General features: G+C 42.5%; 10 protein-coding genes, 10 long non-coding RNA genes and 3 other non-coding genes across 36 annotated transcripts; 15 read left to right on the top strand and 8 right to left on the bottom strand.

The window, feature by feature from the left end:
- Positions 1 to 8,355: 8,355 nt before the first annotated feature.
- Positions 8,356 to 52,212, top strand: LOC139035665 (uncharacterized). Its single transcript, XR_011488350.1, has 2 exons — positions 8,356 to 8,476; positions 51,963 to 52,212. It is a non-coding gene; the product is annotated as an uncharacterized lncRNA (long non-coding RNA).
- A 5,217-nt stretch (positions 52,213 to 57,429) lies between these two features.
- Positions 57,430 to 61,647, top strand: LOC110134987 (uncharacterized). Its single transcript, XR_002313211.2, has 3 exons — positions 57,430 to 57,499; positions 58,489 to 58,573; positions 61,037 to 61,647. It is a non-coding gene; the product is annotated as an uncharacterized lncRNA (long non-coding RNA).
- A 12,281-nt stretch (positions 61,648 to 73,928) lies between these two features.
- On the top strand, positions 73,929 to 75,221 carry LOC110134988 (uncharacterized). The gene is made up of 3 exons (XR_002313213.2): positions 73,929 to 74,071; positions 74,227 to 74,373; positions 74,885 to 75,221. It is a non-coding gene; the product is annotated as an uncharacterized lncRNA (long non-coding RNA).
- A 49,902-nt stretch (positions 75,222 to 125,123) lies between these two features.
- On the top strand, positions 125,124 to 133,442 carry LOC139035521 (uncharacterized). Its single transcript, XR_011488093.1, has 2 exons — positions 125,124 to 125,190; positions 133,104 to 133,442. It is a non-coding gene; the product is annotated as an uncharacterized lncRNA (long non-coding RNA).
- A 60,952-nt stretch (positions 133,443 to 194,394) lies between these two features.
- Positions 194,395 to 822,989, bottom strand: RAD51B (RAD51 paralog B). Of its 5 annotated transcripts, XR_011488348.1 has the most exons (13): positions 821,382 to 822,979; positions 818,111 to 818,278; positions 816,766 to 816,879; positions 814,120 to 814,236; positions 792,618 to 792,754; positions 777,975 to 778,094; positions 776,077 to 776,260; positions 380,373 to 380,469; positions 269,586 to 269,689; positions 225,003 to 225,081; positions 204,564 to 214,971; positions 201,467 to 201,590; positions 194,395 to 194,583 (listed from the first exon to the last, which is right to left on the bottom strand). XR_011488348.1 is itself a non-coding variant. In XM_070469537.1 (11 exons), the coding sequence occupies exons 1-11, from the start codon at positions 821,394 to 821,396 to the stop codon at positions 221,232 to 221,234; spliced, it is 1,341 nt and encodes a 446-aa protein (XP_070325638.1). In that variant the 5' UTR covers positions 821,397 to 822,989; the 3' UTR covers positions 220,498 to 221,231. The 5 variants fall into 5 exon arrangements, 3 of the variants coding, with proteins under 3 accessions (XP_070325638.1, XP_070325637.1, XP_020745420.1); XM_070469537.1 differs by lacking the exons at positions 194,395 to 194,583; positions 201,467 to 201,590; positions 204,564 to 214,971 and adding an exon at positions 220,498 to 221,482 and having other exon boundaries at positions 818,111 to 818,233; positions 821,382 to 822,989; XM_070469536.1 differs by lacking the exons at positions 194,395 to 194,583; positions 201,467 to 201,590; positions 204,564 to 214,971 and adding an exon at positions 220,499 to 221,482 and having other exon boundaries at positions 821,382 to 822,989.
- LOC139035520 (uncharacterized) lies at positions 282,082 to 292,426 on the top strand. Its single transcript, XR_011488092.1, has 3 exons — positions 282,082 to 282,192; positions 282,315 to 282,391; positions 291,946 to 292,426. It is a non-coding gene; the product is annotated as an uncharacterized lncRNA (long non-coding RNA).
- Positions 405,980 to 412,286, top strand: LOC139035519 (uncharacterized). The gene is made up of 2 exons (XR_011488090.1): positions 405,980 to 406,057; positions 411,985 to 412,286. It is a non-coding gene; the product is annotated as an uncharacterized lncRNA (long non-coding RNA).
- TRNAG-CCC (transfer RNA glycine (anticodon CCC)) lies at positions 495,819 to 495,891 on the top strand. The gene has a single exon. It is a non-coding gene; the product is annotated as a tRNA-Gly (tRNA).
- Positions 822,990 to 823,160: 171 nt separating the features above from the next.
- On the top strand, positions 823,161 to 888,221 carry ZFYVE26 (zinc finger FYVE-type containing 26). The gene is made up of 42 exons (XM_070469535.1): positions 823,161 to 823,239; positions 823,708 to 823,985; positions 826,098 to 826,176; positions 829,767 to 829,856; positions 831,295 to 831,796; positions 832,322 to 832,452; positions 833,015 to 833,179; positions 833,319 to 833,407; positions 834,327 to 834,490; positions 837,348 to 837,551; positions 838,786 to 839,397; positions 839,922 to 840,008; positions 843,052 to 843,120; positions 843,710 to 843,861; positions 845,817 to 846,018; positions 846,843 to 847,106; positions 849,281 to 849,400; positions 849,495 to 849,659; positions 851,032 to 851,250; positions 851,863 to 851,965; positions 852,836 to 853,581; positions 855,908 to 856,104; positions 857,658 to 857,762; positions 859,479 to 859,601; positions 859,993 to 860,169; positions 861,488 to 861,734; positions 862,466 to 862,564; positions 864,974 to 865,137; positions 866,179 to 866,315; positions 868,166 to 868,197; positions 868,991 to 869,127; positions 870,158 to 870,378; positions 873,834 to 873,981; positions 874,206 to 874,415; positions 875,217 to 875,435; positions 879,207 to 879,404; positions 880,286 to 880,485; positions 881,221 to 881,362; positions 881,649 to 881,708; positions 882,876 to 883,058; positions 883,812 to 883,856; positions 886,152 to 888,221. The coding sequence occupies exons 2-42, from the start codon at positions 823,792 to 823,794 to the stop codon at positions 886,353 to 886,355; spliced, it is 7,605 nt and encodes a 2,534-aa protein (XP_070325636.1). The 5' UTR covers positions 823,161 to 823,239; positions 823,708 to 823,791; the 3' UTR covers positions 886,356 to 888,221.
- Positions 853,939 to 854,579, top strand: LOC110134990 (single-stranded DNA-binding protein, mitochondrial). The gene has a single exon (XM_020889762.2). It carries the CDS (start codon positions 853,984 to 853,986, stop codon positions 854,428 to 854,430), a length of 447 nt encoding a protein of 148 aa, XP_020745421.1. The 5' UTR covers positions 853,939 to 853,983; the 3' UTR covers positions 854,431 to 854,579.
- TRNAE-UUC (transfer RNA glutamic acid (anticodon UUC)) lies at positions 883,581 to 883,653 on the bottom strand. Its single transcript has one exon. It is a non-coding gene; the product is annotated as a tRNA-Glu (tRNA).
- Positions 888,222 to 914,479: 26,258 nt separating the features above from the next.
- On the bottom strand, positions 914,480 to 923,185 carry RDH12 (retinol dehydrogenase 12). Its single transcript, XM_020889780.2, has 7 exons — positions 922,954 to 923,185; positions 921,426 to 921,544; positions 920,793 to 920,948; positions 920,037 to 920,141; positions 919,107 to 919,316; positions 916,420 to 916,609; positions 914,480 to 915,330 (listed from the first exon to the last, which is right to left on the bottom strand). Exons 1-7 carry the CDS (start codon positions 923,019 to 923,021, stop codon positions 915,228 to 915,230), a joined length of 951 nt encoding a protein of 316 aa, XP_020745439.2. The 5' UTR covers positions 923,022 to 923,185; the 3' UTR covers positions 914,480 to 915,227.
- A 20,493-nt stretch (positions 923,186 to 943,678) lies between these two features.
- Positions 943,679 to 956,856, top strand: RDH11 (retinol dehydrogenase 11). Of its 6 annotated transcripts, none has more exons than XM_020889765.2 (7): positions 943,679 to 943,759; positions 946,225 to 946,343; positions 947,851 to 948,006; positions 949,404 to 949,508; positions 951,026 to 951,235; positions 952,824 to 953,019; positions 955,005 to 956,856. In XM_020889765.2, exons 1-7 carry the CDS (start codon positions 943,755 to 943,757, stop codon positions 955,105 to 955,107), a joined length of 894 nt encoding a protein of 297 aa, XP_020745424.2. In that variant the 5' UTR covers positions 943,679 to 943,754; the 3' UTR covers positions 955,108 to 956,856. The 6 variants fall into 6 exon arrangements, with proteins under 6 accessions (XP_020745424.2, XP_020745422.2, XP_070325634.1 ...); XM_020889763.2 differs by lacking the exon at positions 943,679 to 943,759 and adding an exon at positions 943,781 to 944,190; XM_070469532.1 differs by lacking the exons at positions 943,679 to 943,759; positions 955,005 to 956,856 and adding exons at positions 944,800 to 945,406; positions 953,128 to 954,998.
- Positions 956,857 to 959,476: 2,620 nt separating this feature from the next.
- On the top strand, positions 959,477 to 975,893 carry VTI1B (vesicle transport through interaction with t-SNAREs 1B). Its single transcript, XM_020889772.2, has 6 exons — positions 959,477 to 959,917; positions 968,274 to 968,332; positions 969,941 to 970,132; positions 972,245 to 972,418; positions 974,273 to 974,334; positions 975,564 to 975,893. The coding sequence occupies exons 1-6, from the start codon at positions 959,803 to 959,805 to the stop codon at positions 975,658 to 975,660; spliced, it is 699 nt and encodes a 232-aa protein (XP_020745431.1). The 5' UTR covers positions 959,477 to 959,802; the 3' UTR covers positions 975,661 to 975,893.
- ARG2 (arginase 2) lies at positions 975,853 to 1,009,273 on the bottom strand. Its single transcript, XM_020889771.2, has 8 exons — positions 1,009,058 to 1,009,273; positions 1,008,063 to 1,008,135; positions 986,637 to 986,814; positions 984,060 to 984,219; positions 980,121 to 980,215; positions 979,841 to 979,945; positions 978,761 to 978,897; positions 975,853 to 976,328 (listed from the first exon to the last, which is right to left on the bottom strand). Exons 1-8 carry the CDS (start codon positions 1,009,166 to 1,009,168, stop codon positions 976,123 to 976,125), a joined length of 1,065 nt encoding a protein of 354 aa, XP_020745430.1. The 5' UTR covers positions 1,009,169 to 1,009,273; the 3' UTR covers positions 975,853 to 976,122.
- Positions 992,506 to 992,614, bottom strand: LOC139035764 (U6 spliceosomal RNA). The gene has a single exon (XR_011488480.1). It is a non-coding gene; the product is annotated as a U6 spliceosomal RNA (small nuclear RNA).
- An 86-nt stretch (positions 1,009,274 to 1,009,359) lies between the features above and the next one.
- Positions 1,009,360 to 1,015,452, top strand: LOC110134994 (uncharacterized). Its single transcript, XR_002313215.2, has 3 exons — positions 1,009,360 to 1,009,702; positions 1,010,954 to 1,011,104; positions 1,011,440 to 1,015,452. It is a non-coding gene; the product is annotated as an uncharacterized lncRNA (long non-coding RNA).
- An 8,482-nt stretch (positions 1,015,453 to 1,023,934) lies between these two features.
- LOC139035664 (uncharacterized) lies at positions 1,023,935 to 1,024,603 on the bottom strand. The gene is made up of 2 exons (XR_011488346.1): positions 1,024,466 to 1,024,603; positions 1,023,935 to 1,024,045 (listed from the first exon to the last, which is right to left on the bottom strand). It is a non-coding gene; the product is annotated as an uncharacterized lncRNA (long non-coding RNA).
- An 86-nt stretch (positions 1,024,604 to 1,024,689) lies between these two features.
- On the top strand, positions 1,024,690 to 1,032,768 carry PIGH (phosphatidylinositol glycan anchor biosynthesis class H). Of its 2 annotated transcripts, none has more exons than XM_020889779.2 (4): positions 1,024,690 to 1,024,986; positions 1,029,614 to 1,029,823; positions 1,030,279 to 1,030,359; positions 1,032,137 to 1,032,768. In XM_020889779.2, exons 1-4 carry the CDS (start codon positions 1,024,777 to 1,024,779, stop codon positions 1,032,266 to 1,032,268), a joined length of 633 nt encoding a protein of 210 aa, XP_020745438.1. In that variant the 5' UTR covers positions 1,024,690 to 1,024,776; the 3' UTR covers positions 1,032,269 to 1,032,768. The 2 variants fall into 2 exon arrangements, with proteins under 2 accessions (XP_020745438.1, XP_020745437.1); XM_020889778.2 differs by having other exon boundaries at positions 1,024,703 to 1,024,986; positions 1,030,276 to 1,030,359.
- A 9-nt stretch (positions 1,032,769 to 1,032,777) lies between these two features.
- Positions 1,032,778 to 1,086,248, bottom strand: PLEKHH1 (pleckstrin homology, MyTH4 and FERM domain containing H1). Its single transcript, XM_020889775.2, is given in 30 exon segments — positions 1,032,778 to 1,035,168; positions 1,036,076 to 1,036,222; positions 1,036,497 to 1,036,583; positions 1,038,160 to 1,038,289; positions 1,038,382 to 1,038,524; positions 1,039,610 to 1,039,751; positions 1,040,722 to 1,040,822; positions 1,041,880 to 1,042,035; positions 1,042,737 to 1,042,914; positions 1,043,399 to 1,043,496; positions 1,043,836 to 1,044,012; positions 1,044,605 to 1,044,717; positions 1,045,534 to 1,045,642; positions 1,046,045 to 1,046,227; positions 1,046,545 to 1,046,625; positions 1,047,716 to 1,047,877; positions 1,048,179 to 1,048,265; positions 1,049,216 to 1,049,326; positions 1,050,300 to 1,050,442; positions 1,050,598 to 1,050,748; positions 1,052,915 to 1,053,006; positions 1,053,630 to 1,053,708; positions 1,056,110 to 1,056,277; positions 1,056,279 to 1,056,853; positions 1,056,986 to 1,057,067; positions 1,058,591 to 1,058,674; positions 1,062,873 to 1,063,022; positions 1,063,927 to 1,063,989; positions 1,077,450 to 1,077,608; positions 1,086,013 to 1,086,248. Coding segments are annotated over 29 exon segments (4,080 nt in total). The 5' UTR covers positions 1,077,576 to 1,077,608; positions 1,086,013 to 1,086,248; the 3' UTR covers positions 1,032,778 to 1,035,006.
- A 71-nt stretch (positions 1,086,249 to 1,086,319) lies between these two features.
- On the top strand, positions 1,086,320 to 1,096,842 carry LOC139035663 (uncharacterized). The gene is made up of 3 exons (XR_011488345.1): positions 1,086,320 to 1,086,730; positions 1,092,034 to 1,092,323; positions 1,093,880 to 1,096,842. It is a non-coding gene; the product is annotated as an uncharacterized lncRNA (long non-coding RNA).
- Positions 1,096,843 to 1,100,475: 3,633 nt separating this feature from the next.
- LOC139035662 (uncharacterized) lies at positions 1,100,476 to 1,107,633 on the bottom strand. Of its 2 annotated transcripts, XR_011488344.1 has the most exons (3): positions 1,107,462 to 1,107,633; positions 1,105,268 to 1,105,334; positions 1,100,476 to 1,101,221 (listed from the first exon to the last, which is right to left on the bottom strand). It is a non-coding gene; the product is annotated as an uncharacterized lncRNA (long non-coding RNA). The 2 variants fall into 2 exon arrangements; XR_011488343.1 differs by lacking the exon at positions 1,100,476 to 1,101,221 and having other exon boundaries at positions 1,103,952 to 1,105,334.
- A 24,587-nt stretch (positions 1,107,634 to 1,132,220) lies between these two features.
- TMEM229B (transmembrane protein 229B) lies at positions 1,132,221 to 1,145,760 on the top strand. 3 transcript variants are annotated; one of them, XM_020895421.2, is made up of 2 exons: positions 1,132,221 to 1,132,311; positions 1,141,933 to 1,145,760. In XM_020895421.2, the coding sequence occupies exon 2, from the start codon at positions 1,141,958 to 1,141,960 to the stop codon at positions 1,142,459 to 1,142,461; it is 504 nt and encodes a 167-aa protein (XP_020751080.1). In that variant the 5' UTR covers positions 1,132,221 to 1,132,311; positions 1,141,933 to 1,141,957; the 3' UTR covers positions 1,142,462 to 1,145,760. The 3 variants fall into 3 exon arrangements, with proteins under 3 accessions (XP_020751080.1, XP_020751076.1, XP_020751081.1); XM_020895417.2 differs by lacking the exon at positions 1,132,221 to 1,132,311 and adding an exon at positions 1,136,823 to 1,136,978; XM_020895422.2 differs by lacking the exon at positions 1,132,221 to 1,132,311 and adding an exon at positions 1,137,025 to 1,139,241.
- Positions 1,145,761 to 1,153,433: the final 7,673 nt, after the last annotated feature.

Raw genomic sequence — 1,153,433 nt, 5'->3', positions numbered from 1 at the left:
AGGCACAGAAGAAAGGCAGGCCACCTTGGCCCTGGAGTGTCAGAGCCAATCCTGGGGCAAAGTGAGTGAAGGCCAAACTCAAGGTGTCCGAGATGTTATCGGGAAAAGATCTGTGATGGTGGTGGGAGAGAGAGAGGGGTGTGTGTGTGTGTGTGCAGCAGAATAGGAGGAGCCTGTGTATACACACACACACACACACACACACACACACACACACACAGAGCTATAGGGTAGGCCTGTGCCAGAAACTGCTGCATTCCTCTTAACCCCAAAGCCAGCCCTCTTTCCAAAATGCTTTCTCATTATTTGCAGGCATATTTCCCCCCACTGCGCTCGGCTCTTGTTTCTATATTGCTATGTGCTTGCTGCGGTGGAGACCCTTTCTTCCCTGCTCTGTAATGCGACTGTAAAACACCTGCATTTTATTAATGCTGCCTGGAATGGGGTGGGCTGGGCCCCTCTGCGTGCCCCCTCAGTGAAGCAAAGCACGTGGGTTAACCCTGTGTGGTTGGGTCTCTGTCCTGGAGACGTGAGTATCCACGAGCGGTGCAGAAATTGCAGAAGACATGGAGTTCCTTGGGACTTCTAGACAGATGGGCAGGCATTCTGGGATCTCCTCTGACTCCGCACTTCCCTTGCCTGGCACTTTTGGCCCCTTCCTCTTACCACTGTCCCTCAGTTTCCCTTTCCAGAATGCGAGGACACCATTCTGTCTTGAAAGGAATCCTTGCAAAGTTCTAAGAGAAATTCTTCTAAAGGCTGGCCCTTTAAGCAACTGTTCCATCCTTTAGGAGCCAGTGGGACTAAACCGTTCCAGAAAAATAGCTCCTTTCCCCTTTAAAATATTTTACATAAGGAAAGTGTACAGAATGTAAAAATGCCTCATAATCCTATCACCTGAGAGTCCTGTTAGCATTTTTTTTAATGCAGTGCATGTACATGGCTTAAAAGAAAAAGAGCATAGGAAGGTATATTATGAAACTTAAGTTTCTCTTCTCTTAAACCATAGCCATTCCTCCCCAAGGTAATGATTGCTAACAGTTCCTTGTGTATTCTTCAGGGAAAGAATTTATATGTATGCTGACATCTTTTTTTAATTAAAAATAAGTCTAGAATTCTTGCCATATCAGCACATGGAGACCCCTTTCATTCTTTTTAATAGTTGCATATTAATTTGTCATGTGACTATACCATAGTTTATTTAACAGTGTCCTAGTGATGGGCAAAGAGGCTATTTCCATCTTATAGCCTTACAAACATCGTTGCCATGAGGATCTTTGGTCATATGCCTTGGGTGTATGTATGTGAGTATATCTTCAGGGAAGTTCTTACCAGCACAATACAGGGTCAAAGGACATGCTCTTTTAACAGTTTGTCTACTCTTTTTTTTTTTTTTCTAAAGAAAGGGTACTTCTTTTCCTGCCCCTTTTCATTTTTTTTTCAACCAGGCAAACTCCTAGTTATCTGTCAGAACCTACCCAACTCAAATTTCCTGTCCTCCCTGAAGCCTTCCCAGATTGAACCAGGAACCCACTGGCTCCCTCCTCCATGCTTCCTTAGCCCTCTTGCCTAAGCCTGATTGCAGCTTCCATCCTTTAAAGTGTCTGTTCTCTATGCGGGATCATGATGTATGACATTTTTCCTGGGGCACAACGCTTTAAAAAATTTTTCTTCATGCAATTCCACTTCTGGGTATGTAACCAAAAGAATTGAAAGCAGGGCAATTGAACAGATATTTGTACACCCCTGTCCATAGTAGCATTAGTCACAATAGTCAAAAGGTGAAATCAACCCACACATCCATCATGAGCGAACAGATAAAATGTGACATATACACACAATGGAATATCATTCATCCTTTAAAAGGAATGTAGTTCTGACACATGCTACAGGATGGTTGAAATGAAGATATTATGCCAAGTGAAATAAGCCAGTCATATAAAAATGACAAATATTGTGTGTGATTCCACTAATATGAGGTACCTGGAGCAATCAGATTCATAGAGACAGAATGTAGAATGGTGGCTGCCAGGAGCTGGCGAGACAGAGAATGGGGAGATAGTGCTTCAGAGCTTCAGCTTGGAAAGATGAAAAATTTCTGTAGGTGAATGGCACAACAATGTGAATGCAGCTGAACTGTACATTTTAAAATGGTTTAAGATGGTAAATTTAATGTTATGTCTATGTTACCACAACAAAAACTTTTTTTTTTGGTATGAAAATGTACCATCTTAAAGACTCAAAGTTCCTGGCAAGCTCTCTCCTTGGGTCGATGTAACCATCTCCTCACCTCAAGGCAAGGCTGACCTATTCAGGATTGGAGAGTACTTATCCTATTTTCAGATATTTCCAGGGAAGGGAGCCCATTGCAGTGTTAGGCAATCTTTTCCAGTGTCTCGAAACCCCAGACATTCTTGGTACCAGACCTTTCCTGCTGCACCTGAAGTTAATTTTTCCTCGGTCAGTAAGTGCTTTGTCAGGCCCTGACTCTTCACACATTCGAAGGCTCTGGTTACATTATCCCCCAGCATCAGGGCTGAGGGCGCCACGGCATAACCTGCTGAGTGGACCCTGAGGGCCTTGTGAGACTGCTCGCTTCTCACCAGCATGACGGACCGACGTTGCTGGGCTTGATTCCTAAGCATAATACTGGAGCATAGGACTCCTCGGCCCTGGCAGGTAAAAGAGATACCCACTTCCCATCTCTCACCTCATTTGGGGTGTGTATGTGTGTGTGTGTGTGTGCGTGTGTGCGTGTTACTTAGAGTTTTTCCCTTTTGGGTCTCTAGCTGCATCTTCTGTTGAAGTCCTTTGGCTGACAGGATAGAGTTCCCCAAAGGACGGGGTTTGAGTTAGTTGAGTCATTTCAACAGCCCCTTGAGACTCTCCTCTGACCAGAGATTGCTTTGCGTCTTAATCAGCTGCTTGGAAGGTGTGCCTGGCAAACTTGTTCCCCACAGCCTGGAAGATGCTGACTTTTGTCAGCTTAGAAACATCAAAAGGTTAGTGAGAGAAGAATAGGCTGAGAAAGACCTCATCACCTGGGTGCCTGTCAACCGCAGGCTTGCAAAGCTGCAAGGCCTGGTGCAGCTGAGAAGCGTTGTTGTTGGGAGCTGGAAGGAAGCGGAGGCTCCTCTGCTACGAGGACCTGCCCCCAGCCCCCTTCCGGGGCAGAGAGACGGGAAGGGGTGAAGCTACCTGGCGGCCCCACGCTCAATGACTCAGAAGTCACTGTCACCACAAAGGGAAATCCGTGGGGGGGCAGTGGGCACCTCTGGAGACCTCATTCACTTGCGATTCAGGGGACGAATCACATCCCCCTGTGTTCGCATGCCAGGCCTGACAACTAACGGAGCATTAGTCAATAGTCCTGTGCTGACGTTTCTGATTTCAAGTCTTGGCTTATATGAAGGACTGGCCTCAAGAAGGAGCTGAGCCTTGAGGAAGACAGAGGCCCTCAGGTACTTCCTGCGGCTAAAGCTGAGACAAGGAAGGGTCCCCACAACTCAGTCCAGGAACCAGGGCTTGATGTGGGCTAGCTTGTCCACATTACCTTCAACATGGTTTGTGCATCATTATGCCATCGTGGTCCTTTCCATGTGCCGATGAGCTGGAATGTCTAATGGAGGGGATTCCAACTGTCCTGCTAGAATTGTCACTGTGGTCAAGGGGCTTCCCAAGTGGTCCTAGTGGTAAAGAACCTGCCTCCCAATGCAGAAGACATAATAGACGTGGGTTTGATCCCTCGGTCCTATTCCCTGGAATAGGAAATGGCAACCTTCCCCAGTATTCTTGCCTGGATAATCCCATGGTCAGAGGAGCCTGGTGGGTTACTGTCCATAAGGTCACAAAGAGCTGGACTTGAGTGAAGTGATTTATCATGCAAGCATGCAGGTGGCTAAGGGGCTGTCCTCTGTCCAGAAGCATTTTGGAAATGCTAGTATTAGTGTCTGCTTTTTAAAAAATTTCAGTTCATTTATTTTTTGTTGTATTTGCTCCTATCCCATCCCTCGGGAGCAGAGACATCACTTTGCCAACAAAGGTCCGTATACTCAAAGCTGTGTTTTTTCCAGTAGTCATGACCAGATTTAACAGTTGGACCATTAAGAAGGCTGAACGGTGAAGAATTGATGCTTTTGAATTGTGGTGCTGGAAAAGATTCCGGAGAGTCCCTTGGAGAGCAAGGAGATCACACCTAAAGGAAATCAATTGAATATTTATTGAAAAGACTGATGCTGAAGATGAAGCTCTAATACTTTGGCCACCTGATGCTAAGAGCTGACTCATTGGAAAAGACCTTGATACTGGGAAAGATTGAGTGCAGGAGGAGAGGGGGGCAACAGAGGATGAGATGGTCTGATGGCATCACTGACTCAATGGACATGAGTTTGAGCGAACTCTGGGAGATAGTGAAGGACAGGGAAGCCTGGCATGCTGCAGTCCATGGGGTCGCAAAGAGTCGAACGTGACTTAGCCACTGAACAACAACAAAATCCCATCCCTCAACCCACAGAGTCACCCAGCCAAGGAGCGGGTTTCTGGAAACTCAAGAAATCACCTGCTGCAGCAGATACAGAAAAGGTTGCCCAGGTTTCACATGAAGAAAAAGGCTAAATCGGTGTTCTCCACCTTGGAATTCCCAGCATCTTGCACATTACAGGCATATAGAGGCTCTGACTAATAGTTGATAGATCTCTAGGGGAGGGACAATAGCCACAGAGTTCACTTGAATTGCCTGAAATTCCACAGCAAACCAGCAGTGATATCAGGGAGGAAAATCTGCCCCTACCCCTCATACGCTGGTTCTCTGAAGGATACTGCTGTATCCTTTGAACGGCTTTAGGTGTCAGTTAGCTCACCCAGGGGAAGCAGTGGTCAGGGCTGGGTCTCAAACCTCAGGACTGGCTTTGAGACTGTGTCTTGGACAGGAAGGGCAGGGCTCAAAGACCTGGAAGTGCTGATTTTGGTAACATCAGGGCCTTCCTGCAGCAGTTGACCTGGAGATTGACTTGGTCCTTGGAGTTGGAGTTCCCTTGGCCCTAAATTGCCAAGCTGCCAAATTAGGACCCAGATCGCTAGAGGTGCTCCTGGAAAGGGTCTCCTCCCAGCTTGGCCCTGAGGAGCTGAGGCAGGGCTGGGCTCTCGCCTCTAGGCCAGGCTCCAGAGAGCCCAGAGCAAAAGCAGTACACCAGTCTGTTCCCTCCCCTGGAGGCCTCTGTTCTCTTTCCCGAGGAGAAGACTTTTGGCTGTTCTTTTTTCTTTTGGTCCATTTGGTTCAGAAAGCCCATTCCCCGTGGACAACGTTGATGGGTCAGAATGTGAACAGGAGGGAAACTGTGACTTTCCAAGAGTGCCCTGTGCTTGGACTGACCACCCTATGTGTCCTGGTCCTGAGAACCCAGGGACCAAGGGCGTTGATACAGAGGCCCAGCAACTGAGCCAGGCTTTAGAACACGCTGGTTTGTCGTGCTTCCATTTGCCCAACAGGAGCCTTGCGCCTCCAGGGGTTTTGAAAAGCCAGTCCAGGAAAATTCCTGAGATTGTAGGCAGCTCTGGTCCTTTCCCAGCCCCTGATCTGCAGACGTCCCCAGAGTCAGAGTCCTGCCACACACATTCTTGTTCATTCTGTAGCCCACATAGCCTAGGGCACCGTGGAGGCTGGAGACAAGGGTGGTTTCGCTGAGGCCATCAGAAAAGCTTCTGTAGCTTGCTTGGCCACTGACTGGGCGCATGGCATGCTCACGAAACTGGTGTGGGTCATCACAGGTTCCCTGTGGGACACTTAGCTCACCCCCTTAGTCTACCAGAGGCCTGCTTCAATGTCCCTGTCCTTTTCATTTTCCCTTTCCCCCCATGGCTGTCCTCTTCCCCCCCTCTTCTTTCTAAGCTCTCAGCACTGCATAACCGCCCGGACTTGCAGACCCGGAACAGCTCGCAGACCCAGCTCTTTTCAAGCGGGCTCCGTCGTTGTGGGGAATCTGAAGGCTTTTTCTTTTAAAGATGAGTTGGGGAGAGGGTTAGAAGAGTGCTGAGAAGTTACGCCTGTTTCTTCTTTCTTTTCCTTTCCCCTTCTGGGGCTGAGAGACCAGATTTTCTTTCTTTTTTTTTTACAGTACATTTTGGCAGGCCCCATTTTTTTTCTGACAGAAAAAAAAAATAACAGGCATATTTTGGGCGATTACTCAACTGGGGTCCTTTGTGACAGGATATGCAGCTGCGTGACTAATGGAGCTGGCTTTCTCCTGGTTTCCTTCCCCTTTCAGAGCTCTTGTTTACTGCCCTATACAGAAAAAAAAAAGCCATAAGTTACAGATTTTTATAAAAAAAAAATGCCTTGTGAGATACTCAAAGGCAATAAATCCTCTGGATAGTCCATTTCCAGGGCTGCAAACTCCCCACCCTCTCCCACTTTTTCTTTTCAAATGTTCAAGCTCTTGACTCACAACATGTGAATCTTGTCCCACCCCCACGTCCCTGCTTTCTTCTGAACATATGTCCAGCAGATCGGCTGTGTGAGTGTGTGTGTGTGTGTGTGTATGGGGGGGAGGGTGTAAGATGGAAACCATATTTTTACTGCTTAACTCAGCAATTGCTAAAGGAAAAAATAATGACTTCCAGGGGCCTCGGGACATTTTTTCCCCAAGGCCTTTGTGTTTCCATAATCTATGACAATTTTGTGGTGTAAGCAAAAGTTATTAGGAAACATGGAATGAGCTTAATGGGGAAGGGTACGTTCTTCATGGGGAGGGACAGTCTCTTTGTAGAGGAAATCCAGATTTGGCTGGCTTTGGATTTCAGAATCCTTGGACTTCCCGTAGAAGTTTTGGAAGAAACTCTCTGACTTATAGTGTTTGACAACTGAACTAGCCTTTCAGTTCAATCGACTTTTTATTTTAAAATGTGTCTGGCCTATGGAGGGAAAAGCTGACTAGCAGGTTGGGTTTGGTAGAGACAGCTTGGTGTAGATGAGGTGCTAGATTTGCGGTTGAGTGATGGATCAAGCCTAAGTGTGATCTGGGGCAAGTCACTTAATGTAAGTCTCAGTGGCTTCTATGTTAAAATTAGGAAGAGAGTCCCCTCTCCTCTGGGTTGCTGGTGAAAAGAGTGAGGTGGCAGAATTCCAAGGCATGGGGAGAACTGGACAGACGTACACAGTGATCACTCCTAATTCTTCTCCTTCCAAAGGGCCGAGTCAGGCTCTCAATAAAAGGGGAGATTCTCGTTCTCTGAGAATTACAGTGCCAGGTGATGAACAGTAGAGAGGTTATTTACATGGGGGCCCAGGTCACAGGTGGGGCTTCCCAGGTGGCTCAGTGGGTAAAGAATCTGTCTGCCAATGCAGTAGATGTAGGAGAAGGGGGTTTGATCCCTCAGTTGGGAAGATCCCCTGGAGTAGGAAATGGCAACATGCTCCAATATTCTCGCCTGGGAAGTTCTGAGGACAGAGGAGCCTGACAGGCTACAGTCCATGGGGTTACAAAGAGTGAGACCCCATGAGTGACTGAGCTTACACACATCAGGTCACAGATATTCCAGGCATATTTTCCAGGATGTTATTGCCTTCAAGTTTACCCACTCCGTGGTTATCTTCCACACAATTAGAATTATTAATATAACTTGGATCACATTCCATTTCTGCTCAGGAAACTATCTCAAATCCAAACAAAAGGCACTACTAACCCCACCTTGGTTGCTTTTTCTTTGGTAGTTAACTCACCCTTTGCACAGACCCTGTCCTGGTGAAGTGATTGTGGACCCAGGTTCCTCTAACCCCTGGTCCAATATTTTCCCCAGACGTTGTTTGAAGGCTCACCTCCTCCCCTACTTTCTATTGCTTTTCGTATTCCTCTCTGTTAGACCTTGCTCACTTGTCATTTCTTAAAAGATTTCATCTAAAACTTAGCTCCTTCTAGATTCTCCATAGATTAAGAACCCCTCAAGTGGATGCTCCACACCCTTTGGAAACAATGTTTTTCACTTCCCAGGGCTCAAGTCTAATAACCTCAGCAGTTGACTTGATTTCACCAGAGGATAAACTGAGTCACCAGCCAGGGCATTAACTGGCCAGGGGTTTCACAGCAAATTCATGAGACAAGAATAGAAACCCCACATCCTGATTTCAGTTTGCCTGGAGTTTAAAGAGGCACCTTAGCTTGGATATCCCAGAATAGTTTCTCCTAGGCTGACCAGCTGTGAAGTGATGTGTTGCAAGGGTTATTTTTTGCCTTGGCTTAACTCTTAAAAAAACACCCCAGACTCCTAAAATCAGCCTAAGAAAATCCATTTCTCATAATGTCATCTGCTTGCCAAGTTTAAACCTGGTATATTACATCATGAACGCCTTTGGGCCTCATTCTCAGCTTACAGTGATGCTCAGGTATCTGAATTAAGTTCAGAAATCACAGTTTACTGAAGGAAACAGATCATTAAGTCACTCCATTGGACTGAAGCCGTGGACATTGCTTGTTTGGAGAAGGTGAGCACTGAGTGATGTTCTCTTGATTCCTGTGGACCTGGGCTAGCTGGAGGTATTTAATGAAGGGTGTGGCCATCAGATGGCATGAAGCCCATAGAGGCTAACAGGAGGGAGGGAAGGGACAGTGATGTACTGGAGCTGGCTTACATTGGTTGATTGTTAAATTTTCAGGAATTTTGTGAGTTGCTTGTTCAACATAGCCATTACAGCAAATTAAATTTTATAAACTTTTAATTAAATAAATATTAAAAACAAAGGTAATCAATACTAAAGACAGATCACATCCTAATTATTTTGCTGTCCTTTGCTATTATCCATGCTCTAGAGTTATTAGCCATTACATGGATGTAGTGGAAATACTACATAGTGCTATGTCCCTGTGTTTTTCTTCCCAAATTCATGTGTAGTGGCAACACATCGGGTAGTTGGGAATCAAGCATGGGGAGACTATTTGTACCATAAAAACTGGCACACTCTGCAAATGGGGGCTTGATAAATTGTTTTGTTGATTGTCCAGACTTAAGAAAGTGATAGAGCAAATGTTTAGAAGGCAGAATAAGCATAAAAGTATGCTGTCTCTCTAGCAATGACATGGTGAAGGACCCAACGGATCAAGGTAACTTTTTTCCAGTATTCAAAAATAACTATGCAGTTCAGCAATGAAATCACTCCTGACATTGACATATGAGTGAAGTTCTTGGATGCATTCTTGTTGTTTCACTTTTGACTTACTGATGATTGTAAGTGCGATTATCACCCAACATTCAATGTCAGTTCTCCATGTGGGAAACCGATGGTGAAACAATGACCATCACACTACTAGAAAGGAGGGCATATGAATCGTTTCCGTGGGGTTTCAGAAGTTAAGATCATTGTAGAATACCTGCAACTCAGCAGTAAGGGGCATGTCTGAAGCAAAGAGTGGAAGAGATCATCACAAATGATCCAATTCAGAGCCAGCAGCTGAGACTAGCCCTTCAGAAGAGAATGCAGGAAATAAAATAGATAGGCTAAGTTGAAGTGTACTATTAGATACCAATAAGGTTAGAGAATAGAAAAGCCATGATAACTTCTAAATTCACAGTGAGGATTAATACCATTTATTCATACCACCTTAAAGTTTGAAAGGCCTTTCTTATTCATGAGTTCATGTGACCATTGGAACAGACTGTGAGGTAATAGATAACTTAGCTTTCAGCATCCTACCCATTTGACAGATGGGAAACTGAGGCTACAGGTGGTTATGTTATTGGCCCAAGACTTTTCTTTCTACATAGATGGCTAAGCTGGCACTTGATGAAGAAAGAGAAATAGTGCACACTTTGGGGTCGAGGCTTCCTTGGTGGCTCAGAGAGTAAGGACTCTGCCTGCAATGCAGGACACCCAGGTTCAATCCCTGGGTCAGGAAGATACCCTGGAGAGAGGAATGGAAACCTACTCCAGTATTCTGGCCTAGAGAATTCCATGGATAGAGAAGCCTGGTGGGCTATAGTCCATGGGGTTGCAAAGAGTCAGACACAACTGAGTGACTAACACTTTCACTGTCTTGGGGTCAGACACACCTGGGTTGAAAACCCAAATGTCGTTTATGTGACCTTGGTAACATTTACCTTTTGAAGTTTTTTTGTATATTTTTTTTTTAAGCAGAAAGAATGATCTACAATCTTTTTAAAAAACTTATTTATTTATTTTTGGCTGTGCTGGGTCTTTGCTGCTACCCACAGGTTTTCTCTATTTGCTGCGAGCAGGGGCTACTTTTGTGGTGTATAGGTTTCTTCTTTATGGTGACCTCTCCTGTTGTGGAACACGGGCTCCAGGGCATGCAGGCTTCAGTAGTTGCGGCTCTTGGGCTCTAGAGCTCAGGCTCAATTGTTGTGGTGCATGGGCTTTGTTGCTCCTTAGCATGTGGGATCTTCCTGGATCGAACCTGTGTCTTCTGCATTGGCAGGTGGATTCTTGACCACTGGATCACCTTTTAAAGTTTTGTTGTTCGTTTTTAACTTACCAGATGGGGACAATAATGCCTAATTCACAAGTTTGTAGCAGGGGTTGGTTTAGATGAGATAATAAGTGTAAAGGACCTGTCACTTAGGAGGCCTAAATTTGCACCCTGAAATGGTTCCCAGTGGCAGGCCAGTTTCCGCCCAAAGCTGCTTCTTGTGTTTGGTGTTTTAAATGCTGTGGGTGCTTGGGACTGTATGGTGTATGTGAAGATATACATGAAGACGGTATGGTGCAGGGGCCAGGAGATTTCATTTGAGGCTCCTGAAATGTCATTTTTTAGCTTTGACCTTGAGCCTTTGCTTCCTCATCTGTGACACTGGGAGGAGCATGCTTGGCTCCTCCCCTGGAAACACTGCCAAGGCTGAGTGAGATAAAGCACTGAAAAAGACGCAGCTGGTCTCCCAGGCCCGTTTGTTATGAACCCCTGGGGCCTCTGGCTCTGGGTGCTCAGGGGGCCACTTACTGCAGCAAGCCCACTGGGCTCCTTCGAGATGTGCTCCTTCGAGAAGAACTGGGCTCCGCTGGTAGATGCTGACCTCCCACTGACCTGTCTGCAAGTGGAGACATGGTTCCTGGATGCTGGGCCAAGAGGCAAGTCAGCTAATCGGTGAGGCTCAGGTGCCAAGCACATGGAAGAGAACCTGCAAAGCACTCTGGGCTTTTTGCTCAAAAGCCATGGGAGCGAGACAAAGGGTGCCTTCCCTTGCCACATTCTTCAGCAGGGGGCTTGCCAGCCTGCCTTGCCCCAGAAACGCCTGTGCAGATGTAAGCACGTGTGTCTCCCTGGCTGCTGACTGCATCCCTGAGAGTGTGCATTGCAGTGCAGACTCCACTCTCCCACAGCAACCTCTGCAGCAGCGGGCCCTGCAGCCCTAATCTCCCCGGGTCTCAGTTTCCAGACCTGCCAGGTAGGAGCCTCAAGCGCCCTAAACCCACTTCTTCCTGAGAGTTCTTCTGAACGTTTATGGATAGTTTTAGAGTCTCTGGGACCTTTTTGGGACAGCCTGTCTTCACAGACTACATGCAGCCCTGTCCCTTGTTCTAACTCAGGGATGTTGGTGTCCCCAGACGTTACCCACTGTGAGGATCTAGAGTCAGCCTGCCAGGAGGGGCTCTGGTTTTTACTTACTCACTGTGTGACCCTGGGTAAGTCACTGTAACCTGTCTGTGCCATGTTTCTTTTATCCCTAAAAGGAAGACTCGCAGTCACATTTCCCTCATAGGTTTTTACATAGATGGTCTGAGCCTGTATATCTGACATATAAGTTAATGTATGAGTTAGCACAAATGTATGAGTTTGAAATGTGTAAGAAAAGCACTTCAACCAGTCCCGGGCACATAGCAAGACTAATTATAAGTGAGGAATCATAATAGTTATTACTATTCATTTTCTAGCCTGGTTATTATTCTGGTACCATTTTTCTGACTTCTCGTTGCAGTCTGTTCCCCATCTACCTCAGGTTGGCTATTGCCATGAGTGCTCCAAGATTCATGGAAGCAGGGGTGGGAGAGAAGTGGCCTAAAGCGGGTTGGGAGGGAGGGTTGAGAAGGGGATGAGGCTGGGCTCAGGGAGGATGGGGGAGAAGAAACAGGTCGTAGAAACAGGATGAGGGAACAATGAGGATGAGGCCGAAGGCCCAGTGCAGTAGCAGAGCAACTGTGGAACTGGTCCACTGGTGCTCCCAGCACCTGCCTAAACCTAACTTTTAGTAACATGTGTACTATGAGGGTATAGAACCAGTTCAGTTCTCCGGATACTAAGCTCTTTGAGGGAAAGCCTTATCTTTGCCTTCCCTGTGTAAGGTGGTAACTCAATACATGGCCCTTAAATTTAACTGCATTTGAAATTTAGTGTATTCACCACACACCTCCTCCCTTGACCTATGGTGTAAGGCTGAGAACACTGGTGGCCTCTTGGTCTTAACCCCAGGCCTGTTCTTCATGCTTCTGCTACTGTTCTGGGCCCTGGGGGCATCTGGAATCCCCAAGACACCCAAGCAAGCAGTGAGACTCATGCCGATGCCCCACAACCTGTGCCACTTTCTGCTGTCACTTCTAACCCACCCCATGGCCCCGTGCAGGATCTGTGCCAGGTGAACCCAAGAAACTTGACATCTCCTCAAACAATATCTCAGAAATGCAAGACCCAACCCAGGTGTTTTTAGACCCCCCTGAATTCCCCCCAGGGCTTCCTTTGTAGCTCAGATGGTAATGAATCCGTGTGCAATGCAGGATGCCCAGGTTTGATCCCTGGATCGGGAAGATCCCCTGGAGAAGGGAATGGCTACCCACTCCAGTATTCATGCCTGGAGAATTCCATGGACAGAGGAGCCTGACAGGCTTGGACATGATGGAGTGACTATTTAGAAATTCCCTCTAGGTGTTGAAAAACCCCAATCCTCAAGATACAACCTCAAGGAAGGGGAGTAGGAGAGACCTGGCTAGTCTGCTGCCCGTCTTCCTCTTCTTCTTCAATTTCTCCTCCTGACCTGGAAGAGCTTTCTGCTGTCCCCACGGCTGCAGGAAATTTCCTCAGGCTGTCTCCTGTCTTCTCTCCACTATAGCTTACTCTAAGTTCTGTTATCAGACTTCCTGGCTCTGCTCCTGTTATGGAAAAGGAAGACTTTAACGTTTAGGATTCCTCAAGAGTCATTGTGGACCCTGAAGGCCGGTCAGTGGCCCATTGTCACAGACGTTGACCCCTCCACAAGAAGAAGTCATAGAAGATGACTCACGAGGAAAGGACAATATGATGGTTTAGGAGGTTCACCAATACCGCCTGGTATATCAAACATCACCATGCTGCTTCTGTATGCTTTGACATATCATTTCTTATTGTACTTATGGATGTATATTTAAAATAAGTGAGAAGGGCATATACAGCAAATGAAAGTGGACTTTCCCATGTGAGGGAAATAATCTTCATCTCTTTTGGCTAAAGCTTGTTTCTGATTTTCTATAATTAACATATGCTACCTTAACTGAGAATTTCTTAACATTTTATTTGAAATTCATATATGAATGAATGAATAGTTTATATGTAAAGAATTCTATAGCCTTCATTTATATAACTATATATTATGTAATATATAAGATAACATAACATGTATATTATGTACTCCCTGCAGTCGAAGTACAGAGTACTAACCACTGGACCACCAAGGAAGTCCTGTAATTTATACTATGCATTAGTCTAATGTTGTTGTTTGGTCGCTAAGTCATGTCCGACTCTTTGCGACCCCATGGACTACAGCACTCCAGGCTTCCCTGTCCTTCACAATCTCCTGGAGTTTGCTCAAACTCATGTTCATTGAGTTGGTGGTGCCATCCAACCATCTCATCCTCTGTCACTCCCTTCTCCTCCTGTCCTCAATCTTCCCCAGCATCTGAGTCTTTTCCAATGAGTTGACTCTTTGCATCAGGTGGCCAAAATATTGGAGCTTCATCTTCAGCATCAGTCCTTCTAATGAAAATTCAGGGCTAATTTCCTTTAGTATTGATTAGTTTGATCTCCTTACTGTCCAAGGGACTCTCAAGAATCTTCTCCAGCACTACACAGTTAGAAGACATCAATTTTTCATCATTCGGCCTTCTTTATGATACCACTCTCATGTCCATACACAACTACTAGAGAGGCCATGGCTTTGACATAGCATTAGTATATATTATACCGTTAATATATAGGTGACTATTCATAAAGAAATATTGGAAGATAGCAAAATACTATAATAGTTTTCCAGTTGTGTTTTTTTCTGTATTTTCCAAGTTTGTTACATTGGGCATGTATTATTGTAATTAGGAGGGAAAAAATGTGTGTGTATGTGTGTATGTGTTTCTCTTTGGTGGAAACAAAAGTTTTCAGGTTATTTTTAGGTCATTAGTTTTGTTTGTTTTCCTGGTAGAGGGTATGTGCTTTTCTTTCTTCCCCCCACATGGATAATGTTTTTGCTTGTTTCTTTGTGCCATTTTTATATGTTCTTGGCAACTGTACGTTTCTTTTCATTTAAAAGAAGAAATCAGAGCTCATATGCTTATCTCTCCATCATCATTGGCAGTAAATCCATTTTTACCCTTTGACTAACCTAATTTAGAGGATAAGTATTAAAATTAGCTTTTTTCCCCTTCTAGTTTTTTGAGATATGATTGACACACAGCACTTGTATAAGTTGAAGGCATACAGCATAATGACGTGACTTACATACATCATGAAATGATTATCACCATAAATTTAGAAGACATCCATCATCTCATATACATATAAAGAAAAGAAATAGAAAAAAATTTTTTCTCTTATGATGAGAATTCTTAGATTTACTATCTTAACAACGTTCACATATAACGTGTATCAGTGTTATATATATATATATATATATATATTGCAGGGTATCAGCTTTCCTTAGCATGAAAACAGGTACAACGTTTTTTTTTCCTGTTGGATCACTTCTGAAAGTTGGGCTTAGACTCAGAGACTAAGCAGGACTTGACGTTTCAATTTGGCCAGATCCCGCTGGTCCATAGAACTCGTCAACATGTGGGGGAGAAGGGGAGTAAGCATCCACTCTTGTTTACAAACAACATAAAAACCACACCATAGAGAACGTTCTGGACTTAATTTTTATGCATGAGGAACTCTGTTGTAGGCGTTGCCTGTCTGGGAGTGGAGGTGGGGGTGTACGGATGATGAATCTGGGACTCTGTTCACAGTCTCAAGCAAGAGAAAGGTGAAACACTCTCAGAAAGGGGATGGTGAGGCTGCATCCTGGCTGTCCAGGTCATGGGGAGATGAGCCTGATGATCTCATGGTTATTTTCCATCCCCTGTGATCTGTGGGACTTCCCTAGTGCTTGTGTAGCTGTTTGTAATTTGTTCTTTGGCTAGTACTTTCTAGATTGCTCTGAGGGAAAACACTGATTTCTCCATTTGTATTCTGAGCCATGTAAAGAGTAATTTTAGGTTCCCACCCTCTGTTTATAGATTCCTCAGGAAATTTTATCCAATATAAAAATGTGCTCAAGAGAAATAAAATTCTTAAATAGGTGACTCCAGACTCTCTGGACTCTCTGGGCTCCAATGGGTCCATCTAGAAACAAGGACTTACTGTTCCTCCTCCCAGCCCCACTGCCCTTGGAGTTCTCTAAGGGCAGATAGGCCTCTCTCTCTATTATTTTGAAATTCTCTGCTAGAAGTTTCAGTGTAATGGCAAATGTCATTTTTGAGGCCTCAGAATGTTTTTCACTCATCACTAATCATCCTTCCACAAAGCAGTTTTTAAATCCTTCCCCAGCACTGGCAAAGATTGAGAAACAATAGAGGTTTCATGCTCTTGTCCAAACCATGGAAAGTTCCAGGGGCTACAGGAGGGAAGGATGGGGAGGAGAATAAAAACAGAATGTCAGGGTCTCAGGATGTCCAGCTTAAAATATTACCCTCTGGGACTCACTGCTTCAAACATGTCACTGAGTCTATAAATACCGTTCTCATCACCTGGAGCTGTGAAGCTAACATCGCTCAGCTCTCTGCTTTGCATTTATGGTCTCCTTTGGTTGCAGATCACTATTCACTCAACTGCCACCTTCCATGGGCCTCTGTGGGATTCTAGGCCTATCAGAGGTCAGCCTAGAAAGGAAAACCCATTCCACCACTTCCCCTAAGCAGGACCACCTGGGCCCACTCTCAGAGTTTCTCTGAACATTCTATTTTTCTTCCAGGTTATGCATCTTTCTGATCACTTAAATTCCTTTTTGCATAATCAATCAAATCTGTAGGTATTGTCTAAGGCCCTATAGTGTTCAGAGAACTGGGGATGTGTCCTTGAGGCAAGAATTCTGGGACAAGATTGGAGACACACAGACTCAAGGAGGCAAAGGCCAGCACATCTGAAAGAGATCATATGGGATGGTCATCCATAAAGAAGTAAATTGTGTAGGGTGGACAATACGTGTTGGGAGTGGAGAAGGTGAAGGTGTATGCTCTAGGCTTCTCTGAGGTTTGGCCAAGGGTAGGTGTTTGGTGGGAGGACAGGGTTGGAGCAAGGCCTGAGAAGATGGGCAAAATCTAGATAGATATTGTGAGCAAAGGTGATGGAAGGAGCAAGGACAGAGAACAGGAATGAGCAGGCTGTTGGTTGGGTTTGTAGGTCTGACCAAGATGCAATTTACATGAGGGAAGGTGTGTTGGAGCAGATTGGAGCCATGGTGGCATGGGGTTACATCATAGAAGGCTTCATTTAAAAAAAAATACTTTATTTTTGTGCAGTAAATCATTTTTTAAAAATTACTGTTGTTTAGTAGATGAATGAATTGTAGAGAAGATCTTCAAAAATGAACTTGCTACAGGACAGAGTCACTGAGCACTGTAATTACAAAGACTCATCCTGAAGTCAGATTCAGGTTGAACCAGACCCACAAATGCAAGGAGAGCCCTGAGAGACAGTAACCTAGAGAACTAAGCCCTCTTTCTGTCATCTCCTCTCATTGGGCTGGGACCTGAGAACAATTGGCACCCAGCATAATAAGCTGCGGGAGCTGGAAGGATCTTTGTGACCATTTCTACCTAGTAATTGAAACCCAGAGAGATCAGGTGACCTCAGTGGCCCAAGATTCAGGTCAGTTGAGTGGTGAATCATTTTTTAGTATCTATGTTGCACTGGATTTTGGCTGCTGTGCTTTGGCTCCCTCCAGCCACAGCACGTGGACCCCCGCACCACAGCGGCCTCCCCTGTTTGGGAGCATGGGCTGCAGAACACATGGGCCCAGCCGAGGTGGCTCATAGGCCTAGCTGCCCCACAGCACATGGAATCCCCCTGGACCAGGGATTAAACCCCCACCTCTTGCATTGGCAGGCAGACCCTCAACCGCTGGAGCATTGGAGAAGTCCATGGAGGCCTTTAAACTCTTCTTTTTCACTGTAAGTTCCTGTGTGCTTTTCCGGACAAAGGCATGTTGCCAGCAGCGAATGGCTTGTCCCCAAATGTGACACTTGCCCTAGACTTCTTTCTCCTACCTTCTTCCTTATACTGGTCCACTAGTAAGCCCCCAAGCACGGACCCATCCAAGACAAGTGGTTTGCCTGGTTATCAGAGGTGTCTCATAGGCAGTCCAGGCTGAGTTTTCTTCATCAGAGAGTTTCATTTTGCCAACAGAACTGGACTGGAAGGAGGTTGAATCAAGGGTTTGGGCTGTGTCTCCCCCACGCTACCACCTTGGGAGGGCCGGTGGTAGACGCCAGGAGCTGGCTGGCATCAGGATACAATCTGGTAGCCCCAGAAGAGATTCTCATCTTGGGAAGGTCTGTGAGCCCACAGACAGCTGCCTGGCTTGGCTCGGCTTGGCTGGGAGCTTTTCCGGCAGAGATGAGTGGGAAATGGGTAGCTGGCTGAGAGCAGACAGTGAGATGTAAAGAAGGGTCTTCAGAGCTGAAATGAGATATTTATGAGCCCCTATCTACAAAAGGCTTTGGGCAGTCTTGTTGGCAAACTTGAATCAAGTTTCATTGTTGCCTGAAGCAACAGGGGTACATGAGGGTGGAAGGCACCTGCCAGGGTTGCTCTCCCCGTGAAAGGGAAAATGAGAAAGAGCACGTGGCCAGGAGGGCCAGGTGGGTGCTGTAAAGAGACAGGGGATGTGAAGGGTCGGGATGTGATAGGGAAAGTCATGGCTGGGGATGGCCGCAGACTGGGGGCTCCCAGGGGTGGGAGCTACGGCAGCAGTTCTTGGGTCTTTTCCACGTCTGTGCTCCTGGCCTGCTGCCCACTCTTAGGATTCATGAGCTCAAGAAGCAAAGGGAAGGGAAGAAGGGCTTTTCAGCAGAGATGCCCCATAAACCAAGACTTGCTTCCACCAGCAGAGGTGCAGCGCGGGGGACACTTGCCACTCCCCCTGCCTGGTAACCATGACTTTCTCACTCAAAGAACTGTCCATCTGTCCAGCCATTTCGCCAAGCTTTGGAGCCCCATGCTGATTTCCTTTGGAAGAGCCCCAGCTCCTGGGGCGACCTCGGCAGCAGCAGGACCCAGGGACAGCTCCGATCCCAAACTTCCCATCCCGGGCAAGGACCGGCCTGCTCCATGGAACTTAAAGTAACACACTGGTTGTTTATGAGCAAGAACACTCAGTAAAGTCATTGGGATGGTTTTCTCCGCAGCGTGTCTAATCTCCTCTGGCTGCCTTTCTGGGTCCTCAGCTCCCGATCTATTTTGGTCTCTCTTTGTTTGACTCATTCTGGGGCTTCCGTGCCATAAATCTGAGCCCCCTCCAGTGCTCGATCCCACCAGCAGGCAGACAATTCCGAATTAGCAGCAGTCATGGTTGTCCAAACTGACAGGCAGGGAAACTGAGGCACAGCAGGCTACGGGGCCTTGTCCCACCTCCCGCAGTGACCCAGCAGCACAGCTGCCAGCAAAGCCCAGGGTTCTGGCTGGTACTTTCACATTGGCTTTGTGGGGAAGGCTGGGGGCCATGTGAATGGTTAGAAAGCTCTTACTGGGCCACACTTTGCCACAAATCCCAGGGCTGTGTGGCAAATGGAATTGCAGTGTGTGTGTGTGGCTGTGTTGCAGCCTTGATGGTGCTGTTTGAAATCCTCCCCATGCCTGGAATTTGACAAGCAACAGAGTAGAGAAGGGTTAGAAAACCCAAAATAAAAGGGATGGGAAAACAAAGAGCCTTCCCAAAGCCATGGTTCAAGTTGTGGGTAGAATATCTTCCTGTTTCTCATGCAAAGCCCCTGCCTTCAGGCCCCAGGGGCTGGCTGGGCTGGTTTGGCCAGTCCAAGGCCAGAGCTGAACTGATTCCAACCCCTCCTGTCCCCACCAGGCCTCCCTGGGTGCAGGGCCTACGTGCTCTGGGGAGAGAAGCATGCAGTGGGGGAGATGAGGAGGCTGTTAGGGTTTCAGACACTTTCTAGGTGCCTCGGGGGACCTACATATTTCCTATGTAAAGTTCAGTCTGTTTGCAATTAGGTCTGTCTTCTTTGCTTATTTCCGGAGAGATTAAAAATAGCGAAATCAGCTTAATCTGGGACTCTCTGAGATCAACAAGGCCACTGTTTCCAACAGTATGAAAATACCAAGTAGCCCCACCCTCATTCACGGATCACATGGCGTGGCAGGCAGGGTAGGCTTTTTGTAGTGTAGGAACTTGAAATTGCACAAATTCTCAACAGATAAGACTCTGTGTTTTGATCCCAGCAAGGATGTCTTCAACTGAAGTAGAAAGGGTTCCATACAGCTTAGGGTCTGAAGTTCTCTCTTTCCTCCTAACCGAGCTCCAAGCTGTGAAAGTCTTTTCAGAAAAACCTACTGTGGTTGAATTACTTCACTAATTTGTGCCTTTCCTTAGGGATTTGGGACAGAGTAGATCCTGGGCAACTCTAGACCCAAAGATGCTGCTCCTGACCTGCCACCATCAGCACAGCAGATGTCCAAGTTTGTTTCATCAGAGGTCGGGAGAGATGCTGGGGAATACCCCCCATCTGTGAGATGGCTCACTGGCCACGGGTCTTATGCTCTGCATTAGTCAGTGTGGGAAAGACTGGGCTGCAGTAACAAATACACCCCCACACCTCACTTGTCACACCATCTGAAACTTGGGATATCAAGATCGCCGTAGTCAGGGAAGGCAGAACAGGAGGATTGCTGAGATGATTTTAAGGGCCTGCACAATTGGCTAATACCATTGCTGCCCATGTCTCTTTGGCCAGAACCCAGTCACCTGGCTTTGCCCTAACAAGGGACCTAACAATTTTCCAGCAAGGAAGCTGGGAAATATCAGATTTGGGATGAGTGGGCATCACTGGCGGCTTTGACCTGGTGCCATCAGCCATAGCATGGAAGCCTAAAGAACATCCTCAGAAAAACTTCTTATGAGGCTGTAGCAGGGCAGTACCGTGGATTGACACGCCTGCTATCACCCACAACTATTCCCTCCTGGGATAGATGCCTGAAGGAATGTAGCTGCTTCAGGGAGACATCCTGGGGCATAATGCAGGGCTAGAAGCCAAGATGGGACCTAGAACAGGTAGCTAAAGGGAATAAAAAAAAAGTACCTGGCTTATAGTGTAAGTAGATGTATCCCAGATCTTCAGAAGGAAGGACCAAGGTCCTTCAGTTGAAAGCACATGGAACTGTAGTAACTTGTGCTTATGGCCGTGAAGGGCAGGGTGGGGCGCTTCCCAGGTGGCTCAGTGGGTAAAGAACTTGCCTGCAATGCAGGAGATGTAGGTTCGATCCCTGGGTTGGGAAGATCCCCTGGAGGAGGGCTTGGCAACCCATTTCAGTATTCTTGCTTGGAGAATTCCATGGACAGAGGAGCCTGGCGGCTATATTGTCCATAGGTCGCAGCAGTTGGACATAAACAACTGAGCACATGCACGTGCTTATGGGGACCAAAGGTCAGTTTCCCTACTAGACCCGGGCCAGGTGAAATGTCTTCTCTGTGTCTGCTTCACTTGAGGCTCTCCTACAGGCAGAACTCATGGGACAAATGCTTTCTCCTGCTTGAGGTGCTTCACCCCAACACCCTAAGCCTCCTCTGTTGCCTTCAACTAGGATACAGTGGTCACATCCTCAGCCACCAGGGGACTGTGGGGCAGGGCTCTAGTGCTTTTCTGGGATGGTGGTTAGGAAGGGAAATTCTGCAAACAATGAAAACTAGACCAAGAGAGATTTAATAAATGAGAGCTGATTTACACACTTCAACAGCAAGGGAAATAGTAAAGCAAATCGTACAAACTGAATTGAGTGATCATTATGAATTTTCCTTTCTGCTGGGAACTAACAGAACTTTGACAAGAGGATGTTGTTTGTATAGAGTCCTCCTTAGTATTGGCTTGAGAATCCAGAGCTGAACCCTTACTAATATGTGGATGAGCTGATGGGAATATTGGTTCAAACTGGGTGTGATAGTTAATTTTTTTTTTTTTGTGATAGTTAATTTTATTTGTCAATTTATATAGGCTGTGGTGCCAGGTTATCTGGTCAAACACTAGTCTAGATGTTTCTGTGAAGGTATTTTCTAGATGTGATTAACATTTGCAATCAGTTGATTTTAAGTAGATGACCTTCCATAAAATGTGGGTGGGTCTTATCCAATCAATTGAAGGCCTTAAAACAAAGGATGAGGTTTGCCAAAGAAGAAGTAATTCTGCCTCCAAATTGCAACATGGAAATTTTGCCTGAGTGTCTAATGTTTTGATTCAAGACTCTAACATCAACTCTTATCTGAATCTAGGCTGCCTGCTGCCAATTAGGAAAAAAAATCTCTCAATCTCTCTCCTGTCTTATATCTCTATCTCTACTCCCATTGGCTCTGTTTCTCTGAAGAACTTCGATTAATTCAGTGAGGGGAAAGCAGAGATTAAATGAGAAGTCATTTCATGGATGAACAGGCATTTTTTTTTAATGGATTCATAAGAAAAAGGAGTAAATTATAGGGAATTAAAAGTTGAAATGGTATAAATGAGGGAGTTCTACTAAAGTAGTAGTATTTACCATTGCATTAAATATATAGAGTGGGGTGTAACACAGACTGAACTCAATAGAAATGGTCTGGTGTCTTAGCAATTTCATCTCTAAAAGGTGGCGTTTGCTGGGGGAACTTCCTGTCTGGGGCTCTTCCTCTTCCTGTCTGGGGCTCTTCCTCTTCCTGTCTGGGGCTCTGGTGAGCTCTGCTCACAGTAAAGTGTATGATGAACATCAGTCTGTGCACCTGAGCCACAGATTGTGCTTGCACATTACAGGCCTAGTGCTGGCCCTGCTGCCTTTCTTTTAGCTCCATTTAAGCTATATATATTCTTTTAAACAACTGTCAACAAAAGCCAGGGACAGAAAATCTGTCTCAAACTGCTTTCGCAAAAGGGAAATCTAATGGTCCTTGCAACCGAAAGATGTGGAATGAGAACAAGCATCAGACAAACTGGATTCAGGGCTTAAAAGAATATGTTGTCAGGACGTGATTACTCTCCATCTCTCAGCTCTGCTGGCTTCAGACTCAGTTTTCACATGATAGAAAAATAGCTGCAGTTACAGCCCTACATCTCCCAGAATTGAGGTTTAAGGGATAGAGTGAGTCTCTTTCCGAGAAATCCTAGAGAAAACCTCAAGGTATCTAATTGAATCTGATTGATCAGATGCCAGTTCTTAAACTAACCTCTATGCCCAGGAGAATGGACTGTACTGATTGGCTTAAGCCTGGATCATATGCTTCATCTTGAGTTGCTCTGGAATCTCATGGACTGAGAACAGAGGACATGGTGGGATTCCCCAAGAGGAAAATGGGGCCAGGGTACCAGAAGAGTAGATGACTGCTGAATAGACAAAATGATAAATGAGAAAGCTTTAACATTCATAATCTATTCATTTGCGGAAAAGTACCTCTGGGGGCAATGCCAATGTGAAGTTGGTTTATCCTTTTTTTGCCTGCCCCAGGATCTCTTTCCATCAGTGTTTGGTGCAAATGCTGCTGCCAGGGTGATGCAAGGTCTATTAGTAAAGTGTTCTTCCCTTAAGTCCCTTTCCCAACACCCAGCTCTATTTCCAGAACCTGATTAAAGACAGTTGGGGAGGAGGTGGGGGAGTATATTTCTGACAAAGCGATGTTTCCATTTCACACATATGACTAATAAGGAACTTGGCCAGGAATAGCTCTTTATACAGTTTTGAAAGCCCTGGCCTAGACCATAAATCACTGAATGGAGTTCTATCCACTCCTTTAACTTGAAACTCAGTTTCCATCTGCCTAGTATCCTGCCTGAAGACTGAAGGAACAGAGGAGTGGACTTGAGTCTCCAATGGTGTCATCCCAATGGGAGAGCCCCTGGGCCTGTGGGGAGGTCACCTTCCCATGGCATTGCCCTCAGTGGTGATCTGGGGTCAGGCAGAAACTCAGCATGGTCCCTCACTCCCTTCTCTGTATGCCTTGCCAATATAAGCCTTAAAAGTCATGGAAACATCTCTGGTTTTCGAACTCAAGGGATTTCAGCAACAGAGGTCAGAGAGTGGAAGGTCATATAGGAGTATGTGGAAGCACAGATATCTCTGGGCAGGAAGATACTTGTCTTTGATACATCCATGTGAGTATTAGGAGGAAAGGGCTGAAAGGAGAAGGGTATGGCAGAGCTTGGGGCTCTTAGGAGAGAGAAACCAGGAAAAAGAAGTGTGTCCAGGTTGAGAATCCAGGACACTTTGTCATGCATTTTCATTAGGATAGAGATTCAGAAACCCACCAAGCTTCCAACACAAGGGCTGGAGAATAATGTGGCATGAGATGGTCCACAGAATGAGTTGACAAATTGACTGCTCAGTAGCAAAGGTTGGGGCTGAAACAGTGAACAAGCAGACCAACCCAATGGGATCAAATGTAAGCAAGATAGAGCAGGTGGAAGACTCCTTGGCAGCAAATGGATACGCTGGGGTGATAAAGGAGGGAATTGTTCTCTCTCTTCCAATGGGGGGAACTGTATTCCTCCACCTTGGCAGACCTTCCAACTTTCACAGGACCCAGATCTTTGGGGAAACTTGTTTCACCCTATGCCAGCTAAAAATAGTTGGGTGAAATGTGACTGACCAAAGAACCTTTGTCCTCTCTTGGGTTTAGCTTTTGGACAGAGTTAAGAGACTCTCTTCTGAGCCTTATTTTGGTTAAGAACATCATTTGGGGAAGGATGGGATGGTGGGGGGAGCTCTGCAAGGGCAGGCAAAAGGGCATCACATTTCTGGAGTTTAAACGTGTAGAAATCATGGTTTGGGTTGGGGAACTTTAAGATCATGCCAAAAAGGGGTAGGAAAGGAGTTCAGATAGAATATAAAAAACAGCCTTCTAGAGTATTCTCTGTTAAAACTTCTCTTGAAAGTAAGTATTAATAATAGAATTGACAGTTTCTTTACCTATTAAAATAACAACAATAATGTTTGTTTTCTTTCTCCTGTAGCATGTGGACAGATAACCTGAGGTCCAAATTCCCTGGTCGCTATAACTAGTAAAATCTAGATGCATACTGATAGCTGATCCTACTGCCAAAGCAACACCCTCAATGGTTGGATTTTCTTTTAATAATAATCTGTGATAACTCTCATTTATAGAGTGATGCATTATAACTTAATGCTAAACTCAGTGTTTTACTACTATAATCTCACTGAGTCCTTGCAATGAGCTTGTGAGAAGGGATTGAAAGTGAAAGTGAAGGTCGCTCACTCTGCGACCCCATAGACTATACAGTCCATGGAATTCTCCAGGCCAGAATACTGGAGTGGGTACCCTTTCCTTTCTCCAGGGGAATCTTCCCAACCCAGGGATCAAACCCAGGTCTCCCGCATTGCAGGCGGATTCTTTACAAGCTGAGCCACAAGGGAAGCCCAAGAATACTGGAGTGGGTAGCCTATCGCTTCTCCAGTGGATCATCCTGACCCAGGAATCAAACCAGGGTCTCCTGCATTGCAGGTGGATTCTTTACCAACTGAGCTATCAGGGAAGCCCCTGTTCCCATTTTTGCAGAAGAGAAAGCAGAGGTTCAGCAAGTGAAATAGCCACAAAATGAGAAAATGGTGGAGATAGAATTCAACCTTGGTAGGTTAGACCATAGAACACTGTAATGTTCTCACCAGCACCTACACAACCTCCCACACACCTGAACACTGTTGTCTAAGGCTTTGGGCAACATGATTCAGAACAGGAGTGCATCCATCAGCATCCTGGCAGGAGACAGATGGTACACTCTAAAGGGGTAATTGAGAATTTAGAAACGGGAAGACTTACAGGTTGAGTAAGGTTAAAGGACACTAATAAGGTATGGGGAAGCCTTCCAGGGCTAGTAGGAGTAAGAACCTATGGGGAGAGGGACAGAGGCATGAGAGAAAGTCCTTTAGGAGAGAACCGCCCAACAGATGCTATGGCCTTGGGTAGAGGGACAGTAGAAGGACACAGCCAAGTAGGGGCTGGTGGAGAGGAACCAGGGGAATATACACCCTTGATGTTGCCCTGCCTTCTTCTCCCTGGGTGCCTCTCATCAGCTGAACCCAACTGAAGCCAGAGGGCAAGGGTGCCCAGTGATGATGTCCTCAAAGTTAGCCTCCTGGGGCACAGAGCCAGGGGAGAAGGATGAAGAGCAGAACTGGAGGAGCAGATGGACAGATGGGCATGCCCAGTTACAATGAGATAACAAGTTTGACTGTCTGAAGGTAGCTTCTGCTCTGGGGTTCAAGGATACTCTCTTTCATTTACAGGTACAGGAATGTCTTCTAAGGACCTGAGAAAGAAAATTCTGGCCATTACGAATCATCATGAAGTCACAAAGAAAAGAGATGGCCTTCCAGTTGCCCTTTTAGGGAGGGCATGGAAATCCTGAGTTGGGAGCTCATGGCATTGCAGTAGGCAGGAAGTACCTTAGGGCATTCTTGAGGACAATGAAGCAAAGACAGCCTAAATAGAGTGGCTGGGTATGTGCTCAGTGAAGTGAAGTGAAGTGAAAGTCACTCAGCTGTGTCCAACTCTTTGTGACCCCATGGACTATACAGTCCATGGAATTCTCCAGGCCAGAATACTGGAGTGGATAACCTTTCCCTTCTCCAGGGGATCTTCCCAACCCAGGGATTGAACCCAGGTCTCACGCATTGCAGGCGGATTCTTTACCAGCTGAGTCACAAGGGAAGCCCTAAAATGCTGATAAACAGATGAATGTCAGCCTGGACAGATAGTCCCATCAGTGTCTCAAAGCTCCCCCAAAGCCTTTATATCAACAGTTCCATCAGAGACTAGGAAGAACCATCAGAGGTCAGGCTTACCTACTAGTGGCTAGGAGTAGCTCATACTTTGGATTAAAGAATTATGCCCACCCCCACCCCAATGACAGATAGTTTGGATGAATTTTGGCTAACTGTAACAGGATAAAAAATAGGGTTAAAGGTATATCTGAAACCTTGGGTCCTAAACAAATGGACCTATCCATCTTGGATGGGAGGATGTGAAAAACTTGGGGGTTTATGTTGCTGGTAAACTTGACATGAGTAGGCCTGCATGATTAGCAAGAAAATTGGTATGATTTTAGGTGACATTAATTGGCGAAGAGCATTGAGGACAGGAAGGTATTTCTTTTGCTGGACCCTTTGCTGGTCCATCCCATCTGGAAGGCCACAATGTTAGTCGCTCAGTCATGTCCAACTCTTTGGGACCCCATGGACTGCAGCCTGCCAGGCTCCACTGTCCATGGAATTCTCTAGGCAATAATACTGGAGTGGGTAGCCATTCCTTTCTCTAGGGGATTTTCCTGACCCAGAGATCGAACCCGGGTCTCCTTCATTGTGGGTGGATTATTTACCATCTGAGCCGCCAGGGAAGCCCTGGAGGCCACAGTGAGCATCACTTTTAAAGGAGAAGCACAGATGGCCCTGCATATGGGGAGAGTCATGGGATGGAGGAGAGTGTCAGAGAGCGTGGCACGTGAGGAACACATGTGAAAGAAGAGGAGCGGCAGATAAGAGAGAGGGAGAAAGAAAGGGGCCTTCAAGGTGCCTTGTCCAAGTTGTGTAGCATGCAAGCACCATGCCCATTAGCTGAAGTCTAAAGAGAGGCCAGCCAGTTGGAGCTCAGCCTGCCGGCAGTCAGAGGAGGGAGTGAGGTCGTGGGTGTCTCTCTCCCTGGAGGTGTTCCGGCCACAGGTTGGTGCAGAGGACACTGAGGCACAGAGTGAAAAGGACGCCCGTATCGCTTCAGAGGACCTCTGGTGAGTCCGATTGCCCAGTTGCATGAGCAATGTTTGCACACTCTTCTTCCTCCCCACTGACCATCCACTGGCTGTGGTCATGGGGATGGAACACATCCAGTAACTGTCTGAGAATCTTGGGGATGTAAGCTTCCCCAGTGGAGTGGAAAGAGCCTGGGCTGCGGGGTCAGGCAGACCTGGGCTTGCCTCCTCTTGGCCATGTCTGGCTGGGAGACTTCAGAAGATTCACTCAGCTCTTGGGTGCGGGCCCCATGCTGGGGAGCGGAGTTCAGGGAGCTGCCGCGCTCTCTGTCTTCTGCGCTGCCGCACGCGTTGTAAGACATACATGGGCTAACATGGGTGGAGCCTGGGCTCAGCCCAAGCTTAGTTTCCTTTGCCTTTTATTTCTTGCAAGGAGCTAGAGCTAGGGACATTGGCAGGAAATCATGAAGGTTCAGGAATTTCATGGGTCTTTATGAGAAATTTGTCCCCCTCCGTCCTTCCTCAAAGGTGCTGAGCACCAGGCCTGCCTCTTGCTCCTTCGTAAATGGCCACTCTTTCTCCACAGCTTGTTCATGGCTCATCCTTCCCTCTCAATAACTTTTCCTTGAAGATTCTACTGGTAATTTGGTGGCAGTGGTGGCGGGTGGGTGGGGTTGTGAGGTTGGTGGCAATAATAGGGTGGCCACTCTTTCTTAGCAGGCAGAACCTCCTCTTCCTGGGCTCCTGGGTCCTGATTCTGTACAGTTCTCCATGTCCTGGGTGGGGTGAGAAGCCGTACAGTTTCAGAGTTCACAAGCAGCCCGAACAAGTGGGTGTTCCACCCATTTGTTGAGGTTCAGCCCAGACACCGCCTCCGCTGGGAAGCTGTGCCTGGTTTCTCCCCATCCCCTGAACATTCTGTGCCATACAGGCAAGCACTGTCAAGGGCCAGTCTGTCTGCCTGCATCACTGCGTATCCCCAACCCTAGAGTAAACCCTCAAGGGCTGGGACCAGGTCATCTGATTTTCTGAATCCATCACAATGTTTATCTCTGTCTTGGGGAGACAGTGAAAAAGTGAAAGTATGAGTTGCTCAGTCATGTCTGACTCTTTTCGATCCCATGGACTATAGCCTGCCAGGATCCTCTGTCCATGGAATTCACTAGGCAAGAATACTGGAGTGGGTAGCCATTCCCTTCTGCAGGGGATCTTCCCAACCCAGGAATCGAACCCAGCTCTCCTGCGTTGCAGGCTAAGATTCTTTACCATCTGAGCCACCCAGGAAGGCCAAAGTGAAAGCATTAGTCACTCAGTCAGTAGGTACCCAATAAAAGCTGCTTCATTTTTTTTTTTTTTTTCAACCTTCCTCTCATGAAACTCTAAGTCTAGAGCGGGAGAAGTAAACAGAGAGTTAGCATTCATTCATTCAACCAACATTTCACAAATGTCTCAAACTCGTGATTCATAACCTAAAACTGCCCATAGCCATGTCTCATGAGGTCAACAGTCAGGGTTGCTGTTGTTTTTGTTTTAAATTATTGCAAATGTTTTTTAAAAAAAAAAGCTGCCCACAGATTTTACTCTGAATTTCTGGGCTCTCTTAAATGTTCGGCTGACACTGAGCTGGAGCTCCCCTCTGTAGACAGGCCTTCTCTAGGTCATGGCGGTCTACCCAGCTTTACCCCCTTGGGTTCCTGCTAGCCTCCTCCAGCGTTTGCATTTAGTTTGAGAGTGACTGACATCAGTAGGAATCCCATGGTGTTTTGAGTTTAGAGATATCTGACTTCTTGGGTTTATTTCCTGATCTGCTCTAGGATGTGCATCTCCAACCCAGTTCAGCCCAAGATTCTTTCTCTTCCTGGTGGGCGAAGTCCTGATTCCCACAGTGGGCCCCCTGCCTCCAGTTGGTCTTTCGGACAGAGCTTCCGGCAGTGAACCGAGCATCCCTGCCCTGGGGGCCTCGCCCAGCGCATGGGCAGCACTATGTGGGCAGGTGTGTGCCCCAGCAGGGCCCGCCTTCAGGTGAGCCCAGAGACTCCAGCAGCTGCTTTGCGTATGTCAGGTCCCAGGTCAGGGTGGGGGCCGGGAGGGAGGCTGTGTGGGGAGACCACCCACTCCAAGTGCCACTTCCCTAGAATCTCCTTTCAAAGACGCCCTGGGAAGTGACCCTCTATTTGGCCCGGGGCAGTGACCCGAGGTTGCCCACGCTCTGAGGGCAGTAGGGACCCTGCTGAGGGCCCACTTCCTGCCCTCCTCAGGCCCAGATTTCAAAGCTGTCGATTCACTCTTCCTTCTCTTCCCGCCCGCCTCTCGCCCTCCTCTCCTCCCCAACATTCTTTGCTTCTTGTTTATATTGCAGAAAACATCTGCGAGAGTAAATGACTGAGATGAAAGATCTTGGCAAAGAGCTATTTTTCTTTGCTTGGCTTAAAGGGGGACAGATGAAGACTTCAGCCTCACCCTCGCCCTCCCCAGCGGGACTCCCTCCCCCACCTCTCGGGGAGAGGAGAAATGGGATCTGAATGAAGACAGACCAGAAGGTGGCCCAGCCGGCCCCAAGTCCCCAGGCAGGGGAGGTTGTTTTTCCAGTGGAACAGGCTGGCCTGGAGGAAAAGTCCGTGGAAAGGCTCGGCTTTCTTCTGCAGCTGGGTCTGCAGTGTTTCCTGCCGGCTCTCTGCTCTCTGCCTGGTTGCGCTGCATGTTATGGAGGAGGGAGCATCGCAGCAGCTTTCCTCCCCTCTGCTTCTCTCTCTTGACAGCTTGCTCAGTTTTGCAGCTAATGACAGCCTGGGCTTCATGTCTTCTCTCCCGCCTCAAAGGAGCTGTGTGGTTCTGGATAAGTTAGTAACTTTTCTTATCCTCAGTTCCCCATCTGTGAAACGGGGAACTTACTTCATACAAGATGGAACAATATAACAAAGCATGCTCCACACAAAACTGAGCACTTCATAAATACTTAGAAAATGGTGACAAGGGGGTGGCAGTGGTGGCGGAGATGATGACCCGATGGGATGTGGGGCGGGAGCGAAGGAGAAAGTTGATGCTGAGTCTCTGGGTGACGTGCAGGACCTCCATCTTCTCTGCAGATGGAGTTGAATTTTTCCCCTCCTCTCTGTAGAGGGATTGGGATCATGAAGTAGAGCAGATACTCTTGACATACCTGAGATGAAGGGGCGATAGGGAAACTTCACCATTCTTGGCCCTGTAGGGACTGTTTCTCTGTGTCTGTAGGCTCCATGGCACGCGCCAGCTCTCCTGTCTGGTCGTCACTAGCAGAGGGAGGTCAGAAGCCCTTGTCATGTAGATGAACCCCCTGTGCCATGCATCATGAAGTCAGACCTGTCAGGGCTGGCTGCAGTCGGGTGGCTTGGGGTCTCTGGGATGCTGGCTTAGAGGTTCCCATAGGAAGAGGCAGAGGATGAGGCTGCCCTCAGAGGGTGGCTTGGGGAGCCCTTCCCCCCATGTCACCTGCCCACCCGGCCCAGAACCTCCCTCCTTTACACACTGCCTGACAGTCCTGCTCCCGGAGTCCTGCAATAGCCATGTTCAGATCTCAGGAAGACACCAGCATCTGGACCAGGGCAAGGAAGCTCTCATTCAGGAAAATGATAAGCGAATTCTTACCAGGATGGCACATGGGGGGTAAGTGACTCAGGTACAACAGGAAGAAGAAAAGTTGGCACAAGTGCATGGCTTAGGCGGAAAGCAGCTGACAGAAGAGGTCCAGGGAGAGGATTTCCTCCTAGCCTGATCACTGTCCAAACTGAATCTGGCAGGCTGGCCAACAGAGTCCAGGATGTTTGTTCATAGACCATCAAGCAAGTGGGCACAGAGCGGCAGGCCCAGGCTGACGGCCTGTCCCAAGGCTACTGGACTTGCTCTGTCAGACCTGTCACACTCCATGGAGAGGTGACCTTCTTCTGTGCATAGATCTCTCTCTGTGAAGTACAGACCTAGGAAGCAGAAGCCTGGATCTGTCTCCTCCTTGCGAACTTGGATGCCTGAAGCCCCCAGACTGACCCCTACCAGGGGAGGCTGCGCCTTGACTGAGGCGTCTCCCAGCTCACCTCTGCGCCTGTGAGTTGGACCCCTCCGGTCAGTGTCAGGCTACTCAGGCTCCCCCACCAGACTCACTTCGTATCATTATACAACCGTCTATTTAATGATGGGGAAACGGAGTCAAAGAGGTCAAGCACCATGCTTTGGTCACACAGCAATAAGTTCCAGTTAGGATGTGAACCTGGCCTGTGTGGCTTCGGAGCCTCCGTATCCCCTCTCCACTAGACCAGCCCTGACCAGTTGGGGATGTCCCTAGACCAGGGGCAGCCACAGGTGACTCAACTAATTCAACTGAACAAAAAACTCAGTTCCTCAGTCACACTAGCTACATTCTAGTGCTCTGTAGCCACGTCAAGCTGGTGGCTGTCAGACAGACATGGAAGCTGCCACCTGCCCAGAAAGTTCTGCTAGGCAGGACTGTGACTGGGCTGTGCTAACTTGCTATCATTTTAGTCATGCCATCTAAACCATTAATAAAATTAACAACTAGTTAGAAAATAAATAAAAATAAACTAATAAAATGGCTACAAACTAGCTATTTTTCAAACTTCTGTCTTCTACCCTCTGCCTACCCAGCTTGTCTACCCCCGAGGGGAGGGTGGTAATTAATCCCCATACTCTGGGAAGGAACAGGAGCCCAGCAGAGCAGAGGGGCTGGATCCAGGCACTCAGCCCTGTCCTCGGGCCCCTCTGTACCTTCTTTGAGGCATCTATGCAGATTTAGGGCCTGGCAAACCCCTCAGGGGGCTTCCATGGTAGCTTAGCTGGTAAAGAATCCACCTGCAGTGCAGAAGACCCCAGTTCGATTCCTGGGTTGGGAAGCTCCCCTGGAGAAGGGATAGGCTACCCCCTCCAGTATTCTTGGGCTTCTCTGATGGCTCAGACGGTAAAGAATCTGCCTGCAATGCGCGAGACCTGGGTTCGATCCCTGGGTTGGGAAGATCCCCTGGAGGAAGGCATGGCAACCCACTCCAGTATTCTTGCCTTGAGAATCTCCATGGACAGAGAAGCCTGGTGGGCTACAGTCCATCGGGTCGCAGAGAGTTGGACACAACTGAGTGACTAAGCTACAAACCCTTCAGGGCCATGGGGCCTGACCCCCTCACCGACCCAGGCAGGTCCAGAGGTCGTCCTTTCAGTCCCTCAGCCCTCTGAATAGGCCCTGTGAGCGAGCTTTGTGCAGAAGTGCGCAGAAAGGCGCTCTGTCTGGGAGCCCGGGAGCTGCTCCGAGCCCTGCACAGAGGCCAGCCCTGTGCAGCTCTGCCCAGAGAGGTCGGCCGGGGAGGGGCAACGAGCTCCGGCGGCACACATCGCCTCCCTGTTCTCACGCTGGCTTGTCTGGGACGGACCGTCATCCTCGGTTACCCTACTGGGAAAGAGGGAGCCGAAGGATACGAGAATCAGAGCTGGATACATGGCCAAGGGGCTGTGTGCAGTCCTATTGGAGTCTGGCAGCCACGCTGGGAGGCAGGTGGGACTCCCTATGATCATCTCCTCTGGCGGACTCTGATGACTGACGGGCGCAGGGAAACTGGCTCTGGGCGCCCAGCCTTACTTGAAAGAGCAAGTAAGTGCTTTGTCCTTTGATTGCATCCCCACTCCACAGCTAGCACTGATGGTGGCAGAGACAGAGGCTGTCTGAAGCCCAGTGAGCAGGTAGGACGCTTGGTCTCTTCAAGGAACAGAGGGTCTCAGATCTGGACTCACTCTCCCTGAGCCCCTTCACTCTGCACTGGATGCGTGGACTTATTCCTCTGGACCCTCCCTTCAGTGGAACTCCCAGAAGGCAGGGATTTTGTTCTGTTCCTTGCAAGAGCCAGTACCTGGACCATGCCTGGCACTAAGAAGGCCCTGAGCAGACATTAGACGGATGGATGAATGGCTGGGGTTGAATGGGGCTCAATGTGGGCACAGCAGTGTCACCCAGATCCTGTCTGCTGTGAGACAGTTAACTGCCTGGGAGAAAAAGAGGTGATGCCAGAGCTGGGACGGTACCACCCCTGTTCAGGACAGTCTCTATTTCCTCCGTACCAGCACCAGGATGCAGAGAAGAGAGGCTGCTCATTTGTACAATCAGGCCCACTGGCACTGGTGCCCTGCCAGGACCCCAGATCTGAGAGCCAGTCTCCCACTCCTCTCCTGCCCCTTGGCCTTGGTGGCTGGAAGCCAGAGACTCGCTCCTGGGGCTGACTTCCGGTGCAGGCGAGAGCCCCACGGGCTCTGGGCAGGCAGGCTGGGGCTGGGTGGAGACTGTAACTGTAGCAGGAGCCGTGTGTCAGAGGGGCCGGGGCTGCACAAGAAGACCTCAGCCAGGGTGAAATAAATCTGCCCATCTCCCCCCACTCGCCTGCCCTCTCCCCCGACCTGCACAGGTTTGCAATTCATCCGGTGTCCTCAGATGCTGTTCCTGCTATCAGATGATGAAAATGGAGCTTCGTCTTGAAGCAAGAAAGAAGTAGCTCGCTTCTCCCCTTCCGACTCCATTCGAGCCCCTTCCCTCCCCCCTCACCATGTGTTCTTGAAACCTGGGGCTCTTCCAAGTCCTAAATGTGCTGGAAAGTATATCCCGGAGCAGCTGCGAACCTGCTCAGGCTGCAGTGGCCCGGGGTGAATCAGAAACCAAGAGACGGGCAAGCTAACAATGCAGACCCTTGTTCGTGCACTGAGAGAGATCACCATCAGTGCTGGGGCTCCTGGGAATGAGGGGCAGTGAGCTCACCCTCCCCCCACCAACACACGCACAATCATATGCACACGCATATTCACACCCACCTATTGCCTCCTGGTACCATCCACACACCTTGCCCAGCAGAGTAGACGCTGGGAGAGGTGGTCCTTAGTGGGCCCTAGTCCATGATGACGGGCCAGCTGGGCTAGCCTCTCTCTAAGCTGCTTCTATCCCAGCTGCCTGCTCTTTCCCTCTAACTTAACTGGGAAGCAGTGGGGGGGAGTTGGAAGGGAGAGTTTGCATGAAGCCAAATGGATTGGGATTGTCTCAGCTTCCCTCTGAGCTGGGGGACCATGAAGGACAGTGGGGTGCACAGCCAAAGGGGCTTCTTGGAGCCCGAGAAGATTTGGGGAAGACTGTTTGCAGGAACCAGACACCCTGAAAAAAAAAAAAGAATATGCCGGCAAGTCTCAAAGCAGGCCAGTCACGGAGTTGGCAGCCGCTCAAGGCCGCGGTGGAGTCAGGGGCCTTTCCATCAGGCATGATTACAACCACTCACGATCCTGGCCAACTGCAGGCATTAAGTGCCAAGTACCTACGGGGGTCTGAGCCACCCACAGAAACTGCCCTCTTCACACTCACCACATCCTGGTGAGGTGGGGGCGGGGGGGCGGGTTCTCCTTCTACCGCAGATGGACCAACTGAGGCTCAGGGCCACCTGACCACCAGACGCTGCTGGTGAAAAGACGCAAAGCGCAGTCCCCTAACCCAGGTCCTAATGCTGCGTTCCTTCCGCCAGCTGCCTCCCACGAGCCTGGTGTAAAGGCAGGCGAGGAAGAAGGCTTAATGTAAACATGCCCTAAGGTAAACATATTTCCAGGGCCTCATCTTCCCTTGTGAGGCAGACGTGGTGCGAACTCCAGCGTGTTTCCAGGATGAAAACAGGCCTCAGCTCCAAGACTGACGCAGATGGATCCTATCCACTCCGAAGCACCGGGGTCATGTCCAACTCTGCTCTCTTCGTTTGTCCCCCATCCGCCGCTGTGTCTGAGCTTTGCATGTTCTTTCTCAGAGAGGGCTCCCAAATCCTGCCTCTTCCTTCCGTCCCCAAGCACCACTGCTTTCATTCAAGCTCCCATCATCTCTTTCTGGATTACCAACATACCTGCTCACCCCACCCTCCCTGCCACCATCCTATCATACCAAAAATGCATCTGCTCACCACACTTCCCAGCCTGAAAATCTCCTTGTTTTCCCTCATCCCCAGGCTCACCTGCAAGCATCTTAGCCACACAAGACCCTTTATAATCTGGGGCAAGCCCCAGTTCATCCTCATCACCTGTTGCCTCCCCAGGTACCTGCCCTGACACATGGAACTGTTTCCTGATGCCCCTGGCCTTTGCAATGCCACTCTCTCTGCTTAGAATATCCTCTCTCTCCCCCTAACATTGTCTCTACCCAGAAATGCGTATCTGTCCTTTAGAACACAGTTCAAATGCCCTCCAACTCCACGCACAGTCCCATGTTTGCCCCTCTTTTGTAAGACTTCTTAAAAAAAAAACAAACCTGTAGCCATCAATTACATATTTGTCTATCCCCTGAGGGTGATTCTGCCTTCTGGGGACTTTTGGCCATGTCTGGAGACAACTTTGGGGAGCACTGTTACTGTCATCTAGAGGGTAGAGGCCAGGGATGCTGCTGAACACCGTACAATGCACAGGACAGCCCCAGGGCTAAGATTTAGCCCCACATATTAATAGTGCCAAGGCTGAGCCACTCTGTATTAGAATGTATATCCCTAAGGTGACTTCTTATTTGTGTCTTTTTGTCTGCAGTGCTTGGCCTAAAGAGGTATCTGACAAATATATGGGCAGACTAACTAATAGTTTTATGTCTTCTCCACCTATAACATGTGGGTCACTTTGAGACTAGGTAATTAGAACTTAAGAAAGCTGACCAATAGTGAGGAAGTATATTGAAAAGGATGGAATAAAACGTGTACTTGAATTGACGTTTGCATTCACTGCAGGAAAGGACCTATATAATACCATTGGAGTAGATGTCAAGTTTGGCATGAACACATATCTCCACTGTAGTGTCTGTCTTTTAATTAGACAAAAGCCTGTAATTGAGAAGTATCAGGTGAATTCTTTCAATGCAGGCTCACGGCAGGAGTTGACCCTTATTAGGGCAGAGGACTCAAGGATCGGCTTCATGACCTGTTGGTGGGATAGGATCAACTTGGAGTCATTACAGATAGAATCTATAAAAATGATTAAAGTTCTGGATGCCTAGGCCTGATGAAGAAATGCAAAGGAATGATATTGTTTAATCTCAAGGAAGTGATGGTTGAAGGGAGTCCTAGTGACTGTACTTCAGTAACACAGGAGGTTTCTAGGTGGAGGACATGGCCAGCCATTGTTTGGTGCCCAGGACTGAAGAAGAAGAAGCCTGTAGGGGTAGGGAGAGGGATGGAGGTAAATGGCCCCTGGACAGAGCAAGTAAGTGCCTTTTTCCTTTGATTACATCCCCACTCCACTACTGGCACTGTTGGAGCTCTGGGGAGAGGGCTGGCCAGGTTTCAGGCCTTGCTTCTAGAACTTTCCTTTGAACTGGGGGAGCAGGAAAGACAAGGGGGAGCCTGGGAGGCAGAGGACAGGAGTATCAGGGAGGAAAAAAAGGCGAGAAAGAAGGAGAAAGGAAAGCAAGAGCAGAGAGGCAGCTGGAGAGACATCAGGAAAATGTCGAGGCCTCCGCATCTGGAAAACAGACTGGGGGCTATATTTAGACTGCCATGACTTGCAATAATTTGTGCAAGGGGGGAAAAAGGAAAATGTGAAGTTGGCGTCATTTCAGGGAGGGAATGAGTTATAAGAAAAGAACGGCTAGATAGGGGAGAGCCGTGCACGAAGCCTCAGCCCCGGGCCCTTAGGAAAGTGCGTCTGAACAGTGCAGGCCGTCAAGAGTGAGTGATGGTGTTTACGGAGCCTGATCCAGCTCATGCCCATGTCCCCAGACAAGCCCTGCGCTCTCCACCAAGGACACTGGTACATTCCTGGGCGTGCCAGGTGGCCCGTCAGCCATGGCACCAAGATGTGGGTGAGGATGCCACACAGGGGTCTTTCTGGAGACTGAGGGCCGAGGCAGGGGTTCGGTGTGGAGGCTTAGAGCTCCATGAGCAGCACTCTGTAAATCCTAGGAATTTGTATATATTGCCGAGGCCTTTCTCCAGCTGGATTATAAATAGAGGATTAGTTCAAAGGCAGGCAGCCTTTTAAAGAGATGGTGCCAAAAGAAGCCTGCAAACCAAATACAGTAAAACCTCCTTAAGCCCCTGTTGCTTTATTCCAAATAGCATATAAGTCAAAGCAACAGGATTTCCCCGGCTAAGTGCTCCATCGTCCTTTAGGAAAAAGTCTAGGGGGTTCAAATGGAGCTATAATAAAACTTCAGTTATCCAGAATGGAATGTATTATTCCGGACAGCGGAACTTTCCGGCTAGCTCAAGGTTTGCCCTTTGAAACATTACATTTAAAATGTAATTATTTTGAATGGAAGTTTTTCTAAAAAAAAGCATTCACTTCCCAGGTTTTGAGATGGAGTATGCTGATTTTAATTTAATACTGTTATTATGCTTAAAGTTATCTTAATAAACTTTAGTCAACATGCTGTTCTTCCAGTGGACTCAAGATCTTGGAGATATGTGTGGCCATTGTCTCTATCCCAAGTCGCTTCATGTTGTGCTTTTGGGGTTCCTGGGTCTACTTTTTATCAGGGAGCATGCCATTTTACTCCACGACCTAACTTTTTTTAGCCTGTTCTGGGTTGAGAAACCAGATATGCCAAGTCGTTAAAATTCTGTGTAAACAGAAAGTAAACAGAATATGAGTGAGGAATTTAGCCTCTTCTATTCCTATAGGATTTATTCAGTCTTTCTTAGAGGGTAATAGTTCATCTAGTTCTCTGGGGACAGTTGCTTTGAATTATATGCTACTTTAAATAAACCAATATGAGCCTATGCAGATAATTTTGGCTACTTAGACGTCACTTGGCTCATCTCCAGGTTCTGGTCTGATTTTAGATAGCGAGGTGTCTGGGTAGTTATGTTTTGGGTAGAGGAAGTCTGATTCTCCTTTGAACCCTATGTTCTCAAGGCCCTTGCATTTGAGGTCAATGGATTTTTTTGCCTGCCTGTATGTGAGGCTGGTAGTGAGATTAAACCCAGCACAGGAAAAAGACCATAAAGATTGACCCTACCCACTTGCTCACAAATGTTCCATTTTCTATGTGCTGGAAGATGATGATGATTTCCAGGCAGGATGCTGAGCAGAAGAACCATATGTAGCATCAAAAAATGGGAGGATAGGAAGAAATTGGCTTGTGTATTGGTTCTAGGTAGAAACTGGATATTCAAATCAGGCCAGCCTGGGAGGGCCTAAAGGTCCTTGGGTTGTTTCTGTTATCTTCTCGTTAAGCACTGATAGTCTTTCTGTGGTTAATCAGATTCAGTGCTGTGTCAAGTCCTCAAATAGCTGATCTACCACCAGCAAATTTCAGAAAAATTAGGCTCCACCAGGGGAAGTGACTTTCTATTTTCCCAGACCAACAGGCCAAAAGGGGACTCTCAGATGCCCTGCAGCCCAGGCCACCGCACCAAGGCAGAGCTCTGTTAGGTTGACTCAAGACAGGAGGAGTCTCACATCATTTCAAAGAGGGTCCTGAGAAGTGCTATTACAAATTTCTCTTATATAAGAGCTCAGGGTCAGACACATTTTACTCTCATATCAGTGTCAGACCAAAAGACAGTTGGTCTGTTTGCTGAGCTGTGCCTCATGGCCGATCTGCCTACTTGCTGATCTGAGGAAATGTGCCCTAGACAAACCATGCTCTGGAACACATAATCCATCTCATCTTCTCATATAATTGGACCATGGGGTGGGGGCACCCACTTATGGGTGACCCAACCAATGATGATCAAAGATTGAGATGGCCTGGCTCAAAAAGATGAGCCAGGATAAATCAATCATTTCAGGGAAATCTAGGATTGGAAGTGGAAAGACTGGGCCTGTTGGACACTGACGTTGAAAATGTAGCTATGACGGGGCCATGATGTTGGCTGAAAGTTCGACTTTCCTACGGTTAAGTGTAAAGCGGGAGTAAGAAGTGGAGAGCAGAGGTTTGGAGAACGTGTAGAACGTGAAGTCACTAAAGGAGGGCTGGCTGAGCCCCTCACAGCTGTCTGTTCCTGAGTCCTTGTGGAATTCTATGATCTATCTAGAGGAGGTCTCTTCTTTGCAACAGAGAGTGCTTTGTCTATGACTGCCACAATCTCTTTAAAACACTTGCTCAAACACCAGGAGTTCCAGGCTAGATCCATCTTAATATGTCCTTCTTCAACCCAAGGAATTCCAAGTCTTTAACATTTCCTCAGAGGACCCATTTCCCAAGGCTTTAATCTTTATGTTGTCTTTTTCTGATCCCTCCTAAAGATTTCCAAATTCTTCATGTCCCATCACTCCATCTGGTGCCAGGATTGCCCTTGGGGATAGCCAGGACTGATTGCAATGCACACTGCACTCCTGGTCGTCCACCCTAGGACCGCACTCTGCTTGATTTCCTAATAACAGAGCTGTCCAGCTGACTGACATGCAGACCTGCTTCTGCCCTAACCTGATACCCCTCCAGGGTCATCACTGTTACAAAATATCAGTGCAGCAAGGGACTCGGCAGTTATCTCCCCTAACCCTGTCATTTTAGTAATGAGGAAACTGAGTCCCAAAGAGCTACATAACTTGCACAAGTTCAGGCAGAGTTGAATAACTTGCTTTTCCCGTGTGTGTGGGGCAGCGGGCGGTGGTTGGATGGGGGTGGTTTGCTTAATCCCACTAGTTTATAAAATTCTACAAGCTTCAGGGGGCATTTTGAGTTGTTAATATCCCGATTCAAATACATTATTTGTTATCTTTGATGATTGATAGACATGAGTGTGCAGATGGTCCCCACAACTCGATATTCACCCATGGTAAAATGAACCTCTAAATATCCCACTAACACTCATCTTTTATATGACTGGTCATGGAAGTAGGGTATGTGAAAACTGATTTACTGGGGTAAGGGAAAAAGATTAGAATATTTATTTTTTAAATTTTAAAATTTTATAGTCTTTTATAATGTACATATTATAGTAAATATACACACATGCATACAAAGTATATGTTTATTTACTATTATATATAACTGTAAAACTCCACAAATATATTAATATTTATATATATATATATATATACACATATATATTTGGAGGATCTTCAAGTTTTTTATTAGTAGGCTTGTGCAATCAAGATTTTAACATATAGTTCAAGTTCAGAGTTGCTGCTCACAAAGGCACCATATAATATAATGTAGTGAGGATTGTGTATATTTACCCAAATTCTACCTCATGCAGTTCAGTGAACCAGCAGTACTTGTACTTCAAATGACTAACTATAAAAAAAAAATGGCCCAATTTTATTATTATTAATTATTGAAAGTCGCTCAGTCATGTCCAACTCTTTGCAAGCCCATGGACTATACAGTCCATGGAATTCTCCAGGCCAGAATACTGGAGTGGGTAGCCTTTCCCTTCTTCAGGGGATCTTCCCAACCCAGGGATCAAACCCAGGTCTCCTGCATTGCAGGCGGATTCTTTACCAGCTGAGCCACCAGGGGAGCCCCAACTACAAAATAGATTAAGCAAAATTAATCATTTCTGATTTTCCATTTCTTTAAAAAAAAGAAACCTATTAGAAAAATAAGAAGAGATTATTACTTTCTTAACATGAAAACGCTTCTTCAATCAAAAACCAAGGCTATTCTTTTTTTAAATTTTATATTATTTACTTATTACATTTATGATATTAAATTTATTTATTTAGCTATCATTATTTTGGGGGAGCATGCCATGTATCTTGTGGACCTTAGTTCCCTGATTGGGGTTGAACCCGGGCCTTCAGGAGTGAATGCACTGAGTCATAATCACTGGATCACTGAGACTATTCTTAATGGCACAACATTAGAGCCATTGTCATTAAAAGTGGAGATAAAATAAAGATTACATGAAACTATACAATGTTATTATATAAAAATCATTTGAAGTTTCTTCTAATCCAATAATACATGATACAACAATAAGAGGTAAAATTCCTAGAAAGGAGAGGAATAAAATTAAGCTTTGGATGTAGGAGATATGGGTTTGATCCCTGGGTCAGGAAGATTCCCTGGAGAAGGGCACGGCAACCCACTCCAGTATTCTTGCCTGGAGAATCCCATGGATAGAGGAGCATGGTGGGCTACAGTCCATGGGGGTCACAGAGAGTTGGACACGACTGAAGTAGCTGAGCACACATTCACACAAAGTAGATTAATGTAAGACACATAAATAAAAGCCAGCAAGTGGGGTAAGTTATGTCCATTTCTTCCAAAGATGTGAAGTTCCCATATATTTAGAATTTTAATGTTGGAAGAAATCTTAAATATGTACCTGACCTTACAGTAAGTAGGTGCTCAGTATTTTTTGAATATATGAATGATTAAATGATATTGATAAGTTCACTTTTAAGAAACATGGATTTTTCCTTATGTATAAGATTAAGAGGTTCCACAAATCATTGAGAAGGGAAGGACTTTATTCATCAAATAGAGCTGAAACAAATTAGAGATTTGACAGAAAAATTTATTCAGAGACTCATTGGACATCATTTCCAAATAAACTCCAAATGCTTTAAAGAGTTAAATATAAAAACAAACAAACAAACAAAAAACAGGTAAAAGTACCTATACAAACTTCTAGAGGAAAATATAAATGAATAAACATGCCTAATCTCTAAATGAGAGAGGACTTTAGACTCAAAGCCAGTGGAAGGGTCATGAAAAACTAGAGATTTGACTATATAAAAATGTTTTACTTTGAAAATTATAGAAGCATAACTAAAAGGCAAACAACAAGCCAGGAGAACTATTTGCAATGAAATAGTGAATGACCCTGGAGAAGGAAATGGCAACCCACTCCAGTACTCTTGCCTGGAAAATCCCATGGACAGAGGAGCCTGGTAGGGCTACAGTCCATGGGGTCGCAAAGAGCTGGACATGACTGAGCAACTTCACTTTCCTTTCCTTTCAGTGAATGACAAAAATGGGCTGCCGTCTATGGGGTCGCAGAGTCGGACACGACTGAAGCGACTTAGCAGCAGCAGTAGCAATAGTGAATGACAAAAGGTTATTATCCTTTAAGAGTTCATATACTTTGACAAGAAAAACGAAAAGATAAATGAGCAAGGGCAGGAGCACATAGTTTATGTAAAAGGAAGTGCAAAAGACTAACCTTTGGAAAGGAAGGACCAGATTCATTGATAATAAAAACTTTGTGATCAATCATTTTCTTCTTATTAAAGAAGAAAAGTTTTGCTTATTTTTAAATGAAATAACTCAGAGATATCACTTTTGTAGGGAAACAGGCATTCTTACTCACTGTTGGGGGAAAAACTAGCATCACTTTACTGAAAAGACCTTTTGCCATATGCTTCTTGAAAATGTTCATCAGCTTTGATCCATTACTTCCACTCCAGAGAATGCTACCTGTGATGAGTTGGCTAGACTTAGCAAATAAAAATATAGAACACTCAGTTAAATATGAATTTCAGGTGTACAACAAATATGTTTTAAGAATAAGTTTGTCCCTGATAATATTTTGGGGACTAAAATACTAAAAAATTATTTATTGTTTCTCTGAAATGCAAATTTAACTGAGCATCCTATATTTTATCTGTCAATCCTTGCTTATGGAAATAACCCAAAATGCTGCAAAGATTCAAGCACAGATCTTTGTTACAATTTTATTTATGATGATAGCAAAAATATCAAAAGAAAATAATCATAAATTTCCAACAGTAGGAGAATGGGAGAGGGTCTGTGTCTGAAGTTTCTAATGACAATACTTATGTTGTTCAGTCCACCAAGTCGTGTCCGACTCTTTGCGACCCCGTGACTGCAGCACACCAAGTTTCCCTGTCCCTCACCACCACCTCCTGGAGTTTGCGCAAGTTCATGTTCATTAAAACAGTGATGCCATCAACCGTCTCATCCTCTGTTGCCGTCTTCTCCTTCTGTCTTGAATCTTTCCCAGCATCAAGGTCATAAGGACAATACTTATAATAGGAGGCAAAGTTAAAAAAACAAGCAGGCACTGCGTATCCCTTAAGATGGCTACTATCAAAACAGAACAAAACAAAATGGAAAATAACAAGTGTTAGGGAGAATGTGAAGAAGAATTGGGAACCCTTGTACACTGTTGGTAGGAATGTAAAACAGTACAGCCAATGTGGAAAACAGTATGGCAGTTCCTCAAAAGATTAAACATACAACTAACATATGATCCAACAATTCCACTTCTGGGTATATACTCCAAAGAATTAAAAGAAGGATCTCAAAAAGATTATTTGTACACCTATGTTCATAATGGCATTATTCATAATAGCTAAAAAGTGAAAGAAACCCAAGTGTCTATTGATGGATATAGGAATTAAGCAAAATGTGGTATTGCAATGAAATATTATTAGGCCTTAAAAAAGAAAAGAAATTTTGACACATGCTACCACATGAATGAAATTTGAGGACATTTTGGTAAGTGAAATAAGCCAGTCACTAAAAGACAAATACTATATGATATCACTTATTTATATAAATGGGCTTCCCTGATAGCTCAGTTGGTAAAGAATCCGTCTGCAATGCAGGGGACCCTGGTTTGATTCCTGGGTTGGGAAGATCCATTGGAGAAGGGAAAGGTTACCCACTCCAGGATTCTTGGGCTTCCCTTGTGGCTCAGTTGGTAAAGAATCTGCCTGCAACGTGGGAAACTTGGGTTCTGGCCTGGAGAATTCCATGGACTGTATAATCCATGAGGTTGCAAAGAGTCAGACATGACTAAGCGACTTTCACTTTTACTTTTCACTTTCATCACTTAAGAAAATTAGAGTAGTCAAAATAATAGAGACAGAAGCTAGAGTGGTGGTTGCCAGAGGCTTGGGGAAGGGCAGTGAGGAACTGGTGTTTAATGGGTATAGAGTTTCCGTTGTGCAAGAGAAAGAGTCCTGGAGATGGAAAGTGGTGATGGTTGTACAACAATGAAAATGTCCCTAACTTACACTTAACTGTACACTTAAAAATGGCTTAGGTGGTAAATTTTTGGTATATTTTACCGCAATAAAAAATTTAAAACAAGTGAGGCCAAAGCTATGATCTCAAGTACAGAGAAAAATAAGCACAGGTTCAGTTCAGTTCAGTTCAGTTCAGTTCAGTTGCTCAGTCGTGTCCGACTCTTTGCAATCCCATGGACTGCAGCACGCCAGGCCTCCCTGTCCATCACCAACTCCCGGAGTTTACTCAAACTCATGACAGGAGAGAAACACAAAATGCCAACATTGGCTCCCCCTGAGTGCTGACACTATTTTTGTTCTCTTCTCTCTATATTAATAGTTTGGTTTCTTCCTAATGTCTCTAGCCATGAGCATAGATAACCTGGTAATGATAGGTGTGGAGTAAATCCATGGCTGATTCATGTCAATGTACGGCAAAAACCACTACAATATTGTAAAGTAATTAGCCTCCAACTAATAAAAATAAATGGAAAAAAAAAAAAAAACCAACCAAAATCGAGGCATGGTCCTAACCTGAACCATTGTTTGATGACATATGTAGGAGAGTCTGAGCAAATGACACTCCAAGGTGAGATAGGAAATGGATGGAGGGGTGATGCCTCTTCTAACACAGCCCTGCTCTTGAGGCAGAGATTCACAAAGGAGGGCAAACCTCAGGGTGGTGTGAGGGCCTCAAAAAGTGGCAGCAGAAACCTGGGCCCTGTTTCTATCTTTCTAGTCCTAGGATGGAGTCCCAGCCTCAAAGAAGATGTGCTGCAGACGATCCTCTGATGGTCTCACAGGGAAGGGTCCCAGGGGTTCCTAAGGGGGCAGAAAAGAGGCAGAAAGACGTAGTTCCTGTAGTTGGGTGGCCAGGAACAAGCCCCATGGCAAGGGTCCTGGTCCTCAGCCTGGTACCAGAAGAGGGGCAGACCCCACAGCCTTGCAGAATGCTCACCTCTCCCCCAAGGCCTTAGGGGCAACCTTCTGAGCATTCAGTAGGTGCTCATTGCATGAATTGCTATGAACACACAAATATTTGTTGCGTGAATCAGCATGCTAGCAATGCCCAGGGTGTGCTAACCCTCCAAGAACTCTTTTTTTTTCTTTACCCAAATCTTATTTTTAATTGGAAGATAAATATTTTACAATATTGTAATGGTTTCTGCCATATATCAACACGAATCAGCCACAGGCTTACACATGTCCTCTCCCTCATAAAACTCCCTCTCAAAGCTCCCTCCTTCTTCCCTCCCAATCCAACCCCTCTAGGTTGTCACAGAGCACTGGCTTTGGGTTCCTGGGATCACACAGCAAAGTTCCACTGGCTATCTACTTTACATGTGGTAATGTACATGTTTCAATACCACTCTCTCAAGGCATCCCACCCTCTCCCTCCCCTACTGTGACCAAAAGTCTGTTCTTAATGTCTGTGTTTTCTTTGCTGCCCTGCAAATAAGATCATCAGTACCATCTTCTTAGATTCCACATATATGTGTTAATATATGATATTTGTCTTTCTCTTTCTGACTTACTTCATTCTGTATAATAGACTCTAGGTTCATCCACCTCATTAGATTGCACATTATCTCACACGCTAGTAAAGTAATGCTCAAAATTCTCCAAGCCAGGCTTCAGCAATACGTGAACCGTGAACTTTCAGATGTTCAAGCTGGTTTTAGAAAAGGCAGAGGAACCAAAGATCAAATTGCCAACATCTGCTGGATCATTGAAAAAGCAAGAGAGTTCCAGAAAAACATCTATTTCTGCTTTATTGACTATGCCAAAGCCTTTGACTGTGAGGATCACAATAAACTGTGGAAAATTCTGAAAGAGATGGGAATACCAGACCACCTGACCTGCCTCTTGAGAAACCTATATGCAGGTTAAGAAGCAACAGTTAGAACTGGAAATGGAACAACAGACTGGTTCCAAATAGGAAATGGAGTACATCAAGGCTGTATATTGTCACCCAGCTTATTTAACTTATATGCAGAGTACATCATGAGAAACGCTGGGCTGGAAGAAGCACAAGCTGGAATCAAGATTGCTGGAAGAAATATCAATAACTTCAGATATGCAGATGATACCACCCTTATGGCAGAAAGTGAAGAGGAACTAAAAAGCCTCTTGATGAAAGTGAAAGAGGAGAATGAAAAAGTTGACTTAAAGCTCAACATTCAGAAAACTAAGATCATGGCATCTGGTCCCATCACTTCATGGGAAATAGATGGAAAAACAGTGGAAACAGTGGCAGACTTTATTTTGGAGGGCTCCCAAATCACTGCAGATGGTGACAGCAACCATGAAATTAAAAGACACTTACTCCTTGGAAGGAAAGTTATAACCAACCTGGATAGCATATTAAAAGGCAGAGACATTACTTTGCCAACAAAGGTCCATCTAGTCAAGGCTATGGTTTTTCCAGTGGTCTTGTATGGATGTGAGAGTTGGACTGTGAAGAAAGTTGAGCACTGAAGAATTGATGCTTTTGAACTGTGGTGTTGGAGAAGACTCTTGAGAGTCCCTTCGACTGCAAGGAGATCCAACCAGTCCATCCTAAAGGAGATCAGTCCTGGGTGTTCATTGGAAGGACTGATGCTGAAGCTGAAACTGCAATACTTTGGCCACCTCATGCGAAGAGTTGACTCACTGGTAAAGCCCCTGATGCTGGGAGGGATTGAGGGCAGGAGGAGAAGGGGACGACAGAGGATGAGATGGCTAGATGGCATCATCAACTCAATGGACATGAGTTTGAGTAAACTCTGGGAGTTGGTGATGGACAGGGTGGCCTGGCGTGCTGCGATTCATGGGGTCGCAAAGAGTCGGACATGACTGAGCGACTGAACTGAACTGAACTGATCTCATTAGAACTGACTCTAATGCATTCCTTTTCATAGGTGAGTAATATTCCATTGTGTATATATACCACAACTTCTTTATCCATTCATCTGTCAGTGGACATCTAGGTTGCTTCCAAGTCCTAGCTATTGTCAATAATACTGCAATGAATTTTGGGGTACATGTACCTTTTTCAGTTATGGTTTCCTAAGGGTATATGCCCAGTGGTTGGATTGCTGGGTCATATGGTAATTTTATTCCTAGCTTTTAAAGGAATCTCCCTACTGCCTCAAAGAATCTGCCTGCCAATGCAGGAGACACAGGAAACAGTGTTGATCCCTAGGTTGGAAAGGTCCCTTGGAGAAAGAAATGAGAACACACTCCAATATTCTTACCTGGAAAATTCCATCGACAGAGGAGCCTTGAGGGCTACAGTTCATGGGGTCACAAAGAGTTGGACTTGATTGAGAACACATGCATATGCATACTGTTCTCCATAGTGGCTGTATCAATTTTCATTCCTATCAATAGAAAAGGGGGTTCCCTTTTCTGCACACCCTCTCTAGCATTTATTGTTTGTAGACTTTTTGCTGATGGCCATTAAGACTGGTATGAGATGATATTGCATTGTAGTTTTGATCTGCATTTCTCTCATAATGAGAGATGTTGAGCATCCTTTCAGGTATTTATTAGCCATCTTTGGAGAAATGTCTGCTTAGGTCTTCTGCCCACGTTTTGATTGGGTTGTTCATTTTTCTGGTATTGAGCTGCAAGAGCTGCTTGTATAATTTGAAGATTAATCCTTTTTCAGTTGTTTTATTTGCTGTTATTTTCTCCCATTCTGAAGGCTGTCTTTTCACCTTGCTTATAGCTTCCTTCACTGTGCAAAAGCTTTTAAGTTTAATTAGGTCCTATTTGTTTATTTTTGTTTTTATTTCCATTACTCTGGGAAGTGGGTCATAGAGGATCTTGCTGTGATTTACATCAAAGAGTATTCTGCCTATGTTTTCCTCCAGCAGTTTTATAGCTTCTGGTCTTACATTTAGGTCTTTAATCCATTTTGAGTTTATTTTTGTGTTTGGTGTCAGGAAGTGTTCTGATTTCATTCTTTTACACATTGCTGCCCCATTTTCCTGGCACCATTTACTGAAGAGAATGTCTTTTCTCCATTGCATATTTCTGCCTTCTTTGTCAAAGATAAGACCCCCATAGGATCTTGGGTTTATCTTTGGGATTTCTATTCCGAGGACTCTTTTCTACTAAGAGTCAGCCAATCGTCTCCTCCAGCCAGTTAGGACTGGACCTCCCCATTTAGAAATACTTCCAATACTGCATTTATCCTGTTGTATTTAAAGATCTGCTTCTGTGGCTATCAGCCCTATCAGAGTACAAGCCTCCTGAGGGCAGGAATTTTGTCTGGGTCCTTTAAATACCCAATGTCTAATAAGGTTACCTGGCCCCCGGTACATGCACAATAAATGTTTGCTGCACGAAGTACCCAAAACTGACACTGAGCAAAGCACTTTACACAAGGGCTAGATTACTTCTAACCCTTCCCACGGGCTTGAGAGGTAGGTAACAGGTGAGAAAACAGAGACTCAGAGAGATAAGTGTTTGCTCAAGTGAAGATGGCAATGCCTGGATGCCTGGATGCAAAACCAGGTCTTCTCACCCCAAAGTCCGTGTTCCTGCTGCTGCTCCACAGCGAGTCATTAGTGCAGTTCATGCTTTCCCAGGGGTCACGCATACCTAGTTCAGGGGTGTGCATATGAAAAGTCCTAGGGAGGGATTTCGGGCTGCTTCCTCACTCAACTCCCAGGTCTTGCAAGAGTCGCATCCAAAGGCTCTTCCTGAGTCCCCCTTCCCTGAAGACTGCAACACTGACCCATTCTCTCTCTTTCCCCTCAAGCTGCCTCCCTTGACTTCTTCCCTGGCTTCTCCTCCTCCTAACTCCTAAATGTGGCCGCTCTGCCCACTTGCCCACCTCATATAAATGAAAGATTTTCTTTTCTGCTGCCAACATACCCCTTCAGATCTGATTCCCTCTCCTTGTCCTTGCAGCCGAGATGACCTCCTGACTGCTATGTTCTGAGATGCGTGGCCAGCCAGGGACTATCCACAGGGCCCCTGCAGGTGACTGGGGCCTGGCCAGCAGAATGCCTGTTTCATATGAAAAGAAAAACCCTGTGCCAGGTGGATGTCAATTGCAGGGTGACCTCCAGCGCTGCATGCTGAAGAGGACGGAGCCTCCCTCAGTCAGGATCCTTGAGTCCTTGAGTTACTGGAGGGGCAGAACCCTACACCCAGCCCTGGGCCGAGTGAGCTGTACGTGAACAAGGAATAAACTCCTATGGTGTGTCTGAGGTTCAGAAGTCCTCTGTAGCAGTTAGCAAGCCTCAGCGAGCTCAGAGCCCTCAATGATCTTTGTGTACCTGGCTCTCCCCATCACAGAGACTCCCCGTTCTCCTTCACCCTACACCCCATTGCCAAAGCAACCTTCCTTCGGTCTATCTGGGTCGTGTTGCTGCTGCCCCCCCCCCCGCCCCCCCCCCAGTCTTCAATGGCTCCCCTTTGTCTACAGACTACAGGGTGAGCCTCTAGAAGAGGCACAGAGCCTGGAGCTCCAAGCCCCTCCCCACCACTTACGCTCTCTCTGTCTCTCTCCTGTTCTTGCACTCTTGTCAGATACAAACTCAGAGCTGCCCAAATGTTATCCTGTCCACTGTTGTCTCTGCTTCTTTGTTTTTTCTCCATCTTTGTCAAAATCCTCCCACTTAAAATCCTTCGTTCTCCAAGACGGGGCTCTTCAGTTCCTCCAGCCACGTGGAAGGATGCTCACAGCCCACCATCCATTTGTCTCCCATCCTCATCGCTGTGCTGCAACGCCGTGAGCCTGTTCACCCCTGCTTCCCTCCCTCCCACTGGACTGTCGGCTCCCCTGAGCACAAGCCTGGATTGCCACCGTGCCCACCAGGCTAGGCAGGGCCCAGATACAAGGCGGGTGTCTGTTCCCCCTCCCCGCAACAACCTTCCATCTTTCGTGCTGGAGGGTGAGGCTGGAGTTGCAGAGTATACACAGCCAGCTCATCCATCTTCCTCCTCCCAACACACTCAGAGGGCTAACTGCATGACCTTTTGCATCTGTGGATTCCTCTCTCTTCCCCCTCTCCTTTTTTTTTTCTTTTTAAACACAGGCCCTTGGAGCTTGCTAGGAGGCCTGGCCGAGCTGGGAAGAAGTTGGCTGCTCGGTTATATTTAGGCTAGCAGAGACATCAATCTAAGCCTCTTTAAAAATAAAATCCTGTTTCAGCTGGATCCCCGAGCATGTCCCCACCCACTCCAAACAAGCTTGTTCGCCTCCTCCGGGTCCCCAGTCTCAATGACAGCCCCTTCACGTGGCCCACACATGTGTGACCATGTGTTAGGATGGCAGCGATCAATTCAAGAAAGATTTCTCTCTTCTTCCAGGCTTTCCTTCCCTGAGGCTTTTCTCTCCTTACTGTAGTCCAGGGGACTACGCGACCTTCTCCCATGCCTCTTCCCTCCTAAACTAGGTAGAAGCAAACCTGGCAAATGGACAAGATACTGCCTCCTCCTCCAGAGTTTCTGGGTCCTTGTTCTCCGTCCCCACCAGGCTGCCTTCATGGAGATGGGAAGAAGCCAAAAGAAGACAAAGTCCAGAGATCGAAGTGGAAAGTGGAGCCTGCAGTTGTGCTAGAACGTGTGATGGGGACTTTAGAATGCATCCTTCTTGCCGGCAGCCTAGTGGGTCCTGGCATGCATGTGGGTGTGTGTACGGGTCTGCACGCGTGTCTGCCCGCGTGCACGTGTGTAGCACACTGCGGGCGGATGAGACGCAGCCCACGGAATGCTGGGGCTGACCCTTCCTACTCCTTGACTTGGCTACCGCAGCCCTGGTTCTTTTCCATCCCCACTGATGAAACACTTCTTTATGTCTTATTCACATCCTGTCTTGACTACCACAATTGTCTCCTAGCCGGGCCCACATGTCTCTCATCACCAATGGGCTCCAAATGTTGCTGACAAAATAATCTCTCTGCTTTTGTGCTGAAATCACATTCCTCCACTTTCTCAGATTCTTCTCCGTCTCCCATTACCAGGGGAATCGCACACACAGACCACCACCTCTTTCTGTGTCTTCACACCCCTCCCCACCCTGCCCCGCCCTCACTGCCTTTCTGAAGGACTCGCTCTCCTCCTTTTGCTAGTCCAGGGACCACAGCTCTTTGGGGCCTGCACAACCTCTCAACACTATTTATTCAGTCAGCGAATGTTTACTAACAGTGACAGACACCCTCCTAGGCACTGGAGTGCAGAAAGAACCAAACTGAGGACAGACAGTCAACAAAGAAAAATGTAAGAGCATGTCCAGACTTATAGGGCTATGAAGAAAAATGAAGCATAGGGGACTTCCTTGGGGGTCCAGTGGTTAAGAATCCACCTTGCAATGCAGGGAACCTGGGTTCGATCCCTGGTTGGGGAACTAAGATCCCACATGCTGTGGACCAACTAAGCCCAAGTGCCACAACTAGAGAGTTTGTATGCAACAGTGAAAGATGCAACGAAAGACTGAGTGTGATGCAAATAAGACCCAGAGCAGCCAAATAAATATTTCAAAAAATGAAACAGAGAGAGGGGGCTGGAGACCAACTCTTATGCAGAATGATCAGGAAGGCCTCCCCAGGAGGCCTGGAACTTTTCCCCCACCTTTTTTTTCTCCATGTGAGATGTATGGCTGGCATCTTTAACATACGCCTGCTTTGCCAGAGGTCTTCCCTCCCATCCTTCTCTTTGTATGGTGTTTATCTTGATCTTAAGAGCAGGGGAGGCACTGGATACAGCTCAGCCGCAGCAGGAGAACTACTGCATTATTAACTCATTAGAGACTCACCTTAGGCAGAAGGAACCATGCACGTGCGTGGAAATCACTAAACACAGACACGGTCCTCTTCTGGGTCCCTGTTCAGAACACAACATGGCGTCCGAATAAGTAGTAGCAGCTTTGTCCAAGTGTCCTGTCTGTGTCTGAATCATGGCTCCTTCTTCCTAGAATTTGGGTGCAACTATTGGCATTGGTGACCACTATCTGGCCGACCACTCTGGGGGAGCCAGGGATCCCTCCTCTTCTGCCAGTGGAACCCACTGAATGGATGCTTGACGTCAACCAACACCATCTTCACCTTGAAACAGACCAAAGGAAAAGTATCTTAGTGACAGAGGTTTCAGTGAACAAGTTTATTAGCACCTGAAATGACTAACATTAAATAAACAGCAATAAAAATGGCTACCATTTAAAAAAACATTGTGGTGTGTGTGCGTGTTTTCCTTCCCAGGAGGGGAAACGCTAGGGGGCAGGAAGAAGGAGTCTGGATCTTGGTTTTGACTGGGAGCAAACTCGTGGACTGTCCATGTTCCCCCAGAGCCTTTCAACGGCAGCCAGCTTAAGGGCGATGGCCATGCTGCCCATGACAGTCTTTCCTGGCTCCAGCTGTCTTCGTGCAGTCTCTCTAGACCTCCCCAGTCCCAGACAAGAGCCACTAGCCACTGGGCCAACAGAACACTTGGAATGTGCTTAGTCCGAATCGACATATGATATAAACATCAAACACACACTAGATTTTGAAGACTAAATATCAAAAAGTGAAAGTGAAATACCTCACAAGTTAAATTCTAAAAAATGCTTGTTTTAAAGCATCATTTAAGGCAGTTACACTTTGTCCAATGGGAACTCCACTATACAGAGCAGGTAAAAGTGGAGCTGCTCAGGTGGAAGAGAGGGAAGAGGATTTGGGGGAGCTACGGAGGGGGCCTGGGTGTGTGTGGGGGTGTCCTATCCATGATCAGAGCCTGGTCTGTCTCATTTATTGTTGGGTTGGATGGTCCATTCATTTGAAATTGTGGGGGAAATACCCAGAGGAGGCTCCCATTCAATCATCCTAAGTGGAATCTGATCTTTATCTTGGGATAAACATTCCGAATGGAAGGTGAGTGCTGGGCGATAAGGAAGATAAGGAAACCATATGGCCCTGTCAGGAGGCTACCAGGGCCTTATTCTCAAAAGGATTAATGAATCCAAAGGGGGATCTTCTCTTTTCTGCTTTGAGGAGGAAAAAGCCCCAAAGCCGCCAGTAGGGATGGGAACTGACTGATCCCAGGCAGGGAGGACTAGCACTCAGAACTTTCTCTTGCCTTCCTGGGCTCCCCTCTCCCCCATACTTGTCCATCCCCCCCTTCACAACAAAGCCTTTTGGTTCAGTCGCTTAGTCGAGTCTGACTCTTTGCGACCCCATGGACTGCAGCATGCCAGGCTTCCCTGTCCATCACCAACTCCCGGAGCTTGCTCAACCTCATGTCCATTGAGTCCCTTGGGCTGTTGTAAATGAGCCCCCAAACTCTGGACCACACTAAGCATCCCAGGCTTATGCAGGGTTGGCGTTGGGGATCTGAATCCTCACACCCTCTCGATTAGGCAAAATTTCCACAGACTCCACCTCTGTGCACCTCCCCGTCCCCACACTGGCTATTGGTAGCTGCCCAGGTGGCACAAGAGGGGCTTTCCTGGCAGGGATGAGCTTTTGGTGGGCCTGCTGGAACGGGCCACGTGGCCCGGCGGGGCTGAGAACCAACGGTGATGGGGGAGGGCAGGTAATATGAGAAAGGGATCTGGGGCTGAGGGGCGGGCGAGGCGGAGGCTACGGGCTTTTGAGCACGTTCTCTCCTCCCCTACGTCACAAGGCACCTCATCCTTCATTCCTCTGGCACTGCCGGCCTGCACAGCTGTTCTCTGACCCCCAACTGAAGACTGTCAAAGGCATTCAGTTTAGGTACAAAAGCAGGCCCTCAAAGCAGAGAGGGGGTGGTTTCAGGATGGTGTGAGAGCAGTCACAGACAAGAAGAAGAAGAATTACGCAAAGAATAATGAGTATTGACAGAGGGCTGTGTCAGGTGTCTCCCTTGATTGTCACATTAAAGCCAAAAAAAAGCTCTAAGAGGGACGCGTCATTTTGCCAAGGAGGAAACTGAGGTTCAGAGAGGCTAAGCCACTTGCTCAAGATTGCACAGCTAGCATGAGCTGGAGCTGGGAGTCAAACACAAAGAGGCTGATGCTTGGAGCCCAAATCGTTGAGGCAGGCAGGACCCAGCACACGAGTGTTCTCGTCACACTGCTGTGGTCAGCAACAAGCAACCTAAAGGCACTTTTTCTCGTCCACGTTGCGGCCCACCCCGGGTAACATGGGCAGTAGCGCCTAGCTGCCAACCAGGTGAGCCTGCGCCGTGGCCTCACACCTTGCTCAGTGGAACAGCCCAAGCCCTCTGTGGTCCAAAGAGCCTCTGCTGAGAAGAGGCCACCCTCTCACCCCCCAGGCCCAGCAGGGTCACATCTAAGGGGGAGGTGGGAACAACGTTGGGGAGGGGAAGAGGAGGCCCCCAGAGTTCCAGCCTCAAGCTGGCCCTGGCTGATGGCCTTGGTCTGGGGCTTTTCTGTGCTCTGAGCACATCTCAACATTTGGAGAAAAACAAGAAAGTGAACAATAGACGTTTGTGGGCTAGAGGACAGGGCCGACTTCCCCCTGGGACTCGCGCTGTTCATAAACTGCCCCAGCTGCACTCTCACGGCTGGGATGTCACAGGAGCCTGGCTGAATCACAGCCTTGTCCTGGCTGGGCCCCGGCGACTGGTTGCTTTTATATAGCACTGGGGGGGATGCAAATGCTGGTGGGGGGAGCCAGGAGCTGGGGGTAGGGTGGCATGCTTTCCTGCCTGGATTTGGGAAACACAGAGAAAGGATGCATCGGGCCTTGGCACTGTAGCTCTGCCAAGTTGCCCCCTGGCTGACGTGTCCTGATCAGAGCTGTTTGCCCCACAGGAAAAGAATCAGCTTTCTATCAAGTGGACTCTGGGCTCCATCCCAGAGAGCTGGCTCTCCAGAGGACTGGGAGAGTAAGGGGGACTGACCAGTGCTGAATGCATCTTACCCAGCTGGTCAAGGTGGCTCCTGGGCACCATGCTGGGTGGGGTGGGAGGTGGGGTAGTGGTGGGCTTCTCTGAGCTGCCCCTACTTAGGCTTTTCAGGCAGTTGCTTCCCACTGTGACAGCCAAGGGCAGCAGGGCAGAGCGTGTTAGGCCAAGAAAGAGTCAGTGGATGGAGGGCTGCAAACCAGAGTTCTGACTCCCTTTTCATGTACGACTGACCCAGTGACCCTAACTGAGGCCCAGTCAGCTAAGTTCCTTGACTGGGTGCTCTCCTACCTACCCCCAGGACCCCCGACAACTGTGAGGGGCTGACACGGAGCGACCCCGTCTGCATGGCATCGCTGGAAAAGGCTGGAGTGTGTCTAAAGAGGCTGTTCAGACATCACATCACAGTCCCAGACGGCCGAAAGGTTCTTGCACTCACTTGGCTGCCCTCCCTGGGAAATGCTTTGGATCAGACAGCATTTCTGGGTTGTTTTTGCCTGAGGAAAGTGGTAAGAATTCAGCAAGAGGTCTATGGTTGGAGGAAAAATCAGTGGATTTATTAATAAAAGTATTTGTAAAGAACCATGGTGTGGTGGGGGAGGGGAGGGGCAGCAGTTCAGGGCTGAGACTGAAGACGCTAGTGTGAACAAGAAGGTCCACCGATGAGGGAAACTTGTGGCAAAAGGAGAGGAATTTACAGACAAATGGTTTGCATCTGGAGGAGAAGAAAGGTTTTTTTTTTTTTTTTTTTTAAGAGTTTAAGGCATTCAAGGGGCTTTCCTAGTGGTTCAGACAGTAAAGAATCTGCCTGCAATGCAAGAGACCAGGGTTCAATCCCTGAGTCAGGAAGATCCCCTGGAGAAAGGAATGGCAACCCACTCTAGTACTCTTGCCTGGAGAATTCCAGGGACAGAGGAGCCTGGTGGGTTACAGTCCATGGGGTCGCAAAGAGTCAGACACAACTGAGTGACTAACACTTTCACTTTCAAGGAGTTCAAACGACAGCACTAGGTCGCCCTTGCAAGCATCCAGCAGTCTGGTGCCAAAGAGGTCTTCCCAAGGGTCTACTGGTCCTTCAGTCCCTTGGTCACTTAGCAGACACTTCCTGAGGGCCGCTGAGCCTGCATGTTGAGGTTGAGTGCTCTCCTTGCCCTCAGAGCGCCCCCAGGCAAGCCAGTGATGGTGACACACTGCGGCAAGAGGGTGGACAGAGAGTGGGCAGCGAGCACGCAGTGAGCGGGCAGGAGCGTGAGCTGAGTCTGCGAGGAAGAGCCAGGAGTCAGCCAGGCAGCCCAAGAGGAAGGACAGCTAATCCAGGCAGAGGGCACGTCTGTGCAACTGCGGAGAGGGGAACGTGCCCCCCCACCCACCCCAGAGACAGCTGGAACAGGACTGTGATGGCAGCCTGTGCCCAAAGAAGAGGCCAGCCCCGCAGTCTTTGCCTTCGACTCTCCTGATTTTCTGACAGTCAGGCACAAGCGGGCTGAGAAAGCTTCCTGGCACAAGGGCCTCTGTTGAGTTCCCTTCTGGCACATCCACTCAAAGCCTGTTCCTGACTTTGGTGCTGGGGTGACCCCCATGGTGACCGTGTCCATAGGGCACCATCTCCTTTCATACCTAACGCTTTTCTGAGAGTCCACTGGTCTCACATGCAAGAGGCAAGCAGCCGACCTGCACATACTAAAGGAAGGTTCTGTTCCCAGGAAGTTAGAAAATATTATCACTCTATTTTCTGGATTTCCAGTCTCACGGCATCTCCCTCACCCCAGCTCAGGAAATCTGTTATGAAATCAGCGCAGGTTTAGAATTGAAGAAATATGGTAAATCCTGAAACACACCACCTTTAGATAGAATCTTTGACCTTGTATGTTCAGAATTTCATATATAATCTTTTATTCTTTTCCTTCACGATTGAACACACAGTTGACTGGCTCACATCCAGTGTGCAGTTGATTGAAGCTAAATATTCCTCATGTTCGGCATGCCTAATGATTTCCATCTTTGTCTCAATTATATTAGGTTTATGAGACCTGCACTTCTTATCACTAGCATCAGCACTTCATTTTTCCATTTTCCACTCATTCTTATAAAATAGTAAGGTCGAAATGCAATAAAATATTTAAATACGTGCACAAACATTGCTGAATGGTCAAAAGGTGACACTGCTGAAACTCAACTCTTGGCTGCCAGGCTATGTTTCCACGGGATGGCTTGAAATGTTAGTTCAACAGCCAACCTGGGAAAGCTTGAAACCAACATTTAGCTCAAGGGGGAGGGTGTGGGGTGAGGGCTGGGGTGGTATGGGCCAATGTTGAATGTACAGAAAAAGAGGGCTGTACCAAAGTCAGAGATACAAACTAAGAGTCATCTGGAATGACCCCACCCTCTGAAGCTCAGTGGGGATATAAATCCTGCCACCTCATGCCCCAAAAGGCAAGCACTGCCATGCAGTGAGGCTGGTGATGGTTTTTCTCCAAGCAGTTTGTATGATGTCACAGATATGCTCCAGTAAACATTCTAACATCTCCGAGGCTTCAGGTGTGTGAGCGGAAGGGGACTGTAGGGACCCCTATCCTATTTTACAGCTGGAGAGATTCTATACACTCATCACCAGGAGTCAAGTTCTAGGTAACACTTTTCCATACAACTCATGGCAGGCTGGACTGCTGGCGGTGGGGGGCTGCTATCACCTCCAGAGATATGGGGCTTACTGGCAAGTAGAGTGGTGAAAGGATACTCCGTGTTGCTTGAAGACATTCCTCAGCAGACCGAAGAGTGCCTGGAAACAGACACCCAAGCTTTCTCTGCCACTTAGCAACCCTGGCAGCAGAGCATGACTTACATCTCTAGGCTTGAAGCTAGTGTGGTCTTGCAAACTCAGCAGCAGTTCTATGGGATACACTGAAGAGTGAGTCCTAGACACTTATCAGAGCTGCCTGACACTCAAGAATCTTTTCTCAAAGCTTCTTACCTTTGAATTAGAATACTTGATTTGGAAAGGACTCTCTGAGGAAGTGGTAGGTGAAACCTTGGTCTTTTAGCCCACGACTATCTAGCACCTCAGAGGGGAAGGAATCCAGTGATGCCGCTAAGAGACTTGGCCTCCAGGCCTCTGCCTTGTCTTTCTGAGTGGCTCTGGACAACTTCTCTCATTTGCAAAGTAAGAGGGTGGTTTGTATGAGCTCTAACACTCAGAGTATTGGTGAACTGAGATAACATGTGAAATGTGAAAATTATAAAGCATGATTCTAAAAAAATAAATCTCAGGAAACATTTCTGGTCTTCACAGCTGAAAAATGTGACCAAGGCAATGTAAGACCCACCCTGAAATTCGTAACAAACCATGAGGGGGCTTGGGGGGCTCTCAGTCAGGCCTAGAACACCCATATCAAAATCACAGCGCCCTTTGCTTCTGAATCAAATCCTCTGAGCCAGTTCCTCCTCCTTCACCTGCCCTGGGTGGAAGGGTCACAATTTCCCTCCCAGACTCTGAGGGGTCTTGGGGACTTTGGTCACAAACTTAAGACCAAGCTCACTTTTCAGAATTGCCCACATTTTGTGTCTTGCTTTAAGTTTCCAAAACCTGGTCTGAAAGGCAATGTTTTCCCTGTCATTAGAAGAAGAAAATGGAAAAGAGAAGCGGGTTTTTGACTGGCGTTTTGCAAACCTCCCCAGAGTACAAGAACTCCTCCTTCTCAGCAGGTAAACAAACACCTGAGCTGGGAAGAAAAACTACCTGGGAGTCTGCAGGGAACGCCAGCAAGACAAGGGAGGGGCGGGGGTGGGCTAGGGCCAGCTAGCCAGCGAGCTGAAAGCCTGCTTTTGTTTGAACCCCATCCCAGCCTTCACTACCTGTCCGTGGGAGGGAGAAGCCTCGCCGGGGCGGGTATGATTTCCCCGAGGGGCCTATTCCTAACACTGAGCGGGGCCCCTCGAGGGCCTGAAAGCTGTGGGTGCAGAAAGACCAGGGTGGTGCCTTTTCTGGACGCCTCTTGGGCTCCCAGCTTAGAGGATAAAGGGATCACTCCCCCCACTTCCTCCCCCTCCCCTCGTTCGGGTTGGTTTGCGCTGGAATGCCACGCTTTTCAAAGTGTCTGAGTGATCGGCACTTTCTAAATATACAGCGATGGAGAGATAAGAAACCCAGCGTCTGGCTTCGCGGGTTCGTGGCCCTCCTGGCAGCCCCGGGGCTGGGGCAGGGCCGGCCAGTCACCCCGGTGGTTCGGCTTAAACCTCAGCACCACCTCCCCGGGCCTGCGTTGGAAACTTTGGATTCTGCTCATTCCCAGGGTCCCCAGGTTCCGATCTTTATACGTCTGGGGCAGGAAAAAAAAAAAGACGATGAGACACCCCCCACTCCCGTCCCTTCCTCTTCACCCATCCCCACGACGTAACCCAGGTGACCCAAAAGGCTGCGTCAACTTGGCGAAACACGAGCGTCCCCAACGGGGCAGCCGCCCCCAGCCCCCTTCGCCCCTCGCTCGGCCCCACAATGCGCCCTTGTGCCGCGCCTGCAGCCAGGCCAGGGATTTGGCGCAGGGATGGGGGGAATAACCGTCAGATATTTAAAACAGAGCCGAGGGAACAAAGCAGGTCTTTGTGTACCAAGCAGCCTGGCGCGGGGAGCTGCGGGCGGGCGCGCAGAGTGCTGCCCCAGCGCATGCGCCCAGCGAACCGGCCGCGCTGGGGTTACCGAGAGTTTTCCACCCCGGTCCGCGGAGCCTTCGTTAACCCCTTCCCGGGCCGCTCCCCGGGGTCGGCGGAGAAAGAAGCTGGCTTTCATCTGCAAGCCGTTACACGTTTAATTGAAAAAAGAAATAGTCGTTTTCCGTGTTTCTATAGGAAGCACAGATCATTAAAATAAAATGATATACCAATTGGGAACCCAGATTTTAAATGACCGGATTTAATGGGACGCTTGGGCCATGTAAAAATCGAGGCATTTCGAAAAGACGCCTTCTTCAGGCGCTAGCAAAACCTTTTTAAAGGCCTAGTTCTTCTGTCTTGTGTATGCTGGGTGACTGGCTGTCTTATTTTCCTGTTTACTGTCACTTGGGATTTGAAAGATATGGTGGTTATTGTCAAGACCCTGGCTTTTGTTTGGGGTTGTGGGCTGGCCCATGTTTATATATATAAATATAGTTTTAAAATAACTAAGTAGAAGTGGAGTGTGCATGGTACAAAGATAAGACTGGGTCACAAACCAAGAAATATAATTCATGCAATCAATGCACTGGAGTTTCTGAGATAGAGAGGAGAGGAAGAAAGATGGTAATTATTAAATATTTTGTTGCTTGAGAGGAAGGTTATTGAAGAACTCTCCCAGCTAAGATAGACTAGGAATGACCTAGTAGGGGGTGGGTGCTCAAAATACCCCACCCTGCTGTGTACTGGCAATGGTTTCCTCCCTTCCCCCCACCCCAGTAATCGGGGAGTGTCAGGCAGAGGCTGCGGGACACTAACTGCAGACTTAGAACTGTGAGTTATTATGCTTGAATTATCCAGATGAATGGGAAAGGCACCAGGTGATCCCAGAGCCTTCAAAATAACTGAGGTTAGATGGAGGCCCCATCAGAGTAAGTCAGGGGGAATGGAAGGCATCAATGTGGTGTCTCATAACTTCTGTGCTGGAATTCTGCTTTAGCTCTCTTTGCTCTGCCTGTGAACACGCATCTGAGGAATTTATGGCTTTTTCTGTTTCCTTTGTAGCTCAGTTACCAGGTGGTCACAAGAAAGCAAAGAGATTTCTATGTGAGGTCATCTTGGCAACACACTCCCTCATCATCCTTGACCTCTGGGTCTCCAGGGCAACCACCGCTGGGATGTCACTGGCACCAGATCGTGTGCCTTAAAGGCCATGCTGCAGCAAGGGCAGATAAAACAGTTTTGTGGCAAGAGTCACGTAGCAGACTCATTCTCAGATGAAGGCTGGTTAGTTAGGATGATGTAAGTGGTTTTTTTCCACTCTCCTTCATGTTCTGAGTCTAGGACAGTCTAAGAATGTACCTTGGGATGTGAGGTAAGAGAACAGTGTGGGGAGGGACTTGGCCAAGTACCTTCTTCTGGACACAGGGATAAAGCCTCTTTCCTCTCGACTTCCTTAGCCCAGAGCTCATTTCCTCTCCCTCTCCCAGCTCAATAAAAGAATTTTATCTTTATCTACAGGATGCCGTGGTAGACAGTTTCCAAAATGGCAGCCCTCAACCATTTTCCTGCTGGTGTTGGTATGCTGCTTCTCACCTCTTGAATCTGGGTGGCCCATAGAGACTTGCTTGACTGAAAGAATATGGTGGGAGTGACATCCTGGACTGTTAAGACTTGGTCATGAGAACCTTGTGATCTCTGTCTACGTGTCTTAGAACCTTCACTCCTGACACACTTCCTCTAGAAACCAGTCACCATCCTGTAAGAAGTCCAGGCTACACAGAAAGGCCAGAGGTAGGTGCTCTTGTCAAGAACCCTAGCTGAGCTCTCCACCAGCATTCACATCACTGCCAGCTTGTGAGTGAGGATCACGTGGCTGTCTAGCTCAGTAGAGCCTTCAGATGACTCTAACAGGAGCCACCATTTGACTAACTGCAAGAGATTCTGAGTGAGAGCCAGCCAGCTGAGCTCAATCAGCAGGGGTGTAAGGGATAGTAATAAATTATTTTAAGTTGCTGAGTTTGAGGGTAGTCTGTTCCTTAGCGATTGGTAATTGAATGGGGATAAAATGCTGAAGAGTGAAAAAGCTGGTTTAAAACTCAACGTTTAGAAAACTAAGATCATGACATCCAGTCCCATCACTTCATGGCAGATAGAAAGGGAAAAAGTAGAAGCAGTGACAGATTTTCTTTTCTTGGGCACTGAATCACTGCAGATGGTGACTGCAGCCAGGAAATTGGAGGATGCTTGCTTCATGGAAGAAAAGCTATGGCAAACCTAGACAGTGTATTAAAGAGTCAAGACATCACTTTGCCAACAAAGGTCTATATAGTCAAAGGTATGATTTTTCCGGTAGTCATGTATGGATGTGAGAGTTAGACCATAAAAGAGGCTGAGCGCGAAAAATTGATGCTTTCGAATTGTGATACTGAAGAAGACTCTTGAGAGTCCTTTGGACAGCAAGGAGATCAAACCTAAAGGAAATCTTAAAGGAAATTAACCCTGAATATTCACTGGAAGGACTGATGCTGAAGCTGAAGCTCCAATACTTTGGCCACGTGACGCAAAGAGCCGACTCATAGAAGAAGACCTTGATGCTGGGAGAGACGGAAGGCAAAAGGAGAAGAGGGCAACAGAGGATTAGATGGTTAGATAGCATCACCGACTCATCGGACATGAACTTGAGCCAACTCCAGGAGACGGTGGAGGACAGGGAAGCCTGGTGTGCTGCAGTCCATGGGGTCAAAAAGAGTCAGACACGACATAGAAACTGAACAACAACAATATGCTGGATGGAGAGGGAAGCTAGAGAAGAGGCACTGTGTAACTCATTCACTCCAAGGGGCTCTAATATCAGTCTTTACTGTTCCCAGTGCCACCTCTCCTTTTGCAATATGCTTGGCACACAGCACAAAAACCTTGTATTCCTGCTCACTGCTCCATGTGCATTTGTCTCTTCCATGCCGTGGTGGACATCCTGAGGTAGGCTCTTATTTCATTCCTGCCCTCCCTGACACTGGCAGATGTGTCAAGCTGTTCCCCTGGATAAACTTGGAGAATAACAGTTGAAACAGCATCACAACGTGCTTAGTGGCTTGGCTTTTGCTCTGTCACATGTGATCACTGATGTCTTATATCATGGCTGCCAGGGAGGTTACAGCTGCATTGATGGAAGCAAGCCGCACAAGGGTGTGAGCCTGCAGGACTCCCCAGGCTCACCTGTGGACTTGTATGGACGCCAGGGTCCATGGTGGAGATGCAGGGCTGCTTCTGTAGAACTTGGTGCTTGCTCAGAGTGCCTCCTCATTATACCTCAATCTTCCAACGAGACCTGGAAGTTCTGGTGCTTCAGGGTGGTGACGTGTGTGAGCACTGAGGCCACACAATCTGAGTTCGAGTCCCAACTTTATCTCTTATTGGCTGTGTGATCTTGTGTGAGTTGCTTAACTTCTCTGAACCTCGAGTTCCTCATCAGTAAAAGAATAGTGATATTCTTTCTGTCTGGGGATTCTATGAGATCCTGCTGGCAAAGTGAGCCTTCTGCTCCATGCCTGGTGCCTGTGGGTACTCAGGAATTGTTGGCTCCTATTGTATGCACTTCCTTCAAGGCATGGGTAGGCTGTGGATGTGCAGTTATCTGCAAGGTCCTGACTGAGGTAGCAGGAGTGGTTTTTACTTAGAAAAATCAACAGGGATGATGGCTAGAGGAGGGAGACTCACCTGTGGATGAAATGGCCCAGGGTCCTGGATGTCCCAGTCGTCTGCTTCCTGGGAGATCACGCAGGACCCATACGACATTGACTTGGTCTTCCTGGCTGAGATGCTCACATGTGTCCCACCACCCAGAACTGCCCCGGAATGCTATGAGTTTCACATGGCCTTGGGAGCTTTGGCTCCTCTTCCTGAAGCCAGGGATAGACCTTGTCCCAACTAATCCCCCCATGGTCATTTGCAGGGAATTGCCTGGCCCAGGTGCCATAGGGTATTGGGAGCTGGCGGGGGAGGGAATTGAGGTTGGGGGGTCCCCAGAGCCTCAGGAAGCATTTTGGTTCCATCCCTTGATTGCACTTCAGGCTCCAGCCTGTGGGCACGTCAGGAGCACTAGGCGAGCTGTGTCTTGAAGGCTCTGCTCCTTTCTTATCTTTCCTGTCAGTGTCCCCAGCCCATAGTTTGTTTTTCGACCTCCAGGAAGATGGGGCAGGTAGACAGCTACTAAAGGAGACCATGTTGGAAGGCATTTCTGAGAGGGGGCAGTAGCACCTGCCCAGGAGTATGAATTACCCTCGGCCAAATGTGCCTGCAGTGTAGAGCGGCGAGCGAAGGACATCACCGCCCTGTCCTCAGGGTCCATCCAGTGTTTGCTGGGGTCACAGTGCCTTTCCCAAGCGGTACATCGTGTTAGCCTACCTTTCAGACGGTCCTGTCAGGGAATCTTTCTCAGTATGGAGTGCATTCTCTGGTGAGAAGCCTGGCCCTCCACAGGGAGGGTCATTTTCCTGAGAAAATGCCGGCTTTACCTCATCTTTCAGGGGCCTACTTCCTGACCAACAGGCTCAAGGTATGTGAAGCTAGAGCCCCGTGTCTGGGAAAGATTCCAAAACTCTGGTGTTTTCAACACAGAACGGTTATACTTACTGTAAATCTTTACTCTCCTTAAAGTAGTTTAACAGAAAGAAGACATTTGATCCTCCTTTAGTACATCTCAATAGTTCATTTTCTCTGTCATCTGAACTTAGGACATAGAGAACTAAAACCTTACTGGACCTACTGGTTTATCCATCATATTCTATTACCTTCTAAGAAGGCTGCCCTATTTGCATATCTAATCAGTTGAGGAACACCTGGTTAGACTATTTAGGTGATGACAAGGTTAGGATTGGCTTATTTCCTTCCTCAGATGTAATTCTTTGGACTCTCCATCCAGGGTCACTGCTCATCCACATGGCACCTATTTGCAAATTAGAACAAGCCACCCCTTCCCCTGTGTGGATGTAGCCATGCTAGGGGGCACAGCTTGGCAAGCAGAGTGAGGGCTGGATTTCAGCCCCTGCTTTGTGCAGTGAACAGCCTGTGCAACTGTGCATGGTGGCCCTGCCTGCGCACATTGTCACTAGTTCAGTTTCTTTTCTTGGAGAGGTGTTTGCTAGAGAGGGAGAGGGAAGGGAATGCCTACTGTTGTATGTTAGAGACAGGTTCCTGGAGGCCCAAGAGCAACACTTGAATGCAGGCATGTTTTGAGAGTTTCAGGGCATTTTCCAGTAGGGTGCACTTTTCCTGGGACAGAGAACCCAGTCTTTGAAGTTAAGACAGACCTGGGGGATGGCACAGCTGGCCAGTCTGCCCATAATCCTGCTGGGAAATCTGACAGCAACCAGCCCCGGATTTGCTCATCTGGATGCTTTATGGGAATTTCCAAGAACCCTTCACTCTCTTCTGAGAAAGAGAGGGTAGGGCTGTGGAGCTAGTCTCCCCTCGCCTCCTCTTGAGCTTTGGTCTGTGGTTAGGACATCTGGGTGCAGGGAGTTGTAGCCCATCTCTGCTTTCAGATCTAAATCCAATCACCTGTCAAGGGGCTGGCCTTCCTGCTTTGATGAGCCCATTTATGGAGTTCTCCAGGGTGTGATCTGCGGGGGAGGGGGTGAGTCCGGAAGATTTCTGTGGAATCTCAGGGGTATCATCTTCCCCAGCTATGCCCCAGCATACTCACCTCTAAAGCGGAATGGACAGCATGCAGCACGTCCATAACATGAGTAGACCTCATGAAGACTCACAACTCCAAGTTCACTTAGATTGTTCTACAAACGGATACATTAATAGACTCAGCCCCCAGTCCTGCTAGGAACCAAAGACTCTCAGGAAACATGTAGACATTTGTTCATTTCCTCCGTCATTCATTCAGCAAACATTTACTGAGTATCTACCATGTGCCAGTTCAATACTAGGCCTGGGGTGAAGAGGTGAATGAGGAAAATACTCCTGCTGTCTGTTTAAATGCCATTTCCTTGGAAAGACCTTTTCTGACCACCCCATGCACACCCTTTTTGATAAACAGCATTTCACTTTAGTTGCTTGATGCATTTCTGTTTTCCCCACTAGTCAGTTTCAGGAGGGGAGGGACAACGTCTGCACTTGTCAGATGCCTCTGTACCCAGTCCTGGTTAAGCATGGCCCCAAGTACTATGTGTTGACTGAATCCATTTGTTCTCCACAAAGTAGACTGGATCAGAATGGCTTCCTGTCCTGTGATAGTCCAGTGTTTAGGAAATACATCTCCTGGGGTGGGGGTTGAATCCCAAGCAGGGATTGTTCTGCTCCTGAGAGGGTCAGGACCAGATGATGGCTAAGTTTCCTTCAGCCTAAAGCCAGAAATTCTAGGATGGATGAGACTCTGGAAACCTGGATAGTAAAGGGGTAATCAGTGTGTGGGGTGCAGACCCATGCTTGCAGAGCTGTTCCATGTGCCCTGGCTCTGGTCCTGCTCCCTCTTTAGGAAAGAAATAAAGCTATGACTTGAGAGTTCAGCTGAGAAGAGACGCCCTCATCAGTGGGCTGGATGCTGATATCGGTACTCCAAGCCCATGTGACCCCCACCGCCTTCTAACCAACCAGAGGCAGAGGAGACAGGGAAGAAGGGGGAGGCTGTGGCTGTGGACCGGCCTCCTGCACCTCCGAGCTCTGGGTTTGGTAACACTCATCGTCACTGTGCAGAACCCAGGTCACCGTGGAAGGAGATTATCCGGGCCTTGGTTGTGAATAGCAGTGTTTAGTTCTTGTTGGCCCACTAGATCCTGGCCTTCTGTTGTTATATTGTCAATAGCAACAGGAGGGAGGGCTGTCCTCTCCATGTTGGGAGCTCATTTTTCCTCCTGTAGATGGACTATAACCAGGCTGGGGCCCCACACAGAGGCTGCATGCTCTGGGCACCCCAGAGAAGCCTTAAAGTCCAGACCCTGGTGGCCAGTGAGGAGTAGGTAAGTTTAGTTCTGCCCCAGGCAAACTGTGGTTTCCCTAGTGGCTCAGAAGGTAAAGAATCTGCCTGCAATGCAGGAGACCCGGGTTCAGTCCCTGGGTCGGGAAGATTCCTGGAGAAGGGAATGGCTACCCATTCCAGTATTCTTGCCTGAAGAATCTCATGGACAGAAGAGCCTGATGGGCTACAGTCCATGGGGTCACAAAGAGTCAGACACAGCTGAACGCCTTGCACTTCAGGCAAACAGAGGGTGGCTGGGGGGGAGGGGACCTGTGAACTCCAGCTATTAGCTCTTCTAAGATGGGACTCTGTGGTCCTTCCTTAGTTTTAATGGCAACACAGTAGCCTTGAGGCTTCCTTGGGTAGGCCTAGAGCACAGGGAGCAGAGGGGGAGAAAAAGGAAAGGAAAAAGGGAGAGAAAACAGAAAAGAAACTTGTAAGTAGAGAGAAGGGCTAGGGATGGGATGAGGAGAAAGGTAACTTGGAGAAGGGCAGTAACACCCTGTGGCAGCCTTGGGCACCACTTGGGCTGTGAAGCCAAAGTAGGTCCCACAGGCCCCACAGGCCTGGATGAAAAAATTAAGGCTTCTTTCTAGCAAGGGACTTCATTTCCCATTGGGAAGGAGCTGCCATCATGGGTGGATGGGTGGGTGAGTAGGACAAAGATCAGTGGGATAGAGTTTGCCAGGAACTGAGTAGGTAAAAAGGGGGAGGAACAAGAGTCAGAGCCCACCAGGCTCCTCTGTCCATGGGATTCTCCAGGCAAGGATACTGGAGTGGGTTGCCCTTTCCTTCTCCAAGGGATCTTCCTGACCCAGGGATCGAACCCAGTGCTCCTGCATTGCAGGCAGACGCTTTAACCTCAGAGCCACAAGCAGCCTGAAGAAAGGCCCCTGGACTCTGTATCACCCATATTTGACATCTAGGTCCTCTTTTACAGAAATTCTAGAGCTTCCACTAGTCAACTGCAAGGCATTGTGTCTACTCTCCCCAAATCCCTTCCCGGACCAAGTGAATGAGGTTGAGAAAGACAGGTGAGGGCCTGAAACATGATTAGAGGAGGCGGGGCGGGGGGGGTGTGTGGAAAATAAACTCCAGATTAGTTTGAGAATAGGAAGAGTTAAAGAGCCTTAAGCTTTTCAGTCACTCCTACTCAGGGATTTGGAGTATTAATTACTCTAACAATAGCAAATCATTGAGTGGATTGTCTCTTCTCTCCCTTCAGTAAAAAATGTTAAGTATAGGCTAGTCCCAGGGAAGGCCCACTGGGAACAGTTCATTAGGATCAGGGTCAATGGTTAGTAGGCCAAAGGGTTACACCCTCCAAGCCTTGGACCAAGAGTGTGGGCAGCTGGTATAGGGATGAGTGAGGCTTCTTTCATGAAAGGCCCTTATCCTTCCAGAGGGAAACTGTGAGTCAGTATACATCAGCTAGGTGGTGGGGGCGGTTAGAAGGGACGTCAGACAGAGGCTGTATGGAATGGGTTCCATTCTCAGGACCCTGCTACTTCAGGGCCCTCCAGACTCACTCAGGAATCCCAGGGCTCCTGGGTAGGTCCAATCCAGCAATCTGCTTGGGTGCATTTTCAGGTAAGTCTAGGTTGCTGATAATGTCCGCAAATAACAGGAAAACAATGGCAGTATCTCTTAAAAGATGCAATGTCAGGTTTAAGACTATGTAAGAATAGGGATGAGGAGGCCTCATTCCCAAAGAAGGGTAAACCCTACCTGAAAAATCTTGGAAGGAGCTGTAGGAGGAAGAGTGAGCTAGAGAGAGAAGGAGTGACCCAGGAGCAGTGGCCCTGGAGGCTTTGGCACTGAGTTCCAATGTGGGCTGAGAAAAGGCACATTGTATTTGGGCAAGGGTCAAGTGAAACTCTAGGAAAATGTCAACCCTGGAGAGTGAATAGACTTGTCATGTTAGATGCCTCAAAGGGGCCTTAAGTGTTCCTTTGATCAGGGGAAGACACAAAAGGTGCACTATGCAGAAATAACCTCCCCAGGAAGGCAAGTGGGTTTAGTGGGTTGTCAGAGAAGGGCAGAAGGCCACTGCACCATCCTTCTCACAGGACAGGAAGCTGGTGGATGCCTGCCCGAGTAGTCACGTGTTCACACGTAGGGTCTTCACAGGTCCTGAAGGTCTTTGAGGATAGGTTGCCACCAACTCTGACTCTTGCTTGTGGATTCCTTCCACCATACCTTTGGCATCTATTTCTAAATCTGCTTCAGCCTGCAGGGTGGAGGGGGGCTGCAGTACCAGCTCTGTCTGATTTGCTTTATTGATCTTTTCTTTTTTGCTTTATGGACTGACTACCTTTATATAACACAAACCCTTAAAACTCATGACTTTCCCTTCTTTATTATGTAAAATCTTGAACTTTCAACATTTTTCTTTATTTATGCTATTCATCTGTCTTTCTAGTTAAAAACTGAAAATAAGTGTTTTTCCAGGAAGCATGTGTCAGGAGGGAAAAGAGGCTCCTGTTTGTTGAACCCTACTAGTTTGGGCTAAAAACTGAGTGGCTTGTATGAACCTGACCTTGACTATGATCCCCACTTGATGGTCATCTCTATGTAAGTGTTTTTCACTTGGCCAGCTAGCTTAGCCTTCAGCAGGTTGTGTCCGTTGCTAAGATCTGGAGGCAGGGACTTGAATGACCCTGTGAAGCAGAGCAGCTAAGCCAGGAATTGCAGTGTGGGAGCAGGGGACCGATAAAAGAGCTAAGGGACATAGAGGGGCCACTCTCTGTCCCAGGGCTGCTGCTGTGGTGTAGTCTCCTAAATGAGGGCAAAGTGAGGATGGGTGAAGTCAGTCAAGTGATCTGCCTGAGGTCACACAATTAGTGGACAGTAGATTGTCCACATTTAGGGGCATCAACCACTTTAGTATCAGTTAGGGACCTGGTGGGGAAAATAGAGGGAGTTTAATGAAGGGATTATTTAGCAAGGTATGGGCAGGGCTTAAGGAACTGACAAAGGGTGGTGTGGTACTTCAGATTTAATAACTTTGAGGAAGTATTACCATCTCTAAATCTGAAGTGTCAAGAAGAAGGAATAATTACTAGAACCCAGAGAGAGGACCTGTGAAGAGAGGGCTGCCTGACCCGACTTGTGACCTTTGGTGGAGACACTAATCCACGGTGATTGGCAGGGAAGGAACTAGGGGGATAAATAATCCTCCCGTCTTCCAACTTCCTGCTGTTACCTCCCTTTGCCTGGGTATGACTAGAGACCAGAGGTCACAGGAGCACCATGGATGCCATATGGATAGGTTCATCATCTGGGGTGCCGGTTAGGGTGAAGGGTGGAGGCTGAATCTGGAGGAGCACATGGAATCTATCTAGCCACCTAAGAAAACAGGGAAGATTGGTTCATAGTAGCCTCCACATTTTTTTCTTCCTTCTTTATTGTCATACCTGGTCCTACATGACTTAGAGATGCTAGAGTTTTACTACTCCCTTTCTATACCCTGAGACCCCCAGCCTAGTCATCAAAATCTAGACACTGATGATTAGGCTGGGGGTCCCAGGGTATAGAAAGGGAGTAGTAAAATTCTAACATCTCTAAGCCATCCTCTCTTTTCTAGACCCTGTTGCTCTATAATGGCTGGAAGTGGAAATCACTATTATTTCTTTGATCAAAATCAATTCTTTTGATTTTCACTTCTAGCCATGATAGAGTAACAGGGTCTAGATTACTTTCCAACCATCAACAATTAAAAAAACTAGACAACATAAATGTATGGATAGCTTCAGATTCTGAACAACAGGCAGTACAGGACCGTGATCCCTGAGATGAAGGAAATAAAGGAGGTGAGCCCTGTGATTGGGGCTATATTTCTGGATGATGCACTAGGGGAAGGAATCCTGAGCAGAGTATGATGGTTTTGCTGAGTTGAACGACAAGAAAAGGAAGATCAAAGAGAAACTTTGGCTGGAAGTTTTGGGGCAGAGGTCTAGAAAAGAGAGGATTCTGTAGAAAAAGCTGCAGGAATCTGCATAAGGGTTCTCTTGAGTACTTGTTTAATACGAAGATATACACACAGAATGAAGCTATATAAGGCTGGGCAAAGAATGACCAGGAGCTGAATAATTCACAAACTGCACATGGGACTGAGAAATGTTCAAATATTGACCAACTTGATCCCCTAGGGCATTGAGAAGACACCACATAAGGGCCCTGCCCAGCCAGTAGAACCAAACTGTGCTGCGTGTGTGCTAAGTCACTTCACATGTCTGATTCTTTGCAACCCTATGGACTGTGGCCTCCAGCCTCCTCTGTTTATGGGATTCTCCAGGCAAGAATACTGGAGTCTGGTTGCCATGTCCTCCTCCAGGTTATCTTCCTGATCGAGGGATTGAATCTGCAACTCCTGCATTGCAAATGGATTCTTTATGGCTGAGCCACTAGCGAAGCCCAGGACTAATCTATCCCTAGAGAAATGAAAAGTTTAGACTCACTCTAACAAAGCTTAAAACAATCTCCTAAGAACCAGTCTTATCCATAAGTAACCTAACTGCCTGCTAAATAAAAATCCAATACTATTTAAAGGAAGGTTAAAAAAAAAAGTAGGCAATCCACAATGTAACTTTAAAAAAAATCCAACATCCAGTTTAAAAAAAAATCACTAGACTCACCAAATAGAAGGAAAATGGGACTCATAACCAAGAGAAAAATCAGGCAATAGAAACAGACTTGGAAATGACAGAGTTGGTAGGATAAGCAGACAGGCAGTATGTAAAGTGTGCTCAAAGATTTAAAGAAAAACATGAATAGAATGAGGAAAGAAGTGAAGTGTGTGTGTGTGTGCTTGTGTGTGTGTATAACCAAATGGAACTTCTAGCAAGGAAATAGTATGATATCTGAAATTAAAAGTCATTAGATGAAATTTAAAGCAAACTGGACGCTGTGAGGAAAAATAAGTGAAATTGAAAACACAGCACTATGCAATGGTTTCTTAGCTATGACACCAAAAACACAGGCAACAAAAGAAAAAAATAAATTGGACTTCAAGATTAAAAACATTTGTGTGTCAAAGGATACTATCAAGTGGAAAGACAACTAATGCAATGGGACAAATATTTGCAAAGCACATAGATGATAAATGATTTGTATCCAAAATACACAAAGAACTCTTACAATGCAACAATATAAAGACAAATGTCCCACATTTAAAAAAGCGGCAAAGGATTTAATAGACATTGCTTCAAAGAAAACATACAAATAGCCAATAAAGACATGAAAAATACACAACATGTATAGTCTTTAGGAAAATGCAAATCAAAATCACAGTGGGATATCATTTCATACCTATTAGTATGGTTATAAGAAAAAGACAGACAGTAACAAGTGTTATAAGAATGTAAAGAGATTGGAACCCTCATATAGTACTGGTGAGAATGTAAAATGGTACCACTGCTTTGAAAAACAAATGGACAGTTCCTTTAACAGTTAAACATAGAGTTACCATATGACCCAGCAATTCTACTGCTAGATATGGTCCCAAGAGAACTGAAAATACATCTCCACCCATACTTGTACATGAGTGTCCATAGTAGCACTATTAATATTGGCCAAAAAACAGAAACAGCTCAAATATGCATCAACTGATGAATGAATAAAATGTGATGTATCTATACAATGGAACACTATTCAGCCATAAAAAGGAATGAAATTCTCATACACGCTACAACCTGGATGAACCTGGAAAACATGCTAAATGAAAGAAGCCAGACACAAAAGGTCATATATGGTATAATTCCATTTATAGGAACTTAAAAAATAGAAAAATTCATAGAGTCAGATGGTAGATTACTGGTTGCCAGGGGCTGGAGGAGGGAGGAATGGAGAATGACTGCTAATGAATATGAGATTTCTTTCTGGGGTGATGAAAATATTCTGAACTTAATAGTAGTGATTGTTATAAAACCTTGTCAATATACTAAAAACTACTGAATTATACACTTTAAAATGGTAGACTTTATGGCATGTGGATTAAAAAAATGATCTGATAGAAATATATCAGTACTGATATGTGCCAGTCTTCTCAGGAATGCCTGATTTAACTTGACCTCTCCCCTCAGAAGCTGTAGAATCTGTTTTCTCAAGAAGTCTCGCTCCTAGGACTTTAGATTTCATTCTCAGCTGTGGTTGCTACTGGGCTGCCTCCAAAGCCAAAAGAATCCTGTAACAGGTAGTACAGGAGAACTTGTATTTTAGGGTCTATGCAAACTTCGCTGCAGTGTGAGTTCTTTAAAATGCATTGCCAACTTGCTCCCATAGCTAGGCTTGATTGAAAGAATAAAAGATGATGAAGAGACCTTGTACTGTTTACAAAGAGTATTTTCATATTTATACTCTTTTGAACTTAGGCATTTAAATTTCAATTAAACATCATGACTTGTCACACAGGGGCAGACTCTGAACTCCAGCCCCAATTTCTCTCACCTCCCCAAACCTAGTCTTTCTTAGAACATCTGAAATTCATTTTTAAACAAGTCATGGAGAAAAGGCCTCCCACCCAGCCCTCCAAGGATATTATGCAGGCTTTCTGGCATTCAAGGAACTTCTACTGAGAATCTTCCATTGGTCTGCATTTTGCAGAATGATCTCCAAACTAGTCATGGGAAGCCCTAGAGGTTAAATAGCTTGGTCTAGTAGGCTCACCTCCTTAACTATGATGTTTGTACCTCCTTTTTTCACTCCTGCAGGGTCACATCACCCATGACATGCATGTAGCTGTGCACACATGTGCACATATGCGCACCTCCAACCCCCCCCATGCCCCACCCAGCCACCCATACTCCCTCACACCCACCCATCTACCCTCACACCCACCCATCTACCCTCACACACACTGTCCAACCCACACAACACACCCTCCCACCTACCCACATACCCTCCCACCCACCCACCCACACACCCTCTTTAAAGATGGAAATTGAGTCACTTGACTGCCTTCTCTCAGCAGTGCTGTGACCACGGCTAAGTCCCTACTTACATTTCTTTTGTTCTTATTTTATTATGGTAAAAACTATAGAACGTAAAATCTACTGTTTAAACCAGTTTTAAGTAAACGATTCTGTGACATTACCATCCATCTCCAGGACTTTTTCATCTACCCAAACAGAAACTTCCTACCCATTAAACTCAAACTCCCCATTTCTCCCCGACCAGCCTCTGGTGACCACCATTCTACTTTGTGCCTCTGTGAATTTGACTCCTCCAGGTATCTTATCTAAGTAGTTTCATACAATATCTGCCTTTTACAACTTCTGTTTCTTGATGGCAAAGTGTCACCTGGCTCCATTGCTGGCCCAGAGGATGGGGGTTTGAAGGGGGTAACCAGCCCAGCAAAAGGAATAGGGAGAGACCAGAGCATAGAAACAGCCCGAGTCAGAATCAGGAGGGCTCTCTCACCATGACAACAGCTGGAAATTCTTCTGTAAGTTGGCTGTTACAAACAGGAGCCTTTACAAACCCAATCCCAAACACAGGAATTCTCCCCTTGTTGGTCTGTCTCCTGGGCCCCATCGAGACAGCTGGACTTCCCACGCAAGTGAAAATATTCAAGTGCCCGTTCCCAGGTCAGCCTGCTCCCACTTACCTTGAAAGAGAACATAAGCTCCTTCAGAGAAATGAATATTTTTCTGTTTCAAGTTACGTAGAATGCAATGTGAAGGACTTTCAAAATGTCCTTTGCTGTGACTAATTGTGGTTGATGCAATCTATGCCCTGGCAGGTTGGCACGACATGGTATTTACTCAGTCAGGTCTTTGAAATTCACTGCAAAGATATGAGTCTCCTGCATGATCCTGCCACCAGCTTTTGTGAAGATGAATGAACCAATTCCTTATACTGAAGGAGAGAAATTTTCACTGGATTTGAGGTAAAGCCACAGATAGACTGGAAGCAAGGAGATATGAAAATGAAGGTGAATCTCACGGGCACTGTGATGTCCAGACCAGATCTGGTGGTGGAGGACTGAGTGCATTCTGGGTGGGGGTGCCCAGGCACAAAGCTATGTGAACCTCCACCAAATGAAAAAGCTTAGCTTTCCCCAAATTCTGCTATGAGAACTCCTGCCCAGTGTGGACAGCCAGCTATACAGATAGTGAAAATGAAGTGCAAGTGTTAGTTGCTCAGACATATCTGATTCTTTGCAACCCCATGGACTGCAGCCCACCAGATTCCTCTGCCCATGAAATTCTCCAGGCAAGAATACTAGAGCCAGTAGCCATTCCCTTCTCCAAGGGATTTTCCCAACCCAGGGGTTGAACCCAGTTCTCCTGCATTGCAGGCAGATTCTTTACCGTCTGAGCCACCAGGGAAGCCCCTACTTGACTTTTACAAAACACACTAATTTGTTTCTTTTTGGATGGTGCATCATTTCCTCCTAGGAGCCATAAGCCTTAACCAGCTTCAGAAGTCCTCTGGCACAGACGATGCCATCATGAAGGCAGGAGGAGTTCCTCCTATCTCTGCAGAAGACCTGGCCACAGCAAATGAGATTGATCGTGGGTGTCAAGGATTGGAGGGGTAGGAGGAAGATTTAGAGAAGAGGAAAGAGTAATTTTCCCCTGGAGATGTAGGACAATGGTGTTCTTTGCTGAGAAAGATGAGAAAGCAATTTCCCCAAGGGTTCAGAAAACAGGGTTGTTTCCCTCATTGTTGGGTATTCAGTATAGACCTGTGAGTGCTGGAAAAATAAGCTAGGTGACCCCTGGCTGCACCGTGGCTACACATCTGAGGTCTCTCTGTTCTGTTCTTAGTCTGCCCAGGTTAGAGGAGGAAGAGCAGAGTTGAGGACAGTGGGTACCTACCTCTGAAGTGATAAAAAGTGAAAGTGTTAGTTGCTCAGTCATGTCCAACTCTTTGTGACCCCATGGACTGTGGCCCGCCAGGCTCCTCTCCTGTGGAATTCTCCAGACAGAAATACTGGAGTGGGTAGCCATTCCCTTCTCCAAGTGATCTTCCCGACTCAGGGATCGAGCATGGGTCTCCTGCATTGTGGGCAGGTTCTTTACCAAGCCGCCAGGAAAACCCCACCTGCCTCCGTAGAGGTCATGTGTACTCGGACACTGGGCAAGTGAGCGTGGGATTCCTTTATTTCCTGGGTAACCAGGAACCAGGAGACTAGGGCTGGGATGTGATTCTACTGCTGACTAGCATCTAAGACCGGGCCACAATTTTATCATGAGGGAATAGGACCCAATTCAAATCCAACGAAAGTTTCTTAAGTATGTCTGGGCTACAAAGTTGGGCAAGCACTGTCCTTTGTCCTGCAGGACCACTCAGCCAGGGAGAGGAGACCCATACCTGTGTTCAGACACAGTTGTAATAGGAAACCCACAGTACCAAGAGGGAGAATGGTCAAGGGGACAGACTGAGTCTGTCTCTGGAATCGTATAGGCTTCTTGGAGGAGGTGGGCTATGAGCTCAGGCATGAATAAGGTTGGATAAAGTGTTGATAGGTGGATATGGAAGCAAAGAGGAGGTGTCTCTGGAAGAAAAACAAGTGAACCAAAAGAAGGACCAGCAAACTGGTGGGGAGAGGGCGGCAAGTTCTGGGAACAGAAAGTAGGCATCCATGAGTAGGGCTCATCACACAGTAGGTCTTCAGTGACTATCAGCTAAGTAAGTGATGATGGAGCAGTGAGGACTGGGCCAGAACAGGGGCAGAGTCTCCCTGTCTGGGGAGCCATAAGCAGTGTGGAGTCCACATGCATTGTTGAAAGGGAGATGGACCGCTATCATTGGCTCTGTGTTCAAGGGCAGGTGGGCCACGAGCAAGGAGCCCAAAGGTCCAAGGAAGACTTGATAATGGCTTGAATTTAGATAACCACGTTGGGGTGGGAAGGATATAAAAAAAATAGAGCAAAAGAAAATTCTGCAGACCTTAGGTTGATCAGAAGTATAAGGAGAGGGAGAGAAGGAGAGAAGGACAGTTTTGAGGATTTTGAGCCTGGGCATTGGGGAGAGTGGAGATTCACAGAGATGGGCAACCTCCAGAAGAGAGGTGGGTACAGAGAGGAAATGACCAGTTTAGTTTTGTGCAGAAAGACTTTGAGATGCCTATGTAGAGATGACTAGCAGGCAGGTGGAAATGTGGACATTTTGGTAGCTAGAGATCTGGAGCTCCTGGACATAATGGTTGAAGATGTGGGTGTAGATGAGATAGACAGGGGTTGGGAAGGATGTGGTGAAGGGAGAGGATGGCTGGGCAGAGAATCAGGTAAAGAGCACCTGGATGGAGAGGAAGGCAGGAGCCTAGCAGGAAGTAACCAGGAGCTTGAAGAATAAATCTCAGTGGTGGGAGAGGCGCCAGGCCATGTGAAGGGGAGGATGTGAAGTGGCTCCTGGGCCACTGTTTCGAGGAAGTCCTATGAAATGGCCCCGGACCAGCAGCCGATTGCCAAGGCCTAAGAAGAGGAAGTAGAAGGAGAAGGTGTATAGGACCCTACAGAGAAGTTTGTAATAAAGGAAAGGAGAACAAGCTGAGAGGCAGCAGGGCCAAGGGAAACCATTTTAGGTTAAGGCCATGCTTCTCACCCATGAATGTGCATTCAGATCACAGGAAACCTGTTAATATGCAGCTTATGAACCAGGAATGAGGGCAGGGTCAACATGGCCTGGAAGAGATGGGAGTTGATGTGCCGTCTTGGACCAGGGAAGTAAGTTAGTTGTGCTGAGGAGGTGGGAGGTCAGCTGCACTCAGACTGAGGGAAGGGTGATGTAACGAGCTACGAGGCGGGGTAAGGAGACTGAGGGAGTCCCTGTGGAGAGGCCTGGACTTTCTCTGTCAGGTGGGTGGTGAGAGATTCTGCAGACAGAAGGTAGAATGGGGCCTGGGGGACTCTGAGGAGAGTGAAAGCCTTGGGACTGTGGTCTGGCTGACTTGCTGGCTAGAGCAGGGCAGGACTCAGGTAAGTGTGTAGCCAGGGTGGAGACTCTGCCCTCTGTGGGCCCTGGGAGCTCAGAGAAAACGGGATGGTGGGCCTGAGGGTGCAGATGAGAGCTTGGTGGAGGGCAAGCTCCTAAAGAGACATGGGGGCTTGTGCAAGCGCAAGAGACAGGGTTAGAGGGGAGAGCAGCAGAAAGGAAGATGTGAGAGGGGGAAGTTGTGATCCGAGAGTCACGAGTACAGAAGGTCTCAGAGGTGAGCAGTTGCGGGCAAAGAAGGGGGCCAGTCAGGTCCGTGACTGAGATGGAGCAGAGTGGAGGCTGGAGAGATGAGGAGGGGCCAGAGCATGGAGGGCAGGATGAGGGGAAAGGTTCGTCTTGTAGCAGAGTGATGAGCACTGAGGGAGAGTCAAAGCCCAGCAGCACTGGATGGGGTGGAGCCCAGGCCATAGCCTGTCAAACTCCTGGGTAAGTCCTTCTTCTCCTTTGCAACAGCAGCTGTTTGGAGGCCAGGATGAGGCAGAGGGGCCTGCCCTATTCTCATTCACTCAGTCCCTATTTCCTGAGGCTCCTTGAATGCGGTCTTGGACTGGGACACTGGGGCCTGAGTTTCATGGGTTTGGACGGTGACATGGAGTGGAGGGTGAGAGAGAGGATGCCTCAGTGACTGACCCACTGTCCCACAGCCTGCACTCCATGGTCACCTAGCCACCTACAGTCGCTCTCCTGGGCCAGGGAAGATTAAAACCCCATTCTGACATCAGTTCCTTAGGCACTGAGCATCCAGCAGGTCCCACTTTCCCAGTCCCTGGGATCTGCATCCCATCCCTCTCAAATTGTGAAGGCCTGTAGTAGAGCCAGTGAGTGTCCCCTGTATATCCTCCACCAAGGAGCTCTGCTGGGACAGGGCGCCGGCACTTCCTGCCTCAGGAGGACCTGCTGGCAGCGTGGCTGGATGCCTGGCTTGTGGGTTGTTCCCCTCAGTTTGATTCTCTTTCTCTCCCTGGTGAGCTTCAGCCTGTGGTTGTTTGCTCTTCCTCAGCGGTTAGGGGAACCAGCGGTGTCTGGGGAGGAAAGAGGAGGGAAGGGAACTCTCAGATGCTATGCTGGGCCCTCCCAGTGGGTTTCCCGGCGCCTAAGTGGCCTCCATGGGCGCATGTCCACGGCCAACCCGCAGACCCTCAGCCCTTGTCGGACAGCCCTGCGTGACGTCCCTTCCAGACCCTTGGGGCTACCAAGCTCATACCACCACTGCCAGAAACCACCATGGGCTCTTTCCCTCCAAATCAGAACTAATATTTCTTTACTCCCTCCACTGAGGCCTGGGGTTTCTTTGCCTGTCCACCTGGCTCATCCTTCCGGTGGAGGTCTTTGTAGGAAAGGGAGGTCCTTTGTAGGAGGTCGGGCACTGGCCTTCGTTTGGCCTGACCTTCCCTGGGTGACCTGCAGCCAATCCTGTGTGGCCAGCCTTGCTCTTCTGCCCCAGGCTCACAGGGAACAGCCTCTGGCCCTTCCCCAAGGTGTTCTCCCTCGTGTCCTTCTGTCCGTCGTTGTCCATGTGTTCCTTCTCCCTTCTCTGTGCCCCCTGGTTATATGTCCTCAGGAGGGGAGGAGAGCTCAAAAGAATTTGTGCAGAGACCCTGGGTAGAAGAAGATAAATGGAATTCGCAATAAATCCAGGAGCAAAGTTGTAACTTGACTTAAAAACAAACAAAAGGGCCAGAACTGCACTTAAGCTCAGGAGAAGCTCATCTCGCAGTATAAACAGAAAAGGGCGGACGTGGGCTGCGGAGCCTCGCTCAGGCTGGGACGGTGAGGGAGGGGCCTGGAGCAGCCCCCACTTCCCCTGGAAGGGCTGGGTTGTGGGGGACGGTCTCCACGGCCTCGTAAAGGAGAGAGAAGACGCTAGCCCTGCCTCGCTTGCCACTCATTTTTCCATGACTTATCCTTTTGAAAAGACATTCTCAGGATTGGGCCAGAAGGTTGTTTAGGGGAAATGCTTTCTTAGGCTGCGGTCAGGCAGAGACAAAGCTTGGACCAGTGGAGAGCAAGGTGAAGTGTGGGTGTGAACTCGCAGGCCTCAGCCTGTCCTGGGACTGGAACATCGGGGAGTTTGCCTGGACCTCTCAGCCGGCTCAGAGGACCAGGTGGCACCACACTCGTCTTCCTGCCCTCAGACAGTGGCCAGCTCATCATGACCCTGGAGGGCGTCCCTCTTGCTGGAATCTCTGTGCCTCGCCTAGAAGCGTGAGGCTGTAATTGCCACAATTACAGCATCTTGCCTTTATGTATAATTTCAAAGTGCTTCCACACACTCCTTCTCATCTGAAGTGGAGCAGATAGCATCAGTATTTTATGGGCAGGAAAACTGACAGATAGGGAAAGAGATCTATCAAAGGTCACACAGAAAGTCAGCAGTTCACCTAGGTCAGTGCAGTGGAAAAGGTGGGTCCTGAGGTATCATACCCACTCAGTTAGTAACAAACTGTGTGATCTTGGGTGAGTGACTTAATCTTTCTGGGTGCAGGCTTTCCTCTGTAAGATGCAAATCCCTCCGAATTTTAAACAGATCAGCTGCTGTTCCATCTAACTCTGTGGCTGGGCTTTTCAAAGTCAGGAAACTCAGGGGAAATGAATAATGTGTCAAGGAGTATAAACATGTCACATCTTTCTGGAGCCTCATTTCTACACTTGGCTATTTCTGGAGGGGAAGAAAAGGAACACACCAATGTAAAAAAAATTGTGAAACAGGATGGCCAGACTATAGGAGAGGATGCAAAATTTAAACTTTACAACAGGAAACATCAAGGACATTCTGTCCTTGCTGTCTGTTTTGGGTTCCCCCAGAGTATGTACATATTTGCACTCTCTTGCTGCCTGAGAATGAGGTGGGAGAGTTTTCTAATGGATGTTCTGGGTCCCCCAGGCAGCTGAGCTGCAGAGACCCATAGTGCTGGTGAATGTGGTCTGGGTAGCGGCCATGGGGTGGTGCTAACAGAAGAGCTGTTCTCATCCCAGGCTTCACATTAGAATCACCTGATGGGCTTTTGAAAAACACCAAGGCCAGGTCCCACCCCGACCCAGCGAGCCAGAATCCTGGGTGTGTGGTTAGTGCTCTGTGAGGTGAAGAGCTTCTGGGTAATTCTGATATGCAGTGTGAGCTGGGTACACTGCCTTCCAGTTCAGACTCGGGAGTTCAGGAGCCCCAGAGGGTCCATGTCCAAGGATGGGAAACAGTGACAGACAGACAGCTCCCTCCCCTCTGCCTCCCAGCTGCTGCTTAGACTACAGGAGACTGAATTTCAGAAGGCCACACCCCCAACTAAAGGAAAAAGGAAGTGAGGTTGCAGGTGGTGGTGGGGTGAGTAGGTGAAGAAGAAGGAAGAACTTGGCGAGGGGCATAGGAAGGTTGTTCTGGGTTGGATCGTGTCTCCCTAAAATTCATGTCCTCTCTGCTTCCCTGGTGGCTCGGTGGTAAATAATCCACCTGCAATGCAGGAGATGTGAGTTCAATCCCTGGGTCAGGAAGATCTGCTAGAGAAGGAAATGGCAACCCACTCCAGTATTCTTGTCTGGAAAATTCCTTGGATAGAGGAGCCTTGTAGGCTGTGTAGTCCATGGGGTCACAAAGAGTCGAATATAACTTAGCGACTGAACAACAACAGTGTAGGAATCTCAGAACATGAACTTATTCAGGAAGAGAGTCATTTCAGATGTAACTAGTTAAGATGAGGCCATACTGGAGAAGGGGGAGCCCCTAACACAACATGACTACTGTCCTTATGATAAGAGGAAAGAGACACACAGAGCTGATGCCACATGAAGGTGGAGACAGAGACTGGAGTGAGGACGCAGCCACAGACCAAGGGATGTCGAAGACTATGGGCAGCTGTCACAAGCTGGGAGGGGGGGCCTGGAACAGATCCTCCTTCACAGACTCCAGAAGGAGCCGACCATGTTGACACCTTGATTTCAGACTTCCAGCCTCCAGAACTGTGGGAGAATGAGTGTCTGCTGTTTTAACCCAAGCTTTACTGAGTTTGTGATGCTGTTGCAGCAGCCCTAGGAAACAAGTACAGAGGCTGATGGTAGTAAATCCCTGCTGCATACACTCCTCCTGTGATGCTTGTGAGGGAGACTAAGGCTCCGGCCCCAGCCATGCTGGGGGCACCTGGGGAGCGGCAGGGTGTGCCTGGCTCGGTGCCAAGGATTCTGCAAGAAGGGGACACAATGGGCTCCTCCTACTGAAAAACTGAGGGGATGGAGTGAGATGTGACCTGTCCAAAACATTACTCTATGAATGTAAGCTGAGAACAAATGAGTCAATCCAATCATTAATGCATTCACTCACCACCTATTTATAGAGCCCTACTGTGTGCTGAGCTCTGGGAACATGAAGGTACAGAGCCCAGGGCCAGCCCTGCCCTGCACTCAGGGAGCTTGAACCCAAATGAGGAGTTTGGGTCCATGGGCGTGGCTCTGATATTTGGTGACTAAAAGGGAGCAAAGCGGGCATCCTGGCTGGGGGCCATTGTGCTGCCACCAGGGCATTTTGCAGGGCTATTGCAGTCTCTCTGGGCATCCCCAGTGGCTCAGAGGTTAAGAATTCACCTGCAACATAGGAGCCACAGGAGATGCATATTCGATCCCTGGGTTAGGAAGATCCCCTGGAGGAGGGCATGGCAACCATGGACAGAGGAACCTGATGGGCTGCAGTCCACGGGGGTCACAAAGAGTGGGACACAACTGAAGCAACTTAGCACGCATGTACACACGCACACACGTGGTCCCTCTGCCTGGACAGGGCCCAGGAAGGGCTGCAGGGGGGCATGTGCCTGTGAGGCTGTAGATCCGGGCCTTGCTTTCTTCTCCAGTCTTTACTGCATGGGCGAAGTGGCCCAGGACAAACTGCAACCCCTGGTGGGATGCTGTAGGTGGGGAGGCAGGCCTCGACAGCCACCACTAATTGTACAAATCCCCAAATCCTGGGAATATTTTCAGCCCATTTGCACTTATCAAGTATCACACTGGAAACCCCAGGAACTCACGCAGGGTCAGAACAGGGAGGATTTCACACACTTGGCCTGGTGCAGGGGGAGCGTCTTGGAATGGCAGCCTTGAAGCGGGCCCAGCCTCCCTGTGCTGGGTCACCCACATTCACATGAGGCCCAGCTGCTCCCCGCACACATGGCTCCACATCCAAGGCCGCGCTCAGACTCTGTAGCCACAAGTGTCTATGCTCCTCCAGCTCTCTGGTTTCCCCTTCCCATTTTAGGGGAGCCCCTCGAAGCCAGGGATTCTGGCAGTCTAAGAAATACAAAGTTCATGCCTGAGGCTGTGGGTTTTTTGAAGCTCTAGTTCATTTGGGCTAGAGGTGAACACTTTCCTCCTGAGAGCTTGGCAGGCAGGATCTGAAGCAAATTTCAAAGAACAGTTGCTTTCCCCACAGCTTCTCCCACGGGGCTGGGTAGTGCTTCTTTGGCAAGACTGACAACACATTGATGGGCACCTAGCTGGCCTGGAGGCTGGAGAAGTGGCCCGAGGTGAGATCTAGGTACCTGGGTTCCCTGCTGTCTCTTGTTTCACAACAGCCATAATCATTAACTCCTCGAAACCTTTTATAAAAAGTTCCCTGTTACTTGACACTTGAACATAATTAAAACAGAACAACCATTTGTGGTTCACTTTACCTTTTATGACCTCATGGATTTTTATAAGGACGTTCATCCCAGAGCACTTTCTTTTCAAAGGCTGTGTAGATATGCTGAGAGCCCCCAGAAAATGCTGAGAACAGGACCTTAATCTCCTCATGCTCATAAAGGAAAAGATGAAAGAAAAACAGGTTATAAAAGTAACACATGGTCACAGAGGGCACGTTGGAAGACACACAAAAGAATAAAAAATCCAATAGAAGCCACCCACAATCCCACCTCTAGAGACCATGGTCAGTGTTCTGGAGTATATATTCGCTTCCCTGGTATGAAAATGTCTCTTCACATCTGCACTTTAAAAATAAAAATGGAAACAGACTAGCACAGCAATTTATAGTTTTGTAAATGAGGCCCTAAAATTGCAGGTAAATTTGATATGCATGTGTGCTCAGTCACTAAGCCATGTCTGACTCTTTGTGACCCCCATGGACTATAGCCTGCCAGGCTCCTCTGTCCATGGAATTTTCCAGGCAAGAATACTGGAGTGGGTAGCCATTTCCTTCTGCAGGGGATCGTCCTGACCTAGGGATCGAACTTGCATCTCCTGCATTGGTAGGTGGATTCTTTACCACTGAGCCACCTGGGAAGCTCCTAAATTTGATATAAGGATTAGTAAAAAAGGAATAAAATTAATTAATCCACAAATAACTGGAGGTCTGCTTTGTCTAAAGTACTGTGGGGATTAGTGATATCTGCAGCACAGGCCTGGCCCCAAGAAGGTGGAGGGAGAAGACAAGCGACACATCAATCAGTTCAGTCACTCAGTCGTGTCCGACTCTTTGTGACCCCATGGACTGCAGCATTCCAGGCTTCCCTGTCCATCACCAACTCCTGGAACTTGTTCAGATTCATGTCCATTGATTCAGTGATGCCATCCAACCATCTCATCCTCTGTCATCCCCTTCTCTTCCTGCCTTCAATCTTTCCCAGCATCAGGGTCTTTTCTGATGAGTCAGTTCTTGGCATCAGGTGGCCAAAGTATTGCAGCTTCAGACATATAGAGAGGCTTTTGATATCTGGATATTGAGCTCTTGGCAAAGCACACTGTTGGGCTCTCAAAATGTTTTGCTGCGTTGAGCAGAGCGGTGCCCATCAGCAAGGCTATTCATTATTCACTTACTCAATAATTATTTACCTTGTGTCTGCTGTGAGTCAGGGGTGAAAGGTGTTTAGGTTTTAGAGCAGGGGACCATTGTGATGAGAGTGACATTTAGGAGATTTATATGAGCAATGGCTTACCAGATGGATGGTGTGATGGTTAATTGTGTGTGTCAACTTGGCTAAGCCATAGTATCCAGATATTTAGTGAAACACCAGTCTACATGTTGCTGTGAAGGTAATTTATAGGTAAGATTAACATTTCAGTCAGAAGACTTCGAGTAGAGCAGATGACCTGCCACTATGTGGGTGGGCCTTGTCAAATCTGTTGAAGGCTTTAAGAGAAAAGACTGGGGTTCTACTGAAGAAGAGGAAATTCTGCCTCTGGACTGCTTTCTGACTTGAGATGCAACATCAGCTCTTCCCTGGGGACTGGCAAGATTTCAGAATTGCCAGCTGCATGAACCAATTCCATATATATATATATATATATATATATATATATATATATATTTAGAGAGAGAGAGAAAGAGACAGAGAGACAGAGAGGTATAGGTGTAGATATTATTGTTGTTTAGCCACTAATCATGTCCAACTCTGCAACTCCATGGATTGCAGCATGTCAGACTCCCCTGTTCTCCACTAAATCCTGGAGTTTGCTAAAATTCGTGTCCATTGAGTCAATGATGCTATCTAACCATGTCATCTTCAGCCGTCTTCTTCTCTTTTTGCCTTCAATCTTTCCCAGCATCAGGGTCTTTCCAATGAGTCAAATCTTTGCCAAAGTATTGGAGCTTCAGCTTCAGGATCAGTCCTTCCATGGGATACTAAAGGTTGATTTCCTTTAGGATTGACCGGTTTGATCTCCTTGCAGTCCAAGGGACTCTCAAGAGTCTTCTCCAACACCACAGTTTAAAAGCATCAATTCTTCGGTACCCAGCCTACTTCATGATCCAATTCTCACATCTGTACATGACTGTGGGAAAAACCATAGCTTTGACTATATGGATCTTTGTCAGCAAAGTGATGTCTCTGCTTTTTAATATAGTTGTAGGTATATGTAACCATATAAAAGAATATTACATATCCTATTTGTTCTATTTCTCTGGAGAACCCTAACTAATGCAGATGGGAATGGAGATAGTAGTAGAAGGACCAGTTCAGTCTGTCAGGATGCTGGGAACACAGCAAAAATGGATGTATGTGTGTATATACATCCATGTGTGTGTCACTATGTGCATGCCTACTTGGTTTGTGTGTATCTGGATGTGTGTGCCTTTGTGCATGTCTGTTTGTGTGTATCTGTTTGAGTATTTATGTCTGTGACTATATCTGGGAATCTGTGTTTGTGTATATCTGCATGAGTGTGTGTGTCTTTGTATTGTATGTCTGTGTGGGCCTGCGTGTGTAACCTGCATCTCTCTGTATGTTTGTGTGCCTCTGTGTGGCTACCCACATAAGTGTACAAGTGACTGCGTCTGTTGGCGGGGGGAGGGGGGGAGGAGGTCTGTCATGGTATCCTAGAAAAGGACCTCTATTTTTGGACTTTTGGTTGGTTTCTGGTAGCAGGGGTGCAAGCTGGGTCTGGGAACCAGGCAGGAAGGTGGACTAGCAGGAAAGCAAGTCTCGTGGTGCATGGAGTGGAAAATAGCAAGATGGCAGGAGACTCAGGTGGGTTTGGGAACAGGATAGCTGGAGGCCAAGGTGATGCTGAAAGGTCTGGGTGAAGGGAGCAGTTCAGGGACATACACATCAATCTGCCTTGAGTCTGGAGTTTCCACTGGCCAGGGACAGGTTTTTGTGAGGACTAGGTAGGTTGGGGCAATAAGGGGCTGCACTGAGGGGATGGCAATGACTAGGGAGGTCTGGAGGTTGGGCTGCACAGGAATGGTCAATTGGCGTGGGGACAATGGTGACTTTAGTTTAGATTTGCTAAACATCACAGACATCGCAGAATAAGATTTTCAAAGGTGAAGATGGGGTAGTGACCAGTATCATACTCTAGAAGGGATAAGGAAAATAAAGACTGAGAAAAAGCCACTGGACTTGACAATTTGGTGACCTTGCAACCTCAGCGGAAGGGTCAGAGGATGGTGTGCGGGAAAGAGAACGTGGGTAAGCAGGGTAAGTGGGTAACATTTGTTGGACTCCACTATACTTGTGGAAATGAAAAGCACCAGGATAATAACAAGAGTGGATAGCAGAGTTGAGTTATGGGAGCCTGGTGCATATTTGAATAAAGAATGAAACTCAGTCATCAAGATATTCACCCCTGATCCCATTAAGTACTTCCTCTGAGAGCTGGCAAACTGATATCCTTTAATCATGCCTTATATTTATAAAGGCCTTTCTCCAAAGAACTCCAAGTGCTCAATAAACATTAATTAATTCACTCTCACAGCCCCCTTTAGGGAAAAATCGGTGGCAGTTATCATCATTATGTTTACAGGCACAGACATTGTGGCCAAGATGAGAACAGTACTGCCAACCAGGGTCACAAAGCTGGTCGGGGTGGGAGTTGTGTCTAGTCCCACCCCTTCCGCTGCTAGGCCATTCCTAAATCACCCACATCTTGCCAGGCCCCCCAAGTAGCTGGTGAAACTTGGCAATGAGACCAAGTACAGGGTCCAATGCTTTAGCGGGTGATTGGGGGATAATCCCAGAGGGATCCTAAGGGCCAGCCGGCTGTGGGGCTCAGGAAAAGGGTCTTTTGTTTGCTCAGTCCTGGACCACATGGGCGTTTAAGCAACCTCCTCTGCTGAGTCCTTGAGGGTTCTGAGCAAATGCTGGGTCTAGGCAACAACAAAATTGACAAACTCAAGAAAGCATGCAGTTGTTCCACTCTTTTTTGGTGGGTTCCCTCACACAAGAAATTCTCTAGTGCCCTCAAGTAGGGAAATACTCCCAATCCTTATGCTTGCAGCTGTGCAAGATCCAACCATTTGCTCAAAAGCAAAATGATCTCTAAATGCAAAGCATAGTCAGGGTCAGCCCACTGAGAAGGTGATTTGGTTTCTTCCACTGAGTGATGAGCTTGGGTCTTATCAGGACAAGAAAGGAAGAGGATCTTAAAGATCCCGTCTGCAAAGCCCCCCAGCTGCAGCCCCAGGGAGTATAGATGTGGGAACCATTACCTTAAAATCATGCTGCCTTTCTGGGATTGGGCCTGCCCACGTCTGCAGAGCCCTGGGAGCTGGTGATACTCAGGCTCTTGCCTAATGAGGACTGCTCTTGTGGGAGCAGCTAAGCAGTTCGCATTCCCAGTCTAGTGTTTATCCACTTGGATGGATCTGGGAAATTCAAGGGGCCACCGGTTTGCTGGCCTGAAGCCAGGGTTTAATTAAGCCCCAAATCTCCTGTGATTCCACCAAGGGGCTGAACCCCATGAGGCTAGGCAAAGGGAGAAGCAACCCAAAGAGCGTTGGATCAGCTTCTTTTGAGTCTTCCTGTCAACCCATTGTTTGTGGAGGCCTTGCTCATTAGTGGGAATAATCCCTTCAAAGTCACAGAGCAGCAAACAGAAACCTGGAGGGCCAGCCCTGCACAGGATCAGCTTAACTGTTGCGCCTACTATAACATGTAGGTGGTTTCTGCTGCAGGCCATGGAACATGGATATGCATGAGGAAAGAGAGGATAAATTAGCATCCTAACACTTTCATTTTGAAGTTTCTGTTGCAGAATTCTTGGTGTCTGATCAGAAATTACCAAAAACATGTCTTGTTCATCATCATCGTTTAGTCGCTAAATCATGTCTGACTTTCGCGACCCCGTGGACTGTGGCCTCCCAGGATCCTCTGTCCATGGGATTCTCCAGGCAAGAATACTGGAGTGTGTTGCCATTCCCTTCTCCAGGGGATCTTCCTGACCCGGGGACTGAACCCAGGTCTCCTACATTGCAGGCAGATTCTTTACTGACTGAGCCACAAGGGAAGCCCGTGTCTTGTTCAGGAAATGGCTGTTTGAATTGAGAGACCCAGAAGTCCCAGCCAGCCTGAAGGGCAGAGGCCTGGAAACCATAGTCGAAGCTCATCTCTGGGGGACCAGCAGACCCCTGTAGAAGGGTGGTATGAAGGGCTTCTGAATGGAGGGAAGACCTGGGATTTTTAGGGAATTTCTGTCTTCTTTTTCTTGTCCCCATCCCTCTTCCATAGCCTTGGAACAGAGAAAGTCCAGCCTTTTAACATAAGGGTGAAGTGGGCCAACAGCAGGATGGGCAATCATGGTGCAGACCCACCCCATGGACTGGGTGGACAAGGATAAGAATAGCATTTCTTGACATAACTTGACACTGCACAGATAAAGGTCATGGGTGCAGGCTGAACACTGCCGGGGCTGATCAGATGGAAGGCTGTGGTAAGAGAACTAAAGTCTCTTTCTCTGACTGTATTTTTATTTTTATTTTTTTCATTTGAAGAGGGTGAAGGGTGAGTTCTCAGGTTGTGGCATCAGATGGCCTGAGTACCCTGGAAAGCTGGTTCCACTCCATTAGGGAGCCTATAAGCCCCATGCTGCTGCTTCTGGGAGCACTGAGGTCAGTGGGCTTTCCAAAGTGGGCAAGACCACGTCTCTGCCTTATGGCATCTCCTTTCTGCTGCAGCTGGGGAAATTATGAAATTAGTTATGTTATATAATATTAGAACAGCCTGGCACCTAGTAAGGTCTACATGTTAGTCCCATAGTCATCTTTCTCAGCCTGGTGTTTCGGTTGGATGTAGGGATTTGCCCACATGGCCACAGCTCCTGGCAGCCTCCCCCTGTTCTCAGAGTGTGGGAATCGGGCACTGGCCGGCATCCGAGGGTCAGCGCTACAGTGGGTCACAACGCAGAAGCCGAGGGAGCGGCCGGCGCAGAAAGGGCGCTAGAGATGAAAGCCGCCGTGTTTGCCTTTCCAAAGTGCCGCTGTGTTCCTCAAGGCCTGCAGCTTCCTCTGCCCTGCTGGGGTTTTTTTCTTCCCAGTTCCTCTCAGTGATATCTTAAGAGGCAAACTTCCAGCACTAACAGGAGGTCTTTTGTTCTCCTTTTCTCTTAGTGGACTTTAACCCAGTTACGACAGATGAGTCACTGTAAAAACAAACAAATAATAATACTCCATTTTCTTCAAGGCTCTTCCAGGCCTGCTGACAGCAAAGGGGGAACTTGACACTGCACTGGGGCCTGTGGGGCTTCTGCTCTCCCTGACCTTCTGGAGGCATAGCCCAGGAGAACCTTCCAGAACACTCTGGAGCCCAACACTGTGGAGCTGTTCAGTGAAGCTCTGGCTTGTTTAGAATTTCATCGGATTTGGGGTGGCCCAGGGGCTCTGAGGAATTCTGGTCTCAGCACGATCCTGGCTGGGATTTACGCTCTGGCATCCGTCACAAACTCAATTCTGGACTTGCTTCCCCTTACACGTTAGTTTCATTATATGTGATATTTTAATATGTATTAGACACTCAGGGATTTTTATCAGGAGGGGCTTTGCAGTAGAATATCTTCTGCTCTATTGAGAGATTCCAGGGCATGCTCAGTACACAAGTGCAGCTTGCATCCATTCAATAAAAGTGTACCAGGCATTCAGGTAGACACCAGAGATGGTACCCTCAGGGAGTGTTAGTGGCTTAGTTGTGTCCAACTCTTTGTGACCCCATGGACTATAGTCCGCCAGGCTCCTCTGTCCATGGGATTCTCCAGGTAAGAATACTGGAGTGGGCAGCCGATCCCTTCTCCAGGGGATCTCCCTGACCCAGAGATTGAACCTGGGTCTCTTGCATTGCAGGCAGATTCTTTACCGTCTGAGCCACCATGGAAGACAGACATGTAAATAAATGAATGCAGTGACTTCTGATAAAGGTAAGAGGGCACATGTGCCAAGGGTGGGGTGGGGTAAGGGGATGATCATTTGATCTGGGAATATTGAGAAAGTTGTCTGAGAGGAGATGGCATTTGAACCAAGTCTTGAGTCCTGAGTGCATGTTCATCAGATGCTCAGGGGAGAAGGGGGCAGATGTGACAGGCAGAGGGAGGGAGGGGTATAAGCATGGGACTGAGACCCATGGCGAATTTGTACCTATTCTTGTACAAGCCCTTTCTAATCGTTGTCCAGGCATATTTGCTGTTGCTTCAGTAGAGTTGGACCCTCCCTTTCCTGAGAAGGAGCTGTCCCTGGATGGATATGTCATTGGCTTCAGGACTCTGGTCTGAAGTGTCTTCTGGCTGCATTAAACATGACAGCTAGCTTTGGGTCACCAGCCCCCTGGGCACGCTCACTGCCAAAGAGCAGCCAGGGTTCCTGTTGGTGGAGGTGTATATGTTCTTCAGAAAGCTATCGCCCACTGTCACAGTCACTGTGTCCTGACTTCCTGGAGCTCAGATGCATAGTGAAACACAAGCGTGTCTACAATGAAAACATCAGTTCAACTGCCCGGAAACTTTCTGCTCATTTTCAACCCCAATTTACAAGTCTGCTTGATTGTGAAGAGCCCCAGGAGTCATAGGTGGAGTGAGTAGCTCTCGTCTTTGTGCCCTGGGGCTTGTCCTTCTTACTTTGCTTTAGACATTAGTCATGCTGCTGTTCACTCACTGAGTCATGTCTGATGCTTTGTGACCCCATGGACTGCAGCACACTAGACTTCCCCATTCTTCCCTATCTCCCAAAGTTTGCTCAGGTTCACGTCCATTGAGTCAGTGATGCAATCTAACCACCTCATCCTCTGCCAGGACCCTCTCCTCCTTTGTAATTTCCCCATCTCCCTGAATGCCCTCCTCCTGCGCTGTGAGCTCAGGGATGGTAGGTAATGCATGATGTTTGGTTCATGTACATACAAGATGGTCAATAGATGTTTGTTAAACAGACACAGGAATGAATGAATGAGGTTTGAGTTGGTCTGTTTTGCATCGTCTGACAGTGCTATCAACTGAAATCTTCACATTCATCAGCTTTGATAATGAGACTGTAGGGCCTCAGGATTTCCTACGGATAGCACTATTTTGTGCACAAGTAGATCTCTCTTCCCCAGGAGCCACTTAACACTGGGAAATTTAGATTTAAAATCACATGGAGCCCTCTGTGGCACTCTCAGGGGCAAAGGGGATCCTCATCTATTTTTCCAAACTGACTTCCTCACTTCAGCAAATCCCAGGAACTGAAACAGTCAGGATCTTCTGTTGAATCTGTTCTGTTTGGGCCCCCTGAAATCCAGTACTTTATATTTCTGTGTCTCCCTGTCTTGTGATCTGGCAAGGAAAAGATAGATTTCCCACCATCAGGGTTGATCTAGGTCCATCTCCTTTTATTTATTTATATATCTTCTAAGACATTTTATTGAGGGCCAGGGCAGAGGAAGCCTTATTCAGTAAAGAGAATGCTCCTCAGCTGGTCCTTCCTTCCGTGGTCTCTATTCGGCCATCTTCAGATGTCCCCAGGCAGTCAAGAGCAGATGACATGAAATGATTTCAGTGGTGAGGTTGCGTGGGTGTAGACACACAGCCCATCCTAGCCTCAGCTTATTTCTTCACTTTGGGAGAACTCAGGCCCCTGCCTCAGACTTCGTCTCTTGGGGTTGGATTATAGTTTTCAAAGAATAAATAAAAAATTCCAGGAACAAGCTCGGTCTCCATGACAGTAGCTGGCTAATTACTTCTGAGAAAATGGAAACCTTGGTCTCCTGATGTGCGCAGTGACAGGCACAAGAGGAATTTTCCAATACAATAGGGGATGAACTTTCCAAGGACAGGCTGACTGAGGAAAGCCACCCTGTGACTGCACCCGTAGGGGGACATGGCCCCGCCGGGGTGGCAGACGGAGTTGGAGGCGGGAATGGCAGCCTGGAGGGCAACAGTTCTCCCCTTCCGGTAACATCTGCCACTGACAGGAACGGAGCCTCCAGGACAGCTGGGACACTGGTAGTGCTGGCTCCTGTGGTGAGGAGGGAGACAGTCTAGCCCATTTTGCTTAGATGAGGAGCCGCTAAAAGCTACATGGTGTTAGTTGCTCAGTCGTGCCTGACTTTGTGACCCCCCTGGACTGTAGCCCGCCAGGCTCCTCTGTCCACGGGATTCTCCAGGCAAGAATACTAGAACTGGTTGCCCTTTCCTTCTCCAGGGGATCTTCCCAACTCAGGGGTCGAACCCAGGTCTCCTGCCTTGCAAGCAGATTCTTCACCATCTGAGCCACCAGGGAAAAGCAAATCTGTGGCAGCAATGGCGTGCGCTACGGTCTGTCTCTCTTCAGCAGTAGACTTCTCCACGCTCCAGCTGTTCCCTCCTGAGAACTCATTTCTTACCCCCTTCATCCACTCTCTGGGCCCTCCCTCCTCTGTGTGAGACCCTGTCCTAGGAACTAGACATACCGAGCCAAATTGTCTCAGCCGCTCAGTTTTGTTCTCTCCATTTCCCTTTCTCATCCTTCCGTGAAAGAAGCAGGGGTCACGGCTCTTCCAGCTCCTTCCCATGTCACTGTGACAGCAGGTTTTTAAAACTCTGAGGGATAGGATGCCGTAAAAAGGGCCGGGAGAAGAGATGATTCACTCTCACGTTTGAAAACCCATGGAGCAGCTGTTGAGGTTTGTAATTGTCCTCTGTAAGCCCCTGTATACATATTAAAAGATCCCTTGGAGAAGCCTATTCCTGATTAGAGGAAAAAAAAAAAAGATTTGGGTACAATTAATTCCCAGAGTCAGATGGTAATGAAATCTTTCCAAAGCTGTTGCTGTCGTTACTGTCAGTGACTAATTCACCTTGGCGCTGTTGTTCAGGACATCAGCTACTCCAGGCCCCCTGCTCCATCAGGGTTTGTGGTGGGAAAGGCTGAGGCATCTGAATCTCCAAAATCAAATGGAGAATAGACATGGGATAAGAAACAGGAAACACATCTGTGGATCCCTGAGATAATAATTTTTTAAATACAATTCTTTCCCCCCTGATTTGGAATAATATATATTCATGGGAGAAAATTCGAAGAACAGAGACAAATCCAAGAAAGAAAATAAAAGTCAAGCCAAATCTTAATACCCAGAGACAGCACTGTTAACATTTTTGTACGTATTCTTCCAGTTAAAAAATGTACACAATATTTTTTTTCTTGCACAACTGCTACATTCTATGCATACTGCCTTATAATCCACTTTTCCCTTAATGATATGTTGTGAACATTTTCCCACGAGATTAAGCCTGTTTCTAGCCCATAATTCTATCGACTGTCTTCTATCATACAGATGCTCATTCAAATAGTACCCCATGGGTGAATATTTGGGTTGTGCCTAATATTTTTTGCCATCATAGATAACAGTTTGTACCCACTCGCAAGACTAACTCAGGCTGCCTCATTGTCCTAGATGTATATCACTCAGTTCTTCCTCAGCAGCCATCAGTCATGTGTGGGCCAGACGGACTCTGCCTCCTGACTTCTCGACTCTTGCTCAGAAAACAAGGGCAAGCAATCCACTCAAGACTGCGTAGACCTGAGACTTCCCTCAATGCCACAGAAACATCCACCAATATGGAGAGATAGCTGTGCTCAACTTATTTCTTCACAGATGCATTGTTTCAGACAAAACGGGGGCCCTTAACTGGTTCCCCTTTGACTTGATCGTCTTTTTGACAGGAGAGGGAGGGTGACTTTAACAGCTGTGGAAGCCTGTAATTAGAGGGTAGAGCAGTGAAGGCCACTGGGAGCATGCGTTCCAGACTGAACCATCCATCATTTGGAACCATCGTCTATGTTTCGTATTTTCAGTGTCACTGTTCTGCTCCATTAGAGTAGGTCACCGTGAGGGGAACAGCACAAAGACCCAGGGCTCCCTGCGTGCCAAGGAGCTTATACTGTTCTTGGCCTGGCTGGAGGAGAGCACTGAGCAGGCTCCCAGCTGAGAATCTGGGGCAAAATCTAGGTCACTGGTTCCCAGTTCAGCTCAGCTTCAAGAAGCTCAAGCTGCCACGTGGGGGTGTGCCTTAGACACCTCCAGTCTCCATGAGGCTGGCACATCATGCTAGAGGAAGCCAGGGGGGAAACGGGCTCCGAGGTGGAGAGGCAAGTGCGGCAGGCCTGACACCTGGGTCTGGGTGGGAGGGATCAGTGGTCACTTCCCACACCACCACCCACTTCTCATCCCAGCGGTCCCACGTACATCTTCAGCAGCCTTTGAATGACGAGAAGGAAGAAATTCTCATTTCAAGGCAAACTGTAAGACCCTCTTGCTACCTCTGAGGTCCCAAGGCTTCCAGAAGAGGCTTGTAGGGCAAGACTCCAGGGCGAGACAATGAGTTCAAGGAGAATGTCATGGGAATCCACAAGATGGTTGAAATGTGCAAAGAAGTATGAGAAATTAAAAGTAGGTGGGGCAGAAGGCTCACATGTGCATGCGTATGCATGCACACACTGGCTCACTCACAGTTTAATGGGGCTTTGAGAGGAAATCATAGTCTCCAGTGCATAGGAAAAGTCCTGGAGCCAGTTTGCTAAAGAGTGGGAGTGGGGAGCTGGGCCAGTCACAAGATTCCCCTTAGGCAGCATGTCTGTCCCATCTCCAAAAGGCCGTCTTTCCTCCTCAGCTGCTCTGCTCTGTCACCAGACGCCCCTGTCCAGTCTGACGGTCCCACGTCCACAAACAAAGCACCCCAGCAAGCCATTCCTTTCCCAAGCTGCTGAGGGGTCTTCTGGGGATTGGAAAGGATTGTTTCTGGGCCGTTCCAGCCCTGGCTGATGAGCTCAGCTGTCTCCTCTTCTAGGAAAGCAGGCAGGGCTTCTAGGAAGGATTTACTGCAACAGAATATGGCTGTCGTCCACCACCTCCTCCGGTCACCCCCGTCTTTCTTCCAAGCCAGAGGCTGAGGTTGGGGGAAGTTTATAGAGAGGATGATGGGAATAGATCAATAAGCCTCTTCTGAGTGATTGAGAAACTGTGCAAAGGCATCAGGAACCTCTCTTCACACCCATAATTGGACATCAGTGGTGACACTGTAAATGCCAGCCCAGAGAAGCACGCTGCTTCCACCCAGCCCAGGTGCCAGGTACTTGCGTCTTGGCCTCTGGTGATTAAGAAGGGACAGCCCAATGCCCGTTTGCCAGCCTGTTCCACCAAGGATGTGAAGTCCCTTGGTATCCTGTCAGGGTTCATCTCTCCCTCTCTTTGAAGCATCCAGGGACAGGCTCTAACTGGTTCCTTTTGCAGTTTTTTTCTCTCTATTGCTGAGACAACTTGGCCCCTACCTGGAGCCTCTTCCTTCCTCAGCCTCAAGAATGTGATCACAGGCTGATGGGAGCCCGAGAGCCTGCCATGGGTCAGGCCCTGTTCTAAGGATGTCTCCTGTATTAACTCATTGAATTCTCACAACAACTCTATGAGATGGGCACTGCTATTATCCTCATTGTGCAAATGAGAATACTGAGGCCCAGAGAGGTTCATGAATTTGCCCCAGGTCACACCGTTGAAGAGTAGAAGAGTGAGGATTTGAACCTGGAAGCTGGGTTCTGGAGTTCTGTTCTTAAGGCCCCACTGCAGGCAGAATCAAATGGCCCTGGTTCTATCAGTTCAGTTGCTAGTCCAGATCTGACCTGAGGCCTCAATATGACCACAAGATTCTGTCTTTCTCCTGCGCTTTGGTCTCTGTTTTGGAGACCTCCTGGTATGCCCATCTCTCTAGGATATCTTAGGATACCCTATTGTAACCATGCTCCATTTCAAGTTCCAAAATCCCACCCCAAGCTCACTCTGCTGGTCATGGCCATGGACCGTGCTGATACTCAGAGGGTAAGACTGGTGTCTTACTCAACTCTGGGTCCCACACAGAGCCCCCTGGTGCAGCGTTTAACACACAAGAGGTGTTCAGTTTATATTTGTAGAAGGAAATTAGTATAGAAATGCTCCGTGCCTCAGTTTCCCCATCTGTACAATGAGATAACAGCAAATAGAGTTTTGTGACAATGATTTAAGTGAATCTATATAAAGCACATAAAACAGAATTTGGCATGTGGCAAGTACACTGTAAATGTGAAAGTGTTAGCTGCTCAGTCGTGTCCAACTCTTTGCAACCCCATGAACTGTAGCCCATGAGGCTCCTCTGTCTGTGGAATTCTCCAGGCAAGAATACTGGGGTGGGTTGTCATTCTCTTCTCCAGGGCATCTTTCCTACTGAGGGATCGAACCGGAGTCTCCTACATTGCAGGCGCATTCTTTACTACTGAGCCACCAGGGAAGCCCATTCTGTAAATGTAAGCAGTTGCTATTATCCGTGTAGATATTGTCACTCCTCTATTCAGGTGGATGAGCAGCCTGGTGAAGACTGTGGGCTCTGGGTCAGGAGCTGGGAGTCTAATCCTGGCTCTGCCACTTCTCAAATCTATGATCATTGGCAACTGACCTAACTTTTCAGTACTTGTTTTCTCATTTGAAAAATTACATAACAATACTTCTACCCCATAGGTACCTTACAGAATTAAATGACATAAATATATGCTAAATGCCTGACATAGAGAAAGATCTCGCTGAATGACAGCCAAAAAATTATTAGTATTACTACTGTGGTTCTTTGAAAACTAGGTGCATATATTTGAAGCACTGGGGCCACTTAGTCCCCTCCTTGCAACAGAGACCTACTTTGGATATTCCAGAAAGACCTGCTTGCTCCTCTCTCCCTTCCCTTGAACACCCCATCCTTATTGCATCACTACCCTCACATGTATGGTGGAATAAAGGCCTGGGGGTTCTGCTGTTCCCTTATCAACCCATGAAAGCAGGGCCTCCTGAGGCAGGAAGGGGGGTTGGTTCTTTTTTTTTAAGATTTATTTTTTTGTTTATGGCTATGCTGGGTCCTCGTTGCCTTCTCTAGTTGTGATCGGTGATCACAACTACTCTCTAGTTGCCATGCACAACCTTCTCGTTGTGGTGGTCTCTCTTGTTGTGGAGCACAGTCTCTAGAACGCACAGGCTTCAGCTGTTGTGGCACGTGGGCTCTCGAGTGCTGGCTTAATTGTGGCACATGGGCTTAGCTGCTCCAGGGCGTGTGGGATCGTCTCAGACCAGGGATCAAGGCCCTGTCCCCTGCACTGGCAAGTGGATTCTTAACTACTAAACTGCCAGAAAAGTCTGGAGCTTTGGTTCTTGAAGAATGAGGAAAACATCCATTTCCGCACTCCTGAGATGGAAGAGACACGACATCACAGTATCTGGAAAGAAGGGCTCAGCCAGGTCCCTCTGGGAAGGAGACCTCCAGAGAACATGGAGGGTGGGCTTTCTCTGACCATCTGGAGGTCACTAGCTACCTGTATCTTGCCTGGCTCCACACAGTTCTAGTTTTCTAGGCTTCATTCCTCTGGTGGGATCCCCTAGTGACAGGAGAAAAAGGGAAGTGACCAGAAGGCTGTGTTGGGTACCTGGCTGGCCAGACAGTCCCACTTCCCCAGGGCTCAGCATTCCCAATCCAGTGGCCCTTGGAGATCCCCAAAGATCTCCCTGGGCAGAGCCAGAGCCTCACATGGACGCAGGTACCCAGTGCTCCTTAGCAACAAGGAGAGAGATGCTGTTGCAGACACTTGATTTTGGGGACCCTGGAGAGCAGCAGAAATGAAACTAGCAGCCCCCTCTCCCCCACTCACCTCCCCCACCATTCACGTACACACAGCAGGGCAAACACTCAGGGAAGGACAGAATCAGGCTAACAGGACTGTTGATGTTAAATTGATTTTGAACCGTCAGCAGGATCTCTGGTTATGACATTACCATAGAGTTGTTTCTGGAGATATGTCTACATTGGAGGGGAATTCTGGAGGGTCATATGAATGGAAAACCCAAGAAGCCAGCTGCCATCTCACTCTTCATCGGTGAATATGTATGACAGGGAAGCAAATGGTGGGGGGCATCCACAGGAGCCTGCTGGAAGCACGTGGCTGCCGATCTGCATGCCCAGCTCAGCAGAGCCGGCGTGGGGGACCGTCACCCCACATCCCTGCTTCCGGGGCTTCCTCCTGCCTCTGCTCCCCGCAGTCCTCATGTGTGTGTCACCCTGTTATTAAAGCCCAAGCTCACCCCTCTGTGGCTGACTTCCCTGAGCAGCCTCCCTTAATCCACGGTGGGGAGGGTGTCACGACTCAGCCTCCAAAACATGAAGAAATATGAACCAGGGTTTTAACTTGTGTCAATAGGAAGGTGAGAAGAGAATGGCGGTGCATGTAACGTATACGGTGACAGGACCACAATGGAGAGAGGAGGGGGTGCTGGCTGGCTGGCCCTCCTCAGGTGGGGCAGTCACTGAGTAAGGACTTAATGAGACTGAGCCCAGGCCCCTGTCACTGTCCCTCTGAAAAGGCCCTTCATGTAAGGGCATTGAGGATGGGACAGCCTGATGACTCCACTTCCCCCACGGTCAGCAGAAGGTGGCTCATGAGAGCCGGTGGTCCTTGATGGTTAGCTCAGCTCTAACATGTCCTGAGAGGTGAGTCAGTATCATCAGACACTCAGGTAGAAAGACTGAAGGGACATGGAGGAATTAAGGTTGGATGCACTTCTTTGGGCCTTCCCAGGTAGTTCAGTGGTAAAGAATCTGCCTGCAATGCGGGAGACCTGGGTTTGATCCCTGGGTCAGGAAGATCCCCTGGAGGATGGCATGGTAACCCACTCCAGTATTCTTGCCTGGAGAATCTCCTGGACAGAGGAGCCTGGTGGGCTACAGTCCATAGGGTCCAGAGTCAGATATGACTGAGCAACTGAGGATGCACACACACAATTCTTAGGCAATGGGCAACCAGGTAAGGCAGCAGGTGGTGTCACATTTAGCACTCCAGGTAGATCTGTCCACACCCATGGTGGGAGCCCAGAGGAGGAATCCAGCTCTGCACCTCAGTCTTGAGAGGTGATCAAGGGTTCTGAGCCCCAGGGGCCTTCAACATGGACCAGCCTTTGGTGGAGCACCTGAAGTTTCCAGGCTTTCTTAGCTCTGGGAACCAGACTCAAGACAAGTGACCCCAAGCCCTATAGGGCCAGTGGGTGGGAACACCCTGCCACAGTTGCAAGCCGGGTGGATTATAGGTGTTGATGTGAAGAGTGGCCAGACTGGTTTCAAGCTTGTCACGTACCCATGGAAAACTGGCTCCATTTTTTAACAGCTGTCACCTTGGCCCCACCTGAGCCTGGGCAAACCGGCTGGCTGGGCAGTTTGACGAGATACGGGGTCACTGTATTCTCAGCCCTCCCTCCATCAGGCGGCAAAACCTTCCCAGACCCAAAGAGCTGGACAGACACGCGGCTCTTCACATCTCACTGGAGGGACAGGCCAGAGCCCGGAGCCAGCACGAGCTTTCAGAATCGGCAGTTGGGAAGACACGCTAATCAGCTGCCCTGGGGTGACCTGTGTGGGGACACAGAGGGGATAAATGTGAGGTGTCGGTGGAGGCAGGGAGGGAGGTATTGACCTGGGGCTCAGTCTGAAGCGAAAATAAATGTCAGCGCAACATTGACAAATGCACACCGGGAGCCCAGATTTGCCTGCCTATGGAGTGTGTGTGTGCGCGCGTGTGTGTGAGTGTGTGTGTACGCGCGCATGCGTGTGTGTGAGTGTGTGTGTACATGTGTGTACATGTGTGTGCGTGTGTGTGTGTGTCACTTGAAGAGCTAAGTAAAAGGGAACAAATGAAAAAAAAAAAAAATAGTCCTTTCTATCCCTGTAACCATTAGAAAGAAAATGAAGTCCAAATTGCGTTCAGGGCTGCTGGGACAGAGGAAGAGAAGCAAGAATGGAAAAAACAGGCCATAAAGATGCCAGGGCTGCTTAAGCAGAAACATCTGTTGAAGTCATAAGACTCGGGGCCTGGTCAGGCTTCTAACAAACCCAGGAAGAGGAGAGTCTGTGCTGGATCAGGACGAGCCCCGTCCGCCCCGTGCAGGGCCCCCGGGACCAGCATACGTGCAGCGGAGATACCTTCTCGAGGGCTCAGCCGTGGCCTGGCTTCCAGCAGGAGAGGAAACAGTGGGGGAGGGAGGGAGAGGGAGGGAGAACCATCCCCAGGTTAGGAGGGGCCTGCGGCAGTCATGGGGGCTGGGACGTGACAGCAGTTTTGAGAGTGTATTTATTTCCAGCTTTAAACTCATTGGGGTTGCCTGGTGAGCCACAAGTCTCAACTTCTGTGTGAAAGAAAGAAATATGATGGTAGGGGAGGGAAGGGTCAGTTGCTGACCTGTACAGGAGCCAGGAGGCTGGCCTTGCTATTTGCAAATGGAGGCCACTCTCTTATTTGTGATTTTTGCCCGGGGCCAGCTGTCTGAGGCCTACCTCTTCTAACAACCCACAAGAAGGGCGGCCAGCATGTATTGACCATGCTAGTCCCTGGACTATGTTCTTTATCAGTATCACCTCATTTAATCCCCCAGCAATCCCATCATCCCTGGAATGGGTAGAGACTTGTCTGGCATCTTTGGGGCATTTTTTTGACTTAATATTTTCATCTTAGGAGGAAACTGAGGCTTAGAAAGGTTAAATGACTCATCCAGGTCATCAGCCAGCACATTCCAGGGAACACCTGGGGACTGTCCTTCTCTCTTCTCCCTGAAACTAAAGTGAAAAGTAACTTCAGTCAAGCACTACTGGGAAAGCAGTTCTGTGAAATGACCCCAGCATTCAGGAAGACCTTGAGCTCCCTGCAGACCCCATTACATTATCCTGGGAAAGTGGGGGGAAATACTGCTACAGAAACACCAACATTGGACATAGGGGAGTGGGTCAGTACCCCCTACCCCCTCAACCATGTGGAATCCTATAGTGTCTCAAGGAAATGCAGAGATGATAAAAGAAATGAAACCCAGACTCCGTACTACTTCCTCGTGGGAAATGGTCGAAGTGCTGTTCATAAGGTTCCATTGCCAAAGCCAGAGGCAGTGTCACCTCTTCCTAGAAGCCCTGCCTCTCAGCCTGGCCCTGCCTGGCCACATCCTCCAGCTCCTTCACCCACAGCATCCAACCCACCACGAGAGCACTCACGTCCTAATTTCACTTATGGGGAAACTAGAGATGAAAGGCTATGACTGTTGGCTTCAGGGTTCATGATCGGAGGTCTATAGGTCCTCTCCAGAAAATGCAAAAGTGAAATAATAGCAAGAGGTCTGGCTGAAGCCCCACCTCCTGGGTAGCTGGCTTGGGGAAGCCAAGGATATTACTGTTCTCTGAGCAAGCAATTCTGTGCTGATACCATTTACTAGGGACTTCCCTGGTGGCTCAGTGGTAAAGAACCCGCCTGCCAATGCGGGAGACGTGGGTTCAATCCCTGGGTCAGGAAGATACCCTGGAGAAGGAAAGGGCAACCCACTCCAGTACTCCTGCCTGGGAAATTCCATGGTCAGAGGAGCCTGGTGGGTTACAGTCCACAAGGTCACAAAGAGCTGGACACGACTGGGCGACTAAACAGCGTAAACAACAACCATTTACTCAGGTTGGAGCCTACTGGTGTCAAGTCCCATGCCACGTCAGTCAAACCTTTATGATAGATGACTGCATTTCTGCTTTCAAGTGAGGAAACTGAAGCTCAGAGAGAGGGCTTCACTTACCTGATGTCACACGGTTGCTGACGGGCAGATCTGGACTAGAATCCGTGGGGTCAGAGATAGAAGCACCCTATGTTCCTTCCTGTGTGCCAATGTGTCTCAGACTCAAGTGTGCCTCGGATTCGCGGGCCGTCTTGTTAAAACATATTTCCTGATTCAGCAGGGGCCTGAGATTCTGTCTTTGTAGCCAGCTCCGGCTGATGGCTATGCTGCAGGATTCTGGACCACACGTGAGGAGCGAGGATCTTCATCCCCCTGCCTTCTTTAATCCACGCATATCTGTGCCCTCGGGGCTGGCACATCCCGGCCTCTTTGATACAACCTTGCCACCAGAATGCACCCGAAAACCACCCGTGCGGCCCAGTTAGCTCTGCTTAATTACTGTTAATCATCTCACTCCTTCTTGTCCCTTGGGTGACTGCTGAAAACCTAACATCATCTCTGGGTGAGGAAGACTGGCAGGGTCTGCTTGAGAGAGGCACAGAGGGAATGGTGGCAGGGAGCAGTCGCTCCCCAGGGCCAGGATAAGACTTTGATACCATCCTGTATCTCAGGGGAAATCGATGTGATGATATCTCCCCCGGTTGGTCTCTCCCACAAGCTGACAGGAATTTCCTGCTCAGACCAGCAGAGGAACTCGGGGTTTGCTCCTCTAGGGCCAATCTTGGTGGGAAAAAGAACACAAGCAAGAAGGCAGGAGCGGCTCTTGTCTGAGCCGCATGCCTCGGGTTCCTGGTTCTGCTCCATTTGTAGCCAGGAGGACCTTCTCTGGCTTTTTCGCCCCAGCCTCCAGGGCTGGCTCTGAGTACAGACCTTTCAGGAGGGCTGGGGTGACCTGCATTCCACAGAAAGGAGGGGCTGGGAGAGGCTGGGGCTCAGGTCTGCTCAGGAGCACAAAGACAGGCTAGAAAGACAACCCAGAAATCCCAGGCCCAGCAGTCCATCTGCAGACAACTCTCCTTTCAACAGGCATTACCGAGGGCCTCCTACACATGGGTGCTCTGGCTTGGCACAGGTGTGTGGCAGAGACCAGGGGTCCCTGCCTGTATCCCCGTGGAGCCCACAGCTAGAGGGAGCTGATCTTTAAGTAGAGAAATGGAGTTGCCTGGAGAAAATGCTGAGAAGTGTCTGCGATGCTGGGGTTACAGGCTCTGGGTGTACATTCCCTCCCTGGCCGTGCTGATCACCCAACCCAGCTCTCTTCTCTCCAAGGTGAGACGGCCACCTCTTTGCGTAGACTTGCCCACTCTCACACTGATTTGCAAACATGGGTCTCCCTGTCTTCCCTGGCCAGCCTCCCCGACACCACCCTTTTAGAACCCACTGGACACCTTGGTGAAAACCAGAGACACACATCGGCTTGTGCTTCCATGGGCATCTGGAACTTATCAGCACAATGACTGGCCAGGTCGGTTCTTGGGAACTCCGCAAATGTTTGCCCTGGTCAAGAATAGATGTGTGTGTGGAGGGGAAAGGTCAGATCAGACAGGGAGGAGACAAGAGTTAAGGCTGGATGTGCAAAGTGGAGGAGGGACTGAAAGTGAGGTGCTGGGGCAGCCTGGTTATCCCAAACTCATTACCACTCAGCCTCCAACTGCCCCCTCTGGGGTCAGTCATCACCCTTGGAGTAGGATGACTGAGGCTCTGTCTCTCCACACCAGCCTGAGAGTTGGACTGCAATCTCCCCCATAATTCTCTTCTCTTTTCCAGCCTAGGAGGTCCAGGCTGAGGGGAGGGGGTTTGAAGGAAGGCTGATGGCAGCAGATTCACTATTCAAGGAAAGGCGTCATGCGCTGAGGACGCTTTGCAGGGAGTGAGGGGATCTGCCGCAGATGGGCCGTTGTCTTGGAGACGCTAATGAAAAGCAGGCCTCGGAGAGGTCTCAGAACCCCCGTGGGCTGAGTTATCTCCCCCTTCTGCTGCTCCCCTCGCCTCCCCACCACCAGCCTCAGATCAAACTCCCCGAATATTTATAAAACCTCTACCAGAAACAGAAAAAGCTAGCCACCCAGCCAGGCGTCTGCCCACGGCCTTCCGGAGCTGCTTGGGTGTCACTCTCTGACGACGTGGCTCATTATTCTATTTCTCTTCCTTGCAGTGAGCAGGGCAACCAGAGCAGAAGGGAGAAAAGAAGAATGCTTGCTTTGCCCTGTTCCAGCTGATTTTGAATGGGGTGATTGACTCGGAGTTTAGGAGCCTTATTTTGGGCAGGTCATCCTGGCCCTGCCACTCCCATATCTTCTGCGCCCTGTCTGTTTTTTCCTTGCTTCCCACCCTCCGAGAAAGCTGGACCCCTCCACTCAGGTCCTCCTTGGCTGTGAACTCAGTACCCTTCCTTGCTGTGGCCCACCAGCCTCCCGCCTCCTCGTCTGTCCCTGGGAAAGTCAGAGGAGAGGCTTGCTAAGATGCTCTCAGGTCTTCCAAAGTGAAAATGTAAGGGATTATGGGGATTGGCAACAGGAGAAGCTGGCCTTCTGCCACGGTGGAGTAGGAATTGGACTTATTCTTTTTGAATTAAAGGGGATACAGCAGGAGCTGTCTGATCAGAGCTGGTCTGAGAAAATTCAAGGGACCTCTGATAGTCACATTTTTTTTTTTTTTTTTTTTTGGCTGGGTGGTTATTAAAATGGATAGCAAGGAACTTGAAATACATGGGGTCTACTGGTGGGCTGCAGGTCTGGGCTCTGTCCTGCTGGTAAAGGGGAGGCACTATGTGCCCAGCTGATCAGTACATCATGTGATTGCCCTGCATGACAGCCCCAGCCTGTGGATGACACAAAATTCCATGCAGAGGGGCAGCAAGGGGATGTGGGGAAGTCCTGCATTGGGTTAAGAGAGTTGACTGTAGTTTCAGTGTCATTTCAACAGTTTCAGCCTGGGTAAGTTACAAAACCCGTTTTTCTTGGTTTCCTCATCTTCAAAAAGCGAGGGTTAGATGAGATGGTCTTTAGGTTCTCTTCTAGTCCTGTGATTCCTGTGTAACAAGGAACAAATACTAACACTGTATGGTATAGAGTGCTATATGAATATAATTCGTGGGCCAAATGTGGGGTCCAGGTGGTAAACCATGCAGGTGAGAAATCAGGAGGATTAATGGAAGTATTGGGAAGCTTTCATGGAGGTGAAATTTAAAGTGTACCTTGAAGAATGAAAGAGATTTGGACAGGAGAAAGTTGATGAGCTGGGGACAGGTGAGCAGATATTGGGAGCAGGGGAGGAGCCCAGGGGAGGAAGGTGAGCTGGCTGGAGTTGAAGTAGATGTTGAGAAACACTAGAAGGTAAGGCTTGATGAAGATGGGCGGTCCAGGCAGTGGGGAGCAGCGAGAGTGTAGGAGAGGAGAGAGGAGGCTTGCTCTCAGCAGTGTGACAGTTCCTGCTTCTCTTGTCAGTGAACCTACTCAGAGTGACGCCACCCATACCCCAGCAGTCCATGACTGGAGGTCAGGGCCCTCAACCATCAGCTCATGTGGCCCCAAGGAGGCTTGGGTTCTGGCTGAGGGATCTGACTCTTCAGAGACACTTCCTTTTGTCACCTTTCTGCCAAGGAGGCCAGCCAAGTGGCACAGGCTGGTGGGGATTAGAGTCAGGGAGTGAGAGAAGCAAAAAAACAAGTTCCCCACTGTGACAGGAGCGCGAGACGGTGACACCTGAATGACCCTGAGGCATGGGGTGTCAGGCAGACGCCCAGTCTGGAACAGGGAGATACCTGGGCGCACTGAGGACTCTTCTAGGAAACCTGGAGGCTCTTCCTCATTAACTTCTATCACCCCCCAGTGGGCAACCCCATCCAGGGACAAGGGTGGCCCTGGCTGTGGCCCACAAGTTAGGGGTCTTCTTGCTCTCCTCCAGCCACAGTCCAGCAGCCATGAGCCAGGAGTCCATGGGGTAAGGGGACACCTCCCCCCAAACCCACACATGCCCTGCTGACAGACCTAGCTTTAGGTCCTCAGATCCTGGAGTTTCCTGACTGATTCCCTGAGTTTAATCCCAAGGTTAGTACAGATCTTTAACCTCTGACTTGCCAACAAGAATAGACTATGCCATGGTATGCATACCTATGAGACAGTGGTGAACAAGTTGTGGGTTTTGGGTGTGTGTGTGTGTGGACCTGGAGCTTGAACATGTGAGCTGAGTGTACAAATATGTGCACTCAAGACCCTACCAGACGGAGCCAGGCTATGAAGCCAGCCCTCTGCTTAGGCCACCATAATACAGTGGGGAACTCCGAGGAGTCCACAAATTCTAAATTGAAACTGGGCCTTCAGGATGTCATGAAGGTGTATTTGTCAAGGGTAAGAGGAGAGAACATATGGTATTTAATAGTTTGTTAGCTTGATTTGTAACTTTCCAATATTTAGACATGTGGGAGCAGGCCTCCGTTGTATTCATGGCTGGATCCCAAATGTTAGAGGATGAGTTTAAGTTTCCCACCCATTTTACAGTCCTTCTTTCAACTTACAAGGCTACTAAGGATCACCTAGTCTCGGATGAGCTCATCCCCTCCTGGCAGACCTGCAGGTACCCTAGGCAAGCTTATGGGCAAACCCAGTGGAGGCCAGGCCTCGGTGAATCGGCCCCCTCCCTGCAGTCAGTCTCAGAAGGCGTAGTGACACGGAGCCCAGGCCTGCTGAGAGTCTCCCAGGTATGTTACTCTGGCTTTGATCACGTATTGATTCTAGGGATCCTGTGTGAGTATGCAGGGTCTGCCTGACTGGGAGGCAGACTTGGCCTCTGAGTGATTTTGAGGGAACCTGGAGGATCTCCTTGGCTTGCCAAAACATCTGCTTCCCCCATGTTCTCTGTCTCCACCAGTGAGGCCTGAAATTTCTATTTAAGCACGAAGGCCTCTCAGTCCCACCTGTCTCCTACGCTGTGCCTTTGCTCAGGTTGTCTGTTATACTCTGAATGTCCTTCCTCCACCCCATCCTAAAGACAGACTGTTCGATACGGAATTGCCTGGGAACCTAGTCAGAAGCCATCCATCCCTTCTCCAAAAAACCACACTGTCATTGCAATGACCATTTGAAAAGTAATTATCCCTCATGGAAAGGGTTACATATCCTCCAGAAGGGTAGAAAGTAAAATGCAGAAGCTCCCTCACCTGGCTGAGGCTCAGATGCCCGTCTGCAGAGATGACCATGGAAACATGGTGGTTGTGTCCCATGTAGAACTATTCTGTGCGTGTCCAAGGCTAGACCCTCTTAGCATTCCCACCTGTTACTGGAGAGCTCCAAGGGAAGCGGGTCAGAGATGCGAACACAACCATGCCTAGAAACAACCTCGGAGAAATGGGTATGCTTAGAAGAGTCCAAAAGAGGTAAAGGACCTTGAGAAGAAAGCAGAGATGTCAGCGGCGGAGAAGCACAGTCCCAGGGCGAGCGTCATGGATTCCACGAGAGAAGATAGTGGGAGGTGCATGTCAGGGGCAGCGAGGGGCTCGAGAGGGCGAGAACCAAGAATATAATCAGCAAGGGTGATTGAGGTGGCCCTTGGGAGAAGCAGGGATAGAAAACAAGCCCAGTGTTTGACAGTGCCTTCTCCGCGCAGGTCACTGTGCTTCCTGCGTATTGAGTCACTTCATCCTGACACGGGTCCCCATTTGCTGATGGAAACAGATGGGCAGAGTGCTAAGTATTCCAAGGTGACACAGTTAGGACAAGGCAGGGATGGGGATTTGAAGCTGGGAGACCAGCGTGTGCTGGTCACTACTCTCCAGTCAGGCCACAGTGGGTCTGTGAGCAGGACATGAGGATGGGGGACAAGGCAGTGGGGCCTCTGCCATGTCTGGAACTTTCCACAAGGTGTCCATGTCCACCACCTTCCAGAACACTGAGGGGCCCAAGAATGGAGAAAGGATGAATTAAAAGGGGAAAATGAGAGGGTCCCAGAGCTCAGGCCCTGTTTTGTCCTGGGATAGTGGGAGCCAGCTAAAGAGGGAGGGCAGGGCTCATAGCTGCTCTACAGGAAATCAGTGCCTCCCAGATGGCGCTTTCCGGAAGCCCCCTTCAAAGCTCCACACTGGCCCTCCTAGGTCCTTTCCCTGTCTCCTGCTTCCACTCTCTATTGCCACCCCTCCCTGGCCACCTCCTCCTCCCGGGTATATTATCTGAACAAGGCCCTTCACAGATCCTGGTGCCCTTGACTTTGGGAAACACAATGCCATGAGCAGTTTCTTCTTCGCATTTTCTGTTTTCCTTTCTTTCATTCATCCATTTATAAATTGAGATCATGTTGATTGATAGCATTATATAAGTTGTGTGTGTACCACAAGCATTTTCTTTCCTCGCTCCCCTGATGGAGGGCCAGCCAGCTCTGTTGGTAGGGATGCGTGTGGGGAACAGGGACTAGGGTCAGGAGTTGTGTGTGTCCCATGCTGCAGGCCCAGATCTATCCAGGCTGACTGGGGTGTGGCTGGTATGTTTAGGAACCATGCAGATAGGGTTGTCAGGTAAAATAGAGAACACCAAATGCAACCGGGGTTTCAGAAAACAAGGATATGCCCAATATTTTAGGGAACATACTTTTAAACTAAAAAATCATTCACTGTTCATCTGAAATTCAAATGTAAATGAGCCTTCTCTATTTTCATTGGCCAAATCTGGCAATGCTACCCTGAAACAGAAACCTCCAGCCTGGCTCCCGGGACTCAGTTAAAGAGAAGCTCAGGCAGATGTCGTGCCTTTGATCTAGTGGATCTGCTTATGGCCTTGTGCTCCTTGAATAAAAGAAATCTCTGAGTTGTCTTGTTTCGTTGTCTGAGAAGCTCAAGTGCCAAGTTAAGAGGTCCCTCCTCTGGCCCACTCTGGTGGGGGGCCTATGTCTCCATGGGCAGTAGCCAGAGTGAAGCAGAGGGGGAGCTTGGCAGTTTGGAAGCAGCTGGACAAAGATCTTAAAGCAGAAGATTAGGGACTGCTTCCTTGCAGGAGAGGCTCTGAAATATCTGCCTTCGTATCCTTGTGTTTTTGAGGCAAACAAGGAATTGAGGCCAGGTGTACGAAGGGCAAGTGGGGGCAGTCCTGCTGGAGGGAAGCTAAGCCTGCAACCCAGATCACTGACTATCCCAGTACTTCCAAGAGTTAGGTCTGGGGCAGGGTGACACATAAATCTATTAGTTATTCCTCCAGCACACTCTCCTCTCCTCCTGTCTCTTGTCACCCTTTGATCTGCCATGTGTTGGAAGGTACATACATGTGTTGGGTACAGTGTCTAAATCCAGGCTACTTTCCCTGCACGCCTTTCTGGATTTTGGTCCTGTGACCTACTCTTTCCATCCTGACCCTGGCAGTTAATCATCAAGTAGTTTTCCCTATAATTTGATATAATCTTCAAGGAGAGAGGTTATCAAAAGACATGCAAAACCTGGGGCTCCGATGTAATGTTTTGTTTGTTTTTAGCTAGTTGTGTATCAGGTCATGTGTGAGGGGGGCTGGCACATTCTGAAACCCCCATGAAGGCTGCCATGTCACACTCCCTATGAGGGCACATCACTTTGTTCATTTTTGCTTTCTTAGCTTTCGCTTCCATTAGCAACGAGTTTCAACAGCTGTGGCCACATTCTGCTGCATGGGCAGCAGTGTATCTGACTACGTGCTGATGACACACACACCACCCTCACCCCACAGCATCAGGAAGGTCAGTGAGCTTGTTAGGAGTTTGCCTAATGGAAATGACCTGCTGGACCAGCTTGAAATCCACAAAGCAAAACAAATTCCACACCCAACATTCCCTCAGCTTTGCTCCTACCCCCGAGGACAAATCATTCATTCATTCACTTATTAAATACTTAATGGAGCACTCACTACATGGAAGGCATTATTCAAAGTGTTGGGGATATAGGTTTGGAAAAAATAGACAAAGTCCTTATTTGTATGTATCCATGTGTTGAGGGGGAAATGACTAATAAACACCATCTATCTGGTGGCAGTAGTGCTAGAGAGAAAAATAAAGCAGTGAGGGGTGTCCCTTCCAGTTTGAAGGGAGGCATGGGAGGCTGGAAGCAGAGACCAGCTGGAGGCTTTTGCAATAATCTAGGCAAGAGGTGGTGATCGCTTTGACCAGCAAAGGAGCAACTGAGGTGGCAAGAGATGGTTGGATTCTGGGTTTATTTAGAAGGAATTGCCAACAGGGTTTGCCAGTGGCTGAGATGCAGGGTGTAATATTTCCAGAGGAGGCAAGGAGGACTCTAAAACTTCTGGCCTGAAAAATTGGAAGGATGGAGTTACCTTTTATAGCTATGAGGAGACTGAGGGCAGAGCATGTTGTGGGGATGATGAGAATTGGGAGTTTGATTGTGGATACATTCATCTGAACATGCCCCAGAGCTGTATCCCAGTGGAGATATCAAGTAGGCAGTTAGATACGCAATTTGGGAATCTAGGGGAGAGGTCCAGGCCAGAGACTCAGTTTAGGAGCTGTTGGCAGACAGCACAAGATCATGCAGGGAGTAAACAAAGACAGAGAAGAGAAGGGGTCTGAGGGTGGAGCCCTGAGGTCCTTCTCTGCGCTACCGAAGAGCCATGCTCAGAATTTGGTGGCAGGTCAGGTTACCTGCAGCAAAGGCTGGTTCTTTTTGGGTACAGATTTCCTAAATCAAGAACATCCTTGGGAGTGCATGATGGTTGCAAATGGATCGCATGCCTATTCTATTGCACCTGGAGATGGGCAGATCTTGGTGTCCCAGTGAGACTTAAGGTGTATACAATGGGAGACCTTTTGAAGGCATGAAAGCCAGGCTACACAGGTAGGTTGTGGGTGATGATGATCGTGTGCTGATGACAGGCTCTGGGGCCTCATGAACCAGAGGTGTCAGCCAAGCAATGTATAGTGAAGTAGATCCCAAGAAACTGGCTATGCTTGGGTGGGTGGGTGCTGTAGGGCGGGGTCCAGGCAGATGAGAAGAGAGAAGGCAGAGAGGAACCTTTCTGTGTGGTGGTTCAGGGAGTGGCCTGTGCAGTCAGGCTGACCCAGGGTCACCCTCAACAAGTTACTGAGTTACTGAGCTATCACCAAGGAGCTTAGTTAGCACTGAGTCTACAAGTGACAATGAGTCTGCAAAGTAAATGGCAACTGTTAGGATTGTAATGATCATTCATGATCTTAGGCTACTCTGTCTACATCCAGATCTATTCAGATAAAGATTGGGGGATAGATGTCAGAAAAAGCAAGGACAACACATGGCCCCTTTAAGAAGCGAGTCCAGTTTCTCCAATAGCTGTACTGAAGGTAAAAGAAGGAAGAGATGTATTTTTGTGAAGTCGGGAGCAGCTCCCTTACTGAGAGAAGTGCACCTTGGGAGAATGTGGCTCTCGGCAGGGACAAATTTTTGCCTCCAAATGAGACAAGAAAAAGAGAAAGGCGAGGAGACGGACCAAAGGACAGAGCCAGGGAGGTGGGCGTGTGGGCTGCGCTGGTCCCTGTGTCAGCGAAGAGGCTGACCTCCACCACAGGGCACCAGGGAAGGGCTGAACTCCAGGACCAGCCTTATCCCTTCATTTTGAGACAAAACCCAGGCCTTGAGCAGGGAAACAACAGGAAGGTAGAATGGCCTGAAGGCAAAAGGGCTCAGACCAGGTCCAGGTAGGTGGAAGCTGCAATGTGGAATCTGGGCGGAGGTGGGAGGAAGGTGTGAAGAGAGAGGTAGGAACGCTGGCTTGTGGCCTGGGATTTAAAACCTCATGGCAAGGACCAGCTTGAGTCTCAAATTTGTTATTAGTTTTAAGTAAAAATCAGTGGAACAATGAGTAAAATCACCAGAATAAAACTTTATATTTCACTGTGGAATCATCTAGAGTAGAGGTGACAGGAGTCATCCTTAGTTAATCCTTTTTGTGACTTCATTTTCAAAATGATTAAAGTCACAGACAAAGGCATGATAAGGTCTTGGGATGAGGAGGAACCAGGAGCTTTGCTTTAGTTAACCTGCAAAGAGAAGGGCAGTTCCTTGGGTTCCTGTGACCCTGGACATGCAAACCTAGCATTTCCCCCATTTCCTGGCCCATGGATCTACTCTGGAGTCATGGTCATCATGGAGATCAGTTTGGTTCTCTGGCTTTTAGGTTACAGGTCAAGGCCTGAAAAGACTTGGACCCAAACTGGAAATTCTGCTTCCCTCTCCATGACTTCCAGCCGGTTCAGAAGCCCTTTCTGTTTGCACGTATCTTGCAGAGGGCATTGGTCTCTTCTGCTCTGATGTAGGCTCCGGCCTCCTAAGCTTGCTTTCTAGAGAACCTCAGCAAACCACAAACAGGATGGCCCTGTTTATTCCTCCTTCATCCAGCCTTGATTCTGAATAAGAGAAAATGAAACGTTTTCTCTTGCTCTTGAAATATCTGCATGCTGGGATCTGCTGTATTGAGTTCAGAAAAGAGCTCAGTAAAGAGCATGGATTTTGAATGAAGAGGCAGAGATCAAGCTCAAGCCCATCTCTGACCCCTTGCTGACCTCACATCATGCTCCTGCCCCGAATCAAAGTCCAAACCAGATCTTGCCTCCAACACAGCTCAATCCAACAATAGAGTTCAGGGGAGCAATAGTGATCTACTTGTTAAGAGGCAAAGTTATCTCCCACACTAGAAGCTCTCAATTACCAAGGCCTGGATCATTCCCTGAGAATGTTTCCCTGCATCCCTCAGGGCTAGTCATGCCCACAGCTTTAGTGTCTGTGTCCCTAAGGTAAGACTCATTCCTCATCACCAGGCAGCATGGGAAGGATGCCAGAGAGACTTGCCTTTGAACAGGATTTTATGTTTATGCATCCTCAGCCTTCCTGCAAAGTTCTCAACATCTCATTCTCCAAAACCTGGCAATCCATGAAGGATGAAACTGGCTGCATGTTGGGCGAATAGACCAGGCACAGGGGTGGGTGCTGGCTTCTACAGGTTTCTAGAATGAGCAGTTTAGAGGGCCCTGGCAATTACTGAGCCTTCCTCTTTGGGATAGCCCCAGCTCAGCAAAGGTGTACAAGGGGAAGTGAGGAGGGAGGTTATAGGGAAAGAGACAGAATCTGTGTTTATATGTTCTGAAGTCTGTGAGGCTGGGGTTGATCCAATGATCAATTTCAACTTACCAAGTGGGGTCCAAGACACAAAGAAACACCCCCTGAGTTCATTTCACTCCAGATCAGCTGGACCCCAAACTTTCGTGGATTCTCAGCCTGGAGTCTGGCTGAGTCCCCAGTCCCCCCACACCTAGAGGCCTGAGACGAAAAATTCCTGGCTAAATTGGCAGGCTTTCACCTCTCTCTGTGGAGTTCTGGAACAGACTAACGAGGTTACCACAGGTGCAGCCTTGCCATTAGCCATAAAAAAATAAAAGACTACTCTCTGTTGGAGAACAGTGATGGGGGACGCAGGCCCACTACCTGTTCCTATGGGGCTCTCAAACCATGGGGCTATTTCAGTAACACATTCCTATTTCCTAGCCCAGGATCCTTTGACCAGGCAGGCTCTCATTAGGGCAGTTCTGGTGGATTCAACATAGAGGCCCCAGCGCCCCAGATGCACTCAGGCAGCCCTCAGGATGCCACCTACATGGGCTGCAGAAGTCCTAGGTGGAGACATCCTTAGAAAGAGATTAACAATGATTTCTCAGTTTTACTATTTCAAATAATGTTCAGTAGGTGGGATAGGGTTTTGAGGGCTGAGGGCTAGACCCAAGTGGCCAGCAGTGTTGTTTATGAAGACATAGCTGCTTGTCCATCTGGCGTGTTGGAGTCAGGGTAAGGATAGAGGGAAGAGCTTTAGAGTCTCTTCAACAGGTAAGTGAGTAACCCTTCCCCCAAAACCCTCAGCAGTCAATAAGAATGAAAAATTCATCCCAGCCCCCAAATACATGCCAAGTTTCGTGGTGGGAACTGGGCCCCAGAAGGAAGTGAAATCTTCATCTGTGAGCTGAACAGCAGATCTTACAGCTGGTGGCCCAGGAATGGGCAGAGGTTAGGACCAGGGATCTGGATGGTGGCTGGAGCCCCCCTGAACATCGAGGTCTTCAGGGGAGTCCTGGGGCTTCACTCCTTCATCCAGGAGCACATGCTGGAGCTTTGCTTCCAGTGGGAGAAGCAGATACTAAACAACAGACACATATCTCATATGTTATTTGGTGACAATCTTATGGAGAAAATAAGCCAGGGAATGGGGTTAGGGAGTCTTTGGGTAAGGGTGCCACAAATATAGGTTTTGTTTTGTTTTCTTTATGTAGACTGTTCCCTTGAGAAGAGAATGAGCCAAGATATGGGGATTGGGGAGAGTGACCAGGAAGAAAGACTAGCATGTTCAAGGCAGGAGAAAGAGCAAGGAGCCCAGTGTGGCTGGAGGGGAAGAGAGAGGGATGGGGAGAAAGCAGGAGGTGCCAGCAGAGAAGGAGCAGGGCTCGATCATGTGGGCCCGTAGGCCACTGTGAGCCCCTGGCTTTTCTTGAGTTAGATGGGAGCCACTGGAAGGTTCTGAAAACAGGGGACACACAATCTCATATACATGGATCACTCTGGCTGTTGGGAGTGGGTGGTAAGCAGAGTAAAGTGAAAAGAGGGTGACTACAGCAGTAATCCTGGTGAGGGATGATGGGCCTCCATAGCCTGGGTTTGAATCCTGACTCCATTCCACATGACTCCAATACTTGGTGGTTTCGTTGCTACGTCTTGTCTGACTCTTGCAATCCCATGGACTATATCCCGTCAGACTCCTTTGTCCATGGGACTTCCCAGGTAAGAATACTGGAGTGGGTTGCCATTTCCTTCCCGATCCAGGGATTGAATCCGGATCTCCTGCATTTGGATTTTTTTTTTACTGACTGAGCCACCAGGGAAACCCTCCTTTACTTTGGGTAAGCTATTTATTTATTTATTTTTTAAACACCAGCTTTCGCCACCGCCGCCTCTGCCGGTTTCTCTACAGACGGGCGGGTCCTAGGGGGCCTGGCCCCCCAGTGACGAGCGCGGACGGTGGGCAACCCCGCCACCCCCGAGGGTGAGCCCGACCCCTCCTGTGTCAGGCGCCGCGCGGGCCCAGAGGCCGCCCCCGGCTCGTACATCAGCGATCTTGGTGGTCAGGAACGTCCTTGGGTAAGCTATTTAATCTCTCTCTGTTTCTGTCTCCTCATCAGTGAAATGGACTAGTGCCCATTCTTTATAGGGCTCTTTCTAGGGTGGTTGCAAGAGTTAAATGAGGTAATATATGCACAGTGCCTGGCACAGAGGAAGTGTTCCAACATCAGCCATTATTACACTGCTGCTGCTGCTGTTAGTGGGACACAGGCAGTTTAGAGATGGGAGATCAATATCTTCAGGGGCAAAGCATGTCTACATTTGACTCAAGGGTTTTGATGGACTTCCCAAAGAGCAAGCTTCAGCTTCTAACAAGGTGGGAAGCAGAGCAGCTGCTGACACAGTCCAGCCTGCAAGCTGTGAAATCCTCAAGGCTGCTGGGCAGGGCTCATGAAGCAGGGCTGGGGCTGATGCGTAGGAGACAGACCAAAACCCACTGCGAGGCTCCAGGGGAATGCTGGACACTTAGCAAAATCCACTAGTGTATTTGGGTTAGAGATACTATCTCAAACAGTTGACCAGACATTTTAGAATGGGATACAAGCATCTCTGCTTCCAATCCAGAGGACACAGGACAGAAACCAAGAACTTGAGGCTAAATTTTTGCATGGAAAATGACCCAGCTATGCACTAGGGTCTGAGGGGGTATATGGACTAACAGACATCTCCAGAATCATATGCTGTCTTATTCCTGAGATTGTGGTTTATCAAGTCATTCTAATAGGCAGTGGGACGACATTGATATTCTCTACGCGTGTCTGCCTCCCTTCTTCCCCTTAAAGGTCTCTCACTCTTGTTTTTCCCTTCTCCTAATAAATGGGATTATCCAGTTCTTGAGTGAGTGTGGAGGGCAGTGGTTTTTCTCAGAAGACAGCCAACCAGCAACCAACCAACCAGTAACTGACTAATAACTAACCAATGGCAGAATAATGGGCCCTCAAGGATGCCCATGTCCTAATTTTTGGAACTTATGAACATGTTACTTTCCAAGGAAAAGGGGGCTTAGGATTATTAATTGACTGGCCTTAAAACAGGCATATTGTCCTAGATCATCCAGATGGGCCCAATGTAATCATGTACCTACATGCTAAGTTACTTCAGTCATGTCCAACTCTATGTGTTGTGACCCTATGGACTGTAGCCTGTCAGGCTCCTCTGTCCATGAGATTCTCCAGGAAAGAATACTGGAGTGGGTCACCATGCCTTCTCCAGGGGATGTTCCAGATCCAAGGATCAAACCTGTGATTCTTGTGTCTTTTGTATTGCAAGTGGATTCTTTACCGCTGGGCCACCAGAGAAGCCCAGTGTAACCACAGGGTCCTTAAAAATGGAAGGGAGGCAGAAGGGGAGGTCAGAGTGATGAGATGTGAGAAAGCTTCAACCTTTCATTGCTGGTTTTGCAGGTGGAGGAAGGGGTCACAGGCCAAGGAATGTGGGTGGCCTCTAGAAGCAGGAAAAGGCAAGGAATTGGAGTTGCCCCTGGAGCCTACAGAGATGAACATGGCCCTCCCAGTATCCTGATCTTAGCCCAGTGAGACCCGTGTCAGGCATCTGAGCTACAGCACTGTAAGATAATGAATTTGTATTGTTGAAGCCACTTAGTTTGTGGCTGAAATAGAAAACAAACACAGCAACAATTTAAACTCTCTGTTCCACATGGTCAATCCCGGGGCTGCAGCATATGTGGCCCTCAGCCTGCTGCTCCAGCCTTAGTTCACAAGGTCCCCTGTCTTGTGCTCCAGCCAGTCATGGAATCTTGCCACTCTTGAACTGTGCCTGCCTCTCACCTCTGCCAATGTTTGCGATTCCTCCTAGAAGGGTCATTATGTCTTACATTTGCACAGAGCTTTCAGCCTTGCCAAGCACCTTCCACAACAGTTCCATATACGCAAAAGTTACCCTCTCACAACATAGAGGCCTCTTTGAGGGCAAGGTCCTAGACTGAAGTATGTATCTTGTCAGCCTTCGTATGGAGAAGCTTACATGCCTGCTTAGTCACTTTAGTCATGTCCGACTATTTGCAACCCCATGGACTGTAGCCTGCCAGGCTCCTCTGTCCGTGGGATTCTCCAGGCAAGAATACTAGAGTGGGCTAGGGAGGAGCTAAGCTGTGATAAAAGTGGGCACAGGAGTGAAAACATGAGGGTCAGGAGGAGGTCACAACATGTTGCCAAGGGCACTGGCCCTACCTCCTGGCCTAGCCACAGCTCTCAGATTCAGACTCCTCAGAGACAGGGCCACACTTTGGCCTTTTAATTGTAGATAGAGTAAGGTGTTCAGTAAACAGTTGCCGGCAACATTTCCCTTAGGACTCTCCCCTGGTTTCTTTTAGGTCCTACCATGAGCGCTACCAGATGCTTTCACTCCAAGGACCTCCAGTTGAAGGACCCCTTGGAGAGAGTCTTAAGGAGAGAGTCTTAGTTCTGGGCACTCCTCTGATGCTGGACTCCTCTGTGGGTCCTGCTGTGGTCTCTACTCCAGGCAGGACAGTCCCCGGGCTCGTCCCTGTCCCCATAGGTGGGTGCAGGGCGGAAGGACCTGGGTGTGGGGAGCCAGGGGCTACCAGGGCAGGCCCGCTCTTCCCTATTGTGGGCACAGCCTGTCCTGTTACTCTGGGTCACTCTAGGTAAACAGGGGAAAGAAAACAATGTCTGTCAGCTACAAAATGAACCCATCAGGAAAGCAGTGTTACTGCCAAGTGTTCTCAGAGGGCACGGCAAACAAAGAAGGTGAAAACCTGCCTTTCACATCAGGTCCCAGTTCGGGTCCATGGGCTCTGGTGGTTCATCTGGGAGCAGAGACCCGGTGGCCCTTAAAGAGACCCTCTTTCTCCTTGCCTGTCTCCACTCCTCCAGGGTTCCCAGGCCTGTTCCCTCAGCTCCTGAGTGAGGGGCTCCTGAGTGCAGAGCCAGTGTGGGGCAGAGGCTGCTGGGATCCAAGCTGTGTTAAGCCAGGCTCCGTGGCAAACCCGGGAGCCGGAGGCAGTGCAGGCTTGCTGGCTGTGCCCTTTCGGCAGTGGCATTCCCATCTCCAAGGAAGCAGCCACGTCAACACAGGACTTCAGCATCTCGCCCTTTGGGCGGGCAGAGGTGTCCCATAGCAACTGGGGCTGTGATCTGCATACGACAGCGCTTTGCATCTATTCAGGACTTTTCCTCCCCCTGCTCTCTTTGAAACCAGCTTGCCCTATACCCAAGTTCCCTGTGAGTCCCATACAATGAAAACAGCAGTTGACAGGTTCCCTGTAACTCATGAAATCTGAGTGCATCCAAGGGGAGAGAGAGAGCGCTCATTACTGAAACACAAAACGAGCGCCTTTCAAGGCGCGGCTAGTTGGCCCTTCAGTTTGCTACCGCTGACCCCTCTGCCCTTCTGAGCACAATGAGCAGAGGGAGGAGAGGGAGAGAGAGGTCTTTGCTCCTTAAGTTCCCAATTGATCACCCTCCTAACCCCTCTGGGGGCTTCTTCATCTAAACAATTCAGGTGACAGAGGTCAGGCCTCCAGCCATTCCTCTGGGGAGATCTTCTCTCTCCCTGAAGGGACTTTCCCAGGTGAAACAAAGACAAGCTCTAGAAGCCTCAAACAGACTCCTGCTGGTGATGAAATGGCAGAAACAGAGAAGGGGGAAATTAGAGGTGCCCAGAATCACAACATGGGGCTTCAGCCCTTTCATCCAGCAAGGCCTTGACACCCTTTTCGTACCCTGGGACTGGGCCACGCACTGCGGCAGCCCAGTCATGTCCAAACTCCAACATGGCGGCCAACGACTGTCCACCTAGCACGGGACTGGGAAAAGGAAGCCGTGTGAAGGGCATAAACTTCTCTATGTTGGCCCACACTGGTGTTTAGCTGATTAACCAGACATTTAATATCCCCCCAAAATCAGAGGACGAGAAAGAGGAGGAAGTGAAGGCAGAAGAAGAAGAGGAGGAAGAGAAAGAAGAAATTCATGAAGTAGGCCCAAACAGTGCAAGCTTCCAAAGCAAGCCTACAGAAAACCATGACCCATTCCTGAGGCTGTCCAAGGAGGACTCGGGAGGACCCAACCCTGGCTGCCCGGATGGTCCACCCCATCGTGCACAAAGCAACATGGGACAGGGCGAATGACAGAAATACACTGGCTCTGGGGCTTATCCTACCCAGGCCTCAGAAGAGCGAGAGATGACTAAGCAGGATAGGGCTCCACTCTTCCATTTCTGATTCCAGGAGCAGCTACTGAGTGAGTACGAAGTCCTGTTATGCCAATGATCTGCTATCAGTTTACCTAGGGAGCATAGGCAATCATTCAACTATTTTGCTTCCAGTTTTATCACTGGGAAATAAACTACCACTTGCAAGTCTCTAAATATGCCATCTGGTTTCATTTTTCCATCTTCCTGCTGGAGTGTCCTCTACCCACTCACCTGCCTGATAGATTCTTGCTGCTTCTTCAAGCCACATATTTAGTGTTATATTCTTTATACATAGTTATATATTAGCACTGTTCACATTGTATTATGGTGATCTATTTACTTAGTTTTCTGTTACAAGACTATAATTCCTTCGAGGGTAGGATCACCCTCAGTCAATCGTTATTGATTTTGGTATTGTTGGTGTTTAGCTACTTAGCCATCACTTGAAGAATTGAATTGAATCATGATTAGGATAATTATTTCTTTTTAGGTCCTAGATTGGGATTTATTCAATAACCAATGACTTGTGAACAGGGCTATGGCACTACATAATTCTTGTTACTCAGTCACTCAGTTGTGTCTGATTCTTTGTGACCCCATGGACTGCAGCATGCCAGACTTCCCTGTCCTTCACCATCTCCTGGAGCTTGCTCAAACTCATGTCCATTGAGTCAGTGATGCCATCCAACCATCTCATCTTCTGTCATCCCCTTTTCCTTGAAGCCTACTATATTTCCCAGCATAAGGGTCTTTTCTAATGAGTTGGCTCTTCACATCATGTGGCTAAAGTATTAGAGCTTCAGCTTCAGTCCTTCCAATGAATATTCAGGACCAATTTCCTTTAGGATTGATTGATTTGGTCTCCTTGCAGTTCAAAGGACTCACGAGCGTCTTCTCCAGCATCACAGTTCAAAAGCATCAACTCTTCAGCTCTCAGCCTTCTTTATGGTTCAACTCTCACATCCATACATGACTGTTGGAAAAATAATGTTTCTGCTTTTTAATATGCTATCTAGATTGGTTATAACTTTTCTTCCAAGGAGCAAGCATCTTTTAATTTCATGACTGCAGTCACCATCTGCAGTGATTTTGGAGCCCAAGAAAATAAAGTCTCTCACTGTTTCCACTGTTTCCCCATCTATTTCCCATGAAGTGATGGGACCAGATGCCATGATCTTAGTTTTCTGAATGTTGAGTTTTAAGCCAACTCTTTCACTCTCCTCTTTCACCTTCATCAAGAGACTCTTTAGTCCCTCTTTGCTTTCTTCCATAAGGGTGGTGTCATCTGCATATCGGAGGTTATTGATATTTCTCCTGGCAAATCTTGATTCCGGCTTGTGCTTCATCCCGCCAGGCATTTCACATGATGTATTCTGCATATAAGTTAAACAACAGGGTGACAATATACAGCCTTGACGTACTCCTTTCCCAACTTGGAACCAGTCCGTTGTTCCATGTCTGGATCTAACTGTTGCTTCTTGACCTGCATACAGGTATCTCAGGAGGCAGGTAAGGTGGTCCGGTATTCCCATCTCTTTAAGAATTTCCCACAGTTTGTTATGATCCACACAGTCAAAGACTTTAGTGTACTCAATGAAGTCGATGTTTTTTCTGGAATTCTCTTGCTTTTTCTATGATCCCACAGATGTTGGCAATTTGATCTCTGGTTCCTCTGCCTTTTCTAAATCCAGCTACCTAATTCTAGGGACCCTATGCACTTGGATATTATGAGAATGAGACCCCCAGAGCTATTCAGTATGGTGGCCCTGTTTATGAAACTCCTACACAGGCACAATGGGGGAATCCAAGTACTAGGAACTTCCACCCTAGTTAGAGAGGGAGCTAACATGGAAGGATGCAATAAGGGCATTGTCAAGGGTGTCCCTCTCTGTGGGTACAGCAAGAGTCCTGGGAAAGGAGCGATCTGAGGACCACAGTTATTGGAAGTGTTTTGGGGAAGAAAGTAGAGCTTCTGTTATTTATGATGATGAAAATAGGATTATAAGAAGAAGGTGCAGAGAGAGTTTTTAGGGTAGAGAAACTGTTCTATATGAAACTGTAATGGTGGATACAGGTCATTATACATTAGTCAAAATCCACAAAATGTATACCATCATGAGTGAACCCTAATGTAAACTATGGACTTTGGGTGATTTTGATGTGTCAGTGTGGGTTCATCACTTATAACAAATGCACTCACTCTGGCAGAGGATGCTGATAGTGGGGGAGATTGTCATGTGTGGGGACAGGGTATATAAGAAATCTCTGTACTTTCTGCTCAGTTTTGCTATGAATCTAAAACTGCTCTTAAAAAAATTAAGTCCATTTTTTTTTACAAATGTATGAGTCCATTTTCAAGCATATTGAAACAAAGAGCCAGAAAAATACATGGGGAAGGCAACAAACAACATGGTTCGACCATAGATTGTGGAAAAGAGTATGCATTAGAGAGTAATAAGAACTTACGTTGGGTAGGCAAGATGGGGCCAGATGGCGAAGAGTCTTGTAAGTCAACCAGAGAAGCTGGGACTCAATTTTGAAGAACACAAAAGACCTTGTAGGTTTTAGAGCTGAGAAGTGATGTAATGAAAATTATAGCTATAGAAGCAGAGTTTGATGAGTATTAAGAGAAACTAGAACACTCTCCCAGTCATCAAGGCAGCAAGAGTTTCTCCCAGACCAGCAGCCGTATGCTGTGACCTCATGATTATCTGTGAACAGAGCTATGGAAGATTGCGGTGGATCTGGTAGCAGTGGATAAGACCCTACAGTGTTCCCTGAGTATGGACTTTCTAGAAATGGATCAAGATGGTGTTATGAGTGAATCAAGCATGCCATGTGATGCAAGGAGTGCACAAGTGTGAGGAGTTGGCCTGGCTATGCTGCTTTCTTACTGTTTGAGATACAGCCTTGATGTTGCTTTCTTAACATCTAACAAGAACAGTAAATAAGACAGTGCTGTGGACAACGGGCCACATTCACCTTCTTGTTTATTCTCTGGGTTTTTAGTACAGAGGGTGAAAGATGAAGATGTGGGTTTCTTTATAAGTTGCACCTTGGGAGTGAGGCAGTCTTTCAACAAACAGTTACAGACTCTGAGGACAGAGCAGCGAAACAAACTCCCTACTCTCCCAGAGCTACCATTCTAGTAAGAAGCTGTGTAAAGTTAGCTTCTCATCAGCTGCAGAGAAATGTGGGTCCAAGAACTGCTTAACCTGGAGAGGCCAGGAGAGAAGGGGCACAAACACCTGAGAAATATGGGGCTCTGGCACCATGAGGAGGGAGCAAGCTTACCTTGTACTAGAAAAGCAGTCCTCATGTTTTCTACCCCAGCATGCCCAGGGGATGCAAACAGATATACCGGCAAGAGTGCTTGTGGTCATAGTGATACCAGGGAAGGATGGGAGAGGTGAAACTCCCCTTGAGAGGAGAGATCCAGATGCTCTCCCAGCTGCATCAGGATAAAGAAATGGAGTGAGACGCACACGGGAGCAGTTGCTTCCTCTGAGCAGTCTCCAAAAATAGCATCTTTCCAGCAAGATCTTAAAAAAGCACTGTTGACATGAAGATGTTAAGTCCATGGTGAAAATACATTAGGAGGAAAGCAAGATTCAGTCTGTCTAACATGTAATCAAAGTATTAACAATCTGGCGTGAGTCACAGAGAGAAGCAGGGACGCAGGGGGATGGGGTTAGGCTTCTCAGGTGCCTGCTCTGCCTGGTATGGAGACCTGGCTGTACTGTTACCCAGGTCTCAAGAATTAATATAATACTGGGTCAATGGATCCAAGTCACGGGGTGGCAGATTCCACCTTACTGAGGAAAAAAACCTGCCTAAGGATGAAAACTTTCAAACAATGGCCCAGACGTCAAAGTAGTGGACAGCCCATTCTGGGAGAATTCAAACCCCAGGATGGTCATCTGTTGGAACAGCGATGTTAGACTCCATGGCCAGTCAAAGGCCTCCCACTCTCCCAACCTCAGATTCTAGTTAAGGAAAGCAGAGATCTGAAAGGTAGAAGGAGGAGTCTGAGAATCAGCCTCACCTAGAATCCAGAGAAAAACCTGTTAGCAGCAAGTATAGGACTCCCAAAGCTGGTTCTTTTGTTTTTTTTTAAGAATAGTTAACATTTATTAACCACTTTACATGAAGGGAAGTTCTAAACACCTTAATCCTTACAACCACCAATGAAATAGGCGCTTCACTGTTGCCATTTTATAGGTGAGAAAACAGGCACGGAGAGGTTGGGTCACTTGCCCAGGGGCACACAGCTAGAGGGTGCTAGGCGAGTATTTTAACACAGGTGGTCTCCCTCCACTACACAGTACAAGACCATTGTTGAACACCTACTAGATGCAAGGCATGGTTGTAGGTGCAAAAGCTGGTTCTTAAAATTGAATGTCGACAGAATTCATTCCCTGCTAGCCCTTCATCCCCAAGGGCTTAGCAGTCATTCCTTCTGCTGGGAGTCATTTTTTTTTGTTTGTTTAAATGCCCAAAATGGAGAGGCGAGAAAGTCGAAGGAAAGACTTGCTCAGAATTAGAACACAGTCGTCAGGGGTCTGTGCAGAAACTCGAGAACAGAAGGGCCTGGCTCTGGCTAAGTCAGATCCCAGCTGCTCCCAGCCCTCCTTGGCCATCTCGGATGATTGAACAAACAACTCTAAATCACCTTGTGGGAGAGGAAGCCTGGTCCTCACAGGAGGGCCTGAGACTGGCCCCTGATAAGGCCGCTCTTCGTGTCTGGCTCCCCGTCCCCACCCTTGCAGCCGGGCCTGCAATGGATGCCTCGGAGTTCAAAGGCGCTACTTCCTTTGTAGCCACATCAAGGACTGGAGTGATGAAAGAGTCCTCTGACCTCCTCACAGGGAGGATGGAACCACCTTTGTATCGTGTGCGTGTGTGTGTGTGTGTGTGTGTGTGTGTGTGTGCTAATTTTTCCTGTCACTATTGTGTTTTCACGCACTAGATGTAGAATATCTGAAAACAATCATCGGAAATAGTCTCTCACCTACGGCCAGAGGCTGGAACCTGGCCCAGTGTGGGGGAGAGGATGTGTTCCCCCAGTGAGAACCTGGTGACCCGTGTTAAAGAGGCTCATTAGAGGCACGGCTGGGCCTTCTCAGTCTGGGCCCTGAACGCTGGCTCTCTGAGATTCCCTCCACCCACAAGGCCGCAGGCTCTGATGGGAAGGGCCCCAGCCCAGCAGCTCTCTCAGTGGGACAGGTCCACCTGAAGGCCACAGCTTATCATCTAACCTGTAATGAATGCGCCTCCATCTCCAGATATACCACTTCTGCCTGAACACACCTGATAGGAAGGCCACTCCAGGCCTGAAGTCCAGCCTACTCCTGAGCTCTTGGGAAGGGGCCTTGTGGTGGTGACAAGCCCTCTAGGGAAACAGTAGGATTTCCACCCATCCTGAGGTCAAGGCTGCTGGATGCTGGTGGTGGGGAGCTGACGAGCTCTGTGGCAGTAAGGAAGGCGTGAGGAGGCTCCTCTAAGCCCAGCTTCCCCTCAGACCTGCACGGGCCTCCTGTCTAGGAAACGGGAACACATCATACTCTCACAGGCCTGCCCCACGCTGGGGTGGACCGCCCGGCTCCAGAGGCCTCCGGTTAACAGAAAGTGCCACAGCAATGCTAACAGGGGCCGTCCAGGCCTCTGCGGTGTGACCTCTCCTGTGAGGAGCCGGGCCAAGCGATGGGCCAACGCCCACAGGCCGAGAAGTCGAGCGGGAACATTGAGGAGGGAAAAAATGAGAAACATGAAGGTTCGTACTGAGGGATACTGGCCGGGCGAGCTGGTTTGCAGGCCGTCTCGGCCATTCTCTGTTGGCCCTGAGGTTTAAAGTATCCAACGAGGAAAAATCAGGCTCCAAACCATGATGGCCAAATACCCCGAAAGGAGCAGATCACCCTTCTTCTGCCCCAAACACCAGGCCGAGCAAATGCTGTTAATAACCCTGGCTGCTCCCGGGTCCACTCGGGGTGCTCAGGGCTGCAGCCTGCTCCTCGGATGCGGCCAGCTGTTTCAAACAGGTTTGGGAAAGTGATCTTTGGCACGGAATGAAGAAGGCATGTGTGTGTGTGTGTGTGTGTGTGTGTGTGTGTGCACGGGTGCGCATACGGCGGGCGGGCGGAGCGGGGAGGGGGGGCACCCATGAGTCTTCTATCAGGGCCAATGTTATTTTTAATTGCCGAGAATCAGCCCATGGCTGTTCCTCAAGGCTGCAGAGCGCAGGCTTGCCAGGGGTCGGAAACCGACTTCAGAGGAGGTAAGAAAGCCGGTCCCAAGGACGGTTCATTACCGAGCTGTCGTGTCTTATGGAAAATCAGGTGACGCCTCAGAGTTTATACAATCCTCTCCCCACCACCTCTCCCTCTTTCATTCCCCTCTAAAAAGGGAGCAGTGAATTTGAGCAATCTGGGAATTTTGGTTTCTGCCCTGCCCCTGAAGCATGACCGATGGCCCATTTTTCAAGCCAAATCTCACCCCTTGCAGGCAGCTGTTAGGAAACCACAGAAGGTGCTTGAAGGAGCACAAGAAATGGCTGGTTCTAATCTGGGTGGAAAAAAATGAATTAACAAGGCAGCTACTTATGGAAGAATGTTTTCTTTTCTTCGGCCTCAGCCTGCATATTTTCACAACATGTGTACTCTGTTACCTTGTCACTTCCCTGTTTTCTTTGGGTAAATAACTGGGCTCTGGTCTTAGGGGAAAAAAAGAAAAAGAAAAAACCAGATTGGGAGGATCTCTGGGAAGGCCTGCCTGGCTGGGCTGGAGGGGGGCGCATGAGTGTGCTCTGGGGACCGAACAGGCACGTCCCAGACCCAGCCCGGCCCGTTCTGGATGGGGCTTCTCACGGAACTCTGCAAGTCACGGTGTGGGAGTCAGGGAAGGGGGGCAGCCCCCTCCCTCAGCCGTGGGGCTGGCAGGCCCCAAAGCTAGGGGGAAATAAAGGACTTTTCTCCTTCGCCAAGTCAAATGGGAAGCCCTCTCTGAACTCCACAGAGTCAACGAAGCACACCCTGGCTCTTCTCCCAGCCTCGTCTTCCCACTCACCAGGGAGCCACCCCAGTGAAGGGAGGGGGTTGGCCCCAGGGGGCCCCACTGTGAACCCTGCAGGACCTTGGTTCCTTTCATGGAACACAGAGGAGGGTCTTCCTCGTTAGCAACGTAACTGGTGTCTGGATGTGGAGGCACCGTTCTCGATCTAGAAAATGCTCCATGGGTTTGAGTCTCCCTTGCAGAGATGTCACTTTGTTCTTTTTTCACTTGTCTGGCCCAGGGATACTTACCTTGGGCTATCTTACCTTGGGCTTTTGTACCAGATGAGTACAAAACAGCATCGCTGACCTTTAAGACATGTCTACTGACGAGGGGGCAGGAGGACAGCTGCTTCGTGGCTACCTGGTTATCCTGACAAATTGAGATCTTTTATTTACAAAGCTACAGCATCTCTTAGGTGCTCACAGATGATCATTAGATCAAAGAACCATTACTGATAGTGTTCCCAATGCTGCACTGCTTGCAAAAGGAGCTAGTTTACCATGCAGTGAAACACGTGTGCTGGCTCCACCCTGTAGGGGGAAACTGGGGCAAAGTGTCCTTCAAGGCTGAGACCAGTACCGCTACCACCCCTCACCCCTCCTCCCCCCCCCCCCCCCCCGGGGTGGCAGAGGCATAGAGGCGTTAGTTGGGGGCCGTCTGGACCTGCGTTTGTGCCTTTCCTTTCTCCATCTGCTCGGGAGTCTTTGATTCCAACCTGGAACTCCCTATATCACTTTGTAGATCACACAGCCTTCAGCAGGCGGAGGTTTGGAATTCAAACCTGCAGTTTTCGGTTGCAGAGTTCTGGCCCCCATCTGTTGAGCAGATCTTCCTTCAATATCACTGGGAGGGTATCCATGTTCCGTGAGGTGGGGTCACTTGGAGAGGAAGGCGGGTGTCATTGTAGGCGTTGCTTATTTCAAACTGGCATTTGCAGGGTGTCAAGGGCCTTCAGAGGGAGGAAAAGGGGAAACCAAAGGCTTTCCAGTAATAGGGGAACAAAGACACTCATGGACCATCCAAACCATTCATGTGGCCCAATTCTGCAAAAGGCAGCTTTGGAGATGTGCTTCAAGGCAGACGGGCAGTGGTGAGGACAAAGGCCATAGCCCAGGGTCACGGAGCCCTCGCTGTTCCCAGGACAGCTCGGGACTTTGTACATATCATCTCAGGTTTAAGCCTCTCAGAGGCTTACCCTCAGAAGCAGGTACTATTGTTCTCCTTTTCCAGAGGTGGACACTGAGGTGCAGCGACAGTAGGTAGCCTGTTCAAGTTTGCCCTGAGAGACTGGACAATGACAATCACCTAGGCAGGCTGAGTCCAAAGCCAGGGCTTTTGTTCTTCATGCGGGGCTGACTCTGGGGAGAAGCTGCAGGAGCCCCCCCTTCTCACAAACGGCATTTAGGAGAGCAATTCCTTCATCGGGCTTGACAGCCTGTCCCACACCTGCAGAAAGCGTCCGGGCTTCTCCGGTCACCGCCCCAGCTGTGTTTCCATGCAGGGCCCTGCAGTGTCGGTCCTGGAGCCATCACGCTCGGAGCTGCCCTCTGTCCACCCAGCTCCCCAGCCCCAAGCCCATGCCCACCTGGTGTATATTTGTGCCTCAGTCCGTACTCTCACACTTCCGGTCTTTCCTTCTTCCTTGTCGCCTCTTCCTCTAAGTGCCCTGGGTGGCGCTTTGCAGAGTAGAGGCCCCAAGTCAGCCAGGCTGGCCAAGCATCCAAGCATGCAGTTAGACAATCAGCACCAGGATTCTCTAGGGTGCTTCGAGAATGCAGATTCCCAGGCACTGCTGTAAACCTCATTAAGGTTCTCAGCAGTGAGACTGTAAATCTGCATTTTAAACAAGCTCCCTAAGGGGTTCTGATGCTCCCTAAAGTTTGAGGCCCATAGCTTAGGCTTTTTTATGAATTACGATGTACTGAACACGAGCCAGATGTAGCCACACCGAAACGAGACAGCAGCACACTGAACTCTGCCTCTTGTGGTTCAGAGGCTGCAGAGCAGGCGCCGTGCAAAGAGCTGGGAGTTTATCTGGGTCCCGGGGTGGGCACTCTCAAACAGGGAGACTGGGCTGAGCGGACGTGAGCACTGCCACAGGAAGGTGTAGGAGGCGACGTGGTCCCTCTGCCAGTCCATCTGAAAGTCCTGGAGAGGCGAAGGCCCTGGCAAAAAAATTCCCCAGCAAGAGTTCCAAGTAGAGTGACTCCAGAACCCCATTTTAAAAGGCATTCCTGAATCTGGCCACTTCCTGCTGGATGATCCCAGCAAACAGGATGGAGAGTAAATCAGGCCCTAGGGCTTTCAGAAGGGAAAGCTGAGAGCCTGCAAAGCAGAAAGAACGTGGTGGACACCCAGGTAGGCCACTTGGGGCAAAGGAAAGGACATCCTAGCACTGCTGAAGGTCATTTTCAGAAGCTTAGGAGAGAGGCCGCCCCTGAGAGACCCTGAGTCCCCAACTCATTGATGGAAGACAATCCTGGGCAGGCCACTGTGTCCAGATAATGAGATTAAGCTTTTGATCAGTTTGGAGTTTGAGGAAATGAAAAAAAGAAAAATCCTTTATAAAATTGGAAGAGTTTTTCCTCAACTCACCAACAACTTGAAAACAACTGAACACAGAGTACTTTAAACTTGGCACGTGGTAGAACCTCTGTGAAAATAATTTCTCAGCTCATTTGAAGGAAAATAGTGCTATTTTGGTAACCACCTATAACATCTGGGCATGCTCACTGGAAGTAATGCAAGTGAAAATTTGACTGTTAGTCCTGAAAGTGGTTAGAGGATGAGATGGAGATGCTATCTACAGTATCACCAACTCAATGGATATGAATGTGAGCAAACCCCGGGAGAGTGAAGGACAGGGAGGCCTGGGGTGCTGCAGGCCATGGGGTCGCAGAGCGGGACACGACTTAGCAACTGAATGACAACAACAGAAAAGTGGGACTAGGAAGAGAGAGAGAAGTGGGGTTGCATGAACATGGGGAAACTTTGGGTACGCGGAGGCCAGCTTCTCCTTCTCCTGCGGTGTCCACATGGACTCGGATGAGCCACTTGAAGTCTCTGGGTCCAGGGAGCACACAGGTAAGCTGGGGAGAGCCCAGTGTGGCCAGCAGAGTGGCTGCCCTGTGGCACAGGGGCCACCCGAGCAGATACACGCAGCCTCTGTCCACTCTGCATGCTTGAGTCCTCCTCAGAGTCCAAGCTGGGCAAACCCAGACCTTTCCCACTGTCTATTCAGAGGGAAAACCACAGGAAACAGACTAAGAGCAGCTCTGTGGTCTTCTGCAGATTAATAAAATTAGAGCATTACTCAAAGTTGCCCCTATGATGTGTATTTATATAGTGTCATATATTTATTTACATTGTGTTGCATAGCACTTATACAAATCATAAATACCCGTCATTTGTATTTATATAATGTTTCACATATAGTGTCAAATGTATTTATACAGTGTCATATATATGACACTATACAAATACAAATTGAGGGTGTTCATATGTATATTACAAATACCTATTACGTTATAGGTATATATAGGTAAATATCTATATATAGGTATTTGTATGTGTATATATATACAAACACACACACACACACACGGGCTTCCCTGGTAGCTCAGCAGTAAAGCATCCAACTGCCAATGCAGGAGATGCAGGTTCAATTCCTGCATTGGGAAGATCCCTTGGAGAAGGAAATCGCAACCCACTCCAGTATTCTTGCCTGGGAAATCCCATGGACAGAGGAGCCTGGGGGGCTACAGTCCATGGGGTCGCAAAAGAGTTGGGCATGACTTAGCGACTAAACAATAACAACTATATATATATATACACACACACACAGGCACATATATGTTGGTATTTGTATGTATATATAAAACACTATACAGAAAGACAAATCACATATACAGACATGCATGAGCCACTGGTTAAGTTACCTAAGACTTCCCAATGAAACCATAGACAATAAACATTTGACTCTTACTGAGGGTTGAATTGTGTCCCCCAAAAGGTATACTGAAGTCTTAACCTGTGAATATGACCTTATGTGTAAATAGGGTCTTTGCAGATGTAAGCAAGATGTGAATTAAAATGAACTCATACTGGAGGAGAGTGGGCCCTTATTTCAATATGACTGGTGTCCTTGTAAGAACAACAGAGACCGACAGACACAGGGAGGAGACACAGACAGCAGGGGAGAAGGCCCCGTGGAGATGGAATAAGGTTGGAGTGATGCATCTTATCAGCCAGGGAACTCCAAGGATTTCCAGCAACCATCTGACGCTAAGAAGAAGCAGAGACAGGTCCTTCCTGAGAGCTTGCATGGCTCTACAGGCACCCTGACTTTAGACTTCTGGTCTCCAGAACTGGGAGAGAATGCATTTCTGTTGTTTAAAGCCACCCACTTAAGCATCAGTGTGTGAGTCTTTGCTAGGGCAGCCCTAGGAAATGAATAGGCCTCCCGCTGTGAAATGGAAGAGAAGCAAAGCCTTCATGTTCACCAAGCTTTTGCATCTGCTGAGCCCCCACTTCTTGGCCCCTTTCCCTGGCAGTCTTTCTCTCTCTCTCTCTCTCTCAGGGGAAGGGGTTGGGTGGAGATACTTAACTGTTTCCAACTGAAACCAACATCTGACAGATTAAGAAGCTCCCATACCCCCCAGTCCTCAATGGTGATGGCTGATGGCTCAGGGCAACTAGCCACCTACCCTAAGTCCAAGCCTGGTCATCTGGAAATGGGGAGGTGAGAGAGGATGACTCTTCCTAGCCTTTCTCTCCCTGCCCAACTCTCTCCCAGCACCAGGACAGCTTTTTTGAGAGCTTTGAGCCCTCAAAGTGTGGTGGAAATTTATGGCTAGTGTTCTCGATGGGAGTTTCAGGCTGTTACAGAGTTTTGTCTTTTCACTTTAATGGTACACAGGAATCCTCCCCACCCTCCAAACAGCCACACATCTTTTTAAAATTTGCACCTTTTTTTTTTTTTTTTTTCCGGACTGGTTTCCTATGGTGAAGGAGAGGGTAGGAAATGCCCAATAAATCATCCATCTGTCCTCACTCAATTGAGAGGCAGGAAATGCCAAGAACAGTCCCCTTACCTTTTCCACTTTGAATATAACAAGAGCTATCAGGACCCTTTGAAGGGCAGCCCCTCTGACAGCAGTATTAATTCTTCAAGGCCACTGGAGCTGTTTCCAGGCACCAGATCCAAATGCGGCAGGCACGTTTGGGATGCTGACTGCCTCTGCTGCCTGCCCCTGCAGTGGGCAGCCTCTCCTTGGGCTGGCCCTGGGAAGTGGATGCAATCAGCTGCAATCTAAGGGGCTCCGTGTCCATGGCATGGTAGTAACTCTCTGCAGGACAAAAGGAATTTTAATCCCTAGTCCTTGTCTTTAAGGAGTTTACAATCTAGATGGCACAACAGCTAAGTCCTGACCATCAAGAAAATTATCCCATACAAGAGGGTTTATAGGAAATTTCCCAGGAGAGGCTGGGTGCGTATGGAAGAAATGGAAGATGCTTGCAGGCATGAAGACCAGGAAGGGTTTGGGAACATGGTAAGAGGAAGAAGATGCCGGAGCTCCTGAGAACAGGCTGGAATGAGTGATGAAGCCACTCATGTGCCTTCTCGGGGGATGGTGAGAAGCTGGGGTGTGTGGAGAAGGCCAGGCAGGGACAGGAAACAAGGCTGGAGTGGTGAGCAGAGGCCTTGAAATGGGGCAGGGGGGGGGGGGGGGGGCGGTCTTGAGAGCTTGGCTAAGAATGGTGGGCAGTGGAGAGGGACAGATTGAAACTATGCCCAGAATCTGTGTAAATCAGTTATTCCTCCCAAACGATGGCTTTTCCTTGGACTTGAATTCAGAAAAAGGCCTGTGAGTCCTGATGGAATGGCTCCACCATTCCTGGTGGCCATGTTGTGAGTTCTGACACGCGCTTCAGAGCAAAACTTCCCTCAAACCTTGTGGGATGTTTTCTCTTCCAGTCTCCCACACTAGAATCACCCTTCTTTGTTCCCTGTCCCTTTTGCTCTTTCTGGCCACCTCGCCTCTCAGACAGCCCCCACCTGGGGTGTCCCCTGCCTGCCCTCCACCCCCATCTCCTCTGACCTTCCCTCCTCACCTGACCCCTGCCTTTGGGGCAGGTAGGCCTGTCCTTCAGGATTACGAGGCATTTTCAGCTGGGCCTGCTTTTCTCCACAAGTCTAGCCCTTTGGCTCTGCTGGGGCCACCATGCTCCATCCAATCTGGGCTTTTAGAACAAACTGGAAGGGAACAGGCTGCTCTGTGGAGAGGGGGGCATGCAGGAAGGGTGCAAATAAGAGGATGGCGGGGAGGTCGCTGGCTCCTGGGACAGCCCAAGCAAGGCCCTGGGAAGGAGGAGACCTCAAAAAGGAGGATAGGAAAGTCAGGCCTGAAGGTGGGTCTTTCCTGAGTGAGGTCTGTTCCCTTCACCTGACCAGGAGCCATGAGCCTTTGTCTGTGCCTTCAGAACCACTTCTCTAGGTTCCAGAAGGCTCTGGACATGTGTGGACACACAGCACATATCTACTGAATAAGCGAAATGGGGGTGAGGGGTGAGTGGGTAAGTGAGTAACTCAGTGGCATCCTCACCAAAGAGAAGGGACCCTCTCTACAAGCCCACAGCAGATGATGGGGTTCTGGACACTTTACCCTCAAATATGGCAACTTAAGACATGGAATATTTTAAGCTGAAGGAGTCTGAGAAAACAATAGAAGCAAGAAAGTCACTCTGACTGTCCCCCTGACCCTTCTCCCCTGACCCAGCCCATAAAACCCTCATGTGAGGGGTGCCGTCCTGTGACCGGAAGTATATCTGTTCCTGAAGACAAACGAACGCCAAGAAGAATCCAAGCAAAGAGGCTTTGCCAAGTTTTCTCAGTTTGTTCCACTGGCCTCATGTCCCTATCCTATCCCTCTACGACTGCCCACTCTTCATCAGACCTAGCATAAAAATAATCTGTTTCTGAGTCTCCCTTTCCTGATGAAGGCCCTCGTGTCACATAAAACTTACATTAAATAAATGTGTATGCTTCTCACCTGCTAATCTGTCTCTGGCACTTTAACTTTCAAGCCCAACCAGGGACCTTGAGAGAGTGCAGGAATATTTTTTCCTCCCTTACAGGTCGATGACCAGACATCCCAGGAACTCTGGCAGGCGGAGGAGGGGACTCACTCCCACACCTGTCGCCTGTTTCGGCCACACTGAGTCACGCCTGGCTACAATCGCAGACAGCACTGAAAACATCCCCTGAGACCACACATTCACCCCCCGCTAGACGGACCTAGGCCCTCACTGGTTTAGGAATGTGAACTGACCGCTGCTCTTGTGGGCCAATGTGGGCTTCTCCCTGCAATATCTGCTTTATGGACTGGATGTCAAGGCTTAACGTGTTCTCTCTTTCAGAAATATTTTAATTGTAAAAGATGACTGTACTAAACCCCACATACGTGCGTTAATGTACAGTGTTTGTTTTTTTCTCTCTGACTAACTTCACTGTGTGTGTCAGCCTTTAGGTCTATCCATGTCTCTACAAATGGACCCTATTTTGTTCTTTTTAGTGGCTGAATAATATTCCATTGTATATAGGGACCATACCTTCTTTATCCATTCATCAGTTGTTAGACATCTAGGTTGTTCCCAGATCGTACAGATGAGCTTGTTTCCAGGGCAGGAATAGAGACAAAGATATAGAGAACAGACATGTGGAGACCAGGGGGGAGGGGAGAGTGGGATTGACATGTATACACTACTTTGCATAAAATAGATAGCTAGTGGGAACCTGTTAATAAAGACAGGGAGCTCAGCTCAGTGCTCTGATGGGTGGGATGGGGCTGGGGATGGGTGGGAGGGAGGTCCAAGAGGGAGGGGATATACATAGACATAGAGCTGATTCACTTCCCTGTACAGCAGGAAATATAATTGTAAAGTAATTATATTCTAATAAAAAAGATAGCTGTGCTGAGCATATAGCATTTAACAGTGGAGAAGGAAAGGAGAGAAAGGGACCCAACACACATTGATACCCTATTATGAACTAGTCACCACGCTAGTACTCTTAAGAAGTCTTTATTTATTCTAATACCTCTTCTGCTACTCATTCAACAGTTCATTTTTGAGCACCTACCATGTCCCAGGCATGGTCTAGACTTGGGGAAACAGCAGGGAAAAAACAGACAAAAATCCTGTCCTCATCACATTTGCATTCTAGTAGAGTAAACAAACAAACAAGAAGATGGAGAAGAGTATGTATAGGATAGAGAGGGTGATTCATGCTATGGAGAAAAATAAAGCTGGGGAGGAGACAGGAAGTGCCAGTGGTGGGAGTTGGCAGTCTGAGGGACACAATTTAAAATAAAGTGGTCAGAGAAGGCACCACTGAAAGGTGTTATTTTTTTGGATTGAAGAGGTGAGGAAATGAGCTGTGGTGACATTTGGGAGAGATTTTAGGTGCAGCAACTGCCTGCAGAGAGTATGGTCCTGTGCATACATGATTTGTTCAAGGCTCAGCGAGGAGGGCAGTCTGATAGGAAGAACACTAAGCCCATTCTGACCATGGAGAGAACTAGCTTTTCCTGGTAGCTCACCTGGCTAATTCATCTTGCTAAGGAGGTCAAAGTCATAGGCTTAGGATACATTTGTTTCCCAACAAATGTCATCTCACAAGGGCAGAATGGACAATACAAGAGAATGGATGGTCTGTCACAACTCCGTCTTTCATGCTGGTCTGGAGCCCACCGCCACTGCTGCTACCTGCCTGCTTAGACAAATCACATTCTCTGAGCTCAGATAAATCACATTCTCAATTTTATCTTTTGCAAAATGGGTACATGCTTAATAACTTCCACCCGAAAACATTGGACTAAATAGGACTATATTGTATAAAGCATTTGTAAACTGATGTGCTGTAGAAAATGTTCATTGTTGTTATTAACATGCCATAAAGCAATTCAGGGGCTCTATTCAGCTCATGCTGGATCTGTAAGCCATTCTAACAGGCAAATATAATTTCTTAGTTCTGTGTGCCAAGTTGCAAAGACTATTTTTACTTATTATTTGGAGTGGGAAAAGACTGCATGAGGCTCTCTGGATGATCTATCAAGCCATTTCCCAAACTTGAGATAATCCTACGATCCCCACCCTTACCCCACCTCCCATCTTAGTTTCTGTCTCCCAGCCTCACTGGAGAGAGTTGTGTGTCTGTGCCAATCGACTCTGTTACTAAATCCCATGGTGTGACCTCAACTGGGCTCTCAGTGTTGCCAACAGCTTTCATCCTTTGGTTAAGCCCTTGTTTGCTTCCTGCGGTGAGAACTCCAAACCCAAGTCCCCAACCCCACATCCACTCCCCTTGTTCCCGGCAGATGGTTTGGCTTTGGCCATGCTAAGGTGCAAGTTTAAAAACATGGGCTTTTCCCTGCCTGGACATTTCTTGTGTGTGCGCATGCCAAGTCACTTCAGTCATATCTGACTCTTTGAAACCCTGTGAACTGTAGCCGTCCAGGCTCCTCTGTCCATGGGTTTCTCCAGGCAAGAATACCGAAGTGGGTTGCCATGCCCTTCTCCAGGAGATCTTCCCGACGTAGGGATCAAACCTCTGTCTCTTATGTCTCCAGCATTGGCAAGCAAGTTCTTTACCACTAGTGCCACCTGGGAATGCTGGACATTCCTTACCAAACTTTAATCTACTCTTTACCCATCTTCTCTAGATCCAGAGCCAACATTATCTCCCAGTGGAGGTGATAAGGTCTTTCTGTATGGGTGGGCACATCACAATTTCTATAAAAGCAATCAGAGTGAACCAAAAGGATTTATCAGTAAGGAAGCTCATTACTGTGCTGCTTTTAAAAGCTGAAGCTGGGAACCAACTCTATGTCTAACAAAAGGGGATAGGTTGAATTCATTAGGGGTTCAGCCATGAGATAGCAAGAAAAACTTTATAAGTAATAAGATCCCAATTTTTCTAAGGGCCAAAAGAAACAAATTTTTTTTTTTTAAAACAACAACACAAATATGTGCATGGGGGGTAAAAAAGATTGGAAGGAAATACAAAAAATATATAAATAATGATTATCTTCAGGTGATGAATGTGTGATTTTTATTTACTCTTAGTACTTTACCATGTTCTGAAATTTCTCCTGTAAACATATAGTATTTTTATAATTAGAACAAAAGGCAAGATTAGTATTGACAATGTTTCTCTGAAGAAAGGCCACTTGTGATTTTAGTTCTGCTTGTTTCCCTTTAAATGCAGCCTTTCTGGGTGGTGTCTGGTTGACAGCTGCACAGTAACTCTTGTTACATGTAAGGACTAGAAGCAGAGAAAACCATAACCAATTAACATTACAGCGGGAACCGAGGCATGCAGAATGGGAATGCCTCAACGGGAACGTGTTAGTACTAATTTTTTTTCCCACTGTTGGACAGGTGTTTAGGGGAATGCGCTAAATTTGCTCCAGATAATTTATATTTTTTAAAATGCTTTAATTACTTCATTTTTCTGCCTCCTTTTTCATGGGAACTTTTCACATGTGTAACCATTTGGTTATGGCTATTTCATTCTAAGTGTACTTAATCTATTTATCTGAGGCCCTACTGTGTGCCAGCGCTGGTGGTGTAAGGGGTTGTCTACCAAGGGTTCTCAACAGGGGATGGTGTGGCACCCCCTACCAGGGGCTTTGGAAGTGTTTGGGGGGTGTTTGTTTGATTGTCAAAAGTCACAGAAGGCAGGGCACTATTGACTTACAGGGGTGAGGACCAAGGTTGCTAAACAGCCTACGCTATGTAGACAGTCCCGTGTAACCAAGAATTGACCTACCCCCAGTGCCAACACCTTGGAGGAGAAGAACAGAACTGGATAGTTGGTGCTGACCACGTCTGGGAGGGACAGAGAAAGGAGGGCACAGCCGCTTCTCAGCAGCAGCCTAGTATCACTGCGCTGAGACAGGGTTACTGGATCGCCCAGGTTTTCCAGCAAAGCCAGAAATGTAGATGATGATGTAAAATTTCCTGATTTTCAAAAAACACTGCATGGGCCAAACAAAACACATCTGTGGGCCAGATTTGGCCCTCAGGTTGCCAATTTGCAACCACGTCTTAGGGAAAGACACAGTCCCTGTCTTCATGAGAGTATAACAGAGCCCTTATGAGTTCAAGTTCAGGTTCAAGAGTGGACAAACCTGGGTTCAAATTGCAGCTCTGTCATTCACTACCTACGATTTCAGGCAAATAAACATCCTCTGAACCTCACTTTCCTACCCCATAAAACAGAACACCCATTGGGAGTGTTGTGAAGATTAATCTTAGCAGAAGTCCCCAACAACTTGCACATGGGGAATGCATAATAAAGTAGAATGACCATTATTATTAAGAATGTCATGGCCTAAAACAAGCGCCTACTGTGTACCGCACACTGTGCTAAGGACTTAACAAATAAGTGCAAGAGAGAGTCCTTGACCCAAAGGGGTTCTCATTCTGGAAAGCGAGAGAAACTGGATATTGTGAGTCAGTCAGCTATAAGAATGTTACCTGCATCAGTTACAGGTGACCAGAGGAGGGCCCTTTGTGTGGAGGGGGGTCAGGGTGTGTGTGTGGGGGGGTCCTTCCAGACAGAGAGGGATTAGGAGGGACAGCCCAAGCAAAGGCGAGATAATAAAATCATCATAAGAACTGGTTATTACAGTGATAACTGTGACATGCTAGGCCCTCTCTAAGTACTCCATGGGTTGATAAGTACGCTCCTTTGGCTTCACACACATGAGGGACAAGGCATGAGATGGGAAGGGTGCCATGGGGGTGCTGACTGCCAGGCCAGAGCATGGCAGACTATCTGACTTGTTGGCAAGGAAGGGGAAGCACGGAAGTGACCTGTGGGTGTGGTCATCAGGGGTCGGTGAGCACAGGATAAAGCAGAAGTGGAGAGGAGACAGCAGACTTGTGGGGAGACCCCGCGTGGGGTCTGGGAATGGGTGGGGAGCCCTGTGAAGGATACTTTCTTTACCAGGTCTCTGGATGGATGAAATTTGGGAGGTGGTGGGGGACGCTGCCAAAACTGACTGCCTCGGGGGGAAAATGGGAATCTTATAGAAGGAAAACAATTTTAAACTCGTCTCTTCCCACCTGGATGCTCCTCTGGCTCTCCTCCATTAGCACGTCCTTGTTCTCTGCTGACCAGGTCTTGTGGTTGTAAATACCTTTTCCTTAACTAATTTTGAAAATTTGGAAGCATCTCCTTCTTTTGCTAATGTACTATTATCTTCAAATCTCTCCAGAAAATACTCAGCTCCTCTTTGTCCCCACCTCTCTATAACAGAGATCATTGCCAGGGTTGATGACTTTAGCACAGCAAAGCTTCCAGAGTTCTGACCCTTCCAGGCTGGCTGATATAAAATCCCTTACTGCATACAAAGGAAGAGTGTGCAAATTCTGTGAAACAGCTTTTTTTTTTTTTCATGGGGAAACTGGTAATCCACTAAAAGAACAAACTGTTTCCGAGCACTCCCACACCATTTATAGTCCAACAGGCAAAATGCTGTTTATACACGAGGCCCATCTACTTCTCAAAGTAGAGCAAGCCACACCTCTCCCAGAGAAGATTTTTGTTAGCTGTGATTATGATTTATTCCACAGGATGGAGAGTAATAAGACTATTAGGCTGGGCATGCGTGATGCCTGAGGCTCTCTAGCCATAACCTGTATTAGTCCGAACCAGTGCTGTTTCACTGCAATGCATCTGTAAGAAAAAAAAACGCCACGAAAAATCACTGAACACCTCGATCCCACAGGTGGATTCCCTGGTGGCTCAGATGGTAAAGCATCTGCCTATAATGCGGGAGACCCAGGTTCGATCCCAGGGTCAGAAAGATCCCCTGGAGAAGGAAATGGCAACCCACTCCAGTACTCTTGCCTGGAAAATTCCATGGCCTGAAGAGCCTGGTGTGCTTACAGTCCATGGGGTTGCAAAGAGTTGGACACAACTCAGCAACTTTCTTTTCCTTTCTTTCTTTCGGTCCCACAATGATGGTACAACTCTCATTGGGGATCATGCACCTTAAGGCTTCCAGGAAAGGATCTCTTGCTCTGAAGTGAGTCAAATGCTATTGGGTCTGCATTTCCAGAAGGCAAAGTGAACAAGCACAAGTATGTGGTGGACAGACACCGTGCAGAAGGGAGCGTCTGTCTGTGGTGTAGACACAGGAAGGGAGTGGGGCCTACTGAGGAGAGCTGAGAGGGTCTTTCTAGGTTGCTACATTGGACCCTCAGATGTCCAAGACATCTGAGTTCTTTTCCCAAAGCAGGACAGCCTATGTCCACCTTCAGAGACTCCCTGCCCCCCACCCCCAATTCTTCTCCTAGGTCCCACCCCAACCTGTGAAACACAGGCAGGACAGCTTGCAGAGGCAGAGTTATTAGACAGCAGTCTGAGCTGACCAACATTTTCACAGGCTGCCTCCTCGTAGACGACAAGTTTCCTGTCCCCACAGATGACCAAACATCAGCTCAACATCTATCAGCAGGGATTGCAGCTTCCTCAGAAACAAAGAAATACCTATCAGAGCCTTCTTTCCTTCTAGAACCTCCTATAAAAATGTGTCTGGGACATGGATGAAGTACCAGATATAGGCTAACAATCCCATGGTTACTGGGCCCTGTGATTTGGTGCAGGTCACTTCTCTTTGGTCAAATGGGGATTTGGACTCAAAGAAATCTGAGCTGGCTCCTGGGGTGAACATTCTGTGACTTGTAGTTGTTGTTGTTTAGTCACTCAGTCTTGTCCGACTCTTTGAGACCCCATGGATGCAGCATGCCAGTCTTCGCTGTCCTTCACTATCTCCCGGAGTTTACTCAAAATCATGTACAGCATGTCAATGATGCCATCCAACCATCTTATCCTCTGTCACCCTCTTCTCCTCCTGCCCTCATTCTTTCCCAGTATCAAGGTCTTTTCCAGTGAGTCAGCTCTTTGCATCAGATGGCCAAAGTATAGGACTTTAGCATTAATCAATGGAAACAGTGACAGACTTTATTTCTTTGGGCTCCAAAATCACTGCAGATGGTGAATGCAGCCATGAAATTAAAACACACTTGCTCCTTGGAAAAAAAGCTATGACAAACCTAGACAGCATGTTAAAAAGCAGAGACATTACTTTGCCAAAAAAGGTCCATCTGTTCAAAGCTATGGGTTTTCCAGTAGTCATGTATGGATGTGAGAGTAGGACTCTAAAGAAAGCTGAGCGCCGAAGAATTGATGCTTTTGAACCGTGGTGTTGTAGAAGACTCTTGAGAGTTCCTTGGACTGCAAAGAGATCCAACCAACCCATCCTAAAGGAAATCAGTCCTGAATATTCATTGGGATGTGAAGAACTGACTCATTTGAAGACCCTGATGCTGGGAAAGATTGAAGGCAGGAGGAGAAGGGGATGACAGAGGATGAGATGGTTGGATGGCATCACCGATGCAATGCACATGAGTTTGAGTAAGCTCTGGGAGTTGGTGATGGACAGGGAGGCCTGGCATGCTGCAGTCCATGGGGTCTCAAAGAGTCGGACACGACTGAGTGACTGAACTAAATTGAACTTATTCCAATGAATATTCAGGACTGATTTCCTTTAGGATTGACTGGACAGTGGCTCAGAAAATGGGGCCGTTCCAAGTCCAGCTCAGAGCCTTAGGATTAGCTTTGTCCTTCAGACAGGAGGGACAGCTGGAAGCATTATCTGGTGGCTTTAGAAGGACCCGACATGGCCCTGGGCTCTAAGTTCTCTCTGCTCCCACCCTGACTCCCAGTGCCTGAAATGTCAGCCTCCTAGTTATTCCCTGGGGATTTGAATCCTCCCAGAGACTGATGGGGGTTCTGCACTCAAATGCAAATTATGCCATTAAATGTGGTAGGGGTGGGAGGGGGGATTAGCTGACAACCCTGGGAGCCTTGCCTGAGGCCCTTGGGAGTGACAGCCCCCCACAGGGGTAGGTCAGGAGGGAAAGAGTAGAAAAAGGGAGAGAGCTCAGGAGGGGTCAGAGGCCTCTGGCCGCCCCCACTTCATCTCCAGTGTGCTCTGGAACACGGCCCTGGCTGGGGGACTAATCCCCAGGCCACTCACCCTTGGCATTGTCATGGCAGGGTCAGGACCCCCACCCCATGTGTCACGGGCTACACTTTTGGCCCAAAGTGCCCCCTGCTAACTCGCAATTCTCCTAGGCTAGGCTCAGAAACCAGGCACATCCCTTGCTCCTTTCCTTTCTCAGAGGCTCAGAGAAGTTAGGATTGAAAGCAAGGGCGGGGGACCTGCTGAGGCTGCAGCTTGGGGAAGGGCACACAGTGAGTGGCAGGGCCAGCTAGGAACCAGCTCCAACAGAGCAAACCAAGCTCTCCTTCCTGCCCTCTCCCCATTCCACCCCACAACCCTTTCCAATCAGCCAGTCTAAAATTACCATATTTACAGCATCTGCAGCCAAGCCGAGCGCTAAACAAGATGAATAGCCATGACGCACGAGCTGAGTAAAGTATGCAGCAGGGCTAGGCTGGGCTGGGCTGGGCACCAGGGTGAGTGAGCCACAGAGGGAGACTGGTGTGGTCCCAGGTAGGGTGATTGACAGGATTCACCTGGCACTAAATGGAAGTGAGAGAGGGGCAAGGAGGCCCAAGCAATGTCAGTCTGCTAGAGAGAGAGAGACGGAGCACTCAACAAAGGCGGGGAGAGATAGAGATAGAGCACTATAGATAAATGGATGGATAAAGTTAGATGGATGTGCTGTGCTGTGCTAAGTTGCTTCAGTCTTGCCCGACTTGTTACAGCTCTATTGAGCATAGCCTACCAGGCTCCTCTGTCCATGGGATTCTCCAGGAAAGAATACTGGAGTGGGTTGCCATGCCCTTCTCCAGGAGTTCTTCCTGACCCAGGGATTAAACCTGTATCTCTTGCCTTTCTTGTATTGGTAGGTGGGTTCTTTACCACTAGCACCGCCTGGGAAGCTGAGATAGATGGATAGATAGATAGAATATGAGAATATGATGCTAACTTTACAAAGCTTCTCCTTTTCCTCCTTTTGTTTTCCTCCCTAAGAGGAAACTGTTGAGGCCTGTAAGACAGGATCCTTTAAATTATGTGTGTGTGTGTGTGTGTGTGTGTGTGTGTGTGTGTGTGTGGGAGTCCTCCACTGGAGACTTGCTTTGACCTCTTACAGTGAGACACTCACGTCTCTGAGTCCATTTCCCCTAAGCAGCCTTTTCCAGGTAAGCTCTGCTCAGCCACACAGACTAAATGACTCCATTCATAGAAAGGGTCTGAAAGTCTGGGCGATGGAGCTCCGGGAGAAACCAGGGGGACGATGGGAATGTGTTCTGAGTCAGGTTGTCCAGCATTCTGTCCTAGCCTGGTCTGTTTTTTCCCTGGGAGCGAAAATGCCCCTGCAAAGAGAATGGAGACTCAAGACCTGCAGATGCTTTCTCAGAGAATTTCAGAGCCAGGAGGAGCCTAAATCCACCAGTGATAAGGGGAAGAGATGGGCTAAGGAATCTAGGTCCGCAGACTCAGAGATGTGACCTGATTCTCCCATCCTGAGGCTCACAGAGGATTCCCTGGCATCCTAGGGCTCTGAGTGAGCTGGACTGCTGGACCCCTGTGCTCCTCCCTGGAGTCAGAGCACCTCCACTTTGGTCTGCTTTCCAAGCTTCTCTTTAGGTTTTCAGTTCTTTTCCACAACATTTTCAGTGATGAAAATCAGTGTGGAAACCACTGGTCTGTCCTGGCAAGCAGGAAGTGGAAAGCAGTAAAAGGTGGCTGGAAGGCAGGCAGACAGAAGGAGTGTTTGTAGAAGCAGGGATGTGGCAGAGGACGCTGAGAAAAGGAGTGAGCACTGAGAGGAGGTTGGGATCAGCTCTTCCGTGTGAACTAGCTCTCAGAGGAAACCATCTCCCTAAGAGAACCGGAACCAGCCGCCAGCCACCATCACCCTACTGGACCCTGGACCAGGCTGTTTGTTAAGCAACTATCAAGTTCCCTTGAGCCATTTTCAGCAAAAGGTGATAAGAGGCAGGACGTGCTGGTGTTGGAGTCATAACTGCCCACCCAAAAGTGTTTCCAAACTGAGGACATCCTTAAACAGGCATACCATGCAGCACATGTCTAAATCTGGCCCTGCCCTCAGGATCTTTCAGAATGTGAAAATACTGATAAACTACACGGAAGTGTTTCTGTTCTTCTCTGTGGCCCAGGATTGCTAAGGACCCCCCTACATCATTAATATGGGAAGAAGTAGGCAGTTAGTCACCAAGATGGTGGCTACCATTCTCTTGGCTCTGTCCTGTGTGTCTGTGTGTGTGCTCAGTTGTGTCCAACTCTTGGCAATCCCACAGACTATAGCCCCCCCAGGGTCCTCTGTCCATGGGATTTCCCAGGCAAGAATACTGGAGAGAGTTGCCGTTTCCTTCTCCAAGGGATCTTCCCAACCCAGGGATCAAAACTGTGTCTCTTGCATCTCCTGCATTGGCAGGCAGATTCTTTACCAACTGTGCCATCTGGGAAGCCCTGGGTAGACCCATATTTCTCAATTAGCCAGGAATCCTGCCTCCCTTCTCCTCCTATCTCTGAGGCTTCATCTTCTGTCTCCTCCACTGGCTCCTCTTTTCCAACAGCCCTTAAATTATATTTCTTCCAGGTTTGGGCTTCTGCCTTCTCTGAACTCTACTGAGTGCCCTTATTCTCTGATGGCTCCATTCATCACTGAAACCCTGTGACCTCAGCCCCCACCACCTCCTGAATTGCCTGCATATATTTTCAACTGTCTGTAGAACATCTCCAGTTGGACGTTCTACAGTTGTCTCAAATCACACATGTCCAAAACTGATCTCATTATCTACGCTCTCCTGCTTCCCATGACAAGCCCCTCCATGGCCCCTCCCCTGTCCTTTCTCTCTCAGCCAGTAATATCACCGGCCACTCAAACATCCCAATGGAAACCTTAGACTCACCCCTGACCCCTCTTTCTCCCAGATCAAGGTCTGTTGGTATTAGCTCTGATGAGCCCTTTAACTCTCTCTCCCTTCCATCTGTGCCACCTTTAGGCTCTTAGCATCTCTCTGCTATTACAATCCTTTCTACAGGATCTCCCAGGCTTGCATCTCCCTCCGCTTTACAAACAGGAGACAATTGTCTAAACACAGATTAGATTCATTACACATTTGCTAAGGGCCCACTCTGTGCCAGAACCAGGCATACAACAATAATATGACCCGGAGGATCTCTGTCCTCATGGGGCTCACATCTCAGTTGGAGAGTCAAAAGGGAAAAACACAAGACACATGAGTGAATAAAATACTTTTAAATTGTAGTAATAAGGGGTAGGGTGAGTATCTGTGCCCCCAGCCATGTAAAGATCTTCAAAGTTTCTTCATATCTATAGAATGGAGTTCAACTCCTCAGCTTGGCATGTGAGGCCCTTGCCAATCTGGCCCAATCTTTTTTCAGTTCCTCTTCCACAACTTTCTCTATCCTCAAGCCCCTCAGTTCTGTGCTCTAAATCCCTTTCATCTTTGAATCCCAAGTCCATTGTTACTGGCAAATAACAGATGGGTAATAAATGTTTAGGAAATCAATGTGTGGATGAATGAATGATGGATAGGGTTCCAACCAGAGTAATGCCCTCTCCCCTTTCTCATGTCTGCTCTTTGATGAAGCTTCTTTGCAATGACTCCTTCCCCTGAGTCTCCATGGTGTTTCCACTGTTTCTGCTCCAGGTACTTGTAACATTTGACTGTCTCTCCTGCTAGCCTGCTAAGGCATTGAGGGCGGTCTTGTTCCATTCTGAAAAAATGCCTGGCACAGAGTGGGTGCATGAAACAAGCCAGTTGAATTGACTGTGAAGAGCATGAAGCAAAGGCAAGTGATTGCTGTCCTTTGTAGACTATTTCCTGCTAAAACAATTTCAGTGGCCAAAATATTTGGATGGAAAGAAGTAGTGTGGAGACATCCATTGCCAAGTGGATGGCCAGAGGCACACACCTCCTCCTGTTCAAGGAATAGCTTCAAAGAGCCTAACTTTGTCACTGTGTCTTTGCCTTTGAAAATATTTTTGCACAACCAAGGAGAGAACAATGAAGCAGATATGTGTCAGTGGAGACTGGTGCTCAAAGATTTGCCTGTATTCATGCGAACAGACATTCCCCTGGGTTGTGAGTTGGTTCTAGGGTTCAGTTCATCCCTTCAAAGGATGTGCAAAGAAACAGCACCATTTCCATCCTAGTAACTAGGGTGCATGTTTCTTTCCATTGACCTTAGATGGAACCTATCTTCTGTGCTGTTCCCACCTTTCATTCTTGGAACTCCCTAATCATTATTCCCTAGGACCAGAATAATTGAACACAGGGGTCTGTTGGTCTTTGGTAAATACATTCAGAGTCCCTGGCTCCTTTGGCAGGATGAGGGAAAAGTGGACAGGGAACCAAGAAAAAAATTGCAATAAAAATCCGATTAAAGGTAAGAATGAAAATAGGAGTTAGATTTTCTGAAATTTTTTTAGGCTTGGTGCCTGCTCTCAGAAAGGTACTGGGCATGTGCCAATCTGCCTGGCTTTCTCAAATCACTGTCGATTCATTTGAATTTCACACATGGTCACCTCATCCTCTTTTCTTTTCTCAGTCTCCCCAGAAAGCACCCCACCCCTGACCTGAGCATTTCATTACTCCTATGTCCTTAGGGACCATTTCAGATTTTTTTCTTGACAGCCGTATTTTATTCACTCTGGTTCAATGTTGCCAACTCAACTGTCCTCAGCCAAGCCTCCAAAGGAAATATGATCCACTTGCTGCGTCAGATCATTTGGAAATAGATACGATTGGCTTGGAGTCACTCCACGCAGGGCTATAAAATTGCTTTCCCTGCTTCTAAGTGGGTTGGGTCAAACCCAAACTAAGACAAGAGGTTTCCAAGGAACACAGAGGAAAGGACTGGAGTAAGTGGTGGTGATTCAGTCCATGGACCTCTTGCTTCTGAGTCAGTATTAACCTTCCACTGGCAGCAAGTATATGTAGGCGGCCTTCACAGTCAAACTAAAACAGTGAGGTCTTCAACACTGGGGTTCATGAAACATTTTACAAGAGTAGCAAGGATGCAGGCTTGGTGTGAATCTCCTCATTCAAGCCAATTTCTTGCTTAAAATTTTGTGTTTCCAAAATAAATGAAGGTTAGCTAAATCAATTTTGAGATTTATGTATCTTGTGTAAAGTTGGCAGGGTGTCTATACTTCCATTGGGCCAGCTCCACAAAATACTATTGAAATTCTCACATGTATTGTCCCAAGTCTCTCTGGAATCTTAAACAGGGTTAATTTATTCTTTGAATTAATTTTGCACTGTGTCATTTTGTTCTAATTAATTAAGAGGTGTCTGGTATAATGAAAGAGCCTAAGTGGGGAATCAGAAAACCAGGTCAAAGCTCAAGCTATGTCATTCATTGGGCAACTCCCTTACAATACCTCAGCTGCCTCATCAACAAAATGGGAATTGTGCTACATGCTTTGCAAACCATAAAGTATCATATAAATATAGGAAGGTTTCGGTCTTAGAAATGCCTTTGTGATTGAAAATGAAGGACTTCTCCAGGTTACACTGAAGTAGTGGGTTAAAACAGCATGATAGGGATATGAACGTGGGTGCTCAGATCAGCAGGACACTGGTCTGTTAGCAAGTCTAGTTCCTACTGAAGCAAAATCTTTTAATCTCATTAATTGGGATTTTTTTTCATTTATTTTTATTAGTTGGAGGCTAATTACTTTACAACATTGCAGTGGTTTTTGTCATACATTGAAATGAATTAGCCATGGATTTACATGTATTCCCCATCCCGGTCCCCCCTCCCACCTCCCTCTCCACCCCATCCCTCTGGGTCTTCCCAGTGCACCAGGCCCGAGCACTTGTCTCATGCATCCAACCTGGGCTGGTGATCTGTTTCACCCTAGATAATATACATGTTTCGATGCTGTTCTCTTGAAACATCCCACCCTCGCCTTCTCCCACAGAGTCCACAAGTCTGTTCTATACATCTGAGTCTCTTTTTCTGTTTTGCATATAGGGTTATCATTACCATCTTTCTAAATTCCATATATATGTGTTAGTATACTGTAATGGTCTTTATCTTTCTGGCTTACTTCACTCTGTATAATGGGCTCCAGTTTCATCCATCTCATTAGAACTGATTCAAATGAATTCTTTTTAATGGCTGAGTAATATTCCTTAGTGTATATGTACCACAGCTTCCTCATCCATTCATCTGCTGATGGGCATCTAGGTTGCTTCCATGTCCTGGCTATTATAAACAGTGCTGCGATGAACACTGGGGCGCACGTGTCTCTTTCAGATCTGGTTTCCTTGGTGTGTATGCCCAGAAGTGGGATTGCTGGGTCATATGGCAGTTCTATTTCCAGCTTTTTAAGAAATCTCCACACTGTTTTCCATAGTGGCTGTACTAATTTGCATTCCCACCAACAGTGTAAGAGGGTTCCTTTTTCTCCACACCCTCTCCAGCATTTATTGCTTGTAGACTTTTGGATAGCAGCCATCCTGACTGGTGTGTAATGGTACCTCATTGTGGTTTTGATTTGCATTTCTCTGATAATGAGTGATGTTGAGCATCTTTTCATGTGTTTTTTTTGCCATCTGTATGTCTTCCTTGGAGAAATGTCTGTTTAGTTCTTTGGCCCATTTTTTGATTGGGTCATTTATCTTTCTGGAGTTGAGCTGGAGGAGTTGCTTGTATATTTTTGAGATTAATCCTTTGTCTGTTGCTTTGTTTGCTATTATTTTCTCCCAATCTGAGGGCTGTCTTTTCACCTTGCTTATAGTTTCCTTTGTTGTGCAAAAGCTTTTAAGTTTCATTAGGTCCCATTTGTTTATTTTTGCTTTTGTTTCTAATATTCTAGGATGTGGGTCATAGAGGATCCTGCTGTGATTTATGTCACAGAGTGTTTTGCCTATGTTCTCCTCTAGGAGTTTTATAGTTTCTGGTCTTACATTTAGATCTTTAATCCATTTTGAGTTTATTCTTGTGTATGGCGTTAGAAAGTGTTCTAGTTTCATTCTTTTACAGGTGGTTGACCAGTTTTCCCAGCACCACTTGTTAAAGAGGTTATCTTTTTCCCATTGTATATCCTTGCCTCCTTTGTCAAAGATAAGGTGACCATAGGTTTGTGGATTTATCTCTGGGCTTTCTATTCTGTTCCATTGATCTATATTTCTGTCTTTGTGCCAGTACCATACTGTCTTGATGATTGTGGCTTTGTAGTATAGTCTGAAGTCAGGCAGGTTGATTCCTCCAGTTCCATTCTTCTTTCTCAAGGTTACTTTGGCTATTCGAGGTTTTTTGTATTTCCATACAAATTGTGAAATTATCTGTTCTAGTTCTGTGAAAAATACCGTTGGTAGTTTGATAGGGATTGCATTGAATCTATAGATTGCTTTGGGTAGTATAGCCATTTTGACAATATTGATCCTTCCAATCCATGAACATGGTATATTTCTCCATCTGTTTGTGTCCTCTTTGATTTCCTCTTTGATTTCTTTCATCAGTGTTTTATAGTTTTCTATGTATAGGTCTTTTGTTTCTTTAGGTAGATATACTCCTAAGTATTTTATTCTTTTTGTTGCAATGGTGAATGGTATTGTTTCCTTAATTTCTCTTTCAGTTTTCTCATTGTTAGTGTATAGGAATGCAAGAGATTTCTGTGTGTTAATTTTATATCCTGCAACTTTACTGTATTCATTGATTAGCTCTAGTAATTTTCTGGTAGTCTTTAGGGTTTTCTATGTGGAGGGTCATGTCATCTGCAAACAGAGAGAGTTTCACTTCTTTTCCTATCTGGATTCCTTTTACTTCTTTTTCTGCCCTGATTGTTGTGGCCAACACTTCCAAAACTATGTTGAATAGTAGTGGTGAGAGTGGGCACCCTTGTCTTGCTCCTGATTTCAGGGGAAATGCTTTCAATTTTTCACCATTGAGGGTGATGCTTGCTGTGGGTTTGTCATATATAGCTTTTATTATGTTGTGGTATGTTCCTTCTATTCCTGCTTTCTGGAGAGTTTTAATCATAAATGGATGTTGAATTTTGTCAAAGGCTTTCTCTGCATCTATTGAGATAATCATATGGTTTTTATCTTTCAATTTGTTAATGTGGTGTATTACATTGATTGATTTGCAGATATTAAAGAATGAATCCTTGCATTCCTGGGATAAAGCCCACTTGGTCATGGTGTATCATTTCTTTTAATATGTTGTTGGATTCTGTTTGCTAGAATTTTGTTAAGGATTTTTGCATCTATGTTCATCAGTGATATTGGCCTGTAGTTTTCTTTTTTTGTGGCATCTTTGTCTGGTTTTGGAATTAGGGTGATGGTGGCCTCATAGAATGAGTTTGGAAGTTTACCTTCTTCTGCAATTTTCTGGAAGAGTTTGAGTAAGATAGGTGTTAGCTCTTCTCTAAATTTTTGGTAGAATTCAGCTGTGAAGCCATCTGGTCCTGGGCTTTTGTTTGCTGGAAGATTTCTGATTGCAGTTTCGATTTCCTTGCTTGTGATGGGTTTGTTAAGATCTTCTATTTCTTCCTGGTCAGTTTTGGAAAGTTATACTTCTCTAAGAACATGGCCATTTCTTCCAAGTTGTCCATTTTATTGGCATAGAGTTGCTGGTAGTAGTCTCTTATGATCCTTTGTATTTCAGTGTTGTCTGTTGTGATCTCTCCATTTTCGTTTCTAATTTTGTTAATTTGGTTCTTCTCCCTTTGTTTCTTAATGAGTCTTGCTAATGGTTTGTCAATTTTGTTTATTTTTTCAAAAAACCAGCTTTTAGCTTTGTTGATTTTTGCTATGGTCTCTTTAGTTTCTTTTGCATTTATTTCTGCCCTAATTTTTAAGATTTCTTTCCTTCTACTAACCCTGGGGTTCTTCATTTCTTCCTTCTTTAGTTGCTTTAGGTGTAGAGTTAGGTTATTTATTTGACTTTTTTCTTGTTTCTTGAGGTAGGCCTGTAATGCTATGAATCTTCCCGTTAGCACTGCTTTTACAGTGTCCCATAGGTTTTGGGTTGTTGTGTTTTCATTTTCATTCATTTCTATGCATATTTTGATTTCTTTTTTGATTTCTTCTATGATTTGTTGGTTATTCAGAAGCAGATATATTTTTATATATCTTCTATTTGGAGTAAGTCTTAGAAGCAAGCTATTCAATCTTATACTCAATGGAAGAATTTTTCTAGATTTTCCTATCAAGAACATCATGATAATGTTTAAAAATCAATAATATGCCTTTGCTATTGGTATAGCTACTCTGAACAATGTCTGGATGATTTTTTAAAATTAAAAATAGAGCTACCATATGATCCTATGGGCATATATCCAGAGAAAAGCATAAATTGAAAAGATACATGCACCCTAATGTTCATAGCAGCACTTTTTACAATAGCCAAGACTTAAAGTGGCCCTAATGTCCGTTGAAAGATGGATGGAAAAAGATGTGGTACATATACATACATACAATGAAATATTACTCAGCCATAAAAATGAAAAATGAAATAATGCCATTTGCAGCAACATTGATAGACTGAGAGATTATCATACTAAGTAAGTCAGAGAAAGACAAATTATTATAGGAGATTGCTTACATGTGGAATCTAAAAAATGATACAAATGAGCTTATTTGCAAAACAGAAATAGATTCACAGACATAGAAAACAAATTTATGGTTGTCCAAGGGGAAAGAGGGGTGATACATAAGGAGTTTGGGATTAAAATATACATACTACTGTGTATAAGATAACCAACAAGGACCTACTGTATAGCAAGAGAACTATACTCAATACCTGGTAATAAACTATAATGGAAAAGAAAGTCAATAAAAAGGATATATATATCCTATATATCTGAAACTAACACAATATTGTAAATCAACTATATTTTAATAAAAATTAAAGTGGAATAGTATGCCTTTGCCATGCTATGTCTTGCTAAATTGCTTCAGTCTCTGTCCAACTCTTTGCCACCCCATGGACTGTAGCCCACCAGGTTCCTCTGTCCATGAGATTCTCTAGGCAAGTGTACTGGAGTGGGTCCCATGCCTTCCTCCAGGGGATCTTTGTGACCCAGGGATCGAACCTGCATCTCTTGTGTCTCCTGCATTTGCAGGCAGGTTCTTTACCATTAGCACCACCTAGGATGCCCCAGTATGTCTTTACTGAATGACTTCTAGGCCCAGGACTTCTAGCTTCTAGAGAAGAGGTATAAAAGTCTTTGACTTCAAGGAATTCTGTGTGTTGGGGAAGAGGAGATTTTACACAGACAATCATGGAGACAAAGTTGGAGGTGGGATGGTAGAAGCTCTCTATAGAAGAGGTTAACAAACAACAACCCTAGGGCCAAATTCAGTCCACCTCCTATTTTTGCAAAGAAAGTTTTGTTGGAACACATGCTCATTGGTTTTTGCCTGTATTGTCTGTGGCTGTTTTTGAACTACAATGGCAGAACTAAGTAGTGACAAAAACAGTAAAGAAAGAAAGAAAGTGAAGTCGCTCAGTTGTGTCCAATTCTTTGCGACCTGTGGACCCTCTGTCCATGGGATTTTTCAGGCAAGAATACTGGAGTGGGTTGCCATTTCCTTCTCTAGGGGATCTTCCCAACCCAGGGATCCAACCCGAGCATCCTGCATTGTAGGCAGACGCTTTTACTATCTGAGCCTCCAGGGAAGCCACAAAAACAGTATGGCCTATGAAACTTTTCTGGTCTTTTACAGAAAAAGTTTGCTGATCTCTGGCCACAAAGATTACACTGACAATATAGCTTTGCAATGAACAGAGTTATTTGGATGACATAAAAGTACAGAGCACGTTTTGGGGATGAGAAAACATACCCAAAGAATACTGTATGCCATCCAGACTCAACTTTCCTCTCTGACCTGTAAGGGTTTCCAAAGCAAGGATTCTTCAATCACAAGGGACATAAGCACTGTTTCAGTCATGCCTGTGGACAGGCATGATTAACTGGTTGTGTTGGGCAGGCTCATCCTATCAAGACTCTGCATATAGTAGGATGTGGCTTCTGGGAAGGACTAAACCCACTCTCTCCTCCTCCCCCTGGCTAGCCTCCTCAAATGCTTCTCTAATTGTTTTAGGTCTTCCCAGGTGACTTTCACGGGGCGGATGTATCATGCATTTCAGTAGCATCTAGAACCATGCTAAACCCAAGTTTACAAATACTTTGTGTCTGACCATCCAGTATGTGTCATTTAGAGAAAGGGGTGATTAAGCTGGAGAATAAATAACCCTCTCATTTCTCTATGAAGAACAAGCTCTTAGGAAGGTAGCAGGTGAATTAAACTGAATAAGAGTGAGATGAATTTGTGACGTTCACAGTTCGTGGAGTCAGAGCTTATCTCATTTGTCAAGGATTTCTGGCTTTTAAGAAGTTCTGATGACCCCCACAATGGTCTGCAGTGGACCCCTCTGACTTTGAGCCTCAAAATGAACAGAAGAAACTCAGAATTTTTCTCCTATGTTTGACCTCAGCAAATAGTTGGAATTCTCTAGATCTTGCATTAAAAACAAAACAAAAAGAGGAAAAAGACAGGATTCACTGATGACTTGAAAGCACTTGGAAAGCGCTGAGAACAGACAAATCTGTCCAGTGGATTCTGTCCATGTTACCTCAGCCCAGCTGCTGGGGTCAGATGCCAGCACAGACATGCTCTTACAAGGACACATCCTGCCAGGCTTACAGGGACTACAGGAAGTACCGACACAGAAGACAAGCCTAACACCCTTCCTTATTGCATCCATAAAAAACAGCAAATGCAGTAAGCTTAGCTCACAGCAGCCTAGAAGATGTGGGGCCCAGTTGGAGGCCATACTTAGCATCCTTTCACCCAGATAAGGGAAAAAAGTCCCTCCTTTCTCACCCCTTCCCCAAAATTAAAACAATGAAAATCAGTTCTCATTATCCCGATAATTAAGTCCCATTCAGCCAGCTGACAGCGGCCAAAGAATGATTTTTCTGTGCTGCACTGTGTGGCTGCCCTCCATGGCCCCATTCATGGGCCACTGTGTGCATTTAATCACCCTTAGTGGGCTGAGCTAATGAAATGCTAGGGCCTTGCCCTGCCCTGACCCTGCTGCTATTTCTATCTGAGCTCAGCACGTCCTTTGCTTGACAGTTGCAACCGAACAAGCAGATTTTTCTCTCCCATCTATGGAGTGTAAAGAGCCTATTTTGGCAGCCCGTGGGGCTGGGGACCCCGCTGGAAGCCCAGTGAATGCCCCTGGAGGTTAACTTGCAAAGCTGTTTTCCAGACTGAGAGGCGGAGTGGAGGAGGGGTAGAGCGCTGGAGACCTGGAGGCACTGAAGGGCTGTGGCCCCTATGCATGGGAGGAGGAAGGGCAGGGGGCTCTTCTGGGGTAGAAAGGGAAGAGCAGCCTGGTAGAAGTAAGGGGCCATGCAGCGGGGTAAGCAGATTTATCCTGATGCAAACCTGAACAAAAGCTCTTTGTCAGTTATCGAAAATCTCCCTCCCTCACTGGGGTCAAAGTGAGAAAGTCCATCTTGTTTGGTTTCCAGTTTGCAGAGACTGCTGAAAGTGGGGGATCTCTGCCTAGAGACTGCTCCCTTGAAATTCTTAGCTGTTGCTTTAATGATTCCCCAAGACTCAGAAGTTAGGGAACAGGATATTAAAATGATGGGACTCAGCCATGTTAAAATTTAGAGAATTACAGTTAGCTTCCCTGGTAGTTCAGACGGTAAAGTGTCTGCCTACAATGCAGGAGATCCGGGTTCAATCCCTGGGTCAGGAAGATCCCCTGGAGAAGGAAATGGCAACCCACTCCAGTCCTCTTGCCTCGAAAATCCCATGGACTGAGGAACCTGGTAGGCTACAGCTCATGGGGTCGCAAAGAGTCGGACACAACTGAGCGACTTCACTTCACTTCACTTCAATGAAAACAAAACCTGAAAAACAGTTTTCTTTGAGGGAAGATGGAGAGAAAAGGCTCCAAATGTACAAAAATGTGTGAGCCTGGTGGCTTTATCTGGAAAGGAGACATCTAACAAAGGACCTGAATCAGGGATGACAAACTCAAATGCCCCCGGGGCCAGAGAGGTCACCAAAATGAGTGAAAGGAGACAGGTGGGAACTGTGGCCAATGAGAAAACAGCTGCCCATCCAGGGAAGGCAGTTGAGATGAGGCCTCTGCCCCTTCTTGCCATACAGATAGGCAGGCTCTGAAAGACATGATTTTCTGTGTTTTGTTAAAAAAAAGGAACCAGATCTCTAATTCTTATATGAAATCTCCCAATTGTTAATGTTGGAAACTAATTCAAGATGTTTTAAAAAAAAAAAAACAACCAGGCATGGTAGCCAAACAAAATATGTTAGCATACTGCAAGCCCACTCCTCACGTTCTCAGGGTCTGCGCCAAAAGCATAAATGGAGGCCTATGTATCACATGTCTAAATACTGAAAAGGTAAAAATCAAGCTCACTAACTGTTAAAATATGTTCTGTCTGCCTATAATGAAAAGTGAAAGTATTAGTCATTCAGTCGTGTTCAACTCTTTGTAACCCCATGAACTGTAGCCTGCCAGGCTCCTCTGTCCCTGGGATTCTCCAGGCAAGACAACTGGAGTGGGATGCAAAGCCAGGTATAAATTCAGAGTTCGAGGTCACCTTGGAGCTCCTTACAGAAATGGGGCAGCCACAGGGAGTGCTGGTTCCTGGTCCCCAGCTTTCTCTTCCCACTCCTGGCTCTGTCCTGTGTTGCCCAGGGCCTCATACATTCACACATACCCTCCAGCCCACAAGTCCAAGCTTTGGCTCCACCCCTACATTTCAAACGGTCACCCTTTGCTGTCCCTCTGGCTTAGTGGTACCCACATCAAGGTGCAGTCTGCCCTTGGGGAGGACAGATGCAAATGGGCTCAGAGACCCAGCACATGGTCTAGAAGGAGGAGCATAGGCTCAGGTTGGTCACATCTCTTTGGTTCATGGTATTAGACAAGGGCCAGAGTCAGGCCCTTTAAAGCATGGGTTTCAAGGTAGGGGTCCTCCTTACCAAGATCTTGAAGAAAGTGAAAGAGGAGAGTGAAAAAGTTAAAGCTCAACATTCAGAAAACTAAGATCATGGCATCCAGTCCCATCACTTCATGGCAAATAGATGGGAAAACAGTGGCTGACTTTATTTTGGGGGATCCAAAATCACTGCAGATGGTGATTGCAGCCATGAAATTAAAAGATGCTTACTCCTTGGAAGGAAAGTTATGACCAACCTAGACAGCACATTAAAAAGCAGAGACATTACTTTGTCCACAAAGGTCCGTCTAATCAAGGCTATGGTTTTTCCAGTGGTCATGTATGGATGTGAGAGTTGGACTGTAAAGAAGGCTGAGTGCATAAGAATTGATGCTTTTGAATTGTGGTGTTGGAGAAGACTCTTGAGAGTCCCTTGGACTGCAAGGAGATCCAACCAGTCCATCCTAAAGGAGATCAGTTCTGGGTGTTCATTGGAAGGACTGATGTTGAAGCTGAAACTCCAATACTTTAGACACCTGATGTGAAGAGCTGACTCATTGGAAAAGACCCTGATGTTGGGAAAGACTGAGGGCAGGAAGAGAAGGGGATGACAGAGGATGAGATGGTTGGATGGCATCACCAACTCAGTGGACATGAGTTTGGGTAAACTCCGGGAATTGGTGATGGAGAGGGAGGCCTGGCATGCTGCAGTTCATTGGGTCGCAAAGAGTCGGACACGACTGAGTGATTGAACTGAACTGAACTGAAATATCCATGGAGAAGTTGGGGATTGTGGGAATTGGTTGTGCTAGAATACCTAACACTCATTTTCCATGCCTGACAACACCCTGTTTTCTTTTGGGGAGATAATCTCTTCCCCATAGGATACAGTCTATGGATAGAGCCAGTTACTAGGAGATTTGTGATCTAAGTTAGACCAATCAGATGCTTTTTTACTGGAATATGAGTTTTGAACAGAGGGACAAAGAGAATGAAAATATTAGGAATGTCACTCCATCTGAGCAGCATATCCTAAACAGACTTTTATGATCCTTTTTGTGATTCTTATTTTCTAGAATTCTTACCTCCTAGATTCCAGAACTTGATTGCTTCTCATCCTTTTCTGTGACTGGGTCTCCAGTCTCCCCTCATGCCTGTAGGTATCCTACCTCCTTTTTTTAAACTCCCTTGGGCTTATGTTAGCCAAAGGTGTTTTGGTTACATGCAACCAAAGAACCTTAAGAGACACAAGTTATTGTGTCCATTTATCATTATACCTAATGCAACATGAGTAGAGAAGGAAATGGCAACCCACTCCAGTATTCTTGCCTGGAGAATCTCATGGACAGAGGAGCCTGGGAGGCTACAGACCATGGGGTCACAAAAGCTGGACATGACTTTGTGAGTAAACCACCACCAATGCACCATGGGGACTGACCTTCAGTCCAGTTTACCCAGTGTTTATTGAAACCTTCCTTATATCTTGACCTCAGGGCATCTCACTGAAGGATATGATGTCGAGACAACACAAAAACAGTGGCACTATCCCAGGTTTCTTTTACCCAGTTACACGGATTCAGTTTCCTTCTTGTTTTCCCGAATCGTGGAATGTGCATTTCATTTTTCTCTTCACAGCATGAGCTATTTAGAAAATGGCCAGCAGACTCTCAGCACTTCAAAGGACACTCCCAGAATGAGTCTATAGTTGGAATCAGTATGACAGTGAGTCAGCCTGGTGAGCCTAAGGCCTGCTGTAAGATCGATGTGTCAATATCACATGCTTAGAAACTAGCTTCCAATGCGCCTGACTGCCCTTGAACAAAGCTAGTGGAAAAGGCTGAGGGTTTGCCAGGTGGAACGAAAAATAGCGAAGAAGGGGGATAAGTGAGGGGTGGGTGAAGATATGGAGGACAGAAATGAAAAGAACTAGGAACCGATAGCAGAAAGTGCTTGGGTCACAGTGAGAGATGGACATGAGTATATGACATTAGGGGCAGCAGATCCCTACATCAGCTTTTGAAATCAGTAGCAATATTTATTGCTTAACTTTTAATCTCATTGCTCTTTCATCATTTACAATCACTTGTGCTCTTATCTTGACACTGCTCTAGATGTCCACCACAGGCGTAATTTAGAGGTTAAGAATACAGGGACTCTAGGGCCAAGCTATAACTACAGTGTGTTTGAACTTCAGCTCTACCACTTACTAGCCCAATGACCTGAATTAGGCAGGTTATTTAACCTCTCTGTCCCTCAATGTCCTGACCTATAACATAGGGTGATAATGATCATGCATATAAGCATTTAGCATACTCTGGTACATTCAGTTCAGTTCAGTTCAGTCACTCAGTCATGTCCGACTCTGCGACCCCATGAGTCCCAGCACACCGGGCCTCCCTGTCCATCACCAGCTCCTGGAGTTTACCCAAACTCATGCCCACTGAGTTGGTGATGCCATCCAGCCATCCCATCCTCTGTCGTCCCCTTCTCCTTCTGCCCCCAATCCCTCCCAGCATCAGGGTCTTTGCCAATGAGTCAACTCTTCGCATCAGGTGGCCAAAGTATTGGAGTTTCAGCTTCAACATCAGTCCTTCCAATGAACACTCAGGACTGATCTCCTTTAGGATGGACTGGTTGGATCTCCTTGCAGTCCAAGGGACTCTCAAGAGTCTTCTCCAACTGTGGTACATTAGTGCTCAACAAATATCAGCTACAATTATTCATTCAACAAACGTTTATTGAGCATCTACGATATTTCATTCCAGGTGCTGTTCTGGTCCTTGGGATATATCAATGAACAAAATAGACAGTGATCCCTGCCTTCATGAAAATTAAATGCTAGGGCAGGTGGGAGTGAAAGCAGAGACAATTAACAATGTTGGTGCTGTTTTTAATATCTGACCCAATTATTATTATTTGACCCAATACCCACCTATTCCACCAAACTTCCTGAAACTCCTTTAAATCTTTATCCTCTTCTTTAAGCAATCCACTCTTCTTGGTGTCAAATGAAACCAGTATGGCCCTGAGGATGTGGTTTTTCCCCTTGCCCTCAAGAGTGGGTTATGCTTTTTCTCTCACTGTCCACATATCCCAAAGTCTGAAGATAGAGAAGCTGGTTTCCTTTCTCCTCCTCATCTTATATAGACTGCAGCTTTCCCTTGGGCTGTATCCCTCTTCTCCCATTTTGTCGCTGTCATCAACAACCTCCTCATCACCCATTTATTGCACACTGCAGCACCCAACTCACCCTCCTCCCTCTCATCCCTATTTCTGTCATCATTCTTCATGACTTTAACATCCTGAGTTCCTTGGCCTCCTCACTTCCAGTGATCTGTTCTTCCACCTTCCTCAGCTACATTAAGATGGCTATAGCCTACGTATTATCATCACAACTTTTCAAGTCTAGATTTCATTTGTCATATGATCCAACCACCAGTTTCATCTTTCCAATTAACTTTCTCTAGTATTTCTCCTCCAATCAATTAAGCACACCTACTTACTATTTTTGTTTTGTTTTGCTCTGTTTTGTTCTACTTATCACCTTCTCTCATGTCCTTGTTTTTCTCTTTACCCATCATCAGTGTTATGGCCCATTATTATAAACACTGCCTACAAATACTACAAATATCCTCTACTTCTTTGCCCCTCTTTCAAGTCAAACTTGTCTAGCACAACCCCAAGCTGATTAAATCCGACTACTGGGGAAAATAATATACTGAACTGATGGATCAAACTTTAAATAGATCACTACTGCAGTTCTCAAATGAGTACTCAATATTGCCCAGAAATCCTACATTGTTTTCTTAGTAAGTTCATTCTATTTTTTTCCCCAGGATTACAGTTTATATTTGTTCTCCCTCTCAAACCTCCAGTGATCACCTACTTTTAGCTGATGATCTCAACTCCTGTCTCAAGGAGAAATAGAAAGAATCAGAAACTCTCTTATCTCCCCATAATGACATCTGCAAATATATGGTGTAGCATGTCTTCCCTCTCATTACAACAGAAGTGCCCTTCTTCCTATTAAAGCCAAACCTCTCTACTTGTGTTTAAAAGCCCATCTTCTCTAGATATCTCAAGGACTTTGTTCCTGAGGTCATTCTCCCTTTTCTTCTGCATAATCAGCTTCTTCCACTCTACTTAGTCATTCTTATCCACATCAGTAACAAAGTGCCCAGGTATCTCTCATCTTTAAAAATCTTCCCTTCTGAGACAACATTCTCCTCCATCTACTATCCTATTTCTCTGTCTCCCTTTTAATTAGTATTACCTAGTATGTATGATGGAGAAGGAAATGGCAGCCCACTCCAGTAGTCCTGCCTGGAGAATCCCAGGGACGGCGGAGCCTGGTGGCTGCCGTCTATGGGGTCGCAGAGTCGGACACGACTGAAGCAACTTAGCAGCAGCAGCAGCATGTATGAAATGATACTGACTTTTCAGACTCTACTTTTGGAGAAGTTTTAAGTTCATGGCAAAATTGATCAGAAGGTTCTGAGATATTCCTTTGCCTTCCACATATTCATAGCTTCCTGCATCATCAACACCCCCCCATCAGAGTAGTAGCTTTGTTAAACTGATGAACCCACACTGACACATCATTTTCACTCAGAGTCCATTTTTTGCTTTGGTGTTGTATAAATATATAATGGTTTGGGTTTAGACAAATGTGTAATGACATGTATCCATCATAGTATCATATAGAATAGTTTCACTGCCCTTAAGATCCTCTGTGTACTGACTATTCATCTCTCTCTCTTTGCTGGCCTCCGGCATTTTCCATATTGATGTTATATTCAGCAAACTTGCTGAACTTTTATTATATAAAATAATTTTCCTATACTATGGATTTTCCATGTAAACAATCTTATTATCTTTGAAGGAAGATAGATTTGACTCTTCCCTTTCCAATTTTTATGTCTTATTTTCTCTCTCTTTTTCTATTGTACTGGTAGATCTTCCAGAATGATATTGATTAATGAGGGTGGTAGTAGGTATCATTATTTTTTTTCTGATTTTAATGAGAACGTAGTTTAGGTTTTACCACTAAGTGTGATTCTAAAAGGTATTTGTTATATATTCTTTATCAAGTAAAGGATGCTTCCTCTTACTCTTAGTTTACTGAGTTTTTATAACAAAGGAATTTTGGATTCTATCCAATGACTTTCCTGCATCTGTAAAAGATCATAAACCTTTTCTATTAATATTTTAATTTATTACAGTGGTGTATTATATTAGCAGCCTCTGATGTTGGGTAGTCCTTCTATTTTTAAGATAAATTTCAATAGAAGATTTTAAAAATACACACATATACACCATCATCATCTCTGATATTTTATTTAGGAATTTTTCACCTAATTTGTAATAGACTAATCTATAATTGTAAACTCTTAGACTTCTCAAGTTTATACTAGTCTCATAAATTGGGTAATTTCCCCTCTTTTTCTTCACTCTAAGATTGTTCGTATTACATAGAGGTTTAGCTGTTTCTTGATAGATTGGTAAAACATTCCAGCAAAACTACCTAGGCCCGTCATTTGAGTGGAAAATTTTGAATAGTGATCAGTTCTTTCATGGAATACTAATTTGAATTTTCCAATTAAATATCATTGATTCAATTTTGAAAATTTATTTTTCTAAAAAGTATTGATTTCATCCATTGGCATTAAGCTGCTTATAGAGCTGTTCATAAAATTTCTCATCCTCCTTTATGACAATATATTTAATCCCAACTACATATGTAGTTATGAGCCACAATCTCTTTTTAATTCTTAATATTATTTATTATGTTTTTTTTCTTAGTTTCTTGAGCTGTTGTATCAAGTTTTATCTGTGTTACTAGTAATTTCAGATAATCAACTTGTTGATTCCATTTTTTTGGTTTGTTTGTTTGCATCTCTGTTTCTTTTCCACTAATTTCTGAACTGTATTATTTTGTCCTCTGTTTTTTTTGGATTTGATCTGTTGGTTTCCTTGCTTCTAGATTTAAACATTTAGCTCCTTCATATTCACTCCATTTTTCTATTAACTTTAAGATTTTAAATTTCTCTCTTAACTATTCCTCTAGCTATGTCCTTAAGCTTTGATATATAACTACATTGTTTCTAAAATTTTAACAAATGAATTACTCAGGAGATTTGTTTCCAAACGTATTCTAAACTATTTTTTATTGATTTTTTTTTCTTATTTGTTATCAATTCTTAAAAATTCGTGGAGACTTTTTGTGGTCTGTGATGTCAATTTATATAAACGTTCAATGTTTTCTTAAAAAAGAATATGTATCCTTTATTGTTGAATTTTGAGTAAAGTGTCAGTTTGTAGTTATATCTTTTTTTAATAAGCATCTTTATTAAAATGAGTTTAAATTTCATACAATGATTGTACATTTGTAATTCTCTAAGGTTTATTTTACATATTTTGAGGTTTTGAGATTATGCTTTTAGAGGAATACGGTTTCATGAATGTTATGTCTTCTTTACATAGCGTTCCTTTTGTTATTATGAGTTTCTCTTTATCTCTTTTAATATATGTATTGACCTATATTCTATTTGTCTGCTATTGATACTCTGATCCTCCCCCTTTCTTCTGGTTAGTAATTTCTAGGATATCATTTGCCATCTCTTTATTTCTAAGTTTCTGTGTGGTTTGACCTACGTGTGCCTTTTGAAAATAGGTCGTAGCTGGATACTTTAGAAATTCTTACCTGATAATCTCTAATTTTTAGTAGGTACATTTATTCCACTTATATTTATTGTGGTTAGTATTATATTTGACTTATTTCTTCCATTTTATTTATTCTAATTATCTTCCTGTTTCTTCATTTTTGTCTTCTTTCTTGCCTTTTCTTAAATTTATAAATGCTCTGTATCCCATATTTTCCTCTTTGTTTTGGAAGCTATAGACCGAAGTTCTATCACCCTAAAGTTCCATCTGAGCCACTAGGGAAGCACCTTTACCATCTACATTTAACTGCAAATGTTTCAAAGTATAAAGATTTTCAGTATTTTATCCTCCTTTTGAATAGGCAAGAGTCTTAGCACATTTTAACTAATGAACACTCCCTCTCCCATCATATATCTTGATTAATATTTTGTTTAACCATTTAAAAAATTATTTCTATGCTTACTAAGGATTCTTGATTTATATATGCTCCTAAAGATTCAGTTTTGTGTTGTAATACATCCTTTAATGGCACTTTTAATGATTTGAGGCTGATAAACTCAATTGTTTTTAATTTTTAAAAATTCCTTTATTTTTAAACTCACTTTAAAATGATAGTTTAACTAGGTCTAGAACTCTAGATTAACAATTTTCCCCCTCAGATCTTTAAAGATATCACCCCCTTGTCTTCTAGAATCTATTGCTATTGAGGAGTCTACCATCAATGCAATTTTCATTCCTCTATAAGTAACCTCTTTTTCATCAAGTACCTTTCAATATTGCCTTTTTATCCTTGAGATTCTACAGTTTTACTGCAAAATATAGAGATATGGATTTATCTTTATTTATCCTGCTCAGTATTCAAAATGCATTTTTCCAATTAATATGTTTTCAAATATTGTTTCTTTACCATCCTCTCAAGTTTCTTCCAGAACTTTCATTAATATTAGACATAAATTGGAACTTTTCAATCTATCTTTTATGGCCTTAACTCTGACTCTGGGCTACTTTTTTTGGGTGATTTCTTCAAGACAACCTTCCCATTCACGAATTCCCTCTTCTTCTGACTTGCCTAGAATATATTCTATCTAAAGAGTTTACCTTTCTAACTGGTTTTCTTTTATATTTACCAGTTCTTCTTTCATTTATGCCTGCTCTGTTTCATAATTATCTTTTAAAAAATGGATGTTATTGTGTATTTAAACCACACAAAGTTTTTGTCAGATTGTTATATTAATTTCTTTTGGACAAAACTGATCTAACAAGTGTTAATTTTGTTGACTGTTTTTCCTAGTGTTGGGTATCTTTTTGAATGCCCATTTGAGTGGGTGTCCTTTTACTTTCTTTCTCTTCATCTTTCTATCCTCGAGGTTTTATAAAGGTCTCTGGTTCAGAACTAAATGATAGCTTGAGATCCTGCCCAACTATGGTATTAGTGATCTCTCCCTGAGTAGTTAGAAGCATTTGGTTTTTGGTTGCTGAGCTGTGATTAATTCCTCGTTCATCTAAAGGCTTACAGTTTCATAGAAGCAGTCCTAGGTAGTGTCATCAACTTTTTTTTTTTTTTTCCAACCTTCTTTCTCTAATGAGAAAGTTCTACTTCTGTGCTTAATTTTAAGCCATGAACCTAACTCCAGTCATCAACTCTTCTTGGAGCAATTTAGTCCTCCTTACTCCACAGGAGCTAATTTTTCTCCTTCTGGATTTGAAATTCAACCAACTGCAGCTTCAGCATTGTCTACCATTTCAACATTAATTCACTGAGAAAAAGAAAATTAGCTTCATTTGAGGAAGCTGAATTATTCAGAGTTGGATAGACCAGAGTGTCAACCACAGACCCACCATCTACTAGCTGGAAGTCTGGGGGAAAGTTATCTAACTTATTTGATTATGTGTTTTCATTCACCAATTAGAAATGATAATACCTACCTCACAACTTTGATGGGATGAAGTTTGAAACAGTGTCTGGCACCCAGTAGATGCTCACAACATGCATTAGAATGATTATCAACCAATCATTTTAAAACATAAATATTTAGTTGCAAACAAACCCATATTTGCAACCGGAAGTCCCCCTCCCCTAAATATGGGATCTGGACTTAGAGACTTTCTCCTCAGTACTCTCTTCATGCCTCCCTCTGGTACTTGCTGATCAAGATGCTTAACAATATGAACTTTAACAGGCTGATCATAGGTTCTTACAACAGATCAGGTAAAATTTCATTAATTTCATTTGGACTTTATGATTTATATCCAACTTTCAAAGTATTCTTGAAGTAGTTTATAATAACAGACACATGTACAATAAGTTAGATGAATAAGAAAAAGAGAAGTTTGAACCGTAGAGGATAAAGGGAGAATACTTATGCCCAAAACCTGAGCTAATTGTTTCTGTAATTGAGAATTAAATTTGTTTAAGGCTTCCTGGCAGCTGAAGGCAAAAGAGTGGAAAGGTGATGGGTGACATAGTTCTCAATGGCTAAAGTTTTTCTCTTAAGTAGTCTGGCAAGGGTACAACGGGCTAAAAACCATTTAGGGGTTGAGCCCCATTCTGGGTACATGGTGTGGAAGAAGGAATTCTCTACATAGAGATGAAATCTATCCCTATGGCTTTAGAAATAGGTTGAACAACTCTGGATTTGGGTGGCTTAGTGCAAATATGACTGGAGACAGGAAGCTGGGATTGAGGACTTCTTAAACAGTAATGTTTTGAAAACCTCAGGTAATAAAAGATACATATTTATTGCCCAAATTTGGAAAACACAAGAGTATAAAGAAGAAAACAAAAAATGTCTCTTCATAATCCCATTGCCTACAAACAATCATTATCAAAACTTTAATGAATTTCCTTCTAGACATTTCTCTATGTGTACATATATTAGCTGACTTCTTGTAGTTGTCTTCCAGTTAGATGACTATAACTTACGTGGTCTTTGGTCCAAGTGGTTACTATATTTAATAGTAAGAATATCTATTGCTTGCCTACTGGATGCCCAATGTGTTCCAGATACTTACTGGTATTTACAGTCCTAATACCAACAGGTACAAGGCAGTTTTTCATGTTTGCAGAGAGGTTATATAACTGGTTTTAAATAACACCCAGCAAGGAGAGGAGCAAGAACACATGCTTGGGTGTGCCTGACTCTGCAGTGTCGTGTTTCTCTCTACTCGGTGCTGCTTCTCTGAGACACAGGCATCTCCCCAGTGCCTGGTACTCACCTGTGACTCCTGGGAGCAGGGGTGCCTGGGTCTGACATCAACTCAGCCGGCTCATGGGCTCCAGACAGCCAGAACAGAAAGCAGAAGGAGCTCGTTCTTTCCCTCATCTCTCTCTTTTCTTTTCTCCCCTTCCCCTACATGTTGGAGGTCACTAACTCCAGCATGTGAGGTTTTCAGGTTAGCTCAGGCAGCTGTTCTGATGGGGTTTGCTCTGATGAAATATTGTAATTCAAACATCTTTTATGGGGATCAAGGTAAGAGAAAGTCAGAAATCATGGTTCTGTTTTCAGTCTCCATGATACCAGAGAGCAGGGAACATTCTTGCTTGTCAATGTTATTACTGTGCTTTACAATTGAAGCTTTGTGCAGTTGTGTAAGTTCCTTCTCTCTTGAGCCCCCTTATCTGCCCAGAAACTTCTCTCTTGGGTGAGTCACAGACTGAAGCATCCTACAGCAGCCTTAAGGAGCTATTAATAACCTGCTCCCTCTACATGATCCAGGCTACATGGTCGCCAAGACAGGCTGGCTGCCACACCCAGAAGGGGCAGTTAACCGTGAGTGGCTTCTGGCCAATGTGAGTAGTATCCTGTGTGCTGGGGGCGCGTCTGCCTGAAAACTGGCCAATCTTCTCCCCTCTTCCTCACCACTTTTGGGGACTGATGAGCTAAGTGTTGAAGAACCAAGAGGCCTAAATGTCAGGGCTCCTGGTTGTCCACATGGTGAGCTGAGATCCTCCGAGTGGAGAGCTCTGAGCCACCTGGATGAATCTGGCTGGGTTGACAGTGGAAGTGAGTCAGCAACTGAGATGCCCTCTCTTCACTACATTTGCATAACTCTAAGCATAGGGCTTTGTCTTTCCCAACAATTACTCATTTGACCCTGGCACAACAGAATCTGCTTCCTGAAGGAGATGTTTGTGGGAAGAAAAGTTTTAAAAGGATGTTACACACCTGACCTTCCACACTCTGTGCGGTGGTAATTCACCTCAATTGCTGGAAGTATAAAACATGGCAAACCATGAAGAGGCTGATTTTCCCAATGTGCCAAACGACTTGCCCCTGAGGCTTGGGACCCATTTAATAATAATAGCAACCAGAACACAAACAGTAGTAATAACAACAAATAACTCTTGCATAGCACTGAACATGTTACAGGAAGTAATCTAAGCACTTTACCTATATTAACTCATATTTTCCCTATTTTACAGATAAGAGATGAAACACAATGAATTTAAATAACTTACCTAACATCACAGAGTTAGTAAGAGACTGAGCCAGAATTCCAGGAATTCTAGCTTCTTAACCCAGACCACAAGTTTGACTTGAATGTTCATGTGAGAGGCATAGTGGAAGACTGAAGAAAACCATAAATTTTGCAACATATGGCTTCTCAAATCCAAGAATGGCTCAGGTGGTCCTCCCACACTTAGCATATCAAGGTTCTGTCATGTTAATTCCATATTCTAGATCTCAGAGAAGTTGTGGCTGGCTGTTTGGAAAGACAGAAAAAATCCCCCAAGCTTTGAGCTGGCCAGAAGTGTTTGGCATTTTGGATGGATGTGAAGAGCCTCTCACTGTCACACCATAGGGCTTATGGACCATACTGGGGAGAGGCCTTGGCAACACTGCCCAGAAATGGACCACGCCAGATGAGAAGAGGCCCCATCCAGGGAAAACTCTGATGACTGGAATGTGCACATGTAGATGGTAACTGGTCAAGCGGTGGGGGCAGTGAGAGTTTCCAGAGAGTTATTGGGAAAATGCAGAGGTGGCCATCATGGTTTCTCCCCCCAGGTCATGGACCCTGAGGAGGTTGTTGTCTTTCATGGTGTAGCTGTCTACCAGGCCCTGGACTAGTTTTCTATGACTGCTTTCACAAATTACCATGAATACAATAGCTTAAAGCAATACAAATTTTTAGTTCTAGAGATCAAAAGTCTGACACAGGTCTCACTGGACTAAAATCAAGGTGTTGAAAGGGCTGTGTTCCTTTCTAGAGTTTATAGGGGAAAATTCATTTCCTTCCTTTTCCCGCTTCAGGAGGCTGTCCACATTTCTTGACCCATGACCCCCTTCCACCTTCAAAGCCAGCAACGGCCCATCAAAGTCTTTCTCATATCACATCATTCTGACTCTTCTGCTTCCCTCTGCCACATTTACGGACCCTGTGATTACACTGGGTCCACCTGTATAGTTCAGGATGCTATTTCTAAAGTCAACTGATTAGCAACCTTAATTTCATCTGCATCCTCGATTCTCCCTTGCCATGTAACATAATCACAGGTTCCAGGGATTAGGACATAGACATCTTTGTGAGGCCATTATTCTGCCTACCATAGGCCCCAAATGGAAAAGCTGAGAACCCTGATCATGGGCATTCAAGCCCAACTCAGAGCCTGCTAAGCAGCTGGCAGTCTCTGCTGCATCCTGGAGAAGAATCATCTGGGGTCTGCTGCAGAGAAAAGGTTCAGTTCAGTTCAGTTCAGTTGCTCAGTTGTGTCCGACTCTTCGCGACCCCATGAATCGCAGCACGCCAGGCCTCCCTGTCCATCACCAACTCCCAGAGTTTACTCAAACTCATGTCCATCGAGTTGGTGATGCCATCCAGCCATCTCTTGGGAAACCACATAAATGACGCTTAAAGAGCTTCAGACACACCCATCTTCCTGAGAAGACTCAAAGTCTAGAGCATCAATGCCTCTGCTCCCCACCAGAGCCTAGAAAAAGAACCACCCCACAGGGTCAAATTAATGACGGCAGCCAGGAATCCTCCTGAACAATGACCACAAGACACAGTGTCTTGGAGAATGTGCGCATTCTCCACAGTTAACTCAGCTCCAGAATCTTGAAAGTGTATCCAGAACATTTCTTAATCATGTGTTTTGGATACATTGCTGCTGCTGCTAAGTCGCTTCAGTCATGTCCGACTCTGTGCGACCCCATAGACGGCAGCCCACCAGGCTCCCCCGTCCCTGGGATTCTCCAGGCAAGAGCACTGGAATGGGTTGCCATTTCCTTCTCCAATGCATGAAAGTGAAAAGTGAAAGTGAAGTCGCTCAGCCATATACGACTCTTAGCGACCCCATGGACTGCAGCCTACCAGACTCCTCCATCCATGGGATTCTCCAGGCATCAGGGACACTTTATTCAAATGCAGCTTTAGCCTGTGGGTGTTTCACATGTCTCCCTTCTAGGGTTGTGAATGTAGTACTTGTATTTCTTGGTCTTGACACAGCTCCTTCAGGAGTATGCAGGAGAGAGGCCTCTGATTCCAACACTGCTTGGCTACCCATTCAGGGTTAACTCCAGCCATACACTTTTAGTCTGACCAGATAGAATAGTTTGGATATTTAAATTTTAAGAATCTTATTATTATTTCAGTTTTCAGTGCTTCTAAGCCACTCCAAAATCATGGCAGTAGCTTTCTCTGTCGGTCTCTTATGAGCAGAGCTGATTCCCTCTGTGAAACCTCTCCATGTCTCAGTTTCCTCATCTGTACTTTGAGGATAATAAAAGTACCTGCTTCAAAGGACTGGAGTCAGGAGTAGATGAGAAACCACACAAAGCCCTTAGAATACAGCACAGTACTTGGTAAAAGCTCTGATACATCTTGGGTGTTACAATTATCAAAAGACTTAACAAGATAGGAAGCTTTTCTCTTATAGTCAGAGAACCAGTCATTTTGATATCTCAAGAACACTGATATTCACCCAATCTTGACTGCAGCAGATATATTCCTAAGCAAAGCTTCCTTTTATATTGCTCTACAGGAATACTATTCCTACATGGCTGCTTCTTATAGTCAAAGGGAGACATCAAGCCCCATTTCAGACGAGATCGGGCGCGTTCAGGGTGGTATGGCCGTAGACCAAGCCCCATTTCAAGTGGGTGAATGACAGGCAGATGGAGACCAGAGCAGCTATGCCAAGTTCTCTTCTCAGCTTGGGATAGGGGCACAAATACAGCAGAGGGCATTCTCTTGGGGCTCTCTGGTGTCCAGTTTATCTTAATTCAAACTCCAAAGGGAAGCCTCCCAGAACAATGTCATGTGGCCCTCAGGGTCAGCCCAATCCTACTAATTCAAAAAGGCCACCTGGGCAATCTTTCTCATGAACAGATATTGGCCAAACCAATTTTAATCCAGCTTCAAACCTCCATGCCCCAGCTCCACCTCCATCTCTGTACTTCGTGGCACAGTGTTGAACAACACAGAATGGTCATTGGTTCTGTAAAAGCAGGAGTCCTTGGGCTTCCCGCCCCACCCCAGGACTGCTTGCTGACCTCTGACTTCATGCCTGGTCATCTACTCTTCCCACTCTCATCATGGTAGTTACCCAGCCTGCCTCCAAATGGCAAGATTCTACAACCAAGCCCAGAAGAGCTTCAGGGCTGGAGACCTTCAACCCCAAATGGCACACAGGCCACATAAATTCCTCAGATATGCACCCCAAAGCAAAAGAGCCTCTGGGGATTCAGTTTCTCTCACCAAGTTTGATCTGAGGGAAAAAAAATTTTAAAGGCATGTAAGGAAAGCTGTCAGAAAACTGTTTTGCTCAACATCAAATACATTCCAGGCCTTATCTAATCAGGGAGTCTTCTTCACAGCTGATGCAGAGGCCGTTCCCGCAAATTGTTCCCGAGCCAGGGAAAGGGGCCTTGATTTTAAATACAAAATAATAGTCCTTTTGGCACAGGCAAAGTCGGTTGGCAGCTGGAGGTTTGGGATGACCCCTGACCCTCTCCCACAGTTCCTCCTGAGTCCCGCTGCACAAAACTAAGCCATCCTCCAATCCCAGGCTCTAACTGGCTCTGGTTTGTTTTGCTTTTCTATTCCATCCAGAGCTTCAAAAGGCGCTTCCATAATTGTTTGAGGCATGAAAAAGGCAGGTTTCAGCTTTCCTAACTGGAATTGGAGGTAATTACTGTCTTGCCCACACGAGCCGGTACATGCTTCAAATCAGATGGCCCTGGGTTGTTTTATAAAGTGTAGCTGGCCTCTGAGCCAAGAGAGGGAGGATTATGGAGCCTTCCAAAGGCTTTGTTCCAGAGAGAGAAGAATTCAAACACCTCAGAGACGGTAAGGGGAGTTTCCATATTCTTCTGTGGTCACTGCAAGCTCTACCTAAGAGGCTTGGCTTGAAAAGATTGTGTCCTCAATCTCATTCTAACAAATTCAGGAGAATTTTTGGTCCTCTCTCTAAGGAGACAGAAGCCTGACACCTCATAGGACTCCCATTTTGTTTGTGATCAGAAATGACAGGCTTGGCCTGAGACACCTCAGGATGGGGCCAAACTAAGCCGGGCATAGTGAGAACCCACCTCAGCGCACCAGATTGGGGCTCACTTTTATACTCTCAGCAAACCCAAACATGGAGTCTCAGATTCACCTACCCAAGTGTGGACTGGAAAACAAGACCCTGTTTCAAATCTCAGCCTATGAGCTGCGTGTCCATAGGCAGCTGAGTCAAACGGCAAATCCTTCATGGCTTCCCCCATAAAGTGAGAAGAGTGGCCCAACCTCATAGGGTTGCTGTGACAGCTAAACGGGGTAAACTGTGGAAAGTGCTTGAGTGTAGCACTCACTACACATAATGTCCGCTGTTATTAGCTAACATAATTGTCAGGGGCATGGTTATGATGCCAGAGGATCCACTCTGCAAATGGTGGAGATTGTTAAGACTCTCAGGAGTCTTGAAATGGAGGAAGAAAAGAAGCTGAAGGGGGAACAGAGTGACCACCCCTGCCCACAAATGTCTTCCTTCCTAAGGGCATCTCCATAAATATACTAGGTTTCCCAAAATTGCACAGATTTGAAATTTAGTTTTGTCTTTTTTCAGTGATATATCTCAATGAGGACTAGGTGGTTAAACAGCTTTCACACATCAGTGTAAACTGGTTTACTTGCTTTCTTCCTAACACCTACACACTCAGCATCTCCAAGGGGCCAAGGAACTTGGAACTGAGGAAAAAAGAGAAAATAACAGAGCTATGAAGCACTTCCCAGGATGAGGCTGGTTGTTCCAATTCTGGAAGCTCTAGTTTAATCTACTCACTGGCCCACAGACAGCCTGCTTGGCTCATGGGAAAAAGAGGATGTGGGAGTCAATGTTCTGGGGGCCATGAATTGCTTTTCTAATCTTTGTATTTGCATGTCCACTACTCCTAAGTGCAACTGACCAGCCTTTTCAAGTGGATTTCAGGGCTCCTCCTCTGTCCAAGAGAGCTCCATATGGGCAGCCCAGGGTGCAGGCCTCAGACTTTGACTGTCCTTTTACACATCATCCATAAATGATCTCATCTGTGCCCTCTGATGAGGGCTCCAGTCTTCTTCTGTATTGCTGACTCCCAAACCAGCTTCTCTTCTGAGTTGGGAATTCAGTTGCCTACATGACATCTCCCTTTCAAGTGTTCCCAACCAAACTTTCAGCAGCCCCTTCCCCCCACCCCGTGCCACCCAAAACAATGAAAACAAAAAATCCCATCAATAAGGTCTCCTTGTAAATGTTCTCGCTGTGGATGACCATCAAAACCATTGACCTCTCTGTACCATGTGCTCTTCTTTCACAGCATTTCAGACAAGGTAGAATATATTTATTTTTATATATTTTTGTATAATATCTGTCTCTCAATAGACTGAACTTCATGAGGATGAGATGTAGTCTATCTGCTTCCTGTTCTTCCCTGACACATAGTGGTGGGGGGTTTAGTCGCTAAGCTCTGTCCGATTTTTGAGACCTCATGGACTGTAGCCTGCCAGGCTCCTCTGTCCATGGAATCCTCCAGGCAACAATACTGGAGTGGACTTTCATTTTCTTCTCCAGGGGAATCTTCCCAACCCAGGGATCGAAAATGGGTCTCCTGCATTGCAGACAGATTCTTTACCAACTGAGGCACCAGGGAAGCCCTGAGGCATAGTAGGTTCTTGCTAATTATTTGCTAAATGAATGAGTGATTTCAAAGTGGAGATGAGGCTTTGGGTCAGGAGGAGAGTTCTTAGGTACAAGAAGGCCATGAAACCTCAGAAAAAATACTTGAGATCACATCTTGTTTTCCTGAAGTAGGCCATTTGGCCACTTCCCCCTTTCACTTGATGAAGTTTCATATTTGATAAAAGCCCTGAACAGGTAGAACAAACAAGTAGGCCCTGATCATGAACTTGATGAAGTGCTGTGAGCCTAAATGCCTGATATGGGGAGTGCCTAAATTATACTCAGTAACATGGTGGACTCTCAACTATCCATTCCAGTGGATAATTTAATAGCCAATAATCTAATAGTTTGTAATTTAATAGTTCATAATCTTGAAAGATTTATATTATGGCTTTATGTTTCTGAATTTGCATCAGGATACAAGGAGCTCTAACAGTTTAAGAATTCACAATAATTTGAGCTCAAATGTCCAAAGTCACTGTCCCAGTTGCCTGTTAACGACTCCTCTGGGCTCCAACCACATGCAAAAAAAAAAAAAAAAAAAAATACTGCATTAGGCTTGGGAAGAAACTGCATTTTTATATTTGGGGGAGCGGGGCTTTGTCAGAATGGGAGTCCAAACTCCAGCCCTTCCTTCCACTTACCAGCTCTATTTTCATGTGATCTGGCCTGGTCTTTGCTTTCTCATCAACATCTACCTCCCAGAACTGTTTGGAAATGTAGTCAAGTTTTCATAGAAAATTAATCTGTACTCTTCCCTCAGGTAGATGCAAAACAAGTCAAAAGCAATGTTGAGCCCTCTACAAAGTTTCTGTTTCATCTCTGAGGAAAGAAAGATCTCTTTTTTCTTCTCTTTTTCTTTCTTCTTTAAAGGACCTTCTCTTCCTGATCCAGTGGGCTAAAGTAAACAAGGACCTTTTTTCATAAATCATATCTGGTTGTGAAAGCTCCCACTAATGCCTCTACAAATCTGAAAGAAAAGTGCTGTCCTAGGCAATCTAATATGGAAACACTAGGTCCCGCCTGGGCTCCTCTGCCTGGAGCCTGGGGTAGGGCTTCCACTGGCCCTATCGATGGCGTGAATGGTGGTGAATTTCTTCACGCTAATGCATATGTCTGGGCATTTGCTCATGTTGTCTTGGGTCCAAGTCTCAAGGTTAGAATGTGGAGACATCCTGCAATCCAAGGCAGAACCAATCATGTTGTCAGTGGGTGGATGGGACCCCAGAGTTCCCACCTCCTTTTCCTGTCATGAAGTTTATATCTCGAGGGAAAACAGCTGTCCGGGTTCAGGCCAACTGGGACTGAAGCCAGCTGTTCCTTCTGGATGCCAAAAGCCAGATGTACACCCACTCTTCTCTCCCACTCCCTAAGCCCGAACTCTTAAACTTTATCAAATTTATTAATAACTTTGCTAAAAACACATCTCCCCAGGCTCCCCTCCAGAGAATTTGATTCAGTGAGTTCAGGTTGACCAGGAAAGCTGCATTTAAATAGCAACACCTCCACCCTTACCTTCTTTCTTTCCCTGGGAAATTCAGATAAAATTGCTCTGAGAATCATACTTTGAGCAACAGTCTCCACGGTGAAAGCTGGTAAATGTTTAACAACTGATTTTGGAGGGGAGAGAGTCTGCATTGGAGCCTATTGACTTCCATCAACTGTCCCCATCACAGCTGATTCAAGCTATCAACAATAACACCTTGATTTAGCTTTGTTTTTCCCTACATCCCCAGCTCTTGGAGTGGTTTGTTTTAGTGACTGATTCCCAGAGACCTCTAGGGGTTCCAAAGCAGAAAGAGAGGAAAAGGGAGCAGGAAAGAAAACACAATTAGTGAGGGACCCTGGCCTTGGCCACATCGACAACCTTGTTCAACCCAGCTCTTAGCAGGAGGAGGTTTTCAAACACCTGCTTCTGCCTTCGTTTGATAAGCTTTCTGGTTGACTCACATAAACCTGATCCTGCTGACCTAGGGGATGATGAAAAGGCTGAGTGTTGGGCACCTGAGGGGATGAAAGGGGCTGGGGGAGGACCATGGGGTGGTCATATGACCCGGGGTCGCCAGCAGCTTAAGCCCTTTTGTGCACCCCCCACCACCTCCGGCTCCGGCCCAGCTCTGGAAGGTTTTGGTGATTTCCTCCCACCCCCGACTAGGCGAACAGATGTGGAAAGGTCTCCAGTTCCCAGGGCTCCGGACACAACTGCTGGTTGTTTCTCCCCCGCTGATGGGGCCCGTGATCACAGACAGAACAGTTACACATCACTCACCAAAGAGCTGAGCCCAATCAGGTGCAGGTTCAAACCCACTCTGTGTGTCTGCAGCGAAAAACGGAACTGAAACGGACTGAAAAACAACCCCGTCCCTCTCTGCCTTGCTCTAAGTCCACTTTGTGGAAATGCTGAGGACTTTAGGAGAGGCCGGGTTGTCAGCTTTTCCATGGTGACCAAATCCTCACAGGTACCCTGACCTTTAGAACGAATGCAGCCTCTTGGGCCTGCTGCTTCTCTTGTCCTGATTGGTGGTCCTGCCAGAGGGAGTGAGCCCTCTTGCCCGCTTTAAGTCTGGAGCTTGAAGGACCCTACTGCTCTGAAAAGGATGCCTCTGCAGTGCACTGAGCTTTTACAGCTCATTGGATGAAAGGGAGAGAAGAAAAGCATTATAAGGAAAGGGGTGCAGGTGTTAGCTTCCTCATTTACCTTAATTCTACCACCCTGATCATCCAAGGAATTTCTCAGAGCCTAGCTTTCTCTTACCATCCACACACCTTTCATAAGTGGGGCAAACAGAAACATAAAAATACCCTAACCTCCCTTATATAAAGAACCTTTCTCATATCTACTCTATCCACAAAAGTAAGCTGGTATCTAACAAGCTATGTATCTAACAAACATCTAACCATGTTCCTAGTTTGTGTAACAGCTGGTGGCCGTTACAGTCTGACACAAGCACCTGGTACACGCATGTATTAGCGTGTAGCACACTCACCTACAAATGCTGTAAGTGATGAAACAGCACCCATTTCTCTAAAGCAGTGGGTCTCAAAGTGAGGTCTATGGACCCCTGGGGTCCCTGAGACCCTAAGAAGGTGTTTGCAAGGTCAAAACTTTGCTCATAATTCCAAGATGTTATTTGTCTGCTTCACAGTGTTGACATTTGGGTAAAATTATCATATTCTTCACTGCCACAAAGTCAGACAAAAAAAAAAAGAAAGAAAGAAACCAATTTCATTTAAGCATGTCTGAGATGGAGCAGTAAAAATTATTAATTTTATGAAATCTTGCCCAAAGTCCAAGTCTTTTGAGTATTGTCTGTGGCAAACTAGAAAGTAAGCATAAGGCATTTCTGGTGCTTTCTGAGGTACAATTGTTTGTTCAGAGAAAAAGCATTTGTGGGAGTGTCTGAGTTGTGAGTTGAACTAGCCACTTTCATGATATACCATGTTTACTTGAAAGGACTGAATTACCACGGTTATTCAGACTTGATGATTTGACAGTCATTTTCCCCAAAAGGAACAATCTGAACTTGTCATTTTAAGAAAGATAATTGACAGTGTTTGTTGTCAAAATAAAAACTTTCAAGCAAAAATAAACATTTCTGAAAACTTGTCTCTGTCTCAGTGAGCTTAATACTGTCTCAGTACTTAGAGAGGTTTCTGATAAGATCAGTGGTGATATCAACAAATGTGAATTTTTAGTTTTCATCATGAAGTAGATCAGATTCAGATCTGCATAACTTAGTGAGGCAATATTTTCCAAATGACCATGCATAGATTACAAAATCATGCATGGGCAAAAGATCCATTCAGTGCAACACAGACCAAACAGATTTTAATGAAACTGAGTACAAAGAGTTCATTGAGATAGTTTCAGATTCCACATTGCAAGTAACCTTTAATAAACGACCATTTATCGAGTTCTGGTATAGTGTCAAAGAAGAATATCTACAATTATCTGAAAAGGCTATTAAAAATATTCCTCCCTTTTCCAGCTTCGTATCTATGTGAGGCTGGGTTTCCTTCATAAACTTCAACCAAAACAATATTATCACTGCTGATTGAATGCAGAAGTAGATATGAGAATCCAGCTGTCTTCTATTAAGCCAGACATTAAAGAGATTTGCAAAAATGTAAAACACTGTCATTCTTCTCATTAAATTTTGTTCTGTTTTGTTTTGGAAAACACAGCTATTTTTACAGTAAGATTGTGCTATTTTAAAGTTTTAAACAAATGAATAAAGTTTTGGATTTTTGTTAATTAACAGATAGGAATTTATTCATATAAATATATGTTAAATGGTTAACAAATAAGTATTAACACAATATTGACTGGGAGATTTTTGCACAAACTAATGCCCGCGGCTGACAATTTATTATGTAAGTATATATCAAAACACCTACATTTGAGTAAGTATCAACAACTTTTTTTTTTAATTTAAATAGTTTTCTGTTCTAATTTTTAATATGGTAAATGACTTAAATATCTATTGCTACATAGCAAAATACTCCAAAACCTAGTGGCTTAAAACAACAACAGTCACTAAACAGATAAAGAAGATGTGGTACATACAGAGTGGAACACTACTCAGCCATAAAAGAGAATGAAATAATGCCATTTGCAGCAACATGGATGGACCTAGAGAATATCATACTAAGTGAAGTGACTCACAAAGAGAAAAACAAATACCATATGATATTACTTATATGTGGAATCTAAAGTATAACACAAATAAACCTGTCTACAAAACAGAAACAGACTCACAGGCATAGAAAACAGACTTGTGGTTGCCAAGAGGTAGGAGGGTGGGGGAGGGATTGGTTGGGAGTTTGGAATTAGCAGATACAGACTAGTATATAGAGAATGGATAAACAACAAGGTCCTATGGTGCAGCACCGGGAACTAGATTCAAAATCCTGGGATGGACCATAATGGGAAAGAATATGAAAAAGTATGTGTATATATGTGAATAACTGAATCATTTTGCTGTACGGGAGAAATAAACACAATATTGCAAATCAACTATACATCAATAAAATAAATATAACTCCCCCCACCCTCAAACACACAACCGTCACTTGTTACCCCTTAGAGTTGCTGAGGATAAGGAATTCAGGAGTGGCTTGGCTGGGCTCTTCTGGTTCTGGGTCTCTTGAGAGGTTGTACCCTTAAGGCCTGACCAGGGCTAGGGTATTTGCTGTCGAGGTGGTACAGTGCACTCACAAGCCCAGCCAGTTGTGTCTGGCTATAGTGAAGGGCCTCATGTCCTCTTCACAGAGGTCTCTCCCAGTGTCCTCAAAATGCGGCAACTGGCTTTCTCTGGAGTGGACAGTAGGAGAGACCAAGTAGAAACCTGTAGCCCCTTTTAAGGCCTAGCCTCTGAAGCCAGCTGAAGTCACACATCCTCAATTCTGCCATTTTCTGCTGCCACACAGACCGGTCCTCACTCAACACACAAGGGCATGAATGCTGGGAGATAAGGATCACTGGGAGCTATCCAGGAGGCTGGTTACCCCAGGATTTATCAACAGATGCAAACACGTAAACAAAGGCTTTGGTTGGGGTGGGGGGAGAGCACTTCAACAAGTTTTAAGTATAAAGGGGTCCTTAAGAGCAAAACCTAGAGGAGGGCATGGCAACCCACTCCAGTATCCTTGCTTGGAGAATCCTCGTGGACAGAGGAGCCTGGCGGGCTATGGGCCATGGGGTTGCAGAGTCAGACACGACTGAGTGACTAAGTACAGCACAGCACAAGAGCAAAACATGTGAGAGCTGGTAGCTTTGTTGATTCTTCTCTTATCTCCTTCCCCTCTTTCTCCTTCATCTCTCTTTCCCTCTTCCTTCTTCTTTGTCTCCCTGCTCATATGATCATTTAGGCAACTTCCTGCTCACTTACCCTCCATGACCTCAGGGACAGCTCCTTCTAGCTGTTTCTTCTGAACTTGAACTTATCGGGGGTTCCTTTATGAGTGTAACCCTCTTTGTAGCCTTGATCTATTGGATTTTTTTGCCTGGCAATGCTTGGGGCTCAAGTCAGCTCTAGTCTTCTCAGGTCAGGCTCCCTGAACAGCACACATCTTCAAGAGGGGGTTATTGGTGGGAGAAAAAAGAGCGGCTCTGAGCCCAGTGCCTGGAAGCATTGGACAGAGAGCAAACTCAGGAGGGCAGGGTTCCTACCTTCGTGGAGACGACAATTCTAGAAGTGAGAAGAGAGAAAAACAATACAACCAACACCCAAATGATGCACAGTCATCTCTCCGTGGAAGCAAACCCTGCAAATCTGTGGACTTGGGTATCCATGGGGAATCCTGGAAGGGAGACTGTAGTAGGTTAGAGTGTGATAAGTGTTAAGGAGGGGAGGCTGAGTCAGCTCAAAGCAGGTGGGAGTGCAAAGGGGTATGAGGAGAACTTGAGATGAGCCAGGTGATCAGAGGGAGATTTGGTGAGAAGGTGACATTTTACTGAAGACTTGAAGAGGTAAGGGAACAGCTGCAGCAAAGGCCCCAACATGGACACGTATCTTGTGTGTTTGAGGAAAGCAAGAAGGCCAGGGTTAATGGAAATGAATGAGCAAGGGGCAGAGGGGACGGCGGAAAGGTCAGTATTAGCATGGGTGAGATTCTTCAGGGCTCCTGTGGCCACTGGGAGGACTTTGGCTTTTTACTCTCTATGGGATGGGACTCGTTGTGGGCCACTAGGGGATTTGGAGCAGAGTATGTTGAGAATACACTTCAAGGCAAGTAGGAGTATGTGGGCCAGTTAGTGGGAAGTGGAAAGAGGGAGGTGAGTAGGAGGTTATCACAGGTGATTGGAGAAGAGATGGTGGTGGCTTGGACCAGGATGCTGGCATAGGGGATGATGAGAATTGGGAGGAGTCTGGACAGATTTTGAAAGTAGAGCCAATAACAAGCTCCAGCACCTTGGAAGTGGGGTGTGAAAGAAAGTCAGGGTTTAAGTATGACTCCATTTAGGTTTGGGTCATAAACAGCCCAAGGGTCGGAGCTGCTATCACTTAAGAAGAGAAAGTTGCAAGTGGAACAGCTTGCAGGGGGAAGATTTAGAAAGTCCCACTGGACACAGTAAGTCCACACTGTTCCCTGAGTTTTCTGTAGAAGCCCAGCTGCACTTTCTCCCCTGGGTCCCCAAAAGCAGAGTTTCTGAGTACTTGCACAGGCCCTTCTCCTGCCAGCCTGACAGCAGACAGTGAAAAAAATCACTCACTGTGTGCAATTTAATTTAAAAAAGCAGGAGACTATTGTTCTTGAGCCTCTCACTCTTTAATTTTTTCTTTGTCTTTCTTATCGGAAATGAAAGAAAACAGCCAGGGGAGATAGGATCTCAGGTCTAGAAATCCTAGCAGGTAATTTGGGAGTTGAAAACAAATCTCCACTGAAATGCATTAAGCAGGTGAAGGGGATTCCAGCTTCAACTCTGAAACCACACCTTCTCCTGGCCTGGCAAATAACTTCCTTCCAGCCCCAGGCAAATCCACTTCCACCCACCAAATGCCTGCAGTTAATAAACGTTCAACAACAACAAAGCCTCAAAGTAGAAAAAAGAAGACTGATTGGAGGCTAAGATACCAGAAGGGCTGCTTGAGAGCCTCTCCCTGCAGGCTGCACCCGGAGAAGGAGCATTCAGGCAAGGAAACAGGGGCCCAGGGCTAGGGGAACCCAGACAGACTGCTTTCAGAGTACTGGAGCAGGGGAATATCTGACTTGAGTAAAAATGATTATATTTCTTGAGCAGACTTGCCCACTTGTTTCATTAGAACTTCACACCCCTGACTGTACTCAGACCCTTCAAAATTGCTAAAAGCTCCAGTACTCATCACGGAGCCATGATCTCAGTCATGCCTCCTGCTAAGAATGGCAGGATTGGAGATGCCAAACCTGGGTCTCGATAAGTCAGCAGAGAGTTAACAGGGATGTTTTCAGGTCCAGGGAGAATTGAGAAAAATAAATATTATGTTATGCTATGAGAAATTCACTCAGTATTACTTATTATTCCCATTTTAGAGATCAGAAAACTGAGGCTCAGAGAAGTTGAATGGCCCCACAGCTGGTCAGTGGCAGAGCCAGGATGGGGATCCATATAGTAAATCATGGAGATTGCTGCTTGCTGGGTACCTATAATGAGACCGAAGTACCCTGTGCTTTGTGTGTGTTAACATGTTCATTTCTCACGGGTTACTTCTTTTTCAAAGAAGTGAAACTGTCCAACAGAACTTCCTGCCATGACAGAAATATTCTATGACTACACTGTCCAATACCATGATAGTCACCAGCTCCATGTGGCTATTGAGCCCTTGAGGTGTGCCCAGTGGGGTTAAGGAACTAAATTTTAAATTCATATCATTCTGATTGATTTAAACTTAAGATTTAAATGTAAGTAGCCACACGTGGCTACTGTTTTAGATAGTGTAGTTGTAGCAGATTTAGTAGCATTTCCGAAAATTTGTTAAGCATGGAGGCAAAAATTGCAACCCAGGGCTGACTGAAACCACAGTTCATGCCTTTTCCCTCTCCCCTCTGCTTCCATTAAGTCACCTGCATTTTGCAAAGTGAAGGGCTTGGGAATGAAATTGACCAGACAGTATACAGTCAGCCAGAAATAAAGCCCGATCCCCTAAAGGCCAGGTCTGTATTTGAGCCTGCAGCCAAACTCCCCACTGGGGGCTTGAGTGTCAGCAATTTTCCAGAGCCTAACCAGGGGTGACCTGATGAATTGAGAGTTCTCTGACTCACAGATCCCAGCCCTGCTATTTAAACAGCACCATTTCCTTTTTTGGGGCTTACGACTAATTTGTAGAGAGGTAGTGAGCTCCCGGGCCCAGCCTCACCCTGTTGAAACATGTAGCTCTCTTCGAAGGTTTCCACTTGAGGCACCGCCCTTGAGGTGCAACCACCACCTGCCGTGGGTCTGAATGCAAACGTTTAACCGGAGCTGGGCCATCATCACTTCGTTAGCTTCGCTATGGCCCTCTAGTGTACATCTCTGCAGCATCATGCTCCTGCTCCAGAGACATCCCATAATACTCAGAACAGAAGTGAAGTCTTCCTTCCCTGACCTGGGCTATGCTCACTTCTCTGACCTGCTGTACCCTTGACATCCCTATTGCCCGCTCTGCTCCAGCCTGACTTCCTGGCTGTTCCCCAACTGGTCCTTGTCCCAGGTCTTCGCATTTATTATTCCTTCTGCCTGGAATGCTCTTCATTCAACCCTTGCCCAAAGGTCATCTCTTCAGAGAGGTCTTCCTGACTCCTCTGTGTGTGAAAGTGTCCCCTTCACCCCTGTCTCTTCATCATGCTATACTTTTTTCAAGGCACTTATCACTAGTTCATGTGTGTGTGTGTGTGTGTGTGTGTGTGTGTATTTGGCTTATTGTATGTTGTCCCCCCTAAGATGTAAACAGAGTAAGGAGGGACATTGTCTTTTTCCACTCTGTATCTCCATTGTCTAGAATGGAGTCTGGCACCTAATCGTTCACTGAATATTGAATGAACCCATGAATCAATGAATGAATGTGTGCATGACTGCTCAGGGTGAGTATGGTGGGGGTGGGGAGGCTCAGACTTGGCTTGCTCTACACAGATCAACGCATCCATGATTTGGAAACTACATCGTGAGAGAAGAGATTTGTTAAATTTCTTTTGCCCTGGGAAAGTTAAAGATCACAGATGATCCAAACCTCAGTGCCAAGTTCTCTGATTTATAATCGAGGATTTATTCACACAGAAGTAAACAAAGGACTGACAAGCAAGTTATATGAGAGTGATAGGAAACAGACCAAGGGACCCCTACAATCCTTATCCCTTCAACTGGCTTGGGTTCCCCACAGCATCGGCTCAAACTTGGATCCAGAGAATCCCTGATGATTGTCACTCCCAGAATCCTCTGGGCTAGGCTGCACGGGTGGTGACTGCAAGCGGAGGCAGCCTAGTTAAGTCCATCCTTACTTGACAGCGATATTACTAGGCCATCTAAAAGGCACATCCAGCCCAGGAGGTGTTTCCCAAGGGTGCCCAGGCTCACAAACTTTTCCTAAAACCTGACTTGGGAGGGGGGAAGATTTTCCTTTCCTTCTTTACTGTATTCTACAGAAATGTACCTCTTTTATTCCATCTCAAAAAATTTAAAGAAACAAAATTAATGCACCTTAAAGTGTCCAGCTCATAGGAGATAATCAATATTAAACAAATGAACAAAAATATCAAGGCAAAGAGGAACTGTGTCTTGGTGAGAATGGTATTGTTGAGCAAACTGATAGTCAGAAACCATGGGCTGGACACGCCCCTGGCTTCAGCCCTCAGTTTCCCTATTTGTAAAATGGGCTGGCTTGACTTCCATTTCCTTCCCAGCTCTGATACTCTATGATTCTCTGAACATGCCATCATAGCTTCCATGTGGATGAAGGTCTTACTCATGTCCTCCTGAAAGCCAGGGCTGCTGCTCTGGAGCAACAGAGGTTATTTAATAGAAGTTCTCCCAGACTACTTATCGTGTCCCCCATGAAAGAACGCTCTGAAAGGTAGCCACCATCAAAATAGGAAGGAAAGCCAGGCTGGGGTTCCATTTATCAGATAACGCAGGCTTAACCGAAGTTCCTGTTGCCCCATATGGTGATTCTGGGAGCTTGACCAGGTTTCAGAGGTTTTGTACTCAGAGCAGCAAGAAATCATCTCTGTGGCTTGTGGGATTTGGTACCTATTTCCCTTCTTCCCGCAGCCCAAGGCTGTGGGTGCCAAGTGAGGGCCCCGGTGACTCCCCTCTCCTCCCAGGGCCTCCGTGCAGCTGCTGCAGCCCGAGGACTGCACCCCCCGCCCCTGCCCCACCGCCCCCCCTGCCCAGAGGCACCATCAGAACACACAGCACTGGCCCCATCAGTTCCCTATACACCGCGGCCCTTTATTTTAAGCTGCATGTGAATCCGACCATTTCCTTCTACTCTCAGAAGTGCCCTGAAGCACCAGCCTAAAAGAATCTAGACTCCTTCTCTACTTCTGCATCTACCTCTGCAACTCTGTTCACAGCCTTGATGCCACCAGGAGGAAGAAGAACACTGGACTGAGAGTGGGAGAGCCAGAGTCCAGCAGGAGGCATCTCTCTTGGCCTCAGTTTCCTCAGATGTGAGGTCAGGATGGGGTGCTGGCCGGGCACCCTCCCTGCCTCTTCCCAGCCTCATGATTCCCGCCCACCCTCCACCCACCCAGAGGCAGAGCCAGCTCTTTCTCCTGTGGGAGTATTAGCTTTGTATGTGATGCAACTTCTATAAAGGCAGGGGCTCTTCCTTTTTTTTCTTTTTTATGTTCATAGGTACTCTAGGAAGAGAGAAGCATTTTTATGATCCCAGTAACCAAACAACATAATGAAAATCATGGTAACCATCAGCCTAATAAAACCCATGGCAAAAGCCTCCACATTCTCAAACAAGACCCTGGGAATCCAAAGCTCTCTGAAGCCATAAGTGGCCAGGGCCTTGCTAAAGGCCTTGGGACGCTGGCTGATGGCTGATGAAAGGATTTTAACGCGCCACTGAAATTCTCTTTTCCAAAATAACCACTTTGAAACCTGTTAATTACAGACACGCAACCAGCCCCAGTCCCCCAATAGGACCCGGGGCTGTACCAGGGAGAGCCCAGCTCCATGGCTGCCCGCTTCCACGGTGCTACACATGCTTTGTGTTGGGTGAATTAGCTTCAGGAAGAGAATCCAAATTAATTAAAACCACATGGCCACTCCCCTCACCCCCCCCCCCCCCCCAGCCTCCTACCCTACCTCCCTCCCCTGGAGACAGAGGCCAGTTCAGTCTAATTTGGTCCAGTGTTTTTGTTTCCTAAAATCTGTCTTGGGCTCTGGGCCATTAATAGGTTGCAGCTGATTTTAATCTACATGAATCAGAGACCTGGCTTCTTGGGCTTTAAGGAGATTTGTGTCCCACAAATGGGATGGAAGGGAAAGGCCCTAGGTGGGGAGGGGTAAGGGAGCAGATCCTGAAAGGCACACAAATGCTGCTCTCCATTATGGGGGTGGGTTTGAATGAGCCTGCGGTCTCTCAAAGTTGGGGGAGGGGAGAGAAGAGGACTTGAGGGTCTTGCCGCTCTGACCCTGCGACAGGAACACATAACCTGGGCCTGCGAAAACAGTGTTCAAATCAAAGATCTGGATGGACAGAGAGATCCCTACTCACTTATCTTCAACAGCTTAATTTCCCAAGTGTTTGCTGGATATCTACCATGAGCTAAAGCAGGGGTCAGCAAACTACAGCCCATGGATCAGACCGGGTCCACAGTCTGACTGTGTAAATAAACTTTAATCAGAAGACAGCCATGCCCACTTGTTTACATATTTTCTACGGCTCCTTTAGTGACTAAAGGAACAGAGATGGTATGGCTTGCATGGCTGAAAATATTTGCTATGTGCCCCTCATAGTAAAAGCTTGCTGACCCCTCAGCTGGAGAACTACAGGGCAGCCATTCCACTCGCAGGACAAGAGGAGACAGATTTAGGATCCACTCAGTTCCCACACCATACTAGGCTCCTTGCAAATATCGCTTTCTAGGGAAGTGTCTATATGTTCACTTAACCAATGGCAACAGGGAACACTAAGGCTAACAATTTGGCCACTCAGTTATGGGTTCAAAGCACTTGCCCAGACAACACCATACTCCCATTTCACAGGTGAAGACACTTCTACCCAAGGAACGATGTTACCCTGGGCTGCAGTGGCTGTGATCTGGAATACCCCCTCCCCCTCCTCCCTTCCCCCTCATCTTTTTGGTTATACTGGGCCTTGAACAGAATCACAGCTCAACAGACTGCCACATTAGCTTGCACAGGAGGTCAACTCTCTGTAAAGACCTCCAGAGAACAGGATCTGAAAATTCCTGTAAAGAAAGAATAATGATCTGTACTCCACATCTCCATCTCCACTGCTGTCCCCAGGTCCTTCTTCCTTGGCAAGCTTCTCCTTGAACTTTCGGTAGTATCTCAGAGGAATGCAGAATTCACTAAGAGGTCATGGGTCACAATCTTTAGAGTTCTGCTGCTGTTCAGAAGTCTCCCAGTTCACTGCATGCTAAGTGAGTACTAAGCCCCTTCAGCCGTGTCCAACTCTTTGCGACCCTATAGACTGTAGTCCACCAGGCTCCTCTCTCTATGGGATCCTCCAAGCAAAATACTGGAATGGGCTGCCATGCCCTCCTCCAGGGGATCTTCCTAACCAAGGAATCAAACTGGAATCTCTTGAGTCTTTTGCATTGGCAGGCAGGTTCTTTACTACTAGAGCCAACTTGGAAGTACCCTCCCAGCTTACTAGAGATTGTGAATTGCCTGAGGATGATGGATGGGCTCCAACTGAGCCAGGATGAATTATAAAGCAAATTCCTATCATCATGAACAACTGAAATCCCAAGTTGAACCAGAGTAAAGCCTGGGAAATGCCCCCATCAGCATCTTTGGGTCCCACCATCACAGGGACTCTGTGCTCAGGAAGAGCCTTAAAGCAGGGCTTAGATATTGGCTCGATAAAGGATAAGGTATGGTCCTCTGTGAGCCTCCGAGCACATTCCCTGGTTGGTACTCTTCACTTCCATCAGCACCAAGAATTGTGGGTGTAATCCTCAAAGTTGTGCATTGCCTAGACTTGGTCTCCTGATAGGGTTGGGCTCTTTGCTCCCTGGAGCCCAACAGCTGGGAGACTTTTGTTACTGCTTCCCTCTTTTCTAAACTAGAGAAAGAACAGAGAGAGGCTCATGACTGTCACATGGATATATCAGGAAACCATACAGGATACCTGATCTAGCAAGGTCCTAAGCTGGGCTGATGAGCGAGTGATATTGGCTCTGTTGTCTCTGGTCATGGCTTCATGACCCTTGAACGGAATGGAATGCACCATGGTTAATTAGCGGCCACTGAAAGGTTGTTACAAGCTGGGTACCACATGGATGAACGCTCTGGCAAGACAGACTCTGAGAAAGTTGCACGCCAAGGAATTTGTAGAGCGCAATGTCTCCCCACGTTGAGGCGTTCCAGAATGCCTGCCCACATGCACACCACGAGGTGATGGTGCAAACTCCTCAACTTGGCTGTGGATGCCAGCCCGAGGACCCTCTGTGATCTGGGGTCCCCATGCAAAGAACAGAGCACTGAAGTTAGGCACTACCCTCTGTGCCACCAAAGCTGAGTCAGAATAAAGCCGAGTGAAAAAGCTCATAAACAGGTTCTGGAGCTGGGCTCCCAAACTGAAGCTCAGAGTGAAGCCAAACAGCTGAGCTTAAAAACGCATAAACACAAAAGAATGCCCTGCTGCTATTGGCTGAGCAGATTGGGTGCTAAAATGGCTTCAGAGCAATGATGCAGGATGGCATTAATTTTAAGAGTTGAGTTCAATCATCTCTTCCTTTCAAGCCTATAAAGGTGGGAACCATGGATTTTAAAACTGAAAATTGATTTCACTGCTCATTCAAAAGGCATGGGCAGTGACTGCCCTCCCTTCCCCATCCTCTCGAAATACACTGTCCCTTGACTCACCTCTGACACCTGGAGTTTTTGCTCTCAATCATATTTTGTGTCCTGTATAAACAAGGGCTGGTAACTAGTACAGGAAATGAGCTTCACAAGCATTGAATGTGTACCAACCTGTGGTATGGGCAGTTGCCAGATTTTTTCTGAGAATTTTCAAAACTCGCAAAACTTTCTCTCAGCTTCCCCTCGGCACACTTGAATGCACACACACCCGCCATGAGCGCTCGCACACCCGAATGCAGAATTTCCCCTCAGTTTCCCCCGACACACACAAACGGAGATGCGTGTTCACACACAGCTGCCCTCCCATTCTCAGAACTTCCCCTTGCTTCTCCCCATCTAGAAATCTGAGCAGCTAGGCATGTGGGGGCTCCCTGTCACCCTCTCAGACACACGTGAAGCTTTTTGCTCACTCAGCATACCCCCGGCACGTAGGAACTCAGAGCCCCGTGTGTTTAGGTTCCCATGTGCGCGCGCGCACACACACACACACACACACACACACAGAGCCACATTCCAACAGGCTCAGTCATACACTTGACAGGCCTGGGTCTGCTTGCCATTGTTTCCCCTCTGCCTCTAACGGGACATTCATGTAACAGAGAGCTTTGCCATCTGTTCTGGCGCATTTGCCCTGAGCCTGAGTCCTGGGAAGGTGGCTTTTTAAAAGTACGTGTGCCAGTACAGCCAAAAGCAGGGACAGAGGAGGTCCTCCCGATTTCCTGCCCGAGTTTCATGTGCTAGTAAGCAGGGTTAGAGAATTTCTTTACTTGCTGCCCTGTCTGAAACCAGGCTGGGAGGATGGAGGCTCAGCTGAGGAATTTCCACAAATATTATTGTCAGAGGGTGCAAAAACTGCAAAGCTAGTTTATTACAAACGCAGCATGATGGACCCTGGGTTAATTTTAATCACCTTTTAGGTCTTCTGCACCAACCTGTGCTGGCAGTTTTACCTTGCTCAGTCCTGATATGGCTGGAAACCTAGCGATGGTCCTTGACCACAGAGAGAGGATCTCTGGGCGTCCAGGTGGGGGAGTGAAGGATGACCTTGTCCAGGATGGGGCAGGACTGACTCATAAATGACCACCTAACTACCAGCTCAGGGTCCTGCTTTGCCACCTCTCGTTATTCTAGGCCCAGGCTGCCTGAGGGCAAACCGTGTCCTCTGAGGGCCTGGGCAGAAAGCACCAGCCACACGGGCAAAGACTAATTTGGGTAGAAACTAAAGGAGATGAAAACGGGCCCCAAGTGACCACACCTGTTCTGGGAACTTTGGTGCATTGGGAGGGCTGGATTTCCCTGCCCACCCACCACTCCCCACAGCCGTAAATGTTGCACGACCTATGTATACACATTGACACTGTCTCTGCATTGACCATAGGACCTGCTAATGTACAAGTTCATTTTTTATTTCCAAGAGCCTGAGGGACTTCAGGCATCTGGGAAACTAACTCAACTTGCTCATGTTGTGGGTCTGGATAGAGCAGATGCGTGCCACTGTGTCAGTCACGCATCACAGTTTATTCATGGTTTACACAAGTGGGGCTGTGATAGATGTCCCACTGTGCTCCACTGAACAATGGCAAGGAGATGGCTGGAGTACCTGTACTTTGTCCTCAGTCATTGCTTGTAAACGCCACCCCACCCTCCTCAGCAGCAGAGTCCTTTCTTCAAATAAAATCTTACTAGAAAGCCCAGTGTGCAAGAGTGATAAAAGCAGAGTTGCTCTGGTTGCAAAGGAAGGGGATGAATTAGTTGTGTGTGCGTGTGTGTGTGTGTGCATGTGCGTGCGTGTGCAGGGGGTAGATGGGGGTCCCCATCTTTTCTAGTTTCATCCTGAACCTTCCCCCTTCAGGGGTTCTCTGAGGGGTTCCTTGGATCCCAGTTTGAAAACCACTATCACAACCCTGAATATTCATTGGAAGGACAGATGCTGAAGCTCCAATACTTTGGCCACCTGATGCGAAGAGCCAACTCATCGGAAAAGATCTTGATGCTGGGAAAGATTGAAGGCAGGAGGAAAAAGGGGCAACAGAGGACAAGATGGTTGGATAATATAATCAACTCAGTGGACGTGAGTTTGAGCAAACTCTGGGAAACAGTGAAAGATAGGGAAGCCTGGAGTGCTGCAGTTCATGATGTCGTACAGTCGGATACAACTGAACAACATCACAATGCAGGCAGGCCTCTTCTCATAAGAGTTGTTGAACTTTAGTAACCAAGAAAACACACAATGTAAAGAACTGCTAGAAATTTGACAACCCTTTCAAATTAACTTGAATTTTGCATACTGTTGATTCAGGCTGTAGCCCCATTTGGTGTAGGATACACAGTGAGGAATCCCTTGTTGAAACTCCATGGCCCCCACAGGTCTGCAGGTCACAAATTTTGGGGGAATCCCTGCACAGAAATTAGGCGAGGAGCAAGACATAAGAATTGGGGTCCTAGAAGGAGTCACACAATGACAGGGGCCCCAAGGAGGGAAGCAACTTACACTGGGAGAAAGGGGATGTCCCTGGGGGTAGACTGATGCCCTTGCCAGTGGCAGAACTTAGTATCTGGTGCACCATCTTCAGAGAGCCCATCACTGGTGGCTTCAGACAGGGGCGCTTGGAACATTGCCTACAGGCTCTCTGCTTCTTACAGTTACTGGGGGATGCACCTGGCATTTCATGGATAAGGCAGGAAGGACAGAGTCCCCTAGTACACAGGAGAGTCCCACACAACTGAAGAACTACTCGAGCCTTTTACTAATAGCAGGCATGGCTTTCAGCAATAGTGAAGAAAGAAAAATCCAGCTAAGAGTGGGTTATGGAAAGCACAGTGAACATGTGAGTCACAAATGATTTCTGTTTATGCAAAAATATGACATGATTGGAGTTTTTCCCTAGTGTGGCCAGAGCGGAAATGGAATGTTAGATCAGTTCAGTCGCTCAGTCATGTGCACCTCTTTGCATCTCCATAGGCTGCAGCATGCCAGGCTTCCCTGTCCATCACCTATTCCTGGAGCTTGCTCAAACTCATGTCCATCGAGTCGGTGATGCCATCCAACCATCTAATCCCCTGTCATCCCCTTCTCCTCCTGCCGTCAGTCTTTCCCAGCATCAGGGTCTTTTCCAATGAGTCAGTTCTTCGCATTAGGTGGCCAAAATATTGGAGTTTCAACTTCAGCATCAGTCCTTCCAATGAATATTCAGGACTGATTTCCTTTAGGATGCACTATGTTATTAAAGCCAAGAAATGACATGACTGGATATGAACCAGCAAAGGGGGGGTGACTCTTTTGCAATTAGGTCCCCTTTCCCTTTTCCAGCTGTCTGAGTCTCAACAGCCCCTGTGTCCAGCAGGCCTTCCTGGATGAGTGTCAGCCCACATGCCATTCTCCCATCTTCATCTTCAGAGGTGCTTATTGTCTGGTGAGTGGCCCATCCCAGGCCTCTGTACCCCATGACTATGAGCACCAATGATGGACACGAGCCTAAGTTAAAGAGCACAGGCTTAAGTTAAAGAATGGGCCTGTGGGTGAACAAGGGGATCTGCACTATGTTCGGGTCAAAGTGAGGCCTCCTTCCTCAACTGTGCCCCCCTCATTCCTAGACCCTCCAAACCTCTCAAAGAAGAACCTAGCTTTAATTGCCAAGTCAGGAGACACAGCTAAAGGTAGCACCTCATACAGGTTTGAGGAATGAGGCTGTGCTCCCAGTTCAGCTCTGTACTCCGTTTGCTTTAGGGAGAACTAATGCTTTCAATACTCAAGACTGTCCACACCTCACATGAGGACCACTGTCCACACATGTCCACCACTTCCAGACAGGGCCATGGGGATGAGGACACAAGGAGAGCCTGTGAAGGCTTTAGCTTCTTGGAAGAAAGCCGACCCAGTGAGGTTTTATTATCTATCTACTCTGCTTTTGACTGACCAGTTCCCTTCTGGTTTTGCTTTGGCGGTGTGCGGGGGCGGGGTCAGTGTCAACTTTATTGGGGAGTATTTCCAAAAAGGCCTTCTTGCACCCCAGAGCAGGATTTTATTGGTGTCTTGGAGAATTTCTTTCCATAACCCAGACCCTGTAAGGATGCCTCTTGGTCAGGGTGAAAGAGGCCTGCGTGTGTTCAGTTGGTAGCATCAACAAACACATGCCTAGCCCTGAGAGGCAAGGCAGGGCTGGAAACAGTGGGGAAGGTTAGGAACTTTGGAGCCAGGCCATCTGAGACTGAGTTCTGGCTCTCCAGTTTCATGTGTATCCTAGGAGAGCCTCGGTTACCTTTTGGGATCTCGGTTTTGCTGCTTGTAAAATGGAGGTAATCCCAATCATCTCAAGGCCAAAGTAATAAAAAGGTATAGATCTCCTAGTGGGTAGTGGGTGGACGATCAGTAACTCCCAACTGTCTCCCCTCTTTAGGATCCGGCCTCTGGAGAAGTCGGGAGAGGAGATGCTGCTGTCCTCCATTCTGTTTCTTCTTCCTGAGGCCCTCTGTCTAGTCCTCATTCATCCATCGTGGAAAGAATGCTAGCTGGTTAAACCAGAGTTTCTGGAACTTTCTCACCTCAGTTTCCCCCAGCACTGCTGGGCAACTACTTCCTCCACACACTCCCTCTTTCCCCCCAAAACCTACAAGGCCTCCATATGACTGTCCTCCTCCACCCCCCACCCCCAACTTCAAACCCATCCCCAAAAAGGAGAAGAAAAAATCCTTCTCAGTCTTTCGAGAAGGAGAAGACAGTAGAGATGGTTTTGCTCTGTTGCACCCGGCTTCAGAAAAGATCAAACTATGGGTTCTGTGAAGTGCTGGTTCTCTGAAGGGAAGAACCAGGAGGCCAGGGAGAGTGGGCTGAGGCTGTCCCAGAGGGACCAATCCAGGCAGGACCGATAGGGCTACCCTCATCCCGGATCCACCTAGAAGATGCCCCCAGAACACCCCCTGGCAGAATGTCCCTATCCAGTCTGACAAAAGTACATGAAAGGCATCCACACAGGGCCCTGTGGCACCCTGATGAGACTTCTTGCTGTTTCTCAGTTGCCAGGGAGGAGAGCGGATGCAAGGAAACCCTCGAACAGGCACCACGGAGGCCAGTGCACTTTAAATTAAGCTTCCAATGTTTACAAGAGGCCGGGCTTCCCACAATCCCTCGGTGCGGAGCTTTGAGGTGGTGTGTTTTGCCTGTTTGTTCTCTTAGAAATGCGCCTGGGAAGCTGGCAGCTATTTGTTTCCGAAAGGTGGGCGCTCATCAGGTGGGTGGTCTTTGCATATTCTGTGTGCTTTGCTTCCCTTCCTCTTCTTTTCAGGACCGCTGAGGGGTTTACTTTCCCCGGCCCACAGCGCTCGCTCGGAGGTTTGGCTGCTGAGCGCATCTGTGCTGGGTTTTCCCACAGGCCCCTGCGAAGGCGGCCCGCTTGTCTTCAGAAAGCCCTGGGCGGCCCCGTGCGGAGGGTGGGGGGAGTGGGGCTGCAGCTGTGGGCTTCCTCCCTTCTGCAGGAGGCTTTGATCAGGTTTTGCGGGGGCTGCAGGCAGCCTGACCTCCCATCTCCAGCGTCTCTCAGGTGGAAAGTTCTGTTCAGCCTGTCTGTGGCTTCAAAGGCTGTCCCTCCTTCGGGCCGGGCCGGGACTGATAATGGTTCTCGTTTTGTTGTCGTGTGATCTCCCAGCAGCCCCCCAGCTTTCCATTGACAGGCTTCTGCCTGTTTGCTTGGGCTGCTCTGGCTGAACTCAAACCACCTTTCTGGTTGAGGAAACACATTGACATCCTCTCCCGTTGAGGCTCCTTTGATGGCGCAGATATGGCCGCCAGCCCAGACAAAGGTGACCGAGCCCGCTGCAGCCGGGCACCCGGAGAATCAGACCCTGGCACTGGGCAGAGCAGAACGTCTGAGGGGCCAAGGACTCCCTGAGCCCCGCAGTCCGCGAGGAGGAACCCTCGGCTCCGCCCTTCCCGTCTCCTCTGCCCGGGGCTGAAGGAGGGTGATGCTTTCTGCTCCAGTTCCCCGCAGGAATCCAGTCGTGGGGCCTGCAGGTGCACACCACCCCATGAACACAGGCAGAGCAGAGGAAAGGCCACAAATCCTGGAGCCGACTATGTTTCCTGAGAACCTGAGCAATTCACTGTCTGAGCCGTAGGCCCTAGGCCAGCCAAGCTCGGGAAGTGCCTTTTCTGGCCTATTATTTCCAAGGGTTGTGGCCCTACAGCTTCAGTTCTCAGCCCCAGGGGTAAACAACAGCTAATGCATCCACTCCAGGGTCCACTTCCGGCTCCCCCACCTCCCCAGCGCCGCCGACCCTGGGCTCGGCCTCCCAGGGCTGGGCTGGCCGGGGTGAGAGGACCAGGGCTGGATGACCACGGCGGCCGTCAGCGGGTTCCGATGGGGGTGCTGCCTCACTGAGGGCCGTGCGCCTCACCTTGAGGACGAGGTTAGCCTGCACACTGCCCTTCGGTTTCCTCATATTTAACACGAGGGTGGCCAAGGGCAACAGGAGCGGTCAGGAGAGCATCCTTCTTCCCCAGCCTGATCGCACAGAGCTCTTCCTTCCTTTTGATCGTACTCAAAACAACTCCCGCAATAGAACAATGAGCCTGGGAGGAGGCCGGGGGAATTTATTATGCTGCTGTCCTGCGGCTCAGCCTTGCCTGACTTTATCTCGCACAGAGGTCTGCCTGGGAGGAAATCTGGCAGGTCCTTGGGTCATCTCTGGGCTCCAGCTCTCTCTCCAACCCAAAGCGCTGGAAGTACGGGGAAGCAGCTGCCATGTTAGCCATGGCCCTGCCTAAGCCACAGCCAGTGGGGGATCGCTGTGGATCACCTAAACATCTGACGGGGACTCTGGGAAAGGCACACGGGCTCCAGCCAGACAAGAGGGGGTCCCAGATGTGCTGGGCTGCTCAGGACAGGGCTTATCTAGAGCCTGTCTCTTAGCTGGTTCCCTCTCTTCTTTGTCTTGGCTGGGAAGGGAGTGATGTGTATATGTTCTTTGTGTGTGTGTGACTGTCCATCCAGTCTCTCACTTGGCAGAAGCCACTTGGCTAGGGGTTTCATCTCTTTCTCCAGCAAAGTGAGAGAGGAGAAAGGCTCAGGGCTTTGGGGCCAAGAGGACCAAGATGGGTCTCAGCTGTGACTATATTTCTCCCCATTGTGGATATTTTGCTAAACCTCTACTGGTAGCAGGGCTTCCCAGGTGATGCTAGTGGTAAAGAACCCACCTGCCAATGCAGGAGACATAAGAGATGCAAGTTCGATCTCTGGATTGGGACGAACCCTTGGAGGAGGACATGGCAACCCACTCCAGTACTCTTGCCTGGAGTATCCCATGGACAGAGGAGCTACAATCCATGGGGTCGCGAAGAGTTGGGCATGACTGAGTACACATGCACGCACCATGCTCCTGTAAGCAGAGTCCAAACAGGTTCTCTCATCAAACTTAATCTGTCATCCATCACCCAGCTGTAGTGCCAGTGCTGCTAATATTCAGAAAATAAACAAACCCCCTTCCATCATCCAGCTGAACGCTGTGGGATGTTATGGGAATCTGGACCCACTGTCTTTGTGGAGCTTGAGCCTTTTGTAATGCTGTGGATCAAGCATAGGTAGACATGGGCTCACTCGCTGAATGACCTTGAACAAGCTACAGGACCTCTCAGAACCTCAGTCTCCTCACCTAGAAGATGGGGATGGATGTGAATGCTAATCTTGTGGGATTATTTTGAGGATTAAACAAGATAATGTATGTAAACATATCTAGTATGTATTCAACATTCTAGGAGTGTGGTTATTCCTGTTACCACCGTTCCAAACAGGTAGGGAGTATCTCATCTGACCTGCTTAGATTTTGAATAACTTCTTCAAGTGAGAAGTGAGCCCTGCACCCAGCTGTGAGGACCAGGCATGTGAGGAACAGAAGAGGAAACGAACCTGGAGCTTCAAGTTAGCAAAGTTCACCTCAGTTACCAGCAGCAGACCCAGGACTGAACTTGGTTTTCCAGACTTCCAGACTCTCCCGCTCTGCAGTCCCCAATTCCCTCTGTGCATCTCCCCTGGATTAGCTGCACCAAGTGATCACAAGGATTGTGGCTTAAACAACAGAACTTTATTCTTTCACAGTTCTGGAGGCCAGAAGTCCAAAGTCAAGGTGTTGGCAGGGTCGCGTTCTTCCCCAAGGGAGGATGTATCCTTGGCTCTGCCAGCTTCAGGTGGCTCCAGATGCTCCTTGGCCTGTGGCGGCATCACTCCAGTCTGCCATGGTCATGTGGCCTTCTGTTATAGGGGCAATTGTCATTGGATTTAGCCCACCACGGTAATCCAGGATGATCTCATCTCAAGATCCCTAACTTAATTACATCTGCAAAGACCCATTTTCCAGAGAAGGTCACATTCACAGGTTCCAGGGATTAGGGTGTGGACATACCTTTGTGGGGGGCACCATAAGCCCACCATACCCACTAACTCTGCAAACTGTCTCATTGGATTATGACTAAAAAGTTAAGAGCTCTCACCTGTGGCTGGGGAGGAGGCTCTCTTCTTTCTAGGCTGACATCACCACATTTCCATTTGACCCTCAAAAGGGAGTATGGCTCATCTTTGAAAGATAATCTGGCTGTTCCTTCTTAATTTACTGGCAGATAGTGAGGACGAGTCCCTCCTGCTCTGGGAAAAACTGGGGACCACCCCACCTCAACCATACCCAGAGGCAGGGTTCAGTTCAATTGAGACCTGCATCCTGGGGCCTCCTGTCCTTAGCCAGATACACTGGGGTTTCCAACCTCATTTTGCCTCTGAGGCTTATGAGTGAGTTTTGAAGACCTACTTCCCAGTGGTGTGGTGAGTCTCCTTCCTTCCAAATCCCTGGAAGCACTAATTCTCCCAGTACTCGGGCCCTTCCCCTTCTCTTCGCCATCCTCCCGTGGCCCCACACTCACGGAGAACACCCAGGGGACCCATTCCTCTCTTTTCTCAGAGGCCTCCTCTGGCCCTCCTGGCTGGCCCTCTTCTCCATTTCCTCTTTCAGACCCTTGTTCAGCCATGAAGACCTCAAATAGAAAGAGTATTGTCCCAGGGGTTCCCCAGCCCTCTCAGGAAGGCCTTCCCTCCAGATGGCTGAGACCTCAGCTGCCAGACTGTGAGAAAAGGAAGATTAGAATACTACAGTATTTTTAACTCTTCCAATCAAATAATACTGATACGTAGATTTAATGCAGGCCTTGGTTCCTTCTAGGTGGTTTTGAGAAAGAAACCAGTTTGTGCCCTTTCCCTCTGAAAAATCAGATTCAGCAGGGGACTCTGTCAATGGCCTTACCTTTCTTCTCAACAGGTTACTATTAATAATTCTGCTCTTGCATCTCTCTCTTTAAAGGTGTTCTTCCTATTTCTGGCTCACAGATGTTGCTGAGTGGCATGTGGAGCCTTCAGCATTCAGAAATGTGGGAGCTCTAAACACTGGATCGCAGGCTAACAGTCCCACATGTTTACTGGAAAATGGCCAAGGGTGGAAAAGTCACTGCAATCCTACAATCTTGAGGATAAAGTAGGAGTGAAGACTAACTGGAAAGAAGTGAAAGAAGACAGAGTAGACAGTGAAATTCTTCAGTGTGGTCCTTGTTTAGTTAAAAATAACATGGCAAGACAGATGGGTAAGAAGTTCATTACTCTCTGAACCATCCTTCAGCTTGTCTACCAAGGGTTCTACTTTCTCCCCTTTCCCTGTCCACATGTGTGTGCAGAATCTGTATCTTCACATATAGAGTGTGAGTTCTGTGTACATGGAAAATGGCCCTTTAGACCTGGGAGGGCCTCGTGTCACTTTAGAATGTGACTCCCAGAAGGACAAAATCTGACCTGTGCTCATACATTGCTGGTGGGAATGTAAAACAGTTCAGTCACTGTGGAAAGCAGTGTGGCAGTTCCTCCAAAAGTTAAACATAGAATTACTATATGATCCAGTAATTCTACTAACCTCATAGAATTGAAAACAGGTATTTGCATAAATACATATACACACAAATTCATAGTAGCACTATTCACAATAGCCAAAAGGTAGAAACAGTCCAAATGTCCATCAGTGGATGAATGGATAAACAAAAAGTGGTATATCCATACAATGGAATATTACATGGCCATAAAAAGGAATGAAGTACTGATTCATGCTATAATGTTGATAAACCTCAAAAACATGCTAGTTAAAGGAGCCAGATACAAAAGGTCACTCTCTGTATGATTCCATTTATATGAAATATCTAGAAGAGGTATATCCAGATATACAGAACATAGATTGGTGTCTTTGAGGAGCTGGAGGAAGGCTGATTGGGGAGAACTGCCTAATGGGTATGGGGTTTCGTCTCAGGGTGATGAAAATGTTTGGGAACCAGACAGAGGTGGTGGTTGTACACAAAATTGTGAATGTACTAATCACCACTTAATTGTTCACTTTAAAATGGTTATACTATGTGAATTTCACCTTGATAAAAATTTAAAATGTAGGGGAAAAAAAAAGAGAAAAAACCCCCCAAAACTGCCCTTTGTGTTCCGGGCACACACCCCAGGCACTGCTCTCATTTCACTTCAGAGTGCCTTCCTGGGCAGACCTGTGTGCCCATTTTCAGTGCCAAGGCAGCCAGTTGGCTTAGGGTGCAGATTACCGTCAGCCTTGCTCTTGATCCCACTTCGGAGGCACATCCTCTAAAATGCCATGACTAAAGTTGAGTCTGCATAGAGGCAAGCAGACGTTCTGGCAGAGAACAATGGGTGCAGGTGAGAACACCTTCATAGCCAGACTGTTGTTTCACAATATTTGGGTTTTGTGGCAGTAAAATGGCCTTTCTAAGCAAGATGAATGGGCTTGTACATTTCTTTGTCTTTAAGAATTTCTACAGGCTGCAAAGAAGGAAAAGAACGCAAGTGGCAATACACCTAGAAAAACACATTTAAGGCCTGCCTAAAGCACACAAAGCCCGTCTAGGACTCTTTGAAACTGTTGTTTGCTGAAGTTAGGAAGTAGAAAGTTCATGTTCCTATTACATTTGCTCCAACTTTGAGAAATACGAAGAGACCTTTTAGTTTTGTGCTTCTAGGACAGAGGAGATTTGGGACATAAGAGGAGAAAAATGCCCAGGAGAACTGGGGGCACAGGGATTTCTTCCTGTTAACTGGGGCAGAAAGTTTTAAGTCTGATGACTGAACAGTCATTTATTCACGCCCTCACTCACTCATCCTCACTCGTGTATTCAGCATGGGCCTGACCTACGCCAGCTGACAATGGGTCAGGATACTAGCTGGAGCAGCCAGAGGAGCCCCAGGCTCTGGCCTTCCTGCCTTTGCAGCTCAGTGAGAGAGTGGAGGTGGGCACCCTGGGAATGTCATGGGCATAGTGCTCAGACAGAAGCAAAGGGCCATGAGAGCTCCAGAGTTGCTGCCTGGGGTGATGGGAAAGGCCTCCCAGCATGGTGATATATGAACCCACAGTCGAACAGGACTGAAATAGGGGACGAACATTTCAGGCAGGTAAGCACAGCATCCATGTTGGTCCAAAAGCCAGGAAAACAGGCGGCCCCTCTGGGATTCTGGGAACCTGGCATTTGGAAGGCTGGGGAGGGCTGCAGAGAGGAAGGGAGGCTGTCCAGGCAGGTCAGGGCCAGGCTAGGAAGAGCCTTGCATTTGACCCAGTTCTTTCTGCTGACTTTTTCCTTTTCCTAAGAACAGCAGCCAAATATTTATCATAAGGCATTCCCTTTAATCCTCTCAATAGCCCCTTTATACAGATGAAGACACTGAGGCTCAAAAAGGTTAAGCAATATCCCTAAGAGGGCTGCACACATCACTGGGATGTATAAGGTGTAAAGAAATGCCCAGCATAGATGAGCAGTTAGCACGGCGCAGGCAGGGAGGAGAATGGTTCAGGCAGGGCTCTAACTGCATGTGAAATATTTCATTTCTTAAGCTGGGTGTGGGTCAGTGTTGCTCCTTAAGCCTTTCTGTATGTGTGAAATTTTCCTAATGACTTTTCAAGTATTGGGGTAGCTTCAGTGTTGGAAAGCTTGCAGTGCAAGGAGGCTGAGGAGCTCTTGGAAGCACAAGAGCTGCCCTTTCATGTTCCAATGCCTGCTGAGCTTCCCACTGTGTGGCATGTAAGTCGCTATGTTTTTATTCCTCTTGCCAAGGTCTCAGTGGCAACATTTGTACAGAAAAAAGGACAAGGAGGAGGCTTGACCCTCCTGGCCCTTGGGCAGATGGTTACCGGGACTGAACGTTTCCCAGGGAAGGATGCAGGAGGCCAGAGAAATGAGTCTAAGCTCCACTTTTTGTCCTTGGGGACGGTTTATACCCTGCTTGATGGTTATGTTCTGAGTTCTTTTTCAAGTGAATTTCCCTTCAGTTACACTGTTTGCTTTTCCTGCGAGAGCATCCTGCCTCCTCCAGCGCAGACTCCAGGAGGAGACCCAGCCCCTGCCTTCCTGATGTGCACAGCTTAGAACAAGAGCCGTCTGCCCATCGGACATCCTTACCATTTCCAGCTATTGAGTATAATCAGGTGTGCCAGGATCTGATTTCAAAGCCCAAAGCAAAGGGACTCCGAAGAATCCTCTCTCCCTATTGCTCCGGTGGGAGACAAAGGGGACTGAACAAACAGGATGTGCTGAGAGCAGCACAGAGCACTGCCTCAGCAAGATGGGAGGATGGGATGCAGGGCTGGAAGAGATGGTCTGTGAGCTGGGGCGCTGGCATGTATGGCAAATCATGCCCAAGAGAAACAAGAAGTAGGACAAGATGAATAGACACCCTGATTCATCTGACAGCTTCTCTGGATGGTTCTTGATAGACAGTCGCACTCTTCCAGGGTCCAGGGAGTTACTGAATCCCTGCCCTACTAGAAGATTCTGACTCTGGCCATTTGCAGAGACTGTTGATATTTTGGAAATTAGAACTCACCACGCCTTGTCGGGTAGGTGAGGAGTGGAGCTCAGGGATTCACAGCAAGTCAGGACTGATGTGGGGTATAAGTAGGGAAGTTGCAATGGGTGCTGTTCAATGTTTTGGTTCTGGTGAATCCATTTGTTTCTCTCTTTTATCCCAGGCTCTGATTTTATCCCAGATTGCTGATTGGACTTGGTAACTTACAGCTAGTAAACTCACTCAATCATGAACTTGAAAGAGTACAAAATCATTCCAGAGAACAAAATCCTTCTTAAAACGATATGGGCCCAGGGGAAATTTCAGTACTTTCTCCTCTTCCCACTGTCTACATTTTTACAGAGGAGAAATCAGAGATTAAAATAAGTGTTCATCAAGACCAAGGGGGGAAGCAACTTAACTGGGAGAAAGGGAGTGCCCTTGGGGGTAGACTGATGCCCTTACCAGTGGCAGAACTTAATATCTGTAGCTGGTGCACCATCTTCAGAGATCCCATCACTGGTGGCTTCAGCCAGGGGCGCTTGGAATATTGCCTACAGGCTCTCTGCTTCTTACAGTTACTGGGGGATGCACCTGGCATTTTATGGATAAGGCAGGAAGGACAAAGTCTCCTAGTACACACGACAGTCCCACACAAATGAAGAACTACTCAAGCCTTTTACTAATAGCAGGCATGGCTTTCAGCAAGAGTGAAGAAAAATCCAGCTAAGAGTGGGTTATGGAAAGCACAGTGAACATGTGAGTTACAAATGATTTCTGTTTATGCAAAAAGATGACACGATTGGAGCTTTTCCTTAGTGTGGCCAGAGTGGAAACGGAATGTGAGGTCCTTGGGGGAATTCTAGCTACATCAAATGGACTAACTAGGGCTGTGTTTTTGAAGGGGGCAGGGGGAAGCCAGCAGATACCATCCAGACTTTTCTTAAAGGGAGAGATGTGAAATCCATCATTCTACTCATAAGCAAATGACCCTCAGAAAGAATTTGAATTCTAGGAAGATTTTAAGCACAAATACAATGTCTTTCAGGACTTGATTTGATTCAAGATGAACCACTGCTAACACTGGGGTTACCAAGCCACAGAGGAATTGGAAAGGCAGGCCAATTAATCAAAAGGTGGCAGGAGCCTCCTCCAGGTGAGTTAACATACAGAGGGAAGACCTGAGCCAGGTGGATAAGAGCCAAGAAGAAAAGAAATACCCATTCCCTTACCTCCTGGTGTGGCCAGGAGACAGATCTGCCTGGGGGGAGCCTGGAGGGCTGATCTAACTTGAATTCTCTCTCAGAACCACTGTGACTGGGGCTTGTCTAAGGAGAACTGAAACCCTTGTTTTAGATTCCACACATACGTGTTAATATGTGATGTTTACTTTGCTCTCTCTGACTTTACTCTGTATGGCAGTCTCTAGGTCCATCCACATCTCTACAAATGACGTATTTCGTTCCTTTGTGTGGCTGAGTAATATTCCATTGAAAATACATACCACATCTTCTTTACCCATTCCTCTGCCAAAGGATATTTAGGTTGTTTCCATGTACTGGCTATTGTAAATAGTGCTGCAGTGAAACTGGGGTAGCACGTGTAAAATAGAGGCTAGTGGGCACCTGCTCTAAAGCACAGGAAGCCCAGCTCAGTGCTCTGTGATGACCTAGATGGGTGGGAGGGAGGTTCAAGAGGGAGCAGATAGATGCATGTATGTAGCTGATCGACTTTGTTGTACTGCAGAAACTAACAACATTGTAAAGCAATTATATTCCAACAATAAAATAAAATAAAAAAAGAAATCCTTGCTTTGTCACTCACTAGTTGTATGATCTGAAGCAAGCTACCTAAACCTGAACTTTGGTCCCTCACTTGAAAAATGGGTTAATAGTACCACCCCAGAGAGTTGTTAGGGAAATAAGTGAGCATTTATTGAGCACCTTATAGGTGCCAGGACTGGTATAAGGTACCATAGTGACAGCAGTGAGACGGCTGATAGTTTTTTGAGATCACTTATGTAGTGAGTTGAACGCAGACACTGCCCAGCACACAGTAGCTACTCAACAAAGAGTCCTTAAAAATGTGTTTTCCAGTCTAATCATAGTTATGTTGTGTGAAAAAAGGAAGAATAGACAAGTAAGGCTTGGCTGAGTGGTGAAGGCAGCAAAGACCCAGTCCTGGGATCCTTGTCCCTGCCCTGCTACCCCTCCAATTCCTTTATAACTCTACCAACCTGGCGTACGTTTGTACCAACCTGTTTGTGCCAGGCCTTTGGACTTGACATGGCACTTTGTATCTTAGACACGGGTTTTACATAGGAGGGAATGTCAGCAGTTTTCAAACCTCCTCATTAGAACAAGAAGTATTCCATGGAGAGCCTGCAGAGATGGTGGAGGAGATTTTGAGCTCATATTCTCTTCAACTGGAGTAGCCCTTCTTGGTCTGCTTTATAACCTGGACCTCTGAGAAAGATCCAACCTATTTATTGAGGGTCCTTAATGCGTCTGACACTGCTCAAGGTGCTTAGGACACAACCTGAAAAATAAAAGATGCCTGCCCACTAGGGCTTAAATTGTAGCAGGGAAGACACACAATGAGTGGTAAACATAATGGGTTATTTGTCATGTTGCATGGTGATGAGTGCTTAGGGAAAGCACACGATGGGGGCAGGGAGAGTGGGCTGCAGCTTAAACTGGGTAGGTCTCATGGCAAAAACTAAGCAGACAGTCATGCCAGTATCTGGGGAAAGAGGTGTGGGCATCAGCTACAGACTGCCTGGGGAAAGAGCATTCAGACAGAGGGTTCGGAGTTGCAGAGACCCCAAGGGGAAGGGTTCCTGGTGACTGGAGGAAGGGCTTCGAGACCCGGGTGGCTGCAGCAGGTGAGCCGGGGGTGGGGGAGAGCTTTGAGATGGGACACCAGGTGCTTCTGGGCACGTGGGGCTTTAAGGACGGGGACAGATTATCGCTGTAACCATTTTACACATTGGGAAATTGTGACTCAGGGAGGTCACGTGCATTCACTGAGGTCACAGAGCTGGAAGGTGGCAGTCTGGAAACTAAAGTCCTGTAGCCTCCTCTGAGTTACTCTTGGCAGATCGCTGGGCACCAGGATCGGTCTGCTCCACGGTGTCCACATAAGTCTGTTGCGTCCTTGACAACTCTTTTGGTGCAGGAAAAAGACCACCTGGGACTAGTAGCCCCTGCTAATCTGCAAAGGATGTAAATTTAAAACCCCCAGTGCCTGAATTGGGGAAAATACTGAACCCAATATATCATATACCTTTTCAAGTCAAGAAATTTCACCTTTCCACTTGAAGGAAGCACTTCACTGCTTCTCTCTGGCACAACCGAAGTGCCAGTATCACTGCTCTTGGGGCCATTATTACGTAAAATAAGGGTCACTTGAACACAAGCACTGTGATACAGTCAATCTGATAACCCAGAAGGTTACTAAGAGACTAATGGGTGGGTAGAGCATACAGCATAGATACGCTGGACAAAGAGATGATTCACGTCTAGGGCTGGATGGAGCTGAACAGTGCAAGATTGCATCACGCAGAAGGGCATGCAATTTAAAACTTAAGAACTTTTATTTCTGGAATTTCCCAGTTAGTATTTCTGGGCCACGGTTGATGGTGGGTAACTGAAAGCATAGAACGTGAAGCCATGGAAAAAGGGGGACTACTGTAATTTGCTTTTCAAAATCAGTATTTTACTTAATTGAAAAACCCAGTTTTCCCTTAGGCTTTCAAGTCTTCCTTATAAATCTTGCTTTATTCTCGTTAGACATTGTAGATGCTCAATAAAAGTCTGTGGGTGATGTCCTTACATTTCAAAGATCCTCTTTCTTGCCTGATGCCTCAACAATGCACCCAATATATTCTACCTAGTACATCCCACTTTGTACATCCTGCAGTAAATCACACCAGAAAGGAAGAGAGAGCCTGCTGGCAGCCTGGGGTGGAGGTGCCACCGGGCCAGATGGAACTGATGAAAGGAGGTTAGGGGGAGGGCTGGGGTCCAGGCTCAAGGGCGACTTCCTGCCAGGCCTTGTGCTGCGGCTCAGGGCATCAGGGACAGGAGACTCCAGAGGCCCCTGCATGAAGGAAGAGGGGCAATGCTTTCCCTATTCCCTCTCTTCCTTCTTATCCTAGCTCTGGAGAAGTATTTGTGAGGACAGAGTGGCAGGCTGGTTTTGCTTTCTGCCATGCTGATTAACAAGGGGCAGCTTTGCAGCAAAGGGCTGCCTCCAGTAGTCCATCTCGGTTCCTTTACTTCCTTGCTCTCCCCTCTGCCTCTCAGGACTCCAGCCCTCCCCTCCCCTGTCTCCCCTCCCCAGTTCTTTGGGTCTCAGAGCTCTCAGCCTCTCCCCCCTCCACATTTCCCTCCAAACCCCACGCTCTTTGTTGCTGAATTCAAGGTTCTCAATACAATAAAGCTTTGATGATTTGCCTCAATTGAGGAGGAATGTCAGCTTAAATGAATGAGGGTCTGAATAATAGAATTTTAAAGCAAGGTTTAGTTGTTGGAAGGCATCCTTTCCAGGGTAGAAGCTTTTGCATTTACATGCAGTTAAGAGCTCATGTTGAGAAATGGGGCAATGTGTCTTAGAGACCCTTTTACATGCTTCAACAGAAGAGCCCTTTATAATTGGCATATACTTTCTTTGAGTGTTTCTGCTCCTCAAGCCTTTCATTTTTAGTGACCAACATTTCTTATATCACCATGATTTTACTGGGCTTCTCACATACCCGCCACAGTTTCATTACCTAAATCCTTTATGACAGACATTTCTACTCTAAAAGTCTCTTTAGACATTTTAACTTTTCAATTACACAAGCAATACCTGAATATGTTCATGTATAAAACCTTAAAAAAATAACAACAAAAAAAAAAACCCCAAACCCTTAAAAACAACAATAAAAAAAAACCTTATAAATAATGAAAAAGTTTCTGTGTCCCAGGTTATAATGCCACTATCATTAAGATAGTACTAATGTATCGTCTCTAATAAACAATCCCTCACAAAAACCACTACTTTGGACCCTATCTAAAAAAGGGAATCATTTACATCTGATTGGGTTTTACTTTCTTGCAAAATATGAGGAGTCTCTGAGGGAGTTAAAGCTCCCAGTCTCTCCCATTTAGCACCATGAAGCTCAACTCCCCCCCTAACCCCATTTCCTTACTGTATCTCTGACACATTCCATTCCTACATCTCTGCCAGGAATGCTCACTAAGATGAGTGTTAACAATGATTAAATCTAGATAAGTATACTTGGGTGTTCATAGACTGTTTCCTCTATGGTGCTGAATGTTTAAAATTTTCATAAAATAAGAAAAACTCACCAAATACTAAGAACAGCAATATGGCCAAGTGACCCTTGAAAGAAAAAGAAGACCAGATCTAGTCGCCACTGTCCTCCTCCTCCTCCTCCTCCTCCTAGGGATTCCCATGCCTGTGTGGGCAAGGCTGAGTTTCATTTATAGGTACTGCAACAAAAATTATGCGTGGTGTATTTCTTAGTAACATGCACACTTTTGTAAATCCTTTCATTTACATTTATTTCCTTTGGGCGACAGGTAAGGCAAACATGGTCTGCATTTTACAGATGAGGAAACCAAGAGGTTTATTGACACTAGTAAAGTAATGCTCAAAATTCTCCAAGCCGGGCTTCAGCAATATGTGAACCGTGAACTTCAGATGTTCAAGCTGGTTTTAGAAAAGGCAGAGGAATCCGAGATCAAATTGCCAACATCCAATGGATCATCAAAAAAGCAAGAGAGTTCCAGAAAAACATCTATTTCTGCTTTATTGACTATGCCAAAGCCATTGACTGTGTGGATCACAATAAACTGTGGAAAATTCTGAAAGAGATGGGAATACCAGACCACCTGACTTGCCTCTTGAGAAACCTAAATGCAGGTCAGGAAGCAACAGTTATAACTGGACATGGAACAACAGATTGGTTCCAAAGTGGGAAAGGAGTATGTCAAGGCTGTATATTGTCACCCTGCTTGTTTAACTTATATGCAGAGTACATCATGAGAAACGCTGGGCTGGAAGAAGCACAAGCTGGAATCAAGATTGCCGGAAGAAATATCAATAATCTCAGATATGCAGATGACACCACCCTTATGGCAGAGAGTGAAGAGGAACTAAAAAGCCTCTTGATGAAAGTGAAAGAGGAGAGTGAAAAAGTTGGCTTAAAGCTCAACATTCAGAAAACTAAGATCATGGCATCTGGACCCATCACTTCATGGGAAATAGATGGGAAACAGTGGAAGCAGTGTCAGACTTCACTTTTTTGGGGCTCCAAAATCACTGCAGATGGTTATTGCAGCCATGAAATTAAAAGACGCTTACTCCTTGGAAGGAAAGTTATGACCAACCTAGATAGCATATTAAAAAGCAGAGACATTACTTTGCCAATAAAGGTCCATCTGGTCAAGGCTATGGTTTTTCCAGTGGTCATGTATGGATGTGAGAGTTGGACTGTGAAGAAAGCTGAGCACTGAAGAATTGATGCTTTTGAATTGTGGTGTTGGAGAAGACTCTTGAGAGTCCCTTCGACTGCAAGGAGATCCAACCAGTCCATCCTAAAGGAGATCAGTCCTGGGTGTTCATTGGAAGGACTGATGCTGAAGCTGAAACTCCAATACTTTGGCCACCTCATGGGAAGAGTTGACTCATTGGAAAAGACTCTGATGCTGGGAGGGGTTGGGGGCAGGAGGAGAAGGGGACAACAGAGGATGAGATGGCTGGATGGTATCACTGACTGGATGGACATGAGTTTCGGTAAACTCCGGGAGTTGGTGATGGACAGGGAGGCCTGGCGTGCTGCGATTCATGGGGTCGCATAGAGCCAGACACAACTGAGCAACTGAACTGAACTGAACTGAATAATACTGGCTCAGTTATTAGTTTCTTACTAGGAAACAGGCATTCTTCTAGGCATCTACATGTATTAACTGATTTCATTCTCATAAAACCTCTGAGTTACATGCATAACTTGCCCAAGATTACAAAGCTAGTAAGTGGTGGGCTGGAATATGAACCGAACAGTGTACTCTCGACACTGAGCTCTTAAACACCTACATCCTCATGTGATGACATTATAGATGTCTTTCTAGTATTCTGAGAATGGAAATCTGCCAGCCTCCAGGGTTCATTTAGACTGTAACTGTGTTTATTTGACCTACAGTATTTTATACTTTTTGAATTACTTTCCATAATGTAAAGATTTATTTACAGAAAAATGTCATCTGAAGATCCAGATTTCTGGCTTCCCTTGAAAAATCAGAAGTTGTGGCAACATTATCTCCTTTAAAAGGAGGTAATTAAGGTTAAATGAGGTCATAAGAGGAGACCCTAATCCAAGGTGTCCTAATAAGAAGAGGAAGAGACACCAAGAGTGCACATAAATAAAGGCCACATGAGAACACAGCAAGAAGGCATCCATCTGCAAGCCAAGGAGAAAGGTCCCAGGAGAAACCAAAGCATCTGGTACCTCGATCTTGGACTTCTAGCTTCCGGAGCTGGGAGAAAATAACTTTCCGTTGTTTAAGTTCTTTTGTGGTATTCTATTATGGCAGCCTTAGCAGACGAAGACAGCAAGGAATTGTTTTCCATGCACCCCCTGCCCATCTGTTCTACCTCCCCAGCCCCTGGCCCCTTTCCTCAGCACAGGTAATCACCTAACACCTAAGGGCATTTGGATCAGTTATTAAGAGGAGTGGTCAGCAACCCCAGACAAGAAGTTCTGTTACTTCTGCAGGGTGCAAACACCACCATCAGATGGTCTGGGAGGGTGGGGAAAGGGCTGGGAAGAGGCCACTATTGAGGCCACTACCAGCGAGATGCACTCAGGGCATTTTTTAAAACTTGAAATGGGGAGATGCTGCCTGAAGTACACAGCATAAGGAGACTCAGGAGCTGAGATGTGGGGTATTAGCAAAACTCAAGGTGGGTTAAGGAACATTAAGAGTTATAGGTCCATCCAGCTACTACAGGTCCACCCAGGCCATTGCTTGGGTTTAGCAAACTGTTCTTGTCTGCAGAGTCTGAATTAAGCTTAAACAGAGTGATGGTGAGAATAATTACTGCAGAACTGGTTTCATCTTAAGCTTTTCTATGGGTCTCTTCCAGGTGTTCTAGTTAGAGAGGCTTATATTTTTAACACAAAGATAGGTGGTTGTTTGCTGATTAACCCCTGAGGGGCCTGGAGAACTGGGAGAAAGCCAAACCGGCTTCTGCTCCATCTTTGCATCAACTTTCAAGCTGTTAGAGTGGCAATGACTGTGGAGCAGGGATGACGGCAGGGAGAGACATCAGACAAACCCCAGATGGGCCCTCAGATCCCAGGGGACAGCCAATAGCAAGAGACTTCAAACCCAGATTCCAAATGGAATGAGCAGAGATCTGGAAGTGATCCAGTGAAACTGGCTCTAGAATCTCACAGCAACAGGTTTAGAAACACCATTAGTACCACCTTCTCTGCCATCTTAGATTCCTAGGGAAACTGCAATTTTGTTGTTGCTGTTCAGTTGCTCAGGGGTGTCCGATGCCATGGACTGCAGCACCCCAGGCTTCCTTGTCCATTACCAACTCCCAGAGCTTGCTCAAACTCATGTCCATTGAGTCGGTGATGCCATCCAACCATCTCATCCTCTGTTGTCCCCTTCTCCTGCCTTCAATCTTTCAGCATCAGGATCTTTTCTAATGAGTCAGCTCTTCACATCAGTGGCCAAAGTATTGGAGCTTCAGCTTCAACATCAGTCCCCCCAATGAATATTCAGGACTGATTTCCTTTAGAATTGACTGGTTGATCTCCACAGTTCAAATTTTAGTCAGTACATAAAAGTGTCGGTCATAGGACAAGGTTTGACCTGTGATTTAATCAACACTAATGTACTGAGAGCTCAGGAGAGAGCAGGAAAATACAGGGTTGTCTAGATTTCCCTTGAATTCATTTCTCGCTTCATGTCCAATGAAAGGAATATGGAAATATTGAAATTTTAATGTAGATGGTTTGGGTTGTGTTTTTATCATCTGATGAGGGATAAAGGCAATGGTTTATAATGAATAAAAGGCAAAGCTCAGTTTCACAAGTCAATTTTTCCCTAATCCTCTATGGATGTGTGGAATTCAGACAAGCACAATTTCTCTGACTCAGTTGAAATAGGGCAACACCACACATGACCAGTCCTCCAAAAACATCATGAAGATTTGAGAAAACTGCCAATGAAGAGCTTTGTGCATCTTGGGAGGACACAATTGGCAAAGACCTTATTTAAACAGAGTCCTTTATTTGTGATCTAAACCTTACTTTGAAAGTAAACTGTTTGGCACTTACTATTCAAGGATCTGAGACCAGGACTCCCTGAAGCCTAGGTGGGGCCAGGGAAAGGCAAGGATCTGGGATGGAGACTTGGAATGCTACAGTTCATCCAAGCATTCTATAGTTCATCATTGGGGGTCAGAAGGTCTTGAGGATTAGTTGAGCTAGAATATCTTCCCCCTCTGCTTGGTCAGCATTCCTCAGTGGAAATTCTTCTTGCTTCTGCTGATGTCTGGTTTCGGGGAGAGGGAAATTGCTATAAAGATTGGGAGAAAGAGGAAAGGGTCTTGCTTCTGGTAGGAATGAGATTTTCTTTAGCTAAAAAAGGATTTTATTTCCACTCCTCCTTTCATATCACACCTCCCCCAATTTCCTTCTGTTCTCACATACATGTTAAGATCTCTTCCTTCCTTCCCTTTCATACACCTCTATGGTTGGGTATTTTCACAGGACGAGAAGCAGGATACAGAAGTCAGGGGTATGTGCATGCATGCTACCTTGCTTCAGTTGTGTCCAACTCTTTGTGATCCTATGGACTGTAGCCCACCAGGTTCCTCTGTCCATGTGATTCTTCAGGCAAGAATACAGGAGTGGGTAGCCATTTCCTCCTCCAGAGGATCTTCCCAACCCAGAGACTGAATTCTCATCTCTTACATCTCCTGCATTGGCAGGTGTGTTCTTTACCAATAGAACGACCTGGGAAGCTAGAAGTCAGGGGTAGGGGATGAGCAATAGTGAGGGACCAGGCTGTGATGGGGGTGGGGGGGGCGGTCTACAGTGATGAGAAGCGGAGACAGAAGAAAGAGAGAGAATGAGAATCTGTGCAGCAGTCTGGTTAAGGGTACAAACAGTGCACTCTGGTTCATCATTCCTGTCTCACTCTCCATGGCCTCTCTAATGGAGTTGCCTTGCCCACATCTGCTACTGCTTAGGCAGCCGTGCTTTCAGCTCCTCCTTCAGCCCACAGTAGACTGGCTGGCTAGTGACCAATGATGTTATCTGAGAAAAAACAATAAGATGAGTCTACGCCAATCTTATTTTCTCCTAGGAATTCCAACTACTAAATACCAAGGAAAAATGCCAACAGACTTGCAGTTGAAAGGCTGAGGTGGACAGAGAGGCGCTCAGGAGACCAGGACATGCCAGCTGAAGTTCTGAATGAGCAGAACTGTAGTATGTAGGGCATGTCTGCTGGGAGAGGCAGTTGTCTTGGGCATGTATGCAGAGAGAAGCAGAGACTCTAAGGCAGCGAAGCCCCAGGGTTGCCTTTGCTCCTCAAGGTTTTCCAGTTCCAAACCCCTTACACCCTTAATAACATCTGTTCCTTTTTACCTGAGCAACTGAGTTTCTTCTCAATGGAAAGAGCCTAACTATAATCGTTTGCTCAAGTTCTTGTAAGTAAGCTGAAATTGAATTATTATCTGAAGACATTTGCTTTGGGGAAAATGAGGAGGTTGGTTCCCTCAGCAAACATGACCTACCACCACGGCTTGCTTGGAAGCATCCTGCGTTCTTGAGAGTAGGTTTTAGGCAGGAAACGGTGTGACCCAGTTTCTCCTTTTGTTCCTCTGATGCCAAAGCAAGTCAAAACTACATTTCAGTCCTGAAGAAAGGAGATCTTGGCATCTACAAAGAACTGGTTTAGTCTAAGAAAGGTAGGACCTTTTAAAGTTACTAAGAGCCATGTCAACAAATCTCTCTAAGGGAAGCTTCAAAAGCATGCATTTTTACTTAGTTCAAAAGAGCAGAGAGGTGTGGCAGCCATATTGGTTCACCAGCGAGATCTCGTGAATCATTTCTCATCTCGGATTTCAGGGCTCAGGAGGGCTAAACTGGAAGGAAAACTGAGAGCAGCTCTTGTCAATATGAGACCGCAGCCATTATGTCCACAGCCTCTTGGAAATGTCCCCCAGCAAGGCTGCCATCAGCACTTGACTGAAAACACATGGAAGCAGCCCACTCAGAGCAGGAATTCATTATTGGAAGAATAATAAGGGAAAGTTTCTTTTTTCTTCTCTCTCTCTCTCTGCTGCTGGGAAAGCTGCTTTCTGGAAAAATCACAGGGCTTAGAGGGAATTTGAATCATGTCTGGTAACAAGGGACAGAATGGAGGCGGAAGGGCACATTTCCAGAAGTCTTTTCACACAAAGCATGATGGTCCTGGGCAACTTAAGGTGAGTCGTTCTGTCTTAGATGTTATCATTTAAATTGGGCCATGGCTGCCTTTAACCCATTATCCTTTCTCAGAGCTATTAGTATCGATCGCTTAAGGGGAAAGAACCCAAAGTTAATTGATTTTCTTTTGCTACTCCTCTTTTTCAAAAAGGTCACCATTTTGTGGACTAAAGTGGCCTACAGAACTATTTGGTCTTCAGTTCTCAACTCTACCCCATAAATCTTCGCTAAATGCCCAGTAATCCAAGGGAAAGGAACAAGGGGTGGATATGAAAGAAGGAGATGTTTACCACTTGCTGGGTCTAGAGTATGTGGCAGACATTGCAAGTGTTTACCAATCTCCAGTTCTCCTTTCCTTCCCAATACAGTCGAGGTTCCCAGCTCCTTGGAGTTGAGGATGGGTGGATGCATGATTTTATTTGGCCATGAAAGAAGTGATTATGTGTTGTTTCTTGGAAGAGGCACTTAATTGCTAGTATACAACACCTCCCCTCATTGGCAAATGTGAAATGCATGTTGATACTGAATTGAAGTACTGAATCATCACACAGAGGACAGCCTCCCGGGAGGGTCTCTCAGATATGCATAGATGTGGTTTTAAGTCACTGAGATTTCAGGGAGTAGCTTTCAGCAACAAAAGCAAGTCTGTCCTGACTTAGGCCCACTATTGATTGGTCTTCTCTCCTCCAAGTTCTGTTCAGAGTTCTGGAGCACTTGTGCTACATCTGAATCCCACCTTCCCTGAATTCAGAGAAGTAGCCCATGTGCTTTTTCTCCCACTTAGGTTATTCATCTGAGAGGAGTGATGAACTGTTTCCCTCCATCTGAGCAAAAGTGGCCTCTGCTGAATTCTGTAACAGAATATAATATATATCCTTTCATAGCCATCAGATAAAAGTGATGGCGATAGTATTAAAACCAAAGCTTAGGGAAAAAAATGACACTCCCAAGTGGTTCTAAGACCATGCTCTTTTAGGTTAGAATCTGATATTTTTGACTTCCTCTTACTTTCATTCCCCTCTCCTCCATCACCTAACCCTCATTGCCAATTTCCAGGATTCCTATTTGGCAATCCTGGTTTTGCAGGACAAACTTCTACAATCCCATCTCCGGCATTTGTTCACAACATCAAAAACTAAAAGACACGAGGCACGGAGTTTGGCACTTTTGGGTTAATTCGAAAGTGTTTTACTCCATGGGCTGATAGGGACCACACACTTCTGAATCTTCACCAGGACTACAGCACATCAACAGAGCAGGGAGGATGCTAGCACACTTAGGAAGACAAAAGTTGGACTTTGCCTTACATATGTATAGGTATGTATATGGATAGGGACATACATCCCAAGAAATTACTGCATTATATCCAAGTTCAATAAAAGTAATTAATAATACAAGATGTTTCACTAGCATTCCATGAGTGGTACCAGTTTGGCAGATTTCCAGCTCAGGAGTGCCACCTGTGTCTTCTTCCTTGTGAATATTCCCTGGGGCAGCTTTCCTATGCATGGCCCCCCATTTTTAATAAAAAGAGAAGAAGGCAGTGATAGATCCTCTACCGTATTCTCTGCAGTCACTTCTACTGGAAGATCCAACTACCAGTACTGCTCTGATGATTCCTTTATTTGGAAAATATTCACTGAATTCCTACTATGTGTATGGGATTGTGCTGAGTATGTTAGTGAGGGTGACTAAGAAAGGTTGTAACAGATATGAACAGAAAGAGTACAGGGGTGAGGGGGAAGAGGGGAAGAAGCAAGACTGCCAGGGTTCAAATCTACATTCCATCACGTTCTAGCAAGAGACAACTTTTCTTGCCTCATTCCTCATCTCTGAAGAAGGAATGACGTAAAGTCCTACCATGTGAGACTGCGAGGCGGTAAGATAAGCGGATGCAACTACAGTGTGTGTGTGTGAGACACACATAGCAACACTGAGTGTTGGCACAATTCAAAGACAGTGCTTAGGTCCTTTCCTGGCAGCTTAGTTTGTGATGAAAGTCCTGGTGGGCGTTGGAGCAGGAAAGCACAGGGATTGGTTTGTCTGTCAATCACTGAGCAGAGAGCACTGTCCTACTGTTTTCTCGGGTCAAAAAAAAAGGCCTCAGACTTCCCTGGTGGTCCAGTGGTTAAGAATTCACCTGCCGATGGAGGGGACATGGGTTCAATTCCTGATCTGGAAACTAAGATCCCATATACCACGGGGCAACTAAGCCCATGCACACATCTACTAAAGTCCCTGCACCTAGATCCCATGCTCCACAACAACAGAAGCATTCAAGTGAGAAGCCTGCACACCACAACTAGAGAGAAGCCCCTACTCACTGCAACCAGGGAAAGCCTGCATGCAGCAACGAAGACCCAGCGCAGTCAAAAATTGAAAAGAAAAAAAAAGTGACCTCAAGTAGGAAGCTATTTAATCTTTAACATTTGGGATTGAGATATGTTTTCCTCATTCCTTTCTCAGACATTCCTAAGTGCCCTGTTTAATGTGTGAACTGCTTAGCTTTTCTTTCTTGGTGGACAGTGGAAGTGCAGAGAGAGCGAATTAATAGTTACAGAGAACAAAATATCTTTCTCAACTTCCCGAATAGTCCCTGGCTGTTTCAAATTAGTCAGCTCATCTTCAGGAATTCATAGGAAATGTACAATGAATCAGCTGCAAAAGCTCAGCTTGGTTTTCACAAATGTTCTATTGAAGACCACAAGTGCTCCACAGGCCCCTTGCTCAAGAGACAGATGACCACAGTCTGGAAACTCAGTATCCTTCACCTCTTCCAGGTCCAGCAAAATCTTTCTCACCCTCCAATGCCCAGTGCATTGTTTGCTCTCCAGGAATATCTTCCTTGATTCACTCCAGCTGCATAAAATGTCCTTCCTTTGGCCCTTTCAGCCTGTGACTTGGGTGTACATCTATAATGTCAACTTTATTTTATTCTACTTTATATTATAGCTGGGAGTACATGAGTCATTTCCATTCCTCATAATACACATAACCTATGTTTCTGAGCTTTGCCTTAGCATTTGGTATGTGTTCAACAAATTCTGAGTTTTGTTAAAAGACTTTGTCATTTAACCATTCTTCGCTGATTAGGTACCTACTTTGTGTACCACACTCTGTTGGGCATTGATGGCAGACATGAGATAGGACAAAACTTGATTCTAGCATCCAAGGCATTTTATAAACCTCTGAAGGGGAAGCAGATACAGAGTGATTTTATAGAGGACAGCCTGAGTGTCAGCAACAAGTTGGGGGGGAAGAGGTCTCAATGTCAAAGGCTGGGAAGATTTGATGCCTGGCTTTGAAGGGGCTGAATCCCCCAGCTTTGAAGCTTCATTTGGAAACCTCATGTGGTACAAGGGGTAGGCTGGATCTTCTGCTGAAAATGACTAAATTATCCTATGGGTCACCAATTGATTGATTTGCTCATTGACTGGCCCAGCCTTGGGCTTTAAATCTAAAGAAATCATTTCATCCTTTATTAAACACTGCATGAATCTCACTCTTTGTTCTGCAGGGCTCTACACAATATACCAGTGAAACTTGAATTTACACCACAATACATGTACCACTAATGACCTTCCAAATGCCACTAATACCATACGTGTCCTGCTTCTCAGTTGGATCCGAACTTGTCAGTGAATTCTGAGCCCACTGACCTCCCTCTGACACAAGAGCAGACCCTCACGCCCATGCCCTCCCTCAGCCTCCCCATCCTCCAAAATTTCATTTCTGAATCAGCTACTCTTTGGAGACCCCAATTCCTTTACACCTACTCTTTTTATTTGGTGGACAATACTTTATTCGGAAATGTTCCCCCTGTAATTACAAATCCTGTTAGTCATCCTCCTCTTCTCCCCAGGGGGATTGTGGGCTTTAATTAATTAATGTGCTTAAACAGCTTTGAGGTGCCTGGTTGAAAGGTGCTATATAAGTGCAAATTATTATTACAGCTGTTGCCATCCCATGGCGGCAAAGCCTTCAGCCCCAAGCATCTAGAGACCTGAACAAAGGCCTCTTCATCTTCACCTTCCCTGCTAGGTCTGAGATGGCTGGCTCAATGGTAAAGGGTGGGGGGGGGCGGCAAATCTGTTACCATCTCAACAGCAATCAACTAATTAATCCCCATTATGTTGGCTTCCGTTTCCTTCTTCCAAGCAGCCGGGTCCTGTTTCATTTCACAAATCACGCCCCCATCAGCTCGAGACAAAGGTCATAGTGTCCCTATGGCCTCTGTTGGTCTAAAGGAAAAAAAAAAGAGAGAGAGAGGGAGAGAAAGAATGTTTGAAAAACCATCGCTGTCATGAAATGCACTAGCTTCTCTCCAGCAGTCTAAATAAACTTCTCCTTCCGGTGGCAGTCCTCTGACATGCATACCTATCTATTACTATCAATGGCTTCGTAAACCAGAGACACCCAGAAACTCAGCACAGGTGTGGGCTGAGGCCCCACAGCCCTGGCTAGACTGACGATAGCTGTAAACAAAAGGGGAGCCATTCTGGGCCGGGTGGGAAGAGGTCATCCAGAGAAGCGGGAGCTCCCCTTCAGCTTCCTCTACTGCCCCCAGGTTCCCCTGAGAAAGCCAGCTGCCATCTGTAGCCAGGAAGCCCTCACAAAGACCGGGGGCCATGATTTAGATGTTTTGTGCTGCACCTAGCACACCCCGGCCCTGAACAAACGCCTAGGGCTTCCACTGCGATGGGAGCCATTGAAAACAGCCCTGTGGGGGAGACCTGGCCTCTCGAGGGGACGCTGCTGACCAAAGTGCTCCTTACAAGGTTGTGCCTCAGACCCTTTGTTAGCGTGGACGTGGGTGAGCCTCAGGGGGTCATGTCTTCATCTGCCTCCATTTATCCTCCCTATTGAAGGGCTCCTTCGGGACATCGGTCAGTCTCTGTGGGAAGTGATTTGGAGAGCAACAAAGGGACTTGGGCCCTTTGCGGGGGCCTTCAGAATTCAGTAAACATCTGGACACGGAAGGCCAGGTTCTCAAGCAGTCTAGCTGCGGAGATGTCAAAAGAGAGAAAGAGCTGTGTGTGCAATGCAAGCTCTCAGTTCTGCGGCGACATTTGTTGTCGAGAAACAGAGACACCCCAGTAGGTATATAGGAAGGTTTTTCAAAAGCTCCTCTGTTTGTCAGTTTTTGTGAGTGCAATGCACTATTTGTCAGTTCTCATGGCATGTGTGAGGAAATAGAAGTTTCACATGGCTAGGGAGCAGCATGTGATGGATGCTCTGATTCTGTGTGGACTATGAATAACCCAAGGTTGCATAAGCCTGTCCTGGGAATTGTTGTTAAGCGTTTCTGTTATCCTTGAGCTCTCTAAAGCACTTTCTAGTCAAGGTGATTTGTTGGCTTCTCATCGGGAGCACATTTTAATTGACAAAAAAATGAAGTACTGAGGCTAAGTGATTTACACTTCATCACATGATAAAATTCAGGATCTGAACTCTTGACTCTCAGTGTTCCCTTTATTGTTGAATCAATCCATTTAGAACACATTAGTCAGCATGATTCAACATGAGTCACACGGCACTAATCAGCATTCCCCAGCGTGCCCAAATCTATCCTCAAACAGCAAAAGAAACTGGCCTCTGTCAAGAGACAATGGAATGCCGTTTTCTTCTGTATTCAGGAGCTGACATCCAGTTCAAGTCCCATGTCCTCTCAGGAACCTTCCTCAGTCATCCTAGATGGAATGAGTCTTATTTCCTCTATCTTTTCAGATCCCATTGTTTGAGCCTTGATAATAGGTATGGCAGTTTGCTGTTTTGTTTTTAAGCTAACTATTTAGATTGTCAACTACTAAAATAAGGGATTTTTTTTTTTTAATCAGCCTCTCTCTCCTGAGCACCATGGTTTATATACAATAGATGTTCAAGAAATACCTGCTTGACTGAACTCACTGAAATGGAGCCCAAGTCATATTCCAGAAAGAACTCCAAGTCCTTCTGGAAGAGGTTTTCAAAAAAAATCAACAACCTGAATTGATTTAACATCTTTGGGTATTATTACCTGGGCATTTTCACAGATGCAAATTGTTAACTCTGCAAAGATAGCCAAATGGCTTCCCAGTTCCAAAAGAGGAATATAGATCTATTCTAACCATAGTCCAGGCCTTGGAATAAGTTTTTCCTCTATAACGTTATTCAAACTGACATTTTGTTTCATGGTTTTTTTTTTTTAAGGTGGAGACAGAAAAAACATTTTGGAAAAAAAATGTGTTTAGTTTATGACTTTGGAACCAAATTTATACCCTGCTTTGTGCTATAAGCACTAGCTCTTGTTCAAGTATTTTTCTTGAATACACAATAGCAAAACACATCCTAAGTTTCTGCTTGACAGAGATTCTGTTTTGGAAGGGGAACCAAGATTTTTGGGTGTTGATCTTTGGTGGCATTACTGACTGTGATACTCTGTTTTAGACTCTATTAAAGAATGTCCTGATACCATTTTAAACATACATTTGTTTTTTTTAAGAATGGAAAAGAGATTTATCTGAGCCAAACTATTTTCCAGGTAACTCTGAGAAACTGCAATATTTATACTGCATTTGGACATTATGCAACAAATCCAGCTTTAGGGTCTGTACTATTGTACCCTGGGGCCTAATCTCCGCAACTGTGCTCCTCTGAAAGAAATGTATCATTGAATATGCATGTCCTCTCTCTCTCATGATAATAGAACTCCTAAAATTTGGCTGGGCACATGGCCACTGAGATTAACAACTATATTTTCCAGCCTTACTTTCCATACATCTATAGATTGGCAGAAATAATACGTGTAACTTCTTGTTAATATCCTTAAGGAAGGGGGCTGCCCTTTCCTCCTATTGAATCTCTGCCCCACATAACTCCCACTACCTTGATATAGGACATGAGAGTGAGCCATTTTGGATCATGACAATGAAGGCAGCCTCCCAGGCATGCCGGAACAACAAGAGAATTGCCAGGGTCTCTGGACCATATGTGGGTCTGAGTTGCTGTATCAGTTTTGGACTGCATTCCTCCATAATGTTACATGAGAAAGCAGTCAACTTCTACCTTGTACACCACTGTTAATCTAGGTTATGGTTCCACCTAGCCAAATTTATGATCCAACTAAGGAAATTTCTTGAAGGATCACTATATCAATGTGACTGATCCATCATAGCTTAGGATTTCAGGATTTCAGATTCAGGATGGGCCTACACTATCCCAATGGAGGCTTAAGAAGCCCAAGAGGTAAGTTGTCACAGGGGTGCTATGATGGGAGACAAGGGGGCCCAAACTCATTTCTGATTTTATGAAAAATCATAGGAGCCCAGGCTGAGTACTCGGAAATGGCTACAAACACAATTCTGAGGCAGTGAGCATCACTTCACCTTTCTGGCACTCAGTCCTCTCACCTGAAAATAAAGATGAATGGAATGAAAAGATCCCTTTCTGGGAGATAGAGGAGTAGAATAATTTAAGAGGAGTAGAATAATTTTTATCAGTTAATCATGTAAATATATGCATAAAGCACATATGAAAGTGAAAGTGCCTCAGTCATGTCCTACTCTTTGCAACACTATGGACTATACAGTCCATGGAATTCTCCAGGCCAGAATACTGGAGTGGGTAGCCATGCCCTCCTCTAGCAGATCTTCCAAACCCAGGGATCAAACCCAGGTCTCCCACATTGTAGGCAGATTCTTTACTATCTGAGCCACAAAGAAAGCCCATGACTGTGCAGAAAATCCCTCTAGAAGCTATGGAAAGCTTACACACCAGTGATGCAGATAAAACAGGCAGCCATAAAAAATACCTAAGAAGATTGCTCATGGAAACATGACAAAGCACTTATCATTATACACAGCTACACAGGAATTGGTCCACTACTTCCAAAGGAAGCATAAATTGGTACACCTCTTTGAAGAACAATTTGGGAAAATAAAGACAAAAATGTGCACCCCCTGGCTAGCCATTCCATTTTTAAAAATTATATATACCTAGAGAAACTCTCATACTTGCATATACCAAGAAACATGTGCAACAGGATTCATTAAGTTAACAAGTAATCAAAATTTTTGTCAATAGGGGAATGTATAACATGGTATATTCATACAGTGGATATGGACACCTCAGTTAAATTGAAAGAACATGATCCATGTGTATTAACACAGATATGTCACAAAGCATGATGCTAAGTGAAAAAAGCAAGTTGTGGAATGATGTACACAACAGACCATTTATGCAAATTTAGGATGCACTCAAAACAAATATGATATTTGGATTCATGTATGTGTAGAAAAGTTTTTCAGAGTGGGGGAAAGATATATCAAACCCTAGAGAGATTTTACTTCTGTGGAGCAATGTAGAGAAGAGAGAGAATTGGCTAGGGATAGGTACAAAAGAGCTTTGAACTTTGTAAGGTTATATTCCTATACTTTTTAAAAAAAATCTGAAATTATGAGTTTGGGATTAACATATGTGTGTGCTAAATTGCATCAGTCGTGTCCAACTCTTTTCAACCCTATGGACCGTAGCCTGCCAGGCTCCTCGGTCCATGGGATTCCCTAGGCAAGAATACTGAACTGGGTTGCTATGCCCTCCTCCAGAGGATCTTCCCATCCCAGGGACTGAACCTGCATCTCTTTTGTCTCCTGCATTGGCAGGCAGGTTCTTTACCACTAGCGCCACCTAGGAAGCTCTGGGATTGATATATGCAGACTGCTATATATAAAATAGAGAAACAACAAGTTATCTACTGTATTGTACAGGGAACTATTCAGTATTGTGTAATAACCTATAAGGGATAAGAATCTGAAAAAGAATATATATACTGATATCAGTTTGCTGCACACAGGAAACTAATACAACACTATAAATCAACTATATTTCAGCTTAAAAAAAACTGACAAAACGTTAATATTTGTTAATTCTGGATGTTAGAGTCATGGGTTTGGCTTTACTATTTTCTATACTGTTATGTATTAAAAATATTTTTTCCACATAAAAAAGAAAATCTGTCTTTGAGGCTAGCAGCAAGAGTGAAAGAAGGGCCCAAAAGCCGAGGGCCAGTGTGGGATGCTGTCACGGAGGGAGGGGAAGTGAAGCAAAAAGGGGCAACGCTGCGAATGGTAGTCCTGTGTTCTCGGGCCTGGGAAGCGCCTCTTGGAGCGGCAGGCAGAAGCAGCTCAGGACAATGAGACAAGCATCGTGGCCCTCTCCTTCATGCCCTGTGAGAGCGAGTTCACTCTGCTCCACTGAATCCCAGGGCTCTCTGCCAGGCTCCCAAGAGCACGCCAGGCTGTGCCAGGTGTGTGGGTGATATTTACCAGGCAGACACCTCCATACCTGGATGGATAGATTCAGACTGAGAATCTTCTGGGTCACTCTGAGTCCACTGGGCAGAAACATTTAGATGGGTTACTGATTGTAACTGAAATCTGATGAACTCAGATGGTGGTATTTGGGGGCAAAGAAGTTTTCAATGAATCATCCAGTTGGCTCAGTGACTAATAAAATGGGGTGGAAGACTTTAACCCAACTTTGTGACAAGGGAACAAACAGAGGAGATTAATGTCTTTCCCAGTATGCTTCAAAAAAGTGATCAAACAACCATTTTTGACTTTACAAGGAAGATGAGGCATATAGCTTCCCAGCTCTCAAATCACTTTTTATTGTCTGAGTCCCTATGTACTGGGTAGGTGGAAAAACAGGAAACTAGCTTTGTTTCCAGAACCTTTTCTGGACCTATCTCAGGGTGCTCTGGGCTCCTCTGAGGTTCCCCATCCCAAAGTATATGCTGCTTATTCAAACTAAACTAATAAAAGCAGCACCAGAATCAAGATTCAACCTGCCTGACCTGATCTTTATTTTTTTAAAACAATGTAAAAGCACATAATTCTGCCCTATTGAGAAACTAAACCATTGTCCTCTATCCTGTTCAAAACAACTTGGTTTTTGTTTTTCAAACACTTCCTAGATCCCTAAGTAAAAGGAGACTAGAGGGCAGGGAAGAGTGATTAAGGAGGACACTCCCCCCAACCCAGACTCCAAGCCCACTCCTGCCTTTTCCCTGGCCAACCCCTCCTAGGGTATCCGCTCCTTTGCCAAGTTGGCAGGCCTTTATTACCCATGAAAGCCACGATGGCTCCAGGAAACTCGGGCTCTGGGTTGTCCCTTAGCCTCTGGTGGCATTAGCAACAGTCTGGCTGCTTTCAGGGACAGAATCGTTGTTCCCGGCCTTGACAGAGAGGCCCAGGAGCCCCATCTGTGCTCTGGGTGGCACATCACGTGGGGCTTACTGGGGAAGCAGAGGACATGACCAGAACAGATGTGGATCAGGTTGGATTTCAGTCAACACTCCCTTCCCACCCAAAGCCATGCAGTTCTGTGGACCCACTCCATGCAAGCCAATTCCCAAAGTCAAGTCTCACTTTTCCCTCTCCTCCCCACTAGGTCCTGGCACCCCTGGGCCTCACTCTAGGCTAGTCAAACCTTTAAGCTTTCCCATTCAGTGGGCACTGGGACTTCATGGTGAACTCTGGGAGCAAAAGGAAAAATGGATGAATGGGATCTTCCCTGACCCCCTTTCACCTTTCCCAGTTGAGTAGCACAAAACAGCTGAACTCTTCCTCTGCTGGGAGCTGGTCCCTCTCAGAGTCTGAACCATCAGGAAGTTGGGGGCTGTGAGATCCCTCTCCTTGGGGGCCCAAATGTTTCCAGGGTCCGGGGGCCCAAGTATTTCCAGAGTCTTGAGCTCAACCAGGAGAGGCCAGGATCCTGGACCAGTGGAAGACAAAGATGTGAACAACACAGTATTACCATGGTAACAGCCTGAGCCCAGCAGCCTCCTGAAGATGCTGGGGTGGGGGGTGGGGGGGGGGGTTTCTTTCTTTCTTTCTTTTTTCCTTGCAAAAGGAGAATAGTTCCGCTTTCTATTTTACTACAACAATAGCATGGACCGGCTCCTTCAAGTGTTTCAAAAAGCAGCCTGAGAAATCTCTAACCAAGCCCCTCAGTCTCCCCAGCCTGGCCCTGTATTGTCCCTCCCATTCCTGTGAACAAAGGGGCGGGAAGGCTGAAAGGCCCCCGGGGGCTGGCTTGTTCTCAGCATCCTAATCCTTGAGAACCGGGGTGGGGCGTGGCCTGCGGAGCCGGTAAATCCAATGTGGGCCTCACCTTTTATTCTCTCCCTTCCTCTGCTTCTGCACTCAGGAGTTCTTCAGGTATTGTAAAACCTCCTGGTTAGCAGGCTAGTAGGAATCTCAGGGCTTGCTAAGGGGATAAAAGGCACCCAGTGATCATTCCCAGGTTCACTGATAGCCCTGTCCTTCACCCCCATCCCCACCCCCGCCAAAAGCCAGGCTAGCCTATTAGGATTGTTTTTTCCTGCCACCCCAGGCTGGCTCCATTACAAAGATGGAAAGTGGAGCCACAGCGGCTGGCTCTCCTTTAGTTGGTACCCAGGAACTGCCCTCACTATTCCAGCCTTTCTCATCTCTGTCTCTACGCCCCTCAGACAAGGACTCCCCGCAGTTGTGGGTGCCAACCTGCATGCCACTTCAGGACTATCATGCCAGAGCAACCTCTCACACGAGAAAAGCTTCTTGGCCTTGACTTCTGAGACCTTTCCAAGGTTATCACCCAGGGATCAAAGGTTTCTTTGCTTTAAACCTGGGAAATGGCACAGGTGTTTTTCAGCTCAGTCATCTGTTAAAACTGGGGGAAAAATAAGCTTTTACCTTCCAGGTTGTGGAGATCTCAAGGGTACAACTCTACTGAGCTAAGTGAATGATAAGTACATCATCTCCTCAGAGAATCAGATAAAGGTGAAGTGGGAAAGCCTTTAGAGATCACCCAGGCTGATGACTGCAATCCAATGAAGAAAAACATTTTGCACTACAACTGCTGTACATAAACTCATAATGCGTGTACATGCACACACAATCACACAAGAAATATTTCACAAAGCAGTACAACATATGTGATATAATCTGTTATTTTTTATTCTCTTTCTTTTTTTTTTTCCCCAATGCTGGTTGTGATTCCCTTAATTTTATTTCATGACCCACTGATGAGTCACAAAACAGCTTGCAAAGCACTGAGTCAAGGTCAACATTGTCTTTTTCAAGCTGACAAAACTAGGATTCCATAGATTTTCTCAAGAACATACCAGAGCTGGAACGGAAATCCAAGGTGGGTCTAATATAGGAGGGGCCCCCATTTTTCTGAGAATCAGAGCTCGTTTTTGATTACTTAAAGCCTTGGGAGCACATAGCTAGAGGGGAGGGAATGCCCAGAGGTTTACATGAAATGGCACTGCTGATAGGGGCAGAAGATTCCTGCCGCCTCCAGAAAACCTCAGAGAGGAAGGTGTGGCTTCAAAAGCAAACAGGTGAGGCTCTGAGGTCTCCCAGACATTTTTATTTACTGGTTGGGATTCTTGCATCATCAGACACTTTCCTGAATGTTTCTATTTCCTGGACACCCGGTTCCAGGCCAGCCTCCTTTAGTAATCCACTTTCTCTCGTTTTCCAACTATTTCTAATGGTCTTTCTTTGCAGCTTTCTAACCCCTACCAATTTACTGTGGTTTCAGTTTCTACTTTCCCTAAGCAACTTCCTCTTTCCCGTCAAAATCATGATCTTAGCAATGAGAGTCAGAGAGGCAACTCTGCGAATCTCGCTCCCACAAATATTATCTCAAAGTTATCCAATTAAGACCAGGCTTTCAACTGTTGTTTACCAAAATGCCCAGTGATCAAGATATAGGCACCATATCAAGGCTCTCCTACAAACTATCTGGGCAGAATGGGCTCTTTTCCTCCTGAAATTATCTTGTAATCTTGCATAGAACTTCTTGAAATCTTCATCTAAATTTGCTATTTGCTGGAGTTCTAATCTTTTAAGCAAGGCTCTAAAAATGAAAAGCCAAAGGGCACACAGCACAGGGTAAACACAAGTCCAGCTCCCTGATTGCTTATTACTTATACACCCTTAGACAGTCCGTAACAAAGAGGCCTGCTGTTTGCTTTGCTTAATCTGGTCTTAAAATCTCTGCTTCTTTGTCAGAAAACAATATTTGCAATTGTAAAAAAAAATATTTACCAAGGAACTTGGATAGCACAAGTCAAAGGCTAAGAGGCAAAGGTCAGGAGCTCTTACTCCAAATTTCCCTGGACCCGAGTCCCTGCTGTGGAGCTCAGCTGCCCCAAACAAACACGCTGCTTTCTGGATCCATTAAGAAGTGGACGCTTTAGAAGGCAACGAAAGGGAGGGCTGAAGCCTGTTCCTCAGTCAGAAGCACAGTCCAGCCGGCTGCCCAGAAGTCCTGCTAGAGCTTTGTGCAAGGCGTCTCCATGGGGATACTGTAAGGGCTCACCCTATTCCACAAACTTGGGGTAAACACTCAGCTTATAAAATCCTAAAGGGCAGATATTCCTCCTCCACAGACCGCAAAGACAATATGCTCCTCGGAGTTTCTGAGCAGACGTGCGCCAAGCATCTCTGTGGGTGAGGCCTCCGGCCCAACAGTGGGGGATGGATGTGTACTCTGACCACTTCTGTGGGGACCCTTCTTAACCTCCAAAGCAGTCTGGGACATCTGACCCTCCGGGCTAAGTTCAATGGGGTTTGAAGTGACCTGCTCCTCTTCATTGTTTTCTGCAGACCTGCCGTCAGACGACGCCTTTCCTAACCACCCTGATCCTACATCAGGGAATGATGCCCCTCAATCCGCTCTCTCCCCTGTTTGTTGAATTAGTTCCAGCTTGTGGCCTTGAGGGGCTCTTCTGTGAGTCAGAACTCAGACCCTTGTCACAAAGTGCAGGTCTGCAGGGCCTGATCCCTGATCAGGACTTGAGTATAGAGGGAGGAAATGGAGAAACCAGAAGGAGGCCAAGGAAGTGGTGCTCATGGAGCCATGACAAAGGCTGCCAGCCCAGATGGTTCTTCCCGGCCAAGCGAGAAGGCTTTGAGGCAGGGCTGGGTCCCTTCCCCCATGGGATCTGCAAAGAGGACTGGAGGAGTTGCAGTTCCTAGCCTGCTCGACTTGTCCCTCATTCTTGAGTTGTCCCACTCTGTTAGGGAACTCTGTAATTCTCCCTGACCTCTGTCAAATTCTTGTCACAGCTGCCAATCTCTTTTATCTTATCAGGATCAACACCACCGGCCAGTTCTTCTTGGCCTTTGATTCTGTCCCCGAAGGAACTTCCATCAGGAGCAAAGCAGTAATTATCACCCACAATGGGCAGTGCTGAGCATAATTAGACGAAAGAAATGGCTTCGTCCGAAGATCTTACCTTGAAGAACCAGGCCTTCCTTCTCGATGGTGTAGACAAAGGCGGTGAAGGGTGCCAGAGGGGACTTGGCAATGAGAATCTGCACAGAGAGCATATTTGCTCAGGATTAGTCAAAGGAAATAGAGATGAGCCTCTGTTCACTCCTCTTCCTACTCGGAAGCAAAGTGGTAACATGTGACCACAAACTGTGAGGTTTATTTACTTTGAAATTATTTTAGAACCAAATGAGTGTTATTCCTTCAAACAACTGACCACCTTGGTAGGCTGTACATCAATTCCAACTATTCTATCAATGAAGGCCCTATTCTTGAGCCAGTTTTAGATATAGGTTTCATCATTATCTCACATGCTTAAATAGCTACCTTTCTGCCCAAAGATAATTTAGCCTGAACCTCTAACTATATCCATATATTTATCTATTTTACTAAAAAATTCAAATCTACTCCTAAAAGATAAAGATTTAACATCACTGCAAATATTCAAAATAACTTGCTAAAGGCAGAGCCATGGTTGGCCCCAACTCTTCACCAAGTCTATAGTCACATCCTTAGCCACGTGACTATCTTCCCTCCTACTGGAGGTACAGAGTATTTCCCATGGACCTTGACCATAGGTTTGGCCACATGACTTGCATTGAATAGTAGATTGTGCCAGTTCTTAGCCTAGGTCTCAAGAAGCCTCACAGAACTCCACTTGTTCTTTTTATGCTTCTGCTACTGCCAGAGAAAAACATGTTCAAGCTAATCTGCTATCTCAGAAGGAGGACGAGAGACACCTGATATAGAGCTGGCCAGTTAGGTCCAATCTAAATAGCTGACCCCCAGGAGATCTACATACACACTGGTTAAATGATTATGACTATATGCACACCTCTGTGATTTTGAAGTTGTCACAAAGCATTACTGCAGTGAGAGTTGGCTGACATACCAACCAACATGAAGTATCAAAAATATTTTGCATAACGGCACTATACTATGAAGATACCTACTTTAAAAGGGACAGTCATTTGATAGTCAAAAAATTACTATTATTTAACCCTTTAACATACTGCATGTGATTCCACAGAACCTCTAAGAACTGGTGGATTATGTATTATTATTGTATCTCTCCTGAAGAAAGATGACGAACTATTTCCTGTTTTACAAATTAACATCATCAAAAAATAGTGATAGTTTGGCACAGAGCCACTTAAGTAATCAGGGAGAGAGGGGAGAAGGAAGAAATAATTTCAAATAACCAAAGGCTTACATGTACTATCTCAATCTACAACAATTCAACAAACATTCACTGTCAACTATGAGAAAGGGTGGAATGGAATGGTAGAAAGACCACAGGTTGTAGTCATGGAGTTTGAATCAAGGTTCCTCCACTAATCAACTTGATGCCTATGGCAAGTCAACTGATGCCTATGTAGTCTCCCCCAGTAGCCACCTCCTTTCTTCCTTAGAGTTAACAACTCCCCAGGTTTCAACATTTTTATGCCTTGTCTGTAGCTAGGTGTGGTGATGTGGCTAAGCTTTGACTAACAAGATGACAAAAGTGACAGGTAGAACTTCTGGATTATAAGAAAATTATGGGCTCTTCACTTTCCCTTTCCCTCTTCCCAAGGGCCAGATCCAGCTTCAACCACATCCGGGGGGATGATGAAGCAACATGTGGGAAGGAAGCTGGGTGACCTCATAAATCAGCAAAGCCTCCCACCTGGTCACCTGTCCAGCTCAGGACAGAGCCACTTGTGCGAACCACTGTATTTCAGATGCCTTCGTTACTATGGTATAGCCTGAAATGTACCCAATACTTTGGCTCTGGACAACCTCACCTTTTTGAGCCTCAGTTTCCTTATAGGTAAAAAGGAGATAACAACACCCACGTAAATGAGATACTGTTGAAGATTAAGTATAAAAAATGCCTGTGTTGGGCTTTCATGGTGGAATCTGCCTGCCAATGCAGGGGACATGGGTTTGATCCCTGGTCCAGGAATATCCCACATGCTGCAGAATAACTAAGTCCATGTGCCACAACTACTGAGCCTGTACTTGAGAGTCCAGGAGCCACAACTACTGAAGCCCTTGCACTCGAGAGCCTGTGCTCCACAACAAGAGAAGCCACCACAGGGAGAAGCCTGTGGACTGCAATGAAGTATAGCCCCTGCTTGCCCCAACTAGAAAAAGCCTGTGCAGCAGTGAAGACTCAGCATAGCCAAAAATAAATAAATAACACTAAATTAACCTTAGTTTGAACATTTCCAACCGACTAACTACATATGATTCCCAAATTCCCCTTAACTTTCACTTACCTGAAGGATCCAATTCAGGTTAAATCTCAGTTTTGATAACTGCTCTAAAGTTATCTAGATAAACTAGCTCATCATTTTCAGAACAAACGAGTAGATGGTATACGTGGACATTTACATCTTTATGTCAAAAACTTCTCTCCTGATAATTAAGGTGGATCATTTCTGACAGAGATAATGTAGGGATGGTTCAATGTGAATTTATGGGTGCTCCTTGGTAGAAGAATGGCATGGCAGAAGAGAGGACAGTGCTTCTCAAGCTTTAATGTTGGTTTGAATCACCTGCAGGTCCTGTTGACGTGTAGATTTTGATTCATTAGGTTTTGAGTGGGGCTTGAGAATCTGCCTTTCTAGCAAGCTCCTAGGAGATGCTGATACTGTGGTCCATATACCACATTTTGAATAGCTGGGTTCAGGAAATTAGCCTGACTGAAGAGTCTAAGATTGAGAAGCAAGAGACAGGAGTCCTGGAGTCAGTTAGGGAGCTACTGTAATAATTCAGGGATGAGGAGACAAGAGCCTAAACCACAGGTGTGTCAGGAAGAATGGGAAAAGAGGAAATGGAGAAGAGAAATAAAAAGCCTTTAGATCAAAAATCAATATAAATAAACATATACCAAAAAAAACCCCAAAAACATATACCAAACCTCAGATCTTCATTGCCTGCATGAAAAATTGGACATGAAAAGCCAGAAGGGGGTAAATAAACAGTATTCAATAAACTATCATACTGTATTTTTGAAAATTTATTTTATAGAACACAGAATCTTTGAATCAGAAAAAGGATATGATATTTCAATGCAACACAATAAATGCCATCTGAACCTAAGCCTTTCAGTTCAGTGGTGCTACCCACCATAATCTGATGACTTCCTCTTCCAGGAAGCATGTGCCCATTCTGTGAATAAGCCCAAGAGCCCGAGCCAGAAGGACCTCACATGGAAGGTTCTCACACTTGGAAGTACCTCCTTTCCAGGCAATCAAGGGGGTTGGACAGTGTTTAAAATGAGCTATCAAAAGGATGATTGTATGCAGTTAGAAAGAGGAAGTGATCAGTTACGTCAGATGAATCCCACTTCCTTTTTTGGGAAAGAACTTCCAGATTGATAGCTCAGAGGGCTACCACCAGCATGAACTATCAGATTTTCAGCAAAAAAATGTAACAAATTCTCAGTATCCTTCTGGGTAAAGTGAAGACAAGGTGGACTGGATGCTAATACCATGAAATGGATCTGAAAGTGACCAGACGTTTAGTAACAATCTGGTATGAGGTAACAACCTCTAGTAGAAGTTACTAGATTCTATCCTCAGTCCTATCATATTCAACATATTTACTGACCTGGATGCACACACTGATGTATTCAACCACATCCATACAACAGGGAATAGAACTAATAAAAATTGCTACCCTAGGAGAGCTTACATTCTAAAGGAGGCAAAAGATAATAAATAAAATGAATATGTAGTGAAATATATCGCATAGTAGATGATTATATATGCTATGGAGAAAAAAAGCAGAGAAAGAGTATAGGAAGCGTATTCGATTAAAAGAGGGAGTTAAGAGAAGATCTCACCTGAAAAGTGACATTTGGACTCATGGATCATGTAACTAAACCCATTGATGAGATGCTGAATATGGCAACAGGAGACACCAAATTTGGAGGAACAGTTAATATTTTAGACAACCATTATATGAAAGCAAACCTCAATTTGGTTAGAATGCTGGGACAAATCCTATGAATCTTTAGGACACAATTTTACTGAAATACATGTAAAGCCTTGTCCTTAAGAATAGGGGACTAATTTGTTCTGGTTACAGAACAGGGAAGATGAGATTTAACATTCAGAAAACGAATTACGTGTTAGTTCGCTACAGTTCAGTACCAGTCAGCTGGGAGATGTGGTTTGCAAAAATCTAGTGTGATCTCAGGTTGTGTTAATGGAGACAGAGTATCTAGAACAAGGTCCTACTCTGCTCATTCAGCAAACCATGGTGGATGAAATGTGTTTGGATTGGAGCCCAAATTCCTACAGGGAAACCGACAAAAGAACAACTGAAGGAGAACTCCATCAAGGTGGTTAGATACCCAAACCAACCTATGACCATAAACACTTCAAAGCAAACATGCTGGTAAGAGGCCTGGGGAAAGGTAAATGCATATTGCTTTTAACATGAGTTTTCTGACCTGAAGATTCTCCAGTGTTATGTGGCAGAGTGAAGAAGTGTAAATTAGCTTTTTAGCTCAAAAGATATCAGGAAAAAAAGTGATGTTTGCCACGTTGTCTTTGTGAATACATATTGACTTTTCCCTCTTTTAGACTTCAATGAGCACCCCATGCCCTTGTGCCTTTCAAACAATAAATAATCCTCTTATAAAGCAAACAACCCTCCCTAGCCGATAACTCAGGCTGCTCTGTTTCAGAAGTTCAGTCAACCTCTACAGCTGGGGTGTTCTAATCATTGTCTGACTTGTGCTGTTTTTAAGTGCCCTCCTGTATTCTTCAGTACATAAGTTGTAGCTATAAATGGAAAGTAACCTGGCCAATATTTTTTGTAACTGTAAATGGAAAGTAGTCTTTAACAATTGAACAAAAATTACAAAAAAAATATTTTTAAAGAGAAAGAAAGCAGACACAATCATAGAGTAGACAATTAATTAAACTTTCACCATTCAGTTCAGTTCAGTTCAGTTCAGTCGCTCAGTCATGTCCGATTCTTTGTGACCCCATGGACCACACCACGCCAGGCCTCCCTGTCCATCACCAACTCCCAGAGTTTACCCAAACTCACGTCCATCGAGTAGGTGATGCCATCCAACCATCTCGTCCTCTGTTGTCCCCTTCTCCTCCTGCCCCCAACCCCTCCCAGCATCAGGGTCTTTTCCAATGAGTCAACTCTTCGAATGAGGTGGCCAAAGTATTGGAGTTTCAGCTTCAACATCAGTCCTTCCAGTGAACACCCAGGACTGATCTCCTTTAGGGTGGAGTGGTTGGACCTCCTTGCAGTCCAAGGGACTCTCAAGAGTCTTCTCCAACACCACAGTTCAAAAGCATCAATTCTTCTGCGCTCAGCTTTCTTTATAGTACAACTCTCACATCCATACATGACCACTGAAAAAACCATAGCCTTGACTAGATGGACCTTTGTTGACAAAGTAATGTCTCTGCTTTTTAATATACTGTCTAGGTTGGTCATAACTTTCCTTCCAAGGAGTAAGCGTCTTTTAATTTCATGGCTGCAGTCACCATCTGTAGTGATTTTGGAGCCCCCAAAAATAAAATCAGCCACTGTTTCACCATCTATTTGTCATGAAATGATGGGACTAGATACCATGATCTTAGTTTTCTGAATGTTGAGCTTTAAGCCAACTTTTCCACTCTCCTCTTTCACTTTCATCAAGAGGCTCTTTAGTTCTTCTTTACTTTCTGCCATAAGAGTGGTGTCATTTGCATATCTGAGGTTATTGATATCTCTCCCAGCAATCTTGCTTCCAGCTTGTGCTTCATCCAGCCTAGCATTTCTCATGATGTACACTGCATATAAGTTAAATAAGCAGGGTGACAATATACAGCCTTGATGTACTCCTTTCCCAATTTGGAACCAGTCTGTTGTTCCATGTCCAGTTCTAACTGTTGCTTCCTGACCTGCATACAGATTTCTCACGAGGCAGGTCAGGTGGTCTTATATTCCCATCTCTTTCAGAATTTTCCACAGTTTATTGTGATCCACACAGTCAAAGGCTTTGGCATAATCAATAAAGCAGAAGTAGATGTTTTTCTGAAACTCTCTTGCTTTTTTGATGATCCAGTGGATGTTGGCAATTTGATCTCGGATTCCTCTGCCTTTTCTAAAACCAGCTTGAACATCTGGAAGTTCACAGTTCATGTATTGCTGAAGCCTGGCTTGGAGAATTTTGAGCATTACTTTACCAGCATGTGAGATGAGTACAACTGTGTGATAATTTGAGCATTCTTTGGGATTGCCTTTCTTTGGGACTGGAATGAAAATGGACCTTTTCCAGTCCTGTGGCCACTGTTGAGTTTTCCAAATTTGCTGGTGTATTGAGTGCAGCACTTTCACAGCATTGAAATAGGATTTCAATGCTGTGATTTGAAATAGGATTTGAAATAGCTCAACTGGAATTACATCACTTTCACCATTATGATGACCAAAAAAAAAAAAAACCTTCATACATTTCTACCTCAATTTATTTCCTAGAAATATGTTCTGAATTCTCAATGGGATTGCAAAGATCAACGGCATTGCCTTTGATCCCATACCCTTCCATTTCATAGAGCCCAGTTCAGTGTCTTGCATGTGTGGTCTCTGAAAATGACAGATGGACATTTTCCTCACTGTTCCTCACATTATCCCCATGCTATATGTGTGCAGGTTTCTCTCAGTGTACAAGTGAAACCCTGGAAACCTGGGTACTCTAAATAAAACATGGTGGAGGCGGGGGGGAAGTTGGCTCCCGGAGCTCACTGGCCTCCCTGTACAAACTCTCTTCTCCTTTTATATCCCTCCACTCAGGTACTGAACTGAGAGCTGGTTTAAACCTTCTAGTGTTAAGGAAACTTTACATTTTGCATTTTAATCTAAGACTGTCAGAAGAGAGTAATAGAACTAAAAATGGAGGAAAGTCTTATGGTTTGGGGTGGGTTGGAGGACCTTCCAAGGGTCCCACAGTAATGATAATGGAAGCAACAACAAATAGACGTTATTCCTCACAATAGCCCCCTGAGGTAGATAGCTTGTAAGCGCTGAAGACAAGATTCTGGCCCAAGCCAACTAGTTCTATAGTTTGTACTTTCAACCAGCATGATGGTAACCTCTAATCCATCATGCATAGATAAATCCACATCCAAGGGATAAGACATCAAGGAGGCAGAATACATAACAACAAATAAAGGTATTTGCTTTCCAGCATAGATACTGCACAGTTCAAGACAAAGAAGGACATTCATGCAGGTTGACTCAGAGGTTCACAAGCTTCCACACTGATCATCTTCCTTCTGTCCTTCCTGTCTCAATGTCCAAATCCTACCTACTCTTGGAATGCTGTAAAAATGCTGCCTCTTCCAGAAAGCTCATGCCAATTTCTCTAGCCTGAATGTCTCTTGAATCTATCACACTGTATCTGTAACCTCTCTAATAGTACTCACTGTTTTCTCCAACATTTTATAGTTAATGCCCCTTGAATTTATTACCATGTGTTTGAAGGACATCATCATCATTGCTGCTTCTCCTAGTCCTAGCAACCTCCAGTATGGTGTTGTATGCATAACAGAAACTCAATTATAAATACAAAAAAAAAAAAAAAATGGTGACTCTCAGAAGCTCTGACTCATGCCTATTTTGAGGGCTTATCTGGCAACCCATCCCCAAAACTGGGGGACTTAGAAGATGCCATATAGCAAAGTGCAGGCTGCCCCGTCAATCACTGCCAAGACTCTCGGCTTGGGCAGGACCACAGTCAAGTCTTTGGTTTCAGCTTGCTATAGCATCACATGTTTTTCCTGGCCTGATCCCACTTCCAAGAGGCTCAGAAAGTGGAAAAGGAGCCACAGAACAGAAAGTGCTGGGCATAGGAACCTCAGGCATCCTCCAGGATGGTGACACCTTCTAGAGAGAGTCCTTGTGTCCCTTAAAGTACAGGTGTGACGCTCCTCGGGAGCAACCCAGCCTACTCTTCTCCTCCATGGGTGGCCAGGAAGGTCAGTGTGAACAAGACAGCACAAAGACATCAGGAACCTTAGGTACAGGCTCTCCCGGAGGCTGCTTTTATAGAATTCTGGTTCTGGCAGGGTATATGAGTTTCTGCAAAAGAGCCCTGACTTTAGGAAAAAGTGAGTTTTGCCTTTGTGGCCCAGGGAAGCAGACATGAATAGGCAGCCATGTGCTGAGGGTTAGCTGGCACCAATCCTTCCACTTTCTCTTCTCTGACTCCTGTGCCAGGCAGGCTTCCTTTACGCTGCTAATGAATCCTTCCTCTCTTTTATTTCCTTCCCTTTCCCACCCATTACCCCAAATCTCATATTGGTCGGGGGCAAAGGGCAGAGTAAAATGAGCTGGCAGAAGCAAAGTGTAAGCACAGTTTCTTCCTGCAGGGGCAGGTGGTAGGCCTGGCTTTCTTTCTATCCCTTTCTTTCCATCCACAAAATGCAGGGACCAAAGACATTGTAATGTGTTCAGCTAAGAAAGCTGGGGTGAGAAACGGTTGAGTTGGATAGCTCAGAAATAGGACTTTGCATCCATCCACAGATTTCTAGCTTGCTAATTTTTTAACCCTATCTCATTCTCCCCCATGATCAGCAGGATTGTGTGGTAGTTGATGAACTCACTGGCGGTGTCCTCATTAAACACTTCTAATATTTACTTCTGTACACAAGGGATCTGCTGAGAAGGAAGGAAGCAAACCCACTGACTCTAAAATGTCCTTCAACAGGGACCCCATTATCTCATTTCGCCTGGATGTCTGGGCTAATAAAACCTTTTGCAAGCTAACCAAACCTTTCCTCTAGCTGTGCCAAATGTCTGCGACAGAAATCCTTCATGCCAGAGATTTTCCTCCTTGTCCAAGACTTAGAAAAAGGTTGTTTTCTCAGCTGCTTTGAAGCCCAGGAAGAGAGCCAGAGAGGCAAACAAGCCAGCCAGTCTTGCATCAGATAATTCAACAGGCTTTTGATAACCTCCAGTCTTCTGTCCTTTCTCCAGGTTGAGCTGAACTCTCCAAGCCAAGGGACAGAAAGGCCGGAAATGCTCCAGACAGGAAGATCTCTGTGGCTGGAAGCAGGCCACAGGAACAGGGTGGCTTGAAGCATACTCAGTGATCCTCAAAGGAATTCCCTAGTCATTGTGTTAAGAGAGCTGGAGGGAAAGGTGGCAGAGATCCAGGTCCCAGTACATATCTGGATTGTATATTGATTAGAATCTGCTTCATCACTTGGAAAACCACTCTCCGTGGAACATTGAAGCCTCAGCTTTGCAAGGTTATGAGGGGAGAGTAGAGAAAGGAGAATGGTGCCTACACTGCCTTCTCAAAATAGGGAAGCCAGATCTGTTGTAGTAATACAGTGCTGGAAAATGACAAGGTGGAAAAATGCACTGTACTTGAGCAGGCATGAACTTAATTTATCTACATGTGGCCTATTTCACAACTTTTCCTACAGGAACTGGGGGCAGAAATCTAAAGTTGATCTGAATCCCTTATGACATATAATTCTAGACCCTGGGAAGATTCTCCTAGAAAGTTTGGCCCTGAGGCTACAAGATCTTATTCCACACCCCCCCCCAACAGAGTATCATTATGCTCTTTCATAACATCTCTCTGGGTGAGGTGATTGTTTAAAAATGTTTATATAATACATTAAGTTCCCAAAGTTTATAAACTAAAATAACTTGCTCCTTAAAGAAAACATTAATTTCTTCAGATCAATAGGCTATTAACCTAGTAAATTATGCAATGGTAATAGTTCAGGTCAGAGTGGTATTTTGAGTTTATCATTTTTCCTATCATTTTATTATGAGAAATTTCAAACATGCAGCAAAATTAAAAGAATTTTATAGTGAATACCCATAAACCTATCAAGTAGATTCAACCACTAACATTTTTATAATACTTGTTTTTATTACTTATCTATCCACCAACCCATCTTAGCTTTATGTTGTTGCATTTTAAAGTAAATTGCAAACATCAGTGCACTTTCCCCTAAGTACTTCAGCATGCATATAATTAATTATAAGCTTAGTATTTGTCCATATATTTTAAAAATCATGTTAGGTTTCTTTTTTTCTTTTTCCAGTGAACTTTATATGTGGTTTGAAAGTGTTAGTGATTTTTTCCAAGTTATACTAAAATTCGAGAGAATTTAGTGTCTACACGTATATGGTAGCATGCAAATTTATATAGTCAAAGAATATGGGTCATTATTTCTATATTAAATATCAACTTTATTGAGGTGAACATGCATATAATGAAATTCTTGTTAATAATTTTATTTACCTATTCATTTTTGGCTCTGCTGGGTCTTCATTGCTGTGCTGGCTCTTCTTTAGTTGTGGTGAGTGGGGACTACTCTCTAATTGCAGTATGAAGGTTTCTCATTGCAGTGATACCTCCTGTTGCCTGTGTAGCACAGGCTCTAAGGTGTGCGGGCTTCCGCAGTTGCAGCTCCCGGGCTCTAGAGCACAGGCTCAATAGTTCTGGCACATGGGCTTAGTTGTTCCTTAGTATGTGGGATCTTCCTTGCCCAGGAACCAAACCCATGTCTTCTGCATTGGCAGGCAGTTTCTATATCACTGAGCCACCAGGGAAGCCCATACAATAAAATTCTTAATATAGGTATTTGTTATATATTTCCCTCCAACCACTGCTTTAGCTGCATCTCATACGTTTTGGTATGTTGTGTTTTTGTTTTCATTTTCTCAAAGTATTTTTTAATTTCCCTTGTTATTTATTGACTTGTTGCTTATTTAGAAGTATGTGAGTGTGTGTTTAATTTGTACACATTTGAGAATCCCCTAAATTTCCTTTTATTGTTATTAATTTAGATCAACAACCAGAAGAAGGGATACATAGGGTGAGGTCCCAAACAAAGGAGCTTCTGTCCTAGTGGAGCTTGGAGCCCAGCATGGTGGCCTAGGGGAGTGTTCCCCAATGTGGAAGCTCTCCGAACACCTCTCTTTTCGAGTTTTTATGGAGGCTGAATTACACAGGCATAATTGATTAACTCATTGTCCATTGCTGGTTGATTCTATCTCTAGTCCCTCTGCCCTCCCCAGAAATCAGGGGGTGGGACTGAAAGTTCCCACTCTCTTTTTATGGTTGGTTCTCCTGGCAACTAGCACCCATCCTTAGGTGCTATACAAAAGTCAAGTTCATTACATGAACCCCATTGTGGTGGAAACAGCTTATTATAAGTAACAAGTAACCCATTTTGCTGTGATGCATTTTCAAAAACTAAGAGATGAAATATTGCAACAAATGATGCTCCTGTTGTTCTCATCACTCAGAAAATTCCAAGGGTTTTGGGACCTGTGAGTTAGGAACTATGAATAAAAACTAAATATAAATGAGAAATATATTTTGGTTATCTGAATGACCAAATATATGTATTTCTTATAAATCACAATATTATGGAATATAATTTCCCTTCTTTTACTTTCAACTGATTTGTGCCTGACTTTAAAGTGTATCTATTGGAGGCAACATATAGTTGGATCATGGGGGTGGGGGTTGTTTGTTTTGACCCATTCAGCCAATCTCTGCCTTTTGATTGATGTGTTGAGTCCATTTACTTTTAATGTGATTAAAGATAAGACAGGATATATGTCTGCCATTTTGCTATGTGTTTTTCTGTATATCTTGTGGTTTATGTTCCTCTGTTTTTCTATTACTGATGTCTCTGTGTTAGATATTTTTCTAGTTTACCATTTTAATTCTCTTGTTTCTTTTACTATCTACTTCTGAGTTATTTTCTTATAGGTTGCCCTGGAAATTGCTATTAATATTTTAACCTAAAACAATCCAGTTTAGACTGATGCTACCTTAAATTGTTTACAAAACAATTGCTCCACTATAGCTCCATTCGCTTTTCCTCCTTTGCACAACTATTGTTATGCAAATTACACATTTTATACATTAGAAGTCCACCACCACAACTTTTGATTTATGGTTTTATGCAGTTGTCTTTCAAATCATATTTGAGGAAAAAAAAATAATAAAAACCTCCCACATTCATACTTCTATACTTACTTATGTATTTATCTTTACTGGTGCTCTTTACTTTTGCATGTGGATTCCAGTTACCCTCTAGAGTCTTTTCATTTCAACTTGAAGAACAGCTTTTAGTATTTCTTGTAGGCTAGGTGTACTAGTGACAAATTCTAAGATTTTGTATTTCTGAGAGTGTTTTAATTTCTTCAATTTTGAAGGATAGTTTTGCTGGTTATACAATTGTTGATTGACAGTCTTCCTTTCAGCAACTTGAATACATCATTCTGTTGCCTTCTGACCTCGAGAGTTCCTGATTGGAAGTAAGCCTATAATTTTATTGAGGATGCCTTGTAAATGATGTCACTTAGTGATTAATGATTGAACTGGATTTGATTGAACAGATTTCCCTAAATAACCTGGATCAGTAAGTCTCCTAAGCCGTGTGTGTGTGTGTGTGTGTGTGTGTGTGTGTGTGTTGGGGCATGCATTCGGGGAATTTAAAGCTTTGTCTTAATGTTCACTTCCTGTGCACACAGAGCCTCAAGGTCAGCCAGAAGTGACTGCTTAAGGTCTCGGGTCCTTCTTGGCCATGAGCAAAGCTCTGGGCAGGTATGTAGCATTTTAGCCTGGTATATGTGGGACCTTCACAAAACTCCTTGTGGACATCTCATCACCTAATTTTTTTTCTTTAAAATATTTTGGTCAGCCTCTTGTTAGCTCTACCAGGTAACAAGACCTTAGGCAACCATGATGTAAACAATTGCCATCAGCCTGTAGGGTAGGGCTATTGACACAGACCACGCTCTGAGTCAGGTCAAATGGTGACAATTCTCTTGCATGGGGCTTTAAAGGCCCTCCAAACCTTTCCAAGCTACAGTACAAAGCTATTATAGTTGTGAGACGGTTGGCTTTCAAGATTACTGCACAACTGGGGAAAGAATGGTGGAATTTGTAAAAGTTTAATGCCACAAACCTTGCTGTTCTTACTGAGATTCACCTGGTTTTCTTGAGTAAAAATTTGCCAGATTTTCCAAGCCTCTAGTAATTTCCAGAGTTCTGAAAAAGTTGATTTTGACAGTTTTAATCAATGTTCTTGTTGCTTTTGAGGTGATGCAAGTTGCATGAGTGCATTACTCTGCCATTCTATATGTTAAGTCTCCCAAGACAAATTTTTAAACATTGATTCAATATCTATCTTTGTTATCTCCCCCCGTTCAACTATGCAATTCACTTTCTGTTTAAAATATTTTCACAATTCTAGAAAATTGATTATTTTATTTTGTTTTTAATCAACTTAATGCTTACACATAATTCAAATAATATCACTTGGTATTATTTTCTACCTCTTTAACTGAGCTTATGTCAGTCATCATATTTTTAATTTCCAAGAGCTCTTTCTTGTCTTCTATTTCTAATTCAACACATCCTACCCTTATTTTATATAATTTTTAATTCTCTGAGGATATTAATTATAGTTTAAGGGCTTTCCTCCCTTAAATCTTATATTATCTATAATTCCTCAGTGTTCTTTGTATTTGTTTTCAGTTTCATGTATGAGGTACATTCTATGAGTCAAGTGATCCTTGGTTGTCCAGTCATTTTTAAATTATACAATAGAAAATATATTTTATTCTAAAGCTATAATTAGAAATAATGTGCATATGGTAAACTAGTGGGATTCACTGGGAACTGATAAATGTCAATACATGGAGATATCTTCTCAGAGGTATGTTGGTATTTACAGAAAAGACTTGTCCAATCTCTTGTCTAGTTCCTACATTCTAGAAGCAGGGCAGAGAAAGGGGCTTCAGGTTTACCATTTGACAGGTGTAATCCCTTGTTTTAGGCGAAGCCTCCCACTTTGTCCTCCACTTTTATTTGAAGTCCCAAGTCTGAAACTTCTTTAATTTATTTTCTCCAAAGATAAATTGGATTGGAGACTGGTCACCTGGCTGTCAGGGTGAGAAAGGTGATCCAACTATTTCCTCTATTTCATGTAAAATTTTCAATCAATCTCCTGATTTCATCTTCTCTGCTTTCTGTGATGTCTGGTGCTTCCAAATCTCAGGAAATCTTTTAAGTGTTCTGCTGTTACACTACACTGTGTATACTTTGGCTTACAGTTTCCTCTGTTATACCTTGTCAATCTTCTATCACTTCCTGTTTTCCAATATCTTGCTGAAACCTGTTGATGTCTCAAAGAGACCTAATCTCCTTGCCCTTTGGGGTTAACCATTTTTATTATTATTAAATGGAAATAATTTCAGATAGATCATGAGAAAGAGTAGAGATATAAGTGGTCAAACCTTCACATTAGAGAGGAAGCTCTCTTTGTGAGCTTTAGTTCTTTTATCTCCAGTTGGGTAGTGAATTGGTGGTATTATCACAATATCAGCTTTGAGGGTCAGTTACAAACACACACAGAGACACACACACACTTATGCACATACTATATATAAAATTACTATACACCTAAAAGCTCCTCTCAGTGGTGGTTAATATAATTTTTAACTATCTTTAAATCATCCTTTCCGGGGACTGAAAAAAGGTGGCTTGAGGCCATGTATTATCATCATTATTACAAAATGTAAGATGCTTTGAATTTAGTCACTGTGATTTCAAATCTTGGCTGTATGATTTGCGACATTCTAACCTATCTACCTCTCACTTTCTTTATGTCTAAAATGAGCACAGTAATACCAGCTTTATAGGCTTATTGTGAAAATTGGTGAGATGAATGAAAAGAATAAAAAATATGGTACTTCATAAGAACCTAAGAAATATAAGTTTCTTTCCACTGTAGTGGGGGAGCAGGTGAAAAATGTAGGAAGGTCAGTGATTTTTCTCTATCTTGAAGGCTAGAGAATTAGTTCCATGATCTATTTGCCTTTGCTTACTTTACTGCCCATGTGATAGGGTCTATGTGTATAACGCTAATGTACAGTTTTATACACAGGCCACAGCACTGTACATTTAGGTTTAAAATGAGATTTCTAACCCTTTTTGAAATTGTTAGTGTTATCATTTGTTAGTATTGCTGTGGGCTGCTGCTAAAGAAAGAAGAGATGTTTATATTACTAGTAAGTTCATGGCCATCAAATATCACATTTAGACTTTATTTTTAATGTTTCTTTTAAAAATCAAAAGTTGGTGTAAGTATTACTGGTTTTAACTTCCAAGTATGAATAAGTATGTGCTGGTTGCATTGTCTGAATTTAGAAATTTGGAAATTTCAATCTGGCTCCAATTAGAGCAACTAAATCCTGTTACAGGCAATTTCAAGTGACAAAAACCAATTCCCTTTCTCTACCATAAACCAGGAGTATAAAAATGACCAGAAAAATAAGATGCACAGGAACTCTGTCCTGATATAAATACTAAGTTCTCTGAATAGCTGATGAGATGGGCCTGACTTCCTAGCACTGTCCACAGACCCAGAGGAAGCAGATCTGGTCCTTCTTGTCCCAGGTCTGCTAGGAGACAAAGCCAAGGGAACTCTGGCCTGCAAGGGACCCTGAAGGAAGGCTGTGACTGTGCGATTATTATGGTAAAAAAGATGCCAGGAACTCAGAGGGTGTGTCTTGAATTCTGAAGCACACATCCCTGTTACATCATGCTTGGGCCACACGGGATTTTCTTTAGTCTCAAAGGAATTGATTCGAGGAAGGCAACATGTTTCTATGTAGAGAGGCTGAACTCTGGACTTGACATCTTCAAAAGTGGCTGGTCAAGTGGGACTGGCTTGTGTAATGGACCACATCCCTTGCCCTGTTCTGAAGGGTGGAGAAACTATTGCTAGTGGGAATCAACACACTCTTTCTTCAGAGCATGGTCAAATTAATTCCCTCTGTTACTGCAGCATTCTCACTATTTCCCTAAAGCCTTCCTCCAGTGGAAAAAAAGGGCAAAGGACAAGAAAGAAACATAAGACAGGATTTCAGATGACTTCATGAGTGTAACAGAGAGATAATAGAGTGCCTTTCCTATCCTTTCCTTTAGGGCTTCAACTCAATCTAGTTGGAACCAGTCTTTGCAACAAGCTCAATCAGATGGAAGGAAGCTGCAACTTCATAGAATAACTCTCTCTGGTGGTGTTAGGGTATAATCAGGAGTTGTCAGTTTAGTCTTTTGTATTTTTAATGTTACTGTATCTAAATCTTACACTAGATATGAATATAGACTGGTGCATTTATTATATATTGGAAACTTAAGGTATCTTTAACCTACAGAAATAGGTTCATGGACTGAAATAATTCAAGAAATAGGAATCTGCAGGAGAAGGACTTTAGAAAGAACTTGGGAAGAAGAGCTTGATAACAACCAGATTGGATTTGGAAGCAGTCTAAAACTATCTGATCTCTTTGAGAACCCACCAGATTTTCATTTGGGGCTTACTTTAAACATCAGGACTCCTGGCAGACTTGGTAATGATAGTGATAAGAGCTAATAGTTATTAAGTTCTTGTTATGTGCCAGGCACTGTCCTAAGACAGGTTATCCTTATATCAACCTTACGAGGTGAATGCTATTATTATCCCCACGTAACCACTGAAGAAATTGAGATACAGATCATGAAAGTCTACTGATCAACAGAGGGGCATGTCTGGTTGCCCATGCCCAAAACTTTTATTTATACAATATTGAGTACAAGTGCACTCACGAGGCAGCCACTCATGGGATCTGATTGGAGGGGCTGCTGAAGGTCCCTAGTCAAAATTTTCCCTCTCTCGCTGACTTGTTAGGGTTTGAAATTCTCATTGGAATCAGACATTCAGACAAAACCTGTCTCTCCAGGTGGTCTCCCTGTTCACCACAAACAGTGTGTTCTACCAGGCAGAGAAACTTCCCCAGAATAAGTCAGTAGATAATCTTGCCTAAAATGCAGGACCCTGAAGAATACAGATGAATACTGACCATCAAGAGGGGTAGAAAACTGTCTAATGTAGATGTTCTCTGGGCTGGGAAATCTGGACAGGGCCCTTTGTAGGGTCCAGCAAGGCCTGGCACGGAGTCCCTAAAGGAAGGAGGTGAGGGTGTTTAGTCTTCCTTTTTGGTCCTCATGCTAATGATCAGCTCTGTTCAGAATTTAGGTGCCCTTTAAAGTATCCTAATCCCAAACACACTTTTTATCTTTAATGTTGACTGGACTGCACTAAGGAATTATATGCCAGTTCTACCAAACTACTGGCTTTCTCTCTCTTTTCTCCTGCCACACTATGAATATAGCTTTATGTTTCCCTGATTATATAAATAATACATGTTTACTATAAACAATTCAATAAATATAGAATTGTGAGGAATAAAGCAAACCAGACCTTTCCCAGAAATTCTGGGTAAGGGAACTCTTGATGTCAGGGGCCACAGAACAGAGTGGGAGCTGGGGTTGGGGGAGGTGGTGGGTGGTTGAAGCTCCCTTCTCTCCCTGGGGGCCCTTTGGAGGTGGGATGGGAGGCCAGTCCAGAAGATTTGGCCTTAAAAAGTCCTAAGTTCTTTCTGGTTCCATGCCTTTCCAATGTCAGCTTCAATCTGTCACCTCTCTGCTCCTGTCTCCCCTACCAAGCAGGGAACTGCCTTCTGGAATGGCACACAGCAACCTTGGCTTGGCCCAATTAGGAGGTACAATAATGTGAAAAGCCTCTCCTTTGTTCCCCCAGGGCACCATCTTAAATAACAACTCTATTTTTTCCCCCTCCTTCCCAAGGAGTTAATCATGTTTTAGAAGTAAACGAGAGCTCTGCCTCATTACTATGGGACAAAAGCTTTCATCGCAAAGACAAGAGCCCACACATTGACGTTTTCTTAGTGCTCAGACAGAGTTCCTCTAATAGCAATGAGGAAGAATGATTAGAGGTAACTCCCCTAATGACACCATGGATTCCTCTATACACAGGCAGGCAGATTCATCTCTAGTGGAGCCAGCCAGGACTCTACAAAAACTGGGACACCAAAGAGGAAGAAAGGCAAGAAAAAAAAAAAAAGAAAAGAATGGAAGCAAAAAAACAAAAGCCAGGTTCAGTAACACAAGAGCAGAGATTTCAGTCCTCTTTCACACAGCTGCAGAATCTCCAGCTCACAGAAGTCATGTGATGGAGAGTATGATTTGGGGGGACAGCTTGGGGGATGGGCCTAAAGGAATCCTATTGTTCTGAGCTTGGATTTACTTGGTGACCTGGAGCAGTTTTCTGAGCCATCATCCCCTTTTAAAATCAGGATCAAGAGAGAGGACCAATTAAGGCGAGCCCTAGTAAAAGACATTAAAAATCCAACTATATTTTAAGATCCATTTCGGTCCAGATCAGTAAAGAACAACTTTTATGGAGTATTTGTATAACATTTACTGTGCTCTTTGGGGTTTCTAGATAGAAGGGGTTAGACAAGGTTAACAACGAAGCAAAGAATGGCGACAAATATTAGTAGACTGCCAGCTATTTCTGAAGTGAAGCTATTGAATGCTACTTCTCTAGCTTAGATAAAAGTTGTTTGTTTTATTTAAATAATAAAAACAAAAATGCTTAATGTTTTTGAGTTTAAGGAATGTACCATTTCAATCATGTTAATGTCATCGTCCTCTTGCCTGTTGTTGTTCAGTCACTAAGTTGTGTCCGACTCCTTGTGACCCCATAATCCACAGCACACCAGGCCTCCCTGTCCTTCACTATCTCTCCCAGAGTTTGCTCAAATTCACGTCCATTGAGTTGGTGATGACATCCAACCATCTCATCCTCTGTCATCCCTTTCTCCTCCTGCCTTCAATCTTTCCCAGCATCAGGGTCTCTTCTAATGAGTCAGCTCTTCACATCAGGAGGCCAAAGTACTGGAACTTCAGCTTCAGCCTCAGTCCTTCCAATGAACATTTTGGGTTGATTTCCTTTAGGACTGACTGGTTTGATCTCCTTGCAGCCCAAGGGACTCTCAAGAGTCTTCTCCAGCACCGCAGATCAAAAGCCAATTCTTCAGGCACTCAGCCTTCCTTATGGTCTAACTCTCATGTCTGTACACGACTATTGAAAAAACCATAGCTTTGACTATACAAACTTTTGTCAGCAAAGTAATGTCTTTACTTTTTAATATGCTGTCTAGGTTTGTCATAACTTTTCTTCCAAGGGGCAAGCTTCTTTTAATTTCGTAGCTGCACTCACTGGATGCAGTGAGTTTGGAGCCCAAGAAAATAAAATCTGTCACAGTTTCCACTTTTTCTCCATCTACTTGCCATGAAGTGATGGACCGGATGCCATCAGCTTAGTGTTTTGAATGTTGAGTTTTAAGCCAGCTTTTCACCTTCCTCTTTCACCCTGATCAGGAGGCTCTTTAGTTCCTTTTCACTTTCTGCCATTAGAGTGGTATCATGTACATATCTGAGGTTGTTGATATTTCTCCCAGCAATCTTGATCCTAGCTTGTGATTCATTCAGCCCAGCATTTCACATGATGTACTCTGCATAGATGTTAAATAAACAGGGTGACAATATACAGCCTTATAATACTCCTTTGTCAGCTTTGAATCAATCTATTGTCCATGTAAGGTTCTAACTGTTGCTTCTTGGTTTGAATACAGCTTTCTCAGTAGACAGGTAAGGTGGTCTTGTATTTCCATCTCTTTAAGGATTTTCCTCTTGCCATCCTTTTGCCTACATTTCTATATAGCCCTATCATGGAATACTATGCTACTGTGAAAAAAAGGGATAAGTAACTATATTTACATGGAAAGATTATCCATGATGTATGGATGATATTGTGAGCACACACATATTTTAATATATGCACAGAAAAGCCTAGGAGATTATATACCCCTGGAAGATGTTCCCTGCTACTATGTATATTGCTTGCTTTTTTTCCCCACAAGCAAGCATTACTTTTATGTTTCCGGTTTCAGAATAAATAAGCAAAAACATTCTTTCCTTCATACAGGTAGGGAAAGTCAAGTTAAAGAGAAAGTGAGTGTTCTGCCATACTTAGTCAGCAATCTAGCCAGGATATGCAATTTGTTGTTGCCAGAAATTTCCTGTTGAGTGGCATAGACTTAGCTGAATGTCACTGAAAGTAGATCATGCCAGAACAAAAACACAGGACCTAAAAAGGACAGACATTTTGCAATTATATAAAACCATATTTAAAATAAGTGTAAGCAACAGTTGCTGAGAACTGAATGACTTAGTTAGTGTTATATTAATTCAACAAATGTTTACTGAGTACCTCCTATGTCCTAGGTACTAAGCTAGACATTAGGGAAAATGAAAGTGAATATGATGAGGCCCCTGCCCGTCAGAAGCTAAATGGTCAGCTCTGAAGTAATTGAGAAGGCCTTGGGGATCCAGAAGGTAACACATGCAGAAAACACTTGCTTCCCAGCCCCTTGCCTCAGGGTGAACGGCAGTCCAAGGTTTCATGGCATAAAGCCCTGTACTTCTAGCTTTTCCAGATTAATCAGATCAATCTGTAAAAGAGGGGTCCTTACCTTGAGCTGTTCTCTCTCCCCTGAATCAATTTCATGAGAGACCAGCTCAAAGTCACCTCCTCTGTAAAGCTACCCTTTACCTCCTTTCTCCGCATTCTTCCTCATTCTTCCCTCCCCTCTATTTTAAGAGGCCTTGATCACGGAATGACTCCCAGGCGTTTCCTCAGGCCATTCCAGTTGTTAAAATACTGTAATACTGCCATGGCTCCACTATCGCACCAGCCCAAGGCCCCGCCCACGTGGTCCAGGACTAAGGGGTTACTGCCTGGCACAGGGGAGGGGGTGCTCCAGAAGCCCCTTCCCCCATGGTCTGGTCACACTACATTATGGTCAGTGGTTCCTAGCCTTGACGATCCAGCTAGATTTTGAACATTATGTTTTATTCGTCTTTGCTTTTTCCAGAGCTTAGTCCAGTACACAGTAGATGTTCAGTAAATGCCAGCTTGCTAAATGACCACATTTCCAAAATTATTACTAATCTCAGCTACTTATTTGATGCCACTTTTGAACTGGAAAGAATATTTTACAGCCCATCATTAATGATTAAGTGAAACTAAACCAGAAAATGCTGCATTTTTATCATGGAAGAAATGACATCAAGTACTTCCATAAAGCTTTGTAGGCAGCAAAGAAGCTATGGTTAGCTAAAAGCTCAAAATGATTTTTTAATTGCTTTTAAGTCATTATTTTTAACTTACTCTTTATCTGCACTGTTTCAAAGAGCCTCATAAACCAAAAAAGCTGTTGAATGTGCGTTTCATGCCTTTTTTTTCTCCCTAGATTAGTGGAGGTGAATAAGAAAAAGTCTGAAAGGAAACCAGTTGAGAGGTTCAGCAAATGCAAAAGGAGGAAGAAGAGATGCATGGGAATAGAATCATCTAGAAACATGGAAGGTGGGCCTGAATAATCAGGACTGGTCTCTACCTAATGGGAGGATATATAAACCAATTTGATAATAAAGGTTCTCCTTATTAGAATTTTCTGGCTTCACATTGGTACACAACTATGAACATCTAATGCATGTATTATTCAGATGCAAGTCACAGAAATGCAACTGAGACTAAATAAAAAGGAAACCTATTGGCTCACATAACTGGAATCTTCAGGGTATGTGACCTCAGGCACGGCTGGATCCAGGGCCTCAAAATGATGACCTCTGAACTCCCCCCTCTCCCCCTCATGGAATCTCTTGGTTTTGTCTCCCTCTGGGTTGACTTCACTGTCATTCTCAAGTAGGTTCCCTCTGGATAGTGGCAGAGATGGCCACCAAGAGTGCCAGGCTTACATTCTACCAATGTAGCAACTCTGATTATTTTAGCAAAGTCCCAGGTTGATTCTAAACTGACTGCTGCAAACCATCTCTACAGAAAGAGGGTGTGATCCCACCACTGGTCAGACCTCTAGCCAGTGGATACAGTGCAGGCTGAAAATAGAAGAGAGGTGGCTCCTTATAGAAAATCAGGGCTCAGTCACTTCAGAGTTAAATCTGAGTTTGACTCCATTTTCTACCATTTACTAGTCGTTTTTGCTTCAGAGAGCCTGAGCCTATTTCCCCAACTGTAAAATCAGAGTAATAATACCCATCTCATAGTGTTACAGTGAAAACCCACCTCATAGTATATTATAAAGTTTGTATAGCTCTCATCATGTGCCTGTTACAAAAAGGGCCAACAGTTAAAGTTATCATCAGCATTCCCTGGGGCACGTATAGAAAGCGTAAAGGCTACCCCACAAAGGCTCTTTCTTACAGAAATTAGTAGGAAAGAAGGTGCACAGCCATAACCTAGATGCAAACCATGGCATATAGCCTCATTTTTCAGCCCCCTTGGAGTCCATTGGCTTGCTCTTGGCACTTGAATAGAATCCCTACCTTCAATCTTTTAAGTTCTTCTCAGCCCAACACCACATTTGTTTTCTCTTTACTGTACAAGTTCAGTAGAATAGATAATCCTCCTTGTTCACCAAATCGATCACTTTCCAAAGTCTTAATTTCTAAGGTTTCTCAATATAAGAATGATGTAACTTGAATGTGGCCAATGCCTACTTACATTTTAAGGGGAGTCAGCAATTAAGAATGCTAATTCTATTAACTCTAATAATTTTATTATTTCTGGCCCAGTGATAAAATCTGAGGAGAAATGGATTCAGGAAAGCCAGTCAATTTTAAGATATACCTTCAGAGTTGTACCTTAAATTAGTGAATAATAATTAAGCACAGCAACAACTAGTAATGGCTTAACCTCTTCGTGCCTTGATTCCTTCATCTGTAAGATGAGGATAATAGTACCTATCTTACAAAGATGTGATGACTGAATGGATAATTACATGGGACCATGTAAGTGGTTAAGTATTTGATGTTAGCTGTTGTCGTTAAGCACAGCTACATTGAAAACCAGTAAATTGGTGATCTTACTGGTCCTTTGACAAGGAAGAGATCTTTTTCACTTTGAAAGAAAGAAAATTTAAGAGATCTGGCCAAGCTTACAGGTTTAGAGCTGTGTGAAGTTGGGAAGAGAATTCAGCAATCTCTTCCCCTAACTTGTCCCTTTGTTGTAAGCCTTGTGGGCCAGCTCTTTAGCCTTGAAAGCAAAGTGTGAAAGTGGGAAGATATCCCGTAGTTCTAGTCTGCTATTAGCTTTGGGCTCTGTAATGAGAGTCTCTATCTACCTCTGAACCTCACAAACAGAGACTTGAGAGGAAAAATTTGCCAAAGTTCAATTGCATATCAAAGAAAGCCACAGAGCCAGAAAGCTCCCTACGGACCCACACAGCCGCTTTGTCTACTGCCAAGCCATGGCCCTAATGCATGGATACGCCTGTAAGCCAAGAGCCAAAGCCACAAAGTTCCACCAGTTCATTTAGCCTTGGCATTTCAATGTACCGAGGGATCTGTTATTTGGGTTGTTGTTTCATTGTTAAGGGGTAAAAACAGAAACATCCTTGTCATCAGAAAATTGGTTTACTAAAATCACCACCACTACCCCAACCCCACCCCAAACCCTACCGTGAGAATAGTTCCACTGCCTTCTGTGAGGAAATGGAGCAAAGGCCAGCTTTTCCCCATTGGTGAACCCTGATCTCTTTGTGGTCATGCTTTCCCACGGACTCACTTGGACGGGCCAGTTCCTGCATCCCAGGGTAGGGGCAGCTCTATAGCCAATGCCACCAATGCTTGAATCTGGGCATGGGGCCTACTTCTAGCTCAGTCCCTGCCCTTCTCAAGGGAACCACTCATGCTGGCTTAGTTTCTATTCCAATAGCCCTTCAATTCTTCCCTAATATCTGACCCCTTCAAAAACTGTAAACACAAAAGGATTCATAACTCCTTCCACCACTGAGATTTGCTTGTTTCTTCAAATGGTACCCCCAAATCCTGATTACAACTTTTCTCCCTGGAAAGGCATGATGCATTGAGTTTTCAAAATGCCCCCAGTTGGACAGCTACATAGAGGACTCACACCAGAGAATTCTGAAGTTACAAACAGTAGCTTGTCATGCTTGGAGAAGTCGATTCCATTTGAATCAACAAACACACATTGGGCATCTGCTCTGCACTGTGCTGGGACCTTTAGGAGTGAGTCAGCCCTGCCTTCTAATTTAGCTGAACGCCTAATGTGGCAGGAAAGTACTACCTAAAACCACACTCAGTGGGAAGACAGAGAGCCTTGTGGTTGAGACAAATGCAAAGAAATGGTATCATCCAAGCCACACCATAAAGGACAACATGTAGGATTTCTTCAAATGAAGGGCCTTCCAGGCAGGTAGTACAGCCTGAGCAAAGAAAGTAAGGGTAGAAAGTTCTAGGCACTACCACACACTGCAACGTTTTACTGAAAGAACATAAATTATGAATAAAGAAAATGTACCTAGTACTAGTAATACTTCTTATCTGCGAATTCTGTTGGAATGCTAGAGATTCATCTCCCATGGACGAGCTTTTATTATTTGAAGCATACAGCTGGGTTTTTGTTTTTTTTTTTTAATTTATGTTTTCAGACAGGAAAAAGCAGTCCTTGAGAAGTAGTGACTTATGCAAGGCTGGGCAAAGGTCAGTGTCCTGAACTTTGCAAGCGGCCAGGCTGGAGGCGGATCTCAGAATTCACATTTTCTGCCATCACCATCAGACCACCCTGCCATCTAATAAAACCAGTCCCAGGTCTTGGCTTTGAACATTTGAAAGTGGAAAGAAATGTGACAGGTCAAAATCTCAGATTCCCTTGGCTTTCTAATTACTTGCAAATCCACATAAGGCTCACATATCACTCTCTTCTCATTTTGTCAGCATCTGAATTTGTTTGGTTGTCGTGTGAGTGATGAAACCTTAAAAGCTATGTTGATGTGTGCAGCATGTGGAAAACCATTCCTAGGTTCTCTCTGCCCTGGAAAGGCCAGAGGTACATGTACACATTCTTATACACCCAGATAAATGGATCCATCCACTTGTGCACACACACAACACCACTAGACACTCATTTAAAAAAACACAGCGTACTGTGTGCTAACTTGATGGGAAGCCATGGGCTAAGTTCTCAGACACTAGCCAAGAAGAGATGGGATCCAACCCATCCTGAGACCACAGGAAAAATACTTTCGACCACAGAGCTGGCTGCAAAATATTCTTTTTGTAGGAAACAAAATGTTTCCAGCCCTGGGATTTTTTTTTTTTTTTTTAAGGTCCTTTCACTGTTACTGAGTAGGAAAGGCAAATGCTTAAGCAAGAAGCCAAGTAAACATCTAAGGAAACCAAAACCAGGCTTCTTTGCTGGGAGAGTAGAACTTAGAGTGAGTGAAAGGCACACTGGACAAGCCCCAGGCCTTTCGAAGTCCTGGGGGCACAGCAACTCCGGCAATTATTCATGTGTTTATGACCCCAGTTTAATCCCAGTTCACTGCGGTTCCCCTTGTTAGCTAAGCAGACTTGGACAAGCTGCTTCACTTTTCCCAGCCTCGGTTCCTTAAGTGTCAAGAGTGATTAATAATAGTGCTAATATCATAGGTTACTGTAAAGAAAAAACTAAAGAATATGTAAAAGTTGCACAATGCCCAGGGCATAATAGGGACTCAAGAAATAGCATTTGCTAAGGTTGGTTCCGGAACTCTAACAAGTCCCCAGAGAACTACCATCACAGACTGTTAGAACCCAAGGATTCCTTAGAGATTTAATATTCCAGCCCCCACATTTTATAAATAAGAAAACAGTCCTAGAGGGATGAGAAGTTTAAGTTGCTCAGTTGTGTCTGACTCTTTGCTACCCCATGGACTATAGCCCGCCAGGCTCCTCTGTCCATGGAAATCTCCAGGTGAGAATACCAGAGTGCCAGTCCCTTTTCCAGGGGATCTTCCCAATCTGAGGATTGAACCCGGGTGTCCTACATTGCAGGCAGGTTCTTTGCCATCTGGGTCATCAGAGATGAAAACATGTGACCAAGTCATCCAGTTAGTGGCAGACCCTGAGCTAAGACCTTGCAGACTGGATACAAAGAATAAAGAGAGTTAAAGTAATTCATATTACAGAGGACACCATGTGCTATCAGCTGGCAGTGGATCTTAGACCCAGTGTATCTAAGAATCACCTAGGCAATGTATAAAACATGCAGATATCTAGGACTATCCCCCAGTGCTGCTGATTTAGTCTAGGAGGGCCCAGGAATCTGAAAGTTAACAAGTTCTACTAGTAGATTCCAAGAGGTATTCCTCTGACCACTGGTCAAGAAACATTACAAGAGGAAGTCATTAGCCAAATAAATATTAATAACTGTGCAGAGTGCTAGGGTTGTATCCCATGGTTCAGCACAAGCAGTGTAGTAAGCCCTACCATAAATAACGAAGAATGTTCCCATTGTACAAAATAGTAATTGAGGTAGAACATGGCACTGCTTCATCTTCTAGATCTATTTTATAGAACCTGTGACTCAGAGTCCTCTGCCCAAGATCACGCATCTAATTAGAAACAAAGCTAGAAAGTAATTCTAAAATATCATTACCTGTTTTCACAATGGAGAATCTTTCTTCTAGGTACTTAGAGGTGAAGACAAAAGGCTATGTATGTATATTAGTTATAGGCTAGGAACTATGAGGAGAAGGCAGTGGCACTCCACTCCAGTACTCTTGCCTGGAAAATCCCATGGACAGAGAAGCCTGGTAGGCTGCAGTCCATGGGGTCGCAAAGAGTTGGACATGACTGAGCGACTTCACTTTCACTTTTCACTTTCCTGCATTGGAGAAGGAAATGGCAACCCACTCCAGTGTTCTTGCCTGGAGAATCCCAGGGATGGGGGAGCCTGGTGGGCTGCCGTCTATGGGGTCGCTCAGAGTCAGACACGACTGAAGCGACTTAGCAGCAGCAGCAGCAGCAGCAGGAACTATGAATTAATTCTAATCACTGAGAGAATAAAAAAATCATCCTAGCTTTTTGATGCACTAAAATGTGAAAGTTCTCCCACGGTGTGTCTGGGGCTATTATTCATTCTATCAGCTCCTTTGCAGGCTAACGGAAGAAACTTGGTTAGAAGAAAGAAGTAACAATACCGTACAATGCTGGACATTTCAGAGACACCAGAAACTCTGTTCACATTAGTGCATACCACCTGCTTCCTTTTCATTAAAATTCTGCTCTTATAATATAAAACATATATCTGACCCCAAGACCTATAAAGTTCTGCATGTCATCAAATAACTACACAAGTATCCTCTTTAGTGGTTACTGTGTTAAAAAATTTGGGAACTTCCTGGACATAGCCCAGATGAATCAATATGGGGTTGGATTCAGAGTCATCTGAAAGGATGGAGTTTCAGATATTCCTGGTATTGATGCAGTATGTAAGAGCCTCCTAGCAATTTCTGGGGGATCCACCCCCACAGACTAGAAATGATTACTCTCTAGTTCCTGGCCCAATATTGAAGGATCTGAGAAGGTACATAAATATAGCACCCGCACTTCTACTTTTCTTTGATGAGTGCTTTAAGATAACAATGATCCCCCAACAGAGTCCCTTCTAAAAGTTATTAAGAAATGTAGGCAACAAAGCACAGTGAAAGCCTCAGCCTTTTGTTTGGAGAAAATCAGTAATATATTCTGCAGTTGGATGATGCCCATCCTCATGAGAATCTCAGAAGGCTCCTATTCATTAAGTCGGTAAGGGTGGCCTTAGAAAAGATTTATTATGACTTAGATCATTCTTATGGGGCTTCCCTCATGTCAGTAAAGAATCTCCCTGCAATGCAGGAGACTGCCTGTAATGCAAGAGACCTGGGTTCAATCCCTGGGTCAGGAAGGTCCCCTAGAGAAGGAAACAGCAACCCACTCCAGTATTCTTGCTTGGGAAATCCGCTGGACAGGGGAGCCTGGAGGGCTGCAGTTCATGGGGTTGCAAAAGTCAGACATGACCTAGCGGCTACACCACCACTACCAATCTTATAGTCATTATTATTGGCCTTAGAAGGGGATAATAGAATTCTCCTCATAGAATCAGAGGTGGAATCTGAATTAGTATCCAGCTACATAGTTAACCACTTAATCATCCTGTCCTTCCTGGAGAGAATTCCAACCTTCAGAGCTGCTCCTCTGCTCTGTGCATTCAGAGAATGCCAACTCCTCTTCCATGACAAGGAAGGGAGCCTGCCAGGCTTCCAACAAGGGAGAGGCAGGGTCTGGATATGTACACACAGGCCATGAAATATTTCAACACACCTCTTTTAGGTGTTCTGTGGGTTTCAAGCCCCCAAGCCCCCATGAGGCATTATTTCCAGCCATTAAAATGTTTCCTGAGCTTAGATACATCTGGAAAGTTTTGGAAAATCCCACAGGAAGGAGACTGAGCCAAGAGAGCTCCTTTTCTCATGCCATTCAAGAAGCACTGCACAAAATGTTTGCCTTCCAAGACAGCCCAGTCCAGGAACCCAACTCTCAGGACTGGAGAATCATGGCAGGCAGAGGAGCCCTTTGGGGAACAGAACCAATGAAACTATTTAGGATCTCATATCCATGTGCTAACCAAAGAGCTAATGTAGACCATGTTAGTCAAGGTCCATCAGAAAAATGGGACTCACCCCAGGTAGTTTAAGAGAGAGAGTTTAATGTTGAGAACTAGTTACAAATGTGTTGGAAGAGCCTGTAAGGAGAATAAGGAACAGTGAAGCAACAAAGAGACTAACAACAGTAAGAAGCCACCATCACCCCTAGGGCTGGAGTAACAAGGGAAGGGGTGCTGCTGTTAGGGCTCAGAGGATGGAGCTGCCCATCTCCAGCTCTTCACAGAGCTGGGTCCACAAAGGGATTGTGCTCAGTTGCTCAGTCATGTCCAGCACTTTGCAACCCTACAGACTGCAGCCCTCCAGGCTCCTCTGCCATGGGATTCTCCAGGCAAGAATACTGGAGTGGGTTGCTCCAGGGGATCTTCCTGACCCAGGGATTGAACCCCTGTCTCTCACATCTCCTGCATGGATGGGCTCTCTACCTCTAGCGCCATCTAGAAGCCCATACAAAGGGATCATGGAGAAGGAATTGGGGTCATTGGAGACATCGCTGTTAAAAAGAGAGAGGGAGGCAGAAATATGTGGCTTCTCCCATACCTCTGCTCTTCATTCTCCCTCCAGGGCCCCAAACTAAGCAGAATCAATGGAAAGGGAGCTGGGAAAGGCAGATCACATGGTCAGTTCCCTGTGGTACTAACCTGAGCAGAGGAAAGGCAGGGAGTGTATCTGAGAACAAAGAAGCAATTGACTGGCGGGACCCAACAAGGCAGGGCCTCTTGCTTCCCAATTTGCAGATGAAGATCTTTAAAAAACAAAACTTTGAAGCCTAAACTGGTAGTTCTCCAAACTAGTTACTGATTCTACACCCCTAGACCTGAAGTTTGCCAGAATTCCCTGGAGCAGGAGATACACTTGTCCTCACTTTCCCCAGCATGTGTTTCCAAACTTCATTTCCTGCATATTCTGATGACCACTGTCTCTTTATGGAAACCAGGGTTCTAAGAGAAGGAAATAGCACTGAAGGTTGGGAAGAAGGGAATGATGGGCTGGAAGAGATGGTGCGAGGTCAGCAGGGGGAAGAGAACATTTAGACCTAAGATTCTGCACAGTTATTAAGAATCCCTTCTGATCTCCAGCCTAATCTCTGACAGCAGTCACTGAGGTCTGGTGGAGGAGGGGAAATCGCTACTCTGTCCCATAAGTAGGGAATGGCGTGTGTTCTGGGCAAGGCCAGCTCTTGTCCCCCTCCCAGGCCTGCTCATCTCCTGGACTGGCCCAGTCTGTGAGTAGATGAACAATAACTTCATCTACTCACTTACATCAGAAATGACCCTCCTTCCAGCCTCCTTCCAGAGCCAATCACTGTGCTAGAATGCTTTGATCCTGCCTCCTAGTCACTGCATCTCTTTTCCTTCTTCTCCATCTCAGTGGCCACTGTTCCCATTCAGGCCCTCATTTCTTTGCATTTAATTTCAAATGCTTCCAAACCCATATGGCAAACTCCTGCTCAAGAGCACCTTGCAGAGTATAAATCTGATGTCACAGCCCTGCTGGAAGCCTCTCAAGGGGGCTTCTAAGCCTCAGAGTCAACTCTAATCTGTCCTATCTTCCCTTGCTTTATCTCCCTACACAGGCCTCAGTTCCCCCAACCCCTACCCATTGCACAGACACCCATATCCTCTTCCCAGTAGCACTAAAGAAGGACCATTTGCAGTTCCCACCCTGGAGCCTTTGTTCATACAGCTTCTTCAGCCTTCTTTCCCACCTACCTGGCCAGTACTGATATGCCTTTCAAGTCTTAACTTAAACATTATACCCTCTTCTGAATCATCCCCTGACCATGTCTTCCCTGCTGAGGGTTCTGAGCATTCCAATACTGATGACCACTCTGTCCTCCACTGAAGTTCGCTTAGTTCCTTCCTGTATATATTGATATTTATGTCTGTCACTCTCTACTAGGCATCTTCCTTCTGCTGTATGGTTTTCTGGGGCAGGAAATCAGACTCATTTGACTTCATATCCTCAGCCTTTGGCACACATATCTACCCGGCAAAGATCTGAAGGTAGAAAAGGAAGAAGGAGGGAGAAAAGGATCACAGGAAAAGGGAGTATCAAACACTTAATGGTCTAGTCTAGATAAAAATAGAAGAGTTATAAGAGGATCCATGTCTATGGTTAGAGCATACACAAAGGACTATTATTACAATTGCAGACCCTAGAAGATTTATTGCAAAAGACTTTAAAGCTGTAATGTATACCATTTCTTAACTGAGGGAAAATATTCAATTTTTAGGAGAGGGGAAAAAAAAAGTGACCAAGACTTCACAGATGCTATGGCCGTCACTCAGTCAACTTGTCTCTGTGGGTTTTCTTCGCAAATACTTGGCTTTTGGACAACCACAGCGTGTAATGAGACTCCCTATGCACAGGGGTCCTAGAGACAAATGAAGCCTCTGGTAGAAACGTCTGCTGTTTAATAGGTTAAAGGCTGGCTCCTGGGAAGAACTATTCTTCTCCAGGCAATGGGATGAAATGCTGACATGCTCTTAGCAGAGGCTGTCCCAGGGATCTCAAAGTGAGGGCTATAAACACGTAAGGTTAGTCCCAGAGTGTAAGGTTAGTCACAGGTAGAAAGTGGAGACCAGTCACAAAGAAGAGCCTAACTTTCCATGTGTGGCTGGTATAGGACAGTGTGTCTGGAAAGAATACTGTCTAGCTATAAACAAGAGAGAACAGCATGGTATAAGTGTGCCTGTGGAAGGGGAAGGGGCCACACTGGGTCTACTGCACTTGTATTTTAAGGAGGCCCCCATAAGAGAACACAGAACTGTCCAAGTCTTCCCATTTCACTAGACAGTGACAAAATCTTCCTCAGCAGAGGCAGAATAATGTTTTCAGAGAGAAACAGACTTCTCAGGAAGGCTGTAAATGTAAAACATGGCACTAACTACTCCGTGGGGAAAGTGACTTTGCAAGGAAAGTGTAAAGAGGCAGAGATGGCTTATATGTCATGCTGTATCATCCATGAGGGAAGGGATGTCTCTGCCACTGTACCTCCTGGCCTGCAGGTCCCCGCTGGAAGAGACCATGAACAGGTGGGCACAGATCTGTCTCCAGCATGAGCAAGACTCCACAGAGCCTATATTTTTCAGCTTTGTCAGGACATGGCAGAACACTGAAGCCAAATCACAATGTGAAAAAGAAACTGGTTGGAAAGGCCAGAACTTAGCAGTTGACAGAGGAAGGGCCAGGCTGTCCCCTGACTGGATGGTGAGGTTCAGAGGAGCTGAACATGTCCCATGGAGCTCATTCTTCCTCAAGGGTATTCTGTAGCTACCCAGAGCCACATCATCATAGGAAATAACTAGGGATTATTTAACAGAGATATACAAAGCTCTCTCAAGGCAAAGACTCAGTCCATTCTTGGAAGGCAGCATTCTCCCTGGTTCAAACATTGAAGGTGGCCACACCATAGTGACTGATTGGAGAAATGTTCTGCAATTACTTCCAAGCAGTGTGCATGAATAATCTTATATTAACATGGGCTTCAGTACAGGATGGGCTTCCCTGGTGGCTCAGATGGTAAAGAATCTGCCTGCAATGCAGGAGACCTGGGTTCGATCACTGGACTGGCAGGATACCTTGGAGAAGAGAATGGCAACCCACTCCAGGATTCTTGCCTGAAGAATTCCTTGGACAGAGAAGGCTGGTGGGCTACAGTCCATGGAGTCACAAAGAGTCAGACACAACTGAGCGGCTAACATTTTCAGTATAGGATAACGGTTAAGAAGAGAGGGCTGTAGGGAAGAGAGTGTGTATGTATGGGGGGGGGGGCACCCCTTGGAAGCCATGTGATTCAGAGCAGTTTTCAAAAACTCTGTAAACCTCAATACACTTATCTTAAAGTATACCAAGTAATACTTCTCTCATTGAGTAGCTGTGAGGCTTGAACAAGAAAATGCCCACAAAGTACTTACGAGAGTGACTGGCACAAAGGAAACGCAATAAACGGTTGGGAAGGCTGAGCAAAGCAACCAGAAAGTCAGGGCTGTGCAGGGTGATTTGTGCTCAACCCCTTCCCGACACACCAGATGCCTCACTTCTAATGTTTACAGGTTTATATTGATGTGTCTCTTTCTGGAAGTGTGACACACAGGGAATTCTGTTACTTAAGAGTCATGGATCATGATCTTGGCTCAGTCGCTCACTGCCAGTTCTGAGTCGAGGATTCAGAAAGTAGGCATGGGTAGGACCACTGTAGCTTGGCTCTCCAAAGGTGTTCACCAAATCATGATCCCTTTGGTAACAATAAAACAAGGGTCCAAGACTCCAGCACACATGTTCTTTGTCCTAGATGCCAGAACTCTTAAGCTTTGCCAAGCCAAGAAGGGAAACTTTCAGAAAGAGACCCTCTGTGCAAAAATCTCTGCTTCAAGCATTTGAACTCTAAGGCAGTTGCCAGCAGTCATTGACTGGTTTAAAAATCTGAAGGTGACTGGAGGGGTGGGTGTGGAGAGAGGATCAACAGGGTAGGAAAAGGTTGAGGGAAGGAAGGAGTATGTCAACTCTGGGAACTGAAAATCCCAAATTACTTAGATCAGCAGAGATCAGCAAAGCTCAATGAGTTATACTGTAGTTGACAACCAATCATGCATTAGATAATGTTTAGCATATCATAAAATATTATGGTCATACAGACATATATATTCAAATAGAATTCTAGAGACATACTTGAGTCATTTCCCCTCACATCTCCATCATGCAAATGCTTTGTCTGCTTCCCACACCCCTACACCTAATTTCATAAGCCATTAAGATTTTGGAAGGGTCTGAAGCCCCACCCCATGCACTGCTCCAGTTAGACGAAACGCAAACCGGCATCGTACCATGCAGATCCCTAGGAGAGATGCAGAGGCCACAGGCTCAGGCAGGCACACTCTACCATCCACAGCAACCAACCAGACAATGAGTTCTCTAAGTTGGACCTCCTTGGTTCATATGTGTGGCAAACTATGTTTTTCAAATCATGTACACGGACAGGGCAAGGATCTTTCTGAATCAATCACATGCCAGAAGTCACAAGCCAAATAATGGCAAGAGTAAGAGAAAAAAGAAGCAGCCCATCATCTATTTCCTAATGTCCCTGCCCCAAAGCAGAAGTGCTATTCTAATATGCAATTCAGTAAATTTTGGAGGTAAGTTCAATGACACTCAGTATCCAGACATTCCCAGGGAAAAATCAGACAGAAAGATAATAAGAGCTATTCATTACAAGCCAAAAGAATCATCACTAAGACAAGGCTTCGTTTTCTAGCATCTCATGTCATTTCTAAATTAAAAATAAATTCCTTCATCTTAGAGAATATGGTATAGCCAAAAACACTTAAGCGCCAGAGTTAACACAAACTTGGCTTCAAATCTCAATACTTCTACTGGATATACAGCTCAGTTCAGTTCAGTTCAGTCGCTCAGTCGTGTCCGACTCTTTGCAACCCCATGAATCGCAGAACGCCAGGCCTCCCTGTCCATCACCAACTGCCGGAGTTTACTCAAACTCATGTCCATCGAGTGGGTGATGCTATCCAGCAAGCTCATCCTCTGTCTCCCCCTTCTCCTCCTGCCCTCAATCCCTCCCAGCATCAGGGACTTTTCCAATGAGTCAACTCTTTGCATGAGGTGGCCAAAGTACTGGAGTTTCAGCTTCAGCATCAGTCCTTCCAATGAACACCCAGGACTAATCTCCTTTAGGACGGACTGTTTGGATCTTCTTGCAGTCCAAGGAACTCTCAAGAGTCTTCTCCAACACCACAGTTCTAAAGCATCAATTCTTTAGCGCTCAGCTTTCTTCACAGTCCAACTCTCACATCCATACATGACTACTGGAAAAACCATAGCCTTGACGAGATGGACCTGTGTTGGCAAAGTAATGTCTCTGCTTTTTAATGTGCTGTCTAGGTTGGTCGTAACTTTCCTTCCAAGGAGTAACTGTCTTTTAATTTCATGGCTGCAGTCACCATCTGCAGTGATTTTGGAACCCCAAAAAATAAAGTCTGACACTGTTTCCATTGTTTCCCCATCTATTTGCCATGAAGTGATAGGACCAGATGCCATGATCTTAGTTTTCTGAATGTTGAGCTTTAAGCCAACTTTTTCACTCTCCTCTTTCACTTTCATCAAGAGGCTTTTTAGTTCCTCTTCACTCTCTGCCATAAGGGTGGTGTCATCTGCATATCTGAGGTTATTGATATTTCTCCCGGCAATCTTGATTCCAGCTTGTGCTTCTTCCAGCCCAGCATTTCTCATGATGTATTCTGCATATAAGTTAAATAAGCAGGGTGACAATATACAGCCTTGACGTACTCTTTTTTCCTAGTTGGAATCAGTCTGTTGTTCCATGTCCAGTTCTAACTGTTGCTTCCTGACCTGCATACAGATTTCTCAAGAGGCAGGTCAGGTGGTCTTGTATTCCCATCTCTTTCAGAATTTTCCACAGTTTATTGTGATCCACACAGTCAAAGGCTTTGGCATAGTCAATAAAGCAGAAATAGATGTTTTTCTGGAACTCTCTTGCTTTTTCGATGATCCAGCAGATGTTGGCAATTTGATCTCTGGTTCTTCTGCCTTTTCTAAAACCAGCTTGAACATCTGGAAGTTCATGGTTCACATATTGCTGAAGCCTGACTTGGAGAATTTTGAGCATTACTTTACTAGTGTGTGAGATGAGTACAATTGTGTGATAATTTGAGCATTCTTTGGGATTGCCTTTCTTTGGGATTGGAATGAAAACGGACCTTTTTCAGTCCTGTGGCCACTGTTGAGTTTTCCAAATTTGCTGGCATATTCAGTGCAGCACTTTCACAGCATCATCTTTCAGGATTTGAAATAGCTTAACTGGAATTCCATCACTTCCACTAGCTTTGTTTGTAGTGATGCTTTCTAAGGCCCACTTGACCTCACATTCCAGGATGTCTGGCTCTAGGTGAGTCATCACCCCATCGTAATTATCTGGGCCATGAAGATCTTTTTTGTACAGTTCTTTTGTGTATTCTTGCCACCTCTTCTTAATATCTTCTGCTTCTGTTAGGTCTATACCATTTCTGTCCTTTATCGAACCCATCTTTGCATGAAATGTTCCCTTGGTATCTCTAATTTTCTTGAAGAGATCTCTAGTCTTTCCCATTCTGTTGTTTTCCTCTATTTCTTTGCATTGATCACTGAGGAAGGCTTTCTTATCTCTCCTTGCTGTTCTTTGGAACTCTGCATTCAAATGGGAATATCTTTCCTTTTCTCCTTTGCTTTTCGCTTTTCTTCTTTTCACAGGTATTTGTAAGGCCTCCTCAGACAACCATTTTGCCTTTTTGCATTTCTTTTCCATGGGGATGATCTTGATCCCTGTCTCCTGTACAATGTCACGAACCTCCATCCATAGTTCATCAGGCACTCTGCCTATCAGATCTAGTCCCTTAAATCTATTTCTCACTTTCACTGTATAATCATAGGGGATTTGATTTAGGTCATACCTGAATGGTCTGGTGGTTTTCCCTACTTTCTTTAGTTTAAGTCTGAATTTGGCAATAAGGAGTTCATGATCTGAGCCACAGTCAGCTCCAGGTCTTGTTTTTGCTGACTGTATAGAGTTTCTCCATCTTTGGCTGCAAAGAATATAATCAATCTGATTTCGGTGTTGACCATCTGGTAAGGTCCATGTGTAGAGTCTTCTCTTGTGTTGTTGGAAGAGGGTGTTTGCTATGACCAGTGCATTCTCTTGGCAAAACTCTACTAGTCTTTGCCCTGCTTCATTCCATACTCCAAGGCCAAATTTGCCTATTACTCCAGGTGTTTCTTGACTTCCTACTTTTGCATTCCAGTCCCCTATAATGAAAAGGACATCTTTTTTGGGTGTTAGTTCTAAAAGGTCTTTAGGTCTTCATAGAACCGTTCAGCTTCTTCAGCATTACTGGTGGGGCATAGGCTTGGATTATCCTCCTAGCCCAGTTTATCTATTTGTAAAAAGGAAGATGATGAGATGTATACTAAAAAGTTCTTGTTGAAGTTAATGGAAAAATGCATGTGGAATCATCAAATCTGATGCCCACAAAGAACTTCCTTCCATTCCTGGAAATAAAAGAGGCTTTAAATTAGTGTTGCCTAGAGCACTGAAATGGAGAAAGGATATTTTTCACTACCAAACAGTGGGACCCCAAGATGGTAGAAAACAGGTCCCCACATGGGCTACTTCTTGCCTTGTTTGCTCTGTCCCACTCTGACTTCTCAAACTAAAGATGCAAACACTTAAAAAATATAGCTATGAAGTTTCTCCCATGTTGAGAAAACCAGACACACAACTCCAGTTCTCAAAAACCATTGAGCACATCTAGCCTATGAAGACAGGCCACAGGAAGCTCAAGATTTTAAGGGTGACCCTCCATGAGCACAAAAGACCATTTGCAGGAGAGGGGCAGAGAAGCCAGCCCTGTTTGCAGGATGTTGTCTGTAAGTCATTCAACTGGGAAGTCCATGCTCATAGTGAGGCTCAACTTGGAAAAAGTCACTTATGCACATGTGTGGGCCCAAGCATTTAAAAGGCTGATAATTCATTGCAATGCGGGGTGGGATGGTACCTTTCAAAAATATTTTTCTGCAGAGTTCTGTAGAAACTTTTTATGAACCACTGAAAGTCAGAGGGAATATAAATATCACATCGCCTGCAAACATAGTAATTTGACTGGGTTGGGGACTTTTTTGCCCAGTTTTCTTACTAAAAGTTGGCAAAGTGAAAACAGTAACAGATTAGAAGTTGAGAGAGTTTAACTCCAGTTCCATTTCTACTGTGTACTAGTTGTGTGATCCTGAAGAAGTCACCCCTAATTGTTCACCCTGTGATGAAGGGACTAGAATAGACTATGGGTCTGAAGACCACTCCTGTGAGAATCACCGAAAGTGCTTGCCCTCTCTGAGTGGTCACTGAGGGCAGGGCCTAGGTATTTTCACTGTTAATGAACACTTGGGATTTTGCTTGTTTTCTTGTTTTAAATTTTGTTATTTTTTATTTTGCTCATTGGAGGATAATTGCTTTACAATGTTGTGTTAGTTTCTGTTGCACAACAATATGAATCAGCTATAAGTTTACATATATCCCCTCCGTCTTAAGCCTCTCTCCCACTGTAGTTGATAATCACTGGATGAGATGATTCCTAGAGGGTATCTCAGGTGGGACACTGTCATATTCTAAATGGTTTTGTTCTAGTGAAAGTGCTGGTTCATTTGTAAATCAGTTTACACTTTATAGAGATATGGAATCCTTTGTTCCCCTTTGTTTCTCCTAACCAAAGAACCCTGTTTTTTTCCTCACTCATAGCTAACCATGGGATTGCAAAGAGTCAGACATGACTGAGTGATTTCACTTTCTATAGCTAACCAACCAAGGCTAAAATACAACGTTCTGTCCAACCTTCATTTTCAAATAAGCCAACTAATTGTCAGCATCCTTGACTCCCAGGTCACTGCCTTGTCCACGAGATCTTATAGTTGTTTCCTCTGTTGTTTCCCAAGCCTGACAATGAAGCCTTCAGTTTGATTCCAAAGCGCTGAGTCTCTTCTACTTCCTGCCACAGCTGAGATTTCTCTAGAAATCTCTCATTCACCTATTTACTCTGGTTTACTTGGCAAGTTAGAACTGGGAGGGTCACTGAATAAGGAGATTTGGTGCCAGACAGTGTGTAAAAATAAAACTAGTCAGAGCTGGAAGAGAATGACGGTGAAATGAGTGGTTCATCACAGGGGAAGTCACCTAAACACTCTGACTGGACCACTCATTCAGCCCCTGACTGTCAGAGACTGTGATCCTCAAAGAGAGAAATGAAGACATGTACTAAGTCTTTCATAAAAACAAATATATTCAATTTATAGCAGTATTCTTTAATCACAGACGTATTCTTTCTGCTTTCTGGTGTTAAAGGTACTTTAACCTTTTTGAAAGGGTGGCAACAATTAATATTGCAACTCTATTTGATTTTTTTAAAAAAGGCATTTAAAACTTTATGCTGGTTCCTCAACTCTTGCTTTGGTTTGATTTTTTCTTTAAACTTCTATTGACTTCAAGTGGCTCAAAATCTCCTAGGGACATGAGCACTCTTCCTCAGCAGAGGTCTGTGGTCTTTCATGTGCAAAGTATCTGAAAGGGGCACCCCCATCAGAAGTATGGGGGCAGTTGTGCCAAGTACATTTTAAACTGTCAATTTCCAATGGAACCTCTTCATTGGAAAAGGGAAAAGTTTTCTCTACTTTACTGCATTCACAAGGAGTGATTTTGGGAGCACATTGACTTTTTTCAAAGGGAGCCCCATGGAGTTTAGGTTTTTTTGGTAAGTGGTGGGAAAGATAATTATATTTTTATTTCAAACGTGGAGATAGAAACAGGAAGTGTGCATCTGTGTATGTGAGCTACCCTTTCTAGGTCAGAACCTGTCTTTCTGCTCTGTGAGTCTCAGTTCACTGCATTCATTTGCTGTGACTGTCTACTTCCAGGTGAGATTTCCTCAGATTTTAATACACTTACCTGGTGACCTGAAAAAAGAATCCTCTTAAAAGTCCCCATTTTGGGGTCCCCTTTCATACATTCTCCCAGACTCTCAATGGCTGTGGGAGCACTTCTGATGGAAGAGTGTGAGCAGTGGGTTAGACTTCACACATGAGAGGCTCTGGAAGGGAGGGAACATTTATACCCAAGGCAATGTACTTGGCTGGGATTCTCTGTTCCCTCTGCTATTTCTGCAGATATTTATGCTTAAAAAGACATTTCTCCCACCCCTGCAGCACAGCCAAACATCTCTGGCTGGATCGAGTCACCATTGAAAAAAACAAACAAACACAACAGTCTCTTTGCTTAAGAAAAGCAGATGAGTTGGGCAGAAAATAAAGGAACAAACAAGATGAGTGCCCTAGAGCCATTTTACAAAGGTAGAGGTTCATAAAGGTTTATAAAACTGACTTAACATCAGGCAAAACATGATCTCCAATCTCTGTCTTTGTTTGGGTGAATAGGGATATATGTTTGACATTCTTGCCCCAAATCTGCCCTTCAGTTTATCTGGGAGAAAAGATTTATCATCTTTTCTTTCAGTTTTTCAGTCCTTCATTAAGCCTTTCCAACCACAGAGTAGAGAACTTAAGACCTGTGGAAGATAGCAGCAAAGATTTCTTATCCTTCCCCGGGGCCAAAGTCCCCTGGCTGCCCGTTCCCTGAGAGCAGCTGCAGGACTCCTCCTGTGCTCCGCCTGGGTCTGTGCTTAGGCCTCTGGCTTGCTTACACAAAGGAATTCCAACTAGGATTTCAAGGGAAGCCTGGCTCCCACTCTCCTACAGCCCCCAGCAGGCAGGTTCTGCAAAAAGATATTCCTATACTCAGTATTCTTACAGTGTATCTATAGAAGTATCTGCTCGAATTATAAGATTTGATGCTCACCTTTAACAATGACTATTACTAATAATTTAAAGGAAGTTTTACAGTGGAAAATTCAAATTCTGTGGGGAAGAGTGATTCTAAATAAGCAGTATATCCTTCTTCCTCAAGATTGTGTTCATGTGTGGATGCAAGGAGTTTCTTTTTCTTTTTCTTTCAAAATATATGCATTGAATGTGTGAGTGTCAAGCATTTGTCTTGCCTCTGAGGGTACACAGTTAAGATTCAGTCACCGCCTTCACAGGGTCACAAAGAGTTGGACACAATTGAGTATGCACGCATTATAAAATCACAGTGATGGGGTTTGAGTCTTTCAAAACACAAAATGGATACTAAGTGAAGAATTCCATCATCAGAAAGGAAACACTAAATACTTTCAAGATGCAAAATTACCAGGGACTTCGAAAAAGCCTAAGGATTCAAGTAAGAATCAGAGTTTGGGTTGTAGGATTGGTCTTTAGGCGCTTCCCTCCAGTGTTTTGTAACTTCAGAGTGCCTTCTAAGCAGAAGATGAAAATATTATTGTAAAGTCCATTTAAATAAACCTCCTATATGAAAAAGTTACCTCTCTCCAATTTGTTGAAATAAGAGAGTCATAATATTTATTTCATCAAGGGGGTGTAAAGCTTAGTTGGGATTAATTTACTTCATTACTCCTTCCAGGGCACTTAAAAATTTATATAATCCCATATGTGGTTTGTATGAACAGACTACATGAGGATCTGATGAGAAATAGTATGAATATTTCATCAAGTTTTTTCATCATTCTTTCAAGTATAACCACCCTCATTCTAACTTTCCCAGTCCCTTGTTACAAGGCACCTGGTTACCATAAGAGCTGCCCCAAAGGAGTCCTTAGCCAATCCATTCTATGTGCCCCTGCCTCATTCATGGTTTTCCTTTGTTGTAGCAGCCGCCACCTCCTCTATGCTCACTGGAGGCATGATGCTGGCACAGCACGTACTCTTTAGATGCTTATCTCTGAACAATTACAGGACATCCACTTACACTTTGAACCTCTAGCATCTTACACACAAACTGGCAGACAAGAGGTGATTAAATAAAGGTGTATCAAATGAATGTGTGACCCAAACCCTCTGCTTTGTTAAAAAGCAACCCCCAGCCTGGATCTTCTGAACACGTGACCGGTCCTTCTGTTTCTCTTCTTTTGCCGTTTGACCTCCCTCCCACATCTTCCCCTTCCTTTCTCACTCACCTAAATTAGATCTATTTAAGGCAGAGATTTTCAACCTTGGCTGCACAGTAGAAGCACTGGAGGGAGTGTTATAAATAAAATGAACACCAACTCTCAGCCCCATCAGCAGAGATTTTGATTTACTTGGTTAGGGTGCAGCCCTGGCGTTGGTCTTTTGTAAATGCTCCTGTGGTGAGTGGGAGATGCGGCCAGGGCTTGAGAAATGATGATTTAAAGTGATACTCAAGTCCCACCTTCTCCTGAAAAGACGAATGCGCCTCTGAGGAGTTCACCTTCCTCTGGCTTCAAAGCAGTTATCGCTTTTAACCACTTATTAGATCACAAATCAAACACTGCCTGTGACAGGACCTCAGCGGGACTCTGCTCTTTAACTCACTCACTGCATTTTGGTCCATCTCCTGTACTAGACTGGAAGAACCCTGACGGCAGGAACTGTGTCTTCTATTTATTTGCATCCCCACACCACACATATAGTGGACCAAAACATATTTTTGAGCATATTAAAAAAACAACAAACCAAAATTCCTAGTAGAGGTCATTTTAACTCTACTTTAAGGATATGTCTTTGGTAAGAATAAAAATGCTGCAAAAAGGGTGGGGCAAGATTGAAGGAGAGGAGGGAAAGAGTAAATAAAAGTCAAATGGAAAAAAAGCTAAATTAGTCCAAAAGAAAATGTTTCCCAGCTTCTTAAAAGGGTGGTTTTTTTTTTTTTTTTTGCAACCCTGAAGCAGAATAAACAAGAGAATTAACTTGGCTTGTACCCTGATAAGGAGATTTCTTTCTTGGTTATATAATTTTACAAAGTTTCCAGGGTGTAAAGAAAATAATTACCCATGGCAGACTCCTTGCCTTGGACTATACAATTCAACTCTTGGGTTAATCGGCTCGTGGATCTGCTCAGCTTGACCTGACCCCCTTCCAGCTCTGTGGTCTCAGACTAAGCCTCACATTCATGAGCCCTGTTGTAGAGCCCTGTGTCATAGAAAGGGGATAAAACATAATCCTTATTCTATAACCTTGATCCTTTGGTCTAGTGGCCACTACCTGTGCATTTAAAAAAAAAAAAAAAAAAGCTATCCTGGTATCCTCTCCAAGTAGCTGGTGCTCCATGGGTCTGCCCACCCTAGAATGATCCAGACAAATTCTCCTACTAAACTGAGTTAAAAGGAAATATTTTGTGCAATTACCTTAAAAGGTAGCTTTCAAATCTTATTTTGTGCCCATATACCAGAAAATTTTTGGCTTTCATATGGCTTTTCTACTTGATCATGAAGTAAGACCACAGGAAAGGTTCAGTGAATCACTAGGTATACCCTCTGCTAAGGCAAGATAAGGTCATCAAATAGAGACATGTATTCAATACCAACATTTATCCTGGTTGTTAGGCCACACATTTAACAACTGGTCCCAAAAGCCATGTACATTTCTATAAATTAATTAAATGTACATTCTTTTGCTTGGGTTGGCCATTTTAACACTGGTCATATTTTACTTTAATTTCCGATTATTGTGTGCAAACATGATTCAAAGACATTTAACTCCACTCAATTGATTAATAATGATGGTAACAAGTTGTCCTTTGTAGATTAAGATAGCACTGCTGACCTAATAGGATAGGAGTTGATAGACTGTCACTGATCTATCCCTGCTTTGCTTTCTGTTCTTCTTGTGACTAGTGGCCTGCATTTGACCTTATGAGCCAAGAACTAAGAGCCACCCAAATCCTCCACTCACCAAAGGTACACAAATAACAGTAGCCCGCCAACTACTTTCTGTTGACACTGACAAAATAGAAATAACTAGTTAATTTACTAAAACAAAAGGAAAAGGAAAATGTGGCTCTGGCTTCTTTATTTACTAATAAATGCTAAGTAGAATTACTAAAACTGGGATCTGGGAACCTGGAATCCATGGTACCATATACAATAAACTGAATCAGAAAATCCATGTGTACCATCTAAAATCAAGAACAGAGATGAACTACAAGTTTTGAAGGCATAAAGTTAAGGATCCATGAAAAGGAAAGCATTCACAAGTAATTTTGCTTTCTCAAATTAGAGTTTAGGTAGTAGTGCTTGACAATCCTTAATGGTATCCCTGATGGCTGTAAACAGGGTTTATTTAACATGATTTGTAACTTAAGGTACAAGCCAAAGGTTATTAGGTTCTACCAGAACATTTTTTAACGTGTTCCACTGAAAGAGCAGTAATGGATTTAGAACCCAGAATACTTAAATCATCTGGGAAAAGGTATCACTGAGGTAATGAGCAGGCCAGGGCCTGAACACTCAAGAATGTTCCCTTCAGTGAAAACAAGCAGCTCTATCTTCTCAGAACATGGCCGACTCAATCATCGAGCTGGAATGTTATTTACACAGTCCTGAGCAAACTAAGAAGTCTCTGGTCTGTAACCAAGAGCACTCAGAAAGTTATGTCTGCAACAGGCAAAGGCTCATGTCTGTTTTAGATGATTCTTGATTCCTTGAAAAACAGCCAGTTTACCTAATGCAGGTAAAGGGCAACAATTCCCTTCCCACCACCTTCTCCAGAAAGGACCACCAGCATGATACTTCATGCCTCTTTCATTAGCAACTTGGATTTGTTATAAATTTAGCAAGATGGGCAAGTCTGGGTTCTGAATTCTGCCCCATCCAACAAAACAGAATAATCACCCTGTCTTCTTTCTCCCGCTTGCAGGAGGGGTCAAGATGGAGCCTGGTCCACACAGCAGGATAAAATCGAGGTTAGATATCAGGAAAAATAAACTTCCTAATTATGAAACTCCTCAAGGAAGGAGTCAGACTGTGGTGTTCCTTTCTTTGGAGTGGGAGGGAAGATTAAGAAAGATGTAAAAAGTAACCTTTCTGGATATAAGCAGGGAACTGAGTTGCAGGATAGACAGCATTAATAGAGTTCTGAGAGAGTCATTACCCTTTTGGATAACTTCTGGCATCATTCAGTACTTTAACCTGCTGGTTTATGAGTTAATGCAAAAGTACCCAGGATCTGGAGAAGAGTGTATTCACTTAGCAGAGTCTGTGTGGCCTAAGGATTTCAAAACATCCTAACCTCAAGAAAAAGCATCATCATTATTTAATTTATACACAAATTTTCTAGCCCTTAACAAACAGTAGCTAAGAGAAATGATCACTTATTCACCCTTTAGAGGTAGAGTGTTGGGAGATCCCTCCGGGGTAGAAACCTTGGTCACTTACCAAGCTATTAGCAAAAATCAGGGGTCAATGCTCTATTTTTGGTATTTTTTTTCCTTGTGTGTGACTTATCTTCCCAATTTATTAGAATTGCTATTGAGGTAGGTAGGGAGACTGGTTTCTTTACCCACCTTCTGACAGTGTTGGCCCAGGACAGACAGCATGGCCAATGCTTTCAAAAGATGAACACCCAGATTGCTGGTACATCTTGTTCCCTGACCTTGACAACCAGAGAATATTGTCAAAGCACTTACCTGTCTTCTCTCTGAACCAAGGTACTGGAGAATCAGCCGGGTGTTCACACTGTGACTCCAGGTGTTTCCTAGCGCAGCTGTCAAACAGCTAGATCCAGAAGTGCCTGGAATGAAACAGAACAAAAGCATGCTTACGGACACCCAGTCTCATCATGGTCTTTCACTTAAGCAAAAGTCCAGTCACTGTTCATTGCTCAGACAGTACTCAGGGGCCCAGGTCACTACTACAAAAGTTGCTGAAGGAAAGAAGGAAGCAAAGGTTTAAGGAATATGAGACAAAAGAAAAATCAGCATGTGTTTCCTTCAGCCTCAGTGAAAGTAACCACCACTGGGCTTAGAGATAACAGAGTTATATATCAATAAGAGGTTGCAGTGCAAGGCAGGTTGGAGCCATTGCTAATAATAAATCAAGCTACTCAACGTCCACGGCAGAAAGGCATAACTCGACTACACAGAATAAGAGCCAGTTATGAAACAGTCTCAGTTTAATAAAGTTGTAAGACTTTTCCAGCTTGATAAGGCTCTTAATTCAATTTCCCTTATCAACATAGAAATGGTGGCATATGTATCTAAAATTTCTATGCCTTTCCAACCACTGAACATACATGCACCCAGAAGAGGCATCTGGAAGATCTCATCATTTCATATCTAATCTGCATTAGACATTCTTATCCCAAGAGAAACATTCTTTAACCTTATAAGACTTTCCTATAAGGGGGAGGATCTGAAGTAAACTTTATCTGACTTTCTAGTCTATACCAAGTTGTATTTCAGCTACCCTCTGACATCTCCGGAGCATCACTGATCTCTCTTGACATAACCAGAAGGAACCCATTCCTGCATTTCTCTCTTCTTCTGTGTTAGCGGCAGGCTCACAAGTCCCATCACTTAGAAGTCAGCACTGACTCCCATCTGGAGCACATCCTGAGGTCTCCTCCAAGCTCCCGTGTTCACTTTGGCCCTGGGCCATGAGACGAGTCTTGGCCCGAGGGGCACAGCAGACTTGTAGTCTGCCTTGTGTCTTCAAAATGCTATCTCTTTTCAACGAGGAGACCAAGTACCAAAAGGCTGAAGTCCACTGGATCAGCTAAAACAAAATGAGGCCTTGAGTGTCTCATTTGTTGCCTGCTCATGGCATCATCTCATGTTCACCCTCTGTGTGAAATAGGAATTGGTCCTCTTTTCTGGGTCACCATCTTTCAGGGTGCTCTCCCAACTCTGCATGGTCTGAAGCTTGTTGTTGTTCAATCACTCAGGCATGTTCAACTCTTTGCAACCCCATGGACTGCAGCACGCCAGATTTCCCTGTCTTTCACTATACCTGGAGTTTGCTCAAACTCATGTCTATTGAGTCAGTGATGCCATCCAACCATCTCATCCTCTGTCGTCCCCTTCTCCTCCTACCCTCAATCTTTCCCAGCATCAAGGTCTTTTCCAATGAGTCAGCTCTTCGCATCAGGTGGCCAAAATATTGGAGCTTCAGCATCAGTCCTGCCAGTGAATATTCAGTGTTGATTTCCTTAAGGATAGATTGATTTGATCACCTTGCTGTCCAAGGGATTCTCAAGAGCCTTCTCCAGCACCACAGTTCGAAAGCATCAATTCCCCAGGCACTCAACCTTCCTTATGGTCCAACTTTCACATCCAAACATGACTACTAGAAAAACCAGAGCTTTGACTACATGGACCTTTGTCGGCAAAGTGATGTCTCCACTTTTTAAATCACTCTCTAGGTTTGTCATAGCTTTTCTTCCAAAGAGCAAGCGTTTTTTAATTTCACGGCTGCAGTCACCATCCACAGTGATTCTGGAGCACAAGAAAAGAAAATCTGTCACAGTTTCCACTTTTTCTCTATCTATTTGCCATGAAGCAATGGGACCAGACACCATGAGCTTAGAGTTTTGAACGTTGAGTTTTAAGCCAGCTTTCCCACTCTCCTCTTTCACCCTCATCAAGAGGCTGTTTAGTTCCTTTTCATTTTCTGCCATTAGAGTGGTATCATGTGCATATCTGCGGAGAAGGCAATGGCACCCCACTCCAGTACTCTTGTCTGGAAAATCCCATGGACGGAGGAGCCTGGTAGGCTGCAGTCCATGGGGTTGCGAAGAGTTGGACATGATTGAGCGACTTCACTTTCACTTTTCACTTTCATGCACTGGAGAAGGAAATCGCAGCCCACTCCAGTGTTCTTGCCTGGAGAATCCCAGGGACGGGGGAGCCTGGTGGGCTGCCGTCTATGTGGTCACACAGAGTCGGACACGACTGAAGTGACTTAGCAGCAGCAGCATGTGCATATCTGAGGTTGTTGATATTTTTCCTGGAAATCTTGCTTCCAGCTTGGGACTCATCCAGTCCAGCATTTCACATGATGTACTCTGCATAGAAGTTAAACAAGCAGGGTGAAAATATACAGTCTTGACATATTCCTTTCCCAATTTTTTTTTTTTTTTTTTGTATTTTAAAAAAATGTTCATGTGCACATTTACTGACCACGTTGATCCTAACCCTGTGCTTAGGGAAAATCCTTGTGATGGAAGCTCCGGTTTCCGCAGGGAATCAGGCCCACACATGGACAGAAGAATGGTAATAAACAGGACCACAAACCCCATCAAGGATGCGAGCACTTGGTGAGAGTGCTTGGGATCAGGAGGCAGCACCAGTGGGTTCCCGGCCATGGCTGGAAATCATTGTTCCGTGTCCATTTCTAGCTGTTGCTTCTTGACCTGCATATAGGTTTCTCAGGAGACAGGTAAGGTGGTCTGATACTCCCATCTCTAAGAATTTTCCACAGTTTGTTGTGATCCACACAGACAAAAGCTTTAGCATAGTCAATGAAGCAGAAATAGATGTTTTTCTGGAATTCTCTTGCTTTTTCTATGATCCAATGGATGTTGGCAATTTGATCTCTGGTTCCTCTGCCTTTTATAAATCCAGGTTGTACATCTGGAAGTTCTCGGTTCATGTACTGCTGAAGCCTAGCTTGAAGGATTTTGAGCATTACTTTGCTAATGTGTGAAGTGAGTTCAATTTTGTGGTAGTTTGAACATTCTTTGGCATTACCTTTCTTTGGGATTGGAATGAAAACTGACCTTTTCCAGTCCTGTGGCCACTGCTGAGTGTTCCAAATTTGCTGGCATATTGAATGCGGCACTTTCACAGCATCATCGTTTAGGATTTGAAATAGCTCAGCTGGATTGCCATCACCTCACTCTCTTTGTTCGTAGTGATGCTTCCTAAGGCCCACTTGATTTTGTACTCCAAGATGTCTGGCTCTAGGTGAGTGATTACACCATCGTGGTTATCTGGGTCATGAAGATCTTTTTTTTGTACTGTTCTTCTGTGTATTCTTGCCACCTCTTCTTAATCTCTTTTGCTTCTGTTAGGCCTTTGCTGTTTTTGTCCTTTATTGTGCCCATCCTTGCATGAATGTTCCCTTGGTATCTCCAATTTTCTTGAAGCAATCTCTAGTTTTTCCCATTCTACTGTTTTCCTCTATTTCTTTGCACTATTCACTTAAGAAGGCTTATCTCTCCTTCCTATTCTCTGGAACTCTGCATTCAGTTGGGTATATCTTTCCCTTTCTCCCTTGCCTTTTTCTTCTCTTTTCTCAGTTAGTTGTAAGGTCCCCTCAGACAACCACTTTGCCTTCTTGCATTTCTTTGGGATGGTTTTGGTCACCGCCTCCTACACAATGTAACAAACCTCATCCATAGTTCTTCAGACACTCGGTCTACCAGATCTAATCCCTTGAATCTCCTCCTCACCTCCATTGTATATTCATAGGGGATTTGATAACTCCTGGACTCAAATACAGCAACAGATAAATGTGGTTCAGTGGTTCTAGGATGGAAGTGATTCTGTGGGCAATATCGAGGTGTGAGTGCTACAGTGTCCAGACGGTAGAGGTCAGGGATGCTGCTAAACACCTTGTGATGCACAGGTCAGTCCATACAACAAAGAATTATCCCGCCCCAGCCACAACAAAGCTGATAGTGAGAAGCCATGGGTTAAAAAAAAAAAAAAACAACCATATCTTTTTCTCTGGTTCAAGCAGATATGGGAATTGGATATCATCCACATTAGGGCCTCAACAAGCCTGGGGTTTCAACTGAGGGAGAATTTAATGAAGGAAAGAATAAAATCTAGGGTGATCTTGGTTTACCATATATACAATTCAAAACACAAATGAATTAATTTGAAAACAAATAATTGAGACTGTGCAGATCTGACCACACTGCTAACTTCAGGACTAGGCGTTCTGAATGCTTTGTCATCTGCATCTGCGTCTCTCTCTGGCCCCATTTCTCTGGATGGATGGTCCTGTAACCTCCTGTCTTCTCTGTCTCCATCCTCCTTGAACTCTTGTCAGCATTTGGTAAAGCTTCTTCCAGCATCTAATACACTAGCCTCTTTGCATCTCCTTGTACCAATCATGTTGAGTATTCCTTTTCCTTCTCTGCTTTTCCTCTCTCTCTCTCCTTACTTGTGGGTGGACCTCAGAGAGCTGGTCATGACCAGTTATTTCTCTAACACCCACATGCCTTCAGTGGCTAGGAGGGAAATGTATATTAATAAAGAAATCAAGTGTCTGCCTTTTAGCAGGTAGAAAGTCTTCACTACCACAAAGAGATGTACTCTCTCCCATTTTTCTTGCAATACATGGACCTCTCAGTCTGTCTTTCATTCCCCCATTTTTGATAGAGACACATTAACAGAGAAGTATTTTCTGCTATAAGAAAGTCAACACTGCAAGGACAATAGACACTGATGTTCCTTTTTCTTGCATTTTTACAAAACAGCTTTGTTGAGACAACTCACATGTTGTACCATCCACCCATTTAAAGTGTACAGTTCAATGGTTTTTACTATATTCAGAGTTGATCAACCATCACTACAATCAACTTTGGAACATTTCATCACCCCCAGAAGAAACTCCAGATCTCTTAGTCATAAGCCTCCAGCCCTTCCTTCCTGCCTTGAAGCCCTAGGCAATCATTAATCCACTTTCCGTCTAATATTAAGTGCTAGGAGATGATGGGGAATAGTGGAGATGGTGGTGAATTAGACAATTCACCCATGATTTCAAGGGGACAGCCCCCAACCAGCTCCAGCTGCTATTGTCACATGGCAATAAGAGTTCGTGGTGAGCCATGTCTTTTTATCTTATTTTAAAAATCAATACTTTAAGTACAATCTTCTGATTGGAAAATGCTGGCTTATTTAAAACAATTTTTAAACATATTAAATGACTCATATTCCCACCAAGCAATGTCTGCTCCATGCCGGATGCCCTCACTGTTGACAAGGATGACATCCCCAGGGGGATGACTTCTAAGCCTCGGTCTCAGTGTCCCATTTACCTCAGCACCTGTCCCTCATTTTCAGCTACAAGATCTGCAGGCCTAACATGATTAATTTGGGTACCATAAATTCAGTATCTTCAAATCAAGCTTATATGCTTCCCGTATAAACTTATTCCTCCTTCTTTAGCCTTCTAGTTAATCTGATTTGAAACCTTAGTTCCCTTTAAAAAATGTCTCCTTCTCCTGTGCTTCTCAGTTTCAATAAACTGTGAAGTCAGATAAATTTCACTGTAAATGTCTCACTTACATCCATTCGTTCTACCCCAACCTAGATCAGAGGCACATTAGCTTTCACCTGGGGATGGCTGCGGTCACCATGCTGCTCTGAATTTCTCCCTACGAAAGCATCCTTTATTCAGCTGCTCAGGCACACAGCTAAGCATGTTGCCCTTCCACTTACGAGCAGCAAGCTCAGAAACTTTTGGCGGCCCCCGAGTTCTTTTGAAGAGTTCCAAATTCCTAAGACTGGCGCTCTCCCAGCTGTGTCTGACCTGCCTCCATTCCACTTCATTAAGACTCTGCTTCAATGTAATCACTCCTTCCTCACGTCGCCCACCTCCCATGCCCATGCATCATCTTCAATACTCTTTCTTACATGCCACCTCCCTGATCATCACAGAAATAATGCCTTCCTCCTTCAAATGCCCATAATTATATTATTCTCTCATGTTGCTGCCATTTTCTATCCTATGGCATGCTACTCCTGTGCTTTTCTTAGCATCCCTGATGTATATTTTAAGAGGATCAAGTCCAAGTCTGATTTATATTAGTATGCCTGATTCACGAGGTTGAAGACCCAGAGGATGCTTCATAAACTGTGGTTAAATAGTCAATAAGTTATTACTATTAAACTTTGAACTATGTTATATATTTGTTTTAGCAGCAGATTTACATTCTTAATCCAATCTTGCTTAAGCCAAAGTTAATAGGTTTACATTTTTCAAGCAAACTCTAGAAGCCTGTGGCTTCGATGCCCATTAAGTGATGGATGAACTGAACCTGAATTTGAAAGTTCACCAAGGAAGAACTACATGTGAATACTGAGGAGCTGCTAATGAGTTAAGCATTCAAAAAAAAAAAAAGTGGTGATACATCTGTAGGTGTTGCCCAGGTTCAAAAGATGTTTACAGCGGTTAGAGCCATAAACGGCCAATAGTGGCTATTTAAAGAATCCCATGTCCCTAAACATGAATGAAAACAGAATTTTAGAAAAGGATCCACATGCTTGGCTGCTTGTCAGACAGGTAAGCTTGGGTCCTTAATCCAGGGCCATGAGCAAAAATAACCAGAGAAAAGTTTCCGATGGAAACCTTGAGTGGGCAAGTTTAGGGAGCTGTATCTTCAGGAGTGTTTACAAGCACTAAGCCACCACAAAAGCAATAACAGCAGGACCTTAGATGATAAGGAAATGGGAAACGTTAAATGTTAAACATTAGATGATAAGGAAAAACAATATTTTAAAAGTATAATGCTATAAACTAGGCACCAGGTAAGCCCTTTAAATAAGGAGGGCTTACACCCTGTTTGAGCTTTGTATCTTAGGTACATCTTTTTTGATCCTGAAAACCACCTTATGAGGTAGGTAATATCATCATCCCTATCAACAGACCAAGGCTGTAAGAAATTAAGTAATTCTCCCAAGGTCACATGTTGGTTAATGATAGAGCCAGGGTTCAAAACTAGGCTGAGTCTTTTTTCTTTTTTTTTGGTGTATAGTTGATTCTTAATGTTGTATTGGTTTCAAGTGTACAGCAAAGTGATTCAGATTATATATATCTTTTCCAGATTCTTTTCCTTTACAAAAGTGTTAGTCACTTAGACATGTTCGACTTTTTGAGACCCCATGGACTATATAGTCCGCCAGGCTCCTCTGTCCATGGGATTTCCCAGGCTAGAATGCTGCAGTGGGTTGCTATTTTCTTCTCTAGGGTTTTTTCCCTTATAGGTTATCACAAAATATTGAGTAGAGTTCCCTGTGTTATACAGGTCCTTGTTGGTTATCTCTTTTACATATAGTAGCAGGTATATGACTGGGTCTTAACCACTATTCCAATTAGCCTTCTCTAGGCTTATTATGTCAAATAGCTGGCCACTCTGCCAGCCTGGGGCGGGTGGGGTGGTGGTGGCTGGGAAGGGTCTGAAGAGCCCAGAGGCTTATCTCTGGGAAGACACTGATGGAAGTATGTTGTGAGCATCTTATCAACTCATCTGAACTCTCTGTGTCACTCAGGCTGTGCACTCGGCTTCCTTTGTTCTGATGTAGAGTGATAACCCACGGCAAAGGGTTTCCAGAAAGACGCTGCATGCCCCGGCTTGGCGAGTTATTAAACCTCACTCAACTGGCCCAGCAACTGGATTCAGGCAAATCAGGTGGCCTGAAACTGACCCTCTCTGGTTGGAGGATTAAAAACTCTGGTCAAGATTGAAAAGTTATTTCACTTAATAGGATTTTGAATATGGAAAAACAATTGAAGGGTGGTTATAGGTGGTAGCATGGCTTGAGAAAGGGAAATGGGGAAGCTATCAGTTACTATAAACTTGTAATTTTATTTTCAACTAGAAAACTCAGTGCTCTCTAATGTCTTTTGACTTTTAAGCATTCCTACGTGAGGGCTGGCATAGATGATCATTAATGCTGTTTATAGAAAATTTAAGGTAGAAGGAATCTGCTTATTGGCTTTTCAGAAAAGGTGATTTCCTGCCCAATGACCTAATTGGTCAGGAAATAGCTATGTGAATCTTTTCTAAGCTCATTTTAGCAGAAGGTACAAAAATTGGGGCATTCTCTGCCTCTCTCCTTTTCGATGACTGTGGTATTTAGGTCTGCCAAGGCAGCATGACTTCATTGTACTAGAATTTGGTTGATTCCAATACAAATAAAAAATCAAATAAGTGAACTGGGTTTTAAAAATATTTTCATTATTGGAGATTTTTCATGGTCACAAGATTGAGCTTATAGAAGTACCTGAGTAAGTTCCAGACAGAAAATCTAATTTATTTACACTGAAGTCAGGTCTCTCTGGGAATCTCTGTCATTGGTAAAGAATCCGCCTGCTATGCAGGAGATAGGGGTTTGATCCCTGGGTTGGGAAGATTCTCGGGAGAAGGAAATGGCAACCTACTCCAGTACTCTTGCCTGGGAAATCCCATGGACAGAGGAGCCTGGCATGCCACAGTCATTGGGATCATAAGAGTTGTACACGACTTAAAACTAAACCACCACCACCAGATCTCTTTAAAAAAGACTGAGGGAATAGTTATCCTCCACTGTCTCAGAGACACTTTCAGGTAAGTCAAAGCATACTCTCTCTGTGATTGCTTATCCATCTGTCAAATGTGAATAATAATTTTTGCCTCCAGGCAACCAAAGGTTCTCGATGACCCTTAGATGAAGATGCTTGATATGTATAAATGACAGGAACAATGATGATCAAACACTGAAGATAAAATTCTAGGGAGAAAAGAAGTTTAATCATCATCTAGTACTTTTTTTCTTATTCTTACAAGGAGGCAGGCTAGTAAAGCTCAGTAACGAAGTGGTTAAAACAGCAGGATTTGGATTCTGGAATATCTTTCATGACTACTATCTCTGGATCCCTTCCCCTACTCCTTTGGAGTGGGAGTGGTTATGAAGACAAATTTCTTACAAGGCAAGAAGCTCTCTCTCTCTCTCTCTCTCTCTCTCTCTCTCTCTCTCTCTCTCTCTCTCTCTCTCTCTCGGCTCTGCACAGAGGGTATAGTCCTTGTGCAATCAGCCTGGAGGAGGATAAGCAGTTGCTATGTAGCCTTGATTTCCAAAAAGGTAATGGGCCTCTGGTACCAACCAGTGTCAGTATTGAGGGAGCTTTTAAGGAGGAAACTCCTTCTCTGAAAACATTGCAATTTATGACTCCTATGCTAAGCATTTCTGGGAGGTCAAATGGAATCTCCAGTATATAACATGAAAGTGTGCCCTGTGGCAAAAAGTCAACTTTAAAAGACTAGACTTTTCCATTCTTGAAAAAAAAAAATGTAAACAAAGCAGCGACTCCCAGAATAGGAACCGAGGGGAAGGAGAAGTTCATGGCCTGAGAGAGCTGGCTCCTCTGGACACTAGGTCTCTCCTGCCCCTTTAAATGAAAGACAATTTATTGAGACTTAAAAGAGGAAATTTAAAAAAAAAAAGGGTGAAAATACAAATGTTTTCAGTACTCAAGTAAGTTCGGGGAAGGGGATGGTGTTGTTAATCATTGGAGGTGACATTTTCTTTCTGATCTCTCATCCTCACATTTGAAACATGTTCTATATGATGCATGATGGCATATGGCTGGCTGGAAGACAGGACCCTGGAATTCTATTTCTGACTTAGCCGTGGGCTCTTTTTTTTTTTTTTTTTTTTTAACATTTATTTGTTTATTTGGCTGTGTGGGGTCTTAGTTGAGGCACACAGGATCTTCGCTGCACCATGTGGGGACTTCCGTTGCAGTGAACTCTAGTTGTGGTATATGGGCTCCAGAGCATGTGGACTCACTAGTCGTGGTGCACCAGCCTACTTGCTCTGTGGCATGTGGGATCTTACTTCCCTAGGCAGGAATGGAACCCGCATCCCTTGCATTGCAAGGCAAATTCTTAACCACTAGACCACCAGGGAAGTCCCTAGCTGTGGGCTTTTAATGAGATCAGGGGAAAGAAGAGAATGATGTAACTGAGAACATCAGAGCAGACCTTGGTAATGACCAGTTAGTTCACTTCTCCGAGCCTCCGTTTCCTCATCCATGACAAGAAGGGGTTGTTCAAATGATCTCAAAAGTTCCCACCTGTTCAAAGAACTTTGAATCTACGGTATTTTAATGGCAAGAAATTAGTTCCTCATTCTGGACCTTACTTTTTCCAGGAAGTCTGAGACTGCTCTATTATATGCGCTGTTTCTGAATGTCTGTGCCCCACCCAGCACTCATCTAAGACTGAAGAGTGCAGATGTGGGCTCCTTTTCCTAAGAGCAGATTTCTCCCCAGACTAGGGATTTTCTTAGTCTATCCTACCTACTAAAACCTTTTGATGGGTAAACATGTGTTGGCCAGTGGCCAAATCCCAGCAAACACAACTTCATAAGAACAAAGTTTAAAGATGGGAGTCTGAGTGAGAGAGTAGGGATTAGAAAGGGATTATCATTCATTAAATTCAGTTTCCCCTGTATAAAACCAGGCCCATGGAAGTTGCTGAGCTTCAGCATATGTATTTTTGGTTGTTGTTGTTAGGTCACTCATTTGAAGTGAGGAAGTGACTGAGAATCTTGTTTAGCCCCAATAGAAAGATGAAGTAGGGAAATATTTAGATCTTTTCCCCCAAGCTTTCCAGAGTAGCCTGAGTTACTTCTGCTAATGGATCGTGAGCTCTTTTGCTATTTGATGAAGAAAGCCAGAATTTCAGTAACTTACACTGAAGAGACCGACTATAACGAAGGAGGAAGATTGCAGAGGATGGGGTATTTGAGAACAAGGATTCAAGATGACTGACAAGTTCCATGAGGCCACATGGCAAATGAGAAGGAAATTCAAAAAGGAGGGGATATGTGTACACATATAGCAGATTAACTCTGCTGTACAGTAGAACCCAATACAACATTGTAAAGCAACTATACTCCAATAAAAGTTAATTTAAATAAAAAGTGATTGAGACAGGCTCACACATCTGTCCTCCAGCAAAATTAATTTCCCCAGAGGCTTGTGCTTCACTAACTGAACCTGTGAACCATCTGTATTTAGCATATACTCTACTTCCTTGGGTCTTTAAAATTGCCGATGGTCTGTGGGTCAAGTTCCAACGGAAGTGATATTTCTGATCTAGCTCTATAAATAGCAGACTGGAAAAAACCCATCAGCTGCATATGGCCCAGGGACCACACGCTATCTATTAAGTAAGTAACCACAGTATCTGTGCTGCCATTTTAGATGAGGAAAAAAGAAATCTCTTGTTATTTATAATCTTCTGAGCCTTGAGATTCTCAAAATACTTTAAAGTTATTAGTCTTCTTTCAAATTTACAAATAAAGGATCTGAGGCATAAAACCACACAATAACTGCCTCAACAGCATCTGCCCACTGAGGAAGACCTTCGGCCTGAGTAAAGAATAAGGTTGCTGCATTTTGAGAAAACAGAGGATTTCATTCCCAATGTCTCTTGGCAAGAGGTGAAAAAGGTGAATGTAGTCCAGAGTCTTTCCTTGCACAACACACCCAGGCTGGTCCAAGTTTCCGTAAAACTCATTCCTGAGGAAGGTAAGAAATGTGAAGAAGACAAGATAAGGTGGGATGATCAGAACCTTTGGAATGCAAGGGTTAGAGATGGAGCAATCCTCCACAGCAGAAGGGAGAAGTAGAGTTAAGCTAATCACTAGGATAAAGACTGGTTATGCAGCAGCACAAACCACTCAAACAAGTCCACTGGTTTTTGTGTGCGGAAGAAATACTTTAAGTTTCCCGTAGTCTCAGAGTGGTCATGTAAGCAATCATCCCACCAGAATGCTTTAGAAAATGAAATGGGGACATTTCCATAAATATATTGGGATGAAAGAGAGAAATCAGGACTGTTTAGGGGCCAACCAAGATGCATGGTTCACCCTACAGAGATATCTTGTAGGAAACATCCAGAATTGGGATGAGGATTCTCACCCTACAAAATACTGGTCATTCCAAAACCCATCTCATTTACCGACCAGAGGTTCTATAGGGAATACTGCATAGGGCTTTTATGTTTGCAGTGACAGTCATAAAGGTTCTCAAAGACAGCTAGGAAAACACAGGCCTGAGAAGAACAGAACTAGGGTGTCTGAATAGAAAGGAGCAATCTGCCCCACCCAGCTCAGCTTCCATCTTGCCCAGGAGGCCATGACCCTGAACGGTCTCTCCAATGACACAGTTTTCCTCCTGCTATCCTCCATTTAAGAAGAAAAAAAAAGATTCTGAATGGTGGCCTCTAGCTAGATCTCCTGACCCTTTGAAAAACTCTTTAATAAAAATAAATTCACTCACTAGAGAAAACACATGCTATCCTTAAGTAAATGCCAGCAAAATAAGATAAAGGGGAAAAATCCCCAAACTCAAACATTTAAGGAAATTAAAGGCTTTTTTTTTTTTCTCTCTTAATTTAGGTATCATTCAATATAAGCCAGGAAGATGGCTTATGTGAAACGGGGCTTTCTTCTGCAACAATGTGTCCCATCTGTTTGCTGTGAATTCCTCAAACTCTGCCCATCAGCCATTTTGGTATGAGTTCTGCTTTTCTACTCTCATTGTGGAATCTGAGGATATCAGAGCCAGATTGCAGTAAATCTTAGGCATTATATCTGCTCATCATCTTATTTTTTGACCATTCAATTTTTTTTCAGGTGCTCCCTTTTCTTGCTGAAGCAGAAGGAACACAGCCAACTTATCCTGATTACTGATTGTTTATAGTGGCTCAGAGGTAAAGAATCTGCTTGCCAGTGCAGGAGATGCGGTTCAGTCCCTGGGTCAGGAAGATTCCCTGGAGAAGGAAATGACAACCCACTCTAGTACTCTTGCCTGGGAAATCCCATGGACAGAAGAGACTGGCAGGCTACAGTCCATGCTGCAGCAAAAGAGTCGGACACCATTTAGTAACTAAACAACAACAACAGTCCTGGTTTCTGGAAAAAGATCACCCTCAGATATGTGCATTGCCCTTGGAGAAAGTTGGGAAGGGTAAAAAGTCACATATCTTTTTTTTTTTTTTTCCCTTTTCAACATTGGTTGGAATTTATATATTCTTTAAAAAATTATTTTATTTTTTATTTACTTTTTTACTTACTTTGTTTGTTTTTAAAGTGGCATTTTAAAGTGACTCTCTTATTGGTCACTTTTCCTGGGCAGATTTAAAAACTATACATGTGTGCTAAGTTGCTTCGGTGGTATCCGACTATTTACAACCCTATGGACTATATAGCCCATCAAATTCCTCTGGCCATGGGATTCTCCAGGTAAGAATATTGAGAACTCTCAGGTGGATCAGTCAGTAAAGAATTTGCCTGCAATGCAGGAGAACTAGGTTCGATCCCTGGGTCAGGAAGATTCCCTAGTAGGAATTCCCTGGTAGGGTAGGGAATGGCTACCCACTCTAGTGTTGTTGCCCAGAGAATTCCATAAGATAGAGGAGCCTGATGGGTTATAGTCAAGGTTTATTAAAAACCATGGCAAAATGATATTTAGTAGCTTTTCATAGCCAAGGAATTAGTCTGGACAATGAGTAAGCCAGGTGACAGCCCATTTGATTAAAGATCAAAGGGATACACTAACAGTCACAGGGTTTGTCTTTGGGAAATCAGCTTACAGGGCAAACCCAGGACCAGGAGACAGAGTCTTTTCCCAAGGTCTCAGCTGATGCAGAATTGGGCCCAGGTAAGTCTGCTTTGGCTTCAGGCTGACACTGGATCACTGGTTCTTTGCAAGTAATGAGACAAGGAGGGAAAACACTGTTGTTTATCAGGAAATATGTTTTTGAAAAATATTCCTATGAAAACAGCAGTGGCTTAAAAAAGATCATCAATGTAGAAAGACATTTCAGCTGAATACAATGTGTTATCCTTAACTGGCTCTTGGATCAGAAAAAAAAATTGCTGTGAATGACATTATTAGGACACCTGGCAAAGTTTGAATATGGTTGGTATATTAGATAATGGTATTATATCAGCGCTAATTTCCTGGGTGAGATCACTGTATTGTGGTTATGTCAGAGAAGTTCTTGTTCTTAAGAGAAAAGTGCTGAAGTATTTGGAGATGAACGGTTATGATGTCTAAAATTTACTCTAAAATGGTTCAGCAAAGATAATAATAATTAATATTATAAAAAAATAGACAACAGTAATATGAAAGAAATCAAATGAATAGGGTAAAATGTTAATGAACTAGGGGAAGGATATGTAGGAGTTCATTATACTTTCCTTGGAACTCTTTTGTAGGTTTGAATTCTTTTTCTAACAACAACAAAAAAAAAATAGCAAGAAAATATAGGCTGGCCTACCCTAAGAGAAGTTGGGTAACTGATATGAAATCAGGATACAGCACTAGATCTCTGGAGAAATAACTAAAGGCATTGTTTCATATGTGTGTTTATGCATCAGAATCACCTAAACCAGGTCAACCACCCTAAAAAATGCGGAATCCTTGACCCCATACCAAACCTAGTGAGTCAGTATCTCTGAGCGGTAATTGCCCAGAGGTCTGCATTTTCAAAATGCTCTCCCAGATCATTCATTTGAAAACAAAATTACATACTAGGCATTTGTTGCTTTGGTTGTTAACTGTAGGTTTCTCAGACCCATGGACACTCCATGGAACAAATGTTATGAAAATCTCTATCTAATACCCCATGATGCAGCTTTTCATCATGGAAGGCAACATTCTGGTGAATGCCCTTTGGTCTGTTTCCCAAGGAGGGTAGAGAAGAGATGTAAATGCTCTTTAGAAATTCCATAATTCATCTGGTTAGACTGCTTGTCAGAAGAATCACCCAAGACCCTAATTCAGAAAGTGAAGGAGGGGCAGCTGACTGCCTGGGGGCATGGAACAGGACAGGGCAAGTAAAAGGGGCCCAGGTCCCCATGCAGGCAGAGACCCTCAGTAAGGTCCTCAGTCAGGCTCCCTGGCCACCATTTCTTCAGAGGCCAAACACAGCTCAGCTTTCAGAGTTCAAGCTTCCCCTTTTGTTTCTTCAGTGAGAACAGAAACAGAAAATAAAGAAAATGAAATGGGATTGGAGATAGATGCCCTGAGGTGCTTTGAAAACTCCAGGGTACAGAGGAGTATCCAGTGAATCCAAGTTAAAGTGCATTAATACATACTGCTTCCTTCAAAGTGGCTATCATTATTCCCATTTCACAGAACAAAGAAGTGACCTGACTCCTGAAACCCACCTAGTCAAGAGGCAGAGCTGGGGCCCAAGCCCGGGTATTCTGCGACTTCCTGCTGTCCCGGTTGCTTCCCTCTGGGCATCAGAGAGCACATCATCGTGGGGAATGCTTCTAATTATCACCTTGCCCAGAGTGCAAAGATTTATTGTTATGCTTTCCTCCGGTCCTATCTTAAGCACCCCTTTGGGAAGCAGAGTGATCATGACAGAAATCAGGATATTTTCATGCGTGGGAGGGAATGGAATGCTGGCGTCACATATGTTTGTTGCCCCTGAAGGCTCTGAGAAGGGGGCTGGGGGGTGGGGTGGGGAAGCAGACTGTTGAATCCTTGGTGAGGCAATCTCAGAACCCACAGCACCCTGAGTTTTACACAAGAACCCCAAAGGTTCTTCAGGTTTCTTTCTCACCCTGCTGAACTCAGCTTGGCTGCTGCGTTCCTTCAGCTCGGCCTCTGTCTCCCTGACATTTGGAGCTGGGCTTCCTGAGTCAAGGCTAGGATAGAAGCAACAGCATGTCTCCCATTTCCCAATGTGCACACACACAGAGAAGCACACATATGCACGTACACAAGGGCTATCCCCATGGCTGTCACACCACCACAAGGCTCAAAATAAACTGCAGCCGCCGAGGAAGGGAAAATCCCATTTGTGACAGGAACTCACAGTGGCCCCCAGATCACAAGGTGTAAGGTTCAAACCATGTGCAGACTGCTAGGGTGTCGGGGATCTTAGGCAACGGAGACGACCTTGCTTTAACTTCCTCAAGTGTTCCTGCAAGAGAGTGTCCCAGTCCTTGGTGCGGCACAGCTTTTCAGGCAGCAGGCTCGTGAAGGGAAAGGGAACTGATGAACCGAATGTGCTGATGCTAACAGGGTTATTTTAAACGGGGGAACTGGTTTTGGTGGCAGCAGGCTGTCAGTCCACATCTTGAAACCATGAGTTCTTAAGCAAGGCAATTTCCTTCTTCCTTGAAGGCCACTGTTTATCTATGGGCTGAAACTATGGGTTTACTGAAAATGACCAGTTTCAGCAAAATGACCAAGGCGACTGGGTTGGTGTAATTTGTCTCCCATCTCAGAGGTCAGCTGATATAAGGCATTACGGTAAAGGACTACCAGGTAACATTTTGGGGGATGATTAGTACTTTCTGAGCAGTAGGCTTAATACCTTACCTACATTATCTCTATGAGGCAGATGTCATTATGGTGCCAATTTTCTAGGGAAGGAAGCTGATCAACAGGGAGAGTCGGTGATTACCTGAGGTTACTCAGCAAGTGGCAGAGTAAGGACTTGATCCCAGGTGTCTAACTTCAGCCATTTAGAAGGTATCATAAGAATGACCACTCATTTCCCTCTCTGGAAAAGAAAACTCATAGGGCCACCTTACCCCATGTTCTAAATATTATACTCATTTTCTTTTCTGCGTTAAACTATAATATTTAATGTCTTATTCAGAGTCATCTGTGCCTGACTAGAAAAGCATATTTGATTAGCGTTCTCTCCCTGTTGTTGGGAAACTCTTAGTCATATGATAGGTTTCTCGAAACTGATACCAAAGAAAAATAAATCTCCAGATTCTGTAGCTTTTCAACTGAAAATATGTCAAATAACCTGAGTTGCCAAAATCATGACTGGCTTTCCTTCTGTGACTATAATCTCCACATCTGGTTCACCTTCTTTGCCAGAAGAACATTATCATATGTCTTTTTTGTATATCTTAGGATGTTGCTGTGTTTTATGACATTTCCAAGTGGAATTGCTATGTTAATCATCATTACAATTCCATTGATAATTGCATTAGTGCTTTTCTCAATGTTAACTGCACAATAAAAAATAAAGCAGCAGAAGGCAAGTGTGGGAGAGTCAGGAGGACCCACAGCAGCCAACTAGCCCATTTTCTCATCTGTACTGCATTGCAGATATAACCATAGTTGTGAGATGCGTGGCGAGATGGCAACCACAGTTATCATTTACATGTACCTACTTTGTGCTAGAGGTGATTCCAGGAGCTTTACATGATAAAAATCTCTTAATTATCTCAACAATATGAAGCTGGATACTATTATTGCCCTCATTTTACAGATGACATCCGTACAGCTAGTAAGTGGTGGAGAGGATTCAAACCCTCACGGTCCAGCCCCAGGGCCTGTTCCAGCCTTGCCTGTGATTCTGACAGGCAGTCCGGGCTGGGAGTCCTTGTCCTAGCTGACTTCCCATGGCAGCAGCTGCATCTGATCCCAGTAGTGGATTATTCTAACATCCATAGTCAAGGATGGCCCATAAAGTTTTCATGACACTGCCATAGACACATCTTGTTTATGAAACAGCGCCACAGTACAAATACAAGAGTCACGTACTAAGCATTTTTTTGGAGTAGAAGATTTTTATCAGCATTGTAAGATTTTATCACCATTGCTCTTAAGGAAAGTGACATACCTAAGGTGACATACTTAGTCATAGGTCAGTACTGGGACAGACACTCCTTCCTATGTCCTGGAACCTCAGGACCTAGTGCTTCTCTTAGACAACATCGGCCTCCTGCCTGACCAAGCATCTTTGTAAGTGGACACAGCTCTGCAGGGCCATAGGGAACACAGCACCCGCTTCGCAGCAGCCCTGCCCCTAAATTAAAAACAGCACAAGACACGTGGACTTAAAAAAGAAAGTAAATACAAAACAGCACAACAGAAACAACAAAAATAATAATAAAATAAATGGCGGAAACACCTCGAGGGTATAAAAATTTCTTTAAACTGATCATCAAGTTCCTTCTTGAAAGAGGCAAGCGCCTACCAGCAGGAACCTAACACTTATTATTATTCTGTGTTCTCTTTCTGCATGACTGAAAGGTTTTTCGATCCTCCCCACTCCCATCCCTATCAAAAGAATAGCTCCCCCCATCCGAGACAATCACAAAGTTTCAAAGCAGCTAACTCTCACTTCAAAAAAAAAATTTTTTTTTAATAAAAACTCCAAAACCCATAGGGGTTGTAAAACAGCTTTGTGTGGAAGAAGGGCAAGTGTTCTCTTCAGAGAAACTCATTTCATAGGGTTGGGCAAAGAGAGAGATGATGATGGGGTGGGGGGCGGGGAAGGGTGGGAACGCAGAAGAACGGGAGGCGGGAGAGGAGGAGATAAAGGAGGAAGAATCGCTGGCTTTAAAAAGCAACATTGTCCAGAGAGGTGAAAGGGAACAGATGGCCGTGGAGAATGTGGCCCTCAAAGCCTCGAAGAAAGGGGCGATGCTGACAGATCTTGCTGTTTCCCATTGATGCCTGTATGTTCTAGTGTGGGGAGCCGAGGCCAGTGCAGGGCGGGGGACAGACCTCTGTTCCCAGCGGCTCGCTGGGGCACCAGCGGCAGGGAGGACCACTGGGAAAAAGAGCAGGCGGGGGGCGGGGAGGGCAAGCAGCTGGGGCCGCAGGGGGCAGGACCGCCGTGGGGGCGCGCGGGTTTCCACAGCCTTCTCTTTTGGTCCGGCCAGGAAAGGTCAGCCCAGCACTGGTCTTTGCCCTGGCAGAGGTGAAGGAAAGGACAGTGCCTGGGGCCCAGTGTCTCAGCATCCCTCCCCCCACCCCACAGGCACCGGGGGAGGCCTGCCTGGGACCAAATAGATACCTTGGGAGAGGGAAATGAAGAAAATATTCCAAATGCTTTTAGAGGATTGAAACTACAGTAAACAAGAAATCTGGGTCTTTGAAAGCGGTCAGAGAATCCCGCCAAGTAAATCCCGTATGATTTCATGCAGTCTTAGGGCAAAGAAGTGGCTTGCTGAGGAAACCCAGCAGGAGTTGGGGACAGACTCAGGAAGGAGCCCAGAGATCTGAATCTACCCCAAAGAGGTACCAAATTCCGAGTGGGGCTTTGCTGGACACAGTGGGATGACAGGAGGAGAGCAGGGACTTTTGGCACCCAGGGTGTGTTCGTGTGTGTGTGTGTGTGTGTGTGTGTGTGTGTGTGAGACACGCACCAGGATGGGGTTGCTGATGGGTTCACTGTTGGTGGATGTTACTGGAGACTCACAAGTCACCATGGAGCGATGCTGGTATAGGCACCTCTGGTCTTCTGGGAGTGTTAACCCCTGCATATGAAGGCCTGGAGGATCGGTTTAAGGAGCTAAGGGTTTGTGGAAGCAGCGATTACAAAAAGGCCCATAAAATTCAGGGCACAAAGATGCATCCATCAGTATACTTTCCTTAATATAACTCTGATCAAGAAAAGTTCTGTTCCAAATGACCCCTTGAACTCTCCCTACAGCCTCTAGAGGATGATGAAAGAATTCAGCCCTACTCCTACCCAATGAGGAGGGAGCCACATTCTTCTTGGCTCACTGTCCTGTTGGCCCACGGAGACCTGCACAAGCTCAAAACATTTCGCTGGTTTTGATTTGCCTCTCTCTTGTGCCCTGACTCAGAAAATGAGAGAACTGAACTCAGGCCTGAGGATCTTGAGACAGCGGGGCATGAGTTTGGGGAAACAGACCAGAATCATTATTTGGAAACATTCCTACACGTCTTAGACCCCCACAAATATCTCTCATCTAACCCCCAGTGGGAGTTGTTTTTTATTTGCTGTGTCTTACTCTTTGCAACTCCATGGACTGTAGCCCGCCAGGCTCTTCTGTCCATAAGATTTCCCAAGCAAGAATCCTGGAGTGGGTTGCCATTTTTTCCTCCAGGGGATCTTCCCGACCCAGGGATCGAACCTGTGTCTCCTGCATTGGCAGGTGGATTCTTTACTCTGAACCACCAGAAAGCCCTCAGTGGGAGAAAGAGAAGTTAAAAGGTGGCTCTAAATATATTTAGTGACCTGGCACATTCATCTTAACCTGGGCTAGGTCTCCATTTCCCCAGGAAAGAGGATGTGGCAATGGCTGTCAAGCCATTTGCACTGTGCATACACCCGAGTTACTGAGAAAATTCCCATGGAGCAGTGTAATAAAAAAAGATCAACCACGATGAAGACCTTGCCTTTTTATTTCCCAGCTTCATCCAAATTGCTCCCCAGGCGCTTTAGATTTAGAAAGCTCCACTAATCAACCTTATAAACAGCAGCCCAGCCACTACACAGAAATGACTTTGTATAGCTCCTAAGTGAATTTACCCCTGGGGATAGAAGATGCCCAAGGCTTTAACAATTACAACAGAACACAGCCTCAGGAAGAGAATAGAAGACAAGTACGCTTTGACATCCCAATTGAAACTCCAGGCTGAATCCGACATAGAAGAATGTAATTACCTTTCCTAGTTTGACGGTACACTAAAGAAACTGGAGAAGTGGAATACCTATTAGGTCCCCACTAATCCTCCTCCTAAATTCAAAGCAGGGTCAGTCCCTGGAATTCATTTCTGGGTATTCTTACTCTCTGCTATTGTTAAACAGCTCAATTGATAAGTGCTTGCAGCTAATAATGCTTTCTACTGAGCCCACCCCCTCCTCTTTCCCAGCCGCTCAAAGCACTTTACAAATATCACCTCATTATTCTTTACAACACTCAAGTGAGCCTGATAGGTGGAAAGGTTCATTATCTTCTCCTTACCAATAGGGGAAATAGACAAAGGAAGAAGTGACTCATTTGAGCCAACAAAGCAGGGGCAGAACTGGAACTAAAACTCCGCCGTCTTCTAACGGGACATGTCCCATGTCAGCCTGGAAAGCTGTTTTGCTGATGGGGCAGGATTTTCTGGCCAAGGGCAGTGTTGTAATCAACAGGTCCACAGAACTGCAGCACTGGCTGGAGGAAGGACAGGAGTCGGCTGGAGAAGCCCCATGGGGGTGGTTCTAGCTGGTTCGGATAAGTCACTTCACCTCTGATTTTCAGCATCCTCCACGGGAAAATGAGGGGTTTCCGTGAGAGGATCTTTAAGGTTGTTTCCAGCTCATTGGGCTTCCCTGGCGGCTCAGACAGTAAAGAATCCTGCAACGCAGGAGACCTGGGTTTGATTCCCATGTCGGGAAGATCCCCTAGAGAAGGAAATGGCAATCCACTCCAGTCTTCTTGCCTGGAGAATCCCCATGGACAGAGGAGCCTGGCGGGCTACAGTCCAGGGGGTCGCAAAGAGTCAGACGCGACTGAGCAATTAACACTTTTCTTTCCAGCTTTTTGGATCATGAGTGGAGTGAGAATTTCAAAAGAGGGCCTCTATGTTTCACCAGCCCCTTGTGACGATCTGAGCTTCATTTTGCTTGTAAGCCTGAAATAGCACCCCTGTCTCTTTATAGAGCCTCTGTGTTACCCAATATCCTTCCAAATGGCAGTGGCATCAAATCAGTCTTCCAGGTGGGAGACGCAAGAGGTAGGTAGTCCTGGAACATCAAGGCTAAGGACTAAAGAGATGGAGGGAGGCAGGGAACAGGAAGAAGCCTGGAAGCATTATCAAAAAAAGAATTGGCAAACAACATTCGAGTTTGCCCAGGCCTCACCGAGGGATACTCCTTACATTCCAAGGAACCTATGACAAGTCGTTCAAAATTTAAGAAGGCTCCAAGGAAATAGCATTTGCTTTACTTTTTCTAAATACAGGGTTCACTTGCCAATCCTAAAAGCCACGTGAACAACGCCCTCAATGTACCCTGCAGTGGTGGTTTTCCATTTAAACAGAATTTCATTTTAATGAAATAACATTGGTGTGTCTTTAAGTTAATTAAAACAGGATTTTACAGGTGGCTTCATAGTTTATAATTTGTGTTGCTTGAGCCAGATATGCCTAAGCGTTTAGAAAACCCGAAGTATTTTATCTCTGATCTTTTATACTTTCTTTTCAAGAATGATGCTTTGGTACTCTTTGTCACAAAGAGGGCTGGAGAGACAGGACTTTCAGTAAAATCAACATTTGTTTGCAGGAGAAGCAGCCCCCGCAACCAGAATAATGACCTTGGAAAGAGTCTTGGGTGATGGGCTGATTACAATGACTGGATATAAAGGACTGACTGTGTAGCCGCCAGAAAGAAACACATTTTTGTAATATCTCAGTTGTTTCTATTGGCCTGGCCTTCCTTGCATTCACCATGGGAACTGAGTCAACAAGTTTGCTTGCTTTTATTTCACTGATTGCAGCACATTCTTTTTTTTGTTTTTTTCCCTCCACATACAGGGTAAAAAGAGTAAAGAACAAATGAAAATCAAAGACTTGATGATCCAAAAAAAAAAATGGGTATAATTTTATTTATCTTCAAATCCAGCTGCAAAAGTGACTAGCTGCAAGCTTTATTCCATCTGCTCTCTCTGAGGACCTCAGCCTGACCTTGTGGAACCTTCTTTCTGGGAAGTTAAAGAATTTCCAGGATTAGCTCAAGCCTGGAGGCTGCCAACTGTGACAATCTACAAAGCCCTCTTAGGTAATGATTCAGACGCCACTTCTGCTCAAGGCCAAGATGGTCCCTGATGAATTGGAAATATTCTAATTTCCTGGACCTAGACCATAAAGCAAACTGACCCCGGAAGAATTACAGAAGGGAAGTTCAATATGTCTGCATACTAAAGCCTCAACAACAGATATATCTGTGACAACAGAGAAGTAATTGAACTTGAAAAGCAGGAATTAAGAGGTCATCAGAATTCAATTTAAAAAAGAATACTGGAAGGAGGGGAGGAGGGAGGGAGGGAGGGAAAGAAGGAGGAGAGAGGAAGAGAAAGAAAGTTTTATAAGTTTAATAGCAATTGATCTTCATCACCTGATTCTGGAAGAAGGGATTTTCTGAATATCTCCTGAGCTAGATGTTTGAATTCACCAGAAGAAGGTCAAGTTTCCAGTGCCAATCAGATAAAATGCCAAATATCTCTCACCATTATAATCCCAAGGTGAGAAAAGGGGAAGAATGAATTAATGTTCTCAGTTTATCATTGGATGGCCCAGAGAAGTGTATGGCTTTGGATCCTACCAAGGATAGTACTAGTTTAATGTAGCCTAGAGCTCACCCTAACCACTCCTCTGACACGTCTTTCCCTGTATCTCCTGAACAGTACAGACATCTGGGTAGGTAATAGAACAATAAAGTGAGCTTCTAACTTGATTCTGTGATGAACTCATTCTGTGACTTCCTTGGACTCAATTTCTCACTTTGAAAAATGAAGGGGTAGGATTAGAGGGCCTCTAATACCGCCTTTACCTCTAATATGCCCTAAAACTACTGTATCTCTGCATAGACTGGCTCCAGCATTTTCCCCAGCCACACTATATTTTCTATCTTTGCAGTTTTATCCAGTGCTGGTCCCTAGGGGTGCCTTACAGTGTCTGAGGAGTCTCAGGTCAGGAATTCAAGCTTTACTGGCCACTTCTCTTCACTCCTACAATAGAAAGTTAAAGTCAGAATACCAGTGTTCTAGGTGAGCTCACTCAGGAGAACCCACTGGCATATGCCAGTGGGTACATTCCAAACGGGAAAGGATGAAGACCCAAATGGGGAGATTAATAATGTAAATAAAAACTACAACAAAGTAAGTTCTCCATGCTAACATCTAGGAAATCAATGGGTAGCTTTTGAAATAAATGACTAGAACTTCAGGGCTCAGATGTTTCCACTGCCTAGGATTTGCAGTCTAGTTTATGACCCAGCTCATCAACTATCTCCATGACAATGGGTTTCCACAATGTTAGTTGAGGAAATTTCAAGAATGGTCAGCAACTCCAAGGAACTTTTCATTCAAAGATATTAAAAATGTTATGTAAGTGTTATTTTTTATGATCTCAAACAGATGTGGCAATGAGATTATCCATTTGAGAAATATAGGACATTTTATCAATTTATCTAGGATAAGAGTGTAAGGACTAGACCAGAGACTCCAATAAGTCACTCACAGGATTACCTGGATTCCGAATGGGTTATCAGAAAACCTGGATTTAAAAGAGTAGAGAGAAATTTAGAAGATTCACTGAGAAACAAGAGGTCCAATTCAATCCTGAGTATCTGATTTCCCTGGTGACTCACTGGTCCATTTGCTTACTATCTTTATTTAGAACTCTTTTGGAAGCCTGACCAGGATGGATCAAATCCAGATCTATCAAAATGACTAACACAGATAATAATGTGTGTTCCTGATTTTTTTTAAAGTAAGTTTTCATTTTTCTATATTACCTTTCAGATCAATTCAGAATGCAACCTTCTTAAAACAGACCAAGGTATAGAATACTGTAGTAGATATGATACAGTAAACAAAAAAGCAAATCATGAAATAGTATGTGCACTATGGTCTAAGTTTTGAAAATGTACATAAGTATTATATGCATAGAAAGTGGATAAAATTATAAATACTGATATTTTACATTATCTTACTGGAATGGCATTATGATTTTTATTTTCTTTTTTGGTTATCTATGTTTTTTATTGGTTCCTACAGCAACATGGATAAATTTTATAAACATAATGTTGAGCAAAAGGAAACATTACCAAAGAAAATGTATTACATGATTCTGTTTATATGATGTTTAAATACAGGCAAAACTAATCTATGTTTGTAGAAATCTGGATAGTGGTTACCTTTGGTGGAGGCGTTCGGGGTAGTTATAGAAATGGGGAGCTTCTAGGATATATTAATGTCCCTTTTTCTTACTTTGATGTGGTTACACATGTGTGTTTGCTGGAAAAGTTCACAGAGTTGTCCACTTATGATGCGTACACTTTTTTGTTTGTGTTATGCTGTACTTTTAAAGTTACTGAAATGAAAACCAAACCAAGCTAAACCAAACCTGCATCCAGAGGCTTCTTTACACACACACACACACACACACAGTCAAGAAGTCGAGAGAAATGACTGTTCTTTTTGGGCGGGAAGAGATACTTCAAACTTTCAGGTATACAAGTGTCTCCTTTGGATGGTGGTAATCCCAAGGAGAAGATGACAGTATCCCTGCAGCTCCGTCTCTGAGGAAGGGGGCCTGGAACCAGGCTCCACAAAAGCAGGAAGAGAAATTCAAATCCACGTCACAGAAGGGTCCTGATCTGTTTATGGTGACTCTGGAAATCCAGGTTTTCATTCGACTCAGCCTCACTATAAGGCTTAATGAATCGGCCTGGACCAGATGTGGCCACACGGGGAGGTACACTCCCTGCACTGAGCATGCATTCATAAAAACAAGCGAGAGTGACTGTATTTGCTAGAGAGAGGCTCTGTGAAGGCCAGGACCTCATATCCCCAGCGCCTAATGCAAGTCCTGGCACAGAATAGAGGCTCAATAAATATTTTTGAAGTGAGGGAGTGCATAAATCCACTTTCAAAAAGAGGAAACTGTTACAGCTCAAGTAGAAGTTACCATGAATGGTAAACAGAAAGGAAAAAGATGTAGTAAGATGACATATATTTAGTGATTTGTGTCTCTGTTTGTCCCTTCAGTGAGCCTCAAGGAAGCCAAGTCAGGAATGGGGAGGTTTGTGTTGCTGTAGATTTTTGGTAAAACCATTTAGAAAAGCACTGTCCAATAAAAATACAATATAGCCCACAAATATAATTTAAAATTTTGTAATAGCCACATGAAAAAAAGAAAAAGGTAAGATAAATGTGAATAATATATCTTATTTAGTATGTCTACAACGTTATCTGATCAACATGAAATCAATATGAAAATTAAGATATTTTACATTATTTTCCCTGATACTAAGTCTTTGTGATCCAGTGTATATTTCACACTTATAGTACATTTCAAATGCTTAATAGTCAGATGTATCTAGTGAATATAGTATCAACAATGCAGGTCTAGGGGCATATCCATTTGGTGGAAGTTCTTCTACAAAGATGAACAGGATGTGTGTGTGTGTGTGTGTGTGTGTGTGTAAAACTGCCAGAGAGAAAGAGAAAAAAACTGACACTGACTTGATGGTATTTAATACTAGCTCCATCTGTTCCTAAAATCAGCTATGTTCCAGTTTTTAGTTCCTATAGATACGCCAGTATCCTTTGAGAATTTCCACTTTCTGCTTAAGCTACTTCAAGTATGGTTTCTGTCACTTGGAATAAAAAGAGTCCTAACTTATAAAGATAAATATAGGGAAAACACGCCCATAGGTGCATCCTGCTTTAGAGGCACAACATCTGTCAAAGAGTTGACACTAAATCAGCATTGTTGAATTTACAAATCAAGAAATAAAAGCATTAACAAAAATTTAATTCTGAAAGTTTTTTCTATTACTTGCTGTAGGTTGCACCATCAATTTGTACATCACTTTTGAGAACAAATGAACCAAAGTCTTGTTCTAGCTTGAAGTATTCCAGGTGCATTTTAACTGTAAATTCTGAATCAAACAGGAGTTTAATAAGGTGCAGGCGCTACAAGTTACCTGGATACCATCCATCTGAGACTGCTGCAATGTAAAAGAAATGAAAGAACAGCCTTTCTATCAGCCAACATCCCTCCTACTTCATCTCAGGGTTTGTCTTTCTGCCAACACACATTTATTTCTGTGTGTCTTTGGTTAAACATGGAACTGGAATTAGAGGGGAATGGGTCGAGAGCTTAGCTTCACTAAGGTTAACTTCATTCTTCTATAGGTCCAGACCTGAACGGGAGAGGTGATATCAATGTAGAGTTTTATCTGGATTCTAATTTTCCCATGTTACAAACCAGTCTTCGGGCACCCTAAATGCATACATATGTGGTCCCAGTTCCCAGGACATTACAGCAGGCAACCACTGCCAGCAAGGTGAAAAGGCACAACTAAATGAGAGGCTAAACCAATCACCCTCCTGATGGGAAACCCTCCTGGGGTGAGAAGAGAGAGAATTCTATAATGAGGGTTTCTGGATTGGCTTTCAAACCCTCTAGTACTAAAGGCACATGCGATCCAGGGAGACTGGAGGAGATGGTAAAGGCCAAAGGGTACTAGGCAGTATCAGGTCAGAGAGTCAGAAAGGACCAAAAAGAGCAAGCTCTCCATCACCTCCTGCTGTTAAAATTCCCTGATGAGCCCTGCAGGGACTGAACGTGGGAGGAAGTCTGCAGAATTCTCTGTAACTTCTGCCATCCCAAGAGGTGTGAGCTATTGAGTGCCAAGGAGAGAAACAGGGAACGGTATGTTATTGCTACATTTGTCTATGTCATAGGCTTGTAAAGGCTTTATATCCTGCATAGATCATTCATCATTTGAGTTGGGAACTTAACCCAATTGTCTGTGGAGTTGTTCCTGATTTGCCCTGGTTGAAAGGGTTAAGCAGGTCAAAGAATACTTAACCTCTAATATTTGAATTTTCTGCTCGTAATGAGTAGGAGAGACACTTAGCAGATGGAGGCCCTAGCCAGTAAGCAAGGGCTTCTGGCTTCCAAGGAGAACAAGAGCTTACATGTGGCCTTATGCAAGTCCCTGCTTTTATCTCAGAGTTTAAATTTGTAAAAAAAAACAAGGGGCAACAAAAACTTTCAAAATATACTGCCCTAAATGTTAATAAGAGTACACCTGAAGAACCTACAAATTCTGGAAACAATGCTGAGGAAATAGGCAGATTAAGGGGCCACATTAAGTGACCACATTAAGTGGCTAAAAGCACAGACTCTGGAGCTAAGCTCCGGGTTTCAGCTCTGGCTCTGCTACTTACTAGCTGTGTGCCTTTGGACAAACTACTTCATCTCTCAGTGTCTCAGTTTCCTCATCCGTAAATCACAGAGGACATCGGTGATCAAAAAGTAAGTGAAAATGTTAGCTGTTCAATTCAGTCTGACTCTTTGCGACCCTATGACTGTAGCTTTCCAGGCTCCTCTGTCCATGTTATTCTCCAGGCAAGAATTCTGGAGTGGGTAACCATTCTGTTCTCCAGGGGATCTTCCCAACCCAAGGCTTGAACCCAGGTTTCCAGCATTGCAGGCAGATTCTTTACCAACTGAGCTATGAGGGAAGCCATCTGTAATCATAGGTACCATTAAATGAGTTCATACACGTTAAATGCCCAGAGCAGGATCTGGCAAGATTAGTAAATTTTACTACTAACAAGCACAACATACTTTCATTTTCAGAGTTGGAAAAGACTTCACAAAATATTGAGCCCTCAGAAAACACCTTTTCACAGATGAGAAAACCAAGGGCCAGAGAGGTCAAAATAAGTGAACAGAAATGACTTGCATATCCCAACCAGTCTGTCAGCAGAGACAATGACATTCTTGAAAAATTATTCTCAAAAAGTTCCATAAGTATCATCATTGGATGTTCTTAATGCTGGACTAGGACCAGAAATGAGATATTACTGTCTTCCTGGTCACTCCTTCTTGGTACTGTCCTGGGGGACAAATTAGGGCTCACTTGTTCTTAGTTGCCCAATGCGCTCTTGTGCCCCTCAGCATTTTCAGAAAGGATGAAAGACCATTTGGTTGATAGTATGTAGTGCCATCAAATTTCCAAGATGGTCAGCCTGAAATTGCAGTTGCCTTGGGCTGTGGCATGGTGGGGGTGAGGGCAGGTGCAGGGAACAGGGTGCTAATGAATAAAAGGCCAAAGAGTCTTCTGGAAAGGTGCAGGCCTGGCAAGCTGCCCACCGTGGAAGGCAGCAGCCCAGCTGACAGGAGAGTCAGGCTAAGCAGTCCCACTATCTCCTGGAGATCTGGATCAAGCTCATAGCCAGGGGAAGTGGGGATTAACACAATGTGGTGTCCGAGCTAATGAGTTAGCAAAACAGAGACAGATGGCAATTGCAGTAACTTAACTCTCCCATCTCTGTTTGCAATGTGCTCCCACTAGCTTCTCCTCTGTCCTTATGCTATCTAACTCTACCCGGCCCTCTTGGCCCATCTCAGAAGATCAAGGTCACAGAGAAACCATCCTATGTGAAAAAAAAAAAAAGCTGTAACAGGACTTTCTAAACATAACTATCACCCACAAGTGGGGTATAATGGTGAGAATGTCTTTCTTTGGACATTGGAGAGATACTGACCTTTGGTTCTAAAGGAAAAGCAAAGTTAATTTTATTGAATTCTTGTTATTTTATACTTGACACATGATTCCTCATAACAACGGCTTAAAAGGCACACAGTTGCAAACGAGAATGCTCAGAAGGGTATAATTTACAACTTGGGGATGAAAACAAGAAAAGGGAACTTTTATTCTGAACCCAAAATAAGTTTCCTTTAGTCAGAACTATAGACTGTGGAACAGTTTCCTTCATAGGCATTTATCACATGTGATAAATGATACTTGTGCATGCTTAGACCAGACCTTGCCACTTTGGGAGGCAAACAGCCACTTTACAAGTTATTTTCCACACTGTACTTCTTGTAGGGTTTTTTTTTTTTTTTTTTTTTTCCTGCTTCTTTTTCACTGGTCATTGTTTCCAGGTGGTAATATTGTGTCAGCTGCTCAGAGACTCACCTGGCATTGAAGCCAGCTGAGATTGAGCCCTACTGGAAAACCTGCCTCATACTTTTGAAAATTGGTTCATTTTTATAATAATCTCTTTAGTGACAAAATTCCAATATGTAAACAACAGAAGATCTTCAGAAAGAAAAAGAAGTTTTAAAAAAATCCCTGACTTATGTATTTTGGTAAATGTCCTCCACTCCTGCTCTTCCACCTCTTTATTTCATTCAGTAAGATAAATAAGAGGGTTTAAAAAGTTAATTTAAACATCACTGATGCAAATGGGTTTTGCTTTTGCAAAGTGAAAAGCTGACTCATGAGAAGAAACTTAAGTGGTCACTGAATTATTCAATAGACCATGCAACTAAATAGAGATATTGAGAAAGAAGCCTATATCCCCAAATTTGCCTACCCAGTGACCCTCTGGGAGCTCCTTGCTCACCTCTGTAGTCTTAGAACAGGACCTTGGGACTGACACAGTGAAAGTGATCATCTGTAAGGATCTGCAGCTTGTCAGCCAGCAGGGTCAATTCTAGACCAAAGGATATCTGGGGAAATACTTATAGTCTACCCTTCATCATATGCCTAATAATTAGGAGCAGCCAAATATACCTGTAGAGACCTAGAACCTTGGGTACAGAAAGTAATGCTCTGAGGGAACCAAATACAACATTTTTGGAAGTGGAACTTCATGGTGGAACACACTTCCCAACCCTAAGGGTCAGCTGTCTTTCATGGGAAGTAACTAGGCACAACTTCCTTGTAAAAAGAGGAGGATATCCTGAAGAAGTGAAACTGCTATGTGATCAGCATCTAGTTCAGTTACATTTCCTGCACTGTACACTATAGGGCGTCTCAGCCTCAGCACTGTTGGCATTTTGGCTGGGTAAGTCTTGGTTGTGGGGCTGTCTCATACATTAAAGGATGTTTAGCAGCATCCTCCAAAAGTATCCCCCTCCAGTTGTTAGAAACAAAATGACTTCAGACATTGCCAAACATCCCTGGATTGGCAACATTACCCAGCTTGAGAATAACTATTAGCACATAAGGTAGAGCTAAAATTCTGAAAAAAGCTTGAATGGGAGACTTAATATAAACTTACAGCTGATGCTTTGAAAAGTTAAGTAACTAGCTTGTGATAAATATCTTTATCTTGCTTAATAAAAATCCAGGTCATAAGCATCCAAAGAGAATAAAATACTAAAGTAGAACCAGCACAAAATGACAAGAGGCATTATTACTTTCCAAAGGGGAGATATTTAAGATCTATACATGGATACATGTATATGTACGGCTGAATCTCTTTGCTGTTCACTTAAAGCTATCACAACATTGTTAATCAGCCATAGTCCAATACAAAGTAAAAAGTTTAATTAAAAAAGGGTGAGACATTTAAGAGCAAATTAAGTATTAACTGATTTTCCCCCCAGCTGATTTCTTATCTAGAAAGAAGAATCAGAGGAAACTAAAGGAATATAAGAAATACAAACAAGGCCATCTGGTATCAGAAAGTACAGTGATCTGAGTCTAAAGACCAACAGGGCTGGGCTCAGTTGAGCCAGAAAAAGCCATGTGACACTGTGCTGCTGATTTAACAAGAGGATTTTTTTCCCCCCACTTGTTTCTAAGAGTCCTTTTAGGCTTTTACCATGTCACCTTCATATTCTAGGAAGCTCTCAACATACCATCAGTAGGATATGTCTTTAAAGTGTTTTTTGGAGTAACCAGGATACTTTTATGCTGGTCCAATCTGTGAGATGGCTGGTCCAAGTTAAAGCTAGATAAGGGAATACAACCTCAAAATCTTCGTTTTGTTCACATGGGTGAGCAAATCAACTACATGAGTAGCATCCAAAGAGTATTAAGTTCTGCATCCTTGTGGGACTGACAAAATGTCATCTGAAATAGCTATTCTTTCAGTGAATGAATACCTAATTACAGGGAAACTCTACTCTGGCATTTAAACAGAAATTCACCACAATCGATTTAATGGAATTAGAAAATAAAACTGTATTGCTTTAAGTGAAACTCGCATTACCAAAATTCTTCTAAGGAACAGGTAAAAATATATATTCTAGGGATGACTACCTGGTAAAGTGAAAAGATAAGAATTCTGATGGCCCAGATTCTAACTAGCTAACAAGCTGTGTGATCCTAAAAGTCCCTTACTGTCAATGGGGCTTGGTTTCCTCATCCAAAATAAGAAGTCACTTTCATCAGCTAAATCTGGTGATTGACAGGATGAAGAAAAGAGAATATATAGAAAAGCTGGAAAAAATGAAGGATTTAAAATGAACATAAAAATGATTTCATGGCTTAGGTTCTACTCTTTTTATTTAGAATCCTATCAATAGATGCTGGTTAAATGGACTCTGTTGGTCAGATCTAACTTAAAATAACTGAAGTGTCCACCTCATTTATTGTCACAAGACTAGAGTCACTACCCTTTCAAACTGAAGGTTGCCTCACATGGGTTTCCACAAACACAGCCTCAGTGGAGGGAGAATTAAAACATAGTTTTCCTCCTGCAATTCAAGTATTCTAACCTAACACTGAGAACCCTGAGATTGCAACAAAACATGTGGGTTATGTTTTCACTGCAGTGTCACTGGAGGGGCTGTGCCAGCCCAGCTTCTGAGGAGCATGGCACAGACCTAGCTCAGAGACTTGGCTTTTCTCAGTTTCTTTTTCAACCGATGACTCTCTGTGACTGTAAAAGCCAGTGATCCTACTCCATCCCCCACCCCCCCACCTCCATCTCTCTGCGGGGAATTATAATGTGATTAAATACTCTTAATTATACACACACACTGACATCCTGAGGAAACCGATGAAAACTACCTGGCAGAAAGTATAGGTGTATATTAACGCTAACCATCTGGGGCCTGCTGGGGCACTAACCACAATCCTTGGCTTTTACTCCCCAAGTGAGATGTCATTCCAAGACCATGTGTGTGGTCAGTTAATCATGTGTGTTTCAGTTTGGCTGGGTGACCATGTTCTGCAATTTCACTCTGGTCCCCTCACATCCTTAGCTTTTCAATATGACCAACAACTGCTGTCAGAGAAGAATAATCGAGAGGCAAAGGAGCCTCCTCACTGACCAGCTGGAGCCAGACCCATTCCACACAGTTCCCAGAAGCTACTTAGAAGCCCACATTAGCACAAGAACATCTCCAGAACCCTGGGGCTCCGAGAAAGAAGCAATTTAAGAAAATGACAGCAAAAGAAAAAAAGAAGCCTGGAATTTCAGGAAGTGGTTCAAGGAACAATGAGTATATAAAAAAGAAGTGGAATCACTTTTTCCAGGCAATCCACTTTCATAGACAATGCAATCATATGACAATAACCAGCATTTATGAGTATGTGAGTGAACACTATATGTTTATAGACACCACAACAGCCGCCAACAGCGGAAGAGGGTGACTAGATCCCTTTGTGACCAGGACTCCCTGGTCAGCCTGCTATAACTTCACCACACCCTTGGGAGCCTAGCTTACCAGCCCAGAGAGAGCTGCCTTGATTGAAACGTGTTGTCCCTGGGTCACTAATAGTTCTCTTGGGAAGCCAAGGGAAAACAGCCAAACCACACCAAGGAAGGAGCACACCAAACATCTCTCCCCTCTCCACTCAGGCATAGCCTGACCACAAAAACTGTCTTCCCACCAACTGCTCTGCTTTCCGTCCTCACCTTCTAACTCGGTTCCACTGATCTGCCTTTCTCTGTACTCTTCATACACATCCATCATTTCTCTCCTCTCCCTGTGGTGGGAGTTGATTATTTCAGTCAGCTCCAGGCAAAGTGACACCATTTCCCACATCTACTCTGAGCCGAGGAAACCGATCACAGGCAGGAAGGTAGATAAAGCCAGAAAGGGGATTTCCTCCGCTGGCCTGTCAGTGCACCTCTCTCAACAGTTCCCTGTTCTTTTCCCTTTAGAGCACTTGGCAGTCTTTGAGCAAATCCAATTGACTGAGAACTTGAAAAAATGTTGGCAAAAATCTGTGCAGCAAAAATTATCTCCAGTATATGAGTTTTTATCAGAAGGACGATTTTTTTAGAGTTGTTCATCTATGCACTCATCCTCCAATAAATATTTATTGAGTAATCTCTAAGTACAAGGAACTGGGCTGAGTAAGGCCAGCTAGGTCTTTTAGTAAATAATGTCATATGACTTATGTCAGGTTGAACAAGCCTGGTAATATTAGTCTATCCTAAGTGAGAAGCTTCACTTAAAATTTCCTGGAACAAAACCACAGTGGAACAGCACAATATGGCAAATAATAACTACCCAATATATATTGCTATTATTGGATGAAGAAGCATTATTGTTGGAAAGGACGAGTAAACTGAGTCAGAAGACAGGAGGCCTAATGGACTTATGGACACGGCTGGGGGTGGGGGGAGCAGAGGGTGGGATTGTGGAGAGAGTAACATGGAAACATATATTACCATATGTAAAATAGATAGCCAACGGGAGCTTGCTGTCTGACTCAGGGAATTCAAACTGGTGCTTGGTAACAACCTGGAGGGGAGGGATGAGGGGGAGGTGGGAGGGATGTTCAAGCAGGAGGGGGCATGGGTAGACCTGTGGCTGATTCATGTTGATGTCGGGTAGAAACTAACACAATACTGTAAAGCAATTATTCTTCAATTAAAAATAAATAAATTAAAAAAAATAGATTAAAAAAAAGAAAAAGAAAAGACAGGAGGCATCTCTGAACCTCAGTGTCTTCATCTGTAAAATGGGGCTCCTGCTACTTGTTTACTTACAAAATGAGATTGCATCGAGAATCAAAAGAAATAACCTACATGAAAGAAGGCATTTTGTATAGTCTGAAAATAGAAGGCATATATAAATTACAGCTGCGATCACTCAGTCTTAAGGTCACGGATGAGAGGAGCTCATCTTTTCACTTCAACCAACACAGAAGCCTTTATAGAAGAAGGTGGTCTCAACCAGGTCAATTACCAATAAATTAACTCATCTGAGTCTTAAAGGGAAAGAGAAACTGCTCTTGGTAGAAACATGCTCTATGAATTAATACATAGTGATTGAAAACAGGGGATATTTCAGTTATGAAAACTAAAGAAGCCCATGTGCTAGAAGACTCAAATATATTAGGGTGGTCTAAAAATAATTAGGTTGAGTAGGATGAGGATAAGAAAGTTAGAGCTAATATTTTGTCCCACTTATATATCTAGTTTATGTGTACATGGAAATAGTCCAGTGTTTCTCAAAGGGGAATGATATATGGCTTCTTTTTAAAGGAGAAAAATTATTTGAGACACCAAAAATACATTTAAAAACCTCTAAGAGACCTTAGTCTGAGTTTCAGAATTGTCAACTTAAGAAACTTAGGATTTGCTTATTGAAAATGTCTTTTCATTGCAAAGCATTGTCTTCATAATAAAAAATATTTAAAATAAAAACATAAAAAATATAAAACCCTACAGAATGTGCAGATTCCAAGTTGCCACAGCCCCCATTTTGAGAAATCTTGATTCTTGTCTCACCCCTTCCTTTTATGGATGAAGGAACTCAGGTCTGAAGACACTGACTCTCCTAAGCCACACAAATGGCTATTAGCGAAAACAAGCCAGAAGTCTAGGTCACCTGATTTCTAGAGCAAAGCCTTTTCCTTCTTTAGACAAGGCCTCCTCTGTTTGTGGCAGAGCTCACTATCTGCTCCAGACAGATACTGGTATTGTGTTAGACCAGAGACAGGGAAACAGATGGAGGCGAGAAAGTTTGAAGGGGAGGTGACGTGGGTGTGGCTGATGCGGAAAGTTGCAGCTGGGCCAGCAATTTGTAAGAGAGTTTCCAAGGAGAGATTCTTTTGCTCACCATTGAAACAAAGGAACTTTGGGTAGAAAACCAAACAGTTTTAATAGTGGTAGCATTTCTGCCTAACAAGTTTGGACAGAAAAGTAGGAAGAATATGGTCTCAAGCTAAAAACCTGAGAAGAACTGCAGAAGGTATGAGGTTATAATTCAGGGTGGCCAATTTAATCAGCTCATATTCATTAAACACCCACATACATATGGCGCTTTACAACAAACCCCTTTCCTCACACTGAAGCATCCACGGGCCTGTTTTAAACGGGCCACCCTGTACATGTTGGGAATCTGGCCAAGGTGTTAAGGCAACTGCTTCCCTTCCTAAGAAAAATAGGGCAGATTTTTAGACGACCACAAGTAAAGGTTAAGGCTTCTAGTTTTACATCCCATCTGAAAGCTGGGCAAGACTTAGGAAATCTGTTTTCCAAGTATCTGTTTGCAAAACTCAATAATACGTTAAGCCTTTCCATTTAGACCAATAATATCCTATAGTCTCTCCATTCCCAGACTTTACCCTACAGTTTCCCTGGATGCATTCCTTCTCCTATTGGAACTGAACTCAAGTGCTTTATGAGTATTCCCACATAATGACTGAAGCATTATGGCCCTTGAGTTATGTATAATTAGCCAATCAATGATTTTGGTCACTTCCGGCCTTTGCATAATAAACTCATTGTAATTCAGAAAGCATGTTCTTACCTCTGCCTGTTAAAACTGCCAAGAATATTTTCAGCCTTACTGATTTATCAAGTAACTTTTGATTGTGATCTGATGAGAAGATTGACTGGGCCCGCTGCCTTTACCCTTCCCTGGAACAGGTCCTAACAAGTTTTTGGTGTTAGGTGGTCTCTGAATATCAGGGAGCAATGCCACAGAAGTCATCCCACTTGGGCCCTTGCTCAACTGTGCTGGGGCATGCTGTGACCTTTCCAAGATATCTCTGATCATTCCAAAGATTGTGACCCATACAAGAGAACATTAGATGTTCAGGCAAGACTAAAAAAATTGCCCTGACATCAGATCGTTCTCCGATAACTTTCTTATTCTTGAATGACGATATCCACAACAAGATCCTAGGACGTTCAGGACAAGACTCAAGGTATCTTAATTACTGCTAAAAATGCAAAGCACATAGTAGGTACTCAACCGACCACTGCTGGCTGATTGCTTGTTTTTAGGTTTTAATTTGGTTTTGTTTCAGCAGGTGGCTTAGGAAAGTGAGATGGGCTCAAGAGGTAATTGAAAGAAAAGGCTTGTTTGCAGGAAATCTGTCTCCAGAGATATAAGCAGGGAGAAACAGGTAGTTTTCAAGGCTTTTGGTGAACAATCATAAGAGTTATAAAGTAATAAGCCTTCTCTTTTTACAAAATCCTTAGGTGGTCCTGACGGCTCTGCCTTGGGTATGCATAGCATAAATTGCAGGTGGCTTATTTGGCATGTCCCCCTCAGGGGGCTTTCCTAGTGGCTTAGACAGTCAAGAATCTGCCCGCAATGCAGGAGACTGGAGTTCAATCCCTGGTTCGGGAAGATCCCCAGGAGAAGGAAATGGCAACCCACTCCAGTATTCTTGCCTGAAGAATTCCATGGACAGAGGAGCCTGGTGGGTTATAGTCCATGGAGTCACAAAGAGTCAGACACAACTAAGTGACTAGCACTTTCACTACTTTCCTAGTTCAGGAAAGAGTCGGGGGCCTTGAATCCCTAGGAGTCCTCCAGTTTAAGAAATAGAACCTCATCAATATTCTGAAAGCTCCTTGTGTGATCCTCCCCAATAGCACCATTTTGTCTCCAACCCGAGTTAACCTTTATTCTAAACTTGACGATTTTCAGTCAAGCTACCGTCAACACTTCAAAAGAAGTAAGTTGCTTCGGTCGTGTCCGACTTTGTGTGACCCTATGGACTGTAGCCTGCCAGGCTCCTCTGTCCATGGGATTCTCCAGGCAAGACTATTTGAGTGAGTTGCCATGCCCTTTTCCAGGGGATCTTCCTGACCCAGGGATCAAACCTGGGTCTCCCACATTGCAGGTGGATTCTTTACCATCTGAGCCATCAGGAAAGCCTGTCAATACTTCAAAAATCCTATCAAATTTACACAGGATGAGGCTCCCTGAGCCAGTATACGGGACAGATTTACTTTTCACTGGGATGAAAGCAGCTAATTCATTAATTCCCTCAGCAAATGTTTCTTGAATGTCCACTATGTGTCAAATGAAGGCTTAGGCACTGGGAAAATTGCTGTGAAGGAGACAGGTGTGGTCCTTGTGCTCCTGGAGCCTACAGCCTAGATGAGCAAATAGTTACACAAGTAATTAGCTATAATTGTGAAAAGTGCTCTGTTGAGGTTAAGGACACTCTGTGAGGTATAAATTCAGGTCACAGCCCATGAATGCTCACAGGGTCTGGGAAGGTGGCCCTAAGAAAGGACCATGAAGACCTGAGCCAGAGATGATGCAGCATAATGACACTAGGTATCAACAAGAAAACTGAATCATTATCTAACCCTTATGGTTTGTTTACTAGACCCAAACCCTCAAAGTGTGGGGTCTGATGTATATACACTACCATGTGTAAGATAGTTAGCTAGTGGGAACTGCTGCGTAACAGAGGGATTTCAGCTTGGTGCTCTGGGATGACCTAGAGGTGCTCTGGGGGGATGTGAGAGGGAGGGCCAAGAGGGAGGTGATATATGGCTGCTTTACACTGCTACACGGCAGAAACCGACATAACATCAGAGCAATACTGTATTCCTTTTTTTTTTTAAACGTGAGGTCTGTAAAAAGAAATACAACAAATAGTGAATTGTTTAGGAACCACTGCTCCACAGTGACCCACTAGCCACAGAAGCTGGGATGGGGGAAAGTATTAGGAAAATCCAGCTTTACCACCGCACAAAAGAAGATTAAAGAAGATCCTTGCACCCCAGCTCCTGGAGTGCCATTTCCCCAGATTAAGTAGCAGGCAGGTCTCAGGTCTAAATAGGGTAGTGCTAAGTTTCGGTTGTTGAAGCAGTTACAGCTCTACTAACCTTTACAGCCACGACTGTGTCAGTTTTTCCAAGCAGGAGAAATGGATGGAAAGCCAGGCCACATCTTAATAGGGCCCTGGTGAGCTAATGGGTGTGATTATTTCATTGTCTCGGATTCACGCCAGCCCAGGCTCATCAGATACAGGCACAATCCAGGAGAAACATGACCTCACTTTCGACATGGGACTGTGCGCTCAGATGCCAATAGGAATTTAGCGATCCCTCAGTGCAGGTAAAACTGAGCTCTTTACGGCTCCAGCTAATGAGAAGCATACCGAAGTTACCTAAAACAGTAAAGCTAATATTGACGTTAACTTACTAGATACCATGAGGGTAGGGGAAGCCAGGAAAAACTTTTGAGACCATCTGTGCTAAGTGGGTCACATCCATATGAAGGGGTGTATTTAAGATAAATTGTCATCTCTTTAAATGATTAAATGATTAAGTTCCAGATTTATGGAAAGCTATAATCCCACCAGCACCACAGGATCATTAAGCGGTTGGGGCTATAAAGGTGAGAATTTCAAGATTTTAGGTGTGCCACAAAGTGTCCACTGACTTGCAAAACCTTTGCCAGGGTGACTTTTATGCCTCAGTTATCCTGACGATAGAAAAGCAATTTTATCACTGAGCTCACACAACTGTGAGAAGGGCAAGGGCTCTGTAATTAGAAACATTCCTGCATTTGCTGCTTCATTTTTCAGAATCCCCTCATTATATCACGTCAACATTCACCGGAAGACCCCAGGAAGCACAAGACAAGACTTCTTGCATTCTAACTGCAGTTTATACTAGGTTCAATCATTATTTACTCAATAAACTTTTCCTGAGCATCTACTATGTGCCAGAGACCCTGTACTATATACTAGGGGTATAATAGGGGCTGAAAACAGACTCGCTCCCTGCTCCAGCAGACTTTAGCATTTGCTGAAAACAAGTGCCAGAACTGACTCTTAACTCCTTTGCAAGCTGCGGCACTGAGTAAGTTAGTAATTTGTTAAGCTTCATTTCCTCATCTGAAAATGAAGATAATATAACCCATCTGGTATGTGGATGTGTCTAAGATTATATCTGACACATATAAGGCGTGTGCATGCTCAGTTTTTTCGAGTCTTTGCAACCCCAAGGACTGTAGCCTGCCAGGATCCTCTGTCCATGGAATTTTCCAGGCAAGAATGCTGGTGTGGATTGCCTTTCCCTTTCCCAGGGGACCTTCCCAACAAGGACTGAACCCATGGCTCTTGTGTCTCCTGCATGGGCAGGTAGATTTTATTAATCACAGCACCACCTGGGAAGCTGACACATAAAAGGTGTCCAATAAATATTGGTTCTTTCCTTTCTTTCTCCAAATTACAAAGAAGACACTAATGTTTAGAGTTTCAATAAAAGCTATTTCACAAATTCAAATAAGCAAGCTATTATTACCATTGATCATTTAGTAAGCAATGCGGTTAGGGGAAAGATTTCTGGCTTTGGAAACACAGACAGCGGAATTAAATTACTGACTCTCCCTCTTACTGGATATGTGGTCTTGAGCACACTATTACTATTCAAATCTCTCTGGGTCTCCATGTCCTTATCTATAAAATGGCAATGATGGAGTAGTTTTGAGAGTTAAATAAGATGATCAATGTAACATGTCTAGGTTAACCAATGTATATTATTTGCTCAGTCATGTCTGATTCCTTGCGACCCCACAGACTTTAGCCTGCCAGGTTCCTCTTTCCATGGAATTCTCCAGGCAAGAATACTAGAATGGGTAGCCATTCCCTCCTCCAGGGGATCTTCCTGACCCAGGGATCAAACTCAGGTCTCCTGTATTGCAGGCATATTCTTTATCATCTGAGCCATCTGGTTAACCAATAAGCTGTAAAAAATAACTGGGTGATTAGCAAGTAATAAAGACACACACACACAGCCTATCTCAAAGGAAATGGTTTGATTCAATTATTACAGTACTATTTGTATGTACTTTTCTTCATTTACTTCATTTATTCATAGAGCAACAAAAATACAGATTAAAGGAATACATCGTTAATCATAAGGATGTAGTACATCACAACAGGATTTCTGGGAGAAGTAATGAAAAGTGCCACAAAAAGGCAATATCATTGAGACTTCCCTGGTGGTTCAGTGGTTAAGAATCCACCTTGCAATGCAAGAAACGTAAGTTCAATCCCTGGGTGTGGAGCTAAGACCTTCATATGCCTTGGAGCAACTAAGCCTGCATGGTGCAACTAGAAAGCCTATGTGCCACAGCTACTGAAGCCCATATGCTCTGGAGCCCTTGTGCCACAACTAGAGAGTCTTGTGCGCTGCAATGAAAGATCCTGTATGTGGCAAGTAAGATCCAACACAGCCAAAAAAATAATAAATAAATAAAGGTAATATCACCACCTTAAAGTGGGAAGAAAGTTCTGTTTGACTCTCCTGTTGCCATCCTTTCAGGGGCTCAAGAATTTTATCATCCATAAGCCTAGCTTTTTTACTTTCTAGTTATCAGAACACAAAACAAGGATCTTAGAATATAAGAATTTTAATTAACCCCAGCATACTGATAGCATTTGAGCAGAATTCAATTATCTGCAAGGGAATATACTAGACATATACCATATGTGAAGTCCTCTGGTCATTATTCTCTTTCCCTAAGTGGGTCTGCAGTACATGCAGATATGAGTCAAGACTTCTATCATAAATATGAAAGAGTCATAATGTGAATGGGGAATGATGATATGCTGAATTGATTTGGTGAGTGTCTCTAAGCAACCCAGTAAGGGACAGAATGAATTGGGTCAGCAATGCCGCTGGGAGAGCTGGGAAACATGACTTCAGCCAAGTGTGGCAACTAGGAAGGAGGCAAAGGCTTGCATAGCTTCCCAGCTCCACACACTCTATCGGGGGGAATATAAACAGGGGGCAGGGGAGTCTTTAGAGATGGTTCACTTGACCACCAACATTTTATCCCTTCTTTATAAGGGATAGTCCACAGAGCTGGCAGCTGCTTAATTCATATCTTCTTCCAGAGCTCCTTCTCTATCAAGTAAATTACCAAGTCTAGACCTGTTATCTGTTTTTCCCATGAAATCATTAGGAATCAAGGCAGTGGTGGCTAAGTATAAAGATTATCTGATTATTTCATGTCTTCTGCCATCTTCAACATTCTCTTCCCTCTCTCCACTTTCTGTTGACCATCTCATGTCTAATTTCACAGAGAAAAGTGAGGCCACAAGAAGAGAACTGCTTCATTCTTATCCTCGCTAAATCTACTTATGCACTTACACTTGTCCTCATGCAGTCGTCCTTCTCTGGTCCAGTGGATCAACAGCCCTGCTTCAATCTAAGGCCAGCCCATCCACACAGACCTGTATCCCATCCCTGCTTACATCCTCCAGGTCTTTGCACTTACTAGTGGTGATCCTTCTTTCTCTTCAGCATTACCACATTTTCCCTTTCTACTAATCATGCACATTAATACAAAAACATAAAATAAAAACACCTTTGACTTCCCCAGCTTCCACTCCATTTCCTTCTTTCTATTCATAGCAAAACACCTTTAAAAAGTTGTCCATGTTATTTCCTTATCTCTGATTCTCCCTTTAACCTTCTCCAGTCAGGCCTAAGTCCCCAACACTCTACTGACACCATTATTATCAAGTTCAACATTGACTGTATCCTGTTAAATCCAAGGGTCAATTCTCAGTCGTCATCTTACTTGACCTCTCAGCACTGGGTCTAGCCCCTTCCTTCTCAAAGTACTTGCTTCCTTTGACTTCCAGAAAAATCATACTCTCAGGGACTCTCCCACCTTATCATCCCTTCCTGCCCAGTCTCATTTGTAGACTTCTCCTCTTCTCTGTCTCCAAATGCTGCTTTACCTCTGAGATCATTTCTTAGGCCTCTCCCCATCTCCAGTTCAGCCCATTCTCAAGAGTTCCAGACTCATATATTCAGCTGCCTACTTGATATCTCCACTTGCATGTTTAACAGTCATTTCAAACTCAACCTTTTCAGGAAAGAAATCCCTACCCTCCTCTTCTCCACACAAATCTGCTCTTTCCTTCAGCATTCCTAGATCTGGGGGCCTAAATAACATCACATAACTTCATAGGGAAAAAAAAAAACCAAAACAACCCAGCATTCTAAGTTATCTAGGCCTCCGAATTTAGATATTCTTAATTTTTAAAAATTCACACTTTATCTCCAGTCTATTTGTAGGTCTTGTAAGTAGTTTCTTCAAATTTTATCTAACCACCCCTTCACCACCACTACCCAGTCCAAACCATATCATTTTTCACCTGAATTAGAGTCATGTTTCCTGACTAGTCCTTCACCTTCTGCTCTGGCACCCCATAGTCTATATTCCATAGAGCAAGTTGAACGATCTTTCTAAAATGTAAGACATGTCATGCAATGGCCTTGCTTAAAAATTTACATCATTCTTAAAATGAAATCCAAACTCCTTACCTTGCTTACACACCCTGAAAGAAATGAAAGTGAAAGTCACTCAGTCATGTCCAACTCTTTGTGACCCCATGGACTAACAGTCCACGGAATTCTCCAGGCCAGGATACTGGAGTGGGTAGCCATTCCCTTTGCCAGGGCATCTTCCCAACCCAGGGGTTGAACCCAGGTTTCCCGCATTGCAGGAGGATTCTTAATATCTAAGCCACCAACCTCTCTATTCAACTTACCACCTTCACCAGGTTGTTGTGAATATAGAACTAAGTACCCAAAGGAACTTTAAAATTATTGGGTACCATAAGCAGACAATGTTGTTGATGCTACAGCTATTACTGGATCAGTTGCCCTCTGGTAAAGAGTTTTAAATATGTCTTCTAAACATAAACTGTTAAGTTTGGCCAATGGCTGTATATTATTATAAACAGACTGTGTAACAGGCTGATCCTTTCATTCTTGTTAATAGGTTCAGTCATTAACTTCCTGCTATATATTTAACTTTGTCTTTTTCCCTTTCTGGCTGTGGGATGTCCCTAGCAGGAAACGGCAGCTGTGTCACTAACCCTGGATGTGCTCCAAGGCCATTTCCATATCCTGTGGGAGAACCATCCCCTCAAAGTTTGTTTTTGCAGCACAAAGTAGAAGAAAGATCGTTTTTAAAAATATATGTTGTATACAGCATTTTTTGTCCTAAGCGACTTCTGTGTGACCCAGAAGGATGACTAGGCTGCAGTCTCCAATTCTGCAACTTGTACTGAACTAGTCATTATGATTATTCCATCTATTACTTAAATTTAGTAGGCTCTGGAATGGAATCTAGCAGCCAGAAATAATGTATAATGACTTGGGAGGGAAAATGAAGGATGTGGCACCCGTTTGAAGAACAGGAGGAGTTTATGGAAGAGGCAGATCATTGACTGAGTTGCACTAACTTATAAAGCCAAGCAACTAGCATGTTTTCCCCTGGGAAGGGGAAATCTTCACATTTTACTTAAGAAGGAACAAAGGTATGATCAGGAGAGAACCTTAGTGGACATAGCAACGCCTTGTGGATTACCAATACTACTTCCTGAGTGTTTTGATTTTCTCAGGGAGGTTTCCCATAACTCAACTCAACAGACTCCATTTGTGCAAGAGCTGGTGTGCTGAAGTGCAACATGCCACATCTGAGACAATGCCAAGAAAATCCTGATGGTGGTTTCCTAAACGAGTTTATAAACTTCACAAATAGCCAAACCCATTGGCACTAGGCTATCTGCCTTACGTGACTTTTATTTTTAGATAAAAACTCAACAAACACATGAACAATCTGGGGATTCAAGCAATGAGCCCAATGAGTGATATCAACACGGAACTACATCTAGTCTCCCAAGAGGGATGAATCACCAGCCTGTTTAGGACAAGCTAGTGCAGGCTTGCAGGGAGGGGAGCTGGGTACTGGCTAAACTGTACAGCTAAGAGACCCAAGAGGCTGTTGCTTTTTGTGGTTGCCATCTCACTGTGCACAGAGGGAAAAAAAAAATACAATGATGCTAAAAAAAGAAAAGAAAACAGCAAAAAGATTCTACATCTACTCTGAAGATAAAAATCCCAACTTGATTTTGCTTCAGATGTTTGTCATCTATTTCATCTAGCCCTCTACAGACTTCCCCTTCTGATTCTCAGACTGAAAATCTTTCTTATAAATCCACTGCTGTCTTCCATTTCTTAATGCAGAAGAGGTGTGTTCCCCACTTTGGGAAGAAGACATAACTTTCTTACGTTAGGACTTCAGAGGATTTATCTCATTCACCACTTTAGGGATGCTATAAAGATGCTAACATAGCAGCCTTGGTAACATATATGCAGCCCACGTACCACTCCCCACTATAGAGACCATGGGAGCTGCTATTAAGTAGTTACAATACAGTCATCCAATAAACTACTACTGATCCTTTGGAAGTGAATAGAAGATGGAACCTATTTGCATCTGATAGAAGCACCTCTGATCAGAAGCACCTAGATAATATAGGGGAAAAAGAAGAATAAAACAAATCTACTTTATAGGAAGAAAAACATGGTCTGTGAGAAAACCAAAACAAATATGAGAGGATTCAAGTATTTTGCTTTAATTCCTGTAGGTGGGGGCTTCCCTGGTGGCTCAATGGTAAAGAATCTGCCTGTGATGCAGGAGATGTGGGTTTGATCCCTGGGTTGGGAAGATCCCCTGGAGAGGGCATGGCAACCAACTCCAGTACTCCTGGGAAAATCTCATAAACAGAGAAACCTGGCAGGCTATAGTCCATGGGGTCATAAAGAGTTGGACATAACTGAAGTGACTGAGTACACATGCATGCCTATAGTAAGTAAGTAAAGTCGCTCCATTGTGTCTGACTCTTTGTGACCCCATGGACTGTAGCCCACCAGGCTCCTCTGTCCATGATATCTTCCAGGCAGGAGTACTGGAATGGGTTGCCATTTCCTTCTCCAGGGGATGTTCCCGACCCAGGGATCGAACCCAGGTGTCCAGCATTGGAGACAGACGCTTTACCGTCTGAGCCACCAATGCATGCCTATAGGTGGACCTAAACCTAAAGATTCAGCTATGAGGGGCGGGAGTATCGATTCAAGGAGGACATGGGCTTTGCCAAATGCTGATGTAGGATTCTGAGGATTTAATTAAGTTCTTTGAAACTGCTTATTGTGACTACCTAGATAAAATACTTGCCTCATAGGTTTCTATTCAAATTATATGAGAAAAATGAAAATAAATACTTGGGTAATGATTAAAGTTAGTTCCTTTTCTGATTAGCTTTCTGATATTTTAGTTCTTAGAAACAACTCTGCCCAGCTTTGGTAGTATTTCTTCAGTTAAAAAGAAAAGCCACCATTAATTAGTCATGAATAGATAGCAGGATTCTTCAAACTCTTTTGGAATCTAGACAGATCTACAGCCATTAAGATAAGAATCAATTCTAGAATGTTCCCCCATGAGTTCTTCTTTGTGGGTGCCAAAGGTCTCACAATGTCTATACCTTTAAAGATATATTTCGAAATGAGGTATTTTCAAAAGTTTTCACCCCTTTCCCCATTTCTACCCAAGTTGGGGCTCTAACAGTTTGCCTCCATCACTAATAATTCAACTTCTTCAGGACCCAACAGGACCCTTCTTGATCCTTTTCATCCAAGAGAAGAATGACCGTTTTGGCCAATATCTCTAATCTGGGCCAAATCACTCACCAACTTGGCCTTGGTGCAGAATCTTTTCCAGTGTTGAACCCTCTACCTGGAATGCTTTCCTTCATCTTTCTGCCTCCTGGACTCACCCCTTGTCTGAGTGAAAACTTAAAAACAAGTTTCAGCCCTCTCCTGACCTCCCCGTTCCTAAGAAGTAATGGCTCCCTGCTTGCATGTCCCTTCAATCTTGATGAACCTATATTTCAAATATCTATTCATGGGTCTTACTCTACTTGTTCTGTCTTATGCTTTTTTATGTTCTCAAGCCTGGTATATAGTAGGTACTAAATAAACACTGAGTATGCAAATTAATGAATAAATTAACAAATTATTATTATTATTTAAGTTTTCAGTTTCTCAAGTGGCTCTTACAACTCATACAAAAGTATATAGGTCTGTAGTAAGTCTTAAAATTCACCGACTCAACTGAAAGAAATAGGAAAATGATGAGTTTTCCAGTGTACGGATACATCTAATTTAATCTAAACAACAGAATGATGACCGAGGAAGTGAATATCAAGCACAATATGAAATAATATCATTGTCATCATCTCTTAGTTCCAATAATACAACTCATGAACAGTTTTATTAAGTGGCTATTTTATAGAGGCTTTCAAGTTGCCCACCCATGAGATGGACCATACACAATTACAAGGATTCCACAGAAGTCTGCAGTCCCTTCCTGCATTTTATAAAGGGCACTTCAAAATGCTCTAGGGGGGAAAAAAAAATCTGTTTTTATGTCTTAAATCTCCTGAGAGTGAAATGTTACAGTTGGAAGCTGCCTAAAGCTCATTTATACACTGAAGTTATTAATTCTCTTCTTATATGTTTGATATAAGCCCTAGGGCACTTGGGAGGGTGATCCAATTACCCAATTCAGAGAATTGCCCTTTTCTTTCAACCCAGTTCAGAGCTCTGAAAATTTTGTTCCACCAATGACTTTTTGTTTCAGTCAAACAAGGTCACAGAAGAGGCCAATATCTGCCAAGGCCAACAGGGGTTTCATTTACATGCCCACTAATGCGAGCAACATAAGAACCTCTTGAGAGCATTAAACTAGGGTGTGGGACAACAAGCCTGTTATTTATTTACCAGCTCCTGACGCCACCATGGCCACTTTCTAGCTACTCAACATTTTGGGTTACCATTTTTTATTTAATCATACTCATCTTCTGTGCATCTGGAAGATGCAGTGGGACCTGCCAGGAGGCAAGAAACCTCTGGGAAGATACTGAGATGAGCCCAGAGGGAAGGCGCTTGAGTCCAGGCAGACCAGGAACAATCTGCCTGTCCTTTGAGTCAAACATTTCCAAAGGTGGCTTATTAAGGACGCAGGATCAGGGTGTTCTTTTGCTATTCATCATCTGCTACAGCTCTTATATTAGTCTTTATTTATTTTTGTTATTTCCTTTAAAATCAATGCTAAAGCATGAGTTGGTATATCTTTAGCTAAGACTGGAACACGTCTATCATGGTCAGACAAAAGATGGTCTGGCCAATGTCCTATAAGAGGGAGACACTGGCTCTCTTTGGGGAATTGACTATGGTGTGTTTGTTATGCGAAGCTAATGAACAGTTGAGAATAAACCTTTAACAGATGGTCCAGAGAAATATGTCAACATGTCAATCTGTTTATCAGAACTTCCAGGACTCCCACTTTAGAATTTGTGAACAGTGAAAATGACACTGGGATTGTTAAGAGTTAACCTTAAGAATGTTTATTAATCTCAAGGATAGCCAGTGATCAAAAAAATATGTTTCTTTCACTTTACCAAAAAGTGATACCAGTCTTTGAATTGTCCTGTTTGCAACAGAGGAGTCAACAGAAACATCTGGAAAACTCTCCTTCCAGTTTGAATATTTCACAAATGCATTAAAATTATCACTGCAAAGAAGTTAGGGAATGAAAAGGTAAGGGTAAAAATGTTATATTTTTCTAGTGGCTCAGCCATAAGGCCAACAGTTTTTGAGCCTTATGTGGTCAAGAGGTGATAAAATTTTGTAAACAGTTGAAAACATGACTTATACAAGGTAAAGAAAGAAGACATAGCTTTAAAATATAATTTAGACAGCCATTCAGTTTCTGATAATACATTAGGCTCAGATGAGAGAATGTCTTGATTGCTCTTTTTCTTTGGAACAAGGAGAAACAATTTGCAGATCACAATGATTAGTTAATGATCTGGAAAGGTAAGGATCTAGGTTTTAATCATAAGCTTTAAAATTAATTCATCATGTGGTTTTGGGACGGAGTTTAATCTGCCTAAACTCAGTTTTTCCAGATGAAATATCTAGATTATATGATACAATGTAATTCATGAAATAAAAAGCCTTTAAAATTGATAATGTGTGCATATGTAAGCTCTAAGGTTACTCGATCCTCAGCAGTCTGAAGACCTAACACACTGGAGAGCCTAAGACAAATAGGATAGAGATCTTGGTCTCCAATGGTGCTGTCAGAGTGGGGGAGAAACAAACTACATCTTCCCCCTGGAAACAGCTTCATCAGATAAAGAACCTGACTTCTCTTTATTCCAGAGTTCACATACAGACCCTTCTCTTTCCACATATTCCCCTGAAGCTCTGGCATTAAAGCTAGTGATCTATTCTGAGGCAGTCCACAAAGCTGGGTTTCCTCCAAGCTCACTTTCACTCTACTGTGAATTCCAGCCTTAGTTATCCAGTCCCAAGTACTCTCTGAGTGCCTGGGATAGGATGAGAAATGTGCGGAGTACCAAACCTCTGGGGCGCTCAGCCCAGAGCCGCATCACCACAGCCAAGGGCAGTCAGATGCCAGCACAGAGCCCTGGGCATCTCTGCCCCAACACCTGCCAATTCCTGCCTAAAACTATCAAAGAACATTAGGGTTGAGGGAGCATGAGTGGGAAAAGGGTATCTGGCAGAAGGGAAAACATGATCCTGGTCTCGAAACAGCAATAAAAATAAAATCACACACACACACAGGCACACACACAGGATTCTTTATGGCTTCCATTGAAGTTGCCTGAGTCCTTCACACTGGAACTACGTGCAAGAGGATTTTCTGAAAAAACAAACCGCACACACAACAGACCTTACTGCTCCCTTGAAGGGGCTTATTTAAGGCAAAAAAAAAAAAAAAAAGGCCTCCCATCATTCCTGTGAGAGATCATTGTCCCCCTGGTTGCCACAGCGCCCTGTGAGGCTGTGGGAAACAAATGACCTCAGAGGCACTGCAGTGCGTGTCACTGAGAAAGAAAAGAGACACGAGGGGGCTGGGGGTGGGAGGGAGGCTGCCAGGCAGCGCAGCCCCCCAGGCCCGGCCATCCTCCAATGACAGCCCTCCAGGCCCAGCAGGAATGAGGCTCCTGGGCCCCAGGAGCCCCCATCCAGCCAGTAACGGGATTAGGCTCCCACTCCCCAGGAGCAAAGCGTCTTTCTGGACGTCCCGCTGCTCGCCCTGGTCAGGCCGGCCTCTAATTGGCCCTCCTCACAAAGTGCCCGATGATTGTTAGTGTCTCGGTCTTGTTTAATGGGTGTCTTGAGTCAAGAGAGGGCTCTTCTGGGGCCTGTGGGGAGCGAGTGGTCGCAGAGGGAGGGGAGGGGAGAAGGCAGCAAGGGGTGAGCCCGGTGGCTGGGAGCTGGGAAGTGCAGGAACAAACAAGTGAGTCCTGAGAGAGAGGACCATAGGAGAGGAGAAAGCGTTAGGTGGAGCTCAATGGTGAGGCAGGGCCAAAGTAGATACTGAACACGTTACCTCTGCCACACGCGGCCAGTGCCCGAGGAGGAAGCCCGCGGCATGTTGCCCTCACTCAGAGCCTGTGCGTAAAAATGGGCAAGCAGCCCGGCCAGCACAGTGCTGGCCTCCTTCCACAACACAGCATTCTCCTGCAGATGCTAACACATCATCGATTTTACCTTTTCTTTGGGGGGTTCTGTAATTTCCATCTTATACGTGGGCACGGGGAAGCACAGACTGAAGGACAGGCTCAGTCTTACTAAGTGGGTGCCTCTACCTTCAATACACACACACACGCACACGCACACACACACCACCAGCCTGCTTCCAGCTCTGCCTGGTGCATTACGAGGCTGATGCAAACATGTGGTAGAACATCTTCTTTAACACATTCAGAGGTGACACCAGCCCTGGGTCTCTGCTCCTGGCCCACCACTTGAACCCCAGAGTGACGGTAACCACAGGGTGACGAGCCGAATGAGGCAGGAAGGCAGGAGCGGGCACAGGTCCAAAGAGCCCAGCACACCACTGTCAGGGGGCCTCCTGAGTCCCAGCCTGCACCCTTGAACGTGTTCTGTCTCTACACCAAGGAAAATTCAGAAAAGACAGATTAGCACAAAGAAAGAAAAAAATATATGTTAATACATACATATATACACACACAAAAATGTACAGTTTATGTATGAAATTTCTTTTGTATATGTGTGATTTCCTATGCAAATATGCAGCATCTAGGTATATATGTTGCTTTTTACAGTTTAGCTGCCTAGGTTAATTCTCCTCTCTGCATAGGACCATTCTGAAAAAGAACTACAAAAACTGTCCTCAGCCATAGAATTTGTTTTGGCCTCTGGCAGCAGGAAGACATGGTGTTTTGCAGTCTCAAGAGTAACAAGAGCGAATATGAAAAACATTTTTGTACCAAAAAGTCTTTCCTCACAAAACAGGCTCAACTGTGGTAATGTGGGGTTTTGCGCCAAGCTGGCAACTGGGAAATACTGGTTTGCAGAGGCTGGGTTTGGCGCACAAGGTTCTACCCATTTTGAGTTGTTTACCAGGAACATGGATGACTCTGGGTTACCCGCCCTCCTCCTGGTGGTGCCTGGGATGATGCAAAAACACCAGAGGCACTGCCTCTCACAAATACACTCACTCTCCAGAAAATACACATTCAAGAAAAGAATGAGAAGGGATTAAATAAATCACATTTCTGATATGTTTCTTTTAGGCCTGGTGCTTACTTTTTTTCAGAGCAGTGATGACTATGAGAGTGTAGACTCTAGAACCAGAGACTTGAACCCAAGCTCCTCAACTTAACCTCTCTGTTCCTCCATCTTCTCAACTGTAAAAAGAGCCAGTGATAGTACCTATGTTATCAGATTGTAAGAATTAAATGAGTTAAGATTTGAAAAACCTTTTAAAACGTGCTTGACACATAGTAATAAATATTTATTAGTTGCTATAATAATTATTAATATTAAAGTATCTCCTTTGTCTCAACCACTTTTAGGAGTTTGAGTACCCCAGTAAAGGATTTATAAAAACAATGACAAGAGCTAACTTTTGCATTTTTTGATAACTCACCATGTGTCAGGCACTAGAGGTCTTATATTTATGTAATTCTTACAACAATTCCATGAAGAAAGTTTGTAGGCATCTTCTTAAGACTTCTGATAGAGGCACTGTATTCATTTGAATTGTACAATATGGCCAATCTTCAACTGTTTTTGATCTTTATTTAAGTTAGCCTAAATTCCTTTAGGGGACAATAAAGACTTCAGGGGAACAAAGACCAATTCAAGGAAAGACACATGGGACAAGGACCAGGAGGCTACTGCTTTGCTCTATCCCCACCCTGCAGAGCTAAAACATGAAGAGAGGGTATGATTCTTAGGGGCAAAATGGGAGACAAGATGATACTAGGTATGGAAGAAGAGAGACTAAAGGTCAAGAGAACCAAGTGTAAGGGATCAAGTGTAAAAGCTGTGGCTCTTGAAATTCCTAGAAAGATTTCCCCAGGCTCAGAAAAACAATTTCAGGGCCATGTGTTCAATTAATAGATATTTATTGAGCATTTATTAAGAGACCTGGAAATAGACTAGGAATGAGTTAAGACCTGGATTCCAACTTGGGTTCAGTTATTTGTTAGCTAAGTGAACTTTCTGAAGTTCTAAGCCTCAATTTCCTCATCTATAAAACAAATACTACATCACCTATGAGGTAGGGTTATTGAGAGGATAAGAGACAATGAATGTGAGAAGTACCTAGCACAAGGCACATATCCTCAAAAGAGCAAGTATTATGTTACCATTACTGATGCTAATCTTAACACCCTGCTTGCCCTGGTACCACAGGCGCTGTGCTAGACACTTAAAATTAGGCCCTGCTTTCACAGCCGTCAGCCAATGGAAGGGAAGGGAAGGGAAGTGAAATGAAAGTCATTCAGTTCTGTCTGACTCTGTGATCCCATGGACTGTACAGTCCATGGAATTCTCCAGGCCAGAATACTGGAGTGGGTAGCCTTTCCCTTCTCCAGGGGATCTTCCCAACCCAGGGATTGAACCCAGGTCTCCCACATTGCAGGTGGATTCTTTACCAGCTGAGCTCAGTGCAGTTAGGGCAGCTGGGTAAGACCAGGAGGACTTCACCAGCCAAGATGGGGGAGAGAGCTTCCAGGAGAGGGAATGGCACCTGCGAAGGTGGAGAAGGCCAAAGGGCAGCTCTGTCGATGAGTGTGTTCTGGGGGAGACTGAGTGAGGAGGAATAGAGAAGGCCTTAGGAGGGAGGTGGGCCACAGGATGAAGAACAAGTGCATTTTCTCTTCCGCGTTCATCAAGAGTTCGAAAACAAGCAAGCCTAGACAAATTTTAGGAGCTTTTTTGAGTGCCAAAGAATTTTTCTTTTCGATTGTTTGAGAGTTTGTTGTTCGAGACCCAGAGCCCAGCCCAGGCTGACCAGGGTTCCTGTGTAGGCTACAAATAGGGAGAAAGGTCAAAAGTAAACAAGCGAAAAGTCTCCAGGCCAAAGGCAAACCAGAGGATTCCTTTTTTTTTTTTTTTTTTTCTTTCTCTTTCTTCTAGTCTCTGAAAGGACTGGTCTCCAAAGTCTCTACTTCAAACAAAAAGAACAGACAGTTCCAGCTTCTAAATACTGGCAGAGGAGAACAACTACTCTTTTTAGAGAGAGAAAAAACACACCACCCACCACACACAACTTTCGGCAACATTTTTGCCAGCAGCATTCAAAATGATTTCTTTGAGTTAGCCAAGAAGAGCCCTCAAAAGGTGGGAAAAAAAAGAAGGAAAAAAAAAAAAATTCGCAGATAGGCATGGCTTCTGAGGGAGGTAATTGCCTCTAGGAACTGCTGGTCCTGCCTGCAGCAGCTGACTGTCCCGGCTGCTCGGCCCCCACATGTTTGCAGGCAGCAGCTGTTTGTATTTACCACTCACCACCTTGAAGCAAGTGGGGGACTTGGTTTTCATTCTCCCCCAGTGATGGCCATTCTCCTTTTCCCCAACCAGCCCCCTCCCCCTCCCTGCCCTCTCTCCAAACAACAAAAACACCCTGCCTGCCCCTGAGCTAAAGGAATCCAATCACCCAGAAAGGAAGGCTTTATGAGCTTTCTGGGGGCTGTGGGCGGATGGAAGGGATTAAAGTGAGGTGTGCTTTAGCCTTTTGTCGTTTACTCTCCCGCTGCCCCATGGAGTAGCCAAGTCCCCACCCTTGGACAGGTCTGCCAGTTCCTCTTGGTGGGTTCTGTTTTTCTTTTCCTCCCCTACTGTGGTTTTTCGTGAGTTGGGTGGGGAGGATGCAGTTAAACTTCATTTCAGATGCATCATAAAATTTGGAGAGGCAGGCCTATGGCCTCTGTGAGCAAGTGGGGTATGGCTGGCTGCTGCAGCGGTTCCTCTGTGGGGTAGTGTGAATTTGGAGAGGTTTCCAAGAATTCCATCACTACTAGCAGACAGGCAGCAGAGGGACACAGTCCTGTCCCACCTTCCCTAGGCCTGGACTCTCCAATTAGCATTGTGAATTTCTCCTTTTATCAAGGATACTTAAACTCCATGGCATAGTTTATCACAAACATGCAATACTCTGAAAATATCCTTCTAATGGTTTTTAAAATTTTCTTTACTGTAGGCTTTCATATCATGCCATCTAACTGAAGAATAATTTATAGCCCACATCCTGCATTCCATGGACCAACCAGACCATAGCCCTCCCAGAGTTTCCAGACTGGACTAAACAAGCCACTCACAATAGGAAAAATACAAACAGGCGATACACACACACAAGATGCTCAACCTCTCTAGGAATCGAAGTAAAGCAAGTACAATCAGCAACGAGATATCATTTTCATATGAGAATCACAAAGACTGAAAGAAAACACAATCTTCCAATGTAGGCATGCGAACTGATACCCTCCTCACAGGTAGTCTGGCAGTTCACATAAAAATAGAAACACACATATGACCCATAATACCACTCAGTCCGTTCAGTTCAGTCGCTCAGTCGTGTCTGACTCTGCGACCCCATGGACTGCAGCACGCCAGGCCTCTCTGTCCATCACCAACTCCCGGAGTTTACTCAAACTCATGTCCATTGAATCGGTGATGTCATCCAACCATCTCATCCTCTGTCGTCCCCTTCTCTTCCCCCCCTCAATCTTTCCCAGCATCGGGGTCTTTTCTAATGAGTCAGTTCTTCCCATCAGGTGGCCAAAGTATTGGAGTTTCAGCTTCTGCGTCAGTCCTTCCAACGAATATTCAGGACTGATTTTACTCAGGGAGGTATTTTAAGAAGAGGATTAGACAAGCTTGGAAATCTGTAATATGTTCATTACAATGCTTTTTTGTGATAGTAAAAAAAAACACAAAGCCAAACCAGAAAAGCCCAAATGATCAACAATTGGGAAATGCATAAATGAGCTATGGCACATCTACTTGATGAAATATTATATATAGCCAGTTTAATTAATAGTGTTATTCTTTATTTATGAATGTTGAACTGACTCAGAATTATTGGAACTAAACTACCACTCAGTAAGATTTATATTAACATTTTCTTTATGCAATGGAAAGAATTTTTTAAAAAAGGTGTTTCTCTGAAAACAGACAAAATAAAAATGTGATGCAAAAACATATTTGCACTAGTCCCACTAAAGCAGGAGTGTCATCTCTACTACTCCTGAGCAAGGTCACCCCTCCAGTGACGAGTCCACGTCACTGTACACCGTGGTCTACTACACGATCATAGAGCTCACTTCCTTCACTGGAACTTTTCCTAAATGCTGAAAAGTACTGAGGTACTAGTTCTAATACTAGGATTACCTTCTGCTTTTACAGAAAAAGAAACTGAGTTATACTGAGACCACGTGGCTTACACAAAGGCATTTCAGAACTTAAAGCTTGATATGGGCCTCTGAATTCAAATTTCAGTCCTGAATCCACCATTGGGTTCTCCTTTTCTTCCTCAACTCATGAGTGATTCCAGAAGCTGCCCTACAGATTCCCAAGGACTTAACTGATTTGTCTTCCCTATCAGACAGCATAAGGTTTTCAGACTTTCTGAGTGCCCAGAAGCAACAAACTTCATTTTTCTATTTTAAAACATCAGAGAGAGATGCAAAGGTTACTATAAGCAGATCACCAATGTAGCACCAAAAATAGTAGTGACTGTGGCTCTTTTTCCAATGTTGTCACAAGTAATCTCTTTGTTGAGAAAACACTACCCCTATAGTCAACAATTCTAAATATTTTTTTGTTGCACGGAAGTGGCAATGAGAAAGGATCAGATGTTTGTTTGCTGGTTGGTTTAACATCACGGATGGCTCTTATATTGAGTACATGTGATTTAAATACATCTCTTAGAGACCCACAGACTTGGGTGGGTTACTCCATTTGGGTGGCCTGAGATGCCCAGAAACCTCATAATAGAAGCACAGCTATGTGGACACAGGGATGGTCTTCCTGAACCATTTCCCCAAAGTGGCAACTATTCTAGGGAAAAATTATAAGTAAATGTTGACAATTCTGTGTTCCCCACCCCCTGCTGCAACAACCAGACAACAATGGGCCAGGCTGGCCCACTGCCACACCTACGCTTTGTTCTGTTGTAACTTCGTTCCATTTCTGCCTCCAAATTTTTATCCTCTCCGCTGTTGACCCCCATAGCTGCTTGGAAACCCACTTTTCTCAACCCTAGTCTTTGCGCTTATCTTCCTCAAGGGCCAGTCTGAATCTCCAGTGGGCAGAACTGGTCATGGAGGAAGGAAGGCACAGGAGAAAAGGGCAAGCTAATGCCTGCAGCAGCACCCAACACCAGATCCAGCACTTTTCCATGCACCCTCCCTTCCAGTACCCCAACCCCTACACTGACACACGCAGAGGCCAAGTCCAGCTGTTGGGACAAAATACCAAAAAAGCTATGCTGCTGGCTCACTAAAATACAGATAAAGGTGATTTCAGTCCTTTGTGAAGCCACCATTACCATCAAGACATCAATTTCTCTTTCTCTTTGAGGTTAAATAGGGCAGCTATTTATCTTCTAGACATTTTAAAGGGTAAGGAGGTGTGACCAGCAATTATGCCAAGATACCAGGTGTACACCAGGCCTGACCTCAGAAACCGGGATAGGTATCTAAGGAAAACAACACAAAATAAGGAGAAGCTTGGGGAGGCGGCCCAGAGGGGGCTGTTTTGGCTCTTAACCTGCTCTCTGACTTTGCGAGTCATAAAAACCCTCAGAAACTTCCAAGGAGCTATGTGCTCGCTTCAGGAACTGGAAGGATAAGAAGTTTTATGACTACACCTTGCAGGCTAAACATGAGGAAAAGCCCTGCCGGCCCACCTTCCCCGTCATATCCCTCCCTCTCACCCCACGGGGTTCCCATCTGCTGGTGGTGAAAGCAAGAGACAGAGGCAGGCCAACCCTGAGGGCCTCCAAAAAGATGACAAAGGGGTGACTGGATTCAGGGGCAGACCTAGAAGAGCCTCAGGGAGCTTGTGCCTGTAGGTGTCCCCGAATCCCGGGAGGCTCCCTCTCCGAAGCCCAAACCCCTTCCGATGACAACTAGGTGGACAGTCCTGGCTCTCAGTGCCTGGCAAGTGGGATGGGAGGAGAGTAGGGAAGACTCCCCAGATGAGTGCCCAAGGCAGCAAGACCAGGACAAAGTTCTCCTGGTACCCCAAGGTCCTCGTGAACATAGTGTCTCATAGAAAGGACCCTGATCAATTCAGACCACTGATGGAATCAGCCTAGGAACTGAGGCTGTTCTTTAGAGAACAGTTTTACAACCCAAACAACCATCTTCTCTGGGAACTCTTAGAGTCTGCCCACTTGTAAGTTGGAAGGGTTAGGAGAGGCGTCTCCTCATGGGAAAGAGGGTGCCTGGTCACTTCCCTGGTTCTTGTCAGCTCTCCAAATATGTCCATGTGAGGCATGAGAGCTAACCATGGAACCAGAAGCTTACCTTGGCATCCTCACAAGTGACAATGGCAGTTACAGAAACACAGCATCACACAGTTGCTGGCCCCTCTTCTTACGCTGTGTGCTCTCTCATCTCCCAATCTCATTTTTTAATTTATTCATTCTATCATCCATTCAATTAAGCATTTAACCACACCCATGGTTCAATCTTCATCTGTAAGGAGATGACTCTCAAATGTGTCTCTCAGTCCAGATGTTTTCACTGCGCTCCAGACTCATAGCTTTCTGGTCTGTCTTCTCAGTGTCTTACAGGCATCTCAAAATCAGTGTTTCCAAGGCCAAACTCATCTTCAGCCCTCAAAATCATTTCCTTCTTCTCATCTCTCCAGCATTACCCCAGTGTAAACAACCAGCAATATTCCCCCTGGAAAACTGCATCTACCTCCAGGAAAACCCTCCCACCCCCTCCCAACACCTCTAATTCAGTCTCTACACTGCAGCCAGAGTGATCTTTCCAAAAAATACATCTCACCATGCCATCGCGTTCATTGCTCAAAGCAAATCAATCACTTTCCTTTGCTCTTAGAACAAAGACAAGAAGCCCACTCCATTTCCTGACTCTGGCAGTAGCATGTAACAACACACATAGTCTCACTCTCAAGGTTTCCTGCACATGCTTTGTATACTCCGACTTTATGCAATGACTCCTTCCAATCAGTGCCTTCAATCAAAGCTATGGTTTTTCCAGTAGTCACATACGGATGTGAGAGTTGGACCATAAAGAAGGCTGAGAACCTGAAGAATTGATGCTTTTGAATTGTGGTGCTGGAGAAGACTCCTGAGAGTCCCTTGGATTACAAGGAGATCAAACCAGTCAATCCTAAAGGAAATCAAACCTGAATATTCACTGGAAGGACTGATACCGGGCAATAGAGGATGGGATGGTAGGATGGCATCATCAACACAATGGACATGAGTCTGAGCAAACTCTGGGAGATAGTGAAGGACAGGGAAGCCTGGTGTGCTGCAGTCCATGGGGTTGCAAAGAGTCGATTTAGTGACTGAACAACAATAACAAATCAGTGCTTATTATCCCTTTAAACTACTCCAAAAAGCATGTTGAATTCTCCTGTGATGCTCTCTTAGCCAAGGCAGCCCTCTTCTTGGAGGTAGGGATCACAGCTACAATCTGTCATTCACACTGGGTTTCTCTGAGTCATTGCTGTCTCCTCTCTAGACTGTAAGCTTTGTGCAGACAGGGGCCAAGTCTATTTGGTTTTCCCCAGGTATTCATTAAATAACTACTGAATAAAGGAAAGAGGGAGGGAAGGAAGTCTGGAGAGGTGGCTTATTCCCACACTCCTCGAACACATTCTGAACTTTTCTACTTTTGGAATTTTGTTTGTGTTGTTCCCTTAGTCTAGAAGATTCTTCTTCCTTCTGGTTAAAACCTGATTTCCTACTGAAAATCCCATTTAAATATTAGACTCCAGTATCTGCCCTTCATTTCTGGCATTCTTTGAATCTGGTCCTGATAGAGGTGATTCATATCCACAGTCACCTTTTGAGAGGGTCCATGTCTTAACTGTCTCTATATCCCATCTCCACCCCTGTCACCAACATTTGCGCTTAGGATGGTGCCTTCTACAAGTTTATTGAAAAGAACTGAACTCAGCAGAGACAGTGTTAATGAGACTGAGTTAGAGACACCATGTTGCACAGTCACACTGCTGCCCAGGGCCATCCTACTGAAGATGCTACTGAAGCTGTCCTGCAGTTCTGCTAAACTTTTTTTTAAAAAGAAGTCAAACAGATGCAATTTTCACCTTCTAATATCCAAGTATCTAAGAAAGAGAATGATAACAAGCCAAATACTTAAAGAGGAACATGACAGAAAGTGCGTTCTGTGGGCTTGTTGAACAGAGGCGGAGGGAGTGAGATCCCTGGGGCAGCCATCACCTCCCCTTCGCTAAATCAGGGAAACCGTCTATCTTCACTTAATTCTATTTACTTAACACAAGCCTAAAGAAAACTTGTTTTACTTTATCTGTCTGTCTCATGGTTGCCACGATATAATTTTCAAATGAAATTTCTAAATGCAGACCACACACGATATTCCAGGGGACCTAACATTGATTTATGCTGAGACTGGGGGGGAGGGAGATACTCTGAAGAAAGATGCTTAGCCAGCAGTTTTCTGACTGCCAGCTTTCCTTGCTTGGCTGTAGCAGATGGGAGTTTTGTGTCTCAATTACTTCTGGATTTGGCCCATTCCAGACTTATATCATCTATACTCTACCAAGTAGGCATGAAAGGCAAAACCGTGATTCCTCAGACAACCATGGTGATAGAATATAAATTAAAAGGCCCCTGCTTGCTTAGCCTTCATCTGAAAACATCAGAATGCAATTTGTTGGACAGATTCTATAATCTGCAGATGAAGGCAGTTATAGGGCTCAAGTTTATCCAGCGTTAACAAGCCCTAATAGTCTAGTTCAGCTCAGACATAACAAACGGAAATGGCTTTAAATTATCCTTCCCAAGAGACATGATTTCATAAGAGAACAAACTCTATATGCGCACAGAGAGATTTCCAATGTAAACATGTGGTGGAAGCTAAAAGCTGCAGCCGGGTTTCAAGCCTGAATATGCCAATGGCAGGGTATTTGATTTCAAAGACACCGGTTTCCTCCCAGTGCAATAGCGTGCATGCGTTTTTTGCTGACTATACTTTGAACTGCAGATACACACAAGCTTGCATATATGTGTAATTTTATAGTTTTCTTTCTAGCTAGGATATTAATAAATTTTACTTAGCCTTTTCCATGAATAAGTATGACTGGGATACAGATGCTGAAGGTATAGAGTTCCTCGTGGAAAACACAAGGCTCACTCATCACCGGGGCTGTCTGAAATGCAGACTAGCCTCTGAGGTGAGCAACTTGGCTCTTCTGCCTTCAAGTGGGATATCAACCCAGCTTCTTTTGAAGATGAAGAAGTGAGGAATGGAGAATTCCCTGGCACTCTATAGAGGACAGCATATCCTAACTTGTTCCTCTTGGTCTAGTTAGGACTGAAAAGCCTAAGAGCAAAAAATTTTTAATGACAATCATCGAACGACCATTTGGCCTATGGGCCAAGTGAGGTCTGCCTCCTATTTTCACATGGTCCACGAGCTAAGAATAATTTTTACAGTTTTCAATCACTGGGGGGAAAAAGACAAAGGAAAAACACTATTTTGTTACATTGAAATTATACACAATTTAAATGTCTGTATTTACAAATAAATGTTTTATTGGAATACATGTGTGAATGCTCAGTTGCTTCAGTTGTGTCTGACTCTTTGCAACACCAAGGACTGTAGCCTTCCAGGCTCCTCTGTCCATGGAATGCTTTCAGCAAGAATACTGAAGTGGTTTGCCATTTTCTCCTGCAGGGGATCTTCCCGACCCAGGGATCGAACCCAATCTCCTGCATCTCCTGCGTTGGAGGCAGATGCTTTACTGCTGAGCCACCAGGTTAGCCCAGCCATGCACATTTGTTCAGATATTACCTATGGCTTCTTCCTCACTGCAATAGCAGAGTCAAGCAGATGCAACAAAGACCATATGCTGCTGCTGCTGCTAAGTCACTTCAGTCGTGTCCAACTCTGTGCGACCCCATAGACAGCAGCCCACCAGGCTCCACTGTCCCTGGGATTCTCCAGGCAAGAACACTGGAGTGGGTTGCCATTTCCTTCTCCAATGCAGGAAAGTGAAAGTGAAAGTGAAGTCGCTCAGTCATGTCCGACTCTTCACGACCCCATGGACTGCAGCCTACCAGGCTCCTCCGTCCATGGGATTTTCCAGGCAAGAGTACTGGAGTGGGTTGCCACTGCCTTCTCCAAAGACCACATGATTTACAATGAAAAGCCTGAAACTTTGATTATCTAGCCCTTTACTGAAAGTGTTTGTTGATCTCAGATCTAAACCATGAAACAAAGGCAATATTAATTTTCAGCTGCTTTTGGGGATGGGACTGTTTTTAACAAACCTATGCCTTATGCCTAGGAACTCACAATAGAGCTAAATATACTCTATGTTTCTACAAGAAGCCACTTATCCAAAACTGTTTGTACAGTTTTCCCCCAAGAAACCACAAGTAGGAAATCTTAATTTTTATTTAAAAAATTCTTGAACTTGAAAATTTTGTATGACTCTCGTCCAGTGGGCCAACATACAGCCTCTGATTCAGAACATGAGCATCCCTTGAACTCTTCACTTTTCAACCGTTATGAACTGTAAGAAAACAGTCTGGGCTTTGCAAAGTACTTTATGCAGTGCACGGTCCCTACATCTTCAGTTGTGTCCGACTCTTTGCGACCCCATGGGCTGTAGCCCACCAGGCTCCTCTGTCCATGGGATTCTCCAGGCAGGAACACTAGAGTGGGTTGCCATTTCCTCCTCCAGGGGACCTTCCCTACCCAGGGATCAAACCCACATCTCCTGCATTGGCAGGCGGATTCTTTACCACTAAGCCACCTGGGAAGCCCCAAAGTACTTTATGTTGTTACATAATTTTTTTAAAAAAAGCCGTCTACATTTCTCATTAGAACCTATCACGGAAGGTATATTTATTGTAGTAACATTAATGACTTTGTACTGTTACCTCTTTGACAAATGTTCTTTTGACTTAACTTTGGTCTATGCCCTCCCTCCCATAGCAAGAGCCAAGCAATGGTCACTGAGCAAATCCTTGCTGACTTTACCAACCATCTTTGCTTCTCAACTTCACTCTTGTCCTGTTGGTTTTCAGAACCTGGATGGAATTTTGAGCCAATTCATTTATTCCACCCCTATGCCTGAGAGATGCATGTTTAAAATACTCCAGAAAGATGAGGCTCTCAAAAGCTTTAAAGTCCTCTCTCAATATACACAGATATTGTCTGCTTGGCTTCCCATGCAATCTTTCTGAGTGTGGGTGTTTGTAAGATAAAGACCAAAAGTGGCCAGCAGCTCTTTGAACCCTACAAGGAACAAAGGCTGCTAACATCAGTAGCTGAAATTACTGTAGGCAGAGCCTGCTGCCTTTCACAAGGCTGCTTCTTAAAGCCAAATCTTTACAATACAGGCCCCCCTCCCCAACCATTTTGGGGAGCAGCTAATTCTATATTCTCAAAGTTACAGGAAGTAAAGGAACACTGCTAATAAAAATTCCTGAACTGTTCTTTCATGCATAGAAACATGCATTTAGTCAACAAACATTTATGGGACATTGCTAAAGTGTCAGATAACGAAAGGATCACGACATGGATTCAGTCCCCAGGATCTTTTCCGTCTACAGGAGGCAGAGTATTGCAGACAGCTGATGAAAAAAAAAAAATGTATTAGAGATTACAAGACACAGAAGGAGACACATGCAAGGGAGTGCTTGATTTTTCCTGAGGGTTAGCTGTCAAAACGACTTCAGAGAGGAAGTCGCACTTGGGTTGAGTCTTGAAAGCTGAGCTAGTTGCGGGGCAGGAGGAGACTGGAAGGGGTAAATTATAGGCAGAGGAGCAGCAGAAGCAACCCCCAAATGTGAATGAGCCTAGCCCATAAGAGGTACTTTTGAGTACTTCACAATGGTTCCAGTGTATGTGTTTTGGAGGAGGAGGGGTGATGGCAAAATGGGACTGAAAGAGAAATCATTCAGAGACATGGCTGGAGAACTCAGCAGCTGCCAGATCCTTGAAGTCCCTGTATGTATGCTAAGGAGTTTGGACTAAATCCTAGAGGCAGTAAAGAGATTTCAAATGCAAGAGTAATACAATCACACTGTTACATTAGAAGGAACACTTTGGCCACAGTCAGAAAAGGAAAAGAAGGTCTATAAAGGGGAATGCTGGATGGGGTCCAGGAGAAAGAAAATTCAATGTGTGAACTTAGACACATTGGATATGAAAGATGTCAAGGAGGAAATCCTGATGATAGAGCAGATATTTGTGGGGAAGGGCAGCAGGGAGGAAAAGAAATCAGCTGATTCCAGGTTTCTGGTTTGGTGATGGGGTAGCTGGTGGAGCTTTTCACCATAAGGAGGAAGAGGGGGGGAGCAATAGGATCTTTTTTGCTTAAAAACAACAATAAAAGGGATCAGTGCCTTCCTGATTATAATCTAGGCTAAGAAATCATATAGATGAAGTAGTGCTTCAGGGCATCTTAGAAAATTCTTTATCTGCCCTTGTGGCTTTTGAATGTCATGGATTAGATTAGCATGCCAAAGTTGAAGCCATCTTACATTGTTTTGGAAAATGATGGGATGTAAATAATATGTAAAATACCAAGATACTTATTTTTTAATCCATTCTCTGCACATATCTAAACACAAACACAGGATCTTTCTAAACTCTTTGAGAGGACCATTGAATTATATATTCTTTCTGCACCTGAATTCTGAATCCATCAAAAGAAACAGGGGAGGTGAAAGACATGGCTTGGGTGCACAGCAACTGTGGGCTTCCTCCAAACTGGATCAGGCAGTGGCTCCCATGCCTCTGTGGCTGGTGGAAGAACCTGCTTGAATGTGATCAGTTCCTTCCTTATCCCAGACTCACCAATCAGATGAGCCATTCCACTTTCCCTGGGGAGGAGTGACCTAAAGCCCTAGTCTAGTGAAATTTTTATTATTGCTGTTCTCCTAATTTAAGCAGTACATATAATACATAGATGTTAGATAGGATCCAATTCCATTTTAAAAGCATCAGGTGGCTTTTGTGTCCCGGGTACTGAACTAGGCACTGGACATGAACAGATAAAAGACAAAGTTCTTGTCTTCAAGTGTTCACACCCTATTTCAGGAAGATAGATCTGTAGAAGAAAGATTACTGAATAACAGAGCAGAGGGCTAAGCAAATATTTACAAGCAAAGAGAAAGTAATAATTAGTTGTAGCCCTGGGGCACTGGAGAGAATATTAAAAAGGACTCAAACATTTTTTTCTTTTACTACTTATAATATTTCAAGCTGTCATTTTTTTTTTTTTTTCATTAGTGAAGGCTTTTTTTTTTTTTTTTGCCAAGGATGTGAAAGTGCCTAACAGGCAATTGTGTAATGTATGGGTGGACATCTGTTCTCTCTGCCTACTCAACACCCCCTTCTCCTGTTTCTGGTAACAGAAGCCTTCCTTTTCTTTAGAGAACTACTAGCCCCAACTTTAGGCCTCTTGCCTCCCTGCCTGGGGGATAGGCAGGTGATCTAGTGGTCCAATTGGATTCTGTTGGAGAGTAATGACTTAAAAGCAGAAAGAAAAAGGACCTCATGCTTTCTGATATCCTAAGTGATAAGGACCAGGGAAGCTGCTTTGTCATCATGTGGCAAAACCTGCTGGAATAAAACCATCAGGAGAAAGGCAGAGCAGAGAGGTGGAAATATCAGAAGAAACAATGATGACATCACTGGAAACGGAGTTAGATTTACCCCTTAGATCTCAATTACCCAATTAATTTTACCCAATAGATTCCACTGAATCTGCTACTTAAAACAAAAAATCCCAGATAACACAGTATTTATCATAAGCTTACAAATTACTTGAAAACATTACTTATAGATTGTTTTTATTTTACCTTTAACCGAAGATATTAAAGCTGAGACTTGGCAAAGCTTTATGAAGATGTTTACTGCTTTAATGCTGTAAGATATGCTCCAGGAATTGCCAGTTATGCTCTAAGTGACACAGTGTCATCTAATGATGAAGCTACTCTGATACAGTAACATTTATCAAATATTACTTTCAGCTTTTTAGCTTTCATATCATGCGCTCAGTTGTGCGGAGTTTTAGCCATGGGACCACCAAAAAAGTCCCTTTCCTATCATATCATACTTACAACCCAACCTTCACTAACACAAATACACTTCTGGGACTTATTTGAGCCACTGTGAATTTTCTTTGCATTATAATTTACTGAAATACAGTCACCTTGGTTCTTGTTGCCCTTTAGAGAGACCAAATTCAATTCTAATTTAGTCATTAACATTGTGCTCTCTCTTAACATTCTATCTGCTTAGTTCATCTTAGTGATACCCGCAAGGTTAAGTCACTGTGATATGTGGAAATTGTTGTTGTGCACCTTCCCTGAAGAAGAAATTAGGGAAATTAGAATCTTTAATTGTAGGAATGGCTGAGCTCTGTTTACTCAGAAGTGAAACAGAGACAGTGAACCCTATACCTTTTTCTCGCCCTGTAAAAATAAAATGGGACAAGTGAGAGCATGTGGAGATCTCTGAATACCAAAGGTGAGAGTGTTATCCACTGTTTTTGTATTTTACTTCCTCCGACAAACTCTGTTTTCATAGAGAGCCAAATATTGTGGGTATATCTGTCTATTCCATATGTGTAAGATGCTCATAAGACAATTAAAATAGGAGTGAATAAAATCTTACCTACTTTCTTTGGTAACTTATTCCAATGTTTCAATACTACCTGGAAGTTATTTCTAATAAATATTTCTAAGTAAATACTATTGGTAAAATACTATTAAATACTAATCCTTTGCCAGGCTCTATGTTTTATTCCTCCTAAAAGCATTTCCTCTTTTTTTTTTTTTTAATCCTTGTGTTGACAAAGAAAAGGCAGGAAACTTTTCTGTAAAAGATCATTATAAGGTCACATCTCAGCACTGTCTGTGGTGAACTACCTCTATGCCTTTAAACACTCTTCATTTTGATGATCAAAATTATACGTATTATAGAAAATAACTGTGCCATTCAATTGCTCTTACTCTACTACTTTTTGACTTTTATTACTTAGGAGAAGCAGATTTCCCAATGCTCCAATTTTCTCAACATTTAAAGTGATGCATATTTATAAAAGGGAGAACAAGGGATGAAGAATAGCACATTCACTGTTTGGCATCTGCAAAATTAAAACACCCCGATATGTGGAAATTGTTGCAACTTAACTTTCTTAAATGGGAAAATACTGGCAATAAAGCTGAAATCAAAAATAAAGTGATTTAGTATGGAGAATATGGCAAGTAGATAAATAGTTTGAGATATCTGAACAGCCTTCATACTGAACTCACACAGGGTGGATCTTTGGCAGCCATGTTTGAACCATGTTATCTGATTGGTAAGGGCAGACACATCACCTGTTCTCGGCCAATCTGATCCTCTCATAGGAATTTAGACTGAAAGATGCCAGTCAACCTAGACTGGTCAGCTGAACTGAGGACATATAGTCTTGGGTAATGAGGAGGCTACCATGTTGGGACATGTGTTTACTTAGTGGTGAAAGAGGCCAACTAAGAAAGAGAAAAAGAAAGAAGCAGACATACAGAGCGAAGCAGAGCTCTGAGATCACAAGATCTGAAAGGAGCTGGGCAAACAGAGGGATGCATGGGAAGAGAGGACTAGCTTACCTGGGTCCTTGTCAGTGCTCCAGTTTCAGGATTGGGTCTTTTAAGAAGCCCATGTAGATCCCACGCACCTGGGTTCTGCAAGACTCTCCTGCTTTCTTATGGTAAATTTCTCTTTTCTGTTGCTGTTGTTGCTATGGACAGTTTGAGTGGGTTTCAACTATTTGTAAGCAAAAGATTTTTAACCTAGGCAGTAAGACAATGGTTCTCCAAATGTACAGATATCAAGGGGAAAATCGTGTGTGTGTGTGTGTGTGTGTGTGTGTGTGTGTGTGGGATGAATTAGGAGAATGGGATTGACGTGCATTCACAATTGATTCTGTGTATGAAACAGATAATGAATGAGAACCTATTGCATAGCCCAAGGAACTCTACCCAATGCTAAATGGGAAGAAAATCTGAAAAAGAGGGGATATATGTAAACATATAGCTGATTCACTTTGCTGTACAGAAGCAACATCATAGAGCAATAATTTTTTTTTTTTTAAGAGATAGTAGTTCTCAGTTCTGGTTGAGCATCAGAATGCCCTAGAGAGGTTTCTGAAAATCCAAATACCCCTGCTCAGACCCCTAGCATGTCTGATTCAGCAGGTCTGGGACAGAACCCAGACACGTGATATTTTTAAAAACACAAGAGAAGAACTATGGTTGATGGAATGGCAACCAGTACACAGCAGAAGGCTGGGCATCAAAAGAAAATGGACAGTCCAGGCCAAGATAACAATGGCAAAGGGGGAAGGAATACCCATAGGATGCAAGACTGCACACCATTTCCACAAAGCCACACAATGTCAATGACTCAGCACGCACTTCCACACTGAACAAACTGTGGTCAGAGTCAGCCTTCTGTCATCAAAGGGATTTAAGGCTCCAAGGATTCAAAGTATTTCAGGTGTGCTTTACATAACAATAAACTATCCCCTGTAGCTTTAAATCTAAATCATTTTGGTATCTGGAAGCATCAGATCTTAAAAAAACATTATTTAGCTAGACAATTATAGGTTATGATGGGCTAGGCAAGGCACAAATGAAAATAAGATGTGGGTGTGTGCAAAAGAGGCAATTAAGTGGGAATTTGGTATAGAAATTCTCCCCTGCACAGGAAGAAATTGAGTCCAAAAGTTGATTGTATTCATCTGACAGCAAAATTAACACCCAAATTATGGAATAAATTAGTAAGTATAACTACAAATGAAATCACCCTCTTTTAACTTTGACAAAGGAATTTATCTCAGGTTTAGAGAGTAATCTTTTTCTGAGCTAGATGAGAAAGATTACTGTAATATTTGTCAAGATTTTTTCAACAATTATAAGAAAGTTTGTAATCTTCTACTCTATAAAAATGTATCTTTTAAGAATTACATTCTTTGGTTAAGAGGCACTGGTAACAAAAAAGATATGGTTAGCTCTCCTGAAAACCCTGGAATGAATTCTCCACCAGTGAACAGACTGGGGTCTGAAAGGCATGTAAGGATTCATGTACAACAGGAGTTTCAATAAAAAGTAAAATAAGAGGAAGAGAATCTGATTTAGAACTTAGAAACCTCTTCCAAGTAATAAATACAAATTTGGCAGCGAGTAGAATTCTGTCATCATCTTAGGTTAAAGTTCAAGGTACTTCTGTCAAAATGACTGTAGGAATTTAGGGGGTGGTTATTTACCTCTTGAAAAACCTCAAGAATCTGCTGGTAATTGACTGGAGAACACCACAATAACCTGGGCACTGGACAGTAAGACCCCTCAAGGAATGAGTTCTCTACCATGGTCACTTCACGGCTTCATATCCCCCACCAGTAGCACCATGTGTACCAAAAGAAAGGAGTAAGTGTTAAGTGAAATGTAGTGAAAATAAAATATAATCACTACCACTCCTTTATGACACTGTTCTGGACAAACAAATGATCTTACCTTTTTGAATTCTGCTTTTTCAACTCCAAACAAAGACTCATCCAAGTCAAATACAAAGGAAGATACTAATGACAGCTTTGAGAGTAGGTATGTGGTTTAAGGCAAAAGATGGCAGAACCATAATTAAATATCCAGTTTCCTCAATCACTTGCTCTACAAATGATGCAATAATAAGAGCTAACACTTGTTGAACACATATATCAGACAGCATCCTCACAGATGACAGTATTAACTCTTTCAACTCTCATTATGGCCCCTGAAATAGGTTCAATTAATATGCACATGTTTACAACGGCACAGAAGGGTTAAATAACAGCCAAGGTAAAATACCTGAAGTGACAGAGCCAAGCTATATCCAGGCAACTGCAAATTCTGACACACCCCTTCACCTCTATGCTTTCCTGCTTCATGTGTTATAGTGACCACACAGAGTCTTCACTTTTCTCCTTCCAGTCTCGCTGGTCTAATGCCTATTTCCATAACACTAAATCTGTGTGGGGTACCTGCAAGTCTACCGTGAAGGCTCTGAAGAAAAGATCAGATTCCATTCATTTCCACATGTCAAACTTTTGTTACTGGAAAATCAGTAGTCATGGATTCTGGTCCCGACTCTACCCTTAGTTAGCTAGTGATTTTGAACAAGCCTCTCAAGGCCTCAATTTCCTCATTTAAATAAAAGAATTATATTAGATATTTTTAGGATATTTGATATTAGGTATCAGAGAAAATACCTTGAGGCTATTTTCCAGCTCTGCAAAATGTTATTAAAAACAACAACAACAACAGAAAAAGATTCTAGGCCTCTTCTACAACACCCATGTTGGTGGGCCTTGTCAGCACCACCTTCACAGAGCTTATAAGCAGCTCTAGGCAGGAAAATTAGTCACAGTGAAACCTGTTGGTATCATAAAGGAAAGCCGATGTGCTCCAGGACAGGAAAGACGCAAATCAGAAAAGTACTGAAGGACTAAAATATGCTGATGGTACTAGTCAAATGCATGGATGCTTCTCTTCTTTTTTTAACTCTGAAATAATTTTAAATATAGAAAATTACAGAGAAAATGATAACAAACACAGTTTCTATATTTTCTTCAGTTTTTTTCTTTGTTGTTTTGTATGTCTAAAAATATATCATGCTGAAGTACCATAATCGCCTTGCCTTCTCCAGGTGACAACCATTCTCAAGAATTTGGTACGCATCCTTCTAGTCTTTCTAAAATAAATACAGTCTCCTGGGGCTACATAATCTTATCAGTGAAGCACAGAGTATCTCGAAGGCACAAATTCAGAACTGTATTCATTGGGTCGCAGTGTTTGTGCCTTTCTACGTTTAACTTGAAGCTGCCAGATTGTTCTTCAAAGTGCCTGTACCAATTCACTCTCCCATTAGCAATGGAATCCCAGTCTCCACACATGCTCACCAACATTAGGAGTTTTCGGTTTTGGTTTTGGTAGAGCTACTTGTTTTGTTTGTTGCTAAACTGACGGGTTAAGAGTGGTATCTCATTTTTGAACTGATTTTTATTTCCTTAATGACTTATAAAGTTAAATACTCAGGTTTCTTCTAAAAATCGCCAGTTTATAGCCTTTGCCTATTTTTCTATTGGGTTGCCATTTTCTTTTTACTTAGAGAATATGAATATACTGAACATCTTACAGCTAGAGGGTCTAGGTTACAGACTAGTTTGGGAGCTGTTGGATGGCCCCAAGTGGGCAAAGGGGCCACCCAACCTGGGGACAGGTTTCGTGGCAGAGTCTGCATCAACACAAGAGTGAGGTCACGTTATTCAGGAAACACCTAACTAGTTACTCTTCTGGATGGGCAGGCTGTGGACAGAGCTCTTGGGTTCTTTTTCACTTGCTTGGCCATTCGTCTGTTCAATCTGCTACTCAACACCTCTATTTCCTAGGCAGTAAGAGGCAGAAATCTTTACAAGCCTTTTCATGATCTCTCATGGACTGAAGAAGAAAAAGCCTTGTACTCTCTTAAGCCCTCTAAAGACAGGTTTCACTTAGATGAAATGACCTGAAAATGTTTCCTTTCAGCTTACAAAACATTTAAGAGCAGATGAAACTGAACGGAAATGTAATTTTTATAAAGATATTTAGCTTTATTTCTCTGCACCTTCTGAGAAACAGGAGGAAATATTTTTGTTTTCTTTGCCCTAGAGTTAACTAGAGACAGCCTAGTGTTAGAAATACAGCAGATGCAAAGTCTTCTCTTCCGTAAGGTGAGTGAGTATGTGGGATAAGTTCCTTCCCCAAGAGAACCTAGATCTTTGAACATGGGGGCACCAGGCTGCTCCATGGCTCAGTCCCCAACTTCCTCAGTGGAGAAGAGTCATGCACCCTACAGAGGTTTAGAAAGAAAACAATGCTATGAAAGGGAGCTTAGTCTCTTTGGGTTTCCCTGAAATAATGATCTCGTGTCAAACCTTGACTGTTAAAATGAATTGTATTTTGATTAATGACTTTTATTCTGTTAAAAAAATAAATGACCAAAGTGTGTGTTTATATATGCAGAACTGTATATTCTACATGTGTATGTGTGTGTGTCCTTTGTATTTGTCTGTGCATACCCAGAGTGAAAGAGCCAGCTGTTTTAGCAATTTATACTTGGGGGTGGGTGGGTAATACAGTAAGTTCTGTTGAAAGGAGATGATGGGAGAGAATCTGATACCCTGAATCTTTCAACAAGACAGAGGTCATAGGGCAAGTGTGGAAATAAACTTAGAAACTAGCTTCTTGTTTCTAAATCAGTTTTTTAAAAAGTCCACCTATAAATGTGCAATCCATTTGGAAGCCAGGTTTTGTTGCTGTTGTTAGGAGGTGTTTGGATTGTTTGCTTGTTTGTTTTTATTTCTCAGTTGATTCTTCCTACAAAATTCAGTCAGAAAATGTGTACAGGTAAGGGATTGTGAGGTCCTGTTTTATCAGAATCACCAGCTTCAGAAAACTCTTCCTCTAGTCCTTTCAACAAAAGGTTTGCAGGCTTGCTCTTCTTCTCTCTCCCCGGTTATTCCCTATAACCTGAAAACTACAGATCTAGAAATTATCATTTGAATTTATTTAGAGTAACTGACTGTGAAGTCAGTCAACCTCTGCTTGTTAAGAGATTTGCTTAAAGACTGGAAAGCCTCCTGGATAAATGACTGGCAAGCGACCATGTGGGCTCCATGAAGGAAAAATGACGGTTGGTGTGTAATATGCAGAGACTGTAGCCTCTAGGCAATGTGGCCAAGGAAACTACAGAATCCAGTGGTGAAGCCAATTAGTAGAGTATGTGGATGTATGAAAAGTATGGTCAGAGGATTGCCACACAGTAGAACTTGATGTAATGGCCCAAATATCAGGTTGGCCAAAAAGTTCACTTTCAGAACATCTTATGGAAAAACCCGAATGAACTTTTCAGTCAACCCAACAGTATAGAAGCATGTGGAGCAACCTATGGGCTTTACCACTTTTTTAACCTTAAGTTTTAAAATAAGTCTACAACTAGAATCAAGGCAGTAATAATGCCAAAGCTATTGTGTTTTAGAATAGCTTTTCTATATATAAACTTGAATTGTTTCCCTAAGTAAAATCCATTTTCTTGAGTCTTGATTTGAAGTCTGAATCTAAATTAGATGTGTAGGAAATAAGCCAGATACCTACCAGAGCCAGCATTAAAATGCTCCTGACTCAATGTGGAACCTATATACTTAATTCTACCTCTCCAAAAATACTGGCACAATACTAAGCTATCCCATAATTTGTCTCATTTAAAGGAATTCTCATTTGCTTTCTAATGCCAAAAATGAAGGAGTAGAAAATAGAAGTTCTTGGTTTTATCATTACTTGACCACCAGGTTTCTTTTTTCTTTGATATGCTATTTGTCTATACACAATATTTGTTTCTTCACAGGCATATTATGAGAATTAGAAGTAACTCCTAGGCCAAACTACATTTAAACTAAACCAGTCAGTGTTTGTTCATGTTATCTTTTAAGATATGCACCAAGCAGTTCCACAACTCTTTTGATAAACAAATTCTCAATCCAATTATCACAGAATCTTAGTGAAGAGAAACATTAAAGTTCACCTAGTACAACTTCTTTATCCATTATAGGAATCTCATCTGCTTGAAAAAAAATCCTTCTTTACTACAAATAAAATACCTAAGGCAAGTTTCTTTTCATATACTCAGTGGAGGCGGAAAACATCGGTCACCTTTTTCTTTATAAGAATTCTTTCTAGACTTAAACACCATTTATTTTCTCCCTTCAATCTTCCTTTCTGTAGGTTAAATAGTCCACTTTCATCATTCTTCAGAGATCTGATTTTCCATGCTTTTAATCAATTCAATTGCTTTCCACATCCTCTCAAAATGCAGAAGCCCAAGCTGGGCATGGTCACTGAACGACAGCTTTGCCACTAAGTGTCTCATTAATGCTAAGTATGGTGACTCAGTCTTTCGTGCCAATATAGTCCAGCACTGTGTTAGATTTTAAAGTGTACTTAAATATATATATATATGTGTGTGTGTGTGTGTGTGTGTGTGTGTGTGTATCTACACACATACACGCATATATAAATATGTGTATATATGTAATTGATTTTTACTTTGACCTCTTTAACTGTTATTAAAAAATATTTTTAACATTAACTTGTTTAAAAGTGAAAAGTCCCCAAATCATTTAGAATGTGCTTCTCTTAAGGTAAAAACCTAGTCCTCACAGGGTTTTAACAAATTTAATCACAGATGGCACACATAGCTAGTAATATACCTTATTACTGTTCCGAGTCTGCTCCTGGAATTTTCAAAATTTCATATGTGCATCATCTTGTTTTCTGGAACCAAAGAAAAATAACAATACTCTATGTAGTTCTCTGGGACCTGCAGCTCAAGCTGACTGTAGACCCTTTTTAGTAGCTTGTGGTTTCCCTAGGGCTGGGGTCCCAGAAAGTGATGAATTATCAGGTGTGCGGATGTTTTACTCAGGAGTTCAGTTTGGAAATGATGAGAGTGCAACTCAATGGTCATCATGGCCAAAACAATACGTGGGGTCTATTAATGGGTCACATTACCAAAATAGCTGGACCCAAGTGCTTAAATGATGATGGGAAGCTGTCTTTCTCCATCTTCCAATTCTGTGTTCCAGTGTTTTGGCATTTTTAGGCAGACTTCCATTAAGTGGTGACTATAGGCTTACATAAGGGCTTCCTGTTGGCTCAATAGTAAAGAATCCGCCTATAATGCAGAAGATGCGAGTTTGATCCCTGGGTTGGGAAGATCTCCTGGAGAGGGAAATGGTGACCCACTCTAGTATACTTTCCTGAAGAATCCCATGGACAGAGGAGCCTGGTGGGCCATGGAGTCGCAAAGAATCGGACATGACTTAGCAACTAAACAACAACAGCTTACAGAATACCAGTTGAGGGACCCCGGTAGAGAGACAAGGCTCCTCTTTTCTAGTAGCTCCACCCAAACTCGTGGTGGATTCTCATATCCTCAGCTTGGGTCACATATTTATTCTTAAACCAATCACCAAAACTCTGCTTGGTCTGATCCAAGTTCAGAGTCAACTTCTAGAGCTAGAAGGTGGTATCAGCTTCATGCACACCACTAGATGGAGATTAGTATGGGGGAAAACTCTGGGGAACTGGGACAGACTAGGTGCTATTTCCATAAGAAGGGTGAAGAGAAGTGTGGTAGGGAAGAACACGCTCCTCTATTCACAGCCCTTCAGGAAGGCCACAAATGGCGCGGTCTGTCACACACAGAATGGAATTGATAAGGGCTTGAAGAATGAGTCGACTGGCCAGCAGCCCCACCCCTTTGTGACCACGGGCCCAGCACAGCACAAGACCTCAGGCACTTAAGAATAACAGTAGCACTGCTTAGCAATGCACCAGGAAAAATGTTTGCTGGGTTGGAATGGTTGGGGGTGGTGGAGAAGGGAAAAGGGTTGAGAAGACATAGTCCTTTCTGTGTAATTTCAGGGAGGGCAACCCCAGAATTAGGAGAAATCACTCCCATGCATCTAAGAAGTAACATATATTTACTTAAAGCCTATAATGAGAATTCCTTTAGCATGTCTTTGATCCCTGGTTCAGTGAAGTTCTGATCAAAATTTTGCAGTGAATTTTGGCCAGCTCAGTAAAATAGCTGGGGTGGCCAGAGGAACAAGGCTGGATAAAGATGTATGAGGTATGTGGGAAGGCAGGAAGAAACCGGGGCTCTATAGAGGAGTGGGTGCCTATAAGGCTCTTGGCAGAGGCAGGGTAGCTGTTCTAGAAAGTTACCTACCTTTGGAAAGTGATATAAGAGGTTTCTTACTGAATATCATAGTAATATGAATGCCTATCAGTGAAAAATCAGAAGATAAGGTCCTATTCTAATCCTGTGCTGAAATGTGTCACAATCATATTTACTATGGCACAGCAACTACCTTTTAAATTCCAGTTTATTTTGCCTTTTATAGTCACAGATATGCCTTCGCAATTATGACTTTGATATTTGTGACAATTTTATACTGTGCTTTAATAATACCTTCTTCAGAGATTAATATCCACTCATAGTGGTTAGAACTTGAAATAATTACGGTCTGTTTACCTTTGGTTTGGTTCCTTGTTGAGTCTTAAGTTAATTATAAAAATATTTGTAAGTAATAAAAATAACCTCATTGGGTAATATGGGCATTGGTATTAAAAGCAAAAGAGAACCAGGAAATTTAGTTGGATTCCCAAAGGAGTCTTTGGCTGAGAAAGCTTTGGGAAGCACTGGGCAAGATGTCTCCAAATATAATATACTCTTGGCCAAAGCATAGAAGGAGAATGTGGTAGAGAGAAAAAAAGAGAGGAAATGGAACAACTCTCTCTGTACAAGGAAATATCTCTGAAAAATAGCATTTCTATTCTCTGTATGCTCTGGAAGAGAACAGGCTTATATACAACTTTCCCTACAAAAAGAAAGGCAACTAGTAAGGCACTGAGAAAAATGACTAAGATCATCAAACTGATGGTGTAATGAGTATGGCAGAAATACTTTATAACCTATTAAAAATCTAGCTTGCCAAAACAGATAAGTTGAAATACACACCCTTATCTCTAAAATCAAACACACATACATTTGCCAGCTACCTTCCTGTGTGTCCCTCCAGAATGCTCGGCATCCTTCTTCACCCTGGTCTCTCGCTTTGGCCTCTGACCTGTGTGGACCATATCGACTCTTCCCAGCTTTGACCACTGGGACCTGCAGGAGATGGGAGGTGGCAGAGTGGCCCTGGGCTGTGGGTTGCCTGCACCTCCTGAAGGCCTCAGATTCCCCCAGACAGCCTTTTCTGTCTCCTGCTTCTAGAATCCAGTCTGTCCCCTCATCCCTTCAGGAACAGGGGTACTGGTGGAGCCCTGCCGTTATCAGCCCTGGCAGAGCTGCACAAGCCCCTGTCCATTCCACTAAGAGTACTCCTTTTATCACTAAAGTCTCCTGAAAGATTCTAATGAAAGCCATCTCTTGATGGGATCTTGGCTGATACATCATGTAAGATATTCGGTTGAAGAAAAAGTGATTCAGCTGTAGAAAAAGTTCTAGTGGCAACCTGTGCCTCCTTTTATTTCTAGTCCTAACATTTACTACTATTTTTATGAGAGTTGAATGCAGGCCAAGTCAAGGCATAAGCAGGTTTATGACCAAAAAAGCCTTCAGTCCTCTACCCCCTATCTAGACATAGATATCAAGTGTGGAGCAAGGACTGCTCAGCTTTCAGCATGTTGACATGACCCTGCCTTCTCCTCCCCGCTGTCCTCAAAATTCCCACCTCATCTTTCAGCCTGTCACTCTTCCCTTCCATTGGGCAGCGGTGGGGCCGACAGCACTGCTTGTCATAGTGTCCAGGACAGTACTAAGGACACAGTAAGTTCACTCAGGGAGATAAGTCTCACTTACTCACGAGTTATAAAATTATTCAGTTAGTGTTTAATACAAGATTAAAGGAAACTGTTAGAATCCCAAGTACCTCAATAGCAGAAACCATGTGCCAGTCATGGGTCTGGTCCCCAGACCTAGCTCAGTGCCTGACACTCAGTAGGGGCCCATTAAAACATTTATCGAGATGAACTGGAGTGTCTGTTCATGGGGACAGGAGGGGGGCAAGTGCCGTGGGAAGCCACACTTGTGTGTCCTGAGTGTACATTTCCATCATGTGCACAACGGTGCACTTTCTGACTTTCCTCACTCTTCTTATCAGAACATCATCAACGTCTCCCACAGTGATATTAAACCTATTTTGGGTCATGGACTTCCCCCTTTGAGAATCTGATGAAAACAATATACCTGCTCTGACACCAGTAGATAAATATAGGTCAAAGACTGCAGGTAGAGAAAAAAATACTCTTACTCAAGATGGTCCATATGACCCTGAAATAGACATGTTCCCTGTGTAGAAAAAAGGCAGGATACAAGGTACTCCACAAGGGATCTAAGAAGGTGCATTCTAGTCCAGACTTCACACGAATATAACCTAGATCTGTGATCCTCAACCTCATGGCACCAGGGACTGGTTTCGTGGAAGACAATTTTTCCATGGACTAGGGATGGGGTGGTTTGGGGGTGACTCAAGTGTATAATGCTTATTGTGTACTTTATTTCTATTACATCAGCTTCACCTGAGATCATCAGGCATTAGATCCCAGAGGTTGGGGACCCCTGACCTAGAGGAACTAGCTTTCTTTATTCAAACTGTAGCAGCTGATAATGAATACCTATGGTGCTGGGAGTTGATGATGATGGTAGCTCTCACTTTGGGTGGGGCCCTGGGCTAAGTGTGGTACTCTTAAGTTAGCCCTTACTACATCTTCATCACATAGGTACTTCTGTTGTCTTCATTTTAAAGATGAAGAAGTTGAGACCCAGGGAGGTTTGGCAGACTCTTCAAAGTCCTAAATGTAGCTAGTGATGAGGCCAAGATTAGAACACAGGCAGTCCCACTCAAATGCTTATACTCTTAACAAGTCTGCTCCTGCTCCCTCACTGATAAGCTAATATCTGCTCCTAACTACCTTGTCTCACTAATGGACCTTTATTTTCACCCATTTGTTGAGCATCTACTGGATTGAGAGGCATTGTGTTAGTTGCTATGGGAGGCACAGAGATGCACATAAGAGAGTTTTCTCTGGACCCATAAATGCCAAGAAATAGAATGGTAATACACCATTGACATTAATAAGGCCATACAGCACAGGCAAGGAAGAACTGGGGCAGAGTGTGAGGGCCAGGCAGATAAAGCACTGAGCGGATGGGTCAAAAGCATCCTGAGAGGTGAGATAAACTTCACAAGAGTCATCCCTGCCCAGACATGCAGATTGGGGGAAGATGGTCTCTGTTCAGACTACCTGGACTCAGATGATCTATGCTTGTAGTATCGAAGTGGACTTTAGAACCTAAAACAAGAGGTTAATTTGAAAAGCAACAAAAGAGGACTGTAAGTAAATTGCACAGTTTGCTATGCTGAGCACTTATCAAACGAATGACAGTATGTTCAAGTGAAGGGAGGTGGTATTTATGGCCCTGAAAGAGGTTTGGCAATTGCAGGCATCTGTGCTGCCTCCTTTTCTCAGCTTCTTCTCCTGCTCCTCCTGGCTGCCTGTGCAGCTTCAGAAGACTCACAATGGCATACCCTGGCTGGCAGGGTCCCTGAACTCCTTTTGCAAGTTCTCCAAGTATCCGAATACCACGGTACAAAGTCAGGTCTGAACTCTCAGAAGGAAGTCGCGGCTCCAGCTGCTGCTCTCGGTGCAGAGTACCTGTGCATCACTTCCTCTGATGGGTTCTCCAGCGCGTTCTTGTTTGTGCTATGCCTCTTCCCTGGCAGACCTCCCAGTTCTCTAAGGAGCATAGCATCACTCTTAGCTGCCAAGGCCTCGGAGTCAATGCCGAGTGAGTTCACACACTGGGGCTCAGCCCAGTATCCGGCACATTATAAGAGCCCAGGAAAGGTTTGCTGAAGAATGAAGGCGCGAACAAAGGCAGGCTCCCACCTCTGGGCCTCTCAGGGACCCTGCCCTCCACTGCACGGGCAGCAACGCTCAGCTGCCACAGAATGACCAACTGCCCAGCCCACAGCTAGTCCCAGCCTCACTCTGGACACACTACCTCTCCCATCTGCTCCCACTCCCAGATCCTCTGGTCTCCCTGGGTGTTCCTGTCTTTGGGTCGGAAAGCCTATTTATCTTGTCCTTGGGCTCTCCTTGTCTTCTGGGCTGAGGGCTGCTGGGAAGACTGCCTCCTAGAAACAGGAGATGTTTTCCTCTCTGGAGTCTTGCTTTCCTTGTTGAAATTCTCACAGTTGCCATACCTACTAGTCAAGGTTAATAAAACCACACATTTACAAACATCAAAAGCTACCCACAAATGGGGAAAAAACACAGCACTTTATAATTCTTCCAACTGTCTTTGCCAAGTGTCTTTCTAACATGTGAGAGCTACATGGCCACGTGAGTCTGTGTAAATATATTTATCAGAGGGTGGACATACATACCATTATGCTGGAGTGGCAGAATTTACTTTTAGAAAACAGATTTTCTCATATAATTTTATTTATCCATCCACCAAAAATCACACAGGATATGAGCAATAGCACCCCACTGGCTTATTTTTTTTTAGAGACGGCCTCTAATGGGTATGCCAACTTCTCCATTTTGCTCCAACCTACACACCTTTGAGCAGTGGTGCTGTGACTTTTTTCCAACTGTGTTTAGTCATTTTCCCACTAGGCCTGCAAAGTTGAAACATTTTTGGAGGTAGGCCATTGCATTATAAAAAGTACTTTTTAACTGTTCCTTTTCACCCAAACTTTTTCAAGGTGCTAATTAAAAGCATTCCTGGTAATTGTGCAAAGCCACTGTCTTTAGCCTTCTATTTGTAGGTACTTCTTCTTTCATCTGTCCCACATTTGAATCCAAGCTCACTGCCCCCAACACCCCAATCTCACAGTGGCTTTGTCTGCCCTGACCCATACTGGACAAATGGGAGGCTTCACTGTCTTAACACAAAGCAGGAAGGCACTGGCCTTTCAACAGAACAGATCCATGAGTCCTCGACGCAAGATTCATCTAGGGGCCACGTGACTCTCAGCCAACTGTTTCCTAGTCTGCAAAAGCTCAAATCAGCCAATCAAAACATTTATAGAGTACCATTTATGTACAAGGCATGAAGAGTGATACACAACCATCAGAAAGGTGGTCCATACCCCTCAAAAGAAGCTTGTGATCTAGAAAAGAAGAAAGGCTTTGCACTTAAATAGATACTCAGTACTACTGGGCCACACATGCTGAGAGCCAATATGAGGTAAAGGCAGCAAGGGCATCTAGACACATCTGGAAGGCATGGAAGAAGGAATTTGAGTGGAAAATAATCAGTCAATCAGTCTGGCCAAACTGTAGGTGAGAAGAGGTACATTAAGACCAGATTGCCAAAGCCCTTGAGTGAAATTATGAAGTGTGTTAGGCTGCAGTCCTTGGATTTGTTTTATATCTCTAAGGTGTCATAAAGGAGCTGAATACACCTATTCATGTATGAATCAGAAGAAGGATATTCTTATCGCTCTTTGCCTTGTTATATTTCCTTATTTAACACAGTGCTTACTACGTGCTAAGCCCTATTCCAACAGATTTAGAAATATTAATTCATTGGCTATGCACCACAGTGCCATGAAGTTGGAGTAATTATTTTGTCCTTTTTACAGCTGGGGAAACAAAAACACAGAACTTAGGAGATTTGCTAAGGCCTATAGTTCATTGGAGGGACTGATATTGAAGCTGAAATTCCAATACTTTGGCCACCTCATGGGAAGAGTTGACTCATTGGAAAAGACCCTGATGCTGGGAGAAATTGGGGGCAGAAGAAGGGGACAACAGAGGCTGAGATGGCTGGATGGCATTACCGACTCGATGGACATGAGTTTGAGTAAACTCTGGGAGTTGGTGATGGACAGGGAGGCCTGGCGTGCTGCAATTCATGGGGTTGCAAAGAGTTGGACATGACTGAGCAACTGAACTGAACTGAACTGATACCTGTGCTGCCTCTCCTGTTCCCAAGGAAGAGCAGATGATGGACCAAATGCTTCTGTCTGCTGAGCCCCTCAAAGAGGCAAATGAAATACCATGTGCAGAGATTAATCAATAACATCTTCACAGAACTTCTTTTGAAATATTTTAAGACTATCACTTGAGCTTCCTGTGCTAGCGGTGAAGAATCCACCTGCCAATGCATGAGACGCAAGAGACCCAGGTTAGATTCCCAGCTCGTGTTGGGACGATCCCCTGGAGAAGGCGACCTGCTCCAGTATCCTTGCCTGGAGAATTCCATGGACAGAGGAGCCTGGGGGCTACAGTTCATGGGGTGACAAAGAGTCGGACACGACTGAGCGCACAAACATACACACACAACTATCACTTACTGAACTGTTCCTGAAAGCCCCCGTGCACCAGGATTCTACCACCCAAAAGGAGGGAAACAAAATGTTTGCAAGTTTACCAAGTGTAGAAATTGACTACATTACACCTGAAGAGGGGAGAGGAGTTAGAGATACAAAAGAATAGAGGGATGGATGTCAGGAGGGAAAATAAAGGGGGATGGAGTGCCTGGGGCTGCCCTGAGTTTCCATGGAGAACAGAAGAAGCTTGTTTTTCTCAGATGTGGAGGGCTAAAGAAGAAAATTGGAATATTATGCTTCCCACCTCCATTGTTTTTCCTAGTGTCCCATTGCTTGTTTTAAATTTCCTTTGAGAGATAGATGGACCTGGTTTTTAAGACTATGAGGAGTTAGGGGTTAAAAGAATCAGGAACACCATGAAAAATAGCGAATGGGGAAAGGAGACAGATGACAAGAGCACAGAGGAAAAGAAGAGAGACAGCTCATTACACTACTCTGGGGAAAAAGAAAGATGGGAGACAGGATGAGAGTCAGAGGAAGAAGGCTGGGCCAGTTTTTCACCAGAAAGAGTCAAGTGTTCGAGTGTGACCCTGTGAAACAAATTCTTCCAGACCCTTGAGTCCATAACCCACAATTTGAGAAATGCCATTGTGTAGACCGCACCCAACAGAGATATTTTGCACTTAACAACTGGGCCACAGCAGATGATGGGAAGAGAATGGCCAACTCCGTGGATTTTCCCAGCTGGAACAAGTAAAACATTTTACTTGATGAGCTCAAAATGCTGACAAATCATTTCATATAAGGAGTGAATCAGGAGGAGCACATGTTGGTTCAAAAAGAAAATGGCGGTATATTTTTGCTACTTCTTTACGAAGAGGAGAGCTGGGTGGAGGGAGTGGGTGGGGCACAGAGGCCTCCGCCTTTGCAGGAGGGTTGGCTGAGCACCACAGCAGCTCTGCAGAGTTTGGACAAATGGCCATTTTGGAACTATCATGTGATTCCTATGTCAGCTCATCTTGGAGCTGTTAGCTATTTACAGTCTCATGCTGGAAAGTCTCTTAAGGCTCTTTATAAAGATATTAAAATAATGACACATTTAAAAATGTTGTAATAAAGTTCCTGGGCTTTTTTCCCCCATTGGTTTAATCATTCTCATGTAAAATAGGAAGCATCCAAAGGTAACAAACTTCCAGTGTCCAGCTTTCTGTGTGTATTCCACTGCTGCATGATACATATCGACAATGATGATGTAGGGTCAGTTCCAACTAGCAAGGACCAAAGACAGAAAGGGATGCTATTCCAGTATCAATCCAACTGGGTTCTGGGGAGGGAAGAATGGGGATCTAAGGGACCATGTGTGGTAGAGCAGTGGGTAAACAATGGAGTTTTAGAGTCAGACTGATACGAATGCAAATCTCAACTCTGCTTTTCAATGGCTCTGTGACCTGCAGCAAGTTACTTTATCTTTCTGAGCTTTCATTCTGTCGTTTGTAATACAGAAATAACAGTACCCATCTAACAGGGCTGTTAGGAGGCAATTGACCCGTGTAGGTAGACATGGGAAATGCAGGTAAAGCAGTGATATCTATAAGGCACTCAGTTAAATGACAGCTATAATTAATCTCAGACACAAGTTTGGTAAGAACCCACTTCACTAGGCCTGGTAGAAATTTTGTAGAAGCAAAAATTCAAGAGGGCCCAGAGCTATCCTAAAGACGTCAAGCACTTTGGATTTAAAAGGGAACTCCAAACTTCAATAGTGGTTCAGGGGTTAAGAATCCACTTGCCAATGCTGGGGACATGAATTCAAAGTCTCTGGTCTGGGAAGATTTCAAATGTCATACAGCAACTAAGCCCGTGGGCCACAACTACTGAAACACATACACTCTAGAGCCCACACACTGCAGTGACTGAGCCTAGAGCCTGTGCTAAGTAACAAAAGAAACCACCGCGATGAGAAGCTCAGGCATCACAACAAAGAGCAGCCCTGGCTCGCTGCAACTGCAGAAAGCCTGCATGCAGCAGTGAAGACCTAGCACAACCATAAACAAATAAATAAACTTGCAAAATAAGTAACAAAGAAAGGGAACCTCCAGTTCTGATATGCTCATCTACTTAAAGCTGGCACAAAGACGCCATCCAGGTGGCCTACCAAGTATGCTTTCGATCTACAGTGGATGTCAGAGAGCCATTCCCAGTAGAAATGAATCCTCAGAGCTACACAAAGATAAAGAAATGAGGAAGGACTCCCTTCACCTTCATATGACTAACCTGATTTTATATTCAGTTCTTTCTCATATACTGTTCTGTTTGGGTTCAAAATTGAGAGTGACTTTCAGTCATTGTGAAAGCTCCCACTCTCCTTAGGTGGCATTTTTATTGCATGAGTAAATGTAGGATTGCCAGATATAGCAAATAAAAAATACGGGATGCCCAGTTAAACTTAAATTTCTGATCAACAACGAATTTTTTGGTATTAAAAAAAGTATACTTACTTTGGTATATCTCAGTACAATATTTGGGATGTACTTAACACTAAAAAATTATTTGCTATTTAGCTAAAATGTGGATTTAACTGGACATCCTGTAGGTTTACCTGGCAACTCTAGACAGTGGCCAAGAAACTGCCCTTTTTAACCTGCAGACTGGCAAGGCAAAGTTACCTCCATCCATAATCAGCACTGCATTGGAAAACACACACAAAAAAACCCCACCAAAACCCTGAACCCCACAGTTCCTTGGGCTGTTACTTTTCGGCAAAAAAAAAAAAAAACCCCGCCAAAACCCTAAAACCCCACAGTTATTAGGGCTGTTACTTCTCAGCAAATATAGTACTAAATTTACAGACTTTTAAAAAAAATATAATTTCCCCACCCAGGGATTTTTTTTTTTTGAGCATCTAAGTCTAGAGAAAAAGAATAACAATGGGAGGGGATTTGCCCTGTGATGGCATATGAATAATTATTGGTCAACTGACGTTTCAGACATGACGCTTTAAGAGTATGACATCTTGCTTTTTTAAGCTTTTCTAGAAAGGCCAGTAGGATGAGTTATGTCCTTCCAAAAATCTCTATTCTTTATTCTTCATAAAAAAAAAACCACGTACAGAAACATTTCACCAAACGACATAGCATTTTCTTTGGCAGGTCCAATGCCACCAAAAACTATGAAATTAATCTTTGGGGCCTAAAGGGCACTGCCCAACAGCGCTGGCCATTGTCTCTAGTCACAGCTGCAGCCTGGCTATTCACACTGACCCCAGAGAGAGGTCAGCCATATCGCGAACAAGGCCACGCCGTAGGTGGACCATCCCTGCAAACAGATACAAAACTCCCTCTTCCTTGGTTATATCAAAGGCAACTGAGTTCTTTCCTTCCTGAGTGAAAGCCAACAGGATTCCTTATTTTGCAAAATATCCCCCCAAACAAGTCCAGGCTCAAGATCCTTAGCAACTTAAATTTAGAAAGAGGTTTACCCTGTGGAGCCCTGGGAATTTTAAGCGAATGGTACCATGCTTATCCATTTTTTTCTTCTCCGACCTCCAATCTACTTCCTAAGTCTACTCAGGTACAACAATGACTCCTTCAAAGGTTAGGAGCCAATATTTCCAAGTGTTTTGTTTCTTTTTAAATCTTCTTGAAAGTACTGCAGCAAACTTCTGCGCCAGGGTACAGCAGGCCTGTGGCCAGGTAGGACTGGACAAACACATGGAATCTGGCCCAGCTCATCAACCTGGCACCAGAATGTACTGATCAAAGGAGAGCTTTTTTAAATCATGGGAACCACTAGTGAAGTCACTGGTGCTTTGATGGTGGCCCAGTAGGTGGTGGCGATATGATGAACCATGAAAGAAGAAACTGAAGAAGAAAACTAATCATCATATCCCTTTGGCATAGGGCCTACCTAAGAGACAGAGAGAAATAAACCACGTCTCTAGGAAGCCTTCCTTGACATAGTCAAGGGAATTCTGAACTTCTGATCCACTTGACTTCCCTGTTTCTGATACAGATATATAGAAATACTTCATACCATCAGGCATATTGGTGGCTTCCCTAGTGGCTCAGATGGTAAAGAATCCGCCTGCAATGCAGGAGACCTGGGTTCCATCTCTGGGTCAGGAAGATCCCCTGGAGAAGGGAATGGCTACTCACTCCAGTATTCTCGCCTGGAGAATGCCATGGACAGAGGAGCCTGGCGGGCTACAGCTCACGGGTCACAAAGAGTTGCACGTGACTGAGAGACTAAAACTTCACTTCACTTCATAGTTTTATTTATCAGTCCATCTTGGCTTGCTCACTGTTCTCAGCATACATCCCAAGCTCTCCTGCCCTTGAGCCTTTGCTCACATCTTTCTTCTGGACTGCTTCCTAATACTCACCATGCCTGCTGAAGTCCTACCTATGGGTCAAAATTCAAATTTTCCAGCTTTTGAAGTAGTGTTTTGGAAGGCTTCCCTGAAATGATCTCTCTTTTGCCTCTGAATTCTTGATGTGTTCTGTTCTTTCCACTTAAATGCAGTTATTACCATTTGGTAGTGATGGTCTTGTTTTCCCTACCAATTATAATGCCCCCTGAAGACAGGAACCAGATCTTACAGGGCCTTGTCCAAATAGAGCAGGGGACAGGGTACTCAACCTATGTCAGCAGGATTGATGTAGTTATTAACTATGTCTTTGATTTCTTAGTAATATCTTCTCTAGGAAATTTTTACTGATGACATTTTTGATACTGCATGGCACTTAACTCTACCACAGAACTTATGACATCACACTGAAATTATCCATTTATACATAAGCTACATAAGCCACTGGACAACAAGCTCTTAGGTAGAAACCTTGGTCCACTCATCTATGTATCTGCAGTGCCTAACATAATACCTGAAGATGGGTGGTCAAGCAAATAAAGACTTAATGACATGTTCAAAGTGGACTATAAGCTCTTTGAGGGAGGGTACACACATTCTCACCCTCTGTATCTTCTCTTTATAATTAAGAAGCATTAATTGATGCCAACATATGAGGTTAGGTTCTGTAGCAAATGGTTGCTTGGTTCTTTCAGGTAGGTCATACCATTTGATGAGCAAAAATATATAAAGTCTTCCTAAATATAATCTCAAGGCTTCATGTACTTGGAGAAACTTAAGACTTAGTTGTCTCAAAAGACATCCTGTGTGGCCTTTTTCCTTTGTCCAAGATAGCCTCAGAATTTATTTTTGCACTTTAGCATGACCTGCATTCCAGTTATGATCATTATTTGACATTTTCAAATAAGTCCCATGAAAGTTCTAAAACCAGATTGTGTTGATGGTAACATAACTCTCTAAATTTACTAAAAATCATTGAATTGTATACTTACAATGGATGAGTTTATGGTATGTGAATTACACCTCAATAAATACATTAAAAAAATTAACTTAGTCTACTCCACAAGGAAAATATCTTCTTTTTCATTTTGACTCCAGGGTCTACCATAGTACCAGATATCGTGGCTGTTCCTTGTTAGCCAGGAGGTGCATCCACGCTAGCAGGGGAGCTCAGGCAGGTCACCAGATGTCAACAGCTCTGCAGAGGTCACCATAAAGGCACTGTTGTTCTATCTCACAGCCGAGAAGGAAAGGAGAGTCGCCATGGAATATCTACTCTCTCTTGCATCCCTAATTAGAAACATGTGGGAGAGGGCCCACCCACAGGTCAACTCAGCAAGAAAGGCCCCATTTCTTCTGCCTAATGTTGCATGTTGGCTGAAGTCAGACCTCTCCCTGGGCCTGCCATGGGAATGGTTTCAAATTATAGAAGTATCTCCAAAGGCCACCATCAAAGCACCAATGGATTTTCACTGGTGGCTCCCTGTGATTTGAAAAACACTTCCTTGACCAGCACATAATTAGTGCCAGGTTGGTAAACTGAAACAAGTTCCACAGATTTGTCCAGTTCCACCTGGCCATAAGCCTGTTGCACCCTGGCCCAGATTATACACTGCTTAGACGACCCCTAGTTAGGTGAAATGCAGCTCTTAACAAAATTTAAAAGTTCTGGGCAGCATCTTGGCAACATAGATCACACAAATGTCTACATTCTTTCTCGTCATCCATCTCAGTTGAACTTAATACTTTGGTTCTTTCCGTTTTACAGATGAAGGCTATAGGACCAGTCTCCAAATCATTTCAATGAGATATCAAGAAAATGAATGAGAGATGCCATAAACTCTATTTGTGAATGCCCTAAACAAAATGCCAGATTAGTCTGAGATGTTATTTACTGTAATGCTACCCAAAGAGAAACACTGCTGTTTTCATTCAGAAAATAACCTTCACTTTTCTTCAAATTCTGAGAGACAGTGGACTTGTTTTAGTAGAAGAAAATCCATATTTACTCAGCTTACAAAAAGCTACAAATGCTGGAAGATTTAATTCTTTAAACACACTAAAATGGTCTCTCTCTCTCTCTTTTAACATAGGGAGCAATACATGAAAAGCTGGTTGTGTTGGCCCAACATGGGGTCTTCTGCAAAGACCAGATCGCTCAAGAGGCCTGCTTTGATCTGACCAAAGACTGGTATTTAATCTCCTGAGTGGAAGAAAGCTATGGTTCTTAGATTAATTACCCAGCTACAGATCTGTTGCCAAGCTGTTCCAGTCTCTCCTCCTAATGTGAAATAAAATGGCATTTACTTCAAACCATGTGGGAGAGCCAGCTTGTGCCAGAGAATATGCATTCCTTCTCTACTCATTTACAGACACACGAAAGGTCACTGTTTCATTAATGTGTGTTGAGAGTGATGATCAGTCTGAATTGCATCGTTTCTTCTAAATTTGCCAGACAGAGGTCTAGGGACTGACAGTGGGTGATTCTTGGAAAGAAACTGTGAAAATTAGAGGGAGTTAATTTCATATATGAAGAGTTATCTTCTTGGTTGAGATGTAACACCTCAAATGAGATAAAGACTGAAAAGCCTTCTGGCGGAACCCACACCAAGTGCCATTAGCTGGCATTCTACAGAAAACCAGCTGGGTTCTGGCAACTGGATGACAGTGTCAGTAGGTGGGGAGGGGGAGTCATATCTAGAACCCACGATTCCAGTTATACTTGTCACATGCTCTACAGGAAAAAGACCACTGTTGGCTGTCATAGGGACCAGAGGATCAGAACTTGGGCTCACTGGATGATCTTGAACAAATTTCTGACCCTCCCTGTGTTTCTGCTGCCTCAACTATTAAAACATAAATAAACATACCCACCCGCTTTGGTGTGAAATGAGGTTGCATCACCTTTTTGGCTCCATAATCAAGACGTGTCTTGTTAGTATTACAAGGCTCTGTAGAATCAAGTGTGTGGAAGCTCTGGGCTTCCAATATACGAGTTAACGCCAGTACCAGATGATCAGCAGCCAAATGTGAAATCAGAATCTCTAAAAAGAGGCAAGCATTTTACATCTGCCTTTCAAGAAGCTGCAGCCAGCCACACCCAACTACCAGGGTCTACAAAGAAGTGACTTAACACTGGCTGCATTTCTTTGGCTAGCCAGTGCCTCACAGACCACCTCCGAGAGGTGTGCACAGAGTGAGGGGTCTAGATGAGTACATGGGGATCAGAGGCTGGGGGTCGGGACAGAAAGGACTCCGTGGAGTAGGAAGAAACTGGGTGGTGGAACTGTCTTTGAATCAAATGCTTATTTTTCTCTAGGCAGAATGATTATAGGGAACTTGCTGTCAGCGCTCTTAGACTAATCTCTCCAGACACTTCTCTGAAGAGTGCAGGACTCTGATCAAACCCTTCCCAAATCAACAGTTGAGGAGGTGGAAGGAGGAATTTTAAAAGCTGGTGATGCACACAGAATTCTTAGTTGCACGCTAGATTCACTCTGCCAGCACACAGTGCTTGCTAGACCCTAATCTCTGGCTGCCAGTCCTGGAGAGGCTACAGCCATCAGAGGCCACAGGGATCTTCATGCTCCTGACTCCTTGCTCCTTGATTTCAAAATAGCCAAGGGAAAATGAAGACTAGTTACTAGGAATCTGGCCCTGAACAATCCTAGCTATTGTCACACAGTTCCGTAGGCTTTCTATCAGCAAAACCATTTACATCACTCCAGACCCATCCCTGGCCCCACAGTCTTGTTGACTGTCACTGAACCTAGGATGGTTCTAGGGAAACTGCAGGCCAAAAATGAAGGATGCCTTTGTTTTCATCTCTAGGATAGGATGGCATGTGGTCCTGAGTGCCAAGGTACTGAGATAAGAGGGGTGCTCAAAATGCCCAGATGGCTGGAGAATGAAAACCCGCAGAACAGAGCCAAGTTTGCACAGCAGACAAGGACCACTGTGGCTGGGGCTGGAAGTGGAGTCTGTGGAGGCCACAGGCAGCAGCGGAACTAAAGGGAAGTCATCCCCCAACTCAGCTGGTGGGAGTTGGGCAGCTTCCCAGCTGGAAGGGGCTCTCAAACACATCCCTGTAAGCTACCCATGAAAGACAGAGATGCCTTAAAAACAACAAACAAAAGGAGCTGCTAATCAAGAGGAACTTTAGACTTAAGAGGGGGATTCAATCATCCTTCCAGAAAGATGCATGCCTGGGCCAAGGCCCAAGAGCATGACATTCAGCTGCTGTCCTCCTCTCCGGAGCCCCAAGTTTGGAGGCACTGAAAGGGGAAGAGGTTCACAAAGGAGGCAGATGGGAAACCCGCCCCCCACCCCATGCAGTACAGTTTCCATACAGAGTATTAGAATTCACCAGGTATAAGCAATCCAAGTAATCAGCTGCTTGGAATTGAAAGAGTGTTTGGAATAAGAAATCAGCAAAGACCGCAAAACTCAGCATTCCCTTTCCTCTAAACTTTGAAAGTTACAGCCATGTGGTGGTTGAAGCACAGTGCTAGCAATCTTGGAACCATCCCAGGTTCTGACTCCTCAAGACACCCCAAGCAAGGGCTTTTTCCATGGTTGGATAAACAAAGGTGTTTTGTGCAGATAGCCCAAATGGTCTCAGTTCTCTTCCAAGCTTACTACTTATAACCAGGCCATTTTGTTGACAATGGCTACTCCCTCTATTTCTTTCCTAATATTTTTCAGTACTATCTCAATTGCTTTTAGCAATATTTTATCTTTCGCAGATTCTCCAGAAAGGCAATAATATCATCAGGTGACTCAAACAAAGCAAGACAGTGGAAAAGGAGAAACAGTAAAAGCTTGTTAATGATGCTTAAGGATAATTGTGCAAAAATTTGCATAATATAATTATGTAAAATCCATAAACTGTGGAAAGGAACTGCTAACAAGACATTCTAGTTTAATTGGGTTTTGAGAACTGTTTTTCTAGAGTTGGGCTTTTTCTCCCCTGAAAGTCCAGGTGCCTTGGTTCAGGGAAAAGAGGGATGTACCTGTTGCCTCAGCCAGCAGACAACGGGTTGAAGACTGAAGGACCTGCATAATCTGTGTGGAGACCCACGGGGCAGAGACGGAGCAAGAGAGCCTTCTCCCGCTGGACCTTTGTCCTCAACACGTTTTAAACTGAAGACAGCAGGGAAGCAGAACGATGGATTGGTTCTATCTTCTGCTTTAAATTCACAGGGATACAAAGCAACTGAGAGGCTCCTGGGAACGATTCTTTGCTCCTCCCACTTCTTTAGGTAGCATCCGTGCAGACAGAGTGAATCAATCTTCATAATCAGAAACAGTTGCTCTGTTTACAATTTACCCTTGGGAACAGGGCCTTTCACCAGCACATTTTGTTTTAAACATCACATTCCTCCTCCACGATGCTGCTACTCTATAGGAATACTGGTCTTTATGGATGTAAGGCACTTGGTAACTCCCACCAGTGGACAAAATAATATTTATTTGATTTGAAATAAAGACCTAAACTAACAGACCTGAGTTTTGGTGGGTTGATTTGCTGCACTATAATATATTCAGGGCCAATATCCAGTTCCCTTCTTTTCATCCCTCCCTGCCTCCAGATGACATCAACATCTATGAGTTCTGTTGAATCTTCTATATAGCACCATTGCTATTTTAAGTATGGTAATGGGCAGAGGGGAGATGATCTTGAGCTTCGATACTTCCAGGATTGCATTAGAACAAGATATCTTTCAAAAAGAGAATGCAAGTCCTTCAAAAAGAGAATGCAAGCTCTTCATAAGAGCAAGAATTCAGGATGTCCTAGGTCACTGCTGGTGGCATTGTCATTTATCACTGGCTACAGGACACAGTGACCAGATTTCCTGGAAGTAAAAAAAAAAAAAAAAAAAAGACATTTTTCCTGAATTTTCTCTTGACGTCAACCATTATCTATTTGTAATAGATGAGGGGGGAAAAGGCATACACATATGTTAGACACTGCCCCCCGCCAACTTTAAAATAGTCATTGCCCTCTTTGCTGCTTCCAAATAAACCCATTTTGCTGGCAAAAAAATAAAAGAAAATAATCACTGCTTGCTTCCCAAATGGCCTACTCATTAAGCCTCATTTTTCTATTTTGCCATTACTTTCTCTTCAGAAAAAACTGCCTATGGGTAGTCTGTTAAAATTGATTTTGTTGTATTTCTTTCTTGAACAGGGCTCCTTGCTATTCCTCCAACATGCAAAGCACAACACTGCCTCAGGGCCTTTGCATACGCTATGCCCTCTGCCTGGCTCATTCTTTCTCTAGATGGCCCCATGGCTTACATCCAGGTCTTTCCTCCAATGTCACCTTCTTCATGAGCCCTCCTCTAACTACCCTAGTAAATCACCACCTTGCCACACAGGGTTCATTTAACTTTTAACACACTCCCAGAGTTGAATATTAAAACAAAACAATAGCAAGTAGTGTGCATACTATGATTGCAATCTTTTACTCAATCACTACCGCAAGTAAAATGCCAGCAGTGAGGGTTACTCACTGGTCCCATTTAAGAGCTCTGACACTGAACACCGCCCCAAGGATGATGTTCATCACCCTCATATGCTCCTCCATTGTAATGGCACCATCTTTCCTGATTTAGATCCAAGTCCAGTTCTACTGGATTACTTGCTGGGCTGCGATGAACAAAGTTGACATGGCAACAACAGTCTACTCTGGTCACTCACAGAAACTTTCTGGGGAGACTGAGTTTCACCCATACAGAGATGAGGTATACAGGATTGGAAAAATGGGAAATAAAGAGTTAAAAGGCAAGGGAAGAAAGGCTACTCTCTGAAGAGGTTCATCTCCAAAGTATTGCCTGATGAGCGACCCGGCTCCCTGCTGGGAGGACAGCGTGACTGAAAACATCTCCACAGGGGAGGCTGCGCCATGACTGCAGTGCCCTGGGAAAGCCTCTGAGACAGGAAGTGACGCGGCTGACAGTGGGGTTAAACAGAAAAAGGCAGAGGACAGGGTGGAACCTGGTTCAAATAAGCAAGGCTGCTCTCCACTCTGTGGAGTTTATTTTTGCGACTTAAATAGGAAGGAAGTCCAAAAGGGAGGATATATATGTCTATGTAAGGCTGATTCACTTTGCTGTACAATAGAAACTAACACAGCATTATAAAGCAACTATACTCCAATAAAAATTATTTTAAAAACAAACAAAACGAAAAAACTAGCTTTCCTTTAGAGAAAAAGGTGATTTGCTCTTTCAACAGACTGTTCTCTTCCCTCTCATGTTCAGCCTGACTGATCCCACCTCAGCTCTCAGACCTACAACAGTCTAAACAACAGCATGGCATTTTCCCAAGTAATGTTGTGATCGTATCTGCATGCAGTTTTTCAGGCTTTGTGGCTTCATAAAAAGCACAAACACAGAGGATGAAAAAAGTAGAACATTTAAAAATTCATAGAGTGATAAAAGGAAATCAGGTCTGGGTGTCTGAGGGGGAAATAGCCAACAAAGTTTTGATGTGATCCTTTCCATCCTAGAGTGAATAGGGTATCTGATCTTACTGCTACTCGATGGAAGATTCCAGAGGAGGATGAATTTTATGCAGGAGTGATGTGGGTATCCTCATAAGATTTTACTGACTCAAAATTAATTTACATATATGGTACTAAATTATAGAAAACAGGAATATAAATGAAAGACTGTCCATGCCTGACAATGACTCCAAACTAACATAAAATATAGCAGAATCAAATAACACCTTAAAAAACATCTTACATATTCATCAAATTAGGTTTCCCTATGATAGCCAGTCCAGTTGATTGACATACATCTTCCTGATAAGTCTAAAAATATCCCTTACATAATACTATCACATTCTATTGAAATTCTCTAAGCACCACAGCTAGAATAACCATTTACCATAATCATCCATTACTCTTGGTCAGAGGAACTAACTTGGCTAGCGTCCAATACCAGTGGTTCTGTGTCCAGTCCCTCACCAGAGCTCCAGCAGAGATCCTGACCCTGCCATTAGCTGGAAAGTTTTATAGCAAACAACACTGCACTGAAAGATGTTTCTTTAGCAGGATTTAATAAAAGCGATTACTATCTTTGTTAATATTGTTGTTGTTGTTAGGAAAATACTGTGGAATGTTCCAAGGGCAGACCAAGAACTTCACGCCCCTCACACAAGTGGCCTAGAGCAGCAAATCTCCAAGCACCTTTATCCACCCTCTGATTTTCATCTCTAAACATAATAAAAGTTAAATCTAGCAGGAACCATTTGGCTTTATGATCTTGGAAGATGCACTGTTGCTTAATGTCCAGCTGTATTCATCTTCTGCCCTTTGCCTCTCTACTTCTCTGTGATTCTCCTTTCTCCTTTATGGAAAAATAAACGTTCTTTATCCTTGGGCCTGCCATTTTCTGCTCCAGAGGCTCAAATCATGATGCTGGTGATGAGTGGTGACCTCTCTGTGGCTCATTTCACTGCCAAGACCAGTGCCAATGACTTGGCTTCTACTTTAATAACTGGAAAGTGGGCAGCAGACACCACATTTGATGAGGCTGCCCTGCCTCCAAAGCCTCCCCATTTAGGCAGATGAAATAGAGCTGCCTTTCTTGGTGGAGAATGTGAGCTATCTTATGCCCTCTTGGTTAATGAAGGGTCTTGCTGTAAGAATAGCTTTCCCAGTCCATTAGCCAGACAATTCACTAAATAACCTGTTAACGTTCCTATGAACTCAATGTGGAACACCGATCTTCAAGTGGCACGGGAACATCATAAAACAGAGTGATGGGGCATCAAAGATATGTGCATAGGTCTTGCCATGAAATAAGTGGTGTCGGGATATAACAGTGAGGGCTTTTCCCCTCTGTTTTATAAGCACCTTCCCTTTCAATATTGTCTATGAGCTGAGATCAATAGCAGCTTTTCCAATAGAAAGTGCATTTGGTTTCAATTCACTTTCATAACAACAGAGACTAACCCTTAGCAAGATGGAGAACATTAAGCTCCATTGTTCAGGCTGAGGATGACTTACTTGGGTGGCAGGAAGCAGATCAGCCTTTTCTCTGGAGAAGAAAATGCCTGTGGGTAGCAAACTTCATTCTCAAACAGCTCCCCCACTTTTTTTCCTTTATGACAGTGAAAGGAAATCAAAGAATCATCTCCAATCACAGAACAGGAAGGGACCTCAAAAAAAATCATCATCTGACTCAGCTTCTCCTAGAAGGTTTTTTTCTTAAATAATTATACAACGCCTTGGAAGGCATTGTGATTTAATAAATCTAAGGGCACAGCAAAGTATTTTATAAATTATTTTAGTAAGCTCCCTTGTGGAGCCTTTTATTATCTTAAATAACGAGAAAATGATTGAGAGTCTTTAGGCTATGGCAGCTTTTAAGATTTTAGATGTTGGTGAGTGGAGAAGGTAGAAATAGGATCCAAGCTGTGTTCTTCTGGCAAAAGAAAATACCTGTGCCCCTGCTTCACATCTCAAATAACCAGAAACTCACTCTCCAAGATTATAATTATTCAGAAACACCCTGCCAGGTACATTCTCTTTTCTCTAACAGACAGAAAGAAGGGCACATTGGAAAGGCTAATACAAGGGAAGAATTCTGATGTACGACATGTCTTCATGAAGGTTACTTCAAGGGAAAAAAAAAAAAAAGAAAAAACCCACCCAAATGGTGGAATTATGTAATTCTACCCTTGTGTTATTTAGAAAATGGCAGGGGGAAAAATACCATCCACTGTCTGTTCCTCGAGCACCTCCAATCAAGGGCTCTAGCCATTTAAAAACATGTTTCCTGGCTTCAGACTGGCTATAAATAAATTTAATAAGCATGAAAAAAAAAATCACTGCATCATTTACATTTCTCTCTCAACTCCAGCTGACAAAAATCCAGTCCAGATGTTTGTTTTGCAAGAACAACAGCAAGAGGGTGGACTTCAGTCTTGAGCATGAGAGTCCCAGAAGAAGAGGATGTGTGTGTTTGAAGAGAAAGGGGCGGCCAGGTAGGCAGGGAGGGTGTGGACAAACCTGGTTTGATACTAATTTCACAGAAACATGGTAATGAATTTATTTCGTGTGTAAGAAATCCAGTTTATTAGCCTTTCCCCTGTCTCATCACCTCTTTCAAAGCCACAGGGGCTTGGCTGGCGAAGCCTGAAATGGATGTTTCATAACCTTTGCTTTTAAATTAAACAAATGACCTCAGATTTTGGAGCGGTTGTTGACTCAGGGGAAAGTATGCCATTAAACGTGTGCCAGAAACAGATTTAATTGGTACAAGTCCCAAAAAGTGTTCGAAAGAGCACAGGCTTCCCGCATATAGATTTCAGGGGAATTACTCAAAGGCCGCACAGCTTTGTCAGAATTGGAGATGTGAAACAAGGCAGCTGAAAGACTCCGTATCAAAAGGGTAAATTCAATTCAAGAGATATTAATCTGATTACCTAAGCCAGGCCGTGAATCGGATATGCTCCATTGTGCACCCATGTTCAACCTGGACGGCTGGAGGAGCCAATGGCTTCCTTTTCCCTGACATATAATTAAGTTTTAAGAGACGATCGAGTTACAGATACAACGTTTAAAGAAATATTTCATTCAGGAGTGGCATTTACAGTGCTTGCCTGTTGCAAGAGACATTGTTCACTGTACTTCCTTGAGCCACGCCAGAGAGTGTGGGGATCAGGGCCTAGGGGCTTGGTGTTTGCATTTCAGGCTACAATAAACGCTCTCTGTGCACCTGCCTGGAGGAAAAACCAGTCCAGCCGCCTCCCGAGACAAAAGGGCCCTGTATTAAGTGCTGAAAACCCAGACGTGAACTGACCCTGGCAAATTCCAGCTAGAAAAAAAAAAATCAATATTTTTGTCCAGTCCAAGAGAAGCTGTCACGTAGGTTTCTGGATTTCCTTTCTCATCTCACAGAGTCTGAACAACAGTGACCTGTCAACAGAAGTCACCTCCTTTCTCATGAGTCTCCTTGCCTTTCTAGATTCCTTTCCTGATGGGGAAATCCATCACCTGGCACACCATAATATGTCCTCCAGTGATCAACACACACTCTCTTGCTCTCTCTCCACCAGACTCTTCCCACTGAAATCTTACTTGGGTTATTAAGGACATGTAAGTACATCCTCCCAAAGAGATAGCATTACTGACTTGCTTGTTTTTAAAGATTTCCCCAATACACACTTCCCACAAACTCCAGATACACTTAATGGCAAGATTATTTATCAGTAGGGCAGGCAACAGATCAAGGTCAGAGTTGCTCCATGCCTGTCCCGGTTCCCGAAGCCAGTTGGTCAAAGGCCATACTAGGCCACACAAACCAATTTTCGATGACTTCTCCTGGGAGAGCTATTCAGCTCAGGAGAGCTATTCAGCTCAGGCTTGTACTAATTTGTGTCTGGAATCAATCATGCTAGTCTCAGCTGATCTGTGTATTCTCATGAAGCAAAGAAATTTCTCACAAAATTTGAAACGCAACCAGATGAGGCATGGGCAGCTTTACCCCAGGTCACAGATGAATAAACTAAGAAGGGCAAGGTGATTACCTCAACTTGAGTCTCTAGGTTGGTTACAAAACCGGAAAAGGATCCATGAACTGTAACCTCCTACTTCTCTCAGCCAACTCTGAATAGAGGGTACGATGAACTAAGTTGTGATTTTGATAACTTTAAAACTACCTGGTAAGGCATTGGCTACAGACCATTTCTGAACATTTTTGGTGATGAAGAGCTTAACTTTAAGGGGTTAACAACTTTCTCAAAGTCACCCCAACAGCTTCTCCAAAATCTCCCTCAAGAGGGAGGGAAAACCAGATGATTGACACAGGGAAGCCAGGCTCGCTAACAGGACCATTCCAGCTGGATGAGCGTCATTGTTTGTGTCTGGAGAGCACACGGGAATCAAGTGCAGTTTGCCTGATTCGGGGCTCATTAAACAGCTGGCCCAGAAAAACAGCCACCCACCACAGGTGTTAAGCTCCCCTGGCCAGCCTGGCAAGCTCTCAGAAAGTGTGGGGCTGATTTACAGCCTGCCACTTTGTGAGTGGGTCTAAGCCCATGATGGAGATTGGCTATTGGCTGATATCCAGGGACCTACCTATACTGTGATTCAGGAAAGATTGACCAAGGAGTCCATCTTTATGCCCTGATATCTCAAGATGGTGGCCCAAGCCACCACAGATTATGCCACAAGATCATGATGGTTTCGCCTTTCCTTGAGTGTTTCTGACATAAAAGATGTGTCTCCCTCAACCTGGTAATTCACTAGCTGCTGGGCTGTAGTGTGACTTTAGCTGTTTCATGTGTGGGGGCCTCATTTCCGGCCTTTCCTTATATTCTTATCTTTTCCTGTCCTATCCATGGTAGTAAAACATATACAGCCAGTTTAGATGTAAGGTTAGCTCATTACAGTAGGTAGGAATTCTAGGGTTCCGACCAGATAAAGCTGCCAAAAAATTAGAACTAGCCTTTATGTTCTAGAGGGCAGAGACCAAGCCTGACGCTGTTCTTGTTAACCCTTGAACCTCCAGGAAGCATTTCTTATTATACATGTTCTGTTTTGAATGAATGAAAAGTTGACTAGACCAAAGCTCAATTTTGAGAAGTTAAGTGACTTGCTCAACATAACACAGAGGCTTTGTGGTAAGGCTGGCCCTCGAACACAAGTCTCCTAATTCCAAATGTGGTGCTTTATCTACTGTTAAAACACACTGTTTCTCTAATGTCCATTTGCAGGGAGATTTCAGGGGGCAGACAATCTGTCACCACTCCCTTCCATGCCAGCCATAAAGGATGGCCCACAGGTTTCCCATGGAACCCTGCCTCTTGTCCCATTACACGGGCTTTTCTCTTGGCCAAAGTCACCTTCCCCTTCTCTTCCTCCTCTTGGTAACAGCTACTGATCCTTCACAATCCAGCTCAAGTGTCTTCCCATGAAGAACCTTCAGATAGCATTCCCACCCCCAAATTGGGACTCTCATGTGCTTCCCCAGGAAAACACTGATCCAAGAACCACAAGAGCACATGTGCACATATGCATCATGATTCCCCAACAACCTGACTATGAGCTTTCCAAAGAGCTGGGCCTTAGCTTCTGTCTCTGTATCCCTAAGCTGTCTGTCTAGCTCAGGACCCAGTAGAGAGTCCTGGTAAACACCCTTATTGTAAATCAGACTAAACCACTTCACTCACAACTCTTGTGTGAATATGGGAGATTCCTTTTTCCAAAGCAGAACTGTTGGGCCCCTTTCCTCTCTGACATTTTCCCTATGCTGCCTACTGTTATTCATTAATACAGTCAGTGCAGGCATATAGTTCAAGCTGATTGTACTTGGTAGGAATTTTAGAGCATTCATGATATCTCAGCAATCACAGTGGCAGTCTCATGCTTCTTGTAGGTGACTGCTGGTCTAAAACTTTAAATCATTCTTTGATTGTCCCTCTTGTAGTTGTAGGTGTCTCATTCATTCATCAAGTATTTATTGAGTAACTATAAAGACCACGCACCCTTCCTGGCTCTGGAGATTCAGTAGTGAACAAAAGAGATAAGAAGACTTCTCCTTAGGGAGCTTACATTCTAATGACCCTATGACAGGGTTCTCTTGCTGATTTACCTTAATTTGGGGCTATCATGTCAAAGGGCAAGCTATTTTCCTTAGTTCTAGCTGGGTCTCTGAAGGAGTAAGGAGGTTCTTCCTGGCTGGGAAAGCCTGACTTTAGGCTCTGCCAGCTACTTATTCACTGATGTTGGTTTCATGAGTTCCACCTTTAGAGATTTCAATCATCTATTCTATCTCTGGTCTACATCTCTCTTAGAGGCATGTCCCCCTTGCCACGCAACTCAGAAGCAATTTATTTTAGTGCTTTTCCAGCCTCATTTATCTACACATTCTACAACGTTATGTTATTTTCAGGCGTACAGCAAAGTGATTCAGCTACATATACATATGTATCTGTTTTTTCAGATTCTTTTCCTTTATAGGTTATTACAAAATATTGAGTATAGATCCCTGTGCTATACCGTAAGGACTTGATGGCTATATATTTTATACATAGTTGTATGGTCATGTTAATCCCAAATCCCTAATTTATTCCTCCTCCCTTACATTACATTTAAAAGCAAAAAAGTTTGTCTCCTTACTGCTTCACCCACTAGGGTGTCATCCATCCTCTATAGCTGAAAGAAATACTCCTGAGAAACTTAGATTCTCTGAGCTGCTTTTATGGGCCTATTAGATAGAAAGATAGTGGAGGAAAATAAACATCAGGACCTAAAAAGGCTTCCATGTCTTCTATTAAAACATAAGAAACCCTCTCCAACACACACACACACACAAATTTAATTTCATCCTTCAGACCCTCTCTTAAAGGAAGGAGTAATTTTGCTCCAGCAAATTGTAAATGATGGAGAGGATGTAACTGACAAATACAGAGTACCCCTGCACACATTTCAGTCCGCCAGCTGCCGTCTTGACTTCTCTGCCTTGTCTTGTCTTAAGTAGGGGTAAATGATGGCTGGCCACAGGATAAACAGTCTGTGCTAATGTACCTGGCATATGTCCCTGAAGAGGAAACGACTTATACACAGGTAAGCCTAGGCCTCATATCTCCTCAGATAATAACTGTTTAGAGGAGGTAGTGGATTCTGAATAAACAGAAGAGACATCTATTTACCCTGTAAAGGTACTCTAGGCCTAACATGGGCATAAAGAAAATCAGATAAAAAAGGAACCAGATCTGGAATTAGAAATAAAATGTTTTCGAATGTTTAAAAAGAAAAAGTATGTTGGCTTTTACACATCAACTAGCAATAGGGAAATAATACTAAAACTCTGATCTAAAAGAAGATGATTTTGAGAATGAATATGACTGAAGGCCATTGACAAAGGTACACAGACTTCCATGTTTACAAGCAAACTTAATAAAAATATTGGCTCAGTTGGACAAAGTTGTTTAACTACATTCTGTGGTTGGGGACTCCATAGGTACTTCCTTCTAAAGCAATCTGCCCTTCACACATAACCCCTTATAAGAGGAAAATGCCCCTTATTCATGGACCCAACAGAAAGGATGGGTGTATTGGTTGAGCTCTTTACCATATGATTTTTTGGCCATGGCTGATTGGACCAAAAGATAGCCCAGCCACAGAATTAGCAGGCGTGAAAAGGTAAATTGGGCTGATCAGCTCATACGGTCCAAGGTCAGTGCCATGGAAAGATGAGACAGATAGGAGAAAAATGAAGACAGTGTCCCAAATTTCAACCTTTCCAGTTTCCAAGAAATCTGACTGTACTTTGCTTTCTATTTGCACATAGTCATGAGAATGCCAACACATCCTTACAGAAGAACTTAGTGGATGAAAATTTAAGTCCTAAAGCCAGACTCTCTGAGTCGGAATCCTGGCTCTGCCAGTAATGGTGTCACTTTTCGAGGAGTCAGTTCCTCCATCTAGAAAATGGATAGTGATTACCATCTGCCTCAGAGGATTGTTGTCAGTATTAAATGTGATCATGGATGTACAATGCCAGGCACACAAAAACATGGTCCATAAATGGTAGTGACAGTTATTAGTAGACCTGAAGTTTTTTTTTAAGCAAACTTGAGTAGCTTTCTGTTTCTTGCTACCAAAAGAGCCCTGAAACAGTCTAGTAAATACTGTTTCCCAGATGTGAGGCAAAGCCTTAAGAAAACTCTGCTGGTGACCCAGTGAAGGCATGTGGTTGCCACTAGTCTGATGATACACCCTCTACATGCCTGTCTCCTCTCTTAGGTATTGTCTCCTTGACAGCTCAGATAGAGATGCCTTTACCTTGGTATTTCTGTGCCTAACATGGATAAAAGACTCAATGCATAAAGAGTGTTTCTCAAAGTTCCCATCACTTCATGGAAAATAGATTTTTTTTCCCCTGGGCTCCAAAATCACTGCAGACAGTGACTGTAGGCATGAAACTAAAAGACAGTTGCTCCTTGGAAAGAAACCTACAAAGCGGAGAAATCACTTTGCTGATAAAGGTCCATATAGTCAAAGCTATGGTTTATCCAGTACTCATGTATGGATGTGAGAGCTGGACCATAAAGAAGGCTGAGTGCTGAAGAATTGATGCTTTTGAACTGTGGTGCTAGAGGAGACTCTTGAAAGTCCCTTGGACTGCAAGGAGATCAAACCAGTCAATCCTAAAGGAAAGCAACCTGAATATTCATTGGAAGGACTGATACTGAAGCTGAATCTCCAATCCTTTGGCCACCTGATGCAAAGAGCAGACTCACTGGAAAAGACCCTGATGTTGGGAAAGATAGAAGGCGGGAAGAGAAGGGGACGACAGAGGATGAAATGGTTGAATAGCATCACAGAGTCAATGGATATGAGTTTGAGCAAACTCTAGGAGACAGTGAAGGACCAGGAAGCTTGGGGAGCTGCAGTCCATGGGGTCATGAAGAGCCAGACATGACTGAGCGGCTCAACAACAACAACAACAACAACAAAGTGAGGTTCCTGCTGCTGCTGCTAAGTCACTTCAGTCGTGTCCGACTCTGTGTGACCCCATAGACAGCAGCCCACCAGGCTCCCCCGTCCCTGGGATTCTCAAGTCAAGAACACGGAGTGGGTTGCCATTTCCTTCTCCAATGCATGAAAGTGAAAAGTGAAAGTGAAGTCACTCAGTTGTGTCCGACTCCTAGCAACTCCATGGACTGCAGCCCACCAGGCTCCCCTGTCCCTGGGATTCTCCAGGCAAGAGTACTGGAGTGGGGTGCCATTGCCTTCTCCATGAGTGAGGTTCTTAGAACAGCACTATTAACAACTCCTGAAAATTTGCTAGAATTACAAATTCTCTGGCCCATCCCAAGACTGACTGAAACTCAGGGTGGGAGCTCAGTGGTGTGTGTATTAATAACCCTTTCAGCATGATTTTAATGCACACTAAAGTTTGAGACCCACCGGAATGAGGGTTCTGTTGGGGAAACACCGCTTCTTATCCTTGACTGAAGAACAGTCCTATTTTATCTGGGGATCATCCACCTTTGATCTCATGGCTTGGGAAGAGATACACAAGAAACTACCAAAGAGGGTGGAGAAACATTCCCAGCCAGTCAAATAAGTCTCATCAATCATGTTCAAGGAAATGACATGCTGCCAATGGATCATCCTCTCATTCTTCTCACAGAGGCCTCAGGAAACTCCCCATCATGGCATGCCAGATGTCCATGATCTGCACTGTCTCATCCCTTGCCTTCTTCTATGTGCCCCCTGCACTCCCAGTCATAAGGAATGATTCTTATCCTCTCCAGATGACCATGCTCTTGCCATCGTAGCTTTGGTAATGATCTATCCTCTATCTAGAAACATCATTCTTTCATCTCTGTAACCTTACACTAAGTACAGCTCTTGAAGTATAATGGGTGTCCCATTTCCCTAAATATTTGATGAGTTCATTGTTTCCTTACTTCCAATCTCCCCATCCCTAAGCCATCTAACACATCTCATCTAGAGAATCCACAGAGTACATATTATGATCATTTTACAATAAAACCTTAATTCAGTCTGGCAATTGAAGTCTGGCCCCAATCTACTTCCAAATTCATTGCACATGACCTCCTATGTTTACCTTAAAACCCCAGGCAAATGCCCCCTTCCCAACATATGCTACATTTCCCTACAACAGAGATCCTGTATTTACTGAGTACCCTCCAGGAGCTAGGGGATACAGGAGTGATCAAGACAAAGTCCCTGCCCTTGAGAATATTATACAAAAGCAAGAAGGCAGTCCATAAACCCATAAACAAATAAACTTATAAGGTCAGGTAGTGATAAGGGCAATGAAGAAAATAAAGCAGGCTTAGGGGATTAGAGAAGGTTGGGATGGGGGTAGTTGTTTCATCTAAGACAGAGATGCAGGAAGACCTCTCTGGGAAGTTGACACTTGAGTGAGCCTGAAGGTAGTGGAGGCAACAGGCAAAGTGAAGGTCTGGACAAGTGCCCCAGTCAAAGAGAACAGCAAGTGCAAAAGGCCAGAGACAGAAAGCCCAGAGTCTAAGGAACAAGGAAGTGGGCCACACAACCAGAACAGGTTTGGAGAAGGGGAGACTGGTAGGAAAAAGGGCAGAGAAGGCCTATTTTGAACTTAATGCCTTAGTTCTCAGCTTTTCTTGATCATTTCTGTGCCTCTTGAAATCCTATCCATCCTTCAAGGCCTGTCTCTTCCACCTTCTTCCCTGGACCCTTCAGCTCTCCCTCTACTGAAAGAGATGTTCCTTTCTTCCTAAATCCTGGAGACTTTCTTTCATACCCTATTTGTCTAAAGCACTGCCCACATTCTACCCAAATACTGTTCTTTAGAATGACTCTCAAACTGCACCATAAATATCTTGAGGACAGGGACCATATCTTGCTCATTTCTGGACTGTAACATGAATATAGTAAATACAGTGCATAAAGTAGGGGCTCCACACTCATGAAATCATAAGGTTGGAAGGCACTGAAAGGTCTCCTCACCTAGCCAAAAAGGTGTTTTTAAAAAAATTTTTGGAGGGACCAAGGCTCTAAAACTATGCTAATATATGCAGGAATGCAGCTAATGCCCAGGAAAAGTCAGTCTGACTGAATGAAATACTGTTTAATCCAACTGGTATTTATCGACTAGCTTATCAGAAAAAGGAAGAAAAGCAAAGCCGTCAGAGAGATACAAACCTAGGGCACAGCTGAGCTGGACTGTCTATTCTAGGGCCAGACCACCTTACCAGACCTTGTTACAATCCTTCCCAAATGCTATAAACACCACCAATGCATTTTAAATGTTTTTCATGCCACGTAACAACACAAACTAAGTTATCCCCCTGGCATCACTCCTAGAAACCAACCATACTTTTCTTAAGATTGCTGACCTAGATGCATTTCATCTTTGGTATAGAACTCTTTTCAGTGATGGTAAACGAGGATCTCTTCTCAGAGAATCCTTCTAATCTGTAGCCCTGCGGGTTCATACCTCCTCTTGACATTCCGTTCTCTGGGTCTTTGGACCCTCTATCTCTGTAGTTGAAGCAATTGGCAAAACTGGCTTTGGTGTTCTCGTCCCTTCTGCCTTCATGACACTGAAGGAACATGTGTAGATCTGGGAAATGAGTCCATAAATCCTAAATAGTGAAGAGGTCTGAGGGTGAGGGGAAAAGACTTTCACAACATTTAACCCTGCTCTCCCATGAACCACCTCAAAGACTTCTTCCCTAAGAAAACTTTCAGCTCTCACCTCACTTACCCTCCTGCCTCAAACACGTCTCTCTGGCAAACTTTCTAGCAAAACAGAGCTCCTGATCAAGAAGTGCTTCCTGGGGGTTGACTTCACTGTTCCTTTCTCCATTTGATCCCTCGGCTATGGTTGTATTGACCCCAGCCTCACTGCTGAAAATCCTCAACAAGTTCCTCTCCCTTGTGAGACTGACAGCTTCTCAGATGTTTGTAGGCTGTGCCCAGTCCCCTCTCAACTCTGGCAGCCCCCACCTCACATAACATTTAGGTTTCCTTTTAGTTAAATACTACAGGGTTTGGGCAGTGTTTCAACCTTCTAAGTTTTCTCTATAAACTAGACCTTTCATAGCACCTGAATCATTGCTAGAAGTGGTATATGCCCAGCTAAGGACCCTAGATGCTTGACTACTAGGGGAAGCATGGCACAGGTAGGTGTGTGTCCCCTTGTAACCAAAAGCATGTGAAGTTGTGTGTGTTGATCCATGTCTGTGGCTTTGGAATAAAAAATTGAAAGGTCACTAGGACACATACATTTTTGCCCCAAACTCTCTCCTAACAAGCATAAGGGTGCAAACCTAGGATCTCAGGAGAGGAGCTCTGACTTTGGTTCTGGCACCATCACCTCTCACTTGCTGTGGGGCCTTTGGGCAACACCCTTCTCGCCTTCATGCTTCACTTGCTTGGGAGAGATCAAATGATTCATCACATTAAGACATTTTAAAATACTATGGAAATGCTAATGTTCACATGTTGATCATCCTTGTTAATATTAACCTTGCAGTCACATGGTGACACTTCATGTTTTCAAAGTGCTAATTATAACCAACCTGCACCATGACCCCAAGAGGTGGATTTTTAAAGCTGCTTCAACCCACACTCATTTTGCCCAGGGTCCTATCTAAACGAACAATGAGTTTGGGGTTGGACTGTGCAGAGCCTTGGAGCCAAAGCGTGGATAGAGTCCTGCTAACTTGACCAATCCACCCCAAAGTTTGTGGTTAATGGATTACAAATTTGGGTAATGCTGGACAATAAATTACTACTATAATAATAAAGCTGAAAGTACACACAATTTAAGCAGAAACACCAGTGTTTTTTATCGGAAATGAAAGAAACCATTGATCATAGCAACTGTCTGAGATTAGCAGGGAGCCACATTTTCAAACATCCTGCAGTAAATCCAGAGCAGATCCAGCTGGAAAGCAAGACTGGAAATAAAACTTGAAAATTCATACCATGCTTTGAAGTCTGCCTCTTTCACAACCACGAGTCCCTGATTTGTCCCAACCACTCTAAGCTGTTCTCGCGTGTTGAATTTATTTTAAAAGAGACACAAGACACACACTTGCATATAATCTATCAAATGGACTCCAGCTTTTTGCAGGATGGTTTGTTAGGGAATATGAATCCCAAAATACTTTCTCTTGCACATGAAATCAGCCATCAATTCAATTGGAATAGAAAGGCTTCCAATACTAAAACTAGAAATCATTCTTAGTCCTAGTAAATAATACTTTTTCTCTTATGTTTTTTCCTTGACCCAGTCAGATACTTTAAATTTTTAGTTTTTAAGGCTATTATCTACCAAAACTATTACTACAGATAAGAGGATATTAACATGCCACCCTAGGTTCCTGAAATGGACATGTCACCATACTGGAGTGAATGCTATCCCAAAACATTATCAAAGGAAGGGAAGCCAATGATCTAAGTTGAAGAGAGCTTCAGTCTTACACAGGGGCCACAGTCACCATACATGAATCTCACCTACCAACTCTGCCTTGATAGACAGGGACTCAGGAAGCCCTTCTGCTCAAATTCCAGGTAACTTCAGAATAGGACATGGATGGCATCTTAGGCCAGCTGGACTGTTAGAGCCTTTCTTCACTGATCACTAGAGGCAAAAGGGATATTCTCTGTGACTGAAATCCCATCATCCTTAGCACCGTCAATGACCTCCAGGAAGAAACATTAAGGGCACCTAAGAAATATATCCTTGGCCACAGAACAGTCACAATAACCTAGTGAGTAACCAGACACTGAACTTCGTAATAACCTACACGTTTGAGTTTCCATCAGCAGAAAAAAATACCGAAGAAGAAAATACTTTGACTCACAGTGCCTGGTCAAGAACAATGTAGATCATAAAGTCAAAAATCCTGATCTCTGCCCTTGGGATCACAATATAACTTTGGTCAGGTTGCATAAGCGTCAACCAATCCATTTACCCACTTGAAGGAAAGAACATTTGTGAAAGGCAGGCTGAAAACTGACAAGCACATGTACACACGTGAGGAGTTATTTTAACTAAATAGGGAAAATTCACTTTGCCCCCTACTGCCTTCTCAGCGCACACAGCTTATGAGCAGAAGCAATGTCGGGAGAGTTCTCTGGGGGTCACTTCTCCCTTCATTGGCTCCCCCTGCCTGGGAGCTGGATGATTTACCTGGGGAATGAGTCCTCAAAGGGAATCAGACCATGGACCCTAGCAGTGAACGTGGGTCTACATAATCCAAGCATAAATTTAATAAGGAGAAAAAAAAAAAAAAACCAGCAACACAAAAACAAAGAACTCTCAACTTCACAAACACTGGGGGGGCAACAGCTGGTCAGCCGAGATGAAAGGCGCGCGAGAGAACACCTCCCGTCTCCTGCCTTCTCCTCCCCCATCGGGGTCCCTGCAGCCAGCCAGGGCTCCCTTTTACAGCCCAGTGCAGATGACCTTGTTCCAGCTAAGATAGGAGCTCCTTTGATCTCAGCAGGGGGAAGCTCTGGGCCTGCAGCTGGCAGATATTAATAGTACAGGATCCGCTGGTGTAGAAGAGATCTCTCAGTTGGGCCAGGTCACTCAAACTCCCGGCTCTGCGTCAGAGCAGAAGGGACTTCATCTCCGCACATCAGCCCCTGCTGGGTACTTCTCTCGGGTCAACTCGGATCATTTTCTCACTGGCTGCTCTCGGCTGCTTGTTCTCACCCTACAACTGTTTTCAAGGGAGTGCTGTTTCAAGCTGACCCTCTGCTCTGCAGCTGAAATCCATTACAGGACAGGGTAAACCCTGGACTCAGCCCATCAAAGCGTGCTCCTCACTCTCACCGGCTTGCACACTTCTGTAAACGTTTGCCTGGTAGAGGGGCAGTGAGAGCAAGGGACAGACAAACCCAGAAATGTTTACAGGGAAAGTTACAGCAGGACGGGAGGGCAGGAGGCTGTCAGAGGTATGCTGATATATCAGTGCCGAGATTTCCAAAGATCCGCCCCATTATGCTTAATCTAGGACGACAAGGTCACTCTTCCCACCCTGTAAATCAGAATTTTAAAACCCCATCAACGAGTGAAAGCTCCTGACCTTCAGACCCACATCGCAATCTAATAATGTTAAAACTAGAAAAGACTTCAGCCATCTCATATTCATCCAATCTGTCATTGAACAGAAAAAAAAAACTGAGGCCCAAAGTGATTAAAAGAGCTGCTCAAGCTCACGGAGCTAATAGCACAAGGGCAAAGCCGATACAAATGAATGCTTACAACACCAACAAAGCGATTTATACATTTTAATCACAGCAACATTAGTAACCACTGTGATATAGTTGAACAGGTATAAATATTCTAAGAAATTTATTATCTTTTTCATTCACTGGTAAAGAACTTCAGAAAAAAAAAAATTCCATAGACTCTTTATCTGCTTCGCGATGCCAGGAAAAGACCAAAAACATCAGTTTCTTCCATTCTCCCTTGGGTTTCACATTAAGAAAAAGTTGCCTAAGAAAGAGCTGGTAACTGCCCCTTTGCCTTGAACATGACTTTACCATTTTCTTAACGTGGTGACACTGGAGCCCCAAAGCAATCTCCTTTGTATCTGTTTTGCTCCTCCTCTTTGCTTAAGATAAACCAGGAAGCCAGGACAGAAAGAAGTACTCTTGCTTACTGGTTTTCAAATGAGGAAACAAGATATTCTCCTGTAGTCTCCTCCTAGGAACTGAATAAATGTGTGTCTGTGTGTAATTATTATAACAACAATTTTTAATCACATTCATAGGTGATTCCCATGGTTAACCATTGTTACAAAGCATTTACTATGGTATTGGTTCAGCATTTATTTACTGCTTACTCTGTGCCTAGACGGTTTTCCCAGGTAGCACAATGGTAAAGAAAACACCTGCCAAGGCAGGAGACACAAGAGATGTGGGTTCAATCCCCGGGTCGGGAAGATCCCGTGGAGAAGGAAATGGCAACCCACTCTAGTATTCTTGCCTGGAAAATTCCATGGACAGAGGGGCCTAGTGGGCTTCAGTCCATGGGTTCACAAAGAGTTGGACACGACTGAGCGCACACACATGCATGCGTGCACACACACACACACACACACACACACACACACTGCGGCTAAAACCTTGCTGGTCACTCAGTAAAGATTTTTATCCACAGCATGCATAAAAAAAAGAATCCAAGAAAGCCTGTGTCCTTAAAATTTCTGCCAATTCGGTAGGGAAACCATGAAAAGTTAAATTATTTTTAAAGATCTTTTAAAAATCTCTCTTACTGACCAGGTAGAAGGACCACAGAGGAGGAAGACAGAGGGAGACCAAGGCAGCCTGGAACAGGAAAGGAGGTTTTGTGGAAGAGGCGGTCTTAAAATAAACCTCGAAGGAGTGGGAGGATTTGGGAGGAAAAGAAGATGTGGAAGTGAAAAGGGGGATGCTGTCTGTGCAGAGCACAGAGGCAGGGGTCGGGAGTGTAGACAGAAGGGCGCGCACTCGCTGGAGGAGCTTTCCGGAGGCTGAATAGGAAGGAAAGGACAGACCACCAAGAATTAAGAAGCATCAACTTAACCTAGGATATTTTTTTTTGGAAACTGATCCACATGAAAGAAAAGAGAAAAAACCTGATTTTCAGTATGTGCTGATTTCCATGGTGTAAATACTTCCACCCGGGTTGATTGCAAGCCAACAAGCCACAAATTCCTGAATATTTTAAAATCAGCTTGTTGATTTTTGCCCATTCTCAGGAAATGGGCTAAAATAATTTCAAGATTCATGAGTAGGAGAGTGATACAATAAAAGGAAGCCAGAAATGGGGAAGTGGGTGTATGTGGTAGAGGCTGGAATTGGGAAGGCCATTATGGAATTTATTCAAATAATCCAATTGTGAGTTTTTAGTAAGTCAGTGTATTGCTCACAATATAACTCATAAGAGGGGACAGATATGTTTGGAAAGAAGAATCAAGTAGACCTTGATGATGAAAGGAGTATATGGAGGGAAGGATGATAGGTGATTTAGCTCTTTATCCCAGGTGATGGGAGAATGAAAGGCATCACCGAGTGTGGAAATAGGGTACACAGAACATTTTATGCTTTTTAGAAGTAATTCATTTTCATCCTGAAAAAACACCACTAAGAAGTAGGGATGTAGTCCATTTGGGGGACCATAAACCAAGGCCAATCCATGGAAAACCACCTGGGCAGTTAGGAGCCCTAGAGGTCCCATATATTCCATCATGAATATTCTCAGAAAATGGAGAGTGCAGAGGGGCCTGGAACAGCTATGTTCATCCACCCAGGCCCACAGCCTTCTATTCTAAAAGAAATCAGACTGCAACTAGCAGAACTCAGAAATGTCAAGTAAGAACTTTCAATAAAACTAGAAACCACCCACTGGCTCAGTGGTGTAATTCCCCTAGCTACGTAAACCAGAGCCAGTCTGACCTTTGCTAGCATGGGAGGGTGGAGAAAATTTGCAGATTTACCTACATGGAGAGTTTTTCTTAATCTTTCTGTAAAGCTGTTTGGGAATGCCACATCTCTAGTACATGATACTAGTGTATACATTTAGATAGCCCCAAAGTACCCAGTTTAAAAACAGGCTAAATTGCTGTGGGACCATGGGTAAAGCCAACATTGGAGCATCAGTCTCAAAAACAAAGTCATTTAGCAGTTTACCAGCTCTTGTACTAAGGAGCCAAAAGAAACTACAGAGGAGTGACAGGCCTTAGGCAGTGGTGAAGATGCCTGTGAAGATGCTTCACTCAAGTGAAAAAGGAAGTTCACTTGTAGAGACAGAACAAACTAGAGACAGAATAAGAGATTCTACAAATACAAGGAAACAGATGTCAGGAAAGGTGGCCAAGACTCCATCGCCAGGCTCTGGCTTGGTTTACTGGCCAGCACCTATTAGCCGTGTGTCTCAGTTCTCAACGGGAGGCAGAGAGGTGGTGGCAGGGCTATATGTCAGTGTCAAGTTTCAGCCCCTCTAGGACAGATCCCTTACCTTCAGACAGGGACAAATCATCAGCTGGAGACACCAGGTCTGCCTGAGAAGCTAGGGCTCCGCTCAGATGGGTTGTAATCTGATTCGTCAAGATAACCTGTGAACAGACAAGGAGAAGGTGGAGGGAAGGGAGAAGAGAGAAGACCAAATAAATTATTAGAGCTATCAAAAGGCAGACTGTGGTTTAGGGGAAGACTGCTAAGTACACAGGTAGGAAAACCCCAGCTCTGACTTTCATCAATTTTATCTTGAGGCCAGAATATCTGGCAAAGTCTCCAGGTCATTCAAATCACAGAAAACCCAGGAAACAGACTGACTTTTTTTCAGCTTAAACCATTTATCAATTCTTTCTAAATGCTGAGCAAATTGGGACAGAGAGGTATTGTCATATCAGCTGAATAATATTAACACAAGGCCAACTAGAGAATGAAAATGCACATGGACACATTTTATCATTTTTAAGATTATATCTGCAACATACAATATCACAGTGCTGAAGAGAAGCAATGATTTAACCTCTGAACGCCTGGGGCTTCTTCCCTTGTTAACACGAAAATCAGAATTTTCTTTCCAAATTTGTGAAATTGGAATAAAACTCATCTCTAAAGGACTAGCACTCTTCTTCTTTTAAACAAGTTGAATTTTAATAAAAGAATTTCGAAGTCTCACTGCATACTTAAAACGCAAATGAATAGAACCTGACCTATACAAAATAAAGTTCATAACATTTAAAATTCCCAGAAAGCTCTCTAAAATTACTTAATTCACATGGTTTATTTCCACACAGTGTTTTAATATGTGATTCTATCAAGAAATTATTCTTTTCCTTAAAAATCCTCACTTATAAAATGTACCCTATTGTTTATAAAGCTAAAGAACAAAACACAGATTCTTTCTTGGAAAACTGCAGCACAACTAATGCCACGATCAGTTCCCCAGATTTGGGTGTTCCCATCATGGGCACATTGGTGAGCCATTTCGTTCCCTCAGAGGAAAAGTAACTTCTGAAAAACTAGGCATTTGGTGCCTGGAATATGCATCTGGCCAGACTGTCGTGGTCTGTCCCAAGGGTCAGCTATGGTTTTGTGGCCATCCTGATTGGAGTAGAAATGGAAATCGTCTCCATTCTTAATTGTCCAGCTTTTCAGCTGCACCTCTGTTGCTGTCTCTTGAATGGACCAATGACACGTTATAAATCCTGTGCCAATGGCAGCTTAATTGGGGGCGGAGAGGGCAGCAGGATGGCAGGGTCGGGTAAAGAAATGAAGTACTCTATTAGCAAAGACAGCCTGCCCAAGGTCTTTGTGGGTCAACAAGGCTCGTGTGAGTCCCCAGTTTCTCTGCAGTGATGATCTGCAGATACCTGCCAGATATTGTATCTGCCATAATATGTATAAAACATAATAATTATAATACATAATAGTGTATCTGCCAGATATTGCAGAATTCCACTGAGTGCTTGCTAATCTTTTCCCTCCTCTTCTTTTGTGTTGCTCATTTTCATCTGGATGGGTAAGAATCACATGTGATAAGTCTTTCAATTAAAATATCTGGAAATGGTCAAATAATAGCCTGCTCTCTTATGAAACAATATTCATATTTAGGAGCAAGAGTAAGAAATTATGTTCATTTTCCTCTTTATTTTATAGGGTATGAGCTTTGGAGTTCAATAGAACTGGGCTCAAATTCTGACACTGTGAACCTTGGGAAAGTTACTTAAATCTTCAAACTTCATCTATTCACAGGTAAAATAACACCTATCTTATAGAATTGTTATGAGAATTGAATGAGATAATCAATAACCAATGCAAGGTGTTAAATACAGTGTCTGGCATGTGATAAATATCCAGTAATGTAAGCCATTGTTGTTGCTACTATTTCCCTCAGAAGGGTGTTATATAGGTTAATAAATTATTAATAAAGCATACGCCACATGCTTCAGATATTAGATCTAATAACAACACGAAATCACAATTTTCTACATCAAGATCAGCACCTGATCATTTCTGCCAATCTTAATCCTTCCTAAGCTTTCTTTAGTTGCAAAGAATTAAGTAAAAATCTCAGTAAGAAAAAGATAGTAATTATTTAAAGCAAGGCCAGTAACAAACTGATATTGTTCTGAGAGTACTACAAAATTTGTCTACTAATGACGAAAACAATGTATCTGCCTCTCATAGTCTTTTTAAAAAAGTGAAGCTTGGAGAGAACTAAATATGTAAGCTCTATTTTTTAGGGAATTCTAAAAGATGGCTTGGTGAAAATGACTAAAACACTAGTGATACAGTAACAAGAAAAAAAGTTACTGAATACTGACCGTGCAGAGCATGTTACTATGTACCCAGGTGAAAATAAAGAGATGAAGGCTTGGTGTGTCTTCTTGAGAAACTAAGTAAATTAAAAGTAAAACATTTACTAAGGTATTCAGACCACTTATTCTCAATTGCATTATTTCCCTGGTCCTACAATGGAAACGTGCACTGAGATGATGTTTTTATTATACATAGCTAATAAAAATGAGACCTTGCCAAGCCTAAAAGCAAAACTACAGATGTGCCTCCAAAGATACCCACCCCCACCGCCACTTCCAATGAAAGAGTAGACAGAGAAGAAAACATTTTCTCTCTCCAATGGCAAAAGAACAAGCGCTTCCATGGTTTTGATAATAATCCACTCCCTTTTTACCATGAGTCTGAAAGCCAAATTGCTGAAGGGGTACACAGCGACCAAGCTCAGGAGCGTGTTCGCACTGAATTGCTGTGATTTGCTAAGCCTGTGATCAGCAAAATGATCGAATGGAAACCTTTCCAAACAGCATCGATTACAAATAATCATGACTTGGGCGGAAGCCTATAGATGTGTTGTCCTCTGAGGCAATCTGAAGTCATGAAAACGACACTCCTAAAATAACTTATCAGATACTATTACATGTTATGAACAGAGTCTTAACACTATCTACTTTCAGAAAATGAGTTCTGATACTGACACTTCAGAGGGGCTTTCCTGCTGCTTTGCTCCGCTGAAAAGATGAAGCCTTCTCACACTTGGTATTGAATTTGCAAGAGTGCTGTGTACATGATGAGGTTGAGGATTTGGAGTCAGACAGATCTGAGTTCAGATCCTGGATTCCACCACTTACTGTGTGATGATGGGCAAGTGTCACAATTTCTCTGGGTATAATTCTTAATTCACAGAGTTCTTAAGATTAAACTGAATAATGCATGTAAAGTCCTGAGGATAGTAACTGACCACTGGGAAATGCTTAAACGTTAACTCCCATCATTGTCTTTAGTTATCTTTTGCTGACTTTATACCTGGCTTGTTTAGATAGAAAACCTATGTCTGATTCCCTTTTGTACAACATATAGTACACTGATGACAAAGAACAAATATTGGCTGGTGATATGCTAAAAAAGCAATAAAAATTTAAACGAAAGTACATGCTATTTTTGCCATTTCTCTAAAAATATGACTTGTTGAAAACATCTAACATTCCCTCTTCCTGCTACTACCATCAATTTCAAATCCAAAGGCTAGAGTGAGATTCTTGAGCTAAGGAGAAATTTTGTTTTTAGGTTTTTTTTTTTTTTTATGGTTGTGATTACATCTTTACATCTGAAGCCAGGAGGAAATGGAATTCAGCTTAAAGTCTACTCTTCAGGCCAGAGAAGATGATCTACTTACTGGGAGAAATAGGCAGCTCTATATAATGTATAAGGTAACTACTAACTAAACTCCATTCAGTGTTAAATAAGGAGAGATCAATTTCTCCCAAGACTTCCTTGCAACAACAGCTGGTTATAGAATGTTTCAGGTACACATGAAAGGAAATGACTTCTCAAATCATGTCATGTACACCTGGAGTCTCATTTTTAGTGCTCCCCTCCCCAGGCAAAATAAACAGTTTCATAAGTTTGCCCTTGGGTTCTAAGTTTCTCTTGCATCACCCAACGTCTCTAAATACATCCTATTCAGCCCTTGTGTGTACTGAAGTTGAACAGCTAAGCTCAATTCAAGGGAACAATGAAGCTCTCTAAGGAAGAAGTTTGAGAGTACAGATTTATAAATAACCTAATAGCCCCTGCCTTCATAGAGAGTAGGACTTCTCTCATAAGCTAGAGAGGAGATATAAAAACATGAACCATTTAAAGACAAGAACTGATACGGCAGACAGGTGGGAATGAATGTCATTTTTGTCAGAAGGCAGAAGGTCCTGGGGAAGAAAATCCAGCCAACAGACAAACAAATGAAAACATAACTCCCTTCCAGTAAGTAGCAAAAAGGTAGCTTATGAAAGGAAATACCTAGAGATAACCACGTAGGACTTCCCAATTGCCTCAGTGGTAAAGAATCCAAGGCAGGAGATATAGGTTTGATTTCTGGGTTGAGAAGATCCTTTGGAGAAGGAAATGGCAACCCACTTCAGTATTCTTGTCTGAAAAATCCAGTGGACAGAGGAGCCTGGTGGGCTACAGTCTATGGGGTTGCAAAGAGTTGGACATGACTGAGAGATTAAACAACAACAAAGCAGGTAGGCGTAGGATGAGCTGGTCAGAAGAAGCATCAGCCCCCAGGGTCAGGGAACCAGTGAGCTGGAGTCCACTGACCAACAGCCTGACCCTCCAGCAGGCTCTGTGTCCAGTGTGGACCGTCTGCCTTCAGTGGGCACACCTTTCTTCGGCTACACTCGGACAAGACTAATCTAGGCTACACCCACACCCCACTCATGCCTCCCGCTCCCGGTCCAGAATAAATCCTGCCTTATGGGGCCTCTGTATGTGACTAGTTTGTATGTGCCTAACCTGATCCCACCGTACACTGAAGTATGAAAGAATTATCTTTGTGGGGACCTTCACGAGCAGCCACTTAGTATAGTCCAGCCCACTGCGTACTGGAAAATGATGGAGAGAAGAAAGAGTGGGCCAGTGCCAGAGAAATCAGAGTGGGAAACTGTCATGCCTAAAAGTCCAGCCTTTGATAAAGAGGCTCCTTTTATTTGACTCTTGGGAGGCAACAAAGAGGGATTGTGTGGTCAACCAGGAGTAGAATAAGTTGGAATGGGATATCTGGCCCTGTTTGGTCAGCAGAAGAGAGATTCATGATCAACAAGACAATAGCTCAACATCTATAAGTTGGATATTTTTAAGGACCTATGAATATGGCACATGCCCTCATTTAGCTTTCTGTGCGGGCAGGTGAGAGACAAACTTTTTAATCCCTTCTTTTCAGAGAGTGAACTAGAGTCATCGGCATGAGATTAATAGTTCAGATAAGAAGGGATCTGCAGGCCTCCCTGCCCACTCTATCTTCCAAGACAGCACTGGGCAGAGGCGAAGAGAGAGAATAACTCTCAGTCCACAGACACGGACAGGTCCAGGCCTTGATGCCCAGGTCACCGTAATTTGATCTAATAAAAGTAATGAACAAAGGGTCTAACATCTAGAAATACATTAAAAAGATTATGAAACGCTACACTGTAACAAGTCCAATCTTGTGGCAAGAGTGCTTTCAGACTCTGATGCTAATAAATAACCATAAACCTAGTAAAGCTTCAGCCTCTATGAAAGGGCTAAGCATTTGAGGCAATCCTAGCCAAATTCTGCCAGTCTTTTTAGTGGCTTTCAGTGACTTCAGATGCATGTATGTGGCTTGTTGCCTCCAAAACCCAAAGGAGGCTTGAACACTAAAGCTCTTCATGTTCATGGTGCAACAGAGTTTGAGGAGCTGTCTGGGCCAGAGGGAGCTTCCTTGGTGGCTCAGCTGGTAAAGAACCCAACCGGCAATGCAGGAGACACAAGAGATACAGGTTCAGTCCCTGAATGGGGACAATCCCCTGGAGTAGGAGATGGCAACCCACTCCAATATTCTTACCCGGAAAACTCCACGGAGAGGGGAACCTGGCAGGCTACAGTCCACAGGGTCACAAAAAGTCAGACACAACTGAACACACACACACATACACACTGGTCTAGAGGAATCATCAGGCAACCTCAGGCATCTTGGGGGTGTTTCTACACCCACAAGGATACCAGCTTCCCTCTTCCGCTCACTCTCTGCCAGAAACCTATAACATAACAGAGAATCAGAGAAGTTTCAAGATCACTTTAACTGAGCCTGAAGAGCTAGGTTCAGTGAAGGTCCTGATACTCACAGATCCCAAAAGAACAGGCAGCCCCCTGGATAAACTGGGCAGCTGGAGAAAGGACATCAGCTGATGAGAGAGACTTCACGACTAACTCTGCTCCCAAACTGCTTGCCTGATGCCAAATCTAGCACTCTCAAAATGACCAAGCTCTAAACTAAAATGGCATAGAACTTTTTAAAAAGAATATAGACATATACATATATGGGTATAACCAAGGGATTCCCAGGTGGCGCTAGTGGTAAAGAACCTGCCTGCCAATGCAGGAGACAGAAGAGACACCGGTGCGATCACTGGGTCGGGAAGATCCCCTGGAGAAGGGTATGGCAACCTACTCCAGTACTCTTGCATGGACAGAGGAGTCTGACATGCTATAGTCCATAGCGTCGCAAGAGTTGGACATGACTGAAGCGACTTAGCAGGCATGCGTGTGGGCGTGTGCGTGCATGCGTGTGCATGCGCGCACACACACACACACACACACACACACATAACCAAATCATACTTTGCTATACACCTGAAACACAACACGGCTGCCGCTACTGCTAAGTCGCTTCAGTCATGTCTGACTCTGCAACTGCATGGTCAATACACTAACACAACATTATAAATCAACTATACTTTTATTAAGAAAAATAAAGGGACTATAGCCAAAACTTTCCCCAAAGATGAAAAAAATATGACAGGGCTCTGGTTTGAAGCCCTGTCAAACCAGGGTTCCGGTTTGAAGCCTGTTTTTATTATTTTTATATTAAACACAACCTATCTGCTTAAGGTACCCTTTTTAAAAATGTTACTTTTGGTATCTAGAATGATCTGAATTGCCAGGTATGACTGTGATGGAGCCTTACTGTCGAAACACAGGCCTCGATTCAGTCAGAAATCCTGAATTTTCATCCTGACTTGGTTAAGGGTTACTGAATGCCTTGCTCTTAAGGAGACAGATGATGGAATTTTCCTGTGAGAAATTGTTAAGGTTCGTTGAGTCCTTTCATCACCAAGGCTTGAGAGAAAGGCCCTGGAGTGGTTTTCACTATCCTTTCCTCTTGCCTCCCAACCATGACAGTGTCTGCCCCAACCGGCCTGCTGAATAGGAGCTAAGAGTAGGAGGGAAACTGTGGGGGGTGGGGGGAGGCGGGGAGAAGGCCAAGTGAGAGAGGGGGTGCCCTGAGTACAGCGTGGGAACAGGGTAAGTCCCCCTAAAAGCAGATCCGGAAAGCCATGCTCACAGACTCAAGCCCCTACTCTGACTATTCCCCACCCCCTCCCTTCCCATCACTTCCCGCTTTGAAAGGAGATATCCAATATTTGAGGAAAAGTCAGACCAAATATTTTGGAGTTTGAGCGTCACAAATCTGGTTTTACTATTCACTGGCTTAGTTTTGCCAAGCTCTGGAAAATTATAAATCATTCCATTATGGAAAAAAAATCATGTTTCTTTAGCTTCAGCCTAGAGAATATCCACTGTCAGCTCTAGAATAAAGAACTGATAGGGTTTTAGTATTCCAGCCTGCTATTTCCATCTTGAAGTTCTGCGTGACAACTGTTCTCTGGGAAAATCTGGAAGGCTATGGGGGATTTTCCTTTAGAAATATTTGTGGTAAAAGGACCAAACTGTACTTTGGCTTGATGAAAAGATTACTGTGTGAGTTAGGAAGCCTGCCTTTTAGTTTTGGCTCTGTTACTAACCTGCTGTGCAATTTTGGAAAGGCTCTGAACCTCTCTGCACCTAAAAGTGAGTCCATAAAAGACATGAAGAAAGAATGTATTATGACTGTAATGGCAGCCCACTATGAAAAAGGTTTCACACCGCATCAGTATTAGTGTTGCACTTAATATTCCACCACTATCCTTGGTTCTCATCATGTCTAACCTTAGGAAATCCAACCCACATAGAACCAATTGGCAGAGTCTGAGGAAGAGAGGAGGGGAAAAAAGAATAAGGGAGACAACTTTAAATAACTCTGTGTTTATGGCGAGAATACTGTCAATCTTGATAAAATCCACCTCTTTAATAGGAGACCTGGGGCGGGGGGTGGACATCTCTGTTGTAGATTTCACTGTGATTTTCACAGGTAAAGCTAGTAGGGGAGTAACTAAAGAAGATACTGGCTCAGTAGAGGCAACATAGAAGAACAGAAAAGAATCTTCTCATCCTTGGACAAATACACACTTAGTCAATCACAAAGGAAGTGATGATATACTGCTTACACTCCGTTGCAGCCATTGCCTTGACCACTGAGTTTAGAGAAAATGCATTGAGGTAAGTACCACGTCTGCCATTTGGCCAAAATAAACACACAGGCAAACAACTGCCCCACAGGGCGGCTTTCCCCTTGGCCTACTTCTCCTGGGGTACACACACGAGAGGATGTAGTGGAAACCCTGGGCCGGCAGCTATTGTGCCGTGGACGTAGGCGTGAAGCGCTCGGGTTCCACGGTCGGAGCACTGTTCCACTGGCCCCGATGGGGCTGAGGTTAACACGTGTTGGTTCCGGGGCTCAGATGGGGCGACAGTCGTAACGAGGCCACAAAGAGCAGGCTGCTGTGCTGTTTCCACCTCCAGCCCGACCTCGGCGGCATCCTGTCAGCGATGTGGGGCCCACTGCAGGAAACAACACGCACCATCGGTGAGCTGCGACCGTGTGTGCGTTCACAGCGGCTTCAGATGGTGCACACACCAGCGGTGTGCAGTGCTGCAGTCAGCACGGGAGCAAAAGAGTCTCCGGAAGCCAGGGCTTGGAAAGAACAAGGCCAACTGTCAGATGACTCTGAGGTTCCCAGACATGGAAGAAACCTTCCTCCACTGTACATTTCCTGTGGCCGAGTGGCTTTTGCAGGGTGTTTGTTTGGTTGTCTTCGCCCACACCCCTACGGCCCACCGAGCCCTACAGAAAGGCAGGGGAGGTGAATTTCCAACACCCCCCTGAGTTTCTGCTGACCTTTTTAGGTGTTTTGTTACTTGGTGGTGCTTTCTATTCACTTGTACGCCTGGGCTCTGGGGATTCCCCTCCCTTTGATTTGCAAAGAGGATTAGAAAGACACAGTTTTGTGATCGGTCCATCACAGATGACTGCTATTAACTGATTTCCCCTCCTTAGACTCATCTGAAATCAAGAAAACACTCCTGTTGAGTCACTTGCTCCCTGGGGGTTCAGAAAATACAGTTCTTGGGGGAGTCCAGCCTGATAAACACTGACCTGGCTACTTTCCAGGCCCCACCACGCTTAGGCTTAGAGGAGGCAGAGGCTAAAGCCCAGAGGGGCCTCTGAGGAACCTCCAAAGCGGATGAGCCAACACTGGTCTGACTCCTTGTTTCTCTATTGCACAGAGGCAAATGGCAGGCCAACCAAGGGCTCTCCAAACTCAGTAAATGGATGTGTGCATTCAACTCCATCTCCAGAGGGAATCTGTGGCATAAAATGGGAGCAGAGGTCACTCACTGTCTGTTCAAAAGGAGGTCAAAAGGTCTGCCTAGGAACAAATTTCCAAGGCAGCAGCCTCATCAGATATGCTCTTGAACAAAAACTATTTATATGACGTCCTCAAGGAAGGGATATTGTGTAAGGTGTTATTTAAAAACAAAAGGTGCAGGGTGGGGTAGTGGCTGGGAGCTGAAGCAATGCTGTCTGTGTCTATAACTTAAATATATGATATCAATAAAGGCAAACAGTAATCAACTTTGATTAAACAGAGTCAACTTGAGAGAGACACAAGAAGAACACGCCCAGAATAAATACATTAAAATGGTCAAATATTTACATGGTGAGGAGGAACAGACTTCCTTCCAAGGCAATGCCACGTAGTGGAGATCTTCCATCATGGCCACTAAGACGCCAACCACTGATCACATGCTACAGGCCCATAAAACGGATATCCTGGCAGGTCACACTCAATGCCAGATGACAAATAGGCCCGAGTCTCCCATACCCACTCTGGTGGCTTGGGAATGGCCACCTGGAGCACTGACCCGGGAGGAAAGGTGAGGTGGTGTCAGGCATCTGTGTTGCGAGAGGGGACGGGGGGACACACGGCCGCTGAACTTGCCCACTGTCACCCGATGTGCCATCCTGAAATTTTCTTTTCTACCATCTCGTTCACCTCTCACTTGACATCATTAACTAGTACAATCGCGCCATCTTCCACAAGCATGAAACTTCAGATTTTTCAGAGTTTGTTCACAGAATGGTCTCAGTTGACCCTTACTACCTTGTGAGGGAAGCCGAAAAATAACCCAGGCAGCTGCCGTGTGTCAGAAGAGTGGGCTCTGCGGTCAGACCTCCTGGGTTTTCATGTCAGTTCCACCACCTACTGGCTGGGTAGTTTCATGTAAGATACTTATGCTCTCTCTGCCTTTCTTCAACTCTGTAATTGAGATAACAATCATACCTATTGTGGGGATAAATGACTTGGATACAAAGCACTTAAGACAGTGCCTAAAATCTAGCAGGTGCCTAAAAAATATTAGCTCTTTATTCTATCCACTTCAATTTTCCCAGTGAAAAAAATTGAGGCTTGTGACCTCTATATTCTATCTCTATATTTTTCACAGTTCACTCACTTGGACTATAGACCCCACCCCAAGTGCCCCAGTCTGAAATAAGCCCTTTACTCTTCTTTAAGTTTCCACCTTTCTGGGGCCAATTTAAATCTTACCTCTTCCATGAACTCCTTCCTAACTATGCTAGCTGACACTGATCTCTCAGTTCTGAACACTCCCACCCTAGAATCAGTACCAAGTAATTCAGTATGAGAATTTTTCCCTAATTATGTCATCCGTGTTATTCTTATCTTTCAACCTTCAGTGTAAATGCTATGAGGTTTTATGTGTTTCTAAAGAAGGGGAGGGAGAGGCAGGGAAACTAGCATCTACTGAGCACTTCCTATGTATCAGACCTTGTACCAAGTACTTTACATACATTAGCTCATTTCATCCTCATACCCCCAATGAAGTAAACATTATTATCGCAGTTTTGAAGATGAGGAAACTGAGGTTTAGAGAAATTGAGCAATTTTCTGAGACCAAATAGCTAGCACGTGGAAGAGCCGGATTCAAACCAAATCTGTCTGGCCCTCTAGCCTACGCTAGTTCTACCACATAAAAGACTCTCAACATGAAAACTCACAGCCTCATGGATCTTTGTCGATTAATTTCTTCAGAGCCAGGCATTTGCTGATATAACACTGACCAAGTTCTGTACTGTTTAAAGCAAAATCACATGTAAAAGAAAACTGTACAAAACGTTTGAGAATAAGACAAGCTTTCAGTGACAGGAAAAAAGCAGTCGACTGTTTGACTGCTGTCTGGTAGAGCTGGAAATATTGAGTCTTCAGGCCAGGGAGGAACCATGCTCTAGCAGGTATGGCGAGAGAAAGGACACAGACTCCTGGAGTCTATTTCTGTCTTGGCCTCTAGCCACTTTGCTAGTATTTTCACTTCTGCTAAAATGTGATGACAAGAGTTTCAGAAGAAAGGCTGCCACATAAGAGCAGAATAAGAATAGGCATTTAGTTGGTTAAAAGTGGGAGAGCCGCAAACAACACGGATCTGGAGCAGGAGTTCACAGCTGGGACAAATTCCATTTGGGCATTTGTCTTTCCAGCCTCACGTCAATTCTTAGAGAGCAGCACTGGGTATGGAGCAATCCTTAAATCTAAATGATAATAATGTCTATGTGGTCTTTTGTTTTTTTACTCTTCATTTTTTTAAAAATTAAAGTATAGTTGATTGACAATGTTGTGTTAGTTTCTGATGTACAGCAAAGTGATTCAGTTATATATTAATACAAATACTTTTTTGGATTCTTTTCCATTACAGTTTACGTTTTTAAATACCCTACAAGGGTTCTCTTTAGTTTACTGAGGATTATTCACATGAGTCATTCAAGAAGCTTGTTATTTTCCTACTTGAAATGATGTTTGCATTTATTTTCAGACTGGTGACTCCATACAATGGTGGTGCTAAGTGAGAAATGACTGATTCTTAATATGTTTTGTTATCAATTCACGAAGTGTATTAGTGCCTCTGAATCCTGGAGGCCCCAGTTTTATGGTGAAGACACAGCTGGGATGGAGGCAGTAGGGAGAGAGGTTTGTTCTGGGTCTTTGAAGTCATCCAGTCAAGAGGCTAGGTCTGAAAGACTGGTGACCTTGGCAGGTTTGTGGATATTCCTGCAGCTCTTTAAGGGGCACCATGATTTCTCTGAAAAGAAGGGACACAGGACCTGTGGGTAGTGCTATCATTTCCACATTATGTAGTCCCAGTAAATTCAGAATCCTGAAACTGTGGGCAAGTCTCGTGGAAGACCTCCTGCTCCCACGAAGGTCTGGAAGGGATCACTGCTGGGAACGGGTGTCCAGGAATGGGAGGACAGGCAAGTTTTCTTCTATCTGGTTATTTACATGGTGTTCCTTCTCATGGGCTCCTCCTGCCCTCCCCAGGACCACACTGAAATGACTAAGTCTCCCTGTTGCTCCAGTGAATCCAGTCAAATAAATAAGTCAATCCTCTTTAAGTTTGTGGTCTCAACTCCTTGTTGGTTTATTGCAAAATTAAAGGGCACAGGGAGTAGAACCATCAATCAGTAACCAGCAGAGGAATAAGCTCTCTGTAGAATGTACTGAGAAGCAGGAAAGAAGATGGAAAAAATATGAAAAGAAACCTCATGAAATGGTCATTTGTTAGGAGAACAGAGGGGGGAAAAAATTCCCATTTCATATGCAGCAGCGTTTTGGAAAAGTCTTATTAAAGGTTTCCTATCTCGCCAGGAGAGCAAGCATAGGAACGCAAACACAAATCCCTCAAAGTGACCTGCCACTTATTCGTGCTGGTTTCTTGTGGGTCTCGCTGTATTCCATAGACACAGCCAGAGATCATGGGGCCAAGAGGCTGGAACGGTGACTCAGCAGGCTTGGGACCAGGCGAAGGAGAGGCAATATTACCACTGTTTATTACAGAACAAACAAACAAATATAAACTGACTCCCTTCGCCCTTCACCCCAACCCGACCTTCCCTTAGCCCTTTATTATTTAAAGTAAAAGCACTCAGTACCATGTCTTATTGGGAATTTTTAATAAATGCTATTTGATGAAGGTAGAACCTGAAAAGCAATATATAGTCTAGGGTTGTGTCCCCACTGGGTGCCACATACCTCACTCACCCTATTTACATAACCTCCTCAGTCCTCACTGCAATTTTATGAGGTAGATGATATTATTCTTCTACTTTGAGGATAAACGTATTTAGTAACGTGCCTGTGTGCTTAGTCGCTCAGTCATGTCTGATTCTTGAGACCCCATGGACTGCGGCCCGCCAGGCTCCTCTGTCCATGGGATTCTCCAGGCAAGAATACTGGAGTGGGTTGCCATGCCCTCTTCCAGGGGATCTTCCCAATCCAGGGATCAAAGCCAGGTCTCCTGCATTGCAGGTAGATTCTTTACCGTCTGAGACACCAGGGAAGCCCAATAATGTGCCTAGTTTATAGCAAGCAGCTGCCCAAAATCACTCTTTCAACCAGATATACCAGGTTCACACATGGCACCAGGAAGACTGCTGTGGCATTCTAAATCCTGCTGGAAGAAACGAAATTGGTGGTATTAAAACTAGCATAATGGTAACTCACCAGTCCTAAGTCTACCTTGCACATTTTCCACTCCAGATAAGTTTCTTCTCTGGACAACTAATATTCTTGCCCATTTCACGGGAGAGGAAAGCAAGGTGCCAAGAGGTGTAGATAATTGTAGGCACTAATAAAAATAAGTGCCATTAGACCATAACATGACTTTGATTCTTACCCTTGGAAAGATGTAACTTTTGAAATATGATAATTTCTTAATGGGGAAGAATTCTTTATAACATCTCATCTAAATCTCCTTACCATCCAGTGATAAGGTAGGTATTACCTCTCTTTCAATATCAGGAAAAGTGAGTAGCCTATAGTTTACAGCATATAAATGGACCCAAACCCAGGTCTTCTGACTTCAGATCCCATATTCTTTACATTCTTTGATCCTAATGGGGAGGGTAACTTGCAGAGAGGCAGACTGATGGTAAAGAAACAGCAACCATGAAAAAGCTGGGTCTCAGATCTTTCTGGGTCTCAGGTCTTTCTGAAACAAATAGGAGATTCTTGTGGAGTTGTGAAGCTCAGTACAATGGGATCTTGGCTTTACTTCACTTCTCTAGAGAGATGACTGTATATATAGTGTTAGAGCTTCTATGGTCTCTCTGAGGGAAGTCCTCCATTACTAATATGAGACCCATTATAAGTGCTATCATAGTTTATCAAAGTGGTCCCATTCATAATTCAGCCAAGGAATTCCCAAGAGAGGACAGAGGAAATAAGAAGTCAGAGAAAGCCATATCTGGGACTAGGAAGGTCCAGGGCAAGACTGAAAGGATGTTAAATAATAAAACATATATATATATAGCTTTCCACTCCAGGCCTCATGATCTCCTCTCTCTCTGAGGTACCCCACAGCCTTTGTACACTCGTCCTTCCCAGTACAGCAAGAGTGGAACCCCTCCCAGACTTCCTTTCCCTGCCTGCACTAGACCCCATCCGTGTACTATCTACCACTGCTCAGAAATCTGTACAGCTCTTTCTAAAGAATTGAATTTTAAATAAATGTTAAGTGACTTTGGCTGCAGATCTTCATGTTACCTGATAGGGCCCCTGCTGCTGCTGCTAAATCACTTCAGTTGTGTCCGACTCTGTGCGACCCCATAGATGGCAGCTCACCAGGCTCCCCCATCCCTGGGATTCTCCAGGCAAGAACACTGGAGTGGGTTGCCATTGCCTTCTCCAGTGCATGAAAGTGAAAAGTGAAAGTGAAGTCGCTCAGTCGTGTCTGACTCCTAGCGACCCCATGGACTGCAGCCCACCAGGCTCCTCCATCCATGGGACTCTCCAGGTAAGAGTACTGGAGTGGGGTGCCATTGCCTTCTCCGGATAGGGCCCCTATTGATGTATCTCACCTGTTGCTCTAAAGCAATGACTCTGAAGTGGTACAGGTGGGTCTTGAATCTTCAAGTTCCATGTTAATTCCTCTACACATTCTTTCCATCCCTCTTCTGAAATAGACAATCTGGCTCTACATCTGACTGACAGAGCTCCCCCATAGATATCTGAAGCATAGTTGAAATATAAGCTGAATATCTGACAAAATAATATTACTCAAGTAATTTATTAATTATTAAAATTTAAAATGGTAATAAATTGGTTATTAAATACTAACTATGATCAGAACAAAAAGATAGGATGGCTATTTTCCTGTTAAAAAGGGGAAGTAATATGAGTAGATGAGCAAACTAGAATGAAAGGGAGCAAATAAATATCTAGGAGTCTAGAAGGTGGGGAGACATGACTTCTCACTGGGGGACTCAGGGAAAGTGTCATTTGATCTGGGCCTTGAAACACAGGCATCATTTGGTCATTGAAACTTATGTGAAAGATCATTCCAAATGGCAAAAGAGGCTCCAATATTGTAAGAATTTGGATCTGCAGCGTATTTCAGAGGAGGGCCTTAAACTGGAATACTAGGAGTCACTCAAAACGTAGTCAGTCTGCATCTCTTTACAGTAACAGACCAGACATTTATATCAGGAATGTATCTGTCTTGAAAAGGAGATACTTGAAAAAATGGAAACCGATCTCCCAGCTAAGAGACATTGGAGAAAACTTTCCCTCTTCATACAACTTCTCATGCCTGCACATCCTGACCTTTCAGGAAGGAGATGGCAAGGGGTCTCCACAGTACCATCCTGCCATGGAAGTTAGTTCCTACAGGAAAGGGTCTTGCAGTGAAAAACCAAACACTGCAGGAGATGGGGGGGGGGGGGAGGGGGCAAGGGCATATGTGTATGTGTGTTTCAAACTGTATTTAGAAGTTAAGTTCTGCTAAAACACATCAAAGGGTATCAGGCCCCATTACAGAGGAAAGGAAAAGCCCTAATTCATATGCAACAGGGTTTAGGAAAAATCTTTATGAAAGACTTCTTAGCAAACTAGCAGAGTGAAAACTAAAACAAAACAACAACCAAAAAGTCCTCAAATGACTGCATCAGAGACCATTCTGGTAGTTTCCCTTCAATTCCCTCATGGGCAGAAGAGACCCCATTAGATTTCAGAGTTTTCCTACCCTGGAGAAAGAAGGCATTATGAGCCAAAGCAGAGTCCTCTGATTTATTCCACTCCTTAAAAAAATCTATTTTTTTTTCCTGTCAGTTGCATTTCAACATGACTGACAAACTTTTCCACTTTTCTGTTTATGTTCTCTAAGCCAACAGTAAAGGTCAACTATGGTTCAAATAAAAACGTTAATCAATATAACATATAAGCACATTGATTTCATGTAAATTTAGTCAGTTATTTAGTAGTACATGTGAGTCACACAGAAGTCCCCTTGACCCCAACCTAGACTTGGGAATAAGGAAAATAAAACGACCCTCTGGGAGTAAACTACGTAATCAGCACTTACTGGCTCAAAGCAGAATTACACAGCAGAAGGACAGGCTATGTGCTCCATAAAATAATGGATCTAGGCAATAATCTTCAGTAGATGATCATTAGGTAACCATAAGGTCAAAAGCTGATAGGGAAGTTAGCAATAGACTGATGAGGCTATCATCCTCTGAATCTACTGATCAATTTAATCATCATTAAAGGTGGTACAACCAGACATTATTTCCATATGACAATAAAACTGCAAGTACATAGCACCACCTATACAATATTTTGCCTAAAAAATCCAAACCCTAATCTAATAACCACTAGTTTATAGGATGTGGAAGAACAAGTTAAATGACACCATGACAAAGCCATCAGCCAATCACTAGAAAATATGGCACTCCATATTCAATTTTGCCAATGAATCAATGTCACAAATAAAGCTGGAGGGAGTGTCACAGATTAAAAGAAAGGGAATGTAACAACCAAATACAATTTGTGGACCTTATTTAGATCTTTATTCAAACTAAACAACTATAAATGGACACCGTCAAGGCAATCAGGGGCATTTGAATATGGGCTGGGTATTACAGGATTTAATGAACTGTTCATTTTACTAGGTGTGGTAAAGGCATAGCAGTTATGGTTTCAAATGCCCTTATCAATTTAAAGAGGGAGGGTGGATGGAGAAATATGTTCCAGAGACAAAATTAAAAATACATACAAGAGAGGAAGGAAGGAAACATAATAATGGTACATTTTAGAAGCTCACCATTGGCATAATAATGTAAGTGTTAAATATGATTTTAACTAAATATATAAGATATAACCATACAAGAAGGAAGAGAAAATGAGTTTTCAGTGGTCATTTCCACAGATGTCATCTTCAATAGGAAAATCAAAAATAGTAATTTGAATATACAATTTAGAAATGTGGGAGTAACTAGCAGAATCAGCAAGGAAAGAATGGAACACAATTATGCTATAATGATTTGAAAGTGCCTGCTACCAGAAAGAAAGAATCAAAGGGGAGAAGTGGACACGGGGTGGGACATGCGGTTTTTCAATGTAAGTGTTATATGATTATTAGATTTATAAAACAGTATATGTTTCACTCTGATGAAAGACAAAATGTAAATTAAAACATACATCAGAATGACGTGGGGAAGACATTTGTTAGCCAAAAATTAATAAAAAGGATAGTGAGAGGCAGAGGACCTAAACAGTCATCTTTCTAAAGATATACAGATGGCTAACAGGCACATGGAAAGATGCTCAACATTGCTAATTATTAAAGAAATGCAAGTCGAAATTACAGTGAGGTATCACCTCACACCAGTCACAATGACCATCATCAAAAAGTTCACAAAAAATACATGCTGGAGAGGGTGTGGAGAGAAGGGAACCCCTCCTACTGTTGGTGGAAAGGTAAATTGGTACAGCCACTATGGAGAACAGTATGAAGTTTCCTTTAAAAATTAAAAATAAAACATACAATTCAGCAATCCCACTCCTGGGCATATATCTGGAAAAGACTCTAATTCAAAAAGATGTATGCACCCCAATGTTTATGGCAGCACAGTTTACAATAGCCAAGACAAGGAAGCAACATAAGTGTTGCTTCACAAGCAGTAAAACAGAAATATATTCAATGAAATACTACTCAGCCATGAAAAGAATAAAGTAATGCAATTTGTAGCAACATAAATGGATTTAGAGATTATCATACTAAGTGAAGTAAGTCAGAGGAAGACAAATTTCCTATGATATCACTTATATGTGGAATCTTAAAAAAATGATGCAAATGAACTTATTTACAAAACAGAAAGTGACTCACAGACATAAATTTATAGTTACCAAAGGGGATCATGGGAGGTGGTGGGAAAGAGAGAAATTAGGAGTTTGTGATCAGCAGATACGAACTATTATATATAAAATAGATAAACAAAGACCTACTGTACTGAACTAAATTCAATATCTTAGACTAACCTATAATGGAAAAGAATCTGAAAAAGAATATATATACATATACAAGTATTCTGTGTGTGTATGTATTACTAAATCACTTTGCTATACACTTGAAACTAATAAAACACTGTAAAGAAACAATACTTCTTTTTTTTTTTTTTTAAAAAGGATAGTCAGAGAAACAAATGGTGGCAGTACTGATTCCAAACCCAACTAAAGCTGCCAGACCCCTGGTATTTGGGACCCCTCCCCTCTCCGTGAGCATAGATCACTTGACAAGGAGGGCTGGACTGTGGCGATGGATGCCGCAGGCTAACAGCTCCTGATACCATAACCCTCTGAATCACTTAACCCCTTGGTCAATTCCATATTTACCAAGGAATCTGCCAATAACTTGATTTCTCATTTATAATTTAAAGGGGAAACATGCTAGATAGACAGGCGTGGCTCTTCAATGAATAGAACAGCTTTCTTTTTCATTACAAAATGAATAATTTGGCACTCTACTTTCCTAATTTGGTCCCTCTGAGCTCTGGGACCAAGAACAGGCCAGGTCCTCCTGAGTGTGACAAGCCCTGGGTCAAAATGTGGGCCAAGGCCAGATCACCAGATAAAGCCCACCTTGTCAAACTGCCAGACTTTGGCCCGCAGCCTCCTCCTCAGAAGCTGCCCCAGCTGCAGTGTCCATTCACCACAGGACCCTGAGCTCTTTCACAACAACCCAGTGAATCCTTATTATTTCCCTACATTACACTAGACAGTGGAGAGGCAACTGTGTCTGACCACTTCCAGGAAGATGCAGTGGACACTTGTGGCTCTTTTCAAGCAAAGATATTCCTCACCACGCACTTTCAGGACCCCTCAGGGCACTGTGAGGAGAAGCTGAAGTACCAAGAGATTTCTCAATACAGGAAATGTTCATAAATATAGTAGTAGGATATTCCGATTTTTATAAAGAAACATAATAATAAACATTACCAAGTAAGTTCAAAGTGCCCTAATAGGGCTTTTCTGGTAGTTCAGCTGGTAAAGAATCTGCCTGCAATGCAGGAGGCCCCGGTTCGATTCCTGGGTCAGGAAGATCCCCTGGAGAAGGGATAGGCCACCCACTCCAGTATTCTTGGGCTTCCCTCGTGGCTCAGATAGTAAAGAATCTGTCCTGCAATGTGGGAGACCTGGGTTCAATCCCTGAATTGGGAAGATCCCCTGGAGAAGGGAAGGGCTACCCACTCCAGTAATCTTGCCTGGAGAATTCCATGGACAGAGGAGCCTGGCAGGCTACAGTCCATGGGGTTGTGAAGAGTCAGACATGACTGAGCGACTAATACTACACAGAATAACTCATTCAGTTCTCACAAAACCCTGTGGTGTGAAAACATTCTGTTTTTATTTCCATTATTAATTTACAACAGTGGAGAATAAAACACAGTGAGGTTGAATAATCTGGCCAGGCTCACATGGCAAAACAAAGCATGGATTCCCACTGGAACCACACAGTTAAAGGATTTGGATGATGGGAAGTGTCTTGCTGAGACTCATACTGCGAGTGAAGATTAGAGGTGGGAGGAAGCATCTCTCATAAAAGCAGGTGGAAGCTGATGGAACCCCAGAAACAGCACAGTCTCCCAAACCCACGGCTGCTGGAGCCAATTCCATTGGCTGCAAATGTGCTGACTCAACACCCAAGTTATATGAAGTCCCCCTAAAGATCACTGGGTGGAGCAGTGCCCCTGTGGCAACTCAAACGAAAAATTCAAAAATAACCCTTGAAATCCAAACAGAATTGATTACAGATCAAAGAAGGGGCTATGGCAGATAAAAAATGTTCGCTGTTCCATTTTAAGTTGAAACAAGTACATTACAAAGATAACGAGCATTTGCTTTACTCTCCCTGAAGAAGGGGAATGCAAAGAAAATGGCCACATCAACTTAGGAGAGTCCCAAGGTTCTACAAGCATGCTCTTTTCCCAAACCTACCATTTATTGAGCAGTTACTTTGTGTAAGCAATAAGGCTAACTTTACAAACATTATTATCACCATCCTCCAAACCATTCAAGTTAATGGATCCCTTCCTATGAGTTTCATATGGATTAGCTTCTTACCATTATCCTATGAGGTACGCCAGGGTATGATATCCATTTGACATGTGAAGAAGGTGAGCTTAGAGAGTTTATATAAAAATTGCACAAGATACTGGGACAGCCAGTACCTGAAGGAAAAGCCCAGACTCCAGGTCTACAGGAATGCAAAGCCTTGTCTCATAACCATCAAGTCATGTTGCCTCTTTCTCTCTTCTGATCTTTACAACATACCTCCAAGGTTAGTGCTACAATTCTTACTTTACAGATGAGAAAACTGAGACTCAGAGAGCTTAAATCACTTTCTGAAGACATAGTGCTGGTAAGTCACAAAGCTGGGGTTCAAATCCAGGATCATTTGACTCCAAAGCTCAAGCTTTTCATCATGACACTACATCATCTCTCCTTTTGCTGGGCTGTTAGCTCATTCATAAAAGGACTCTGTATCAAGACTTAACTACACACCAGGCACCATTCTAGGCTCTTCAGATACACAGTGAATAAAACAGCTAGAAATCCTTGCCCTTGAGGAATCTATTTTATGGCAGACAAGAGGCACACAATGAACACAGTAAGTGGTAAAGAATACAGCATGTCCAAGACTGACCATTTCTAGGAGAAACAAATCAGAGTAAAGGGGATTTAGTAAAAGGTGTCAGAACAGGCTGTGATTTTAAACAAAATGGGCAAGAGAGGCTTCATGGGAAAGGAGAAATATGGACTTGAAAGTGCTGAGGCAGCAGGCATGTGAGCATCAGTCAGTTCCCTATCTCCACACCAGAAATCTTTAAAGAGAAATCTTCTATTCCTTTAACATCTTATCTCATGTGGAAACACCAAGAAAGCAGAAAAGTTCAAAAGCCAAGGGCCTTTGCTTGGCCTCCTAAATTGCCAAAACTGTGTAGTGCAAGGTGACAAGCAAATATGCACAGAGCTCATCCACCATTACAGATGGAAATGGGAAGGTTGGGTGACTGTGTAGAGGCAAGGGGGAAAGAGGAGGGGCATATATTTAACCTATAAAGAATGAGCTCCCAAAGTAAGCAGCTTTCCCAGGCAATCTGGGTGATGTCTTCGTCAAGCTCTCAGCCTACAGATGTTAGCATTATACAACTATTCCCATAAAACTGCTCGGCATAGCAGCCAAAGACCAGCTGAACCTCTGTGACCTAAATGTGATATCTCCAGCAAAACCTACGAGACAAGCTCCATTACACTTTCCAAGAGTTCACAAGGCCTAGGCAATCCTGCTGTAAGAACTTATTACAGGGCCAGGGTCACCCAGGAGTTCAGCCTATGTCTGTGGGAAGTTACAGAGATAGTTTCTTAATACAAACAAAAAGAGAATCCCTCTATTAGCAAAGTCCTATGAAGCTATCCCTCTATTCTCAAATTTCGAACAAGAAACACCTAAAGCTAGGCACTCAGTTCTGGTACTTGGCCTCCTCTATGAATGGTCCCTGGTTGAACTGTCTTCCCCTTCCAGTTCACAAGCACTTTTCTTTGACTGTATCAGTCAAAGATACAGCAGTGTGTGCGTGTGCGTGTATGTGTGTGTGTGCGGGTATGTGGTATGTGTGCATGCGTGTGCGCTCAGTCACTTCAGCCATATTCTACTCTTTGTGACCCTATGGACTATAGTCCGCCAGGTTCCTCTGTCCATGGGATTCTCCAGGCAAGAATACTGAAGTGAGTTGCCATTTCCTCCTTCAGGGGATCTTCCTAACCCAGGGATTGAACCCACGTTTTTTATGTCTGCCTACATTGGCAGGTGGGTTATCACCAGCAGTAAGCCCCAAGGATACAGCAGTATATATCCTACATTATCTCCTCTACTGGGTTAGATCACAGAGTAACTCACAAAGTAGGGGAAGTGAAGCAGCAGTTTGGTTATGGAAGTTAAGACGGAAAGTTATTACCAGACTCAATGCTAGTAAAGTCTTACAGACTATTTGAAACCTATTCCTACTTTTGATTCCTTGTTGACCAATGGAAAAAAGTCGTTCGAGAACAGCTGTTTCAATTGGCAGCTGTGTACGATCAACCGAGCAGCACAACGCAGGGCCCTGATCCAGGGCCTGCGCTCCGGCATCAGATCACACTGCCGTTCATGATGCAGCTGCTGCACAAGAAACGGGAGAACGAGCGAAGGGAGAGCCAAGAGAGACGGAAGTAAATTCAGATGCCACCCCTCACTGGGCAACATGCTGCATGTTCATGGAGCCCCGCTGGGTGATAACAGAGCGGGACTAATAAAGCCTCCATCTGCTCTGTGGAGGGAGCGCCCATGCTAGCCAGGGTCCACCATACAAGAAAACCAGACATGGGTCAGACATTTCAGATATGATGAGTGACACGAGGGAAGCAATACTGTGTGGGGGCTACTGATGGGATGGTCAGGGCAGGCCTGTCTGAGAGATGGCACTTGGGCAGAGATCTGAGTGGCTCTGGGGCAGCACAGACTTCAGGGCAGAGAGTCCCAGGCAAACGATGTGTGCTAAGGTCCTGAGACAGAAACCAACTTGGAGTGCTCTGAGAAGCCAAAGAAGACCCATGTAGCTGAAGGTTAGTGAGAAAGGTGGGCAAGGTAGACTTAGACAGTGCCTTGTAGGCCAGTACAAAGATTTTGGGTTTGAATTTAAAGGTGGTGGGAGGCCATGAGTGGGTTTAAAGTAGGGGACTGACATGATCTGGTTTATGTTTTAAAGTGTGATGATTCTGAGGAAATAAAACTCCACCTCTGTATCCCCCTTGTGAAATTTTATGTTCTATGAAATCCACTTCAGATATTCATGAGTTCACTCCCTCTTGTTTGAAAGAAAGAGAGGGAGATAGAAAGGAAGGAAAGAAGGAGAAAGGAAGAAAAGTATCCACTAAGACTCTTCAGGCTGCTAAGAACTGAGAGAGGTGTAGGGACTTCAATACAGGGTCTCAAAAACACAGCACAATAGGAGAAAGACCCATTAAGGGTGTAGACTGGAGCCAGGGGAGTGGTCTCATAGCCCCATCTTCTCAGGGGGACCAGAGGGTGAGACCTGGTAGGAGAAGGTATCTGATCACACTGTTTCAGCAGATTCTTAACAGTAGTGATGGCCCTGAAGCAGAATATTTCTAGCTGGCAACCTTGCAAAGAATTCCAGTTCATCCAAGGCAGGATATGGTCTAATCGTCAAGTCATTATTACATCCCTACCAAATGCAGAGCAGGAATAGAAAAAGATGAAAAAGTGAATACTGTGTAAATTGCAGATGCAGTGTGCCTTTGAGGATAAGAAAAGCTTACAGAGAAGACAGAAGGAAGAGGGAAAAGATGCACTGTGGTACAGGGCTACCTTCACATGTATGGAGATATTTAAAGACAGTGCTCAGTCGCAGGTCTTTGGATACCTGGTCCATCACTGTCTCAGATGACTGCACTCACAAGGCCCATGGTTTATAATTCTAATTGTGATAAGACATGATCAGACATTCTGGAGGAATGTATATCTCCTCCTGCCGCTGCCCTCTAAAAGACAAAGGTCATCCATAAACAGCCACTTGGCTGAATCCACTTCAGTAAAGGCAATCTCTTCCAAACCACCATTAGTTTCGCTTCCCTATGGGGAAGCTACAAAATGTACATGAGAGGAAGTGAGAGTGACCAGCTGGTGATCATTTGTCTTTTTTGGAAATGCACCATCTACATGTGATATACATATGCATACACAGAGGTGAATGGCAGCATGGTGTGTCTGGTTGTGAGCGAGGGTGTGTGCACACATATACCTATGCACTCTAACAGCTCATCCAAGAGAAATAAGCAAGATCTAAATATGTCTACAAAGTGTCTAAAGTGATCTCTCCCAGAAAGGGAAGATAAAATTGGTCTGTTTTCTCTGGCCAACAAGGAAAGCAATTCTCTTGTTGCTTGCCCACAGAGAAACATTAGAACTCAGTCAGAGGCTTTAGTTTATATGTTAGTCTCTACCTTCCACTCAAACAATTTCCAATAAAAATGGCCCTTAGGTCACTTGTTTAAAACGACAGCAATTTACAACGGGAGTTGATAGTCTACACTGAAGCCCCCTGGCACATGGCTTGACATCTGAAGAGTTCAGTTTTAGCCGTGTGAAATGGGAACTGTAAAACTGACACTCCTCAGAGCCAGGCCAGCGGGAGTGTGTGCATGAAGCAAACTATTTAATTTATTATGAGAAAGCATCGTGAACAAAGCAAAAAAAAATGAATATTTTATATCATATTCATACTCAGTGTGATTTATATGATCAATCTGATGTTAACTCAGATATATCAGCTGAGTTATAGTCCTCTATGGTCAACTAGAAAGACATGAGACTGAATTCTTGGCCCATGAGCCAACTATTTCAAAGACAATTTTCTCTACTGTGAGGAAGATTTGCCTTCATGGGTCTGCACAGGCACCACATGAGCTCTGGCATGGAAATTACTCCATAAAATGGCTTATATCTAGAAGTGCCGTCTTTTTGATTAGCTTTAATATTTGCTAAATAATCCTTCAAGTTCTTACTTAATTCTCATCTATTATCTCTTTGGATTTTTATAGCAATCTTTCGAGGTACACAGAAAAGTTATTACTATACTTATTAATATAGTAAAACTGAGATTCAGAGAAATTCTTGGACTTGTGCTTTCTAAAGGAGGTCGGATTCTAATCCTAAATTTTGCCAATGTCCAATTATCATCATCTCTGCAAAAAATCATTATCCAGCAAAATATGAATTAAAATGAAACTTTAGCAAAACTATAGCATCAGAAGGCAAATCAGTGTTTGCCTGAGGCTGTGGGAGGGGACTGACTGCAAGGGAACATGAGGGAACTTTTGGGGGTGATGAAAATGTGGTTTTTAGGTGTACATGTTTGTCAAAATGCATCAAACCATACACTTTATTGTATATAAATTAAAAAAATTTTAAAAATCTGATGTTAATATAATCTCCCAATTTTACTTTTCCAGAAACAAGATTGCTCTTCATTATTCTCTTTCTACTGCCTATATCCAGAAGACTATCTCCTTGAATCTCCCTGTGGTAAACAAGTCCTGTTATTACTTCCTTAATGTTAAATGCAATGACATTCTAGGTTTGCATAGGGGAATTTTCTTTTCATATAATACTATTTGTATTTGCCTTACCTTGGTTGCCTAAACTGGGGTATGTTTTTAATATTTGTGGTTGTCACCGTGTTTCTGTGATTAGGGCTACTCTAGGGATCTGAATCAGCTGGATTGTTCATATTTGGAGCTCAAAATTAAAAAAAGGAACATTTCCAAAGAGCAAAAAAAAGAAGTAATTTCTTTCCTGAGAGCATAATCTACTTCCCCTTTCCAAATTGCTTTTTACCCAGCTGGAGAGCAAACAGGGTCCCTGGAGGAACACAGAGGCAGGATCCTATGTCTGCTCTTCCGGGTGAGGGTGCCTAGTGAGAACTTAAGGCTTTAGTCTCCCTGCTTTGGAGCCAATTTAGAATTCTGAATATGGGTCCTCTATCTCTGCAGCTCTGCACAATATATACAACTACATAAATAAATGGTTAGATGATGTGCTCAAGAAAACAGTAACATTTACATCTTTTCACAGCATTTTACAAAATGTTTTCATATTTATTAGTGCACTTGAGGCAACAACCTTGTGAAGTCAGTGCTATTCTTAATCCTATTTCATAGAGATATCAAAATCACTGGGAATATGTGAGGTTTGTCAAAAGACACTCAGCTCTTAAGTGGTGGAATTAGAATTTTGTTTCATAGCCTGTCCTCTGCTCGTTTATACCACATTGCCTCTGATAACTTCACTTAGATCAAAAAGCCATCTGCCTTCCAGAGAAGGAAGTATCTAATGCCTGTTTCCAAGACTGCAAACACTGATCACTTTGCTAGACAAGGACTTTCTCATGAGTAGGGAAAGAGATAAAGAATAAATACAATAGGATCATCCATCTGCCATCCACAAACCCAAAAGGTATACTTTATCCTATTTGGTGGCACTTCAGTTATAGTGCATTTCCAATATCACTATATTTATAATCCACATTTTGCTGAACATGATCATATTCATCCCTCAAAACACCAGCCACCCACTCCCTCCTCTATGAGTACTTCCCTGATCTTCCAAAGGGAATTATTTACTCTTTCTACTTGATTCATACCAATAGAATAGCACTTAACTATCTTATTCTACATTCAATTATTTTCATCCCAGTCTGTCCTACTGGTCTGAAAGTGAAGTCATGTCTGACTCTTTGTGACCCCACGAACTGTAGCCTACAAGGCTTCTCAGCCCATGGGATTTTCCAGGCAACAGTACTGGAGTGGGATGCCATTTCCTTCTCCAGGGGATCTTCCCGACCCAGGGATGGAACCCAGGTCTCCCACATTGTAGACAGATGCTTTACCCTGTGAGCCACTGTCTGAGGACACCTTAAAAACAAGGACCATTAGCTCAATCACCTCTGTGCCATTGGCACAGCACCTGATACATGGCAGATCCTATGGAAATTATTGCTGAAAACTCACTATGGGACCTAGTAATTATTTGTGATGTTCTTAGCCAAAAATGGGCTTCCTGGGCAGCTCAAATGGTAAAGAATCTGCCTGCAATGAGGGAGACCTGGGTTTGATCCCTGGATTGGGAAGATCCCCTGGAGAAGGGAATGGCAATCCTCTCTAGTATTCTTGCCTGGAGAATTCCACGGACTGAAGAGGCTGGAAGGCTACAGTCCATGGGGTCGCAAAGAGTTGGACACAACTGAGCGACTAACACTTTAGCCATAAATGAGTGATGAATCTTAACAGACAAAACTTTACTAAGGCCAAATCACTGTCCCAAAGACACAGTAGCTCTGCCATTATAATGCTACTTAAACATATAAATACAGCTTAAGACTTCTGTTTTAACCACTGATAAGAGTTACCACAGGTGTCTAGTTCATAAAGATTTATTCACTCCAGACATCAGGGTAATAGAAAGTTCTATCAGTAAAGTGAACTGGATACAGAATAGGAAGCTGAAATCCAAGACTATCCCACCCATTCCAAGACATCTGGTCACTTGGCCACTGTTCTATCCAATCCACTTGACCTAGATTATCCCACTTATTTCACACCAAACCCTGTGGTAAACATATGCCATCGTAAAGGTTGAGTTCAGAGAGGTCTGAACTCAAAGGTCTTCAGACTCTATATTTCATGTTTTTCCCAGTATTCAATATCCAGAGATATACCTTCAATTTGAGATAAGTAACATACAGACAAGGCAAATGAGAAGTGGTAAAGGAGATTAAAGCACAAAGTGAACAACTCTCTGTTACTTCCTGACATCCATTCTCTTTGAATCCTGAAAACTTCTAACATCTTATTCAGTACTCTGAAATGTCTTCAAACTGACCTCAGCCTCCTGCCCCTGACAACCATCTTAAGGCTCCATTAAAGTTCCAATAACCAACTTGTATCCACTTTCCCTTTCCTCTCTTTCCTAGTCTATGGAAAGGCAAATACCCTATGAGATACCTCCTGCACCTCTGGAATTCCCTACAAATTACTAAGGCCCCTGATATTCCATAGTATCAATTACTGGCTCATCCCAAACCTTCTCACAAACCCCTATCCTTCCAAAATACTACCTACTCAGAAACTTTCTCTTCCATTCTACTCTGGTAAACTCTAAGACTATAAACTTCTGATACATATCAGAAGTCTGGTTCCATCCCTGGACTGTGTTCCATCCCAGGAGAATGTGCATGCGTGTGTGCTAAGTCGCTTCAGTTGTGTTTGACTCTTTGTGACCCTATGGACTGTAGTCCACCAGGCTCATCTGTCCATGGGATTCTCCAGACAAGAATACTGCCATGGGTTGCTATGATTTCCTCCAGGGGATCTTCCCAACCCAGAGATTGAACCCACATCTCTTGGGTCTCCTGCATTGGCAGGTGGGTTCTTGACCCACCTGGGGTGGTGCCACCTGGGAAGCCCACCAGGAGAACAGGGCTAGTCAAAATTGTCCTACTCACTTAGGAGCTATCATCCTAGATAAACAAAATATTCACCGATACTCTAAGCAGCATGTACTGGTCTGTAGAACTCTATCCACTGTTTTCAGTGAATTTGGATGAAGTGGTGGGGAAGTCATGAATTAGAGAATAGGTCTGCAGATCCATCTCAAAGGTTCGGCAAAGTGGGACAAAGGCTCACCCCTGTGTTTGAGGGGGGCTTGGCTGTTCTCCAGAATATAAGTTAGTGAGAAGATAAGCACCCAAAAGGTGAAATTTCCTTAGAAAATAAATTTGCTGCTAACAGTCTCTTTGCACAATGCTTCTTGGCATCCCTTGTATGTACTATACACTGTTTATGATTTTTGCTTTCTGGTTTCTGATGATCAAGGCTGCCATGAGAGCTCATTTGAACCAGATGTTTTCCACAAGAAAATGTCAGATGAGGGGGAAGGGCTAGCTAGACCCATTATGAAAGAACGTAGGCCCTACAACCTTCCTCCTCCAGGAGACTGCAGATTTGACTCAGGTTTCCGAATCGAAAGCCTGACAGATTCTTTTTCGCTTACAGTAAAATGTAGTTTGTATCTTCAGATAACAACTAATTGTTAAGAAAAAAAACCACTGTGAAATATATTAATCTTTGCCATATATGTGATCAATATGAGCAAAATAAATCTAAAATGTAAAATTAGAATTAAGTATTCATAATGAATATTATTGTAAGATTGAAATTCAAAAATGTCATTTAAATTTTGGTTGAAAATACATTGTTAATGTCACTGGGACTATCTGCCCTGAGAACCCTCATTCCAGGTCTTCCCTGGCTTCTATGAAATAAGAAATTTCACATTTTTGCAAATAAACAGCTTCTGTTGGGTTTTTCTCACTTGCAACAAAGTCTTGATCAAAATGTTGTACTATGCATTAGAATCTTTTGTGTTCAAACTCTCTTGGTAGACCCATTTGTTTTACAGGCAACCTGCAAAAACCTGTGGGAAAGTGATTGAAGACAATGCTATCTTCAACCCTCACAACTGAGGCTCAGAGACTTGCTCAAAAATAAATGGCTCTCTACTCAGTGATCTGTGGTGACATAGAAGGGAAGGAAGTCTAAAAAAGAAGGAATATATGTATATGTGTGGCTGGTTCACTTTGCTACACAGCAAAAACTAACACAATATAGCTGTGTGTGTACAATCATAGCGTATAGCTGTGTATGTACAACCATAGAATAGAGTTATATGTTTACAACCATAGAATACAGTTGTGTGTTTATAACTATAGAATATAGTTGTAAAGCAACTATGTTTCAATAAAAATTTTTTATAAAAGGAAAAATAAAAAAAGAACAGCTGAGAGTCCTGGAGAGGATTCCAATCCAGGCTGGTAAGACTCAGAACGCCATCTATGTCCTCAAGGAGTAGGTAAGGGAGCCAGTGAAAATCCCACAGTAGGGATTCTGAATATAAGCATCAACTGCACTTTAGTAAAAAGCTTAGGTGGTGCACTGGGATAGAGGTTGTTTATCTTTCCCGGTGGTTCAGTCAGCAAAGAATCCACCTATAATGTGGAGACCTGGGTTGGGTTGGGAAGATGCCCTGGAGGAAGGCATGGCAACCCACTCCAGTATCCTTGCCTGGAGAACCCATGGATAGAGGAGTGTGGCGGGCTGAAGTCCACGGGGTCACAAAGAGTCCTATAAGACTGAGTGACTAAGCACACCTACCAAACCTGAAAGTTCTGTGCATCTGAATAGACAGATGTGGCCTTGGGGTTTGGGAAGGTCTGGGAAGGGAGTGGGGAGAGGTGCTGGGGGGAGGGCAGCAGCCTGGGAAAGGGGCTGCAAGGGTCACACAAGTTTGACTTTCACTCTGCTCCACCCCTAGTATCTCAGGTCCCTCCCATTTGACACTGCCCCAGTCACAGAACCATGAAAGGTTGAACTTGCTCCTAAAAACTCAGATCCTAAATCCTCCTGCTTCCCTGTCTCTTCTTTCCAACACTGCTTCTTTTTCCTTCCACTCTGTCTGTAGGGGCACAAGTACATATTTGCGCATGCACATGCGTGCACACACACACACGCACACCCACACACAGGCAGCAATGCTCACAAGAAACAATGCACTGCAGCGTTGTCCTAAGGTGAAGGGCTTCTAGGGGAAAGGTGTCATGCCACCCAGCAGGGTCTACTCCTGCATCACTTGGATGGCCCGGAGCCCTGCACTTACTGGAAGGAACAGTCTCACCCAGGAACCACCCATCAGGCCCCCTTCCCTGCCTGACCTTGGAATCCCTGGCCCACCACCTCTGACCTAAGATTCCCTTGTTCAGTTCTCTTCTATTTTAATCTCCTAAATTCCTTCTGCCTCATCCCTCTTCTACTCACAAAGCCCAGTATGAATCCTATACCTGTCACTGGTTTGGGGGTGAGGAATGAATATGAGTCCCAGTTATGTCTACCCCTTTGGGATGAGTTGGATTTTCAAGTATCTAATACAGAGGGTCATATTTGCCCAGGGATTGTCCTCTATAGTTAGCATCTGAGGCAAAATTTACATAGTCAAAATTACCCTGGAAAATCCCTTAAACCTCCCAGTAAAAAATATAGGGTTTTGCAGTTACGACACTGCACAGTAATTTGTGTATACAGTAATATGCATAGCATATAATTAAAATTACAAGTGCAAAATACAATTCTGCAGTATTTTTAATTATATACACGAAAGACAGCGCAAAGTTGAACTTGAATAAATTAACTGGGCCACTGATGCTACCTCGGCCTCTTTCACCGCCAACTCCCACAGGCTTTCGCACACTTCTAAATAGGCTTAAGGGCTCCATTTACATGAAAAGACAGACAGCTCCGGGAACCTTTGAGGCCTTCTCTTAAGATACACAATCACCACAAAAGAATAAGGGAGAGCATTCTTTCACACAGATCTCTTTTCCTGTTTTTGCCTTGTGGCAGGAACAAAAGAAGATTTCTAAAAGAGAAAGCCGGTAAGAACTGCAGGCAATAACTTCTACACCAGGCTGTGAAAGATGCCCAGTTTCAGATGCTTCCTGGGGCTGCTACATCCACCGCACTCAACCTGGAGGGAATGTAAGGGTCTTTCAAACCAACTGGCCCAAGGTATCTGAAGGATGCACCAGCCTAAAGAGAAAATCAATTTTAAGAAGCCAGGCAGAATGAACTGGAAAGGGCATTTGAACTAAAACATGGGATAAAACAAAATAAATGTTACCAGAGACACTGAAGGATGAATGGAAGCTGAATAATTTTTGCAAAAGTGCTTATGGTGTCTAAAGAACTCATTTCTTCAAGTATATCTTTCAATATAGCATCAGTAATTGTTTATCTTAGCTGTTGAATATTCCTGTAAATGTGAGAAAATAAGTTTACCTCTGTATCATTATCCCTACTTTCCTCCTCTCCTCCCTACTTCTTCCCCCTCACCACATATATGCACACAAGGTCTCAGTCACTCAAGCTTGCACCAACCCCAGGGCCTTTGCACCAGCTATTTCCATCTATCTTGAGTATGTTTGACTCAGTTCTCCCCGTGACTGGACCCGTCATCATTTAGGTCTCAGCCCAGACTGAGTCCTCAAAGAAGCCTTCTCTAACTACCTATTTAAAAAAATATATATTTATTTTACTTATTTATTTGGCTGCCAGGTCTAAGTTATGAATGTGGATCTAGTTCCTCAGCCAGGGATAGAACCCTGGCCCCCTGCATTGGGATCACAGGGTCTTAGTCACTGGACCGCCAGGGCAGTCCCTCTCATCACCCATTTTACAGCAGTCAGTCTCTCCAGTCTTTCTACATGTACCTGTCTTCTCCCTGTTTGTGGTGGTTTAATCACTAAATTTTGTCTGACTCTTGAGACCCCATGGACTATAGCCTGCCAGGCTCCTCTGTCCATAGGATTTTCCAGGCAAGAATACTGTAGTGGGTTGCCATTTCCTTCTCCGGGGGATCTTCCCCACAAAGGGATCAAACCCAGGACTCCTGCGCTGCCGCAGATTCTTTACCGATTGAGCTATGAGGGAAGCCATGACAAGCGATGACAAGGTTCTATTTACCTTGTCATATTTATCACTATCGGAAAATATCTCATTTAGTTATTATTTTGCTGAATGTATGAATCCCTTCATTGGAATATAAGCTCCTTGAAGACAGAAACTCTGTCTTATTCACCACACTCTCCTAAATACCTAGTTCATGCCTGGCTCAGTTTAGGTGTCCAATAAATATTTGATGAGAGAATAAATAATTCTCAAAACAGTCACAAAGCTAAGGCCATGTAGCCTTAGCCCCCTGCTTGGACCACAGCATCATGGCCAGGGAACGCTGTCTAACTGGTACCTGCTACCTTAAGTGCTAGGAAGAGGCCAAGAGGGAAAATGGAGCTTTAAGAGATGACTTGCAAGCTTAAATTTCTAGATAGCCAAGAATATTAAAGGACTGATTCGTTTGTGGCTCCTCTATATACTGTCTTCCTTCTCTGCCCACTAAAAAGAGGGGAGAGGTACTAGAGATACAGAACCATCACCTACCAGGTAAATCCCTGTCTGAGGTCTCCAACAGAACCAATTCTTCGTACCATTAACTAAAACCCAAGCTCCTTATACCTGGTTCAGCTAGACTCAGTGAGAACATAGGGTTCCAACTTACAGCTTTGTGGGAAAAGAAAGCATGGTTATGGCATAGCCATAAGACTCATGATGCCTTCTTTCTTGACCAAAAGAACATACCCACTTCTTTTCACAGTACCTGCTGAGATTCAAGTCCACAGAACTTTACCAATCACACTGTAGACCCGACACTGCACTAGACATTGCCACAGAGGATACTGATGGGAGAAGGAGTCAGCAAGCTCAGCACCACCAACTTTACAGCAGGAGACAAAGACAAACATGAGCACACGAGGCTGACTGGAAACATGAGAAGAGGCTCAGAGGGTGCTCACCCTAAGAATCACTTATTATAGGAAAAAATAATCCACTTAGAAGACAAGATGCAGAAGGCAGACGGAATCAGTGATAATAAATGTATGTGTTCCCTATAATCTGAGCCATAAAAGACACCGAATAGTTAACTAGAGAATTGGGGATAAAACAGCATATAGTAACAAACCATGATGAATGGGGGAACAAACATATTTCCCCCAGTATCTTCTAATGTGTCAGGCATCATCCTAGTTACCCCAGTAAGGTCTACATGGGTATTTAATTCTTATAATAACCATGTAGGGTAAAAATTCAATTTTATCCTTGTTTATACACATGAAAACACAGGAGACCAGAGAGATGTGACTAAAAAATACATGAAGGGGACATGTCAAGATTGGAACCCAAATCCTGAGACTCAGTAGACAGTTCTCTTTTTATTTCCCCACAACCATTTCCTTGATCAAGATCTCACAGAACCCATCTTTGTGAGACAGAAAACCACACATCAAATGAGTTTTCCAAATCTAATGTTTTTGGTGAAAATGACATAAACTTTCAAATTAAAAACAAACAAAACAAAGGATGTAATTCAGGAAAGATATAGATCTCAGAAGGCAATTTCTTCTCCAGATGGTGTAGAAACAATGATACTGGTTTTGACTTATATCATTTATTTTTCAGAAATGTTTGGTACAAATATCCACTGAAAAATATCGAACTGGAAACAAAACAAGACTAAAATAAATATTATCACTGGTTGCTTACCAAAATTTTCTATGATGACTAAGAGAATTTACTTAATAAAATGTGTTGCTAGCTTCTTCAAATAGACCTGAACAAATGTAAAAAATATACTGTAGTGGTGCTCTGTGTATGTATCCACCACAGATATGTGCTTATCCACGGTCTGCTATCCACCTTGCTTTGAAATCATATGAAACTGTGGCCATTTATAACCATATTGTCAGATTACAATTGGCACTGTATACTTAACCTTGCCAATTCTTCTTCAATCCCTAGAAAAAGGCAAACCCTTCTATATGAAATCACATGTGGTGACCCCAGCAAAGGCCTTTAGAACACTTTATTTGTGCTCTGAGAGTTTTTATATCATCCTCCTTTTCTTTACATATTGTTCAGTACTTTCAAAATAGTAAGAGAGCAGGTAGGTCCAATGGGATAAAGTTTGAGTGGAAGGACCAGCATGCTGATGCACTCATCTCCACAACTTCCTGAAATTCTGATGCTTCCTGTACAGATGATTTCCAACATTTAAAAATTTATTCATATGGGACTTTCCGGGTTGCTCAGTGGTAAAGAATCTGCCTGCCAATGCAGGAGACACAGGTTAAATCCCTGATCCAGGAAGATCCCACATACAGTGGAGCAACGCAGTGCATGTGCCACAGCTATTGAGCCTGTGCTCTAGAGCCCCGAAGCTGAAACTATGGAGCCTCTATGTGCTAGAGCCCGTGTTCCTCAACAAGAGGAACCACTGCAATGGAGAGCAGCCCCACTCACCAAAACTAGAGAAAAGCCCGTACAGCAGTGAAGACCCAGCACAGTCAAAAATAAATACATAAATAAAATTATTTAAAAAGTTCATTCACATGCATCTAAAAGCAACATTTTGATTTCCTTGAGACAATCAAGAATTTCAGTATGACTTATTTGCAATCATATAATTCTTAGGAGTGACAGATATGAGAGAGAAATGCAGGAAAAATTCCATACTTGGAATGATTTTGCTGATGACAGCACTTTCTACTCCCTCTTTTTTTTTTGAAAAGAGACTCTTACGTTATTCATTTCATTCAACAAATATTTATAGAGCACCTTCTACATAACAGGCTCTGTTTTAGGGATTGAGATTATAGCAATGGCCAAAACAAAGTCCCTGCTTTGAGGAGTTTACATTATAGTAGGATACATTGTGTTGGTGTATAGGTTGGAGAAATGACAAGCAGACAAGTGCAGCTGTAGTCAAGAGGGAAATCTGATCAAAATGATGGGAGACCATGTAAAACCTTAAGGGCCAGAGTGAGGATTTTGGATTATATTCTGAGACAGATGAAAAGCCACTGGCAAGTTTTAAGCAGTGGAGTGACAGGACATGATTTATGTTTAGAAAGACCACCCTGGCTACTGTAGGGGGGAATAGACTTAAGAGGGCAGAAGTAGAAACTGGGAATCCAGGCTATAACAGGTTACTTAGATCACTAAAGATGGTGACTTGGTTAGTGTGATAGAGGTGGAAGAAGGAAGAAGAGAATAGGTTCAGGGCCTATTTTGACAGTACAGTTGACAAACTTGCTGATGGATTTAATGTGAGTGAGGAAAATATAATCAAGAATGACTCCAAGATTCTTGGCCTGGGCAACTGGGTAAATGGTGTGCCATTAACTAAGATCATGAAGATTATGAAAGAACAGCTTTGGGGAGAAATCAAGAGTTTTGTTTTAAATATATTAAGTTTGAATGCCTATCAAATATACAAATGGCAATGTCAAGAGGTATTTGAATATATAAATCTAGAACCAAGGAATTCAGAGCAGGAATCATCATCTGTGTATATACGCTGATATTTAAACCTGTGGGGGGACTTCCCTGGCAGATCATTGGTAAGACTCCAAGCTTCCATTTGCAGGGGGCATGGGTTCAATCCCTGCATGCTGCATGGTATGGCCAAAATAATAATAAAAACCACGAGACAGGTACAAACAAAGAGAATAGTAAAGAAGTCTCTCATTGACTGAAAGAATTAACATTGTTAAAATGTCTATACTACTTACAGTAATCTACAGATTCAATGAAATGCCCATCATAATTCTAAAGGCATTTTTCAAAAAAACAGAATAAATAATCCTAAAATTTGTATGGAACCACAAAAGATCTTGAATAGCCAAAGCAATCTTGAGAAAAAAGAAAGCTGGAAGTATCATATGCCCTGATTTCAAACTACATTGCAAAGCTATAGTAATCAAAACAGTATTTTGTTGCTGTTGCTGTTCAGTTGCTAAGTGTTGTCCAACTCTAAGGAAGCTCCATGAACTGCAGCCTATCAGGCTCCTCTGTCCTCCACTATCTCCTGGACTTTGCTCAAACTCATGATCATTGAGTCAGTGGTGCTATCTAACCTCATTCTCTGTTGGCCTCTTCTCCTCCTTCCCTCAACCTTTCCTAGCATCAGGATCTTTTCCAATGAGTTGGCTCTTTGCATCAGGTAGCCAAATTACTGGAGCTTCAGCTTCAACATCAGTTCTTCCAATGAACATTCAAGGTTGATTTCCTTTAGGACTGACGGGTTTGATCTCCTTGCAGTCCAAGGGACTCTCAAGAGTTTTCTCCAGCACCACGATTTGAAAGCATCAATTCTTTGGCATTCAGCCTTCTTTATGGTCCAATTCTCACATGTGTACATGACTACTAGGAAAACCATAGCTTGGGTTCTATAGACCTTTGTTGGCAAAGTGATGTCTCTGCTTTTAAATACACTGTCCAGGTTTGTCATAGCTCTCCTTCCAAGGAATTAAGCATCTTTTAATTTCATGGCTGCAGTCACCATCCACAACAATTTTGGAGCCCAAGAAAATAACAGTATATTACTGGCACAAAAAGACACATGGAACAGAATAGAGAGCCAAGAAATAAACCTCTGCATATATGGTTAATTAATTTATGACAAAGGAGCCAAGAATATACAATGGGGTAAAGGGAGTCTCTTCAGTAAATGGGGTTGGGAAAACTGGGCAGCCACATGTAAAAGAATGAAACTAGATCCCCTATCTTACACCATACACAAAAATATTAACTGGAAATGGATTAAAGAGAGGAGGAGAAGCAGCAGCAGCAGCATGATGTCCCAGAAGTCAAGCCAAGTAAAGAAAAATGAATCAAGGATCAACTGTGTCAAATGCTAGTGAGAATGCCCAAAAGATGAAAACAGAACTGGCCACTGGAATCAAAAAAGCAAAGGTCATTAGTAATCTTGAAAAGATTGGTTTCAGGGGGAGGCTGGGAACAAGAGCCTCATCAGAGTGGGCTGAGAACAAGAGCCTCATCAGAGTGGGCTGAGAAGAGAATGGATGGTGCGTTGAACACAGTGAGTGAGGATTTAGATATGCCCTTTGAGTTGGAGGAAACACAGGGTAGCCAGAGAGGAAATGTGAAATCTAAAGTAGATTTTCAAGCTGAGTATTATTCCAGTTTTAATGCTTGATGGGAAGTGGAGAGAGAGAAATTAAGGAGGAAAGAAAGGCGTGAGGAATTCGAGGAGGTGAGAGGAAGTGGGATCCAGGGCACAAATTAGGCACTGGCCTTAGATAGGACAAGGGAGAAAATGTGTAGAGGTAGAGTGGACAGGGTTGTTAGTGGGAAGATGAGAAACAATCTCTTCTGATAGCCTCCATTTTCTCAGTGAAATCTGATAAAAGTTCATCAGGAAAGAGTAGAAAAGAAGTATCAAAAGTTAGAGAAAGAAGAAGATATGAAATGGTTATTTCAGAGAGGCAATGCTGGGTAGGACTGAAGGCATTCAGGTAAAGATTATAAATATAAATTTAGACAGTATGTGTTGTACTTTAGTGAAAACCACAGTGGACAAAGAGTTAGGCTAATTAGTATAGAGGTCTTCCAAAGGGTATGAGTATGATGAAAAGCAAGAAGTTGAGTGTATATACAAAGTTGCTATTATCATAATGGACCGTGGACTCAGTTTGGGGATCTTCTTGTGATCAAAGTGTTTTTGGAGTGGGGATAATAGAATAAATGAGCTATAAATACAGAAGGTGGAAGATACTTGAAGTCATGACTTTGGAAGAGCGATGGCGTAACTGTAGTATCAGGTGTGACGTAGGCCAATCAGAATGGGTTGCTGAAGTAGGATGGAAGAAAAGATCCTTTGGGGGAGGGAGCCACCCTGGGAAGTTAGAATGTTGGACAGATTATGTACATGCGGTAATGAGATCATCAAGAAGGATTGTAAACATAAGGTGGAGAGAAATGAAGTCAGGAGCCTAGCAGAGACCAGGAAGTTGAATGATGACCGTATTTTAGAAGTTGCTATTTCATAGGCTTGCTTTCCTCCAGATTAGGATCTATATTTTCCCTCTCTAATTAGAGCTTAACTCTTGTTTCCAAGTGAAACTCAGCATCTAAATATGAGTCTGGTGCTGCTGCTGCTGCTAAGTCGCTTCAGTCATGTCTGACTCTGTGTGACCCCATAGACAGTAGCCCAGGCAAGAACACTGGAGTGGGTTGCCATTTCCTTCTCCAATGCATGAAAATGAAAAATGAAAGTGAAGTCACTCAGTCGTGTCTGACTCTTCGCAACCCCGTGGACTGCAGCCTACCAGGCTCCTCCATCCATGGGATTTTCTAGGCAAGAGTATTGGAGTGGGCTGCCATTGCCTTCTCTGAAAATATGAGTCTAGGTAGTAGTAATTAAAAACAAATCCATATGCCAGAATAAACAACAATAATCTGTTTCATGTCCTTACACTAGACACTTGGGCTTCCCTGGTAGCTCAGCAGTAAAGAATCCACCTGCAATACAGGAGATGCAGGTTTGATTCCTGGGTCAGGAAGATCCCCTGGAGAAGGGAATGACAACTCATTCTAGTATTCTTGCCTAGAAAATGCTGTGGATAGAGGAGCCTGGCAGGCTTACAGTCCATAGGGTCACAAAAGAGTGGTTTACAACATAGCAACCACACAACAACAACAAGAACACTAGACACTTGGATCTTGGCCTACTGCAAGTAAGTCTCCTAAGAAAGACCACCTAGCAACAGTCCTTTCTGCTAGTGTTGGTACAAGTTATGCCCCTTTCCCCTTTCTCATATCCTCTGATATGAATGAAACTCTCTGTAGATTTTTCTTCAAATGTAGCCTCTTCATGGCATCCTTCTTCTTCCCCCAACCATGTTGCTGCTCCCATCATGTAAAAAATTCTGAGCCTTCACTGCCTAGGTAGTCATATTTTAGACCAGGCTTATGCATTCCCAGTCAAAGTTGATTAGAGCAGAGAGTTAAGCAACTGAGCCAAGGACAAGAAGTTAGGGGAGAATTTGACAGTGGGGGGTAGATCCGGAAGAAAACTACTTGGACTGCAGCTGAGACCTGGCAATGAGTGAGACTCAAGGAGTGCCTCTGTTGAAGTCTATCTTCCAGATTTTGCCTCCATGAAGCTTCACACTGTCATAACTCCTGTTCTTGAATTTCCAGGGGATTCTTCTTTCTTTGCAGTAAATCTTCTTTTCATTTGAGCTAGTTTGAGTGGGTCTTTATTCCTCACAACCACAAAAGTCTAATTCCAACAGTACCAGCATGAACTATGACAAACCTGCTGCTACTGCTGCTAAGTCACTTCAGTCGTGTCCGACTCTGTGCGACCCCACTGACGGCAGCCCACCAGTCTCCCCCATCCCTGGGATTTTCCAGGCAAGAACACTGGAGTGGGTTGCCATTTCCTTCTCCAAGGCATGAAAGTGAAAAGTTAAAGTGAAGTCGCTCAGTCGTGTCCGACTCTTAGCGACCCTATGGACTGTAGCCTACCAGGCTCCTCCGTCCATGGGGTTTTCCAGGCAAGAGTACTGGAGTGGAGTGCCATTGCCTTCTTCAATGACAAACCTAGACAGTGTATAAAAAGCAGAGACATCCCTTTGCCAACAAAGATCCATATAGGCAAAGCTATGGTTTTTCCAGTAGTCATGTACAGATGTGAGAGTTGGGCCACAAAGAACGCTGAGTGCCAAAGATTGATACTTTCAAATTCTGCTAGAGGAGGTTCTCAAGAGTCCCTTAAACTGCAAGAAGATCAAACCAGTCAGTCCTAAAGGAAATCAACCCTGAATATTCATTCAGAGGACTGATGCAGAAGCTGAAACTCCAATACTTTGGCCACATGATGCAAAGAGCTGACTCAGTGGCAAAGACTCTGATGCTGGGGAAGATTGAGGGCAGGAGGAGAGGGGGACGACAGAGGATCAGATGGGTTAAACATCATCACCGACTCAATGGACATGAGTTTCAGGAAACTCCGGGATACACTGAAGGACAGGGAAGCTTAGTGTACTGCAGTCCATATGGTCACAAAGCATCGAACATAACTTAGCAAATAACTTAGCAACAACAAACTAGTATGAGAAGGAGGGAGAAAAATGTTCTCTAGTAAATCATCCCATGGGGATGGCATGAACTGCCCTAACAAAGCAAGCAACTTGTGGGACAGCCTTCAATGAGAATATGATGAAAAAGGTAACTTCATTATTTGACACCACACACACATACACAATCTGACAATATGGTCCACACCAAATTGTATCCTTGAGATGACATAGTTTTTGAGAAAAGTTGTATTTTGAAGAAACCATAGAAATCATTATAGTGATACATATACATACACTTACACACATATTCAGTGAATCTAGGGCTTTTGAGTCTTATTAAGACAAGACACAAAGCCCACAGGAATTTTCCAGGGTCACAGTAATTTTATTACAGACTAAAGAGATATGTTTCTCGGATAAGGAAAAACCAATCAAAACCAACAACTAGTTTCAAATCTGACTACCCACGTCACCTCACACAATTCATGTTTCTGAATCTCAGATACCTTGCCATTAAAAGAGATGCATGAGCTCAATCACTCAGTCGTGTCCTACTCTCTACCACCCCATGGACTGTAGCCCATCAGGCTTCCGTGTCCATGGGATTTCCTAGGCAAGAACACTAGAGCAGGTTGCCATTTCCTACTCCAGGATATTCTCCTGAACCAGGGATTGAATCTGAATCTACTGTGTCTCCTGCATTGGCAGGCAGGTTCTTTACCACTGAGCCACCTGGGTATATACATGTTTATATACATAGCTACATGGCCTCAGGTGGTGTCAGTTCAGTTCTGTTCGGTCACTCAGTCAAGTCCGATTCTTTGCGACCCTATGGACTGGAGCATGCCAGGCCTCCCTGTCTATCACCTACTCCCGAGTTTACCCAAACTCATGTCCATTGAGTCGGTGGTGCCATCCAACCATCTCATCCTCTGTTGTCCCCTTCTCCTCCTGCCCTCAATCTTTCCCAGCATCAGGGTCTTTTCCAATGAGTCAGTTCTTCGCATCAGGTGGCCAAAGTATTGGAGTTTCAGCTTCAACATCAGTCCTTCCAATGAACACTCAGGACTGATCTCCTTTAGGATGGACTGGTTGGATCTCCAGGGGACTCTCAAAAGTCTTCTCCAACACCACAGTTCAAAAGCATCAATTCTTCTGCGCTCAGCTTTCTTTATAGTCCAACTCTCACTCAAGTGGTGTATATACATGCATTCAGTTCAGTTCAGTCGCTCAATCATGTCGGATTCTTTGCGACCCCATGATTCGCAGCATGCCAGGCCTCCCTGTCTATCACCAGCTCCCGGAGTTTACTCAAACTCATGTCCATCGAGTCGGTGATACCATCCAGCCATCTCATCCTCTGTCGTCCCCTTCTCCTCCTGACCCCAATCCCTCCCAGCATCAGAGTCTTTTACAATGAGTCAACTCTTCGCATGAAGTGGCCAAAGTATTGGAGTTTCAGCTTCAGCACCAGTCCTTCCAATGAACACCCAGGACTGATCTCCTTTAGGATGGACTGGTTGGATCTCCTTGCAATCCAAGGGACTCTCAAGAGTCTTCTCCAATACCATAGTTCAAAAGCATCAATTTTTCGGCACTCAGCTTTCTTCACAGTCCAACTCTCACATCCATACATGACCACTGGAAAAACCATAGCCTTGACCAGACGGACCTTTGTTGGCAAAGTAATACCTCTGCTTTTTAATATGCTATCTAGGTTGGTCATAACTTTCCTTCCAAGGAGTAATCATCTTTTAATTTCATGGCTGCAATCACTATCTGCAGTGATTTTGGAGCCCCCAAAAATAAAGTCTGACCCTGTTTCCACTGTTTCCCCATCTATTTGCTATGAAGTGATGGGACCAGATGCCATGATCTTAGTTTTCTGAATGTTGAGCTTTAAGCCAACTTTTTGACTCTCCTCTTTCATTTTCATCAAGAGGCTTTTTAGTTCCTCTTCACTTTCTGCCCTAAGGGTGGTGTCATCTGCATATCTGAGGTTATTGATATTTTTCCCAGCAATCATGATTCTGGCTTGTGCTTCATCCAGCCCAGCATTTCTCATGATGTACTCTGCATATAAGCTAAACAAGCAGGGTGACAATATACAGCCTTGACATACTCCTTTTATGTATATCAGTATTAGGAAAAGGCAAGGTCCTTTGTCACCAGATTTTCTCTGTGCATTTGCATCACTAAATTAAATCCTGGCTAGTTTGTTAAGCTGTACTTTGACTTAGTGATTTTTTAAAAACAATTTTTATGTCTACAACAATTTTACCTCAAAGTTATGACTCTTACTTTTTGCTGTAGGAAACTGTACTTGTTTAATGTTTGTTACAGAAGTCTGAATTAATCAGCATCTTAGTACCAATTAAGTCACTATGAAGACATAACATAGCAGATCTGAGATTGCTATTCTTTGAGCTCACAGGTTCACCCTGGGTTGGGTGAACCATTTGATTTCCCACCATTTCCACAAATGAGGTGTTTACAGATATATACAGAATACAGATATGTACAGGGTTTTACTGAGTGACTGAACTGAACAGATATTTAAATGAAATAAACCATATTAAACATTTAGCTCCTTGTTGGGCATGTAAAAAGTATTTTAAAACATCAATTTCCACCCTTTAGTGTAAATGTTCTTACTTTCCTCATAATTAATAAATAAATATGCTCATTAACCAAAAGCACTATCTATTCTGTATTCATTTTAAAGCACTATTTAATTTTTAAAAAATTTATTTTAGAAATCATATACCTTAGTAAGGACTCTTGTTTCATAGTAAGTGCTTATATCAAGAGATAATTTATTTTATGACTTTTTGATTTTCTGCTTTTCCAAGTGATAGAGAGGATTTTGAAAACAAAAATACCTACACAAAAAATAATGCATATATTCCTAAAGAAAAAAATTAAGTCTTCGTTGCTCAGAAAGCTAAACTATATATTTCATTTGTTGTTAATTCTTGATTACTAAATAATTCTTTGGAGAGACAATATCTGTTCTACTTTACTATTTTATTTACTTTTTGTTGAAATGAAGCTTTTATTTTTATGTTTTTCTTTTAATTCTTTTTATCTTCTGACCCTATGGCCCATTTCTCCCACCCACTGACTCCCACATCTGGCAATCACCAGTCTGTTCTCTGTATCTATAAGCTGTTGTTTTTTTTTTAATCTGCATATAAGAGAGATCATATTGTATTTGTCTTTCTGACTTATTTCACTTAGCATAAGGCCCTCGAGGTCTATCCATGTTGTCACAAATGGTAAGATGTCATTCCTTTTTATGGCTAAATAATATTATATATAATAATAATATTTCATATATATATAACACACATATGTGTGTGTGTATATATATATATATATATATACATATATCACAATTTCTTTATCCATTCATCCAGCAATAGATATTGAGGTTTTTCCCTATCTTGGCTGTTGTAAATAGTGCTACAATGAATATGGTAGTGTGTATATCTTTTCATGGTAGTGTTTCTGTTTTCTTTGGATAAATACCCAGACGTGGAATTGCTGGATCATATGATAATTTTATTTTTAATCTTTTGAGGAATCTCCATACTGTCTTCCATAGTGGCTGCACCAATTTACTCTTTTAAAAGCACAGGGTATGATAGAAATAAAAGACATATATTCTCCTTTTATGGAGCTTACAATTGAGTTAGGATGCCAAAAATTTTCACAGAAAACAACATTTGAAACTCTAATATATTTATATAACAAACTTTAGGATTTTACAATATTGCTAAAATGAAAATCTTTCAATCAAAAAGATTACCAATCCCCACCATCTTAACCAATCAACTGTTTTCATTTATCTATGCTCTATCCTGATCCATATATACACATGTTTATAATTTCATGTTCTGATTTTATTGCTTTGTTGTTGTTCAGTCACTCACATCATGTTCAACCCTTTGTGACCTCACTGACTGCGGCACAACAGGCTTTCCTGTCCTTCACCATCTCGCGGAGCTTGTTCAAACTCATGTCCACTGAGTCAGTGATGCCATCCAACCATCTCATCCACTGTCATCCTGTTTTCCTTTTGCCTTCAATCCTTCCCAGCATCAGGGTCTTTTCCAATGAGTAGGTTCTTTGCATCAGGTGGCCAAAATATTGGAACTTCAGCATCAGTCCTCCAAATGAATATTCAGGGTTGATTTCCTTTAGGATTGACTGGTTTGATCTCCTTGCAATTCAACGGACTCTCAAGAGTCTTCTCCAGCACCACAGTTCGAAAGCATCAATTCTTCAGTGCTCATTCGTTTTGATTGTCCAGTTCTCACATCTGTACATGACTATTGGTAAATAGTATGATAATTGATAATTACCATATGACTATTGGTACAGCTCTGACCAGACAGACCTTTGTAGGCAAAGTAACATCTCTGCTTTTTAATACGCTGTTTAGATTTGTCATTGCTTTTCTTCCACGGAGCAAGTATCTTTCAATTTCATGGCTGTAGTCACTGTCCACAGTGATTTTGGACCCAAGAAAAGAAAGTCTGTCACTGTTTCCATGGTTTCCCCAACTATTTGCCATGAAGTGATGGGACCAGATGCCATGATCTTCGTTTTTTGAATGTTGAGTTTTAAGCCAGCTTTTTCTCTCTCCTCTCTCACCTTCAAGAGGCTCTTTAATTCCTCTTCACTTATTGCCATAAGAGTAGTGTATCTGCATATCAGAGATTATTGAGATTTCCCCTAGCAATCCTGATTCCAGCTTGTGCTTACTACTATACAAAAATTCTTATCAGTGGAACATCTTCAAAATTATCATTTAATTTTAAATTGTTATCAATTAATAAAAGCACAGTGTATTAAGCAAACTAGTCATTCTTCTACTGTTAGACATTGAGGATGTTTTTCCCTTTATAAATAATGCTGCAATTAATTTAATCAGTGTACTGGTCATTTTGTAATGCTTGTTCAATTTTAGATTTTATTACTTTTCCTTACATATGGTATCTCCAGAAATAAAGTGTTAAAATAAGAATGTTGTTCTTAGAAGGACTGATTACTTATGATCTCTTTAGTATACTGTGTATGAATAAAACTAGATTTTTTATTTTGATGACTTTAGTATGTCTCTGACTCAATTTGTTTGCTTCCTATGCCCAAAGTTTGTCTTTTTGTACCAACTGTCAGATCAGTAGAAGTTTAGCGCAGCAAGAGAGAACTGGTGATGGATGAAGACAGTAGGAAAGGCAAGTGAAGAAGGTGGAACTTGACTCAGGCATTGTAAACATACCTCAGAGAAGAGGGACTCTACAGATAAGGAAGGCAGTTTCAGAAAAAATACTGAAGTATATGATGAAGCAGTGTGACTCAAAGAACTGTTTCCCTGAGAGAGGCAGAAGTATCACTGGGGAACAGCTAAAACAACCTGAAAGAGAAGAGAAGGATCTGAAAGCCAGATGTAAAAACTGAGACTTCTCAAATTGAAATTAATTCAAGGTTCCAGTCATCAAATCAGATGGAACATTCAAATGGACTTTTTGTAAGTCATCCCTGGGGGTAACTTCAGATACAAAGTCTACCTGACAGGTGAAGAGATACTTCTTACTCCTTTCCAGAGAGAACACTTAGCAGACATCAGATGGTGAAGGACATGACAGGAATGGCGAGTGAAAGGGCCACCAACACTGGCCAGGACAGGCAACAATGATATTATAACTCCAGTTACATGAACTATAACTCCAGTGGCCAACCCTCAAATTCAATGCCCAAATAGGGTAAATCTGTATCCGTTTGTTCAATTCAGCATGTCACCTGACCAAATGTAGTCAGAGGTAAGGTGCAGCACATATTTCTTTGGTTGACCACAGTATAATGTCTTGGATCCAGATGAACTTTCTTTGCACAGTATTTATTATTCTAATAAACCAAATGGAATGTTTAGAGATGACTGGAGCAATCTGATTGGCAAACTTACAGGACATTAATTTTTCCAACGTGACTGGTGCATAAAAAGTGAAACTATAGCACTCATGTAAACAATCCATCTGCCTCATTTCCCTCCCCCAGGCACCTCTAATTTTCAGCTTATGTTAGCTGTAAGACGAGCTAATGTTTTTAGTGTAGAAAAACAGCATTATCCCAGACAGAACTTACTTTAAGAAAAAGAGGAAAAATTTTATAGCCATACAGATTGTTTATCAGTAGATACCCATGACCAATGACTAAGATGAATCATTACTGCATTTCAGCAGATAGGTGAGCCCATGGCATGAGCATCTCAGAAATGAAATACTAACTTATTCCAAGCATCAAAAGTTCCATTTTAAGTGAGAAAACTGTGTGATAACTTTTGCCCATTAAATATGTATACTTTTTAACTGATCCCAAAGAAATGACTGCAAATCAATAATACAGAGTGGTTGTCTCATTCTTTCAAAACAGGTTCCTCCCTGTGGGTACTCTGTAAATTTATAGAGTGACTGATTGTCTTATGAGGCAAACAATCTACCAAAGAAGTTGGATAAGTCAGATGTGAAAGCAGGACTTGGACTTATGAGCCAGAACCAAGAGACACAGGCTCTTTCCTGTGGCCAAACAAAAGGTCAATTTTTAATTATCTGCAGGTCATTACCTCACACTTATTTTTGGCAAATCTTGCTTTCAACTTCTTGCTGATGTTATTAACTCGTTCTATCAATTCCTTTCCCCCACCGTCTTTGAATTCATTCTTAAATCCAAAAGAGGAAACATTTTTTTAAATAGTTGAACAAATTCCTTAAGATATTATTTTTTTAAGAAGACAAATAAGAAAAGGAAGAAAAAGGAGATGAGCCTAATGGAGGCAGAGAAACAGAAAGAAATGAAAAATAGAATAGTCAAGAATGAGAAGTACTAAGTGCAAAGGGCGGAGGGTGAAGAAGGAAGGATAAGAAAGAGAAGAAATAGTTCTATTTAGGATGATAAAGAGAATATTTCCAGGAGTGAAAGAATCAAGACAACAGAGAGGAATATGCCAGACTGTTTTCCACCTCCACCCAAATCATCTCTTGATTACTCAGTAGTTAAGGAGTGCTTATAAAGCTCAATGGTATGCCCTGCATTCAAAGAGATGAGGGCTCTTCACAATGTTTATGCCAGGATCCCTTTGGTGGTTTGATAAAACCTATGGAAACTTTGTCAGAAAAATGTTTCCTAGTGCATTAAAAAAAAAAAAAAACATAGGATCACAAAGGAAACCAATTCTATAGAAATCCAGTTTTCAAAATAACTTCTGATATGTAAGATATTAGTAAATGTGCTTCTTAATCTTTTAAATAGCAAAATCTAGTGGTCAGTCTAATATAATTACTATAATGTCAAAGTAGTGATAAGTGTAAAGAATTATTCAAGAACAACTGAAATGTAATACTAAGTATCTATAGTTTAAAATCCCAGGTTCTGCTAATACTACTGAGGTGTGTGGTCTGCATTCAAATTTGAAGGAAAAGATCGATTTCATTAAAAGGTTAGTGAAAATGGAGATGTACTTTTTTTTTCTTATCCAAGTTCACAGATATCCTGAATTCAGGGAGAAGAGGGTTCCACTGACCCTAGGATGAGAATCTGTTATCCTATTCTTATACAGAGTGAAAACAAGTAGAAGGGTCTCTTTCATTTTATGAAACTTTTAATCTAGCAGCAACACGAGATTCCACAAAATTATGCAGACCAAAGTTGCTGAGAAAACCGACAACTCTGAAGAAATATAGCTGAAGAAACAGCATGAAGTGGCACTAACTACAAAGGCTTCTTGGAAAAGGCAAGTCCTTTCCAAATTCTTAAACAAATGCGAACACACTGGGGACACTGACTGATTGAAATATACAAGCCCCAGCTCACACCACACAGCAAGGTAAGATCTGGACAAACCAGAATTAAATATAATTAAAACTATTCAAAAGTAGGAGAAAATATGGATGCTTTTTTTTTTTTTTAAGTGATTGTTGAGACAGAGCAGGATTTAGCAGAGAACTTGAGGCTAAATAAATACACTCTGTCAAACATATGTCAATACAGTCAAGTCAGGAAGAGGACAAGCTCCCAGGCCAGGCTGCCTAGGTTTATGCCTCTTCATCTATATGACATTCTGTGCTTTAATTTTCTCAACAAGGAAACAGAGATAATATTACCTACCTCATTGATTTGTTGTAAAGAGAAAATACATACATATAAAACTATTGACATGGTAGTTAAATGCTAAAAATGTGTCTATTATTTATTATAGCTTCTTTAAAAGTCTTTTCAAGCCTAAAAGTAACTATAAAGGAAAGTACTGATATATTTGATTACAGAGAAATTTAAGACTTTTAAATAGCATTGGTTCCATAAACAAAATTAAAAGGTAAATGAAAAATTAAGGAAAATAATTGAAATGAATACGAGAGACAAAAGATTAATGGTCTTACCTCAAAAAGAGTTCTCACAAATCAATATAAAAACACACATTAACATTCCAATAGACAAATGAACAAAAGACATAAACAGACGACTCACAAGAGACAAAATACACGTAGAAAATTTGCTCAAAAGAAGTTTTAATGATGTGAAAAAATACCTGAAGTAAACTGTTAAGTAGAAAAAAATTGGACCAAAACTACATACAGCAGCCTATCAACTTTATAAAAACACGAATATATTGAAAAGAGAATGGAAGCAAGAATGTTAAAGGCGTCTCTGGATAGAGGGTTGTGAGTAAGTGACTTTTATATTCTTCTTTATATTTTGCTGCCTTTGTGAATGGAGAATTTGACCAAGTTTACAATGGGAAACATTACTTTTTAATAGACAAATAAAATAACACTGCAGTATTGCTTGGAATAGTGAAAAACTAAGAGTCCTCTAAATGTCCATTTATAGCAAATGGGTTAGAAACATACATAATATGCATGCATATATACAAATAACTTCATAAGCAGTTGTTATAAAAGAATGAAGTATATTTTTTCTGCCATGTTTTAACATAAAAAGAAACAAGTTACAAAACAGTTAAGTATAACCTCATTAAAAATATTATGTATATTTCTCCACTATTTGCCAAAAGATGCATGTGTGTGTGTGTGTGTGTGTGTGTGTGTGTGTGTGGTGTGATGGAAGGAGAGATGGTGGATGAGAAGCAGGAGAATAAATTAAGGTCTGAGGGAGTGTACTGCATTTCCAAAGTCTAAGATAGGATCATATTTAAATGTATATTCAAAAATACATATCCAAGCTAGATTCACATCATTTTATATGGCTTCTATTTCACCATCATATAATTTTTCAAGATCTAAATTTGAGGCCTTACACAGACAATTTCCCAGGAAAACCAGGATCTCATCAGGGTTTGAAGCTCAAAATGTCCACAGCTAAAACACAATAAACAATTTTTTTAGATTGTAATTTGCTTCTCAGGTGGCACTAGTGGTAAAGAATCTGCCTGCTAATGCAGGAGACACAGAGACGTGGATTCGATCCCTGGGTTGGGAAGATCCCCTGGAGTAGGAAATGGTACCCCACTCCAGTATTCTGGCCTAGGAAATTTCATGGATGGAGGAGCCTGGCAGGCTATAGTCCATGGGGTTGCAAAAGAGTCAGACACAATTGAACACACACCTTTCTTTTGCTGTTTTCAAGTTTTAGCTGCTTGACTGTGAAAGTAAAAGTTGCTCAGTCATGTCCAACTCTGCAACCCATGGACTATACAATCCATGGCATCCTCTAGGCCAGAACACTGGAATGGGTTGCCTTTCGCTTCTCTAGCACATCTTCCTGACCCAGGAATCGAACCAGGGTCTCCTGCATTTCTGGCAAATCCCTTACCAACTGAGCTATCAGGGAACCCAGGTTTCCCACATTGCAGGTGGATTCTTTACCAGGTGAGTCACAAGTGAAGCCCTGCTTAACTATAGGTATATTCAATTTCTTCAGGCTGGAGAACTCAGAGATGAATTTGAGCCCTCTCTTTTGTAGAAGCTGCAAAAGACCTCTTGGAAATAAGAGACTCAGAAAGGAAAGCTATTGGCTATGAAAGATGCTCCTTCTAAATTCTCGATAAAAACCAGTTCTTTCCTGAGCCTTTCAGGTTACGAAGGCTTCCCAGGTTCATCTTTATGGGCATGAGCCTAAGGCAACATGGCTGAGTGAGAATAGCATTCAGTCACAACAGACACTGGTGGTTTTCCTCTAACATTAGAAAATGAAGAATTTGTAAATAAATATATTAGCATCTCATTTTTAAACAACACTATTTTAAACAACAAAAGTACTTCACACTTTTATAAGGATGGAGCTGAAAAAAGTCCAGACCTAAAGTGTGAAGAAAGAATTCAGTATGAAAATGAGCAAAGTTGTTGGGTCCAGCAGTCATGGAGGCAACTGAAGTTAGCTCGTGTTCATGGAGGAACCAATGTGGTGCTTACAGGACACTTCAGAGAATAGAGTTCATCATGGAAAAGTGTCTTCTTAAAACTTTTTTGTTTTTCTAAACATTAGAGTCAAATGAAAACTCCTTCACATTCCTCCAAAAGCTTCCACAGGTTTTAAGCTATTTACTAGCATTTTAAAGAGAAAAGGCCAGGGTCCTCTCCCCTTTAGCAGCTACACTCCCTTTAAAAAAAAAAACAACAAAAAAACACATGCTTGGCTCTTTCACCTTATGCTTTTAAGAAGGAATTTTAATGGGATGGAGCTTTTCGTGGTGCACAAACTTAGGAGGGAGGAGCAGAATAGTAAATTATACCTTGCAAAGATTCTGAGCCCACTGGCCACTGCCGGTGATGTTCTGTCCATAAACATAATCTGTCTTTAAGAAAGAAAAAAAGATGTCTTCCTTGAAAGGTACAGCAGAGAGAAGATGAATCACTTTTCTTCAGGATCTGTCATATAAGAACCAAGGACTTGTCAGTGACTCCAAACAGCAGGGCTGTGACAACTAGTCAAAGACACGCTTTTTTTTTTCCCCAGCATCTCTCTTTTCTCTGGAAGCATTTTCCTCCCAATTAATATAAGTTATGAGGCTGCACTCGAGATATCCATAAACTGACACTCAAGAACATTACTTGGCTTTATTATGTTTGAAAATCAAGGCAAACTGACATCTCTGGCTTGTGTCCATGAGGGAGGCGCCAGAACCTCTGGTCACCCTTTGCTACAGTCCGGCCACTGCACCGGGGCTGGGCCCCCAGCTCGCCTCTCCCATTTTGTTTTGCCGATATTCTACCCTTGCCCCACAAATGCCCCCAACCCTCAGTTGTGTCTCATTATTTTCTTACTATTAGATCCCAGTCCCTCAGGTCTCTGGTTTTAAGACATCATTTAAATACAGGTAAGGCCCTCAGTGAAGGCTGGTCATCCTAAGGTTATGAGCAACCTTGGGCACACCCCAAAGGCCTGTCGCTGGAGAATTCAGGCGAAGATCTTGCCTATTTTGGGTAAGGCTTTTCTCCCTATGGACAAAAATAATAAAACCATGACCACTGTGCTTTTTTCATTTTGGAAATACAAATCTAGAGAATTCTGTATGATTCAAAAACATCTGATGAAAGGAACTGACTACATTTTGGTTATGTCTCTAAAAAGTCAACTCGAGCTCTGCACCTCGAGCATTATAAAGGGAAAACTAAGTTTCTTGACTCAGAAGCAAACATGGAAACAAGCCGTGACTCATTTCTGTCATTGTTCTATTCCAGAAACTTAAAAGCACGGCCTGCTTACTGAGGATCCCACATAAACACGCAGAGACACATTTGCTGTTGTCCTAAGAGCAGAAGATATCACTTAATTGAAGGGTGTGAGAATAAAAGATGGGACAAATGGTGGCAGGGGGTGGGGAGAGAGGGTAGCGAGAAGTGATGAAAATAGCAGAACGATCATAAATAAATAATTCAGAATGGATGCTCAGTACAAAAGTGGAGCCAAGCCAGGCTATAGTCCTGAGCCTGCATCTCGGGTTATTTTGAGCAACACATTTATTCACTAAAGCACCAAAGCAGCTATTAGAGGAAACAATAAAGAGGTCCCTTCCCCCTGGAAATTTGAGTCTTGCTTTGGAATTTTTATGACATTTCATTCTTAACAAACAAGAAGGTCTCACAACCCTCTTTGAGCTTCAAAGCCTCCCCATGGTGGTGGCCTGAGATGGATATCCTTGGCCTGATTTGTGTATGCTGTTTCAGGTGTTCTCAAAAGTCACATAGTTTATTCTTTATGAAAGAGTGGCATCTCTGGAGGGCGAACAAACAAACAAGACCCCCAAATCCCTGAGCTGCAGACTTGCCCTGATTACTGTGACTCACCTGGGTCCCTTCAACAAGGAGCCGTCACGTCACCAATGCCTTCCCTGAAAACTCAAGTCAGGGCCAGCACCCTCAGCTGTAAGCTAAAAATACCCTGAGATTCCCAGTTGGAAAGCAGAGTAGGGTGTGGTGAAAGTACGGTAAACTGTAGTTCAGTTCATGCAACAAGTGGGTTCCTGAAAAGTCAAGGTTTAAATACTTCTTTTTTCTTCATTTTTGTAAATGGAATCATTTACAATTCACATCAGGGAACGTACTATTTAATGAAAATCCGATTGTGGCTCCAGTTGTAAGGAATGCTTTTATAATTAAAATAAGACCTTTCTGTTTGATCCATTTTACACATTCAGACTTGGTTTCACTGGAATGCCTTGAGGTAGAGTATACTTAGAGTGCTCTCACTAGGCTTAGATATGGATTGTTTTGTTATAACGATATTCCTTTTCCGCAAGAAAATCCGAAGAAGTATTTCTGCACCCCGAAGCTCATCCTCTTGACGACTTGAAAGGACAAAGCCAGTGCAGCTCCATTAGCGCAGCGCATCCTGTGGCACGTGAGGGGTCCAGGGTAACAGACACTTCGGAGCACCGAGACTCAGGCAAAGCATTAGGGGGAAGAAACGGAGGCAGGCTCCCACAGACCACGTGGCAGCATTTCTAAACCCACTAAACAGCTGAACCAAGATCAGGCTGCTCTTTAAAAACAAAAACCCTTCTGTATACCTGAGTTAGTGAGGGCAGCATTTGCAAGCTTGGTCCAGCTTGGCCACTGCTGCCCCTCGGCCACACCCGCTGACACCACTTGGGGACAAGGGCTCAGGCCTCTTTTCTCCAGACCCTCCCTGACCCACTGGCGCACAATGGCAAGGGTGCCAGTGCCACTGGGTGCGTCCGTCCAGATTTGCCATTTCAAAGCAGCTGCCTGCAGGCCTTGTCTACATGGATGCAATGGGGCATACAAATTAAAATGCTGGGGAGCTGGGAAAAAAAGAAAGAGGGAAACCTTAAAGACAGTATCTTGGATGCATATGTTTTAGAATCACTGCAGCCAGCTCCCTGTCAAGAAAATATTGGCCAGGTTGGTTGGTCCAATATCATGCAACCACAGATGGTTTATGCCTCACAGTTCGGGTCCCTGCTCCGAGAGCAGCAAGAAACAAAGGCTATCGTGCTATGTGGTGTAGTTATTCTGCCACCTAGTGTTACACATGGAAACAAACAAATAACATCTTTAAAAGCAGATGCTGTGTTAAAACAGTAAAAAGAATCAAGAACACTGCTAAACTGCATTTTTTTTTCTTTCTTTCTTAAAAAGAGCATCCTTCATTTATGCTGGCCTCCTGGGGAGGCATCACCAACAATCACAATAATCCTTTTCTCGTCTGAATGGAAAGACGGGGAGCATTAGGTCTAAAGTTCAGGATGTGAAGGAGAAATGAGGATAACCTCAAAAACCCATTTTAATGATTTTTAAAAGGCCAAGTCCCTCCATGGAAAGTAAATAGCACTAATAGAAAAAAACAAACCAGGAAGTAAAAACCATCTGGGCAGGCGCAGGGTAGCCACTGCACTTTCTGCCTTAGAAAGAAAAAAAAAAACAGGGCTTGTTCCATAAGGCATGGTCACCTGCATAACACATGCATCGGGGGTAATGAAATGAGTTGTAGGCTTAGAGTGAAACCTGGGTTTGAGACCCAACTCAGCACCACCTGTGCTGGGTGAGTCACTCTGTATCGCTAAGCTTTGGTTTTCTTCTCTGGAAAACAGTTGTACTTATGCCTACTTTTCCTACTTCTACAAAACAGCCCAGAGGGTCAGTTTGAAAGTGTATGTGAAGGCGGCCTGTCAGCTATAAAGCACTATGGAGACCATCTCCCCCACTCTGTTGTACCCTTCCTTGGTTGACAGCATCAGTTACATCCATGGAGCCTTCTGTGTGAAGGGCCTGCATAACCGACCTGTGTTTATTCTCAGATAAGTACACTTCCCAGGGGGCTCAGTGGGTCAAGAATCTGCCTGCGATGCAGGAGACTCAGGAGATGCAGGTTCGATCCCTGGGTTGGGAAGATCCCCTGGAGGAGGGCATGGCAACTGTCTGCACTATTCTTGCCTGGAGAATCCCCATGGACAGAGGAGCTTGGTCGGTTGCAGACCACCGTGTCACAAAGCGTCGGAGACCACTGAAGAGACTGAGCACACACAAGTGCTTTTATGGTTATAAGAAGCATCAAATTAGAAAATGTTCAGATAGTTCATACAACATAGGAAAATCTCCCCTACTAAAGTAGTGAAAGAATTTGCATTATTGTGTAAAATCAGGTTATTCCAACTGTGTCTCCTCAAAGTTACATTCCCTTGAGAATGATGAGGTTCTCTCGATCAGCTGTTTCTACTAAAATCCATATATTCAACCATGTTCTTAAAGTTAGAATCTGAACCGAAATTTCCTTCTGGGGGCAGAGCTTTTGTTGTGATGATAACCCAGGCATCAGGAAACTTAGTTTTTCATTTCTGTTTCCATACTAACTAAACGGTGTAACTTCAGGCAAGTTGCTTGAAGTTCTCAATTTCAGTTTCTGAAAGTGCAAAACATAAGGGGCAAACAAAACTGCTCCTCCCAGTTCAATGATGAAAAGCTGTTCTGCTTTTGACAGTGAAATTTCAAGAAAATTTAAAGCTCATGGTAGACCAGCTACAATGTGATCTTCAGAAAAGTCCTAAAAGCTGTGTAAGTTTTCAATCACAAGATACAAAGGACAGGGTCAGGAGAGAGGGCCACTGTGGGATGGGGGTGTGTGTGCCCTCTATCAGGATCTCTTAAAGCTAATCAGAAACCACCACGGGCTAAAACAAACAGGCTGCAAGAAAATGCTTACCCAGCCACCTACCTAGGCTTTCAAAGTTCCAAAGAAAGACTTTGCTTCCATGTAGCTCCGAAAACACCCTTTGCTCTTTTTAGTAATATTTTTAACAACGCCAAGAAAAGAGTTCTATTTATCCAGATTTCCTCTCTCCCTACCAATGTCAACATTAGCAGGGAGGACGGCAAAAACAGCCTGGAGTTTTCCTGACATGAACGTCAGACCAAAGTCACATGGCAGAGGGGTCAGGCTTGGAACCTGACTGCCAACAAAGGATACAAGTCCTGCCTAGAAAAACCTAGCCATGGATTTCTGTTTCTGAAATCTCAACCACACTGGGGTTACAGGCTCTTCTTCCCATATGGAAGCGCCTTATTTTAAACTCTCCAAGTTCCCTCTCCCTTAGGAGAATGTCAGTGCCTAGTCTTGTAAAAATGCTCGGCCTTTGCTCACTCTGCCCCCCCTCACTGGCTGCTTGTTTGTGTGCACCCCGGCACATTTGGGCCAGCAAGATTCAGCCCTTTCCCTCCCCCCATCCACTGGAACCTCTACCCCCTGTATCAAAAGGATTTTTTCAGATCCTTCCAATAATCTGCTGGAGGCCATGGAGACAGATCTAATCAGGGTTTTCATCAATCTTTCTCTGCTGGCCAAACAGAGCCAGGAGGCAAAATGGGAAGGTGCTGGATTCTTTTTTCTCCCTCAAGACACACTTCTGTCCAGAGAGTTAGGACCCACTGTGTGTTCCAGGGAGCTAATATTTTCCTGGGGAAAGTTCAGGGATTTCACATTTGCCCCAAACCAAATACACATGAAGTTTTAAGTCTAAATTCCACAGAGCCTTTTAAAAGGAGGGGCCTAGCCTCGCCTTGGCTTACAACATCCATGAGGGCTTGTTGTAGCTCATTCATTTTGGCAGTTTTCCAGAACAGCTGACAAACGGAAAATAAGCACACTCTGTCCGTCCTCCCCGCTCCTTAAAGCCCCATACCACCTCTCTCTCCCCTACCCGCTGCCTAACGCCCACCACTCCACTCCCGGGAGGGTAGATTCACTCAGCATAACACATAACACCACTTTTGCCCCAACTGCTCAGAGTTTAGGATCAGTCTTGAACATTCCCTGTTTGAGATTTCAAATGTAAATCATCATTGGTCTAAATCAGACTGTAACATTAAAGCCCTATTTAATACATGAGAGTAGGAATTCACCTTTCGGGGTGGTGTGTCTAAGGTCAAAAATCTCCTTGGAGAGATGCCTCCATCCACTTCCAAACTGCCTCTGTGTCTCTGTCCTCGATAAGCAACAGGAAGGGATATATGGGGTAACTTCTGTTGTACAATTTGAATCAACTATTTGAGGCACACCTCCTCTGTGCTTGGGCACCCTTGTCAGAAAGCTGATTTGGGAGAAGGATGTAGGAAGCAACACATGCTACAAAATTACACGGATGCTATAAAATCTGAACAGACTCCAAGTAGGAACCTAGGCCCCCATGTAAGGTACTCTGCCATGTATTATTAATACATCAGGTATCTGATCAACCACAGCTAGACATTACCTTGACTCTGAACACAGCAGCAGCTCCAGTTCCCCAAATGGGCAAGCTGAGATAGGCAACCAGTTTATAAAGTCTTTTAGTAAGAACCATTTTCCTAGAAGCATTAAATTGATAACCACGCCAGTTAGGTGGATCCTAGCCTGGCGAGGGCTCCTCTAGATCACAATCCAAGTGAGATCAAGACCCCGATGACCAGGACAGGGCCTGACTGTCCTAGAGAGAATGGAGGAGGAAGAGAGGACAGAGGTCATGGTTCTGTACAGGTGTTTTCACCTTGGTGTCAATCGACACATCTTAGCTCTCTTGTGTTAGGACATTCATCTACCCAAATGTCAGAAGATTATTTTCTTTATGAAGTATGCCGATTAGTTGCCAAGGCAACACCTGTGCATCCACTTTTTTGCTATGGGAAGCATTCTAGGAAATCCATGTATGAGATCTGCCTAGAGATCACCCACCCAGTGGCTTGGAATGCAGTGTGACCAAAGGCATTTCCAGAGAGCTCACAAAGCACAATGGCCACGCATGGGTGGATTTGCTGGATGGATTAGACAAACCAACGGCAACCTTTCCTTCTTTTGTTTCCATCCCTTCCAGTAGATTGGCCTTGTTACCAATACTGATGCCAAGACTAGCAATTGCTTGCAACAAAGAATTGTTGTTAACCCCTACCCCCTGCTTCATTCACCCTAATTATTCTCTAACAATACAATGGCTTCAAAAAGCCTCCAACTGTCCAGCAGACACTATGGGCCAGAGGACTCACTGAACACAAGCAGCCTATCAATAAAAGACAATACTGAAGCAGCTTCTGTCTGGGTACTTGCCCTATCTTCTCTTAGACAACGGGGGAGAGAGCTCAGGGAAAAAAAGGAAGTTCTGCCCTTCAGATCTTTTGTTTGTCTGCCAGGGTTGTATCTGTTCCAAGTTCTTGGGCGTATCCTTTACCGCTCCCGAATACAGGAAAAAGCCTGCATTTCCTAGGAAATGTAGCTTCTATGTTTTTGATGAATTCTTATTGTAGCTAAGTCAGACTTCAGTGAGGATTCTGGTTCAGATTTTTTTTTTTTTCTTCTAAGGTCAAGTGCATTTTACTTACAGAGAGATGTGGGCCACTGAGTTAATTCATAACAATATTATAACATAAATAGTTCTCTCCATAATATTTTAGATGACAGCATGGAGCCCACCAACAGATCAGCATTTTGTTTGGTTTGGCTTTTTTATTTTTTAAACAGACAACATGGGTTGACAGAGTAACTGAATAGCAAAGTAAGAGATTGGAAGCAGGCCATCGTGAAAGAAAACCTGTTTAAGAAATTGAAACTGAAAAAAAAAAAAAAAAGAAATTGAAACTGATATAATAATCTTGGAGGTTTCCAAACAGGGAGAAAATAAAGTCAGCAGATAATTAAATGAGAGGAAGCCTCTGTTGATTACAAATCAACATATAATTAGATGGGGATGCACCCATAGTGATGAAATGCCAGCGGAAATAAAAGGTCAGTTGTTTCCAATACTCAATGCTGTCAGTTCCATGTTTAAGAACAGACCCACACAGTAACCCAGAATCTCAAAGATATCCCAGAATAAAGGGGATTCATTATAGTCTATTTGAGTCATCAAGTAGTCTGTGTCCATATGTAAATGGAACACGGGACTCGGAATGCATAGAGTATCAATTACTGTAGAACCAATAAAAACTAAGGTTCCAAACCATGCCCACTGCAAAGCTATAAATAAGTGAACAAAGGGAAACTAAATTCCCCAAGGAAGAAAAAAGCCAGATCAAAAAAAGTCAGTTAAGATTGAGACCTCAGAAAATACAAAATAACACCAAACATGACAATTTATTGGTGATGCTGCTCAATAGTTCTTACATGCTAAATGACCTAGTTAAAAAGATAAATTATTAAAAACATGAAATAACATACAGAAAGTTGCTGTTAGTCTAAAGGTTTATATAAGTATATTTATAATCAGAAAAAAAAATTGAACAGTGCTTTACAGAAAAAATAAAAAGAAACTTCAGTTTACCAGAACTTGCAAAGGTTAAAAAATGTGATCACCTTGAAAATCTGTCACTAACTATAAAACAATCATCATATTAATAATTCTAGGCAAGTTTTTGGTGCATTTTGAAAAATTATAATGCCAAACATATATTAGAAAGAGAAAGAGAGAGAGAGGTCATTGAATATAATATGTGAATCAAAGCAATGGGTGATCGAAAGCAACAAGCACTGATTTGCTTTAAAATTTCTGGTATAAATACTCCCAGCTTTTAGATGTAAATTAATTCTGAAGAACACCATTTACATCAATAATAGAGACAACCATGCATAAGGTATGCACTATTTACAATACTGTCATTAGTTAGTAGATACTAAAACTCACTGACCAAAGGCCTCTGTAAGGAAGGGTTCGATTTCTGGCTATGGGGAGGATGGTCAGCAAACAGCATCCAACATTAACACCTTCAGGGTCAGCCCCAGTTTTAGAGGCCTCCTTGCCTGAGGTCATGACCTTCCAGGAGTAGATCACATCCACATCCCTTAACTAAGAGACATCAGTGGGGGAGGGAGGGAGTATAAAGGCCGTAGCAAGTTCTAGAGTAAACCTGATTTTTAATTATTAATATAATGCTAGCTTATTATTAGTCTAGTGGAGGGATTTTTCTCTCTTTTAAATTTATTTTTAATTGAAGAATAATTGTTTATAATAAGTGTTGGTTTCTGCTATATATCAACATGAATCAACCATAGGTATACATATGTCCCCCAGCATCAAGATATGATGCTTTGAACTGTGGTGTTGGAGAAGACTCTTGAGAGTCCTTTGGACTGCAAGATCAAACCAATCAATCCTAAAGGATTCATATTCATGAATATGAATATTCATTGGAAGGACTGATGCTGAAGCTCCAATATTTTGGTCACCTGATGCAAAGAGCCAACTCACTGGAAAAGACTGATACTGGGAAAGATTGAGGGCAGGAGGAGAAGGGGGTGACAGAGGATGAGATGGCTAGTTGGCAATCACTGCCTCAATGCACATGAGTTTGAGCAAACTCCGGGAGATACTGAAAGACAAGGAAGCCTGGGGTGCTGTAATCCATGGGGTCACAAAGAGTCAGACACGACTTAGTGACTGAACAACAATAACTCCCTTATAAACTTCTGTCCCACCTTCCACCCCATCCCGCCCCTTTAGGGTGCCATGGAGCACCGGTTTGAACTTCCTGTGTCAGACAGCAAATTCTAGTGGGAAGATTTTTTTTTTTTAACTCTAAAACTTGCTACAGGGTTGACGAAGCTCTGTTGGATCCATACCACAACTCAATTCCTCCTTCTGTTCAATCCTGCCCCTTCCCCTGCCTTTTGCAAGTATTCATTCCCAAGAACATCTTGCACTGCAAAGTCCACTTCAGTGTATACTTTTCCAGAACCCAACCTGAAACAGTTAGCTGTCAAAAATTCATCCATTTGTTCAACACACAAGGCCTGTTCTAGATACTGGGGATTCAGTGGTGAATAAATCTTTACTCTTGCTGGACTTCAATTCTAGTAGGGGAAAAGAATAAATTCACAAGTACATGTGATCAATGGAGACTGATAAAAATACCAGAAGAAAATAAACCAGGGTAACTGGGGTAGAGGAAGCATAGAGCAGGTGGGAGAGTGTAATGTTACTTTAGCTGAGGAGTTCAGGGAAGTCTTTCGAGATGGCTTTCTAATGAAGACTTGGACATGCCAGTGATGTGAAGGTCAACACTGAGAGCATTCTAAGCGACTATCTGCACTGTTGTAGGTGCAAGGGTCCTGGGGCAGGAAAAGGTCTGGTACACTGAAGGGACTGCAGGAAGGCCAGTGTGGTTGAAGTGTGGTATTACAAGGTAAAAGTCAGAGAAGAAGATGTGGACCAGCTCACATATCTTCATTACTGGACACTTAGTAACTCACAAGGTAGAACTCTTATTTACCTGATTAAGAGCACAGGTTTGGGAGTAGACAACCTAGTTTCAAATGCTGGCTCTACCTCTGCCTAGCTGCTGACCTTGAGCAGGGGTACTAACCTCTCTGAACCACATAGCTTTCATGACAATACACTGAAAGTATCTTCCTCATAAGGTTATCTTGAGTGTTTAGTGAAATAATATTAAAAAAAAAACACTTAGTTTAGCATGGTGCCTAGCACCTAGGAAGGGCTCAGTAAATTGTAGCTGCAATTATTATTTTTGACCCCAGCAATAGCACAGTTTCTAACATTCAGCAGGTACTCAGAAAGTGCATGTTGGTGGCATAAGGTCAAACCCTGACTGTACATACATATACTCTTGTTATCCTCTGTTTAAACAGTAGAGGAAACTATCAAATTCAACTGAGGAGACAAAAAAGTGACAAAGGGGGCCTTATTTGTTCAACAAACATTTATTAAGGACTGACATGTAAGAAGAACTAGACTTCCTACCTTCGTGGGACTTACAACCTAGAAGAGGAAAAGAAGTTGTGCTAATCATCCTCCAGCTGTCTATGACAAGAGCTATCCAAGCATAGACTAACCAGGATTCAGAGTCTGGAGGTGACCAGCAATCGTGCCCTCGAGGGTACCGTGAAGGGTGATGGGATTTCTGATGAGCTAAGATGGCAAAAGGGAATCATCCTGGGAAAACAACGTGTACCAAGAGAAGTGTAAGGTGAAGAGAGCAAGTTCATCATTAGGGAATGTCTAGTCTAGGCTGGCTGGAAGACAGTTTATGCTGTGGAGTAGAGAGAAATAGGTCTGGAAAGAGCAGTGTTGGGCAGCCTGTGCCGTGCTGTGCTTAGTCATGTCCGACTCTTTGTGAGCACATGGACTGCAGCACACCACCATCCTCTGTCCATGGGGATTCTCCAGGCCAGAATACTGCAGTGGGTTGCCATGCTCACCTCCAAGGGATCTTCCCAACCCAGGACTCAAACCCATGTCTCCTGCATTGCAGGCAGACTCTTTATCTAGAAGGCCCTCAAATGTGAAGGTATAGTGGGAAGGAGCCAGAGAAGCTTCAGAGCCAAGATATGGCAAGGCTCAGGCAAAATGATTTCTCAGCTGAGTACACAGTCAACCCAAGCAGGGGGAACCTGGGGACAGGGCGGACACCACCAGGCCATTTAATCCTGATAATAACTGAGTCAGCATTTTCAGATGGGGAAATGAGGAAATGTGTGCCCAAGGTCACACAGCTCAGAAGTTTTGGGGGTGAGTTTTGCGGGTGACAAAGTCAGTCAGTGTGATTCCAGAATTTGTGAAGACAGAGACAGAATTGGGCAGAAGAATCATGTAATGGTCTTTTGAATGGTAAGGAGAAAAAACATGGGCTGGACTGCCAGGGGTGGGGTAGGGACTACAGGTTTCTAAAAAAAGAAAATCTGAGAACCAAGAGAATTTAAATCAAATAGAACTTATTTATTCGATTGAGCCAAAATGATAAAACCAAGTATTTTATTATAACACTGTGATTGACAATTCTAAAAGAGTATAAATATGTTTTTCTCACAACAAAGGAAGAGAGAGAAGAGATTTTTAAAAGAGAGAGAAAGAAGGTTGTCTAATGCTAAGTTCGACCCTGAATAGCACCTTGCAAGAGGTAAGAATGTGCAATTTGCGTTTGTTAATGCAGCCATGAAATTAAAAGATGCTTACTCCTTGGAAGGGAAGTTATGACCAACCTAGATAGCATATTAAAAAGCAGAGATATTACTTTGCCAACAAAGGTCCATCTAGTTAAGGCTATGGTTTTTCCAGTGGTCATGTATGGATGTGAGAGCTGGACTGTGAAGAGAGCTGAGCACCAAAAAATTGATGCTTTTGAACGGTGGTGTTGGAGAAGACTCTTGAGAGTCCCTTGGACTGCAAGGAGATCCAACCAGTCCATCCTAAAGGAGATCAGTCCTAGGTGTTCATTGGAAGGACTGATGCTAAAGCTGAAACTCCAATACTTTGGCCACCTCATGTGAAGAGCTGAATCATTGGAAAAGACCCTGATGCTGGGAGGGATTGGGGGCAGGAGGAGAAGGGGACGACAGAGGATGAGATGGCTGGATGGCATCACCGACTCGATGGGCATGAGTTTGAGTAAACTCTGGGAGTTGGTGATGGACAGGGAGGCCTGGTGTGCTGCGGTTCATGGGGTCGCAAAGAGTCGGACACGACTGAGCGACTGAACTGAACTGAACTGAATGTACCAGAGCCACAATTTAAAAGGGAAGACAAGATATCATAGACTATGTCCTGGTGGGTATCAGGACTAAGGCCATGATAGCATACAGACAGGTACTAGCCAACAAAACAAATGATAAACATTCTGGGTTTTCTTTTAGTTTCATGAGATAATATATACAAAGTGACCAGCACAGTGCCTGAAGCCAAGCAAATGCCAGTTCCTCTCCTTTTCCTTCTCCGCTTCCCACTCTAGCCAACAAAAGGGCAAGATAAGCTCTCTCACTCTGAAGGTTTGAGTTGGAAAAATACAAAGTAGTTCTCTAAATCTTCAGAAAGAAAAACATCAAGGCAAGTTTCTATGGGTTAAAGTCCTAGAGTTCCGGCCTTACCTATAAGTGAGTTGGGATGGGTATGGCAATAGAGCCTGTTTCCTTGAGAAGTAAATGAAGCAGGAAGGTGAACAAATATTAGGCCATACAAAAACAAGAGGCCGTTTGTACTCTAGACACTTTATCTTATTCTTCTACTGACTCACCAGAAAGAGCAAGTTCCTATGTGTTAAGAGAAATAATTGTCCTTTATCACCATATTCCCTTCTAGCAATCGATGAGTAAAGCACTTCTAATGAAAGATTAGATAAGTGAAAGTATTGGTTATACCTATGCTGTAGAAAAATTGCCCTAGACACTCACATGAGCTTTAAGCCACAGTGACTAAAGAGAAAGGCTTACGTTGCCAGGGCATACCATCTTCTTTTTCTCTCCATTCTCCCTGACAGGACAATCACCAGAAGTTCCTGTTTATTGTCTGTCCTTCCCTAAAGTGTTTGTGTGTGGAAGTGTGCAGCTGAGGCTGTTAAAGGCTTCCAGATTCTGAGGTGAAAGGTGCTGTTTTAAGTCATCCCATTCATTACAGACGTAACAGGCCTGGGCTGTAGCTCTAAATACACACAACAAGGTCTGTTCTGAGATAAAGGAAGCAAAAGATCTAAGGCAGTCTTTATTATTGCAGGTATAACACCCCAGGTAATAAGGGTGCCCTATAAAACCCACTGTTGCTGATAAAAAGGGTTGGGGGCTCCTGGAGAATTTCAGTGTCATACTTAGTGAAAAGGTCTCTTTGCTCTAGATGCCTACATGGATGTTCTTGTGGTCAGACAGCGGGCTTTTACGTAGACTCAGTAAAAATATGGAATAGTTGTGGACTGGAACAATGTGACCAATGAAGCTTTTTCATATCCAGACTAAGATCTTTCACTTTTTCACTCAGATACTGATTGCATTACAATTAGGGTAGCCAAATTTTTGCAACTTGCAAACCTTGCCAGTGAAGTGTAGTTAAGGCAACGATGGAACAGAATATTCAAAATGCAATTGTTGGAACATCTGATAATTAAATCAGATTCTGCTGGACAGAAAGGACTCATGTGGTTCTTCTGGCTGGTGGTATCACTAAAGGAGGCTCCAGAGTTTCAGAACTGGGTCAGAACCACTGGGCTGGGCTGGGCTGGGCTGATGGGATGGGTGGGGAGAATTGAGAAAGTATGAAAGAAGAGAGAGGGAGGGCAGTGAACAAAAGCAGAGAGTGGTGAGTTCATGAAAACAGACCCAAGTCAGGCACCAAAGTCAAGCCCTTGGACTCAGTGCGGGGGGGTGGGGGGGTGGCGGGAAGTATAGCTTCTTGGAAAAAAAGAAGAACCCGAATCTAGAGCAGGATCACTGCTTCTTCCCTTGGAAGGCCAGTGTCTAAGTCTGGTGTGTGTGTGTGTGTGTGTGTGTGTGTGTGTGTGTGTGTGTGTATATGTGTGTGTGTGTGTATTAGTCACTCAGTCATGTACAACTATGCGACCTCATGGACTGTAGCCCGCCAGGCTCCTCTGTCCATGGAATTCTCTAGTCAAGAGTAACGGAGTGGGTTGCCATTCCCTTCTTCACTGGATCTTCCTGACCCAGGGATCGAACCAGGGTCTCCTGCATTGCAGGGAAATTCTTTACAATATGAGCCACCAGAGAAGCCCCCACCTAAGTCATTAGGCCTGCTGTAATCAAGTCCATTAACTGGATGGCTTATGACAGAAATTTATTTTTCACAGTTCTGGAGGCTGGGAAGACCAAGTTCAGGGTGCTAAAATGGCCAGGTTCTGGTGAGGACCCTCTTCTGAAATGCAGACTGCTATCTTCTCATTGCAACCTCATGTAATAGAAGAAGCAAGAGAGCTCTCTGGGCTCTTCTTAATACGGGCACTAATCCCATTCATGAGGGTACCACAGGTGATAGCCAGGGGAAACACTGCAATATATGATGTGGTCTGACCATGAGAACTGAGATGAAGCTGAGAGTTCCAGTGATGAAGAAGGGTTAACACGACCTATTAGCAACATTTCCTTGTAAAAATTAATAAATTCTATTTTATAAAGAAGTGTTTTTTTTTTTTAATCAAAACCACAATGAAATACCACTTCACAACAACCAGGATGGCTATAAGAAGAACAGTAAAAAGTGCTGGTGAGGGTGTAGAGAAACTTGATCCCTTATACATTGATGGTGGGGAATGTAAAATAGTGCAGTCACTTTGGAAAAAAATGTGGCAGTTCCTCAAAAAATTAAAACATAGAGTTAAGACCAATCATTTTGCTTCCTAGGTATATTCCCAAAAGAAATGAAAACATATGTCCTTTCAGACATTTGTATGCAAATATTCATTAGCACCATTATCTATAATAGCTAAAAAGTAGAATCAACCCAAAGCCACAGAGACAGAAAGCAGATTAACGGAGGTCAGATATGCAGATGACACCACCTTTATGGCAGAAAGTGAAGAGGAACTAAAAAGCCTCTTGATGAAAGTGAAAGAGGAGAGTGAAAAAGTTGGCTTAAAGCTCAACATTCAGAAAACTAAAATCATGGCATCTGGTCCCATCACTTCATGGGAAATAGATGGGGAAACAGTGGAAACAGTGTCAGACTTTATTTTTTTGGGCTTCAAAATCACTGGAGATGGTGATTGCAGCCATGAAATTAAAACACGCTTATTCCTTGGAAGGAAAGTTATGACCAACCTAGATAGCATATTAAAAAGCAGAGACATTACTTTGCCAACAAATGTCTGTCTAGTCAAGACAGACATGTTTTTCCAGTAGTCATGTATGGATGTGAGAGTTGGACTGTGAAGAAAGCTGAGCACCAAAGAATTGATGCTTTTGAACTGTGGTGTTGGAGAAGAGTCTTGAGAGTCCCTTGTACTGCAAGGAGATCCAACCAGTCCATCCTAAAGGAGATCAGTCCTAGGTGTTTATTGGAAGGACTGACACTGAAGCTGAAACTCCAATACTTTGGCTACCTCATGCGAAGAGTTGAGTCATTGGAAAAGACCCTGATGCTGGGAGGGATTGGGGGCAGGAGGAGAAGGGGATGACAGAGGATAAGATGGCTGGATGGCATCACCGACTCGATGGACTGGAGTTTGAGTAAACTCTGGGAGTTGGTGATGGACAGGGAGGCCTGGCGTGCTGAGATTCATGGGGTCGTAAAGAGTCAGACACGACTGAGCGACTGAACTGAACTGAACTGAGGGGTGTGGGAAAGCATAGGGAGTGACTGCTAATGGGTACAGAATCTCTTTTGAGTATGAAGAAGTTCTAAAACGCAGTAGTGGCAATAGTTACACAACTATAAGCCAGAAAATACTGAATTGCACACTTTAAATGGGTGAACTTTATAGTAAATGATTTTTTTTCCCCCCATTTTTGGCTGAGTGGCATGTGGGATCTTAGTTCCCCAACCAGGGATCAAAACCACACCCCTGGAAGGAGAAGTGCAGAGTCTTAACCACTGGAGCACAAGGGAAGTCCCTATGGTAAGTGAATTATATCTAAATAAAATGCTTTTGAAATATCATGCTAATTTGTAAGTTTACTAAGTAATTTTGCTGGTGATGCCCACAAAGAAAAACCTACAGAGGTGAGGCATAAAACATGCAAGTGAGGAATGTTGAGTGTAACAAAAAAAAGGGAACGGTGGAGATCTTGGCAAATGGGAGAGCTATGCCCACCCTCAAATGAGCAGCAGTTATGCAGTTCTCATCAGTCATCAACCTGCAAGAATGCAGTGTTGTCAGATCTTCCGGTTTCCAAAGAAGTCAGAAAACCTGGGTTGTTTTACGATGATTTCGCTCAATCTGTTAATACTGATACTGAATCCATATTTTCCTAAAGACGTCACTGAGAGAGTTAAGTATGGCCCATAGATCTGTAGGCCAGAGGATCCCATGACTGCCAGTTTTTGACCTTTGATGAATATATGCACCTTCCTTTGCTGTTAGCAAAGTTGATGGCATTCAAGGAGCTCAGAAGCCTTTAAATATATTAAGTGACCTCCAAAACTTGAGACAAACCAACAGGTTGAAAATATTTATCACAGATCTCTTGGGTATAAGGCACTGAAAGTTAGGAACAAAAACATACGTCCTGGTCAGTCAATTATGATGATGAATGGAAAGCGGCATTTCTGAAAGAGGCAGGTGGCTTCAGAAGCCTGCAGGAGACAGTTATGCACCAGGCACTAAAACTGACACCACTGGGCCCCACCACATGATCCTTAGTACTGGCTCTGGACTAACTGAATTTGTTTATTTTTTCATTGTTTCAGTAAACAGCAGGAGGAAACAGACTCCAAGTCCCTCAATGTGCTTATGAGCCTCCATTCAAGATGCAACTCAATCTTCCAGAGTCAAAAGAGAAGAGACACTTGAATCCAAGTGCTCTGTAGGCTGGAGGAGACTTAAATCCCTGAGTTGCCTCAAAAGCAAAAATATTTTTTCCAATAATTTTCTTCTGAAGGAGTTTCCCAGGACAGGGTGTTTTGAGGCAGATACATCCTAGCTCACATAATTGAAAGAGCAGGTGAACAAAAGGGGGAGGGGTCAGGTGATGTGATGAAGGGTCACACAGATGTCCTTGAAAGTGGACAAGTCCTGGAGAGTCAATTTGTGTGCTTTCTCAAAGACTTAAGGAACAGATTGTTACAATTAGTTCAGGGGCTGCATACAAACGATGCTCCTTTTGTGTGGATGTCTGCAAATCTCTATAGGGCCAGCAGTCCTTCAGAATCCAGGTCAGCCAGGGAAATCTGAGTGGGAACTTGTGTTTCTGTGTCTCCAAGAATGACTCTTCAACCCCTCCCCAAAGCAGCACATGCAGAATAATGGTCTATACAGGGTCAGTGTCCTGCTAGCCTTTGACTGAGGCTTCCAACCTCATTAAAAAATGTATTAGTCACGTGTAGGAAAATAACAGAATCCAAAGTGTGTTCTACCACAGAAACAACCAACATGGTTAAAACAGCCAGCCAGTAATTTCCTAAAACTCTCTCTCCACAGCGTGGACAGATTCCTGACCCACAATCTAAACAGAACACATGCTTTACTGTCCTTGGCCCCTTTTCCTCTTGGCTTCACTGATCTAATCAGCTTCAAGTACTTCACCTCTCACTAGCACCTTAATTTCAACTCAGCATGTCACAAAGGAATCTCATCACTCCCCAAGGCTAGTTTTCCTCCTCATTTCTCATGGTAAAGCATCATGGCCCACCCAAAAACCTGAGTCCCTCATCTGGGACATCATCCACACATCAATCTCTGTATCCAACCCAACATTATAGTCTGCCCACATCACCCCCCAGATGCATCTCAAATCTATTCCTCACCTTTGCCCCTACTGCTATCACTTCTGGACTGTGCAACAGTTTTCTAACCAGTCTCATTTTGTTACCCCTCTCTCCTACCCCCACATTATCATCAAGACTCTCTTACTGAAACATAATCAAATAAAGTTACTTTTTCTTAAAAACCTCCATAAGCCCCTCCAGTGCTTACAAGAGGATGCCTTAGGATGTTATACAAGATCCATCGGAATCTTATCCCAGCTTAACCTATTTAGGCTCATTTTTTGGCCACAATCCCATGTTTAAAATGTCTTCTTCCACCCTGAACATGCTATATTTTTCACATGCTGTTTCTTCTACTGATGATGCTCCTTTGCCTTTATTAGAGTGAGCAGTTTCTATATATTCTTAAAGTTTCAGCTCTAATGTTTCCTTTGAAGAAATATTTGCTGCTGCTCCCCAGGTATTTTGCTCGTGCCAATCACAAAGCACTAACACAATGCTGAACTCTAGGACTGATGCCATGTCTTATTCACAACTGTATCTTCCATGACCAGTACACTCAGGTGCTTAATAAATGCCCATGAACTGAATGACTGAACCAGGAAATTAAAGCATTCTGAAAGCAAGAGAAACAGACTTTCCAGTATAAATAAGTACAATCAGGAATCTAAAAATGAACACTTCTTCAAAAATAAACTTCATGATGAGGAACACTAGCCAGACAAAATAATGTAACTGATAGACATGGTCTTGGCTTAGACAACCAGAACTGACCTTTCAATCCTGTGAATATGCCCTCTTAGGGAAAGCAATTAGTATAGTGCCCAGCATACCATAAGCACTGTATATATGTTTGCTATTGTTATTAAGGGGTTATGTTCTGACTCATAATCCATCTAAATAAATATAAAAATAAGCTGTCATAATGGAATTCTACTGTCTAAGTAAGTGGCCTACAATACTTAATCTTACAAAGAGACTAAAATCCCCACACATACCCAAGTTTCCTACTGCAAATGAAAACACCCTGCTTCAAACACATGAATGAGCCAACGCCGTCTGGCCATAGCCCACATACTAGCATCTGAGGACAGATACTTAAGTGCTTTTGACACTATATTATAGGTTTTTCTATAGCCCAATATCAAGTCAACTGATCTACTCAGACCCTCCAGTACCTACAGCTATTTGCTAGAGGCTTGAATGAGTCAGGAAAAGAAAATGATTAATCCACTTGAAGACATTTGAAAGCTGGATGAAAGCCATCCTGTGAGTAAAACCTCAGAGCTGTGGGGCTGCAGCCATTGGAAAGTTAGGGGATTTCCATGGTTGAAAACGTTTGGCTGCCTTGCTATGGTCCTCTGACCTTGCAATAAAGACAGAACAGGCTTAGTTGGGTGATTTACCTCTGATAGTATCCTATGTCTGCTGCCTTTGGCTGTCCGCTCTGACTTGACAAAACCAAAGCTACTTCTCCTGAGCCTTATAATTTTGGAACTGGCTCAGAAAATTTCCTCTTTTTCCTCCCAGTGGGTATCATTCTCGGTCTTTGGCTTCACTTTTATGCATCATGAGGCTTAAGTGAGAAGTCAATGTAAAGCATCTAGCTCAGTACATGGCAAACGTGAGGTGGGTCTTTTCTTCTTTAGGCCGTGTTGGTCTCCCAACTCTCAGGGCAGAGAGAACCAGAGAGCTTTCCTTTTTGAAAACCTGGCAATACCATTAAAATCACTTTTCCTGCTTAAGATTTGTATCACTTGCCACTGTTCCTTATGTCATCTATTCAAATTCTTCCAATCCTTTTATAGCAGATGTGAATTCTGAAGTTTACATGTTTTTTTTTTTAAAGATGTTACTCTAATTTTATCTGGCTTTTATTCCCCTAAAGTTACTAGAGATACTGCATCTGAGAAGTATAGTTGCATGTTCTTTGTTTGTTGTTTAACATGTAATGTTTTATTGACGTAAGAAGAGTTTCTCAAACTTCTAATCTCTTGGTCTCCACCAGTATGTCTCTACTTCCATTTTCTTACCCTTTCACATTTTGGGCACTGCCGGCTTTCTTCTTTCTTTCATTTAAACATATGAATCACTTGGATTTTATTACCATTTATTGCCATCTCTTTCCTGGTTCTGCTTTCTATTCTATCACTGCATTCATAACACATTCTTTGTGTTTGCTATCAAAAATGTGTCAGCAGGATCTACTAATGCCTGACTGTTTACCAGTCTCATCTCTGTTTCTCTCTTTAACATCATCTGTTTTCCTTACATAACTTCTTAGAAATGTGTCCATTAAGTTAATGAAGAAATGTAGGCAAAGCTTGCTGATTAATTCTCTTTACTGCCAGAAAAAAAAAAAAAATCCAAGAACCCCTCCATTCAACAAACTAGCTGCTTGAGCATCATCATACATCTCATATACACATACAAACAGACATATGCAACCTTTCACTGACAGGGTTTTTTTCATCCATTGATTCATGGTTCACAAGGCACGTGTTGAGCAATGCTAACTGCTGCTTTTCGCTGTGTTGGCATGGAGAGAGGGCCCTGGGGATTTTGCCGTTTGGCCCACAGATCAGTAAACACATTAGGGATTAACACTGAAGAGATAAGAAGCTTGGGAATAGGGCACCAGAACATTGATTTTGGGGGAGGAGAACAGAAGAGAACTTTAGGAAAAGAAAGAGAAGTTATGAACTGTAAGACGAAATAAGGAAAAGAAAGAGAGGGATGAAATAGAATTGGAGAAAGGAAAATTTAAAGAAAAAAAACACAGGATTCAAGGAAGGAAGGTGGAGTGGCTGAGGAAAAGAAAGAAATCAGGAACAGAGGCAACAAGAAAAGAAAAAGGTGGCAGGCAGCTGGCCATCCACTTGAAAAAGAAAGCATAAAGGAAAATATTTAGGAATAAGTAAATACAGATGAGAAAACATTCCAAGTCAATGTGTCATCCTCATTTTTAAAATCCCCTTTGTTATTATAATCTACTATCCATAACATGGCTTCTGGTTAGAAATCCCTCAGCCTATAGAAACTGAAATATCTGTCTTGCTGATTCTTTTGAAGTCAGCTACTCTCATCAAAGCCCACAAAGACTCAAATCCTGTCAATTGACATAACTCAAAAATGAGAAAAGAACTAACTGGGATGTTCTTCTGACAGTTTACTTCTAATAACTGGCCTTCCATATGCGATAATGACAATGATGGTGTTTTTTAATCACAAAGAATTTTAAAAATTCATTTTGCTCCAGGCAACTACAATGACCAAAAGACGCCTCTTGTTAATTACTGATTTAAAGCCTGAAAGTATACTGGGGACAAAAAGGCATGAAAATTAGAGCCAAGGACTCCTAAGCTGGGTTAAACATCTGTATGGCAACTCCTGTATGGCAACTCCTAAGAAACAGAAATATCTGCACAGCTGCCTGTTTCTTTGGCTGTGAGGCTGAATCTATTCCCACTTTGTACAGACTCGTAGTTAGCATCTGTTGTCTTTGAACCTCCCTTTCTTTCAGTAGAAACACCGTAGCTTGGAGCAGCATCCCGACCTTCATTGCAAGCAGTGCTGATGGGATTGTCATCCCAGGTACAGGTGATTCTGCTAGCCAAGCGGTGGGCTTATAACCCAAGCCAGCCAATTGAACTCTCTCCTGGGAATCTGATTGATTAGCTAATCAACAAAGATCAGAAAATATCTGGAATGGATTCATCCCCAAGGTGGAACTATGATGTGTCCATTAGTTCTCTACTTTTCCTTCAGTTATATGTTTTACTCCGTATCTATTCAAAAAAAATTTTTTTTCCTTTAAATCAGCCAGAGTTAGCTTCTGTTACTTTTAATTAAAAACTCTCAACTAATATGATCCATATTACATTGAATCAACAAGTCATCTGTGTTAAGACTGTCCTACAGCTTGATGCCTTTTGTAACCTCTCAACTAGCTACAGGCCTCTCTGTGCTGTCAAAGTCCTGGAAACCCAGCTGAAACAGTTTAACTTGTTCTGATGCAGTGACATGTTAGAAATGAGATGAGTCAACCTAGTCAAAAGTTAAATTAAATATGAGATGAAGCTGTAGCCTGGTTTATGATGGCACCAGAAACTGGTCAGGACCATTCTGTCAAACCCTAAGACATTCATTTAGATATGAGGCAATCTAGAGAACTGAGGGTGGGAGGTGTGGTTACAAAGATACAAATCTATAACACAGCTCTGAGCCTGGCCCCAGATTGAAGCCTTGTCTAACTAAAGGGCATAGCAAGCCCCACACTGGAGCTGGGATACTTGCCCTGTTGGTTACAGCTTTCAGGGCCAGCCTCTTGGTCTGGAGACAGGGTGACTGACCACCCAAAAAGGGAGCACTATACAGCATATGCCAAACACCTTGCAAGAATGTGAGGGACTTCCTTGATGGTCCAGTGGCTAAGGCTGTGCTTCCAATGCAGGGAGCACAGATTCAATCCCTGGTCATGGAACTAAGATCCCAAATGCCTGTGTGTCCAAATAAATAAGTAAAATTAAAAAAAAAAAAAAAGTAAGGGAGTCTACTAGTAGAGACTGTGGCTGGGTTATTCCCAACACCCTGGATACTGCTCTGCTCTGAAACTAACTGTGAGCAGATTAACTCAGATTTTATTGCAGCTGTCTACTCCATGGGCTCATTTCTCTCTCAGCCTGCAATATAAAAGACCTTGGAAATGGCAATGTAAACCAGAGGCATCTTACATAATATCAAATTCTTACCTACATTGAAAATGGTCCAGAAGTCTCAAACATTATTTCACCATCTTGGTTCTTATCACATACTATTCTAAAATGCAATGTGTTGCTCATATTATCCACTAAGGCCCCTCCAGGAAAGAGTTTTAGAAGAAACCCTATAAATGCCAAGAGTGCCATAGGTGTGCTGAGAATAAAATGAGGCCAATAGTGACTAGGTTCTCCAGCTCCTAGACATTAAAACATGTTAACTTGACCAGGATGACAACCATTCAGTTCAGTTTAGACCCTCAGTCATGTCCAACTCTTTGTGACCCCATGAACTGTAGCATGCCGGCTTTCCTGTCCATTACCAACTCAAACTCATGTCCATCGAGTTGGTGATGCTACAACAAGTTAATACAAAAGATTTAAATATATTTAAATTAATGTAAGAGAAATACATTTCAGAAATACATTTCTGAAATACTTCTCAGAAATCTAGAAGTATTTACTTACAAGAGAACTTTCCATTTATAAACTTTCAAAAGTATAAAGTATGTCTCAGTCAACATAGCTCATCAGCAAAAGATGTTATTAGCTGTTGCATGAATAGTATCTTTTGGGACTTAGGAACAAGTAGACTTTTGGAACTTATCTGTTGGTAACTTAAGAATTTCTGTAATATTTTTAGAGAACATAAGGTTTTCTTTCCAAATTGGCTAGGTTCTGGGATTCCAGATGAACCCCTGAAAAAAAAAAAGTCATACTTTATTTCCACAATCTACAGAAAGCTAAAAAAGCTGAGACTCAGATGGGACCTTAGCAATCATTTAGATTACATTTGACCATTTTACAAAGGTCAAACTGCATGTGCGGGCCAGTTAGGAAGTAGTTACTTGATGTAAGTCACACAGCTGGTCAGTGGCCTGGCTAAACTGAGAGCACAGATTATCTGACTTAAGCCCAGTGCTTGTCTCACTATAGCAAGCACTTTAAAAACAAAGCTACTAAATTCTCATTCATTCGTTCATCCCATTCAACTTGCATTTATAAAGCACACCTGATATGCCAGGAGCTGGTCTATGTAGGCATAAAATGATAAATACAAATATAATTAAATTCCTTCAAAAAAGGGAGGGGGGAGTTGCTTTCTAAAAGTGCTTCTTGATGTTTTAGTATTAATACATTTCCACACTGTGGTAAAGGCAAGAGAATTGAGGCAAAAGATAAATAAATTTGTACAATCATATCAACAATAATTATTCAACATTATGTGAATGGTTTTGCCAGCAATAGGGGCTATTTTCAGCAAGCTAACAAGTAAGGTCTAGAAGCCATTATGGCGTCTACTTCTGGTCCAGAAGTGAGACCTCCAGTCTTGCCTAGGATAGAAAAAAGGGAACCTGAACACATGACTACTCTGTACACTGTCTCCAAATAGAAATACACTCTCTAGACTAATCCATGAGAAGAAAGCACCATTTCACTGAAAAGATCTGGGAGGGGTTTGGTCTCCTTGGCACCATGTTGCAGGGACCATGGCTGTGAAGGTGAGGGTAGTATTGCTGCCTTGGAAATCAAAATGGCTAAAATGTACTGAGTGCTAACACTTAATTGCTTTCTCAGTAATAATCATAGCTTCACAGGCATTGTTTCATTTAATCCTTACAACAACCCTCTGAGGTAGAAGCATCAGGATTACCTCCTTTTCATGGAAGACTTAAGCAACTTATTGAAGGTCACCAGCTGGTGAGGGGCAGAGTAGGGATTTAAACCCAGGGAATCTTCAGATTGAAGAACTGGCTACAGCCCTGAGCTCTCACAGGAGGGGAGGTACACTCCTGGTATTCCAGAACCTGGTCCTGGCAGCGAGGAAAGCTCCACCTATGTTTTAGGCATGCTGAGGTCCAAATCAGAGGGTTTGAGAGGAGAGAAAAAAAGAGGGAAGGGACTGTCTGAAAAAAAGACAGGAGAGTCCTACTGCCCTCTAAGTCAAAGCCACAGGCTGTGGAGGATGTGTATCTCTCCCTCCTGATACTCTGCCTCTGACCGACTTGGGTCAAGGAGGCATTATTGTACTGTGATAGGTATCTACATGCCTGGAAAAACCCCAAAGACGCCTCCAACACTTCCGAATTAAAGGCCTTGACGACTCCATCAAAGATCCATTATGTATGGCCAGCACCTTCTATAGTGCCTACCATATTAATAGGGCACAATAAACATTTCTAGAAGGAAAAAGGGAAGTGAAGGTTAAGAAGAACTAGACAGGATTCTCAAACAATTTATCAGAGCCCTAACTCAGTGACAGAACATTGGCCTGGGAGTCAGGAGACTTGGGTCCTTCCTAGCCAGTTCTAAAACTAGATGTATAAAATGGATGAAACAGAAACACTACATTAAATCCAATCCAGCAACAGACTGAAAAATCAAAGACTGCTAATTTCGAGGAAAAGTGGAGGAAAGAAAAAAAAGAGTAAGTCTCTTAAACATACATGCTACTACATTTAAAATAGACAACCAATAAGGACCTACTGTATAGCAAAGGGAATGTGACTCAATATTATGTAACAACCTAAGTGTCAGTTGCTCAGGTGTGTCTGACTCTTTGAGACCCCATAGACTCTGGCCTACCACACTCCTCTGCCCATGGAATTCTCCAGGCAAGAATACTTGGAATACTGCCATTTCGTTCTCCAGGGTATCTTCCAGACCCAGGGATCGAACCTGGGTCTCCCACATTGCAGACAGATTCTTTACCATCTGAGTCACCAGGGAAGCCCTCCAATATAAAATAAAAATTTTTTAAATAAAATAAAACTTAAGCTCTCTGGCCCCCAGCTTCCTCATCTATAAAGTGGGTTGATAAGATGATCTATGAAGGAGAAAATATGTAAAGTAGTCGTGAGCAATGGTTGGCCTAGAAGGGGCTTTTAACTTATGTTTACTAATATGATACTTTTCATCTTTAAACTCCATTCTACCATTTAACTTGCCCTCCTTACCTTACACATGAGGAACCTAAAATATGGAGAAGTTAAGTGGCAAGAACAATATGATCATCATTAATTAATTAACTTTAGTACACCTGGGACAACAATGAAGTTCCCTCAAAAGTGTGGTACCCTGTTTTCTACTCACACTGCTCCAGGACTTGATTGGTACTCTTGTTTCTCTCTTGCTGTCCATGAGACTTTTGAAAATAATGCCACATGATTGATGAGATTCAAAGAAGCCATCGGATCCATGCCACTTTTTTTTAAATTAATTTCTTTTTTAATTGAAGGATAATTGCTTTACAGAATTTTGTTGTTTTCTGTCATGCTCTGAAGCCCCTTTCTTTGAGCAGGACTTATTTCAGGAAAAACCAGCAAGGACCTCCTGTATAGCAGGGAGAACTCTGCTCAATGTTATGTGGTGTCCTGGATGGGAGCAGAGTTTGGGGGAGAATGGATACATGTATATATATATATGGTGAGTCCTTTTCCTGTCTACCTGAAAGTATCACTATTGTTAATCAGCTACACTCGAATATAAAGTAAAAACTTTTAAAAAGGACCTATTTTAAAACACTTAAAATGTTCTCTTTAAAAGAGAACAGAGTTATATATATAACCTTCAGAGATGGAAATTCTAGACATTTCTCAGTAGTCTACTCCAGTTTTGCTTCTTAGTAGATACTTCCTTATATCTATCCCCAATCCTTCATACTGCAGTTTAAGCCTCTTGTGTTACTCTCAGGTGAGTTGGAAAACACATGCCATTATTTTCTGCTAAGCATGTTCATGGACGCAAAGATTGCTATTAAATTGTCTTTTATCCCCTTTTCTTTCCAAGCTGACTAATCCCAGTTTCTTTAAATTCCCTCATACTTCTTCTTTCCCAATCCTTTAATCACCTTTGTGGCTGAACTCTCAGCTACCTCGAGACTCAACTCCTCCCCGTTAATTACAAATCACAGAACTGAGCACAATTTCCTACTATGGTTCTGAATGCTGACTAGCAAGCTGATTGTGTCATAGTTCCTACAGGAAGGTTCCCTAAATTAGCATTCCAAGATCATGCTTTGGTTTGTAAAACTATAGCACCCTAATTTTGGGTAAAAGTAAATTATCCTTCAGAGCAAACTTAAACTGGCTATCTCCCAACTCGCAACATGCTTCTATCTATTCTCCTCCAAGCAGTTAGGGAGAACAACCATGGAAGAATACAGGAAAAACATAAGAAAGTATCAATAAGTTAGCTGAACAGGAATCCTAAAATGTGTATCAAATGTAAATATAAGGAGATTTGGGTTTTGTGCATCACTGTTTTTACATTAATAGATAATTCAGTGGCATCTAAGAAGTAATGAGTTGCTGAAACACAATTTAGTTATCATGCACTGTTCCTACAGTGTTTTCTCCTTCTTTGCACAATTTTTCTAAATTCACAATATTTTAGGGAAAAATTTTTTTTATAAATTGCACAGTGGCATGTCTAAGTACTTTTTTCTCTAACAAACATACTTATCTCCTGTGTTTTCTGTAAGTACCACTGAGGCTCAATATGAAAATATTTTTTTAAGATGTCTCTTGTTGTTTACATGAAGAATTAAGATCACAATAGTATAAGCCATATATTAACATCAACGTAATGAACATTTGTCAGATACCTGCTATGCACACACTAGGTGCTTAGAGATTGGGAAAGAATATGAAAAAAAAAAAAACACATATAAACTTGGAAGGTTCTCCAAAGGAGATGACATTTAAGGTGAACATTGAGGAGTGAGCAGGATTTTGACCCCACACTCAAGCTGAAGGAACATCCTAAGCACAGGACCGCCAATGACATACTGGCCAAGGGAGTCATTGGGAAAGAACAGAACTGGATTCTGGAGAGATGCTGTTTTCACAGTAATTTTTCCAACGAAAAGCCATCCAAGTACTGTTCACACAGTCACGCCATTTTCAGTTCAACCTCAGTTAGTGAGTAAACAAGTAATTAATACAACAGGCTTCGTGCAGGATGGACACTACGTAAAAAGGAGATGGTTTAAAAGGCCAGGCAATCCAGGGAAACAAAGTCATTTGCCTTTTATGGTTTCAGTAATTTCACTCACTCTGGTTTCACAATCTTTCTGCATTCCACAGTGGGATCATTTGGTCCCACTTGGCAAACACGGGATTTCTCTGTCTGTGCCTGTGTGTTCCTTAGCAAGAAGAAGACAACAACAACAACAAAAAATGTGGCTGAGGTTGATTTGCAATTTTTTACTGTGGCTTTGAATCATGGATGATATCAGCACAGCTCCAGAAATTGGGTTTGTCAGTTAAGCCTCCGTCCCTGCCGGCTAAGCAGCAGAGCATGAAACATAAACCATAAAGAAACAATGACAGGGCTCCGGGGTTATTTATTGTTGTTCTCCAAATACATCTCCATGACAGAATGGAAAATGGTCAACTGGAATCCAAACGATATTTTCATCAAGCTCAAGATAATTTCTTAGGGTGCGCTTTTCTTTTCTCTTTCTTTCTTTTTAATTTTGAAAATTTGTTAGCAAAGGAGAAGGAAAATGGTTGAGAAATGTCTGAGAATGGTTTGGCAGAATGGAGTGTGTGGCTTAACTAGCCAGTAGGAAAGAATTTTGAGTTTATCATAGCAGAATTCTCAATTCACATCCTCTTTACAACTGCACATGCCTGTAGCCTTGTGCTAATATCAGTAAGTTGAGGGAGTTAAGAGCACTGAATGGAAGATGGTGAACTAGGACGATGTATATGGATGTATGTGGTTACAGGCCTACACATGTGTGTGTGTGTGCCCTTTCAATAAAAATGAAAAACTATAGAATAAAATGCCAGTTCATTAGACATTTATTAAAAATGCGTACATTCTGGATCAAACTTTGGTGAGGAAGGCTAACAGTAATGAGAAAAGGACCCTGTCTTGGTGGGAATCCTGAACCACAGGAGAAAGAGGAAGTTAAATGTATTCACTTGGATGGGGGAGGCGGAGTTCCTATGCCCCTAAATTGGGACTTGGGCAGCTATGTGGACAATGATTTTCCACTAACAAAAATGGGAAAATGGTGAGAGATGGTCATTTTATAAAGAAAGACTAACAGTCCAGACCTGGGCATTCTGACCGCAGGTGGCTACACAACATCTAGTAGATGTCCAGCAAACACTTGGACACATGAAACTCAAGCTTAGGGGAGAAGTCTGGGCTAGAGGTAGAGTTCTGAGACTGGTCAGGGTGTGGGTGGATTTCATAAGCATAAATAAGAGATTGCCCAGGGAGAACACACAGTGAGAAGAAAACCAAGGGAGGCATCTAGAATGCTGTAATAGATAGCGATTTAATATATACCTTCCTTGGGGTGGCCACTCCATGTAGTCATTACATGTGGTACTTCCAGGCATAGAGGTGAAGAAAGTGGGAGTGCCAGCCCTCTAGATTATTTTACAGAAATTTGAGTAAGACACATTTCTTTCTTGATATCAGTGGTACCTCCTCTATGTGTGTACTTGCTGTTACTTCAGAAGGGCCTGACTCTGCAACCCACCAGGTTCCACACTATCCCTCAAAATTTACTTATGTGACATAGAAAACATTATTTTGTACTTTCTATGCCTTTCCAATATATTTCCCTAAACTTTTCATTTTGTTCTTAAATGCACATCCAGGCATTATTAAGGGCTTCCCTGCTGGCTCAGACAGTAAAAATCTGCCTGCAATACAGGAGACCTGGGTTCAGTCCCTGGGTCAGGAAGATTCCCCTGGAGAAGGAAATGGCAACTCACTCCAGTAATCTTGCCTGGAGAATTCCATGGACAGAGGAGCCTGGTGGGCTACAGTCCATAGGATTGCAAAGAGTCCGACATGACTGAGCAACTAACACTTTAACTTTCCCTTTTCAAGCATTATTTGGAAGGATTTTACAAATTATTTCATTTAGACATCACAACTATACAAGGTTGATATTACTACTCCATTTCACAGATGTAACAATTAGGATACAGCTGCTGCCAAACAGCACTGGAGAAGGCAGTGGCACCCCAGTCTAGTACTCTTGCCTGGAAAATCCCAGGGACAGAGGAGCCTGGTGGGCTGCCGTCCACGGGGTCGCACAGAGTGGGACACAACTGAAGTGACTTAGCAGCAGCAGCAGCAGCTGCCAAATAGCACAGCCAAGACACAAAGCCAAATGTGTCTATGTTCATAAGAGTAAATCCACATTCTTTAAAAAGTTTTTCAAAAATATTTATTTGGCCATGTTGGGTCTTAGTTGTGGCACGTGGGATTTTTGTTGGGTCTTTTGGGATCTTTCCTTGCAGCACATGGATTCCCTAGTTGCAGCATGCCGGCTCTCTAGTTATAGCGCTCAGGCTTAGTTGCTCCACGGCATGTGGGATCTTAGTTTCCTGACCAGGGATGGGCAGATTCTTAACCTCACTGGACCACAAAGAAGTCCCAATCCATGCTCTATTAAAAGTCCTCATGTTCTGTATGTCCACTCTTCATGAAAGGGAACAAATGATCACCATAAGCAACAGGAGGGAGGTTTTGTAAAAACTGAGCATCTGCTATCAAACACGCTCATCTACCCTTATCTACTCCCAGGACCAGTGAGTTAGCATGCTTTGAGAAGTGCTCTTCTCTAGACTGTTTAGTAAATGCCCAAACTTGTGAGGGATGAGAATCTGACAAATGAGAAGGGACTTGTTGTATCCATCATATAATGAACATGTCTGTTTAAAAAAATGAAACAAGTCATGTTTGATGTAGGTTTTTGTAGCTTGTGAATAATACTATGCTGGGCAGTGAAATTAGGAATTCAAAAGAATCTTATAAAACTGAAGAATAAAGAATTGAAAAGCCAAATAAGATTCAAAACCTCAAATCTGACAGAGTATGCTGAGGGAGGAAGAGAATAGACTATATGACATTAATATAACTCTGAGTTTAGTAACCATGCAAGAACAAACAAAATATGGTATATCCATGCAATGGGATATTATTCATCCATAAAAGGAATGAGGTTCTGATTCATGCTACAGTGTGGAAGAAACTTGAAAATATTATGCTAAAAGTAAGAAGTCAAACACAAAAGGCAACATACACTTTTATATGCAATGTCTAGAATCTGCAAATTCATAGACCCAGAGAGTAGGTTAGTGATTGACAACAGCAGTGGGGGAGGGGGACTAGAGAGTATTTTAAGGTAACCAAGTGGAATAAATAGAAAGACATGTTATGGACTAGATGAAGTCCAACCAGGTTTATGTTAAAGTCAACTTCTTTTGGATAATTCCAGCCTCCTATTGTTTTCCTCTATAAGTCATCCTTATGGGAGAAAAAAATTATCAAATTCTCCTGCTCCAGATGAACTCAGAAGCTCTGATACACAAGATTCAGGTGTTCTATCAAAAACACTGATGCTGGGAGTTTTAGCTACTTAGAAGTTCCCATTCTCTTTACTAATATTTCCAGAATTTTCTAATTCTCCCCTAATTCTGAAAATTTCTCTGCTGTCAGCCTTACTTCTGCCCAACCAGTCTGTCAGACTGAAGAATTTTTCTCATTCACCCATTGTCAGACTTTGGGCTTCACAGAATCCCTTCTTCTCCCATCCATGATAACTGCATAATCAAATATCAATATTCCAAGTTGTGCCTTGATAAAATATATATAGCCCACTCACTAATACATCATATTTTCATACCGAAAATTCCACAAAATCAGGCTTTTGGATTAAGTTAGCTACATACATCTTCAACATAGGACTATGAATTTTCTGATATAATTAGGGCAACTTTGCACATCTCTTAACTATATGCTTTTTATCTCTAAAGAGAGATCAATACAATCATGTCATAATTATACATCTGCAATTTGTCTCTTGATTAAATAGATCATGCCATATTAATAGCACTCACACTCAGGTAATAGCAAAACTAAGTCATCCCTTACAAACTGGCATACTTTCCAATAAGCACATATTTCCTCAATGTCCATCTTCAGGGTATCATAAATAATACTGGCAGCCACATAAACTAACACAAAATGCACTGCTAACTGCCAGTGATACTCAATAGAAAGCATACATCTCACCTTACTGAAGCCAGAATCAAGGTTAGACCAGAAATGAATCAGGAAATATTATAATCTTTTTCCTAACTCTGATACTAACTTGGAAGTGAGGTAGGGGTATGTGTGGAGGGGTAACATCAAATAATCTTTACAAGTCAGAACAGAACAGGTCTTAAAATTGTTTTTGGCTCCATTGCCTTTGGGTTGGCTCCTGAGACAGAAGTCAAGCTGTGACTTACAGGGTTATATTAATTTTCCTTACACTGCTTAATTTTAGTAGCATAGTTTCCACATAGTCTAATTTCTTGTTTTCAGTGTTGTCTGACATGTCTTGTAAATAGTGTGAAGCTGGTTTAACTGTACAACATAAAAGTTATATCCCCACTAGGTCTATAATCTAAAGACCCGCCACTTATAGATAAGGAGTAGTTCTGACCTCTGGGAACTACTGAGAATTATGGAGAAATCCAACAAGGCCTTCTTACTTTTGAAAACTAACCTTCAACAAGAAGGCTTTGCTCATGTCTACAAAGTTGTCCTTTTAAAATTAGGTAGACAAACACTTAACACTCCAGACCCTGAGTCTTCCACGACTTCCTCTGTTTTAGAAAAACATTCGACATAGGTGCCCAACTCTCTGCACCACATTTTGTAGGTCCCATTCCTCCACAGAGACTATGAAAATGGAGTTTATTTCAAATTTAATTTAGCCCAGAGCCACAGAGTCCCACCAGGTAAAAAATCTTCTGATTATCACTATAGGGCAGGGCATGTATATTTCTGATGTTCAGAACAGATGCCAGTAGTGCTTCACACACTGTGTCTGAGTGTCTGCTCATTAATACAGCAGCTCTTGTGCTCTTCGTGGGCCATGATGCCAACTCCCAGTGAGTCTGATGGAAGCTAAACCCACTTCCCCTGTCCCATATAGCCCTATCACAAAACACTGACTCACTAAAACAGCAGTTATGTTCTTGATCAAGGGACCTTTTACAAAGGATCACTTTCTGTAAAAGAGCATTTAATCAACCACAAATGATATGCCTTTATACTGTGTAGGAAAAAGTCTCTGAAGTTTCCATATTACTGATAACTTGAGATTCAAAGTTGGAGGCTTTTAGAAAGGGGGAATGAAGAATGATCTGAAAGCAGCAATGAGGAAAAGGATGATGCCCACCCCACATTCGGGGCTCATGGTAGGAGACTATGGAAAATAACTGCCACTAATTAAGAGGGCTGCAGGCTTAGACACAAGAGAAGCAAAGTTCTCCCAGAGTTAAGAGGGGAAAGGAGTGTTCCAAGAAGAGACTGAAGATATAGGATGCCAGATTTTGCTGATGTCAGTTTCTGAACTGTAGGGACACAGGCCTTGGCAGGGAGATGAAGAAGGGGTGGAAGAGAGGAACGAGAGTTTGGGAGATAAAGGGTTTCCTACAAGTTGGGCTCCTTGTGACATCTACACAGTAATCGAAGCACAATGAACTCAGATCTGTGTTACTGCAGGCAGAGACTGATGACCAGGCTGAGAGTGGGGTCAGAGAGGGATGATTACCTGGGTTCCCCTTGACTCCTGATAATGGAGTATCCAATGAAGTTAAGTAAAATGGGATCTTATCCAAGTACATATACCCCATCCTGATTCCTGATGATGTAGCAGGGGATACATAAATCCATACCACAGAGCAATATACATTTAATATTTTTTTCTGTGTAATTTTAAATTTAATTTTATGGCACCAAAAAGGTGGAGAAACAGCTAAGATAATGGAAGCTAGATGTCATTCTTTAAGAAGATTTTGGGAAACATTTGGGGAACATTTGGGAAACCCATTTTGAGAAGTCTTAAAGATAGTTCATGGCTTAGGAAAACTGATTTAGGTATGTTTGATAGAATGCCCTCTTAAACTTTTCTAAGACACTGTGGTAAAAATCACCTCGGGAAAGTTATAAAATCTCCTTGAGATTCAGTTCCCTTATCTGTCAAGTGGTTAGAAGTGGGGAAAAGGCTAATAACACTTATTTCCTAAGGCTGTTATCAGGATTAAATGATGTAAAAATGTTAAAAAAAAAAATTAAATGATGCAAGCACAGCACCAACCAGAGAGTACATGCCCAATAAACATTTAATTACCTTTTTCATTTATTCTTTACAACAGACCCATGAGTCAAATGCTATCTCCATTTTAAAATGCAAGAACAAATTTGTAGTGAGGTTCAGAAACCCATTCCTTTAGGAAGAGGCTGAGCTGGGATTTTTAACTCTGCTGAAAACTGATGTCAAAGTTCCTTCTGCTCAATCTGTTGTCTCTCCTGTTTGTTTGTCTACTACAGCATATCAGAACTTACTTCCCCCAAGTTGGTTGAAAAACACGCTATCTCTACAGATGTCAAACCGAGTAAAACAGGTATACCTGGTGCAGGGTCACATACGAATCACCCTCAGACAAGAACCACCTGCATTAAATGATGGTGATGGTGAAGATGAAGGCCAGGAAGAGAACATCAGAAACTTAAAAACACATAAGAGCCTGAGATTCTCTTTGGCTCTGAGTGAGTTCCTTTATGTGATAAGGGCAAAATTTGGCTCAGTTTTCATTTGCTTCCTCTTTTGTTCAGAAGCTAAGTTGTATTCAACTTGTTATGACCCCAGGAACTGCAGAACGCCAGGCTTCTCTGTCCTCCACAATCTCCTGGAGCTTGCTCAAATTCATGTCCACTGAGTTGGTGATGCCATCCAACCATCTCTCGTCTGCCATCCCCTTCTGCTTCTGCTCTCAATTTTTCCCAGCATCACGGTCTTTTCCAATAAGTCGGCTCTTCAAATCAGGTAGCCAAAGTATTGGAGCTTCAGCTTCAGCATCAGTCCTTCCAATGAATATTCATGGTTGATTTCCTTTAGGATTGACTGGTTTGATCTCCTTGGAGTCCAAAGCACTCTCAATAGTCTTCTCCAACACCACAATTGGAAACGTCATTTCTTTGGTGCTCAGCCTTCTTTATGGTCCAACTTTCAAATCCATACATGACTACTGGAAAAACCATACCTTTGACTATACAGGCCTTTGTTGGCAAAGTGATGTCTCTGCTTTTTAATATGCTCTCTAGATTTGTGATAGCTTTCCTTCCAAGGAGCAAGCATTTTTTTAATTTCATGGTTGCAGTCACCATCTACAGTGATTTTGGAGCCTAAGAAATGAAAATATGTCACTGCTTCCACTTCCCTTCTATTTACCATAAAGTGATGGAACCAGATGCCATGATCTTAGCTTTTTGAATGTTGAGTTTTAAGCCAGCTTTTTCACTTTCCTCTTTTACTCTCATCAAGAGGCTCTCACTTCCTCTTTGCTTTCTGCCACTAGGGTAAAGTCATCTGTATATCTGAGATTGTTGATATTTCTCTCAGCAGTCTTGATTCCAGCTTGCAATTTATCCAGCCCAATACGTTGCATGATGTATTCTGCATATAAGTTAAATAAGCAGGATGGCAATATACAGCCTTGTCATATTCCTTTCCCAATTTAGAACCAGTTCACTGTTCCATGTTTGGTTCTAATGGTTGCTTCTTACCCCACATACAGATTTCTGAGGAGACAGGTAAGGTGATCTGGTACTCCAATCTCTTTAAAAATTTTCTGCAGTTTGTTGTGATCCACACAGTCAAAGGCTTTAACATAGTTAATGAAGCAGAAGTAGATGTTTTTCTGGAATTTCCTTGCTTTCTCTATAATCCAGCGAATATTGGCAACCTGATCTCTGGCTTCTCTCCTATCTCTCCACCCAGCTTGTGCATCTCGAAGTTCTAAGTTCACATACTGCTGAAGTCAACTTGAAGAATTTTGAGCATCACCTTACTAGCATTGGAAATGAGCGCAATTTTATGGCAGTATGAACATTTTTTGGTACTGCTCTTCCTTGAGATTGGAATGAAAACTTACCTTTGCCATTCTTGTGGCCACTGCTGGGTTTTCCAAGTTTGCTGACATACTGAATGCAGCACTTTAACAGCATCATCTTTTAGGATTTGAATAGCTCAAGGGAATTCCATCACCTTCACTAGCTTTCTTCATACTAACGCTTCCCAAGGCCCACTTGACTTCACACTCCAGGATGTGTGGTTCTAGGGGAGTGACCACACCATTGTGGTTATCTGAGTCATTAAGACCTTTGTGGATACAGCTCTTCAGTGCATTCTTGTGCATTCTTGCCACCTCTTCTTAATCTCTTCTGCTTCTGTTAGGTCCTTGCTGTTTCTCTCCTTTATTTTACCCATCCTTGCCTGAAATGTTCCCTTGGTATCTCCAATTTTCTTGAAGAGATCTCTAGTCTTTCCCATTCTATTGTTTTCCTCTATTTCTCTGCCTTGTTCACTTAAGAAGGCCTTCTTATCTCTCCCTGCTATTCTCTGAAGTATGCATTCAGTTGGGCATATCTTTCCCATTCTCCCATGTCTTCTGCTTCTCTTCTCTCCTCAGCTATTTGTAAAGCCTCCTTAGATAACCACTGTCCTTGCATTTCTTTTTCTTAGGGATGGTTTTGGTCACTGCCTCCTGTACAACACTACAAACCTCTACCCATAGCTCTTCAGGCACTCCATCTACCAGATCTAATTTCACCTCCACAATATAATCCTAAGGGATTTGATTTAGGTCATACCTAAATGAAACCTAAAGGAAGTTTTTTTCCCTAATTTCTTTTCCCTTAATTTTTTCAAATTAAGCCTGAATTTTGCAATAAGGAGCTCATGATTGGAGCCACAGTCAGCTCCAGGGCTTGTTTTACTGACTGTATAGAGCCTCTCCATCTTCAGCTTCAAAGAACATAATCAATCTGATTTCAGGACTGACCATCTGGTGATGTCCACATGTAGAGTCATCTCTTGGGTTGTTGGGAAAGGGTGTTTGCTATAACTAGCATATTCTCTCGACATGACTCTGCTAGCTTTTGCCCTGCTTCATTTTGTAATCCAAGGCCAAACTTGCCTGTAACTCCAGGTATCTCCTGACTTCCTACTTTTGCATTCCAATCCCGTATGATGAAAAGGACATTTTTTTTTGGCGTTAGTTCTAGAAGATGTTGTAAGTCTTCACAGAACTGGTCAGCCTCAGCTTATCTGGCAATGGTGGTTGGAGCATATACTTGAACTGCCGTCATGTTGAATGGTTTGCCTTGGAAACAAAGAAGAGTTCATTCTGTCATTTTTGAGATTGCACCCAAGTACTGTATTTCAAACCCTTCTGTTGACTATGAGGTCTACTCCACATCTCCTAAGGGATTCTTGCCCACAGTAGTAAATACAATGGTCATCTAAATTAAATCCACCCATTCCCATCCATTTTAGTTCACTGATTCCTAAGATGCCAATGTTCAATCTTGCCATCTCCTGTTTGACCATGTTCAATTTACCTTGATTCATGGACCTAACATTCCAGGTTCCTATGCAATATTGTTCTTTACAGCATTGGACTTTACTTTCTCTACCAGACACATCTACAGCTGAGTGTCATTTCTGCTTTGGCTCAGCTGCTTCATTCTTTCTGGGGCTATTAGTAATTACCCTCCACTCTTCCCCAGCAACATATTGGACACCTTCTGACCTAGAGGGCTCATATTCCACTGTCAAATCTTTTTGCCTTTTCATACTGTTTATGGGGTTCTCGTAGCAAGAATACTGGAGTGGATTGTCATTTCCTCCTCCCGTGGACCACATTTTTTTCAGGACTCTTCACTATGACCTGTCCATCTTGGGTGGCCCTGCACAGCATGGCTCATAATTTCATTGAGTTATACAAGCCCCTTCAGCACAACAAGGCTATGATCCATGAAGGGGTTTCCTCTTTATATGTTGTAAAGAACCAATGTTAATGAAAACCAGTGAAGCAGCTGCAGTATATACATAGTGAAAAAATGTGCTGAGCAGTCTAAAGATATAGATTCTGGCCTGATTGAGGTTACTGAGTAGCCAGATGGCCTTGGGCGGGTTCATAACCTCTCTGGTGGTAATAATCTATTGATTATGAGCCTGGATTTCAGAACCAAAAGCCCTAGATTTGATTCTAGTTCTGCTTACTACTGTGTGACCTTGAACAAATCACTCTCTGAGCCACAGCTTCCCCATCTCAAAATGGGAGATAATAATACCTAATTTGTTGAACTATTATTATAGGAATTAAATAAACTACTGCAGGTAGTTGGCACAGAGTTGGCTTTCAGAAATATCTAATTATTACCACCACCAAACTCATAGTTTCACATTCTGTTTCTGAAATGAGTCAATAATATCTATCTTGCCTCCTGTATTCTATCTTCCAGATAGTACTATTTGTGATGATTATCATATGTGAAATAGCATTTGGGAAAATGTAAAAGACCATATAAGAATATGGGGGTATTATGAGGATAACTCAAGAGAGAATTGAATATACTATCTCTGACATCTGAGCTGACAGAGAGGATTAATCTTGACATTTTTTGAAAATGATAACTACGTCCTAAAGGTCCCTAAATATCTAGCTGAGAAAAACAAAATGTTCTTCAGGTTCTCAGAACTCCAAGGTCTTTTTTTTTGTAATATATTTGGAACCCCTAAGGGATCATTTAACTCATTGTATAAACGCAAAACAACAACAATAAAATGGAAATCAAGGGAAAGATGGTTTCACAGATCGCCCACAAAACTGGGAAATAGTTACTACAGCACAATGCAATAAAGAGGCTTACAAATTGAGTCCTAGGGGAAGGATACAAGTTCTATTTGTTGCATGTGGATATCAGTGGCCAGAAGCTGGCTTCTTCTATTCTGTGAAGTGCCATGTGCATAAATTTCTAGACTGTCATTCCCTTTAACTCAAAACACTGGTGAACAAACAGCTGGAGCAAAGCCACGTCCAAAACATGACCACACAACACTCAGGACATCGGCCGTCTCTTGTTGCCTAAACTCGGCCCTTAAACCACCGACTTCCTTAACTCAGCGTTGTTGTTGTTCAGTGTGTGTCTTAAATGATCTCAGAGGATCTTAGGGATGGGGTCTTAGAAATCTTCTATCCCCCACAACTCCCATTGCTGGCAGGGTTGTTTTCACACCATTCCATACAGAGGCTGGACAGTCCAGGGACAAGGCTGCCCTGCTGATCTGGTTGCCCTTGGAGCCACAGATGACCAGTACTGGGGCTAACACAATTCCCTTGCCCTGAGGCTTTCCTGAGGGGCCTCCTCCTGCTAGAACAACATTTTGGTCTTTTTTTGCAGCCCCATCCAAGGATTCCAAGAAGGATTTGGGGGCAGATATGAAATAAGCTCCCTTCTCTCTCATTCAGAGTATGGCAGACATTGTTCTTCTTCTTTTTTTTCTTTTTAAAGCAAGTACATGACAGTGTTGACTCTCACTGAGTTACCCATCAAAAAACACCCCTAAAACTTCTCCCCATTACTTGCTATCAAACCAAGCTCCTGCCTTCTTTTTAGGAATTACCACAATATTTTGCTAACCTAAGTGTGGAACTTTACATCAACCTGTGTAACATTTAGACTCACTGGCTCAGAGAGCTTATTATGGTGGTTAAGAGTGTGGGCTTTGGTGTCAGACAACTGGTCCCTGCTCCAGCTGTGCCTCTGTGGCTGGAGGACTTGAGGAAATAACTTAGCGTCTCTGTGCTTCTATATCTGCCTATCAAATGGAGTATTAATAACGTACAACTCAGAGGGTGATTGTGAGGATTAAACAAGGGAATCCATGGAACACATTTAGCTTTCTGCCTGGTCCATGGTAAGTGCTCAATAAATGTATTTGTGGTTGTTATCAGCAAACCCATCCCATCAACCTACACAGATCTTTTTAAATCTGGTCTCTCTTATTGGATGTGTGAGCCATCTCCTTCAACTCTGAGGCAACCATATGTTACACAAACACGTCTTCTCTGCTTTCAACAAAATTTTAAGTGAGAAAAGTGGATAGAACAGTATCAGCAAACAGATTCCTTACTGTGATGATCTCCCTCTAGACTGTCATCAATCCAAGCTCAAAACCACTTGGTTACATTTGTTCAACCAGCTCTGAGTTTACTTAATTAACCCAACGAGACATGACGGATATAATAAAAATCTCTGCCAAACACCTCAGCTCTACTCTATGACATTCCCATAAGCAATCAAATGACATATAAAAGAAGGAAATAGGAATGCTTTGCTTTAATGAGCTCATACTGGCTTTTAATAATCATCACAAGGTGTCATTTGCTTTGGTGGTAAGATGAGAGCAGCTCTGTGTAGGGCTCTGAGTCAGGCATTTTACATAGATTATCTAATTTCATCTTCAAAACAACCCTTTGAGGTTGGGATTATGATGTTCTCTCTCCCCCTTTACAGAGAAGGAAAAAGGCTTAGTTCATACATTTTATAAATGACTGATCAAGCATTCAAATCCAAATCAGACTCGAGACTAAATTATCCAAGTGTATATTATCTCCCTTCTGTACTAAATGACAGCATAAGACTATACAAACTCACAGCTAGGGTCCAGTTCCAGCCTTGCAGGCCCAGAAACTTGACATTGTCTGTATCCCAGAGTTGACAAGGGTTAGTTCTCACACCTCACCTTAACCAAGTTCATAATAAACCAGTGCTGCAAATCAGAATGCCAGTTTATTGCTTTACAATAGTGATGTATCTATCACACAGACTAAGATACTCATAACATTCTGACCAGAGCATTTCCCCTTTCAGACAGTTCTACCCACAGAGGCAAATGATAATCATGAGGTATCAGAAAGAGGAGCTTGCTATAGAACTGGAATGTCGAATTGAATTTCCTACAGAGGAAGGCTCTTGCCAGGGGAACTGAAACCTTGAAGACTCCCATTCCTATAGACAATTACTGGGGACACAGAGCACAACCAGTGTTCACTTTGGATGCTTCTGATGTTGACTAGCTTCCTCTCTGACACATTTGTGTTTTACTTAGGTTTAATCTTGCCTGCAGAATCCCATGGACAGAGGAGCTTGGCAGGCTCCACAAGGTCACAAGAGTTGGACACAACTTAGCGACTAAACCACCACCATGCCAGTCTTTGGCTTAGAGATCATCATTCTCTTTAGATGACTTTCCACATCTTTGCTCTAATCCATTCTCTGATGGCCATATATATGGACATAAATTTACTTCCCAACTAAGTCCTTGAATAACTCCCATATCTAGTCTAGACTCTATAACATAACCAGCTTTGGCCTAAAATCTTTGACTCAGTTAAGAAAAACAGGTACTCTCCTACTATCTTTTTTATTTTCTTTCTTAGGGTGCCATACCCTTCTCCAGGGGATCTTCCTGAACCAGGGATCAAACCCACATCTCTAATGTCTCCTGCGTTGGCAAGCAGGTTCTTTATTGCTAGCACCACCTGGGAGCCCCCCTTTTTAGTACAGAAATAGGATTTGAGATGTTCTTTTTCTGCTCTTCTCCTCACAGTGGTGTCACTGGGGAAAGGGGAAAGAGAGCAATGTGATCAGAGAAAAGAAAAAGGACTATTAACTGATTTGTTATATAGACCTGTGTTATTTGTTATAAAAGGCATGCATTACTTTAATGGTTAAAAATTCCAGTGCTTTTAAAAAATAAAAGTTATCTCATCTGATAATATAAATATTCCCTATAATATACCTTCACTGGAAATCTAGTTGACTCTTAAACACCTCCAGTAATGGAAACTCACAGACTCTTGAGGCAATTTATCCCATGTTTGGACAGCTCTGTTAGAACAATCTTCATATTCAGTTCAAAATCTGTCTCTGTGTAGCTTCTGCCCACGGCCTTGGTTCTATCTGTCTCTTGGGCCCCAAAGGACACATCCCATCCTGCTTTCCCTTAGACACTTGGAGGCTTCATGCCAATTTAGATACTAAGCACAGTATAAACCCTACTTGCTTGTCTTTTCTTCTTGTTTAAGTATTTTCTAGGGTTTATGAGAAGGATGCTGAAAGATGACAGAACAGGATACATGCTATGAATGTTTTCTAGACTGTGATTCCTGAGACTGAGCCAGAACACCTTGAATTCCCGAGAATCTGTCATGGAAGAGTTTACTGCCTTGTTATAACACTCTCACTTACAGAAAAAAAAACAAAAAACAGGTAGCCAGATGCTAATAAAGGCTCTAAGCCACAGTTCACAGAAAGAGTCCAGTGTACAAGCAGTCAGGCCCTTGAACTAAAAATGGAAGTAGTCCTATATGCAAACAAATCAGAGTCACTTGGCATTGGGAGAGGAGGGCAGAAGGAAGGGTCTTAGAGAGTGTTCTTGTTGATTTTAGACATTCCTACCTAGGAAATGCACCCCGAGCAATGCTCTCATCCTGACCACAATCCATTAGTCAGAGAGAAGACCAAGGAAAACAATGCAAATTTTGAAGTGTGGGAACATCACGAACACTGAACTGAAGCTTGAGAAGTTGAAAGTGAAAGTGACTGGAAATGAAGTGAAAGAGTTCAGCGGTAAAGAATGAAATGTGAAAATGGAATAACATTTGAAATGAAGCACACTTCTCATTGCCTTTCATTTAACTGTGACTCAAACTGGGAATTCCTGTAACACATTCAGAATCCTAGTAAAGTGACCTACCTACTCTTTTCTGATGACCTTATCATAAATATCTGGGGAATAACTCATTCCATGTCATTGTGATAACGATCAGAAGAACATCTTTGCTTCTGCAGAGTGCTATGTGGATGACAAAGCACTTTCCCTCTTCTCATTTAACCCTCAAACCAACTCTGTGAGGTGGAGATTATTGTCTGTCTGTTATGGGTAAGGAAACTGCTTTAAGCTCAAGGTTTTTTTTCTATGATATTACAGCAGCTGAGGTTGCTATCACAGTCCACCCAGACTTCACCAAAGGCAACCGTAACAGACAGGATGATCACTCCACTACCCTTAATTAGCCCGTGTCCTAGTCAACCAAATAAGCGAGCCCTGTTTCTGCAATGATTCATGTCTATCTATGTACCCTACACTGGGTTATCATCCTTCACGTATTTAAAAGAAAACACAGACATGGACGAGAATGTTTTCAAGATAGTACTATTTATTTGGTCCTGGTGTATCTGATACTGCAACATAAATACTGGTCATTTTTATTTGTTTCAGGCATTCATCTAAAAACTGTGGTTCCACTGTTACCCGGTCTCAACTTTTCTTACTAGAGACCTATTCTCAAGATATTCCTAGAGTGTGCTTCACTCAGATTAATACAGCCTGATGAAATTTCAGTGCCAAATAAGGAGAAAGATTATGTGCTACATTCCCTGGAGGTATATTACAGCCTGGCAAGTAGCTTCCTGCAATACCCATTTAAAAAGATTAGCAGGAGGAAGAAAACCAAGGTTACAATAAAAGATTCATTACTAAGAGTTCCCAGTATAATTCCTTTCTTTGAAACCTAAACATAGCATCTTCTAACATGATGGTAGTCAAGGCACGAGTATCCCAAGGGCAGTAGATCCCTGAGTGTACTGAATATTTTTCTATCATTTTCTCAAAAGCAGATTTAAAGGAACATTCACATTTTTTTAGACCTAAACATTCTTCTTTCTCCTGACTTCAGTCCTTTCAAATGTTGAAGAAAAATGAAATGAGTAAGACAACAAAGACACTTTTTAAATTCTCTTGGAAAATCTCATCTTTTTGAAGGAAATCATACTGAGAGGGACAAGTTCCCTGGAGAGAGTATCAGTGAAGCTGAGAACAAGGCCCTGGGAACCAGAGAGATTACCCATCAAAGGTCTCTCAGAGACCGTCAGCAGAGGTTGCTGCACAATCGGTCACTACCCTGAACTCAGGAGGGATGATGAACAGTTCTCAAAGGCCCTTGGTCACCTCACAGTGCCCAGCATGGTGCCTGACTCACACAGCCTTCTGTAAACATCTGTTGACTAAAATCAGATAAAATGCAAACAAGCTCCCGTATGTCCCAAAATGTTAGACATTAGCATGTAGAACATGCTATTGGAAGTAAAGTGGAATGCTGGCCACTGGAAGAAAAGAGAAAGAAATACTATTTTTAAGCTACTGTCTTTGAGTCTTGTAATATGAAGGATAAGAAAATCTTCCTGGTCCATCCGAGTTCGCCAAGTGGGATTACCCATCAAGAGGAAAGCACTTCCACAAAGTGCAACAGCTTAGAGAATAGCTGCAACCACTCAACAAAACAGAACTTCACAGATTTACAGAATGCATCTCCAGATTCCTTTCAGCTCAGAAAAGACTGTACCTTCAGATTGCTCACAGGGTTTGCTTGTGGGTGTGGCTACCAAACTGTTGCTGAGCGCTGTATGACTCTGTTACAGGACAGGTTGTCACCACACAGATGAGATACATAGCATCTAAAGTATAATACATAACCCCAAAGAGGTTTTACTGTTGACTAGAGATGCTGTGGTGTACGGTACACAGAACTGGGAGGGAGGTCAACTGGCCTGAGGTCAAGCTCCACTCTCTTCCAGCTGTGGGGCCACGGACATGTTATTTCACCTCTCTGAGCCTTGGTGTTCTCATCTGGAAGGTGAGAGGCTTAAAGCAGTTGACCTCAGAGATCCTTTCTGGCTTCTAGCATTTCTAGCACTTCTGACTCTGGGAAGAAAAACAACTAAAATTAAACCCTGTATTGCTTACATGCCACGTAAGAAAACAGGTTGATGCATCAACAGGTCACAGAGATATGGATCCCATTAGCAAAAGCTCAGCCTTTCTGTGGCTGAAAGGAATGAGAAGAATATTTTGGCTTTCAAAGTGGGCAAAGATTTGGTTTGGACGTCTCTCTAAAAAGACAGCATGTCTCAGCAGTAGAAATGGTGCCAGTAGCCACAGGCTGGGTCACTGCCTTTAGTGAGGGAGGCCCAGCATGCAGAACACAAATTTCTTAATTACCATTACAATAACCTTTACCACACCTTGTTTTTCTTGGGGGCTCTTCTGGTCAGGTAATCTGAGTTAGTAGATTCAACCCAATTTATAAAATTTGAGACTTTTTCCCACTGTAGGTAAGATTACATGCTATTTTAAGAAACCTCTTGGGGGATGAGGAAATATGTTGTTTTTCTTTTAAATATTATACTGTATATCGATTCCAAATGCTAACTGAGCTTTTAAAGAAAAACATGAGTTCCCTAAAAATAGTCTGTCTACAATGCCTCTTAGATTTGGTCATTTTATACACAGAACATACTTGCTTATTAGCATGTAATTAGAAACAAAATGATATTTGGTGAACATATCTAAAAGAAAAAGTAAATGTGAATATCCCCCAAATATTTAATCAAATTTTATGATAATTAGCCTGAGCTACGTGGCCACATTAAAGTTGTACTCTCAAAAAATCCTCCAATGAGCCCTAGTTTGTAAAATCTTTGGTAATCAAATAACAAATCCAAAGGTTTAGTCTCAATCTTCAATTTTTTTCTGGCCATTTTGAAGTATCTGACTACTGAAAATCTTTCCAGTCTTGACCATCATGACTCTACTGGCTTCTCCTCCTTTTTTTTTTACTCCATTTTCTGTATCTCTTTCCCTGAGCTATTCTTATCTTTACTACAATTTCTTCATGTATCTCAAAATTCAGTGGCTTTCACTTTCTTTCCACTTTCACTATCTTTCACTATATTTCTCTTGCCTTTGGATTTGGCAAACTCGACTTACGCCTTACTCTGTTTGGGTGACACCCTAACCTAATCACTAAACTTGATGCTTTCACATGAGTTTCAATTTTCTGTCTCTTTGTTGCATGCTGAACTTCTTTACCATTTTGCCTTATCATTATTTCAAACTGAAAGTCATAGAAAACTGAATCAAGCAAGGAAGAAACCTGTGGGAATGGACTAAAATTGGAAGTATAAGAATGAATTCAGTTTCTAAAATATGTATATGTACGTATGTATATATGCACATGTGTATGTATGTATGTAATTCTCAACTCTGTCCACAAAAGGCCAAGAAGCAAAGACACTCCAATAGTAATGAGCCCACCTATTCCCAGAGTTTGGTCTCTAATACCATTCCACTATAAAACAACTGAGGATTCTTGGAGAAATGGGCAATTTGAGGACTAGGAAGGAATAGGTACAGATGAGCCTAAGATAACTTACTATGCCAAAAAGTAAGAAAGTAAATATTTTTAAAACAAAGGGAAATAAATGGTGAGGATATGGCACAAAAACACATTCCCAAATCTGGGACAATTTGAGCACCAAAGTGATTCAGTACAGTATTGACCATTAACACAAAACAAAACAGGAATCCATAAATCCAAACTGGTAAGGGATGGATGGAGGAAGAGATGGATGGATAAATAGATGAGAAAAAGAAAGAGCTCTTTTGCTTACTGGAAAATATCTAGTGATGATTGATAAGTGTGGCGGGAATGTTGGAGGTGGAAAATTGTGATTTTGCAACTATCTTAAAAAGTTTGGATTATGAAAGAATCATTAATGGACAGTAAATCTGGGTGAACCATGACGAATAAGATATTTGCTTCCCACTGACTGCTTAGTGTTTGCAAGGGAAAAACAGTACCTTCATAGAGGAAAATCTAATAATACCTTGACCTGATGATTAAAATTTACATCCCAGTGAGAGGCAGATGAACATTATGTGCCTCCAGATATGATAACCTGAGAAGAACAAAACATTTACCTGGCTGACAAGGCATAACTCAAGCCTAATCCTGAGGAAACTGAATAAAACAAATTAAAAATAAAAGGGGGGGAGGGTAGATAGACGAACCATAGTCTTCAAAAATATCAGCCATAAAAGAAAATGAAAGGCTATGAATATGTTCCAGTTCCAGATGAAAGTAAAAAGGAAAGACAATTAATTGTAATACTTAAACCTAGACTTTTTTCTTGTGCTAGAGAGAAAAAAGTGCTGTGAAAGACACTGTTGCATTACTGACTTAATTGAAAAAACTGGAATATTAGTGATAGTGTAGATAAACGTATCTAATCAAATTTACTACAGTTGATAATTCTTTACAACGGTTATGTAAGAGAATATCCACTTTCTCTGAAATACAAACTTAGTATTTGAGGGTAAAGGATCAAGATAACCATATCTGAAAAAAATTATGTATATGTACATAGACAACTGATAAATTATAAAGCAACTATAGTCAAATATTACTGGGTAAAGGTACTTGAATATGCTATTTTTATTTTGCAACATTTTTTGCACTTCCCAAGAAAAAGTAAGAAACTAATACATACACACAAAAAAACAACCAAACCAACCAACCAACCTGGACTGAAAACCACTTTTCCCTATTTCCAAGACAGTGGTCTCTGTTTTCTGTTGACTTCATGCCCCCAACAAGCTTAAAATATTGCATTTTTCCTCAGGACTATTCTCTCCCCCATCTCTCAGAGCCATTTCACCATATACTGCCTATTCACCCTTCATAATGTTCCACATCCATCCCTTCTTTTGAATTCCTACAATTACCTTCTTATTTCAAACATCTGTGCTGTGCTGTGCTCAGTCACTCAGTTGCATCTGACTCTTTGTGACCCCAGGGACTGTAGCCTGCCAGGCTCCTCTGTCCATGGAATTTTCCAGGCAAGAATACTGGAGTGGGTTGCCATTTCCTACTCCAGGAACAAACATCAAACATCTACCATTTTACAATAAAGTATTGCTGCAATTTGTAGATTCATCACTCCAACTGTAGGCTCTCTACACTGAAACATCTTATGCTTATTTATCTTAATCGTCTCCCAACAATATTATTTTCATTCTGTCACTCATCGACTCAGATTTTCACAATGGACTCGTATTGCCTCATATAAGTGAATAAACCAATGGAAAAAAGGGCCTAACTTCCTAGTCTAACTTTAACAAAGAATTAATTGCATTTTGTTGGCAGAAGAAAGCTGAAAACATCAGAGCCCAAAGAAGAAAGTCAAACTCATCTCAGAACATACTGCTAACTGTTTTGGATCCTCTCTAATTTTTTCCCACAAAATAAATAGAAACACTTTACAAAGTTGGGACCACAGTGTATATTCCCTTTCATAACCTACATTTCCATTCTTCCCTACACCACAAGTATTTCCCCACTGGAATAAATATTTTATACAGCATGATTTTAGTATCTGTAGAGTACTCCATTCTCTACTTATAGTTTTATTCAATCAGTTTTCTGAGACTTTCCCCTCCAACATTTCACTTTTATAAATATCACAAATAAAAATATTCATGCAAACATACTTTATACTCATTTCTTAATGATCTCCTTAGGATGAATCACATCTTCCACTGCTTCGTGAATACAAAACACACTAATGAGCTTTTTGGCTGCTATGCTTTTTACTCCCTTTCTCTTGTTGCCTTTGTGACTCCTCTGTGCCAATCTAAAACAGAAGCAGGCAACATATTTTAAATGTCCCTGTATCAGAAGTCCTCAAAAAATGGTCTTGGAATGACTAACATCCTATTTACTCTCCTAGGCCTTGCTCATGTCTCCCATCTTCCACAGGGCCTTCCCTATAAAAACTGCAGGCCACAGTTATCACTCCTTCCTGATAACCACTGACACAAAAAAGATAGGGTATATTTTTCTCTCACTGACAAGCAGATAACAAGTTTGTGCATCTCCACTTGGCAGGTAAGAGAAACATGACATGAAAAGGTAATTTACTTGCCAACGGTCTGGTTCTGAGTCTCAGAGTCTGACTTTGTGCCCTAAGATGAGAAGAGTGTTCCCTGGGAAATTTTCTCTAATACTAAATAAATCCATCCCTGTTAGGCCCTAAATGTCTGACGAAAGCACGTGCTGACTGGGTGAGCTTAAAGTTAAAACCAAATGGCTTTTAAATAAATTACACGCATGAGTACTTCAGGTTAATGAATTCTCTTTGTAAAACTATCACTAAGATTCAAGCACTGTCCTTTTCATTGCTTTCAGGTAGATCTATTTTACTAGAACTGCGCTAAAAGGTCTGAAAGGGGGGCTTTACAGAATCTGCTTTAATAAATAGATACAAAGATTCATACTTAAAAGATCAATACATTATGTATTAACAGAAACTTCTGAAGGGTATGAAAGCACTTGAGAAAGATTTTTCTCTTAAATTATTTCAATATGAAACTTCCTAATATGATTCATTTTAAAAACAGATTCATGAGTAAATAGAGTAGCAATGAAGATCCAGTATTTAAGCAAAGCAGTCAAAACTACTTTGGAGTAAACTTTTTATCCTATCATAGCTTCTGGAAATCCAGTTGCTGCCTTTATATATTTAGAGAGAAAATCAATGTTTTATTTTACTAAGTTGCTTCAAGAAAAATTTTAAGCATAAATGAACTAAGTCAAGGGCAGAGACACCAACAGAGTTGCTTTCAAGGCTAATGAAGAAAAAAAGGGTTGGGGGGGAGTTCTGCAGTTTAAGTGAGAAAACACACTTTGCAAAACTTGGTGCCTCAGAAGTTGTTTTTGTCAATTTAAGAATTTTCTGTAGTAAAGTTTTATGCACATTATTTACAGTCTTAAAAGTTAATAGGTAACACTTGAAATAAAAAACAATGACATAGCACTGTCCGTTGCCCTGTCCAAGATGGACAGGTTCCATCAAAGGGAGGTTAGAAGGAAGTAGTTAATACCACTGTAGTAATTTCCCAATCAAAGCCTCCATTCCGACAGCCTCTCTTCTCAGGCTCCCTCATGCTGGACACTGAGATTGGTTTCATGGACAAGGAAGGTGCCACAAAAGAAATGATTAAAAACAACTAGAAGACGATTACTCCTTTGTGACTCCTGCCTGAGAGCCTGAAATCTGAGCAGAATTCATCTCAGTTTTTCTAATGAATTCCTCTGCTGCTGTCATGCGATTAATTCTCCACGTTTTCTACTACTCTGATTATTAAAAAAAAAAAAGAAGAAGAAGAAGTAAAAAGGAAAAGGAGCCAGCCAATATAAACATCAAAGGGTACTCCCACTTCTGTGGCCTTCAGATATTTTCCAGAGCTGGATTGTGGGGACAAAAGAGATGGCGGGGGGCGAGGGAGGGGGCGAGAGAGAAGGAGTCTGCTTGCTCTGTGTTTCCTCTGGGAGACAATGAGCCAAATCAGCCCCACAATGGCACAGAACAAGTAAGTGGCATGTTTCATATCATGAGGCAGCAAGGGTTTCCTCAGCGAGGCTAAGAGATGTTCCCTCAGCTTAGCCAAGACAGACCCTGGCTATTGCCGCACCTCAGCGTGTGGAGGATGAGAGCTGGGCCCTCGCGAAAGAGAGCCTAAGTTGCAGACATCCTGCTCTGGGCCTCAGACCAAAACACTGAAGGGGGTGGGGGTGGAATGGAAGAGGAACAAGGAAGGCAAATGAAGAAACTTAAAACCAGCATAACTTTTCATTTCCTGAACCTAAAGCAAATAACTGTTTGTGGTATTCACTGGAGTTGGAGGGTTTTTGGTTTTGTTTTGTTTTTCTTCTTTTGCCAAGCCTGTAGACTCCACAAGCAACTGAAGGGAATCTTGGTCTGAAGTTAATACGATGAGACTGAATGGGAATAAATGTAAAAACCTATTACACCAATACAAGAAAGAAAACTATTACATGCCTAAGGTCAGGGTGGGAGAGTGACCAGGCTGAACAAGAGTTCATGTGAAAAAGATCTAGGGGGTTTTAGTTGACTGTGAACATTATGTGAGCCAGCACTGTGGCTTGGCTGCTGAAAAATCCAATGCAATTTAAGGCCAGATTAGCAGAGGTATAGTGTTCAGAGTAGGAAAAAATAGTCCTGTGCTTCTCTGGCTTGGATGCAAGTGGAGTGCTGCCTCCATCGTGGGTGCTAAGTTTTCAAGGATACATGGAAAAACCTGGAACATGTTAAGAGTGTCATAGCAATAGAAAGGGTAGGGAAATCACATCATAGGAATAATTGGAAAAACCAAAATTGTTTCAGCTGGGAAAAAGAACACTGTGGGCAGGTGAGCTATCTGCAAATACATACCTGGAGAGTTGTTTTGTGGAAGAAAGAGCAAGCATATCTCCACGACTCCAAAGGGCAGACAAATGAGCAGAAAAATAAGTCAATGTAATAAAACATTTTCTAACAATTCAAACTGTTCCAAAATGGAAAAGGCTGTTTTGTCTAAAAGTTACTTCTCCATCACTGAAAGAGTTCAAGGTTTAATGAGCACCTGGCAGGGATCTTATAACTGAGTGTTCCGGGATTCAGAGGGAGACTAGTCTCAATGCCTTGTCTTTCAGAGTTTCTGAGTCTGAGAACCACGTAATGAGACATAAATAACATTCAAAAGAAAAGGCATCTATCATTTGCTTAAATCCTTCTATATATCAGTGAGAAATGTCATAGTCATTCCACAAAACACTATAGTGTCTTGAATTTGTATTACAATAAGGAAAACCCTGTTTCAGTTACAGTTTTAAACTAAAGAATCCCTAATATGTAGGAATTTTAGCATTCTCACAACCTTTCAAACATTTTTATTAACCTATTTTGCTTTCTAGACAGCTTGTCTTCAGACACAACACATGCCAAAAGAGGCATATCCTTGACCGCAGGGTCTATGACTTACTCATCTTTGCACTCTCGGGGCAAGCACAGAGCCTGACACAAAGTAGATGCCCCAAAATATTTGCCAACCATGCTAGGACTGTGCGAGGTGCTGTGGAGGCAGCAATAAACAAAACAGGCCTGGTCCTAGCTGTTGTGCAATTTACAGTCTAGGGTGAGCCATCAATATTAAACAAAGAGTCATACAATGGAACACATGATCATAAAACTATAACAAACTTTTTTTCATTACTATAACAAGTACAATTAATAAAAAATAAATAGGAAGATGAGGGATTATAAACGGAAATCTAATTTTCTTAAAGCAGTGATCTTTATACAGAGTCCTGCAGGAAAACAGGAGGAGTAGGCTGGGTAAAACTAGGAAGAGGAAAGAAAAGAACACATGAATAGGTGTTGCTCAGATCATGAACTCCTTATTGCCAAATTCAGACTTAAATTGAAGAAAGTGAGGAAAACCACTAGACCATTCAGGTATGACCTAAATCAAACCCCTTATGATTATACAGTGGAAGTGAGAAATAGATTTAAGGGACTAGATCTGATAGACAGAGTGTCTGGTTCTATAAAGAGAGGTTCATGACATTGTACAGGAGACAAGGATTAAGACCATACCCAAGAAAAAGAAATGTAAAAAAAGCAAAACGGCTGTCTGAGGAGGCCTTACAAATAGCTGTGAAAAAAGAGAAGCAAAAAACAAAGGAGAAAAGGAAAGATATTCCCATTTGAATGCAGAGTTCCAAAGAATAGCCAGGAGAGATAAGAAAGCCTTTTTCAGTGATCACTGCAAAGAAATAGAGGAAAACAATAGAATGGGAAAGACTAGAGATCTCTTCAAGAAAATCAGAGATACAAAGGGAACATTTCATGAAAAGATGGGCTCAATAAAGGACAGAAGTGGTATGGACCTAACAGAAGCAGAAGATATTAGGAAGGGGTGACAAGAATACACAAAAGAACTGTATAAAACAGATGTTTTGACCCAGATAATCACGATGGTGTGATCACTCACCTAGAGCCAGACATCCTGGAATGTGAAGTCAAGTGGGATTTAGGAAGCTTCACTATGAACAAAGCTAGTGGATGTGATGGAATTCCAGTTGAGCTATTTCAAATCCTAGAAGATGATGCTCTGAAAGTCCTGCACTCAATATGTCAGCAAATTTGGAAAATCAGCAGTGGCCACGGGACTGGAAAAAGTCAGTATTCATTCCAATCCCAAAGAAAAGCAATGCCAAAGAATGCTCAAACTACCGCACAATTGCACTCACCTCACATGCTAGTAAAGTAATGCTCAAAATTCTCCAAGCCAGGCTTCAGCACGTGAACCGTGAACTTCCAGATGTTCAAGCTGGTTTTAGAAAAGGCAGAGGAACCAGAGATCAAATTGCCAACATCTGCTGGATCATCGAAAAAGCAAGAGAGTCTCAGAAAAACATCTATTTCTGCTTTATTGGCTATACCAAAGCCTTTGACTGTGTGGATCACAATAAACTGTGGAAAATTCTGAAAGAGAAGGGAATACCAAAACACTTGACCTGCCTCTTGAGAAATCTGTATGCAGGTCAGGAAGCAACAGTTAGAACTGGACATGGAAAAACAGACTGGTTCCAAATAGGAAAAGGAGTACGTCAAGGTTGTATATTGTCACTCTGCTTATTTAACTTATATGCAGAGTACATCATGAGAAACGCTGGGCTGGAAGAAGCACAAGCTGGAATCAAGATTGCTGGGAGAAATATCAATAACCTCAGATATGCAGATGACACCACCCTTATGGCAGAAAGTGAAAAAGAACTAAAGAGCCTCTTGATGAAAGTGAATGAGAGTGAAAAAGTTGGCTTAAACCTCAACATTCAGAAAACTAAGATTATGGCATCCGGTCCCATTACTTCATGGCAAATAGATGGGGAAACAGTGGAAACAGTGGCTGACTTTATTTTTGGGGGCTCCAAAATCACTGTAGACGGTGATTGCAGCCATGAAATTAAAAGATGCTTACTCCTTGGTAGGAAAGCTATGACCAACCTAGATAGCATATTAAAAAGCAGAGACATTGCTTTGTCAACAAAGGTCCATCTAGTCAAGGCTATGGTTTTTCCAGTAGTCATGTATGGATGTGAGATTTGGACTGTAAGGAAAGCTGAGTGCAGAAGAATTGATGCTTTTGCACTGTGGTGTTGGAGAAGACTCTTGAGAGTCCATTGGACTGCAAGGAGATCCAACCAGTCAATCCTAAAGGAGATCAGTCCTGGGTGTTCACTGGAGGGACTGATGTTGAAGCTGAAACTCCAATACTTTGGCCACCTGATGCGAAGAGTTGACTCATTGGAAAAGGCCCTGATGCTGGGAAAGATTGAGGGCAGGAGGAGAAGGGAACAACAGAGGATGACGTCGTTGGATGGCATCACCGACTCAATGGACATGAGTTTCGGTAAACTCCGGGAGTTGGTGATGGACAGGGAGGCTAGGCATGCGTCAGTTTGGGGGGTTGCAAAGAGTCGGACATGACTGAGCAACCGAAGTGAACTGAAAAGGTGTTGAAAGATGGGAAAGAATGAGGAGAAGCAGAAATGGGATCATGCAGGACCTCACGGATCACACTGTTATTTCCAGGTTTCATCATCAGTGCAATGGGAAGCCAATGAAAAATTTTAAACAAGGAAGTGGGATAAAACCATCATGCTGACCTCTGTGTTGAAAAGATCAGAACAGTATATTTCAACGCATTAATGGATCATGAAGTGAATTTAGTTTACCATGGCAGTATAAAAAAAGAGAAAAAAAAAAACAGAATTAAAAAAATATCAGACTCTGTCATACAGAGTAAAAGTATTATTTTATGACTCTCTCAGAGTTACTTACAGAAACAAAGCACAGACATATGTGTACTGTGGGCATTGTGAATGTATTTTTTATTGTGAGTCACAGTCAAAAAATGTTGAAAGCCTCTAATGAGAGGGATTAAGAGCAACACCTCGGAAACCAATTAGAAGGTGAATGGAGTAGTCACAAGGGTAAATAAGCTGAGAAGTGGACAGATTCAACACATATCCTGGAGACAGACATCGAAAGGACTTGGGGATCATTTGTATTTCAAGGGCAAATTAAAGGTAGATGTCAAGAATGATCAGGTTTCTAGTACCCATTAACTTGGAAAAAAATGAATAAATGAAGACAGCACAGTAAACCAAGCTAAAATCTGGAGTTTTCTTCAAACTATTGAAAAAAGCAAAAATGATCCTAACTACTCAAAACAGGAAAAACTCCCCTTGGTTTCTTCAGTATCCTCTACATGAGATCTTTAGCAACATGGCCTATCTATGCCTTCTTCAGATTTATATTCCTGCCAAGTAGGGCACGCATGCTCAGTAATTACAAACTGAATGAGTTAATAAGTGGAGTAAAATAAAAATGAAAAAAAAAAAACAGTCTTATGGGAAAATAAAAAGTTCTGTGTTTCTTAAAGGAAGAACAAATCAACTTGATAGATCTTTCTAATAAGTTGCCACTTATTAATAGAAAGTTACATTTTACAAAACTAAAAGAAGAATCTCTTTAATTAAAATCATACTATAAAAGCACTCTTATTCCTTTTATCACAGAGCACTCATCAATCTTCAAGTCTCTTCTACCACACTGTCATACCTCCTCATTTTGTGTACAAAAGTGCAAGAGACTCAGGGTCTAAATTCACAGCTTCAGTATTACTTTGATTACTTCCATTACTTGGTAGATAGCAGGTATAATCCTCAGTTTAAATGGAAGTAATGAGTCATGGAGAAGATCCAAGAATCTAAAGCCACCTAGTAGCAAAATCCACAGCAATCCACTCCTTGACTTCTGGTTCGTAGTTAGTCATGTGACACTTTGGTAATACCCTTCTGAACTAACATCATATTTTGTTGACTTTGGTACATATGAGCTGCCTATTAAATTTCCTCTCCTTCCTGGGGAAGACATAGTGTCTTCTACTTTGACTATATTGTCCATAATACTTAGCAGTTCCGAACAGAGGAGACACTTAAGATTTCTCGACTGAAGGACTAGTAAGATGAAAATGTTGATCTCCTGACTTAGAGATTGTTACACTAGACTTTGCCCCCTTCATCAAACTGTATTGGCTTTGCATGCAAAATAGCATGTCTTCCATTACAAAATAGCAATTGCCTTTTTCCAAAATGAAAAACATTTTCCATTGTAAGCTACACTTGCAGCTGTGATGTTGAAATGTCCCTCAAGTAAAGATTTTTATCTGTGTTGCAAAGGGGGAAAGTGTAGCTCATAAGCTTAATTCTTTAAACAAATCCAGTAACTCTGTTCCTTTGGTCCCAGACAGCCCTCTTGGCTTGTTTGTTTGTTTTAATGTCCCACGCTATTTACCCCAAGTTCCTGTAATAATCTGTCTAGTGCGTGTGATCACATTAAGATAGACTATTGTTGGTACAATAAATATGATCCCTATTATCTTCCACAGCTGACATGCCATTCCACAAAAAAAGAGCATTGAAAATGTGGGTACAAGGAGAGAGGAAGCCCAGGGGTGAGAAGCTTGAAGGAGGCCTAAACAAACACGTTCAGTCAGAGAAGCTCATTCTCCAGCATTCTTGTCTCAACCTGACTTGGTCAAACAGATTGAAGGCAGATATCACCTCTTGTTCTGGCCAACTATCCATCTTAATCTTTGGGTATCTTAGAAAAATGCAAAGCTGTTATGTCACACTCTTGTCACTGAAAACCTGAGGTATTCCTTTTCAGATTAACACTATTGTAAAGAGACTTCTGAATTTGATCAAGAGTTTTCCTCTCCATCTCTTATCCCTTCCTCAAAGCAGCTCTGAGAAATGTTCTGAGAAATGTTTCCCTATGTTAATGGAAAAATAAGAGATGCACACAGCTTGTATCAAGTCAATCATTTGGATGCAGCATGAAGATAGAGCCCTGGTCCTCAATAAGTCTGCCTCTCATAGAGGAGTAAAATGGGCACAAAATCAATTAAAACACAAGGTAGAGTAAAACAGTGCTTCACTAACAGGCCAAATAAAATGGTTCAGTGAGCAGCATTTAAGCCCAGGTGGTAAGCAGAGGGCAGAATTTCATGAGGAAAGGAGTACTTCAGCCTTATCTCTAAGGATGTCAAATACTGTAGAACGCCAGTCTGCAGTAACGAGACAGGTTGGGACCGAGACCTGGGACCCTTTGCTATCGTGCTTGTCCCTGGACAAATGTCTCCTCAAGCAACAAAATAAAAGAAACAAGGGAAGAAAAATAACCACATACATGTGCAAATAATGGACAAGATACAAAAAGACCAGAAACCCAACTGCCACTTCTTAAGAGCAAGGAGCAAAAGCAGGGTACTATGCATGTTCCCTGCACACAATACCACCAAAAGGATGGGCAAAACACCTAAGCCACCCTCAGGCCCAACACCTGAACCCACCCCTACCCTCACTCCATATAAGGAACCAGCTTGCCCCACCTTAGGGAGTGAGCAAGCAAGGGAAACTGTTACTTGTGCTCACTCCCTCCTGCTGCAACAGGAACCCCGATAATGCTTTATCTGAACTTCCTGTCTAGCCTCTTATCTATTTCTATTGATTAAGGAGGCCAAGAACTCCGGTTGGTAACAGTAACAGCAAAATCCAAGCCACACAGGAGTGTATGCTATACTTAGGGAACCACATAAAACCAGTTTGGCCAGTGGAGAGGGCTCACAAGGGATCATCAACAGAAGAGTTAAAAGCTCATGTAAATGAAACCCACAAAAAAGCTATCAGTAAAAAATAAATTTGATTTTAAACTGGAAACATTTTGAGTGCCCCAAAGAAAAAGCAGCTACCGCAGCTTTAGTTTTATCCAAATCCAATTTAGGATGAAGCTGACAAATCAACAAGTCTGAGAGCATAACCTATTACTCAATTCTTAAATTTAAAAAATTCATTCTCATACATGATCAATTCCAAAATTTATTCACAAAATGAGCCTATCCTAACTTCTGGATATGACCCCCTCATTTGACAAGGATAACTCACAAGACGAATTCTCATAAAATAAGATATAAAAGTTTAAAAAAGAGAAAGACTGACATTTAATGTCTCAGCCATTAGTTTGGGGGGCGGGGGTAGGGGAGGAGGGGCAGTTAAAAGAGCTGCCTGGAGAGATCTGGTCTGACTGTTTACATTATCATCAGCAGAAACATATGGTTAAAGACAGACAACTTGAATTCTAGATAGCAAAATGTGCTTTCAGAGAACCAATATGTAACTTTTAGTGATAGTGACTGACATATAAGAATTAATCAAGTTTGGGACCAACTAAAAGGAATAGTCTGAAGAACACTGGCTTAGTGTTCTACTGGTCATCAGCTGAAACATAAAGTTTATAACACAATCATCTAAATTCAGAAGAGTAAAATCTGTTCTCCAAGAGGTCAATATACAATATTCAACAACTTTTGAAAGTCACATGAAGTCCTCTTCTTTTCACGATGAAAGATGAAGGAGCATCCAAAAGGAAGACCTCATGAAAGGCTCCTTTCAAACAGTGGCCCTTGCTGCATCCTCTTGATTAAGGGCTCATAAGTAAAAGGAAACAACAGCAGCAACTTATGATTAACCATGGTATAGTATTTCAAACAGTGAATAACATTATAGTTATTGCAACCAACAAAAAACTCCTTACATTGGTTCAACATGACCTTGATTTTTGTCTGGCCTGTAGGTGACCTGAATTGAAGAGAGATGCCTGGGTTGAAATTTAACTCAGGGCCTGAGACGCTATATCACATGGCTGGAAAGTCAGAAATGTTGCAATTTCAGGAACCCCTGCTCCACTCAATGTGATTGGATGGTGTAAGGGTGAATCTAAGAAGAGCAGTGAAAAATAAAGGTAATTGGTCAGTCTAGGACAGCCCTTGAATAATGTCCAAACATTTGTGAACAGTCTGAATAAACCACTCATGTTATTTTTAAACAACCAAGGTAACTTTACTGCCTGCCATGGGCAAGTGCCCTCTAGATTAACGTGGTAAACAATTCCTGAGTGATTTATGACATAAACTCTTTCTCTGCCCTTTACTGAGGGCAGAACTCTTCAGGAAAGCAGGAAAAGGCTTTACCTCTTGATTTATAGGTTAAGACCAAAACTGAGTTTTTCTGAATATGAGAATCTATGCTTAAATAAGACCTGGGCTTTAAAAGAGAGATCATATAAGACAAGGAAGAAAGGGTCTTCCATTATCTGCTTCCCCAGAAAGTATACACTGAGAAGCTGCCAATGTCTTCTCAGTCTTAGATAAAGACCTGATTCTAAGAACTATTTTTCCCCTGCCCATAACAGAAGAAACTAAAGGAGAGGCTGACTTTTCTCATTTCACCTGGTAAGTAGTCATATCACTTGGTTCTCAGTTTCTTAACATAGACCTCAAACTACCTTTTATTGGGTTGTCCTATTAAGTGGCCTGATTATGCAATAATTTCAAACTGTTACACAGAAACTCAAGTTTCCATAAAGCAGATCTATGACCTCTATAAAACCATAATCACAGCACATATGATTAATTTTTGTCTGTTTATCACCAGTTCACATCTTAACACAATTTAAGATTTAAGCAATCACATTTCTGTTTCCAACTCTGCTAACAAAACCACTCAGCCCCTCTAAAAATGAACAATAACATTTATCTAACACAGATACATTCTTTCAGCATATTTTTAAAAGCCTACAGTAATACAGCATTAACTAAAAGCATTTGGATAATTAATTTTGAGAACTACAGAGATATATATATTTCACAGGAAATAAGAATGGTTTGCATAAACCTTCCATTTCATTACTACTAATGAAATATATAATACAAATATATACAATATATTTATAAAACAGAAACTCACAGACATAAAAAACAAACTTCTGGTTACCGAAGGGAAATATGGAGGGGGGGATAAATTGGGAATTTGAGAGTAACATATACACACTACTATATATAAAATAGATGAACAACAAGGACCTAGTGTGTAGCACAGGGAACTATACTCAATATTTTGTAATAACCTATATGGGAAAAGAATCTGAAAAAGAATATATACACATATAACTGAATCACTTTGCTGTATAACTGACACTAACACTACATTGTAAATCAACTATACTTCAATAAAAAATAAATTAAAAAAAGAAATATATGACATAAACCACACAAAGAACTTCAAATTTATTATTCATCATTTAAATTAATGGGATAAATTGCTAGCTTCTAGAAAGATTATAGATTAGGGTTCTGAACAGTTCTGAACACAGAATAGATCCTAAATCGACGCTTATTAAATTGAGCAGTCAGTCACAGGGAGTAAAAACTAATTTTTTAAGAATAGAGAGTTGAGATAAAATTCTAACCTGAACTTGTTACCTTTGTGTCCCCAAATCTAGAGTGTCTTGCACATAAAATAGGCATCAACAATGACAATGTGAATGAATGAGCTGATTGATTGCTTAGCTAATTAGTGGAAGAAGGGCAGCTGTATAATAAAACTAAGGCTGAAAAGGGAAAAAGGCATCTGAGTTCATAAGGACAGATAAAAACATGCCCATTTGGTACTATTGTTTAGCTATTTCTAGACATACTTTTCAGAGTGAAAGAGTTTGTCACTCATTCATGTCCAACTCTTTGCAACCCCATGCACTGTAGCCCGCCAGGCTTCTCTGTCCATGGAATTCTGCAGGTAAGAATACTTGAGTGGGTTGCCATTCCCTTCTGCAGGGGATCTTCCCGACCTAGGAAGAATCGAACCTGGGTCTCCTGCATTGCAGGCAGAATATTTACTATCTGAGCCACCAGGGAAGTCCCAAAGAAGAGTTTATAACAGGAATCAGTGTAAAGTACTATTTCAGCCTGGATTTTTCTAGCTCAGAAAAGGTATCTGGGCCAGCCTCATTTTATATAGGAAAGAGTGTTTATTTCCTTGGAGAGCCTAATGTAAATTAAAGGAATTGATTTCAGGATCATTTTTCAAGGAAGATTACTGAACCCTTTTGTTAAGTCAAATTACTCTGAGCACGTTTTCTGATATTTAGCTTAAAAAAACATACATAAATACTATCTCCTTTACTATGTCGGCAACTCTTAGTGAGATAAGCAATTTTGAAATTAAACATCCATTTCCATTTCTTAAGCAGTTTAAACCTAGATTTAAGAATTTAAAAGGGAAGGCACAGTTGCTTTTTACTACAAGGAATAAATAATAAGGGGAAGGCAGTTTGAGCCTAACCATATCTCTGTTAATGCCTCAAGTCTTAAGATTTATATTTTCCAGTAAAACTTTATCAAATGGGTAAGTGAGTGAGTGAGTGAGTTGCTCAGTCCTGTCCAACTCTTTGCGATCCCATGGACTGTCCATGGAATTCTCCAGGCCAGAATACTGGAGTGGGTAGCCTTTTCCTTCTCCAGGGGATTTTCCCAGCCCAGGAATCGAACCCAGGTCTCCTGCTTTGCAGGCAGGTTCTTTATCAGCAGAACCCCAAGGGAAGCCCAAGAACACTGGAGTGAGTAGCCTATCCCTTCTCCAGGGGATCTTCCTGACCCAGGAATTGAACCAGGGTCTCCCGCATTGCAGGCGGATTCTTTACCAACTGAACTATCAGGGAAGCCCCATCAAATGGGTAGATAAATGGATAAAATTTGTTTTTGTTCATGGATCCATAATTGCTACTGACAATCCATAATTGCTACTGAGGAAATTGCTACTGAGTTATATCTCTTCACTTTTGAGGCTAGTGGCAAGGAAGTAAACAAATATACTTGGTCACAGTCCTAAAAAAAAAAACCTTTATTGTCCCCTTCCCCCTAGATGGACTGAGGAAATTATAATTGTTACTAATTCACTGAAGCACTTATTGGGTATCTCTGGAGAGAAAGGATGAGTAAAATATGGTTCTTAAATTCTGAAGGCTTACAGTCCAGGTATGAATTCAGACTGGTAAGGTACGTTTCACTCTAGCATCAGAACCACCATAATAGAACCAGGATAGAGAAGAGAGAGGAGTTCTTTATTCTGCCTCGGGAGTCCAGCAAAATCTCACCAAAGAGCTGATGAGCATACAAGCTTCACCAAGCAAAGAAGCTAACAAAATGCATCTTCACAAAGGGTAAGTCAACGCAAAAACACAAAGGTAAGAGTCAGCAAGAAAGGCAGTTTGTGAAGCATGTGTACATGGAAAAGGATGCTGGGAGTTGAAACTGGAGAGATGAGCCAAGAAAATTTGACCTATGAAGCTAGTGAGTTTGGATTCTATTCTGTAGAAGAGAAATTGAGAGATGTTTTTGGAGAATGGCTGGATCAGATGTATTTCTCAGTGGATAACTCATTCCATCTTTCCAGGGCAGATCAACATCACCCTTAAATCCAATTAGTTTTCACAAGCCCTGTGCTGGAAAGAATGCCAGGATGGGGGAAAAAATTACTTTTATGAAGTCATTAATTCATGACTCATACTATCAATACAACAATCACAAATAATAGGTTGGCCAATAAGAATGTAGGGCCATGGCCAAACTGAAAAAGCTCTGACTTTAAAAGAGGTTTTGCCTTATTTTTTTAAATCACTCTCCGGCTCTCTTGTTTTTCACTTTGTAAGTTATTTACCATCCAGATCAGGGTCTAAGGGGCTCTGAAAGAAAATGAGAAAAGTAAGGAAACTGGTATCAAAAATCCTATGAAATACGTTCAAGATGTAATGATGTAACATGAGGAAAAATGTGCAAAATGGTATGTAACATAGAAACACATTTTTGTTCAGAAAATTCATAGTAAATGCATTCATATATGCATTGAAGAAATGTAAAGGACAAACTTGCTATCAGTAGTTAAGTCTAAGATAATGGGGGACTATTTCTTTTTCTCCATAATATATTTCTTAAAAGTCTGAATTTTATGAGTATGTACTACTTTTACAAGCAGAAAAACCACTGAAGGATCAATTTGATTTAAATAAAATCTTTCAACAGTGGCCTATAATCACAAAGGTTGTGGGAAGCCAGATAAGTGAACTAAAGCACTTCCATGTGACAGTCACCACTAACAAGCAGGTTTGCCCCATTTCTATGTGGTCAACATAACATATCAAAGGCAGGGTTTCTAGATTAGCAGACAATCCTCATTTATCTCCTCACTTTCTTTAGGAAAATGGCTTAATTCCTTTCTAAGGTCATTTCCCCCCCCCAAATGTGAACTTTAAAGTGATGATTTTAATACTGAATATTTTATTGTTAGTCTGTATGAGCAGCAAATAATCTTTAGCTTTTGTTTTTGTGAGAAACAAATATTCATGTCGGGCCTGCCAAATTTCCTCCTCTTGGGGGAGCAATAAACTGAAATGGAGAATTGAAGATATACAAGATGTCTCATTAGCTTCCCAGGTGGCTCACATGGTAAAGAGTTCACCTGAAATGCAGGAGACCCGGGTTTGATCCCTGGGACGGGAAGATCTCCAGGAGAAGGGAATGGCAACTCACTCCAGCATTCTTGCCTGGAGAATCCCATGGACAGAGGAGTCTCGTGGAGCACAGTCATGGGGCCACAAAGAGTCAGACACAACCAAGTGACTAACACAACAAGATGTCTTACAGTCACAGCAGGTCACAACTAAAGATCCCTGTGCCCCAACTAAGACTTGGCAGCAGCCAAATAAATCAATAATTTTTAAAAAATATGTCTTCATGTGTTCTACTTCCCCTGCATAGAAATCTTTAAGGCAAGTCTAACCTGTCAGCAATAACCTTATTATATAGTTAGCCTTCATTTTTCAAACTGTACTCTTACATCTTATTTCATGTGATTTTCCTAACTCTATGAATAGATAGTTGGAGCTAGAACTTATATCCATCTTTTTGCTGTTCATGATTTTTACATTTGAAGAGATACTCAGCTGGGAAAGGGCATTAAATAGAAAAGGAGTGCTTTCCAAGTGCATAAAATCTGGAGGAAAAAAAAAAAAAACAGAACCAAGTCAAAGAATCATTCATAGTCTTACCACCAGACATAACACTGTCACTCCTTGTGTCTAATAATTCTTCTCTACACTCTGTTAAGTGTTGTGTTACTTGCTGAGTCATGTCCGACTCTTTATGACCCCATGGACTGTAGCCTACCGCACTCCTCTATCCATGGGACTTTCCAGGCAAGAGCACTGGAGTGGGTTGCCATTTCCTATTAAGCCCATTTTAAAATGAGAAAATTTTCACATGACTAATCAACATCAAAACTAGGGCTGAAATTCATGAACACATTCCATCACACCAGGAAGCTCCTTTCTTCTATTGACCTTTCCCTTTCACAATGCCCAAGCACTATAAAGAAGAAAGCTTCAGGGACTTCCCTGGTGGTCCAGTGGCTAAGACTCTATGCTTCCAGTGCAGGGGGCCCGAGTTTGATTCCTGGTCAAGAAACTAGATCCCACATGCTATAACTAAGACCGGACACAGCCAAATAAATAAATAAAATAAATATTTAAGAAAAGAGGAAAGTTGCAGAAAAAGATTCTGATACATTCATATTTTGTTTCCATGTACTATGTAAACTTACCAAAGGTCTTTGGAAATAGACACCTCTAGTACAAAAAACAATTGTTGAACTCAATGATCTCTAAAATTCTCTTTAACTCTGAAACAATTCCAAACTCCTCTGAATGAAAAAAGTCCAGAGGGCAGGGGCAAGAATCAGAGTCAATAGGATACAAGATGAGGACAAATTAAGTAAGTCAAAAATTTCTTAAATAGGGACTTCCCTGATGGCCCAGTGGTTAAGACTCTGAGCTCCCAATGCAGGGGGCCCAGGTTCAATCCCTGGTCAGGGAACTAGATCCCATATGCTGCAACTAAGACCTGGTGCAGCCAAATAAATGAATAAATATTTAAAAAAAAAAAAAAAACTCTTAAATAAGGTGTTAACAAAGCAAGAGTCAAAATCACAAACTGATGTCATAAGTTGGAACAGGGGTCAACTGAGGAAAGACAAATAAGTCCAGAAGGATGAGGCTGAACCAACAAATACATCTGTCAGAGACAGCTGATTGTGCACAGAGCCTATTTCCTCTTCTACCTGGACACATAGCTGTCACATTTTCTAGTTGTCCTTATGTTCACTGTGGCCGTATAAGTCCAAGCCAATGGAATATGGATGGGACTGATCTGAGACACTTCCAGGGTTGACCTCTAAAAACCTCCCATTTGCAAATCTTCATGTGCTTTCTTCTTCCAAAGTGACTTTGGAAGTCACTTGTTGAAAATGACTGAGCTACAAAGTGGAAGGAATTTCTACTTGGAGAAGAGCTTTCCACCAACTAAGAACATCTAATTAAATTTGATGGAAGCAAGAAATAAATTTGAATTTACTGAGTCATTGAGATTTAGGAGTTTATATATGAAAATTGTGTTAGGTGACAAATCAAATAGGCCCTGTGGGCAAGGCCAGACCCTGCCATAGTCGTGGATGAGCCTGTCTTCCTCAATCTAGGGCCATTAACTGCTGACCAGACTTTGAGAGGAAAGTGCTAACAGCACATTGAATGCTTTCTTGTCAGTGAATTCATACTCTGAATTTGACATAGGTTAAGAAAGTCAAATGATAGATAGAATCATACATATGTTATAAGCAAATCATGAAAAGCTGCAATGAAATCCAAACATCCAATCAAGTTTTGAGAAGACTTTGATCACATTTTATGGTGAAAAAAGCATAATTAAAATCAATTATAGCATATAGAAAAAGAAATGCAAAAAGGCAAAATGGTTGTCTGAGGAGGCCTTACAAATAGCTGTGAAAAGAAGAGAAGGGAAAGGCAAAGGAGAAAAGGAAAAATATACCCATCTGAAGGCAGAGTTACAAGAAAAGCAAGGAGAGATAAGAAAGTTTTCCTCAGTAATCAATGCAAAGAAACAGAGGAAAACAATAGAATGGGAAAGACTAGAGATCTCTTCAAGAGAATTAGAGATACCAAGGGAACATTTCATGCAAGATGGGCATAGTAAAGGACAGAAACAGCATGGACCTAACAGAAACAGAAGATATTAAGAAGAGGTGGCAAGAACACACAGAAGAACTATACAAAAAAGATCTTCATGACTCAGATAACCACGATGGTGTGATCACTCACCTAGAGCCAGACATCTTGGAATGCAAAGTCAAGTTGGGCTTTAGGAAGCATCTCTACACACAAATCTAGTAGAGATGGTGGAATTCCAGTTGAGCTATTTCAAATCCTAAAAGATGATGCTGTGAAAGTGCTGCACTCAATATGTTAGCAAATTTGGAAAACCCAGCAGTGGCCATAGGACTGGAAAAGGTCAGTTTTCATTCCAATCCCAAATAAAGGCAATGACAAAAAATGTTCAAACTACTACACAATAGCAGTCATCTCACACGCTAGCAAAGTAATGCTCAAAATTCTCCAAGCTAGGCTTCAACAGTACGTGAACCAAGGACTTCCAGATGTTCAAGCTGGATTTAGAAAAGGCAGAGGAACCAGAGATCAAATTGCCAACAACCGCTGGATCATAGAAAAGGCAAGAGAGTTCCAGAAAAACATCTACTTCTGTTTATTTACTACACCAAAGCCTTTGACTGTGTGGATCACAACACACTATGGAAAATTCTTCAAGACATGGGAATATCAGACCACCTTATCTGCCTCCTGAGAAATCTGTATGCAGGTCAAGAAGCAACAGTTAGAACTGGACATGGAACAATGGACTGGTTCAAAATTGGGAAAGGAGTATGTCAAGGCTGTATATTGTCACCCTCCTTATCTAACATATGTGCAGAGTCCAATGTGAAATGCTGGGCTGAATGAAGCTCAAGCTGGAATCAAGATTGCTGGGAAAAATATCAATAACCTCAGATATGCAGATGACACCACCCTTATGGCAGAAAGTGAAGAGGAACTGAGGAGCCTCTTGATGAAAGCGAAAGAGGAGAGTGAAAAAGCTGGCTTAAAATTCAACATTCAAAAAACTAAGATCATGGCATCCAGTCTCATCACTTGGCAAATAGATGGGGAAAACAATGGAAACAGTGAGAGACTTTTATTTTCTTGGGCTCCAATATCACTGCAGCTGGTGATTGTAGCCTTGCTCCTTGGAAGACAAGCTATGACCAGCCTAGACAGCATATTAAAAAGCAGAGACATTACTTTGCCAACAAAGGTTCGTCTAGTCTGCTGCTGCTGCTGCTGCTGCTGCAGCTTCTAAGTTGCTTCAGTCATGTCCAACTCTGTGCGACCCACTAGCAGCCCACTAGGCTCCACCGTCCCTGGGATTCTCCAGGCAGGAACACTGGAGTGGGTTGCCATTTCCTTCTGCAGTCTAGTCAAAGCTATCGTTTTTCTAGTAGTCATGTATGGATGTGACAATTGGACTATAAAGAAAGCTGAGCACTGAAGAATTGATGCTTTTTAACTGTCGTGTTGGAGAAGACTCTTGAGAGTCCCTTGGACTACAAGGAGACCCAATCAGTCAATATTAAAGGAGATCAATCCTGGCTATTCATTGGAAGGACTGATGTTGAAGCTGAAACTCTAATACTTGGCAAAGAACTGACTCATTTGAAAAGAGCCTGATGCTGTCAAAGACTGAAGGCAGGAGAAGAGGATTACAGAGGATGAGATGATTGGATGGCATCAACAACTTGATGGGCATGAATTTGAGCAAGCTCTAGGAGTTGGTGATGAACAGGGAAGCCTGGTGTGCTGCAGTCCAAGAGGTTGCAAAGAGTTGGACACAGCTGAGCAACTTAACTGAATTGAACTGATAGTATATAGATTTTCCAAATCAGATATGCAAAAGGGAGAAAGGGAAAGTGGTATGAATTGGAGGGGGCATATTTATGTCCCCCCAAAATTCACATATTGAAACTCTAATTCCCAACGTGATAGTGATGGGGCCTTTGGGAGGTAATTAGGTCATGAGAATAGAACCCTCATGAAGGGATTAGTGACCTTACAAGAAGAAACACAAGAGTTTTCTTTTCTTCTTGCTGGTCATGTGAGGATAGAGTGAGAAGGGGGCTATGACAGAGGTAAAATAAAACTAATATTTAGAGAAACTCTACCATATCCTAGAAACTTTCACATATTTATTCTTGGTTAAATCTCACAACAAATCTGGGTGGTACTTATTGTTATTCTCATTTTCATGAAAGAAGAAATCAAGGTCATAGCAATTAAGTAATTAACTGAAAGTTACACAACCAGGAAGTGGTGCAGCCTGCATTAAGCCCTAATCTGTCTCACTGCAAAGTTCATGCTCTTTTCACTATGTCCTTGCTACCTTTATATCTGTACGCGTCTCAAGGGATTTGCAAAAGTCTCTTTGACTCTAATACACTTCCTGGATGACCCCAAAGGTGACAGCCCCGTGTCTCACCAATCTAGGTACAGTCAGACAGCCAATGCTCTTTAAATCTCCAAGAAACAAAGAGGCAAAGCCCGCAACATTTTCCCCAGGAGGTGGTCTCTTAGAACATGCTTGGGAAAGATACTTAGAACTCATCTCTGCAGTGGATGTTTGCTTCCAGCTTCTGGCAGTTAGCGAGAAGATTAACATCTCTGGCTCAGTTTTACCACATGGACATTTCACATGGGCACACACACATATTAGCCACCTGCACTTCAAGTCACCAGACCTTCAAGCCAGATCACCCATCATCAGAAACTGACATACATCGAGAGGACATGTGAGGACTTCCCTGGTGGTCCAGCGATTAAGACTCTGGGCGTCCAGTGCAAGGGGCTAGGGTTCGATCCCTGGTCAGGGAACTAAGATCCCACATGCCATTGAGGCCAAAAATATTTTTAAAAAAGAGGACCTATGAAAAAAGAATCCAAATTAAATGGGATATTAAAATATTCACAGAACTTATACAGTCCCTGTTCAAGCAAACTCTGATGCCCTCAAATCTACAAACACATTTGTCATATTATGAGAAAGCACTGCATTTGGAGATAAAGTTGAAACCGACATGCTGATCTGAACTAGTGGGCAACAGACTGAAATGCTTACAGCAGTCAAAACTGGAAAAAGGAAATCACAGACTTATCCAATACAGTTCATAGCTGTTAATTTAGCTTTGGAAAAATCTCTCCTAAAGGAGAACTTCTAAATGGAAGCCACAAGATGGCCTGAATAATGGCAGTGGTTTGTAAGGGGGGCCAACAACCCAGGAGAGCACAGGGACCACACAATAGACACAAGGCTTCTCAAGTCCCTTTTCCCTTCAACCACTGTATCATCACAGCAAAATCCCTCAGACTGCCCCAGGGCTTGAAATTCTTCAGCTATAATGCACATATAATTATATTCTTTAGGAAGGTATTGGATCTAAATGAAAAAAATAAACGTACTGTTTAAAGTCAATTGTACTTATTAGCCATATAAGATTGGAGAACAGGATGCCTGACTTTTACTCAGAGTTTTTCCAGTGACTCACTGTGTAATTCTGAGGACAGAGTCCTTTGATCTTTAGTTCCTTAGCCCATAACCAGGGAGTTTTAAATTGTGCCCCCAACCCCCGCCAGTTCTCTTGGAGGGACCCTTTCCAGCTTCTTTTGCCCTCAGATGAAAGGATCTATAGACGTGGAAAATTGTTTGGTGATTTCCTATATCCCCCTTTCTAGAATTTCAGCCGTTCTCCTTTTACATCTGAGGGACACTGCAAAGAAATCACTGCTGTGCACAATTGAAGCCACAGGCTTAAAATTTCACTGTTGGAGGGGCAGGCTGAGAAGGAACAAGTCCGGCTTTAACACCACAAATATCTCCAATTACCAAATGTGGGCAGACAGAATACAAAAAAACAAGGAGAGATAGAAAGGCCCTTGGTATTCTTCAAAGCTTCCCTTGTGGGATGAAAGTTCTTCTTTGAGGCTTCCAAGGCAGAAAGCCTGGGCAGCCTGCACACCTGGAGTGCATTAGTGGGCCCTGGACTTGAGGTGAAACAGGCTGAATTTCATCTAGATGCTTCCCACAATCCATTCTCATAAAAGCTCACAGTAATTTACCAGCTTAGGAACACGGCATGGTATTCACAGAGCGCTGAACCCTGGGATTACCTTCCAGAGTCACAGGATAAATCCCACTGCTCATCTATGTAAACACACTTTCATCTTGATTACCTTGAGCTCAAGGAGAGTTTCATTTTGTTTGCTGTGGCACAGGGTCAAGACCAAAACCCACCCTCAAATCACTCTCATACCCCTCCCAGAAGCCTTTCAAAGAGCATCCAAACGTTGATGTAATAATAAGTGAGTTTTCACATTAGGTTGTCTGCTAACCTAAATACAAGCCACTTCTACTGTTTGCCTCCCTTTCCTCTCCAGCCTCATGGAGGTGATGCTGGCTTGTCTTGCCACTTCCCCATCTTAGTGCTCCCAATGTATATGGACAGGAATGCTCATAGTAGACATCAGACAGGATCCAACTTCACCATGATGGCCACATGGCTACTCTCATCTAGAAAAAAAACACTTTTGTCTTTCCACATTTCCCCATCTTTTCCTTACCTCTTGAAGTATGTAACTCAGCATAAGGGCTCACCCCACCACTGTGATTATCTAGTATTCTCTGCATCTACTCCCTAAGGTATCTCTCTCCACTCCCATCTACTTAAAGAAGAAATAGTGCATAAGGCCAGGGCCTCTGGAGTTAAATGTTCTAGGCTCTGCAAATTCATGACCTGTATGCCCTTGGAAAAGTTACTCAGCCTCTCTTTGCTTCAGTTTCCTAATTTGTAAAATGAGGATAATGATGCCAGCAACCTTGTAGAGTTGTAAAGATCAAATATATGATAAAAACAGCTCATATAATTCAATAACAAAAATACAAGCTAAGTGAAAAATCGGCAGAAGAACTAAACAGATACTTCTCTAAAGAGACATACAGACAGCCAATAGGCATATGAAAAGACGGTCATCATCGCAAATTATTAGAGAAATGCAAATCAAAACTACAATGAGGTATCACCTCACATTGGTCAGAATGACTATGATTAAAAAGTCTACAAATATTAAATGTTAGAGAGGCTGTGGAGAAAAGACATTGTTGAAAAACACACTATAGAAAACATAATGCTTCATAAAACTGAAAATAGTTACCATAGGACATAGCAATCCCGCTCCTCAGCATATACCCAGAGAAAACTATAATTCCAAAAGATACATGCACCCCTATGTTCACAGCAGCACTATTTACAATACAAGACCTGGAAACAACCTGAATGTCTGTCAGGTCGCCAGTCCAGGTTCTAGGCCTGAGACAGGGTGCTCAGGGCTGGTGCACTGGGATGACCCCGAGGGATGGGATGGGGAGGCAGGTGGGAGGGGGGTTCAGGATGGGGAACACATGTACACCCATGGCTGACTCATGTCAATGTATGGCAAAAACCACTACAAAAATATTGTAAAGTAATTAGCCTCCAATTAAAATAAATTAATTAATTTAAAAAATTAAAAAGAAATAAATGTCTGTCAACAGATGAATGAATAGAGAAGATACACACATACAGTGGAGTATTACTCAGCTGTCTAAAAGAATGAAACAATGGATGGCCCTAGAGTTTATCACACTAAGAGAAGTAAATCAGAAAGAGAAAGACAAACACAATATGACATCACTTCTATCAGAATCTAAAATATGACACAAGTGAGCGTATCTGTGAAACAAAGACTCACAGACATGGAGAGACTTGTGGCTGCCAAGAGAGAGGCGAGATGGGGGAGCAGAGGATTGGAAGTGTGGGATTAGCAGATGCAAAGTAGCACATACAGGATGGATTAATTCAAAAAGTCCTACTGTACGGCACAGGGAACTATATTCAACTTCCTGTGATAAATCATAATGGAAAAGAATATGAGAAAGAATACAGGTATGTATAACTGAATCACTTTGCAGTACAGCAGAAATAAGCACAACAATGTAAATCAACTATCAGTTCATTTCAGTTCAGTTCAGCCGCTCAGACGTGTCCAACTCTTTGCAACCCCATGGACTACAATACACCAGGCTTCCCTGTCCATCACCAACTCCCGGAGCTTGCTCAAACTCATGTCCACCTAAAATGTTTTTTTAAAGGATCAATACATGAGGTTATAACAGTGTCTAAAATGTCATAATGCATGATGATGAACATGATGATACTTCCATTACCAATGCGGAGTACTTTTCTTAAAAAGATTACTCCTCTAACTGGTCCCCTCTAATCGTACAGTGTAGTAATGTACTGTTACCAGTACAGCCTCATGGATCAGTGGACAGATGAGCTGCTACTTGCAAAGGACAGTGAGCAAAGGCAAATGGAGGTACTTGTAAGTATGCTATAGGATAAACAAGTTTGGGCAAAGTATTAGTCAAGGGCAAAATAAAGATGAATGGGGTGGAGCGCTCTAGATACTTTGTACTCCATCAAACTAAATACTCTAAAAATGCAGGTGATGGTTCAGAATCTACCCAAATTTGGCATATTTTAAGGTAACAGGTGCTGAAACTCCTTTCCTTGACTGTTGTTGTTGCTCAGTCGCTAAATCATGTCCAACTCTTTGTGACTCTGTGGACTGTAGCCCACCAAGCTCCTCTGTCTATGGGACTTCCCAGGCAAGAGTACTAAGGATGACCATTTGAGTTAGGCAATGCTCTGGCCTATACATGTTCTTCAGAACTGAGAAACTGTTGGTGTCAAAGGCCCAGCTCTAGTCACAGAATGCCTTGGAGGAATACACACACAGACATTGTCTACCATTTGTAAAGGAATCAATTGTCTTGAAGTAAGACCTGAACTGGCTGAAATCCTAGTCTTTGTGGCTCCTTGTAAGCCATTTGTATCTTTAGCCTGTTTGGCATAACATTCCTATGGTGTGAAGGATGCGTTTTCTGTTTACCCGTGTCACAGATGAGCACTCTAATGCGTGAGCCCTTTGGCAGTATTACTCCCAACACATACAATAATAATATAGCATAATATTTTTCAAGTTGTTCTCCTATCTAAATTATGTTATCACTAGAGATGTCCTTTGAAAAAAATATTCCAGGTACCATAGAGTAATTAGTACCCATTTTTGTGTATCATGGCATAGAAAGGTTGTAAAGTATTGCTCTAGACTAATACCAGAGAGAAACCTACCATTCAGTAAGCTCCAAACATTCATTGAGAACTTAGTAAGTACAACCTAGTAAGTGAAACTAGGCCTTTACTATTCTGTACTTTAATTTCCTATCTCTAGGTCAGAGATAAAATATATATATTTATCTCTTTGGATTGATCTGACGGTAATATTAGCTACAAGTGCTTTGAAATTTTTAGGTGAAGAAAAAAATAATTTAAATATTTATTTTTAATTTGCTGAATGAAATCTGTCTTATCCCCAAGCAGATTCTTGCCAAGAAAGGAAAAATAAATAAATAAATAACAGAGCCTTATCCTAAAAACAAAGCCTGTAATCCAGGGATTATATATGAGGAGAATCTACCACATTCTAGAGTAACAAGGAAATCACATACCAATAAACAGTAATTTAATGATAAAAGGAATGCTAACACATACTGGAAGTAGCTCCTTTATCTTCAAAGGAAGAAATATTAATGAAGGAAGAAGGGGTTTTACTGTACTTTGCAAGAAGGTGGCACGAATCTCACCTGCTTCTATGTCCAAAATGCCTAATATACTCCCACAATACTTTGACAAACACACACTTGGCATTCTCTGTGATTCAGACCAGAGCAACATTTTCATCTATGCATCTCATTCAAAGTGCCCTTTATTTCAACTTCTTCAACAGAACCAAATACTTTGCCCGAGTTCTGACCTCAAAGAATCCTGTCTTGTGTCTGCCTGAAAAAATTGGGCAAACTGATTTTTTTAAAACCCAAACAACATCACTTGCCAGCCACACAAAATAGGAGCACTGAAATAGATGTGTTAGTGTGGGGAAAGCTTTCATGGTGCTTTATTGAGAACTCCTTTCTCTCTTGACCCTACATTCTGCCAATTTCCCATATGTTAGCTATGGGCCAGGACTGGGAAGAAGTCCAGATGCAGCCTAGAAATTCCTTGGTTGACTTATAGGAATAAGAGAAAATAAAATAGCCCAACCTTCCAACTTTTAACAAAGAAGGATTTGGAAAGGAATGTGATTAAATAAGCTGTGTGTAGCAGTTTAATTACTTGGATGACCGAAATCTTAATCCAATCTCCAATGCCAGCTCCTCACATGATTATGGTCAAGTACTAACCCCATTTTGTCATTCATGAAACCGACAGTATAGGCAGGGAAATGATGACAGAAGAAAGTGTGTATAGCACACTACAACATGGAAAGTGGTAACAATAAAGCATATAAAACAGTGATATTCTCTCCAACAGCTTTAGAAAGCATATTCCAATTAATTGGATCACCAGGAAAGAGTCTTAGTTAGACTTTGATAAATGAGTCCAAAGTTAAATACTAAAAAGCTACCTATCAATTAATTGATTCCAGGTCTTTGCAAAGAGATATGGGTTTCCAGTTTATGCTTACTGTTGTCAAAACAGCTTCAGGGCAGGGAGGGAGGGTGAGAAAAGGAGGAGAAGACCCTGATTCTTGTCACCAGCCCAATGCTAGAAAAGTGCCTTAATGAATGAAAGCAGTGCTGAATGATCTGGTGCTCTACCCACTTGGATGAGCGGCCCCTTTCAGGTAATGTCAAGGTCATGTGCATTGAGCACATGATAAAGATACCTGAGGAGGAAAACGTTCTCCAGCAAGGCAACTTTCTTTAAAGTATTCTCAGCCCCTAGACATCTTGGTCATCTCAACAGTGACTCAAGGAACAATAGAGAAGACCAGGTGAAAGGTTGGTCAAAGGTCAGAAGCTTTGAATCTTTAGGCTGGACAGTTCAATTCTTTTAACCCTTGGAAGGCTTTCTTAAACTAACCTTATTTATATGTGTTGCTAGGAGTTTCAGCTAAATTGTGGGGTTTTTTTTTGTAAGCTTCATTACCTTTCATTTCCATTTCTTCCCTCTCATTCTCTCTCCCTTTTGCTTCCCCTCTCCCTTTCCCTCCTCCTTTCTCTTTCCTTTTCTCACACTCTCTCAAATCAATTTAGAATTGTTTGGAGAAACTTCAATGATAATGCCAAAATTAAAACAATTTTATATTTTCTCCTTATGAAAGGACTTCAGCTCTAAGTGAAATGATAACTACTTGTGATGGATCATATGTTTTTAAAGAACCATTGAAGAAACCTAGTTACACTTGAAAAATGGATATTGCTAGATGGGAATCAGTAAAGCATACATAATTAGATTACTCTGGTAATGGGCAGCAACAGGATCTTTCTAAAACACAAGATCATTCTGAAAAAAAAAAAAAAAAAAAGACCCTTCTCTAAAAACAAGAACGTAAGTGCCTTTATGTGCACACACGTGCATAAACAGAGGCAGCTGCTGGTGGGCTGAGGGTCTTTCCGGCATCCAGGAAAAGGTGGTACTTTTAAAGGTTTCCAGGAGAAACATCACTGAGTTTGTCTGTCTGTAGCATTACATGCTGTTTGCCCTTGAAGGGAGATGTGGCAATGTACACTCGGTGGCATTCTAGAGTCCAGAAGAATAAGCTTTCACAGAAACAAGTCTAAATCCTCAAAATTATCTTTCTTAGCTCATTCTTGTAGTTATAGCTTGGGAGAAAAAAGCTCCTTTGCTCATTTCGTGACATGCCTCAACTGTGGATGGCAAACTTGATGACAATATTATGAACAAAGTGATTTAGAACAGGTCTCTAGTGAAAAAACAGAACTCAAGTCTTGGCACAGGGCAGTTGATTAATATGTTCTGGGCCCAAGAAATGCATACTCCTGCTGCTAACTGAAACAATCCAGCAGCCTTCTCTGGGAGTTACCTGGGTGACATTGCTCTGTTAGCCTACCCTGTTTGGGCACTGTTATAACTATTTCAAGGTTGGTTACCATGTGATTCCCAGAATCTGGATATTCATGGTTCAAAGTTTACCTTTTTGTATTTAAAATGGATGTGTTCAGAAGTCTTCAATATGAAACATTAACAACTATAAATTCATGCAGTGTTCATCCTCTCTGGAGACTGAAAGTCTTTATTGATGCTATTTTGTTTTAGCTTTTAATGCTACAGACATTACATTTCTCACTATCCTTATGGACAAATTATCAAAGGATAATTGAGTTGCCGAGGTAAAGCCAATGGTGAAACTGAGAAGTGAAATCTTAATTTCCTGATTCACTATTTCACCACTAGATTGTATTACATTATTTTTAGAAATGACCAAGTATTTGAGAGCTAAGAGTGCATGTTTTGAAACTAGTTGGACCTGTGTTTGAATTTCCCTGTTTACTCTTGTGGATCTTGAATAAGTGACTTAACCTCTAGTTTTCATTTTCTACCCTTCATGCAAAGTCCCAGCAAAGTAGGGAAGTATGAGCTGATGTTTCTCAAAACGCATACACCTAAGAAACAAAATCTGTCTCTTCATCTCCCAGAGTTAAGGACTAGATAGACTGGCAAGTCAACACACACTCAGAATGCAGTTAATAGAACACACAGCCATGAAATTAAAAGACCCTTGCTCCTTGGAAGAAAAGCTATGACAAACATAGACAACATATTAAAAAGCAGAGACATCACTTTGCCAACAAAGGTCCATATAGTCAAAGCTATGGTTTTTCCAGTAGTCATGTATGGATGTGAGGGCTGGACCATAAAGAAGGCTGAATGCGAAAGATGGACGCTCTTGAATTGTGGTGCTGGAGGAGACTCCTGAGAGTCCCTTGGACTACAAGGAGATCAAACTAGCCAATATTAAAGGAAATCAACCCTGAATATTCATTGGAAGGACTGATGCTGAAGCTGAAGCTCCAATACTTTGGCCACCTGAAGCGAAGAGTAAACTCATTGCCAGAGACTCTAATGCTGAGCAAGAATGAAGGCAAAAGAAGAAGTGGGCGGCAGAGGATGAGATGGTTAGATAGCATCAGTGACTCAACAGACATGAATCTGAGCAAACTCTGGGAGACAGTGAAGGACAGGGGTACCTGCATGCTGCAGTCCCTGGGGCCGTAAAGAGTTGGACATGACTGAGCGACTGAACAACAAAAAGAACACAACACCCAAATGGAGCCCCAGCTCACCAAGAGGAGCCAGTCAATGAGAGCACAGGACTAGCAATTTCCTGATGACTGCAGTAAGCAGGCTGCTATATCAGTTACTGCAATCGAAGAACAAAGGAAGGGAAAACGGGTAAAACCTCAATGACAGATACTGCAAATTCTTTGTAACTATTCTAAAAAGTGAATGTGTAGTCAAGAATCATGAAGCCATCATCTTTGAACTGTCAGATTTTCAGATGAGGAAGTGGAGGCACAAAGAGGTTTACCCAACAGAATAGGTAGCAGAAGAAAGATTTGAACCTAGGTCAGACGAATCCATACATTTTCTATCGATACCATGAATTTACTAGAAGATGATGATCCAATGTGTAAATGTTAACTGAGAACTTATCTCAGCCACCTGGAATTTAAACAGACACCATAAATTTCAGAACTTGAATTTGATTTAGGAACCATAAAAGAACTCTGGTCTTACTGGTGAGCACTGGCACACTTCGTATCAAGCCCCAGCAATGATTTAGACTGAAAAGCGTCACAGGGTGAGTCAGCAATAGCTCACCTGATACAACCCAAAATAGGTGTTTTTTAGTTGTATTCCATTTAAAGACTACTTCATGTCAGCTATGTTTATAAACCATGATGAGCTCATCCCAAACACAGGTGGGAAGGCCATGAACAAGAACATCTACCAAGTCTTTTTAAGCTACGCCTATCATGAAGAAAGTGGAAATAAGCTGTCTGATGCATTTAATACTTAAATTACCCTACATGACTTATGAAACTCAAATACTGTGCCTCTTTGGTATGCTCTGTGATAGTCGCTCAGTCGTGTCTGACTCTTTGTGACCCCGTGGACTGTAGCCTGCCAGCCTCCTTTGTCCATGGAATTCTCCAGGCAAGAATAGCGGAGTGGGTTGCCATTTCCTTCTCCACTGGTATGCTTTACTTTGATTATAAACATTTCAACTACATTTAAGTTCAGCAAAAGCATCTTGAGCTCTCCCTTACCACTGACAGCAAAGGGATGAAAAAGGAGTTTGAGATTGTGAGTTTCCATTGGATAGGAAAAAAAATTAAAAAACATGGAGAAGAAAAAAATGAAATGACAAAATATAGTATATTAGTATACAAAAAGATCATGTAACTAAATCAATGGATTGCTTTATTTCATTTTTAATCTTTCAGGAAAATCTTGATCACCAGGATTCAAAGTATGGCTGGAGAAAGGGAGCAAACATCCTGTTCCTTTCTCATGGGCAAATAATTTTTAATATTTACACTAATTGAATACCAGTATTTTCAAGGAGCATTAAACTAAAAAGCGAGACGAGGATTATAATACCATGGAGCTCAACCATCTATAGCATTAAATTTTCTTGTGTAATGCAGGATTAATCAACATGAGGTTTAATTAACTCACCCTATTCACTGCAAGTTCAAATAGATGGGTCAGAATAGATGTGTACGTCTCATTGACAAGATGATATTTAAGTAAAGAATGCAGAGGTTAAGGGAGTTAGTCATGTGATTATCATGGAGAAGAGCATTTTAGTCACTAACCTTGATCCAAGCCAACACTCCTAGTCTCGGCCCCACTGGATGCAGTCTCACCACAAGCTCTTGGACTTTGCTCCAGCATTGTTCCCTCTTTCCAACATAGCTTGTCTTAGGTTCATATGCTTTATTTTTAAACAGCTTCCATTAAAGAGCTTTTAACACTAAATCCAAGTTGCTCTGATCTTAGCTTGGGGTCACTGAGGGCCATCAACACTATATCCTTGTCTTAGTCAAATTGATGTGTCTTTTTTTTTTCCTCTCTCTTTCTTATTGTTATTCTTTCTTTCTTGACTATCTGGACTCTCAAATCTACCAGAAAGTAGAACTCACCAGCGCCTCCACCAAAGGCTAAATGTGCAGAGTAAGAAGATAGCAAAATATTTAAGGATCATTAGGAAAATAACAGGAGGAGTAGTTTGAGTAAGCTCTGGGAGTTGATGATGAACAGGTAAGCCTGGCATGCTACAGTCCATGGGGTCGCAAAGAGTTGGACACAACTGAGTGACTGAACTGAACTGAAATGAGGAATTAATAGGGGTTGCTAATTAACATGGGCTAGTCAGTGCCATAATTACAAAGATGCCCTGCAGAGTAAGTTTCTAGTGGTTGAGGTTTCAGTGGCTAGAACTTTCCCCTTCATGGACCAGTATGTGGCCACAGATGTCAATATAATAACCTACGTTGGAGTATTTTGTATATTTTACCCATTTTAAGACTTTGCTCCTTCAGTGCTATGCATTCTTCCTTGAGTAAATATTTATCTATGCAGTCTAGTGGTTACAGCCCAAGGAAAGAAGCCAGGAAATATGGCTTCTCTCTGCTACTGCTTTTCATTATGACAATGGAAAGTCATTTCTCTTTAGTTCCCTTTACTAAGGAACTAAGAGTCTATGCCCCTGGACTAAGTTCTAGAGACCTTCACACAAAATTACTCATATTCCATGGGATTCTTATCCCATTAAAAGTGCCCAAGCCCTGGAATCTAAATCACTGAGTAAACAGTCTGTTCTTGTCACCTCTAGGAGCCTGATTAGGCCTTCCAGTTCACAGAAGGAAAACCTATAGCCCAAAGGTTATTCCCTAGGTCTCACTGAACCTACTGACAGCTGTCTTGGAGAATAAATTTTTGGTTCTCAGGTTGAGTTTCTCTCTCAGACAGTATGACAAAGTAGCAAACAGCTTTTTGCCAAGAATGCAGAGAATATAACTCCATCTTTAAGCCTGACCTGGGTTTCAATAGCAACAGGTCAAACACAAAAACTTATTAACTACAAATAACTCAAGCCAGCTTTACTTGGCTTTATAAATAAGAATAAAAAAATACACCTCAACAAATTAGACACTAAACTAAGTATATGAGTGTACACCCATTTGAATTCTGCCACTGACTTGTTGGGGAACTTTTTTAGCAAAGTCAAAACTTCCTGGCTTCAACTTCCTCATCTGTAAACTTTTTTAAATTATATTTTACTGTAACTGGGTTTTTGCAAGCAATAAACTTAAAAATTCCTTTGAAAAATGCAAATGCCTGGAGCTGTATAATCAGTCACATCATCTTCAGAATAAAACAAAGGCAAGGCCCTACTCCTGATCCAGATGGCCCTACACTCAATAAGAAGAGACCTTGGAGATTTGGCTCAGAAGTGAGTAAACAGACTACAATACAGGAAGGGCAAGCTACTGGGGAGGGAGGCCAATGCAGGTTAATCATTCACAGGATTAAGTGTCTTATTTCTCTTTCATAACATAGGCTTGACTAGCTGAAAACATACCCAGCCAAGCACAAAAAGCCATCAGTGGTTAAAAGGAAATAATTGAATGAGAAAGGAACCATGGTTCAGGTTCACATCATTTTAATTCTCTTAAATTCTTCCTTTAAGGGTCTTTCTTCACTTGAAATTTGAGAGAGATCAGTTCAACCTGGATACATAGTTATTTTTCTTCCCTACACCAAGTTATATATTGTATGAGTGAGCTTCCATAAGTTTATAGATTTTAGTGGAAGAGTTTGGCAACAGCTCTCAGTCCTGATCTCAGCTTTTTGCTATGTGACTTAGGCAAGTCTCTTAATCTAGCTAAGCTTCTTATTCCCCCAAGTTAGAAAACAGAAATTCTGAATTGAGCCCTGGCTAACAAAGGCACAAGCTCATTAGCGCCTGGCTCTCCCTTCCTCAGAAGATGTTTGTACTTCGCAATGTGATCAGAGGTCAAGGCAGTGAGGACAGGACAAATGTATTAATACATGTAATAGGTTAAGAATGAAATGACAGAAAAACACACAGGATCAACACCCTCCTCTCAACAACTGACCAAGCATTTCCTTACCCTTCCAAATTAGAATTGGACAATTTAAGGGAGAAGGGAAGGTACACATTGAAATTAGAGACTAAACAGAATATAATGGAAAGGAGCATGCTAAAATTGGCTGGTGGATATACAAATTTAAACAGAGTTATGATATGAAGATGTTCAAGTTTTAAATATTTTAATCAGCCTAAAATAAGAATATGAGATATGATGAATATGATGAAAGGTGATAACTGCCTAAAACACTGCACTTAATTTTTTCTTTAGAAAATAATAAAATGAAAATTTACAGTGAATAAAACTTTAATCCTTTTCTCTAGAGAAGACTCTTCTCTGGAAATTTTTACTTCTTTTTCATACTGTCAGCCACCAGAGAAACAGAAAATGATGAAGGATCAAATTAGGTAGAACCTCTTAGGAAAAAGAACCTACTGTATAAAGATATGAACTCAGTCAGGCTGACAACTTGCCCACCTCTTAACGCAGGAAAGCAAGAGACTTCTGCTACTTGCCAGGGTCTGGAGGAGGAGCTAATCTGTATGTTGACCTAAAACTCTCCCTGGGCTGGTGGGGCTTGCTCTTCTAAAGACTCCTGATGAAAATTTATTTTGTTCTACCCAAAGGCTAAAACCAAGACATAAAGTTTTTATTTTGTGAAACCTTGGTCTAAAACTCAATGAAGGCATTATTCACTACATTTTTTTTTCTTTTACTTCAACTCTTTATGCTCAGAAATGAGAATAAAAGTTTTCATAGTCTTTCCAAAATGTAACCTTCTAATTGTGAAAAAGAGATATAACCTAAATGTACAACACCTAGAAGAATAGTGATGGAAATTATGCTACAATGAGGGAATTTATTTTGTGGCCATTAAAAGTCTGTTTACAAAAAATTTTTTAATGGGATAAGAAAATGATCATGATAAAATGATAAATGAAAACACTATACAAGATTATGTAAACTATGAGCTAAAGTGTGTAAAAATTTTAATATTTAAAGATGAAGGAAATATAATGCTATTAACAGTAGATATTTAAGGATGGGGTTTTAGATCACTAATTTTTTTATAATAGCTTTATTGAGAGATAATTCACATACTATACAATTCACTCATTGAAAAATTCTCAATCGTTTTTAAAATATTCACTGAGTTGTGCAACCATTACCACAATAAATTTTATAACATTTTTATCACTTCAAAAAGAAATCCTGTACCCTTTAGCTATCATCCACAAGCCCACCCACTCCCATCCCTAAACAACCACTAACCTAATTTCTGTCTCTATAGATTTCCCTGTTCTGGACATTTCACAAAAATGTTATCATAGAATGTGTAGTCTTTGGTGAAAGGCTTCTTTCACTTAGCATAATGTTTTCTATATTGTAACATGTAACAGTACTTCATTTCTGTTTACCATCAAATAATATTTCATTGTATGGACATGCCACATATTATTTATTCATTCATCCACTGATGTATATTTAAGGTATTTCCACTTTGGGGGTATTACAAATAATGATGCTATGAACATTTGTGTACAACTTTTTTTCAGTTATCTTAAGTGTATATTTAGGAGCAGACGGAACCATTTTTAAAACAATTTTGTGCTCCCAAATTTTATATGTACAAGGTATTTATAATTCTTTTATTAGTAAAGAAAAATAGTAACGAAAAAAGATATCCCTTTGAGTTCAATTCTCCCGTTGCCAGAACTTCCCGTGCCCAATCTCTCATGCTCTCCGAAACCCAAGCCAGACGTTTTTTAGTTAATTACCTAAAATGTTTTTAACAAATGCTTGTTCTCAATTGGACCCTGTACTGGGCAAATTAGAGGATATGAAAGAAATAGGAAATGAGGTCTTTGCTTTCAAGAAAGGAATGCTGCTAAACTCCAGAGAGAATGCTGGGGAGGGAAAACCACTAACATTAACCTAGGAAACAGAGGAATATGGCATATTCAAGATGGGTGGTTCCATCCTGCACTGCAGGTGAACCATTTTATTGCTCAACAGAAAACTAAGTCTGAAAACGGAACTTCACAGTCATTGCAACCATCTGTAAGGAAGGCATTTTTCTAATGAAGAACCTAAGGCAGGGAGATGGTTAAAAGGTTCTTTCTACCCCAGCTAAGTATTACCTGCTCTTTTCCATGTACATTCACATATACGTACCAACAAGATTCGTTTCTGTTTAGAAAAGGCTGTGTTGGCAGGGCAGTGTAAGGAAGTGGAAAAACAGTACAGCCGTAAGATAAACTAGGAATCCACCCGGCATCTCAAGTTCAAAATATGCCCATTGGTTCAAAATGCATCCTGCCCTCATATATACAGATATCACTAACCAGGTGGTTCAGACAGTAAAGAATCCTCCTACCAAAGCAGGAGACGTGGCTTCAATCCCTGGATCAGGAAGACCCCCTGAAGAAGGAAATGGCAACCCACTCCAGTATTCTTGCCTAGGAAATCCCATGGAAAGAGGAGCCTGGCAGGCTACAGTCCATGGGGTCACAAAGAGTTAGACATGATTTAGCAACTAAACACCACCAAACAGCTACCTCTTATACTGCCTAGGCCACAAGAGAATTCAAGCCCTGAGGACTCAGCAATATCCACAGAGAGAGTTGTTTATTATATAAGATATCACATCGAAGGAAGGAATTAACACCTTAAAATGTAATGTGCTATGTTCAATATATGTAGGTGTTCTGGAAAATAATATAATAAATACCCATACACTTGATTTAAGATACAAAACAATAAGGTATATTTTAAGGACTAAATACATGGAAAAAATCAAATTATGCAAAGTTAGTGACCAATAATAAAATAAGAAGGTTAAGCCATCAACAAGAGATCTTAGAGTAGGGTAAATCACTTTGAGTGCAGAAAACTAGAACCAGGCACTAAACAATAAAATGAAACCAGGCCATTTTAGGATAATATAACTTGTCCCAAACATGACTCTGGCCTGGGCCCTCCCTTGTCCTCCTTCACTCCAGCCTCCTCTGAAACCATGCTTCTCCCAGGGTACCAGATGAATCATTTGTTAGAAGAGTGAAGAAAACAGCCTCAGATGAAAAAGAACAGAGACCAAAATTCGTAGAGCGCCCTACGCACGTTGGAGCCTTCAGGGAACAGGGGCTATATAAACGACTGTGAGAATGATTAGGAAAACAAAACAGCAAGAATAATCCCTCCTGAAAACTGAAAGAGGACAGTGCCAGGAATGAAATGCTTTGGTGGAGGTTATGCCCATGTCCTAGGACGGGAATAAAGGCGGGTTTTAAAGGGCCTAAATATACTTGCTGAACATGACCTGCCTTGCTAAGCCTGGTTCTTGTCATGGCTATTATGTCCTCAATTTCATGAACATCATGTTCACTTGGAAAAAAAGAAAAGAAAAAACTTGTTTTAGTAGTAATTGCACATCAATACGAGAGTCCTATTATTTCTATTAAGTTAATTAACCTATTTTTGAAAAGTATACAAAATAGATCACTTAAGTGGGTGTGACCTTACCCAGTGAACTATGCTTTTAAACTGTCTGCAACTATTAAGATTTATAGTTGCCTTTATCAACATCTTAGCTGGAAAAGGCTGGCTGAGTGAAAGGCATGTAGCGCCAGGAAAAGATACCGTTGGTCCCTATCAATCAGCCTATTATAACTTCATGATATTTAGATAATATGATTAGATTTTCAAATTGAATGCTGTTTAATCTAAATTCCAGAGTGCTTGTGTAATCATGTCATATTTTTAAGCTCAGGCCAATAGTCTGATGGAGAGAATTTGTAACTGAGGTCTATAAATATAACAATGTTCTTCCTAGACTGCTAAGGAAGGAAACTGCTTTACCATGGCATACATATGTGGGCAAAAACTACTTCCAAATTTTCACCACTATCATCATCAACAGCATAAAAGGACTTTGCAGAACTGAGCACAGTGCTAGGCAATACACAACAGTTTTGTCCTGTATTTTGGTCCTGGGTTGATGGCAAAAAATTCTAGAAGGCCATTTCTATTAAACATCAAACTTAATTCCATTTATGAAGTGATAATGTTCTTTCGAGCCTCTTGGTCATATGGCCCACCTGGTTCCTTGGTCATATGGCCCACCTGAAGAAGTGATATTTGTGCTCTAAGTAATAACATTCACTGACAAGAAGATAAAAGATATTTCCAAGCTCTCATACTCTGACAAAATGGTCTCACTGTTGGAGAAAGAAATGCAGCTCTCAAAAAACATCAAGTCTCCCAAGCCTGATAACCTCCTTAGAATCTGTGAGCTCCAACATTATATATATGAAATATGAAGTCTTTCCATGTTGAGACCTCCAATGAAAAATAGTGAACTGTGTCAAAGTCACAGAGCAGTAGTCCAATCTAACTCATTTTTAAAATTCCAGTAATGATCTACCAGGCTCTCAGAAACTGACTGAACAAGTTAACGAATGAGTGTGCAGAAGCTGGCTCTTCGATGCCTCCAGAAGAAAGTCTAGGTTTCTGAGTTTTTGAAGCTTCAGTCTCTGTTCCCACATTCATTTCTTCTCAAATACAGATCTTCATATGTGCTTCGCACTAAGTGAAGTGAATTATTGGCTATTTCCCATTCACTCTGTTTTGTTCCTCCAAATTCATGTCTTAGCTGGCATTTTCCTTTTTTTCAACTTTTTATTTTATATTGAAGTATAGTCGATTAACAACGCTATGACAGTTTCAGGTGCACTACAAAGGGACTCAAGCTTACATTCTCCTGCTTTATTCTTTTTGCAGGAAGGTTTTCTGATCTCCTTGTGTTTAAATCCTACCCACATTTTACATATACTTCAGAGGTTTATTCCCTATGAAATGGATGTAAAGGGGTTCTGGACCCAAAGGTAGAGGGTGAGCTGGAGGAGGTAGTTGAATTGAACTGAAACGGAAGATTTAAGGAAGAGTCTACATCCTGGGAGAGACAACATCTGCACCTTAGCCTCTTTCTCTCCCTCAGCTCCCTAAACTCTGGCAACCAGATGTTTAACTCTCAAAAAGAAAACTGAAACAGTCTTCTCTGGACAAAAAGATGACCTGTAGAGAAAAGACATACAGATGTAGACATTTGGAGGTCCACCCACAAGACACTGTTTCCATGCCAAAAACCGTCTAATAAAGACACTAGTCAACAAAACTGCCCATGTACCTAAAGCACCTGTGTGTGTCTGTGTGTGTGGCACACACATGCAATGCCCACACAAGTGCATGCACCTCTTACTCGTCAACACAGAGAGCCAAAGAACATCAGACTTTTGAAAGAAAGCCTCCAACATGAGAGATAAAGAGTAAATCATAATCACATCCATGTTACCTGTGTCATAAAAAGTTTGTGTTTCCTAATGTGAGACTTGGACCATAAAGAAGGCTGAGCACCAAAGAATTGATGCTTTTGAATTGTGATGCTAGAGAAGACTCTTGAGAGTCTCTTGGACAGCAAGGAGATCAAACCAGTTGATCCTAAAGGAAATCAACTCTGAATACATATTGGAAAGACTGATGCTGAAGCTGAAGCTCCAATACTTTGGCCACCTGATGCAAAGAGCTGACTCATTGGAAAAGACCCTGATGCTGGGAAAGATTGAAGGCAGGGAGAAAATGGGTTGACAGAGGATGAGATAGTTGGATGGCATCACTAGCTCAATGAAGATGAGTTTAATCAAACTCCAGGAGATGGTGAAGGACAGGGAAGCCTGGCAAACTGTGGTGCATGGGGTCATAGAGTCAGACACAAGTTAGTGACTGAACAACAACAATGAAACAACTATATTAAAGAGACTTAAAGGGCACTTCTGGGGATATTAAAGATATGATTTTCAATATTTAGCACCTTGTACTTTGATAAGATCTGTATGAATATCAATATAATGATGACAGAAATGTCTATGTCCTTTTTATTAGTGAAAATTTGGTATATTTATGTTAAGACAGTATCCATCCTGGGCCACTGTCACATCTAACCAAACTCTTTGTGCTTGACCCAGTCTTTAAAATTATCCTCCATTTTCTCTCTTCATGCTACTTCTCCTTCCCAATTTAGAAATCAAAACTCTTGTTTTCCTCAGAATCTGGTGAGCTGGCATGGAGAGAGTGATCTGTTTGATTAATATATCCTGAAGTATTTAATGACTAATAGATCTGTGTCTCCTTCTAAGGCAAGGAGCTAAAGAAAAGAGGATGCCAGGGTCAAAGGCCTTCAGCTCAGCACTAGCTCATCCATGGCAATGGAATGACCTTAGGCAGATCAGTGAATTGCTTTGAAGTTATATTCCTTTACTTCTAAAATATATATAATAGAAACTTATCTAATAAGGTTCTTTTCAAAACTAAATAAGACCATGCTTATGGAAGGACTTCACAACTAGGTATCAGGTTCTAAAGAGGGCAGGAAATGTAGATAGAATATCATAAAACTGATAAATGAGGCTCTAAGGTGAAATTTCAGACTATGAAATCTCTGGGTAAGTTTAAGGGGTATGGGAGCATTCTTCTTGATTCTTCACTCATACAAGTAAAGGCCAAGTATACCTATCAAATCTTAATCTGGGTACTTTTAAGGGCCATTTCCACGCAACACTGACAAGGGAGTGGAATTTGAGCAAGGAGATATGGTTATAGGACTTTACTTCATCCATCCATGCATACACTTAACTATCTATCCACCCATCCATCCATCATCCATCCAACCAACCAATCAACCAGGTCCTAGCTCTGTGCCAACCACTCAGCTGGACATGAAAATACAAAACTGGATAAGATACAATCCCTCTGGTAATTAAGTATGAAGAAAAGGAAATACACAAAATAAGTGCCATAGGTTTCATAGGAACTATGTAAGAAATATGCACAGGGTATGATGAAGCACGATTAATCAATTCCATTTGAGTCACTAGAGACTTTATACTGAAACCGGGTGTTAAAATCAACAGGTATTCATCGATCAAAGAAATGGACAGAGAGAGGGCAGAGCGTTCAACAACATGTATGTTTAATAACCCACAAATATTCCATATGGTTGAAGCATTAGCCAATAAGAGGATGCAAAGCTACAAACAAAAAAATCAGTAAGACCATGATAATATCTTGTAGGGACACAAGAATCCACTACCAAATGTTTTTAAGTGAGAAAGTAACACTTTATGACTTGCATTTTGGAAGGCTAGTCTAGAAATGGTCTGAGAAGAGACTGCAGTTGGGTAGTCTGGTAGCAAGAAGACAACCGCAGTCATTCAGTTGTCCTCTAACAGGTCAATAAGTGAAGCTGAAAAGAGAATACAGATCCAAATTCCTGGCTCTCACTGTCTCTTCTACTCTATCATCACCAGTCACCTCTGGGATGTTACCACTGGGTGGGTACCTTGTACTATATTCACCTGGCACAATGTATTCACAGCACTGTGTCAGAGCACCCTTTTATAGAATAAGGTATTCACGCAGAGGAATAGGGGCGGAGGTGTGAGCAGGGAATTGTCTCTAAGGCCTTTCAGCTATTTCTCTTATGCATGATGTTTACCAAATTAAGTGGATTATTCTATAGAATGCAAAACTTAAAAAGAATTTTATAAAGTACATACAACCTTAAGTATAAAGCCAATGCAAAATATATGTATGTGTGTGTGTGTGTGTGTGTGTGTATAGGTAGAGAGTTGGTTTTGATCACTATTAAAAAATGAAAGTTTAACAAGGGAGACAAGATGATACAGAGAGCTGGCGTGAGACTGGAGCTCTACACCACATGATCACCACTACAAATCCAGTCCAGGCCTGGTGTGACTGGAAGATACTTTGATATAATGGTGCTTTGTTGGCTAGTGTGAAATAACTGATCTGTTTAATGCCAGTTCTCACAAGACAAGCATCTACATCACAAAATAAATAGCACTCCTGACCTTAACAGGACTCTGTCCAAGAGAAAAATTCTGGATGAATAAAGTCTGAATTTCTGCCTCCCTACCCCTTTCTCCACCATAAAGGCTGTCCCCCTTCCCACTGTTCCATCCAAATCAATAACCTCTAGATGTTCCTTATCTCTGTGTGGCAAAGCCCACATGCCACTGTGCAATCTTACTTTCTAAGATGATCCATGGAGGGTTCCAGGTTTACACACAACATTAACTGGTGCAAGATTCCCAATGCATTATTCTTTTGCGGGACAAAAGAATAAATTTCATTTTAAAGTGATTTTCAAGTCTTCCTACAGAAGGACATCTGAAAGTACTTAAGAAACACGCCATATCCCTAGTGATTGAAAGAAAGAAAAAAAAAAAACCCTCTTCTGTCTTGCTCCATAAAGGTTATTGAAAATACCATGCGATTAATGCTATTTATATGGCATTGAGCTAAACTCAAAAGGTAACACTTAACCACTCTCTGTTTACCAAGTTAATCCACCAGATTTGTTTACTTTGCCTGATTTACTAAGACAAATACGTTGAGTGTCTGAAATGTTTTATCTGGCCCTGGGAAAGGAAAACTAAAGGAGTGTTGTGCTTTTATTAATAGATAAGTGCAAACAGGCCCCATCCTATCAAATGAACAGCTAGGACCTTTGGCCACTGTTTACTGAAAATAAAATTAGCCTTGGCTGGCAGGTACTTATCAGATCTGAGAATAATTAACTACCCACATCTGGTACATGTTACTGAAAATGCTAGTGGGAGCCATTAACTTTGGTAAGGGTTATTTTTCCTCAACAGCTAACATCCCCCTAACATACCATCGGAATGCACCCTTTTCTTCCCAAATACACTCATGGCAGCACCAAAAGGAGTTCCATAAGCTGTTTCCCCACTTCAACTCCACAGAAAGACAGTCCTAAAAATCCAAAAGAAACTACGGAGACCTGGCTGGTTCCCACCACACTCCACAATGTTCACCCATGGGATCACCTGCCTTAGCAACACAAACAAGGGTCATTTTAAGTTAATCAATAATAACACTTTGTACTTTAAGTTTTCTGTTTTGTTTTGTTTTTCTTAAAAAAACTTCAAGGGACATCACCAGTGTAGAATAAAATGAGTACAGCTTTCACAATTTGAAAGGAGAGTCTAGGAACCAACATCCCTTAGAGCTAGTCAGCTGAAGAGGCAGTAATCAAATTGAGGTAACCTTGGCCCTAGTTCATTTCTTTTCTATACTAACAATTTCTTTACCAGGTAAGAGTTTTTACAATTTTATTGAAGGAAAGGAAATGCTCTAAGGCATTTATATAAATAAGCGATGCAAAATAAATCATCTTATATTTATATCACAGGAACTAGAGCCAGGAAACTCAAGGACTCTGCAATTAGCTTGTTGTAAAATTCTAAACAAGTCAGATGACTGGTTTAGTCAAGTGACCTCTCTTCTCTCTGCTCTGTAAACAGAGAATACCAACATACCCCACAAAACTGTGGGGAGGAGTAAACTTCTGACAGCACCAGGAAAATGCATATAAATGGAGAGATAAGAAATTCCAAATCTCCAAGAATATTTCTTCTCAAGGAAATTAGCAGGACTATACTAAAAAAGTGTAACATTTTACCCAGCACCATTTACAAAGGTTATTTTCCCAAAATGTTTTGTAGACATACAATTATTACCCCTTCTACTGTGTCATGAGGACTTGCATTCTAGAGACTAAGACCTTGGGTAGTTTGAAGATAAGTAGTTGCCTTATTTCCTAGGAAACTGCAAATTAGATTTTATGAACAATTAATAGATGGCCTGTCTATACACCCATTCATCACTAAAATATGCTAGATGGGTAGATATTAGACATCTTAGTAGGTGAGGACATAAGCTAAGAAATGGGGATCTCTAGGGATATGGAACAAGTACATAAGGCTTGAGGACGTCCCAGGTGGCTCAGCGGTAAAGAATCCACCTGCCAAGCAGGAGATGAAGGCTTGATCCCTGGGGAGGGAAAGTCCCCTGGAGAAAGAAGTGAAAAGCCACTCCAATAATCTTGCCTGGGAAACCTCATTGTCAGAGGAGCCTGGTGTGCGGGAGTCCATAGATTTGCAGAGTTCTGATATGACTAAGCCACTAAACAACAACAACACATAAGGCTTGGGACACAAAAGGAGGTAAGAGTAATATTCATGGAGGAAATACAACAAAGGGGAGGGAACTGAGGCCAAAAGAAAACAGAAGGAACAAAAGAAGCAATCATGGGGTTGGGTGGTACGGTGAGTTAAAAAATGAAGCCAAGCCAGGGGGATGACAGGCATGGGCTGAAGGGACCTCAAGTGATTAAAGCAAGACAGAAGGAGGGTCTTCCATGTGAGATACCAAGGCAAGCAGGAATTATTTGGTTGAAATCAGAGAAAATACTGTTGATCTGGTTTGGGTTCAGTGAAGCTGAAAAGAATTAGAGAGAAACGGATCTGTAATTCCGTGCATGCACAGAATTGTGAGGCACCTGGAATATGATACTGAAAAATTATTTGGTAAGAAGGGCAAAATGAGAAAAGTCCAAAATCTTCCAATTCCAATAATAAATTTGATTTGCTGGATTGTTAGACTTCTCTGTCAATGCCTTCTGTACTATCCCTTTACTCATTCCATTACTCTACCGGAATACTATGTGAGGTGTGACTAGAGAAGTGCAGCTTTCCTATGTTATTCAGATTTGCACAATCCAGAAAGCACTTGCAGTCTTAAGGAGGTGGACTGTTGGAAGTATGTTCATGTCATTAAACAAGCAGGTTGATTTCTCTGAAGTGCTAAGCCCCATAACTAGCAGCTCAGTTGCTCAGTTATGTCCGACCCCTTTGTGAGCCTGCCAGGCTCCTCTGTCCATGGAATTCTCCAGGCCAGAATACTGGAGTGGGTAGCTGTTCTCTTCTCCAGGGGATCTTCCCAACCCAGGGACTGAACCCAGGTTTCCAGCATTGCAGGAAGATTCTTTACCGTCTGAGCCACCAGGAAAGCCCCTACAACAAATTAAATATACTCTTCTGCCTTCATTCCTTTTCCCCAAAACATGTGCTTATTAAAGGGAAAAAAATTCTGTACATTTTCTAGAACATTAAATATCCTATTAGCATCATAATTTTTAAAAATGCTTTGGCTGAGAGGTTAAAAAATAATTATTTCCCCTCATACAGAATCTTCTATTTGAAATGTTAAAAAGGCTTCTAAGATAAACTTATATATTTGTTTTAAAATTATTCAGTATTCATGGAAGCAACCTAAATGCCTATCAGCAGATGAATGGAAAGATGACATGGTATATAGATATATATATACACAAAGGGATGCTGTTGTTGTGGTTTAGTTGCTAAGTTGTGCCCTACTCTTTTGTGATCCCATGGACTGTAGCCCACCAGGCTCCTCTGTCCATGGGATTTCCCAAGCAAGAATACTGGAGTATTTGGTTCAGTTCAGTTCAGTCGCTCAGTTGGGTCTGACTCTTTGCGACCCCATGAATCGCAGCACGCCAGGCCATAGCCAACTCCCGGAGTTTACCCAAACTCATGTCCATCAAGTCAGTGATGCCATCCAGCCATCTCATCCTCTGTCGTCCCCTTCTCCTCCTGACCCCAATCCCTCCGAGCATCAGGGACTTTTCCAATGAGTCAACTCTTCGCATGAGGTAGCCAAAGTATTGGAGTTTCAGCTTCAGCATCAGTCCTTCCAATGAACGCTTAGGACTGATCTTCCTTAGGATGGACTGGTTGGATCTCCTTGCAGTCCAAGGGACTCTCAAGAATCTTCTCCAACACCATAGTTCAAAAGCATCGATTCTTTGGCGCTCAGCTTTCTTTACAGTCCAGCTCTCACATCCATACATGACCACTGGAAAAACCATAGCCTTGACCAGATGGACCTTTGTTGGCAAAGTAATGTCTCTGCTACTTAATATGCTATCTAGGTTGGTCATAACTTTCCTTCCAAGGAGTAAGTGTCTTTTAATTTCATGGCTGCCATCACCATCTGCAGTGATTTTGGAGCCCCAAAAAATAAAGTCCGACACTGTTTCCACTGTTTCCCCATCTATTTTCCATGAAGTGATGGGACCAGATGCCATGATCTTAGTTTTCTGAATGTTGAGCTTTAAGCCAACTTTTTCACTCTCCTCTTTCACTTTCATCAAGAGGCTATTTGGTTACGGTTGCCATTTCCTTCTCCAGAGGATCTTCTTGACCCAGGGATTGAACCCTAGTCTCCTGCATTGGCAGGTGGATTCTCTACCACTGAGCCACTAGGGAAGCCCATACTCAGACATAAAAAGAATGAAATCTTGCTATTGGTGAAAATGTGGATGGACCTAGAGGGTATTTGCTAAATGAAATAAGTCAGATTTCTTACATGTGGAATTATGACTTCACTTATATATGGAATCTAAAAAACAAAATGAATTTTTAAAAATGAAAACAAATAAACCAAAAAAAAAATGGAAACAGACTCATAGATACAGAGAAGAAACAGGTGGTTTCCAGAGGAGAAGGGGCAGGGGAATAAGAGAAATAAGTGAAAGAAATTAAGAGAAACAAACTTCAGTTATAAAATAAATAAGTCATGGGTTGTAATATACAGCCTAGGGGGTATCATCAGTAACACTATAGAAACGTTGGATGGGGCAGATGGTCACTAGACTTATTTCATAATGTATTAAAATGTTAAATCACTATGCTGTACACCTGAAACTACCATGATGCTGTACATCAATTATATTTCAATGAAAGAAAAATAAAATTCTAAGAAATATACCAAAAAACCCACCAAACCCTCTTAGAACTAATAAGTGAGTTCAGCAAGGTCACAGGATATAAGATAAGTAAACAAAAATCATTTCTACATGCTAGCATGTACATAGGGATGTTGTTGCTGTTGTTGTTTAGTTGCTAAGTCGTGTCTGACTCTTTGCAACCACATGGACTGTAGCCTGCCAGGCTCCTCTGTCCATGGGATTTTCCAGGCAAGAACACTGAAGTGGGTTGTCATTTTCCTTCTCCAGGGGATCTTCCTGACCCAGGGATCAAACCTGAGTCTCCTGCACTGTCAGGCAAATTTTTTACCACTGACTGAGGCATCAGAGAAGCCTGTACACAGGACACTGAAATAAAATTAAAAATAGACCTGTTATGTGATCAAGCAATTCTACTTCTGGGTATATATTTGAAGGAAATGAAAGTAGTATCTGGGCAAGATATCTGTACCCCCATGATCATGGCAGCATTGCTCACAATAGCCAAGATCGATATACAACCTTAATGTCAAGAATAAATAAAGTGTGATACACAAACACACACCCATGTACACACATTCACAGAATTATTTAACCATAATTTTTCTTCCTTTTAGAAGAAAATCCTTCCACTTGTGACAACATAGATGAACAGGGAGGACATTAAGCTAAGTAAAACAAGCCAGACAGAGAAAGATAAACACTGTATGATCTCACCAATATGTGGAATTTAAAAATAGAAAAGTCCAACTCAGAGAAGCAAAGAGTAGAATCATGGTTGCTATGGTGGGTGGAGGCAGTGGGGAGATGTTGGTCAAAGGGCACAAAGTTTCAGTTATAAGATGAAGTAAGTTCTGGGGATCTAACATACATCATAGTGACTATAGTCAATAACACTGTACTATATTCTTAAGACTTGCTGAAGATATATTTTAAGCTTTCTCACACACTCACACAAAATGTATCTATGTGAGGTGATAGATGTTAATTAACTATGGTAATCATTTTACCTTGTATACATATATCAATCATGTTGTATGCTTTAAATATATACAATTTTATTTGTCAATTATACCTCAATAAAATTAGGAAAAATACTATTTGTCATCACTAAAATAAATGAAATACTTAGATGTAAATCAAACAAAACATGTACAGTACTTGTATGCTGAAAACTACCCAAAACTTATGAAAGTAATAAAATAAGATTAAACAAATGGAGATAAATACTGTGAAAATTTTTTAATGAAAGCATTCAATATTTGATTTAAAATAAAACTAGATTAATAGTTTAAAGAAATTTTATATGAAATAAAAATTATATCTGAAAAATTAGCTAAAGCTTTTATAGAACAATTTTTTTTTTACTTTTTCTTAACCTTTTATCTTATATTGGATTATAATCAATTAAGTGTTGTGATAATTTCAGGTACACAGCAGAGTGACTCAGCAAGAGGTTTTCTTGTATCCCTTCTCCCCTAAATTCCCTTCCCATCCAGAGATTCCCTTCCCTTCCCATACATAACATTGAGCAGGGTTCCCTGTGCGATACAGTAGGTTCTTGTTGGTTATCTATTTTAAATATAGCAGTGTGTACACGTCCATCCCAAACTCCCTAACTATCACTTCCCCTTCCCCTCCCCCCAGTAACCATAAGTTCATTCTCTAAGTCTGTGAGTCTATTTCTATTTTGTAAGTAAGCTTATTTGTATAATTTTTTTAGATTCCACACATAAGTGATATCACAGATATTTTGCTTTCTGGTTGATTTACTTCACTAAGTATGACGATTTTTTTAAAAAAAGGAATGTATGTGTTATTTCAATTTACCCATTAAATAAGAAATCAGTGTTCTAATATTGGCTGTTATGAAAATAAATAAGTTTCTCTGAATCGATTGGTTACTGAACTGTATCTAGACGTCTGAATCCTTCAAATCTTGCTCTGTATCATACCTTCCTTTCAAAATTTTTATTAATAGTAATAGCTTGGAACTGGAACCTTATTATAAAGGAGGGATTCTTAACCTTAGCACTATATTGGCATTTGGGGCTGGGTAATTCTTCATGTGAGGGGCTGTCCTGTGCACAGATATTCAGCAGCATCCTTGGGTTCTACCCAGTAGTACCTCTTCAACTTCCCTGTGCAGTTCTGACAACCAAAAAAATGTCCCCAGACATCGCCAAATTTCCCCTAAAGGCAAAATCACCCCAGCTGAAAGCAACTGCTATAAAGGAATGACAACCGTCACAGTTTCATTCTGGAGAATGTGAAGTGAAAGTGTTAGTTGCTCAGCCCCGTGCCAGGTTCCTCTGTCCAAGGAATTCCCTAGGCAAGAACACTGGAGTGGACAGCCATTCCCTTCTCCAGGGGATCTTCCCCACCCAGGGGTCGAACCTAGATCTCCCACATAGTGGGCGGGCTCTTTACCACCTGAGCCCACCAGGGAAGAAGCACAGTATTCTAGGGATACAAGTTATGAAGGAAAGAAGACGGGCTTTAGAGTTACGCAGACTGGAATTAGGACTATCACTCGATAGCCGTGTAGCCTTCTGAAAATCAACTTAATTAAGCCTCACTTCCTCATTAATGAAATGGATATAACAACATCCTAGCAGACATTTGTCTTTGCCATCCAGCATCCCTTTTGGGTTGAAGGGGTTAAGAAGTCCTCTCTTCCTTAGGAGGAAACAGTTTTTCCACTCTCATTATATTCCTGTGCTCCAGGGTTGAGCATGTGAGGCCACCCTAACCAGTGAAATAAATGCACGCCCTAGACATTAATTAATAGCACAAGGATGGGCATGTGACACAAGCTGGTCCAATTACACTCAATTCTGAGGTGTTTTGCTGGAGAAAGAGGAAAGATTCATTCTCTTTCTCCTGAAGTTGTTAAGCTAGTAGGACCATAAGCCTGGAGCTTCTGTATGGGAAAAATCAACCCAGTGGAAAATAAAGTCAAGAGATGTAGAGAAACAAAGCCTTGATGAGACAATGTAAAATACCTGAAGTTTGATCTACCCCTTATGTTCTTCAGTTATGTTAGTTAATGAATTCCCTTTTATTTTTACTTAAGTCAGGGCTGAGTTGGATTTTATCACTTGGAACCAAAAGGGTCCTAACCTATGAGTTACCTATCTCAAACAGTTGTTGAAAAGACCAAGTAAAAATATGAACACAGTAAGCCTATGAAGAGCTTCCTTCCTCTGGTTCTTACTTTATAGAAATCAAAACACAGTTATATAAGATGGAAAAACACAATGCAGTCAAGGATCAAACAACAGAACCCATGATTGGCTTTGAGTTCTTTTCAATAAACTGGTATAGACTCTAAAAGAGCTTAAATTCATGGAGCCAAAAACCACTATGCTTTGAGTTACCTACTATGATGTCAATGAATAGCACATGCAAATTTGGTTTGTTTCCTTTGTTGCCACATTTTTAGGTGGCCAATGGTAAGGGTTTGCTTTCAGTATAAAGGTTTACTATTAATAGCTTGTTTTGTTTTGTTTTTTTTAAATAACTTCCAGAAGACTGAAAGAGAGGTTAAACAGTAGATTAAATCATCAAAATATCAAGATTAGGACTAGGTTGTGTCAAATGAGACACCTACCTTAGATGCAAAACTCAGTAATCAAGGTAGAAGGTAAATGATATTTTAAAGCACAATTTTAAAAATCAAAATTGATGCTAAAAATCCATGATGAAGAAAATATCAGAATTTTAAATAAAGACAGGGTCAACATCATTGACTTTTTCCTTTGCCCCAGGCTTCAAAATGGCTCATCATGGCATTCCAGAACAGTAAAATTTCTAAGCTATTAAGAGAAAAAGCAGAGGCATATCTAGTATTCACAAACAACATCAAGGACCTAAATGCTCCTGAGAGGCAACCCAGTTGAGAACTCTGAATTGAAATCTAACCAGCTCCGCCAGTACTAAGGTACATAACCCAGAAAATTACTTGGCCTTTCTAGACTTTAGTTTTTTCACACATAAACTGAAAGGGCTACACTAACTGATCGTCAAGAGCTTTCTTAACTCTAAAGTTCTACGATTCTATTCTAAATTTAACTTCTTTTGATGTCTAAAAACAAATAAATACCAATATGTTGCATTTTCAGTCCAGCATTCGTGTTATCTAGGAGCTTATGAAATAACAAGCTTTAACCATTCAAGTCTACCAGTGAAAATAACTCAGGTTGAGGGTTGTTTTTGTTTGTTTAATATGAGCGCTCTCACATGTTTCACATGCCATTTGATTATAAGATCCTGCAGTGGGGAGGTCAGCAGCTTTCCATTGTGGGTATGCAGTAGCAAGGTTGATCTGTGTCTCTAAAAGCTGAAATAATTCATACAGCCCACCCACTGACAAGTCTGCTGAAGCATAAAATTACTGGGTTAATAAGTGACTGCTTATAATTCCCCAAAGTTTTCAGAAATAGGAAAAGGAAAATCTAAAATCAACAACAACAAAGAGAAGGTAACAAGTATCTGGAACAGAAGAAAAAAAGTAATCTATTAATTCTTTAAAAAATAATCTATTAAATTAAAAGTGATAAAAGTAGCAGGTGACTGAAAAAGCAATGGAAAAAGGATGAGTGAGTGAAAGTCAATCAGTCATGTCTGACTCTTTGCAACCCCATGGACTATACAATCCATGGAATTCTCTAGGCCAGAATACTGGAGTGGGTAGCCTTTCCCTTCTCCAAGGGATCTTCCCAACACAGGGATTGAACCCAGGTCTCCCACATTGTAGGCAGACTCTTTACCAGCTGAGCCACGAGGAAATAGAGCATAAACACTAAATATGAAAAACTAAAACGCCTGTGCTCTGATCTAAGCATGTTAAATTTTTTTTGCTGAACCCAATGAAATAAAGAATTATCCAGGCCTAGGAGATAAAGGGACTCAGTAGCTTTTGAAAAGGACTTTGTAAATAAAAACAGAGGCCATTCTTTTTTTAAAATCAATATATTTTTAACTCTGTATTATGCAAACTTTCAAACACAGACAAGGTGTACAGGAAAGTATAATGATCCCCCACATACCCATTAACAGTTTCAATAATTATCAACTCATGGCCAGGGTTATTACCTATACCTTCACTGATTTCTCCCAGTTCTTATAAAGGGATATTCATTTTAAGTGCCACAATAAACAAATCTTTTGGGGCCTTAGTTTCCTTGTTTATAAGACGCAGGCCATTATACTCACCTCCTTACCTACTACAAATGAAGTTGTGAAAAACAACCAAAGCTTTTGAGCCCCTTCTAACACTTACTGTGGTATCTGAATGTAAGAAATAACAATATAATAATAAAGTAAGCAAATAATCTTTGTTTTAAATAGCTCAAAGTGCTTTGGAAAAATTTATCTTTCATTCTCCCAGCATCTCTGTGGGGCAAATGAAAGTATTATTATTCACCTTCAGCAGATAAAGAAACTAAAGAGAAAGGAAATGATTCAAGCCAGATCCAATGAAGAATCGACAGTAAGGGAAAAGATGAATCTAAAATTTCTGATTTCTCATGCTCTATTATTACAATATGTCATGTCTATCATTACCATGACATGTGTAGATGAAAATTATTGTTTTTTCTAAAGAAATGGACTTATACTCTATTAAAGAGTTTGTACATTTAAGACAGCAGGGCTGTATAATATGTAGGCATTCAAATACATTGAGTGACTTTACAGCTCACCTTGCAGATTCATATAAGAACACAATCTTAATTAGATGGCTCAGCATACCTAAAGAAGACAGTAAGAAGTAAAGTAAACAAAATATACCTGTGGTTCACTGGAATTGAACAATTACAGCTGGCCATTTCATGGGTTTGAAATCTAACCTATTTACTTGGCAGATGCAAACATTACTTCAGTGTTACAGTAGAGAATTATACCACTTGGGCCCAGTCCATAGTGCCACAGGCATGGATGATGCAACTTCCAATTCAGTTACAGAGTATTTTTATAGAACTTTCCAAGTCATTATAACTTCATATATTTAAGGCATTTTCCTTCCGATTCATACAATGGTTCCTGTTCACCGTGTTTGGTCCAGGCAGGTTGGAATGGGATGCGGAGGAGGGAAAAAAAAGTTTGTGGGAAGGGTGTGATGAGAATAGTCTGCCATGAGCTACACGTTCCTTCAGTTCAGTTGCTCAGTCATGTCTGACTATTTGTGACCCCATTGACTGTGGCACTCCAGGCTTCCCTGTCCCTCACCAACTCCCAGAGCTTGCTCAAACTCATGTCCATTGAGTCAGTGATGCCATCCAACCATCTCATCCTCTCTTGTCCCTTTCTCCTCCTGCCTTCAATATTGCCCAGCATCAGGGTCTTTTCCAGTGAGTCAGTTCTTCACATCAGGTGGCCAAAGTATTGGAGCTTCAGCTTCAGCATCAGTCCTTCCAATGAACATTAAGGACTGATTTCCTTTAGGATGGACTGGTTGGATCTCCTTGCAGTCCAAGGGACTCTCAAGAGTCTTCTCCTAACCCACAGTTCAAAAGCATCAATTCCTCAGCACTCAGCTTTCTTTATAGTCCAACTCTCATGTCCATACAGGCTCCCCCATTCCTGGGATTCTCCAGGCAAGAACACTGGAGTGGGTTGCCATTTCCTTCTCCAATGCATGAAAGTGAAAAGTGAAAGTGAAGTCACTCAGTCGTGTCTGACTCTTCGAGACCCCATGGACTGCAGCCTACCAGGCTCCCCTGTCCATGGGATTTTCCAGGCAAGAGTACTGGAGTGGGTTGCCATTGCCTTTTCTGCATCCATACATGACTACTGGAAAAACCATAGTTTTGACTAGACAGACCTTTGTCGGCAAAGTAATGTCTCTGCTTTTTTATATGCTGTCTAGGTTGGTCTTTACTTTTCTTCCAAGGAGCAAGCAACTTTTAATTTCATGGCTGCAGTTACCACCTGCAGTGATTTTGGAGCCCAAGAAAATAAAGTCGGTTACTATTTCCATTATTTCCCCATCTATTTGCCATGAAGTGATGTGACTGGATCCCATGATCTTCGTTTTTTGAATGTTGAATTTTAAGCCAGGTTTTTCAGTCTCCACTTTCAACAAGAGGCTCTTTAGTTTCATTTTCTGCCATAAGGGTGGTATCATCTGCATATCTGAGGTTACTGATATTTCTCCCAGCAATCCTGATTCCAGCTTGAGCTTCACCCAGCCCACCATATCGCAGGATGTACTCTGCATGTAAGTTAAATACACAGGGTGACAATATACAGCTGTGACGTACTCCTTTTCCAAATTGGAACCAGTCTGTTGTTCCATGTCTGATTCCAACTGTTGCTTCTTGATCTGCATACAGATTACTCTCCACTATTACCTGTCCGTTTTGGAGGGCCCTACATGGCATGGATCCTAGTTTCATTGGGTTAGACAAGGCTGTGGTCACATGTTCCTTAAATATTGCTAATTATTCACGTCATGGAAGACATGAGGGCAAAGACTCTTTCTACGGCGTCATGAAGAGCCAGCTGCGACCCGAGCAATGTCTTCTAGGACAGTCATAACAGAGATTACAGCTACTTAAACATTCAAGTGTATAGTATTAAAGTTTTTATAAGATGGGAATTTGTCTCCAATTATGTCTCTCCAACTTTGAAAATAATATTAGAGGTCATTGCCTATGCAACACCTGACTCCCTAAGGCTTTTTGACAAGTCAACTATAAACCAACAGACCAACAAGTAGGTGTAAATTAAAATTTTAAGATTGTAGCTTGCTATTGTTATTATTATTGTTTTTATGTAAAATGTAGGGCTCAAGTAAAAGGCTGCTTCTAAAATAAGGCAGAAAACAGAATGAAGATATAATAGAAAGGGCAGTGAACTGGCAGTTAAGGAGCCTAGGTTTCCATCTTCTATCTGGACTACAGAACTCTTTCGGGCAAGATGGATATGCTCAGTTCAGTTCAGTTGCTCAGTTGTGTCCCACTCTTTGCAACCCAATGAACTGCAGCTTGCCAGGCTTCCCTGTCTATCATCAACTCCCAGAGCCTACTCAAACTCCTTACCATCACATTGGTGATGCCATCCAACCATCTCATCCTCTGTCATCCCCTACTCCTCCTGCCTTCAATATTTCCCAGCTTCAGGGTCTTTTCCAATGAGTTGGTTCTTCGTATCAGGTGGCCAAAGTATTGGAATCTCAGCTTCAGCATTAGTCCTTGGAGGACAGCAATTTTCTAATTTACCAGGTGAAATACATGATCCAAGTGATTTCTAAGATTATTTTTAATTCTATAGTTCTCAGACTAGCTAATTTCATACCTACTATTCATTACATTTATTTAGTGTCTCCACTTTTCATAATGCCATGCCTTTCCTATAACATGTTTTAAAATATTAATTATCCCTCTATTGATTAGCTTTTAGAATAACAGTTTAAATCTGAAGCAGAGAAAAAGAAGCACTCCTATTAAAAGAATTTTTAATGCTCTTTTATAGCTCTAGGTTAAAAAAGAAATAATAATAAGATTTTCTAGTTGTATAAATCCCACCTAATCAGGTCATTTTCCGAGATTCAGAAATGACAGTTTATAAAAGGATAACATACAGATGTCTGGCCCAGCACTTGGCATATAATAGATGTTAGAAAAACATTTGTATACCTAACACTTCCCCCTCTACCTCCATTTCTCCAAAATCACCACCTCAGCTACCAAAGGTAAGTCTTTTACAAACTGTGACACTCTCTTTGAATCAGAGATGCTATGGAACCAGACTGAGAACTCAATTATGAATAAGACTTTACACCTTCATGCAAGAGTCCCAAATCTTACCAGAAAAACATGTGTGTGTGTGTGTGTACACACACATATATAAAAAGTTTTGTTTTTAAATTGTCAAAAATAGCCTTGGGTACATTATTCATAAAAGTAAATTTGTAAACAAATGGAAACCATTATAATTCATTATAGTTCAAACATATTTTATATTTTCCCAAACACTTCAAGAGAAAATATCACTAACTATACAATGATTCTATTATAGGAAAATTAAATATGAATAAACATAGAATTTATAGTTAAAATGAAACTCTAAGCCTCTGGGATTACAACATGTACAACCAGCCAAACTAAGACTCAAACAGAGCAAGATACATGGTTGTGAGTTTCATAAATACCAAGAGAAATAGTTTTTCTAAAAAGCCTTCTTGACTTAAAAGAGTAATCCACCTAAAAAGCTGATGACTAGATAAAAGGGAGACCAGTCTTCTCCCACAAAGAGACATAAAAAGCTAGCAATAACAATGCTATTGAAAAATATTCTGGGATTTCAGAACTTGAAATACAAAAGCTCTTCTCTGTGGAAATGAACTCCTTCGATTCTCCAAGGGCTCTGTCAACATCATCAACCTCAAACACTTGGCTCTCACAAAAAATGTGATGACGCAGGAAATTGTCTGGAAACAAACAAATAAACAAAAAAAGCATTCTCTTTCCCTGGAACCAGAGTTGCCCCAATAGAGCAGGCAAGCAGCCAGTATGTCAGGGCTTCATTTAAAAATCTGTTTAATTGTTCCATTCCAATTCAACAAGCCCCTCTTCTAAGAATTCAGATAGAAAAGAAAAAAAAAGATCTTACAAGATATTATTTAGGTCTTACTTCACTAGCCCCTATTGAAGAAAACTCAAAGTACTAATTAGTCATATAAACTGGGCAGATGAACTCCAAGTCTTTGTGTACCCGTCTTAGAAGGGTCTTTCTGTTCTGAGGGCCTAGTCAATTTGAAACTCACACTTGCAAACTGCAACCTAGATTCACAATTGCATGCTAATTACTACTGTTTATCCAGGAACTTTCCTACTTTTACCAAAGTAGGAAAAGAGAAAGCAGCTACAGCAACTACCTTATCACATTCTAGTTGAATTTTTGCAAACATTTATTGACTAGGCTGACATTATAGGGGCTATAAGAACAGGTAAGAGATAACCTACATTTCTCTAGCATTTTCTTATTTTTTTCTGCTTCTTTTCTTGGCAAAAATCACTTCCCTGTGAAGCACAAATAAAGAGAACAAACAAAACCAAAAATCTCAGCTATTTACTGATATAAAGAAATTAAAATAATACTATGTACTATGTACTATTTAATATGTACTATGATACCAACTCAATTCACTTGACATCATTTCCTTTTTACATAATATGTTCTATGAAACTTATAATTCTAGTGGCTTGTGATGGCTTTTCCCCTCAGATTCAATGTTCCCCCCGAATGATGTGATTGACTATTTGTTCAATGAATCTTGTTGTGTAAATGTTTGTGATGGATATGAGTGGAAGAAAGAATAGATAATGATAATTCTGAGATGAATTCTCTTTCCAATTTCTCAAGTTATGAAAAAATACCATGGATATTTCAGTTTGAGATTCCCTGTTTTGCTACTGGTCATTTTTATAACCACCATTGAAAACTTAAAAGCTTTATGCTTCTGACCAAGATGAAGTAATAGGGATCAGATTTACCCCACCACCTAGAATAGTAAAAAAAAAAAAAAAGTTTTAAGACAAAACATATGAAACAACTTTCTCCCTCCCACCCAAGACATTGGACATCAAGCAATGAAAAAGAGTGATCCCTTAGAGGCAGAAAAAAAAGAACACCCTATGACTGCCCCAGCCTACTGCCCTGAAATAATTTCTAGCCTATGATATGGGGAGATAGAACCCAGGTGGAGGCAAGCAGACCCCTCAAGTTGAGAAGATGAAGCCTAGGGCCTGGGAAGAACAAGGCAGCTAGAGTTCTCAAGAGAGATCTGTGGAGAATTCCCCTCAATACATGCATGTGAGGAAACTGCTTGAGGCTGTAGGAAAAAAGATTTAATAGGAGTAAAGAGACAAGTGCCTGGTACTTACACAAAGACAGGAGTAATGCCTATCATCTCACCAACCAGACTGTAAGTTTCATAAATGATGGAGCACTGAATAGAGTATACAGAAGGATCTTGCCTTGATAGGGAAGAATAATTAGGTTTAAACCAAATGGTTCTGGTTCTGTCCCCACCCCACCCCCAATCTTAAAAGCAAGATACAAAAAGATCAAACTGTTTCCAAATAATTCAACTATATCCCAAAACAAAGCTTAATATTTATAGGAGAATAAAAAAATACAGCACCCAAGAAGGTGAAACTCACAATGTCTAGCATCTAATCAAATATAACTAAATATGTATAGAAACTGCAAAGTTAGACCTATAATAAGAAGAAAAATCAGTCACTGAAATGGACTCAGTACTGGCACAAATGCTAGAATGAGTAGACAAGAACATCAAAATACTTATGTGAACCATATTCTGTATGTTTGAAAAGTTAAACAGAGATAGCATAAAGTTTCCAAAATTAAACTTTTATAGATAAACACTACAATATATGAAATGACAAATACGCTGGATAGAATTAACAGTAGATTACTCATTGGAGACATTGAAAGAAACTACCAAATACAGAAACAGAGACAATTAATGATCTTGAAGCAATAGCAACATAAACTATCTAAAATGAAACACAGAAAAAAATCAACAAAATGAAAAGAGCATCACTGAGCTATGAGACAACCTCAGGTGGCTTACTATATGTGTAATAGGAGTCTCCAAGGAGAACAGAAGTAAAAGAGAAGAACAGCTTTTGAAAAGATAATGGTCAGGATTTTGCCAAATTTGATGAAAACTGTAACTCCAAATATCAAAAAGCTCAATATACCCCAAACATTAAAAACATAAGAAAAGGACATAAAAGTACATCACAATTAAGTTGCTCGAAACCAGTGAAAAGAAAGAAAAAGGAACAAGAGAAAAAGATGCGTTATATATAGAGAAACAAAAATAAATGCAGTTTCTATTGGAATTGTTTCTACTGGAAACAAAGTGAAAATACAGTAGTACAACTTCAAAACACTGGAAGAGAAAACTGTCAACTGAGAATTCTATTCCCAGGAAAACTATCTTCCAAAAAAAAGTAAAATAAAGAGCTCTTTAAACATGCAAAAGCTAAAAAAATTCATCAAGAAATAATAAAGTAAGTCCTTCAGGCAGAAGAAAAATAACATCAAATGGAAATCTGGATCTACACAAAGGAATAAAGAACAATGAAAATGATACCTACTAGGTAAGTATATAAGATATTTTATTACTTAAACATATTTTAAATAAAATTGGTTGCCTAAACAAAACTTTAGGTGTGATTCATAATTTAAGTATAACACGTATAAATAAAATGTATAATAACTACTAATAAAGCTACTATAACATTTGTATACTATATGTGAAGTGGCATAATAGCAGCTAGAGTGTGATAACTTGAGATGTATAATATAAATTCTAAAGTAACCACAAGAAGCAAAGTATTATAGGTAACAAGACAATAAAGGATATAAAATGGAATCATAAAAAATACTTAATCCAAAGGAAGATGGGATACATTAATGTACAAAACTTAATTGCTTCCTTATATACTGGTGGGCTTTCCTGGTGGCTCAGCTGGTAAAGAATCCTCCTGCAGTGCAGGAGACCTGGGTTTGATCCCTGGGTTGGGAAGATCCCCTGCAGAAGAGAATGGGAATCCATTCCAGTATTCTTGCCTGGAAAATCCCATGGACACAGGAGCCTGGCAGGCTGTAGCCCATGGGGTTGCCAAGAGTGAGACATGACTGAGCAACTATTACTTACTCACTCACACTGACAATGAACAATTAGAATTTGAAATTAGAAACACAACACCATTTATACTGCCACTGAAAGAGAAAGAGAGAGAAATACTTAGGTATAAATACTCAGGATCTATATGAGGAAACTATAAAACTCTGATGACATAACTCAAAGAATATCTAAATAAACGGAGAGACATTCCATGGATAGGAAGACCCAATATTCTCAAAAAGTTGATTCTTCCCCAAATCCCCATAAGTTGCCTTATGGATAAGGACAAATTGATAATAAAGCTTATAAAAAAGGCAAAAATCCATAGTAGTCCACACAATACAGAAGAAAAACAAAATTGGAGGACTGAAACTACCTGACTTCAAAACTTACTGTAAAGCTACAGTAATCTAGGCAGTATGCCATCAGTGAAAGAACAGATAACTAAATCAATGGAAAATAATAGAGAGCTTATAAATAGACTCATGTATAGTCAACTGAATTTTGACAAAGGAGCAAAAGGCAATTCAATGTAGAAGGATCATCTTTCAACAAATGGTGCTAGAACAGTCAAACACCCACATTTTAAAAAATGAATTTAGACACTTAGCTTACACCCTTTACAAAAATTAGCTCAAAGTGGATGATAGAATTAAATATAAAATACAAAGTCATAGAACTCTGGAAGGTAAAATAATACAGGAGAAAAGCTAGGTGACTTTGAGCTTGGCAATGAGTTTCTGGATATAACAGCAAAAGCTCTCTCCATGAAAGAAAAAACTGTTAAGCTGGACTTTAGTAAAACTGAAAATTTCTACTTAGCAAAAGACACTGTTGAGAGAATGAAATGGCTTGTCTCACTGAGGCAAAAACTTTACAAAATGCTTAGTGATAAAGGATTCATATCCAAAATATACAAGGGACTCAAAAAATTTTAAACAATCTGATTTAAAAATGGGTTAAAGATTTGAATAGACATCTTACCAAATAAGACATACAAGTGACAAATAAGTATTTATTTAAAAGATGCTCAACCTCATGTCATTAGGGAATTGAAAATTAAAACAATAATGAGATACCACGGTACATCTATTAGAATGGATAAGATGCAAAGCTCTGACCTTATCAAATGCTGGCAAGCATGTGAAGCAACAGGAACTCTATTTCATTGCTGGTAGAAATGCAAAAGGGTATAGCCACTCTGGAATAGTTTGTCAGTTTTTTACAAAGCTTAACACATATCATCCTGTGATCTAACCATTATACTCCCAGAATTTATCCATGAAAAAAAAAAAAAAGGCATACCTCTGATTTGTAGTCAAATGTTCATAGTAGCTTTAATTATAATATCCATAAACTGGAAAAGAACCCCAAATATCCATCACTAGGTGACTGAATAAGTAAATTGTGTTATATGAATACAATGGAATACTACTTAAAATGAGTAAAATAGTGATACACGCAACATCATGGATAAATCTCAAAATAATTAAGCTGAGTGAAAAAGCTAGACCAAAAGAGTTTACCCTAAATGATTCTGTTTATATAAGACTCTAGAAAATGCAAACTATAGTGACAAAAACAGATGAGTGGTTCGCTTGAAGAGGGTAGGTGGGAAAGGATGGGAGAGATGGATTAAAACAGCCACAGAGAAACTTTTGGGGATGATGGACATGTTCATTATCCTGACTGTGGTGGTGACTTCATGTGTATTTACATATGTTAAATCTTATCGAATTGCATTAAAGATATGCTGCCTCCTGTCAATTATGATTCAACAGAGCTGTTAAAAATGCTTAACACTGCCATTTTTAGTCCCATGTTTGACTCTGCTCACAGGAATTCCTCCTTGTTTTGCTTTCTCCACAATAGCCAGTTGTTTCAGATTTAAAGAAATACTTCCTCACTCACCATTAAACAAAAAAATATTTAATGAAACCCTAATGTATGTTAAGTCAGTGGACTGGGCACTTGAAGGGGATACAGATGGACAATACAGGGACAGATGTCAGGTGACAAGGGATAAGCAACACCGAGGGTGATGAAGTGTAGATCATGTTGCCAGAGTATAAAAAGCCTCAGAGAATGATTAAACAGGAAGGTAAACTTTAGATCACAAAGAGCTCTTCAAGAAAGTCTTTTTAAAAAAAATGATAAGGTTAATATGTCAGAATTTCACAAATACAGAAGTCAAACACAAGTTCTTAAATTTTCTTAGGCTCTTCTCATTTATTAAATTGCAATATAATAAATTCCAAGGAAAGGACATGATATTAGGGAGGAGCTAATTCTAAAGAGTGGATTATAGAAACATTTTCTCATAGTGTGGAAATCAAGGAAACAGTGTAGGCCCAGTATCATCTAATTGAACTATTTCTCCTGAGTTTGTAGACTTCAGTTGATTGTACGAAAATTTATCAACTTTGGCACGCTTCCCTTACGGGTCAGGAATCTCTGGCTGTTATGCCTCAAGTGGAATAAGTCTTCTGGAGAAATTCTTTTGCTACCACAACTATTTCAGTGCGGTTCTAAGTGGTGAGTCCCAATGCTTGCCAAATTCCTCTGGTTTGATCCCATCTGGATGAACCCAAACTAGAGCAAAATAGCACCTTCTACTTCCTGCTCATATTTGATTATAATATTCCTCCAAACTCATGTCTACTTTTAAGAAACTGCCAGGCTCAGGCTTTTAACCTAACATATGACAGTAGATAGGAACATGCACAAGGAATATCCATTCTGCTCTCTACCACTGCTGCACTTTCACTTTCACCTTACTGAAAAAGCAGTTTAAAAAAAGTATCTACACTTCTATGTATCTAACCACAGTTATGGACCAAATTACATGGGTTTGAAAGTACCTAAGCAATGAAGGGTTCCATATGGAGGAAAGCAAATAGTGTCTCTTTCTAGTTGCACTAAATTTCTCTAAAATCTAAGCCAAAACTCTTTCTCCCAAGCACTCTCTTTATTAGAGAAGCAAAATTCTTCCTAAGTTTCTCAAGGTCCTTCCATCCACTTCAAACTTAAGTGCATTCCAGTCAGCCAATGACATCAATGCAACCCAAGAGGCCCTCAACTGAAATTCCCCTGAATCACTCCTTCTGAAGCTTCCAAACCTTCTTTTGTTGCTTCCGGCCTTTGCTAATTCAATCTTAGCTTTTGTTTCTTAACTCATTCCTCCTCTCCATGCCATAGGGTTCAACAAGAACAACAATGAAAACACAGATCTACTTCTTTTCAACAGAATGATCTTGGACCCCTTTATGTTGAACATAACTTCAGCCTATTCTCCAAACAGGTACGTATAATTTCACATCAAAGCTGTTCATCACACAGCTCACTGAGTTTCAGGATAACAGTAAATATTTCAAGCTTCTCAAAAATATGAATATAACATTCCATATAGCTTATATTCTAGATTTATACCCTAGTGTTTATCTAAATGAAAACCAGGGGCCAAACCCAAGGATGCTCCAGATGTCTTCCTAAGTTAAGTTCAACTTGCACAAAAATTTTTGGACAAGATACACTGCAGCTAAGTACAGATGAAAGCCATAAAGAAAAGGGAAATGCATGAATCACTGTCATGGTATAAATAACTTTCAGGAATTCATTTCCAGACAACTCACCCCATTCATATTTTAATACTAAATTTAGGAGAATATTGAAGAAGTAAAGCTCAGACTAGCCAATTATAAAATACCTATTTTAATAAATTATTATTTACATATGTGATATAACATTTCCCTATGATGGGTAGGGTTTCATAATAATAATTTGTTGAACACATGTATAACAGGCACATTATATAGATCAGATAATGCAATATTCATAATAACCCTAAATTATTACTATTATTCCCATATTACAGAAGAAGAAACAGAGTCCCTAAAAACTTATTACTTGCCCAATTTACCCTACCTGTAGGTGCAGAACAAGATATTCAAACCCAATTCTCTGGCTTCAAAACCTCTGCCCTTTCCAGGAGGATGCACTCCCTGGCTGCTGAAGCAGCTATTACTGGTCTAGTGATTTGGAAAATTCCTGACACATGGAGTCTGGAGTGGTATAATGGAAAAATACTTGTGAGCCTAAGCTCTGGCAGGTATGTGACCTTGGCCTAATCCTGTTCCTTTTGTAGGCTTTTTCTCATCTATGAAATGAAGTTTGGGTAGTTAACATCTAAGGGCCCTTCCAGCACTAATGCTTTAGCAAACTATGACTCTATGAATTATAGACAACACAAAAAATGTGGACTCGGCGAAAGGATGAATGACAAAAGGGTTAACTTGGTGTAAGAAACAATATAACCAAGTTCAGGACTGAGAAAAAGACAGGTAGAACTGAAAGAAAAATGACTTTGTAATATTGATATTATATTCCCAACATGAATGAAAAGACTTTACATAGTTCCTATATAGCTAAACAGAATCCTATCACCAAAGGATTTTATCAAATAGATTCACTTATTTAAATTTAACATATCTAACATTTACATTCCTTGAAATAAAATACAAAAATCATACAGAAAGAAGAAACCATCAGACAGATCCAAATACAGACACATTTTGAGTTTTGCTTTTTACACTAGCTTCTGAAACCCATGTAAAGTTCTTCTTACATAAACAAGAGTGTGAAGTGGTTCTGCCAAGTAGGAGGCAAGATAGTTGATGGCATTTCCAGAGTGGCAAGAGAACAATCCATTGGACCTAAAGAAGCTCTCCTTATCAGCAAAAGATGACTGTGAGGCGGTTTTGTTGTGTTTTTCTTTCAATATTCAGGCGAGCAAGGTCAGTCTGTGCATGCTGAAATGATTTAAAACCTTCATGACTTCTTCTTATATTCAGCCAAGATTCTTCAAGCAGATTTCCTGATTCGTGCTCAATTTTCTAAAATGATGAGAACCAAGTGTCTCTTTGCTCATTCGCCATCACTAAGAGCCAGCATGAGGTGTATGCAGACAAGCTCAGAGGGGAAACACCGAAAGCCAGAGGTGAAAGGACACCAAAGCTAGCCACCCCCCCACAACTGTGGCTGGATGGACAGCAACCAGCCAAGAGCTCTCTGGGCCTTGGGAGACCTAATGGCTTGGGATACACTGTCAGAGATGAGAAGGGGTCCAATTTCTAGGCTTGTAAGCTCTGGCTATCCAACTCAAGCTCTCCCGAGAGATAAATACGTTTTATGTGGAAAAAAGGCAAAACAAAAAAAAGAAGAAGATGGGCAGAGAACCTGAGACAAACCAAACCTTCCATAGGACGTTCGCAGACAAAAAGGCTGAGGAAAGCAGAGGGAGGAAAAATCTCCCCCAAAGAGAGGAGAGGAAAAAATTAAAGCCATCAGTTCTGACGTTTGCCAAAGAAGGAGAGAGAACACTGCTCAAACTGCCTATAAACCAGGTAAAAGTGACTGTGGGTTCTGACAGAGTCCACACACCCTAACAACACCCCACTGCCAAGGCCACCACCTCTGGGCCTTCACTGACAACTGCAGCTGCTTTCCAAAGCCCCAGAAAGCAGCAGGCAGAATACAGTGACAGCTGGAAGAAGGGGATTAGGCAAGGAGCTGGCATAAATAGAAGCATAGCCAAAATGCACAAATATGAAGGGAGAGAGACAATTTTCCTGTGTGGTTTGTGTGTGTGGTATGGGGGTAGCTCAAAATAAGAGTGAGCCAAAGTTCTGGCCTTGATTGCCTGGAGGCTTTGGCAGTCTCAGCTTTTCTCATGCAGGCCAGGAAATGGAGCTTTCAGCTGTCTGCTTCAATGTTCTCAATGTCACCATTTTCGTGTTCTGCCCCTGGCTCGTTTGCATTTTCTTCTTCTTTTGGGGATTAGCACATGCGTGTAGAAAATCCATTTTGGTTATTCAAGACTCTGTCATTTCCGCCCAAACCTTATTTGTCAACTAAGGACTTCAAGAAGTCCTGACAGTATAACACAAACTATAGAGTAAGATGATCTGCAAGGGGCCTTTGAGACCATCTAATGCACTCTGATTTTACAGCTAGGGAAACGAAGAATACCTAAGGAAAGTAGTGTGATCTGCTGACATCATACTAATATTTAGAGAGCAGCAAAAGTCAGGACAAATGTCCAGTCCCATTCCATCCAGTCAGTGCCCTCCCTGTCCACAAATATTGGTGTTCATTTAGGGCTCCATCTCAGACAAAATGCTAATCTTCCCCCACCAAGCCTTTTTATTTAAAAAAAATTTTTTAAACCCTTTTAAAAAGAGAACTTGATAAGAACTGTGATATATTCTCTCTGTTTACTTCTTTAAAAATTGCATATAATTTTGGTAAGTAACTATCCAAAATGTTAGGTCTTAAGGAAAAGAGACTTGGAGACATATAACTAACAGTACTCAGAAAAAAGACTAACCTAACCAAGCAGAGTGTCTTTATTTCTTTGTTTAGGAGATGGATCCAAAAATATAAACAAATGGGACCTAATTAAAATTAGAAGCTTTCATACTGCAATGGAAGCCATATATAAACAAAAAGAGAACCTACTTAATAGGAGAAAATATTAGCAAATAATATGACTGATAAGAGGTTTCATAAATATATACATACTTATATTTGTATATATAATATTCAATATATATATCCATATGTGGAGATATATATATCCAGCATATATAAACAGTTCATAGAACTCAACATTATAAAACACCCCATACAATCCAATTATAAAATGGCAGAAGAACGGAATTGACATTTTTTCCAAAGAGGACATGCAGATAGATGGCCAACAGACACATGAAAAGATGGTCAGTTTCCTAATCAACAGGGAAATGCAAATCAAAACCAAAATGAGCTGTTACCTCATACCTGTAAGAATGGCCATCATCAAAAAGAACACAAACAACAAAAGTTGGCAAGGATATGGAGAAATGGGAAACTTCTATTGGTGGGAATCTAAACTGTTGTAGCCACAGTGGAAAACGGTATGGAGGTTTTAAAAAAAACTAAAAACAGAACTATCATATGACCCAGTAATTCCATTCCTAGGTATATATCTGGGAGAAAAAACACTAATTCAAAAAGATACATGCACCTCAATGTTCACAGTAGCATTATTTACAACTGCCAAAACATGGTAGCAACCTAACTGTCCATCAACAAGTGAGTGAATAAAGAAGATGTGGTATGCATACACACACACACACACACACACACACACACACGCACATATATATAATATATAATGGAATTTTCCCCTTTTTGCCAAAACAATAATTTCTGATATTGAGAAAAATCACATTCTCAGAAAAAAGTAACCAACCTTTATTTTTTATTTATTTATTTTTTTTCATTTATTTTTATTAGTTGGAGGCTAATTACTTTACAACATTGCAGTGGTTTTTGTCATACATTGAAATGAATCAGCCATGGATTTACATGTATTCCCCATCCCGGTCCCCCCTCCCACCTCCCTCTCCACCCGATCTCTCTGGGTCTTCCCAGTGCACCAGGCCCGAGCACTTGTCTCATGCATCCAACCTGGGCTGGTGATCTGTTTCACCCTAGATAATATACATGTGTCGAAGCTGTTCTCTTGAAACATCCCACCCTCGCCTTCTCCCACAGAGTCCACAAGTCTGTTCTATACATCTGAGTCTCTTTTTCTGTTTTGCATATAGGGTTATCGTTACCATCTTTCTAAATTCCATATATATGTGTTAGTATACTGTAATGGTCTTTATCTTTCTGGCTTACTTCGCTCTGTATAATGGGCTCCAGTTTCATCCATCTCATTAGAACTGATTCAAATGAATTCTTTTTAATGGCTGAGTAATATTCCATGGTGTATATGTACCACAGCTTCCTCATCCATTCGTCTGCTGATGGGCATCTGGGTTGCTTCCATGTCCTGGCTATTATAAACAGTGCTGCGATGAACACTGGGGTGCACCTGTCTCTTTCAGATCTGAGTAACCAACCTTTAAAGGCTTTAAAGGTTCTGATTCTGAAAAGGAGTTTGTGAGTGTGGAGGGATAGGTGGAAATAAGGTCCCTTGGTATCCACAGGGAATTAGTTCCAGGACATCCTGTGCAGACACCAAAATCCTTGAATGTTCAAGTCCCTTACATAAAATGGCTCAGTACAGTTGGCCCACCATATCCACAAGTTCCACATCTGTGGATATGCAGGGCCCACTGAATATCAGTTCACAAGTACATAACAAAGCAGTCTATCTTCTTTTCTCAAATTTGTTTTTGAGAAAAACATGTTTGTCCAGTACTATGGAAACCATACTAAAATATGACATTAAAACATAAAAACAAAAATACCTCCCTTTGCTGCATCTACTGTTAGAATGAAGTCAATTCTCAACAGACTATCAACATTCCAGAAAATGTCCATATCACCCTGAACATAGTAACTATCACATAGTTACTGTGAAGAGCCCCAGAGGCACCCTACAGAGGGATTCAGTCACATCAGTGTAGACCTCAGTTGCCCTTGGAGGGAAAAAGAGGCTTTGGGTTGACAAATAGTGGGAAACACAAAAAACTGGCTGTAGTTGGCACCAACTGTAGTTTTATACAGGACACCAACAAGGGCATTACAGGGGTTGTTATGGTCGTTAAGGTGAAGCCTGTATGTGCCCACCTCCCAATCGACATCCTTATTCAGAAGAGGTCACTTACAGTGGGGGGAAGTTGGCGGGGATGAACTGAGAGAGTAGCACTGAAATACATACATTATCATATTAAAATAGCCAGTGGGAAGTTGCTGTATGCCACGAAGAGCTCAATCAGGTGTTCTGTAACAACCTAGGGGATGGGATGAAATAGGGGGTAGGAGGGAGGTTTAAGAGGGAGGGGACATATATATACCTATGGCTGATTCACATTGTTGTATAGCAGAAACCAACATAACACTGGAAAGCAATTATCCTCCAATTAAAAATTTAAAAAAAATTTTTTTTAAAGAGGTCTCTTGTTGAACTCTATGATGTCCTGGGTGGAAAAAAACATGGAAAAAACATCCACAGGGTATCTCAAGTCTAGAAAAATGAGTTAATTCTTGAAGGAAACTACACTGAACTTATGTCAAATTTAGCTGCTTTGATTTAGCAAGTCACAAAGGTTAAAACCAGCCTTCCTGGGCAGTTCAGCTGGTAAAGAATTCACCTGCAATGCAGGAGGCTCCAGTTCGATTCCTGGGTTAGGAAGATCCCCTGGAGAGGGGACAGGCTACCCACTCCAGCATTCTTGGATTTCTCTGGTGGGTCAGGTGGTAAAGAGTCTGCCCACAGTGTGGGAGACCTGACTTCGATCCCTAGGTTGAGAAGATCCCCTGGAAAAGGAAATGGCAACCCATTCCAGTATTCTTGCCTGGAGAGAATTCCATGGACAGAGGAGCCTGGTGGGCTACAGTCCATGGGGTCACAAAGAGTTGGACATGACTGAGCAACTTCACTTTCACTTTTTTCATGATTCCTAAGACCTATCTATGATATTTTAAAGATGCAATAAATGCCCTCTATTTTCGGGGGTGGGGGCTGGAGACTTCAATAACTAACTAAATTAGCTAACTTTCCTTCCTTTCGTATTTTTAACAGATATCCTACTGCTTACTCTACTTGAGGTTTTAACTTAGGGAAATCTTTCAGTAAGAGAGTTACTTATCTAGGCCATTAATTCTAGGAGTGGATTTGTCTTCTTGGAACTGAGACAACCCAGGTTGCATGAATGGGTCCACTCTGGCACTGTGAAGACTGACTCTCAAAGGGATTGGGCTTGGGTTTTGGTACAGTGATGGAGGTGACCATATGCCTGCTTTGCTTGGGACAGTCCAGGTTTATTCCCATTGTCCCGGAGTAATTATTAGTAGAGCCCTTTCACTCTCCAAAGTATCCAGTTTGGACAGTAAGTTATATGGTCATCTTGATAACGTCTTGCATGAGTAGGGCTAGCATTCTGCTTCTTCCCACTGTGTGGACAGGTCTAAAAGAAGCCATGCTGGTTTTTGTTTACAAAGTAATATTTCTCCAAACCCTTCTCCTTAAAGAAAGCCAATCATGGAAGAAAATTTCTCCTGATCTCCTGGTGTCTATATCTACTTTTCCTTTCTTGACAGCTCTATACGACAGCATGGGCCACTGGTTCTCTTGTTACTCACCTAGTTCAGAATTTGAACTACAAGGTGTCACTTAAACCAACTATTTCAAATTGGTTGGAATATAACCTATTGATCAAGGGCTACAAATTAACCAGACTGGGTTAACCGCTAGGCTAATAAAACACTAGGCAAAAGCTAGCACATAGATTTACTCCATCATCAGAAATGGGGGCAACTCAGTAAGACAAGAGCCTTTTTTGAAAACGTATTAAATCTCCCTGTGAGCATGGCAGGGGGTATGAAAAGGAATGGAAAAGAAGCACCGTAAATTCTGAATAGTGAACCTTGAAACTGACGTGCGTTTGGCTTTACATACCCCAATGGCAGAGAAACCTCAGTAGTTATCCAGTGCTTTTAGAGAGTAGGGTAAAATTATAAGAACATTTTTATGAGTTGTGGCTGGCAAGCCCTAGCCTGTTAAAACTCTTTAAAAACCAATGCCTTGGTGGAGGTAACATTTACTGTTTACTGTAGCTCTGGTTGTTAGGGGTTACTGCTAAGGTCCCAGTTTTCCATGACATCAGCAGCATTCCAAGGGAAGTGTGTGTCAGTGACTTTCAGTAATGACTCCCTTTTCCAAATGTTCAAAGCTTCTGCCAAGCTGCCCTACACCTGCACACCAGCTGAGTTGGAGGAAAAGGAAAAGCAAGATGGATTAAGTGGGATTTTTGTCTGGGTTCCTTAATGAGACTAAAGACATTCTTCCTTCAGTATTTGGTTTGGTGTGATAAATGGATGCCAATCCCTTTAGGAGTAACATGACTCATCCTTAGCTTTTCCTAAACCAATTTGACTATCTCTCAAGACTTCTCGCTATCATATTTTGAATTAGTCTTTTGAGACTTTTCTTCTTGCGGGAGAAGTGTAGGGCTTAGTTGAGAAGATCGCCACGGCATGCCAGCGCTCTGGGAGGGATTCCGAAGGAGGCATCTGCTACTCCCCACATCAGCAGAATACAGAAGCAGTGAAACGACACTGCTGTGTAGCTGCTGTAAGGAGCACCTAGCTTTCAACATTTTAAGCCAGATGTGTCCTCTCAAGGCAGCAGCAGACCTCACTCAGCAAAATGAGGATCTGGTTAACTTCATCCAAAGGTACCTACTGCCCACTCAAGAGGCTTGTGACTAGGTACGGTGGCCAATACTAATTGTGTTCTGACTTATATAAGACAGACCTTCTTTCCAAAAGCATTTTTTGACATGAAACTCATCGGTGTTCATGACAACCCTGAGAGGTGGCAAAATATTAGTTCAGGTGTGAGAAACTGGGGGATGGGATTGAGGAGAATTAAGTCCTTTTGCCAAGAGCGAGGCAGCAGGAGATCCCCCAGAGGCCCGGCCCCACACCTTCACCCCAATAGGAACTGGCCCCTTTCCAGGCTGGCTCCGGTCTGCCCAGGCTAACTTGCTCTTTTGTCCCAGTCAGAGAGCTTGTGAAAAACACAATTTGCTGTTAATGAGGCAAAGCTTGAAGCTAGCAAAGAAAAATAAGAACAACCGTATATAAAGACACAGAGGAATGACTTCTTACGTGTTTTGATAAGAATGATTTATGCATTCAGTATCTACTTCTATGAATGACACAAGATAGAAGATTCGATCCTTCCATATGTCTGTTTCCTCACCTATAAAAGCTATATTATGGAAAAATACCACAGATGTTTGGAAATTTTAATAATTAATATCTTAAGCTCCATAGAGTTCTTCAAGGGAGAATCTCTGAAATGTGAAAAACCACAACTGAGCAACTAAGGACACACACAGCCCTCTTCCATGGTACGTAGCAAGTTCCAGAAGAAACTCCTTTACCTGCTGTATATTTGTCCTCAGGAAACAAGAAAAAATTCAAATGCTTTCAAGCGATTCTTAAAAGCCCCTACAATTTAATAAAGTAATAAGCATCTTCATCTTTGCAGAAACAATGAGGATTATTTTTTTAAGCAGTAGGCGTGACTTAGGGCAGCCACAGATAACATATTAACAAAAATGGCTCTACCTCATAATTTCTCTTAGACGCCCTCAAAACGTGTTCAAACATGAAAAAACAGTAAAGGAATCATTCTCATTCAACCGTAGATTGCCTGTGAAGATTGCAAAACACAAATTTGGGTTCAATTCCTGAATTAAACTATAAAAGTCTGTCCAGTGTAACCTCACCCTGAGTCCTGAGCCTGTTTCCTTGAATGATTTTTAAAGAGGGAACTTCACGATTATGACTAGTTAGCAAGAGATTGAGCTAGTACCCATAAGAAAACAAGTCTTTTTCAATAAACTTTCTGGTACACAGTTATCCCTGAGCAGTTATCCCTGAGACTAAATTTCACAAATCATTCTCATAAATAAATACACAAATTAGGAAAAGGGGGTGCTGGCACGGGGTATACCTAAAATGCTTAAGTTCTAAGAAAAAAGAATTGGAAAAGAAAAGTGTCTTTTCTTCCTGAAGATAAAAGATTTAATGAGTGACTAATTTCCCTCAGTAAAATTCCTTTGGTACTTGTCCTACTCGGAGCCACACTAATTTTGCCAGGAGCCTTTTCTGTTAAAAGACGTTGTTTTACAATGTTAAACTACACACAAAAGCCATGTAACAAAACAGCAAAATATGCTTCTGATTTGCTATGTTACCAACCTATACTTACCCAGAAACTAACTGCCAAGTGTCTTTTATCTAACACAGTCTGCATCTTTCACCAGCTTCCCTTCCCCACATGAAGTATCAACGTCATTAAGAGTGGAAAACTGTGGGAATAAAAACCTGAGCCCTGGAAAAAAGTACGAAATGGGAATCTGCCTCCAACTCTGCAGATTTTCAAACTTGTCCTGGCCTCTGGGGTCTAGAAGCTCAACTTTTGTGCCCAGAATATGGCTGGATGAGGAAGGCAGTCTCAAATCATACCCTGAGGGCTACAAACAGAACACACACTCCATACAGACCTCTAAAGAGGTTCAAGGGGCTTGCAGGACGGGGGAAGCCTTTCTCATTGGCCCTTGGTGATGTCACGCCCATGTCTCCAGGGCCCAGGAAATGCACCATGACTAATGGAGCGCCTCACTTGTGAATACACATTCCATCTCAGAGGAGCAACAGCAGGCAATGTTTCAAGGCAACTAAGACCCAGTGAGAGAATGCCAGTCAGCCGCGCACAGAGAGCCTTCAGTCGCCCTGAAATAGATTCTTATTCACTGCCTTGGAAAACCCCGCAACAGCCTGTATCCCTGTGGCAGGAGAGTGATCCTAAAACTGAGCTGTTTTGCCTCTTTTTAAAAAAAAATTTTTTTTTTGTTTTTAATAGATTTATTTTTGGCTGTGCTGGGTCTTTGTTGCTGCACAGGCTTTTCTCTAGTTGCATGGGTTTCTCGTTGTCTTATTGCCGAGCAGGGGCTCTCGAGCTCACGGGCTTCCGTAGTTGCGGGTCCCAGGCACAGGATCAGTAGTTGTGGCACATGGACTTAGTTGCTCCACGCATGTGGGAACTTCCTGGACCAGGAATCAAACCCACGTCTTCTGCATTGGCAGGCAGATTCTTTACCACTGAGCCACCAGAGAAGCCACTGTTTTGTCTTATAAGTTACTCTCTTTAAGGAAAGAAATGGTAACCGTAATACAGCACACATCCTTCCAGATTTCTACCAACAAACTTTTTCTGTAAAGGACCAGATAATACAAACGGCCATATGGTCTCTGTTGAAACTCATTTCTGCCTTAGCAGTGTAAAAACAGTCATGAAACTGAAACTGTTAGTCGCTCAGTTGTGTCCAACTCTTTGCAACCCCATGAACTATAGCCTGCCAGACTCCTCTGTCCGTGGGATTTCGCAGGCAAGAACACTGGAGTGGGCTGCCATTTCCTTCTCCAGATGATCTTCCCAACCCAGGGATCGAACCCAGGTCTCTGGCATTGTAGGTAGATTCTTTATCATCTGAGCCACCAGGGAAGCCACAGACAAGACCTAAATGAATAAGCATGACTGGGTTGCAATAACTCTTGATTCACAAAAACAAGCAGCAGGCTGTATCAGCACTCTGGCCGTAGTTTGCCGGCCTCTGTATTAAAGAGCTGACCACTCATTCCTCTGCAATAGCCCCAGGCCAAAGTATTCTTGAATAAGTGTATAGTTACAGGAAAAGATGTGAAGGAGTTTCCACAATCTACCAGTGGAAGAAGAATCTAAAGATAGTTTAGAGAGAGGCAGTCTGGCCCATAGTTTCAGAAAGCAGGCTCTGAAGTCAAATGACTAGGTTACGAAGGCTGACTTTACTACTTCTGCATTTAAGACCTTGAACAAGGTACTTTGTTCCTCTGAGCTTTGGTTTCTTCATCTGTAAAGTTAGGTTCCAAACTGTTCTTACTCAATAGGCTTAATATGAAAACTTCAGTGAGACGATATATGAGGAAAGTTCAGCCTGGTGCCTGGGATACTGGAGTGTTCAATTATTATCTGCCACTATTGCTAGACTGTTTTCTAGGCAACCATAATTACTACCCTTGACTGCAATAGGTCCAAGTGAAGAGGCAGACTACCACATATGTTGGTACAAAGAACTTCTATCTAATTACATTAATATTTATTAATACTATCATCTTTAGTAGCTGCATAGAATTTCACAGGGAATGTATCATAACTGAACCAAATTCCAATTGTTCAACATCCATTTATGGTCTGTTTGCCATTATAAACAATAGTATGATAAACATCCTTAAACATGTACCTGTGAATACTTGTATGAATTCTGTTCCTAGGGGGAAAAGGTTTGTACATTTTAAAGAACTTGAAATTATTCTGAAAATTGGCTCTGGAGAAAGATCATACCAATCCCTACTTCTATCAGCAAGGCTTTCCTGGTGGTGCAGTGGTAAAGAATCCACCTGCCAGTACAGGAGACTTGGGTTCACTCCTTGGGTTGGGAGGGTTCCCTGGAAAAGGAAATGGCAACCCACTCCAGCATTCTTGCCTGGAAATTCCCATGGACAGAGGAGCCTGGTGGGATACAGCCCATGGGGTCCCAAAAGAGTCAGACACAACGGAGTGACTGAACAACAATTTCCATCAGCACTGCAAGAGAGGATCTGTTTTCCTAACATTCTTGACAACACTGTAACTACTTTGTTTCAACACTGGAAAAGCTAAGACCCAGAGAGGTTAAAGGACTTGCTCAATTTTAATGAAAAAAGCTTAATGTTTCCTTTGGCCTGCAATTTTATAAAATTTTCATAATTATTCTGATAATAGCCAATCTTCTCAGAACCCATATAATTAATTGTTATTATTAAATAATGCCATTTTATGGTTGAGAGAGCTGGAGCCTAGAAGTTGACAAAGTAGCCAAAGTTCTCCAGATAAGGCAAAGGATACAGAAAAAAGGATCAAAATAGAAATAAACATCCTCCTACACTCAGGTCACACCTATAATACCACAACAACTCAGGCAAAATTTAGTTTAAAAATCAGAAAACCATTCCCAGAAACTAATTTAATTTCCCTGTATTTTGGCAAATAGCTAACCAAAGACCTTTTGTTTCTCTTTGCTGTTAAACTAAATAAGCCTATAAAACCAAACGTCCTTTTTTCCCAGAGAAAAAACTTACAACCCCCGAGCTTTTGACAAGACAGTCACAGATCTAGACATTTGTTAAGGCTGTTTTATTCACTCTACCTATTATCTTGCTTTTTTTCTTAACACTTATCACAATTTGAAATATATTATTTGTTTGTAAAAACTAAGTTCCATAAGGGCAGGAACTTGTTCACTAGTCTGAGTCCAGTTTATTATCTTTTCAGTACCTAGAATAGTATATGGAGCACAGCAAATAACTGATATTTACTGGATGTACCAATTCCATCTATGCATTTCCCTGGCTGTACAACCTCCAAGGCAAAAAGGCTTTGACATTATTATATTAATAAGAGTTGTCCTTATTCCCTGTTTACAACACTGCAAATAAAACAGCATCCTAATGGAGAAGAGAAGTTCCTTACCAGTTGAGTTCATAGCCAACGATGTCCCAATCCAACCCCCACTATTAATTACACCATGCCACAGTACTGGCATACCATCATCTCCCTACCTTACCTTTTCACCTATGAGATGCTGCTACTGCTAGTATACACACCTGTGTGCACTGGTTTTACTTATTTGGTTTATCTGTCTCCCAAAGAGCCTTCTTAGTGGGTCAGTAGTTAGACTGAAGTTCTAAAAACAAGTGTTATCACTGGTTCATTGTTTTATATAAAGATGTGATGAACATGGTAGTTGACTACCCAAAATCCACTGTCTGAAATGACTGATCCAGCCCTTTGGGGTTCAATATGGCATCCACTAGCCATATGTGGTTAAATTTAAAATAATTTTTAACATTCAGTTCCTCAGTTGCACTAGTTTTAATTGCTCAATAACTGCCATGTGTGGTTAGTGGCTACTGTACTGAACAGCACAAATAAAAAACATTTCCATCACTACAGAAATGGACACTACAGATCACTAAAGATGTTGGACAGCATTGAGTCTAGTCAAACATGGTAATGCCATTCTCCTGGCCTGAAACTGATTTTAAAATGGGCATGTAACAGAATTCTGTTCAATAAGACATATGGGGAAGTGTGTCAAGAGGCTTTTGGGGAAGGTTTCCTTATTCCTAAAAAAGTTGCACAAGAGTCTCTCTGCTGTCTTGGGATAATGTTGGTTTAAAACGTGATAGAAATGCTACAGCCATCTTGAGAACATGAGAGTCAATCTAGAAGCAAAGCCCCCCACTAAAGAGCAGAGCAGAGGCATGGATGGAACAGGAGTTCTTAACGAAGTCAACGAGCTGCTGAATCATTGCCAACTCTGTATTCTCAACATGTGAGATAACACGATAAATTCCCTTTTATTAAGTCATTCGGAGTAGAAGTTTTGTAACTTACAGCCAAATGCAGCCTACTGAAAGAGTTTTACTTGTATTTTTTTTATTACTTTCTCATAAAAAGGATTCTAATCGATCAGTATAGTACTAAAAATCTACAAGGACTTTCCACTTTGATGTAGGTCCCAAAGTTCAGCTGTAACAATGCTAGAGAATATCATCTCTCACAGATGTGAACATCTTAGCTTCCTTCTCCCTCGGTTCTTAACTCTGTTGATTCTAACACTTTGTAATCCTATCAAAGAACATAGAATTTAACGCAACTCAGAATGTTTCTTAACCAATTTTGATTTTTAACTAATACATTTTAGATGCTATTTTAGAATTTTCTCTATGTTTGGGCAAGTTACATTTAAGCCAGACTACAAATAGGTCACCCAGTTTACAGACAGGAAAAGTGTCTTATTTATAACATAAAATCAACATGGAATCATAATTTTTATAAATGATACAAGATCAAGATTTTTTAAAACATGGCTTATGCAAAAAGTATATTAACTGGTTCATTCAAATGGCATATTAACTGTCTCATTTAAATGGCTGGGCTTCATTTTATAGAATAAGGTGTTTGGGAGCCTTTGAGATCTCATATTTAGAATCTTCAAACACGCTTAAGATAACTTAAGGCTCTGCCAAGAATATCCTCCATTGGCAAAAAAAAGTAACTAAATATGAGGATTATCCTCTTCATAACAAATTTTCATGTGTATGCTTGTAAGTATTACTTGTTTGGCTTAGTTTTCATTTTAATGGAATGCAGCCACTCCCAAAGCATCAAAACCATTCACTGAAATTTGGACACACTGGATAAGTGGGAAAGGTTTTCTAACAAGAAATGGGAAATAAGAGCATTTAATTTAATCAATAAAACACTGACAAGCAACACAAGTCTATAATATTAAGAAATAAGAACAAATACTATAATATTAAGAAATAAGAACAAAAATGTAAACTCCATGAGGGCAGCACCTATGTGAATCTTCTTCCCCATTATAATCCTGAATCCAGCACAGTCCTGAGGTTCTGGTATGTGCTGCAGTGTCTAAGACTGAGCAAATGGACTGTCCAGAGGAAAAGCCAAAAGAAATGTGTACAACCAAAGCAATATTGAACGTGGCTGCACCTGCTGGTGTGTTTGGGACTGTGTGGAGAGAAAACTACTAGTAATGTGAAGTGTCTTTATTTGCAAAATCAGTGGTACAAGTAGAATCACATGTCCTCTCTCCAATCTGTAGTATCTTGCTTAAATTCAAATGAAACTACCTCCTTAAAAGACTTGAATTTTCTTTTTCTTCATTAATTAAAATATCACTAAAGAAAAAAATAGATGTTAAAGTAAAAAATTGTTAGTCACTCAATCGTGTCCAACTCCTTGCAACCTCATGGACTGTAGCCCACCAGTCTCTTCTGTCCATGAAATGCTACAGGCAAGAATACTGGAGTGCGTTGCCATTTTCTTCTCCAGGGGATCTTCCTGACCCAGGGATCAAAACCCAGGCCTCCTGCATTGTAGGCAGATTCTTTACCATCTGAACCACCAGGGAAGTCCACAATAGAGTCAAACATACAGGCATTCCAGTACATTTGAACACTGTATACTAAATGATCGGAGAAGGCAATGGCACCCCACTCCAGTACTCTTGCCTGGAAAATCCCATGGACGGGGTAGCCTGGTAGGCTGCAGTCCATGGGGTCGCTGAGAGTCGGATACGACTGAGTGACTTCACTTTCACTTTTCACTTTCATGCACTGGAGAAGGAAATGGCGACCCAGTGTTCCACTGGAGTGGAACCCACTCCAGTGTTCTTGCCTGGAGAATCCCAGGGATGGGGGAGCCTGGTGGGCTGCCGTCTATGGGGTTGCACAGAGTCAGACACGACTGAAGTGACTTAGCAGCAGCAGCATACTAAATGATTTTATTCATTTTAAATTTAACCATGTCTCAGCTTCTCAGCAGAAAAAAGAGAAGGTGGAACAGGTAATTTACTAACTTAAAATTCTTTAGATCACTCACAAATATGGAAAAACAGAATCTTCTTCATCAAAATTTAAAACTTGTGCTCTGCAAAAGACCAGGATAAGAGGATGAAAAAACAATTAACAGTCTAGTAGAAAACATCTGTAAACCACATATCCAAAAAAGGACTTGTATGCAGACTATGAAAAGGAGTCTCAAAATTCAACATTAAAAAAAATCAAACAGTTCAATTAGAAAATAAGCAAAAAGATACACAGAGACACTCCAGCAAAGAAGATGCACAAGTGGCAAGTAAGCACATGAGAAGATGTTCAATATCATAAGCTATTAGAAAAACATAAATTAAAAACACAATGAAGGACATCCCTGGCAGCTAAGTAGTTAAAATTCTGCGTTTCCAATGCAGGCGGCATGGATTCAACTCCTAGTCAGGAAGCTGGGATCCCTCATGCCACACAGTTTGGCCAAAAAAAATATCAAACAATGAAATATAACTATATACCTATCAAAATGGCTAAAATTAAAATTTGTGATAACACCAATTGCTTAAGAGGACATGAAAAACTAGAAGACTCACATACTACTGGCAGGAATGAAAATGGAATAGCCACTCTGGAAATAGTTTGACAATAACTTTTAAAACTAAAAATGGATTTATCAAACAACCCAGATAAATACTCTTAGCCATATATCTCAAGAGAACATAAAAATTACATTTGGAAAATTGTACACGAATGTTCATAGCAGCTTTATTCCTAATAGCTCCCAAATAGAAACTAGCCAAATACCCTTAAAAGGGTAAACAGTTAAACTACAGTATATCCATGCCACAGAATAATACTCAGCAATAAAAAAGAATGAATTACATATCCACACAGTAATGTGGATGAACCTTAATGAAACCTTACTGAGTGAAAAAAGTCAATCTCAAAATGGTACATGTGGAAATTCCAGCTATATAACATTTGTGAAATAATCTAATTATAGATGTGGACAGCAGGTCAGTGGTTGCCAGAGGAGGGACTTGGGAACGGTATGGGTGTGGCTGGAGAGACCCTTATGGTAATGGTACAGTATTCTGATGGTGATTAAACGAAGCTACACGTGTGATTCAATGCAAAATTATATGCATGCACACACACAAATAAGTGCATACATAACATCTGTGAAAACTTTACTTCAAAGGATTTCACCGATTCAAGTTTCCTGATTTTGATATTGTACTAGAGTCATGCAAAATGCTGATGCTAGGGGAGGCTGGGTGAAGGGCACATGAAATTTCCCTGGACATTTCTTTGCACTTTCCTGTGAATCTATAATGATTTCAAAATAAAAAGTTTTTACAAAATCATCATAAGTAATTCAGATTTAAGAGTGTTCTCACCCTTTGAAGATAATTATGTGATTTTAAGTCCCTAAGTTCCACTTTTTTTTAAACCTTTACATGACTCCTCCACTGGATAAAAGTAAAGTGAAAGTTGCTCAGTCATGTCCAATTCTTTGCGACCCCATGGACTATAGAGTCCATAGAATTCTCCAGGCCAGAACACTGGAGTGGGTAGCCAGCCTTTCCCTTCTCCAGTGGATTCCCAACCCAGGGACTGAACCCAGGTCTCCTGCATTGCGGGCAGATTCTTCACCAGCTGAGCCACAAGGGAAGCCCAAGAATGGGTAGTCTATCCCTTCTCCAGCGGATCTTCCTGAACCAGGAATCTATTCATTTTTAAATCATTCAATATTTTCTCAGTTCTCAAACTAAGAAAAAAAAATTGCTGGGTAAATATTTCCTGGTTTTCAACCAGAATAACTGTGGAACTGAAATACACAGAAAAAGAAAATCTCAGATACAACCCAAAACTAACACAGGACTGCCTTATTTAGAAAGCAGTTGGAATGTTTGTATCTCCAAGTTGGAAAGAATTTAGGGTTCTAAGTTCTTAGAAGTTAGGGTTCTAATAACTCCAGTTCAAATTTCCACCAACAGAAGTATCCTTTCTGTAATATCTCTGACTGGTCCAACCTTTGTTTAAATAGATACAGTGACAGAGCAATGGATTCTTGTTGTTTTACCTGCCCACCACATTCTTTTCAAACAAAAGCACCTCTTTTTCTTCTGTGGAAAACTGCTTTGTCCCAATTGTGGTTCTACTAAGAGCCAAATTTCTCCCATACTCTGGTTCAGTCCAGAGAAGATAGCTGACCACAGAGAGCATCCTGAACCTTGTGCATGCCAAGTCGCTTCAGTCATGTCCAACTCTTTGCAGCGCTATGGACTATAGCCTGCCAGGCTCCTCTGTCTGTGGGATTCTCCAGGCAAGAATACTGGAGTGGGTTGCCACGTCCTCCTCCAGGGGATCTTCCCCACCCAGGAATCAAACCTGCGTCTCTTCTGTCTCCAGCGTTGGCAGGCGGGTTCTTTACCACCAGCACCACCTGGGAAGCCCTCCTGTCCCTTAGCATTGGTTGGTTTGCCCAGAGTTGGACATCTGGCCAAAGCTGGACCAGAGCCTTTCCCCAAGATTCTTCTCAAATGTGATAGAGAAAGAGAGTTTCTCTGCAGTGTTGTGAAATGTGAAACTCAGGCACTCAGCAACCATGTTTTACATGATGTATATGAGAGGCTGCAGAGGAAAAAAAAAAAAAATGAAGCCAATACTCAGAGAGAGGAAGTGATGGGAGAAACAGAAATAAGACCAGCTGCATCTGAGTCCCTGGTTCTAGTTTTTCTGAGACCCAGTGGGATGTCTGCCCTTCCCACAGTTTGGCTGGCCAGTCCTTCCCTTGTTCACATGAGATAGTCATAGTATTTTTCTAATAATTTTCTCTTTCTACCAAGCTAAACAAGACAAATTTCTGCTGCATGCAACCAAAAGAATCCTAATAAAAAATAAGAGGTCCATAACCTCACAATGCAGCCTGTTAACAGCTCTGCTGGAATGTTCTTCCTCAAGTTAAAATCCAATAAGACCTCCTTGACATGCTAACCCTTGTCTTACATCTATACCAAGTCTCATCTCTTTTCCAAATATTCAAAGATCATGATCACATAACCTGTTGTGGAAATTTGTTACTTTTTGACTGCAGAGCATGCTTCCTTATATCAATAACAGAATCCCAATTCTTTGTGGGAAATCACCTCTCCCTTACTGAATGTAGCCTGGTAGGACTGTTGAGTCAAGGTACCCTGCCTTCCTTTAGCCAAAGAGTGAACACATAGCCCAAGTTAGAATCCCTAGTTTTGAATCTTCACAAAAATGCTGAAGGTTGCTGGGGAGTGATGGCTCTGGCAATGAAGCCCCGAGGAACATGATCACCAGGTTAACTGAGACCTCTGCTGAGACCCCATTTTTTTTGTAACCTGATTCTTCTGTCTTCTCTGAGTCTACAAATTCCTTGACCCTCTTCCAATGAGGTATATTACTGTTAAAAGTTACCTAGTTTATGCAATCAAAGACTCTTAACCGAAACATACCTACCCCCCAAGTTCTCTTTTTACATTATGTAGCTCTTTTTACATTATGTAAAGAATTGATGCTTTTGAATTGCAGTGTTGGAGAAGACTCTTGAGAGTCCCTTGGACAGCAAGGAGATCAAGTCAGTCAGTCCCAAAGGAAATCAATCCTGAATAGGTACTGGAAGGACTGATGCTGAAGCTCCAATATTTTGGCCACCTAATGTGAAGAGCTAGCTCATTGGAAAAAACCCTGATGCTGGGAATGATTGAGAGCAAGAGGAGAAAGGGGAGACAGAGGATGGTTGGGTGGCATCACTGACTCTATGGATATGAATTTGAGCAAACTCCAGAAGATAGTGAAGAGCAAACTCCAGAAGATAGTGAAGAACAGGGAAGCCTGGTGTGCTGCTGCAGTTCATGGGGTCATGAAGAGTCGGACATAGCAGAGACTGAACAACAAGCCCAGTTTGTTAAACTGTACTATTTCATGTGACTTGACCTTCAGTCTCTAACCTGAATGATTCCCTCCTAAGTAAACTCATTTATCAAAAAATTTCTGAACAGTCAAAAAACAGGTGGCCTGGTATTAGCAGAGATAGAATAACATTTCCATCTTTGGGCCAGACACATGCTTATGCAAATATCATTCATGTAAAATTCCCTGTCACAAGTGTATGAGAATGATGGTAGAGTTTGAGTTTATAGGGAATTTAAATTTTAGGTCTTTTTCATACTAATTTCTATAAAATTAAATATTTCCTGCCCTAAATTATATAGTTGACTTTTAAAAACCTGAGTACCATTTCAGCTTGTTGGGATTATATAGTTCATTCTAGTCTAGTCTACAAAGGTTTACTATCACCAGTGTTCTAACATGGTTGTCACTGACTTTAGGAAAGAAAGCAAAGAGAACTGAGCTTTATTCTCTTGCAATGTGAACCTATCCTGATCTAACAAAGGAATGAACTAAGAATAGTCCTATTATCAACTTTACTAAAGGAATTTTAAAATTCTATATTTGACTATTGCAGTTATATTAAAAAATAAGCTAAGTGAGTGCCAAAGAATTGGTGCTTTCATATTGTGATGCTGGAGAAGACTCTTGAGAGTCTTTGGGACTAAAGGAGATCAAATCAATCAATCCTAAAGGAAATCAATCTTGAATATTCATTGGAAGGACTGATGCTGAAGCTATAGTACTTTGGCCACCAGATGTGAAGAGCTGACACATTGGAAAAGACCCTGATGCTGGGAAAGATTGAAGGCAAAAGGAGAAGAGGGCAATAGAGGATGAAATGGTTGAATAGCATCACTGACACAATGGACATGAGTTTGAGCAAGCTCCAGGAGATGGTGAAGGACAGGCAAGCTTGGCCTGCTACAGTCCATGGGGTCACAAAGAGATGAACATAACTCAGTGACTCAACAACAACAACAACAAATGCATATTAAAGGACCTTTAGGCCACTGATACCCCTTTACCTAAGGGATGAAGAAAAAAAATTAGGAAAACAGAAATAAAAGACACACATGCACAATTAGGAACATAGATGGTATTAAAAACCAGTAGATCACAAAGCTTTATTTATTAACTCTCAATCATATGCAGCTGCCATGTACTTCTCTGCCTTGGGGTTTTCAGGAATCTCCCAGGGAAGTGAAGTGAAGCTGCCACTGCTTCACCTTTTCTCATTTTATCTTCAGCGTCCTACTTCAGTTCAGAAACTTTATACTGCTCAGCAAGGCTTCAGCTAAAGAATCAGTTCCAACAAAGAGATGCTGGGGAGACTGGCTAAAGAAAAATCAATGGACATTTTGTCTGAATTTCTGAGAACTTTTCCATTTTAATTTGAAGCATGGCTTTAGTCTAGGATATGCTACATAATAAAACGTTTGAAGAACAAGTACAAATGTAAAGCAATAGAGAAGGGTGATCCCTAGGAAAGTAGGCTGGCTGCCCTGTCTGCTCCCCAACATCAATTTCCATTTTGTTGAGTTTATTTTTATCCAGGATCTGAATTGCTGCTACTCACTCTCAAAATCCAGTCTATTAAACACAGTAAGAACGGGACCTTATACTAAGATGAGATTCACATTAAATAAGTTCACAGGAGCTGACAGATGTAATCAGGATACTGATTTACTAACCTGAGTGAAATGAGTTACTACATAGACCAGAAACATTTGACTCCATCAGTCCAGCATACTTTCTCCCTTGTAGGAATCCTCTATAGACCACCAGGAGCTGAGAGTAGGCCCCAACTTCGATTAGAGCTGACGGCAAAAAACAAGACTTTGGTCCTATCACTTCAAGGGAATGATTCCTGCCAATAACAGGAATGAGCTTGGAAAAGGACCCTGAGCTCCAGATGAGAATGTTGCCATCCAACACCTTGATTTCGGGCTGAACGTAGAGAACTCAGCCATGCCGTCCCCTATTTCTGACCTGTAGGACCATGAGCTAACAGGGTGTTTTAAGCTGCTAACTGTGTCACAGTTTAGTAATTTGTTACACAAATATAGAAAACTAATACACCTACAGACCCATGATTCTCAAATGTAGTTCCCTCAGCCAGCATCACTATCATCTAGGTACTTACTAGAAATGCAAATTCTTGGGCCAGAGGAATTTGGAGGGTAGGATCCCCCAGTCTGTATTTTAACAAGCCCTCCAGCTAACTCTGAAGTGCACCGCAGTCTGGGAACCACAGAAGTACGTGATGGTTAAGGCACAGGCAACTTGACCTTGTGACTACCCATGCTTCAACAGCTGGCCAACATATTTTCTGACTGATACACTCTTTCTCTGGGATGTTAATACATGCTATTTACTTTTGCAGTCATCTATTTTTGCCTTGGCATCATACTCTTTAAAACTGTTGTATAAATATCCACTGGGCTCCAGTACTTCTTGATTTGTAGTTTAACCTCTAAGGATAAACCTTACATTACCTCATTAACTAAGACGCACCTCACTATTGTTGTTCCCCTAGGGCAGGGGTCCCCAACCCCCAGGATCAAATGCCTGAAGATCTGAGATGGAGCTGATGTAATAATAATATTGTACACAATAAATGTAATACGCTTGAATCATCCTGAAACCACTCCCTTCACCTCTAGTCTGTGGAAAAATTATCTTCCATAGAAATGATCCCTGGTGCCAAAATGGTTGGAGATCACTGCCATGTGGTATCTATATTGTACCATCTAGCTCTCCAGTGAAAGAGTAATACAGTAAATTTAAATCTTTACATCTTGGCTGTGTGTGTTACATTTTAGCCACCCAAAACTCTCAATTTATACAAGTCTGATGGTCAGTTTTAGCAATAAGGACCTGGAAGTGAGCTCTGGAAGGGAGATCACTCCTCCTGAGGCCAGACCAGTGCCCTTGATGATAAAAGAAAGATATAAAGTATTAAATAATATTGCAAGTTGCTTAATTTGCATAATATTTCACAAGAAGTAGAAAATGCTAGATATCTTTCCATCTGTAGGAAGCTATCTTTGGGAGTAAAGAGAAATTAATTTTCAATGACACACTAACTTTTAAACTTAGAGGCTTATCAAAGGTAGGTTGAGAATTTAAATTTAAATGATTTCATGTCACTTTAAGAGGAAAGGGATAACTTATTAAGAGCTGAGTAATACCAATTCCTTTCATGTGAGAATAGGCAGAAAAGGATCCTGTCACATTTGATCTGAAAGTTACAGAAAATGTGACTGCTAAGAAACTTTACTCTTGTGATCTAATTTGATTGTTCCCCACATTACCTTTTCTGAAAATCTGTTTCTCTGGATGATCATCTAAGACAGAAATAGGAAAACAAATAGGATTAAGCTTCTAAAGGAATGAAGCATAATTTTCTAAAAAAAGAACCTAGGGAACAACCAACACCAGACAACCCACATTCTAGCTTGTAAGACACCATTTTTGCAACTTTTATCTCAAAAGTCATTTGGTCCAGTGATCATTTCCAAGCAGGCAAAAGAACTTTCACTTGAAAATTAAGATAAAGAGAGATTTCTCTGGTGGGCCAGTGGTTAAGAATCCACCTTGCAATGCAGGGAATGAGAGTTTCATCCCTGGTCAGGGAACTAAGACACCACATGCCACAAAGCAACTAAGCCAGGGTGCCACAACTACTGAAGCCTGTGCACTCTGGAGCCCAGCACCACGATTAGAGAGTCCATACACTGCACAGAAAGAGCATATGTGCCACAACTAAGACCCGATGCAGCTAAATTAATTAATTTGTTTTAAGTTAAAAGAAAAAGAAAATTAAGATAAATAATTCATATAGGTGTTTCTAACGCAGTTCCATTTAGTTCAGTCACTTCAGTTGTGTACAACTCTTTGCAACCACATGGACTGCAGCACACCAGGCTTCCCTGTCCATCACCAACTCCCAGAGCTTACTCAAACTCAGTCCATGAGCTGGTGATGCCATCCAACAATCTCATCCTCTGTCATCCCCTTCTCCTCCTGCCTTCAATATTGCCCAGCATCAGGGTCTTTTCCAATCAGTTCTTCACATCAGGTGGCCAAACTATTGAAGCTTCAGCTTCAGCATCAGTTCTTCCAATGAATATTCATAACTGACTTCCTTTAGGATTGACTGGTTTGATCTCCTTGCAGTCCAAGGGACTCTCAAGAGTCTTCTCCAACACCACAGTTCAAAAGCATCAATTCTTTGGCACTCAGCTTTCTCTCTGGTCCAACTCTCACATCCATACATGAATACTGGAAGAATCATAGCTTTGATTAGATGGACCTTTGTCATCAAAGTAATGTCTCTGCTTTTCAATATGCTTTCTAGGTTGGCCATAGCTTTTCTTCCAAGGAGCAAGCATCTCTTAATTTTGTTTGGGTCATATTTATTTTCACAATCAATTCAATATTTATTGATCATCTGCCATACTTTTCAGGCTCTATGCTAGCAGCCTGGGAGTAAAAGGCACAGTTTCCACACCCAGGGAGTGCACATTCCTGGAAGAGACAGACCATTTCTTTAACAGGCAATTTTATCAACGTGCTGTGCTTAGTCACTCAGTCATGTCAGACTTTTTGCGACCCCATGGAGTGTAGCCCACCAGGCTCCTTTGTCCATGGGATTCTCCAGTCAAGAATACTGGAGTGGGTTACCATGCCCTCCTCCAGGGGATCTTCTCAACCCAGGGATCAAACCCAGGTCTCCACCATTGCAGGCAGATTCTTTACCATCTGAGCCACCAGAAAAGCCAATTCTAACAATTGATAAAATAAAAACTCAAAAATTTAAGTCTAAATCTGATTAGTAGACCAGACAAAAAGACAGGAATCAACTCTATTTAAACTTCTAAGAGATGACAGATTATCATCTCTGGGTTTTAAGGTGAGAATTAAAAGCAAAATATGCTTCATGTCTTGATGATATGAACATAAAGTAGACTACTTCTTGAGTACTCACAGTTCTCCAAAAAGTACCAAAGCATGTATATGTATATGTAGTGCAATGTGCAATTGTTATTTATGCTTTATTATTATTACACAGTATAGCTAACTTTGGAAAATGGGCCCCTATCTTTCCCATTCATATAACTTTAGGCCACTGTTCATTAAGTCCAACAGTTATTTAGCAGAAATTTAATGTGTACTCTGCATGCCCCATCACTATGATAGACTCTGAGGAAATACAGATGGAGGGCATAGTCGTGTCCCCAGGCAGTACAAAATCTAACAGGAGAAACCCCTATGCAAGCAAGTCACTGGAATAGTGTGTGAGTAGTGCTTTAAGAGAACATAATCCTAGCAGCGACAAAGGAGTAAACAGACCTTTTTAGAGGAAGAAATCAGGCAGGTTGGGGCAGGTGCCTGATCTATTACTGCAATCAATGGTCTGGATATAACAGCTGGAGAAATAAAAAATGAGGAAGACAAAATCCCTACCCTGCTTTAATGGTGGATGGGGAGAGAAATGTATAAAAACCTAATTAGAGGCAAACTGAGATAAGCACTGTTTTGTAAATGGAAAGTGCTTAATAAAAGCAGAGAAGGGATGACTGCTTTCTTTTCAACAAAGGCAATGAATGAAGAAGGCTACATAAAGGAGGTGGTATTTGCAGCAGCTAATTGGCTTATATTCTAGGTTCTATTTATACTGGGAAACATAAATGGCTTCAGTTCTGAAGAGGTGCTTACAGATTTTCCCTGACACAAAGTTTTTATAGAGAAACTGCAATAAGCAAATACATTTTCTGCAGAAAGAATCCACCCAAACACCTTGACAATCTCATTCCACATATTTCACACATGGTATCTTTTATGTCTGGGAAAATGGGCTAGGAAATGGTTCAAATCCCCAAGGACCTCAAAACATATAAGTTGGAAAGCGTACCTAATTTCCAAAAAAGGTCGAATTGCAGAAAAAAGCCATTTTGATTGGAAAACAAGCTGGTCACTTCTGCGTATAGACAAATGCTTCAGTTTAGGCATAAGGGAAGTAAAAAACTTCGTCTGCTGTCCAGAGGATCCATGCACAGCCTCTGCTCCAGTCCAGCAGCAATCTCACACTGATCAGACATACAATACAGCAAAACCCATCTGGGGGTGGACAGGTAGATACAGTTTTATATAGTTGTTCAAAGGAGTAGAATACTTCAGACTGCTGCTTCTCATCTTTGCTGACAGTGATTTAGGATTAGAAAACTTGAAAACAGAATACTCCTTTAAGAAGAAAAGTAACTGTGCATCTTGAATGTGAGACGTTTTTCGGCATATAAAAAAACTAAATGGCTCACCAGGAAAAATAATATGCATAACAGAACCAAGAAAGTAAAAGTGATCAGAAAATTAGGCCATACAAACTAAGAGTGAAGTATGAATATTCAAAAAAGGAAACTGATTCTTTTTTGCTACTATGGGAAGTCTGTGCTAAGTCACTCAGTCATGAAAAAAACATCATTAGCCCAAAGAAACTGCATGGCTATAAGAAATAGATGTTTATAATTCAATCTCCATTTCATTACAATTATTGTAGCCAAGTAATTCATGTCAGATCTAGCAACAGAGAAGCCATGAGAAAACACCAACTTCAAAGGTATCATTTCAGTAACTTCTTTATAAACTCTGGTTTTATGTGATTCCTTTGGGGCCTTGGTACCTTATCATATTTAATATACTTCTAAAAAACACCATGAGAATGGGCTTTGATTAAACTCCTACTCGGAACAGAGCCTACCATCAAATTTCATAGCAGATTACATGATAGTTAAGGTCAACTCTCTGATCACCCCAAAAGCGATTTACCTTTACAAAATACATCTCTTAAGTATCTAAATGATTACAGTATCTCCAGAAATGAGGCATTTTGTCTTTCCCACTCATAGACTCCTGTCAATCAAACTGACCCAAGTTAAATGGCACCGATTATGCCTACAAACCTGGATGTGTACACATTAACCACAGTGCTCTGCCACTGCTCATGTATCAGCTTTCAGGCACTTGACTTTGTATTAAAGATGCCCCAGATGTAAGAGTTCCCAGATTAAGTTCACATTCTGAGGTGCACAGGGCACTGAGAATTACGTAGCCAGCTACTTATAAATGACTGCGTGTGCTTTTTCCATTGCATCTTTCCTTCCAGCTCTCATGGAAGCAAGCACTACCACAGCCCCGCGATGAGCCAGCAGGGCCCAGTCACCTGGCAACCATGACTAGTCTCTCTGGCATCTGAGAAGAACATCAGCTAAAGAAAACGAGAGGATAAAAAAAGAAGTGAACACAAATCATTTCACACCCCTTAAATTCTACAGTTCCACTTGCCTGACTCGAAATTAATTTTGTTTTGAATGCTATGTAAATGGATGCTAGAGCTGTATCCAATTTTCAGACCACTTTCTTGCTTGCCCAGTATAGGGCTCAATAATGTTACTGCTGGCATGAGAACTCCACAAAGCCTGTGACTCACTGATATAATATTTTAAATAAGGATATATTTCTCATCCAAAATGACATTATGTGAGAAAACTTAAGCTCTTGTCATCTGGTTTCTCATGAGAACTTGAGAAAGTTATATAATCTTTCAACTGCATCTTTATATCATTATGAGAATAAGAATATCTGTCTTCTTTTTACAATTTATGAGAACTACTCATTATTCAAAATGAACCAAAATGATTTGCAAATTCAGTGACATTAAGGAGGTAGGTCAGTGTTTTAAATTAGGAAAAACTCTTACAGGGTTTCAAAGTAGAGATGTAATAAAAATAACTAAGTGAAAAATCACACCACCTTGTATACAAAAGTCCTTTTTGTTTGGCTAGAATCTTGAAACTACCCAAAGTCTCATTAATCTGCCACCCTCTGAATAAGAAACGTACCAACATAATTGCTCCTCCATTAGGAATATAGAGGCTTGAGGTCAAAGTGCATGAAACTGCTTAAGGTCAAAGTGCATGAAACTGCTTACTCAGGGTCACCCAGCAGCTCCATGGTAGGAATGGAAAAATAAAGCTGGACCTGCCCTCTTGGAAGGAATTATGAGTTTACATATCCTCCTTTCATTTAAGGACATTTCCAAAATGATGGTTCCAATCTTTCTATGTGCTTACCACACAAACAAACTTAAGTTTCTTTTTAAAAAATGGGGAGAGTTCTTTTCCCCCAAACATCTATTTGCCAGATGATTTAAATAGCACATCATAGGTCGTGACCTATAGATCACTAATCAAAAGAGTCCAGGGACCTAATACATCATGTTGGAATATTAGCTCCTACAGAAACAGTCAAATCAGAGCAAATCTAACCAAGCTTTTATCCTTCTAAGAGAAACAAATGAAATTCCACGCAGTTTCTTGTGCATGTAGATCTTTTCAATAACAGTCTGAAATGCAACTATGAATTGACATCATCTCACTTTTAAAATAAGTTCACAATATTTACATGGTTAATTTCATTTTTTTTTTTTTTTTTTGGAACAGGAAAAGCCTGCACATAATATAAAATACAAAGGGATTTGCAGTGAAAAGAGAATCTCTTTCTTTTCCCTGTTTCCCAAGCATCAATTCTCACCCTAAAAACAATCCTATAAAGATAAGCGAAGCTTTGCATGTGTGTAATTTATACAAATGGTAGCATATTAAATTTACTGTTCTAACTTTGCATTATTACTTAACAATATGATTGTTCCATTACCACTGCAGAACTTTCCCATTCTTTTAAAAAGTTGCATAGTATATTCCATGGTATATCATAATATATTTATCAGCCCCCTACTGATAGACGTTTAAGTTGTTTCCAAACCTCTCGTATTACAAATGATAATGCAGTAACTATGCTTATGTTGCCATTTTGCTCAAATGAAAGTACAAATGTAGGAAAATTCCTAAGAGTGGCATTACTTAATCAAGTATACATGAATTTAAGGGTTTTTTTCTTTCAATAGACTGACCACTACAGAAGTTGTTTCAATTTATCATTCCACCAGAAGTATGAGACCAATTATTTCCTCAAACCCTTGGTGATCCACTTTTGATTAAGCTTCTTTATCTTCAACAATCTGATAATGTTATTTCACTGAATCTATATTATAAGTGAAATTGGACATCTTTTTTCAAGGTTAAAAATCATTATTATTTACTACTCTGTCCTTTCTACCAGATTGCTGGTCATTGTATTCTTACTTATTTGTAGATACTCTTTATCCAACCAGGAAAACAGTCTTGGTCTGTGATATATATACATAAGATATTTCTCTAGATTTTCATTTGTTATTTGATTTTGCATATAATGAATTATTTTTAAATTAATTTATTTCTTAATTGAAGGATAACTGCTTTACAGAATTTTGCTGTTTTCTGTCTTGGCCTTTTGGCTATGATGGATTATTTTCAATGAAAAATTTTGTTAAGTATATAAATGTATCATCTCTTTCATGGCTACTAGATTTTGTATTTTATCTTGAAAAGATTTGTCTCATTTTATTGTTTACATTTAAATTATGTTCCATTATGAATTATTTTGTAATAAGGTTTAAGGTAAAAGTTTAATTTCTTTACAGAAAGTTAACACTTATTGAAAGCTGCATCATGTCCTTTACGAAGCATAATGCCAATTTTATCATCTGTGACATTTTCAGGTATGTATATTTATCCCATATTTACTTTTGAATTTCCCAGGCTTTTCCACTCACTTATATCAGCATAAATTATAGTTCAATATTTTTATTAAAAAGATGGACTAATTCACCTTTATACTCTTCTTTCTCAGCATGTCATTATGCGTTCTTATTTTTATCAGATTTTCAGTTGAGTCACGTCAGTTTTCCAGATATACAATTCTATAAGCTTGAAAGTATGATTAACACTCCTCTTCCCAATTTTTTGTTTACCTTTGATTGTTTTCTTGTAAGAAAACATTGGCCAGCATCTCTATAACATTATTAAGTGATAGTGGGAATAGAGGTATTGTCTTAATAACTTTATGGAAATGCTTTTGCTGTTTCCTTATTAAGCAAGATGTTGGCCTCTCAAATTAGGTATATACACACACATATTTTAAAAAGTATCTTCATATGAAAGATAACATAGTAGTCAAAAGCACAAACTTTGCAACTGAATTCTTCTACATATAAACTATGTAGTCCTGAGTAAATAAATTACCTAACCTCTTCAAATTGTAGTGCTGGAGAAAACCCTTGAGAGTCCCTTGGACTGCAAGGAGATCGAACTAGCTAATCCTAAAGGAAATAAACCCTGAATATTCATTGGAAGGATTGATGCTGAAGCTGAAGCTCCAATACTTTGGCCATCTGGGGCAAAGAACTGACTCATTAGAAAAGACCCTAATGCTGGGAAAGATTGAAGGCAAAAGGAGAAGAGAGTAGCAGAGGATGAGATGGTTGGATAACATCACTGACTCAACAGACATGGATTAGAATAAACTCCAGGTAATAGTGAAGGACAGGGAAGCCTGATGTGCTGCAGTCAGTTCAGTTCAGTTCAGTTCAGTTCAGTCACTCAGTCGTGTCCGACTCTTTGTGACCCCATGAATCGCAGCATGCAAGGCCTCCCTGTCCATCACAAACTCCGGGAGTTTACTCAAACTCATGCCCATCGATTCAGTGATGCCATCCAGCCATCTCATCCTCTGTTGTCCCCTTCTCCTCCTGACCCCAATCCCTCCAAGCATCAGGGAATTTTCCAATGATTCAACTCTTCACATGAGGTGGCCAAAGTATTGGAGTTTCAGCTTCAACATCAGTCCTTCCAATGAACACCCAGGACTGATCTCCTTTAGGATGGACTGGTTGGATCTCCTTGCAGTCCAAGGGACTCTCAAGAGTCTTCTCCAACACCACAGTGCAAAAGCATCAATTTTTTGGTGCTCAGCTTTCTTCACAGTCCAACTCTCACATCCATACATGACCATTGGAAAAACCACAGCCTTGACCAGACGGACCTTTGTTAGCAAAGTAATGTCTCTGCTTTTTAACATGCTATCTAGGTTGGTCATAACTTTCCTTCTAAGGAGTAAGCGTCTTTTAATTTCATGGCTGCAGTCACCATCTGCAGTGATTTTGGAGCCCCAAAAAAATAAAGTCTGCCAGTGTTTCCACTGTCTCCCCATCTATTTCCCAAGAGGTGATGGGACCAGATGCCATGATCTTAGTTTTCTGAATGTTAAGCTTTAAGCCAACTTCTTCACTCTCCTCCTTCACTTTCATCAAGAGGTTTTGTAGTTCCACTTCACTTTCTGCCATAAGGGTGGTGTCATCTGCATATCTGAGGTTATATTTCTCCTGGCTATCTTGATTCCAGCTTGTGCTTCTTCCAGCCCAGCATTTCTCATGATGTACTCTGCATAGAAGTTAAATAAGCAGGGTGACAATATACAGTCTTGATGTACTCCTTTTCCTATTTGGAACCAGTCTGTTGTTCCATATCCAGTTCTAACTGTTGCTTCCTGACCTGCATACAGGTTTCTCAAGAGGCAGGTCAGGTGGTCTGGTATTCCCATCTCTTTCATAATTTTCCACAGTTTATTGTCCACACAGTCAAAGGATTTGGCGTAGTCAATAAAGCAGAAGTAGATGTTTTTCTGGAACTCTCTTGCTTTTTCGATGATCCAGCAGATGTTGGCAATTTGATCTCTGGTTCCTCTGCCTTTTCTAAAACCAGCTTGAACATCTGGAAGTTCTCGGTTCACGTATTGCTAAAGCCTGGCTTGAAGAATTTTGAGCATTACTTTACTAGCGTGTGAGATGAGTGCAATTGTGTGGTAGTCTGAGCATTCTTTGGGATCGCCTTTCTTTGGGATTGGAATGAAAACAGATCTTTTCCAGTCCTGTGGCCACTGCTGAGTTTTTCAAATTTGTTGGCATATTCAGTGTAGCACTTTCACAGCATCATCTTTCAGGATTTGAAGTAGCTCAACTGTAATTGCATCACATCCACTAGCTTTGTTCATAGTGATGCTTTCTAAGGCCCACTTGACTTCACATTCCAGGATGTCTGGCTCTAGGTGAGTGATCACACCATCATGATTATCTGGGTCATGAAGATCTTTTTTGTACAGTTCTTCTGTGTATTCTTGTGACTTCTTCTTAATGTCTTCTGCTTCTGTTAGGTCCATACCATTTCTGTCCTTTATTGAGCCCATTTTTGCATGAAATGTTGCCTTGGTATCTCTAATTTTCTTGAGGAAATCTCTAGTTTTTCCCATTCTGTTGTTTTCCTCTATTTCTTTGCACTGATCGCTGAGGAAGGCTTTCTTATCTCTCCTGGCTATTCTTTGGAACTCTGCATTCAAATGGGAATATCTTTCCTTTTCTCCTTTGCTTTTTGCTTCTCTTCTTCTCACAGCTATTTGTAAGGCCTCCTCAGACAACCATTTTGCTTTTTTGCATTTCTTTTCCATGGGGATGGTCTTGATCCCTGTCTCCTGTACAATGTCACAAACCTCCATCCATAGTTCATCAGGCTGCAGTCAATGGGGTTGCAAAGAGTCAAATACGAGCAACTGAACAAAAATCCATGAAAGTTATACTTTCTTCTGTGTGTTCCAAATTAGAACACTTTTTAATGTTATCTCATATGAATAACACTAGCTATAACAACTGAGTACTACTGTGTACCAGGCATTTTACATATATTATCTCTAATCATTACATTAACTTTGTAACCATGCCTTATTAGCCTTATTTTAAAAGTAAAGAAACTGAAAGACCGTTTATGAAACTTTTCCAATGATTCAAGGTCATAGGAAGTTGTAGTAGACACATAGTATGGCAACTGCCTATCAATATGCTTCTAAAAGATGTTATTTCACCCTGTTGAGTGGCAGCAGCCAAGGTTTATACCATATGATTCTATCCTCATGTCCAGTCAGATGGAGGAAAGATACTAACTTGACCTAGGATCCACAATCCATAGGTGGTTGGTGAATGCCCACTTACCAATCTGAAAACAGATTAAGTCCAATCAGATTCTCCTCTTCAGTATGAACTTTGCCAGTGGTGGGTCATCCCTAACACTTAAACTTTCTCTTTAAAAGTAAGTGTTAGGAAAAACAGAAAGTTAAGAAGTTCTAAATGGTCAGAATCTTGAGAACAAGTGACAAACCCTCTGCCCCATTTATCTTTGTAAATGCAGTGTTTCTTATTTAAATAACTATTTCAGCCTAATTGGAAGTGTTGTAGATAAGGAACTATTCAATAATTTCTCCTATAAGATTATTCTACCTCTTCATTAAATCACAAATATTTGTGAGAGCAGAGAAAACAGGGAAAATAGACACTATTCATTTAAAATTTCCTTTCTTGGAATTGCTTAACTTTAAAGCACTTGCGGGCATCCCTGGTGTCTCAGTTGGTAAAGAATCCGCCTACAATGTGGGAGAACAGGGCTCAGTTTCTGGGTTGGGAATATCCCCTGGAGAAGGAGAAGGGAATGGCTACCCACTCCAGTATTCTGGCCGGGAGAATTCTAAGGACTGTAATAGTTCATGGGGTCACAAAGACTCAGACACAACTGAATGACTTTCACACAAAACACTTGTACAGTATTTACATAGTCCCTTATTGTAGTAGAAGTATTGGAAGAAGCTAGTCACTTGCATCACTGCAAAAAATGTATCTATTCCCTTGTATAGTTACTAATTAATTCATTTATTCAATAAATATGTATTTGTTGAGCATCTACTGTGCTGGCAGAATTGTATTGAGTGTAAGGAATGTGTGTGCATGCTCAGTCGTATCTGACTCTTTGCAACCCCATGGACTGTAGCCTGCCAGGCTCCTCTGTCCATGGAATTTTCCAGGCAAGAATACTAAAGTGGGTTACCATTTCTTACTCAAGAAGATCTTTCTGACTCAGGGATCAAACCCATATCTCCTGCACTGACAGGTGGATTCTTTACCACTGAACCACCTGGGAAGACCTGGGTGTAAGGGATACACTGGTGAATAAAACAAAGGTGGTTCTTGCATTCAAAGTATTTATAGTCTAGCAGGAAAAAGACATCAAACAAATAATTGGACAAAAATTAATTATAGTAGCAGAAGGCACTATATAAGGGAAATAAGATATCTCATAGGCTAGAGAATGAGAAACTAACGTAAAAAATTAAAAGTACAAATAAGTCTTAGTCATTATGCCTGCAAGAATAATCACTATGACCAAATAGAGTTCATACTAGGAATATAAGGATAGTCCAATGTTAAGAAATCTATTAATATAATTTACCATATTAGAACATCAATACAAAAATTATATTAGCATGTCTTTACATGATGAAAGATATTTCATAAAATTCACCATTCTTAATGAAATGATTTTGTACTTTTATTGACTGCTTACTACATTTCAAGTGCTTTATGAGTTCTAACTCATCTAATACTTCCTAAAACCCTATGAGGCAATAATATTATGGTCAGATCATACAAGGGCTAATAGGTCTTGCTAAAGATTTGGATGGTATTCTAAGAACAATGGGACATCACTCAAAGGGTTAAACACTTTTGAAGTATGATGTGGTCAGAGTTGCATTTTGAAAAGATCATTCTGTATAATACGAAGGTACAAGAGCAAATACAGGGCAACCAATTAGGGAGCTATTAGGGTAGGTTCAATGATTAACATTAGAACTGCCCAGTTAAGAAACAAGGAAGTTATTAAGAAATTAAATTTAGGGAGAGCTATAAAGTTACTGAATAGAGATGATACATATAAGAGGTATTTTAGGTGAACTGGAAGGGAGAAGGGAATTATAGTTAGACGAGGTAGAAAACTATTGTGACAAACAAGGCATGAGGTAGAGAGAGTCTGAACTGAGGTTACAGCAAAGGAAATGGAAAGGAAGGCAGAGAAATAAGAGGCTCTGAGCATCATTAAAAAACTCCAGAGCTTGATATACACCTGGCACCACAGTAACAGACAGGTCTTTTGCTTTCATGCACTGTGAGCTCCTTTGTGTCCAAGCATATCTTACTTTTCTTTTTATTTCAGCAGTCAGCACAAATTTTAGGCCACAATAAATCAAATATTCACAAAACAGTGACAGAGACAGATATTTTTGGAATTACATTCGGAGTCTATGGCCTTCTTTTCCAAGGGAGTACTTTCTTTTAAATGTTCTTTTTGGGAACTGTCACAGATTACACTTAAAGTCTTAAAGAGACATGACAACTAAATGCAGTGTGGGATCCTGGATTGTATCCTGAAACACAAAAGTATATTACTGGGGAACTGGAGAGATTTCAATAATGTCTGCAGATTAGCAAATAGTGTTATCTAGTATTTACCAAATAGCATTTATCAACAACAATTTCCTGATTTTGAGAACTGTACTATACTTCAAGTAGATGTTAACATTAGAGAAAGCTGGGTGAAGAATAATGGAAATTCTACTATTTTTGTAACTTCTTAAGTTTAAGCTTTTAAGTTTTAAAAAATTAATAAATACCCTTATTGATGGCAAATCATTATTTTTTTTAAGTATAGAACTGATTTTGAAATCAAAAAAGAAAAGAAAAATTAGTGCAGAACAAAGGCTGGTGAAAAGGTCAGTAATCTATCTGGGTAATAAATTTCTTGGTTGGAGAGGAGTTGATTAAAAAAACATGGTGTGACTTTAGGTAAATACGACTCTGTTTTCTTTTACAGTTTTATAGCTTCCAAAGGCAATTCAAAAGGACAAGGTCCAAAAATATGTTTTGCAATAACAGCATTGTTGAATTAGTGTAAAAGAGTGGCTACATTGAAGAATAGCATTCATTTAAACAGGGTACCTTATGGGATATTTATTCTAAAAAGTGACTCTTCGTTACTTTTAACACCTCAGAGTGTTAAAGCAATTTCTGTGCGCTTTGTAAGTGAAAGAAAAGTTAATTGAATGCAATAATTTATCATGTCTCCTGTTTGCAAACACAAGAGTCTGAGTGAGTTTTCTAATCTCGTCTGTTAGGAAGTTCTTCTAGTTTTACCTTTTTGAGGTTATGAGAAAATTTATTACTCTTTAGTAGAAATTTGCTATTCTTTGGGGGGTGTAAGGAAAGTGCAAAGAGAAACAGTGAGAGAGAATAGTGGTGTGCAGGCAGTGTGCAGTTAGCAAGGTCAGCTCTCCTAGGTCATCCATCCCTCAGCTGCTCTCAGTGGGTATTCTATCAAGGTCAACCCTGAGCATCCCCCAGGCATATTCACCAATCTGTTGGCCATGAACATTTTATGTAAAGTTTATAACTAGGGACCTTATTCATGAATTAATAAGCTCAGATTTTCATTCATTAGAAGCTGTATTGGAAGGCCTTTGAACCATATAATTGAAAAAATAATATATAAAATTATATAAATATATAAATAATCACCCAAATAGGCATGATACCCAAGTCTACAACAAAACAGAAGCATTTTATTTATTTCCCTCATGGAGTAACATTTCAGAGGTTATAGGCCCAAGCCTTGGAATCAATGTCCTAATTTCTCTATCTTTTGCCACTTAATTTCCCTATATTTTGCTTGTCTTGCTTATAAAACAGATGTAATAACATTGTTACCTTCCAGGGAACTTATGTAAATGAATGAATATGGCTGTAAAACAGTTTGCAAACATGAAGTGTTACATACTTACTAATTTCTTGAATGTGCTCATTATATTGCCTGCTTTGAACCTTGATATTTGCTTATAACTCTACACTCCAGATTTCCCCAAGGAAGAAATACCAACTTTACTTGCCTGTGCCTTTATAGACATCTCTTTATATAAGCAAAGTCCAGTTCCTTATACTGCAGAACCAGGAACAAACACAACTAACTAACCAAAAACCCCAAGCAGGATTCACAGATGGTCTAAGCCTGTGAGTATAAAAAATGCCCCTCAGTAAAGCTAAGCACATTCATTCAATATTTCCAGCTGGGGATTTTAAGAGAAATACAATGATTTAGAGAGTTAGTAAAAATTTAAAGTTCACAATACTATTTCACAACTCTCAGATTCTCTGCTTAAACAGAAGACCATATCCTATCACTATTCAAGAGCAGAATCCTATGGAGACTAAAAGAAAATTTTATATCTGAAGAATATTTGAATCCTTTAGACTCTGTTACTATAGTTTTACACATTTTCTCAATGAATCCCTTCAAATTACTGCTACTTGTGCTCTACTTAGCCAGTATGAAACTATTACTCACTTGAAAACACAGTCATACTAAAAGTTATTAAGATGATTAAATGAGATAATACATGAAACATTCTACACAATATCTGTTCAGAAGTATGAACTCAATAAACAGTAATTACAAAAATGCTTTGCAATTAATAATAATAAATTCTGACAAATCAAGTGACATTCAATAAAAATGATTTTATGAATGTCTTAGGGAAATACCAATACTTTTACTTGTATACCAAACCCATGACAATGGAACACAAGTTAAATATTTAGCCCATATTTTGATAAGAAACTCAATCCAATAAGAGTAACAAGATTAAGAAAATAAGTACTCTTGACATAAAAATTTTAACATGTTGGTATATTAGGAAATAGAACAGAGAAACCATCATATATAACTGCACAAATTTAAAGACAAAAGGCTATGCATAACCCTCACAAGCTTTACTTGAAATAGTGACTATCATACTAAGCTGGTAGATAAGAAAAATACTGTCATTCAACTGTGTGACACTCAGATTACATAGCTGAAGGATTATTACGGCAAGTCAGCATGCAATTTATATAAATAGGTCAACATAAAACAAGTGGTCTTTCAATGTAACTGGGAACAATATCTAGCATATAACAAAGAAATAGTTAAACTCCACTTTCATAAATTCAGATACATAACAAAATGCATGATTAGGCAAAGAGCATGTCATTCAATAAGAGTGAAGTGTTTGCCATGACTCAGGATTGGACAGCTGTCACTAACAAGGATCACAAGTATTTAGGAAAAAACAGTAAAACAAGCATGAGTCTTGCAATTCCTAGGATATCAGTGAGTCCACAGACGTGAAAAATTATATATAAACTGAATGTAGAAAAACTCTCATCAAAAGATTAAGACTTCATCCACACCAGAAAATTCTTCCTGGAGAGAAACTCTTATACACTGAATATTGGCAGGTCCACAGCTAGAAGTCAGAGTTAATTTACACTTCAGAAGATTCATACTGCAGAGAAACCTCATGGATGTACTATCTGTGGGAAATTTTTTGCTGAGAAATCATATCTTTGACTGCATCATTTAATTCATACAAGTGAAAAACCGGTACATATAATGATTGTGGGAAGGTCTTCACTAACAGGTCAAATGTGAAGAAACATCAAAATGCTTATCCTTAAAAATAAAGCTTGTCAAGAGGGAGGGGATATAAATATACCTACAGCTGATTCATGTTGATATATGCCAGAAATCAACACAATAGGAAAACAACCCTGAATATTCATTGGGAGGACTAATGCTGAAGCTGAAGCTAAAACACTCTGGCCATCTGATGCAAAGAGGTGACTCACTGGAAAAGACCCTGATGATGGGAAAACTAAGGGAGACAGTGAAGGACAGAGAAGCCTGACATGCTGCAGTCTATGGGCTAACAAAGAGTCGGACACGACTTAGCAACTGAACAACAACACAATATTATAAAGCAGTTATCCTCCAATTAAAAATAAATAAATTTAAATTAAAAAAAAAAAAGAAGCTTGTCAATGTGGCCACTGTACTAAGAGTTCCATTGAGTTACCCCAGTGGCCCCCAACCTTTTTGGCACCAGGGACTAGTTTCATGGAAGACAGTATTCCCATGGACTGGAGGGGTGGGGGAAGGTTCAGCTGGTAAAGCAAAACTACGCAGAGCAATGAGAAGCAGCATTTGAAGGTTCACTTGCTCACCCACCTCTCACCTCCAGCTGTGTGGTACCAGTACACAGCCTGGGGGTTGGGGGACAACAGTTACCCTGATGGCCAGGGATCAGTTATGATGTGCAAGAGAGAAAAACCATTTGCTTTTGGAAAGTGATCAAGCTTTCTCAAAGCAATCAGATCTAGTAATGAAGTTCAGACTCTAGCCTGCAGAAGTGCTTATGAATATGTTATATGTGAAAAAGCCTTCAACCAAATGTTGCTCACACTGTTCAAGTGAGAACGCACTCCTAAGAGAACTTCTAACAATACCTGGCTGAAGGAACCTTTCCTAACTGAGACTAGTATTGCTGAGTATCACACCTTTCTGTTACAGCTTAATATATTAGAAGAGCCTTACTGTAGAATATACTAAAATCTGTGTTTCTTTAACTATTACTATAGTTATTAGCAATTTGAGATCTTCATCTATGAAGTCTTTGTTCAAAACTATTTTTCTCGAGTTTTCTTTGATTTGTACAATTCTGAATATATTATGAATACTAGTCACTCATAATGCACAGCAAAAATTTTATTCCAGCTTTCATTATAGCATTAATATCACTTAAAATAAGGACAACATTGATTAGATTAATAAATTACAAACATGGTTTGCTCCAAGAAAACTAAAAGTAGCTAATGCAAATTCTAGTGAGAATTAATAAAATCTGTAAAACAACTGATCATATTTTAAACATAAATATGCTATTCTGCCTGATAGAATCTATAAATATTTTCAGGCAAAAATTAGACACCATAGGTTAGAACCTTATGAGAGTTTGGAGAACATTAAGACAGTGAACCTTAAAAGCATGTTTTTGTAATGCAGGGAAAATACTGCCTGATTGTGTGAGGTAAGTAGTCTTTATGCTGTGGGTTTATTAAATATGTAAGGAAGAAAATGATGATGACATGTGCCCTAAACATGCACTATATTCTTCATATCTTTTTACTGAAGTCTCACTTCCTGAGTGTTACTTGCACTGACTTCAAAAGCATCTGGCAGGGCTTGCCTTGGACGACTGAAGAAGACCATCTCCTGGAGCTGAGGAGCCTGGAGAGCTGCCACTCCTTCTCCCACTGAATACAGCTCAACAGAACCAGCTGGGTCACACCTGCATCCCAGTTGTCAGCTTTGGATCCTTATGGCTACACTAAAAACAATCACCCCAGCTTGATCACATGATAATTCAGTCTATATTATTACAGTGAAGACTCACAACATTAACGATTTAAATGTGTCAAGAATTAGGGAAGACGATCTGCAAAGAGAATTACGTTTGTGGCCGTGTCATGTATCCCAATACACATTCTGTCATCTCATCTGAGGTCAGGTAGACAAAAGGGCTGATCATATTTTCTGGAGGGGAATAAATATCACAATGATCAGATGAAGAAGGAGAGAAATATATTATTAAAACTATTATTGACATAAATGTTTAGTTTATTCTATGTTTATTATATGTTAGTTTATTATATGTTAGTTTATTATATGTCAGTTTTATTTATAAAACAGTTTAGTTCAGTTCAGTCACTCAGTCGTGTCCGACTCTTTGCGACCCCATGAATCACAGCACGCAAGGCCTCCCTGTCCATCACCAACACCCAGAGTTTACTCAAACTCACGTCCATCGAGTCGGTGATGCCATCCAGCCATCTCAGCCTCTGTTGTCCCCTTCTCTTCCTGACCCCAATCCCTCCCAGCATCAGGGACTTCTCCAACGAGTCAACTCTTCACATGAGGTGGCCAAACTATTGGAGTTTCAGCTTCAGCATCAGTCCTTCCAATGAACACCCAGGACTGATCTCCTTTAAGATGTACTGACTGGATCTCCTTGCAGTCCAAGGGACTCTCAAGAGTCTTCTCCAACACCACAGTTCAAAAGCACCAATTTTTCGGCGCTCAGCTTTCTTCACAGTCCAACTCTCACATCCATACATGACCACTGGAAAAACCATAGCCTTGACCAAACGGACCTTTGTTGGCAAAGTAATGTCTCTGCTTTTTAACATGCTATCTAGGTTGGTCATAACTTTCCTTCCAAGGAGTGAGCATTTTTTAATTTCATGGCTGCAATCACCATCTGCAGTGATTTTGGAGCCCCCCAAAAATAAAGTCTGGCACTGTTTCCACTGTCTCCCCATCTATTTCCCATGAGGTGATGGGACCAGATGCCATGATCTTAGTTTTCTGAATGTTAAGCTTTAAGCCAACTTTTTCACTCTCCTCCTTCACTTTCATCAAGAGGCTCTGTAGTTCCACTTCACTTTCTGCCATAAGGGTGGTGTCATCTGCATATCTGAGGTTATTGATATTTCTCCTGGCTATCTTGATTCCAGCTTGTGCTTCTTCCAGCCCAGCATTTCTCATGATGTACTCTGCATAGAAGTTAAATAAGCAGGGTGACAATATATAGCCTTGATGTACTCCTTTTCCTATTTGGAACCAGTCTGTTGTTCCATATCCAGTTCTAACTGTTGCTTCCTGACCTGCATACAGGTTTCTCAGGAGGCAGGTCAGGTGGTCTGGTATTCCCATCTCCTTCAGAATTTTCCACAGTTTATTGTGATCCACACAGTCGAAGGATTTGGTGTAGTCAATAAAGCAGAAGTAGATGTTTTTCTGGAACTCTCTTGCTTTTTTGATGATCCATCGGATGTTGGCAATTTGATCTCTGGTTCCTCTGCCTTTCCTAAAACCAGCTTGAACATCTGGAAGTTCTCAGTTCACGTATTGCTGAAGCCTGGCTTGGAGAATTTTGAGCATTACTTTACTAGCGTGTGAGATGAGTGCAATTGTGTAGTAGTCTGAGCATTCTTTGGGATCACCTTTCTTTGGGATTGGAATGAAAACAGACCTTTTCCAGTCCTGTGGCCACTGCTGAGTTTTCCAAACTTGCTGGCATATTCAGTGCAGCACTTTCACAGCATCATCTTTCAGGATTTGAAGTAGCTCAACTGGAATTGCATCACATCCACTAGCTTTGTTCATAGTGATGCTTTCTAAGGCCCACTTGACTTCACATTCCAGGATGTCTGGCTCTAGGTGAGTGATCACACCATCGTGATTATCTGGGTCACGAAGATCTGTTTTGTACAGTTGTTCTGTGTATTCTTGTCACCTCTTCTTAATATCTTCTGCTTCTGTTAGGTCCATATCATTTCTGTCCTTCATCGAACCCATCTTTGCATGGAATGTTCCCTTGGTATCTCTAATTTTCTTGAAGAGATCGCTAGTCTTTCCCATTCTGTTGTTTTCCTCTATTTCTTTGCATTGATTGCTGAGGAAGGCGTTCTTATCTCTCCTTGCTATTCTTTGGAGCTCTGCATTCAAATGGGAATATCTTTCCTTTTCTCTTCTGCTTTTGGCTTCTTTTCTTTTCACAGCTATTTGTAAGGCCTCCTCAGACAACCATTTTGCCTTTTGCATTTCTTTTCCATGGGGATGGTCTTGATCCCTGTCTCCTGTAAAATGTCACGAACCTTTGTCCATAGTTCATCAGGCACTCTGTCTATCAGATCTAGTCCCTTAAATCTATTTCTCACTTCCACCATAACAACAAGTAATTTTTATATCAACACTCAGAAAAACACATTTCCTCACAGCTCACCAGACCATAAGCTCTCAAGAACAAGAGATATAGTTCACCAAATTTTCTGACATCAATCTTAGCATAGTATCTAGCACAGAGCTGTTGCTGAAGAAATGTTTTCTGAATGAATGAGATGGGAAACTGTTGAAGATTATAAAAGGTAACTGATACAAACAATTAAATCTCCCCTAACTAGGTAACAATGAGACAAGACTTATGATTTAATTATTTATGTGATACAGAGAAAGTAAGAAGTAGAGTAGTATTGGAACTTCAGCATCAGTCGTAATGAATATTCAGGACTGATTTCCTTTAGGATTTAGGATTGACTGGTTGGGTCTCCTTGCTGTCAAGGGACTCTCAGGAGTCTTCTCCAACAAAACCGTTCAAAAGCATCAATTCTTCAGCACTCAGCTTTCTTTATAGTCCAACTCTCACATCCATACATGACTACTGGAAAAATCATAGCTTTGACTAGATGGACCTTTGTTGGCAAAGTAATGTCTCTGCTTTTTCATATGCTGTCTAGGTTGGTCACAACTTTTCTTCCAGGGAGCAAGTGCCTTTTAATTTCATGGCTGCAGTCACCATTTGCAGTGATTTTGGAGCCCCAAAAATTCTGTCACTTTTTCCGTTGTTTCCCCATTTACTGGATGGGACCAGATGCTATGATCTTAGTTTCCTGAATGTGAGTTTTAAGCCAATTTTTTCACTCGCCTCTTTCACTTTCATTAAGAGGCTCTTTAATTCTTCTTTGCTTTCTGCCATAAGTGTGGTGTCATCTGCATATCTGAGGTTATTGATATTTCTCCCAGCAATCTTGATTCCAGCTTGTGCTTCCTCCAGCCCAGCATTTCTCATGATATACTCTGCATATAAGTTAAATAAGCAGGGTGACAATATACAGCCTTGACGTACTCCTTTCCTGATTTGGAACCAGTCTGTTGTTCCATGTCCAGTTCTAACTGTTGTATCTTGACCTGCATACAGATTTCTCAGGAGGTAGGTGAGGTGGTCTGGTATTCCCATCACTTGAAGAATTTTCCACAGTTTATTGTGATCCACACAGTAAAAGACTTTGGTGTATTCAATAAAGCAGAAGTAGATGTTTTTCTGGAACTCTCTTGCTTTTTCAATGATCCAACAGATATTTCAATGATCCAATAGATATCACACACACAACCATTACAGACCAATATCACTGATGAACACAGAAGCAAAAATGATCAACCCAATGGTAATAATTCATATCCAACAATATAGTAAAAAGATCGTACACCATGATCAACTGGGATTCAACCCAAGAACACAAGGATTTTTCAATATTTGCAAATCAATCAATATAATACACCACATCAACAAGTTGAAGAATAAAAACGATATGGTCATCTCAATAGATGCAGAAAAAAATTTTGACAAAATTCAGCAACCACATGTGATTTTTAAAAAAAAACTTTACAGAAAGTGGGCATAGAAGGTACATACCTCAATATAAGAAAGACCATATATGATAAACCAACAGCTAGCATCATACTCAATGATGAAAAGCTGAAAGCATTCCCTCTAAGATCAGGAACAAGACAAGGATGTCCACTCTCACCACTTTTATTCAACATAATTTTGGAAGTCCTAGCTATAGCAATCAAAGAAAAAAATAAGCAAAGGAAATCCAAGTTGGAAAAGAAGTTAAACTGTCACTTTGCAGATGACATGATACTATACATAGAAGATCCTAAAGATGCTACCAGAAACTACTAGAGTTCATCAGTGAATTTGGTAGAGTTGCAGGTTACAAAATTAATACACAGAAATCTGTTGCATTACTATACACTAACACTGAAAAATCAGAAAGAGAAATCCAAGAAGCAATTTCATTTACCTTCATATCAAAAAGAATAAAATATCTAGAAATAAACCTACCTAAGGGACAAAAGATCTGTAGTCTGAAAACTATAAGATGCTGATGAAAGAAATCAAAGAAGATATAAACAGATGGAAAGATATACCATGTTTGTGGAAAGGAAGAATCAATATTGTCATAATGACTATACTTACCAAAGCAATCTATAAATTCAATGCAATCCCTATAAAATTACCAATGGCATTTTTCACAGAAAAAGAACAACAACAAAAATCTCAGAATCTATATGGAAACACAAAAGACCTTGAAAAGCCAAAGCAATCTTGGGATAGAAAAATGGAGTTGGAGGAATCAGGCTCTCTGACTTCAGACTATACTACAAAGATACAGTCATTAAAAGAGTATGGGACTAGCACAAAAATAGAACTAGAGATAAATGGAACAGAATGAAAACCCAGAAATAAGCCCATATACCTATGGTCAATTAATAAATGACAAAGGAGGCAAACTATCCAATGCTGGAAAGACAGTCTCTTCAACAAATGATGCTGGGAAAACTGGACAGCTACATGTGAAGAATAAAATTAGATCATTCTTTAACTCCATACACAAAAGTTAGCTCAAAATGGGTTAAAGACCTAAATGTCAGACTGGATATTATAAAAATCCTAGAAAAATAGATAGGCAGGACACTCTAACATAAATAGCAGCAATATATTTTTTGATCCATCTTCCAGAATAATGGAAATAAAAACAAAAATAAATAAATGGGACCTACTGAAACTCAAAAGTTTTTGCACAGCAAAGAAAACAATAAAAGCAAAAAGACAACACATAGATTGGGAGAAAATATTTGTAAATGATGTGACAGATAAGGGATTAGTCTCCAAAATTTATAAATAGCTCATGGTGTTTAACAGCATCAAAACAAATAACCCAGTTAAAAAATGGGCAGAAGACCTAAATGAAAATTTCTCAAAAGAAGACATATAGATGGCCAATAGACACATGAAATGATGCTCAATATCGCTAATTATTAGAGGAATGCAAATCAAAATGATAATGAGATATCACCTCACACAAGCCAGATGGCTATCATAAAAAAAAAAAAAATCCACAAACAAAAAATGCTACGGAAGGTTTAGAGGATAGGGAACCCTCTTATTCTGTTGGTGCAAATGTAAGTTAGTACAGCCACTATGGAGAACAATATGGAAGTTCCTTAAAAAACTAAAAATAGAGCCACCACATGGCACTGCATCCCACCCTGGGCATATATCCAGAGAAAAACATGATCTGAAAGGATGCATGCACCCCAAATTTCATTGCAGTGCTATTTACACTAGCCAAGACATGGAAGCAACCTAAATGTCCATCAACAGAGGAATGGATAAAGATGTGGTACATATATACAATGGAATATTACTCAGCTATTAAAAAGAACAAAATAATACCATTTGCAGCAATATGGATGGACCTGGAGAGTGTCAAACTGAGTGAAGTAAATCAGAGGAGGATAAATATCACATGACATCCCCTATACGTGGAATGTAAAAAGAAACAATACAAATGAACTTACTTACAAAACAGAAACAGATTCACAGACCTAGAGCACAAGCTTATGGTTTCTGGAGGGAGAGATGGGGGGGAAAGATGAGGGGGAAGGGATACTTATGGAGTTTGGGATGTACATATACACACTGCTCTATACAAGGACCTACTGTATAGCACATGGAACTCTGCTCAATGTTACATGGCAGCATGGATGGGAGGGGAGTTTGGGGGAGAATGGATACACATATATGTATGGCTGAGTCCCCCCTTTGCTGTTCTCCTGAAGCTATCACAACATGGTTTGTTAATTGGTTATATGCCAATAGAAAATAAAAAGTTTAAGAAAAAAAGAGCAATGTTTTTGGTATCTGCTCTAGAGCTTAACCAGGAGAAGAAGGAAGAAAGCATTCAGAGGAATTAACATAAGCAGTTTCAGAACTAAGAAGCAAATATTCTCACCAACAAAATCACCGGTAAGCTCATGGCTTACTTTCAATAATGACATCTGCTTCAGGAAATGTCTTTGGAAAGATGGCTAACTTTGCTGGTGCCTCTAAACTGGTGCCTACCCCCACTTATTTTGTAGGAGTAATAAAGAATATATGAGTTGTAATGTGAGGATATTTTTATTCCTTTAAAGGAATACTTTAATTCCTTTAAAGGTAGTTTCACATGTAGCACTGTATCCGCTGCTGTGAGGGCCCAGCAGAGACCCCTCTAAGAGCTATCATCCAGCAGGCGGGTGGGAGGACAGTAGAGTGAAGCTTGTCAGCAGTAGCAGGGTTTAGGGTAAGATACAAGGACAAACACCCAAACAATGAGCAATGAGGTCTTGCGGGGCAGAGAGCAGCATCACACAGGTAACACAACTTGAATGCTTTGAAAGTACAAAGTAAAATCACAAATCAAAGGCTTAATAACATCATAGCTCTTATCACCATAGGAGACCATCTGCTTTGAGTCTGTGATGGGATGTAATTGCTCCTTTCTTGCTGTCAGCCATTTTAGGAGATCCTGGTGGCACCTCTGGCAACCAACCCTAGGTGGTCCTTCCCCTTTCGCATTTTGGTAGGAACACAGAGGTACTGGGCAAAGGAAGTGGTTTGGTGACCATTACTAGATTTGCAGTTTAACCAAAACCAAAGTACTCAGAATGGCATTGTAGTGGGGTTGTACTGTATTTACTTCTCAGAAAGAACTGCCGTACACTTGATATGTGAAAAGCAGCCTTGAAAGCAGACACCTCCTCACCAAGAGCAAATAATAATTTAAGATGAATGAACTGAAAAGACATGCAACAGCACAACCACATGAGAGCTTTTGTGTATGTAAATTTGCTTGCTTTTTAAACCACTGATATCCTGTTTCTGAAAACTTATTCCTAGCCTCTATTCTTCCCTAATAGAACCAATCAGTTTCTGACAGCTCTTTCCCAAACAGCTGTCTTTCATTTAATTTCATTTAGTGTGCAAACCGTTTCAAGTTGCATGCACAAGCATACTGTGAAGAATTCATTTTCTCTAGTTTCCTGGTGACGATAAAAGAATTTAATAATAAAAAAAAGTTGAACTTTGGCCTGAAATGTTGCTGTCCTGCCGAAATGGTGAATTATACAAGTGGAAGTGATCCAAAGGTTATTTGGTCCACCCCCTACCATGCAAAAGAGCCTAAACAGATCCTTTCATGTAATTATCTTACTTGTTCTTTTAAAATCTCATAAGAAGAATTCTACATTCTCACTAAACAAATCTGGCCCAGACCTTGATAATTTGAAGAATGAACTTCCCCAGGGATAAGTGCAGTGGGGAGAAAAAAGGGATTTAGGACTCACAAACTGGAACAGGTAGGAATGTAGAATTTAAAAATAAGTATTATCCTAGAATGGATATCACAGAGAAGATCAGGAAACACTTTTGTAAAGGAAGTTTAGTTCTTGAAGGAAAGGGACACCATATTGCATAATAGTTTAAAGCATGAACTTCAGAGTTTAACAGCCATGGATTCAAATTCTACCAATGCTATTCTAAGATAATTCTCTTATCTTCAAAATGGGTACTGACAATAACATTTTATTGAGTTCCTGCTATATTTCAGGCACTATTCTAAGTGCTTTACATTCATTAACTTATAGAGAAATGCTTATATTACAGAGCTGTATAGATTAAATAAATAAAACAATAATATAGTTAAAGTGCTTAGCACAATTCCTATATTCAATAAATGGTAATAATTATTAGTCCTACTTTTACTTATGAAAACCTGAACTGACCATCATTAAGATTCAGCATCCAAAGTCCCAAAAAAAGAAATTAAAGTAAGTAATGCAGCTCTGCTCTTTCCCTGATTCCCTTCCATTCAATGCAGGTTAGCAACCTTGAGGCAGAGGTGAGAAAGGAGATTCAGTTTTGTCCACTTACCAAAGTAATAATGGTAAGAAGAGGGGATTACAGGATACTGTGAACAGTTCCCCATTTTTTTCAGCATAGTTAAGAATCTCCTCATCCTCCACTTCTATCTAGCCCCCTTGTGTCTATGGCACGAATTCTCTTGAGTTCCTAACCCACCAGGATCTTGAATACAACAGGAAACAAAGAGTAGGCCTGCTGCCCCCTTGAGCACAGTTCTCCCACCTTTCACAGAAGACATGCTAAACTTGCCCTGATTTCTCAGTAGCTCCTGAATGCGATGGTCTCGGGAATGGCATACGTCTAGTTATGAACTTCAATAGAATTTGGACTTCAGAGACTTCAAACTATTAATAACACTTAAATGTCAGCATATCTCTGGGTAGTAAAACCAAACATCTATGTTCAATTCAAGCATAATGTGAACTCAAGGGATATACAACTCAAGGGTGACTAGGAAGCTACTTGTCCAAGAGACATTCCCCCCCTGCTTTGGAGAGAAATGTTTAGTGTTAAAGTAGAGAAAAATGACATGCTTCAGATTGAGAGTGAATATATTTAAAAAATCTAACTGTATGATAATAAGGAAAAATAAGTGAGAAAACTGAATTGACTTTGCTTAAGAAAATCAATTAAAAAAAAATTAAAACACAATTTCCCTGACTGTAAAAACCATAAACCTTAGAATGAGTTATCTCTTTTAAAATTAAGGTTTTCTTTAAATTAAGACTGTTTATTTCTTAGGATGGTTTTAGTTAAAGCATTCCACTAGGTAGAAGAGAGTGGATGTTATCTCAAGATTCCACTTAACTCCAAGATGATGTAATAATTAAAATGCATTTCTGGCATGAAAGGGTGAAAGTGTTAGTTGTTCAGTTGTGTCTGACTCTTTGTGACCCCACGGTCTGTCCATGGGATTCTCCAGACAAGAATACTGGAATGAGTTGCCATTCCCTTCTCCAGGGGATCTTCCCGACCCAGGGATCAAACCTGGGTATCCTGCATTGCAGCCAGATTCTTTATCATCTAAGCCACCAGGGAAGTCCATTTCTGGCATGAAACCATGTTATTTCTCCAGAAATTAGCGTGAACAAACAAGCCAACTGCCCATGGTACCACTGAAAGTAACAACTATAAGGTTAGGGATTAAGAGTGCTGAATTTCGAGGTTGCTGTCATTTGAATTGGGCAGAAAGACTAAAAAGCATAAAGGGCAAGTTGCTGGTGGGCAGGACCAATGTATAAAGAGTTGATTAAAATTAACAATTCAAATGTGGCTGGCAACTGAATTTACAGAATTCTCTTCACCTTTGTCAATGACATTGGAAGGCAGGCAACGGTTACAGGGATACTCAGAATGCAATTTGACAAGAGGCTAAAACATAATCTACTTTAAAAGGGAAGACCAGAAGTAAAATTGGTGATGCCAGGGCTTGTGTTATCAAATACTGCTGCCCACTCTTTCCCCGCCCAGCTTATATTACCATCACCAGTAAGTATGCCTGGGCCAGACACCACATTCAGAACCATGGCTCCTTGCTGTCTATACTCCAGGCCCCAAATAACTGGTTTCTTTATCCAGTCACCCTGCATAAGAGGAAATATTATCTACCAACTACAGCACAGGATCCTGCAGTGCACACCCTGGGGAAATGCATTGGGAATATCAACGGAAAAGAACTGTCCCCCAGCAAAGATTTTTATCTTCTCTTTCTACCAAGCTCCCTATTTCTCTCAGCAAACTTTGCTTCCTGTTATAGAATGCTCTGGGTGGGACACTCACACTTCTTACCAGCACTATGCTAGAACATCCAAGAAATAAAACCTACTTCAACTCCATGTTTACGAAAGAGACACGTACAAATCCATACCATAAGCTGGGCTCACAGCCACATTATAAGAGTCATATTCCACCTGCCTGTATTTTATCAAATCATGAATCACTTCTACACTGACCCACCAAGACTCACGTGCTCTGGCCAGGGAGCATTTAAAGTAGGTGGCCATCAAGTGCAATGAATAAGGAAGAATGAAGGAAAAACAATTTCTAAATCATATCTGTACTCCTGAAAATAAACACATAATCTGAGTGATATAATTACAACAATATGCCACTTTTGGTTTGAAAATTAATATAACATTCAGGTTTTTAAAAACGGAATCAAGAAGAAAGTATAAACAAAATGGCATCATATTGTACCAGTTTTTGCCTATACCTAATAAGGCTAGCCAGTATAAAGTAAGGCGACAGACAGACAGACAAAGAAGATTAAAGATCCTCATGGTAATAAAAGTCTACATTACACTGTACTCAGACTGAAATAACCCAAATACAAACAGATAATCCAAATTTAATCCAAACTTCCAAAACTAGATACATGTAACAGTTTCATTGAGAAATAACTCACACACTATAAAATTTACTCTTTTACAATTCAATGTTTTTTAGTATAGTCAGAGAGCATTTCACCATCAGCAAAATATAAGCCCAAAACATTTTCATTACCCCCAAAATACTCATTAGTAGTTGGTACCCAATTTTTCTTTCTTTTTTCTTCCCTAGCAACCACTAATCTATTTTCTGAACTCTTAATTCTAATCCATTGATCTGTATTTCTACCCTATGCCAGCTTCACATTATCTGGATTACTATAGCTTTGCAGTTAAATCTGAAGCTGGAAATGTTGAGTCCGTCAACTCTGTTTTTCTTTTTCAAATTATTTTGGCTATTCTGAGGCAAAATGAATTTAGGATCAGTTGAAGTTGTGATAGAGATTGTATTGAATTTGTAGATCAACTTGAGGAATATTTTCATCTTAATACTGAGTCTTCTAATCCATAAACATGAGATATCTTTCCACTGTTTAGGCTGCTTTAATTTCCTTCAGCAATGTTTTGTAGTTCTCAATGTAAAAATCTTCTATTTTTTTGGGCAAAATTTATTTCTAAGTGTTGTACCCTTTTTGATGCTTAAAATATTAGGTTTGAGTGTCTCTTCTAGTCTTGAAGCACCAAGGTTAAAAAGAAATAACTATGTCCATAATCAAGCATGTTCAAACCAGTGCTATATGTTTATAAACATCTTTAATGAAGGAAATAGTACTGATTATCGTGAGTCAGAATGCAGCAGAATGCAGACTGGAATCAGATAAGACAGGTTCTCCACATAAGTAGATGTGGTATCAGAAGCTTCACATCCTTAGATTTAACTCATTGGCCATCAAAAATATTCGAAAACAGTCCAAAAAGTTCCAAAAAGCAAAATTTGAATTTGTCAAGAACTGGCAACAATTCACATAGTGTTTATATTGTATTTTTGACTATATAATAGCATTTACATTGTATTAGGTATTATAAGCAATCTGGTGATAATTCAAAGTATATGGGCTGATATGCAAAGGTTATATGCAAGTATTATGCCACGTTATATGAGGGACTTGATTATCCTTGGATTTCAGTATCCAGTCCTCCTGTCAATGCAAGAACCACGAGAAACTCAAGTTCGATCACAGGATCAGGAAGATCCCCTGGAGTAGGAAATAAAAACTCCTTCCAGTATTCTTGACTGGAGAATGCCACAGACAGAGGAGCCTGTGTGCTACCGTCTGTGGGGTCCCAGAGTCAGGTACAACTGAGTTACTGAGCAGGCACGGGGGTCCTGCAACCAATCTCCCTCAGATATTAAGGGACCACTGTACTTGCTCCTATTCAATCTGGGTAAGGCTAGAAAACATTGATCCAGATAGGGGGAAATGTTCAAGGTTTGACAGAACAATTGAAAATAAGAACCCCACCATGTCTATATTATATTGATTATAATAATATAAATGAATTAACAGTACTAAGAAAGTACTCCAATTTTTCAAAAATAGAATGAAATGTTCCTTAGGCTCTTATTTTCTGCAAAGTTCATTTTTTCAAAAAAAACAAAAGGTAGAAAAGATAAAAAGAAAAGGAACCCCATATACATGCCAGACTAGAAACCCTTAGTTTCTCGGTTCTTATGGTTTCTCAAAACTCCATAGAAGTATCTGTAAAAATAGGAAAAGAGAACAAAAACCAATGTTCAAACCAAAATTCAAGTCCAGTTGCCATATGCAGCCTCTAAAAATGGCTTCTAATGTTTGAACAGACTTTTTCATTTCCTGTAGTTTTTCTTTTTTTTTTCCATTTATTTTTATTAGTTGGAGGCTAATTACTTTACAATATCGTAGTAGTGTAGTTTTATCTTCTAAGATTAAGAAAGAGCTACTGTTTTGCATTTAAAACATGCAATATGTCTCACAATATGACTGTGAGACACTCGAAACATGGCATTCATCTTTACTAATTGATTTGAAAAACAGTTTTTTCCCACCTCTATTTCATTTGCATAGCTACAAATCAAAGGAAGATAATTCCAGAAACTGTTACAGAAAGGATAAAGAATAAAGATCTTCAGAGGATCAACAAGTAGAAGCTATAGAATACTATCATTAATATTGTTAAACTCTGCTTCTATGCTTTTAAAGGGCTGCTTGTTTCATCAAACAAAAGTAGTTGCTCTCATTGATAGGATTTAAAAGACCTTTAATAAAAGCAAAAAATTTACTTATAATTTCAAATAATACTTTCAGGTTAAATAAATTATTTGGAGTCAGAAATTAAGTTCCAGATACTATCATTCTAGTATACAGTCACTAAAGATTCTAAAGTCTCCCATTTGCTCTTTGAAAAATAATAAGGCCAAATTAAAACAACTTAAACCATGCATGGACTTGGTAAAAAAAAATAAAAGCAAACAGAAGTATAAAATGAATAAAAAATTCTTCCTCTCTTACCCACAAACCCATAGCCATGTTCCTGAGAAGAAACCGTTAACTGTTTCTTATTAACAACCTGAAATTTTGCATTCACTGGCCAAGTATAACCAACCATACACACACAAAAGAAATTTCAAGTCTACCATTAACAAATATAAACCATCTTCTTTACTGCAAAATATAATTATGCACATAGCTAATTTTTTTTTCATTATCAGTGTATGACTATAACACAGTAATTAGAGAACTTCAGAGCTTGAAGCAACTTAGAAGAGCATTTACCTGAAGAGCATTTATCTCTGTTTTAGAGTTCAGGAAACAAACTCAGTTAATTAGGTAACTTGTCCAAAGTTAGTTAACTGTCAGAGCTATGCGTAACTCTTAGGACTAGGAAGCTCTGCTATTTTGTTACTTGCATAATTTTAAATATATTACTATTTCCTACTAGACCCTATTACAAATGTAGCTAACTTCTGCACAAGTGCAGTAAAATGACGGATTTGATTTTCACAGTTGAATGCCTAAGAATTCAGAGAGCTAACAGCCCTTACCTGCACCCTGAGTAATACACAAATAACGGTATCTCACTAAGACACTGGAGAGGCAAAGTTCCTGGTTTCATCAGAAGTGAAGGAAATCTATCATGGATTCCTTGTAATCCACTTAAAAGAATCATGTGGGCCAATATTCACCCAATTGGTATGTGAGCAGAGACATGATGTCAACAGTCTAGAGATAACCTTGTTCCAAAGCCACTGTGTTTATAGCAAGGCTCTACAGTGTTGAAAGGTACTTTACTGAATGACTGCTAGTAGAGTATGCAATGGAGAGGGGAGATTAGATAACTAAGTTTTAAGACACAGACTTTGTGTTGGTCACACCATGTGACCCAATGCCTATCTTCTGAGTTCTTTGGTTCTCAGTTTACCTGTCTTTTTAATCTGTCACAAAAGTATATATAGGTCTGGGGAAGGGGGTGGGTTTCCAAGACTTCTGCAAACAAAGGCCTTGCTCAAAGAAGCAAAAAATACACGGAGCTTCTAGAGCTCCTTTAATTAAAACAACAACAACAAAATAGAAGCAGCTGTTTGCCTTCCCCCCTTATCTTTGTAAGTTTCTATAGAAGCCAGAATCTTCATTCTCTATTATCTATTATACAATCCTTTTGCTGATTTTTTGTACCTTTCAAAATCACACAGAAATAGAAACTGCCCCTTAAGCCTGACCTGGCACTAAATACTAAAACTTCTGTAGATTGTTAGCAGTAAAAATGCCAAATAAAAATCTCCCGGATATACTCTGTGTATGTCGTTACCATGAGTTTCTGGGATTTGTCTCCAACATAAACAGCACTATTGTCATACTGAAGGAGGTTACCTCTCAGCCCTTCTGAAAACTGTGACTGCATGAGTTCTATTCTCTAAAACAAAGACAGAAGGAGGATAGACCAGGCAAGTCACAGCTAATACTGCAAACTAGTAGCACTGATAACTAATACTAACAAATGCCAACTATCACTTCTAAGAGGGAACAAAATACACTGAACCTGCAAAATTCCCTACATTTTTACAGGAGTAATTAACTGTATTTTTCATCTGTTAAGCACTTTTCTTTTGAGGGATTATTTCATACTAGTGCCTTTTTAAACTAATTTTTTAAAAACTTGCTCTCTGAAGTGGTCTGTCAGAAGTAGTCAATAGTATATTTTTTTCTCCTTTATTCTAGTCCAGGCAAGGACCCCTATCTTCATAGAAAATCTTAAAAAGATATCCTTCCTCAATCTGTACTAGTATTTTAAGTCAACTTTGCACACTGGGAAAAAAGAATGAGAATGAGAAAGTATTATAAGTTGTGGAGACATAAAATGTTTTAACAATAGTCACAGCAATTCAAACTATATTCACAGGAGTCATAGTCGAGAATCTCAGTTATTGGCACTTAATAAAGTAATTAACACCTTTGGTTTTGTTCTTCACCTGCTATTTGCCTAACTTTGTGCTACTTCATTTAATTTTTTTAATTACCATATTCACCACAGCAGAAAGGAAAACAACAAATTAAAACTCAATGTGGTCATCTATTTCTCGCAGTTGCTCTCAGAAAAGGTTTGAAGGAAAAAAGAGACTGAATACGAGGTTCTGAATGATATGAAAATTCCTGTAATTATTTCATTAATTATTTTTTATAAATCAATAAAGTAAACTGCTAAAGTTCTCTCCACTGTCTGTAATACTGAACCCTAAGCAGCTCAAAAGACATAGTGGGGTAAAAAAGTACTGGGTGTGTCAGAATCTGGGTAAAGTCCTTGAATCTATCCTTGCCGTCTGACTTTCCCTAGGCAAGCCACCTGACTTCTCTGGACTTCTGTTTCTTTTTACAAAATGGGAGGGGTGGGCCAAATGATCTCTAAAACTCTATAAGTCTATGAAAATAATGAATTATTTTTAGCCAATTAAATATTCATAGCCCTCTGAGGTAGGTCAAACTCAAGTGAAAAATTATTCATTAAGATTTAAAAAAAAAAAGGAGGGCACAATGGAAGGATGAGGGACCAAGGCCCAAGCCCAGGAAACAGAGAATCAGAGTGCCACCTGGCCTTGAGGTGATTTACTGAACTTGGAACATGGGCCATATTGAAAGTCCATAAACTTTCCCTGAAAAAAATTACAGACTTTCAAAAGTAAATCTCTGCGTAACAGGCCAGAATTTTTACACATTCCACAGGCAAACAAGCACTCAATATGCCATTTTTAAAAGAAATTTGTATTTGAACATTTTGCCTCTACAGTTGAGGTCGTTGGAAATACACTTTTATCTCCTTTCTTCCCCATCAAACTCACACATGTTTACAAGACTGGCTCTAATCCGAGCATGAACGAGGTCATAAGACAAGAGTGTGATCAGGAAGAAAGTCAGTGAGAACGTCCCCCACCCTTTGAAATTTTAGCTCCTGTCCAGGCACCCCCTCTCACCCCACACTCCTCTCATAAAACGTGGTATTTATTTATCTTTGATTCTCCTCAAGGGTGCCCGGAGAAGCCTGTCGAGTGAGCTGCCACCTTCCAGATTTAATCGGTTTTCCTCAGTTGTTGGGCAGCTCTAAACGCAGAAACCAAAGACTCTTCCGCTCGACTGGGTGTTCTTAATACAAGAGCTGGCATGGCCTCACACAAACTTCATCCAAGCGGAACAATAACAATATTAAGTTCCCTCCTATCACAATGGCCCTAGTGTTATTTGGTTGGGTTGTCACTCCACCTGTCAGCTGCAACCAGGGGACAACGAATCTGCAAATTTACACAGTTTTCTTAGGAATGTTCTTTCTTTTTTCCTATTTGGATGCTCCACTTCTACAGCTCCTATTTTTCAAGGGCATGGGGGCTTATTTAAAAAGAGAGATTGTTTACAACGTAACTGGAAGGGTGCCCTGCTTACCAATGGGAAACTGCCACAGAGCAGATTTAACTTACGAAGTAGGCAAGTGACAAGGTAAGGAATAGCATTCAAAACTATAATTTCTGACATAGAGAGAACAAGCTGGTGTTTCCCAGTGAGGACAGAGAAGTACGGATGGGTGAGATAGGGGTATTAAAGAACTACTAAGTGTAAAACAAATAAGCAACCAGGAGATAGAGCACAGCTCAAGGAAATATACTCGTGTGTGTGTGTGCAGAGTCGCTCCGTTGTGTCTGACTCTTTGCGACCCTTTGGACTGTAGCCCACCAGGCTCCTCTGCCCATGGGATTTTTTTCAGGCAAGAATACCGGAGTGGGTTGTTATTCCCGCCTCCAGGGGATCTTCCCGGCCCAGGGATCGAACCTGTGCCTCTGGTGTCTCCTGCCCTGCAGGCAGAGTCTTTATCTGCTGAACCATCATTATTTTGTAATAACTGTAAAAGAGTACAGTCTATAAAAATAACTAACCACTATGTTGTACATCTGAAACTAACGTCATGTTGTAAATTACCTATACTCCACTTCTTTTTAAAAATTGTGATTTCTTGTTTTAGTGACTCAAAAGGATCTAAAAATGTTTTACCCAGGATTGTACGCTAGATTGGGAGTCTAGAAAAAGGAAATGGGGGTATTTATACCTAGTCACGGAAAGGGAATTTTATGTACATCCACAATTTGTGCCAAAGACATAAAAGCTTAAGACACTTTCACACATTCCTGAACACCATAATTAAATATCGCTAGATTGAGGGTCTGTCCCCTGAAATCAGTATCCTACTGTTAGGACTCCCTAGATAGTAAAAATCTAGAGGTTCTTCTCCTGAAGAAAAATGAAAAGCAGTTAGGGAGAAAAAAGGGACTTACCCATATTAGAATTTTTTAATTTCAGAAAATCAAGCAATTAAAGAATGGTATGATATGTAATATTGAAAAAGAATAGACTTCACCATTAAATAATAAACAGTGCTGATGTTTAAGAGTATTGTTCATCGCTTTCCCCAGGGCCCCTAGAGTAAGGGCCTGGTACATGATAAGTACTCAGGAAAGTTATTATCTTTGCCTAGAACCACCCCTCTCCCACACCACCACCTGGGCCACAGGGCTCCTCTCTTCATTCAGGTCTCTGCTCAAAGGTTTCCTCTCCACACATGTCTTGCTTGACTGTACACTCTAGAATTTCTGTGTCCTTCCTTCTTCATTTTCCTTATAGCACTTAACACTATCCAACACTATACACCTATTTGCTAATTTTATAATTGTCTGTGTAGTAACTGTTCACTGCAGTAATCCCAGCCTCTCAACCAACATCTGAAACTTAGTAAGTACTCAATAAATAGTTACTGAATAAACAGATTGGATTATAGCCTACAGATTTTTTCTATTTCATACTCAGTCAGTCACTCACTCAATTACTGGTTATCCGCTACATGTTGGATACTGTCTAGGAGTGAAGAACCCAGGCTAAGCAAAGGCCCCTAGGGACTTCCCTGGTGGTCCAGTGGCTAAGACACCCTGCTCCCAACGCAGAAGGCCTGAGTTCCACCCTGGCCAGGGAGCTAGATCCCACATGCTGCAACGAAGATCAAATATCCTAAGCGCCACAACTAAGACCCAATGCAGCCAAATTAAAAAAGAAAAAAAAAAAAAAAAACTCAAAGGCCCCTAGATAAGGAAGTCATGATAACCGTTTAATGTGAGACGAGCCATGTGCTGTGAATAAAGGAATATGAGGGCAATGAAAAAAAGCATTTAACTCAGACTTGGCAGAGTCAGTCAAGTTCTCCAGTGAAGCTACACTTAGATTCTTCAGAATGAAGGAGCATGTGGGAGGAGGTGGAACATGCAGCCACATGATGAAGCTACCAGTAGAGAGAAATGTAGGAGGTAAATAAGAAAGACACGGGGGACTTGGCATATACGGCTCTGATCCTAAACTAAACCTAATCCTGGAAGCTAAAGAAGCGGTTGGAGGTTTTAAACAGAAGAGTGACAGGATCTGATTTGCATTTTAGGGTTATCACTCTGAGGACATGAGGAGGGGCCAGGATAGAGGCACAAAGATAGGATCTTGCAGTAGTCCAGAGAGGAGAAATGAAATGAAGACAATTCCTTCCTGCATCCATTCAGCCATTTCTTCATTTCTTCAACCAACAATTTGGAGTGCCTGCCTAGGAAAGGCTCTGGGCAAGGCACTGGAATCAGTATAAAACAATGAGACTGGAAAAGGGGCAGCTTAAAAGCTGTGAAATAAGTAAATATAAAGAACTGAGTGACTGACTGTTGTTATTTAGTCACTAAGTTGCATCAGACTTTTTGTAACCCCATGGACTGTAGCCCACCAGTCTCCTCTGTCCATGGGATTTCCCAGGCAAAAGTACTGGAGTGGATTGCCATTTCCTTCTCCAGAGGATCTTCCCAACCCAGGGATCGAACCCATGTCTCCTATGTCTTCTGCATTGGCAGGCAGATTCTTTACCACTGAGCCACCAGGGAAGCTGAGAGACTGCTTAGAGGAGTCTAATATGACTGCCACATACATGATTTGGGTGACGAGGTACAAAATAATACCGGTCACCAAACTAGGAAATGGAATGAGGAATGGTAAGGCAGAAATGGTGGAGGTAACTTCATTGGGGAGGGGAATTAGATGTGAAGTTCCAGACAATCTCAAGTAGCAGCTGAACATCCAATTAGAGATGTCCAGTAGGCAATAGACAGAAAATTCACTGCCTTCATTATAATAAGTTGAAAAATAATTTCATCCTATATAAACTCTCCAAACCTTATATAATGGCACTGCTCTGAGATTCCAAACTTCCCTATTCCTATCCTCAGATGAAAACAAAATCAAATTAGTTAAATTTATTTTTTCCATAAAAAAATTATACTTTTACTAAAAACATGGACTTAGAGAAATACAAATTACAAGATTAATTTTTCTAAAAAAAATAACTCCTTGTGTAGACACTCAACAATGAGAAACACCATTGAAATTCTACTAATCTGTTAATCAAGGGAGAAATCCCTAATAAACAATGGAAAATTAGGAGACGAAAGATGGAGGAAACAAACATGAAAGATGAGCACATGACATTTCCTAGTAGGAATGTGACTGAACTGTCAAATCAGGAGAATTTACACATGATATTGTATATTTATATTCCACACAGTGAAATGATTTGTGACAATTTATGAAAATAAACTGTCCCTTGGACAGCAAGGAGATCAGCAAGGAAATTAACACTGAATATTCGTTGAAAGGACTGATGCTGAAGCAGAAGCTCCAATACTTTGGCCACCTGATGCAAAGAGCCAACTTATTGGAAAAGACCCAGATGCTGGGAAAGATTGAAGGCAGGAGGAGAAGAGAATGATAGAGGATGAGATGCCTGGATGGCATCATCAACTCAATGGATATGAGTTTGGGCAAACTCCAGGAGATAGTGAAAGACAGGGAAGCCTGGCATGCTGCAGCTCACGAGGACACAGAGTCAGACACAACTTTATAACTAAACAACAACAACAAATGAAAATACACTTAATACAAATAAATAAGGACTTCCCTAGTGTCTCAGATGGTAAAAATTCTGCCTGCAATGAAGGAGACCCGGGTTCGATCCCTGGGTCAGAAGATCCCCCTGGAGAAGGAAATGGCTACCCACTCCAGTATTCTTGCCTGTAGAATTCCACAGACAGAGGAGCCTGGTGGGCTACAGTCCATGGAGCCACAAAGAAAAGGAAACATAAGATCAAAGAGGAACACAGAGAAATAATGCTAGGTGTAATAATGCTAAGAGTAAGATTAGTACACAAATGCACATTGTTTATTTCTCCACAGCTATTAGAAATTATGTGCAAATTTGGCTCTAAGGTACTCAAAGAAGAAAATATAATCAAATATAAGATTTGTAATAGCCACAAGATTTTTTTTTTTTTTTTTTAAGAAAATCAAGCAGTGTTTCCTGACCCAGAGGCTTGAGGAATTTCATCTCCAGGTCATCTTAAAAATGATTGGGTGTGATGTAGTCAGGGCCTCTTCAAAAACTCCATTACTTATGGAAGAGTGAATTTCATGACAACATCAATCACTGAAGGCCAATCTTCTACAAGCAGATTTTTGACCAACTAGAATAGTAGAGAGTTCGAAATTCTAATTTGTAAAGGGAACCTGAATATAGATTCTCTATGATGCAACTTAAAGGTGTCCACCTCTTTTAGCAACAGTGGGAGCAGAGGAAAGGATTATTAACATTCTCTTTCAAAATTAAGGAGCCTAATGAAGATACTACACTCTGCACAAATATGAATTTTGAAGGTAGCCCATGAAAAATATAACACAGTCAAGCTGAAAAAGAGGCAAGTTTTGGAGTTATGCTTGGCTTCAAATCTTTGTTCTGCTATTGATGACTGTATGACCCTAGAAAAATCACATCTACTTTCTGAGTCTGTTTCCTCTATATAGTATGTGACTTGTAATGAGGAATAAATGAGATAAAAAAAATATAAAGTGCTAGTATAGTGCTGAGTATGTGGACACAAAATAAATGAGGGGGCATTGGGCAGAGTACCAACAGAACCAATATAGCAAAAAAAAGAGAATATATGATACTGAGGCGAGGGAAGCATGGAATCTATATCTGACAATGGAAGACTTCCTCACACTGTAAAAGAATTGAGTATGGTGCCGAGAGCACCATCTCTATTAATGGGGTATAGCGCACTCCTCAAGTCTCGGTGGGCTGGAAAGAAGAACACAGTTCCAGACTACGATATTTTTTACTTTATCAGTTGCAAATAATTAATCAGTGTTAAGTGTTTGTTATAAATAGGAAGATCAACACATCAAATGATAAAGGCCAGTAAAATAATTCATTCATCTAATTTCCAAGTAACCACCCACATATCACTTCTGCATGTCATCAAACTTAAGTTGCAGTCAAAAGAACACTTATGATAAATGACTTAATTATAAACCTATACTTGCCAGGAAAAAAAATTTTAATTTAACAAGCAACATAAAATATAACCAGGGCCTGTTCTCAGTGGTAACTACTCATTTTGTCTTATGGCAGGTGTACACATGCACTTGAAAAGAAACATCTGCTTTCTTTCTTAGAGATATCTTCACCTAAGGAATAAAAAGAAAAATTTGTTTCTCCCACACAAACTTTAAAAGCAAAAAAAAAAAAAAAAGAAGAAAAAGAAGAAATGCCCACAACCAGATGTAGTTATTTAAGAGCATTTTTTTTCCTTACAGGCATCTTACTTATGAATTATAACAATTAAAATACTTTATTTTTATTTTCCTTCAATTAACCTCTTTTAGCTGGTCACCTAGCCTACTTTCTGATTACCTCTCTAAATTATATTCACCCTGTCCCCAAATCACTGAGTTAATCGTACTTCTCAGTCCAGAATATACTATCTATGTAAGGCCCCTCTCTTGGTCTATTTTAATTTATTAATTTATTTGTTTTTTTCCCCTTTATCTATAATTCCCATTCTCTCCTACTCCTACATAAACAAACACTTAACTGTCTGGTGACTATCTTTGGATATAGACTGTTTATTTGAAAAATATAAAGTACTGTCTTATGTATGTGCTCACTTGCTCAGTCGTGTCTAACTCTTTGCGACCCCATGAACCATAGCCCACCAGGCCCCTCTATCAGTGGAATTTTCCAGGCAAGAATACTGGAATGGGTTGCTATTTCCTACTCCAGCTTGTGTGTATACATGTTTAAAATTTTTCATAAGTGATAATATACTATGCATCCATAGCCATCTTTTTTTCACTGAATCCTCTCTTCAGACTGCATCCATGATGCAGTATGGCCCTTGAGTTCATACCAAACTGCTGTATCCTGTTCCAAAGTATGAATCTGCTACCTAAAACAATGCTGCTATAACCAAAAGTGACATCTAGATGAATTAAAGCTTAAAAGTAGTGTGGCTAACAGAAAAAAAAAAATCAGAGGGTAACCCATGGTCTTGAATCCTAACAGCATAAACTGTAAGATTAAAATATACATAATTTTGAATATATTTGCCAAACTCAAAATTAAGGTCTACATCAACATGAAACCTTAAATCAAGTCATGATAGTAAAAACCCAAATAACTTAACTAGTCAACTTCACTAGCAATCAGAGAAAGGCAAATTAAAATGAAATATCACTCTACACCCATCAGTTTGGAAAAATGATTAAGTCTAAACATAGCAAATCTTCGCAAGGATGTGGGAAGCAGGAGCAGTCATCTCCTGTTGGTGGGACACAGACTAGGGCAGCCTTTCCAGGAAGCAACCTGGCAGTACTTAGGGATGTTCAGAATGTGTGTTCTTGATTACCCTGCAATCCTACTCCCGAGTACAAACCCTGCAGAGTTCAAAGATGCTCTACATTGCTGTCTGTGGTAGCAGGAAGGAAGAGGTAATCCACTTTTTTATGCAATATAAAATCATGCAGACCCAAACTATGAAAATATTTCTATTTCTATAGATTTTTCAAACAAAGAGTCTATCATAAACTTCCTGTAGAAAATTAGAGCATGTCTGTAAACCTGAAATACAAAACAAAAATAGCACATCATATTTGCATATGTATATTATTTTCCTACGGACTCAAAGAAATTTTTCTTAAATTACTGAATACTCTATAAACAAAGGCCCTAAATATCTCATACAATCTGAATATTATCATTGAAATGAAATAATGAACTCTGAGATTTAGAACAATTTATTAAAATTTCCCTGTAGCTCACACAATAAAGAACCTGTTTGCAACGCAGGAGACCTGGGTTTGATCCCTGGGTTGGGAAGATCCTCTGAATCTTCTTCCACTGGAGTGGCAACCCACTCCAGTATTCTTGCCTAGAGGAGACCATGGACAGAGAAGCCTGGTGGGCTGCAGTCCATGAGCTCAGAAAGAGTCAGACACGACTGAGCAACTAAGCACATTAGAACTGCAAATCTTACCTTGTTGTTGCAGTGATGACGTGATAACAATCAATGGATAAGAAAGTTGAGTTCTACTTAAGACTCTAATGGTCATTTAATAACAAAAAGTCCCTTAGTTTTAGTTTCCCACAATGCCTTAAAGTAAGTACAGTAATGTGTTTCCAAGAATTATAGCGTGGAAACACTGGGAGTTGAACAAACACAATACTCTGAGTACTCCAAGGGCTTTAAAGATAAATTTGATGGACACTGTACATGTTAGTGTCTCACATTATTACACACGTGCAAACATGTGGCTCTGGCATCAGGGAGAGATCTCCAGGAGACTAGGTTTTAAAAAAGACAGTAATTGGGTCACTCTGGAAAATTAGGGGAAACAACTTGAATTATAAATATGTAACTCAGTTTTCCAGAGCATCTCTTAAGTTTTCACATACTTTCCCAAACTTCCTATCTGAATCTGAAATGATATCACTTGGGGTGTGTATGTGTCTGTTCACTCACTCAGTTGTGTCCAACTCTTTGTGACCCCATTGACTGCAGTCTGCCAGTCTCCTCTGTCCATTGAATTTTCCAGGCAAGAATACTAGAATGGGTTGCCATTTCCTCCTCCAGGGGATCTTCCCCATCCAGAGATCAGAAACCATGTCTTTTGCAACCTCAGCATTGGCAGGCAGAGTCTTTACCACTAGCACCACCTGGGAAGCCTGCACTTGGGGTGTAAAAGCCCACAAATATCTGCTGGTTACTGCTCTTCCAAGAAACTACAACCCTGAACTGTGTTTTAAATACACAAGGTCTTCACATAAAGCCTGCATGTTCACACATACATAAACATCTACCTGATACAGAGGCAACCTAAAGAACCACAGTCAGAGGAAGGGTGGGGGAAGGGGGAAGTTGGGGGTGAAGGGCACGTGCAAAATGCAAGAAGGGCTCTTGGCAGGGATGGCAATTTGAGAGGCCCAGGCAGATTGGGACTATGGCTTTGTTCCATGCAAAGGTCGTCTGAAGCAGAGTATTTTCTTTTCACAGTAAGGTATTGAGTTCTGAGATCTCCGATACACCCGGGGAACCAGCAAAAGCTGGTCTCAGCACTGTGCCAACCCACCGCGCCCCCCCACCCCAGCCCCCGCACCAGGTCACTAATGAAGGTAGGGGGCTGTGAGAGCACCCAAATAAAACACAGGAAAAGGTGAAAGAGGACTCTGAGCCCGGCCCATTCCTTTTATTCCAGGGGAACAACCTTTTCTGTTCCGAGGAACTAATGAGTTCTGAACAGGAGGGGGAACAAATTGCACAGTGGTTACCGGGAGGGAAGACATAGGTCAGCCTTTGTGTTTCATGGCCGGTTCAGTTTTCAGAACATTTCCCAGCAAGGACCAAAAGCAACCTGCACAAAGGAAGTGGGGCAGCGAGCTACTTGAGCTGTCTCCTGCATACTCCAGAGAATTGGGTGCTTCAGGCTGCAGTGATGGTGGGGGTGGGGAGGAGGATCGAGGTGAGGGGGCCCCAGGAAATCAGATAAAGATGGCTTTATTTGAGAAGTTCATGAAAACTTTTTCTTTCCAGAGTTGTTATTTTGAACTTTATCTCTTCTAAGGGACATGAACTTCAATCCCTCAGCAGACTTTTAAAGCGAAAACGGAAATAAAGCCTATGAAGGAATTTTATTTTTCCATCCTCACCACTTAATTAGAAGGGCTTTTACAGTATTCAAGGTTTTAATTGCCTTCTCCCCCTTTCCGACCCCCTTCTTCAGTTATGCCCAAAGAGCAGCTGAGCCAGAGCCAAACAGAATCTGAAGCTTCACTGAAAGAGGAAAAAACCACCCGCACAATGACCCTAGACACAGTTTCTCTACCGCTCCTTCCCATCCCCATCCCCCATCCACACCCCTTCCTCCTCTCTCTCTCCTCCCGGCTCTCTTTTTTCTGTCTTGCTTAAAAACATCTCACAGCATTTCTGGTGCAGAAGAAGATTTCCTGGCATGACTGACAGCAGCAAATGCTGCAACACAAAGTCCCCAATTATCTGAAGAAAAGCAAGAAATGGAAAAAAGAGAGGGGAGAGGGAGCTACCAAACAGAGGGAAAGAGGGGTTCAAGAGGCCAAGTCTATTTAATATATATATATATATATAGATATATATATATATATATGTCACTGAGATACATTAATAGAAAATAATCAGGATTCAAAAAAAATTTATTTACTTCCGTAGACTTTTAAAATTCTATCTGTTTTCTCTTTATTTATACAGCCAAATAACCATCAAATCAATACCAATATATAATAATCCTAATGACTTTATTTCTATTGTCCTTCCCAGATACATTTTTTTAAAGAAGTGATGTTTTCTGCACAAAATAAGAGTAAGCTAAGAGAACTACAGTTACGATTCATTGAGTGAAAAAGTGAAAAATTTAGGGGAAAACTGGTTCAATCTAGTGATTAAATATTAAAACCTCCATTGCTTGCTGTGACAATATTCTTTTTGTACTTTATATGATATTGTAACGATTTAGAGTAACTTGCCATAGGTCAACAAACCTGCTCAATGATTTGCTATCTAATTACTACATCTGATTACTATCTCAGGGGCTCTCCAGGTGGCGCAGCAATAAAGAATCCACCTGCCAATGCAAGAGACACAAGATCCTGACCCCTGGGTCAAGAAGATCCCTCGGAGAAGGAAATGGCAACCCACTCCAGCACTCCTGCCTGGAAAACACCATGTATAGTTCATAGGTTCGCAAAGAGTCTGGCACGACTGAGCAACTAAACACACATTACTACCTTAAGAGTTCTGACCATCAAATGTCCCAGCTGTGGCCCTAGCAGAATTATCTGATGGAGGCTGAAACAATGTATGGAAACCCTGAAATCAAAGAGTAAAACTGCTCTGATCTTCTAAACTCATCTCACCCTAACAGCCTAGATAGTTCCCATTTTCTTAACCCTATCTTATCAATGATACAGTTTTACTTAAGGCTATTTGACTCTCACCAAATAAGGGCTGTTGTCTGTCACTGCAACATGGAATATGGCATAGTAATCGAAATCACAGATTAGTAACTGGAAATTTCTAGTTTGCCAATAGGTGCTGTGACTCAGCACTTGTATAGCATATGAATCCAAATAAATAGGTTTTATTGTAGGTGAGTACTCTGGGGAAGGAGACTAGAACTATATAGCTTAGCAGTGTGTACATTTACCTGAATGTCTATATACAAATACCAAATGTGTCAGAATAAATACTTCTCAGTTCTTGGTACTAATATATAAACCCTGACAAAAGCAGGAAATGAATTAAAAATGAAAAATAAGGAGAAAGCAATATTAATCATTGTTAATAAAAAATAAAAGATTGGCAGCAACCTAAATGTTCATTAGTAGGGGCCTATATTAAATAAGACTACCATCCACCCATATAATAGATACCATGAGGCCACAAGAATAAGAAAGCTTTTTATAGACCAACATGAAATTATTTTCAAGATACACTGTTAAGTGAAACTAAGCAATATGAGAAATAGTACTAAGCATTTATGTGAAAAGGAAAATTCTTTTGTTACAAATAGTATACATATATACATACACATATATGTATATCTTCTATATGTATAAAATATTTACGGAAAGAAACAAAGGAAACTAGCTAACAGAAACTGTACTTCAGAGAGACTAATACAGTGATTTGGGGGAAAGAATGAGCAGAACACTTCTTCCTACAGACTGCTGTGTAGCTGTGTAGCTCTGGAATCATGAACCAGGTGAATGTATTTCCTATTTGAAAATAATACAACTGAAATTTAAAATCTAATTTGCCAAAACAATGCATGATTGTCCATCAGGGGAAAGATTATTTATTCCTCTCTAAATCAGTAAATTCTGTTAATATATTGTCAATGTGTGCCTCGACACTCAATGAACACAGCACTGGTAAGAACTCCCAGCAAAACAGTACATGCTCAGTCTCTTTAGTCGTGTTCGGCTCTTTGCTACCCCACGGACGGTAGCCTGCCAGACTTCTCTGTCCGTGGGATTCTTCAAGAAAGAACACTGGACTGGGTTGCCATGCCCTCCTCCTGGGGACGTTACTGACTCAGGGATTGAGCTCTCATCTCTTACGTGTTCTGCATTGGGAAGCAGGCTCTTTACTGCTAGCACCATCGAGGAAGCCCAAACAAAACAGTAATTAACAACAACAACAACAAAATCGATGGCAGCTTTTTCCTCAATAACTTTCTCTTCAAGTCAATGTACTTGCAAGGGAAAAAGAGGCAGCACTAAGATTCAATTAGTGAATACTGATAAAGCTCATTTTTCTAAATTATGGAAAAGAAAAAAAATGAGATGTTTTTGCCTAATTTATTTGTCTATCATTAAGAAATACACATAAATACAGAAAAAAGTTTGACACAGGTGGTTCCAAATTTAAGTGTCAAAAACTAAAATTTTGTCCTAGCTCCTCTCTTTCTAAAAAAAAAAACAAAAAACAAAAAACTGTATTTCCAACTCTGGTGCTGAAGAAGACTCTTGAGGGTCCCTTGGACTGCCAGATCAACACAGTCAATCCTCAAGTAAATGAACCCTGAATATTCATTAGAAAAACTCTTGCTGAAGCTCCAATACTTTGGCCACCTGATGCAGAGTCGACTAACTGGAAAAGACCCTGATGCTGCGAAAGACTGAAGGCAAAGGAGAAGTAGGGGCAGAGGTTGAGATGGTTAGATAGCATCACCGACTCAATGGAAATGAATTTGAGCAAATTCTGGGAGACAGTGGAGCACAGAAGAGCCTGGTGTGCTGCAGTCCATGGGATCGCAAAGAGTCAGGCACGAACTTAGTGACTAAACGACAACAATCATTTCATGATGTGACTGTATGATCTGGACACACATCCTGGAGCCACAGCTAAAAGAAAGTTTAGGATGTTCCATGAAACTGGGACCACAGCCCTGCTCACATATTCTAGGAGCAGATTCAAGAAGCATTTGAATCTTTGGTCACCTTCTAACAGAAGACAAAAAATTCATTATCAGTTATACCAACCCAAAACCTGTGATCTCTGGAGGACACTATTTTGTACTGAAAGAGTACTAAATAATAATATCTTTTAGGGATCTCATTATAGGGCAACTTTAAGAAAAAAAATTTTTTTATTTTTTAAAGAGCCATAATAAAGTGATAGAGACTTGTAATTGTTAACTCCTGACTTCAAAATCTAAGATCATTGTTTCCAGGTCATGTTAGTGCTAAAAACTTGGGGTTTTCAACTAAGAGTTTGTTCCCACTGGAATTCACAAATCATATCAAGGCCAGGATTTCTGCACAGCCTTATAAATGGAAGCCATTATTCTGACACTAACCTTTAGTGAAATTCTATCAATTAATAATTTAGGTCTAAGTTTCAATGCCCTATTATTCAAAAATAATAATTATGTTGTAACTTAACTGTTAATAGTTTATCTGTAATTGATAGTGATACCAGATACTGACTATGAAACTTTTTCTTTTTCTCTATCAATACAAAGCTGACCAGGCACGTAAGCGTTGAGGACTGTGATAAAACATCTGTTCTTCAGATGAGAAATCAGACTTCTCAGCTAATGCTCTTGAAGAGAGCAAACTCAACCCTCAATCATGCCATTGTTTCATAAATGATCATCTAGGTGAAAAGAAAAGAAGGTAACTGAGAAGACCAGAGCGGTTTTCAGAAAAGGCTAAAACACTCACCTTGGAACTGATCAACACTTCAGGTTGGGGACACTCCGCCTTATTGTACTCTTCAATGGTCCGGGGCCTGGGTTTTGACAGACACTCCAAAACAAATGCAGCTATTCAAACATCTCCCATGTCTGAAAAGTATCTTGAGTACTCAAGTACATTGTGAAATGTGATTAACATGCTTTGATTTTGAAAAACCCCAGAGAAAGAAAAGAATGTAAATAAAAGAATGGAAAATATATATACAACTGGACATTATGGAAGAAAAGAACAGACAGAAAATATACAAATAAGATTAAGTTGCTACATCTGGGGAAAGAACATAGCCCATTCCTTTAATTCTCTGTGAAGTAAATGGGAAGGAACTGTTTTTATTCTTATTTTGCAAATAAGAAAATCAGGCATGAAGCAGAAAAGTCCACAATGTGGCGGGGAAAAGTTACAGGTTTACAGAAGTAAGGACTGAGTGAGAACAGTAAGGTTAAGTCGCAGGAAGCCGTGTTTTAATCTTTCCTTTGAAAGAAGGACCCGTTTGTACTTCGTATCTGTCCTTCAAGAAAGTTGTGAACTACCTAATAATCACAACATAATATGCAATGATCATGTTCATGCATACAGAATATTATTTTAGCCAGCGGGATCAAATAAATCACTCCTAAAGAAAATCAACTCTGAATTCATTGGAAGGACTGATGCTGAACTTGAAGCTCCAATACTTTGGCTACCTGATGCGAAGAGCCCAACTCATTGGAAAAGACCCTGATGCTGGGGAAGATAGAGAAGGAGAAGGGGGCAGCAGAAAATGAGAAGGTTAGATAGAATCACAGACTCAATGGACATAAATTTGAGCAAACTCAGGGAGATAGTGAAGGACAAGGAAGCCTGGTATGCTGCAGTCCCTGGGGTGGCAAAGGGTCAGACATTGCTTAGTGACTGAACAGCAGCAAAAGAGGTGGGGAGAAAGGGAGAAAAGATAGGGTCCTTGATGTCTAGGAGGGTGTTTATGTGTGTAAGGAAGAGGGGCAGGGGTGATGGAGAGACAGAGTGAGAAACACACCTGAAATCTTTTTGGAAACAGGGGTAAACAAAATTCACTTTAAATAGATGGCACAGATGTAGTCTAATATCATTGGAAATGAGAAAAAAATATGCACACATTAAAAAAACTTCTGTCTTTTTGCCTTTTATATTGTTAATGAATTTTGATTAAATAGTCAAATAGCACTGGGTGCAGCAGTGACAAAGCAAAAATCAACTGAAAGATTTAGATTCCATTGAGATAGGCAGGCTCATTCTAATTCTCAAATATTTACTTATACTGATAGTAATATTCTATGCTACAACTATAAAGGAAATACTACTATGACACCCTCCACTTTCTTGAACATATCAGAGTTTAGGCAGAAGTAAGAGCTAAACATTACTATCAAGAAGGCAATGGCACCCCACTCCAGTGCTCTTGCCTGGAAAATCCCATGGACGGAGGAGCCTGGTGGGCTGCAGTCCACGGGGTCGCTAAGAGTCGGACACGACTGAGCGACTTCACTTTCACTTTTCACTTTCATGCATTGGAGAAGGAAATGGCAACCCACTCCAGTGTTCCTGCCTGGAGAATCCCAGGGATGGGGGAGCCTGGTGGGCTGCTGTCTATGGGGTTGCACAGAGTCGGACACGACTGAAGCGACTTAGCAGCAGCAGCAGCAGCAGCAGGATTGATGTACATTTTTCTTTTAACAGTCACAAATATAAAAATCAGTGGAACCATAAGATTCTAAGCTACATTTAGACTACAATTTTGACTACATTTTGCCAAGACCACATGAAACTTGAAAAGTAGGGCAAGTAACAATTTATCTGCAGAAGCTTTAATTGAACATAGTGTCTTAAGAGTTCCTTTCCTGAAATTGTACTGGCAGAGTGGAGAGTTAATAATATATGAACAACTGGAAAACAACTTTTAAAATGCACACTAAGATCCAAAAAATGAAACGATTCTTGAGGAAAAATGGTCTCTGAGAAATATCCATAGAGAAGTTAGTTAGGTTCTAAGGCCACACAGATTCCCAGAAGAAGGTATAGCATGTACTATGAAAATCTGGATAGCCATTTAAAATAAATCCAGGATTTTAAATAGACCAAGATATAGTTAAATATAGAGTCTTAATGAAACCAATGGCCTACTCAAGTGGAAATCCAGTACCCCTTACATCACAGCTAAAGTTCATCTTTCAGGAAACATTCAATTTGCTAAGTCTGCTACTAATTATCTTTATAAGGTTTTAATGTGACATTCCACCTAGAAAATCTTCATCATCTTTATTTAGAAAATAAATAAGGCTAAGACTTAGAATTTAACATATGTGCTACATTATTTTTACTTCATGGGCTTCACAGGTGGCACAATGGTAAAGAATCCACCTGGGTCTGGAAGATCCCCTGGAGTAGGAAATGGCAACCTGCTCCAGTATTTTTGCCTGGGAAATTCTGTAGACAGAGGAGCCTGGCAGGATATAGTCGATAGGACTGCAAAGAGTTGAAGAGTGGGACAGAACTGAGTGACTGAGCACACATACATTTTTACTTTATCATCTGCTACTGAAAAACTATTCCACTGATAGAGTAAGAGCTGAATGCAACCAGAAATGACACCTTTCACATATTGCAAACCTAAAGGCAGCTGAAACACAGATAGGAAATAACACAATATTCTTAGCCATTCAACTGAAATAAATACATACCCTTAAAATAATGAAAATAAAAACTAGAAATAATTAATACACATACTCCTTCAGGTAATATCTGCACCATATGCGTATATCATGGAGAAGGAAATGGCAACCCACTCTAGTACTCTTGCCTGGAGAATCCCATGGATGGAGGAGCCTGGTAGGCTACAGTTCATGCAGTCACGAACAGTCAGACGTGACTGAGCTACCTCACTTTTCACTTTCATGCATTGGAGAAGGAAATTGCAACCCACTCCAGTGTTCCTGCCTGGAGAATCCCAGGAAAAGGGGAGCCTGGTGGGCTGCCGTCTATGTGGTCGCACAGAGTCGGACACGACTGAAGTGACTTAGCAGCAGCAGCAGCATGTGTATGTCATATTATATATGCTACATTATCAAAGATACTGGGTAACTCAAAGAGCCTTAAAATATCTGTAGTCTTCCTCTTCATGTACACAGGAGAATCGGCACACATTTTAATATGATAGATTCCTAGCAATGTAAGATATACAACTCATTTGTTTCTTTGATGTGAAGAAACTGGGTGTTTTGTTTGTGTTTTTGGAGTCTGCACTTATGATCATCTTTTAGGATTGGCCTACACAAATAATACATGTATGGATATCTAGAAAAAGCAAATGTTTTAATATTCAACTTGAAACGTTTTTCAGTTTACATGGAGCCTTTTAACATAATCAGTAGGTTAATCCTTCCAAAATGAAACCTAAGCAAGATGACCTCTTAAATAATAAACAATCTACTAGACAGAATGATTATAAATACTGATGGCAGGGACTATTTCTTACATTTCTATATTCTGTCCATCACCTAGCATGGTGCCTTGCATATAATATTTATATAATAAATACTTGTCCAAAATAGACTTAAATAGTCCAAATCCTAGCCCTATTTTTACCACTGACATTTTGGTAAATGTAATAAATATCTTTTGGAGTGTTTAGTCCACAGATTACTCCAGCTTTCCTCTTAGAGCTATTGACTACCATCCAGAGGATAAGGCCCAAGACTACCACCATTTTAACCTTCTATTACATGACTTTTACTCTTGGTCTATAGCTGAATGAATCAAAGGTAGACATAACATAAATCAAGGCAATCAGACTGTCTCACTTGAGAATATGAAATTAGAGGCACATAAACTGGTAATTGGGCTTCTCAGGTGGAGCAAGCAATAAAGAATCTACCTGCCAATTCAGGCCACGCAAGAGATGCAGGTTCCATCCCTGGGTCGGGAAGATCCCCTGAAGAAGGAAATGGTAACCCACTCCAGTATTCTTGCCTAGAAAATCCCACGGACAGAGAAGTCTGGTGGGCTACAGTCCATGGGGTCGCAAAGAGTTGGACACAATTCAACACATGCATGTGTGTACACACACACACACACACACACACTGATATTGGGAAGTTAAACATGTCAATGGCAGACTATTAAAACAAAGGTTTTGCTGAGTTTCTTAGAGCTATCTTAGTTCTTTTTTCTTTTTTTAAGTATAGCTGTACAACTATTTCTTGAATTCTGAGAGGTCCCTTATATTCCAAAGGAAATTCTCACTTTCATGTAATAAATAATAGAAATGAATTAAAGTTTGTTTAAGCAAGAATCTGGGGCAAGTAATTTATTTCACAGTAATTTTAACACATAAAAAAAAATACTAGATGTATTATTCAAGTAAGAAAGTTCCCTAGATATGTTAGTTCAAACTTTCTCCCAATTAGGAATTATTTTGACAACCTCCTAAGAAGAAGCTCACGCTAACTACTTCTGAACATAAGAAGTCAGCTCTAATTGTCAGGTCCCTTTCTAGAAGTAACTAAAAATCTATATTCCTATAACTTTGATCCACTGGTCCTAGTCTCTCTTCTATAGAAATTGGATTTATTCTGCTTTCCATGTGCCAATTTTTCAGCTTTTTGAAGAGCAACGCCCTATTACTCACTTAAATTAACTCTCCCTCAGGTTAAACTTCTCTAGCTCATTCATCTCATTTTTTAAAACTGAAATATAGTTGACATGTAATATAAGTCATTCATTCTTACCTGTGTTTGGTAAAGGCACTTGATAAAATACTCATGAGGATAAGATAGTTGATTGCTATCTATAGCTATTAAGATATGAGTACTACTAATAAAAAGACTACTTTCAGTTCCTTCTATTTGTGAAGAAAAGGCATGAAAAAGTACCTCTACACCCAATGAATATTTCTTATATAGAGAAGTAACATCATCTCAGTTAGACATAAGGAAACTGACACACAGAAGCCCAGTTTCAAACAACCAATACTGCCCTCAATATTTCCTTCCAATATTGACAATTACACCCAGTGGTAGCAAAACTGTCAAAATCAATTCCTCCAGAACTCTGGGAATCAATCAAAAGGCTTGCAACAATTGAGGAATTACCAAACAACTCAGCTATTCCTTCCACCCCTAAGTAAAAACACAAGGGAACTGACACATGTCCGTACAATAACCTGTATACATGTACTCATAATAGCACTGTTCATGACAGCAAAAAAGTAGAAACAGCCTGCATGTCTATTAAGTGATGAATGGATAAATAAAATTTGGTGTATCCACACAGCTGAGACTGAAGTTAAGAAGCCTCAAGACCATGAATGCTGAGGACTACCTGAAGTCACCAAACACTGGGAGAAAACCATGGAACCAATTTTCTCTCAATTTCCAGAAGGAATCAATCCTGCCAAGACACTGATTTTGAAATTCTGGACTCCAGAACTGTGAGAAAATAAATTTCTGTTGTCTTAGGCCAAAACAAAACAAATAAAAATGAAAACATTATATATGTCTTTCTAGAAAAATGGAAAAGTGAAAAAACAATTTAAAGTATTTATTACATTATCAATCCAGCAGAAAAACAAACATTTCTCTGTATTCTCCCTCATACTTTATTTCAGGTATTATCAACATAGTCTGAGATCTCAACTATACATACAATTTTATAAAATGCCCCCTTAATTATATTAATTATGTTTCCTCATACCATTACAGATTATGTGCAAACATTATATCTTCTCCTATTGAACCATCATCCTCCTTAATGCTCATAACATTAGGCTGCTTTCAAAATTTCACTATTATGAATATGACAATGAATACTTTTTTATATTTCTGATTATTCTTTTGGAATATATTGCAAGTCAATAGATTGATCTCCCCAAGTCAAAGGAAGAAAACACTCTTTAGAAAATAACACCCATGTAGTGGTTTAGTCACCAAGTCATGTCCTACTCTTGCGACCCCCTGGACTCTAGACCACCAGGCTCCTCTGTCCATGGAATTTCCCAGGCAAGAATACTGGAGTGGGTTGCCATTTCCTTCTCCAGGGGATCTTCCCGACCCAGGGATCAAACCTGCGTCTCCTGCATTGTAGGTGGATTCTTTACAGCTGAGCCACTAGGGAAGCCCAATACTGTATAATATTGTACAAATTATCAATAACATATTTAGTCACCGAAATACATGGGTTATTTTCTATTTTTCATTTTAAAATAATAAGGCAGTAAATTCTTTATAAATGTTTATATTTATATATGATTATTTTTTAAGATAGTTCTTCTGTTAATCATGATATTAAAAAAAATTTATAGACAATTTAAAAATTCCTGATACGACGACACTAAATTACATTCTATGGGAGCTGTATCATTTTATACCCCCAAAGGTCTATGAGTGCATTCATATCATACATAACTTTAGGCATTATTTTTAAATAAAATAAAATGAAATCAATAAGTTTTAAGTATGCCTGCTGGCTCAGATGGTAAAAGCGTCTGCCCACAATGCGGGAGATCAGGGTTCGATCCCTGTGTCAGGAAGATCCCCAGAGAAGGAAATGGCAACCCAATCTAATACTCTTGTCTGGAAAATCCCATGGATGGAAAAGCCTGGTAGGCTACAGTCCATGGGGTTGCAAAGAGTCTGACACGACTGAGCAACTTCACTTTCACGTTCAAAATATATGATTTTTTATATTTAAGGTTTTTGTATTAATAAAATCTTAATATTTTAACACAGGCCTATTAATCTTTTATTTCTTCCATTGCTCTTAGGCTTAAGAAATTATTCTCTATTGAGGTTCACATGAACACTTACTGATGCTTTCTTCTAGGTTTTTTTTAGTGCTATATCTGGTACTTAGGACATATCAGTTGAGATTCAATACCTATTTCAAAAATATATATATACTGAAAACTGACAAAATCAGAGCCAACCTTGGAATGAAGCTTGAATGACTCTCACATGTCTCTGCTAAAACAATATCAAGACAAAACAAAGGGTTGCTTTGCTTGTTAATAACACCATGTTAGTCGCTCAGTCATGCCCAACTCTTGGTGACCCCATGGACTGTAGCCCACCAGGCTACTCTGCCCATGGAACTCTCCAGGCAAGAATACTAGAATGGGCAGCCATTCCCTTCTCCAGAAGATCTTCCCAACCCAAGGATTGAACTGGGTCTCCTGCACTGCAAGCAGATTTTTTACCATCTGAGCCAACAAGGAAGCCCACAACCCTATAAATGAAAGGAAGTTTCATTCAAGAAGGAAAATGAAAACTTTGAAGAGAAAAATAAAAGGAGAACAGAAAAAGGAAAGCTTTTGTAATGTTAAAATTTTCAAGGCAATTGAAATGATCTTCATTTTCAATAAACTTGCAATTTAGACTTTCAACTTTATAAAATAGATACTGGAGGCAACTACTCTTAGTATTTGAGGCCTGGAAAGTTAGGAACACAATATCCCGGTTGTTAAGAAGATATAATATCAGATAGTGGCATCTACTGGCAAATGATAATATTGTAACCCAATTCTAGTAAGACATTATAAATATCCAGAAAGTATGTCTGTATGATATTTATCTTATATTTTTGCAAAGATATAAATACTTTTATATTTTAAAATATTCAACAAGATTTCTATATCTAGCACTGCTTATTTTTAGTATATGTACTGCTCACATGAGTACACTAGCATTACTTATTGATCTCTAGCTGCTATTATCACATAATTGCTCTCCACCTCACACCATAACATTCCATGAGGCAGTGAAGCCATCTGGTCCTGGACTTTTGTTTGTGGGAGGTTTCTGATTTCAGATTTAGTCTCCTTATTAGTAACTGGTCTATTCAAATTGTCTATTTCTTCATGATTCATGGTAGGTTGTATTTCTAGGAATTTATCCATTTCTTCTAGGTTAATTATTTTAACCTCTTTTCTGAATCATTTGTGGGAATTTCTGCCTTTGATGATAAACAGTTTATCATAATGCAGTAGTAAAGGATATAAGTTAATACTGTTTATCTGCATATCATCAAGTACATCAGAATTCTTGAACATCCTAATCATACATAAATACATAAGTAAGTCAATAATCATTCATCCTCCAAGGGATTTATTAAGGAAAGAACACTTTTAATATCATTTCACAAAGCCAGCACTACCCCAATACCAAAACTAGACAAGAACACTACAAGAAAATTATAATTCAATATCCCTAATGAACTATATGCAAAATTTTTCAACAAAATATTAAGAAACTGAAGTCAACAATACATTAAAAGCATCACACATCATGGTCAAGTGGAATTTATTTCACAGACACAAGGATAGTTGGTTCAACATCCACAAATCAATCTATGTGATGGACCATATTAACAAAATAAAGGATAAAAATCATAGGATCATCTCAATAGATTTAGGAAAACTTCACAAAATTTATCATCCATTCATGGGAAAAACTCTCCAGAGAGTTGGTATAGAGGCAAGGTACCTTAACATAATAAAGGCCATATATATATATAGTATATATATATATATATATAGATATATAGATATATATATATATATCAAGCCCACAGTTAACATCATATCCAAAGGCAAAAAGCTAAAAAATTTTCCTCTAAGATCAGGAACAAGACAAGGATGCCCACTTTTGCCACTTTTATTCAACATGGTACTGGAAGTCCTAGTCAGAGCAATTAGGCCAGAAAAAGAAACAAATGACATCCAAACTGAAAAGAAAGAAATAAAACTATCTCTATTTTCAGATGACATATTATATATAGAAAACCCAAAAGACACTACCAAAAAAAAAAAAAAAACACTATTAGAACTAAATCAACAAACAGTAAAGTCTCAGGATACAAAATCAATATATTCACAATAGAAGGGACATCAGTGATCATCTAGATCAATGCCTTCATATTTATAGGTGCAGAAAATAAGGCTCCAAGTTACTGCATATTTAGATGAGTCTTTCTCACTTGTTAGGAATATTAGTTTATTTCTACACTGTTGAGTTTGTGGAAATTAGTACAATATACTACTACCACCATAGCCTAACTATTAATAGCTCTCCAAACTGTTGAAACTTAGAGAGGAAAAAGTTCCCTCGATACAATTAAAGATGGTTCAAGTCCATGTACAGCTGAGTCCCTACACTGTTCACCTGAAACTGTCACAACTCTGTTAATCAGCTATACCTCAATACGAAATAAAAAGTTTTTTTTTAAAAAAAAAGATTAATGTAATCTAAAGATACATTGATACAATGAAGTATTATGCAGTTGAAAAAAAAGAATGAGAAAAATCTCTATGAACTGATATGGAATGAATTAAGAATATTATTAAGAAAAAATACAGAATAGTATCTATGGTATGTGACATTTTTGTGTAAGAAAGAAGAGAAAAAGAAGAAGTACAGAAGTATCTGTTCAAATAAGAAATATATACATATCTTCCAAAAAAAGAAAACATATACAAAATATATACATATCTACAAAAAAGAAACACCAAAAGAATGCACAAGAAATGAGAGATTAGACACTTACAGATTGGTGGGTGGGAAAGATGGGCTATGGAAATGACACGGAAAAAAATGGGAGGAAAAGCCTCTCTGAATAGTTTTTCATACAGTTTTGAGTTTTGGAGACATGTCGATGTTTTACACATGCATGCACCCACCCACAAACATACTAAGAATGACAGAAGGTTTGAAAATGAAATATAAATAGAATAAGTGAATCAAACTTTATTTTAAATGTATAACACAACCACACTTGATGGAGGAGCAAAGGAGAACTGAGAATGGCAAACTAATCCAAGTAAATTTTGGACGCAGTTATTTGCACTATAATAAATACAATCATATTTATTAGACTAAAAACAAAGCACCCTAAAACACTGTACATAGTTAACAAGGTTCCTTTGGTAGATATGTGGGCTAGCAATTCTGAAATTGCTTTCTTTGTACTTTAGGATTGAGTAGATAAGTAAATATATTGAACATAATGGATCCAGTTTCTCACTGTCAAAAACAGAGGGCTAAAAATATGGAAAAGAGGAAAAATAGAATGAACTTTGTGCTACTGAATTGGAATTGGAGTAATCAGTATGAACTCATAGTTTTTCACAGGAAGAGATAAGGACAAAATATCATTTCTGTGATATTAGTGCTCAAAATATACAATCTGAATCTGATCATAAGGAATTGGACAAACTCAAAATGATGTGCTTTGAATAAAATAACAAACCAGTACTAATCAAATATGTTCATAATAGAAGACAAGGATGACTAATAAAATGTCTCAGAGTAAAGATTAAGAAACATGGTAAGTGAATGCAACAAATGATCAGGGATTTTAATTTGTTAAAAAGGCTATTATTGAAACAAATGAAAAAACCTGAATAAGGTCTATAAACTAGTTAACAGTATTATACCAATGTTTATTTCCTTTTTTATACATATGTTTTTTAGTTTTTAGCTTTTTTAATTCTATAAATAAATAACTACATTTTTAAAACACAACAATGTAAGTAAACATTCCTTCCAACTGAATGGGCAGTAGATCCATCCTTTTTATTACAGAAGAAGATCAAGCTTCCGTAAGTTAAATTAAACATAGCTACCAATAAAACAAATGAATGATAAGACAGAAAAAAAGAAAGAGAAGGTGGCACAGTTGGTGTCCATATAACCGGGAGGCAGGGAATTGGGAAAAAGGAAGACACCGAGAGAAAAAGAGTAAAGAAATAAGTAGAGGTGAAGAAGCATAAGTTAGGACTAAGGACAGAAAAGACTGAATGAGGGAAATGATTATGGTTAGTAACAACGAGGCCAACTACAGGGTTCTGTCCTCTCACTCGATCGCTAGTTAATTCTTCATTATGGTAAATTTTCTCACCAGTAAGAAGAAACAAAATATTTAAATTCTATCTCAGGTAATATATGTTAGTTATTACTACTATTGTTAATTAATTACTAGTAGAAGCTGAAGAAATACACCTTGATGGTGTTACCCAAGTTGGACCTAAGAAGAAAATTTAAGAGATTTCTGGTATAGAATTCCCCAGATGTCACATTTTGCTTATCACTTATTTCCTCAAGATATTAATGTCCTAATTGCCATAGAGACTGAAACAGAGTGAAATGTAGAAAAACCAGATCTTCCTGTCATGCTCAAAAAAGTTGGAATCTGTAGTTTGATTGCAATTTGTCAGTTTGCATACCATTTACATCTCAAAATGCCTTAAACCTCAAGTAAGTTTTTTTCTTAGTTTTGAAAGCTAGTAGGGTGATTCCTTTGTAGTTCCCCTAACAACAGTTGTCAAAAAAGAAAAAATACTTGTCAAATAAAAATACCAAATGTGAAAAATGTCCAGTCTCTTTAGTAAACAAAGATTCCATTGGGAATTAGATTAGCAAAGGAAACAGCAACCCACTCCGGTATTCTAGCCCGGGGAAGTCCCATGGACAGAGAAGCCTGGCGGGCTACAAACCACTGGGTCGCAAAAGTTGGACACCACTTAGCTACTAAAACAACACCACCAATTGTTAATAGCACAATAATGAGCACCCTTGCGGCAAAGGCCTTAAAAATGTGAAAATTCATCCAGCAATTTTACTTCTAGGTTTTTTATTTCATAGAAACAACCAGGATTGTGCAGAAAAATTTACCCACAGGATGCTTCCTACAACATTTATATATATATGGATTTATATTTTTATAAAAAATACATATTTATATAATATTTATATATAACATATATACATATATACACACATATACATATATAACATATATGTGTGTGTGTATATATATATATATATACATATATGGATATATGGATATAGTGTTACATATGGGAGGGGAGTATGCTTGCCAAAATGGGATCAGATTATATACAGTTATTGGGATTTAGCTTTTTCCACTTAATTATACATTAAGAAAATTCTTCTAAAGAATTGCTTTGTGTCTAACTATACAAGAAATTTAACAAGGAATTTGAATTAATAAGAAAAAAGTCTGATTAGATGACTAGATACTAAATATATATGTATCATAATAGCTTTTCTTTATACCATTAAATAACTAGCTAAAAACATAATTGTTCTAAGCAGTGTCAAAAATTTCAGTTTAAGGATAAACTGAAAGGAAAAAAGTTCCTGTATTTGTATATGATCAAATGAACTTGGTGAATAGACATAGAGCTTGTTAACACGGATACCTAAAGAGATAGTAAGAAGACGAGAAAAGATAAACCTTCTTCTCAAAAAAAATGTACATTTTTGAAGATATTCCTGAAAAGCAGCATGGCACTTATGTCAATGTGTGTACAAACAGAAATGCCTAAACAGACAAGTCACCAAAATGTTCATGGGAGACTTCTTACTGTGATAGGATTTCAGGTTCTTTTTAATGAGGGTTTCAAAAATGTTTTGCATGAAAATAATTACACAGTAATATGTATAAAAAACCAAGCTCTTTTCACTTTAGACTAAAATACGATACATACTACAGTATGCTGGTATATTGATGAGGCTTCCAAAGGAAAAGAGAGAAATATAATAGAAAGGAGAGGGGATAACAGTCCAATGATTTGAATTATCAAGGAGGGGTGACAGGAGAAAAGTTGGAGAAAAAAAAAAGGAATAAGCTTTTAAAGGGTACATGCTATATTTATCATGATGATGAAGAAAAGGAAACGCATTTATTCCATTTTTATCATAGCTTCATTGATGAAGAATTTTATAATCTATTTGGGAAAATAACTTTCATAATATGATTTCATTTATATGATACTTTCTATAAGGGGAAGTACAGAGTAAGACACTACTTCAGAAAACTGAATTAGGAAACACTTAATAGAAGAGATGGAACTTGAGGATAAAGTTTCAATAAATTTTAAGAAGTAAGGATTTTCTAGACCTATGGGAAAAAAATACAATCAAAGGGATACAGGCTAAAACGCACACCTGTGGGCCAAAAAGAAAGTTTCACGGGGGAAGGGGAAATAAAAGTGCCCAGTAGGACCAGTCAGATTAAAGACAGCCTTGGAGGACAAGCTGAGAAATCTGGGCCTGATGCTCAAGGCATTCCTAAGAGGAATGACAGGAGAGAAACGTTTTAGAAAGATAAATCTGGAATGATATGTAAGAGGATGAGCAGTGAGGGAAGAAGCAGAAGGGCTGAATAGGAGGCTGCTGGAGTAACGAAGGCCTGGATTATTCTCTTGGCTAGGGTGATAGATTCACAGGGGCAAATCCAAGTCAGAAACTCTCGCTATAAAATCTCAAAAGTCTTAATAGCGATTCCAAAGAGATCTTGGGCTCTAGGAGCTACAGATCACTTGGACACAGAGAATCTGGAGTTGTTTGTAATCTAGAAGGCGGAGAAAGGGGCAAGGAGTGCCTCTGAGGAGGACAGATGGAGAGGCCTTGGGTGTTGGCAGAGGAACAGAGGCACTTAATTGGAGAAGTATTCTGGAACATTATTGCAGCCTCTAGGAACTCTGATGTGTTCTGGCACTGTAAAGAGAAGTGGGACCTGGCCCACGGTCTGAGGAGCAGCTCTAGAGCTAACAAAAATGTCCAAGGTACTGATTCCCTGATTCAATCCTATCATATAAACTCTATGAAAGCTGATGTTAACCTTCTATTAAAGGCATAAAGAATGCTTACTCACTATGTAACCATCTAAACAATGTAAAAATTTAGTTCCTCCCTCATATGCTTCATCTAGGCTTAAAGAAGTGAACACCCAACAAATATGTCCATATCACTTTCAAAGCAGTCTTTCTTCTAATAAGACTTTTTCACAATTTAAAACTTGTTCACACACTAAAAACGGCAGACAAGTGTTCAGTTAAAAACATTTATCCTTTAAAAAAGAAAATTTCCTTTCCTTCTTTCTAAAATAAAACCTCAAAAAGAAGGAGGAAAGAGAGAAAGAGAAAGAAAAAGTTAGAGAAATGAAAAGACTATAGATGAACTTCCTTTCTTACTGTAGACATTCTTTCCATACAGTGAAGCCCACTTAAAGATGTAGACTCATTTATAGACATTCACTGAAACAAAACGTCAAGGCATAATAATATCTATCCTCATAGTGTTGATGATAGGATATAGTATTTGTAAAGTGCTTAACACAGTGCCTGAGATATTGTAATTAGTCAGAATAAGAACAAAACACAGTGGTCAACAAAACCAAAAGCAGGACAAAGGACAATAGCAAGACAGTACTTATTCATCATGGGCAAAGATGTGAATAGATATTTTCCATTGAACATATTCAAATGGCCAACAGGTATATGAATAGATTCTCAACATCACTAATCATCAGGGAATTGCAAATCAAAACCCCAGTGAGGTCTCACCTCACATCTGTTAGAATGGTTATTAAAAATAAGACAAGTGCTGAAGAGGATGGAAGAAAAGGAACGTTTTTTTCTTTTTAAACTTTATGGAAGTATAGCTTATACAGCAAAGTGACTCAGTTACACACACACACACACACACACACACACACACACACACACACATATATTCTTTTCCATAAAGATTTATCACAGGATATTGAATATAGTTCCCTGTGCTATACAGTAGGACCTTGTTATTTATCATCCTATATAAAATAATTTGCATTTGTTAATCCTAAATTCCCAATCCTTCCCTACACAACCCCCTGCTTGGCAATCACAAATCTGTTCTCTATATCTATGAGTCTGTTTTTGTTTCATAGACATATTAATTTGTATTGTATTTTAGATTCCACATGTAAGTGACATCAGACAATATTCATCTTTCTTTGTCTAACCTACTTCGCTTATCATGATAATCCCTAGATCCATCCATGTTGCTGCAAATAGCATTATTTCATTTTTTCTAATGGCTGAGTAATATTCCATTGTATACATATACTGGATCTCCTTCATTCATCTGTCAATGGACATTTAGGTTGCTTCTATGTCTTGGCTATTGTGAATAGTGCTGCTATGAAAATAGTGATGTATGTATCTTTTTGTTTTGTTTTGTTTCTTTTCATTATTCTTTTTTTTTTCATTTATTTTTATTAGTTGGAGGCTATTACTTTACAATATTGTAGTGGTTTTTGCCATACATTGACATGAATCAGCCATGGATTTACATGTGTTCCCCATCCTGAATCACCCTCCCACCTCCCTCCCCATCCCACCCCTCTGGGTCATCCCAGTGCACTAGCCCTGAGCACTTGTCTCATGCATCCAACCTGGACTGGCGATCTGTTTCACGCTTGATAATATACATGTTTCGATGCTGTTCTCTCAGATCATCCCACCCTCGCCTTCTCACATAGAGTCCAAGAGTCTGTTCTATACATCTGTGTCTCTTTTTCTGTCTTGCATATAGCATTATCATTACCATTACCATCTTTCTAAATTCCATATATATGTGTTAGTATACTGTACTGGTGTTTATCTTTCTGGCTTACTTCACTCTGTATAATGGGCTCCAGTTTCATCCATCTTATTAGAACTGATTCAAATGTATTGTTTTTAACAGCTGAGTAATATTCCATTGTGTATATGGACCACAGCTTTCTTATCCATTCGTCTGCTGATGGACATCTAGGTTGCTTCCATGTCCTGGCTATTATAAACAATGCTGTGATGAACATTGGGGTATACGTGTCTCTTTCAGTTCTAGTTTCCTTGGTGTGTACGCCCAGGAGTGGGATTGCTGGGTCATATGGCAGTTCTATTCCAGTTTTTTAAGGAATCTCCACACTGTTCTCCATAGTGGCTGTACTAGTTTGCATTCCCACCAACAGTGTAAGAGGATTCTCTTTTCTCCACACCCTCTCCAGCATTTATTGCTTGTAGACTTTTGGATAGCAGCCATTCTGACTGGCGTGTAATGGTACCTCATTGAGGTTTTGATTTGCATTTCTCTGATAATGAGTGATGTTGAGCATCTTTTCATGTGTTTGTTAGCCATCTGTATGTCTTCCTTGGAGAAATGTCTGTTTAGATCTTTGGCCCATTTTTTGATTGGGTCATTTATTTTTCTGGAATTAAGCTACAGGAGTTGCTCGTATATTTTTGAGATTAATCCTTTGTCTGTTGCTTCGTTTGCTATTATTTTCTCCCATTCTGAAGGCTGTCTTTTCACCTTGTTTATAGTTTCCTTTGTTGTGCAAAAGCTTTTAAGTTTCATTAGGTCTCATTTGTTTATTTTTGCTTTTATTTCCAATATTCTGGGAGGTGGGTCATAGAGGATCCTGCTGTGATTTATGTCACAGAGTGTTTTGCCTATGTTCTCCTCTAGGAGCTTTATGGTTTCTGGTCTTACATTTAGATCTTTAATCCATTTTGAGTTTCTTTATGTGTATGGTGTTAGAAAGTGTTCTAGTTTCATTCTTTTACAAGTGGTTGACCAGTTTTCCCAGCACCACTTGTTAAAGAGGTTGTCTTTTTTCCATTGTATATTCTTGCTTCCTTTGTGGAAGATAAGGTGTCCATAGGTATGTGGATTTATCTCTGGGCTTTCTATTTTGTTCCATTGATCTATATTTCTGTCTTTGTGCCATACCATACTGTCTTGGTGACTGTGGCTTTGTAGTAGAGCCTGAAGTCAGGCAGGTTGATTCCTCCGGTTCCATTCTTCTTTTTCAAGATTGCTTTGGCTATTCGAGGTCTTTTGTATTTCGATACAAATTGTGAAATTATTTGTTCTAGTTCTGTGAAGAATACCATTGGTAGCTGATAGGGATTACATTGAATCTATAGATTGCTTTGGGTAGTATACTCATTTTTACAATATTGATTCTTCTGATCCATGAACAGGGTATATTTCTCCATCTATTTGTGTCCTCTTTGATTTCTTTCATCAGTGTTTTATAGTTTTCTATGTATAGGTCTTTTGTTTCTTTAGGTAGATATACTCCTAAGTATTTTATTCTTTTTGTTGCAGTGGTGAATGGTATTGTTTCCTTAATTTCTCTTTCTGTTTTCTCATTGTTAATGTATAGGAATGCAAGGGATTTCTGTGTGTTAATTTTATATCCTTCAAGTTTACTATATTCATTGATTAGCTTTTGTCTGGGTATATGCCCAGGAGTGGGATCATATGGCAAATATATTTTTAGTTTTTTGAGAAACCTCCATACTCCACTCCACAGTGGCTATACCAATTTACATTCCCACTAACAGTACAGGAGGGTTCAAGAAAAGAGAACTTTACTACATTGCAGGTGAGAATGTAAATTGGCACAGCTACTATAGAAAACAGTATGGAGGTTCCTGAAAAATTAAAACAGAATTGACACACAATTCAGAAACTATACTTCTGGATATATATCTGAAAATGAAATAGCTGTACCACCATGTTCACTGCAGCATTACTTACAATAGCCAAGATATGGAAATAACCTAAGTGTCCATCAACAAAAGAATGGATAAAGAAAATGTGATACACACATACACATGCATGCACACACAATGAAATATTATTCAGCCATTAAAAACAAAACAAAAAAAAAAGGAAATCTTGCTATTTACAGCAATACAGAAAAATGGATGGACCTAGAAGGCATTATACTAGGTGAATTAAGTCAGATAGAGAAAGACAAATTCTGTATGATATCACTTAAATGTGGAATCTGAAAAACAGGAACTCACAGAAACAGAGCAGATTGGTGGCTACCAGAGGCTTGGCAGGTAGAGGGGGTGCATATCATTAAAGGGGACCAACTTCTAGGTTTAAGATTAATCAGTTCTGAGGATGTAATGAACAGCCTGATTACTACAGCTAATAATTCCATACTGTACACTTAAAAGTTTCTAAGAGACTAGATCTTAAAAGTTCTCACCAAAAACAAACAAACAAAAAAAACCTACATGAGGAGATGGTTAACTAACCTTATCATAGTAATCACTTCACAATACTATATACGTTTGTCAAACTATTGCACTGTACACTCTAAACTTATATAATGATATTAAATCAATCACATTTCAATAAATATGGAAAAATGCATGAACAAAGTCATGCAACCATGAGAAAAAAGTTGAGTCATTAATCTCCAGATAGTTGGTGTTACATGATTACTCTTCATTTTTTCTCATTCTTTTTAAATTTCTGCAAACAGGTACATTTTTCTTTTATAATTGTAAATGTGAAAATATCTAGGATTTTGCATAAAAGAAATGGGAGAGGGTCTTACTTACTCTGCCAAGTAGATACTAACAGAATTTTTGTCTTCTTCCTCTGTTGAACACCTTGGCTTCCTTAACAACAAGATCAAACCTCATCTCATAAACCTTATTTCCTTTAATTTGTTCCCTCTGATTCTTTGAAAGTTGTCTACCTGCTATTCTTTCACTTGCTTTCTGATCTTAAAGAAGAAAAATTTTACACATACTATATATAAAATAGATAATAAGGATTTACTGTATAACATAGGAAACTATATTCAGTATATTTAAATTACCTATAATGGAAAAGAATCTGAAAAAGAATATATATACATAAGTACGTATAACAATCACTGCTATACATTTGAAACAACATTGTAAAGCAACTATACTTCAGTAAAATTTTTTAAATTATGTGTATAAAAATAAACAAAAATGAGCTCTTAAGAAGCTTACTTATAAATAGAAATCTTCCTTATGTAGATACATGACACTTTATAGTAAAAGCCTCCTGTAGTGAATACATGATGTGAATTGGCCTTTTAATATGATGAAAACACAGGAAATGTTAGAATTTTAAAATTGCTAAAATCCTATTATCCTATATCTTATATATTACAAATACTATACTAAATTGCAAAATCTTTCATCCAATGAGCTTAAATTGGACCATAACATAATTCTATCTGACCATAGTGAAGTATCAATAATTAACCCCATTTTATACTGAAAACCACAGTTTGTAGATGGCTTTAAACATTTTTCAGAAGCAATATTCCTAATGGCTACAAGATGAACAAAGTACTCCACAGATTCTCTTTTTCTCCAATTTCCTGAGGAGGAAGCCATGGTGGTTTCCAGTAGTGCTGCTACTAAATCTAAGAAGAAAAAACTGAGAAGAATTGAGAAAAGAATTAAAATAATTAAATTTTAAAAATCCAATATTTGTAAACCGTGAACAAATCTATAAGGCTTGTCTTTTTAAACAGTTAAACCATCATTCATGAGAGCTTGCATATCACACTCTCTATTATGGATTGAAAGAATCCCCCCCCAAATTCATGTGTTGAAGCCCTAACCCCCTCATCCCCAGTGTGATGGTTTTGGAGATGGGGTCTTTGGGAGGTAATTAGGTTAGATTAAATCATGAGGGTAGGACCCTTATGATGGGGTTAGTGCCCTTGTAAGAAGAGGGCCACAGAGGTCTCACGTTCTCCCGACACACAAGCAGTGAGGAGAGGCCAGATGACTACACAGCAGGAAGGCTACAGCTAGGAAGAGAGCCCACACCAAGAACTGAATTTGCAGGTACCTTGATCTTGGAGTTCACAGCCTCCAGAAATACAAGAAATAAACACTTCTTGTTTAAGTCACCCAGTCTCTGGTATTTTGCTACAACAGCCTTGAGCTAAGTAAGACGCTTTCTTTCCTCCTATCCCATATTACATACTGGCTTGTCCTCTGGTCACTAATTAATACCTACTGTAGAACAGCACTAAATGCAGAAGTAAGGTACTTTCTCATTGTTTCACATACTTACTTGTGAGAATGCTTTGCTTCTTGATCTTAATTTCAAATGCAGATTGCAAAACATTTTATGCTTCTCTTTAAAAAATACGTAACTTGTAAAGACTAAATTACTTCTTACTTATAAGACTTTCGTTGATTTTTTATTTACTATGGTTAGTGGGTTTTTGGCAGAATATGTTGTTTACCACCCCTGGATAACATATTAAGATAACAAAATGAGTTTATCTTCCCTTATAGTCAAAAATGAACAGAATTAAAATCAGTAACAATTTAGTGTTCAGCCTCTACTACATAAAAGGCACTGTGGGAGACAGCAAGCACAGAGCAAGAGTCACCCGTAAAATGTTTACTTACATCTTCTACTGTCTAAATGTAACACATGTTCTCAATTATGAAACAAATCATTTCAATTTTCTAAAAGGTAACAGCATCAGATGGGTGGGATCCATCCTTTCCTGTCAACTCACACAGATCCTGCCTGCTGGAAAAGACTGCAGCTGGGCAAAAAGTCATATGTTTCACTGGTCATTAATAAGCACCCACTAATTAGATGATAACCAGTAAGAAAGGGAAGGAAGGAGGAGCAAGAAAAGAGAGGAGAAGAGAAAGAAAGAAAAAATAAAAAGTTGTCTTTGGCAAATTGTCTGTTTTAAGGTCATCAGGACCAAAGTTTAAAAAGAAAAACATGAAATTTTACTTACACTGAAAGACGTTTACAATTACTTAAAGTTGGTCCAGCTAAAAAATTTTAGGCATACATTAGTGTGGTTCTCTACAGACCACCTAATAATCTCATCTGTTAAATCAGTACCAGGAAAAAGTCAAGGATTCAAAACAGATCATCTTGCTGGTTTGGCATTTTAAGTCATTTAAAGAACATACGGATTAAGGGAGAGAAGAAACCCATCAATACTAGCTCAATGATACATCCACAGTTTCTTGCACCCCACTATTTGAAGCAAATGAAGAAGTCTGTGTCATTCTGTCATCTCCTACCACTAGTTTGCAGAATTCATAACTAGAATTTCCCAAAATTTCCTACCAGTTGGTTTAAAAATAATTAGGACATGAAGACATCCATGTCAATTTGTTTAAAATGCTTTTCTTTCTCCTGCTAGATGATTATTTGCATTGCTATTTTCTCATGGACAGTGCACAGTCATTCATTCAAGCTGCTGGCACTGCTGTTTCTGAGCCAATTACAAAAGATAAGAAGCTGGCAACAGACAATAAGAAACTTGTTTTTATCATCACACTTTGCTGTAACTCAATGGGCAGTGAGAAGTTCAGTGCCATATTTAGCCATGTCCCTTTCTTGTTCTTTAAAAAGTTATGACTTAGTCCTCATTTGTAAAGTCTCAGCATGCTTCCTTCTTTTACAAGCTTTTCTACAAACTGTAATGGAAAAGCTACCTCATGGCACCTTATATAACTTTAGTCCTCTCAGGGGTTTTGTCATTCCTGGTAATTTGGCTTTAGAACCCAAAATCTACCCTATGCTTAGTAGTCTTGGGTTGTTGTTTTAATTCCAGCTTATTTCTCCAGAAGAGGGCTGCTCTACTTGTTGAAAACCTTTTTTTAAATATTAATTTTCAAATTAAGAGTTGGCCCAATGTTGCAGATCAGCTCGGCAACTTTTCTAAAGGTTTGCAGATCAAGCCAGGGAAGTAGAGTCTGGTTTGCTTTTGTGGAAAAAGTGATAGACAAATTTGGAAACTACTACTTAAAGATTCCAAAACTTACTGAAAATATTTGCAGCCTGAATGCCATTTCTATCCTCATCTAAGAAAATGTTGGTACTAAAAAAACTGTCAAGTTCCTAATATTTGTCAATCATCAAATATCTTTTCCAAAATAGCATTCTGATCAGTATAATGCAAATGAATCACCAATAAAGCAATTAAATTCCACCCAAGATATTCCTGTACTAAAATTCAAAAGAAAATGCTTGGCAAAATGCATCTTTGGATCTGCCAAACCCCAAACATTTGAAAATAAATAATAACTCTAGGATGCCTTGCCAAACCCCAAAACCCAAAGGCCACCCCTCTTTAAGAATGTCTGCATGTTTCTGACATCTACTTAGTCTTCATATTCTAAGCCCTAAGTGTCAAAGGTCAAGAACCACCAACCAGAGATTTAATAAAACTGAAGCTCTAGGTAAATAAACTTCAAGCTCCAAAGCTCTGTCAGATAGATTCACACACAGTTCATCTGTTGAGAGATTTTTTTTTCCCATTCAGCAAGCATTTTAGCCTGAGGATTACCTTTCATTCAGCAAGGATCACCTACATTCTAACTCCTGTGGTTATTAGAGAAAATCATGGGGTATTGAGAACTTGGCTTCCTCCATCTTAATAAAACAGTTCAAGTCCTAGAGGCAGTTAATCCTTGGAAGGCTTTGTGATCCCATCCCCTGACATGTTTGATAAATATGGAAATTGTAAAATGTTCTGACTTGTTAAAATTTTTTCAGCCTGCTTAACATGCTCTTTGGCCTTCACATGCGCAAAGTGCTGACTTGGCATGCCTGGGAGCCTCCATCACCTTCTCTATTGTGTATACACTGACAACCCCTGAAGCATAAGTAAGTCACACTTCACAAAGAACTGTTTACACTCTAAGAGGGACTCTCCTTTTCTCAAGGAAAGAAGAAAACGACAAAGGGGAGGGAAGAAGGGTGTGTACCCAAAAAATGTGGCAGAAAGGAGAAAAGAGGGGAAAAAAAGACTCAAGTCTAAATGACTACAAAGCTGAAGGCCATTAAAAAATCTGGGTTGGGATAGGTGTGTCTCCAGTTGGCTGATAAACAAATCTTTCAGAGTCTGAAATTACTATGGTAAGAAACAACCATTCCTCTTTGTTTCTCACTTTACAATATATAATGAATAGTATAGTTTTCTTTCAGTACTTCTTATAATTCAAATGAGTCAACTCCCTTTTAACATTATTCAAAGTTAAGAAAATGAAATAATATTATGACCTGTACCTGGCCACTAGTGAACAAGAAGGCAAGATCTGATCTCATGAATAAATCCAACTTCCACTCATCTCAAATAACTAGTCATCTTGGAGACTGAATAAACAACTACATAAATACCAAGACAGAAGGCCTGTAACTGTACAAACTGGGTGCGGTGTCTAGAAACGCTGCGGATTCCTCCAGGCATAGGATTCACAACGAAATTCTATGAAAAAAACACAAAGACAATAAGCTGATGAAATGCTGATGACGCATGGGAATACTTCAAAATTTATAGCCAGTTATGTTCATCAGTCACAGCCATTCTTGATATTCCCAGAACCAACCATCAAATTCCCAACACTCTGACCACTGCCACGAGATTGTCTTAATACGGTCTCCTGAAGCTGCTGCTTATAGTAAAACTTCCAATTGTAAGAGCAACAGCAAGAGTGAGATGCAGAGCAGAATGGAAACAGAGGCCTCATGAGTGCAGAGGTAAGCGTGGCTTAGAGAAAATAAAAGCAAGCAGTTAAATAGCTGAGTTGCAGACAGCAGCAAGCAGAAGCAAAGAAGTCAAGAGTCAAGACAGTATACATACTATTATAACCATCCAAGAATAACTGAAAATTAGTTGTAGCTGTGCAGACAGTTCTCAGGGCCTAGGTAGGTTTGGGGTGGGCAGGAAAAAAAGGACCAGGCCATTTCAGAGGGCAAGAAGTTGATCTGTGGATGCTGGGGAAGGAAACTAGGAGAGAAAAAGAGAGAAAATGTTGACCTCTCAACCTAGCCTTATACCTCAATTAAGGAAAAAGGGGAAGCAAACAAAAGATGACTTCAAGAGAGAAAAATAACCGAAGTGACTGAGAACATTATTTCCTACCTTCCCATCCATAACCAATGGATGTTTCTCAGAAATAGCTATATCTCAGAGCAGCAGGGCACTCTCTCTGCAGAGAGTAACAGAGACCAGTCGAGGCATCCATCTTCTCTTAAGGAGGCAGACACCACAGGAGTCTGGATCAAGGCTTCTCACACCTTGTCCATCAGAATCACCTGGGAATGTTGTTAAACTTCAGATTCTAATTAATTAGGTCTGGAGTGAGGCCAAAGCTTTTGCATTTCCAAGAAGCTCCGAGGGGATGCTGGATACTGCTGGTCTAGAAATCGTGCTCTGAGTAGCAGGGGTTAGTATGGATCTTTGTTAGGTAAATTTTGACTCAACTAATGACTCTGAACAGGTTAGTTAACAAATCAGATTTCTCAGTTTCCACACCTTTTAAATAGAGATAGCAATGCCTACCTCATAAAGTTGACAAGAGGAATAAACAAGACTATTTGGCCTAATGCCTAGTTATTACCATCGACTGGCACACCATTTCCCAAAAGGTGGTACACATACCATTGGTGGTACAAGGACAAACTTTTAAAAATTTTAATTTTTAGGCAATATTTTAATGGGTATTAGAAAAAAATAACTTAAACTCAAGATGATTACATTAAACTCAAGATTTCATGGGTATTGTCACCTAGAATAAAGCTATGCTACAAGGGAAAAGTCAATTAAAAAATTAATAAGTAAGTAAAGGTATAAGAGGTACAAGGATATGACAAAAATGATGAGGGTGATATTCAAATGACTAAAGTTGAAACATCAATTAAAACAGGAAGGCAGGGACCAGATTATCCCATCATAAGGAGCAGGTGTGTGCTAAGAGTTCCAAATGTATTTCAAAACCTTCTGGTCACTCAAGGCTGAGAAACTGAACTTTAATCATAAGATATTCTTACCCACATTTATTTGTATGAATTGCATATACTACCATGGATCATCAGACTATCCATAAAGCTTAGGAAAACAAATTCTGTTGAATAAAGCTATTTCTCCTAACTCTCAACAGTGGGCTAAATAACAGAATTATGCCTCCAAGAAAGGAAAGCTACAGTTTCATAAATCCAGTATTAAACTGTTTCTCTTTTCCAACAAACGTTTTCTAACACTACTCTAAGGTAATTTCTCGTCAAAGGGATGGGTGCAGATGGCTGAATAAATGAATTTGTCATACCCTTTAACAACAGCAAAGAGAGGGAATCTAAAGTCATGTATGAGTTGGAAGAGAGGCAGCATGTTTGTGAGTAGCATGGTTTTCAGAAGAGAACTATCAAAGGCTTCTTGATGTATTTAGCATCTAATGTCTGGTACACTTGGGGCAATATATTATTCTTAAAATTCTGCTTAGTTGGTTGATGGTTTTGTTCAAGTTAATGAGAAAAAGGAACGTGAACACAGATGTATGTCAGAATTTCACTCATTCAGTTTCCCATGATGTGAACCACTTCTTTGCTGAATCAGAGAATGGTTTCAAATACTGGAAAAATATTTTCTCAAGTTTTTTTGTGTTATTCCTATTAGGTTGGTGCAAAAGTAATTGCAGCTTTGCATTGTTGAACTTTGCCATTTGATTCTGAAATACATTCTTAAATATGGTTATATTATACATCATTTTAGTGCACATTTCTCATTTTATGGTTTTTTGCTAATGACTTATTACTTGCTGTTTATTTTATATTTATCTTAAACTAGGGAAATGATGTTAGACTAAAAGCAAATTCAAGTGATTTTCTTATTCGAGTTCAAGATGGGTTGTAAAACAGCGGAGGAGACAACTCACAACAGCAACAATGCATTTGACCCAGGAACTGCCAACAAACGTACAGAGCAGTGGTGGTTCAAGAAGTTTTGCAAAGGAGACGAGAGCCTTGAAGATGGGGAGCGGAGGGGCCAGTCATCAGAAGCTGACAGTGACCAGTTGAGAGCATCATCATAACTGATCCTCTTACAACTACATGAGAAGTAGATGCAAGAGATGTTAGAAATGCAGGTTTGATCCCTGGTTGGGGAAGATCCCCTGGAGAAGGACATAGTAACTCACTCCAGTATTCTTGCCTGGAGAATTCCATGGACAGAGGAGCCTGGAGGGCTATAGTCCATAGAGTCACAAAGAGTCAGACAACTTAAGTGACTTCACACACACCATAATTCACCTGACCTCTTGCTAACCAATTACCACTTCTTCAAGGATCTTGACAACTTTTTCCAGGGAAGACACTTCCACAACCATCAGGAGGCAGAAAATGCTTTCAAAGAGTTCATCAATTCCTCAAACCCAGATTTTTAGGCTACAGTAATAAACACACACTTCTTGTTGGCAAAAATGTGTTGACTCTAACGGTTCCTACTTTGATTAATAAAGATGTATTTGAGCCTAGTTATAATGATTTAAAATTAACAGTCTGAAACCTCAGTTACATTTGCACCAACCTGAGAGTCCCTTGGACTGCAAGGAGATCCATCCAGTCCATCCTAAAGGAGATCAGTCCTGGGTGTTCATTGGAAGGACTGATGCTGAAGCTGAAACTCCAATACTTTGGCCACCTCATGCAAAGAGTTGACTCATTAGAAAAGATGCTGATGCTGGGAAAGATTGAAGGTGGGAGGTGCAGGGGACGACAGAGGATGAGATGGCTGGATGGCATCACTGACTCGTTGGACATGAGTTGGAGTAAACTCCGAGAGCTGGTGATGGACAGGGAGGCCTGGCGTGCTGTGATTCATGGGGTTGCAAAGAGTCAGACACGACTGAGCAACTGAACTGAACTTAGCTGAATAATAGCTGTAGACATGACACACTTCCAAGTTTAGTCTTCGTTATTGATACTGTATCACTTTCATAAGTGTAGACAATTAACAAAACAATAAATCAAGTCCTAATTTGCTGTGTTTGCCAATTTCCATGGTGTTACTACTTCTATGATTTCAAGTTACCAACAAGACATCAGTGAACATAAAGTTGGAAGGGGTGTCCAGAAGTATTCACTAGTATATAGTATTTCCAATACAGATAAAATAGGCATAAATAATTTCAAGAGCATTGATAACAGTAAAATGTAGTAAAAAATAATTATGATGTGATGAGTTTTGAGTACTAATCTTTTTGTTTTTAATATAATTTATTTTAATTAAAAGTTTATATAATTTATTTTTTAATGCTAACAAGGTCAGAAATTTCCCGAAAATTTAATAATTGGTTTTTAGGAGCCGGTGGGGGCTCACTCCAGCATGTCACTAGCCTCAAACCACATCCCACACATTGTTGCTTATACCACCAGATTTACAAATCACTTTTCAGTTTTATAAGTTAAAAATCACTTGGGGAAAGATGATAAATTTTGTATGTTAAAGAGACAACCAAAAAAACCCCAAAAATAAATAAAAATTGCAATACAGATACCATTTGTATCTTTTATGTAGTCAATCTTGCAGTTAGCAATAGAAAATGTAGGAAACATTTATATACCCAAAGGCTTCAGCAAATCAACTAATAAAAGCACCTTTGCATCTGTGGGGGAAAGAAATGTAGGCAGAAGATATCTGTTGGGGTAAAAAAGAACATCAGGGCTTCCCAGATGACACTAGTGGTAAAGAACCTGCCTGCCAATGGAGGAGACATGGGTTTGATCCCTGGGATAGGAAGATCTCCTGGGGAAGAAAATGGCAGTCTACTCCAGTATTCTTGCCTGGAGAATCCCATGGAGAGAGGAACCCCGAGGGCTACAGTCCACAGGGTTGCAAAGAGTCAGACATGAAAGAGCACACACACACGCATCAAGCTAAGAATAAAGATACTTGCATCAATTTTCACATATTAAACTGGTCAGAAAGACTTGATTTCCTAGGAGAATACAAAGAAAAAGAAATAGCCACTTATAAATGAATCATAATGATTCTTTCTATAGACAAAAAAAAAAAAAGCAGCCACAATATAAATGCTTCAGATGCCATCATTACATGCCAATACCAACTTTTCAATCTGTAAAGATAAAAGGGAAAATTATAAGGAAATCCAAAGCTATTTCACTAATCCCTACAGCCAAAATAAACCGGTGAGAGACTGAGAGAACTCCATGAAATGGTCATTTATGATTTAACTGGCACTTTTAAAGACTTTCAAAAATAAGTCTGCATTGCCTGGTAAATCTTTGAAAAACTGAAAGCAGTTAGGTAGCTCTCAGTCCTTCAGAAAAATTCAATTAACCAGCTTCACATTAAAAGGGTGAAAATTCACTACCTTCCCTTTCAGGGAAAGTATGCTTATGTAAATGACTTTCCAAAACCAAGCACAGTGTCCTCTGGGTTTATTTATTTCAAAAGTAAGTCTTCAAAGCTGAGGGAAACATACAGCACACATATTGTTTATCTCTACAGGATGGAACATATGGAAAAATTTATAACTGTCAAGAGTTATTACACTGCAAAACAAACATGTGGACATATACAATAGGGATAAATATAGTAAGACTCGCTCACAAATTGGAGATGCTGGAGGCACATGGAAAAGTTTACAAAAATTGCAATGTTTAAGACATCAGGAGGATAGTGGTGCTAACCCGGCTTAACAAAAAGACTGCATGCAATACACTCCACTGTTCCTTCTGAATTGTAACACAGGTTCAGGCATGCAGGCTAATTTGAGAAGCAGACCTTAAAGAAAAGGAAAGAAGAAAAACTATTCCTTCCTGTCTTGTGCTTAAAATTCCAAATAAGCATTATGGATACTAAAAGAGAAGAGTGGAGTGAGTAAAGTCAAGTCATAAATTTAATAACCATTGAGTGATAAATATTTAAATAAAAATATAGTTGAAAAATTATTTTAACAAAATATTTATCAAGCATACTATTTCATTTTTAAAAACTTTAATGTATAGTAATATAAATTGCTGAATTAGGGTAATTTTAAAATATAATCCATTTGGCAATGACTTTCAGGGGAAAAAAGAAAATAAAAAGGGAGGGCACTAAACCTACATATGAAAATGTAAAAATTTGCAGTTATCTTCCCAAATCCCCTCTTTCAATGTGGTCTAGCATCGGTATACATATATTTCAAAAGTCTAATTTTCACATACAAAGCTTTCATTTAAAAAAAATAATATTAATTTCCCTTAAAAGTTCTCAATATCAGCAGTGCCCTGAAGAAAAATCATTTTTAAGTTGAATATAAAGACAGAAAAGTAAGCCTAAGGAAATAAAAGCACTCTCTGTTCAAAGCGCACATGAACTAAAGGCAGAGGCTGAAATAAGGCTTGGACGTCCTTTCTGTTTTCTTTAGTCTCCTAGTCATTACTTTAACAGGCAAAGAATAGCTAAATAGCAAAACTCGTTGACGGAAGCACATACTTTCCACACACTCTAAGTGTCAAAGGCCTGTTTAGAGAAAGGCCAAACAATGTACTGCATCTTGGACACAAGGGCCAGAATTAAGAGATGTCTCTGACTAAGGAGTCTATTTCTGCCTCCACCACAGCCTCATTTTGTAACCTTGGTGAAGAGATTTATCTGTTCGTCACTTGACTTTAAAAATAAAAATGGAGCCACATAAACTCTACTTAGCTCTCTAGGATATCGTGAGACTACAATAAATAATGCCCATAAAAGCTTTGATCTCTTCAGGAAAAAAAATGAATTCTGACATAGGCAAGAAAGGTTTTAGAAGTTCCTGAGAGACCAGTGCTAAGTCAAGGTGGAACACAAGGAACAGATAAACCACCAATCACTAGAAAATGCTTATTAATTCTTATTTATTTTCCAGGTAAAAATGGTCTTTGAAACTAAGCCCATAATCTGCCATCTAGATCCTATCCAATTTCCACTTCCATTACATCCACTTACGCCATCACTACAAATTATAACATCTGAACAGATAAGAGACAGCTAGAGTAACTAAACTTATGATTGGAAAAGCAGAGGGAAAGTCGGAGTACTTGATTTCTACAACCTGGCTCCTCCTGACAGTAAAAAGAAAAAAAAAAAAGAAGAATTGGAAAGTCAGTGGGAAAAGATCTCAGGTGTCTTTATAGTCCCATCTGCCCCTCTGTTGAGAAGTCATCAATACAGCTGCCAAAAGTTCTTGATGGAAAGATGATGTTTTTTAAGATGAAACAACTGTACTTAATTGAATCTTACTTTCTGGATATATGCCAGTATTTGCATTTAAGTTATTAAGGTTCTGGGGCACAATGGTTTCAGTTGAATCTTCTCTCTAAACTCTCTCATGTGTCTAATACATATAAATTCTATTTTTTAACTTTTGGGCATATAGTGATGGCAACAGTTTGCTTCTTTTTTTCCTTAAAAGTTCCATTCATAATGGCCACACATTTCAAATGCCAGATACTTACTAATATATGACAAGAAAGCAGCATTTGAAAATTTATAATATGAAGTAAAATCATACAGAATAAAAAAGGAGTGAATGAGCGTACAAACAATCTTCGCAAAAATTCTACATCTTAACATAAACTGTTTTTGTTAAGACTGACCAAAATCTTAAACCTTACTGAGCACTGAAGAATTGATGCTTTTGAACTGTGGTACTGGAGAAGACTCTTGAGAGTCCCCTGGATTGCAAGGAGATCAAACCTGTCAATCCTAAAGGAAATCAGTCCTGAATATTCACTGAAACGACTGATGCTGAAGCTGAAACTCCAATACTTTGGCCACCTGATGCAAAGAACGGATTCATTTGAAAAGACCCTGATGCTGGGAAAGATTGAAGGCAGGAGGAAAAGTGGACGACAGAGGATGAGATGGTTGGATGGCATCACCAACTCAATGGACATGAGTTTGAGTAAGCTCCAGGAGTTGGTGATGGACAGGGAGGCCTGACGTGCTACAGTTCTTGGGGTGGCAAAGAGATGGACATGACTGAGCGACTGAGGTGAAATGAACTGAATCTTAAACCTTAGGGTTTGAAATCTACTATATAACCAATCTTTAATCATTACAACCTTCTAGGTAGGATATAGTGATAGAGCACGTTTAACTTCTATTAGCATTAACTAATTCTGATATTTTCTTTGTATCCCAAGGATACCAAAATGTGGTGTTAGGTTTTGTTACAAATTTAGTCTATGTCATTAATAAGTACCATGGTCAGTAACAACATGGCAATAATAGTTAATAGGCCTTTGAAGATTGCATCTACCTTTTTATGTCTGAAACAGGAGGCTTGGCTCCCTCAGGTGAACCAGGTCATAAACATAAGATGTCATATTTTTCTCTCATTCTCATTTTCAAACTCATTTAATCTCTCTGAGCATCAGAAAGCGCAATTTGCTCAAGACTAAACAGCAAGTAAATCACAGCAGAGGGATTTGAGCCCAAGTCCATCTTGCTTCCAATGTCTGTGTTCTTTTCATTATGCTTTGGGGCCTACTACCAGGGGGGAGAAACTGTTTTTTATACTACCAGAGGAAGGCATGGCCCTCTTAGCATCCAGAATATCAGTGACAGCTCTTGCCGCCCCAGCCTTTCCTACCATGATCAAGCAGAAGGAAACAGTGAGAGGGGGAAACTTCAGATTGCTATTCCCTATCTAACCCTGGATATATTTCTCCCATGGTATAAACAGCAGCTAGAGTCCACCTCCTGGAGTGTTGAAGTAGTAATGAGATAAGCTTTCCTTTCATATTAGTACTCAACAAGAGGAGATTAGCGTTGTATTTTCTTATTTTCATATCTCACCCAAGAATGTAACTCAGAATGTGTTAATCTGTGAGAAAGTAATTATTCACTTATTTAAACATTTGAATTAATTTTCCTTAAATTAGTGAATGTTTACACAGAGTAAGCATGTACATAAAACAAAAACAGCTCATTTTATGAACACATTAAAGCTGACATCCTGCCAGCCTTCCTAAGACAAACACCTTAAGTTATTTTTTTAAAGATAAGGATAAAAGGAAAAAAAGACTCCAGAAATAAGAGATAAAATGATGAAATCCATGAATACGAGCTCTTGACAGTTTTACTTAAAGTAGAAGAACTGAGTAAATTAAATTATCAGAGTCTAAAAGAACCAGAGATCATATTGCAACCAGGAAACAGACCTATCCCCAAAATGGATTTAGAATATATTTAACATTGGAGACACAAAGTTAATTCCTTCATCAGATCCTCTTCCTGCTTCTGCTTGAAATCCAAGGCACATAGGATGAATTTACTTAATTTGCAACATTAGGAATCCCAAACTCTTCAGAGGAGCCCTCTAGGCTCCCTGGGTATAGACAATTGCCAGAGTAAAATTTGAAAAGAAAAAAAAAAATGGAACAGCTAACTAATAAGGACCTAGTGTATCGTACAGGGAATTCTACTTGGTACTCTGTGATGACCTATATGGGAAAAGAATCTAAAAACAAAACAAAATGGATATATGCATGTGAATAACTAATTGACTCTGCTGTACGCCTGAAATTAACACAATACTGTACATCAACTATACCGCTATAAACATTTAAAAAACAAACAAAAGAACCTCTTCAACCATAGATCCCTCTAGCTACTGCTTTCTCAGTTTTTCCTCACATCAAAAATAAATAAATAATTGAAACAGCTTACTCTTTCTCCGTAAAGGACTTTTTCATAACTAACTAGACTGACCTTCCTCTGAGGATTTTCAACAACCGATTTACCTTTTGTGCTAAAAGTGCTATCCAAGTCTGCCTGAAACTGTGCACAAGGGATATCCATTAAATTAACTCTAACTAATGATAATTTTGTATCAAGTGGGGTTATATAAATATAATAATCTGACATTCTTGTTATAGACTTAAGAAAGCAAATAATCATGACTGATCTAAAAATAAAAGTCTAATCCATTCGAGGAAAAGAGTTCTGACAAATCCTATGAAAAGCCCAGTAAATACAAGATTACAAATATTTCCCTGTAAAATTTTCCTATTCACACTTTTAATCCAAGATGCACTAAAAAATGAATAAAAGCTGCCACAAACTACATTATGAAACAACTGGTGGTCATTTTAGTAAGGCAAGGGAAACTAACATACAGTGATCTCCTTCTATCTCAGATTAAAAAAAAAAAAAAGGACTTCTTTCTTAAGAACAGTAAAAACACAATCATTATCAGCTACCTTCCATAACGAAGCTTTCATCAATACCCTTGAAGAAAATGCATCTAAGCCAGTTCCCATGTGTTTCCAGAGCATTTATTTTTGCCTGTCAGGGATGATTCAGCTCCATAACCTACTGAGACCCAAGGCTGACTGAGAAGGAAAGGATCATTAATCTGTCAAGAGCCTGTGGAGTGGCTATGAAGAGCCAAAAAGTCTAAGTCACAGATCTCTGTCCTTCTAGTGCTTTCTATTTAGTGTGCTGGAGAACAACACAGTTCAGTAGGCTTCACCATGTTTCAAATGCACCATTAGAAGACTGCATGATTTAGACTCAATATCTAATAGAAAAACCTCACAAGATTGTCTATGGAAATGTCATCCATATAGAGCTGGAAGACTGAATGAAAGTTGGCAGACGTGCTGATGTTAAGTGGCATTTCACACTCAAAAGCATCCACATGGGGGAAAAAATTTGCATTTGTAGTACAGAATAAAAACAAACATTAAAAGATTTTAAAATAAGGGAATGTGTGAAGATAGAAAAATAAGAGCATGTGTTGAAAAGCAGTCTTATTATTTTCCACATTTACTTATGTCTAAAGATATATTCAAAGCTAAATACAGGAATACCATATGTAGCTCTAAACCCTACCAAATGTAAAACAGGGTGGTTTTTCTCCTCACTGAATTATCATTTAATAACAACATTTAATAAAACTTTGCTGAGTGTCTACTATAGACCAGGCACTCCCCAAGGGAATACACTGAGGAGCAAACATTACATGCCTCCTGCCATCAGGGATCCAGAGAAGAGACAAGGACCTATCACATGTAACAAACACCATGTTGATACAATGATATGGGACAGACCACAGGGCACCTAACTGCAGGAAGGCCTATCTGAGGAAGTAAAATTTAGGTTGAGAACAGAAGGCTAAGCAGGAAAGAGGGATGATGAAAGAGGCAATAGAACAGTATGTGAAAGAGCTGAACAAACGAGAAAGAAATTAAATTCAATAGAGGGCTAAGGCATGGACATGGGGAACCATGGTACAAGGTAAAGCTGGAGAGATAAGAAAGACCTAATCAAGAAGGGCTCTGCCTTAAGAACTGTAAGAAGTCACTGGAATGTTTAGAAAAGGGAACAATGTTATTGGCTTTGAATTTTTTAGAAGACTGCTCTGTCTACAGTATGGAGTATGGAACAGTGTGGTACAGGAGTGGAAAACAGAAAGCTATGATCACAATCCTGTGAGAGATGATAGATCTTTGAACTGGAATGGCAGCATCCAAGGAAAAAAAGATGAGGGAAAATTGAAGAAATATTTAGGAGGTAGAATTATAAGAATTCTGCTTGGTGATGCAATGTAGGGAAGGAAGGAGAGGACAGCCCACCTTCCAGGCTTCTAATTTAGACCACTGGAAGATGAAATCACTAGAGGTGGACAGGCTTGGAGAGAGATGGATGGGAAAGTAACAAGATTAGGATTAGTAATAAAATGTGAAATGTTTGGGAAGCCAGACCGGAGTGGGTTCTAAAATGAGGAGGAGGTAAAAACTGGAGAAGAGGTGTGATAGGTAAAAGAAAAATAGGGTGTTAAATATATAGTTTAAATAGGACAATTTTTAAAGATGAGCTTAATGAAATTAGCAGCCCATAGAAAGGGAAGCAATAATAATATAACAAAAACCTTTCTTTTGAGTGCTTCCTTTGTCCCAACCACAAAACTTACTAGCACTTTAAAAATATGAAATCTTTCCAGCTTCACAACTCTGTGATATAGATATTATTATCTCCAACTAAGCACACAGAAACTGAGGCTGAGAGATGTTAAATACTTTGCCCAAAATTTCAAAGCAACAGACCTCAAATTTGAATCCATATGTCTGATTACAAAGTCCACATTCATAATCACCATACCATACACAGGATTAGAGAAAAATCAAGAACCTGTAAGGTGAAAAAGGATGGGCCCCAGGCTTCAGGAAATGAGGAAAGCCTTTTTTTCATAACAGACAGGACAGAGGAAGAAAAAAAACTTGTAGAAAGGTTTACTTTTAATGGCAAATGAGGAACAGGTTTTCCATTTGAAGATTTCTATCTTTCCTATTGGGGCTTCCCAGATGGTGCAGTGAGTGGTAAAGAATCTGCCTGCCAAATGCAGAAGACACAAGAGACACAGGTCCAATTCCTAGGTCAAGAAGATCCCCTGGAATAGAAATGACAACCTGCTCCTGTATTCTTGCCTAGAAAATTCCATGGACAGAGGAGTCTGGCAGGCTATAGTCCATGAGATCGCAAAAGAGTTGGACACAACTGAGCAACTGAGCACACACACACATCTTTCCTATTGACTTGGAGGTAGTCATTTGCCGAGAATCAAGACAGGATTAAAGAGTAGAAAATAACTGAAACTGCCAACTATTCACTCAACAAAAGGCACTGGGTACCATTCTAGGCACAGGGAATATAGTAGTAAGACAAAACCAAGTGACCAGTTCATACGATCCTTAAGTTTATGCAGGGGAACACATATAATAAACAAGCAAACAAGATAATTTCACATTGTGATATGCTATTGGAGGAAATTGATCAGGATACCGGGGCCAAGAGAGCTTAGGGAGAACTGCTTTATATGAGGTGCTCAGGGGGATGCAAGCTGAGACTAGCAGGAAAAGCCCCAGGTGAAACACACTGCCGTGGAGGATGCAGGAAAGGGTTATCTAGGGAATGACACAAGACTTCTCAGTAATGCTGAGAGCAAAGATGAGGTGAGGGCCATGTATTGATGGAGACATTAATCTGCCTCACCACATCTTACACTGAATTTAGCAGCTTGGGAGCAATTGCAGAAAAAGCTCAGAGTCACCCACAGTTGTGAAAACACCAAGGGGACATGACTGATAATGGGGCACTGGAGTTCAGTAAGCTGACAAGAGATAACTTAAGAGTTATGGTCCATGGAATCTAAAGTGAAGAGAAAAGGGAGTGAAGAACACATGCCATATAATAGCAAGTCCCTGAAAGGCTGAAGATCTGGCGTATAAGCTGGAAAGATAAGGAAATTATGGCACAGAAAAGAAATACCAGTTAGCTTAGCTGAGTAGCAAAGGCATCTTCAAAGAAGCAGAGTACTGGACTTCCCTAGTGATCCAGTGGATAAGAATCCACCTGCCCATGCAGGGGACGCAGGTTCTATCCCTGGTCCGGGAAGATTCCACGTTCCATGGGACAACGAGGTCTGTGCACCACAACTACTGAAGACCTGCGTGTCCTAGAGCCCTGCTCTGCAACAAGAGAAGCCACTGCAACGAGAGGCCCACGTTCTGCAACTAGAGAAAGGCTGCATGCAGCAACAAAGACCCAGCTCAGTCAAAAATAAATAAAGAGAAGCAGAGTATTTTACAGCAGGTGAAGAAATCATGGTCTAAAAGAGGTAGGGGTAGCCTAGGAAGACAAGGACCCTGTGACAGAGAAAGTGTGGGAAAATGAGGAGCATCCTTTCAGAAGAGCTATTAAAAAAAAAAAAAGGCATCTTAGGGGAGAGCCAGACCATAAGTCAAGAGGAAGCTTCCTAAGAGTAGCTTACCAATGCTGAAATTTCAGACATGCCTGCCATCATGGCATCTGATCCTTGTGTGAAGGAACCAATTCTCAGGGTGCAATATTCTCCATCTATTGCTTCTCTTTTGCCCTGATTCCTCTAATATGACATTAACGTAGTAAAGGCAGAAATCCAAGAAAACCACTAGTCTGGAATAAACATCCTTTTAGACAAATAAAAAAAAATTATACTTGGAAAAAAAAGAAAGCAAAGCTGCCATGTTGACATCAGAACAGTAAAGCAGTTTATTTAGAGAGTCATTTGAACAAGGCAGACACAGTTTAAGGACCCAGGGGGGTTTTCAGTTTCCACCATCTGGTTATTTCCCCAAGTCCTCTGCCATGCATCACAAAGTTCTCTGTGAATCCACTTAAAAAGGAAAGGGCTAACACTCCTTTTTATTTGCTTTAACACTGCCCTCAATAAAAGGTGGTACATCCAAAGGATAAAATAAATATTCAGCCACAAAAATCACAGTACAAAAATATATTTACTCATGTGGAAAGGTGTTCTTTTTTTCATTGTTGAGCATAAAAAGTAGACTTTAAAAAAAGATACTGAGTACAAGCTTATTCTTGCAAACAGGAAATTTTTTTTATTGCAGTTACATACGCATAACATAAAACTTACCATTTTAACTATTTTCAAATGTACAGTTTGGTGACATTAGATACAGTCACATTATTGTGCAACCATCATTACCATCCATCTCCTGAACTTTTTCATCTTCCCAAACTTAAACTCTGTATCTATCACACAAAAATAATAAATTTCTACATGTGAACACAAAAAAGTCTGACCTGATATACTCTAAAAATGCTAATAATGGACAATGCAATTATAAATGATTTTCTTTTCTAAGTTTTCAGTTCAGTTCAGTTTAGTCACTCAGTCGTGTCTGACTCTTTGCGACCCCATGGACTGCATGCCAGGCCTCCCTGTCCATCACCAACTCCCGGAGTTTACCCAAACTCATGTCCATTGAGTAGGTGATGCCATCCAAGCATCTCATCCTCTGTCATCCCCTTCACCTCCCGCCTTCAATCTTTCCCAGCATCAGGGTCTTTTCAAATGAGTCAGTTCTTCGCATCAGGTGGCCAAAGTACCGGAGTACTGATCTCCTTTAGGATGGACTGGTTGGATCTCCTCGCAGTCCAAGGGATTCTCAAAAGTCGTTTCCAACACCACAGTTCAAAAGCATCAATTCTTCTACCTTCAGCTTTCTTTATTATAGTCAAACTCTCACATCCATACATGACTACTGGAAGAACCATAGCTTTGACTATATGGACCTTTGTTGGCAAAGGAGCATCTCTGCTTTTTAATATGCTGTCCAGGTTGCTCATAGCATTTCTTCCAAGGAGCAAGCATCTTTTAATTTCATGTTTTGACTGTGCTTAAAATTTTGTGTTTAATGGCTATTTCAGTAATCCAAATTTCCCTGAAGAAGCCTGTTATGAATCATGTCTCTCCAAAATGTGTATGCTGCTGCTAAGTCGTGTCAGTTGTGTTCGACTCTGTGTGACCCCATAGACAGCAGCCCACCAGGCTTCCCCATCCCTGGGATTCTCCAGGCAAGGACATTGGGTTACCATTTCCTTCTCCAATGCATGAAAAGTGAAAGTGAAGTCACTCAGTCGTGTCTGACTCTTAGAGACCCCATGCACTGCAGCCTACCAGGCTCTGCCGTCCATGGGATTTTCCAGGCAAGAGTACTGGAGTGGGTAGCCATTGCCTTCTCCAAGACAAAATGTGTATGTTAAAGCCCTAACATCCCCAGACCTCATGTGACGGTATTTGGAAATGGGGCCTTTGAGAAGTAATTATGTTAAATGAGGTCATGAAGTTTCCTTGTGATGGAATTAGTGCTCATATAAGAGACACCAAAGATCTTGCTTCTTCCCTTTCTCTCTTTATCCCCAGCCCTAACCATGTGAAGCCACATGCAAGCCAGGAAAAGGAAGTGAACTGGCAGGCAACTTGATCCTCAACTTGTGAGCCTCCAGAACTGTGAAAAAATAAATTTTGATGCTTAAGCACCCAGTCTATTAGCAGCCCCAGCAGACTAATACACATTCACTCAATTGTTACTGATCACCTAATAACTAATCATTTATTGAACAGCTATTATATGCCAGGAACATTATACCTTATCTCTAATCCTCTCAGTAACCCCACAAGCTAGAGGTGGTTCTATTCACTTTAGAGATAAGAGGGCTAAGGCCCAAACAATAATTACCCAAGGTCCCATAGCCAGTAAGTGATAAGTCAGATTTACCCACTCTAAAGTTCATTACCTATCATTCCCCATAGCCCACACATATCGGCATCACCAAGTTTGTGGTATTTTAAAAACACAACCCAGACAAATAAAAAGTTGAATAATTCAAAAGGTTAATAAGAACACATGATAAAAACAAAGAAATAATAAGTACTAGGAGATCCTAGGAGGGAGAGTTCAAGAGATCATGAAATGCCTCAATCTCTCCTTCATAAAAATATAGAGAATTACATTAGACCAAATCCTGTTGAAACCCATCCAAACCAAGTAAATAAAGTGGTAAGAGACATTACAACCTTGGAACAAAGGCAAAATCTTAACAGAACTTGCTTTGACGTTTAAATTAGTACCTTTTAAAAAATCACCAAAAAAGCATTTTTTTTTTCTACAAAGAATGCCACAGGTGATTTGTTTCATCACATCTTAATCTTTAGGGGGAAAAAATTACACAGAAGCGTTTCTAAATTGTCTCCTACAGTTAACCAGTTATTAACAAAAAAGGGACAAGAAAAGTAGTTAAAACTACTTTCTAGAAGTGTGTGAAATTAGATTATCTGTTTATATCAAAAGATAATTTGAAAAGCTCTAGAGAAATTCCTTCACAAAAGAAGAGCTATAATGGTCAAATAAATTTTTAACAATGCCTAGATTAGACAGGAATGTGAGACACACAGGACCCACATCATTTTGAAACAATATATCTTCAGTTTTCTTAAAGTGAAGAGTTAGTGACTTAACTACAAAGCAGCCTTTTAAAATGGTATTTCTGAAGCTAGCATTTTTAATATGGGATACTTTTATAAAAATTCAAAATATTCCATGGAAATCTATGATGGCCCGTACATGAGATTTAGGGAGAAAAACAAATCTAGTACAGATCTATAAAAATCAAATTCGATGTTCTGTTAGCTCCTGCTATAAAACAACATGAGTCAGCCAACACAGCATTATAAAGCAATTATACTTCAATTAAAAAATAAATTAAAAAAAATGTCACTGGATGCAAACAGCTTTTACTTTTTCTTAAAGCAAGCATTTTTTTAAATAGAAATTCCAATAGAACAGTAAGCAACAAACTAAAAGAATAAATAAGTTTTGTGTTTCTAAATTTAAAAAAATTCAATTTGTATGTTTTATTCATTGTTACAAGAAAATATTTAATTTCTAAAACAGAAAAGATCTATCTTGATAATGCTTTTAATTCAACAAAAAATTAGAGTTATTACTTAGAATTTGGTTTTGTGACAAAAATGATACTATGTTTTCATTATAGATATAAAATATGCTCATTGCTAGAAATTTGTAAAGTGAAGATAAAGATTTAAAAAAAAATACAGCCATGTTCTCACCACTAACACTTCCTTCTAATTAACACATTCCTATATTCATAAAAATTTTTGATAATTCTATATAAATTAGGTATTCAGCATTCTTTCTTATTCACTTAAACTTATGCCATTTTCCTATGCTATTATAAAGTCTTCAATAAAGTCACTTTTAATTCTAGGAAATATTCTAATAAATTACTTAACCACAATTCATACTTTACCACATCACTTTGCTGACAAAAGATCCGTATAATCAAAGCTATGGTTTTTCTTGGACCATAAAGAAGGCTGAGTGCCAAAGAATTCATGCTTTTGGACTGAGGTGCTGGAGAAGACTCTCGAGAGTCTCTTGGGCAGCAAGGAGATCAAACCAGTCAGTCCTAAAGGAAATATACCCTGAATATTCACTGGAAAGACTGATGCTGAAGCTGAAGCTTTAGTACTGTGGCCACCTGATATGAAGAACCGACGCACTGGAAAAGACTCTGATGTCAGGGAAGATTGAAGGCAGGAGAAGTGGGCTATAGAGGATAAGATGGTTGGATGGCGTCACTGATGCCATGGACATGAGCTTGAGCAAACTCTGGGAGATTTTGAAGGACAGGGAAGTTTGGCGTGCTGCAGGCCATGGGGTCCCAAAGAGTCAGACACAACTCAGTGACTGAACAAACCAATAAAAACCCCACAATTCACTTTAAACTATTAGCTTGCTTCTTGTTATGCTAATAATGCCAAGATAAACATCTTAGTGTTTTTTGGATTCACAGATAATTTTCCTAGCATAAATTCTAGCAATTAAATCACTAGTCAAAGACATATTATCAGTAAAGAACAGGGCCGAGGTCAAGAGATGTGATAGACTCAGCTTGCGTAGGTTCACAAGTACTTATTGTTGAATTTTCAGAAATTTTCTAAGCAAGTTGTTAAAACACCAACATCATTAAAAATCAAATTCTGTAAATTTATAATTAAATTTTAAATTAAAAAATACTCAAAATTAATCATTTTTTAATTGTATTACTACACTTTACTAATATCTTTGCTTAGAGTTAATTATAGCTACTATATCTATACAGTGGAGATATTACTATATACTGGTATTCTACTGCACATCTCTTCCCATCAAAATTCAGTAATGTCACGTTGTAGCATACGTTTAGCCATAGTGGGAGTATTCATATTGTGGAAATGGGAAAATGGTACAAATGGGGCTTTTTACCCTCCTAGAGAATTAAAAGAACTAGCCTGATTATTCAGATAGTGAGCCATACATATATCTTGTTTATTTCACCCTCAGACTCTGCACTTTTCCACCTATCTACACCTTTAAGAAGTCCTCAAAAGGTAGAAGCAGAGACTGGCATCTAAGCATTTTAATCAGTTTTAACTTCTGAGCCACTTGAAAAAGAAAGAAAGTGAAAACTGCTCAATCGTGTCCGACTCTTTGCAACCCCATGGACTTACACAGTCCATGGAATTCTCCAAGCCAGAACACTGGAGTGGGTAGCCTGTTCCCTTCTCCAGGGCATCTTCCCTTGTTCAGGGGATCTTCCCAACCCAGGGATCAAACCCAGGCCTCCTGCACTGCAGCGGATTCTTAACTGTCAGAGCACCGGGGAAGCTGGAGTAGATAGCCTTCTCTTCTCCAGGGGATCTTCCCCGCCCAGGAATCAAACCAGGGTCTCCTAAACTGCAGGTGGATTCTTTACCAGCTAAGTTGTCAAATGTTTAGAAAGTATTTTTAAAGAGTACTGTGTTGAGTGGTTGTTGGTTATCCAGAAATGTTGACATCTTCAAGTAAAAAAAATATGAATAATGATTTAACAAGACAAAAAGTGATAAATACCATAAGGTAAAATGATACAGAGATGCAAAGAAAGGGAACTATGTCCTTAAGAATTTTAAAAGGTTCACAAAGGAACATTTTCAGATGAAAAACAGTGTCATAGAAAAGTAAAATGATTAAGGCTATCAAAGACTCCACCCTCTTCCTTTTCTTTTGTTTTTTCTTGGCCGCGCTACACTGTGATGGAACTTATGCGCCCTGCAGCGGAAGTGCAGAGCCGTAACCCCTGGACCACAGGGAAGTCCCCAACCTCTTCCTTTTCATAGCACTTTTATTTATCTACTTTATAATGTATCACTCCCCTCATCCTATGTTATAATGACTATTATATTCCTCTGCCCCACTAAACTACTCATACCTTCAGAACAGTACTTTCTTTATCTTTGTGTCCACATTATAGTAGATGTTCAATAAATGTTTCTTTAATGAGTAAGTGAAAGGATGGATTAATGAATAAGAGCTGTTTATGAGCTTACAATTTGCTAAACACTGTCCGAAGCACTTGATATACATTAAATCATTTCATTTTCACTACATTAAGAGGTAGGTGCTGCCATGACCAATGAGAGAACTAAGCTATTACACAGACAATGAAACTGAATCACAAAGAGATAATAATAACTAGAACAAAATCACACAGATGGCAGAAGAGCTAGACTATAAAACCAGTCACCATGCTACATCTCAGATAAATGAGTGAGCAGCAGGACAGCTCCTTTGTGCATTCATTCTCACATTATTTCTGAGTCTAAATAAGTAAATAAATAATCCCACTCAATGTAATCAGTTCATTCACATACATTATACATATGTGTAATCATATCACATAGTACTGATCTGTCTTATATTTTAAATTTAAAAATATAAAATTAGTGAGTCTTAGATTCGGCAAGTTTTGATATGCAAATTTCTACATGTACTCCTAATCAAATATGTTTTAAAAGAACAATCCAAATTTTACAATTAGAACAAAATTATTTAAATATTCCCCTAAAATATTAGATACTTCATTTGAGTTTTGATACTCTAACAAGTGAAAGTCGCTCAGTTGTGTTCGACTCTTTGTGACCCAGGCCAGAATACTGGAATGGGTAGCCTTTCCCTTCTCCAGGGGATCTTCCCAATCCAGGGATGGAACCCAGGTCTCCTGCATTGCACACAGATTCTTTACCAGCTGAGCCACAAGGGAAGGAAAAGAAAGGGAAGGAAATATTCATTGGAAGGACTGATGCTGAAGCTGAACTCCAATACTTTGGCCACCTGATGTGAAGAACTGACTCATTTGAAAAGACCCTGATGTTGGGAAAGATTGAAGGCAGGAGGAGAAGGGGATGACAGAGGATGAGATGGTTGGATGGCATCACCGACTCAATGGACTTGAGTTTGGGTAAAGTCTGGGAGTTGGTAATGGACAGGGAGGCCTGGTGTGCTGCAGTCCATGGAGTCGCAAGGAGTCGGACATGACTGAGCAACTGAACTGAACTCTGACAAGGCTACCCTTTTCTTATCTGCATACTTCATACTTGTTATACATTCATATATGCAGAGACTAGGAGATACAGTGTTTCTGTTAATTTTTTATTTTGTATTGAGGGATAGCCTATTAACAATGTTGTTACAGTTTTAGGTGAACAGCAAAGGAACTCAACCACACATATATATGTATCCATTCTCCGCCAAACTCTCCTCCCATCCAAGCTGCCACATAACATTGAAAAGAGTTCTATGTACTATACAATAGGTCCATTTTAAATATAGCACAATGTATAAGCAAGCATAAATTCATTTGACTCAGAGATATACTGTTAACTGTGTCACAAATGAATCAGGGTGAAAGTCACTTTGGGCTACCCTTAAAATCAGACTACTGAATTCTGGGAGACCAAACTGGTTGAAAAGCTATAAACAGCTCGGTCAGAGACTGCTAAATCTCCAAGGTAAAAATCAATCAACAGATGTAAAAGAGCAAAAAAAAAAAAAAAAATCACAAAACCAAAAAGACCTAAGGCTTGAAATATACCCAACAAACATTCATACTGTTATTAAAAAAAAAAAAAAGAAGAGAAGGAATATTTGCCCCTGATAAAATATCTTCATGACAATGGAGACCAAAAGATCACTGACCTTACCAACCAAAAGTGGTGATTTCAATAGCAATGAAGGAAAAGATAACAATTAATATGTAAGATCATCACACCGAGACCAAGATATTGTATTGATTTTCATAAAAGGACACAGAATCAATCTATTAGTGAAGTTTGGTAAGTTAGTCCAAGACTGCTGTCAAAACAGAGTAATATTCCTACTTATTGATTTATTTGAAACCTGCTTCATTAAGAAATCCCAACTTATTTACCACACAGCCCAGCACTAAGAATGTGGAAGGATGGAACTGTGGAGGCTTGACCACTGCACACATTTCAGAAATTACTTATGTAAAACTATGCCTCTCTCAAAGCAATTCTAAGGCAAGAAACAGAAGTATGCATTTGAAATATTTTTAAATCTTTTAATTAATACTGTGTAAGTTAAAAAAACCATAGTAACTTTTTTATTATCCATCAAAGTCAGAGAAAATTATATTCCAGTTAATTCAATATTTTGATTCAATTTCTCCATCTATAAAATAAGCCTATTCTAGAGTATATGAATTAATATTTGCAAAATACTTAGAATAGTGCCTGGTATGTGGATTAAATCACATGTAAGTGATTGTTAAATAAATAAAATTATATAATTACAGGAAATTTTAATTCCAAAAATATCCTCAGCCTCCATCAAAAGTCTTTTTTTCTCCCCTTGAACTTGGTGGACTTGTGCTTGTTCTGACCATCAAAGCAGGAAAAAGAAATGATGTTCCATGGTTCCCAAGGCTATGTCATAGAGAGGAGAGCTCCTGCCTGGCTCTCTCTTTTTGGAATGCATGCTCTGGGGAACCCTGTTGGCTCACTCAAGGAAGCACAAACTAGTCCATTTGGATATATCACAAGGAGAGACCCATATGGAGAGGAACTGGAGCCTTCCTAGCCAACGGACGGTAACAACTGCCAGAGTGAATGAGTCTTCAGATGATTCCAGTTCCCAGTTTTGAGTTTTCCAGCTTCAGATGTTGCAGAACAAGGAGAGAAGTCATCCTGCTGTGTCCTGTCTGAACTCCTGATCCAAAGAATCTGTGACCATAATAATCTATTTTTTCATGGAACTAAATGTTGGGGTAATTTGTTACGCAGCCATAGTAACAGGAGCAATAAAACTGCTACACTTAAGATTTGCATTTCAACTAAAATAAAAAAGACATTAAAGTGGATTATAAAATTAAATAAAATGCAAATATGGCATGAATAGAAGAGACTCATAAAGCAGGAACAACTGTCAGGCATTCAACACATTATTATAACAGTAATTGATACCAGTTATCTTCCATGTGTAAGGTACTGCAAGGAGCCGTGATTCAATGATTCTAAGAACCCTATAAGGATAATAGTATCATCTTTATTTCACATATCATGTGCTAACCAGAAATAAAAGGCTCTAAAACTAAAACTATGAGAAACATATTTTCCATATTTTCATCTTGCTTTGTTGATTCAGATGGCTTTTCTTGGATCCTTGTAATGGATCGTCAGGCTTCCCAGGCCGTTCAGTGGTAAAGAGCCCACCTTCTAATGCAGGAGACATAAGAGATGTGAATTCAATCCCTCGGGGTCAGGAAGATTCCCCTGGAGAAGAAAATGGCAACCCACTCCAGTATTCTTGAGTAGGAAATCACAGGGACAGAGAAGCCTGGCAGGCTACAGCTCATAGAGTCACAAAAGAGTTGGCCACGACTGAGCGACTAAACAACAACAGATCTCACCATGACTATTGCTAATCTACATCAGTAGGAGTTGACAAACTTTTCTTAAAGGGTCAGATAATGAACATTTTAATTATTGAAAGCTATATATAGTCTCTGCTGCATATTCTTCTTTGTTATAGCTCTTTAAAAATATAAAACAATTCTCAGATTGTGCCCACCACAAAAATATTCTGTGGGATGGCTCTGGGGCCATAGTTTGCCCAGTAGACCACTATAGGGAAATGTTGAATACCAGAAGTTTGACCTAATGAGCTCATTTTTATTACAATACTTACAATAGTACCTACAGTTATACTAAATTAAGAAAACATTGTTTCTGGCTCCAGCCTATTATTATCCACTAAAACCACAAGCTTCCCTGAACTGTTGGTAAGTGAAAATATGGGGCCAAACATCCATAATTTCTATTACAACAAATGCCTATTAATAATTGACATTCACCTACATTGAAAAGGTCTGGAAGACTATCTGAAAGAAATGATCTCTCTCGGGTCTGGCTGCTTTTCCAGGCATCTACATGGACATTACTATGTTTGTTTATTGAGATTCATGACAGCCCAGTATGACTGATAAAACACTGACCACTTCTAACCTCTAGCATCAATCCTTTGCAAGAAAATGTTTATTTTTCTTGGCAGGAAGTGATGGAAACTGGTGAGAAATAGCCAGACTACCTTCATATGTAAGTGAACTGGAATTTCTAAGGAGCAGTCCCCGCTAGTAAATTTGTCTACACAGAGCTTAATCAACCAAATTTACAGCTGTTAACAGGTTGTGCCTCTGTATTCCCGAACATATAAATAAACTTCTTAATCAGAACAAAAACAGGTTCAGAGTCCAGTTGTTTAAACTGGAGTTGGTACAGCCAGGACCTAACTGCAATTAAAGTGACTGTCAAGGAGAACCATAATCTTAGTAGAAAAGTTGTTTTCTAGTTTCCTCAAAGCTACAAAGATGCTGCTCAACAAACACTTCTGTGATCACCTAAAACCAAAGTTATATGATCTCATCTAAAATAAGATGCCTAATCTAATGCCAAATCAAACACACTAGTTTTCAAGTTGAAGTTCCAAATTAGGAAGAAGCTAATTACCTACATTTGAATTGGAAGGAGAAAGATTTTTAAGAGTCAGTAATCAGAAGGCCCTTAGAAACTGGGATAAGTATTGGAGGAAATGAAATCATATGTATAAAATTTTTTTATTCATTTTGCTTAGGAATGTAAAATAAATAAAGTTTAAGTAAATAAAAAGCAGTAAGTATAGGCTCACAGACAGCCCTTCTTACAGACATAGGGTAGATACAAGTTGAACACTAGTAGCTTAAGTGCTAGCCAGGTCATGGTAATAGAAACAACTTGTCTTAAAGAATTAGTTAAAATAGTCATCAGGAAAAGTAGCCAATCCAGTCACTGAAAAGATACAACTAGCCAATTTACATCCTCCATTTTTGAAAATTCCTGGAAAATTAGAAGTGTTATTTAGAGGCATCTGATATTTTTACTATTGTGTATGACACTCTACCTTTCTTTTATCTAAAAGACAAAGAAATACAAATTTCTTTGTATTGAGTACAAAACAGAGAAGTTAACCACATAGGAAAAGCCATCATCCAAAAAATTGCACTTTTGAGTATATATTATATTACATAATTGACAAATTATACTTATTATAAGTTGAGCTTAAACAATGCCATATCCTGTTTGAAACCCAAATTTTATGATAGATACTCATATGCTATATCTGCCAAATTCAACTTTTTCTCAAATTATTCTATTGTGAGTTCAAACTAAGTGCCCACAGTAGAAGCTGATCAGAAGAAACAGCTCAGGTATATATATTTTCAAAGTTCTGAGAAGGGATCCAATAACACTTAAAATAATGACATTTAAGCACAAGTTTCCATGTATAAGTATCTGAATTCTTCTGACAAAAGAAATATTTTATACTGACAAAATCGGAGCCCATTACTCTAAAACCTCATATATTTACTAGGAAAACAGGGGGAAATTAGGCTGAATAAATAAAATGAATAAATGATTCAGGGTCCCAAATAACTGTCAGCTTCTCCAAGAAAGCTGTATGTCTGATGACCCAAAGTTTCAATGATCTTTTTCTCTGAAGTACTACAGCATGTGTGGACTAATCACATGGTCAAGTAATTGATGATATATTGATTTCTACTGTTTTCAAGTCATTTTTTATGTTGCTTTGTGTCTTTAGAAGCTTTTGAATCTCAAAGCAATCTAAACACATCAATAAGCAATTCTTAAGAATTTACTTCCTTTAAGACTTTCCCTAGTGCTGTGGAAAGGTATGTTCCAATTAGCTATCATATAAAAAGGTTTGAATATCAAGTTAAGGATTTTCACTTAATTCAGAGATCATGGCAAGCCACTGAAAAAGAGTGAAATGGTAATAGCAATAATTTGAAGAAGTGTAATCTAGATCCTTGTGCAGGTTGGATTAGAGGGTTAAAGGACTGGAGGAAAAACGAAACAAAATTAAGAAACTTCAACTGTACACAAAGTAAGTGGCTGGTGCCTGAATGATGGTGGTGGGAGGGAAAATCAAAGTGGGCACAGAAACAGATAAAGGGAACCTAAAAATTGCCACAAACTGGCAATTTATTAAATTTGAGAATAAGACAGAAAGCATGGACCAGTTTGGCAAACATTTATGGAGACCTGATATTTGAGTGCCTATAAGGCACTCAAAAATTATGAAAATGAAGTTTGAACATAATCAATATTACAATATAGGTATAAACAACATATTATAATAGTCTGGAGGATGGCACAATCAATTCTGAGTAGAATTGTGAAGACCAATGTTTTAAGCTTGACTGTTAGAATAATGTTATGCCAAATAATATGTATTCTTTCTTCAAGATGTATCTTAATCCACCTCCCTTAAATTTCTTTCTACAAAGTCCAAGCCCAGATCATCTTTTATTTATAATACTTTGTTAGATTCCCAGCATCAAACATGCTCTTTCACCTAGTTGCTCCCTCCCAGAGTAAATCAAGTTCATTACCAAGTTTTACCACACTGCAAGGACAGAACTTTGGTGACTATGAGTGATTTTGAGGATCAACCTGTTACTGCCAAAACAGTCACTTCTTTAAGGCCTCTCATCCTACCTTTCTTCTGAGCTCTTCTCACTTTGGTCATAAGAGTTTTACATTCCTTTTTATCCAGGTTAAAACAGTGTATCCTCATTGTTAATGTGGTTTGAGGAGCACTTGACCTAAAAGTCAGAAAATATGAGACTGCATACTCGCTCTAGCACCTCCTGGTTACATGGTATCGGACAAGTCCATGTGCATTCTTATTTCTCTATCTGAAGAAACAGAGCCAGACTCACAGGGATATTTAGAGGATTTATGTGAAGTTTTTATAAAGTGAGAAGAGACAATATATAAACTTCTGTAAATATGAAGATGATTATAAATCCATATTAAGTAAACTCAACTCTTTACCTAATCATTAACCAGTCTAAGTGGTTCAGAGCCTAGATCAGGGATTGGCTATTCCAAGTTCTGACTCCGTTTGTTTTGGCATGCCAGGCTAATGGGCAGAGTAGAGAGGCACATTAGATGACTTTTAATCTATATCCATGAAGCGATGTTCCAAGACTCCTGAAGCTTTTGGCTTTATATCTCTATCCAAGCCAAATAAACTGAAGTTTTCATCTATAAGGAAAAACAAAAGCCTAGCTGACCTTTTTAAGTTTGATTAGAGTAGAATTTTTCCAATAACTACTCCACACTCTGTTTGTAAAACATTTTTAGCTTGGGAAATCTTTTTATTCACTATCCTCTCCTTCTATATAAATGTTCAGCTTGAGTCCTCTATCCAGTCATGTGTTAGCTGTCTGTAACAATGCTGCACAATGGAACTTTCTGCAATGGGTATGTTCCATAACCATGCTCTCTAATATAGTAGCCATTGGCCACCTGTAGCTATTGAGCACCTGTAATGCAGCTAGGGCATCTGAAGAACTAATTTTTTACTCTTAATTTATATTTAAATGGCCACAGATGTCCACTGGCTACCATTTTGGGCAGTTCCGGTCTATTGCTTGTGTGCCAGAAATATGCCCATTAAGACTTGTAAAATCACTGACAAAATTGGCAGCCAGAGTATCCATAACACCCCAGTTATAAAAATTCTGCTTAAAAAAAATTCTTTCGATGCTCTTCAGAGTAAGGAGCTAGCTTACCACAAGTGCACCTGCATAGCCGTGGTTTCTGTCATTGCTCACTGCTCATGGTTTCCACCAGGGAGTTCCCACTACTTAGAATGCCTTTCCTCCAACTGTATGCTAAGAAAATCCCCATTCATCGTTCAAAGCTAGTTCAAATGTTGCCATCTCCATGAGCACTCTTTAATATTTTTTTTTTGACAGCAACACAGCAGAGTGAAAAGAGATGCAGTTGAGGAAAAAGGCAGATCAAAGTCTGAACCCCAGAATTAGCCTTTACTACACCTTGAACAAATCTTGAGCCTCAATTTTCTCATCTATAAAATAGTTAAAAAAAAAAAAACTTTTAGCAAATTTGTTATAAGAATTAAAAATTCCGAGCAACATTATATTATAGCTAGCATTTATTTAAGCATCTACGTGTATCAGTCATTATGGAAGTGGAACACATGATTTTTTCTTTTCATTTTCAGAGTAACCCTATAGTATAAGTAATATTCCTTAACCTAGTCATCCATATATTCAACACTGTTATTCGTTTATTCATTCAACAAACATTTAAGAGCCTAATGTGCCTGGTGAGAAACTGAGGATCAAGGAGTAAACCAAAAAAGTCCTAGAATCAGAAATTTTATATTCTAGTGGAAAATATAGACAATAAGCAAGAAAATACAATATCAGTAGTGTCAAGCGTTACAGAGAAAAATAAGGCAAGATAAAACAGAAAAATAGAGGATGTTATTTTATAGAAGAGATTGTCTAGTAAGGTCCCTCCACCAAGATGATATTTGGACATGATAATAGAGCATGAGGATAAGCTATGTGCAAATATGTAGGAAGACTATTCCCAGGAGAAGGAATAGCAATTTACTGAGAGGTATTATGTAGTAGATCCTAAGATAGATGCTGAAAATACATAAGTGAACCAAATAAAGTGACCGTCCTCCAGGATTTTACATTAATGTCAATAAATGAATAAAACCATCACAAGTGAAAAGTTCAATGAAGAAAAAAGAAAAATAAAGGGAAATAGAAGGTGATGGAAAGAAGTACTGTTATTTCTGCTTTAGAAATAAAGCTATAGAGAGTTTAAATCACAAGCTAGTAAATTATAAAGCAGGCATTTAATCCCATTAAGTAGCTCATTCTTTCAATTACTGAAACTCCAATACTTTGGCCACCGGATGTGAAGAACTGACTCGTTGGAAAAGACCCTGATGCTGGGAAAGATTGAAGGCAGAAGGAGAAGGGGACAACAGAGGATGAGATGGTTGGATGGCATCACCAACTCAATGGACATGAGTTTGAGCAAGCTCCGGGAGTTAGTGATGGACAGGGAAGCCTGGCATGCTGCAGTCAATGGGGTCACAAAGAGTCAGACATGACTGAGCAACTGAACTGAACTGCACTGATTCTCTCCCCACTATACTATTAATATATAGTCTCCACTGGGAACTACAGAATGACAAAATTCACAGTCTATTCCTTGTTATATCCCTAATACAAGTACAATGACATACAGGAGATGCAAAATAAGGTTGAATTAATGCAGGCTTCCCTGGTGGCTCAGAGGTTAAAGCGTCTGCCTCCAATGAGGGAGACCTGGGTTCGATCCCTGAGTCGGGAAGATCCCCTGGAGAAGGAAATGGCAACCCACTCCAGTATTCTTGCCTGGAGAATTCCATGGACAGATAAGCCTGGTAGGCTACGGTCCACGGGGTCACAAAGAGTCGGACACAACTGAGCGACTTCACTTTCACTTCACTAATGCAGATTTCCACTCTAGATATAATTATAAAAACTCCAATATAATTAAAGAGACCATGACCCCAAAACCAGGCAGATGGCTCTCCTTATTTAGGGAAATCCCACTAACATATTCACAACAATGAATAAAGCATAACATTTAAAGGTAAATATGATAGGTTTTGGAAGGAAGTTGGAGTGAGAGAGAACTACTGAAATGGGCCTCATATCTATTATTGCAACATAGAACTACTCATACGGGCTTGGCAAAGGGTAGGCTGGGACACTGTAATAAATGGGGGAGGAATAACAAAGTTATCATCACATGGATGTTAACCAAACTGGTGACAAGCTAGCAATACTTGTCAAGCTTATTGACACTATTTGCCCAAGTATTTTCTTCATTGTCAACCCGTACGATTTAGAATGCTTCAAATTTCAAAGCTGCTTCCTATCACTTAGAAAACTAGTTCACAACTGTCAGCACTTCAACTTATAAACAGAAAATCCCATGGCCATATGGAACAAATTCTCACCATGCTATAATAATCTGTTTAATCTGTGTGAAAACATCTTATTCGTAATTGTACTTTTTTCCTAATTTAAAAGCAATATATATCTATTCTTGAAAATGTGGAAAATTCAGAACTATCTAAAGGAGAAAATATCACCCAAAGGTAACTACTATCAATGAAATGTAGTATTTCTTTCCAATATAAAGAGATTTATTTTTATATATGTATATGCATGTATATGTTTAATGGTTGTTATGGGAGTAGTTGTTGTTTTTCATGGAAGTGTTATACTTTTTACATAGATTTGTATATTGCTATTTTTCATTTAACATTAATATTACTTGAAAAGCAATTAGCCCACATTTTAAAGTATTAACTTTAACAATGGTAAAATATTCTACTGTATGTAACTAACTGTATCTCTATTGTTCATTTCAAATTTATGCCATTAAACTTGATGTTGGAGTGAACATCACTGTATTCAATCTATGTTAAAAATAATGATTATTTTCTTAGAATAAATTCCAAGCAGTAAAACTCTGGTTTAAATTATACAGATATATTATATCAAGCTTTATAAGTGATGTCAAATGTCTTCCACAAGGTAATGCCAACTTACATTTCTGCTACTGAGTTATCTGAGAGTTTCCATTCCATACTTGCCCACAAAAGGTATCATATTTTTTGAAAATATGCAAGGCAAAAAATAACATGTCATTATTGAATTTGCATTTATTTAATCAATGAAGCTAATCATTTTTCTATTAGCCAGTTGTATTTCTTCTGTGAAATCTTCTTTTTAAATATTATTTGGCCATTTTATATTACAGATTAGCATTGTTTCTCTCTTTGATTTTCATGAACACTTTGTGTATTTGCCCTTCATCAACATACATGCTGCAAATATTTCTACCTCTTTGTCATTGGCCTTTAAAGTTTTTCTAGTTAACAGATGTTTAAATTTTTCATGTAGTATTTATCAGCACTTTGCTACTAATTAGCTCCATTTAATTTATGCTGGAAAAATTCCTAATACTTTTCTCTTAAAATTGGGTTGGAGCTGTTGATAAATGAAGACGTAGGCCCAAACATCCATAATTACTATTATAATAAATGTCTATTCATAATTGATCATTAAGAGAAGCTACTTGAAATAAATCCAACAAAGGGATGGTATCTATAATATATAAAGAACTTTCATATATCAATAAGAAAAAGGCAGATGATACAAATGAACAAAAACTTACATAGGTACTTCACCAGAGAGACTATACAAATGACCAATAAGTTTATGAAGAAGGTCCTTAAAGTACTTTCTCACCAAGGAAAAATTAACAGAATACTATAATATTCAACATAGCCACTAAATGGCTAAAATAAAATAATTAAATATGAAGTCCCAACAAGAATGTGGAACATTCAGAATTCAAACACTGCTGATAAGAACATAAGCTAGTCCAACAACTTAGCTGTTGTACACCACCACTAAAACTAAATAAACACAAATGCTATGATCCAACAATTCAACTTCTCAGCTGCAGAGAACATGTAAATGGAAACAACCTGAGTGTCTGTCAATAGGAATATTACTCAGCCATAAAAAAGAATGAAGTAATACCATTTGTAGCAATGGATGGACCTAAAGATCATCATACTAAGTAAAGTAAGCCAGGCAGAGAAAGACAGATACCATATGATATCACTTATATGTGGGATTAAAATAAATGATACTAATGAACTTGTTTAAAAAAACAGAAATAGACACACAGATATAGAAAACAAACTGATGGTTATCAAGCGGAGGGGGATAAACTAGGAGTCTGAGATTAAAACATCTGTACTACTATATATAAAATAGTTAACTAACAAAGACCTACTGTATAGCACAGGGAACTATATTTAATATCTTATAATAACCTATAATGGAAGAGAATGTAAACATACACACACACACACACATATATATATACACGCACATATGTTTGTATGTAAAACTGAATTACTTTCCTATATACCTGAAACTAATACAACATTGTAAATCTAAAATATTTTAATAAAAAAATTTAAAGGAGAATATGTAAATTTACTCATCAAAAGACATAGTCATATTGGCAAAAATTGGAAAGTATTCAAAAATCCATTTGTACTAGAATGGATAAATGATGTAGTGGATTCTATTGAGTGAATAATCACACGGTGAAATACTGCACAGTAAACAGAAAGAATAAACTATAATTACCAAAACAATATGATGAGTCTCACAAATATACTGCTGAGTAAAAGAAGCCACATACAAAAAAATCATTTCTCTATGGTTCTATTTACATAGAGTATAAGACCAGTCAAACAAAAAGCTCTAGCCTGTGGCTTAGAAATTGGACTGTGGTTACCCCTGGGGAGGAGCACAGTGTGTCCTTTCAGCACACAGTAAGGACTTCTAGGGTGCTGGCAATTTTCAGTTTCTTAATCTGGATTCTGGTTATATACATCTATTCAGTTTGTGAAAATTCAGTGAGTTACATGTTTATGATTTATGTACTTTTCCCATATATATGTTATATTCCAATATTTTAAAATCTAAGAAAAAAACAAAAAAACCCCCCACCTAAAAACTCCACACTAGGTACAGAGGGCAAAAAATAAGTTTACCATATCATCTTCAGGGAAGAAATAAATCCTATGTTATTTAACTTTTTACAGATAACAGAAAATTAGGAAAAGCTACCAAGTTTACTCTATGATTAAAAGGTAGGCATAATACTAGAAAGATTGATCCCAGCGTATTCCTTAGCAAAATATTAACAAAGAAACCTGGCAATACATTATTTTTATATAACTAAATAGAGTTTGGGAGTACAAGAATGGTTCAACACTAGAAAATCCATTAACATATGTTACTACATTAATAGAATAAAAGAAAATCCATACAATTTACCTCAGTAGACACAGGAGACACATTTGTGAAATTCTATAGTGATTCACTACTTTTGAAAATGTCCACTGATTCAGCAACAAAAAGAAACTTTCTAACATGAAAATTGATACATTAGAGGAATCTCTTTAAATCTGGAACAAAATAAGTTCCCACTAACATCATATCCATTCAAGAAGAAAGAATTATGAGATTTGAAAAGGAAAGGATTGCCATTGCATAGGATAGGATTCTCTCCCTGTAAAATCAAAGAAAATCTACAATTCATTTTCATAAGCAAGTAAAGCAAGTTTGCTGAACTCAAAATCTATACATAAAATCAATTTTTTGAGGCAATTACCAATGTGACTGTATAACTCCCATTTTTAAAAAACTCTTAAAAACTTTTATTAGAATAAACCTAATAAAAATGTGTAAGCTCTCTGGGGATAAAACTCTATAATATTACTGAAGAAGGTCTAAATAAATAGAGGAAAAAACATTTTCATGAGTGAGAAAATTCACTGTCATAAATATGTAAATTCTCCCCACTTAAGTTTTGAACTCAATATAATCCTAGTAGAAACACAAGAGAATTTTTGGTGAAAATATATCACAGAAAGAGAGAGATAATCTTCCAAACGATTGGTATCAGAGACAGAAGCAAAGGACATTTTAAAAACGGAAATAAAGATTTCAGGGGTGATTTCTGATTTTTCTTTTTTCTATTTTGGATCTTTTCATTTTCAGGATAATATCTCTTCTCCATGAGACTTTTTTTTTTGAGGGGGGTGTTGCACCCCATGGCATGCGGAACTTCCTAGGTGGCACTAGTGGTAGAGTCTGCCTGTGGACACAAGCGACTCCGGTTCGATCCCTGTGTTGGGAAGATCCCCTGGAGGAGGAAATGGCAACCCACTCCAGTATTCTTGCCTGGAGAATACTGTGGACAGAGGAGCCTGTCAGTTTACAGTCCGTGGGGTAGCAAAGAGTCAGACATGGTTGAGTGACTGAGCATGCACAGGCATGCAGGTTCGTAGTTCACTGACCAAGGATGGAACCCAGGCTCCCTGCAGTGGAAGTGCAGAAAGTTAACCACTGGACCACCAGGGAAGCCCCAAGCCTTATTTTTCCTAAAACATCCCAAAGCTTCAGAAACCAAACAAAACAATATTAGAATAAATACCTAAAGGTCACATAAAAGTTACTCACTTCTGAAGAAATGGAGTAAACTCAATCCAGGAAGACATCTGATTCTTAATAGACAGTATAAAAGATAATAATTGAAAGCAAACAAACAAAAATCTCATTAGGACAAATCCTAACCTGAAAGTTAGTTTAAAATTCCCTTTAAACTTGTTTATGTTTATAATCCCCCACCAATAGAAACATAGAAAGAATACCATTCATATAATTTTTACTAAGCCCTTCAGTATTCCTACCAAATGTGAACACAGAAAGACAAACCAGAGTTTAAGAAAGATCTTTTTAGTGCTTTCATATTACCAATCATTTAGAAAACCTAGAGAATCAATGTCTGCAAAAAGAGAAAGAAAAAAATGGAAGTAACCCAAGGAAAAAGATACTAGAGAAAAACAATGAAGCAAACTTGGAAACTTGGGGACATGGTCTGGAGTTTAATATTAATGAAATGATCGGCTTAGAATATCAACTTTAAGTCATTTTGAATAGTGGTTAGGAAAATATCAGCCCACAGGAATTTTCCACAGGCCTGCCCAAATTTATTAGTCATGGCAGTAAATAGGAATGGTCTAAGGAAGTATACTTTTTACTATGGGTTAGATTTTCGGTTTGCCCTTTTTTCTGCATTTTTACTTTCCTACTCCTAGGAATTTTCTTTTTAATATCCAAACTGCTTTTCTTAAGGGTCTAGACTATGCTAACTTTCATAAAGATATTTGCAAGCTTTCCCACATTTTACCCTTTGAGCCTTTGCTCATTTAGCTCCATAAAAGTAGAATGTTCTTGGCACACATCTAACATATATCAAAATCCTACTTGACCTTCAAAGGAACAATTTAAATATCATTTCCTCACTCAAGAACTCTACGTATTTAATAATTCCTGTTCCTGTATCCTCCATTTATTCTAAGGAGAAACTACCACTTCACGAGCCTCTGCTACATGCCAGGTGCTCTACAAGAGTTTCATTTAATCTTCTCAATGGTTCTACAAAGTACTATTCTCTCCATTCTGCAGAATGGGAAACTAAACCAATGAGAGGTTATACCGCACAATAAGTCATGGATACGAGATTCAAATGAAGCCTATCTGACTTCAAAGTCCATGGTCTTTACATAATTTTAAGCTGCTTCTATTATAGCCGTTACCATAGACTGAGTTATGATGAGTTGTTTATATGTCCGTCCACCCTCGAGGTTATGAGATCTTTGAAGGCAAAGACTCTGTCCTGTCTAAGTTTGAACACGCCTGTCCTAGTATATTGTCAATTATGTAGTACATAAAGCACTCTAGTAGTGCTAGATATGATATGAGGAAATTAATACAACATTGTATTAATTTATAATTAGCTCTCATATAATTAGCTCATGTAAGGCCTCATGATCATAAAAAATTAAGTACCTGGGACCAGAGTTATCCTCCTATTATATGCAGTGAGAACCTTGATAAAATATACAAAAGAATTATTGTTACACCTTGGAAAAACGTCAGTATAAGACTGTGTCCCCTAAGTGAAGGGAAATGAATAAGGTAAGCCCCCAAATTACCCAGGATGTTTGTCTGAAAGCATTTTCTGGAATGCAACACAGGGAGTGGTACCGCAATCAGAGTACAGATGTCTTGTTGACTTGGGGTGAACAGAGTCCAGAATTTGAAGAAAAAAAGAGATGGACTCTGCAGGACAGAGTAGAGAGAAGGCAGCCATGCAGAGAAGAGCTCAAGAAACCTGTGCAGGGGTCTTCTTGAGATTATGGGTGAAAACTAAGTTATACATGTATAGAGTAAAGGCCACAGAAACAAACTTCAATGACTGGTAATCTGAATAACATCCAGAATTCATACAAGGCTGTGACATATTTTGACCAGCTAAAGTAGAGCCCTCAATAAATATCTAGAACATTGCACAGAGACTCCAAAAGGGTCCCGAGTAGCTCTGGAGTGGTACTTAAAAAGTAAGGATGCAGGGATTCCCTGGTGGTCCAATGGTTAAGAATCTGCCTTGCAATGCAGGTGACCTGGGTTTGATCCCTGGCCAGAGAACTAAGATCCCACATGCCACAGAGCAACTAAGCCCAGGCACGGCAACTACTGAGCCCACATTCCACAACTAGAGAGTCTCTGCATAGCAACAGGAGATCCCACTTGATGCAACCAGGATCCAAGGCAGCCAGACAAAATAAATCTTTTTTAAAAGTTAGAATGCATCAGAAAAACTAGGAGGGTTTGTTAAAACCCAGACTGCTAAGTATCACCCCCACAGTTTTTTATTTAGTGATTTGGGAGCAAAACTCTAAAATTCACATTTCTAACCAGTTTCCACATAATACTGATGCAGATAGTTCAGGTAACATATTTTGAGAACCACTGCCCTAGAGAAAAGATAACTCTTGACTCCAACCCAGTTCAAAAGAGTTGATCCACAATTAACTTAAACAACTTGCTACACCTAAACCTAACACGCTTGATAGAAAGACAATAAAATTTTCCACTTAACAACGTAACATTCACAACATCCAATAAAAACTATCAGACATTCAAGGAAGCAAGAGAATGAAACCCATAAACAAAAGAAAAATTAGTAAATAAAACAGCTATATAAATGACAAAGATACAGAAATAGCAGACAAAGACGGTAAAAGAACTAGATTTACTTATTTTGTGAATATAAAGGGAAACAAAAACACGAAGAGAAATGAAAGATACACACACACACAAACCAGAGCTCCTAAAAGTGAAAAACACATTATCTGAAGTGAAAAATTCAGTGAATAGAATTAATCACAGATTAGACATAAGAAAAGATCATTGACCTTGAAGCACCATGGAAATTATCCAAATTGAGGCATAGAAAAAAGAAAGATAAAATTAGCAAAGGCTCACTATCTGTGGAACAAAACCAACTTTTTAACATACATATAATTAGAGTGCCATGAATGGAGAGGGGCCGGGGTGGGGGATGTGCAGGACAGTATTTGAAAAACTAATGGCCAAATGCTGCCATATTTGATGGGGGGGGGGCGCGGAACAGATAAAAGCTTGACAAGTGGAAGGCAAGATAAACATAAAGAAAACCACTGAAATTCACATCATTATCAAAGTGCTAAAAGAAAAGTTATAAACAGAGAAAAAATTTTAAGCAGTAGCTGAAAAAACATTACATACAACAAAGGTAAGAATTCCTTTGAATTCTCATGCAAAACAACACAAGCTAGAATATAATAGAATGGCAACTTTAGTGTGAAAAGGAAAACACACACACCCACACAAAATACTCTCACTGCAGAATCTGTATCTAGTAAAAATACCCTTTAAAAATAAAGGTAAAATAAAGATTTTTTGCAGAAAAACAAAGGCTGAGAGAATTTATTGCAAACACATCTGCAATAAAAGAAATGTTAGAGAATATTCTTCAGGATGTAGTTAAATGATGCCAGATGAAAACTTGGATCTACACAAAGAATATCAGAAAAGGTAAATATGTAGCATTTATTATTAACTTTTAGTTTTAATACTTAATATTTGCTAATAAATATCAAATTATCATTTATAAATTATATTATCATAGTGAACATGTACAAATTAAACTGATAAATTTATAAAATAAATTTAATTAAAATATTAATATTTAATGTTAAATGTAAAAGACTTTTTTCCTCATTTATTTAATTTCTTCGAACACTGTTTAAAGCACAAAACATTACCTTTTAATTAGCATTTTTTGGTACCACTATGTATCACATATTATGCTACAATCTGGGGATAAAGTGATAAATCAGAAATAATTTTACCCTCAAGACACTTAGGAGGAAGAAAGATAAACAAATATGGTTATATATGTACAATATGTAAGGACTTTTGAGAAGAGCAGGTACTTGCCATAGTCAGGGCAAGGAAGGAAGTGATCATTTCTGCTAGGAGGTAAGTTCTACAGAAAAGTCTTCATCCAAAGGTGATGACAGAGTTAAGATTTGAAAGATATACAGATGTTCAATAAGTGAATTTGGGGATGAAGGTAGGAAAATACAGTATATTCCAGAAATAGAAGAGGCATGAGATACTGTGAGTCAGTAAAATAATTCAGTAAGGCTGAAGCAGAAGACAGAAAGGGAACAGAGGTGAGACCAGATAAAGGGATGATAGACCACAAAAATCTGTATCATGAAAAAAGAAGTATGGATTTCAGAGACAACTCGGAGTACCTGATAAATTTTTAATTACAGAATAATGTTTTCTTTGTGTTTTTGTGTGTTTGCTTTAAAGAGCACTTTCACAATAAAGATATAGGGAAAGGAGAGGGTATATGGAAAGGGCCGAGGACAGGACTGGAGATGTGGATACTGTATAACTTAGGAAATGACTAAGGAAACCTAAACTAAGGCAAAGATGAACCACTTGCTCCTTCTTGATACTTTTCCTTCACTGATCTTCCAGGACACCACACTAGATCTCCTGATCATTTCACTGGTTGCTTCTTCTCAGTCTCCTTTGTCAATTTCCTTTTTGTCCCCATCTCACCCAAACCTAGACTTCTTAGTGTTGAAGAGCACTGTGCTCAGTTCTTGTCCCTTTCTCTATCTACTTGTACTTTTAGAACATTCATTTAGTCTTTGGTTTTAAATACTATATATTTGCATTTGACTCTCAAATTTATTTCCACTGAATTCTGAACTCATGCATCTGACTATCTACTCAATACCTTCACTTGGATACCAAGTAGACATCTCAAAGTTAACGAACTCCAACAACTCAAGGCTTATTGCTCCCTTCTAAAGCTCTTCCACCCACAACATTTTCATCTCAGTTGATGGGAAATAGTTACTTGGTGAGCGGAGGAAAAGAAGCCTTAGATTTATCTTGACCCTACTGTTGCCAACTACTGTTGGACTAAGTGATAGTCCACTTAGCACTAAACACTCCATCCAAGCTACGTTCATTTCTTGATTAAAATATTCCAACAACCTCCTAACCTGTCTGTTTCAATCCTTGCTCACACAATCCATTCTCAGCCCAGCAACCAAAGTGGCTCTCTGAAAATATACATCTGGTATCTCTTCTCTGCCCAACGCATACCTCCATTCAATGCTCCACAAAGGCCCTACAGAAACTGACCGCTGTTAAATCTAAAATCTCATTTCCCATGACCCTTCCCCTTGCTCACTTGTACTCCAGAGGTACTCCATATGTACTGGCCTCCTTGGTGTTCCCTGAACTCACCAGGGATACTCTCATCTTTTTTGCACTGACTTGCTCTATCTGGAAAGCTTTTTCCCAGATATTCTCATACTCCTTTAGGTTTTTGCTCAGATTCCATCTTCTCAGTAAAGTCAACACAGATCACTATTTTTAAAATCACAGCTCTTTCCACACTCCCACCGTTTAAAACCCCCATCTTATCATACTATTTCTTTCTTTGTGGCATTAACACCTTTTAAAATACTATACAATTCATTTAACTCTTAGATCTAGTCTTTATTATCTGTCCTCACCACAAGCTTCATGAAGGCAGGGATCTTTTTTTGCTATTATTCATTGACACATCTGATACATGCTGGGAAAGATTGAAGGCAGGAGGAGAAGGGGACGACAGAGGATAAGATGGTTGGATGGCATCACCAACTCTATGAACATGAGTTTGAGCAGACTCCAGGAGTTGGTGATGGAAGGGAAGCTTGGCGTGCTGCAGTCCATGGGCTTGCAAAGAGTTGGACATGACTGAGGGGCTAAACTGGACTGATTGATACATCTCAGTCGCCTAGAACAGAGTCCTGCATATACTGCTAACAAAGTATTCCTGAAATGAATAAATTGTATCAGTGATGTACAGAACACAGCTAAGAGAAAGGTGAAGAATATATAATTAGCAGGATTTGCCCATCAGTAGTATCTGGAGGGTAAATGACAAAAAGAGGTGTGCATTGACATTCATATGTCCAACAAGGGACTGAGGAAACAAAAACAAACTTGTGAAAAGAGCTCAGTTTTGGACATGTGGAGTAAATAACTTACTTATATTCTCTAGTAAATCTGTCTCACAGTCCAAATCCTGAAAGTCAAACCCAGGTCTTAATCCGGTGACCTATTCTTGTGGAGGCTATGTTTTTGTTCTCATTTTTTCATTTCTTTGCAATTTTTTATTTAATATGATGGGAACACTTCTATTTAGTTAACTTTTTGAAGTATCTTTGAAAATTCTCTTTTTAATTGTGGTAAAATACATATTACAAAAAATTTACCAACTTAACCACTTATGAGTATACAATTCATCAGTGTTCAGTATATTCACATTGTTGTATTAACACAACCAATTTATAGAACTTTCTCATCTTAGAAAACTATACCCATTAAACTTCCCATTACCACCTCCCCCAGTTCTTGGCAACCACATTCCACTTTCTGTCTCTATGAGCTAGACTACCCTAGATGCCTCATATTAATGAAATCATATACTATCTGTCTCTACTACTGTCTCATTACACTCAGTGTTATGTTCTCAAGGTTCATCCATATTGCAACATTTTCTTTCTTTTTAAGGCTGAATAATTTACCATGCATCTGCTGATGAATATCTGGATTGATTCTATCTTCTGGCTATGGTAAACAATGCTGCTATGAACATGAATATATAAGTATCTTTTCCATTTCTCTGCAATCTTGGGATGATTATGGGAAACGTTAGAGAAGACCATAAGCTGGGGATGGTAAGACTGATTGTTGGAAGCTAACATTTCACCAAAGAAACCTGGAAAACTTCAGAGAAAGACAACATGGCAGTAGCAATAGTCTCAGACATGTACAGATGACTTGAAGGCCAACCAGTGGGGACCCCTCCCTGACTTAAACACTGCTGGACTATACAAGTCACACAGAGGAGGACTCACTTCTCATTTTATATTTTTAATTATAAAAACGCTACTAATAAACCCTACCCGGGTGTGATAATGATTTATAAGCTCATATTAATAGGTGCACTTTAAAGATAAAAGACAAAGTAACCACCTTACATTAAAATAAATTAAGGATAAAACTTGGCAGCATAACCAGTAAATATGTTCAGCTATTAACTTATCCTGCAGGCAATGCCTTTGCTGGCTTAATATTTCAAAAGCTTTCTTTTTTCAAGATCATTCCTGTCTACCTAGCAATAATATACACTGAATTAAAACTAGCTAAAAACATTCAGTCAAGAGAGCAAAACTTTTTCTTAAAAAGTTGTACTTAGTATGTTTGTTTAAGCCCTTTATATGGCATTTTATTTTTCTGTTCAAAGAGCAATATGGATACTAACAGTCCAAAGAAGAAAAACAAGAAAATATATAAAACACTAATTCTGAAAGAAAAGAAAGCTGAAAAAACCAAGTTCTGCCTGAGAATCCAATCTCAAAGCAATGTTAATAATGATGACTATTATATAAAATTATGATTAATGAAATCATAATTTTATATGAATATATATAATCCAGAGTTAGTGTCAGGATTCTCCAGGGTTTCTCTTTTTTTGCTATGCCACATGGCTGTGGGAATGAGATGTAGGATCTAGTTCCCTGACCAGGGATCAAACCCAGGTCCACAGCAGTAGAAACACAAGAGTCCTAATAACTGAATTGCCATGGAATTCCTTACACTTTTTTTGAAGTTTATATCATCAAAAAATGGAAAATATGGAGTGATACTTTTTACTATTTTAAATGAAAGTATTTCTTGGCAAGTTATAAGAAACAGAGCCTATTACAGATTTTTGATGAGAGAAACTAGTATACATTAGCTTCCTATCACCTAGCAAAGTGCCTAGCACTTACCAGGAGTCAAAAAATATTTATAAATGAATAATGAGTAAAAGAACAAATGAGAGACCAAACCAGTAAACTTTGTTTTCTGATGTACCTGTATGTGTTCATTGCAGAGTACTGTCTTCTAACAGCTACCATATGATCATCTTGGTTCTGGTGCTAATAAAAAATGTATCAAGTACATACATAATGTTTCCTACAAACATTTTCCCTTCTAAATACTTTTGTTAAGTCCTTCTAATTTCAGAAAGATATTTTAGGAATGAACAGATAAGAAAAAAGCTCCTTGCAAAAGCAACAGGCATGTTTCGATAATAACCTATACAGATGATTCCTGCTTCATAATTTTCGGTCAAAGACATTCTTAGCCAAATGACAGAAAGCAAGACTGGTTGTAAACAAATAGGGAACATACAACCAAGAAAAGTCAGGCTACATCTTTGAATCAACCAGTTTTATTCCCTATAGGATGAATAAATTTCCTCTGTTACCACAGGCCCAGAAAATAATTTGGCAAGAGCCTGGAAAACTCACTATTTAATTCCCAGTGTAGCCCATTTCATTCTTTTGGACACTTCTAAGGACCAGAAAACTCTTCTTTGTATGGAGCCAAAATCAATCGCCGTGTAACATACAACCTTGGCTATCACTTTATGTTGTGAGCCCTCACAGTCTCACTCTGAACCCTCTTCTATAGGGATGTCCATCAAAGATTAGGAGATGGCTATTATGACCTCTTGGCTTCTCCAGTGGCTCTGCGGTAAAGAACCCACCCGCAATGCCAGAGACACAGGAGACACAGGTTCAATCCCTGGGTCAGGAAGATCCCGTGGAGGAGGAAATAGCAACCCACTCCAATTTTCTTGAGGGGAAAATCCCATGGACAGAGGAGACTGGCGGGCTGCAGTCATAGGGTCACAAAGAGTTGGACACAACTGAGCAACTAAGCATGCATGCACAATATATATTACATTCTAAATCTGTTCTCAGTAAATTTCATCTCCTTGATCAAGGCCATCATCCCTGCATGTTTAAAAACTCTCGATTCCTATCTCTATCATCTAGTAACTTTAGCCATTCTTCTCCAATTATGCATTATCTACAAATCTGATTAGTCTGCCAACTATTATTTCCTTTTACCTCTTTGTTTATGTATTATGTAATATGAAGCTGAAGACAGGATTCCTGTAGTATCCCAGAATCTTCCTTTTCTGTTAACACTCTTTCAGATAATTATTCAACCAGCTGCACATTAACGTAACTGTATTATCATATCACTCTCACTCATCTTGCCTACAATGATATCATGATGGTATGGTCCATCATGATAAAATTCAACCACTTGTACTGCGTTAATAGTCTAATAATTTGCTAAAGGAGAATGAATTTAGGTTAATCTACCATAACATTTTTTTTTAATCAAATCAGGTTAGCTCCTTAGAGATCAATATTTTTCCTTCTGAGTGCTCATCTGCTAAACCATCTAACCTGGAATTTTACTGACGACTCATATCACATTCACTGACTGTAGGGAACAAGAAAGAAAGAGAACCCATAGATGCTATTGCCTTGTGTGTGTACTAAGTCGCTACAGTCGTGTCCGACTCTTTGCAACCCTATGGACTGTAACCCGCCAGGCTCCTCTGTCCATGGGATTCTCCAAGCAAGAATACTGGCGTGGGTTGCCACGCCCTTCTCCAGGGGATCTTCCCGACAGGGACTGAACTCACATCTCTAAAGTCTCTTGCACTTGGCAGGTGGGTTCTTTACCACTAGGGCCACCGTTGCCTTAGGCTCAGTGATCTGTCCTCTCTCTCTTTTCCTCCTTCATTCTTCTGCCTGAAGTTCAACCTCAAGGGGTCCTGAACAAGCAGAGGAAGAGGGATCCAAACAGAGGCAGAGGGGAAAAAAGACACCAACAACAGGGTTTCCAGATTTTACGCGGCCATCCAGCTCCAGTTCCCAAATGCCTTTCCTGCACTCTTTTTACCAACAAAGGGAAGCAATAGTTAACAACTGTTTAGACCTATCTGTACGTCTTTTCTTCTCCGTTAGTATGTGGTATAGAGCTAACTGCCTGGAAATTGTTCATTCAGGGATCCTCAAATGCCTGATGATCTGAGGTGAAACTCATGAAATAATAATTGAAATAAAAGTGCACAATAAATGTAATGCACTTGAATCTTCAAAATCATCCCCCCTACCTCAGTCCAAGGAAAACCTGTCTTCTTTGAAACTGGTCCTTGGTGCCAAAAAGATTGAGGACTGCTGGTTTATACTAAAACTTCACCTTTCCACTCTCCCTAAAAAGAAACCAATTCTAAAATCTTAACATAGCAATAGTCTGTGAGCAAAGAAGAGACTAGCATGAGATGCAGCTGTATGATTACACCTTTCTGGTTTTGCTTTTCACTCTGTTGCTTACTTACTACAAATTATCTGTATTTATAGGCTTCCGCTTAAAAAAAATCTGCAAGTATTTACAAATAAAACACACTATGATCTTTCAGTAAAAAAAAATTTTTTTAACTTATCAAAGTAGTAATGCTATTTCCTAGGCAGTAAATAATCATACACAATTGTCATGTGTGACAGATCAGAATTTAAAGTAATGAATCTTACAGTCAATTAAAAAAAAAGAAGAAAAACATACAAGTGATTTCTTCAACAAAGATAACTCTAGCATTTGTTAAGAAGCTTAATAACTTCAACCATTAATCCAGTCTCTTAAATCTTTCATGTTTATGTTTGAAAAATGTTTCTGAAACTGCAATTCACTTAAATATTTATTGAGTGAATTTATGTTTATAAAAATATAACAAATAAATATTAAAAGTTTATATTCACATTTACAAATTTCTATTATGGACCTATCATCATGTATGTTTCCAAAGCATCCTAACCATAATTAGGGAAAAGTTTCTTAAAACATGAGATGTCTTTTAAGCAAGTAAAGGATTACCACATGACAAAGATAAGCAAAATCCAGGGTAAAAACACATGGAATATTATGCTCCCTAATTGTACTATCCAAATAGCCCCTGGACTTCAAGGATTTTGTTTATTCATTTTTACTTTTGTTTTTTGCCTGATTGCCCATTAGGAACAATTGCAAAATTGATGAAATGGTGTTAAGAATCAAATCACTATGACTGGCTACCATTTGAAAAGAATCATTTTGTAATTTCCTCTGGAGAATTAAATCCAGTTCAAACTCTTAAGGACATTTTATAAGCAGAGCATATAACTGCCTAAGTTGGGAAAAATCCAAGGCTGGGCATGTAAATGCAAGCAAGCAAAGCAGGCAATTTCAAAGAAAGACCTCATACCCTTAAGGCTAAAGTGATGGTGTAATACAGGAAATTTCAAATAAAATTGACAATTGTGGCTTTATAGCGGGGTTGCCCACCAATCCACTGCCCTGACCTAGCAAAATGAAAAAGTCATTGTAGGGTTTTTTAAATCTCATTTCCATATCAAAATGCAAGGTCAAACTATTAACTCATGCAATGCTATACAAACATCTTTCTTTTAGAAAATGTATTGGGAATTTCTATTTTATTCTGTATTATGTCTATCACAGACATCACAGAATAGTAGAACTACAGAATTTCAGAGTTGAAACCTGGGATATTGTTATTAGGGGATTTTTAGAGCAAATGCCAACCAATTTCCCTTGCTTCGCCTGCAGTAATCCTTTCTCTGCACCAAACTCTGATGTTTCAATTTGCTTGGCTTCACTGTAAGACAGACACATGAACTTGTATTCAGTAACAATTTCACCCAGTCTAAGGCTTTCATTTTTCAAAGGCCCTGACAACTTAAGTGATTTGCCTTAAGTCAAGCAGACAGTTAGTGGATAGATCAGGAATTAATAACCATACATAATTCTGTTACCTTCATAAAATAAGACACTGGGTCCAACTGAGCACAATAATCCTTATTTTACAGGAAAGATACTTTGCCTGGCAGACAAGTATTTTACATTTTAAGTTTCTGCTAATTCAGAAATCTAGTAGTTTTCATTTAAACAAAACTAGAACATATCTCTGCAAGCCCATAACTACTGAAACATGGGTGCTAAAGTTATTATATAGTGCAAACTACACTTTACAAACCACATTATAATAGTCTAAGTGTATAGTAATCAACTATCATCACATATAATTAAAGATAAACTCATCATATGAAAACAGAAGATCAAAGCACTTTTAATCCTGCAGGGGCCAACATTTTCAATGGCCTGTTCCATGATCATGCCTTTAATTCATACAATTCAGTGGATAACAGGACTTCTCTTCCTGCTGCAGTAGAAATATGCCTCAAAAAATTCTTTTTTTTTGACATATGAAATATTCTCAAGTCATATCTTAGAAAAGATTAATGCATCACCAATTTCTTATTAAAACTGATCCTGGAAAAAACATGTAAGATGTTTTTCATTCTCTAAATCAGATTCTTATCTAAGCATACATTTTGCAGTTACAGGAAGAGTTTTTGTCTTCACACCATGGCAAGAAATAGAGCATCCGAATTACCTGGTTTTTTCTGTTTGTCACTTGTTGTTGGGTTTTCTTTGTTTGCTTGCTTGCTTTGTATTGTTGTGCTTTTAATACCTTCCAAGGCAATGAAAATACTACCTGCTACCTGAGCAATTCAATAAGAATGAACTAAGGATGGTATCACTTGGCATTACACAAAAAACTCCCACTTCAGTCATTTCACTCCTCTAAACTTTGGCTGAACCACACTGACTGTTATTTTACTGAGGAAGTGATTGCCAAGTTATCCACAGGCACATACACACAGACAAACCACAATATGGAGAATGTCAGCCACTGCTCCTAAGAATATCTTCACTCAAGTATGTGCTGAGTAACGAAGAGTTATTCAGTAAGTTCAGATAAATGTAGAGTTAGAATACGCTTTCAGAGATAATCAACCAAGACAATAATTGTTCCAGACGATAGTTACAAACGTCAATACTGAGAAATACTAAGAATACTAAGAAAACCCATGTATTAAATGTTAGCCACTGAAACAAGAGAAAACTGGATTCTAAGGCTTCCTGAAAGCTACAGACCTTTACAAATAACTGATGAATTTTAGGGGAAATCAGAGCCTCTAAAAGGCTACAATGCATCTTCTCAGATGTTGATTTTAAAATGGAAAACTTTTAACTTGTGCCTGCCTTGAAACTTTGGCTGAATCACTTTCTTATAACTTTGTTTAGTTATTAACTGAAAGGATAATTAAGGATAGTAAACACCTTTTCTTGACAACCTTAGATATTTCCAATCTTGAAAGACATATTTTTATGCCTAGGATCTTTCATGCTAATTTCACTATTGAAATATCAGAACAGATACAAGTGTTATATTAGAATTTTGTGTATAGAAGGGGTCAAACATTATTGCAAAGAGTTTCCTCAGAGGAATGATGAAAAGAAATATGTCAATCAGTACAAGATTCACAGTGTTCTTAGCATGCCCCATATCATACTACACTTTGAAGCAGCCAATATCCTTCAAGACTCAATAAAATAAAGTCTCTGTTGTTACCATGGCATTCTTTGACATTAATTACTGAGAGTTAATTAATCTGTTATATCCTTCTCTATGTTTTAAAGAACCCATTTAACCTACAAAAAGTATGAAAGAGCTTTTGGTTTGTGAATATTTATAACACACTTATAGGCAAAGTATTACACGTGCATGGAAGTGTAAAGAGCAAATATGAACGTGATAAATCATCACTGTCTCTGAGGAACTTAGAACCTAGTTCAGAAAAGAAGACCCACACATGAGCACATAGCATGAGCACATAACATAGAGAGAGAATTAAACTACAAAAAAGAAAATGTCAAGGTACAGTGGAAACAGCTGCACAAAACTCAAAAGAGACATTCCACAAAATTGAAAGTCTCTATTCTTCAAATAATGTCAGTGTCATGACAGACAAAGAAAAGTTAAAAGACTGTTCTAGTAAAGAAAGCTAAAGAGACATGAAAATGAAAAAATTATCCTCCAATCCTTGGACTGGGGAAAACAACTTAAAAAGGTCATACTCTGGACAATTTGAAAAATTTGAATGCGGACGAAATAACAGTCCAGTATTGGATTTGATCAATGTATTGTGGTTATGTAAGACTGTCCTTGCTCTTAATAGACACATGCTAAAGTATTTACATTGAATGGTCACAACCTTTGCAATTTATTATGAAATAGTTCTGATTAAAAGTATTATGACATATATGTATTTAAGAGAGAAAGAGGAAATGGGAAATGTAGCACAAAATTAACAGTGGATAAAACTATGTGAGTGGCGTAAGGGAGTTCACTATACCATACTTAAAACTTTTCTGCATGCTTAAAAAAAATTTTAATAACATTTTTAACTCAGTGAACATTTAAGCTACAAAAGACCTTAGAAATTATCTAACCCAATCCTGGACCTAAATTTACAAATGAAGAAACAGATTTGACAATTCAAGACATATGATAACCAGTGTTGATCAGTGGTCCTCTAACTTTTTGGCGTGTACTCCATCAGTAACATATTTTGGGCGTGTACCCCCACCCCCACTATATATATTTCAATTATTTTATGTCTTCTGTTTGAATAATAATTTATCTTGTATAAGACATACACACACACACACACACACACACACATAAATTAACCAGGATGAGATTAAAAATATTTGTAAAATTCTAATATTTTCTTCCTGCACTGCAGTGGAACATCCTGGGCAATCTCTCCCTCTGCCCCTACCTTGGTGACAAATGGCACAGACAACTCAAAGCACCAAAGAGGCATATATAACATGTGTGAACAGGATGTCAAGCACAACAGCCAAAGTGCATGCTCACTCATGTCCGTCTCTTTGTATCCCTTTAGACTATAACCCGCCAGGCTCCTCTGTCCATGAGATTTTTCAGGCAAGAAAATGGAGTGGGTTGCCATTTCCTCCTCCAGGGCATCTTCCTGACCCAGGGATCGAACCCAAGTTTTCTGTGTCTCCTGAATTGCAAGTGGATTCTTCACCTGCTGAGCCATCAGGGAAGCCCAGAATATCAAGAAAAGTTTGACTTATGTGGCACCTGAAGCACTGTAGGGCTTAGAGGGATGAAAACTAAAGAGGAGAGAAAAGCAGAGGGTCCAGCTGAACAGAGACAGACAAAAGGCAAAGAAGAAGAAAATCACAGAATTTTTGGCAATTCATACAGAGGCGCAGTGACACAAAGAGACAAAGGATAGCTTGATGATGGATTTTGAAAGGTCTTGAATATAAATTCAAGGAAAAACAAAGCACATAGATAATGAAAAACTTGTATTTAGAGTAAGAAGTGTCTTGAAACCAAAAATTCCTACAATAATTAATACCTGGCAATGTCTTAAAGAATTAATTCAGGAAAATACATAAGTCATTGGTAAGTCATGCATCAGGACTCAGCTCTAACATTTAAGAATCAAACTGAATCTTAATGAAAACTTAGCTTCACCTAATATTTTTACTTGTCTGAATTATGTAACTATAGATATAAAGTTGTTTCCCATCCATCAAGGTGATTTACCATCATGATATACCTAACAACTGTCAGCACAGGCCACTTATTTTGCCAATGTTATTTCAGCCAAAATGTCAACTGGTCACATCCTTTCCTCCAAAGTATTAAAACATCAAATAACTGACATGCTTATTACTATCAACAAGAACTTAAAAAAAAAGACTAAAGTTTAGTAGTTTTGTAGGCTCATCTTAGACAAATCATTGCAAAGCTTTAAAGTCAAGTTTAAGTCTCTCTTAAACATCATTATATATAGCAAAGTCAAAGTCATACACCCCTAGTGTCTGCTCCTTGGTAGTTTGGTGATAGTTTGCAATGAGAAAACACTAACGAATTTGTGTATATCTTGTGCATTATTACATGTTAGTACTGAGCTGTCCAAGTGGTGTCACTGAACCTTAGCAGAAACTCATTATTTTCTTTCACTCAGACTGATGTTGATATAAGTTGGCCTACATAAAATCCCCCTTTTATAAAAAATAAAAAGAGACCAATGAGATTTGATTTCACTTTCATAATGGAAAACTTAAGCACAATACATAAAATAACAAGAGAATCCTAACACTTTGCTTGATTTAGACTCTTTATTTTAACCACTGGTTTTTTTTTGTTGTTGTTCTCATTCCTCACTTGTGATAAAATACAGTAATTTCCCTCCCCACATTATTTTGTCATTCAGTTGCTTAAGCAATACCATGTAACAGTTCTACATGGTTCCTCTGGATCCACTCCCTATGTTAATAATAAGCTGGTTTAAGAGAACACACTGAGAAGATAAAGCAAAATATAAGGCTTTATCAAGAAAGTGAAAGAACAAAAAACAAAAATATTGACATTTAGATAAAGATTGAGATAGTCTACCAGAATTAAAAATAAAGCTTGCAGTTCTTTTTTTTATTGTTATCACTGCAGTTGTACAGATCTTCTATGCAGAATGAAAGATGAGTGCTGGATGGTCAGGGTATAATAATTCCTTTTTAAATGGTCTTCTTTGATAACATTCTAGCAACTCTATAAGACTAAATATGGTAAGTGGCATGTGGGTCTCTTCAATAATGTATATGTTGCTATATTTATGTTTATAAATATATATGTGTTTATGTATTATTTATAACATGTAAATATATATGCTAAATGATGTTGCTTTTGCTGCTAAATTGGACCTTTAACACTTTTTTTTACAATATTTTTTCTTTTTTTAATTGAGATATAGTTTTATTGACCTATAAAATAGCTGCACATATTCAAAGAGTACAATTTTATAAACTCTGAATCACATACACATCCTGCAAAACCATTACCACAATTAAGATAGTGAAAATGTCAATAACCCTCAAAGGTTTCCATGTGCCTCTCTGGACTCCTTCCTCTTCCCTTGCCCCTCATTCCAAGGTAACCAGTGATCTGCTGTCAATACAGAAAACTTTCCATTTTCTAGAACTTTACAGAAGTGAAATACTACAGTATATACTTTGGGGAGGTGGCAGTAAAGAGAAAGTGTGCCTTGCTTCACTCAGCATAATTATTTTGAGAGTCATGCATGTTGCTGCATTGCCAATAATTAATTTCTTTTTTTCCTAATAGTATTCTCTTGCATGAATATATTACAGTTTATTTATCCATTCACATGTTAATAGATATGATTTCCATTTGGGGGCTATTAAAAATAAGGCTGCTATGATATTCGTGTACAAGTCACCTTTGTATGGCAATATGCTTTTAATTCTTTTGGGTAAAAAGCTAAGTAGAATGGCTGGATTGAATAGTAGGTCTATGCTTAACATTTAAGAAACCGCCAGAGAGTAGAGTGGCAGTTTCCAGGGGCTGAAGGGTATGGGAAATGGGGAGATAACTGGTCAAAGGCACAAACTTCCATCCGAAAGGTAAATAAGGTCTAGTGTACTGCATGGTGACTATAGCTAATTATACTATATTATGTACTTGAAAGCTGCGAAGAGAGTAGATACTAAATATTCTCACCACACACAAAAAAAAGAAAATTAGTAATTATGTGACAGGATGGAAATGTTAGCTGATGCTAGAGTGGTAATCACTTTGTGGTATGTAAATCTATCAAATCAATATGCATACCTTACATTTACACAATGTTCAACATCAATTATATCTCAAAATAAGCTAGAAAAAAGAAACTGCCAAACTATTTTTCAAAGTGACTGTATAATTCTATGTTCCCACCAGCAGGGCATCAGAGTTCTAGTTCCTCCACATCCTCACCAACACTTGGAGTGGTCAATCTTTAAAATTTTAGCCATACAAATACGTATGGTATCTCACTTTTGCTTTCATTTGCATTTCCCTAATAATTGATGGTGTTTAGCTTCTTTTCATGTTCTTATTCATCATCCATATAACTTCTTTGGTAAAATAAAATCTGTTCAAATCTTTTGTCTCATTTCTCGCTGGGTGGTTTGTTTTCTTGTTACTGAGTTCTTTATACATTCTGAGTATATATAACCCTTTATCACACACAGGTTCCAAAAATATTACCTCCTACTCTGTGGCTTATCTTTCCATTTTCCTTTGAAAAGCAATTTTTTTACTTTGATGAACTCCAATTTATCAATTTGTTCTTTTATGGATTATACATTTGTAATTATGTATAAGAACCTTTGCCTAACCAAGATAAAGGTTTGTCTATCTTTTCCTTTAGGAGTTTAACAGTTTTAGGTTTTACATGTAAGTCTATGATCCATTTTGAGTTAATATTTTATATGGTATGATATGAATCATTCTTTAATATGGATATCCAACTGGTTTAGCACCATCTTTTTTTTTTTTTACTTTTTTATTTTTTTTTCCATTTATTTTTATTAGTTGGAGGCTAATTACTTTACAACATTGCAGTGGTTTTTGTCATACATTGACATGAATCAGCCATGGATTTACATGTATTCCCCATCCCTACCCCACCTCCCACCTCCCTCTCCACCCGATCCCTCTGCGTCTTCCCAGTGCACCAGGCCCGAGCACTTGTCTCATGCATCCAACCTGGGCTGGTGATCTGTTTCACCCTAGATAATATACATGTTTCGATGCTGTTCTCTTGAAACATCCCACCCTCGCCTTCTCCCACAGAGTCCACAAGTCTGTTCTATACATCTGAGTCTCTTTTTCTGTTTTGCATATAGGGTTATCATTACCATCTTTCTAAATTCCACATATGTGTGTTAGTATACTGAAATGGTCTTTATCTTTCTGGCTTACTTCACTCTGTATAATGGGTTCCAGTTTCATCCAGCTCATTAGAACTGATTCAAATGAATTCTTTTTAATGGCTGAGTAATATTCCATGGTGTATATGTACCACAGCTTCCTCATCCATTCCTCTGCTGATGGGCATCTAGGTTGCTTCCATGTCCTGGCTATTATAAACAGTGCTGCGATGAACATTGGGGTGCACGTGTCTCTTTCAGATCTGGTTTCGTCTAGAACCATCTTTTTAAAGAATGGTCTCTCTCCAATTAATTGCCTTTACACTTTTGTCAAAATTCAGTTGTTCAATTATGTGTGGATCAAGTCCATTTATTTATTTCTCTGTCTTAATGACAATACCACATTGTCTTATTTGTTCTAGGTTTATAAGTCTTGATGTTAGGTAATGTTAGTCCTTGAACTTTATCTCCTTTTCCAAAGTTGTTCTTTAAAATATTTTTTTTTTTGGTGTAAGATGCTGCAGTGATAAATATGAAATACTAGAATTTCTGTCTATAACCATATGAACAGCAGACCTATTTCTTTAAAAGATAAAACCATCAGTGCTAAAACCCAGGCAATAAATCTTCAAAGAAGACAAAGTACAGTCTCCTACTGACTTCAGTAGGATTTATTTTAAAGTCTCTAGTATATATTGAGCATTGCTCAGATACCATAATTCAGCTCTTTATTTGATAATTTATGCAATTTAGGCAAACAGCCACAATTTTTAACTGATAACCTGTAGTAACAGAATATATACATTTTATATCTATTATTTGCTCATAAGTCCATGAGAATCCAGTAAAAAGAAATAGCAGACAGTATTTCTATCACATTGATATCCACTTGAAAATGAAAGAACACACATACAACAACAAGGAAATCTTTAATAAATCAACTACATACAACTGAGCAGGAGCTTAGTTGAAAAGTACTGTGGACAATGAGGTACCATTACCAGGATGGCTGCTATCCAAAAGTCTACAAGCAATACATGCTGGAGAGGGTGTGGAGAAAAGGGAACCCTCTTACACTGTTGGTGGGAATGCAAACTAGTACAGCCGCTATGGAGAACAGTGTGGAGATTTCTTTAAAAAAATGGAAATAGAACTGCCATATGACCCAGCAATCCCACTTCTGGGCATACACACCAAGGAAACCAGATCTGAAAGAGACACGTGCACCCCAATGTTCATTGCAGCACTGTTTATAATAGCCAGGACATGGAAGCAACCTAGATGCTCATCAGCAGAGGAATGGATGAGGAAGCTGTGGTACATATACACCATGGAATATTACTCAGCCATTAAAAAGAATTCATTTGAATCAGTTCTAATGACATGGATGAAACTGGAGCCCATTATACAGAGTGAAGTAAGCCAGAAAGACAAAACCATTACAGGATACTAACACATATATATGGAATTTAGAAAGATGGTAATGATAACCCTATATGCAAGACAGAAAAAGAGACACAGATGTACAGAACAGACTTTTGGACTCTGTGGGAGAAGGCGAGGGTGGGATGTTTCGAGAGAACAGCATCGAAACATGTATATTATCTAGGGTGAAACAGATCACCAGCCCAGTTGGATGCATGAGACAAGTGCTCGGGCCTGGTGCACTGGGAAGACGCAGAGGGATCGGGTGGAGAGGGAGGTGGGAGGTGGGGTAGGGATGGGGAATACATGTAAATCCATAGCTGATTCATGTCAATGTATGACAAAAACCACTGCAATGTTGTAAAGTAATTAGCCTCCAACTAATAAAAATAAACAGGAAAAAAAAAAAAAAGAAAAGTACTGTGAAAAAAACAGGGCCAGATGGGATTGTTAGGAAGCCTCCATAAAGGAAATTATAAGTCAGGGCTTGAAATAAATATTGGTGAGATTAGTATAAATGAGATCAGTAGATAGGAAAAGGCATAAAGTTATTTAAGAAAGATTATCCTACAACACCAGGTAGGAGAGACTAAAAGGGAGAATGACTAATGTTAGGGAGCTCAGTGAGAAGACTATTGCTGTAATCCAGGCATGTGGTGTTGGGGACCCAGACCAGAGTGGTGGCTACTGAAATAAATGCCTTGAGATAAAGAATCTGAAACTTAGAATAGCTAACTACTTTAGCTATTCTAAATGTCCAAATCTAATCAATATTAGATTGAGTCTAACAGTCTAATACTATATTTTAACTGTAGTTAAATAGTTTAGAACCACATACAAGTCACAAATGTATTTTTTTTTAAACAATTTACTTTTGTGGAGCAAAAACAACTCTCCACACTCATCTTGAACGGCAGTGAAGCCTCAGGGCTGCAAAGTTGTTTCCAGTGAACTCTGAGGGGCTGCCATTGCCAAGTCTGACCACACTGTAGCTTCATGTTTATAAAACAGCAAGTTAGTAAAGTATGTTTTTCTTCTTTCTTCTTCAGCAAAATGAGTAGACTGGCTTTTAGCATATGGAAGCATTTTAATATTGCAAGTTCCGGGACAGAGGAGGGTAGATAATTTGCAAATGCCATCAAATGAAATGTGTACTTTCAAATGAGGCTGATTAGACAAGGTTTCGTGTGGCAAAAGTTGTATTCATAAGTCTTCTTTTTTAGCAAGAAGCGAGTGTTCAATTTGTATAAGATGCAGCAGAGTGATCAAGGAAGATAGAAACTAAGCAAAAACCATGCGATTTAAGGACATCATTGGTGATTTTCTGAAAAGCACTTCTGAGTGTTGAGAAAAATTCAAGTAAAAATTTAATTTTTAGTTAAATTCCTTTTGGGGCTTCCCCGGTGGCTCAGATGGTAAAGAATCCACCTGCACTGAAGGAGATCCAGGTTCGATCTCTGGGTTGGGAAAATCCCCTGGAGAAGGAAATAGCTACCCACTCCAGTATTCTTGTCTGGAGAATTTTGTGGACAGAGAAGCCTGGCAGGCTACAGTCCATGGGGTTGCAGACAGCTGAACATGACTGAGTGACTAGCACTTCCTTTTAGAAATATTCAAGCGGTGACAATAGGAACACGGCAGAGGAGGGCAATGGTTGGAAAGAGCAGGGAATCCATTGAAGATAACAATCATATCTCTTCCTGACAATCTCTGTGTGTCTCTGCCTCTCCCTCACTCTCTCTTCTCCTACTTCTTTATCTTTTACCTTTAAGCATGTGTATACTCAGTGGCTCACCCACCAGGCTCCCCTGACCATGGGATCATATCAGCAAGAAGTGGGTTGCCATTTCCTCCTCCAGGGGATCTTCCCAACCCAGGGGTCCAACCCAGGTTTCCTGCATTGGCAGGTGGAGTCTTTATCAATGAGCCACCTGCGAAGCCCACCTTTAAGCATAGCTGGAGGTAGTGTAGCAATAGCGAAGGAGTATATGTGAAGAAGCATGGGATAAGAAAAGAATAAAACTAAAAGATGCAATAGTTAGAGATAGTATCACTGGACTGGCATGTATGAGCAGGCCCTGAGATGTGCAGGGAAACTAAAGGCAGGAATGCAGAGGTAGGATGTATGAATCAAGGTGATCTGGGTAGTAACCAGGTAAATTCACAACTGATACTCTTTATCTTCTCCCGGAAACACAGCCAAAAGTCATTAGCTGTACAGATAAAAGGCCAGAATCAAGAGCTTTAACCTTTTCAACTTCCTTTATTTCTCTAATTCAAATATTCCAGTGTTAAAGACAGGAATCTTGGCTGAAACACCTATGTGAACAAATAACAAGGGGAAAAAAAAGGTTTTATATAAACATCAGTAATTTAGCCACAGAGAAACCAAAAATGTGCAAATAATAAGATAAATCATAGTTTTGATATTATAAATAATCCTAAAATACAAACCTAAAAAGAATTTGAGATGGCTGCAATGAAAATTTTAATGTCCTTCTTATATTCTAACCATGACCAAATACCATTCCTATGGCTTTGGGGGAAAGTAACAAAGAGGAACAGAAAGGGAGAGAAAGAGGGAAATAAAAAAATAAAGGCATACAAGGGAATATTAAGAGAACCCTATCTTAGCAGAAACACAAAACTAAACTTAAAGCTACCAAAAGAACTGGAGTTCTACTTCCCACTGGCTCTCAGGCCTCATTCTCCAGGGCTAGTGCAAAATTATACTGAGGATTAAGGAACACAATTAGCCCCAATGATGTTTTCAAGCTATATGTGTTCTTATATTTTGATTAATATTATTATCTAACTTTAACTTTTCTAAGAGAATGAGAAGATGCTGACATAAAATTTCAATTATTACCCTTTCTTTGTGAATCAAACTCAGGAAACTTTCAAGAGAAACAAGATAAAAGTAAATTCCTTGACTTATCTATGCCAAGGGGCTTGGCCAGGCTGAAGCAGGGATCAGAGGCCTTGAACTGCTTGCTACTTAATACCTGTTTTGCTCCAGGCAACTGTGAAACTTTTGCTTTGATAGTGCAAGGCTAAAAGCCAGTTTTGATTGTTGGCCAGAGGGAACATTTTTCAAATTAATCACTTCATACATCAATGCTTCATGAAAATGATGAAATATAGTTCCAAACCGTCCTAAAGTCCCAGCTCATTCTCACTTAGGGCTCTGGGAGTTAAGATTCATTCAGCAGCATTTTTACAGGTGACCCAAGTTTTCTAATTCTCAGTCGAGCAACACGTGAGTCAGACACGACCGAAGTGACTATGCATGCATGCACATTGATACTTAGACTCAGTACACTGGAGATACAAGCACTGAAAGAATTTTGCTCTCAGATAATTGGGATTCTAGTTGGGAAGAGAAATTAACTCAAACTAAAGATAAAGAACTATACTGTTTGGTGGGTGCGTGTGTGAGTCTAGTGCGTGACTGAAAGTCACTCAGTCATATCAAACTCTTTGCGACCCCATGGACTGTAGCCTGCCAGGCTCCTCTGTCCATGGAATTCTCCAGGCCACAGCATTAATGAACAGAAAATTCAAATATTAAAAACTAGAATGAGCCAGAAAAGTCCAAAGTGACTACTGAAAAAGTGGAAGGAACATAATTAGAGAATAAAATTTGGGAGAAAATCAGAAATAAAGGCAATAAAAAAGCAAAATCAAACATAGTATTAGGGATGGAGCTGGGAGTTGATATAAGGTGTAAACAACCAGTTTAACTAAAGAAGGTGTTTGTCAAAGCAACTGACAAGGGATTAATCTCCAAAATATATAAATAGCTCATGCAGCTTAATATCAAAAAAAACAAACAACCCAATCAAAAAATGGGCAGAAAACCTAAAGAGACATTTCTCCAAAGAAGACATGCAGATGGCCGACAAACATATGAACAGATGCTCAACATCACTAATTATTAGAGAAATGCAAATCAAAACTACAATAAGCTATCACCTGACACCCATCAGAACAGCCATCATCAAAAAAATCTACAAACGGTAAATGCTGGAGAGGATGTGGAGAAAAGGAAACCCTCCTACACTATTGGTAGGAATGTAAACTGATACAGCCACTATGGAGAACAATATGGAGGTTCCTTAAAAAAACCAAAACTAGAACTACCATAGACCAGCAATCCCACTCCTGGTCATGTACCAGCAGAAAACTATAAATCAAAAAGATACATGCAACCCAATGTTCATGGCAGCACTATTTCAATAGCCAGGACATGGAAGCAACCTAAATGTCCATCAACAGAGGAACAGATAAAGATGTGGTGCATATAAATAATGGAATATTACTCAGCCATTCAAAGGAACAAAATTTGCAGAGACATGGATAGATCTAGAGACTGTCATACAGAGTAAAGTAAGTCAGAAAAAGAAAACCAAGTATCAGATAATATGGTTCACTTGTGGAATCTAGAAAAATGACATGGATGCACTGATTTGCAAAGCAGAAACAGAGACACAGATGTAGAGAGCAGATGTATGGATACGGGGTCAGGGGGAGGAACTGGGAGGTTGGGACTGACATATACAATACTCTGTATAAAATAGATAACTAGTGAGAACCTATTGTCTAACGGAACTAATGAGAACTCTACTCAATGCTCTATGGTAACCTAAATGGGAAGGAAATCCCCAGTAAAGGGGATATGTGCATATGCATGGCTGGTTCACTTCGCTGTACAGAAGAAACTAACAATGGATTGTAAAGCAATTATATTCCAATAAAAATAAGTAAGTAGATAAAAATGGTTAAATACATAGGGTGAGGCTCCTATATAGAATACTCTGAATGCCAAGAAGACCAATACAAACTTAAAGTTCGTCCAATGAGAGTCACAGTTGGTTATGGATCAGAGAAGCAGCATCACGAAATTCTTGACAAATGTTGGTTTAACAGCAACATGGGGATACAGACTGAAAGCCAGTAAAGAAGTAGGTGGAGTTATCTAGGTGTGAAATGATGAGAACATCAACTAGAATAAGAGCATCCATTTATGAAACATTCAACAATATTTGTTGAATGTCTGAATATTTATTATGTGCCTGTGTTATTACTGGTTCACAGAAACACATAATGAACGTTCATTGCTTTAAGCCACTAAATCTCAGGATAATTTGTTACAACAATAGATAACTAATCTAGAAATGAAGCCAGCAAAAGGGACACCAAGTAAGGTTAGAAAGGCAGGAGGAAAATAAAAAAATATAGTGCCATTGAAAACCAAGGGGTGGTGAGAGTTTCAAGTAGTAAATATGTGGATAGGGTCAGAAATTAAAGAATATAGGATGATGAAAAAAATTTGTTAATGTTGCTGAACTTGGTATAGTTCACAACTAATTAAAAGCAGGTAATAGGCAAGAAAATGCTCAAAATAAAAGGTGATCAAATTGTTAGTTTCTTCCTTATGAAGAGAATGACAGGAAAGTAGTACAGGCAGCTGATAGACACCACAAACTTAATTTATATTCCTAAATCTATGAGTCAACTAGTAACTGATGCCTCTCATATAAAGTAGTATTTTTTGGAATACACTCCCATCTTAAATCCTAACTTTAGTCCTATACTTTGACCTAACAAAATATAAGCTTCGAATTTATTCAAACCTCTATCACATTACCTACCATTTGGTGCCATAAAGTATTATATATTTTTTTGGCCATGCCAAGGGGCTTAGTTTCCCAACTAGGGATTGAACCCATGCCCTTGCAATAAAAGCATGGAGTCCTAACCACTGGACAGCCAGGGAATTCCCTATAAATTATTATTTACATGTTTGCCATCCTTTCTACACATAAATTCCTTCAAAGTAGGGACCTACAGCTTACTAATCTGTGAAGTCTCAGTACCTAAAACAACATCTAACCCATAACAGATGTTCAGTTGCTAACTGAAAATTACTAGATATAGTAGAAAGACGTCTTTCCAAACATATTCATATATCATTTCTGAGGAATTAAGATTTTTCTTCCATTTTTGTCTCTGTTGGACAGTATCTCTTCACTGTAATCCCACCCTAGCACTGCCCCATTTGCCCACTTTAGAAAACTAGTTGAGATTTTTCTATCATGTATGTTCTCTTCTGCATCTATATGTTCTGCAGACTTCACCTCTAATAATAAAGACATTAAAGTGTCCTCTTACTGTCGAAGTTAATAATACTCTATGATCTAAACTGAGTATTTTGCTCAGAAGATGAATCCCCTGAAACTAAGAATAATCATAAAAGACAGAAAGATGAGTGAAGGACAAGTTAGTATCGTTAGACACCATTCATGTAAGTGGTTCCTGTGTCTGTTTTTGCATAAGCCACTTGGGTTTCAATTTCTATAAATTCTGAAGAATTTACAAATTCTTCATTTCTGTAAAGTCAACTGCATTTCAGACTTAATCTTAACAACTCTAACTGAAATTTCCCTCTCAATTATACTGAACAATCCTAAATCCATATTCTTTCCTGTCCTTTCTTCAGAGACCATTCCAAATGTTGGTTTAGAATGTCAAAATATTTATTTAGGTATTTCAAAAACCTAAAATTCCATATTCCCTTGCCTTCAGATTGGCAATTGCCTAAAAGAAGGCTATTTTTAGGAGAAACTTCAGAAGCGTAAGAAATAAAAAAAAAATGAGGTGAACTTATTAAAACGTTAACACTTAAACATTATATGCTTACTAGTAATACTTAAGTCAACTTAAGAAACAAACTAACTATATTTTTAATTTTTAAAATGGTCCTGATAACACAAAATTAACCTGTAAGTTTGCCCTTACAATAGAAATAGTCTACTACTAATCTTAAGGAGTCTTAATCAGGACAAATTCTTACACTGAAATTGTTTGTGGGCAATCACGCAGAACAGCTGCCTCCCAGGATGACTAAAATAACACAAATTAGATGTAATTGAGTTAAAGGACCACACCAGGCTTGTAATTCAATTTGTCCTATGTGGTTTGGGTTTGGTTTTTTTTTCCCCTCTAGCAAACCACAGTTTGAAAATTTCATCAAATGGGAAGTACAAAGAAATAGGAATATATAATGCAAATATTTAGCATGAACAATTTACATAAAATCTTCTTTAACAGTTTAGACAAAGTTTTTGTTGTTGTTTTGTTTTTTTAAGTCAACGCAACAGACTTTAGCTTTCTTTGAAGGTCCTATTCACTAAAACTTTACTACCAATTTCTCGCTCTATCATAATTTATCTGAGTTATAAAGTGAGTTCTGTTTTGATCTAGTTTCCTAACTTTGCACACTATTCACCTGGAACCACAAAGTAAATCCCAGGTTAGATTTAAGTCCACCTACGGCTGAAGCGACTTAGCAGCAGCAGCACAGAGTTCAAAATCCTTAGGGTCATTACTGAGAGTCAAAGGTATGGTAAGAATTTTTACTTCAGTGGACATTTCAGCAGCCTTAGATATGGTTGATTATACACTGCTGATAGATGTGGCTTATTACATTGTCATCACTATGTTGATAAGTTTTGATTTCTATGGGTCTAGCTAGCATAAACCTGTCCCTAGAAGAGTATTTCACAAAACGTCTTGAAACTAACTAACCTCAAACCCTGGTTTTAGATCTACTCAATCAAAGCAATTTGATCACTAAGGGATTTTTAAGAAAAAGAGAATGAGAAATCTAGTGTTGCCTTTTACCATACTGTTTCCATTAGAAGTCATGGATTTGAAGCAAAATTTCGAGGTAAAGAATTTTCCAAATAAGTGGGTTGCACAATCAGCTCTCAATTCATGCCATGATAATAGTTTCACATAAAACCAAAGGGTCTGATGTAATTAATAGGCTTAATTTCATAAAATCCTATTTAACAAGATTTTCTTAATTATAGTTTAAGCAGAACACAGCAACAGAAGTGTGTATCTACTTGATAACCAATCAGAAAATAAATTTCCCTTTTTGAGACTGATTACCTCTGAAGTATCTGGACTCTTGCTTGTATTACAAAGCCATTTTGCCTAGAGAAGAGAACATATGAAAATTTTATTGCGACAAACTCTTGCCTCTACAGCTTTTTACTGTGGCAGATACAGACATGAAAGGCACCTGGCCCAATAATTCTTCCTTGCGTAACACTCCAGAACACACAAGTCTAACCCCCCTAAATCTCAGGTTCCTCAGGCTTTCCTAAGACTCTAAAACCACACCCAAGAAGCTTAAGCTTCTTAGGTTGTTCAGACAGTAAAGTTATCAATCATATCAAATGAAGAGTTTTGGAAAATGATTTTTTAAATCGTATTTTAACAATACTGGTATCAGGAATACACATTTCTTCTAAACTAACAGAGTTAGCTATTCAGTCTTCTGCCTGCTATCTCACATCACCTGAGGTACACTATAAATCTTCCCAAACAGAGAAGTACTAACTGGCTAATTAGAAGGGTCTCATGCATAAACCAGATGCTGGATATAAAATGATTAAGACTATTGCCAGCTAGAACATGCAGAAGGTGCTCAAAACTATCTTGGGAGCCTAATCTTCACCGTTATGCCAAAAAAAAAAAAAGTGTTTCCATCTTAAATGTAGAACAGTGTGTGAATATGCAATGCTATCTTCTATCTGAAATTCACTCACAGTGAAAGTCATTTCCACAAATTTAAAAGGTTTACCTCCACTGAACTAAACAGACCTTAAATTATATAGCTATTATCATTTTACAGATGGAGATATGTTAAGGTTATATTGTACGGGGTGGAGGAGGGATAAAAATTAGGAGTTTGGGATCAGCAGATACAAACTACTATGTACAAAATAGATAAACAAGCACAGATATTCAATATCTGTGATAACCCACAATGGGAAAGAACTTAAAAAGGAATATATATGTATAACAATCACTTTAGGATATACCAGAAACCAACATAGCATTATAATCAATTATACATCAATAAAAATTTTTTTTTAAGTTAGAAAAAACTTTTAAAGATTATATTGTAGTTACCAACTCTTTCCATCAAGGCAGGATGACCACAGTTGCATAACATATAACACAGTTGCTAACATATAACACACAACAGTCGCACAGATCGTCCAAGAGATAGTCTGGAATACATCAAATACTGGCCTTCCCTGGTGGTTCAGTGGTAAAGAATCTGACTGCCAACACAGGAGTCACAGGTTCGATCCCTGGGTCGGGAAGATCCCCTGGAGAAGGAAATGACAAACCACTCCAGTATTCTTACCTGGGAAATTCCGTGGACAGAAGAGCCTGTCAGCCTACAGCAAAAGGGTTGCAAGAGAGTCGTACACGACTTAGTGACTAAACACTGACATTAAGCACTATGTATTCTTCAAGACTCACCTCAGACCCTATCTACTATAGTTCATTTTCCTCTCTCCATTTTCCAGGTTTTCTCTAATGCTATTAAACTTTTATTTTATTTTATTTATTAATTAAATTAATAATTTTAATTTATTTTTAAGTACAAAACCACAATTCAGTATAAGTTTGCAGGCAAAGAAAGAAAAAGCAACAGAAATACAAAGCATGTCAACCGTATCCTAACTGCACTTCTTGGTTACTTGACTGATTTGAATTCTAAAGCTCAAGAAGAATCAAATAATTTTTTTTTTTACCTGCAAATCCATATTTCAAGACCAACACTACTATGTCTACAAACAGAAAAAAAAAAGAAAAAAACATGTTCTAGAGGCATAAGTATAGCAAACTTAAATTTGGAACTAACTAGACATCCGTTATCTTTTTAAATGAATATGAAACTGCTGAATAAGGAAACAAACTCTTTCTTATGTTATTAGCTCAAACTGTCAGCTGAGAAAGGTCTGAAACATTCCAGAGTAGTTTACCTACTGAGTTATAAACATGATCATTCCATTTCAGCATAAGTTACATGTAGAACAAGTTTCATATGTGTTTATAAATGCTCTGATTGTGAAATATATACTTTAAAAATTGTAATCTTAATTTTTCACATAACAGAATCATCTCCAGATGCAGAAACTACACAGCAAAACACCACTGGACTTCACGCCATCAAGTGTCAGTTCTGTTCACCAGTCAGACGGGAAGCTTTGAAAGAATTCTCACACCCCCTGGGGTGACAACAATTTGGAAAGAAGTACAATGAGAAAAGCATGCATTTCTTTACACTCTCCTCAAATATATATCTCCTTTCGACTATAATTGCTTTTTTTCTTTGAAGAGGAAGTTTACTGGTGTTTACATCATCTGAAAGAACAACAGATATTTTTCAAGGAGGTTAAGACTTTTCTTTAACAGGTTTTTATCATAAAAAAATGACCAAACACAACAAAGTGAGAAGTGGAATTTAGAAACAGAACCTGACATAATAACTCCACAGAAAGGATTAGAATTCAAATAAAGTGGCAAATTTTATATACGATTTTCTATTCCAAGGTTATCTAAAGGACAGAACTCATGGAGAATATTTCAACAAATATGTAACCAAAAAAAAAAACTAAAAGGTGTGTCACTAATTATTTGTCAAAGGTAGTAAATGTCTTCAAACATTAGAGCTGGAGAGAACTGTACAGATCAGATCAGATCCTACAATGCTACAAACCCTTACTTTTATATTAGTTTTCAGTATTTTTATTTCTAACATAGAAAACTTTTCTTTAGCCTAGTGTTAGAGGAAACTTTGATTGAAACCACTCACCCTGGCCAGGCACCATAGCAACCATTTGCGTGAGTTATTTTACAACAGGAGGTCCTGGCAAGGAACACAAAACAAGCCACCAGCAACCTGAAGAATTCAGGAAAGGTCGAGAGAGAAATGAAAAAAAAAAAAAAAAAAAAAAAAGAATTCAGGAAAGGTCAAAAGGAGACCCCATGTGTCCTACCACTTCCCAGAATCCTTCTCATTGGCATCCAACTTGGCTGAGCAATGTGTGAGCCACCAGGAAGGATCCCGAGTGACCAAAGACAACCTGGAAACTAACCCCATCACCAGAAAACCAGACACTGCAAGTCACATGGCAGGGTAGTCCTAGGTTCCCTTACCCTCCTGCGCTCTGCCTGGGCGCCCCTCCCCAATAAAGCCTCTTGCACATGTGTCTCCTCCGACAATTCATTTCAGAATGTTAGACAAGAGCCCACTCTTGGGCCCTTAACTACAACTTAAACAAACAACTTAAACATTTTATTAGAGTAAATTCTCTAAAATAAAGCTGCGTACTATTAAAAGAACCCTAGAACTCTAAAGAGCTTCCCTAGTGGCTCAGCTGGTAAAGGATCTGCCCGCACTGCGGGAGACCTTGGTTCGATCCCTGGATTGAGAAGACCCCCTGGAAAAGGAAACAGCTACCCACTCCAGAATTCTGGCCTGCAGAATTCCATGGACTGTATAGTCCATGGGGTCGCAAAGAGGCGGACTGAGCGACTTTCACTTTCACTTTCACTTTTCATAGCTCTAAAAGGGCTAAAAAAATCATCAAACTCCCTCAATTTACAGGTTTCAAATTTACTTCTTGGATTAATTTGGAAATTTAAATTAAGTGCCAAACAGAAGCAATTGAGAAGGGAGGACTTGAGCACATGGAAAAGGGAAAACCAGATGTACACATAACACAAAGAGCCTGGTTACATTTAGTTTCCAGCAACAGTTGGGGAAATGCGGCAGGGGAAGGGGAGGGGAGAGGGTGTTAATGTTGGTGATATCCTTTGAACTGTGTCCAACAGTGTTTCTAAGACAGTCTAATTTTTAAGGAAAACATTCCTTCCCCCAGCCAGCAATTGCAAGCTTCTTCCTTATTTAACTGGCATCAGAATCTATACTTGCTTGCTATAACTGTTTTCTCTTTTACCTTCTAATTGTACATATGAGAATACAGGAAAAGAGGAAAAGTAAAGCTAGGCCTAAAGGTGATACCATGTGGGAGGAGCTGAAAAAAATGTTATAAATCATCATCTGTATGTGATAATATGAAAAGATCCAATATAAATTGTAGGATCTAGAAAGGAAGTTTAACCAATGAGAGGCAAGACATACAATACTGTTTTTGTGGGAAAAGCACACACAAACAGCCACATACAAAACATGATGTGTCTTTCATAAGCCTGTTTATCTACCCCTGCATCTATCTCTAAGTCAACGCATATAAAAAGGCTTGCTTTGAAGGACAGACACTAAACTGAAAATAGTCATCATTTTCTGGTTTTGGTGGGGAGGTAACCAGGCTTGGGCTTAGGGATCATGGCAATCAAGAAAAGGCATTCTGTGAGTAGAGAGCAAGGAACAGGATGATCAAAAGTACAAGGAGAGGGTGAGCTCAGGAAACCATGAGGAAGCTGGTGGAACAAGAGGTGGAGGGAGATGGAAATGTGGCAGAAAATGAGGTGAGAATAAGCAGATTGGGGCCAGACTATGAAACCCTTGCATGACTAGCTAAGGAGTTTAGACTTTATCCTCTTGAAGGCAAGGGGAGCCCATCAAAGGTTTTTAAGTCAGAAGATGGTATGATTAGATCTGTCTTTAAAGAAAGCTTTGACAGCAGTATGGAGGATGGACCAGAAAACGGAAAGCCTGAAAGCAGACAAGCATCTCTCCTAAGAACTGAAAGATGAAAAGCGCCTAAACAACGGAGAAGAGGAAACATATACAAAAGCCAACTCTGGAGACAGAAGAGACAGGACTTGTGGATAGATTGGCTGGGAAACCTAAGAGAACATGAGGACTCAAGATGGATGTGAGGTTTCCAGCTGAGAGGATGGAGAGCTATTAAAGGAGAGAGAAAACACAGGAAGGGAGGAGGCTTTAGAGATAGTGTGTGGGAAAATGAGGGGGATTTGTTGAACTACATACGAAGCTATCAACTTCTAGCAAGCTCCCAAAGGATAAGGATCTTGTTTGCTAACGGTCTCTGTGCTGTGGCACATAGTGCAACACCATGTGCGTTTAATTCAAGCTTGTGAGGATGTGAGGATGGTGCTAATGCTAACCCATCCCACGATAATTGAGGCTTGACAATATTTAAGATAGCTCTTCAAAGTGCCTGTGTGGAAAGGAAATACGAGACAAGGTGGTTTGTTTTACTTTCCTGTCAAATTTCATCTATGGTTGTTTCCAAAATAAATTTCCAATAATAATAGGGCTTTTAACAAGAAGGCCTATTACTAAGAGCAGCCTGCGGCAGACCATAATACCTCTCAGACTTTACATTCTACACATTCCAATAATCAAGTCACCTCACCTTTAATTCTCTTTCTTGTTCAGGAACCTGTAGTACCACTTAAGATTCTAAAACCTGCCACACCCAACATTCAAACATAATCAGAGCCATCTAAACAGTCTGAAAAAACAAAAACAAAAAACACTGCTGTTTTATTTGGAAAACCTTAAGAATGGGGATATAGGGGGGAAAAAAAAAACATCTGTTCCGGTTAATGTTGTGCAACATTTTCTGGGGTTTGCCTCGTAGGCATGCTAAAATCATAACTAAATAAATCAACTCCGGCAACACAAAGAAACAATATTCCCTTCCCCCTTGGACGCCTGAAGGAAGAATGGCATCTTCTCCATGATGTGAACACACTTTGGAGCTGCTTTGTTTTTAATCCTCTGCCAAGTCAAGTTTTAGTTTTATTTTAATCTCAGCAACCACAGTAAATTCCAAATCCTTGACAAGTAAATGCTTTCTTCCTCACCAAAATCCCACTCACTTTCCTAACTTCTAGAACTTAGGAGTTCAATAAATTCCTGCCCTGCAAATCTTTCTTCATGAGGAAAAAAATAAATACACTATAAATTAAGTGCATTTCCTCACATTTACAAGTTAGTCTACATGTGAAATAGGTTAAGATAAAATTGTATCTCTCCTGCCCATCATTTAAAATATATATATATATATATATATTTTTTTTTTTTTTTCCACATGTACTGTGGAGGAAAGAATAGCATAGAAAGTCAGAAGATCTGGGCTGAAGTCCCATACATTTCACGTTAGTTAAAGCAAATTTAAATTTGTTTTCTTTATATCTAAAAGTTAGGGAAATAGATGAGACGGTTTTAAAGGCTCCTCCCTTTCACCTTAAAATTCTGATTCTTAAGATCATGGCTATTACTTGATTTTTCTTTTTTTAGCACACAGTAAGCAGTCACCCAAAAAAAAAAAAATCCTATGAAAGACACTTTTCTGGTAAAATGGAAAAAACCTCAGAAATTACCTAATCTGTACAGCTTTGAAACTATATTCCAAGAGTTATAAATTGTTTTGTTTATTGGAAAGTTTCTATTGTTTAAAGAATAAGACTGCAAACTACTAACCTAATCCAACTCTGAAATTACAGATGAAGAAACTGAGATCAAGATTGGAAGAAGTGTAACATATCCATAAAACACTGTGAGCTGTTAAATATAATGGCGAGAGGAAAAGGGTCATAATAAATTTTTTTAAACAAGGATCAGTTCAGTTCAGTTGCTCAGTCGTGTCTGACTCTTTGCGACCCCCATGGACTGCAGCACACCAGGCTTCCCTGTCCATCACCAACTCCAGGAGCTTCCTCAAATTCATGTCCATCGAGTCGGTGATGCCATCCAACCATCTCATCCTCTGTCGTCCCCTTCTCCTCCTGCCTTCAATCTTTCCCAGCATCAGGGTCTTTTCCAACGAGTTAGTTCCAATCAGGCAGTTCTTGGCCTAAGTATTATAGTTTCAGCTTCAGCATCAGTCCTTCCAATGAATATTCAGGATTTATTTCCTTTAGGACTGACCAGTTTGACCTCCTTGCAGTCCAAGGAACTCTCAAGAGTCTTCTCCAACACCACAGTTCAAAAACATCAATTCTTCAGCGCTCAGCTTTCTTTATGGTCCACCTCTCACATCCATACATGACTACTGGAAAAACCATAGCTTTCACTAGACAGACATTTGTTGGCAAAGTAAATGAGGATAGTAAATTCTATATTTGAGAAACATAAGTATAAATCCATTTTTCAGGATAATAAGTTCATTGTATCATTTTCACTAGTCTATCAATATTCAAATAATACAAAATAAACAATGAATAATTCAACAAATGATCCAAAATCTCACCATTGAGAAATATTCAGTATTAAGATTTAGTGAATATCACTCCAGACAGCTACCCACATATACAGATAGAAGGATAAACAAAAATAAATTTATTATTTCTAGGATGAGTATACTCAGTTTTAAAAATAAGTGTATACTTACTTCTAAAAAATAAGAGTATACCCACTTTTAAAAATAATAAAAATATATCAATGCTAATTTTACTTGAAAGTAACAGAAGTTAAAACTGAAGCAATTTTAAACCTTAGACAATTGCTTCTTTACTCAAAAAATATTAATTATAAAACATCCATGTTTAAGAAAAATTATAAAAAATCATAGAGATTAATATTACTTTAAAACTACTTTAAATTTTAGACTATATTGACTGAACTGTCACTATGAAAGATAAAGAGATTAATAATTTCCATTTCCCTTCCACCCACCTCCCAATATTTGTTTTACTTTGCTACGGTGTATAATTTTCACATCCTGTTACCACAGTTTCTAAATCTGAGACTTATATATAAATGTTTTTAATATTCAAAACCACTTTTGTTTTGATTCATCTCTTGGTTGGCTAAATTTTAACAAGTTTTCCAGGGATCTCACAGATACTGTATTCTCAGGGTTCTTTCACATTTGAGGATTACATGTCTGCTGCCTTTATTCTTTAATAACTTGGCGAGATACAATATTTTTAGTCATACTTTCCTGTATCTGAACTTTGTTGACACCGCTTCTCTAGTTTCACACTTTGTTGTGGAGAAGTCTCAGGCCACTCTAATCTTCTCCCCTGCAGATGACTTTGGCTTTTGTGTGATGACTGAAGAAGTCTCTCTTCAGACGCAACCAGGATATGAGTTGATTCTGAGTCTTCTTTCCCAATTTCAATGTTGGGTGTGTATGTTTAACCTGAAGATTTAGCTGCTCATTTAAGCTTTGCTGTTTTAATTTTCTGAATATTTTTTCAGTCCCCTTTGTTGACTCCTCTTCCTCACAGACACCAGTAATCTTTTCCTTGACTCACCCTGTGTCATATCTTTCATTGTTAACCAATACACTTTAATCTTTTCCCCTGTTTTTATGGTGAATGTATCAAGCTTTTGCTCCAAACCATTAAATTTTCAGCCATCTCTACTCTATTCCTTACTGGCTCTCCACCACTTACTAGTTTTATAATGGTGTTGTTCTAGTCCAAAATTTGTTTCTATAGCTCTACAATCTCACTTTTCATCAATATAAGCATATTTTTAAAGTGTATTTATTATTTTTATTATGTATACTGTGTTTGATTTATGTGTGTATTTACATGTACTCCTTGGAAGGAAAGTTATGACCAACCTGGACAGCATATTGAAAAGCAGAGACATTACTTTGTCAACAAAGGTCCATCTAGTCAAGGCTATGGTTTTTCCAGTGGTCATGTACGGATGTGAGAGTTGAAAGCTGAGAGAAAGCTTTCAGAAAGAAAGCTGAGCACCGAAGAATTGATGCTTTTGAACTGTGGTGTTGGAGAAGGCTCTGGAGAGTCCCTTGGACTGCAAGGAGATCCACCCAGTTCATCCTAAAGGAAATCAGTCCTGAATATTCATTGGAAGGACTGATGCTGAAGCCGAAACTCCAATACTTTGGCCACCTGATGCAAAGAGCTGACTCATTTGAAAAGACCCAGAGGCTGGGAAAGATTGAGGGCAGGAGGAGAAGGGGACGACAGAGGATGAGATGGTTGGATGGCATCACCGACTCAATGGACATGGGTTTGGGTGAACTCCGTGAGTTGGTTATAGACAGGGAGGCCTGGCATGCTGCGGTTCATGGGGTCTCAAAGAGTCGGACACGACTGAGCAACTGAACTGAACTGATACATGTACTATAAAGTCCAAGAGGCCATCAACAGAATTTTAATAGCTTTCTGCTGTAGTCAGTGATTTTTTTCTTTTTGCCTACCTAAACTTCCTAAATTTTTTTGTGTACTGTTACTCGTACACAGATATTGATAGGCACTAACACATACAGAGCTTATATCACTATAACTTATGCTAGCTATAAATTTTAAGTATCCAGCTAAGCACTAAAATGATCCAAAATATATAACTTTCCAAGAATAAAGTTCTTCATCAAGCTATGAGTAGTAGTAGTCTTTGAAAAAATAGCAAAGTAAGCCATTTTGGTACACTGATCACCAGCACCCCATCTGTCTCAGACAGAGATACAGAGCATGTGTGAGAGAAAACCTCTCCTTCTCTTTTCCTGACTGATCCCATTCTGCTGTTACAGAGGTTAAGGAAATAAGGACCTTAGAGAATTTCTCTTATCAAACTGTTATCTGGATAAAGAAATTCCTTTCAGAGTCTGGGAAATTGTTGATCAATATGTCCAGGCACCATCCAGTGTTCTCAAAAATATAGTACTCTTAAATATATTTCCTCTTACGTATATTGTGTATATACTGATAAACCTATACTCTGATGCTTTCAAATTACTAAAATCCCTGAGACAGGGTCCCAGAACAAAAGCCAAGATATAGGTTCCTCTGAAACATTGAGCTGAAGAAAATAAGAACCTTCACCAATAACTAATCAAACAAATGTGATTTATGTAAATTAATCATAAATGACTTGAATATTTTTTAGCAAGAGATGAAATGATGTCATGAAAAGATCAAGTGAAATGAAATCAAACCACTCCTGAATTTGAGTCTCAGCTCCTATGAAACTGTGTGACTTTGAATAAACAATGGTTTATTCAGCTTCCCTGAACCTGATTCTTCTTCTGCTCAATAGTTGAATAGTATATTTAAATATTTCATATAGAATATCAATTTTATATTTGTATATTTCAAAAAGTTTACAAAGTGGTTTCATAAGAAGAGTCTTATTCTTGGTAGGAAGAGGCACATTATAATTGATAAATGTTTTTAGATGTCTATATATATATATATACATACATACATATGAGAAAGAAGATATAACATGATAACTTTTAACTGTTTTATAAATGAATCTTTAATCATCTAAATAACACAAGATACATAAGCATATTTATTCCAGGACTATTTTCATTTTTCAATGTTAAGTATTGAACAAAAAAAAAGTAAGTATTGCCCAAAGGAACCCAAGAGAATCAAACAGAAACCTTCAAAAAGCTTAAAAATCATAATCTAAACATCAAGATTAATAATATTGATTCCTCTGATAATAAGATTTGTTATTTTACACATACAGACCTCAACAAAATACAGAATAAAAAATAAAAATGAAGATCTAGAAATCATATAATAGAAATGTCACTTATAATAGGTTAATACAAACAAGGTTGTTTGTATTAAACAAAAAGCTAACTATAATAAAAGTTGTAACAAGTAACCCCTAAGAGTTCTCTGAAATACAATAGAAAAATTCATGATAAATCTAGAGAAAGGGCAGAAAAGGCAAGGTAAAGGAGAAAGGAAAGTTTTTAAGGAAAAGTTTAAAGATACCTTAAGAATCTAGGATGTTTCTTTTTAGTGTTTGGAATATTCTAACAAAATTAAACTTAATAATTGTGTCCACACAATGCCTTTGGATACCCAGATTTATAATTTAGTGATGCAAGTTTTAAAAGATGGACAATCTGAAGGAGGATACACTAGTAAAATTTGTTTTTACTAAAACAAAGAGTTGGAAGATCTTCAAAAAATACTGAGTTCTTACTCACTTGGCTCCAGCTCCATTTGATCAAACTTACATTCAACCCCCAACACTATTCCAGAAGCCCATCACCAAAAAGAACAGGGATGGAAATAAAGAGGATTTTTTTTTTCCACTTAGCTTTTATCTGAATTTTCTGTTTACTGTATTCAGCCTTGATTTCATACCAAGTTTATTTGACAAGCACTTGGTGGTAAAACTAGACACCAAATTTTTCCTTCATGAAAACCAACGTGGGTGGCTTCTCTGTATTTTTTATTTTTTAACAAGAGGGTGCCTCTTTGTGGTGGTGTAAGACCTCATATAGCTGCAAGAGGCACTGGGCTGCCCAGTCTTAGTAGGCATTCAACAGTTAATTTCACTTTTGTGTTTCATTGGATTCATTGTTATCAGAAGATGTGGCCAATCTGAAGACAGGAAAGAAAAGAAATACATAAAGAAAATCATCACCATCAAACAAAAATAAAGCTCCATGTACAGAGCTATATGCTAAGCATTATGCAAAGCAAATAGACATCATCCCTGCCTTCTAGAAGCCTCCATCCTAGATCAGATGATGTCGACACAGACATATAAACAGAATTTCACAATGCAGAACAGAGACGTGATGGCTGCCAGTAGGGCAGAAATAAATCAACAACAACTAAATATTTACAAAGTGTGAGAGATTTATTATGTGTAATGTATTTTGTGTAATACATAAAATAATCTCTGGAATTGGTGAGTAAAGATACAATTCATTGTGTCCTGACCCTACTCCATCTCTGACTCCTTACAGTCTTACAATGACTATGTATTCCCCTATAAAAATAACAGCTTTTAAATTTCTGCCAGGTGGAATACACTGTAAGTGCACAGATATGACAATAAAATAAAATTATATTATGATTTCTAATGAAATGAATCACTATAGCAATTCAATTTTTAGATACCTTATCAAAAATATTCTCACATAAATACATTTCATGATAGCAAAACATGACCTTTTGAAATGGCTGATCTGAACTTTTGATGAGAGACAGGGAATCTGAGAATTATAAATGGTACTGACATTCCCCATCAAATATTATCTATCTTATTTCTCTGCAGCTTGTTCTGGCTATCTTTCTCTCTTTCTTCCTTTTTTTCTCCAATATCTTTTTACCTCTTATCTTCCTGTAACTGCAGGATCTACAAATGTAAGATAGGTATAAGAAGCTCCCCAAACAGTGGGAGAGACCCGGGGACCTTTTTTTTCTTTCAGAAAAGGAAGGAGCCTGTTTTTTCAGTTCAGTTCAGTTCAGTTGTTCAGTCATGTCCAACTCTTTGCAACCCCATAGACTGCAGCACGCCAGGCCTGCCTGTTCATCACCAATTCCCAGAGCCAATTCCCAGAGACAAACCATGTCCACGGAGTCAGTGATGCCATCCAAACCATCTCATCCTCTGTCATCCCCTTCTCCTCCCACCTTCAATGTTTCCCAGCATTAGGGTCTTTTCAAATGAGTCAGCTCTTTGCATCAGGTGGCCAAAGTACTGGAGTTTCAGCTTCAGCATCAGTCCTTCTAATGAATAGTCAGGACTGATTTCCTTTTGGATGGACTGGGTGGATCTCCTTGCAGTCCAAGGGACTCTCAAGAGTCTTCTCCAACACCACAGTTCAAAAGCATCAATTTTTCGGCACTCAGCTTCCTTCACAGTCCAACTATCACATCCACACACGACTACTGGAAAAACCATAGCTTTGACTACATAGACATTTGTCGGCAAAGTAATGTCTCTGCTTTTTAATATGCTGTCTACATTAGTCATAACTTTCCTTTCAAGGAGCAAGCATCTTTTAATTTTATGGCTGCAGTCACCATCTGCAGTGATTTTGGAGCCCCCAAAAATAAAGGCTGTCACTATTTCCATTGTTTCCCCATCTATTAACCATGAAGTGATGGGACCAGATGCCATGATCTTAGCTTTCTGGATGTTGAGTTTTTAAGCCAACTTTTTCACTCGCCACTTTCACCTCCATCAAGAGGCTCTTCAGTTCTTCACTTTCTCCCATAAGGGTGGTGTCATCTGCATATCTGAGGTTATTGATATTTCTCCCAGCTATCTTGATTCCAGCTTGTGCTTCATACAGCCCAGCATTTCATATACTGTACTCTGCATATAAGTTAAATAAGCAGGGTGACAAAATATAGCTTTGATGTACTCCTTTCCCTATTTGGAACCAGTCTCTTGTTCCATGTCCAGTTCTAACTGTTGGTTCTTGACCTGCACACAGTTTTCTCAGGAGATATGTCAGGTGGTCTGGTAGTCCCATCTCTTGAAGAATTTTCCACAGTTTGCTGTGACCCACACAAAGACTTAGGCATAGTCAACAAAGCAGAAGTAAATGTTTTTCTGGAACTCTCTTGCTTTTTCAATGATCCAATGGATGTTGGCAGTTTGATCTCTGGTTCCTCTGCCTTTTCTAAATCCAGCTTGAACATCTGGAAATTCACAGTTCATGTACTGTTGAAGCCTGGCTTAGAGAATTTTGAGCATTACTTTGCTAGCATGAGAGATGAGTGCAGTTGTGCAGTAGTTTGAGCTTTCTTTGGTACTGCCTTTCTTTGGGATTGGAATGAAAATTGACCTTTTCCAGTCCTATGGCCACTGCAGAGCTTTCCAAATTTGCTGGCATATTGAGTGCAGCACATTAACAGATCATCTTTTGGGATCTGAAATAGCTCAACTGGAATTCCATCACCTCCACTAGCTCTGTAGTGATGCTTCCTAAGGCCCACTTGACTTCGAATTCTAGGATGTCTGGCTCTAGGTGAGTGATCACACCATCGTGATTATCTGGGTCAGGAAGATCTTTTTTGTATAGTTCTTCTGTGTATTCTTGCCACTTCTTCTTAATATCGTCTGCTCCTATTAGGTCCATACCATTTCTGTCCCTTATTGTGCCCATCTGTGCATAAGGAGTTCATGATGTGAGCCACAGTCAGCTCTCGGTGTTGTTTTTGCTGACTGTAAGAGCTTCTCCATCTTTGGCTGCAAAGAATATAATCAATCTGATTTTGGTATTAACCATCTGGTGATGTTCATGTGTAGAGTCTTCTCTTGTGCTACTGGAAAAGGGTGTTTGCTATGACCAGTGCGTTCTCTTTGCAAAACTCTATTAGCCTTTGCCCTGCTTCATTCTGTATTCCAAGGCCAAATTTGCCTGTTACTCCAGATATTTCTTGACTTCTTACTTTTTCATTCTAGTCCCCTATAATGAAAAGGACATCTTTTTTGGGTGTTAGTTCTAGAAGGTCTTGTAAGTCATCATAGAACTGTTCAACTTCAGCCTGTTTTTTAAAATAATTTAAATATATCATAAAAAGACTCTGAGATCTTAGAGATTATGTGGGCCCCAGTCAGAGTGAACATCTTTCAGTCCCTTCAGTTTGCTGTGCTCTTTTACATCCTAGGTGTTTTACACTGCCAGGATCATCTTTTCACTCACTCTCTCCAGCTTACACAAGCCAGTATCTCTTGACCTTTCCTCAGAGGTAAACCTTGAGCACTGCTTCTGTAGTTTTCCTTATATACTGTTCATACCCTCTTGGATTTCTTCTCCCACAGTGAGTGAAAGTCGCTCCGTTGTGTCTGACTCTTTGCAACCCCATGGACTATACAGTCCATGGAATTCTCTAGGCCAGAACAGTGGAGTGTGTAGCCTTTCCCTTCTCCAGGGGATCTTCCCAACCCTGGGATCAAACCCAGGTCTCCCACATGGCAGGCAGATTCTTTACCAGCTGAGCCACAAGGGAAGCCCAAGAATATTGGAATGGGTAGCTTATCCCTTCTCCCGTGGATCTTCTCGACCCAGGAATCAAACCAGGGTCTCCTGCAATGCAGGCAGATTCTTTACCAACTGAAAACACTTATCATATCCTATGTAATCCACCTGTTAACTTATCTCTTTCCTCCACCAGACTGAAAAGTCCATGTGGACAGAAACCATGACTTTTCTTTATTACTTAGCTCTATCACAACACCTGGCACATGGCAGGCATTTAATGAAGGTTTATAGAGAGGCTTCCCAGGTGGCACAGTGGTAAAGAATCCTCCTGCCAATGCAAGAGAAGCAACAGATGCAGGTTCAATTCCTGGGCTGGGAAGATCCCCTGGAGGAGGAAATAGCAACCCATTCCAGTATTCTTGTCTGGGAAATCCCAAGGACAGAGGAGCCTGGCGGGCTACAGTCCACAGGGTCACAACAGGTCGGACGCAGCTGAGTGAGCACACATGCACACACGGCATCAGGGGGGCTTGGGTACAGATCCTGACTCGGCCTTTTCTCAGCTCAGCGACGTTGGGCATGTGATTTGACCTTGCTCAGCTTCAGTCTCTTCATCTTCACTGGGCTGCTGCGGGGCTTCTCTGACACGATGCTGGCCTTGGCACAGCACCTGGCGCAGCAAAAATGCTCAGTACTGTGGCTACATCATTGAAGAGATGAATGACTAAGCCAATCACCTGACCAAAACAATTAAAATATGTTCTAGATCTCTAGAACAGGACAAAGCTTCCTGCAACTGTGGAAATGTTCAGTATCTTTGCTTTCCAGTACAGTATATACTAATAAATACTAGTCATATGTGGCTGCTAAGCACTTAGAAATGAACCAGTGTGACTTAATTTTTAATTTTATTTAATTTTCATTCATTTTAACAGCCGGAAGTGGCTAGTGGTTAATATACTGAACAGTGTAGCTCTAGAATCACAATGGGAATATACAAAATTATGCACAATTTGGTTTGCTTATATTGTGTAACAAATTGAACATTAAAGCATAGTTTGCTCAAATTATTAAAATTTCCAAGGTGAAATTTCTCTTAACAGGGTGCACATGTTTCGAGGGCAGGAATTTTATCTTGTTCATCAACATCTTATATATAGTAGGTGTATTTTAAAACACTCTTTAGTTGAAATGAAGATGGCAACTGTTAAAACTTAAAGACTTTGACATTTCTTTTTTCTTTCCAGTTTAAGAATAGCAAGTAATTCTAAAAATCAGACAATCACCATTAAAGTAAAACAAGACAAAGAAAGATGTTATACTATCTTAACTGTATGTCCTCCACAAGCAGCTACCTCAAGCTTTACTTTCAGAAAAGGAACTAGGGAAGAAAGAAGTTTCCTTAATATGTCCCACATCTTCACCTCTGTTTCATCTCTGCTTATACTATTTTCTTTGCCAAAAGCCTCTTACCTCAAACTCATCTTCATCATCCAAATTCTAAATGTACTATATTGTCTAGTTCATGTGCTGCGCCTTCATGAAGCATTACCATTGACCAAAAAAAAAAGGCTGGGATCTGGGAGTCTTCTCAGATGGTTCAATTCTGCTTTGTTCTACAGACGTTTGTCAAGTTCATTATACACAATGAATGCTAGCCCCATAGAATTTAATGTCTCACTTTTCTGAACTACCACCAATACCTATATGTAATATTTCATTTTTCATCATGACAAATTCAGAAAATGTACAGTCTTCTTGGATTGAGTCAAGCATCTTTTACATATCTTGATTTGGAGTATTTCCAAACCTAGAGAAATACCTTTCATATGAAAAAGAAGAAATCAGAAACAAGAGGAGCCAGACACTGTCATGCAAAACCACACCACTGAGTGACAGAGAAGATATGCTTGGCGAAATCCCAAGCTACATTCCTAAAAACAAGTCCCTGAAGAAATTCTGTTTTCTTTTAACACTTGAAAGAACCATCAGGTCCTCAGTGGATATTGCTTTTCTGTGATCCACCAATCAGCAGGAATAGTACCATTGTCATCTATATTTCTGGATCCAAGATATGTGCATCAGCATGAATTAGCTGACAACAAAATTCTTCACATTTTTGAGCGCAGATGTTCATGGAAATTTCTTCTATCCTTTTAAGTGAAAAAAAAACCTCACGTAAATCTTACTAAAGAAAAGCAAGAAATAAGATTAACTATCCTAAACTGTGTTCTCACTGAAATTCAACGACTTAACTATTTCTCACAGCAGCTACTCCAACATCTTTTCTCCTCTTTCCTTTCTCCTCACTCCTGGCAAGTGGATTTTCCTTCTTTAATGAGATGTCTGAGGTCATGTGGAACACTGTCCCTCAGCATCTGTCCTCTCCCCCACTTTCATCCATCTTTCGTCCTTTTTCCTCTGATCTCTGAATATTCCCTCCCAACACCAATACCTGAACCCGTACTCTTGCTCTCCTTCTTTCCAGACTCCTCCAGTATCTGTCAATCAGTAATGAACCCTCTACTCCCCAGTACATTCTCCTAAGGCTCCCTTACCTCTGCCTACAAACATGTTCATTTTCCCACTAAAAAGAGAGAGAGAGACAAGGGGAAAAAAATCTTCCTTTCATCCTAGTGCTCCTATCTTTCTACTCCCATTCCTCTCTAGTCTCAAGTCCTGAAAGAGTAGTTTACAATAGTTAAGTCCATTCTTGATAATGTATTTATCCTATAACTAGTGGATTCTTCTACCTATATCATTTAACTAAAACTATCTTCTCAAAGGCCATCCATGAGCTCAAAACCACAAAACCAAGGGGTGTTAAGCATGATACCACTGACTGAACTCTCATTAAAATGTTTTCAGCTCTTGGTTTCCAAGTGACAAACTGTCTGGAGAACGAACACGAGAGCCAGCCTCTGTACCAACAAAACGCCTACCGCCCTCCCCTCACTCATAAGACATGGGCAAAGAAGCAACAGACTCACACTGACTCCTTCCCAATGGGGGAATTACGCACATAGAATCTGATCTATCAGGTGAGCTCAGGAGTGCTATATAATCTTGGCACTGGCAATGTAAGCCTCTGATTCCTTGTACCCTTTTGTTGATTATCAGTCACAACAGCTCCTGTGATGTTGAAATAAAAAATAGAACAATGGAATTAAGTTGAGTTAGAGGGCTACTGTAACTGATTTCCCAGAAATTTGGGGGGTTTTCTTTGGTAGAAAGGCCACTCACTGGACAGTGAAAAGTCTTTGAGGGAGTATAGCAGGGACCACACAGATAGTAAAATCTTCAGTGACTGCTGTTAAACAGGGTCACACAGCCTAAAAGAGGGACCTTTGAATAACACAGTGTCCTTACCTCTTCATCCCCTCTTTGACCATTCTTGCCAACTTCTTCCTTTTTTTCTATTCGAATCCCCAAAGATAAGTATTTCTTAAGGCTTCATCTTTAATCTTCTCTTGTCTTCTGTTTCTCTTCCTTATCATTCTTACACGCCCCTACCCATTCATTTCAAGCATTTAACTAATCTTTTTTCCTCCTCAACCACTGTCATAACAAATTTTCTTAATTTCCCAAACCAGCTCCTCTGCCTGATATTCCTCTTTCTGTTAACGGCAGCACCACTCCCCTAACTCGGGCAGATGCAAATCTTCCTTGAATTCTCTTTTCCTTTACTTACCCCACATAATCACAGTTCAGTTCTGCTGATTCTCACTAAATGTTTCTCCTTTTTTTTTCTTTCCCACTGCCACACCTTCTGTCAGGCCCTGATTATTTTTCACGTGGGCCTCTCCAACAGCCTCTTAATTTTAAATCTTAGTTCTAAAATTTCTCCCTACTACATTGTATCCTTCCAGTTAATTATTCTAAAGCACAGCTATTAGCTCCTATCTTGTCACCAATGAAGAGTTTTCATGGACTCCCCACTGCTTAGAGAATAAAGACCAAAATCCTTCAGTTTACTTTCTAAAACCTTTCATGCCTGACTCCAAGCTTTATTTTCCATTTTGCCTGCCACCACTCTCTTCCATAAACCTACACTTCCCCCTCTCTCCGCTCTGCCCTGTTCCCTGAATACGTCCCCATCTTCATCCCTGCGCACCTTTGCTCATGCTCCTTTCTTTGCCAAAAGCCTAACGCCGACCCCAATTCCATCTTAAACTGTCCAAATTCTACACATACAACAACCTCAGGGAACTTCCTTAGCAGCCCAGTGGTTAGGACTTAGTGCTTCCACCACAAGAGGCTCAGGTTTGATCCCTGCTCAAGGAACTAAGACCCCACAAGCCACGTGGTACAGCCGGAAAAAAATAAGAGCAAAACGACATCCGGTTCACCTGTCCTCCTTCACGACGCGATCATCTTGACAAGGATGGAATCTGTCTTGTCAGTAAAGCCCTCTCGGATAGTTCATTCTGCTCGGTGCTGTAGATATTTGTATATGGATGCTCTCTCCCTTACTGGATAATAAATTCTCTGAGACAGAAACAATATCATAACATCTTGTTCTTTCTGAAACGCTCAGCGTACTAGCCTCCAGTAGATGGATCTAGATAACGCATTGAATTAATGAAGTTTCAAAAAACATCTGGTATAGTAGCAGACACTCATTTTAAGATGCCAAAGAATGTCTGATTCAGAAAGAGTTTTGTGTTGAAAAAACAATTTTTGCTTTTAGAATCCTCAGAGAACTCTGAAGCTGCACTCGGCCAACAGTCTCATTACACGCACCGTTCCTGACAATATTAGATACCCTAATATCTTCAACTATTTCTATTATTTTAAAAGCTCCTTCCCTTCTTCTGCTCCTTCTCTACCTTATCATTTTTTCAGAGGCCATCTTTACTTTACCTCATGAAATTTAATATAGGTTATGATGTCGCTTTTTCTTTTTCCTTGAAGACAGCACCTAAACCATCTGTCCTTCCTCTAAAAAAAAAGTTTTTGGACAGGGCAAAATTTCAAGATGTCATTTAGGAAGTTTAGACTACATCTTATTACAGTGATACATCACTATTTTTTATGAGCACTCTGCTCATATACAGTCAGAATACATGACCAGGTTTACTATTACTTCTCCCCATATATTAAAAACTGATCATTCATTAACATATTATAGAAATATTTCATTCATTCTTCCATGCACAGATTTTATATGCTTAAAATCTCAACCTGGCATGCATTTTGTTTTGACAATGATAATTTAAAATGATGCTTTCAAGAGTTTGAACACCTTTCTTTTAACTACCAGCTATTTTCTCTGTAAGTGAAGCCAAGGAGAACATTCTACCTTTGATATGGGCAATATCTGGTTGCGTGTTGAGAGGACTGTTGAATCTTCTGTAGTGATACTGATATTACAGAAGCAACAAAAATTAAAATAGCAACAATAATTAAAGTAATTCTGGAATTAAAAGAGTAGAAAGAATGCCTAATACTTTATTCATTCCAGTCTTCATTTATCCCAATGAAGAAAATTTTTTAATACTCATATATTAGTTTTATCATTCTAATAGCATTGGGAAATATCTATTGCTTTTACTATCATATTGTAAATCACATGGGGTTACTTGCTCAAAAGAACATGAGGTGCGGAAATGTTTCCATATGCTAGAAATAATTTCATCATTTTTATAAGACAAGGGGAAAGTGTGGTTTATTTTGCAAATAAATACTAGGCTATAGAAGGTGTCCTTAGGAGAATGAGATACCTTCAAGGGTAACTATAAACAATTTTCCAGCCACCTGACATCACCTCACAAGACAATGTTGTAGTATAAAGTCAACTGTGATTTAAATAAGCTTTAATAATGTTATTATGGTTAAAGTAAAATTTAATTTTTTAAAATGTATTTATTTATTTTTGGCTGCACTGGGTCTTCATTGCTGCATGGGCTTTTTTCTAGTTGCGGTGAGCAGGGGTTACTCTTCAGTGCAGTACACAAGCTTCTCATTATGGTGACTTCTCTTGTTGCAGAGCACAAAATCTAGGCACAGAGACTTCAATAGTTGCTACCCTCAGGCTATAGAGTGGGCTTCAATACTTGTGGCATATAGGCTCAGTAGTTCTGGCTAGCAGCTTAATTGCTCCAAGGCATGTGGAATCTTCCTGGACCAGGGATTGAACCTGTGCCCCCTTGCACTGGCAGATGGATTCCTATCCACTGCACCACCAGGGAAGACCCTAATTTAAAACTTTAAATTCAGATAATCTTGAACTCTCATCTACGGATAATGAGGCCCATTCTTTTGTGACTCCTGTGATTATATGATCAAGAGGAAATAGGTTCTAACTTTTGAATTTCAAAAATACTCACCATTCTTACTCCACTCTGTCTAAACCTTTTAATCCAAAGGGACAACAAGCTTTTCGGGTGTGGGAGGAATGAATGCTACATTTAAGGCTGAAGTTACTTAAGAAATAATTTTTCAATTTCTATTCTTCTAAAAATGTTCGTAAAAATTTTGCTTAATAATAGCACACTACCACAGAAGAAAGAAAAAGACTAGAAGCCCTCTGACAAGCTGATATTTTTAATACAAACCTCACCCAACTCCAGACCAAATGAGTAACAATACATTTCAATGGATACCAAACCACAGGTGACCAACTACATATACTGTAAGCAATCTCCTACCAAAACAAAAATATTATAACACTGTATGTTGAATATGTATGCTGACTATCAAGAAGGGAAGCGAAAAGCAAAGGAGAAAAGGAACGATATACCCATTTGAATGCAGAGTTCCAAAGAATAGCCAGGAGAGATAAGAAAGCCTTCCTCAGCAATCAATGCAAAGAAAGAGGAAAACAACAGAATGGGAAAGACTAGAGATCTCTTCAAGAAAATTAGAGATACTAAGGGAACATTTCATGCAAAGATGGGCTCAATAAAGGACAGGAATGATAGGAACTTAACAGAAGCAGAAGATATTAAGAAAACGTGGTAAGAATACACAGAATAACTGTGCAAAAAATATCTTCCTGACCCAGATAATCACAATGGTGTGATCACTCACCTAGAGCCAGACATCCTGGAATGTGAAGCCAAATGGGCCTTAGGAAGCATCACTACAAACAAAGCTAGTGGAGGTGATGAAATTCCAGTTGCGCTATTTCAAATCCTGAAAGATGATGCTGTGGAAGTGCTGCACTCAATAGGCCAGCAAATTTGGAAAACTCAGCAGTGGCCACAGGACTGGAAAAGGCGTTTTCATTCCAATGCCAAAGAGAGGCAGTACCAAAGAACACTCAAACTACCGCACAATTGCACTCATCTCCCACACTAGTAAAGAAATGCTCAAAGTTCTCCAAGCCAGGCTTCAGCAATATGTGAACCGAGAACTTCCAGATGTTCAAGCTGGTTTTAGAAAAGGCAGAGGAACCAGGGATCAAATTGCCAACATCCGATGGATCACCAAAAAAGCAAGAGAATTCCAGAAAAACATCTATTTCTGCTTTATTGACTATGCCAAAGCCTTTGACTGTGTGGATCACAATAAATTGTGGAAAACTCTGAAAAAAACGGGAATACCAGACCACCTGACCTGCCTCTTGAGAAACCTGTATGCAGGGCAGGAAGCAACAGTTAGAACTGGACACGGAACAACAGACTGGTTCCAAATAGTAAAAGGAGTACGTCAAGGCTATATATTGTCACCCTGCTTATTTAACTTATATGCAGAGTACATCATGAAAAATCCTGGGCTGAAGGAAGCACAGGCTGGAATCAAGATTGCTGGAAGAAATAATAATAACCTCAGATATGCAGATGACACCACCCTTATGGCAGAAAGTGAAGGACTAAACAGCCTCTTGACGAAAGTGAAAGAGGAAAGTGAAAAAGTTGGCTTAAAGCTTAACATTCAGAAAATTAAGATCATGGCATCTGGTCCCATCACTTCATGGGAAATAGATGGGGAAACAGTGGCTGACTTTATTTTTCTGGGCTCCAAAAGCACTGCAGATGGTGACTGCAGCCATGAAATTATAAGACGCTTACTCCTTGGAAGGAAAGTTATGACCAACCTAGATAGCATATTGAAAAGCAGGGACATTACTTTGCCAACAAAAGTTCATCTAGTCAAGGCTATGGTTTTTCCAGTGGTCATGTATGGATGTGAGAGTTGGACTATAAAGAAAGCTGAGTGCCGAAGAATTGATGCTTTTGAACTATGGTGTTGGAGAAGACTCTTGAGAGTCCCTTGGACTGCAAGGAGATCCAACCAGTTCATCCTAAAGGAAATCAGTGCTAAATATTCATTGGGAGGACTGATGCTGAAGCTGAAACTCCAATACTTTGGCCACCTGATGCAAAGAGTTGACTCATTTGAAAAGACCCTGATGCTGGGAAAGATTGGGGGCAGGAGGAAAAGCGGACGACAGAGGATGAGATGGTTAGATGGCATCACTGACTCAATGGACATGGGTTTGGGTGAACTCTGGGAGTCGGTGATGGACAGGGAGGCCTGGTGTGCTGTGGTTCATGGGGTTGCAAAGAGTTGGACACTACTGAGTGACTGAACTGACTGATGTTGAGTATCATTTATCTCCAGACCCTAATTCCTGTTACTAGAGACATGTACTATTTCTACTCTGTCTCAGAAGGCATCCAGAGTTCATTATTACTAGAAATAGGGAGAAAACAATTCAATGACCAAAGAAGTGAAATGTCCCTAACTTGAACTCAATCTTGCGTGATTCAAGAACCAACCAAGCCTCATGAGAGTCCCTTTTTCAAAGGGGTCATATCTACAATGTTCTTATAAACTATAACAAAGTACCCTGGGCCTGCATATAGCTGGGCTCTAGTATGCAACAGGAATACTAATCTTTATGTCCAATTTAGTATTTAATCTAAATACATTTCCAAGAGACAGATGAGTTAACAGATGTAACTGTTTTACCTAATTTGTCACAGTAGCCATACTTATGATTGGTATTCATTTCTGAAAAATATCATTTTTCCTATAATCATAAATATTTGCTGGGCTGTCTAAAGTTCTCTAATATGGGAGAGTAAACAACGTTTCTTAAATACTTATTAAATACATTGTTCTTTAGGCAGTACATTTTTCCATTATGATATATACACACCAGTACACTAGGTAACTTAAGTGTTGTTAAACATCAGTGATTGCCTGACACACACACAAATGAAGATAAAGGTTTTTTCCTTTGTTAAGGCCAAATATTTGCCTTTCTACAAAAAGTCTTAAGTCTGAATGTTCTTAAGTTGAATTGAGTCTTGTTTCATAAGTAATTTGCTTCAAGCAAAACATTCCAAAAAAGATCCACATTTTAACCAATAATTCAACAAGTCACAATACTAATGTAACTCTTTCATAGGAATTCTGAATATGGAAACAGCAAATATATTTGGAAGCTGAAGGAAAAACAAAGAAAACATAAATAAATAAAGACAATTAATGGAACACCAATCATGGGGCAGACACTAAAAAGAGAGTTAAGGGTACAGGCAAAGAGGGCCTCACCTGGCCGTCCAATGGTCAGGACGCCACGCTTCCACTGCAGGAGGACCACATTAGACCCCTTGGTTGGGAAAACAAGATCCTCCAAGCCACATGGCACAGCCAAAACCAAAAAGGATACAGGAAAATAAAACAGTCCTTGCCCTCATGAATTTACAATCAATTTAACGCCATTATTTTTCCTACATCAAAAGAGCTCAGGAAACTCAAACGGGGGCTCTATTATCAACCTAGAAGGGTGGGATGAGGAAGAAGATGGGAGGGAGTTTCAAAAGAGAGAGGATATATGTATACCTATGACTGATTCATGTTGAGGTTTGACAGAAAAGAGCAAAATTCTGTAAAGCAATTATCCTTCAATAAAAAATTAATTAATTAAAAAAAAAGAGCTATCTATATTGCCATCAACCCATGAATAAAAGATACACAAGCAGGAAACTCTCTCAACTCCTGGGATAATCTGCTTCCCTAAACAAGAGGCCAGCTAACAAAGCCTTCCCATTTCTTTACATTTTGGGGTGATTTTATGCTATGTATTCAGTTTGGCAACCCACTCCAGTACTCTTGCCTGGAAAATCCCACGGACGGAGGAGCCTGGTAGGCTACAGTCCATGGGGTCACAAAGAGTCAGACACAACTGAGCAACTTCACTTTCACATTCAGTCATAGAGATATATAATATACATATTACTATTAATGATAATGATGATGATGAAGACAGCAATAGCTAATACTTGTGTAAGTATTCATTAAACCTCAGATACTACACTAAACACCGCAATTATTATTCAGTCTACCCTTCACCATAATCTTCACCATATCCTATTTGATAGGTACTATTATTATGTGTGACAGTGTTAGAATTAAAAAAGATCACTGTTTGATCAAAAAATTATTAGATAAAAATAAAAGAAAAATATATCAAATTAATAAATCTAATTCTACTTTTTGTTTCATCTATCTAGAAACACAGGTAACAGCTTAATCAGGAAACCCTAACTGTAAGTTATAACTACCTGCTCTTCAGCAAAATATGCAAAGGTTAAGATAAGAATGGTGATACGGAAAAAAAGAACTATACACATCTCCTATACATATCTCCTATCCTCTTAAATCTGTGTCCCAAAAAAGTCAATTTGTATTATCAAAGAACTTACACCAAAGACTTTGATCTAAAGGAATATCTTTAACCTGTGATGAAATTTAAAGATTTAGGAATTAATTTCTTCAGTTATTTATTCCACTGAGATCTAACAATTTTTTTCATTTGCTACTTCCTTTCTATTTCATTTTCAAAACAAACAAAAAAAATATGTCCATGCACACATACTCAGTTGTGTCTGACTCTGTGACTCTGCAACCCCATAGACTGCAGGCTGCCAGGCTCCTCTGTCTAAGGGATTTTCCAGGCAAGAATACTGGAATAGGTTGCCATTTCCTACTCCAGGGGACTTCTCAACCCAAGGATTGAAACCCAGTCTCTTGGGTCTCCTGTACTGGCAGGCAGATTCTTTACCATTGCGCTACCTGAGAATCATTTGACTAAAAGATTATATTGAAAAGAAGCATTTTCCAATTCCCCAAAAGGTATCCCCCAATTGAAATCAGGATACCCCACTGAGATTGGAGAGTTCTAAAACTCCATTGATAAACACATACCTTCAAATCCCAAATTTACTCAGAGTCTCAAAACTGCAGTCCCTACAAGGAACAAAACAACCCCTCCTTCTCTAAGATGCTGTTTGGGAAGATACCTCTCTTTTCAGGACCCTGAACTGGAGTGAATCTAGCAAACTTCTTTGGCTAAAGTCCTAGTTACAATAATGCTTAACTATTTTAATAGTCATAGAACTCTTTAAGTATTTTGTGAATGCTATGGAGTTTCTTCCTGGAGTAACATTCCTGAGTACTTACGCATAAAATTTCACACAATTTCAGGAGTTCTAAAGACTTACTGAAGCCCAGTTATGGACCTTAGTTTAAAACTCTTGGTCTGTTTCCTCATCAATTACATACCTTTCTCTAGCACAGGAGCTTGGGATTATATGTGAAAATAACAGAGCAAAACTTTTTGAAAAGAAAAATCAGTTAAAAGAAAAAATTGTAAACGTCTCAAAGTGGAAGGGATACATGGCAATTTGGGTATCACCTAGACTGGCTGGGCTTCCCCGGTGGCTCAGTTGGTAAAGTATCCGCCTACAATGCAGGAAACCTTAGCTCGATCCCTGAGTTGGGAAGATCCCCTGGAGGCGGGCACGGCAACCCACTCCAGTATTCCTGCCTGGAGAATCCCCATGGACAGAGAAGCCTGGCGGGGTACAGTCCATGGGGTCACAAAGAGTTGGACAGAACTGAGTGACTAAGCACAGAGCGGTTGTACACCAAAACATTTCACCAAATGGCACAAGTGAAACCATCTAGAAGTTACCATAGTCTTACTGGGCACAAAGTCCATTATTCCTCAGACTATCACTGACATTTTCTTGCTTTATATGTTTCAATACCATTTAACGAAAGGAAAATTTTGACATTCTAGTACACTCATATTTTCTTTACTCTAATTGTCCCTTATCTGGAAATCAGTTTCGTTTATGGTGGGTTTTATTTGTTGACTTTTTTTTCTCATTTTTTGATTTTATAATTTAACTGTCCAGAGTTGTAGAGAGAAGGGAGATTTTGCCCTTCCCTTGGCTAGAATCAGTATGCCTGAAGAAGTATTTCAATATAGAAATACATTCGAGCTAGGCATGAGTCTTTCTGGTTAAGGGCTCCCTGATCTACCTAAAAATCACAGTGACTCTGAAATACATCTCTGCATATTCCCAATCTTGTAGACTTCAAAGAGTTGTTATCAAATAGCTAACAATCTGCAAGGTCCATAAGGGCAGGGTTTGGTCACTATACCATGCCCAGTGCTTAGCAAGCCTGACATAGAGCAGTTGCTCAAAAAACACACCTACACTGCACAGATGAAAGTTTTAAACCGGCTACTACTTCTACCACTAAGTATGTGAGCTCAGCAAGTTACAAAACATCTCTGAGACAGTTTATTTCTCTAAAAAGAGAGAATAGCAATCCTCACAGAGTTATTGGTAAGATTAAGTAAGATCAAGTACACAAAGCATAACACAGTAGTAACAAAAGTACTATAATTATCCTTTAAAGGAGACCTACATTTTGAGGCCCATTAGGATGACTACAGCTGAATTTTTAAATATAACTACATTATAAATGAATGTGATTCAAATTAATTTTATGACATTTTTTATAAAATAAATAATAATAAAGGATCCCCCCCAAAACTAGGAAAAGAATATTAAATATAGAGAAAAAGAGCAGTGGAAATCTCATAAATCTCAATGTTTCAAAAGAAAACTATTCCCTTATATATTTGTGGCTTCAAACACAACTAACATTTTCCAAGTGACAAACCTGGCACAAACATAGCAACTGGGAAATTTATTTTTGCTAAAATTATTATCCAGAACTGTCAAAAAAAAAAAAAAATCCTTACTTCTTAAAGGCATATATCCTAAAATGAAACTGTCCTGGTGGTGAAATTTTTTAAAAGTCCATTAAAATGTGCTTTAGTTTTCTTTTTCCTTCTGGTGCCAGTTCCTTTGAAAATTAAGTCTAAAGCGCCATCTACTGTGTCTATCAGGATCACATCATTTTTGTTCATTTTATCAGAGCGCTAGAGAAATGTAAAATGTAGTAAATTAAGAATCTGTTATTTTAAAATTCTATTCCAAAAAAACTAAAGGGTGTCCTTTTTTTTCCCATTACATATTTTTATACATATACTTGGTGCAACTGCCTAGCTACACACCACACACGCACACACACACACTCTCATATCTGTGCAATCATTTTTCCTGCCTTCTTTTCACTTTCTAATTAACTAGGCCTAAACTCACTAGTAGAAGAGTATCACAGTAGGGACCAAACACTTACTCCTGTGTATTAGAAGAACAAGTAATAATAGTAGCAAAGTTTGACTGAGAGTTTTTGTTGTTGTTCAGTTGCTAAGTTGCGTCTGACTCTTTGCGACCCCATGGACTTCAGCACACCAGGATCCTCTGTCCTCCACTATCTCCCAGAGTTTGCTCAGATTTATGTCCATTGAGTCAATGGTGCTATCTAACCATCTCATCCTCTGCTGCCCCCTTCCTCTTTTGCCTTCAATCTTTCCCAGCATCAGAGTTTCAAGCCCTTTCACTACAAGGCTGTGATCCATGAAAGTGGACTGAAAGTTTACTGTGTGCCAAATAGTGTTTTAAGTGCTTTTGACTCAATATCTCAAGTAATTGTCACAATAATCCTTTGAGACAGCTGTCATTAGTATTATCTCTAATTTACAGATAGGGAAACTGAGGCACAAAGGAGTTATTCAAACTTTGCCCAAGGTAACACAACTAGTAAGTGACCAAACTATGTTTAAATCCAGACATTCTGGGTTCAGAACCCATCTCTTTACCATGATATCAAGCTATTACTATAGGTAGGTTCAAATAATGATTAATCAGCCTTCTGTCATCAGAACTCCATAGGACAAACTCTACATCACACTTTACCTTAATACATTATAACATCATACTCTCTCTATATAGGCTTTTTTTGTATACATCTGTTTTTTTCAGAGGTGTTATTTTAATGCAAAGAACTTTTTAAAATACCTGGGCCTTACTCTGGAGATTCTTATTCATTATGTCTGAGCTGAAATTTGGAAGCCTTCCCAAATTTGACACAGTCAGTCTGGGGCCCAGCATTTAGAACAAGAGAGCTCTAAGACATAGTTTATTCTCGGGCTATCCATCTGTTCTTAAATTAGAAGTTCTCCTGACTTTTCTCATATTTGAAAGAGTTCACACACAGAGAACTATGATGGAGAAACTTTCATAAATCTGGCTTTTGTGTTTTACTGACTTTCAAGACACGAAAGTGTCAGATTGATAAACGGAAATTCTTAATTCTGTTTTGATAATCTTAGAAGAGTATGGAAGAAATGAAGTAAGCCTCCCTCACTGCTTTCTGTATACAATCTCTTTTCTGACCTTCCAGATAACTTATCCTCTGTACCTGTGATTCTTCTTTTTTTTTTCTTTCATTTATTTTTATTAGTTGGAGGCTAATTATTTTACAATATATTGTAGTGGTTTTTGCCATGCATTGACATCAATCAGCCATGGATTTACACGTGTTCCCCATCTTGAACCCCCCCTCCCACCTCCCTCCCCATCCCATCCCTCTAGGTCATCCCAGTGCACCAGCCCCGAGCACTTGTCTCATGCATCCAACCTGGACTGGCGATCTGTTTCACACTTGATAATATACGTTTCAATGCTGTTCTCTCAGATCATCCCACCCTCGCCTTCTCCCATAGAGTCCAAAAGTCTGTTCTGTACATCTGTGTCTCTTTTTCTGTCTTACATATAGGGTTATTGATACCATCTTTCTAAATTCCATATATATGCGTTAGTATACTGTATTGGTGTTTTTCTGGCTTACTTCACTCTGTATAATGGGCCCCAGTTTCATCCATCTCATTAGAACTGATTCAAATGTATTCTTTTTAATGGCTGAGTAATATTCCATTGTGTATATGTACCACTGCTTTCTTATCCATTCATCTGCTGATGGGCATCTAGGTTGCTTCCATGTCCTGGCTATTATAAACAGTGCTGCGATGAACACTGGCGTACCTGTGATTTTTCAAAAGTTACTCTATGAATTCTCATCAAGGGGTAAAAGAGAGGACAAAAATTAAGCACTGTTCCCATCCTGCCCTCATTTATTCAAAATACATCCATAGATAAAGCCTGAAAACCACTGACACTGGTGCAACTCACTGCTGTCAGCTTCACATGGACTTTCCACCATGTCAGGAAAAAAAAACTTGAAATAAGAGTCTATGACTACTCTTGTGAAGTAAATGAACAGATAGATGGATGGATGGATATAGACAGCTAGCCCAGAGCCTCTGTGACAGTGACTACCTTATTTATTAACCCACAGGGTCTTTTTTCATTATACAGATGGAAGTTTTAGTGAGAAAATATCAATGTGTTAAATGAATCTCCAGTTACTATTCAATCTCTTCATTCCTCCTTAAGAGTACAGTTGGGGGACACAGAGTTCTAACAATTTTAAAAAGAGAAGGTCACTTATAAATATGGTGTATCTGTGATGTAATGAAGCAAGTGTTTTAACAACACTATCATTACATATCTATTTGAGTAACATTTGTGAAATAAATCAACCAAGAACTTACTCTAAAAGAAGGCCTGGCTATTTGCAACAACATGGATGAACCTGGAGGACACTCTGCTAAGTGAAATAATTCAGAAAGAGAAAGACAAATACTGTATAATCTCACTCATATGTGAAATCTAAAAATGCCAAACTCACGGAAACAGAGAGCAAAATAGTAGTTGGTCAGGGCTGGAGTGGGGAAAAATGGGGAGATGCTTGACAAAGAGACAGATATAAGATGAATGAGTTCTGAGGATCTAATGTACAGTATGATGACTATACTTAGAGATGCAGTATTATATACTTGAAATTTGCTAAGAGAGTAAATCTTAAGTGTTCTCAACAAACATAAAACAGTAGTAACTATGTGAGATGATGGGTGTGTTAACTTGATTGTGGTAATCATTTCACACTATACGCATATATCAAACCATTACCCCGTACACCTTGTGTGTGTAGTTTGCTCAGTCACTCAGTCATGTCCAACTTTTTGTGAACCTATGGACTGTAGCCACCAGCCTCCTCCATCCATGGAATTTTCCAGGCAAGAATGCTGGAGTGGGTTGCCATTTCCTTCTCCAGGGGATCTTCCCGACCCAGGGATTGAAACTGGCTCTCCTGCATTGGCAGGTAGATTCTTTACCACCACTGAGCCACTTGGGAAGTCCTTAAATATATACCATTTTCTCTGTCAACTGTACATCAATAAAGCTGGGGGAAGAAAACTTAGCAAGCAATCTAAACGTGAAAAAAAAGTTATTTAATACTACTATTACACAAATGTTTTTGCACTTTCTCATTGGTAATTTTCTCCAGAAAACATTGAAGCAATAAAAGAAAATTAGTTTCACTACTTTAATCTATATTTTAAATTTATCTAGTTTGATCATGTAACTTATTCATCACAATTGGTTCTAAATGACCACTGGCTACATCAAAAATCAAAAATAAACCTAAAGACATAAGACCTGCCACCCCAGAAAACAGTGAAAAGGATATATACTAGGAACTACTTCCCCAAAAGGGAGCATGTATAAAATGAGTATACAATCTTCCACAAGCATTTTGAGGGAAAACAGCACTTATGTGGATATACTACTGCTGGCACCAGCAAAGAAACTTGGACACCATATCTTTAAATCACTATGCTTTATAATTACAACTATTACCACAGGAGTTTTCATTTTCTATATATCAAAATATTCTTTGTCCTAAATCTTACTTTCATGAGAGGAATCAAAGCCAAGTCCTTTATAGGGACCCCACAGTCTTCCCCTTGGAGGATTTGACAGGCTTTGTAGCTTCAACAAATTGACGTTACTCCTGCTACTTCACATAAACCTTCACTTCAAGTTCGGTGTGTCTGCTACCACATTGCCCAATTCTTCCAGTCTTCCAAATACTATGAAGAAGCTTCCCAGAAATTCCTGTTTGGATCAGCAAAAACTATTTGGTGTCATCAGCAGATTTCACCATTTCCTTTTGGAGTCATTAAAACATTAAACAAGCACGATCTTGGTATCAACCCTCGGAGTTCCGACGATTAACCTCTCTCCAGCTGAAGTCAAGCCATTCTCGGTTATGTTGTGATTCCCTTCGTAGGACCAGGACGTGTTTATTTGCTAAAAGCTTAAACTCTGGTGGATACTTTTTAACTGAAAGTTGCAAAATAAATTAGGAAAGTAAGGAGGAAAAAGTTCCCAAAGGAAAGGCCAAAGAAACTAGCAAAGAGAAACAGCTCCTATTTGAGTAGTCTTATCCAAGCACTCAACCACCTGATATGCCACTCCTTCTGAAACTTCAAGCAAAGGCTGACCTTTTCCCTCCAAGTATTTACTTCTTTTCTAATCATATGATAGACCTTATTAAGTACATTTGAAAATCCTACATAAATTATAACTAGCAGGTCCAGCTACCTTATCAGCTTTTTCCCCTTTTTAATACATTTGAAGGGAAAAAAGCTAACAGTCCTCACTCAGAAAGTGATAAGGCAAACTAACAGCTTCCTCCTCAGTTGAATCTGTACTCTGACCCAGAGAAATCGCTCTTTCTTATATTCAAGAGCAAATCTGCTTGAAGCTTTTATTCCACTTTCCGAGCCTGCTCTCTGCAGCTGCATAAAAGATGAGACATGGGAATGGAAGAAAACTAGATTGGAGCCAAAAAGCAATACTGTCTGTATGCAAACTCACTCAAAGAGCAGCAAGGCTTCTATACATCCCTTCTCACTTTTGCCATCCTAGTAGAACCCTAGCCAAAGGGGGAGGCGATATATTATATCTGTACAACTTCCCGTATATAATCAAGGAAAGGATAAGTTCACTGGACGCACCTCCCCGCCTCCCCCACCCTCTCCCCTCACTCCCATCCCTAGTCTTGACACAGGCCCTGAGGTGGTGTCAGATCAACCTTTAGCTCTAAACTAGATGAAATGAGGCAAGATCAAGGGAATGACTGGAAAGACGCCCACAGGTCATCATCATCTTAAGATGCCCACGGAGTAAGAGAATGGCAGAGACACTGCAGCAGTAAGCAGAATTTACTTCACCTGTCTTACCCCATGCACCATCAAGGCAGAATCTTCCCCTCCCAAAAGGCTGATTCTGCAGTAGACTTTCAGAAAGCCTGGCAGTGCATTAGCCTCCATGCAGAGTTGTCAGGTAAGCATAACCCCAGCACTCTACTCTGGCCAACAGTGAAGCGCGCAATTAAAAGAGTTCACTCTCGTCTCAAAAAAAAAAAGAGAAAAAAGAAAAAGTTCACTCTCAAAATCAAGGGCTTCCCAGGTGGCTCAGATAGTAAAGAATCTGCCTGCAATGCAGAAGACCTGGGTTCAATCCTTGGGTCGGGAAGATCCCCCTGGTGAAGGGAATGGCAACCCACTCCAGTACTCTTTCCTGGAAAATCCCATGGACAAAAGAGCCTGACGGGCTACAGTTCACGGGGTTGCAAAGGGTCAGACACGACTGAGTGACGAACACACACACGCACCATCAAGATCGAACTCTGCTGGGATTAGAAGGGCATTCTCAAGGATTTTTACTCAGATGTCATTATAGCTCCATGTTATTTTTAATGCTGTTCTTTGGATTCTGCCCCACACATAATTCCCAAGTCACAAGGGGATCATGAACAATGTCCAGATGTATAAAATGCAAAAATACCTCCCTCCTACTTGTGGATTCCAAGATAAACACCACAAGAAGCACGTGTGACTAAACTCAGGGTCCATTCCAAATTAAATACTGCATCATGTGCCCAGTGCAGGCTTAAAAAGCAAAACTGCACAAATATTCTACACGGTTCATAAGCCCGACTTGGGCAAGCGCATGACCACATTGTAAGAAAGAAACATGAATTGGAGAGTAGGAGTAAAGGGTGAGAAAAGTCTCAGGCATGACCTTTCCCAGAAAACTGGTGCTATTTTCAGCCAACACTTGTATAATACAGGACATAGATGAAAGAAGAAATAGTATTTTTCTTTGTTTCCTTTCTACTGATGGTTCTCAATTCTAAAACCACCCAGCAAACAGGAAAACCCTACAAATACTTCAAAATCCCTAGCTAAGTCATGCACAAACATCATTAAATACACACACACACACACTCGTACATACACATGCACAAACAGAGGTAATGAATACTTAAATGTCTAGCCAGCCAGTCCAGACAGAATCCTTTTGACTTATAAACTGGGTTCTACACAGAGTACATGGAACCTCAGGGAGCACAGAAATAGGGCATTCAGGTCATATGAAAAAAACCTACATTATTTTTATTATATTTCAAAAAATTAAAGTAAAAAACAAAAAAGGATGAGTGGATGAATAGATACTGTTCAGAGAAAGTCTGGCTGAGTTCAGTCTTTCTCCCATAATTTATCCTAAGTAAATGCTTCTAATGAATTTAGATTGGGAAATGTTCACTAAAATATCTTGATTTTTTAAACTTATATACCATTTAATAGATACAAAAGAATATGTATACTATGTAGGTTACTGAAGCATAATGATAAAATATATGCTCATGAACCCATCACCCAATTTATGAATCAGAATATTCCCAGTCCCAGTGAAGTTACACATGGGCTCCTCTTGAATTCCATCCTTCTGTCTCCCTCCCGAAGATCATCAATATTCTGAATAATGCATTTATTTTATTCTTGCCTCTTATAAAATAATTTTTACCACAAGTGATGGCATGTTCTAATGTATTTGCTAATCCCTCTTTGTGCATGCTTCCCCAATGGGGAGGGAAGGAAAAGTAAAGCCCTTCAAGTGTTAGTCACTCAGTCGTGCCCAACTCTTTACAACCCCATGAACTATAGCCCACCAGGCTCCTCTGTCCATGGAATTCTCCAGGCAAGAATACCAGAGTGGGTAGCCATTCCCTTCTCCAAGGGATCTTTCTGACCCAGAGTTCTAACCGGGTTCCCCTGCATGGTAAGGCAGATTCTTAACCATCTAAACCACCAGGGAAGCCATTACCTCTATGTATTTTTTTTAAAAAAAGAAGTATCTTTTTGCCTATCTTCCCCCAAATGTAAGTACCTCATGATCAGGAATTATGTCTCTAACTTACCAGTACCTAACAAAGTTATGGGCATAGAATAAGTGCTAAATATTTATTTTTCAATTCATCTTTCACACCAGAGCCCCAATGTCTTAAACGTTCCACAGCAGAGCTGGTCAGCACCAATAAAGATTGTTCCTTAATCATTGCCTTTCTTCTATGACACACCTCTGGGAACCAAGGACCAAGTTTATCAATTATCTTCCTAGACTCTGAATCAATATATAATAACAGTCACTACATGACCTCATCACACACTAGATAAAATCTTAGGTGGTACTGAAATTATCAAATGAGATAATTCCTCTAGAGTCATACGGTGCTGACTCCTTACTTGAAGAGCACATTATCACACACAAAAGTTTAATATGTATTTGAGCTACCTTTAACCAGACATGCCAATGAGACATGGAGGTGTCAACTGTTTTTTACTTAAAGACAGCATTGTCTACAAAGCAAACCAAACTGATAGAGAAGTCCCCACTATTTGACAGCAAAGAGTTTCACAATCACCTGAAACATTACTTACTGAACACAAGTGTCTTCGAGGCTGTGTTCTTAAGGATAAACCTTACAACTTCAATTACATGACCATTATGCAAAACGGTTGATTACAAACTTGTCCACCAGCCCGGAACGGCAAAAGTAGACAGTTTATGCCATTCTGGATTCAAAATTTTATTGTGCAACCTCTCCTAAAAGTATGTTAGAGAACTTCTCTGACATTTCTTTATCCTCAACAAAGCACAGATTAAGAAGAAAAAAATATCTCTCTGGGTATAAAAAGGAGTCAGGAGGGAATGTGCCAGAAGAACTTAGGCCAGTCATAAGACATCAATCTAAAGGATCTTTCTAAAGAGACAACTGTACTGTTATTCCAAAAGACTTAACAATTTACACTTTAGAAAGAAAAGTTTAGGGAACTGTTCACACAAGTGCACCTACAATCTAGAATTAGTGCTATTATTAAAAAAACAACTTAAAAAAACTTAAAAAAAAAATTTTTAAGTACTGCAGCACATGCCAGGCTGCTTTACCAAACCCAAACCTTTTCACATAATACAGCTGAGAAGTCTTGGTCAAGAATCCGTAACGGTTTTGATAGGTCATTCCAGGAAAAAGTTTCGGGACATTGAACATCATTCTCAGAACACTCTTAGTATTCTTTTTCAAACACCCCATGAAAAAAAGAAGAAAAAAAATCACTCATCTGTACCTATCACTTGCTACATATGACCATTTCTTAATTTATCTCAGTTGAGTTTAAAATATCTTCACTGTTACCACTACACTTTGATATCAAGCTAAAGGTGTGGTAAGGGGACCAAGACTGTTCTTGACCACAGGATGAGACCAGCCAAAAAGATGTGCAAGTGATGACAACCACCTCACTGTGTCACTCCATGTTCATGTTCATCAGATCAGTCCACTTGCCCATTATTAGTAGAAAAACATGACACAGACTTTACAATTTCTTCTCATACCTCCCCTCCATCATCTAAATTAGGTGTCTGGTCGTCCAGGCAACTGTCACTGAACCTATAGCCAAAGAAAGACAACAGCTTGTAGCACTATGATATTGAGCAACTGTGAGGCTATTTCTCTGACAATGATTTGACTAGAGCTGAACTACTGCCATCCCTGCTGGAACCACTTGGTCCTTTGTTGCTTTTTGTTTTGTTTTTAGCTGTATCTCTAAAAGCACACACTGCCTGAACCACAAAAGAGGGAAATAATTATTCTTTTCTCACAGTCGCAGACAGTGACTGTTAACTAGGTATGGGGTTTCTTTGGGGGGTGATGAAAATGTTTTGGCATTAGATAGTGGTGACAGTTGCACAAATTTGTGAATATGCTAAAAAAAAAAGAATCTTATCTACTTTAGAAGGCTGAGTTGTATGATATGTGAATTATATCTCAATAAAGCTGTTTTAAAAACATTTCTGTTATTTGGAGGCTTTCTGTAATGTGTTCTTTATAAAACAACAAGCATTTTGAGGTCTATAACGACACAACTATTTCATAATGTGCATTATTGAATAGTAAAACTCTCGCATTCAACAGATGTTGATCTACCATTACTGACTTCTGGGGGAGTAGAATTCACCCACTGTGAAATCCGTCTTCCTGTCTTTTACTCCTCAACTCAACTTTGACAATTTCAATGCACATCTTTGTAAGACAAAGTCCTCAGCAGGCCCTAGAGCCTGAAGTATTAATAATAGGTGCCATCAGTCCCTATTACATTAGAAATATAGAGAACTACAGCTGGACTATTTACCTATGGTGAAGCAACAGAATCCAACATTAAAATTTGAGTTGGATTGACAAATCCATCTCTATCTGATGAAGGGGACATCTTTGGTTATCTCTGAAAGTGTAATCTAATCTTATACTTCAAGTCTACACATTCTCTCATGCACATGAAAAGTGTTAAAGAAAGGGCTTTCTCACATATTAAAAAAATACCTCTTGCAGAAGGGAGCCCTATTAGGAATCTGTCTTTTACCAAGTTCACTACCAAATACTATTTACTCATCCTTTCAACCAAAATTTGTTGAGCACTCACACCTGCCAAACATTGGGATTACATAAATGAGTTAAATTAGATACAGACTCTACCATTAAAGAACTCACTATTGTGGAGACACACAGAATGCCCTGTAAACAGACATTGGCAGCAATGTGCTACAGCTGAGGAGGGAATACTGTGCTGCTGGGAGAGTGTTTGAGGTCAGAAGCCTGAATGCTGGAACAAGCCAGGAAGGCTGCAGACTCTAATCAGGAGCTGGCTACTGAGGACCCTCTCTGAACCCATCATTTATTCAACACACTTGGACACCTCCACACTCCCTCACCTGTTACTAACAGCCCAATAATGAACTACATGCTCTGGATTCCTGAAGCATTAGGCCTCAAGCAGCTAATTTTCAAATAGTTTTATAAGAAAAATTTCTTTGAAACTCTAGAAAAGGTTTTCTCCAGTAGGGGAATGAAACAGACGATAGGAAACAAACAAAACTAAACTTTTAAAGTATTTTTTTCCATATTATTTAACATTCTCCACAAAGAGAGGGTCAAGATTTTAAGTTCAGATTTTTTAAGCTCCCTTTACCTTTATAAACTCTCAGAGAGTAGGGAGAACATCTTGTTGACATCTCAGTTGACTAGAGTCAAATGAATAAACACAGAAATAAATCAGCAACAAGCAGCATAGGAGCCATTTTCCTGATCATTTTGACCTCCTTCATCATATACCTGTTTACTTTCTCCACTTCTCTCTTCTTGCTTTTAAACTTCTTTTCTATCGTCATCTCTTCCTTTCTTCTTTTCTCTCTTATTTTAAATGTGTCTTAGGACTGGCACCAACTCTTCTCATTGGCCACTGCTTTGCTACACTGACCCCAGTGGTAGCAAAGGAGGACCTGCATTTTCTAATTATAAAGCACCCCCTAGTGGTCTAAGCTCCCTTTATCCAGAGGAACCACAAAATAAAACTGAAAAACGTGAAAGTTAACCAAGAAATGGGTTTCCTCCGTGGTTCAGTGGTATAGAATCTGGTTACTAAGCAGGAGACCGGGTACTGGTTCAGGATGATCCCTGAAGAAGGAAACAGCAACCCACTCCAGTATTCTTGCCAGAGAAATCCACGGAGAGAGCACCCTGATAGGCTACAGTCCATGGGATTGCAGAAGAGTTGGACACAGAGCGACCAAATAACAACTAAGAAATACCAATGAATTGCAGTCCTTCTGTTGTGCCAGTTAGGTCTTCCCTCAACACCAGATACATTAAACACGGCCTCCTCTGAGGATTCTGATTTGTCAGGTCGAGGGTGAATTTTAGAGGTTTTCTTGTTCTACTTTGCTTTAACTTTGTACATGATTCTTATGACCACATAAATTTGAGAACACTGTCCTAGAAGGAAATAAGTAAATCTCTGAGTACGGCAGACCTGCTCTATGAGATGGAGCTCATGTATTTTCCAGGTCCTTCCTCTTAATCTATGCCACAAACAAACAAAAAGTTTGCCGTTTTCACAAATAGTACTGCATCTCCATATCTGTCTTCTTAATCCATACTTTTCTTGGGATGATTTCCTCCCTTTACTCATTTGGTAAACATCATTTATAGTACTTCTAACCCTCTATTTGGGCTTCTCAGGTGGCATTAGTGGTAAAGAACCCACCTGCCAATGCAGGAGACATGGGTTTGATCCCTGGGTCGGGAAGATCCCTTGGAGGAGGGCATGGCAACCCACTGCAGTATTCTTGCCTGGAGAATCCCATGGACAGAGGAGCCTGGCAGGCTACAGTCCATAGGGTTGCAAAGAGTCAGACACAACTGAAGCGACTTAGCACAACACAGCAACAACCCTCTATTTTATCACATTTACTTGTTTACAATTTCTTTAGGACTAAGAATTATCAGAGGGCAGGAATAATGTCCTAACTTGTCCTGTGTTCCCAGCAGATTAACTGATGTTCCCAGGTCATATATTACAGAATAAACATATTTTATAGGAACTTAACTACCATAAAATCTTACATAGTATTAAAATTTTAAAATAATAAGCTTCATTTTGATTATCTTTTTCTCCCCATGCAATTTTTCTTTATATACTCACTCTATACATCTGTACAGTATATATATTAACTGTTGCTATTCAGTTGCTCATTCGTGTCTGACTCTTTGTGACCCCATGGATTGCAGCACTGAGTGAGAAATTAGGTAAGACATAAATATCATTCCATATTCAGATTGAGAAATACTTATGTGACACAAAACTGCTACATTTTCTAGTATAGCCAAAGTGTACCAAAAAATGCAAAGTCTAAGCCAAACAGTAAAATTTGAATTTGTTTGCAATCAATCTCCAACTATAAAATAACTTTACAGTGAGATTTCCACACACAAAAAAAGGTCACTATTATATTGGGAGAATATTACCTTATTGGCAGAAGTCAATGGGGTAATAAATTATCTTGGGAGGAAAAAATAAATTATTATATAAAAAATTCAGTTGCTTTTTATACCAAAATTAACAACTGAAAGTTTTTTCTCTTGTACTATTCCACACTCATTGTAAAAATAAGACATTCTTACAAACATATGGTGTCATACATACAAAAATAAAAACTGACAAATGCTTATAAATATACATACATATATTTTAAATTCTTTCAACTAATAATAAGCAATAGTTTCCCCTGCCTATCCCCTGAAAAAGAAAAAGACTTTCTTTCCTAGACTGTAGAATCATTTTCAGCTAGTCCCACCATCAGCTTCAAGCTGTTGGTTTGACAGTTCAATTACAGATGCTGAAGGAGCTAAATACTAGACTTCTAAACCCACATTCCAACTATGGGTGGTCTAGGAGAAGGGTACTAAGCTTTCCAAACCTTCACAGACTACAGTAATTACCTACTTCCTTGAGCATATGCCATAATGCAGTGTAAGTTGCTTTAAGCTGGGAACAGTTTATCCCCCAGCTCTCTGAAAGAGCTAAGAATCTCCTTCAGAAAAGTCAAACACACAAAATGTCAGTTCAATCTCCTTCTTAGAGACATGTTCCCTGGGTCTTCCATCCTTCTGCCCTAACTGTATTTACCTTAACCGCTACACCTGCTATTCAGCTGTTATCCTGGACTTTATTTCATCATCACTAGAGGAATTTCCTTTATGTCTCTCCAGTGTTATATCCTACTCTCCTGATAGCTTCCCAAGGAAGGATGTATTAGGAGATAAATTTTCTGAGACCTTGCACATTGGAAAATATTGTCATTTTATCCTTATAACTAACTGTTTGGCTGGACATAGAAATCTATGTTTGATCATTTTCACTCAGAACCTTAAAGGCACTAATCTATTGTCTACTTGCATCCTGTATTACTTTTGAAAAGTCTGACAATCTGCTAATTTCTAATCCTTTCTTTGTGACTTGCTTCTTCTCTCTGCTGCTCTAAAATGTCTTGGTACTATGTTTCTCCCCGCTCCAACCCACCCCCTATTCTTAGTGCTGAGCACTTTCCATTTAAGAATTCTTGCCCTTCAGTTCTGGAATTTTTTCTTCTCCTGTTTCACTCATAATTTCCTCTTTTCATTTTCTTTGGTCTGTGTCTCTGAGAGTCCCATTAGGAAGGAGTTAGACCTCCTACATGGATTCGCTATGACTTTTGCATCCCTCTGACTTTCATTTTCTGAGAGATTTCCTCGGTTTTCCAAATTATTATTTTTCATCTTGCTATTGTATTCAATGAGCCCTTTTCCCCTGAAAATCTGGTTTTGCAACTTCTGATGAAATGGTATGGACCTAACAGAAGCAAGAATACATAGAAGAACTGTACAAAAAAGATCTTCATGACCCAGATAATCACAATGGTGTGATCACTCACCTAGAAACAGACATCATGGAATGTGAAGTCAAGTGGGCCTTAGAAAGCATCACTATGAACAAAGCTAGTGGAGGTGATGGAATTCCAGTTAATCATCATCCCAAATGATGATTCTGTTGCACTGAATATGCCAGCAAATTTGGAAAACTCAGCAGTGGCCACAGGACTGGAAAAGGTCTGTTTTCATTCCAATCCCAAAGAAAGGCAATGCCAAAGAATGCTCAAACTACCACACAATTGCACTCACCTCACACTCTAGTAAAGTAATGCTCAAAATTCTCCAAGCCAGGCTTCAGCAGTACGTGAACCGTGAACTTCCAGATGTTCAAGCTGGTTTTAGAAAAGGCAGAGGAACCAGAGATCAAATTGCCAACATCCGCTGGATCATCAAAAAAGCAAGAGAGTTCCAGAAAAACATCTACTTCTGCTTTATTGACTATGTCAAAGCCTTTGACTGTGTGGATCACAATAAACTGTGGAAAATTCTGTAAGAGATGGGAATACCAGATCACCTGACCTGCCTCTTGAGAAACCTGTATGCAGGTCAGGAAGCAACAGTAAGAACTGGACATGAAACAACAGACTGGTTCCAAATGGGAAAAGGAGTACGTCAAGGCTATATATTGTCACCCTGCTTATTTAACTTATATGCAGAGTACATCATGAGAAATGCTGGGCTAGAAGAAGCACAAGCTGGAATAAAGATTGCCAGGGGAAATATCAATAACCTCAGATATGCAGATGACAGCACCCTTATGGCAGAAAGTGAAGAACTAAAGAGTCTCTTGATGAAAGTGAAAGAGGACAGTGAAAATGTTGGCTTAAAGTTCAATATTCAGAAAACTAAGATCATGGCATCCGGTCCCATCACTTCATGGCAAATAGATGGGGAAACAGTGAAAACAGTGGCTGACTTTATTTTTGGGAGCTCCAAAATCACTGCGGATGGTGATCGCAGCCATGACATTAAAAGACTTACTCCTTGGAAGGAAAGTTATGACCAACCTAGACAGCATGTTAAAAAGCATTACTTTGTCAACAAAGGTCCATCTAGTCAAGGCTATGGTTTTTCCAGTAGTCATGTATGGATGTGAGAGTTGGACTATAAAGAAAGCTGAGCACAGAAAAATTGATGCTTTTTGACCTGTGGTGTTGGAGAAGATTCTTGAGAGTCCCTTGGACTGCAAGGAGATCCAACCAGTCCATCCTAAAGGGATCAGTCCTAGGTGTTCATTGGAAGGGCTGATGTTGAAGCTGACACGCCAATACTTTGGCCACCTGATGCAAAGAGCTGACTCATCTAAAAGGACCCTGATGCTGGGAAAGATTGAGGGCAGGAGGAGGAGGAGACAACAGAGGATGAGATGGTTGGATGGCATCACTGACTCAATGGACATGGGTTTGGGTGAACTCCAGGAGTTGGTGATGGACAGGGAGGCCTGGCGTGCTGTGGTTCATGGGATCACAAAGAGTCGGACATGACTGAGCTACTGAACTGAACTGATTCTTGTTTCATATAGCAATATATTCTCTGATCTCATACAGATAATTATGTCAGGCACTGTGCTAAGTGATTTATATTCACCATACTGAATCACCACAAGCAACCTGTCGGTATATGTTTTTAAGCCTATGTGGATGCCTAACAGACATCTCAAACTCAATATATATATATATATATATATATATATATATATACACATATATATATACATATTATATATGTATATATACATATTATATATGTATATATATATATACACATATTATATATGTATATATATATATATACACATATTATATATGTATATATATATATACACACACAGAGAACTGAATACACACACACACACACACACACACACACACACACACACACAGAACTGAACTCATGATCTTTTCCCTAAAATTCACTCTACCCACAGTCTTCCTCTTGTCAGTTAACAATTCCTCCATCCAGTTCTTCAGATCAAAAGCCTCGGCTCCTCTTTTTGTCTCACACAACATATCTAAACCATTCGAAAATTCTGTTGGCTGAGCCTACAAAATGTATACAGAACTCAGCCATTCTCACCATCTTCAGTGCTACTACTATGTCACCATCAACTCTCACCTGGGTTACAATGAAAGCCTCCTAACAATTCTCTCTGCTTTTTTTTTTTTTAACCCCCAACAATCTGTTCTCGAGGCAGAGAGAGTCTTTTAAAACTTCACTGAAAACTTCATCCAAACATCACCTTCTCAGTGATGCCAAACCTGATTACCCTACTTCTGCACCCACTCTCTTCCCTAATCCACTTCTCTATGATTCTGCTCTTCTCTTTCCTTTCTTATAGCAATTATGATTTTTGAACACAAAATTTCGCTTTCTTGCTTCTCCCCATCACTAGAACGTAAGCTGCAGAAAGGAAGAGACCTTTATTGTTTTGTTTATTAATGTATCCCCAACACATGGAAGAGTAGTTAATAACAAACATGCTGGATGAATAAATGAATAATTTTCATATATAAGAGAAGTGAGGCCTACAACGATCAACTTATCTAAGGATTCACATCCAAAACGTGAAAAACCAGGTTAAAATCCATGCTGGCCTGGTGCCAAAGTCCACATGTTTAAGTTAGACTGCCCCCTATCCATGTCTATGATTAAAACGAGGTGAATCCTCCATAGACTTCCAGGCTTTGCAAATAGGAAAAGGAAAGGAAAGGAAAATATATAACTATATTTATATATATAATATATATATACACTATATATAATATATAATATTTTGCAAAGGAAAATATATAATTCTTTGTTTAAATTCTGAGGGAGAGTGTTTATGCAAATATGTGAGGCTGCAGAGGTGATGGTATTTAACTCAATAAAAGCCAGTAGATTAAGCAAGACTGGAAAATTCCTCTAATCCTTCAGCTACCTAGATGGGAACAAGGCTGCCAGAGAAACATCTTAGTAGGAATCTCTGATCCCTAGTAGGATATGTACTGCTTCCTCCCACTTGTACTTATTAGCAAGGCATGCCTTTACGGTACATACTATATGACTGTATCCAGGATTTTCCAATCTGTATTCCAAAAATTTACTTTAAACACATGCTATTATGTATTTTAACTGGACTATTGAAAAGTTTCTGGCTGCATCCGCTATTCCTACTTAAATATCTAAATTGCATATTCTCCATACCTCAGGCTCCAAAAGGAAATATTACTTTTTTGTACTGGCAGCCCTAGAAAGGAAAGATAAAGACTTATACATGTTGTTACTTTAGATGACACTAAAAAAAAAAAAAAAGAACCAAAACTGTGGTACAAGTATGCCACGTGATAAATATTCTCTGTGTTATGTAAGAATGACACATTTCATCCCCTAAAGTCAAGAGGAAAGCTGGGAGGAGGCCTTCTATTCATCTCTGGCAGTAGATCTGGGAGGTAGGACTAAAGCTGCAGAAAAACAGAACTGTGATGCTTATTGTCACATTCACTACTTACCTGATGTCATTTCCCTCTAGCAAGGGTGAAAGAATCCAATAAAGCTAGAGGAATCAATTCTGGGGGAAAAACAGTAAGCTATTGCCACAGTAAGGGAGGAAGCAAGCAGTGAGGAGTCTATGTCCAAAGAACTCATTCAGGCATTTTTCCTTTCTCCAAATTACTACAACTTTTTCATTCACTACTAAACTCAAGTACATCCAATAAACTTTACTCAGTTATGGCAGCAAACAGTTGCTGCTTTTTTGCCTGACTGGCACCTAATCCTCCCTTCTTCTGCTACAATAAATACACCCCCTTTCTTTTGGAAAACTACCCCTCCAGTCTCTCAGACCCTGTGTTTTGGGGAGGAACCTGCATCCCCATCAGAAGGAGTGGAATGTGCCATTGGGGTCCAGCAGGAACCACAAACCCTGCTGCCCCTGTGGGCATATGACGGGGCTAGTCCAGCCAGAATGAACGCCAAGGACTTGCACAGGAGCTCCAAAGAGGTGAAGCCATAAATCTAAATCTCTTCTGCCAAAAGCAGACCCTGAGGATGAGGGTAACACTAACAAAAGTAGAACAGAAAGATCAAGAGAAAGAAGACTGAGTTCTGATAAAATCATTTGAGCCTGTGGATTAAATCTCACTTGAAGCTAGACAATGTGTGTATGTGTGCGTATGCACTGTAAATATATGTGCGTGTGCATATATAGAAATATATATATATTCTAATATAAGGCATTCAATAAACATTTACGATTGCCTTAAGGAGTGATCTGGAAAAACTGGAAGTTCAAAAACAAGGCAAAGCTCCATTTTTAGGGTTACAGTCATATAAGTATTTTATTCACTCAAGCTACGAGCAAAGTCCAAGAATATACTAGAGGCAGAGTGATAACAATATTTCTAGAATTATTTCTACTATCTTAATGTGCAGACATTTAGTCTTCAATTAATTAACCAAGTGAACAGTGAGATGTGTTGTTATTAAAAACGGCATACTCTTTCCCATTGAGCCATTTTACTGATCATTCCAACGCCTTTTCCTTTCTCATTTGCTTCCTTCTTCTGTCCATTTCAACTTCATTTCCTCTCTCTACTTAGATCTGCCCAGCACTAAGTTAGAAATTCTAGCAGTCTTACTATATCAAAATTAAAGCATCATTCATTAACTTGATAAAATTATACATATCTCAGTCCTAAAGCCAACATCTTACATAATAAACACTAGAGATGCATGATCAAATGCAAGGCAAGGATGTCCACTATCTCCACTACTATTCAACACTAGACTGAAAGTATTAGCCAATGAAATAGGCAAGAAGCTTATAAATTGGAAAAAAATAAAATTAAACAACTATTCTTAAATGACATAAGAGGGAACACGGAAAATCTTAGTGAATCAATAAGATAAACTAATTAAAACCATAAGAGAATTTAATAAGGTAGCAAGATATAAAATTAAAATATAGAAAACAATAGCCTTTATATGCAAGCATACTAAATAGTTAAAGGATATGGTAGACAAGAAAATTCAACTTAATATAACAACAAATAAGATAAAATACTTAGGAACAAATTAACAAGAAATGTGCAAAACTTATATGACAGAAACTTTAAGTCACTTGACAGGTACAATAATAGACTTGAACAAATGAAAAGATATCTGGTGTTCTTGGACAGGATAACTAAACATCATAAAATTTTAAGTTCTCCTTGAATTAACTTCTAAATTTAATACAATCCTAATAAAAATACTAATAATCTTTTTTTGGGGAGCTAGACAACTTGGAAAAATAAACAAGTAAAGATATCCAGGAAAACACTAAAAAAGAAAAGCTATGAGAGGGAACTAGCCCTACCAAAATTAGAACATAAAACAAAATATCTATAATTAAAACATGAGGTATCAGCACACAAACAGACTACGAAAGAGACTCCAAAACCAGAGCCAAAATGTATACAGAAACTTAGTAATAATAAAGATGGTATCTCAAATCACTACAACAAAGGTGAATTTTAGAAAGAAAAAAAAAAAGAGAGAGGAAGAAAGGAAGAAAGAAAACTATGATGGAACAACTGTTTAGCCATTTGGAAAAAGATAAAACTAGATCCCTACAACAAATCATTCACACAAATCCCAAAAGATCAGAGATTAAAAAGTAAAAAATGAAACTAGAGTCAATTCTTGGTATTCATGGCATTCATGGCAGTGTTCTACAAAGTCTCTGCAAACACTAAATTCACAAATACTCAATGATTGTTCCTAGGACAAACAAAGGGTTAGGTCCCTGCAAGCCTCTGGTAATAATCTCATCAACTGATCAACACATAACTTATTTTATGTGTTTTTGTTCAGAGACACCTTTTTTAATATATGTTGTTGAGTCATAAACATTGAACACACTACCACGGCACTATAACTCATACCTAAATGAAGCTTATCTAATACACTTATTTTCTCCTTAACGGACATCACAGTATTCAGGGGCTTAAGAACTAAAGTTCTGTAGAGACAAATTCAGCACCATGCTTTGGGGTCAAATAGTAAAATCTCCAACAGAAAGCACAAAAATATGAAAAGGACACAGTTTACAATACGAGAGCTGAAAGAAGGCAGAGCATTGTCTTGTAGGAACTCAGCTGGGACCATGATCACTGGTTGACTCGAACTTTTGCCAGCTTGCAAATATCTGTAAATGACTGCAAGAGCACCACAAGTATTAACCTGGGGTTACAAATACATTTTAGTACAAATACAGAACCTGCAATGAAGATCACCTATACGTACATACTTCAAGAAAATACAAGTGGCTTCCCCTCTAACCTCAGTATAGGAAAAGGCTTTCTAACCATGACTTAAATTCTAGATACATTTGAAAGAACATGTTTGACTACATAAGAATAAAAAACTTATGCATGGCAAAAAATGTACTAAAGTCAAAAGAAAACAAATGGAAAAAGTATATGTAAAATATGTCACAGATAAAGGACTAATAATCACTAACAAAATTTTAAAATCTTAAAATTAAAGGAAAAAAATCCAAAAACCCCAAATAAATATGTGCAAAAAATCAATAATTTATACAAAGAGATAGAAATATGGCCTTTAAACCTAAGAAAAGATGTTCACCTTTTCTCATAATAATAGTAATGGTTTACAGACAACTGAATTTTTAAAAATCCATGAATTCATGCTTATAAAAACAAACAGATAAACAGAAAAGAAAACTTCTTCCTTCTAGTAGAAAGCCCATTAACAAATGTAAATAAAATGATAATATTAGAAAATTACCATTTGACAGCCATCATAGTGGTAACTGATTCAGGCAAGAAGCATCAGAGGATGCTAAAATAGTGAAAGCTTGAGGGGTAACAGAATATATTTACAGCTTCAAAGCTATCCCCTCATAAGACACTTAAATTTCAAAGGGAAAATAGTAACTTTATAGTAGGAAACCTGAAAGATACTTCCTAAACAAGGTGATTAAAGTTAATACCAATAACAATGGGACAAATCAATATCATTTACCTACTGTTGTGATACACAGTATACTCATCACTTCTGTGGCATTCTTGTCAGAAAATTTCTTTTTTTTTCTTTAATTATTTTTTATTGAAGGATAATTGCTTTATAGAATTTTGCTGTTTTCTGTCAAACCTCAGCATGAATCAGTCATAGGTATACATATATCCCCTCCCAGAAATTTCTCACATCTAATCATGTGAAAACTCAGACTGAAGGACATTCTACTATTTAGGTGCATACTTAGTAAAGAGCATGCATAGTTAGGTAAAGAGGCATCACACAAATATACGTAAAGGAACAAAACACATATAATCAATCATACTTAACCTTTCATTCAAAACTCATCCGTCAATGATTGTGGTTTAAATCAATAATTTTGGGGGGGGGGTCACAAAATGATGAGCTTCTATTTCTATCATTTTTTTCCCATTCTTGTTAGCAGGAATTCTTCTGTAAAGGGCTACTTGACCTTCCTGAAGTATAAGCTAATCCAGAAGATTAGCTATACAAATTTTAATTAGTATTAAGTGTGAATTAATTAAATGCTGAATTTCTTCCTTTAAATGGCCAATTTTCAGACTAGAATTAGTGCCCTAGTTTCTTCAGTGGTCTCAGTGAGATGTTGGGTATTTCTCCTTTTGTCATTATGATATAGATCATTTTATGTTAGATGTGTTTCAATCAATTGTGTAGGGGTTTTTGTTCTGTTTTGTTTTTGAGACTCAAAACCTCTTTGTGGCCAGTAGGAACCACTAATGCATCTGAAGTTCAGTTTTAGATACAAAGAATGTGAAGAGCTTATGAAACATCCAAGAAGACAGACCTACCTGGCAATTTGATTGGTTCTGAAACAGGAGACAAAAAACAAACAAACAAAAATACTGAAGCAGTATAATTCTTATTCCTAACTGTGGTTTTGGAGAAGACTCTTGAGAGTCTCCCAGACTGCAAGGAGATCAAACCAGTCAATCCTAAAGGAAATCAATCTTGAATATTCATTGGAAGGGCTGATGCTGAAGCTTTGGCATCAGCCACCTGATGGGAAGAGCCGACTCACTGGAAAAGATCCTGATGCTGGGCAAGATTGAAGGCAGGAGGAGAAGGGGACGACAGAGAATGAGATGGTTGGATGGCATCACCGACTCGCTAGACCTGAGTCTGAGCAAGCTCCAGGAGATGGTGAAGGACAGGGAAGCCTGGAGGGCTGCAGTCCATGGGGTCACAGAGAGTTGGACACGACTGAGCCACTAAACAACAACGACAACAAGGCATCATAACCACCTTACAGAAGTGCCTGAGAGGACTTTCAATAGAAATCATGATGTTAAAATTAATATATTCACTAAACATTTTATTTGTCTGGTGGGTTTCTTTTTCTTTTCTTCTATCTCTAGTATGATGATTAGTATACCCTAGTCTATTAGACAAGGTTCCTACCTTCAATGAGCTTAGTAGAAAAGACATCATAAGATGAAAGGCATGTTCATCTTACATGCCAGGTGCAAATGCAGGTCAAGACAAACATATCACAGAATAAAATTAGTGTCACAGTAATAGAAATAAGGGATTCTATCCAGCTTGAGTCATCTTAAAAGAATTATTTGAGTTAGAGTCAAAAGTTGATTTTGATAAATAACAGGAAGGAAAGTATGCCAGGGAATTGGAGGAAAGGTGTGGGGTGTGTGGTAAAGAGCCAGTTCAGGGAAGACCATATCAGGAGTGCTGAAAACGAAGGAAAATGCAAGGTGATGTGGACCCAAGGTGAAGAGATTATTTATAAGAATAGAACTATCCAAAAGAACTTTCTACAGAGTGGATATGTTCTATATCTGTGCCGTTCAATATAGCAGTCACCAGTCACATGCAGCCACTGATACCAAAGAAGTGAATTTTCAGTTTTATTTGTCTAATTTCAAATGAATAGACACTTGGAGCTACTGCTTACCATACTAAACAAAACACTATTAGAATAAAAACTCAGAACAGGTATTTTTTTTCTGTTGAATAAATAAATGAATGAACAAGAGAGTACATGCTTAAATATACACTCAAGTGAATATTCCAAAGGGTATAGTATATTAGAAAATAGTATCTTAGGAAAATGTGGGACACAAAATTGGAAAAGTAGGTTAGGGCCAGATTATAGATGACTTTGAATGCAAACTTAAGAGTTTGAACTATATTTGAAAGATAATTTTTAAAATCAGTGACATTTTCTTAGAAAGGGAAGCATAATAATTGTTTTAGGATAAGTAAGCTGGCAGTGGTGAGCAGCACGTGCTGACAAGACAAAATCTGTAAGAAAAGATAGGTGGGTAACCTAGGTCAGAGATTCTTAAACTTTTTTGGTTTCAAGATCCTGTATTAGTTTTCTAGGTTATCATAACAAAAGTACCATGGATGAGTGGCTTAACACAGAGAGAGGTATTCTGTCACAATTCTTGAGGCTAGAAGTCTGAAATCAACCGGCAGGGCCACACGCCCTTTTGAAGGTTCTAAGGCAGAATTCTCCTTTGCCACTTTCTAGCCTTGGTGCTTCTGGCAATCCCTGCTGTTCTTTGGCTTATAGCTACATCAGTCCAATCTCTGCCTCTGTCTTCACAGGGCATTCTTTTCTATATATCTCCTCTGCGTCTCTATACTCACATCTCCTTGTTCCTGCTCTTATAAAGACACCAGTAATTAGATTTAGGGCCTCTGGTAATCCACCATGACCTCATTTTAACTTGAATACATCTGCCAAGATCCTGTCTCCAAATAAAGGATAAGGGATTATGACATGAACATATCTTTTGGGGGAACACTCAACTCACTTATAGGCCCCTTAACACTCTTTAAAAATGACTGCAGTTCCCAAAGAGTTTTTTCATATGTTGAACTGGACATGGAACAACAGACTGATTCCAAATTGGGAAAGGAGTAGATCAAGGCTGTATACTGTCACCCTGCTTATTTAACTTACATACAGAGTATATCATGCGAAATGCCAGGCTGGATGAAGCACAAGCTGGAATCAAGATGGCCGGGAAAAATATCAATAACCTCAGATATGCAGATGACACCACACTTATGGCAAAAAGTGAATTAAAGAACCTCTTGATGAAAGTGAAAGAGAAGAGTAAAACAACTGGCTTAAAACTCAACATTCAAAAAACTAAGATCATGGCATCTGGTTCCATCACTTCATGGCAAACAGATGGGGAAACAATGGAAACAATTACAGACTTTATCATCTTAGGCTCCAAAATCACTGCAGATGGTGACTGCAGCCATGAAATTAAAAGACACTTGCTCCTTGGAAGAAAAGCTATGACCAAGCTAGACAGCATATTAAAAAGCAGAGACATTACTTTGCTGACAAAAGTCCATATAGTTAAAGCTATTGTTTTTCCAGTAGTCATGTATGGATGTGAGAGTTAGACCATAAAGAGAGCTGAGAGCTGAAGAATTGATGCTTCTGAGCTGTGGTATTGGAGAAGACTCTTGAGAGTCCCTTAGATTGCAAGGAGATCCAACCAGTCAATCCTAAAGAAAATCAGTCCTGAATATTCATTGGAAGGACTGATGCTAAAGCTGAAGCTCCAATACTTTGGCCATCTGATGTGAAGAACTGACTCAATGGAAAAGATCCTGATGCTGGGAAAGACTAAAGGCAGGAGGAGAAGCGGACGACAGAGGATGAGACGGTTGGATGGCATCACCAACTCGATGGACGTGAGTTTGAGCAAGCTCCAAGAGTTGGTGACGGACAGGGAAGCCTGGCGTGCTGCGGTCCATGGGGTTGCAAAGAGTCAGACATGACTGAGTAACTGAATTGACTGACCATATTAGATATTGATATCTACCATATTAGAAATAAAACTTAAGTGCTTAAGTACTTATCTGCTCATTTATTTTGTTGTAGTTAGTGTTCAGTCGCTAAGTTGTGTCTGACCCTTTGTGATCCCATGAAGTGCAGCACGCCAGGCTTCCCTGTCCTTCACTATCTCCCTGAGTTTGCTCATTTATTTTAAGACAGAAAAAAACAAAAAACTCATTGTGCTTTAACACATTTTTATGAGCAATAAATATATTTTCCAAAAAAAATTGTGAGAAGAATGGCGCTGTTTTATATGTCTGTAAATCACAATCAAAGATGGCTAGATTCTCACATCTACTTCTGCAATCTTATCAAGTATAGTTTTGATTGAGGTATCTGAAGATAATCTGGCCTCAGATATGTAGCTGGGAAAAGAAGTGTTTCAGTAGCTTTTATGGGTAACTATAGATAGTCTTCCTTGACAGTATATCAAAACTCAACAAGTGGTCATTTTTTAAAGACAAAAGCACAATGAGATATCACCTCACACCTGCCAGATGACTATCATCATAAAGAACACAGATAACAAATGTTGGAGAGAAGGTAGAAAAATGAACAATTGCTTTGCTGCTTGAACTATTATCAGGGAACTCTTGGGGCTCTGTTACATTAAAATCCATTGTTCTACTTTGCACTTTGAATGATTTTATAATATCATGCACTGGTCATGCGGAATACACTGGCTATCTTTCTAATAACAACACATTTCAAACACCATCAATTTCATCAGAAAAGTCTTCAAGTACTGGGAAGTTTTTTCCACATTTTCATTTTTGCTTGAAAGCTTAAATTTTATCATAAGCAATAGAAAAATTCTTTTTGCTCATTTGGGGAAAACTTTTGCCCAATATCAAAGTCTTAAATAACCACAGTCTGTCTATCAGTATTTTTTTTTAATGGTATTCCATAAAAAAAAAAAAAAAGTTCAGTGCAATTCAAACAACTGCAAAAGTGCCACTCCTTGAGACAACCATTGTACTTCAGAATGCACAATGCACAGTCAAATAGAGTCATAATAAAACATATACTCAAGGGGCAAGGTTTAATGAAATTAACAATATTAACTGATTCATTTAAGACATTATTAAGCAAAACTAGATTTTTTTTTCACAAGGGTGTAGCAGTAAAGAATACAATGATTACTAACATAGATTGGCACCACTGCCTTAATTTGAGTAAAGTACTGCAAATTTACTCTTCATTGCTTTTTCACCATCAGTGCAAAGTCAGGACAGTGAAAAAGGCAAATAACATCTTAGTACAACTATGAAAACAGTTATGACTGTGCACACCCATGAAAGATTCCCAGGGAATGCCTCCTAACCCCAGGAGGCCCAGATCAAATTTTGAGGACCTACTTCTTAGATAAGTGGTTCTCAACTGTAATGTGCATCAGAATCACCTGTGATCTCAAATTAATGAATCAAATCTATTTGTACATTGACAAAGCACCATTAGATGAATCCTAGGTGCATCAAAGGTTAACAACTACTGGCTCGACGGTACAGTGATAGATAAAACTAGGATAATAGAAGTGGGAATGAACAGTAGGAGACTGCCAGAAACTCTACTGAAAGGTTTTACAGATTGATGAAATGTAAGAATATGAAGAAAATCAAAATATCAAAGGTTCTGAGTCTTGATTACTAATAACTTTAGGAGAACAAGAGAAGTCACGTGAAGCTTATTAAGGAACTAGAGAAACAGGAAGGAAGATGAATTATTTTTTTCCTGATCTTCTGAACTAGAATTAATTCCCTCTTCCTCTATGCTCTCATTAAATGTTATTTGTATTCTATCTTTAGATTTTACTTTATTTTAAAATTTTACTTTATCTCTCATTGTATTACTGTGCACTGTTTGCATGTTAGACTCCCATTCAGTAGAAATTAAAACTCCTTGAGGGCTTGAATGAGCTTGGGTGTACCAGTCATAGGCTCTAAAATATATATGATCTTGGGAGTTACTTAATCTCTCTAGCCCCAATTTTATCATGTCTAAAATGGAAATAAAATGATCATTTATTTTTTAGAGTAACTGTAAGGATCAGACATAAATTTTCATAGTAACTAGCATAATGCCTAACACACAGTAAAAACTCAGCAAATAGCAATAATAAAACCCATTGGCATAGTGGCATTCCCATTAAAAGTACTCCTTTCAGAGCCAAGACCTTTCTGACTGAACACAGACCTTTGGCAATTCTCACAGTAAAGCACGCCAGATACCATTCATCCTCAGTTAATTATAGAAATGATCATCTAATTTGTGAACTGAATTATCCAATTTATCCTGACAGAGGCTCATTAAGGCCTCTAGAAAAATGGACAAAGAAGTATAATTTAATAATCTGAGTTGCTTCTTTGGAATGCTGCATCTAATTCTGCACAAAACATAGAAGAAAAAAATTCTCAAATAAAATTCCCAGATAGACAGTGGATTTAATTTACTCATGCTATCTTTAGCCTTCATACAGACAGATAATTTATAATTTACATCAGGGGGAGAAAATTTTTTTCTCCATTCATGTAACTGAAACACACATCTGGTCTAAAAGGCAGAAGTTTGCAAGATGTACTCCCCAGACATTGATGGGTTAATACTACTGGAATAGAAGAGCAGTACAAAACTAGTTGAAATAGGAATGGGAGTGAGGAGAGAATGGGAAGGGGTGGTCCTAGGTAAGGTAGAATGCAGCTCTCAAAGCTGGCTTTCAGCCAGCACAGCTAAGCTCACATCTCCCAACTTTTCAAAAATAACATTAGGGTCTTTTTGACCACAAGTAGTAAGACTACAGTTTTAGGTGTCATCTAAAAATAACTATAAAGACAACCCCAAAAAAAACATACATCAGTCAAAGTGTGATGAGAATTTTTTAAACTCTGTATCATGACCCAATAAATGCTGTTTTTATAACAACCAGAAATGGTGCCTATCCCCAACTCCATTATTTCTAAATGGCATGCTTGGAACAGGTTGTAACTTCTTAGAGAAAAAACTCTAGAATGCCATAGTAGGATGCTTTCATTTTTAAGTAAACAAAAACTCATTTCAAAGTGGCTTAAAATAACACTTCTCCAGTTTTTGTGTGTATATGAATCACTTGGACAACCTATTAAAATGGAGATTCTGATTCAGCAGGACTAGAGTTGGCCCTGAAATTTCTCATTTCAAACAAGCTCACAGGTGATGATAATGCTATCAGTTCACAGACCACCATTTCCATACCAACGACTTATACCACGAAGAAATATATGGATTAATACTTCTGGAAACCCAGTGATAAGACTGTTCAACAATGTGATCAAGAACCCATAGCTCTTCTATCTCTCTGAGATACCATCCAAAATGTCAGCTTCATCCTAAGATCAGCTCCACCTTTTTGGGTACAGTATGGATGACAATAGTAATCAGAGCTATTAAAACATGATTTCCTTGATTATGTTCCATAGAAGATACAGAGTGGCTTCCCATGAATGTCTTATAAGAGCAAGGAATACTAGCCCCAAATCTTAAAACACTTTCCTATTTGCCAGGATTAGGTCATCTGTTCATGCCTGAACCATCAAGCAGCAAGTAACCCTGGATCAACCAGGCCCATGCTTGAACTGAGGGTGGAATCAACTTTCTTGATGCTTACTGGTTACATGGGAGTAGGGGACTCCCAGGGCTTCCCTGCTGGCTCAGATGGTAAAGTGTCTGCCTGCAATGTGGGAGACCTGGGTTCGATCCCTGGGTTGGGATCGAAGATCCCTTGGAGAAGGAAATGGCAGCCCTCTCCAGTACTCTTGCCTGGAAAATTCCATGGACGGGGGAGCCTGGTAGGCTACAGTCCATGAGGTCTCAAAGAGTGAGACATGACTGAGCGACTTCACTTTCACTTTCTTTTTCACTTTCAGGGGAATCCTGGAGAAAAATCATGGGTCCATTAGGAAGGAAGAAAGAAGAAAAGATGCTTAGTAGACTATAAATAACATCCAAGGTAAATATTTTCTTCTCTCATCCCATCAATGTTTCAATGCTATCATTTGGTTCTGAATTCACTGCATCAACCTTTCCAGCTGTTAGAAATCTCATTATATTGGGACATCTTTAAAATCTTTACTGTCTTCTATAAGATGGCTTGCAAAGCTCTTTCATCTATTAGAATCATATTAGAGTATAACTATAAAAATAATTTCAAAATACTCATCAATCTAAAATGACATCAAAGCTTTTTATTTCAAAATGTATAAAGTAAGATGCATAATAGTAATAATAAAGGCAACAGGATATGTAGCAGCCTAGCAGTAAAGTATATGTAGGAATAAATGAATAAAGAACTGTGTGCTTTGTTTCGAATCTATCAGTCTTTCCATGGAAGCAAGATTTCCTCCTAGGTTGAATTATATGGTATGCATACTATAGCTCAAAAAACTGTTTTTAAAAAACAAACAAACAAAACACTTCCTGCTAACAATACAGAGCAAGAACTTGTGGAGAAAACTGCCTAAAAAAGACTTAGTCACATATGTCATAAATGTCAAACATCTACTATTTAGATTAAACAAAAATCAGTCACAGAAACTGCGTCAGAGGTCTCTGGAAGCAATACAAAAAATGTGGTTTGTGTGATCTGACCTTCAGTGTTGCTCTACCTCACAGAACTTCTAGACTCAAAACGTAACATTTCCTGGAAGAAACACTATTTGCTAATAACAGAAAGCACAGACCGGAGTCAACTATATAGGCTCATAGCTTGCACAACAGTTGCTCCTAAGAAAAACTTGTCAAACATCTCAGTCATAACATGCTAACAAATGAGACAGTTTTTTAAACTGCTAAAGCTAAAGGAACGTGATCATTTTACAGGTTAGGCTCACTGTTTTATAAAGGATTCTATCTTGTATTCAACACTGACATAAAGGAAGAACTATTAATTCAAAATCAGACCTACAATGCACAATACAAATTATTACATACATACTATACAAGGCTATCTTCAGATATGGGTCAATAACTTGAAGCCTAATTGGTACCTAATTCGAGTCACTACAGTAATCTGGCACTACACAAATCTAGTGAAATATAAAATTTAAAGTCACAATAGCCAAAAAAAGATATAAACTACTTAATAAAAATAAATGAAAAAAAAAAGAAACAACTTAAGTGTCAACCAATGAACCAATAATATTGGTTCTCTACAGCTATTTTAAATATTATTCATTTTAAATATTATTCAGTTATAAGAAAGAGGGAATTTCTGCCATATGCAACAACATGGATGAATCTGGAGGACATTATGCTAAGTAAAATAAGGCAGATACAGAAAGACAAATACTGTATGATTTCACTTATACATGGAATCCTAAAAAAAAAAAAAAAAAAGAAACAAAGTAGAATGGTGGTTAGCAGGAACTGGAGTGGGGGAAATAACAAACAATGGTCAAACAGTACAAGCCTTTGACAAGTTCTGGGCATCTAACTACTTACAAAATATAAAAGAAATGTCTTTCTGGCCTCCATGGACGTCCTTAATCTAGTTGTTACCTCCCCTTTAACTAATTTCCTACCCTCAATAAAAACTCCAAGTATATGGAAGTTCAAAAAAAAAAAATTAACTTTTTGCTTTGATGTATTTGCTCATTCCACTTGTAATAGTTGTATTGCTTCCCTAATTCTATCTGTCCAAATCTTACTTATCTAGCCCAAGATCCATCTCTCCCTTTAAGTCAGCCCTAACAAGCTCTCCAGGTGATTTCTATGCACACTCAGTATTGACAACCATGAGATTTCAGGATCATGAAAACCTAGGGACTTTCCTGGCAGTCCAGTGGCTAAGCCTCTGTGCTCCCAATGCAGGGGCCTGGGTTCAATCCCTAGTCGGGAAACTAGATCCCACATGCTGCAACTAAGAGTTTGCATGCCGCAACTAAGACCTGGCACGGCCAAATAAATAAATTACAAAAAAAAAAATGAAAACCTCTCTACAGCTATTTTAAATAAATAGGCAATTATTTGCCTCACATTGGAAAAGACCCTGATTCTGGGAAAGATTGAAGGCAGGAGGAAAAGGGGACAACAGAGGATGAGATGGCTGGATGGTATCACAAACTCGATGGACATGAATTTGAGCAAGCTTGGGAGTTGGTGATGGACAGGGAAGCCTGTCCATGCAGTCCATGGGGTCGGAAAGAGTAGGATATGACTGAGTGACAGAACTGACTGAAGAAAAAGTCTGAAAGCAGATAGTCCAGGGTTGACATCCAATGATGTTAACATCCTTAGAATACTGGTTTGTCACATCATTAGTACAAGATGGTTGCTGCTCCTTTAAGGCAGGAAAAAGGGACAAGTAACAAAGAACCATGCAGAAATATCACTTCTCTTTTATCTGGAAAGTGTTATAAAAGCTTTCTTATAAGCTTCCCCTTCACTAGATTATGGCAAACTTTATTTTTCAAAGATGGCCACACCAACAAACTTATCCCAGCCCACATGTTCTTTTTACAATGTGATAAGTACTTCTCCAACTGAGAAGTCATATTCTCTCCCTTTGAAACTGGGAGGGGGACTTATGATAGTTTTGACCAACAGAGTACAGCAGAAGTGATGCTATGTGACTTCTGAGGTGACGTCATAAAAAGAATGCAGCTTCCATCTGGGGCTCTCTCTTTTGGGAAACTCTTAGAACCCAGAAACCACGCTGAGACCACGTGTGAATGTTCTAGCTGGGTCCCCAGCAGACATAAGCATTAACTGTCACAGTACAAAGGAGCCTTTTCATAAAATTCCAGCCTCCAGTCTTGGAGTCTTCTGGCTATAGCTAGAAGTTTTAAGTTGTTTTAAGTCACTACATTCTGGAATAGTTTATTAAGTAGCAATAGAGAACTAAAACTGCTATGATTGGCCAGAACTAGGTCACGTGACCACCTTCACCTGCAAAGAACCTGGGAAGTGAAGGAACATGATTGCCATGACCTTAGCTAAGGTGCCCTGGAGAAGGAAATGGCAGCCCACTCCAGTGTTCTTGCCTGGAAAATCCTATGGACGGAGGAAGCTGGCGGGCTATAGTCCATGCGGTCACAGAGTCAGACATGACTGAGTGACTAACACTAACACTAGCTAAGGTGAGGACACTGCCACCTTAATCAGGGTCTGTTAACAATGGGAAGATGGAAATGGGGACTAGATAGGCAACTAACAGTATCTGCCACAACCACTTGGTTAACACTCATTACCTACTACCAAATATCACATTGATCTTTTCTCAAATATATGTCTTACATCCACTAGTAGAATATGAGTCTTAAAGGTAAAGATTATTTCATTACAAAATGCCTTAAATGGTAATTACCTTAAAACTATTAGCTATTTAAATTCTGAAGGGAAATATTTATATTATACTTAGTAAGAACTTCTAGGTCCCTGAAACTGTGAGGTTCTGAAACAAATGCACAGAAAAGGTTTAACAATTTTTTCTTCAGCTTTTTTCAGAATAATTTCTCTGAGAAAATGATGGTGCAACTGAGCAATGAAATAAACTTTGACAATCCCCTGCAGTATACAGACAAATATCAGCTGATCCCAGAGTTAGACTGAGTCATCAGAATGGTGTCTGGAAATCCTGCACAAAGCTGACCAATACAGGCACTAGTCCAGCCCTTTATAAACACTGGTGCAGGCTAATTAACAATTGCAGGGTACTTTGTAAACATAAAGGGCTAACTGTTTATTTTTGAATAATCACAGTGATTTAGCAGTAAATGATAAACTTACTGTTAGGGCAACAGGAACCTTGTTGTAGTTTCTAGAAATGACACTAGCTCACAAGTACTCCTGACCACTCATAATTTTACTGATCATCTATCTCTATTTCTTGAAATAGCAGATGCTTTACTGTCTGAGCCACCAGGGAAATCCAAATAATAATAGTAATATGGAAATCAGATGTTATTGAAATTTAACTTAAAATCAACCTTGACACTAGTCAGAAAACATTCTAAAACTTCTATTTTAGCTAAACAGAAATGTGTTATCTGAATTTTAAAAACCCTGGTTTATCATTCAAATAACTAAAATTGAAAACAGCCACTTCAGTTGGCTATGAAAATATCAATTAATACTCACAGTGCTTTAGAATTTAGTCCTTTCATAGATAGATCTTCTTAAAAAATTACTACATATGAAAGTGGTTTGTTAACTGTAAAAATCTCTATAAAAGTAATTTAGCAATCTGTATTAGCAATAAATATTACTAATAATATGAATACTATTATTCATCTACTAGTTATAGTTTGTATTAGTAATAATATTAGTATTATGAGTAACAATAACATTAAAGCTTATGAGAAGGAATTTATATGCCCTTTCTACAGACGAGGATACTGAGGCTCAGGAAGGAGAACTGACTGGATCATAATCACACAGTTAGTTGAAATACTTGGTACTTAAACTTGTATCTTCAGACTTGAAATTCTGGGGTACTTTCTACTACATCATCCTGTTTGTATAAAATGTTTACTCTTCAAAACATGATTGACTCCCAAAGATGGGTCAAGAAATGTGGAAGGAGAGGTCTATTGTGAACAGAGAAGTGTCATTTCTAAGGCTCCAGAGCAAAAGCAAATCTCCTGTCATTGGACAACCCGGTAATATAAGCTAAAGATCACGAAGAGCAAAAGAGACATTCGCTGCAATATAGTCCAGGAAATGAAACCAACTGCAATAACTTTAAAATAGGAGCATTAAAAAAAAAACTTCACATTACAACGTTTTCAGTATTTCTTTAAAATATTGCACCTCAGTCATCGTAACTACAAACATCACTTTATTTCAGTTCAAGTCAAAACTGTCCCTCCCTCAAATATATACACTAAAGATCCTTTGAGTCCTGATGCTTATAAAAACTACCTTAAATTGTAAGTTCCTAGGAACTTCTAATTAAATTCATGAACACCCAATTTTACCAGACACATCTGGCAATGCCATGAAACTGAAATATCTCCTGTCTGGTCACAGCACACATTATGTCTTCATTAAACCTCAAAGCAAAATCTTAGGAGGTTGTCTGTACTTCAGATGTTCCCTATGAGAGGTCCAAAGTACAAGTGTCTAGAAATTATTTTCCTAAGATAGCATACCTAACACAGGATTTAGGCTATGATTCTCCAATTCCAGCTGGAAAATATAGAAACCCAACAAGTCTGCACATTCACTAGCAGATAAAGGGGATTAATTATACCCTTAACATACATGTATGATTTATATGCAGGTGGAAAAGCAACCAAGCTGTAACTGTTCAAATATTTCTCTTACTTGAAATACCAATACAGTTAACATAGAAGCACATCTACCATTACACGTCCAAACAACAAAGCATTAAGTGAAGTGTGAGATCTCCCATTGAAAAAGCTTTCAAAGAAAGAGTTCTGAATACTGAACAGCTTTCAGTACTACAGTAAGAAGTAAGAGGACTTCACTGGTGGCGCAGTGGATAAGCATCCGCCTGCCAAAGCTGGGGACACAGATGGGCTAGACCCCTGGTCAGGGAAGATCCCACCTGCTGCAGACCAACTAAGGCCATGCTGCTGCAACTTCCAAGGTCATGCTCCGGAGGCCATGAGCAGCAGTTACTGAGCCCACGTGCCACAACTACCGAAGCCCGAGGGCCTAGAGCCTGTGCTCTACAAGAGAAACCACGGCAATGAGAGGCTTGAGTACCACAAGGGAGCGTAGCCCCTGCTGACTGCAACTAGAGAAAACCCAGGCAAAGCAATGAAGACCCAGTGCAGCCAAAAGTAAACAAGACTGTTTTTTTTTTAAGAGAGGGAGCAGAATAATTTTGACTAGTGCTTTAGGAAACAATGCCCCACTGTGAATAAAAAAAATGTGCATTGCACTGAGGAAACCAGAATTGAAAGAGACACGTGTACCTCAGTGTTCATCGTGGCACTGTTTACAATAGCCAGGACATGGAAACAACCTAGATGTCCGTCAGCAGATGACTGGATAAGAAAGCTGTGGTACACATACACTGAGGAATATTACTCAGTCATTAAAAAGAATATATTTGAAACAGCTCTAATGAGGTGGATGAAACTGGAGCCTATTATACAGAGTGAAGTAAGCCAGAAAGAAAAACACCAATACTGTATACTAGTGCATATATATGGAATTTAGAAAGATGGTAACAATAACCCTGTATGTGAAATAGCAAAAGAGACACAGATGTATTGAACAGTCTTTTGGACTCTGTGGGAGAGGGCAAGGGCGGGATGATACGGGAGAATGGCATTGAAACATGTAAATTATCATATGTGAAACGAACCACCAGTCCAGGTTCGATGCATGATACAGGATGCTCAGGGCTGGTGCACTGGAATGACCCAGAGGGATGGGATGGGGAGGGAGGTGGGAGGGGGTTCAGGATGGGGAACACATGTACACCCATGGCAGATTCAAGTCAATGTATGACAAAACCAATACAATGTTGTAAAGTAAAATAAATTAATTTTAAAAAAATATGTGCATTGCAATCAAACAGATCTGAATTAAAATTCTACCCCTTTCACTCACAAGCCATGTGATTCTGGGAAAGTTATAATCTTCAATGCTCACAAGGCTCAATTTGTTCAACTATAAAACAAGAATAATATAACCTGCCTCATAAAACTATTTAAAGTATTAAATGAAAGATGTTTAAAATGTACTCATTACAATACCTGGAACAAAAACTTAAGTGCTCAGTAAGGTCCAGCTATTTATAATTAACAGTCTTTCAAGATGGCAAACTAGAACAATGTCAACAACTACTTACTTCTGCCAGTAAAACAATTAACACAAACTCTGAAATACTAAATAACGGGTCCTTTATCTTAAAAGGGACATCCAAACCCAAACATCTATGATCAAAATTTAATTTTAGAAGAAGCTTATGTTTTTCAAACCACTAATGCTAAGAACAAGAGCCCTTGTTCTCTTTCTATCCACATACATTTTTCTCTCCCATGACAATCAAAACAATCTTAAGAATTAAAAAGCCATCAACTGATTTAATGTTTTATTCTTTTTTTGGCCATGCCATGCTGCTTGTGGGATCTTATTAATAATAGTTTCCCTACCAGGGCTCAAACCCAGGGCCCCAGCAGTAAGAACACTGAGTCATAACCACTAGACCACCAGGGAATTCCTTAATGTTTTACTTTTAATAAGGCATTTCCCAGCAGAGACGAATCCACATTAAGAGAATCAAGACAAATAGGAAAATGTGAAATTGAAATTTTTCAATATCAAGGATAAACAAAAGATTAAAAAAGGGGAAGGAAAAACAGTTCAAATAAGAAACATCCAAGTTTTAATAGTCTCTATTGTAAATTATTTTAATTGTATTAGAAGAGAGATAAAACCTTTAAACTACAGCTGTTACATGTTTACACAGACTGAAGTATTTGGAAAATTTTCTTAAATATTGGTAAGTTAATTAAACGTCTACTTAAATTCTTGTACTCAATAAAGGAAAAAATTCTAACTGCCATTATTAAAATTGTTTTCTGTTTTAAGGCTAAACTTTGCCTAGGACTTCAGACTCTATTAAAATTATAAGTTATCTGAGAAATAAATTTATTTGACTTAATAAACTGATGGAAAACAGAAATGATAAAACTGGAAGCTTCCAGAAAGAAGTCAGAATTTACAATGTCAAAGAATTAAGCTCAAAAAAAAAGAAAAAATGTTCTTAAATACGAAGATTTTTAAAGTGTAAAACTAAAACACTAACAACATATCAATATGTATGCACTTGGAAGATAAGTGTAATTAACTCAACAGATACATTGAAGAAAGACAAAGAACAAACAACAATATGAACCAAAGAAATAATTTTTGTGCTTAAAAAACACAAGACTGTATCCTCTGACCAACCTCTCATATAGCCAAGACTATATTTCAAATTCTTCATTTGAATTTAATTAAAGAGTGAGCTATTTGTTGATTCCATGAAACTCAAGATTCAATTTATCTACAATGCTTTCCTTTGATAAGCTAAAAATCATAAAATAGAGTATTATCGATATTGTTAAGCTTCCAAACAAGGCATTATAGTAATAACGTATCAGAGCACTAATGTTAAATTCCCACTTTGATGATCACAACTCTTTGTATAAAATCTTGATCGATGATGTCTGACAGAAGTTATTCCGTCATATTAAATTAAAGGTACAGAACTAGCAAATTATAAGCAAATCAATTTTAAAGAAGGAAAGGGGTTGGCAAAAGACATCAAAGTTTAGTTTTCAAGTATCTTTTCACTTTTTATAATGAGTGTTAGAATGTTTTAAGTATTGTAAGATATGAAGTAGACAATTAAATATGCATTTCATAAATTGCATGACTAGAAAAAGTGATACAATCATTCTAAAAATATACATAGGACACTATTTTCAACATGGATACTATTTTATATAGGCATCTCTGGAGTATACCTATAAGATAGCTCTGTTTTCAGGAAGCTTCCTAATATAACTAAGGAGCCCAGACATGGACATAAAAAAATTTAAATAACACTGCAAAGCAATAAATGATTAAAGCTCCAATTTAGAAGTCAAGACCATGTATACTACAAAGAAGACAGAATTGATGGAGATTAAAACCTGTGTGTAGAATTAACTGGTACTTAAAAATCAAGTGATACAAAACTCTCAGGAAAAAGAGAAAACGTGAGAGCTCAGACAACAAAGAAGAGTAAAGTTTAGAAAGGAGAGATGAAGAAGGACAGCTAGAATAAACATAGGGTGACCAGGGATAGACCAGCAGCCAGCACCAAAGAGAAAAGGTAGGAGAAGTAAGCTAGAACCATGTGGAAGCAAACTTTGAATATCAGATCAGGAACTTTGAATGAATTATTCAACAAATACCAATTAAAGCAACTATTCTGTGTCATGTAGCTCAATTCAAGATGCAAAGGATACAAGTGTGAACAAAACAGAGAAGTTCTCTACCCTCATACTGAGGATAGTCTAGTGGCTTATTCCATAAAAAACTATGGTGCCATGCAATTCTTCAGAGCAGAGGATGTGATCAGAGATATAGTCTGGGAAATTATGCAGCAGTAATAGGTACTTAGGTAGAAAAGTGACAGACCAATTAAGACACTGTAATAATAATCCAGGAGAGAAGATGTAAGTGATAGTATTCAATTCTGCAAATACTTCTTGAGCAGCCTTAGAAAAAACACCTCCTTTCTCTGCATCCCTGTTCTCACTTGAGAATTGAAGTTTGCCACTCAGCTACAACCTTAAGATCCTCAACTGGAAAATTCTAAAAGCACATCAAAGCACTGCCTAATAAATGTAAAGTAGTATTAAAATCTAAGAGCTACAACTTGCTTGCTTTCATCTCTAACTCTTTCTTACCAACTCAACTTTGGAATTATACTTTATCAGTTTAACCACTATCTGTCTCCAAAAGCACACTCGTTGAAAAAGAATGGACCATCAAGGTCAAGATCAGATGAGACAGAATTTAGCTAGAGCCTATGAAGATCTATGATGAAAGCCTCTTGATGAAAGTGAAAGACAAGAGTGAAAAAGCTGGCTTAAAACTCAACATTCAAAGAATGAAGATCATGGCATCTGGTCCCACCACTTTATGGCAAATAGATGGGAAAACAGTGGAAATAGTGACAGACTTTGTTTTCTTGGGCTCCAAAATCACCACAAATGGTAACTGCAGCAATGAAATTAAAAGACGCTTGCTCCTTGGAAGAAAAGCTATGACAAACCTAGATAGCATATTAAAAAGCAGAGATATTACTTTGCCTACAAAGGTCCATCTAGTCAAAGCTATCATTTTTCTAGTAGTCATGTATGGATGTGAGAGTTGGACCGTAAAGAAAGCTGACAGCAGAACTGATGCTTCTGACTGTGGTGTTGGACAAGACTCTTGAGAGTCCCTTGGACTGCAAGGAGATCAAACCAGTCAATCCTAAAGGAAATTAATCCTGAATATTCATTAGAAGGACTGATGCTGAAGAAGAAGCGTCAATACTTTGGCCACCCAATACGAAGAGCTGACTCATTAGAAAAGACACTGAGGCTGGGAAAGATTGAAGGCAGGAGGAGAAGAGGACAGAGGACGAGATGTTTGGATGGCATCATGAACTCAACAGATGTGAGTCTGAGTAAGCTCCAGGAGATGGTGAAAGGCGGGGAAGCCTGGCGCACTGCAGTCCATGGGGTTGAAAAGGGTCTGACGTGACTGAGCAACTGAACAACAACAAAAATGAAGATCTATGCCACCTCTCCTTATTTCTCGCTGTGTAATCTGTAGTTCCAAATAAAGGACAGAGAAGGGGGTACACCAAGGCATTTACATATCTGTTAGAAACAGAAAAAAGAATAGTAGGCAAGGTACTTATTTCATTCTCCATTATACCACAGAAAGTCATTTGTTTTCTATAAATAACTTATTTATAGAAGTCGTAAGGGCAAAGACTATGTTTTACTCATCATTATGATCTCATAATGCCTAGCACAGAGTTTTGTACACAGTGCTGAGGATCGAATTAAGAAAAGAAGAAGAACGTCTGAGATCCAAAGAATAAGTGAGTAAACCAGGTATAAGAGAGTCAGACAGTAACAGCAACCATCAACGAAATAGCTGGAAGGGGATACAGCAGTAAGACATTTTTCCTTCTGAAGAGCTTGCAGACTTCTAAGGAAAAAAAAATAGAAGGTGAGAGATAAAATATACCAAGCATCTGGAATGATGTAACTACTAAAATTAATAATTAATGGCTATCTCTTATTGAATGTATCAAACATTGTACAAAGAACAGTACAGACATTATCTCGTTTAATCCTCACACCCCCATGAGTTGGATATTATTATCCCCATTTTTTCAAATGGGAAACTAAGAGTTGGAACTAGGAACTTACTCAAGGTGATAAAACCAGCAAACAGTAAAGCTATTTGGTTGGTTCAAACCAATATCTAACTCCAAAGCCAGTACTCATAACCACCCAGAACCAGGGTAGATAGCATTGAAGATGCTGGGAATTAATCTGATGATGGTACTTAGTATATATTGAAAATGGAGCCAGATAGATTAGCTGAAAGATGAAGAGTAGCATCTAAATTGAAGCAGTATTAGGTAATACCTACAGGACCAGATGACTAAATGGAAGACATTCAGTGATTAAAATATAAGCCCTCTTCCTACCCCCACTTTCCTTCTCCAGATGCAACCAACGGAATTTCTTAATAAGCTTCCAGAGCCAATTTGAATTTCTTAATAAACTTCCAGAGCCAATCTGCACATATAAAAGCACCCCAACCCACTCTGTTCTTTTTAATTTTTTATTTTAAAATAATTTTAGATTCATCCAATAAATAGTTGCAAAAAGAAACACAGAGAGTTCTTACATGCTCTTCACCCAGCTTCTCCTAATGCCGACATCTTTTATAAATAATCATAGTACATTGATCAAAACCAATAAATTAAGGCTGATGAAATACTAATAACTACATTTTGTCAGTTTTGAACAATTAAATTAAGTTGCCATAAAAGTCCTAAACATTCTTGTACCTATCTACTTGTCCCTGTGTGTCAGGGGTCTCTAAGACCACTTTCTGGCTCAATGATTCACTGAAAGGACTCCTAGGACTCAGAAAAGCTGTTATATTCAGTTATGGTTTAGTACAGAAAAAGGATACAGTCTGATATAAGCAAAGAGAAAAGGAGCATGAACAAAGTCCAGGAGAAACCAGGTACAAGCTTCCAGGTGTCATCCCACAGTGGAGTTGCATGGACATGTTTAATTCTCCCAGAATTTATTTGTGACAACACATGTGAAGTAAAGTCAACCAAGAGAGCTTGCCCAAGCTCTGCTGTTCAGAGTTTTTATTAGGGGTCAGTCACACAACATACAGAGCCTACATAACCAACCTGAGCTACTGAGACTCCAGTCCCCTGGTAGCTCAGTCGGTAAGGAATCTGCCTGCAGTGCAGGAGATCTGGGTTCAATTCCTGGGACAGGAAGATCCCCTGGAGAAGGAAACGGCAACTCACTCCAGTATTCTTGCCTGGAAAACCATATGGACAGAGGAGCCCGGTGGGCTAGAGTCCACAGGGTTGCAAGAATCAGACATGACTTAGTGACTAAACACCAGAGCAACGTAAGCGCTCCCTGTAAATCATACTGTTTGCATAAACCATCTGATTCAACTGGTATTATGTGGTCCAAGGCATCCGGCATACAAAAACACTCTTAAGAATGTTCCAAAGCTCTGGGTTCATTTCCCAGGAGCTGGTAGTCCTAAAAACCAGACTTTCTTGGGGGTATGCTAGGTCTGAGCAACCCACCCCAGCTGAGTTAATCTTTCCCTATACAACTTATGAATACATTTTTGGGTTATCTCATTCATTTTAACAATGGCAGAGTATTTCATTGTATGGATATTCTACCACTAATTTAGCCAATCACCCCACATTCATTAACCTTATGTTGTTCCTAGCTTTTTGCTCTAGTCAACAATAAAAACAAAGTTTTATAAATTATACAGAGCCACACAAAGGAAGGATATAATTTTTCTAGAATTATTATCAGTTACTAATGAAATAAAGACTTAGTCTGGACTGTGAGTTTCAGCCACCAAAATGAATATAGGGTACCATTAAGGATACTCTGACTTCAAATGTGAGTTAGCAAACACAAAGTACTTAGGAAAAAAGAAAAAAAAATGTAAAAGATTTTTCTTAACCTCATAGAATTCCCATAGTGTTTGCTTTCAGTAATTCAGATGAAAGTAATAAAACCAAAAATTGTATCATTTCTGAAAAATCATATAATAACATTACACAAGAATAAAATATAACTATAGAGTTTTGATGGCTTACTTAACATACCTAGAGTCCAGGATTTCAACTTCACAATTAGAGAAACTTCATTACAAAATGCTTTACGAAAATGCAAATCCAGAATTATTACATTTGTGATAAAAATGTCAAAATTGGGTTCATATGTACCTTGTCCCTCTATTTCACATCATAAACATTGCATTATAATTTTGCAATTAGCAAAACCTTAATTATTTTAAATGCATTGACCTAGCTTCCTGTTTTTTTCTAATTTTCAAAATTTATTAATATCTAAAATAAGGTATAATCCTACAAGATTAAATCTACCTTGTATGATGAACAGCTAAAAATAAAGGAGAAGAAATTCTGGCCCATATGAATTTACCATGAAACTGAGAAAAATATTTTTATGCTTTTGTCAAATAATAATGAAAAGTTTAACCTTATAATATTTGCCTCACTAAAAAACAGTTTCCATCTGTTAATTATTTTAAACTCTTATGTCCTTAAAACATGAAAATAGGGAATACACATTTTAATTCATTTTTCTAAACAGCTTTAAATATTTTATGAGCATTTAATATTTCAAAAGAAATCATGTTATGCAATACATTAGAGCAATGCATTTTCTCAAAAAACACATAATCAAGAATACACAGATGGCAATAACAGAAAAACCTGTCAAAACCACATTTCAGTAAAATAATTTGGATTCTAACAACATTTAATGAAAAGAGACTTTTCCTTCTTAGAACCTTTAAATAGTACATTCTAATTTTTCTTGAAATACCACTTCTCTAAATTCTGATAACTAGTATTAGTTCCCTTACACTAGAAAACATTTGCACAATATCAAGCAAGGAAGGTAAAAGAAAAGAGAAGGGAAAGAGACAAGAAACTTCAATGCTACTCATAGAGCAACACTAAAATTAACTTGAATTCTCTGAAACAGCAAAAATTGCTATCTTGGCATTTTGTGCATTTTTTGCATTTGTAAAGACCTGTTCAAGACACTTCTGAAGCATTTTCAAAGAAGCACCACCATCATTCTACAGATCTCAGAAAAAAGAGACTCCTACTGCAGGAAAAAAATTTAAGAACTGGCACCTCAAAGATCTTGCATTCTACTCACTCATCTGTCTTCCCCTATGCTAAAAATAGAACAAGTCAAGTCACCTCTCAGAATCAGTGTCATCTATAAAAGGAAAATGATTTTTAAGGTCTTTTCTGGCAAAAAAAAAAAACCTCATTATCTTAACCTAATACATAATTAACAATATATCTAAACTATTTTGTACGGTAATTAGAGTCAATGATTAACAAGCAACCATAACCAACATTTATTTTATAGAGGTGGTATTTAAATTCTTCTCTTATGTTATTTTCATCAATTATCTCTAAACAATTATAAAGCCTACTGTTTCTTCCACTACTGGCATAGACATACTTTAAAAAGACAAAGGTTTTCTACAATGGAAAATAATCTGAAAAAGAATATATATGGACCTAAATTATTTTGCAGTACACTTGAAACTAACAAAACATTGTAAATTAACTATACTTCAATTAAAAAGACAAAGGTTTTTCATCTTACATCCCAAGAGCAAAGTATCTTTTAAACTTCCCCCATAAAATTCAGAAAAAAAATTCTGCAAAACTTGTACAACTGTTTCTCAAACTATAGTCAGTGAACACATTCAAAGATTTATACATTGTTTCTGAGAATTTTTAAATTTTATGTTTCCATTTCAATGATGGCCTCAAAATATGTATTAGTATAGGTATTGTATAATTGAAAACTGACCCAGATATTAATGTGTATTTTCAGTCAAGTGATGCCAAGTGGCACAACTTTTATTGTCAGAGTCTAATGATAAAAAGTAATGGCAGAATTCAAATGTAAATGCATTCATGCCCAGGTGAAGGCCAAATGATGTCATCCTTCCCAAACAGAAAAAGGTTTTACAGTAGTTCAAAGTTGAGGCATCACATGAACTACAGTAAATACACACACACACACACACACACACACAATTCAAAAGAAGCTATACCGTAAGCTAGTATATTTACATTGCAAGTAATGGTTGAACTTAGCAAATTATCATCTATAATATTAGAATAATTAATTTGAATGGTATTGTGTTATTTATAAATACAACCCACTTATATGGTTTCATAAGTATGGTTTAATACAAAGAGTTATTAACTACATTTTGGTAAAGAACCTGCCTGCCAATGCATGAGACATAAGAGACTCGGGTACGATCTCTGTGCTGGAAAGATCCCCTGGAGGAGGAAATGGCAACCCACTGCAGTATTCTTGCCTGGAATATCCCATGGAAAGAAAAGCCTAGCAGGCTATAGTCCATAGGGTTGAAGAGAGTCGGACATGACTGAAGTGACTTAGCATATAATTCTATACATTTCTATGATATTATAATAATCCTGAAGTCAGAAAATGGTGGTTAATGAAAGTATTACTTGCATTTAAAAGGGGTCAATGCCTTACACCAGAGAAGGCAATGGCACCCCACTCCAGTACTCTTGCCTGGAAAATCCCATGGACGGAGGAGCCTGGTAGGCTGCCGTCCATGGGGTCGCAAAGAGTCGGACATGACTGAGCGACTTCACTTTCACTTTCCACTTTCATGCATTGGAAAAGGAAATGGCAACCGACTCCAGTGTTCTTGCCTGGAGAATCGCAGGGACAGAGAGCCTGGTGGGCTGCCACCTGTGGAGTCGCACGAGTCAGACACGACTGAAGCGACTTAGCAGCAGCAGCAGCAGCAGCAGCAGCAATGCCTTACAGTAGTTCGAGAAAACACTGCTTTATGAGGAGACTGCTCTCTGACCCTTCCTCTAAAATCCTTCTCCTACTAGTAGCACCAGGCCTGGGTCCTAAGGCTAAGGAGAAAAGAGAAAAGGGCAGATCAGGGGATGGCAAACTATGGTCTGTGACCCTCCATCTGGTTTTGTAAACAAATAGTATTGAACTGCAACCATACCCATTTGTTTACAAATTGTTTAAGGCTCCTCCAATCCCTAAGAAAGGCAATCCCAAAGAATGCTCAAACTACCGCACAATTGCACTCATCTCACACGCTAGTAAAGTAATGCTCAAAATTCTCCAAGCCAGGCTTCAGCAATATGTGAACCAAGAACTTCCAGATGTTCAAGCTGGTTTTAGAAAAGGCAGAGGAACCAGAGATCAAATTGCCAACATCCGCTGGATCATCAAAACAGCAAGAGAGTTCCAGAAAAACATCTATTTCTGCTTTATTGACTATGCCAAAGCCTTCGACTGTGTGGATCACAATAAACTCTGGAAAATTCTGAAGGAGATGGGAATATCAGACCACCTGACCTGTCTCTTGAGAAACCTGTATGCAGGTCAGGAAGCAACAGTTAGAACTGGACATGAAACAACAGACTGGTTCCAAATGGGAAAAGGAGTACGTCAAGGCTGTATATTGTCACCCTGCTTATTTAACTTATATGCAGAGTACATCATGAGAAACACTGGGCTGGAAGAAGCACAAGCTGGAATCAAGATTGCCGGGAGAAATATCAACAACCTCAGATATGCAGATGACACCACCCTTATGGCAGAAAGTGAAGAGGACCGAAAAAGCCTCTTGATGAAAGTGAAAGAGGAGAGTGAAAAAGTTGGCTTAAAGCTCAACATTCAGAAAACTAAGATCATGGCATCTGGTCCCATCACTTCATGGGAAATAGATGGGGAGACAGTAGAAACAGTGTCAGACTTTATTTCGGGGGGCTCCAAAATCACTGCAGATGGTGACTGCAGCCATGAAATTAAAAGACACTCACTCCTTGGAAGAAAGTTATGACCAACCTAGATAGCATATTAAAAAGCAGAGACATTACTTTGCCAACAAAGGTCCATCTGGTCAAGGCTATGGTTTTTCCAGTGGTCATGTATGGATGTGAGAGTTGGACCGTGAAGAAAGCTGAGCGCCGAAAAATTGATGCTTTTGAAATGTGGTGTTGTAGAAGACTCTTGAGAGTCCCTTGGACTGCAAGGAGATCCAACCAGTCCATCCTGAAGGAGATAAGTCCTGGATGTTCATTGGAAGAACTGATGCTGAAGCTGAAACTCCAGTACTTTGGCCACCTCATGCGAAGAGTTGACTCACTGGAAAAGACCCTGATGCTGGGAGGGATTGGGGGCAGGAGGAGAAGGGGACGACAGAGGATGAGATGGCTGGATGGCATCACCGACTCGATGGGCATGAGTTTGAGTAAACTCCGGGAATTGGTGATGGACAGGGAGGCCTGGCATGCTGCAATTCATGGGGTCGCAGAGTCGGACACGACTGAGCGACTGAACTGAACTCAACTGATGCTACTATGACTGACTGAGTAGTTGCCACTGAGACTGTAGGGCCCATAAAGCCTAACATATTACTATCTGGCTCTTCACAGAAAAAATCTGCTGACCTTTGGCCAGTGAGCTAATAGGGCAAAATGAGAATGCACTCACTGTATTTGAAAGTCCTGAAGCAAACAAGTGGGAAACAAAGCATTACTGTTTCTAGAAGAGAGATAAGACATTAAGATTCTCTGATTTATAAAATTAGACATAAGGGCCCCTTACAGCTTTTTTTTTTACTTGTTAAGCTGTATTTGAAGCTCTGTGATTAATAAATTGAATTTAAAAGAACAACCAGTTACTACTATAACTCAGACCTGTCTGGGCTGTTTCTGGTGTTTGGTGATTATGAATTAAACCACTAAAAATATTTTCAGATTTTTGCACTGATATATATCATTTATTTGGGTAAAAAGAATGCCTAGGAGAAAGACTGCTGGGTCATATGGTTAAAGTAGATGTTTATAAGAAACTGTTTTCCATGGTGGCAATATTATCTACTAATAGCATTTCCATCAGTATGTAGGAGAATTCAAGGTGCTCTGTATACTCATATCTTTGTCAGTATTCGGTAATGTCAGGGTTTTTGTTTTCTTTTTTGAAGTATTTTAATAGGTATATAGTAGTATTGTGGAGAAGGCAATGGCACCCCATTCCAGTACTCTTGTCTGGAAAATCCCATGGATGGAGGAGCCTGGTAGGCTGCAGACCACAGGGTCGCGAAGAGTCAGACAGGACTGAGTGACTTCACTTTCACTTTTCACTTTTATGCACTGGAGAAGGAAATGGCAACCCACTCCAGTGTTCTTGCCTGGAGAATCCCAGGGATGGGGTCACACAGAGTCGAACACAACTGAAGTGACTTAGCAGTAGCAGTAGCAGTATTGCATTGTGATTTTAATTTGCATTTCTTAGTGACTAATGATTTTGAGCATATTTTCTCATGCTTATTTGTCATTTGTATATCTTCCTTGCTGAAGTGTTTATTCAAATATTTTGCCCATTTTTTTGTCCATTTTTAAAATTAGATTGTTAGTGTTTTCATAGTTCCTTATAGTTCTAGTTACCAGTCCTTTAACATATGAGCTGCTCAAATATTATCTCCGAGTCTGTGGCTTGTTTTTTCATTTTCTGAAGTGTCTTCAAAGAATAGAAAGGTTAATATTTTATAGTTAATGTTTTCTTATGTCATTTAAGAAATCTTTGTCTGGCCCCAGGCCACAAAGATTTTCTCCCATGTTTTTTTTTTCTAGAGGTTTTATAGTTAGGTTTTATGTTATGCTGTATGATTCATTTTGAGTTGAGTTCCTACAATAGTGAAAGGAATTAGTCCATTTATTTTTTACATATGGATATCCAATGGTTCTAGCATCATTTGTTGACAAACTATTCCTTTTCCCTTGACTCCCCTTAGCATCTTTGTTGAAAATTAACTGCAAACTGGATTTATTTCTGCACTCTCTATTCTGTTCCATTGATCTGGTGTCAATCCTATCACCAATACAATGTTGTCTTAATTATTATGGCTTTATAGTAGGTCTTAAAATCAGGGAGTGCAAATCTTCTAACTATACTTTCTTTTTCATAAATTGCTCTGGCTATTCTCAATCTTTTGCTTTCCTACATAGATTTCACAGTCAGATTATTGACTTCTACCCAAAAGCCTACTAGGATCCACAGGATTGTGTTTTGAATATACAGAGCAATTTGTAGAGAATTAACATTGTGACACTTCTGAGTCTTGAGTATATGAGTATGGTATCTTTTCATTTATTTAGGTCTACTTTGATTTCTCTCATCAATGCTTTATAGTTTTCAGCATAAAAATCTTACATATATTTTGCTACATTTATCACCAAATATTTCATGGTTTAAGGTTCTCTTATTAATGGTATAGGTTTTAAATTTTGATTTCCAATTGTTCACCACTAGGAAAACAATTAATGTCTATACATTGATTTTCACACCTTATAATCTTACTAAAATCACTCGTTAAATCTAGTAGCTTTTTTGGGTAAAATCTTTGGGGTTTTCTACCAAATATATCATACTTTCTATGAGTAAACACAGTCTTATTTCTTCTAATCTGAATATACTTAAATTCTTTCTCTTGCCATATCACACTGGCTAGATTCAACAATACACTGCTAATTAGAAATCGGAAGAATAGACCATCTTTGTCTTATTCCCAATCTTAGGAAGAAAGAATTCAGTATTTCACTGCTGCTGCTGCTAAGTCGTTTCAGTTGTGTCCAACTCTGTGCGATCCCATAGACAGCAGCCCACCAGGCTCCTCTGTCCCTGGGATTCTCCAGGCAAGAATACTGGAGTGGGTTGCCATTTCCTTCTCCAATGCATGCACACATGCTAAGTCACTTCAGTCACGGCCGACTCTCTGCGACCCAGTGGACAGCAGCCCATCAGGCTCCTCTGTCCACAGGATTCTCTAAGCAAGAACACTGGAGTGGACTGCCATTTCCTTCTCCCAGTATTTCACTATTAAGTATTGAATCCTTTATCAGGTTTAGAAAGTTTCCTTCTGCTCCAGGTTTGCTCAGCGTTTTCAACATAAACAGTTAATGGATATGTCAATGGTTTTTTACATCTACTGAAATGATCTTTTTTATTAATCTGTTGCTGTGGTAAATTTTACATTTTTTAAAAATTTTATTTATTTGGCTGTTCTGGGTCCCAGTTGTAGCATGTGGGATCTAGCTCCCCGACCAGGGGTCGAACCTGGGCCTCCTGCACTGGGAGCTCAGAGTCTTAGCCACTGGACCACCAGGGAAGTCCCTAAATTTTACATTTTAATGGTGCATTCAAAATCAGCCTAGCAATCCTGAAATAAGCTCTACTTGGTCATGATATATTCACTCTCTTTATTTATTGCCGAATTTACTTTGTTAATATTTTTAAGGATTTGTATATTTATGTTCATGAGAAACATCAGTCTGTAGTTGTTTGTGTAGAACTGATATTATATCACCCTTAAATGTTTGATAGATTTTACCAGTGAATTTTACCTAGAATTTTCTTCGTGGGATTTTGTTTATTAATTTACATAATTTTTAATTGCAGTATAATTGATTTACAGAATTTTGTTGTTTTCTGTCAAACCTCAACATGAATCAGCCATAGGTATACATATGCCCCTCCCTCTTGAATCTCCTTCCCATCTCCCTCCCCATCCCACTCCTCTAGGTTGATACAGTGCCCCTGTGTGGGTTTCCAGAGACATACAGCAAATTCCCATTGGCTATCTATTTTACATAAGGTAATGTAAGTTCCCATGTTACTCTCTCCATACATCTCACCCTCTCCTCCTCTCTCCCCGTGTACATAAGCCTGTTCTCTGTGTCGGTTTCTCCATTGCTGCCCTGAAGATAAATTCTTGGTATCATCTTTCTAAATTCCATATATATGCATTAGTATACGATACTTATCTTTCTCTTTCTGACTTATTTCACTCTGTATAATAGGCTCTAGGTTCATCCACTTCATTAGAACTGACTCAAATGTGTTCCTTTTATGGCTGAGTAATATTCCATTGTGTATATGTACCACAACTTCTTTATACATTCATTTGTCAATGGACATACAGGTTGCTTCCATGTTCTAGCTATTGTAAATAGTGCTACAGTGAACATTGGGGTACATATGTCTTTTTCAATTTTGGCTTCCTCAGAGTATATGCCTAGGAGTGGGATTGTTGGGTCACGTGGTGGTTTTATTTCTAGTTTTTTAAGGAATCTCCCTATCGTCTTCCATAGTGGCTGTGTCAGTTTACATTCCCACCAACACTGCAAGAGGGTTTTCTTTTCTCCACGCCCTCTCCAGCATTTATTGTTCGTAGACTTTTTGATGATGGCCATTCTGACCCATGTGAGGTGATATCACATTGTAGTTTTGATTTTCATTTCTCTAATAATAAACGATGTTGAGCATCTCTTCATGTGTTTGCTAGCCATCTGTATGTCTTCTTTGGAGTAATGTCTATTCAGGTCTTTTTGACTGGGTTGTTTGTTTTTCTGGTATTGAGTTGTACAAGCTGCTTGTGTATTTTCAGAATTAATCCTTTGTCAGTTGTTTCATTTGCTATTATTTTCTCCCATTCTGAGGGTTGTCTTTTCACCTTGTTTATAGTTTCCTTTGCTGTGCAAAAGTTTTTAAGTTTAATTAGGTCCCACTTGTATATATTTGTTTTTATTTCCATTTCTCTAGGTGGTGGGTCACAGAGAATCTTGCTTTCATTTATGTCATTGAGTGTTCTGCTTATGTTTTCCTCTAAGAGTTTTATAGTTTCTGGTCTTACATTTAGGTCTTTAATCAATTTTGAGTTTATCTTTGTGTATGGTGTTAGGAAGTGTTCTAATTTCATCCTCTTACATGTAGCTGTCTCTTCATGGGATTTTTAACCACAAATTCAATTTCTGTTCTTTTTAATAATTTTGTTTACTTACTTATTTTTGGCTGTGCTGGATTTTTACTGCTGCATGGGCTTTGCTCTAATTGCAGCAAGCAGGGGCTACTCTCTGGTTACGGTGTGTGGGCTTCTCTCTGTGGTGGCTTCCCCTGTTGTGGAGCTGGGCGCTAGGGTGCATGGGCTTCAGCAGTTGCAGCATAAAGTTCCAGCGTTGTGACTGCCAGGCTCTAGAGACCACAGGTTCAATAGCTGGGGCACGTGGGCTTAGTTGCTTCGTAGCAGCATGTGGGATCTTCTGAGATCAGGGGTCAAACCCAAGCCTCCCACATTGGCAGGTGGATTCTTTACCACTGAGCCACCAGGGAAGTTCCTTAAACTCCATTTCTTTAATGGATATGGGACTATCCAGGTTATACGGTTCTTCCTCAGAAAGCTTTGGTAAAAGAATTTATCCATTTCATCACTAAATTTAGTGAAATGAAATTGATCATAACATTTCCTTATTGTTCATTTAATATCTGAGGACCTCCAATGATATATAACCTCTTTCATTCCTGATACTGCTAACTTGCTTTTTCTCTCTTTTTTCTCTTGATCAGTCTGGGGAGTCTTATCAACTCTATTAAACTTTTCAAAGAACCAGCTTTTTATTTCACTGATTATTTTCTCTATTGTTTCCTATCTTTACTTTCATGAATTTTTGCTTTTATCTTCCTTATTTCCTTCCTTCTGCTTATTTTGGATTTAATTTTTTCCTACTTTTCACTAGCTTAGATCGCTGATTCCTTTAAATAAATATTAAATAAAAATCAAATAAAAATATTAAAATTAAGTAATACATATTAAATAGTTTAATGCTAAATATTAAAAATTAACATTAAATATTAAATAAATCTTTCTTTCTTTAATCAAGTGCTTAGAGCAGAAAAAAAAATTCTCTCCAAGCACTGACTTAGCTGCAAGCCACAGATTTTGATACATTGTATTTTCATTTTTACTTATTTCAAAATATTTTCTAAGTTCTTAGAAGATTTATTCTGTGATTCATGAGTTATTTAGAAGTGTTTTTACTTAATTTCCAAATATCTGTGAATTTTCCAGACATGTTTCTGTTTCTAGTTCAATTTTCTTGTGGTCAAAAAACATACTTTGTACTATTTCAATCTTTTAAATATGTTGAGATTTATTTTATGGCACCAAATATAGTCTATCTTGGTGAATATCTCATGTGTACCTGAAAGGAGTATGCATTCTGCAGGCATTTAAGTGGAAAGTTTTATAATCTGATCTAATATCAGTTAGATCAAGCTGATTGATTATGCTATTCTTCTGACTTTCTATTGATTCTATCAGTTACTGAGAAAGGAAGCTGAAATTTCCACGCACGTAGGCATGCTTGCATACAAACATACATATGATCGTCTTCCATGTTCATGAGTTCCAAATCTGAGGATTCAACCAACCATGGATCAAAAATTCACACTTAGAGAATTTCTGATGCAAAGCCCTGAACACAACCCCCACGGATAAGGAGAACCACCATTTTACATAAGGGACTTGAACGTCTGCAAACTTTGATATCTGTGGGTGTTCTGGAAGCAAGTTCCTGCAGACACTGAGGAACAACTCTGCATACCACACACAAACACATACACAGTGTGATGATCAAAATTAAATACTAATTATATTTTAAGCTTTTTTCCCACATTTTGAAAGCACTGAAGTTTCACTATAGAGAAATATTTAAATTCAATGAAGCAATCAACCCACCACCCAAGCTGGTTTGACTCTTTATTCTCATCTGAATGAAAATATACCTAAAGTGTATCAATATGCCAGGTTTCCTGCCCCTATCCACCACCTCAGATCCACAGCCAAAGAACAGGTTGGAGGGCCTGGCTTTTTGCCCAATGTTCAGAGATCATCAGACATTCACTTTTCACAGTTTTACTAAACTGAGATAAAATCTCTTCTAAAATTGCCAGCTTTGCGATACTATCTAGATCTCTAAAGCCTTTCCAAGCTTAAGAATCTTAAAGAACTATTTTTCTTCCTATAAGACACTAGTGTAAATTGAGTACAGCTCCTATATGATAAGATTCTACCATCTAAAATTATATTTTATCACTATATAAATAGTAAATAATATTAGAGATAGGATCAAAATAGAATTTAAAGCAAATAATAAAATTTAAGTTCAATATAAATATATACATGATTAAATCAAGCCTAAGAAGAAATGCAATATCTAAATTCACACGTTCAATGTGCCTACTATTTGTTAGGTACTATTTCTGGTTCTGAGAATAAAGCCATGAACAAAGAAGACAGAGTCCCTATAACCATACGATGGGGTGGTGGGGACACACAAACAATAAACATAAAAAATATATAATGCTAGAGGGTGAAAACTATGATGGAAGAACATAGAGCAAAATAGACAGAGACACAAGTAGTGTGATTAATACTTACATGGTCAGGGAAGTCCTCACTCATAAGACAACAGGAGACAATAAATCATATGGATATAGCGGAGAAATATTTCAGGCTAAGGAACAGCAAACACTTACTGGGACAGGAATGTTTGTGGACATGTTTGAGTAAACACAAACAGGAGACCCCAGTTCGATTCCTGGGATGGGAGGATCGACTGGAGAGGGGATAGGCTACCTACTCCAGTATTCCTGGACTTCCCTTGTAGCTCAGATGGTAAAGAATCTGCCTGCAATGCAGGAGATCTAGTTTAGATCCCTGGGCTGGGAAGATCCCCTGGAGAAGGGAAAGGCTACCCACTCCAGAATTCTGGCCTGGAGAAATCCATGGGCTGTATAGTCGATGGGGTCGCAAAGAGTCAGACACGACTGAGTGACTTTCACTTTCACTTTGAGTAAATACAAAGAAGCATAAGGCTTGCTAATTTGAAAGGTACAATGAACCAGAAGACAACATACTTTTTAACGCATTTTGTTCCATAGGAAGCCACCTATTCAAAGTCTAGTATAAAAGTTTAAAAGTTTATGGTTTTCCATTTAGACGAGCTAATTAGACTAGGAAAAGTAAGACATTTCCTAAAGGAAGTATTTTTCAAAAGCTTTCTAAAACCAATACTGATATGTCAGAAAAACCAATACCATACTGTATTATATAAGTACATGCTGTATTCTGCATTTAACTCTAAACAGAAAAACAAAGGCAAAGACAGAGGAATATGGAGATGCTAAGCACCCATTCTTTCAGAGGGCTCTATTAAAAAATAAAAAGAAAAGCAGAGGTCCTTTCTCACTCAGGAAAATAATCACCTGAGAAAAAACTGAAATGCATTAGTTTATAATTACAATAGAAAAACAACAAATACAACTTTTTAAAAGTGAATTTTCATATTTTACATAAGATTAAATCAGGCAACAGTATGAATTAATGAAATAAACATATACACTTAACTTTTCCACTCAATCAACACTATAAAATATTTTTTAATTCCCTTATTCTCCTTGATCAGGAAATATACAGTTTGAATTTGTCCTTTTATGCAACTGTAACAAAATTTAAAAGATAAGCATCATCCAAAATAACTTTTACAGCACTTGATTCACCAGGAATTATACCATATAATCCAAAATATGAATTGAAAAGCCATTAAAACATGCAGAACTTTCTGAACGCCACATTTTCTCCCTCAACTCCTTGTTTTGGTTTATAAATCTCAAATGTGATAGTTTCCACTAATGGTACAAATCCCTATGTTACAAAGATCCAAGGTTTTAATTTTCCAAGCAAATCTAAAAATTATAAAATCATTACTAAATTTTATCTCAGTTTAAGGAATTTTCCTATCTTCTGTTGAGATTATGCATGGCTAAAATTTAAAAGCCTGACAGTACTAAATGCTGGCAAAACTTCAGAACAAGTTGCACTCTCCCACACGCTACTAATGGGATTATAATTACTCTTGTAGCTTACCACCACAAACTCTTACAATACATCTCATCTTCAGATTTCCTGGTCCACTACTGAAAGTCATGCCAAAAGTAATTTTTCAAGTTTTCCTTACTTACACTTTCATTACTATCACTCCCAATGTTTATACCCTAAGAATCAATCTCTGGCTTTTGAAGCAAACCAAATCCTACAGCATAAAAAAGCACTAAACACAATAACAAAATCTAAACCTTAAAAATTTATAAAACTGACAAATACTGTCATAAAAAAAAAGGTGTATAGATATGGGCGCTTTCATGGAGTTTTAATTCTTATTACTTACCTCAGCACAACAAAAGTAATATAAAAACATGCACAAAGAGTAAACAATGAGAGAGAAGAAAAGGACTGATTATAGGAACTTTGGAAAATAATATTTAAATCTGCTCTAAGCTCAAATTATGAAAAAGATAAAACGATCTCAACAGATAAACAAATTTTAGAAGATGGTGGTATTTGCTATAGCAGTCAGATTGTGTTACCCTTAAAAAAGTCATCTGTTTTATAATTCTTTCTAATTATATTATTTGATATTATAAGTTAGTGAACTTCAAATAAAAGAAAGGAAGAAAAGGAAGGAAAAAAAAAGAAAAACTTACTGGGATTGAAAATTCCTCAGCCAAATACTTCAAAGAGGCTGCTTCTCTTGCCAAGAACTTGTTCCTTTCTCTCATGTTGCCCTGAAGCTGTGTATCAAACTCCTTTCTTACCACAGACGCAACAGAGTCAATAATCACAAGTTTAACTCCTTTTGAAATAATTTCTTCTTCCAAGGATTCAATCCTGTAAAAGCAGAATATATAAGATAGTGGATGACTTTAAGGCATAATTTTTAAAAATAGAGCACTGCAAAGGTTAACCAACTTTAAAACAACAAATTACTCTTCTCTAAGTTACAGCAGTCACTGCAGATATTCAATAAACATAACTTATTTTCCAGTTCTTCCATACATATTGCATTCTTTTCTAAATAGGGCAAAATATTTTCCTTTAGCTTTATTGCTTGGTTTTTTCATGATATTGCTAAAGCTCTAGCTTTAGAGCAAAACTACTTGCAGTGGCCAGTCTCCAAAATGGCCCCCACTTACTCCCACCTCCCAGTATTCATATCCCCATGGAGACCCCTTCCCAACTGTACCAGGGTTCGTCTGTGGACCAAATGACAAAATGATGGTGCATCATTTCTGAGAGATAGGCTGTAAAAGGTTACAGCTTCCATCTTGGGATCTTTCTCACTTGCCCACTCTCTCAGAGCACTCGCTCTGAGGGAGGCAAGATACCACTGTGGACCAAAAATGCCACCTGCCAAATGAGTAAACAAATGATGTTGAAGCCATCAAGCCATCAGCTATTGAAGCTGCCCCAGCTGTGCACCAAAAGGGAATTTAAGATGGAGAAAAGCAAGATACTGGCTCTAGATAGTTAAGGTGCATATCACAGGAATGATTTCAAGGAGCCCAGACTTTTGCATCTTCCCACACACAGAAAAGTGCTAAATTCATTAACTCGAGATGTCTGACTTGGGGACTTCCATGGTGGTCCAGGGGCTAAGACTACATACTCCCAATGCATGGGGCCCAGATTCAATCCCTCGTCAGGGAACTAGATCCCACAGGCCACAACTAAAGATCCCTTGTGAACCTGCATGCTGCAAGGAAGATCCATGTGCTGAAACTAGCAACTAAGACCTGGTACAGCCAAATAAATAAATAAATAAATAAATAAAAAGATGTCTGGTTTTTCTTTAATTAACAATAACATTTTGATATTCTGACTACCTGGTTTTTTGTTGCAGAAACTCCTATATCCTGGTTCCTCCCTTACATCCTGGTTCCTCCCTTTCATCCTTAGAGCAGTCCCTCAGAGTTACCAGAGAGGCTGCCCCCCAAGCTTAAGTCCTCAGTATGACCACTGAATAAAACATAATTCTCAACTTTTAGGTTGTGCACTTTTTTGAGTAAACAACATATTGTAAGAAGCCCCATGGAGAGGCCCACATGGTGAGAAACAGAGACCTCTGGCTAGCACCCAGGAAGAAACAGAAGCTCTCCCAACAACTATATGCATAATCCTGGAACTCTCTAAGATCTCCCAGCCTCAAGTGACCCTTGAGATGACTACAGCCCTGGCCAACAGCTTAACTGCAAGTTCTTGAGCAACTCTGAGGCAGAAATACCCAATTAAGCTATTCCAGATAACTAACCCTCAAAAACTATAGATGCTTATTATTTTAAGCTGCTAAACTTTGGGATAATTTGTTAACAGAACTAATTAATATACCACTTAATTAATCTAAAACATTTTATTTATTTAATTTTTTTCATTTTTAAAGAAATACTTCAACCAATAGGCGGTGGTAAATAAATAACACTGAAATGATTTTTCTCTTAACCCTGATATGTAGGGACTTTTTTCCCATGCAGAAGTTGAAAACATGAAGAACAAAAGAGTAAATCTTCAAAGTATTACTAACATGCCAAAATCTAAAATAGCATACCTTTGTAGAACTTCATCACAGCTGAGTTCCCGATAAAGATGAACTTTACTGCTTGTCAAAAGTAGTTTTTCTTCAGTGTCAAAATATCTGGGAAAACGAGATTCTGCTATCTCAACTAGTCTGTGGAGGGAAAAAATAGCACAAGCAACAACGGTTAATATCCTCTGCCATTTGCAGCAACATGGATGGACTTGGAAGGCATTATGCTAAGTGAGATAAGTTAGAGAAATACAAACACTGTATGGTATCACTTAAATGTGGAAGCTAAAAAATACACAACAATCTAGCGAATACAACAAAAAAGCAGCACTCACAGATACGGAGAACAAACTATTGGTTACTAGTGGGGAGTGGGGAGGGACAGCATGGGGTGGAAGAGTTGAAGATACCAACTACTGGGTGTAAGACAGACTCAAGGATGTATTGGACAACACAGGGAATACAGCCAATATTTTGTAATAACTATAAATGGATAGTAACCTATAAAATTGTAATAATTTTAAATAAGTCAATATTTAAGGTCACACTGCTAAACCTCTAATGACTTATACTTAGGAAACTCATAAGCCATAAGTAACACTTGAAAAAAAGCCTTATCAATACAGCAGGTATAAGCAAAATGGCTTCGTATATGATTTTGGAATGTAAGCCCTTCTCTATAATCACTAAAAGATTACCAGTCAGCACGTGAGCCCAGCAAGGGCTTTGAGATCTCATCTAATGTTGAGAAAGCAGTATCTCTGAGGTTTAACTGAAAATGTTATTTTATAAATGACCATCTGACTACCAAATATAAGATGTGTTTAGTAAATTAAGAAAAATGCTTTCATTTTCATGAATGAAATATATATTTGAATATCATCATTCTAATAATCAGATATCAGTAAATCTCCATGTCTCAGACCAGAAAAATACAATTTCTCAATTAAAACGTAACATATACTAAATAAATGCTATCCAATTCTTCCTTTGTAAACAGGATACTATTTTCTAAACATATGGATACTATCCACATTTCCTTTGTGCTTAGTCACTCAGTCATGTCCAACTCTTGCAACCCCACAGGCTGTGGCCCACCAGGCTCCTATGTTCATGGAATTCTCCAGGCAAGAATAATGGAGTGGGTAGCCATTCCCTTCTCCAGGAGTTCTTCCTGACCAAAGGATCAAACACTGATCTCCTGCGTTGCAGGCCTATTCTCGACGGTCTGAGCACCAGGGAAGCCCATCATTTCCTTAAAGGAAAAAAAACTATTCTCTAAACACTGAATTCTCACCTCAAAGCTAGACCTAATACATGAGGTAGGCTGAGCATTAGAGGTGACAAGCTGAAACAGATGCAACTTTATCATTAATAATATAAGAAATGGAGTAATACTAGAAATTTCAAATATTTCTGGTTAAAAATGTAAATCTTTGAGGGTAACTGTCTCTGATAGCTTAGCAGCCCAAAACTTAATCATCCAAGGGTGACTGGGAGGAAGGACTATAAACACTTAAACCACCCTATATTTTATCTTCCATTTAATGATACAAAAGTATAAAAAACACTGTTTTCATTTCTAAATAATGAGTTCCAAGAAGAGGTTCAACTCTCACATTCACACATGACTACTGGAAAAACCATACGTTGACTAGACAGACCTTTGTCGGCAAAGTAATGTCTCTGCTTTTTAAAATGCTGTCTAGGTTGGTCATAGCTTTTCTTCCAAGGAACAAGTGTCTTTTAATTTCATGGTTGCAGTCACCAGCTGCAGTGATTTTGGAGCCCAAAAAAATAAAGTTTCAGACTGTTTCCACTGTTCCCCATCTATTTGCCATGAAGTGATGGGACCAGATGCCATGATCTTAGTTTTCTAAAAGTTGAGTTTTAAACCAGCTTCTTCACTCTCCTCTTTCACTTTCATCAAGAGGCTCTTTAATTCCTCTTCATTTTCTGTCATAAGGGTGGTGTCATCTGCATATCTGAGGTTAGTGATATTTCTCCTGGAAACCCTGATTCCAGCTTGAGAATCAAGATCCATCGAAGTGAGAACAAGATGGATCAAATGACCATTCAGGAGAAGTACTTGAGGGAGGAAGGCATAGGGATTAGAAAAAAAATGAAGTAAGTAATGAAAGCAAGAAGAAATGAGATGACACTGGCAAAGGCGGAATGGGCAAATTTTAACAGCTTGGGGAAAATATGCAAATTTCTTGATTAGGGCAACTATTTGCTGAGTTTAGTGCTAGTCAGAGAAGTCAGCTAAAAAGCTCTGACCCTTGGAGCCTACTGCTTTTCAATCGGATAGTGATGGTGACATCTGCCAGAAACAGGGAGTTGTTTTTTTTTTTTTAATATTTGGATCTTCCGTTGATTAGGAACCAGACTGAAAGTACCTAATGAGATGAGAGTACCTAACTACAAATAGCTGTGAAACGAAGAGAAGTGAAAAGCAAAGGAGAAAAGGAAAGATATTCCCATTTGAATGCAGAGTTCCAAAGAATAGCCAGGAGAGATAAGAAAGCCTTCCTCAGCGATCAATGCAAAGAAATAGAGGAAAACAACAGAATGGGAAAGACTAGAGATCTCTTCAAGAAAATTAGAGATACCAAGACAACATTTCATGCAAAAATGGGCTCAATAAAGGACAGAAATGGTATGGACCTAACAGAAGCAGAAGATATTAAGAAGAGGTGGCAAGAATACACAGAAGAACTGTACAAAAAAGATCTTCATGACCCATATAATCACGATGGTGTGATCACTCACCTACAGCCAGACATCCTGGAATGCGAAGTCAAGTGGGCCTTAGAAAGCATCACTACGAACAAAGCTAGTGGATGTGATGGAATTCCAGTTGAGCTATTTCAAATCCTGAAAGATGATGCTGTGGAAGTGCTGCACTCAATAGGCCAGCAAATTTGGAAAACTCAGCAGTGGCCACAGGACTGGAAAAAGTCCATTTTAATTCCAATCCCTAAGAAAGGCGATCCCAAAGAATGCTCAGACTACCGCACAATTGCACTCATCTCACACGCTAGTAAAGTAATGCTCAAAATTCTCCAAGCCAAGCTTCAGCAATATGTGAACCAAGAACTTCCAGATGTTCAAGCTGGTTTTAGAAAAGGCAGAGGAACCAGAGATCAAATTGCCAACATCCGATGGATCATCAAAAAAGCAAGAGAGTTCCAGAAAAACATCTATTTCTGCTTTACTGACTACGCCAAAGCCTTCGACTGTGTGGATCACAATAAATTCTGGAAAATTCTGAAGGAGATGGGAATACCAGACCACCTGACCTGCCTCCTGAGAAACCTGTATGCAGGTCAGGAAGCAACAGTTAGAACTGGACATGGAACAACAGACTGGTTCCAAATAGGAAAAGGAGTACATCAAGGCTGTATATTGTCACTCTGCTTATTTAACTTATATGCAGAGTACATCATGAGAAACACTGGGCTGGAAGAAGCACAAGCTGGAATCAAGATTGCTGGGAGAAATATCAACAACCTCAGATATGCAGATGACACCACCCTTATGGCAGAAAGTGAAGAGGACCGAAAAAGCCTCTTGATGAAAGTGAAAGAGGAGAGTGAAAAAGTTGGCTTAAAGCTCAACATTCTGAAAACTAAGATCATGGCATCTGGTCCCATCACCTCATGGGAAATAGATGGGGAGACAGTAGAAACAGTGTCAGACTTTATTTTGGGGGGCTCCAAAATCACTGCAGATGGTGACTGCAGCCATGAAATTAAAAGACGCTCACTCCTTGGAAGGAAAGTTATGACCAACCTAGATAGCATATTAAAAAGCAGAGATATTACTTTGCCAAGAAAGGTCCGTCTAGTCAAGGCTATGGTTTTTCCAGTGGTCATGTATGGATGTGAGAGTTGGACTGTGAAGAAAGCTGAGCGCCAAAAAATTGATGCTTTTAAACTGTGGTGTTGGAGAGGAGTCTTGAGAGTCCCTTGGACTGCAAGGAGATCCAACCAGTTCATCCTGAAGGAGATCAGTCCTGGGTGTTCATTGGAAGGACTGATGCTGAAGCTGAAACTCCAATACTTTGGCCACCTCATGCGAAGAGTTGACTCACTGGAAAACCCCCTGATGCTGGGAGGGATTGGGGTCAGGAGGAGAAGGGGACGACAGAGGACGAGATGGCTGGAAGGCATCACTGACTTGCGGGGCATGAGTTTGAGTAGACTCCAGGGGTTTGTGATGGACAGGGAGGCCTGGCATGCTGCAATTCATGGGGTCGCAAAGAGTCGGGCACAACTGAGCGACTGAATTGAATTGAACTCATTGATGGCAACAACTGAACAGCTGACAGACAACAGTAATTTCGTGCCTCTAACACTAGGCTCAATTTCAACGAATGGCAAGGGTGGTGAAAGACTTTGGAACTTATTTCTGCTCTCTTCTTGCATGTAGGCCCCTCAGAAGCAGGATGTGGACATGAACTATGTGGACATCACAGTTAAGCCCACTAAGTAACGGTATCGAATGGTTATTTACACACCAATATGCTGTTGTTTTCCTACAAGCTTCTCCAAATGTTTACTTTAGAAAAATGTATATAAAATACATATAAATCAAAAACAAAATATAAATGTAATATTCTAAAGGCCTCACATTAATCTAGGACAATCTTCATCACAAAGGTCTTTTTGGTTACAGCAAGCAAAAGATCTTATCTTTTCCTCCCAGACATTAATTACAAAAAATTTGAAAGCAATGCCATCTAGTGGATGTCTTTTTTATAAAAAGCATTCTTTCCAAAAGATGCACTTAATATTCATTCATTCAACCAATATTTGAGGACCTGTTATATGCCTGGTAGCTCAGTTGGTAAAGAATCCACCTACAATGCAGGAGACCCAGGTTCAATCCCTTGGTGGGGAAGGCCCCTTGGAGAAAGAAATGGCAGCCCACTCCAGTATTCTTGCCTGGAAAATCCCATGGAGAGAGGAGCCTGGCAGGCTACAGTCCAAGGGGTCACAAAGAGTTGGACATAACTTAGTAACTAAACCACCCCCACTATATTCCAGGTACCATTCTAGGTGCTAAGGATACAACAATGAACAAAAACAACAAAACAAAAAAATCCTTCCCTCATGGAACTTACATGCTACTGAGAAAGACAAATAAATATATGTCAGATGATAAATGCTTTAAAGAAAAGTGAGTCAGGATCAGAGAACAAATTGTAACAGAAGGAAGTAATGGCTATTTCATGGAAAGTGGTCTGGGAAAGCCTCTTTAATAAAGTGACATTTGAGCAAAAGTTTAAAGGAGATGAGAAAATGAACCATATGGCTATCCAGTGAAACAGCACACAGGAAGAAAGAAGTACAGCAAGGGCACAAGTCCACTCTTTTGTGAGAAGATACCTAGTGTGCTGGAGGAATAAACAAGGAGGCTAATGTAGTAGCTGAAACACAGAAACCAGGAGGCAGAATAAAAGGAAATAAGGTCTGAGAGACAGCCGGGGCCGAAGACACAAAAGGTGTCTATGTTTGTGGTGTTTTCTTTTGTTTTTGTTTTTAGATTTTATTCAGTAAGACAGGAAACCTACGATCACGACTCATGCAATCTGACATTTTTTAAAAATAATTTTTTTTATTTATTTATTTTTGGCTGTGCTGGGTTTTGGTCGCTGCGCTCGTAGTTGCTGCCTGTGGCCTCCCCTAGCTGCTGCGTGTGGCCTCCCCTAGTTGCTGCCTGTGGGCTCCCCTAGCTGCTGCGTGTGGCCTCCCCTAGCTGCTGCGTGTGGCCTCCCCTAGCTGCTGCGTGTGGCCTCCCCTAGCTGCTGCGTGTGGCCTCACCTAGTTGCTGCATTTGGGCTCCCCTAGTTGCTGCCTGTGGGCTCCCCTAGTTGCTGCCTGTGGGCTCCCCTAGTTGCTGCGTGTGGGCTCCCCTAGCTGCTGCGTGTGGCCTCCCCTAGCTGCTGCGTGTGGCCTCCCCTAGCTGCTGCATGTGGGCTCCCCTAGTTGCTGCCTGTGGGCTCCCCTAGTTGCTGCGTGTGGCCTCCCCTAGTTGCTGCCTGTGGGCTCCCCTAGCTGCTGCGTGTGGCCTCCCCTAGCTGCTGCGTGTGGCCTCCCCTAGCTGCTGCCTGTGGGCTCCCCTAGTTGCTGCGTGTGGGCTCCCCTAGTTGCTGCGTGTGGCCTCCCCTAGTTGCTGCCTGTGGGCTCCCCTAGCTGCTGCGTGTGGCCTCCCCTAGCTGCTGCGTGTGGCCTCCCCTAGCTGCTGCGTGTGGCCTCCCCTAGTTGCTGCCTGTGGGCTCCCCTAGTTGCTGCGTGTGGCCTCCCCTAGTTGCTGCCTGTGGCCTCCCCTAGTTGCTGCCTGTGGCCTCCCCTAGCTGCTGCCTGTGGGCTCCCCTAGCTGCTGCGTGTGGCCTCCCCTAGCTGCTGCGTGTGGCCTCCCCTAGCTGCTGCGTGTGGGCTCCCCTAGCTGCTGCGTGTGGGCTCCCCTAGTTGCTGCCTGTGGGCTCCCCTAGTTGCTGCCTGTGGGCTCCCCTAGTTGCTGCCTGTGGGCTCCCCTAGTTGCTGCCTGTGGGCTCCCCTAGTTGCTGCCTGTGGGCTCCCCTAGTTGCTGCGTGTGGGCTCCCCTAGTTGCTGCGTGTGGGCTCCCCTAGTTGCTGCGTGTGGCCTCCCCTAGTTGCTGCCTGTGGGCTCCCCTAGCTGCTGCGTGTGGGCTCCCCTAGCTGCTGCGTGTGGCCTCCCCTAGCTGCTGCGTGTGGCCTCCCCTAGCTGCTGCGTGTGGCCTCCCCTAGTTGCTGCCTGTGGGCTCCCCTAGTTGCTGCGTGTGGGCTCCCCTAGTTGCTCCGTGTGGCCTCCCCTAGTTGCTGCGTGTGGCCTCCCCTAGTTGCTGCCTGTGGGCTCCCCTAGTTGCTGCGTGTGGGCTCCCCTAGTTGCTGCGTGTGGCCTCCCCTAGTTGCTGCCTGTGGGCTCCCCTAGTTGCTGCGTGTGGCCTCCCCTAGCTGCTGCCTGTGGGCTCCCCTAGCTGCTGCCTGTGGCCTCCCCTAGTTGCTGCGTGTGGGCTCCCCTAGTTGCTGCGTGTGGCCTCCCCTAGTTGCTGCCTGTGGGCTCCCCTAGTTGCTGCGTGTGGCCTCCCCTAGCTGCTGCGTGTGGGCTCCCCTAGCTGCTGCGTGTGGCCTCCCCTAGCTGCTGCGTGTGGCCTCCCCTAGCTGCTGCCTGTGGGCTCCCCTAGTTGCTGCGTGTGGGCTCCCCTAGCTGCTGCGTGTGGCCTCCCCTAGCTGCTGCCTGTGCGCTCCCCTAGTTGCTGCGTGTGGGCTCCCCTAGCTGCTGCGTGTGGGCTCCCCTAGCTGCTGCCTGTGGGCTCCCCTAGCTGCTACGTGTGGGCTCCCCTAGCTGCTGCGTGTGGCCTCCCCTAGCTGCTGCGTGTGGCCTCCCCTAGTTGCTGCGTGTGGGCTCCCCTAGCTGCTGCGTGTGGGCTCCCCTAGTTGCTGCCTGTGGCCTCCCCTAGCTGCTGCCTGTGGCCTCCCCTAGCTGCTGCCTGTGGGCTCCCCTAGCTGCTGCCTGTGGCCTCCCCTAGTTGCTGCGTGTGGGCTCCCCTAGTTGCTGCGTGTGGGCTCCCCTAGTTGCTGCGTGTGGGCTCCCCTAGTTGCTGCCTGTGGGCTCCCCTAGTTGCTGCGTGTGGGCTCCCCTAGTTGCTGCGTGTGGGCTCCCCTAGTTGCTGCGTGTGGCCTCCCCTAGCTGCTGCCTGTGGGCTCCCCTAGCTGCTGCGTGTGGCCTCCCCTAGCTGCTGCCTGTGGGCTCCCCTAGCTGCTGCGTGTGGCCTCCCCTAGCTGCTGCGTGTGGGCTCCCCTAGCTGCTGCGTGTGGCCTCCCCTAGTTGCTGCGTGTGGCCTCCCCTAGTTGCTGCGTGTGGCCTCCCCTAGTTGCTGCGTGTGGCCTCCCCTAGTTGCTGCGTGTGGGCTCTGGACTGCAGGCTCAGTAGCTGTGGGGCACAGGTTTATGTGTTCTGCTGCATGCGGGATCTTCCTAGACTGTGTCTCCCGCGTTGGCAGGTGGATGCTTAATCCACTGAGCCACGAGGAAAACCCTGGATGTCTTTTTTTTTTGAAGAATCACTCTAGCTACCAAATGGAGAATAGGCTATGGAGGGGCAAGGGTGACAGCAAGATCAGCTAGTGCAGTCATCCAGATAAGAGATGATGACTTGACCTAGAGAATAGCTCAGGTAACTAGTAATATTGCACTCAAGACAGAGTTTCAAAGAGGATTGAAGGGACTTCCTGACTAATCAGACGAGCAGCTGGAGAAATGGAATTACCATTCACGTGAAGAAGACTGGATTCAGATCAAGCTTTTTGTTATTAGTTTCCCCTGTTACTTCGCAGCTCTTGTATGAAAAGAAAGTTAAAAGCTTTACATCAGTGACCAAATGCCCATTTGAAACAAAACATGAGCTTAATGTAAAAAAAAAAAAAAAAAAGGGCTTTTCAAAATTCTAGTTGAAATCTAGCATAATAAATATGCTAAAATATGTTTATGGTTTCTCAAAGCTTCTTGCACACGTGTAATACTTTCCTGTTCATTAATTCAATATGTACTTATGTACTTGCTCAGTACTGTGGTATTACTAAGTATAATAATGTGAATCTATTAGTTCCTTACAGATTCCAGAATATTTCAAAGTTTTGTCTTAGTGATAATAAGTACTTATGAATAATTTTTATTTTCTATCATAGAAATCTTCAGGATCTCCCTCACCACTAATTTACCTGGATTCACAAGTGATAGGAGAGCTGGAAGTAAACCAAGAAAAACCTAATCAGACTCAAGAAGCCATCTCATAAACTGGTAAAAGGGAATTTATTTGACTTACTGTTTGTCTCCTGGATCAAAGATCCTGGATCTGTACTGTCAAGTAGGTAAATGGTCCTAAGACCACACTGCCATTGCCATCAGAATCAGCCAAAGTCAAGCTGTCACTACCACTACATGTTGCTCCCTGATTCACTGGTTCAGAAAGACTGATGTCCTGAGTAGTTTGGTAGGAATTAAACGGCACCAGTGGTCGAGTAGCTGGTACCCTGAGAAGTGACCCGCACACTAAGTAGAAAACTTCCGTCAGACCTACGCTTGGCCATTGCTTCCACATGGTACCAACACAACATATACCTCTCCTTTGCATACTTAGCTATTTTTTGTGATTACTTGATTGTCTTCCTCCCCTACTGCACTACATCTTTCTTCTTGGTTTTCAAGCTCTTCTGATTTCATGACAACTCAGGAATGTCCACCTCCGCCTCTTACAGTTCTAGTTCTATATCCCTCCTATCCAAGTCGCCACCTTTCAGGGCCCTGAGTCCCATCTCTGGCTTCCCCAGATCCTTCAGCCTTTCTCACACACAGATCCACTTGCAGTTCTAAGACCTGGGTTTCTTTTCCTTTAACCATTTTATTTCTCACAAAGTTTTATTTCGAAAATCACTATTACTACTTACCATTCATATTACCTTTCTTTTTTATTCTTAACCTACAGCTCCATATTTTTTTCTAATTATCCCCAATAGGGACAATATAGTATTTATTCAATTCATGTATACTGGAATTTTCACGGCTGTCAAAATATCCATAGGTAGGTCACTAATCTATTTATCCATATTCTCAAGGTGTGTACAGCATATAGTATCTAAAACTATATCAGACCCTAATCAGAAATCCAATAGGTAAAACAAATAAAAACAGACTTTTCCTGAATCAATCAGAAGAAGGGGATTCAGAATTCTGCCTGTTTGACACTCCCCTCTCCCCAAGGCAGTCCCTATTACCTGAGGGTTTAGCACCAGACTACACTATTATAGGAGCCTGGTGCGCTCCAGTCCATGGGGTCGCTAAGAGTCAGACATGACTGAGCGACTTCACTTCCACTTTTCACTTTTCTGCATTGGAGAAGGAAATGGCAACCCACTCCAGTGTTCTTGCCTAGAGAATCCCAGGGACAGGGGAGCCTGGTGAGCTGCCGTCTATGGGGTCACACAGAGTCAGACATGACTGAAGTGACTTAGCAGCAGCAGCGTACTATTATCTGGGCTTCCCTGATAGCTCAGTTGGTAAAGAATCTGCCTGCAATACAGGAGATACCAGTTCAATTCCTGGGTCAGGAAGATCCACTAGAGAAGGGATAGGCTACCCACTTCAGTATTCTCAGACTTCCCTTGTGGCTCAGCCAGTAAAGAATCTGCCTGCCATACGGGAGACCTGGGTTTGATCCCTGGGTTAGAAAGATCCCCTGGAGAAGGGAAAGGCTACCCACTCCAGTATTCTGGCCTAGAGAATTCCCTGGACTGCATATTCCATGGGGTTGCAAAGAGTCGGACGCAACTGAGCGACTTTCACTTTCATACTATTATCTAATTATTAACAGTATGGAAATACAATTGCAGTCTGTGATGAACATGTATGATTAACATACTGCTCAAAGTCATATAAAAATAAGCTAGCTAGTGCACTGTTGGAAAAAATATATAACTAATCATTTCAATTCATTCTAAAGTGCTTTCAAGTACATCACCCACAAGGGTTCCTTTTTTTTAAATAAATTTTAAATTTTTTACTTTTATTTATTCTTTTTTCTTTCTACTTACTGTTTTCTTCCTCCTTCTTGATAAAAAGATATTTAGCAACTTATTGATAGAAAATATTTTCCACTTACCCTAAATTCTCTAGATGTGAATTCTTTAATCTTCCATCATATTAATTCTTCAATTTACGTTCTCACTTGCCTTTTTCCAACAGATTGTTTTAAGCACAAAATGGAGAGAGTGCTCCATATAGAGACAAACAGAAAGCTAAAAATTTTCCTTTTTCAATCTTATTTTTCCTGCTTTATATCTTTTCCAAGTCCATAAACTATCTCAGTTGTGGCAGACACTGTTAATTACCCACCAATATTCATTTCCACTTCTTCCCTGCAATGTGGGAACCTCAATTTCACTCAGACAATAATGTTAACCAGCCCCATCAGGCTTGTTACAAATATTTTCCCCCTGATTTTCCCCTTCTCTTTTGCATGCAAGGGTGACCAACTGAGTAATCTGGAGAAGGACTCCAAAGCATGAAAAAAAATCAGCAGAGAAGAAGAGGCAGCTATTCTGAAAAGTATACTTTCCTGATCAAGATATAATGGGCTCTTTCTCATCTCACTGACTTGAACACAGATGGATATAATGCCAAAAATGTACCAGCCCTAGGTCTCTACCACCACTGAGAAGCAGAACCACCGCCAGCAACTCAGGTCTTCCTGCTATGAGGGAAAAAATAAACCTCTTGTTGTTTAAGCCACTATTCTTTGGGTATTCAACCGCTTGCAGGAGAAAGCTTTCCTGACCTACCCTTCCCCGAAACACCAAAAGGGATCAAACAGTCTTGTAATAGCACAAATGAAACGTGACCAAGCAGGGCAGAGCTGGTGCCACTCTGTAATCCCCTATGTCCAACTCCAGAAGGCACTATAAGAATGCAAGTCTGACATCTATACAAAAGAGCACTGGGACCTTTGATTCAATCTGACCCTAGCACTAGATGACTACACTTTCCAAGCCTTGTGAAGAATAGACTAGAAAAGTAAAAACAATATAAATTTCAATCCTTGTCTTCAAATGACCTTCGTAAGTTCCTTGTGAGTTAAGAAACATTATTAAGTGACTGAAGTCACTTCAGCAGTGTCCAACTCTTTGTGACCCTATGGACTATAGCCCACCAGGCTCCTCTGTCCACGGGATTCTCCAAGAAGAATACTGGAGTGGGTTGCCATTTCTTTCTCTAGGGGATCTTCCCGACCCAAGGATCAAACCCACATCTCTTATGTCTCCTGTATTGACAGGCGGGTTCTTTACCACCACCGCCACCTGGAAGCCCCTGTAAACTGGTCTGAAACCTTGATCACTTTCCATCAGGAAGTACCACAATGACTGGTTGCCTTTTTGTGATGCTAGCCTGCTTTTCTGTTTATGAACCGTTTTTATTCACACTTCTGACACCAAATGTGTAGGTTTTCTATACTAAGCAATTTTCCAATTCCCTATGGACACTAACTGTGTGTCCTACAAGTCAGTTCAATTATAACACTGACTACTAGGAGTTAACTCAGACCCCACAGATTAAAGGCTCAGACTCACAAGACTGCCCTGACCTCAGACATCAATCACAAGTCCCAGACCTCTGTTACTTCAGACCAGTCAGCAATAAATTGAGAGCACCACCTACCCCCAACACCTCAATGGGTTCACCAACCCAGAAGCTCTCCAAACTCTATCAATTAGAGGGTTTTGGAAGACTCCATTACATGGGCATGATTGAAATGTTGATTGATCCAATTCTAGTCCTTCCCTGCTCAGAGACTGGGAAGGTAAGGCTGAAAGTTCAAACCTATAGTCACATGACAGGTTCCTCTGGCAATCAGTTTCACTTAGATGCAATCTAGAGGGCCATCGAGAGTCATTTCATTAGCATAAATCAAGTATGGTTGGAAAGGTGGTAATTATGAATACAAATGATGCTTTTCTCAGTTCTATCACTCAGGAAATTCCAAACGTTTTAGAAGTTCTTTTGACAGGAACCAGGATGACTACAAAATACATATTTATTGTATCACAATATTCAGTGCCTCCTCATGCAAAGAGTTGACTCACTGGAAAAGACCCTGATGCTGGGAGGTATTCAGGGCAGGAGGAGAAGGGGACGACAGAGGATGAGATGGCTGGATGGCATCACTGACTCCATGGACTTTAGGAGTTTACTCAAACTCCGGGAGTTGGTGATGGACAGGGAGGCCTGGCGTGCTGCATTTCAGAGGGTCACAAAGAGTCAGACACGACTAAGCGACTGAAATGAACTGAAATGATTCATTGCCTAGATCCATTAGATTTTTAGGGTTTATAATTTGGTGATATTCTATTATTTCTTCTTCATTTATTGTCTATAAAAAAGACATATCTACTACTTAGTAATATTTATATAGAAACCAGAATAAATGCTTTATTTCCTTTTTTATAAAAACCCATTTTCAAAATAATAAGTTGCATCTCCAGAATTTTCCAAGGGTGATTAATTTGTTGCTTTTCATTCTTAATATAACAGACTCATGAATTTAAATATATTTCATGTGTCTTAGTCTACTTCTATTATTGTTCTATTGGTGATCAATTTGTTTCATCTTTGGCTAGTGCGAGCTCCTCAGGTTGACTCTTAAGTCCTTCTGACACTCCCTGTAAGTAGTCTTTGATAGCTCTCTTGATATCTGATGTTTCAGATTCAACTTATAAACCTCCTAATACTCTGATTTCACTTCAGATCAAATAAATCTTTTGCCTCTTACTAAAAAACAAAACCTTTCTGCTCCATAGTTAGAATTGGCCATTCCCCTACGGAACCCTTGTTCCTTTTAGTAGGAAATGGTATCTGGATTCCATGATCTGAGAGTAACATTTGTCAATTCCCTCATTTATCAAACTTTTTCTGAGTAGCCAGTATGTGCTACTTATAGGATTTGGCTTTGAAGATACAAAGATATAACACAAACTTAAACAGCTGACAAACCATTGGTATATACTTAGGAAGAAAAGATTATCAAGAAGTGCAGAACAAAGCAAATAAGCTCTAGGCAAAATTCCATTTGGAATTTACCTGGTCGGGTAATACACTTTGATCTTTGTAGTACTTGTAGAGAAAAATAAGGAAGATTCATTGTGACACACTACACCTTGGCTAAGAAAACAGAATTGAATCAGTCTGCAGATGTATAAGCACTCCTGTTTATGAATGTTTGTCAGAGCAGCAGAAGAGGAGACCAGACTTATCTTCAGATTTACAGAATTACATAAATGACTGAATGCCTTTCTCATAGAATGTTAAAACAAAGGTCCTTGCCAAACTAAGGAAATCTTTTCTTTCTAAGCATGCATATACTTACTATCAGTGTTTCCTGCATTTAATATCACATTATTTCAAAGATTAAAGTAAAATAATGTTCAATAAAAAATGTTTTGAAAATTGCAATTTTTTCATTCACAAATTTTATTTCCAACTAGAAATTACTTACAAAGCAGTTTACCTTTTGTCTTTCTTATTAATTTTCCCTCTTCTCCATTTTCTACTTACATTTCTCCCTCTGTTTCTTAAATTTATTTCTTCCTCACTTTGTGAAAAACACGGCTTATCCAGAAATTCCCTTTAAACCATAATAAAGGGATAGAAAAGGCAAAAAGAAAACGCCTCCTGGAGAGTTAGGGACTTTAGGAAGGTTATATACACACTGCTATATTTAAAATGAATAACCAACAAAGACCTCTGTATAGCACAGTGAACTCTGCTCAATGTTATGTGCCAGCCTAGATGGGAGTGGGGCTTGAGGGAGAATAGATACATGTATAAGTATGTCTGAGTCACTTTAATATTCACCTGAAACTATTACAACATTGTTAATTGGCTATACATCAAATTAAAACAAAAAGTTTAAAGTATGGAAACAAAGAATGCGCTTCCTGTGTCATTTTAAAAAGAAAATTTCTTTAAAACTGAATCTATTAACAATACTCTATATTATCAAAAGTAAATATTAATCTGTTTGTAAATATTATATGCTGTATATGTTACAAAAATAAAGCATTATAATAGAAAATAAAATCTCCTACCTTTCAGCACTAAATGCTGATTCTGTGTCAATGTACACAACAGCTCCTTCTAATCCTCCCATGTTGGTAGGTAATGTAGCCACAATGCTCATCATTATACAAAACTGAGTTTTTCCACAACCTGGGGGACCTGTAATCTAAAAAATATATATATATATTATTTGTATAAACATTACAATCTAGTCAAAGCAAAACCCTTTTAAAAACTTGCCAAATATACAGTTCAACTAACCTGGGTTCCCAAAGGGAACACTTAATACAACCCTTATATACATAAGGCTTCCCTGATAGCTCAGTTGGTAAAGAATCTGCCTGCAATGCAGGAGACCCTAGTCTGATTCCTGGGTCAGGAAGATCTGCTGGAGAAGGGATAGGCTACCCAATCCAGTATTCTTGGGCTTCCCTTGTGGCTCAGCTGGTAAAGAATCCGCCTGCAATGCATGAGACCTGGGTTCAATCCCTGGGTTGGGAAAATCCCCTGGAGATGGGAAAGGCTGCCCATTCCCGTATTCTGGCCTGGAGAATTCCACGGACTGTATAGTCCACAGGGTCACAAAGAGTTGGACATGACTAAGTGACTTTCAATTTCACTATATATATAATAAATGAACTTCTCCCCTATGCATCTGGATTGGTACTAGTTATGCACCATCCTTGACAGAAATGAGAAAACAGTCACTGAAATCATCCCTGTGTTCTGCAAAGTTCAGATGAAAACTCTGGTTGAGAAAGGCTTGAGGATTCATTGATACACTCACAACTTGAAGTTTTACTTTTTTTCTCAATAAGACATTTATAGAAAGCTCTGAAAATATTTAACAGGCTTTAATAATTGGTTTAGCATTTGTAATAAATTGGCCTTTCAAAACAATTTTATATTAGTCCCACTTAAAGGTACTTTGATCTTTATTATTAATATTAATAAAGTATTTAAGAGTAAAAGGTATTGATGTACACAATTTTAAATGGTTTAGCAAAGGAAAAAAGTGTGTGTGTGTGTGTGTATGTGTAGAAGAGAGATAAAGCAAATGAAACAAAATTCAACAACTGCTAAATCTAGGTGATTCATACTTTGAAGTGTATATTTTAAAAGTTTAGTTGTTGGAAAGCTATTTTGAAACTAAAAAATCTGAAAACAAGAGGGCGTAGATGGAAAAGAATAGGACATTAATCAAGGCATATTGAGTCCAACAGGAAGTAGTTAACAAAAGTTAATTTGAAATATTTAAAATAGCCCGTTTAAACATACTGTTTGTCATACTGGCTATGGCATCCAAATTTTAAGAACCAAAACACTATCCCTTTTGTGAGAATAGCACTAATGAATAATTTTTCACATTAGGAAGGAGGGAAAAGGAAAAAGGAGAAAAGGAGAAAAGGAAAAAGTAGAAATCTGAAGTAGAGACGAACAGAACTCTGAACTAAACTGAGACACACCAGATCTGAAGACACTGTCTCAGATATACCAAGAAGCAGGAAGAAAAAAGAAGGGATGACACAGGAGTCTAAAGCATCTAGGCCAGTGATTCTCAAATGTGACTGAGCTTAAACTCACCTGGCAAGCTCATTAACCAGCATTTCTGCTTAGCAATAGGTCTGGAATGGGACCTGAAAATTTCTATTTCTAGTTAAGTTGACACTGATGCTGCTCTGCATTTGAGAACCACTTTTAGAACTTAGACTAAAGGTAAACTTCATTTTTCAAAGTTTAACATTGAAAAAAACAAAGGCTCACAAGCTAGAAACCATGTGTTGATTTATAATCTCTAAAACAATGATTTAAACTTTTAGTATAAATAATTGCTGCTAGCAATAACAGTGTGCCAGATCATGAGTGATTTGGAAAACTCCAAAATTCTTTGATTACATACTCCAACAAACACACCAAAAAAAAACAAACACAAACAAAATTTTATTACAATCCTCCAGTATGTGCATATGCATTATATATAAACTATTTTATTAATACATTATGCACAGTAAAAAATACACAGAGATTAAAAATAAAAGATTACAAGCATTTAAAAAGTTTCATGTATTTTTTCATTTAAAATACAAATCAATAGTTTCATAGCTTTAATTAAGAACTTTTTTTGATAAAAATATGCCATAAAGAAAGTAAAAAGATGACTTATAAATTTGAAGGTGATATTTGTGATACATGTAAGTGACAAAGTAGTAATATCTAGAAGCATAAAGAATACTCATATATTATATACTAGTTGTACAGATCTTTTCAATCTAATAAACAATGAAAATAAATGAAACTATGTACACTGTTTTCAAAATACTGATTTAAATATTTTGTAATCCAGCAACTGAAACAGTTCCTAAGTTCTGCTTATTGTAGTACTCAATTGTAATGTCTCTGTAGTTGAGAAAGGATAATTGCAAAAGCTATTATTCAACTTTGGCTAATAAATGTTCATCTTCCCTCAGGCCAATTAATTATTCTTGCAAACCAATCAAGATGTATTACACTTCAACATTTTAAAAAATTGATTTCAAAATCAAATGAAACTATTTGGAAGATTTCTTAACAGTTTATAAAATATTGTTAAGAGTTTTTTCACAAGATATGTATATCTCTGAAGACAAAAACCACATCATAAAACACTTCCAAGCAGAAATTTGAATACTGTTCTATATTTTTATGTCTGTCGTTACTTTCTCACTCATTGTAAAAATATCACCTTTACTTTGAAGGGATGGAATAAGAGTGTTCCATTGGTTGGCTGATTGCTTGATTTGCAATCTACTAGGCGGCAAGTTGCACAGTCACTTGTTTTACAAAAAGGGTCAACAAATTTGACACATCTTTCCATTTTAAAAAAGTTTCACCCATTTTAAATTCAACAGTTTTTTACAATCTTTGCTGTGACATAACCAAAGAAGCTCTTGCGATTCAAATGATTTTCATGATCACTCCTCATCGCATTACAGAGTACTATAAAGAGTCAATAAAAACTAGTCAGGTTTTTATAAAAACTGTACCATCCTGAAGCATTCTTCACACATATGACATCAAGTTCTGAGTTACTACAGACTAAGGATGATGTACCAGAATAATGCAAAGAATTTTACAAAGAACATCTATATATCACCACCTAGACTCTGCAACTGCCATTTTATTACTATTATACTATTGTACCAGGCTTCCCCTGTGGCTCAGCTGGTAAAGAACTTGCCTACCAATGCAGGAGATGCAGGTTCAATCCCTGGGTCAGGAAGATCTCCTGGAGAAGGAAATGGCAACCCACTCCAGTATTCTTGCCTGAGAAATCCCATGGACAGAGGAGCCTGGAGGGCTATAGTCTATGGGGTCAAAAAGAGTTGGACACAACTGAGTGTGCATGCATATATACATATATTTATACTATTGTACAGTCTACTAATACACTAGACTATCCATCAATCTATTCATTCATCAGTCCATCTTAGATGTATTTAAATGTATTTCAAAGTAAGTCAGAGACATAAATATACTTTCCCCTAAAAGTTAGATGTGTGTATCATTAACCTGAGTTTAATAAGTATGATTTTTTTTTTCTTTTAAGGTAAATTTTCCACACAATGAAATGCCCAGATCTTGAGTGTTTCATTTGATGAACTGTAGCAAATGTATATATATGGTAGCAATCCAAACCCCTATCAGGTCAGAACAAGAATATTACTGCCAGGAAATTCCCTCATAAACATTGTTTTATATTTAAGAAGACATTTATTTTTGAGAATATATCTTCCTTGATTTATCTCCACTTTTGAGGCTTAAGAATAATTTAGTTCATGTATCTCATTACTGAAACAGAATCTAGCTAAGAAGATAATCTGGGCCCTATTAGAAACTTCTGTACTTTAACTGTCTAGCATCTTTCCTCAATAAATAATTTGCTTTAATTCTTAATGCTTCACATCATTGGCAATGATTTCCATGTGAAAGTATTTATTCCTAAAAGAATCCATGTAAATTATTGCCATTTTGCTTCCCCTGTCTTGTTATCCATTTTACTTTAACAAAAGAACAGTTCAGTTCAGTTCAGTAGCTCAGTCGTGTCCGACTCTTTGTGACCCCATGAACCGCAGCACGCCAGGCCTCCCTGTCCTTCACCAACTCTCAGAGTCCACCCAAATCCATGTCCATTGAAGGGTGTCCCTAATGTTATTAAAAATGTATTGCATTTGGTCTTCTGCTATTAAGAAAACCCAAAAGAGGCTTTTAAATATCTAATATTAATTTTAGTGAAATTTTTCTAGATACTGAATACGTGTCACATGACGTTAAACATCACTGAAAAACTTGTGAATGTCTGTTTTTCTGTGATGTATGTTTCTTAACAGTGGCTACCTACTATCACTATTTCAAGGAACAAAATAACAGAGAAAGTTTCATTATTAACAATAATGGAGATAATTCCATATATCAAATTGTTTTCTTTATAATTCCAAATTTTGGGGATGTCTTTACAAATGAGATTAGACTGTCAATGATTTTTACTTCATTAATCGTAGGAGAGTCATCAGCTCTGACTTTTACATACATGTGGTTCATTTCTACTCACATTATTAGTATTGCCTTCAATATACAGTTTTTTTGCATTCCTTTTATGCCATTTGCCTGTTTTGTGAGATCTTATTTAGTTAAATCCATAAATTGACCTAACTAGGCCCACATAGGACTATAATCCACCCCAATATTGAAAATAAAGATAAAAACAAGGTGTCTCTGTAAACCTTCTGTACCCTTTCCTCGTGGATTATTACCTGACACATGACAGTATAACACAGGGATCAAGTGAGGATGCCATATATTAAATGTCAATTAAGGTTTATTTTATGTTTTAGATGTAACACCAATAAAAATTCTAGTATTTTCTTCCCATAACCTAATGGGCCATGCTACATACTCTGCTTTGAAGACTGGCACTTTTGAAGGGCCCCAAACACTTTTCCTTGACTTTTTTATCATCATCAAAGACAATATGAATCAAATTAACCACCAGATATCAGAGCAAAGAAAATATTCACATATAAAGTTGAAAGTGCATCCTGAAGGTGAGAAGTGATAGCTCTTCAAAGTGTTAACCAATACAGGAGCAAAGGACTTCCTTTCAATATACACTATATACCTACCCAGCTTTAGATATGTCCTAAAGATATATACAAGGCTGTATATTGTCACCCTGCTTATTTAACTTATATGCAGAGTACATCATGAGAGACGCTGGGCTGGAAGAAGCACAAGCTGGAATCAAGATTGCCGGGAGAAATATCAATAACCTCAGATATGCAGATGACACCACCCTTATGGCAGAAAGTGAAGAAGAACTAAAGAGCCTCTTGATGAAAGTGAAAGAAGAGAGTGGAAAATGTTGGCTTAAAGCTCAACATTCAGAAAACTAAGATCATGGCATCTGGTCCCATCACTTCATGGCAAATAGATGGGGAAACAGTGGAAACAGTGTCAGACTTTATTTTGGGGGGTCTCCAAAATCACTACAGATTGTGATTGCAGCCATGAAATTAAACGACCCTTACTCGTTGGAAGGAAAGTTATGACCAACCTAGATAGCATATTAAAAAGCAAAGACATTACTTTGTCAACAAAGGCACGTCTAGTCAAGTCTACGTTTTTTCCAGCAGTCATGCATGGATGTGAGAGTTGGACTATAAAGAAAGCTGAGCACCAAAGAATTGATGCTTTTGAACTGTGGTGTTGGAGAACTCTTGAGAGTCCCTTGGACTGCAAGCAAGTCCAACCAGTCCATCCTAAAGGAGATCAGTCCTGGGTGTTCATTGGAAGGACTGATGCTGAAGCTGAAACTCCAATACTTTGGCCACGTGATGAGAAGAGCTGATTCATTTGAAAAGATCCTGATGCTGGGAAAGATTGAGGGCAGGAGGAGAAGGGGACGACAGAGGATGAGATGATTGGATGGCATCACTGACTCAATGGACATGAGTTTGGGTGGACTCCAGGAGTTTGTGATGGACAGGGAGGCCTGGCGTGCTGCAGTTCATGGGGTTGCAAAGAGTCGGACACAACTGAGTGAATCAACTGAACTGAAAGATTTCATTAGATCTTTAGATATGTTGTAAGATTTAATGAGCATAAACCTATGAAATACTTTTAATTTTCAGTGGAAAGGTGAAGCAAGCTCTCAACGTAAAAACATTTTTTAAGATGTTATATGTGAAAATATTTAGTAAAGTATAAAATACTATGAAAATGTAAGGTAGTATCTTATCATTCCATCTTCAAAGAAAACATGTTTTTAAAAAATCTGAAGTCAAACGAGTGCAACTGGCATTTTATCTGCTTATTTTTATGTAGTGATTCAGTACAGTCTTGAGAAAAGCAGAATATCACGTGGATAACATAAGATGTTTGGGTTCATTTGGTTTTCTATGTTTGCTTTACTTTGCTTTTAAATTTGAATATTAACATTCTCTTTACATAAACTATAATAAATAATTTCTAATTCTTTAGCAATCTCAGATCCTTTTCATATATTTTTCCTCTATTTCTAGCCTCAAAAAATATGCTGTATGCAATTTTTAAAGGTTGGCTAGAGTTAAATTTCATTATTTTTTCAAGTTTACTTAGTGGGTTAAAACATTTCAACATTAATAATTTTTAGCTTCAGATAGCTTAGCTCTGACTTCTAGCAGCCAAACCACAAAATTTCAAATTGTGTTCAGTTCCCAGGTTCAGCTCGAATGGTGGTTAGAAAGAGCGAACATGCCAAACCAGAATAGTCTAAGTGATTGCTTCTTGCAAACTCAGAGTGAATACAGCATTTACACACAGAAGACACTAGTAAAATACAATTAGCTTCATATAGTTAGAGCCTGAGTTTCAACAATACTGCCTGAGAAATGTAAAAGAACAGAAAGAAAATATCCAGTAGTGAAGATCACTAGAATATCAACAAAGAAGCAAATATTAGCAATTGCTTTAAAGGGGAAAGAATTATTTCCAAGACAGTCTAATTGTGTGTGCATGTGTGCTCAGTCGTGCTGACTCTTTGCGACGTCATGGACTGTAGCCCACCAAGCTCCTCTGTCCATGGGATTCTTCAGGCAAGTATACTGGTGTGGGTTGCTATTTCCTCCTCCAGTGGATCTTCCTGTCCCAGAAATCAAACCTAAGACTCCTATGTCTGCTGCATTGGCAGGCAGATCTTGACCACTGAGCCACCTGAGAAGCCCAGTTTAATTGTACTGAAGTGAAAATGAAGCCTAGTCTTTTAATCTCAAAAGAGAACAAGTAGTAGAAATGAATGTGAAACCCAGACCTCAGTTCAGTTCAGTTCAGTCGCTCAGTCGTGTCCGACTCTTTGCGACCCCATGAATCGCAGCACATCAGGCCTCCCTGTCCATCACAAACTCACGGAGCTTACTCAAATTCATGCCCGTCAAGTCGGTGATGCCATCCAGCCATCTCATCCTCTGTCATCCCCTTCTCCTCCTGACCCCAATCCCTCCCAGCATCAGGGGCTTTTCCAGTGAGTCAACTCTTCGCATGAGGTGGCCAAAGTATTGGAGTTTCAGCTTCAACATCAGTCCTTCCAATAAACACCCAGGACTGATCTCTTCAAGATGGACTGGTTGGATATCCTTGCAGTTCAAGGGACTCTCAAGAGTCTTCTCCAACACCACAGTTCAAAAGCATCAATTTTTTGGCACTCAGCTTTCTTCACCGTCCAACTCTCACATCCATACATGACCACTAGAAAAACCATAGCCTTGACTAGACGTGCCTTTGTTGGCAAAGTAATGTCTCTGCTTTTTAATATGCTACCTAGGTTGGTTATAACTTTCCTTCCAAGGAGTAAGGGTCATTTAATTTCATGGCTGCAATCACCATCTGCAGTGATTTTGGAGCCCCCCCAAAATAAAGTCTGCCAGTGTTTCCACTGTTTCCCCATCTATTTGCCATAAAGTGATGGGACCAGATGCCATGATCTTAGTTTTCTGAATGTTGAGCTTTAAGCCAACTTTTTCACTCTCCTCTTTCACTTTCATCAAGAGGCTTTTTTGATCCTCTTCACTTTCTGCCATAAGGGTGGTGTCATCTACATATCTGAGGTTATTGATATTTCTCCCGGCAATCTTGATTCCAGCTTGTGCTTCTTCCAGCCCAGCATTTCTCATGATGTACTCTGCATATAAGTTAAATAAGCAGAGTGACAATATACAGCCTTGACGTACTCCTTTTCCTATTTGGAACCAGTCTGTTGTTCCATGTCCAGTTCTAACTGTTGCTTCCTGACCTGCATACAGGTTTCTCAGGAGGCAGGTCAGGTGGTCTGGTATTCCCATCTCCTTCAGAATTTTCCAGAGTTTATTGTGATCCACACAGTCAAAGGCTTTGGCGTAGTCAGTAAAGCAGAAATAGATGTTTTTCTGGAACTCTCTTGCTTTTTTGATGATCCAGCAGATATTGGCAATTTGATCTCTGGTTCCTCTGCCTTTTCTAAAACCAGCTTGAACATCTGGAAGTTCTTGGTTCACATATTGCTGAAGCCTGGCTTGGAGAATTTTGAGCATTACTTTACTAGCGTGTGAGATGAGTGCAATTGTGCGGTAGTTTGAGCATTCTTTGGTACTGCCTTTCTTTGGGATTGGAATGAAAACTGACCTTTTCCAGTCCTGTGGCCACTGCTGAGTTTTCCAAATTTGCTGGCCTATTGAGTGCAGCACTTTCACAGCATCATCTTTCAGGATCTGAAATAGCTCAACTGGAATTCCATCACTTCCACTAGCTTTGTTCATAGTGATGCTTTCTAAGGCCCACTTGACTTCGCATTCCAGGATGTCTGGCTCTAGGTGAGTGATCACACCATCGTGATTATATGGGTCATGAAGATCTTTTTTGTACAGTTCTTCTGTGTATTCTTGCCACCTCTTCTTAATATCTTCTGCTTCTGTTAGGTCCATACCATTTCTGTCCTTTATCGAGCCCATTTTTGCATGAAATGTTGCCTTGGTATCTCTAATTTTCTTGAAGAGATCTCTAGTCTTCGCTGAGGAAGGCTTTCTTATCTCTCCTGGCTATTCTTTGGAACTGCATTCAAATGGGAATATCTTTCCTTTTCTCCTTTACTTTTTGCTTCTCTTCTTTTCACAGCTATTTGTAACTGGAATGCAAAAGTAGGAAGTCAAGAAACACCTGGAGTAACAGGCAAATTTGGCCTTGGAGTACGGAATGAAGCAGGGCAAAGGTTAATAGAGTTTTGCCAAGAGAACACACTGGTCATAGCAAACACCCTCTTCCAACAACACAAGAGAAGACTCTACGCATGGACATCACCAGATGGCCAACACTGAAATCAGATTGATTATATTCTTTGCAGCCAAAGATGGAGAAGCTCTATACAGTCAGCAAAAACAAGACCTGGAGCTGACTGTGGCTCAGATCATGAACTCCTTATTGCCAAATTCAGACTTAAACTGAAAAGAGTAGGGATAACCACTAGACCATTCAGGTATGACCTAAATCAAATCCCTTGTGACTATACAGTGGAAGTGAGAAATAGATTTAAGGGACTAGATCTGATAGACAGAGAGCCTGATGAACTATGGATGGAGGTTCGTGACACTGTACAGGAGACAGGGATCAAGACCATCCCCGTGGAAAAGAAACCCAGACCTAGTAGGACCTAAAATCTTACCAAGTAACTCTCCCCCATATTCAAGATGGGTCAAGAGGATGGGGCAATCCACCAAGCCAATATTTTGCAGAGAAAATTTAAGGACTGCCTGGTTCTGATCTGAGAAAAGAGCATGTGGGAATGTTACATCATCTTTTTAATGGCCTCCCTCCCCAGCATCCAACTACCTGTCTCCATGTGCTCTATGATTATGTAGAAATACAATTAGGTTTTCAAACCTAAAGAATTCTTTTTTAAAATTACTCTTTGAATCCCCAAACAAACAAAAAGCAAACAATCTCAGAACAGTCAGGCAGCTGTTTGCCTTGTGAAAGTAACTTTCATCTTTAAAGTTATTTTATATCAACAAGTGGAAGCTTTCATACTTTAAATTCTCTCCACAACTCTCTCTTACTCCATACTGACAACTGCTGTTTTTAAAGTAAATGGAAAGGTAAGGGAAAAAAAGAAGCCAGGGTAACAGAGTAGAAAAAGAAAAAAAGAAGAGGACATGAAAATGACAAGTACCCCAAGATTCACATTAAAAAAAAAAAATCAAAGTGTCGAAACATTACATGTATAAAACAGAGAGCCAATGGGAATTTGTGATATGACTCAGGGAACTCAAACAGGAGCTCTGAATCAACCTTGAGGGGTGGGATGGGAGGGAGGCGGGAGGGAGGTTCAAGAGGGAGGGGACATATGTATACCTATGGCTAATTCATACTGATGTTGACAGAAAACAACAAAATTCTGTAAAGCAATTATCCTTCATAAATTTTAAAAATAAAACTTAAAAAATATTTAACAATCATATAATATGTGCCATAAAAAAGACTCTATGAAACCTTTATGAAGAAAGATACTCATTTCTAAATCAGGAAATGAGTGAAGAATTAGGAACAATGATTCAATCAACCACATACGCTAAACTCCTGTCTTAGGACAGGGGCCTGGTTATCTTGCCTTTCAAAACACAGGGCAGGATAAACAAATCTTGTCAGCAGATGATGTTCCAGGAAAGCAGATTAGAAGTCTCTCTCTAGTTTTCCTAGTGCTGCTGCTGCAAGTGGAACAGACCAGAACCTGACTGCAGCTTGAAAAAGAGATGAGACCCACCCTGACCGACCTGCAGACCCCTGAGCAAGAAAAATGACTGTCTGCTGCTGTTGTAAGCAGAGTAAGCAGCCAAAATTGACTGATAAAGTATGTATGTCTTATATTTCATTGTTTATGCATTTCTGTACATGCCAAGACCTTTGTGGACACTTGAATTTACAAGCCTTGACTTATTGTCTCCTGTAATCTTAGACAGCCCACCCAGTCAAGAAGAAACAAGCAGAACTGTTCTAAGGAAAGATAAGGAAGCCAAAAGAGGAGCCTGGCATTCTGCCTCTACCTTTTTGGGACAGTAGAGTGGTCACCTCCAAAGCAAAACTGCCCCCTTCGAGGAGAACACCTGGTCTCCTTAAATCATGAAGAAAGCATAGAAACGACTCAGGAAACACAAATAATGTAGACACGTGCCACATTGTTGCTCATTATTTAGAGCAAGGATCTGGGTATAATCATTTTTCTTAAATGTTATAAAGATTTGGCGGTGCTTCACAGGTTTACCCGTCCAGAGGCACTCTCCAACCAACATATACAGATGCTATATCTCTTTTCATTGACATGAGTTTGGACCAGTTTTCTATTCCTGTAATCTCTGGATTACAATATGAAAATACCTTTTTTTTAATGATCCCTTTAAATACAACCTTTAATTTTACCTAATTATATCAGCATCTTTATCATGCATTCTCAGCAGGGGTGACAGTGACCTGAAGGGCAAAACTTGGTTTTGATCATGGAAGAAAGATGTTACTCTCTTTTCCATATAAAGCACAGATCTACATACTGTACATAAACAGACATATAGTGTATCTGCGTGAAACAGGAGGGAAGGGGGCAGGACACAACCTTTTAAAGAATGACAGGACATGACAAAGACTGGTTAGAACTAACTACGTCCAAGATGGTAGATGAGCCAACTTCCAGCAGACCTTGAGCCTCATTATGTGCTCATGATAATATCCGTTCGGTCACTCAGTCATGCCCCACTCTTTGCGACCCCAAGGACCGCAGCATGCCGGACTTCCTGTCTATCACCAACTCTTGGAGCTTGCTCAAGCTCATGTCTATCGAGTGGGTTATGCCATCCAACCATCTCATCCTCTGTCATCCCCTTCTCCTCCTGGTAAGATAACATGCTAAATGACACACCCACCAGCACCTTAACAGCTCTGAGGCCAACCATAGAAGGTCAGAAAGTGGCTGGTGGCCCAATGCCTGGAAACCCCCACCCCTTCCACAAAATAATTGGAATAATCCCCAACTCATTAGCTTGTGAAATTATCCAGCCCATACAAACTACCCACATCATGTTTTCAGACTCTCTTGCTCTCTCTTTCTGAGACGGTCCACACTCTGTCTGTGGAGTGTGTTTCTCTCTAAATAAAGCCACTTCTTACCTATCATTTTGTCTCCAAATTCTTTCATGACAAAGCAAAAACCTTAAATTTACTGGAAACAATTAAAATCTCGGGATGAAAGTGTTACTAGAGAGAGAAAATGACTAAAAAGCTCCTTAAGGGGTGGTAATGAACAGAGATTGAGAAACACTGATCTGATCTATATTACCTCATATGAGAAGGCTACCATTACATGGTCTGATCTCCACATAATGTAAATATTTAAAGTTTAAACTTCAAACATATCTTCCCTACCAATACTGTCATAATAGATGTAGAATTATCTGCTTATATATTCCATAAGTAAGGGATTTGATGTTCTCTGGGAACGAGACAAAGCCCTTTAGCTCACTTCCATTAGTGATTCAGCACAGTTGGTTTCCCTTTGATTTCTCCTCTGCTGCTTCTGCCTTTGGCATGAGTAGCACTTCTCTAATTCCACTTTTAATCTTGGTACTGTAGCTGAACATACACAGATTCAGGGTAGTTCACATAAATCAAAACTGATGATAAATAAATTAGGGTGTTTTGAAGTCAGAGTCAGGAAAGAGCAGCTATAAAAGTGACAGCAGAATGTTTCCAGATTTATTCTTCCTTCCTCAAGTCATCCCTAGGCCTGGTCGAAGTTTATTCAACTAGATGCCTTACTTCTTATCTTCACCAGATCTAACTTCTACCTGATATTTGGGATGCTAGGTTTGAACTTTGCACGAGAAACAAAGATGGAGCAACACAACTAGTTAGACATCTTCTCTGAGATCTGCATGAGCTCTCTATTGCTGTGTAACAATTGACCACAGACTAACAGCTTGAAAACAATTCTGTTTATTATCTCACAGTTCTATAGGTCAGGGAGCTTCTTTGGAGGCATCTTCCCCACCTCCAGGCAAGTTTTCAGATGATGGCAGCTTCAGTCTTGATTGTAATCTCCTGAGAGACCAGAACTGAAAACAGCCAGCTAAGCTGCTCCTGAATTCCTGACTCAGAAACTGTGTGAGATAATAAACATTTATTGATGTGTTTAGCCACTAAGTTTTGGAATGGTTTGTTAAACAGCAGTTTAACACAGTTTTATATGTCTGTAGATATAGAATCAGCGAGGAACAACTTTAAAACTTAGGAGAAAAAAAACTCCTAAAATAATCACTGATGTTTATTATAAAGAAATCAATTAGGTAGAAAAATCCTATTTCTTAAATGTACTATTTTGATAATTTGAAAAAACACAAATGGCATACAAATGAAAATAAATACCGTACTGTGGAAGAGAAATAACATTAAAAGTTACTGAAGTTTGGTTTATTCTAAGACCAAAGAGTCTGAGAGTAGAGGAAAGGCAGCAGGAACCAAAACATTAAAGAAGTGCTTAAAAATAAATAAATGAAAACAAATTCATTCATTCAGTTAATATTTACTACGTACCTTCTAGATATGCTAATTGGAGACGGAAATGGCAACTCACCCCAGTATTCTTGCCTGGGAAATCTCATGGACAGAGGAGCCTGGCAGGGTACAATCGATGCAGACTCGGACATTACTGAATAACTAAACCACCACCACCACATGTGCTAATATTGTAGATGTAAAAATAAGAAGAAAAAGACAATTCCTGCCCACCTGGAATTTATTCTCCAATGAGGAAGACATACATTAACTAATCACACAAACAGTAAAACTATAACAGTGAGAAGTACTTACACAGAAGAACCATAGTACATGTCAGTTCCCAAGGAATATACAACAATTCTGTTGATTTAAACATAATCAAATAGTCTTAAAATATTCAAAATAGCAGAACTACAAGTAAATTTGTTAATGATATAATGGACTATTTTAACAACCTTCTCTGGATTAGTATTAGGTCTGGTTGAAGAAAAACATCAACAAAGATAAATAAGAGTTGCACAACCCAAATTCCAAGCTTAACTTAATAGTCATAAGCAGAACACTCAACCGTTAGAGAACAATCACTCTTCTCATGCACACTTTCTACACTTACAAAAGTTAATCACATGTTAATCCTTAAAACAAGTCTCAGAAAAATTCCAAGAATCAGTATCACACAAAATTCTTTGACTAAAATGCAAATAAGCTAGCAATCTAATTAAAATGTGAAAGAAAAGTTAATTAAATAATTTAGATATTCAAAAATTCCAAAAAAAATCATGAATGAAAGAAGTAATCATAATGAAAATTTTTAAATACTATGAGAACTAAATAAAAATGAAAATACTTCATCACCAAAAAAAAAAAAAAAAAGGATGCAACAGCTCAGAGTAAAAAGAAGAAAAATTGAAAATTATGAATTAAATTGCAATTTAAGAAGTTGGAGGGAGGGGGAGAAGAATTCCAGAAAAATACAATTAGATAGATTAGATAGAAGGAGACAAGAAAATAACAGAAATCACTGAAGTAGAAGACAGAGAAAAGATAGAAAACCAACCAAGAACCAAAATAAAAAGCGTAGTTCTTTGAAAAGACTATAACATATACAAACATTTGATCAGGTCTTTTTAAAAGGAAGGGAAAGAGAAGACAAAGAAGTAACAGTAGGAATGAAAACAGGGAGGGGGTAGAAACACAAAACCAGATTTAAAGATAAGAATACAATGAAAAGCTTTATAACAATAAATTTTAAAACAAGCAAAAGTAAGTGAAGTTGCTCAGTCACGTCTGACTCTTTGCAACCCCATGGTGGCCCACCAGGCTCCTCAGTCCATGGAATTTTCCAGGCAAGAATACTGGAGTGGATTGCCATTTCCCTTCTCCAGGGGATCTTCCTGACCCAGGGATTGAACCTGGGTCTCCTGCATTGCAGGCAGGCGCTTTACCGTCTGAGCCATGAGGGAAGCACCTCTTAAAACTTAAAGAAAATGGGCAAATCTCTAAAAATGTCATTCACTAAAACTACTTAAAAAGAAATAAAAAACATGAATAGTCCTTTAATCATTAAAGGAATTTATTTCATCGTTTTAATTTTCCCATAGGGAAAATACTAAGATCAGACACTTTTTCAGGAAATTTATATCAAATTTTCAAGAAACAATGTACAAACTATTATAGAACATAAAAGAGAAAATATTCCACAAATCATTCTATCAATTAGCTCAAAATAGATCACAGAAAAAATAACTCAAAACAGACCACAGACTGTATGCAAAACCTAAATATAAAACTCTAGAAAAAGATATAGCAAAAATCTTTGTGTCCCTGGCCAGACAGAGTTGACACCAAGTATAAAAGAAAAAACCAAAAGACTGGACTACAAAATTTAAAACTTCACAAGCTGCCATTAAGAAAATGCAGAGAGAAGCCATAGATTGGACTGCAAATTATGTATCTGATAAAAGACCTGTATCAAAAAAAAAAAAAAGACCTGTATCCAGAGTATACAAAGAACTCACAACTCAGTAACAAGAAAACAACCAATTTAAAAATAGGCAAAAGATTGGAACAGATATTTCATTTCTAAAAAGACATACAAATGGTTGCAAGTACATGAACAGGTGTTCAATGTCATCAGTCACTGGGAAAAGACAAATTAAAACCACAATGAATACTATTAACACTCACTAGAATAGTTAAAATTAAAATTATAAACAATACTAAGTGTTGGTGAGGATATGGAGAAATAAACTATCATTCATTGCAGTGAGGATGTAAAATGACACAGCCACTCCAGAAAGCAAATTTGGCAGTTTCTTAAAAAAACTAAACATACACCTAGCATATGACCTAGCCATTCCACTCCTAGGAATCTACCCAAGAGAAATAAAAACACATATCCACACAAAAACATGTCGTATTCCTGATAGAACAAACTATAAGCAATCCAAGTGGACATCAACTAGCAGCTGGATAAACAAAATGATTATAACCATACCATGGAATGACATTAATGTTGTTCAGTTGCTCTTGGCGACCCCATGGACTGTAGCACACCAGGCCTCTCTGTCCCTTACCATCTCTCAAAGTTTGCCCAAGTTCATGTTCATTGCATCCATGATACCATCCAGCCATCTCACCCTGACACCCTCTTCTTCTGCCCTCCATCTTTCCCAACATCAAGGACTTACCCAATGAGTCAGCTGTTCATATCACATGACCAAAATACTACAGTTTCAGCTTCAGAATCAGTCCTTCCAACAAGTATTCAGGGTTAATTTCCCTTAACATTGACTGGTTTGATCTCCTTGCTGTCCAAGGGACTCTCAGTAGTCTTCTCCAGCACCACAGTTCAAAGACATCAATTTTTCAGCACTCTGCCTTCTTAACGGTCCAGCTCTCACAACCGTACATGACCACTGGGAAGACCACAGCCTTGACTATATGGACCTTTGTCAGCAAAGTAATGACTCTGCTTCTCAATACACTGTCTAGGTTTGTCACAGCTTTCCTGCCAAGAAACAAATGTCTTCTGATTTCATGGCTACAGTCATCAGAGTGATTTTAGAGCCCAAGATGAGCAAATTTGTCACTACTTCTACATTTTCCCCTCTATTTGCCATGAAATAATGAGGTCAGATGCCATGATCTTAGTTTTTTTTAATATTTACTTTCAAGCTGGCTTTTTCACTCTCCTTCACCCTCATCAAAAGGTTCTTTAGTTTCTCCTTGCTTTCTGCCATTAGGGTGGTATCATCTGCATATCTGAGGTTGTTGATGTTTCTTCTGCTTCTCTTGATTCTAGCTTGTAACTCATTGAGCCTGGCATTTCTCATGATGTGCTCACAGTATAGATTAAACAAAGAGGGTGACAGCAGACAACCCTGTTGTACTCCTTTCTCAATCTTAAACCAATCAGTTGTTCCATACAGGGTTTAGAACTTGTTGCTTCTTGACCTGCATACAGGTTTCTCAGGAGACAGTAAGATGGTCCCATCTCTTTAAGAGCTTTCCACAGTTTATTATGATCCACACAGACAAAGGCTATGGTGTAGTCAATGAAACAAAGGTAGATGTTTTTCTGGAATTCCCTAGCTTTCTCTATAATCCAGCGAAAGTTGGCAGTTTGAACTCTGGTCCCTCTTACTTTTTAAACCCAGTTTGGACATCTGGAAGTTCTTGATTCTCATAATGCTGAAGCCTAGCATGCAAGATTTTAACCATGACCTTACTAGCATGGGAGATGAGTGCAACTGTCTGATCGTTAGCACATTCTTTAGTACTACCCTTCTTGAGAACTGGGATGAGGATTGACCTCTTCCAGTCCTGTGGCTGGAATGATATTAATATTACTCAACAATTAAAAGGAACAACCTTCTAATACATGTTACAACATGAATGAACCTCAAAAACATTATGCTATGTGAAAAAAAAACAAACACAAAAGACTACATATTATACAATTCCATTTAAATGAAATGTTTAGAAAAGGCAAATTTATAGAGACATAAAGTAGATCAGTGGATGCCTAGGGCTGAGAATGGGAGTAGGGATTAACTATAACTGGGCACAAGGGAATGTTTTAGGATAATGGAAATGTTAAAAGTGGATTGCGGTGATGACTTACTATAAATCCACTAATACAATTGAATTATATGGTTACAAACATTGACTTTCATAGTATTTAAGTTGTACATTAATAAAATTGTTTTTTAAATAGTCAAATGATTTATTAAAAAAAAAGAAATTCAAGCTCATTAGTAATCAGGAAAATGAAAACAAAGACAGGCAGAAATTAAGAAGTCAGATAATACCAAGGTAAGAAGATATGGAGCAAGAGGTATTCATGTACATCACTGGTAGGAAATTAAACAAGAACAACCACTCTGGAAAATAATTTGTCCTGATTCTGAAGAGTTACCTATGTACATACTCTATAGGCAGCCATTCAGTTCAGTTTAATTCAGTTCAGTCGCTCAGTCATGTCCAACTCTTTGTGACCCCATGAATTACAGCATGCCAGGCCTCCCTGTCCATCACCAATTCCTGGAGTCTACCCAAACCCATGCCCATTGAGTTGGTGATGCCATCCAGCCATCTCATCCTCTGTCATCCCCTTTTCTTCCTGCCCCCAATCCCTCCCAGCATCAGGGTCTTTTCCAGTGAGTCAACTCTTCCCATGAGGTGGCCAAAGTACTGGAGTTTCAGCTTCAGCATCAGTCCTTCCAATGAATACCCAGGACTGATCTCCTTTAGGATGGACTGGTTGAATCTCCTTGCAGTCCAAGGGACTCTCAAGAGTCTTCTCCAACACCACAGTTCAAAAGTATCAATTCTTCGGTGCTCAGGTTTCTTCACAGTCCAACTCTCACATCCATACATGACCACTAGAAAAACCATAGCCTTGACTAGACGGACCTTTGTTGGCAAAGTAATGTCTCTGCTAGTAACCAGCCATTACTCCAAGGCAAATACCCTCAACAGGGACCAGGCAGTACACATACTAGGTGTTTCAGACCATGAGATCTCTGTCACAAGTACCTCAACCCTGTCTTGTATATCAAACAAAGCCACAGACAAAATGTAAACAAATGAACATAGCTGTGTGACAATAAAACTTTATTCACAAAAAATAGGCAGCTAGCCAGATTTGACCACTAGGCAGTAGTTTGCCAATCCCTACTCTACAGAAATACTTGTATGTGTGATCCAGGAGACATGTACAACACTTTTCTTAGGACTTATTTATACTAGCAGCAAACTGGAAACAACCCAAATGTTCACTCACAGAAAAAGGGATTTTAAAAAAAAAGGGCCACACTTCACAAAATGGAGTATGATATAGCAATGAAAGTGAATTATACTCTGGCTACCTGCAACAACACGGATAAATCTTACAAAATAATATTAAGTGGAAAAAGCAATTCACAGACGAGATATGCTATGATTTAGTCATCAATATATGATGTAGTGGAGCTCAAAAAGCAAAACTAAATAAAATGCTACATTTCCTATGTACATGGGTGATTTAAAAAAAAAACTACAGGTATAAGTAACCATTGGGGGAAAAGCACAGGAATGGTAGAGTCACTGGGCTGTACATCTGACACCAGTACTGATATAATATCGTAAGTCAACTATACTTCAATTTTAGAAAACTACAAGAATGGTACAAATTCAGGATGGACGTTACCTCCCAACAGAAAGCCAAAGATAGGATCAGGAAGGAGACCACAGTTGATTTCAATGATTTTGGTATTGTTCTAGGGCTTATATTGGTATCACAGGCTCATAAATGTTTATAATTTACACATGTAGGAAGTATTTAATCTTGTATATGGAAAACATATATTAAATTTTTGTTTTTAATAAAAGGTAATCAATCTCTGTAATCAGCTGAAAAGTCCCAAAAAAGACTGCAGAGGCTACCTGTGGCTGGAATAGAAAGTAAACAACTTGCCACTAATAAGCAATCAGGGTATTTATATCCCATGCCATCTTATCAGATCACGAAAAAACATCTCAGGGCTTGTAACTACCTCTTGAATTGAAAAAGAACTGACAAAAGCTACATGAAAAAGTTGACAAAGGTCCATCTAGTCAAAGCTATGGTTTTTCCAGCAGTCATGTACAGATGTGAGAGGTGGACTATAAAGGAAGCTAAGCGCCGAAGAATTGATGCTTTTGAACTGTGGTGTTGGAGAAGACTCTTGAGAGCCCCTTGGACTGCAAGGATATCCAACCAGTCCATCCTAAAGGAGATCAGTCCTGGGTGTTCATTGGAAGGACTGATGCTGGAGGTGAAACTACAATACTTTAGCCACCTGATGGCAAAGAATTGACTCATTGGAAAAGACCCTGATGCTAGGAAAGGTTGAAAGTAGGAGGAGAAGGAGATGACAGAGGATGAGATGGTTGGATGGCATCACTGACTCAATGGACATGAGTTTGAGCAAGCTCTGGGAGTTGGTGATGGACAGGGAAGCCTGGCATGCTGCAGTCCATGGGGTCACAAAGAGTCGGACACGACTGAGTGACAGAAACTGACTGATGTGAAAAAGTATTGAAAACTACTCCAAGACTTAAAACATAAAAAAGTATTTGTTGGTTAATCGTCTTGAAGTTCAACTTTTTGCTATCTAAATAAGAAAATTTATAACTATGGCTCACAACTGTTATAAAACTTTTTTTTCATAGACCTATTTCAGGAAAGGTCTAACTAGAGTGCAAAGATTATGGAAGATAGGATTCTGGCACCATCTGGTGGCAGTGCACTGCAACAGCAGATTCTAATTTCTTTTTAAGATTAATTCTCTCACTGGTTCATTTACTAGGCATAGAACACACATTTTTAAATCTTTCTTGGAAGTCAGGAAATAAAACAAGGCTTACTATCTAAAACAGGTTCTCTATCTTCAAAGAAAAATATCTACAGTTAAATTTATGCCTATCACAATGCTTTAAGCATCTACTCTTATTAAAAGTTTGTTTCACGCATCTATGCCCCTAGAACTCTCAGGCAAGGAGGCCCTCAGGACTGCACTGGTAAACACAGCCTATGGAGTCACCATATCAGGACCAGTAAGCACACCAATGCAGTTTTCAGGGAAAAAACCTGTTGTGGCTTTAAAATATCCTCAAATTTCTGACACTCTGTGCAAAAGATAGAGCTTAATTTGTCTTTCCTTGAACATGGACTGAACTTAATGACCTGCTTCTAAAGAGAAGAAAGTGGCAGAAATGATGGTGTGTAACTTACAAAGCTAAATCATCAAAGGAATGGCCATTTCCATCTTGCCTGGGAGAGTCAGACATCATGACACGAAGAGACTCAGGCAGCCTGCAGGGAGCTCTCCAGGGGAGAATCATGACCTCCTGCCAACAACCAGCCCCAGCCTGCCCCCTTGCACCCCTCGCCAGTATCTCCAAGCTCAGCCAGTCCCAAAGAAACAGAAATCAGTGTTTACTGTCATGGAAGCCCCTTAGTTTGTAGGTAATTTGTTACGTAACAATAACTAACACAACAACTGATTACTTCCTAGAACTAAATTTTATCTTTAACAGGGAGTAAAAATAGCTCAGTTCAGCGTAATACTATAATTTACCTGCACATTAATAATATTTCAAATTTTCCTTCCTAAGACACTAAGTAGGGATCCTGTTCTAATTCCCCCTGAATTGTTTCATATTATTTCATAATATTCAATTTCTAATTCAAAGAAACAACCCAAATAGATTTCAGTCTGTCAGCAAAGATTTTTAGAACATCTTCCTTTTGGTATACTACACTAGTACCACCAGGGAGTGAGTGGAGACCCCTGCCCTTGAGGTACTTACCATTTAATTCAGATTAATATTCATAAAATAATTTATATTTCTTAATTATACTTTTTTCCCTGGTTCTAAAGGTTCTAGGTCAATGTTAGAAGGTTTGGAAAGTGTCTTCTTTACCTCTGTGAGGGATCCACAAGCTACACCACCATGCAGGGCTTCATCCAAAGCAGACAGAGTTGTAGACAAAAATGCTGATGAGTGAGCAGCACACCTCTGTGTCTTTATCTCATAAGCCTGATCAAAGTAGCAAAAACATAAATAAATAAATAAAATAAAAGTCTGAAAATAAATAAATAAATAAATAAATGCTGACTGACTCGGGACTTGACCTCGGGTACCCTTACTTTTTTTTTTTCCCACACTTACTTTCTTACTGTGCATACTTTCTCAATCTCCCATCCATTTTCATGGTTTTGACTACCATATTCATCCTGATGACTCCCCAGTGGACACCATCCTTCAAGCTTAGGTCCACATATTTAACTGCCTACTTCACATCTTCATTCAGTGTTTCACAAGTGCCTAAATTCAGCAAGTACTAATAAATCCATGATCTGCCTCCCTCAAACCTGATCCTCTTCCAATATTCCTTATCTCAGGAAATGGTACCATCTAGTCTCTTAGAGCAAAATCAAGGAATCATCTCTGACCCTTTCCTGTACCTCACCACCACCCACAGACAAATCACCACCAAATCCTATTCATGCTACCTCCTACATATCGCTCATGGTAACTGACATTATACTATTGGCATTAACACCACACTAATAGTCCATGTCACAATCTGTCTGGAATATGGTCACAGATACCTAACTAGTCCACAAATATTTCCTTGTTCCTTTTCAACCACTTGTCTGCGTTTAAAGACTGAGTTTTTTAAAAACACATACTAGAAAATCACTCTCTCTGATGACTTATGATTGCTCTCAGAATGAAGTCCAAAATCCTTAACAGGCCTGCAGGCCGCAATGATCTGACCCTGCTTGCTTCTCCAGCTTCATCTCCTGCTCGCTATGTTCACTCAGACCGGCCTGACCTTCTGACCATACAAGCACCATTCTCCTGCTCTTCACAGGGTCTCTGCATTTCCCACTCCCGCTGCCTGCAAGCTCTTCCCTGCTCCCCTCCCTTCGCAATCCCTTTGGCTGTCTCTCTCCTATTCATCCCTCAGGTTGCAGCTGAAGTGTTGCTTCCATGAGGGAACCCTTGCTGACCCTTACACTAAGTAGTGTCCCTTTCAGTTTCTAAGCTCTTTGTACTTTTCTCTGATAGGACTTATCATTACTACAATTAATTAATCATTTATACAATTGTTTGTTTAATGTGACTGTTCCCACTAGACTGTAAGCTACACAAGGGCAGAAAACTTTATCAATCATCTTCACTACAGTATCTCCAGTACCTGACAGATCCATGGCTGGCACTCGATAAATACTGGTTGAAGGAATAAATGACTGAATAAATAACCAACAAAACAAAAAATCTTTCTGAGGGAATGAACTAAGGCTAATTCAATATTTATGGCAGGACTCTAAACAATCAATGTTACAAAAGTAAATGTACAACAAAGGAGAAAGATGGCTCCTTGAACTGGCAATTGGAATTGTAGTGACATTGCAGCTGAAAGTGGTGAAGGACGTGGAGATCGAAGGTGAATTTCCTAGCCATCCTCTCCTGCTTAATTATCTGACAAGGAATATGCAATACATATTGAATCACAGATGTCAAATTAAAAGGTTCTCTTGGTGCTTTACAACTTTCAAAATAGTGACAGGTTAATTTGAACCTCCTAATGAAATCATCACATATGATTTTAACTCTTTAACTTCTCCCATAAAACAAAGTGAGCTGTTCAAAGCTACTTATCTTTGTTGAAACCAATGACAAAGCTAAGACTAGGGCCCATCTCTATTTCCAATTCTAAGTCACCTTCTGATGATTCTGTCTTTAAAGTATTTTCCTTAGATCACAAGCAAAACGAAACACTCAACCTGTTCATTGTTTTCAAAGTTTCAGATGACACTAATATTCCTTCATCCCCCCTCCACAGAGTTGGATCCTACTTTATTGCTCAGTGGTTACCAAATTTCAATATAACATAGTAAGTAGTTTACAACCCACACAAATAAATACATTTTCAAAACACTGGACAGACTTTCAGGTAACTCTTACTCTGAGAAAATAAGACATTTTCTACCATGCACTAAACCTACATTTTGAAAAGCTAAAGACATGACACAGAAAATGAAATAAGAGTACAACTTGATTTGGGCTTATTTCAAAAGACTTTAACTCCTCTCAGGAGTGAGGATAAGTTTTACAGCATTATTCATTCAATCAATAAGTCAGTGTAAGTCCAATATGCATACTCTGAGATGTAGAGTAAATGATGATGGTAAAAGTTAGTATTACAGAGACAGGGACATTCTAAAATTAATAGCATATTATAGTTTAACCATGAGATTCACAAATCCTCCCCAAACAAAGAAAAGAGAAAGATGAACTTCTGAAATAACACTGCCAGCTATAGAGAAAAAAAATTCCTGTTACCGCTCATTCCTGTAACTGTCTCCCATGAGCTTATAAAGAACATAAATTTATTCTCATTAGAGGACTAACTCTTACATTGTGAGGGTTGGTATTTTTGAGGTGTTTATCTCTATTTTTGCTTTTACCTTATCCCCTGAAAGATTTTAAAGAGAATTCAGAAGCTTTTCAAAATAAAAATCATAACCAGATCATAAGTCTAAAATATATATATACCGTTTGCATCTGTGGTGCACAGGCCCTGCTAACCACACACAGAAGTTCATGGACACCTCGATAACTAAGGCCAGTCATCTTCATAAGCTCCAGTGGGGAAAGACATAGAAAGTCCTAAAAAACATAAAGAGACTATTTTAAATATACATGTACAACAAAGATACTGGAATTAAAAGGAAGCTTTCAATTGACACTGTCCATGTGTAAATAAAAGTGTAATTTATTGTAGATCAGTTTGTATGTTTCTTATAGTATTTTCCTCCTAAATATTCCTTTAGTTAAGATATGACATAATCTTATCTTCTAATTATCCAACTTAGTATATACCAGAGGACACACCAAGTAAAAATACATAGCGGCAGAAATCAGCCCAAGTGGATATGAGCACTGCCCCTGTACCCAGAAGTTTGGACACAAACAGACAACCAGAAATGACATCAGTTTCATCCTAAGCTATAAGATCATTCAGGGGAGCTATTTAATAATTGAGAGAGAATAAAACCAACTATGGACTGAAATGTTAAATATCATATTTTTAAGAGTGTTTCAAAGTATGAACATGAAGGTTATCAAATGTATAACAGAGAAAGCAAAGATATCATTAACACACAAAGCAATTGAAAAAAGGAAAAAAAGAAAAACCTCCAGCATTCTCTAAAAGTCCATTTTATCAAAGATTAAATCCTAATATAAAATGTTAAATCTAATTTAACCTCCTAAGAGGGATTTTCTTTACTCTTGTGCTTAAATATACAACATCCACTTTATATATTTTTCTCACTCCACTGATAGAAAAATAATCCTAAAAATTTTTCTTGCTTTCAAGAGAAATTACCTATTTTGAATACTGTCTCCTCATTTGAGTCATATTTCCCATGTAACTACAGAATTTCTTTTACAAGGACAAAACTTCTCTAGAATCCCAAATAAATGGCCAGGTGTATTTCACCTTCTGCCATTAGCATCCTCCTGACCCAGCCCTAACCAAAATGTAAAACTCTTGAAATGAAATCACATTTGGAAATACAAGCTAAGAGGTTTCTTATTTTGAATTAGCAAGCACCATCATTTATCTTTTTTTATAAACCTAAATGTTCATATTTCAGATGCAATTAAGAGTTATTGGGAGGGAGGTTCAAGAAGAAGGGGACATATGTATACCTACGGCTGATTCATGTTGATGTATGGCAGAAACCAAAACAATATTTTAAAGCAATTATCCTCCAACAAAAATAAACACGTTTTCTAAAACTTTAAGCAAAATTTTTTTAAGAAAAGAGTTATTTAGGTACACTTAAGATTAATTTGCACTTAAGTTTTCTCTCTGAGAAAAATTAAATTGTACCTGACAGGTAACGATCTGATGTCTGTTCAGACGGTCACACAGCTCTTGTGATAAACCCACTCGTCTTAGTTTCTTGCTACCCATGCCTCCAGATGCAGCAAGAAAAAGAACCTTGAAAAAACACTGGGAAATAGTATAAGCAGTAGCAGATGGGTGATCCACAACAATCTGCAAAATAAAACATTTTCAAGCCTCTCCATATATAAAATGAAATGGTATTTAAAATATTACTGATAAAAGAAGGCTATAAATCTTTCTAAATACTTTAAATAGGGGAGACTACTGTTTGTCAAACATGGAAAGAAACAATGTAAGAATCTGTATTTCACAAAAATTCTTTAAAAACTTATTACACAAATATAATAATACCATTTCACATTTATAAGCATCTTAAGATTTTCAGTTCATTCATAAACTTTATTTGTATGTGTAATTAATACAAATATTTCCAAAGAGCACTCCCACAAAGTCTGCTTTCATTGCACTGAAACAATAATAAATTTATTGACCACCTTCTATGTATCACGCATTGTTTCAAAGCTTTATATCAATTGCCACATTTAAGCTTCTCAACAGCCCTATAAGAAAGGTTGATGACTGATCCCATTTTTACATATGAGAAAACTAAAGTCTTGAAAGGTTAGCCATTCCACTGTTACCTGAAAAAGTAAATGGTAGATCCAGAATTTGAACCCAGGAAGTCTGACTCTGAGGCCTATCCTCTTAGTCAGTACACTCTTCTACAAGTCCATAATCATACTGAACCTCTCTTTTCGGAGTCAGAACAAATATCCTGAATCAACTGAGATTTTGTTATTTCAGGTGTCATTTAAAAACTGAAATTGTTTTTTATTACAGTAGCTGCTCACATTCCCACATGCAATTACATTTCACTCTTGCTATTGAACCCTATGAGGACTAAATGAGGCTCATGAAATATGTGCCTTCAGAGAGTAAGAACAGAATCACTGTGATTCTCTTAATAACACAAGCAAAGGAGAAGCTGTATTACACTCAGATGGCAGAATATCCTCTGGATAAAATAGAAATAGGAACTCTCCATTGTTCCAGGAGATAAAACAATAAAATCATCAGAAAAAGAGTTACATTTGGGAACTAAACTATTCACTGAGAATGTAGATATTCATTTCCAATACCATGGCCCAAATTTCTAATCAGATTAACACTCTTTCACTCTCCCTCATCTTTCTCTCACACACACACATCCCTCCCACAACCACAAAATAAATCCTTCTCATTTCACTCAAAGGGAATTTGTCAGTGTTGGGTTTTGTGTCTCTAATAGAAAGTTTAACAAGTGACATCTGCTGAATCATTGCCCAGGGTCTTCACATACCAGGTAGCTCTGGGCAATGACATCATTTTGACTAATAAATTCAACCCAAAAAAGAGAACAGGGCTTCCCTGGTGGCTCAGTGATAAAAGAATCCACCTGCCAATGCAAGAGACACAGGTTCGATCCCTGGGTCGGGAAGATCCCCTGAAGAAGGAAATGGCAACCCACTCCAGCATTCTTGCCTGGAAAATCCCACGGACAGAGGAGCCTGGTGGGCTACAGTCCATGGGGTCGCAAAGAGTCAGACACAACTGAGCACACACACACACACATCACTTGCCTAGACTACTCACACTGCCTCTGGTCATTCCCTGCCCTGCACACCCACCCCCCCAACCCACAAAAAAATAAATCGTTTGTTCCTTTCACAGATGCTTCTTAAGCACATATTCTGCTGAGTGCTGTGGCACAAGAATCACTTAAGTATATTTCTCCCCTTTGGAAACTCACAGTAAAAGATGAAAAGTAATATATACACAAATAATTAGTCATGCAGCAAGTATTGTCATCGGAATTTAAATGTGCTATGGCAACTCACTCCAATACTGTTGTCTGGAGAATCCCCCTGGGCAGCTACAGTCCACAGGGTGACAAAGAGTCAGACACGACGGCAACAAGAACACATACACTCAGATGGAAGCAGAGAGGAATACGCACCAAACTGACCCACAAGTCACAATCCTGTCAGAGGTAGCCTCCTAAAAATGTGCTCCAATCCTGTCACTCTCACCCTTTCAAACTGCCCGTGGGACCATGAGACCACAGGATAAACTCCACATTTCTTATGATGGCCTAAAGCCTCTTGGTGAACTGGTCCCTCACTTTCCTCTCATTCATATATCAGATCGCAAGGCCCAGATTCTGACCTTTCTGGTAAAATCGCTTGCCTCCCAGTACCTCACCTTCCTCATCTGAAAAACAGACATCGTTTAAATATCTACTTTGCAGGAATGTAGCGAAGGTTAGAGGATGTGGATGGTGCCTGGCTCCTACTGCGAACAATTACTATCAACTCATTCAGCAAAACAGCATTTGCTACCTAAGGTGACCTGCCTTCCAACCATAACACTGATAGGTTACATAAGGGCCATCCTGCCTCCCTGATTTTCCTCCACAAAGACTTCCTGCTTACTCTTTCTCTCCAATATTCTCATCACATTGTGTACTCATTTGTTCGATAATCTTATTAACATGTTGTTATGAGTTGAACGTTTGTTTCTTCCACGGTAAATTCCTGCTCTGCGTATATATGCCAGTGCATGTAAACAAGGGTGTGAGGGAAGAAGTTTGATCCTGGAAAGTGAATCCTCTTCTTATCAAGAAAAAAAAAAATCCTCACGATTGAAAGCTGTCAATTAACAATAGCTAATATTTCTTGAGCCTTTATTACATGCCACTTTTCCAAGAACTCCGATTTTTACCCCATTTTATAGTTTGATATTGAGGCACTGAAAGAGTTAGTCAAAGCCTAACATCTAGCACAAGGTGGAGTCTGCATTCGAACCCAGGTATCTGACTCCATATTCCACACTATTCAGTACCTCTAATTCAACAACACCTGAAGACAGGCAGACACTCAATTTCCCCTAATGACTGGCTCTCCTTCCTAGACCTCAAACTGCCCACACGTGGGAAGATGGATGGACATCAAGAGGCGAAAACATCATCCCTGAACAACAGCTCTTCCCAACAAGGTGCAGCTTCCACGCAACCCCCACAAAGGAAGACCAGACCCCCTAAGATCTACGGCTGGGCTCAAGTTAAGATCCCAGTGTACCTAAGGGGGCGTGCGCCTGCACCCAAGAGTGGCTTTCCACTCCCCCGATATCAACACCACGTGCCCAGAGAGGGCGCAGGAAATAATAAGCGCACCCCATTTCCCCAAACCGCCCGCAAGAGGAAACTTTCCAGTACCGGGTTCTGCAGCATCCAACTTTCAAAGTTTCCCCTATCCCTTACACAGTTCCCCGCGGAAAGTGATGAAAAGCAACAACCGAAGCGCTGGTTGGGTCGTCACACTGGGGAACTATCCAATAAAAAGTAGGCACAGGCCCAGGGCGGCTCCGCTGCTTGCTGGGAATTGTAGTTCACACTCGCTAATGTCTGTGAGTCCCAGTCAATTTCTCATTATAGTGATTATAAACATCCGGTGGAGGAATATCAGCAAGGAGAATACCATGCCAGAAAATAACTTTCTTTTAATTTTCTATTCTTTATTTTGTCACTTCACTTAAAAACTGCTTAATGGACCAGAAAGACAAGTTAATTTTCTGAGAATAGATGAGAATCCACCAATCATCCAAGTTTTGGAAGAGAATTTTTGGTTTGCTTTGGTTTTTTCTCCGCCTTTGGTGGTGATAGTTCGGAAAATATTGAAATGAAACTGCTCAAACCGAAAATATGTAACGGGGAAAAGTCCGAGTCTATAGCTGAAGAACATGAAGGAAACCAGAAAGTTCAGTATAAAAGCAGCTGTGATGAGGAAACCTAGTAAATTGTTTTAAGACTCAATTTCAAATTATTATATTTGAGAATGGCTTTTTGCTAATTCTTTGCTCTCATCTCCCCTGTGCATACCTCTGTCTTATCATTTAGCCCACTGCATCCTAACTATTGACTTACACCCCTCAGTAGACTGTGATCTCTTTGAGGACAAGGACCGCGTCTTCTTCAGCTTCTAAAGTAGAGTCTAGCGCACAGTTCACGGCTGTCGGTTCAGTTCACTTCAGTTCACTTGCTCTTTGCGACCCCATGAACCGCAGCCCGCCAGGCTTCCCTGTCCATCACCAACTCCCGGAGTCCACCCAAACCCATGTCCATTGAGTCAGTAATGCCATCCAACCATCTCATCCTCTGTTGTCCCCTTCTCCTCCTGACTTCAATCTTTCCCAGCATTAGGGTCTTTTCAAATGAGTCAGTTCTTCACATCAGGTGGCCAAAGTATTGGAGTTTCAGCTTCAGCATCAGTCCTTCTAATGAACACCCAGGACTGATCTCCTCGCAGTCCAAGGGACTCTCAAGAGTCTTCTCCAACACCACAGTTCAAAAGCATCAATTCTTCAGCGCTCAGCTTCCTTTATAGTCCAACTCTCACATCCATGCATGACTAGTGGGAAAACCATAGCCTTGACTAGACGGACCTTTGTTGGCAAAGTAATGTCTCTGCTTTTTAATATGCTGTCTAGGTTGGTCATAAGTCGGTAAATGAGCAAATAAATAACGGGTGTTAAGCAGAAGGAACTGGAAATTCAGAACTAGGATTCTGGAATTATAAGGGAGTCCAAGTGGACGGAATAATAACGGAGGACTTAAGTCTCCTTCATCTGGGTATCCCCAGGGCGTGGCAAAGCATTGTCACTGGCTGGCCCTAGGTAAACGCTAACTTCAAACTCGGAGGAGAAAAGAAAACAAAAGAAAAAAGATCAAGGCAGACAGCTATTCCTGCCACTCGCTCCATCGAATGCAAAACGGAAGGTATCAAGCGGAGAACTGTCAGAACTGTGAAGGATGGTCCTAAAGCACGTATCTGGTATCGCTTTCCCAGCTGGCTAGCTTCCTCAGCTACTGAGGTAGAGTCACGTGACCCAAACAAATATGGCGCTTTATTTGCATCTTTCCTCCTCTGACCAATTACAGTAGCCGATGTCCATCATCATCCCCGCCTCCCCCCGCCCTCCCCCACCGCCCCCAGCCTGCCGAACGAGATTTGTCACCTGACTCGGCTCAAACATGGCTTCACTGGAAGATGTACAGATTTGGGCACCGGGAGCGGGTGAGTGTAAGGCGCCCCGAAAAGGCAGGAGCGCTCTCCACGATCCCGGTAGGAAGCGTCCCTGCGCCCCAATCCCCACCGCCCTCCAGTTCTGACACCGATTCCTCTCCTGATCATCAGTGTTCTGCCTTAAAAGAGGGCTCAAACTAGGGAGGTTCCTGCTGAATTTCTCATCTTTAAGGAGGCGACCACCTGGGGATTTGGAGCCGCATTGGGCATAAAGTTCAGGAGGAAATAAGGAAGTGGAGTTTTGGGTCTGCGTCGCTGGCTAATATGACGATTAATATTAATCAAATATTGGATGCGCCTAGAGAAATGTGATCCACCCCTTGGGGAAAGGGAACTTCTCAAAAAGAGACACAGTAACATGTCTAATTAGAAAAGTAAGCCCTGCCTTTCCTCGTGCGGGTATTGCTAGTTTGTCTTATTCCTTCCTTTTCTTCTCTCTCGGATGTGTACTGTTTCTAGGAGATAGTCCACAAATGAGAAAAAAGCCGATGTGTTTTGTGTAATTCATCTGTTTCTATCTCCCTGCACTGTGTGCTGGGGAAAATGCACCATCCATTTGGAAAAGAGGAAGCTGCTTCCCAGAAGCAGCTTTTAGGATTTTTCTGTGAGTGCCTTCGGAGAGGAGACTGGGAACTGGCAAAGGCATGCGTACCTCAGCTACACGAGGCACAAGGGGATATCCCAAAGAAGGTGGAAGATATACTTCGGGCGCTGGTCCTGTGTCCCAATCAGCTGAGGTAAGGGATCTCTCGCTTCCTGTCATATAGTCACAGGACGAACAGGAAAGGTTCAATACTTGAGCTCGGGTCCACGTGCCTCACTCAATCACCTTTGAAGAATTAACAAAGGCAGATTGTATTTCACGTGTTCTGAAATTTTACTTCTATAATATTGATACATGCCTGTATATTACTTAATCAGTTTGGCTTTAAACTATCATCTGAGACTGCATTTAAGCCTGGAACCAGCATTTCATGTTTATTATCATTAATAATAAAGCATTTTCTTTGCCTCCATAAGAGCAAATCCTGCTCCCTTCTTGCTTGTGAAATTGAAGATATTGTTGTAACTTTAACAAAGGACCAGAAGTGAGTTCACGTAAAGCTTTTTATTTTGAAATAATTAATTATAGATTCACAAGAAATGCATAAATAATACAAAGAGTACCCTTTCCCCAACTTCCCCCAATTGTGACATCTTATATAACTATAGTCAATATCAAACCAAGAAATTGACACCAGTACTGTTAACTAGGGGGGGGGGGGGGGCTTCCCTCATATCCCAGCGGTAAAGAATTCGCCTGCCAATGCAGGAGACTCACGTTCAGCCCCAGGGTCAGGAAGATCCCCTGGAGAAGGAAATGGCAACGAACTCCAATATCCTTGCCTGGGAAATCCCATGGACAGAGGAGCTGGCAGGCCATGGGGTCGCAAAGAGTTGGACACGACTAGGCGACTAAACCACCACCACTGTTAGTTAGACTACAGCCCTTATTCAGTTTTCACCATTTTTTTAATCTGCATTCTCTCTTTTTTTTTTGGCCGTGCTGCACTTCATGCAGGATCCTAGTACCCCAACCAGAGATGGAACCCACACCCCATGCATTAGAAGTGCGAGTCCCAACCACTGGACCACCAGGGTAGTCCCAATATGTATTCATTTTTATGTGTGTAGTTCTGTGCATCTTTATCCATTCTTAGATTCATGTAACACCCACTATAATCAGGCATCACTGCAAAAGAATTCCCCCGGTCCCTGGGACTACCTGTTTGCACACTGATTCCTATCTTGTCCCCTGGCAACCAGTGTTCTCCTTGTAAATTTTGAAGTTCTCCTGGCAGTGCTATTAACAGTTAGTGGTATAGGAGTTAAACTTCAGTCTTTTCCCTCATTTTTCCTTACTCTGGCAGTTATTTATAAGAAAGTATTGTATTAGCATATATAGAATGGAGATTTACATGATTCTTTTCTTCCTTTTTTTTTTTCCTTTAAATTTGGATTCTAGTCAATTACTGTCTAAACTACTAACTTCAAAGAAAGGCTTATGAACTCCTATAATTCTGTTTTGTATGCTAAGTCGCTTCAGTCATGTCCAACCTTTGCAGCCCTATGGACTGTAGCCTGCAAGGTTCCTATGTCCATGGAATTCTCCAGGCAACAATACTGGTGGGAGGGGGGACCGGGATGGGGAATACATGTAAATCCATGGCTAATTCATTTCAATGTATGACAAAAACCACTGCAATGTTGTAAAGTAATTAGCCTCCAACTAATAAAAATAAATGGAAAAAAAATAAAAAAATAATTAAAAAAAAAAGAATACTGGAGTGGGTTGCCATTTCCTACTCCAGGGGATCTGGAGTAGGACTAAACCCAGCTTTCTAATGTATCCTGCGTTGGCAGACAGGTTCTTTACCACTCGGGCCACCTGGGAAGCCCCAATCCTATTTTTAGCATAGAGTTAAAAATAAATTTTTATGAACTTTCTGGTTTCTTTGATTACTTGATTTCAGTTTCTATTTCAAGATTTCAAGTTTTCTGTTTCAGATAGCTTTGCTTTTATGGTTTTTGGTGGAATATTATTTTGCTTAAAAATAAGAAAGACTAAATAAGGAGATAGAGTTAGAATTAAGAACTTTTCCTTTTCTTCTTAAGTGAATGCTGCTAGTTCTGTTCTGATTCTCCCTTTACTGATCTGTCACATACATTCAAAAATTTCTCATTAGGGCAATATCTTGCCTGTTCAGGTGTAAAACAGACTGAGAAGTGAAATCTAAATTTTGCATCACAAAGAAGAAAAAATCAGTAGAAACTCTGTTTAGAATTTTTTTTCTTTTTACATTTTTCAGATGTGGACAGGATATCAGTCCTCAAAGATTAGCCTGGGTTTGGCTTCTTGTACTGGAAAAATGGTTGGCCCTGGAAAAGGTAAATAGGTTTACATTTCAAATTTTCTCCTGAGGCCAGGAGAAAAGAACTTGGAAGGAGTTGTGAAATTTCCCTTCTGTCTGCTGCTTCCTTTATTCTGAGGTTTGTTGTATTCCTGTTTCAGTACTGACAGTGAGGTTGGCTTGAATATTTACTGATGTCTCCTTACCTAAATTCATTTATTAATTTACTAACCTACATTGGCATTGAGTCACCAACCTACCATTTGAGGTGATACCATTGTGTTAAAAACCACTGTGACTCTTGTGCTGGAACAGAACTTTGGAAAACTCAGGTGAAAGTGACAAGATTGTGAATCAAGTCTAATTCTCGTAATACTCAAGTAATGGAGAATGGCTGAATCAAAACTTGGTTGTTGATACAAAAATCATATTTTAACTAGTCCAGTACAGTGAAATCTTATTGATTTAAACATCATTAATTAATAAGTTAATAACTCACATGACTTGAACCAAAAGTTACCAAATAAAAAGCTGAATAAATTAATAGTGAAAGAAAACATAAGGAAGGGTTTAGAGTTTGTTTTTAAGAAAAATTACCATTCTTAGCTCTTTTAGAAATATGTGTTAATTATCAGAAATAAATATCTATTAAAGAAACTCTCTGAGGCACTTTTGTATTAAAGCTGACACTTTAAGATTTAAGTGAGGAACCTCTGACTCAAAAAAGAGATGACTGGCTCAAGGTCACACCATAAAGTTAGTTGGCAGAACTGGAGCTGGAACCATTGTCTTCTGCCTCCAACTTCTCGGTCCTCTTCTTTTCCCACCTCAATGTTATCTTTAGCCTACATGGACTTGAAAGTAAGAAACCGTAAATTCTGTTTTATAAATGTCTATAATTCAGCCTAATTTTCTTCTTCCTTTCTCTTGGTCATCAAAATGAATTTTGTGTTTAGTTCTGAATTTGCCTGACACTTTTCTTCACATAAACGTCAAAAAGTACCAGAAGTTACTAATGTAAATGCATTCATCATCCAGATTTTTGATAATGGACTAGCAAAGAGAAATGACAAAAAAGGTCAGCAGGAGAGGGAAGGAAGAGAAGCAAACTGAAAAATAATCAACCCCAGGGTGATTCAGAGTTGGCTGTAGTTTCAGATCTAAAAGAGACATCTTCAACTAGAATATCCAAAAGTTTCTTCAAAGAGAAAAGGGGAAAAAAATGTCTTACTGTTACCCAGGACCTTCTCAGTACACCCATGGAATTTGTCAAACCAGATGAACTTTGGCTTCACGGAGCATATTTGCTTACTCTATGCTAATTGGTGGTGGTTAAATTTCTGCACAGTTGCTCAACCAGATCTGAAGGTGAATTTCACTTCCCCGGCTCCTTTTCACAGACTTAAGAGTTGTTTTTCCCAGCATTGAAGATCATCTGGTCCTTAAAGCCCCATTACCTCAGTTATATAAGCAGTTTAGGGAATGTTTTAAACTTTGTACAAGGACCTCAGAGAATTTTAAAACTTTATACAAGGACCAAGACTTCAAATTCATTCCTGGAGTAGTTCCACAAAGCCAGTCTTTATCCTAGACCGGCCTTCATCTTCTAGGGACTTGCTGGCAGCTCCTTCTCCTGTCTACCACCTGCTACTGAAAGATCCTTTTTAATTATCTGATGAAACAGTGCTTCCATTTTCCCTCTCCTTCGTCCATTTTTGCCTTCTGCCTTTTTATGTTTTATCATGTGAAAAGTGTAATGTTCACAGCCTGCTGCTTCTAAAAGAGGAAAAATGGAAACAGCTCCCATGTCCACAGTCCAGAACTGATTAATCTATTTGTAAAATGCCATGGCACTGTTAAAATTCTGTGGTAAATTAATTTTCGGTCTTGTGGAAGGATATTTGTATTCTGCTATGTGAAGAAAAAGCTGTTTAGAAAACAGTGTTTGTTATGCATGCCTATATGTGTATATAGAAAATGGTCTGAATACTCTTAGAATACAGTTGCAATTATAGTTCTTCTTTAGTTGAAAGATTTGGGGTATGTGTGTGTTGTGAATGTGTGTTTTCATTTGCCTGTTTGTATTTTTCTACCTTGAACGTGGCATTGATTTTATAATAAGAAAATCTGTGCTTAGAAACATTGGGCAAATTCTTGCTTGTTTTACAAATATTGGATGTTTATGACCCTGCAGAGGCATAAAGTAACCTCACCAGTAGAAAAAATACAAGCTAGTCAGTCTTTAGGACTTTAAGTGAAAGTCCTAAAATCTTAACCAGTTCTTTTATTAAGAGCCTGCTCTCTGGCGTTATCTACTCCTTCCTCTTAGTCCTCAATGGAATCACTAACTTTCAGCTTGCCAGAATGAATTTTCTTTACCACCTTCCAATCACTAGCATTATGCAAGGATTCAGGTGGCATAGAGCGTTAAGGGAGGGCATCGTAAGAAGGATTTTGGACCAAGAACATACTAGATCTTATTAGCCTCTGATGTAATGAATGACACATGAATAAAGTAAGCGTGCTCTTATGTTCTAAACTTCGCTTAACAGACACACAATCCTGCTGGTGCTTCTTGCCTTGATTTAGGAGACTTTTCAATAAAACCCATCATCTGGAAGATTTAACCAGCTGCAAGATTTACAGGTGCCTCTAGTTTTAAAGAGTGCTTGTCAGGATTAGTCCCAGGCTTTCATCTTATTTGAATTTGTGCCTAGAGAAAGGGGAACTATCATTTTAGTTTTAAGAACCAGGTGAAGGGAAGTTACTGTGAAACAAGCAGGTACAGAATAAGTCAGAAGCTTTCTCTTCCCTTATGCATTAGTCACCGATGACATGTCTCTAAATTAACAAACATCTTCCTTTTCATGCTTGAAATGATTGGAAAATACTTCCTAATCATTTCATCTTTACTGAAGATAGTGTTTTAAAACATCCCAAGGCCATAGGTTTGTTGATTTAGCAATTAAGTGAGATTTTTAAAAGCATGTGAAAACTTGCACATAGTAACTGGCACAAAATAAGTGTTTCATGAACATTAGATCTCTCCCCCTTTAATTTTCTAACTAAAAATGGAAATAAAAAACAGGGTGTTGGTCCAGAAAAGTATCACATGGGCCATTCCATCCCAACTTACTCATAACTGGGTAATTTGGGACACCACAAGGAAGATTCTTGGAGAAGGTCCTCAAGTTAGAGAGGAAAAAATCACATGAAATGAACAAGCCTTGGCATTTGAGGCTGATCAGTATGGGATTTCATTGTTAGTATTTAAGGGGAGTATATGTTCAGTTTAGCTGTTTTTGTTTATAAAGAAAAAAGTGTCTGAATGAAAACATACCTAGAAATATAATGGTCTAAAGTACTTTATCAAAAAAGAAAGTACTTTATCTTAGAGAAAACAGCAGAAATAAGCTGAACCAGACAGAAGTACTTACTTATAGTTGTCAGCTAAAATATAGTCTTTTTTTTTTTTTCTTTTTTTGGCTGCTTCATGTGGTGTGGGGGATCTTAGTTCCCTGACCAGGGACTGGACTTAGGCCCACTGCAGTGAAACCACTGGACAGTCAGGGAATTCCCTTAAAACATATTCTTAATCTCTATGCTTCCTTCTTATGATTCTTCCAGAAGTTCCTCCCAGCTTGCTTCCGGAGAAAACTTGAGTTTCTTTTATTGTCAGAAGACCTCCCAGGTGACATCTCAGAGGACATCCTCAAGGTGAGAGACAGCCCCAGCTGTCTGCCCAGGGGTGCAGGCACTCAAGAAGCTCAGCTTTCGTGGATCCAGCAGAAACAAGCCCTCAGGATGTTGGCTGTTCACTTTTCTCAGGCCAGACCAGGGGGAGGCCCCTTGAAAGAAATTTAGAGATAGGGAAATCTTATCTAATTGTAGACTTCCTAGAAGTGTTTTGGCCAGAAGTACTAAATATAGCTCTGCAGAAGGAAATGGCAACTCACTCTAGTAGCCTTGCCTGGGAAAATCCCATAGGCAAGGGGAAAAAAAAAAAAAAAAAAAAAATCCTCCTTCTGTAACAGGTGCATTGAATATGTTATAGTTAATCCTCACAGCCACCTTCTCGGAGCAGATTCAGAATCTTAACTAGATCTGTCCTTTAGTGCATGAGGGATGCTCTGAGGCTTAATGCTTATTTTCTTCATGACCTGGCCACCAGCCAATGAAAGACATATTTACAGTAGGATTTAAGGTAGGGACTTTCACTAGAACTCAAGGTTCTTTGACCATCTCGGAAGCAGGTAATAAAGAAGTATGTATCCCTGAGCACCACCCACAGGAATGAAGAGTGGAAATAACCTACCAAACAAATTATAGGTTCCAGAGATCTGCTTTTAAAGACTTACAGTCTAGTGGGGGAAGAAGGAATACACACATAGCACAATTATGTACTAAACCATATGGTACTGAGCCCCATAAAGAGGGAGAGTTGTGTGGGTTGGAGGTACTGAGGAAGGTTTTATGGAAGGATAAAAAATGGGTTGTATCTGCAGTGTTATGTGGCAGCCTGGATAGGAGGGAAGTTTGTAGAAGATTGGATACGTGTATATGTATGGCTGAGTCCCTTTGCTGTCCACCTGAAACTGTCACAACATTGTTAATCTGCTATACTCCAATATAAAATAAAAAGTTAAGAAAAAATAAACAATAAAAAAAAAAGACTGTATCTGAAATCTTGCTTGGGATTTAGATCAAGGGATAAAAACTAGTCTGTAGTGTTCTTTTAAAAGTTGAATTTAAGTGCCTTGACATGAGTACAGGGTCTTATAAAAATTTATTACCTGGTCTCTGAGCTTGCAGTCCCTGATTTAGTGTGACAGTGTACATTTTAGGGGCAACGGGGTTAGGGGTGTGGATAGACTAGCTTGAGCATGGAGGCCTTGGGCAAATCTCTCTTTGCCTCAACCCCCTAGTTTGAGGACACCTTCAAAATGAGAATAATAGTCATGTCTTCTTCTTAGGTGTTTTTCAGTACTAATTTTTCTGTCTAAAGAATCTGGCATATAGTAGCGCCTACAGAAGCCTTTGCTACCACTGCTATTGTATATACCTATGCATGTATACACTGAAAAGAGGGAAACATCGAGGCTTATAAGTGATAACATGGACATACCACCCATCTCTGTCTTCATCCTCTATTTAGGAGCTGTACGCAGTCTTAGCACACGACAGAGTGGACCCCGTGCTTGATGGAAACCTCAGGCAGGAGAGCTGGCCCCCTCGGCTCAGCCCAGAAGCTGTCTCTGTGCTCTGGGATCTCTTGAGGGAGGCCCCCCAGGTCGCACAGGCCCTGCTGGAGCTCCTGCTTGGGGAGGTTGATGGCTCGGGCCTCCGAGGCTGGCCTCTGCAGAAAGCCCTGGTGGACCTCATTCGAAAGGCACTGCGGACTTTGCGGGGCCCTACCACCGCGCCCCCAGGGACAGTTGGTGCCATCTACGGGGCCCTGCGGACGCTGCGCTGCCCTGCAGAGCCGCCTGGGGCTGAGCTGCGTCTCCTGTGTGAGGAGCTGCTGGAGGCCTGCAGGTTGGAGGGGAGCCCTCTGCAGGAGGAGCAGCTGCTGGGCTGCCTGCTGCACAAGGCCGGGCGGGACCTGGTGTCCCAGTACGGCCGCACCTATGCAGAGAAGGCCACGCCCTCGGGAAAAGGTGTGTCCCTGCGCTGCTTCTCCTGTGTTGCCAAGTCCACCCTGTCAAACCCCTCTGAATCCCTGCCTTCCATGTTGCTCTGGAAATCTAATGGCAGAAGCTAAGCAGAAATGGGCAAGGGTCCTGTAAAAATGGGCATCTGTGCTTTGTGAAAGCATGGATTTTGTAGTTCAAGATGGAGTGATGGGGGAGAAAATGATACACTAGCAGGAAAGAGGTGGTGCTAATGGGAAAGAATCCACCTGCCAATGCAGGAGCCACAAAAGTCACAGGTTCAATCCCTGGGTCGGGAAGATCCCCTGGAGAAGGAAATAACAACCCATTCCAGTATTCTTACCTGGGAAATCCCATGGACAGAGGAGCCTGGTCAGGGGAGCCATGGGGTTGCAAAGAGTTAGACACGGCTGATGGGTTAAGCACACACACCGAGAGAAGAAAAGGGTCTTTAACATAGAAGTGTAGAAAACCTGGTGTAATTTTTTGAAAGAGTGAACTCTCACATCAGCTGTCTGTTTTAATTTTCAGTCCCACCGGATCCTCTCGATCCTGAGCGGGCAATGCTAGCCTTGTTCTCCAATCCTGACCCAGCCCACGCCTGGAAATTGGCTTATTTCTATTGCCTGAGCAACAGCAAGCACTTCCTCGAGCAGATCCTGGTAAGTCAAACTCAGTAATTCTCCATCACACAAGTTTCCAGGGATCCTTCCAGGTTTTTTTCATTTCTCCTTTCTCACCCATTCATCTGTCCAGTGCAAAGCAGTTTAATTAGTGGTAAGTCATCTAGTTTGTGTGTTCATCTCACAGTTCTAGAAGGCTCTGAGAACCAGTATCATTCATATTTAGGACTGCCAGCATTTCATTTCATATCTGTCCTTGAACAGGTATGTGTAAGCTTTCTGGAGGGTGTGAGGGAGAAGAGACAGTGGCAGCAACATATCACCTAGTTGACAGGGGAATCTAATTACTCTACCCTTCTTCCAGATTGCAGCTGAGCTCCAGTTTAATTCAACAACTATTTATTAATTTAGTCTGTGTGCTATCCTATGCTAAGATCTGGAGATAGAACAGAAGTCAGTCCCTGCCTTCAGGAAGTTTACAATCTAGTATTTTTTGTAAAAACTGGCCACTTCTAGCACTGTTGGAAACCTCCCTTCGCAATGGAAAATCTCCTCACCCTGATGCGCAGCAAGTCCTCTAGCCATCTCCTTTGGCTTCCAGGTGACAGCACTCGCCCTACTGAAGGAGGAGGACTTCCCAAGTCTTGGCTGCCTGCTCAGTAGAGAGTTCAGGCCTCTCAGCAGACTGCTTGTGCTCCTGGGCTGGACACACTGCCAGAGCCTAGCGTCAGCCAAGAGCTTGCTCCAGACACTCCATGGGACCCAGGTAACTCACAGTGCGGCCCAAGCTCCTCCAGAAATGTGTGTGATGAGGCTTTGGGCTGGGGCGGGGTCCTGAAGTAGGTCACAGCCTCTGACCCCAGGTGCCTGAGTCAGCATCTCTTTCTTCTCCTGTATCAATGCAGGACCAAGGCTGTGATAGGCTCCTGAGAGATGCCTGCGATGGGCTGTGGGCTCACCTGGAGGTCCTGGAGTGGTGTGTGCAGCAGAGCAGGTACAGTTCTGTACTGCCAGCCCCCTCTTCCCCGCACGGGGCACACCTGACCCCACACTCTATGCATGTGGCCTATTCAGTACATCTTCCCCATAAATGTCTTGAGTTGACAGAATTGACCCACAGCAAGTAGTTTTTCCAGCTATTAAACCAGGAAAGAAATACTCACTACAGCCACAAGGTCATAACTAGAGGATAATTTAAGGATGACAATGATAACAAGAACAAAAGCTTGTGTTTCCTGAGCACTTACTGTATACTGGGGATTGCTTTAAACCCTTTACTTAATGAGCTTGACCCTAATCCTGTGAGATAGACACCAAAGTTATCCTCATTTTAAAGGTGGGGCTCCTGAAGCCCAGAAATGTTAAGGAACATTCCTAGAGCCACACAGCTTTTGGGCGTGGTCCACATCCTTAGCTACATGTTATCTTAAGTCACATTTTTATTCAACAACTGCCTGTTGAAATGTGTGTGAGATCCTGTGTTTTCCTGATAACTTAGCCTTAGTCTTCCCTAAATCTGGGTTCCTATTTTGTTCTTCACCCACATTACCAGCAGAGGTGGAAGTGGCGAGGGGCCCTGACTCAAAGAAAAGCAGAGACGCTCCTGTTGGATCTCAGCTAGGAAGGTTACAGAAATTAGGAAGCTTAATCTGCGGGCCCTTTTTAGAGTCTGCTGAGCACAAAGGGCCTTCCTAGATCCTTTCTAGACAAGTAAAAAGCTGGTTTGATAGATTTCCTTCCCTGGGGATAAACAAATGCTATCCTCTGTGATGGACCATCTGAAATTTAGTGTTTGGGGAAGTGAAACCTGTGGAGTTACTAGCCAGAGAGAAGACTAAGAGGAAATGGAGACTCTTTTTCCAAGCAGTTATTTAAACTGTCTCCCCTTCCATCCTCCCAACTTTTGCTTTCAGCAACCCCATACCAAAGAGAGATCTCTTGTGTCATTTACATGGTGGAGACAGCCACTCAGTGCTCTACTCTCTCCATCACCTTACAAACCTTCCAGCCCTCAGGGAGGAAGATGTTCTCAAGCTCCTACAGAAGGTGCCAGCCAAGGACCCCCAGCAAGAGCATGGTGAGTTGGCGAAGGAGTGACCTAGGCAGGGTTCCCCCCAGGACAATATTACACGTTTCTTTTAGCACAAGGTTTATTTAGCATGATTGCTGGGATCTGCCAAGAGGGGTGGTCCAGCAGGTACCTTCTAAATTAATGCTCTTTGCCCTAATCAGATTATTAGATGTAGGGACACCCTTCCCTTTCTAGGTGAGGCCTAGGGATTCCTATGAGAGCAGTCCCATAGGGATCCAGCTCAGGAACCACAAGCATACCCTCATTCCACGGAATTAGGAACTGCCCTCTGAATTCACAGCATTGTCACTGGCAGTATTTATGCCGGTTCTTGGTGAGTCTCCAAGGTCCATTAGCTGTCTCATAGCACATTTTGTGCCTGCCTTCCCTCTTCATAATCTATTGAACGGGTAGGCTTTTTCTCTTAGAAGATTCTTTTTCAAACTTCTTTTAGTTTTTCTTTTCAAAGAAAGATTTGCCTTAAGCAGTAACAAAGCCTTACTTTAACCTTAGATCTTTGCTGTAAATTCAGAGCCCTCATAGCAAGCTTTCTTTCTGCTCTCAAAAATCATATGATAGTGTGGTCTCCGTCTACTACACAGGCCAGGGACCTTCCCTTTGAGAGAAACAAACATTTTCATATGGCAGTAGATGTCTTCCAGCCTAGATATTGCTTTGCTTTACTTTTGTAAGTTAATTTTTATTGGTGCATAATTACTTTACAATGTTGTTTGTTTCGGCTTTACAGCAAAGTGAGTCAGCTATATGTGTACGTATATCCCATCTTTTTTGGGTTTCCTTCCCGTTTAGGGGACCACAGAACATGGAGTAGAGTTCCCGTGCTCTGCAGTAGGTTCTCATTGTTGCTGTTTTGTCACTCAGTCGTGTCTGCCTCTTTTGCGACCCCATGGATTATAGCCCACCAGGCTCTTCTGTCCATGGGATTTCCCCAGGCCAGAATACTGGAGTGGGTTGCCATTTCCTTCTCTAGGAGGTTCTCATTAGTTACCTATTTTATACATAGTATCACTAGTGTATATACATCAATCCCAATCTCCCAATTCATCCCACCCCACCATTTACTTTTTTAAAGGACTTACCACTAACTGTACAGTTAGTGTTACTACATTCCATTTTTTTTTTAGACATGTAGACAACTTTAGCAGATTTCCTAAAAGAACTGAAACTCTATTTTACACATACAGGTACAAAAATCTTCCGAAGGAGCATTTGAATTCTGTCACAGGACATACTCAGATCTTGAACTTGAAAGAGGCAAAAGAGGAGTGATAATAGGGCTGGACTAGGATGAGGCAGGGCTTCCCTGGTAGCTCAGCTGGTAAAGAATCCACCTGCAATGCAGAAGACACCGATTCGATTCCTAGGTCGAGAAGATCCCCTGGAGAAGGGATAGGCTACCCACTCTGGTATTCTTGGGCTTCCCTAGTGGCTCAAAGGGTAAAGAATCCGCCTGTAATGAAGGAGATATGGGTTCGATCCCTTGGTTGGGAAGACCCCCTGGAGGAGGGCATGACAACCCACTCCAGTATTCTTGCCTGGAAAATCCCCATGGACAGAGGAGCCTGGCAGGCTACATCCATGGGGTCGCTAAGAGTAAGACACGACTGAGCATGTCACACAGCACAGGGTGAGGCAAGAGTGGCTTCTGGCACAGCAGTGTTGGAGCCACTCCCTCTCTGGGTGCTTGCAAGTCCTGGCTCTGGGCAGTAATGCCATGAAGAGGTCAAGGCCATAGAACAATATTGGCTGAGCTTCTAAGAAGTGATCACTAGGAAACCTGTAAGAGGCTTCTTCCAACATTGTCGCAGCAAAGCATCCCTAACTACTCCAGTGTCCCTGGAGGAATATGCCTAGACAGAGGGTTCATATGGTAGAACTATATGCAGCCAGCAGAAATTTAGTTTTTAAAGAAACATAATCCAGTGCTTATGCTCTAAGGGATCTGTAAGAAGTAGAAAAAGTAAGTTGTATACAAAATGTTGTTACACTCAACTTAAACACATATACTTGTACACAAAACTATGAAAGGGGTTAAACCAGAATGTAACAGTGGTTGTGTTTAGCTAGTAGGATTGTGGGTGATATTTTTTTTCTTCTTTTTGCTTTATTTCTTTGAACAGGTTGTACTTCTTCTATGGAAATAATTTGGGCTACATTAAGATGTTTAGAGATTCTGTCAAGATTATGGGACCCTGCCTCCTAAGTTCAAAACACATTTTTAATAAAAAATTATAAATTATTAAACAAGTGTAAAGGAATTTCAACAGAGTTTGTATTTTTTTCCCATAATGTCTGCTTTAGGGCTTTCCTAAAAGTATCAATTTTTTTTTTTTTAATTTTGTGTTACCTTCGCTCTCTTGTTTCTCAATTTAAACACATTTTAAGCCTCCTCTTGGATAATGCGGCATTCTCAGAGTGGACTAAACTTTTACATGTTTTATTTATTTAAAAAAGGAAAAACAAGTATTTTAAGAAATGCAGGGGAAAACTTGTTAAATAGCCAGGAGACTCGGGTTGAACAGACATGTAGAGGGGAGGTTGGTGGGGAAAAGGAAACAGGGACTAGATGTTGTTGTTGAGTAGGAAGCAAGACCGGGAAGAGACACCCATCACCCTGCCCAAAAAGAAGGAGGGTGGGAGATGACAGTGATTAACAAAAACAAATGAGAAAACACACATACACACACACACACAAAATTAAAGGAGATGACAGTGATTAACAAGAAGGAGGGTGGGAACACTTAGGGGACTAGGAGCTTGATATCTGTGCTTCAGCCCCGAATGCGGCCCTGGCCTAAAAAGAGCAACCCTGAAGTTCTGCCTGTTTCTCTCTGCAATTCAGATTCAGCTGATGCCCTGGTCCCCGCACACCTGAGCCAGAGTCAGAACCTGACTCTCTACCGGAGCTTCTGTGCCATGAAGTACGCCATCTATGCCCTGTGCGTCAACTCACACCAGCACTCCCAATGCCGGCAGTGCAAAGACGGTCCCTCCGAGGACTTGGCCTCAGTTGCAGAACCCGTGAACGATCCTGTCTCCTCCCCAGGTACAGCGCCGCCCTCACCCCTTCCCCGGCAGAAGCTGGGCACAGCCTGCCCCAGGAGGCTCTTTGCATGGGAACACTTTTCCACCAGGATTGGAAGGTGGCCTTTTACTATGCCCGTGATTAATTTCTTCCGTTTATCAGCCTCTGTGAATCAAAGGGACATGGAGAAAGCAAGTGATTTGTATAACTTCTCAGAGTCTGATCTAGTACTGTGTTTTCCAAATGCATTTTTTTTTAAACTCAATCCACAGTAGGTAGCAGTTCACATCACTCCAGTTTGTACCTAGGTATATAGTTTGTGCTTTTATGTGTATGTGTATATGTGACGTAGAAACTGAAAGAGGGCTGCCCTGGTGACTCAATGGTAAAGAATCTGCCTGCCACTGCAGGAGATGCAGGTTCGATCTCTGGAGTAGGGAAGATCCCCTGGAGAAGGAAATGGCAACCCACTCCAGTATTCTTGCCTAAGAAATCCCATGGACAGAGGAGCCTGGTGGGCTACAGTCTATGGGAATCACAAAAGAGTCAGACACAACTTAGCAACTAAACAACAACAAAACTGAAATAAGTTTTAAGAAACATTTCTTACCCTTTCAAACAGAGCACACTCCAGATTATTTTTCGGTTTTATTTCATTTTTTCAAATGCAGCTGTCTAAGTCAGTGTCATGGGTCACAGCCTACTGTTGGAAAGAACCTTCTGTCCTATTCTCTCCCATTTTTCTTAACTTACAACTCCTTACTTTGCCTTCTGTGACTAGTGTTCAGATATCTCTCCCTTGCAGCTTTGAAATAGACCTTCACTTCTGAGCATGGTCATTTCTGACCAGTGAGTATGCCTTAAGTGATCTGGGTAGCCTGTGGTCACCTGTAGTGTAACAGTGAGTGGAAATGGGAACTGAGGGATAAGGAGTCTCCAGGCTGCCTTCATTGTAGCAACTGCAATATGGAGTGCTTCTCCAAGATGAGGAATAATGTAGTTTCAAAACGCAGAAACAAAATTATGAGCACTCAGTCAGCTGCACTTTTAGTTAAGGGAACAAAATCTTTCTGCAAATCATGAAGACATGGCTCGGCAGTCTCTCATTCTTCTGACTGTAACCACAGTTCCCTGAGTTGTTACAAAGAAAGAAAAGAGTTAAAGTTGGGAGAGTGAGTCTGGCAAGTGCTGTTTCTGATGTTTGCACTTTCTCTCTTTCCTTCTTCGGCCTCTTCTCTTACCCACGCTGCTTCAGGGGCTTCAGATCTCTTCGCGACGTACCTGGCCAGGTGTCAACAGTATCTGTGCAGTATTCCTGACTCTCAGTGCCTGGAACTTCTAGAAAACATCTTCTCATTGCTCCTCATCACCTCTGCCGATCTTCACCCAGAGCCTCACCTGCCCGAGGACTACGCTGAGGACGATGATGTTGAGGGGAAGGGCCCACTGGGTTTGAGGTCCCCGTCAGAGAGCCCCCAGCATGTGGCACAGCCTGAGAGGAAGTCAGAACAGGGTGCCCTGGGCACTGCCAGGAGCCTGGCCTACACAGTTCCAAGCTGTCCGAAGCCAAAGCCAAAAGACAGTTCCCGGGAGCCTCACGGGCACAGCTTTTTGGACCTAAAGCACTTTACGAGCGGTGTCAGTGGGTTCCTGGCTGATGAGTTTGCGGTAGGGGCCTTCCTCAGGCTGCTCCAGGAGCAGCTGGACCAGCTGAGCAGCCACAGCCCTCCTGAGAAGTCAAAGCTGCTGGAAGGCCAGAGCGGCTCGGGCGGCAGAGACGGGCTGCAGGGTCGCCTACACCAGTTCTCCAAGGTGCTCTCGGAGGCCCAGTGGAGGTACAAGGTGGTGACCAGCATCCAGGGCTCAGGTGAGAGGAGATAACAGAAAGGGAGGAGGGAGAAACATTTCGGGAATATGGGAGAGACTAGGCGTGCCTAGAGCCAACTAGCTCCAGGCACGTCGCCAGAGCCACCCCTGTCAGAACTCGGGGACTGCCACGGCTCACAGCCCGGTTCAGATCTTCCCTGTTATTACCCCAGGAGGTGGACCGACTCTAAATTGGTCACCCTCGAAGGGAGGAGGGGCAGTGTAGGAGTAGGGGAGTAAGAGGTAAAAACAGTTAGGTATAAAATAAGCTACAAGGATATATTGTACAGCACAGGGAATAGGGCCAACATTTTATAACTGTAAATGGAGTATAACCCTTAAAAATTGTGAATCACTATATTGTGCAACTGTAACATACAATATTATGTTATATGTTATATATAACCTGTAACATATAATATTGTACACCTGTGACTTATATAATACTGTACAGCAGCAGTGATACATCAATTAGAAAAAAAATTGATCACCCTCCCATATGACCCAGTGGGTTTGCTGTTTCAGAGGAACAACCCTCCCGAAGATACCGACCCATCACCACACGGCACCCCAGTCTCCGCCGGGGTCGTCGGACAAGAAGGAGCCGGGCAGGTAATCTGAAGAGCTCTCCCCATGCCTCCGTCCCATGCACTCGGCAGGTGGTGTATTACTGCTTGTCTAATATACTTAAAGCAGTCAAGCAATTCTTAAAGATAAAGTATCTTTTCTTCTAAATTGTTATTAACTTATTTGACTATGCTAGGTCTTAGTGGTGGCATGTAGGATCTAGTTCCCTGACCAGTGATCCAACCTGGGCCCCCTGCACTGGGAGCATGGAGTCTTAGCCACCAGACCACCCAAAGACAAAGTATCTTAGAGCAATTCCAGATAAAGTACAAACAAAAGTGGTCTAAGATTATCCTAATCCTACTCCCCTAAAATAACCCTTGCTTATAGTTTTCTTCCAGAAATTCTCTATGCAATGCAAGCATATATATCATTTTAGATACATGTGCCTAAAATTGCTGCAGTTGTGTCCACCCGTGTAATCCTATGGACCATAGTCCTCCAGTCTCCTCTGTCCATGGGATTCTCCAGGCAAGAATACTCGACTCGGTTGCCGTGCCCTCCTCCACGGGATCTTCCCAGCCCAGGGATCAAACTTGTGTCTCTTGCATCTCCTGCATTGGCAGGCAGGTTCTTTACTACCAGCACCACCTGAGAAGATATATAGATGCATTGTTACTATATAGAGAGAACTGCAACTTTCTTTTTTCACTTACATCCTCTTACATGTGTAAAGGTATCATACTCTGTAGTAAGAACTCACTTCACTTATTTTAAACGCTGCTTAGGAGTCCATTGTCCTATGTACCCTTTTGTGGGCATTTAAATTGTTTCTAGTTTTTTGCTCCTATAAACAATGCTACACTAAACAACCTTGTATGTATATCTGTGCATCCTTGTGTGAGTATGTCTATAATATAGATAGCAGTTTAAAGAAAGTCAAAGTATATGTGGGTACAAACTATAGATGTAACAAATCGCCCCCAAAAAAGGCAGGCCAATTTACATTCCCATCATCTATATGTGAGTGCTTGTTTGCATATACACTCATCAAAAATGAGCAGTATCCAAAAAAGCAATGAGTAGTATCAGGCTTTTTTTAATCTTTGATTAATATACTAATGGTGTGTCATCAATTTATTGATTGTATGTCTTTTCATATATTTATTGGCCATTTATAATTTTCATCTCAGGTCCATATTTTCTATTGGGTTTGTCTTTCTTGTAGAATTATAAGCTCTTTATACCTGAAGGAAAATATTCTGTCATTATGTGCTATAAGCTTTGCTCTATTTTGTCTATTGAGCATTATACAGAAGTATTAAATTTTGGATAGTCATTCCATTTATGATTTTTGTTAGTTTTTAAGTAATTAACAGGGAATTCATAGTTTTCTGTGCCCTAAAAAATACTGGGTATTTTTAGAGAGGTGAATGAGGCATCAACCAGGACTTTGCCTTTGAAGAATTTATAATTTACCTGCATAGACAGTACACATGAAAAACTTAAACTGCCCAGAGGCGTGGCCTGAAAAGAGAAGAGATCTCTTGGAAGGGAAGGTCAGCATAGCCTGAAAAGGCAAAGAAACAGGTTTTATGAAAGAGCTGACTATGGGACCAAACATAGAAGAATAAGTCGGCTTTAGATAAGTGACAATGAGAGATGCGAGCATGCTGGCCAAGCTGGAGGATACAGAGAGAGAAACTTAGAAAACTTAAAGGCTGAGCCCCTTAAGTGACTCAGTTAATCAGAGTCAAAAGGTATCGTTTGTGTCCACCTGGCTGATCCAGCTCCGGATACACAGTTCATTTTCTCTTTCCTGCAGCTGCCTATTCCTTCCCCACAGTAAGCCAAGGAGGCTGCCTTACGTGGCCAGACATTACCCTTGAATTACATACTGATCACAACAAGGAATAGCAAGCCTCCCTTGAAAGCCCCAGCACTTCAGGAAAGCAAGGGTTGAGAAGAAGATGCTTTTTCTCCAGGGCTTTCAATATCATGGTCTTCAGCCTGCCCTGCCTTATACTTTGGTTACCTGCTCTTTCAAGTATGAGGGCCACCTTTTCTACGTCAGAAAATTTTGTGACCTTCTTTGGTACCCTAGGCTTCCCTGGTTGCTCAGACGGTAAAGCGTCTGCCTGCAATGCGGGAGACCTGGGTTCAATCCCTGGGTTGGGAAGGTCCCCTGGAGAAGGAAATGGCAACCCACTCCAGTACTCTTGCCTGGAAAATCCCATGGACGGAGGAACCTGGTAGGCTACCGTCCATAAGATCACAGCCGGACACAACTGAGCAACTTCTCCCTTCTCTTTGGCACCCTACTGCTTCCTGGCTATAATAGTTGTGCTTTTATTTTTTCTCAGACTGTTGACAGTGCTTAGTGGGCAGATGGGGGTCAGTGACCCCAAGAAGTAACTTGAAAGCTCCTGGGGCTCTGAGACCCAGAGCTTGTAAACCGCTGGTGAAAGCTACTATCCAAATGAGCACTAGGGTCATATTAAGCCCTCCCTGGGGCCATCAGTGTGCCCAGGGAGGGGTGCAGCCAGGGCCCTCGCTCTCACCTCCTGGGCCCCCTCCTGCAGCTGCTGCTCTAGCACCTTCACCCAGACTCTGAGTCGCTTCACTCCCCCAAGTTCCTGACCCTGCTCCTCTGCCAGGGCCAGCACCCCTCCCTGGAGCTTGTTGCTAGGTGTATCTTCGTGCTGGAGGGGAGGCGGACCATCAGCTGAGGAAGCCTGGAACCTTCTAGAATGAGACTAAGAAGATGGATCCCCGTTTCTCAGGGTGCTCAGAAGGAGCAGCTGGACTGAGATAGGAGGAACTTCTCCTCCCTGCAAGGGGAGCAGCTCAACTAAAAGGAATAAAGACTCACCACTGGGCGGGGGGCAGGAATTATATATATATATATACACATATATATATAGGCCCGTAGGAACTTGGTGTTTTGCTGTAGAAGGAGCCACTGGTGTAGTAACTACTCATTATCTTTTCACTCTACCTAGATCTCAGCTTTCAAGCCAACCTCCCCCTTTCTGCACTGTAAGGTATTGATGGTTGATTTTCTCTGTTTTCTTCCTAATACCTCTAGACGACCAGGACAAAGGTTCCAAACCATCCCTGGAAAATACAAGTAGTGAACTGAGCACAAGTACTTCAGGTATCGGTGTCCCTACCAGTTGCCAGCTTCCAGTAACTCTGCCCTGATAGAGTCGTCATTCACCCCGTCTGAAACCTTGGACTGAGCAGTTCTTGCTTGTGTTCAACAGTGAAGGGGCTGTTTCCCTATCAGCTGAGTTCCCCATCAGTAGAGAGAAACAGAAGTAAATAAACCAAGGAAAGTAGTTGGTACATAAGTCTTATATTTAAAGATGATAGCATATGAATAGATACACACTACCATATATAAAACAGACAAGGATTTACTGGGTAGCACAGGGAACTATACTTATTATCTTATAATAACCAGTAGTGGAAAATGATTTTTAAAAAGAGTATATATAACCAAATCACTCTCTGTGCACCTGAAATTAATGCAATATTAACTGTACTTCAACTGTACTTCAAATTTAAGAAGAAGAGAAAAAGATGATAGCATAGGTGTGCCCTTCATTTGAGGAAAATCAAGATCTATTTACAGACCTTTTAGAGGACTTTGAGAAGGATAGGAGTTTGGCAGCAGGTGACAGAATAGTTTTTCCTCAATTTCTATCCCTTCTGTGGCCGCCCATGTTCCTGTATCCCAACAGAGGGAAGTCTGAGCACTGCGTCTGGGAAGAATGAGCTGGAGGGTCGATTGCAACCCCAACCTCACAGTTCCCTCATCCCCATGATGTTCTCCCCACCCGAGTCACTGCTGGCATCCTGCATCCTCCGGGGGAACTTTGCAGAAGCCCACCAGGTGAGGCAGGTTCTTGTGCAACAGGTGTTAGGAGCCTCGGCCTCACCTTGCCGCAGTAAAGAGCACCAAGGCAGCCTTTTACCATCTGGGGCCCGCGGGGCCACAGGCAGAGGCAGATGTGTGTGCAGCCAGAGCCACTCAGGTGCCTCTGAGGGCCCACGTCCAGCAGGAAAAGCAGGAGGGAGTTTTGCTCAAGAACCCCATCTTGAGCACTGTGGATTTCAAGATCCAGCCAGGAGGAGATTTAAGCTGTTGAATCATTTGTTTTCTTAACATAAATGGTGTTTTAGCAAGATAAAATACTGGGCGGCAATCAAAACATGGAAAGATTTTTATATCTTTCCTTCTTGTCCTTCTCTGAACATGTATGTGGTTTTATATAGTTAGAAATCACTGTGCAGACCATTTTTAACAAGAAATAGAATGCCAGTTCAATATACAAGAAGTGGAAGGGACTAGCAAACTGGACAGTTCATGTGTGTAGGGGAAATTACAGGGAGTAAAAACCAGAAAGATCCTTACTCCCTCTGAGCTACTCTTTCTGAGCTTTGATATCCTCACCTGAAAACTGGAGTTAAATGTAATACCTGCTTGTGCTGCCTCCTGGAATGTTAAGAGGATTGTGTGCAAGCTGTGAGAAATACAGGAATCCTCTGCTATTGTTTAAATGTAATAGCATAAAAACCCACTATTCTCCCATCCAAGTACTAACCAGGCCCGACCCTGCTTAGCTTCCGAGATCAGACGAGATCAGGCACGTTCAGGGTGGTATGGCCGTAGACAAAACCCACTATTCTAATTTTTAAAACTCTCTTGTACTTGTAATGCGTATGCTGGTCCCTTAACACACAGGTCAGAATTTTTCTTTCATGTAAATTTACATGGAAACATCTATGTGATGGGATAATTTTTGTTTAACTTCTTCTGACACATTTTAGATCTTGTATTTTAATAACAGTGACAATTCTGTTGCTCTCAGGAGGATAGCAGTCTCACTAGCCTTTCTGACACCCAAACCAAGAAGTCAGTTGTGAGGTCCCCAATCCTTTACCACTAAAGTCCTCACTTCCTTTTTGGAGGCTTTGAGTTTTTCTTTTATAATGAAAGTTTTTTAACCTGGTTACAGAACAAGTTGTGCATATAAGAAAATGCCAAAAAGTATTAACCAGAAAATAAAATTATTTTTAATCTTATTGTCCAGAGCAACCAATACTAAAGATAAAAGTATATTTTTTGCCAATGTTTTTCTGAAATATATGTGACCTTTATATAGAGCCAAGATCACTTTGAATCTAAAATTTTAGCGCCTTTTTTACATTTTAAATATCTGCTCTGTAACTGATTTTAGTGATCTTATCTGATCATGTAGCTGCATTTGACCATTCCCCTGTTAACTCAACACTTAGATTATTTTCAATCCTCTAATCACTGTAATAACTAGTGTCAAGATTATCACTTTTACACATTAAGACTTTGGAATTTTTTCCTTAAGAAAGTTTCTCATAAAAACGACTGAGTCAAAGAATATAAACATTTTTAAAGCTCCATAGATTGCCAAATTGCTTTTCAAAAAAGATTGTGACAGTTCATTCTACCCCTGAGGGTTTAGTTTGACACTTTGTCCTTATGATAAATGCAAAGTAGTATGACTTTTAAATTTGGATCACTCAGAAGGGAAGGCATTTTTTCATCTGTGTATTAGTCACGTGCATTTCCTCTTTGAAATTGTCCACATCATTTGCTTATATTCTGCTGGGGCTATGATGACTCTCATGCTGACTTTTATGAGTTATTTCTGCGTTTGATCTACTCTCTGCACATCCAACACTCTTCCAGCCGCACAAAGCAGCTGTCTTAGGGCCAGAGGCTGATGACTGGCAAGATCTCAGATCTGTAGATTCTCCCCAACTCCAGCAGGCCCACCAAAAGCCACACTCCTTTCTCTCCTGTGACAGGTGGTGTTCACCTTCAACCTGAAGTCTTCACACAGTTCCGGGGAGCTGATGTTCATGGAGCGCTACCAGGAGGTGATCCAGGAGCTGGCCCGAGTAGAACATAAAATCGAAAACCAGAACTCAGATGGGGGTAGCAGCGCCATCCGAAGAACAGGCAGTGGCCGCTCCACGCTGCAGGCCATCGGCAGCGCTGCAGCCGCAGGTCCGGCTTCCCTCTTGTCTGGTGGGGAGGGAGTTGTGGGAGGAGGGTGTCAAGGAGAAACCACCCAAACCAGAGGCTCACCATGAAGATGAACAGAAACCCAGGGCAGGACGCTTGCCTTGAAGAACAGCAGTCCTGACACCCCCCAAGTCATTTTCTAGATGGGGCCAACTTTGCTGATCACAGGGGTCACTTACCTGCTTCTCGAACTGTTCCATTAAGCCTATACTGAGGAGTGTGAATGCAGTTTCCACCATAGGTTTTGATGGCCATTATCTTGAGCTTTGGGGAGTTGATTACTGTGTTTTCTTCCCATGTAGTTATTCAGGGATTATTTTACATTCCTAAAAAGTGAAGGAGTTTTGTCTAACATCTGTGGTCTGGGGTTCTCGGGTCTCCAGGCCCAACCTTGGCTGTACTGCAGAAAGAGCTCATTATTTCTTGAAAGTGGAATCTTGCCCCATGTTTTTACATCTTTTGCTGGTCTAGGCTGTATGTATCAAGTTACCATCCCACACTGCCCCTTCTATATGCTCCCAGAAATTTTCTTTACAGATTCAAAAGAATATACGCATATGCTTTTTGTTTTTAATATGAATGGGCTCTTATAACAAGTACTATTTTCTGGTTTGGTTTTTTAGCAATATATTTTAGAGATCTTTTCAGATGAGCACACACAGACCTACCACATTATTTCTCAACCTCCTTTTAGGCCTGATCTGGAAGAAACCCTCACTTCTCCCAACCTTATAACTACTTCTCAAAAGTGGTAGTGAGCATCATTTTAACCTCTTGCCTTTTACCCCCAACCACTGGGTGTCCAGGGATGGTATTTTATTCCATCTCTGATGTGACCGACAAGCTGCTCAGCACCTCTGGAGACCCCATCCCCACGCTCCAGGAGGACTTTTGGATAAGCAGTAGCCCGGTAGAGCTCACTGCTCCCCTGAAAGAGGTTCTGGAAGACCTCAACCCGCCCGCCATGGCTGCATTTGACCTGGCTTGCTCACAGTGCCAGCTCTGGAAAACCGGCAAGCAGCTCTTGGAAACGGCTGAACGGCGCCTTAACAGCAGCCTTGAGAGTCAGGGTGAGTATGCTTCCTTCACATGATCCCTTTGTTCTCAGATGAGGAGACAGGGTTCTGAGGTGCTTGACAATTATACAGGAAGAAGGTTACTGGGGAAGGAGGGACAAGGAGAAAGGATTGTTTCTTTATTCCTTCATGTCCATTCTGGTGACTAGTCTATTGAGAGTCTCGCCTTCTTTTTTTTTTTAATATTTTATTTTTGGCTGTGCTGGGTCTTCACTGTTTCTCTAGTTGCAGAGAGCCAGGCTTCTCTCTAGATGTGGTGCTCGGACTTCCCATTGCAGTGGTTTCTCTTGTTGCAGAACACGGGCTCTAGGGCACAAAGGATTCAGTTTCCCCAGCTCTAGAGCACAGACTCAGTAGTTGTGGCATGAGGGCTTATTTGCTCTGTGGCATGTGGGATCTTCCCAGATCAAGGATCGAACACGTGTCTCCTGCATTGGCAGGTGGATTCTTTACCACTGAGCCACCAGGAAAGCCCAAGAATCTCACCTTCTTAACAGACATAACAGTCTACAGTCATTTGGGGACCTTTTCTTCTGGTTTATAGATAAACTCAAGGAAGAGATAAACATTCAAAACTGGTTCAAATGGCATTGGTGATACAGTGGTGAATATAGTTGCTTTCCAAAAATGGTACAAATGGAATTTGTGCCCCTAAACTGCATACCTCCTCCAGAGTGAATCCCACTTAACTTTAAACTTGGGTCTCAAACTTGTACACCAGGTATAAGGGAAATTTTTAATGGATCACAGTTAAGGGGAGGATTGTACCTTGGGGTTAATAATATCCCAGAATGTGTCTATGGAATTCTTAGAGGAATGTGAAGAAAGAATTAGGCAAAGTGTCACTCCCCACCTGTCCTTGATACACACACCCAACACTGGAAGGACTGACGAGGCAGAGAGACAGGAACTTATTCTCTCTGAGTAATACAGAGGGAGGAATGGTGAACAGGTGTGATATGAGTAGCTTTCCCTGGGTTCAGTGATTCACTGGGAGAACTCACAGGACTCAGCATACAGTCGTACTCATGGCTACAAATTATATCATCAGAAAGACACAAAGCAAAATTAGCAAAGGGAAAAGGCTCATGGGATCAAGTCTGGAGGAAACCAGACATAAGCTTCCAGGAATTCTCTCCTGCTGGAGTCACACGGGACGTACTGAACTCCAGTAGTAAGTTGTGACAACAAACAAATATGAAATGTTTACTACTGGAAGCTCATCAGTGACCCAGTGCCCAAGGTTTTTATTGGGGGCTGGTGACAGAGGCACCCTCTGCCCAACATGTACCAAACTTCCAGACTCTCAGAAGAAAGGCAGGTGTTCAGCATAAACCACACCATACAAACAGTTTAGGCACAATCAATCACTTCCATCATTTAGGGAAAATTTTATCAGGGTAGAAAAGCATCTGCCAGTCAAGTTCAGAGATGCCAGCCAAGGACCAACCTTGCCAGCAAGGCTTTCTGAGGATAGCAGTCTCGGGCTTTCTGTGTTAACTCTTTTATGCACACCCTTCCAAATCACGTCTGAGCTGTTGGCTTGAAATCCTTTAATGCTGACATAGTCCTTCCAAGAAAGTGCACTGTGGCATACACAATGCTGTTTTTACTGAAAAGTTTACTTCCCCCTCATCTAGCACTTATATTCAAAAATTGAATGAAGATTATATAATATTCAAGCCAACTGGTTTCATGCCAATCAGGAATTAATTTAGTACCTACTGCATTTCCAGATTATCCAAAGTTTATGGAGCAAAAGAGAGGTATAAGGAATAATCTCTGCATAAAGTTCTTTATAGTGTAGTCAGGGTATCAGGATACTATTTAAAACAATTAGAGGAGATAGGATCCCAGCTCAAATTCTCAACTAAGAAAGGTACCAAGGCAAATCCACAAGAAGTGCCTGGTTGCCTTGGGACAGCAATTCCCCAGGAATACCAGAGCTTCTGGCTCTGCTGCTGTGGACAGCTGAGGCATCTTGCCACAGATAGCCCTGAAACCACAGGCATGGAATATGCCAGGTTTACTGGGCTACTCAACTGCACAGCATCTACCTCCCCCTTCATATTGAAGGAGATAAACCTTTACACGTAAATACAGGACTTTCAATCTCTGAAGGTACCTTATGTTTTTTCTGCATTCCCCCTTGATTCATCCATTTCCAGGTCGCCGGCTAGACCACGTATTCGTCAATGCTGATGGCATTCGAGGCTTTCCAGGTGTTCTTCAGCAGATCAGTAAGATTCTCAATTACCCGCTTGTGTCAGCCGGGCAAATCAAATCAGGTGAGCTGCGTGACTACCTTTTTTTAATCTCCTGGACTCAGAACGTTGGGTCAGCATCAGACCTGACTTTTTCTTTCTCGTTTGCTCTCCATAGAGAGTGGAGAGGATAAAGGAGGAGGTCCCCCACGGTGCAGCATTGCTGAGCTGCTTCAGATGTGTTGGCCCAGCCTCACGGAGGACTGTATAGCCAGCCATACCAGCCTCTCCCAGCAGCTGGAGCAGATCCTGCAGTCGCTGAGAGAAGCACTGGAGCTGCCAGGTACTAGTCCTTCTGCGAGGGAGCAGTTACGGTTGAACTAGGGGAAGGACACAGCGGAGCGTGAAGGAGCACATTGGAATGGAGGCTTAGGACTCAGAAGTGGGCCCTTTGTGTGTACATTCTGAGTTGCTTCAGCCATGTCCAACTCCTTGCCACCCTATAGACTGTAGCCTGCCAGGCTCCTCTGTCCATGACACTGTCCAGGCAAGAGTGGGTTGCCATGCCCTCCTCCAGGGGATCTTCCTGACCCAGGGATTGAACCCCAGTCTCCTGCATTAGCAGGTGGGTTCTTTACCACTTGTGCCACCTGGGAAGCCCAGAAGTGGGCCCTACCACCCCTCTAGTTAACCAGGACTGGTTTTGTAACTAATCCCACCTGTTTCCCCACCTCCTAAGTGAAGGGATGCTTAGCGTACCATTAGCTGGTACACATTTCTTATTCCCAATGAGAGATATACCCAGAAGTCACTCCGTAAACATTGACCAAACCATCCCCAAAAGAGTGCTGTGCATTTTGCAGAGGATTTCCACCCCAGAGACCCTGAGATGAAAATGGAACTCTTCACCCTGATTTCTCCAGACTCAGAACTCTTCCTGGATGAGAATCACTTGCACAGGGAACCAACTTGGGATTGTATGGTGAAAGTCACTCAGTCATGTCCTACTCTTTGCAACACCAGGAACTATACAGTCCATGGAATTCTCCAGGACAGAATACTGGAGTGGGTAGCCTTTCCCTTCTCCAGGGGATCTTCCCAACCCAGCAATCGAACCCAGGTCTCCCACATTGCAGGCAGTTTCTTTTTTTTTTTTAGTTCTACCAGTTTATTGCTACCAACCCATCTCCCTCCACCCTCGTGCACACATGCTCAGTCATGTAATCCCATGGACTTCAGCCCGCCAGACTCCTCTGTCCATGGATTTTTCCAGGCAAGAATACTGGAGTTGGTTGCCATTTCCTTCTCCTGCAGGCAGTTTCTTTACCAGCTGAGCCACCAGGGAAATCCAAGAATACTAGAGTGGGTAGCCTATCCCTTCTCCAGCAGATCTTCCCAACCCAGAAATTGAACCTGTGTCTCCTGCATTGCAGGCAGATTCTTTACCAACTGAGCTATCAGGGAAGCCCTTGGGATTGTGTAGCTGCCTCATAGGTGTAATACCCAAGCTGTAGGATGCCCCATGCAGTATATATTTATATTTCTATTTTACAAACTTAGGATTTTATAGCTGCCTAGTAAGTATAATACCCAAGTTTAGATGCCCCATGCAGAACTGAGCAGAGGTTCAGTTCCCATATTGTGTTGGAAATTGACCCAAAGCCAGATGCACAGACTCAAGACTGCATGCCTTCTCCTTCCATAACTCTCCCCAGAGCCCAGGAGTACACCACTCTCCTCCCTGGTGGAACAGGTGGCCCAGAAAGCTCCGGAGGCCGAGGCCCACCCTGTGTATATCCAGGCTCAGCTCCTCCAGAAGAACCTGGGCAAACAGACGGCAGCAGGCGGCAGACTGACTGACTACATGGGCACCTTCTTCAAGTACTGCAGCACCCTGGCTGCCGTTTTCCTTCGGAGCCTGGGCTCTGAGCCTGGTAAGTAGCAGGAAAAAGGAAATATAGTCAGGACATGTCTGCAAGTATCTAGGGCAAGGAAGCAGGAACACAGTGAAGTGGTTCTAGGGGCAGCAGCAGCCAAGGACACTGGATTTATGAGGTCCTCTCTTACACACCTCTGCATTTGAGTCACCTTTATCTCCCCAATACCTCGTACAGTAGTACAGCATATGAGAGTATTCAGTACGTTTTGACGGTATTAATGACTCAAAAATACTCTCTCAGATCTTCAGTCTACTGTGGACATGAGAACTGAGAAGAGGAATTTAGTCTCTGTTTAAAATGCCAGACGCTTGAGTCCACAGAGCAAATGTTACCTGCACTTCAGTCACATGGAAGGGAGCAGAAATCGCTATTTGTGGCTAGAGCTGTTCACTGAAGTGTCTGTTGTTGGAAGTCTCTAGGACAGTGGTAAGGCATAGATAAACCTGTGGTCAGCATCATGTCAGGAATACCTTTTACCTAGAAAAATGCCAATGAAAGGACTTTCCGTGTAGTTTTGACACTTATTTTTGTTGTTGTTGATTCTGGAAAATAGGGCTCTGAATGTTGCAGTCAGTGGTGCAAAAATCACTTTCTTTACTTTTGCAGATCACGTGGAGGTCAAGGTAGGAAACCCCTTTGTTCTCCTGCAACAAAGCTCTTACCAACTGGTGTCACACCTGCTGCTTGAGCGACAAGTACCCCCAGACAGGTAGGAGCCACCCCGTGAGAGTCAGGCATGGGCCTTCCTAGTTGTTTCATCAAGGAAACCAAGGGCTCAGTGGGGCTGTGTTTGGGTTCAGTACAGGAAGGGGGGGATTTCTTCAACTTTTCCATTAGTTTGCAGTTACTCTTATGCAGGCTTCATTAAAATGCAGAGTGCCTTGTTTCTTCCTATCCACATCTAAATAAAGGGGTTAAAACCAGGTTAAAAATTAAAAAATAAATAAAATTAAGAGGGGACTCTACTTAAGAGTAGACTAAAACCCAAAACATTGATAACATAATTAGTTGGCTAGGCTGTAGGAAAACAAGCATTCTCATAGATTACTAGCGGGATATAAATCTGTGTACAGCCCCTGTGGGAAAGCAGTTTGTCATTGTCCATTAAAATGATGATCTGAAAAAAAATAAATAAATAAATAAAATGACGATCTGCATTTTTGGCAGTCCACATTGGGAAATTAATCCCGAAGCTTTATTATACTAAGAAAAATGCTATATGTACTAAGTCATTTTATCACAACTTTGTATGTCATAGCCATTGTCCACTAATAGGAGACTAGTTAAATTCAGGTTCCTCCACATAATGGAATGCTGTGTAGCTATTAAAAAAAAAATAATAAGGGGCCTCTCTGTAGATGGATATGGACAGATCTACCAGATGTGTTATTAAGTAAAAAACCAAGGGGCAGGGCATTGGGTCTAATAGACTGCCTTTTGAGTTAAAAGGAGGAGGGGAATAGGGGGAAACAGAGAGTCTACATTTACTTCTGTTTGTTTAAACATAAAGAAATTTGGAGATTGAGTGATGGTGCCCGGGCACTCAGGCCTTGCATGCCCTCTGCTTCTCTCCCTCCAGGCTGGCAGCCCTCCTGGCCCGAGAGGGTCTGAGCCTGAGCGTGCCGCAGGTCATTGTCAACTGCTGCTGCGAGCCCCTCACCCTCTGCTCCTCCAGGCAGAGCCAGCAGATGTCAGCCTTTCTGGCCCGTCTGGGCACGCTGGCCCAGCTGCACACCTCCCACTGCCTGGATGACCTCCCACTTTCCACATTGAGCTCCCCAAAGTCAACTGAGAACCCTGTACTGGAGAGAAAGCCCCCTTCCTCCCCGAGGGATTCATCACCCCCAGCCCTCACCTCCTCCGCCTTGGCCTTTCTGAAGTCCCGCTCAAAGCTGCTGGCTACCGTGGCCTGTCTGGGGGCTTCCCGGGGGTCAAAGGTCACCAAGCCCAGCTTGTCATGGAAGGAGCTTCGTGGCCGCAGGGAAGTGCCTCTGACGGCCGAGCAGGTAGCCCGGGAGTGTGAGCGCCTCTTGGAACAGTTTCCTCTGCTGGAAGCCTCCCTCCTGGCTGCCTGGGAACCCCTCCGAGGGTCCTCCGAGCAGGGGCAGAGTCTGGCTGCGAGTCTCTGTGGCCAGGCCAGTCTCTCTACTGTCCTCCTGGGCCTCCATTCTCCCACTGCCCTGGACGTGCTCACCGAGGCCTTCGAGGAAGCCCTGGTGGCTAGAGATTGGCGCCGGGCCCTTCAGCTCACTAATGTGTATGGACAAGATGTGGACGACTTGAGCAGCATACAGGATGCGGTCTTGAGCTGTGCGGTGGCTTGTGGTGAGCAGAAAGCTGTGTCTTCCTCCTTCAGCAGTGGTAATAACATTGAGAGTTCACCGAGTGGATCATCGCGTCTGATCCTCACAGGAACTCTCAAGAAAGGTGCCACCATGGTCTGATGATACTGAGAGGCGAGCCAGGCCCAGAGCGTGGGAAACTGCCCAGGATAGTCAGTGGTGGAGCAGGGCTTAGAACCTAAGCCCATCAAACTTTAGGAGAGGCACTCATAACCAGTATTCTCCACCCTGCATATCAGAATCGTTGGCAAATGTTATAGACTACAAATATCTGAGCCCCATTTCCAAAAGCCCATATAAGGTTCAGGAAAGTGTCTGTTTTAAAAAAGCAGTCAGGAGAGCCTCAGGAAAAGACTAAAGATTGGAAGAAAAGAGAGTAGAAGCCATGTTTCGAAGACCTGTAGTACAGGTGCTTCGTCAGTTTGTAAGACATGAGTCTGAAGTAGCTAGCAGTTTGGTTCTCGAAAGGTCTCTGAATCGTGTGCAGTTGCTTGGTCGAGTAGGTCAGGACCCTGTCATGAGACAGGTAGAAGGAAAAAACCCAGTCACAATATTTTCCCTAGCAACAAATGAGATGTGGCGATCAGGGGAAAATGAAACCTACCAAATGGGTGATGTCAGTCAAAAGACAACATGGCATAGAATTTCAGTGTTCCGACCAGGCCTCAGAGATGTGGCGTATCAGTATGTGAAAAAGGGGTCTCGAATTTTTGTGGAAGGGAAAGTAGACTATGGTGAATATACGGATAAAAATAATGTGAGACGACAAGCAACAACAATTATAGCAGATAATATTATATTTCTGAGTGACCAGATGAAAGAGAAGCCGTAGACTGGACGATTCTTCTCTGGCCGGTGTTTGGTACAGTCTCATTTCCAAATCATGCTAGTGGTTATAGTTCCTAAGGACAAGAATTAAAGTACTCTTCATTAAAAAAATAAAAAATAAAAATAAAAGCGCAGTCAGGAGAGTTTTCCTGTAAAGGGCTTTGTAGGCTCTGCAGGCTTGGGGGCAAACACTCAGATCTGTCATTGTGGCCTGAAATCAGCCATAGACCATAAACGAGTGAGCGTGGCTGGCTTCTAAGAAATCTTTATAAAAACAAACCCTCAGGGGCTTCCCTGGTGGTAAAGAACTCACCTGCCAATGCAGGAGGCGCTGGTTCGATCCCTAATCCAGGCAGATCCCACCTGCTGGCGGAGCCCAACAGAGCCCGCAACTGTTGAGGTGGTCAGCTGTGCCCTAGAGCCCACCACAGTGAGAAGCCTGCACACCGCAACTAGAAAGTTGCCCCTGCTCGCTACAACTCGAGAAAGCGTGGGCAGGGACAGAGACCCAGTGCACTCAAGAGGAAATAAATGATTATTTTTTAATTATTTAAAACACACACACACACACACACACACACACACACGCCTGTTAGTCAACTCCTACTATAAAAGCTAGTACACACACACACACACGGGCGTGTTAGTCAACTCCTACTATAAAAGCTTGTACACACACACACACACGGGCGTGTTAGTCAACTCCTACTATAAAAGCTTGTACACACGCACACACGCATGCCTGTTAGTCAACTCCTACTCTAAAAGCTCCCCAGGAGACTGATGTGTACCCAGGGGTGAGACTGGTGACTTTCAGCCCTCCACTAGGGGGAGCAAGAGCCGAGCAGGCTGTGGATAGGGGCCTTGGCTTCTCTATGGAAAGGAGAAAATCCTTCCTTGAGAAGGTGGAGAAATCCACTGACCAGCTCTGAGGTCTTAATGGCTTGGATGGAGTCTGTGTTTCAGCTCTGTGATGTAGGGGTGTGAGAGAGAGAGAGAGCTGCTAAGTAAAAACAACAGTTAAAAAAAAACAACCTAGTTTGCTTGCAGTAACTTTCAAGTCATAATGTAGGATGCAACATGGAAATTACAGGGAAAACCGAAAGTTCTGCTGACAAGTTGAGTCTGAAATGGTGCTGTGTATGCAGCTTGCCAAACCATGGAGCACCTCATCTATTCTTCTGTCTTCTCTCTTTTCATTCTTTCTCCCTTTTTTCCTTCCTTTCTCCTCTCTTCTTTTCTTCTCCTCTCTCTTCAGAAAGTCCCATGACTTTGATTTCACCTGCATAACAAGAAACAAAATATAGCATCTGTCTTCATCATAGAATTGCTCCAAGTATAAAAACTAATTCAGGTCAGATGTATCTTCAGGATCCTCCCAACTCCTGTTTTGTGAAATTGAACACAGCCCTTCTCTTAAGAATTAACCTGGACTCTTGAGCTCCTGTGCCAGGCTTGCTGAACATCTTTTTGTCTTATAGACAAAGAAGGTTGGCAGTACCTGTTTGCTGTGAAGGATGCATGTCTGAGAAGTCGGCTAACGCTGCAGTTTGTGGACCGGTGGCCTCTGGAGTGGTGCCTGGAGATCCTGGCCTACTGCCTTTCAGACACAGCTGTCCAAGATGGGCTGGAGTATGAGCTACGGAGAAAGCTCGCGGAGCTGCAGGTGTATCAGAAGGTATAGGACCTGGCATCAAGAGAAAGGAATCTGATTTTGGTATTGACCATTTGGTGATGTCCATGTGTAGAGTCGTCTCTTGCATTGTTGGAAAAGGGTGTTTACTAAGACCACTGTGTTCTCTTGGCAAAGCTCTGTTAGCCTTTGTCCAGGTTCATTTTGTACTCCAAAGCCAAACTTGCCTGTTCCTCCAGGTATCTCTTGCCTTCCTACTTTTGCATTCCAATCCACTATGATGAAAAGGACACCTTTTTTTGGTGTTAGTTGTAGAAGGTCTTATAGGTCTTCATAGAGCCAGTCAACTTCAGCTTCTTCGGCATTAGCAGTTGGGGCTTAGACTTGGATTACTACGATATTGAATGGTTTGTCTTGGAAATGAACCGAGATCATTCTGTCATTTTTGAAATTGCACCCAAGTACTGCATTTCAGATTCTTTTGTTGACTATAGGGCTACTTCATTTCTTATAAGAAATTGTTGCCCACAGTAGTAGACATAATGGTCATCTGAATTAAATTCCCACATTCCCGTCCATTTTAGTTGGCTGATTCCTAAGATGTCAGTGTTCACTCATGCCATCTCCTGCTTGATCATGTTCAATTTACCTTGCTTCAGGACCTAACATTTCAGGTTCCTGTGCAGTATTGCTGTATACAACATTGGACTTTACTTTCATCACCAGACACATTCACAATTGAGTGTCATTTCTACTTTGGCCCAGCTACTTCATTCTTTCTGAATCTATTAGTAATTGCCCTCCACTCTTCTCTTGTAGCATATTGTGTACCTTCTGATCTGGGAGACTCATCTTCTTTTTGCCTTTTCATGCTGTTCATGGGGTTCTCAAGGCAAAAATTTCCTCAAGGTTTGCCATTTCCTCCTTCAGTGGATCATGTTTTATGAGAACTCTTCACTATTAACAGTAGCCATTTTGAAAGGGATAACTAAAAGTGAAAATTTCACTTTCAGTTCAACCTTCCAAGTGAAAGGTCCTTGTGATGTATGTTATATTCGAGATCAAGAGGCTTAGGAAGATAGATTTACGTGGTACAGCTACATAACGAGTATACATATGCTAATCTTTCTAAGTGTACTGGTAACCAGAGTCCAGAGCCCAACTAGGGAAAGTGAAAATGGCAAGTGAAAAAGATTTTCTTTCCACTCTTCCTCAGCAGTTTTCATGCTGAGCTAAAATGTTGCATGAAGGGTGATCCCACAGAGCATTCAAGCCAGAAGAATAACCTGGATAGAGTTTTGAAGTAAAGGAGCAAGGGACAAGTGACCCCAGAAGACTGAACAAACTGCAAAGGACAGAAGCCTCTGAGAACTGTCCTACAGTTGTGGCCTCCCCACTCAGCCTTGGCTCCCTGGTTATACTTGCCAGATCGATTGACTCATCTTTGCAAACACTCTGCCCCATTAGTTCTTATTCCCTCTCTCTCCTGGCAAGTTTGGTACAGAGACCTGGGGATGGCCCATCCCTGGAAACTCCAGTGACTTGTTCCCCGACAGAGAAACTAGTGTGGTTTGATAGCTTTTCTTATCTTTCCTTAGATTCTAGGTTTGCAGTCTACCCCCATGTGGTGTGACTGGCAGGCCCTGAGAAACTGTTGTGCTGAGGACCCTTTGACTGTCATGAACCTGATTCTGGAAGCCAAGGTACCATTTTCCTGGGTACTATTCTCCTTCCTCCTCTTTCTAGATTTACCCCTCCTTAACCAGTTAAGTAGACTCCTTTCCATATGTCAAGGTTCACATTTTTTTTCTATAATTATGTAACACTCTTTTTTCTCTTTTTTATGCATGTGAAACTTACCAACATTCAGAGAAGTGTAAGGACTAAGACAATTAACGCTTTTGAACTATCACCCTTGTTTTCATAGAGGAGATTTCCTACACTGTTCACAGTGAGGACAGAATACATTCCCAGCGTGGAACTGCTGCATCATGAGGCATAAGCATCCTCACCTTTACTAAGATGTTACCACGTTGTTCTGGCCTAGTTATTCTCCTACTCACAGTCCCTATTGCTCCATCTTCTTGGCAATTTTGGCATCATCTAGCTTTTTGCTTTTTGCCAATAAGGTGGTATCACATCATTGTTTTAATTTACGTTGCCATGATTACTAATGACCTTAACTACCTTTCCATGTGATTGTTGGACATTGAGTGCTGAGTAAATTTTTTTTTACCCTTTGAGAAGCTGATATATATCATAGGTCAAAATATAGATATATTTATTCAGGTGCTGACTCATCCAGTGCTAGATAGTGGTGAAACAAAGGTCATTAAGCTTAGCCTTTGCCTTTGTGCAACTCATTATTTTGGGAAGGGGTGGGCGGGGCAAGGGTGAGGGGAAATGTGAGCCATATCCCTAGGTGATGGTGATATTCCAAGTGACAGAGGCAAGCCCAGACTGTGGTGGTGGCACAGGCAGGGCATCTAATGTAGCCTGAGAGACAAGGGAACATCCTGAAGAAGGTGGCCCCAGGCAGAGTTGTGGGGAGAGCCTTCCAGATGCCACCATAGAATACTCGGATGTAGCTCTGAGAATTCCACTCTCTGAAACTTTAATCCAGAGTTCCCAAATTGGAGGTGGGGATGTGGGGAGTAACAAGGGTTGATATCCATGGAATCCAATACCAGCATGTTTATTGACCTGTGCAATAGTAGTCTACAGAATTTTTAGCTTTTCATATTGATTTCATTGCCAGCATTGGAAAATAGGGGGATTTTTCAATTAAAAAAAAATGTTTTTGTAATTTTTTTCTCTGGCCATGCCACAAAGCATGTGAGAGATATCTTAGTTCTCTGACCAGGAATTGAACCCATGTCCCCTGCAGTGAAAGTGTGGAGTCTTAGCCACTGGACCACCAAGGAAGCCCTAAAAAATTTTTTTGAAAATTTTTAAACTCTGGCAGCACTAGGCCTGCACAGTCATATAGCAACAGTCAGAGTTGAGTAGGCTTTGTCTCCTTTGACAGTCCTGTCAGCCTTACCCACTTCCTCAGTATCTTCCCAGCACTGACCAAGTGTTAGTGGCTGTGTGTCATCTGTTTCTTTCTTATAGGAGAGCTAAGAGGAAAAGGACATCTTTAGCTGCCTACTTGCACCATTTTCAGAACTTACCTTGCCAATTCTGGTCCTTTATGAACCCACTTTAATCTCACAATGAAGTTCCCATCAACACTTCCCAAACTGTCCTAGGGCTTTGGCAGATTCGGGACTGCTGAGAAAAACCAGGCAAGAGTTGAATGAATGACAAGGCCAGGATTTTTTTTTTTTTTTTACATTAAGCATTTATTAAGCACTTACTTAAGTGCACTGAAAGGCCAGGATTTTAAAGGGGTTGAAGGCATGTGTGTTTCCTTCCAGGAGTATGAGTTGTGTGAGGAGTGGGGCTGCCTCTACCCTCTTCCAAGAGAACATTTAGTCAACCTACATCAGAAGCATCTCCTCCACCTTCTAGAAAGAGGTGATCATGAAAAGGCTCTGCAGGTAAGCTTCCAACTCTTCCCAGTTTTCTCTGGGGAGGGATATGATGGTTGGTCGAATCGGATGGCTCTGTTCCTACTGGATCCCATTCAGAGCACTCACAGTCTCAGATCTGCTCCTGCATTAGCTGGTTAATAGTCACCCTGCCTGTAAGTGCCAACCCTACATTAGGTGCCAGGTGGGCAGCTGGGCCCAAGATCCTGCTGATCTCTGGTCCTGCCAAAGTCATCATTTGTAAAGCTAAGGGGTGCTGGGAAAAAAAAAAAAATGAGTGCAGAGAAAGGGTTAATCCAAAGTGAATAAATCAAAAGGTTCTATTCTCAAACAAAACAAGGCTGGACTAAGAGTTCTTCTACAGGCCTCACCTTTCTCCTCTACCTTCCTCCTGCAACAGCTTCTACAAAGAATTCCCGACCCCACCATGTGCCTTGAGGTCACAGAGCAGTCCCTCGACCAGCACCCTAGCTTGGCCACTTCTCATTTCTTGGCCAACTACCTCACCACCCACTTCTATGGAGAACTGACCGCTGACCGACACCGTGAAATCCAGGCACTGTACATGGGATCCAAGGTCAGGAGGAGAAGGGGCTGTCAGGAAAGCATGATAGTCCAGCTCCCACTTCAGAAATTGCTTTTCCAGGCATCTGCCTTCCTTGACCTGTGATATACAAAATCTTGACCCCAATAGCCCACCATATCCCTTAGAACTTAGCGTTGCCTACTGCTCTGCCTCCAAAGTGAATTTTACGGTCCTCCTAAGTTCTCTGTATGCTTTGCCTGACATCTGCTATATAAAGGCTTCTAAATTCTGACCATGAATTAGAATCACCTGGACTTTCTAAAAATAGCAGTAGTTGTATTTACAACTAGAGTATTTACAACTGAACTTTTTGGGACAGGGCCTGCCTGTTTTCCAGAAGGATTTTGATGTGAGGATTTAAAACTGCTGCTTTAAATCCTTAAAACTACTCTGTGCTAAAGGAAAGTGGTCAGTTTTCTATGCAGTGAGATAATAAGTCCTTACCTTTGATGTGTAACCTAGGTAGAAGAAATTATAAGCTAATTTCAGTAGAGTTTAGGAAAAGTGGTGTTTAGGAAAAGATAAGGCCTTCTGACTCTCTGATAATGATTGTGATTGGCAGTCATACTGTCCCCTGAGTGTAGAACGCACCGCATGAATAGACCCAGTGCTGGCAGAGCCGTGAACATGACTACCAACCTACTTGCTAAGAGTTCAACCACGTAAAATGATTCTAGAGAGGATACACCTGTTTTTCTCTTTTTGGATGTACTGTGCCAGAGTGCAGTCTTTGAAGACGGGCAATGATTAGAGCCAGTGAACATATTTCAAGCCCAGTGATAAGAACCCCTAGGAAGAATTTAGAGTCATCATTCACCTGTAGGACCCTGCAGGTACCAGGTTTAGTCCATCTTATATTGCTTATTCTAGCAAAGCCTCAAAAGGACAGAATGGTGACTTTAAGGATCAGGCAGAGGTCAATCATGCCTGGTTAGTCTAGGCTGGGGGTTAGGAGACCAGCGCCTGTGAGCCAAATCCAGTCCTCAGCCTGCTTTTGTAAATCATGTTTTATTGAAACACAAGCACGTACACTCATTTACCAGTTGAGTAGTTGCCACAAAGACCTTATGGCCTACAAAGTCTGAAATATTTACTATCTGAACCTTTCCAGAGAAAGTTCCCCTCATCTTGATTGCCACTGGAGGATTTAGCTAGGAGTCCAGCCTTACTTCCTTTCTAAAAGACTCCCAGCCAGCTGGCCAAGAGGCCATTGGTCCCAGATACCCTTCCCACTTCCCCATGAGAATCTTGACTTTCTTCTGAAATTCATGTCTTGTTTCCTTCACACTGGGGTGTACCCCACTCCCAGGTACTGCTGACCCTGCCCGAGCAGCACCGGGCCAGCTACTCCCACCTGTCCTCTAACCCCCTGCTCATGCTGGAGCAGCTGCTCATGAACATGAAAGTGGATTGGGCCACTGTGGCCGTGCAGACTCTGCGCCAGCTGCTGGCCAGCCAGGAGATTGGCTTCACCGTGGACCAGGTGGACTCGCTGCTTTCCAGATATGCGGGAAAAGCCCTGGATTTCCCATACCCTCTGCGGGAGAAACGCTCAGGTAACAGCCAGCATGCTCAGTGGGGGTTCTACATGGAGAAGGAAATAACTCTGCTCCATCTTTAGTTTTCATTTCTCCTCTTTTATGATTTTGAGTTGATAGAGAATGAGAGGATACGCTTCAGGAGAGAGAGCTCTTTTGTATAGGAGAGATCTTAGTCTTGGAGGAAGTGGCAGGCTAACCTGAATGAAATGTTGGTAGATAACTGCCATGTGCATAATAACATAAAGTTTCAGAAAACAAGGCATGCTGAGAGTGGTCTGTCTAGCCTTGGTGCAATGGGCTCTTAAGTGCCATCATTTTGATTTGAGGACTATTCCTAGGGTCACATCAGATGTCACTAGTATGTGAGCTGATTCAGTCTCTAATAGAATGAAGAAAATGAAATAAATGAGGGCTAATGTTCCCAGCCAGCTTTTTTTTTTATTACTCCCTACCCTCCAGGACCATCACTTAAATACCTTCCGCTTCCCTCTGGACATCTTTAGATTTATTTTGTAAAATCCTAGTGTCTATACATCACTTATCTCACATGCCTAACATAGTTTGTTCATTGAGGCATTTGAAAAGCATGCTTATGACTGTCTTAGAAGTCTTTCTGTCATTCTTTGCATGCCTGGTAGAATCATGGGATGACAGCGAAATCAACAGGGCTTTGAACTAAATTCCTAGCAAAACAAGTGAGGTTTGTTTATGGTAGAATGATCTGTCAACATTTTCCTTCCCTGCAGACTCTGTGATTCACCTCCAGGAGATTGTCAGTCAGGCTTCAGACCTCGAGAGCTTGTCTAGGTCACCATCAGCCGAGTTCTCTTCTGCTGCTGCTCCTGGTAAGAATGAGTTCTGAGAGTTACCCATTTTTTCAGTTCAATCTTGCCTTACTCTGATTTTCTGATTCTTTTGCTGTTTTTTTCATTTCTAGTCACAACATTCTTATTGGTTTTGCTGAGTTGTTCCAACTTTGTATATCCCAGAAAACTCAACATGTGAACGATTCTTATCATTTGCAATAGTATATCTATGAAGGTTCCACAATGAGTTAGCAGATACTGAACCATTGCTTCTAGGGAAAATATGCTTGTATGTGTGTGTATGCTTGTATGTATACATGTGTGTATATATATATATATATATATATATACACACATTTCACATACATTATAATCTCAGCTGAATACAGTTCATCCCAGTAGATTCTATTTTCTTTATTGTACAAAAGAAAAAAAGAGGCTCAGAGTGTTCAAGTGACTTGCCTGAAGCCACCGCATCCAGGATGCATACTGAGCGTTTGGGATTCGAACCCCCTCCAGCCATCCCCAGAAGTGGCTTCTTGCACTCCCTGCCTCACCGTCCTCTGCTGGCTCCATTCTCTGGTCTGCTCTGTATGAAAGCTGAAATAGGAAAGCAAAACATGACCTTATGCAACCGTAGATGAGGACCTGCATAATAACAAGCCTGCAACTCAAATCATTCACCACTCTATAGGTGTCTGCAAAAGCAATGCAAATACCGATTTTGAAGTTAAAAGTAAATTTTAACAAGTAGGCAGCTTCACAAATATGGAATCTACTAATAAGGAGGATCAACTTACTTAGTCATTGTGTTCATTCTGACCCTGTCCTACAGGTAGTTATTTATGTCTGTCAGCCACACAGGGTGCAAGGTCCTTGCAGTCTCCTGCCATTTCTCGGTCACCCCTTTTCACCAGTGCTCCACTCCAATCTCCTGACTTTTGCCCAATGGCCTGCACTCAGACGAGGCTCAGCAAGTGTTTGTTTTGCCAACAGTCAGGAGAACAGGCTCCTGGGGAGAGGTCAACAATCCCTCTCCTTCTGGGTGCTGCTAAGAGTCACTGTGTATTCAGTTCTCTTTTTCTGTGACCTGCCAACATCATTCTGCTAGGTACCGTACCATCCATCTCCTTAGATACCATAAAGCAAAGTAGCATTTTGTGGCCCAACTTTGAGAAGGAGCCATGCTTCAGGATAATCAGCAGACCTGACAGAAGGACTCAGGTATACAAGGATATGAGCAGCTTTTCTGCATAAGGCAGCCTGAGCAGCTTTGGTTTACTTAATTTTTTCTTTATTTTTTATTACAGAAAATTTCCAGCACACAGAAGTAGAAAGAATAGTGTAATGAAGTGTCATGTACCTATTACTCAGTTGCAATATTTATCATCTGAGTATGACCATTCTTGTTTCATCTGTACCCCTGTCCCTCTACTGGGTTATTCTGAAACAGATCCTAGCTATCATACCATTTGCTCATAAACAAAACAGTGTCTATCTCAGGAGTTCCCTGGTGGTCTAATGGTTAGGGTTCAAGGCTTTCATAGCTGTGGCTTGGGTTCAGTCCCTGGTCAGTGAACTGAGATCCTACAAGCTGCATGGCATGGCCCAAAAAAAAGCCCCCAAAAAACAGTGTATACCTCTAAAAGGTAAGGACATTTATAAAACAAAACCATAACATCATTCTCATAGCCAAAACCAAATTAATGATTCCTTATTATTATAAACTATCCAGTCAATATTCAGATTTCCCCAGTAATCTCATGAGGAATTTTTTTAGAATTGGTATTTCTAGAATCAGGATGTAAATAATGTCCACACATGGTGTTTGACTAAACTCTCTGTTAATAAGAATCTCTCTTAATCAGTAGGTTTCTGTACCCTCTTTTTCCCTCTACCTCTTTTTTATTTGTAAAGGAAACTGGTTCACTTGTCTCGTAGAGCTTCCCACACTCTGGATTTTGTTGACTGTCACCCTGTGGTAATATAGGTCTCCGTTCCCTTTGTTCCAGTACCCTGTATATGGATCTAGAAGCCTGATTTGATTCAGGCTCAATGTTTTTTGGCCAGTGTATTTGATAAGTGGTCCTGTGCCTTCCATCAGGAAATGCACAATGTTCTTTTTTTCTTTAAATCACCAAGTTCAGAAACATGGCATATTTATATATTTGGCTGGCCCAGGTCTTAGTTGTGGCATGTGGAATCCAGTTCCCTGACCAAGAACTGAACTGAGGCCCCTGCATTGGGAGCCAAGAGTCTTAGCCACTGGACCACCAGGGAAGTCCCACACAGTGCTTTTTTGGCAATCAGCCATTGATGATCATTAATTGGATCTGTGATATCAGGAGGCTTTGTAAAATGGTACAGTTCTAATTCTCTCATCCCTTCGTCATTTATCAGCTGGACCATTGATCACCTTTTACTCTGACTTCTGACTCTGACCCCCAGGTGTCCCCATTGTACATTCCCCAAGTCTGAGGGAGAGGAGCTTCCCCCAGAATCAGCTGCCGCTGGAGTTTGTGCCCCCGGCTACACCCCCTGCCAGGCACCAGTGGGTCCCAGATGAGAGTGAGAATGTCTGTATGGTCTGCTGCAGGGAGCGCTTCACCATGGTAAGTCTTATCCGTCTCTAGCTTCACCTGCAGGAGAAATGAAGGTTCTCCTTCATGAGCCTGAGTTTATAGTCACTCCTGTCCCCAAGAGGAGAGGGTATGTTCAGAAGGTCTAAGGCACTGGGTTTATCTTTGACCTGACCAGGATGCATTTTCTGAGTTCAGATAGAGGGTAGACCCTGCCCCCCACCCTCCCTTGAGTAGCCTTAAATTCTAAATCTCTGCCTTTCTTATGAAATAAATGAAAAGAGGCAGAGGTATTGCAGAAGCAGTCACCAAACATCAGGATATCTCGTTTCCAGCTCTCATGTCTTTTGCAATAAGACAGGTGACCTGGTAATGGTTTTATGTGCTGGAGCCAAAGGACTTCACTTCTCATCCCAACCCTACCTCTTACTTGCAATGTGACTATTGATCTTTTCATCTCAGATGCGTACTTGTAAACTGGGGATGATGTATTACTTGGTTCATAAACACTAACTATAGTAACACATGTTACCACACTGAGCACAGTACCTAACTGGCATAATAGCTCAGCACGTGGGAGAATGACGATGGTGTAATTTCTTTGTGTTTGTTTCCTCCTCTTCTATGAAAAAAGGTGTAATATGTCTATCAACCTCTTATGATGAAATAAGGCAGTATTTGTAAAATACTTGAAAAAAGGACACTTTTTCATCATCATCAATACCTTGTAGAACTGTGTTCCTCATTGGCTGGAAAAGTCACTTCTTCCCCACTACTTTTTATTCTGTCTTTACACGTTTCCTCCACAGACAGGTAGGGCTTGTCAGGAGCTCTTGCAAAACTGTCTATGACTCAGGCATCTTTGCCCATCAAATGAGAGAGATCTATAAATGTCAGCTTTGTGAAGGCAAGGATTAGTGTCTTCTTTCTCAACAGAGGCCCAAGCACCTGATAGTCTTAGCAAATCACAGATGGCTCATTCCAAGGATAAATGGATTGACAGGTTGCTCACAGGTCCGGCCATCTCACTTTCTCTTCCCTACTCCTCTTTCTCTTTCCAATGACCCTCCTCAGTTCAACAGGCGTCATCACTGTCGCCGCTGTGGCCGGCTGGTGTGCAGTTCCTGCTCCACCAAGAGAATGGTAGTGGAAGGCTGCCGAGAGAACCCTACCCGCGTGTGTGACCAATGCTATAGCTACTTCAACAAAGAGTGAGTGTCCTGCAGTGGGGCCACTGCTGCTGCTGACCAGTGTCCCCTTCCCAGGGTCCTGACAAACCTGCGAGTCTCATGAGGGAGCGCATCTCAAATCTGAGCAGTTACAGAAAGTTTTCTTTTCACGTTCACACTGAAATGCCATTAAGCCTGTGGTGTAATGGTTGACCTTGGTCAGAGAGACATCTGAGAGAGGAAGTAGGGGTATGTAGAAGCAGAGAGCAAGCTCGTCCGTAATGCTCTGAGATCAGGGCACTGGGTTCTTTGGCCTGTCCCCTAATGGAGGCCGTTGATCTTTGTTTGCCAACACCTTCACCTCTTCCAGCCACTCTTGCTTCAGTCAATCTCAGCTGGACTCAGAACAACACGCTCACTTACTGAATTTTGGGGCCTCACTTACATCAGCTCTCATTGACCTCATCATTCTGGCTTGTTATCCACGACTCTTCACCTGGGGACAAATCTCAGAAACTGCTCATGCCACTGGCAAAGCAGGTCAAGTGTTTTTTGCCGGCTCAATGTTGCTCAGTTTTTTCACTACTTCTAGCAGCAAAAGAGGGTAAAACTAAGTGCATGTGGGAATATGAGCCAAAGCAGCTATCCAAAAGCCAAATTACTTTGACTTCTTTGTGTTTTATGAACAGACTTAAATCGATCTCAAACTCATGTTTGTGTTTCTTTTAACATGAACTTTTTTATCATTGTTTATCATGGTGATTACTGACCTGATAGAAAGGAGGATGTTCCTTGCTTATACCACAGTTTCTGTGACCCTGGCATACCACTGCCTCCCTCCTTGTGGGGGACAGGGAAATTACCCATTTATCTTTCTGCTGAGATTTGAAATGAACAGTCAGTAAGGATTCCTTCACTCAGCAATCACATTTCCCTTGAGGAGCCCCTATTTAGTGGGAAGACAGCCAAAACACAGACCACAGAGTCCTTTGATAGTACAATATGGAGACACACCCAGCTTAGCTCAGTGATCAGGAGGATTTCCTAGGGGTGTGGCACTTGGCCTAAGCCTCCCTAGAGGATGAAAAGAAGTCAAAACAGTACCCAAAAGTGGGAGTAACACCTGCAATTAGGGACAGGAGAAAATGCGGGTCCTTTGAAAAGTGTAAATAGGTAGGTTATGAGCTAAGGCTCTGGATGGACTCAGGGGCTGGCAGCTGAGCTGAGAGGACCTAGGGATGGCACAATGGCTTGGAGCTTGCTCCAAGCAGCATGGGCTGGGATTGGTTGACCAGAAGGCTCCTCTGGTGATAGACTTGGGCTCTGGCCTGTGACATTGGGCTTTAGTGGTTAGTGGCACCAACTGAACTTGATCAAAGCCTGTGGCAGTGTGGATTGGACTTTTATGGGTTGAGCAGAGGTCATGGGTGGTAGGAGATGGTCTCCAGAGACAGCCAGACCATGAGGAGCTTTGTCTGCTGCAAATGTGGAATATTTATACCCCAAGGAGTTATTAAAGAATTTTAAGCAGAAGCATAACATAATGCATTTTTTGAAAGCTTGCCATAGCTACAAAGTAGAGAATAGATTGGCAGAATCAAGGAGACCAGTTGGGAAGCTACTGCAGAGGCAATAGCATTGAGTGATGAGGACTGTCTCTGAGACAGGGATGAGGAGAGAGATGAGGATATTTAAAGAGGTATTCAGGAGATGGCATGGACAAGAAATGATAAGTGGTTGGCTGTGACAGGTGAGAGAGAGAGAAGAGTTTTGAATGATTCCCTGATAGTCTCAGTGGGGTAACAGTAAATGTCAGTGCTGTATACCAAGCTCAAGGAGGAGGAAGAATTCAGTTTTCACAGGCATTTCACCTTTTCTTTCTCTGTTTCCAGTATACCAGAGGAGAATCCAGGACAACCAGAAGGTAAGGCTGGCTCACCTGCCCTGTAACTTTCTTTTTTTTTTTTTTTTTTTTTGACTGTGCTGCCAGGTTTGCAAGATCTTAGTTTCCCAACCAGAGGCTGAACCTGAGCCCTTGGAGGTAAAAGCGCAGAGTCCTAACCCCTGGACTGCCAGGGAGCTCCCTCCTTGTGACTTTTCCTTTCTATGCTCAAGTGAGCCATTCCTTCAGCGTATCTGCTGCAACTGACACCCTCAATGGCGACTCAGTCCAATAGTGACCAAAGAAAATTCTTGGCATTTCTATCAGGCTGTTTCCCTTAAGGTTTGTTATCATATTAACTTATCACACTGGCCCAATAGCTTCCAGCATCTAGAATGCCAGTAGCCAAAGAATTGGGTCCTTAACTTTTAGTAGCTTATTTCCTTGTTTCCCCCTAGATTCCCCTTGACCACCATCCTGCCTCCCAACGCTCCCTCCCTCCCCTTAATAATCACTATTGGTAGTTTGGGCAGGTTGGTCTTTAGAGCAGCCAGTGGCTCAGCCCTCCATTTAGGAGGCATGTACCTTTCAGGGCTTCTCACATGAAGCAACAGGGTTGTATGGCAGATATGGCAACACTCATCCCGAGTCTGTGCCTGGGGAAGAAAGTTTGAGGTACCCAAGGTGCTCTCCTGAAGGAAATACAAGGGACCAAAAGGAAAGAAAGAGCCCTAAGATAGCAAGCAGGGATCTGCCAACAGCTTACGCCACTCACTGGCTGGGCTAACTGGGCTGCTGCCAATGAATGACACACAGATGGCATTTGTCTTCTCAGCCCCAGACAGCTCCAAGAGCGAAAGCCCTCCGTACTCAGCTGTGGTGAGAGTTCCCAAAGCAGCAGAGGTGGAGTGGATTTTGGATCTGAATGAGGAGGAAAATGAGCTGGTGCGGAGTGAATTTTATTATGAGCAGGTAATAGCGATAAAATGGATTTGAGTTTCTTTATGATTTGTAGTCTGGAGAAGGAAATAGCAGCCCACTCCAGTATTCTTGCTTGGAGAATCCCCATGGACAGAGGAGACGACTGGCGGACTGCAGTCCACGGGGTCGCCAAGAGTCAGACACGACTGATCAACTGAAAACACACACACACATGATGTGTAGTACATAGAAGGAAATGCAGAGTTGGACAAACACAGACTGGTCTTCACTTGCTCACAGTGTAATCACATGGGGCCTAAGGCAAGGAAACCATTAAAAGCACAAAATGAGGAACAGCTTGAGAAATACACAAGAGGAAATCAGGAAAGCCTTCGTGCCATTTAAGATGAGCTTTGGAAGTGCGGTAGGAGTTTGACAAGCAGAAGTTTGGGTGTCATGAGGGGAGTGAGGATAGGGGAAAGACAAAGAGTTCCAAACTAGAACATCCAAGCAAAGACACAGTGTCCAAAATAGTTGGGGAGTTGGGAGTGGTTTAATTTGGAGGAAACATGGGGTATTAATAAAGGCAAGGTTGAAATGGGCTATTTATGTGTAGGGCCTTACACTCTGCAGTGAGATATGTGTATTTGGTAGATGTCAGGGGCCATGGAGTGTGCTTTAGGAATATTAATTTAGCAGCACTGTGTCCAGTGGCTTGAAGCAGAGACCTCTCCAGGTAGCTAAACAAGCAAGGCTACTGTTGTCCAAACCAACATTAAAGAGCACCTGAACTCCTAGAAAACTGGAAAAGAAGGGCCCCTCTGGACGTTGCCAAGAAGTAGGTAACATGTGGACACAGCTGCCTTCTCCCCAGTCAGGTGACAAACCTAGCAGCCAGAGTATGACTTAGAACTTCTGAAACGGGTTTAGTTCCACTTCTGCTCTGTGGGAGTCTGGCTTCTTCCTCCTGAGTTTTTCAAGCTTCCTAGAATGGGTAGAATTCCTGCCTCCCCAGCTACATCTGCAGCCTGGTCTGGCCCCTGAACTCACGTGTGCATCTCTCCTCTTCCACTCGGGCCAGGCCCCCAGCGCCTCCCTGTGCATTGCCATCCTGAATCTGCACGAGGACAGTGTGGCCTGCGGCCACCAGCTGATCGAGCACTGCTGCAGGCTGTCCCAGGGGCTCACCAACCCCGAGGTGGATGCGGGGCTGCTCACGGACATCATGAAGCAGCTGCTCTTCAGCGCCAAGATGATGTTCGTCAAGGCAGGCCAGAGCCAGGACCTGGCCCTTTGTGACAGGTAAGTGGAAGTGAGTCCCTGTTCTCTTACCTGGTGGTCATGAGATGCAAGTTCGATCCCTGGGTCAAACTTACCCTGGAGAAGGAAGTGGCAACCCATTCCAGTATTCTAGCCTGGGAAATCCCATGGACAGAGGAGCCTGGCAGGCTATATAGTCCATGGGATCGCCAAAGAGTCGGACCCAACTTAGTGACTAAACAACATGTTTATCCAGCTTCTTTTTCTGATCCCACTGTGAGTTTTCACCTCCCCATTTTCTGACAAGATGTGCTGAACTGTTTTGGCATCCCATCTGACTTTGGCAAATGCCATCACCAGACCCCAGGCTGTCCTCATCACCCTCCCGTGACAGTTCTTCCCTTTCCCTGAGAGGTCCTCAAAGAACATTCTCTAGCTATACCCAGTCTGAAAGAAAGACTGGCTAATTTTTAATTAAAATTAATTTAGGGGAACACCTTTAGTCTCTGTGGAACTTTCTGACTTTTAAAGAAAATGTGTCCTGGGACTTCCCTGGCTGTACAGTGGTTAAGACTCCGATCTTCCACCACAGAGGGTGCAGGTTCGATTCCTGGTTGGAGAACTAAGATCCTGCATGCTGCTCAGTGCAACCAAAATTAAAAAAAAAGACACGGAAAATGTATCCTTAGCCTTAACCAAAAGTCTACCTAGCCTTGACCAAATTGAGACCATGGCCTCAGGGAGTTGTGGATGACAGATCTTTGAAGCACACTGTGGACTTGTCTGTCCCTGCATCCCAGGGAGACACGTGAGTCATAAAATAGAAGTCTCTATGGAAAAGGGAGGATTCTGCCCCAGGCCCCAGCACAACCTGCTCTGCCTCCGTTAACCTGACAGTGAAAACTCCCAGTTCCCAGCTTACCCACCCAAATGTGTGACTCCTGTTGTGTGTTCCCAGCACTCTGTCCTACCCAGATTTCAGAGAAGAGAGCATAATTTTCTTTGATGTGTCAGTGCTTCAGGCGCTTGCCTAGAGTACCGGCCTGCACACTCACCAGATCACAGAGAGTGCACTGACGCTCAGCTTCACCACTTCCTAAAGCTCTGTAACTTTAGATGACTCTGGGCCTCAGTTTCCTCCTGTGGAAAATGGGGATGATAATGATATTTATTCCCTATGGCTGTTAAAAGGATAAAGTGTGAGTGCTATATTCATATAAAGGGCTAAGAACTGAGCCTGTGTACTCCAAAAATGTTAGTTTTATTCTTATTAACAAAGACCTGAAGGTTGAGAAAGGCAGAAAGAAGTGGGACAGGAAGTGGAAGGAAATGTATAGGAGTTAATTTTACTCCTTGATCAAGAGACAAAGGTTTCTATATCATTTTTCAAGTTGACAAAAAAAGAGGACTATAATATGTTAAATACAGTTTTTTAAATAACCATGTGAAGAACCAAAACTATACCAATTTATCAGAAATGGGGGAGAAGAGAAGGAAAGAACAGAAACCATTCCATATAGCAAAAGATAGAGTTAATGGCAAAAAATCTTGAGATGTCTGACTATTTCTCAAATATCAGAAATGTAAATGAAATACAATCTTATTAAGAGAAAAAAGATACTCAGATTGTGGGGAGGCAGAACAAATTTAATAGTAAGTCCTAAACTTCCTTCAAAATCCAGTACAGATAGAGGCAATATCCACTTTGGGCTAAGTAAGCAGAAATTAAGGAGCTCTTTGCTTCAGCAGGATTCTCATCCACCCCCAGTTGCCATGTGCTTCTTGGACATGTAACAGCAGTAGTTTCAAATTACACATTCTTTCTGCCCAACCCTGGAGTCCTCACATTAGCTGCACTTGTGCCCAGTTACTGACAACAGTAGATTCATATCTCGTGTATTGAGAACTCCTGGTTTGCAGAGTATTTTTCCACTGTTTTAAATACCTTCTTCCAGTACACAAATTGTTGTTCAGTTGCTAATTTGTGTCCAACCTTTTGCAACCCCATGGACTGCAGCACGCCAGACTTCCTTGTCCTTCACTATCTCCGGGAGTTTGTTCAGACTCCTGTCCATTGAGTTGATGATGCCATCCAACCATCTTATCTTCTGTCATCCCTTCTCCTCCTGCCCTCAGTCTTTCCCAGCACCAGGGTCTTTTCCAGTGAATCAGCTCTTCGAATCAGGTGGCCAAAGTATTGGAGCTTCAGCTTCAGTCTTTCCAATGACTATTGATTTCCTTTAGGATTGACTGGTTTGATCTTGCAGTCCAAGGGACACTTAAGAGTCTATAGACAAATAATGTTTAAAAACAAAAGCTCAAACCACCTATTACACATATCCAATACATGATGATACCAAGCTTTCTTTTATACACTATACCATCCCCTGCCGTACCCCCACTAGTTGAGACTCACTCATGTGCTGAATCCCTTTCCAGGGAAATCAGTAGACAAGTCAGGATCCGTGGAGAGGTTTTGATAAAATCTGATACAAGAGCCAAGAACCTTGAGTGTAGGCCTGTCGCAGGTGGGGCCACACAGAATGATCCCAGACAGCTTTCTAGAGTCTGTGTTTAAAAGGTTTTGTAATCACCAGATAGCAGGAGTAAAATCAGAGGCAGCAGCCCTAGTAACAGTATCCACCCTTGACCCAGATAGAGGATGTCAAGTTCAGGGCACTAGAATCCAAGTGAAGAGCCAGGAGGCCCCTGCCCAGCAGCACTCCAGAGGATGGTAGTGCTGTGACCTCCATACTGACTGGAGATGCAGACCGTGATACAATCTGTATGCGCTCTCCCAAATAGACTTCCAGAGAACCGAAAAGCAACGGGTAGCCTGTGAGCTGCTAACATTCAATGTAGAGGCCTTGGCTCAAATAGACCTGAGTGTTCCAGAACGTCCCTACACCACGTATTGATGGCTAACATTTAATGAGTTCCTGAAAGCTTCCCTGGAGGGCTTCCCTGGTGGCTCAGATGGTAAAGCATCTGCCTGCAGTGCTGGAAACATGGGTTCAATCCCTGGGTTGGGAAGATCCCCTGGAGAAGGAAATGGCAACCCACTACAGTATTCTTGCCTAGAGAATTCCATGGACAGAGAAACCTGGCAGGCTACAGTCCACGGGGTCACAAAGAGTTGGACACGACTGATCAAATAACTACATCTACTGCAATCCACTGCAAAGCTCCAGATACCATCCTAAGCTCCTTTCCTTCAGTTATTTCATTTTATCCTTAAAACTTCTGTTGTTATATCCATTTCACAGATGAGTACATTGAGGCAGAGAAAGGTTAACTAACTTGCCCAAGATCATAGAGCCACCAAGCGATAGAGTTGAGAATCAAAAAGTCTGACTCCAGAGCCTATTCGCCCATGTACCTCCCAATTCTCATGATCCCATTTCACATTAAAAATAAAATAGGAAACCTTTAAGCAGCACCTGTCCCTGGGAGGACCCTGGGGAGCCTCACTGCCATGCCCTTTTTCCTCCTGGTAGCTACATCAGCAAGGTCGATGTGCTGAATATTTTAGTTGCTGCTGCTTATCGCCACGTGCCATCTCTGGATCAGATCTTGCAACCGGCTGCGGTAACCAGGCTCAGGAACCAGCTCTTGGAAGCTGAGTACTACCAACTGGGTGTTGAGGTGAGGCACAGAGCTGATGTCTGCCCCAACAAGTTACTTCCTCCACTTTTCCTTGGCCACAGAGAGTGTCTAGGGCATGACCAGTTTGCCAGTGTGGGAGTCATGGCAGGTGGGGTGGGGTGGGGTGAAGGAGATGATTGGCAACAAGGGGATAGAATCAGTCTTTGGGACCCTCAGGCCTGGCTGCAAGTCCTTTTCCCTAAAAAGAGCAGTTTTTCCTCCAGGTCTCCACAAAGACTGGCCTTGATACTACCGGGGCATGGCACGCTTGGGGCATGGCCTGCCTCAAAGCTGGGAACCTCACTGCCGCACGGGAGAAGTTCAGCCGCTGCCTGAAGCCCCCCCTCGACCTCAATCAGCTGAATCATGGCTCAAGGCTGGTACAGGAGGTGGTCGAGTACCTGGAGTCCACAGCGAGGCCACTCCTATCTGTGGTAAGAGTGCAGCAGGCAGAGGCTGGGCTCAGGGGGCCAGCGAGGCCCCAGAGCAGTGACAGCCTGGGGAGACGATCTGCTTCCGTCCCACTGACAGTACAGCCCTGGCCCAGAGCTGTCCAGTTTGGATTTCCTTCTTTCCAGTATATGTGGTTGCTTTTCCAAGAAAGTTGCCTAGTCCTGTCCTACTCTTTGTGACCCATAGACCTGCTGCATGCCAGGCTTCCCTGTCCCTCACCATCTATGTGATTAGATAAGTCATAAAGAGTCAAATATCCAACAACAAAAAAATAAAAAAATTATTTTAAAGACATGAAAATCACATATAATCCCATATCCAGACTTAAGCTGTATTTAGATTTTGGTGACTTTTCTTTGTTGTGTTTTTGAATTAAATTGCTGCTGTACAGTATATAGGGTTCTACAGGTGGCACTAGTGGTAAAGAACCTGCCTGCCAATGCAGGAGATGCGGGTTCAATCCCTGGGTCAGGAAGATCCCCTGGAGGAGGGCACGGCAAGCCACTCCAGTATTCTTGCCTGCAGAATCCCCATGAACAGAGGAGTCTGGTGGGCTACAGTCCACAGGGTCGCAAAGAGTCAGATATGACCAAAGTGACTTAGCATGGCATGGCATACGGTTTAATGTATAGAATTTTATATCCTGCCTGTTTTGTACCCTTCAAACTATACGAGAGAGCATTTTTCCATATTGTTAAGCATTTTTTGAAAGCATTGTTTCCAGAGGCTTCTGAGAACTCTCTGGGTCCCTTGGTCCCTCTCACTCTGTCCTCTCTTGGCAGCAAGATGATGATTTCTTGGCCACCTTGAAAGAGCTGGAAGCAACCCTCCGGACCCAGAGCCTCTCTCTGGAGGTAATTCCTGAAGGGAAGATCCTGAACAACACCTACTACCAAGAATGCCTCTTCTACCTGCATAACTACAGCACCCACCTGGCCATCATCAGCTTCTATGTGAGGCACAGCTGCCTGCGGGAAGCCCTGCTGCACCTGCTCCACAAGGTGGGACCCACAGACACGGCTCTCGCTGTACCTGCCTTGCCCACCTGGCTTGGCCTACCCAGCTTTCGGGGGGGCGATAACCCCCCTTAACCTTACCCCAGGGTTCAGCTGTAGGATCATCTTGGGCAGAGTCAAGTCCAGATGGCAAATTCTAGGGATTTCCCTGTTGGTCCAGTGGTTGGGACTCTGCACTTTCACTGCTGAGGACCCAGGTTCAATCCCTGGTCAAGGAACTAGGATCCTGTGAGTTGTGTGGCATGACCAAAAAAAAAAAACCACAAATGGCAAATTCTCTCTATACAAATCATGTTTTGATGAGCATGCAAAAGTCTTAACTTGGATCTCAGATTGCCCTTCTCACTGGCAATGACAAAGTTCATCCCTTCTCCCAGAACATACAGCAGAACTAAATAATAGCTGAGAATGTGGGCCCTGGAATGAGATGCTTGGTATGAGTGGTGTGACCTTGGGCAAATTGCTTAACTTCTGTTTCCACACCCTTCCCACCTGCTCTGGACTGTATCCTGCCGGTGACCCAGCTGCGCGTCCGCTCGGAGATGTCACCACAAAGACCAGGAAGCACCCATGGCACAGATCCTAAGTTTGGGCCCCAGGCATCTCACGGGAGGAGAATATGCTCTCCTTTCTTCCTGTGATGTCCTCTGCTCTCCTCTCAGAGGAGGTGAAGGCACCCTTGAAGTGCGTTATTTCCTTGGAACCACTGTTAAGCCAAGTCAACACTCCATTTCACCATGACTATTTGGCCTTCTCTTTTTTTTTATCTGAAGGCCCCATGAAGTTTTTCTGAGGAAAAACTGATTCATACCAAATTTCATATAAAATTAAAGAAACTTGAGTTTTACTTTAATTTTAGTCTGCTGCCCTCATCCAAAATGGTAGCCAGTGAAAGTTTACAAAAATAGACATACCTTCTCGGATGTCTCCAAGTGAGTCAGCAGTACAGAGTCCTGGTAACCCCAGCCCTACAGGATGTTGGAGATGCAGGTTTGATCTCTGGGTCAGGAAGATCCCCTGGAGGAGGAAATGGCAACCCAACTCCAGTATTCTTGCCTGAAAAATCCCATGGACAGAGGAGCCTGGCAGTTTACAGTTCATGGGATCACAGAGTCGGACATGAATGAGCACATACACACACAGGACAGCAAGAGGGAAATGTTTTCACTACTGCCTTAGCTACTGTGTCTTAACCAGTTGTCAAGAATATTGTAAAAGTTATATTATTTGGTCTTCAATTACTAATTGTTTCTGTTTACTCCGTTTCCAAATGAGTTTTGAGATAAAGCTGCTTTACCTCACCCAGTTCTGTTTCTTCTGATGACCAGTCCAGAGAGTTAAGCTGCTTATTTACTTATCTTGGTTAAAGCTGACAACAGCATTGCCCCTGCTTTACATTAGTCAGAGCTAGGAAAGAAGCCTTCTTTCTGTCTCTGGTAATCACAGCTACCCTTGAAGTGGACTATCTTACCTTCTCAAGCAGGTGGAGAGCAACAGGAAAAAATAAATAGATAAACATTGTAAAAATTACAACTGAATGCCTAAAGCATGGAAGATGCTCATTCCCTGCCTTTCATCCCTTAGCGAGCTTTCTAAAACATAGTACGTGTTATTTATGTTATTCATAATTCATGTGATTCCTCTCTCTAAAAGGCCTTTGGTGGATCCCCATGGCTGTAAGATGAAGTCCACTTTCTTCAGCATGAATGCAGAACACAATAGGATCAGGTCCCCTTATTTCTCCAATTTATTTTCACCACAAATCCTATCTATGGTCTGTATTCCAGACTTGCCAGATTGTTCAAATTTTCCTAATTGTTCCACGCCCTTTCTTACCTCCAGGAGTCTGCATTGCTGTTTCCTCTCCCCAGGATGCCCTGCCCCTCCTTGTTTTCTTGGAGAATTCCTATTTGTCCTTCTAGACCCTCTCTGTTGAGCATTGACCTCTTCCTATATACCACCTTTGTGCCTAGAATCTAGGTTTCTTACAGCTTTTATCCCAGTGGATTGCAGCTATTTCTACAATTGTGTCTTCCCATCTGGACCGAGAAGGCCCTTACTTACCTTACCTGCTATCTTCAGGCACCTGTCCTAGTGCCAGTTATGAATGAATGAGTGGATGAAATGAAAGTTCTTATGGGGTTGCTTTTCTGAGATATTCCACCTTTCCAGTGCAGCTGATCTCCCTACTTCTTAAAGTGTGTCCTACAACTTTTAGGTTAGGTTTGAGTTTTCAGGAAGAGCCAAAATTGGGAAAGAAGCTCCTCACCCACTGTGCATGTTCTAAAGCCCAGATCCTCTCCACTTCTAAACAGCTGTGCCCAGTGCTTCAAGGCCAGCATGGTTGTACTGCCATGAGTTTATAGCTATCCTTCACTTCCCATCACTTATTCATAATCTAAAGTCTAAGGGCCAAATGATTTTCTTTTCTATGACTATGCAATGGGGGGTATGATTCAGGGTCTCTAAACCACAGATGAACTTCAGAATTGAGTAGATTAGTGTGTGTATACACTTTCCTGATGAGATCCATGATATTTATCATTCATTCATTTACCCAAAAAATAGTTATTAAATAGCCGAGGACTATTCTAGACACCAGAAGTACAACAGTGAAGAAAAAGAAAGGCAAACCAAAAAAAGCTACTTTTATAAAACTTACATTATACTAGGGAGAGAGACAATAAACAAGATAAATACAATATATAGTGTAGGTGACAAGTAATAAGAATAAAGTAGGGGAGAGGGAAGAGGCAAATTGTACAATTATAGACAGACGTCTGGACAGGTGACATCTGAGTGAAGGCCTGAAGAAGGTGGGGAATGAACCATGCAGATTGTGGGAGAAGCACAGTCTGGGTGGAGGGAGTCACAAGGCAAAGGCCAGGGAGGCTTAAGCAGAGTGAACTGGGGAAAGGGTGGGAGCAGGTAAGGTCAGAAACCTAATGGGGCCCAGATCATATCGGGCCTCGCAGATGTTATAAGGACCTGGGCTTTTGCTGCGTGAGAAGGAAAACCTTTGGAAGATTTTGAGCAGAGAAATAACGTGATCTAACTTACGTTTTAACCAGATCACTTGGGTCAATTGACATTAGTCAAAAAAGAGGCAGGAGGTAAACAGGCTAGAAATAGAGATTTAGACATAATCAGCAAATAGCTAGATTTAAAGCCCTGAGACTTATGAAATCAAAAGAGTGAGTAATAAAAAAGAGAAGAGGATCCTCCTAAGCCCTGAGGAGCTTAGGAGGAATCAACAAAAGAGATAGAGAAGGACTAGCCAGAGAAATAGAATGAAAACCTGGCAGGGGTGGTATCCTGGAAGACAAATAAAGACAGTTTTTCAAGGAGCAAGCCACCAGCTATCAGCAGCTGTTGACAGAATAGGTGGAAAATAAGGACTTAAGAATTTTAAATTTAACAAAAGCAGAGGTCTTCAGTGACCTAAGGGACAGTTGCAGTTGGAGTTTTAGATATAAAAGCTGGATGAGAGTGAGTTCAAGAGACAATCACAGGAGAGGAATTGGAGACAGGGAGTGTAGATAACTCCATCAAGGAGCTCGTCTGTACAGAGAAGGGGAGAAGCAGTCACTGGAGTGGGATCCTCAAAGGGATCCATCTGTGATGCACAAAAAAGGTTAAGTAGCATGACTGTAGGAGAATGCTGAGGGATGTGAGTGGAAGGAAACTCAGAATGGGTCCCAAGCAGTGCCAGAACCAGGCTGCAGACTTCTGACTTGTTGCTTTGCCCTGCTCCAGGAGAGTCCCCCAGAAGTCTTCATAGAAGGCATTTTCCAGCCAAGCTATAAAAGTGGGAAGCTACACGATTTAGAAAACCTTCTAGAATCTATTGACTCATCCTTGGAAAGCTGGGGAAAGTACTTGATTGCCGCCTGCCAACATTTACAGAAGAAGAACTACTACCACATCCTGTATGAGTTGCAGCAGTTTATGAAGGTAACAACAGCCCCATCCTGCCTGCCGCCTCTGTCCCCACAGCCTTGCCGTGAGGTGGGTCTGCACGGGATGAGGGACAAGACTGTCCCTTAGCCCCTAGCCTTGCTCCTTGACTCAGCAACAACAAATCCATGTTGCTCTGAGGCATTCTTATATAATATCAGGATTTCCATTCTCATCCCAAAGAGGCAAACTTTAATTTTGTCAGAATTCAGGAAATATAAAGATTAAAAAGAAGAGGGATATGATAGTTTCTAGATAAACATGGGGCGTGAATACAGAATTAATTCACAAGGAAGGGTGGAGAAGTATTTTTAGAGCATATAAATGAAACCAGAAGGATCAGGATTCTTCTAGTCTGTGAGACATTGAATGATTCAGAGCCAGAGTAAAAGTGATGGCAAGTCAAATGGAGTATCCTAAATCTCCTTTTTAAAGATCTCTTTTGTGGAGGAATAATGTCCCACCCAAGAGTCCTGCCAGCTGCTTACTCCATGGCTCAGTGGGTAAAGAATCCTCCTGCAATGCAAGAGACACGGGAGATGCAGGTTCAATCCCTGGGGTGGGAAGATCCCCTGGAGGAGGAAATGGCAACCCACTCCAGTACTCTTGCCTGGAGAATCCCATGGATGGAGGAGCCTGGCAGGCTACAGTCCATGGGGTCACAAAGAGTTGGACACAGGTGAGCCCAAGCACAGCCCACAAGGCTGCAGAAACACCTGACAAGAACCCAGCCAGTCAGTTCACTTTCGGATCTCTTGGGCCTCTGAGGGGAGGGGTGCTGGCAACCAGACATCCCCGGTGGAATTCAGATCAGAACTCTCCCCACGTCCCCACCCTCCAAATCTCCTTTGACCAGAACATTCATTTTCCTCTTCCAGGACCACGTGCGGGCCGCCATGACCTGTATCCGGTTCTTCACTCACAAAGCAAAGACGTACACGGAGCTGGGAGAGAAGCTCTCCTGGCTGCTGAAAGCCAAGGACCACCTGAAGATCTACCTCCAAGATACCTCCCGGCGTAGCGGAAGGAAGAAAACCACCTTCTTCCGAAAGAAGATGACGGCGTCCGATGTGTCAAGGTAGCTCGGGATTCAGGGAACAGTTGGGGCGGTGCAGAAGGGCTGGAACCCAGGGGACTGTTGGTGACGAAGCCACTCTCGCCCATCTCTGAACTCGTGGGAAACAAACATATACACCTAATAGAAGTCATTCATGGATGATTGTGTCTGGTGTTGAGTCTCAAAAGTCTCCAGAGGAGCTTGGAGGAAAGGAGACTGGGGGAGGGGCGGAGATTAGGCTCACTGGTGACAATCAGGCTAAACCCCTACCCTGCGCAAGAGGCAGAAGAGGTCCTGGGTGATCCTTCATCTCCAGCTTACATCTCAGTACTCTCCCTTGTGGTGCGTCAGGCACACCGGCTCCTCGGCACCCTGAGTCCTTCCCTTCTCTCAGCTTTATGCTGAGAACACAACATCTGAAGTGAATGCTCACTGCCACCATTTTTTCCTTCACAGTCCCAATCACTAGATGCCTTGATGTGCTTGTTCCTTACCCACCTCTCCTCTAGCCTCAGGGCAGCGTTCACGTCTGTCTCAACCTCTGTTGTTGTTAGCAGCATACCATGCTCTGTAAACACTCGTCACCCATTTTTGTCCTGTCGTAACTTCTCAGAAGGCATTTTGGATCTCTTGCCTCCACACCCATTTCTCTTGCCCTTTCCATTGCCATCCTGTTATGACTTCTCAGTCCCCCCTGGTCCTTGTTACCCACGAGTTCCCTCCTGAGGCTAGACTGTGCGTCGCCTGTCCCCACAGACACATGAACACCCTTCAGCTGCAGATGGAAGTGACCAGGTTCTTGCATCGCTGCGAAAGTGCTGGGACCTCCCAAGTCACTGCCTCGCCTCTGCCAACCCTGTTTGGAAATAACCACATGAAAATGGATGTTGCCTGCAAGGTATGCCTGATGACTCGGACCCCTGGCAGGCCGTTCTCTTTCAGAATGCTCATCACACTTGGCACTGTCTGATTATTTCAGTCGTTTGTTTGATGGTTGCTTCCTCAATGGAATGTGAGCCCCAGAAGGCTGTGGCTCGAGTCCATTCGTATCCCTTGTGCCTGTGCTCAGTAGAGTCTTCACGGATATTTGTTGGAATAAATGAATGAATGAGGGTCTTGTTCTTGACTGAGGGGCTGCTCCAGTCATTATTGCTTCCGTAAGCATGTTTCCCTCTCCTTTTCAGGTCATGCTAGGAGGGAAAAATGTAGAAGATGGTTTTGGAATTGCATTCCGTGTTCTGCAGGTATGACCGGATTACTTAGGATTATATGAGCAGGGATCAGCACATGAGCACATTTCTGTGAGAGATTATTCCTCAGAAAATTTTTATCCCGAGAAAAGCAGATTTATACTACATCAAGGATGAAAGCAACGAGGTGGCTATTACAAAACTGGGTCAAGTTCGAGACCAAAGGCCACTTTGACAAAAGCCAAGCCACTGGTGACAATCATCAAAACTGTCAAATAAATACCTGAAACCGGGTCTAGGACAGTTCACCACAGCTGTCCTCCTCGCAGGGGAGCATGGCTGGAGGAGATGATGGGGGGAAGAGTGGTCCTATTCAATGGGAGGGGCTCCCTGGCAGCAAGAGCCGCCCCTCCATCCTTCAGCTGCCCACGAGCCGGCTCGAGGCGTACATTTCTTGTTGCTGTGATAAGAGGACCCAGGTACAGCTGTGGCACTGGATAGAGGATGGAGCAGGGCGCTGAGACCATGAGAAGCCAGACCACCCCTACTGCACCGTGACACAGAGGCACCCAGAGGCCCCTCACTCTCCAGGCAGGCAGGGTCTTAATTAACACTGTGCACATCTCAAGGATCAAAGACAGCAAGCAATCCAATCTGACAGATCTCTTTTCTTCCCACCTGTTTTCTGTGTTGGACAAAGCTCTCCATACACAGATACCCCCATAGGCAAGTGGAGTGACAGCTCCTTTCAGACCCAAAGGCAACAGAGTGTTTATCCGGTAGTTTCTAGATCATCAGTCTTTTGGTGAACTGGTCTGTCTCCTAACACCACAGCCTCTCTTCACAGAGCACCTGGTGTCCTGGGAAGCCAGTGTCAGCCCCCGATATCCATTTTCCAAGAGAAGGTTGACTCGTTAGAGGGAGAATGAACTGGTCTTGGGCATTTGATTAGAATATCTTCAGGCGGTGACATGGCAGCAAGTGAAATGTACCAACATAGATCTCAAAGTCCCAGTTTTCATGCTTGCTTCCCAAATATCTGCTGAACTCCAAAAGAGGAACTTTCTGCTGGTTGTCTGCTTACGTATGCTTTCTCCTGGGTCTGCAGTCAATTTGGCATGTCTGCCCCAAGCCCGTTTGGAGCTCTGTAAATGTCACCTTCCTTCCCCCGGCTGTGGAGTCCCTGCCTCCCTCCCCTCATCATCCTGTGTTCTGTTCTAGGACTTCCAGCTGGATGCCGCTGCTACCTACTGCAGGGCTGCCCGGCAGCTGGTGGAGAGGGAGAGGTACAGTGAGATCCGACAGCTGCTCAGGTGTGTCAGCGAGTCGGGCATGGCAGCCCAAAGCGATGGGGACACTGTGCTCCTCAACTGCGTGGAAGCGTTCAGGAGGATTCCCCCCCAGGTAAACCCCCCAGACCTCGGCTCCTCCATCTCTTTCAGTGTCTTCACGTCCCCCTCTCTATTTTTCTCTTCCCCGTCATGTACCCGAGACTCGACAAGATCCCTCTGTCTTTCTGACCCCTCTATAATAATGGCCTTACTCTAATCAACCCTTCCCTGGAAAGAAAATCCACGGTGTGTATCCAGAAGCCGCCCCTCAGCATCCCGTTGCCTGATGTTATTGACGCCTGGAAGTGTCTGCGGATCAGTGGAGTTGAGTTTCTCCCAGAGATTGTAGACGAGGTCAATATGGGCCTGCAGGTGGCGTGTCACCTGCAAAACTGTTCCCCAGTGGCTTCTCTGTGGGATGAACAGACACATCATTCATGAAAGCCAAGGAAAAGCTTTTTGTCTCATGTTGACTCTCAGATTCCCAAGCTTAGTCTTATCATTAGATTTCCTCTGTTGCTCTGATAGCCGGAGTTGAGGTGTTTTTTGTTTTTTTTTTTATTTTGACCACTCCACAAGGCTTTTGGGATCTCATTTCCCCAACCGGGGACTGAACCCGGGCCCTCGGCAGTGAAAGCACCGAGTCCTCACCACTGGACCACCAGGGATTTCCCAGGAGTTGAGTTTATAAGGAAGGGTCAGGCAGGCATCCCCACCCAGAGTCAGAAGGGCTTGGCTGAGATGGAGTTGAGCCCCGGCTCCCATGCCGGGGGCCCCCTCTGTTGCCCCCTCTGCCTCACGACTGCTGTGTCTCTGTCCCGCACAGGAGCTGGAGAGCCTGATCCAGGCGATACACAGTGATGACAACAAGGTGAGCAGAGTTGTCTCCGCACCCAGTGATGCGCGGGAACAGCCCTTTGGACCTGCCTTGGCACCTTCACCCCTCACTTGCTACGACAGTTCCATTCAACCCCTGTCTCGCCATCTTTATTATCAGAGGTGGGGTCGGGACCCAGATAAGGGCGTAGAAGGGAGGGAACATGTAGAGAACGTGAGACCCTGACCACATGAGCCTTGGCCCTCTCTCTTCTGTACCCCCAAGACACACAGGCCTTTCCACTCTCCCCATTTTCCACGGAGGTTTTCTCTCCCATCCCTAGGAAATCCTCACTTGCAGATTGTCTCACTGAATAAGGTTCTCAGAGTAAACAGGCATCTCTCTATCTTAAAGGAGCGAGGGTACCCTCTCTGGTAGGGAAAAAACCCAGCCAACCCTTTGACCAGCAATGCCTGTTAGTTCCTCAGTCTCCAGAACGGGCCTTTCCCCTGAGGCCCGTGCCTGCTTCCCATTGCGTAGGAAATGGGTGATCCTCGCTGAGGGTGCCAGGCAGAATAAAAGTATTCCCAGCTGCTCCAGTTTGTGGCTCACCACAGGCTCGATCCACCTGCCGTTCAGGGGAAGGCCTGCAGGCCAAGAGAGGTATGAGAAAACCCAGCCAGCCTGCCCTGGCCACTAGCAGTGGGATCATCTGAGTCCCTCGTGAAGAACACTCGTGTTAGCAAACAACTTCTTACACTACCCTGTTGCTGCTCCCCATGGCGGTATTGCTGTTTCCTGAACTGAATTTCCAGGGCATGTTTCATTTAGGGGTTTAGGGAGGATCTGTTCTTAACATTTCTTCATCTAATTCTGCGAGATCCTGATGCAATCTTATGAAAAGGATGGAATTCTGACATCCCGAAATGTGAAAAATTCTTTTTCTGGAATCAGAATGAGAACCTGACAGGCCTGAGACCCAGGTTTCTTGATTCTCGGACTGTGTGTGGTTCTTTTCTAAGCCTTCAGGGAACCCACTGCTCAGTAGGACAGAGGCTTTGTCCCTGGAAAAGACGGACCCTGGCTACCATCATGTTACTTCTTCAGGTTTTTTCTTCTGTCAGGTGCTGTTGTAACACACTTAAGTGATCTAAGGCCACAAGATCTTGCCATAAAACAGCTTCATTCAGTTTTTATTCCAGACTTTCTGGAAAAATGCCCTTCTCTTGGTAGGGAGCTTTGCCTGTCAACTTGGTGATATTCCATTCAATGTACACTGGTGCAAGTGGAGCTGAAGGTCTGGGAGAGAGCAAACGTCCCAGAACAGCAGATGGATTAACCAGACCAGAGCTCAGAACGTGCCAGACATCTTGCAGCTGTAGATTATCTGTAATTGAGCTTAGAAAAGGAAGACTTTAGTGACTGAAATGAGAGAAGAAGGTAGAGCTTTGAAACACGAAGAGAGGAGTCCTCTGCAACCACCAGGAGGACTGTCATGGCAAAAGGCACCTACTGGCCTGGAGGTCTGAGGCAGCTCACCAGGACCTTGCCATTCGCTTGCCTGGAGCCCTGGCTAGCCAGGGAGGTGCTGGTGGAGTGAGGACAGGGAAGGAAGGGGCTCTCATCTCCCTCACATTAGGAACTCATGAGATGGAGTGTGTCCAGAATTCAGGAAACTAGATTGCCTCTGATGCAAACAGCAAGTAAGGTCAACCTGGGGCCACCCCTTAATTAGACTTTTTCTAATTGTGTATCTGCACTTCTTTCCCCAAGATTTTTAATTCAGCAGGTCGAAGAAAATAGAGAAAGGGGCCCTGTGTGCCCATTGTAGGGGGCAGGTATGATGACTCATTCATTCATTCATTCATTCACTTCATGCATATTCATGGAATACCCACATGCCAGGCCCTGTGCTCGGCTCCAGGAATGGTTAGAAAAAGCAGACACTCTTCCTGCCCTCCTAGTCAAGGAGACAGACATCAATCAAATAATCACTCAAATAACCGCAAAAACCACAGTTTGTCAGCATTGAGGCCCAGCGAAAGCTGGAAAGCCCAGGAGAGTGAGGAGTCTTGGAGGGAGTAAATAGAGGCCAGGCTCTGCCTGCCTGCCTTCTGCTTTTTAAAATTCTTGGCTTATTTATAATAACTTTTCCACTGTACAGTAATACAGTGTAATAGGTTAGTGTCCGGAATATTTAGAGTGACCATAACGTAGTAAAAGGCAAGAACCCAGTTATAGTTATTGGTGGGTGAGAAGTGCTGTCTTGTCTCTCTTCACGCGGCCCTGCTTCTTGGTGACTTGTCAGTGATGGTTTCCTTCCGGCTGTTTCTTGCACCCAATTGCCAGGTTCAGGCCTACCTGACGTGCTGCAAGCTGCGTTCCGCCTACCTGATCGCCGTGAAGCAAGAACACTCTCGGGCCGCGGTCCTAGTCGAGCGGGTGCAGCAGGCCGCCAAGAGCAGCGGGGACGCAGTGGTGCAAGACATCTGCTCCCAGTGGCTTCTGACCAGCCGCAGCCGGGGTGCCCATGGTTCGGCCTCCAGGAAGTGACCCTGGGCTGCAGGGCCGGACAGCTGTGGGGCAGGAGCGATGGGCACCCTTCCAGCCCTTTCCTCCTGTGGGGCAGGACTTCCCTGGCTCCACCCCAGGTTCGAAAGAGCTGGAATTGGACCCGACCTGCCATCTTGAGCAAAGATAGGAAATCTTTCACGCAAGTGCCATGTTTCTGTAAAATTGTGGGGTCTGTGTGTGTTTGTCTGGAGATGGCCAGTTCTTTCTACCTCAGAGTGAGTGTGTGTGTGTGTGCACGCTCTTCACGCTCATGTTTACGCTCAAGCATTTCTGAACAAAGCTCTCCCCCACTGCAAAGAGGCACTTTACTTTCGACTTCTGCCTGTCTGAAAACCTTCCTGCGTTTTTGGTTCTTAACCCGGGTTCATCCTGTTTGTACACAGTCCCCTTGGTGTGGAGACGTTCCAGAAGCTTCTCATGACTACAAGGCTTTTTGACAGAATGATGGAGCTGCATCAGAAGGTTTGCCTCTTTTCCCCTCCTTCCCGTCCCCAGATGCAGAGATGGCTTTGGGGCAGGTGCTTCCTGTGGTGTGAAACCATTCTAAGCATCTCTCCTCTCATAAACACAAGAGTTACTGTGAGTCTTTGGAAGGTAGTCTGAACAGAAGGATCCTCAGGTGCTGGCATCTGAAAGCTGTGGATGCCTGGACACCTGATGGGGTCTGGAACCCCAGACACGGGCAGGAGGGGTGCCATCGTGTTCATCCACAGGGAGAGAAAGGGGAACCTCTCCAAACAGCATTGCAGGAGAGTTGTCTACAAGCACAGAACTGGCTTTTGTCAATATTCCTGCTGCCAAGTAAGAGAACATGGCTTCCTCTTGGAGAGTCTGGGAGAGAAACAGTAGCCAAGGTCCTGGGACCAAATGGCTAGACTTTGCCTGTTTCAGTTACAGTCCTATTTATGCCCCTTAAATTGGTTAGAAAATCACTTCCTCTTTCCACCTGCTTCTCCCAGGACAGAAGGGTGGACATGCAGAGACCCAGGGTCATTGAGAAGGCAGTGCATTTCTTTGTCTTAACGGTGGGAGTCAAAGGTTCACTGTAAAGTTGGGCCTGAGGACAAGAGTTAAACAAGGGGATGATGACATAAGGTCATGTACAGTTGGTGAGCAGCCAAATGAAGTGCTCCTTTAATTAGTGTGGGCCTGTCTTCCCACTGGAGATGTGGCAAGCTTCTGGAAAAGGTCTGCCCTAGTCCGTGATGTGAATTTGCAAACAAGGGGTGTGAAAAGAGCTCCACAGCTGCAAGCCTCCCACCAGCCAGAGCTCAGCCCGTCCACCTCACAGGGGCTGCTGAGAGGAACGGAAGCTAGAAGCCCAAGTCAGTATCTCTGGTGCTTAGAAACCCTGCGGATCTCCCTCTGAACAAGGTTTTTTAAATAATGAACTAAGCAATTCTAAGAGCATCTGTAGAAGTTCTGGTCCTCTGAGGGAGGGAAGAAATGGCAAAGAAAATACTAGACTCCTTTATGGGGAAGTTGGACAAGTGGCATTTTTGTCTTTGAGTTGTAGAATGCATCTGTCTCCCAGGAAACGTTCTTCCCTGGCATCTGCTTGCCCTTCTAAGTCTGCCCTTTTTGCACTGAACTTGAGCACTTTATATTAAATGGGTTGCAAATCTTACAGCCATTAATTTGAGATGTTAAGACCAGATTTTCCTGACATTTTCCTCTAACTAATTGAACCTGTAAAATAGCAACCATTGACTAGACTGACGTAAGATGAGGCTAAGGGCCTTTGGGCATCAGGCTGTGGTCTCCAGCAAAACAATTAACTAAGGGCAGGTTGACGGGTTGAATGTTTGACTATAAGCAAGTCACAATAAAATGTCTGTCCTACAAGTTGTTGGCTTCATGGCTCATTTGTGCTGTCTTGCTCTTACCCTTCCCTTCTTGCCTTGGGTTCTGTGTTGAGAGAAAAGGTGGGTGGGAAAGATGAAATGACCTTCAACTCTTGAACTTCTCAAAATGATTCCTGTTATAACTCAGGCCTCTTAGGTTAAGATTTATCTCAAGTTTCCTAGGTGGCTCAGATGGTAAAGAATCTGCCTGCAATGTGGGAGACCCAGGTTCAATCCCTGGGTTGGAAAGATCCCCTGGAGGAGGGCATGGCAACCCACTCCAGTATTCTTGCCTGGAGAATCTGCAAGGACAGAGGAGCCTGGTGGGCTACAGTCCATGGAGTTGCAAGGAGTCAGACACAACTGAAGCAACTAGGCACACAAAAAAAACTACTTGTGTACTCTCTACCACCAGGAATTTTTTTTTTTTTTTTTTTTGCTTCATTCAGAGTGGTGGGTGGAGGTAGGTTATACATTCATCAGGTAGAGAAGACAAATGAAAAGTCCTTCCCATCCCTATCTCCTCAGCCCTCAGCCCCATCCCCTCCCAGAGGCTACCTGTGTGACCAGTTTCTAGTGTATAGTTTCAGAACTCTTTTATGCATATAGAAGCAATAATGACTGAAGTATTCTGTGGTGAAGATATGCCATAATTATTTAACCAGTCTCTGTTGATGGATAGTTTAGGTTGTTGCCATCTTTACCACAACAGATGATGCTGCAGTGAATTATCTTGTCTGGAATACCCTGGGTCAAAGACTTCCTGGCAGTCCAGTGGTTAAGACTCCACACTTCCAATGCAGGAGGTATGGGTTCTATCCCTGGTTGGGGAACTAGGATCCTGTATGCTGCATGGCGTAGTCAAAAAATTAAAAACCTCTAAACCAGAATACCCTGGGTCTGGTATGAACATTTGGTGAGTGTTGTCAGTCACCTTACATAGAGGTCATCGTAATTACCTGTCCCACCAGCAGTGAAGACAAGGGCCTGCTTTCCCACACCCTTACCTCAACACTTAGCAAACTTTGTAGATCTCTGCCAGTCTGAGAATGAAAAATGGAACTCTGAAATTTTTTTTCAAGCTGGTTTTTTCCCTTTAATTCTATGTATCTTTTTAATATCAACCAAACTGTGACTCTTTGAAATCAGGGGTCAGATCTTTGGGGAAAGTAGAACTCACACTGGGCTTGTTGTTTTCTGGCCACCCTCTTACAGCACCTGTGTGCAGAATGACACTTGAGCCACAGACGGGAGCTTTGCTACCATTATCTTCTTTCCCCAGGAACATGATCTCATCTAATATGTCATTTAAGAAAATTAGCAAAACTTCAAACACACAACAAACAAAAAGTAATGATGAAAGTCCACCTGAAAATCCCCTGTTTGGGATCTGGCACGAAGATGCTTCAAACAAAGGAAATTGGAACACCCAAAGTAAATCTAAGATAGAGGATCCAGACTATGTTTAGAAACCTGAGATGCTCCAAATTTACTGGATATCTTCAGCTGGAGCTTTAAGTGAAGTAGATCAAATGTTCTCAGAGTCTTCATACTCAAGCAACCAAATAGCAACAGTCACCATAACCCTGAGGGAAATGACCTGTCTTGGTCATCCTCTCTTCTATAGGAATGATGTTAACTGACCCATTGAAGCCTCCAATTCTTCTACAACAGATTTATTCAACATCTGGTTGCTGAATGGTTTCTTCAGTGGGGTTCTTTCACACTCCTTATTTCTTCATGTTGTTATTTCTACTTGGCACTCTTCTTTCACCACCTCCACTACCCCACCTTCCAATCTGCTGTTATCCAAAACCTTCCTTCAAGCTCATTTCTTTTACTTTTTTTTTTTTTTTTTTGCCTCACCATTCAGCATGTGGGATCTTAGTTCACTGACCAGGGATCAAATGTGTATCCCTGGCAGTGGAAGTGCAGACTCCTAATCACTGGACCACCAGGGAATTCCCTTCAAACCCACTTCAAGTGCCTTTCCTGCAAATTATTTGCTGCTCTGGCTATACCTCCTCTTCATCCCAGTGAAGGACTAAAATCCTTCAAGGTCTCATCCATTCTCTCTTGACACTCATATATTCTCCCAAATAATCCCATAGCTTCAGCGGTCATCTTCATTGGACAAGTTATAAACCAAATTTGTCTTCCTTAACTTTTTTCCACAAAAGATCCAGCTTTTGATTCTTTTCTGAAACTCACCCAGATGGCTGAATTGCCCCTAAAAATATTAGCATATTCAAAATGGAACACATCCTATTCTACTCAGAAACCTTCCTCCTTCAATGAACATTAGTATCAATTAATTAGTGTTAGTATTACTATTGTGAATGCTACCTGGGTTAGAAACCTCAGGAGTTCTCTGTATTGACTCTTCTCCCTCATCATTCAACAAATATTCAAGTACCTACCATGCGTCAAGCGTATATCCTGTTGAAAGCCAAAACCTTCCTATCCTGCTTTCCCAGTTGATGAACCTGGCCCTTCATCACCTTACTTCAGGTCCTTGTCACTTCCTCCTCTGACTGTTGAAGAAGCCTATTTTCTTCATTTCAAACACCTATCCAAAAGTTGCACCTCCAGCCACTCCATACTAACAGACAAAGTAGTTCCGGAAAAAAATAACTTTTCTATGATCTTCAAGTATGGGAAGTCTTTCTAAGCAGATATAAATTCCAGAATCACTGAAACATTTAATTGTTGTTCAGTTGCTCAGTTGTGTCCAACTCTTTGTGATCCCATGGACTGCAGCACACCAGGCTTCCCTGTCCTTCACCATCTCCCAGAGCTTGCTCAAACTCATGTCCATTGAGTCGGTGATGCCATCCGACTGTCTCATCCTCTGTCATCCCCTTCTCCTGCCTTCAGTCTTTCCCAGCATCAGGGTCTTTCCTAATGAGTCGGCTCTTCACATCAGGTAGCCCAAGTATTGAAGCTTCAGCTTCAGCTTTAGTCCTTCCAATGAATATTCAAGGTTGATTTATTTTAGGATGGACTGGTTTGATCTTCTCACTGTCCAAGAGACTCTCAAGAGTCTTCTCCAGCACCACAGTTCAAAGGCATCAATTCTTTGGTGCTCAGCCTGTTTTATTGTCCAGCTCTCATATCTGTACATGACTACTAGAAAAACCATTGCTTTGACTATATGGACATTTGTCAGCAAAGGAATATCTCTGCTTTTTAAAATGCTGTCTAGGTTTGTCACAGCTTTTCTTCCAAGGAGTAAGCATCTTTTAATTTCATGGCTGCAGTCACTGTCTGTAGTTATTTTGTAGCCCCCAAAAATTAAATGTCACTATTTCTATCATTTTCACATCTATTTGCCATGATGTTATTTAGCTGTTGTTGTGATTAAAATGTCCCTAACAAAAAGACTTATAATTTTAACCATTTTGTTTATCTGGAACTTTTTATTTTGTATTGGAATATAGTTGATTAAAAATGTTGTGATAGTTTCAGGTGAATAGCTTAAGGTACTCCACCATATATATATATACATGCATCCATTCTCTCCCAAACCCCCTCCCATCCAGGCTGCCACATATCATTGAGCAGAGTTCCATGTGCTATACAGTAGGTCCTTGTTGGTTATCCTTTTTAAATATAGCAGTGTGTACATGACCATCCCAAACTCGCTAACTGTCCCTTCCCCCTGGCAACTATAAGTTTCCATTTTAACCATTTTTTAGTGTGCAGTTCAGTAGCATTAAATGCATTCACATTGTTTGCAATCATCACCACCATCCCTCTCCAGAATGTTTCATCTTCCCAAACTGAGACCCTGTACCCATTCACCACTAACCCTCTATCCCTCCGCCACTGCCCCTCGTCCCTGGTAACCACCACTCTACTCTCCATCTCAATTAACTCATCCTTTGTTTGTCATATATGTTGCAAACATGTTTTTCCAACTTTTGATAGTCCTTTTATTTTTGTTACAGGATCTTCCCAACCCAGGGATCAAACTTGGGTCTCCCGCATGGCAGGTGAATTCTTTACCATCTGAGCCACCAGGGAAGCCCATATTTTAAAAACCCATAAGCAAAATAAAATAAAAATAAAAACCCATAAGCAATACATTTGACATAAAAACTGTCTTTTCATTATGCTAAGTGAAATCTAAGCCAGATACAAAAGGACAGGTAATACATAATACATGATTCCACTTACATAAGGTACCTACATCAATTCTATCAGTACTTCAGGGCCCTTTCTGAATAGCAGTTGTGCTGAGAAGTTTTTGTTTCCTGGTCCCCCACTTCCCACTCTCAGAGAAGGAAATGGCAACCCACTCCAGTCTTCTTACCTGGAGAATCCAATGGACTGAGAGGCCTTGCAGGCTATAGTCCATGGGGTCGCAATGAGTCAGACACAACCGAGTGACTAGGCAACTTCCATCTCTGCCCTTCCCTCAACGATGTGTGTTCTTACTCGTTTAACGCTCTGTGTCTCTTAAAGCCTCCCTAGTCTGCCTTCCTGACATTCAATTGTTTTTAATTTCTTTATTTCTAATTGAAAGATAAAGCTATACAATATTGGTTTTATTTCTGCCATTCGTCAACATGAATTAGTCATAGGTATAATACATCCGCTCCTTTTGGAACCTCCCTCCCACCTGCCACCCTTCCCACCCCTCTAAGTTCCCTGAGCTGAGTCAATTTTTCCTTGTCATTTTGTTTCCTCACAGACCATAAGCTCCTGGAAGCCAGGGTCATCTTTTGCCCATCTTCGAGTTCGCTTACAAATTACTTGTGCATTATTTACCAGTACATAAATATTATTTTAAATTAAACTGTATAGTATATAGCATGTCCTGAACCAGAAATAGTTGAGAAAGTGAAACATTTTAAAGTTATCTGTTCAAGAGTCTCTTTCCAGGCTGTAAGCTGGTCAGATAACAGTAAGGTCAAATGACTTATTTATATCCCCAGGACTGAGCCTGGCACGTGATGGGCTGTCAATAAATTTTAGCTGAATTTTTTAATTGGATCAAACAAATGGGAATAGTTTATTTAAGGAACATACCAGTATAGAAGTCATTTCCTCAGAGAGAAAGAAACTTTGTAGAGAAAATGGGCAAGATTGAACATATATAAAAAAAAGATGAGAAGATACTTTTCATTTCTGTGTTGATATATTGAGAACATTTGAGCTGAGGAAAAAAATCCAACATAGTAGTTACTTCAATTTAATGGAAATAGGAACTCACAGAGTAGAAATTTGACTCCCACTGTCTTTTTAGAAGTAAATTGTTGAACTCTTTCTAAGTTACCTGTATCAGACAGCACCTACAAAGTATGTATTTTTCAGAGCTAGAAGTGGTCATAGAACACATTGACTACATCCCCTATTTCGTTTTTTCTTCACTTATTTATCCAACAGATATCAAGGTTATATTGTGAGCTGTATGCTAGAGTTTTCCGAGTCATAGCAGATGCCCAGTCACTTGTTATAAGTCTTATGTATTAATTATTGAGAGGATGTCCAGGTATAAATGAGAGCTCATAGGAGGAGTCCTGAATACAGACAAGGGAGAAGTCAATGGAGGCTTCCCAGCAAATGTGATGCTCAGCATACAAGTAGCAGGAGAAAGAGGGTCCTGGCAGGATGAACAATTTGTCCTGGGGTCCAGAAACAACAGAGCACCTCACTAGAGAAATCAAAGAACTTTCCGGGTCAGCATGCTGTGACCCAGTGATGTGGGGTCTTATAAGCTTGTTAACGAGTTTGGGATTTAACCCAATGAATAATACAAAAGCATCAGAATGTTCTAAGCAAGAGAATAACATAATGTGTCTTTAATTTTAAGGTCATTTTGGCTGCAGAATGGAGCACAGGTTAGTTGGGGCAGGGGGAGGAGGAGAAGCAGAGATTTTACCAAATTTGGATGGTAGTTGAGGCTTTTTGTAGCCCTCAGAATAAAGTCCAAATTCTCACCAGGGCTCACAAAGGCCCACCCTTATTAGACCCTTTTGGTTGTTGTTTAGTCGCTGAGTCATGTCTGATTCTTTTGCAATCCCATGACCTGCAAGACTCCTCTGTTCTTGGGATTCCCCAGGCAAGAATGCTGGAGTGGGTTGCCATTTCCTTCTCCCACAGATTTTCCTGACCCAGGGATCAAACCTGTGTCTCGTACATTGGCAGGTGGATTCTTTATCACTGAGCCACCAGGGGAAGCCCTATTGGATCCCTACCTACCTCTCATTTCTCACTTTCCACCCCCACTCCCTTCTTCCAGCTTCTCAGATGTGACCATTCTTTGCTCCCTGTGAGCCTGCTGCCTGATCTCTTTTTACCTTCTCTTCACCTGGTGAACAAGTCTTGCTAAGCACATGGCACATGGCCTAGGACATCTTCTCAGATCTCTTCGCCCCACCACAGACAAGCATGGGTACTTCTGCCACGTGTCCTTATAGTGAGAGCAGAAACAGCATGTCTCTTGTTCACTTCCTATCACCCATAGTTGGTGACAATCCTGGAACATCGTGTGTACTTTTTAAAATAAATGAATGATCTAATGGTGGCATGAGGATATCTACAATTTTTTTATTTTTACTTTTTTTTTTTTTAACAAAATCTTGTTCTTAAAAGTACAATAGATTTCAAGAAAACACTTCATTCTAGCTATAGGTGGCAACAAATGTTATGGCAGGGAATCTGGGTGTTTTAAAGAGGATAGAATTAAGGATCATAATTGCCTCAGGCACAAGGAACAGCTTGTTTTTGCCAGATTTCTTAATTCCACCTGAGGCTAGGGACCTTTTTCCCATGGCCTTCACTTTTAGCTCCTCAAATGTCTTCTGCTCCTCCTGTTTCTGCTTGAATGCCTTATCTTCCTCATCCATTCTCTTGGCTTGCTTCCTGGGCAGCTGCAGGGTCTTCTTGCCACCTTTATGGCCCCACGCCACACCTGCTGCCCTTTCCCCAGACTCTGCCACCAGAAGTGGAGGATGTCTACAATTTAAGGGCAGGAAAGAAGTTCCAGAGAGGGGAGGAGAACTAGGAATGCAGTTCACGGAAACCAAGGGAACAAGTGTTGATCTCTTGTTTCCACGTGGTTCTACTTACTCTCATAAACCACCCCCAAAGAGTGAAGGAGGGCAACGAACAGAAACAGAAGCTTCATCTTTGATGAAAGAAGGAGACAAATGTTAAGAGAAATTTTCAACATGAAAATTAAACAATAGAGGGAGTAACACATCTTTAACCATGAAGAGTAGAAAGGAAGATAATACGAATGGAATATAGGTAAGTTTGCTAGTGTGGTAGCAGAAAGTTGAAGTAGTTAGGACTGCTGGCTTCCATGTTCTCCATGAAATCAGAGGAGAAATCACGTGTTAATAATTCAAGGGAGCTGCTTGGTGAAGTGGCTTAAAAATGCAGAGAGGATGTGAACCTTTTCATATTGTAACCTAAGAGCTGTTTTTACAATGAAGCTTTTGAAGTTCACTTGGGCCCCTGAGAGTTAAAGGAGTTGCTGGGAGTTGGGGAGCAGAGTTAAGTGGGGAGAGGAAGCCAGATTGCTTTCTGAAGGTATTTTTATGCAAATATTGCTGTCAAATTGCCTGAGAGATAGCAGAAGATTTTGAATTCCCACAGCTCCAATTACTCATGATTTGGGAGTTGGTTCCTCATTTTAAATCAATGTCACCTGTGTACCTAATTTTGTATATTTTTAAAGATTTTTGATGTAGACCATTTTTTAAGTCTTTATTGAATTTGTTACAATGTTATTTCTGATTTATATTTTTGGTTTTTGGCTGCAAGGTATGTGGGGGTCTTAACTTCCTGACCAGGGATTGAACCCTCACCCCCTGCACTGGAAGTCAGTCTTAAACCACTGAACCACCAGTGATGTCCCCCTGTATCTGTAATTTTATATTCTTCTTTTAAAGATAGAAGCAAGGTCCAATGCTATAAAGAGCAATACTGCATAGGAACCTGGAATGTTAGCTCCATGAATCAAGGCAAACTGGAAGCGGTCAACCAGGCAAGAATGAACATCGACATTCTAGGAATCAGCAAACTAAAATGGACTGGAATGGGTGAATTTAACTCAGATGACCATTATATTTACTACTGTGGGCAGGAATCCCTGAGAAGAAATAGAGTAGCCATCATAGTCAACAAAAGAGTCCAAAATGCAGTACTTGGATGCAGTCTCAAAAACGACAGAATGATCTTTCTTCATTTCCAAGGCAAACCATTCAATATCATGATAATCCAAGTCTATGCCCTGACCAGTAATGCTGAAGAAGCTGAAGTTGAACAGTTCTATGAAGAACTACAAGACCTTCTAGAACTAACACCCCCAAAATTGTCCTTTTCATTATAGGAGATTGGAATGCAAAAGTAGAAAGTCAAGAAACACCTGGAGTAACAGGCAAATTGACCTCAGAGTACACAATAAAGCAGGGCAAAGGCTAGTAGCGTTTTGCCAAGAGAACGCACTGGTCATAGCAAACACCCTCTTCCAACAACACAAGAGAAGACTCCACACATAGACATCACTAGATGGTCGACACAGAAATCAGATTGTGTTCTTTGCAGCCAAAGATGGAGAAGCTCTATACAGTCAGCAAAAACAAGACCAGGAGCTGACTGTGGCTCAGATCATGAACTTCTTATTGCCAAATTCAGACTTAAATTGAAGAAAATAGGGAAAACCACTAGACCATTCAGGTATGACCAAAACTGAACCCCTGATGATTATATAGTGGAAGTGAGAAATAGATTTAAGGGACTAGATCTGATAGACAGAGTGCCTGATAAACTATGGATGGAGGTTTGTGACATTGTACAGGAGACAGGAATCAAGACCATCCCCAAGAAAAAGAAATGCAAAAAAGCAAAATGGCTGTCTGAGGAGGCCTTACAAATAGCTGTGAAAAGAGGAGAAGCAAATGGAGAAGGAAATGGCAACCCACTCCAGTATTCTTGCCTGGAAAATCCCATGGATGGAGAAGCCTGGTAGGCTACAGTCCATGGGGTCGCAAAGAGTCGGACACGACTGAGCTACTGAATTGAACTGAACTGAACTGAACTTGTCTTGTTCCTTACTCTGTGTCTCAAGAATTTTTAGGTGTAATACGGGATGACCATTGGAAATGTATCAATATAGAAATATGAAAGGGGACTGTTTTCTTTCAGAAAATGCCATTCTCCCAGTGAGACAAAGGTGCTTTCAGAGCCAGCCACCACACCGTAGTGGCTGCTCTCCTTTGGACCCAGTCTCACATCCTCGTGTCTGCTGTGAGTCTCTGCAGCATCAATGTGAGCTCATGTGAGCTGCGAGACAAGGACAGATTATGTCAAGTGACACAGGTGACAACGTGGGAGCTTTCCAAAAGGAAGGTAAAACCCCTTCAAAAAGTGTTGTCAAATGAAAGACGTCATCCTTCAAAAAGAAACTAGAAAACAAATTACAGTTAGCATAGTAAAGTTTGAAAAGTCATGATGATAATTTAAATATTGCTCTCTGAAAGTCCTTTGCGATTTCATGGTTATTTTTGAGGGTTTTTTTTTTCCCCAGAGTTTTTCTATTGGCTGTTTCTGATTTATGGGGAGTGAGAGAAATGTAATTATGACTGGCTGTTTCTGATTTATGGGGAGTGAGAGAAATGTAATTATGACTGGCTGAATCACAAGAAGTCAGAAATCACTGAATAAATATAGGTCCATTCTGTGGAATTAGACCATGTGCTATTATTATGATTACCCAGTGACCATACCTCTGGAGTTGCAGCTATATCCAGAATATTTGAACTTACTAACTGAACTAGCACTTGGGCAAATTTAGGTATTATAATAATATTGAATAAGTGTGAGTATTTGAATACTATTAATATTATTGGGTAAACTTCGGTGTTATTATCATAACTTTAAAAATTAAAAAAATTACCATTGCTAATATTTTGCCCACAATTTCCTCAAATGCACTGTTTCATTTGACTTATTTTTAGTTTCTACTTTTCCATATTAGACAGACACAGACAAAAACAGTATTTGGGGGTGAATTTTCGGATAAATTCATGCTTCAATAATTTTTAAACTGTCTCGAGTAAAGAAAAAGCATTCAACACTCCTCATGCCATCCAGAACCTTGCTTAATGCTGAGCTGTTGGGAGTACACATTGTACTTGTCCCACACATTTATGTTTGCTCAGGAAAACATAAATACATACATATGCACATGCACAGGCTGTGTTCTTTTTTGCTCAGACAAATTCATACTCGACGTATCATCCTGGACCTTGCATTTTATAAAGTGCTGCAGACATCCTTCCAGTGCACTATGTTTGGTGCTACTTTTTAATGACTCTGAAGTAACCAAGAATTTGAATGGAGCATAATAGCTTCCACCATTCAAGTTGTTTAAAAATAGCATGACAATAAACATGTGTGTCCAAAAAAAAAAAAAAAAAAGAAGAGAAGCAAAAAGCAAAGGAGGAAAGGAAAGATATACCCATTTGAATGCAGAGTTCCAAAGAATAGCAAGGAGAGATAAGAAAGCCTTCCTCAGCAATCAATACAAAGAAATAGAGGACAATAGTAGAATGGGAAAGACTAGAGATCTCTTCAAGAAAATTAGAGATACCAGTGGAACATTTCATGCAAAGATGGCTCAATAAAGGACAGAAATGGTATGGACCTAACAGAAACAGAAGATATTAAGAAGAAATGGCAAGAATATACAGAACTGTACAAAAAAGATCTTCATGACCCAGATAATCATGATGGTGTAATCCCTCACCTAGAGCCAGACATCCTGGAATGCAAAGTCAAGTGGGCCTTAGGAAGCATCACTACAAACAAAGCTAGTGGATGTGATGGAATTCCAGTTGAAGTATTTCAAGTCCTAAAAGATGATGCTGTGAAAGTGCTGCACTCAATATGCCAGCAAATTTAGAAAACTCAGCAGTGGCCACAGGACTGGAAAAGGTCACTTTTCATTCCAATCCCAAAGAAAGGCAATGCCAGAGAATGCTCAAGCTACCACACAATTGCAGTCATCTCACATGCCAGTAAAGTAATGCTCAAAATTCTCCAAGCCAGGCTTCAGCAATATGTGAACCGTGAACTTCCAAATGTCCAAGCTGGATTTAAAAAGGCAGAGGAACCAGAGATCAAATTGCCAACATCTGTTGGATCATCAAAAAAGCAAGAGAGTTCCAGAAAAACATCTATTTCTGCTTTATTGGCTATGTAAAAGCCTTTGACTGTGTGGATCACAACAAACTGGAAAATTCTTAAAGAGATGGGAATATCAGACCATCTAACCTGTCTGTTGAGAAATCTGTATGCAGGTCAGGAAGCAACAGTTAGAACTGGACATGGAACACTAGACTGGTTCCAAATAGGAAAAGGAATACATCAAGGCTGTATATGGTCACCCTGCTTATTTAACTTATATGCTGAGTACATCATGAGAAATGCTGGGCTGGATAAAGCACAACCTGGAATCAAGATTGCTGGGAGAAATATCAATAGCCTCAGATATGCAGATGACACCACCCTTATGGCAGAAAGTGAAGAGGAACTAAAGAGCCTCTTGATGAAAGTGAAAGAGGAGAGTGAAAAAGTTGGCTTAAAGCTCAACATTCAGGTGACGCGGGGTGGCTACGGGCTCCCGCGTCCGAGGGGCTCCCGCTTATCATGTTCTAGATATGTGCTGACTAGAAGGCTCAGTTGTGCAGTGTGGAGGATAAGACGGTGCCTTACAAACATGGGGTTTGGGAGTGACCTGAAGAACTCACACGAAGCTGTGTTAAAATTGCAAGACTGGGAGTTACGGTTACTGGAGACAGTGAAGAAATTCATGGCCCTGAGGATAAAAAGTGATAAAGAATATGCATATACTTTACAGAACCTTTGTAATCAAGTTGATAAGGAAACTACTATCCAAATGAATTATGTCAGCAATGTATCCAAGTCTTGGCTACTTATGATTCAGCAGATGGAACAGCTCAGCAGGATCATGAAGACGCATGCAGAGGACCTGTATTCTGGGCCCTCGCACAGGCTCACCATGACGATCAAAGATAAGCAGCAGGTGAAGAAGAGTTACATAGGCGTCCATCAGCAGATAGAGGCAGAGATGATCAAGGTTTGTCTTCCTGCTTTGGGATTCTTTCTTTAGTGTGAGTTTTAAATTCACTGAAATGCTGTATCCTGTTTGACTTTAAAAAATGTTTAGTCACTATTTCCTGGTAAGAAATAGATTTCAATGTCTCTAATAATTGGTATCTTATTTTTGTTGAATATAAAACATTATTGATTATAAGATATGTGATTATATATTCCCATGAACGAAAAAAAATGCCACCAAAATAAATTAGTTGGGATACGTCTTTAAAAAAAAAGCTCGACATTCAGAAAACTAAGATCATGGCATCTGGTCCCATCACTTCATGGCAAATAGATGGGGAAACAGTGGAAACAGTGGCTGACTATTTTGGGGGGCTCCAAAATCACTGCAGATGGTGATTGCAGCCATGAAAATAAAAGACACTTACTCCTTGGAAGGAAAGTTATGACCAACCTAGACAGCATATTAAAAAGCAGAGACATTACTTTGCCAACAAATGTCCATCCAGTCAAGGCTATGGTTTTTCCACTAGTCATGTAAGGATGTGAGAGTTGGACTGTGAAGAAAGCTGAGCGCTGAAGAATTGATGCTTCTGAACTGTGGTGTTGGAGAAGACTCCTGAGAGTCCTTTGGACTGCAGGGAGATCCAACCAGTCCATCCTAAAGGAGATCAGCCCTGGTGTTCACTGGAAGGACTGATGTTGAAGCTGAAACTCCAATACTTTGGCCACCTGATGCAAAGAGTTGACTCTTTTGAAAAGATCCTGATGCTGGGAAAGATTGAGGGCAGGAGTAAAAGGGGACAACAGAGGATGAGATGGTTGGATGGCATCACAGACTCAATGGATATGAGTAAACTCCAGGAGTTTGTGATGGACAGGGAGACCTGACATGCTGCAGTCCGTAGGTCACAAAGAGTCAGACAGAACTGAGTGACTGAACTGAATTGAACTTTTAAAGATGATCCCATGAACTGTATAAGCATCCCTAGATCCATCCTTGACTGTGGAAGAACAGATGATCTGGTAGCACTGAAAGCCAAGATGACCTTGAGGACCAGTGACTGATAGTGGCTCCAGTCTGCCAGGCTGAATTATTTTCTCCAACAGCACTCTTGGCATGTAGAAATCAGACAGCTGTATTCTTCTAGCCTTTGCCAGAGATGGTGATAATGGGACATGGAATTGGCAGGGGAAAGTTGGAGGAGTAGAAGGTTGCGATTGGAGTGGGATGTTGAAAGTTAAGATATTTTAGACACAGCAGGTTCATGTGATGGCAAAGTGCCCAGGGGTGGTTCTTGTCATGGGAATGGGAGATGAAGGAGTTGGAGGAACAGGTCAGTGCAGAGGATATCAGAGAACTGAGTCTGAGTGGACACTTTCAAATACTATTGCTTTGGGCAGCCCATGTATACCCACAATCATCACACTCTTCACTTGGTCTTCCTACAGTACCATGTTGTTATGTGAGTTGTGATAGTTGCTCTCTAATCATACTATCTCAGAAACTTTATGAGGCCGAATTCTATTGTGTTCAGTAAACATTCAATCTTTCTTTCATTCCAGATCAACATTAAAACTCCAAGATAGACATGTGCCCTGGCACAGGAAAGGAGACTCTTTTCTGGGAATTGCCAGGGTCTAACACTCATGTCAGGACTGCAGTATGGAAGGGCTCCTTTTCTCAGTCACACACTTTTAAAAGCCCTACATTTCACAACCATATACAAAAAAAAATGTATATAAGAATATGTGGACATCTCTTTACTGAGGCTCTTAGTGGTCAGTTCTGACATTATATACTACCTGATACCCTAGACATCGGCTCCCATGACAAGCACTGTTTAAGCCCCAGGAAAATACATCTTGACTACATCAAAATGTTCTGAAGGTGTGTAGATTGTGCTGTTACTTCTGAGTACAGGAAGAATTTGAATAGAGGAAGCAACAAGGCAAATTAATTAACTTGTCAAATTCTTTCTCAGCATGATTATAATGAACACTTGCATAAAAATAGGTATCATTTTCAGTAGTGCTGAGTGTCTATTTTCTCATCTCTCCATATTCTAATACACATGTGTTTGCAACACTGGTATAATGGAGGCTAAATAATAATCAATTTATATTACTTTTAAACTGATAGACATGTAAGTGTAGAGGAAACATGCATGAAGTATGATAGCCATGATTTACAGTGGCAACTAAATGGACATTGAACATTAGAATTGTGAACAGTTTTATTTTCATAAAAATTCATAGAAATATTTAAATTTTTAAAGACAAAAATTTAGCTTTATTTACAAAATTTTGATTTAAAAGGTTGATATTCACAGTGATAATGTATTTTGTCTTTAATTTTAATAGTTAATTTAAATATTTTAGAAAATAAACTGACATTAAAAATTTTTTACTTCAATTTACATTTTATGAAAATGTATTTAAATTGCACATATTTTGAATACAAGTGTATTTTGTATTTTTTTAATCCTTCAGTTAAATAACTACTGCCATTAGAATGCAAAACATTTGATGATTACAGCAACATAATTCATGATTGTGTTGAGATGAAAGCCATGTGGAGCAGAGCCACCCTCCCTCTCTCACATCCCCACATCAGACTATGGGCAAGAAATCAACTTTTTTGCATTAAGCTGCCAACATTTAGCATTGTTTGTTACAACAGCTAATCTACTCCTTCTATCAGAATAAATTGTACATGATGTTCTATAATCTTCTCTGTGATTATTTTGGCTAAAAGATATCATGTAGAAACAATAGATTTTTCATACAGAATAAAACTTGAATGAACACCTGTGAAAGGAAAACAGAGCTATTAAAGTTCTGTACGAGGATGTTGGATAATTATCACTGTGGATACTAAAATCAATGAAAGATGACAGATCTTTGGAGTGGAGAAAACTACAGTGAAACAGGAAATCAAAGGTGATAAAAGTAACTCAGGGAGGCACCTGCCTTAGATCAGCAGTGATGATGGAAAAGAGTGGGTTAAAAAGGATAGAATATCAGCAATTTGGGGCTTCCCTGGTAGCTCAGATGGTAAAGCATCTGCCAGCAATCCAGGGGACCTGGGTTCTATCACTGGATTGAGAAGATCCCCTGGAGAAGGGAATGGCTACCCACTCCAGTATTCTTGCCTGAAGAATTCCATGGACAGAGGAGTCTGGTGGGCTACAGTCCATGGGATCACAAAAGAGTAGGACATAACTGAGCAACTAACACTTTTATTGTCAGCAATTTTATATGGCTCGACATAATACTATAGTGTCAGTTAGGACATAGACTTCAATAATACAGACAATTTATGGTGTTTTGTAACAAGTCACAACAGATGGCACTCCAATCTTAGCTAATTTAGTGACTTATTACTTTACTGTCAGCAACTCAGCTTCTTTTTTTCTTTCCCTCTACTATCTTCAGCATGTGAGCTTGGTCTTTGGGCCAACTCAGCTCCACTTATTTTTTTGAAATTATACATTTTAAATAAATTTTAATTAGAGGATAATTGCTTTACAATGTTGTATTAGCTTCTGCTGAACAACAATATGAATCAGCTATATGTACATCCCCTCCCTCCCAAGCTTCCCTCCCACCCTCCCCATCTCACCTCTTAAAGTCATCACTCAGCTCCACTTAGGACTCAACGTAATTGTTATAGATTGAGATGTAACATTCGGCCATGACAATGTCTAGCAGAAAAAGACAGAAAATTTCTTCCTGTGTCTCACTTTTTGATCAATGAAGAAGGTGTCTCCCAGAAGCTTCCACATCCCATGATTGAGGTACATACGGTTTTCACAATCACTTGCAAGAGAAATGTGCTCACCGTGATTGTCTTGGAGCAGCAGTTTACAGCCCCAGGTATTGGCATTTTATATGTTATAAAATACAGCTAGGGGCGAGGCTTCCCTGGTGGTCCAGTGGCCTAGACTCTGCACTCCCAACACAGGGGGCTCCAGGTTTGGTTGCTGGTCAGAGAACTACATCCCACATGCTGCAATTTAGACCCAGATCAGTTAAATAAACATTTTTTAAAAAAATAAAATGCAATTAGGCCTGGGTTTGATCCCTAGGTAGGGAAGATGCCCTGGAGAAGCAAATGGCAACTCACTCCAGTATTCTTGCCTGGGAAATCCCAAGGATGAAGGAGCCTGGTGGGCTACAGTCCATAATGTTGCTCAAGAGTCGGACACAACTAAGTGACTTCACTTTCACTTTTCAGGGCTGAGAAACTGCAATAGGTTAATCAGGGTCACAGTGACAGCAGTAGCCAACAGCATCTGTTGAAACTACTAATTTTTAATTTCCGAATAAAATATGAAAATATTCTTTTTTAAATTGAAATATTATTTCCCATCAAGCCTTAAAGAGTAATTTCTCTTGTGTGTTCACTGCATTTGGTTTTAGACCTTTTCCTGTGCCTTTGTATACTTATATATGTACCCATAGAAGATATATGATATCATGTTACATGTGTGTATAATTTTTTAATATGAATCTTATCACCTGCACATATTCATCTTTCTGCAACTCATCAATTTATATGAATATATACATATATATGAGGTGTATGTGTATGTGTGTGTGTGCAATTACTTTTAGGAGTAATTATCCCAAATGCAGGTGTACTAATTCATTGTGTCTTACACCAAAGATCATTTAGTTTTCCCCTGTTAATGGACTTTTGGTTGTTTCCAATTCTTTTCTAGTACAAACAATGCCTCTTTACACATAAGGAATAATGTTTATGTGTTATAATGTTAGTATTTATTTTTAGTACTTATAAAAAATAACTACAAGTAATGTTGTTGCAGATTGTAAGAAGTAAATCTCTGAGTAGAATTGGCTTTTCCATTTCTTTGGCTCATACCAACAGTATATAAAAATATCTATTTCCTAGACTTTTGCCAAAATTTGTTAAGCAATCTAATTTTTGACAATCTGATGACTGAAAAATTACATTATGGCATCTTGTTTTGATTTGTAGTTCCCTGATTAGTACTAAAGTATATAGACCATTTTTATTTCTTCTGCAAATTTCCTAGTAATATCTTTTGCAAAGTGGTCTGTTGGGTACTATGTCCTATTTTACAAGTAAAATTTCTTTAAATGAGTGCTATTCTTTTCTCTGACCTATGTATCAGTGCAGTAGATGCTGTGGGGTGCCAACCAGAGACTTCATTTCAGACATGAAGACCTGGACTTCCCTGATGGTCCAGTGGTTAAGAATCTACCTGCCAATGCAAGGGACACAGGTTTGATCCCTAGTCCAGGAAGATAACCACATGCCACAGGGTAACTAAGCCCATGCGCCACAAATACTGATCCCTCGAGCCCTGGAGCCTGTGTTCCCCAACAGGAGAAGCCACTACAGGGAGAACCCTGGCACCACCACGGGCAGCAAGGAAGACCCAGTGCCGCCATAAATAAATAAATAAACAGAAACAAAAAGGAAACAAAGCCTCCATCCCCCTAGATGCTGGGAGCACAGCTGACAGTTCATAGCCAAGTCTCTCTCTAGAATGTGCCTTCACCAAACAGAGAGCCCTCACCCAGGTCATGCCCCCATCCTGGACACTGCCCACATCCAGTGGGGAGGGGGTCAACCTCCTCCGCTCAATTCAGGACAACTCAGTTCCAGCACTCCCTGTGGGATCAGGACTGCCCCACAGTTCCACTCCCCTTTTGCCCAACCCTATTAGCATCCCTTCCCCCATAGACACTGATCCCAAGAGAAATCGCCACAAACTCCCTGTGCACCAATGTCCATCAAAGTCAATCTCCCAGGATACTTGACCTGAATTACAAGTATACTCATCAACATCACTTGACTTTTGACTTAACTTTTGGTGTGTTTTTTAGGTATATCCCTCTTTTCCTGTATGCTTCTTGCTGTTCATGTTTCAAAAAGACCTTCCCTCTTCTAAGATCTTTAAGATATATTCCTATATTTTCCTCTAATACATTTTTTTAATCCCTCTAGCATACCTGTTTTTAGAATGGTGTGAGACAGGAACTCTAACCCTATGTTTTCACTTGGAGAACGGTTTGTTCAGCACCATATATTAAACAGTCCATGCTTTTCTCCCTAATTTGAAATGCACCGTCTACAGCTGTCACATTCTCACATGATTCTTCCCTCCCTTATCACAGCCGAATGCTTCCTAGCCAAACCTGAGATTCATCAGATACTAAAAGTAAAAAGTAGCTACAGTGCCTCTTCAACGGCACAAACCACAAGGTACAAAGCTTGAGAGTTTTCAACAGCCCAGAGTCTTGCCGCTTGCTCTGATGCCCACATCCAAAGAAAGGCCCAGGATAGGAGTGTTGTGATTCTGATGCTTGAGTTCTAGTTGTTTCTGAAATCTATCCCTGCCTTTTCCCACCTTCCAGTTTCAGTCCTTCCTTGAATCTATGAGGAAGGTATTCCATGCTTTGTTTTTTTTTTGCCTACAATTTCTCAAACTGTAAAAGAGGCCAAACACACAGGTGGAGCCTCCCAGGACTTGGAGGCATGGTGACACATAGCACAGACCTGACTCGGAAAAGGACAAAGTGCCAACAAAAGCGATGTGAGGCAGCTAGTCATCCCTTAGGTAATCTGTGCTCTGGGACTGTTTGCTTCTCGACTTTCATATGTCTCTGATTTCCTTTCTCTTTAGTGTCTCGGACAAGTTTTAATTTTTAGAAATTTAAGCCAGTCTCAGTGGAGCCAAAGGGAAAGATTTTTCCTCACCTGGGCTAGGCTAGCTGAGCATCTCAGAGCATAACAGAAACGAAGACTAGTGGAGGCCGTGACCTGGGGCGGCTGGAGAGGCACCAAGGAGCAGAGAAATCCACAGTGACTGTCATCCCTGAGCCCTCATCTGCGATTTTGTCTCCTGTATGCTAAGAGGCAGTCTGCCAGGCAGGAAGGCATACCCATAGCACAAGTGAAATGGAAGGGAAATGACTCTGTGGTCACAGAAGAAGCTAAGGCGCAGAGATGAGACAGTAGATGAGGGTGACTCAGCTACCAGATTCCCCAGCCTTGTTTGTGTTGGGCTAAGGCCTTTCCCTTGTGTGGCGGTGAATGTGGGGCAAGTCTCTTCTGGAAACATAACAAGAGGTCAAGGCTGGTACTTGTTCCTTGCCCAGGCTGAACAGAGAAGACAACATTTTTGGACAGAAAGTCACACAGAGACGTAATGAAGCCTGATCATGAGAGGCTTCCAAAAGAGGAGCAAACGCTGAGGGAGGCTGAGTCTCATGGGAGACTAAGGCCATGAGCAGTGATGGAGACTAGAATCTGAACAAGGGAAACAGTAGCCGAAAAATACCAACAACCATGAAATCAATACCCACACCTCTTTTCTTTTCTTTTTTTCTTTTTTCTCTTTTTTTGCCTTCTTTTCTTCTCAGCTCTCCCATAGTTGGCATCACTACTGTTAGGTACCCACTGATAGGATGGGAGAGAAAACTTCTGATTTAAAATATCTTCCCTGGCCAAATGACATTTCACAGACTTCTTTCAATGAGAAGCTGCGTAGCATTGTGGTCAGGAGTAACCAGCCCAGCCTGAACCACCTTGGGCTGGCTGAGCTGTGCCACTTGCTGAGGATGGCGGAAAAGGGGGAATGCTCTGGTTGAGACACTCTTCAGGAGGTAAGGGGATCTACAGTATGGGAGTTATGATGAGGGAAGTAGGATCGGGGCAATTTCTGTGTTTTCCAGAGACCAGGGTTAGGTGATAATGTAGGGAATGCACTCTCCCCAATCCCCACCCTAGAATTCAAGGGGATGGATTTCTCCAACAAATATCATGACCCTCAACCCTCAGCCCACAAAGTTCCTAAGATTATTAGGCTGTGGGGGAGATGAGTTCCTCCCTCTTGGATGCCAGAGTCCCACTCAGATTGCTTACATCTGCCTCCCCAAATTAGATGTGCTGCTTCTAGTATTTACAGACCCTGAGGATTCTATGTTCAAGCTTCTGTCTTGGCCCTGAGTCCTAGGCCGCATTCGGTGGCTATGCCCCAGGCCCTGTACTCTAGACTAAGATTATCAGCAGCCTGCCCCCAGCAATTGGTCCCAAGCTGTCAGTCCCTTACAGTGTTAGTCGCTCAGTTGTGTCCAACTCTTTGCGACCCTGTGAACTGTACCCTGCCAGGCTCCTCTGTCCCACGGGGTCCTCCAGGCAATAATACTGGATTGGGTTGCTATTCCCTCCTCCAGGGGATCTTCCCAAGACAGGGATTGAAACTGGGTCTTCAGCACTGCGGGCAGATTCTTCACCATCTGAGCCACGGGGGAAGCCCGTGAATCTCAGAGAACATACAGAGGTTTTTCAGATTTCAGGTATTTGACACAAGTCAAGAATCAGACCGGAGTAGGAAATGGCAACCCACTCCAGTATTCTTACCTGGAGAATCCCATGGACAGAGGAGCCTGGAAGGCTCCAGTCCATGGGGTCGCAAAGAATCAGACACAACTGAATGACTTAGCACGCAAGAATTGGATAACCTTTGTTAAGCCAACTGTACCAGCAAAAAGTCTGCCAAACACAAAAAAAGTATAAAATGTAATAGCCCAAAGGATTCCAAACACACACATACTGTAAAGTTTCCATATATTTTAAAGAACAATCTTTTGAATGGGTTAGCATTCTGATCTCTGAAAAACATGTTCTATAGAGAGAAGATTCCACTTTAATAAACATGACTGCATTTGGTTTTATTTTTTAATTCTATTTATTAAACTATAGTTGATTTAAAATGTTGGTTAGGTTTGGGTGTCCAGCTTCAGATTCTTTTCCAGTAGAGTCTATTACAAGACATTAAATATAGTGCCCTGTGCTATACAGAAAATCTCTGTTGTTTCTCTGTTTTTTATATGTGCTGTGCTTAGTTGCTCAGTCGTGTCCAACTCTTTGCAACCCCATGAACAGTAGCCCGCCAGGCTCCTCTGTCCACGGGGACTCTCCAGGCAGGAATACTGGAGTGGGTTGCCATGCCCTCCTCCAGGTGATCTTCCCAACTCAGGGATCAAACCCAGATCTCCCACACTGCAGGCAGATTCTTTACCATCTGAGCCACCAGGGAAGCCTGTTTTATGTATAGTGGTGTATGTACTTTAATTCCACACTGTTAATTCATCCCTCTCCCTCCCGTTTTCCCTCTGGCAACCATGGTGGTGGTTTAGTCACTAAGTCATGTCCGACTCTTGCAACCCCATGGACTGTAGCCTGCCAGGCTCCTCTGTCCATGAGATTCTCTAGGCAAGAAATCTGGAGTGGGTTGAATTTCCTTCTCTAGGGGGATCTTCCTGACCCAGGAATCGGACCTGGATCCCCTTCACAGAAGGGAGATTCTTTATCAACTAAGCTACGAGGGAAGCCCTTGGCAACCATAGGTTTGTTTAAAACAACTATGTGTGAAAGTGGAAGAACCCAGCCTGTGAGTGAGTTTATTCCAGAACCATAGTCCCCGGTGGCTTGGTGGTAAAGAATCTGCCTGTCAGTGCAGGAGACATGGGTTCGATCCTCTGGATCGGGAAGATTTCCTGGAGAAGGAAATGGCAATACACTCCAGTATTCTTGCCTGGAAAATCCCATGGACAGAGGGGCCTGGTGGGCTAGAGTCCATCGGGTTGCACAGAGTCAGACATGACTGCGCATGCATGCACTAGGCCGAGATCAATGCCAGTGTGTTGCCCAGATATGGCAGCTGGTGTCAAAGCCTTGCAGCTCTTGCACAGGTTTGCTTCTTCCATTTACAGCCAGCCCCTCTGATGTGCATAAAGGCCCCAAGCTCACCCCTCTTGCCTTAGTGTTTCCACTGCACCGCTTCACACTCACGGGAACACCCAGGTGTGGCTCTCACCCTCCCAGCTATAATTGACCCCAAAAGCAGCCCTGCCTGCTTGCTTCCACATTCCACGCCCCTGGTTTCTGATTTGTGTGTGTTCCTCCAGCCCAGAGGAGACATCCAGGATCATCAATGCCTGACATGCTCTCTGCCAGCCCTGTCTCCCACCCTTGCAAGGTCTTTTCCTGTTGTTTTTCGTCTCTCTCCTCTTTTACCCTTCATTCTTCACTAAGCATTTTCCACTGGACCCAATAGCCTATAAGGCAGAGATTATAGGTCCCAGTAGTGAACATACACTGGTTGTTTCCCCAGCATTCTCTACCCTGCCTCTTTGTTCATTCCCAGTCCTAGGTTCTTCCTTGAGGGACTTTGTTGCTTCCTCCACTTGTTAAGAATTCCAGTTTCTAGAGATGGACTATCTGGGCCCACTCTACCACTTACCAGTTGTGTGAACTTTGGCAAGCTGCTTAAAGTCTCTGTGCCTCATTAGTAAAACATGGAGATAATAATAGTTTCTACCCCAGGGGGTTCTTCTGAGGATAGCTAATCCTAATTAATATAAGGACTTTCTGTGACCTACTATTCTTCCCCATGGGTGAGGTGGGGTGGGTTGAGGTGGAGTGGACACTGGTTCCAGGGGTGGATGGTGAGTAGCCTAACATTTCCTGCAAACATGGGTTCAATAAAGGACAGAAATGGTACGGACCTAACAGAAGTAGAAGATATTAAGAAGAGGTGACAAGAATACACAGAAGAACTATACAAAAAAGATCTTCAGGACCCAGATAATCACGATGGTGTGATCACTCACCTAGAGCCAGACATCCTGGAATGCGAAGTCAAGTGGGCCTTAAGAAGCATCACTATGAGCAAAGCTAGTGGAGGTGATGGAATTCCAGTTGAGCTATTTCAAATCCTGAAAGATGATGCTGTGAAAATGCTGCACTCAATATGCCAGCAAATTTGGAAAACTCAGCAGTGGCCAGAGGACTGGAAAAGGTCACTTTTCATTCCAATCCCAAAGGAAGGCAATGCCAAAAATGCTCAAACCACCACACAATTGCACTCATCTCACATGCTAGTAAGGTAATGCTCAAAATTCTCCAAGCCAGGCTTCAACAGTACGTGAACTGTGAACTTCCAGATGTTCAAACTGTATTTAGAAAAGGCAGAGAACCAGAGATCAAATTGCCAACATCTGTTGGATCATCGAAAAGCAAGAGAGTTCCAGAAAAACACATATTTCTGCTTTACTGATTATGTCAAAGACTTTGACTGTGTGGATCACAACAACTGTGAAAAATTCTGAAGGAGATGAGAATACCAGATCACCTGACCTGCCTCTTGAGAAACCTGTAGGCAGGTCAGGAAGCAACAGTTAGAATTGGACATGGAAAACAGACTGGTTCCAAATAGGAAAAGGAGTATGTCAAGGCTGTATGTATTGTCACCCTGCTTATTTAACTTATATAAGAGTTAAATCAGAGTACATCATGAGAAATGCTGGGCTGGATAAAGCACAAGCTGGAATCAAGATTGCCAGGAGAACTATCAATAACCTCAGATAGGCAGATGACACCACCCTTATGGCAGAAAATGAAGAACTAAAGAGCCTCTTGATGAAAGTGAAAGAGGAGAGTAAAAAAGTTGGCTTAAAGCTCAACATTCAGAAAACTAAGATCATGGCATCTGGTCCCATCACTTCATGGCAGATAGATGGGGAAACAGTGGCAGACTTTACTTTGGGGGGCTCCAAAATCACTGCGGGTGGTGATTCCTGCCATGAAGTTAAAAGATGCTTACTCCTTGGAAGTAAAATTATGACCAACCTAGATAGCATATTAAAAAGCAGAGACATTACTTTGCCAACAAAGGTCCGTCTAGTCAAGGCTATGGTTTTTCCACTAGTCATGTATGGATGTGAGAGTTGGACTGTAAAGAAAGCTGAACACCGAAGAATTGATGTTTTCGAACTGTGGTATTGGAGAAGAGTCTTGAGAGTCCCTTGGACTGCAAGGAGATTCAACAAGTCCATCCTAAGGGAAATCAGTCCTGAATATTCATTGGAGGGACTCATGCTGAAGCCGAAACTCTAATATTTTGGCCACCCGATGGGAAGATCTGATTTGAAAAAGACCCTGATGCTGGGAAAGGTTGAAGGCAGGAAGAGAAGGGGATGACAGAGGATGAGATGTTTGGATGGCATCACTGACTCAATGGACACGAGTTTGAATAAACTCTGGGAGTTGGTGATGGAGAGGGAGGCCTGGTGTGCTGCAGTTTATGGGGTGGCAAAGAGTCGGACACACTGAGCCACTGAACTAAATGGAATGAACATAGCTCATCCCTAGCCTTAGTGATGGGTTCAGAAGGGAAACCAGTACTCCTCCCAGCCAGTGAAGCACAGGCAGACCTGCTGGGGCTCCTGCAAAGTAAAGCTTCCTCTTTCTTCAGAAGGACCATTTCTCTTACCCTGATTTGAACAAACCCACAGTAAAAAGACACCTGTGAGACAACCAGGGGAACTGAAACTCCAAGTATTTTTTTTTTTTTTTTTTTTTAATGAAACAATAATTTTTTTTTTTTTTTTTTTTTTTAGTTTTTATTAGTTGGGAGGCTAATTACTTTACATCATTACAGTAGTTTTTGTTATACATTGATATGAATTAGCCATGCCAAGTATTATTAATAAATGAGATTGAGGAATTGGTAATGTTGTTAGGAGTGATAATGGTATTGTGGCTTTGTAAAACACTGAGGTTATGGAGATAAGCACATTACAGTGAATATTTGATGCTGGAATGTGCTTTAAAGGGCTTCCCTGGTGGTGGTATAAAAATCTGCCTGCAATGCAGGAGACCTGGGTTCGATCCCTGGATCAGGAAAATCCCCTGGAGGAGGGCATGGCAACACACTTCACTATTCTTGCCTGGAGAATCTCATGGACAGAGAAGCCTGATGGGCTACAGTCCATGGGGTCGCACAGAGCCAGACACTACTGAGCGACTAAGCCTCAGTATGTGATTTAAAATATCTACCCAACTCTCCCCCAACCACCAACCCCCACCCCCGGCACCAAAAAATGTCGAGGGACATAGATGAAATAGGATTGACAAAATGTTAACATTGTTAAAGCTGGATGATAGGTAGGTACCTGGAGATTCACAAAACTATTTGCTTCGTTGTTGTTTAGTCGCTCAGTTGTGTCCAGCTCTTTGCAACCCCAGGGACTATAGCCCACCAGGCTCCTCTGTCCATGGAATTTTCCAGGCAAGAATATTAGAGTGGATTGCCAATTCCTTCTCCAGGGGATCTTCCCAACCCAGGGATTGAACCTGCGTCTCCTGCAATGGCAGGCAGATTCTTTACCACAGAGCCACCAGGGGAGTCCACTATTTGCTTTACTTTCATCTATTTGCAAACTTCCTTAGTAAAATAGTTTTTTGTTTCATTGTTTTTTTTTAATTTATTTTATTTATTTTTGACTGCACTGGGTCTTTTCTGCTGCATGCACACTTTCTCTAGTTGAAGCCAGTGGGGGCTGTTCTTCACTGCGATGTGCAGTCTTCTCACTACGGTGGGTTCTCTTGTTGCAGAGTACCAGCTCTAGGGCATGGGCTCTATATCTGGGGCACATGGGCTTAGTTGCTCCACAGCATGTGGAATCTTCTGGGATCAGGGATTGAACCCATGTCCCCTGCATTGGCAGGTGGATTCTTAACCACTGGCGCAGCAGGGAAGTCCTGCTTGTCTGTTTTTTAAGTCTGCCTGCTATGGAAAGAAAGGGCACTTTTGTTACCATATGCCCTTTGGATACGTTCAAACTGGAAGCAATAACATAACTTCTTGAGTCAACTGGCTTAAAAATTTGGCATCTCTCTGTCTCTTCTTGGAGAGCTTCAGCACTTAAGGCAAGGAGCAGGTCACCCAGAGCCACAGTATATGAGAACAGGGAGACCAGAAGAGAAGAGGGCTATGGTTTTAATTAAAGGGTTTATCAGAGCTTGATTTTTCTGTCTTTATGTATCAAATTAAATGAAGTCCTCTACTGCCTCTGACCTTGATCTATAGTGAAGCTCAGCATCTGTATAATTTAAATCACTCCTGCCACTTCTTAAATAGTCAAATGTGAGAGCTGGAAGAAACTTGAGAAAACATCCAACTGAACCATCTTATTCTGTACCTAGAGGATGTATTATAACAAGACTATGGGTCAGTGGGTGAGAAAGTGAAATACTACCCATTGAACTTGGTTTCATTTCTCCCCTGCTACCCTGAGAGAATAAATAAGGCAATAAGATGAATATGCAGTCTTTATTTTCTCTAAAATTGAGGCAAAGGCAACTCTTTAGAAAAAGAAACCATCTACATGATTGAAAATGGGAAGGTCCAAACTTATACAACATTATATGTCAATTATATCTCAGTGGAGCTGAAAAAATTGTTTTTCATTAAAAAAAAAAAAAAACTACTGGAAACAGAAAACAGGCTCCTGTGCCTTTACACAGGAACCTTTACACTGCGGCTCCAGGATGCTCAGAGGAAGGAAATAAAGTCAGCCAAGGTTGAGCCAAGATCCTCCTGAGTTGGTCCAGACTCCAGACTAGCATTACAAAGAGGAAAGAGATCAGTCAAGGGTCTTTGAGCCTACAAATCGTAGAAAGATGTAACACTGATGTTCATCACCTCAGCTGAGTGTGCTAACTGGCATTTCTGTTCTTGGTGAGGAAACTGACCCAGTTTCCCAGGTTCTTCTGCCATCCTCATGCCCAGCCTGGCAACCGCCCCATTCTCCTGGCCCAAGAGGGTGGCCGACTCTGTAAGTCTTGGAAAAGAGTACTCTGTAGGTGTGACCGTATTATGCCATGAGCCAGCCTCATGAGAGGGCTGGATATGCAAAGATTTCTAGAAGGGTCAGGAGTATCGGAGCAAGCCAGGGTTCACTAGAGCAGCCTGCCAGGACAAGCCTGCAAGGTAGGCTTTCTCATTGGTCCCCGTCTCTCATGGTGTGGACTCGGCCTGATACAACCGTGCCTCTTCCACCAGATCTACTCCCACTGGATTCCCAGAAGCTCACAGCTGACATTCCACAGGCGCTCAGCCGTTTTGTTATTCCGGGCCCTGGGCGACACCCAGGTCTTCTTGCAGTCACTGGAGGGCAGAGAAAGAGAGTGAATATCCAGGAGTGAAAATGGACAGTCTGGAAAAGTTCATGTCCTCCTCCTGGAACAGATTTCTAAATGTATAAAATATATTAGATAAAAAAGAAACTAACTGTACTAAAATGCAATTTTAAAATATTTTGGGTTTTGTGTGACTTTTTAAAATTTTTTAGTTTTCTTGGTGTCGAGTTGATTTACAGTGTTGTGGTAGCTGCAGGTGTGCAGCACAGTGATTCAGTCAGACATGTAATATCTTCATTCTCTTTAGGTTCTTCTCTCATAAAGGTTATCACGGAATGCTGAGTAGCTTTCCCTGTGCTATATAATAGGTCCCTGTTGGTTATCTATCTTATATACAGTATAAAATATTTTAAAAACAAATGCATAGCGTAGTAACGTGTTCATGTCACTTCGCAGTGGTTGCAGATACCACAGAATGTCGCTTCTGCTCACCAATCCTTTGAAATCTGGTGGTGATTAGACCCCAGGCTAGCTCATCTAGTAGACAACAAAATGTCCATTCTTACATTCCATCAGTTAATGCCAATCTTGGCATCTTTGGGAGACAGAGTTCACACTGGAAAGCAGTGGCTTTGCCCTGGAGCATTGTGCTATGTGCTATTTAAAAATTCATGAAGGAAGTCAGCCAAAAGCTTCAAGGAAAAGAAAAAGGCTCTTGCAAAGGCTTATCTGCAAATGTGGCACACAGGTTTCAAACAGAGCCATGAAACCAACTCTTATTGTTGTTGTTGAAACCAGTTCTTGCAATGTTTCAAAGCTGTTCAGTCGCTAAGTCATGTCTGACTCTGTTGAGACCCCCATGGACTGTAGCCTGCCAGGCTCCATGGGATTTCCCAGGCCAGAATACTGGAGTGGGTTGCCATTTCCTTCTCCAGGGAATCTTCCTGGCCTGGGGGTTGAACCTACATTTCCTGCATTGGCAGGCAGGTTCTTTACCACTGAGCCACCAGGGAAGCCTATGTATCAAATCTAAGCTTCCTTTAAAAAGAAAAAGCACTTGGTTCACTGGCCCAACCTAAATCTGGACTCCCCCATCAGGCACACAGCCGCTCCACACCTGAAGTACTTGCCGCTCAGAGGCTCCAGGCCCTCAGCCAGCGCACAGTGCAGGCTGGTCTGGGCCCCCTCCCACGTCGTCTTCAGGAAGGGGGAGAAGAGCCGCCAAAGCAGACACAGCAGGAAGGAGTGTCGGACCAACTCGGAGCGGACGATGCCTGGGTGCACCGCGTAGGTGGTGACCCCCGTGCCTAGGGCAAAGAGGGCACAGTTAGACCAGAGACACACTCCCAGGCCAGGAAAACAGCTCACCTCCTGCACCAACGTGCACAAGTGACAAGAAGGGCCTCGGGAACCCCTGTGTTCTAAAGACACCACTTCTAGCCAGGTGGTGGTGGTAGTTTAGTCACTAAGTCGCCAGGTAGAATCTCACAAGTAATCATTGAGGTTATCCAGAGAGATCTATAACTTTCTCAGCCTTCTATGCACCAGATGGAACGCTTGGTTGCAGGTCCTTCTATTTCAGTGTCATCTTTTCTTTTTAAGATTCTTGTATGTGGACCATTTTTAAAAGTCTTTTGTTTAATTTGTCACAATATTGATTCTGTTTGTTTTGGTCTTCTGGCCACTAGGCCTATGAAACCTGAGCTCCCAACCAGCAATCGGATACATACCGCCTGCACTGGAAGATGAAGTCACTGGACCACCAGGGAAGTCCCTGTTTCAGCATCATCTTAATCTTTGGCTTAAATGCTATCTTTGGAATTTCTACTGGAGGATCTCAGGGATAACAATCCTGTTAGAAGGTAGGAAGCTAGGACCTTGTTATAAACTGCATTTGCCAGGCAAGCACATTTGATGAAGTGTATAGGTTGAGGGGTGTTGATGGATATGATGAGGGCTACTGATAGGCACCTAAGACACGCCTGCTACCTCTACTGTCTTCAGTATTTATTACGTACAAGGGCTGTGCTACATGTTTTACATGTTATCTCATTTGACTCTCAAAGAGGTTGTTGAGGTAAGCAATACTAAGAAGCCCATTTATAGCTAAGGAAAGTGAGTTCTCATCAGACAGGTTAAGGACGGTGCCCAAGGCCCCACCTAGGAGGCTGCTGAACTAAGGTCTGAACCCCGATGTGGAGCAAAGAGCATGGACTTCCCAGCTGCCTGGATTTGAATCCTGTCTCATTTAGGAACAATATATCCTGCTTGGGCAAGTTTCTTAAGATATCTGTGCTCATTTCTTCCTTTGTAGGGAGGGGAAACATAATAGCATTTACCTCATAGGAATATTGTATAAAATGAGTAAAGACATCAATAGTACACGGCACACACAAACTCTTAATTTTTGTTGTCATTACTAGTATTTTTTAACTTTTTATTTTATATTGGAGTATAGGTGATTAACAATGTTGTGATAGTTTCAGATGCACAGCAAAGGGACTCAGCCATACATATACATGTGTCTATTCTCCTCCAAACTCCGCTCCCACCCAGCCCGCCACATGACATTGAACAGAGTTACCTTATTCTTCTACTTTCTGCATTCTGATAGTAAATACTGTTTCCCCCAAACTCTGGCTTATTCACTAGAGCAAATGGCCCTCCAGATTCAAAGATATCAAAGTCAACAGCTCAACAAAAACTCTAGGGGAGCACGGAATCATAGGATTAAAAATGGCCTCACCTCCCCTTACAGCTGAGGGGATGAAGTCAAGGAAGATTAAAGGGACATGTTTGCATATACACGTGGCTCTACATGTGGTAGAGTAAGAACTCAGACCCAAGTATCTGAAACCCTGACTCCAGGCAGCGAGTGGCCGCTCTGTAGCTCAGCTCACCACGTAAACCTCAGCAGAAGGCCCAGTGAAGGAAGCAACCTGATTTAAATCTCAGTCCCCACGTTCCAGTCCTTATCCTTCATTTGCCATACAATCTTGGGCTGGCCACTTCTCTGAATCTCAGTGTGGACGCATAAAACAGTAAAAACAATACCTATTCTGCCTGTTGCAAGAGGTTGTCATTAAAAAAATCAGATGAGGGCTTCCCTGATGGCTCAGTGGTAAAGAATCTGCCTGCCAATGCAGGAAACACAGGTTCGATCCCTGATCCAGCAGGATCCTTTATGCTGTGAAGCAACTAGACTTGTGCACCACAACTATCGATCCTGTGCTCGAGAGCCCAGGAGACGCAACTACGGAGCCCATGAAGAAGTTTGCCTGCACTAGAACCCACGCTTTGCAACAAAAGAAGCCACCGCAATGAGAAGCCTGCACACTGCAACTAGAGAGTAGCCCCTACTCTCTGCAACTAGAGAAAAGCCCTCACGGCAATGAAGACTCAGCACAGTCAAAAATAAATAAAGTTATTTTAAAAATCAGGTGAGATGATAAATATGAAATACTGGGTTCACCAAAAAGTCTGTTCAGGTTTTTCTATAAGATGTTATGGAAAAACCCAAAAGAACTTTTTGGCCAACACAATAAGATGCAACAAAACACATAATAAGGTTTATAGGTTTTCCTGACCTCTGTTCAACTTTAACAGTCCTTCCCAAGGCAAAGACTCTGTTTTATAACCTCATTCATTTTTCACTCTGTTTATAACCTCATTCTCCTTAGTGCACAGAGCTGCCTCTGAAATGAGCATGCTTGACATTCTGACTTCAGAAGTTTCTGCCAACCTCGATACTGACCTGAGTCCATGTTTTTGCTGTCTTAACTCTGGCCCTTTCTCTAGACTCACCTCTGAGCCTCTTGGCCAACTCGCGAGTGAAGAGCACATTGGCCAGCTTGCTGTGGCAATAAGCGAAACCCCGGTTGTAGTACTTCTCACCCTGGAGATCATGGAAGCGAATCTTGCCGGCGTGGTGGGCCACTGACGAGAGGGTCACCACCCGTGCAGGAGCGGACTCCTTCAGCCGCCCCAGGAGCAAGCGGGTGAGAAGGAAGTGACCTGTGAGGAGAGCCAGTGGGGGAGATGTAAGAGTGGACTGGCAGCCTGGGCTTGGGTGTGAGTCCTGGCATATGACAGGACTTTAGCACCAGCTCACTATCTTCTGGGTGTGAACATGCTGATACCATGAGCAACTCAGCGCTAGTGGTCAGTCAGTCTGAGTTAATTGAGTCCTCAAGGCAAGGGCCAGAGCTGGACTGTAGGTAAGGCAACACAGATGTAATCTGTACTTATTTGTACCTTTGCCCTTGCCCCAGTCAGGGGAAACTGCGAGCTTTGGACATCTCCCCTCTAGCTATGATCACATAGCCATGGGCATGGACAGAAGGAAGGATGAAATATTCAGGGAAAATAACACATGCTTATGATCAGAGAACATGCTCCACGATACCCTCACAAAAGCCATCGCCTTGAACTCTGAACCATAACCTCTCTCATACCTCAAGTCTCAAAGGTCTGCCTCCTCCATGGACCAACCCTTGGTTTACTTGTTACAGTAACTGACCCCCCACAGCCAAAGATCCCTGCACCCCGACATCTGGCAAGTCTTCATTACCATGGTTCCCTTTAAGAATGACATTCTTCTTCCTGGTATCTCCTAATTTGGGGGATTTCTTAATGGTGTGGGTAAGAGGAGCTCACTTTTTTGCACTGGTTAGGAGAGAGATAATGAAGGAAAAACCAGCATGCCTTGCTCCTCAGTCACTCAAAGATACTCACCGAGGTGGTTGACTCCCAAGTGGGTTTCAAAACCATCAGCTGTTTTGGAATATGGGCACAGCATCACTCCTGCATTGTTGATCAGAATATGAAGCTGCTTTTCCTCTAAAGAGCACAGCCAAGGAGACAATGTGGTTAGCTCCCTGTCCCACTTCTGAGTGTTTGTTCCTTGCCTTTGGGCCTATCTCAGTGATATTCAGTAACCGCTGTCACTGGGTTTCTAATTTTGGTTGCTGTTTCTTCCTGGATACCATTCATCCATTCATTCAGCAAATGGGTATTCAGTACTGACTCGGGGCTGGGCTAGGCACGGGGCGCACAGTGGTAAATAAGACAGACACGGTCACTGTCCTTCACAGATTTCATAGTCCTTGATGGGAGATGGTCATTTTCCAAGATACAGAAGAATATTAGCAGCAACAGAACTTCCTTTAGTGCCTGTGGCCCCAGAAGGTTGATTCTCAGCATCAAAGAGAGCATGGCATCAGGGCCACACCTTGACGTCAAGGTACAAGCCCAGACAAGGAGCTGACACCTCCAAAATCCCCACTGCTGAAGCAAGAGAATGATAAGGATCCTGCCCAACCTGTCCACCCACTGTCCCTGAGCCAGTTCCCTGCCCTGCTAGTTCATGCGGCAGAACCTGTCCAGTGGGATCCATGACGTTTCTGATTTTATAGTCAGAGAGAGTCCAGGGTTGAGCAGCCATACCCACACCCAGCTTCCTGCCTTTCTAGTGATCTACCAGGGCCTCACCTGCCAGGAAGCCCTCAGCAAAGGCTCGGATGGACTTGGTATCAGATAGGTCCAGTTTCCGTACCAGCACCTGGGAGTTCTTTGTATCAGCTCGAATTTCACTGGCAGCAGACTCCCCCTTCAGTACATCTCGACAGGCAATGTATACTCGGGCTCCTGAGGGCAAAACAAACAGAGGACTACGTGTTCAGAGTCTGGGCTGAAGAAGAGTCTAGTAAGTGAGTTTGGGACTGGTGGGCAGAGCATTCCCCCTCACTATTCTTAAAACAGTGAGTTGCTACTTCTGGATTCTCCTTTCTATCAGCTTCAGCCCAGGCTGGGAACCCTGATTTATACAACCCTGGTTTTATATTTACCATAGTTAAGGATCTCCTTTTCAAAAAACTGACCTGATCAATATTATATGCAGGCATCACTGTTTTCCTTACTTTATATAATAAGGAAGGGGCAGGCAGGAAGGAAGGTTTCAGGCCATAGAGTAAATTGGTGTCCCAGCTGGACTTGAACCCCAGGATCCTTGAGTTTCTGGCCACAACCTCCAAGCCCAGGAGGAAAGATAAGGGAACGTGAGCAGAGCTCCTAGCAAGAAAGGCAGGAGGCCCTGCTCTGTGGAAACGGAAGGGAAAGACTTGCCTCTGCGAGAAAGCTCTCTGGCCGTCTCCTTGCCGATGCCTGTGTTGGCGCCAGTGATCACCACCACCTTCCCAGAAAGCTGCACATTTGTTCTACAAACCCCGCCAGCAAAGAACTTCCTATAGGCAAAGGAAACAAAACATTTATGCACCATCTTTTCCAACCCCAGAAGGAGATTCATAAAACCCACCCGCCCTCAAAGAGGAATTTCTTTGCATTGTTGTCAGGAGACCTAAAGCAGCTAATCTTCAGGGGATGGCATTGTCCCAGTGAGGAAGGCAGTCTCCTGCTTATCAGCTCAGATGGCGAGGTGATGTGCCCGGAAGCTACAAATGATTATCAGAGCAAATAAAATCAATTCTCTTGAGCTAGAGCCAATGGAGACCTTCCTCGTTAGATAACAAAGATATCTCGCTCTTAACTCTAGAGGTTCTCGGAGGTCAGATTCCTCCTCTAACCTGCGCCACAAACATGAGAGGGGTGGGCATTTGTAGAATCAGTGGTCCTGAGCCCTCGGTCTTCAATAAGCATCAGTGGTGAGTAACTGATGAACAGCACCTCCAGGGGTCCCATATGTAAACATGGCTCTTGGGTTGCCTTGTCAGTTTTAAGAGAGCCAGAATATTCTGCCATCTTATTAGAGATTTCATTCTAGCTGTCAGTGCACAGAGAGAAAAACCTCCCTTGCTCAGACCTCTGTGCGAAGAGCATTCTTTTACATAGAGTTGACCTGACAAGTTCCCCAAAATAGGACAGGAAGGAACAGACCTGACATGATCCGCACATCATCCAGCTGCCAAGCACTAGGCTAGGCACTTTGCAAGGGAATTTAATTCAGTCATTCTGTTATTATCCCCATATTACAATGGAGAAAGCTGGGGCTTGAAGAAGTTCACTTGCTAACAGTGGCAAAACTGGAATCTGAACCCAGGTTTCTCTGCCAGGACCTAGAGTAATACTTTGCCCTTGATATGTCCCTTTAACCTTCTTGACCATCAGCAACTTAAAAATTCTTTACTCAGAACCCACATTTCTCTGACATCTCCAGAAATCTTACAGCAAAATAGCCATCCCCAAACATTACTTGTCAGTAGTTTCAAAGTGGGGAGAGTTTGTTTCCTTCCCAAGATGCCTGGCAAGGACCACCCATGGTAATGCAGCAAGCCCACCTTGACTGGGGATACTGAAGAAAGGGAGGTCTTCAGAGGAACCCAAGGGAGCAGAATGAAAGAGCAAGGGCTCCCCCATAAGATGACTTTCAAGCTACTTAACAGGCATCCATTCAGCCTTTCACTAGCTTCAGAATTCAAACCCGCCTCTCCTCTCCCCAGGTGCTTCCTTCTTATTTTCCACCATGGTATTCAGAACCACCTCCTTCCTTCGTGCTTTTTCTGCCTTGACTGTCTCTCCCTTGGCCTCCATCCCTTTCTCTTCCTTCAGCAGCCGAGAACTCATCTACTTACAAGCTCCATGGCTCCCAACTCAGGGCTTTGTAAACCATTCAATGAATTACTGAATTAAGACAAACCTGATGGATGGAGCTGTCACATACAGGAAAGAAAGGAAGGAGGTGAGCAGTCCCAAGGCAACCAGCATCTTTTCAACTTCTTTAGTTGCTGCTGCTTCAGCAAGAGCAACTTATACTCCAACTCTGGCTTGGGCTCCTCCTGGTCTGGCTCCAACTCTTGGCTGCTTCTTGCTGCTTCTCTCTCCTCCAGCTCCACTCGCTCCTGGGTGCTCAGCAACAGCCTGGCTCTGAGTGCAGCCCAGAATCCTATTTAAATCCGAGAGCTGTCAGAGCGCAGCCTGCTGGGAGATGTAGTCCTGGGGGAGGAGGACAGGGAAAAGAGCAGAGCCTCACATTGGCAAAGAGAAGGAGGGCAGCTGGAGAACCGTCCCCTAACTTTCCCACCCTCAGTCATTCCTCTTATCTAGGGAGTGTGTTCTCTCAACCACCCCCAGCTCCAAAATAGAATATGTTTAACTTTAGCAACAGACCCCATGATACTTGAAAAACAGAGTGATTAAAATAGACAAGAAAGAACCCCCCCGGAAAGGATGAGAGAATTCAGGAGAGTGGTTTCCCTTGATGGGGAAGGAGTAGAGATGGGGTGGAGCATGTTAGGACCTTCTTGTGGGGGGTGCTGGTAGTGTTCTGTCCTTTGAGGTGGCTGCTCTTACACAGGTGTGCTCGCTTAGTGAGAATTCACTGAGTCATGTACTTATCTGTGCACTTGGTGGGTTTTTTAATTTTCTATTTATTTTTGACGGCGCTTGGGTCTTCATGGTGGTGCCTGGGCTTCTCATTGCTGCGGCTTCTCTTGTTGCAGAGCACAGGCTCTAGGGCACGTGGGGCTTCGGTAGCTGTGGCTCACGGACTCAGCAGTTGCGGCCCAATGGCTTAGTTGCTCCACGGTGTATGGGATCCTCCTGGACCAGGGATCAAACCAGTGTCCCCTACATTGCAAGGCAGATTCTTAGCCACTGGCCCACCAGGGAAGCCCTTGACTGTGTTTCTGTTCTATTTCAGTGAAGTTAACCCACACGTACACGTGCCAAAGAAAAGGTATAGTGTGTAGTGCATGGTCTTTAGAGTGAACTTTCTGGTTCAAATCTCAGCTGATCTATTTACCAGAGCAGTGACCTTGGGTAAGTTACTAAACCTCTCTGTTAATTCAGTTGCCTCACTTGCGTAGTGGGCATGATAAAACATACACCTACCTTTTAAAGTATTTAATTAAATAGAAAATTTGAGACAGAAATAACACATTGAGTTGTGTGTAGAGGTTGGCTGTTGTCATTGCTGTATTGATTTCTGTCTTCTTTGCTATTTCACCTGCTTTATTCAGGGGGTTAGTGTAGAAAAGCAAGAGGTAGTGAATACAGGGGATGTTTCAGTGGAACACTATTAAAGATGAGGGGAAACAGAAGAAACAAACCTAGCAGAAACTCTCAGAGCCCTCTGGAGCTGTGTGAGGGGACGGGAGAACGTGAAGGCTTCACAGCCTCTGCTCACTCAGCATTGCTCTCCTGGACAGGACTCCAAGAGTTATGCCCCAGATCCGCTCCCTCCTGCACAGATAGAGGAGGCTCCTGAAAGACATGAGTGATGAAAAAAGACTTTTGTAGCAGGCAGTTGCTCACTCCCTCACTCAGCGATTCATCCATTTACTGAACATACACTCACGAGCATTTCTCAGTGCCATTCCTGCCCCTTGCGAATCCCAAGAACTGATGAACAGAACAAGGAGTAGTCAGACCACTCTGAAGGCGAATCCCTCTTGACTCCCAGCCTGCCTCTCCCGTATCTTCCCACTTCTCCTGAAGTAGCTTCAGTTCACTGCAGCAGTGACAGCTGCAAATAGTGCAAAGTCTCTGCAAGCCCTGAGGGGAACTTCCTACTGGTGCTTCTCAATGTCTGTCTCCTTGAGATGGATGTCTGCTGGGCCCACATGGTCCTGTCGATTGCACAGAGTCCTTTTCTTCAATACCTGCTGATACTGGGTCTGCAACACCATAGATTTTATGTGAAAACAAGATCTATTGGTGTTTTATTTGAGTCTTCCTTACCCCCATGTAATCAGAGCTAGGGTCAACTAGTGAGGCAGACACAATGCCGTATCATGAGAGGGAAAGTACATCTAGGAACCTCAAATCTGAGTACCTCTGTTCTAAAGTCTTGTAGGCTCCCCATCACTACTGAATCAAATTAAAATGCCCTGCCCCTGTGGAGATGATATGCAATTTATCTTAAGTTTGTCCGGGAGGCAGAGAGCCCTCAAGTACAGCAAACTGTGCTCTGGAGCAGCACAGATAAGACGTTAGAAGGAAGATAAGACATCTAGAATTATGGAAAGACACAAATAATTTGCTGAAAACATGTTAAATATTGCAATTCAAAGGCCATCACCAGGTGATTGATTAGCTCTACCAAATATTAAACTATGTTAAAACCATACCAATTTAAATGGTGTGGTGAAAGTGAAGTCACTCAGTTGTATCCGACTCTTTGCGACCCCATGGACTGTAGCCTACCAGGCTCCTCTGTCCATGGAATTTTCCAGGCAAGAGTACTGGAGTGGGTTGCCATATCCTTCTCCAGCGGATCTTCCTGACCCAGGGATCGAACCCAGGTCTCCCACATTGCAGGCAGACACTTTACCATCTGAGCCACCAGGGAAGTCCTGAAAACAGTGTGGCACAGGCAGGTAAATGGTCAGACAAATCAACAGAACCGAATGGAAAGCCAAGAAACAGACCCCAATACATATGGAAATATAGATATGATAAAACACCACTTCAAACTGGGGGTGGAGTGGGGCAGATGGAGTATTTAATAAAGCATAATACCTAGGTAAACAGTTGTGAAAAAGTAATCTTGATCTTTATCTTATTCTTTACACAAAAATTTCAAATAGATCAAAGATATAAATGTGAAAAACAAAACCATTAAAGTATTAAGAAAAACCATTGAACAAATTTTTAAATGATTTTAAAGTTATAAAACCTAATAATAAGATAGGAAATACATGCATTGCAGATAAGTATTTAATTCATTTCACATATAAAAAACTCTTAAAAATCACTAAGAAAAAAATAAAAACTCAATTAAAATAACAGTTTACAGAAAAATAAATACAGGTGGTTCTTTAATCTCACTCATAATAAGAGAAAGCAAATTAAAATTGCACTGGGAGCCACTTTTCACTTATCAGTTTGGCAAAGATCAAAAAGATTATAATATGATCCACTGGTTGAGGGTATGAATAAATAATGATGAAATGCTACTGAAAGAGTTGATTGTTACAGAGAGAAGTGTAGAAACATCTAATTAATCAAAGCTCTTACCTGTTGACCTAGACATTCCATGTTCTTGTTTTTGTAAGATTGTCATTGCAGCACTGTATAATAGCGAAAGTTTGAAAACCCTTCTAAATGACCTTTGATAGTATAGCCATACAATGGATACTATACAGCTGTAACAAAGAGCAATTTTTTTAACATAGGGACATGGAATAATCTTTGAGAACATTGGGTACAAAGTCAAGGAATAGAACAGTGTTTATAATATGTTGCCATTTGTTTAAAAAAGAATATATGGGCATATTTATTTGATATATATAGACCATCTCAGAAAAAATAAGAAGTAGTTAACAATGGTTGCTTCTAGGAGGACAGGGGACAGGAATAGGAGGCTTTTCACTGCATGTACTCTTTTTGCACCCTGTGAATTTATAAGCCATGGCTTATTAAAAATCAAAGTTTTGAGCAAAAAGACCCAGGTCACTTTGAAACAAATTGCTTATTTATTTTTGTTAAAGTAACCATTGCAATATCACAAAGCAAGGCTATTTCTCAAAACTGTATGGAGATATTCTTAAACATGTGTTTCTGTATAAGCAAAACCAACATTTAGAATTTTTTTATAGGAGGATAATTGTTTTACAGTATTGTGCTGGTTTCTGCCATATGTCATATGAATCAGCCTCAGGTATACACACGCCCCTTTCCTCTTGAACCTCCTTCCCATCTCCCACCCCATCCCACCCATCTAGGTTGTTACAGAGCACTGGATTGAGTTCCCCCTGTCACAACAGAAAATTCCCACAGCTATCTATTTTACATATGGTAACATAATGTTTCCAGGCTACTCCTCCAGTTTGTCCCATCCTCTCCCTCCCTCCCACAGTCTGTTCTCTGTGTCTGCATCTCCATTGCTGCCCTGCAAATAGATTCATCAGTACCATGTTTCTAGATTCCATACACATGCATTAATATGCAATATTTGTTTTTCTCTTTCTGATTTCACTCTCCACAATAGGCTCTAGGTTTATCCACCTCATCAGGAGTGACTCAAATGTGCTCTTTTTTTAAAGCTGAATATTCCAGTGTATATATGTACCACAATTTCTGTATCCATTCATCTGTTGATGGACATCTATGTTGATTCCGTGTCCTAGCTATCTTAAAAAGTGCTGCAATGAACACTGGGGTACATGCATCTCTTTCAATTACGGTTTTCTCATGGTATTTGCCCAGTAGTGGGATTATTGGGTCACATGGTTGTTCTATTCCTAGTTTTTTAAGGAATCTCCCACTGTTCTCCACAGTGGTTGTAGCAATTTACATTCCCTTCAACAGTGCAAGAGGGTTCGCTTTTCTTCACGTCCTCTCCAGCATTTATTATTTGTAGATTTTTTAGTGATGGCCATTCTAACTGGTGTGAAGTGATATCTCATCATAGTTTTGATATGCATTTCCTTAATAATGAGTGATGTTGAGCTCCTTTTCATGTGTTTGTTGGCCATCCATATGTCTTCTTAGGAGAAATGTCTGTTTAGGTCTTCTGCCCATTTATTTTATTGGGCTGTTTGTTTATCAGGTATTGAGCTGTGTGTGCTACTTATATATTTTGGAGATTAATCCTTTGTCAGCTGTCTCATTTGCAATTATTTTCTCCCATTCTGAGGGTTGTCTTTTAATATTGTTGTCTTTTATTATTTCCTTTGCTGTGCAAAAGCTTTTAAGCTTAATTAAGTCCTATTTGTTTACTTTTGTTTTTATTTCCATTACTCTAGGAGGTGGGTCAAAGAGGAGCTTACTACCTATGTGATGTATGTCAAAAAGTGTACTACCTATATTTTCCTCTAAGAATTTTATAATTTCTGGCTTTATATTTAAATCTTTAATCTATTCTGAGTTAATTTTGTGTATGGTGTTAGAAAGTGTTCTAGTTTCATGCTTTTACACGTAGCTGTTCAATTTTCCCAGCACCACTTATTGAAGAGGCTGTCTTCTCTCCATTGTATATTCTTGCCTCCTTTGTAAAAAAAAAATAAAGTGCCCATAGGTGTATTGAAACCAACACCTTGACCTACTTCATCACTGGAATCAACACCAAAATCTGATACTTGCTTTTCAAGGACTTTAATCTTACATGTGATAGAAAGAGATGAAAACATCAGGGGAATAGACCTAAAATTCAGCTATGAGGAAGCACTCATTATTTGCAACACCTCATCGTGACACTTGCTTAATCACAGATCAGAAGGTAACACCATCCTTGAAGAGTGTGCTATGGAGAGATTACATGATAGGAAGCTGGAAGGCTGCTTTATGGTTTGACTTTTGGCCGCAATTCATATGAAGTCATGCTGCACTGGCCACCTGGTTACCCTGCCCTGGTTACTCTTGAAAGGGACGTCGTACAAATTAGGGCAGGAGGAAGAACTACAAACTTCTCCTTCTCGCTCTCTCTTCATCAAGTCTTAAAATCACAGATTCTAGAGGCTCAGCAGAGAAGTAGAGTGTCTCAAACCCAAACTTCCTACCACAAACTGCTGCCACCCCTCCAAAAGGGCTTATATAGCATGGCATAGATATTTCTATTTCTGCCATGAGGAACTTGCCTCCCCTTCCAATGTCCCTACCCCCAAACTATTAAAATGGTTAGTTTTATCCAATAATAATGACTGTTCCTTTTTTTTTTTCACTATGTGTGCTGCCAAAGCAAGCACTGATTGTTCCTTTTTCTTGATTTTAAAAGGAGAAAAACTCATTATCCTTCTTAAAAAAAAAAAAAAGTCTACCGCTGGTATGTAATACATATTAATTTTTCCCATAAGGGTTAGTGACCCTCACCGACAGCAGGTACTATTGACTTTGGAGCCAGAAGATTCCTGTGACGGATTGTCCTGTACTTTGGAGGAAGTACTTAGTATTTAGCAGCATCCCTGGCCTCTATACATACAAGCCAGTAGCACTACTTGCCCCTGTGACAACCACAACATCTCTAGTCTTTGCTATCTACTGAGGGACAAAACTATCCCATTTGAGAGCCACTGCTCTCCAAGAGGTAGAGCCTTCAGGACAACAGAATAATGCAAATTCAGTATGTGTGTTAATAAAAAGGACTAGAGCACAGTAATATTTTGCTTTGTATCCTAGGTCTTTCACTCAGCTGGAGTTTAGCCAGATTAACCTGTTTATCCATGGTCAGTTATTACTACCTTTCCAGGAGCTACAGGTGCTAGCTATCTCCTAACCATTTCACCCTCTCCCAGCCGAATTCTGCGGGCATCCCAGTTGGTGCTAGTGGTAAAGAATCTGCCTGACAGACAATGCAGGGGATGCAAGAGACTCGGGTTCCATCCCTGGATTGGGAAGATCCTCTGAAATAGGAAAAGGCAACCCACTCCAATATTCTTGCCTGGAAAATCCCATGGATAGAAGAGCTTGGTGGGCTAGAGTCCACAGTGTCACAAAGAGTGGTACACGACTGAGCATGCACATATTCTATTCTATTAAAGCTTAATTCTGAATACCTCTGATGACTATTAGTCTATTAGGGCTAGGATCTGTGCACTCCTCATGAGGAAACTTTCCAGGGTGATGGGAATGTTCTGTATCTTGAGAGGGTTTGGATTACATAGATCTATGCATTTGTTTAAACTCAGTGAATACACACTTAAAATTTGTGCATTTCACTATATGTAAGTTTTGCATCAAAAGAAAAAAAACTGTAGACAAATATTAAGTTCTTGTTAACGATATACATCTGAAGTTTTTTTTAATTTTATTTAATTTTTTGGTGGCACTGGAGCTTTCTTGCTGCGTGCAGGCTTTCTCTAGTTGCAGCAACTGGGGGCTAGTCTTTATTGCGGTGCACAGGCTTCTTACTGTGGTGGCTTCTCTTGTGGAACATGGGCTTGAGAGCACACACGTTCAGTAGTTATGGCACACGGGCTTAATTGCTCCGTGGCATGTGGGATCTTCCCAGATCAGGGATCGAACCTGTGTCCCCTGAATTGGCAGGCAGATTCCCATCCACTATCCCATGGGATTCTCCAGGCAAGTGTGCTGGAGAATCCCATGGATGGAGGAGCCTGGTGGGCTACAGTCCATGGGGTTGCAAAGAGTCAGACACGACTGAGCAACTTCACTTTCACTTTCACTTCATACCACCAGGGAAGTCCCCATCTGGAGTTTTTAAATGGGAAATATGTTTACGTCTGCAATTTACTTTGAAGTACATTAATATAATAAAATAGATGATGGAAAGAGGGAAGACATTTTATTATACTTGTTTTATTTTTGTGAAAAACCAAGCATAATAAATTGTTAATGTACAATCTAGGTGATGGACATGTGGCTGTTCACTGTAAAATTCTTTAAGCTTTTATGAATGTTCACATTAAAATGTTGAAAACACACACACCTTTTGTCATGGAGAATCAAGAGATATAACATTTCAGAATAAAAAGTTGGAAAACATTGCCATATTTATGCTTTTTTTTAAATTGAAGTATTAGTTGAATGATTTACAATGTTGTGTTATACTTTTTTCTTTTTTCATATTTTAAAAAAATTATCCAAAGATTATAATGGCACAATATTGAGAAGTATAGAACAAAATGCAACGACAGGAAGACAATTGCTCTACTATGTTGTGATGGGAATTTTCTTCAGCTGAAGAAGTTTTACTATCTTTAAGTTTTAATTTAAATATCATCTCTTCCCTGAAGCATTCACCTGCCCTGATCATCATCTCCTTCTCTTGTTCCCATATATGGTATTTACCTCACCCTAAAGGCTTCCCTAGTGGTAAAGAATCTGCCTGCAATACATGAGACCCAGGTTCTATCCTTGGTTGGGAAGATCCCCTGGAAAGGGGAATGGCTACCCATTCCAGTATTCCTGCCTGGTAAATCCTGTGGACAGAAGAGCCTGGCAGGCTACAGTTCACGGCATTGCAAAGAGTCAGACATGACTGAGGGACTAAAACACTTTGAAGGGAACCATAATAGTTTGGCTTGTAGCTTAGTTAGGCAAATTCTTTTTTTTCCCCCCATTTATTTTTATTAGTTGGAGGCTAATTACTTTACAATATTGTAGTGGTTTTTGTCATACATTGACATGAATCAGCGATGGATTTACATGTATTCCCCCTCCCGAACCCCCCTCCCACCAGTTAGGCAAATTCTTGTCTCCACAACTCAAGGACAGAAACAGGGTCTTCCTTTTTCTTTTTTCCCAGCACCTAGAACCAAGATTTGCATGAAGCAGACACCCAATCAATAGTGGTGACTATTACTGAATTTATAGTAATCTCTTATATTCTGAAGAATCTTTATATTCTGGTTATGAAGTTCTAAAATATTCTAGATTAATTCTTTGCAGTCTTGTGAACAATGTAAAGATTTTGGTTCTAATAGAAGTGAACTGTGAGCCATCCCTATAGAGGATAACTAAAAAGGGAATGCACTGGGCACTAGAGATTGAAATGTGATGGGATGTAGAAAAGAAGCTAAGAGGGTTTTGCAATTAAGTCTTGGGGAAATTTTTAAATAAAAGAGGACCCCAAAGCCCAGGCCTTAGATCTGCACTGTGAGACCTCAAGGAGAGACTCAGCTGTCCAGATTCTCTGCCAACTCGAGTACCCACAGCCACCAGCAGAGTCACAGTCACCCAATACCAGGACAAGGAGAGATACAGAAAACAAATGCCTCCTAGACCAGAGGACCCCAACCTTTTTGGCACCATGGTATCATGGAAGACAATTTTTCATGGACTGGGGGGTGTGAGGGGAGGAAGTTTTCGGGATGGTTAAACACATTACCTTTATTGTGCACTTTATTTCTATTATTATTACATCAACTCTACCTCAGATAATCAGGCATTAGATCCTGGAGGTTGGGGATCCTGACCTAGACTACTTAAAAATGCTTGACTATAATCCATTTGGGGTAAACCAAAACCTATAGCACAGAATATAAAGAATACTCACAGTTACTCACTATCTAGCTAATGAAATAAAACGTCAGAAGTGGATGATGATGTTGGAGGGCTTGATGTCTACTCAATTTATTGGACTCTTTTAAAGAAAAAGAACATAGTAGTATGAGACCACAGTACCCGAGAGGTTCATAGGAAGCTGAAGGGCCTGGAGGAGATTGGGGGATAAATGGCTGGAGCTGGGCCAACCATGCTGATTGGAGAGGAGCTCAGTGCGGAGTGCTCCTCAAGAGCTCCCCAGCTGTACACGCTAGGCAGCAGCTGAGGTGACGCTAAACAAGACTATGTGCATTTGCATGATGGATGGACAGACACTGGTCAGTTGCTTCCTCTGTACTGACCTACCGAGATAGCAATGTTATAAGGGACTCCACGCAAGAATTCCTCAAGCTATCAGATTCTTTCTCTGTCAGCGAACCCCATGTGCTAAGCCTGGCCAGGGTACCTGGACACCCTTTGCATTAGGTGGACCTCCCTAACTCTGAGCACTATCCTGCAAGCCTTTCGGGTATCGTTAAACTTATAACCAGAAAAAAAAAAAAGAATATAGTACTATGAATAAATATTAGGTGTGAAAGTGAAAACAAGAAGTCAATTACAAGAAAAGAATTCAATAACATATTACAAATTTTAATCATTTTTTTAGAGTTTTTAAAATTAATTAATTTTTGGTTGTGCTGTGTGTTTGTTGCTATGGGCAGACTTTCTTTAGTTTCCACTAGCAGGGGCTGCTCTTCCTTGCAATGCCCCCTGGCTTCTCAATGTGGTGCCTTCTCTGGATGGGGAGGACTGGGCTCTAGGCATGCGGGCTTCAGCAGTTGTGGGCCATGGGCTTAGATGCCCTGCGGCATGTGGAATTTTCTCAGACCAGTGATCGAACCTGAGTCCCCTGCATTGGCAGATGGATTCTTTACCAGTGGACCACCAGGGAAGTCCTGGCCTCACACATATTTTGAATGATAAAAATTTCAGTAATTTTGCAGAAATACCAAAGAATAATTTCACTTGTAAAATATCCGTCTAGATTCCTAGCAAGAACACAGTTTAAAGATGGCATACATTGTGGTTGCCAAGCAGGAAGGATAGGCAGGGGAGGGTTGCCCTGGAAGTTTGGGATTAGCAGATGCAAACCTTTTTATAGGGAATGGATAAGCAACAAGGTCCTATTGTATAACACAGAGAACTATATTCAATATCCTGTAACAAACCATAATGGAAAAGAAAAAAAATAAAATTGGCATACATTCTTTTGGTCTCTTAGCTATGGAGATGTAGGTCTATATGTCCCATCTCCCCTTGAATCTTGGTGGGCTCCACGTGACTGCCATGTGACTTCTCTGACCAACAGACTACAGAGGAATGTCGTGCTGGTTTCCAAGCCCAGAAAGGAAGAGATTTTCTATCTCTTCAGTATCATTCCTCGAGTTCTATTATTACGGAAGAAGTCAAACAAGCCTGCTGGAAAGACCGTAGAGGGGCCCTGAGACTATGTGGACAGGGAGAGTAGTTTTCAGTGGAGTTCAGCTTCTTGTTATCCTTTCTGAGATTCAAGACGTGTGAGGAGAAGCCTTCTTGGACCCTCTAGATCAACCCAGACATCATCTGATTTCCTCTTTGGGTAATCGCAGTCAACTCCACATGGAGAGGCAGATCACCTAGCTGAACCCTGCCTGAATTTCTGACCCACAGTTCGTGAATGTTATAAAATAAATGCTATTTAATCTTTACGTGTCGGTGGATTTTTACACAACTATAGGTAACTGAAAAAACAACCTAAGAGAACTGTCCTGGAGAACTCTTGTAAGCCTATATTTGCAAAATAATTTCCTTAAGTGATAGGAAGGAGCAGATAGCCTTACTAATGAAATCTTACTATCTATGCGTTTATCTTTTAAATAAAAGCTTAGAAGAGAAAAAGAAAATAATATGCCCTAGATCAGTTCTGGGCTTCCAAGGTGACACGCGTGGTAAAGAACCTACCTGTCAATGCAGGTGATGTAAGAGACGTGGGCTCCATCCCTGGGTCAGAAAGATCATCTGGAGGAGGAAATGGCAACCCACTCCAGTATTCTTGCCTGAGAAATCCCATGGACAGAGGAACCTGGCTGGCTATAGTCCATAGGGTTGCAAAGAGTCAGACACAACTGAAATGATTTAGCATGCCCACATAGATCAGTTCTACCCTGAACCCAGTTATGTCAACTGGATCATCTTCAAACTCTGATCAAGCATGAAAATGGAGCATATTAGTTAATATACATGTTATGTTATGCAACTTCATTGCTAACCATTGATCTATCCTGGCACCAGTCTACCCAGGAGCATGTTTTTTTCTAACAGCACCCATAAGATTGGGTGTAGGCATAAAGAAGGGAGGTGTCATTCACTAGATTCAAGGCATACGGAGGAGAGGCCAAGACAGTCAACGGGAGAGATCTGGTAGGTAGTTGAAAATACAGGTCTGGAGCTCAGGGAAGTCTGAGCAGGAGAAATTGTTTTATTGAGCATTACAGTTTGTTTGAAAGTGAAAGAGGAGAGTGACAAAGTTGACTTAAAGCTCAACATTCAGAAAACTAAGATCATGGTATCCGGTCCCATCACTTCATGGCAAATAGATGGGGAAACAGTGGAAACAGTGTCAGACTTTATTTCTGGGGCTCCAAAATCACTGCAGATGGTGATTGCAGCCATGAAATTAAAAGACGCTTACTCTTTGGAAGGAAAGTTATCACCAACATAGACAGCATATTAAAAAGCAGAGACATTACTTTGTCAACAAAGGTCTGTCTAGTCAAGGCTATGGTTTTTCCAGTAGTCATGCATGGATGTGAGAGTTGGATTATAGAGAAAGCTGAGCACCAAAGAATTGCTGCTTTTGAACTATAGTGTGGGAGAAGACTCTCGAGAATCCCTTGGACTGCAAGGAGATCCAACCAGTCCATCCTAAAGAAGATCAGTCCTGGGTGTTCATTGGAAGGACTGATGCTGAAGCTGAAACTCCAATATTTTGGCCACCTGATGCGAAGAGCTGACTCATTTGAAAAGACCCTGATGTTGGGAAAGATTGAAGGCAGGAGGAGAAGGGGATGACAGAGGATGAGATGGTTAGATGGCATCACCGACTCAGTGGACATGAGTTTGGGTAAACTCCGGGAGTTGGTGATGGACAGGGAGGCCTGGCATGCTGCGGTTCATGGGGTCTCAAAGAGTCAGACACGACTGAGCAACTGAACTGAACTGAACAGTTTGTTTGGGGGTACAGCAGCATAAATCCAATTATCTCATTCCACCTGAAACCTTTCACTGGCTTGATTTCAGGATAAACTTGTAACTCTGGCTTGGCACACAAGTCCTTCATGATTTGACGGTTGCCTGTGTCTCTGACCTAGTCTGCCATCCCTCACCCATACCCTCCCCTTCTTTGATCTAGACTCCTTTGTGTTCTTAGAAGACTGTGAGCTTGGTCACCACGTGCCCTCAAACCCATGCCTGGTGAGCTTTGATCACCCATCCACTCCATCTACTCGCCATCTTGGTTCAACTGCCCCTCCTCCTGGCCTCTTGACTATCCCTTTCCTTCATTAGTTGGAGTTTTGTTTGCCTGCCCTAGGGGTGCTCCACTCCTGTACCCTCAAATGGCCCGTGCTATTTGTACGACAGCCCTTTGTCACGGTGCATCCTCACGGACACTTTTTTGGCTGTTGAAAGAAAAAACATACCACACTGCACAGAGGGTTGCTGAGTGAACGTTCTCAATCATAAACCCATTGGTCTTCTCCCTGAACCAAGCGCACAATCCTCTCCCCTCCACAATTCTCACTGGAATTCCTTTTTCATGAATAATAGACACCCTCAAATCTTCAGCCTTTGTATCTCTGCTGTGCTTACTTGCTCAGTTGTGTCCAACTCTTTGTGACCCCATGGACTGTAGTCTGCCAGGCTCCTCTGTCCATGGGATTCTCCAGGCAAGAATACTGGAGTGGGTTGCCATGCCCTCCTCCAGGGGATCTTCCCAACCCAGGGATCGAACCCAGGTTTCCCACTTTGCAGGAGGATTCTTTACCAGCTGAGCCGCCAGGGAAGCCCAAGAGTACTGAAGTGGGTAGCCTGTCCCCTTTCCAGGGGAACTTCCCCACCCAGGAATCGAACCAGGGTCTCCTGCATTGCAGGCAGATTCTTTACCAACTGCGCTACCAGGGAAGCCCTTATATCTCTGATGTACTCCCAGTTCCAGGCCTCAGTTGAAAACTGGCTTTGTCCTGTGGACACCTCTTAGCCTGCAGTTTCTGAAGTGGAGGCTGTTGCTCCTCGCACTCTCCACAGGCCTCAGCTCCCCAGGGCCAGGGTATCACTGTCCTCTCCACACCCCACTCCCACTTTCAGACATTTCCTCCGCCCTGACATGAAGCACCTGCTCCTTTTTTGGCTCGTGAGACCCCTCCTCTCTGACCCTGTCCTGGATTCACTTCCCTCCATGTCTCTTCTTTCACAGATGGCTTTGGTGCCCGGTTCTCAGCCTTCTCATCCTAACACTACCATCATCCAGGTGACTTCATTATCTTCATAGATGAGCCAGCAACTCCCTGGACCCTCGGACCCTTGACCTCTTCTTTACCAGAAACCCTCTCCTCTACCTCATTCCTGTCCCTTGGTCTGTCAGCACCTGGAACCACCCACCTCTGAAGTTCTACATTCAGGTTTCCCCTTTCAGCACTTCCTACTCGTCTAGGTCTCATGGCATGAATCCCAACAGTTATTTAACCCCAGGAGGATCTCCAAATCACTGTAAACACCTGCTGTCCTCACTACCATTCTTATCCAACTGAGATTTCATATCTACCACTTCAGTCATTCTCTTGCCAAAATCCTCAGCCCCTGACACCCTAGTCTTTCTGTGCTAAGAGCCTGAAAACCCCAACTCTGGATGAACCCATTTTTTGGTCCTCTTCGAGCAGCTGCTAGAGAAAAATCACATCACGTTGCATGATGATGCCATTATAAGTGCATAGCCACCCATGTCATCCAGGCTTCCAAAAAGAAACTGTCAGTCTTTTTTTTATTTCCCTAATTGCCAGCAACCTCATCTCCACAAAGATTGTTTCACACCTTTACTATCCCTCTTAACTTCTTGTCTAAATTTCAGCATGTATCCTGACCTCTTAACACACACACACACACACATACATACATACATAGGGACCATCAGAAAAAATAGTCTTCAATATTCTGCTACCAAGTCTAGAAGTCTATTTGAATTCACGCTCATCACAGTTTCATTTCCTCCTAAAATGAATTTCTCCCTACCCCACTGTCTCCTGCTTTCCCGGGGATCTTATTCTATCACTTATCTCCTATCTTCTCTTGCTCTTTGCTCTGTGCTCTTTAAAAATACTCCTACCAAAGAATTCCCTGGGGGTCCAGTGGTTAGGACCCTGCGCTCTCACTACTGAGGCCCCAGGTTTGATGGGGGAACTAATCTTACAAACCATGCAGGGTGGCCAAAAATAACCAAGTAAATAAAAATGCTCCTACTATCCCACCTCCTCTTCCTTACACTAAATTCTTTATCCTTCCCACTTTGAAAAGTTGGCTACACTTTCTAACTTTCTGCTCACCCCACAGCCACCTCCAATCAGGCTCCTCCTACCCCACCACTTCTCTGAAGCTGTTCTCCCCAAAGCCACCAATGACAGATACAATGCTGAATCTAGTGGGCAAGTCTCAACTCATGTTGCCTGACTTCTCAGTAGTATAGCACACTTGATCACTACCTACTTCTATTGTTCACAGTTTTTTTGAGGTGTAATTTATATGCACATGTTAAAAGTATATAGTTTGATGAGTTCTGGCATAAACATATGCTTATCACATAGTCTATCACCACCATCAAGACAATGAACACATCCATCACCTCCCAAAGTTTCCTTATTCCTGTTGGTTAAAACCTTCCATCCCTCTCCACTTCCTCCCCTCTGCTCCCATTTCCAGGAAGCCACTGGTCTGCTTTCTGTCATCACAATCTATAATCTACTGTTTTGCTTTCTCTAGGATTTTATATAAATGGAATCATTTTGGTCTGGCTTCTTTTACTCAACATAGTTACTTAGAGGTTCATTCAGGCTGTTGAGTGCATTGAGAAATCTATTCTTTATTATTGTGGAGTAATATTCACTGTGTGGATATATTACAGTTTGTTTATCTGATCACCTGTTGACGGACATTTGGGTTGTTTCCTGTTTTTTATTATAACACAGAAAGGTTCTGTGATCATTCACATGCAAGTCTTTGTAGGAATAAACTTCCATTTATCTTGGGAGATAACCTAAGAACCATATGATAGGTGTAGGTTTAACTTTCATTTAACTTTTTGACAAATTAAAAAACTGTTTTCCAAGTAGTTGTACCATTTTGCATTTTAAAAAGGTATGTATGAGGGTTACAGTTGCTCCACATTTTCATCAATACTTGACATGATCAGTCTTTATTATTTTAGCCATTAATGTAGGTATATAGTGGCGTTCCTTGGTAGCTCAGAGGGTAAAACATCTGCCCGCAATGTGGGAGACCTGGGTTTGATCCCTGGGTCCAGAAGATCCCCTGGAGGAGGAAATGGTACTCCAGTATTCTTGCCTGGAGTATCCCATGGACAGAGGAGCCTGGTGGGCTACAGTCTACCAGGTCGCAAAGAGTCGGACACGACTGAGCAACTTCACTTTCACTTTTAAGGACTAATGATTTGAGCATTTAAAAAATGTACTCATTTACATCTATATATCTTTTTGTTGGAGTGTTCAAATCACTTGACCATTTAAAAAACTGGGTTGCTTTCTTAATCTTGAGTTTGGGGAGTTTTTAAAATATATATTCTGACTACAAGTCCTTTATCAGACATGTGATATGAAAATATTTTCTCCCAGCCTTTATTTTTCAAAGAAAAGAAGTCAACAATTTAGATAAAGTCTAACTAATCAATTCATTAGTCTATGGATTGTGCTTTTGGTATTGCACCCATTTCTTTAAATGTCTTTATAAGGCATTCTATTACATTACATCCACTGGATTCCCTCTGGTATATGTGTGTGTGCTCACTTGTGTCTGACTCTTGAGACTCCATGGACTGTAGCCCGCCAGACTCCTCTACCGTGGGATTATCCCTGCAAGAATACTGGAGTGGGTTGACATTTCCTCCTCCAGAGGATCTTCCCAACCCAGGGATCAAACCCACGGCTCCTGTGGCTCCTGTGTTGACATATGGATTCTTCACCACTGAGCCACCAGGGAAACCCCTCCTTCTGGTGCCAGTTATCAATTTATTGCCTCTCAGATCCAATTCATCTTTTTTGCCTACTCTGTGAGAGTGAAAATAGACCCTTTAATATCCTCTTCTTTGGCATGTGGCAGGATGTTAAGCCTTGTCAATAGATGGCACTGGAGAGACACTGAAAAAGGAAAGGGGTTTGGTGCCCTAGCTCTGTAGACTTCTGTAGCATGCTTGGCTCCTGCCGTGCCAGACTACTGTGATCCACACAGCTTCTCCAGTGCCTGGATCCATCATCATTCAGTTGCTCACAGCCTCCCCCAGCAACCTTTCCATTAGGTGGTTTTGTAGCAGAGTGCTTCCAGGAAGACATCTCTCTGTGGGACAGCTTTCCTCAGCACGGTGGATTTCCATCAAATTCCACTAATGCAGCAGAAAGTGACTTCTTTGCCATTCATTGTGCTATACGCTCTAACAAGGTCTGGGCTCCAGTCTGGAAGTGGAAGGGGTCTTTTCCTTGGGAGTTCCATCTCTGCCCCAGGTAGAAGCTATTATATGTTGTATTGTGTTGTATTATTTATATTATACCTGTTATTAAAGCACAAGCCAGAATCAAGATTGCTGGGAGAAATATCAATAACCTCAGATACACAGATGACACCACACTTATGGCAGAAAGCTAAAAGGAACTAAAGAGCCTCTTGACGAAAGAGGAGAGTAAAAAAGCTGGCTTAAAACTCAACATTCAATAAACAAAGAACATGGCATCTAGTCCCATCACTTCATGACAAATAGATGGGGAAACAATGGAAACAGTGACAGACTTTATTTTTTTTTTCTTGGGCTCAAAAATCACTGCAGGTGGTGACTGCAGCCATTAAATTATAAGATGCTCCTTGGAAGAAAAGCTATGACAAACCTAGACAGAGTATTAAAAAGCAGAGATATTACTTTGCCAACAAAGGTCCATCTAGTGAAAGCTATGGTTTTCCAGTAGTCATGTGTGGATGTGAGAGTTGGACCACAAAGAAGGCTGAACATCAAAGAATTAATGCTTCTGAGCTGTGGTGTTGGAGAAGACTCAAGAGGCTGTTCGACTGCAAGAAGATGAAATCAGTCAATCCTAAAGGAAATCAGTCCTGAATATTAACTGGAAGGACTGATGCTGAAGCTGAAGCTCCATTACTTTGGCCACCTGATGTGAAGAGCTGACTCACTGGAAAAAACCCTGATGCTGGGAAAGATTGAAGGCAGGAGGAGAAGGGGATGACAGAGGAAGAGATGGTTAGCTGGCATCACCAACTCAAGGGACATGAGTTTGTGCAAGCTCTGAGAGATGGTGAAGGACAGGGAAGCCTGGCATGCTGCAGTCAGGAAACCTGACTGAGTGACTGAACAACAATGACAACCTGCTATTATAATTTTAAATATTGGCCATATTTTTTAGCTGTTCTTTTAATCTTCTTTAGAGTTCTCTTTACTCCTTACTCCAGTACTCTTTACTCCAGTACTCTTGCCTGGAAAATCCCATGGATGGAGGAACCTGGTAGGCTACAGTCCACGGGGTCGCAAAGAGTCGGATATGACTGAGTGACTTCATTTTACTCCTTACTAGCCCGTGGATTGGCAAACTGTCCCGCAGGCCAAATACAGCCCACTGTCTCTTTGCGTGAATAAAGTCTTATTGGAACACAGTCATGCTCATTCATTTACATATTGCCTACAACTGTTTTCGTGCTACAATAGCAGAGTTGAGTAACTACAAAAGAGATGGCCCCCAAAGTCTAAAATATTTTTCTCTACAAGAGAAGTTTAACCACCCGTATACAAGTCAGTTCATTATTCCAGGCCCCCATTATGTTTAATAGTTCTTCATAGTAAACTTTCCCTCTTCAAATTTACTGTGTAACTTTCCTAATCTGCTCAGACCCAATCTAACATGTCTCCAACCTCTCTGTCTCCCTTTCACAGACCATTTCCAGGCTTAGCTTCCTCTAGCTATCCTATAATGTGAGTGCTCCTCAAGGCCCTCCTCTACACTTTCTCTAAATGACTTATCTGCTTACCTCTCTTCAGTCATCAGGTCTGTGGGATTAACTAAAGAAACCTTGGTTTTTAATCTAGGATCTATGAATGAAACTGTATGCAAAATTTGTGTGGATGCACAAATGTGCATATGTATAAGAAGCTCTCTAGCCTCATCTTTTGGCACAATGGCACAATAGCTAAGGGCACAGACCCTGGATACAACCTGCTTAAGTTTGAATCCCAGCTCTGCCACTACGGCCTGGGCTAACATATTTAACCTTGCTGTTGTTCAGTTTCCATGTCTATAAAAGAGGGAATATTGTAGTATTAATACCTACCTCAGAGAGTTGTTATGAGAGGTAATGTAGTTAATAGATACAGAGCCCTTCCCTGATGGCTCAGACGGTAAAGAATCCACCTGCAATGCAGGAGATGCAAGTTGATCCCTGAGTCAGGAAGATCCCCTGGAGAAGAAAATGGCAATGCACTCCAGTATTCTTGCCTGGAGAATTCCATGGACAGAGAAGACCAGTAGACTACAGTCTATGGGGTCGCAAAGAGTCAGACACTGCTGAAGCAACTTAGCACACATGGCACAGAATAAACACTATATAAGCACTGGGTCTTATTGCCATTTCTGGCACTGCCTCTAGCCTCTGTGGTCTAAATAGACCAAAGTTTTCCATTGTTCTAGTGGCCCCTGTTTTACCTTTGTGTGCTCACTCAAGTCCTCTGCTTAGAGAATTCTTGCCTATATATATTGCTTGCCCACTAACTTCTGACCTTCTTCAGGCTTCAACTCAAAGAGGTTGAGTTGTTTAATCAAAGTCTTCCTGATTTCCAGATCAAAAGGGGTCTCCTGCTATAACCTCCCAAAACTTTCTCTATTTCCCCTTGTAAACTTCACCACAATTTTTTCATAGTAATCACTTGTTGCAGAGGTAATTTCTCCCTGGGTCCTTCCTGGACCTCAGCACAGTGCCTAATACATTGCAGGAATACCATAAAGTGAAAGTGTTAGTTGCTCAGCCATGTCCAACTCTTTGCGACCCCATGGACCATAGCCTGCCATGCTCCTCTGTCCATGGAATTCTCCAGGAAAAGAATACTGGAGTGGGTTGCCATTTCCTTTTCAAAGGGATCTTCCCAACTCAGGGATCGAACCAGGGTCTCATGCATTGCAGGTGGATTCTTTATCGTCTGAGCCACCAGGCAAACCCAGGAATACCATAAACATTTGTCAAATAAATGAGTGAATGTATAGGAACAAAACATGGGACAAATATTGTTTCTGTTGTTTAGTCTTTAAGTTGTGTCCAGTTCTTTTGCAACCATGGACTGTAGCCCATCAGACTCCTCTGTCCATGGAATTCTTCAGGCAAGAATACTGGAGTGGGTTGCCATTTCCTTGTCCAGGACGTCTTCCTGACCCAGGGATCGAACCTGCTTCTCCTGAATTGGCAGGCGGGTTCTTTAACATTGACTCACCAGGGAAGTTGATTCAAATATTAGATAACCCAATAATTAGTGTGTGACAAAATATGATGACTATTAGATAATCAAATTTGTATTGTGTGAAGGAAATACTCTCCTTGCCAAGTGCTGTAAAATACACTGGTTTAAACTGAGCCCGGAACATGTGTCTTTCAATCAAATGGAAATGAATTGTCCAGAAGAACCAGAATACATTACTGAGTGCAGTCAGGAATCACAGACAGATGATGACTTAAAACATTCCCCACCTGAAAACATTCATTCTCTGGAAACAAGAAAGTCCTCAGATGGCAGAGCTAAAAGGAATGACTAATCAGGGAACCTGCTTGTTCCCAGAGAATTTCCATGGCTTTATTCAAGACAGGATTAAATACTTTCCCGAGTAGGCAAAACCAACTGTGCTAATCTGAGAAATCCACTGCTACTCTGGGAGTTAAAATAACTAACCCAAGTCTTCAAGAAAACTATATTCTATCTTCAGTTAACACTCAAACACCAGGAAAATTATACTTTGTATTTCATGATATGTTTTTATTTTATTGAATAAAATAATTCAAAAGACACGAAGTGATTCTCCTGTAATGTCTTCGGGGACGGATTGCTTCTGCTCCTTTGGGTGAAGGAATCCCTAAAGAATTTCTCCTCTCTCCGCCCCCCGACCCCCGCCCCCAACTGCCAGACTCCAACCGCTCCTCTCGCGTGTAATCAGCGTTGGAACATTTTCCTGACGCCAATATTTGACCTCTAGAAGAAACATGCGGTAACCGACTAACCATAATTAGGGAAACCTGAACAGGGTCTGGACTTGGGCACCAGGGCAGAGAGGACTGGGGAGATTTCACGGCGGCCAGAGGGGCCACGGGAGAGCTGGTTGGGTGACCCCAAATGTCCTACATCCTAGCCGGTTGGGGAGTCCTTGCGTATCTGGGGCAAGATTCAGCTTCTCTCGGCGTCTGGGAACTAGGAGTGCACATGCCAAGCTTCGGACTACATTTCCCAGAAGGCTCTGCTCCCCGCGCTGTCGTAGTTTCCCAAGGCGTGTCTTGGAGGCGAGGCCGCAGTCGGTGAGCACAGCTGCGGCGTCTCGCTGCTGCTCCGGCAGCCGCACCTGCTTCCCGGCGAGATGCTTTGGGTCCTGCTCCTGCTCCTTCTTTTCCCCTTTCTCTTGTACATCGCTGCACCCCAAATCAGGTCTGTGCAAATGTACTGCCTTCCTCTTAGAGAAATCTGCGGGGCGCGGGGCGGGGGGAGACATACATCCTCATCGAAGCTCTGAGCTTCAAAAGGAGGACAGGAAGACTCCCTGCGGGGCTCCAGGTAAGGGATGTTCGGTGGGTCGGAGGAGGTCCAGCTGCCCAGGGAGAGGAGGGCGAGATCAAGAGACTCCCAGGTCGTGGGAAGAGGCTGCAGTCCGGAGCACCCCGCTTTGTTCCCTCGATGCCAGTCATGACATCTGCACCCCCACTGCTTGCTCTCTTGTCGCTGTTGGACTGGCTTTTCCTCTGGGCAGATATAGTAAAGGAGAGAAATGAAAGGGTTTCATCACTCTTGTCTTCTAACCTGCCTTAGCAGCAGAAGTATGGGGTGGGACGGCGTGGGGGAGGGCGGTCCCGAGCCTTGCCCTGGGGTTTGGGGGTGAGGAGGAGAGGTTGAGGGTCGTGGTCTCTTCACCAGGTGCTGTATCAGCCAATGGCTGGCTTCGTGCCCCAGAGAATCAGCAGCGAGTTGCCGGACAGGCAGCCTGCTGATTGGTTCTGAGTAGGTCACCAGTAGTGACGGTGGACCTGTGCTTGCGGAGAACACTCCTTCCCTCGGTGGGGATTGGGTGGCGGGGAGAAGAGATGCAGTCCAAGGTCCGACTGTAACTGGAAGGCGCGCTATATCACCCTCCGCCGTTTCTTACACATTCACCCCTTCCTTCCTCGTTCCTCTCCTCGTTCGAGCCGCTTCTCCAATTTTGTTGTTCTGAACTCGCCGCGCTCCCACCTCTAGAAGCTCACACGAGTGCGATACTCGGATGAATACGCTGCTTTTTCTTTCTTTTTCGCCACAACATCCTCTGATCCACACAGAATCTCCGTGAAACGTTGAACCTGGCGTGCTGCAGTCCACGGGGTCGCAAACAGTCGGACACGACTGAGCGACTGAACTGAGCTGAAAATCCTGCTCATACTTCAAAGAGATTTTTCTAATCAAAGTTATACTCCAAGGGTCATGTTCCCAACTTACCAAGCTAGGTCATGGGGGCTGGACCAGAGCTGGACTTCCGTAGTTGCCTCTTTCTTTCCTGCTGGTTAGGAGAAGGAACAGCTGGGTTGAGGTCCTCGTGGGTGCTCCTGGAGGAGAAGCGGAATGGACTGGGGAAAACTGAGCGGGGAGGATTGTCTGAGGAGAAAGATACCCGCTGGTGGGCACCTTGCTTCCTTATTGGCCTGTTTGTTCTAAGCAGAAACTTGAGTGGCTAGCAGTGTGTGCTTTCCAATTTTCAATGAAACATTTAAATTAAAAAATGCATATCCCAGTCAACTGATTCTTTTAAACTGAGTCCCCAGGCTTTGCAGAGTAAAGGACACTCTAAGATCTAATACCTGTTTATGCATTCAGTCCTTTGGAGAAGTAAGGTAGTGTATTGCTTAGGAAAAAGGACTTGTACTGATTAAACCAGGACTGGAATCCACTCTGTACTTATTTACATCATGCTTTGCCTTATTTTTAACTGTGTTCATGTGTAGGGGGCTGGGGGGCGGGGGTGACTCGTTTCATTTTGTCCCAGGTTGACAAGCTTTCATAATTTTTAACTTTTTTTGTTGAGTAAGCTGTTTTAGTCAACATAAAGGCCATAAAGTGCCAGTTATGGACCGATTAACATCAGTTAATTCTTTCTTTTTCTAGGCTGAGCCTTGTGATTTCCTCAACCCAAGGAAGAGCTCCACCAGGAGCTCAAATATTCATCCAGTTCTTGTGTACTGCAAGGAGCTAAAGTTAAACTTGCCCTTACAATATAATCATTTCTGTCCTTAAGCAAGAGCAGAAAATATTTGAGCAAGAAAGTCATAAGAGCAGAAAACTTTTGTTTTCTTTCCTCCAGTCTTCCTTCAGTCTGTAAAAGGACAGCAGAAGGAATGAAAACAGCCGTCAGCCTTGGGATGTGTAGATATGGGGTTGTTGCAGGAACCTCTGGCTAAGGCAAAGAAAATGAAGAACTGATAACTCCTCTGTCTGCAGGAAGATGCTGTCCAGCGGGGTTTGTACATCAACCGTCCAGCTTCCTGGAAAAGTGGTTGTGGTCACTGGAGCCAACACAGGCATCGGGAAAGAGACCGCCAAAGAGCTGGCTCGAAGAGGCAAGTCTATCTGCTTTCCCTCCTGCTACTAGTTTGTTTGTTGTTTTTTTTAAGTCAAGTATAGTTGATTTGGGGCTTCCCTGGTGGCTCAGGTGGTAAAGAATCTGCCTGCAATGCAGGAGACCCAGGTTCAGTCCCTGGGTCAGGAAGATCCCCTGGAGAAGGGGATGGCTACCCACTCCAGTATTCATGCCTGGAGAATTCCATGGACAGAGGAGCCTGGCAGTCTATAGTCCATGAGGTCTCAAAGAGTCAGACACAACTGAATGACTAACACCCTTATAGTTGATTTTACAATGTTGTGTTTATTTGTGTTCATCACTTTGTGTACAGCAAGGTGATTCAGTTATACATGCATTCTTTTTTATATTCTTTTCCTTTATGGTTTATCTCAGGATATTGAATATAGTTCCTTGTGCTCAACAGTAGGACCTTGTTGTTTATCCATTCTATATGTAATAATTTTCATCTGCCAACCCCTAACTCCCAATCCATGCAACCTCCTCCCTTTTCTGCCTTGGCAACTACAAGTCTGTTCTCTGTGTCTGTGAGACTGTTTCTGTTTTGCAGATAGCTTCATTTGTGTCATATTTTAGACTCTACATGTACTCTGCAAATACGATATCATATCGTATTTGTCTTTCCCTTTCTGACTTAACTTCACTTAGTATGATAATCTCTAGTTCCATCCATGTTCCTGCAAATGGCATTATTTCATTCTTTTTTTGGCTGAGTAGAATTCCATTGTATATATGTACCGTATCTTTTTTATCCATTCATCTCTCAGTGGACATTTGGGTTTTTCCTTGTCTTGGCTTTTGTGGATAGTGCTGCTATGAAATAAAGGTGCATGTATCTTTTGGGCTTATAGTTTTGTCAAAATATATGCCTAGGAGTAGATTTCTGGTTCATATGATAATTCTATTTTTTAGTTTTCTGAGGACTATTTTCTATAGTGGCTATACCAACTTATATTCCCACCAACAGCATAGAAGTGTTACCCTTTCTCCACACACTCTCCAGCTTTTGTTATTTGTAGACTTTTAGTAATGTCCATCCTGACTGGTATGAGATGATATCTCATTGTAGTTTTGATTTGCATCTCTAATAGTTAACAATGTTGAACATCTTTTCATGTGCCTGTTGGCCCTCTGTCTTCTTTGGAGAAACTTCTATTTAGGTCTCCTGCTTGCTACTGCTATTTTATCCTTTCCCATGATGACCATTTTCATTATTTCCTCCCAGGCTTGGAATACAAGAACATTTGAAGGGCCCCACTGATCTGCTGGTCTGAATGTTGTACATGTTCTACATATAATGGACATAATGAAAAGTGTTGATTTATTTTTCTTTCCTGATTTATTCATCAGATACCTCTTTGTGAAGTAGGGGTAGTCCCTCTTTAGAAACAAACAGTAGAAAATAATATTTAACATTAGAATTAAGTCTTTGATGCTCACTCAAAAACAAAGCCAACAGTTTATCTCTCTTATATGTTGGTTGACAGGAGCTCGTGTGTATTTAGCTTGCCGGGACGTGCAAAAGGCGGAGTTGGTGGCCAGAGAAATCCAGATGATGACAGGGAACCAACAAGTGTTGGTGCGGAAACTGGACTTGGCTGATACTAAATCTATTCGAGCCTTTGCTAAGCGCTTTTTAGAAGGTAAGTGTCCAACTAGGGACTATGCTGTGGGTCTTGCAATCAACATGGAAGACTTAGCTAAAAGGAAAAGATTCCTCTCCCTCTCTGACATCTAGAAATGCCAGACAAGATACAAACAAAACCTTTTAGATTCATAACGGAACTCCTTAGTAACAAAGGGAAATCCTCAAGAGGCAGAAAAAAAAGTGACTTCAAAAAGTCATAGCAGACTTCCGCAGTGGTCCAGTGATTAGGAATCAACCTGCCATTGCAGGGGACGCAGGTTCGATCCCTGGTCCAGGAGGATCCTGCATGCCTCGGAGCAACTAAGCCTGTGAGCCATACCTACCTAGAGCTCATACTCCACAACCAGAGAGTAGCCCCCTCTTGCCACAACTAGAGAAAGCCTACACGCAACAACGAAGACCCAGCAGAGCCAAAAATAAATAAATAAATAAAATTCACCCAAAAATGTCATAGTAGTGCATAAGAACTAAAGCCAAAAATCTCATATGTGTACTAGAACTCCATATGGTCTGGAGTCCAAATATCCATATAGAGATAAGAGATGAGGCCTCAGGATTTTGAGGGCTGGGTTGCTGTACTTGAGGCTCCACGTCAGGCTGGGATCCACAAAAAGACATCTGGTCCATGGTACAGGGGCTTAAAAAAAAAAAAACCCAGGCCAGCTGCTCAAGGATATGACAAAGAAGCCTATCATCTCTCTAGGAGGTGGATGAATAAAAAGTCATCTGCAAGAAATTAGAACTTTAGGCTGACATTTATGGGGGAGGCATTCACATCACTAACTATGCAAGAAACTTAAGCTGAGAAATTAACATAAAATCCTGTAGTGTCACATCAAAAGCAAGTCCAAGAGTGCTCTGTAGACTTTTTCCCTCATAACCCAAGGATCTAGGCCTCCCAGGGAAAACAGCTTCCACTGATACATGCTTTTAGACAAAAATTACAAATGATATGAAAAAAGAAATCATAAGAGAGTTGGCAATTGAAACAGAGGTAAAACCAGTGTTTCTTTGGGGGCCTGAAACTGAGTGGCAGGGAGGCATACCAAACATCCCGTTTTTCTCTTGTTTTGGAATTTCTCATTCAGCTGGGGAAGTCTTTCTATTGGGAGAGATAGAACACTTCTCAAAAGCAGTGAGTCAGTAGGTCCTGAATTGGAAAGATTGGAAAGGCCATTTGGTCATGTCATGTGGAATTTTCCCTGTAGTAAGAATATGTAGGATTCAGCTAGCATCTTAAAATGAAAAACAATACAAAATAAATATGAAGGGAAAATGGAGGAAAGATTGAAGCCCTGCATCCCCCTTTTCAAAGCATGGGTGTGGGGCCGATTTCGAAGATGCAACAGGCGTGGCTGGCCACGTGCACTCTCCTTCTCCTCTTCCCTGCAGAGGAAAAGCATCTCCACATTTTGATCAACAACGCAGGAGTGATGATGTGTCCCTACTCCAAAACAGCAGATGGCTTTGAGATGCATATAGGAGTCAACCACTTAGGTAAGAAATCTTATCTCATCACAAAGCTAAAGGGAAACTTAAATTCTCATTGGAAAACTTAGGGTCATACGGCGCCTTCTTTGTGGTGTGAATGGACCTCTGGGCCATCAGTTCAGTTCAGTCGCTCTGTCGTGTCTGACTCTTTGCAACCCCATGAATCACAGCACACCAGGCCTCCCTGTCCATCACCAACTCCCGGAGTTTACTCAAACTCACGTCCATCAAGTTGTTGATGCCATCCAGCCATCTCATCCTCTGTTGTCCCCTTCTCCTCCTGCCCCCAATCCCTCCCAGCATCAGGGTCTTTTCCAGTGAGTCAACTCTTCGCATGAGGTGGCCAAAGGATTAGAGTTTCAGCTTCAGCATCAGTCCTTCCAATGAACACCCAGAGCTGGTCTCCTTTAGGATGAACTGGTTAGATCTCCTTGCAGTCCAAGGGACTCTCAAGAGTCTTTTCCATAACAGACCATAAATATATTAATTTAATAACTAGTGTGGTCCTGCCAGAAAGCTCAGGCTCCCTTGAGGTTCCCCCCATTTTTTAATCTGTGCTTCACATTCAGTTTAACTTAACCTAATTGGAGTGGGTGCTATGTCGCTTTCTTTGTAGCCACCTTTGTGGCAGGCATCAAATGGAGGCCATCGGCTCTTAAACAGTTGTTACCTAGTCCAGGCTTACTCTGCTCACTGCACGACAGGCCAATGAATTCGAGAGGCGAGGTGTTGAGGCAAGGAAGAGACTTTAATCAGGGAGCAGGCAGACTGAGAAGATGGCAGGCTAGCACCTCAAAGTAACCATCTTATCAGGGTCTGGATGCCAGGTTCTATTATAGATCAGAGATGGGGATAGGTAAGGAAGCAAAGTAAAAAGACCATTAATCTTGCAAACATCTGCTGGAATGGCAAGCCTCAGGCATGGGATGTGTTAATTTCTCCCTTCCTGCCATCCACAGGTGGACAGGGTTCTGAACAAAGGCACTTTTAGTTTAACAGCCAGACAGAGGGGCAGGATTCTCTGAGGCAAACCATTCTGTATGATTTTAATAACAAAAGCAGCAAAAAGCAAGTCAAAGAAACAGTTCTATCCTGGGGTCAGAATTGGCTTCCTCCCTGCAACAGTGATGTTATTCAAAGTTGGAATAAGGTATGACTTCATATTCATGAGGGCTTCCCTGGTAGCTCAGCTGGTAAAGACTCTGCCTGCGATGCAGGAGACCTGGGTTTGATCCCTGGGTTGGGAAGATCCCCTGGAAAAGGGAACTGCTACCCACTCCAGTATCCTGGCCTGGAGAATTCATATTCACATAATCTAGACCTCCATCATAAAAGGATGTCTCATGTCTTTGGCACTCCTATGTCCCTAAACTCTCATTGAACTTGTTCTGTAGTTGATAATGAATTAATGAAGCAAAAAGCTTTATTATTGGATTCTCTGTCTCCCTTAGCGGAGCCTGGCTCACCTCTACTCCCTTTCCCCCCACATTGGCCCTGAAATCTATTAATTCTTTTTCTCATAGGTCACTTCCTCCTGACCCATCTGTTGCTAGAAAAGCTGAAAGAATCAGCACCATCAAGGGTGGTGAATGTGTCTTCCTTAGCACATCACCTGGGAAGGATCCACTTCCATAACCTGCAGGGCGAGAAGTTCTATCAATCAGGTTTGGCCTACTGTCACAGCAAATTAGCCAACATTCTCTTCACCCAGGAACTGGCCCGGAGGCTAAAAGGTAAGCTTAAAAGAAGTGAGTATGGAGACAGGAGTCAATGGGAAGTAGCTAAAAGTCTCAGGAATCAGAGCTGTTTTCTGGAGCCCATCTGGTGGACAGCATCTGCTTTCATGGCTCTGCTTGGGTATAGTTTTACTAAATAGCCCACAAATGAATGTTGGAGGTGATGGGGGAGTTCTGAAAGCTTGACTTTGGCATTTACTTGCTGCATAACCTGCAATAAGTTGCTTAACTTTACAAGACTTAATTGCTCATATGTAAAGTGGGATTGCTTCATGGGTTATTGTTATGATTAATTCAAGCCTCATGAGCAAGTCAAGGAAGGTTTTTGACTTTTTTTGACTTAGAATGGAGGGACCAAAACGGCACTGGCTACAAACACTACGATAAAACAGCTCCTGGGACTATAGAGGGTGAGGGGATTTCCCTAACAGCAAAGGGTCAAATAAAAGGGAAATGTATGCTTGAGGAAGGGAGTCTCCAGACACAAACAGAGGTCCTTAGCATAGTCTACTCTGGATTTCCAATAAAGAGTAAGGAAATCCAACGTGGACAATTAGAAGTGCTTAGACTTGAGACAGGCAGATCAGGCAGAAGGAATCAGACACAGGCACTCCAGCGCTGGAACAGGAGTGTCAAACCACATGAACAGCTGTGAGATGGGGAGGAAAGTCTATGTCTTGGGCATGATATCCTTTATCAGCTGTCAATGGATCAGGGGAACTGGGTGGTAAAAATCAACCAAAAGTTGGTCAGGGTTCTCGGGAGGCATAGAAGTGGAGATATGGGTCCAGCTGTGAGGATCAGACAAGAGCAGAGGATACACAAGAAAGGAAACCTGATGGATGAGGATTGGGTGGGAAATAAGCCATGATGCAAAGAAAGAAACCTGGGCATGATGGAAGAGTCATTTATTCAGCCATTCAATAGCCACGTATTCAGGGCCCATGTTATTCTACACACTGGATTAGAGGCTGGGGATGGAATGGTTCACATCCAACAGGAAAGAGATATAATTAGCAAGTTTTTATTCAGCTGTCCCATGTAAAATGAATCTAGTAATGCGTGAATAATTCTCACTGTGAAAACTTCCAATAATATGGAAGTATACAGAGTTAGAAATGAAAAACCCCCTTCACGTATTCTCTGTCCCTCTTCTGCTTCCCCCTGCCCGCCCTAAGAAACCACTGTCAAAAACTTGATGTGCACCTCTCCAATTGTTTTCTTGTGCATTTAACTGTGTGTATACCATACATAAGGAACTGAAATCCTAACACAGTACTTTAGAGATCTTTCCATTTAGTACCGGAGATTTACCACCATCAGTGAAAAGGCAGCTTTAGAAAGGCAGTGATCAACAAGGTCAAGTGCTTCTGAGCTGGTCCTGGCTCTGCTGCTTCCTAACAGTTAATAGCCATGCTGAGCCTGAATCGTAATCTGTGAAGTGAAGGTGTACATTACCGCGAGGAGTGCTTGTGACAGCATCAGAACAGAGTCCACAGCGGGCAAATGTTGGCTCATGTCTCCTGCCCTCTTTGGCCACTCGGCAGCGTCAAGGCCTTCTTCCTCTTTCTACCCGGCCCGCTAGCATCCGGCTCTGGCGTCACGGTGTACTCTCTGCATCCTGGCACAGTCAGCTCTGAGCTGGTTCGGCACTCCGCCCTCATGAGATGGATATGGTGGCTTTTCTCCTTCCTCATCAAGACCCCTCATCAGGGAGCGCAGACCAGCCTGTACTGTGCCTTAACGGAGGGCCTGGAGGCTCTCAGCGGAAGCCACTTCAGGTACGAATGTGTCTGTTCTTGAGGATGGAAGTTTATTGCCTATGGGAAATTATTTGGATTTGTCTGATACACTATACCCTTAAAAAAAAAATTATTTATTTATTTCAGGGGGGCCGCTGCACTGGGTCTTCTTTGCTATGTACAGGCTTTCTCTAGTTGCGGCAAGTAAGGGCTACTCTTCACTGCGAAGCCTGGGCTTCTCATTGTTGTGGAGCCCAGGCTCCAGGCATGGGGTCTTTGGTAGTTGTGAAGCATGGGCTTAGTTGCTCTGGAGCAAGTGGGATTTTCCTGGACCAGGGATAGAACTCATGTCACCTCCGTTGGCAGGCAGATTCTTAACCACGGGACCACTAGGAAAGCCCTGAAATAGTATAGTGTTGTTTTTTGTTTTTTTTAGTAATTTTATTTATTTTAGGCTGTGCTTCAAGGGCTTTTCTCTAGTTTCAGCGAGCTGGGGCCACTCTCTACTTGCGATGCGTGGGCTTCTCTTTGCAGTGGCTTCTCTTGCTGCGGAGTCTGCAGGCTCAGGGGCAAGCGGGCTTCAGCAGTTTCGGCAAGTGGGCTCAAAATAGTCGAGGTTCCTGGGCTCTAGAGCACAGGCTCAATAGTTGTGATGAATGGTGTTAGTTGCCCCGAAGCATGTGGAATCTTCCCAGACCAGGGATTGAACCTGTGTCTCCTGCATTGGCAGACCAGATCCTTTACTGTGTATCCACCAGGGGAGCCCCCAAAATGGTAGTCTTAAAAATTGTTTCTCCAGATCAGCAGCCCAGGCTGGATGCATGAGACAAGTGCTCAAGCCTGGTGCACTGGGAAGACCCAGAGGAATCGGGTGGAGAGGGAGGTGGGAGGGGGGAATCGGGATGGGGAATACATGTAACTCCATGGCTAATTCATGTCAATGTATGACAAAACCCACTGCAATGTTGTGAAGTAATTAGCCTCCAACTAATAAAAATAAATGAAAAAAAAATTTTTTTTAAATTGTTTCTCACATGACTTCAAAGATTGTGATTCCCTTTACTCAATCATTAAAAAATAACCCTTCACTGAATCCCTGCTGTGTACTAGATGCAGAGAATACAAAAATGAGTAAAAGAATTATTCTTGAGACACTTTTCTGGGCAGTAAAGAGTTTGGATATCTGTCCTGTATTTAATGGGGACTTAAAATAATCGAAATTACAACAGTGAAGAGAAGGTATATGAAACAGATGGGACCTTATTACCATTTCTTTTTTTACGATATTTTTTTAATGTAGACCATTTTAACAGTCATTTTGAATTTGTTCCAATATTGCTTCTGTTTTTGTTTTGGTTTTTTTGGCAATGAGGCGTGTGGGATCTTAACTCTCCAACCAGGGGTCAAACCTGCACCTCGTTGGAAGACAGTGTCTTAACCACTGAACCACCAGGGAAGTCTCCTTGTTACCATTTCTTTTCTCCTATCATCTTTTCCTTCTTTTGTTGGTTATGAAGCTGACTTTACTTGTTCTTTGAGTTGAAAAACAGTTATAACTGTAGGTACACTGCAGAAAGAAGAAGCACTTTTTTAATCACTCCAAGCATCTATGAGCAATGTAGTATCTCAGCCACATGACACCATCCAACATCTTACAGAGTTGACCTTTCAGACATATTTGAACCAGATGCACATACACAGGTATCAGCCAGGCACTGATATTATAAATAAATATTTACATATACACACACACACACAAGGGGGATATAAAGACTAAATGATATGTATTATATATCAAACAAACATTCTGATCCCAGGCGGTCTAGTGAGCTCCAAAATGGTTCTGACCCCATTTTTCTCTGGGATAAAGACTGGAGAATGAAGAGATAAGGCAGACACTGGTCCTGTGAAGCACCCAGAGCACATGTCATCCCTGGGTTATTTTTCTGTTGTGTTCTTTATGCCAGGCGGAGGGCAGACTGCATTCTTAACCCCGTGTTCTCAGCCTCTCCTTTCCCTTCCAGTGACTGCCAGGTGACATGGGTCTCTGCACAGGCTCGTAATGAGACGGTAGCAAGGCGGCTGTGGGATGTCAGCTGTGACCTGCTAGGCATCCCTGTGGACTGACTGATGATGGCAGCTGGACCCAAGAGAAGCCTGAAGCAGACTACTCAGCACTCCCTGCCAAAATGATTCTCCTTCAGGATGGCCAGAACCTGGAGCACAAAGCAGACCTTCCGACCTTGCCTGCTTGATGCCTGATGAAAGCCCAGTGTACACTGCCGGATTCATCCAAACACCTTGCATTTGTCCCGGTTACTTTGCTCCTATTACTGCCCGTTATTAGAGATAATATAGGCTAAGTAGACCCTCAGTTGACCTCCAAACTCATCTTTCCCTTCTGAAGCCTCTTACCCAGGGGAACCTAAGCTGCGGCAGGGGTTGATTGATGGCACTTTGGATTCATTTCTGTCCTCTCTGTCCACAATGTAGTTCTTCTGAACCAAACAACCTTCAAGGGGAGGCATGATTTAGCCTCAGCTAAACTCCAGGAGTCCCAGTGGCTTGGCTCAAGAGCAGGGTTTGTCCTTCTTCTCTTAAGAAAACCACCATGGCACCAACACCTGAATTCTCTCAGCTCTTCACTGAATCTGGATTGTGGCATGGCTTTATCTCTGACAACCTAAAGCCACTGCTGCTAAAACACTTTCCCATGCCTAGACCACAGAAGAACTTCCTTTTCTAGGAAGGTGGAGTTTACTGGATTTCCACAGAGATTTGCGGAAAGGCAGAAATAAACATCAAATTTAAACTGTCATTCATTTTTCTGCTGTTTTTCAAATCAGCAAGAAGGTGGTGGAAAAGGCAGTTTGAAAAGATAGCCCACTTGACTTCACTTACCCTAATTCATGGAGGCTTCCTCTTTGTGCCTTAGTTTCTCTTAGAAAACCAGAAGAGGAAGGCTATTTAATGATTGTCCCTGAGTATATCTTTGTGTGTGTTCTTGTGTCTTTAAGCAGTTGGGAGTATCAAAATAGTCAGAAAGGAACAGTATTAAACTGGACCCTAGTGCAGATAAATAATCAGAGACAGAGCAGACCTGTGTCATTCAGTCTTTGATACAAATAGGAAATGAACTCTGTCTATGCTGATAACTACCCACCAAGAAGCACATAGGTAGCAGGGAAGAAGTCCAAAAAAGAGAAAAATCCTGGAAGATAATGCACGCAAAGGCAATGAAGGGGCTAGAGAAGGGAGGTTTTTTTTTTTTTTTTTTTTAATGCACAGCTAAAGATGGTAAAATCCAGCAATAGAAGAATTGAGGGTGACTACCCTGTGTTCAAGCATGATAAGGCACTGTTTTAACAAGCACCCATCAACCCATGTGGCAGAAAAAGCAAAAACAGTCCCCCAACCCCTCCAATTCTTTATTCAGCAAAATTATCTTAAGGACTGGTATTGGTAATTATGGTCATTTTAAAACTTGTTCAGGGCATTTCCTTATATTACCATGACAAGATTAAAATGCCTGCTGTATAGTTTACTTGAAGAATGTTTATCCAAAGTAATGGAAGTCTGAGAAACTGGAACACAAACATGTTCCATCACTTGTTTGGAGTACATTCTTTTAGTAGAGTTTGTGATTTTCTTGGACTAATAATTACATGATCACTTTGGTGGAGAAAAGAGTTATAGGACCATAGTCTTCTCATATTTGTAAATAATCTTTTGTTGAACTTGTTTTGACCATTAAACTATAGATATGGTCATTTTATGGAAAAATTGGAAAACTTTTGATAATAGTACAGAACTGAATTAATATTTTACTTAATTTATATTGAACTGTCAATGACAAATAAAAAATTTGATGATTTACCATGTTTTTATTTACCAGAATAAAGCCTGTAATAATTAAGCAAATTTAATTTGAGTCAACAGAAGAAAGCAATTAAATGACAGTTTAATTACTGTCAAAAGAAGAAAACACTTTTCATTACTATGGTTATGCAATCAGTCCTCATTCATGAGGATAATTTGTCCCAGAGTTTGCCACAGTGCAGTCTCGATTCAAATGCTATTAACTTGCATTGTTGATAATTTGATTGTTCATTCACCCATTTCTACTGTTTTGTGACACTGTTCAAAGACCACTTTTTCCAACCCAGGCTATTTATTATCTTTCCTTTTTGTACCTGCCTCTTCTGTAACACAGTGCTATGGGGCTTATCACAGTACACTGCTACTAACAATCCCAGACTTCGCTATCTCTGAATGCTCAATGAATGCTGGTGTCTCAGTGATAAAGAATCTGCCTACAATGCAGAAGACTTGGGTTCCATCCCTGGGTCAAAAATATTCCCCTGGAGAAGGGAATGGCTACCCACTCCAGTATCCTTGCCTGGGAAATCCCATGGACAGTAGAGCCTGGCAGGCTGCAGTCCATGGAATCACAAAGAGCTGGATACAACTGAGCGACTGACACTTTTCACTTTCATGGGACTTATCACAGTACACCGCTACTGACAACTGGAGACTTGGCTACACAAAGAGCTCAACAAATGTTTGTTGAATCAAAGGTCAGTGAACTCAGTCTAATAAAAATAAGGGCCCAAGAGATATACATCACCAAATCATTTCCCCCTGAACAGTCATATGTATCTTAACATGTGGGCAGTCTTCAGTATTGGGCTGCCGAGGAAACATTTCAGAATGAACTCCATAGGCAAACCATGTAATCAACGGAAATAGGAATTTCCCCCACTAAACCATGGAAAATTCTGAAAGAGATGGGAATATCAGACCACCTGACCTGCCTCTTGAGAAAACTATATGCAGGTCAGGAAGCAACAGTTGGAACTGGACATGGAACAACAGACTGGTTCCAAATAGGAAAAGGAGTACGTCAAGGCTGTATATGGTCACCCTGCTTATTTAACTTCTATGCAGAGTACATCATGAGAAACGCTGGGCTGGAAGAAGCACAAGCTGAATTAAGATTGCTGGGAGAAATATCAATAACCTCAGATATGTAGATGACACCACCCTCATGGCAGAAAGTGAAGAGGAACTAAAAAGCCTCTTGATGAAAGTGAAAGAGGAGAGTGAAAAAGTTGGCATAAAGCTCAACATTTAGAAAACTAAGATCATGGCATCTGGTTCCATCACTTCATGGCAAATAGATGGGGAAACAGTAGAAACAGTGGCAGACTTTATTTTGGGGGGCTCCAAAATCACTGCAGATGGTGATTGCAGCCATGAAATTAAAAGACACTTACTCCTTGGAAGGAAAGTTATGACCAACCTAGACAGCATATTATTAAGCAGAGACATTACTTTGCCAACAAAGATCCATCTAGTCAAGGCTATGGTTTTTCCAGTGGTCATGTATGGATGTGAGTTGGACTGTGAAGAAAGCTGAGCACCAAAAAACTGATGCTTTTGAACTGTGGTGTTGGAGAAGACTCTTGAGAGTCCCTTGGACTGCAAGGAGATCCAACCAGTCCATCCTAAAGCAGATCAGTCCTGGGTGTTCATTGGAAGGACTGAGGCTGAAGCTGAAACTCCAATACTTTGGCCACCCCATGAGAAGATTTGACTCTTTGGAAAAGACCCTGATGCTGGGAGGGATTGGGGGCAGAGGATGGGGACGACAGAGGATGAGATGGCTGGATGGCATCACCAACTCGATGGACATGAGTTTGAGTAAACTCCGGGAGTTGGTGATGGACAGGAAGGGCTGGCAGTGCTGTGATTCATGGGGTCGCAAAAAGTAGGACACGACTGAGCGACTGACCTGAACTGAACTGAAACCATGGAAATCCACAAAGTGCAGGAAAAGTCTTTGTAATTGTTAACACATTACACTTAATGGGAAAGAGACCTGATGAAGCCAGGTCTGCCATGCTCACTACATTATAAATTATCCAAGCGCAGAGGGTGAATCTTTTATTCACCAACACATGCCCAGATCCCAGCATATAGGCTACGCTTAAATTGACTGAGTGAGTGAATGCATGAGCAAGCCCAACCGCTAGAGGCTGAGCGCATATTTGAGGGGTCGCACTGCTACCTGGGGACCACTCCTGAAAGCATGTCACTTCGGTCACCTGCTCCCCAATAAAAGTGCTTTCAGCTCGGGGGCAAGCAGTCACCTGGTCCAACTATCTTCTGAGAACTGAAAGCTAACAGCTGGAATGTGAACTGAGGAAGTCAGGATAGTCACACAGTGAGATGATTATGAAGACGACGGCCAGGTACCAACTGATACCTAACCGCTGCGCATCACGGTCACGCCGGCGGCCACGGTTACAGCAGGACCACCGCCCCCAGCAACTGCTGACTTCCGAGTCGGAGCGTCTTCCGCGCCGAACTACAACCCCCGGCATGCACTGCAGCGCCCCCAACCCTTGCCGGAAGGCGGGGCCCAGGAAAGAGGCGGCCGCGTCGCCCGGCCCGCGGGTGCCCATGTTTTCCTTCCGCCAAAGGGCTTCCCCCCAGCCTCGGACTGAGCATTTCCGGGGTTCCGAGATCGCCGCTCGCGCCAAAGCGCCGCCGCCCCTTCAGGAGTCTCCCGGGCAACGGAGCCATACTAACTTTCTGTCAGGCTTTGGCGTCCGGCGCGCCGTCAGTGACGGCATGCGGGGGGGGGCGGGTGGGCGTTCCGGCGGGGGAGGACCCCGCCGCGGCCCCGGAAGCGCCTCGTCTTGGGCGACAGTGGTGGCGGTCGCCGTGATGCCTGCGGGGCTGGGCGGCTGACGACGGAGTAGGAACGGGCCCTGGGCCCAGAATTTCGGCGCCTGCTGCTCGGAAGCGGCCTGCGCCATGGCCACCTCCGCCGCCTCCTCGGAGCATTTCGAGAAACTGCACGAGATCTTCCGCGGCCTCCATGAAGACCTACGAGGGGTGCCGGAGCGGCTCCTGGGGATGGCAGGGACAGGTGAGGTGGGGGCGGGATGAGCCCACGGGAACAGCGCTCCGCTAGCACCGGGAGGAAGAGCCCCCACCTCCTTCCCAGGCCCACCCTCCCGTCTCCTCGCTTGGCATCCTCAGACACGCCCCCTAGGGCTGGCTGAGTCCCGGCATCCAGAATCTCCGTGCTGCCTCTTAGGAACTCAGGGATCCACCACGGAGTGTCATCTCTCTCTTGAATCCCCTGTAGCCTTCAGAGTTCGCTTGTTTCATTTTCACTGTGGCATGATGGGCATGAGACACCTTAGACCTGTGACCTTTAAATCTGTAAACTGAGTATAATTGGTTTTCTTTGTGGCTCTCAGTATTTTGTTTTCCACGCTTAAAAGTATTCTCCAAAGAGGCCCATAGTTTTCACCAGACTGGCAAAGGACCTGTAGCACAAAAAGGGTTAAGAACCTAAAGCCATCATAACTTTTGAGGCTGGTGTAAATAGCGTCTTGGGGGCTGGTGGGGGTTGGGGGAGGGATTGGTTTTTTAAATGAGGATGGTGGCCTTCAGGTGCGATCCTTTTATGACCTGTGCTTAGACCTTCCTGCCCCTTGATTTCATGATGCAGTGTGCTGCAAGCTTGGCTTGGGGGAGCTAAGAGTTTTCTGGTTGAATCTGTATAGGAAGGTCTATCATAGTTCTTTGCCTTAAAACAAGTAGATCTTGATGACAAGGCCGATGAGACTTTCATTGCTTTTACTGAAGCATGGAAGCTTGAGTGTTTGCTCTGAGAGTTACCCAAGGTCACATGAATTGAATGACTCTGGTGAGAATGAAACTCATACTTTTGTTTAACATATACTTATTGAGAGAGGCTGCTGTGCGCTAGGCACTGTCTAGATGCTGGTAATATTGCAAACTGCTGTGAAAAGACTTAGAGATCTCTGTTCTTATGGGTCGATGATGATATATAAATATTAGGAAGTGGTGTTAAGGGCCATACAGGAAAATAGAGTAGGGCAAGGAATGGGGAAGCTCTCATTGTAAATTGGGCGGCTGTGAAAGGCCTCTTTGAGGAGGTGGCATTTGAGCAGAGACTTGAAGTAAGGGAGTGAACCGTGCAAAAATCTGGGAGAAATACGTTTCAGGAGGACAGAATAGTACTGCAATAGTCCTTAAGAGAGTGGCTTGGTACGCTCTAGGAAGAACCGAAGGGCCAGTGTGTTTAGGGTGGAATGAGCAAAGGAAATAGTAGTAGTAGATAAGGTTTTAAAGGGCCAGATTGTGTGCGGCCACGTGAATCATGGTGAAAGATTTGCATCTTTATCTAAATACAGTGACTTGAAGTTAAAGGCTGCAGAACAGGAGAGTGATTGGATCTGATTTACATGGTTGAAAAATAGATCATTTTTTCAGCCTGGTGTTGTTTAAATTTTGCAAGGTTTGTTTCTGTAAGGGTGTGGTTGTGGTTTAGCTGCTAAGTCGCGTCTGCCTTTCCAGCCGCATGGACTGTAGCCCACCAGACTCCTCTGTCCATGGCATTTCCCAGATTGGAGTGGGTTGCCATTTCCTTCTCCAGGGGATCTTCCCAACCCAGGGACTGAAACCCCTGTCTCCTGCATTGCACTTGGTCTCCTGCATTGCAGGCAACTTCTTTACCAACTGAGCATCAGGGAAGGCTAAATAATGCCAAAGGACATTCTGTTTCCAAAAATAGAAAACTTAGTTGTATTCACTTTTGTCATCTACCTGAACTTCTAATTGCTGCAAAGAGGACAATCAAAAAGGTGTGAATTTCTACTCAAGTACAAAATATTCTCAACACAAGTTGCTGTTAACACTTAGTTGTTCAGTGGGTAAGTATATATAGTATTTGCACATCCCCAGGTTATAAAAAATTCAACAACCTTTAGTCTCTTTATTCATTACTCTGTTTATATTCCTCAATAAATATTTGTTGAATAAATTGAATTTAATTAAGCAAACATACTAGGGTGTCATCTCTGAATCCTTTTTTTCTTGTCCTGAGACGACTTCATAGGCTTTCCAAAGCTTTCCTATCATGAATTATTAAGCACTGAATAATATATTAATACATAACACATCCCTTGCATTTAGCTTATGCTCTGTAATTGAATATTTTCAATAAACATTTATCAAGAATTATGTATCACTCAGTATCCTGGGTCTGGGGAGCTCTATGAGTTCTTGCCTTAAATGGGAGCAAATTTCCAAAGTGTGTGATGAGTCCTAAGATAGTTTTGAGACCATGACAGAAAGGCTAACATGGCCGTAGGGGAGTGAGAGGAAAGCTTCTCAGAAAGGAGAAGCTTCTGACTGTAAAGGGTTGAGCGTGAGTTTGCCTGAGAGGGGAAATGAGAAGAGACAACAAAGGAAGGGGAAAAAAAATAAAGTCAAATATTCAGAACTATGACTGAAACTTAAGATGTGTATGTGAGATCAGTAGTAGATGAGGTTAAGTAAGACACAGCCAGACCCTTAAGGGACCTAAATATCACATTATGACTTACCTAAACTTGATATGGAGAGTCAATAAAGGATTTTAAATTCTTTTAAAGGCCAGCCCATGTGGATACCAAAGGCAGAAAACATCACAAGAAAAGAAAATTACAGGCCACTATCCCTGATGAACATAGATGCAAAAATCCTGAACAAAATACAGATTCTAAAATAAAATCAGACCATATGATTGTATTTTAGAAGGAGAATGCTGGTGACTGAGTAGAGGTTGAAAGAGGCACAGAAATATACTGGGGACCATACATTGTTGGTTTTGGTTTTTTTTTTTCTGGGCTGTCTTTTCCATTCCATTGAGCTTTGAATCTGTTTTAGTGCCAGTTACCATACTGTTTTCATTACTTTAGCTTTATAATATACAGTTAACCCTTGAACACCAACCTTCTGTGTAGCTGAAAATCCAAGTGTAGCTTGTTGGCCCTCCTATCCAAGGTTCCTCAGTATCTGCTGATTCAGCCAACCACGGGTTATATGGTACTATAGAATTTACTATTGAAAAAAAATGTGTGTATAAAGGGGACCTGCCCAATTCAGACCCTTGTTCAAGGGTCAGCTGTAGTTTGAAATCAGAAAGCATGATGCCTCCAGCTTCGTTTTTCTTTTTCAAGATTGCTTTGGCTAATTGCGGTCTCTTGTGGTTCCATACAAATTTTTGGATTGTTTGTTCTGTTTCTGTGGAAAATGCCCTTCGTTTTGCTAATATTTTGTTGAGGATTTTTGCATCAGGGATATTGACCTGTAATTTCCTTTTCTTGTGATGTTCTTTGGTTTTGGTATCGATGCAGTGCTGGCCTCATAAAAGACTTTGGAAGCATTCCCTCCTCTTCTGTTGTAAGCTCTATATTTTGTCTGTTTTGTTAATTATATATCCTAAGCATCTAGATGGAGAAGGATGTGGCAGCCCACTCCCAGTACTCTTGCCTGGAAAATCCCATAGACAGAGAAGCCTGGTGCAGGCTACAGTCCATAGGGTCTAAAAGAGTCAGACATGACCAAAGCAACTTAGCACTCAAGCACCTAGAACAATGCCTAGTACATACTTGGTGCTCTATAAATATTTGTTGAATGGTTGTATAAATACTGTGAATTGTTGGGAAGAAAATAGTAACTATCAATGTCTGATTAAATGTTGAAACTGAAGGTGATTTTATTTACCATGTTATCCATATTGTCATCACTTTTAAAATCAACGTATACCTATTTTTAAAAAGGATAGGATTAACAGACACAATGTGTCTTACTTTAGGAAGTTTGTATGGCAGTGACTGTCCATTAGCATTTGTGATACTTATTAATCCATTTATTATTACTTTAAACACCCACAACAATAATTTGTAGTCTTAGTTTTGCAGCATCTGAAGAGGTCTCTCCACATATCTCAAGCTGCTGTAAATTCTTATCCAGTTAATATAGTAAGTACCTATAGTCGTGATTTCTAGTTTAGTTTAGTAGCACCTGAAGGCATCTCTTCACATGTTGTAATGAACATTGTAAAATTACTCAGTTTTTCACTTTAATTCACTTAAGTTTCAGTTGCTATACACGAAACTCCATTATTTTGGAAACCAGAAAAAATGATAACTATGGAGGACCATAGGTAGCAGGTTGGTAAACACAGTTACTCACTGGCTGCAGAATTTTAATTTTTCCAACACTTCATATTCTTTAAATTTAGTTTTTGCTTAGTTCTTCCTACCTAGGAATTTACTTTAAGAAACAGTGGTAGCACTGTTTATTGAACCCTTAATGTGCTTAGCGTTTGCTGCGTGTTTGTTATGTGTATTGTCTTTTTCAGACAACTATACAGGTCAGTGCTGTTGTATTTCTTATTTATAATTGAGGAAACGGGCTTAGAGGGATCTGATGCTTTAACTTCCTTTATGGTGTGAGATCAGGTTAACCATGAGGTCTGCAAAGAGGATGTAGGTCCTAGAAATGCTGCAAGGGGGCGCCAAAAGCATTAATCACAAATTTTAAAGATCCTGGTGAAACTGAAGTTATTTTCACAGTTCTAATGGACCAAGATGAGTCATTCTGGGGTTGTGAAAATTCAAACTGCCTACAAGTGGCTCAGCTGGTAAAGAATCTACCTGCAGTGCGGAAGAACTGGGTTTGATCCCTGGGTTGGGAAGATCCCCTGGAGAAGGGAAAGGCTACCCACTGCAGTATTTGGGCCTGTAGAATTCCATGGACTGTATAGCCCATGGTGTCACAAAGAGTTTGACATGACTGAGCTACCTTCTTTTCTTTTTCTACAAGATGGAGAGGCTGCCACCTTGGTTAAGATGCGGTAGGCTTCCTCTAGCACTTTCAGAGCTGGGTGTTTCCATTTTATTCCGTGTCTGAGACATTGTGCTGCCGTGCACCTAGTTTACCAGACGTTTGGCTTCAGAGTGAGTCACTCACGTGTGAATGGTTTGGAAAGACATGAGGGGTCAGGAATAGTGTTATTTGGAGTAGCTCATTCTTGATGAGTTTCAAGTCTACCTGTCTACCTGCTATAGTCCTGCTGTTTTGTAGTTGATTGTAGTGTTAATTCTAGCTCCCTAAAAAATGAAGAGATTTGAAAAGATTGTACCTGTGTATCTTGGGAGCGTGAAAGTACCCCTCGGTGCCATGGTGCACACGGTGTGCAGTGCCGTAGTTAGAGACTTGTATTCTGTAACTAGTGTTGCCACACATCTTCTCTTTTCTGTGGCTTCGGGGAAGACAGTCTCCAGGCTCTAGTTTCCTCACCTGTAAAATGATTTCTGAGGGCCAGCTCAGCTCTTAACATTCATTAATCTCACAGAGGAACAGGTAAGATACCTCTCAGCTGGGTAAGGGTTCAGTCCCTTGAATCTTTAAAAGTGTATAGGCTTTAGAGCACTCCTAGGAGAATATATGTCTTATGAAATCAGAGAAGAGAGTATTCCAAAAAGATTGAGAATAACAGAATCATGCAGGGAAGTTTGTGAAAGGATCAAGACACTGTGGACTACCTTGCCACCCCCCACCCTGATTCTTATTATACAGCTGCATTCTTTGAATTATTCTAGAATTTGTCTCTTAGGAATGCAGATACTCGTATCCTTTAACAAAGATTAAACGAGGAGAATTTAGGACTAACAGAGATGTAGAAAAATCTAGGACCAGTATGCACTTATAGAACACTGTCATCTTGGATCAGAACTGAGTGAGTGTGCTTGGGTTTGGAGATGTGCCTCTTCAGAGGAGTGGTGACACTCAACACTTTTGTGAATGCTTATTATAAAATAATATGATAGCTCTCCATGGAAGTAGCCATTCTTGATTGCAGATATTATTTCACTGCTGATGGGTGGAAACACAGCCCACTCAAGGATAATAAGGCTGCTCTGGCACTTCCCTGCTGGCTCAGACAGGGAGAATCTGCCTGCAGTGTGAGAGACCCAGGTTCAGTCCCTGGGTCAGGAGGATCCCCTGGAGAAGGGAATGGCTGCCCACTCCAGTGTTCTTGCCTGGAGAATTCCATAAACAGAGGAGCCTGATGGGCTTCAGTATGGGGTTGCAAAGAACAACTAACACTTTCACTCGTGGTGGTAATTTCATGGTGGTTACCTCATGGTTGGTCAAGAGATAGGCCTTTTGCTTTGCCTGAACTTTCTCCTTTTGTTGGGGCAGGGGTGCGTTGTGAGCAGTGTGTGGTGAAAAATTGTTCACCTGGAATATGTATTAAGGGAATGCACATGACAATGAATGCAGCTTAGTAAAGGGTGGATTGTCACTTGACTCTTGCAGGCAGTAACAGTGTCCTAAGAAGCACCCTACCAGGTTTAGAGTTCTAGAACCTATGGGATGTATAAAAGAAAAAGTAAATTTCTGTACTCAGAGGGAGATTGAGCTCAAGTTGAGAATATAGAATATATACAGCCAAGTGATTTACAATCAGTTAAAAAGTAGTGGACAGCTGACATGCTAGATGCTATGTGATTAACACAATGTAAATCTATGTAAAGCATGACAGCGGTGTTACTTCCAACATGGGATTGGGTTTGAAAGTCAAGGTGTGAGATGAAAATCAGGGTAAACAAAATTATCCAAGAAAATCTTAGGACAGCATGTTGAGTACCTGCATGCCATCCCTTCGTAGGCCTTACTCTGCTGTTTTCTTGGCATTGGTAAAGATTGCTCTTTCTTCGCTGATGGCAGTGCTGGCTTGTATTTAGAAATCACACTGAGTGAAAAACACATGGACTGTCCTCATACATGCTGCGGTGTGGAGGAACCTTGAAGGTTTTATGCTAAGTGAGATAAGTCAAACCCTAAAGACAAATACTGTATGATTCTTCTTATATGAGGTGCTTGGAGTAGTCAGATTCATAGATACAGAAAGGAGAATTGTGGTTACCAGAGTCTGAGGGGAGGGGAAATAGGGAATTAGTGTTTACTGGGTGTAGAGTTTCAGTTTGGGATGATGCAAAGGTTCTATAGATGGATAATGGTGATGGTTGCCCAACATTGTAAATGTACTTCATGCCACTTAACTACACTTAAAATGGTCAAAATGGTAAGTTTTATGTTATATGTATTTTACCACAATTTTAAAAAAAGTATCCCAGATTGTGAATGTAATCCCAAAAGATGAGTTCAAAAAATATTATAAGCAGTGACAGGTTTGTGGTAATAAGTGGATTATGTGTAGATTTCCAGGGAGAACGTTCATTTTGCTATATACATTTGAAAAAAAGAAACTCCTCATAAATAGGGCTAATTTTTGCTTCTTAGGTGTGATTTGCCTCCTCATTTCCTAGCCAAGGAAGGAGGTTAGATCCCAAAAAGATGAAGAGAATTATCCAGGCTTATATGTTGAATTAGGCCCAAAGCTAAGACCAAAACCTAAGCCCATTTACTCCCCAGCACTTCCCCCCATACAGTTTACCAGGTACTTCCTTCATCATTGTGGTGTGTCTAAGCACCATTTTTACTGTAATTATTTCGTTTATATCAGTATTTCATGTAAAATGCATTTATTTAACATATAAAGTTACTTTAAAAGGAAATTTTATATCACTGCTTTAGATGGAAAATCTATAGAATCTAGCTATATGATCAGAAAAGCTACAATGAAGACAAAACAATGCTGGTTTAGTTAGATGTCCTTACTTTGAGGCTAAAGCCTGTTCTATTTTTTTTTAAAGAGGAGATTAGTAGTTTTTAGGTATTAAAGACATACTAGAACTAAAATGACATGATGCAAAGGATTGAACAAGGAATGACATTTTCCCCTGTGTGAGTCAGTGGTATTTTACATCATTTCCTATACTGCTGCCAGAGGGTATGGCTAAGAAACTTGTGTTGTATGCCTTGCAGCCTCTCCAGAGAGCAAAGTAGGTGGGCTCTGAATATATTTTGCAGAAAAGCAGTGGATGAGGATTAATGTAGAGATATGATTTACCATGGGGATGAATATTTCAGAGAACTGGTATTGTTAAACATTCTTATTGATCAAAGCGTGGTGTGTCTAAGTTAGGGTCGGTGAAAAAAGATTAACAGTAACTTAGACCTGTTTTCTTTCTAAGTAGGAATGCTATTGGTCTTTGGGGCCAAATCATTGTTACGCAGGACTGTCCTAGCATAGGTACTCTTGTCTTGCTCCCTAGGCACTTAAATGCCAGTAATAATACCATTCCTCTCCGCCCGCCCTCCCCCCCCCCCCCAGGTTAATTGTGGTAACTAGTTCCCTTACATTTCTAAATGTCTTTTAGGGGTGATTAAGTACTGTAGGGTACCCCCAGGAAGGGAATGGGGAGTATATTCTAAGCAGAGGGTATGTCCTCTACAAATAAATGTTTGGAAGCAGGATTGAGTATTTAAAACTCATCTATCTTTTCCAGAAGAGAAGAAGAAGTTGATCAGAGATTTCGATGAAAAGCAACAGGAAGCAAATGAAACGGTGAGAACAGGAACAAGTCCTTATTTCCTCTTCCTGTTTGTTGGTCTTTGCCAGAGTAATGCTTATGACATTATTATCACAGATTTAACTGTTCCTGTCTATTGACCTTAGTTTTGATTATTTCTTACTAAATGAGGCCAGCTGATGGGGATGGATATTGAGTAAAACTTGAAGACTCCCCTGAAGTGAGTCCTTAATAAAACATTACTGATACCATAAGGACATTCTCTTTTTACCTGGGTGGCCTTTTGAAAGCTCATTTTAAAAGCTGGCCATTAAGATAACTTACTCTCCTTTGTTAAACTTACTGTCACAGAAAATGGAGCTCAGAGGTGGTTCCTACTCACATTGCCTTGTTTTAAAAAATAGAAGGTTTTGGTACCTTGGGCAAGGCATGCATGGTCAGGATGAGTTCTCAGTCAGGATCCAAAACTTAACAGAAGTTGGTCCAGGTTGCTAAGCAGCTTAAGAACTGCTTCTCATTTAACCTGTGACTTTTCTTTAAAAAAAAAAAATTTTTTTTGCTCTTAACTTTTAGAAGTGAGGGTCCTCTGTCTTCATCACATTGTGCTCTAGCTTTAGCAAACCCTTTTAGGAGGCTGGAGCTAAAATTAAAATCTCAGTCTCTGGTAGCACTCCAAAGAAACAGTTGCCTCTAGTATCTGCTACCCCAGAGTAGACTGAAAAATTCTTTTTAAGCCAGAGAACTTCATTGTTTGTTGAAGAGTAACTCCTTTATTACAATGAAGTTTTGAGAAGTTAAGTCCATCTGCATCCTTTTTTCTGTTCTGCATGTATTTGAAGAAGGATCAGCCTACCAGACTGTGGAAACTATCGCCTTCATGGGAGTACCAGAAACTTTTCTAATACCTCTGCATTACTGGGCATATATCTGTGATATCTGTTACAGAGATAGTCCTCTTTTTCAGTTAACATTTGGTAACATTTTCTAAAGTTAACCAGTCCTACTCTAGCCATCCAAAGCAGAAGAAAATGACTCATGGCCTCTTACAAATAAGTCTGTGTGTTATAATTTACTTGTCCCAGAAAAATGGAAATGATTTGGACCCCTGGTTATTCTGACATGGACACAGTTGATTTTCAGGAGGAGGAAGGGAAGAACCTTGATGCCATACCCCTCATCATTTTTAGTACAGTAGATCCCTAAGTGCTTTGTGATAGCACTTGAACCATAACAGGCTAAGAACTTGGTGTACTGAAAAGAGTATGAAGATCTGGAATCCTGACTTATGTAATCTTGAACAGGTTTCTTCAAGTCTCATATATGGAGTAAAAATATTTCCTAACTTTTTGATCTGTTGTGAGGATTAAATGAAAATATATGTCAAAATGTTTAATAAGCTATAAGCTACTTGTTAGTTTTCTCACTCATTCATCACATACTTTTTGAAGGCCTGTTCTGTGCCTGCTGGGCACTGTGCCAAGCACTCAGTAATGGAGTGAAGGTATCACATGTGGTCCCTGCCCTCCTGGGCCACATGTTGAGTATTTATTTAGGATTGCCTGTGGTTTGATTGGTCCAGACTAGACATACTACCCATAAGAGAATAGAAGCAGGCCATCTACTCACCATCTTTGCCTTCCTAGCTGGCAGAAATGGAAGAGGAACTACGTTACGCACCCCTATCTTTCCGTAACCCTATGATGTCTAAGCTTCGAACCTACCGGAAGGACCTTGCTAAACTCCATCGGGAAGTGAGAAGTACACCTTTGACAGCCACTCCTGGGGCCCGAGGAGACATGAAATATGGTACATACGCTGTGGAGAATGAGCATATGGTAAGCTTCAGCTGTCTTTTCCCTGTGGGTCTGTGGTACAATGATTAACCGAATTGTGGAGTACAATTCATGTTATCAGTGCATACTTGACTTTTTTTCCCATCTTATCTTCTCTCTTGCATCCAATTCCCCTTCTTTTGGGTGCCTGCCTCTACTGAATTTAATGCAGACCATTCCAAACAATTTACTTGTTTAGATTTTTTTGTATCCTTTATGTATAAAACAGTTCTTGATGGGTAGTGGTGATATACAAGTGTAACACCTGGACTCTGTAGTCTGACTCACCAATCCAGTTTCTTTGTCACATATCCCCCCAGAGTTGTTAGGATTTTAACTTATCAGAGCATTGTTACAAAAGGAACCCACACTTTCCCTATATTTGTATCAAAATGGCCCAATAGCCCAGATACAGTAGAGAAAGCAGGATGCTTCTCAAAAACGGGGCGGACGCCTTACTTCATCATAATAGAAAGTGAGACAGGCTGCCTCTCTAGCCTCCAGTGTTCTCATTTATAAAATTAGACTTCTAAATTGAAAATCTGTATTCTCAAACTGTCTAAAGAAGCTAGATAGGTAAAGGAGAAAAGCTTCACAAAGGTTAAATTTCATGTGTTACATTTGGGACTATATTCCACAGCACAAAGTAGAAATGGCCTGGCTGGTAATGTGGGAGAGAGGTGGAAGGGGGCCCACTAGTGCAGACTGTATGGATATGGATATAGAAAGGCTGATGACAGTTTTAAACAAATCCTATTTCATGATGCATCCTAAATAAAGTTTAAGAAATATTCAAATGATAGTGGCCTGACATTCCTGATGTGAAAACTAGAGTATTTGAGAATAATGTAAAATTTTCAAAGCAGAGTGGGAAAACGCAGGCAAGTAGCACTTGTTAAAAGTGAGATGAAAGGTGTACAGTGACTTCGGTCATCTGTGACCCAAAAGCCCCAAAAACAAAAGGGAGGAAGGTAATTCCAAGCAATAATTTTGCTTTAAAATTATTAGTTTCAGAAATTATAAAAACAATATAGGTATATAAACTACTTGCAGTAGAATTATTGTTTCAAATCTGGGGTTGATTCATGTGACCTTACTGTCTCTCCCTACTCTTTCTGAAGCCTAATCAGTTGAAAATCCTCATCTTTTATGTTTAAAAATGTTTTCTTGCTGCTTTTAAGCCAGTGTAAACTGAGGTTCATTTCAGCCTCATTCAGTGGTTTCCTCACTCACTTGTCCGTAGCTATATATGAAGTGAAAAAGCCTTCTTGTTGCTTCTGATCTGGAAACACATTTTTCGGCTTCTTAATGTTGGTATCAAGTGCTAATGGTCACCTGCTCAGTAATAGGCCTTGTGAGCCGACCCCTTTTCTAGAGTTTGTGCGCATGTATGCTCTGAATAGCTGAGAACTTAGAGCTGCCACCATTTCTGCCAGTAGTTATCTCTGGCCTGACAAAGGCTACTTCTGTCCTCATGCCTTCTGTGCTTAGGACTATAGATGGAATAATGCTTTGGTGGAGTTTCAGAAATAGGGCCCTTATTTGGCCCCAGATACTACCTCCCCTGAGAGCAAATCACCAGTGTAACAACTTTAGTATTTGTTTTCTGTGTTTGGCCTGAAGTTAAATTCTTTGGATGCTTTTTTTCCAGAGAGTAGTAGTCTCTCACACTTTTAAGTGATTTCTATGATAGCTTATTCATGGTCACTTAGTACCAATCAGTGGGAACTTTCAGTGAATTACACTGTTTCTAAGGCGGTAGAGTTTAGTTGATTTGCCCTATCAAAATGATAGGATGTATGCATTTTCAGTTAGCTCCTGCATCCTAGATCTGGGCCATTGCCTCTCAGAAGTTGTTAGTCCAGGAAGCACATGAGTCAGTTCAGATTCATCAGGAGCACAAGGAAAATGCTCTGGTGTATTGAATCCTTTCCTTGCCTCACTTAAGCGTAACAAGCAGTGGACTGGGAGGTATTGTGATCCTAGATTGAATCCCAGGTTCTCTTGTAGTCTGATTCATTGGCATCTTTGATTGTCTTACAAGTAATGAATCCCTTCTTATAAATTCATTTATAATGTTAGAAGTCTAACAATTCCCTTCCATACTCCTGTCAGAATCGGCTACAGTCTCAAAGGACATTGCTTCTGCAAGGCACTGACAGCCTGAACCGGGCCACCCAGAGTATTGAGCGTTCTCATCGTATTGCTGCAGAGACTGACCAGATTGGCTCAGAAATCATAGAAGAGCTGGGGGAGCAACGTGACCAGTTGGAACGCACCAAGAGTAGAGTAAGTCTGGGTGGATAGGGAGAGGGGCAAGAATGGGGAAAGTTGGGCCTGTTACACCCTGATGCTTTACTGTGCCCAGAAGCTACCACAGTTCCAAATTCAGGGTATGATGTTTTAGGTTCTCTTGCTTTTCTCTGTTCGCAATTTACTTGACTAAAACATATCCCTTGGAAGAAATTTTACTTGTAAGATTTAGAGGTCATTGGGCAGGGGGACTGAGATTGCAGAAACCCAGTTTCTACATTTATTGAAGATTGTCAAATAGGATTGTAGCCATACCATCCTTTTATTAGGTCCTGTATTATGAACTAAATTTCTGTTTCTCACACGTCTAGTAGAACACCTGCTATTCTTATGAAAGCATCATTTGCTTTAAAAGATTCTAGCTTTCCTGTCATTTAGAGCCAAGGCTATTTTCCACATGTCATAAACTAGTACTGCTGACAATTTATAGAGGTTTAATCCTGGACTCTTTAACCTAAGGTAAGGGAGATCATGGGCTTCCCCGATGGCTCAGTGGTGAAGAATCCACCTGCAGTGTAGGAGACACAGGAGACGGGCTCGATCCCTGGGTCGAGAAGATCCCCTGGAGTAGGAAATGGCAGCCTACTCCGGTATTCTTGCCTAGAAAGTCCCATGGACAGAGGATGTGGCGGGCTACAGTCCATGGGATCACAGAGTCAGATATGACTGAGCAACTAACACTATTGCTACTACACTAAGGGAGATCACTGTGAGAAGACAAAATACTAAGGCCAAATGATGACTACACTGTGGCCTCTAATCTACTATCACTCTAAGAGGCTCTGAAAAACAACTTATTTCTTCCTTTCTATACCATCTGCAAAGGAATTTTAAAAATTGCCAATGGAGTGCTGTATTAAGAGCATGAGGCAGATAAATGAAACACAGATACTCTGGGCAAGACTTAGATATGAGAAAGTCATCTCAAATCCCCACACTGAGCTATTATTTTCCCACCTTAATAGCCGTAATTCTCCACTCTTAAAATCAAGTCAAAATGATTTTGACAACTTAAAAATCAAGCCAGTTATCACCCTCCTCAGTGAAAATTCACAGTAAAGTACTGAATTCAAGGTAAGCTGCAGAGAAAGCAGCTTGTTTGCAGATTGCATGGTTTATTTGTTTTTACTTTTGAACTTACTAGATGGATTAGCTGAATTTAAAAGCTGAGGAATGAGCTGAGAGATCAGCTTACCAAGGCCACTGGTGAACAGAAACAGATGGTAGGTGGCATCTGTTGAAATGTCCTCCAGCTATATAGGTTAGTAACAGGCAACCAAAAGGGGATAAAAAAGACTTTAAAAAAAAGATTAATTCCTTTCATAAGTCAATGTAAGTATCTCTTAAAAGGGTAAAGAAAAAAGGAAAAAGAACCAGATCTCAAAAGTGGTAATCCACCAGGCTACCAAAACAAACATCAGCTCAGGAGGCTCTCCTGGAGTTTGGCTGATGAAATTAACATCTTAAGTTGCTCAGAGTTACTTTAGTTACTGGCAGGGTACACTTGAAGACTTTGTTTTGTGTAGCCACAGTGAAGGATTAGCTCGGTCCCAGAGGTCTCCTCACAGCAGCCTTGGGATACAGTCATTCCTAGGCCTATTGACAAGTATTAAAAGTTATCTTGTCCTTTCCAGTTTCTTCTACTTACAGAGGCCATCATTTAAATTGATGTGATTTCTGGGAGTTTTTCAACATAAACCATCATTTAAATTGATGTGATTTCTGGGAGTTTTTCAACATAAACCCTTTAACACCCGTCAGTTTACTAAGGTTCAGTTCTACAGTGTGTACTTCTGTAAGAGGGAAATAATTGCTATTTTCTCTTCTCAGCTGGTAAATACAAGTGAAAACTTGAGCAAAAGTCGGAAGATTCTCCGCTCAATGTCCAGAAAGTAAGTTTTAACAATTAGTCACAGGATTAATTTCTCTTAATTCTAATCTTTCAGCTGAGAATGTCAAAGCTTTAAACCATGACTTGCAAAGGTACTGATAAAACAGAAGAAATAAAGAATATCACATAGTTAAGTATCCCAAGAAAAAATCCATTGTTGGAAGTATATATACTGCTATGATTTGGAGCAGTGGAAAACTGGTCCATTGGAAAGACTTTTCATCCCAGTTTACATTCTTTAGAGAAGACAGCACATGGGAACACAGCTTCAAATTCCTGGAAATAAATTTGTAAAAACTTAATTAGAAAACTTTTCACTGCTATGGCTTCGTACTTGATTTTGGCTCTGCTTGCCCTTTATGGGAGTCAGCCCTTATTTGGGAGTTCTGTCTTGTTAGCAAGGAGTTTGACTTGAGAAAAAACCCTTTAGGTAAGTGTTAACAGCAGCAGAACCATGGACAGAAGGGAAGTATTGGCACTGAGGCTGAATTGGGGGGGTAAGTTGGTGTAGGTAGTATGAGTAAAACTATAACCAAGTCATGGAACTAGCAAGAGAGTGAGATTTTCCAAAACAGTGGTAAGTTCCTTGTGGAGCAGGAGGAAATATCTGATTTAGATTCTTTGTGTTAAAGAGTATAGGAGCTTCAGAAAAATTTCTACCTTTATAGAGAAAGAAAGGCAAGAAGTTGAGAAGACATTGAAAGGCACTCCCAGCTTCTAGTTACTTATCCTAAAGCAGGACCACCTCTTTGTACCGAGCTGGAGTTGGACACTGGAGTCTCCCACCAACCCTTCTCCTAATGTGGCCTCACATCTGTAATATGTGGTCAGGGCAGCTGTAGATGGTTAGATAGTGAGCTTCTACTTTGAAATCTGATTCAACTGATTTAAAAAATGGTATAATTTTTCCTATGTACATTTAATATTTTTCTAACTCGCCCATCATAGAAAAACTACTTTTAAAGTGAAGTACTAATTACTATTTGAAGACACTTTAGAAAAAAACATTTGTATGTTTTGGTATCTTATTGCCTCAGTTTTCAATATTTCTGTGAGGTAGATAGTAATAATTATTTACAAGGTTACTTTGTGGCTACATGATCAAACAAAAATTCAGTCTACCTCACAGTATCCTGCCTTGGCCCCAGGTCAAACTCATCAGTATTAAGAATGGAAAGAAATAAGGTTACCCAGACTTCTGACTACATCCCACTTTGCTTCTCTTTGTAGAGTGACAACCAACAAGCTGCTGCTTTCCATCGTCATCTTACTGGAGCTAGCCATTCTGGGAGGCCTGGTTTATTACAAATTCTTTCGCAGGCATTGAACCTCCTACAGGGAAGGGTTTGTGGACCAGAACTGTGACTTTGTGAATGAATGGCTTAGAGGTGTGGAAAAAATCTTATTGCTGCTGTGAACTAGCAGTTCAAGAAGGCACTGTGTAGCCAGACTGTGGGTGGAGGGAGGAAGACGGAAAACCACTGATATGTGAAGGAACAGCAATAAGACCAGTATGATATACCAAGGTAATAAATGTCATTTATGACTTCTTTAAGTTTACATAGTGCTCCGACATATTAATACCCTGTGAGCTTCAAAAAACCAAATACATGTATAGTACTATTATCGGTCACCAAAATGAAAGGGAAGGCAACTTGACAATTGTGAGAGTGCGCAAATGTTCTCATTAAGGCAGTATTGACCCAGATGATCATTCATATCTGTCACCACAAACGCCTCACGGCTCTGGAATGCCCACTGTGACACACGTGTCAGCAAACAGTTTTCCCTAAATTCTTACACGTTCTTCACTCTCTGATTCATCTGGTGAGCTGGGAGTAGGAAGTTGGTCGTAGACAACATGCCCTCCCTCCCTCGTCTGCCCGAAACTCGAAGCAATGACGTCCACTGCCAGGCTGGCTGTAGCCTTGGCCTCCTCCTCTGACACGGCCAACCGAGGATTGACTTCAACGAGGTCCAGGGCCGAGAGCAACCCTGAGAACACAAAGCAGGACAAAAGGAAACTTGCTAGCTGCTCCTTTCAGTGGGGTCGTCTCACCCGGGGAGAACAGACCAAGGTGAAGGGTCATTTTCTACTAGAAAATTACCCACTGTCAGGAAGGCTCTTACATCTCATCCTCTTGGGCATGAATTTAGGTTAGAAACACTGGTAATGCCAGAGTAGGATCGAAAGAAACCTTTAAAGTAATTTAAGTCAATTATCCCTGTTTAATGAACATAACGGGCATGGCTGACAGGCTTTCTGGTTAGGATGAGTTAGGTCGGCGTGAAGGATAAGCAGGGGTGGCAGTAGGAGTTTCCAATCTAGTTGGGAAAATGTATCATTTCCAGTATTTCTAGGGACCTCCCAGATGCCTGCCTGTAGTTGTGTGATGAGATCTCAGGGCTCACTAGCCAGCACTATTCCCACTTCTGAACTCTGGCGCTGTGTGGCTTTTAAGGCACCGTGTGTCCTAAAGTATAGCTGTTACTCCTTATCTCACTCTCAACCCTGCAAGTTTGAACTCTTGAGGACAGGCTCCATGTATGACACAGTTCTTAGGCTTCCCTTCAGACTGATGCAGTATCTTGCATTTGGTCATATTTAGTTTGAACTCCAGTCACCTTCTGTGAGGTCTGGGTACTTGTGCCAAAGGGTTTGAGTCGGAAAGATTAAACTAGAAAAAGAACCTATCTAGACCTGCCCTCTGCCCCTCCCCATCAACATATATATGCCCTACTTCTGGGGTGGTTATTTTTAGTTGGTTATTCTGGATGATGTTAATCTACCTCCTTTTAAGAGTCACTAGAATAAACTAGATTGGAGAATACAAGTATCTGGATATTTAGGGTGGTCGTAAAGCCTCGATACATGGATGAATATACCTAATGAGTTATGGATATTACGTTTTAGCACATGTACATTCAATGCTAGTACATCCACGCAGTGTGCCGTCCCTTAGGAGCAATTGGGGTTCAGTGCACCGTGCAGAACTACAACGAGCAGATGTGTCCACCAATTCCTGCACACGCATCTGTATCCAATTTCCACCTACTAAATGTGGACCTTTTACATAGCCCAGAAGTAAATCAAGAGGGTACAAGCTGTTAAAAACATATGCTACCCATGTTTCTAGACTACTGCCACCTTGTAGATTAATTTAAGCAAACTGCTTTATCTAGTTGATAGTCTCAGGACAGACAGCCTTTTGGAATAGAATAACACTGCAGCAAGGGAGGGAGGGACAGGGTATGACCACTGCCCCCATCTAAGTGCTAGAGGTTACTAATCTCTGCTCTAAGTGGTGTCAGTGGGAAACTGAATGGAGAATTGAATTGCCAGGTTCACTGGCTAAGGACAACTAATAGTGTCTACAGTTCTAGGTCTGAGAATAAGATTTTCTGGTCCCATCAGATCTGATTAACAAGCATTCTTCTTTCTGTAGTGCCTAAGGTTCTGGTAGGCTCCAGAGCCAGGGAGACCACTTCTCAACTTCTGTATCCCATCCCAGCTAGTCAAGGGTTTCCCATAGTCCTCGACTTTTCAGTCTGGGGTCTCTATGCTATTTCAACCCCAATTTCATGAGGTGGTATTGAAGTACCATGCAGTAATTGTTTAAATTTTTCAATGAGAGGTCATTTAAAGTAGCTTTAAAACCAAGAGCTTTCTGACAGAAATGGAAAGTGTTTGCAAATGAGTATGAGTTTGGGGATAGTAACCTCTTATAGCTACTCTTTTCTAAAAATTTTTATTAATTTTTTGCGCCACAAAGCTTGTGGGATCTTAGTTCCCCAACCAGGGATCGAACCCAGCCACTGCAGTGAAAGCACCAAGTAAGTGTTAACCATTGGACCACCAGGGAATTCCCCTCTTGTAGCTACTCTTGATCCCCTAGCTTTCAGTTTACTGATCTTCCTTTCAGCCATTCATCTTCCAGTATCCCCATATTACAGGTCCTAGCAAACAAACTCTAGTATAAGATTTCTATGAAAGGGCACAAGGTATTGTCCAACTTTGAAAATATCTTCAAGGGAAGCTTCAGCTTGACGTTCTTAACTCCCAGTGAACCAATCTTATAGTGGCAGGGTTAAAATTAGAGCTATTTGGCCTTGCCTTTTAGTCTTCATCTGCCTTTATACAACTCAGATGCAAAGAAACATCAGTTTGGGAGTTTATTTTTGTATTTATTAAGTGTTTAAGTGGACAATATCTTTTTTTTTTACTCAGTGTTACCTTAACGTATTTTGTTATCAGCCAGGTCAACATGCCTCTAAATGACTCCTTATTACCCTGACCACATGGCTTTTAGCTATAGAAGTTTAAAGAGAAACAGTGTCTCCAGTGACATGTAATAGAAAAGATCCCCTGGCAGGCAAGGGGCTTCAGCAGATCTACTTAGGTAATTAACAGGTTGATAACTGCTTACCTGTACTGTGTATTTCCTCAGTAATATACATGCCTTCTCGATAGGTCAGTCCCCCTACAACAGGGGTTCCTGTGGCTGGAGCCAGTGTAGGGTCAAATGCATCAATATCGAAACTCAGATGGATTGGCCTTTGTCTTCTTGAAAGGAGGAAAATAAGAGAAAGTCATTTGGGCTGTACTTGGATATTCATCCTTCCTACAGCTACAACTCCTTGGTTTTGTTGTGTTAATGCTAGTACTTTATTAATACAGCAGATTTCCAGATTTCCTGTTCTGAAAGTTACTATGTTAGGTGCTTACACACCACTTCATAGTCTTGCCCTTGGTTCTGTGCGCCTCAGACTAACTCCAGTTTGTATTTCTGATTTACCCTGGGCTTTCGAGCCTCTTATATTAAGAACTATCAACAGAGGGAATTCCTCACTTCCATAGGACAAAGGTTCTGGCAAATTCTAGTTGAAGTTGGATTGGTCTAGGTTACAGTTAATTATCCTCTCAGAGTAGAACAGCAGCTCTGAACTTATGACTGCTATCTTACCATCTCCCAATTGCAACTTCAGTTTAGCCCAGGCATCCAATGGTTGAAGGTAACGTACAGTAAACACCTATATAGTAAATTATTTATACTTCTTAACACTTGAAGAAATGGTATACTACCAAGGTGGCAATTAATCACCCAGAAATGAAGACTCAGCACTGGGAAAATGTTAACTAGCATTTTATTAGCATTCATCTGTCATCTTTCTATACTACCAAGATTTGCTTAATATAAACTTTCAGATGATGCAATAGTTGAGGCTGGGAAGAGAAAAGCTGGAACAATGAATGCTTCTCCTCTCGAAAGATAAGCATTAAAAATGGAGCTAAAGAGAAATTCACCGGAGCTGTTTTCACTCCCAGCCCCAGAGGAACATGGCTGAAGTTTCACAGTCTCTTTCTGAATTATCTGAATTTCTTTATATGTACGTTTTGCTTTTATAAGGTCATTATCCTCAAGAGACAGGCCAAAGTTTACTGCCCACTGACAGTCTGCCCTGTTCCCTTTGGAACCTAGAAGTAGACATCCATTGTAGTTACTTACTTGCCAATCAGCAGATCAAATGTCTGTTCCATGACCTTCTGGATACCAAGTCGATCTATGTCTCTCATAGAAAAATACTGGATATCATAATTCTTTAAAATAAAACTGGTGAGATATAAAGGAAAGAAGCCTTAGCTAAAGAGCAGTTTTTTCAATCAGATGTGGGAGTGGGGCTTGTCTTTATAGTGACCTACAACAGGTTAAGTCCAGAAATAACCTATCAAATGGAACATTAGTGGCCAGGACAGGCCCAAAACTCAACCCTAACGTATCAACTTACTGTTCAGGAGGGTCCACGTCTCTTAGTCCAATATATACAATACTTGGGGAAGAGATACAAGGTTTGATCCAGGAAAATCCTGGGAGCTGTGGTACCTGTGAAGAGAAGGACTCATCAGGGATTCTTGGTCTCCCCAAGATAAATCCCTGTGTGCGGTATGCTTTCTCTCCTTACCCTCAGTGTATGTGTAAACCAGCAAACACAAGATCTGGTAAAAAACTGATAGAAGTGGAAATGATTCAGAAGGGCAGCTGCAGAACACAGTATAAAGAATACTGTGTATGAATACACAGTATGAAGAATAAAATACCTTCTTTTAACACAATCACAGGAAACTAATCAAACTGATCACATGGACCACAGCCTTGTCTAACTCAATGAAACTATGAGCCATGCCCTGTAGGGCCACCCAAGATGAACAGGTCATGGTGGAGAGTTATGACAAAACGTGGTCCACTAGAGAAGGCAATGGCAAACCACTTAAGTATTCTTGCCTTGAGAACCCCATGAACAGTATGAAAAGGCAAAAAGACAGGACACTGAAAGATGAACTTCCCAGGTCAGTAGGTGCCCAATATGCTACTGGAGAAGAGTGGAGAAATAACACCAGAAAGAGTGAAGAGATGGAGCCAAAGCAAAACAACGCCCAGTTGTGGCTGTGACTGGTGATAGAAATAAGGTCTGATGCTGTAAAGAACAGTATTGCATAGGAACCTGGAAAGTTAGGTCCATAAATCAAGGTAAATTGGAAGTGGTCAAACAGGAGATGGGAAGAGTGAACATCGACATTTTAGTAATCAGTGAAATAAAATGGACTGGAACTGGCGAATTTAACTTAGATGACCATTCTACTACTGTGGGCAAAAATCCCTTAGAAGAAATGGAGTAGCCATCATAGTCAACAAGAGTTCAGAGTGCAGTACTTGGGTGAAATCTAGAATGACAGAATGATCTCTGTTCATTTCCAAGGCAAACCATTCAATATCGTAGTAATCCAAGTCTGTATTAATGCTGAAGAAGCTGACGTTGAACAGTTCTATGAGGACCTGCTAGAACTAGCACCCAAAAAAAGATGTCCTTTTCATTATAAGGGACTGGAATGCAAAAGTAGGAAGTCAAGAGATACCTGGAGTAACAGGCAAATTTGGCCTTGGAGTACAAAATGAAGCAGGGCAAAGGGTAACAAAGTTTTGCCAAGAGAATGCACTTGTCATAGCAAACACCCTCTTCCAACAACACAAGAGAAGACTACACATGGACATCACCAGATGGTCAGTACCAAAACCAGATTAATTATTCTTTGCAGCCTAATGGCAAAGCTCTATACAGTCAGAAAAAACAAGACCAGGATCTGACTGTGGTTCAGATCATGAACTCAATCTTATTGCCAAATTCAGACTTGAAGAAAGTAGGAAAAATCACTAGACCATTCAGGTATGACCTCAGTCAAATCTTTTATTATTATACAGAAGTGACAAACAGATTGAAGGGATTAGATCTGATAGACAGAGTGCCTGAAGAACTATGGACAGAGGTTCATGACATTGTACAGGAGGCAGTGATCAAGACAGTCCTCAAGAAAAAAAAATGCAAAAAGGCAAAATGGTTGTCTGAGGCCTTACAAATAGCTGAGAAAAGAAGAGAAGCTCAAGTCAAAAGAGAAAAGGAAAGATATACCCATTTGAATGCAGAGTTCCAAAGAATAGCACAGAGGGATAAAAAAGCCTTCCTCAGTGATCAATGCAAAGAAACAGAGGAAAACTAGAATGGGAAAGACTAGAGATCTCTTCAAGAAAATTAGTGATACCAAGGGAACATTTCATGCAAAGATGGGCACAATAAAGGACAGAAATGGTATGGACCTAGCTGAAGCAGAAGATATTAAGAAGAGGTGGCAAAAATACACAGAACTATACAAAAAAAGATCTTCCTGACCCAGATAACCATGATGGTGTGATCACTCACCTAGAGCCAGACATCCTGGAAAGAAGTCAAATGGGCTTAGGAAGCATCACTACGAACAAAGGTAGTGGATGTAATGGAATTCCAGTTGAGCTATTTCAAATCCTAAAAGATGATGCTGTGAAGATGGATTTAGAAAAGACAAAGGAACCAGAGATCAAATTGCAAACATCCATTGGATCATTGAAAAAGCAAGAGAGTTCCAGAAAAACACCTGCTTTATTGACTATGCCAAAGCCTTTGACTGTGTGGATCACAACAAACAGGGGACAATTCCTCAAGAGATGGGAATACCAGACCACCTTGACCTAACCTGCCTCTTGAGAAATCTGTATACAGGTCAAGAAGCAACAGTTAGAAGTGGACATGGAACAACAGACTGGTTCCAAATCAGGAAAGGAGTATGTCAAGGTTCTATATTGTTCCCCTCCTAATTTAACTTACATGCAGAGTATATCATGCAAAATGCCGGGCTGGATGAAGCACAAGCTGGAATCAAGATTGCCGGGAGAAATATCAATAACCCCAGATACGCAGATGACACCACCTTTATGGCAGAAAGTAAAGAAGAACTAAACATCCTCTTGATGAAAGTGAAAGAGGAGAGTGAAGAAGTTGGCTTAAAATTCAACATTCAGAAAATTAAGATCATAGCATCCGGTCCCATCACTTCATGGCAAATAGATGGGGAAACAATGGAAATAGTGACAGACTTTTATTTTCTTGGGCTCCAAAATCACTGCAGATGGTTGATTGCAGCCATGAAATTAAAAGACGCTTACTCTTGGAAGAAAAGCTGTGACCAACCTAGACAGCATATTATAAAGCAGAGACATTACTTTGCCAACAAACGTCTGTCTAGTCAAAGCTATGGTTCTTGCAGTAGTCATGTATGGATGTGAGAGTTGGACTATAAAGAAAGCTGAATGCCAAAGAATGCTGAGTGCTGAAGAATTGATGTTTTTGAACTGTGGAGTTGGAGAAGCCTCTTGAGAGTCCCTTGGGCTGCAAGGAGATCAAACCTGTCAATCCTGTCAAAGGAAATCAGTCCTGAGTGTTCATTGGAAGGACTGAGACTGAAGCTGAGGCTCTAATACTTTGGCCACCTGATGTGAAGAGCTGATTCATTGGAAAAGACCCTGATGCTGGGAAAGATTAAAGGCAGGAGAAGGGGACAACAGCGGATGAGATCATTGGATGGCATCACAGACTCAATGGACATGATTTTGAGCAAGCTTCAGGAGTATGGTGATGGACAGGGAACCCTGGCATGCTGCAGTCCATGAGGTCGCAAAGAGTCGGACACAACTGAGCGAATGACCTGAATTGAAGGTGGCCTTGGTTTCTCATTAACTTACTTAAATAGCAAGAATACTGCTGACTAGATCTTTTCCACCTCTTTGCACACTATTGAATTGTTTACAGATTGGTTCTCGAGATGGGAACCAGATTATGTTTCAAGTCCCCAAGAGTCAAAATGTGAATTCTGCCTAGTGAATAACCTTTGTACTGTCCTGGTTTAACTTGGTCCCTTACTGAGGGGAGGGATACACAGATTCTAGTCCATGCCTAGCACGAGCTCTCATGTCTTCTGGGTGGGAAAACATTACTGAGGTAATCATGGTTTTATTTGTCTTCGAGACTGGTGGGTCCAGGAGTGAGGCCCAGGAGCTTCTTACCAATAATTCTTCAGGCTGTAGGTATATCCATATCACTGGAGGGTACTGCCCACTACCACATTCCTTTATTATGAGATGAGATTATGAGCCACTCCAGGAGCAGGGCCCGTGTGCTATGCCCCCAGCATCTAGACTATCTGGTCCAAAAGAAGTTTGGTGAACAAATGAAGAAGTGGGGAACATTACCACCATCACCATAAATCTATCCTTCAGAGAAGTCTTACTGAACTAGATTCTCAGAGCCCCAGGATAACCCTTAGAAACCTGCTCGATGTTCTGTTCATTTCGGCCCACAGACCTTGTCCTGTAGTTCTCTGAGGAGAAATGAAACTGGCTGTCCGTGTAGATTTCCAGATGAAGTGGTGAGGGGTGTATTGATGTCAGCATGGGCATCAACCCAGATCACACCAAGGTCTGGGCAGTGTCGGGCATGGCCACTGATGGTACCAATTGCCAGGCTGCAAAGAACAAATAAAATAATCTTAAAGGCCCCCTGCTTGGCAAACATCAGTAATGACAAATACTCTCAGCCAGCACAGCTCACACTTTGTCCTTAGGGTGAAATCAGGGCTCTAGATTGAGTCTGGATTTGGATAAGAACAGAGGCCCTGGGACTGTCATTCCCAAAGACAAATCCTGAATGAAAGGGAGAGATGGGAGGCGCTAAAGATTCAAAGCTGACAACCGGTTATTCTTGGGGTGTGCCAGGTGTCATTGCTGCCCCTAAATTCCTTTAATTGGATCCATTAGCCTTGGCCCAGAAAAGGACCCAAAATTTTGTTCAACAAATAAAATCCTGTTAAAGAGTTGATCAGTATGTAACAACTTACTAGAAACTACTTAATATCTCTTGAGACCAAGAAGAATGAATTACTTTAAAAGAATCAGTTATATTAACTTTTTAAGAATAAAAATTTGTATTACCGCTTTTTAGAAAGGTTATGTGATACTTCCTAAAACAAGAAGTCAGCATTTTTAAAGACATTAGCAAGGCAACCCAATTAAAGACCTCATTAGATCACTGAATAAAATAAGTTTATTTGCATGTTCTGTACATTAGCATGACATTCAAGTATCTTAGGTGTTTCTGGTTTTTGCTTTGCTTGTCCTTGGTCTCTGCTTACATTAGCCAACTGTCCTGCCTGAACTGAAGGAGCACAGCTGATGAAATTGTGTTTGGAAAGCTGCCCAAGCTTCCCAGGAACCAAAGAATTTGTCCTCAGGGCAATGGGAAATGCAGCTTAAGTATCTTAGGAACAAGACACAATCATCCTTTTGGTCAGTATACCCTGAGGTAGCATTTTAAGCCCTGTGTCTCACATAGGACCTTTTCAAGAGAGAGCATGGTATGGTGCTAAAAGCACTGGATCAATTCAGAATACTGCGGGTCTTTCTAGGAAGAAATGTGTGAAATAGGACAAGTCATCTAACTTCTCTAGACTGCTGTTTCCCTTTCTATAAGGTAAGGATAATAATCTTAGTCAGTTTGATGATCAAAGCAGTAGTGTATGTATGTTACTCTGTTAAAGGGAGCTGAGTAAAGTGCCTCTTTCTTTAAAATATTCAACAGCTGTTCAGATTATATACACACACCCCTTCCTTTCTAGAGTCTTCCAGACAGCCTAGGTTTTAGCAGTGAGAGGACTGCAATCTTCATACAAACAAAAGAAGAACCAAAGATTATAATTGCAGTAATAAGTGGGCCCTAAATAGTAAGCCAACCAGAAAAGAGACAAGAAATAAATGAGAGAGACAATAAATGAGCTCTCAGAGCTCAGAGAGTACTGAGCAAGAGACCCACCCTTGAGTTATTTAATCAATTTCAGTAGCGAATCTGGGACTGACTTCCTTACTCTACCTAAAATTTTATTCTTAATGAGGACTCTACCTGTCTTTCCAGTTCTGTTAATTGATCTGAAAAGCTGAGTGACTCAGGGAAGTTGCTAGATTTGATCTCAAAAGACAATTTAATTGCCCATAGTGGTCACAATGGATTTGAATCCAAGCTCTACTACTTCCTGGCTCTAGATGTTATTCAGTGTCTGTCCCTCATTGTACCCAGCAGTGAATTAGATAAAATAGTATCTGCCTCATGGCACGGTTTTGAGGATTAACTGAGACTATGTATTAAATGCTTGATATTCCTAGTATTTCAATGCCATTTTTCTTTCTACCAAAAACATCTTCATTACTTAGCTCAAATCATACTCCCCCGTGATATGTGACTAGTCCAGGCCAGACTGGTCTCTTCCTTCTGAGATGTAGAATTCAGTACTTTTTCCTCATCCCATGCGTATTTATTTCATTTAATTCTAATAGATCACAGGTTTCCAATACTCCTTGGCACTGCTTGACAACTCATCAGAACAGTGCTCAGTAAACTGCATGCTGATTCACTGAGAGGAAGGATCGATTGCGTAAGCCACCTAGGGTCCATACTGTGGAGGTAGAGAAAGTATTCACATGCCAAGTGGGGCATTTCTAACAAACCTGTCAGCAGAAATGCTTTAAAAAAATAAATTCAGCCTGTCGATGAATCCCTCCAATTCTCCTAAATAATCAAAATGAAAAGTCATTAGAAATTTTAAGAAAGTTTTCCAAGAAGTAAGCATGAAACATACCGTCTAAAAACTGCTTAGTCTAACTCTGAACTTGTGACACTTCTTACGAAAGAAACTCATACTATGTGCCACGTCTTACGAAGGAAACTACATGCCTCAGGTGGTCCTGATCTTAGACATGAAAATGCTATGTACATGATGCCCTAGAAACTAGAGTACTTCACTCTAAATGAGGAAACTGAGACAAAGAAGCTAACTGATCCGCCCAGAGCACCGCGCAGTGCAGCCCCCCCACCGCCCTGGCTCCCGCTTACCTGTGGTCGCCTCCCACCGTGACGCAGCTGTAGCCACCCGCCACAGCTCGGCTCACCACCTCCGCCAGCTCCTGGTTGGCCAGGCCCACCGAGCGAGGATTTGCTATCAAGTTGTTATAGAGGTCATCTTTGGGAACTGGAGTAAAATTCAAATCTCCGAAGTCTTTAAGGTGGCAGCCTAGAAAGGAATGAGGGGTGACGAGTAATCATGTTATTCCCACTTTTACTGGCCTGGGGCCACAAATAACAGTTCTAACAGAGTGCATATCAGGGTAACTAAAACATCACATGACAGTGGCAGGATTCTCGGTCCTCCCAGCAATCCTGTGGGGTAGATTCTTTTAGGAATATCATTCTACAGGTAAAGAAGCTGAATTTTAGAAAGTAAAACCCAGAAATGTTCGCTCACTTAACCTACCAATCACAAAACTGGTCGCAATTATAGCTCCGATAGCCTCAGGTTAGAGTGAAAGTAAAATACCAAGAGGAGCTGAAAGGATTTATAGAAAATTAAGTAGCATTAATTTAGGACAAAGAAACAAATATAGGAATTTTCATAATACCAACTTTTTAAAAAATAGAAGGCCAATCTGAGTACCTAAAATATCGCTTATGTTTAGGAGGCTTTTCCAGTTAATTACTTACAAGATCCCAAACAGTGTTGCAACTGCTCAACAGAAATTCCTAAGACTCACAATCCTATTAGGCAACTGCAGTATGCCATTCTATAGGTGAGGGAACTGATGCAAGACCCCAAGGTCACACAGTTCCTAGGTGTCAGAATCAGGATCCCAATTCAGGCCGTCTGCCCCGAAGTGTGTATTCTAGACTATGCAGTTGAGACCTCAAAGACTCTCTCTGATTCCAACACTTGAAGAACTAAACAGCCCTCTCCCAGGAGCCAACAAGACAGCAGAAGGGGAGCAGGCAGCAGTGGACCTTCCACAAGTTCACCCACACGGATGAGCACCCAGGCCAGCTGCTGGGCATGCTGACGCAGTGACACAGCTGCACGGCACCCCATGGCCGTGGCAGAAGCTCCTGGGCAGGACCAGTCCTGGGGCTCGGCCCAAAGAGAAGCCACAGGTACTGAAGTCATCCCACTCAGACGGTAGGTGTCTACAACCGCAAGACCTTCACCGGGTGGAAACCAAGTGCAAGATTACTGGACACTACCTGGGTGAGTTCTCCATCACCTACAAGCCCAGGAAGCATGGAGCCACCCTCCTCCTGCTTCATTTGCCTCGAGTACCTGTTTGGCCAGTAAAGGCACAGACTTCTCTTTAAAACAAACAAAATGAGCTACTGGTACATTCTGACAGTAAGCTGTAATATTTTCCACCCAGGCAGGGTTCACAGTATTCCAGCAAATTACATTAGTCACTCTAGTAACCTTTAGTAACTACAAGTTAATCTTTAGTGTAAGCAACAATCTTTCCATCTTAGCCATTTATATCAATAAATCAGTTACATTTAGGGTGAGGACTAAATAATCTAACACTATCAGGAGATCTGAGTAAACAGAATGTTAGAACAGATTGTATTCTTTTTTTTTTTTTTTTTAGTTTAAAAAATATTTATTGTAGAAATGTACATTTAATTAGTTTTAAGGAATGTACTAAGTATTAACATTTACACTTCTTCAAATCTGCAAACTTCATACCTTTAAGATATCTACAGTGATAGTGTATTTACAGGTTTCATGAGACATCACCACCTCACCAACACTTTGCTGCTGCTCAGACGTCGGGCCCCCGGCTCACTTCACTCTGTACTTGTAGAAGGAGCACAGCGCGTGGGTGAAGTTCCAGCCCAGCGCTAGAGACAGTCCGTACAGCAGGATGAGCGGTGCGAACGGGTAGAGGAGAGTCACTGTGTTTTTCAAAAACGGCAGTGCACTGTATCCTAAGAAAGTTACATAGATATAGTAGCCAACAGCAACCAACCATAAGGTATTTCCAACTAAATATCCAATAAATGTGTCTGTTAGGATGACATGGTTGATGAAAAAAAGCTGTATAAAATGCAAAATGACCAGGAGAGGATAAAAAGCATTCAGATGCACATCGAAGGCATAGCCCCACTCCACATCATAGTCTCTGCTCTGCCGTTTCACTAAATACTTATTGGAGATAAACCACATTAAGGTTGATATGAGAAGACCGACGCCTACACAGATTGTATTCTTAAGGGCTCCTTCTCCAACTGGGATCCAGGTATGATGAGGGGAGGGGCAAAGGGTGGGTCACAGGATAGACATCTTAATGTCTGCAGAGATTTGTGTTAAAGATCTAGATTAAGACCAGCACAGACCAGTCTTGAGTGTAAGTGGTACAGTTTGAGCTTTACCTCTTGAACCCAAACTCAATCCAAAGTCAAACTTCTGAAAGAATGTAGAAACTTGAGAAGCCAGGGTCTGGAACATAAGCCCAACAATGGCCTGGAACTTAAGCCCAACCAAGGCATCACCACTAGTAAGGATACTGGAAGTAAGACAGACTGTCTATCCTATTCTCAATTAAAGGTAAGATGCATATGCAGCTAGACTTCTGTGTGTATCTTCTTTGTATACCATTGCTTTTTTAAAAATAACATATGAGAGATCCAAAACTGGAGAAGATGTCAATGACTAAATAAGAAAGAAAGGTTCTGGAGGTAGAATATGAAAACAGACCAAAGATACTGGGAACCAAGAGAAAAAAAAGTAACCAAATAAAACAACTATAAAAAATTTTCTTAAAAGTCTTTAAAAAGAAAAAAGACATAAGATCACTATTAAGAAGAGGTAGCAAGAATACACAGAAGATCTATACAAAAAAGATCTTCATGATCCAGATAACCACGATGGTGTGATCACTCACCTAGAGCCAGACATCCTGGAATGCAAAGTCAAGTGGGCCTTAGGAAGCATTGCTACAAACAAAGCTAGTGGAGGTGATGGAATTCCAGTTGAGCTATTTCAAATCCTAAAAGATGATGCTGTGAAAGTGCTGCACTCAATATGCCAGCAAATTTGGAAAACTCATCAGTGGTCACAGGACTGGAAATGGTCAGTTTTCATTCCAATCTCAAAGAAAGGCAATGCTAAAGAATGTTCAAACTACTGCACAATTGCATTCATCTCATATGCTAGCAAACTAATGCTCAAAATTCTCCAAGCCAGGCTTCAACAGTACGTGAACTGAGAACTTCCAGATGTTCAAGCTGGATTTAGAAAAGGCAGGGGAACCAGAGATCATATTGCCAACATCCATTGGATCATCGAAAAAGCAAGAGAATTCCAGAAAAAAATCCACGTCTTTATTGACTATGCCAAAGTCTTTGACTGTGTCGATCACAAGCTGTGGAAAATTCTTCAAGAGATGAAAATACCAGACCACCTTGACCTGCCACCTGAGAAATCTGTATGCAGGTCAAGAAGCAACAGTTAGAACTGGATATGGAACAATGGGCTGGTTCCAAATTAGGAAAGGAGTATGTCAAGGTTATATATTGTCACCCTGCTTATTTAATTTATATGCAGAGTACATCATGCGAAATCCCAGGCTGGATGAAGCACAAGCTGGAATCAAGATTGCCAGGAGAAATATCAATAACCCCAGATACGCAGATGACACCACCCTTATGGCAGAAAGCAAAGAGGAACTAAAGAGCCTCTTGATGAAAGTGAAAGAGAAGAGTGAAAAGCTGGTTTAAAACTCAACATTCAAAAAACAAAGAACATGGCATCTGGTACCATCACTTCATGGCAAATAGATGGGGAAACAATGGAAACAGTGACAGACTATTTTCTTGGGCTCCAAAATCACTGCAGATGGTTGACTGCAGCCATGAAATTAAAAGACACTTGCTCCTTGGAAGAAAAACTATGACCAAACTAGACAGCATATTAAAAAGCAGAGAAATGACTTTGCCAACAAAGGTCCGTGTAGTCGAGGCTATGGTTTTTCTAGTAGTCACGTATGGATGTGAGAGTTGGACTATAACGAAAGCTGAGAGCCAAAGAATTGATGCTTTTGAACTGTGGTATTGGAGAAGACTCTTGAGAGTCCCTTGAGCTGCAACGAGATGAAACCTGTCAATCCTAAAGGAAATCAGTCCTGAATATTCATTGGAAGGACTGATGCTGAACCTGAAGCTCTAATACTTTGGCCACCTGATGTGAAAAACTGACTCACTGGAAAAGACTTTGATGCAGGGAAAGACTGAAGGCAGGAGGAGACGGGGACAACAGCAGATGAGATGGTTGGATGGCATCACCGACTCAATGGACATGAATTTGAGCAAACTCTGGAAGTTGGTGATGGACAGGGAAGTCTGGCGTGCAGCAGTCCATGGGGTCACAAAGAGTTGGACATGACTGAGTGCCTGAACTGAACTGAAGGTCACTATGTACTTTACTGAATCTCAAAATATGGAAGGACACTTTGGATTTAAGAGAAATGAAGCATTAACTTTCAAGTTAATATTAGGTCTTGCCACTGTTGCAAGACAGTCTTGTGCTGGACAGATTCTATGGCAGTGCCTATACTTGGATGTTTTAACTTCTCTCCAGTGCTCCAGTGCTAAGTCGCTTCAGTCATATCTGACTTTTTGCAACCCTGTGGACTGTAGTCCGCCACGTTCCTCTGTTCATGGAATTCTCCAGGCAAAAATATTGGAGTGGGTTGCCATGCCTTTCTCCAAGGGATCTTCTCAACCCAGGGATCGAACCCATGTCTCTTAAGTCTCCTGCATTTGCAGGCTTGTTCTTTATCACTAGCACAACCTGGGAAGCCCCTTTAACTTCCCTATCCATGTTTATCTCAGCATCTCTTTAAACCACATCAAGCATTTAGGCTCTTCCTAGGTGTTTTATGTTAGGTGTCTAATTAGAAAGGGTTTATAATCTAAGTAAATAATGCTAATACTAATTTTTGAAGACTAACTCTTTTAATCCTCCCATAGCCAATAAGAAATAATGAGAACTAAAGTGATCAGCCTAGTGGTTAAGTGACAGAACTTGAGGAACGCTCAAGTCCAATCATGGAATATAGAATGTAGGCTTCGGTAAGTGGGACAGAAACAGTACTAACTGGGCTCACTATTGTTTACTTAGCAGAATAAAGCTGCAGAAAGCCTAAAAAGGAACTTTAAGAGAATCTGGCAGTCTTAAAAGCAACACTCTCCATGGCAGAGAGACTGAATTTCATAGAAGGATTTTGGTCATTAAACGTGTAACTGTGGAGTGAATCACCAGATTAATTCACATCCTGGATGGTGGGTTCTGATTCCTTGCTTGCCAAACAGCCTTTTGCTTACTCAGTTAGTTTCCCAGCTGCCCTCATACCAGCAAGAGGACTTCCTGACAGTGGATGTCAGAAGGACCATTGCTCACTGTAATTACGCACAGATGGGCATTTGGGTTTATACATCATGGTTAGCATCAGTCTCTGGGTGTGAAAGCCTGATAAACTGCTGCACACTTAAAGACTTCTGTTCCTGGATCCACAAAGCTGAGGGCCAGACCCCTTGAAGGGATTAATACCTTGAGGGCCCTTCCTGAGTGGCCCACCCTGTATGACTCCCAACTCTGCTCCTGGATTTCCACAATAAAGTCCAGGTAAGGACTAGGGACAGTGAATGCTAAAGAAGTGAAAGGAAATTCAGGGAGGATCGGGTAGACAAGGAAGGGCTTCTACAATGAGTGAATTTTGTACCAGAAAATTTTGTTATTCTATTGTTGTTTTCCTTCCTAATTGACAATAGAAATTTTTATAAAATCGTCAAGGAAATGTCAAATGGTGAGAGTCCCTTATCCCATTCTCCAAGTTTGACTAATCTGTCCTTATAGACCTTTATCCCTAAACAAAATCCATGGTGTTCTTTGCTTTGTTTTTAACACTTCACAAATTTGCACATCTTCCTTGCATACAGCCCGTGCTAATCTTCTCTGAATTGTTCCAGTTTTTTAGTATATGTGCTGCTGAAGCAAGCACCATAATATTCTCTTTTTATATATATTTTTAACACAAAAATAACATTTAGTATTGGGTATAGTCAATTAACAATGTTGTGATAGTTTCAGGTGTACAATGAAGGGACTCAGCCATACATATATATGTTAGATTGGTTTCTTGTTCATTTAAGTATCCAGGGTTCAATATTCTAGGTCAGCAAGCAGCTTTCCTCTATATGAGTCAGAAACCAGACTCCTTCTGGCTCGTGGGTCTGCCACACTTAGGATCTTGTCGTCTTGTATGGCTAAGGTTAAGTCTCCCCAGGTTCAAGGCAGGTGGAGAGGGAGAAGGCACTAAGAAGCCACACCTCTGCTTTTAAAGGCCCCAGCCTAGAAGTGGCACATCATTCCTGCTCAGATGGCACTGGCCAGCAAACTAGGTTTTCACATCCAGAAGAGGACAAGACTGGATTCTGGCAGACAGCTAAATCTGTGCCACAGTGAATACTTTCTAATTCCACTGCCACAATCTTTAAGTGATTAAGAACTCAAAATATGAAAGCTTATGCTGCTGATCTTAACTGTTCCAGTTCATTACAGAGCAGAATCAGTGAGGGGACCATGCCATCCTGATGCAGCCTGACGCAGCTTTCTCCTATAATGCCTACTGCACCAGTAGCATTGTAACACCCAAACGACTAGGGGAACAGAGCCTAAGATTGGTTTCTAAAGAAAATGAGAACCTGAAAGAAGAAATGTATGCCTTGTTTGGGAACAGTTGAAAATTTAATAGGAATGAGATGTCTGCATATTGGAGCTAAGCAATATGAAGTTATAGGGAACATAAATTATGACCCATAGGCTGTTTTTGAGGTGCAGAGAGGTTGATGGGAGGTTAATTTTTTTAAGAGCAGGATGAACTGAGTAAAGTTAAAGCAATTAATTTGAGTGCTAATGGCAACTTTTCTGGTTCAAAAAACAAGAAATGGTTTCACCAATTTTAATGAATCTTGGAATAATAGTGAAAACTGCACATATTATAACATGGAATAGCTACCATGCTGGAGGGAGCTCTCTCTTCTCAAATCTTTTGTGCTTCAGGTCAACTCATCTGCAAGTCTAAATTGGAAGAGACACAATATTCCATTGCTGCTCTTTCCTCTTTTAGAAGGTACTGTAAGATGAAATAAACCCGAAACTTCCAAGGAAGCTCTCATATCAAATAGATCTGGAACCAACTGGAAAGGGCTCTCATTTTTCATTTGCAGTGGGGAAAAAAGTCAAGCCCTATGTATACTGGCACCGCCTCATTGCTTTTCTCCCCAGTGCTGGAAATAAAAATACACTGACTACTACTCTGATCTTTAGGCCTGGATGTTACCTTTGGCCTTGATAAACCTCTCAGGTTCCATCGGAGTGGAACGAGAACACAAGGGCATCCACAGAATGATGCAACCGGAAGAAATGAAAAGAGCCCTATCTGACCTTAGCAATGTCTGCAAACAGCACTTCTGCTTCAGGGCCCTCATCACCAGTGAACCCCTGAAAGAAGCCAGTGACAGGAAACAAGGGGAAGGAGCACAACTTGTCTCTCTCTGCCTACCATGTAGTGCTGGCTAGATGCTTCACGGAGAGCTGCTAATCCTCACTACTTCCTCCGTTGGTATCATCATCCACATACTGCAGAAGAAATTCAGCAAAGGTAAATGGCTCCCACAGTTCAGAGCATGCCTGACTCCTCCTTTGGCGAGAGATCAGATAAGAATGTTATGAGTGAGCAGGCATTCCTACAGAAGAGGGGGACCCCGTTCTCTCTGCTGCTCTACTTGTACTTACAGGTAGCTTTAGCTGCTCCCAAGGCCTCCAGCCAGTCAAGAGAGATGGGTATTGAAGTGGGTTGACACATGGGTGAGTATAGCAAACCACAGGTAGCCGATTGGCAGAATATTAGACTTGGAGAAAAGCTAAGAGTCTATTGTTGTTGTGCTGTTGTTTAGTCGCTAAATCGTGTCCAACTCTTTAGCGACCCCATGGGCTATAACCTGCCAGGCTCCTCTGTCCAGGATTTCCCAGGCAAGAATACTGGAGTGGACTGCCATTTCATCCAGGGGATCGTCCCGACCCAGGGATTGAACCCATGTCTCCTGCTTGGCAGGCAGATGAGCCGCCTGGGAAGCCCGAGAGTCCATTAGTGTACAGTCTTTTGAACTGTCCTTGAATAGGATGAGAGCTTATGATTTGTCAGGAATAATGAGTCAGTGAAACGTGCAGAAAAACAAAGACTCTGAGTTCTCATTTGGTGCCAAGAGAACACTGGTGGCCCTTAAAGTTACAGATTCATATATTGTACATGGCAGATTTCATCCCACAGAAAGGGAATTCCTGGTATTTTAAAAGGACTGCACCTGCTAATTCTTAGAACCTCAAAGCTGTACCTGGAAGACCAACTTATTGAAAACAGTTACGCTGCTACTCTAAGACCACAGCTGAGGAAGGCCAGGGAGAGTAGCACAGGGGGCTCGAGGATTGAAGGCTAATCCCGGCATCCAGGCTGGTCACTTCAGACGCGTCCACCTAACACATACCGGGCTTAACCTCAAGGTCAGCTGATAGACGTGGTTACTAGATGCCTGTGCATGACTGGGTTCCTGGTGTAAAAACACCCCAACACAAAACAAGCTCGAAAGTTTGGCTCAAGACATGTAACAAGAGATGACTTGCAACACCATTTATATTTATATTATGTTATATTCATATTTATATTGTTTCCTGCAAATTGGTTTTCCAGCTACATCTGAACTTCTTGCCGAAGGAGAACAGGGCATCACCTGCTGAGAATAGGCTTAGTAATGTATGCCCCTCTGTACCCAGCTGATGTCAACCCTCCAGGCACTTCTAGACCACAGTGAGCCAGCCAGCTCAGCTTTCTCGGGCAGTCTTCAGATCTTCAACAGAGAGATGGCAGCCTGATTCCAACACAGGCAGGGGCAGAGAGAAGAGGAGGGTTCCTCTGGCTTCACAAGTCACTGCAACATAACCACTTTCCCTCGTTCCAAACAAGACTGTTAAGCTTCTCTGAGAAAAAGATCTGTTAACATGCTGACAAGACCTCAAGCTACTTCAATATCTAACCACAGAAAGAGATAGCAATGATCCCTGGGGCTAAAATATTGCTCTTCAGAATATGTGATCTTTTTTCATTTTTAAATTCTTGATGCTTCACCTTGTTCCAGGAAGGACTGTAAGGGTGAGTGACTACTAAGGCTCTGCCAGTAAACCAGTCCAGATGTGTAGCTCCCTGCCCCAGACCTGGGCTAGCATCCCAGTGAGTTTCCCAAGGAACCTCAACAAACCAGACCGACCACATTCCACACAATTCGAAAGCACATGCATGAAGACCAGGTGGCCAGGGTGGCTAATGTGGTCATAACAGATGCAAAGGAAAGAATCACTGTCCTTTGGCCCCTGACTCCCCAGAAAAGTCAAGATCTCTAACCAAGTTCAGTCTCTAAGTGTGTCCCACCCTCACACAGTCGTTAGTTAAAATAAGGTAACAAGGAAAAGTTGACTTATTGGAAAAGACCCTGATGCTGGGAGGGATTGGGGGCAGGAGGAGAAGGGGACAACAGAGGATGAGATGGCTGGATGGCATCACCGACTTGATGGACATGAGTTTGAGTAAACTCCGGGAGTTGCTGATGGACAGGGAGGCCTGGCGTGTTGCGACTCATGGGGTCGCAAAGAGTCGGACACGACTGAGCGACTGAGCTGAACTGAACAAGGAAAAGCCTACACACGCTAAGGGCACATTGTATTAGTTCAACTGGATGAGGCATCTTTGTGGTTTTTCTCTCCACCCTACCCTTTTCCTCACAATAGATGGTGTAACTTAAGACTTCCCAAAACTTGTTTGTAATATGATTATGTCATTTTGAGAAGAACAAGAGTTTTCGGTGAGAAGTAGCAAATACACACAGGCCCATTGGTTTCTCATCACAATGGCTCCTAAGGAGTCCAGCGCTCACACACAGTTCAAACTTTCTACCTTCCCTATAAAAGAATATAAAGGCACCGCCAATTTCACTTGGGACAATGATTCTCTGAAAACCCTAACCACAATGCCACATCCTACTGTGACTCAATTTTCAGTCACACAGGAAGGTATTTTCTATTTCTTTTCCTATTCTGTAATTCTGGTTTCTTGGGATAGAGGAGGGAGCCAGAAAGATGCTTTCTATCTTCTCATCAAATCTTAGCATTACTACATCTATTACAGGAATACACCCTCCCCACCAGGAGAGCTTGCTCATTAATAAAGAGGACAAGTAAATTTATTCAAGCGCCAAGTTATTTAAACTAAACATGGTAATCTCTTAGATTCTAGGCCTCTGAACGGTACTGTCTTGGATATGAAAGGAATAATGCCACTTCTGTCTAAAGCAACTAGAGGTCAGCCTTACTTGAAGCAGTCATCATTGGATGCTTAGGTTCTAGATTAAAACCAAGCATGTTTCAGAAAAGGAGGCAAAAACTGGTCATCACTGCTTACCAACACTTAGCGTGACTAAGTTCATTCAACTGGTAGCCCAACACCTTGTAAGAATTAAACAATTTGATACATGGCAGATATATAGATTAATATATATACTCTGATAATATATCAATTTGATATATTATTTATTGTCATGCATATAAAAAATCTGGGAAACCAGGGCGCTTCTGAGGAGCAAACCATTTTGAGAGAAAGGAAGTTGTGATCCGGGAAAATCCCATGGGTCACGATGGGAATAAAGTTCCAGAAGATAGCTAGAATGCTTCGCCCTATTTCTTCCTTTAACAAAAGCTGACTGTGTGCTGACTGTGCGCCTGGCTGCAGCCTTCAGGATGCTCACAGCCTGGTCAGAAGACAGGCGGTGAAAGTACAGACCGGTGCTAACTGTGATGACGCCGTCATACACAGGGTGTGATGGAAAGAGTCACGAGAAGGTGCTGACTCAGGCCCAGGATGAGCCAAGAGGGCATCTCAGAAGAATTGGTGTCTGAATCTTGAAGATTTTAGCCAGGAATAAAAGGAGAAAGGCTTGCCAAGCAGAAAAGGCACATTATGCCTTCAGGCCTACACAACAATGCCCAGGGACCATCAGGGATGACTGCAGAAAGATGAGGCAGGAAGAGGCAGGGTTCAGGTCCTATATGCAGTAGGAGCTACTAAGGTTCAAGTCAGGAGGTGACAGACCAAATCTGCACTGTAGATCTGGTGGCCTCTGGAAAACTGCCTGGCCTGCAGAAGAGCAGCCGCCAGAGGGCCTATAAAGACAAGGCGGTGGGAGAGAACTGACAAGATTCCAGCAATACTTAAGAGGGCTATGGGGGAGAAAGGGTTTGCCCTCCAGCCTTCTGGCTCTGCTACCACCAGAGATAAGAAAGCACAGGGGAAGGGAGTGGAGATGATGGTAAGTTCAGTTTTGGATGCACTGACATTGGGGTGTTAGAGACTATCCTGGTGATCATACACAGGAACGAGTTAATGGCTCAATTCAACAAATTAAAGGCTCAATTCAACAAGTTAAAGGTTCAGAGTATTCAATGACTGATGACATCACTTTGAATGAAAACATGTCACCTGGTGGCTCAGATGGTAAAGAATCTGCCTGCAATGCAGGAGACCTAGGTTTGATCCCTGGGTTGGGAAGATTCCCTGGAGAAGGAAATGGCTACCCACTCCAGTATTCTTGCCTGGAAAATTCCACGAGCAGAGGAATCTGGTGGGCTACAGTCCATGGGCCCACAAAGAGTCATACGTAACTGAGCACAAGAAGCAGAACTGCCAGGAAAAAACCCAAAAAGCTGGACCTGAATTTGACCAAGAATCTAGATTCAGTAAACAGTTGACAGGAAATATAGAGGACAAAAAACATGTCATAGAATGCTACAAGGATGCCATCTGCAAAATCCAAGCTGAGAGATTCTACAAATGACCTAGTTTCCTCTACAGATCAACCACAAGTATAAATCAGTTGGGCACTGTGAATCTTAACTGTGTAAAGACAGATGCAAATTGAAAACAGACTTGATTATCCCTGTTGAAAATAAGGGTAGACTTTTCCCCTCCCTGTGTTTCAGAATTTCTTTCTCTGTCCTTTTCACATGCAAGTAATCTTTACAGACTAAATAGGCCTCATAATTTAGGAATGTTTCCTCAAGGAGCTGGGAACCACTTTTTGAAATGCAAACATCTAGGGTCTTAACCTCCCAGTTCTAAGGGCATGGATGGTGGGCTCCTTGCTTCAATTTGCCAAAAAACTACCTCCCACGTTAAGATGTGAGATGTTTGTTTCCCCTCCAGATAAAGCCAGTCAACTAAAGTAGTCCCTCCAAGTTTGATGATAAAGTTAGGATGAGTTACATATGATATTTTTTCCAGTAGTCATTTATGGATGTGAAAGTTGGACTATAAAGAAAGCTGAGCGCAGAATTGATGCTTTTGAATTGTGGTGTTGGAGAAGACTCTTGAGAGTCCCTTGGACTGCAAGGAGATCAGTCCTGGGTATTCACTGGAAGGACTGATGTTGAAGCTGAAACTCCAATACTTTGGCCACCTGATGCAATAAGCTGACTCATCTGAAAAGACCCTGATGCTGGGAAAGATTGAGGGCAGGAGGAGAAGGGGATGGCAGAGGATGAGAAGCTTGGATGGCATCACCAACTCAATGGACATGAGTTTGGGTAAACTCCGGGAGTTGGTGATGAACAGGGAGGCTTGGCGTGCTGCAGTTCATGGGGTCGCAAAGAGCTGGACATGACTGAGCGACTGTACTGAACTGAACATGTGATATAACTGTGTGCATGCTAACTTGATTCAGTCGTGTCTAACTCTTTGCAATCCCATGGACTGGAGCCCACCAGGCTCCTCTGCGGAATTCTCCAGGCAAAAATACTGGAATGGGTTGCCATGCCCTCCTCCAGAGGATCTTCCTGACCCAGCGATTGAACCTGAGTCTCTTCCGTCTCCTGCATTGGCAGGTGGGTTCTTTACCACTAGTGCCACCTGGGACCCTGTGACATAAGGTCAACTATCAAAGGCTTCTAACTGGAGGACTTAGTTATTAGTCTTGAAAACATGGATTGTACTGCACCTGCTTGGCTATAGAAAAGAGTAAGATTTCTTTATCTTTGTAATTTTTCATCAGATTGCCTGATTTAATGCTTATTCAAAAATAAACTGTTTTCCTTCTCTACCACCTTTGTGGACAGGTTCTCAGTTGAGAAATTCTTTTAAATTATATTTCCCTGATACTCTGTATTTGATACTAACTTATTTTAGATGCAATAAAGTATTGTAGTTAATTTTAAAGCTTTCTCAAATTTTGAAGAAATACAATGAAATATTTGCAGATGAAAAAATATGATGTCTGTTATTTGCTTCAAAAGTTATGGAGGTGGGATGAGAAACATTGCCAGGTATGGATAATTGGTACTAGGTGATAGACATCAAATTCATTATGTTACCGTCTCTACTTTTCTTATGTTTGAACACTTCCATAATAAAAAAGTTAAGATACACGGAAGCCAGCTGGTATATAAGTTTGGAGCTGGAAGGAAAGGGAATTTTAAGTGTTGGAGATAAAGCTCTGGAGGCATCAATGTACAAGTACCAGGAAGGCCATGGAAATGGACAAACTGCCAACCAAGGCAGCATAAAGCAAGAGGATCAAGGGCAATAACCCTGAGGAATACCACCATGTAGACAGTGGAGAATATTGCAAAGAAACCCGAAGAATTAAAAGTAGAAGAGGGTGGTGTCAGTTTCAATAAGGATGGCATGGTTAATAGTGTCAAATGTGAATGTTGCAGAATCCACCATATTAGAAAGTAGGAGATCAGAGACCTTAGCAAAATTCAGTTTCATTGCAGTGATGGCCCAGGACACCAGGTTATAGCAAGGAGATGTATTAAAAGGCAGTGGGGAAGCCAAGACAGCGACTCTGAAGAGAAGCAAAATATCTGGACAAGGGCTAGAAGGCTACATTTGGCAGATAGTGGGTGGAAGGTGGGTAAGATTTGCACTGAATTATTGAAGGGACAGGTTAGTAGAGAGGTGCTGAGAAACAAGGGAAAGAAGGGCTAAGTGCTTGAACAAGGACACTTGGGAAGTAGAAAGGGACAGGCTCTAGACCACAGGGAGATTGCATGGCTGAGAATCACTTGTCCAGCATCTGCTCTTCCCTTCCTCCAGAAAGAATTTATTAATAGCTGAGGTGTGACCCCCTAAATAGACTAAATGTTGAAACATCTTCCTTTCCAACTGGCTGTGGCCATGTGAGATGCTGGGGCCAAGAGGATAAGCAGAGGCACCCTCCAGCAATGTCCTGGGAACTTCCCTTAAGGGAAAGCGCAGGTTCTCCCTCTGCCCACTTCTTGGTTCATTCTCCCATCCTGCCACCAGAAATGAGGCCACAGCCTTAAGGGACCATTATATAGAGGCCTTGCTGGTAATGCAGCAAGATAAGAATCTAGGTCTGAATGTCAAGGAACTGGGCCTCCAAACCAGCTCTGACTTCTCTCTAGACTCTATTTCCTGGAGAATGAACTGTTTTTCTTAAAGCACTGTTATTTGGGACTTTCATCACGCAATTGTACCTGCCTACCCAGGAAGGACTGAATACCTCATCCTCTAAGGAGAGTGTCATAGCATCTTTGTAGATACAACTGACTGGGGGGATGATGGGGAGAAGAGCTAGAAGTTAAGGGAGTTCATATTTGAGTTGGAAAGTTAGGAGAATTGTGGGTAGGTTTGAAATAGCCATCATGAGGAATACAGGGATTTCAGAAGAAGCTGGGGACCATACCTTTATGACGGTGCCACTCAGCTTATTCAGCCATGATGAACCGAGAAAGGTTCTGACTGCCCCAACTGAGGGGCTAGGTTGTATATGGCAAGTTGTGAAGCTCTCAACTACTTCTACTGCTGACTGTATGAACTTCAGGCCATACACTTTTTCCATTCTCAGGTTTTATTTATAGGACAGTGTGCTAAATAACAAGTTGAAAAATTTTCAATCATACAGCATTATTATGTCCCTAAGAAGTTACAACCTCAAGTGAACTTCCTTGTTCTTAGAATATTCTAATTCATTTTTAAATTTTAAATTGTGATAAAATACACATAAATTTAAATTATGGTAAAATACACATAAAAATAATCATCTTAATCACTTTTAAGGGGTATTAAGTACATTCACATTGCTAGGTAATTATCACCACCATCCATCTCCAGAACTCTTTCTTGTAAACCTGAGATTCTGTACCCATTAAACCATCTCTCTCCATTCCCTCTTCCAGTCCCTGAACCACCATTCTACTTTGCCCCTGTGAATCTGACTACTCCAGGTACCTCATAAATGGAATCATACATATGTCTTTTTGCAGCTGGCTTATATCACTTAACATAATGCTCAAGGTTCACCATGTTATAGCATATGTCAATTTCCTTTTTAAGGCTAATTTTCTGTTGTATGTTTGTACCGCATTTTGTTTAGCCATTCATCCATTAAGGGACGCTTGGTTGCTTCCACCGTTTGGCTATTATGAAGCATGCAGCTATGAATATGGGTACACAAACATCTCTTCGAAACCCTGTTTTTCAATTCCTTTGAATATGTGCCCAGAGTAGAATTCGTAGATCTTCTATTAACTGTTTTTAACTTTGAGAAAATTCCATACTGTTTTCCATAGTACCTGAAAGATTTTATATTCCCACCAACAGTGTACAAGGGTTCCAATAGCTCCACATCCTCACCAATAACTGTTATTTATTTTTGATGCTAGCTATCCTGTCATAATTTGCCCTTAAGATTAAGGATCCCATAAGAGCAAAAGCCTATCACAGTGCCCAGAACATAATAAAGGTTAGATATCAAACAACTTTGAAATATAAGATGTAAGTTAAATTCTGTGCTGCCTTTTTCTAACCAGGAAAGATACAGTTACATTAAAATTTGCCAAATCCCACCCAGTAATGCCTATAATAGATTTGCCTATATTCAAGCTCATCAGTGATGTGTGCTTTTGCCAGGCATTAGCAAATTACTAATTCCAGAAAAGCTTAACACACTCCAAAAAGAAACTAGGACCCATTAGCAGTCACTCCCCATTCTCTCTCCCGAGTCCCTGGGAACCACTAATCATTTTCTATATAGATTTGCCTGCTCTGGACATTTCATGTAAATGGATTTATACAACATGTGGTCTTCTTCCTTCTTTCACTCAGCATCATGCTTTCAGCATTTATCTATTTCGAAGCATGAACTGGCAATTCATTCCTTTTTGTGACTCAATATTACTTTTTATGAATATCACGTTTTTCTTAAATCTCCTATAAGAACCCAGATTTCTGGCTTTTCTTGAAAAACTGGAGATGAGAGTGTAGAAAGGCCCTCCCCTTTCCACAGGACAACCACTGGAAGGACCTTAGTAGTAGCTTATTGTTCCCTCAACATTCCAGGCACCTTTCTATCTCAGGGTCTTTGCACTTCACTTACTGCACTTACCTTCTTCCTAAAATGCTTTTCTTTCAGATATGCACATGGTTCCTTTCCTTATCTCCCAAAGGTCTGCTCACAGGACCCCTTCTCAGTGAAGCCTCTTACCTACATCTGCAATGCTTACCCCATCCCCCAACCCTTACATTCATTTATTTCTTTATGTCATTACATCTGACATACTGTATGTTTTAATTATATCAGCTTCCAACCACCCCTCGTTAGAATGAGAGTTCCATGATAACAGGTATTTCTGTTTTGTTCACTATTGTATTTCTAGTACCTAAAGCTTAGTAGTGCTCAGATTTTTTGAATATACAAATTAATGAAACTGTGGGCTTCCCTGGTGGCTCAGATGGTAAAGAATCTGCCTGCAATGCCGGAGACCAGGGTTCCTTCTCTGGGTCAGGAAGATCCCCTGGAGAAGGGAATGGCTACCCACTCCAGTATTCTTGCCTGGAGGATTCCATGGATAGAGGAGCATTGCAGGCTCCAGTCCATGGGGTCACAAAGAGTTGGACACGACTACGTGACTAACACCTGCAGACAGTCACAATGCAAATTAGTGAACTTGTTATAGTTTTTAGTGACTAAAAGCTGATCCTAAAAATAAACCTATTGTTCAGTCACTAAGTCATGTCCAACTCTCTGTGACTGTGTAGGCTGCAGCATGCCAGACTTCCCTGTCCTTCACTACCTCCTGGAGTTTGCTCAAACTCGTGTCTATCAAGTCAGTGAAGCCATCCAACCAACTCATCCTCTATCGACCCCTCCTCCTCCTGCCCTCAATCTTTCCAGCATCAGGGTCTTTTCCAACGAGTTGGCTCTCCATTGGAGGAGAATGGCACTTCAGTATTCTTGCCTTGAGAACCCCAGGCACAGTATGAAAAGGAAAAAAGAATAAGCCTAGAAATGTTTAAACAGCTTTGACGCATACTTTATATTAGTTGACATTTTAAGTGCAATGAGTTTTGGCAAACATATGTACTCCTATAACCTACACCATGCTTAAGATACAGAACACTGAATGTAGAATTATTAAGAAGTCACAGTTAACACACTAAGGTAGGTCTGTTTATCATAGTCAGGCATGCCTGGAACTTGATGACGTTTTCAAGTTTTAGGCTTGGGACTTCCCTGGTGGTCCAGTGGTTAAGACTCTGCCTTTCCAATGCAGGTTTTCCCAGTGAAGATACTACTGCAGCTGTCAACTCCACTACTAGCAGGTAGGAAGCACTGCAGTTTGCAAGGCTGACCCCACAGACAGAAAAGCTACTGCTGGAACTGTTGCCACTATGGCCCCACACAGAATGAAATCTTTACTGCTCCATCTAGAATATCAAGACAAGGTTTAGGATGGGTGTTTCTATTGGTAGAGCCGAGGTCAAGTGCCCACAACCCTAGTTACAACAAAAATGAAGTAGAATGTGGATGGAGAGAAGTCTGAAGAGGTTAGTTGAGGGTCAAATTATAAAGGATCTTTTTTTGAATATCCTCTTTTTAAAAAAAATTACATATTTTGCTCCACTGGGTCTTAGGTGCAGCATGTGGGACTGTCAATCTTCACAGTGGTATGCAGGATCTTTTTATTTTTATGTGGACCTTTTTAAAAATCTTTATTGAGTTTGTTACAATATTGTTTTTGTTTTATGTTTTTTATTCTTTTTGGCTACAAAGCATGTGGGACCTTAGCTCCCCTACCAAGGACCAAACTGGGGAGGGAGGTAATGAATTTTGTTTCCATCCTGTTGCCTTTGAGACATCTGTGACAGTGAGATGAAGCTACTCAGAAAACAGCTGGAGGAACACTGGGGACATGAGCACTTGAGAGTTGGGAAGAAGAGGAGGATCCCACAAAGGAGTCCAGGAAGCCAGGCAATGGGGAGAAGGCTCAGGAGACAGCAGTGTCTTGGCTTACAGGATATTTCAGGAATAAAGTGATGTATAGTACAGAGGTCCAGCAAAAAAGAGGCTGACAAACCAGTAAGCTTACTTGGGGAAGTTTCAGTACAATGGTGGGATGGGAGCCAGGCTGAAGCATCACTAGCATACAACTAAATGTGTGATGGCTACCATTCTCTACCAAACACTGAAAGCACACACAGACCCTGCACTCACATAGCAATCTGTCCCAAACAGCCCTGATATCTTTATGTTTAAACTATCTCAGGCTCTCTATTGGTTCTTGCTGAAGCAAACCAGATGCTTAGGTCTCAACCAGAGATTCCTGCCCTGCTCTCCGATGGAGCACCAAATGGGACAAAAGCATAAATGTCCCTCGCCTAGTTGAGGGGAACAATGGCTTCCTGAGCCCCAGAACCTTTGGCTGATCTCAGGAGCATAGTACATTTAGGCTGTCGTTTCAGTGGCTGCCATCACTCCTTGCCACAGATGGGTCAAATTACCATAATTAGAATAACAGACACCTCAAACTGTTTGTTTATAACTATCTTATCCACAGAACATTCATTCCCCTTCTGGAGGAAAGAGTGCAAATTACCATGACCATAAGCACTAACTAGAATCAGGAGCAATGGTCCTGCACCTAAGCCTTGCCAGAGAAATTACTTCTTCATTTCGCTCAGGCTCTCTTTATATAGTAAAGTGGTCACCCAAGAGAAGAACCACTGAATGGCCTAACTAAGCCCAGGGAAAGGAACAAACAAACTCAGACAAAATCAAATACATTCATTCAAGGGAACAGGAAGTTTAACTGATGCCATGGCAACACCAGCAGCCTGTGACATCAGAGCAGAAGGCAAGGAACAAAGAGATTTGTGAGCTACCTTTCCCCGGGTCTTCTCTCCCTTGAAATTTGACTCATGCTGCTTATTTGGAACTGTTTCAGAATAGTGCCATTTAAAACTCCTCTTGCTACTTTTCTCCAGCATCTTCTTGGAGATTAGCCAAAACCACATTCTGGAAATCTGCTGAGTGCCACGATCTTATTAATATGCAATGAGATCCTATTTCAGACTGCTTGTAATACCGGGCTGCCAATCAGCTACAGGGTAAGGACATAAAGTGTAAAACTAAAAATATCTGGAAAAAATTAAAGGGGAGACCAAATAAACTGAAGCTTCATCACCACTTTAGGTTGGAAATTTACACAAGAAGTTTTTGAGTGAGTGGAATTTTTAGGGAGAATGGCTTCCCCAGGTTGGAGTGGAAAAATACCAGGCTCTGTGGCCGGAAAGAAGGTCTACAAACCAGGAGCGAGAGAGAAGCTGCTATAAACGTTCCCCTCCCCCTCATTCAGCAGCAGCCGCTGGGTATTACTAACCTCCCCTGTAAGAAGCTACAATTGATTCCAGTCAGGAGTCTCTTAAGGCAGAATAGAATGAGCCGGCAATTTTAGCAAAGCTAGGCTCAGTTTACCAGATGGGCTGCAGGTTTACCCAGTATTAAAAAATAGCGATTAGCAGAAATTGCTTTCCTCAGTGTAAAAGACACTTCTAAAAAGAAAGAATGTACAGCTGATTCAAAGAGACAGTATCTTCATTTATGGGGTTCCCTGGTGGATCAGACTGTAAAGAATCCACCTACACTGTGGGAGACCTGGGTTCAATCCCTGAGGTGGGAAGATCCCCTGGAGGAGGGCATGACAACCCACTCCATTATTCTTTCCTGGAGAATGCCCATGGACAGAGGAGCCTGGTGGGCTATAGTCCATGGGGTCGCAAAAAGTCAGACACTACTGATCGACTAAGTACACACATCTTCATTTATAAGCAGGAAGAGGGGGACGATCTCTTCCCATCAGGTAACTTGTTGACACATGAAGAGTAAACCTTCTCTCTCATCTTTGGTGGTAAACTTGGAAAGTTATTAAAGTGATCAATTATACTTCCTTCTTCAGTAGGGTTCTCTATTATTTAACAGAAAAGTTTTCAATATTCAAACCAAGATACCACATCCATATGTAGCCAGAGGTGTACGAAGGGCCCTTCAATTCAAGGTGATTTCGGAGAGTTCATTAATCCTGTTTTAAAGGGAGATGACCCACCCCTGGAATGGACTCAATGATCAGCAGAGATTTCTAAGCAAGCGTGGGGAGGGGATTTGTAGCCCACCTAGCCTCTGTATTACTGTCTCCAGGACCTATAGTTCCCTACTGCCCTTTTGCACTTTATAGCTCCAGAAGAGATATGTGAATGGTCCTAATATAATAGAGGAAATGGCCTTGAATAGCAGCTAGAAACATTTGAGTTCGATATAAGAAACTTCCTACCATAAGGGTATTGGAATTTGGTGCCCTGTTACTAAAAAGCTTTTCCATTACTAGACAAATGGCATATATCTGTGGGTGCGATTTACTTCTGGTTCTGTATGTTTAGAACACTATCCTGATTACAAGACAGCAATATTACTTCTGATTATCTGGGTTGTCTGTGAAAATGCACATGCCTGGGTCCCACTTAAGAGCCAGTAAATCAGATTTGTCCTCAGTGAAGCCAAGGAATCTCTGTTTCTGACAAGTAAACCAAGTTATTTTCATAATCAGGGAAGTCTGGAGAACACAGATCTAAGTCTCTGCTTACAGTCATAGAAAGTCCTTAAAACTAAGGAGGAAACAAATGACATGAAGACAGGAAACTGGTTAGACGGATCAATCAGAAGGACCTCTGACTGAGTTAGGAGAACTAGAATTTCGAGGAAAGGTTGACTCTCCAGTGGGAGAGGGAGCCAGCATCCTCAGCACCACTTTGCAGTCACCAGCACTTGTTCCAGGTCCTGCCTCACTCCACCTCCTTGCCTTCTCCATTTGCTCTTTATTGCAAGAAGACTTTGCCTGAAGACTCCTCCATAGATCTTAAGCTGCAGGTGAAATCCAAGGGAGGATGGAAAGCGCTTTCCAAGCACACCGTGCAGTTCCAGGATATAAGAGAATAAGACTCTGAACTGGCCTATTAACATCCTTCAGACTTCTAAAATTCAGCCACTCACCCAGATCCGAGAGCCTTTTCATCAAGCCAGCTTCTCTTACAGCAGCAGGACCATATTCCACTCCTTTTCTTTTCTGTAAGTTAAATTAGAGCTAGATGTGAGGGAAGATGACTGAAAATTAGACCACAAAAAATACAGAAGTCTGCAATGGTATTCTTAGTTTCCAGCAGATCCCTCTGGAAACCTGTGACAGCATCAGCCCTTCCTTTTATTCTTTTAATCTGAGTTTTGGTCATTTCAAACACTTGGAGGGAAGGAGGAGAGAGACAACAACCACTGGATTCAAATCAACCTCCCAAGCCCCTCGGGGTCGGGAAGGACAGGCGGAGATGACCGAGCCTGAGCCAGGTCAGAATCTGGCTGCTGGGTGTGTGCGTCGCTGGCCTGGGCTGAGCCCTGGCTTCTCCATCAGTGAGCTCTCCATGACTGCAGGTTTCTTTCATTGAAGAGAGGACTAAACAGCCCCTCAGTCTTCCCGCCGCCGGAGAGACAAGCGCCGACTTCCTTTCCAGTGAACGCTCTTTCTGAGAATAGACCCTGGAGGCTTAAATCCTCGGTCGCTCTCTTTAGCCTCTCCGCCCTCGATTTTCCACTGGGGATTCTCCTCGGTTTCTCCTCCTCCAGCCCCTTTGTGAAATCCTCTCCCGTCTTTCATCTCCTCCATCACCCCGAGGGGAACCCACCCCTCTCTCGCTCCTCGGAGGGGAGGCCGAAGAAACCCACCAGGCCGCTTCCCCGGGCACCGCAGGGTGCCCTCCATCCCCTCCCTCCTTTCCCATCTTCTACCCCGGGGAAAAAAAATCCCACGTGCTCTCCCGGTGTCCAATCGCGGGAATCCACCACCTCATCCCCCCTCCGTTTCTCCCCATCCTCTCCTCGCCTCCTCGTTCTTTCCACCGGTCCCGATTTTCTCCGGGGCTCGAGTGAGGGGGTGCCGGGGGTGGGTGTTGAGGGGAGAGGAACCCAGCCCCAAAGTGCCAGGTCCCAGTCCTCACCTGTCCCTGGGAGAATGGGGCTCCAATGACAGCCACGGAGTGGACAGACTTCTTCCGGACGGAGTGCACTTGCGTCCGGAGGAGACGCGAGAGGTGGCTCCTCAGGGACATGATGGGCAGCGCAGGAGGTAGCAGAACCAGAAGTCTGCTGCGTGCGGATCGCCTACTGAGGTGAGCGCCGGGGCCGGCAGAGCTTAAAGCCTACCGGCGCGCGCCGCCCCGCCCCGCCCCGTGACGTCACCGCCGCCCGGCCCCGCCCAGGCCCCCACCGCCTCGCCCCCAGCCAGCCCACGGCACACCTTCCTGCAGGCCCCGCCCATTGTTGCTCCGTGCCCCTGCTCTCGCTGATGTCACTTGGCTCGGGTTCGGGCTCTCGGGCCAAGGACTTGCCCCTGCCGCTGACGCCACAGGGCCAAGATCGGGGGCCTAGCCAATAAGGAGGAGGTCCCGGAGAGGTGTGTCCCTTGGCGGGAAGCGGCCACCGCCCCCCACCCCACCCCCCAAATGCGCGAACTCAGCGGAACATGCGAACCAACCAACACGTACGTAGGCTCGAGCATCGTGACTCTCTTCGCACAAATGCACGCCTGGCAGATGCCAGTTCTACGGAAGAGTTGGCTGTGGCTGGACTTGGTCCAACCCCATGTGAGTGCCTGGCCAAGACCAAGTTGGTGTCCATCGGCTCCGTTTCATCTCAGAGCTCAAGGTCCAGGAAACGTGCTTATCACCTCCTTCGGGCGTCAAAAGCTAGGAGATCCAATATAGATTAGAGCTCTCCGGGAGGGGCGTGTTAAACCCACCTATTTTAGGTATTTTGTATGTGAAGATTAGGATTTATAAATTACCTTCTAGGCGTTTTCAGTTCTTCATCTGAATAACGGGAGTACCGATTATTAAAAAACAAGCATAGCAACGTATCTGAACTACTTCTCAATTTTAGAGAGGCTAAAGAGCTGATAGTAACTACTTAAAGTTGTAATAGTAATATTCTAATAACCGACGTAAGTTCTAAGAACTTTCAGCCCTCTAACAATTCCATAAAGTATGGACTATTTTAAGGTCGTGGAGACAGGATTAGAGAAGATAATACTTTTCCAAAGTCAGGAAGCAGGCAGCTACCTGACTCTAGATTCCAACCCCTTAACCATGATTAGTGTCTTACAGGAATGACTTGTAAGGAATGATTTATAGAAATCTGGACGTTATTCCTATCAAAAATAAATTTTTATATAAATACCTGAAAATGTTTTCACCTGATGCCAACTTACATGCAGCTCTCTAAAATATTTCAGAAGTCTCCATGGCAATGTCGTAATTCCAAGGAGCTTTAGTACTATAAGGCAGATTTTGTTTCTTTGTTTTTTGGCTGCGCTGCGGGAGCTTGTGAGGGATCATAGTCCCCCCCGACCAGGGGACCAGGGATCCAACCGGTTGTTGGCAGTGAAAACACGGAATCTTTCCCACTGGACCACCAGGGAATTCCTGAGGCGGTTTTATTTTTAAAGGATAAATTTTATACCTGTCTCCCCCTGCTGGTTTAGAAAGAGGTGTCTTTGAAGCCTTTGCAAAATAAGCAGAGTATTACTGTGAGGCAGTGGTTTTGAAAGTGTTGTCCCAGATCAGCAGGGTCAATATTTGCATGCTTGGCAGAAATGCAAATTACTGAGTCTGACCCACCCCCCCCAAACGTTATTGGCTAAGTAACTCTTGGGGTAGGGAGCCAACGGCCTGGGGTTTTAAACAAGTTCTCCAGGGTGGGGGAGTGCAGAGAGCCTGGATGGGGTTGTGGTCAGGGAGTCACTGATTTGTCACACTTGAGCGGATCCTTGTAATTATCTAAGTGCATTTTTCTTGCCCATCGACCCACCCATTTTTTCCCCCTTGCTATGTTTTCAGAAGTTAATACTGTCACAGATTACCTCAGGTTTTCCTGGAAACCTCAGCGCATGAGCACCTACTGTGAGTCACCAGATTGATTTTCTAAAGTATTGCATGAATCCTGCATGTCACTTTCACTGGTCTTCCACCACCTACAATTTACTCACAGGTAAATTACTAGTTCCACAATACTATACATCAGGGGAGTGAATAGTAGATTTTTATATCACTATTATATTTTAAAATTATTAATTTTATATATCTGAAATATTTTATAATTCATTTCTTTAAAACCCAAAGTTCAAATAACAAGGTCTGCTTTTATTTCCAAAATAGGTATTTATTTTCAAAATAAGTAATTAAAGATAATATTCTAACATTACATAAAAGAATGAATTAAATTTTAGAAATTTATTTTAAGACTTGTAGTACTCTTTTATAGCATAGCGCTTGGACCTTTCCTCAGGTCCAAATCAGCTGGTTCTCTTTCTTCTTCCTTTGTAGGAGGACCTAGAGATTCTGCCTCTGCAATTCACTGGCTACCAACACATACTCTATCCCTTGATAGATTGCTGGGAGTGTGTGCTGGAGGTGATAGGTGGGGGGGTGGGGGGGGGTGGTCAGTAGGTAAGACCTGATGATGGTGTTGAGAGATCTTTCTCGTGTAAATACTCCACAAGGGCTATCATTTCAAGCTACCATTGTGATGTCACTGAACATGAAACTGGGAAAATGTGCTGCTTATAAAATATTTTCACCATATGTATACAATCACCATAAATAACCTCAAGAGCATAAAAAAGTAAGATATAGTAAAATAATCAGGCATAAAGTTTTGAGTATATCTTTGTTTTTATTATGATTTACTTGTAAGTTTATATAATTTGACTTTTAATGATGGCAATGTTTAACAACTGGCTTGCAAAATTCCTGAAAATTTGACAACAGGGTCTTGTGTGTGCTTAGTCGCTCGGTCATGTCCAATTCTCTGCAGCCCCATGGGAACCGTGCCCCATGGGGACTGTAGCCCGCCAGGCTCCTCTGGCCATGGAATTTTCCAAGCAACAATACTGGAGCAGGTCGCCATTTCCGGCTCCAGCAGATCTTTCCGACAGGTGGCTAAAAGCAGTGTCCAGCACACCACTGTTTAGTACAAATCTAAGGGCACTCCAATGTTCTTGCCTGGAGAATCTCAGGGATGGGGGAGCCTGGTGGGCTGCCATCTATGGGGTCGCACAGAGTCGGACACGACTGAAGCGACTTAGCAGCAGCAGCAGCACCAGCAGAAAGGGAACTCAGAGAGGACTAAATTGCAAATTCTCAAAGGCAGGAACCATGACTCTTTCTGTTCATCATTTGATCCTTTCCAGAGTACAGTGCTTGGCACATAACAGGAGCTTGGTAATGAACAAAACTTAGACTTTTATGAAGCCCTTATTCATGGTCCTTGGTCTAGGGCTCTGATACGGTAAGTGGAAATTTCCAAAGGGCTGAGCTCATTGACCACACCTTTTGACTCTAAAGTCTGTGTGTATGCTCACTCAGTTGTGTCTGACTCTTTGCAACCCCATGGACTATAGCCCACCAGGCTCTTCTGTCCATGGGGATTTTCCAGGCAAGAATACTGGAGTGCATTATCATTACCTCTTCCAAGGAATCTTCCAAACCCAGGGATCAAACCCGAGTCTCCTGCATTTCCTGCACTGGCAGGCAGATTCTTTACTACTAAGCCACCTGCTTAGCCCGACTCTAAAGTTTAGAGCCTCTTAGTTAAACTATTCATGTATTCATTTATTGTCAATATTTAACACATTTAAATATTGTCAATATTTAAAGTACAAAAAAACATTGTTCTATGTGTTGTTGACAATGACAGAAAAAATCTCATCGCTCCCAGTACTTACATTCTAGTGGGGAAAACAGTTAAGCAGATACATAATTGAGCAAGCTCCTGGGAGAGAGTGAAGGACAGGAAAGCCTGGTGTGCTGCAGTCCATGGGATTGCAAAGAGTCGGTTGTGACTTAGTGACTGAACACACACACACAGATACATAATTTCAGATGGCAGTAAATGGTATGGAAAAAATAATGTAGAGTAATGGAACCAGATGTACTGTTTTAGAGAGAAGGGTCAAGAAAGGCCTCTCCAAACTGACATTTGAGCCAAAGACCTGAATGATAAGGAGCTACCATAACAAGTTCTAGGAAAAGAGCCTTTCAGACTTATAGGAACAGCAAGATCAATAGCCCTAAGTTGAAACCGGCTTGTGGGTCAGAAGAACAAGAATGCCTATATAGCCCAAATGTCCAGAGCAGAGGAAACACGGTGACTTGGGTCATGTTGGTAGGTGGGGGTCAGATGTCAGGGGCATCGGTGAAGAGCATAAACTTCAGAAAAAGAATTTTTACAGAAAGGCAGAAGATTAATGTTTCTGAATTTGCATTAGGGAGTTGGGAAAATGTGGTCCCTTCTTTCTTTGCTTTTCCATCCTGGAGCTGGGAGAATTCATACAATACAGGTAAGGAAGCCGAGGATGAGTTCTAAGGAGGGTAAGACATAACAGTCTGTTTACCATGCAGTGGGGATTCCTGGGTTCAGTAGAAAGCCTGAAGTGAAGGGAATAGAAGAGGGGACGTGGGAGTAAATGACTGGTCTCACTGCCTGCCCAACCAGTAGTCCTGTGTGGAGGGAGGTGCCTGAGCCCCTCACATACTCATCACTCCCCCCACCCTCACAACACAGAGGGGGATTTTATTTTTAGCCTTGATCAGTGATAAAGAAGTAAAAACAGACCAACAGCTGCCATCAAAGGCCAAATGAAATTTAGGTGTGAAATCTCTTTTAGCGCGAGCAGAGGCTGGGGCCGCGAAGGACATCAGAACGCTTTGTCCTTGGTCCAGGTCTGCACTACAAACAGCCTCCAAGCCCTTTGCACCTTACTGTTCTTTCTGTTTAGGACTTTACTTCTTTTCCCTCCCTCCCTCCCTTCCTTCCCTTACTTAGTTCCTTCTCATTCTTCAGGTTTTCAGTTTGAAGTCACTTCTTCAAGGAGGCCTTTCCAGCCCCTCCAATGCTGAGTTAGACATGACAGTACTAGCTAACATTATTGGATGATTACTATAAACTAGATACCCGCTCACCGCGTTGCAAGTGTTATTTAAATTTTCGTCACAATGTAGTGAGGTAGGCACTGGTATTATCTCCATTTAAGATATGGAAACCAAGACTTGGTAAGGTGAAGTCCTTTGCTTAGGGTCACAGTAAGTGGTCAAAAGCAGAATCCAAAACCAAGTCAGATCAATAGCGTTGATTACTCCTCTCATGGTTCGCTGCAGCCTCTGACTTACAATCATCCGTTAAGAGGATGCTGTCTTTCTCCTGGAGAGCAACTTCTCTGAGAGCCTGAATAGTGTCTTACTATCATTTAACACAGTGCCTGGTACAGAGGGGTGTTCAATAAATTTTTATTGAATAAATAGATACTAAATGACATATGTGTCTTTTTAAATTGAAGTATAATTAATTTACAATGTTGTGTTGGATTCTGGTGTACAGAAAAGTGATTCAGATTATACATACATATACATATATTTTCATATTCTTTCCCAGTATAGGTTATTATAAAATATTGAACATAGTTCCCTATGCTATCCAGTAGGACCTTGTTATTTATCATAAGTGAGTTTTAAAAGAACTCATGTCCCTGTACAGACTGCTATGCTTAAAATGGATAACCAACAAGGACCAACTGTATAGCACATGGAACTCTTCTCAATGTTATATGGCAGCCTGGTTGGGAGGGGAGTTTGGGGGAGAATGGATACATGTATATGTATGGCTGAGTCTCTTCATTGTTCACCCGAAACTATCACAACATTGTTAATTGACTATACCCCAATACAAAATAAAAAGCTTTAAAAGATTAAAAGAAGTTATGTCTCTTTATACTGTGAAAGTTCTGAGGATGTAATTACCACTCTTCTATGGGGCAGGGAAGAACTCATGGAACTGGCATTCAAGCTGAGCTTAAGGATTTTCCAGGAGGAATCTGTAGGGTGTTTGGAACTTCAATGATGAATGTGGACGGAGAGAGTCAATAAATATTTGGGCTCCCACTTTATCAGATAGTGTTCTAGGATCTTGGGGTACAGTGATAAAGAGTCCAAGCTCTCCTTGAGACAGAGAATTGTAGGTATTGATCTGCATGATAAGTAAAACATGTGTGATAAATAAGGTAATGTGGTAGAGAGTATGTATGAGGGAGAACTTTGTCAACCAGTGCAGTCAGGGAGGTGAGGGACAGAGGTTAAAAATATGGAGCAACTGAAAAACAGGGTACTGAGCTGCAGATTAGGAGAGGTTTTAAAGCCTGGGTGAGGAGGAGGATGGTGTACTAGAGTAACATGTATATAATATATATTATACAATATAGAGTAACAGAATGGTGGTGCTAGAATGATAGTTCTAAAAGAATGAATAGGGACTTCCCTGGTGGTCCAGTGGTTAAGAATCCACCTGCCCACGTAGGGGACTCAGGTTCAATCCCTGTTCCAGGAAGATTCCACATGCCATGCTGGAAGCGTGCTAAGCCCTTATGCCAGAAATACGGAGCCCACGGTCTTGAGACTGGGTGCCACAACCAGAGAAACCACCGCAGTGGAAGCCTGCCTGCTATGACTAGAGAGGAGCTCCCGCTTGCCGCAAGAGCAGCCAGAAGACCCAGAGCAGCCAAATATAAATAAAATTTAAAAGAGGGATTGTGTGGTCTTTTTAAAAAAAGATGAAGAGCCCACCAAAGTTGTATGAAAATTATTTTAATAATATCTGATATGAGCCATAAAAAGACATAAAAAAAAAAAAAACTTAAGCAGAGCCTCCTGAAAACACAGTTGCCATTGACTCCCACCCCTTACTCCACTGAGGGATTTTCCTGCTTGGGAAATGACTGACCTTTAACACCAAAGAGGGAACTGGCTGCCTATTGGCATCAAAAAGCCAAACAGAATTTTCCATACTTTGAAGTATGAAGTCCTCCCCACTTCTTTTGTTAAGTTGGTGTATATAGCTTTACTCTGGCTATTCAGTTAGTTATTCTTACTAACTTCCTTTCCTCCTGTTAATCCCTTGTCAGTTAATTTGCAAGCACCACCCCCCCACCCCCCCAGTCACTTGAACCTAAAATGGCAGAGGAAAATATTTCTCCCAACAGTTTTCAACCCTGGCAGCTGATAAAAAGAACCTAGGGTTCTTGCCTGGAGAATCCCAGGGATGGGGGAGCCTGGTGGGCTGCCGTCTATGGGGTCGCACAGAGTCGGCCACGACTGAAGTGACTTAGCAGCAGCAGCAGCAGCAGCGGCGGCCTTTTTAAGAAATACTCAAGTCCCCATCCTCCCTCCCGCACCACTCATTAGTTATCAGAGATGGACTCAGACAACAGAGCTTTGAAAGCTCCCCAGGTGGTTCTAATATGCAGTCAAGATAGAGAATCAAGCATGAGGAGTTAGATCTTTCAGCGCTTCTCAAACTTTAATGTGTAAGCAGATCACCTTAGAATCTTGTTAAGCTCAGATTCTGAGTCTGCAAGCCTATGGGTGGGGCTGGAGGATGCTTCCCAGGTAGCGGAGTGGTAAAGAATCAGCTGGCCGATAAGGAAATGCAGGAGACATGGGTTCAATCCCTAGGTTGGGAAGATCCCCTGCAGGAGGAAAAGGCAACCCACTCTAGTATTCTTGCCTGGAGAATTCCATGGACAGAGGAGCCTGGAGGGCTACAGTCCATGGGGTCGTAAAAGAGTGGGACACAACTGAGCATGCGCTCGCGTGCACACACACACACACACACACACACACACACACACACACACACAGATCTACGGTGAGACCCAAGAATCTGCACTTCTAACACGCTCTTAGGTGATGGCCATTCGGCTGCTCTACCTACCACACTTTGAATGGTAAGGCTTTCTTTAACCAGCCTTTTTTTTTTTTTCACTTTTCCTTTTAAATCTTCAGAATCATTTTCACATGAAGCTAACAACTTCCTAGGCTACATAGTTGTGGCTTCATCAATGACTTAAGTCATTGATACCCATCACTTGAAATCAAGCTGAGAATATAATGGTCTATCTGAACCTGTTTGTTAAGCCCATGTGCTTCAAACTAGATCCATCATTTTAACTAAACGTTTCCACATTTGGTTTATTCCATTTAAAACTTTAATGTTCAAGGATATATAGTTGCTTGATGTTTCAGGGGTGAAAGAAACCTCCCACACACACACAAAAAGGCCATTGTGTTCTTTGATTTAAATCGAAGACATTAAACGTTACTATCCTAAGGTGCCACAAGGTGGAGATACAACTCCAAGAAAAAAAACCTCTCTGCTTCCTATGCTGTATCCGTTTCTGCAGGTTTCCTTCTGCTTCTGTGTGTCTATTTTCCCTTTCTAGTTGTCTATATTTTCCCACTGTCTTTCTTCCTTATTTGAAGCAGTTACTAGCCATTTTCACTGAGCAGGAAAACAACAGGGGGCTATGAAGTAAGTTATGGTTGATTAACAGGCTGGAACTCTATGAGGCTATTTTAAATGTATTCATAAATTCTATAGAAATATGGAAAATGTTTGCCAAAACATTTATTTTTAATTATTGTTAAATTAATTACACTGAGGTGATTCTAATACTTTTGCTGCCTATATAAGCAAACCAAAAAACCTATAAATGCCTTAAGGTTAAGAAATCTAAACCTAAGGACAACCAGTCACAAATGGCTGACCAGGCTTTCCAAACACTGCAACCTTATGATATGGCCAATCAGATGATTTCCTTGTTTTGCTTCCACATTTTCTCTATAAGGGCTTCCCTGGTGGCTCAGTGGCAAAGAATCCATCTGCAATGCGGGAGACGTGGGTTGGATCCCTGCGTCAGGAAGATCCCTTGGCGAAGGAAATGGCAACCCACTCCAGTATTCTTGCCTGGGAAATCCCATGGACAGAGGAGCCTGGCAGGCTGTAGTTCATGGGGTCGCAAAAGAGTCAGACACGACTTAACTAAACAGCAAGAACAATTTCTCTGTAAAAGTCTTTCCCCTCGCACCTGCCAGTGGAATGACAGCTCTTACTTCTGGCTTGGTACTACCCTATTTGAATCGATTTTTTCTCAAATAAACTCTTATTTATTTTTTTAATGCCTCAGTTTATATTTTAACATTACAAAATGGTGTGTATCCTATCACTATGATAATATTTTAAAGTGTAGAAACTAAGAGAGAATGATGGAAAAGTGATATGTAAAACTGAAAGGTCTTTAGGATTTGTGTAATTTTTTTCTCATTCACAAATTTTCTATATTACATCATCTTTTCAATACTTAAAAACATTAAAACAAAAGGACTCACATGCTTGAGAAATGAAGACTTGTCTGGGTGACAGGGTTAGAAATATATTTTCTTTTATAAAATTTCAATTTGATGTTTTTGGGAAAATAATGAACATGTCTTATTAAAAGAAACAGGTAATAAAATTTTTAAAATATATATTATTTGTAAGAGTATCAAAAAGCACCAAATACCTAGAAATAAGTGTGATGAAAGATGTACAAGATAACTGCAGGATAACCCTATATGCAAAACAGAAGAAGAGACACAGATATATAGAACAGACTTTTGGACTCTGTGGGAGAAGGCGAGGGTTGGATGTTTCAAGAGAACAGCATCGAAACATGTATATTATCTAGGGTGAAACAGATCACCAGCCCAGGTTGGATGCGTGAGACAAGTGCTCGGACCTGGTGCACTGGGAAGACCCAGAGGGATCGGGTGGAGAGGGAGGTGGGAGGCTGGATCGGGATGGGGAATACATGTAAATCCATGGCTGATTCATGTCAATGTATGACAAAAACCACTACAATATTGTGAAGTAATTAGCCTCCAACTAATAAAAATAAATAAATAAATAAATAAAAAATAATTAAAAAAAAAGAAAAAAAAAACAGGGTTCAGCAAACTATAGCCTTTGAACCAAATTTGGTTCACTACCTGCTTTTTTAAATAAAGTTTTCTTGGAATAGAAAAAAAAATCATAGCTATAAGAAATTTCATATAAAAACTGAAATTCAAAGTATAATATATATTGTGGATGATATACCACAATGTGGGTAAATACAATACAAAAAAAAAAAAAAGACAACTGCAGAAGGCTACTAAGAGAAAGTAGAGAAGACCTAAATAAACAGAGATATACAGTACCAGGTTCATGACCTAGAAATCTTAACATAAGTAAGATGTTAAAAAATAAATAAGCAAAACAAAAGTGAAAAAAAAACCAAAGCAAAAAAAAGCTACAAGAATATATTGTACATTACAGGGAATATAGCCAATACTTTATAATAACTATAAATAGAGTATAATCTTGAAAAACTGTGAATTACTATGTTGTATACAAAGAACCTAGAACAGCCAACAACAGTCTTGAAGTAAAATATTTCAACAGTCTTGAAGTAAAATATCACAGTTGAAAGACAATACTATGAGAAGTCAATGCCTACTGTAAAGTAATGAGACAGGTTGATGCTGGCACAAGGAAAAACAAGAGAACAACAGAACATAATAGAGTGTGAAAACTGGTGTCACAGAGAATTATTGTCCTTGGTGTGGGACCCCCTTCCCCAGCATTTGGTGTCAGAAGTGTTGTGAGTGTGGTGGTAGTGTAAGATAAAGGAGAAATACAGTAGACCAAGTTTTTTCTAAAACAGTTTCATATACGTAATGTAGTACCAAAAGAAATCACACTAAAAAAAGCTATATAAAGAGGCATATCCACACTACATAGATAAACCAAAATGAAATCCTGAACAAGATGGTGTGTTATATTTACCTTTTTTAATGCAAAGTAAATTCTTTCTTGATCAATTTCACAAAATTGCAACAAGCTTTTCAAGTTCTTTTAGTCGGCTTTTTAAAAATTGAGGTATAATTTCAATATTTATCTTTTTAAAACCCTATTTCTTTGGAATTTCTTTTTGCTTAGATGGGCCTCTACTTTTTCTCCCCTATGAGTACATGGTCCTAAATAAAGTCTACTGTCAGTTAACACAGTAGCAACAATCATTAATGTTATATCATAAGAAGATAAACAATAAAAACTATAGAATAAGACAGTATTCTTAGAAAAACTATGCCATTGATAAGTGTAAATGCTAAGAGAAAGCTCTATAGAAAGGTTTTAAGAATCTAGCATGTGGATTTCCCTAGAAATCCAAATCTAGCATGTGGTCCAGTGGTTGGGAATCCGCTTTCCAATGCAGAGGATGCAGGTTTAATCTCTGATCAGGGAACTAAGATCCCACATGCTGCAACAACTGCGTCCACACACTTGACAGCCTATTCTCCACAACTAGAGAGCGTCCCAGTGTCACAATGAAGATCCATCGCAGCCACACACACAAAAAAGGAATCTAGCATAAGCCATAAAAATAAAAAGTTATCTGAATTCTTTGGCTAGATATTTTTATTACTATTCATAAACACTCAGCTTCCAAGAACAACTTCAGCAATTGAAGTAAGTACCTGTTTTATCAAAAGTAGGTCAGATTATTCCTGTCACCACACTGCTCAATTCACTCAAATATATTTTCTAGTTCTTGTAGCCAGAACTCTTTGGAAAGTGTAGCGAAGACTGGCCAGTCGTTCACCGAATCATTTTTCTTTCACCACTTGGCATACTGATAGACAGTGTTTCCCGGCCTCCTTTGAAGTTCCGTATATCCATGTTTATGAGTTCTGCCGGTCGAAGACTTGGCCATAAAACCCTCCCAGGAATGATCCTCTATGCTTGCCCCCTCATCTGTTAGATGCAGAAGATCCAATGGAAGGAAACATGAGGAAGCCCCAAGGGATTGTGAAGCCGCTAAATAGAAGGTGTCTGGGTCTCAGAGTTACCACTAGGCAGAATGACGAATCATTTGACCAGAAGCACTTAAATGAACTATAGACAGACAAGAAACCGACATTTATGGTTATGCTACTGACATTTTATTTTCGTAGCAGTTAGTGCCTTGACATACACAGGGTATGTGTTTCTCATACTTCCTTTCTCTGCTTCTCCACAACTAAATTCACTAGGGAATTAGTTACGAGACTCTTTTAGTGACCCTGCAAAAAGATATCATTAATAAAACTCCATGGAGAAACTTGCCAATTGCTAAGTTTGAATTCTTTTTGTCAGCCCGCCCTTCCTTGCTGTTATATTCCATTGACCTTTTTTTTTTTTAAATTTTTTATTTATTTAGTTCTATTTATTTATTTGGCAGCACCAGATCTTAGTTATGGCACATAAACTCTTAGTTGCAGCATGTGGGTTCTAGATCTCTGACCAGGGATTGAACCTGGACCCACTGCATTCGGAGCACAGTCTCAGCCTCTGAACTGCCAGGGAAGTCCCCTCCACCGAACTTTGAGGCTGATGAATACTTTGAAGTCCAAAATTGAGAGCTAAAATATATATATATATATATATTATATATATATAAATCACTCCTTGCTGTCTTTACAGGGTTATGGTTGTGAGAACTTGTCACTTTATATCCCAGGTGGCATCTAAGCAAATGGCAAATACACAGATTTCAATTTCTACTGCAGATAAGCAAGTTAAGAAGATGATCTGAGGAGAAGGCAATGGCAACCCACTCCAGTACTCTTGCCTGGAGAATCCCAGGGATGGCGGAGCCTGATGGGCTGCCATCAATAGGGTCGCACAGAGTCGGACATGACTGACGCGACTCAGCAGCAGCAGCAGCAGCAGCATTATGACATACAACAATAAGTAAAGTATAATATAGCTGTAAAACTAGAAAGTATAATTTGTAGTTTAAGGTAATAACAATTATAGTTAGTGGTCTATTTTCTAATGACTAATTAACACTATTGGTCACCTGTCATGAATACACTAGACTTCATGTTATATTCTCATCCATGTCTTATAACAGATATACAGTGTCATTTCTGTTGGGTACATAAATACAGGTAGAATTGTTGAGTCATAGGATGACTTTAGTAAGTAGGGCTTACTTTAATATGCATTAATTATCTGAAATAATATTCCCCCAAATAAGAATCTACTTTATAGACTTTCTATAACGACTGTTGAGCTCCACCACCCGCTTCATATACCATTGGCTCAACCATAAAGACCTCCTAGGACAGATGAACATGCAAGAAATTCTAAAAATTCTCTGATTTCCAGGAACTAGCCACCGAGCTTATCTACCTTATTTCATAGCATTTACCTTATTGAATAAAAGGCAAGTGGCTAGAGTAGTATGTTTAGTTGAATAAGTCAGACATAGAAAAACAAATACTCAATGTTAAAATCACTGACACATGAAATCTAAAACAAACAAATATATATAATTAAACAGAAACAGACTCACAGATATAGAAAACAAACTAGTGGTTACCAGCTGGGGAGAAGTCGGTGGGGAAGGGCAAGTAGGGGTTTGGGGTTAAGAGAAACTACTATGTGTAAAATACATTAAGTAACAAAGATATACTTACAGCATAGGGAAATATAGCCATTATTTTGTAATAACTTTAAATGGAGTATGATTTATGGAAAAATTGAATCACTATGCTATATACCTGAAACTAACATAACATTGTAAATCAACTATATGTCAATGAAAATAAATATGTGTAAATATAAAAAAAAAAAAAAGAAGATGATCTGATAGAGCAAAGTGATTATAAAGATTGTGGAATTACATTACCATATTATTTGTCCCTAGAATTTAATATTTAATATAATAATTTAAATATTCAAAAAATTAAGTACTTTAAATACATTTAGGTGTCTTAGATGTATTTTTTCTATGACTCTAGAGTGGTGAAACTTCTGAGCCTACACAGGTTCTTCACATTTTTTGTTCACAGATAATTTGTAAATCTAGTAAACCTAATGGACCCCTTATCACAATAATGTTTGTAAATGAACACATAGAATTTCAAACAAAAGTGAATTAAAATAGTTATCAGAATATTTTTTTAAATGTTTTATGGTAATATGTGTCTCTGTTGACACATTAAATAAGGAGATCTAGTAATTGGTCTAATAATTACTGTAGAAATTTTGAAGGAATGAGTGGAAATGACATTTTGAGAATATTATCAGATGAAAATATCTGTGGTTTCTATCAGTGACAAAAATCACAAGTATTACTAATACTAATTGGTTTGTTGCCTAATTCACAATCAAAAGAAATGTTAAATTTCAATCAGAAGTTAAGAAAATAAAGATAAAACTCTGATTTTATCTATGGTGTGCAAGTTAAGAACTCTAGGACTAGTGGTTCCCCAAAACACTGACCGTGTTTATCTCTGAGTAGTGGAAATATGGATGGTTTAAATTTTTCTTATTTTTTTATAACCATGTATGGTGACAATATTTTTTTTTAATTTAATGGACTAAACTGGGTCTTAGTTGTACACATACATAATCTTCAATCCATTGCGACATGCAGGATCTTTAGCTGTGGCATGTGGGATCTAGTTCCCTGACCAGGGATGGAAGCCAGGCCCTCTGCATTGGGATCACAGAGTCTTAGCCACTGGACTACCAGGGAAGCCTCTCTTCTTTTCTGTATTGTTCAAATTTTTCATAATAAGCAAACATCACTTTTACCATTATAAAAGACATAACATGATATTTACAAAAATGAAAGGGGTGTATTGCTTGGTAAGATTAACTATACAGAGATAAAATTGGAAAAACAAAATAATGCTTGAAGAAAAAGGAAAACAAAATCCTGGATGAAGATGGAGAAACTGAACCTGACTTTCATCAGGACACAAGTTTATGAGACCTTTATACCATTCTCTTTATACACAAATTCTTTAATACACAATGGTGCCCCAGGGCTGAAGCGCCATAATTCTTTTAATGGGCCACACAGGCACTCTTGGGCCACATCTCAAGTAAAAAAGAAAAGGGAATCCACACCACAGGTCTCTATTACTCATGAGTTTAATAATTTTATTATCCATACCTTCTGCATCCTCCACTCTTGCTAACCCTTCCAGCCAGGACGTGTCCGCCTACTCACTGCTCCACTTAGTGGTCTGGGAGAGAAAAATAGGCAATGAAATCCAATCTCCTTACCAGACTCTCCTGGTTCTGACCCCTCCCTACTTCCCCAACTTCCAACTGCATTTCCCACGCATTCGCCTCTCTGACCTATTGATTCCTCCAAGGTCTTCCTTCCAGGCAAATTCCTCCTCCAGAGTTCCCAGAGACTAGTCTGGCTCCATATCCTTGCAGCTCTGGTTTATTTTCTCTGAGACTTTCCTGACTCCCAAGCCACCCCTGCAGGTCATATTACTGCAACAGTACTCTCTGGAATTATTTCTTTATTGTTTCTCAATAGGAAGGGAGCTGCTTGAAGCCAGGGACCTTGTCGATCCTGTTCACCTCTGTACCTTCAGCACTTAAAATGGCCTGGCACCGAAATGAATGAATAAATGAATGGTATGAACGAATACCTGCTGACTGCCTCCTGGGGGACATACTCTAGCTTTTAAATAAAAATCAGTTTGTCGAGTGGAAAGCACGTTAATAATGGTTTTCATCTGTCCGCTCAGGCGCTGGCACCCCCTACGAATCTCGGTGGTATATACACTTAGAATCCTGGCCGCGAAAGGCGTGAAAAGACAACCCCTCAAGAGCCTTCGCCGCCGTCCGCGCCGAACTGCGGCTGCGCGCCGCCAGAGGAGGGGCGTGGCCAACTCCGCGGTGGGGAAGTGAGTCCAGAACCAGCGAGAGGACGCTGGGGGGCGCGCTAGAGCGGCGCGGCATGGCTGGGCCTGGGGCCGGCGAACCGGCCATGGAGGACGAGCGGAGCTTCTCAGATATCTGCGGCGGCCGTCTGGCCTTGCACCGCCGATACTACTCCCCTTCCTGCCTAGAGTTCTGCCTCAGCTGCCCTCGGATCTCGTTGCGCTCGCTCACCGCTGTCACCTGCACCGTGTGGCTGGCGGCCTACGGACTCTTCACGCTCTGTGAGGTAAGGCCGGCCTCGGAGTCGGGGGCTCGGGTTTGGAAGGATCTTTGGGGTCTTAGGCTCGAGCCCAGAGCTCTCGCCGGACCCTCCTGCAGGCGTGCGGCCTGGAGGGCAGAAACTCGCTGGTTCAGGGGACGCCATTCCGCTGCTGGACAGCTCTCTTCTTTCCTTAACGTTGAGTGAACTTTGCGCTCTTGGACTTTATCCCCGCTCCGCGGTCGCTGCTCTCTGCCCTGTGGTTCCATTCAGCATACATCTCGTCCTTGCTCGACAGCCTAAAACGTTAACTTCCATGTGCTCTGTGTAGTACAGGCTCACGGTAGTTCAGTTCCAAGAGTTAAGAGAACCAGGTGGATGGATCGTCCTCACCCATCACTTCCACTCGTCACAGGAATCACTGCTGACAATACCTTTTACAGTCTTCGAGAAACTGTCTTTGCCTTCACATTTCTCACACGCAGGTTAAGAATCTCTCTTTTTCAGGGCAGTCTAACCTCCCCCACCCCACAATCACTACCCCACTTCCAAGTATTTTCTAAAGCACTGTGAGATTTCAGAGATGGGTGGTTTCTGTGCTTAATTTCCAGATTCATTCCCACCAGTGTTTTCTCAGGTTTCGTTTTCACACCTCTAAAATGGAATTGATACCTGCTATGCCAGCGTCATGGCATTGTGAGGTTCGTATGTAGGAGCATTGTGACAACTCTCAAATAAAAGGACTCATCCTAATCGCCGTTTTCATTTTTAACTTAGTCTCATATGTAGTGTCCTGAGTGGCATATTTTTATTCCAGGAGTGATCTGACCAGAGCCAAGTACAGCAAGGCTATTTATTTCTGTACTTTGGGTATTGTTTTCAATACTGCATCTATTAGTTTTTCTTAAAAAAAAAAAAATGAATTTTTTTTTTTTTTTAAATTTTGGATGTGGCAGGTAGTTGGAGCTGCCTGCTTATTGTAATTGCTCCATGGCCTGTAGGATCCTAGTTCACCCATCAGGGATCCAACCCCCCTCCACTGCACTGCAAGCTGGATTCTTAACCACTGGACCACCAGGGAAGTCCCCCATTAGCTTTTTGAAAAAGCCACTGGAGCATATTTCAGAGCATGGTAATTTAGTATAGATACATGCAAAATTAAGACCCTAATTTCTATCAGTTGTATCTAAAAGTTCATAAGTCAGTTGAACTGGTTGAAATGCCAGGACAGTTCTTCCTCCTGCCCCCTAAAAATTTTAATATATAATACAGTTGAATTTCAGTACTAGCCTGAGTTCTGTCCACATAGTCATGTGAGGAGGAGGGAACAGATATTTATTAAATGCCCTCTGAGTGCCAGCTGCTTTACTGAATGCCTCATTTCAGCCTTAGAAGAAAACTGAGACTCAAAAAGAGTAGTAACTTATCTGAAGTGATAAAACTAGTAAATGGCTTACCGGGGCTTCAAACCCAAGGTTGTCCGATGGCTTGCTTAGCAGAATTTTTAAATAGGAGGTTTGTTTTACACCAGCTCCCTTTTGTACTTATCTCTCTCATCCTTGTATATCCTACTTACCCTCATCAATGTCCAGGGCTAAGCTGAAGCTGAAACTCCAATACTTTGGCCACCTGATGCGAAGAGCTGACTCATTTGAAAAGACCCTGATGCTGGGAAAGATTGAGGGCAGGAGAAGGGGACGACAGAGGATGAGATGGTTGGGTGGCATCACCGACTCAATGAACATGAGTTTGGGTGGGCTCCGGGAGTTGGTGATGGACAGGGAGGCCTGGCGTGCTGCGGTTCATGGGGTCGCCAAGAGTCGGACATGACTGAGTGACTGAACCAAAAGTAACCTTACCTTCCTTTAAACTCCAGTGCAGCACTTCTTAAGGGCTCTGAGTACCAGAATTTCTATTTTTCCTCCTATTCAAAACTATTAATCAGAGTAATGAATCTCAGCTAAGATAAGAAGAAATCTGTTGGAGGAATTCATTAAAACATGTGGCTTTACTTCAATCCAAACCAATATTGAATTGTTAGAATTTCAGAAAGAAAAATTAAGTATAAAAAATGTAGGGGTAATAAAGTTTTGGGCAGTGATTATAGGAAAGCTGATATGGGTCAGACTCCCCTAAGTAAGCAAATGAACTTACCTACAAAATAGACTCACAGACTTAGAAAACAAACTTATGGTTACCATAGGGGAAAGAAAGGAGGAGGGATAAATTGGAAGTTTGGGATTGATATATACACACTACTGTATTTAAAATAGGTAACTAACAAGGACCTACTGTGTAGTACAGGGAACTCTACTTAATATTTTGTAATAACCTCAATAGGAAAAGAATTTCAAAATGTGAAGATATATGAATATGTATAAATGAATCACTCTGCTATATACCTGAAACTAACACATTATAAATCAACTATACTCCAAAATAAAATAAAAAATTTAAAAATAATATTAAAATCCCCTAAGTATATACTGTTCTTCATTCCTTCTTTCCTCCCAGTTTTTGAATTCACAGTTCTATTAAAATTCTAGGTTTTTACCTTACTTATTCCAACCTAGAATGTTCTTCCCTTGTCCTTTTCTCAGCTAAGTATATCTGTCAATAATCACCACCTCCTCAGCACCAGTTAAATCCTGCTTCCTTAGAAGTCTTCATAGGATATTCCTTTGTGCTTTAATTAAACTCTCTCTTTCTTGCTTTTTCTCTTTCTCTGTTAATCCTGTTTTAGTCACTTCTACATTATAGTATTCTCCAAAAATATTTTATATATTTTAATCTTGCCTCTAATAAGTCTGTAAGGGCCAGAACTAAAGTTTCTCTCTCTCCATTCTTCCATAATGCTTATTCAGTTCACACTATATACAAGAAACTGTACTAGGTACTAGACATTTAATTAACTCAATGTAAGTATTTCTGGGCCCATCAAGACCCAGCACATAGATTTCTCCATCCTCCATTTGTTAACTAATAAATAATTATCTAGTGCAGAGGTCAGCAAACGTTTTCTTGAAAAGGCCAAATAGTAAATATTTTAGGCTTTGCAGGTCTCTGTCTCATATTCTTGTTTCATTTTCTTTATCAACCCTTCAAAAAATGTTAAAAAAAACCCCCACAAAAACAGTCTTAGCTTAATGTGGACCAGACAAAAGCAGATCACAGGTCCAAATAGTTTCTAGACTTCTTATCTAACTCTTAACTATGTGTTATGTAGAAAGAAGTACCAGAGCTGGTCAGTAGTTAAAGCAATAAAAACAGATTTCATTCAGAAACTATTGCAATGGGAGAAGAGAGACCTCAGTATTGAAGGTTGGGTTCAATTCTGAATACAGCAGGGACCAGTAGAAATTTATAGCCAAAGAGCAGGGTCAGTGGTCAATGGATGCAAAATTACTGAAAGGAAACGTGAGTAAATGGGGGATTCTGGCTAAATTGATTTGACAGGATTCTTGCTGAAGGCAGGCCAGGGTGATCAGATAACCAAGGTGAGCGTCTTCTCTAAACTCACTTAGCAAGAGTCTTGCTACAACTTGGCCAACAAGGCCTGCGTTGTTCAACAGAGTCTGACAAGAGTTAGCTCAAAGAGGGTATCTTTTCAGTAACAAAGATAAGTAAAACACCTCCTGCCCTCAAGGAATGACAGCCATAAATTAGTGAATCCCTTGTGATTATAGGTCACCAATGATTTTTTTCCTTGTGCCTTCCTTCTAAATAGCCTTTTGGGGGAAAAAAAAAAAAGGAAAACAAACATACCTTGATAGAAAAACACGCGTCAACTTCAGAAATGTTAAAAGGTTGTAAATGTGTCTTAGAATCAAAGAAATAATACCATTTTGGGGGCCCTTAACACAGTTCTTAGTCATTTCAGCTAGTCAGTCAGCCTTAACACATCAGTCGGTCATAACCCAAAGCAACCAAAAGGGCCCTGAATAGTAAGATCTTTATTATTTAACAAAATCAGAGGGCATAAGAAGCTCAGTTGATTTAGGTTTTTTTATCTTACCAATCTTCTAGCCTTTACCTGTCCTTAACCTAGCTTTCTACACAGCAGAGGCCATGTAGTTCTGGGCATCAAAACTTCAGGATTAAGGGGCCTTCTCTTCCTTAGATCTCTTTCTTGAGATGGACTTAGTTTTCTAGAAAGCCCTCCAGCAGACTTCCCCTTATATGTCATTGGCTAGAGTTGTGTCATTGGCCCATTTCTGAACCAGTTGTTGGCGGGAGTATTAAGAAGCAGGAGTGGCTGTTGAGTATTATCTGCTGCACCGTGCTAAGCATTTTATTACTGTTCAATCTGAGATTTTGCTACATATTTTACTGATGAAAGGTGAGAAGAAAAAATCTGAGTCCTTAAGTTGCAATTTTCGAAGAAAAATCTCAGAAAGTAGTGTGATGGATATCCTGCTGAGGGAGGGTCTCTTCCCCAGACCTGTCCATTTGTTGTCTGGATGTGTCTTATCATATGCTTCCCTAGCACTGCAGAGCCCAAATAAAAGTAGTTTCCTCTTCCTTCATGCACGTTCTTCCTAGTCATTCACCTCACAGGAAAACAAAGGTTTTTTTCCACATTGTCTGAGTTGACTTATTAACCAGCAGAGAAACACTTGTTAACCTTACCGCCTGTGTCTGGCTTTCTCTTCAGAACAGCATGATCCTCTCTGCTGCCATCTTCATCACTCTCTTAGGCCTGCTTGGTTATCTCCATTTTGTAAAGATTGATCACGAGACTCTGTTAATCATTGATTCCCTGGGCATCCAGATGACCTCATCCTATGCCTCAGGCAAAGAAAGCACCACCTTCATTGAGATGGGCAAGGTGAAAGATGTCATCATTAATGAGGCTATTTACATGGTAAGTATTTAAAGTGGTAAATGTTACAGGCCTCCCTAGAGGAGGCAGCCCATGGGGTGTGTCTGGATCTAAACTGAGTCTTAATACCTAAAGTCAGTGATGTCACGAATTAAACTTGAAGGCTCCGTGTACTAGTACTTAAGAGTGTTTTCTTTTTGGCTGGCATGTCTTTAAACCATAAAAGTAAACTTGTATTGAAAACAACACCCTTTATTGTTAAAGAGATGCAGTAGGTTTTCATGGGTAGGGAGTTAGCATTTCAACTTTATTGTCTAGCCCAGCTTCAGAATCATCTCTGGTTGTTGTTGTTTTGTCTTTTTTCCTCTAAAGAATGAGAATATACCTCTCTCTCAGTTCAGAAGCTATCAAGTGTTATTTCATTTATGAAAAGTTTTGAGAAAGAAAACGAAGTTTCACCTAGATCTCTCCTATTTGGTTTATTTTTCTTACAGCAGAAGGTGATTTACTACCTCTGCATTTTATTGAAGGATCCAGTGGAACCACATGGGATATCCCAAGTAGTACCCCTCTTCCAGGTGAGCACAGAAGACTTTTCTTAAGTTTTTTCTCTAGAGAAGTCCTTTACCTTACTCCTTCTCTAAGCAGATCCACTGCTTCTTAGGTTCAGTAGGAATGTAATCTTCTGTTGTCAAGAATATTTGAGGATTCCTGAGGGCTATTTTTACTAAGAATTAGAATGTTATTTCAGAAATTCCTTTCTGAGGCAGATAAAACTTTCAGAAATATTAGGAACCTATACAAATTTTAGAGATAATAACACATGTATAGCAGCTTCTGCATATATATCATCATTCACCTGCTTCGACTCTGTCAGTCTGCCAGTATGTGATTTTTGTTGTTGTTTAGTCACTAAGTCGTGTCCAACTCTTTGAGACTCCATGGACTGTAGCCCTCTAGGCTCCTCCGTCCATGGGATTACCCAGGCAACGATACTGGAGTGGTTGCCTCGTTCCTTCTCCAGGGGATCTTCCTGACCCAGGGGTGGAACCTGGGTCTCCTGCATTGGCAGGATTCTTTACCACTGAGTGACCAGGGAAGCCCAATATATGATTTTACACAGATGCTACTGATCTATACAGACTGATGCACACTATTGTGGTGTCTTGCTTGTTTTCTTCAGTTGACTCTTTTTTTTACATCTTTTTTTTTTTTAATTGAAGGATAATTGTTTTAGTGTTGTATTGGTTTCTGCCATACAACAATGTGAATCAGCCATAATTGTTTTTTTGATATATATTTTTTCATGTATCTACAAAAGCCATTATACTTATTATTTTAAATAATTATATCATGTCAAATATCAGTTTATTTAGCCACATCATTTGCTAGCTTTTAAAACCACATCCAGATTATTTTTTATTTTGCTCTTAGAAAAAACATACAAACATAATTACAATAAACTATTTTATAGGTATATAAAGTTATATATGCAGTTAATTCTGCCTCACTGCCTTTTTCACAAAGGATTTAAGGCAGATAAGCTAAAATTCTTTTGCATTATATCTCAAAATTTTATTAAAGCTTATGAATACTTTCATAGATTTTAATATAATAGTGTTTGAGATTTGGCTCTAGATATTAGACAACTTTACTTTTGGGAATTTTGTGCTTGTTTTTATGTAGTCTTGTCTAACAGTAGTTTTAGCTATTTTTTAGTTTAGTATATAAAGGAATTTAGAGTTACTAAATTTGTATCTCTTTAAATAACAGACTTTTATATTTCCTTGTATTACCTATCAGTATTTTCTCTTGTTTTAAGCTATCCATCTTCTCTATTAGTCAACCAGATACTACATATTGATTATGCATTGTAACAATGTATTTTAGGTAGCCAACTTTTATTAAATATGCTTTCCACATACATTTTTCTCATTCTGTTGCTTTTCTTTTGATTGTATTCATTATACAAAATAATTTGAAATATTTACATATTAAAATGCCCTTCTTGTCTCTGAGAGCTGCTTCACAGCTTGTGACACTTCCCAAGAGAGTCTGTCCTTGTTACTCCCCTTTCTTGCTCTTAGGCGGAGGTCATGAAATTTAGACAGATTAAAAACTGTCTTTTGAGCTCCTGCTTCCTACAGTTCATAGGCTGGTTTGTGGGCCTGGTTAGGGATTACTTTCAGCAATGTCCTGTGAGGCCTGAACTTCTGCCTCTCTGAGCCCACACCTGTGCCATTTAGACCCCTCCGGGTTGTGGGTGAGAGATCAAGGTTGCGCATGGACACAACACCACTAATCAGTCTCTTAACGTTCATCTTGACTCTGCATTTCTCCCCCTTTGGAATTCAGAGTGCCAAGCCCCGGCTGGACTGCTTGATTGAAGTGTACAGAAGCTGCCAGGAGATCCTGGCACACCAGAAAGCCACATCAACAAACCCATTCAGAAAGCCAGTATTGTCTTCAAAAGGAGATGACTCCTAAGCCACAGTGGCTGGCTTATTTTCTGTATTTTAAACCTTCAAGTGGACACAGTCTGAGAAACCAGTATGGATGTGGTGGATCTCAGAGCCATAGAGCAGGTGAATGGAAACCTAACTTATTGTGTGATATTGGCAAAGTATTAATGTATATTTTAGTGTTCCTCTTTTAAGGTTTTATTTATTTTACCAATTGAGGGGAGACCTCAAAACTCTATGTTAGGAGTAATGTTGACTAAACGCACTTTGTGAGCACACTCGGGCTTTTTGTTGGAATTTATAGAAAATGGGAAACTGACATCAGCTCTTTTGATAAAGATAATTTTTCCAACTGTGCAGTATCCCTGTATAAAAGTTAAAAAGAAAAAAAGCAAGCCCTTCAGGACTGGTTACTAGGAAGCAATATTCTACAAAAGACTAGTCTCTGTCTACCTAGCTCCTGTGTTCTGTACAGGGTTACTTTATGATGATTCTCTTAATAAACAGAACTTCTTCTGAAACATACACCACTGCTTGGTTCAGACAGCTGCTTTTTATTGACAAACATGATCGTGGCATTTCAGTCAAGGGTGTCAAGCACATTAATACTCTTGTTACTCAGCATTGTCTATGGCTCCAAAAACTTCTTTTGCCAAGAGGGATGAAACAAAAAGCCAGACAGAAATTTGACTTTGGTTCCCAGACATGTTGAAGAAGGATAAACATACATACTATAGAAGCCTTTGTTTATAAGGCAGTTTCTTTTGTATAAAATCAACAAACTAGGGAGGATTCCTGAAGGGTAGGGAAGAAGACAGGGCAGGGGAAACAGCTTGACCCTCTTAAACTCAGTATGAACACAGCTCCATTCCTGCTTGCTTTTTCTTTGGGATTTTTTTTAAACTCCTGATATCAGCTCTTTTGATAAAAGATAATTTTTCCAACTGTGCAATATTCCTGTATAAAACTTAAGAAAGAAAAAAGCAATCCCTTCAGGGACTGGTTAGTAGGAAGCAATGTCCTACAAAAGACTAGTCTCTGTCCACCTAGCTCCTGTGTTCTATGCAGAGTAGTTCTGTACAGGGTCCTGTAGATGATAATATCCTTATTTGCCTTAGAGATACTCAAGATATTACAAAACCAGAGCTGTAACTTCTGCCTTTTACACCAGCCCTGGAAGGGTTATCAGGAGCCTGTGGGACATGTGACATGTGACTTGTTTGAGGTAGAAATGTCTCAGCTAAATCCCAAATCCTGGGGGAAAGGGAGAAACCAAAATGGGAGGCAGCTATAAAATTGCCAGCCTGGCAAAGTCCAGTTCATTTAAAAGAGGCAGACACGCTGATGTGCTGCCTTTTTCATCATGCTCCTCAGTTTAAAGCGTAAGAGAGGGGAAGCTTACAGCAGCTGAGGTGTTCAGATAAACGAGTTCCAGCCTTGCAGTTTTAGCAGTGTGCCCCCACGACACACTTTGTTGGGGTTAAAGGCTTGGTTCTGGATGCTATTGCTAAACCATATAGTTTGTTCAGCACTTTATTGAAAAATGATAAAACTGTCTTAGACCTATGAAATAAAACTTAGTTTCTCCAGTGTTGGAAAGTCAGAGTATAAATGAACTCTTTCGTCTTTTTTTTTTTTTTTCCTGTCAGGGGAGGGCGGAGACAAGATCATCTCTGCACTCAACAGCAGGTCTCACTTGGGGGGGTTGGAGAGATATTGGTATCATCAGGAAGGCAAAAGGTGAAAGAAACTTTGAATTTCTTTCACCAGATGCTCTCAGGCATCAGATAACATGTGTGTGTGCTCTGCCCTCAAACTAATTCCCAGTGCAAGTTCACCAGACGTCTTAAGCAAATCCAGGCTCACAAGCCTGGAAGGGGGATCTTCTGTTTCTGAGTCATTTTTGGTGGCCTCACAGAGTAGCAAAGAGCAGGATGCATTTGCTCGGTCTTTCAGTGAGCAGGGGAATAAGTGACGCCCACCTTCTACAGTAGTAAGCACAGCCTTCACTGAGCCCTGTCCAGTCGTTAAAACGAGACAGGGAGAGGTCAGGGTGGACCCATCCCTGCCCTTGCTTGTACTCAGTTGGGCTGACGGTCCAGTGTGAGGAGAACAGCCCCACTCTCGGGGTAGAGCACCTTGTCCTGCAGGGACAGGGGCCGCTGCCCTGGAAGGGCGCCATTGATGCCTCGTGTGTAGCAGGGGAAGGGGAAAGGTGGGTCGACTCCTTTGTCTCCAGCCCCGCCAACACCTCTCCCATGTGGGAAAGGAAGTCTAGCCTGAGTGAGTTCCAGGCTCTTGCTGAAGTTCAAGTGAATTGGAAATTCTAGTCCTCTCCCGTTCAGGGATGTCAGAAAAACTTCAAGTATAAATCCCTGCGTGAGGACCACAGACATTATTAAAAACACTAGTCTCCCTGAGGACAGCAGTGCAGGAAAACTGAAGGACAGCACTGATGCCCTCAGTAGTCAGGGACAGCGGGCCAACCCTGTGTCTAGAACTGAACAGCGTCCACAGCTCAGTGTTTTTGTGGGGGAAAAGTGGTTTTTATACTGGGTCTGGATTTCTAAAGGTTGGCCCTGGAACATGATAAGGCACCTGGAGAGTAAAGACTTCATGGAGACCGAGGTACACATTTGACAGAACAACCGGGGCGGGTTGCAGGGGGCCGTCAGAGCCATCACAGTAGTATCACACCCGAGGATGCACGTCTCTGATCCCAGAGGCACCAGGTGGTGGTGGGGAAAAGGACAGGAGAAATATTCACAGCGACGTTGGCCCCTTGGCAGCACAGGGAACAGAAGCAAAGGACTGTCATCCATGCAGTTCCCATGGCTGGCAGGCAGCAGTGGGGGTGGTGGGTGGGTTCACAGTTGTGGAGCAGTGGTTCATGTAGCTGGCCAAGATGAAGGTCATCTCTGCAATCTAAGGAGACAACAGAGAAATGAAGGAATGGAACTAGCTTTGGCTTGAATCCTGGCTATCTCTCTCACTAGCTGTTGCACTGGGTACATAAGCTTCTTGGGCTTCGGTTTGTCTCTTAAATACCCACCCAGGGTGGAAATGTCCAAGGTGGGGGATCATTACTGGTGAGGGTCAGACAACCAGTGAAATGGGCGTCTGGAGTCCACAGTACCTCCTGAAAACAGGAGGACCAACGTTCCACTCTGGTTGTCTCCAGGCTGGGGCAGGCGGCCTCCCTGGAGGAAGGGACCTGCGTGTCCTCTCCTTCGGCAGGGGCAGTATTAAAGGAGGAGGTTTGTCAAACTCCAGCTTTAGGATTAAAACAACAGGGTTTCCAGCTGCTCAGAAGGGAACCAGAAACTATAAATCAGAACTTCGGTTTCAGAGTCTCTGGAATTGTTATTTTTGCCAATCAACATTTCCTGTACTGAGTAGGAACAAAGCCCTTAAAGTGAAACAGGTCTTTGGGCCTTCTTCAAAACCCCAGGGAAGAGGGAGCCGGTGCTGACTGGCCCACTTGTGACCAGTGCTGGGACAGCAGAACCCAAGGCAAGGTGAGAGTGCCTGGAGGAGGAAGCCGCCCTGGGCCTGGGCCTGCTGCAAGGACGAGCAGCGAGAGGCCCCCCAGCTTAAGCTGCCCGGTGCGGTGGCTGACAGAACGGAAGGAGCGTGAGGAGTGCCCCCACCAGCCCCTCTACCTACCAGCCCAGCATCCTCAGGAGTGCTGATGAGAGACAAGGCCAGACGTTTTTGTTTGGGGTGGGGCCCTTCTGGAGTATTATCACAACCTCAGTTTCCTTTCTATGCTCCAAGCCCAACCTCATCATACCCGATCAGAGTCAAATGTTCTAGCAGCTTTCAGGCCCACCTTGGGAGCAGCCATCCGGAAGATCAACTTCTCAACGTGGCCTTTCCCAGAGCTCTGGTCTGGAAGGGATCTGATCACAAGCATGAAGTCATCTCGGCAGCCACCGAAGGTCGTCACCGAAGAGTAGGGATACGTGACGTGCACTTGCTGTCAGAAGCAATCCAGTTAGTTCCTGGGCAGCCTTCCCCCTGCCTCCTGAGCTGGGAGTCTCGTCAGACCAGGAAAGAGAAGTCTGAAGTGGCCACACTTTGGAGAGCTCCATTCAAATGTCTATAGCTGTGACTAGACTAGAGGACAGTAGTGCTTGGGGGGGGGGCAAGGGGGGGGGCGGGGGGAGTGGGGGCAGAGCAACCACGGTCTCAGCTCAGGACTCTGAGGGCAGACAGGAGGAGCCAGGGAGCCAGCCCTCACCCTCCCATACCATAGTGTTGTGGTCCAAGATGCTGACTCCATCCTCATTCACAGCAATCCACACCAGAGCTCTCTCCTTGGAAGACAGCTGTGCAGGCTGGGGGAACAGGAAAATCCCATCAGACCGAGTCACAGCTAGGATTCTGAACCACTAGAGCTTTCTGAGGTAGAAGGCACATCCAGGGATCTCCTAGGCAGTGATTTCCAACTTTTTTCTCCTTTTGGAAAACACAGAAGATGGTATTTGTGCGGCATGCTGGATAAACAGACTGCTCGTGGCGGGAGGCGTCTGGCTTGGAGCTCTGGCCACTTACGAACTAGGCTGAGTGGGGAAGGGTATCACTTTCTTGCAGTACCCACAGCCCACCCTGCTACAGTACAGAGCAAGGCACATCCTGTTCCTGCTTCAGAGGCCAGCCCTGGCTGTTCCGTCGCAGACATGGAGAAGAGGCTGTCTTCTCCTGGCTCTCAGAAACTGAAAGCATTCCACCCAGTTTTTCCCAGCACCAGTGCATCCTGCTTTAACCAATTTTCTAGGGATTATTTTTTTAAAAATCAGGAAAACAGTAATGCAACCTTAAAGGCTTTAGGTCCTACCAGGGAGAAAAGTGACTATTTGGTGGACAAGTCCTAGAATGACTAATTTCCCCTGCCAGGGTTGCATGAGGGCAATCTAGATTTCCTATCTCTTCTACCCAGAAGTCTGGGAGCAGAGATGGACATGTCTCTTTCATCAGGAGCTTTCCCCAACCTTCCAGGCCAAGAGGGTCCCCATGTTATATGCCTTTATAACACCCCGGTACTTTTCCTTCATGGCACTGTGACAACTTGTAAAAAAAATTATATATGTATTTAGAGACAGAATTATTATTTGATTAATGTGGACCTCCCCTACTAGATAGAAAGCTCCATGAAGGCAAGGACTGTGTCGGATTTGCTTATGTCTTGTAACCGCAAACAACCAGCACAATGCCTGAGACATACCAGGAGCTCAACAGTTCTTCGTTGAATGAATGAGTGACTGTCTCTTGTCTGATCTGTGTCCTCAGTGAACAGGACCGCAATCCACCATCGAGGCAAGGACACTCTGTGTGATTATGTACCAAGTTCACACATACCAGATACCCAGTGAAGAAAAGTTCCAACTGAAATTACTGTTGGCCACCTGGCCTTCATGCAGGAGAAATGAACTGTTGCCTGAGTAGTCACATCCCCCCGGGGCCACTCCAGGTCAGTGGAGATGTGTTTGTTTAGGTTATTACACTAATACGTCCTTTCAAACTTCTTTTCAAATGAAAGCACTCTTGAGAGGGACGTCCACATCAAGTCTGAACCCCGCTGAGAATTAGTTAACCCTATCTTTTTTCTTTTTTCTCCAGGGGTAGGATTGGGAAAGAAGTCAATAAAGGAAAGCTGAGGGTCACCCAGAAATAATCCTGGTCCAAAAGCAGTTAAGTCACAACTGCTCTGGACCAGGGAAAGCTTGCAGCAGGCAAGAAGTGGGTGGAGAGATTGCGACCCCTAGTGGTTGCTAGTGTGCAGGCGGGCGCTACGGACTGAGCTGGCTCAAACCTGAATGGAATCCGCGAGGAACTTAGGGGAGTTTCTGATGGGATGGTGGGCTTCCAGATGGGATGGTACCCACTCCATCCACTGGAAACGCTCACACTTACCTGAGCAGCAAAGAGCTTAGCACCAAAGAGGGGCCATTTCCGGGCCACTGCCAGGTAGATGCGGATGCACTCAGGAGAGGAGCAGCCGTGCAGTGCCGCCCACTTCGTGGTCAGCTGGTCTGCCAGGAGCCTGGTTTGGAGGATGGAGAGACAGGGCGCCATGTTTCTGTCGCAGCTCTGAGGTCTCCCCACAGTGGCTCCCTGCAAGACCCTGCAGCCTACCTCAGCTGTTCAGCGGGAACCCCATGTCTGTAGCGCCTTGGGTAGAACCTGTCCAGGACCTGCTGGAGGTGATGCTGAGCCTTGGCAGAGAGTGTACCCCCAGGTCCCGGCAGGACGGTCCTCTCCAAGTCCCCGTACTCCACCTGCAGTAGAAGCACGCGGAGGGACAAGTCAGGAAACTGGATGTGCGTAGGGTACGGGTGCGGGCCTGCTGAGAGGTACAAAAACCATCATTTCATTCCTTTATTGGTGAGGAGGGAATGGATGGGAAAAAAAACATTTCTTGTGAACAGACCCTTTATCTCAAGTTTTACAGACACCAGAGAAAAAATCTTAGGGTCCAAGAATATTAAAGATTGTCAAGTTCAACTTTCCTTTTGTAGCTGAAGTTATGTGCCTTATCCAAAGACACAGCTAATCAGTGGCAGACAACACTACAGAAATTCTGGCTTCTAATCCCAAACTATGGGATACAGGGCTGAAGATGCTACAGATCCTACAGTATAGCAGTGTTCCCAATGTGGCCATGGGAGTCAGATGCTTGACTCAAATCCCAGTTCTGCCATTTACCAGCTTTGAAACCACAATCAAGTTAAGCTCTGTTCAGTTTACTCTCCTACAAAGTACGAATGAGAACTTAATAGGGTAATGCATATAAAACACTCAGCACAGGGCCCTCTCTAGCATATTCAGTACATGTTTATTAAAGATCAACTATTATTATATCTCCTTCTTCTCCATCATATAAATCCAGGCTCTTTCTTAGGGGAACCATGAAGGCATCCCAGATGCCTTTGGCAAGACAGCCTCCTAAAGGTAACAGGGAGAAGAGTAAAAGCCAGAATGCACGTTCCCTTTTCCCAGTTCTCACTGCAGTGTTTGACAGCTGGTAAGTACACATTTTACAACATACATTATCTAAGAATCATAGTACAACACTGTAAGGATTTTTGCTTCCAAAATACAAAAGAGAACTAAAGTATAGATAAGAAAAGTAAGTTGGCCAAATCTCACAGCAGTTAGGTGACTGGATTCAAACCTAGGCCCCTGGGTTCCAGCTCTCAGTATGTGTCTGCAGGGAGATGCTCTACTAGGTAAGGAGTCAGCAAGGCCACCCTCTCTGGCAGCTCAGAACCTGCAGAATCTTCTGTTTCCCCCCGTGTAGTGCATTCTGCCTGCGAGTCCAAGACGGTCCCCTGACCCTCCTGATTCCTGAACAGAACCTTACCTGAGCCATCAGGGCAGCCATTTCCAGAGCCAGCTCCTTGTTGACAGGAAACCTCCCTGCCACTATCTCTCTGTTAGTTTGGGAGGCGAGCAGCAGACGCTCTCGCTCTGTCTCCCCTTTGACTTGACTCCGAAAATACAGCCTAAGGGAGAGAAAGAGAGAAGCCAGGAATCAACTGGAATCCTGAACAGATGAAGCTGTCTCTGTATCCGTTTCTCTTGATTTCCAAAGAAAAAAACTACTCTTCTTATACCACTTGTGAGTCTGTTTTCCACTGCCTCCAGAAAATTTAACCAAGCAGGACACAGAAAATACAGGGCCACTAGATCTCACAGCAACAGTAGCGTGTGGTTAATTCTGAATTCACCTTTAGACTTACTGGATTAGGTGAGGGGAAGCTGGTGCATGCACGCTAAGTCGCTTCAGTCATGCCCAACTCTGTGCAACCCTATGGACTGTAGCCTGCCAGGCTCCTCTGTCCATGGGGTTCTTCAAGCAAGAATTCTGGATTGGGTTGCCGTGCCCTCCTCCAGGGGGTCTTCCCAACCCAGGGACTGAACTCATGGTGCCTTGCATTGGCAGGCAGGTTCTTTACCATAGCGCCACCTGGGAAGCTCCTTTTTCATAGTTTATTAGGGAACTGGATAAATTAAGATGCCAAGAGACTAATGGAAATTATTTGCCTAGAGACATATCTGAGATGAAATTTTCTTACTCAAAGTGATATGGCTCAAAGTCAGGATGGCTCCTGTATTTCCTGGAATCGGTACAGGAGCAATTTATTCTTCAGCCTTAAATATCTAGTGCTCAAAATCTTCCTCTCTTAATGTAGCACATGCAGCCACCTGAGGAAGCTGGCTGGGGCTCAGGGGTGTGTGTGTGTGTTTGCAGGCATGTGTGAGCGTGCAGATGCAGTGCAGGGACCGAGAGCCTGAGCTGTCCAGGGTCTCACAGAGACCAGCAGGGCCGGCCTGGGCCCCCAGCTCAGGACCAATGGGCAGTGTTGTATCTGCGGGCCTGTCTGTGAAGGCCAGGCCTCCAGTGAAAAGGAGAAGAGCTGCACCCCAGCAGCAGGCCTCTTGCTCGGTCCCGCCTTGGGCAGCCTTCAGGACCTGTTCTTGTACATCAGCTTCACAACACGTGTGCCACCCTCAGACTTTCCGGTGTGCAGCTCCTTCAGGGCTTGTTCCCACTTGGAGATGGCATCACAGATCTGCAAGATGCAAAAGAGCAAAGTCAGAAAAGCCCCCGATGAGGGGAAGAAGGTCCAGTCATGCCTGGACTCAGGCAGAGCAGAATGGTCATTCTCCATCCAGAGGCTGACCTGAGGGGGCTTCATGCTCCCAGGACCCAGGGTGCCAGCGACTTCCTTACAGACAGAGGTGGAGCTCCGAGTGTGGTGTGGGCAGCAAACCACGGAACCCTGCCCCCCACTGCCTTAACATCTGAGACAGCCTCCCATGGCTGGGCAGGCCCCAGTCAAAAACCATGGCCCCTTATTACCAGCTCCACTTTCCTTCCACCAGCCGCCATTCTCCTCAACAAGCATTACCAGAGGCCTACTGTGTAACAAAGGCTTACAGATGCCAGGCATTTACAAAGAAGGTACATGGCATAGTTTTTCCAGGCCATGGTAAGACTATAGAAGCCTTTGTCCTGTCACCATAAAGAAAGCAGGCACTGAAGCCAAACCCTCATCCTTGTCAACTGCTCCAGCACATTCCCACAAACAGCCAGCATGCCCTGCGGTTCTAACCCCAGACCCTAATCCAACACAGGGCTCGAATCCCACTCAAAAGTCCATACAGAAGTACTATAAGGATCTACCTCTTTATGATGGAACTTGTAAGCACAGTAGGGGCCTTGGCAGTTGAGGTAAGAGCAAGTGGCCAGTGTACAACACAACATCCGCTGGGTCCAGCATACAGTTGTCTGTCTATGCGTTTGTGTGCGTATAGAACTGGCAGGGGGCTCTGCCCAGGTGGGGCTGATGCTGACAAGCACCTCCCTGTCCTTCCAACACCGAGCTGAGAGGCAGCTTTTCCCCCCGGAAGCTGAAGAGTCTCTCTCAAGGGAGGGCGGGATGTGGAGATCTCTCCAGAGACAAGGGCAGAGACAATTCTGCCTGTATGGGCTCATTTTAGGATGGCACAGAAATGCTGGCCTGGGGGCACACCTCAGGCTAGTCTCCAACAGGCTGGGAACACAAAATCCTGATGGCTGAGGTGGTGCAGGAGGGATTCAGTTGGCTTGGGAGTGGGGGAAATCACCTTGACACTCCCCTGCAGGCAGTGTTCCAGGTCCCTGCCAGCAGGGTCGTCTGTGAAGAGGGCAAAGCCGGAATGGGAGGCCTTCCTCATGCCTGTCTCCTGGTTTAGCCGCTGGAGGAACTCGTCCACAGTGGAGGAGCCATCAAAACCCACCACCTGCCGGGAGAGGGGCCAGTGGAGGGGTCAGGGCCCAGGAGGTGGAGAGGCGTGACTGAAAGAAGCAAGTGAAGTGAAAGTCGCTCAGTCGTGTCCGACTCTTTGTGGCCCCATGAACTGTAGCCCACCAGGCTCCTCTGTTCATGGAATTTTCCAGGCAAGAATGCTGGAGTGGGTTGCCATTTCCTTCTCCAGGGGATCTTTCCAACCCTTAGGATGAAACCTAAGCCTCCTACATTGCAGGCAGACTCTTTACCAGCTGAGCCACAAGGGCAGTCTGAAAGGGCGATCGCAAAGGCCAAAGGGAGCTGGTTTCCACGTGGAGTGGTGAGTGCTTAAGGGAGGAGCCGGCCCACAGTGAACTGCAGTCCCACATGCTATACTCTACTCTCTTGGGGGGCCCTTTCCCAGGCCACTCTTTCGGTCAGTGTTTCAGCGTCCCTGTTCGTGCAGTGGGTTCAAAAGATCCATCTCCCAGGCCCCGAAGAGTGAAGCACCTCTGCGATTCAAGCTCCTTCCTCCCTCCACACTGGTGCAAATGGCCCTGTTCTCCCTCTAAACCCCAGGCCTGTCCTTCAGTTGGTCTGCCTGTTAAGACCTGCTGGGCCTACGGAGGCTCAGCACCCTCTTGTCCAAAGGGGTTCTCCTCTGGGTCGATGACATGAGAAGACTCAGCTCAGGGAGTGCGGCAGCCTGGTCACCTGGTAGGTCCCGTTGGCGAAGTGCACGGGGATGCTGAAGGGCAGGGAGTGGTGGAAGGGGTTCCGCAGCAGGATGGACACCACCTCCATGCGCGACGGCCTGGCCTCCCGCTCCCCAGTCTGCAGCGTCCGCTCCACCGCCCGCTGGCAGTACGTGGCGTACTGGCCGGTTTCATTTCTAAAAGACAGGTGAAGGGAAAAAGGAACACTGGGGAATCCACTCACCCCCGGCTCCCTACTGACACATAACCTGTAGGACTGAACCCGCAGCTGGGAGGCTGTGATAGCAGCCCTGAAGACTGGTCTGGGGTGTTAATTTGTCTTTCAGGATCTATTTGCTGCAGGCTGCTGGCACGGCTGTTTTCTGCGGGAGCCCGAAACAAACATGGCAACAGAGAATGAAAATATGGGGATGATGTGGGGGTACTGTAGCTTCACATGAGAGCCCCTACAGAATACCTGTGCCTACATGGACTGGCATGTAGAGGAGCCCAGCATGCCTGGAGCCCAGCACGCCTGGATCGCCATGTGCCCATCAGTGTACGTGCTGACGGGCAAAATCTCCATGGCCACCACACAAATCCCAGGGAGCAGGGGTGATCTGATCCATCCCAGTCTCCCTCGACGTCCCTCTCGATCACGCCAGAGGGGCACTATCTCACCTGGGATCCGCATGGCGCTGGAGCTGCTGCTTGACGTACCAGAGGAAGTGGTGCTGAGGCAGGAAGAGGGGGGCGCACAGAGCCAGGAGCTGCCAGCACTGGGGGTGAAGGAAGTGCGGGGTGAGTGCTGGGTCTGCGCGCCACCGCCCTCACGGTCCTGAGCTGCAGAGCCATCAGCAGCCCCTCCAAACCACAGCCCCCAACCTCCTGTGGGCACCAGGAGGGCCAGCTTGGCCAGGCTCCGTCCAGAACCGCAGTCACGCAATCTGTGTGCTGACATCCAGGAGGGGCACAGAGGAGACAGCGGGACAGTTTTGTGCCCCGAGGCTGCCTGCTGGCCGCCAGGCTCGGAGGATATGTGCCCCATCACCTCCTTCCACCTCTCCCACCTCCTGGGCAGCCCTGGCCCACGGCTGTTCTGCCCCAGGGACGCCCACCTGCATGAGGGAGGACTTCTGCGGTGGGCGGCAGCTGGCCTGCTTCATGAGCTGGCAGTAGATCTCGCTCTGTAGCTCGGGGTGAGCCAGGCAGACCTGCAGCGCCGTCTGCGCCAGGGATACATGGTAGTCCACCGAGGCGGCTTCCACGGGCACGTTGATGAAGAGCTGGCAGGACTGCAGGGAGATGACAGTGGGCTCGGGCAGTTCCTTGACGACTGTCCCCTGTGGCTGGGACAGATTGGGCTGTCCCCACCACCCCCTCAGAGCTCAAGGGAGGCCCCGGTTCACCGCAGACAGTGCTTTCTCGGAGCGAGCAGCGTTACTGCTTGAGAATATCTATGCTTACTGAGATGGCTACTTTGGGAGAGGATCTTTCCTTCTTTAAATATTCCCATTACAAGACATATTTATTATTATTTTTTTAAATAGAAGATTCAGAGGGGAACAAAGAACGTCCTAAAATAGGCCGGAACCTCTCAGGTCCAGAAGCAACAGAAACCTGCCCCTTCCCGCTGTGCACTCCAGGAAGGCAGCTCTTCATTTCAAGGGCCCGGGGTGACGTCCCAGAGCTTCCAGTATCTTCCCCATAAAGGACACGGTGGGAACCCTGAGAGACTTGTCTCCCATCTTCTTCAGATCCCTCCGTAAGCCACCCCCTAAGCTGCCCGGGTCTTCATCACCACGGTGGGCAGAACTGCTCTGGACAGAACCAAGGGCAAGGGTGCCAACCGTCAGACTGTGGGCCTGGGCTCGGCTCCCACTTTACCTTGAAGAGCTTGACAGCCTCCGTCTGCAGGGCCTCGGACGGCAGGGTGGTGAGGGAGGTGTACAGCCCGTCTGTGGTGTAGCACAGCATGGGGTGCCTCCAGAGTGGGGAGTCTGCCCGGAGCACAGCACCGGAAAGCAGGGGCAGTCAGCACTGCGGAGGGACCAGGGAGCGCGCCCCCCACCCCCGCTCTGATCTGCAGGGAAGACAGGGCTTTCAGTCTGGATACACGGGTTGTGCTGCGTTTACACCCACAGAGCATGGGCTGGGCAGGTGTGCACTGCATTTATTCAGCACACTCAGAAGCACGGCTTACAGGAAGGCAGCTACTGCTTTGCTCGTGGGGCTGCAGTAGGAGTGAGCGTGCAAGGCATGGGCATCTGAATGTAAGCGTGTGTGTGTGTGCGCGCGCGCGCGTGCAGGGGAGGCCCCCTCCTTGCAGTGTCAGGTCTGGATAGAGGAATGTGTGTCAGCCTGTAACAAACAAGCCTTGGAGCAGCAGTGGAGCAGGGTGTGTGCTGGGAGCCCTTGGGTCCTTAGGGTCCTGAGAATCAGCAGCAAAATACAGACTTCTAAATGCGCCATGCTCAGGTCAGCCTGATCCTAACTTCATTTATTAACCATCTCTAGCTACAGATTAACCAGCCACCTTCTTTCCTCAACCCTCTGTCCAGTCAGCAAAGTTGCAGGGAACCAAGTAAAACATTGACCAAGTGTCTGCTCCCCAGACAACTCCCCCAGATACTGAGTGGTCTCCCCAGTATTCTCTCCAGAAATAAGGCCCTGGAGCATGGGACACGAGTGCCCTTCTGTGGCTCAGATGGTTTCCCAACAGCTTCAGGGTATGGTTGTGCTTTCTTGGGGTTCCCAACCACCAATTACTCAGCCACTGCCTTCCAGCCCAGCAGTGATGGCCACCCTTGGCTTACCTGGGTCTCCCTCACCATCCATCAGCTTTCCAATGAGCTGCTCATAGGCAGTGCCCACCTTGGAACTGCTGCCACCCGCAGCCACCGTGAGGTGGTAAAGCCACGTATCCTGGAAGAGGATGGAAAGCCAGCTGATGGGGCTGGGCTAGGACAGAATGGAGGCAGGACCTCCAAGGGAGCTTCCCTGCAGGGGCCAAGTCCAGGGTGATGCTCAGCCTGCTTGGCTGGCACAAGCTGAGGCCATCAGTCTCTAAGAGGAAAGACTTGGGATCGAATGAATGTGAACCTAAGTTCCTAAGCTTGTGGTCCCCTCCATCTCATGGCCCAAGTGAATAAATGTTGGTCACTGGGAATGAACCCAGTACAAGGAATATTCCCAATCAGGAAATACGAGTTGTCAACATGTCTAGGAGGAAAATAAATTTGAATCTTGGGATTCTCAGGGAAGATGGAAGGAAGATGAGGATCAAAGGGTTGAGCTTTGCCATGGAGGCCCAGTCCCCTCCCTCACCTTTTCATGCTTGGTGCCAATGAGGAGGTAGGTGGGGCTGTGCTCCGGGGGGTGGATCACCAGGGTGTAGTGGGAAGACAGCAACCGCCGGGTTCCTCCAGCCTCATAGTCCTCATCTGAGTCACAGGATCGATCCACTTCCTCTATGTGTGCGTCCCGCACAGGCAGACGGCCCAGGGGTCGCTGCAGACAGGAGCCGTGCATGAATGGGAGGGCCGGCAGGGACAGAGGAGTCTCCTCCCTCTGAACCACAGGGCTTACAGGGCTGGGGATCAAGGAGGTGGATGGACAACAGGATGGGGAAGGGGAGACAGGCCTGGAGGAGCACAGACACACCACACAAAAACAACCTGTGGGCCTTGCACAATGGTCACACACTCAAGAAAGGGATCCAGTCACTAGCTTCTTACTGATTATAGGGTTTGGGGTGGGGCCTTCCATCAGGACACAGAGCCACAGGAATGTGGATTGGGGGAAGCTATTGGGAGGCCAGGAAGTACCTTGTCTTCATGGCTTCGATAGTAGTAGAAGGTTCTCCCAACAAGAGCACACCAGACCAGCTTGGAGTGGCCATGCTTGACCTGCAGGTCAGAAGTGAACCAGCATTATCAGAATCAGATGACCCCAGAAGTAAATCTGGGACTGGCAAAGAGAAGCCACAAGGAGACACATCTCAAAACCCCTGGTTCAACTCAGACCCTTAGGTCAATTCCAGGTCAAACTCAGATGCCACCCAGATTCTCGACTAATGGAATCAGCCCTTTCACAGCAAGGGTCCATGGCCACGACACCCCATTCATCCTCATATGAACTGCCATTAAAAGGTTGACCTGGCCAACCAGATGTCCTGTCCCAGGAATATGACCACAAGAAGAACTTGCTAGTCAGCAAGGGCTAGAGTTGGGAGGGCAGGGCCACCGTGGGCTGAAGCCCCTGGGCAAATGTAATCTTGAAGTGTAAAAACACTGCACCTGGGCAGAGGAGAGGGCCGTGAACACAGACTGAACAGGAAGGCAGAGGGAGAGCCCCGAGCACAGAGCTTCTCACACATCACTCCTGATAGCATCCTGGCCTAGTTACTGCGCTTCCCTGTTAACGTCCCCTTCCTTGGGGTCAACAAGTGCTTCTCAGCTCCCTGCAACCAGAAAGGCCCTAATTAAAATGTCTTTAGGGATTTCCCTGGTGGCCCAGTGGTTAAGATTCTGCACTTCAGCTGCAGAGGGCCCTGGGGTCGATCCCTGGTCAGGGAACCAGGATCTCCCATGCCAAGCTCAAAAACAAACAAATAAACAAAAAATGTCTTAAGGGCAGCCTGAGATATTATGAGTCTTTGGCCACGCCTGCCTCACCAAGGTCACAGCTTCCCTCTATTCATACTGAGCTGTGGTGGGTACAAGGCAGGGGTGGGGGCAGCTTCGAATGATCTCAAACTGGGTCCAAGACATTCCTTTCCCTCCTCTGTCCTGAGAATAGCTGTTGTTCTAACAACCTTGATCCCTATTTTTCCAGTCATTCACCATCACCTTATGTGACTCAGACCACAGGTAACCAGTGTGAGGAACCTTCTGCAGAAAGCTGTGTCAGGAGGGGACCCACCACGTCCGGGACTCACTCCTGGCTCCCCTGACTCTCAGGGAGGCCCACATGCCTCCCCCATCCCCCCATCCATACCTTGGTCAGCCAGCCCTTCACAGTGGGCTTGGAGCCCCCCTGAGGCGGGGCTGGAGGCCCAATGGCCTGGACCTTCAGCAGGCTCTGCAGGACACGGATCCACTCCTCTAGCAGGCTGGGCGAGTCAGCCGTCAGGTAGTAGGTTTTCTTCTCAGAGATGAGCTGGGGGATGAGGGGGTGGGGAGAGGAGGATGGAATAACAGGGGCCCGGCTATGAGGTGGAACAGAACTCTGGCCCACCGGGCCTTCCTTCTTCTCCTCGTTTCCTCCATCTCTCTCCTACCTTCACTCCTCACATCCTGCCTCCTCTTCCTTCCTTGAACCCACAAATGAGGATCGATGCAAATGTCAATGTAATGTCTTTCATACATGCTCATTGTGCCCCATCTTTGTTTTCATCAGAGTCATATCCAAACCCAGCACCTCTTCTATCTAAAACACTAACTGCCAGGAGCGTGCTCACCTGGAATGTCTGTGCACCTTCCCCTCGAACAATCTGGCAACGGGAGTTTAGTTCCACTTGGCCTTGAGGTTTCCGGATGACATCACTCTGTAAAGAAAGGAAGAAGAGGGAAGAGGTTGGAGCCTTCCCAGAGCACACCATTTCCCCTCAGATCTTACTCCAGGTCACAAAGGGGAAAGTGACTCCCAAGCTTTCCTGGGCTGTGGTATGATGGGTAACTTGTTCTGGATCCTGGTTCTAAGTAAATGGAGCAATGATCAGAGACATGGGTCCTGCTGATCCAGGCCTCAAAAGTATAGCTTGAACCTTTTTAAAAATTGGGCAAGAAGAAACTAATAACTAAAGTTATTCCTGAGTTATAAAGCCCTTAAATTCTTTCTACTGTATATTTTATACCAAGTGTCACAAACAGGTGGCCTGTATATCACCATTACCCTTTCCAGACATTATTAATCAATCAGAGCATGCCTACTCATTGAGTGGTGCAGGCCCAGAATCTTTAACATGGTGCTCAAGGCAGGCACTAACAATCAACTGGAATTGCACAAGAGACAGGCCTTTTCACCTTCTTTAAAACATTGACATTGAAAAAAACTAAAACATTAAAAAAAAATTAAAAAAAACATTAACATTGGTCCTCCAGGGAGATCCTGCCAAACTAGGTCCCAGGATCCTAAGGCTTCCTAATTCCAAACAGCGTTGGAAGAAGATGGAGCAGGTAACAAGCTTCCCTGTTAGAACAGCCCCTATCACGTGAGAGCAGCCTGGGAATAGTTTATTTATAGGACCAGGCATAAGAAGAACTCAGCTTCCAAAGGAAAAAGAAATCACCAAGCCAAGTGGTCTAGAAGTGCCCTTGACTGCTCAGGGCTTGATTTCACTCCTGGTCCCATATGGGGCTCAGAGCCTCAGGAACCTGCCCAGGCTGCCTCTTGCACCTGCCAGACCTTCGCCCTCTGCCTGGCTTCTGGTCCCTCATGCAGTTCTGGGGCTGGGGTGGGTCCTTTTGCCTATGGTCCAGAGAAGGAAGGTCTCACCGGAGACTTGTAGTACATGAGCTGTCCCTGTCTCAGCACAAACCAGCGCCTCTTCCACGTCTTCACCCGGCTCCCCATTTTCAGCAAGTATCCTGACTTCTCCAGTGACTCCTGCAGGAGTGGAGGGGTGCAGGGTGAGGAGGGGAAAAAATCACTGGGGTTCCTGGACATCACACAGGACAAAAGGGCCCAGCAGAATCACTGCTTTGTCATCAATTAAAACAAATTATTGAGTATCTACTGTGTGTGTTGGACATGATTTAGCGACTACAACAACAACAATGTGTGTTTTCAGGAAACTGCCCGGCTAAGGGTGCAGAGAGGAGTCATGGGTGGTCCTGCTGGCAGGGGGAGACAACACAGGACCATGAGGAGGTGGTGGACCAGGGGCTGTACAAGTGAGAGGCTGGCCAGGGGAGGCTTCCAGCAGGGGCCAAATCTGAACCAGCCTTGGAAGGAAATCAGCCTTTCCTTTGCTGCCTCCATCCCAGGCAGCAAGGAGGGGCAAGAGAAGAGTTTGGGGAACATGAGCTGAGTCGGGGAGCAGAGTCTGTGGAGGGGGAGGGAAAGACAAGACAGGGCAGCACAGCGGTGCGGAGCGAGCGATGGGGAATGGGCCACCTGGATTCACCGCTGGCTCTGGAGCACAACAGCACACCTGAGCCTCAGACTTCTCATCCACGAGAGGGGGTAATAAGCCTGAGATGACCGTGAGGACAAATGAGACGCTGCATGCAAAGCCCTGAGCATGGTGCCCGGCACACTAAGAACTCAATAAATACATTGTTAGCGCTCAGCGTCCCCTGGTCAGCGTGGAGCTAAAGAGGCAACACGTGTAAACTCCTCCTGCCCCACTAGGCCCCCTGGGCCATAGTGATGGGGGTCTGTGTGCACCTGACCTCCTAACTGCACACCCCCAGACCACTCCCCGAGGCCTCACATCATCAGTGACAGCCTCCAGGCCCCGCTGTCCCTTCGTCAGTCCCAGGGACCCCACAGCGGCTGCCTGGGTCTCGTGCTGGAGGTCCGTTCCCACCCAGCCCTGCCTGGGCCCCGTGGGGTGGGAGCAGAGCCCCCAGCTCACCCCGCCTGGGCCCAGCCCGTCCGTGGAGTAGGATGAGGTGCGCTGCAGTTTGTGCTCAGGCTCAGAGTAGTCACTGTCCAAGGAGCAGGCATCCGGGGGAATGGCGTAGTCACCCTCGGAGCTCAGCGAGGACACGGAGACGCCTGTCCAAGGGAGGGGGAGTCCAGGCCTGGACTAGCCCAGCCTGGGAACTGCAGGGCCTTCCTCACCCACCACGGATGCCGAAGAAGGACCACCCATGGGAGGAGAGGAGGGGCCCCTCATTGTTTCATATCCCTCCCACCCCCCTCCTCCCTACCTCTCTTGATGGCCCGGGGACTGCCCAGTCCACTGGTCTTCCTGGACTCAGAGCAGGGGAGTGAAATTCGGAAGCTTGCCTGGGAGCTGCAGTCATCATCGGACCCAGAGGAATCGTCCACAAAGGGCACCGAGCTGATCTGCGTGGCTTTCTGCAAGACAGGCCCCCTCCCCACTGCAGCTCCTGCTGCAAAGCAAGCCCCCGCTCACCTGCACTTTCATTCCAGCTCCACGTGCCCCAGGTGTGGCTGACACAGCCTGTCTAGCCCATGGGGACGCCTCCACCCAGCTGCAACACCCAAAAGACAACTGTCCCCTCCCGACCTGACCACCTTACCCCTGCATCCTCACCTCTCATCTCTCCCCCCCGCACACCACGTGGTCCCCAGTGGAGCTGCCCCACTGGGGCTGAACACCTGGCCGCTGGGACCCATGCTCCCTGCCACTAGGGGGCCAGAAAACCACACCACCGCCAAGTGTGAGACACGAGCTTTGAAAGTGGGTGGGGATGACAAATTGAGAGATCATGGTAAAAATTTTTAAAACACCAATTACTTCAATGTTGGGGAAACTGCGCAGAAAAGGATACTCTAGAATGTGATAAAAATCTTTTAGAAGGTTATTTGGCACTACCTGTCAAAATTTAAAACATACATATTATCTACCCATAAATTCCACCTCTAGAACTAGGTCCTACAGAAATAGGTATATATAAGTGCACAGAGAAGTATTTGCAAGGTGATGTTCATCGCAACATTGATTTTAGAGAAAGACAGAGATGACCCATGTTGTGAATCAGGGGAGGACAAGTTAAAGTTGTTATGGGGCATCTATACCAGGGATACTGGACAGCCCCAAAAAGGGAGGCAGAGGTGTGCTGCCTGTGGAGGCAGGGCAGGAAGACCTGACATATGGCTGGGTGCACAAGCAACGGGCAGACTGACATGTATGACATCATCCTCTTTGTGTGTGCGTGTAAGAGAGGGACAGAAAATTTGTAAATGCATCAGAGGGCATTACAGAATAAACCCCAAACCATTAGTGATAGTTGCCTCTAGGGTTAGGAATAAGGGAAAAGCAACGTAAGAGGAAATTTCACTTTTGGCTTTTTATCCTTCTACAAACAAGTTTTACAAAGTATTACTGTTATGATCTCAAAAAACAGTAACAAAAGCAGACCAAAATATATGAAAACATCATGTTGCAGCAATATCTGATTTTTGTTTAAAAAAAATATATAGACGGATTTCCCTGATGGTCCAGTGGTTGAGAATCCATCTTACAATGCAGGTGACATGAGTTTGATCCCTGGTCAGGGAACTAAGACTCCACATGCCGTGGAGCAACTAAGAGTCCACATGCCACAATGAAAGTGCCACACGATGAAGTGAAGATTCCATGTGCTGTAACTAAAACCGGAGGCAGCCAAATAAATTAATGTTTTTTAAAATGTAGAAAAGTTATGGGAGTACATACGGGAATACATGTTTGAACACATAAAAAATTCAGGCTGGAACCCCACTGGTCTCTGGGACAGACATGTGGAAGGATGAGGAGCAGAGGTGGAGCAGGAATTGGTTTAACCTCTAACTTTTTACTTTGCCCTCAATCATAACGATTCACATTTTTGTAAATGTAGAATTTTTCTAATAAAAACCTAATAAAGATATTTCTGTGCACCAGGAACTCATATAGTGTTGCAGGTCAATTATACTTCAGAAACAAAGAAACTCATAGAAAAAGAGATCAGACTTGTGGTTACTCGTGGGGCAAGCGGGGGAATTGGATGAAGGTGATCAAAAGTACAAACTTCTAGCTATAAGTAAGAACTAAGTATGTAGTGCACGATATGATAAATATAATTAACACTGTTATATGTTAATACATGAAAGAGTAAATCCCAAGAGTCATTACCACAAGGGAAAGGTATTTTTTCTATTTCTTAAATTTTATATCTATATGAGATAATGGATGTTTATTAAACTTATCATTGTAACCATTTCGTGATGTATGTAAGTCAAACTATTATGCTACACACCTTCAACTTATACAATGCTGTGTGTCAATTACACCTCAATAAAATTGGAAGAAAAATTAAAAATAGATTTTAAAAAATCTAATAAAGATAAACAAAACAAAATGATACATGCGGGGGGCGGGCGGGCACTGAGCTGCCTGCCCAGGGTTACATGTGTGTTCAGGAGCCTGACCCTAGAGCTCGACCCCAGCCACTGCCTGCAGATACGGGTGGTGGTCAAGAGGTGAAGGGAAGGCCTCTCTGGAGGAGGACAATCCCTCCTCCAACAGCGGCTTCTTACCCCCTTCAGGGCGGTGTAGACAGGCACGGTGACGTTCTTGTAGACAAGGCCAGAGAACGGCCCGGGTGATGCAAGGGCAGGAGGGCTTGAAGCTGGAGGGGCAGGAGAGAGGAATGAGATTCACTCCGGTGACATAACTCAGGAAGGGGTGGGAGGGAGGCAGAGACCTGAGCGGCGCCAGGAGGAGAGAGATCTGCGTCAACAGCATTCCCTGAAACAAACAGCCCTCTGGACAGACCGGACGGACAGGGTGACAGATACCAGGACGAGGGCCAAGGTCTTCCTCAGTCCCACTCTTGCCAAGGTGAGTTACAAGCCATGTGACTACGCGGCGCTCGCATCACTGTGGGGACGCTGTGGCGGGTGACTCCGGGGCCACACACAGCAAGGGCTGGCGGCTCCTTCAGCCCACAGTCCTCGCACCGGCAGGGAAAGCCGGCGCAGGTGGACGGCTGCTGGAGGCCCCGCCTCCAAAACCCCTTCCATCTCTGTAATTGGCTACAACTCCGGCCACGCCCACTCCCACCCTGCACCTGATGAGCAGACTCCTGCAGCTTCCTTCTCCCTCCAAGGGAGCCCTGGCCACGTGCTTTCACCTGAACCTCACCTGTTGTGGGAAGGAATGGGCTGCAGGTGACCTGGCCTGGGCGTAGCTCAGAGTCCTGTCCTCCGCGCATGCCCACCCTGCCCACCACAGGAGCCACTTGGGACTCACCGCAGCAGGTGGCATTACTTCTGACAGACACTTCAGACAGCCGCATGCCCGACGTGGCCACAGCGTAGATCCGGCTCTCCTGAAACAGGGCGGTGGCAGGAGGTCAGAGCCCACACACCCCACCCACCCCTGTGCCCATCCCGGCCCTCGGCTTTGGAGGCGGGCAGACCTGGGTCCACATTCACGCTTAGTCAGTGACTCCCAAGGGCACGGGCGGGGGGATCTGGGGGCAAGTCAACATCATTTCTGGACCTCATTTTCCGCGGCTCTAAATGTGGGCTTCCCTGGTGGCTCAGTTGGTAAAGAATCTGCCTGCAATGCAGGAGACCCAGGTTCGATCCCTGGGTCAAGAAGACTCCCTGGAGGAAATAGCAACCCACTCCAGTATTCTTGCCTGGAAAATCCTGTGGACAGAAGAGCCTGGCGGGCTATGGTCCATGGGGTCACAAGGGTTGGACACGATTTAGTGACTAAAACCAACCAACCAAAATGGGCGTAATAAATAATACCTTTCAGGCTGTTGTGACAAGCAAATAAAATTATCAACAAAAACATCTAACGCCTGGAATACAGCCAGTGCTCATCAGCTGATATTTATTTCCTCCCTCGCTGCAGCCCTTCCCCTTGGGGCAAGAGGTTCAGGAGGAGAGGGGACTAGGACCTGTTTCTCTGCACCTCAGAGCCCTAGAAGTTGGGGCATTGACAATGAGGAGGTCAGAGTCCCATGGCAAGGACGTGCCCTTTTGTAAGCCAGCTGTTAGAAAACTGAGACATCTTTTTTCCCTATGGTAACAATGTCATATCATGGTTAGGCTTCGAGCTCAAAGTCCTAGCTCACCCAGACTCCTGAACCCCACCACGGAAGACAACAGGAATGCCCACCCCAACTCTTCCCTTGCCTCTTCTCAGGGTTCCCTGGTTCTGAAGCAGGCCCACAGGTCTGGGGAGCTTGGCTTAGGGTTTGAATCCCTCCCAAACAACCCAGAAGCCCAACCTATCCTTTTCCATATCTCTTTTCCACTCAAGGTAAAGGGAAAACAAAGGCCCCTTCAGGTGACATGCGAGGCACAGGACTGGGAAAGGTTGTTGGCCTGGTTCTTGGGGTTGGGGCAGGAAGCGGGGTGGATGCTACATCAAGGCCACTCCAGAGAGGAGCGGCAGTGCTGGGGCACTTGGGGGAGGGAGGAATGGGCTGGCAAGGGCTGGGATGAGGGCCTGCGGTACCTGGAGGCAAGGGAAGGGAAGTGACGGGCAGCAAGGAGGGATTACGGAGCGGGGGTGGCACTGGGCTGGGGCAGGGAATTCTCTGCTTATGTAGGGCAGATAAACTGGGTCCAAGTGGTAAAATTAGGCATAAAAAAATTATTCCTGCCAGTAGTGGTTATGGAATTCAACTACGGATAGGCCTCTGACTTCATAGACAGAAAGTGAAACTTGTGGGATTTAGGTTAAACAAATGCAAGAGTGTTTTACAGAAGGTTACCTGATGCCTAACTCAGGCTTCCCAGATGGCACTAGTGGTAAAGAACCCACCTGCCAATGCAGGAGACACAGGATATGTGGGTTTGATTCCTGGGTTGGGAAGATCCCCTGGAGGAGGAACACCAACACTCCAGTGTTCCTGCCTGGAGAATCCCAGGGTCGGCGGAACCTGGTGGGCTGCCGTCTATGGGGTCGCACAGAGTCGGACATGACTGAAGTGACTTAGCAGCAGCAGCAGAAAAAGGAACTCTAAATCTGCAAGTAAGTCCATCTGACTCCCTCAGGTTGAGAAACGGCCTTCCCCCCAATTTTCAGTCTCAATTTTTCCCATGAGGTTACTGCCCAGCTGGCCCCACCCAAGAAGAGATGTTGGGTTTTCTGGCCATTATGGTTCCCTAAAGTGACAAGAGTGATCCTATCTCAGGGACGGAAGGAGTTGAGCCCTCTTGCCGAATGCTCCCTTACTGCCCACCTCTGCTTTAGGACTCCAAAGCATCTGGATTTACAAGATAGCAGTGAACAAGAGAAGGGATGGTTCTGGTGGTGTTCTAACCTCTCTTGGCCCCTACCCTGTTTCCAGCAACCTCTCCCCTTGCTGTGAACTACTGCTGCAACTACTCACCAAATACATATTAACACACTTCATCCTCAGGGCAACCCTGTAAAGCAGGTACTGCTATCCCCATTTTACAGACAGGGGAATTGAGGCACAGAGGTTCAGTAGCTCATGCTAACTCTCAGAGCTAGTGATTCAGCCCTTCTTGTTTGATCCTAGGTGCTCTTAGCCACCAGATTGCACCTCCTTGGAGAGTCACAAAGATTACACGAGAAAACAGGCACACAGCTTGGCTGTGGCCCAAGCTCAGGAAACAGCCGGCCACCATCTGATCATCAGAAATCTTGGCTCCACCCCTTGTGGGTGGGGTGGTCTGGGCACCAAAAAAGTGGTCATATCATCAGCCAGGCCCCTCTGTCCTGTCCCTGGGGGAGCTTCTTACCCAGGATGGAAAGCGGTGCAAGGGGGGTGGCGGTGGTTTGTTCTCCAAATTCACTTCCTCCAGCTCTGCTCCCGGGGTCTCCTTCTTCCCCGCAGGGGGTTGCTCCTCCATCTCCATCTTCTCTGGTTCCTCCCAGGGCTCGACTCTGACTGCCTCCTTGGGAAGGCCAAGGGGGGTGGAAGGCTGAGAGGGTCCCCATCTCAATGCGCACCACGTGGCTGAAGTGCCCAGGGCCTGCCTGAGGCTGGCTGTGGTGCCGTTTGGCCAGCTGGATGCTGTCCCAGAGGGTACTGGGAGCCCGGGCCTTTGGCAGGGTCAGGCTGCAGCCGGGGCCAGCTTCCTTGGCAGAAGTCTTCGTCCGGGGGAGCGTCCCTCCCTGAGCAGTGACCAGGCCCTCACCCCAGGAGGCCAGACCATGCCTGGGGGTGCGAGGCCTCAGGCACAGCTGGCCAGGACAGCCCTGTCTTCCCAGACGAAGTGGAAGGGTCTTGGCCTCTGATGTTGCTCCAGGGTGGACTGTCTGGGAACTAGAATCCTCCATGGGGCTTCCTGCTTTAGGAACAGAGTTTTTGCTCTGCAGGACACCCGGAGAAGGTGCGGGGATAGCTGCGTTCAGGGCACCCTGGGCCGGAGGACCACTGTCCTGCCCCGCTGGCTGGGCCCCTGGTCCCGAAGGGACAGACTCCCGCTCTGTGGTTCCCTGGGGGGCCGCCAGCAGCTTCCCTGAAGGTGCCATCTGCAGAGCTGTGGTTGGGGCAAATATAGGCATATTAAGAGCTCCCCCAATTCAGCCACTACCCACCACATACGCAAGCACCCCCGCCCCCTCCATACACACCCCACTCCCCCAGTCCCCGCGCAGGCTGGCCCACTTACCTTCCAGTGCATGTTGAAGGGCTCCCACCTGCTCCACCAGGTGCTGATTACAGCTTTTCAGGTGCTGATTCTCCATCTCAAGCTAGGCATAAAGAAAAATGAAGATTTAGAATACTCAAGCCTACAGGTTTAGACAAATAATTCAAAACGAGATTAAAATCCTTCTCAAAGATCAAATCCTCAAAACAGAACCCGTGCTGCCCTTAACCCAATCCACTGATGACTCTTCTGGGAGCCCCGACCTCTGCCTTCCCTCTGGGCTCCCTGGTTATGGTTGGGACAAGATTCCATTTGGGAGCCCTTGGGCTTTCTTTTCTAGGTTGTTTTAACCTTTCAAAAAGTGGTGAGATATAACACAAAAAACGCATTCCACACCAATGAATATCTTAACAAATGATTGTGACGTGAAGAGTCATATGACCACGATGCAGGTTAAGAAAGAGGAATCTGCCAGCACCCCAGGCAACCAAGACTCATCCCTCCCCAGTCACACAGTCCTCCCTCCCCACCGAGAAGACAAATCTTCTGAGTCTCTTAAACTCATTTCCTTGCTTTCTGTGTTTTACTAAGTATGCATCCCTACGCACATTCATGTAGTTGTACCCATTAGAAATTTATGTAAATAGAACTCTTCGCGGTGAACTTCTGTCTGGCTTCTTTTGCTCAACACACCATCCCATGAGATCCAGCCTCAGAAGGGCTGCATTTTCTTGGAAATGAAAGCCAACACACTTTTACTGAGCTTCTTTTAGCAAGAGGTCAGAGCTGTGGAAGATGGAGTAACAGGCATCAGTTCTGTCCCCAAGGACTAGTAGTCTAGCAGGTGACCCGAGATGTGTACCCACAGATGGGACAGGAGGCAAAATGAGCAGTTACCTCCCGCAAGTGGGTCACTTGTGTCGGGAAAGAGGAAGCCACGATGAGTGTTCACTCCTCTCCAAACTTTAATTCCCCTTCCTTTTGTTTAGAGCTTTTCTTTTTTTTTCCACAGTGCTATAGCTTCTAGTCCTGAGTTCCCTAAACAAAGCTGTAGCAAGTAATGAAACTATGAAAAGAGATGGACAGAGGTGGACAGAGAAAAGAGATGGTGGAAGTAGAACGGAGACAATGGGGAGTTAGTGATTAATGGTACAGCGTTTCTGTCTGGGGTGATGAAGAATTTTGGAAATGATGGTGATGCGTACACATCACTGTGAATGTACTTAATTCCACTGCATTGTACACTTTAAAGATACCTCAAATGGTACACTTTGTATATCTGACCATAAAAAAAAAAAGACAGTTAAAAAGAATGGTGAGGACAGAGGGTGGATGGTAAGGACCATGTGTGCTTCTCAGAGGGAAACTGATGGGACTTCTCAGAAGGGAAAATCCTTCCTTCTCCCCAGTCACAGAGCTAACCAGGAGCTCCAGGGAAACCCAACCTTGACAACAGGAAGGGGAAAGTGAAGTGTCTTTGCATCTAAGCTGAGGGAGGGACAAATGGTTAACAACATGAAAGGCAGGCAAGACCCCGAATACAGATGGAAGCAGAAAAACACAGGGGGACCAGAGCAACCCCACACGGGTTCCTCCCAGGTGTTCCCAGACCTGCTTGTAACTCACTTCTGTTAATTTCAGCGTTACCCATTCTTTGATCTTTGCAGCTTTTTCTTGAACAACTTTTGCCTCTTCAGCTCTCATCTGCTTCTGCAAGATGGAAAGGGCCTTTAGTTAGTCATGGCGGTCCCTGCTTTATTGAATAAGTGGAGGTGGGAGGCCCTGAGAAGAAATATTACCGGACAGGATGGAGGTGGGCCAATATGGAAAATACATTCATTTATGAATTTTTAGAAAATATTCTTCAAGTGGGAAAGGCCTTGCTAAGCATAATACAAATCCCAAATAGCCATGAAGGAAAAGACTAAAAAAATCTACATCATCACTATTAATTACTGTACAACCAAAAAAAGATGCCCTTAAAATTAAAAGACTAACTGGAGGGCTTCCCTGGTGGCTCAGTGGTAAAGAATCCACCTGCCAATGCAGGAGACACAGGTTTGATCCCTGGTCTGAGAAGATCCCACACGCCATGGAATGACTAAGCTAGGCCAGTGCACCACAGCCATTAAGCCTGTACTCTGGAGCCTGCAAGCTGCAACCACTGAAGCTCGGGTGGTCTAGGGCCCAGACTCTGCAAGAAGAGAAGCCACTGCAATGAGAAGCCCGTGCCCGTAACTAGAGAGGAGCCCCCGCTCGCTGCCACCACTAGAGAAAAGCCTGCAAACTGCCACAACTGGAGAAAAGCGAGGACCCAGCACAGCCCCCCTGAACAAAAAACCCAACGGGGGGATGATTTGCAACACAAATTATTTACATACAAAGGGGATAATTTGAAATGAACAAATGAATAAGTTATGCAAAGGATATGAATAGATCGACAGCAAAATAAAGGCCAAGAAACCCATGAAAAGCTGCTCAATCTTCATTATAATTTTAACAATGCAGATTAAAGTGACTAGACTAACACAACCTAAAAGTTTGACATAACCAAATTATCAAGGGTGTTGGAAAACAGCTCACTTCCTACAAACTGGCAAAGGCTTTTAGGGGAAACACTTGATAGTATTTGTCAACATTTTAAATGTCCATACCATTGATCTAAAAATCTACTGCTTAGGAATCATTAGTTGCATTATTATTTGATAAAGCAACAAAAACAAAAACCAAAAAACCCTAAAAACTGGAAATAACCTCTAAGAGTCTTTGTGGACTCCTAGGGTTTGGCTGAATAAACAAAATGAAAATGGAACACTGTGCTCTGATACACAGGAAATGGTCACAATGAACAGTGATTAGTGGCAAGGAATGGAAATGAAGGATGATGCCAGAGGGAAAAATGCTGTCATTTTATATCCTTCTGGTCCATTTGTATTTTTTACTATAAGCATGTATTACCTTTATAGTTAAAAAGCAAAAAATAAAGGTAAATTAGCACATGAGTGCAATTCCCTAAAAATAATCAATAGTATACAGTGATCCCTTGATACGTACCAGGGTACTGGTTTCAGGACACCCTGCAGATATCAATATCCATGGGTGCTCAAGTCATTAGATAAAAGGGTGGAGTACAGTCAGCTCTTCCTACTGGTGGGGTTGGCATCCACAGATTCAACCCACCACAGACCTGATTCCACAGATGCGGAAGATCTGTATATACCCTTTTTTATATCAAAGGGTACTCCGCCCTTCTATAATAATCAACTCCAGCATCCGTGGATCTTGTTATCTGTGGGGCGTCCTGCAACCAGTCCCTTGTGGATACAGAGGGACCCCTGTAAGGTAACTGAAAAGTGAGGTTTGCATCTAAAGAACAGCAGCCTAGGGAAGAACAAAATACAATCTGTGGGGATCTGCCTCTGCCTCTGAAGCTGATTTGCTGCTGGGCTCTGCACAGGCTCCATCACCCCCTGGTGATGTCATCTCTAAAATAGGCAATGACACATCTCCCTTCCAGATCATCTTGAGGATGAAGGGACAGAAAGTGCACAGCACAGCGCCTGAGGAGCAGGTAATCAACCCGTTCTAGAATGAGTGCTAGTTCCCTGCTCTAAAGAACATGAAGGCAACTGGTGTATTCTCAGTTTGAAGACCACCTAGAACAACTTTGGTCACACTTCCAGGGGAAAACGGCCTCGAAACTGTAAGATGATGGATGTAAGCCCCAAACAAGAGGGTTGGTGGAAATGAGATGGGGCTATGAATATGTCTGACTCAGTATTTCAGAACTGGAGAACTGGTAAGCTTTTCTAGTGCAGTGGTCCCCAGTCTTTTTGGCACCAGGGACCAGTTTCGTGGAAGACAACTTTTCCATGGACTGGGGTGAGTGGGTGGGAGGGATGGTTTGGGGATGATTCAAGTGCTTTATCGCAGGCTTTATTTCTATTACTATTACAGTAGCTCCACTTCAGATCATCAGGCACTAGATCCTGGAGGTCGGGGACCCCTGATCTAGCGGTTTGCAGACTGGCCACAGGCCAAATCCAGCCTTCCACCTGGGCCCTCCCCCAACAGCCCTGCCCATTCCTTTCTGTGCTGTCCAAGCCTGCTTCCAGGCTATAGCAGCAGAGGTGGGTAGTTGCAACAATGTCATGTGGCCTGCAAAGCCAAAAAGATTTACTACTTGGCCCTCTGCAGAAAAAATTTGCCAACCAGACCTAGTCTGATAACCTGATCTTTATGTGGCTATGGAAACTGAGGCCCAGAGGGTGAAATAAGTTGCCTCTGTTAGTTTATAGCCTGGCTGGGACAAAAACCAGGTCTCCTGACTTGCAGAACAGCATTTTTCCTATTCTGATCTGGACCTAGTATTACCATGAAAGGATTTTTTTCCTGACCTCAGCTTTAGCAGGAAGCATTTTGTCCACCCATGCCAGATGCTGCCACTTTTAACTATGGACCACTCAAAACAGAAATGTACATGAGTGCTAAGTTGCTTCAATTGTGTCTGACTCTTTGTGACCCCATGGACTCTAGCCCACCAGGCTCCTCTGTCCATGGGATTCTCCAGGCAAGAATTTTAGAGTGGATTGCCATGCCCTCCTCCAGAAGTCTTCCCAACCGAGAGATTGAATCCATGTCTCTTATGTCTCCTGCATTGGCAGACAAGTTCTTTACCACCAGTGCCACCTGGCAAGCCCAAAAGAAGACAGGCACCTAAAATCAGTGGGAAATTGATGAAAAATTCCATGTGTCAATATTGTATTTCCCCATGATTTTTCAGGAAGACATGGTACCCCACACTGTGAGAGATATGCCCCACAAAGGAAATGTTCAGTGACTACTGGCAAATGGTTACAAATGTGCCTGCAACAGTGGGAAGGCATTAGCAGGATCAGCTGGGGCTTCCATAGAGAGTACACATGTGGAAAATTGCAAGTTGTCTGGCCATGCTATGAAGTTTTTTTTGTTGGAAACAGTGAAGCTCTGGCACCAGGGAAAAGCTGGGTGGGTAAGACCAATGGCAGAAGGGACGGACAGAATTAGGATGAAGTCAATGAGATCATGATGGGGAAGCTGGGTGTAGGGACTGGTGGCAGGGGGTGTGCCAGATGTTCTCTCCAGAACAAACATGCTGACTGTGGCTGCAACGCTGGGCACTGGCCTCTCCTAGGTTCCATATGCTCTTCAGAGGAGGCAGCAACCTTGGGCTCTGCCTACTCAGGTGCATTGAGAAACTTTGGCCAACCGAGGCTGACGGCCCGGCTCTGTGCTGCTCCAGATACCACATGTCCCACAGGTTGGCAGGGCACGTGGTGGAGAAGGAAAGGCTCTCCTGACCAAACACCAACCTCGTGTCTGACACTCTACTCTGACTCCCTGAGTTTATTCTGCTGACAGCCCTATGACATATTACAACCCCCATTTTACAGATGTATAAAACGAGAATCGACAGGTTAAGTCATCTGCTCACAGGTGCTGAAGTGAAGGAAGGAAGTGAAAGTTGCTCAGTCATGACCCCATGGACTATAGCCTGCCAGGCTCCTCTGTCCATGGAATTCTCTAGGTCAGAGTACTGGAGTGGTAGCCTTCCCATTCTCCAGGGGATCTTCCCAACCCAGATCAAACCTAGGTCTCTCACACTGCAGGCGAATTCTTTACCAGCTCAGCCACAAGGGAGCGGACAGGTGATACAGGTGGGATTCAACCCAGATGGGTCAGCCTCCAATTCCCTTTCCCACCACATCCCCTGCCTGGCTCCTCATTCCCCTTCCAGTAATTATATCTCTATGTGAATGAACAGTCTGGTGAGGGAGTGAGCCCCTACCACCAGAGGCTGAAGAAGAGGGGCTCAGCTCAGGGGCTGTAGGCAACTGTTCCAGCTGCTGCAAAGGGCGCTAGTACTTACCTGCTTCTCCAGCTGTGCCTCCAGCTCGATGATGAGCTCATCTTTGCCCTGCATGGCTTTCAGCAACTCTTGGTACTTCCGGTGTAGGCTGCCTGCTGAGTCCACACTCATCAGATTGAACAATTTCACCTTCTCTTCCATCACACCCACCTGGAAAGTACCAATCGTGTCATAGGGTAGGGATGTGACACCGCTGACATGGGATGGGATGCTTCCTGACGCCCCAGCCTGTGACTCCCAGGCAGAGTCCTTACCCAGGGCAATGGGAGCCAATTAATTCAGTGACCAATTATGAAGCCTCATCTGGGAAAAAGAAGGAATTGACGAGGAAGGAATAGCCAGGTGTAGGGCCATCTAACTCTGGGGGCCCCAGTAAGGACAAGCTGGGCAGGACAAAAAGCCCTGGAGAGGAAATGCTCCAACCTCATTGTGACAGAGACATGTGCTGCTCATTGAATGTTCATGAACTTCCTAACACTTCTCAGCCATCTTACAGTTAGGTTGCCGTGGAAGTCACTGAAGTCAATGGGTCGGAGTGGAATAATGATTATTTCTGGGCTGAAGTATTTAAGAGCTGCTGCACAAGCACCCAGCTCTCTTTCCCTGCCATGGCAACCAAGAAGACTGTATGTTCTAGCTGATTCAGCTGGAAGATGGGGGACTCTATTCACCTGGATCCCCAAATCACTGTGTGAAGCAGAATCCCTGGCTGACCTCTCAGTGGACAGGTACCGTGAATGAGAACTAAATATGATAAACAGTGGACATGTCAGACTTCACTGGTTATCTCAGCATAACCCAGCCTATTTGGACTAAGCCATGTATCTGCTCACTGTACTGACCCTTACCCAAGATTCCCTCATGCCCATAGCAAGCCCCAGGCACCTTTATTTGTTCAGAAGGTCTAACACATGACTGCTGGTTTTCCTCGTCCCTGTAAGAAGCAGGTCTCTTTGGGTGGGGCCACGTCAGTGTGATGTGTCCATGAGTGTTCAGGGGAAGGGTCAGGAAAGGTCATTCTCCCTGTACACTCCCACCATCTCCTTCCCGTTACCTGGGTCTCCGCGTTCTCTGCTCTCTGCTCTGCCTCCAGCAGCCTCTGCTCCAGCTCCTGCATCTGCTCAGCCAGAGAGGAAACGAGATATAAGTGCAGTGTCCCTGCTATGAACATGGCATCAAGGCAACACATGTGAATTTTGCAGACGCTACACACAGGCCGGGCTTAAACTACCCATTGCAAGAGGCTCAAGAATATCAGGGTAAAGATCACCATGGCAGCCCTGGCTGTTGTTCAGCCGCTCAGTCGTGTCCGACTCTTTGTGACCCCATGGACTGCAGCACGCCCGGCCTCCCTGTCCTTCACTGTTTCCCAGACTTTGCTCAAATTCATGTCTGTTGAGTTGGTGATGCTATCTCACCATCTCATCCTTCACTGCCCTCTTTTCCTTTTGCCTTCAACCTTTCCCAGCATCAGGGTCTTTTCTAATGAGTCAGCTCTTCACACCAGGTGGTCAAAGTATTGGAGCTTCAGCTTCAGCATCAGTCCCTCAAGTGAATATTCAGGGTTGGTTTCCTTTAGGATTGACTAGTTTGATCTCCTTGCTGTCCAAAGGACTCTCAAGAGGCTTCTCCAGCACCACAGTTCAAAAGCACCAATTCTTAAGTGTTCAGCCTTCTTTATGGTCCAACTCTCACATCTGTACATGACTACAGGAAAAACCATAGCTTTGACTGGATGGACCTTTGTTGGCAAAATGGTGTCTCTGCTTTTTAATACACTGTCTAGCTTTGTCATAGCTTTCCTTCTAAGGATCAAACATCTTTTAATTTCATGACTGCAGTCACCATCTGCAATGATTTTGGGGCCCAAGAAAATAAAATCTGCCACTGTTTCCACTTTTTCCCCATCTATTTGCCATGAAGTGATGGGACCAGATGCCATGGTCTTTGTTTTTTGAATGTTGAGTGTTAAGCCATCTTTTTCACTCTCCTCTTTCACCCTCATCAAGAGGTAGCCCTGAAGCCTGGGGCATGTGAGGAACCCAGAGGTGCTGTCCTCTCTTCAGTGAGTGAGAAAACGTAAGGTCTTTCTCCCTCTGGGGGCACCAGGAAGGGGCAGCAGTACCACCATCTTTCTTCCTGGGGTGTCCTCGCCCCCACTCTTGCCTTCAGGCTCCTCTCCCAGGCCGTCCTCCTCGCAGCGGGCTGCAGGCAGTGCCCCGCCACTGCTCACCACGTGTCTGACATGGAGCTTACTCCCACGTGAGCTGCCATCATCAGGATGAGGCTGTTCCTTCCCACTGGGAACGGCTCACTGGCTGGGGACAAATACTTCCTCTCCTTCTCTCCAGACACCTCCAACTGCAAATGGCATTAGTAGATATCCCCTTCTTGATTGTTTTAATCTTAAATAGAGGCTTAAGACACATTTCTTAAAAATTCTCTCTTGCTTCCCATAGAGGTCTGAGGATCACAGCAATTCTGGAATCTCATGCCAACCGGCCCAAGGAAAGGGACCAGCGCTCTTACACACAGAAGGTCATCAGGGAACAGACCGAAGCTAAAGCCTAAGGAGCAGCTCAGGAGCAGTGGGGGCATCTCTGCCACTTCTTGAGCACACAGCCTACTGAGTGGAGTGGATTTCAGCTCCCACCCTCCCCCGGTCAGGGCTCAGAGAGCACTGCCAAAACCACACGCTTTCACATAAAGGCCCTGCAGAAGCAGAGCACAGTACATATTCCATTCTCTAGCCAGATGCCACGGGCCATGGTCTAGTTGAGTCAATTCCTGCTTTTCCCACCATGCCTTGTCCCAGGGCAACAGGTATGCAGGAGAATCATACTAGAGGTGTCATGTCCCAGCTGTGTCCTCTCTGAGACTGGACAGGCCTCACGTCTCAAGTTCCAGTCCAGTCCTGGCCCACCTTATCTTTGCAGATTTGGCCTTTTCTCTAGCAACTCAACTTTCTCCATCTAGCATGGACCCTGCCTTGATATTTACCAGTGAACTGAGCATTTAATTTTCTGTCTTTCCCAATCTCTCTTCTGCCTAGGTGAAATTCTGCTTTCAGGCCTTGATTAAAGGATGGAAAAGAAAAGAAGTCCCCCAGTCTGGTGCCAGGCAGTGAAAGCAGGGTTACCCAGAAGTGGTTCGAGTTTAGAGAGCCTGGAGAAACTGCTCTCAGGACCACCTTCCCTCATCTGTTTTTTCCTCCTTGGAGTTGGGGAGAGACAGATGTTTTCAGTACATGTACCCTTTGAAAGGAAGAGGATACCAAATAAAACCTCAAGATTTACAACCCAGGGGACAAAAATGCTCCCTGGGCTCCCAACGGACAGGACCATCTTTGATGAGCATTCCTGTGCTCAGTCTAAGGATGTCTGCATCTCCTCTTTCCTTACTCTCCTGGGTTTAATAATCATGATGGAACCTCTTGACTCAAGCCTGAGACACTGGGTTGGTTCTGGCCAGACTCAGGCATCAATTATAGCCAGATGGCCTTTCCAAAATCAAACAGTCCTCAGGCCATCATAGCTATGGGGGACGTAACAGCATAGAATAAACCAATATTACGGTGATAGGCATGGTTGCATAGTGCAAAAAACATTCTACTTGGTGGTGGGGTGGGGTGGTGGTTGACACATAACCCAGTGACCAGGTTAATACTATATAACCCTTCCCCCTTGGGCACCAGAACCGACTCTCCGGGAGCAAATCAGGCTCTCTCTCCCCAGAAAGCCGAAATATGGGACTAAGAGGCCAGAGATGAGAGTCAGGGGACTGCACCAGAGAACATGCACAAACTTTACCAAGTCATAATTATCAGGTAAGTCCCTCAGTTATGTGATATGTCCCAGGTCCTTCCTAATAAATCCCCTGTCTGTTTAAGCTAGTCAGGGTTGAAATTTCTGCCCATATCAGGAACATATCTAACTAACACAATTACTAGGAGCATTTAATTTTTAAGAACACAATGAAACACTGAATGGGAAGGCTTTAGATTCTTGACAAGTTTACTAGATTCACCTTCATTTAGATCTGATATCTGCTCTGTAGCTTGGAAGACATATGATTTCCATAAGAAGTGATCATGCATATCTGTGACCTTATAGTAACGAAACCATGGTAGAGAGAAGAAGAGAATGCATTTGAGTCTTACCTCCCACTTGGGCATTTCCATTTGGGTCAAGAGTAGTCAATGACACTGGTCAGAGCCATAAATCTGTTATTAACAATGTGTTGAGCATTCTACCCCCTAAATTTTTAATGTCAGATATCCTTTAGGGTAGGCTACCACTGAAGCAGCTGGAAAGGAAGGCGCCTCTTGGAACCTAGGGTCTCCTCCCAGCCTTGGCCTGACTGCCACGTGGTCCTTCCTGTCACCCATCCTCCAGCCATTCTTATCTACTGGGCAAGGGCACTTGAGACTCAAAGCTAAAAGCAGTCTGTATTCACCTTTATGCTGGAGCACTCTTTTGTCTCTAAAACAAATTTCAGAACATTGAAACCATTTGGCACATCTGGTAGCTTTTTAAAAGAGAAGAGTATAAAAAACCGTCTATGTATCCATGACTGTGCTCCAACAATTACCAACATCCTGCCATCCTTGTCAAGAGAATATCTTTAACATCATGTTTCCCTCTATTTCCCACATTTTCTCCAATGCTGTGGGAACACTCCCAACTGTGCCTATACCTGAGTGTTGATTTTGGAGTTTCCAAACTCTTAATTCCAGGATCGACACAATTCATGATGGCAGATCATCCCCTGAACTCACTTAAAGGGCCACACTGGGAGATGTGAAAAGGTGAGCTACAGGCAGGCCCTCTTATTTGGGTTCTGTTTCTCCTTTCAGAAGGTTCCCTAGGACTGAGTCCTCAGCTATCCTTTCAGTCTGGGTGACACGCCAGCCAAGGTGGCGTCAGGTTTGGGCGGCTGACTTTTAGGCAGGATCCACTTTCACCAGCTTTGACTTACACATGAGACTCGTAAGCCATCCTAGAATGGGCTGCAGTGACCTGATGAAAGGCTCTTGGCACCAACCTGGTATTTAATCCCCATGTCCACAGCTCCTTGTGGTGCTGTGAAATACTGGCCCCAAGCAGCAGGCACCCTCCTGTGCTCCCAGGAGAGACCTGCATGCTGAGCAGTGGTTCGAGCCCGGAGCCTTGCCAGGCTGGTCTCAGCTATCCCTCTGAAAAGGGCTCAATATTCTTACCATTGCATCACACCCTCTGAAGAGAAAGGTACAGGTAAGCAATAAGGATCTGGAGCCCGGCTGGTTCCATCACAGTGTGACTTAAGAAATTCCTTAACCTCTCTGAGCCTCAGTTTTCTCACCAGTAGAAAAAACAGTAATAAATGTCCACCTCCTAGTGTTGTGGTGAAGATCACAGGAGATGCCTCACGGCCAGCTCACATGCACAACCTGGCACTTACTGAGCAGTGTGCAGATATAAGCTACTTGCTGGATTTTCATTACCAAAGATGGTGCTTAGGACCAGGGAGACCAGTTTGCCTGGGACAGTCCTGTGTTCATCTGTCCTCCAGAATAATGAGTAATAGACCCTTCCTTTCTCTCTCCAAAGTCTCCTGGTTTAGATGATAAATTACCTGGTCATGCTGCTTACAATCCATCTACAGAAAGAATGGCTTTAAGTGAGGGCTATTAGCCTACAGAGCGTCATGTAAGATCTACCATATTGTGGGCATTTAGCCAACACAGATATATCTAAACAAGGCCACTTGCTGTGTGTCTGGCACTGGTTAAAGCACTTTATAAGTACCAACTCATTTCATCTTCATCCCAATCCTAGGAGGCAGGTCCTGTTATTATCCCTGTTGTACAGATAAACTGACACAGAGGGATGAGGCAATTTGCCTAAGGTCACACAGCCAGGAGGCAGAGCCAGGATTCAGACTCTGGAGGACTGGTTCCAGAGTCTATTATACCCTATTATACCCTCTGGGCTTCCCTGGTGGCTCAGAGGTTAAAGTGTCTGCCCGCAATGCGGGAGACCCGGGTTCGATCCCTGGGTCGGGAAGATCCCCTGGAGAAGGAAATGACAACCCACTCCAGTATTCTTGCCTGGAGAATCCCATGGACGGAGGAGCCTGGTGGGCTACAGTCCATGGGGTCGCAAAGAGTCGGACATGACTAAGCGACTTCACACCGTGGCCCTCACATCCAAATTTCCTGTCCTGCAAAAACCGATTCCAAAATGCAATCCCCAATTCCCAGCTTCTCCTGAAAACTCAGGAGACCTGGACACGCGACAATTACCTTTTGGCAACACCTGGCTTCCTCCTCTAGCTATAGCACATTCCTTGAATCCTCCCCAAAACCCTCCCACTGCATTCATAGAAGATTAGTAAACTCCAAGTCTTTGAGATTGCAACCCCCAGTGTTAGCTATTAAATGGTTCTAACACTGTTGTCATCAAAGACCTTGATTCTCAACTTTTTGTTTTTTAACATCAAATCTTGTGTTCAATTGAAATCATATTCTTATTCCCAAATATATAAAACACACAACTGTGGGGCTGCCCCGGTATCCAAATGCAGAAGAGGCAGGAAAGAAGGGACTCCTAAGTCTTGTCTGTGGCTCCACTGGCCCCACCCAGCCCAAAAGTCCCTCGGAGGCACACAGGGCTCAAGGCTAGAAGGATGGGTGGGTGGGGCCCAGGGACGTGTTCAGGGCAGGAGTTTGTAGCAGCAGATTTTGCACTCTCAGGGGCACAGTGATCCACACGGAGCTTGTTACAGATTCCAGGGTTGTGGGCACCACAGAGGTTTTTATTTAGCACATCTGAGGTGTGAACCCAGGAATATGCTTGTAAAGAAAACCCCAGGTGATCCTGATACAGGTGTCCACATACCACTCTGAAAAACGCTAGACCAGCTACAGAATGCAATGCAAAGCTAACTGACTCCTTTGGGGATGCAAACATCCCAGGGCCAAGCCCGCATCAGTACAGGACTCTTCTCAAATAACTTTATAGGAGTACAAAGGTCTAGCAAAGACTATGGTTCCTGGGAAATGTTATAGTGAGCCTTATTAAAAATGGGGGTTAGGGGAATAAAAAAAAATTCTCTACACACACACTCACACACACGTGCATGCACACCCTTAAACATAGTGAATAAAAGTTCTAGAAGGCAAATTGGATCTATCAGCAAGGAGATCTGCTAAGGCCGATTCTGTGATGACTTTATGCAGACTTTCTTTATTTCCAACTAGTCCTAATTAGCCCTAGTGTTCTCCTTTTATATAACAGTATCGGCCTTCTCACAAATTCTGAAGTATGTAAGGATGTTTTTCTGGGCTCTGTGAACCATCCTTGTGCTGTCAAGCTGGTGCCTAAACTGAATCGCCGCCTCCGTATAATCCTTGGTCAGAGTAGGGAAGAGCAATAACCATTGTTCCTTTGTGTAACAGACTGAACTGAACCATTGATACACTCAAAAAAAAAATCCTGAGGTACAAATTTTTGGTATATAAACATAAAACTGAGTTACTGTATTTCAAAACCTTGGTTGGAGAAACTAGTAAGGGATTCTAGAAAAAGAGGAAGTGCATACAGACCCACCAGAACAGGCCTCAGGAAGACCTGCCTCAGTTAAAAATATTCAAGCTAAAAAATGAGAGATGTTTTATAACAGAAAGTCCTCTCTTTAACAGATCCACTCAAATACCCTTTGGAAGCAGAGAGGGAGTAAATAAATAAAAAAATATTAAACTCATTTTAGTCCTCATATTGATGCCATGTACTCATCATGATAATTCCTACGAAGCTCTGTTGCAGACAGATACTATACTCCCACTTTTCTGATGGGAAAACTGAGGCACAAGGTTAGCAAGAATGAACAAAGTCCAAGGGACTTTTAACACATCCAGCTCTTAGGACAGCATCAACTTTTAGATTGATTGGGGCGCCCCCAGTGGCTCAGAGGTTGAAGCGTCTGCCTGCAATGCGGGAGACTTTGGTTCAATCCCTGGGTTGGGAAGATTCCCTGGAGAAGGAAATGGCAATCCATTCGAGTATTCTTGCCTGGGAAATCCCATGGATGAAGGAGCCTGGTAGGCTTCACAGGGTTGCAAAGAGTCAGACACGACTGAGCGACAACTTCACTTCATTTCACCTTAGATTGATCAGACTAGCTGTGACTTCTTCAACACAAGCAAGAGGAGAGCCGGAAAAATGGCTCCTGGAAGCAGGACAGGATGCGACCTCCGAAACATGAGCCATTCCCTCAACTCCTGTGCCAGATGGAAAGTGAGTCCATGGCTCACCTGGTCTCGGAATGGGTGGCCCTGACAAGGGCACAGCAGACCATGAGAGGCGTCCCAGCAGAAACAAGGTCTAGAACCGTCTTCTCTGTCCCGCTTCCTCCCCTCGCTCACCCTTCAGTTAATTCAGTTCAGTCACTCAGTCATGTCCGACTCTTAGAGACCCCATGGACTGCAACGCGCCAGGCCTCCCTGTCCATCATCAACTCCCGGAGTTTACCCAAATTCATGTCCATCGAGTCGGTGATGCCAGCCAACCATCTCATCCTCTGTCATCCCCTTTTCCTCCTGCCTTCAATCTTTCCCAGCATCAGGGTCTTTCAAATGAGTCAGCTCTTTGCATCAGGTGGCCAAAGTATTGGAGTTTCAGCTTCAGCATCAGTCCTTCCAATGAATATTCAGGACTGATTTCCTTTAGGATTGACTGGTTGGATCTTTTTGCAGTCCAAGGGACTCTCAAGAGTCTTCTCCCAACACTATAGTTTGAAAGCGTCAATTCTTCGGCGCTCAGCTTTCTTTAGAGTCCATCTCTCACATCCATACATGATTACTGGAAAAACCATAGCTTTGACTAGACACACCTTTGTTGGCAAAGTAATGTCTCTGCTTTTTAATATGCTCTCTAGGTTGGTCATAACTTTTCTTCCAAGGAGCAAGCGTCTTTTAATTTCATGGCTGCTGTCACCATCTGCAGTGATTTTGGAGCCCCAAAAAACAGGTGAGGAATTATCTGGCAGCCTTGACGTTTTTTCTTTTTTAAAAAAATTTGGTTTTCAGCATGAGATTCCATGTGTTGAATGACAATTCTGAAAAAGGGGGTCAGGTACGGGCAGGCTGTGTGATAGGGAAGGAGGAGGGCTCGCTCCCAAGTCTGAGCAGCCAGCGGGTGGCATCTGATCACAGGCAGGGCCCGTCCCCTGGGAGACACGTAGGCTCTGCTTGCCCTGCACCACTGCCAGCGGCAAGTGAGTGGCCATCAGTCATCCAGCCAGTGCCATCTCCACGGGCGGTCAGGCCAGTGGGTGAGCTGTGTGGAACGGGGGCAGTGGAGGGGGCAGGCAGGTGAGGGGGTGGGGCAAAGGGACCCAGCTGACCTGGCTCACCTGGGTGCAGGTGGGTACTGATGATGACTAATAAGTAAGTTCTGGGAGCAGCGACAGAGATGGGGACCAGGGCCCAGCCCTGGCAGGAGCTCTCCTGAGAAATCTGGGTCATCTCTTTCTATGACCTGAAACTTACCTTGATGTACTGGAGAAAACCTCTAATGAATTGCTGAATCTGGCCTACTGGTTTGGGGAATGACAGCAGATGACAAAAGCGGCCCCAGCATCGAGCAACACCATATTTATGGCCTTACGGTTTCCTGCCAAGAGGTCCGATGTCAGGCTAATGCCCCAGCCGTAGTCCCTGATTAAGTCTTCCAGCCCATGATTCCTAGTCAAAATTTCTTTCTCTCCCTTCTCCATTCCTACAACCCCAGGCTCTTCTGCCCTGAGTCTATATGCTTCTTTATTTACTCAAGTCCCACCCTGAGCCCCGAACGTCTTTATGGGAGAGCGTTCTGGTTGCTTAGATGGTAAGTACTGATACTTAGAGAGCATTCTGGTTACTTAGCAAATACAGTCTAGAAGAAAAGAAAGGGCTGATATTATACTGGGTTGGCCAGAGGGTTCGTTTGGGTTTTTCCACATCATCTTATGGAAAATGCTGAGTGAACTTTTTGGCCAACCCAATAGAAGTTCAACCTCCCCAGATCCAAGGGGCTATGGAAAAAGAACATGTTTATTTATAATGTGTTTAAGGCTGCTGGGGAATAGGGGAGGAAAGCATTTTAAAACGCTTTATTTTTCTATCATGAAACGTTTCAGGCCAACAGAAACGTATAGAGAATAATTTTTTAAAAAACATGTATCCACTATTCATCCTTGTCAAATCTTAATTTTTGTCAGATCTGCTTCTGATTTTTTAAGAAATAAACCACTACAGACAGTTGACGCTTCCAGTGTTCCTCTCTTCAATGTTACTCCTCTCCTTTCGAATGTGTGTACCCTACACTTGACTGTGTTTACATTTTTACCTCATTTGTAAACACCCCTCAACAACAGAGATTACTGTTTTGTGCAGGTTTAATACTTCATATAAACTGTATTTTTGTATATATATTCTTCTGATCCTTTTTGTTCAATGTTGGTTTTTGAGATTCATTGATCTTATACATATGGCTTTACTTGACTCATTTTTAACTGCAATGTAGTATTCTATTGTGCAAATACACTCAACATAGTTACCCAATCACACTGATAGACATTTAGAATATTTTCAACTTTTCATGCATCAAAGCTGCAATAGACATTCTTGTATAGGTCTATATATGACCAATATATTTGGATTCCTTATTTTTTTTAATTGAAGTATAGTTGGTTACAATGTTGTATATGGATTTATTTCTACTGCTGCATTTTGTGCTTTGTATTTACTCCTTATTTTCTATATTCCTGTTTCTCTTCCCTGCCTGGATTTAACAGATTTTATTCCATTTCCAGTAGCTACTCTCCTGACTGGAAGGGTATACATTCTATTTGTTATTTCCATAACAGATGACATCACCCTTGTGGCAGAAAGTGAAGAGGAACTAAAGAGCCTCTTGATGAAAGTGAAAGAGGAGAGTGAAAAAATTGGCTTAAAATTCAACATTCAAAAAACTAAGAAAAAAAAAAAACTAAGCTCATGGCATCCAGTCCCATCACTCTATGGCAAATAGATAGAGAAATAATGGAAACAGTGACAGACTTTATTTTCTTGGGCTCCAAAATCACTGCAGATGGTGACTGCAGCCATGAAATTAAAGGACGCTTGCTCCTTGGAAGAAAAGTTATGACCAACCTAGACAGCATATTAAAAAGCAGAGACATTACTTTGCCAACAAAGGTGTGTCTAGTCAAAGCTATGGTTTTTCCAGTAGTCATGTATGGATGTGAGAGATGGACTCTAAAGAAAGCTGAGCGCCAAAGAATTGACACTTTCAAACTGTGGTGTTGGGAGAAGACTCTTGAGAGTCCCCTGGACTGCAAAGAGATCCAACCAGTCCATCCTAAAGGAAATCAGTCCTGAATATTCATTGGAAGGACTGATGCTGAAGCTGAAACTCCAATACTTAGGCCACCTGATGCAAAGAGCTGACTCATTTGAAAGACCCTGATTCTGGGAAAGATTGAAGGCAGGAGGAAAAGGGGATGACAGAGGATGAGATGGTTGGATGGTATCACCGATTCTATGGACATGAGTTTGAGCAAGCTCTGGGAGTTGGTGGTGGACAGGGAAGCCTGGTGTAGTGCAGTCCATGGGGTCGCAAAGAGTCGGACATGACTGAGCAACTGAAGTGACTTAGACTTAAAGACTTCTATTTGTTCCCCACATTCTCTTCTCCCCCTATTTGTCACATAGGTAGAAGCTCTGACTTTTAACAGAGCACATGGTTATCTAGAATAAAGACTACACTTTCCAATCTTCTCGGTGGCGGGATATAACCACATGAATAAGTGGCCAATGGGATGTGAGTGGAAGGAATGAAGGCAGCCTTTGGGTCATGCTCTCAAAGGCAAGGGACTGGAATGTGGACATGAGGGTGAACCACCTTCAAACATGCGCAGACCTCCCCGCAGAGCTAGGCTGCTTATGTCTGGAATGTCACATGAAAAGGAATGGGTTTTTTAAACACATGTACTGCCTGGCTCATCCTGTTTCCTAAATCTGAGGCTTCAGGTCTTTCATCAACTTTGGAAACTTTAAAGGCATTATCTCTTGAAGTCATGCCTCTCTTCTCCACTTCTGGAATCTTCAAAAAGGATCTTGTCATTCTGGCATCCACGTCTTAGCCTGTGTCTTCATCTCTCTGTGTTGCCCTGGGTTGAGTCTGGGTTATGTCCTCAGCTCCATCTTTCCATTCCTGAAGTCTTTCTCACGCGGCGCCTTATCTGATGTTAATCTAGCCACTGAGTATTTAATTTCAGTGCAAATATTTTTCATGTCTAGCAGTCCTATTTGGTTCTTTTTCTGATCTTTTTGGATGATGTCCTGTCTTCGTCTTATATTTTCAATTACTTTATTATGTCTTCAATAGTTTTATTTTGGGGGGGGGCACTCTGAGTGGCTTGTGGGATCTTAGTTCCCCGAGCAGGGACTGAACCTGGGTCCTCAGAAGTGAAAGTATGCAGTCCTAACCACTGGCTGCCAGGGAATTCCCTTAAGTAGTTTTGAATTCATGGACTTTAGAGTGTCTTGCCAACAGTTCTTAGAACAGTTGGAACAACAGTTATTAGAAATTCTTGCGGGGGAGATTGAGTCCAGTTTGTTTCATACATGGACTCTCACTCACTGTGGGCTATTCTCTCAAGTATTTAGTCATTGTGGATCATATATTCACTTTCACTAAGGACTTTCCTTTTTCCTGTGTAGGCAGACATTTGTGTCCTTGCCTGAGAGGTAAAGGGACGTGCCCTCAGTCACAAAGCTAAACAGCGGCAGAGCCAGGTGGTCTGGATCCAAAGCCTGGGTCCTCGTCACCAGCAAGCAGGCTGCCTTCCAGAGTTCACGCTCTTAACAGAGGGTGAGCAGCAGGGTGGAGATATCCATTCTCCTCTCCTAAAATATCGGGGGGACCTTCAAAATGGCAGAGGAGTAACATGTGGCGAGCACCTTCCTCCCCACAAATATATCAAAAATACATCTGAGTGTGGAACAAGTCTCCTAAAATATCTTCTTTCTCACACTGAGAAAGAAGTGTTAGGAGAATAATAGAACCCCCACTGCAGACACACATGACTCAAAAAGTGATGCAAGACCAAGATTTGTAGCATTTCTTTGGTGTGTTATAGGGAGATACAGAGTGGGAAAGAATGCCAGATGACGGATTAGTAAATTGCTTAGATTTTGATCTTTGAAAAAAAAAAAAAAAAACTACCCAGGTTTTATTTTATAAGTGTGGAAAGTACCTTATTAAAAGTTCACCTTCCTTGTATTACTAGTTTTGATTTGCATTTCTTTAATAATGAACAATTTGAGCATCTTTTCATGTGTTTATTAGCTGTCTGTATGTCTTCTTTGGAGAAATGTCTGTTTAGGTCTTCTGCCCACTTTTTGACTGGGTTGTTTTTCTGGTATTAAGCTTCATGAGCTGCCTGCATATTTTGGAGAGGGGTGGGATGGGGTGGGAAGTGGGGGAAATCAAGAGGGAAAGTGAAAGTCGCTCAGTCATGTTCGACTCTTGGAGACCCCATGGATTATACAGTCCATGGAATTCTCCAGGCCAGAATACTGGAGTGGGTAGCCATTCCCTTCTCCAGGGGATCTTCCCAACCCAGGGATCAAACCCAAGCCTCCTGCATTGCAGGCAGATTCGTTACCGCTGAGCCAAAAGGGAAACCCAAGAATGCTGGAGTGGGTAGCCTATCCCTTCTCCAGTGGATCTTCCCGACTGTAATTGAACCGGGGTCTCCCGCATTAAAGGCAAATTTTTCACCAACTGAGCTATTGGGGAAGCCCTTTCAAGAGGGAGGGGACATATGTATACCTATGGCTGATTCATGTTGATGTATGGCAGAAACCAACACAGTATTGTAAAGCAATTATCCTCCAATCAGAAATAAATTTTTTTTTTTAAAGTTCACCTTACTGCAACAGGTACTAAATAAGCCCTAGAGATCAAATGCACAGTATAATGAATATAGACAACAATATTGTACCCTAGGGCTTCCCTGGGAGCTCAAATGTAAAGAATACACCTCCAATGCAGGAGACCCGGGTTCAATCCCTGGGTTGGGAAGATCCCCTGGAGAAGGGAATGGCTACCCACTCGAGTATTCTTGCCTGGAAAATTCCATGAACAGAGGAGCCTGGCGGGCTACAGTCCACGGGGTCTCAAAGAGTTGCACACGACTGAGTGACTAACACTTTTGCTTTTCATTGTACTATAATCATCAAACTTGCTGAGACTAGAACACAATTATTCCAACCACTAAAAAGAAATGATAATTATGTAATATGATAGACAAGCTAATTACTGCTGCAATGGTGATCATATTATAATATATAAATGGATCAAATTAACATGTTGTACACCTTGAACTACAAAATGTTATATGTCAAATATATTTCAGTCAATCAACCAATCAATCAAACCTCTAAAAAACAAAAAATGAAAAGAAAAAGAAAGTTGGCCTTCTTCAGCTCTCCTCTCTGACAGTGATTTCTGCAGGGACCTTAGAGACTACCTGCTCCCCAGGACTCACCTTGTCGGCCAGCAGCTCTCTGATCTTGCTGGCCTGCAGTCGGAACCGGAAAAGTTGGGTTTCTAGAGCCAGGTAGCGCTTCTGCCAGTCCACACTGGTCCGCGTCTCCACCGTGAGTTCTGCCATGATGGGAGCAACTTGTGGGGATTCCAGGGAGCCCTGAGGACCAGCATACAGAGAGGGAAAAAGATAAGTGTGTGAGGAGGAGTTCGGTGGGGAAAGGGCGGGGAAGGTAAGTGAGCCTGGCTCTCCCTCCGTCGCACCGGCAAGTTCTGAGCCCAGCTGGTCCTGTTTCATCATAAGGCAGCTGTGCAACCTTTGCGAAAAATCGCAAAACCTGAGAAACTGCAAGGAGAACCTCGTCTCCTATTACAGAAGTGAAAAGCAGGGCTCATTGGTTTTTCATTGAATTATCCATTTAACAAAAATGTGTTCATTCAACAAAACATTCAGTGCCAGACACTGTTCTAGACATTGGAGATGCAAAGGGAAATGAAAGAGGTCCCCGTGTCTTTTCAAACAACTCTTTGGAAAAGTCTAATTGCAAAATTACAATGTAGTCACAATTACTAATCAATATGCAAATAAAAGGAAGTAGAGAAATGGAGAGGACTGTGCTAGGGGGAGGGTGTTTAGGGAAAGTTTAAACTGGGTAACAGATTCATCCATGATCCCAAGACTAACTGGAGATAGAACCGTGGTTCCCAGTTGGGTACTGATTTTTCACAACTATAAAGATTTCAGATGGGAAAAAAAAAAAAATGGAATGAAAATGTAATGCTTCAAATTTTCTTGACAAGTTTCTATTCAGTTGGGATTTAATATGTTGTCATCAAATCATCCTGTTTCAGAACAGATTCTCACTTTCCTTTAAGTTATAAAATGCAAACCAGAAAATTGGTAGATACTTTGCTGTAGCCTCTGGAGGAAACCGTGGGCTTCCCAGGTAGCTCAGCTGTAAAGAACCCGCCTGCCAATGCAGGAGACACAGGAGACATGGGTTTGATCCCTGGGTTGGGAAGATCCCCTGAAGGAGGAAATGGCAACCCATTCCAGTATTCTTGCTGTGGAAAATCCCATGGGCAGAGAAGCCTAGCAGGCTACGGTCCACAGCGTTGCAAAGAGCTGGACACGACTGAGCGACTAAGCATGCACACACACTGGAGGAAACCACAGACCTTTAGAAAACACTTCAGTCAGATTCAGAACAAGCCAAGTAGACACCTAGAATATCCCCAGCCAGGGGAATTTACCCAGATGTCTCCTGGATGTATTTTAGAGAAACAAACCTGGGTCAGGGACGAGAAAATGAAGAAGAATGTGTAAGTGTGCATGAGAAGGGAGATACAGGTGCAGAGGGGGCACAGAGAAGAGAAGGGCTGGAGACATATCCATCACCAGGCCTTTTAAAATCCCCTTTCTAGGGAGCTTTTAATAATTATGCTTGACAATAAGCATAAATTTGGTCGGTCCCAAACCATGACATATGGTCTCCCTACTATCAGGTGATTTTAAAGAATGATTGTTAATTTTCTAGGTTGATAATTTTTTTTTTTCATTAAAAAGTTGGGGGCGGGGGCTGTGCTGTGTAGCATGTAGGATCTTAGTTCCCTGACCAGGGATTGAACTTGTGCCCTCTGCAGTGGAAGCAGGAGTCTTAGGTTGATAATATATTTTAATGTTATCTTTTAGAGATGGATATGGCTTACAGGTGAAATGATATAATGCCTGGGGTTTGCTTTAAAACACTTCACCATAGGAGGTGAGAAGCTGGGGTGGAGAGAGATATATGCAATGAGACTTGTCAAAACACTGATAATTTCTGAAACTGGGTGATGGGTATACTGGTCTCTCTACTTGAATACATGCCTGGAATTTCCCGTAATAAAAATCTGTCTTTAGAGAACAGACTTGTGGTTGTCAAGGGGTGTGGGGGAGAGATGGACTGGGAATTTGGGATAAGCAGATGAAAACTATTACATTTAGAATGGATAAACAACAAGGTCCTACTGTATAGCACAGGGAACTATATCCAATCTCCTGGGACAAACCATAATGGAAAATGACATTAAAAAAGAAATGTATATATGTGTATAACTGAGTCACTTTGTTGTACAGCAGAAATTAGTACAACACTGTAAATCAACTATACTTCAATAAAAAAAAGAGAGATGAAAAAATTTGTCATTTAAAAAAAATCTCTTTTCCCTTCTTCAGGAGACACATGGTCTCACAAAACCCAGCCACCTCCTGTATGTCACTAAATACTACCCTGGGGCACCAGTGAGCCTGTCCTTGGTAGGTTCACCACCAATATTGCCTCCCACCTGACATGTGACCTCTACAATATCTTTCTCCCATTATACACCACAAAGAGCTATTACCTATTGAGTCCTCACTGTACACCAGGCACAAGTGGCCTCTTTCATTTTCACGAGAACCCATGAGACAAGGAGTGGGCATTAGTCCACACTCTCAGGTGAGGACTCTGAGGAACAGAGTCTGTGGCCGGCAAGCAGTAGGGCTGAGATTCTCATTCTAAAGTGCCTACTCTTAGCCACTGAGCTCCTTACCCATCCAAAAACTGCAAGAATTGATTTCACAAAGAGTGGAATGGAGAAGACTTCCCTGGTGGTCAGTGGTTAAGACTCCAGGTTCCCAATGCAGGGGGCCCGGATTCTAGCCCTGGTCAGGGAACTAGATCCCACATGCCACAGCCAAAGATCCTGCATGCTGCAACTAAACCTTGGCACCGCCAAATAAATATTAAAAAAATTAATAAAAGTGTTCAGTTTTTAAAAAAAGAGTGGAGCAGACTGTTAAGAATGAAACATTTTATAGGCTCTCTCCAGATTTTCAATGCAAACCTGAACCTACACCCTAGACTTCCCAGGGCACCCTGGTCTCAAATATTCTGACCCTTTAACCTCCATAAGCAAGGATATTTGTCATGTGCCCTTTCTGTTTAAAAAACAGGCTCAGTAGACCTGTAGAGAAAGGCCCAACAATGAAACCACTGATGGGTCAGGTGATGGAGTCTTTCGGTTCTGGGCGGCTCAGAACACTGGACACATGACCTCAGTCCTGCGCTCCCAGAACTGTCATCCCAAACAATTCGACATTGTGACCTCCCAGCGATCCCCACCTCAAAAGACTGGGACCAACTGGAACGGGCAGGAAGACAAAAGACAAAAACAAAACATGACCTTCTCTGAGCTAAGATCACAGCTGAAAAGACACAACAGAACCTTGTGGGGCCTCCATAGAAGGCCCGGAGGCTTCATGTTTAGTTTTCTTTGTCCTTTAAAGGGGATTTCACTTTCCCTGCCTAAGTACAAAAAGTGGCAGACCCGAAGTTAGGACCTTGGAGTCTTGCAACCTAGCCGGGGGCTAAGAATTAGCAGTAAAAGCACCCAAGTAAAACCAAAGGGCAGCAGAAACTCAATTCTTTTGTGTTGTTTAAAAAAAGTTTGGCGAATGTTAACTCCCTCTTACTGATTGCCAAAGCTGCAGCTCAGATTCTGTTGGAGGGCAGAAACCCAAATTATCAAAATCTCCAGGGATTTTGGAAATAAACTATGTCATTGGCCTCTGCCTCACGGTGATACCTGAGATTATACCTAGTCTGGAAGGAGTTCTTTCCCCAATCCAGCATCTTCATGTCATCGTGGTTTTTAGAAGTGCTCAGCTTAATCCTCTCCCTGCCTTGGGGATGCTGGTGAAGGAGCTGGCAATCTTGTTAGGCTTGTCTCAGCATGTGAGTGGAACTAAGAGGTTTCTAAATGGATCTGGAGCAAGGTGCCTGCTGTGAAACCAAGACCCCAGAGGCTCTTTCGACACAGGCAGGTGGCTGGAGCTGCAGCTTGAGTATACAGGATGTTAGGGGGAGATACCAGTAAGATGAACCTCAGCTGCTAAGTCACCTTGCATTTGAACCGCCCATAAAGATGTGCAAGGATAAGCAGAAATGAACTTGCAGAATGGTCCTTAACTCTTTTTCAAAGCATTGTTTTGTCAGGTGTTATTTCTCTCGTTACCCTCTCAATATCCCCCAGACGGAGGACAAGTGATATATAATTCACATTGAACAGGTGAGCAAACTCCCCACATCAGTGACTTGCTCAGGGACATAGAGGCAAGTAGTATCAGAGCTGAGCTAAGAATCCTGATCCTGCAACATTCAGAACTCTTCTCTTTCATGAAGATGCTTTCATAGTGGCAGTACCAGGCTAGCCTAATGAAGATACAGCATTAATGTGCTGCGTTAGATGGGGAAATGACAGAAGATATGTGAGCTGGGGACAAACTCCAGCTCAATTGTTTGTTTCATGTTTTATCCTGGAAATCTTCAAACACACACAAGTAGGGAGGACAATACAATAAATCCCCATGTGCCATCTGGCCAGCTATAATGATCACCAACTCATAGTCGCTCTTGTGAAAGCTCGTTCTCGATTCCCACTAGCACCCAGCATGCTGAATGGCTTGGCAGGCAAGAGTCAAATGGTTGCCATGGCCTTGGCACCTGCTTTAGAACTCCCTAAGGCTCCCAGGACCCTGGCCTGACACGGCCACAGAGGTCTGCAGAGATATGCCTCAAGAGGCAGGGGCCATGGGTGGAAGGTGGTGAAAAGAGGCAAGAGGAAGTTGTTAGGTGACTTCAGTCTGTATCAGAGAAAACACAGACTTGACCTGGGATAGCTCTGGAAACTTTAGGGATATGGACCAGAAATGGACAAAATGTTGACAGTAAATTTAACTTAACCAACTTTTGTTAGGTGATTCCTATGTGTGAGGTTGGAGACACAAAGAAGAACAAAGACCCTGTGGTTTGTGAGGTTTCAGGTCTACAGTCTGAATATCCTGGAGCCTTCCTGCAAAGACGGCCTCAAGGCACTGCAGGGGGCATCAGAAGATAACAGGGGCTACATTCTGGTGCAGTCTCCACTAGCCTCTCCTGGGTCACCACACTGTGGCTAACTCTCTGAGCGTGAGCACCTTCCATGATTACCACTCACTAGCAGTGGGCTTCTGAAAGGGCTGTGCAGATGAGGCTGACCACCTGCCCAGCTCTGGGCAAGGAAAAGCTCCCTTTCTAGGGACAAAGCCGGAGGGAGGGTGAGTGCACACAGCGGCACAGCTCCCTCCGATCTGATCTCCCACGGTCATCTGATCAAGCCAACAACATGCATTTTTACCTCTTTTGGGTGCTGAGTGAGCATCCCATTTCACAATGGTGGGAGAGTCAGGAGAAGGTGAGCATGTTACAGACTTCTGGGACATAAATCCCAAAAGGGGCTAAGAGATCCAGGAATATAGCATCCCTCAGACAAAAACAAACAAAGAGAAATGGCAGAATGTAGTACTTAAGATCCTGAGTTTTGGCACCAAACAGACCTGAGTTTGAATACTGACTCAAGAACGAACTGTGACCTTCAACCATCTGCTTGACTTCTCTGAACCTATTTGAAATTGAAGGCAATAATATTTGAAAGGAGCATAATAATATTAGTTCAAACCATGTGAAACTGTCAACACTTAACCATTTTTTGACTTCCAAAATTGGCAATTTCATAGGCCACACTATGTTGGATTTTTTTGAGAATCAAAGGAGGTATTATAATACAAAAGCCTGGCACACAGGAAGTACTCAATAAAAAACAGCTACTATCAACAAACAAGAGGCAAACTAACAGTGCCCTGGGCATACCTGGAGATGTGTTCACCACCATGATCAGAGAACAGGTCAGGGAGATTTTTTAAATTCTTTTATCTCAGGACTTCCCTGACGGTCCAGTGGTTAAGACTCTGGGTTTCCAATGCAAGGGACATGGGTTCGATCTCTGGACAGAGAACTAAGATCCCACATGCTGTGCAGCGTGGCCAAATAAAAAAATTATTTACCTCTTTGTTTTTGAATACTAAGCAAAAGAGTATATGGTACAAAGTAAGGCTTCTTCCCACCCCTGAACTCCAGGCATAGCTTTCCCCAGAGGCAACCACTGTTAGGAGGATCTGAGTCTTTCTGAGATGTTCCCTGCATATACAAGTGTCCATATGTGTGTTGCACACACATACACACAAGCAGATGGTGGCACACCATACATACTGTACTAAATATAACTCAGAGAGCTTCCTATACGTGTGTGTGTGTGTGTGCATGCATGCTCACTCAGTCTGACTCTTTGCAACCCCATGGAATGCAGCCCACCAGGTTCCTCTGTCCATGGGATTTTCCCAGCAAGTACTGAGTGGGTTGCCATTTCCTCCTCCAGGGGATCTTCCTGACTCAGGGATCAAACCCATGTCTCCTGCGTCTCCTGCATTGCAGGTGGATTCTTTACCACTGCGCCACCGGAGAAAAAGTGTGCATATATAATAATATATACCTGCCCCGTTCTTCCCTCATGCTTTTTAAGAGCTATATTGTATTCTCTTGTGTGGCTATTACATGATTTCATTTGAGTCCCCAATTGACAGACACTTGGGTTGTTATAAACGTTTAATTAAAACAATGCTGCAATGAATATTCAATGAATAGACATTATTTCATATTTCATTATTTCATACACATGTATGAAATATAGTTTATCTCAAGGATAAAGTCTCAGAAATGGAACTGGACCGCTGAGTGATGTACATTTTGCAATGGCCAAAGAGTTCCAACTGCTCTCCCCTGAGGCTATTCTAATTCATATTCCAGTCAGCAATAAGTACCAATTTCCCCACAGAGGTGGTCAATTTTTAATTCGTTTTTGACACAAGGGTTTGCCAGAGAACACAGGATGGTGGCTCACTGGCCAGACTGCCATGGAGTCACTTGGATCAGTAGTGAGGGGATCCTGAAACCTCAGCGCCAGCATGAAGAACGCACTCTTCAACCCCCAGGGAGCACAGAGTTCTGCACAGTTACACAGCCTCGCATGGGGCTTCCCTGGTGGCTCAGGAAGTAAAGAATCTGCCTGCAATGTGGGAGATCTGGGTTTGATCCCTGGGTCAGACAGATCCCCTGGAGAAGGAACTGGCAACCCACTCCAGTATTCTTGCCAGGAGAATCCCACGGACAGAGGAGCCTGGCAGGCTACAGTCCATGGGGTCCGAAAGAGTCAGACACGACGAAGCAATACACACACACACACACACAGCCTCACAGAGAGAAGACGGGAACAGTACGGAGCACTCCTCTGTGAGCAGGGACCTCTTCCCGTAGCTGATGCCTTCCGGAGAGGGCAGAAGGGGTGGGTGCCAGAGGCACTTTCTCAGCGCACTTGTTAGTTTCAATGAGTAACCCAGCTCTGAACAGGCCCGCTCAGCAGCCTGTGGAGAAGGAGGGTGGTGAACAGGCGATGTAAATGCAGTTTAAGAGGCTTCTGTTTGAGTCTTGCCTCCTCCACTTTTCAGTTATGTGACCTTGGGCAAGTCACTGTTTTTCTGAGTCTAGTTTCCTCCTTTATAAGACGCAGATAATATCATGCAGAAACACTCGAAGTGATGTTCTATAAAGAGTTAAGTGAAGTTACCATAGACACAACGTCTGCAGCATAGAAGACAGTCCAAAAAGTTTAAGGAAGGAGCAAATAACTTTTCCACTGAAATTGATATTAAAATGATCTTTCAAGCAGAAGTTTTAGCCAGAACTAAAGCTTTGTCCTGAGGTTTCATGAGGTGTATTCATAGCAAAAGCTTATTTGTCCCCTGGCAGGAACAGATCCAGAGCTTCCCTAGTCGCCCAGTTGGTGAAGACTCTGCCTGCGATGCAGGAGACTTCCCGCAACACTTAGGTTCCATCCCTGGGTGGGTAAAGATCCCCCGGAGAAGGAAATGGCAACCCAATCCAGTATTCTTGCCTGGGAAATCCTATGGACAGAGGAGCCTGGCAGGTTGCAGTCCATGGGGTCTCAAAAGAGTCGGACACGACTGAGAGACTAAACCACCGGGGACAGATCCAACAGAGAGCAGATCTACTTCCAAATGAGGGTCTTCACTGCCCCTGCCATGTCCATTAAGACCCCCTGCGCCCCGGCGACCGATTCCTCTCTAAGGCTCCTAGGACGCAAAGTTCTTGCCGTCAGTTGGCGCCCGACTGGTTTTCTCTTCCGTTTGGCTGACCTGCCTCCATAAATCAAGCCTAATCCACCGGGACCCTAAGAGAACCACCCAGGAATCACAGAAGCGATAACCCGAGATGAGACCGGGAAGAAAGCGGGAGGACTTGAGAGCCTGCTAGAGCTCAGGCAACTCGATGGAAAGCCTGCAGGTTCGCTCGGGGGGACCTTCCCGGGAGCAACTAGATCGAGCCGGTCCCACACTCCGGATCCTCTCCAGGAACGCTACTCCTCTCCTGGCGGTGCCAGTTCCCCAAGCCCGACGCTCCGCTCCCAGCGCTCCTGGCTGCTAGGAGCTTGTTTCCAGGTAGGGAGGCACCTGCTCCGGAATCGCCCTCCGGCCAGAGGCAGCGGATCCTGTCTCAGTCTAACCAAACACCCTCCCCGGCCAGCGAACCCTCACTCCCACCCCCGCGCCCACCCCACCTCTGCCCGCGGGGCTCCCGGGGGCCGCTCACCTCCAGCCAGATCCCGGGCGTCCCCGCTGCGCACCGGGCACACGGGCGCCCCTCGCGCGCGTCCGCCGCTGACCTTGCGTCGATCTCTCCCGAGTCCGCCGCGGCCGCCGGGTCTCCGCTCCCCGGCAGCAGGGGTCGGCGTGGGCGGGGCGGGCCGGGCTGGCCCGGGAGGTTTGCCCGCCCGCTGGCTGCACAAAAGCCGAGCCGACCTCGCAGCGCCCCATTCAATACTCCGCCGCGCCCCCTCCCCGCCCGCTCCTTAGAGGCAGAGCGCCAGGCTTGGCTCGCGGGGCGGCTCGCGGAGAGGCGCAGGAAATGACCTCAGCAGGCTCCAGCCTCCCTCCTCTCGGCACCGCCGGGCTCGTCCCTGGGGCGGCGGGGACGGCGGCGGGGTCCCGCGGGCCGAGACGTGTCCCGAGCTCCGGCCCTGAGCTCTCTGCAGAGGCCGAATCAGCGGCCACCTGGGGCGGCCGGGGCGCCCCAGCATCTCCTCAGCTCCCAACCAGCCTGAGACCCTCCCTGGATGGGGCGCAAGACCAGACCCTCCCCCGTCCCTCCCCAAAAGGAGATTCCCGCATTGACCGAACAACTTGCAGGAACCGTCACGCCTGGATATTTGGAGCAGAAATCCTTATTTCAAAAGAGTCTGTCCCATTGGGAGACCAAAGTTCTGATGTGTAATATGAAGGAAAAAACAAAACTCACCGCAGCCTAGAGGGTAACTTGCTTGCGTCCGTACGTCTGTATGTATGCATGCACGTATTATTTATTTTAAAGGAGCCGGCCGGCCGAGGAACCGGAAAGGCAAACAGGACGTCGCTTGCGCGGGCAGCTCACCGTGCACTCTTGCAGCCCCTGCACTCACCAATACAATCCTAAACCTGAGGGGGCGGGGAGCGGGGGTGGAGTACTCAGTTTTCAGTTAGGTGGATATGGGGTAAAGACGATGAATATGGAGAATATTGCACGGAAGGATCCACATTTCAGAATAGCTTTCTTCCCCAATCCGGCAGGCTCTCAGGCTAGTTCTGAACACAGGCAGACTCACCAGAGTTTCTCCCAAGGGGCTTTGAAAGTCTCATTCCAGGTGGTGGTGCCCCCGGCTGCACCCCACGTTTGAATCTGAGTGTCTGGAGGTTAGCCTAGAAAGTTGTGCGGTTAATAAGGCCTCCAAGTAAATCTCATGCACAACTTTGAGAGCCCAGACTCTGTGGAAAGCTGACTCATGTAGTTCAGGAGGCCACGGGTGAAAGTTCAACAGGGTTACTGGGACTTCATAAGCTTACACATGGACTCATACCTCCTGAGGATTGGAGTAGATCAATCCCAAACTGTGTGTGGGTAACTGGCCTCTGTCCCCTTCAAGACTGGAAATATTGCTAAGGAAGACCCAAAACAAGTCCTGTGGAGTTTGTCAAGGAGACTTCTTATGTTCATTCATGCATGCATTCACTCACTTTGAATAGGTAATCATTCACATAGTATAAATTTGAATTATTAATAATACCAAAAGGCTGACAATGAATGGTAAGTCTCCTTCCTCACCTGTCCCTGTCCCCTAGTGTGTGTGCGTGTGTGTGTGTGCAGTCGTGTTTGACTCTTTGCAACCCCATGGACTGCAGCACACCAGGCTTCCCTGTCCTTGGCCATTTCCCGGAGCTTGCTCAAACTCATGTCCATTGAGTCGATGATGCCATCCAACCATCCCATCCTCTGTCATCCCCTTCTCCTCCTGCCTTCTGTCTTTCCCAGCATCAGAGTCTTTTCAAATGAGTTGGCTCTTCACATCAGGTGGCCAAAGTATTGAAGCTTCAGATTCAGCCTCAGTCCTTCCAGTGAATATTCAGGATTGATTTCCTTTCGGATTGACTGGTTTGATCTCCTTTCAGTCCAGGGGACTCTCAAGAGTCTTCTGCAACACCACAGTTCAAAAGCATCAATTCTTCGGCCCTTAGCATTTTTTATGGTCCAACTCTCTTATCCATACATGATTACTGGAAAAACCATAGCTTTGACTATGCGGGCCTTTGTCAGTAAAGTCGTGTCTCTGCTTTTTAATAGGCTGTCTAGGTTGGTCATAATTTTTCTTCCAAGGAGCAAGCGTCTTTTAATTTCATGGCTGCAATCACCATCCACAGTGATTTTGGAGCCCCCAAAAATAAAGTCTGTCACTGTTTCCACTGTTTCCCCATCTATTTGCCATGAAGTGATGGGACCAGATGCCATGATCTTAGTTTTCTGAATGTTGAGTTTTAAGCCAACTTCTTCTTTCTCTTCTTTTACTTTCATCAAAGGCTTTTTAGTTCCTCTTCATTTCTGCCATAAGGGTGATGTCATCTGCATATCTGAGGTTATTGATGTTTCTCCCAGAAATCTTGATTCCAGCTTGTGCTTCATTCAGCCCAGCATTTTTCATGATGTACTCTGCATATAAGTTAAATAAGCAGGGTGACAATATACAGCCTTGACACACTCCTTTTCCAACTTTGAACCAGTCTGTTGTTCCATGTTCGGTTCTAACTACTGGTTATTATGATACATCACCATTAAAAGATATTACATAATTATTAACTATATTCATCACACTGTACATTTCATACTCATGACTCATTTATTTTGCAACTGGAAGTTTGTACCTCTTTATCTCCCTCACCTATTTCTTTCCTCTCCCCAATCTCTTCCCTCTGATAACCACCTGTTTGTTCTCTGTACCTATAAATCTGTTTGTGTTTTGTTATGTTTCTTCATTTGCCTTACTTTTTAAATGGTTCCCTAGCATGCCTAATGATGGATATTTAGAACATTTCCAGTCTTTGGCTATTATATACCTTGCTGCAGTGAATATCTCTATACCTATTTCTTGGTCCACATATGTGACTATCTTTATGGTTTAACACTTAGAAGTGGAATTGCTGGATGTAAACACAATGTGAATTTTAAATTTCAATAGATATTGTACACTGCCCTCAAAGGAGACTGCACCAACCAACACTTCTGTCGATGCATTTGAGTGCTCCTTTGTTCCCTCCCACCCATCATGATGAAGTGATTTATCACAAAACACAAAGCTTTTAGAAAGGGAGGATGAAATGAGTTAAACACATGGATGATTTTAAAACACTGCCAGCACACAGAAAGGCTCAATAAAAGTGTTAGATGACGGAGTCCCAGCCACACTCCCCTGCAAGACCTCCCCTTCTTTGGGCTATGTCTCAATCCCTGCTCTGTAAACTTGGATGAGTTCCTTAGTCTCTCTGGGACTCAGTTTCCATATCTTTAATATGAGGATTGTAATGTCTCCCTCTGGAGTTGGTTTGAGGATTAAATCAGATATTAGAGTTACCTAAATTTTGCAACAGTTAGAACTAGACATGGAACAACAGACTGGTTCCAAACAGGAAAAGGAGTACATCAAGGCTGTATATTGTCACCCTGCTTATTTAACTTATATGCAGAGTACATCATGAGAAACTCTGGGCTGGAAGAAGCACAAGCTGGAATCAAGATTGCCAGGAGAAACATCAATAATCTCAGATATGCAGATGACACCACCCTTATGGAAGAAAGTGAAGAGGAACTAAAAAGCCTCTTGATGAAAGTGAAAGAGGAGAGTGAAAAAGTTGGCTTAAAGCTCAACATTCAAAAAACTAAGATCATGGCATCTGGTTCCACCACTTCATGGCAAATAGATCGGGAAACAGTGGTTGACTTTATTTTTGGGGGGCTCCAAAATCACTGCAGATGGTGATTATAGCCATGAAATTAAAAGATGCTTACTCCTTGGAAGGAAAGTTACGACCAACCTAGACAGTATATTAAAAAGCAGAGACATTACTTTGCCAACAAACGTCCATCTAGTCAAGGCTATGGTTTTTCCAGTGGTCATGTATGGATGTGAGAGTTGGACTGTGAAGAAAGCTGAGTGCTGAAAAGTTGTTGATTTTGAACTGTGGTATTGGAGAAGACTCTTGAGAGTCCCTTGGACTGCAAGGAGATCCAACCAGTCCATCCTAAGGGAGATCAGTCCTGGGTGTTCATTGGAAGAACTGATGCTGAAGCTGAAACTCCAGTACTTTGGCCACCTCATGCGAAGAGTTGACTCATTGGAAAAGACCTTGATACTGGGAGGGATTGGGGGCAGGAGGAGAAGGGGACGACAGAGGACGAGATGGCTGGATGGCATCACCAACTCGATGGACATGAGTTTGAGTAAACTCCGGGAGCTGGTGATGGACAGGGAGGCCTGGCGTGCTGCGATTCGTGGGGTTGCAAAGAGTCGGATACGACTGAGTGACTGAACTGAACTGAACTGAAATTTTGAGATCCAATCATTGTTTGATAAGTGATGGCTACTCTTCTTCTCTTAGTTCTGCTCCCCCCTCAACTCTTATGAAAATTCCAGACCTAGAGAAGTTGCAAAAAACAGTATATTAAACACCCATATACTCTTCACTTAGACTTACCAATTGTTACCACACTGCTGTATTTACTTTCTCTCTCTCCGTGTATATGTGTGTGTGTGTGTGGTGTGTGTGTGTGTGTGTGTGTGTGTGTGTGTGTATTTTCCATTTGAGACTTAGTTGTATATATCATGACCTTTTGTCCCTGGATACTTCAGGATGTTCCTGCCAAGAACAAGCATGTTTTCCTAATATCATCACACTTAGAAAATTTAGCATCAACACAATACTATCATTGACTGTACAGGCCATAAATTTCCCCAATTGCCCCAATATTGCCCTTTATAGCTCAGTTTTATAGCTCTTCTATTTATTATTACTAATCCCTACCTAGTACTCCCCAGGGTGAATGGTTGCCTGGAGGAAGATGGGCCTGTCCCCTCCTCCACTCCAGGGGAAAAAGTGACTCTCACAGCCTCAGACCCTGGCAGGTAATCAATAAACAGGCCGGCAGGAATGCTCACAGGCAGAGCAGTTTCCCGTCTGATGCTACAGGTTGTCCCACCAGCCTTTGCTCCAGTTGCCTCCGCTGCCTGACCCCAGCCACCTCCATGAGAGCAGCCCAGAGAGGTCCTGCCCACTGTCCCCCAACTCTGGATGGGTTCCTGCACCAGCCCCCTCATTGGTCCCCAATCATCAGAGACAGACTGTTCAGGCTCCAGTGAGGCTGGCTCCCCAGTGGCGCCCTCAGCCACAGCTCCCTGTGCCACGCCTCCCCGAGGATGGATTCTTCTGGACCTTAAGGCTGGCCTACGCCTAACTCAACTCTGAGATTCAGGGTTGGAATGTCTGAGACACTGTCTTTTTCCCACAGTCTTTTTGTCTTAAAGCTCTTTCTGGGACTTCCTTGGAGGTCCAGTGATGAGACTTGGCCTTCCAATGCAGGGGGTTTGGGAGGGGAGCTGAGATCCCACATGTCTCTTGGCCAAAAAACCAAAACAGAAGCAATAATGTAACAGATTCAATAAAGACTTTAAAAATGGCCCACGTTGAAATATTAACAACAAAAAAAAAGAAAAACACTTTTTATGTAGCCCTCCATGAACTGAGACAAAGTCAAACCGTGGCTACTGCTGACTCAGTGGACAGAATCTGCTGATGCCTGTCCCTCTCTCCCACCCTTTCATTCATTCATTCATTTGCTCATTTGTGGTAGCTGACTTTCAAGTTGTTTCAGGGAATCTATTAGCTGCCCAGCTACAAGCTTGGATAAACTATCTCCTTGCTTCCTGCCTCAGTTTATCCTGTGGTTTAGCAGCTGAACAACAGCAAAGTGGGGAAATTACTTCCTCTGCTCAGCTACCCTCTGATTCATGATATTTGAGAGTTGGAGGAAAAGGCTGGATTATGAGGGAGTCCCCACAGAAGAGGGGAACCTTTGAAAAACTGAGGCAAAAAAAATAATAAGTTGCGTTGGGCCAGTGGCATTGCGGGAGAGGCAGGAGAGCAGGCAGATCTGGACGGAGCTGAGAGAGGGGCGCTGAGTTTCCAGGCCCCCTGAAGGGCCCACGGAGAGATGGTACCCTCCACACCTAAAGCTTGTTTCTGCTTATCATTACAGGTGGCCTGACAGAACAGAGGAGAGGAGAAAGCCATCATGTTCCCGGAGATGAAGGCTCAGCTGGGCCACAGAAGCCAAAGGCCTCCTTTCTTCACTTTTCTGAGAGGAGGATGAGGCCTGGATAAGCACCCACTGTGAAGAGCTCTGAACCCATTTGGCCCTTTGGCGATAGTCAAGGTCTCCTGTTGGGCTGGGTAAAAAAGTTCGTTCGAGTTTTTCCGTATCATCGTACAGAAAGCCTGAATGAACTTTTGGGCCAACCCAATATTTGCAGCCACTGGCAATGAGAGGTGAGTGGAGGCCACGTGCCCTTTCCATTGCTTCCTGCAGGTGGGGCATTAAATGTGGCCAAGCCAGAACCTACCAAATGTACAAATATTACATTTATCAGCAAGCAGGCACCAGAAGCCCCACAACCTGCTTCACGGGACTTGGGGAGTTGGCCTGGTTTTGTTTTCACGTGTCTGTCACACGAGGGCCCGGATCATCTTTCTGACTACCTCTATATTTCGAAAGCCACTCATTTTACCAGGGAGAGATTATTTCTAGTATCCCTCAAGCACATCCAGCCTGCTTGTGTAGCATTTAGTACAACAGACGGTGTGTAGTGTTTGGAAGTGTTTATGTAACTGTTCTGTAGAGTGCGGATTCCTTATTCGGGCACTTCAGATTCTAACTGACCACTCTAGGGGTGAGAGGAGAGTCTGTTCATATACACACACCACACTGTTTAGACTGAAAGAGTTAAAAAAGAAATTCCTCCAGAGTCAATGCAACAGCATCCCAAGCTGTGCCTGGTTCCCTGGGCAGCACTGTGGAAGGGAATGGGAACCTTGGAACCAGCCAGGCCACAGCTCGAGTCCCAGCTTCACTACCTATGTGCTGATGTAACCTTGGGACAATTGCTAAGCTTTCAGAGTTAATTTTTCATTTGTAAAATGGTGATGACAATTCTTGCAACTTAGGCTTTTTGAGAGGGTTTGGTGAGATAGTACATGTCTGGCACTTAGCAAGTTGCTGTCTAAATGATAGCTTTTATTATGCATTCTTGAACAAATATTTGCTGGAGGTCTAATGTTTACTAGTTACCCTCCCACACCCCTCCCCTACTAGGTCCAGAAGTGTTATCTGCTTCCAAAGAATTCTCTTTGTTGTAAGATTGCAGCGCAGTAGTTAAGCAAGATAGCTTGAGAGACAGCAATAACTCTAGGAGAACTGGTGAAATGCTTGACAGTTTGTCCTCCCCATGTCCTGGGCTTTCCAGAGACCTCACTTCCCAACCCCACTTGTTTTCTCTGAGCAGGGTTCTGGGCTCCAAAGAGAGCCCTCCTGCTTCACAGAAACCTTATCAAATCAAAGCAACCCTTTTGCCTTCACAGCTTGATTCTCACTTGCTGTAAGGAGGAGAGTAAAGTGGGGGCAGAGGAGAGCAACGAGGAGAAGGGGGGAAGGGCCTCAGAGTCTCAGGAGCTCTGGGGCCAGTCCCTATCCAGCCTTTTGCTTCAGGAGCAGAGCTTGGTGGCTTTGGGGTTACAGAGAAATCAGGAGGCTATTTCTACTGATGAATCTCTGGGAGCAGCCAGAGCAATGATGGGCTGGGGTCACGGAGGCTCAGTCATCATCCAAATAGGGCTGGGAAGGCAGTGATGGGACATGCAGAGAGGTGCAGGGCAGGAAGGACTTGAGATGGCCTAGAGGCAGAATTTGTGTGTGTGTGTGTGTGTGTGTGTGTGTGTGTGTGTGTGTGTGTTGGGGGAGTATCCTAAGATCGAATGTGGCTCCTTCTCTCATTTATTCATTCAGCTGCTCCCTAACAAATATTTAGGGAGCACTTCCTGTTTTCCAGGCACTGTTCGAGGAGACAAAGTGTGGCAAGTGGGATGGATGAACGCAGGACACGGGCTTCAGAAGCAGACATACCTGCTGTTAATCCACGCTTTTCCCAGTGGGGACCATGGGGAAGAACCGATGCAGTTACTGCTTGTGTCTCCGCAAATGATCCATCTGTCCAGGGCAGCAGTGGGCTCTGAAGCCAGAGAAAGCCAAGGGAGGATGCCCTTCTGCATTTGGAGGGCAGGGAGCAGGATTCTTACCTGCTCTGAGGAGTGGAGGTGAAGGTCTAGCCCCATCCTTGGCATATGATAGACACCTAACGAGTGTTGTTAAATGAGGAGTGAACATGAAGGTATAAAGGGGTAGAGGACTAGGAAGATATGCAAAACCTAAAGACCTGGCAACTATTAAGAGGAGTAGATGACTGGGGGTGTGGAGGAGAAGGATTCCAACAAGAAGGTAGGCAGTGATTCTCCATCTAGCCTCTGATCACAAAATCCTGGGGGCACTTATTCAAAATATGCATTCGGGCCCTGACCTTTGGGATCAGCAGGCTCGGGGATGTGTATTTTTCTGCTGCTTAGGACCTGGATCCTGCTCAGTACTGACAGGTTTGTCATACATCATATTCCCACATTCCACTGATCTTCTCAGAGAGCAGCAACAGCCCCAGAGGGGACACAGGGTAAAACTGATGTAATGACGACATTTATCAATGCAGAATAATCTGACCAGTGTAGCTGAGGGCTCCCTAGGCAAGAAAGAGCCAGGAGGAGGGGGGCTAAGTAGGATGAAGGAGGAAATCAGAGAGAGGAGATGGCAGGGAGGGGGAAAGAGAAGCTAAATTTGGAGCTGACAGAGCTCAGGGCATGAGAATCTGGTAAATCCAGCCATCTAACTGGGATTCTATTGATAGATCATTTCAGAACTTGGAACATTGTGGCTTGAAAGCAGCTGTCTTTTTTCTCCTTCAACCTTCATCATAGATGAAAACAATGGCTGCTCACATCAGTGGGCAGGAGGGCCTGGGCAGGGGCCAAGTCCAAGTAGGTGGCAGGTGCTATGGCAGCTTGGTTGCCCTTCTAGGCAGCTGCTTCTCTTGACTGGAAGAGGTCTATGGACTGAGGTGGGGATGGCCAAACAAGGCTGAGAGTTCCCTCTGCTTCAGGAATACAGCATGACCCTGCAGGGCACCTTCCATGGTGTGGTTGCTGTTACGAGCAGGCCAACACGCTCCCCAGAGTTCACAGAGAAAGGAAGACCAGAGATACCTGAACGGATGAGAAGACATAGCCACTGTAGCAGTTCCTCCGTTTCCGGGTGGTTTCGTGTGAAACCAGTAGGTCTCCCTTGATCAATCACACCTTTCCCTCCTGTGCTTCTGATCATCAGGCTCAGGCGCAGGGCTTTTTTATGAGAAGCGTCAGGGCTTGTATCCTATCAGAAGCTCTGATTGCCAACTCCTTTTTGCCAAGAGGGGTTAGTCCAGGCAACGTAACCTGTCTTCCATCTCAAAGTCCTGGGTGTGAGTTAGTGCTTGCTAGGACGTTGGAGGCTATCTCTCAGCGCCATCTAGTGGTGGGCTTGGCTTATTTCCCGAAAAGACCCTGAGCCCGCGCATTCCTGCTTCTGGCCACACCTAGGGCTATATCCCTTCTGATCAAACCACTGCGGGCTTTGGACATTTTGACAAGTGATTCATGATGCTTCAAGCTCTGCCTAAAATGGAAACTTTAAATTCCATATCCTTTGTCCTTGTTCAGTTTTATATAGTTTTAGGGAAGGGGATTGGAGAATTTAGTGGTATTACAAAACTAGGGTGAAGTAGGGATAGACAGAAAGAACGTTCTCTTTTCCCCAGTTGCGTGGCTCCAGCATGCACACACAGACCATCAGCTTGGCATGTATTCCAGGCATCTCTCACCCAGCTGTGCCATAAGAGGAGGGCACAGGACAAGTCTCTTCTGCACAAAGTGCAAATTGAGCATTAAGAATCATCTCTGCTGTGCCACAGATAAAGAGATGGGACATGGAGCTGGAATCAGATGGCTTGACTCAGAATACTGATGGAATCCATGCATGAACTGGACTTTTCTCATGTAAAAGTGACCTTTGGAGTTCTCAGAGAGGCCCTATGGACAGTGTACCTTTCCAAAAAGGAATATCCACACTTGCAGGTTCTCAATTTCCTGATCCGGTCCCAGAAGAGGAAGCACTAGTTCTTTCCCCCTTGCAGAATGGAGTCCACTCTAAGAATCAGGTAGTACCTACAGACAGGTCTTGTACATATGAAGGGAGGTGAGCAAGGGAGCAGAACACACAGGCTCCTAGGATGGGAAACCAACAGGCATTGCTCTAGGGGTGACATGTGACTGCTGCTCCTTCCAAACACTATGCATCACCTCATTGGCCACTGGGGAAACATTCAGATAGCTTCTGGAATGGCCTGACCCTGCAAGAAGGAATCTCCCTGCAGGGCACACGGAGTTGTGCTTACGTGGACGCAGGATCTCTGGAACAAAGCCTCTCTTGGGAAGAACACGGTTCTTTTGGGAAGCAAAGTTTTAGTGTTGAAATAAATTCACTGGATATTCAGAATGAGAAATAATTCTAATAAACTTGCTACTTAAGGCAGTGCAATAGTCATGTACATATGTAGTAATGTACATAAGATTGGAAACCATTTATACAGGTGAGGATCACTAAATATTTTCTAAGACCTTTTCCTCCACTCCAAATTCCTGTTCTCACTGACAGGGTTTTGTGATTCTTGTGCCCTTCCTCAGGCTATATCATTCAGTAATTTTGTCATTAGGAGAAGGATGCTTCAAAGGACTGTGTTGCCCCAAATATTTATAGCAGCAATAATAACAGAGTGAAGAAAAAAGGATACAACCTAAATGTTCATCACTTGGAACCTAGTAAATAAATTATTAAAATTCGTCTAGAAAATAAAATACTATGCTGCCATTAAAATTTATGTTGAAGAATTGTTTTTACTGACATGGAACAAATTCATTATTAATGTCAAGTGAAACAATTTCCAGAAAAGTATGTATAACAGAATTTACTTTATGTAAAACTATATATATATGCTGTGCTTAGTCACTCAGTCATGTCCGACTCTTTGCGACCCCATGAACTATAGCCTGCCAGGCTCCCCTGTCCATGGAATTATCCAGGCAAGATTGGGGATTGGGTAGCCAATTCCTTCTCCAGGAGATCTTCCTGACCCAGGGTTAGAACCTGCACCTCCTGTTCTCCTGTGTTGGCAGGCAGATTGTTTACCACTGAGCCACCTGGGAAGCCTACACACACACACACACACACACACACACACACACATATGGTTGTATATATTTATACACCTATATATGTGTAAATTTATATATAAGTTATATATTTGTTTTATTTATTAAATTATATTTTATTAAATATATAAAATATATTTTATATATTAAATTATATACATACCTATATATATATATAACTATATGTAAATAAATATGAGTAGATGGCTCTTCCCCAAAACATTAATGGTGATTATCTGATTATATTTGGGTGTAGAAATCTGGTGTAATATGCCGGGAGCCAGCACACGAGATCCCACCTATGACAAGGTCATGAGGAGGAGGCCTGACAAGCAAGGCAGATCAGGACTTCAGGGATTTCGAAAAGCTGCCCCGGCGCTCACCTTAAAGATGATCTCTGTCTTTCTGATGCTTGCTATATTAAACTACTCCCTAATTTCTGTGACACAGGCAGAAGGCCTTCCCCGATCTGTCTCCAAACAGAATCAACTTAGAACTTTAATCAACATGTCCCCTGGACGGTGGTATCCTATAAGATTATCCAGGATGAAAGGAGTGTTTCAATTTAGACCCCTTTGCTGGCATTCTAGCCTGCTTGGCAAATGCGTATTAATGTAACACAAAAATATTATTTTAAAAGTGGTTAGAATTGTTGATTTTAACCAGCAATGCTAAGCAGGGGCTGCCTCACCAGAGCTGCAGAGTCTTTGTGTCGTAAACCTTTTAGATAAATTCAACTAATAACTTCTGCAAAAGGACTAACCTTTGTGTTCATTAAAGAATAGATTACAGGAAAACAGCTTTGCATTCACCTAGGTCATAAAATGTCAATAGGCCCCGAGGCCAGAAGATAATGTATAAGACACTCACGAAGAAGTTACTGTAAACACCCTGGTTTCCTGAGGGACAAGATGATGTAATGTTAAACTTTCTTCCCCTAAAAATATACTTAGAATATAAAGTTACAGTAAAAAATAAAGATTTGCCAGACTCTGCCAGACCCTGGAAACACCCCCGTCTGGTCATTCTCTCTCTTTCCCTCTCTTTGTCTCTCTCTCTCCCTCGCAGACTTGGCCCTATCAAGGCTGGTCTCACGTGTCTTCTCTCTCCTTTTCTCGCCTACGCCATTCATCCTGAGGGTACCCCTGGATCCTGCTGAGGCTGGACCCCGGCAGTAATATATTTCGTTTTTGTTCTTTTATATTATGTGAATGTTTTATAAGGAGTATAGATTATTTTTCTAATAAAGCTATTAAAATGTTTAAAAAACATGGATCTCATCAGTAAAGTATAAAGTTGAGATTCAGGGACGTTGACAACTAACTCAAGAAAGCTACAATCTACCAGTCAAAGAACTTGCCTCATAACATCCCATCCTTCAAGTTTAATGCCAACTCACTGTCTCCAACTGGTGAAGATCCTGGACAGGGGTACGACAGGGGGAGGAGCTGGGGACCAATGCTGAGATCAGAGGGGACTCACATGCTTTTGATATTGCCCGGATCCTGCTAGCTCTTCAGAGCAATTAAGCTATGCCCACAGCAGCATCACTGGATTCCTCCTATACACTATGTTCTTGTGGTCTGGAAGTCGTCCAGGTCTTGAAGGAGCAGACACAAGTCTGAGGACAGACTTAGGTTGGGTCTAGGTCTAACCCAAGCCCATTTTACATCCTGCAAGGGAAATGATGCATTCAGCCATGGTGTCCACTTGAGGGAAGAAGGAATGTGAAGCTAGTGGGGTGTGGTCCAGAGGGTGGACTTTGTGAGCCTCTGGCTGGGAGCAGCATGGTGCATGATCTCAGGAAGAAAGTCTAGAGCCCCTGTTCCTTCCTTCTACGCTTCTCATTCCTCCACACCCACCTACGCTCACCCACGCTCCTTGACTGCAGCACCAGAGACACTCATGACCCTTCCTTCAACATTCTTAGAGTTTTCGGCCATCATTCAGCTCCTTTCAGTTAAGCTAGAGGGTGGGATTCACTGGGTCCAGTGTCTTCCTACAAGATGAATTTGGATTTCAATAGTAAAAATGCTAGGATATGGGGTAGTGTTAACCTCCCATCATACAACTGCCCATAAGGACACTTACTAGGTTAAGATGAGGCCTGGAGCAACTACTTCCCTTCTTCGACAGTGCTAAGAACACACACGGTGGTCCATAACAAAGCACTCTTGTCCTCTGTGGTCTTTCTTTAAGTCATGGGGAACCTCACTATTTGTCCTTTCCTGTCCCTAGACCCCTCTGCTGTATTCTCCAGGGAGGTCACAGCTCTACACCTGACATCATTACTGCTCACAAGTATGGAAAATCCCAGTAAAGATGACAATGCCCTCTCCCAAGTCTGTATCTTGCTGAAGGGCATAAACAAAAGCAAACTTTGACCTAAGTCACGGGCAAGAAAGAAAGGCAAAGAGTCTTTGACAGAAAGAAATGTACAAATTTGCAAATACTAGTCAATATTGAGCCAGTGCCTGAAAGTTGCTTTACAAATCAAGTGTGGTAGGGATAAGCTCCATCTTATTTTTTTTTTCCACATTAGAACACTAATAATCACTGCCTTTCATCTCCAATTCAATGGACATGAGTTTAAGTAGACTCCGGGAGTTGGTGATGGACAGGGAGGCCTGGTGTGCTGCAGTTCATGGGGTCACAAAGAGTCGGACATGACTGAGTGACTGAACTGAACTGAACTGAGCTCCATGGGAGGGAGAAATTTTAAGTCCCTAGGAGCATGGGGTCTCCGTTAGAGACGCTTGTGTAGTGTCCCCATATCCAAACACTTAGGTCTCAATCTTTTTACCTCCATGACCCTACTCCTCAACACAGCCCGTGTACGTTAATAGTTGTTGAACTAAGTAACAATTTTCTTCAAATCAGGAGTCCAGTCCTCATGACAGCACAGTACCAGAGAAGAGATTAGATATAAAACTTATTAATTAGTGAGCATCTGAGACTACTGGGACACCTCACCTGAATTCATGTTCAAACAAGATGGAATCCCTGAGATCATCCGCCCCTCAGGCTTGTGCAGCCTTTCCTAAGGTGGCAGAGTTCTACAAGGGGCAGGACAAAGAGGGTAAAAAGAAATGATGCAGGTTATATCCTACCCTAGGTAGTATAGTCCCAACACCCCCACCCATCTACCCCCACTCTCACCCCCAAGCTGGGCTGCCTCTCAGTCAGCTCCTATAGGACAACTTCATTAACTCAAATCTTAAAAAAAAAAAAAAAAAAAAAAGACTATCCCACTCTAACCCATCTCAGGACCTAGTGGGACAAGGAATTGGGTCTTGGATGAGATGTTGCGATAGAAATTCTTAACCTATTAATGCTGCCAAGTCCCAAGCTATCCTTCTGCAATCAAAAATTTCAGGCTGGAATTTCTCTTTGAACTGATCTAGTGAAGTTGGGACAGGCACACAGAGTCCCCCCCAGGCAGAAGGGCTTAGATAGCAGCATAAAAGCTTTTAGTAGCAAAGCCTTTTCTTAACCAGGCTTGCTTTAACAATACTCCTTTGTCCCTCCTCAGACGACTGAGCTCCTTGTATCCTGGCAGAGGGAGGCACGGAGGGGAGGTGACTAGCTTGGAGTTTGGTTTCTAATCTCCAGGGCAGAAATTCTTTCAAATTTGCCCAGCACCTGGGCTGACTGCTGAGTCGGAAATGAGAGCAGCTGGGGATGGGGACGGCTCTCCCCATGATTCCCAAGTTTCATAATTAACTCTAGCCTTCCCCCTCCTCCAGTTTACCACCGTCACAGTTAAACTCGCACTTAACGACTATGAAGTTGTGTAGTTCCCATGTATGTTCATATTCTCGCTTTGATTTCTTTGAGCATTGGCCTCCCCCCACCCCTTAATTTACTGCTGGTTTCATGAACCTGCACTCATTTTCTGGGCTATCTTAGTGTCCACACATTAATGTCTTAATGCTTTATGGATGAATTCACGTTATCACAGAATATAGTAAGTTCCTCATTTTCAGGCTCTAGGTGTTCATGAATACTGCATAGTTCTTATCCACTGCATTTTCTTTTTGATGACTGAAAAAAAAAAAAGAGGACATGATTTTTAAAGATCCCTAAAGTAGGAACGTACATTATTTTGAGAGCTTGGTGCAAGTCCACACACCCCTCTCCCACGTGGACATGTAAATAGAAAACCTTCTGATAAACCTGTAGTCAACTTGACCATTTCCCTGGGGCCTGATGCCTCCCAGCCCCCCGCTGGAACCACTTTCCCACCCCTCAGAAGCATTTAACAAACATTCAAGGACATCCTTAATAACGCATTGCACCTGCTTTCCTATCACAGTTCATCCATTTCTGAGCACAGCTCATAGCTGTGCAAAGTCCCAAAAATCTTGTGCTGTCTCCTGCTCGATACCCACCCTAGAGCGAGCAGTGATTTTAGTCGGCAATCTAGGCCTCCCTGTCCCAGTACTTTTCTCAGAGTTTCCTGCTACTTTCTGAAGGCTTCTTTGTTTCTCCCTTCACCTTCTCTCCTAACTGAGAACTTAATGGGGCCCCGAGTCAAGTGCAGATTCCCTGTGCCGCTTCCCCCATATACCGTGGACATCCCCTTTTCCGGGGCCGCCTAGCCTAGCAGCCTTTCTCTCCCTTGGGGTATCAACACTTCAACTTCTCTGTCTTCCTCTGAATTGTGATGTGGGGCGTTGGTGGAGCCTACATCAGGGTATCCTCCTGGCCTTTCTCTGGCCGAACAGTGGATACAAGACTCAACTTAGGTAAACTTAACCAACTTAACCCTTACACTTGAGCGATAAAAGTGGTAAAAATAATTGAAGTCCCATTGTTCTGTCAGCAGAGCGCAGGAGGCCCTCAGTTACTCCCAATTCCCTGGGCTCCCAAGGCTGTCCTGGTCCTAGCCTCGTCAAGTCTGCTTTGCCAGCATTCCTTCCAAATCTATGAGCCATCTGATCGTATCCTGCTAATAAATTCCTTTTAGACAGCTAAAGTTGGGTTCTGTTACTTGCAACCAAAGAATCCTAAAAGTTCCAGCTTCATATTCCTTCCAGTTAGGCTCTTTATGCCTCTAAATTTAAGCCTCTTTCCTTCCTATTTGAAAAAAAGGCTGTTACAAACAGATTCCTCCTCCCACCCCATTTTCAGACTCCAGCAAATCTTGTCTTCCTCTCTTACTGCCTCGACCATGCCCGTATCTTCTGGTAAACAAGAAGTTTTCTGCCCTTCTACTAAACACACCATCCGTGAAGCAGTAGCGCCTGTCTACCGAAAGTAATTTTCATAATGACGTTCAAAGAGAACAGGAAGCTTTCTGTATGCTTGTAAGGGAAGACTGGTTCCCTGGGGGGTTTCTCCAGTTCTCTCTCACCCAGATTATTTTCCTGTCGTGCATGCCTGCTAAGTCACTTCAGCTGTGTCCGACTCTGTGTGACCCTATGAACGGTAGCCCTCCAGGCTCCTCTGTCCTTGGGATTCTCCAGGCAAGAACAGTGGAGCGGGTTGCCAGGCCTTCCTCCAGGGGATCTTCTCCACCCAGGGATTTTCCCAACCTGTGTCTCTTGTGTCTCCTGCATTGACAGGTAGGTTCTTTATCACTAATGCCACCTGGGAAGCCCGTTTTCCTGCTAAGCAGGTCCAAATAATTCCAAACTCAAGATAGTCTTTGACTTCAGCGCTTCCTCCACCCTACCTCACTTCTCTTTTTCTTATCACAGCATTCTGTGACAGACCATACACGGTTATCTCTTGGCCTCCAGTTTCCACGCCTCGGTCCCCTCCCAAGTCCTTCCTGCTCTGGCTGCTGGCCCAGTCCCTTCACTGAAATCACCCTCTTGAGCAACATGTCTCCTGACTTGTGGTCAGAGGGCAACCCCCAGGAAACCAACCCTCTCTAACAAGTATGCAGAAGTTTTTCTGGCTCCCCTTGAAAGTCATCAAGAAAATGTCTTATGGTGGACAAGAGCTACCACTTTATGGATGGTTTGCTTTGCAGAAGGGCAGAAAAGTTCTTGTCTTTCAGAAAATATGGTTAAGGACCTAACATTTTCAAGGTACTTTAGAGACTACAAAGACACTTGAAAGACTCTCTTTTTCCCTACCTGGTGGTAGAAGAGAGATGTGAAAAGAACGATCATTAAATGCCAGTGATGGCAGGGACTTCAAACTCTGTATGTGTTCATCATCTTTATTTATGCTTGCAACAGCCATGGAGTTGAGTTTTATTGCCATTTCCATTTTGCAGATGAGGAAATAGGTTCAGAAAGGTTAAATAAACTGCCTTAAGATGCCTGACTAGGATGTGGAGTCTGAACTCAGGGCCAGGTTGCTCGGATAAGACAAGAAGTCAAAAAAGGGGCTGGTATCCTCTGGTGTGTGTGTTAGTGCCGTGGGGCTTGGTTTGTCCCATGGCCCTCCACCATTTGAATTACTAGAACCATTATACAATGCCTCCCTTCACCCAGGGTCACCCTCTCTACCCATTCTCACAACAATGAATGTATGTCTCAGCATTCTCTGGGTGAAAAGCCAGGGGACCCACTCACTGCTACAGATGTTATTTTTAGGTCTACTTCTGCAGCAGGCAGCTCTGTCCTGTGCATATCTGATCTTACTTGGCGTGCAGATGGAAAGGATCTTGGATAGAGTGCCAGAAGACTTGTGTTTGAATTGCATTCTGCTTTTACTAGCAACATAACCTTGACTAAGCCATATAATCTCTCTGAGCCTTGACTTCCTCATTTATAAGATGGGGATTAATAATAAACCCAAGAAACGAGATAAGTCAACTGTAAGGCATTGTATATATTTTTGTCAGGAAGAGATGATTCCTAATTTCGGAATGAGGAAGACCCAGATGATGCAGTGAAGTCCGTGGAGAGCTGGATAAAGTAGAGACTGACGGACGCCAAATCTTGGGCTTTAGTTCCTAACTCTTCCTTCTTTTATTTTCTGTAACTGGTCCCTTGGCTTCCATACACTATGGCTTCTAAACTAAAATTATATAGGAAAACATTTTCTTTGACCTCAAAGTTTATTTTTTGCCTCTGAGTTTAAAAGAAATTCAAAAAAAATTTATGGGCCCTAAAAATATTGTGGGATGCTCAGCCTTGCACTCTACCTACGGGATAAATCACCCCCAATTCAGATCCTCTGCCTGAACAGCCCGTTATGCTTTCTTCTGCTCAATGCTGCCTCCGTGAGCCAGAAGGGAGTGGAATCAGCCACCAGCCAGAGATAGAAAACCAGAGCAGAGCCGGGACTCCAAGGCAAGGGGGCGCCAAGGAGGTCCGTCTTCAGCAGGTGGGCTTTGCTGCCAGATTGACCGCAGTATCTTCTTGCAAGGTGTTCCTGAGAGGGGCCTGTCTCCTGCCTCTCTGACAGGGTCCTAGGACAGCCCACGGCTTCACTGTAGCCCTGATCCCTTCTCCCCAGCCCTGCTTTACCCTCAGCAGAAAATACTCTCCTGTCATGGAAGGCCTCCTGTACTGAGGACGCTACATGCATTTCGTTATTGGGTCATCACAATATACTTATGACCCAGGCCTTACTACCTGCATCTCAGAGAGAAAACTAACTCAGGGAAGCCAACAGCTCTTGCCATAAGCACCACGTGACTGTGTACTTCCGCTGCAGGCTTGAGAAACCCACAATTTCGGATTAGGACAGCAGCTCAGCTTCTCATCCAGAGTGGGGCGAGGCTGGCTGATGGTTCCTTTCCTTAGAAGACTCTGTGCTGCCTTGAACCTCTGAGAACTCTCTGTCACTGTGGCATGTGATTAAAAAGGGGGTGAGGGCTAGCAGGCAAGCAGCCATCAGACTTCTGATCAGGCCTTGGCACACATAGGGTCCCTGTGAGAATTAGCAAAGGGTGCCCCCTCCCGGCCGATAATTGACAAAGAGATATCCTAGTGGGCACTAGAAATCGTAAAGATGTCTTTTCCTCTTGGCTGTAGCTCCTGTACCAAACCCTGGCTTGACGTAGGGATTGGAGGTGCATTGCCTTCCTACTCCCTCCCAGCCTTACTGCAGGACCTAGGACCCACCTGAGGGGCCTGTCTCAAGTTCTGGCCCTCCTGTCAGGGATTTCCCACTGATCCACATACCAGAATCTCCAGGTTTTCTAGATTACATCCATTATTTTCCACCTTCCAATAGAAGGATCCCAACTGCCTAAAGAAAGAACGTCTGCTTAATCTTTGTGGTATAAACCAAACTGTCAACCTTGGAAATTCAGGCTCTGCATTAGGTAGATTCCTGAACTGCCACAGGCCTCAGTTTTTCCATCTTGAAAATGGGGATAATAAAACCGATCTTGCAGGCCTATTTCAACGAATGGACAGCACAAGACACAGTGCTGGCATCTAGTGGGTCTGCAGTGCCATGTGGACCGTGGCCCTCGGGGAACTGGTACCCACAGGATACCCACAGTGGAATTTGTACCCCCACAACTCCTACAAGCAGGGGGCTGAGGGGTGCTCTCCTCGGGGCTCCTTCAGACACCTTACACGCAGGCGGGGTGGCAGGGGCCGGGCGCGCGGAGGAGCTCTGCACTGCGGCCCGGTGCGCCGCGGTCGGGACCCGGGGGCGCATTTCCAGGCGCCCGGGGCGCAACCGACTCCCGGAGGCAGGGGAGGGGCTAGGGAGTCGGCCGGGCCGCGAACCCGGAGGGCGAGCCGGTGAACGGGAGAGCAAGGAGTTAAGCGGGGCCGGAGGCAGAGCGCCTGTCAGACGCGAGCATGTGCAGTTTGCACCGCATCCATACTATGGGTGAGTGCCGCCGCCGCCGCCGCCGGGGGCTCCGCTCGGCCCGGGCAGCGGCGGCCGCAGCCCTCCGACCCCCGCGCCGCGGCGGGCGCCTACACACGATGCGGGACTAGGCGCGGCGCTGGAGGGCCGGCGGCGTGGGGGAGGCACGGGCAGCGGCAACTCGGCGCGGGGGGAGCCCGAGCGCCGGGCGTGGGGGCGGGGAGCAGGCGGCGCAGGAGAGCGCCCCGAGTCCCGGCGCGGGAGGAGGAGCGGGAGCGAGCCCGGGAGACGGCGCTCCTGGCCGCACCTGCGCCCGGCAGGCGGCCGGCCCTGCCCTGCCCCGGCTCGCGATCCCGGCCCCGCACCGGTAGGTGCCCTCGATGCCCGCAGACAGGCCTTTCCGCCGCCGGGAGAAGTGGCCACGCGGGGCGGGCAGCGCCGAGTTGCGGGGGGCGCGGGCTATGGTGCGGTGATGGGGAAGACCCTGCGACCGGGTGACCAGGCTGGAGGCGCTGCCGGATCCCGCCTGCTCTTTGCTTTCGATTTCGTTGCGGTGCCCGGGATAGAGAGCTAGCCGCAGATTAGATGGTGCGCCCGGGCTTGGATTCGCTGCGGGGGATGGGCGCACAGGGGGGCGTGTTGGGGAAGGGGTGCACCTTGGCAACTTTCACCGCCAGAAACAAAGGGGGCATCCGGGAGATGCGAGGGGAAGGGGCCAGCCGGGGATCTCCGGCAGCGCAAGGTTGACACCCCCTCTTCCTCCGCGCGGAGAGCATCCCCGAAGCCTCGGGAGGGCGGAGGGGGCGTCAGTCTGGGTGGAAGCTAGAGAGGCTTGAATCACGGGCCCTCCTGAGTTTGAGGACTTTTCTGAAGGGGAGGAAACCGTGCCACGATGAACCCTCTCTCCAGGGTGCATGGGAAAACGAGGCGATGGTGGACTGCACACCTAGTCCTCCCCTCCCCCGGTCCGGGCCCTGGGGCCCAGCCCAGACCCCTGGCTGCTAGAGCTCCATCTGCCCACTCTGATCTCCGGTCCTCTGTGGGAGAGGCGGGGCTGGGATGGGGACCATTACCGCAAGGGGTAACGTTGGCCTTTTCCCCAGGTGTCTTCCTTTCCCTCTTTCTATGTCCAGTCGGAAACTGACCCCCTTCCTTCCCTCCCTGGACTGTCTCCCTCTTTCTCCTCAGTTTCCTCGGGGGTGTGTTTGTTTGGTTGCCTCGGGTACAACCTGCTGAGGGTGGCAGGTTGTTCTGATGCCACTGGGAGCCCTCCCAGAAGGAAAAGAACAGGACCCCGGGGAGCTGCGCCAGTGTAACCTTGGGGGCTCAGCTCACAAGGCTGCCTTCTCAGCACCCAGTAACAAATGAGCTGTTATTCTGGCCTTCCGACTTGAGTCGGGAGGCCTGGGGTTTTCTCTTTGCTGTAAGCAGGGAGAGTGGTCAAGGGGAGGGCGGAACACCCTCTGGGGATTGGGGGGTGGGGGTGGGTGGATAAAGTGTCTTTTTCTATAGAAAGCAAATGAGCCAGTTTCCAGGTCCCCAGTCCCCGACCTTGTGTCTCCAAGGAGAAGGTGCCTCCAGCTCTGAGCCTCTTGCATGTGACCCCCAGCTTCTATCCTGTGGCAGGACTGCCCATTGCCTTCTTAGAAAGGACAGCCCTTTGAGAATCAGGTTATCCACTGGTTGCAAGGCAGAGCTACATCTGCTTGCTTGTGGAGACAGAATGCGCTGGGTGGGACTGGGGGTGGTGTTGCGGGGAGTGGGGCCAGGATGGCTGGGTGACTCTTCTGTCTGCTTCTGTAAATGAATTACTAATGCTCTAAGTGGTTGGGCCAGGGGTGGGCCTGGCCGGACACATGGAGGGGTCGGCTGAGATAAGGCTTGGCCCTCCTCCCCAAAGCTTTGATTTGTATTTGGGGACAGAGTTGAGTAACTGGGGAAATAGTCGATGCTGGGTCAACTTATTTATCCAGTCCATGGAGGGAAGTAACAAGCTGATTTCGTGCTGAATTTGGCCACTTAAAGGTACAGGAGGGACGGTGCAGTAAAGGATATCAGGAAAAATGAAGTCCCCTGAGCTATAGCTCTATATGGCCTTGGGACCTGTGGCTGAAGTCAGATGCAGGTGCGAGACTGGAGAGCACCACCAACCCCGCTTTTAGGGCTCTTTCCCCTCCCAACAGGCAGGTTGACTATGGCTCAATTCTCCTTTGGGTTTATCCCAAGCTTTTCCAAGCTGAGGATAATGATATAGAGGTTTGACCTCCCCACTTACAGTGGGGAGAGAGGGGCTTTTCCATGGACTGTTTCTCAAATGTACTGAACGTAAGATGGGGAAATGATACTCCCTCTGACTCCCCCTTTTAAAGTGATGAGGCATGAATTTTTACATTTATAAAATGACTTAAGTGCCTTGAATGAAAGATGTTTAATGAGCTAGGGAATCTTATACTGTGTTTATTTCACTTGTATCAGATTCACACATTGTTTCTAAAGGGAAAAGTCTTCTTTAGCAGGAAAGGGCCACATTACAGCATTTGTGATAGGGAAAGCTCAGTGTTGGTTTCAAAAGTGTAGTTTTTTCATCAGAAAGGTACTTGCGGGCAGCAAGTGCTATGCTGTCTGCCCCTGCTCTCCGGAAGCCTTTTGAGCTCCTTCCTAGTAGGATTTTTTTCTGGTAGATGTTGTCCAGCCTGGATGTCAGTGACAATCCCCCTCCATGCTCTCAGAAGGGTCTCTGATGATGTTTGGGAACACTGATATTATAAACTGAGACCTGGATAAGGGCAGTAAAGTGAAGCTGCTTGGACTTATCAGCAGCCGTATCAGATCTGGCTGTCCTTGAGGGAAGGGAAATCTAACCCTGGCTGTTTACAAATTTTTGTCTACTTTCCTTTGCACTCCTCCCCCATCCCCAGTTTACAGGCAAGGTGGTTTAGGTTTGTTTGGTTTTTTTTACGTAATTATTCCAGGAACATTCCTTTTAAGGTGTGGACAACTTCTGCCTTCGCAAACTCTCAACTTCGTTTGTGGCAAGACCTGGGAATGTCGGAGGGACTCTGATGCTCTGAGAAAGAAGGAACTCAGCCTGACTGGCCAGAGCTTCTGCTTCTTCCACCACCACCTCTCAGAAATCATAGAGGCTTTATATTTGAAAAGTAAAGTCCAAGCTGATTTCTGGGGAAGGGCTAGGAGGTGGCACTCTCGACTATGGCTTCCGTGGAGGGAAACTGAGTCACACTGTGAGTTAGCATGCTGGCCATGGTATGTGTGAATGCCTGTGTTGGGGAAGTTTTCCTTGCCTGGGATTTAAAAGTGTTTAGAATCCAGTACCAGAGATCCACTGGTTACACTTTTTTGTTATGAGATAAACATGCACTGATAGAATTTAGGTACCCACATGTTTGATTTCAGATAAACATTTGTCTTAGACTTTGTACTGTGGCATGTGCCATGCTGCTGTGATTCAAGGGAATGGAAAGGGTTTTCACCCCTGCAGCTAACATCCACAGACAGAACTGAGGCTGGATAGGGAATCTATCCCATTCGCAGATAAAAGGGAGAGCCTGCTCCCTACCCTTCGCTCACACCATCCTGAGGCTGTGGATTCCCACTCCCCTTTGCCCCAAGTCTGTCCCCAATGTTCATTTTAACATCCATCAGTTCCTTTAGGTGTTTGGTGGGGTCAGAGTCACAGAATGAGTAATAATGGCTCTCTGTTTCCTCAGAGGATGGTTCTGAAAGGTAACTTTCCACCCCCTACTGATGTTGGTGTTTCTGCCTTTGGGGTCGGTCACAATTAAGTCTGGCAGCTTGAAGAGTAACCAAAGTCATTGCCAGTTCCTGTTTCTGAACATTCAGCTCCCCATTGCCTTTTATTCTGCTTGCTCCCTAGCGGGGAGTTTGATATCCTTTCAGGGCTCTTGGCTCTCCACGTGGCTGGTATTGTAGACGGGACAGCATCCTTGGAATTAGGGCAGACAGTCTACGTGGCAGGACTTGGGTCCTCAGATTGCTCCTTTCTGCTGCTCCACCCTCTACATGCATGGCAGTTAAAAAAAAATCAGGCATGGCATGGTCAAATCCTAACTTACCATTGGGAGATCTAATAGATCAGGGGGCGTCATCGCTGAGGGCTCTTTCTGCCACTGCTTTCCACTTCAGAAGCCCTGCATTCAGGGCGCGCTGGGACTGCTTTCTCAATGGGACTTGAATAATGAAGGCCTTCTAGCTGGTTCGTTCATTCATTGTTTCCTTTCAGTTTTTAAGAGGCACTCCTGTCTCGTGAGTTTCTGGAATGGTCTGTCTCCATCAGAAAGGACACTTACCCTGGGTTATCCTAAAGCCTTGACACCAGCCCTGAGGAGTGAGGGATGCCTGCCAAGAAGGAGAGTAAGGGCCACAAAGAGAGGATTCTTTTCTTGAGTTCTGAGGGGGTGATTCATACTTTGAGATAAAGTGTGCTTCCTGGGGCCCCCCGGTCTTGTCATTTGCACAGTCAGTGGAGAGACAGGTCCTGGTACAACAAGAAGCCCGCCTTGAAGAAAATAACTGCAGTTCTTTGAATCAATGGTGGGACCTATTTTTAGCCCACTTCCAGCCCCCATCTTGTTTTTCATAGCAGCCCTTGGTCAGACCCATTTAGTCTTCAGTCCCTAGGACCACTCCCCTTCTCTTTCTCAATTGAAAAAGCCTCTCTAAAAGCCAGGAATGGGGCAGCCAGGGCATTGGTCTTCCTTTCATCTACCTTCTGAAAACAAGTATGGATGAGAAATGTCATCACCACTGGGCAACACAAGCAGTGGCTCCAGACTTTTGTATTGTGATTGTGTTTTTGTCTGTCACAACAAGGGGATGGCCTTCCTGTGCTAATCTGTAGACGCCTCAGAGCTTTCATATAGTCTACCCAGTTTCCAGCACATGGTGAGTACCTATTTAATCATCAGCTGTAGTACCTGGATATAATCAGATACCCAGATTTCGAGGTTGTTGGGCGATAATGCTGTTTGTGTAGGAGCTGACAGTTGGCAAAGGCTTCTGGGATTAGGAAATCTGGGATCCCTCCCTGACTCACTTGTGTGACCTTGGACAGCCCACTTCAGCCCTCTGAGATTTCATCCCACCCGTGGAGCTCCAGCTGGCTTCTGTGAACATAGCGATAATAACAATGACAGCCACTGTTTATTGAATACTCACTCTATGCCAGGCACTGGGCTGAGCACTTGATAAAGGATAAAATCACTGCACATGCCACACAGTTAGAAAGAGTCCAAACTGAGATTTGAACTGAGATCTGCCCGAGTCCACTGTGTTCTATAGCCTTGGATCGCATGGTGGAACAAATGTCGGGGAGAAAGTCAAGTGGAGGCAGTGGCAGTTAAAGTGTAAGTAGGAAAGCTGGTGTGGGTTAAACACAGCTAGTTAAAAGGAGATGGAAATTGAGATTCTCCTTTGAAAAACAATATCCTGATGAGTGTTCGAATGTTTGGGAAGAGAGAGGTCAGTACCCTGCACTGGGGAAACCTGGGAGTTACTATAAGAGGACAGACTTTCTGCTTAGCATAAGAATGTATCTCATAAACCCGATTACATTTGCATGCCAAATTTTTCTCTTGCTTAACCAGCTATTGGGGCAGCATTTTTCTTCTATCACCCTACCTCTTCTAGTCATAGTAGTTTATCTTTGCAGATTCTTTTTTAATCTTAAATTTTTGGTTGTGCTGGGTCTTTGTTGCTATGTGTGGGCTTTCTCTGGCTGTAGTGAGTGGGGTCTACTCTTCGTTGCGGTGCATGGGCTTCTCATTGCGGTGGCTTCTCTTGTTCTGGCATGCAGGCTCTAGGCACATGGGGTGAGTAGTTGTGGTGCACAAACTCAGTTGCCCATGGCATGTGGAATCTTAGTTCCCAGACCAGGGATTGAACCCGGGTCCCCTGCATTGGCAGGTGGATTCCCATCCACTGTACCCCCAGGGAAGTCTTTTGCAAATTCTGGACTCCAGGCCTCATCTTTCAACCTAGTTTCTGGGCCTTCCCCTGCCCATCATAATCCAGCTGTGGAGACCCTGATTATGACTCTTATCTCAGGTATACTCTCTAGGGTACAGCAAGCATTGGACCATCCTGTCCTTCTGAGAAAGTGTTTGTGGTCGCTGATTACTCCATTCAAAGATGACCAGCTAGTTCGCTGAGATGGTTCTCATCTCTTTTTTTCTTGTTTGTTTCAGGCAAGTTAACCCTGGGGCTTTTCTACCATTTTTGAGATGCTTTTGGAAGAGGAATGGAGGTTGAGGTGGTGGCCTGGAGCAGGGGGGCTGACCCCCTTTTGAGAGTTGATGTGACAGTGTATAATGGAGCCTTGTGCTGAGGTCATGGGACTTCAGTTCTTGTCTCAACTCAATGACTCAGGGCGTGTGACAAATTCGTTTCCTTATCTGTAAAATAGGAGTGTCGGGAGAGATATTCTCTAACATCTCCCCCGGCAATAATGCTTGGGTCATCTAGTAGATTTCTGGGGCTTTCCTAGTGGCTCAGCAGTAAAGAATCTGCCTGCCAATGCAAGAGACATGGGTTCAATCCCTGGGTCGGGAAGGTCCCCTGAAGAAGGGAATGTGTGCTTGCCTGGGAAATCCCATGGACAGAGGAACCTGGCGGGCTACAGTCCATGGGGTCGCAAAGAGTCAGACATGACTGGGCAACTAAGTGCACACAGACATGTTAGAATCTGGATAATTTGGTTCTTTCTCAGGCGATAACTCAGCTGGTCTGGAGTAGGAGGAACTCACAGCTGAGAGAATAGAGGTAAGGTTGAAGGAGAAAGAAGCCCTATTGCAAGTTAGGGACCAAGTCTTGTGAAGGAGGCTTGGGTTGGGTCACTTCTCCTTGTTAAAATGGGGAGCCAAGAGGTGGCTTCTGTTCACCCTTATTGTTGTCATCTCCCAATGATCTTGTCTTAAAACTTAATCTTCATCCCCCCATCCTCCTACTGTCCCCAAGTGAAGGCAGCAGGGAAGTCATGCACTGGTGTATGTTTTACAGTCTGTGCTTGGATTTGGCAGATACAGGTTCTGGTTCAGCCCAGTATCCTCCCAAAGCCCCAGGACGTAGGGACCGGCTGATGTTTTCCTAGTGACTCAGAGTCAGTGAGGATGTATCGCCCGCTGCAGCCCTTGTTATTGTTCAGTCGCTCAGTCATGTCCAACTCTCTGTGATCCCACGGACTGCAGCACGCCAGGTTTCCCTGTCCTTCACCATCTCCTGGAGTGTGCTCAAACTCATGTCCACTGAGTCAGTGATGCCATCCAACCATTGCATCCTTTGTTGCCCGCTTCTTCTCCTGCTCTCAGTCTTTCCCTGCATCAGGGTCTTTTCCAATGCTGCAACCCTAGTTCCTCCTAAAAGAACAAGATCATATGATAAGCTCAGCCTGGGGATCCAGAGAGTCATAGCTTTTCTGTTCATGGAATTGGGCTGCCTCGATTTCCTTTTAAGCAAGCCACTCATCCAAGGATTCTGCTTTCCATTGGTACATCTTTTAATTTCATCATATTCAAGGTTGGGGAGCAAATGAGTTGCCACTGAATCCACCAAACCAATATTTTCTGTCCCTGCCTGCCTTGCTTTCTTCCTGAGTTCCTTATTGCCTTATTGCAGTGATTTCGAATGGTGGTTACCATACCACTGGGAATATTGAGAAATTATTTTAGTTGGTACAGGGACAAACATTTTATTTTAATAGCTATGTTTCTAATGAATGTAAAGAAACATAAATCATTGGGATTCACTCATAATACGACTTGATTTTGTCTCCCGCTGTCCCTTTATTTAGTGGGATTGGTTGTTTCCCTGCCCCAGCAGGAAAACTCCATCAGGCCTCATAACTAATGACCCGGGTCATTCTTAGGCAGTAGAAGGTCCTGTGGTCACTTTAAGTCACAAACTGTCTCAATTCAGTACTGAATACGTCCAGTCCTTTGTCCCTGGGCTGAGAGGGACAGGAAAGGGCTTGCTTGGCCAGCACTGTGGTCGGCCAGCTCCCAGCTTCCTGGGCTTGCCAGGTACCTAATGCTGAGTCTGTTCTTGTGGCCATGGTCATGGGTTTCTCAGAGACTCTTCCTCCATGAGTGGGGACTGTTACTTCCAGTTGTCTTGAAAAGAGCAAATTATCCTCTCTTCTAGATCACTGTTCTTTCCTCAGCCCCTGAAAATCCAGCGATTCACCTCTCGCCTCTTTCAACTAAGGTCTTTCCATCTGCCAAATGGCCCTCTTGGACAAGACCTGCTCTGATCTGGAGCCAGCCTCTCTTGCATGTGGCCCACATTTGCCCAGGAAGCAATCACACTGTCCTCTCCTGCAGCGAACCCGAGGACGCGGGCCCACCCCCATGCCCCCAGCTCAGCTGGCTGCCTCGGCTCCACCCGCAGCAGATGGGTAGCTCACGTCTCACACCTTGTGTGTCTCAGGTACAGTCAGATGCCAGTCCACCTTGTCCTCTCAGTTGCAGGCTCAGATATCAGATTTCCTGGATGGTTCTGTTGGAGGCCCTCGCACCAGCTGGGGAGCATCAGACCTGTTGTATTCAGTGCTTTAGTTAAGATTTTCAAGACTTTTGATTGAACCTCTTGTTTTGTGTGTCATAAGAATTATAACGACAGGAGGATCCCAGGATTTTGGGAATATTATTGCTTAGGATAAGGCTACAATACATACATAACTACAAATTTAACTTAAATCAAGACGTTAGCAACAGCTAACATTTACTGAAAACGTATAACAAATGCCAGGTGCTGTTTTGGGGATGGACATGAGCTTGAGCAATTTCTGGGAGATGGTGAAGGTCAGAGAAGCCTAGCGTGCTGCGGTCCATGGGGTCGCAAAGAGTCAGACATGAACAACCGAACAACCGAACACCGAACAACCGAAAACACTCTTTCATGTAACTCTTACAAGGGAGGTAATTGTGTTATTTTTTAATTTACAAATGAGTAAGCAGAGGCAAAGAGAGCTTCTCTAAGGTCACACAGTTGGCATCAGAGCCCAGATTCAGATGGAAAGAATGTGACCCCAGAGTGGGCTCTTTTTTTTTTTCCTGGCTGCACTGTGTCTTTGTTGCTTTCCGTGGCCTTTCTGTAGGTGCGGAGAGCAGGGGCTGTCCTCTAGTTGTGGTGCACAGGCTTCTCATTGCAGTGGCTTCTCTTGTTGCAGATCACAGGCTCTAGGGCACACAGGCTTCAGTAGTCATGGCTCCCGGGCCAGGCTCAGTAGTCGTGGCTCCCGGGCCAGGCTCAGTAGTCATGGCACACAGGCTTAGTTGCCCCAAGTCATCTGATATCTTACTGGATCAGGGACCAAACCCTTAACCACTGGACCACCAGGGAAGTCCCAGAGTGGTCTCTCTTAAATTGCTGTATCTGCCTCTTCCTACAAGGGTAGTCGAAAGCTGTAAGTCATGAAGGCAGAACTCAAATGATTGAGAAATGCTGCCTTAGGACCTAACTGTAGAGTCCTCACCCTGACATTTGAGCTCTCCATTCATCGCCTCTGCCTGCTTTCCCAACAACTTCGTCTATGCCTTTCACCAAAGCCTAATCCACATGCCCGCTCACCTGCCACATATCACCCATCCCATACCTCATCATTTCCCTGCCAGGAGGCCCCTCACCTCTTTGCTCCCTCCCTACATTACAGTCCTTTTAAGAGGACCCATCTTTGCTGCAAAGGTGTATTTGACCAAAGCCACTTCAGCTAGGATCTTTGACAACTCTTGCCATTTCCTCACTAAAATGGCAGTTATTATGTGCCTTTATGCAGAGAGTAGGGAAGGGCAGTTAACACACCCCAGTATGAACTCTCCCTGACACTTCCTGTTGCTAATATGTGAAAGCCTTCACCCCCTATGAACTTTGGTTTCATCATTCCTAAAGTGTGGGTGTGGATTTGCTCCTTCTGATTTCCAAAACACAATGGTTTGTAGTTGCCTACCAGCCTCCTCTAACTGTTCAGCTCTCAAGGACTGGACCTGTGTCTTGGATGTCTCAGTACAGCCCAGGACTCTGCCCAAGCTTTTACATGCAGACGGCATTTAGTGTCGATTGGTTGGTTGGTGGGAGAGGCTGTAAGTCTGCTTTGGGCTTGAGTGATTTCTGGAAATCACCTTCCTCGGGGTGGTCACTGCTGAGGACCTTTGGAGTTTTCTTTTTTGTACAAGTTGGTAACAGAAGTTTTGGGTCCAATCTGCTGCCTTTTTTCTTTAAGAGACCTAATGTAATGCTATTCAGGCCCACACTCCTTTATCTGTGGTTTCAAAATCTAAAACATTCTAAAACCAAAAAGCTTTCTTAGACTTGTGTAATGGCAAAGCCTGACCTGGACGAACATGAGGCCAGTGGTAGTCTCTTTTATCCACAGAGCGAGCATATTCATAAATTTGGCTGCAGAGATGTTCATGTGTTTGGGATGTTGCCCCCAGACCCAGTTGTGGGGGTTATGTAATCTACTGGATGCGCTCTACATTACCTTAAAAAAATATATAAACAATTCTGAATGTCAGGGGTTTGGGACCAGAAGTTGTGGTTCTGGGCAGTATTTCTCCAGAGGTGCTATTGGCAGTAACGGGTAGAGAGGGTCCTTTGGATGCAGGACAAGGCCAGCGTCACAGACCCTCACATGGCCTTGCCTCCGTGACCTTGTCCTAATCTCGGCCCTAGTTCCAGTATGACAGCCCACGTCTTGGTTTACCGATTTGGTTTTTTTAAATATTGTATTGCATACAATGCCATTTATCTTGATTGCTAAGATATTTTTTGGCACCTCCTTCAGTTCTGTGCCTTATGTACATCGTCAATCTTGCCTCACCCTAGAAAATCAAGAAGGTTTCCTGGTTTGTCTCAATGATGAACTGGTGTGTCCTCCAGGTGGGAGTGCCTGCTGGGTGCTTGCATTTCACTCTAATCCTGAGGGTAGGGGAGGGGGGTAGGCTGTTGGCCCTTGACTGAGTCAGCTCTGAAGAGAGACTTATAAACTGGTTCCTGGATGCAAGTCCTACACCTGGATGTTTCTTCAGAGCCCATGTGAGCCAAGTTCCTCTACCACCTTCTGAGAAGGGATGCAGTTACTCATTTGAGAATCACTCTTCTTGTTAATCCCAATAGCTGCTTCAACCTGACATTTTAAAATTGAAATATATATATACACAAATGCTCCTGGAAGAACAGTAGAAAAATGTACAGTGATGGAATCTAAAGTGTTTTGTTGTGTTTTCTTCACTTTTGAATGAGGGAATCGAGAGGAGAGGTAATAGAGTTGTGAGGGTTTGTGGAAGAGCCAGGTTCAGACAGCCCTGTTTCCAGGCCCTCCATTAGTATCCAAGCCAGCAGGCTGTGACTTTCCTTTTTACCCATCCCCAGGTGACCTCAGATGGGGTGGACACATGAATCCTCTCGATTGAAGGACACTTTTAAAGAATTTTATTTATTTTTAATTGGAGGATGATTGCTTTACAATATTGTGTTGGTTTCTGCCATACATCAACATGAATCAGCCATAGGTATATACAGACAGACACTTTTTTTGAACGCTTCATATCTATTTGGCAGTGATGGGCATGCCTATGGGAGTTGAGGCCACCTTTCCCCTACCATTAAGTAACCAGCCCCTCTTAGATTCTGAGCCGTAAGTATTTCTGGCCTGCTTTTCTAACCTATTGGAGGTCCTCTGAGATCATTTCTCTATCCCTATTTCTGTTCACGATTCCTCGTGATATAGCATTTCCATAAATATCCTTAAGCATCCTCTTACATACTGTTTACTCATCTTCTCATCCATTAGGAAGATATTCACCAGACCAAGCCTGGCACCTCTTTCTTTGACTTCTAAACACACCTCTGCCTCCAGACATTCAACCATTTGTCATTTCCCTGGGCCCTGCAGATGACATGCGGTCTTCTACCTATTATTATGTGCTGGAAAATGCTGCAGTACAGTATAATTTAAATTAATTGTGAAGTTTCCCAAAGGCCCCCAATTGTATAGTTGTCTTAAGCCCCAAGGTTTGATCACACCGTGTACCCATAATTCAGGAACTTCATGTCAATATCTATAAAAGACCATTGAACTTACTGTCTGGGTTTGATCACACGAAGCCACCCTGATTCTACTCACTTCCATTTTCCTCAGCACTGCAGTTTCCCTTGCATTGCACAATCTAGGATGGTGTCCCTTTTTATTAGAACAATTATTTGTAATGCCTCCTGATTACCCCAATTAAAATTTGTAGATAATATGACATACCTGTATACATAAATTAAAAAATAAATATGCCTAAATTGAAAGAGAACTTAGGGAAAAATTAATTATAATACCATACCACATATTCTGATATGGATTGCTTGGGCACAACGACACAGAAAGCAGAAGGAAGGAGCCACGTACTTGAACCTGTGCGTAGAATCACCAAGAATGTAACAGCCACAAATACCCACAAGATACAGGTGTGTCGTGTGGGTGACTCAGATACCAGGAGAGGCGCCCCTGAAGTTGATGTGGTTTTCCCAGATGGTGAACCTCTCTTGGTAAAGTTCCAAATATAAAGTATTTTATATTTGGTGCAAACCGTATTCCCTTGGTTTGCACTCCAGTGGTATTCCTGGTCAATTCAGTATATGTTAAAACTGTGCAAAAATCTCCTGTGTTTATTTCAGAAAGGAGTTTGGTTCTAGATGCTGATAACTACGAATGAGCTTTTCCTCTCTGTGAATGCCCAGTGGCATGTTCTAAGTTATGTGGGAGGGTTCTTTTGTGGGTTGTTGTGGGAATGGCAGGGCGTCGGGCATTCCAGGTCCCCACTAATAAGTACCTGCAGCGCTCCCCACCCACTGTGGTGCTGACACAGGTCCCCACCCCCACCATTTCCAGGAGTGGCCCCACTGAGACCCACTGGTCTGGAAGAACGGCCAGGAGGACCAGGAACTGGGAGATCTGATTTCGGGTCAAGGCACCTTAGTACTTGCATGACCTTAACTCTGGCCGCCTGGGTCTCCTCTCTGAAAAGGGGTTATTAATATAATGACACGCTTGTCCTTGGTCTTTGGGACTGTGGCTCACTGTGCTCCCTCCAGGATCTCAGGTCAGCACGGAGCACCCATGTGTGCCCCACAGTGTGTGTCCCAGCCACAGCTCTCCCCCACTGTGGTTTTCTCCTGGGCGTTTCAACATATTTATGTCTCGTAGGGCTTCCCTGGTGGCTCAGATGATGAAGAAACTGGCTGCAATGCAGGGACCCAAGTTAGATACCCGGGTGGGGAAGATCCCCTGGAGGAGGGCATGGCAACCCACTCCAGTATTCTTGCTTAGAGAATTCCATGGACAGAGGAGCTTGGTAGGCTACAGACCATGGAGTTAAGAGTCAGACATGACTGAGTGATTTACACACACACACACACACGTCTCTCTTAATCTGGGAAGAAGGAAGGAGGAAGGGAGAAAGGACACCTCCCCCTGCCCCCATCTCTACTTTCCAGCAGCTTTTTTTTCTCTCCTTCCCTTCATAAGCAAAATTCTCAAATGAGTCACCTGTCCATACTGTCTCAGTCACAGCGGTCCCCAGGAACCTCTTTGCTGCTAACTCTCCTCAGTCCCTGTTTGGCTTGCCTCTGCAGTTGACTGTGACCCCTCACACTCTCCTGCCCCCATTTCCCCGGAAGGATCCCTTCCTGGGTGCTCTGCTCCCTCCCTGGCCCTTCCACAGGCTTCATCTTCCATCCTCTATGGGCCCTGGATGTCACCCATTGCACCTTCTCCCCAGCAGGCTTCTCCTCTCTACCACTGCGTCCAGTGGGGGCTGAGACCTGCCTCCAGCCTAGAATGCTGTGGGCATCTCAAAATTAGAGCATCTCAAACACAGTTCACTGTGGATCACCTCTGATGCACACCTTTGCCTGCATCCTCTTCTCTCAGTGAATGATCCTACCATTGCCCCAGTCAGAAGTATGGGTGCCGTTCTCCTCTCTCTCTCTTACCTCCTTCCTTCCCACCCCCTGCCCCACCTCCAATAAATCTCTCACTGAGTCCTTTCAGTCCTGCTTTCTCAATAGTTCTAGAGTCTTTGCTAATTTGAGTTGGCTGCCTGACCCTTGTTGACATTTAGGATTGCAACCTGTACTTATTGTTTGGCTGGATTAAGGTCTCTAGGGGCTCTCGGCACGGAAGGGCTTAGGGTTTCCTAAGTAATTAAAAATAACCTCATTCTGAATTATAATATAAAATAATGTTTTCAGAAACAAGAAAATTTATTTGTATACCAAAGCCACAGTAGCTTCTTTTTTATTCTCTCTCATTTGATCTTCTTTAAAATATTTTCCTCTGGTGCCCTACTGTGGCTGGTGGCCCTAAGTGTGTGTCTAGTGGACTGGTTTGGACAATCCAGGATCACTTAGAATGTCAGCCACCTGTGGCCTGAGATGTCTTTGCCTGTGGTTTTTGCCTCTTGGGTGTTTGTGTGTACCTGGTGGCATGACATAGATACTGAGTAATTGTTTAAGGAACATGTGAATGAGTGCATGAATAATGAGATGAACTTGAAGTAGGTTCATTTAAGTAAAAGGCACTGTCAGAAGTTATTATCATTACTAGGCTTCTGGTATTTGATGCTACAGTACAATTTCCAAGATTGTATATTTACAATGTTCTAAAGACAATCAGCGCCACTGTTGTGCTTCAGCTTTCATACTTCAACCCACTTTGCACTGAGTAGTCTGTACATAAAAGATGCTTATGAGGATTTATGAATTAATAAATAAATGAAGTTGCACAACATGATGGTTTGCTTGATTCCCTTTCCTGCAGTGAGGCTGCTTAAAGAGACTCCATCACCTGCCCCTTATTTAAAGAGGTGCGTTATTTAAGGTGGCCACACCCTGGGACATCCCTGGTGGTCCAGTGGTTAAGAGACCATGCTTCCATGGCAGGGGGCACAGGTTCGATCCCTGGTAGGGGAACTGCCATGTGGTATGTCCAAAAAATAGAAGAAAAAAACAAAGTGGCCACACTCAGCTGTGACAGACATGGTACTTGGGGGAGGGAGGCTGTGCCTGCATGAAATCTCAGAAGGGATGAACATGGTCTAAAGACCTAAAGTCAGGCAGTATGAATAGGACTAACCACAAATCTGGGCAGTGTAAGGGGAAGGAAATACCAGGTAATACCCAGGAGGCTGTGGTTTCACAAACATACCCTGACTCATTAGTATGGGCTTGTGGACAAAACAATTGTCAAAATATCTCCAGCAAACATTAACTACGTCCAAGAATAAATCTAAATAATCTTGTCCTCTGGTTCTGATAGGGTGGTCTCCTGGAAGATTGCTGATCTTGGGGAGAGAGAGGAGTAAACAGGTGGAGAAGTAAGAGAAGGGGAAGGCCCCACTGGAGAGGAAATGTGTCTATGAGGGACCCATTGACAGGGCTGGAATTTGGGGGCCCAGGTAGACAGCCGATGACCAGTGTCCGTCCTGGATCCACCCTCCGTGTCTGCTCTACTCCATCCCACCCCATCTAGTGGCAGGGGTTCCTTTGTTGTTGTCGTCATTTATCTAACTTTTTACTTGGAAGTAATTTCAGACTTATTTCAGAAGTAACTTCAGAAAAGTTGTCAGAATAGTACAGAACACGCATGCATGCTAAGTCACTTCCGTTGTGTCTGACTGTTTGCTGTAGGCCCCAGGCTCCTCTGTCCGTGGGATTCTCCAGGCAAGAATACTGGAGTGGGTTGTCATGCCCTCCTCCAGGGGATCTTCCCCACCCAGGGATTGGGTTCTTTACCACTAGTGCCACCTGGGAAGCCCACAGAATACACATATACTCTTTATCCAGATTCAATATATTTTAGCGTTTTGCTTTATCATTTATGTTCTCTCTCCTTCTTTCTCTTTTTCCTGAACCTTTTTAGAGTCAGTTACCGACATGGTGGCCCTTTCTCTCTGGATACTTCATGTGTGGATTCCTAAGAATAAGGATACAGTTTTATAATTTCTGCAGTATGTTGAACTTTAATATGACACTTTATCTAATCTGCTGATTTTATTGCAGATTTGTTGATTAACTTAATAGCATCCTTTACAGCATTTTCCCCCAGTCAGGATCCAACATGGCATTTGCTGTGTCTCTTTAGTCTCTTTTCATCCAGAACAGTTCCTCAGTTTTTCTTTGTCTTTCATGACATTGACATGTTCAAAGAAGACAGCATCCTTTTCACCTTAAAAAAAAAAAAAATGGAATGTTCTTCCCTTTGGAGTGGTCTGCTGTTCGGTCATGTTTAGACTCCAAGTTAGACATTCCCGGCTAGCATACACAGGAGTGATGTTGTGTCTTTTTCAGTATGTTACATCCAGAGGCACCAAATGTCCTGTCACTTTATGTGATGTTATGTTTGATCACTTGGCCAAGGTGTCCCATTTCTTCACTGTGTGTTTACTAATTTTTCCTCACTACTAATAAGCAGTCTGTGGGGAGACAAGACCATATGCATGTTTTACTCCGCATCTACATTTTGCCCCAAGACTTAGCAATCATCCACACTGGGTTTGCAGGTATTTCTGGATCCCACCCAAGGGATGGGAGGTTGAGCTGTCCGGGACCAGGTGACCTATTTATAAGGGCCTCGCCCACGTGGGAGGGCCTGGCTGTGCCACCCAGCCCTGTTGAGTAACCGCATCTCCATGATAATTTCCCTCTTCCTACCCCCAACAGAAACAGAAGCTCATTCGTCATTCACTCAACTGACAAATAAGAATGTTCTTGCGAAAGCTTCACAGCTTTATTTGGGCACGGTAGGGTATAAAAAGAAAGCTCATTCCTTCGATGCCTTTAAGAAGCCTACCATTGAGTTGGGGAGACAAGACTTGGTCGCTGAAAGGTAAAGGACATGTAAGTCTTTAGTACTATGACCCCACAGGACAACTCAACAAGAGTTATCCTGTGACCCTGGAGAATTAGAGGCTCTTAGGAATTTGGGGGGAGAGGGATCAAAGTGGTTTAGGTAAGATTGATGCAGGGACCTTTCGTTAACAAGGGTCATCTCTGAGTGGGCATTGAAGGACAGGTAAATCTGGATAAACAGAAATAAGGGCACTCCAGAAGGGGAATGGTGTGCACAAAGGCCCAGAGATGAGAGTATGGATGAAGTGACTGGGGGATGGCGAGTTATGTACCAGCCTGGATGGGGCCAAGGGTTGCTGTAGGTGGCAGGATCTATCCCTTACTGAACACCTACCTCATACCAGGCATTAAAAAAAAAAAAAACTTTTCTGATTCTACAAGTGATACATGTGTGGTGTAAGACGTTTAGAAAAATAGAGCTATACAAAGAAAAATTTTAATGAAGTCACTCTGTTCTTTCATCCAGAGATAACTAGTTAACCATGGTGTGGTTCCTTCATTTCTGAGATCTTTGACATTCTTCTGGCAGTGGCTCATTTGGGTTCATGGATTCAGGAGCCCTTCTTGTCCCTCAGAGGATATTAATCATACTTTGACAAACGTTTCATTCTGTTGACTTTACTAATTTTGTTTTCTAGCTAGAACTTGTGTTCTCTAATTTGGTGCTTCTTTGGCTGTTTTGGTTTTTGTCAAATGTTTGGTGAGTCTTGGTTGTGTTTCTCTCTCTGTATTTTGAGGTTTTTTGGTCACCTCTGCATGAATCCCGATTACATGCTCTCAAGCCAGCCACCCCTGTTTGGGGGCAGGAGGGTAGGATGCGGCCTGCTGGGGATGCAGGAGCTGTCTAGGTGTCCCTTTGCCTCAATGCCCTAATGTCCCTGGTGGAGGGACACCTGGGTGGAGACATGGGCCAGGGGCTGCTTGCCTGGCTGCTCCAGATCCCATGACCAACCACTCAGGGCCTCTCCTGGACCCCTAATCTGCTTGCTCCAAACTTGGAGTCCCCAGAGCCATTCCCCCAAATGTAGAATCCTTAGCCACACTGCTGGGGTTCAAATCCTAGCACTGGCACTTACTAGCACTATGACCTTGGGAAAGCTATGTAACTCTGGGTCTTATTTGTGTGAGGAAAATAGTAGTCTCTGTCTCAAAGGATTTTTGTGAGGGTTCAATGAGATGTATGCATACAGCATATATATGTGCTGTATGAATGTCAGTTATTATTATTTTTCATGGTTATATTTGTGGGGGTTGTGGTTTCTCTATCAGTTTATTCTCATTTGCTTCCATCTTCAAGGATAGAATTCCCTCCTGTTCTTTGCTGTAATGGATTTATTCTTCTTAGAAAATGTCTTTTGTGTCACTTTCAAGGGCCTTGGGGGAGGTACACAGTTGCCCCTGGTCTGCCATCTTGATACAGTGATACATTTCCTTCAAATCTTCTTCAGTGAGCTGTATGAGTCTTATTATTATCTGTAATACGTACACGAAGGCATCCATTGCCATCTCTCTCCGCTCACCCAGGAGCCTGGCCGAGGGCAAGACTTGCCACCTGGTCTGGGATCCTGGATGCTGACTCTGTCTTGTGCAGGCCTGGGAGGGGATGAGTCCTCTTCTGGGCCTTCCTCAGGCTGGTTTGAGGCTGTCCTAATGAATGTAATGGGTCCTCTGCTTCCTTTGTCAAAAGGAATGTTAATTATTTTCAGCAGTCTAATTATGTGGCTAATGAGAGCCTGGCTGAGATAACATTCCCTTTAATTACTCTTGCCTAAGTGCTGTTTGGAGCCATATCTGAATGTGTTGCAAAGCTTGGTACTTTCACAGTGGATGGAGCTGTTTGGGAGAAGCTGGTCCAGAGGGACCAGGGTTGCAGGACTTAGGGCCCACAGTGGAAGCGCCTGGCTGCAGTCAGTGCCCAGCCTCGGGTATGCTGGCCTGTCCTCTGGGCTGTTACCTAAAGGGATGATCAGATCAGGTCATGTACGGAGTAGACAGCAACCATCACAGCTCCTCCTGGACAACTCACTCAATCTTCCCCCCTAGGGCACCTGGCCTTCAGGATCCTCTTGGCCAAGCCTCTCACTCTTGGGGGACCTGCCCCCTGCCCTTTCTCCCATTCAGTACTTGGATTTTGAGTTCCTACTGTATGTCAAGTTTTATCCAGGACACGAGGATGCAAAGATAAGGAACCCACGGTCCAGATGGCTTTCCAAAACCAAAAATTTGATCACACCCTTCTCCTCTTTGCCCAGGAGCAATGTCACATGTCTGTGTTCTGACCCCTACCCCCTTCCAGGGTTTATCTTCTGTACCATGACCTTCCTTTGGTTCTGATGTGTTCTGAGGTGTCTTTCAGTAACTGGGCCTTCGTGGGCAGATCCATGGAAGGCATCTCTCCCAAGCTCTTGGGTGGGCCTGAGTAGGCTGGAAGGGGCACGTCATATGAGATTGTTTGCTGTAAGAATGAAGGGGCAGCTGTAGGTGGGCTGTTGCCATAGGAGAATTAAGTGCCCTGACTCCTGTCCACACATGCGCATCTCTCATGAGTGATGGGAGGGGAAGTGCTGATGAAAACCTCGGTCCTCCCATTTTCCAGCTGTCATTAAGCCTCTGAGCCTCCCTTGCCTCCTGAGTCAATCCACGTCATGGGTTCATGGAGGGGACCCATGAGACGACCTGTGTGGCACCTTCCCAGCATGTAGAGGGTACTCAATAAATGGTTTGGAGTTAAGTTTTTTTTTTTGTTTTTTAAACATTCCAAGCAGCAGCCCCTACGCTGAGTTACAGCCAAACATGCAGGGACGGGTCTCATTCACCAATGGCCAGGGCCCTCTCCTGGCCTCTTGGATAAAAGTCACTCTTCAGACAGTAGAGAGTGACTCTCTTGGAACAAGGGTTCATTCTCCCCCATCTCACAACGGCAGCCGTGATTGACTAGGCCTGAGCTTGTGGGAGAGAAGGAGAGCAGGGTGTCTGTGCAGAACACAAGGATTTCCAAGAACAAGGAAGTGAAGCTCAGCCTTAGGTCTGTATGTTTGCCAGCCTTTGGGTCACCCTTGATAATTCCGAGAGCAATGTCCAGTGGAACTTTCTGTGATGATGGAAACGTTCTACCTCTGCACTGTCCAATATGGTGGACACTTGCCACATGTAGCTCTGCGCACTTGAAATGTGGCTCCAGTGACTAAGGAACTGGATTTTTAAATTCTATTCATTTTTAGTTAATTAAAGTTAAATTTTAAATAGCTATATGTAGCTATCAGACTGGTTAGTGCAGTTGTGCAGTTTTCAGAAAATTCATCTCTGAGTACTTCATGTTCTTGGCTTGGGCCGCATCTCTAGGCTACTAGTTTTCACATGTCCTGTCTGCAGAAGATAGTTGAGTGTGCTGTTGGCAAAGGCCAGGTGAGTCAAGGGGCAATGACAAAAATCAGTGACCAGAAGGGCAATTTGGAACCTCCAGAGCTATAGCCATCCTGCTGAGATTCACTGACTGTGCTGGGCATCTGACCTTCTTATTCCACAGTTCTGCCCCCTTACAGTCTGCAGGGGGCAAAGCCGCTGATTTTCACGGCAGCAGAGATGGGTAGGTGATGCTCAGGTATGTGATTCTCATGCCAGCTAGGTATGTTCCAGATGATGGAAAAACTACCTGTGCTGGTCAGAATTTTCTTGATCACAAGTGACAGAAAATCTAACAGACTAGCTGGAGAAAAAAGGAATATCTACTTTCTTGTTAAGGTGAAACACCCGGACTAGAGAGGATTTGGTAAAGTTACTTAAATTCTCTTGATCAGAAGCAGGTGGAAATTCTAGGCCATCAGTCAAAGGATTTTGTCTTCCCTTCATTGTTCAATACAATTGCCAACAACAACTGAAGGTTTCACAATTTCCAGCCCCTGACCACAGAAAGAGTTTTCAGTGGGCTGGCTGTATTTACTTGGCTCCTGAGCACTTTGCCCTGACCTAGTATACCCTGTAGGGATCACCAGAGGACTCTGGGGACAGGGAATGTCAGAACCCTAATTACACAAAGCTTGTTTAGCTTGTTTCTGCCTCAGGATCTTTGCACTTCTGTTCCCTCTGCCTGGAATGCTTTTCCCGACACTCTTTGCAAAGCTTCTCTGCATCTTTCTGACCTATGCCCGATGCTAGCTCCTTAGAGAAGTTTAAGACCTGTCCTCCAGCATCTAGTTTCTTTCTGTCCCCTACCAGGCCTTTCCCCTTCTTCGTAGCCTGATATCAGACAGCATGTGCGGGCTGGCTTCCTTATTGTCTGTCTCCCCACAGAGCTGCGAGCATCAAGGGGGCAGGAACCTCGCCTTGTTCACAGTGGGTGTAGTGCCTGGCCTTCAGCAGGTGCTTGGTCAATGTTTGTTGACTGCTGGAATACGACACCTCAGATGAAGAAACCAGCCTCCACAGGACTTCCTGGACCCAGTCCTCTGGTTGTTTAGAAATCTCCGGGGGTGGTTTGGCTGCAGAAGGCTGTGAAAAGTAGGGCATTGGGTGTCACGCTGTTGACAACGTCCAGACTTGTCCTCGCCCTGGGTTTCTTTCTGCCTTCCCCGGGAAGGCGATGAAGGGGCAGGGTCTCCATTGCTGCAAAGGTAGGGTGCGGTGGATTTACCTGTGGGACCGCCTAAGGATGTGAGCAGTAATAGGGAGAAACCAGATAGATGAATTCCTGCTCAGTGTGTGGGGGAGGCCATGAGGCCACTGTCGTCTCTTCCTGTCCAGCTGACAGCAGGAACCTGGCTGGGGTCATGTGATGAGGATCCCAGGGCCCCTCAGCTGCAGCCAGTGGGATCTGCATAGGGGATTATTGGCAGAGGGGAGGGGAGGCGGCTCTGTACAGTAACACACGCCTCGCTCTGGGACGGCGGCCAGGCAGCTAATTAGAGAGCCCAGCAGCTGTCCAGCCTTTCAGGCTGGGAGCAGCAGCCACCCAGGGCCAGGGGGTGGGATGGGAGGGAAGGCAAGGAGCGAAGGGTCAGAGACCACCCTCTAAGGTGTAGGGGGATGTGGGCAGGCCTTCAGGGTTGGTTCTGGGGGGAGAAGAGGAGTGGGGAGTTGGGGAGAGTAGGCTGGAGAGTGGGGAGGAGGAAGGAAGAAGAGAAGGTTATCAGGACAGGGTGGTCTGCAGGTGAGGCAGAAGACCCGGGGTCGGGGGCGGGGGTGGGCGGTGAGATGTCCAACAGGCAGGGAAACCCAGATTCCAAGCCCAGGGTGAGGGGAATGGAGTGGAAGGACATGGCCAGGTGGAGTGGGGAACCCATCCCCTATCTCCACCCTTTCTTCCGCATGCCAGTCAGGCCACAGGGCCTGGGGCTCCTTGCTCCCCAGAGGGAGCTGACCACACTCAGCCCTCCCACCCCACCTCACCCCACCCCGGGGGTTCACACCTTGGTTTGGGAAGTTGCCAAATCCACTTGCTTCAGGGTTGGTCTTACTACAGGACAAGTAAAAGCAAAAGGGAAGAACTGGGGAGGATTTGCATAACCAGAGCACAAACCAGTGAGTCTCTGGGGCATCTTCTCTTTAGCTTATGTGCACCTGGTTGGGGGAATCTGTGGAAGAGAATAGAAGAGAAAAAGGCATAGTGTTTGCCTGCCGCTTTCTGGTTTCAGTCTTAGGTTCTGAGCCATTGAGAAGGGTTGGGAGGGAGGGTACATTGGATTTTGAGGTTCTAGTCAGAGAAGCAGAGATTCAATCCTGCAAGCCCAGCTTACCCTAAATAGTTACAGGGGAGGAGAGAGAGCATTGTGGTGGGAATTTCCTGCCAGCAGCTGCTGGTTAAACCTCTTTGGGAGATGAATCCTACGTATATGAAAACTGGATGCGCCTTTTGAGAGTGCCAGCACATCGTAGAAATAACAGAATAGGTGTTGGTATTCTCTGACTTGAACCTGAGCTTGGCCTCTTGCCCATGTGAGAGCCTGCAGTGTCTCCCAGGATGCCTAGGACGCTCTGTTCCAGCCCCATCTCTCCTCTTATGTCTTCTGTATTGTCCAGACCCCAGGCACTCACCCCATCTCTCCTCACCTTAGGCTGGGTGATGGCTTTTGGAGGTAGGAGAAAGGATAGCAAGCACCCTTCTTTCTTTCCTCTGCAGAGACAGCCCTGGCCATTGTAAACCAATATTTACATGCTTTGTGGGAAAGAACCCTTCTGTGATGGTGACCTAAAAATTAGAGAAGATACGGGGCTTCCCTGGTGGCTCAGATGGTAAAGAATCTGCTTGCAATGCAGGAGACTCGAGTTCAATCCCTGGGTTGGAAAGATCCCCTGGAGAAGGGAATGGCTACCCACTCCAGTATTCTTGCCTGGAGAATTCCATGGACAGAGGAGCCTGGTGGGCTACATACAGTCCATGGGGTTGCAAAGAGTCGGACAATGACTGAGTGACTTAACACTTTCAGGCATCATTATATTTGATTAGTAACACTGGATGTTGCAATCACCCAGTAATTTAGCTGGAGCCTTCTCTACCTTGCCTGTCCCTCCATCCAACAGAAGTTCCATGGTTTCAAGGGATTCACCATATGAAGGGGGAAACAGACACTGAATCGTTTTAAGATGGGACCATATGTTTCAATGGGAGGATGTTCAATGCCCTGTAGGAACATCGGTGATGGAATAACTGGGGGACTGTGGAAGGATGTTGTCACGAAAGAATGAAGAGGGGCAGGATCTCAAAGGAGGCGTGGGTGTGATGGGCTGCGGAGGAGGGCAGTTAGAGAGAGCTTGAACTTGAACGTGGTCTCCTTCAAGCTTTTGGGGCATCTGGTAGTGTTGAAGATGCAGCTAGACGGACAGACTCAGCAGTATGTTTTTGAGTAAGCGGCTTACGGAACGGACTAAGTAGATTACACTCAATGAAGGACAAGCATGTGCGGACATGGACCTTGAGAATGAAACTGGGATGGGAAGCAACTGGAAGGAATGCCGTGTGGAGAGAGGGGTGACTCTGGAGCCCCAGGACCAGGGTTTGAATCAAGTGTGTGGATTTGGCCTAATCGCTTAATGTCCTAAAACTCCATGTTTTCATCTTTAAAATGCAGCAGGGTTGGGGACAGGGTGGGAGGTAGACTAATTCCTGCCTTCCCTGCAGGAGTTTGGGGAGAATCATGAGAGATGATACACTTGAAATAGTGTAAGTTCTACTCCCATGTTAGTTGTCTAAGGGCTCTTCGCCCATTCCTCTCTTCCAGAAACTTCTGGTTCAGGTCATGCTGTCCACAAGGGAGCATGCCCTCTATACCCTGGGACCCAGTCGAAGGGGCCAGGGAGTGTTGGAGGAGTCTGGGAACAGCTGGTACACTTGGAGGCAGGGGTGGGACCCCATCAAGTCCTTATCCAGCACCCCCACCTCCCCCTGGCTCAATAGAGGGAGAGCCTGCAGATGAGGAAGGAGGGGGGCTCCAACCTGAGGAGGAGCCCCAGATGGACCCCGTTTTGACTGCTGCACCTCATCTGCTGGGGCGGCCCCGCAGCCAGTGAGGGGCTCCCAGGGCTGACTGCAGGCAGGCTGTGCTGCCAGGATGTGGGCTTTGGTTTCTGTTTCTGTTTGGGTTTGACTTGTGCTATTAAGGAGGACTGCTTAGGGCCCAGAGAAGGGGAAGTGCCCGTGAAGGGGAATCAAACTCCCCAGGCATTGGGCCATGGTAATGCTGGGGGTGGAGGGTGTGCTGGACATGCCGATGACAGGTACGTGCCAGGGTGACCCCTGCCCACGGTCTGGCAGGCTGGGAGAAGGGAGGGTGGGCTCCTGTTTGTGGAGGAGATGGGGAGGGGCTGAGGCCAGGACAGCATAGGAACCCACAGCCCCTCACCCACTCTGTCCTTCATACAGAGGCTCCCGGGAGAGAGCCGGGGGTGCACAGCTTTCCTACCCCAAAGTACATGCGCACACAATGAATTTCAGTTCCCCAAGCCCTGTCCTTTCACTTCTCTTGGCTCCCCTGCTGCCTTGCAGGTTGTCAGCTTTGGAAGCAAAGGCCCAAGTCACCCCTGCTCAGAGGGACTGGCGGGTAGAGGCAAGGAGGAGGGTGGCCATGGGTAGCAAGCAGCTCAGGTGGTGCCTCTGTGGCTCACCCTGCTTGATGTCCCCTAGGTATGGTGACAGCTCCCCCCGGTCACACACTGTTCTCGGTTTCCGAGCAGCTGGCCCCTCCTTCTGTAGGACTGGGCTGTCCTTGGGCTCATGCAGAAGGGGCAGTGTCCCAGGGATTTTCAGTGGAAGCTTCAGCACTTTCATATTAAAACAAAAATGTTGTTCAGTTGCTCAGTCGTGTCTGACTCTTTGTGACCCCATGGACTGCAGCACACCAGGCTTCCCTGTCCCTTCCCTGACTATCTCCCAGAGTTTGTTCAAGTTCATGTCCATTGAGTTGATGACGCCATCCAACCATCTCATCCTCTGCTTTCCCCTTCTCCTGCTGCCCTCACTCTTTCCCAGCATCCGGGTCTTTTCCAGTGAGTCAGCTCTTGGCATCACACGGCCAAAGTATTGGAGCTTCAGCTTCAGCATCAGTCCTTCCAATGAATATTCAGGGTTGATTTCCTTTAGGAAACAAAAAGAAATGTTGAAATTTCTACCAAATGGTCAAGTCTTAGGGCTATATTAAAAATATATATGTGGCAAGGGATGTCATAAAGTCAGATTTACATCAGCTTGTAGTCAGTCACTGAGGTTAATAGGAACAGTCTGACAATAATAAAAAAAATAATAGAATGAATTAAGTTTGAGTGAGTGGGGTTGTGGGGATGGGGCTTTGGCACACATTGTGTTGGTGAGCTTGTTTTTCCAGGTATAATTGTGCTTGGCTCCCCAAATGCTAAAAACAAATGTCCTACGTTGTCTGTCTTCTGTGAGGTTCTTGACTGCCCTTGAGAACAGATGTACCCACTACAGGGTGAAGGTGAGAGTGTAATTTGAAGCTCAATTGAGAAGGGAACTGGATTCTAAAATTATATCACCACTTGGATTTACAAATGTGCACACATTCACTCATGGCGCAAGAAGCGCTGCGTCCTAGCCCCCGTGGGAGTCGCCTGGGATCCTTGCCTGGTTCTCATCACCGGATTAACCAGACCTGGGTGAGCAGGATGGCCGGGAGGAGGTGGCCGGCACCAGGAGAGGGCCCCGTGGCCTGGGCGTGATGCGCGTCTGGTGCTGAGCCAGTGCCTGGAGTTGTCATGTTTGCCTTGAGGTAGCCGCTCTGACTGGTCTGGTAGCTCAGATCTGGGGCAGTTTAAGCTGATGAACTCCTCCTCTTTAATTCCAGGGATAAATGGAAGCCACCGGCCCAGTAGCCAAGGATCAGCTGAGCCCTGGGGCTAATGCTTGCTCACACTGTTGAGAATGGCACTCCGGCCCAGCCAGGCACCGGGACAAAGGTTAACCCGGGACACTCGTGGCCAGTGATCCTGATGTCTGTTCAGAGCCGCGCACTCAAGGGTGTGATAAGTGAGTATGTTACTGGCTCCCAGGGGAATCACTGGCCCTTCCTGCCTCAGCGGCACAAGCACACGTCTGGAGATTGCACTTCTGAGCCTGCTTCCCATCCGAGGGCATGTCACAGGGTTATGTTTTGGAATGAGAGGGCGTTTTCCAGCAGTTTCAGGCCATGTCACATGCCAGAGCCGTCTTACAGCTACATGGCTTCTGAAAACCAGGCCAGAGCCAGTTGAGCTGAGTGATGGGAGACACCCAGCCCCAAGGAGACGGCAACTTTCCCAATTCTTGTTCTCATCTGTAGGCTCATGGATGCATTGGGCCCTGGGCTTCATCTCTGTGCAGTGGGAACTGGATCTTACCTAGGCTTCCAGACTCTGCCCAGAAGCCAGGAGTAGATCATGTGGCTTGGGTAGGGCATCCAGGCCACTGGATGGGGAGGGATTTGTGGCGTCTTGACTGCCATGAATGTCGTCAAGAGAAGCAAGTCCTCCACTGCTTCCAAGTGTTTCAGCCACGTCTCCTCCTCAGTCCAGAGGAGCGGCTCTAGGGCGAGGGCCCTCTGGCTGCGGAGTCTCCTCTGTCCTCGCACAGCCTTTCTTTCCATCCTCAGCCTCTGGCTTTTCTTTGAGGACACTTTAAAAATTGACAATTGGCTGCTTTACCCAGAGGCTGTCCAGCCTGAAGGCTCATCTGCCTGAACAGGGCAGTCAGCCCCACTGAGGGATTCAGAGCCAGCAGGTTTAGAGTTCCCCGGGAAGGCAAGTCAGGGAGGGCTGGTGCTTTTGCATTGCTGACTGGATAGGCTTCTAGGAGGTGTTGGACTGGTCCATGGGAGTGCGGAGCCCTTAGATTCTACTTGGGAGAGAGGGCAAGGGCAACTGGGCACTTCTCAGCTTTAGGTAACTCTTGACTCCACTGTTAGTTGACAGTTTAACACTCAAGGCTAGAATTTACTTTTCAGTCAGCCAAGGCTTACAAAATCAGTTCGTGACTAGACAGTCTTTCAGGAAGTGTGTCACTGTATTGATTTATAGCCAAGGTGGTGTGAGCAAGCCTGGACCATGGGAGGGGGTTTGGGGTGGATGGATGGTCATGGAGGCCACTGTGGGAAATACGGCCACTCAGACAGAGACCTATTCCCTGCATTACACAGAATTCCCCAGAACAACCTAAATCATCAGCCTTAAAATAGCTGTGCCCTGGACTTCCCTGGCAGTCCAGTGGTTAAGACTCCATGCTTCCACTACAGGGGACATGGGTTTGATCCCTGGTTGGGGAACTAAGATCCCACATGCCATGCGGAGTGGCCAAAACCAAAAACAAAATGGTCATACTCTTTCGTCCAGTGATCCCACTTCTGGAATTGTTGAGAACTCTTTCATTAGGAAATAGTCCCAGCAAAGACAAGGGCTGAATTTTCCTGTTACAGGCATAAAAGAGATGTTTCTTGTGGTGTCATTGTCACAGTGGATATGGAAAACAGTTGTTCTCCCTTTGTTGAACATCTTGGTTAAGTAAATTATAGTTTCCCACTTGGTGGGATATTATGCAGCCATTATAATGAGGAGGACATGGGAAATATAACAACTTGAAATAATGATTATGATGTCATGAGTGAAGTGTCAGGTTACAGGATAGGTACATTACGGTAACTTGTAAAATAAACACATGAGAAAAGATTGCAGAGGGGAAATGATAATGGCTGCTAGCTGCTGGAATTATGAATGCCTTTTCTTTCTATGATGCATTAATTTGTTTATTTTAAAATGAAATTGAATCTGGATGTGTACACATCAGACCTTTAAAAGTTATTTTCTCTAACATGTGGGAAGATGGGGGACTTCTGCTTTCTACGTCATTCCTATCTGTCGTGTTTACATTTCAACTGTGAGCATATGTCATTTTTGTAATTGGGAAAATGACTTTAAAATGCTAGAAATAAAAAAAATTTAAAGGCTATATTTCCTAAGAAAGAGTTGAAGAGAAAGGCTGAGCTGGTTAGCTATTTATACCTGCTCCTATCAGTTTAAGGACCTGAACCTGTTTGGGCCCATCCATTCATCATAACCCATTCATTCACAGGTATCAGTGGATCTCACTGCTGCTCACTGTTCTAGGCACTGATTACCCAGGCTCATTCTAACTGGGAGAGACAGACAGTGAACAAGTAGCAAAATGTCAGAAACTGAAAGTGCTGTGACTAAAATGGCACGATGTGAGTGATGGGGAGGGTGCTTTGCATCAGAGATCAGAGAATCCTCTGAGGGGTAATGGATGAGCTGAGATCTGAATGACAACAGAGAGGCAGCCTCGGGAGGTCTGGGAAGAAGGGGTCCTGCAGCCTGCAGGCAGCACCCGCAGGCTGTCCATTGCTGCCTGAGCCCTCGTGAGCCTCTGTGCCAACCTGACTCTATGCCCCAGGCCCACTTGCCCCCCTGCACCTGCCAGCTGGGATCTGCTTAGCATCCAAGCGCATCTGAATCCTCCCCTGCTGGCCATCCTGCGTGGATCGGTTGCTTCTGATACTCTGGCTGCTGCTGCTCCAGGCACAAGGCTTCTCTGGGCAGCCTCCACTGCTCTTGGCTGGCACTGCCATGGCAGGGCTGGGGCATCTAAGATTCCCGGCAGCACTGGGGCAGGCTGGCAGTCAGGGAGGCTCTGGGTAATATATGTCCTGGTGAGAGGTCTTTGAGTGGCACATGCTCCTGTGATGGTCCTGGGAGGGTCAGCTATGACCCAGGAGGACCTTCACGTAGTTCCTGCCAGAACGCAGCTTCAGAATAGAACCTGGCCTCTCAGGAGAGGCTGAGAGCCTTCAGCAGCTCTGACACCAGACCTGAGCTTCACTGATGATCTACCTAGAAGCTCCTGTCCTTCTTGCTTTCCTGTTGTCTCTCCATATACCACCTCAGCCTGCCACAAGCAGAAACTCAGAAAATGTAGTGCCCTTAGAGGAGCTGCAGTCAGGTTTAAGGGCAGTGAGGCGCGCTGATCAGGAGGGAAGGCTCTGGAGCTGGGTTTGAGTCCCAGCGGACAGCTGCCTTGTACAGCTGTAGGAACTTGGGCTAATTTTGCAGCCTTTCTCTGCCTCAAATTCCCCATCTGTGAAATGGGTTTGAAGATTATCTGAGTTAACACATGGAAAGTACTGTGAAGAGTGCCTGATTATTATTGTGACTTGGGAAGTGGCAGATGGACCATCCCTGGGAGCTTTCCTGGGGGGCGCCCACAGCAAGAAAGGTGGAACTGTACAGCGTTCTGGGCAGCCAGTGACCACAGGTATTTTCCCCCACTTGCTTCCCTTCTGGCCCTGAAGGCCCTCTCCACCACAGTTTTCCTCTCCTTCAACCTGATGACCACAGGGGAAGCTCAGGACTGCTTGAGAACTTGCATCTGGCGCCCAGCTGTCAGGGCACCCGCCCACCCTTCATTGACTCCACTCCCCTACCAGGAGACTAGACTCGGGGTTGCTCAAGCCATGCCCCAAATCCCTTGCCTTCAGGGGCCCCCGGAAGGCTTGTGCTTCTCCCTGGGGCAGTGGTATTAATTAACTCTAGTTGCTCTGTTGCCTGGGGATAGGGAGTGATTTTTGGGAAGTAAATGAAGTGAAAGAGGAAGGCCTGCCCAGCCTGTCTGCATGGAAGGGGAATCCCAGTTTTCTAGCAAGATGCTCCTCTGGACAAAAACTCCCAGAGTCTCTGTGTTGTAGCAGCTTAGCTTCCGGGAACAAGATGGGAGTTTTGGGCAAAACCAGGAGCAGTCATCCCATCTGGTTTTGCCTCCAGCCCATCTTGGACTTTTATGGTATTCTCTTCACTTCTCTCAGCTGCTTGCTGTGCTCTCTGCCACCTAAGGAACAGCTCAGCAGGTTCTGAGAATAGCAGGTGAGATTCTCCTAAGGAGCCAGGCTCAGAAAGCCAGCCTTGCCCCCCGGCCCCCACCTGTTTCCTGGGAGGCGCGGCGCCCTGTCCTTAGGAGTCTCTTAAGCTCTGGTCCTTTGCGGGAACTCCTTGTGCCCAGATTCTTTCATCATACATGAGGGCTCTTGTACTTGTGTACTGTTCCCCCAAATCCTGCTTGTGAAACCATCCACTGCTCTCCAGATTGTTTTCTCTGCCCTCAGTCTTGCCAACGCTCTCCTCTCTACTCCGCCCCGAGTTTACTTTGCCGGGCTGTCCCGTCTTTGTGTCACGGTCCTCAGGATGGTTATGTTTGTCAGCAGGAGAAAGGAGCAACGTCTCGTGAGCTGCTGGTTCCTCTTGATGCCGGTCTGACTGGGGCTCTGATCCCCGGGGCAGAACAGGAGAGGTACTAGAAGGGCCTGGGGCAAAGGGTTCAGGCGGAGGGAGGCCAGGCAGGGATGGGGGGCTGTTGGGCCTAGCAGAGGGAGGGAGAGCCTGTGCTAGCTCAAAGTTTAAGCACAGCTCCTGTGATGATTAGAAATGGGTTTGGGGAGTGGAGTTCTGAAAATCCACCCCGGCCACTGGCCGCCTCTAATTTTAGCATCTGTCCCATCACAGTGTGAGCTGCCATCCCGGCTGACGACACTTTCTCACATCCCTGTCCCTGTCCTCAGCCGTGCCTTCTGGCCCCGGCCAGGACTTCCAGCTTTCCCCATTCATCTTCCGTGGACCAGTCTTGGCACAACCTCTCAGACGCGGCCTGACTTCTCCTAGGTATGCTTCCCCCCACCCCTCACCCCCACCCCCTACCTGTGTTCTTCCAGGCTCAGAAGAGTCTAAAAATGGAATCCAGGTCTTGGGCTCTCCCTGTTCTCTCTCCGCCACCATCCTCTTACCCTTTGACAGCTACTCCTCTAATCTTGCTTCTGCTCTCTAGGGTTTGGGGGGTCCATCTCTTCCACGTCACCTGCTCCAGGGTCGGGGTGGGGGTGGAGCCTCTGATGTGTAACTGGCCAGGAAGCCATTCTTGGCCACCGCAAAAGATGAGACCAAGAGGCAACGAGAGCAGGGTTTTAAAGTCAGCATCCAGAGGGGACTGAGCTGAGTGATGTCTCCACCAGTTACACGAGGCTGCTAAAGGACACATCTGAAGAAGCCCCTTCCTTGGAGTCCTATGTGACAGAGGGGCCAGCGGTGCAAGTGCTGGTGAGGTGGAGAGACCTGAGTTCAGGGGACCCTGAGTCAGGTGGGAGGCAGAGTGGTCTCCAGGCCACCTCCGTCCACCCAGCTCAGACCGTGGACCCCTCCTCACTCCTCAGTGAGTTTCACTGCCCTGCTCTGCTCTGAGCAGAGCTGAGAACCTGTTAGGAGTTCAGGATAAAATGAGAGCTTGAGGAACTGTGCCAGGAATGCTGGCCTTTTCACTCATACTTCTTTTAAAGCCTGGCCCTCACAGGGCTGGTTCTGGGACCCCTCCCCACTCATCAAACCTCCTCAGCCACACAGGAGCTTCCAGCTCCCGTTGACCCTCCTCAGCTGGGTTTCTGTCCTTCTGTGGGCTGTGGTGAGACTTTATTTTCATGAGTTGCTTGGCTGCCTGGATTGGGGCTCTGGGTGGAGGTGAAGGCCTGACTTGCTTGGCATGGAAGGCTGCCCGGCTGCTAGCAAGGACAGGAGCAGAAGGACTCTGCCACAGGTAGGAGGGAGAAGCTGATCAGAAGCCTGGCTCTGTGCCAGAAATGAAAGCCGCCTTTTTTTGAGCATTTGCTGTATCCTTAGTAGTGGACTTCTCTTAGCTCATCCATTGGCCCTGTAACCCTTGGAGCAAGTTACTCATTATTCTCCCATGTAAGGAAACTGGGGCTTCCCAGGTGGCTCAGTGGTAAAGAATCTACTTGCCAATGCAAGAGATGCAAGAGACATGAGTCCAATCCCTGGGTCGGGAACATCCCCTGGAGACAGTAATGGTTGCCCACTCCAGTATTCTTGCCTGGAAAATTCCATGAACAGAGGAACCTGGCAGGCTACAGTCTATGGGGTCGCAAAGAGTCAGACATGACTGAGTGACTAACACACACTGCATGCCTTTGCAAAATCAAAATTGTACTAAGTATCCTGTTTTGAATTCTGCCTTTTTTCTCTTAATATTGTATTAAACAAACATTCATCAAGCAGCTACTAGTGCTGGCCTTCAAACAAATTGTAGCAAAGCCGAGTGCTAGCTGTCATCACAGAAGCAAACGGGGTGCAGAGGTAGACAGGGCAGTGGACAGCTCCAGAGCTGCAAGTGTTTAGGAAAATATTCACATAGGAGGAGGTGGATCTTGAAGAAGGATTTGACTTCTCAGGCCATGGGCTGGACGGGTGGCAGGGGTAGGGGTGCATTGTGCAGCAGCAGCAGTTGGGAAGGGCATCCCAGGTAACAAAATCAGCAATGGAGGGATCAGGAGGAGAGGCTCCAAAGCAGAAGTGGATCACTAAGGGCTTTGCCAGTCATGCCTAGGAGTTGAGCCTAGGCTTTAAGTGGAGAGAAACATTGGGTTTGTATTTTAGAAAGACTTGTTTTTATACACTCTTTCACAGTGTGATGGGTGAATTGAAAGGAGTGAGGCAAGTCTGAGAGACTACTGGAGTCATCCAGGTGAGAGATGATGAGGCTTGAACTACAGCAGGAATGAGAAAGAGGAAAGAGGAGGAGGAGATGGATTTCAAAAATATTTAAGAGGTAGAATGGATAGGAGTTAATGACTGACTTGGTGGCTTTGCCATGTGACTTGCTTGGACCAATAAGATGTTAGTGGGCGTGATTTAAACATTTAACCAGTATTGAAACTCACTGGTGCAGTTGGGTTGCTTGCTCTTGGGCCTCTGCCCTTGCCATGAGAAGAACGTGCTGAGGCTTGTCTACTGGGCCCAGGGAAGGGGCGAGAGGCAAGCGGAGCAGAGCCATCCCGTCCAAGCATAGGACAGACAGAGCCCTCAGATGACTCACAGTCTCGTGACTGAGGCCAGCCAAGATCTGCCATTCCACAGGCATGTGAGTTGTAATAATAAATGAGAGTTTATTTAAGCCACCAAGTTTGGGGATGATTTGTTATGTAGCACTTGCTGAGTGATAAAAATGTCTTCATTCTTGAATTGAGTGTTTACTGTGTTTGAGGCACTATTCTTGGCATCTGGGGATGCAGTGCTGAATCAGACAAAGCCCTTAATTTCAGGGAGTTCAGGTTAAAGGGGCAATGTGGCAGAAGAAGCAAGAAGGACCTCTGTCTGCTAACTGGGTGTGTGGTGGTACCATTAATCAAGATGGGGGTCATAGGAGGAAAACAGACTTTTGGAGAGAAGATAATGAGTTTGATTGAGAAAAGGAATATGAGGTGCCCATAGGACACTTGGGTGGAAGTATTCAGGAAGGAAGAGGATAAATGGGTATAGAACACAGGAAAGATGTTTGGCTGGAGATTGAAAATTATCAACATAGTGAAACAAGATCATCTGTAGCAAAGAGAGACGGAGTACCTGCTGTGGATATTCAGAGAAGGAAGAAAGGATTTGTGGTTGGGAGAATGCGAAAGATTTTGTACCGGAGGTAACCTGTAAGCTGGATTTGTATTTGTGCGGGCAAGGAGATAAATACACATAAAGCAATAAACCGGATGGTGGTAAGACAGGGAGAGCTGGAAATGTGAGAATTAGGCTGAAAAAGTAGATTGGAGAGAGATCCTGGAGAGTCTTGAATGCCAGGCCCCCTGCACTGGGGGCACAGAAACTTAGCCACTGGACCACCAGGGAAGTCCCTACAGATGTCATCTTGTTAACGTCTGTCCCCTCTACCACTTCGGAGAGAGGATTGCCAGAGGTGTCAGCCTAGAGTCTACTGGCAGCTGGCAAAGCTGTGGTTCATGTTCTCCTGCTTTATCTTCCCATTCTCGATTTTACCATGAACTCTCTCATCCCACCCTCCATATAAACTACATGTCATTTAGAGATGCCTGTTCAGGGGAGGTCTGTGCCAAGGCTTCAGGACAGAGGACTGGGAGGTAGTTGCTGCCCTCGAGGAGTACACAGGCTGGTGGGATCAAGAGGGCATGTGCCTCAAAATAGTAAATTGGGGTAGCATTGAATAAAGGACCAAATGAGTGGTCCACACAGTCTCCAGTGCAGGGCCAGGCCAGTCTCTGGGGAAATGTGATGGGGCCTTGAAGATCAGTGGGGTTTAAAAGAGAGGAATGGAAAGGAATAAGAAGTACAAGGGAGGACTCTCTCCTCTGTCAGCCCACTGGTTTCCTTTCAACAAACTAAACATCAAAACCCCACTTAACGGAGCAGTTAAAGACAAATGAGACCACAACGAGCCACCACTTCACACTCATTAGAACAGCCATCATCACAAAACCAGAAAAAAGCAAGTGCTGGCAGGGATATGGAGAAATTGGAACTCTTGTGCATTGCTGGTGGGAATGTAATATAGTATAGCTGCTGTGGAAAACAGAAAATGAAAATAAAATTGCCATATGATCCAGCAAGTCTACTTCTGGGTATGTACCCAAAAGAATTGAAACCAGAGACTGGAATACCTATTTGTATACCCATGTTCAGAGCAGCCGTCTTCCCTGGTGGCTCAGCCTGCAATGCCGGAGATCTGGGCTCTACCTCTGAGTTGGGAAGATCTCCTGGGGGAGGGCATGGCAACCCACTCCAGGATTCTTGTCTGGAGAATCCCCATGGACAGATGAGCCTGGCAGGTTGCAATTCATGGGATTGCAAAGAGCCAGACTCGACTGAGTGAGTGAAAGCACAGTTCAGAGCAGCATTATTCACAGTAACCAAAAACACCCATTAATGGATGAATTGATAAACAAAATATGATATATCTAGATAGATCAGCATAGAATATTATTTAGCCTTAAAAAGGGAAGGAAATTCTGACACATGCCACAACATGGATGAAGCATGAAAATGTTATGCTCGGTGAAATAAGCCAGTCACAATAGGACAAATATTGTATGATTCCATTTAAAGTATAAGATACCTATAGAAGTCAAATTCATAAAGACAAAGTAAAACAGTGGCTGCCATGGGCTGGGGAGGGGATGGAAGTCAGTGTTTAATGAGTGTGCAGTTTCAGTTTGGAATGGGGGAAATGTTTTGGAGCTGACTGGTGGTGATGATAGCCCAACAATGAGACCAAACTTAATACCATTGAGTGTACACTTAACACAAAGTAAAGTGGTAACTTTCATATGTTCACATACACACGCAAATGTTACTGGATCCTTAGATCTCAGAAACATGAGTGATGTGGAGATGTTTGAGAAGTGGAGGAAGAGATGGGACCCCCAGCGGCAAAATATCAGCAATTAGATTGGAAATGGGGGTGATTCTGGGCCAGGATAGCTGACTATTTCACTGACCACGAATAAATCCTAAGAAGTTACGATGGGGAGTGTGCTGGCCACCTCCCTCTAAGTAGCACTTGAGTAGAGTTGGCTCAGAGGAAGCCAGTCGGGGCTGATTGTAGTCTTTTACTTCTCCTGCCTCCCTGGCTCAGGGAAGGAATATGAACTGAAGTAAGGAACATGGGATAGGCTTAGGAATACAATGACTGACTAAAGAGAAGGGCAGAAGCAGGCTTGAAATCCCCTCCGGCCTGGCCTCGGCAGACCCTCGGGCCGGGCGGGGGCAGTCCCTCCGCGCCTGCCTCACCTGTGTGTCCTTCGGTCCGCAGCGGCCAGCCGGCCCCGGTCAGCACCATGGCTTCCGCCGAGCCCCTGACGGCGCTGTCCCGCTGGTACCTGTACGCCATCCACGGCTACTTCTGCGAGGTGATGTTCACGGCGGCCTGGGAGTTCGTGGTGAACTTTAACTGGAAGTTCCCGGGGGTCACGAGCGTGTGGGCGCTCTTCATCTACGGCACGTCCATCCTCATCGTGGAGCGCATGTACCTGCGCCTGCGCGGCCGCTGCCCGCTGCTGGTACGCTGCCTCATCTACACGCTCTGGACATACCTGTGGGAGTTCACCACTGGCTTCATCCTGCGCCAGTTCAACGCCTGCCCCTGGGACTACTCCCAGTTCGACTTTGACTTCATGGGCCTCATCACCCTGGAGTACGCCGTGCCCTGGTTCTGCGGGGCCCTCATCGTGGAGCAGTTCATCATCCGCAACACCCTCCGCCTCCGCTTCGACAAGGACGCCGAGCCCGGGGAGCCCAGCGGCGCCCTGGCCCTGGCCAATGGCCACGTCAAGACTGACTGAGTTGGGGGGGGGCGGGGAGCTGCTGGGATGGGGGCCCCCGGGGGCTCTCATGGACCCTATGGACAAGGGTACCAAGCTGGTGGGGTTGCCCCCTCTGTACAGCACAAGCCCCGCCCCATGGGGGGGCACAAGGAGCACCCCCCCACCCTCCGCTGTGGGCGGGGTTGGAGGCGTGGTCAGGTGTTGGGGGCGACAAAGGAACTTGGGGTAGAGTGCGTGGATCTCAGCCCAGCTCAGGGGCTGGAGGCGGGAGGCCTGTGGTTATGCAGCGACTGGACTATGTGGGTGACTTTGGAAGCAGCAGGCCCTGTCCTGGCTAAGGTAGTCTGAGAAGGGGACAGAGGTGGGAGGCAAGGCCTGCAGGGGCTGTGGGCGGCTGCAGCCGCCGCTGGCTCCCTCCCTCTCACCTAGTTTAGTTGGGCTTGGGCTGGTTCCATTAGGCAATATTCAGGTGCTTGCTTGCAACCAATACCTCCCCCCAAGGCCTGTTGAGCTGCAGCCTAAGAAGAGACTGGGCAGCTAGGTGGCTGCTGGGCAGGAGTGCTGGTCTGCAAGGGCTGGGAGGCCTTCCCTTGGCTCCTCTCCCCTCCCCCAGGGCCCCATGCTGCTCCCTTGGCCTTCTGGGGCTCCCCCCTGGTGCTGGATTCCCACCAACCTTAGGCTTTGGGAGGTTTCAATCCCTGTGTGTTCGGTGGCGTTTCCCCCTTTTCTCTTATTTTCAGAGCCTTTACCACTAGCAGCCCCCTGTATCCATGTCAGCCACCCCACCTGTCCCCACCCCCATCTCCCTGGCCAACACAACAGCTGCCAGAGATTGAACCCTGAGCAGACCCGTCCCACCCTCTTGCAGCCTGCCCTCCCCTGTTGCCGCTGGCCTGATCCCTGGGAAGTTCCTTGTTATGGCTCCCCACCTCCTTATCTGGGGGGCAGTGGCTAAAAACAGAATGATACCCCCAACGCACAGTCAGGCTAAGATGGGCCCCACAGATCCACAGTGGGGACTGAGAGACAAATCAGTTGAAGGGGGAGGGGGAGGTGGGCAGTAAAAGCACCCGGCTGGTTTATTTTCAAACCCGTTCGGGACAGTCCAGCTTTCCTGAGGGTGGAGGAGCAGGTATCCAGTGCTGAAGAGTTATGGAGACTGAGGGAGGGAGAGAGGGCTTTTCAGCTTTGGCAGTGGCAACCCACTCCAGTATCTTTGCCTGGAGAATTCCATGGACAGATGAACCTGGCAGGCTATAGTTCGTGGGGTCGCAAAGAGTTGGACACGACTGATCAACTAACACTTTGGCTTTGGGAGGGTCCTCAAAGCATCCTCAGCGGGAATGAGTTAGTTCTGGTTCTGCCATAGCCCCAGCCCTGCAGCAAAACCTCCTCAGGTCTATCCTCTCCTTCCCCCTCCCAGAAAGACGAACCCACTGAGTTTGCTCCTTGAACAGTATTAAGCCTGCCATGCTCACGGGCATTGTCATCTCAGTTGCCCCACCTTCCCCACTGACAGGTCCATTGCTGGCAGTGGACAGGTGAGATCCTAACTCCAGCCCACTTCCAGCTCAGCTGCCTCCCCCAGGGGAGGGCTCCATCAAATGCAACCTATCCCGCAGTGCGTGGTCTCTTCTTGACCACCCTAGGACTCTTAGGTAGAAACTAGCCTTTCCCTTTTTATAGAACAGTGAAAGTGGCGATACCACCTGTGGAGAGAAGTTCCTCTTCTTGCTGTGCTACCCCAGGTATACTGTGCAGATAGTACCAGCCAGGGTGCAAGCCAGGGTGGGGGTGCTGGGGGTGGGCAGAAGTGGTGTCCTGGTTTGGGAGAAAGGCTGAGAGACTCTGCCTTTGGCAGGGTTGAGTTCTGCAGTGACCCATCCAGGACAGGATAAAGGGTGATCCCCAGTCTCTCTGCCCTGGGCAGGCTCCTCAAGTCCAGGCACGACCTACATTCTGCAGGGATTAACCCTCCCTTTGATTTTGTGTGGCTCCAATTCCAGGGCTTTGGGGCTCCCAGGGACTCAGCCTTCCAGTGGGGGCCAATTGCTTTCCATCTACAGGTGGAAGGGATTCCAGAGGAAGAGTATTGCCTGGTTCCCGTTCCGTGGTCATCTGCTACGACGGCCCTGTAGTCGTTCTGCCCTGTAGTCGTCTCCTTGGTCTTTCCCCCTTGCTCCATGTTATCTCGGTCTCCTAGACCCCCAACTCTGACCCCTCCAAGCCCCCTAGTGGGCCCTTTGGCCACACCACTCACCTTTTGTTCTTTCCTTCACGACAGAAATCTGGTGGTCAGCTTGTTGATGTCTCCCAGCCCAAGGCCTCTGTGATGCTCTCCCAGAGCCAGTCCTTGGATGGCCCACCGGGTCTGTCTGCTCCAGAAGGTTGCCCTGTCCATGCTCCCTGGTACCATCTCTCTGGGCCCTGTAAACTCCCAAGTGCGAAAGGTCCCCGAGTAAACCTGCCTCCCTGGCAGCGTGCAGAGCATTATGCTTCTGCTTCATCCAGCTGCCCCAAGGCTCCTGTTCTCTCACTTTCACTCCAGGTGATGACCTGGAGCTTAACCATGGGATCTGCAGGTTCAGAGCTCACCAGAGGTCACCCAGACCTCAACTCTTGCTTTTTTGGGGTATCTTCAGGGCCCCAATCCATTAGTGCCCGAGGACTCAAAAGTTTGGAGTAATCCAGCCCTGCAAAGCAGGAGAGAATCTACTCACTGTTCATGAACCTCTGATGTCCTGGGCCTCTCCCCACTGGCCACGGCAGCATCTCTGAGGCACAGGTTGCCGTGTGCTGCCCTGCATGGTTGACTCGCTTCCAACATCTGCTAGGCATCCTGTCTCTGTGCCATGTCCCCTCGGATGTGCCAGTGAGTCACAACGGCCTATGCTTATTCACAGCAATAATAGGGGTGCCCGCAAAGTCCTTTTGTCCTGGTCCCTCGCCTTCTGCATGGGTCTCCTGGGGAGGCAGCCATTGAGTGGATGAGGTCATGAGAACCTGTATTTATGAAACTCTGGGCTATGCAGACATCGTCAAGGGGATGCAGAAAATTGGGAGGCCCAGGCCTGGGGGAGTTATGGCTCAAGCGAGGAAAGCAGCTTCTACTCCGAGGCCGCATCAGGCCTGGAGGACCTGCAGGTCCCTGCTCTGCAAAAGGGCCTTTTATGGGTGGGACTGTCTCCCAGCTATGGCAGCTCTTCCGAAGGACACATGACTGGTTTGTGCGCCCATTGCCTGCTCTGTCTCCATTGGTCTCGTTGTCTCTTTCTTTTCACATTCGTGCACATAAAATATACTGGTGTTTGTGTTCAGGACTGACTCTGGCCCATCTCTGTTTCCTATATTTCGGAGCCCCTTCCCCAGGGGCTGCTGGCCCGGCACACACTGGCATCACGCTGTCCTGAAGCACGCTGGACAGGGCGGTGCCGTAGGAAGGGCAGATGGCCCTCTCCACCAGTCCTATCCACAGTCTTTGTGCTGACCTGCTCTGGTAACCTGAATTCTCCACCCAGCCCCTCGCACTCCCCATCACAGTCTGGTCCAGTCCTGACTTTGGGCCCAGACTGCAAGGATGGAGCCGCTCAGGCAGTATCCAGGTTGGCTGAAGTTTACTGCCCATGAGATGAGCTCCTCTCAAAATGCCAGCCATTACCTGCCATGTCTCATGGGGTGGGAGGGCCCATGGAGAGAGTCCGAGGGTACCCCAGAGAGCTGGAAGACCAGACTCCCTTACTTCCCGTTGCCTTGGGAGTCATGCTATTTAGAAACAGAATTCTGCACTCCCCCCAGCAGTGCTCTTTTCCCCGAGAAGTGCGTTTGGAGGGACTCATCCCTTCCTGCTCTGTGAACCTCTCTTCTGTCTAGCCCCCCTTGTCCTCCTCTCCTCCCACCACGCTCCTACTTTCTTACTTCCACCCACCTACTTTCTTGCTTCTGGGAAGAGGAGGGAGAGTTCAGAATTTGCTCAGCAAGTTTAACCAAACCAAGATGGCCTGCCTGCCTACCCCACCCCACCCCACCCTGCCCCCCACTGCCACAGCTTGGCTATAAATTACCTGTTGGTTTTCTGGATGGAATAAGCAGTGAGCTTTCTGAATTACTGAGAAGGCCATCATCCTGCACCCGCCCCACCCCCCACTTGATGGTATTCACTGCTGTAACTGAAAGCGTTTCCCTTTATACAAATGAGCAAAACGCCAACAGTCACTTATGTGTTAGTACAAATAAACCTGTAAGACTAGTTCATTAGAGCAGGTGTTTATAAAAAGAAAGAGGCAAGCTCCATGGAACAAGGTCTACTTGATGGAGAAGAGGCAAGAGGTAAGACCCAGAACAAACAGCCTGAAAGGACTTGAGGCCCTTCTTCATCGGCCAGTTCCTTCTGTACTCCACTCAGTGGATACCTTCCTTTCTTGATAAATTTCCTTCCTCGCCTCCTCTGCCCCACCCTAACCCAATTCAAAGGGACCGTCTGACTCATCGCATCACAGGTTAAAAGAACAACAGCTGTGGTTGCTGCTGGTGGTGGTGCTGCAGCTGCGACCATTCAGGCATTGCACTGAATGCTCACTCTCATTCTCGAATTTTCTCCCATCCTAGGTGAGTTTCACTGTTTCCCTATTTTACAGAGGAGGTCTGGGGGCAACCAGTCTCCAGTTGCGATTTACCACATCAAAGTTTTTTGTTTTAATGTGAGCAAAAGACCCTTCTCTTACTTTAGCAAGAACTTGTGATGATTCAGGTGCTCTTTTGTGCTTTAATGAGATTCCGGATGTTGTTAGAGCCCAGCTCCTCCAAATGCCATCCACAAAGAGAAATTAACCTCAGGAGGAGGTTAACCTCAGAAATTAACCTCAGAAATTAACCTGCAGGAGGAGGAGGTTTCGGGGGAGAGATGGGGGTTATAAAGAGGAAAGTATGAGATACCATCTCAGTTCAGTTCAGTTCAGTTCAGTCACTCAGTCATATCTGACTCTTTGTGACCCCATGAACCGCAGCACGCCAGGCCTCCCTGTCCATCACCAACTCCCGGAGTCCACCCAACTGCATGTCCATCAAGTCAGTGATGCCATCCAACCATCTCATCCTCTGTCATCCCCTTCTCCTCCTGCCCTCAATCTTTCCCAGCATCAGGGTCTTTTCCAATGAGTCAGCTCTTCACATGAGGTGGCCAAAGTACTGGAGTTTCAGCTTCAGCATCACTTCTTCCAATGAATACCCAGGACTGATCTCCTTTAAGATGGACTGGTTGGATCTCCTTGCAGTCCAAGGGACTCTCAAGAGTCTTCTCCAATACCACAGTTCAAAAGCATCAATTCTTCTGTGCTCAGCTTTCTTTATAGTCCGACTTTCACATCCATACATGACCACTAGAAAAACCAGAGCCTTCACTAGATGGACCTTTGTTGACAAAGTAATGTCTCTGCTTTTTAATGTGCTGTCTAGGTTGGTCATAACTTTCCTTTCAAGGAGTAAGCATCTTTTAATTTCATGGCTGCAATCACCATCTACAGTGATTTTGGAGCCCCCCCCCCCCAAAATAAAGTCTGACACTGTTTCCACTGTTTCACCATCTATTTGCCATGAAGTGATGGGACCAGATGCCATGATCTTAGTTTTTTGAATGTTGAGTTTTAAGCCAACTTTTTCACTCTCCTCTTTCACTTCCATCAAGAGGCTTTTTAGTTCCTCTTCACTTTCTGCCATAAGGGTGGTGTCATCTGCATATCTGAGGTTACTGATATTTTTCCCAGCAATCTTGATTCCAGCTTGTGCTTCATCCAGCCCAGAGTTTCTCATGATGTACTCTGCATATAAGTTAAATAAGCAAGGTGACAATATACAGCCTTGATGTACTCCTTTTCCTATTTGGAACCAGTCTGTTTTTCCATGTCCAGTTCTAACTGCTGCTTCCTGACCTGCTTACAGGTTTCTCAAGAGGCACCATCTCAGCCAAGACTTAAACCAACTGGCTCATGGCTCCTCATGGAGGGAGGGTTGTGAGATTTTGGTCTTTGGCAACCTGAGTTTAGGGTTGACACCTTCTCTCCCTCCCATGTGCAACTTTATTTATTCCCTGGGTCTTCCACCTTTGATCCTATTTCCTTCTCTTGAGATTAAGCCTATCCCCTAGCTGTAGGTGCTCTCAGAGGGCCTGATACCACCAGTTCAGTTCAGTTGCTCAGTTGTGTCCGACTCTTTGCAGCCTCATGGACTGCAGCACTCCAGGCTTCCCTGTCCATCACCAACTCCCAGAGCTTTCTCAGACTCATGTCCATTGAGTCAGTGATACTATCCAACCATCTCATCCTCTGTCATTCCCTACTCCTCCTGCCTTCAGTCTTTCCCAGCATCAAGGTCTTCACCACGAGGTGAAATCTTTTTCCTTTTGAAAACTCAGTTGGCCTGAGAATTGACCTGGTTAGTTCTTCAACTTCTTATTGGACACCTGCAATGAGCTGGGGACCAGGCTAGTTACTGGGGTCCTCAAAGCTAGTCAAGAGACAGGCGTTGAATGTTCTTTCATGCAGATAGTTGTATCAGTACAATGTTAATCAGGCCTCCAAAAGAGAAGCCTCAGTCTGACAGAGGAGCTGACTCATCTACAGGGATAGGCAAGGACTCCCCACAGAAGAGACACATAGCGCAGACCTGAAGGCCAAGTACTGATGCTCTCAGCAGTGGGCTGACTTCTCACTGTCCAGAAAGATGGATGTTGATTGTGCTTTGTGAGACACCTAGATGGGTAGACTGCAGAACAAAGCCAGCACACAGTGGGTGCTTTAAGGAACTCTTGATGAATGAAGTCTTACAGGATGTTCGACCTAGTAAGTCCACCCTAAAGACCAGGCTGGATGTTCCAGAGCACCTACTGCCCCTTTGGGAACCCGGAGTTAGGAATCCTGTTTTGGTAACAGTCATCCCTGCCATACCTGTGCCCACTGCCATAGAGCAACTCACTGCCCTCCCCTCTGTTTCCAAACCATCAGTCCCTGCAGGGCCCTGCTAGCATTCCAGCTTCACTCCCAGAGTCTTTGGTCCTTGGCCAAAGACCCACCTCCACTGACTTGTCGATTGCTTCATTCTGGTGATATGCTTTCTTGGTGTGGGCAGAGGTGTCCTTTCAGTGCCAAGCAGTTCAAAGAAGAAGGAATCACTGTTAGTCTAGTCTGGCTTCTTGCCTCTGTCACAATCACACTTTCCAAACAGAAAGGAAATGTTCTGGTTTATAGGGGTCCACTGATGATGAAGGCTGACTCTTCTCAGTTAGAGTGTAAGGCTGTATTAGTTCCTGTGGCTACTGCAATTACCACAAGCTAGCTAGCTGAAGATAATGAGATTTATTCTTTCACAGTGCTGGAAGTCAGAAGTCTGACATGAAGGCGTCAGCAGGACTTTCTTCTGGTGGTTGTAGGGGAGTATTGTTCTTTGTCTCTTCCAGTTTTCAGTGGCTGTTGGCACGTCTTGGCTCCCTAGGCTTGTGGTAGCATCACTCAAGTTTTTGCCACATGGTCACATGGCCTCTTCCCCTTCTGTGTCTTCTCTTCTAAGGACATTTATCACTGGACTTAGGGCACATCTAGGTAATCCAGGATGATCTCATCCCAAGATCCCTAACTTAATTACATCTGCAAAGACCCCTTTTCCAAATAAGGTCACATTTACATGTACCATGGATTTGAATATGGATCTATCTTTTAGGGAAGGGGTTTCCCAGATGGCTCAGTGGTAAAAAAAATCCACCTGCCAAGCAGGAGACATGGGTTCAATCCCTGGGTCTTGAAGACCCCCTGGAGAAGGAAATGGCAACCCACTCCAGTATTCTTGCCTGGGAACCCCATGGACAGAGAAGCCTGGAAGGCCACAGTCCTTGGGGTCACAAAGAGTCAGACAGGCCTTAGCGACTGAAAATCAACAACAACACTGTCTTTTGGGGAGCCACTCAAGGGCTCAGGAGAGAGATTGCTTCTGAAGCCCTGTTTCCTACACCCATGTAGGAATTCCATTGTAAATAAGAGCTAGAAGTACAGTATATGTCACCTGGGAGAGAACTCAAGCATTTAGGTTGTGATTGAAGCTGTCCATCCCAAGACCGCCCGTAACTGCAGTTGGGTTTTCTGTTTAGATGCAGACCTGACCACTTCACTCCCTACTCCAGACTCTTTAACGATTTCCCATTACCTTTAGGATCAAGTTCACCACCTCGGCGAGGCTTACACAACCCTCTGTGGTTTGGCCTCATTTCTCGCCTCCCCCTCAGCCTTGCACAGTCCAGGGAGAATGACTTGTGGTTCCCCTGGCATGTCCCCACTCACTGCCTCTGGGCTTTCAGCCCTGTCTTCCCCTTCCTGGAATGTTCTTACCCCTTCTCTTAGCCCAACTAGATGACAGATGAGCTCGATTACAGCCAGCATGGTTGGTCTCTGTTTACTTCACACTCTCACTGGCCCCAGCTCTCGATTTAGTTCAGGCAAACTCAGGATGGGAGCTGTCTCCCTGGAAACCCTCAGTGTGACAGCTGCCAGCAGCAGTAGCTCAGTAGCTCAGTTCTTCTGGTGCTGTCCATGCAGCAGACCTTCATTCATTCATTCACCCTGCGACACGCCAGGTCCTGTGCTAGGCCTACACACAACAGTGAGCAAAACATGCTCATCTCCGTCCAATAAACCCTTCCTGTCCCCTGAAGCCCCAGAGGAGTTTGGGTTCCTGTTGTTTTCTCGAAGTGTTCTTTGGCCTTTCCTTTGACACCATAGGTGCCCCTCACAATTTTCCAATTAATCCCTTCTTGGTTTGTGTTAGTTGATTCTGTTGCTTTTAACCAACCCTTCTCCCACTTTCTACAAAGCAGTGAGAACCTCCTGTGTTGACAGTCAGGAACCCTGCTACACAGCTGACTTCTTTCCAGCATCAGCTGTCACCTGTAATCGTATCATTAGCCCTCACACTCCTCTTTCCTGATTCGCGAGATGTTGCTCAGGCCTTGAACTAATACCCTCTTATTCAGTCTGCACCCCTCCTCCAGGAGACCTCACCCACGACCATCTATGCCTGCCAGCTCTGCACCTGCTGGGAGACTTAGGTTGACTGCTGAAAACTGAGGAAGTTCCAACATGGGAGTGCCCCAAACTAGGCCCTTCTTTTATCAGCTAAGAAGTACAAATAACACTCTTTCTAATTTTGTGCATATTCCAGGGCTCAGACCTGTTCCGTTTGGGATTCATCTGATTCAGAAACTGTCCTTCTCTGCAGTAGGGTCTCTAGGAAACCTTTAGGGCTCTGAACTGATATTAGCCGCATTTTCAGATGGGGAAACTGAAGATCTCCAAATCCTTTAGAGATAGGCACAAGTCTGCCCACCACCTCTGGGTAGACAGGTGAGGACAGCTACTGCCCATTGCCTACCTGGCTCCCCCATGGGCTGCTCCTTGGGGAGGTCTCTCCTGCTGAACCAAAGTCAAGGGTCAAGGCAGAAGACAGAACCTTGTCTAGACCACTTCAACACCAAAGAACAAGCCTCTTCCTTGGATCACTTGAGAAATGAGAACAAAATGACGTTAGGTATTATTTTGCTGACTTTACTCAGTCTGTTCCCCTAGGGTGTCAGGCCTGCTGACCAGCAGGACCAGATGGTACCTTTTGTAGGAATATCTCATCATTTCTGCTTTTGTGCAGGCCTTGGCCATCCTAAGAAACAACTCCTCATCTCCTTCTGATTGACATATCTGTGATCCCATCTAGTTATCCATACACTTATCCTTCCTATGACTCTGCTGAAGGCACTTGGGACCCAATCCCAGCTTACATTTCATGTCCTTGAGATGCCTGTTAACCTTTTTGTCCATGAAGAGGGGAGATGAAGGTAAGGGAGAGGGGAGGGAAGGTTCAGAACCAGGACATGGAAGGACCAGATTGCTCTACATTCATGACACTATTTGTAACCAGGCCCTTTCTTAGTCTTTCCAGAATGTGACCATCTGCACTCCGTGTTACCCTGGCAGCTTCCTGATTGTTCAGGAGAAGATGCAACATCCCCGGCTTTGGAGTCATTAGACCTGAGTTTGAATCTCAGGTCCCTGACTCACTTGGGTGTGTGATGTAACCTGTCTAGGCTTCAGTCTCCCATCTGAAAACGGGGCTAATATTAGTCTGCACTTCCCAGAGTCATGGGCATCAGATGAGACAATACTCGTCAAGTGCTTGGCATGCTGTTGGTGTCAGATATGAGAAGAAATATTCTTTGTTGGTCGCATAGTCAAATACAAGCAGATGTCACTCCACCACATATTTCTGGACTCCTGCTGATGTAGTCATGGTGGCCAAAATCATGGGCTTTGAATGCTCCCAATCTGAACTGGGCCACTTTATTATCAATGGAAAAGCACATAAACCTCTAAACACACAAGTTTTCTCATTTGTAAAGTGGGAATGATCTAACCTACTCTAAGGAAAGTTAAGTTAAAATAAAATTGTGTGTCTAAATGCTTAGTACAGGTTCCTGATTCCTTACTCTAAACCTATGGGATTTTGTGAGACTTTCTGGATTTCAGAAAAATAATAACATTTAAGTGCTGCATACTTTGTAACACTTGAACCAGGTGTGAGTCAGCACCCCCCCCCCAGTCAAACACATTATTATTTCACAGGAAACCTAATATCACAATAAGTGGGGTAAATAAGTTCTTACCTTGTGAGACAAGTAGGGCAAGTATTAAAGTTCTCACTTGACAGGTAACAAACTAACGTTCAAGAGCATGGGGACTATAATTGGCAGCAGCAGGAGCCCTGGGTCACCCGGTCAGCTGGTCCAGGGACTCCTCCCATCACACCACAGACCATGACAGACACCACCCCGCTATAGTCATTCCCTTTCCTTAGTGAACTTAACAAAAAAGCTGCTACTAAGTAGTCGTTTTCTTCTTGTCTTTCTAAACGGTTGTGGGTATATTTCCATATTCTCCACAAACTCTGCTTTCCCCACTTTGGT

Source organism: Odocoileus virginianus, chromosome 6 (genome assembly GCF_023699985.2).
Source record: "Odocoileus virginianus isolate 20LAN1187 ecotype Illinois chromosome 6, Ovbor_1.2, whole genome shotgun sequence".
Classification (NCBI taxonomy): Eukaryota; Metazoa; Chordata; class Mammalia; order Artiodactyla; family Cervidae; genus Odocoileus; species Odocoileus virginianus.
Note: the sequence above shows the minus strand (reverse complement) of the source record. Positions and strands in the feature narration are given on the sequence as shown.

Bases quoted from the DNA above. Each gene is read 5' to 3' on its own strand.
- RAD51B (XM_070469536.1), bottom strand. The intron at 778,095-792,617 runs GTAGGAGATTTT...TTCCCTCCACAG, and splicing joins TCAGCATTTAGTGCTGAAAG to ACTAGTTGAGATAGCAGAAT. The intron at 221,483-225,002 runs GTAAGATCTTCG...CCACTGGTCCAG, and splicing joins GGAAGGCCTGGTTCTTCAAG to GATCCTGGCCTCTCCTGGTT.
- ZFYVE26 (XM_070469535.1), top strand. From the start codon at position 823,792: ATGCACCATCCATTTGGAAAAGAGGAAGCTGCTTCCCAGAAGCAGCTT. The intron at 843,121-843,709 runs GTATCGGTGTCC...GTATCCCAACAG, and splicing joins ACTGAGCACAAGTACTTCAG to AGGGAAGTCTGAGCACTGCG. The intron at 879,405-880,285 runs GTAACAACAGCC...TTCCTCTTCCAG, and splicing joins AGTTGCAGCAGTTTATGAAG to GACCACGTGCGGGCCGCCAT.
- LOC110134990 (XM_020889762.2), top strand. From the start codon at position 853,984: ATGTTTCGAAGACCTGTAGTACAGGTGCTTCGTCAGTTTGTAAGACAT.
- RDH12 (XM_020889780.2), bottom strand. From the start codon at position 923,021: ATGCTGGTTGCCTTGGGACTGCTCACCTCCTTCCTTTCTTTCCTGTAT. The intron at 920,949-921,425 runs GCAAGTCTTTCC...TTTTGCCCTCAG, and splicing joins CAGAGAGCTTTCTCGCAGAG to GAGCCCGAGTATACATTGCC. The intron at 915,331-916,419 runs GTGTGGAGCGGC...TCTGCCCTCCAG, and splicing joins CTGAGCGGCAAGTACTTCAG to TGACTGCAAGAAGACCTGGG.
- RDH11 (XM_070469531.1), top strand. From the start codon at position 945,240: ATGGGGGCTGGACCAGAGCTGGACTTCCGTAGTTGCCTCTTTCTTTCC. The intron at 948,007-949,403 runs GTAAGTGTCCAA...TCTTCCCTGCAG, and splicing joins TGCTAAGCGCTTTTTAGAAG to AGGAAAAGCATCTCCACATT. The intron at 949,509-951,025 runs GTAAGAAATCTT...TTTTTCTCATAG, and splicing joins TATAGGAGTCAACCACTTAG to GTCACTTCCTCCTGACCCAT.
- VTI1B (XM_020889772.2), top strand. From the start codon at position 959,803: ATGGCCACCTCCGCCGCCTCCTCGGAGCATTTCGAGAAACTGCACGAG. The intron at 972,419-974,272 runs GTAAGTCTGGGT...TTCTCTTCTCAG, and splicing joins TGGAACGCACCAAGAGTAGA to CTGGTAAATACAAGTGAAAA. The intron at 974,335-975,563 runs GTAAGTTTTAAC...TTCTCTTTGTAG, and splicing joins CTCCGCTCAATGTCCAGAAA to AGTGACAACCAACAAGCTGC.
- ARG2 (XM_020889771.2), bottom strand. From the start codon at position 1,009,168: ATGTCCCTGAGGAGCCACCTCTCGCGTCTCCTCCGGACGCAAGTGCAC. The intron at 986,815-1,008,062 runs GTGAGTGGCTGA...ATTCCTTTCTAG, and splicing joins GAAAAGGCTCTCGGATCTGG to GCTGCCACCTTAAAGACTTC. The intron at 984,220-986,636 runs GTAAGCGGGAGC...TGTTCTTTGCAG, and splicing joins ACGGTGGGAGGCGACCACAG to CCTGGCAATTGGTACCATCA.
- PIGH (XM_020889778.2), top strand. From the start codon at position 1,024,777: ATGGCTGGGCCTGGGGCCGGCGAACCGGCCATGGAGGACGAGCGGAGC. The intron at 1,029,824-1,030,275 runs GTAAGTATTTAA...TTTTTCTTACAG, and splicing joins TTAATGAGGCTATTTACATG to CAGAAGGTGATTTACTACCT. The intron at 1,030,360-1,032,136 runs GTGAGCACAGAA...TTTGGAATTCAG, and splicing joins AAGTAGTACCCCTCTTCCAG to AGTGCCAAGCCCCGGCTGGA.
- TMEM229B (XM_020895421.2), top strand. From the start codon at position 1,141,958: ATGGCTTCCGCCGAGCCCCTGACGGCGCTGTCCCGCTGGTACCTGTAC.